The sequence below is a fragment of the Chionomys nivalis genome, chromosome 23 (genome assembly GCF_950005125.1).
Source record: "Chionomys nivalis chromosome 23, mChiNiv1.1, whole genome shotgun sequence".
Lineage (NCBI taxonomy): Eukaryota > Metazoa > Chordata > Mammalia > Rodentia > Cricetidae > Chionomys > Chionomys nivalis.
Genome location: NC_080108.1, coordinates 29491315 through 30439053, shown reverse-complemented (window position 1 = coordinate 30439053; position 947739 = coordinate 29491315). Strand labels below are relative to the sequence as shown.

Here is a 947739-nt window from a genome sequence, read left to right as displayed (position 1 = left end):
CATGCCTGCAGTGAACTCCACGATTTCTCTCTACTCACTGCCTTTTCTGTTTGGCTTGTTCTTGTTTATCCAAGGCCTCGATGCATGTCATTAGGGTATATATCTGAGATCTGCCTATCTATCAAAAGCACTCACAGTGAGAGATGCTTTTCCTGTGATTCTCATGCTATCAATCTGTACTTTTGTTCCACTGCGATCTGATGGGACACAGGGAACTGTTTCTATTGTTTTATATTTGGTGATGGTTGTTTTGTTTTGCCGGAAACGTCATCTATTTTAGAGAAAGTTCCATGGGCTGCCAAGAGGATGTGTATGCTTTGGATGCTAGAAGGAGTAACCTGTAAATCTTTGTTAAATGAATTGAATCTATTATGCAGATATATTCTGAGTTTTATTGATTTTTAGTCTGTCTAACCAATTTATTGATAAGAGTAGAGAGTTAAAATATTTTACTATTGCTGTATCAGTACCTACCTATTCCTTTACTTCCATTTTTATTTGTTTATATAACCTTGGGGGCCCTAAGAGTCGATGCATATGTGTTTCAATTGCTAGTCTTCTTCACGGAGTCTTCCCTTTGTTCAAATGTGGTAGCCTTCTTTAATTCTTCTAATTGCTTTGATTTCAAATGACTTAGTCAGATTTTAACTGTTACACCAGCTTACTTGGGCATCTCTTTGCTTCATGAATTCTCAGCCATCCTTTCATTTCCAGCTCATGTCTTACCGACTGAGGCAATTTCTTAGGGACAAAAGAGAGTTGGATCTCATTTTTTAAATGTAATCATCAGGTCTGTGACTTTAAATTGTGGCATGAAGGCCGTTTAAATTTGGGGTTATTGAGGACTTTGCTGATTCTCACAATTTTATCTCTGAATGGATTATTATTTGGTGTTTTGTCTTCTCCATCCATAGGAAGGTTTTTGCTGATTTAGTGTGTTGGACATAATTAATTCTTTCTTCATTTTCTTTTGTTCATCTTTCACTTCCAAGAAATTCATTCTTTGCTGCTTCCCTTGGTTGACTTTCTTTCCGTGACTTGCTGAACATCTTCTGTGATGTTGCCTTGGTGATTATGGATGGCTTTAGCTTGCTCTTGAAGTGTCCCACTGCTCTGTCAAACTTGAAAGATAACTTTACTGAGTGCAGTAATTTTGATTGAATGTTATGCAGTTTAAACCCTGAAGATCTATATTTTCTTAGGTTTTAAAAATTTTAAAGATTTAATTTTTGTTATGTGTTATGTGTGTCTGTTGTGTGAATACGTGCAGATGTGCCAGTGCCCATGACGAGATCCCCTGGAGCTTGCTAGGACTTGGGCGAATGTGAACCACACTATGTGTGTGCCAAGAATCGAACTCTAGACTTGCGTTCCTGGCTTTCAGATTTCTTAGGAGCTCTTACAGGATTTTTAAACATTTCTTTTTATGATTTTGTAACTATCTGAGAGGGGTCAGAGGTATTGAATCTCCTTGAATCTGGATAGAGGAAGTTATGATCTACCTGATGTGGGTGCTGGGGGCCTCCTGATATGGGGGCTGGAACCAAACTCGGGTTCTCTTCAAGAGTAGTATGAGATCCTAGCTTCTCAGCCATCTCTCTGGCCCCAAGTATTCTGAAATGTTTAGTATAATAAGTGGAATGGCAGTTTTTTCCTAGAGAAAATACTGTTTCCCTGTTGTATCTGATATATTTTTGACATCTTGACTATGATGTATCACAAAATGGCTCTTCTCTGGTCATGTCCTATTTCAAGTTCTAAATGTCTCTTTAACGTGTTATGGAAGTCCATTTATCACCCTAGATTTGGAGCATATTCTGGCGTAATTTTGTCGGATAGGTTTTCTGAGACTTTAGTGTTTAATCTCAACTATCGACTCTATTTCATGTTTTTGGGGGATAGCATGTAGCCAAGGATGACCACAAACTCGATATTCTCCTGTCTCTGCCATCCAAGGAACCGAGATCACAACGGTACTCTGCCACACCCTGGTTACCCGCACAAATTCTTTTTTTTTTTTAATATTTATTTATTTATTATGTATACAATATTCTGTCTGTGTGTCTGCAGCCAGAAGAGGGCATCAGATCTCATTTCAGATGGTTGTGAGCCACCATGTGGTTGCTGGGAATTGAACTCAGGACCTTTGGAAGAGCAGGCAGTACTCTTAACCTCTGAGCCATCTCTCCAGCCCCCCGCACAAATTCTTATGTCCTGTCGCTTGATCATCTCACAGTGCTCTTGAAAGTTATAACCATGTTCATTTTTCTTTATTGACAACAGAATGCAGTATTTTTTCAATTTTGTTCTCCATCCCTGCTTCTCCTTTCTTTTGCTTGAGCTAGTGAACGGTGCTGTGTCCTACTCTGTTTTTATTTGAATTTATATCTTTATTTCCAATATTTGTTGTTTGTTTTCATTTTCAAATTTAAATTCCCTTGCTGAATTTCCCATGCTTGTTGCTTGACTCCCTTGTCCATTCTCTTATCTGTGTCATTTGTTTACTCAGTCTTTGGAGCTCCTGATTGCTGTTCCAAAGGAAACTTTTAAATTGTTCACCTGCCCGTTCTCAGTAGCTTTGAGCTGGTAGTTGAGGAGTCAGACACATTTGAGTGAGTTTTGCTGCCTGACTTTTTGTGTTCCTCTGGTTTTTTTCTTGCTACTTGAAAAACTGTTGGCTTTATATCTCTTCCTTTTGTATCTGAGGATCTTCCTAATGAACAGGGGGCTCTTAAGGGCCCAGCCCCTACTACTGCTGATCCAACTGCTCCTTGATAAGGATCCTTCCTCCTTCAACCTCTGGGTAGCACCTGTGGCTGGAGCTGTAAGGTTCCTTCCTCGTGGGCACTCAGCTTTCTGTTTCTCCAGTTTTCAGCTATCCCACCGTTCATTTAATAAATGTCCGCTGCCCCTCCTCTCTTTCTAACTTTGGAAAGTTGTCTGTTCTTTCTCACGCTATCCTTTCCTTCTCAGTAGCACATGGAGGCAGCTTCTTATCCTTTGGGATGTCTTTACTTTGGTGTTTATGTGGAGGCCGGGTTAAATCTAGAGATCTGGTCCTGCTTAGCCTGAACTTTACTGAGGGTCTGAACCAACATCATTTTAGTCTGCATTTATTTATTTTTGTGGTGCAATCAAAAAATGTTACAAATATATTTCAGTTATTTTTAATGTATTGGTTTGTAACAACATATAAACAATTGTAAATGTCTCGTGAGAATTTAGAGTCTAATTTTTTTCAATGGTTTTGTACTATCAGAGTTAATATATTTGGACAAAATTTATTGATTATATGATTGTAATATTTTGAAACTGCATTTCTTTGGTGTACTTGCTTAGGAATTTGAGTAAAGTCTTGGAAGTTTTTAGAACCATAATGTATTATCATCCTTTTTTTCTTTTCTCCTGAGTCTTATTCTGTTGTTTCTTTGCAAGTGAGGTGAAACCACACCAGAGGCACTGTTGAGCACAGCCTTGGTGTTGTTGTCTGCCTTTTTCCTAGTATTTGGGCCAGAAAAGCAGTTCTTTGTTGCTGCTCCACCCCTTCATCCCACTCCACTCCACCCCACTCCCACTTGCATCAGGTAATAGTTCCTTGTTTCTAACTTGTATAGGACCCCGCTATAAACACGTGTGATAAAAGGGGATCCCATGACACTCCCCAAAGTGTCATTTTCTGTCAGATTTGTGGTGTCACCCACAGTGTCCCTTGTTTCGTGCACATGACCTGGTCCTCTGACCTCTGGTTAAAAATAGGAAATAGGACAGGCACATGGGGAATTCCACAGCTCTTAGTGGCTTCTGCCAAATCTGGGAACCAATGATGTGGCCAGACATGACCCCAGATTAACCCCCACATACAGAGAAGCTCCAGCCAAAGCTGCTGAACCCGGATGTAGAACTGTCCTGAAGCTAGGCATAGCCAGCTCAGGGAGTTTGGTGAGTTCCACATCTTGCAAAATGTGGGATGAAAATGTGGACTCAGGATGGGAACCAAACTTAACTCCAGATGAGACCTATGAGACCCCAAAAATACATGGGGAAATCAGCTGGTTCTTAGCAAGAAGCATCATCCCTAGCTTTCATAGTGCTGGAAGTTTCTAAACACACTACCAGGGAAGGAAGGTCATGAACAGTCTTCCATGGCTGTGACATTGGGAGCTCAAATGATGACCGGCCTGGCAAGATCCCCGCACTGGGGCAACGGTGCCAGAAAAGCTGTGACAATAAAACACCACTTTCTGGCTGGATTTAAAGCATTTTCCACAAAATAAAACCCATGCCCAGTATGGTTAACTGAACCAAAACCCCATAGATGGCTAGTTCATAGGCTCTAAGGGGCAGCCTAGTATTCTACTAAATGGATGAAGTAACACTGCCCCCTAAGTTCTCATCTTTATACCCATAAATTAATGAATCTCTTGATTCTCATCAGAAAAGCGTTTTGTTTTGTTTTGTTTTTCCGTAGATGGTAATTAATACCAAAATTCGCAAGTTGTCAGTGTGCAGAGAATATGAGACTTTGGAGTGCTAAGATCTACACTCCATCCAACCAAAGTTTAGATATCATCTTGAAAGGGAGGAGAAAATGATTTTAAGGGCCGGAGTGGGTGGGTGTCTGCAGCAAAATAGTACTTCCTGGACGTGACAGCACCATGGCTCACAGAAACTTATGGCACATGTACAAGACCTACACATGCGCAAGCCAGACAAAATCCTGGCATGGATGGGTCATGGAATCTACCTCGATCTGAGAGCTACTGACACCTGATGGCTTCTTAGAGAGGGACAGTCATTTTCCTCCAGTGATAGGTCCTCAAAGAGGCAACCCATGATGCAGTGGGTGGACCACACACATTCAGGGAGTTCTAGGCAGATTCACTGGGGTAGAAACAATAAAGGAAGAGGAAGACATGAAATTGGAATGGGATAAATGGAGGGAATAGAAGAAAAATTATAGTGAAGGCAATGGGCATGGATTTATTGAAACACATTATATGCTTATATGAATAATAAAATATTTAAATAAAGAATGGGAAATCATACATTTGTTTCACCTTAAATAATACATTTACTTCTTATGCTTAGTCTTTCTGCCCAATATTTTAAAAATACTTCTGTCATTTCGGCTATTAAAAGAAGACAATCAAGAGGAAAGATAAATGCCAGTATTTAATCTTCCACGTTTAACTCTTAGCTCCATTAATACACTTGCTAATATTAGATCACTCTCACATTCCTGAAATAAACCAAAACCGTCTATACTATATCACTCTGATCTAATTTATGTAGGTCTGCCAATATAACTTCCATTACTACTTCCTTCCCAGCGCATACTTTTGAAGTTAGAGGGGCATTTAACAGTTCTACTGAGCTTGTGGTCTTTCCGAGTTTTCTCTCATTTTTTTTTCTCAAAAGATTTCTCACTTATTTTCTTTTCTCTCTTTTTTTTTTAAAGTCCATGACCGTCATGACCAGTAGCATGACCGTAGATAGGGAGGCATGATGCTGGAGCAGAGTACTGAGAGCTTACATTTGATCCACAAGCCCGAGAGAGACAGAGACAGAGAGAGAGACAGACAGAGACAGAGAGAGAGAGACAGAGAGAGAGAGACAGAGACAGAGACAGAGAGAGACAGAGAGAGACAGAGACAGAGAGACAGAGAGAGACAGAGACAGAGAGACAGAGACAGAGAGAGAGAGAAAGAGAGAGATGTAGCCTGGCCTTGGCTTTTGAAACCTCGAAGACTACAGCTAGGGGACAAGTATTCAAAAATATAAGCCTATGTGGGCTATTCTTATTCAAAGTATCACTGTGATTAAATTGTTAAGGGGCAGGGGATGGATTGTAAATTGTTAGAATCAAATAATAAAAGAACCAAGAATCAAAACCTTCAGGATCCAGTTTAAAGGAGTAAAGTTTGTATATATGAGTGTTTACATGTTAAAAAATCAGAGTGATCTCAACCAAATACCTAACCAAATACCTCATGGTTCTAGGAATAAGGAACAACTCAAACACTAAAGAAAGATAAAGATTGGAACAAAGATTAATGAAATAAAGATGGAAAGTTTAATATAGAAAACCAATCAAAGTATTACTTAAAAAATACCCAAATTAACAAAATTCGACAAAGAGCAGGCTCTGATTAACTAAATAAGGGATGGGAAGGAGGAAGTAACTACAGATTATGATACAATTCATTAAAGCATTAGGAATACTTTGAAAACATATATATCAAAACAACTGGAAAACATAGGTGAAATGGATAAATTACTACACACACATGACTTTACCAGAAAATAAACCAACAGGTCTCTCACAATCAGGACTGAAACTATAATTTCAAAACTTCTCAACAAAAAAGAGCCCAGAATCCTATGCATCAACTGCCAAATTTTCCCAAACCTGTAAAGAACCTGATGCCAATGTTCCTCACACTGTCCCATGAAACAGAAAGTGAAGAAGTAATGGTGCCCTCACCCCCTAAATCCAGCACTACTCTGAGAAGCATGCAGCAACCAGAATGAAACCACAAACCAGTTTCCCGGATGAACACGAATACAACAATTTTTTAGTAGAGTCCCGGGAAAGGGAATTCAAGAACACTAGGAAAATGCCATTCTATGACCAAATTGGTAGCATTCCAAGGGGGCAAATTTCGGTGCAACATATGCAAATCAAGCAGGGTAGTGCAGCTCCTACGGATACTTAAGGATGGAGATTACAGTGATCATCTCAATTGACGTAGGAAGGCGAAGATGAAGTTCAACAGCCCTTCACGATAAAATCCCTAAGCCAACTGGGGAGAGAGGAAACATAAACTCAAGAGAATTCAGCAAATGTATAACTAGCATTTTACTAAATTGGAGGAAAGAGACGCTATTTCTCTAAGATATGAATTGAGAAAAACACGCTCTCAGTCTTTGATCATACAGTGTCTGAGACCTTAGCTGGACCAATCAGATAAAGAAACGAAATGAAATGCAGACAAATCGTAAAGGAGCAAGTGAACTAGCCTTCACTTGCAGATGACATGACTCTTCAATGAAAAGGCACCGAAGACTTCACCAGAACAATTGATATTATTTATAGAGATTGTTAAAACAATTATTATTTATGATAACAATCAGTGCTTTCTGCAAACTGGTAGGATACAAAGTCAACATGGAAGCATAAGTAGCAATGTGTATTAGGACTTCTTCTAGATTTGTGCACTGATCAGAAGAACTGGTTCAGAGAACTGAGAGAAATCAAAGTCACAATTCAGCATCAGAGAAGTAAATGGCCCTGGAAGATGCTTAACCATTAGTAAGGAAACTGTTTCACTTAAAGCAAGATCTCAAAAAACTAGAATATTCATTATGTCCCTATAAATAAATCCATAATTTATTATGGATTCACAAATAAAACAAAGCTTTTGAAAAGACTAAAATATAATATGAAATATTTTTATAAGTAGGAAGAAATTGATATTTTCAGATTGAGTACTATGTGGTAACAAAACCCAAATCCATAGTTCCTAACCCCAGGAATGAAAATAAGAAATCTGTATTTTTGCTGGCATATATTCAAAGACTAAGTGTTTGGTAGTCTTAATATTCATTCATTTAATAACTGGTAACATCTTTTTGGTATATGGGGTGCCTTTGCTAGAGACAAGATTGTGTGTGACTTCTAAGCCAACAGAGATGGAAAAGTAAGAGCAGCCAGGTACCCACTGCCAAATTCATGAATCAGAGAACAGTAATGAAGGAGAAAGAATGTAGCCACGAGGCTTGATGACTGACGGGCAGTCAAAAGATCATCTGAACGAAGACTAACAAATAGCAAGAATTCCACTTCTGGGGATGGGGAGGGAAGGCAGATAATTAGAAAAATATCCATATACTAATATTTATCAAGCTATATCACACACAGTGGACAGCCATTGTGATGTCTGACCACTGCCACAGGTGGCCTGAATGACCTTGGGAATTACATTTAACATACCTGGTTCACAGAACTTTTCATGTAAGGCAGGAATGAAGGTTTCAATGTATCTTACAATATGATGTAAGCATGGCCATTGATTGTGATGCCAAATCTAACATGGGATATTTGCTGAATACAATTTTTCTCCATGTCACTACAATGCAAAACTGACCTCAAGTTGAAAAACAGATTTTCCTTTGAGGTGGTGTTCTGCCTGTCTCCCATGTATAGTCTGGGTGTGGCTTGCCTTTATTCTTCATTCTGTGAGTATTTAGACTGAGATATTCTGCCTAAAGTATATTGTAGAAAACATAACATTTATGTCAATGTCAACATTTTGGTCCTCGGATCTCTTTTAGGATATTATCTTGGATATAAGGTCTTAGATTAACAATTTTGTAGTTTCATTGGTTATGAAACTATCATGATTTTATTTCATTTTCTCTCTGTACAGACTCTGAAGTGATTTTCTTGATTTAATCTCCAGGACAACAACTCTGTCTTCATATATTTAGATTCTGAATTTTAATGTAACCACAGAATTTCTCAGTTTAGCAGACTATGTATTTCCTTTTTCGAAACCCCCCTTAGCCATTTATTGTATTTCCTATTGGCGTTTCTTCCTTCGATATTATGTACATCTTAAAATACTCCAACATTTCTTATTTGTGTGGTATATATGTGTATGTGTGTCCTTTTTTACATGCACACACATGCAGAGACCAGAGGTCAGTGCTAATTGTCTTTCTTATTGGGCTTCACCTTACTTTTGAGGTTTCTCATTGAACCTAGAGCTTGTTGCTCAAGGCAAACTGGCTAACCAGTGACTGCCTGGGATCTGCCTTTCTCTTTCTCACAGTGCCACTGTTATATGTGTGCACCATAGTGTCTCCAAGGAAATCAGGCCCTCATGCTTGGACAGCAAGCACTTGGCCTACCAGCCATATTACCAGCCCCTGGAATCAGTTTTTATCAGGGTTGACCTCATATACCAAGACCACGCTGTGTAATTATAGTAGAAAAAAAATGAACGAAATGTATACCCTGGCAATGCTGAAGCATGCATGGGCAGCCCGTATATGGCGGTTCTGTTGAACTTGTCCATATTGGGTTTTATGGTCTAAGCTGATGAGGACAACTGACCAGGTCTCTTCCTCAACAAGGCACCAGATCTTATCACAGATGGCTGTAAGCCACCATGTGGTTGCTGGGAATTGAACTCAAGACCTTTGGAAGCGCAAGCAATGCTCTTAACTGCCGAGCCATCTCTCCAGCAGCTATGTTGTGAAGCAGTCACTGTTTTGTCAAACATCTGTCTACTCTTGAGTCCACCTTTTACTCTTTGTTTCTTGATATGTTACAAATTAAACTGCATTTTTGCTTCCAGCTAAGTTGGTGTAACAAGAATCTGATTCACTTACTTGTTTGAAATAAAAAGACTATTCTGATCCATTGGAAACAACAGTTTCCACAGTGCGTGTAACTGTATTCTCAGTATCTAAGTAAGATTCCATCTGCAAAGCAAGGCCAGTTCTTCCAAGCTTGGTTTGCAGCTCAGAGGTAGACAGACCATTGGATTAGTAAAACAAAGACCCCAGGTTCCGTCATCTGTTCAGAAAGTGGGGGGTGCACTTCAGCTCAGATTGACAAAGATGTCCATTATCTTATTCATTTGGTTCTTGTATTTAATTAAAAACTTAATAATGAAACATGTGACCTATATGCTTTCCTGTGGCATTTGCAGCACTAGGGGCTATTCTCATGAGCTGCAGAACTGGTGTGTGCTCTGTATTACCACACAGACCTAATGAGATGTCTTTTCTGCACTTGAGTCCTAATTGTAAGAACTTAGCCATCACTAGCATTTTCCAGACATGTTGGCCCGGATTCTCTGGGCAAAGATGCCTGTCTTCTACAGTCAATGGCTGCTCAGAAAACAGTGGCAGCATTTAGACCCGTAGGTTTCATTTTCTCTCCCTCTTCTCTTTCTTCCTTACTCCTCCCTGGCCTCATCCTCCAATGAGTTGGGTAAAGGAGGTCTTGGCAAAGAAGCAGAGCGAAGTGTCTACGAAGTTCATTGATAATACAACTCTAAATTATTTCATTACAAAAAGATTGTGTGGTTACAACAGCTGCTCCAAAACTGACTTTGTTAAAAATGAACCCAGAAGAAGGAAAACGCTTGTTTTTAGTGATAAATATTCATGCGGTCCTCCAACCAACAAGGATGCTACAGACAGGATACAGCCAGGGACTGCTTCTTTCATTTGTTTTATATATATTTTTGCATAGTTGTCAATCTCTGTAGTATCCTATGTCTGCTTGAGAACCAAAGCTTCTTCAAGGAAGGGTAAAAGATACAGTTGTCTTTGGGTAAAAGAAAAATATTAGAATACAGTTAGAAGTTACAATGTGTCTTAAGGCTTCTCTTGTTACAAAGAGACATCGTGACTATGGAAGTTCTTATAAAGGAAAACACTTAATTGGGGCTGACTTATTGTTTCAGAGGTTTAGTCCATTGTCATCATGACAAAGACATGGCAGTGTGGAGGCAGAGATGGTACTGGGTCAAGATCTACATCTTTATCCACAGCCGTCAGAAACTGTCACACCGAGTATATACATGAGATCTCAATGCCCACCTCCATAATGATACACTTCCTTCAACACAGCCACACCTGCTCCAACAAGCTACACTCCTAACAGTGCCGCTACTGCTACCTATGGGTCAAGCATCAAAACACCTGAGTCTGGGGTGGGGTATACCTATCCAAACCACCATACATTAGGAAAATGGCAGTAGTAAGTTCTCATCTAGGGTTACGACCTCTCCAGCCAAGGATACTGAACGTGTTTACTGTGCCGGAAATGAGTTCCCTCCTACTGAGTTGGCCTTAAGTCCTATTAGACAACTGTTGGTTAGCCCCGAGACAAATGTGCTACTACGGCACCCTTGAGAATATCTTGCCATGTTAGTCGTGCTGTGGCTTACAGGCTTCGCAATTGGGTAAGAATATCTATTACTTTTCTCTTCTGGGAGCTTGCTTAGCAGCTCCTGAAACTCTGAGACCAAGTTACCAAGAAACAGACTTCCTGTAAGTTTTGTGTTAGAAATTTGTGGTGTCTGAATTCAGTAATAGGGCACTACTTTCAATTTCTAAAAGGCAACCACAAACAATGACAATAACATATATTGATGTGGGGGTCTCTAGGACACCCCTAATCAGCAACTTGAATGGAGGGATCCCTTCCTTTCTTGGCACTGGGGTTTTCTGTCTCTGGTATTAGAAGGGGGAGCAAATTCACTTCACATGATGTAATTCCATTTAAAATATACTATTGTTTATATAAGTATATAATGTGTATTTTAAGAAAGATTATAAAGTTGTGTATCTCACTGTGGTCTTTTCAAATATCCTTAGTGTTATTTGTCCTTTCTTAGTATAGTAAAAATATAATAATAATAATAATAATAATAATAATAATAATAATAATAATAATAATACTCCTTCTGTGTTACTATCCTCCCTCCCCAGGGAAGTCCCACTGGTTTTTCTCCTTTACCCCCATTATACCAACTGTATTCTACTATACTCCCCTCAAAAGTTCCTTTTCCCTCACCTTCCCACCATAGTCTCTTTTGTGGGTACTCAAGTCTAAGGATTTGGAACTAAAATCCACAAATAAGAAAGAACATGCAGCAATGTATGTAGTGATAATTAATTTGTATTCCAATAAATAAAGCCTGCCTGAAGATCAGAGAGTAAAACAGCTGCCCTGGTCAGCCTTACAGACCAGGCAGTGGTGACACACACCTTTAATCCCAGTAGCCACACTGGTTGCCATAGAAACCCGGTGGTAGCTGTGCACGCCTTTAGTCCCAGAACTGGAGAGTAATATAAAATGAGAAGAAACAGCTCTCAGTCAGTCTCATTCTGAGATTCTTGGAGACAGGATCACCATTGCAGACTGAGGTAGAGGTAAGAGCCAGTGGCTGGCTGTTTTGCTTTTCTGACCTTCAGGTTGAACCCCAATATCTGTCTCTGGGTTTTTCTTTTTTTTTATTTATTTTTATTCTTTTTTAATTAAAATTTCCAACTGCTCCCCGTTTCCCATTCCCCTCCCCCTCCTCCCACACATTGCCCCCTCCCCCCACTCCCCTCCCCCATCCCCACTCCTCTTCTCCTCCCCCCAGTCCATTCCCCCTCCCTCTCGATACTGGAGATCAGTCCAAATTCCCTGCCCTACAGGAAGACCAAGGTCCTCCCACTTCCATCCAGGCCCAGGAAGGTGAGCATCCAAACAGGCTAAGCTCCCACAAAGCCAGTTCATGTATTAGGATCGAAACCTAGTGCCATTGTCCTTGGCTTCTCATCAGCCTTCATTGTCCGCCATGTTCAGAGAGTCCAGTTTCAACCAATGCTTATTCAGTCCCAGTCCAGCTGGCCTTGGAGAGCTCCCAATAGATCAGTTCCACTGTCACAGTGGGTGGGTGCACGCCTCGTGGTCCTGATTTCCTTGCTCATGTTCTCCCTCCTTCTGCTCCTCATTTGGACCTTAAGAGCTCAGACCGTTGCTCTGGGTTTTTCTTAATCATGCCACAAATGTATTTCTGGCTCGGGTTACCTCAGCATAACACTTTCCAGTCTCATTTATGACATGAATGTTTCACTTCTCTTTATGGTTGAGGAAAAGGATCCTATGGTGTCTGTGCCCACCTTTTCATAATCTCCTCAGCTGAAAGCCACCTAGGCGGCTTCCTCTTCCTGGGTACTGTGAGCAGAGCAGCAGTGAGCGTGAACAAGTATGCACCTCTGTCGTAGGCTACTCCATCATCTGACCGGATGTCAAAGAGTGGCACAGCTGGCTCATAGGGCAGATCAACGTCCAGCTCCCTGAGGAGTCTCCCCACAGATCTCCATAGCGGCTGCACCAGTTTGCAATCCCACCAGCAGTCGATAAGGGATCCCATCTCCCTGTATCCCTTCCAGCGTGCATTGTCGGTTGACTTCTTCATCTTGGCCATTTTGGCTGACATGAAACAAAAATCTCAAAGTGGTCCTAATTTGCCTTTCTTTAATTGTTAAGAAGGGTGAACACTTTAAGATATTGCTAGCCAGTTTTATTTCTTCTTGTGAGAACCCAAATTTCAGATCCTTAGCCAATTTTTTTTATTTTTTTATTGTCTTTTAGTTCTTTGTATATTACAGAAATTAATCGTCTATTGGATGTGTAGCTGGCAAAGCCCACTCTTTGGGCTTCCTCTTTATTCAGCTAGTCATTTCTTTAGCTGTTCAGGAGCACCTTTGGTTTTATGAGGTCTTATTTGTCAATTGTTGGTCTTCATTCCTGAATGAGAGGAGTCCTATCCAGAAAGTTCTTTTTTACACTGATCTCAGAGAGGCCTGTGCGTTCTTTGAGAAGTTTTAGCCTTCCAGGTTTCACGCTGATATTTTCATCCATTTGGATTTGTGTGTGTGTGTGTGTGTGTGTGTGTGTGTGTGTGTGTGTGTGTGCGCGCGTGCAGTGATAGATAGGGGTCTAATGTCATTCTTCTAAACGTGAATCTTCCTGTGCCACCTGTCCTCATTGCATGTATGTCTGTCTGCTTAACTGTAGGCCAGTCTGTGTCAGTGAAGCTATTTGGACATGTGAGCATACAGTTTTCCTAGCATGTCTGGATCAGGACCACACTACGTGAAGACTTTAGCAACATCAGTGCTCTCTCTCTCTCTCTCTCTCATTCTCTTTCTCTCCCAACCCTGAGCAATGCACGGAAAGAGATTATGGAGCTGTGAAAGTGGTTGAGTCAGTGAACTGCTTGTCTTGCAAGTGTGAGGAATTAAGTTTGATGCCCAGAACCAAGTTAAATAAAGCAAAGCACAAAGTCAAAGCTGGCAGCGCTTCCCTGTCATCCCAGAGCTGTGTAGAGAGATGGATGACTGGGGTGTCGTGGGCAGCCAGCCTAGCAGTTCCAGGACAATCAGAGACCTTTCTCAAAAATAAGCTGCATGACGTTCTTCAAGATAGTTCTATGGCATGTACACACACACACATGCGCACACACACATGCTCATACTTACCTGCACACACACGTACACACAGAGGAGATCCATTAAAACTGGAGAGATAAATAAACCATATAGTTCTCCCTAATTTTAAACTTTGTTACTTACCTTGGGACTATCTGCCTCCAGACTGGTGATCTTAATACTTACGCAATCTCCAGGTACAAAGAAGAGAATTGAAGGGTCTTAATTCCAACTTGTCTAATGTTCTCTGAATATTTCTAGCCAGTGTCCTAAATCTGGTGCCACTTTGGAATCTAGGGACAGCAGAGCCTTGTAGACAGATTATGCTAAGCAGGGGCAACTATCTCAAGGGGCTTGAATTATCTTCTCAAGGGACTTGAATGACCTCAGGGTTTTCTCAGACATGAACAGAACACAGAAAGAAATGAGAACTGAAATACAATAATCTGATCAGGACTGCTTCAGAATGCATCGCTCTCACCTAGCCTCAACTCCTCCTGTGTTTAAATCTCAACCTCGTGACAACTCTCAAGGTTTTCCATCTGCCCAACAAAGCTGTGCTGATTGACACCCTTTTCTACCTTGGCTTCTGCTTTCGTTGGGGTAAGTGGTCAGAACAGACATGTTGGGACTCCATAGACTCTGGCCTGTGGCCCAGGCTCCACTTATGTAATCTTCACAATTACCGTGGTTTCTCAAAGCAATTTAATTTTTTTTTAATTTTATTTTTAACTCCTTACTGTGAGACAGGTAGGCTTCAGTTCTTTCTCAGCGCCAGCCAAATATTTTCTTTGGAGGATAATCTTTGTACCAAGAAAGCTCCAGGCTTGACGCATTTGCCATCACTACCAATTTCCCCCTTTTCCTATTTCAACCCCCAGGGAATCTTCAGACCTCCCCCTTGAGAACCGTGGAGTACTTCCAGAAGGGAAATCCAGAAACCTGTGGGCTGTCTTCCAAGACTGAGTGCCCCAGGATTCTCAAGCCCTCAAGCTAGTCTTCCGGCAGTTCTTTCGAACATGATGGAAGTGTTCCAAGAGTCTATCGCCGTGATGCCAGACAAAAAGAAGGAATCCGTGAAGAGAAGGGACACCTTCCACTCCAGGACTCTGCTGGCATCTCCTGTACCTGAGAGTCAAGAACGTCACCAGAGCTAAAATCAAGGTCCTCTGCAGATACAATACTCCCTTCTTTCGTGACATCTCCATAACCAGCACAACGACTGTGCTTGCTTAGAGCCAGGAAGATATCTGACCCTTCAGTTGACCAACCCCCAGTACTCCTCTTTCATCTCTAAACCTGAACATCCTACCTCACAAACAACCTTCAATGTCCACGATGAAAGAACACCCCTGATAGCAGAAGAGTAAGTTAACCCATTTGGGTTTTGACTTGAATTTTAAACGGTGTCCTCATTGAAGCTGCTTATACGTGACACTCTGAGCAGCGTAGCCTGAAAGGCTAGAAATCACTAACTGACCCTTAAGACAATTGGTCTCTGGTGGTTTGAAAGAAAACGGTCCCCCAAAGGGAGTAGCACTACTAGGAAGCGTGGCTTTGTGGAGTAGGCGTGACCTTGTCGGAGGAATTGTGTCACTGTTGGGGATGGGCTTTGAGGTCTCCTATGCTCAGGCTAAGCTCAGTGTGGCCCACAGCTGCTTCCTGTTGTCTGTGGATCAAGATGGAGACCTCTCAGCTGCTTCTCCAGCGCTATGTCTGCCCGCATGCTGCCCTGCTTCTCACCATGACCATCATGGACTAAACCTCTGAAACAGGATGTTAGCCTCACTTAAATATTCTTCTTTATAAGAGTTGCCATGGTCATGGTGTCTCATTAGAGCAATAGAAGCCCCTTCTCTATCCACTTAAATCCACGGCATGTAGTATTATCCCCTGTCTTTGTGTAGAAACATAATTCTGCTGCATCCTTACTTAGCTCCAGTTTGGTTTTTGGAACCTAGATGAGTTCATAGCTTCACCTGGGTGGAGGTCGCTGACCTGAAAACTCAGATAACATGTTGGCTGCAGCACCCGTGCTTCCCCTGACAGCTCTGAGTACCCTGTAGTATATGAGCCCCATCAAGCAGACCTCCACAAGTTGTGAACCTCAGCATCTCTGGATTTCTCAAAATGGTTTCCCTGTGGCCACAGGGGTATGATAGCCTTTCCCCCGCCCCCAGAAGCTGGTAATATTAGCAGGTTCAGATTTTTGTTGGTGGCCAGAGCAGCAATTCTTTCCAAGTTCCTTTATGCTTCATTGCCCAAATCAGAAGAACTATATTGCTTAATTAAAACCAATCTGTAAATTGGCTATATGCTCTTAAAATAACTTCTATACATTTTGCATCTTAGTGTAAACTCAGGTTGAGTTCATAATTAAAATTTTAATATAAGGGCTGGGAAAACAGCACAGTCAGTAAAATACTTGCTGGTCAAGTAAGAAGGCATGAGCTTAATCCTCCTTACCTACATTTAAAACACAATCTAAGCTTGGTGCTGTGCTAGGATAAGCCTAGTCCTGGGAAGAGGAGTCAGGTGGACCAGTAGAGCTTGCCTCGTCAGCCAGCCTAGCCTACCTGGCGACTTCCAAATCAGGGAAAACCCCCTTTCTCAACAACAATCAACATAAATAAATAAATGAATGAAATTAGGTGGGCAGGACGTGAAGATTGACGTCCGAGATCCATATCTGGCCTTTCCAAACACATGTGCGTGCTTGGCTCCCCAACTCACCCCTAACGTGTATCCACACAAACACACACAAACACATACTCACACTGCAAAGTGTGTGGGGGAGGCATGCGCAATATGTGCATTGTAGGAATATAGCTCCACCCATTGGGGGCGTGTTCGCCTCGGGCTAATGTTTACGGATAAATCTGCCGGGCGTGAGCCCAGCAGCCCTTATTCTTTTGCTCCGCTATGCTCCGCGGGAACCTGTGGTCCTGTAAGTCTATTTGCTTATTAAAGCTGTATATATCTATATAATCTGTCTGCATTCATTTGCGCCGCCACATTTATGATGGAGGAGTTAATTTCATTGGTTAAATAAAGAAACTGCCTTAGCCCTTTAATAGGACAGAAAATTAGGTAGGCAGAGTAGACAGAACAGAATGCTGGGAGAAAGAAGCTGAGTCAGAGAGTCGCCATGATTCTCCCTCTCCAGACAGACGCAGGTTAAGATCTTCCCTGGTAAGCCAGCTCATGGTGCTACATAAAATATTAAAAATGGGTTAGATCAATATGTAAGAGCTAGCCAATAAGAGGCTGGAACTAATGGGCCAGGCAGTGATTAAAAGAATACAGTTTCCATGTAATTATTTTGGGGCATAAGCCATGCGGGCGGCTGGGTGCCGGGGACGCAGCCCGCCACTCATATTACAACAGTGCATGAGTGTACTCTCACATATGCACGTCTACATGTGAAGGCCAAGGTTAACATTAGATGTCTTCCCTAGTCATTCTCTGCCTTGTTCACTGAAGCTGGGTCCCTTCAAGAGCTCAGCCCTCACAATTCAGGTGGTTGAGCAAGCTCCCCCAAAGGTTGGCTCTCCTGTTTCTGCCTCCTAGCCATGTGAAACACGCTGAATAAGCCTTCCTGGCTGGCTTTTCCAAAGTCACCAGACTCAGAGCTCTGGCCCTTACCATCCGATAAGCCAATGTGGGGCTCTCTGAGCCATCTCTTCTGCTGCCAATGCTTTCTGATATGATATGCGGACTCGCTGAGAGCTACTATAATGTTTGGGGTTTAATAACAAAAGAAGATCTTGCGAAAATACTCCATGTCAACCTGATTATTTAATATTACTGCAGTATTTTTAGTTTTGCATCCCAGTGAGTTAAGCATGATCAAACTTTAAAGAATATATCATTTACTATAATTGAAACGCAGAAAATATAGTATAAAAGATTATATACTAAAATATTATATACAAATATTAAGTATGCATATATTGCTCCTTCTCATATAGTCTTGCTATTGTTAATCATTTCTGAACTATATGGATAATAACTTCATTGTAGTAGATAAGTGTGTAATTGCCCTCATGTTTAACAGAAACTAGTACTTTTATTATGGCAATTATTATTTTTTGCAATGTATGCTTTCATTCAACTTTTTGTGTGACAGTTATTTTTAGACAGGGTCTCACGTAACCCAGACTGTCTTCACACTTGTTATGTAGAGAAAGATGATTTTGAATTCAAGATCTTCCTGCTTCTGCCTCTGGTACCAGGCTTAAGGCTTGCATTGCTATGCCTGATCATACTATTCTTAATAAAATGGGATATTATGGGGAATTGACAACATAGAATTTATGAACTCATGTCATAGCAAACTAAGCAATATAATAGTACCAATTTCCAAAAATTAACACACCTCAAAATTATCATTGATACTTAAATAGCAATTTACATATACTCTACTTTGATTGATCTATAATCTACTCTCGTTATTGGCTATATAGTTAATTCGTGTTTTCTGCTACCACCAGCACACCAAGATGTTTGTTTTTGCTGCTGTTGTTTGTGTGTTGAGCTTGGGCCCCCTGTGTGGCTCTGGCTGGCCTCAAAGTCCTAGCTTAAGGGACGGGCACCACCCAATGTCTCCAGTTGTCAAGCAGCTCTTCTGCCTCATGTACTCGTTCCTTTAGGGTGAGGTTCTGAAGCTGGATGGTGAGTTCAGGCAGCTATGGCATGCCTTTTTCTAAGGTTTCCAGAGGAAAGATTCCGGGAGAACTTGACAGTGTCTTTTCTTCAAGCAGCAACGTGTGTGTTTGCTCATGCAGGCATGGAGAAGGCATACATATCCAGTCAATACATAACCCGATAGGATTCGATTGCCATTTTATTTACTTTGTTTTATTTTTACTCTGTTGAAGCAGAGTCTCACTGTAAGTCCAATGCTGACTATAAATGTCTGGTGTCCTGCCTCTATCACCTATGTCCCGACATCGTATGCAGCTGCCACCACACCCCACCAATCGTCATTTTAATATGGTTTTTACTGCCAAGTTTTTAATACTTATTCATTTATTATTACTTGTTTGTTTTATGACATGTACATGCTCCTCATATTTGACTCTTGTCTTATTTGTTATTTGCTATTGGTTTGTTCATGTTTCTATGAGACATTTGTGTTCCTTTTTATTTCTTTGTAAGAACCTTTTTATTAAAACCAAGTAAACATTTGTCATAACCATTTAAAATTATTTATGGAGTATGCATTCACATTTATCACAGAGGTCTTGAGTCTCTAGCACTTCAATCGTCTTTCTCCACACGCCACCTCACCCAACTGCATGAAGGACTTGCAGTGGCCACGCATTGAGGACCCCAATATGTTGGGAGGCGAGTCGTGCTAGAGGGAGCACTGTGTGGCCAGGCTGTCTCTCTTCCTCGTGGAGTCTCAGGCATTTCTCCGAAACCGAGAATCTTAAATGTTTATATCCCTGTCTTTGCAATTCTGCTTGCCAGAGAAAGTCAATTATAACTAAAATACGTGTGTGTGGGTGTGTGTGTATAAAATTCTTTATGTGATCATTGCATGAGTTCTTTGCTTGTCATCTTAATTATTCTTTAATATTTGAATAATTGTGGGCCTTATTTCCAAGATCAATAATTGTATAACAATGAAGAAGTAGATACCTTACAAGTGAGCAATATTCAGCATTTTTTTATGTTCTGATTCCTGATTTATTTCTCTGGTGATGGTAATAAGATGTCACACTGTAAATAACAAAGATCAACAGCAATGGAAGATGAGTTTCACAAATTCACAAAACCATTGATAGACATTACTACAATTCTCGAGAATGAATGAAAATATATCTGAGTATCCATGCAAGTGGAATCATGCGTGGGGTTTAAAGAGGAGTTTCGCATTCAGACAAGTCATAGACACTGGCAGGACTGTGCGGGAAGGAACATTTGCACAACCGGTTAAGTACAGAAAACAGCTGGCAGTGACTAGTGCACACAGCGCATTAACCACAAAAGGATGCTGAAACAGTTCTTCATCACCAAGATGAAATACAAATGCTAAGTATTTCTAGAAAGAAAGAAGGAAGGAGGACTGGAGAGATGGCTCATGGGCTGGAGAGATAGCTCAGCAGTTAAGAGCACTGATTGCTCTTCCAGAGGTCCTGAGTTCAATTCCCAGAAACCACATGGTGGCTCACAACCATCTATGAGACCTGATGCCTTCTTCTGGCGGGCAGGCATACATGCAGACAGAACATTGTATACATAATAAATAAATAATACAAAAAAGGAGGAAGGAAAACAGAAAAATTGCCCCCTCAAAAGACCCTTATTTATATAAAATCTGTTGCCTTGGATCAGTTTATTAAGCCATAGCAAATGATAAAATTTGGAAAATATTCAAATCAGTACATTAAAAATATGAAACTATTAAAATTTAGAGGAAGGAAGGAAAATGTGTGAAGGCCATACCCAGTTTATTTAGTTTTTGTGTATATACATGCACACTCATGTCCTAGTGTACATATGCACACATGTACGCAGAGTTCTCAACCCTAAATATTCGCTTTTGTATGTATCTGTATGTTCTGCATGCGCTAGTACACACATACATATTTGCAAGTGGTGGTCAGATCCCACTTATTTTTGTGTGTCTGTGTATGTTCGTGAATTCATGCACACACGTGGAGGTCAGAGGACAACCTTGGGCATTATTCCTCAGGTTCTGTCCATCTTTAAATTTTTTTTATTATTTTATCATTTGTTTTAGACAAGACCTCTCATTAGAGCTCACCAAGAGCACAAGAACGCAAACTATTTATCCCATGACCTGCCTGTCTCTGCTCCCGTTACTCGGAACATGAACATTGAAGGACAGACTGATTATATGGGTTGTGGGGCTCACGTTGAACATTTTCTTGTCTCTGCAAAGCAAGCCTTGGCTCACTGAGCCATCAACCCACCCCTGGGTCATCTACCATGCTGTATATATATATGCATTTCCCTTTAAACTTACTGGTTTCCTTACATAAGAAAGTTTTGACTCGGGGTATTTTATTATGCTTATTTCTAATTATCGCTTTTAAATACTGATGAAATAAATACCTGACACAAACAGCTTCGTGAGGGAAAATTAGACTAGAAAGAGAACTGCTGACTTTGCACATTTTCAGACTTGCTACTCTCTGCAAACTACGTTCCGAAGCACCCGTGACCTGCCCGACCACATGGTCTCAGCTCCTTCAACCCGCTAGCAGAACACTTACTCTCGCGTATGTCAGTGAGGCTGTCTCTCTGCCCCACCTCATCTCATTACCTCGCTCTCGTGCTTGGTATCATCAGAGTTATTAGTCTTACAAGCTAGTACTGGAACTGCTCAGTGTTACTTGACCCGTTTTTAATGTGGTAGCTTTAACGGACTTACAAGTTTCTAGGATTCTTTCCACTTTAGAACAACATTCACGGGGGCTGGAGAGATGGCTCAGAGGTTAAGAGCACTGGCTGCTCTTCCAAAGGTCCTGAGTTCAATTCCCAGCAACCACATGGTGGCTTACAACCATCCAAAATGAGATCTGGTGCCCTCGTCCAGCCTGTACGCAGCACAGAATGCTGTGTACATAATAAATAAAATCTAAAAAAAAAAGAACAACATTCATGTTTGGGTTTTGTTTTTTGCAAGCGTGCATATGTGGGTATCTCTGTGTGTTCACGGCTGTCTCACCAAAGGTTACGAGGTTTACCTAGTTTCACATTTTCTACACAGTAAGTTTTGCTGTAGTCAACTCTTTCCTCTGTTGTCTTCCGAGGTGGCCTTTTTTGGGTGCTGTTGGATGAGCTCGCCTCTGCCAGGATGGCCATTAAGATCTGTCTGTCTTCGTGTTGTGTTTTTGTTCCACAGCGCACTTCCTCCAGTTACACCGTTAGCCTGTCTGCTGATTCTGTGTGGGTGTGGGGAGCTTCAGAAGTGCTGTTCCTCACCTGCAGCCCATTGTCACAGCAACAGGCATCGGCCAGTCCAAGGGGCTCATTTGGAAACACTACCCCTTGCTGACATGGCCAAGGATCCCCGAAACTTCGTTCTTAGTATCTCTAGCCTGGTCCCTCGGCTCCTGAAGTTTTACCTACCTCAGTTCTGATACAGCACCTAAAACTTGGCAGAGGGGCCTCTCCAGATGTCTTCTCTTAATTCTGTTTCCTTACTACAACTTCCCATCTCTAAGGAGTCCTGATAAGTCTGTAGAGTTGAATTTACATTTATTTTTTTAGAAGAAATACCACTTGTATAATAATTTACTTAGGTCTACAATTTACCATTTTAAAAGTGTGTGTGTGTGTGTGTGTCCACTTGCATACCCAAGTGCATGTCTGTAGATGCCAACAGGAGATAACTGGGGTCTTTCTCAGTTGCTTTCCATCTTAACCTTTGACACTGGGTCCCTCACCGAACCTGTCTCATCAACTGGCTAGATGAGTTAGCCCAGGGACCTGTCTGTCCTGTCTCACCTAAGCTGGGATTATAGGTACCATCACCATGAATGTGCACAGTTTGTCTAATAAAAACAAAGTGGGTTCTGGAGATCTAAACGGAGATTTGGATCTTCTTTGGATGATACTTTCCTGGCAACACTGGATTGGTGGAAATCTCTCCCCAATCCACTCTTCCCTTCTATGAAAATTTTAGTCTTTAGCTCAAGGGTTCAATTATAGTCTTCAGTTGTGCAAAGCACCCTTGTAATGTAATCCTTAGTGGGGTTTGGGTTTTGGTAAACCATGGTTGCTTTGTATTACATCCTTGGCTTAGCTGTCTGTACAGGATTTGGCACTCTAGATTCCTGCCCTGGACACTGGTGCTGCCGTCCTTGCTGTGGGGCATCACAGAGAGAAACAGCCTGAGTCCACTTCTTCATCTTATATCCTTTCTCTTTAACGTCTTCCCACCATCTTCCCACTCCAACTGCGGCAGCAGGATTTGGGGACTTAAAGGCAACAAATCTAATAGTTCCTGTCAACTCTGTGTATAGAGGAGCTACAATGGGGTTCTAGAGTTTGAACAGACATCTCTCTTATATTGATGAATTGATGGATAGATTTTTTTGCCTTTTAATAAGCAAGCATATTGCACACACACACACACACACACACACCACACCCTTAGTGCCAGGACTAAGACTATGGTTTTGCGCACTCCAAATAAGGAAATACCCCGCTACTGAGATATAATCTGAGCCTGTTATAGTCTAACATTTTTAAATGAAGTTTGACATTTATTGAGTTATACTTCACAGTGGCAAGTCACAGACTGTGAACTCTGTGAGGGGTTCACATTGCTTGTTTTGTTTTTGTTTTTTTTTTTTTTGTGGGGCGTGGCTGTCCAAAGTTTGAACCTAGAGCATCACACTTACTAAGCATGTGTCCTTCCTCTGAGCTAGTCTACCCACCAATTTTACCTTGCTGAGACGTGGCTTAGATGTGTTCAAACTGCATTTTGTGGTCATGATTGATGCTTTTGAATATTGTTTCAGGCTCCTTTTTTCCCTCTCACAGACCTGGGGGATTTCCTTCCAGTGTTAACTTAGCTCCTATGAAATCCTCTTTGCACAGGCCACTGAATACTGGACAGTTTCGAGTTTTCTCTACCAGGAATCTTACAGTTGCCAATAGTGGACGTATTCTTTTTTTCTTATCAATTCCTCTGTTCACTTTCCTTATTTAAAGTGTTCTTTGCCTTGCCGTACCAAGCTTTATCCAATGTAAGTGCAGACTGAAATTCAGATAGAGCCTGCACCGAGCCCCATATCTGAATCAGAAGGCCCTCCCACATCATGAATCTTCTGGTCTGTCCACTGTGAATTTTCAACTCGTGACCCCAGGGTCTGGTAAACTGCCACTCCCACCTCCCTCCGAACCTCCACTCCCATGCTCAATTTCCCTGCCCCTGCCCCTAAGTCTGCCTGGTCCTAGGTCTCCCTGTCCCTCCCCGTGTACTACCTGGCCCTGAAGCTGTTTCATTTCTTCCTCCTGAAAGCCCTTGAAATCCACCAATTTTTGCCAGACCTTTTATCAAAGCATTTCCATCAAGGGCACTAGTGTAGACACTATATCCTAAGGTCAGATAATCCTGGTCCCTCCCATTATTCAACTCCACCCTATGATGAAGCTAGTCTCTGCCTTTGGCCTGGAAGTGACCTCAGGACAGAAATTTCTGTGGCTTCGGGGTTCATGGGGCTTGCTTGAATTCCAGAGAACACAGTTCGGTGCCCATTAAAGCCCTCGATGGAGGGGTGTCTGCCAGGCTGCTCAGCAGAGCCCCAACTTCAATGTGTTCCATCACAATTCTTTCCTGAGGAAGGATCGGATGTCACAAAGCAACCCAAGCTAGAACGTCCACACATTTTGTGTTTGGGGAATATTCTTTTTTTTTTTTTTTTGGTTTTTCGAGACAGGGTTTCTCTGTGGTTTTGGAGCTTGTCCTGGAACTAGCTCTTGTAGACCAGGATGGTCTCGAACTCACAGAGATTCGCCTGCCTCTGCCTCCCAAGTGCTGGGATTAAAGGTGTGCGCCACCACTGCCCGGCTTGGGGAATATTCTTGGTGTCTGTCCTTAAGCATTTGGTCTATGGAGAACTCTTACTTTCACAGTTCCAACACAAAATGTACAGTTGGGCAAGAAGTGGGGGGAAATAAAGATACCAAAGTTATTCTAATCATGATTCTTTTAGCTAATCTAGAAACGTATGCACACATACTGGGAAGTGGGATATGGGAGCACACACCCCTCCTAGACAGAACACTCTCTGTGGGTAGTATCATGATGTGTCAGACCTACACAGCTACTAAGGGAGCACAGAGCACAGTCTCAAGACTCAGTGTTCCGTTTGGGCTTGATCATTGACTGTCTCATCCAGGGTCTCAGAGCGGCCAAACTGCGGGAGGTTGACATCAACCAGAAAGTGCCAATAATGAAGGTAAGGCAGAAGGGACCAGATGCTGTCCATTTCCCTGAACAGAGTCAAGCTGAAGTGGCAGGGGCTTTGTTAGGTATGGCATACACATGGCTGTTGAAAAGAAACATTGGCTCTGTTTCCTCCTATAGGGGATAGTGTGTTGGGTTCTGCCTGCGGTCCATAAGAGTCCAACTGTTATGGCCTTTCAGCGTGTAAGGATGGTCACTGTGGCCGCTAGGCCTAGATGACACAAGATGAACTGGACAGGAGCAGCACCAATATGAAGCTGCTCTGGGACTGTGTTAGGAGGATTTGTAAGTATCATGCATGGGTTTATTTTTCCTCTCAATTTAACATGAGCAGCCAGAGCCAATATTAGATTTTGACTCATTTAGCACAGCCATTGTCAGATAAAAATTCTGTGGACTTCATTTCTGCTGTCAGTATCATTAGATAGGATTACATCCCGATAAATACAGAGAACACATTTGTGCCTTTAGGTGCCGGTCAACTGATAAGTCTGTCTGCAGAGTCAAAGACTCACTGTCCTGCCTGAGGTTTAGGAGACAGAGAAATCCAGCACAGGCGAGGCTCTGTCTTCTCTGCTCACTGGAAACGCTCATCTCCACTTCAGGTCAAAGCAGCTCACTGCTCTGCTGAGTTAAGCACCTCTGAAAGTCCCTCCTGTCCTCAGGGAGGGCAGCTCCACCTGTCCTGAAGAACTGCTGCCCACACTGGTCTCTTCCGCGGTACTCACATTATTGCTGCTGTTGCGATCTCTTCTGCTAGCGGTGCCCTTCGGGTCACTGATACTGGCTGGCTTCCCTTCTTTGGATTGTTCTTTCCACGAGAATTCTACAGAGTGGTCCCCTGCAGGGAGGGAACTGGAATGTTCCCCTGTTATTAAAATATTAAATTCTATCTGCCTGAATATCTTCAGGAAGAAAAGACTACACGACGGAGTTATCACGGTCAGAAATACATGGTGACATCTGGGTCGTCAAATCCGTTTTCTGGAGCTCACGTCATCCTAAGAATGTCTCCTTACTGAAGTCTACAGAAGGTGCTATCCCTCCCCAGTTTACTCCATGCTGTGCACATTCTGAGTTCCCATTGGCAGCCCAGCTGGAAGCTGCAGGAAAGCTAAGTGGGGCATTCGGGGGACTCCTGCGAAAATGGGTATAGACACCTCTCACTCAGATGCTTCAGTACAGATATATAAAGAGCACACTGACATCAACGTCGGTGCTGAAGAGGGAAACTGAGCTCACAGCAAGCTGGGCACCAGGATCTTCCAATAGGCCACTATCTCCGACTGGAGTCCAAGCCAAGAACATGGAAAGTCTGCAGGGATAAGTAAATAGTTCAACCCAGGCCAGACCATCTTGTTGGCACACTGCATCTTGTCCTCGAAGCTGCTCCCACAATGAGCATCTGCTGGCCAAGAGCTGCTCTCTTTCTTCAACTTCTCATTTGAAAAAAAAAATCACAGCCAATGTGGCATCTCAGACCTGGACTTCTAGTGTGCAAGAGACTGAGGCAGGAGGATTGCTGTGAGTTCCAAACTAACCGCGACTTGCAGAGTGAGTTCCAAGCCAGCCAGAGCTACCCTCTTTCTCTGAAAATATAAAATAACACTTCTCCTCTCAAAATACAAAATAAAGTAAAAATAAAAAGAAACAGAAATGAAAACTGAAACAAATTGGGAGACCCTTCACTGAAAAGAGCACACACTAAACAGGAAGCGAGTTTGTAGCAAATGAGTGCCTGTCAAAAATTGCTTATGGTCTCCCAAAATGTCTAAATTTAACTGGAACTAACTGAATAACAGCTATCTAGATTTCAAATCAATAAAGTGATATTTTGGTGTCCAGACACATAAATCATTCAGTAAATCACTTTTAGAATCCAGAGTATAATGACCTAAATTACTACTGTCAGCTATGGCTGACAAGCTTTCTGGGGGGCGGGGACCAATCTTCCTGCTTAGAATGTGTGTGTGCAGTATGGGACGGTGCAGGGAGACATGAAGGTATTTGGGGCTATAGTCCTGGAAAGCAGGCATGCTCCCTGTGGGGAATGCGACTTTCCATGTTAGGTTTGCTCTGCTTCAACTTCCAGGTCTACATTCTACTGAAGCAGACTTGTAGTAGCCAGCCTGTGAAACCAGGTATCTAACACAGAGCCTATGTGGAAGTCCCCTCTGTGTGTCATCATTACCATTAATGAATTAAAAAAAAAAAAAAAACTGCCTTGGCCTCTTGATAGGGTAGAATTTAGGTAGGCAGGGAAGACAGAACTGATTGCTGGGAGAAAGAAGGGCAGAGTCAGAGGGACACCATGGATCCACTGCCAGAGATAGATGTGCTGGAACTTTGTTGGTAGGATACAACCTCATGGTGATATGCAGAATAATAGAAATGGGTTAAATGAATATAAGAGTTATCCAATAAGAAGCTAGAGCTAATGGGCTAAGCAGTGTTTTAATGAATATGGTTTCTGTGTGATTATTTCGGTTCTGAGCAGCCGGGACAAACAAGCAGCCCTCCTGTTACACAAAGCAGTAGGAACTTAGTCAGTTGCGGTTAGTGGAAGCAGATTCTATGCAGGGCGAGGGCACATGGACCACCAGTCATGCTTTTCTTCCAAGTTGGCCTTGAAAAATGATATTAAAATATAGTTAATGCCACAACTACTGAGCTCAATACATCTTAAGGGTATGTTTGTACCAGCTCTCTTTCAGAAGGACTCAGCTCCAGGGGCTACTGCAGTAACTGCCCTAATGACAAAACCTATACTAGCTCCTTGCCCTTCTCTGTCTTGTCTCTCCATGCCATACCACTGGCCCCTAACATCCCCAAATAAATTACTTTTTTTCCTGGTATTTATCTCAGGGTCTGTACTAAGGTGACCCTGCTGATGATATCAGCATAGTGTGGGCAGGGGAAGCACAGAAGGTAGCTGGTAAGGTGCAGAGAGGCTGGGAGACACATTTTGACATCTCACAGGTGGATCGGCTAGCTGCAAACTGAGGTCCAGACCACCAGTCAGTATCTGAGAGGTCAGGGTTCTCAAGAATGGAACTGTACACAAAAATGAATCTAGAAGTTTGTCCACAATTTATTTGCCCATTGCTAAGGTGCATGGGTCATGGGACCGGAATGCTAAGTACACAGTGGACAATAACAGGTCTAAGACTAAGTAGTGAAAGCTCTCAAGAGATGACAGTTATCTCTGTGAGCTTTCATTTGCAATCCTGGGAGGATAAAAATTAAGAGAAAGACAAAACAGAAGAAGAAGAAGAGGACACTTTTCATGCCGACAGCATCAAAATGAGCTCCTGCTTGGCTGGTTGCTAAGAGCTTAGAACCAAAAGAAGGCAAGGAGACCTACATTAATAAAATTAGACATATACAGGAAAAGACTGCTTAGAGACACTAGAGAAATGCAGGAAATCATTAGGGAATACTTTAAAAACCAGTAAGTTGAGAAAGCTAAAACAAATGGATGCCTTTTGGGATACATCAAAACCACCAAAATTAAACCAAGGAGAGCCAACCACTTAAGCAGACCCATAATAAATAAAGAGATTGAAACTTAGGGTTATGGGGTGGCTTCTGACTAAAAACTTCCCAGGCCCAGATAGATTCAGAGCAGGAATCTACCAAACATGCAAAAATGGTACTGCAAAGAATTCTGTTCAGACAGGCTCTTCCAAATTCTTACAAAGCCAGTATCACCTTAATACCAAATGTGGGTAAAGACACAACCAAAAGAGAGAATGATAGGCCAGTATTCCTGGTGGGCATGGATCCAAAGGTTGTTGATAGAATGCTTGCAAACCTAAGGCAGGCATGTATCAAAAAGATCATCTGCCACCATACGGTTGACTTTGGCCTGCCCAAGCAGGGTTGTTGCAATACACATAACTTGATAACTGTAATAAATCATATAAATGTACATAAAGACAAAAACCATATAATTAGCTCAGTAGCTGCTGGCAAGGACCCTGAGAAATCCCAAATACCCATCTTCTGTTGAAACTACTGTTAAATGCACATTTGTATTGTCCTAATATGAAATTCTCAAAAATTTTCAAAACACAGTATTATAGGAGTAATAGATAAAGACATAGGAAACAGAATAGGAGCCCTCAATTAGGACAATAAAAAATGTGCATTTAATAGTAGTCAATACATCTTTAGAGGGGAGCAAAGAAGATTCAAAGATGAAAAGACTTCAACAGAAGATGCTAAAGCAATTGGTATCCAAAACAGAAAGAATGCTAAACCCAAACAGAAAGGATGCTAAAGCCAAACAGAAAGGATGCTAAACCCAACAGAGGCCTTACTCTTTTCCAAAATTATCTCAAAATGAATTGTAGAGCTACACATAAAACAAAATGCATAAACCAAGAATATATTATTTAGAAAAATATACATGACTTTGAACCTGGTGTTGACATCTTAGAAATCACATAAAAAACATAGGCTAAGAAAGAAATAATTTCTGCGGTGGGTTTCATTAAAATTAAAAGATTTTGTCCAATGAAAAAGTTAATATAATTTAAAAAGACACAAACTAGAGCCCATGCCTTTACACAGATATGTCTGATAATAGTATCACTGGAAATATCCCAAATGGCTCTTTAAGCTTAAGGGCAAGGAAACAACCCCAATTGAAACAATCACAAGTCTCTGTGTGCCTAGAGTGGGCAGACCCACATGAAAGGGCCCTATGAAAGTTTCTGTATTGCTATTGTGGGATGGCCCACACAGGAAGATCTTCAATGGCATCCTGGGATATAGATCTACAGGAGCTTCCCCTGCTCTTTACTGATTCAAACTATTAAACAAGGCACTTTGATTTTTTTGTAAGCTAAACACTCTGTTAAATCCAATCATTGTGATTTGTAGCACTTGATGTTCTAACATTATGTCTATGTAATGTCTGTACTAAAATATTTATAGGAGGTTTAACTGTAATTGTCAAAACTTAAGAACAGATCAAAGTTACTTCTGCACATAGTCATAACCTCTTATGCATCTACCCAACGGAAGACTGTTCAAACGAGTAAAGGGATGAACTATTAAGTCAAAAAGAGGCGGAATGTGAACATGGTGGCACAAGCCTTCAATCCCATTGCATGGGAGTGTGGGGCAGATGGGTGTTTCTTGAGCCTGAGGTCAACCTACTGTGTGGCAAGACCCTGTCTCAAAAACCACACCAACATAGCACAGACCTTAAGTTCATCCTGATAAACCGATCATTCACGGTGAAAAGTTTCTATCATGTAAAAGTCCAGAGGAAGACTTGCGACCACCTGGAAGAGGTAAAATGATGGAAACATGCAAGGTGGAGTAGGGGGAGGAAGAGAGCTCTGGTGAGGAGACCAGAGAGGCTTCTCCGCAAGGTACTTCCGTGCTATCTGTAGCTTGAATGCTGATGTGCCTTTGCCAAAGGACATAGAATGTGGAGCATAAGGAGCAAACGTTAGCAGAGGTGAAGGACTTTAGGAATGAGCAACATGAAACATAGAAATAAGACTGGGCAGAGCTGACTGAGGAGGCACCAGCTAAGTGACCCACGGATGAAGGCAATGCTTGCGGCATTAATAAAAAGCGAGCACCTTTAAATAATGAAATGGGGCCTCGAAAACTTACCTGGTTTCATAAATGGCATAAAGCTTTCCATGTTCTTTAACTGCGTTCCTGAAAAAAACACAAAGAGGGAAATGGTGTAAGATTTTTTTTGTTGTTTTTTGGGTTTTTTTTTTTTTTTGTGGTGGTGGTGGTGGTTTTTCAAGACAGGGTTTCTCTGTAGCTTTGGAGCCTGTTCTGGTCACTCTTATAGACCAGGCTGGCCTTGAACTCACAGAGATCCGCCTGCCTCTGCCTCCTGAGTGCTGGAATTAAAGGTGCTCACCACCACCACATGACTATGATGTAGATTTTATAACCTAAGTTTGAGAATTTCTCTCAACAGACGTGTGTCGGTTTGCCACTACTTGGTGAAATATTCTGACTGGCTTCTTGCAAAATTGAAAAATACCATTAAAAGGAACTATGTGTGTACTTATAAAGTGGCATCCACATAGGATCAGGTTAGCTCAAGCTGGGGGTGGATGCACACCACTGTCTAAACTCTGTGGAAGAGAAAGGGAACAAGGAAAGTTTTTTTAAGTGTAGTGGGTCTGGTTATAAAAATTAAAGACAGCAAGATAACTGAAAGTTCCTTGTGAGATGTCAGCTTAAGAGATACCAAAAAATGCATCATAAATAAAACATTTCAGTTGAAACCTGAGCTGTGGAAGAGGCCAACACTGAGATGTATAGGAATAAAAGTCAACAGAGGATTTAGTGCTCTGAAAGCAAGAATGTACCAGGCACGCTTGATGTCATCCTATGATCGTGTCCATTGGTTGCCATGGACAGGCACTGAATCTCTTATGCTGGAATCCTATTAACATGTTTAGAGTAAACTCATAGAATAAATGCCCGTAATTGACAGCAGAGTCATAAATGACAGTGGACCATCTCTATGTGAAGACCTGGTCATATCGAGTGAAGTAACCCAACATGGATGACAATACTGCATGGAGTCACTCACTAGAAGCCCCTAGCTTCATATCTTCAGACATGAATACATGCCCTGTAGTAACTACAGAAACCAAGGAATATGCCGCCATTGGGAGGATGTGGGGAGCAATAGAGAGAGGAGTGGCAGGGGATCACCAAAATAGGAAAGGGCAGTTCTTGAGGGACACAAAGGAAGGTGAACACAGAAGAAGCTTAGAGAAAAGTAAAGGGGAATTTAAGGGGTACCAGTGACCTCATAGGGAAGAAGGGGCCCTTTAGGTAGTAGGGAGAGAGGCAAATACAGAAGGAAGAGGGAGCAGGTAAAATAACAATATTGATAACTGAGAAAGTCACAAGGAAATCATAACTATTTACCAAAAAATAAGTAAACAAATAACCCCCCTCTAACACATTTACTCCTCTGTATAAATAAATATACATATACAGTTTTAATGAACTTTTCACATCTGGGCTGAAGGTGCTCTTTCTAAGAGTCAAAGGCCACCGAACAAAAGCCCGACATGAGAAACATTCTTTCTAAGTTGTTGGTCAGGGCCCACTAAAAGATGCCCCAAACATTCAACCTATTACAGTTGCCTTTGGTTACCCCTGAAAGATGGAAGGTAAGTCCCTCTTGCCAGAGACACCATGTACTTCAGAAGCAGGACCTAGAGAACCCCAAGCCCACCCTTCCCTGAAAACTAGCATTCACGGTACCAGAAGGCACCCTCCAAGCTTCAAGAGGAGGGAGGCAACATACAGCCTTGTTCTGCTATGACACCTATGAACCATATCTATGACCAGGATGGCACAATAACCCTATGGGCGTGGTCGTGGCACACAGACCTTGGCAGTAACCAATAATTCTGTAATTGGACCTAAGGCCCACTCAGTAAGAGCAACACCATGCCTGGTACTCCAAACCTAGCTAAATGCTCAGTGCTAGTAAAGTCATAGTTTCTAGAGGAGAATCTACAACCTTTAATTTACTAAAACAGCATAGACCCCACCCTGCATCAAGAACCTTCTTTTTGCAACACATGGAGATCACTACTGAAAACCTCAACCCATCAAAACTCAAAGTGTGAGCCCAAGACTTAACAGGTAAATCTACAAAACACGTTCTACATCTCAGGGTCAGAGAGCATTGCAGAAGGGGAGGAAAAAAAGGTAAGAAGAGCCAGAGATCGGAGAATTTTCTGTGAGACTGTGTCTCCCAGTAACATGAGGAGCTGTGTCCTCTACGTCTCACCTTGACTTCCCACGTGTGAGCTGAACAGCGACAACACCCGTGGACATGTGGGACTGAATGGGGAAACCCCTGCAAGGCCTCAGCTCCAAAACAATTATTACAGAGAGCTGAGTAACACTGAGAGCGGAAGATATGTCCTCCCCGGTGAAGAACACACCAAGTGGTTGACCAGTGCCTAACAGCCAGCCCTGAAAACATGCATGCAAGTAATATAGAGGCTGAGCAAGTTATATTTGGGAATGTATATGTACACACACACACACACACACACACACACACATACGAAGAATGAGCCCATGAATTTGAAGGAAAGTAGGGAAGGGTCTGTGGAAGGTTTTGGAGGGAGGAGAGGAAAGGGTGAAATATTGTGATTACATTATCAATCTCAAGAAAGAGAATGTAGATATGTGGGTGTGCTTTTTTACTTATAAGGAATAAACTTAAATGATTTACAAGAAAATAGCTGCAAATTAAACTGGTCCTAGACAAATATTTTTCCTTCATTTGTAGTCACTGTATTTTACATAGACACAGAAAACATCCATGCTATATGGCATTAAAGCAGAAGTGGACAGAGGGGAAGGAGAGGCGAGGAGGTGGAAAGGGAAGGTGTGGAGGAAGGAAGGCAATGTGCCTGATAGGTAAGGTATTTTTGCATACAAATCATAATAAGGATATTTCTGGCTCATCTAAGTAGAGACAGAGCCTTTGACATATAGTCTTTGGTATTAGATGTATCACTCATTGTTTTATCTATGACCATGACTATGGTACACACAGAAGTATACCTTTACTTCTGTCCTTTTTGTTTTATTGGCGTCCTTGGAGTTTCCAGTACAGAATTACACCATCTCAAAGAGAAAAGCCCCAGGTTGCTTTGGTGGTGATACAGAGCTGGTATCCCACTGCTGCTCACATCCACTAAAGGCAGCCTGCATCTCTCCTTTGCTGTCCCTTCCAGGAGCTGGTACCCACTGCTGCTGACATCCACTGAAGGCAGCCTGCATCTCTCCCTTGCCGTCCCTTCCAGGAGCTGGTACCCACTGCTGCTGACATCCACTGAAGGCAGCCTGCATCTCTCCCTTGCCGTCCTTCCCCATCGTCTTTGGATCCTCGCTCCATCTCAGTGCAGGTCAGTCTCTGTCCATCTGCTGTCCATCTCTATTCCCTATCCATTCTGTTTCAGGCTGCACCGTGTTCACACAGCCTTTCTCCAACCCCTCTGGGATGGTTGCAGCATTTGAGTAACAGGCTGTTACTCTATTCTATTTCTTTGTTTCCTCAGACTGCCCTCTTTAGTGACACTTAGCTATTTTGTAGAATCACTGCACAGAGGTAAATAACTTTTATTCTGGGAGGGGTACAGCCTCGTTTTCTGGGGCTTTACTCTAATTTAAGTCATCTAGATAGGCACTAAGCCGAACTGGGGGCGAGTCGATTGTGTGGCTTCTGTCTGTGAATGAAACCAAGAGATGCTACGATTTGAATGTTTCTTCAAAACCTCATGTCCAAATTCCCTTCCTGCCAGGACAGCATTAGCAGGTGAGACTAAGGTGTGTTCAGCTGTGAGGGCTATCTCCTTGTGATTGGACCATCGCCTCTACCCTGTGGTAAGTTTCACAGGAGCAGGTTTTTCTCCTTCTTGCTCCCCTTTTCTCCCCCTTTGCTCTTGGCCATGCAATACCCTTGTGCCCAGCAACGATGCTGCCTGAGGCTCTCACTACAAGTTGGCCTTGGGTGACCAGCCTCCAAAATTGTGAGGAATATCATGGACTGTGGTCACCTATTATCGTAACAGAAAATGGACCAAGCCAATCTTTAAATTCACCTAGGATATCTAGTTGGGGTTTGGGCTAGACAGATAAGCTCCCCCAACCTCCTTTCCTCTCCTCCGAGTCCCCTATTCTTGGTAAAGACACCTTCTTACTGGGCCATAGCAAGGACTTGCCTTTTTCAAGTTGCTTATTAGAGATGCAGATTTTCTTGAGTTGGAGAGGAAGGGGTTCTTGGTTGTTCTGCTTAAAGATGATTCTTTATTCTTGTGTGTTTTTATTATACTTCCAGTAGCTTCTTTAACCTTTTCCCCCAGTTGCTGGTCCATAACCATCACCAGCCTTCAGTGCATCGGCTTTTGGAAAGACGTTCAGGCTCTGTTACCTATGTCCTTGATTATGGTCAGCCCTCACCACTGGTCCTCTTTGAGATTCATTGGTAATTTTTTCCTCTGACACATGGCTACATGTTCTGGACTGTGACAGGCAGTGCTCTATGCATATGTGGGCCCCTGTTGTCACTTTTCGTGGATTCTGATGAATCACCCCAACATCTCTAACTGCTTCTGCTATTAATTCCCGAGCTTTGTGGCCTGCAGAATGGCCAATTTTAGCAAACTCGTATTTATGCTTTAAACAAATCTATAGCTGGTATCTGTGCTGTTCGTTTTCTCAGAATGGTGTTCTGCCTCTATAAAGCAAAAAAAAAAAAAAGTGTCGTTTTGGATCACTTCGTGTTCATTCTGCAGATCTCTCAATTTCTACGCTGGGCCTCCTGGCTTCCTGTGATTCAAGATTTCCTCTCTGAGATGGTCATTGGGCTTTCTTGGCACGCTCTGAGCAACAGACCTTCTAGGAACCAAGCCACGCTTCTGTCATTAAGGCCTCTGGCTTGCTCAGCAAGGAGTTAACAATTCACAAAACATCGGAGGAGCAGAGCTCAGCTCCAAATTGGTTGATTGGCAGTTTGCTTCATCAACTACTGGCCCCTAGCCATTTGGGAAAATTCTTCATATAGCCACAAGATGGCGCAATGAGATGGAGCCATTACCTTCCGGGAAGAACCGGGCCATTTTGCACCTCAGGTGGAGCTGTACTGAGGAACAGAGGCAGTGGTGGCTGGAGATGGAGAGGTGGAGATGGGGAGGTTGCCAAGAGGGCGGCAGACAGGCTAGGTTATGTAATTTCATTTTATTCTCTGTGTGAGGGAGAATAATGGCTTTGATTTTGAAAAGTGTGTATTGGATTCTCCAAGGAGGAGAGATCGGGAGTGGACTAGAGTTAGCCAGGTGATGAGGAAACCTAGGGGGTCCAGGACCGCGTTAGGACCGGCTGTTCTCATCCTCTCAGTGTAGCTAAATTACAATACAGAAAGTTAATTCACCCTTGAGAAGAACAATGTTTCTGCACATCCACGGGAATTTTCTCCTACTTGCCTTCCTTCTTAGGTTGTTACAAAGAATGGCAAAAAGCACACAACAGTATAAAGACACGCTTATGTGTGTTTATACACATTCTTAGTGCCGCCACTGGACATTCAGTATACAGCAAATTAAAGGTAGCTCTCTTCCTCCAAGGAATGACCTGTTTAATGTGGAGTACATGACTCCACGCGGGTACAGCACACCGTTCCCGGATGAGAGCAGACAGGGCGTGCTGCAAGGACTATGGCGCCATCAGCCAGTGCCCGCTCTTCCATTTGGGTACAGCAAAATAAAAGTTATGAAAATTTTTGATATAATTTAATATTCTCTATCCATAAAAATGCCATTTCTTCTTTCATTTGGTTCTTTTCTTATACCATCCAACAAAATTCTGTGATCTCATTCACTAAGATTCTTAAGCTTTCAGAATACCTCCATTTAAATGCCACAGTATTCTCCAGTCTGTTTGTGTGAAGATTATCCTCTTGTTTGTGTTTTGAGACAGGGGCTTACTCAAGCTCAAGCTGGCCCTGACGTCATACCAATCCTCCTGCCTCAGCCTCCCCAGTTCAAGATTAGACGGTTAGGTCATAGGTATATTTTCATCTTGACAGACTCATCCGTGTTTCCCTTGGAACACACACTTAGGAAGTATCTAGATACTTCATTGCAATGCTTATGCTTGTAAGTTGATTCAAGCAAATTCCAGTGTTTTTTTCAGCTTATTCTTTTGGGCTTTCTATAACTATAACTACAGCATTTAAGACAGGTAGCTATAATACGTAAAAATACAATTCTCACTTGAGAGAAGTGAGCCGCTTTCTCTTCTTCCCTTTCTTGACTAACTGTCTTGGAGGTAGTATTAACTTTAATACTAAAAAAAGGTGGTTGTAGTTTTAATAGGAATATGTGAAAAGAAAAATGCATACGCTTCTGTGTTAAATGCAAATTTTCCATGATGCATAGTAACAGTTCACATAGAATAAAGCCATTTCCATATTGATTTTTAAAAACATAAATACAAATTTCAACCATATGGTATCTATACAAGAATTACTCTGGCACAAAGATTCACTGATTTCCAACACGGATCCTCTTTCACCAATATAAACATCACTATTTGATCATCACGTGATGTACACATTTTAAAACATCACACTATACCCCATAAGTATTCAAAATTATATATCAATTAAAAATAAAGCAAAAATTTCAAAGTGGAAATTTCATTTTTTAGAAAAAAATCCGTGAAAATAAACAGGGAATTACTGAGGATGTGGAAGGAGAAAATAAGAGGGGGGAATATGAATAAAATTAATCAAATGTATAAAATGTAATTAAATAATTACTTCATTCAATGACTATTTGTCAATAAAAAGAAAAGGTGTCCACATCAAACACAAACTAATTCAGCAGCAAGGTTGAAGTCACAAACATGGATAACTGTGTCACCTTTAACCACGAGAACTTACATGGGCATATTTGAATCACACTGATCAAATTAAGGCTGATATCCATAATAAAGAAATATTTGGAAAAGAAAAATCATCTAATTGACTGTAAAGAAACTACTTGAAGATTTACTTTCATAAAGCAGTGTGAGTTAAAAGATACAAAGCAAGCTTTTGCAGAAACGGGAAAAGAGGTTCATATGTGACAATACTCATAGAGCCTCAACACCTTCTCCATGGCTATCCACAGAAGCAGACAGATTGGCGAAGGACTACAGGAAATTTGATGCAGCGATGAGAAGAGCTTATTTCACACAGGACACGGAATACAGGACACACTGCAGAGGCAAACTGAAGATCTATTGACTTGGTGTTACGCTGTCAGCTGCAATTCATTTCAACCAGTTTCCAGCAAGGACACCAGATACACTTTTACCCCCCCAAGATGCAATTCATTTCAAAATCACTGGCAAAAGGCACAGGAAAATTTCAATCTGATGAGAAATTAACCCATGGATCAAAGAAGAAATGTGGTCTTACAAGTCAGGAAATACACACACACACACACACACACACACACACACACATGATTAAGCTTTGGGAATGCCATTGAAATCATTAGAAAATGTATATCCACAAATTTATATTGGAGAAAAAAATAACTAAAAAAGGTGAACTGGATATAATCTACGTGAAACCAGACCCAAAAGTATTTTTTCAAAGGAGCCAAGAATAAGAAGTAAATATAACAGCAACTATTGGGTAAATATAATCAAAACATAAAATTGAAAGTAACATAGCCAAAATTTGGTTCTTTCGTGAGACAAAAATGGAGCCGTTTCTGGCAAGATTCTCGCAAGGCTAAGATAAAATAATTGTAGCAATGCACATGGGGGCAAACTCTAATACGGGGCTGGCAGAACTATCAAGAAGAACTTTGAGGAGTTGTGCCCTAATAGTCTATGAATTTCTGGAACAAAAGAAACCTTAGGAAAGCAGCCCTAAAATGAAACAGGGAAGATCGTGATTGACGACGTCACCTGTTTATCCTCCTCCTTTTATGTCTCCCTGTGCATTTGACATCTCTAAGGACAGCCAGGAAAAGGAGAGCAACACAGAGAGTACGGGGAAGCTGTGGGGATGTGCACCAAGGCTGCAGAAGGACCTGACAGTACCTGTAGGGCTGTGGGTCTGGGACCAACAGTCGCTCAGGACCGGCAAAATTAAGTTCACTTACAAAATGTTGGTTGTCCCGGAGCAGACACAACCTTCTAAGTTTTCTTACCCGCTAACCCCACAAAGAAAACTGCAATGAGCCAAACCTAATAATTGTCTGAAAATGCATGCCACTCAGGAAAGCCCCAGAAGACTCTAAGTTATGGGAAGTGTGACTGATGGGACACATCAATGGGGACAGTATCCTGAAAAGACCAATGAAGCATTTTCTTTCCATAGGCTACAGATTCACTCTCCCCCTTCAAAAGGACCCTGGATGCACCTTGACGCGATTAGCGTCTCTAGATAAACCCTTGCAAGTTGAAGGTATCGCTAGTCAAGGAGCATGGAAGCACCCTTGACCGCAGCGGGGAGGGGTGCATCCATCTAGGACACGCCCCACTGGAGGATCCTGATGTAGCCAACCGAGGAAGATACGTGAATTCAAAGTGTGCTTCAGCCTGGGGAACAATGTTGCAGAGTGCACGGGTCAGGGCCCTAAGAAACCGTGGTCCATCGTTTCAACTCAAACAAGCACAAATTCTAATAGTATCTGAGAGTGTTTCAGAACGAGAAACCACGTACCCGGTGGATGCTGTGGAGAACACTCGAGAAGGAAGAGTGTCAGTGGACAGAGGGGAGGAAGCACAGGAGACGATGACTACAAACTGTTTGTGCTGGACGGACTCCTCGAATTTTTAAAGAAGACCAAGGAAACATTCATGCAGCCCGGGTACTTCAGTCCTCTTGTTGAAAACACGCTGTAGCACAATTAATAAAATCCCAGAGACAGGCAGTGGGGCTCAACCTGAAGACAAGAAAAGTCAAACAGCCAGGCACTGGCTCTTACTCCTACTCAGTCCGAAATGGCGATCATACCTCCAGGAATCTCAGAATGAGACTGAGTCTGAGAGCTGTCTCCTCCCACTTTATATTCCTCTCTAGTTCTGGGATTAAAGGCCAGAACCACTACTGCCTGGTTTCTATGGCAAACATTTATGGCTACTGGGATTAAAGGTGTGTGTCACCACTGCCTGGTCTATAAGACTGACCAGAGCAGCTGTTTTATTCTCTAATCTTCAGGCAAGCTTTATTTATTAAAATGCAAACGAAATATCACCACAACACACTGCATACCTCAAAGAAACCAGTCTGGAAGGCTCGACATTACTCCATCGCTGTGACATTGTGGAAAGGCAAACTATGGAGACCCCACAAAGGTGAGCAGTTGCCAAGGACTGGGAGGTGGAGGAAGGCAATAATTTGTAACTAAAGCACAGGAGACTTCAGGTCGATGAGACTGTTTGGCATGTGGTTTCAATGGCGTGCAGCTGACATTTACCAGTAGTCAGAATGCTTACCTCGCATCAGCTGCTAGCAATAGGGAAGCCATGACTGGGGAACCAGCACGGTAATCCATTTTCCTCGGTGGTCTTAAAAACACGTTGTGACTCTTAAAGATTGGAGGAGTTGGAATTTTGGTACCAGGGCCTGTATACAGTCTAATAAAAAGTACCGAATGAGAAAATGAAGATCATTTTGGTATAAAAGGCTACGTTCCTCCAAGAATAAAGTAGCTATTTGTATCGGTGCACCAATTCAAGTAAAATTGTTCAGCTGAAAGTTCCAGGTCCTCATGTTAATAGAAACGGACTCTGGATACATTAACACATTGTGCTCAGGCAAAACCAGAATAAAAACCACGACAGTAGCTAAGATAGAGACTGGGGGCTGGAGGGATGGCTCAGTGCTGCGCTTTCAGAGGAACCCGAGCACAGCTGACTTCACCATTGTGTGGGGCATGGCATCCCAGCACAGCTGACTTTCACTTTTAAACATCTTCCCTGAATGAAAAATTCAGAGAACTCTGTTTTCTAGCTACAAATGAAAGCTACACTGTAGGGGTTAGATGTTGTAAACAACATACAGGGCTACTAGGTTGAAATAACTGGATCTGAGTGATGGTTTCACTAGTTCAAGTCTTTTCCTCCCTCCCTCCCTCCCTCCCTCCCTCCCTCCCTCCCTCCCTTCCTTCTTTTCCTTTCTTCCTTCCTTTCTTTTCTTTTTTCTTACAGAAATATAGATACTGAGATGAGACTCTTGTAGCTCTGCAGCAAGGGACATTGCTTTTTAGGCTCATTTAAAGATTACATGCTTTGGGAGATGGCGGCATGAATTGTTTGTTGCAACTCAACACATAACCCCCTCCCTCTATGTTTAGATGTACTGAATATCTAGATGAGCCTGAAGCACCAAGCAATAAAAGGGTGGCCCGTGAGATGAAGAGGTGGCTCAGCAGGCAAATCAAAGGTGTTGCACATGTGTGGACTTGAGATGAGATCTTCAGAAGTCAAATCAAGGCAGTTGGAAAAGCACAACCAGGGTTTCTTCAGCAAGGGAGGAGGTAGGTGGTGGAAGCATAATCTTAAAGGCTGCAGGCTGGGCAGTCTGGCATGTTCAGCAGGGAACAGGAGACTTAGTCTTAAGTCAAGTGCAAGTCCAGGGCCAGCACCCAAGTTCATTGTCTGAACTCTCTCACTCACATACACACACACACACACACACGCACACACAATGCATGCATGCACGCACACACACATGCACGCGTGCATGCACTGTTGTAGGGAGCTGCGGGCCTGCTTTTCGTCCTGCCCGGCTCCTGCACGGCTAGCTTTATACCCGAAATAATGACACACAAACTGTATTCTTTTAAACACTGCTTGGCCCATTTCTATTCATGTGTGTAGCACCCCAAGGTGTGCTTACCGGGAAGATTCTAGCCTACGTCCATCCTGGGTCCGAGCTTCATTGTGTCTGCTCTGGAGAGGAGAGCATGGCATCTGTCTCTCAGAGGAGCTGCCCTGCATCTGAGCTCACTTCCTCTTCCTCCCAGCATTCTATTCTGTTTACTCCACCCGCCTATGTTTTAACCTATGAGGGCCAAGCAGTTTCTTTATTACTTAACCAATGAAATCAACAGATTGATATGACACTCCCACATCACATGCACAGACACATGCACACATGCATGCACACACACATGCACACACACATATGCACATGCTCACACACATACACGCATGCACACAAGCACACATGCGCACATACATGCATGCACATACACATGCATGCACCCACACATATGCACGTGCACACATGCACGCACGCACAGAAGGGAGACAGAGACAGAGTGAGGCAGTCATTGCAGCAGTTAGCGCTAACCATCAAATGGGTCATGGGACCACACTGTCTCTACACCCACCATTTCCTCTTCACTTCTCCCAGGAGGTTCCCATCACCAACCATGTAGATAAATTCACAAGGCCCGAGTCACCTGTCTGTCTCTAGGCTACCCAAAACAAGTGGCAGTGTTAGCCACTGGCCTCAAACCATTCTAACCCCAAACCCATCTCATGTCCTCCATGGCTAGGTCAATCCAGTTTCTACAGGAGCACACACTCCCTCCCCAGGAGTTTGCGTTCTGAGGGTTTTATCCCAAGTGTGGTGAGGCAACTTCATATGGAAGGAGATTTTCAAGGCTTCTTTACTGGAGTTAAGAGAAACCATGGTTTCTTTGTGACGGTTGGGTCTTTGGTGTTAATTTCTTCTAAGCACTTAAGTACCTTAATTTATGTTCCAATTAGCAGAGCCTTATTTGCAAAGATTGCAGTAATTCAGAATTCTGAAGCCTGGAAGACGTGCTATCTAAGCAGACTGGCGAGCACACAGGGGTACCACTGCTGTGCGGTACCTTTCCTCTGCAGGCACACGGACTCCACAGACTCCCTCCCGTCTGAAAAGAGAAGATTTTAGCATCTAGCAACTATGGTGATAGAGCCTGAGAGTGAAGGTGGTAACTAAGAACAAGGGAGTTTGGTGAGGGACCATGCTCTTGGGAATTTGACATATATGCCGGTTTAGAGCAGAGCTAAATTTACATCCTAACACATGGCTGCCCAAGATGATCAAGCATCAGATCTTTCTTTGATCAAAGAAACTCTATTTTTTAAATGTCACAGACTGGGATAAAAAGATGTCTCCGTGGTTAAAGAACTTGCTGGGCAATCAGGAGGACCTGAGTTCAAATTCTGAGCTCCCAGGTAAATATGATCCCAGATTCAGAAGGCACAGACAAGGGATCCCCATGGTGACATGGCTAGCTCTAACTATGTGGGATTCAAAGACTCCCACCTCAGTGTGTAAGCGGGAAGAGTCATCGAGGATGGCTTACCTCATCCACCTCTGTCTGTGCCATACATGTGCAACCGCACCCACCCTTACAAACTTCTAAAAATGGAAAGGAAAGAGATGCCATAGATAGACCTTGGGTACCATCCAGTGTCTTGTGCCTGTGACGTAACGGCTCATGTGTCTTATCCCATTTTCTCTAAAAAAAATATAAATCGTTCCAAATTTTCTGGAAGTTTTCTTCTTTTAAAAATATGGCTAACTGAATCAACCTGCCTGAATTTGATGTCATTTAATTCTGGAATAAACCCTTTTTTAAATTATGGGCAACATTTGTTCTCTTTTAAAGCTTATAGACATATTTTTCACCTAAGAAATTGTGGGTGTGAGAAATATGTCATTTCAACTTTGAGTGGACCATGAATTTAAGTCCACCTCATCTTGCATCAGAGGGTCCAGAAACGTACTTGCTCAAATTTGGTCCATGGCAATATTGAGCAGAAATGAAGGCTAATTACATTCTTCTTCATACACTGTCCTCTGCCCAGAGCTACTGAAGTTCTTGTAGGGATGATAAGTTCTACCTGATGTGACTAAGGGGCTCTGCAGAGCTCCTCAGAATCCTTCCTAAAATCCGGATGCCCGTTAAGAGGGATGCTGTTGTATCCTAAGATGCCTGCTCTTTAGTTGCTGAGATATATTGTCACTAACCAGATGCTGCAGGGGAGAACAACCCAGTTGTTGTCATTGTCCTCCTCCTCCTCCTCCTCCTCCTCCTCCTCCTCCTCCTCCTCCTTCTTCTTTCTTCTTCTTCTTCTTTCTTCTTCTTCTTCTTCTTCTTCTTCTTCTTCTTCTTCTTCTTCTTCTTCTCCTTCTCCTCCTACTCCTCCTTCTCCTTCCTTTTCTTCCTCCTCTTCCTCTTTCTCTTCCCTCTTCTTTGTATTCTTCTTCCTCTCTTCCTCCCTTCTTTTTTGCTTTTCTTTTTCTCCCCTTTCCTTTCTTTTCTTCTTTTTGAGTTAGTCTCAAGAACTTGCTGGTTTTGTGTGTCAACTTGACACACGCTAGAGCCGTCAGAGGAAGGAGCCTCAGGCAAGGGAATGGCTCGGTGAGATTCAACTGTAAGGCATTTTCTCATTGAGTGATCAATGCAGGAGGACCCAGCCTATGATAGGTGATTCATTCCTTCGGCTCCCTAAGAAAGCAGGATGAGCACACCAGGAGAAGCAAGCCAGTAAGTAGCCCCCTTCACAGCCTCTACATCAGCTCCCGCCTCTAGAATCCAACCCTCTTTGAGTTCTTGTCCTGACTTCCTTCAATAATGAACAGCAATCTGGAAGTGTAAACCAAACAACCCTTTTCCTCCCAACCTTGCTTTATGGTTATGGTGTTTCATCGTAGTGATAGACCCTAACTAAGGCACTATATAACCCAAGCTAGTTTCACCTTGCAATCCTTCTGCCTTCATCTCCAAAGTCCTGGGATTGTATGAGCCCCCACCCCAGCTAAGTTTGTTCAATGGTGTACTCTCCACAGCAGCCTGCTTGCTGGAGTCTTGCACATATATGTGTTCCATCAAGTCACCCCGTGAGAACAGCCTCTGTCCTTACTCACATGGTGATATGAATGTGGCTTTCCCCTCAGTGCATGTACCAGGAGACTGTTTCCCCATTGTGGTGATGTCAAGGTGATAGATCCATCAGGTGGTGGGGCCTGGTAGAAAGCAAGTAGACCGTGTTGCTGACATCCTCCAAGGGGACCGGTAGAGTTCTTGAAGAAACCTGCTTAGTTCCCATCAGAGCTGTCATGAAGAGAGAAACCGACCTTCCGAACCTCTCTCTGGCTTCTTCTCTTCTCGCGTGACTTCCTGTTCCCTTTTCCCACACTTCTACCGTGACACTCCTACCGCTTTGTAAGAGGCCAAAACACAGGTTGACAAGTCAACACGATCTTGAACTCATAACTTGCCAAACAATGAGCTAAAGAAATTTCTTTTCTTTATAAAGAACATAGTCCTGAGCATTTTTGTTACAGCAACAGAAAATGGATTTAGACATCCATTTAGCTAGAGCAAACTGTAATGAAGATATGTGTGCATGTTGTGTGTATTTAAGTTTCTAGACATTCAAAATTTCTTCATACACATACCCTTTTCTTATTGCCAAAACAACAAAAAAATCTAATTTTCTCTAGGTGGATATTAGTTTCCATTTTAAAATACAGGCTGAAATGGCTATCAAGGAACACAATACGCAGGGCTGGAGACAGAAAACATTATAAAACACCATATTCTGCAAACAAAACAAAAACAACAGAAACCTTCTGTTTCTTTTATGAAAGGCAAAACATGTTTACGTCTTAACTCAATGTGTCTGTTTCCAGAACCCTTTATTTGTCTTCAACAGACACAAGTCAGGAAAGAAGCACAGTGCCTTTTAAAATGCCAGCTGAGGGCATGGAAGGTTAGTTTAGCAGTGAAGAGCACAGCTTGCATGTAGGGACCCTAGTCTGTTTGGATGCACACCTTCCTAGGCCTGGATGGAGAGGGGAGGGCCTTGGACTTCCCATCGGGCAGAGTACCCTGCCCTCTCTTAAGGAGGGAGGGGGAGGGAGGAGGAAGAGTGGGGTGTAGGAGGGGAATGGGAGGAGGGGAGGAAGTGTAAATTTTTGAATGAAAAAATAAAATAAAATAGCACAGCTTGCTCTTCTGGACGACCCACGTTCCATCCCCAGCATCCACATGATAGCCTGCGACGGTCTTGTGACTTTAGTCCCAGGGGATCCGATGCTCTCTTCTGGCCTCCATGAGCACCAGGCATACAAATGGTGCAGAAACATACGTGTAGGCAAAACACTCGTACAGATAAAATAAATAAATGTTTTAAAAGTTCAAAGTCTGGAAACGTTGATGAATTGTTACCCTGTTACCCACAGGAGTTTGGCTGTGTGTCCTGAATAGAGCTACGATGAGGTGTTTCCATGATGTGCCAAGTTTTAAGGACAATTAACTAACAGACTAGAAACTCCTCGGTTTTTTGTCAGAGTAGCCAGGACTGACATCTAAGTGGATAAGCGTTTCCAGAGCTTCTGTCTGAGTTGTACCTCATTCCAGCTTAGTGGAGGAAGTTATCTCTGTTAAGAGGAAGGCACAGCTGTCACCCTTTAGTTATATGGACGTCCTAGTGGTCCGGCTCTCCGAGTGGCTTGGTCTTTGGACCCCATAGACCTACCCCAGAGCAATGGGAGACACTGATGTTGAAACAGCTCTAGAGATGGGGTTGAAAATGCTAGGCGCCCACCCCTTCATGTACGACATCCTCGTCATGTGCGTTTTAAAACTCCCCCCCCCAATTAAGACCTTTGAACTAGAGACAATTCCAAAATCTGTGCTATCAAGATCACCTTGATCGCCGAAAGGTGTATGTGTCTTGCAGTTGGCAGGGTGGTGAATGTCTTATAACCCAGCACTCAGTTCCAGAGGCTGAGACAAGAGTATGTGTTCCATTATTTTTTAAATAAAATAAACATTAAAATGTTAAAATCTCAGTTTGATTTCGGGTATATTTAGTATCGCAGTTGTAGTGGGCATTCTGAGTCCCTGGGAGGCTGAGGGATCATAAATAAGGGTTCTAAATACAATGGGTGCTAAGAACCAATGTGTTGGAAATGCTGCCGTGAAAGTTATTAATTTTTCATGACAACAAAATACTGTAAGGAACCTAAGTGACCTTCAGGAAAAGGAGGCCATGAAGTAGTGACAATCCAGTCCACCAAGCGGCATACTGTAGCAGGAGGCCTTATTTCCTTAGACTGTTGCATGGGGAGACATGGAAGAATGTTGAGTGTTTATCTGGAATCTTGTCATACTGGCTATACTGTGTTTTTATACAAAATATACTGTTTATATAATTATATAAGAGTAAACACAACAGCTACATTTTAAGTAATACATTTAAAAATAATACAGAGCGACTGGGTGGAGGCAGAGACTAGGCTTGAAGCTCACATGGTGTAATCAGTGATGTACTTCTGAAGGCCATTGGGTAGCTCTTTTATTATTTTCTGTTGCAATAGCCAACCACCCAAGGCTACAAAGTTCATGAAGAAAAAGGCTTTACTGAGCTCACTAGTCTGTGAGTTTAAGAACATGGTGTCAGTTCCTGTTCGGCTCTGGCTGTGGGTGTCTGACTAGGTCACATCACGGCAGAGTGGCATCACAGGGGAACCTATGTGGGAAGGGAACATCATACAGCAAGACAGGGAACCTGGAAGGATCAAGGCCATGATTAGTACCTTTAAAAGATACTCCCAGAGACCAGACTCCCTCTTTCTGTGTCCTACCTCATCGAGGTCCCACCACCTGGCAGCATTCCCACACTGAAGGCTGACATACCTACACAGGAACCTCTGGAGAACTCACTACCACTATCTCCGTTATCATAACTAACCAATTTTATTGTTATATGAAGCTCAAATTTATATCATTTATTTCGCAAGTACTTATATTGTTAAAATGATGCAACCAATATTGTAGAATTAAACGTAAGTATGGGTATAAGCAAACCCGATTCTTTTATTTATTTGGAGATAGCATTCCTCTTTGTAGTCCTGGAAAGGTAGATGAGCCAACTTCAAACTCACACATTCTCCTGCCTCTGCCTCCCCAGTGGAGTTCTGGGATTAAAAGGATGCTCTACCATGCCTGGCCTGGAAAACCATGTTTAAAGGTTAGAAATAATACTGAATTATACAACTGGTTAGAGAAGAGAGTCGGTACCACAGGAGGCAAAAGAGATAAATTAGCTCAGGAATAATCTCTCTAAAGGAAATTTAAAAACAATATTTAAAACGTCGTCGTCTTCTTCTTCTTCTTCTTCTTCTTCTTCTTCTTCTTCTTCTTCTTCTTCTTCTTCTTCTTCTTCTTCTTCTTCTTCTTCTTCTTCTTCTTCTTCTCTTCTTCTTTTGAAGGCCACTAGGGATCACTTAGGATTCAGTTTACTGACGACAATGACTTGTAACTATGTTGGTTGGTTTTCGTCCATTTGACACAACCTAAGGCCATCTGGGAAGAGGAAACTGTGAGCCTGCAGGTAAATCTGTGTGATGTAGGAGGACCCAGTGAAATGCGGGTTGTTCAACTTTTGGGCAGGTGGACCTGTATATTTAAGAAATCAGGCTGTACAAGCCACAGGGTGAAACCAGTAATCAACAACCCCTTCCGCCACGGTCTCTATTTCAGTTAGTTCCTGCCTTCAACTCTTTACCTTGAGTTCCTATCTTGACTTTCCTCAGCTGTAATTGAAATAAACCATGTGTTGCTTTTGCTCTTGGTATTTATTGCAGAGGATCTTCCTTCCATCGTATGTTGTTTGTTTTGTTTTGTTTTTTGTTTTGAGATAAGATTTCACTGAGTATCTGGAGATGTCCTCCAGCTCACAGTCCTTCAGCCTTAGCTTCCTGAGTGCCTGAACTGTAGGTGCACACCTCCATGCCTGGCTTTTAAGGAGCTTTCTAATAACCAAAACTAAATAACATAATGGATATTGATGTATGACAAAATTCCTTTTAGATCCCACTGTCAGAAAGACCCACAAGAGAAAATTACTACATGTGCTCTTCAAATGGGGTGTGTGGGGGTCATAGTGTAATAATTGTGATGGGATTCCTAATTGTTACCCTCACAAACACCTGGAAAAGCAGACAAAACACCTTAAATCCCTTTCCAGATGCTGGGAAGCAGTCCAGAGTAACAAGTTCTTAGTGAGAAAATGGACACAGAGAACAGACACAACATCCTCCTGTTTCCTACCTGCCAGGGGACTCTCAGGACAGATCAGGCAGCAGTTAAGGTCAGAAGGGAGACAGTACTGTCACTTGGAAGGTAAAGTACCAGCCAGAAGGAGAAGTAGGCAGTAGTGACTGCAGAAACCTGCAGAGCTATTAGTATGCGTAGTCAGGAACACAATGGTACGTATTCATGAAGGAAATCCCAGGAAGCTGAGCGACTGGGGGTCATGAAGCAGCCAGATGAACAGCCCCCGGGAAGCACCTTTCAGTGGGACAGCCATAGGAGACAGGCTCTGCACACCTGGGTGTTCGATGGAGTCATTGAAGGGACACACTTTAGTAAGGGACTAACTAGTCCCACCGTGAAGCTGCAAAAATCTCCCTGTCACAGAGCTTAAATATGCAACCGTGTTGATCTTCAAGTGACTTAACTTCCTTTCCATTTTAAAACACGTAGTCTTAACATTTAGAATGGATGTGTAGGTCCATGAATGTGGTGTGTACGTATGTGTTCAGTGTCTAGGTGTGAGCATATGTGTGTTGTGTGAATGTACGTGACACATGCTTGTATGTATGCACATGTGTGGCACATACAGGTTTGTCTGCATGTGTGTGATAATTGTATGTTTTCATATGTGTACTATGTGGAATATACAAGTATGTGGGGTGTGTGAATGTGCGTAGGGATGTATGTTCACGCACATGTGTGTGGTATATGCATATATGTGATGTGTGCATGTATGTGTATATATATTTCCAATCATCCATGCATATGTAGATGCCAGAGGTTGCTATTTTCCTCTACCATGTCCCATGTATTTTTTGAACATGGTCTGTCACTGATCCTGGAACTTGTCATTTCTGCCATGCTGGCTTGCTAGCAAGTCACCCAGAATGCCTGACTCCATCGCCCTAGTACTAGAGTTCTGGATGGACACCACAATTTCCTGGCTTTTTACTGCAGATGCTTGAAGTCTGCACTCGGGTCCTCTCACTTGTATAGCAAGCTTGCTACCCACTTAGCCATCTCCCCAGCCTTTGAGGACAGACACTTTAAAGGAAGGCAATCAAACCAGACACTTAATAAAAAACTCATAACCCAACAACAACAACAAAAAAACCCAGCAGTTGTAACATATTGCAGAAAAATACGATCCATAATCCAAAGAGCCAGTAATGCCAGCCTGGAGCATGGCACTGACGAATACTGTTCAGGGGTGCTGACAGAGGTGGGCTTCAGTTTAATTCAAAATTAAGGACGTAATGATAAAAAGAGAACATTTCAGAGAGGAAGAATGCAATTATTGAAATAAAAGACACATGGGATAGGATCAGGGGCAATCCATGCACCTCAAAGGGGAAGATTAGTAAACTGAGGTTTGGAAATAGGAAGCATCCAGAGAAAGAAGTTAAACAAACGTTTCATGGCCAGCGGGCACAGCAGAAGGCAGGAGAATGGGATACGAGTCAGTAATGCAAGACATAATGGATTTTCAGTTTTTACTTTAGGGAAAACGTTTAGATAACATAACCAAGGCTCAAGGTCCAACTATTTTAAAAATAAAACTGAGAGAGGGAGGGGGGAGAAGGGAGGGAGAGATTAAAAACGGTGGTAGAAGGGAATTCTGAAAGCCAGATGCTTGAAAGAGAAGATAGAGAGAAATCTAACAGGATAGCAGATGACTTCTCATTGGGGTGAGGTACGTGCAGAGGCAGGGAGAGAAAACCCTGACAAACACAGACGCACCTGTCAGACCGGAATCCTACACAGGAAAAGGGATCTTTCAAAAGTGACCCTGAAACCAAAACTCTTCCGGGCAATACACGCTCATTGAGTTTATTATAAAAGATCTGTTATATAGAAATGATACATTTTTTTCCTCTGATAATACTTAAAATGATTCTCAGTAGAATTTTCCCTTATTGAAAATCCATTAACTATTGATTGCTAAAGTAAAAAAATAATTAGCAGAATATAGAATGAATGTAGGATGGGAAAGAACAGTGGATGCATATACTCCAAGACTTGTCTCTTCATACACTTCATATACCATCCACACTTAAGTATAAGGACGTCTGTCAGTTGCACCATAGCAGAAACCAAAAGGCAGAATATTACTTGAGATAAGCAGACACACCTGAAGCCTATCTGTGGTAAACCTTCCAGCCACCATTTTGTAAAAGAAAGCCAGCATCGCTTTGGCCCAAAATAGTGGATATAAGACGGATGTAAAACAGTACATGTCTCAACCCCCCTCATTGCCTCTCATTCCCAAGTAACAGAAATGAGACCTGGGGGACAGAGACATAGGCAAAGTTGCTCTGAGGTGCCCACCCCAAGACAGGGGGGCAAGAGTGTGGACTGTGCTCAATGTCATCAAATCTACGGGTTTTTTTTCATTTTGTCATGGGAACCTAAAAATCTGAACATGTCTATCCATCGACTCATTGATATAAAAATCCAGCTTTAAATACTCTCTCTATTTTAACACGATTTCGGTTAACTATGGCATGGCTCATCTATATGTAGCCTTCAAATGACTACTTTCACAGCCCTAATTCAAATGATACCAAAACAAGAGAAACAAATACCAGATTGAAGACAGACACAGTGCGCTTTCTCCCCCCACCCCTGCCTTACAGTCTGTCTTCCTCTGCCTTTGCGGCCCACACTCCCTGTCAGGGTCAAATCCACTGCTGCGTCCCTATAAATTTTCCCGAGCCTCTTATGTCAGTCTTGCCCTTTCCGTTTCCTTAACAACCAAACCATCTTCCATCTGGTCAAAGTGTTCACATGCTGTCTGCGCAGACCTGTGGTCAGCCTCTCTGTCAGTGAAGGGGCTGCTTCGGAAGTCGGCACAGGGCTGGTCTGTGCTGCCTGGGTGCACCTGCTTGCTGTTAGGCTCGACTTTCCTCTCTGTGTTTCTTCTGAGACAGTCGCCAACCAGATTCTTGTCGACTTATGACATTAGAGCTCCTTAGATGCACCCGAAGCTTTCAGGAAAAAGTCATTTCCTTCCACCGTGCTTGTCTCCTACCCGGCCTCTGCACACCTAGCACAATGCATCTCTTGTGGCATTCACCTTGCCCTAGGTTCTTCCTAAACACAGCAATCACACTCAGTTCCACGAGTGGGTCTCAGTACACATATGTGGACTCTTAGCTTGTAGTCAACCACTTGCCTTGATCAAGCTCTATGTCATGGGCTTTGTGTGTGTGTGTGTGTGTGTGTGTGTGTGTGTGCGTGTGCGTGGTATCACTGATACTTGTCATGCTATGCCTTTAAGATGGTCTACTTTACAATTTGGAATAAGTCTGCCCAGCATCAACGTATGCACTACCTCCTTCAGTCCCATCTTCTTTCCTGTGTGCGGCAAGAACACTTTTTTTAAAATTTTCTTTTTATTTATTCTTTGTATCTTTTTACGCCATGCATCTCATCCCAGGTGGTCAGAGCTCTTAAAGGCCACCCCATTAGCAAATTTTAAATGTACAAAAAGATGGCCGATTGACGCGTGTTTATATACTGATACCTATACACACATACACATGTGCACACATCCATCCATACACACAGAATGCATGGTGCACACACAGCATCTACATTCCACGCTAATCAAGGCTGCCTTCACTGAGCGACGTTTCTACTTCCTCTCCTATTCCGATATCCATCTAAAGGAAATATCTCTGCTTTGAAAAGATATGTGTCCCCATGTCCATTTTAACATTTTTTTCATAACAGTCACGATATGGAAGGTAGCATAAATGCCTGTAGATTGTTGAAAGCATGCAGACAATGTATAAATTATATGCTATGCTCCCTTGCCTGAACAAGGAAGGAAGTTCTGCTGTTTGTGACAACATGGACGGAGCTGGCAGAGATGCTAAGTAAAATGAGCCAGGCATTGAAAAACAAATGCCACTAGGCTCACTCACATGCTGCCACCTGTCATGTTGTGGGTGACTGTACTACACCCATCTACATGGATACAGCCAGTCACCCCTCAGCCTCTGCTGAACATGCAGTGTGCACCCTGTATTTATGGGGATACAGAGCCAGTGCTTCTTTTGGTAAAAATGTCCATCCATCCATTACACAGCTTCTCTGGAAGCAGCTATTTTTAGGTTTTCACATGGGAGATAAAATACAGAATGAGCCAATGCTGAGCTTAGGTGGAACTGGGGTGCCCTCTACTGTTTCCCAGACTTAAAGCTACCGTGTTGAGTTTCATTCAACAAAACGAGAGATGCTAATGAACAAATAGGAATGTGGCCAGAAGACCCATTATTAATCAGGACGGACACTGCCATCAGAGTTACCCCAAACCTGTCGAAAGGCCAGTAACAGTACAGAGACTTCTAGGATTGCAGGTTTCTCTACGTTTGGGGCTCTTGGTCGTCTCCAAGTTCCTTCAGCTCCATCTGTGTTGGATCATATAAGTGTATTGACTACCATACAAACCCTACTGGGGAATGCGATATCACTTCAGTATAAGAAGGGAGAGGAATTAGGCAATTTGATCACATGCAAGGATTTTGTTGCTGATGTTGGGTTTGGAGAGAGTGATGGAACCCAAGCTGACTTCAAATTCACAATTGTGCTTCGGCCACAAAGGTCCTGGGATTATAGATGTGTACCCCATGCTCAGTTGGAATAGTTTAAAGGACTTGATCTTATTTGCCATAATCTTTACTTTTTATGCTTAAATGTGTCATTATGAAACTGATGGTCCAAAATATGAACATTTCAAATATAGTCTGTCAGAAGAAAAGATCAGCACATATATGGTACACAGTTCGTGGCAACATAATATCTATAACTGTGATGAATACAGAAATAATCCCCGTGTACCTTCTTTTCCCCAAAATAGTCCCAGCAACTTTGTTCAGCTTTCTATTTATTAATTATTTAAGTCTTCCTATGTCCATTATGTTGTTTAGTCAAGAGAATAAAGGATGTAAATTTGGCATTTGTAAATCTAGAAGTAACACACACGGTGAAAAGCCTATGAAGTTCGTTATAAATCCAAATCAACTCTTTTTAGTCCAGTGATTTTAATGATGCTTTTGCTTCACCAGGGGAAAAAAAATGTCAGGAGCAAATATAACTTGCAAGGTTCACGTTGGCAGAGTCCTGGAGATTTTGGTGCCATTGCCTTTGAGTCTGTGGCTCCCTAGTTCTCTGTGGCTGGGAGGGTAGGGTTTAGGATGTGCAAAGAGCAAGAGAAGAGGTTGGCTCCTCCAGTTCCCTTTAAGGGTACACTTGCAATGACTCAGTAACCTTTCACAGTCTACCCCTTCTCCATTAGCCTCACTGACCAGGAATCTGCAACCCGAGCCTTCCGGGGACATTCAGAATCTTAACCACAGAATTCTCAAGAGACTTTATCATAGTGACACATCTTCCAAGAACTCAACAAATGGAGAAAACTATGTGTTCAATTTATCCATGTTAGAAAAAGCCGCTAGAAGGAGCATCTTGCTTCTATTTCATGAAGAGCCTCTTGCGCCAGAGTTATTCAAAATCATGGTTAACGGTTAGTCAAGGTAACTAATTACACATGTGGAAATGCGTAACATACCGTTTCGGAAATAATTTTACAGTTTCTGGTTTGGGGAAACCCAGAATTTCTGTAATGTATAAGAGTACCATCAGGTAGCTCAGATTTGCACAGTGACCTCTCTAACATAACTGGAGATTGGGAGAGAGTCTTATGCTCAGCACTACTATGAAAGGTTCCAGCAGAGAGGGGGAGATTTGCTGCTTCTTTTTATCCCTTTCAGAAGTCATTACTCTGTGTCCATAAACTATGGGGCATGGGAACAAACCCCAGGGCTTCACTCTAAGTCTTTTTCTGGTCTTTAATTTTTAAAAGGCAGCGTCTCATGTTTCCCAGGCTGGCCTGGGACTCTCGGTGTAGTGAAGAAGAACCTTAGTCTTCTGCTTCTGCCTCTTGGGTTCTGGGATTACATGCATATGCCAGTCAGGTGGCGATTACACGGTGCAGAAGACGGAACTCAGGGCTAACTGCACAGCTCAGCAAGCACTAAGCCCTTGTTCACCTCCAGGGGAAACACGCTGCCGCCAAGGGGAGAACTGCCTTGGCATTCATCTTTCATAGTGTTTGAAAGGGTCTCCTTCTGCCCAGCGATAGTTAGTATGGGCTGTCCTTGCCTTGTGGAAACTGTGCTACCGACATTGGACAGACACCAATCATGTTAATCAACCCCATGCCTCTGCTGAGAAGGCAATGCCTTCCTTCCTGGCCGCAGAGGGTCACCTGAAATCCTTTCCCCGCCTGTGACCTACTTTTAGATCTATGACCCCATAACATGCCTCTGTACTTACCATCCCCTAGTTAATCGGGGAACAAGTCTTCAGCAAAACCCTAAGCATGTCCTGCTGTTGTGAAAGGGTTTCCTTACAAGATCCAGCAGTGAATGAATTACTCTCCGTGAATTAAATAAAAAGGGTGCTATTATGTCCGTTTTTTCCCCCAAAAGAATGGCTGGGTAAACCCCAGGGGGCTACTGAGGACTGAGGAAGAACAGGAGATGCTGGCTATCCTACCTGACATAAGCAGGCCTAGCATCCGCCTAGATTACAGACGCCAATGTCAGTTCACACATCCGTACCCCCCACCCGCCTAAAAGGTGACCAATGGTTATTTATTCCAGGGGAACCAAACCTTGTGGGCTTCTAAGGCCCACAAGAAACTTCAGCAGAAACATGGTTTATCCCCCAAAACAGCGGCCCCCATGCCCTCCCCCTAAGCTTAGTGGGGGCCGGGCATTTGGTGAGAGTCTGGCGGCCTCTACCGGGCACCTCGGCAAAGGGACGTTCCCCAAACCCAGACACGACATGTGGCGCTCTGGAGAGGTGAGAGCGAGCGCGAGTCCGCCGGGGGCGCTGGGGAATCTGCAGCGGGGCAGCGCGCGGCCTCGGGCGCGGCGTGGAGCAGAACCGCAGGGCGGCGGCGGGAGCGCGGGGCTCCGGGTCCCCTCGGCGCCGAGCTCAGGGCGAGTTCGCGCCGGCAGCATGGGGCGGTGATTCCGCACTGGCCTGCCGCGCCCGCCGCAGGGACAGCGGGCGGCGGAGAAGCAGGATGCGCCCTCGCCGACGGCTCAACAGCCGGGGCCCGCGCGCAGGGTAAGGAGCAGAGGCGACCACGGTGGCCGGCGCCCTGGGCTTGGGGCCGGGACGATCGCAGAGCAGCTGGGCGCTGGCGAGCCCACAGCGCAAACTTTGCCCGGAGACTGCGGAGGCCACAGGCACGGAGGGCAGGGCAGGGGAACCGGTGGCGCGGCTGGACGGGGCTCCGGGCGCAGCGCCTCGAGGTCTAGGGTGGACATCGGGTAGCCGCTACCTGCCGCGCTCGCCGAGCCCTCCCGCCTCTTAAAGCCGCTCCCGCCCGGGAGCAGGGGCGCGCGGTGGGCGCGGGCCCCACTTGGTGTCGCGCGCCTGTCGCGCGGGCTGCTCGAGGCCGGCTCTGGCTGCGCCGCCACTGCACCGCGCGCAGCAGAGGAGAAAGGCGCTGCCTGGCGAGCGCTCAGCCGACCCTGACCGGGGCTAAGGAGGTCGGAGGGCTAGGCGCCAGCCCGAGGGCCGGTCCACCAGAGGTGTCCGGCGGCGCTGCGGAGCGGCAGGTGCGGGGTGGCGGAGGCTGCGGCTCCGCAGTGCTACCCCCTCGCCCACCTGCGCTGTGCGCCAGCCCTGGTGAGCTCGCACCGCGATGGGGTGGGGGTGCGCCCGGGAGAGCAGCCTAGCGGTGGGGATCGGGAAGTCTGGGGCTGAGTGGCGGCTGAAGGCTCGCCTGGGTTTCCCGCATGCGGCGCCGCGTGCTCGCCGCCTAGACTCGCAGAGCCCCAGGATGCGCCCAGGCGACCACAGCATGTCAGCCTTTTCTGTTCTTGACTGGAGTCTCAGAGGGCCTTCTCCTCCGAGATGGAAGTACCTGTTGTGTGCTTTCTAGTTCTGGACTTTAGGGGGTCTCCTTGGAAAGATGTTTCTTTTGGAACTCTGGCTTGATGGTGTACGCTGAGCACCTATTTACGTTATGCGCATGCTGAGATAGATGTGCCTTCTCTAAGGTTGTTTCTGGCCCGGGAGCAGTGCTTGCTTAGATTTCCACTGCACTAACCAGAGCCCAGATAAGAACAGAGAGATATTTGCCAAGTGACATGATTCTAAGTCATACAGTCCTGGGGCAAGATGCCAAGCCAGAAAGTCCAACCCTTACAGACAGGTCTACCGTGGCGCTCCTCTAGAAGCTGTGTTTCTGACGTATGCCTTTCCCCCTCTTCCCACACACTTTCAGCACCTTGCAGAACAAGAATCAGCTTGCTGGCTTTGAACGTGTGACAAATATTTCAGAAAGGTAAATTTATCTCACTTGTGGATTTGATAGATACAAAATGCAGTTGCCAAATAACTTTGAGCCCTATGTTAATAATTGGGTCATTTAGACTGTGCAAAAAACGTACAACAGTATTTGAGGGATGCAACGAGTCTATCGACTGTGCATTCTGTAAAACTGAAACAAAAACCTGTACTGTCACCTTTATACACTGTCTTGCTGCCCATGGAAAAGTGGTACAAACCGCCGGCCCAGTCTGCTGGTGACAAGGACCAGGTTCCAGGCTTTGTCAGCGTCTCTGTGGCGGCGGTATGCTGGGACCCACAGGAATGGCAGGGACGTCCGTGTTCATGTGCATTTCCCCTTTGTGTGCTTTCAGCTTCAAGATCAAGTTGGAGGAAAGAGCAGTTTTTCTTCCAAATTCATCTGCTCCAACTATTCTTCATACTGGGAATGGAGAATGGCCTGGTGTCTAGATTTATCATGACCAAAACCCTTCTTGTCTTCTGTATTTCCATGGCCTTATCCAGTCACTTTGGGTAAGTTCTCCCCTGTGATTTCATCGTATGGTCTTGGGGTCCTGGGCTATTGTGAGCCCCTGTAGCGTAGGGCAGGACTGTCCTGGCTTGCCACCTCTGCAATCCTGCATTCATCCTTCAGTTGTGCTGAATGTGTCCTGACCCATGCTTTCTTTCTGAACAACGCTGTTCCTAGTGTAGGGTTTCTGAGATGAGTTAGACAGGAGAAAAGAGGTTTTTGCAAGCGGAAGCAGAAGACGGCTTGAGGGAAGCTGTTTCCTCCCGCTCAGGTTGGAAGAGATTCAGAAGTTCATGGGCGTTAAGGACGTCTGCTGCTGTTAGACAAGTGTGTAACACACTGATTCCCTCCTCGTTGCCATTAGGCTGCTGATTTTGCCTTTTTTTTTTTTAAGCCAGGCTGATGCTGTGCATGTGGCATGGAAAGAGATCCAAAATAGTCTTGGCTGAGCCAAGCGCAGAGATCAGAGACTACACCTGGCTCACCTCCGAGACTCTGGCGATGCCGTTTCCACTGGCCTCGTCATTTGGGCCGTTAGTGTCTCTGTACCAACACTAGCCTTTCTCTAGCACACTAGCAATACCCAGTGTTCCAAATGCAAGCCATTAGAAGGCAGTCAGTGTTCTTCTTCTCTCCTATATCCCTCCCTGCCCTAAATTGTCCTGGCTAATCAAAAGGATTGCAAGTTGAAGTGGTCCCGTTGGACAGTGCGTGCTGCTTGGTTTCCTGTTTACCACTGATCATTCCCAAGGGAGCACTTGAGCTAGTTAGAAGGACCGCAGCTCACAACCATCCATTTCCATTAGTACTGCTAGAGGGTACAAGTTGCTTGGCGGGGGTTCACAGGCCCACTCTGCTAAGAAAAAATTTCAATGAGGGCTCACACTTGTGGCCAGGGTAAGATAAGATGTATTGCCAGCATCTGAGGAAGTCTTAACTGGTCCTCTCATCCCTCCTCTCTTCCTCTTGTTTCCTCCTGTCCATCTCTCATCTCGCTCGTTCTCATCTCCACCTCTGTCCCCTCTACATTTCTAATTGTGTCTCTGTCTCTTTCCTCTCGCCATCTCTTTTTGTTCTTCTCCCTCTCTCTTCCTCTGCTCAAACGGGAAGGGACAGAAGAGCAGAGAGTGTCCAGAACACAGGCAGGAAACGTCATCCTCCAGCAATGACATCCTTACTTGCCAGGAAAAAAAAAAAAGGTGTCTTTGCAGACTATTGCCCAGTCCTCTGCATCCACTGTCTGTTTAAGATTTACACACACGCAGAATGCACTCTGGAATCTGTTTTTACAGGTCAAATGTTTAGTGACTTTGCTTCTTAAACCGAGCAACACACACTCTGTCTGACAGGTTGTACTTGCCATGAGTCAAAAGACACCTGGAAAGATGTGGTAGTCCTTATTTACTAGATGACATTCTTGCCTTGCTCATACTGACGGAACCTGCTCCCCCCACCCTTCCAGCCCTTTGATTTTCCATCTACTATGTGAGAGATTTTCCTTTGCAAGTTATTTGTGAAACCATACAAGTTGTAGCATCTCCACTGAATAGAAGGTGTGTGTGAATGAAATCCCACGAACATGCACCGGTGCAAATTCATACGTTGAAATAGTTGGCTTATTTTTCTGATGTTCTATGTATTACTGAGTGATATCTTAGAACTTCTGCCCATGCTGTGCTGTGCTATATTGGGAACATACGTTTATAGGATTTGGCACAATAATTACGATTATGAATCAAATCAGGCAGGAAGCTATCACTCTCTCTGGTAGATGCAAGACAGAAGTAGGAAGGTATGTGTATGTGTGTAGCTAGTTTCTTATTTAATTCTGTAGCTTGCTAAGGTCTTCAGTGACTTATAGATGGGATTACAAGTCTCCAGAAGGAAATGCAGAGTAAGTCTGAGACTACTCCTCAATTTTTCAGAAACACTAACTGTTGGAGAAGATATTAATTTTTAGGTATGAAGGTTTTAATTGTTTTATAGTCTACCATATAATATAGTCTACCATAAAATAATACCTACAAACTGCCAAAACTAGGTGAGGTGCTGCCAAGTTTATTTTAAAAACAGTGCCCTGAATTCACCCTTCCCATTTTGGTTCCTAACACTGCTTGCCCCATGCATATTTGTGTGTGTCTGAGTTCACACTGCACGTTCAACTCTCTGTTAGTCTTTGGCCCTAAGCTTCTGTTCTTGCAAATTCTTTAGGCTATGTGATTTTAAAATGGACAGGTAGTGTAGCAGTGCCTGAGTGGGCTGCCAGTAGCTACTTCCCAACCTGGGGGCATTTACATTACTCCCGATCTTCCAGTTATCCATTCTCTTGTTTAGAACATGCTTGGTTTGTAGATTGAATCATTTGAACTTGTTTCCATGAGAAGATATCCCTGTGAGTGATATTTTATACACCCTCATGGGAGTGGACTTACACAGCAGGGGCCATGAGTGATGTCTTACACCCCCATGGGAGTGGGCTTACACAGCAGGGGCCATGAGTGATGTCTTACACCCCCATGGGAGTGGGCTTACACAGCAGGGGCCATGAGTGATGTCTTACACCCCCATGGGAGTGGACTTACACAGCAGGGACCATGAGCGATGTCTTACACACCCCTGGGAGTGGATTGGCACAGCAGGGGCCGTGTCTTACACACCCCTGGGAGTGGACTTACACAGGAGGGGTGGGGGAGAGGGCAAGCAGCACATAGTGTACACAGAACACATTGGAAGACATATCAAGCCCCACTTACTCCTTCTCAGACGAGGTTCTGTTTACTTACAGAATAATTATATGTCAGAACCATTGTGTTGAAACCCTACCAGTTCCATAAAGTTTCCCCGACTCTAAATCTTGACAGACTAATAACTACTACAAGGCAAAGCACCCATTTCCCGAGTGTTTTCAGCCAATCCTGAGGTCGGTGTCATTAGCCCCATCCCACCGCTGGCAAGGTGGGGTGGTCGAGTATCTACACAGCCTTCACCTGCTGGGACCCCCACACTGCGCTGCCCTGTGCTGTTCTGCTTACTTCTTCCCTGTGCTCTTTTCTCTAACTGCGATTTTGCAACCTGTCAAAACAATCGAGATGCTCAGGGGTCAGAACCTGGAATGTAGCATGCATTTGGGGCTTTGGAAGAGTTTTCTGTACTCTGAGACTTGGGTAGGGAATGGTTTGAATACAATCTCCTTACCTCCTCCTCCCACCAAAGGAGGGATTTCTGTGATTAAGGTTCAAAGGCGGTTGAAAGGGGAAGTTGTAAAGATCTTAGTTGGATTGTGACTCGGATCAGAGAATTACCAATGCTCCTAAATTCGCCCAGGAGACTTGTGAGCTGGCAGGGGTGAGGAGATCTATGCAGTATCAGGCAGGGGAGAATGAGGAGAGAGGCAACATGTACGGTTCTGTACTAGTGCAAGCTGACACATGGCATTTGTAAAACTCCGTGCGTTCAGCAACAGAGAATATATGTGTGAGGAGGAAAGCTTATTTGGTGATTACATAAGGCATTAACGCGAACCTGCTTTGGAAATATCATGAGGACTATTTGTCTTTCTCCACGTGTCTTTCTAAATTTAGTCTCCAGTAGCTCGTTTTCAATCGTTTTGTAATTTTACTATCGGTTATGAGTTACAAAACAGGGCATGAGTCAAGCATATAACTGAGCCAGGGCCTTATAGTCAGCTGCTGCCCCGACCCAGTCAGATGCGTGAAGCTATTTAAGCCATTACAGTTATTTTAATGAAACCGGTTGTCCAAATTACACACTGTAGAAAATTAGTACTGAAACAGGACGGGATCAAAGTGCTGCCCAAGTATATAACATTAAGTTTAAACTGGAATTAATTTGTCACCATTTAAAAACCATACTTTGTTAGACTTGACAGTCCAGTAACAGTTTCAAAACACATTTGAAGATTTTCAGTTCAGTATGGTAATGTCAGATTTCATTCATTTACTGGTATCAACATAGAGATTTGTTTAGAGAAAGGAGAAATATGTCTTAAATTTTTACATGGGAGCTTCAATTCAAACAGATGTTGGAAATGATATTTTTTAATTGATTTTTATTGAGCTCTACATTTTCCTCTGCTCCCATCCTGGTTTGGCCTTCTCCCAAGGTCCCCATACTCCCAATTTACTCAGGAGATCTTGTCTTTTTCTACTTCCCATGTAGATTAGATCTATATATGTCTCTCTTAGGGTCCTCATTGTTGTCTAAGTTCTCTGGGATTGTGATTTGTGGGCTGGTTTTCTTTGCTTTATGTTTAAAAACCACTTATGAGTGAGTACATGTGATAATTGTCTTTCTGGATCTGGGTTACCTCACTCAAAATGATGTTTTCTAGCTCCATCCATTTGCCTGCAAATTTCAAGATGTCGTTATCTTTTTTCTGCTGTATAAATGAACCACATCTTCCTTCTCCATTCTTTTTTTTTTTTTTTTTTTGGTTTTTCGAGACAGGGTTTCTCTGTGGTTTTGGAGCCTGTCCTGGAACTAGCTCTTGTAGACCAGGCTAGTCTCGAACTCACAGAGATCCGCCTGCCTCTGCCTCCCGAGTGCTGGAATTAAAGGCGTGCGCCACCACCGCCCGGCTTCCTTCTCCATTCTTCAGTCAAGGGGCATTTAGGCTGTTTCCAGGTTCTGTGTGACAAACAATGCTGCTATGAACATAGTTGAGCACATGTCCTTGTGGCACAATTGAGCATTTTTTGGATATATACCCCAAAGTGGTATTACTGGGTCTTGAGGAAGGTTGTTTCCTAATTTTCTGAGAAATCACCACATTGACATCCAAAGGGGCTGAACCAGCTTGCATTCCCACCAGCAATGCAGAAGTGTTCCCTTTACCCCACAACCTCTCCAGCATAAGTTGTCATCAGTGTTTTTGATCTTGGCCATTCTTACAGGTGTAAGATGGAATCTGAGAGTTGTTTTGATTTGCAGTTCTCTGATGACTAAGGATGTTGAGCATTTCCTTAAGTGTCTTTTAGCCATCTTAGATTCCTCTGTTGGAAAACGATATTTTTAATTGACAGTGAAAAGCGGGATCTTTACAAACATGAAGAAAGGTCTTTTCTTTCCCTGCAAATACATGTGACAGCCTGGCCTTTGGTTCCATAAAGAGGAATCTTTTCATCCTCCTTTCCAACACGCCAGGATAGATGCCTCTCCTCGCTGCAGCAGTGAGCATGTCTGGATCTTGCCTGCACTCGCCGTGTCTCCTGAAGCGGGAAGTTGTCTTGAATACCCTCAGATAACAAGCGCATCCTTCTCCAGAGATGCAGGTTCCTGAGGCCCAGGACACACAGTCCATAGGATAGCTGGAAAAGCGCGGCAGAGTGCAGCCAAAGCAGTTAGCAGGGGCAGGGTCAATCTGATGGTTCTGTATGGAGACTGCAGAGAGGAGCAGCCTAGATGAGGATGGTGGTCCCGCATAGAGCAGAGGGTTCGCGTCTCAGCAGGGTGATGGAGCTGTCTCTAACCTTATTTTAAAAGATATAGAGAGAACATGTTCCCAGACATTCGACACGCCGGTGCTCAGTGAGCAGCGCTCAGAGGGACGGCATGGAGCAGAGCTCTTCTAAGCAGGCTGTCCCCAAGTGCCAGAATGAGTCACTAGCTGGGATCAAAGAAGGGGGAGATTTGGGGTATTTGGGTTTATATGAAGAGTCAGTGGCACAAAACACACATTTTAATCGGTATGGAATTCAAAGGGAAGTATTATAATTAAAAGCAAAGAGATATCTTATCTTACTGCCATAGCAACAAGATTTACCAAGAGGCCTATGGGGTGCATTGCCCGAATTTTCAGAATGCTGCTGTTAAAACATGGTGTTTAATTTTCACTGAGTCCTCACAGGGTGCATAAGAAGAGCCAAGGCTTTAGAACTTGGGAAATTGTGCCCAGTGTTTCACCGACAAAAGCGGTAGAATCACCTCTTGCCTTACAAATGGCTACTGTTCCCTTTACAAAGGAACCACAGAAAAGAAGACAGCAGGACAGGAAACCTATACGTTAGAAACAAAAGAGCATCCTAGTCTAGAAGATGAATTGGGCCACTCCTGAGCAGCCCAGGCCAAACCCACTATGATGTGAGGTTTCTGGAGCCTAATGCACAGTGAAGGACCACAGGGAAGGAACAGAAAGGCTCCAACTTCTCCCTGTTTCAGAGCTGTTTCAAAAACAGACAGAACCGAAACGTCAGCAAAACATAAGCCAGTGGTTTTCATTTTGAAAAACAAATTGACCCATCGGTTCACATCCAGTTTGGTTCTATCCCAAGATCACTAGTAATAAGTATGAAGAGTCTTTCGCATGGCGGGTCCAGTTCTTACCTCTGTTTTGATTCATCCTCTGAGGTCAGAAGTTCCTTAGCCAGCCTGCAGCTCAGTTTCTGAATCTTGTACCTGGGAGTAATAATTGATTCATCATCACAAGACTAATGCATTGGTTAACCCTGTGCAAAATGCTTTAGCCGATCCAGGTGTGTGTCTGTGCATTAAGACACCCTATTCATGGGGTTTAGGAGGTTCAGAGGATAATCCATGTGCCTGGGCAAAGCCTGAGTACAATGCAGACCACATCTGGGGTCATACCCATGCAGGCTTGCTTGCTTGAGTGTGGTGGCGGTCATCTTTGCTGGTTACTAAAGAGCCGGAATGGAACCAGGCTTCCGTGAGGGTGTGTCCAGATGTGAAAAGACAGGTAACAAACCAGCCATGGCGATGTCATGGCGACTAAGAGTAATTCGGATGGATGACAGTAAAGGTGCAGGAAGGAGCTAAGACTGCAGGACTGGAGGAAGTGGGGGGTTAGGAACAGCATAATGGTGGGGAAGACCAAGCCGGTGTGGGAAACGGTGATGAGTACAGGGTACCACAGCAGCGGGCCCTTGAGGAGACTGGGAACGCCCAGTGCCTAGCCTGGCATCAGAGGTACCGCTCCACGGGAAGCACAGTCACACTATAAGGGAGAGGACTGGATTCGACCTGGAGTATGTAGAGAGTCAGATAACTTTACTGTGAGGGTTTCTGTGGGCCAAAGAGCGGAGTGGAGTTTCTTATTGTGTGTTTGTTGTTGGGTTTTGTTGTTATTGTTGGTGGTGGTGGTTTTTTTGTTTTTGTTTTTTGTTTTTTTTTTTTTTTGAGAAAGGATCTCATGTATCCCAGGTTAGTCATGAACTGTAGGTGAAACCAAGAACAGACTTGCATTCCTGATCCTCTGACTTGGGAGATTACAGGTGTGTCACCATGCCTGAAGTGCACAGCCATAGGCTGCGAACCCATGGCTTTGTGCGGGCTGGACAAGCACTCTACCAACTGAGCTCCCGCCTTCTCCAGTTTTACGTTCTGGAGAGGAGGGTGTCTGGTGCCACGTGACCCTCCTACTGTAGCCAGCTGGGTATCTGAAACTAGAGACGGCTGTGCCAGGTGACCTCACTGAGTAGCCTCGAGGGAGCACGTTCCTGTTTAGAGGAAGCGATGGCATGACCGCGGTGTTGCACCCACTGTGAGTGCAGACTGAGCAGAGCTGAGCGAGGTCTGGGGTAAGACTGGGAGAGAGGCGTTTGTAGGAAGAAGGGTGTGTTTTGATCAGTGAGATGTATTGATGGGATGACGTGCACATGAAGGGAAGATGAAGGGTTAAGGATGCACCATCCACTCTTCCTCTTAACAATGAGTTGGGGAAGAGAGCCGAAGAAGATGCGTGTGTGTATGTGTGTGTGTGTGCGCGTGTGTGTGTGTGTGTGTGGCTATGGCTTTGTAAGCCCTTGGAGAAACCACGCCTATCCAAGTAGCTGGGCAGGCCTTTGGACATGGGGCTGGAGTCCAGAGAAGGGCTGGGCTGCATCATGATTTAAAGGATGCTGGACACAAGAACAGACAGAAGCTGAGCATGGTAAGGGTGGGAAGAGGCCCATCGATTGTGCCCTGGGACGTTATGGGACTATTAGCTTAGGAGAGGGAGAGTAGGGGCAAAACTGAAAGGGGCAGAGAAGAGGAAGAAACAGAAGAGCATAGCTGGACTCAGCAGCACTTAGAGGTTAAAGCAAGAAGACCTGAGCTTCCAGCTACGCAGCACAACCCTGTCTTCAAAATAATTGAGTAAGCAAGAATGCATCCAGCAGCCAGAACCTAAAGAAAAGAGTCTTTTAAAGGCCAAGAGGAGAGAGATCTGTAGCAAGGGGGATGCAGTTGTCTTGGCTCAATGTAGCTACTGGGTCCATGAAGTTGAACAGCTGGTCTTGATTCTTGGATCCGGCAATTCAGAGTTTACTCCTGGCCTTTTGCAAAGAGAGATCCCTGGGCTATAGGTGGCAGGAGATAGACAGGAGCAGCTGCAAGAGAAGGGAAGGGAGGTGTGTATGTGTGCGTGGAGTGTGGGTGGGGTGGGGTTCTAATGGATGCAGCGTTCCCAGTGAATTTTCTGAGAAGAAGGGACAATGGGCCAGGGTAACGCATAGGTGCTGTGGCCTGTGGTGGTGCAGTGATAAGCTTTGGAGTCCGAGCCAGGCAGCAGTGCCAAGGACACAGAGAACCTGCAGGCAGAGTGGTGAGGAAGATAGCTTTGATCCGGGCAACTGAAGGATAATACTGGGAAGGCCTGAGGGCACGAGGAAAACCGAAAATCTCTGGCACAGTACTTATGGCTAGGGCTTTGGCCTTATGAAATGTACTCCAGGTTCACAGTCCCACCTTGAGACAGGAGTGCTCTCATGTGGGAACCAAACCGTAGCTACAGTCTGCCTTGTTGTTATTTAGAAGATAATTAAAGACATAAGCAATGGACAAGCGAGGAAAACATCAGTGAGCGGTGATGTTCATTTAGTTATAGAAGGACCTGAGCAAGCAAAGAGAAGCGGTTCTTAGCAGTACTCAAAGTCCAAGGAAGGAAAGCAGTTTTAGAAGGTAGGAACACCAACACCAAAGTCAGTCCTGGGAAAATTCAATAAGACATTCACATCCATACTGCCTGGAGTTATCGCTACTGAGCCATCATGTGTAAACCACATGTGACCATTACTGCAAGCATAGACATTAACCACACAGAAATCTGCCAGTATGTCTTCTCCAATATCATCTGTGCTAGGACAATGTTCAAATGACCTTCCCAAGGCTGGTGAGCGATTGTCCTCTTTAAAACACCATAGTAGAGAAACCTCACCAGGGTCACTTAACGTAAAAAAACCCAGGATAGCCAAAACAATCTTATATAATTAACGTGACCGAAATTCTTTTTTTTTTTTTTTTTTTTGGTTTTCTTAATAGATATTGCAATCTGGATGTGTTAATAGTAAAATAGAGAAGTTATACTGATGTAAAATTCTTAAAAATTCTTCACCCACACATGAGCATGCACACACCAACACATGCACACACATGATTCTTCTAAGTCTCATTGAGAGTATAACTCTTAGCCAACTCCCTTTCCAGAGTCCATTGTCCCTGGGCAGCTGGTTCCAGTAGCCCCTCTGGGTTTCCCAGTCCCTTATATGAAACGGCATTTGCATGTGACCTGTGTACACCCTGCTATGCTACATTGTTTCCAGATTACACATAGTGTAAATGGTGATTCTACTCTTCCCCTGTGGGGGAAATGACAGAACAAATTCCTCTGTGTGTGTGTGTGTGTGTGTGTGTGTGTGTGTGTTACAGATGCTATGTTTTTCTCACATTCTCGGTCATTGCTTGATGAAATTTCTGCACATAGAGCCTGAAGCCATGGGAGATCATGACTGCATTCCGCGGCCATTCTAGGGTTCCTGCTGGGTGGGTTATGGTCCATCTGAAGGTGACTTCCTTTCAATTTCCCATCCTTGATTTTACACCCCTTATTTCCCTTCAGCCTCATTCAGAAATTCTAACAAACTGGACATGGCAGAAACGCCAGCTAGCTGGGAGTCTGCAGCAAAAAACATAAACAAACAAACAACCTGCTTTAGACCAGGAGGTCAAGGCCAACTTGTGCCCCATAGTGTGAGACCTCATTTTATAAAAGAAAGTCAAAAGAACTACATACAGCTAATGACTCTCAGGTGACCCAACTCTTAGCTCCACTGTTTGCTCCTTAGTCACTGGCCTGTCTATTCTCACATCTTGCCTCTTCCAAGTCCATTATTCCTAAGAATCCTTGTCAAAAGAGACATCAAGTTACCATTATCTTTAAGAAGATTTTAAAAATGTAGCGTGGCATCAAAAGTTCTTTTGTGGTTTTGTTTGTGACTATCTTCTCAGGTGTACCTTACCATTTTGAATTTTTAAAAATTTTGTGGTGTTGATGATTAAACCCAGAGCTAGGTCACTGGTAGTGCTCCATCACCAGTGCCTGGCCCTTGCAGTGAGTGCTCCATCACCCAGCGCCTGGCCCTTGCAGTGAGTGCTCCATCACCAGTGCCTGGCCCTTGCAGTGAGTGCTCCATCACCAGTGCCTGGCCCTTACAGTGAGTGCTCCATCACCAGTGCCTGGCCCTTACAGTGAGTGCTCCGTCACCCAGTGCCTGGCCCTTGCAGTGAGTGCTCCATCACCAGTGCCTGGCCCTTACAGTGAGTGCTCCATCACCAGTGCCTGGCCCTTACAGTGAGTGCTCCGTCACCCAGTGCCTGGCCCTTGCAGTGAGTGCTCCATCACCAGTGCCTGGCCCTCACAGTGAGTGCTCCGTCACCCAGTGCCTGGCCCTTGCAGTGAGTGCTCCGTCACCCATCACCTGGCCCTTGCAGTGCTCTGGTACTGAGGAGCAGTGCAGCCCTCATGCTGGCTTTTCCCGGAGATCTCACATTCTTTCTTCAAATACCAGTTGCCTCTTTGGAACCACTGTTCATAGTTCTCTCCCCTGCCCCTTTTACTGGATTGAGTCAATCTTCAATCTCAAAAATTCAGGTCTATTTTCTTCCATCTCAAACCTAGCTAGAGCCATGTTCTCTCTGTCCCTTGTGTTCCTGTCACGTCATGCTTTATGAAGGGACACTACGGTCCTACCCTGGCTGTACTCTTCTGAAATTCCCCAGTACTAAAGCTTCTCATCTCTAGATAGATGTCAGGGTCAACACTCCCTTCTATGTGACCCCAGTTCTCCCCATAGTACCTGGCATAGGTTCAGACACTGGTCACTGGGTCCCATCCCTGGGATTCCCCGAGGAGCATTTAAAGTCTTAGAGGCTACTGGAGCCTGGAGCAGCCCATCTATCTCCAGCTTATCCTTAGAATGCCCTCTTTCTAACAGGACCACACAGGGAGATCAGCAGGTAGGACTCAGCCTCCACAAATACTGTGCTTTATTCTCTCTGAGGTCAGTTAAATCTGAGTCTCCAAGGACCAGAAATCGAGAAGAAGCTAATACCTTGGAAAGGCCAGAAATGGGACAACAGAGAGTGGGAGAGACCCCTTCACTTGCTGAAGGTGTTCACAGTTTACTTTTCTTCAAGACTATCTGGAAAGCCAGCTTCTCAATGGGTCAGATTTTCTAAGATGCCGGTTCCTAAACTCACTTTCTCAGAATTAGAAGTTGGACCGCCATGACAGGGATTTCAGGGACATTCAGTACTTTGCAGTACCTACCAGTGCCCCTGCTTGTCCTGCAGGCTCTGTGTCTATGACTGTCATCAGGCTTGGAAAATGGGGTTCATTGTGTAATTTATCCTTCAAAACAAAATTAGCCAAGTAACTGAGTCACATCCTCACGCCTTCTATATAAACTGGGCAGGAGAATGCAAACGGTAGCGACTTTTAGAACAGGTTAGGTTGGTTTATACAGCTGGCCCAACATACCCGCAGATTCAGCATCTGTGAAGTTGACAGCACATTTTTTGGTTTGGATTAAAAATCTTGGAAAAATGGAGTTCTCTGTAGCCGAGTATGTGCAGACATTTTTCTTTGTGTTTTTCTCTAAGTAATATGCTTTAATAATCATCAACTCACACTGGGCTAGGGGTGGTTAAAGTAGGCGGGAGGCTGTGTAGAGATGCTATGCACACCCACAGCTATTGCAAAAGGGATCTGAGCGCCCACAGATTTGGGGTTCCGTATTGAAGGGCATCTCTGTTGTCTTAAGAATCCCTTTTCTAGAAGAAACAGTAAGTGCAAAAGTCATAGGCCTAGAGCATCGGATGAGCGTAGTACATTTTCATAAGCAATATTGAAAACCCAATAGGAAACCTTCATGTTTTAAGAGAAGGTAGCTATTTTAACCTTATAATTGGATTGGATTAATCTTCAGTTATAATTGGAGTAAGTCACCAACACTTAAAGCCACTTCCTTTATGCCCAAGGTGCTTGTCAGTGATAACAGATTTAGCTTCGCCTCACAAAAGTCCACTCCTTCAAAGATCTTTTCTGACCCCTGAAGCAGGAGCTCACTCACAATTGTGCTAAGAGTGAGCAGACCCCTTGGCTACACTCAGCAGGGTTAATATGGATGGTGACCGGGCCTGCGTGGGGAAGACACGGTGGCCCCACCTGAGGCTCCAGGCACCCTGCCTCTCACTGAGCACAGATCCCAGTTTTCCTTTTCCCAACTGTTGGTTGATCCAAATAAGAGTTTCTTCCTGACCTTAAAGATCTTGCGGCTTGGCAAGGGCCTAAGCAAGACCCCAGATATCTGTGGGTGAGGGAGTCACTGTGCCAGGGGAGCAAGTGGAACTTACATAGCCCTCAGCACTGTGAGGACAGGACACGGCTCAGCCACGAATTACAGGTCATCCATTCTGGGGTTCATTATGGAAAACAAAGAAACAAAATCCCCCAAACAACAACAGCAAAGTGTAAACTGCTTTTGCCCTAAGAGGCATTTCTGGGGATTTTTTTTTCTTAATGTCTCTTTTCTACTCCTGACACATGACCATTTAATACAACACAAAAAATATTTCAGACACCCCCCCACCTCCCAGCCCTGAATGCTGCTACATGAAGATCCAAAAATTGATACAGGAGGCAATTACGGCGGGACAGGGAAGATCTGAAATTTTTCTAAGGAAAGTGTCATTATGGATAAGTGAAACTAGATATTTTAAAATATATAGTAAAAATAGTGTCTATTCTGAGAGATGACTTGGAAGTTAAGAACATTGACTGCTCTTCCAGAGGACCTTGGTTCAATTCCACATAGTGTTCCCAACCATCCGTAATTCCAGTTTCGTAAACTCTAAGACCCTCTTTGGGCCTCTGTGGGCTCCAGTCATGTACCTGTTGCACAGACATGCATGCAGACAAAACTCCTATGCACATAAAATAAAAATAAGTATATGTCCAATAAATGGAAACAGCTCCGGAATTCATAAACATGGCATCTATCCCTGGCCTTGGGGACAACTTGGGTAGGAATAAAGTCAGATTCAAACCCAAGAGGCACACCAGTTGCCCAAAACAATGAAACAGCGGGCATATGGGGAGACAGAGAGATGGGGGAAGAGAGAGAGAGTAAGGGAGGGAGGGAGGGAGGGGGGAAGGAGGGGGAGGGAGGGAGGGAGGGAGGGGGGAGGGAGGGGGAGAGAGAGAGAGAGAGAGAGAGAGAGAGAGAGAGAGAGAGAGAGAGAGAGAAGCAATACAGTAGCATGCTGTCATGAAAATAGCCAGTGACGTCACCAAATCTTTTTCTCTTGATGGCCAGGTAAGTTCCTACCCAATGTGATTGAATAGCATTTCATAATTGATAATGGACCAACTTAGAAAGCCTTTGAAACATGAAATTATTGCCCCTTGATTGTGGGGATATATCCCAAACCTCTGGTAGGTGCCTAAAATTTAGAGTAGTGTTAAATCCAGTATCTGTAAAAAAATTTTTTTCTATAGTGCACACCTGTGGTAAAGTTCAGCCTATAAATTAGGCGTACTGAGAGATCAAGAGCAACAATAATAAAATCGAAAGGTTTTAACAGCACCCTGTAATGAAATCGCCAACATCATTATGCTTGTACTTCAGGGCCATTTATTAACTAAAATAAGCGTTCTTTGACATTGTACTTGACAATGATGTGGCAGTTCTGCTGGTAATGAAGACAGCTACTAAATGGCTAAGTTGGCAGGCAGCATACACAGTGTGGGTGCTCAGAAATGCTATCCCCCGAGTAATAAATATTTTATAAATTAATGGCCTACTTATGATGTTTGTATGTTTAAGACTTTTGAATGAAGTTGACCTTGGGTACTTTAAGCAGAGGGAAATGGACTCATGCATGAAAATAGTATTGTTTTTTTTCTACTTGTTGCAGGAGGGGGCTGCTTGTTGGTCCTGGCTGCCCAGCCACAAAATAATCACACAGAAACTGTATTATTTACAATACTGTTTGGCCAATAGCTTAAGTGTATTTCTGGCTAAACTCATATCTCTATTAATCTGTGTACCACAATGTGGCTGTGGCTTAGCGGCTAAAGTTCCCAGCGTCTGTCTCCAGTGACTCCATGGCTTCTATCTGACTCTGCCTTCATCCTCCCGTGCTATGGGCCAAGCCAGTTTTTTATTCATTAACCAATAAAAGCAACACGTAGACAGAAGGCCCTCCCACACCACCTACTGTTGAATATTCTCACACCTTAATTGTTAAATTGAAGAGATAGGGAGGCCCTCCTAACATTAGGCAGCTGGACACTGCCTAAAAGTGGATAACCAGATGGACAATCACTGAATGTCTTGAGGAGACTGTGAGACCAGATATTTTGTGCCTAGTTGCTAGACAGCCAAGCAAGCCTAGAGTACAGAATTCATCTTATGAAGCCCAGATGTTTCAAGTCTTCCCACCCAGCTACTACCTACCAGGAGTGGGGAGCAGCTCCCTTGTTTCTTCCAAAGTCTGAAATTATTATGGGTGTTAGAAATAAGGGGCACCCGATATTTTAAAATACTAAAGAAGAGAGATAAGTACATCCGTAGCCTCTGTCCTAACAGGACTGAAGTGTAGGGTGTGAGAACTTTCAGCTGTATGCATTTAAAGGGTGACGTGAAAATTAGATCACGAGAATTTCATGCTTATTCAAAGTGGACTCTCTTTGGGACCAGTGATGGGTTGATCTGCTTAAATGCGATCAATGAAAGTACATGGTTTTCAAGAGCTGAGCGGGGAAAGGGCATGCACAGTCTGGCCTCAGCCTCTCACTGAGAGACGGCAACGCTGATTTTAACAACGGCATGAAGTGCTTCTGCAGTTTCCCACAGCATCCCACAGCCAGGCTTCCCAGGGAAGGGAAAGGAATCATGCGCTCTTCTTTGCAGTGTGCCAAAAGTACTGAATGTCATCCAATAATGCGCCTTGAGTCTATGAAGCCCAGACGAGTTTGTATGCCAAGTGCTGACTGCACCCCTGAAAGCATCCGAAGGAAATGGAGAAGGGTCTGTGGTCTCCAGACACGTTATTGTCTTCCGGGCATGGAGACAGTCCTCTTGGTTTTCTAAGGGTATATGCTGAGGTCAGAATTGCTGTGTGTCTAGCACACCAACTTCTTGGAAATAATTGCTTTTATTGATCACATTTAAGTTGGTCGATTCTGGCTTTCAGCTTCAACTCCACCAACTTTTGGAATCTAAAAAACTCCCCGCCATTGAATAAAACCAGAATACTCTTGTTCATTTCCTGTTGGCCAGTCTGCCAGTAATGGTTCTTGTCTCCTAACTTAGGTACAGTTTTTTCTTTCTTTTGAGATAGGGTCTCACTATGCAGCTTTAGTTTGCCTGGACCTCACTATGTAGACCAGGCTGCTCTTGAACTCACAGAGTTCTGCTTGTCTCTAACTCCTGACTGCTGGGATTGAAAGTTTGTGCTACCACACCTTCCTTGGATTAAAATTTTTCAGGCTCCCTGTTCTCACAGCTGACTTTGAAACTCAGTTTTTCTGATTTAAATAAAGCTCTGAAATTCCCTGTGATTTCATGGTCCTGTTAGTCCAGGTACAGAGGTTAATGTTGAGGGCCACATTCTGTAAGAGCAGCCCAGACTTCAGAAAAGAAACAAGAACTTCCAGATCCTCAAAAAGAGTTTAGAACCTGAAGTTTGATGTTAGGCTGACAACCATTTCACCTAGAGCAGAATGAAGAATATTCCAGAACCTAGTGGCCAGCCAAGGCAGAGTGGCAGGCCTATTTATTAGATCCCAGTCCTCCAAAGTCAGATGCCATAGGAGTACTGTGTGCCTGTCTTGAAAAAGAAATATTTATAAGAAGCAATTGGAATTTTCTCTCTTTTGTTTTTCTCTTTGAAAGTTTCTCACAAATGCCAACCAGTTCTGTCCGAGACGAGACCAATGACAACATCACGATATTCACCAGGATCTTGGACGGGCTTTTGGATGGCTATGACAATAGACTGCGGCCTGGGCTGGGAGGTGAGTGTGCCTCCAGCTGAGGCCTGGGAAGATCCAGGGTGAAAGCACCCTCAGCCGTAATCACACGCTGAATGAAATTCAGACAGTTCCGGAGAGAACTACTTGACCAGGATTTTGAGTGGAATTCTTAGCTATCTGTTGTCCTGTGTTATTTTCCAGATTCGTGGGGCTGGAGGGAAGTGGTTTCCTTATCACACTGCGGAAGACTTCTTGCCTTCCAGATAATCGGACAGCTCGTTCTGGTTCCTTAGAAGGGAACCAAGTTCTTAGGTGCTGTTAAAGCTGAGCACACCGTGTGTTAGGAAGTAACGAAAATGGCTCTCACTCACTTTCCTGCAAATGGTTATCAGAATTTCACTGCCCACTAAAGGTTTTCTCTGTGTCTTTGCATACTGGAAGACTGATTCATCACTGAATCCATAAAGTATTTAAAATGCCCCCGCTTATCTAAAGGTAACTCCAGTGGAGGTATCTTCCAAATGCTCTATCTGCTGCCTTGGTTCCTATACATCAAAGCCGTGTGGTTTAGACCCTTGGGCAGATGCACACTTGTAGTGAAATGAGTTCTCTAATGTCTGTATCATTAACAAAGATTCACGGAAAAAGCACAGATCTGCATTCATAGTCTTTAGTGCAAGAAGAGTCCTCACAGGTCTGGTGCCATCCCTCTACCCCATGGAAAGACATTATCGGGCTCAGTGCCCAACAGTCCCATCTCTCTGTGCACCCTCAGAGGGACCAAACACAGATGACTGCTGAGCTGACATCAAGTCTTGCTGAATTTTGTTCAGGTCGCCTGTGTCACTCTTATTCAGCAGAGAGCCTAACAGGCCGCTCCGGCTCAGAGGGCACAGTAGGGCTTGTATCTGATCCAGAAGGCAGGTGCTAAAATCACACTACACAACACAGTAAATATATAGGATGCAGTGGAACAGCACCTCAGCAGGAGAGTTGGGGAACTGTTGGAGCCCTGCATGCCATTAGGCAGCTGGAAGTGGTTAAGTGTGGGTGGTGGTACATTCCCAATGTAGATTCTGCTCATGACCCAGGGGGGAAAAACAGGAGCCCCTGTCCAAGTATTATTGACCGTTTTGATACTTCTGTATACCCTATCACTTTAGTAAGTCTGGTAGGACCCTGTGACGGGGGTTTCTAACAATTCACAATGCCATACAAGGAGGAGCGGGGTTTTTTTTTTTTTTCAGTCTGTACTTGTGTTGGCATGCACCCAAGCTCTGTCATCGCTCCTTCCCTGAGTACACCCAGTGCTTCTGATCGGTACCCACAGCAGGCTGGCCTTATGGCGCCAGGTTTAAGAGTGTCACTACTCAAGACCTGGCATCCCAGTCCACATCTATAGAAGACATTCTCCCCAGGGGGAGGGGTATCATGAGACCCAAACCATTTCCCTAACACGATGGATACTCTTATTTGATTTTTAGCTTGGAACAGTCTAGCCCATTGAGTATTTTTTCAAGTATTCCAGGTTCACAAAGCACATAAACACACCAGCTATACAGGATGGAGTTGAGTACCACACTGAGAACATCAGCACAGCGCAGAGCAACCTATGTCTGTGTTTCAGAGCGAATCACGCAGGTGCGAACAGACATCTATGTTACCAGCTTCGGTCCAGTGTCCGACACGGAAATGGTAGGTACCAAAGACTGGTCAACACAGACAGTCCCCACAACGAATCGACCATTAACATCTCCTACTGAGATGCCACCCTGAATCCGTCTTCTGTATTAGGAATATACCATAGATGTGTTCTTCCGGCAAAGCTGGAAAGATGAGAGGCTGCGGTTCAAGGGGCCCATGCAACGCCTGCCTCTCAACAACCTCCTTGCCAGCAAGATCTGGACACCAGACACATTCTTCCACAACGGGAAGAAGTCCATCGCACACAACATGACCACACCCAACAAGCTCCTGCGGCTGGAGGATGACGGCACGCTACTCTACACCATGCGGTGAGCAGTTGGGCAGCACTGGGGGGGGGGCAGCCAGCTCGGCTGGTGGCTAACATACCTGCACCAGGCTTGGTGCCTCATGAGTATGCAGATGATTTGAAGGCTGCACATGTGTGCGGGGCACATGTGTGTTGGGGGCATATGTGAGTGTGTACTCTGGTACACCACACGGAGTGTTCTGGTACATGGAGGTGTGTGGGGGCACACGTGTGTGTACTGTAGTGCACCTCACGGCGAGGGCTGTGCTTGGAGAAGTGCAGACGCTAAGGCTTGTTCAGATTGTTTTCCTGAGCTGGCAAGGTCTCCAGACATCAGCATTTGTACTCCTGTTTATTCTTGGTACAAGCTCAAGAGCATCCTCCGAAGTAGTGGTTTAGATAACGAAAGAGGGAAGTTGCCTTTTATACCAACTGAAGAGAACTAAAATGAACCCATTTTTTGGTTGCAATTGTACAACTTTTTCAAGTTTTGGAAACCCATTTCTTCTGTGTCGATAAGATTTAAATACTAAGAATAAGTTTTAATTGTTGTAATTCAAAATGACATTTGCCACTCCTAACTCTGAATGATCCATACACTTCAGCTAATCAATGAATTGACCAATGAGCAAGAGTCCTTCATAGCTTTTAGGTATCCATGGTTAGTATAACTGAGATTCAGGAAATGCTTTCAAAGTTGCAGGAAACAAAATTATGACTCCATCTCTCTCTCTCTCTCTCTCTCTCTCTCTCTCTCTCTCTCTCTCTCACACACACACACACACACACACACACACACTCACCTCGGTATCTGTAGAATTTATTTCCTAAAATTTTTGTATAAAAATAATTTCAATACATAATAGTATTAGAAAATAATGTAGCTATTGTCACATTCAGAGGCTATGTTTAGAACTATAAGCCCCCAGGGACGCAGGGGCACGGGGTCGTGCATGTCACTGACAGGAAGTTTTGTCTTGTAGCAGCGTGGTGGTGAGCAAGACACTGATACACACCTTGGTATTTCTTCTTCTGCTCACGCCTTCATTTTCTCTCACACTGGCCTCAAACCTGTGCCCGTAGATGAACACAGCTGTAAGAGTAAGTGTGTCTAAACGGGAAGGCTGTGGAGAAGATGAGAAACAGCAGTGCGATTGAGACTGAGTCCTACAGAAAAGAGAGTCTGCAAGGAACTCAGGACAACAGAGAAAAGGGTCAAGACAGAGACTGAGCTTGGAGCACACTGGGGGCACCTAGCGTTGAAGGACTGAATGAGGCTATTGGGGGGATTGACTTTTTCATAGAACAAAGTTATCCACCATCCCTCTAGATTATGGTCTGTGATTCTCATATCCAAGAAGCTACTTAGGTTCACAATGTGAGCCACACATCATACAGTGTGCAACTTTACTCGGAGCAGTGTGCAGCCACACTCGGGTGCACACTTCCTATGTGACGAGTGCAGTCAGCCACGCCACGCTATGGAGAGCAGGGACAGACGAGGTATGGGAGTCCTCACTAGGTATGAGAGTCATCTTCAGGGTACCGGTATCAAATGCTTCTGTCCTCAAAGAGATTTGCTAGGCGGGCGGCCGGTGACACCTTCCCATTTAATGCCAGAACGATCGCGGCTCTGAGGGATTTGGTAGTCAACGCAGGGTCAGAGAGTCGCCCAATAGCCAGCCACGGTTTCAGCAGTACCCTTGCTCGATGTATCACGCTTGCGTGCTGGAGCGCAGCCGCATCCTCACTGCATCTGGGAGTCTTATTAGGATCGTCTTCATAGTGCCATGCCCAGAAGGAAGGGTGAGAGGAATGTGAGCCAGAGCGACTCCTAGCAGTCAGGAGCGGTTGTTTATGCAGAGCAAGCCTGGTAATGAGCTGCGAAGTTGATAATGAGTTTTCTTTCTCTCAGCCTACACGATCTGAGAAGTGGAATAGTCCTCGGGATTGCTGTGCATCTCAGTGTGCTAAAGCCGCCCCATGTAGCTGTCTGCGACTGTGATTATAAACACCATGACAGAAAGCAAAGCGCGGGGGGGGGGGGGGAAGGGTTTATTTCAGCTTATGCTTCCATGTGGCCGTTCATCACTAAGGAAGGGCAGGGCAGGAACTCAAGGCGAGAACCCAGAGGCAGGAGCTGTACTAGGAGCCATGAAGGAGTGTGGCTCGCCGGCTGACTATCTCCTTCTCAGTTTGCTTTCTTGACTGCTGACCACCTCCCAGGATGGCACCCCCACAGTGGAGGCCCCCCCATGTCAATCACAGATCAAGGCAGTACCCCACAGACTTGCATACAAAATAATCTTACGGAGGTATTTTCTCAGTTAAGACGGTGCCAAGTTGACAAAAACCAGCCATCCTTTGCTGATTTAACAAACAGTGAAATGACAGTAGAAATTACTGTCACTGCACAGCTTACATACTGACAAAGGAGGACCTGGTGCTCATCCGTCATGGGCATTCGGGGGGACAGCTCTTCTGTGCAGCACTGAGGACATTCATCAGCCTGGCACTGTAGTGTGGATCTTGAATGTCCCTCCGTGGCCAGCATGCTAAAGGCTTTAATCTCTAAGCAGCAATATTGGGAACAGATGGAACCTTTAAGAGAGTGACCTAGTTTTCAAGTCAAGACGACAGCCTTCCTTTCCCTCACTTTGGCTTTCTAACATGAGACACATGGTGTGACTCTGCCATGAAGTCCTGTCCTTATGTCTGTCTTGCCAAAACTCAAAACAAACGATGGGGCTAACAGGTCATTACCGCAATTTCCAAAACGAGGAGCCCAAAGTCCTCTTTCTCTTTGTAAACTGATATTTTGCAGGCATCTGTTGCAGGGACAGATAGGCAGTTTGCACTCCATATAAAACCAGTGGCTTCGTTTCCCTGGGTGCAGTAGTTCCTTGGTGACAGCCACACTGACGAGGTCGTGAGAAACACGGTCTGAGCATCTGTACAGGCCTGTGCGTGGTGATATTGCTCGTGGCATCAAACCGGAGAAGATATGCACAAATGAGTACATTGTTCAGGTAAAATTCTGTCCCTGCCCTTCTGGAAGATGTATCTAATTCAAAAGATGAAGCCTGAATATGTGGTGCAGCCTAGTATCCGCGTGGTACCCTTTCTAGCCCAAGACAGACATAGAAATATTTCAACACAGGAGCCATTGTCTGATAACATCTCTCCCCCAGTGCAATAAACCCCAATCTAAACCAAAGAAGAGCTTCTACTTGGGTAGGGTGCTTATTAGAATTCCCACCATGCAGAGCAAACTGGAAATCTTTCTGGCCGTTGTTGATGCCAGCTCCCCAAATGACTGTCACCTGAGGCTCCTACCTGAAGCTAATTGTCGGTGCTGGGCCTGAAAACCTTTTAGGATTGCTCCAATGGGCTGTTCTTCCCACGCTCTAGAGATAAGTTTCAACAGCAGCTCTAGTAAGTCTAAACAGAGCCGCTGACATGTCCCACTGTCTTCAAAAAGATGTCACTCTTGGCTGGGAGTGTGACTCAGGGGTAGATTGTGAGTTTAGCACATATGAGACCCCAGACTCCATTCCCAGTGCCAGACAATGAAACAAACAAGAAGCCCAAAGATACAAGAAAAACTAAACTTAACAACTTTTTTAGATTATATTTCAGAAAATGCACTATAAATTAAAAGTGTTCTGAGTTCAAGATGCCTTTCATTCCCCCTGACAGGGGGAGCATTTTCACACAAGAATATAATGCATTTTGATTTTATGCACCCCACCCCTGCCTTTTTTTTTTTTTTTTGTCTCTCCTAATACAGTAAGAATATTAGGTCTAAGACTCATTTTGCTGAGTACCAGGTTATAGTAACTATGCACATCGGCCCACTGTCCACTAGAGGGCAGCATACTCACAAATCCAGCATACAAAGACAGTTTGTGGTATTCTGGCTCTCTCCCCACCTAACTGCCCTTTCTTGTTCCCCTCTGCACCTTCCCTTTCGGAGTCCTTCTTTCTCCCTTATAGTTCCCCTTCGAATAACAATCTATATTATTACACACGGGAATGGATGGACACACATGGTCTTTGTCTTTCTAACTCAGGGAAACTCAACTAACCGTGTTTAACGGGATTGTCTTTCATTCAATGTTTTTGCAAATGACAGAATTTCATTCTTCTTGATGAATGAATGAAGCCACAGTGCGTAGCTACACCATGTTTTCCTTTGACCCATTTATCTGTTGGTGGCCGTCTAGACTGGCGCCCTATCTTGGGCGTTGGGAGTAGTACTTCAGTAAACATGATGTGAACCAAGGCACAGGGTGTGTTGACTTAGAGTTCCTTGGATTTGCGTGCAGTTTTCTGTTCCCCGAGGAGCTTCCCCCTGATTTCCGCTGTGGCCTCACAGATTTGCATCCTGACTAGCAGCTACTAGGAGTTCATCTTCCCTTGCATCCTTATAAATATTTCTCCTAATTTGTTTCACTTATAGCCATCTGGCTGGTGAGACATGAAATTCCAATGCCGATTAAATTTGCATCTCCCCGGAGGCTAAGAATTTTCAACTTTTTTTTTCCCAAATATTCTGTGTCCATCTGTCCTTCCTTTGAATGCTGCTGATTCAATTCATTGGCTCAATTTTTTTCTAAGCTTTATGTGCATGATTGCATTACATATCTGTATATAACATAATTTGATTATAATCTCCCCTGTCATTCAATCTTATTCACTTCTGCTTCCCAACAAACCACTATTCCCAAGAGGCCCCTGCTACTTCCTTGGCTGTGGTCCACTGTGATTAGGGTTGCCTGCACGAGCATAGGTCAGCTATGATGATGAGGAATGACTCTCCCACCTCCGTCAACCATGAATTGCCTCCTAAGGGAAGAGTGACACTTATGACCTTCTCCTTGCTCCATGGCAGAATGCTGATGAGCCCAGTCCTCTGTTGCTGTGTGTTCATGGGTTCAATACCCAAGTCATGTCTATAAGACAGCATTGCGAGCACTCTTGCCCATTCTCCGGCTTTTACGTTATCTCTACGCTTCTTCTTAGCAACGTTTCCTGAGCATTGGATGGGGTGATGTAGATGTATAATTTAGGGTTGATCACTCCACGGTCTCAGCACTCTCTTCAGTTAGGAATTTCTGCACTAGCCAATGTCTACTTCAAGACTATGCTCCTTTAGCTAAGGCTATCAACCATGTATGGATGTAAATGTGAACACTGAGAAGGCAGTTTGACCTCATGTCCATATAGCAAGATGACAGTAGGTTTTCCCATAGGGCCTGTGACCTCCACACCCCCGGACTTTTGACCAGTTTTACAGCACCAGGCGTGGGTAGCTGGAGGAGCCATAACAGGCATTTTGCGCCATTGGGCACAGCTGGCCGGAAAGTTGTCATTGAATCTCACAGGGCTCCTAGCTTGGTAACACTGTTGATGACATTTTTCTCCCAGCAAGTTACACAGCAACTTCCTGAACCGAGAAAGCTAACTTCCAGGGAGGAACATCACAGCTCCAGCAACAACTTGGTTTCTACACATTTGGCAACCAAAATACATGCTGGATTCAGCAGTAATATCTTATTGTCTGGTTTCAATGCTCTTTCATTAACTGATTGATTGTATGCTGTTGATGTTTAACTTAGAGTTCTCCGTAAGTTCTAGATGTTAGCTCCTTGACGGAAGTTGGGAGAGATTTTTCCCGTACTTTTAGGATGTCTTTTCCTGTTTTATTGATTCTTTTTCTGCCGAGAAGCCCTTTAATTTTATGTATTATAGTTTTTAAATTCTCAGGGTTACATCCTGAGATATTAAAGTTCCATTCAGAAAGTTCTTGCTTATTCTTTATCTTAAAATGGTTCATTTATACTTTTCTCCAGCAGTCCCAAAGTTTCAGACCTTACACTGAGGTCTTGATTCAATTTTTAATTGATTTTTGTGTAAGGCGAGTCTAATTGCATTCTGCATGGACCTACCCTGTGCCACCCGTTCAAGAAGCTTGTTTTTGAAGCCTCTATTCTACTCCATATGAAACATGCCTGTTCGGGGCCAGCACCATGCTACTTTGGTAACACTGACTCTGCAGAATAATTTAAAATCAGGTATTGGGATACTTCTTGCCCTGTTCCTTATGCTTAATGTTTCTCTGGTTCTCAGTGGTCTTTTGTGCCTCCATAGGTCAGTTTGATAGTATTTTACTAGTTTTGTGAATAAAGCCACTAGAATTTTAATGGTAATTTAATAGGTCACTTTTGATAACATAATGGTTTTCACTTTGTGAATTTTGCCATTCCACGAATGTAGGAGGGGGCTGCTAGTTTGTGGCCGGCCATTTAGCCTCTACCAGATTCCAGAGGCTTGATCTCATGTTGAGGTTCTTAATCCGTCTGGGGTTGAGTGGAGAGATAATGCTCAAGATCTGATTGGATTCTCCTACTTGTATCTTTACAGCTTGGTCAGCACCACTTGTTGAAGATGCTGTCTTTTCTCCAATATTTAGTTTTTAGATCTTCGTCAAAATTATGAGGCTGTAGAAGTATGGGCTTGTATGTGGGCCCTTAGTGCTATCCCATTGACCAATGTCTAATTTATGCAAATACCATGTTGTTTTTATTACTATCACTCTTTAGTATAACTTGAAATCAAGAATTTAGTATAACTTGAAATCAAGCAATATTTTTTATGTTTTACTATTGTTTTGGCTATTATGGCTCTTTGGTGTTTCCATATGAAATATAAGGTCACTGTATTTAATTTCTGTGAATATTGTTGAGGATCATTAAATGTATCAATTGCTTTTGGTAGCATGGCCAATTTTATAATATTGATTCCAACAATCCATGAGCATTTGGAAGGTTTCTTTATCTCTTGATGTTTTCAGTTCTTCGGTGTTGTGAAATTTTCCTTATATAAGTCTTTTGCTTCCTTTGTTCAATTTATTCCAAGATATTTTTAGGCTGTTGTGAACGAAACTGTTCCTGATATTTCTCTCATATGTTTGTCATTGATATGTAGGGAGGGTGCTGAATTTGTTCATTAATTTTGCCACTTTGGAAAGCTTGTTCATCAGCTGTAGAAAATTTGTAATAGAATATTTGGGTTCCTTATGTATAAAATGATACTGTCTGTCAATATAAATACTTTGCTTTATTTTTCTCTTTCCACTTTTATCTTATAAGATTTCAAGTATCACATTGAACTTGAGTAGGGAAAGTATCCACCCTGTTTTTGTTCCTGAGCTTAATGGAAATGCTTTGAGTTTTTTCTTCATCTAGCAAGATGTTGGATGTTGGCTTGCTGTGTATTGTCTTTCTTATGTCAAGATAAGTCCACTGTATCTCGAATCCCTCCAGGACTTTTAGCATGCTGTAATGTTGAGTTTTGTTAAAGGCTATGTTTTTTTTTTTTATCTAATGAGATTATCTTGTAATTTTTGTCAATGTCTCTATTCATGTGGTAGATTCAGTTCATTGATTTAAATATTGTGGATCATATCTGTGTCTCTGGCATAAAGCCAACTTGTTCATGCTGTGTATTTTTTTAATATATTCTTTGTTCAGCTTTCAAATATTTTATTCAGAATTTTTCTGCCTGTGGTTCAGCAGGCAGATTAGTTTATAATTCTTTTTTTTTAATAGGGTCTTGTCTGTCTTAGGTACCAGAATAATACTGACTTCTTAAGGAATTTAGAGACTTTCTTCCTTTTATATTTTACAGAATCATTTGAGGAGATTAGTGCTTATGCTTATTCTTCTTTGAAGAGCAAATAGAACCCTGGACCGAATTCACCCAGGTTCGTTAACTGGAAGATTTCTTTCCGAAGTTGTCATCACACAGTGTTAGGGAGACTGACAGACGACTATGTCACAAGAACCGCATTTAATGCCATTCACAAAAGTCAAGCTCATAGCCTACTGCACTAGATTTTAGGAAGGAAACTTTACATTACATCATATCGATTCGCCTATAGTTTTTGAAATATTGCTTTAATCTCATTGTTTGTTATATATCTATTTAAATGACCTGCTTAAGATTGACTTACCCTTTGTGGGCCATATGTGTATAAAAGCCTAAACATTTCTTTCAGGTTTTCCAGTTTAGTGGAATATACATTTTTAGAGTATGTTCTTTTGATTGATTCAGTTTTGCTAGTGTCTATGGTAATGTCTTCCTTTTTATCTCCAATTTGGGTCTTCTCTCTTTTTGCTAATTAGGCTAAGGGTTTGTCAGTCTTGTCAGAGAAATGTATCTTCATGTCATTGATTTTTGTTATTGCTTTTATTTCCTTAATTCCTATTTTGAATTTCACTGTCTCTTCCTCTCTATGTTTTGAATGTGTCATCTATTCTTGTTTTCTATAAGGACTTCCGGTGAATCATTGAATTATTAATTTGACGTACTTCATTTTTTTCTGTAAAGGTTCCTTTTAGGACTCTCTTCATCCCTTCCCATGTAGTTTGCTATTTTGCATACTCATTTTTATTCAATTCTACAAAGGTTCAAATTTCCTTTTTGATTTCTTCCCTCACCCAATCATCACTCAGTAGAAGGTTGTCTAGTTTAATTAAAACTTGCCCTTGTCTTATTAGGTGGTTGCCTTAAAAAAAAAATGTCATGGCCTGCAGAAAATAATGTGTATTTAGTGTCTGGGTGGGATGTTCTGTAGACATCTACTAGGGCCATTTAACTCCAGGGTTTCTCTGTTTAGCTAACGTTCAGATGATCTCTGTATCAGTGAGCCTGGGTGTTGACGTTACCCACGATCACTGTGTTAGAGTTAATCTGTGCTTTAAAACCTACTGGGGCTGCTTGTATGGAAGTGGGTGCACATGTGTTTGGTGGCGCATATGTTTCAGATTATAATATCCTCTTCACTGATTATTCCTTCCGTGAGTATGACATTAGTCTTCGTATCTCTTCTGGTTAGTTTCGCTTTGAAGTGTGTCTTTGGGTTTCTATTGCTGGGAGGAGACACCACGACCACGGCAACTCTTATAAAGGAAAAGAAAACGTTTAATTGGGGTGGCTTGCATTTTCAGAGGTTTAGTTCGTTCTCATCACAATGCAGCATGGTGGCGTGTAAACAGACATCATATTAGAGGGGCTGAGAGCTCTCCATCTTGACCAGCATCCAACGGGAAGGGAACTAGGACACTAGACCTGGCTTGAGAATACATGGGGCCTCCAAGCCATCCCACAGTGGCACAATTCCTCCACAAGGCCATTCCTATTGCAGCAAAGCCACACCTCCTCACAGTGCCTCTCCTTATGTTCTTATGGGACCAATTGCATTCAATCCCCCACAATGTATATTCTCTCACATTAGAATAGCCATGTCCTCTGTTTCTTGATTTCATTTGCTCAGAATACCTTTTTCCCATGGTGCATGGGGGAGATAAATTTCCTGGTGGCAAAAGATATACCCTGTTTTCTAATGCAGTCTGCTTGTCTGTCTCTTTATTGGGGGATTGAGAGTATTAATATTAAGATTTATTGTTGAATAATGTCTCTTAATTCTTGTCATCCTTTTTTATGGTGGTTTCTTACCCTCTTTTCTTTGACCCTTCTGGAATCATTAATTGATTATTGTGCTTTCTTGGGTGTGTTTATCCTGGTCTTCAGACTCACATACCTCCTCTGGTGTCTTCTACACAGATGGATCAGTAGCCATAAGTTTCTTTATTCTCTGGTTATCATGAAATGTTTTTTTTTTATTTTACCTTCAATTTTAATAGTTTCGCTGAGCAAAATAGTCTGAGTTCATAATTGGTCTTTCAAAACTTGGAACACATCCTTCCTGGCCCTTCTGGCTTTATGCTTTCTGTCAATCAATTGTTATTCTGATGTTATTAATCGGATTAATAACCAGGTGTTATTCTGCCATTATAAACTGAATTGACTTTTCTCTCTTGAAGCCTTTTATACCCTTTCTTTATTCTTCACTTTTAATGTTTCAACTACAATATATCATAGTTTCTTAGTTTCTTTTCCTTTCTTTCTTTCTTTCTTTCTTTCTTTTTCTTTTTTTTTTTTTTTTTTAATTTTTCAAGACAGGGTTTCTCTGTGGTTTTGGTTCCTGTCCTGGAACTAGCTCTTGTAGACCAGGCTGGCCTCGAACTCACAGAGATCTACCTGCCTCTGCCTCCCGAGTGCTGGGATTAAAGGCGTGCGCCACCACTGCCCAGCAAAGAGTTTCTTTTCTGATCCTATCTATTTGGACTTCTGTAGATGTTTTATACCTAGATGAACATTTCTTTGTCTAAGTTTTGGGAAATTTCTCTTATGATTTTATTGAGAACATTCTCTAGGCCTTCACTACGGCATTCTTCTCCTTCTATGCCCGTCTGAAACTTAGATCTTCGTATGGTGTCCCAGAGCTCTGCTGCTTCATGCACATGTTTCTTTTAAAGTTTTTACACAACTTTAGTAAGTGACGCAGCTCCTCCATGTTCCACTTTAGTAATCCATCCAGTTCCTCTACTTTCTCTTCCATTCCTGGCTTGCTGCTTTCTACAGGATCCATTCTGTTGATGAGGCTTCCATTGCAGCTTTTATTTGGCTTATTGAGCCTTTCATATCCATCTTCAGTTCAGTTTGGCTGTTATTCGACAGTATCCAACCCTGCTTTCATACTGTAGACGGACTGCCTTATTTCCTTTCTGTTTCTCTCACGCACTATTCTGCGGTGGTTTGTGGAGGATAACCGTCGTTTTTCACGGTGTTCCTGTTCTGTGCTGGGAATGCGAATCTAGAGTTAGTTCGTTGGTTGAGTTCTTCTTCCATATTTCAGTGTGAAAAATTCCAGTCCTGCTTTTGCTTTCAGAGGTGACCTTTAAAGTGTGGAGCGGGGGAGTCAGTCCTAGTAGGACTGATACATTGTTTCCTTCTGTGGGACTGATGTTCAGGGATGGAGTTTCTCTCTGCTGTCTTCCACTGAGCGGCAGGGACCGCCCTGTCAGCTGGGGTCTTTCACCTACATCTGCAGCTTTTGCTGTGAGTTGTGGGCTTCACCAATGCGCGTGGACCTCAATGACAGTCAGGCCTGATCCCCTCCCTGGGACTGCAGCTTCCTTTGAGGCATGACAAGATGTCGATCCTCATCTTTCTCAGGGGAAGGTCTTTTCATTGAAAGACTATTATTTCTTTAATCGGCCGCTTGCTACAGACCTATTTAAATTATCTGTAACCTCTTGATTTAATTTTGGTTCTAAGTGTAAATTTACTCATTTCTTCTAGACTTTCCTGTTGTCCTTCAAAATATGTACGTATTTGCTGGTAATCCTGTAGTTTTCATGGCTATCTATTATAAAATCATAAAACACTTCATTTTTAATAATTTGGGTCTTCTCTGTTTTTTGGTTAATTTGTTTATGTTTGTGGTTATTCGCTTTACCGAGTCTTTGTATTTTTCTTTTAACCTTCATTTTACTGTTCTGACTGTCTTAATTATTTCTCACTGTCTACTGCTCAGTTCCTTCATTCGTTGGAGTCCAGGAGTCCTTTTCGTATTTTGGAAGATGCATGAATGGTCTTTCCCTGTTTGTCCCTGTCGCTCCTAGCCCCCCAAGGCTATGGATAATCTCAGTGTTAATGTGAGAGGTAGCGCTGGCTGTTGTTCTTGCCAGGCTGGCATCCTGGGGTCCTTTGCCTGTCAAGGACCTTCTTAAGCAGAGTCACCTATTACGGAGGGCTGCAGCCTCACGGGGTTCTAAGGACTCTCTGCTGGGACAGGGGTGGTGGGCATTGAGTCCCAGGGTGACAAGGGTTTCAGATTCAGGTGTTCAGCCTCTGCTTCTCAAGAAAATGCCCTAGCAGTCAGCTAGACTGAGTAGAAGGAACAATTTGAGGTGGTCTTCTTCTGAAACAGGTGCTTCAGAAATACAAATTCATGGAAGACTTTGTGACGACATTATATCTATCTAGAGATAAGGTAAATAGGTCGAAGTGAACTACAGACATCCACTCATCCATAAAACCCAAAGCCCACTTTCCTGTTTTACATTAACAAATGCCCAAGAAACCAAAAGGTAGTGTGCTCTGTTTGGACAACGGACAAAAAAATCACTGCCACTAGGTGGCGCTCCGAGTACACGCACTGAGGGAAAAGTAGGCCAGCGGCAGTGGCAGGCTCCTGAGCAAGCGTCTCTGCCGTCATGGGAGGGCTTTCAAGGGAAATAAGATGCTGGGGTTTGGGAGAGTACCTCCAGGAGCCCTGGCCCTCACTGGCCAGGCTGTGCCTGTTTCCCAGGCCGTGGCAACTCCAGAGCTCTGGGTCAGGGTAAAGGTTGCTGAAAAGCCTTTCTCTCCCTCTAGAGAAAAAGGAATAATTCGGCTCAAGAATTTAACTAATTAAAGATTGGCCTAGGCTTTCCAAGAGTTGGAAATTGATGAGTATACGACATGGATAGCTCTGTCTGCATTCCATCCGTGCCTCCCCAGCCCGAGACGACTTACAAACGTCAGCCAAATCATCAGAAGAGGATTCACAGTGAGATTTTGAAATGTACCTGAATGACTAGGCATGTCCCTGCCGCTCATCAAGAGATATGGTAGGGTCTGCCGTACACCAGATTTCTCAAAACAAAACAAACAAATGAAAAACAAAACAAAAAACAGCCCCCCCCCAAAAAAAAAAACCTCCTTAATCTTGAGTTCTTTTTTCTGCTGGTGTTCCTCCCAGCAGTCCAAACCTAGCTTCTATTACATTTAAAAACAAAATATGGGGCTAGAGAGGTGGCTCAGTGTCTGGCCAAGAACCAGAGTTTAGTTCACAGTATCCACATTAAACAATTAGCAACTTCCTGTAGCTCCAGCTTCGGAGAACTGCATGCCCTCCTCTAGCATAGAAGGGTATTTACAGCCGGGCGATGGTGGCGCACGCCTTTAATCCCAGCACTCGGGAGGCAGAGGCAGGCGGATCTCTGTGAGTTCGAGACCAGCCTGGTCTACAGAGCTAGTTCCAGGACAGGCTCCAAAGCCACAGAGAAACCCTGTCTCGAAAAACCAAAAAAAAAAAGAAGGGTATTTACACTCAAGAGCACAGACCCATGTCCTGCCTCACGGAGCCCATCCCCATCCCCCTCACACCCACACCCATTTTAAAAGAATAAAATAAAATCACAAATATTTAAACCAACGTTAAGTAAAATCAGACATTTTTCTCCCCAGGATATTTTCCGTATTTCAAGCATCCGGTCCCTAGATGTGAACAGGGGCTTCCGGCCTGGGCAGAACATTCAAGGGAATTAATGTCACACCATAAAGATCCAGGGGACATTGAGGCAGATGTGTGAATGAGGCCCTGACCATGGCCCTACGCACCCATCATAGACAGTCCCTGCGGCTCTGTCCTGGATGTCTAAGGATACAAAAAGCCAAACGCCTGACAGTCAAGAGGAGTTCCAGGCATCAGTGGAGTCTTAGGGGATTTGAGGAGCATTAAAGCTTTGATGCTACAGTTTGTTAACATGGTGTGTGTGTGGGGGTGTTCTAAAGTATTTTAAACCCGTCTGTGGTCCATAAACCATGAATACACTCACAGATATCTAACATGGCTAGTGTTTATTATTGAAGTTTGCTTTTATTTCCAGTATAAACTGGCTCCTCCAATAGTAGCCCACAGTGACCATGGGTTGTTCCCGACTGACAACATTCAAACACAGGAAGAATGCAGGGGAAGAGGAGATGATCTTTGGGCTGGGAGAGGCCAGGAAAAGCTTCCTGGAGTAGGCTGCCTGTTACCGGGCCCAAGAGAAGACACGGTCTGGAGTAGGTAAGAGGAAGCTAATCGTGGGCGTCCACAACTCTGTGCCTCTGAGGTGTCTGTAGGCGAGTCTGGTGAGGGAGAACACTGGCACTCACTGGGGTTGAAGCAAAGACATGACCGCTTCATGGAGATAGTGGCCTTCAGGGTCAGCATCCCAAGGGGAAGTTACCGGGATGCTGCATCCAGACAAGAAGCAAAGGCAGACTCCAGGGACATGGGAGAGAGGGACCACATCTGTCTGCCTTTGGGGAACTGACAAGACTCATTGAAGATGCCAAGCAGTCAGTGTATCGGAGGTGTCAAAAAATAACACCGGCTTCAAAACCTTGTCATTCCCCAAGGTACTGCCTGGAAGGAGGCAAGAGACACACAGGGGCATTTGAAAGTGCCCAGGTTCTCACAAGGGAGACAGAAATGAATTCTGCTCTAAATTTTACGTAGGCTGTCTCCGAGACAGCTAAATGAAACTGTCTAGCAGAGAGAAAAGTACATCCCAAGTAGACATTTGTGTTTGACTTCACGGAGAGTACACAGCAAGACCATTCTCTTAGTCCTGACCTGCAGAGACTGAGCCCCAGCAGTCCGTGCGTGCGAGGGGGAGGGTGTGACCGGCCCTTCAGGTGGCTACATGTGATAAGTGACAGGAAGGTTGAGTAATGGCTCACCTCAGGAGTGTACCTGTGTGCCGTCAGCCCGAAGCAAACCACCTGCTCTGTCCAGCTAGGTAACCTCCAGTGCTCAGCACACTGGAAGGCAGCCTCTCTGTTTCCCTTTCCTAGCCTGTGCTTTGACGGCGAACAACCACACTTGAGAACGTATCACTGAGGACGGCTAGCATAGGAACTGGGTGAGTGTGTGAGTGAGTGTGTGTGTGTGGGGAGGGTGTATGGGATATGCAAGAAAGTGAGGGCTGTGGTGTGTGGCACATGCAACATGTGGATGTATGGACCTGAGCATGGCTGTGTATGTTGGGACGTGTAATGTGTGAGGCATATAGAGAGAGGCATGTGTATATGTGTTGTATATGAGCGCAGGAAGAAGCAAAGGGTACATCAGGTGACCACTGTACATGAGTTGTGAATAAGGAAATGCATGTCGACGTGTGGTATGGATGGTTCATGACTGTGCACGAATGTATGAATCTGTACATGTGTGCACACATGGACACACATGCATGTTTGTGCACAGATGGAATGAACCTCCATCTCTTAGACATATATCCATCTTGGCTGATCTGCCTGTCTGCCAGTTCAGGTCAAAAACATACTAGTTCACTGGAAGACAGGTTTGGCTGCCTCTCTATCATGTTCTCGCTATCGCAGCCCTTCACAGTCACCGTTCCTTGCTCCCTGTCCCCTGCCCCATCCATTTGGTCACATCCAGAAATCTTACCCTGAGTCTGTCTGGGGACTTTCTGCCTGCCTGGCCATCAGGTCACAGTGTCTGCGGGGCTTGCTGTGGCTGCAGTTGGGAATGAAGGGCAGGGTGAGTTCATATGAAGACATCAGGGCTGAAATGAACATTGACATGATGGTAAAGCCACCAGGGTGTTCTGGACATAGGGACCAGAATGCCCCGAAGGGCACATAACCGCAGGAATCACTATGAAGCCACGTTAGTGTTTACTTGAGGTAGTTTCTAGGAAAAGGGACGAGGAGTAGACAGAAATGGGACACAATAGGTAGATAAAAACCACCCCGGGGAGCACAGTGTGCAAGGCAATTGCTTGGTGTGGGCCTTGGGGAAATCATGGGACATAGAGGTTCCTCCTTCTCCAGGCAGGTCCTCATACCCAGCTACTTTCCTGCAGAAGTCAGTGGGGTAGCTACAATTGCAAGAGGGCAGAGGGCAGAGGGAAACACTGGAAACAGAATGGGGACTCATCCCTCAGACAGCCATGTGCAGGTTCTCTGAGTTTGCAGCCGGATTTGGACTTTGCCAAAGCCCCTGTGTCTCCCTGGACTCTCTCATGATCAGGACCCTTTCTTCCCTTCTCTGTACCTTTCTTGGTACCGTTTCCACCTCCGTGTGCTCCATATCTCCCTACAAGATCTCAGAGCACTTATTTTTGCCTTGTTGTGTAGTGAACCGAACTGTGATTTGGACTTCGTCAAAGCCCCAGTTACCAGGTCTGGCCTCTGCAGGTTCTTCTTCTTTTTTAGTCTCCATCTGGATTTCTTCAGCCATCACTTATTTCTACATACCCATCTCCTGCTGCCCCTGGCGTGCCTGCGAAGCAGCCTAAGCTCTAGGTGATGTCTGGTGGATTGTAGGTTACTCCCCATGTGTTCTGTGTAGACTATGCTAAACAGCTTAGAGACCCTCTCCTGCCCCAGCCGCTGACCGAGAGCTATATTAACCAGCCACTTCTGTTCATCTCTAGGCCTTGGCGCTCTTTTCTCTGCCACTGGGCATGCGACTCTCTTCCTTCCACCATCTACCAGAGGACACTCTTACTCATGGCTGGTATCCACGGACATCTGCTGCCCATGGATCATCTTGTTCTCAGCTCTGGAGGGTTCTACCTTTGCTTGGCTGATAACTTCTTTCAGTTCCTCTAGGGTTCTTTCTGAGTATAGATGCCATGCCAGTTGGCAAGATCACTGAATTCCTTATAACAGCCTTGGTGAGCTTATACCCAGCCAACCAACTGACAAAGTTTTTACCCAACACTTGTTCCTGTCCAGGATCTGAAGCTATTCTACATGAGTTGAAATCTCAGTCTGCAACTAATTGACTTCCATGTTTATCTTGCTTTTTCCTCTGTGTCCGTGAGGAAATACTACGACAAAAATGGCGTCAGGGAAGAGGACTTTCTGTAGGCTGCAGCTCTAGGTTACAGTCTGCTACGGGAAGGAAGTCACAGCATCAAACTTGAATCAGCGGGCACATAGTGTCTGTAGCCAGAATACAACATTAATGCATGCCTGCACGCTAAAGTTCAGCCCGCATTCTGCGCCGTTATCTCTAGTCCAGGATTCCTTTCCAAGGGCACAGTGTCACTCACAGTGGGGGGGTCTTCCCAATTCAGTGGATATGATTAAGATAATATTTCACAGCATGCTCAGTAGCTCATCACCAAGGTGATTTGAGATATTACTACTCCGATGAACCACACTGACCATCATACCCTCTCTTAAGGAAGTAAATAATATCTGTTTCCCAGAATGATAAATACAACGGAAATGAGTGTTTTACAGTTCATTGCACAGACTTGTTGGCTATCCTGAGTGTAGGGTCTTCCAAAGAACTCACACACACTCTCTCTTTCTCCCTCTCTCTGTCTCTCTCTCCCTCTCCCTCCCTCTATTTCTCCCCCTCCCTTTTTTTCCTCTCCATCTGTCTCTCTCTCTCTCCTATCCCTTGTCCCTTTTATTCTTCCCCAGGTCAGCCCTTCCCATTGTTCCCATTCCTTCCTTTAAACTGTTGTTTGTATATGTGTAGATATCACCCTCAAAGAATCAAGTCATCCATTGGTGTCTCTTGTAAAGAAAGCAAAAGAAAGAGCTTTGTAAATAACCCTCTAAGAGCTGCACAGATACGTCACCATTTCTCATGGGGACTAGGCTTTCACCCTTATAAAATGTTATCAGCCAATAATTGCAGTTGAACTGACTTGAGTCTATTTATTCATTGCTTCTTTTCCGGTCCCATCATTTGTCATGTCAGAGAGCAAGGAGTTCCACGGGGGGAGGGAACATGGCTTAGTTACCGTGAGCGAAATTTTGTCAACCAAAAATTCTCACGTGTAAGCCTAAACCCCCCTGGTACTTCAGAATGTGACTATATTTGGAAACAGTATCTTTAACGAGAAAATGAAGGTTTAAATGGGGTCCTGACCAGTGAACCTTCATCCAATCTGGTGGGTGTCCTTGTTGGCAAAGAAAAGGACATAGCCACACACAGAGAAAAGAGCCTGTGAGGACATGGGAGAAGGCTGCTTCCTACAAGCAGAGGGGAAAGGCCTCAGAAGAAGCCAAATCTATGACACCTTCAACTCAGACTTGCAACCTTCTGAGTGCTGGGAAAGTATCTCTGTTGCTATGGCAACCCCAGCTGACTAATGGGAGCACTGGGGGAGAGTCACTGAGCTGTTCCCTTGAGGAAGGGGGTGGTCGTAGGGGAAGCTGCCTTCATTTGTACTGTGGTTCTTTCCACTTCTTTGGCTGCCAGACAGAAGGACAGGTTACCCAGTGTTATAGTAAAATCTATGAATTTTTTTTGGGGGGGGGGTGGTGGGAGCAGGCAGGATAGTTTTCTGTGCTGAGATGGAATCTCGAGCCTCCCAAACTTGCAGCTCCGTGTTCCTTTGACTGGTAAAGAGCTAAGTCTAATGCCTGCTGTCACGGTCCCTATCACAGCACAGGGCCTCCACAACACATATGTCCTCTAATGAAACCACAGCTGGATGGTCTCTTAGGAGGTACGGCCTGTGTTAGAGGAGTGGGTTGCAAGACTGTGCCCTTGAAGGATCCTTCTTGTCCCTGGACCCTTCCTCTCTAAGTCACCTGCTTCCTAGCTGCCCTCAGGTGAGCACTTGTTACTCAAGTCTTCCACTTTAGACCAAAACAGAGGAGAGAGCCAACCATGGCTAGAATCTCAGAAACAGTGGACCATAGGGAAATTTTCAAAATCTTTAAAAACAGTTGTAAAATGCGTTTTTCTCGGCTGTTTTCTAACACCAATAAAAGAGCGAAGTAGTGAAATTAATTTTAAAAAACAAATAGATTTATTTGCTTATATATTTTAATTATTTTGCAATTATTTCATTTTTGACACTTACAAATATTTTATTATATTAGTAAATACAATAACATTTTTGGAAGGGTAAGTTGGCTTTACAAAGTAGAATTTATTTTATTTTATTTTTAAAAACAATCTTTTTTTAATTTTACATACCAATCCCATTTCCTTTGCCCTCCCCTTTTCCCACTTCCCCCACTATTCCCCTACACCACCCCATCCACTCCTCAGAGAGAATGAAGCCTCTCATTGGGAGTCAACAAAGTCTACCACATCACTTGAGGCAGGGCCAAGGCCCTCTCCCTTGTATGTAGGCTGGGCAAGGCATCCCTCCATAGGGAATGGGCTCCAAAGAGCCAGTTTATACACTAGGGATAAATATTGCTTCCACTGCCAGTGGTCCCACAGTTGCCTAAGCCACACAATTATCAGCCACATTTAGAGGGCCTACTTTGGTCTATGCAGGTTCCCCACTGTCAGTCTGGAGACAGTGAGCTCCCACTAGCTCAGGTCAGCTGTTTCTGTGAGTTTCCCCATCATGGTCTTGACTCCTCTACTCATATTGTTGCTCCTCCCTCTTAACAACTGGGCTCCAGGAACTCGGCCCAGTGCTGAGCCACGGATCTCTGCATCTGCTTCCATCAGTTACTGGATGAAGGTTCTAAGATGACAATTGAGGTAGTCGTCGATCTGATTACAAGGGAAGGGCAGTTAAGGTGTCCTCTCCACTATTGCTTCATAGCCTCTTAATTGTGCATAACCCCAAGGTTCTGTCTTGGACTTACACACGTGAAAACCACACTCACTGATTAAGTACAGGCTGTCTTTATACACCCCCACACCCAAGCATACCCCTCCACACCCAAGCATACCCCTCACAACTTCTGTAAATCACTGTAGAAGAAAGTCACCTTTCAGACCAGTTTCAGGTTTACAAAGTAGAGAAATGCACAGAGATTGCCCATGCTTCCTTGACTCATCCGTGCACCGCCTCCCCTGCCTGACCGCAGCTACAGTAGTGTAATAGTGTAGTGCTTATGTCATACGTAGCCCCAGGCCCCTGGTTCAGGGCAGAGTTTATGCTTTGTACTGTCTGTTTTATGGGTTTGGATAAAGTTGTAATAGCATATATATAATATGGTATCACCCAGAAATTCCCTAGCTTAAAAATCCTATGGACTCATTTCTGTCTCCCCTTGGTTCCTGACAATTGCTTATCTTTTTATCATCTCCTTAAATTCGCTTTTTCTTTTCTTTTAAAATACATTCATTAATTCTTGGAGAATTCATGCATTGTGTCTTGACCATATTCATCTCATTCCCCAACTCTTCCCAGGTCCTACTCCCCTTCGCTATTCACCCAACTTTTGTATCCAAAAAAAAAAAACCAGACAGCAAACAAATCCTTATCAAGCCCAGTCTGTGTTGCCACTCACCATATCAGGCCTCACAACCTTAATGAAACTAATCTTCCAATCCCAGTTACCAATAGCCAATCCCTCAGCTAAGGGTAAGACTTCCTTCCTGCCTCTCCATTCCATGGATTTTCTTGGGCTTGGGCTTGTGCAAGTCTTATGGATGCTGTCATAACTGATGTGATTTCCTGTTTTCAATGGCCTTGCTGTGTCAAGGAAGCCTTTTCTTTGTCCCCATCCACTGCCTCTGGCTCTTACGATCCATCCCCTCTTCTGTGATTGTTCTGAGGCTTTGCGTTGTGTATGATACAGAAACTCGTTTAGGGCTGAGCATCCTGCAGTTTCTCATTGTCAACTACTACACAGGAAACTTGTCTGATGAGGCTTGAGAGATGCACTGACATGTTGACAGAGCAATAAGGAAGTCAGTAGGAGTCAGTTTGATAGTATGCCCAGTTAGCAGAGCAATAGTGGCGTGTTATATCCTAGGCCTACGGCCTGTCTAGGCACAAGTTCTTGGTGCCAACAACAGTGCCAGGTATGGGCTCCTCGAATCTAACCAGAAAGTGGTGGGTTACTACCATAACATCTGTGCCGTCATTGTACCCATGGGTGCGGTGCAGTGGTTAGCGGTTATTTTAGCTCACAGGGCAGCTGGCTAAGACTGGTGATTCCTTTTCTCCTTTGCTGGCATGCATAGCCTTTCCAGCACGGTGACAGATGGCCAATGGGATGAAGCTTCCAGCTCAGTCCCCACTGACTTCTCCATCTTCTATTGCTGAAGATGCCACACACTTGAGCCATAAAACATGGAGATTTGCCTTTCCTGAGAGCGCCAAGCAGTTGGAAGCTATGGATACAGGCTTTCCAAGGGGCTGATTCTACTTAGCAGTGTGCACTTGTTCTTTTTGTTCCATGTATAATTTGTGGTATGAAAGCTCATTTCTTTATAGCGCTGAATAATGTCTGGGTAGAGTTTAGCCATTCACATATGGAAGGATGTATTTGTGGCTTCCAATCAGCAATTAGTCCTTGGTGATTAGGAGTATAACTGTAAATGTTCCTGGGGCTATTTGTGTAGACATGAATTTCCAGCACTTTCAGATAAAGACTGAGAAGCTCAACTCTGGGTCGTAATGTAAATTTGTTCTGTTCTGTAAACGTTGCCAAGCTGTCTTGGAAACAGTTGGAGCATTTTGTGTACACAACATTGATGAATGAGATCTCCTGTTTCCCTAGATCTTGGTACCATAGAAACTGGATTCCGGTCATCTTAGTGACTGCAATGTTATCTCATTGTTCTACCTTGCTTTTCCATGATGAGGTGTCATTGGGACATCTTATGTTTGATTGGCACCACAGCATTTTTTTGGTGAGGTATGTTGAAACCTCTTCTAATTCATTCTACAATTGATTTTACTCCCGTTGCGCTGCGCATTCTTTATGCACCTTGAATGACAGTTTTCTTTCTTCTTTTACTTGTGCCTAGTCCTTGACTTGAATGATGTCCCATAAGTTCCAGTATACTGGGGGACTCTATGGTCCTTGCCTCTCACAGATATTTCTAAGCTTTTACTTTACAAGTTTTCTTCTTATCTACTGACTGGCCACCCACCCCTAGCTTCTTCCCTTAGCCCAGGGAAAACATTTGCACAGAAGTAAGCACTGCCCAGACTACTGTGTCAGCTCAGGATATCTCTGGTGCAGACAAAACAAAGGCAACTCTTGAACTAGTCACCCAGGAAGCCTTTATCAGAGCGAGGCACGGCACCATTATTCTTTGAGAATATCGGACACTTGCTTGTGTTACCAGTCAAACTGCCCTGGGAATGTGGCCCCTACTACAGCAGAGCTGGAGAACAGGGTGGGGCCAGGAAGCCTTTAAAGGCCACAGGCCTTGCTTACTAAGGTCCGAGGACTTTTTGTTCATTAAGCAATCTTGCCATGGTTTGTAAGGTTCTTAATAGATTACAGAGAGGGTTTTTTTTTTGTTTTTTTTTTTTTTTGTTTTTTTTTTCCTTGAAAGCCGTACTGGAAACTTTTGCTAAGCCATTGTTTTTATGAATGGACAAACTGTTAGAATCCTGAATGTACAGGTTTTGTTCGTGCCATCTTCTTTTCTAGGATTTTTTTAATTTTTATTTTATGTGTATGTCTATGTGCTGGCATGTACGTTAAGTACATGCCGTACATGTACGCAGATCAGAAAAGGGTGTCAGACCTCTGGAATTGGACTTCCATGTGGTTATGAGTCTCCTTGTGGCTTGGGACTCAGCCCAGATCTTCTGTAAGAGCGGTAAGTGCTCGTAACTGCTGAGCCACGGCTCTAGTGCCTTCCCTAGAGTTTTAAGACCACCTACTATGCGTCAAACACATAGTACTGCTCACTTTATACTGGGGCATTTTAAGCAATACTGTACAGCAGGCTTTGCTGCCTTCACAGCGGTTTGAGCTCCACACTTGTGAGGAGCAGAAGTTCTTCCCTCTGGCTCGCGCTTTGGGTTGTCCATGCTCTATACGTAGAGAAATGCAGGTTCCTAGGCTGAACTTTTAGTTGGCCTCACAGCGAGGAGCTGGTTTGCACACTTGTGCTCTGTCTGTTTTGCAAGCATTATTTACTGCCTAGGCTTCTGTTTACATTCCCACATTTCATCGATTATGGTATATCTATTGCTAGATGTGTAATATGCATAAAATTAAGCATTTCTACGCCTTCGTTCATTATTAAAATGCTTTCTGGAGAATATATCTTTTTTAAAAATGAAGTCACTAATTGAAATGGAGCCAGAGTGATCTTGTCCCCTTTGGTTAAGCACCACACCGGCTTTTTGAGAGGGCGACCTTTGTGCTGGTTTTCCCAACATAAACAAGAACTGCTGCCATCTTCTCCCCAGCAGCTGAACAGGAACAAAAATACAAATAAGTGTTGCACAGCTCCATGGGTGCTTATAGCTCAGTGCAATTCTGGTCGTCGGATTCATGTGCATCCCCGCTAGAGCCAACAGACAAAAGGAGTCCGTTATCCTCAGAACAACCCATGAAGTCTGGAAGGAAGTTGTAGGATCTGAGGCATTCGTTTCTAAGAATTTGAAGTTGCGCTATGTCAGTAGTAAATGTTTGGGGGCAGAAGAGAGATCTTGAGACAGGATCTTGTTGTTTAGCCCAGGATAGCAATGACCTTCCAATCCTCCTGCCTCTGCCTCTGGGGTGTTGGGATTATGGACTTGTACCACCATGCCTGGATATAGTATTTCTAGAGGATGCAATTCTACAATTGTACCAGTGAAAGCATGGATTATTTAATGTCAGAATTTAAAACTGGGAGTATTTTAGATTCCCAATAACAATTTAAGATTTTTTTTTCCCCCGAAACTTGCTTTCCGCTGAGTTCAGATTTCTGCATGTGTGCGGTAGCTCAGTGCACATGTCACTCTTCTAGGCCCGATCCCTTGCCCGTCTGTGGGTGTGCACGAGACATGGTTAGTTCTGAATCTGATTCATGAAGACAAGACTTTGGCTGGCCTCTAGCAGTTCTGGACAAATCAAACATGACTACAGTAGTCACGGGATGGGAAGAGTTCCTGTGCCTGGTGGGGAGCTGACCCAGCCGGCCATGACTTTCAGGGTTCAGCAGGCACTCCTGACTCACCAGTCCTTTATATGCAACACAGTCCAGTTTTGCATGGCTATCCAGCGTTTGAAGATAGTTACCTCCAGCACACTAATATAAACGACAATTCCAGGAATGTTTACAGAATCGGCAACCATGGCACACTGCACTGCGTCTGTGGTTTGTTCATGAGAAACTCATGCATTTGTGCTTTCTGCTGCTTGAAGAGGACTTGTGGGTTTCCTTCCTCCTAATGCAACAGAACGGGGATGCTGAGCTTCTCCTGATTTTTGCATTAGGCCAGGCTCATGGAAGTGGGTGTTTCCACACACACACACACACTCACTCACTCACTCATAGTAGCAAAATCTCTGTTACTAAAGCCACTTCCCTGATCTGCTTCTGAGATCGAATACACTCTAACATTCAGAGAACCTGATATCTGATGTATAGAAAAATAGAATAGTTTATCATTTTGGTCAAAGCTGAGAGGAAAGAAATTTTGCATTTCTCCTCATCTTGTCCATAACAATGAAGCAATGTATGGTAAAGACGGGATAAAAGCCAGGATATACACACAGCGAGAGTGAGCTGCTGGGCCCAGGTGTCAGAACTGGAAGGCAATCTTTGTCCTGGTGTCAGGACTCCATGGAGGGCCATGTTCACACACACACACACACACACACACACACACACACACCAGCATTTCCGGCTGAGATCAGATGTATCCTGCTGCCTTGAACATTCAAGGCCTTGGTGTGTGCTGCGTCCTCTCTACGGTATCTTCAAATCCTGCTAGTGTTCAGATGGGTAGCATTCTGGTGAATAAAGAGTTATCTGTATATTTGGTTCATCTTTATATGGACTACTAGGGCTAGAAAATTATTATTACCAGATTACCTTATTTCTTTTCTGTGGTAGCAATCATTAGCTATGCAGTGAAGATTTAAAATGTCCCCAAATGTCATATCTATTCCCCGAGAGCCACATTTGCATGGGTGTGTCATCTCACAGCACCGGAGGAGATCATAAACACATGGGTGTTTATGATCTCACAGCACCGGAGGCCATAGTCAGAAGTGAGGCTTCCAGTGCCAACGTCGGGCTCCTTGGCATATTTGCTTTCTCTTTGCATCTGTTTAGGCTTCGTGCTATCCCTTGATGCATGACTCTAGTGCGTTCCAACTTTTGCTTATATTACTGTACCTTTCTTTCTGACACCAATACCGTGGTCCCTTCCAAAGAGAAAGCTTATGATTGATGGGACTACACTCACTCGGATAATCCAGGCCCAAGTTCACCATACTTCAAATACCCCCACTGCTCTGTATGGAAATATGTAGGAGGATTAGGGCTGAAGTAGTTAATCTGTACACCCCATGTTGTACCCCCATTTGTTCTAAGTCATTAGTCTCTGATCTCTGCTCCTCTATATCTGGTCATTCTTGCCAGAGGGCAACCAATCACAACTTTGGTTTTTAACTTGTGCATTCTAGGTAATGAATATATTAAATGTAGCCGAGACAAGCTAAAAGTGTCAGTGCCTTCAAACGTGGCTTCATTGTTGGCAGTTTTTCCTCCATCTCTTTTCTCCTCCTGATTTACCATGAGAAGTAGGAGGAAAAGAGTGGGCAGCTTCTTCCAGATGAGTCCCCAGTTTCCTCGTGGTATTCATATTCTGTGACTGCTCTAACAAGTCACGCAAAGCTAGATGCTTAACCCAGTCCAAGTGCATTCTCTTAAGTCTCTTAAGGCTTTAGAAACCATGAACCAGAAATTGGTTCCATGGGCACAAAATGAAGAAGTTAGCAGGACCGTACTTCCTCTGGAGGCTCAGGTGGGCACTGCTATCATTTCTCAGAGCTGGTTTTTCTGTTTGTTCGTTTGTTTGTTTGTTTGTTTTGCGTTTCTTCACCAGAGCTCCTGCCTGAGTCCTCAAGCAGGCAACATAACAACTTACTGCATGGCTCATCTCTCACTTCTGTCTCCCAAGAACTCCCATGATTACTTGGGGTCCACCTTGATGGCCCCTTCATCTCATGACAGCCTATTCCCATCCACAAAGACCCTTTCTTACTCATGTGAGCATTTACGTGCAGTGAACATTAAGGCCTTACAATATTTAGCTCATGGCAATCCTGTACAAATTGTACTTTCCTGTTACTGTAGATCCAATTCTCCTGTGTGTTCTGCTGCTGGACAACAGGACCTGCCTTCTCCATCCCCAGGAGTTCTGCATTTGCTTCGGAGTCTGCCAAGTGTCGCTTAGCTCTCCTGTTTCTACCCACAGTGACCACGGACAGTTCTCCACTTGCCTCTCACCACGTGTCTTAGTTACCTTTCAATTATATGACCAAGACAACATTGAAAAGTTTACTTGGGGCTTACAGCTTCAAAGTGTGAGTCTGTGAACATCCTGGCATCAGGCAGGCAGGCGTGGTTCTGGATCAGAAGCTGAGAACTTACATCAGATTCACTAACAGGAGACAGAGACAGATAACTGGGAATCATGCGGGCTTTTGAACCTGCCCACCCCCAATGACCCAAGTCCTCCATCAAGACCATACTCTCGAGTCCTCCAACAGTTGCACCAGCTAGGAACCAAGTATTCAAACAGGAGCCGAAGGGGCTATTCTCATCCACCACAGCACCACTGCAGAGCCATTAGCTACTGACAGTCTACCCATCTCGGAAAACCTAGTCTTTCTCTATCAGCCCATTACCAAAGCCATTTCAATATTTTCAGATCTTTGTTACACTACCACATCTTGTCTGGGTACCAAATTTCTGTTTCCCACTGGTACTGCCAGAAATCATCACAAACGGATGTGCTTAGACCACAACAAATTCTATCGACTCATATAGTTCTGGAGTCACAAAAGTCTCATGGGGCTAAAATCAAGGTGCTGGCCACTTTCATTGGTTCTGGGAGTTCCAGGGGAGACTCTTGTCTCATCCAGTTCCTGGAAGCCACCTGCATCCCTGAGCTCTGGGCCTCATCCTCACATCTGCTTCGGTCCCTGCATCTCCCTTGAGACTCTCACGCTTTCACATCCTCCTGAAAGGACCCGTGGAATTAGACCGATGTACTTGGACAGCCTAGGGCAATCTCCCCACACTGAAAACCATAATTAATTACATCCGCATCCAGGCTTTTGTCCTATGCGGTAGGTAGTCCTCGGTCTGGGAGAGCTGTGCATCTTCTTGATGTTTGCAATGCTGTCTGCCTCTTTGCAGCACATCTTCTGCTGCAGTATTTCCATGGAAACCAGAAAGTCTTCAGTCTGTAGTCACCTTGCTGTCATTGAAGTTCCTATCTCGGTTAACCCTTCGTTTTATTCCTATGCTTTTTCAGAGCATAAAATCAATGGTTGTCTTTCTTTTCCAGATGGGAAGACTGAACTAAAGAAGTTAGGCACTTTTATAAATGTCACTCAGTTATTATGACGCTACTCTGGGATCTGGTTGTTTAGACTAAAGTCCCTTGTAGACGTGAGTGACCCTCTGGCCAAACAGGAACCCAAGCTAGTGAATGTGGGGTCCCAAGCTCTCAGTTGTTAACATAAAACCAATTGGGAACAATGATCTTTACCTGCAAAGTTCTCTTTCCCTTCTATTAAAATTCAGTTGTCAGGCATCAGGTCCCTCTTATTAATGCTTGCATTGCGTTAGCAGAATTTAGAAATAAAACAGAAATTGGTTTTCTGGAAAACAAATGCCCTGTGCTTGTATCTTTCAATAATTCAGAGAATTTGGGCCAAAGGCAGGATTCTGAACGTTTCGAGCTTCATTAACTGTAACTAAAATCATTACGGCTTTGTATAGGTCATTTTACCTGGCTCCTCTGGTATATGACAGCCAGGCCTTCAGTAAGAAGGTCTGAGTTGAACTCCATGTGGCGGTCAGTTACCTTTCAGGGTCCTCTCTGTGTCTAAAAGCTTAGATCAGAGGATTCCCTCTATCTAGATAAACCCAGGTTGTTTGTCCAGTGTGTAAAAACAGCAGAAGTATAAATGTATTGCATTTGTTCTCGATCTATTGTCGCCTGTTAGCAGGTGGGGACCATTACTGGGGAAGCAGCTGTCCCAAGGCTTCCGAATGACTATAAGGCACTTTATACAAATAAGGTATGAGTCTAAGATGCTGGTTGTATTATACAAGCCACTGTTGCATATGGGTTTGCTGGAACCGTTTTTACAGTGTCTTTAAAACATACCTAATTAAGCCCCGTCTGCTGGGCTCTGCCCGCATTTTTCATATCTTCTGGCCCCTACAGTGTAGATGGGACATCTCCACTCTCACAACATGCTACAAGAAGATTCCGGTTGATCATCTCTTGCCAGAATACTGCTTTAAACTGTGATAGTACAGTGATCTCTGCAGCCTGGCAGTTCTTGGGGGCAAGCACCTTCAGTGAACCCCACAAAGGCAGCCAGAGCACTCTGGCCCACCTTTATGGCCCTGATCTTGGCCAGCAGCAGAGAAGAAATACACCGGGGATGGACAGAGTACCCAAGGTGGAAGTCTTGTTTCTGTGGCGTCTCTTTTGAAACTGGAGACAAATTGCAGAAATTCTACATTCTAGACCCACAATGGTCATATGAACACAGCCAGACCAGCACAGAGGAATGGGGAATGGGCCTGCAATATTCGCCACATCTAAAACCAGGCTGAGGACTTCGCTTCCAGGTAGCCTGCACAACACTGGGAAACTGAGTGTTTGCTGGAGGAGGAACCACAGTCAGAGAGCTGGCTGACAAGGAAATGACCAAATAGAAGCTCTGTTATTGGCATTATCTTCAGCTATACCCCCTTGGAAAGAAAAAGGGGGCTGTGAAGGTGCTAGTCATATTGTTTGCATTATTAAGGGGTGATAGAGATCTGGGTATGCTAATTGAAGTCTTTTGAGCTGTAACTGACTCATCTGAACCTCTCTCTCTCTCCTCATACTGTTCCCAGTGATGGAACCCCAGTGTTCCTGGCATAGGGGAAGCCACAGAGCCACACAACTCTCACGGTCCTCTACTGTCCTGTGATCGCTATTGCATGGTCTTTGGTGTTTTCCCGTGCCACGTGGCTTCTAGTTCCACTACTGGGTCTGTCGTTTCATTATTGCTTTCTGTAATACATCTCCTAAATTATCTAACAGTCACGAACAGTAGCTTTGTGATCGCTCGATACTGCTCTCAATGGCTGTGCTTTTTAAGTCCTCTGTTTATAGCACCATTCCACAGGCCTGGACAATAGCCCCTTTCATGGTTTGCAGCCGAAAACTTCCCTTTCAGTTAGCAATCCTGTAAAATAAGTTTTGAAAAGGTTTAAGGACAGTCCATTGGTTATGAGCTATGCTGACAGACATGCGCACCATACACATTAGAGTTTTCAAATGAGTCTCTCAAAGTCAGGACTGTGAGAGGGATTGGTGATGTGGGAGATGGTTCTGCTCGAATGTGAGAAAGATGCGGTTTGTACCAAGACATATACCGGCTGAAACGTGAAGTACAGTCTGTGGTTTTATGGGTATCCTCTGCTCTATGACCATGTGCAGAGCGTCATCTTCTAAGTCATCTCTCCATCTGAACCTGGAAATGAGAACTGGTGGCATATCCGGCCACCCTGTACTCATGGCCCTTGGTGACTGACTCTCTCCCTGGAGTTATCCTGCAGAACAGCGCCAAAGAATTTTCTCTTCTGACGGGCATCCGCTATCACCCTGCTTGCTCAGTGAATGGCTAGATTGGCTCTTCAGGCTTCAGTGGACACCAGTGATTGATGTTACCAATTTAAAACACCAGGCTAATCTGTTTTAACAAAAGGAAGTGATAAAGGCAAAAAAATGAATGTCTTTTGCATTTCATTTGCATCCTGTGAGCACGGACAGCATCTCTACTTAATTGAACAAGCAAAGGACCGCAAGAAGTTATTTGTTTTCTACGCTAGCATTAGAATGAGAGCATGCATCGGAAGTCCAATGTTTCGTATTTTATGTAATTAATTTAATTTTAAATAATGGAAAAGAACACAAGAAACAGAACATAAGCTCATTAGTACAATTTAGAATTTTGCTAAAATTTTGGATTTTTAGTAAAAACTCTGTAGAGGCATAAAAGCATGAGTATTTTTGTTTTCGTTGTATAACAAAATGTCCAATGCCAGATCATAGACAAAGAAAAGAAGTTTATTTAGCTCTTGCCGTGGAAGCTGAAAAACCCTCATCTCTCTAGTGAGGTCTCTGCGGTGACGATATAACAATGGCAGAAACATGTGTGGAAGAAACCCAAGGTGGGATGGGAAACCAAAGGAAATGGGAGGCTGGCTTGGCACTCGATAGTAACCCAGTCTTGGGAGAACGACTGGGGCTATTCAAGAATTAAATCAATCCTTCTGAAAGCAGTTCCCTGTGTGACCTAATCTTATCCACTGGGTCGGCTTTACCTACTCTACGCTATGACACTTAGGACTTCTACCATATAAACCTCTGGGGAGCTCACTCCACCCTTCTGGGCCTCAGCATCCACACACTGTGGCATACTGTACCTAGCTCATCTTGCAGAGCAGAGCCTAGAGTCATAGGCTAGGAGCTAGAGGCTGGAAGAGCCTCTCTGTAGGCAGTTTGTGCTCCACTCGTGACTGCCACTGAGTAGCTCTACATTCCGCACCTTGCTCCATCTGTGATCGCCTGGGGTAGCCATGGTGATCTCTGTAGGCTACTGTGGTGATGATGATAACGTAGCCAGAACACTCCCACCATGCCTGCCACGGCATGAGCAGCCCTCGGCATTGTGGTCAGTGGCATTCTTAGGTGGAAGACTAGATTTGAATTAAAATGGCAATAGCCAGGTTGCACCAGAAAATTGCTATTGCAATACAAGTTCCTTTGTGGCCCTTGAGTAATGAAACAAACAGGTTCTGGTAAAGAGTTGATTGTACGTGTATTTACCTTACATTTGTAGTTTCTGAATGTGTAAACTGTTTAAGAAAATAAATGTATCTGTAGCCTTGTCAAAGAAAGCCTGTTAGATGACAAAGAGGGGTAGAAAGAGGGAAACCATTAAAAAGCACCATGGTTGGCTTTATGAGCAATGATAATCAGTCCATAGGGTTCCTGAGTGCTTTGGACCCTCTCCTTCACTCCCCATGATGCTCACTTACAGCACAAACATGGAGTTCTGTGGGAACAGTAAGACAATTACATAAACATATTAATTAGAATTTTAATCCAAGTGGATTTATGAGAGGCAGAGCTGGGCCGTTGATCCATCTCTTTTTACTTTCCAGCCTGACGATCTCTGCTGAGTGCCCCATGCAGCTTGAGGACTTCCCCATGGATGCCCATGCTTGCCCCCTGAAATTTGGCAGCTGTAAGTTATTTTTACACCTAGGAGCTGTGGGTGTGCTTTGGGGTCAACTTCACATTCATTCAGAACAGGTTCAGTCCGCCACTGCACGTGGTGAGATATGGTTTATCTCGAGGTTCTGGGGTTCTTTCATTCTCAACGCATGGTCCATATGAGAACTGGAGTGGTGAGCAACCATCATAGATGGAGTAAGGCAATAATGTCTGAAGACATGGAACAGTCTAGAATGTGTGCATCGTCATATCATTTTTGGCAGCTCCTCTTCTCAGCTTTTCTTTGCAGCGGTCCTGCTTCTTTGTGGTTTTCATGCCTCAGGTTATAATCCTCACAGTCTCACATACCCAACCAGTGACTTTTTTTTATTATTATTATTATTGCATGGTGATGCTGACTCTCTTGTACACTGTTTGGTAAGTGCAGTGATCTTGTCTTTCATGGGCCTGGTCTCTACTCATTCAGAACACTCAAATTATAAGTCAGTGTTATTTGAGTAACTACTCAAGTCAAAATACATTAGGTATGCACTTCTCAAATCTGGTGGACATCCCTGGGTTCCAGCCACTCTGACAGAAGATGTAATGCCCCCCCCCCCATTCTCTGTGTGTGAGGGTTGGAACTGAGCTGACCTGAACTTCCTGCCCTTTTCCCCTCTACGTTCATATGGACTTGACACTCCTCTCATTTACTATCCTTCTGTACCCTAGTGCCCTGCAGATGCTAGGCAAGTACTTTCCCATGGGATGCAAGAAATCTCTAGTTTTCTTTTTCTTTTTTCCTTTTGACACAGATCTCCACTGAGTAGCCCAGGCTGCCCTGCATGAACTCTCTCTACAGGCTACCCTTGACCCCGTAGTTTTCCTGCTTTAGTCTTAAAAGTTCATGGCATTAGAGACCTGAGGGCCAGATGGTTTAAGGCTGCATTTTTAAAAACAGACTGTTCTTTTTCAGATTCAGCTTGAAATGTAGGAGACATTGAATCTTGGCTACTTTACCCCTTGGCCAAGTACATGTGCCATCATTCAGACTGCCAAGGTCCAGAGTCAATGCATCTACCATCCTGCCATAGGATGCATGATTTGGACAGGAGTGTACTCAAGTCAATTTAGTTTTTGCTGCTTTCAAAGATCTCTTTGCCTTCGACTTTTGATAGATAACTTATGATGTGTTTTTTTGTTGTTGTTTTGTTTTGTTTTGTTTTGTGTGTGCATGTGTGTGTGTGTGAATTTCTTTGTCTTTTGAGAGGCTGGGGCATCTTTTTGGCACTCTGGGACTGTCTTTTACATCTTTTTCTCCATATGTAAGCATTTCAGAGCCCCTTCAGTCTTCTGAAGCTTCACCATGCTGGTCCACTTGATAGTGTCCAAGGAGTTTCTTATGTGTCTTTCCCTCTCACTCTTTTGTGTGTTTTCACTTTCGGCGGAACAATTCACAATGACGTATCTTCAACTTCAAACATTGTTTCTTGTACTTTACCCAGCCTGCTGTTGGTTCACTTTATTGAATTTTCCCGTTCAATGTTGTAATCTTTCTCTCTGCTATTTCTGGGTAGTGTTCTTGTATTTTCTGTCTCTGTTGAAATTTGACTTGTACATGTGTTACTTCTCTGACCTTAGTGAACACTGTAATACAGTGAATATTTCACAGACATTTACAGGTAAGTCACCAACTTCATTTCATTTGAGTATGTTTTTAATTTTGTTCCAGGCTTTGAACTTATTTCCTTATTTTCTTCATTCTTTATTGTTTCTTTATTTAACTATATTGGTGAATACTTTACACAAAGTAACAGGTTTTTTATTATTATTATTTAGATTTCCACCTCTCTACCAAAATATTTAACATAACCAACTTATAAACACATGAAGGCATATTTTGGATGACATTTTTCAAGGTTGTGTTCTGTTAGCATTTGTTTTCTTTGGGTCTATAGCAAGGTGACATATCCTACTGCAGAACATGGCAGATCAATACCGTTCATATCACAAGACAGAGAACAAAGAGGAAGTTGGTGGATCCCACAATTTCTTTACCATCAATCGTGTATGTGCTTCACTTACGTACCTTCCCAGCACAGCACCCCAGGAACCACGCCTTCAACACATGGGCCTTTGGATGATATTAAAGATCTTACTAACTGTCCACCGGTCTTCCTGACCTGGCCATGTTCCCCAGTCCTCCTGGACACATTCCCTGAGTCTCATCACACTTGGTGCTGGTCTAAGTCACCTGCTTTGCTTTATGTAAAGGGTACCTTGAGTATGGTCGGTCCTCTTCAGACTCAGACAAGGAAGATCAAGCCTGCTCTTTAGGCAGCTTTTTGAAAAGAAGTTGGCTCATTGGCATCTTCACCCAGCTCCTTCATTCTCCAGGGGAAGCCAATATTTGATATTTAGACTCTCATCCTGTTAAGTCTCTGATGAGTCAGGGAGAGATCGTGCTGGCCAGCTGTGAGCTTCATCAAGAGCCTGACTCTTTACTTCCCACGGATGCTTAAGTAACCTGCCGGGTAGCCCTGAGCAGAGTCAGCATGGTGAGCCTGTGTTCTTCATCACCCAGTTTGCAGACTCTCCTTTGTGCATACATACTTGTTCCTGTTTTGGCCATCTTGAACTCAACTGAGTTGTCAGCAGCAGCTACAGCTGCTGTGGCTATGGCTGCCACCAGCCTAAGCTGCCGTCCTTGTGCTCACAGGCCCAGGGCCTCCCTCTTTGCTCTGAGCTAGCTGCAGGGTTCCTAATTCCTCCCGTTCACAGCACTTAATGTCAGGTGAAACAGAAGCCTGTCCCTGGGAAAGCTCATAGAAAGATCCGGATGCACGCTCTTTTCAGTTACATTGCAGAGGGTATGACATCTAGACTGAACACATATATTATACCTACAGTGTAACTAGGATATGTATAAAAGTTATATATGTAAATATGATATTTTGCCTTCATATTAAAGGAGAATATGTTTCATGTTTAAAATATTACACACACAAACACATATACATACACATGCACACACACATTTGTATGTAGCTACTTGGCAGGATTCAGGCTTCAATCTCAGCCTTTCCTGGCTTCAGAGTCTTGGTGAGGTGGAGGTATGGGGTGACTGTGTGCATCTGTGTACATCACACTTCCAGCTCCTGCCTGGGATTCTCCCAGCTATGGGGCTGTGGAGGCCCAGATGCTTCCGCAGCACAGAGGAATCCTGCCTGGACTTAGCAACCTTGCAGCACTTGCTTACAGTTTTCTTCCAGGCGTCCACTCTCCTCAGATTTCCAGTGCCAGTCTCCCTCCAGTGCCCTAAGAGTGATTTCCAGTGAGGGTCCAAACAATAGTAGCCGCTGTCTGATCTCTGCCCTCTGCCATTCCTGGAAGTCAGCATTTCTGACCCAAAGGGTTTCATTACGGATTACTCTAGGCTTCTAAAAGGAGGCCTGCTTAAGGGAGATAAGTATGTATGATAAATGAAACATTCGGTGGAAGGGAATCGTTCATTTTTTCAAACTTTTACCATCAAATGTTATATTGCGGTTATGGTATCCATTTCTTTGAGGGAATGATATAAAGAGTGGTCATCACTCTTTCTCAGAGTCAATTGCCGATGGCAGTAAAACCAGTGTTTATGATGAAGTGCCATTGAGTCTGACGTTCCCCAGGTAGGTCACCTGAGACTGCCAAGTCCCATGATTGAAGGAACAGTAATTGTTCATATCTCCAAAAGAACATTAACTGTACTTTAAATTTATGCTGCTCTCTCCATGTGAAGATTAGGCTTTGATTTGATCAAAAACAAAACACCAAGGCTATTTTTGCCACCCTGAGAGACTGCTCTGGTCACTGGCTAGATGAATTCAGTCCACAGTGATCCCAGCTTAATGGCAATGACGTTCAGGGCAGGCAACTCAAAAGCAATTCTGGATAACGCAAAGTATGTGACAGCCTAATTTTTTTTCATCACTAAAATTATTTCATACTTGCCAGGCAGCCAGTTGCAGGGAAATCACTCACACTCAAAGAGGCACACACACCTAACAATGGAGGCGCCTCACTCTCCACCAGGAGGGGAAGTTATATGGATGATGCACACCGAGCAAAGCCAGCAGGGACAATTCCTGACCCCAGCAGAAATTTCCGATTGCCTTGTCGGATTTAATGTCCTTGATATTGTGGAGATGGATCTTACTTGACTTTAGTGTTGAGTACTTATTTACATAATCTGCTATCATCACCCCTGCCTTATGCAAACCACCACATGCCATGTTTATTTTTAATTGACTGGGCGCTAGCAACTTCTAGAAAATTTACCATTCCTCAGCTCATAAGCTTCGCATTCAGAACACGCTCATGCTAAGAGACAAACTGCTATCCAATTAAAGGTGTTTTTATTTGTCTTTTATCTTTCAGATTTGCTAAAAAAGAATAGATGCTTAGCCAACTTGTTCACTTATAGTACTTATGCATGTGAGAGCATAGAAGCTAAATGCGCAAGTATAATGAGCTTAAATTACCCAACTCAACAGTTCTTCACTATTAGGAGACAAAAGAATGCAAATGTGTGTCTCTCTTCTGCTGAGCCACATGCTCAGGTTTCTCTGGTTTGTGTAGAGCAGAAGGAAGCTAGCCACTTAGGGCTACTGCCTCTGCTGTCAGTGTGGAAATTAGTCCTGGTTTATAAACAAGGCTTCTTAGACTGTAAGGAAGTCACTTAGGGATAATGGCATGTCTTCCATTTGCAGTGCTCCAGTGTGAACTATTTGAAAAAGAGAAATTATTTTGTTCATTTTCTTCTTAGAATAGCGCATTAAGTATTATGCATTATTATGAGGGTAAGAACTGGAGACCTGCACACTTACGGCTAGAAGCTACTTCCGTGAGGGAACAGGCTGTGCCTTTCCTGCTGTGAGCTTTTAGTGCATCCTAAACATGGATTCCTGACCCTACTCTTGCATCCAAGATACGCCAGGCAGAGTGACCGCACGATTTCAGTAAGCCTGGTAGATATGAACATCAAAATCCATCAAGTCCTAACCTGGGTGTGTCAAGTTCAGATTTGCGAAGTCATCATGCTGGCACGCTTGTTAACCTTGACTTTCAGTGTCTTCTGAATAATTATGTCTCCTCCCATTCAGGTGCGGAAAGCTAATCCCCAGTGTGCCAGGCTAGTGTCGGGAGGGTCTTCAGGAGGTGATTATGTCATGAGGATGGAGCTTTGAGGAGTAGGATTAGTGCCCTTAATAAAAAGCTCCAGGGAAAGCGCTTCTTATCCTTTCTGCCCTATGAGGACATAGCAAGAAAACAAGAGACACAAATTTTAAGAGACTAAAACACGACTTAAAAGAGGCTTTGTATGTGACCTTAATCTGTCTTAGATTGTCACTAGTCACACTGTTGATTAACAATATTTATACTTTCAATGTTTATGAGAGCCCTGTTACGATGAGTTGTTTCTTCTCTACAAATTTGTGTATTTACTAGAAGTTTTATTTTATTTTATTTTACCTGTCCTTTTTATGTTTACTGCATGTGGTCAAACAGGATACAAGGAGTGAGTTCAATCCTTTTTTATTCATAAATGTTTGCTTTGTGTCCCTGGATGTGGGCTGTTTTGAAAGCCTTCCATGTGCTGTTGTATTCTGTGTGCTCTTTGGTGTTTGAATTTGGATAGAATATTCTGTGGATATCAGCTACATCCCTTTGATCTGTGATGTCAATCAGTTCTAAAGCTTCTTTGTTTATTGTTTGGTTAGACAGCCTTCCTAATAGAGAAAGTGGCGTATTATTGGATTGATATTAATCTGTGACTTTTGATTTTTTTAAGGAAGTTGCATCACTTGGGTTTGGTGCATATATATTTAGAGTAGTAATATCTTCTGTATTAAGGTATTAACTGTACCTTAATTGGAACGAAGTACCCTACTTTGTCTCCTCGGTTTAGTTTTAATTTGAAGTCTATTTTGTCAGATATTAGAAGATCAACATCTGCTTGCTTCCTGGTTCCATTTGATTTAAGTATTTTGTTTATTCTTTTACTCTAAGGCAATGCCTATCATTAAAACTAAAATGTGTTTCTTCAAGGCAGTAGATGGATTTTGCTTCATGATCCAATCAGCCCTTCTATGTCTTTGGAGAATTGAGCCCATTGATATTTAAAGTTTTTAAAGGTTTTTGTATGCATTAATTGGGGTCATCTTGTTGGTGACTTTTGGTGTTATTCGTTATATTGTTATCATAGTCATTTTTGTTTAGTAATTATGTTTTTTTACTTCCTTCCACAATCTCTCTGATATGCTCATTCCTCTCTTCATCCTGAAATAATATTCCCTGAATTTTCCTTAGGTTTGGTTTGTTGGGTACTTTTTTAGGTTGTTTATGCCATGGACATATTTTCTTTCCCCTTCAATCATGGCAGATAGTTTTGCTTTTATATATTATTTTAGGTTGACTGTCATCGTCTTTTAGAACTTAGAATATATTGCTCCAGGACCTTCTTGCTTTCCAAAGCTTCCACAGAGAAGCAGAACTTATTATGATGGATTTTCCTTTATATGACTAGGTTGCCTTTTTTTCTCTTGCAGATTTCAATGCACTTTGCTACATCTTAGTCTTTTAACTATGATATTTTGTGGGACTTTTCAGGTTTTGTCTATTTAGTGTTCTATGTGCTTCTTATATTTATATGGGTGTCTTTTCTTACTTTGGATAATATTTCTTCTCTTTTCTTATTTAAGATCTGGTTGATGCCATTGACTTGAGATTCCCCCCCCCCCTCGTCTATGCCTATAAATCAAAGAGTTGGTTTTTTCAAGATAGTCCACATTTTTTTATGTAAAAATTATTATGTTCTTTTCTAATTTGGTTTAGAACATCCATTTTATCCTTCAGATCTGATATTCTGCTTGATATATTCCACTTATAGTCTTTTCTCTTACCCCATCTCCATTTCTTTCTTCACTAGCTGACCCACAGAAGCACTCTCTATCAGGAACCCCCATAGCCCCGCACACTTGCCTAGCATCCAGAGAGGGCAAGAGCAATCCAAGAGTGAGGCACTCACCCAACAAAGATAGAACCAGGTATTAATGCAAAAAACAAAAACAAAAAAAAAAAAAAAACCTCAAACAGATGCCTAGCTTCCATGTTGACAGAAGATTCTGTCCCACCTGGTACCGCAGCCTTTTAGTGCCAAAGAAACACACAGAGGCTTACATTAATTATAAACTGATTAACCTATTAGCTCAGACTTATTATAAATTGACTTTTACATCTTATATTAACCTATAATTCTTGTCTGTGTTAGCCACATGGCTTGGTACCTTTTATCAGTGAGGCATTCTTATCTTGTATCCTCTGCATCTGTGTGACAACTGCATACTGAGCCTTTCTTCTTCCCAGAATTCTTTTATTTTGGTCACCCTATATATACTTCCTGCCTGGCTACTAGCCAATCAACATTTTATTAAACCAATACAAGGAAAGAAATCTTTACAGGGTACAAGACCATTGTCCCACAGCACTCCCAGAGCAAAAATAAAAACATGAGCAGTTAAGCCAATAATATCTCCACCAGAAATCAGTAACCCTGACACAGTAGGCCCTGAGAAACACAATATAGCTGAAACACAAGGACTTCAAATATATCACTTATTAATATAATCAAGGATTTTTAAGGAGGATATGAATAAGTCTCCTAATGAACTTAATAGACACACAAAGAGTTGAATGGACTAATGAAAACAATTCAAGAAATGAATAAAATCACTAATAAAAAATTCAAACAAATAAAATTAGAAATTAAAAATTGAGGATATAAAATATAAAACCTCAGAAGTAAGAATCAAAAATAGAGTACAAGACAGGGAAGAGAGAGTCTTTGGTGTCGAATACAAGATAAAAAAATGGAAAGGTCAGTTAATGAAAAAGTTAAATATATAAAACACCCAGGCACAAAACATCCTGTAAATCTGGGATACTACGACAAGACCAAACCTTCAAATGACAGAAATCTAGGAAAGAGGTAAGACTCAGGTTAAAGGCACAGAAAATATTTTCAACAAAATCATAGGAAAAAATCTTACCAATCTAAAGAAAGAGGTGTTTATTAAGGTATGAGAAGCATACCGAATACCAAGTACCAAAAATGAAACAAGACAAAAAATGAAATTCCACACAATGCATCATTATCCAAACACTCAATGTACAAAAGAGATAAAGGATATTAACCTACAAGGGAAAAAGACCAAATTGTGTCTAAAGGCAGATCCATTAGAATAACAATTGACTTCTAAATGGAACTCTGAAAGCCAGAAGGGCCGATACAGATGTTCTACTAACTGCAAAAGACTATAGATGACAGTCTAGACTACTATACCCAACAAAGCTATCAATCACAACTGACAAAGAAGAGAAAAAATTCCATTATAAAACCAAATTTAAGTAATTTCTATTTGTCAACGAATCTCTATAAAAGGAAAACTTCAGTCTGAAGAGATTAACTACATCCAAGAAGACACAAAGAACTAATTATTAAAGATCAGTTCATCAAATTGGGGGTAAAATTCACACCATAACAAAAATTAACAGAAATCAATAAACACTGCTTGTTGATAGCTCTCAATATTAATGGTCTGAATTATCCAAGAAGAAGCATATGCTAACATATTGGATAAAAAAGCTGGATCCATCTTTCTGCTGCATCTAAGAAACTCATTTTAAAATCAAGTATAGGTATCTCTCAATGTAAAAGGATGGGGGAAAGCAGATACATAAAGCAAACAGATATAGCCATTTTAATATTATGAAAAGTACTTTAAACAAAAAGTAATGGGAAGAAGTAGGACACTACATACACATCAATGGAAAAATTCATCAAGAGGATATTGTAATTCTAAACATTCATAGACCAAACACAAGGGCACCCAAGTTCATAAAAGAAACACTATTACATCTAAAGTCACAAATTGAATATTATGCAGTGATAGTGGTGATTGGTGGCTTTTAATACTTAATTTTCCCCAATACACAGATTATCTAGACAAAAACTAAATAAAGAAATTATTAAAAACAATTGCACCTAGAAAACATCTACAAAACATTTCACCCATAACACAAAAGAACACAGTTTCTTCTCAGCATCTCATAGAACGTTCTCAAAAATTAACAACATAATTGGATACAAGACAAACCTCAAAAGATATAAAAAATTGAAATAACACCTTATATTCTGTCTGATCACTATGGGTTAAAACTGGCAATCAGTAACAAAAAAAATAGAAAACTTAAGAACTAATGGAAATTAAAAACTCGCTTCTGAATGAAGAGTGGCTTTAGAAAGAAATCAAGAAGGAAACTTAAAAAAATTAGAATTGAACGGAAATGAAAATACAATATATCCAAACTTATGGGACACAATGAAAGCAGTTCTAAGGGGAAAGTTCATTGCACTAAGTGTCTGTATAAAAATTTGGAGGTATCTCATATTAGTAACTTAGCATACATGACAGATCTAGACTCATTAGAAGAAATACTGTTCAAAAGGAGTAGACAGCAAGAAGTGATCAAACTCAAGATTGAAATCCATGAAATAAAAACAAATAACAAACAGACAAGAACCAATGGAAAAAATGTGTTTATTCTTTGAGAAAATCAACAAGACTAACAAACCCAAATTGACAAAAATATGGAGAAAGAAGATCCAAATTAATAAAGTAAGAGATGAGAAGGGTAACATTACAACAGAAATGCAGAAAAATCCAAGATTCATAAAGATACCACTAAACTGGAAAACTTAAAAGCAATGGGTGAATTTCTTTATATATATATGACCTATGGAAATTAATTCAAGATCAAATAAATAATTTAAGGACACATAAACCTCAATGAAATAGAATAACAAATTAAAGGTCTCCCAACGAAAAAACGTCCAGGGCCAGATGAATTTAGTACCAAATTCAACCTGCCCTTCAAAAATGGATTAATGCCAATACTCCTCAAATATCCTGCAAATTGAAAATGAAGGTACACTGTCTGATTCTGTTATGAGGACACTCTATCTCTGATACCAAAACAACACAGAGACCAAACAGACAACAACAAATTTATAGCCCAATATGCCAATAGAACATAGTTGTAAAAATTCTGAATGAAATACTGGCAACCTGAATCTGAGAACATAGCAAAAAGATTATCCACCACAGTCAAGTTGCTCTCATTCCAAACATGCAGCGATGATGTTTCAAAACACATAAACTAATACGCATAATTCACCATATAAGCAGACTGCATGACAAAAATCATATGATCATCTCATTAGATGTAGGAAAAGGCCTTTGACAAAATCCAACACCTCTTCATGATAAAAGTCTTGGAGAAACTCAGAATACACAGGACATATCTTTATGGATTAAAGGTAATATACAGCAAGCCCACACCAATATCAACCTAAATAAAAGGAGTAAAAAAGCATTAACACTAAAGTCAAGAACAAGACAAGGTTGTCCACTTTTTCCATACCTGTTCAATGTAGTATTTAAAAAGCCTTAGATAAAGAAATAAGAAGACTGAAGGAAATAAAGGGTATTTAACTAGGAAATAAAGTAGTCAAAGCATCTTTATTTTAAGATGATATGATTTTATACATAAAACAACCTAAAAACTCCACAGGAAACTTCTATAGCTAACAAAAGATTTTAGAAAAGTATCATGATTGCAAAACCAACAACAACAAAAAAAAATCAGTAGCCTTTCTATGTACAAATGACCAACAGGCTGAGAAAGAAGTCAAGGAAGCAGTACCTTTCACAGCAATCACAAAATATAAAATGTCTTGTGGTAACTCTAACCAAGCAAGTAGAAGACTATGAAAAAAAAAAAAAAACAAAAACCCTCAGGACACAGAAGGAAGAAATGGAAGATGACACCAGAAGATAGAAAAATTCGCCCTGTTATAGATCAATATAGGATTACTGTTGTGCAAATGACCATCATACCAAAATCAATCTATAGCTTCAATGCAATCTCCATCAATATCTCAACACAGTTCTTCACAGAAATTGAAAAGGTACATTTTTCAGCTGCATATGGAAAGACACACAAAGACGAACAAACAAACCAATAAACCAACGAATAACACGATACCTCAGACAATCCGGAATAATAAAAGAATTTCTGGAATTTTCAGCAGCTCAGATTTCAAGTTGTACAGAGCTGGCTGTAGTATTAAAAATATGGTACTTGCATAAAACATACATGCTGATCGATGAAAACAAATGAAGACACAGACATAAGTTCACAAACCTATGGATACCTGACTTTTGACAAAGAAATCAGAAATACACGCTGGAGAAAAAGACATGTTTAGCAAATGGTGCTGGTCAAACTGGACGTCTACATGTAGAAGACTACAAATAAATCCATATTATGATCGTGCCCAAAACTCAACTCCAAATGGATCAATGGACCTCAACATAAGACCACAAATGCTGAATCTGATGAAAGAGAGATTGGGCAATAGGTTTGAAGTCATTGACGTAGGAGAGGATTTTTCTGAATAGCACATTGACAGCACAGACATTAAGACCAACAGATAGTAAAAGGAACTCCATGGAGCTGGAAATCTGTATGGTAACAGATCCCATTATTCAGACAATGTGACAGCCTACAGAACTGGAAAAGTTTTTTACAAATCACACATCTGATAGCATATGAAAGAAAAAAGCAGAAAAGAAAGAACATCAAGAAAACAAGCAACAACTTAAAATGGTATACATCATTAAACAGCGAGTTCTCCAACAGTGTAGTAGATATGTCTGAGAAACGCTTAGAGAAATGTTCAACACCCTTAGCCATCAGGGAAATACAAAATAAAACTAGTTTCAGATTTCATGTCGTACCTGTCGGGATGGCCAAGATCAATAAAACATACGGCATTCTCGTGAGAACGTGAAGAAAGAAGAGCACGCGCCCATTGCTGGTGGAGGTGGAGACGTGTGCAACCTTTATACAAACCAGTGCGGAGTTTCCTCAGGAAAGTGGATATAGATCTACCTCGAGAGTGGTTCCTCACAAAAGTGGCTTCAGCTCTACCTAAGATTAGCTCTACCACTCTTGTCCATATACCCAAAGGACCCTCCATCCTACTCCAGAGACCTGTGCTCATTCAGCTTCGTTGTTGCCGTATTCATAATAGAAACTGGAAACAGCCTAGACTTCTCTCATTGCTTCATGGGTAATGAAAATGTAGTACATTTACACAGTGGAATATTATTCAGCTCTTAGGAAAAATAAATTACAATATTTTCAGGTAAATGGATGGAGCTAGACTAAATCATCCTGAGCGAGGTAACCCAGATACACGCACACACGCACACTCACACACACACACATGCATGCATGCATTCACGCATGTGCGTGGTTTAAGTTTTCTCTTATATGTGAATGTTAGCTTTTAGGCCTTCAATGTGTGTATTATATTCTTTAATTACTATAGAAATTAGGTGCCTAGTAAGAAAATAGAGGAGAGATGGGACCTACCAAGGGAGGGAATATAGACTATATTGTTATGGAAAGATAACGGGGAAACTAGAATAGAGGGTTAAGTGCAGAGGGCATGGAAAACATGGCAAAATAGGGAATACGTGGAGGGAAACCTAACACTAAAAGATACTTTATTACTATAGAAGCTTCTTAAAGCATATGACTATATGAAAGGGCTCAAAATGGAGTCTCCAAATATTAGAGTAGACAATGAAGCCCCATAAGGCATTTTATGTTACCAAGGAAAACGTCCAGGAATGGGTTACATTTTGTTCAGTTATTGGCCTGAAAACACCAAAACATCACAAGATACTGCCAAGGCTATTGGTTGCCCTTTATTGGGAAATCCTTATTCTTAAAGCAACACTCACATAAACCATGGTACATGGAGAAGCCGAGCTAGTACCTAACTAGAAACCACTACGAACCAGCAGTTATGATACCAGAAAGTACTCTGCATACTACCAGAGGAGAAAAATAATCATTAATATCTCCCTGCCAGCCAGGCGGTGGTGGTGCACACCTTTAATCCAAGCACTAAGAAGGCAGAGGGAGGAGGATTTCTGTGAGTTTAAGGCCAACCTGGTCTACAGAGTGAGTTCTAGGACAGGCTCCAAAGTGACACAGACAAACCCTATCTCAAAAAACCAAAAAGAAGAAAAAAAAAAAGAAAAAAAGAAAAGAAAAAGAAAGAAAGAAAGAAAGAAAGAAAGAAAGAAAGAAAGAAAGAAAGAAAGAAAGATCTCCCTGCTGCAAAACCTGTGACCTACAACAGCTCCTCAACTGTAAGATAAATCATGCAATAATGGAACAAATGTCCCGGGAGCATCCAACCACTTTTTAACTGGATTCAAGGCCCATTCCACAAGAACGAACCTGACACTCCTAAAGTGGTCCATAACCAGAAGATAGAGAGGCCTGGGGAAAGCCTGCCATCACTGTTCTGCTAAAGGAACATTCAATAAAATGCATCCCCAGGACCTAGCCCTCTACCCATAGATCATTGTCTCCCTCATCTCTCATTAGAGAAGCTTCTCTCAGTAAAAGGGATCTGACACAGAGACCCATACCTGGGCAATGGGCAGAGAATTAGAGATTCGAAGCACCTGTCCTAAATAGGGTGTCTTCATCAAAAACCGCCCCTCAAGGCTTAGAGATCTATGTGGGAGAGGCAGAAAAATTATAAGACCCAGAAAGAACAGATGACTCCAAGGAAGCAGTGTTGTCTAGATTTTAAAAAGGATTGATGCACATATAACATCACAGGGGGTTTGGCAGTGCAGATTTAAGTCAGATGGGGTCCTAGTGCTGAGAGGGGTACGTGGGCACAAGCTCCATCACCATCCAAGAAGCGATCTCCAGCTGATAACCTGCTCACACGTGAAAAATTAGTTTTCTCCACTGGAATCTCACTGGGTGTGTTACCCGCACTTTGGAGCAGGGTCCACAGCCAGGGATAGCTGGCCAACATAAAACAAACTCAGTGGTATTCTTAGTGACTTTTCGTCTCATTTGCTCTGTTTGGCCATGTTTTGTTCCATTGGTCTTCCTTATTTTGATTTTTATTTTTCCTCATTTTTCATATTTTTGTGGGGCTTTTGTGTACTGTTTTTTTGTTTTGCTTTGATTTTGTTTTAAAGAATGGAGAAGAGCGTGAAGTTGGACATGTAGGAAGGTTGGGAGACTCCAGAAGGAAGTAGGGGAGGGTAAGAAATGATCAAAATATAGCTTATGAAAATTTTTTTTCAAAAAAATGTTTAAAATATAAAGAAATGTGCTCATTGGAATTAAGGGTGCAGATATCAGCTCACTTTTCCACAGCTACTTGGTGTTTACAAAGAAGCATAAAATCCACACTAAAGAAAAGAAAATGGTTCTGGTGAAACCGGATGACTCCATATTGAAGGCTAGGCCTATATTTTTTCACCCCGCATAAAACTCACCTCTAAATGAACCAAGGACCTCAACATGATACACTGCTACACTGTTATGTTAGAGGAGAATGTTGAGAATACGCTTCAACTCATAGGCAGGGAAGGCTTTCTGACTAGAACTCTCCTAGCCCAGAACTAAGACTGATAACCAACAAATGGAATCTCATAGAACAAAATATATTCAATACAGCAATGGACACCATCATTAAAGTGAAGCAGAAACATACAAAGTAAGGGGGGGAAACATTTACCAGCTATAGATCTGATAATGGGCTTAAGTCTAAAATATACAACAAAAACAGTAAAAACCTCAAACACCAAAACAAACAAACAAACAAACAAACCCACAATCAATCCAGTTATAAATGTGCCATGGAACTAAAGAGAGAAATTTCCAAAAAAAGAAAGACATATGGTAGAGAAATATTTTTTTAAATGCTCAGTTTCCTTAGTTATTAGGGACATGCGCATTAAACTATTTTGAGCTCTCATCTTACCCCAATTAAAATGGGTAAGGAAAAATTACAACAAGCCCTGACATGGACATGGGGAATATTGAATAGTTCCTCACTGCTAGTGGAAAGGCAATCTAGTACTGCCGCTATGGAAATCAACATAGAGGTTGTTCAAAAAGCTTGCGATAGATCTGTCACCCGATCCAGGTGTACCCTCTTTCATATATAACCAAAGACCTCTATCCTCCTACAGAGATTTCTGCTCACCCATATTCACACCAATGAGGGAACGGAAACAGCCTAGGTGTCCATCACATGGTAAATGGATAATGAGAATCTGGTGTATATACACAACAGAATATCGTTTGGAAAAATCCAGTCCTGAAATTTCCAGGTAGTGAAGCAACACAGACTCCAAAAGACAAACTTACACAGGTTGTCTGATATATAGACCCTAGTCTCCACTCGTTAGATGACTGTGTTTAAATGGGCGTACCAATAGAAGCCAGGAAAGTAGAAAGGGCCCATGGAGCCAGAATATCAAGTGATAGCTGATAGGAAGTAGGAGGAATGAAGGGGAATCATGGATGAGAAAGGGTTAGGGGTGCTAGAAGATGTGAGTCAGCTGAGAGAATGGAGAGTGGGGAGGGGTAATTAGTATTAAAGGGTTTGAAATGGCATGCAGAAGCTTCCTGCTGTAGAAGCTTCCTAAGATAAATACATATGCATATATTTAAAGTTTAAATGAATTTACCCCATGACGTGGGAACAGTGCCTCCCAGACACTATAGGAGATCAAACAAATAGCCCAGGGCAGGTATGGATTATCTCTCTTTGAGCTGTTATCCAGTGGGAGCCAACTGACCACCTGTACATGCCTGGCTATTATCTTTGCTCACGGCTAACCACTAAAACTTGATGCAAGATCTGCTTCTGAAGACACCACATACCTGAGTTATAGGGCACGGGGAAATCAAGCTGGTAAAGTCTAGGAAGCGTCATCCTTCTGGCTACCATTTGCAGTGCTGAAGCGCTGTGTGCATTGCTGTTGGAGAAAAGTACTCCCCTGTCTTTACCAGATGTGACCTCCACACGTTACAGTAACTACTTACCTGACAGGAAATGTCCCCTGGTGAAATAACGTCCAAATGCATTTCTGATTAGATTTATGTTTTTTTCCCATAAGAATTCATGCCTAGGATTATTAACTGGGCCAAGAACCCGTGGCCAGTTAGGTCATAGGTCCTACAGGGAGAATGTGGTGGTATTATTCTGCTAACCGTCCTGTAAGTACTAATCTTAATTCCCATAGATTAGTGCACCATCCCCTGCTCATCAGAGAATCTTCTTTCTGCAGACACCCACATTGGCCAGTGTGGCCAGATTAAAAAGACTCTGGCATGTTTGGCCCTAAACGAGACATCTCCTTCATACCTCCTCCTCCCAAGACTCATAACTCACCATGAAAGCAGAGCGGAAACATGTCTTTGTTGAATCAGAGGCAGTGGGTTGACTGCTGTGACATGAATGTGCCATTGCAAACACGAACTCATGGTGACCGGTACTGCCAGCAAAACCCATGCCAGCCGAAAGCCCAGCAAGGCCAGGGAAGGTGCAAAGTCCCTAGTGGAGGAATTGCTGGCAACTGGGGGAAGGGAGTCTGTTTTCTTTGGGATGTGGACTCTGAGAGGCTACCTATGCTCTAAGCTTCCTTTTCTAGACCCTGAAGTGCTGGGGAATGAAGTCGGTAATCTCATATGCTGTGCCTTGGGCACACCATAGCCACAGCTGGGAACTCTGGACTTCTCACCACCCTAAGAAAACCCCTTCCCCGTTCTCTTCCTGAGCATGAGGCTCTGGTGTGCTTTCCCTAGAACCCAGGACCCTGCTCAGCAGAAACAACCACGTCTCCCCCACAGCACACTGATTTCTCATCTCCTTCCCACTGCTGAACAAGATGGTTTTAATGTTGAGTGTCCTTCTCTGTCTTTTCCTTCCTGTTTTCTGTTACCTTCCTTACACAGGCCAACAGATCTTGAGATCACCTACATTTGAGTAGGTCACATCTTTGCTTAAATCCGGTGGAAAAGTCCCCAAGGCTCTACTGTCTAGTCCCACCTTCTTCATTATATTCCTAGCTTCATTCAGGCATCTCTGGATTGCTCCTGCTTCCGGACCTGTCGCCTGCTGCTTCCCTTATCTCAAGGGACACAGAACCACTCCTGAACGTCCCTTAGATACTCTGAAGGAAGCCTCGAGTCAATCTCATTCTGTCACGTGCCTCTTCCTTCTTTTCAGCTGCCTTCACAGCACTTTCTGCCCCTGCTCCGTCGGCAGGCCTTTCCTGGCATAGCTCTTGCTTTCCTCAGAGCATGAATTTCTTGAGGGAGGTACTTCCTTTCCGTCCTATCTGCCCCCATTCTCTTTTGTTGCTGATATGGCAAACTCTCACCAACCTCACAGATTAAAGTAACACCTGTGCAGCCCAAGTGTTCTCTAACCAAAAGCCCACGGGACTTGGTAGATTTTTCTGCCCTCTCTGTCTCACAAGGCCTGAATCGTGGTGCTGGGAAGGGCTGCGTTTTTCTCTGAACATTCTGAGTAGGCCTCAGGTTTTTGAGAGGGGCAGCATTCAGTTCCACGTGGCTGTAGGCAAAGGTCCCTGTCTCCTTTTCAACTGCCCCAAGGCTCATTCCCTCCCTCTTGGTGCTGTGGTCACTTCTGCCAGCTTCAGAGCCAATTAGTCAGCTGAGTCCTTTTTGCATTTGCTAATCTACTCCCCGGTCTTGTTTTTGATGGGACCGATGCTGGGCCACAGTGATAATCTGAGATCATCATTGCCCTCATTTTATCTGCAGAGCAGCTTGGGCGCTGGAAGTGACAAGTTGGCGGCCTGGCATTTGGGCAGAGCTGCTGTCTCTCCCCAAGCAGCCGGTCACCCTGGACAGTGCGGCCAGTACACAGGGAAGATTTGGAGTAGGAATAATTGATTGTTGTGCTTACAACTGAGTGTCACTGTGTGAGTCAGGCAGCTCTCTAAATCTCAGCCATTTCCAGGCACCTCAATGTGGGTCCTGTCATCAGCCCATCCCACAGATGAAGGAACTACAGCACAGAATAGGTGACCTGTCAAGGTCACGGATCTGCTGGGATGGCAGGCACTTGTCTCAGAGCTGCCTCGATTCTTTGGCCCATGGGAAGAGAACACATAATATGTAAGAACTGACTTAATGGGTGGCATAATTGGAGCATCCGGTCTTTTTGTGACAGCAAGGGTCTGACCCACATGGCCCTGGAGGTTGATTCTCAACATCTTCCCCCAGTCATCGGCATCTTCATGTTTCCCCCAGTGCAACCCACTCTGCGCTTACCCACTTTCCTCCCCTTTCCGTACAGATGCTTACCCTAATTCTGAAGTCGTCTACGTTTGGACCAATGGTTCCACCAAGTCTGTGGTTGTGGCAGAAGATGGCTCCAGACTCAACCAGTATCACCTCATGGGGCAGACAGTAGGCACTGAGAACATCAGCACCAGCACAGGTAAGAGATGCGTAACTTATTGTCTAGGGCTAAAGGACATCCAACCTTCCATGGCTCCGTATCCTACTCAGAAGGAGTACAGACCCCATATAAGTACTCTGGCTCCTGTAGGACCTCTTGTAGCTTGGTGAAGCGGCTCCAGCTGCAGTGACCTGGGAACGGAGAGGCCACTGATCTGTGGTGCCTGTGGCATCTGCAGTGGACATGTGGGTACGGTCTAGAGGCCCAGTGATCTGATTGTATAATGTCCCTCCCCACTCCTGAGAAACAAGGCGGTCTCTGACAAGAGGGGGATGCCTCCTGCTGCCTGTTCCCCTGATTCCTTCTCTGAACATCTCAGAGGTTTCCCTGTGGTTGAATCTGGGAAACCAAACTAGCAGAAGACAATGAGCAGCTAAGGTGGTACCAACAAGGCAGCAGGTGCTGTCAATCGTACACAAAGCAATAGTCTCTGAAGGGCAGTCCAGCTTGGACAGAGGAATACCATGCACATGGCCTTCATGACCTTGAAGTTCTATGGCCAAACCTCTCCTGGCTGAGGGCAGGCATGACTTAATCTATCACCAGTGGTGGTATTGGCAAACAGTGTTGCAGCCTGTTTCCTCGTGTAACAGAAGAGAGAAGTCTTAAGGGATGAGCCGAGCCATGACCGAGAAACGTGGTCTGAGCTTCAGAGAAGCGTTTGGCTCGCTACCTGTTTGTTCACAGTCAAGAAACTGGCAGGATACACACAAGACACCAAGGGCAAGCTCTTTTTAATATGGGATGCACCTGCCAGGGCACCGTCATAGCGACCAACAGTCCAATTCCAGTGCACTGCACATCCCCGAGTGATAAAGAGAGCCTGAGAAGGGAGTACCATGCCACAGGTAAAGAAAGCAGAACACACATCTGGTTTTATGGAAAGGGAAGGTATATGGCGGAATTTGGGGTGCAGACACAGGGCGCTGCCTTTGGGAATAGCTTCATACAGTTCCTCAGCATTTCATAAGAGAGGCTGAGTTTCAGCCTGCGTTCTACACAGACATCCATTTAAAAACATTGCCCAGTTTTGTGACTCGTCTAAAGTAAACAAGCAAGAAGAATAGAGAGGATAGTAATTTCACATCCTACTGTATTTTGAATGGCATTTCTTGTCTTCTGGTGATATAGAGAAACAAAATTTGACCATTTCAAAGGCACTAGACCTTGTAATTAGACATTTATCTATATCGCTATCCCTGTTTCTCGCTTCCATTTAGAGGCCTGCTTGACCTCTCAGCTGCTCTCAGCTGCGTGAGGTTATTGGAAAAGCACCCATCCCCAGCATGGGTAGGCATTGCTAAGAACGCTGGCTTCTTTTCTGTAAGAAGGCATTCTTTCTCTCTCTCTCTGATCAATGACATCATAAGCACAAGTGTTGGGGCATCTGTTGCACCCTTGTTAAGCTATGGGTTTTGGTTTCAGAAGTCTCCAACATGCCAATGCTCTGTCTATGCAGTCAGAAGACTGCTACCCCCCTCGCAGGCCAGCCCACAGCTGGAGTGTGCACCAGGAACCTCTCCAGGACAATGCTTCCATGATCATAGGAATCCGGCAGTCTGGTACCCAAGCCCCAACGCCTGCTTTGTATTACCCACTGATGGACAATCCAGACGATCTAATGACCTATACTTGACACACAGCATCCTTCCCATCTCTAGGGAGACACACAGCATCCTTCCCATCGCTAAAGAGACACACCCTTGTCCAGACAGCCTCTCTTCCCATAGCCCCATGGCCTGCCCACCTCAGCTCCTTACCAGTTAACCATCAGGACAGCATCGTTCTCGGCAAAAAATGGAAGATCCCCACTTGCTTCCCACACAGCCAGGCAAATCCACAGCAGGCAATGGGACATTGCCCAGGAAGTCTGGTTTAGAAAAACAGAGGAGGCTGGTCTCTCTGCTGTGTGGTAGAAAGAATGTACTTCTTCTGTGACCTTGTGTGGTTGTTCCTCCCTCTCTACCTGGGCTGAGAAAACATCAGGCCTTGGCAGAGAGTAGCTGTCCTGCCTCCCTTGGAACTCTCCAGCAGGGCTCTGGATGCCTGGATTCTATCTGCAAGGCTAAATCCTCAGGTCCTGATTGCTATGAAGCGGTGAGGGGGGCAGGGAACATGACACAGATTGATGGGGGATTAGTGAAACACACAAATCTGATTTTCTCTGAAAAAGCAGGCACCAGCAAGGTCCCTTTAGGGTTCACAAGATTTGCTTATGAAATGACCTTTAAGAAAGCCAGGCAGCCAGTCCCACAAAAACCCAAAGCTAAACAATCACAGCATATATGCAGAAGACCTAGCGCAAACCCTTGCTGGTGCCATGGTTGCCGCTTTAGTCTCTGTGAGCCCCTGTGAGCCCCGCTTAGTTGATTCAGCCAGCCTTGATATGAGGGTTTGTGCCTAGTCGTATTGCATCTTGCTATGCCATGTTCCACTGATATCCCTGGGTGGTCTGGTCTTTTCTGATGGAAAATGGAGAAGCAATGGATCTGGGGGGAGATGGGAGGTGTGTGTGTAAGAAGAGTGGGAGGGATGGAGGGAGGGGAGGTGGTGGTCGGAATGTACTGTATGAGAGAATAGATGGATGGATAGATGATAGATAGATAGATAGATAGATAGATAGATAGATAGATGATAGATAGATAGATAGATGATAGATAGATGATAGATAGATAGATAGATAGATAGATAGATAGATAGATAGATGATAGATAGATAGATAGATAGATAGATAGATGATAGATAGATAGATGATAGATAGATAGATGATAGATAGATAGATAGATAGATAGATAGATAGATAGATAGATAGATAGATAGATCTATCAAACAAATAAAAGCCAGGCAGATTGCATGGTGCCCAATTCCAAATGATACATCTCCAAAGCAACCCCCTCCCTCAGGGGAAATCACGGAAGAGGAAGCAGAAAGATTGTAAGACCCACAAGTCCAGAACACTTTACTCTGATGTGCCAGTGTGTTCTATAGATGATGGGGAAGTTGCACTGACAAACTCTCCACGCTGTTGGTTGCCTGAATAAGATCAGCATATGATGATAACACCAATTGGCATAACAACGGGGGCAGGGAAACTCCCATCCCAAGATGAAGAGCTCCAGGTGTTAAAGGGTGTTGAGAGAGGGAGGGTCAGTTCCTCCAGAGGGGAGGTCCTAGATAGGTTGTCCAATCCCATTGATCAGTCCTGAACACACACACACACACACACACACACATATACACACATATCTATCTATCTATCTATCTATCTATCTATCTATCTATATCTCTATCTATCTATCTCTATCTATCATCTATCTATATCTATCTATCTATCTATCTATCATCTATCTATCATCTATCTGTCTATGACAATGCTAAACAGGCACAATAAATTGTACATATGCATTTGCATATACATTTATGTTCATACTGTAACAAAAGTAACTAAAGATGATATCATGAATTTAGGATGAGGACGTGGGAGGAGGGGGCTAGAAATGAGGCAGTGCTCTTGTATGATGTCCTCAAAGACATTATTATACAAACAACAAAAGTGGAATCTACAAAAGCCTTGGCACCCCTGCTACCAGCTACCTAGACAAATAACCCAATTAAGCACTGGCTTGATTGAAGGCGGATGAAGGAAGCATTGTGATCGCCTCTGGGGAGGGCAGTAACCGTGGCCCAGAGGGAGAACTGATCTGCATGGTCTCCATGTATGTCTGCAGGCGAATACACAATCATGACTGCCCATTTCCACTTGAAGAGGAAGATCGGGTACTTTGTCATCCAGACCTACCTTCCCTGCATCATGACAGTCATCTTATCCCAGGTGTCCTTTTGGCTAAATCGAGAGTCTGTCCCAGCTAGGACGGTTTTTGGTGAGTACCCACAAATCAGGCCTTGACGTTGGTCTGAACAGAAACTAACGCTGCAACTACATTTGAACTGTGTGTTAAAGGGATGGTCCTTACTAGGTAGCATCGTAGAAAAGGAATCAGGACATGGTAATGGGCTCATCAGGGCAAACCGGTTCACTCAGGAAAACCTGAGAAAGGCTTACCCCATGCACATAGTGAGAGCGCCTTTCATGTGGACTGGGGGGGGGTCTTTTATTGGGTTAGGAGGAAGAAGAGGAAGCAAGGGCTATATAGGATGGCAGCTGGCTAAGCTCTTCTTTTGCAACATAGTTTTATGTTAGTTAGGTTGTGTCTCAAGAGCTTAGGGTGTGCTGCACAGCACGCTGCCGTTCTCAGCTCTTCACAACATCTGTTTGTCAGGGCACTGTGTGCTTGTTCTGCAAGCCAGGTGTTCAGGTTTAAGATGCTGGTGCGATTGTTGTACCATTTTCCATCTTGACACTATGCGGGGGAGCTGGGGCATTTAGATGATGGAGTTAGTCAGGCCATTAGAGCTACGGCCCTGAAGAGGACTGTGGCACTCAGGTCCCTTTGCTACTTGGCCACCACGAAGTGAGAGACACTGGATCAGTCCATGTTCCTGCCATGACTCCTGTTCTCCCTCAGCCTCCAAATCAGCAGAACCAACTGACCATGACCTAAAACCCCCAAAATGCAAACCAAAGCAAACGTCTCCTCTTTTTAAGTTAATTATCTCAGGTATTTTGTAAGAGTAATGGGAAGCTAACTATTATCGTGACCACATTTCTATCACGCCTACCCACTGTGACCTGGGAAGCAAACTGAGCAATTAGTTTAAATTTTAAGATTAAGAAATAGGATTACTCTTTGAATGAGAGTTTAGGGAATGATATTTGTTCTGCTTGATAATTATTTCCATTTTAGAAGACGCTTTGAAGATGTGAAATTATAAGCACGCCCCTCCCCTTTCTTGTTCCTACCTCCCTTCCAATGGAGATCAAATCCAGATCCTCACGAACAGTAGGGAAGTAGGTTTCCACCCCAACTACACTCCTAGGCTGGGCACAGTGGTATTTTCCCAAGCAAGTGATTTATATATGAATTTTCACGTGGTTCCCTTTGAATCGTGCACCCCACTTTAAGATCTTCTGCAAAAAAAAAAAAAACAGTCATTCCATTGTAGGGACACTAGGGCGTCTCCCGAGGGTAGATGGAAACCCACTTCCAGCCGTCAGTATCTGCAGGCACCGCGTTCTCAGACTCAGCCAGCCACAGGTGGAAAACATTCAAAATGCCACCACAGCTGTACGAAACATGGACAAACTCTCTTGCTATTGTTTCTCCAAAATAGAGTGCAGCAAGTCTTTGCCTGATGATAACATTAAATAAGTTATTGTGACTCTTCCCCTCTCTCTCTCTTCCTCTCTCTCTCTCTCTCTCTCTCTCTCTCTCTCTCTCTCTCTCTCTCTCTCTCTCTCCCCCCCCCCCTTTCTCCCCTTTTAATAAATGCTTTTATGGCTAAAAAAAAAAAAAGTTATTGTGAGATTATACGTCAGAGACTGCCTGAAGGTTCTATGCAGACACTGAGCCATTCTCTATGAGGCTCATGTGTGTATGGGCTTGGGAACCTGATGTGGTCCCCCAACCTGTCCTCAACAGATGCCAATGGTAACTAGCGAATGCCTTTTCCTGGGAGGCATGAGAAATGTCTGTCTATCCCAGGCGATACACCAGTGACAGACTCAAGAAATGATTCCACCCAAAGCTATCTTGGTGAGCCAGTGAGTTTATCTCATCAGGGTAACTTACAGGTTCACAGGTGCGAGTTTCCGTACAGACGCAAGCTGATGACACATGAGAGCTGATCCCCTGTCAGCATGCAACCAGGTCCGTTATGAGCCCACTCTTCCCTGGCAATTGTCCTCTGCTTATTTAACCTGGAGGAAGGGCCTTATAACCTTTAAGCTTCCCGAGACTTGTAATCTGAGGCAAATTCCTGAGTCTTATGGGCCTCCCAGATATAAATGTTTCAATTCAGAGGAAATAGCTATGGAAGAATGATACTACCAAAGAACAATCTAGAAAACCAAACCATCATTATGTGTCCCTCAGATGTTAGATGCAGCAGGATCTCTCTTAGGAGATTCTTTGCCATAGTGGATGGTTTGACTCTCTCACCTTGAAGCTCACTGCACTGCTCAGCTTTTTGTTATTGTAACATGTTACGTTGCTAATCTTAAAAAATTACTAATCACTAAAGTTACTCTTTACTAACCTTAAAAGAAGAAAGAGTTCTTTTGGCTCAGAGTTTTAGCGATTTTAGTCCATGGTCATTGTCTCTGTTGATTCTGGTCCTGTGGCAAGGAAACACATCATGGCAAACATCTTCACCTCATGGCTAGTGTGTGTGTGTGTGTGTGTGTGTGTGTGTGTGAGAGAGAGAGAGAGAGAGAGAGAGAGAGAGAGAGAGAGAGAGAGGGAAACAGAGAGATAGACAAAGATAGAGACAGAGACAGTGAGAGGCAGAAACAGAGTCAAAGGCACAGACATTGTCTTAGGTTTTGTACTGCTGTGTAGAGGCACCATGACCAGAGCAGTTCTTCTAGAGGGAACATTTCATTGATGGCTTGCTGATAGTTCACAGGTTCAATCCGTTATCATCATGGTGGGATGAGACATGGCAGAGAGCAGGCAGATATGGTGCTGGAGAGGGAGCTGAGAGTCCAACATCTTGCAGACAACAGGAAGCGGTCTGAGGCATTGGGCATGGCTTAAAACCCACCCCTACAGGGACACACCTCCTCCAACAATGCCACACTTACACCTCCTAATAGTGCCACTCCCTTTGAGCTCAGGGAGCCAGTTGCATTCAAATTACAACAGACATAGAGAAGTGGAAAGACAAAGAGACAGAGAAAAACAGAAGCTGGAGCCCCTTGTCCCTTTTTAGGTCGTGACCTGCCCCATGACTCTCTACCACCTGGGGTTGGGGACCTAACCTTTAAGACTAGGGGTCGTTGGACTGAGACTTGTCTAAGCCTTCCATTTCAGAAGGCACAGGAAAGGCAATTTCGCAGGTTAGCTATGACAACAGAGGCTCCTATCTTTGTGTGTGGTGAAGTACAGTTCACACACTAGCTCCTACATCTAGACTTTTCCTTCCACAGTAGGAAGGTGTTTGTATGCACCTTATCCTGATGGTACATGAGAAGACCAAGGACCCTGGGACCCCCTGCTCATTATTCCACTCCTGGCTGTCACCTGCCTTACCACAGCTTAACTTAAAAAATGTAATCAACATATAGAGATTGGCTCATGTCCAGGAGGCACTCACTCACTAAGGTGACGGGCTTAATAAACTCTTTAATGGACATGTCTTCCTGAGACTGGGGAAAGTATGAACAAACCTGCCTGAAATAGTCCATTTACTTCCTCTTAGAGATTCCCAGCACATGTTCAAACATTAAGCAGCCCAAGAAGAGATCTGTTTGAGCCTCTGCACGGAACTGTCTCCTCAGCATAAGCCATTAGCTGAGTTGCTAAGAAAAATTAAGATGTCAAATCAGGATGCCTCCCCAGGCATTAATTCCATATAGCTTCCACGTCCTGGGCATTGCAGGCCTCCAACTTGCTGGCCCACCATCGGCTCGGTTGAGTTTTTTTTTTTTTTTTTTTTTTTTTTTTTTTGTAGTGATAGTTCCACGTGACATCTGTAGAAAGTTCTAGCACTAGCTGGTTTAGAGACATGGCTCTGTTGCCTCTGGGTCCTGGATGTTAGGAACCCAAGGTCAAGATGCTGGCAGGGTTGGTTCATACTGAGACTTGAAGGAGTCTCTTTTAGTTGATTTTTTTTTCTCTTTGCGGGCCTACCACCCAGCTCTCTGAATAAATACATAAAGACTTATTCTTAGTTACGGTTACCTGACCTTAGCTTGATTTGTTTCTAGCCAGCTTTGCTTAACTTAAAGTATCCTTCCCATCTACCTTTTGCCTCAGGGCTTTTACTTTTCTCTATTCTATATGTCTTTTTTTTATGTCTTACTCCATTGCTGGCTAGGTGGCTGACCCCTGAAGTCCTCTCCTTTTTCTTTCTCTCCCTCCTCTTCTCCTATTTCTTCTCTTTGCCTGCCAGCCCCACCCATCCTTCTCCAGCCTCACTATTGGCCATTCAGCTCTTCAGTCGCTCAATCAGGTGTTTTAGGCAGGCAAAGTAACAACAGCTTCACAGAGCTAAACAAATGTAGCATAAAAGAATGCAACACATCTTTGCATCGTTAAACAAATGTTCCCCAACATAAAAGAATGTAACACATCTTTACCTAATATTCCACAACAGTCTGTGATCCAGGAGTCTGCTATGGCTTTTGACAGGCCTAGGGTTTGTGCCTGTACACTACCAGTGTTTGCCCTGGGTGTACGCTTAGTCAGAATTTCCTCTTTTAAAGGAAAACGACATGGCTCTCTGCTGACGTCATTGCTTCTTCAGAGTCTAGTTTCTTATAAGTTCACAGACCTAGGTAGTTGATATTTGGACTTCAGTGTGCCAATTTGAAGGGCATCACAGTTTGGCTCATACAGGTCCGTTCCAGCCATATCCCATACATGGGTCCATATCACAGAAGTGTGGAAGAAGAGAGACTGTCTAGAGTGTAAGAGTCCCCAGTCCTGACTCTAGCTATCAGCTGTTTCTTCTCAAGGTGGGAATTAAGCACAAAGTGCCTGTAAAATTTCAACTGTTCCTGCATGGTGGGTACAGTACTCTCTTAGAAGCTTAGGTAAGAGGCTGATGCCTGGCTAGTGACACTGATCTCCCCAATATAAAGTCAAGCAACCTGGCTTTTTGGTGAAGCCACCACAGTGTGTCTCTAGAACCACAGCAGGCTCAAGCAGATACGGTCACTGCTTTGAAGGAATGAAGCTCCCATCCCGATGCAGTGATACTCAGGTATCGCCGACATCTCTGTGCAGTCATTGTATAAGAAAGAAACACAGTGCATCATCCTGTTGCAGGCCCTGCTTTCAAGGTATACAGGAAATCTCTAAGAAGCACACTAAGTCCTGGGTGAAAGGCGTGCTCACTTTTCCAGTATTCTTGCTTGAGTCCCACAGAGACAGAACACTCATCCAAAACGTCTTTGGCAGTATCAGTGATTTCCCACATCTATTCATATAAAAGAGCATAGTTATAAAGAACTCAGACCAAAACCCATGCCCTCCTCAATTTGTATTATAGAGGAAGGGGACAGCAGGAACAATTAGTAAAGTAATGTTTTCACTGCAGAAAATGCGATACTCATGGGTGCATTCAGGGGGAAAGGAGTCAGCTGAGGCTAAGGAAAGAGGACTTGTGTTCTGTTGTGTTCAGGGAGGGAGTTCCAGGAAAGACCACTGGTCTCTGTTCCCACATTGTCTTCTGGCCTCTCCCTGTGTCCCGCTCTGAGCAGGAGTGACCACAGTGCTGACCATGACGACACTCAGCATCAGTGCCCGGAACTCGCTGCCCAAGGTGGCCTATGCCACAGCCATGGACTGGTTCATCGCTGTCTGCTATGCATTTGTCTTCTCTGCTCTGATTGAATTTGCCACAGTCAACTACTTTACCAAGAGAGGATGGGCCTGGGATGGCAAGAAGGCCCTGGAAGCAGCCAAAATCAAGGTAACAGATGGCTTATTACCCTCCCTTTTTTCGGGTTCCATTGACAAAGGAAATGGTCCTAATTTGGGGTCCAAATGACCAACAAGGGGTTTCCTTTCCCAGCTCTCCCTGCAGAACGATCTTTCCACTCGGCTGCAAGGCTTTTACAGGTTCTTACAGATGGTCTAATTTATTTGCAATCAATTTCATCCAAGGCAAATATCTGGTTCAGTGAACGACTCCAACTTACTTCTTATATTCAAACTGCTTATTTTTGTACAAACAGTCCTGTCTCCCTAGGGATGACATGTCAGGGTATGAGCCTCAGGTCACGTGGTCTTTAGTCACTGGGCCGTGCACTACATCATCTGTGAGGCAGCCATCCCATCTCGGAAAGGATGGAAAGCTTAATGAAAGTTGTCCATCAGCCGAAAGACCCAGCACTCCAAGGAAATAATCTGGCCCACTCAGGCAGGCAGTGGTGTGAAGCGTCCCACAGTCAAACGGTCTTCACACATGACTTTGCCCAAATCTAAAGAACAGTTGAGAAGAAAGAGCAACATAAGGTCCCCAACTGGATTGCTTCCTGTGGGGGGGGGGGGATGAGAAAACGTATGTGCACAGAAAATCAAACCACCAATGATAACCTGCTAACCAGACTATGCATACACCTGATATTAAAGCAAGTTCTTTGTACTGAGAGAAGGGTGGGGAAGGGCAGTATCTTCATGGGAATTTTGAAAGGAAATCTTAACCTTTCTTCTGGGAAATGATCCTGAAAGGAATTCAGACAGGATTATGCATGAACAGAATTAGAAGTCCTGAACCACACCAGCTGGTAGACCTGGGCACTTCCATCCCAGAGAAATCATCTGGTTCTACCCCATCTTCAGTTCTTGCTTGTCTGGGATTGTTGTCTAGGATTTGATATTATATTCTTTTCCTGAAAAAAAAAATCCATAGGTTCTGACTTTACCATGAACTCTTGTCTTTTCCGAGTACAATATTCCATTCCCCATGCCCTGTGCTATTGAGAGCCATACCTCAAATTCCACTTGGCTGTGGTTGTGTAAGAGGACAGGGATGCAGCAACTGGGAGACAGGAGGGAGATGCTGACAACAGAAGCCTTGCTTGGAGGTGTACCACCGTTCCTAAGTGGAAGTTCTCAGAAATATGCTAACCAAACACCAAGCTTTTTCATCCAAGCTCCCTTGATGTCTGAGTGTCACACTTGATGTCTCATTTGCCGCCATGCCTGCTCTTCTTCTCGGTGCCTCTTTGTGTTTGTTTTCAGGGTCTGGGAAGACACAAATGGCTTAGCTGTTATGGCTGATTGTGGGGAGCTGGGAACCATTTGTAGAGACAGGGCATCCTCAGACTTTGAGACTTATCAAGAGTAGCCAAGGTATCAAGAAGGCTGTTCGTTGGGAAGAAACATGACTAATGTGGAAAGCTAGGTCTAACCAAGCTACCTCATGTTACTAAAGTAAAGGCTTGCCAGCTTCCTGAACTTTTAAGGGCCACATGGTGATAGAGTGTAGTTGGTCAAATCTGAGTAGAAACACTCTTGAGATGCCATTGCACAATCAAAGGGTAAGACCCCCCCTGAGTCCAGGTGGCTTGTGAGGTCTTGGGCTGATAGCAAGACCTAGTATGCTGTTAGGTCCAGCGCTGATACAAGCAGTCCAGGTTCTGTGTTACTTGTCTATAGGTCTGTGTGAGGGCCTGGATGGGGCAAGCGAAGGCAACATGGGATGGCTAATCTGACACACATGCATTGGTCAGCCCTATGGGGACTTCAAGTTGATGAGCTGTTCGCTGGCGCTGAGCCCTTCCCCAGTGCTGGGAAGGCTCTTTGTGTTGAGGTATCATGTCATCGGGCAGGTCAGCACACTCTGTGACCCAGGACTGAGTAAGAATGAGCACCCTAGTAGTGTTTCCATGAGGTGAGTATCACGAGAAGTAGAGAACACTGTCAGAAAAGGGGCTCTGTTCTCCACTGTTTCCTATCCCCAAGAAAGGAGGAAGGAGTGGGATGAGGTGGAAGATAATGATGCTTGCACCGTGTGAAGATGCTCTGTGTACAGGCTTTATCAGAGCCTCAAATGGCCCATAGTGAAGCCCTGAAGCAAGCAATGGCAGGGAACTGATGCTTCTGCCTTATTGGTTGATGTATGGGCATTGAGTGACATTTTTCCTGGGGAGACATGAAAAAGCATCACTAACTCCAGATAGGGAACCAATCACAGACCAAAATGCACGTAGCTCTGAAGTCCAACACAGTGAGCCAAGGGGGTATCCTGGGGGTAAAAGAGCATGGCTGGGGAGTGACTTTCAGGACACAGCTGGCTCAGAGACAGCTGAACTGTCAAAGTCCATGGGTGACAGCTTACGAAAGCTGGGAAGTTAGAGCACACTGCAGAGCCTACAGACAGCCCAACAGCTCAGGGAGTGTCCACTCCAGTTGGTTTAGCTGGCTGGAGTCTTCCAAGCAGCCTGGCTGGTGTCTGCTGCTTGTAGGTTGTCCATATGGTTTGAGTTTACTAGGTAGCTTGTCTTGACTGATAGTGACTCTTGGCAAACTTTTTTTTTTTTAATTTTATTTGTTTCTACATCCCAACCAAGGTTTCCCTTCCCTTCCCTCTTCCCAGCCTCCCCTGACACCAACCAACCAACCACTCCTCCTCTGCTGTTTCTCTTCAGAGACAACCGGTATCCTATGGAGATCAACCAGCCATGGTATATCAAGTTGCAGTGAAACTAGGCTGAATGAGGCAGTATGGTGAAAGGAAAGGGTCCCAAAAGCAGGCCACAGAGTCAGAGACATCCCCCTCTCTCATTGTTAGGAGACTCACAAGAAGACCAAGTTGCACAACTGTAATGTATATGCAGAGGGCCTAGGTTAATTCCATGTGGGCTCCCTGGTTGTCAGTTCAGTCTCTGTTTTCAGTTTCTGGCTATTATGAATAAGGCTGCTATGAACATGGTTTAGTTCATAGTTCATATGAACACATGAAGATTGTGCAAATGCCCTTATCGTATGGTGGAGGATCCTTTGGATATATGCCCAGGATTAGCATAGCTGGTACTTGAGGTAGACCAATTCTTAGTTTTCTGAGAAACCACCATATTAATTTCCAAAGTGACTGGGCAAGTTTGTAATTCCCACTAACAAAGGAGGAGTGTTGCCGTGATCCATATCCTCTCCAACATAAACTATCACTTGGGTATTGATCTTACCCATACTGACTGGTGTAAGATGGAATCTCAGAGTTGTTTTGATTTGCATTTCCCTGATGGCTAAGAATGTTGAATATTTCTTTAAGTATTTCTTGGACATTTGAGAATCTTCTGTTGAGAATTTCCATATTAGTTCTATAACCCATTTGTTAATTGAATTATTTCATTTGTTGATATCTAGGTTCTTGAGTTCTTTATATGTTTTTGATATTAGACCTGTCAGATGTAGGATTGGTGAAACTCTTTTCCCGTTCTGTAGGCTGCCCTTTTGTTCTATTGATAGTGTCCTTTGCCTTACAGAAGCTTTTTAGTTCATGAGTTCCCATTTATTAATTGTTGATCTTAGTGCCTGCATGATTTATGTTCTGTTCATGAGGTTTTCTCTTGTGCCGATGCATTCAAGGCTGTTCCTACTTTCTCTACTGTCGGGTTCAGTGTATCTGGTATTATGTTCAGGTCTTTGATCCACTTGGACTAGAATTTTGTGCAGGGTGAATCTATTTTCACTGTTCTACCTACAGATATCATTTGTTGAAGATGTTTTCTTTTTTCCATTGTGTAGTTTTGGCTTCTTTGTTGAAAAATTAGGTATCCATAGGAGTGTGGATTTACACTAACAAGTTATTTAGTTTGATTCCTTTGATCAACCTGTCAGTTCTTATGCCAATACCATGTGATTTGTATTAGTATTGTTCCATAGCACAGACTGAAATCAGGCATGGTGATAACAGCAGAAGTTGTTTTACTGTGAGGGATTGTTTTAGCCATCCTTGTTTTTTGTTGTTGTTGTTGTTGTTTTTCCATATGAAGCTGGGTATTCATCTTTGAAGATCTGGAAAATATTGTGACGGAAATATAATAAGGATTGCATTGAATCAGTAAATTGCTCATTGTAAGATAGCCATTTTTTTACTATATTAATCCTATCAATCCCTGAGCATAGGAGATCTTTCCATCCTTTAATATCTCCTCCAATTTCTTTCTTCAAAGACTTTGAAATTCTTGTCATACAGTTCTTTCACTTGCTTTTTTAGAGATATACCAAGATATTTCATATTATTTGTGGCTATTGTGAAGAGTGATATTTTCCTGATTTCTTTCTCAGTCTCTTGATAATTTATATACAGGGGGGATTCAGAATGTTTTATAGTACATCTTGTATCAAGCCACTTCACTGAAGGTGTTTATCACTGTAGGAGTTCCCTGGTAGGATTTTGGGGGTCATATATAGTATCATATCAAATGCAAATAGCAATACTTTGGCTTCTTCCTTTCCAATTTGTATCCCCTTGACCTCTAGCTAAAACTTCAAGTACTTTATTGAATATATATATAGAGAGAGCAAACCACTTTTTTTGTCCCTCATATTCATGGAATTTCTTCAAGTTTCTCTCAGTTTAATTTGATATTGGCTATTGACTTGATACATATTGACTTTATTATGTTTAGGTATGTCCCTTGTATCCCTGATCTTTCCAAGACCTTTGTCAAGAAGGGGTTCTGGATTTTGTCAAAGGCTTTTTCAGCATCAGTGAGATGATTAAGTGGGGTTTTCTTTTTCTTTTCAGTTTGTTTGTATGGTGGGTTACATTGATAGAGTTTTGTAACTTGAACCATCCCTGCATCTCTGGGATGAAACCCACTTGATCATGGTGTATGATATTTTTGATGTGTTCTTGGATTTGGTTTGTGTGGTAGTTTGAAAGAAAATGACCCCCATAGAGAGTGACACTATTGGGAAGTGTGGCTTTGTTGGAGTAGGTGTGGCCTTGCTGAAGGAAGCGTGTCACTGTGGGGGCAGGTTTTGAGGTTTTCTATGCTCAGGATACCACAGAGTGTCTCAGTTGACTTTCTGTTACCTGCAAGATGTAGGACTCTTAGCCACTACTTTGGTACCATGACTGCTTGCACACAGCCAAGCTCCCTGTCATGATGATAATGGACCGAACCTCTGAAACTGTAAGCGAGCCACCCAAATTATAATTATAATCATTATAAGAGTTGCCATGGTCTTGGTGTCTTCCCACAGAAATAGAAACCCTAAGACAGTTTGCAAGTATTTTATTGAGTATTTTCGCATCAATGTTCATGAGAGTACTTGATCTATAATTCTCTTTCTTTATTGAGTCTTTTTTTGTGGTTTGGATATGAGGGTGACTGTGGCCTCATAAATGAATTGGGCGCCGTTCCTTCTGTTTCTGCTTTGTGGAATAATTTGAGTATTGGTATTGGCTCTTCTTTAACGAACTGGTAGAATTCTACATTTAAATTATCTGGCCCTGAACTTTTTTTTGGTCGGGGGGGAGGGAGGCTTTTAATGATCATTTCTTTTAGATTTTTCAATGTTGTGGAATAAAGGTTTTTGACATTATGACCTAATGATCCTTTGGATTTCCTCAGTGTCGATTGTTATATGCCCCTTTTCATTTCTGATTTTGTTCATTTGGATATTTTTCTCTCTACTTTTTAGTTAGTTTGGCTAAGGGTTGTCTGTCTCTCTGATTTTCTCAAAGAACCAACTCTTTGTTTCATCGATTCTTTGTATTGTTTTCTTTCTTCCTACTTTATATATTTCAACACTGAGTTTGATTGTTTCACTCTTTCTACCTCTCTTGGATGTGTCTGCTTCTTTTTACTCTAGAGTTTTCAGATGTGTTATTAAGTCTGTTGTCTGAGAATTCCCTACTTTCTTCCTGCAGGCACTTAGTGCTAGAACTTTCATCTTGGCACCCACTTCCGTGTGTTTGTTCCATAAGTATGAGCACTTTGTGCATTTATTTCCATTGAATTCTAGGAAGCCTTTAGCTTCTTTCATATTTGTTCCTTGACTCAGTGATAATTCAGTAGAGAATTGCTCAGTTCCATGAATTTGTAGGCTTTCTGTTGTTTCTATTGCTGAAATCCAACTTTAGTCCACAGTGGTCTGAGCATCTGGCTTAGTGCTTGATTTTCCTCTGTTCTCATCTGCACCCGCACTCTCTTTGCTCTTTACCTGTTATCTTTCCACATCCTTAGTGGCTGATGTAGTCTTTATAACTTACAATGCTATGTTTTATTTAAACTTTGTTTAATGAGATGGTATTATTTTGATAATGAAATTGAAATGAAGAACTTAAGCCAGCATTTTATTATGCATATTTTCAAACATAATCAGTGTTGAAAATGTTTCTTTTTGGTGACTTTTTGAGACTTGCTTTGTGGCAAAGTATATGATCAGCTTTGGAGAAGGTTTGATGAGGTGCTGAGAAGGTATTTTCTTTTGTGTTTGGGTGAAATATTCTATAGAAATCTATTAGGTCCAGTTGAATCATAATATCTGTTAGTACTGTTATTTATCTGTTTCTGTCTGGAAGTCCTGTCCATTGGTGAGAGTGCAGTGTTGAAGTCTCCCACTATTAAAGTGTGGAGTTTGTATGATGTGTGATTTAATCTGTAGTAATATTTATTTTTACAAATATGAGTACCCTTGTATTTGGGTCATGGAGGTTCAGAATTGAGTTGTCATCCTGGTGGATTTTTCCTTTAATGTGTATAAAATATCATTCTGCATCTATGTCTTAGTTAGGGTTTCTATTTCTGTGAAGAGACACTGTGACCACAGCAACTCTTATAAAGGAAAACATTTAACTGAGGGGGCAGATTACAGTAACAGAGGTGTAGTACATTATCATCATGTTGGGGAACATGGCACCATGCAGATAGGCATGGTGCTGGAGAAGGAGTAGCTACATGTTGATATAGAGGAAACAGGAAGTAGACTGAGTGCTACAATCAGTGAAGCTTGAGCAAAAGCTTGAGCAAAACCTGCCTCTACAGTGACTAACTTCCTCCAACAAGGTTACACCTATTTCAACACGGCCACACGTCTTAATAGTGTCATTTCCCTTTGGAGGCCATTGTTTTTCAAATCACCACAATCTCTTTTGATTAATTTTGGTATCAAGTCTATTTTGTTAGATATTAGGATAGCTATACCAGCTTGATAGTTAGGTTCATTTGATTGGAAAATTTTGTCTGGCCCTTTACTCTTTGATGTTGAGGTGTGTTTTTTTTGTAATGCAGCAAAAGGATGGATCCTGTTTTCATATACATTCTGTTAGCCTTTGTCATTTTATTGGTAAATTGAGTATATTAATATTGAGAGATATTAATAACCACTGATTGTTAATTCCTCTTATTAAGTTGTTGTTTCTGGTAGTGGTCGTGTGTGTGGTACGTGTGTGTTTGTGTGCGTGTGGTGTGTTTCCCTTCCTTGGGTTTTGCTGATATGCGATTATCTATTGTCTATGTTTGTGTGTGTATAGTTAACTTCTTTTGACTGTAGTTTTCCTTCTACTACCTTATGTAGGGCTATATTTGTGAATATATATTGTTTAAATTTGATATTGTCATGAAATATTATGTTTTCTCCATCTATGGTGACTGGAAGTTTTGCTGGATATATTAGTCTGGGCTAGCATCTGTGGCCTCTTAGAATCAAGACATCTGTTTAGGCCCTTCTAACTTTTAGAGTCTCCATTGAGAAGTCAGTGTTATTCTTATAGATCTGCCTTTATATGTTACTTGAACTTTTTCCCTTGCAGCTTTTAATATTCTTTGTTCTCTGTGTTTAGTGTTTTGATTATTATGTCATGTGGGGACTCTCTTTTTTGATCCAATCTGTTTGGTATTCTGTAACCTTCTTTTACCTTTATGGCCATGTCCTTATTTAGGTTAGGGAAACTTTCTTCTATAATTTTGTTAAATATATTTTCTGGGTTTTTGAGCTGAGATTCCTTCTTCTATTCCTATTATTCTAGGTTTGATCTTTTCATGATGTCCCAGATTTCCTTGATGTTTTGTGTTAGGAATTTTTGTGATTTAACTTTTTTTTAACCAATGAATCTGTTTCTTCTGTTGTATCTTCAATGCCTGAGATTCTTTCTTCCATCTACTGTATTCCATTGAATATGCTTGTGTCTGTAGTTCCAGTTTGCTCGCCCGTTTCCTGAATTCCTTCTATTTGTGCTTTCTTTATTGCTTCTAGTTTCCTGGCATGAGTAGTTTCCTTCACCTCTTTTGATTTTTAATGGTATTATTTACATTCTTAAAGAGAGCTATTGATTTCCTACAAAATTTTGTTGCCTTTTCCTCAATTTATTTAAGGGGCCTCTATTATCTTAATAAAGTTGTTTTTAAGGTCATTTTTCTTGTACTTAAGCTGCCTTGGAATAGTTAGGTCTTGCTGTTGTAGGATAGCTGGGCTCTGGAGGTACCATATTGCTTATTGTATTGTTTATTGTTATTGATTGTTTTCTTAAGCTGGCATTTAGGCATCTGTATTTGGGATGATTAGTTCTAGCCCTTAAGTTCTGATTTTGTCTTTGTTGAATGGGTATTTTATTCCTTGGTTTCTGTTTCCTCTTTGGTTTTCTAGTCTTTGTGGCCTGGATTTCTGGAAGCTGGTGTGACCTCTGGTATAGTTGGGAATCTCTGTCCAAATCGGGAATTGACCTTCTGGTAGTTAGTTTGGCCACTGGTGCAGCAGAATGTCTCTGTTCTTCTGATTGATGTGGCCTGCACCTGTTTTTCTGACTGTTGCCGCCTGTACCTGAGCTGCTGAAGTCTACTCTACTGGTGTGTCTTGTGCCTGAGTGGCAGAGAGCCTAGTAGGGTTGGAGGCAGGGTCTAGCTATGAAACCAGAGATGAACTGGAAAGGCTATTTTATAGGAAGATCTTGGAATACAGAATCTAGGGAGCCCAGTTCCACCTACAGGCAGGTCTCTTACTGGTTCTCATTGGTGTGGCCTTCCCCTGATTGGTAGAAGTCTGTTGAGAACAGGGGCAGGGACCAACAGTGAAGTAAGTGCTGATGAGATGGAGTGGGCCTTAGGAAGGGCCCCAGAGAAAGTGAATCAAGGGAAAAAGTCAGTTTCACCCATAGGTGGGGCACTCACTTTTGCTGGCTGGTGTGGCCTGTGCCTAAGTGGCAGAAGTTCACTGGGGTTGGGAGCAGGGCCCAGCAGAAGAGTTAGGGACTAGCTGGGAAGGCATTGGCCTGGGAAGGGTCCTAGGGGACAGAATCCAGGGAAGGGTATACTTCTTCTGGCAGGCTGGTCACTCACCAGTTCTGGCTGGTGTGTGCTGCTCCTGCAGGTCAGAAGTTCAACAGGGCTGGGAATAGTCCCAGCGGAGGGGCCAACAATGAGCTGGGGTGTTGTGGGCCTGGGGAAGAGACCTGGGGAACAGGGACTATTGGCAATTTTTACAGCTTATATACTCTTGGAGAGGGGAGGCCTTGTGAATCTTGTCAGCTTCAGGGACTTCCTGGAGGTGTTTTGAGTTGTTTGCTTCTTGTGGTTTTCCCTCCCTGTAAACATGTTGTGTCTTAGTGACAGAACTCTGAGTTGGAAGGTTTTAATCTCAAGTAAACCCTTCTGCCTTCCTGGAGTCTCTAGATGGTCCTGGACTCCTTGCATCTGTCTGAGCACTTGACTTTCCTCTGTTCTCACCTGCACCCCCACTCCCTTTGCTCTCTGCCTGTTACCTTTGCACACCTTCAGCGGCTGACATAACTTACACCGCTATGTTTTACTTAAACTTCTTTTAATGAGTCGATATTATTTTGGGAATGAAATTGAAATGAAAAACTTACACCAGCATTTTCATATTGTATATTTTCAAGCATAGCCAATGTTGAAAATGTTTCTGTTTCTGCTGGTAGCTTTGTACTATATTTATGTTATAAAAATCCATGTAGCATATCTATCTATCCATCCATCCACTCATTCACAAATCTATCATTCATTCATCCATCATCTCTCCATCCATGGGTCCACACATCCATTTATCATTTGTACATTATCATCTGTTCATTGATCTAGCTTTCATCTATCATCCATTTTATTTTTATACATATTAAAATAGATCCCATCCATACCATTAACCCGAGTTCGGTCTCGTTTAGTATTGATTTTATACTCTTAAATATGCCCAAATTGAAGTACAGAAACATTAAGCATATCTTTGTGGAATTCTTGAAGATACACAGTCCTGTGTCCCCCACATCCCTGTCAAGCCATTCGCTTCTAGAAAGCTCACCATATCTCTTTCTAAACAGCTCCTGTCCTCCCCTCTCTGAATGTAACTACAGTTCTGATTTTTCCACATTAGGTTTATTTCTTGCTCTAGCATTTCATATGTAATTTAACAAACAAAATCAGAACAACCTGAATAAGGGTGTTGACAGTTTCTGTGTCCAGGATGGTCAGAACAGGAGACAGAACACATGCTCATCAACAGGAGGTAACTAGTGACACATTCTTAGGAGGGACACTGCTTCCCAGTGAACGGAGGGAGCACTGCTTCCCAGTGAACGGAGGGAGCACTGCTTCCCAGTGAACGGAGGGAGCACTGCTTCCCAGTGAACAGATGGAACATTGCTTCCCAGTGAATGGATGGAGCACTGTTGGAAGCAACGGCGTGGATGATTCTCAGGGGCCCTTTCTGAGCTACACCTTACACCAAGGACTACTTACCGTGGTGACCATCTTTCATCTCTTTTTAATCTCCTTTTAATTCTAGTCTAGAATGTTCCTTACAGCAAGTCATACAGACTACTCACTCCCTCAGGCACACTTTAAGAAATGATTGTTGCTGTGTGGTTCAAGAGAGATCTTAATTCATTTGACCCAACACCGACACCAAAAAAGGACTCTCGCTTAGCCACACCTATCTGCTGACTCCCAGACTCTGGGCTTACGAGTCTGTGGAGGTGCGCCCTCCTCCAGAGCTGAGTTCATGTTCATTTGTCTCTGCTGAAGATAGACCATTACCAGGAGCTAGACGGTGACATATCATTACCTTCTTACCATGTTTTGCAGAAAAAAGAACGCGAACTCAAACTAAATAAGTCAACAAATGCTTTTACCACTGGGAAGTTGACTCATCCTCCAAACATCCCAAAGGACCAGCTGCCCGCAGGAAGCGGGAATGCATCTTCCGCCCCGGTCAAACCTGAAGAGAAGACAGCTGAGAGCAAAAAGACCTATAACAGCATCAGCAAGATTGACAAGATGTCCCGGATTGTCTTCCCTATCTTGTTTGGTACTTTTAACTTAGTTTACTGGGCAACATATTTGAATAGAGAGCCCGTGATAAAAGGGGCCGCTTCTCCAAAATAAGCTAGGGAAGACCCAAACTTCTAGGAAACTACACTCCCAGAGAAATGGAACCGCAAAGAGCCCAAGCCCACAGAGACTGACTGGGCACTCTCTTTCAGGAAGATTTTTGCATGTTTAATAATATGTACAAATAATATTGCCTTGATGTTTCTACGTGTAACTTCTGATGTTTCAAAGATGTCCCCTTAATAAATAAGGCAAACAACCTTCTAGAAAAACGGGAGGCAATGACGGACACTCAGATGCTCAGTGCCCTAACATCAATAGTTTACAAACAAGATAAGTCTATTTTTAACTGTTCCAAGTCTATGACGTTTTTCTACTTCAAATGCCATTTCATACCGTTTTTCCCAGCTGACAAAACATTTTCAGGAGCCCCAGTGATGGCTACTTGACAGCTGCAAAGAGCAAAGATTATGGGGTGCACACTGTCCATGAAGAGCAAACTGTGGACATTTCAGTCCAGCACTAATTGCCTTTAATACTTCCTGTTCTGAAATTAGTAACATACTGCATGAAGTGACATTAAGAAATAGAATAAGCAAACATTTATGCAGACAAATTTAATGAGAAGCACATAGGGTGTTAGATTAGCAGAACAAATATTTCCCCCAGGGGAAAAAAAAGTGAACTGATTCCAAGTTAACTTTGATTTTAGAGGACACTAAATTTATTTCTACAACCCTGATAATGACTAAGAAAGAAAAGAAACTTAAAACCTTAAAGTCACAAGGTCTCGGTCCTTCTCAGCCTCAGCACTCTGTGTCCGTTGTCTCTGGAACGCCAGCTCCTGCTGCTGCTGCCCTAGTGCTGAGAAACCGTACTTGAGTTATTTTCCGTTTCATTTCCCTGTACATACTTCATGATTGGATTATCGCTCTGTTAGCTTTTGTATATGAATCTTAAATGTTCATTAAAAAATTTAAACATGAACTGATCTTATGGGCATCTGTCATCTATATTTCAAATTCGGTGTTTGATGAACTGACTTCCTGAAAAATGGCATAAAATTCTAAATATGAACTTGCTTGGAGAAAAAAAAACAGCAACAAAGATAAAGCTTTGTGGGTGATCCCCACTCTTCAAACCTAATCAGGCAGGGGAAGGCTTCATGAGGATACGTCTTGATATGGCGAGCACAGACAGGTACGGTCAGTCTCTCTTCCTACCCCAGATCTCTGTGTGCCTCCTTCAGCACGTTTCCTATAGACATGGTGACCACTGGTCCTGTCTCTACATCCTCTTTCACTGTGTCTCCTCCCTTTTGGGCCAGGTGATGACTTTGGTTTGTTCTGGCTTTGTTCCCTTCTTCCTAGGGCCTGGCCATACACCTCTCTTATGGGCCCGGGGACTGCTGATCCTAGCTATGCACCTGCCTTCAGCTGTCCATGAATAGTCTGGCCAAGCAGGGCAATTGGTTCACCTGATTACTGTTAGAGGGAATATCAGCAGGTTAGAAGGAACATGGTCTGTCCTAGATTTGAAACTCCAGAATTCTAGGCGAGGAGTTGTAACCCTCAAGAATATCAAATTGATGATGAAGCCTCTTTATACAAGGTAGGTGCCAAGCGAATACCTCAATTCCCCTTCTTTCTATGTCTTTTTGTACATGTGTGCATGAGTACATATGTGTTCACCTCTGCACACATGTGTTTGTGTGTGCCAGTGCCTGTCTGTGTTCACGTGCAGGCCAGATGGTTTCTTTAGTCACATTTTGCCTTATTTTTTGAGATAGGTTCTCTCCCTCAGCTTGGAGGTCACCATTCCACTAGACTGGCTGATCAACAAGCCCCAGCTATGCTCCTTGCTCCACCTTCCCAGGGCTGTGACAACCACACAGAATCACACCTGGCTTTCCCCTGGTGCTCAAGTTCAAGTTCAGGTCTTCATGCTTCAGGCTCAGCCATCTCAGCAGTTAGCTTGTCTACCGTTCCTTCCACAGCGATGCTCAGGATCTCAGAAAACGGTGACGGAAAGGTCACTCTAATGTGCCATGGAAATGTTTTCCTGTCGTATGAGGATGGCATCCATAGGATGATGTGTTTCCGTTACACCAGCATGAGAACCAACATGAAGGTTCTACATGAACGCTGATTCTAGATTGTTAGACTCTCTCGCTGTGTGGCATCACACTGCAGTTTGAAGAAGACAGCAAAGTAATATCCCAATGTTTATTAGCACCGTCTTAAACCTCTCGCTCTCAACAGAAGATGGCACTGTCCTCACCGGGCTGCAGGCAATATTTTAATGTCTGGGTTTTTCAAAAGTCCTTGCTGAACTTGTTCAGAGACTACCCATTTCATTATGTGCTGCTGAACCTGGAATCTGATGAATATTTACCAAAAATAATCACATTTGTTTTTCCTTCTCTGATTTCATGTTGCAGGCATTCTCGGAGTTTGTTATTTTTAATGGGAACATAATAAAGACTCACCTTGGGGAAATGGTGACGAGGCGAGCAATAACGTTTCTGGAGATAATTATAAATTATATTGCTCTGCCTTTAGAGCTGGAATGATTAAAAAGTGTCTTGTTTATATCACCACAAATATAAAGAGAGGGTTTCTAACAGGGTACAGCCAGTACATTCTGTGCACTTTCTGATGAGCCTAAAGGTCTATCCAGGGCAAGTGTTAGCTGCCAATGTCTGTGAGCCTAAAGGTCTATCCAGGGCAAGTGTTAGCTGCAAATGTCTGTGAGCCTAAAGGTCTATCCAGGGCAAGTCTTAGTGGCAAATGCACTCTGTTGAAGATGGGGAAGGGGCTGCAAACCTGTCCTTCATTGACTTGGTGTTTCCTGAGAAGCCACCCTTTCAATCTCTCATGGAACAAACTACGGAAAATAGCAGCAATTGAGAAATTTCTGAAACACGGAGACTGCAACTCAAAGACATTAATCCTTTGCCTGAAATCACAGGACCCGTTAGGGGAAAATGCAGGAGTAGATTTCTGTCTCCTGCTTTCTCGGTCTGGGTTCCCCATATCATAAAACTCGTTTTTTTGTAAATGAAGATTAAAAACTAATACGACCCAGATGACAGTCTGTCTCCTCAGGCCTGGGCAAATGCTTCTATTAAGCACACCTTAGATATCTTTCCCTATGAAAACATGGTCCTTACATCTGTACTTTATAATTCTGCAATTCGGGGATGTCACAAATTTAATGTTCTATGTTAGTGTATCGCTCCTTTCATAATATAAAGGGAGGGAGGCAGATTCTGATGGAGGGAAGGGGAGAAAGGAGGATGGGAGAAAGAGAAAGAAAGGGGAAGAGGAGAGAATGGGAGCGAATGAATGAATGAACAAGTGAATGAATGTCACTAAATAAGAGACCCTGTCTCCTTAATTGGATTTTTCCTTCCAAACACTCGGCTGTGAGTGATTATGGTGATGAACCAGGAGAGACGAGCCTCGAGGGAAATCACGATGATGACACCGAGTCTTCAGTGCACACCAGTCTCCACTGGAAGAGCTACTGTCAAAGCGAAGAGCAATTCTGCAGTCTTCTCTGCCTTCTAGATATTCAAAAGACTTAATGTTTATTTTTATAACCATAACCATCAGAAGAGGTGGGAGAATGATTTTAAGAGTCAGGGAGAGGGTGGATGGAGGCCACCAAAAGAACATGGCCCACTAAGCCAACTAAGCAGGGCACACAGGGGCTCACAGAGACTGAAAAGGCATGCACAGATCCCGCAAGGCTCTGCACCATGTCCTCTGATGTGTGTGTGTGTGTGTGTGTGTGTATGTACATACTATTGCTGTTAAGTTGGTGGTTTTGTGGGACTCTGAACAGTGGGAGCAGGTGTGTTTCTGACTCTTTTGCCTGTTCTTGGGACACTCTTCCTCCTCTTAGATTGTCTTGTCTAGCCCCAGTATGAGGACTTCTTCCTTGTCTTACTGTACCTTATTTTGCTATGTTTGGATGTCGTCTCTTGGAAGTCAACTCTTTTATGAAAGGAAAGGAAAGGGAGTGGATTTTGGGGAGAGGGGAGGTGGGGACAGGGCTGGAAGAAGGGGAGAGGAAAGAAACTGTGATCGGGATTTCAGAAAAATCTACTTTTTAATAAAAAATATAAACAAAGCAAAAATAAATAAAGTCAACATACAAAGTTCAATAGCCTTTATATATACAAATAATTAACTTGATGGAGAGTAATTTAGAAAAAAGTCCCATTTACAGTAGCTCAATGAAAAAATTCCAAGTGCCTAGTAATAAACCTAAAAGTCGGAAGTAAAATGGAAGACCTCTGCAATGAAAATTTTAGCCACTGAAAACAGAAGTTAAAGAAGATACTCAATGATGGAGAGCTGCCCATGCTTCTGGAAGGACAGAACCAATCCTGTGAAAATAGCTGTATTGTCAAAAGTGATCTACAAATTCATTGCAATCCCCTCATAATTTCTCATAATTTTTTTTTGTTTGTTTTTTCGAGACAGGGTTTCTCTGTGGTTTTGGAGCCTCTCCTGGAACTAGCTCTTGTAGACCAGGCTGGTCTCGAACTCATAGAGATCAGCCTGCCTCTGCCTCCCGAGTGCTGGGATTAAAGGAATGCGCCACCACCACCCGGCTCCCCTCATAATTTCAATGACACTCTGTACATAATTAGAATATTTAGCTCAGAAATTAATATCAAGTTACAAAAATAGCTGACACAATCCTCAAGCCAAGGAACACAGCTGGAGGCACTGTGTTTCTGGACCTCAAATTATACCACATAGCCATAGTGATGAAGATAATATGGGGCTTCCACAAAATCAGACGTGTGGACACATGGAAGAGTAGAGGATCCAGCAATAAACACACACGGGTATGGCCACAGAATTTTTTTCACAAAGGTGTCAGAAACGTATATTGGAAAAAGTCAAATATTCAGCAAATGGTATCGGTAGAATTAATTATTGATTTGCAAAAGAATAGCAGTAAGTAGTCTTTCATCTCTCATTCTGCACATAAGTCAGTTCAAAGTCGATCAAAGACTTTAATTAAAACCCTGAAAATTGAAACTGAGAGAGCAAATCACAGGAATACACCCTCAACGTGGAAGTACAGACAAGAACATTCTGCCATAGCCCAGAGACACATGGAGAAGTAGAGACGGTGGCATTTCAAATCAGTTGCCAAAAGTGGTACTTTCCACTTGTGTGGGCACTCAGTGAACATCAAAGTCCTACACAAACCTCATCTCAGAAACACAAGTGTTAAGATGGAAACCAAACAGATATCAGAGTGAGAACTGGATGTGTTTTTATCACGTGGGACATTGAGAAAATTTCCTGTCTTCAAATCCAGGTGTATTAAGATATTGATAAATTTGACTAGAAAAGTATATTTAAAACTATTTCTAATAATTTTGGACAGGATTCCTGTGCAGACCTGTTGGGTATCTTCTTAGCGACTGATGTGGAAGGGCCCAGCTTACTGTAGTTTGTACCATTCCTAGGCTGGTGGTCCTGAGTTCTCTAAGAAAGCAAGCTGAGCAAGTCATGATGAGCAAGCTGGTAAGCAGCAGCCCTCCATGGCCCGTGCATCAACTCCTGCCTCCAGGTTCCTGTCCTGTTTGAGTTCTTGTCCTGACTTTCTTCAATGTTTAATTGTGATGTGGAGGACTAAGCCAAATAAACCCTTTCCTCCCCAAATTACCTTGGTTACGGTGTTTCGTCATAGCAATTGTAACCCTAATTAAGACAAGGCTGTATTTACATCATTTCCGCATTCCTGTTCCCCACCAACCCCTCCTTCGTCCCCCCCACTCCCTCTCAGGAAAGCTACTAGCACTCCCCATCCTTTTCTTCCCCTATTTGGGTCACCCAAGTCTTTCAGTTATTTGCCAAGCATAGTCACTTCCTCTCTCTCCGACTCCTTTTGTCTAGGATTGGCTAGATTCCAGATCCCTACCAGGGACCCTCTAGCCATCACATGGAATCAGGGTCCCAAAGCCCTGGCAGCTGCCTTCCTCCAACATTGCAGTTAACTTATCCTTGACACCCAGGGCCTGCCTTTCCACATTCCCATGAGAATCCTTTTCCAGGCTCCTTGAGGAAACTTCTGAAAGCACCAGACTGTTGCAAAGAAACAGAATAGCCAGCCAGAGGCTGTATCCCCAAACACCAGACAGAGGAAATCGAGACCCCTAACCAGTTATGAACTAGCCTTCTCTTGAATACTGTAAACACCGCTGCTTAAAGAACAGAGGCATAATCAAAACATGTCTTTGACTAAAATCTGTCATATTACTCATAGATGAACACATCTGTCAATACCTATTCTTTTTAGGTAGACAACTTGACACAATCTGGAGTTACCTGGGAAGTGTGGAACATCCGCAGAATAAACACCTTCATCATATTAGACTGTAGCCAAGTTTGTAGGGCATTTTCTTAATTAGTGACTGACGGTGGAGTGAGGGGGGTCCCAGCTCACTGAGAACAGTGCCACCTCTGGGCAGGTGACCGTGGGTGGCATGGCATGAGTAAGCCAGGGACAGCAAGCTAGAAAGCAACATTCTCCTGCAGCCTCTGCTGTAGTTCCTGCCTCTGGTTCCTACCTTCACTTCCTGCCATGACTTCCCTTCAAGATGGATTAAAAACTGTAAGTGCAAATAAACCTGCCCCTTCCCAAGCAACTTTTGACGAAATAGAAAGTAAAACAGAGACCACCTGCTGTGTAGCAGTTTCCTCTGAGATTAAAACATGCCACCCTGAAAGGAAGCTCATTAAGATAGGATGGAAACAACTCAAATTAGCTTCAGGAAGTCCCTGGAATTGACTGGATTCACTGAGCTCGTCCCTCAAGATACTTAAACAGAAAAGACTGCTGAGGGTCACTCTGGAACAAGGCAAACTACAAAGAAAGACTCCCAGACACACAGAGCAGCCTTAAGAAGCAGGGACAAGCAGGGACCAGCAGAGGTACCTTTAAGGTACCAACTAAGCTGTCTGGCGAGGACAATTCCCAACCTGTTAAGCTGCCTTCAGGCTGTACAGTGTGCCAATTTTTTGTGAGCTGTCATTCAGGCTGGGGTGCGCTTTGGTGATGCAGCTGTCTGCGCCTTTTCAGATACTGTAAATAACCACCCATGTTCCTATAAGTGACTCCAACAATACCCATTGGTTCATGAAGGTGAACATTGGGCCAATCATTGCAGTTACTTCTGTCTGTTGTGGCTTCCCTTTCTGGAGCATTAGACTTGTATAGTGCTGCTGATCTCCAGAAGTCTGTCACAAAACAACGTTCATCAGAGAAACTGCTTTTTTTTTTTTTTCCAGTAGATGGCAATTAACACAGAGACCAACAGATGGCCAATGTACACAGAATAATCGACTGTGGGATGCTTAGCCCCAAAGGAGACCTTTACACCACAATCCTTCCACTTACATTTAAGATTCATTGCAGAAAAGGGGGTAGAAAGTAGCGAAAGCCAGAGGTGCTGAATGACTACAAGAAAATAGTGGATTTTTCTTGACAATGTACAGCAGTTACACATTTGAATTCACGGCTTTTGAGACAGCACACCCAAAACCTTTGCAAGCTCCAGCCAGCTGAAACTCCAGCCTGGAGATGGAAGGAAGACCAGAAGTCCAGGAAGGCCTCTACCCAGCAAAAACATGACAAACATGGTACTGGTTAGGCCTTTCCCTTCCTCCTCCCCTCCACCTTGCTCTACCATTAGATTATATTCCTAAAGCTAGCCACCAACATCTGTTCCCTTATTTGGCCACTCCCTCCTCCTAAGGCTGATTACCAAGGTCCAGCTATCTAAGTATTAAAGTCCAGCAATCAAAAGTCCCCTTCAAAATTAACCAATTTGTCGTAGCACAGGGTTTTTCCCCTTCCCTTTATAAACTACCATTTGCCCATGGGCCATATCTGTTTCCTCTTTACGTAGAGGAAGGCCTTTGTCCCTCGGGTTGGGGGGCAAATATTCTTCCCCCCTTTCCCTTATCTTTTCTCCTATTTTTGTGTCGATTTCCCTGACCTTTGTCACTTTGGGACAAATAAATCTTTGTGTTGAGAACACAAAGGTCTCAGGGTATCTTGTGCTGGTGCTGGTCCTTTCATTGGTTCTGAAGCTCAGATCTGTCTACAGGACCAACCACCCCCAGCCCCCACCCCACAAGTCAGGTTGGAGAGCTTGCCCTGCACTCCCTCACACAGCTGATAAGCAAATCCCATTCAGCGTGGTGTGGTTGGCAGGCTTTCATTTCACTTTTGCTGGCTAATACCACTGGAATCTGGAGCCTCCCTCTCTTCCCTCCCCACCACCAAACCCTATAAATCCTGTGGACAGGTCCCAGATCTCTCTTGGAATAATTCCCCCTCCTCTCTCTTGGTAACCAGAGATTTTTTAGTGATAACTCCTCCTCCCAAAGACCTTGTTATTGACCTCTTAAGACTCATGGGGATACTCTGTCTTTTGGCTTTGATCTCCGCTAGTGACGGGAACAGCTCTCTCTACCTGGATAATTCATACCCAATATAACTGGTGCCTTTCAGCACCCAAAATCGACCCTGATGTCTGAAGGATGGAAGGAGATGCCCTCTTTCTTCTCTTCCCTCCCTCTTATGTTTCTGTTGGTTTTTTTTTTTTTTTATGTTTGTTTGTTTTCTTCTGTCTGCTCAAAGTCCCCCTTCTTTTCAGCCTGCCACCTATGTTCTGAAAACTGTTGAAAGTAATCCCTGCCACCAAACCTTGGGGAGCCTTTTCCACTGTGCCCACAGCCCTGCCTTCTTCTCTGCTACAATAGCTACCAGCAGGGGCCTCCTATCCCTCTCTTTTCTTAAAGCAAAATTCCCCACTTAGAATTCTGCCATTCCACCCTGGGCCTGCCCATTCTGAATGACTATACCTGGTCCAGTCAGCCTGTCCAGTCCTCCTTAACAACCCACAACCCAAGCAAATCATATCTTCCCCCCCTTCCCCTGGGAACTGCAGCTACCTTAGCCAAATGTCTAGGCTGCCACCCCCACCCCAGGAGCTGTCTGCTAAGTTCCACAGTTCCTTTAGGTCCTTCTTGACCTCTGCAACATCCATCAGGGACCTCGGGTTTGTCCTGGAAGACCTCCAGTTTCTCTACATGCTCATGGTTTATGATATTGGAAACCTCCCTTAGGTTTCTCTTGCCTTTTCTCAGGAGCAGCATGCATTTTATGGCTCTCTCTCATCCCCCATCTCTCTCTGCCTTCTCCCTTCTCTTCAGCCACTGTCTCAACCTTTCCTGTCATAAACTGCCTACAACTAACGGAACACATGATCAGATTTGGAGATCTTATGTCATATATATATATGTATATATATATATATACATATATATATATGATATATCTTATATCTTAACTGTGTTATACAGTTCCCAAAGTCTCTCATCTCTACTTCCCTTTAGTAGAGTTTCACTTTCTACCCTCTATCTTAAACTACACACACCTAATTTAAAGTTATGCCTAAAATCAAATGTACTTAATAGATACTGGTCCTCAAACTCTTCAGAGATCTGCTGAATATGGCATTTAAAATGTTTAATATAACTTTTTCCACAATAGATAAAGACGCCTTTTAAGAAAACAAATCTTTAAAATCTCCAAAGAAAATAGATAAAGTGCCACATCAATGATTCCACCTTGATTGTGGTACTGCTAACCACCGGAAAAAACTGTCCCAGGCCTGCCAAGACCCTTCGCAAACTACAGACATGTTTAGTTTGACTGCTGTACTCTGCTTCATCTAAGTTAGGTCAGTTTGCCCAAATCCTTCTCCACAGGAAAACCTCTCAGGCCTGGGTCTGACAGTCCAAGGCCATGTTGTTCCGTATGGCAACTAAAGAGTCAATGCTGTTTAACATGATAGCTGAAGACTGACCGCTTCAACCTCTAATGTGCCATGTGGGCCTCAAACAACACTCTAAGTAAGTTTCTGTCATTTTGATTTTATAAATCTTAAATGGATTTTATAAATTTTGGTAAATACAGAAACCATTTAAATTATACTTCCTACTGTAAACAGACATTTCCTGTCCTAACTGCCCAGTCCCAAATAACTAACTCAGAGACAGAATGTGAATTACAAATACTTGGTCAATAGCTCAGGTTTGTTACTAGCTAACTTTTACACTGAAATTAAGGCATGTTTCTAGCTATACTTGCCATGCGGCTTGGTACCTTTATTAGTATGGCATATCAATCTCTTGTTCCCTCTGTGTCTACTGGCAACTCCTGATTCTGCCCTTCTCCTTCCCACCATCCTTAGTTGGGTTTTCCCACCTATACTTCCTGCTAGGCTTCTGGCCAATCAGCGTTTTATTAAACCAATCCAAATGACAAATCTTCACAGTGTACCAGAGGATTACTCCACTGCATCCTACCCAAATTTATCCTTCCCAAGTCTTTGCTGTTATCAGTGGCTAACTGGAGCTTTAACAATAAGCACCTATGCTCGGTCAGCTCATTTCTTTTTTTTTTTTTAAAGACTTTATTTATTTATTGTGTATACATACATGCCAGAAGAGGGCACCAAATCTCATTATAGATGGTTGTGAGCCACCATGTGGTTGCTGGGAATTGAACTCAGGACCTTTGGAAGAGCAGGCAATGCTCTTAACCTCTGAGCCATCTCTCCAGCCCTCGGTCAGCTCATTTCATATCTACAGTTTACCTAGCTGACCGCATCACACAAATAGAGATCTGTAGTTTCTAAAGGTTATAAAAAGTAGACAAGTAGGTTATAAAAATCACAAAAAGATAAATATGTAAGTTATAATAGTCTAAGGACACAGGAACTTAAATAGGTTATGCAGGTCTAAGAAAATAATTTAAAGTATATAAAAGTCTGAAAGTATAAAGCTTAAGTAAGTTGTGAGTGTCTGAGGAAGTGACTTAAAGTATGAAAATGCAGAAAATGACTCAACACAAGTCAAAAAATCCTGCTCAATCCCTCAGGCTCTTTATGTAGGCCCTGCTCCAATAAACCAGCCTTGACCCTTTCCCTGCAGACTTCTCCTTTAAATTGTGCCTTTCACAGTTTTTTCTTTTCTGACTCCTTTCTAATAACCCTCTCTGTCCCTACTCCCTCACTAGAAGAGGATGTTCTCCAAAATTGGCATAAATTTTACCTTCTAATCCGGCAACAGCTTCCAAAGACACCTCTGTGTCATCCCTCTTCCTTTCTTCAGCCTCCATTGGTATACTCTCTCACTCTTCCAAATCCCAGAACAGGCTGGAGACTATCCTCTCACCATCTGCCAAGAGCCTCCCCAATCACTCGGGTTCCAAAAGTAGCTCAATTTTAGAATATACCTAGACATCCCAGGAAAGGCGATTCTAATACAATGGAAGCCACCCAATCTGTACCCTCCCCAATACAACCTGACTTTGCTTTCAGAAAGCAGTTGCTCCCCAATTAACCTTATAAAGCCAATCTAAATCTTTCTGGATCCTCTAAAGAACTCCCAAATAGACATATCCCTGCCAACAAACAGTCTAAATTTCCTGCCTATTGCCTATTCTCAGTGGTGAGATCTCTCCTCCTTTCTCTGGTCTTGTGACTCCTCTTCCCAGCTACACAGACTATGGGCCTAAAAATTTAAATTTTATATCTAAGAGAAAGACTTTTCCCTAAACTCCTTAACGTTACCTCTCTCCCTAGTCCATCAGTTCTAGCAGATTTAAAATCAACTGCAGACTACTCCGTCAACTAGGGTGCCAGCCCCAGCTGTTACCTTGGAATCCGCATCTTGCTTCAGCCTCACAAACTAGATCCCCCTAGCCTCAGATGGTCCTACAGAACCTGGACATCAACTGGCACAGCCTACTCCTCCTGAACTTGATCAACATTCCAGTATTCTGTGTCCCTAAGAACAATGCCTCAGTGTCAGCGGGAAGCAACCGGAGAGAATGATGCTTTCTTCTGTGACACCTAATAGTCCAATAATAAAACAAAAATGTGGGAATGAATGCTTTAAGAGGCCCAAGCATGGCAACCATGCCACTGGCAGGCATTGCCCTTCTCCCTTCCCTCTGCCTTTGGCTACCTTAATTAACATGATTGCCAACTCATTCCAACACAGGGATTCCTAGCTTCCCTTTAAAAACTGCCATTTGCCTATAGGCCACATCTGTCTCTCCTCTACACTGAGGCAGTCCTTTGTCCCCCGGGGCAAATATCCCTTCCCCTCTCCCTTGCTCCCTTCCCTTTCTCCTGTATCCTCTAGCTCCCATCTTTGTCTCATTCCTTGCCCCCTTTTCTCTCTAGGACAAATAAATCTCCTTGATGTTGAAAACTTAGTCTTGGGATGTCTTGTGCCTGGCTGGGCCTTTAAGTTCCATCCCTAGTTAAGAAGCTATTGATAATTTAAAGCTGCAAGGACTGGGAGAATCCGTTTCCTTTAAGGGTGTGGTCTCTGGTGTGTTGACTATGCTTCAGTGATGATCACATAAGCAAGAGTAAGTATATGGGCAGCACAAACTAGACTTGATGGGTCTGTCTATCTATCTATCTATCTATCTATCTATCTATCTATCTATCTATCTATCTATCTATCTATTATCTATTACCTATCTATCTCTCTACATATTATCTATCTATCTATCTATCTATCTATCTATCTATCTATCTATCTTCTGTCTATCATCTATCTTTCATCTATCTATTATCTATCTATCATCTATCTATCTATCATCTTTCTTTCTTTCTTTCTTTCTTTCTTTCTTTCTTTCTTTCTTTCTTTTTTTCATTCATTTATCTTCTGAGACAGGATTTCTCCATGTAACAGCCCTAGATAACCTGGAACTAGCTCTTGTAGACCAAGCTGGCCTCAGATTCACAGAGATCCACCTGCCTCTGCCGCTTGAGTGCTGGGATTAAAGGTGTGGGTCACCAATGCCCAGTGACTTGATGGTTTGAAAGAAAAATAGGGCACAGGTAGGTTGGGAAGGGAGGTGGATCTGGGAGAAACTAAGGGAGGGAATGAATATGGTCAAAACACAGTGTATAAAATTATCAAAGAACTAGTAAAATACAAGAGAAAATAGTCTGGTAGGATTCTGCTGTGGATGCATCTAGACCCGGGCTTTTGTGACTGGCAAGACTTTTTTTTTTTATTAGTTTCCATCTCCCTATTTGCTATAAATTGGCTTAAGCTATTCACCTCCTCTTGGCCTAACTTGGGGGGTTTGGCAGAAACTAAAATTTAATTGCTTTTAGATTTTCAACTTGATGCAATGGAAGGTGATGCAATATTTCCTTATAATATCTGAATTTCCATGGTGGATTTCACAATGTTTTCCTCTTTGTGTCTGAGCCCATGCATTTGGGTCATCTTTCTTTTGGTTAATTGGCTGGCACAAGGTCTGGCAGTCTTGTTTATCTTCTCAAAGAATCAGCTATTAGGTTAGTTGACTTCCTTTTTTCCCCCTTGTTTCTATGTCACTAATTTTGTCTCTGGTTTTTCTTATTTATTTCTGCCTACTAGACTTGGGTTTGATTTGTTCTTGTTTTCCCAAACTCTTGAGTCAGATCATGAAGTCATTTTGTTTGTGTTCTTTCTGATGTTTTAAATGCAGGCACTTAGTGCTACAAATTTCTCTCCTAGAACTTTGGTTACTGCGTGTCCCAGAGGTATTGCTGTGTTTTGATATTTTTCCTTAATTTCATCTTTGACTCATTTATCATTCAGTAATGAATTGTTTAATCTCCATGAATTTTTATAATTACTCAAGTTTTATTTGCCGTTGATTTTGAATTTTGTTGCTCTGTGATCTGACAGGGTACATAGAGATGTTTCAGTTTGGCAGAATTTTTCACAAATTCAAAGGGTTTGTTTTTATGCCCAGTATAGGGTTTATTTTTAAAAAGGATTCCTTGGGGTACTGAATAGATGGAGATTCTTAGGTGTTTGGGAGGAATAGTATGTAGGTATCTGTTAGGGCCATTTGTTGCATGAAGACATTTACTTCTGATATTTTTATGTTGGCATTTTGACCTGATGACCTGTCTATTGGAGAAAGTGGGGTGATGTAATTGCTTACTATTACTGAGTGGTAATTAATTAATCTGTGTGCTTCAGTCTAATAGCATGATGGCATGCTTTTTATGATTGATAGGCTAGAATTGGTGCCGAAGTTTAAGGGAGTAATTTTAAGACCTGTTTTCAAAATCAAATTTCCAAAGTTAACTTCTGGGTTAAGTGACCTTCTTTATCTCTTCTAATTAGTTTGTTTTGATGTCTACTCTTCAGGTATTAACATAACAATGCCTGTTTGCTTCCTGGTTGTATTTGCATGGAACACCTTCCCCCCACCCCCAACTTTTACTTCAATGTGGTATGCATTTTTGAGGTAAGTGATTTTCCTTTAGACTAGAGAAATATGTTTGTTTGTTTTTTTTTTTTGGACAGGACCTCTTTATGTAATTCTAGTTACAGAATTTGCTGTATTAATCAGGATGTCCTTTATCTCACAGATATTCCCAGGCCTCTGCCTCCCAAGTGGTAGGTTAAAGATGTGTGTCTTCCCACCTGGCTGGATTTTGTTTCTTAGTCCATTCTGTTAACCCATAGGTTTATGGAGGAGTTGAGGTTACTAATACTTAAAGTTATTGTTGAAACATGTGTGTTGATTGCTGTTACTTTTTTTTGTCACTGTGTTCTTAGTCTTGCTTTGTTGATCAGTAATTATAGCTTCATTTGTTTTTATTTTGTTTTGTTTTTTTATAGCCTCTTGGATTATTGCTTCGAGTACTCTCTGAGATTCTGGTATAGTAGACGTGAGTTCTTTTAGTTTGTCATATGTGGGAAAGTTTACTTTCTCTTTTAACTATGGCAGACAGTTAAAAAAATAAAAACAAACAAACAAAAAACTATGGCAGTTTTTCCAGTACAGTGTGTAGTTTGGCACATTGGTCTTTTAGAACTTGGAGTCCATTGCCTCAGGCTCTTCTGGCTTTTAAAGTGTCCAATGGGAGCCAGCTATTAATATGATGAAATGTCACCTTACTGTCTTTTTAAATTTTAGCCATTCTGATATTTCACTGTGGCTTCGGTTTTCATCAAATGCTCTTTAGATTGGCAAAAGACACTAAAATTCTTTCTTCTGTGACATTAGTCATCTGAGTCCTTGACCAGCTTCAATCTTGCTTTTGCATTTTTGGTTCTTTTGGAAATCTGATTTTGAGAGCAGGTCTCACTATATAGCCATGGCTGGCTTAGAACTCTCCATGTAGACCAAGTTGGCCTTGAACTCACAGAGATCTGCCTGTCTCCAGTCTAGAGTGCTGGGATTAAAGGTGTGTGCCTTTAATCACAGGCCTCTTTGATTTTTTATGTGTCTTTAATGCAAACACAACAAACCTCTTCCTTCAACCCACTTGCCTTGTATGTTGCGCTCAGCATGCAGCACTGCAGCAAATGCCTGCAAAGAGTCAAATGGGAACAGTGTATCTTGACTCACGGTTTTGGAGTTCTCAGCTCATGGTCTCTTCTGAGAGCATGGGAAGCAATGCAAAGCGGCAGCCAAGGCACTTCGTAGCTAACCCAAAGCGAAGAGAAGGAAGAGACCTGAGCTATTCTCACTCCAGGAAGGGTAAGTCCTCAAGGACAAAAAGCCTCCTACTTGTCCCTACCTCTCAAAGGTTTATTACCTTCCAAGTGCACCAAGCTGAGGCTGTAGAGTTACCCCATGGGCATTTGGGACACGTTCCTGCTGCCAATGGTAGTGTCTTGACTTTATGGTAAGGCTCTTGTGAGCATCTCTGCTTTGTATTTTATTTAATAAATCATTGCTTGCCCGCAGGTCATAAAGGCTTCTGCTGAAAACTTCAGAAGATCATCTCTCTTCTTCTTAAAGTATTTATTTTACATCCTAACCGCAGTTCCCTCTTTCTCCTCTTCTCCCATTCCCTCTCATCCACCTCCCCTCTGCCAACTCCCATCCACACCTTCTCCATTTCTGTTCAGAAAAGGGCAGGCCTCCCATGGATGTCAAGAAAATATAGCATATCAAGTGATAGAAAGACTACACCCCTCGCATTATAACTGGGTAAGGCAACTTAGTACAGGATAGGGTCCCAAAGCCAACAAAAGAGTTAGAGATCCCCCCCCCCCCCCCGTTCCCACTGCTAGGAGTCCCACAAGAAGACCAAGCTACACAACTGCCACATATATACAGAGGGACTTGGTCACATGCAGGTTTGCTGGCTGTTAGTTCAGTCCCTGTGAGCCCTATGAGCCCAGGTTAGTTGATTCTATGGTTTTCTTATAGTATCCTTGAACCCTCTGGGTCCTAAAATCCTTCATCCCTCTCTTCCACAGGATTCCCTTAGCTGGGCCTAATGTTTGGCTGTGAGTCTCTGTATCTGTTTCCATCAGTTGCTGAATGAAGCCTCTCTGATGACAACTGGGCTAGGCAGCCATCTTTGAGTATACCAGAATATGGTTAGGCATCATTATATCGACATTTTCTTTTCCCCTGTCATGCTTAGCTCTACCCTAAGTCTCTGAGTCATACAGCCTCTCTGTCCTGGTACTCTAGGAGTGTAGGGGTGGGCTCACTCTCATGGCATGGGTCTCAGGCTGGGCCCGTCACTGGTTGGCCACTTCCTCAATTTCCACACTACCCTTATGCCAGCACATCCCATAGGGAGGGCAGAATGCAGATGGAAGGTTATATGGCAGGGTTGGTGTCCCAATCCCTCTACTGGAAGTGTTGCCTGGTTACAGGAGTCGGCCAGTTCATGCTACTTATCCACTATTGCTAGGTGTCTTAGCTGGGTTTATCCCTATTGATTCTACCTGACCCCTAACTGCACCCCACTTCCAGTCATCTCTTTCAGTCCTCTACCCCCATCCTTCCCCACCTTATCCATCATGTTCCCATCTGCATCCGCCCCCAGTCCACCTATGGAATCTCTTCTGTTTCCCCCTTTCCAGGGAGATCTCAACGTTCTCCCCTTGAGCCCTCCTTGCTACCTAGCCTCTCTGGGTCTGTGGATTGTAGCATGGTTACCCTTTCCTTACAGCTAATATCCACTTAGGAGTGAGTACAGGCCATGTTTGTCTTTCTGGGTCTGAGTTACCTCACTCGGGATGATCTTGTTCTAGTTCCATCCATTTGTCTGCAAATTTCATGTCATTGTTTTTAACAGCTGACTCATATTCCATTAGGCAAATGTACCACACTTTCTTTACCCATTCTTCGGTAGAGGGACATCTAGGTTGTTTCCAATTTCTGGATATTATGAATAAATCTGCAATGAACATAGTTGAGCAAGTGTCCTTGTGGTAGTAGGATGGAGCATCATTTGAGTGTATGCCCAATAAATGGGTTTTGAGGTAGAGCGATTCCCAATTTTCTGAGAAACCATCACACTGATTTTCAAAGTGACTATACAGGTTTGCACTCCCAGCAGCAATGAAGGAATGTTGCCCTCATTCCACATCCCCTTCAGCATGGGCTGTCTAGGGAGTGGGCAGTCCAGATGGCAGACAGGTCTTTCATTGGCTCCTTCCACTGGTAGGTCTTGTACCCAAGCAGTCGATCAACCCTCCTTTAAGGCTGAAATACAGTTCAAATTAATTTTCATAATTTTAAACTTATGCTTTTAATATCACTCATGAGTCAACTCTGATATTCATAAAGATAAATAAGTGATCACATGTGATTTATGTAAGACACTGTTCTCTCTAAACTCTTGACAAGCTAACAGAGAAACCTGTGAGAATAACATAAAAGTGATTCATATTTTTTAATGTATGATTCAATCTAATTCTTCCAATAACATCTTCAACGATATTTTCCCATTGAATCCAAGACATCCGTTAGACTGTCACATTTTATAGCAACTGTTTCTGCTATTGTTCCTCTTGTAGATCTGAGAAAGTCTCTGGCTTTTCTTCGTATTCCACAACATCACTATACTTTAGCAAAACAAGTTCTAGCAAAATGTACCCAAAAGTCTTGGTCTGTCTGCTGTTTCCCCACGGTCAAGTGCGGTGGTCAATGTATTTTTGGACAGCCACTGCTTTTCTTAGCCCTGCAGACTGGTAAATATACCCTGTTGGATCCCATTGATCTTTGCATTAAGTTGCAGTCTGCCAGCTTCCTCCACTATAAACCTACTCTTTTGATTCTTTTAAATGTTAACTGTTCTTTGGGGAAATTATTTGAGAGCGCTTAACGACATTAGTTTTATGCAATAGCATCAATAGCGGCTTTTGCAGCTGGCTGTACCACAACGATCTTCTAGCTCAAAGGCTGCTCAGTATTTATTAGTTGGTTATGTTATAATTGGGAGGTGCTTTCCCTCAGCTCTGCTATTATCTGCAGATGAGACTCGCGCTTTCTTGTTTTATCCAATGCATTTGAATTCATAATTGTCATTATTTATTTTTATTCTGAAGTGATCCAAGATTTAGACAAGGGCCTCATCAAGCTGGCTCTCTGTAGAGTTTAGAATTCATTATGTCTTTCTCTATTTTTAATCTGAACCCATTTTCTGACTTTATTTAGCTACAACAGGCGAAAAGCGTACATATTTGGGGCACACACCATGATGACTTGAATTCCTCTACACGATCACATGATTGCCACACTCAAACCGGCCACCATGTCCTTCACCTTTGCTTGTCTTCTTCATGTTTGCCACAGTGACAGGATTTTCCAGGATCGCGCATGCTTTCTTTTAACTCCTTTAATTCAAAGTGTATCCCTAGCTTTTGTTTCCACGAACTGATTATGCTTCTGAAGTCTTACTGGCTGTTGAGAGACGTTAGCCAGCAGGGCTAGAATATGTAGCCATGCGCCGCCATTGCAGAGTTGTGTCTACAGTGTACGAGAAGTCATGAGTTCATGTTACTGTTTCCCACAGGGTTGTTTCTTGCCTTATCACATCCAATATCTATCTATCTATCTATCTATCTATCTATCTATCTATCTATCTATCTATCTATCTATCTATCTATCTATCCATCTTCCTTCCTTCCTTCCTTCCTTCCTTCCTTCCTTCCTTCCTTCCTTCCTTCCTTCCTTCCTTCCTTCCTTCCTTCCTTCCTTCCTTTCCTCCCTCCCTCCCTCCCTCCCTCCCTCCCTCCCTCCCTCCCTCCCTCCCTCCCTCCCTCCCTTCCTTCCTTTCTTCCTTTCCTTCTTTCTTAGTGATCGGTTTCTTTATTTTTCACTGAAACAGCTTTTTTCCCCCATACAACATATTCTGATTAAACCCTGAGCATAGGGTTTTTTGTTTTTTTTTGTTTTTCCGAGACATGGTTTCTCTGTGGTTTTGGAGCCTGTCCTGGAACTAGCTCTTGTAGACCAGGCTGGTTGAGGGAGATATCTTAATTAAGATTGAATGTTCCAAGGTCTCTCACTCTGTGTACGGTGTCCAGCTGTGGTTTTCCGTATTGTTCTCATCTGCAGGAGAAGCCCCTCTGATAATGGCTGATCCGGACACTGATCTGTGAGTATAGCAGAATGCCATTAGGAGACATTTTATTGTTCCCTTTCTTTCTTTTTTTTTTTTTTTAAAAGATGTATTTATTGTGTATGCAGTATTCTGCTTGCAAGCATGCCTTCAGGCCAGACACCATATCTCATTACAGATGGTTGTGAGCCACCATGTGGTTGCTGGGAATTGAACTCAGGACCTTTAGAAGAGCAGGCAGTGCTCTTAACCACTGAGCATCTCTCCATCCCCAAAATACCACCATGAATTTTTATTGTTTTTGTTTATTTTTTGAGGAAGAGTTTCTCTGTAGTTTTGGAGCCTGTCCTGGAACTAGCTTTTGTAGACCAGGTTGGCCTCAAACTCAAAGAGATCCACTTACCTCTGCCTCCCAAGTGCTGGGATTAAAAGTTTGCACCACCACCACCCGGCAAAGATTTTTTTGTTTGTTTTTGTTTTTGTTTTTTGAGACAGGGTTTCTTTGTAGCTTTAGAGCCTGTCCTGGAACTAGCTCTTGTAGACCAGGCTAATCTCAAGCTCACAGAGATCCGCCTGCCTCTGCCTCCCGAGTGCTGGGATTAAAGGTGTGCACCACTACTGCCCTTGTTGCTCCATTTATTAACATAACAGCAGAAATGGCGATATTTGGTTCTTCCCTAGGTCTGTGACCTATCTAGTCTAAGATTCTTGGTCACCTGAGCTGTGTCAGGCATAGGTTCCATCTTATGAAGTGGGCCAATCAGATAGTGGTTGGTTATTCCCACAAGCCTTGTTCTGCTATTGCATCAGCACATCTTAGGGTCAGGTAACTGCTGGAGGATGAAGGGTTGGTAGCCTGGTTGGTTTTAACCTTGTCTCCTTTAGCAGTGTGAAAAGTATGTCCCAGTACTGTGAGCACTAATGAGCTGGGGTGGGGGGGAGTCCTTGTTAGGCACCTGTTCACCTTCTCCATGTTCAATGAGATATGTAGGTATTGTCTCCGCAACAAGGCTTTACCATCAACATGCGGACAGCAACTAATAACCTTAGCAATAGCCTGAGTGGTTTGGGGGTTCCCATGGGGCCTATTTGGCCAACAACTCAATTAGATGCAACCTATTCCTGGAACTTGGGATATTATTTGGTGATGAGGGATGTCTAGTGGTTGCTTTGTCCCCCCTATTATTTGGTGATTCCATTTAGATTTCTTTTATTTATATATATGGAAGCTTCTATGGTATTAATTTCCAAGCAACTGCTTAAATGGTCCCCAGTTTTAGATATCCTCCCCCAGTATTTCCTCCCTTACCCATCCCTTCCCTACCATTCCATGTCTGATCCTTTCTTCCCAGGTCTTCCTTGACCCTGCTATAGGTAATAAATAACTATTCTATTTCCTCTTCCAAGGGAGATCTCTCCCTCTTCCCTAGTCCCTTCCTCTGTAGCTATCCTCTATAGCTAGACTGCCTGTAGTCTACTCATTGAGCTCCCAAAAACTAACATCCACATATAAGGAATACATTCCACATTTGGCTTGTAGGGTCTGAGTTTCCTCATTCAGGATGGTTATTATCTAGTCTCATCCATTTACCTATGATTTCACAATTCCATGTTTTAATGACCGAGTAATTTCCCATGTGTAAATGTACCATGGTTTCTTTATCCGTTTATCCAATTCTGTATTTTTATAGTTTTCCTCTCTGTGTGAGAGTGTGTGTCTCTGTGTCTTCTTGAGTTTATCATGCTTTGGTTCTTTTCGTCTGCTTATTTGTTTTGTCCTATTCTTGCTAGTTTTTTTGTTTGTTTGTTTGTTTTTTTGATGCCCGTTTGAATTCTAATGAGAGAGAATAAAGAGTGTGGATTTGAGCCAGTAGGGGATGGCGTGGGGAGGTTCTGGGATGAGTTGGGAGAGGGTAAACTGTGATCATAATGTATTGTATGAAAAGAAGCTATTTTAAATAAAAGTTAAAATTACACACACACACAAGCAAGGTTACCTTCCTTAAGGTAACTTTTTTCTGACATAAAGTGATGGTCCTAGGACACACTACATTATACATTTCTGGTGTTATTTATTATTATTATTACCAGCTAACAAATGCCTTTCTTTTCACCTGGAGATTCTGTTTGAGTCAAATAACCAGAGAAATGAGCGCTTATTTGCCTTAGAGGACAGAGGCAGGAATGTCCTTCATATTAGTAAATAAATGGTTGAGTACTCTCGCCGTCAGCTAGTACTATGCATAGAGATAAAATGACTGAGTGTTGACTGCACACAGCATGGGCACAGTTCACAAGGTACTAAGTAGGGGGTTGTTTAGAACATGTTTCCTGGTTGTTTTATGTCATGTGCAAAAGCAGGCACACCAGTCCCTTGTAAAGGATTGAATGTTGGTTAGTCTTTGAAGCCTGTTATGCCCAAATCCGCAAAGTCCCCCAAAAGCCAACAAGGAAACCAAGTCACATATGCAAAAGCAAAGAGCCTTATTTTATGCAAGTTTGCAAACTCGGTATCTCCACATCTCCAATGTGTTGGAATAAACGGAGAGCCCTGAGCTCAGTTAGAGTAGGGTTTTTATAGTAGTAAAGGTGGAGGTGAAGGGTTTCTGAGATTCAGAGTGGTGCTCAAGTAATCTCAGTTTGTGGTTCTTCCTGCAACCAGGTATTGCTTCAGGGTAAACTACTGAGACTCAGGCCTCCATTAAACTTATGGATGTCTGAGTCCAACTCTGGCAGGTAATAATGGTTGGAAGTAAAGAACTTTCTTTGGGTGATCTGTTCATATTTAGCATATCATGGCTGACTCCCACAGAGCCAGGTCACTGGGATGTAGTATCATGTAGATGGTGGGCAGGTGGGACTTGTGTACCTATTGTACAAGTATGTGTTAAAAGGCTATAAAGATTGGTGTATTTTCTCATACGAATCTCACTAGTAATTTTTGATCGAGTGGGACATTTGTTCATAAAGTATAAAACATGACAATGCAATTTAAAAGTCTAGTTGTCGAGCCAGGGAGGTTTGGTTTAAAACGAAAGCCTCAGAAAGCCACAACACAATGACAATCTGATGATGGTCTAGGTACCTGGAATGTCAGGCTGGCTTTGCTCCCTGGCACTGGAAGCTGCAGAGGGAATCCTGAGAGGTATTTCTCCAAGAAGCCACAAGAGGATCTCCAAGCTCAGGCAGCCAGCTTCCGCCTCTAAGGCTTTCCCACCTCCTGCGGAGAGGAGCTGTAGCTAGGCCCAGGCAAGAGCTGCACCAACCCAGCCAGGTCTTCCCCGATAGATACAGCACTGATGCCTGGATGCGTGCACTGTCTGTTCGTGAGTTTTGAGTTTCGCAGATCGACTCTCAAGCCTCTTGTCTTAGGATCAAGCGCCACTTCCACCCCCCACCCCCCGAGTTTAATATTTTGTTATTTATTTTTCTTTCTTTCCCTGCTTAGGAAGGGAAAGTGAATTCTGCTCACCCAAATGGAGCTGGTTAGTTTCTCAGGGGCTGAAGAAGGAAAGGCGGACCAGTAAGGAGGGTGGGTATGCACTGCGCATGCTCTGCAAAGCACCCCAGCCTGGTCAGCTTAGGCAAGGGAGAGAAAAAAAAAATCAAAGGCTAACAGGTGGTGCTTTGAAGACTCTTGACCTTGCATTCTGCTTTCATACTTATGCTCAGAGAGATTGCTTTGAATATGTCATTCCTCCTGACTCATTTAGCATAAAGTATTTTTCCTAGGCGGCACCATGAGGCTTTCTAAAGTAAAATATTCAACTCTGTTGAGCTTGCCCATTGTGTCCCGTAAGTGGAGCAAAACACTCCAAACTTCAGAAGAGGTCGGGTCGCACTCATTCATAATAATAGCACATCATCCTGTGCAGGCGAGAAAAGAATAACTCTGCCAGCATGGGGCCGTACAAAGGTCTCACGCCTTCTATTCTGACAGGCGTAATGTAAATACAGACACATGTAATCCTAGGACACATCTCCTTATGCTGACGTCTTATAAAAGTATCCCAGTGCCTGTCTGTCTGTATTGTGACATAGATTATAATCATGTTCTGAAAATCAAAAGAAATATGGTGAGAATACAGCTATGCAGGAAGAAGTAGTGAGTGTCTGCCCAGCTTCCTGCTCACGGGCACAGTGGACGCAGTGACTAAGGACAACTAGTTAATCTCCTGGAACTTTTCTCCACCCGTGCAATGGAACCATGCTGAGAATTTGAATGACTCAATCCCAGGGACTCTAAGCTCCCGTGGAACCATGCCTGGCATTGTTTTCACCTGGGTTCCTGTAACTATGTCAGAAATGGAAGCACGAAAGGACTGTTAGATTTCCTTTTAATTTTCTTGCAGAATATTTAAAAAAAAAATTCACGGAGATGACTTGCAGGTGGCCCTCCTGCATGTGTGGATTCTGTATCCTTGGGTTCAAATAAACTTGAATGGAAAATATTGTCTTAAAAAGGTATATCTGGGCCGGGCGGTGGTGGCGCACGCCTTTAATCCCAGCACTCGGGAGGCAGAGGCAGGCGGATCTCTGTGAGTTCGAGACCAGCCTGGTCTACAAGAGCTAGTTCCAGGACAGGCTCCAAAACCACAGAGAAACCCTGTCTCGAAAAACCACAAAAAACAAACAAACAAACAAACAAACAAAAAAAAGGTATATCTGTACCAAAGAGGCATTTAGCTTATTCCTTAAATAATTATAACAGCGATTTACATAGCATTTCTATACAGTAGGCATCGCAAATAGTCTAGAGTTGACTTAAACCATATGGGAGGTCTCTGAAAATTTTAATGCATTTTCTATGACACATTTAGCATTCCCAGGGACCCAGGGAACCAGTTTCCAGAGAGGAAACTGAGACATGACTACACTGGTAAAGAGACTCAAGATAATAGTGCACCATTTTTTGAGTGGTTTTTGAAGCATTCCATTGTACGGTGCAGAAATTGGAGATGAAGGAAGAGTTTTGCAGAAGGTTGAAGAAGTGAGCCAGGAGCTGGCTGGTAGGAATCTCCAGAGAACACAGACCTTTGTACTTACATAAGTGTGGGCAAAGAAGGATGCTAGAAACAGGTCTGGTTGGGCTGAGCAGGGTGAGCTCAAGTCCCCACCCAGGTAGGTAGTAGTCAATGGCCTCATGTTAATCAAGGCAGCATTGTGCTTACTTAGTTAAAAACAAGACTGTTACCAACCACAGTCTCCAGCATCCTGCTGGCTTGCACTCCCCATCTGTGAATTCAGAGACCAGGGAGGGAATTCCCAAGAGCTGCAACCTGCTTTTCTCTCTGTTTTATGAAAAGATTTATTTGTCAGAGTGGCCAAAATCCCTTTTCTCTGCAAATACGCTCCATGTCCACACCCTCCTCCTGGACCATAACAACGAACCTAAGTCCCCCCCCCCCCCAACACACACACAGTTCAGCTGATGGAGCTGGAGTTTATTGGCCATGCTTACAGAGGACAGGTAAGAGGTTACTGACTGGATGTCACGTGAACACGAAACAATCAAACTGCAAAATCTTCACTTAACATGGTTAATTGCTTCCTTACCTCCTTGCCCCACTGTCCCCAAGTCTGTATGTTCGAGCACCCCCAATCCCATTCAGGTTATTGACAGTGAGGCCAAATGCATACAAATGGCTGGGAAGTATGGCTGGAAATCAGGTGAGGGTCCAATGGCATCTCAGACCCCTTCTTCTCTGAAGGAGAGCCAACAATCCACAGGCCCAGTCCTGATGGATTCCTGAAAGCAGGCATAGCGCCTCTCATAAACATCATGGTAGCCTGGCTGGAAGGATAGTACCTTAGAGCAGTCAGTATTAAAGAACCTGTCGTGGTTCCATGGATAATCGTAGTTGAAAATGTATTTTCTATCAATAATTTTTTTTCCATTAAGAAAGCAAAATTCTTATTTGTATTGAAGCTAATAATTACATGGCAAAAGATTAGCTTTCTGTGGGGTCATGCAAAGAAAAACAGGCAATTTTCAGTTTGGGACATGAAAATAGTTTCAGTTCCACTCCACGGAGAGTTCCTTGCTTTCTAACTTTGAACCCTTCTCTCTGGCCTTAATCGTTTCTCTTCTGCTAATTACCGATATGTTCTAGCCTCTCTTTAGGAGAGAAAGGGACACGGTTGGGACTTCCTAGCAAGCCACAATTACAAGCACCAGGGGGAGTTGAGGGAAGGCAAGCACCACACTGGAGAATATCGCCTTTGGGCAAACCATTTCGCCTCCTTGCAATGGCGTCCCCAAGAGAAGACACACGACACGGGAGGCAACTAGTGTGGGTGCGCTGCAGAAAAACTACCAATGCCCAGGGCTCCATTGATGACACGGGCCAGTCCCCGGGCCCTTTCTGTGCCTCCCTGCGGGATCCCCAAGCTCTCCTCCCCAGCCCCGCCCCCTTTCCCGACCTCCAACTCCGAGTCCATTCAAACCCCGCTGCCTTCGCCCGGCGTTTCCAAGCGTGCTAATTGGGGAAACTCCTCCCCGCCGCGGCTGGCGGGCACCGCCAGAGCAGCCGCGACCTCCTGCCCCGCCTCCGAGCGCAGCGGCCTCAGCTCAGAGCCCCGAGCCAGCCCGGGTAGTGGGCGGGTGGCCCGCGGGTCTCGGGTTCCGGGAGGAGGGCGCCCCGCCACCTGCCGCCCGTCCCATCCCCCCCGCCCCGCGCGCCGAGAGCGCCCGGAAGCGGACACTTCCCGCGTGCGCCCCGCGGAGCCGGGACCGTCGGGGCCGCGGCGCTCGGAGCTGACATTTGTCCCTCCCGGCCCGCCGGTTCCGAGGTGCTGCAGCCCGTGGTAGCCTGGGCGCCTGAGCCGGAGGAAAGCCGGGACAGCCGCGCCCGGCAGAGGCTTCGGACCCGCGCCCGGAGCGCCATGGCTGCGAAGCTGCTGCTTCTCCTCTGCCTGTTCTCGGGTTTACACGCTCGGTAAGTGGCTGCCAGGCGTTCCCCCGAGGCCGGCGGGGGTGGAAGGGCGGCGGGGGGCGCTGTCTGCCGGCCGACAGTCCCTGGTGCGCACCGTCCACTGGATTGCAGGAGATGGATGGTTCAGGCACCTCACCTGTAGGTCTCCCCCAGGACCAGACCCCCTCTCCAGGGCCGCTGCAGCCCCTCCGCCACCCGATGTGTGTGGGGTCTGTCCAGGCGATTTTAGGATGTGGTGGTTTTAAGGGAATTTGGAATTCAAAATGATGAGGCAGTGGCCTTACCTTTCTCATCTCTTCCCCGTGCCAGCTATCCAAGGGCTTACTGACACACATGGGTTAACATTCTATATCCATTCCATCATTGAGAAGAAATCCCAAGACCCAGGAATTCTGTTTTCTCAATCACCCTGTGCTGAAGGGGGCTGGAGCAGGTGGTCAGGAAGAGTCCTGCATCTCTCCCAGCTCCTACACCACATGCAAGCACTTCAGACTCTAAAAGAATCATGTTGCGGTTCACACGGGCGCTTCTTCCTGAAACTGTGGGAAATTACCTCACCGGGTTTACCCCAAACCAGCACCAGTCAGCTCACAGAAACTCAGAAGCACTCCAGAGACAGACAAGGGCTCACGAAAAGGGCGGCGGCACCGGAAGGGTTAAAGCGTGTTTCCATAAACACAACCAGAGATGTTGACATGGTTTAATTCCCATCTCCCAGACTGATGCTCTGGCTCCTACTTGTAGACTACCCTGAGCTTGGGAAATCCCTGACTGCATTCCCTACCCTCACCCTAGGAGTCAGAGGGCTCCCGTCCCTTCCAGAGAGCGCACTTGTTTGGACTTTTCTCAATTTCCTGAATCAGAAAGCAAATTAGAAAGCATCCATCGCTGTGGTTCACAGGTCCTGTAGCCCTCATCGCTGTCCATCCTCCTTCACGTGTGTGAAATATCAAAGAACTATGAGGTCTCCTCAACAACTCCACAAAACTGAGAGGAGGAGGTCCTTACCCTAAGGAAGAAATCCCAGTCCCTATCCCCCAGGACTTACTGAGTTAACACGGGAGACTTGAACACTCACTCAGGAAGGGGAGGCTTCTCCACCAAAGTTTCTTCTTGTCCAAGGAGGCAGCTAAAACGTGCAGTGCACAAGTGTGTTTTGAAGGGACTTGTGTCTGGAGGGACTTTGGTTCAGAGCAGACGCCACCAGAAGCATCAATAAGGCTACAGCGGCGTCAGCAAGTCCCTTCCTCTAGCCAGCACCTCAGAAACCTGCCTTGCAGTCTGGGGTTGGATCATGTGTGTAGATTTATAGATAGTTGCAGTTCTGCAAGAAAAGATGCCAGGTTCCCTCATCGTTCTGTGTACGACCGGGGGAAGGTGGAGCAGTCTGGTTTCTGCAGACTCCCAAACATGAGACTCTCTTGGGAGTCCTCATCTTTCCTTCACACCAAGGTACATGTACTGATGTTACATGTTCTCTATCAGAGCCTTCAGTCGTGGCAATTATAATTGCTTATCAGCTTAAAAGAATCCATTTGGTGCTTATTTTATTGCTGTATGTCTCACTTTAAAGGGTGTTTACTTTTTAATGGGTTTAGTGTCTCTGAGAAGATTCTCTTCAGCATTCAAGATTCCCTGCTGGTACGGATGCTCCCTATGTAGACTCTGACAGGATCCCTTGTGTCTCTGCAATGGGAGAGCCTCCCCCACCCCTGGTACCCATAGCAGAGCTTATTACATGGGAAAACGTGGTACCTCATTTTAATGTTTGCAACATGTTTACTAATTTCCTAGGTTCAGGGATTCATTTTAAAGTTGAAAACTCCTTTGGAGGTTGCTCCTGTCATTCTGATGAAGAGAAGGTGTATGAACAGAAGGAAATGTCTGGGGATTGAGCATGCGCTTGCTTTACTTTTAAGGAAAAGCTAATTGCAGCAATGCTGTTTAGGAGGCAGCAATCCAAGCAACAGCGTGTTCAGAAGGTTATATATAACCCATGTAGAATTCTGGAGAGAAAGGAAATCCCATTCCATCCACCTGCTAGTGGGTCCTCTGAGGTGAGACTGGTTTCCTTCAGGGCACAGTAGAGGGGGAGGGTTCATCTCCAGGACTGGGCGAAGCTCAGTGCTGGCAACTGAGGAGCAAGGACCTCCGAAGCACTTTGTACCAGCTCCATAGCTGGGGTTCCACGGAGGAGAGGGAGAGAACGCGTCTGCTTTTCCGGCCCTTAACCCCAGCACTCCCTCCTGTCCAGCCTTTCAGGAAGAAGCTTATGCAATTTCAGGTACCGCCTCTGACCACTAGAGGGAGAATGAGACTCTTTATAATACCAGCCCTTGAAGTAGCAGGCTTTTCTGGGACTGTTCAGGATCTAGGAGTACAGTTAACAGGGAGGGCTGAGTGTACTGACTATGCACACGTGACTGATGGGCCAGTGAGGACCGTGGGTGGAGCTGTAGACCCAGTGCCTCTGCAGTGGTGAAGATGGCAGGGCAAGAGGTGGCCAGAGGAAGACAAGAAAGGGAGGGCAGGAGAAAGACAGGCATGTAGCAGGGCACCCTGGAAGCCTCATGTCGCTTGGAGGAACTATCTACCCAATTTCACAGCCCCCAAGTATCTTTGTCCTGGGATAATTTGTTATGTCCTAAAGGCAGTGTGTGGCTATCCGCTGTCCAGTTGACTCGTGCTTTTTCTTATTTTGTTTTGCTTTCATTAAGATCATGATATTTTAACATTGCTGATACAGCTTCCGTCCACATAAAATACCTGGACATTTAAAACTCCACCACATTCTTTGTACAAATGCAGTTTCACAGCTAGTGAAGTGCATCCCCCTTATTGGGTGGAGACACCAAATATCCTAAGTTCCTCTTGGTGGTGAATGCTCAGCTTCGGTAAAAAGCCACAACAATTTCGGCGTCTGTGGACGGCTTATCTCAATCTCCTAGTTAGTGAGTTATTCATGAAACAGAATTCACTTCGAGATCGGTTTAGGAGAAGCTTAATTGCAAATGCTATTCCGCGAGACTCATTATCAGCAACTCACACTCACATGGCTCGCTGTCCTTTCTCGTCCACACTTTCCTCATTTGCGGCTCTGAGCAGCTGTTGATTGGAGACACAATCCCGAACACGTCCAGCCGTCTTCTTGTCCTCATTCCCTAGCCAATACCTTGTCATAGCTGTTGACATAGCAGCTGTGTTGAACTGGTCACCTGGGAACCATCAGAAGCATCTGTGGGCATTATGTGTAAATAAAGTGCCATTACATGTGTGGACTTCACCATCTTCAGATCTCTGTGGGTTCCGGGAGTCCCGAGGGACCCATCTTCAGTAAAGACAGGACATCAGGGGCATGGGTTTGTGGTTTAGATTGCTTGACCTGCCAGCTGTATCTTCTTAACACACGCAAGGCTGATGCAAAGACAAGCTGACTTGTACGGAAACATTGCTATATGCCTCTGAAGATCTCAGTGAAGACCAAGGGCTGAACTTTTAAGTGTTTATACTCTTCACCGTCTCCCTGTTAGCTTCAGGAAACCAAGGACATGTACCTTGGTGTGGGTCTCACAATGGACGCCTGTCTGGGATTCATGACAGAACAGAACTGGTCTTTTACCCAGTGGGAACAAATCGCTCTGCTTGCGCCCCCTTCCACCCTCTTGTAGAAGAATGACATCAAAGCACACATACAATGACAAAGGAGGACAGGGGTTTTGTTTCTTAAGCTCTTCTAACTTTCGGGGGCATCCCACATAAGAGAAGTATGGCATCAAGGTTGAAACATACTCTTTTCTCCCAAGCCCCAGGTGCTGTGACTGGGTAGGCCTCACTCACTGAGAAAATCTGCTGTTGTCTTGAGGTCTCTCATGAGGAGGAAGAGGTGTCTCCTCCTGTAAGTATGGGTCACTCTACAGAAAGGGCTGTGGTGCTTAGCAGAGCTGGGCGGAAGGTCAGAGACGTCCAGGGCTCATTGGGATCCACTTAAAAGCTTAGAGTGTTGAAGACATACTAGAAAATACTTAATTCTGAAAGCCTGCTGAGAAAGAGATGAACCAGTTTGGGTGATCAAGGTGTAAACTGCCAGAGGGCATTCTGCGCTCATCAACGAACACATCTTCTGGCTGTCCCCCTTGCTGAGTGCCAGCAAATTAGGCCACCTCAGAATGCCCACAGGCTTGTCTCCCAAAGCCCAGGCCACAGGGAAGGCACAGAGTCAGCTGGTTTCAGTGAGTCTGCTCTGTAAAAGCTCCGCCCTCCCTCCTCAGTCTTGTTGGTGGAACTTAGAAACAGCACCACAGAGTACTCAGAAGTGTGTCTGACTTGGGCAGGTGAGTTAGGTGCCTATTTCCTGTCGGCCAGTTTGTCATCAACTTACCCATTGCCCTGTGTCTAGTGTAACTTGGGCAGGGCTGTTCTGCTAACAGCAGTTGTGTTCTTCCTGTGGGGTGTTTCCTAACATGTGTTTTGCTTCTTTAAGTTTTACAGGCAACATGTATGACTAGGCCAGCAGTATTGAGGACATTCTGCTCCTTTTAGTAGCACTGAGAACGGACAAGTCTGAGGAATTTTCTGGAAATGTTGCAACTTATGTGTCTTGTTACATTGTAACTGCAGGTCCAGGAGGGTGGAGGAGGATGAAAGTGAAGACTCTCCACCAAACCAGAAGTGGGTCTTGGCACCCCGATCACAGGACACTGACGTGACGCTGATTCTCAACAAATTGCTGAGAGAATATGACAAAAAGCTGCGGCCGGACATTGGAAGTAAGTGCCCGTTTGTTATTCCGATACAAAAGACACTCTGACCGTATGTGAATTTAGAATTTTCATAGTGAATAGTTAGAAATGCAGCGTTGCTAACCTAGTGCAATTGGGTCTACAATATTCGTCACAGTTTCAGTGAGTGATAGGAAACCCTAGAGACTGGCCCTGGTCTTCCAGGTGGGGGTCTGTATTTCCCGTCATAGCCTTGTGACTTTGTCATCAACTTACCCATTGCCCTGTGTCTAGTTTAACTTGGGCAGGGCTATTCTGCTAACAGCAGTCGTGTTCTTCCTGTGAGGTGTTTCCTAATGTGTGTTTTGCTTCCTTAAGTTTTACAGGCAACATGTATGCATAGGCCAGTAGTACCGAGGACGTTCCACTCCCTGTAGTAGTACTGAGAAATGGACCAGTTTCTCAGTGAGTCCACTGAGCTTGCTGCATGTTTCATTGTCACCAGTGCGTATCTTCATGGAAACGGATACCCTTGCTATTCCCTCTTATCCAGGGTGGTCTGTGAAAGCTTCATTTGGCTTTTTTACTGCTGGGGTTGAGAGCTCCTTGCTGGTTGCCTCCTGTCAGATCTGCAGCGTGTCTTCATTCTGTCCTCAGGTTCCTTCACGGCATGTGATGGGTGGGGGAGGTAATATTGATGCAGTTTATTGGCTCTTCTTTTAGGAAGTTTCTCAGAACTCTTTCGATGGAGCTGTTGTTGACAGTGCTCTTCAGCTCGTAAACTTTCGTGTGTGTGTGACCGTTGCCAGAAAAATCCCTCCCACTTTCTGAGTTCAGGACTGCAGTTTATCTGTATCGGGATCTATAATGACCTTTGCTCTAACTGGCGTGGGATTTCAAAATATTTGTGGTTCGTGCGGGAGAATTTAAAGGTGTGTACCCACTGTGATACTGGAGGAGCCATGTCCAATTTCCACGTGTCCCTTCTTCTTGTACGCAGTGATGAGAGGTACCACCCTTCTCTAACTGGTATCCAGCTTTAAACGTATTTCTTCAGTTGACTGCAGCCAGGATGTCTAGAGATGATAACCAATGCTGGCCTGGATGCAGGAAATAAAAACACTTATTTGCTCTTAGTGTGGGTACAAGCTGGGGCAAGCTCTGTTGAAATCAGTGTGGAGGTGTCTCAAGAAGATGGGAAAAAAGATCTACCACGTGATGTTGCTCTACCCCCCTCAGGTTTCTACCCAAGGACTGGATGTCCTCCTGCCCAGATGACTGCCCATCCGTCCACAGTCATTGATCCTCTATTTGTGATAGCCAGGGAAGAAGAATAGTCAGGAACCGACGAATAAAAAAGAAAATGCAGTACATTTACTCAGCGGACTATTGCTCATGTGTTAAAAAGTAAATTTATGAAATTTTTAGGTAAATAGAGCTTGGAATGTTCATCCTAAGTAATCCAGATTGGAAAGACAAACATCTCATATTGTCTTTCATATGTAGATGGTAGCTTTGACTATTTAGATCAGTGTGTTACATTGGAGTAACTACAGAAGTCAGGAAACTCTAAGTGACCGTGGGGAGGGCAGATTTGAAGAGGGGGAGCTGGAATGCAGGTTTGGGACAAAGGAGGCAGGAAAACCATGAGCTAGGAGTGGTTAAATGATGTAGAGAATGGGAGGGTAGAGTGGGAGGAGGGAGGATGGGAAGGGTCCGTAACTCTAAGGAGTATAGAAATCTGCTAATAAAGACACTTTCTAAATACGCACAAGCACACGCATAAAAGGAAATTAAATGGTTTTACCCTATAACTTGGATGTTGCATCTCCCACACACCATAAGCTGTTAAATAAAAAGCCTGTCACCAGACATGATTATTTCTTTTCTGGTTGTTTCAGTGAGGTCCTATAGACCCTCCTCCAGGCATTTTAAGATCCTAACATTGCTCCCAGTTACCCTTCAGAGCTTGGTGGTAAGACAGTCTCCGCAGACACCACATACATCATCCATAGCACGCAGAGAGCTCAAGATGACACACACCAAAAAGCTTCATTCCTACTGGCTAGGATTCAGAGAGCTGGAGAGTCCTATGCAGGTTGCCCCGGAAGAAAAGTAATGCATACACTTGACCATATGTGAAGCCTAGGACTACAGTAAGGACTGGCCTGACAAGATACGGCCACTTGTGCCCCCGTGGAACAAAGATTATGTAGTAACCAACAACTTTCTGATTGGACTTGAAGCCAGGTTGAAGCTTTTTCAAACTCTAAATTAATTTGAAAACAAGTTGGAGTTCATGCCTGGTGCATTTAAGTGAGCCTAAAACCCATGACTGGCTATGCCCTTGTGGTGGTTTAAATGGAAGTGGTTCAAACCTATAGGCTCATATATTTGAGTTCTTGGTCTTCAGGTAGTGGTTGTTTGAGGAGGATTAGGAGGTGTAGCTTGTGGAACGTGTATCACTTGGGGCAGGCTTGAAGTTTTAAAGACTCATGCCATATTTGAATTAGCTCTCTCTGCTTTGTGTTGCTGCCTTCCTCAGTGTGGGCCAGAACAAAGACAAACGTGCAGTTCTGGAAAAGGTCAGTCTAGCCGATACCTTCCATCATGGTAACACACTCTCTGGGTTGAGGACATTTTTTAGGTAGGAAGTGGGTCCGCTTGGCTTCCCAGCCAGACCTCTGTCGCCCTTCTGAAAGGTCAGTTATCACTTGCTGTTCATAGAAAGTTTGAGGAAGCCTATTCTCTCTCTCTCTCTCTCTCTCTCTCTCTCTCTCTCTCTCTCTCTCACACACACACACACACACACACACACAATGCTTGGATGGCAAACAGGAAGGTCCTTTCAGTGCCACAGGCAAGCTACATTCACACTTCTACAGTTTAAAATAACTTCCTCCTTATCCATGTGAGTTTTATTTCAGGACCCTCGATGTGTTCCTGAAAGCACCCATGATATCCTGTCCTCCAGAGGACCTATAATAACCTGTGATAGGATTTAATTAATAAGGCAGTGTAAGAACTTTACAATAATAACACATAAAATAGCCAAGCGGTAGCAACATACTGTGATACATATTATGTAAACACACTCTCAAAATACCTTCCTGTACTGTGTTCACCTAATTTTCGATGATGGCTGACCGCAGGAAGCTGGAACCATAGAAAGAGGCCATGGGCTAGGGAAGGCTTCCCACTGAGTACATAAAGAGCTGTGAATTTTTCACAGGAGAAGGGCCCTGTGGTTTTGGAGTGAAAGGATTTCACACAAGGCAGGATGCTTCTCTGTGATTTCACAGTCTGAAGCCCTCCTGTTGCTGTCCCCTGGATCTTGGGGCAGCCCAGTGTCCTGATAAAAGTCCCTATCCCTCATAGGCTTGTGGGCGCATCTTCCTCTTTCAGCTGAATACTAAGTAGCACTTGACTAGCAAGCTCTAGCAACTTGCTGATACTCAGCTAGAGTAGAGTTAACTGCCTAAGAGTGGTTCTCCTGGGAAGATACTGTGTCTGTGTTTTCTTTCCTGGCTCAGAGGGCTCTGTTGAAGGCCAGTTTCTCACAAAGATCAGCATTGCTTTTCTGTTGTCATGATTTCTGTTCAAGTTTAGTGCACTTTACCGATGGTGACCATTACCCTATCCTGTCACAGTACAGCAAACGATACTCAGCTGAGATGCTGCCGACTGGTTTGCTGTTAGCTTAGAGGAGCACTCAGTTGACCTGCTAGCTCACTTCCCCTTTGACATCCCCCTCCCCCAGTTCCTCAGCGTGTTTTCTGTGTTCTCTGTACAAATTCATGCAGTGGTCATCTGGAGAACAACACTGACCTGCCCATACTACGTTGCAGCTGTTACAGGTGAAGGAGACAGGTTCCCCAGGCAGCTCTGGAGAGAAGATACAGGCATTCCCACCAGGTTAACTAAACCTTTTGGATTGGAAACTCTTGAAGATTCTACTCTGCTTCTAAGATGAAGTTTAGGACCTAGGGAAGTACATGAAAAAACTATGCCCTTGCCTGTTTACCTACTTCTCCACTTCCACTGCATTCTGAGTGACATGTTCAGGGACATTAGCTCATGTGGCTTCCTTGTGTGGCTTCTGTTGTCCTAGCTGTGCTTTCCTGCGTCTACGCTAAGCTCAACTGCTCTTCCTAATCTTACCTCCTGAAGGTGCTGTCCTTTAGATCATGACTGGAATAAGCCAAGAGTCCCTCCCTTGAGTTTTTCATAGCACGTATCCTTCAAATGTAATTGCTGATTTTCTGAGTGCCTGCCCAGGATGGCAGGCTGTGGTGGGACCCGGATGTTGGTGTTTTCTGTTTCAAGGACAGTTCCACTTCCAAAATACAGGTGCACTGTACGTGTGCTCTCTCTCTCTCTCTCTCTCTCTCTCTCTCTCTCTCTCTCTCTCTCTCCCTCTCTCTCTCCTCCCCTTCCCCACTCCACCCAGCTACAGCTACAGCACCCAGCACTGTCTTGACGCTAAACTCTCCCCAGCGTTGTTGTCTGTGATAAAGAGATGGATGTGGATCTGCTTATGCCACAGACTCCCTTGATTACTTTCCACGTCACAAATTGTGATTATTGTATTTATACCTGTAGTTCATAGCGATTCTCTCTGTTAGATCCTAAATTATGGATAAATCTGTTGTAGTTTCTTGGCAATCATCCATCGTTTTAAGTAATGCTAAAGCCATGTCCTCCGTCCGTCTAGGGCCACATAGGATACCATTCTGAGGAGTAGATCTTGTCCTATGAGATGGGAAAGGCTACAGGAGGATAAACTTTCAAACAGTATAATTGTGGAAAAGAAGGTAATGACTGAGATAAACTCGTGGTAGGGATCTTAAGATGTTTGATCACATCTCAGAGTATAGATTATTAGAGGAGAAATTAGAGAGCAAATGCCATTGTGGTCATGTGGAGAAAAATGAATTTGTGTATTGTTACACTGTGTGATGACAGAGGCAATGGGTAGGAATGACCACAGGCCCATTTCACGTAGATCTTCTCTTGGGTCGATCAGTGGAGAGACAGTTCACTGCTGAGTTCCTCTTCTGCAAGCTCTAGCTTCTCTGAAGCATGTTTCCTCAAATGCGCTGTAACTTCTAAATGTGGTGTGGAAGGCAGTCGGGACATGACAGAAGGGTCGGATGTGTTATTTTAGTGACCCAGGGAACATGGCAGGCACTCCTGTGTTCTCGCTGGATGCCCTGCGTGCACCAACAGTTTGCACCTATGACCTTTTTGATGGTCATATTCATTATATCTCTTTAGCCAAATGTTGATAAGTTCTCGTATTGAAAACATTGAAATTCCATTGTGTGCGTCTTTGAAGTGTACAGCACAGCACTGAGGGCTGTGTTCATGAATGTGGGCGGAGACACAGCAGCTCCTGGCTATCTCCAACTTAGCGCTTGATGGCCACTCCCCTACCTGCTCATCCTCCCCCCAGCCTCTGCTAGCTGCTGTTTGGCTCTCAGTTTCTGCAATTAAGATTATGTTTTAGATCCCATAGATGAGTGATTTTTAAGAAATTTTTTTCACGTGGCTCTTTCAGTCCTTCAGTGAGCATTTCTAAGAATGCCGGAGCTGTGAGATGGATGTCTGAGACCCATTGGCCACAGAGGTGAGCTCTCAGCACAAAGAATGGGTAGCAGTGGGAAGCAGAGAGCATCCCTGACCCTTTCTTTTGCTGGTCCTGTCTGCCGTGTTCCGCCATGCTATGTTGAGAACTTCAGATGGGAACATGCTGTTTGAGAGAATGTGAGGTGTGTAAGAATGGCTTCACAAAGATCTCAATGATTATGAACTTCTGTATTGATAGTAGAGGGAGACCACTGCCCATTACTATTGTCATGGTCATATCTGAAGAAAAATAGAAGAGACTGGACGTGTGGGGCAGGAGTGGAGTCTTTGCCCAAAGTACGCTGCCCTGGGTTTGACCTTCAGGCCAAAAATTAATAAAGAAGTTAATAGGGGTGAAGAGGAGACACTGTTTGGGTCTCAGGTAATGAAGAACAAATATCAGGTTGCCCTTCCAGTTGCCATGGAAGAGGGAGTTGGAAGTAGGTCCCTCGGCCCACTGTGCACTGTTCGTGCACAACCTAACGTCTCCCGGAAGTTGCATGACTAAGGCCAACCAGAGTTTCGTGTTTTAAATCCTGCCAACCTGACCTGGGCTCAGCTAGGCTAGACCCTTCCTCTGATCCACAGCCTAGTGTACAGACGGCCATGCCGTCACTTCCCAGCAATTACTGTGCACCTAGAGCATAATGTAAATGTATTCACTCCAGTCTCAGAACAGATGTAGGAGGAGAGGAAACAGACATTCTTAATTGCTGTGCTTGAAGTGAGAGAGCTATTACTGTGGAGTTAGTTAACTGACTCTCCCACAAATTTTAATTCAAATGCATAAGGGAGGTGGAGAACAAACCTTGTGGCGAAATTATACCTGTCATCTCCTGAGAGACTAATTAGACACACCTCAGAGCTGCCAGGTTAAGTCCCCCCGTGTTTTGTAGCAGATTACCCCTCTGGAGGATTCTTCTTGTTTGGGGAAATGGCTCTTTACTCGTTCCTGAGCAGTTAGGACCCACGCCCACCCTCTCTTGGTTTAAACGGCCTCTGTGTAAGACAGGCTTCATGAGTATCACCCAGAAGTTCAGTTAAATAATAATTTCAGTTAGGATGTATATTTCTCTTATTGGAAATGTGTAATGAAGTTTTATTGTATAAGCAATTTAGTGTTTCTTAAAAGTATGATTTGGTAAATTACTCATATATATAGAGAGATATATAGATATAGATATAAATATATTCCTAAATATAATCTTAAATATAAATGCCTGGGCCTCATTTGAATAATCAGTTCAGTTCATAGAATAAAAACGACTTGTTTCTTATGTTTATTCATTACTGTCTGAGGAATTGAGCAAAGTAGCTGCATCTGGATTAGTGTGTATGAGTGAGAAGGACTCCCGTCTTGGATGATTGGCCTTACTTCTGCTCCCCAACAGACACTCAGAGAGACCCCTGTAGGCTTCTGTCTCTAAGTGGTATAATGAAGTCTTCGACCAAGAGTATAGGTAATCACTGGCCTTTGCCAGCCGACACAAAGTGGCTGGTGTCTCACATCCTCCCTGCCCAGACCTACTCTGTTGTGGCTTCCCTTTCAGCATGGTTTCTGAGAGCCAGTAGAGAGTCCTCAGACGGCTGCTCCAGCTGATGGCTTTGTCCCCTCACCGGGTCTCTGCTTTGGTCTGCAGGCCTCATCACTGTGGAGCCAACATCTGGTTCGTGGTACCTTTCAGATCCTCTTGCTGCAAGAGGATACCCTTGGGTGTGGGCGGGGATCCCTACTGCCACATGTGAGGAGATGCTGTTAGACACACAGCCTGATGAACTGGAACATTGTATGTCCCCGGATTTTAAGCTAGAGTTAGTCCAGCCGCCCACAGCTGGGCATTGCAACAGAATTGCCTCGATATTGTTTCAGAATACAAAAGCCAGGGCTGGAACCTGACATGGTGGAATGGGTGTTACCTCAGTTTTCCAGCTCACCATTCTTGCACTATTGCCCCTCTTATGTTTACTTTTGGGTTATTTTTTTTCTTCTAGTTTATTAGGAGGGAGGTTGACATTATAAACTCCATTCCTTTTCTAATCTAGAGTCCAGCTTCATAGTTTCTCTTGAGTTTCCTGCTATCGCGACTCCTTATACTCCTTATATTTTCCCTCATATTTCTGTGTTTCGTCCGCTAGAGACAAAGTCCTTTCTATTTAATTTCACTTTTGACTCTTGGATGCATTCCCTTTGTTTTCTAAGTATTTGAGGTGGCTCAAGGCATCTTTCCGTTTTTGATTTCTAATTTAGTTGCGCCATGGTCAAAGACCACGCTTTTAACAACTGGAGTTTTGTGAAATTTAGTGAGGTTTGTGTCATGGCATGAACGACCTGTCTTGGTGTGCAATCCGAAAGAAAGCAGGGTCTGCTGTTATCTCAAGTGTTCCGTAGACGAGAGCAGTGCGAGCGTGGGTTAGATTGAGATTCTACACAGCTGGAGCTGTGCAGCCCCTGATGCAATCCTGCTCATGTGAGCGCTGGGAAAGGAAGAGGTTGATGCTGGTCACTGATACTTAGAGGAAGCAGCTCCCATCCGTCTTCAGCTTCCAGCTCTCGGCTGTTCCTGCCTTACTGGGTGACCTTCTGTGCTTTGTAGACTTGCGGGTGGAGACAGTGCTTCTTGGAATGCTCCTCCTGGAGCTAAGAGGATTCAGGGCAAGGCACTTAGTTCAAATCATGGCATTGATGAGGTGATAGGTTAATAGCTGTTGGTCATTACAGGAGGCCACTGAGGGCTTGCTTCTGTCTCACTACACATGTGTGAGGCCTGAGTTCCATCCTCATTACTAAGGTAAATAAATAAATAGAGACGCGGACAGATGGTTGAAATAGACAAGTACATGGAAATGAAATGAAAGAAAAAGTCTGTTACCAAGACCGAAAAGGTCCATGTCTCATAGAAACAGATGGTTGAAATAGACAAGTACATGGAAATGAAATGAAAGAAAAAGTCTGTTACCAAGACCGAAAAGATCCATGTCTCATAGAAACATGGGCCCATTATCTGGTGCTATGGTTGGTTGGCTTTCTCAGTGTTGTTCTTGCTGTGATCATGGTAACCATGATGCATGTAAGGTTTTTACTGCTGTATATCATTTGTGTGGAATAACAGGAATGATAAGCTTCACTATTTTCATGCATGTGCAATGCGCTTCCATCTTATCCCTCTCCTTCATGCCCCATTCCCTTCCCGCCTCCTGCTAGTGCTCCCTTCCCGAGACACTCCTTTTTCCTGTCATTCATACGTATACTTGTATAGTCTTCCCACATGGTAGGGAAAACACGGCTTTTGTGCTTCTTGTCCTTCAGACTGTCCTGGTTTGAATGAATGAATTCATAGAGTCTCAGACATTTAAACACTTGATTCCCTGTTGGTGGTGCCCTCTGGGGAACCTTAGGAGGTACAGCCTTGCTGGAGGAAGAATGTCACTGGGGACAGGCTCTGGGGTTTCAGAACCCTGCTTCCTGCTTGTGGTTGGGGATGTGAGCTCTCAGCTCGATACTCCAGTTATCACTTATAATTGCTGCCCCTTCTGCCCACTGCGATGGTGATGGACATCTGTCCTCCTGGAACAGGAAGCCCCAAATAAACCATCCCTTCTATAGGTTGCCTTGGTCATGGGGTTTGTCAAAGCAATAGAAAAGTAAATAAAGCATAAAGTCTGGTCTTTTACACTTAACATGCTCTATGGTTTCGTCTATTTCCTTGCAAAGGACATAAATTTATTCTTATTTACGGATAAAAAAAAAACTTTTGTGTAGATACCCTGTTTTTTTTTTTTTTTTTTTTTTTTTTTTCTCCATACATCTGTCGATGGGCATCCAGGATGAGCCCATTTCTATCTACCATGAATACGGCGGCAGGAAACCCAGACAGACAGGTATATCTGCGGTAGAATATTTTTGGGTCCTTTGGGTGGGCACCCAGGACTGGCATAGCTAGATCAAACCTGTATCCCTTAGTTAGTTTTTCAGCAGCCTCCATACTGATTTCCACGGTAACTGCTAATTTATTCTATCAGTAGTGGGTAAGAATCCAGTTTCTTTCTCCCAGATGACGATCCCCAGGGTCGGCATTACTCCCTGAGAGTACTTTCTTCTGAGTTCCTTAATTCGTTTCATCAAATCTTCCTGATATCTGCAAGGTACCTGGCCCTGCTGTGTGGTCTGTGGCCCACGCTACAATCCTGGTTGTTCTGGACTATGTGTTCAACAAGGAGCAGACCGAGCAGAGAAGTGGGTGGTACGTTGTTCACCATTGTAAGGAAGGAAGCTAAAATCCGACAGTGTATGTATGATTTAGAGTGAGACTTGGGTGCAGTGGCCCAGGAGATGTCTTGATACCGTTCTCCCAGGAATTCAGTGGAAACCAGAATCTGATTAGCAGCCTTTCCTCTCTGGCCTCTGCCTTCAGTCTGCCCTTCCCTGTCCTGCTGCCTAAAATTTAGCCTGTAAAGTATTTTCCATTTGTTTGTTCCCCTGCGGTTGTCCAGTCTTTGTTCATGTCTACTGCCGCCTCTGCCCCAGTTAGCAGCTTTGAGATCCCGACTCTAAAGTCCTTCCTTGGGAAAGCCTTTCCCCAGGCTGTGTACCCTATGTGGGCCAAGACCAGGCCTGGGCTCGCTCCTTCTAAAGAAATGTGTCTGAACAGAGAATTAATGCATAAATAACTAAAAAATAAGGAGCCAAGAAAGCAAGTGACCCATTCAAAATAAGGGCTTCAGAATCTGAACAGAGAGTTCTTGAATGAAGAAATAAAAGGGGCCGAGAAATGTATCAAAAAGTGTACACTCTCCTTCGCAATTAGGGAGTGCAAAATAAAAGGATTTTGAGGTTTCTTCTTACTTCAGTCAGAATGGCAACTATCAAGAGAGCAACAGACAGTAAATCCTGGTGAGGATATGGGGAGAAGGGAGCCCTCATTTGCTGTCGGTGGGGTTCAAAACTGGGGCAGCCACTATGGGAATCATTGTGGAGAATTTTCAAAAAGCTAAAAATAAATCTATCATATAAGCCAGCTGTACGACTCTGACTCATGCCCAAAGGACTCAACACCCTACTTCACAGATACTTGCTCAGCCATGTTCCTTGATGCTCTATTCGCAACAACCAGACCATGGAAACAGGATTGCGGGAGAGGCAAACAACCAACCAGTCCTACTTAGCTGTTGCACGTATGAACTACCATGATGTCCACCATGGCGTAATAATAATCCTAAGGGTACAGTAGTGGGACTCATATCTAGGTTATAAGTGACAGATCTCTAACTGTATCAGGGTCCACTTAACAAGAGGACAACCATGCCTAGTGCTGGAAACCGGGCCAACTACCTGGAGTTGTGAGATCTTGGACTTAGAGGAGAGACTACAGCCATGACTTTATTTTTTTTTTTTTCTAATTGAAAGAATAAGTGTAAAGGAAAGAGAACTTTCCTTTTTTTTCCTTTTTTTTATTAATTAATTTATTTAATTATTAAAGATTTCTGCCTCTTCCCCGCCACCACCTCCCATTCCCTCCCCCTCCCCCAATCAAGTCTTCCTTCCTCCTCAGCCCAAAGAGCAAGCAGGTTTCTCTGCCCTGTGGGAGGTCCAAGGACCACCCACCTCCATCCAGGTCTATTAAAGTGAGCATCCAAACTACCTGGGCTCCCACAAAGCCATTACGTGCAATAGGATCAAGAACCCATTGCCATTGTTCTTCAGTTCTCAGTAGTCCTCATTGTCCATTATGTTCAGCGAGACCGGTTTTGTCCCATGCTTTTTCAGTCCCCGGCCAGCTGGCCTTGGTGAGAGATGCAGGGCTGGTTCAACATACGCAAATCTATCAATGTAATCAGCCATGACTTTATTAAACCAGCATAATTCCTCACTGGGTTCTAAATATTTACCCTCCTATCACAGATACATGTAACTTTCAATCCCCACCAGTGAAACCTCCCTGCAGTAGACGGAGATGGTAACTGAAAATCACAACTTGTCAAAATGCAGAGAAATTGTGACCATGGGGTACCCAGCTCTAATTTGTCCATCCACAGCCCAACTCCTGCCCTTGAGGCCGGGGGACATCAGGGAAGAGGGAGTGGACAGACTATACTAAGACCAGGAAAAGTGCTGTGAGATTATGGTTCTGAGAAATGGCAGGGAAGCTTTACCCATGGTGCCTCAGCAACGTGGCTGTCTGAACAAGCCCCCCCCCAAAGGACAGTATCAGTAAATGTGCTGACAGGGAAGAGAAAAGCCTCAGGGTCCGTCACTCATGGAAAGGACCTTAGGAACTAAGGAATGTAGAGAACGCTGAGAGTAGGGAAAGGCTTTTCCAGGGATAAGCTAGGTTGGTTATCCAATACAGAGTGTTCAGCCGCCCCCCGAATCATATACCTACAGGTGTGTGTGTGTGTGTAACAATAACAAAGAGAAAGAGATCATGAGCTTGAGACGGAGCATGGAGAGTATACTGTATACAGTACAGAAAAGGTTGGAAAAGGAAAGTGACATAATTTTATTTTAATTTAAAAATTGAAAAGGGAAAAAGAAATGGACCTGCGGTCTCTAGAAGATGACCACACAATCCAAACTATTTCTGTAAGACAAAACAAACAAACAAACAAAAAAAAACAAAAACAAAACAACAACAACAAAAAAACCCAACCAAACAACAAAAAAACAACAACAACAAAGTTTCCCTTCTGTGGAAAAGTCCATAGCTGTGCCAACCTGGGCAGAGAAACCCACTCAGCAACGGTCCTGCTAGACCTCTCTTCCTAACACACAGAGGGGTCGCCATGCCGCATCCTGAGTGGTCAGAGCTAGCCTTCCCATTCTTACGCGATTGCCTGGCTCGGGAAGCGCGGCTTATGTGTAAAGAGTAACTTTTGAGGACAGGAAGCAACCTTTAGTGAACACTTTAATCTTAGAAAAATGCTGACTTGGGGAGGGATTTTTGACAGATGGCCTCTTTAAAGATTGATCAAAATTCCTTTGTCCCATTTAGCCCATTGATAGAAAAGACGGTGCTCTTTGCTTCTGTTTCTTACACACTCCTTCCGCCCTGGCATGAGGTGGTAGGTCCTTGTCAACTTGCTTGCCTAGCATAACCCTCCTGTTGCACGTCATTTTCATGCTCCACTGGAGCCAGATACTCTCCCCAGCAGCCCAAAAGGTCCACATTTGCAGGGTGAGTCCCTTGCTCTCTGGGGGCAGAGGTAGGCCTGCAGCTAGGAAACTTGCCTGTCCTGGAGGTGATGGCTCTTACTAAGATTCACCCACAAGGTTCCCACAGATCTCAAGGGGATATGGCCTGGGTATCTGACCTCAGAAGGGTAGGGAGGGCCTCTCCAGCAGCCAGGGTGCAAGTTTTGGGTTTCTAAAAGTCAGTCATAGGGCACTGTCCTATTTCCTCAGTCTCTGTTGTTCCTAGATCATCTTTCTGGCTATTTCTTTTCTGGTCAAAGATTCCTCAGAACCATGTACACTTCCTGAGTTTGGGATGTGAGTTGTGTCTCCAGCGTAGGACAGTCCAGTTCTGAATGCTTGAATCATTTGTGTGCTGAATCCACTGAGTGCAGAACAGAGATTTTATTTTTAAAATTGCATTTATACAATGCATGTACAGGTGTCAAAAATAAATCTTATAGAGCTGTTTCCTAAGCAATGCAGTGCAGAAGCCGTTTCTACAGCACTCCACTGCATCGGTAACAGAACCCACCCAGAGAGCCTGTATGAAAGGTGGGTGTAGCTTGGTGGCAGAGAACTTTGCTGGCATGTGGGAGACCCTGTTTTCCATCCTCAGCGCCAGAAAGACAGAACAAAAACCACCTTCCTGTCTGAGTATTGTTTAGGTTGCCTGGGGCTTCTGTTCCTGTCAACCAGTTTCCCTGGGACCCCGAGAGAGGACTGTGAAAACAGCCTCCAAACAGCCTCCTACTGCATCACAAGCCCCGGAACAGGGTGGGCTTTGGGAGGAAGGACATTTCAAGGCTGCAGAAGGACTACGGGGAAAACAAACACAGTTAAAATCTAGACCAATTGCGTAAAGTGCTTCCTACTTTCTTAGCAGCCTACTTGCCAATTTGGGTCTATTTCTGTCTAGTTCTCAAGCAAGGTATGAAAATGCCCGGGATGGCTGTGCCTCCGCTTTTCTCCAGTTTTGTTAGTGCTCGTATCATTGCATCGGGCCTTTGGAAGGCTTGCTGCTAGGCTTATGCATTTAGGGCTCTTACGCCCTCTTGACTAACTGGCTGCTTTGTCAGGATCAATTGAATATCTTCAACCCTGGTAGTACTCTGTTGCATTTTGAGCTATCCCTCCAGCTTTCCTGGCGCTGGTGTTGGGGTGGGGCAGGCCTTCCATTTCCATTACTTCTAATGTACATTGGCTGCTCTGTTTATGCTTTATTTCTGGTAGGGGTTTAGGAGGTGAGGCTTGCGTTTGTTTTGCTCTTCCAAGCAGTCTGCTTTTATCTGTTGCCTGAGATGGTTGGTGTGAACTTAAGCCTATGGTTTTCTTCTGTTTTCCATTCTCTTTCTCTTTCTGTTTACCTTCCTCTTTTGTGGTTCTGCTTACTTATATATTTTTATGAGTGTTAATCCATGATTTTATTATGTTAAAAGTTTACTGTGTACTGTAATTTGTCCTTGGGCAATATATCAGTTCATTGAGTGTAAATTCAAGAGAATTTTTCATCCTGTTAGAACATCTGTGTTGTGTTCTTATTATTTTCATTCAAATAGACATGATCTGTTTAAGGATACGTCACTGCCATCTTTGTAATGATTAGTATTTCTTTTCTTAAAATGTGTTCAGTTTGTTGTATTTTATTAAAATAACACTTTATTTTTTATTCTCTGGTAATTCCGTACATTATCACGATGCATCTTGATCCTGTCCATCTCCCACACCCTCCAACTCTCCCCAGAGACCCCATTCCTATCCTGTGTGGTAGTTAGTTTTTATCTACTTGACACAAGCTAGCGTCATCTGAGAAGAGGGAACCTCCGTTGAGAGAATGTTCCAATCAGATTGGTCTGTAAGCATGTCTGTAGGGTATTTTCTTGATGAACGATTCAGATGGGAGAAACCAGCTCACTGTGGCCTGTGCTACCCCTAGACATTGGCCCAAGACTGTATAAGAAAGTCAGCTGGCCATGATCCTGAGAGCAAGACAGGAAGCAGTGTTCCTCCATGATCTCGTGTCAGTTCCTGTCCGCAGGTTCCTGACCCCTTCAGTAACCACTGGGTCTCACAAAGCGTGAGCTAAATAACACTTCTCCTCCTCCCCAGGTTGCTTTTGCCATGTTCATCACAGGAATAAGGAAGCAAACCTCCTCCAAACTTGGGTCTTCACTAACATATTCTGTTCTTTCATAATGTCATACACGAACACTGCATGTTTTGGTTCATCTTCACCTAGCCTCTTTCCCTTATATTTTACCCCTCCAAACCCCCTTCTTTCTCTAAAGCTCATTCCCCTACTTGTTGGCTTTGATTTATTTAGTATCCACCAGAGTCGAAACAGGGCTATTCTGAGTGTAGATCTCACCGTAAGAGCCTTGTAGGTTCACCACTGGGACAACTAGACACCGTACTTCCCCTTACCACAGAAAGGGAAGAGACCATCAGTGGATTGGCGTTGTGTGGTAGGGCCCCTTGAGGCTGTTTGTCTTCATCTCTCAATGCTAGGAGGGCCTGGTTTCTGAGGACCCAGTGACACTATGCAGAACTGTTAGGAGGTTGAGGTTCCCATGTCTGTATCCTGTTTATAAGATCATACTTCATGAGCGCTCTCTCCCTATTCTTTAGCTCTTAGACTCATCCAGCACCCTTTGTTGTAATGTTCTCTGAATCTTAAGGTGGTAGGTAGTATAAGTATCTTGTCTAGGACTGAGCCCTCAAGAGTCCTCCATCCTTCAGTTCTTGTTCAGCCCAAGATTTCTTCATTTGTCTCTGTTGATTTCAGGAAGAGGCTTCTCTGTTCATGCCTGAGCACACTGTTTGTATGAGGTTATAAAGAGAGATAGTTAAGGAGTGACATAATGCTATATCAATGCCTCTAAGCAACCACATAAACGTCCACCGTCCACCAAGGCCCAGGACCTCTATAATCACAGACTTTGAATTAGATTTAGTTTTAGGTATGGGCATTTATCTTATAGAGCAAACCCCAAATTAAATTAGGGAGTATCTGGTCCCCTCATATATCATGCCACTGTCAGGTCAGTGGGCACATCTGTCTGGCAGGTGGGTTCTATAATTCTTAAACTTCCATCCGGGTTAGATTGTCAGTGTCGTTACCTCACCATAGCCTGCATAGCACGATTTGGCATCCTGAAAACCAACCAGTTTGGAGAAATCTCCTGGTACGGCTCCAGTGTGATTTTTCTACATCTTTTATTCCTAGTATGTGGTGTCTGCAGCAGTAGGGTCTTAGGACTTGGTATGGTGGGTAACTGGGAGAAATCGCAAGAGTTTGTGTTTGGCCTCTAGATCAATATATGTCTTTTGTAATTTTCCTTTGCCTAAAGGATTTCCTGTAAATTTCTCTTTTAGAACATAACTTTCAGTAATGAATTCTTTTAGTGCCTATATGTCTGAAATGTTTTTTTTTTATTTTTGTCTTCCTTTTTATATTTATTATTTAAAATATAAATGATAAGCTATAAAATTCATTCTACTGAAGTGGATGGTCCAATGCTTTTATTATATTTATAAAGTTATTCGGCCAATATTTAAATTTAGAGCATTTTTGTCATCTCCAAAGGAAGGACGTTTTCCCATCGTCCTTTGTCTCCCAGAACCCTAGGTAATCAAGCAAGTGTCATTTCTGTTCTGTGGAGCACTATTACTCATTTTGCAGATGATGGAATCAGAGTGTTTGGGCTTTTTACCTCTAGAGTTTCCAAGTTTCATCTTGTCCTGGTTAGTATTTCATCATCTTGACACAAGCTAGAATTATCTAGGAAGAAGGTCTTCAAGTGAGAAAATGCCTCCATCACATTGGATGGCTGCAAGTCAGCATGGCAGGTTTCTGATTGATGATGATGTGGGGGAACCCAGTCTGCTCTGGGCGGTGCCACACCTGGCAGTTGATCCTGAGTGTGTAAGAAAGCAAGGTGAATGGGTCGTGAGGAACAAGTCAGTAAGCAACATCCCTCCATGGTCCCTGCTTCCGTTCCAGTCTTCAGGTTTTAATTTTCAGTTCTTCCTGCCTTCATCAGACTTCCCCTGATGAGGGACTGTTATCTGAAAGCCAGATAGACACCTTCTTCCCCAGGTTCCTTTTGGTTTAGACAAACCAGAACACATTTCATTCATAAGTCGCTTGCATCCATAGCTCATTCATTTTATTGTTTGGATTTCCGTCTGATGATCAGTTGTGGGGATATGTTGTATCTCTGGTTTTCTGTTGAGTTCAATGATAGAAAGTAAAGCGTCAATATCTCTATGTATTATTATGGAACTAGAGAGGCACTTACATACCAGTCAGTTTCTATGCTGTGCTTTATCTAAGAGTCTTTCAGATTTGCCTTCTTGTCTTTTTGCTGAATCTCCATTGTTCCTGATGATGTGTGGGTCAACCGTGTAACTGCAATTTCCTTTTCTGAAATATTTATTTTATTTTTATGTGCATTGATGTTTTTGCCATGGATGTTGGGTCCCCTGAAACTGAAGTTATAGACAGGTGTGAGCTGCCATGTGGATTCTGGGAACTGTTCCCTTTTGCTGCTTTCAAGAGCTTTCTTTTACCTTTGAGTTTCAGCAGTTTGGCTCTCTTGCATCTTATCCATTTCTTTGTATCAACTTTCTTGGGATTCCTTAACATTATTGAATGTAGGGAGTGGAGAGAGAGATGTGTCAGCCATGAAGAGCGAGCTCTTTCTTTCTTTCCAGAGGAACCCAGTTCGGTTGCTATCAGCCCTGTCACAGCAGCTCAGAACTGTAACTCCAGCTCTAGGGATCTGACATCCATTGCCCACTGGCACACGTGCTGTGCACACTCCCTGGGGTAACAGAGGCTGGAAAGTTTGGAGCCAGCCTGGCTTTCCTAACTAGTGCCAGGCTCGTCGGGGCTTACGGTGGTACACTGTCTTAAACAATCAAAAAATGCCAAAACAAAGCAAAGAATAACTTCATGTGAAGATACTTTATTTAATGTCAGGATGTACACAGATGCAAGCCTGTTCTACTTTGTTGGAAGATCAGAGAGTTTGAGTTTATTTTTGTACTTTCAGAGTTGCTGACAGCAGGTGTGGCTACTAAACAAGAGATCCCGATCTAGGGTGTGGTTACTTGGTGTTTTGGACATTAAGATGGCCCATTGACCAAAGGTCAGAGAATTTAAACACACTCCTGTGCTCCTTCATTTAAAATAGGAGGTTTGACTTAGTGGCTGCCTGCAGGATACTTGGTCTAGGGTGCGTTCACTGCCCCAAACATTATATGCTTTGCTTAGGAAATAATTCCTTGATATCTCAAGTATTGAAGCAAATAACTGTTCTGGTTGTCCTTTGTATCATGTTAAAGCAGTCTTTGGCCTTCTTCCTCCCTTTTGTGTTGGGGTATAAAAGTGTATGGAAAGTTAAACACCTAACAAGTAAACTCAGAACTCAGAACTCAAATTTCAACATTCAGGATCTGCTGAATTCCCTTCCTGATACTATCCTGTGTGCTGTGGAACAATGGTTTTACCCTGTAAAGATTTGTTTCTTGTACTTGTTTAATAAATACTGATTGGCCAGTAACCAGGCAGGAAGTAGAGGTGGGGCAATAGGAACAGGAGAATTCTGGGGAGAGGAAAGTCTCGGTCTATGGTCTTCACCCAGTTGCAGAGGAAGCAAGATGTGACTGCCTCGCCTAAAAAGGTACCAAGCCACGTGACTAACATAGACAAGAATTATGGGCTAATGTAAGTTAAAAGAGTTCATAAGAAGCCTGAGCTAATAGACCAACCAGTTTATAATTAACATAGATCTCTGTGTGTTTCTTTGGGGCTGAACGGCTGTGGGATGGGGCGGGACAGAAATCTCTGTCAACACCTGCATCTCTGTATTTCTTTCTTATCTCTGTTCCTCCTACCTGACATTTCTAATAATCATGCCTCTACCCTGGAACGTACGAACTTGTCATGGCTGGATCGCAGTAGACATCATCCTAAAATATGCATTTTTCTGTCCCTTTCACTCTTCTTTCTTGTATACCCACACTGCACAAGTCACATGCACACTTGCACACACTCATCTCCATGAATGTAGCTCAGAAAGGTGAATGCTGCCTTCATTTAATTCATTTGGAATTCTTGCACATTTTTTGATATTTGATGCTTAGGTAATATGTTATAATAGCTCAATACTATTTTTTCAGCCTTTACATATTCATGTCTTTCTTTTTCTGCCTTCTCTGTGTGTATATATATATATATGTGTGTGTGTGTGTGTGTGTGTGTGTGTGTATGTAAATTATAAATATATATATAATGTTTTACTTTTTAAACTTTTTATTCTTTATGGATTTCACATCATGCATTCTGGTCCCATTCAAATCCCTATCTCTTTTTATCTACCCTCTGCCCTTGCAACTTTTCTACACAAATAAAACAAAATATAGTTTAAAAGAAAAGAAAAAGATCTTGTCATGGACGCTGTAGTATGCCACAGTGAGTCACACAGTGTACCCTTCAGTCCATACATCGGTACTTGCAAGTCATTTGTTGAGTCAGTGATCTGGTTTGAGGCCTCTGGCTTCTTCTGAGCCCTCAGTGAGACTCCTTTTGCATATCCCACTGTTTCCCTGTGTCATGGAGATCCCGTAGCGTTGGATATGTAGGACTGAACCCTCCACATGTTCCAGCAGTACATAGATGGGGTGGATGCATAGCCCTGGGTCGGGGTGGTAACTGGGTTGGTTGGCCCTGAAGCTCTCTCTCATTCTCACCACAAGGGCAGACTCTGAAGCACTGTGTTGGCTACGCAGCAGGCAGCAAGGGCGGGGCTGCTTCTCCTGCTCTCAAGCCCTTGGGAGGGACTCACTGGTATCTACACCACCAGGACAACTCCATTTTGTGGCATAGGAGAGGGGCGGGGGCCACTCTCCGAGGGCTGCAGCTGATGTGAGACAGGGGCAGCTCTCCAAGTCGCATGCCCCGAGCCTCGCTCTCCCTCCTACCACAGACATTGAGGGGAAAGGCGGGGTTTCTTTCACACCAACATCTGGCAGATGTGGGGGCATGGTGAGCTCTTCTGCTGTGCTGCCCAGGTGAGGTGCAGGGCCAGCTCTCCTGAATGCTGCATCTGGTGAGGGCCAGGTAGATCTTCCACTCTCATAACCCAGGGGCCAGCTCTCCTGCTTGCCATAAGTGGCAAGTGGTGAGGGGTTGGGGGGGGGGTGTCTCTTCCTCACTCATGCTGCCTTAAGGCAGACAAGTAGTGGGGCCAGCTCTTCCACGTTCACACCCTAGGGACCTAGTGAGCAGGAAGGCTTACCTGCATCCCTGCTTAGGTCAGCTCTGCTGCCTTCACTAGGCAAGGTGCAGGACCCTCTCTCCCAAGTGCTGCAGCTTGTGAGGGGCAGGGCCAGATCTCCTGCTCACTTGACTTTGGGGGAAACTTTCCTGCCTGCATCAGGGGGTAGGGGGTTAGGGGCACCTCTTGTTTATATTGCAATGGCTTATCTAACTAATAGAGAAATCTCAGCCATGTAGGCAAACTCCAGAGTCACTATTTGGACCTTCTGCCTTGATTTTTGTCTTTGGCCTCACTCTCGGGTGGCTCTTGCCCGGGACATGAACTACTTTATTGGTCAGTTATTCTCCTCAAATCTTAACTATTTGGATTTACTTTTTTTAATTCCTGGCTATCTATGTCACCAGCAAGGTGCTGCCAGCGTTCGGGAATCTCACACTGTGTTCGTCATTTATCTGTGGATTGTTAGCTTAATTATTTCCCATAGTCCCAGGAAGTTGAAGCTTTGGTCCCACACAGATGGCCATAGATGGAGATGGTTTCTTTAATTCAAGCCTTGACTCCTTGGGAATTGCTGCTCTTTATCGTACAGCCAGTGCTCATCCATGGCGTGTTAAATGTTTGTGTTTAGTGACATTTCTGATCTTTGTGGAAGCATCCGTTTATAGCTTGGGGAATGTTTTCGGTGCGCCTCGTGTTTCTCTGATAGCTCCCGAGCAGTTTGGTTCAGGCACACAGAACGTCTGGTGTCCTGAGATGACACTGTGATTCCAGGGGGGTGCTTTGTGACTGCCCCTCTCCCTTGGTTTCTCTCTGATAACCTTCTATCACTCTCTACTCTTTGTTATTGGTACCAGAAAGCTAAGAGTGAGCTTGGATTGATTACTCTCCTCTGAGATAGCGCATGCGACGTAGATAACTACCGCTTCAGTAGCCTTGCTCCCAATTCCAGGATTTGTGTTGATCTGCTTTTGCTTCCCAGTTCTTTCTGGCCTGTGTCTCCATCTGGTTGGTGGGTTCATTTCCTCACTGTGCTTCTTCTGCTCAGTCATGTGTTCAGTTTTTGCTTGTTTGTTTTGTTTTATTTTCAGACACTGTGATTTTTTTCTTGTTGACAATTGATATTATTATATTCCTATAAATATTCTGGAATGCATTGTGTACTATAGTTAAGTTCATCAGAAGGATTGTAAACCTTTGAATTCTGTCTTTGAGCTTTGTTGGGCGATTTCGTTGCTTCAGCACTTCTGGATTCAAGTCAGTCTGGCTCTTAGCAAGGGTGGGTATTCCTTGTCACGTGGGCACACTGGGTGCCACCATATAGTCTTCGCTGGTTTTCAAAACTCTCCTCACACACAGTCTGTGATTCCCTAAGAGGGGTACTTTTTGGATCCCAACAGTCCCTTGGCAGTCTGTGCGCTTTGAACTCTTGTAGTGTTGGTCTGTTTGGACCCTGAGCTTCGTGTCCAACTCAGAGGCTCACCCCCTGCCTGGGTGACTTGCCATGACTCAGATGGTGTAGGGCCAGGGCTCCTTTTCACCTCTTTCTGTTCTCAGTGGTCACTGTTTTGGGATGTTTCACACCTTGTGTCTTGAGAGCCATTGTTTCAGTATTTTATTAGGGTTTTGAGCATTTCAAGTGAGACCAGTTCCTGTTGTACTGTCTCAGGTGGGGTTTGCAGCTGTTGTCGGTTGGTTTTAAATCTCTTCTAGCCACTGGATGGAGTAGCTAGGGATGAATGCAATTCCTTTTAGCCACTCTCTTTTTAGGGTTTTCTTCATAAAGCCTATTTGTTGCAAGGCAGGGGTGGGTGAGTGCTGGCCGGACATACAGCCACACCCACTTTGGATTGACATTTGGCCTCTTACATCTCCGGAGTAGCACCGAGAACAGTAAAGGTGCAGCCTCCCTTGCAGTCTGCTTATACCAGGGCAGGTGCAGTCATTGGCATCCGATTGAGGAAGGAAGGTGGAAGGGGGTTTTTGTTGAAGAGAGATATCCATGCTCAGCCTTTTAGGATATGGTCAATGCAAAGACTCTTATTTGGGGCTGTTTGGTTGTTATTTTTTCATGTGTGAACTTTACTTAGGTGTGATGAGACACAGGAGATAATTTATTTTTAACCATAGGAGGTCTCTTCCAGCTTACAATGATCTAGGTTCACTAGTCCATGATCATACAGGGACAGGCCTTTGAAGCCTCTGGTAGGAGAACTGTATAGGTATGGTGAACAGTGTGTAACACAGTTAAGGCCCGTGCATGTCATGCCAGGCCAGGCAGCAAAGAGAGTGGAGAGTCTGTGGTGTCACAGCCCCATGTCACCAACCACACAACAACAGCCCACTCAGTAGGTTCCACCTCTGGAAAGTTCTGACTTCTCCAATTAGGCTACGGGCTGGGAACTAAACCTTAACACATGGGCTTTGAGGATTCATCAGATCCAACGGTAGCATTGACAGATGGTCAATGCTATATCATGATTATTGTAGGAATATAGGAAAATTTAAGTGATTTCACATTAGATGTCGTTTTTATCTTTACCAGTGGTAACAGTGAGAGTTTCAACTTTTAAAGCCATGTGTAAGCCTAATCTTCCAGCAACAAGTGTGCCTGCAAAATAATATTGTTGTCAGATATCACAAACACTTCAGACATTCTATCCCGTAACCAGACCAGTAATACAGCGTGCTGGAGGCCCCTGCCTGTTGCAAACACTTGGTGATATTGACTGCCATGGCGTGTTGGGACATAGAAAATGTTCAGTGTCTCCATGTCCAGAAGACCATTCTGATCTCAGACATCTACAGAAACTTCAGGAATAGGAGGAGTGAGGCAGTGTGTTTAAACTCTCCTCTCCCTCAGCGTTTAAATTGGTATTTTAATGAAGCAATCTGCTTTGAGGGCAATGTTCCATGTTTTGGTACTTGTTGTGTTTTTATTTTGAAAGATACTACTCTGTAGGCAATGGAGTACACTGAGTGGGAGACCTCAGGCCCCACTCAGGGTTAGTGTGAAGATTTTCTCCTTCTTTCGAGCTCCTCTTATTTTTGATAACTACAATGAAACTACAACCCTTCATACCCTTCCTTCCCTCTTACCACACAATTATTGTTTCATTGACATTCAACTGTCATGCAGTATCTCAAATCTGCAATTGGGTTGGTTTGTATTTCTTGATGGCTGCATGTGTGTTTGGCTTTACGTCATGATGAGCCACACCCGTGCGTCAAGGGTTCAGCCACATCTGACCTTTTTATTAGTTACTTGTCGGGAGAACTAAGCCACCTCAGGATTTCATGGTTTGTGAGTGGTGCTTTCATGGGCCAACAGTGAGCGGTCAGATGGGCACTCTGTGCAGAAGAGTTAGAGGCTCTGTGGGACGCTGGGCAGACAGTTGTGTTTCTCTCTCCACCACAAACCAGCTTTGCTTGTTTCTAGGCTCAGTGGTGCTGTTCACCATCGCCTAATGTGTGGTATCTTGATAGCCTCGGTTTTAGGTATATTTTTTTTTCCTGAATTTTAATGGTTTTGCCAAAGTTAATTGCAGTTGCTCTTACTCCAGGTAGGAGAAGTACTGCCCCATCTGGGTTAGCTGTCTTAGCCGCTAACATCTCTGCAGGCTTACAAATGAGATTGGACTGCTTCCAGTCATGTGCCTTAAGCTGGCTTTGGCTCATTCACACAGTAGTAGCAGGGGGCTCAGATAAGACCAGTAACTCTGGTTCAGGAGTCGCTCCTGCATTTCTTTCTCATGTAGATTCATCCTTGTAGGTAGAGGTTTTGACTAATTTCACTCTACTAGAGAAGCTTTTCCTAGTCTGATTTGGACAAGAATAATTATTTGCTGCATAGGATAGAAACTTCCACAAGGTTGTCTTGCTCTGGATCCTTCCAGCAGCTGGGCACGGGAATGACCATCTGCCCCAAAACGCCAGTGCTTCAGTCTCATTTCCAGATCTAAAGCACAAGCCCCACGAAGCAGCAAAACCGTGAAAGGGAATTCAGATCTTTGTTCTCCTTGGAGCGACTCTGGCCTGGAGCAGTTTTGTGGACTTTATCTGTAGGTTTCTTTTCCAAGGGGAAAGTTATAGCAAAAGTCTGCATGCCTCATTTGGAAAGAAATGCAAACCATCTCTAAATATGTCGTAGCTGTCTTCACAGATGACTTTGGTAGCAAATTCGAGTTAGGGTCAAATGTTGTGAATATATAGGTCATGTAAAGATAACCCAGAAAAATAGTTATAGACCTTATGTTACTGTATGCTGTGTGATATAACAATACAAATATACGCTAGTTCCATAGATAGTTACCAATAGTTATATATAAATGTTAATTTCATGTTACTTAAAAAAAAACAAAATTTCGCTTAGGATCAGGGTTGTAAATGTGTGTGCTGAGTTCCTAAAATACATTACAACCAAACCACTGAAGGTTTAGGATTAATGAACCCTACCTTGGAAAGCTATGGATGCAAGTGAGACATTGAGCAATTTTTGCTGTGCACTCGAGATTTAACTCACATACCAGAACACATGCCGCTTGAAATGCACAAGTCAGCATGTTGAAGAGGTGTATTCGCTCATCACGCGGTCCTGCCCATTATCTGATCCTGCAGAAAACCCTGTGCCTGTCAGCCAATGGTCCTCATTCTTCCTCCCTTCCCCAACTTCTGATGATCACTCATCCATTTCCAGTCATTATGGATCTGTCTGTCCTGCACACTAGAGACAACAGAATAATAAAATATGTGCTCTTTCTGTATAGCTTCCCTCAGTAACTTCTAATAGCATCATATTCTGTAAATTTGGATTGCGTTATAGGCATTGCGTACACACTCTTAAAATTAACCCTAAAATAGCAAACATTGCTTGCTGTGGAGGCGACAGGGGTCATTTGAATAACAGTCTCTCTGAAATCCAGTCAAACCTCAAGTAGCCTGGATTCTGCTGCTCTGTGAGATGCCAGGCTTTTGTTCCTTCTGTAAATGGAACGAGTTAATCTTGCTATTTTGTTCAATTGTTGTGATCTTTTTGTAAATATTGGGTAATTTTCTTTCTTCCTCTTCCTCCTCCTTTCCCTCTGCTAACTGTTTCCTACCTACTACTTGCAAAGACACAGTGGTTTTCCTTCAGAGGGAAGGAGAGGGAATGAAATTAACACAGGGAGTGTCACGAGCCTCTTGCAGGCTCTCAGGGGTCAAGGCGGCCAGCACTTACAGAACTGCTTAGTGAAGAAGCTCGTCTGATAAGATGTGCCTGGCTTCCATTGGCTTTTTTTCAGTTGCACACAGCAGCAGACAGCTTCAGAGGAGATGCATCCTTTCCTTTCCTTCTCTTCCGGGGTAGGAGCATTTGCAGAGGAGTCTTAGGGGGGCAGGAAAAACAGTACAAGGCTCTGCTTAGGCCCTCTGTGTGGTACTGTCCAGAGCTGACTGTCCGCCACTGTTCTCCCGCCGCCTGAGACACCTGTGCTCAGACACACAGGGGCCTGGAGATCCTTCTGAGCAACATTAAGTTCTATCATTCGTCAAGATTCAGTGCTGACAGCAGACCAAAGCATGGTCCAACAGACAGGAACCCAGCACTTGACCCTTCCTCTCAATTTTGAGCACTTGGCCCCTTACTAAGTAAGCTGGAAAGTAAAAGATCTATCAAGTTCTTTGGATTTTATCAAACCATACATGAATATTGAGAAAACTGTGCTACCCCATTGACTCATATGCATATCTATATATACTAGCACATATATGAGGGTTGGATTCACCTATGTATGGATTAACTGTATTTGAAAAAAATGTCTCTGTGTCGCACATGAGTGGTCACCAGTCCTTGCCAGAATTCCTTACACCATCTATTATATATGTTTTTCATGTTCTATTAAACATCGTGCGTCTCCTATAGGTGACTTAGTATGTGCAGTGCAAGTGTTTGTTATACACAGATGTGAATATCTGAAGATTGGGTCTATGTGTGTGGTGGGAGAGGGATTATCTCGATATCAAGATATCTTCCATCCATACTTCCTGGGTAGATAAGGACCACTGTTTCTATGTACACAGTTACATGATAGATGAGGAAGAGCTATATCACCAGGCAGATGAAAGGGCTTGTTGGAAGAAGAGAAGGCCTTGGTCTTTTTCTTTTTAGGTTTCTCTCTTTGTATATTTGCCTTGGCCTTATCTAGTGGGCTTATTGCTAAAGCCATAATTTTATCAGGTGCTCAGCAAAGGCAAACTCCTATTAATATTCAGTTAATATGGCTCTCATCCTCAAGGCAAACTGTGAGGTTGTTATCATTAAGAAGGGCTTCACTGTGAGGTCCCATGTTTTAAGTACAATGTCATCAACCCACAGTATGAAGCATATTATAAAGGCTCAGGCATTGTCCCAGGAGCGCAGCCATGTTTCCATAAAGATGTATACGTGCCCCTCTCTATTAGTGAGCTGTCTCTTCCCACTTACTAACCTTTTCTGGTATCTTGCCCCATCACCCAGATTGCTGCCCATTCATTATACTGTATTTTTGTACCTTCATATTTCTTCATTTGGGAGTAACAACAACATTTGGATTCAATCATCAGCTCTGTTGTAAGGAGGCCGCTTGTTGGTTCCAGCCACTCAGACAGGAAATAATCACACAGAAACTGTATTAATTAAAACATTGCTTGGCCAAATACTTAGGTGTATTACTAGCTAGCTCTTACATCTATAATTAACCCATTCCCATTATTTTATATTTTCCCATGAGGCTCATAACCTACTGGCAAAGTTTCAGCATATCTGTCTCTCGTGGCAGTGGCTCCATGGCTTCTCTCTGACTCCTCCTCCTTTCTCTCAGCATTCTGTTTAGTTTTCTCTGTGTACCTCTGTTTCCCTATAGCTCTGCTATAGGCCCAAAGCAGTTCCTTTATTAACCAATGGTATTCACAGCATACAGAGGGGAATCCCACATCATAGCTCCTTGGGTTTGCAGATATTTTTTGAATCTATCATTGTTTTGGCCTCAAACCCTCTATGACTTAAATCCACCTTTCTAACTGACTGGGGATTTGTGGTACCTGGATATTCTTTCGAATACTAGAACTTCACAGATACGGAAGGCCCCAAGAGGCTCCCTCTATAGGGACTGTAATATTGAGTTGGACTCCAGTTCCCAGCTTGCCAAACACTTGGGTTCCAACTCCCAGCCTGTGAAGCACTGACTCCTCTCCAGGGAGAGTCAGGGCCACTCCCACAGGTATTTAGGCTTGCACTGCAAAAAGAAACACATGGTCTCAGGGGTTTGCGTGGGCTCCTATCCCCGCCATGCTGTCTCAGTCCACCCGAGAGTGTTGCATTTATAAACACGGTCATTTTAATTTGGTCTAATCTGGTTTCATTGGAGTTATTTGCATTGGCACATCAGCTTTCCTTAAGATTAAACCAAACAGGGATCATAGAAATCATCTATCTCTCTCATCCTTATACTACTCCTGTTTCTGAATAGTCTGAATACATTCATCTGTGAGACACAAGCTTCCTTGATGCTGTCCTGCACTGTACAATCCATCAACTTCTGTTGTCAGCCCTTTCTGTTTTATTAAAGTTCTTCGAGATATCCTTTGCTCATGGTAAGTCTTACTTGAGTTAGAAGGAGAGGCGCTACCTGGTGATCCCGGCCCAGAAGTGGCTTTACTCCTTTCCAGGCAGTTGTTGCTATCATTGATGGCATGGCTGGTCTGGTTCTCAAGACCTTTGACAGCTTCATTTCAAAAGGTCACCTCTCTGCCACCTGACCCCTTACCCTGTTTCTAGCCACTTCAAATTCAGACAAGGCAGAAAACAGTCTCTGTGACAACCCTGCAAACATCAGAATGTTGAAAGTCCTCTGTCCTTCTCTTTAATCCTCAGAAAGAAGTTTGGAGTTGCAATTTCTCTTGAATGTGCTCTGCCAAACTGGGGGTTTGGGCTCAGGCCGATAACACTGTGAATCTTCCCACCAGACTTTCCATGGTTAGCTCTCTATTTCCTGGGCGCCAGAGCTCTGGCGAGTTTTCTGGATTTGCCACAGGGGCAACTATTCATGTGCTATTCCTGAGATACCATCTCTGTGTTGAGAGTTCAGGTCTCCCTGTTCTACATCTTGCCAGTGTCACCCTATTATAGCCCTTAAAGGGCCCAGTGATTTTGCTGGCTACAGAGATGCACACACAGCCCTCAGACCTTGCCTTGCTTAAAGGCGTCATGCAGCAAACCTTCGGGATCTGCTGTGGATGCACCCCTCGCCAGTGCGTACATTTTGATGTTCAATCATTCCCAGTCAGATGTAGAACAGAGAAGCTGCCGTGAAAGGCCCTTTAAACCTTTTCTTTCCTGTTGTAATCGATAGAATTAATGGTTAGATGGAACAATTTCTTCAAATACTGGAGAATCCACGGTAATTCAAGTTATTTAGCCAGGTCACAGAGGTGACCTTTGAGCTGGGTTTTCAGGGTCGTAAGCCTCAGCAGAGGCTTCCTGTGTCTTGCAGTCTTACCGATGAATTCTTTCAGGAGGTGGTTATTAAGAAACATTTGAGTAACTCGCAGTGGGAGCTCTGGAGGAAGGTGGCCCAGAAGATTGACTGACACCCATGTTTTCTTCTCCTTCGAATATGCAATCTATGCCTGTTTATTTTCCTTCTGTGAACAATGAGGTGGGTTTCACCATTTGCCTTATTTCTTGTTTCTCAGTCCCTGTTCCCTGTGACGTGACTTTGTGGGCCTCAGTGAACTCCCACTAGTGTTCTTGAGGTCACCCGTGGAAAGGAAGTGTGGGATAAGACTGGAAGTTTCAGAATTGACACCCGCAGTTCTGGGAGTGAGTGACCCGACATCCAGCTGTCAACCCAAATTTGAGAAGCAGAACCAGTTGGCTCACAGAATCCCCTCACAGAGCTGGACTGGGACCAGCAGTGCTGGCGTGACCCACATCGGGCTTCCGGTGGCCAGCTGGGTCAGTGTTGCATTGACACAGGAGCTGGGAGCTCCTTTTTGCTTAGCTAATTTGTCTATGATACACTTCTGTGGGCCCTCAGACTATTTCCCCAAAACCTAGAATTTTCCAAATTGGAAGTTCTGTATCATTCAGACATTACCCACAGATCTAATATAAGCCTTAGAGACAGAGGATTTGAATTTTAAGGAGCCTGCAGTGATTACTTGTGGTGATAATTATGATCATGATTATGAAGATGATGGATACTAAAAAGGATAATAGATTCTTACCGAATTCATTGTTCCTCAGAATACTGCTAAGTCTCTTTCCTAAAGCAGAGCATCTAGATGTTAGTTCAGAATCCTTCCTTTCTTCTGTAGGCAGGCTGCAGAGTTCTGGCCAGCCACCATCGGAGTCCCGTACACTCCCACCTTAGCCTCCTGACAGTAGGATGGGAAGACAGTAGAATTAGATGCAAGTGCCATTAAGTCATGGCTACTATTCCTTTGCTCCGAGATTATCAGTAGAGCTTATCAAATGGAAGGCAGTACAGATCATGACACGTGATGGGCCAAAGACTAGTCTGTTAGTGACCAATAGGTCTGCTCTTGTCCCCAAAGGCAGCAAAGATCGGAAAATCAATTTCCAGCTGCTAGAAGTGGCCTTTATGCATTAGCGTTGTTTGCTTATCTTTTAAATTGAAATTGCTCCTATGTAAGTTTTTCACATGTAATCTTTTATAAAATTAGAGATGTGACTGGGTTCTATTAGAAGGTAAACATGGTTAAAATGGCAGACATGCCGTGCTTGCCATTCTGGTGGCATCTACCTGCAGCAGCCTAACTGTTAGTTGCTGAGCATCTGATGGTCACCGTGATACAGGCACACTACTTGCTGCCCCATCTGGATTGACTGTGTTAGCAGCCACCTTGTCTAGGGGAACCAAGACAATGTTATTGTGAAACTTCTGGATTTCAGACTGGGTTGGAATCAGCTGGGATGATCCACCAGCCATGCTACCTTACATGAGGTTTACATTCCTCTCCGTACTGGTACCATCTATAGGATAGCTTAGCAGTTCTCTTCCATGGGTGGCCTTCAATGCCTCAGTCACTGCCCAAAACTCACAGCAGCTTCTACCCATGTTGGCCCTTGGTATTATTCCCAGTATCCATCTATTCTAATCTGTGTTTCTGTCATTGCTTATTTGCTGCTTCTTTATGGATGAATGTAAGTCCCATTATTTTCTGTCCCAATGTCACCCTCAGCCTTTTTCTGTTCACAAAGATGAAATCATCTCCATGGTAACAGATGCCTACTGTGAGGCTTGTCCTTATGTAGCAGAGCTTTGCCCACTTGACTTCTTGGATCTACATCATTGTTGTCATGTTCTGGAGGACCTGAAAGAGTCTCCATCACGTGCCAGTTCTCAAGCTCAGGGGAACGTTTAACATGCACAAGCCAAATACTGATGATAGCCACACAGCTCTGCTTTCTAGAGCTATCTTTAGACCACAGTGCCAGTGACTCCTTCCTGCTTGTAACACGATGGGAGGGCCTCTGGGGAATTACACAACTTTGGTGTCCAGAAACCAGCTCTTTTGCTTGGGGAACAAGAGGTCTTGGTATACAACAGAACGTGTACTCATAATAGATAGATAGGTTCAGAAAGGGGTCTTACGTCACAATTGCTACATGTGAGATAAACTTTCCTTCAATGCTCATGGATATGTAGGAGCCAGTTTTCATGAAAGGTACCAAGCAAAAGACTCAGGTCAACGAAAGTCATATGTCTGGGTCTCTTGTGTATCTGGGTTTGTCACTCAGACATGCTGAGAGTTCTGTGTGAATACATAGCCTCATTCCTCCTGGGTGAACTCTAGCTCTTCCTCCTCCCCTGGAAGAAGAGCTTCAGAGCTCGTGTCCACATGAAGCCCACTACAGCTTCTGTTTCCAGGACCTTTTTGTGGTATCTGTCTCAGTTCTGAGCCTGTGTTGCCTCTAGCAAGTCCTGACAGCCAGCCCTGCTAGGATGTGTTACTATGGGTTTGCCACAGTTGACTGTTCTTTTGTTGTTATATGGTTGGTTCGTTTTTGTCTTGTTTTATGTGGAGACTGAATCCAGGGCCTGGTGCATTTTATGGTGTACTCTGCCGTCATGTTATTCTCCTAAGCCTGAACTTTGTGGTTTTAGATAGACAGTTTTGAGGATTTTAGAAGCCTCTGTGGTTTGCTTTTCCATTTTACCTTGAAAAAGGCCAAGCAACACTCTCAAATTAGCTTGTAATCCTTTCCATGAGAGAAGACCACATCTGCCGTTGCTTTACAAGGATAGTTCTTGACTTAATAAATAAGACTGATGACTCCTAATAGGCTCCAGGCTGAAAAGGAAAGAGATAAATTTAAAAATTAAAGACATTTGTTAACATTTAAATGCAATCTACCTTCTGTCCCCACTGATTACATCTGTAGATTTATCCAGTTGTTGATCCATTGTTGCTACAGTGGGAAAGATTATATTTATATTACTTGTGCAGGATAAATAATTATTTGTATAATGTTTCCATAGTATTCAGCGTGTTATCTGGAATTGATTGACAATGTTGTGTATAGGTTATAGGAAAGTATCACTGTTGCAAGATATTACTTGTTCGTCCTGGCTGCCCAGAACCTGAAACATATTAATTAAAACACTGCTTGGCCCATTACCTCTAGCTTCTTGTTGGCTAACTCTTACATCTTAATTTAACCTATTTCTATTAGTCTGTTTATAACTATGAGGTCGTGGCCCTACCGGGAGAGTTTCAGCACATCTATCTTCGGTGGCAGTGCCATGGCATCCCCTTGACTCTGCCCTTTTTTCTCCCGACATTCAGTCCAGTCCTCTCCACTTACCTAAGTTCTGCCCTATCAACAGCACATGGCAGTTTCTTTATTTATTAACGGTAATCACAACATACAGAGGGGCCTTTCACATCACCTCCCCTTTTCTGTTTAAATAAAAAAAGAGGTTTTTACTTTAACATAGTAAAATTACATATAACAAAGCAGCTATCAAGCAAGAATTACAATTACAATATTTCTATTTACGGTATCTTTTATCATAACTAAGGAAAACTATAGCTATAACTATCTAGCTATTCTTCAACTCCATCAAAGGGTCCAGAAGGATATAATATTACCTAAGTAAACAGAAAGTGCATTATAAGCAACTCCCACAGCTCTAGAACTGACAGAGACATCTCACTGCTTGGACAGTTACCCAATGTTCTTCTGTACCGTTGGGGCATTCATCTTCGGCCTACAGGCCTATAGTATCTGGCAGACTTTTCCATGATGCAGGAAATTTCAAAGAGAGTTCAGTCACTTTCTTCTATATCCTGCAGAATGTCTTGTAGACTCTTTCATGAATCAGAAACCCTGAAGGATCATCTCACCTTTAGGCAAGTTCAGCAGTCATTTCTCTGTGGGTCCTGCAGGTCCAGTGAAACAGACCAGGCAGTTTCTTGCACAAATGGCTAATCAACTCCATAAGGAGCCTCTTTAATGCTCATCATCCTTTTGAAGTAGCTTGGTGCTGCCAGGAGCAAATGTGTCTCACCATCATGAAAAGCCCTAAGTTATTAAAAAACATTTTAAATGCCATATTCTAAAGGTCTCTGAAATATTTGAAGAGTACCTATCCATCTGAAATATATCTCTATGCATCTAGAAAATCTAACTAACATGACTACAAGCTTGACTATTATAGATGATTATCTATTAACCTATATTTCTTAATTATACATTACATTTTTAAAATGAACTATACAATCACAATACCTTAATAAAGAACACAGTTATACATATAACAAAATTGACCTTAAATTTATATCAGTAAACCAAAGTTCATACCAGTGTAAATCTCTATAACGTATGCCCCTTTAAATGTAAACAGTTATAAACAGTATTTGGGAATGTGGGTGTAGTTCTAGCCATACTACTTCCTGATGTTTGGGAGCAATGTTAATCAAGTCTTTCTTGGTGTATCCTCTGTGCTAGGTTCATCTTAGTCAGCAGTTGTGTGAAGAATTTTCTTTTTGAGGGTGTTCACAGCAACCTTTCAGGGGGGGCTTGTTCCATGAAGCCATATTGGTTTGGAAGCAATCCAAAGGTTCCCATCCTCTGTGGGAACAAGAGAAGAACCTCTTTTCCAAAGCAATATATTCTTAGACCCAAATTTGGAAGTCATGATACCTTTATAATATATATGCTGGTTTAGCTTAGCAGCCCATACAATGAAATGTCTCTCTGCACTTAGCTCCTTCACAGCCAAAAAATTCAAAGAAAACACAGTAATATACCTAATCCAGACTCTGTGAATTTTTCATCTTTACATGGCTTATTTTTCTTTACTCCTTTTAATCAATGACTGTCTGTACTCTGTCTCTTTAAATATTTTTTTTACTTCTTTTTCAACTGTATACTCTTTTTCTTCTCTCTTCCAAGCCTATGTACACTTATCCAACACTGTGACCCATTTAAAATTCTTTTATGTCTGAATCTGTTCTTATTGCATTAAGTGTAATTCTCTACTGTCTGGAAAAGCTTTTAAAATGGTAGGCAGCTTGATGCTGGCTCTGCCTCTCTGTCCACTTTTAAAATGGTGGAAACACCACCACTGTCAACTCTGGGGCCACCAGGCAGGAGCTGCGCTCAGTAGTTCAACCCTAAGAATGAGCGTGCAGTGCATAAACCGTTTTTATCTGAGTAATAGCCAAGTCTGCCATACAGAGCACTGTGCAGCTTGGAAACATCTCTGTGTATGGCAGCTGGATTCTGCCATGCTCTCTTACCTGTGCAAGCCTAGTAGACCTGATCTCACCATCTGCCCAGGCAGGGAGTGCCGAACCACAGGCATAGTCTCAGCCACTTTCCTCCCAACCTTGAGTGGGCACACAAACACTCTGCCAGCAAATGCCATTCAAAATGCTCCATAGCCAGAGTTCAGCTGGCAACATCGCCCAGGAAGCCATGTTTTAAAACCACGCGGCTTTTTTTTTTCTGCTAAGTCTGAATCAGGAAAATCTCTCTTACAGGCGCTGCAGCACACCTCCAGCAAACAGCAAGAAGCTGTGTTAAACTCTGTATTTTTGTGTCTAGAATTCCTTTTCAAACTCTCTCAGGTTTTAAGTGGATTTAGATGGACATGTGGGTGCCAATTTGTTGTAAGGAACCGATTGTTTGTCCCGGCCACCCAGAACTGAAATAATCACACAGAAACTTTATTAATTAAAGCACCGCTTTGGCCCATTACCTCTAGCTTCTTATTGGCTAACACATCTTAATTTAACCCATTTCTATTCATCTGTACTATGAGGTCACAGCCTACCAGCAGAGTTTTAGCACATCTATCTTCTGTGGCAGATCCATGGCATCCCTCCGACTCTGCCCTTCTTTCTCCCAGCGTTCAGTCCAGTCCTCCCCACCTACCTAAGTTCTGCCCTATGAACAGGCCAAAGCAGTTTCTTTATTCATTAATGGTAATCACAGCACACAGAGGGGACTCCCACATCATATCACCCAATTTTACGTAAGGGACTTGAGCAGGCAAGGATTTTACATCTGCGAGGCTCCTGGAACCAAGAGACCTCAAGGAATTGCTATGCTACTAACCTTGAGAAGTAGGTAGCTGGATGTGGATTAAAGAGGCGTGTTCTCTCTCTCTCTCCCTCTCTCTCTCTTCCTCCCTCTCCCCCTCTCTTTGTGTGTGTTGTGTCTGTCTCTGTCTTTCTCTGCCTCTGTCTCTCATTAAGGCTGGCATTTTGGACATTTCCTAGGAAGAACACATGTGCTATCTGAAGAGAGCCCATGACATATAACTTGTTGGAAATAAAAATATATTTGTGTCACAAGATTCTGAAGGTTGTGTAATAAAAAGCTTGAACTTCAGGAACTATAATTTTTAATATCAAGTCTCAGAGACACTTGAGTCCATGAACTGTTTTCAAGATTTTCCTTTGCAGTGTTTACCATCTAGGATTCCTGTGGTGATGGCAATAACCAGGACAGAGAACTGCATCTCCAGACTATGGAGGCTAAGCCTCTTAGGTCCATCATCAGACTACCTATTCCAAGCCTCCTGCAAGCTGTGACAGCTGCTCCTCTCATGGGCACCAGGATTTGTCTCTGTCCTGACAGTTCAGATAGCCACCATTCTCTCCTCGGTTGTTTGATTTAAGGTGAGAAATGCCATGGTGTAGTGAAATAACCATTCATGCATACACAGTGGTTCTGTGTCAATGGTGAGGGGACACTGTAGACCACACTGTCCCTGAGGGTTCCAGCAACCTCTGTAGGGAGGTCTTGGCTGAGGTTTCTCAAGCCTTACCCATTGTTCCTTGGTCAAGCTCTTGTTCACTGCACAATCTTCTCAGATGTAGTTACTCTAAATTTTTAAGAAATAACCCCCAGAAAGGCAAGAGAGAGCTCAAACAAAGAATTGCAAGTGGATATATTTTTCAGTCAATAAATATGACCCAGTTATAATCCCCCCCCCTTTAAATAATCTTTCAGTAGAATTTGTCTCCTCTCACTTAAAATACTGGTCCCTGTTGTTGCTATTTTTGGATGTATTACCTTTGTGAAAGATGTCATTATTCTTTCTGTTGCCTAGGTATTTCCAAATCATATTGTGCTTTAAGTGTGTGTGTGTGTGTGTGTGTGTGTCTTTATTTTTTTTTTTTCTTGCTGATTTTTTTTATTAATTAATTAATTTAATTATTAAAGATTTCTGCCTCTTCCCCGCCACCACCTCCCGTTCCCTCCCCCTCCCCCAATCGAGTCTTCCTTCCTCCTCAGCCCAAAGAGCAAGCAGGTTTCTCTGCCCTGTGGGAGGTCCAAGGACCACCCACCTCCATCCAGGTCTATTAAGGTGAGCATCCAAACTACCTGGGCTCCCACAAAGCCATTACATGCAATAGGATCAAGAACCCATTGCCATTGTTCTTCAGTTCTCAGTAGTCCTCACTGTCCATTATGTTCAGCGAGACCGGTTTTGTCCCATGCTTTTTCAGTCCCCGGCCAGCTGGCCTTGGTGAGTTCCCGATAGATCATCCCCATTGCCTCAGTGTGTGGGTGCACCCCTCGCCGTCCTGAGTTCCTTGCTCGTGCTCACTCTCCTTCTGCTCCTCCTTTGGATCGTGAGACTTCAGTCCAGTGCTCCAATGTTGGTCTCTGTCTCTGTCTTCTTTCATCGCCTGATGAAGGTTAATATTCAGGGGGATGCTTATATGTTTTTCTTTGGGTTCACCTTCTTATTTAGCTTCTCTAGAGTCACGAATTATAGTCTCAATGTCCTTTATTTATGGCTAGAAACCAAATATGAGTGAGTACATCCCATGTTCCTCTTTTTGGGTCTGGCTTACCTCACTCAGGATAGTGTTTTCAATTTCCGTCCATTTGTATGCAAAATTCAAGTGTCTTTATTTATATGTAATTTAGGATGTACATCCTAAAACTTTCCATCTTATCTGTATTCATTGAACTATAAATTGGTAGCATTGCATTCTGTCTCAATTATTCACTTCCTCCTTGTCTTTCCATCGAAGCTTAATTCATCCCTCTTCTCTCTATAGCCCCTGGCAACCACCATTGTAATTGACGTTTCCTTGAATTTCACGGGGTGAGATATTTCGTATAAATGGATTCGTGTAGTGTTTGACTTGTGATGGGATCATTTATTCAGCATACTGCCTTCATCATTCATCCAAGTCGGTACCATGTATTAAAATTTAATTCCTCTTAAAGATTAAATTAAATTCCATCATATCCCCACTTGCATTCTTCTTCATCTTTGGTGGACACCTGACTTATTTCTGTTATTTTGGGTTTTTGTGAATGGCTCAGTATAAATATGGACATTCAAATATCTATTGAGTCCCTCTTGCTATTCCTGTTGGTAAAATACCCAGATGTTTGATGGTTGTACCTAGTGGTAATTCTGTTTACTGTTTTGAGGAACCACCATGCCATCATCCATAGTACCTGAGTAATTTTCCTTATTATCAACAATGCACATTTCCACTGTAGGATGGCTGTTCCACTCTGCTGGGCCTCCTGTGTACATGTTTAAATTTGCTGTAGTAAAACTGATCTATTTCTCTTTTTATTGTCTGAGATTTTGATATTCAGTGCAAGACACCCTGACAAAATTAAACATCACAATGCTTCCCCATCTTTACTTCTGATAGTTTTCATAGTTTTAGCTATGGTTCATTTTGAACCTATTTTGAGTCTATCTTTGGTTATGAACTGAGATGTAAAGGTCCAAATTTATTCTTTTGCTCTTGAATATTCAGTTTTTCAAGCATTGTCAAAAGGCTGCTGTTTTCTCTCATTGGATGCTTGATGACTTTGTTGAAAGCCTTCGTCAGAACTGTTTCTTTAGTGTCTGAATTATCAAGCATGGCCTGTGTGATTCTTGGGCACAGCTGTTGGATGGCATTCTAAAATGCGTCACTGACAGTATCATGACTCTGCTTAAAGCTAAAACCGGTGGTTCCCCCAACATTTATGAGCGTATATGTGTGCAAGTGTGTGTATTCCTTCTGCTTCTCTCTTAAAAATCACTGTTACGTTGCCACACTCAATACATTTCACACGCCTACTTGAGGCCATTCAGGCTTGGTGTCTTCGAGCCCTTGTAATTTAATGAGATTAATGAACTGAGAAACCCAGAGTCTAATAAGTACTCAGAAACAATGAGAAAAGGCTTGTGTGGAAAGACTTGACTGACGTCACGTCACACAGTCTTCTACACAGCATGATCTGAAGTTGTTGTGCATGGAAACAGAACAGCGAAGAATCCAGTGAAGCCAAAGGAAGGTGCTGTCCGTCATTTTAATGATCAGGAAAGCCTAGTTTCTGGTTTAGTTTCAGCTTATCCGAAATTTATATGTCATGTGTATACCATGTAGAATTGTGTTGGGGCTTTCGTCTGAAATGCCAGCAGCTCTTTGGAATTAACATGGCTTGGATGTGCTGACAGATGTTGGGCGTTGATTAAATCCATGACTGTTGTTTCATCTCAAGTCTGAGAACCACTGTCCTGGATTTTGATCCCTGAATGTGTAGGTCTGGAAGCCCAAAGATACCTCATTTCCAGAAGCAAAGTGTAGGGTCCATTTGTGAATGAGCAGCTATTCAGCAAAACTGAAGAAGGCCCATTGAAATAATTGCAGCAGCAAACAGTCTTGTTTCCATGGAAACTTCATGTGGGCAAGTTCGTGCATCTTGTTTATGTTCCTCTTGGGCAGGAATATTCTGAAACTCGCCCTGTTCTCTCCTTTGACTATTCCTGAGTAGTGAAGGACTTCCCCCTGAACAGGGCATTGGCTCCTGAGCTTGGACTCTATAGAATCCTTGTCTCCTCACTGGTAGTGCTCGGTTCCTCTGCAGGCAAGGGAGAGGAACCTGAGTTATCGTGGAACCTGCAGTGTGTGCTGCCCATGGGAGCTGTACACACTCACACTGCAACCTGCAGTGTGTGTCACTCACTGGAGCTGTGCAAACTCACACTGTAACCTGCGGTGTATCACTCACAGGAGCTGTGCACACTCACACTCTAACCTGCAGTGTATCACTCACAGGAGCTGTGCACACTCACACTCTAACCTGCAATACGTAATGTTCACAGGAGCTATGCACACTCACACTGTAACCTGTAGTGTGTGTTGCTCACAGAGATGTGCACACTCACACTGTAACCTGCAGTGTGTGCTGTTCACAGGAGTTATGCACACTCACACTCTAACCTGCAGTGTGTGCTGCTCACAGGAGTTGTGCATACTCACATTCTAACCTGCAGTGTGTGCTGCTCACAGGAGCTGTGCACACTCACACTTGAAATGGTGGTATCTTCATTCTCAACACTTTTGACTGTAGCATTTTAACTCTGTGCTAGACATGTGTATGTCTCCTTAAATAATAACGGTGATAATTTTAAGCCGTGTTTTCATTTTTCTTGGTGTTCGAACTTACTAGAATTTTGCTTTGAAATTATTGGTTTTTTATCTACCTCTGATATTGCTCATCTGTGATTCAGCTTTATAATTCCTTAGACATTAGATTACATATGCAATGTCTTATATTTTATCTCATTTCTTTGCCATAAAATCAGCTTAAGTAACAACAAATATCTCTGTAGTCATCTGTGTTACTGGCAATTTGCAGTGGGTAACTGTCTTATCTTCCCACAGCTGAATAAATTCAAGTGGGAATCTCTCCTCCTTTTAGAAAGAGTTTAGGAAGTAAGACAAGCTGAGTTGAGTTTTCAATGCAAATTAAGTCCCCAGGAGAAATCCCCCCTCCTGTGCTGTTTGTTAGTGGCTAAGCCTCTGGACATTGGGCTTCGTACTCCTGTTCTCACTGTTCCATACATTACTAACACATGTGTATTCTTCTCCACAGTAAAGCCGACTGTGATCGATGTGGACATTTATGTGAACAGCATAGGCCCTGTGTCATCCATAAACATGGTAAGAAGCCCCTGTGTTTGGCTCGGCGGCTCCTGTATCCCTTTATGCGTCCGGTCTCCAGTGGATTTGTGTTGGAGTTTTGTCATGTGGGTTCAAAGACCACGATAACTTTTTAAGTGTTCAGCGATGTGATATTGAAAATGGTCTTTAAGATTCAGGAGACACCGCTTGTGACATCAGTCATGAGCCTTTGCTCTGGAGAGCACGAATTGTCCCCACTCTCACACATGTTGACAGTACATGCTTTTCAAATGGGATTGTTCAGGGCTGTGTAGCCATTGTCTTTATCTGGCCTCCCTTATATTAGGGATGCATATAAGTGGCAGGCACCTTTTGGTTTGAATCTGTGGGCCTCTCTTATATTAGGGATGCATATAAGTGGCAGGCACCTTTTGGTTTGAATCTGTGGATAAGCCCCTCTTGGTCATTTGTGTATCTGCTTCAGAGGTCTCTAAGAGCAAATACATTATTTTCCTGAGCATATGGGTTTCCATAGGCTTGTATGCAAGCTGGGCATGGGACTCTCCTGTGGAAGATGTTAGTCCCCATGGCAGGTGCTTAGCTGCTTAGCAAGTGTCACTGTGCTAGAATGTGTTACACAGACCCTTTGACATGTCTGCCAGGTGTTGTGTGCCTCCTGCTCAGATGCATTGTTGCATACCCAGAGTGGGTAATTTGATGTTGCCAGCAGTGTTCTGTTTGGGGCTTCTTTATGCCTACTGCCTCTGAATCTGGGGATGTCTGAGAGAATGGACATGGTATTGCTGACACACCAGCTCCTGCTTTCTCCTTGTAGTGTGTTGTGCTTGGGATTAGCTCCTTCAGATCAACGGCAGGAACGTCTCTTTTAATTGCTAGATATTACAAGTGTTCTTTGCTGACATAAAGCTTCCATGGCATGGTAAAATTTTGTTATGAAGGATTGTCTTTTCAAAAATTGAAACATCTCAAAGGTGTGGCTAATGGTTTTAACAGTAACATGTGTGAGGTTACATGTGCCGTCTGTAGCAAAAACACAAAACCTCCGAATAAAAAATGAATATCAATGCCATCCATTGTATGAACAAAGAGGTAGAATGAATAAAAGAAACTTTTTTTTTTTTTTTTTTTTTTTGGTTTTTCAAGACAGGGTTTCTCTGTAGCTTTGGTGCCTGTCCCGGAACTAGCTCTTGTAGACCAGGCTGGCCTCGAACTCCCAGAGATCCGCCTGCCTCTGCCTCCCGAGTGCTGGGATTAAAGGTGTGAGCCACCACCGCCCGGCTGAATAAAAGAAACTTACTTTACACAACCCATTGGCTGAAAATGGGGTGTGTACTAAAACCAATTAATAATGTAATATTCTCTTACCTGGGAAGTAATTAACTCAACGGACTGTGTTCAGGAAGTGCTTGATTTTAATGCATTTGTTTCTTACCCTGCTATTGGTCTGGTTGTCTTTCGTCCACACACCTTCTCAGTGCCTTGGTGCAGTTTATCCCTAACACTGACAGTTCCTCCGCAGACACAATCACACAGCCCTTTAGTGCGGATGGCGCATTGGTGTTCCTGGAGGTTTGCCTAGCCCCTGTAGCTTGGAGATGTACTTGGTGCTTAGAAGTACACTCTGGTGGGGCATTTTTGTGTGGAGATCAGATCTGCCAGAGCAGGATGCCGTGTGACATCAGCCACAGATGGCAAGGTCTTGAGTGAAGGTCAAAGTCATTCAAGATGGGTTAGCAGGTAGGTATTGTCGGAACCACGTTTCCCAATGAGGTCAGTGTGATCATTTGCAGACGGGGATGGCTCTACAAGGTCCCCCGTGTGACACAAGTGGAGATGAGTGAACGCTGGCCACAAAGCATCCCTGGACCTAAGGGACCAAGGCCTGAAAAAAGATGGGAGAGATTTGAGTTATGTCCTAGGTTTGAAGAACTGTAGCAGCCTTCTCAGTATGTTGACTAGACCTCATAAGATCTCTTGGTAATTCTCGCTTCATCCTTTTAGGATTATTATTATTTTTTTTTTGAGATAGGTTATCATATGTCCCAGGCTGGGCTCAGGTTTGCTGTGTAACCAACTTTATCATGAACCTCTGATCTGAGTGCTGGGATTATAGGCATGCACTGCCATTCCTGGTTAATGCCATGCTGTAGATCCAACCCAGGGCTTCTGCAGGCTAAGCAAGTGCTTCTGCAGGCTAAGCAAGTGCTTCATCAGCTGAAACACACCTCTGCTCCCCATGTTAGGATTTAAATCTTGAATTCTGGCCCTTCCATCAAGTAGTAAAGAATGACGTTAATCAGGGGTGGCAAGATGGCTCAGCAGGGAAAGGCGTTTGCTGCCGCGTCCAAAGACCTGAGTTCAGTTCCTGAAACTCACAGGCGGAAGGAGAGAACTGACCCCACAAGTTGTCTCCTTAGTTCTGTACGTACACCATAGACTGCATGCATGCTTGCATACACATGCATGCACATACACAGACACACCAATGAATAGATGTAACTAAACCCTCAGAAGAAGATGCCTATGTCCCTATGCTTCTTAGATTTCTGGGAAATGGAAACTCCTATCTGATACTCTCCTGGTCCCAGAGGGGCTAAGCACAAACAACTATAGTACATCAGTATCCGGGTGCCAAATGGACTGAATGCCATCTTTGTTTCACTGCCCAGCTGGAAGTTCTGAAATTAGAAGTCTCAGCAGCTACAAAGTCACTTAAGAGTCCTGTGAGAACGGAGTCAGTAACGGTCAATGTCTTTCTTAATTTGTTGATTGCTAAGTGGTTATTGGGGGAAAATCCTACAACCGTATCAAACTTTAACACTGTGGCTGAAGCTAAATGAAAGCTTAAATCCTGAAACCCTAAACACACTTCCCAATGATGCTTCCCCACCATAACAGTCGTCAGTTGAGTTTCCTTCGTTCCTGGCATCCACCGTTCACTGCAGACTCAATCCTCATCACTTACATTCAGTTTCCTACGCAGTACTTCTCGTGTATCCCAAGGTCCGCATTTCGCTTGTAAGTATCTTATCTTCTGGGACTATGGTATAGATCCACAGCTCTGTGAATCGTGCCTTTTGCCATTCTGACTCTCTAGGAGCCAAAGGACCTCTGTGGAGCCTCTGTGAAATTGCCTCAGAAGGTCATCGAGGTCTCCCAAGGGTCTGCCGGCCATGCTCCTGTTCCCCAGCTGCAGGGTGGGTTTGACTTCACCCTAGCACCAGTTCCGTGTGTGCTCTCACCTCCCTCAGAGCAGGACCTTTGCGTGCATGTGTGTGTGTGTGTGTGTATTGTGTGTATACATATACGTACATAAACACACATGCTATGGTACATGTGTAGAAATGAGGGCACAGCGTGTGGGGTCCTTTCTCTCCTTCCACCTGCGAGTTCCAACAATCAAAAGTGGATGGCAGAGAGGAAGGCAACTCAGTTAAAGTCTGTGTTATAGGGTGGGGAGATCATTTGGAGTGTATTCAGGGTTTCAGGATATGGTTTCCATTTATCGTTAGCCATGATGTTCAAGTTCAATACGGTGTTAGAATTTTCAGCAAATAGCTGCTTAGCAATCGATAGATCAAGAAAGACATCAGCTGTTACTGCCTCCATTGTCACAGGACTGGTTTTGTGAAGACTTGGATTCTAATTTCAGAACTTCCAGCTAGGCCAGGAAACAGAGGGTGGAGCTCAGGGCACTGGGCACACTGGCACCAATGTCCTGCAGCTCTTTGTGCTTAGTCCCTTTGGGACCAGGAGGATAGGACTTTATTAGAGTTGTCATAGCATCCTCCGTGTTATACCCACTGCATTGTGCGCTATGTGTGCAGCTCCTGGTGGACACAGATTGGTCAAGATCAAGAGAGCTGTTTCCAGAGAGGCACCTGTGAGTTCCTTTTCGAGAATTTCCTCTTTTAGTAACCTTTCCAGAAGGTTTAATCTCCAGGGTGTTGTCCTGATGGATTATCCATTGTTCTTATTTGTGTGGAGTTAAATGGAGCTCCTTCAGATCTTATGGGGAGGATGCTAAATATGATCAGCTTGGGGGTCACCCCAGGACATCTTCCCGGCCATGGACTGAAATGCAGCTGTGCGTACTATAGAAATACCACTTCCGCTCCACACTTAGATGAGGGTTCAGCATGTCCCAGGGTTAGGATTGCTTTTCCTTTCTAAAAATTGAAAGATTGAATTTTTCTTTCCTGAAAGTTTGGACATAATGTACAGAGAACCTTGCAAGTGTGCAGCTGATGGGAGGGCTCTTTCATTGCGTCCTGAATATTGTATCACAACTATATAGCACTGAGGATCATACCTCTAGTTAGCACCTAGTATGTCCTGCTCATTCCTCTTCTCTCCACTAATCCTGGAAACTACTGAACTGGTCTTCTGAGAGCTTCGTACCTGCACTTTTCCCAGATGATGCAGGACTACAGCCACACTCAATGTGACTCCACACTGATTCCTCCTTCTTTGTCGACTCTGCCGCCAGCTTCCTCGTGGAAGCCCAATCAATCATCACTATGTAGAATAAGTAATAGCAGGTAGTTGAGAAGGCACAGAGGCAGGCTAGACAGCACTAGAATATTCATGGCGATGACTCATAGCCTCAGTATGCAGAACTGGTAGCATGCTGTACAGCCCTGGCAATGACTCCTAGCCTCAGTGTGCAGAACTGGTAGCATGCTGTACAGCCCTGGAGGGGATGGGAGAGAAGTGAGACTCACAACCCCACTCTTGTCCCGTTAGAGCAGATGTTTTGAGAGGGAACATCAGACAGCCGTGACCACACCATAGGGGTTGATAATGCTGGAAGTTGTTTTACCCAAGGTTCGTAGCATTTTTGAATTTGTCGTTTGATATTCTACATTCATGCTTGAAAAAGAAGTTACTCTTTTTTGTTTTTGATTGACAAAGTAATTTCACATATCTTTGGGCACAATGTGATGTTTAGTTTCAAGTAAATACCATGTGATGATGAAATAAATAAAATAAAGGCAGGAAAAGCATCCAAGACCACGAGTATTTTTTTTCCTTTGGAGAAAGAACATTGGTCATAGTCAAGATACAGAGTCAATTGTGCATGAACAATATTATATTATTGTGCCACTCTAGTCATTCACAGAAACGTGGGTAGACCTGGACTATGTTACATTAAGCCAGGCAAGAAAGACAAATACCCATGGTTCCACTCTTACATAGGTATCAGATGTTATTTCTTAAGAGGGTAGGAAACACATTGCGAGGGTCTATGTGGTTGGTAATGGGAAAGGAAGAGGAGAAGCTCACCAATGATACCATGAACATAGTAAGATAAGATGAACAAATTCTGATGCTCAGAGTTCCCGGCACAGCATGGGATTTAGAATATCTCAGAGCTAGAAAGAACTTCAGATATTCTTCGTGTTATCTCTTACATTGTTCCAACATTGTTTTCTTTCCTATCTTGTGTGACTCTAGTTACCTGAAACCTCCCATGTGTTCTGTGTCCCTACTGTCTTTGCTCTTTGTTCTCCATTTGTGCTCTATGTTGGACTTGGTACAAAGCTTTCCAACTCGCCTTCTAATCGCTAAGTCTTTCTTCAACTGCTCAGTGTTCTGTGGAAGCCATGCATCTATTCAGGTCTAAAGTCTCGTGCCTTTTGGCTGTAAAATTGTGATTTTATTTGAACAGATTCCAGTTTGGGGACTCTCCATCTTGCATCTTGCAGTCCATTTTTCTTGCATATGTTGGTCATTAAATCCAGGTCTCATAACCACCATTTCTGTCCATTTCTGGTCTGCTTCTGTTGCACTGTGTTGTTTGTTTTTGCTTCGTGACAGTTCAGGCAACGTTGCTTGTGCCCGAGAACCTGTGAGTTCTAAAGTCATATTTACACGTCTCTGGGCAGGTGTGAGCCAGTGTAGGCTGGCCTGTTGTTTTGCTGAGGCTCTGTTGGGCACTGCCCCCCCCCCCATTTCGTAGGCGCGGTTCTCTCGAGGTGTCAACTGAGGGCCTTGTCTCGTACACTCATTTTCATGATTGTCTCCTCTCTGTGTGGCTAAGTCAGCAAATGTGTTGAAAGGAAGCTCTCACTTGTCACTTATTGGCTCATTTCTGCCATTGCTTACTTTTTTTTCTCAGCACTTGTGGTTAAATGCAGGATATTATGTACACAAAACTGAGCTGCAATTGCTGCCTTTAAGAATTTTAAGATAGAGCCTCACTTGAAGCCACCCAAGCTGGCCCATGGTGGCCTTGATTTTGCAGTCCTCTTCCTCAGCCTTCTGCGTGGCTGGGTTCACAGACCTAGGTTCCCAGACTCGGCTTTATCACTTGCTTTCTGGGAATTTGAAGCTACTCTTTTTTTGGATTTCTTGTCCCCAAACCCTTTCTCAGATCCCCTTGCTGTCTTCATCCTGGTCACTGTTCTCTGCCTAGCCTCTGTGCCTTCTCTACCACTCTAGCTTGGGACAAAAGTCTGTAGAGAACATTGCAAAAGAAATACGGTTTCTTTCTGGATCCCTGCCCTCTGTCTGTTTCTGATTTCTCTAACTTTTAAATTGATATTTTACCTGAGGTTTCTCTTGGTCCTTGGTGGGACTGTTGGTCTGTTATAATGTATGCCATCAAAGCTACTTAACCTTGTTTGAAAAGCCGGTAAAGCTATTTCATTTTTCATTAATACATGTTGATTTTGCATGTTAATTGGGCATGATAGTTCAACATGTTTACATCATAAACAGATTGCAGGCAACCCCCTTTTATCTGCCATTGCACTTCGTCCCAGTTTCTTATGACCAGCATTCTTTATTCTTCAAAGAACTAGAATAAACCATCTTTCAAAATTCATATGGGAACACAACAGCCCAATAGCCTGTGCCATCACAACCGAGTGAGTGGGTTTAGAAACATCACCGTTCCTGAGTTTAAGACATGTTCCAGAGTCATGGTAGCCAAAGCAGCATGAGGTTGGCTTGACCAATAAAGAGACCCCTTTATTGGTACAATATGACTACAGAACAAAGTAGTGACTCTGAAAATAAGCCCTCGTGACTCCAGGCAACTGAGTCTCAACAAAGGCACCAAGACACATTGAAGAAATTACAGCTTCATTGACAAATGACTTGAGAATTGAAGTTCTTATGGACCAAGTCTTAATTCTAAAAAAACAAAAAACAAAAACAAACAAAAAACACAGAAGAGTAACTTGGGCGGGAACTTAGTACAAAGCAGTCTTACTCAAGATGTTTTCTTGACTTGAGAGTCTCTCAGACTGCTCTCAGGATATCAAAAAAGGGAGAGTTTTCTGGGACCTAATATTTCTGGGTTTCTCTACAAAAAAAAGTGAGGCTTTGACAGGAAATAAATGAAGTTAATTGTGTATATCTTCTAGAAACATCTGCTTTAGGGAAGTACAACTGTCCTCCATTCTCAATTACCCAAGAAGATCGTCTCATAGATGGTGTCAATATTCTTTTAAGAAGTGAAAAATAGATTGTGAGCCAGGTCTGGTGGTACATGCCTATAATCCTAGCACTTTGGAGGCAGAGTAGGGCTGATTTCTGTCGCGGCCCCCCTTGTCCAGCAAGGATGACGCGACCACCGGAGCTCTTCTCACTGCAGTTTTATTCAGGACCTTGTGACAATTGTAAAATCTCCCCTCCCTCCCTCCCTCCCTCCCTCCCTCCCTCCCTCCCTCCCTCCCTCCCTCCCTCCCTCCCTCCCTCCTCCCCCCTCCCCCTCCCCCCTCCCTCCCCCCTCCCTCCCCCTCCCTCCCCCTCCCTTCCCCTCCCTCCCCCTCCCTTCCCCTCTCCCCCCTCTCCCCCTCTCTCCCCTTCTCTCTCTCTCTCTCTCTCTCTCTCCCCCTCTCTCCCTCTCTCCCAGCCCTTAAGTAGGCCTGGGCCACCAACCCCAGATTGCCAGGTGGGCACTGCCCATAGTTCCACGCATATGAAAGCAGCTGACAATCATTGCATGATAATAGCATAAATCAGGCCTAGTTGATATTAGGAGTTGATTATCACAGAGAGCACTCACTTTCGGGATTGCGGAGGGCAGGAGCCAGCACCATCAGGTGCAACTCCACGCAGCTCTCTACATTGCCATCAGGTGTGGCTTCACGCAGCTCGCTACAGTTCCCCCTTTTTGTTTTGTAAAGCTACAGGCAAGAGTAGAGGTCTGATCTCTGTTAAAAATGGAACATGTGCTAGTGTCCGTCCAGGTGTCATCCACTCAGCAAACACTAGACCTGTCCAGTGTCTTTTTACAGAGGTGGGAGCTAGACACCAACCCGCATGCAATCAGACTTGCTCTTGAGGTTGATGTATGCTTACCTCAAGTGCAGTGCGCAAGCCTCGCATCCTGTGCTCGCTTACATCTCTAGCCAAACTTGGGGAGACTGTCCTGCTTCAATGGCCGTGAAGGCCTGAATGATCATAACTGCATTGCAATGCTGTGAAACCCTTATGTGACAGACGCACCACAGGCATACCAGGGAGGCAAGCACCATTAAGCCTGCTAGGGCTCCTACTCCCGCCCACTCCTTCAGATGATCCATGGAGTGATCCAGGAGGATAGTCCTTCTGCCAGGCTGGTATCCATGCGTGTGGAGTTCACAGTCACAATCGTCATCTTCAGCTTTTCCAGTTTTCGAATTCACCAGACCAATTACCTAAAAGATATCTAGACAATTCTTTAGACAGATTAGCTGCATGGTTAATCTTTCATACTGAATGCTGGTCACACACAGCCCTGGATGGATAGAAATGTCTGACTAGGGTATGGACTTGCCTCTCTTAACATACCCCAGCTGCCATACCCCCATGGCACATTCATTCTTGTCAGCTGAGTGCATGGAAGACACCTTCTCCCTTGTGCACCTCTTTGGCTTTCCTAGCAGCTCAGCTGATCCTGCTTCTGCTAAGTGACCATATGCTGCATTCTTGGCACTGCTGTGGCATCCGCCAGGCTAGGTACCGACTGCTGAGACAATGTGCCTTCTACCACAGCCACCTACCTAGCAAAGCTCTGCTCCAGCTACCTTTCTGCCCCAGCTGCATTCGTTCTGGGTCCAGACTGGTGCATGGAGTGGAGCGGAACTCAGGAAAGCAGGCTTGCTGCTGTGCAACCATTGAAGGGTCCCCACTTACACCATGTTTTAGGGAACTTGGGTGTTGTCAATCTGTCTGGCTACTTCCTGCTGAACGGGGACGTTGCATTCTTACTGCCATTTTCAGCTGCGCTCGGACGCAGGTCACGGCAGCGACTGGGGAGAGGCAGAAACTCTACCTCCCCACCAAGCTGTAAGGTAGAGGCGTGGTAGCGCAGAACAGCCCTGGTTGTGCTGCGCTTCTATGCCCTGAGGCACACGCTGGGAGTGGCCTAGTGTTCTGGCTCGTCTCTCCACAGCATGCCCTGGGTGTTTGCAGCTTCGCTGACCCTCAGCTCTACTTGGCCTTGGAGCCACTTGGAGCTCCTTGGCCTTGGAGCCGCAGCTGCTCACACTCCACTGCAAACTCAGGAGGTCTCCGTAATTCAAACCACATGAATCTAACTCCCTTCCTTAGCGTACCTTGTTCAGCAGCAAAATTCAGATCTCTACCAAGCTTGTCCCAGGACGATACATTAAGATTGCCAGAGACGACAAACCAAGGAGCAATTGTGTCACATTCAGTCAAAAACTTTTCCAATGTGCTCCTTAACAGCTCGTTAAGAGCCAGAAAAATCAAGTGTGTTGTTGAAGCGCCCATTCTAAAATCCCATTTTTTCTTTTATTTTCATTTTAAACCATCCACTTTGGTCATGGCCCTCACTTTGATCCATCTGCTATAGTCGCGGCACTCATTACCTCCACTCTCCCTTCTTCTACCGGCGAGAGTGGAAAACCTGCTTTTTTTCACGGATCCCCAGCCTTTACCTGAGGATTATATGGTTCACCCCCTGACTGCAGCAAGTTCTGGGCTCCACGGAGAGAGGTTTGGAGGTTCCCCGTATGTGGCACTACTTGTCTTGTCCCTGTACGGGCCACCAACTGTCGCGGTCCCCCTCGTCCAGCAAGGAAGACCCGCAACACCGAAGCTCTTCTTGCTAAGCAGTTTATTCCAGGACTTTATTCACAGCAATCTTTTCCCTTCTCTTTCTCTCCTTCTCTTTTCCTCTCTCCCTGGGCAAACCTCTCCCAGCCCTTAAGTAGGCATGGGCCGCCAACCCCAGATTGCCAGGTGGGCACTGCCCATAGGTCCACGCATATGCAAGCAGCTGACAATCATTGCGTGATAATAGCATAAGTCAGGCCTAGTTGATATTAGGAGTTGATTATCACAGAGAGCACTCGCTTTCGGGATTGCGGAGGGCGGGAGCCAGCACCATCAGGTGTGACTCCACACAGCTCTCTACATTGCCATCGCTACAGATTTCCATGAGTTTAAGACTAGCATGGTCTATACAATGTGTTCCAGGACAGTTAGAGCTACACTGTGTGAGCCCTGGACCCTCTCTCTCCAGGTCCATTGCATAGTGATCAACAGGATCATAGAAGTAAATGTTCCAAAATTAAGGAAACAAAGCAATACAGATACAAAAGTCATATAAAGCCAAAAATAGATAAGACCAGACAGTAAACTCCCCATGACATAGTATAATTTAAACACTAGGTATACTGAAGAAATACTAAAGAGAGAGCACTGAGTGGTGTAAGAGAAAAGTTAGAAGTCATATATTTTAAAATCCCATAAAAAAGCAAACAAACAAACAAAACCGAACTCTTCAGTGGAAACTTTAAAAGCTGCAGGGCTTGGAGCTTACTAAAGACCACAGATGCCAATCCAGACTCCCTTACCCCGCAAAATCTGCCACAGTTGAAAGAGAAAAGAAAAATTTCCATGATATAAACAGACTAAAAGAATTTATGTCCATGAAATCAGCCCTGCAGCAAATACGGGAAGCAATAATTTGGACTGAAAAGAGGAAGAAGCATACTCCAGAGGCTACAGAAAAAAAACAAATAAAACTATAATTACTGGACCACAAAATAGAACTAAGAACACAAACAGAAAAGAGAGCAAGACAGCAATCAGCACATACCTTTCAGTAATAACTACATATTAGTGACTTCAACTCCTCAATCAAAATTAAAAAAAAAATACTGGTTATCACAACAAGCCCTTATTGCTGAAGATGCCATTTGCTTACGCCATTGGACATGGGGAAATACCCAAGTAGGAACTTGCCCCTAATGGCCAGCATTGATGGTACTGGAAGATTCTTTACATGCTACCTAAGGGGAAAGTCATCATTACCACCCAACTGTGAGCCCAGTGATCTGCCTGCAGGATATCCATGAGCACTATATTATGTGGATAACCAACCACTTTGTGATTGGCTTCAAGGCCCCCACATGAGATGAAGCTCATACTCAACACTGCTAATGTGGCCAAGAACCTGAGAGTAGCTGGGTCATGGGCCCAAAGGGAAAACCTGCTACTACTATTCTGCTAAAGAAACAGCAGCAACATGACTCATCATGGCATACTGCAATACACACACAGAGCACAGCATCCCTCAGCTCTCAGCAGAGAAGCTTCTTTTCCAGTAGATGGTGATTAGCAAAGATACTCACACTTGGGCCGAGCGCAGCGTGAGAGACTCCGGAGCTTAGTCCTAATGAATTGTCTTTATCAAAAACCCTTCTTTCACGGCTCAGGGGTCTATGTGGAAGAGGAGGCATAAAGCTTCTAAGAGTCAGAATAGATGGATAACTCCGTGACAGCTGTTTTCCAGACACAATAGAGCTGATTTTCATACAAACTAAGAGAGATGGTGGTAGTACACGCAAGACCAGTACAAGTTCAAGCCAGAGGAAGTCCCAGGACAGACAGTTTGGAAGAAAAACTTCCAAATTCCTGCTCTGAGTCAGAGTTACTCTAACACTAAAACCAACTCTTGTTGAACACGAATGCCAAAGTTCTCAGTAAATTACTTTTGAGTTGAGTGCATGCACATGTGAAAACGACCCTCTGCTTAATTAGCTGTACCCTGGAGAGACAGGGAAGATTCTGCATATGTAACTAAATACATGTAATAAGTTATGTAAATGGAGTTAAAGACAAAAAAATCACGTGATCTATTCAATAGATGCAGAAAAGACAGTTTACAAAATCCATTGTTTTCATGACAAAAGTCCTAGAGAGAATAGAGATGAAGGGTACCTACTCCTCAACACAATAAAGATTTATATGACAAGTCCTCCAGTAACATTATTCCAGATAAAGTAAAAGCACATCAAAGCAATCTCATTAACTGTCTAATAGCCACGATACTTTGCAATATAATGCTTGAAGTAATAGCTAGAGAAATAAGATACCATTAGAATGGTACAAATAAAAAATGAAGTCAAACTATTCCTATTTGCAAAATTATATGCATAAAGGAACCAAAAAGTTCCACAGGAAACTTCTAGATATTTTCAACACTTTTTTTTATTTACAAATCTTTTTAGAAAGTGGCAGTATACACTATCAATTTACAAAAATCAGTAACCTTTCTACAAGTAGCTAATACCACTAACTAATGTGATGAGATCATGGAAATACTCCCATTTATAATAGCATAAAAATAAAATCCCTAGAAATTAACTTTACCCAAGAGATTACATATCACTGCATTAGAAACTTTAAATTTATTTTAAAAAGTAATCGATGAAGACATAAGAAGAAGATAAAACCTCCCATGCTGATGGGTTGGTTTAATTAACCTTATGAAAATGACCATTCTTCCAAAAGCAATTTATAAACTTGATGCAATTCCAATCAACACCCTGTGAGATTGTACAACAGAATAGAAAAATATTGTCCAAATTCATATGAACCCACAAAAGGTCCTGGATAGCTCAAGCAGTCCTGAGCAAAAGGAACCATTCTGGAAGGATTGCCATATCATACTTCAAGCTATATTGTAAAGTTGCAGTAATAAGAACAGCATGGTCCCAGCACAAAAGCAGATGTGTCAGTCAAGGGATGAAAATAGAAGACCCAAATGAATGCACATAATTACAGCCATCTGGTATTTGACAAAGATTCTAAAATTATACACTATGGGAAAGACAGCATCTTCAGCAAATGGTGCTGAGGAAGTAATTTGACATGCAGGATAACGGAAGTAGACCCATATACCCATATATGTCACCCTCCCCACACACATGGATGAGCCACGAGTGGACTGAATGTCTCAGTGTGGTCCTGGAATTTGGAAAGTACTAAAGAAGGAACAGACAGTAATACTCCACAAGGTATAGGTTAGCGAAGAACTCCATTTTGCCCACAATTTAAGGTCAAAATTGTCAAATGGTACCTCGTAAAGGTAAAAACGTCCTTTATCACCACAAAATAATCCACAGAGTGATGCAGAAGCCTATAGAGAGGGAAAGAATCTTTGCCATCTATTTATCGGCTAGATTAATATTCAGGATATACAAAGAACAACACACAAATAAATCAAGAAAACAAACGACCCAATTAAAAAATGGACCTGGATAGAAGAAGAATAAAAAGGGTTTAAACAAAGGTATCTCAGAAGCCATCCTGAATGCGCCAATTAAAGCTACTCTGAGATTTTTATCTTGCTTAAGTCAGAATGGCTACGATGAAGGAAACCACTGACAGCCAATGCCGGTGAGGATGTGGAGAAAGGGAAACTCTTCTTCACTGTCTGTGGGACGGCACAGTACTCTGCCCACTTTAGAAATCAGTGTGGAGAATTCTCAAAAAGCTGAAAAGAGATTTGCCTCATGAACCAGCTGTTTCTGTTCCTGGCGTAAGCTCAGAGTCTCCATGTCCTAGCAGACAGATGTTTGCTCAGCCACTGACATTGTAGCTGTCCTCACAGTAACTAGCAAATGGAAACAACGTAGATGTCCTTCAGCTGATGAAGGGCTATGAAAATGTGGTAAAATTCCACAGTGTGGTTTTATTGAGGTGTAAATAAAAATAAAATTTATAAGTAAATGGATGGAACTGAGCAATATTATACCTACTGTTGTAACCTAAACCTATATTTTAAAAAGTGCCTGAAGTAACCATAGAACCCTGTAAAGTCAGAAGGTACCATGGGAGGATTGGGGAGTGATGTGGGAGTCCCCTCTGTGTGCTGTGATTACCGTTAATGAATGAGAAACTGCTTAGGACCTATAGCAAGGCAGAACTTAGGTAAGCAGAGAAAGCTAGGCTGAATGCTGGGGAAAAAGGGCGGAGTCAGAGGGAAACCATGGAGTCACTGCCAGAGTCAGACATGCCAAAATTGGCTGGTAAGCCACTGTCAGGTGGTGATACACAGATTACTAGAAATTGGTTAAATTAAGATGTAAGAGTTAGCCAATAAGAAGCTAGAGCTAATGGGCCAAACAGTGAGTTAATTAATGCAGTTTCTGTTGTGATTATTTTGGGTCTAAGCTAGCCAGGCAGCTACGAACCAACAAGCAGCTTCTCTTCCGTGCTACAGGGGAGGAGAGGAAGTTACAGAGACGAGACTTACAAGGCACAGATGCAGAGAGGGGAAGTGGGAAACCCAGAGGGTGTGCTTTTCTTGGCAAGTGGGAGAGAGCACAGTACAGACAGGGAAGAAGCAGAGTTAAAGAGCATCAAGAGTGTTTCAAAATGCCATGGACAATGTCTCACTTTGTATGCTTATTTAAGCAATAAACACCACTTTCAAGGCGAGGCCCCATTTGCCTTTTCTGTTGGGTTCGGTGTAACTGGATTTATGTTGAGATCTTTGACCCACTTTATTAGATTTTTTGTGCATGGTAATAGATATGGATCTATTTGTATTGAATTTGTAGATTCCTTTTGGTACAAGGGCCACTTTTACTCTCTAGGTTAATCCTGCTGATCCATGAGCATGGGAGGTCTTTCCATCTTCTGTTCAATTTCTTTCTTCAAGGACTTAAAGTTTCATTTGTTTGGTTAGAGTTACCCCAAGATATTTTATATTGTTTGTGGCTATTGTGAAAGGTGTTGTTTCCTTAATTTCTTTCTCAGCCCATTTATTGTTTGCATCTAGGACAGCTATTGTTTTTTTTTTTTCAGTTAATTTTTCTTTTTTTTTCTTTTTTTTTTTTTTTTTTTTGTTTTGTTTTGTTTTTCGAAACAGGGTTTCTCTGTGGTTTTGGAGCCTGTCCTGGAACTAGCTCTTGTAGACCAGGTTGGTCTCGAACTCACAGAGATCCGCCTGCCTCTACCTCCAGTTAATTTTGTATGCAGCCACCTAGTTGAAGGTGTGGGAGTTCCCTGGTAGAGTTTTTGGGGTCGTTTATGCATACTGTCCTATCAGAACAATGCAATTGTAAGCTTCTCTGGTGTCTGTTCTTCTCCACTTTCTTATTGTTTCTGAACTTTCTAGCATCATATAAAATGTCATTAAAATCCCTGGTGAGAACGGCAGCCGCATTTGTTGAAGCGAAGGGGAATGAGCTTGCAGTGGTGGGAAAGTTGAGATGTCTGTCGTAATGAGAAAGCTGACCTTGCTAGCAGGCATTCTGTGCACAGTTTCTTCCACATGTGTGAATAGCTCAATGTCTTGATTTCCCTCGCCTTCAGTGCTTCTGTGGAGCATTGCTTGGTTGATCTCCCCCGCTCTTTAGACACACGCTCTGTGATGCACCTCTGACAAGAATATCAGTATGTTACTTTGAACCATTCTTTTCTGACAGGAAGAATCGTGGTGATGGAATGTCTTGCTAAGGCCTCTTTATTGTCTCCCGTTTCTCTCGGTGCGGTTCCCACAGCCTTCCCTCCTACAGGCCACTTGCAGGAGGCAGGCATCTGTATGTGTTTGTCATGTCCAGCTGTGCACTTGTGAGATTGGCTCATGCAAGGCCATCGGTGCTGTGTAGAAGCCTGTCCACAGATGGGGCACCATCCCAAGATGGTGTAACTGGTCACAGATCTCTTTTGGAAAAAAAATCTTTCTGAAAGCATTGGTACAGAAGATAGTGGGGAATGGTAAGACTGAGTTAAGGAGGTACCCTAAGGTCTGTAAAATTTCAGAGTGAGATGCGCGAGCTTTGAATATGAAGAGTGTCAGGGGACTGCAGAGAAGATGGATTCCCATCCTATGAGCATTCCCTCTTCTCTGAATATTACAGAGCACCCTTGTGCCTCAGACGCTGAGTCAGGTCAGGGGAAGGCAGTGGTGAATGTGAATAATGGTGCTAGAGGGCTTACGAGAAGATGCCCGCAGATGAGGACGTTGAGCAAGCCAGCACAATGCTGTCACATATGTCCACTGTACGCATATGTTTGACCACACTATAGAGACTTCCATACGTGGGATTTGGGGCCAGGAGGAAAGTGGGCAGGATGACATATCACACAGGCCTTGAAAAGTCAGGGTAAGGCATTTACATTTGGTTCTTTGTTCTGGAGGGCACCGACGGAAGGTATCATATCTCTATAAATAGTTTGTTTACTGTGATTTACCTTTTAAAGGGATGCTGTACCCTGACTGAAGGGTGGAAAGCCACCTTGTCCCTAGCTCCAGGGTAAGCAGTCACAGCTGCTTATCTCATCCGTGGAGGCATTTGTCATTTGTGTCTCCTCCTAACATTTGGCGAGGCCATGTCCTTAAGTATCTCAGAATATGGCCATATTGAGCATAGGGTTGCTACTGATTACATTAGTGAATATATGGTCACACTGGAGTAACTGGGTCCCTAATCTGGTATAACTGGTGAAGAAATGGACACAGACACAGAAGGAAAGTGCCATGGGAGCCAAAGGGGAGACACCGGGGCGCTCTTTCCATGGATGGGTTAAAGCATTCATTCCTGAGATTACAGCAAAGCACCAGGAATCCAAGGAACTGCCTGATCTAGGTTCTCCCTCAGGCTCTCAGAGAAGCAAATGCTGCCAATACTGTGGTCTTAATTGCTAGGGTCCAGAAATGAGGGAGGCTCGTGTTGCCTGAGCCTCTGGTTTGTGGTACTTGTGATGCTAGCCCTGACACAGATACCCAGTTCTTCACTCTGTGCTCAGTTCACTCTGTGGTTTTCACAGTGTTTTTTTTTTCCCCCTAATGCTTGCTGTTTCCCAGTCCAAGAGGCCAAGCACTCACTGGCTGTCCTGCTCCCTTACCAGATCTTAGGCTTCCTGCTCACAGGTGCAGCCAAGTTGCCTCTAGGATCTTTTCACAGCTGGTGAACAATGTTGTGGGGTCTCCCAGTCAGTGTCTTTCCCACAGGATAATCTGCAGGCATTCCAACACTTCATCCAGGCTGCTATAACAAGATGCCTTTGTAGAAGGAGGCTGCTCGTTCATTTCCCAGCCACCCAATCCCAAATGATTACAGAAACTTTATTAATTACAACACTGTTTGGCCTGTTACCTTAGGTTTCTTATTAGCTAACTCGAACATCTTAAATTAACCCATTTCTATTATTTTGTGTATTGCCACAAGGCTGTGGCTTACTGGGTAGAATTTTGGCACCTGTCTCCTTCAGCAGCTCCATGGCATCTCCCTGACTCTGCTTTCTTTCATCCTCTAAATGCTTGGAATTCCTGCCTTACTCTAGTCTGCCCTGCCATAGGCCAAGGGAGCTTTATTCATTAACCAATAAAAGCAAGACATATACAAAAGGACTTCCCACACCATGCCTTAGATTTGGAAATTTATTCAACATAAATTTTTGCTTATATTTCTGGAGACTGTAGAGACTGAATTCAGGCTGCCAGTAGGTCTTTCCAGTACTGTCTAGTGAGACTGTTCTCTACTCCCAAGATGGCACCCTCATTGTGTCTTCATGTAGCAGAGGGGCAAGGCAGGTTTTTCAAATACTGAAAAATGAGTATAGCGAACATTCAAAACTTTATCATCAGTCAGTTCCCCAGAGGTTCTGCTTCCTAATGTAATCACCTGGTGAGTTTCTCGTGGGAGTTTGGTGAAGACGGCAGCATCCATATTCCAGAAAGCTCTGTGAGTTAGAATGCTCCATAGCACTTCATAATCCAGGATGTGAGACATGCCTATCTCAGAGAGGAAGCAGAAGAAGAAGCTGACACTGGGCCTGACATTGCCATTAGCTAGACATGGTATGGATCTAGAAGCCTCGGTCCGGGAACGAGAGCTGTTCAATTGTTCTGAAACTGCATACAAGAAGAGAGGGTGATGAGTTCAGATACACAGCCTGATCTGATGCTGAGGGGCTTACAGAGAAAGCAGAGAGATACCTATGGTCTCAGGAAAGGCACTGAATGACAGCCATGTGCCCCAGGCCTCAGGAACTTCATATCAAGATAAATGCACCTCAGTATGGCACTTCTATACAGCGGTGCTAGGGTGACCAAGACACCCCCACCTGGTTGGCATAAATTTGCATTTCCTCACCACCCCCCAGTCTAGCACAGATATCTGACTCAGAGCTGACTCCCAGTGTATGAGTGGGAGGTATGAAGAAATACGGGAAGGAAGGAAAAGCAGCTGGTGCCATTGATGGAGCCGTGTAGACTCTGGAGGGCAGGGCTGAAGTCACCTTTTCGTTAACACTTGTTGGTGTCCAACAGTGCCAAGCCCAGAGCACTGAACACCTACCTTAGTTGATGGAACTGTTTCAGACTACTAAGTTGACTTTGAGAAGCCTAGGGACAGTGCTGGCCATGGGTCCAGATTAAATACTTTTAACTAGACAGTGTGTGCATGTGTGTGTGTGTGTGTGTGCGTGCGCACACTCACACGCGTGTGCGTATCTGTGTGTCTGTCTGTATAGGTAACTGTGTATATGTATGAAATGTTTCTGTCTGTGAATGTCTCTGGATGTTTGTGTATAAGTATGTGTGTGAGTATGAGTGTGTATGTCTGTGTATCTATATGTCTGTTTATGTAACTGTATGTATGTGAAGTGTGTCTGAGTGTGTATATGTGTGTTTATGTATCTGTGTGTCTCAATATATGTATATATGTGTGAATGAGTGTATATGTATGTATGTGACTGTGTATTTGTATGTGTGTATGTTTGTATCTGTGTGTCTCAGTATATGTGTGGGTGAAGGTGTATCTGTATGCATGTGTATGTATGTATTTGTGTCTATGTATGTGTGTACTGCACAATGTGGAAGGTGGGATTCTGTAACACATATGCTATACAAGAAAGTGAAATGGAACTCACGCATCTGTGCTTCTTTCGTTTTGATTCAGCCAGCTTCAGTTCTAACTAATAGAACCATTTAGAAGTCTAGAGATGTCGCCACGCTTCACTTCAAAGGCCAGTGGTTAAATGTGGTTGTCCTTGGATCTACAATACTGTGGCCAGCAATTATCGCCCTTAATCAAAATGATCACACATACCATTTCAAATCAGGGCGTTTTGAAGTACCCAGAAGCCACTGACTGTGTTATCTGGAATTTAACATTTTCTTGGGATTTATGAAGGCTCAGCCATGGCATTAATAACGTGCCAACACCTCTTCACCCCTGAAGGTGTGGTATTATTTTATGGCAGTAGACTTCAAGATCAAAGGATGCCAGTGGTCTGGTTGTATTGCAGGTGCCTGGGGGTGAGCCATGGCTGTGTCTAGGCACTCCTGGCTTCACTGGAGATTGCCAACCATCTGCAGAATAAGCCTGCAGACCAGGAGAAACTACCTTAACAATTAACAAAGTTTCTGCCTTGGGAACAACCACCAAACAAATCTAAAATCTGTCTCCTCACAGGCACCTCAGTGACAGTGTAAGCATTGCAGTTTGGTCATCCAGGAGTGTAGAAGTCAACCTTAGAACGTGACAGGACAAAGGACAAAGAACAGGCAGGCGCATCATGGACCCGATGTCTGAAAAGGACGAGCTTGGGTACAAGATAATGTGATCACTCCAAAGAAAGAGTAGAAATGTGAATTGCCCATGTGAAATAGAAAGACAGAGGAGGGGGGAGTGAGGGTGGGGTCGGCCTGGGTAGCACAAGTCCTGGAAGGACTGTGAGAAGCTAGAGCTACCCACCCGGTGTTCATTACAGCTGCTAAGTCCATCCTCCCCTGCTCTATGCTTCCCAGCTCTTTGACTCCGGCTCCTTTAATCTTCTTGCTCTGGCAGAGAAGCTCATCTTGGCACTGCCATCCCCTCCATCCTTCTTCCTGCTTATTCTCTTCTTTGAGATTTTGCTTTCTGATGCTTCTGTTGCTTTCAATCAATCGAGCTCTAAAAATATGAGGGTGTAAATAATTAATAAGTTTACAACTGTAGATTGTTACTACTAGCATAATGAACTCCCATTCGCTCCCACTCCATGGTGCTCAGGGCGTGCATGCACCATCTAAGCAGCTGTCAGCCGATTCACAGTGTATCTACTGCCGCCATCTAGATGTGTGGTCAAGCTAATTGAGCGCATGTGTTCAGGTCAATTTTATCTTACCCCGCCTCTTAAAGCCTGAAATCCATACTGCTGGCAATCCAGGTCTGTAAGGAAGCCAGGAAATGCTTTCCCTAAGTGAAAAGGAACAGGTTCTCTGCGTAATAAACAAAGCTGCACGTGTTTAGCAGTTGCTAAGAGCTACACTAAGAATGTGTCTTTCACCTGTGAAAAGGATAAAGCGTTCACACTCGTGCAGATTTCGCTTCTATCACACATCAGCTGCAGATATCATTGCGATAGCACCTAAGTCCTCAGGAAAGATGGAAAAGGCGCCGTGCCATGGGGTGTGTTGCCTGCTGTTTCGGCCTTCCAGTGCTGTTGTTCAACTTGGGTTCTTTGGGGTATTGTAAAGATGGAAAAGGCTCTGTGCTATGGGATGTGTTGCCTGCCATTTCTGCTGTCCAGTGCTCCTGTTCTTGGATTGTGCTCACTTGGATTCTTTGGGTTATTGCTTCAAAAGTTCTTGCTTGGGTCATCACCTTCATGTTTTCTCCCCCCGCCCCAGGCTGTGTGGGAAAACAAGGAAATGGGATGGATGGGTGGAAAGTTACTGAGAGGAGAGACTCAGTGTGGGTATCTGGTTGAGCCAGCCAATTAGGAGTGCTTCTAAAGCCGAGCTGAGTGATCATAGCCAGAGATGGGGAGGAAGGCCTCATATGATCAGATCACCAACGAAAGCCTTGCCCCAAAATGATTATTCTTGTTAAATTGACTTAGCAGGTTCCTTGCAAAAATGTTTTGTTGTTGTTGTTGTTTTTATCTTTTTAAAGAGGTGCACACATTGCCAGGGGAAGACACAGGTGGCTGACTGACATTTGGTGAAGCAGAGAGCCTCTGTTGTGTTGAGGATATTATGGGACTGGGCCATGGGGGATATCCGTTCCAGAAACATTAGAAGGCTTTCTTGGAGTACATGAGAAACATTCAAAAAGGCTGAAGGTCTGACAGCCTGTAGCACTGCCTTGCTGCCCATACCTTTAGGGGGCCCTTGGTGGCCATATGCTTCTTGTAGCTTTTGCATCAGAAATCCCTCAAGCATGAAGAGTCTAAATCCAGTAATCCCCACTTCTAAACAAAGGAGGACGTCCTGAAGTTCAAGAGGGACTCTTTTCAGGGACATAAACCCCATGCTTGATTCCTCCAAAATCCAAAGGTCCTGTGTTGAACATCAGCCTGCAGCTGTCAGGGAGACAGTGTGGTTTCCTAGGATAGCCTTTTGCAGTCTTAGTAAACAAAACTATATCAGGGAATTTTGTTTTAGTATCAGAAAGCTAGAAGGGTTATCCATTTATTCTTGATAACACCACTGATAGGAACTGGAGATTTCCAGGTTCCTTATATTGACTTAGTTAGAAGCTCTGTTCAACTTATCTTCCTAGAAAACTTGATTTTCACTTTTTAACTATTCTTTTAATTCATTTTACATATCAACCAGTTTCTTTTCCCTCCCTTCTCCCCCTCCACCTTTCAATCCACTCTTCAGAGAGTCAACAAAGTCTGGCATATCTAGTTGAAGCAGGACCAAGCCCCTCTCCCTTGTATCAAGGCTTAGCATGGTGTCCCACCATAGGAAATGAGCTCCAAAAGCCCAGCTCATAGACCACAGATAAATTCTGGTCCCACTGCAAGGGGCCACACAACTGTCATCCACATTTAGAGGGCTTAGTTTGGTTCCATGCAGGTTCCCCAGCTGTCAGTCCAGAGTCCATGGGCTCCCACTAGCTCAGGTCAATTGTCTCTGTGGGTATCTCCATCATGATCTTGCCCCCCCCCCCTTGCTCATATAATCCCTCCTCCCTCTCTTTGACTGGACTCCAGGAGCTCAGCCCAGTGCTTGGCTGTGGATCTCTGCATATGCTTCCATTAGTTACTAAATGAAGGTTGGTGTTTGTCTGTCTGGGCCTGAATTACCTCATTCAGGATTTTTTTTCTAGTTCCATCCATTTGCCTTCAAATTTTATGATGTCATTTTTTTTTTTTTACCACTAAGTAATACTCCATTCTGTTAAATGTAGGACATTTTCAAAGAATCTCAAATAGCCAAAAGACATTTAAGGAATTGCTCAACATCCTTAGTCATCAGGGAGATACACATCAAAATGACTCTGAGATACCATCTTACACCAGTCAGAATGGCTAAGATCAAAAAACACTAATGACAGCTTATGTTGGAGAGAATGTGGAGTAAAGAGAACACTCCTCCACTGCTGATGGGAGTAAAAGTTTTATTAAGGAATTTTGAGAAAGCCATTGTTTTGTCCTGAACTCCTGAATGAGGCCTCAACAGACCAAACCAAACACACAAACACACACACACACAAAAAAACAACAACAACAACAACAAAAAAACCCAACCAAACAAACAAACAAACCAGGATTACACAGGTTCCATGCAGTCAAACCAAACTCTGAAATGGACTATGTTCTATAAAGACAATGGATTGAAACTAAGCAGGACCCACTGTGCCTGGGATGGCCAGAACAAGAAATCTCCTGTGTTTTACCCTACAAAGGAATACCTTTGAAACAAGCAGCCCACTTTGTGTTCACTTCAGGACCTTTCTACCTACAGAGTCAAGCTGCTCCATTTATGGCAACTCTTAATAGAGCTGCGTATGGTGGCTCAGACTTATAATCCCAGCACTAGGGAGTCTACAGTCATCTAAGGATTGCCCATGAGTATGAAGCCTTGGTAACACGGTGAGTTCACAGGGAGCCCAAGGCCAGGCTGGACTATACTGAGAGCCTATTTTAAAACAAACAAACAAATGCAGAAACCAAAGAAACAAGAAATAAGAACTGTAGTTGAGAATGAGAGACATTGAAGGCCTCTGTGATAGTCGCCCCCAAAAACCCAGTCCCGACAGGAAGCCAGGAAGCCGTTGAAGTTCTTTACAGTTGATGGCTTCTGGCCAGGGAGAGGGGGGGCCCTGACGCTAGATAACAAGGCACTCACTTGTCCTTAAGGAGCTGATTCCTGGGAATTCCATCACATTCCAATGATGGCTCTGTGGGCAATTCAAATTGGACTTGATGTATCTTTTGTTTGTTTTTCTTCATTTTTGGGGAAGGTGGGAGATGGACCTGGAAGGAATGGGAAGCAAGTGGGCTCAGGGTGCATTGTATAGAGTTCCCAAGATAGCAATAGAGATATGTTGGAGAGAGAGACACACACACATATAAACAAATGGAGTTTGAAACGAAGAGCTCTAGCTAATGTAAGGAATCATAGAGAGACATGTTTGGACAGTCCCCCAGGCACTCACTCACCCAGTAAACCTGATGGCCAAGGTTAACCATAACTCATGCCTGCATCCCTTGCCCCTCTCTACACAGCACCCCAAAATGCCCACCGTCAGATAAACCACCTGTACTGAACAGAATGGTGCGAGCTCAGGCAGCTTTCAGCCCAAGCACAAGACTATAAACGCTGAGATTCTAGATTTCCAAAGGCATCGGCTACCACATCAGTTGGCTCTTTCCAAAGCCGGTGTGCATTCAGTGGAGGAGAAAGAAAGGAACCTGGACCCGCAGAGTTGCCGCTATGCGGCACACAGCATGCATGCATTATCTTGGATAGTCTACAAAGCCAGCAACCCCCAGAAGCACCGGCGTATTTTAACATCCTCCTCGGGGTCTCTGGAGGCAGCATGTGCTCATCAGGTGTCCTTGGTAACACCGTAGCGGGCCGGTGAATGCTGCAAGCATGGATAAACACTGTCCAACCTTAGACCACAGTCTCTCCTCACCGCCCCACAAATGGTCTCTGTGCTGAAGGAAGCAGTGGACTGCCAGAGAATAGCATTCAGAGCGGGTATATCTAACTCCTCATGGCTTTCACAAAATCAGTTCCAGTTTCCCCTTGTTGGTTCCTATATTTCCTGGCATGGCATACACTGCATGGACTGTCTGTCTCTGCTTGGAGTTTTCATCCCATGCTTGCCCTCCTGCCTCGCTCAGCTCATTTCACAGCTCTGATTGCAACAGAAAAGGTCTTCTTCACCCTGCTTTTGCTTTATAAGAATATAGCCACGGAAGATTCTTTGGGCTTTAATTAGCGTGTTGGTGCTTTTGGAGGTCTGGGGTGCTATCAAAATATGGCTGCAGTTTTGGAGTGGAGAAAAGATCTTCCCCCCCGCTTCCCACATTTTAAAGACAACATAACCAAACTCATCGCACACTTTTCTGTCAATGTCTTCAGGAAAAGTGGTACCCAAGTGAAACTGTTATGTGCCTATACATCTCCCTTGCTCTGTAGTGGTATAAAATCATGCATTGGCAGTTTGCTCCTTTAATTATTAAAGACAGTAAAAGTCAGGAGATAGCACCTGACTACATCCTATCACTAAGATAATTGTAGTTTTGCATATTCCTTCGTTCTTCAGAAATAAGCCAGCACACATTCATCTTAAATCCAGTTGACCATCCCATCCTGTTGTGTTGTTGTGTTCTGGGGACCACCCTGACATCACAGCCTTGTTGTTATGTGATTGGCTAGCGATTGTAAGTCCAGGCATGCATTTCTGCCTAGTTTGGTAAGCAACCCAATACTCATGGGGATTCGAACCATCTGTGTGGTCTATGTGTCTTTGAAGGAGCTGTGGCCCAATGCCTTCTTCACTGCCATTACTGTCACTTTGATGAGGAAGATGTGCCTCTAGTCTAGCCTAGAGGAACCTAGGTCACATTTTTTTGTGCTTGTTATTTTTCCTTATGATCTCTGCTTGTGAGAAACCTCAGCCGAGAGATGGGGCAGCCCTTCCCCCTGGCTCAGCGTTCTGTTGAGTAAGGAAAGGGAACATTCAATAGTTATCACACATTTGGCACACAGATGATGTTTTTCAGATCTGGACTTGGAAGCCTGCATCCTTAAGGCAGGCAGTTTTTAGCTGCTGAAGTCAAGGCAAGCCTTGAACAGGATGCTGGGATTGCTGTCGGGAGAGGTGGTGTGAATCCATTTCTGAGTCACCTCTGGAGTCAGGATGGATTGCCTGTCTCAGAGACAGCCTTTGACTGTGCACTTTGTCCTTTTGGTGTCTTAGGTAATTGGAGTTCATTTTGCTAAATGTTTTGAATCCAGATGCAAATTGAGTCTCGTGAAATAATTGTGTTACAGAAAATGAGGGAATCAGATAGGCAGCCTTTGCATTAGGTAAATTTATAAGAGAAGCAGCCCTGGGCAGAGGGTGCGTGAGTGTGTGCATGTGTATGTGTGTATGTGTATGGTGTATGTGTGGTGTGTGTATGTGTGTGTGGTGTGTGTGTGGTATGTGTGTGTGGTGTGTGTGTGGTATGTGTGGTATGTGTGTGTGGTGTGTGTGTGTGTATGTCTTGGGGGTGGCTCTCTGGCATATAGAGGAGACAAGGCTGAAGGGTGATTCATCCTGCTCTTACTGGGGACCATAGTCACATGCAGCCCATGCCATCCCCAGTGACCATATCTCCACTTCCTTGGAAGGAACCCATGGTTGTGTGCTCTTTGACTCCAGGCAGCATGCAGATACCAGTTTATCTCTTTCTCTAGAGATAGGTCCCACCTAGTGCATGCTGCGAACCAGGTGCACATCAGAATCTTCTAGAAGCAAGTCTTCTCCCATAAGAAACTGTCGGAGCAGACACCTAGACATGGATGTGTTCTGAGGCAGGAACTTTTCCTGGTGCTGGCCAGGAATCTGTGCTGAGGTCTGAGGAACCTGAGGCCTAAGCATCTTCTCAGGACTGCAATAGCAGAGGACTTTCTCCTTCTTCTTCATCATCCTGTCCCCGAGGATCTTAGCTGACTGAGAAATGCACACATTCCAGTCTCCTGAAACTGCCACTCTCACTAATCCCACAAAACCATAATATCAGATCACTCCCAGTGGATGGCAGATATTTTAGATTTTCTCATAAAAAGAGATATGTCATTTTAAAAACCAACCACCAGTAATTCGACTTACATTAATATCTCTCTAGAAAGGTAAAGGGTTAAATCTGTCACCACGATGCACCCTATGAATCAATGGATTGTGGCAACATCCTGGGGTTCAGAATACACCAGCCAAGCAAAGCGTGAGGCCAGACTATCATCCAGTCGAAGGGTCTTAATTGACAGTCTAGACTAGATGTCTCTTACTTCTTCCCTGCCCCCGATGCGAATGTAGGTCTCCATTTAGCTGGGATTGTTCTGTTTATGTGTTCGCCATTCCCACACTGGTAGCTCCTTCTGCTGTTGGTTCAGGTATGGCACCTGTGCTTACCCTGTGGGAGGACATCTTCACGGGGACACGAGGGTCAAGCAAAGGTCCAAAAGAGTGGAGAATGGAGAGCAGGGTCTAACTGCCTTCAGGCAGAGTGGTTGCATGCACATGTCACTCATGGAACTAAACTCCACCCCATTGGATAGAATGCTCTAATGTCTTTGTTGTGACATATATGAACTTTGGACCACGGAGCTGCACATTTTTAATTTCATACTCTGGACCCCACCAATGATGTGGGTATCCCTGCTTCGGAGAAATCTCGGCCTGAAAGTGGGTCTTTAGTTTTCCCTTCATGTGGGTTACGACCCACCCTTTCACCATGGTTTGCGTCGTTGACACAGTGATAGGGTCTATCAGGTCTACTCTGGAATGGCATTGATTATGCATATGTAAGGGTCTTGACATTTTGGCTCAATGTGTAATAGTTGCTCCTTGAAAGAAGAGTTAGTGGGAAGAAGGAATTGGTGTTGGTTGTCTTCCTAGAGGAGAGAGTACACAGTGGGAGGAGGATTATTCGGGAAAGGGAGAGGGGGAAGGGTCCATGAGGGATTATTTAGAAGAAGGAGAGACCCTGAGGGTCCGTGGGAAAGGGGTTTATTTGGACGGAGGAAAAGGGGAAAGAACACCAAGATGAACAAAAGAGCATTTAATACAAGATAACTGCTTTATATAAGGTAACTCAGTTACAGATGGCTCAAGTGTGGGTCACTGAGATGATCCGTCACGTGCCTGGGGTGTTCCTCAGCATGTCACACGAGACCTGTAATAAGTGGGCTTCTCTTCCTTGTTCTGAGATGGGCCGTTCTAAACACGGACGGGAAGCCAGCATTTTTCTGGCAGAGGAAGGACTTTTAAGTTTAATGTGCGACATACCCAGTGTCAGTCGCTGTGGTTATGAAGATGCCTGCGTGAGGTTTCGCCTCTCATGGGCATGGACTCATACAACATCCATTCATTCTTTGATAACACATAGAGAGATTAGCTTTGGTGAGAAAACACAGACTTTTATTTCCTGACTGAAAGAATCTATTTTCTCAGACATGTTTTACTCTCCACCTCCTGCTGGGAACTCTGTTCGGTGGCCCTGCTGCGTGAGCTTTTCCTGAAGAGACATAAATAAATATTTACTAGTCCCACAGATAGGACACCAATCACATACCAAAGAGATGATTCTATCAAAGCCTCACTTGAACCAATGAGTGTAATGGGTTGTTTATAGGAGAGCAAGTGGGCAACGGCAGTGCCAAAAATGTCTGTCTCCCCCATCAATTGTCAACTTATCTATCCTTGGGGTGGGGGTTTGTGAGCCCCTCTGTCATGGACAGTTAATGAGTCCAGAATTTAGGAGTGACAGATCAAGGGGGCAATGGTCATGTTATATGAGGCTACTGTTCTATAACAAGCCCCTCCTGTCAGCTTTCTTCCGTCATTGACAGAGCTCCAAACACATGCTTGCTCAGTGGAGTGGTTGGAATCCCTGCGATTCCTCCGCTGGGGTCAGAACTTTCTGATTATCAGCCAACCAGAGCCAGCCCCCTTCACTTGGGTAGTGCCAGGCCTCGCCCTCCATAAGCTCTTCTCTTCAGGGACCATATTTTCCTGTTTACATGATTGAGTTTAGCATAGCTTCCTAAGTGGCTTCTAAAAATGACTGTGAAGTTTGTCAATAGCAAAACTTGCTGAGCAAGCGAAGCTGGATCTCCGTACTAAACAAAGCCGGGTACCTGCGGCCACATTGAGTTCCATGGTAAGAACATCTAGGTTGATGATTTTCATGTTGATATATAGCACTTCCAAGTGGGAGTTTTCTATTCAACTGTAGCGCCTTTTGTGAATATATTGCTTATTTTGGCAAGTTCTAGATTAATAATTTACAACTTCAGTACAATTATAGTAGTAGTGTATTGCCACTAATTACTACAGACTACATTACAGCTTATTATTTAAAGTTCTGTTTGATTGTGATGAACATAACATTTATTATAATGGTGCTACTGTTTTAAACGTTATCCATTTTGAGTAAACTCAGTAGGTTTTAGGTTAGGTGAGAAATCTGAGTATTGTCACCATAATATTCATTAGAGTAATGAGTCAAATATATTCTTGAATTCAGCTTTAAAGCATTTTGAGAATTTTTGTGTCTAAGTTCATCGAGGAAATGGGTCTGTAATTTTCTTATTTTTCTGCTTTTAGTATAAAATAGATACTAGTTTTGTGCAAAACAGAGTGACGTTCCTGTCTTTTCTATCTTGTGGGATATTTTGAGAAGCATTACTATTAATTCTTCTTTGAAGGTTTGGCAAAATTCACCTGTAAATCCATGGAGGGCTGAGCACATTTTATTTGGAAGATTTTAACTATCTCCCCAGTATCATGTTTTGTTATACATCTATTTGAATTGTTTCTTTCCTCTGGTTTCATTTTGATGGTTCTTATGCATCTAGAATTTCATCCAGTTTCCAATTTTTTTGGAATGGATGTCTTCAAGAAAGATCTAAATGTTTTTTTCTGAATTTCCTTTGGTATTTGTTGTAATGGCTTCTTTTTCATCTCTAATCTTTATTTATTGTGGTCTTTTGTTTTCATTTTGTTAGTTTGGCTGATGGTTTGTCAATAATTCTATCTGCTCAAAGAGGCAACTTTTTGTTTCACTAAGTCTTCATTCTGCTTTTGTTTCCACTTTGTGATTTTCCACCTGAACTTGAGGATTTATCCCCATCTTCTGATTTGGAATTTGGCTTGTTCCTGTGTTTCCAGAACTCTAAGGTGTATTGTTGTTATTACTTGATATGTCTCGTATTTCATAATGTAGTTACTTAGAGCTTTAAACTTCTCCCTTGGGACTTCTTTGTGTCGCGCCGGTTTTGGTTTATTGTGTTCTTATTTTCATTTGACTTTCATCATTTTTCATGTATTTAAGTCCCATTTGTTCTTAAATAGTGTGGTGTTTAACTTCAGTAGTTGACGAATGTTCTAGGGTTTTAAATGTCAGCTTCTCAGTATTTGTTCACACTTACTTGCTGTCTTACTACGGCACCTATTTTTGTTCCATAGGCTGATGAGAATATATAATTTAAAATTTCTGATAGGATGTGCTGTAGCTGTCAGTCAAGGCTACTTAAATGATGTCATTTAATTTGCATATTTATTGCTTGTTTTTGTTGGGAAGACCCGTTATTTAGTGACAGTGGACTATTAACATCCCCAGTTACTCTTACTCCAGGTTCAATCTAGCTTTGCGCTTCCCAGTAGTTGTTTAATAAAATTGGGTGCACCTGTGCATGGGGCACCCGTATTTAGCATCATAATATCCTCTTGATGCATTCTTTCCTTAGCCTGTATGAAATGACCATCTTTATTGTTTCATACTGTTTCACCAGGTATTAAAACAGAGACCCCTGCTTCTTCCTTGCTTCTGCTTGTTTGGAATATCTCTTCCCATCCTAAGTGAGTGTCTGTCTTTTATGATGAGCTATGATTATTTGAAGGCAGCAGATAGATGGCTCTTCCCCTCTTCCTTCTCCTCCTCTTCTCCCCCGCTCCAGTTTCCTGTCCTGTGTCTTTGGATTGGGGACACTGAGGTCGTTAATACTCAGTTACTACTGAAGCTGTGCACTGCTCTCCCTGTTCAATCCTCTTACGTGTCTTTCATTTTTTCCTTATTTCATCCACCTGCTTTTCTGGATGCTCAGCCAGCAGTTTATGTTCTTGGTCATCTTCTTTCAATATCCGTGTAATCATTCTTTGCCATTCTGGCTGCGATTTCAGATAACTCACGCTCACTAGATACCATTGCTACCCTGTTAACTTTTAGAGGATTTACATTGTCATAGATTTTTATGTTTCTTATATTACTACATTGAACTTTACAGGTCTGATGTTATATATAACACACACATATTATATATATATAATATATATATATATTTCTTACTTTTTATCGGCTGTTATCTTTCAGTTGGGAAATTTGTCATGCAGGACTTGAATGTTGGAGAGTTGTGTTCCCTACTCCTGGAACTCAGCTGCCTGGTGGGAACAGTGAATTCCTGACACACTTAGCTGAGGTGGACTTCTCGAATCCCTCTGGCTCCACCAGGCTCTGGGTGTCGTACCTTATGCAGGAGGGGCAGGTAGGAGCCGTTGGTCTCTGTCTCTTGCGTTCAGGGTTCTGGCATGTGGGTAAAGGGAGGCTGTCAGTCTTTTCCTGGCAGTTCCCTTGTGTTTCTGCACTGCGCCGTGTCCTCTGCTGGTCCCGCTGTTCCAGTGCGTATAGGAAGAGCAGCTGTTTCTCACAGTTTCTGTTCTTCTTTACTCGGCAGCTTGATTAGGAAGCCAGGTCACCAAGCCCTAGAGAGCGCTTCCAGCTGGGCAGTGATTCCCAGCTTTCCTGCCTGCTCCCGGGTTTAATAAGCTCCTTTACAGACCTTGTCTCTTGGAAGTTAAGAGCTTAATGTGTGTTATTTTCAAGTGGAGCCTTTTGAGATGTAATTCGGTTGTAAGAGTGGAGACCTTGTGAATAGGGTTAGCGCCCTTATGATAGAGACTGTAGAGAAATGTGTAGCCGCAACAATAGATTGAAGTGTAGTGATAAAATGGGTAAATTATCTTTGGGGGAAACATAAATTGCAAAACTTGAATCAAGAGGAGAGAGGAATGGCAATATTGGGGAAAGTATAAAAGACAACAGAGAAAATCCCCCATCAAAATTAATGACTTTCAGATCTCTCCTTGGACCCATAGTCTTTGGGCAATGAAATGTGATGGGGGCACTGTAGAGGGATGTAGACACCCCTGTCCAAACTGTGGCTGTGAGCACTGTAGAGGGATTTAGACACCCCTGTCCAAACTGTGGCTGTGGGCACTGTAGAGGAATTTAGACACCCCTGTCTATACTGTGACTGTGGGCACTGTAGAGGGATTTAGATACCCCTCTCCAAACTGTGGCTGTGACCTAACCCGGGTCTGTGAGAACACACAAACACACAGTTGTGATTCATTGACTAGGATGAACACAAAGCAGAGTCTTTGCAACAACAACAACAACAACAAAAAGCCTCTGGTCTGTCCATCACAAGGTTCATTGGTGGGTTCTACAGGCTTTGTAATGGTTGTGGTGTGCATTTGTGCAGAGAGACAAGGAGCAGCTCGGCCCACAACAGAGCTGTGGGACTGATTCCAACACCCTAAACTGTGACCTTTATTGTGGATACTGAGGAACTATACTCACAGGTCCCCATGAAACCAAGGACAGGCTTTATATTTTAGGATGCTCTGTCACTTCAGGGTAATTCTTACATTTTTGAAGGAACAAGAGTACAAGCAATCTCCTGAACAATATAGAAACACACATGACAAAATATGTTACACAAAGTACTCTGTGTTTCTCTCTAGCCTGTGGTGGTTTAAATGGGCAGTGTCCCAATACGATGATCATGTTTATGAACACGAGGACCCCTAATGGGGTTGTTTCTGAAGATTAATGAGCTTTGCTGGAGGAAGTGCGTCATTGGGGGTGGGCTTGAGGTTTTAGAGCCTGCCCCCCCCCCATTGTGGATGCTCTGTGCTGAGAGCACACCTTGCTCTTGCTTCCCCATCTTCTTTGTCAGTTGTCATGCCGACCCTGCCCCATGGACCAGATCCTTATTGGAGCTGTGAGTCTGAACAAGCCCTTTCTCCCTTAAGTTGCGTTTGTTAGGGTATATGCTTCCATAGCAACAGGAAAGTAGCTAATACACAGACCTTTGTAGGATATTGTTTTCTAACGCCTGCTCAGGTGGCTCCACCAGCTTTTTCCCATCTTCTGTTTAAACGGGGAATGCCTCAGAGGATGCATAATGTGGAGGAAAATAGGTCTAAAATCCTCATTATTTACTATACAATTGTATATTTAGAAAACCAGAGGTAGTAGAAGGCTTAGATAATGATACGGATGATCAGAATTGAAGAATAAAGTAGGAGACTGTGAAAGACAAAGGGAAGAGAAAGAAGTTGAAAGAAAAGACACAATCGCCGAAGTCATGGGAGGGAAATAAACTTTAAAAAGTCCCAAGAAAAGAATGACAAATATTAAACAAATCCAGGGATTTATGACAAAATTGGCCACGTAGAAAGTCGCTCATTTGGAACATATGTGTGTAACAATGCTGCCCTGGTTCAGGCACAGTTCTGATTACTGAAACTAAAATTTGAGTCTGGGAATTGGCAAAGATGTGATGGCAGCCATGTCACAGCATGGAAAGGGTTATTTTTTCCCTGGGAGAGGAAGTAGCGGAGGGTACCTGGCCTTGGGCAGCCCTGCCCAGGGATAGCTTAGGCCCTACCCATTGTCTTGTACTGTCGGGGTACATAGGAAGTCATCCAACATGGACAGAAAACTAGTAACACTCAGACCAGGAGAGCAATGGGTAAGATATTTCATTAGAGCTGCCTTCTGCTCTTCAATAAATGACCTTCCCCTGGGTGGATCTGGTGGGTTTACAAACTGCCCCCGAGGTCCTAAAGATTAGCCAGGAAGCATGCATGGCATGTGTGGAGCTATGCAAAGACACAGGCTAGAAGAACACTACCAGTTCCTCCCCTTTTCCAGCCTGTCCTGTCTCCTCCCCCTGACTTTAGTGGCTACACAGAGGTCCTGTCAGCAAAGCTGTACTCTGGAGACACCCACCTCTGGCAAGGGAAAGGGAGCTCTAGCCTCAGAATCTGCCTAAAGCATGCAGGACCTGATTCTATTGACGATGGCAGGGTATGGAACCCAAGGCTGCCTCCGTGCTGGTCAAGTGCTTTGCCCTGAGACGTACACACAGGACAGTTACCAGATTTCTAGTTCTATATCAACCAAATCTTGAAGTTTTCTGTTCTGATGGTGAAGAACTTCAATAAAGATATTTACTAGCTAGGCCTTGACGTAGGTCACAAGTGTCATCGGACTCATGGTTCTTGTGAAAAGAAAACACTGTTTCTGAAGTCCCAGTAGACATTGTTTAGTTCGTTTGTTGTTTCCTCCAATTAACATAAAGGCTTTTTCAACTATTTTTTTTTTTGTAAAATGCTTTCTATCTTTAGGAGAAAATTGCAAACGAAAAATCTGTAGGACGTATAATATTTATTAAAACAAAAGTTCAAAAGAATGTACTATTGGAGGGTTGCTCAGCTCCCATACACCTCACCAGAGCTACACATCCCTAAGTAATGAGGCCCTGTAGACCAGAGAATGCCAGATATGGGGATATGTTTTCATCCTGAGTCATCTCTGGTCTCCCTTGGTGCAGGACTTCCAGAACTGCTGTTTGCGAGGGATGAGCCAAGTCTCCCATTTCATATGTTGAGCTCAGGAATCTGAGGGAAGAGGATAATAAGTCCAAGACCAGTCTGGGCTACGGAGGAAGTTAAATGTCACCTTGGGTAGCTTCACATGATCCTCTTTAAATAGAAATGTAAAGAGAGGCCTTGGGCTATCTCTCCGTGGTAGAACATTTGGATCATATGTATGAGGCCTGAGTTCAGCTCCCAGGGAAGCAGCACCACCATTGTGAAGTTTGTTGCTTGGAAGTCACATTTCCATCGGTCACTGGCAACATCCAGTAGTAGTAGATGCTGTGACAGCAGGAGTACATTTCAGGGCGTTTGGCATTTGCTCTAAACCTAGCAATGCCTGGTTTAGTTGCCTAGAACCCCTAGTGCAAAGGAAATAAGTTTCCGTGGCTAGGCAGAATGCAGGGCATTGCATTCTGCATCATTGGGATACCAAGAAGGCGTGTGTGCTGTCGTCCCTAGAAGGCTTGCTTCGTGAGGTGAGAGTGTGAGGCTGGATGGCGAGTGGCACCCTCTCATCCCTCCTTGATGGGCACCGTGGCTCTAAAGAGGCGCTTCTCGACTCTGAAGAAGCATGTGGCTTTTTATCAACATTTGGATGACATACCATGTGAATCTACTCAGTCTGGAAAGGCATAATTGAATCTTAAGCCTGGAAAGGTCCACTTGTTCCTCAAGATGACTCCCACTGATAACGTAGCCCAGCGCTTGGATCCTCAGTCCTGAGTTCCTCCAGCTGCTGAGGACAGGAATCCATGGCCAGAATTTTGCAGCACTGTGCTTGCTGCGGTTGTATTGTAGATGGCAGTTTGAATCTTATTAATTATTATAGGACAATGGTAACAATTTTTTGAGTATACTTGATTTTCGGTTCTTAAACAATGGGTGAAAAGCTCGGTAGAAGCCTGAATCACACACTTTTCAGTTTGAATGAACTCAGAGAAATCTACTGAACAGGAACTGAGTTATGTTACATTGATCCCCAAAAATACAGCATCTCTAGATTCTGTGAATCTTAATTTATGAACCCTCAGATCCCTAATCACTTATCATTGTGTTGGCCTATGGCAATCTTTCTCTCTCTTTTTATTGTTTTTATTGAGCTATACATTTTTTCCACTCCCTTTCCTTTCTACCCTCTCCCCTTCTTTTTTTTTTTTTTTTTTTTTTTTTTTGGTTTTTCGAGACAGGGTTTCTCTGTAGCTTTTGGTGTCTATCCCGGAACTAGCTCTTGTAGACCAGGCTGGCCTCGAACTCCCAGAGATCCACCTGCCTCTGCCTCCCGAGTGCTGGGATTAAAGGCGTGCGCCACCACCGCCCGGCTTACCCTCTCCCCTTCTACTCTCCCTCTGCCCCCTACACTTGCAATTTACTCAAAAGATCTTGTTCTTTTCTCTTTCCTAATGGGATCCTAAAGGACCCTAAAGGATCTTAGGGTCCTTTTTGTTGTCTAGATTCTTTGGGGTTGTGGACTATAGGCTTGTTATCCTTTTCTTTAGGTCTAATATTTATTTATGAATGAGTACATACTATATTTGTCTTTCTGGCTCTGAGTTACCTCACTATGTTTTTTTGTTTTGTTTTGTTTTTTTTTTGTTCTGTTCATTTGCTCCTGAATTTCAGGGTGCCGTTATTTTTTACTGCTGTATAGTACTCCATTGTGTAAATGTACCACATTTTCCTTATCCATTCTTCAGTTGAGGGGCATCTAGGTTGCTTCCAGGTTCTGGTTATTATGAATAACTGGATATCAAAATACCAGATAATCCAATTGAAAAATGGAGATCTAAACAGAGAACTCTGAACAGATGAATTTCAAATGGCTGAAAGATGCTTCAGGAAATGCTCAAGTTCCTTAAGTCATCAGCAGAAAAATACAAATCAAAACAACTCTGAGATACCATCTCATACCTGTCAGAATGGACAAGATTAAAAACACTGATGACAGCTTATGCTGGAGAGGATATGGAGTAAGGGGAACATTCCTCCATTGCTGGTGGGAGTATAAGCTGGTACAGCCATTTTGGAAATCAGTATGGCAGTTTCTCAGAAAATTAGAAATCAATCTTCCTCAAGGCCCAGCAATACCACCTTTGGGCATATACCCAAAGGATAGTCAATCATACCACAAGGACACTTGCTTAACTATGTTCATAGTGGCACTGTGGCAGTCTCTTAGAGCCATTGTACCTAAATCATTTGAAACCAGTATGCTAAAAGGCAAATGTTTTCCCACAGCTCTTGCCAAGATAGGGATTTAATGCTATTTTCCATCAGCAGATGAATGCATAAAAGTCTATCCTGAAAATGCACTATGTGATACCATTTATCCCTAAGAATGATACAATTTTGTGGTTTGTAACCTGGATAAGCCTGGGGGACATATTAAGCAAGCCAAACTAAGCACAGAAAGATAAATATAGCATGATTTCACATACACTGAGCTTTCAAAACTTGATTTCACAGAAGTTTCAAGGGGCAGGTAACAGGAGGTTAGGAGTGTGTTAGCCTGCGTGGGCTGCATCATGTTGGAGCTAGACATGGAAATTAGCTCCGGTGTGACATCGCACGGTTGAGTGAACATGGGCAGAAGTAATGCACAATCGTGGTAATTCATGTTTTTTTTTTTTTTTTTTTTTTTTCTCAGAGTCTGGAAAGCTAGATAGGTTCCCAGGGTCGGAGGCATCAAGGGGATATAGGCATAGTAGAATTCTACTTAGCATGGTCAAGGCCCTGGGTCTGATCTTTAGTACAGTAAAAACAATAACAATAAAATAGCAAATTTACACTATTTATCCATGTAGTTAGAAAGCCTTACCATAAAATATAAAAGTTTAGGGCAAGTGATGGATATCTTAATTGATCTGGTCATTATACAATGTATACATATATTGAAACATACTATTGTGCCCTATAAATAGACATTATTGGTATTTGCCAATCAAAAGGTAAAAGTAAATGAAAATTTAAATTGTCATATTAAAAGCTCTGATGGTTTATATTAATCGTCAACTTGGCAGGCTCCAGAGTCACGTAGGAGACAAGCCTCCGGGCATGCCTGTGATGTGTTATCTAGACTAAGTTAGCCTTTTGATGTATATGTAGGGGTCCCTGGATTAGGGTGATAGATATGGGAAGAAGACTCGCCCTCAATACGAGTCACACAGTGACATGGGCTGTGGTCTTGGACTGGATAAAAGGAGAAAGGGAACTGAGTACTGACATTCATCTCTCTGCATGCCCCGACTATGGATGCAGTTGATTGGCTGCCTCACTTAGGCTGCGCAGTCCAGAATGGTCACTGTCCTCATCAAACTTGGCAGATGACTTTGGTGTGGCAGTTAGTGCCCATTAGCCTAGCCCTTGCGACGCCAAGGAAATACTGATGTGAGTTAGAGGCCAGCACACGTTACGTAAGGAGTTCCAGGCCACCTTGGGGTATAGAGTAAGACCCTATCTCAAAAGACAAACACAAAGCAAACATATAAACAAGCCCTCCAGCAAACCTGGTAGGCGATGCGTGCAGTGTGACAGCCATTCTAGGGGAAGTAGATCTATTTTTAAATTGTTGGCCCCGCTATAGTAGGGACCCATACATATGTATGTACATACATTTGTGTATGGTGCATATAGATAGCATGCGTCACTTCCTATGGAGGCCAGATGTCAATGTCAGGTAACTTCTTGTATTGTTTTCTCACTCGTTTTTAGAGAAAGTGTCTCACTGAATCTGGAGTTCCCTGACTGGCTTTAGCTGCTGACCAGTGAGCTACAGGGGTCACAGACTTATGTCTCACTTTCTATGTGGGTGCTGGGGATCTGGACTAACGCCTGCAAACACTTCACTGACCAAGCCACTACCCAGCTCATGCATCGTTTTGTTTGTTTGTGTTTGATGTCTTAGACTGTATGTAACCATTAATACAATGAACCTTTTCATGAAGCCTACACACCAGTGAATTTTGGTCATTCCCAAAATAATTTTAGACCCTGATTGGCCAGGGAAATGCTAAGCTGCAGTAACGAATAGGAGACTTAAGGTAATTAAATCATCTAAGGAGTGTAGAAAGTCTTCACGTCAGAATACCCACATGGGCACTTCTTTCTGGTAAAGACTCCATGACGTCCAATGTGAGGCTGTGGACATTGATCTTCGTGTCTTCTTTCCAGCCAACAGAAGCCCTGCAAGCATCGTATCCTGTCCCAGACTTGAAGGGAAAATCCTCAGGGAAACCTAGGTTGGAGTCACAGCCTCCTGCCATGAGTCTAGGAATTGAGATTTCTGTCGGGAAGACAGGGTACTACTATAGAAAACAAGGACATAAGTTTTGGTGGACTGTTTTATGGGTTAAATCCAAATGATAAGAAAGCTATGTTGGCCTGTAATTTATAAATTGATACAGACAACTGAGATAACTTCGGCTTTTATTCAGCTTGAAATTTAAGCGAATAAATATAGAGTCGGATATTTGCTTCCAAATCAGTCTTCCTTCATATTGAAATGGTTTCTAAGCCCAAGGTGCCCTCCCGTTCTACACCCAGCTAATGTTGTCCTCAGCTGTACCCTGGGGACCATCTCATCTGGCAGGCTAAATCCCTTCCACTTCCTCCCTAGAAGTGTGCACCCAGATTTACAAATACGTGAAGCCATGTTACAAAAATGCTACATGGGATGCAGATGACCTAATTCTAGTCTCTGGCTCTACAGTTGGATGTTCATCCTGAGGACAAACAGGCAGAGAAGACAGAGTGGTACCAACGATCCCTTCAGGAACTCTTAAGATGTCTGGCGCTCTGTTTTGTGGTGGGCCTTATGTGTCGAGAGGAGACTCGTGTTCCCAAGTCTTATTTTTTCTCACTCCATTTTTGGTGGTGCTGGGATTGAATCCACGGCTTCAGTGCACTCGAGACAAGCACCCCACCATAGGAGCTATAGACCCATATGCAAAGCACTTCATAAAATGTAGTAAGATGACTTTATCACTAGGTGGTGTCACAAAGAACACGAGCTTGGTCTTCAATCATTATCTGTTTGCCAAGTTTTTCTCTTGCTTAAGCATTGCTATTTCATAATATCAAAACTTGGTCATTGCTAGTCTCTCTCTGTGATCAGAAAGAAGTAAATATATTATCACTCTACCGTTTCAGGTCTTTCTATTCAAGTATGCATGAACAGACATTATCATATTGATTGCCGCCTTTTAGCAATTCTATAAAATGGAATTGTCAACAATGAGGCCATAATCTAAGAAGCGATGGTAAATGGCAACCACATTACTTGGAAGAGAAACTGTGCAGGCCTGCTAGCCATGTTCTATAAACAAGGCTGCCATTCCCGCTAGAAGGGAGGTCCGGCACTTTTGGGCCTGCACCTCAATCAGCCCTTGGGACCTGCGTTGACTGCCTTGTGGAAACTTGCCGGCTACTATGTGCTGGGGAAGCTACTCTTAGACAAAGAGCTGGCCACCCTGAGGCCTCTTAGAATCAGATTGCTTTGCTGTGGGTTGCAAAGTAATCCCTGCCCAGAAGGACTTCAGGCCACCTCAGAAGGTACCAAAATCTTTGGGAATGCCCGAGAATATATGTTTCAGTTTGGCCCTGCGTTATGTCAGGTAGAATGAGAATAAGATTTTCCATGGTCAGTCGGAGTCCCCGGAATAGGATCAGTTCTGGGGCAGCAGGAACCATGGCTGAGCAGTTCAGGGAGGGGCCTGTGAGGCCGCGAGGAGGAAGGATATATTGTCTTTCCTTGCCAGCTCTGCTCCCGAGTTGCTAAGCATCGCTCGTGGCTGGGAAGGGGTGCAGGGCTCCCACTGCTAAGGCTGAGTTTTCACACCCCTCCCGGCTCTCCTGTGTCCTTCTAGCTTCATTTCTGATTATAGCTCCATGTCTTTTTTTTCCTTCCGGTCTTCCATGATTCTAACAAGAGTTCAAGTTTCTAGGGAAGCCACTAAATATCATTTGCCATAAAATACTCCGGGGTTTTCCAGTAAGGCATCAGCCAGTGCTTCCATGCATTGCAGGGACTAAAGTCTTAGAATGTTTGGATTCTGGTGGAGGAGCAGGTGTACTATAACAGGATTGTTAGGAGTTAGCCAACTTCCACAGAATGTCTTCTGTGTTTATCTCTCTGCGTGGGATAAACGTATATACATTTGTATACAGACAAATGTTTTTATCATGGCAAGAAATGAAAGGCCAAGCTTTGAGGCCATATTATACAATATTGACGGTAACAAGAGCTTTTAGGGAACATGCACTGGGCTCATTTGTACAATACAGGCATGTCCTCACTCTGTCAGGGAAGCCTCAGGTAGCCAGTCACGTAGCCAGCGGCATAGCCAGTGGCATAGCCAATGGGGGCAGAGAATCACTCACCAATGGTTAGTCTGACACGAGCTGGATGGGTTCTGAACTCTGACCATCTAACAAATTAGCCTAGTGTAGCAAAACTGTGCCTTTGAGGTGATGATTCTCTTTTGTTTATGGGGAGTAATTTAGATGCTAGATTTTACAATTTAATGAAAAACAAGTTATGTACTGCCGAAGTACTTTTCATATGATGACCACAGCTCCCTGGTGGTGATATTCTTGCACCCTGGGCAGCAGAAGCGAAAGGCTGTAATCCGTGGAAAATGCTCGTCTTGATGGGCGAACTGTGTCTGTCTTCTCTCATGACACTCATCCCTCTCAAAAGGGAGCATGCCTGTTCCCTCAGCAGCTGAATGCTAGCTCTGTCTCGGCTTAATTGGTAACCTGTAGTGTACTGAACCAGGCAGCCAACGAGCTTCCAAAGGGCTCGGCATTCTCTTCTCCTTGCTGAATCCATCACTGCTTTAGTCCTGGGTACCCTGGCCTGTCTCAGCTTCTAAGCCTAGGAAGAGAACCTGGTCCTCAGCTCTGTACCTTTCCCTGGACATACATGTGTGAGTTGGCCAAATAAAATTAAATAAATAAATAAATAAATAAATAAATAAATAAATAAGTGGGTGGAACTCAGTGAAGAGATGGTGTATATTCAGCTCTATTCAATTCCCTTTTAAAATTGCATTTTTATTGTGTTATGTATAAGCACATACAAACATGAGTGTATACCTCACACACACACACACACACACACACACACACATACACTTATACACCATAGCACTCGTATGGCAGTCAGAGGACAGTTTGAAGGAGTGAGATCTCTTTGTTTACCATGTTGGTCCTGGGGATCAAACTCAGTCTTCAGCTGGGTAGCAAGGACTCTACCTCCGGAGCCACCTCGTTAGCCATTAGCCTACTTCTTCTTTTTCTTAATTGCCCAACTACTTTCTTAATGCTACTAAATATGGATTCTGGATGGAACATGTAGGTGATACAGAGTGGAGGTTGGCTTAATCAGAAACCTCATTCAACATGGAATTATATCTGTGAAAACCTAAAATGACGGGAAGTTGTGAAATGATCCTGGCAAGAATTGAAGGTACAATTCCAAGGTGTGTGTCTTTCCTGTGGTCGTAAGCAATGTTCGGTAGGTAAGTGCTACAGATCCAAGACCGTTTTTTCTCTCCCCTTCCTCTGGGTCCCCTGAAAAGCCGTTTTCGGTTCTCTGTGCATTCTAGGGTGTCATCCCAAGAGTGTAAATCCAGTCCACTTTCCGTTGTGTGGAGAGATGTGCAATGTGAGCTTTTCATTTTCGAAAGGAGGAAGCAGCCAAGAAAACAGTGCAGAGCAGAATTCAGCTGCTCACCAAGGGACGCTTTGGCCAGCCTTGGGGCCCCCATGACACTGTCAACCCGAACGGCTCTGATGGACCATGACACTTTGCTCTTTCAGTGAGAGCAGTAGAAAAGCAACTCCAGTGTTCCCTTGTCCCTCCTTCCACTGCAGCCCTCTGTGGGGGGATTTTATTCGACAGCCACAACATTGAGCAAACTCTGGTTTTCATGAAGAAAACACTGGTCCATTTAGACCCGCCAGCTTACATTCAAACTGCAAAGGGGAAACAGTCTCTGCGGGAAGGGGGTGTGTGCTTCCTCCTCCCAGGAATGACGGGTTTTGATCCCTCATACCTGGCAGGCAGTACCGTTCAGTGAGAGTCAGAATGAGTGAGCTTTAGTGTCTTAGCCCAGATAGCTTGGATTAAAAACTGGGCTTCTGGGAAATATCCCTGGCACATTTATATATCCCTATTTCTTTTTTCCTAATTCATTCTAGAGCTAGCAGTCCTTATGCGAGCAGTTATATTCATATAAACCTTGCTCACTGATAACCACGTGTCTATGGAATTAAAGAATCGTTTCCGCTGTTCTCTCCCTGTCTGAGTGTTCACTAGCCAAGATGACCTTTCATCGCTGGCTGTTGGAGGCTGAGTCTCAAGGGTTGCTGCTGACTGATATGGAAGAACAGCTGGCCCATACACAAACAAGCCAGCATCCACTAATACTTGGAACAGTTGAGGCCACTTTTGATGGGATGCTAATGCATGTTTTATGACACAGCTTAAATGTTCCTAAAATAGGGAAAAGATTGACCAATCCAAACAGACACGTTTAGAGCCACCCTCTGGGCCTCCAGCATCAATAAAAGACACAGGGGACGGTGATCACCTTTTGATGTCAGAGTAGGTGATTTCGTGAAGGAGGAGCTGCCGCTGCCACCCCAGGAAGGCAGATGAGTTTAAAAAAATGCAGTCCACGTGAGCCAGGAGTCACACACAAGGCCACATTTTCTGCAGCCCTGCTTGGCTCTGCCCTCTGGAAAGGCAGCATTTTCATCTGTGTCTTTCCTTATCTCTTTCTTGATTTTATCCTTTAAGTTCCTCAGGTTGTAGGAGTGAAGAAAGATGTATCTATTTAAGATCTCGGAGGGCTGGGGACTGTAGCTCAGTATGCGATAGTTCCCTACCATGTGCGCAGGCTCAGCTTCCCTCCTCTGTAGTACAAATGGAAATCTTGAGCATAGCTACTCTCATACCATGTCGACAAATGTAAGTGCATCATGGCATGGGTTATTGAGACCCATGAAATCCCAAACAAGCACTGGATGCAAACCTCTTCAACACAGTCTGACTGTGAGTGTGCTGGGACTTACTTGATGAGATTCTTCTTTCTGACCACACATACTTATTTTTAAGTGTCCTCATGGGGCACGTGCCAACTGATGCATAGATGAACAAATGTCACCTAGAGTTTCGCTTACATGAGCACATCAGCATGCATCACTACCCCAGCTCAATCCCCCACTGCAGCTGTGTCCTTTCTGATCCAAGCAGAGTGCTGTTCTCTGCATCCAGCAACTTTGAGGTTTGCTAAAGACTCAGTGATTCTGGACACAAGGTGCACCTGAGCCATCTAGACCCGATGAGCAAAGAGGAAGAAGGCTGGATAACCAATGTTCCCAGAGAGGAGTCAGCACCCAGGAGAGGAAGATGTCTCTGGCTGGTTCCTCCTCAGCACACAAAGGTGTGCCTCCAGCTAGGCAATGTGTAAAGAATGTGTTTGTTCATCTCATCCTTTTGGAGACTGGGAAGACCAAGAGCATAGTACTAGCCTACAGAGAGGGCCTTTTTTACATACATGAGATAGGCTATCACATTGGGGACACAGGGCTTGGAATTCTCTTCTTCCCATTAGAACACTACTGCTATCACAGTGGCTCTGCCTTCTGACTTCTCTTGTCCGGATCACCTCCTCTGTATCTTATTTCCTGGCGCCATCAGGGAGGTTAAGTTTTCAGCTCCTGAATTTTTAGGAAGCACATTTAAATCATAGCAGAGAAAATGTCGAATTTCCACCAATATCACCTTCTGATGTCCTAAATGAAGTCCCCGTTTTTCTGTGTGTTTCCAGGATTGTATAAAGACAATGAAAGCTTCTTAATGATACAAGTACGGGTGGCATCACACAGGGGCTCTTCCCGGAGCACAGGCATTATGACCTGTCAGGTTAGATTTTATCATCCACCGTGACTGTGACCACATGGGACATTGAAACTCTTTTATACAGTCAGGCCACATGGTGCAATCTGAATAAAGCCTTTTTATTTTTAGTGAGCGTGTGCAAAAGACATTATTAAGGTAAATGATCTTTTTGAGGGAACCAGTAAGGTTATAAATTGGTTTGAAGGACCGTCAGGTATGTAGACATCCAGGAACATGAAATGAACATGCAAAACCCGGGTGTAGGGATGAGGCGAGCAGGCCTGGTTTTCATCCCGCCCGACTCCCACAAGGCTAGCTTTACACCCGAAATAACAACGCGGAAACTGTATTCTTTTAAACACTGCCTGGCCCATTATATCTAGCCTCTTCTTGGCTAACTCTCACATCTTGACTAACCCATTTCTAATAATCTGTGTAGCACCATGAAGTGGTGGCTTACTGGGAAGGATTCAGCATGTTTGACCTGGCTGCTGGCTCCATTGCATCTGACCCAGAGAGGAGAGGCATGGTGATTGCGTAACTTCCCTTCTTCCCAGCATTCTGTTCTGTCTACTCCACCCACCTAAGGGCTGGAATATCAAATGGCCAAGGCAGTTTCTTTATTAACCAATGAAATCAACACAAAACAGAAGACCTCCCGCATCACCGGGGTGAGGTCATTGACGGCCATGACAGTGGTAGCCATCCTGCCAGGCTCACATTGCATGACAACACACAGACACACAGTAAAGCTGGCCGGAAGCAGGTGTCAGTCAGAGGTCACGATGCCCCTACATTCCTTGTTTCAGTAATGATCACGAGTTTACTCATTCAGATTATTTCCAGACTCCAAAGGCTGAGTAAGTCTACAAAAGCCGCTGCTTTTGCTGTGCTTCTCACCCTTATCGAGCAGAAATTATAAAAATCAAGTTGTATTTTTATTGTGGAAAAAACTAGAAAACTAATGTTCTTAAAGAAAAGACATAGTTATTCTCAGGAACACATAAAATGTTCCCGTAAGGTGGGTATGTACAGATACAAAACATTTGCTGTAGACACGTTCAGAGACCAGAGAGAACAATGGTGGGCCACTGTAGAGAGGGCCAGGAGATCACTGAGCCATGAGGTTGCCTCTAAGGCCTATGAATTAGGAGAAATGTTTATAATGCTCACCCATTAAAAGGGCCTTTTACCTCTTAGCTTGTAAAGAGGAGAGATGGGCCGCCCTATCAGTGGGTGTTAGAATGTTAAAGTTAATGTGAGAGAGAAGCAGTGTGCGATACATATGTTTTTATACACATAGGTGTGCACACGCAAAGATGCATTCATATATGCGTATGTAGTTTGCAATTTTTTTCAGGAAAAAAGACTAGAGCAACAAAAAGGCGCATTTTCTATTTCCTTTGGTCTTGGAAAAGTACATGCCTGTGCATGCATATTCATTCATGTGCATGTAATGCCCACCTGCATGTTTGTATGACAGCATATGTATTTGTACATATGTATTCCGTTTATTTGCTTTATGCGGATGGCCACGCCCTGTCATGAGTGACTTCTATGCTAAGTGGGCCAAGCCAGAGGATGGAAAGTCTGCTCACAGAGTTACGGTGAGGGTGTGGAATGTGGTTTGGGGTCATAGGAACCCCTCACCATTTCCGGCAGCTGCAGGGAATCTAACTGTCTTGGAGCCTTGAGTATCACGAGTTCCAGAGAAGCATGGGGAACTCTTACTCTCATTGGAAGTCAGACAGCTCACATAGATAAGATCAGAAATCCCATGGTGAATTCAGTACCGCAGTGGCCTTTCCCGTCAGGCCTCAGTTCAGGTTGGCACAAGACACCATGATCACCAGCTGCCAGGGCAGCCTGCGCTCCGCTGGGAGCATCTGCAAAGGTATGGGATTTTTTTTTTCTGGGGCAGGAGGAAGCAAGGACCTCTTGGAATTGGCAGAAAATACGTTGGGGCTGGACTTGTTAGCACATTTCACTCTGGTATCCTTCCCAGCACGGTCTGCTTAACCAAAATGAAGAAGTCCTTCTATCTACTTGCCTTTATTTTTTTTTTAAACTTGGGATAAAATATAATTACAACATTTCTCCTTGCTCTTTCCTCCCTCCAAACCCTCACAAGTACCCGTCCTTGCTCTCTTTCAAATTCATACCCTCTTTTTTTCATCATGTGTTATGGGGTGCATATGTGTTTGTATGTATGTGTGTGTGTGTATGTGTGTGTGTGTATGTGTGTATATATATATTCCTAAGTGTGGAATTTTACATTTTCCAGACTGACCATCTGGTATTGGATAATTGTTGTGCTCTCACCCCCAGGATTCCTGAGTTATCTGTCTTGCATCTAAGTAATAAGGTGCAGGAAACACTGGGAAGGAGTGGGGCAGAAAGATTACAGGAGTCAGAAGATCAGGGAGTGTGCTGTGAGATTGACTCCCCTAGCCATGTCAGAATCCGCTCCCATAAACTCTCACCAACATGACTGTCCAAGTAAGAGCCAAGCAAGGATGGCACTAATAGACTTGTCTAAGTGGACAGGATTAGGGCCTCATCCCTACACAAAGGGCTACAGGCCTGCCTTTATTTCACAAGGTCGAACCACTGTCCTGTGGGTAAAAGAAAAGGTTCCTGGGTTTCCCTGGGTGGCGCATCAGGTTTTTAGCCCTTTGCCTAAATGCAGCAGGAGAAGCCTGCTTCAATGTTGCCTCGCTTTCCTCCTTGAACTTGGAAGTCCCGTGCTCTTATCTTAAGACTTGAATCATTTCCAGGGTCTCTTCTCTAATTGTCGTGGAATCGACATTAGACGCGTGTTTCTCTCCACGGTGACTGCACGACTCTTGAGACACTCCTGAACATGACTGTTGTGTATCTGGAATCCTTCCTCCCCATCGAACACGGGATGGCTCACCTGCAGCATGCAGGTGATACCCTAGCGCAGTGGTGCTATCTCGTCAGCCCAGGGAAAGGGCAAAACAGGTGGGGGAGGTTGAGTCACTTCATGTGTGCCCCCCCTCGTGTTTTCTCACTATAAATATGTGTTCTATATGAGTGACATTTCTTCTCCTGTACCTTGGGGTGTGGAATCATGCCTGCCACTCACATGCCTTAGGAGTACTTGGTCAGTTTCATGGTACTTTCCAGTTTAGGCTTAATGGTGTTCAATCATCCAACATACCCTTGTGGAATCTACAGTGTGTCTAACTGCATGTGGTCCTGTATCATTTACTACCTACTGATACCAAAGCCGATGCCCAGCGTGTACGGTGGCAGGATGCGCTTAAGGCCTGTGTCGGATTGCTCTTGGTTAAGCAGTGTACTAGCATCGAGGAGCAAAGCAAACACTCTTTCTGTTTGTCCTTCAGGGAGGTGCAGCTGTAGAGGCCTCTGGGGAGCCACAGATGAATCAAACTGATAAGATGCATTCATTTAATAACTAAGACTCTTGGGGAGAAGTCAGAAGAATCAATATCTGAATGATAGGTGACCCCCTTTATCCTTAGAGAAAGACAAGTACCTAATTACCTTAACTGTGTTCAAATGTGTTTCCTCCTAGCCCCTGACCTGGTATGCCTCCTCCTCTTTGTTTGGGCCTCTGCAGCAGGGGAGGCCTGGCTTGGTGCTGCACTGCAACTCCTCCTCCAACTATTGTAAAGAGTCTGATCATGCATTCACAGTACACACTGTGTCTCAACATCTGGGCTCCCTTGTATCCTAGGCAACCATGGGAACAGACATTCCGGAGTGACTTTGTCTCCGCCATGTTTATGTCACTAACCCTAGTTCCCTGTTTTGGCTCTCTGGGACCAAAGTTGCCCATCATGATGAGTGCTTTGTAGATCTGTGTTGTGCCAAGAGCACGGTAGGGTTGTGCCATGTACATTTCATACTGTTCATTGTATTCTGAGGTCAGTTATCTGGTGAACTGCGCTGATTGAAATAGCCAGGCTGCTAGACCAACTCCATGAGAGGCTCCTAGTAGCCCTGCTGGAGACCAGGCCTCAGTTTTGGTTTACCGGAACCAAACAAGAAGCTCTTGGAAAGACCACAACTCAGGGGCTACCAATCAGCAGGTGCCCCACAGCCTTCTGCTAGTTAAAGATAGCTTTCCCCACCCTGCTTCTGGAAAATCCCTAACCACTATAGACACCTACCAATCGTATAACAACCCATAAGCTTGTTCTTTAAACCCACCAATCAGTCCCCAGCCTAACCTCCCCTCCCTGGAATTCTCCTAATCTAGCTTAGAAGGAGCCTGCGAGCTTCTCTTGGGGTCACCATTTTGCCATTTTGTCAGATGGTTTGGCCCCTGCGTGCTGGAGTTTCTGCTCTCGAGAGCTATATGCTCTTGGTGGTTGCCTACGTGTCTGGTTGTCTTTTATGGGACTTCTTGTAAACTCTAACAGTGATTTTCCTCTTTGGCAGCTGTGGGATTAAGGAAGAGACATTTCGATAGTCACGGTGTCTGTCCAGGCTGTATGGTTTTTCTACAAATCAACCTTTTCTGTACAGCTGTCAGTGTTGAGATCGGATAGCGGGTCTTGTCCTGTCAGATCAGGCAGTGTTTAAGCCTGCACAGAGCTGGGCCTTAGGATAGCATTGTGAACCTAACATCCCGCTTCTCTGGAGCCTGTCAAATCACCTGTCTCCGCGCCTGCCGTCTGTAGTGCAATCCTCCACTCCTGGTAGGGGTCCCCAGGGCGAAAAACTTCCACAAGCCTTTACAGAACCTGAAAACTCAGAGACACAGTATTGCTTGTCCATCTCATAAATGGATTTCTTTCTTAGGTGGAACTTTGTAACTCATGACACAGACAAAGGTTGTCTTTAGTACATCTCTGCCTCACTTTCTTATTCTTGGGAATGCATCCCTAGCCACTCTGACATTCACCTTTGTCGGGACTTGTGGGGCACTCCAAACAGCCCAAAATACCACAGTCAGATTGTTTTTTCGTTTTGTGACTATTGACCTTTCAGGTTGATTTTAATTAATATGGCAGTGTGAAAGAAAATGCCCCCAAAGGGACTGGCACTAAGAGGAAGTGTGACCTTGTTGGAGTAGATGTGAGCTTGTTGGAGGAAAATGTGTCACGATGGAGGCTGGCTTTGAGGTCTCATATATGCTCAAGCCACAGACCCAGTGAGATCACTTCCTGTTGCCTACGCAAGCTGTAGGACTCTAAACTCCAATACCATGTCTGCCTGCATGTGACCATGTCCCACCATGGTGATAATGGACTAAACCTCTGAAACTGTAAGCACCCCATTAAATGTTTTCCATTATAAGAGTTGCTTGGTTATGGTGTCTCTTCACAGCAATTAAAACTCTAACTAAGACAATTAGCAATTACCGATTGCTCAAATAAAACAGATCCCAAAGCATGCATTGTCCCAAACAACAGAAATCTGCTTCTTCATTATGTGACACTCAATCTCATCACTGGAAGTGGGTGGCGGACGCCATCCACACACAGGGACACAGGTCAGGTAAATCAGTATTTAGGATGGCAGGACTTCAGATTTCATATACAGTATGACACCTTGGCAGTGTGTTTGTTTAGCTATGTTTGCATCTCGTGTGGGGACTGAGAGAGGAAGCAAGATTCTCTCAAGGCTCCTGGATAAACTGCTGTGCCTGGGGGACTAAGAACGTCTATCATCCCTACTGACCATTAGGTGCTGGTCATAGTGAACCTTTCCCTATAATCATGAGCCCGAAGTGGTCACTTGGAAACTTTGGGCCAGTGTTGGCTTCTTGGGTCAGGGTGCTTACAGCCAAGCCTAGCAATCTGTGTTTGATTCTTGCAAGTCATATGTTAGAAGATAATAAATGTCTTCTGGGGTTGTTCTCTGGAGAGCATATGTAACTGTACACACACACAAATATGATATGATAAAATATGATATGATAAAATAAAATTTCTTGCTTATGTATTGTTCATTGCTTCTTTCTTTAGGGAGTAATGAGCCTATTAACAACATTTGTGGTTGTATAAAATTTACTTTAACAGAGAGTTTTTCGTCTGCTGAGAAAAACTACTTGTTACTCTTAGTGGAAGAGGCCTTATCAATTTGGGGACATATTAAAATCTTTAAAGCAATTCGATTTACTTGGTAAAGGAGGAGGGGTGTGTGTGCTGCCAGTTCTCGAGGAATGAGATCCAGTCTTGCTGGCCTCGAGTCCCCCGCACAGCATCAGGTCACTGAGCAAGTCTCGCTCGCATCTGTGGTCCAGCACAGAAGCACGGACCAGCTCCAGAGCCAAAAGCTATGAGCAGCTGCAGACAACACTGTGGTGTCTAGATAAGAGATGTATTCCCCCTCCGAACACTTGGTAGCTCTTAAAGAACCCCATGACATGGAAGGCAAGCTAGAAAGATGCTGAAGGTTATACAATTAAAAGCAGTTTTGAAAAGTTATGTGAGAGAAAACGCTAAAAGAGCCTCCAGCTCAACTTTCTGTGAGAGCCACATTTTCTGTGCCAGGGCAGTTTGACTTTCTGCAAGAGTGGACATCTGAGCTTGAAGAACACGTCTGTATCAGCGGGCAGCAGGTGTCGGAGACTCACCAAAGCATGAAGGTTCTGACACTGGCCCAGATGTGCCTGTGTCTGTCTCTCCATCTGTGTGCCCTCCAGCAAGGAAGTGAGGTCACAGAGCAGAAGTGCTCTCAGGAGTTTGCCCAGCATGCAGTTGTCACGTGGCTTTGTCCTGTGTCCTGTGGTTATTTCTGTCTGCGAGGAACCCTTTGCAGTCTTAAGCTTGCTGGACTTTCGCTCTGGGCCCTTCCTGCAGCTCTGCTCTTCTTGGTTGCAGCAAGAGCACCCATGACCTTGCTTGTGTTCACTCACAGGGTGTCAGAACCCAGCACCTTGTAGGCCTCTCACATGGGGACCCGAGAGGCTCCACTGTCTCCCCAGGAGCCACAGATCCCTGAAAACGTGGGACGCTGATGTGCTTATGAAAAGCTTCTTGACAATGGGACTGAGATGCTGTCTTAAGTCTCCCCTGGTTATCTTCTGAGCCCTATGATGGAGATTTGAGGTCACCAGAAAAGGAAAAGATGTAGAACTTAGGGTGGTGTGGCCACAAGCCAAGGGATATCAGGAGCCACTGGAAGCTAGGAGAGAAAAGGAAGACTGTCCGGGCACCTTCGGAGAGTGTGACCCTGCAGATATCATGCTAGAGGACTTCTCTTTCCCAGAACTATGAGAGAGAGAAGCTATTGCCTTTAGTAACTCACCGAGGTCATGATATTGTGTGTGTGTGTGTGCATGTGTACGTGCCCATGTGCGTGCGTGTGTATGTGCATGTGTGTGTGTATGTACATGTGTGATGCCTATGCCTGTGTCTGTTGCATGTGTCTATGTCTGTCCTATGTGCATATGTGTGTGTCGTGTGTGTAGTACCCATGGGTACTAATGTAAGTTTCTTATTCTCGAGCAGAGCTTTGCTCTCAGAACTGCAGTGACCTGCCTGGACCTCTAGAAAGCTACCAGACTGGATTCTGGCCCTAGAAAGTCTGCTGTTCTGTTTTGAAGCCCTACAGCTGCCTAGGTTACCTTCCTTTCCAGCCTTCTAGAACAGGTCTACCACTGGGTCCCAGTGATGGGCATGCTTGCAAGTAGACACCAAATGGCTACAGAGCAACAGGGCAGGGACCCAAATTTCCCAAGTACCTCTGCGTTTGGCCTCAGGGGACAATTGCTGTTAGGTCACTGTATTTGGGATGCACAGTGTTGGGTGAGTGACTCTAGTGGGGTTAGTGTCTGAAGGCTTTTTTCTGATACCAAATAGGACTAATTAGGCCCCTGCACCCAGGGACTTAGAGAACCTTAAAGGCTTTTTAGGGCCCTTTCTGTATAACTCATTTTGCAGATCAACTGGCCTCCCTCCTTCCCTTCCTCCCTCCCTTTCTCCCTCCGTCCCTCATTCCTTCTTTTTCTATTACATTTTTTTCTGGGTTGCATTATTTTTAAAAATGCCAAGACGAATGGGGACTGATTTGCAGGAGCCCCATATGGCTTAATTAATTGCTTCCAGTGCTGACTTTTGTGAGGAAGAGAGGCAGCCAGCAGGAAAATGGACACTCTCTGTCCTCCATGCTGTCTGCCTGAAAGCCCTGCCACCTTCAGAATATTGTAAAGAAACTGTGTGAAACTGAGAGAAGCCACATTCTGATAGGACAAGTACTTGCCTGTCCCCTTACCATCCCCTGGTGTCACATCTTACTCAGCTGAGGGCCACTCTAGAGGCCAAAGGAAGACCTATTTTGCTGCTTAGCAATGGTAAGGAGAATCTTACAAGGACCATAAGGTAAGGACTGGGTTCCCCTCCCACCCCCATGGGGGTTGCAAAGAGCTCAGGTACTTGCATTGGTAGATGAGGTGTTTCTCAGATTGATTCCTGGAACTGACACTAAAAGCAACAAAAAAAAAATGTAAGAATGAGAGTGGCTGCTTGGACCTAGAAACTCCATCCTGGAAAGCAGCATTAGGAGGATCCCTGGACAGCAAGCATAAGCTAATTGGTGAGTTCCAGACCAGTGAGAAACCCAGCCTCAAAAATGAAAGCAAACAAACAAGCAGGGCTGGAGAAATGGCTCAACATTTAACAGCATTACTGCTCTTGCAGGGGTCCTGGGCTCCTTCCTCAAGAGCACCAGCAGGACCCAGGTTGCTTCCTCAGGAGCACCATCAGAACCCAGGCTGCCTCATCAGCCCCATCAGGACCAGGGTTCATTCAGCAGCAGCACCATCAGGACCAGGGTTCATTTTGCACCAGCAGGACCACTCTTTCCTCAGGAGTACCATCAGGACCAGAGTTCATTCAGCAGCAGCACCAACAGGACCAGGGTTTTTTCTGCACTAGCAGGACCAGGGTTCATTCTGCAGCAGCACCCGTCAGGACCTAGGTTTTTTCTTCAGCAGTACCAGCAGCTCACAATCACCTGCAATTCTGGCCTGTGTGGGTTCTTGTTTGGATATGGCTCATGTAAACTTATGAAGGCACACACACATACACATAAATTAAAAAATGAAAGTATGTAAAAATATCTAATATTCAATAAACAATCAAAGTGTTAGGATCTTGAAGAATGGCACTCAAGGTTGACCTCTGGCCTCCACACATCTATGCACATAAGTACATATGCGCACCCATAGAAGCATGCACCCAAGACACACAGAAACACATGTACCCATCTATTCTCACATACACCTATATAACATACGCCAAAAAGAATGAGCCCCTCAAGAAATGGTGAGGGCGGTTCCTGGTGCCTACAGCACGGCTTGCCCTGGTGGCATGAAAAGGGAGAATCCTTTTTTCATGGAATTGAAGTACTTTGGAATCAAAATGATACTTGGAAAAGTGAGATCCGCAAGGTAAGGAGAATGGAGGGCGTGGAGATGAAGTGTTAAGTTGGGGTCTGGAGGGCAGCGATCTGAAGCAGGGACTCAGATGGGTATGGAGAGGTGAACTTGAGCAGAGGAGGGTTGTCTAGCAGGGCATCCAAGAGACAAGAGTGGGTTCAGGGGAGCAGAGAATCAGGGAAGGAGACCAGAGTAGGTCATGGGAGCAGGGAGAAGAGGTAGCTTGCAGAGAGGTGGTACACCTTGGTATGGCCTTCAAACACGGTGTTGAGAGTTCAGAAGATGACAGGGGCGTTTTGTGCACACAGAGTTTTACTACACAATTGATTTAGAACTTGATGAGTGCCCAGGACTATTATAGGGCGGGTGGAAGGGACAAAGGGGCAGCAGGGCTCCTTCGTGAAAGAGCCTTGTGGGATTTTGGCAGCACACCGACTTTCTCAGTAGTAAGGTCTTCCTTGGGGCTTGCTGTCTGTCCCTAGATTACTAAAAGCAAACGTAGCTGCGCATCAAGGGAGGCAGAACACACAGTGTGCAATCCATCTCCAAGCAGCTGGAGAACAGCTCGTTGGCAGCTTCACAGTCAAGAGAAGCTTCATGGTCAAGGCAGTACTGCTGGAAAAACAAAACAAAACAAAACTGAAAGGCATTCTTGCCTCTCTGGTTGCTCTTCTCTTGGCCCTTTTCCTGGAAGAAAGGCAGCCTCAGAAGATAATTGCTGGCTCACTGGCCAAGTTTGAGGTTGACTTCGTAGGGCTGAACTTCAGGTTAAGCATAGTCTCTGGATGTGGGGAGATTGGATGTGCCTGAGCCTGAGATTGTATCTGCATTTCAAAGGGTTCCCCTTCTTCGGTAGACAGTGTTCTCCCTAGAGCACAAGCCTCTCTGGTTCAGTTGTCCCAAGACCTGCATAGTTACAAGCTGGCCTGCATGTAAAAGAATGCAGTGTGGGGCTCATCAGCATTGTTTCAAGTGTGTTCACCTTTAAACATTGTTCATTTCTTGACCCCTTTGTTCATCAAGACCATGATGGGGAAGCACACAGAAAAAGCTGACCCGAACTAGTGAGAGCTCACTGACTCTGGACTGACAACCTGGAAACCTGCCTAAGACTGATCTAATACCCCCGAAAGCAGGTGGTAATGGCGGGCTTGGGCAGTTTGTGGGGACACTGGCAGTGGGACCAGGAGCAATCTCTAATGATTGATCTGGCTTTTTGGAGCCCCTTTCCTACAAAGAAATACCTCGCTCAGCCTAGACACGAGGGGGAGGGCCTTGGTCCTGCTTCAGCATGGTGTGACAGAATTTGTTGACTCCCCATGGGAGCCCTTACCCTCTCTGAGGGGCAGATGGAGGGTAGGGTGCTGGGAAGGTGGGGAGAGCATGAGGGGAAGGAGGGCGAACTGGTGTTAGTATATTAAAAAAAGAAATTTATAAAAAAAAATTTAAAAATTTGTTCATTTCCTTTGATAATCTTGAACAATGCTTTCCTGCATTTTATTGGCTGCTCTGGAGGCTTCCATGTCTATAAGACTAGCTTCAGACTCACGGTCCTCCTGCCTTAGCTTCCTGCGTACAGATGTGTTCCAACACCTAAGGAAAATTTTCTTTATCCTTTGGTTGGCCCTCTGTGGTGGATTGAGTGAGAATAGCTCTCGTAGTCTCCTCCATGTTTGAATGTGTGGTCCCTAGTTAATGGGACCATTAGGAAAGAATTAGGAGATGTGGTCTTGCTGGGGGAGGTGCGTCACTGGCAATGGACTTTGGAGTTTCAAAAGTCCAAGTCTGACCCAGACCCAGTATATCTGTCTGTCTGTCTCTCTGTCTCTGTGCCTCTCTCCCTGAGGATCAGGGGGTAAAGCTTTCAGCTACTGCTCCAGCATCATGCTTGTCTGCTTCCCACCATGATGGTCATGGTCTAACCCTCTGAAACTGTAAGCCAATCCCCAATTAACTCTTTCTTTTAGAAGAGTTTCCTTGGCCATTGTGTCTCTTCACGGATATAGAACACTAAGACACATGATATTTAGAAAAAAGTAACTTGATATAAATGCAACATGTAGTGATTAAATCAGGCTTAATACTATTACAATCTTTTCAGATGTTGAGATCATTACTTTGTGTGTTGGGGACTAGATGTATCCCTCTGGGTGTGAGTGTGTGTTCTTATGAGTGTATGTCTGTGACTGTCCAAGGTCAACAAGGGGCGTTGTTTCTCAGGATCTGCCCACCTATTTATTTTTTTAAATAAGGTTTTCTACATCACTGGAGATTGAGACTTCATCAATATCATCTGACCAGTGAGCCCCAAGAATCTGCCTTTTCCCCTCCCCATCACTAGGATTGCAAACTTGTACCACCATGCCCTGTGTTTTACCTGGATGCTAGGCTCAAGCTTGGGAAGTTTTGGCTGGATGCAGACATTTCACAAAGGAGGTGGAGGTCATCTCCCCAGCCTTTCATGTCTTCATGAAAGACAGTTTTAAAAAATACCAGAGGATGTTTGACTGCTCCCTTAAAAAGCTGCTGAATCAGCAAACAGTGTTGAAGGCGGCACACTGATTTCAGTGAGGGATTGTGACATCATAGAATAGAGAACCAGGCTGTGGGCACACACAGACTTTCGTGTTTAATGAAGATTACCTGAGCATCAGCCTTCATAATCAAATTTCGTAAATAAAAAACCAGAAGTTTGCATGCACAATTTCAGATTAGATTCGTTTTCAGGAGACTCATGATGGACAGGCTCTCTGTATTAAATGGGCATTTATTCAAAGCTACCTGCCCAGCACTACAACTGAGGGAGCTTGTCCTAGACAATTTACCTTCCAGGCTGATCAACAGTCACTGAGTTGTGGGCAGAAAATGCTGTGTCTGTGGAGAAGACAAGGAAAGCTTGATTAGCTTATCTACAATACATAGACATGCATGTGCAGACACCTATGTGCAGAAAAACAAGAGACCCCAGATGCCTAAGAGAATGTAGGGAAAGGGCCATAAGTCACTGACAGTGCAAGTGTAGTGAGCAGAGTTTTGGAAAACAGTCTGAAGGAGTCTCAGAAACTTAAAAGTAGGATTACCATATGACCCGGGTACAAAACTCCTTAGCATATACCTACCCACACAATGCCTGCCTTATGACCTAGCCAACCGCTTCTGGGCATATGCCTAACTATACCACAGCTACATTTGATCTGCCAACCACTCTTGGGCATAGGCCTATCAGAGTTATATTCTACAAAGATACTTGCACAAGCTTTAGGAGTTCCATCTTTGTGACAAATTCTCATTAAAAAATATTTATTAAAATGTTACATATTTTGTCCTCCCCATGAAGATTTTACTTCAATATTCTTAGTCATTCTAAAAGTTCTTAATTGTTCAATTAAACTATTCAGGTATTTATAGAGTATTCATTGTATGTAAAGATTGGTTGCGATCCATGCTTTTGAAGTTCCCTGCCAGAAGAGCTGTGGTAGACCTGGGCTTCAGGAGGGAGGAGCCACACCAGTAGTGGGGTGTGGGAGAGCTTCCCGAGAGTGTTCTCTTACACGTTTTGTATTTTATAAATCCTCTAAGATCCCTGTATCAGCATCTTATGGGGCAAGGGGGAGTGAGGTGGCGTTCAGACTTTATAACATCTTCAGTTTTATGGAGAATCGGGAAAAGAGTCAACCATCCTGAACGGTGTAATTTCCGAGTTCCTGGGGGTAACTTCGCAGGACTTGTTAGTATTCTTTAAGCCAGCCAAGAAAGCATCAGAGAGTTTTATTAGGAAGATTGTACATTCAGGAGAGCAAATCGTCCCCACTGTTAGAAGGCTGACGCCACTTTCCCCTGACTTGAGGGACTTTGCAAAGCACACTGGCAGCCCTCTGAACTTCTGGGTGGCAGACCGGGGTTATTGATTGTCTTTTAAGAACTGCCCCTTACTCTCGCATACATAAAGCTAGACAAAGACCAACAAGTGTGCACTCGTAAGGATGTGAATCAGCAAACAGACTTTTCTCGGATGCCACCTCAAAGCTGCAGCTCGGCTTTCCCATCTGTGTGGAGTCTTGTGCTCTGTGGGCCCCAGGACAGCAGTAAAGTCAACTGTATTTATCACACGTGTATTGCGCCTACATTTATTGAAAAGCTTTTTTTTTATGGCACAGAGGTAAATAGACTGCTAGCTCCCCTCCTATATAATCACAACCCATTTACAGGTTGATATCTCGTTTTCGAAATGCTTAGGAGTTGAAGTGTTTGGGGTTTTGGATTGCCTTGAATTTAGACTATTTCAGTCTATCTAAAATGAGCTATCTTTAGTATAAGCCCCATGTGCAAACGTGAAATTAATTTTTGTTTTCAGGATACCATATAGTGTGAAGTGTAATTTTGCGCGCTATTTTTAACAGTTTTGCTCAGGAAATGAAGTTCCATGACATATCATTTTCCCCTTGCAGGTCTATATTAGCTATTTTTTTATTGCTGTGATGAAACATTATGACCACGACTACTTATAAAAGAAAGCACCCTCCTTGGGCGTGTGGTTCCAGCAGGCTAGAGGCCATGATGGCAAGGGGAAGGCACAGTGGCAGGAATAGTTGAGAGCGCGTATCTTGATCTGTAAGCAGGAGGCACAGAACCCTGGGATGGCAGGAGAGTTTTGAAACCCCAGAGCCCAGCCCCCTTGACACACTTCTTCTATCAGAGCCGCACCTCCAAACCCTTTCCAGTTAGTTCTATCAACTAGGATCATGCGTTCCCATAGTTCCATGTGGGCTATTCACCTTCATATCACCACAGGATGCTATCGGCAACCTAAGTTTCACACTTGAGAGCACTCAAATTTATGGCATTCAGAGCAAAGTGTACCAACACCTTGTCCATAGCAGCCTGTGAGGAGGGGCAGGCTCTTGTTTTGGGTTGGACCCAACGATGCAGTAGAGAGATCTGGTTAACCCATCCCATCCCCAGGACTCTGGGCCGTAGGAGGGGCACAGTTTTTCTACCAAGTTCATCTTGGCTCAGCCATGCTTCTCATATTCTCTCTTCTACCTGAAAACCTGTCTAAGCAAATAAAGGCTAGTGAGGTGATGTTTGACTAGGTCTATAGTCAAATGCTGTCCTGTGCTGTGCCTCTGTGGATTGACCTTCTTGTTCTGGAACTCCCACCATGGATAGTCTTTCTTAGAGCTTTGGTTGCATTCTTTGTCTTAGTTTCTGAAGTATATTTCTCACTATGCACATAGGAGTAAATTATTAATGCCTGTGTTTTTGCTGCACCACACAGAGTATGACATACAGTTTTCCCAAATGAATCGGTTTTACCTTTATCATGCTTGGGTGATATAGATGGAAACTTCTGTCCCACAGTGTCCCAGAGCTGGTCCGTCCCAAAGAAATACACAGAGGCTTATATTAACTATAAAATGTTTGGTCTATTAGTTAGGCTTATTATTAACTAGCTCTTACATCTTAAGTTGATCATTAATTCTTGCCTGGGTTAGCCATGTGGCTTGGTACCTTTTCTTAATGTAGCATTTTCATCTTGCTTCCTCTGCATCTGACTTGTAAACTGCCCTTTCTCTTCCCATAATTCTTGTAATTTGATTGTCCTGCCTATACTTCCTGGCTGGCTACTGACCAATCAGTGTTTTATTGAACCACTATGAGTGACAAATCTTTACAGTGTACTAGAACATTATCCCACAGCATTTCCCCTTGTTTCTTTTCAAAGCAAGAACCCTGAACCTATCTCCTTTGTTTAGCTTTTTTCCTGCCTATTTTCTGTAACACATTGTAAACAACATGCTAAACAAAGAAAAACATCTATAATCCATTTTTTGGGGGAATGTGTGCATAGTTTACTAGGTTACTTCCTGCTGATTGGAGGTGCTGATATTCTTAAGGGGAAAGAAAATTTAGGATTGTAGTCAAGTCCTGACTGGAGTATTCTATGAAGCTGGATCATCTCAGCCAGAAGCCTTGAAGCTGTTCTGGATGCAGACCTCAGACGAAACTGCAACAGAGGTGCTCCGAGACATTGGATAATTTGGGCTATCTGCTCCTATTGGAGATTTTCCAGGGGGGTCTACCTTAGTCAAACCTTATTTTTCTTTTCTTTCTTTCTTTCTTTCTTTCTTTCTTTCTTTATTTATTTATTTATTTATTTATTTTTTTGGTTTTTCAAGACAGGGTCTCTCTGTAGCTTTGGTGCCCGTCCCAGAACTAGCTCTTGTAGACCAGGCTGGCCTCGAACTCCCAGAGATCCGCCTGCCTCTGCCTCCCAAGTGCTGGGATTAAAGGCATGTGCCACCACCTCCCGGCAAACCTTATTTTTCTTAACACAGAATGAATCCACAGCCTGTCATTTCCTGTGGAAACGAAAGCAAAACCTCCTTTCCAAAGTAACATATCTTTTGACTTAAATTTTGAAGTCAAATCATTTACAAAATACATAGGTTGTATTAATCTAGCAGCATTTATCAAATACCTTTTAGCAGCTGTTGTTCCTTCCTCAGGAATCAAACAATTCAAAGACAACACAAAAACATACAGTATCCAGATTCTTTGTGTATTTTCCAATTTTATACGGAAGTTAAGCAGGGAGGATGGGAGCTAGAGGCACTAGTGCTTCTCCCAAATTCAGGTGTTGGGTTTGGGTTCCAGTTCTTAGAGCTGGAATTCCAGTCCCGGCTCTGATCTAGAATAGTGGCAAAAAAAACCTCAGGCAAACAGATTTTTTGTAAATATGTACCCCAAAAGTTGTGCAGCAAGTGAAGCATGATTAATAGAAACTCAGAGACGGATAGTGGGGATCAGCCTGAAGACCAGAAAAACAAAGCAGCCAGCCACTGACTCTTACCTTGACCTCAGTCTGAAATGGTGATCCTGCCTCCAGGAGTCTCAGAATGAGACTCAGAGCTGTCTCCTCCCATTTTACATTTCTCTCTAGTTCTGGATTAAGGATGTGCATCACTACCGCCTGGTTTCTGTGGCAAGGTGGTGTGGCTACTGGGATAAAAGGTGTGTGCCATTGCTGCCTGGTCTGTAAGGTTGCCCAGTGTGGTTGTTTTTATTTTTCTGATCTTCAGGCTAGCTTTATTTATTAAAATACAAATGAAAATGCCACTATAGGGTGGAGCTGCCGTACAGTAGACTTTGCTTGGCTTTGAGTGGAAGAAACTTGTAGTGAGGAACGACAGACCGATGAGAGAACAGGGTTCCCACGCCATGGCGTTGGTTGGTGCTGTAAGGGAGAGTAAAGCTTAGGTTTTGCCTGAGAAATAGTTAGTGCTCAATATTTTATTGTTGGTTTTAGATCACAGAGACCAACTGCAGGTGCTCCTTGAATGTAAATTAGAAATACTGTAATTTGAAAATGTGCTTAGTCTTTGTAACCCCTTGAAAGTCATAGCTTAGGAAACTGGCTCACAGGGTGTAGGTTCGTTACCCTGGAATTGGCATAGCTGACTCTTTGCCTCGGCTCACAGAAACTACCCAGCATCTGGAGAGCATTTGGGGCCACATATAACAGGCCAGAGAAAAGACTAATGTTTGAAATTCAGAGACTGGCTATACTGAATGCTTCTGGGGTTCTGCTTGTGCACTATTGTAATGCTAAAGTGTAGGCAAAATGCAACAAAACTAGGTGTAAGTTTTGGACCTGTAGAGCTGACAGATGTGAGTTAGTTGTAATTAAGGGACTCCAGTCAGAAGCGCTGAGTGAGTTGTAACGTTGGGGCCATCCCTTGTACAAAGCCCAGCCCAGGGAACAGGGGTGTCCACTCTAGAGAGTTCCATCCTGACTTCTTGAGAGGCATGACTGTCATAAAACATAATTCTTTCTTACTTTGGTGTTGGTACTTCTAAATGTCTGTTTGATCTCTTGGCCCTGGGAGCCTCTTCAAGGCTCTGTAACTTTTATATTTGAAAGGCCTTTAATCTTAGCAATTTATAGAGGTGTTGTTGTTGTTGGTGGTGGTGGTGGTGTTTTTGTAGAAATTTACAAGAACTGCTTCAAACTTAACGTTGTCCTCAGCAAGCACTGTTTTGAAGGCAAGCAGACACAGGCCAGAGAGGGGCTCATTTGAGCTGGTTTGAGTGATCAACACCGTGCTCCTTTGGGAATCTAGGAAACTGGACGGTCAGTGTGGGAACCTAGGAAGCTGGGCTGGCCCGCCCATTGCTGCTTGAAAGTTTGTTGCTTGTAAATTTGTTTTCATTAAACAATTAAGGCCCATGTACTTCTAAAAATAATCCATCATTTTACATATAAAATAGTAGGTTTGCCCCATTGTATTAAATTGATAAACATTTATAGACACGTGGAACAATTTTTCTAGGATCTCTGCCTTGAAAGGAAACTGTATTTTCAAGATGTGTACATTAGAGTTTATTTGGTTATGGTCAAACTTTATTAGAAAAGATTAAAAGCTGGTCTCAAACTGCCTGCCACCCCTACCAGCAGCACAGGTATTCGTGATTGCCGAGGTCACTGCTAATCCGGTGATCCCTGATAATTCTCCTTTTCTTGCTTATGGTGTTCGATAGGGCGATGGGGAGTGACGTACCATATACCTGCATATTAGGGAAAGGTAGATAGATGATTCAGTTCAGTTAAAGCATTATAATGTTCAGTTTAAAATATAATAAAATTGTTCGCTTATTTTTATATCAGCCGTATTATTTTTAATACGTTGTGTGACTGTCATATGATCTAAAAGTTTCCCATTTTGCTCTACTTTGTTGGATGTCAGAGGCCACACTGTATGGTGCTCACTACACTCAGGGAACTTTCAACATCACTCAGCAGATCCAGCTCTCTGCTCCAGTCAAAGCTGTGACGTGGCCTGAGATGCTGAGATGCTTTGTAAGGCAAAGTTACTGATGGATGTTATTTAGACCTGCCTAGTAGGCAGTCCTGGCTTCCTGGTTGGAGGGGTCTACATCTAGTGCCTGTTCTCTACTGGACCTTAGCTGGAGGTGGTGAGTTTTGTCCTTATTGAGGACTCAACCCTCATTCTGAGAGTGTTCTGGAAGTGGCAGAGGTCCAGCCCAAGTTCTTTAGCCTCTTGCTCTTTACAACTAAATATTACAAAGTTTAAAAAGAGAAAACCAAGCAAATCTAGACTTTTATTATTTATTGAATTTATTTTACACAATTTCCTTTGTTCCCTTAAGTACGTGGATGCTATCAAGGAGACGGATGGTTGTGATCTGAGCATATCTGTCACTGTTCTCAGCCACACTTCATGAATTACCTTCCTTCCAACCTGTCGCAGCTGGGGTGGTGGTGTACGGGCCAAGGCGCTGCTCTGCTGGCCAGAGATTTCAACACCCGTGGATACAAAACAGACCCGGAAACATTGCAGTGAGACTGGGAGAGGCACATCTAGCTCCAAATCCACATCTGTACAATTATTACCCTGCCTACCTCTAGGGTCTAAGGGAAAACACAAGGGATAATATATATGAAACATGTCAATGCTGGGGCATGCAAGACAGTGGATAGGAATCAAAACTGGAACAAATGCCAAGGCTGAAAGGTAATATATATAACTCAATTGATATTCACAGTTTTGTGCTGTCGTTTGGATATGGTATGGGACCCAAAGGCTTCTTTGTCTTTTGGGTCCATTCTCCAGCTCTGCCCTGGAAGATGGTTGACCTTTAAGAGGCATGACATAGTAGGAGACATTTGTGTGCTTGGGAGATGCTATCTGAACCAAAGCACAGCCTTTCTTTCACTTCCCTGACAGAAGGGGAGTAGCTTGGCCCTCCTTTGAGCTCTTCTAAAAAGGGATGGATTTGCAGTTGCCGGAGAGTTCTTTCTATACATGACAATGCCCCAGGTGCAACCCCAGCAGTGCAAAATAAACAATAACACACACACACACACACACACACACACACACTAATGGTTCTACATAGCCAGACTTCCAAATTGTGTTACAAAACAAACTTCTTCTCTATAAGTTGGTTTTCTAAGGTATGTGTAATAGGAAGTCAAAGCTGTTTGACATACCTCTGACATACATGTTTAGATGAGTTCAGCAAAGGTCTTTCAGTGCCATTGACTTCAGCTGCCACCTGCTTGGTAAATTCCATGCAGGTGTAGCCCACCTGGTGTTGCAGGTGGGTTTCTGTCATATTGCACCATCTCATGTAGGCAGAGTTGGAGCTTTGGAAGCCACTCTGACTCTCTGCTTTGCCTTTTCAAAGCCCTGTGAAGTGATGTTCTTGTCTTCAGGCTGTCTCTGGCTTCAGCGTCCTGTTTCTGTTCCTTCCAGTCCAGGAGAGGAATAGGAGCTAGATGAGATCTGCTCAAGAAGCCAGGACTTCCTACTAGAAAGGCTTAGATCACACCCCTAATTTTGCTTTACAAAGCATTCCAACATCTGCATGGAGCCTGCTCCTGTTACCAGCTGTTTGCTAGAGCAGAGAGATTGATTGGATGATGGTGGCGGTTCCCTTAAACCTTCATTTTCCAAAGTGACTAACTTATATGCTGATCAGAACTGAACAGAGAGACAGTTCCCAGTGACCTGGGGGTGTTGACCCCTTGGCTGGGTGAGGCAGGGTCCTGTGGAGTAGGGTCCAGATGGGACAGTAGACAGAATCTTGTTTGCTTGAGCTTTGCCATACCTACTTGTGATGCCAGAAGCTTATCAGTTAACAGAGAAATGTCTTTGTACTTACAGTGCTTATGTGTAAGGGTATATATAGTATGTGAAAGTTTTTAACAGAAAGTATTACCACACTCTGGTAAATTCTGTTTGGAAAAGTGTAGGAAATGTGAATAAGGAGACCCTAGAGTATGTAAGTAACCGACTGTGTCTTATACACACAAGTGCAGGTGTGTACTTGTATAAGTGATTACAGATAAGTGTCACGTAACTGTGTGTATGTACGTACTTGTGAGTGTGTGGTTTGTGGTTGTGATTTTCCATTAGATAACACTGTATCTACTAACAGTTCAGTTTTTTTTTCCACTCCGATCCCTGGAAACATATCTTACTTCTCCCTTTGCAATTGAGCGTATCCCATGGAAACATATCTTACTTCTCCCTTTGCAATTGAGTAGCATTCACTTTTCCCCCTGCCTGATTGCTTGGTCTAGAACTTCAGTAAAGATTAACTACAGTGATGAAGGCCTGCGTCCTTGTCTTGATCCTGATCCTAGGGAGAAATGTGTGAGGCTTTAGCTACTGTATATAAGGTTAGGAGCAGATCTGTACATATAACCCACCCCCCTCAACCTGCTGAAGATACTCTCTTCTGCTTTTGTAATAAAGCAGAAATACTTTTCATTATGCAGCCTTGTGTCAGTGGCTTCTGCTGTACTCGCTGAGTTTATCATATTGTTTTCTCCTATCTTTATAATATAATTAATGCTGTTCTTAATGTGTCATGTTAATTTTGTCTATTGGATATTGCAGTCCTGGGATAAATCTTAGCTGAACACAATGTATGCTTTTAGTATGCTGCTGGATTTGCTTGGTGATGTTTTGTTTTGGATGTTGGCTGCCATCCTCTAGTGTTGTTGTTGTGTGTACGTGTGTGTGTGTGTGTGTGTGATATTTGGCTTTGTAATGGTGACAGAAAGGATGCATTCCCCTTTGTCTTGCTTTTGGAAGAGTTCTTGAAGGATTTCCATTAATTCCTCCTTAAATATTTAGCAGAATCCACCCAAGGTTGTACTCAGTGATTCTCCCCTGCTTGTTCTAGAGCAATTCAGCCTCTGTCTTCATTGTGAGCAGCCTTCCTGGCAGTCCTGTGTAGATTCCACAAAGTGACCCTTGCACTTGGTTTTTCCTCACCCCAATTCCAATCACTTCTCCAAGAATTTGCTCCCCCTCCCAAACCTTGAGCCCTCCTATTGCCAGCTCCACTCACCCCCAGTCCACCCTTGAAATCTGTTCTGTTGTCTCTTCCCAGGGAGAGTCTTGTGTCCCCTCTTAAGCCCTCTATGTTACTTATCCTCTCTGGGTCTGTGGACTTTTAACAAAATTATCTTTTACTTTACAGCTAACCTGTTAAGTCAAACCTCCAAACCATTATACGTTTGAGAAAAACTACACTCTACTCCATTCAAAGACCCAAATAGCCACATGGGGAAAGGCTGCACAGGTTAGAAGGAGTAGATACTGCTTAGGTTAAATTCCACAATGTTCCCTGTTTAGAGTCTAACATATATTTCAATGCTGTGAGCCTTTGGTTGTCTTTAAGAATTCTGATAGGAGGAGAAACCCTGTCTCGAAAATAAAAAAAAAAAAGAAAGAAAGAAAGAAAAAAAGAAAAGAATTCTGATAGGCTAAGTTAAACAACACTCCTAGGTTTCTTGGGGATGACACCATGGGGTGACACTACACCTATGTTGTTGATGCTACAACCTTGAAATAAATGTCTTGTCAGCTCACTGCTCCACAGAGCATCAGTTCTTTTCATCCAGATTTCCATGTCCAGACTTTCTCCTTTCCTTTTCTTTTATGGATATCTGCCACAATCTTTCTGTCTTCACCCATTTGTCCTTAACTTCTGCATCTGGATCTCAATGACCATACAACTTGCTTTACTGTTTGTTGTTGTTGGCGGTAGCAGCAGTGTTTTTGTTGTTGGTGGTATTTTCATTGTTGTTGTTGGTGTTGGTGTTTTCATTGTTTTTGTCATTGGTGGTGGTGTTTTCATTATTGTTCGTAGTGGTGGTGGTGTTTTCGTTGTTGTTGTTGGTAGTGGTGGTTTCATTGTTGTTTTTGTTGTGGTAGTGGTAATGATGGAGGAAGGTCATTGGCTAATAAAGAAACTGCCTTGGCCCATTTGATTGGCCAGCCTTTAGGTGGGTGGAGTAAACAGAATAGAATGCTGGGAGGAAGAGGAAGTGAGCTCAGATGCAGGGCAGCTCCTCTGAGAGACAGACGCCATGCTCTCCTCTCCAGAGCAGACACGATGAAGCTCCGACCCAGGATGGACGTAGGCTAGAATCTTCCCGGTAAGCACACCTTGGGGTGCTACACACATGAATAGAAATGGGCCAAGCAGTGTTTAAAAGAATAGAGTTTGTGTGTTGTTATTTTGGGGCATAAGGCAGCCATGAACAGGGCTATGGGAAGAGGCCCGCAGCCCCCACTACAGATGGCACCCAACGTGGGGCTCGAACCCACGACCCTGAGATTAAGAGTCTCATGCTCTACCGACTGAGCTAGGGTGGACTTTTGGGGGGTTGTTTGCTTTCTGACAGAGCTGGGGAAACTTTTGAGTCTTATGAGGAATACCTGTTGTCGAGTGTAGATTCTGTGTGTGGGGAACAATGAAGCAGGGACAGTCCTTATCATCTGACCTCATGACTATAGCTTTAAGGTATAGTTCCATTGTCTTTCCTGTACTCTTCTACTTCAGTCTCTCTTGACCGGCCAACCTTTGATAGATGCTGCCACCATGACTGGCCCACCTTTGATAGGTGCTGCCTTCATGACTGGCCTACCTTTGATAGGTGCTGCCACCATGCAGTGCTGGGATGGTCAGAACAGGTACGCTTAATGCTTAATTGTTTTTTTTTTTTTTTCCCAAAATAGGGTTTCTCTGTGGCTTTGGATCCTGTCCTGGAACTACCTCTGTAGACCAGGCTGGTCTCGAACTCACAGAGATCCGCCTGCCTCTGCCTCCCGAGTGCTGGGATTAAAGGCGTGTGCCACCATTGCCCGGCTGCTTAATTGTTTTTGCAATAATTACTGATGTTCTGGAAGCTTCATACCAGGAACACGGGGCTATGGGCAGCTGGTTTAGGAGAACAGACCCCATTTCAGAGCTGGCAAGACAGTGGGCAGCTGGTCCTACGGAGTATACCCTATCACAAGGCTGCTAGGGCTTTGGGCACCTGGTCCAGCAGAGTGTACCCCATTTCAGGGCTGCCGGGGCCATAGGCAGCTAGTCCAGCAGAGTATATCCCATCTTAGAGCTGTCCAGGCTGAGGACCCCTATTCCAGCAGAGCTATCCCATCTGAGAATGGCCCAGGCTATGGGCACTGGGTCCAGCAGTTACAGCTCCTCTGAGAGCTTCCCCAGCTATGGACGGCAGGTCCAGAAGAGTGTACTCTGTCTCAGTGATAATATGGGAGGCCAGCTGTAGAGATATAGAAGACTTGCTCATTAAATCTTTGTTTTCTTGGTATGGAACTTATAGTGCAGGTTTTTCAAAACTGAAGGGAACCTTTGAGATCAGTGTTATCAGATCAGTCTCTGTTTGAGAGCCTGGATCAGCTGGAGTTGAGCAAGCACCAGTTTCCTCCCTCAGCATCCCTGGTGCTTCAGCTGTGGTCCTTGGGGGCTTCGACACAGACTCCCATGGAGAAGATCCTGAAGAAGACAGAGAAGGACTGTCTTCACATGATTTCCTACACCCTGGGCTATAGAATTTTGGTGGAGGGGGCATGAAAATTAATTCTAGATGGAATGACCCATAAGAACACCCGAGAAAGGCCTAGCAGAGGGGTTTGGATGGAGAAGGAAGAGAGTGGGAAGCAAAGAGGAAGTGTGCCTAATGCTGAGTTGATGAGCCAGGCACTGGGGTTTGGTGATAGAACTGGAGGGGCTGCAGCTGGACTGATGTGCTCAACCACATCAGTTTCCCCATCTCTATAATGGAAACTAATATAATAATCGTAAAGATCTATGAGAAAAATGTATACAGAGTGTAAGGCGTGACGTTAGCACTGATGGTTTCATAATCACTACTTGCAGACTCTGTGCCCGACACCTCTGTTTCCTGGGTGTGGCTGTTTGGATGTCCTTAGCCCCATAATCTCATAGGAAGCGGCACTATTAGGAGATGTGGGTTTGTTGTAGTGGGTGTGGCCCTGCTGGAGGAAGTGTGGCACTGTGGGGCAGGCTTTGAGATTTCCTATGCTCAGGATGCTGTGCAATGTCTCAGTTGACTTCCTGTTGACTGCAAGATGTGGGACTCTTAGCTACTGCCCCTGCACCTGTTTGCCTGCACCTAGCCACGCTCCTCACCGTGATGACCATGGACTGAATCTCTTGAACTGTAAGCAAGTCACACCAATTAGATGTTTTCCTTAGAAGAGTTGCTGTGGTCATGGGGTCTCTTCACAGCTATAGAAAGCCTAACTATGATACTGGGGATTTTGCTGTTGGATAGTCAGCCCTTCATGCGTGCAGATTCAGTATGTGTGAGCTTCACTACTAGGTGTTAGGAAAATGGTATCTGTAATGAACACATGCAACACGTCCCTTGTCCTTGTCTTCAGACCACCTAGAACAGCTGGCCATGCTGTTATGTCCTCAGCACTTCACGTGTTATGTCATGTCTAGCAAGGATGTAAGGTGCACAGATGGATGAGCATGGGGACCCAGAAAGCACAGGCAGAGACAAGTAGCTTTGCTTTGAGCAACTGGAGGCTTCTTATTGCTCACCTGCACTGGTTGCCCTCTGCTTACTCCGTGCTCAAGAAACAATTGTTTCAGAAATGTGCCCTGCTGGTTTGTCCTGATCATAGAAGTAACAGATGCTTATTGTTGAAGTCTGGGGAACAGAGAACATAAAGCTTCCTATCTGTCACCATTTATATCTTAGGGCGTGCATTTCAATATGTTTATTGTCAAAACAAACCTGGTGTACCCTGAAGGCACGCTTACCAGCCAGCATCTTTTCATAGAATGTAGTCCAAGTGTTCTAAGAGATCTCCAGTTTGCTCCTTGTCATCCCAGCACAGACTCACTTCCTGGGCTCTAGAAATAATTCAGATGGACATCATAGTAGAGCAAGCACTTAGGAATTTAACTGTAATAAGCAAGAGAGCAAGAAGACATTCTAGAAGAAACGGCAGGCAGGACTGAGCAGCAACAGCCCCAGTTTTATCAGCACAGAGCTATGTCTCTCTCCTATGTATTCCCCTGTACCTCCTCTATGGCTACATGTCAAGAAAGATCATGCCTCTTTGGAAGTACACTTTACCCAGAATTCAGTCTGCTGCAGGTAGATATACAAGATTCAAGTATGTCTGCATGCTCTGCCTGTACAGATTAGCCCTGAAATTGAAAAAGACTGCAGGAGAAAGGTTGCTGAGTCTCTGCACGTGCTTCTCTGCCAGTGATGTCCATCGAGCTGGCGAAGCGGGCTCTGAACCAGTGAACCCTTGCCATCTCTTGCTCTTGATGTCTTGTTTTAAGGTCAGAAGGTGGCCCAGTGCGTGAGTCAGCAACCACTTCCTGTTGTTTATGTCCTACTTTGGGACAACCACAGGTCAGTCTGTGTCAGAGCTAATCTCTGCTTAACATAAGTGCCATGGCATGAATAAATTACTCAGTACCCTGCATTTTGTTTTTCTTCTTTTTCCTTTTAAAAATGTGTACCAAAACTTTGGCCTCCATGTATTACCCAGGTCAGTCTCCATATTCTAATAAGCAGAAATCTTCAAACAAATGGTACAGCTTGTCCATCTCCATCAGTTTTGTCTCTCTCTGTCATTTAAAAAAAATCACATATCATTGTTAACTTTTGTAATACCTTACACTATTTTGTCAATACTGATGGGCCCAGCACTCAGTACCTCTGATACAAAGGGATTAATAGGGTGATTTGGGCTCGAAGGCAAGAGTTTTAGAAATACTCTGTAGTATGCTGCGGTGGTTTAAATAGGAATGACCCCCATAGGCTCATATATTTGGTCTTTAGGGAGTGGCACTAAAGGCCCAGTTTGTCTCTCTTCTCGCTACCTTCTGCAGCACTTGTCTGCGGCTGTGCTGGAAAGGGATGAAACTCTCTATGTAAACCCTGATTAGGAGGCTTTCCTTCATAAGAGTTGTGTGGTCATGGTGTCTCTTCACAGCAGTGTAACACTGACTACCACAAATGGCTTTGGCATCTACCTAGTCCAAAAATTAAAAATTAGAATGCTGAGCCATTCCCAAGCCAGAAATGTTTTAAGCATCGTTTCTAATAATCTATGCAGAAAATCCCATATGTAACTCAGCCACCAATTATAGCCTAAAAGATCTGCTAACGTTCGTGTCTAAAATTGCCTTCCAGGCTATGTGTATGAGTGATAAGTGAGTTCTGCTTGTGGATAAGCAGTGGTCACTGAGTCTGGAAGAACCTGAAATGTTTCTCATCCTGAGCACTTCATATAAGGATTGCATGTGTGAACTAGTAAGAGGTGTCAGACACTGGTGTGTGTCGACATAGATACGTCCATCTCCAGAAGCACAGAGCAGGTCTCTGGATATCAAGCCCAGTCAGACCATACCTGACGTCAGCCTCAACAGCTGTTGGTGACTTTTTATCTTATTATTATGATGATTGTTTCGGTAGCTGATGTTGCAAACAGAAGCTTTTAAATGTGGAATTATGTCCTTGGAAGCTATCCTGGGATAGAGCGAGTACCGCAGTAGCTGACCTTGCTTCTGGTCTCACACATTTCAGCGTTCATAAGACCTCCACGTAATTCTCTTCACTGTAATTTTACCCCATATTCTCCAGGAGCAGCACCAACCAGGACGCGAGGCTCAGCCCCTCAGCTTCCTTTGCTGAATGAGGGATTTCCCCTACAGACGCTGTGGTTTGTGGAGTAAGCATTTTCCTGCAAAACCTCCACCCTTTAGTGGACAGGCGGCAACCCTGCCCCTTCAACATAGCCCGTCTGCCCTTCGCTTCCTGGATGTCTCGTGTTCCCCCTTTTTGATAGCTACTCTTGCTTTCAGATACGAGTATGTAGTGCCTCTCTGTGTCAAAGCCAGAGCCCAGTCTGGCTTTGGGGTCTCCCAAAGGGCCACCTCCCTCCCTTTTCCAACGGCACAGCAGCCCATTCCCTGCAGCGCTTCTTCAGCGCAGGTGATCAACAACCACCATATGGTCAGCCTGGCAGCCTATGGGTCCTTGTATTCAGAAACGCGTTAGCTCATCATGTATAGTTCCCAGCAGAGTACAGACCATTTGCTCCTCCTAAATCATAACAAGATGTTCCCTCATATGAGCACAGCAGACACTACCTCACAAGCACATAGAACTAGGGTCCTGGCTCCATATGCTTTTCCCTGCGTGTCTGTCATTGAGTTTTACAAATGTTTGCGAAATGCAGCTGCATTAGAAACCCCAGTGTCCTCTGCACTGCTGAGGACAGCTGCATTAGAGGCCCCAGGGTCCTCTCCGCTGCTGCAGACAGCTGCATTAGAGGTCCCCATGTCCTCTGCACTGCTGAGGACAGCTGCATTGGAGGCCCCAGTGTCCTCTCTGCTGCTGCAAACAGCTGCATTAGAGGTCCCTGTGTCCTCTGCACTGCTGCGGACAGCTGCATTGGAGGCCCCGGGGTCCTCTCCGCTGCTGCAGACAGCTGCATTAGAGGTCCCATGTCCTCTGCACTGCTGAGGACAACTGAATTGGAGGTCCCAGTGTCCTCTCCGCTGCTGCAGACAGCTGCATTAGAGGTCCCTGTGTCCTCTGCACTGCTGAGGACAGCTGCATTGGAGGCCCCAGTGTCCTCTGCGCTGCTGCAAACAGCTGCATTAGAGGTCCCAGTGTCCTCTGCGCTGCTGCAAACAGCTGCATTAGAGGTCCCTGTGTCCTCTGCTTGTATTTCAGCTGTTCCAAGTTTGGTGTCAGAGCTCAATAGAACTGGAAATCTAGTAGCAGGAACTACCTAAAAACACATATTGGCAGGGGGTTCACAAAATGTTTTAATCAACTGACACACAATAACACAAAGTTAGCAATAAAAGGTAAAATAAATGGACAGAGGCTAGCTAGCACCTGTCTCTAGTTGACACAATTTAAATTTACTGATAATTTGGAAAAGAGTTCTGTGTTTTATTTTTAATAATACGTGACAGAGGAGTGTAGTCAGAAGGCCGTTTGTTTGTCCTGGCCACATAGAACCAAAATAACCACACAGAATCACTGCTTGGGCCATTAGCTCTAACTTCTTATTGGCTGACTCTTACATCTTAATTTAACCCATTTCTAGTAATTTGTGTATTGCCACATGGCTGTGGCTTACCAGCAAGATTCCAACCAGCATCTTTCTCTGACAGGACAATATAACTTTTTTCTGACTCTGCCCTTCTTTCTCCCAACATTCAGTTTAGTTTTCCCCACCTAGCTCTGTTCTGCCCTATGAGGCCAAGCCAGTTTCTTTATTAACCTATGGTATTCACAGCATACAGAGGGGAATCCCACATCAGAGGAGTAGTAGGGACAGCTCTCCTATGCCCACAACTTTGGGGCTAGCTCATCCACCCCTCTGCCAACAAAGTCAGCTTCACTGTGCTGCCCAAGCAAAATGCAGGTTCTCTTCTCCTGAGTGCTGCAGCTGGGAGGGACAGGGCAGCTCTCTCCTGCCTCAGGCATAGAGAGGAGGGCATGACTTCCCTGCCCATGCCACCATATGGCAGATGAGGAACAGAGCCTCTCATGTCACATTCTCAGGGCCAGCTCATCCATTCCCCTATAAACAGGGACAGCTCCTCTGTGCTGCTCAGATGGGGTGCAGGACCTGTTTTCCCAAATGTTGTAGTTGGAAAGGAAAGAGTCAGCTCCCTTGTCAGCTGGAGACAGTAGAAGCAAGAGGGGAGAGCATCTTTCCCTTGCTTACACCACCATGCCACAGAGAAGGAAGACCGTTATCAGCTTACTCCTCTCATGTACCTAGAGCCGGCTCACCTGTGCCCCTGTCTATAGGGTCAACTCTACTGTGCCACCCAGGTGAGGCACAGGGTCTGTTCTGCTAAGTGCTGCAGCTGATGAGGGGTTGGGTCAGGTCCTCCATCTGCTGCAGGTGACAAGGGGCAATGGGAGGAGGGCATCTTTCTCTCATCCATGCCACCCCATGGTATATAAGAGGGGCCTGACCTGATCTCCAATTCTAATGCCCTCAGGGCCAGCTCATTCATGCCCCTGTGAACACAGTCAGTTCTGTGGTGCTGCCCAGGTGAGGTGTAGGACCCTCCCTCCTGAGTGCTTCAACTGGTAATCAACAGGACCAGTTCTCCCTAGTGTGACTGCAGTGAGGGGTGAGATCAATTCTTCACAGCCCTATCCTCTAGGTCTTGGTGGTATCAGGAGCCATGGACATCAACAGGGACCACAGCTGCCTAAGACTCATGAACCCAGACATGGGCCCCAGTGGCAGCCCAGGCCCAGACATCACAACAGCCCTGAGTAAGAAGAGTGTGAAGAGAAAACATGCCCACAATTACATTTGTAGAATTAAATAGAGGCAAAAGAGACAGGGCCCCTTCTCCCAAGGCTAAGTCAGGACTGAGAAGACAGAAAGATGAAAAAAGATGGTCAACCTTTCCCTAGGCTTGGAACATTTTGATGGGCTCACCTTCCCTGCTTCCTCCTTCCCCCAACTTCTTGCTTTTTTTTTCCCTTTTGATTTCAATAGAAATTTCTTCTAGATTTTTCTGCCTACCCTGCAGCAGAGATGTGTAACTGAAGCAGTTCTCTATGGCAACCAAGAGACCCACTGAGAAGATCGGTGACAGTTTGGAGAGGATTTTGTTGTTGCAGCCTGAGAAAAATGTGTTGCCTGCAGGGAGTGAGCAGAGTTGTTCTTGCTGGTGAGCATCGTGCAGGGCAGAGGACTGTACCCTCCTTTGCCTGACAGAGGAATGACATAGCTTGAAATGAGCCAAGGCTTAGAGACATGCTTGATGAAATCTAGGTAATGGTCATCACGACAATATCCCAAGCTTGCTTTGTTTACTAGAAACTGCACTTGGTAACAATATTCTTTTTTACCAGACATAAAACATAGAGAGAAAGAAAGAACAGGACAAAAGAGAAAGGGAAGAAAGTGGGGAAAAGAAAGAAAAAAGAAAAAAGATGATAACAAAGGCCTAGGTGACATAAAGATAGGGTGATGGAGGTGGGTCTTGAATTAATCTGTTGCTTTCATTGGTTAATTAATAAAGAAACTGCCTAGGCCCATTTGATAGGCCAACCCTTAGGTGGATGGAGTAAACAGAAGAGAATGCTGGGAGAAAGAAGCCGAGTCAGGAGTCGCCATGATTCTCCCACTCCAGACAGACGCAGGTTAAGATCTTTCCTGGTAAGCCAGCTCATGGTGCTACACAGAATATTAGAAATGGGTTAGATCAATATATAAGAGCTAGCCAATAAGAGGCTGGAGCTAATGGGCCAAGCAGTGTTTAAAAGAATACAGTTTCCGTGTAATTATTTCAGGGCATAAGCTAGCCATGCGGGCGGCTGGGTGCCGGGGACGCAGCCCCGCCGCTCCTATTACTACAATAGGGTCTGACTTCAGTAACATGAAGTTGTCACAATGGATATTATATTGAATTTTTATAAATACCGAGAATGCATGAAGAAAAATCTTGTCTTCAAAACCATGAATGTTGATCTCATGTATCTGAATCTTATAAACGCTTTATGAATCATCTGCTTAGGCAGCAGCTAAAGGAAATACTTTGGTTGTAAATAAAAGATTTAATAAAATGGTAAATAAACTTGTTTTAGAATAATTTGTGTCTGTTCTAGGATTTGGCATGAAAGGTCTCTGACTGATAACAAGGCAAGCAGGCATGTGCTCATTCATGTGCAATTGAAAGACTGGCAGAATTCAAGTATTACAAATTTCCATGTGAAAAATAACAGAAAAAAGTTATTCAAGCCAGATAAAAAAATGTTCAATAGTCAGGATGCTGAATTTTCAGTTTTGTTTTCAGGAGCAGCAGCCTACTTCTGTGGTCCCTCTCCCCTCCTGGAAGTTCCTGAACCCAGAAAAAATACTAATGTCCAAAAAAAAAAAAAGAAAGTGGAGAAAAAAAGGAACCCAGTGTAGGTGGACTTTTCTTTCCTACTAGTCACTCCTCAAATACATTAATTGTATTATTATAAATATTAATTATAAATATTCAGCCTATAGCTTACATTTGTCTTCAGACAGCCCTTACAACTTCAATCAACCCATTTCTATTGATCTGTGTGGCCCTGAGGCTCCTGTACCTCATGTATGAACTTCCCGTGGTGCCTCTTCCACATCTGACTCACAACTCCTCAGACTCCGCCCTTCTTGGCAGCGCTGTTTCCAAAATGCTGCCTAGATGTCAGCCGCTCAGCTTTTTATTAACCAGGAGAGTAACACATCTTCACTGTTTACAGAAGTAGCATTCTACACTAACCCAGTCCTTGGGAACTGTACTAAGGAGTTAGTGGCCATCCCGTCCTAGGATGACTAAGGGCCATCCTGTCCTAGGATGACTAAGGGCCATCAGAACGCATGCATCCATTGATGATGGAATAAGCAAGCCACAATTTCAGGGAGAGGAGAACATGCTCCAGTGTCAACATGAAGACGAGGGAGATGCTCTAACAAAGTGCAGAGTGTGAGAGGGAAATATTTACACAACTGTGATTTAGAAATGAGAACTGCCTTAAGGACTGAACTGAAAGTTCACTTTTCTACCCTGAACCCACAGTGACAGAGCCACTTGGATGTCAGTGAACTGTGACTGGCCCCTGCATCACTTATTTCTGTTTGCCTATGTATACAAGTTTTCTTTTTATCAAGACATTAGCATTGTGTTGGGACCCATCTCATGGGCTCATCTGACTAAATCACCTAGTTATAGACTTTTTCCCTATGTTGTCACAGGGGTCAGGGTTATGGACAACTGCTTCGGGGTAGATGTATTTCAGCTCATAACATTTATATATAATTTATTTGATAACATCTAGTGTACCTATGAAGAAAGATAAATAAGTTATGTGTCTGATCCCAGCATTCAGGAGGATGCAATACAAATATTGTAAAGCCAAGGCCAGCCTGTGTCCCTGTCTCAAAAGTTAAAGGTGGTGTGGGGGGGCATAGTGATTTGAAGGTAGAATGCTTGCCTTGGTATGTGTAAGACCATGGGTTTGATCCCAGCAACATAAGGAAGGAAAAGCTAAACTTGTATTGGCTTAGATGCATATATTTTTAACAACATTAAAATAAGATCTGGAAAAGTACAAAGAATCCTATTACACTGGGAGTGCTGAGGAAGCGAAGATCAGCAGCCACGGAAAGAGCCTTGCTATTGTGTTTCAGCATGCTGCTTGCCGTAGGTTCCTTCCGCTACTGTGATAAACACCAGGGCCGAAAGCAGCTTGGGGAAGAAAGGGTTTATTGCACTTAAGGTTATGGTCCATCATGAAGAGAGAACAGGGCAGGAACCTGAAGGTGAAACCATGGATGCACACTGCTCATAGCTTGCCTCCTCTTGGTTCACTTAGCTTCTTGCTTTCTTACACAACCCAGGAGGACCACCTACCTGAGGTTGACTTTTGACATACTGTGCAGGGTCTTCCCACATTGGTCGTTAATCGAGATAATCTTCTGCTGAATTTCCTGCAGGCCAGTTTGGTGAAAGAAATTCCTTGAGATTCTGTCTTTCTAGATGAATCTAGCTTGTCTCAAGGTGATGAAAACACACTAGTGTCGCGGCCCCCCTCGTCCAGCAAGGATGACGCGACCACCGGAGCTCTTCTTGCTAAGCAGTTTATTCCAGGACTTTATTCACAGCAATCTTTTCCCTTCTCTTTCTCTCCTTCTGTCTTCCTCTCTCTCTCTCTGGGCAAACCTCTCCCAGCCCTTAAGTAGGCCTGGGCTGCCAACTCCAGATTGCCAGGTGGGCACTGCCCATAGGTCCACGCATATGCAAGCAGCTGACAGTCATTGCGTGATAATAGCATAAGTCAGGCCTAGTTGATATTAGAAGTTGATTATCACAGAGAGCACTCGCTTTCGGGATCGCGGAGGGCGGGAGCCAGCACCATTAGGTGCGACTCCACGCAGCTCTCTACATTGCCATCAGGTGTGGCTTCACACAGCTCGCTACACACTAGCACGGTTTTCAATGCTCTAGACACTACACAGGTCAGGCTAAGACACAACAGGTATGTAGATTAGGAAGGGTAAAATAAACATTTTCCAGTACCTGACTGACTATGTAAAACCACAGGACATCTGCAGGATGTTCCTGAAACTTCCTGAATCCATCAAGGTGCCTAGATAAAAGAACAGCACACAAATTCAGTCACATTTGCATGTATAACTACCAGGATCATATGGAGACCAAAATAAAAACAATTCCAATATTTACAAGTGCTCTAGAAATGAGATACACAAGGAAATATGTAATCTTCATATAGAAAAAAAAACACAGAAAAGTGTAATGAAAGAGATAGAATTCCATGTAGATTGGAGTGTGTCTACTTGTGAGTTGGAAAATTGGGCAGAGAATGACAGCGATCCACCTGCTCATCTGGGTGCTTGATCCCTAACAAAATCCTACCAAAAGTTTTATAGTTGAAGACATAACTGTGTGAAACTGTATCTGAATGATTTAGGATCTAGAATAGTGGACACGATTTAGAAAAGAAGCAGGAAGTTAAAGTGGTTCACCTAACACATTTCCAAACCTATTTTCTAGATATAATGATCACAGCAAAACACCTCATTCAGAATGGAGAACCCCAGAAGTAAACTAGTGTGATTATGTTGAAGTAGTTTTAAATAAATATACCAGAGCCTCATTTGGAAAGAAGGTACTAGAACAATGAGCATCAATAGAACAACAAAGGAAAGAGAAAAGTCTGAAATTTAAATCCATACATTATTAAAAAGTGAAAATAAAATGCGAGAGGCACACATTTTTTGACCCTCCTGTCCATGTACACTAGTTACTCTGCTGTCGCTGTGATAAAACACCATAACCAAGGTAGTTTATAGAAGGAAAGGTCTCTTTGGTCTTATGGGTTCAGAGGGTTCGGGACTATGATGGCAGGGGAGTGTGGCTGTAGGCTGCAGACATGGCAGCTGGAGCTTTAAGCTGAATGCTCATATTTTGAACCTTAAACTGGAAAAAGAACATGAACTAGGAATGTGAAACCCAGCCCCCAGTGACATACATCCTCCCGCTAGGCTACATTTATTATGCCTGCCCAAACCGTGCCACCAACAGGGGACCAGGAATCCAAATACTAGAGCCTATGTGGGACGTTCTCATTCAGGCCACCACATCGTGTGGAGGAAGCTAAGTTGTCATAGGGTCTCTGGGGGGGGGGGAACCCTTTCCAAACTGCACGTCCCGAGCTCCACGCTTTAGCTAGGGCCTATGGTCAATATTAGAAGCCTTTTGAGCAGTATGCTGGTTAATCATGGCGTCAGCCTGACTGGATTGAGAACTAGCTGGTAAATGAGGGACGTCCATCTCTGTGTGTGTCTGTTTCCAGAGCAGACGGCTCATGAGAAGCGGGACCTAAGTAATAGATATATGCTTTCATGAACTGGTCTCGTGATGGGCTCATATTGGGAGGCCATGGCAAGCGTGAAGAGCCACCTAGCCAGAGGAGGTCCTAAGGGCCTATCTTGTCCTGACACCTTCTCTATTTCCATTTTCTTCCTTCTCATTCTCTATAAGATGAAAGCCTCTTCTACCAGCTCCCACCACCATGAGGCCAAGTAATTGTGGGTCAGATCTTCTGAAAATAAGCTAAAGTTACTAAAGCCTCCCATTATTTTATGACAGACATTTTCTTCACAGGAACAAAAAGTAACCAAGACAAAAGGCCAGTTCACATTTTCTTTCATTATGTTCTTAAAAATTGGTTAGATTTAGTAACAACAACAACACACACCAAATATGAGAACCCTTGGAACCTGAGAAGTGATTTGGTTAACCCCCTTTTTCTTTTTATTTATTATTTTTTTAAAATGACCCAATCGATTTATGTGTAATATTTCTTTCTACGTAGCTTTGGAACACTTTGGGCTTGTTTTGCTTATGGAAAGATTGGGGGGGGGGCAAGGTTATTCCTACGTTCAACTAGACTCTAAAAAAGATATGAAGTTGAGTCATAATCTGTCTCACTGACTGGCTCAGAAAAATGCCCAAATTCCAGGGGGGTGCTGCTGAAGATGCTAGTAATACAATATTTTTTAAAATAAATATATAAAATGTGCTTGGTGGCAACCCTATTCTGATCTCTGCAAGAGAGGGTTTCCACCGTGGTGGCTGACTCTTTAAACAATTGATGGTGTCTCCAGCTCATGACTAGCCTAGAGTCACCTGGTATGGATGCGGTGTCAAGCCGTGCGCTGCTCTGCGAGCTTCAGGAAGGCACCGCTGGCTGTGCATGAATGACAGGGTTTCTGGAACTGACCGGCTTATCTCTCCTACTGAAAGAGCATCCCGTAATACATCGTCAACTCTCTAGCCTTGATACACACGGTTACTAATATCTTACTTCTCAACAGAGACGTGTGTGTGTGGACTTGCCTCTCAAGAGAGTTCCCAGGGGTTGTGCCTATGTTAGGTATTACTCAGATCTCAAATATTGAGGCTCTATGAAGAACAAACAAAGCTGCCGCTGACGGAAACGATGTGCGCTCTTCTGCTGACATTTCCTTCAGTTCTTTCGGAATTGTGCCTTTCGGCCAGCTGAAAACCTTGATCGCGGCAGATTTTGTCATACCCTTGGTTTTCCTACTCCCAATGAGTGTGGACATCTGTCAGAGACTCGAGTGTCACATGGTCTCATTTCTGTAATCATTCACTCAGGAATGCTTCTTCCAGGCCACTGGAGGGGGGGCAACCTCATCCTCAGTGCCTCCTCCCCAGCGTGCTGAGTCTGAGCAGCCTTGCACCCGCTTTCAGCTTCTCAGGACTGAGTTACCTTTGCTTCAGGTTCTAGCAAATTCACACACATGGGCTTCAAGTTGAAGTCTGAAGACCAAACACAGCTATTCAGTCATAAACTAGAGACCCATGGACCATGGCCTTTGGTTACCCCAGCAGTCCATGCCAAAGGCAGCTAGCCTGCTGGCCCCTAATGGCACAGGAATGGCTCTGTAGCAAGGTAAATAGAAAGAGCAAATTAGTTATACATCCCAACATGTGGGCAGGGAGAGAGGGGAGAACAAGTAATTGCATTCCACTCCTTGTAAGCCTTTCTTCTTTTGCATTAAAAAAAAAAAAAAACACAAGCATACTTTACATTTCACACATCAATTGTAACAAGCCCTTAACATAACGGTGCAGTTTATTATAGACAATTATTTGCTCCTTACTAAAGACGACTATTTTCTCCTTACATTATTGTCTCTCCCATCCACCCAAAATGGCCAATATCAATAATTTGTGATACAACTACCCACACTTTCCTTCTGGCTCTTCTAAGCATTTGAAAATATGGAGCTGTGTGCCTTTGAACGGACTGCTTTCAAGAGGTCTTTGACACATCTGTTTCTCACGGTGAGGGCTTTCTTTCGAGGTGAATGGGGAAATAAATAAGCACTCCGGGTAATGATGGAGAACTCAGCTGGAATCCTGTGGGACCGCACTGCTCAGTCTTTGAAATTCAAGGTAATTTTATAGTACCATCCACACACACAGAGCCCATGGAAAATGAAATGCCTCTTGCTTTCTGGTGTTTAAGGCAGAAAAAAAAATTTCCTCCTAAGTGAAATCTGAAGTCACCTGAAAATATAAGCCTTGTTGGCTTGTAGAACACTCAGTGGTTTGTCTTGCTTAAAAAAAGGATTGCAAATACAGGTGAGTGCCTATAATCCCAGCAGTCAAGGACATACTAGTTTTCATTGTTTATACTAGAGATTTTTATTTCAAATGAACTGTTTGTTTAAGGAAAAATGATGATTTCTGTATGGAACAACATTTTTTCCTCCCCCTTCCTTTGTTGGTTGTGTGTGTGTGTGTGTGTTTTCCCCATAAAGGAAATTCATTACTTGACTAAGAAGTAGAAGCATGGTCAACTAATTTTAGGCAGCCAAATGGTAGAAGATTCTGTAGGATTTGCATGATCAGAAGCATGTTCAGCAATGACCAAATTATTTTGGTTTCAACAGAAATTGAGATAGACTACCAAATGATGCAGCTATCCTCTTAGAAGAAGCAAAGCAACCACCTTGTAAAGAAGTCTGAGCCGGGTGGTGGTGGCGCACGTCTTTAATCCCATCACTTGGGAGGCAGAGGCAGGCGGATTTCTCTGAGTTCGAGACCAGCCTGGTCTACAAGAGCTAGTTCCAGGACAGGCTCCAAAACCACAGAGAAACCCTGTCTCGAAGAAACCAAAAAAACCAAAAAAAAAAAAAAAAGAAAAAAAAAGAAGTCTGTACCCCATGCTCATACCCATAACGTTCTTATTAGCCAAGATACAGAAATAAAACATGGATCTGCCAGGGAATGAATGGGTGAAGATATTGCATTCTGTCCATTTCATAGAACATTATGTAGTTCCTGCTTCCTATGCAACATTGGATGGGCCTGGAGGACATAATGCTAAGTGAAGCCAGATGGACAGAAGGGAAGCTGAGTGATGTCACTTACACGTGGGGTATTAAAAACAAGTAAGTGCGGAGATAGAGAAAAGTGGTGGTTACCAGGGAGACAGTACTGTAGATCACATGTCAGTGCAACGAAAGGAGGAAAACCATGGAGCAGAAGCAATAAAACAAAAATGCTGGCTTTTAAAAACAATTCATAAATCTGATAAAGAAAAAAAGAACTTAGTGGCATCGTTATCCAGAGTGAGAGTGAGTGGAGAATTGCCGCAGGCCTGCTACTGTTGGGGAGATGTTCAGGAGGAAATGGGAAGAAATGTGTTTATCAATTCAACAACTCAAAGAAACTGAAAGTTTTCGACAAATCACCTTAGCCAGAGTCATGGTGAGGAAGTAGCAGAACTTGACAATGAGAGCCAGGTCTTAGGTCATGGTAATGAGGCTGCTATCATTCTCTTGCATAAGGAAGGAAAGGAGGAGGGGATTCCATATACACTCCCTGACCTTCCCCTCTCCCCAGCTGCAGGGAATCCAGTCCAGCATTTCCATGGTCTTGGGGTGAGCCTGTGTCCAGCCAATATGGAAGGTGCCTCAGGTTGAGACTCCCTGACCATATCCTTTCCCCAGCTGTAGGTAATGCATCCCAACATTGACATGGTCTTGGGGTTAGCCTGTGTCCCGTCAATATGGAAGGTGCCTCAGGTTGAGACTTTCGTGTTTCTTTCTAGGTCAGTCCCCATACTGGAGTGGTAATATTTGATGATGTGGATGCCTTTGACTCACCCATGCTCTGTTAAAGGGCCCTTCCCCCGTTAGTGTGTTCTCCAAGCTGGACTTGTATGGAATGAAATCTTTGATTTGATCTTTCTGCAACATCTCCTTCTTGGGTGAATAGATGGTTTGATAAATCTCCCCAGGAAGTAATAGCATAGTCGATTTTGTTTTTTTCTTTACTTTTTTTTCTTATCTTCCTTCCCCTTTCCTTTTAACTCTCTAATTTCAAGAATTAAAAGATGCTCCAATGCTCCAGGCTTATCCTGTGTTTGTCCTTCCTCTGCCCTGTAATTGGCTTTCTCCAGAAAAAAATCTCAGCTCATTTCACTGGATAACAATGTCAGTCACTAAGCTCGTGGGGTGGGGTGTGCTAATTGCTGCCAAATTTTCACCCCTGCTAAACCTTCTCGGTTGAAAGAACAATCTCTCTCTCTCTCTCTCTCTCTCTCTCTCTCTCTCTCTCTCTCTCTCCTGTGAGTATACATATTAATATCCATAATTCAAAGACCAGTTGTTCTTTTCTTAACTAAGGAGGATGATTGTACATACAACCCCTGTGCTCTACATCCTGTCTCTGTGTGCTGCGTGCCTCTAGGATTCCTTCCAGAATTTGAAGCTGGGTGTTTTGTGTATAGATTGGGGTTAGGTCACGTGGTGATTCTGATGAGAACAGCCCCCACAGACTCACGAGTTTGAATATTTGTTTCCTGGTGGAAATGTTTGGGAAGCGTCAGGAAGTACGACTTTGAGAATGGGGGTGGCTGAAGGAGGTTTGTCGCTGGCACAGGCTTTGAGGTTTCAAAAGGCTCCAGCATCCCAGTATTCTTCTGCCTTCTGCCTGCAGATCACCACATGAGCTCCCATCTGCACCCAGCATTATGCATTCAATCACTGTCATGGACTCTAGCCTACTGGAATCACGCCACTCTATGGCCATGATCAAAAAGTAACTTAGGCCAGTCATATGCCATCAAACAGCTATAGTTCCCTGCATCTACCTTAAACTTGTTTCAATTTGTCCTCTTTCCTTAACAACCTCTCACAGGAAGATGGTCCAGAGTGGTGAGGAGCTATCTTCTCCATTCCAGCCTCATGCAAAAATGTTTACATCTCATAAACAGGGTCGAAAGTAGACTCTTCCCAAATTCTTTTCCCTGTTATGACTACTCTGTTCTTCGATTCTGATTTGTAAAATCTGGAAGCCGTGTTCGGTAGTGTCAGCTGCCTTTTCTGAAACTACAGTCACTATACTGTGATCGTGTGGGTTATCTGTTTGGTCTGTTCTTATGCTGGTTTATGTGGTTTGACTGGATGAATGTCAAACCAGCCTCCCGATGGGGACTGAGCCCCCGTGGGTTGCTATGACACTCATATACTCCTGAATCCAATGACTTAGAGTCTTACATCATTTTGACACTTAACCTTGTGAAAATATGAATGTCTAAATTACCACATAGTGGCTTTTTGGTTGTTGGCTGAGAAAAGTCACTCAAGGAACGAAGGACTTAGTTCGGCTAACAGTTAAAGGGCACACTCCACCATGGTGGGAAGGGTTTGTTGGCAGGAATTTGAAGTTACCTTGCCTCCACAGGTGGGAAACTGAGAGTAGAATCATCACTCTCTTTTCTTTTTTCTTTTCATTCCATCTGGGATGCCAGCCTATGGCCTGGTCCCTCCCACATTCAAAATGAGTCTTCCCACCTGCATGACCTTATTGCCTTGTCTTCCTCACCTGTCAGTCATTGCTGGGCTGCAAGGGTACTGTGCTCTGCCATAGCGACTGGTGACCACAGCCCCTATTTCATACCTGTCAGGCTTCCCTTTAAAATAATCATGTGTCCTTAGAGAATTGGTACCTTTATCACAATACAGCAACTTCCTTCATGATAAAATTATTCGATCTCTGGTCTTATTTTCAGAGCTTGATATCACTATATCCAGCGTTTCCTTTTCTAGCTTTTTGTGAGTAAAATGACCATGGTTTACATTAGTGTTGTAAAATGCTCATAAGAAGATGGGGGAGGTGGGGAATTCCTTGCCTTTCCCTTTTTCCACCTTTCTCTGCTGAGTAATAGTCATTCCATTGCCTTTAGCTATTTTAACATTTTCTTTTCATATGTGTAGTGGCATTTCAATTGTATTTTAATAAATAAAGACTCACTGAAGATCTGAGAGTAAAAGAGTCCCACTGGTCAGCCTTACAGACCAGGTTATGGTGACACACACCTTTAATCCCAGTAGCCACACTAGTTGCCATAGAAACAGGGCAGTGCATCATGGTGATGCACCCCTTTAATCCCAGCCCTAGAGAGGATTATAAAACAGGAGAAAACAAGCCTTAACACACAGTCTCATTCTGAGATTCCTGGAGGCAGGGTCGCCATTTTAGACTGAGGTGAAGATAAGAGCCAGTGGCTGGCTGTTTTTCTTTTCAAATCTTTAGGTTGAACCCCAATTTCTCTTTCTGAGTTTTATTCAGCGTGCTTCCCGTATATATACAAAGTTCTATAGCTGTAAACAATTTTGCTGTTTCTCCGTTGTCAGGCCTCCAGTTTGTAGTTAATTAAAGCTGCAGATGTTGCTCTTACTGGAAAGTATTCCAAGAGATAGGTGCTTTTTAAAAGTCCTAGACTCAGAATACAGAAATCCTGACCATAAAGTGCAGGGTTTCCCTTGCCAACGTAGCTCTGTTCCCATGCGTCCCTTCCCAGGGAATCCTTGCTCCTATTGGCCTCTTCCCATTCATTAGCTCAGGGCTCACTCTGTGTCATCTGTAGGTTTGGAGGACTGTAATGGAATGTGTCTACTCTCGCTATGTTATGTGCTGTTTTTCAGCTTCTCCAACTCCTCTCTCTCCGTATTCATTACTTTCCTCAAATTCTTGGCAGCTACTGATCAGTAGCCTTTTTCCATTTGGGCTTCTTTTAGTCCTGACTGTTCTGAGTCTGAATAGTATATTTAAAGTAGTTTCTCTCTCTCTCTCTCTCTCTCTCTCTCTCTCTCTCTCTCTCCTTCTTCCTTTCTGCATTCTATTGCTATAATTTTTGTCCTTGTTTGCAATCAGAGCATTGTCTCTCCTACCCCAGGAATCCCAGTTTCCTGATTTAAGCCCCTGCTTGCCTTATTTTAGGAGATAGCCCAAAATGCTAGCATATTGATTTTGAAAAGTTGTGCTACCTTTGCATTTTAAAGAGCCCTTTGCCTCTCACTCTCCAGTAGGCTGCATGTTTTGTGGACGTTAAAGGTTGAGCAATATTTTTTCTCTATGGAGCTTCAATGTAACCTGGGGTGGTTCGAAGGAAAATGGCCCCCATAGTCTCGTAGGGAGTAGCCTTGCTGGAGAAAGTATGTATGTCACTGAGGGTGGGCTTGGAGGTTTCAGATGTTCAAGCCAGGCCCAGTCTCTCCTGCTGCCTGCCAATGCCAATGCAGATATAGAACTCTCAGCTGCTTCTCCAGCACCATGTCTGCTTGCGTGCCGCCTTGCTTCCTCCCAAGATGATAATGGACTAACTAAACCTCTGAACTGTCAATCAGCCCCAATTAAATGCCTTCCTTTATAAGAGTTGCCGTGTTTGTGGTGTCTCTTCACACAATAGATACTCTAAGACACACCCCAAACAACCATGCTTACAAGGCCACATTTTATTGAAAAATAATCATCTGACAGTTAAAATTACAGGGAGAATACCCAGTATCACCTCAGGCTATCTACAGATACAGAAAACTCAGGTGCAATGCCAGTTGACATGTGCCATCAGGTCCGGTACCACTGCTGGGCACATATGCTGAGTCCTAGGAATCTAGAGTTGGAGGGGATTTTTTTTTTTTTTTTTTTTTTTTTAGTTTTTCGAGACAGGGTTTCTCTGTGGCTTTGGTTCCTGTCCTGGAACTAGCTCTTGTAGACCAGGCTGGCCTCGAACTCACAGAGATCCGCCTGCCTCTGCCTCCCGAGTGCTGGGATTAAAGGCGTGTGCCACCACCGCCCGGTGAGGGGATGATTTAAAATGCTTTTCTAGGAGCTTTGTCCTTGTAGAAACCCCAGCGTGCCAGGCGCAATTCATGAACCTCCGCATTATCAGCGAACAATGCTGAAAAGCTGGGCAGCCACCCTGCCCCACACCTTGTTGGAGCTGCAAATTTCACACTGTCCATTGTGTGTTTTGTCCCTCCCTGTGGCATCATTGCTACACACGTGTGCCTTCTACTCCAGGACATGGGCTCCAGCTTATGTAGGTACTTTGAACCCATCTTTCCCACATCTTGGCTGTAAGATCATTCAAGTGTGTCTCTCACATGGGCATTGCCCAGTGTTATGCTGTGTCCTGTAGCTCCTGGTTCCTTAGAATGCTAATGCAGGATTGTTTGAACTCAGGAATTGGAGGCCAGCTTGGGCAATATAAAAAGGTCCTGTCTCAAAACAAATAAGCAAGCATCAGCCATAACAACAAAACGTAAAACCAAAACAAAAAAGTGAAGTTTTAAAGTGCTATATCTATATCTCTCATGTATTTATAAGCAGAGAAAGATTTCCAAAGTTCCCAGTTTTCAAATAGAAACAATGGCGTGCAGATCTCGGGAGTCCTGTATGCTGGTGATTTGTCTGCCTGCAGCCAGAGGTGGGGTGTGCTTCGTGGTGAAACAGCATTTACTCAGCACGGATCTGCTCCAAATACAGTCAGCACACAGCAGTTTACACCAGAGAACAGGGGAGTCTGTGGGGAGGAGAATTACTATGAGGAAGTATGAGGGCTGATGAGATAAGCTGGCTGGACAGATTTCTCTGAAGACAGGACAAGGTGACCCGATATTGAGTTGAGATGGTGAAGAGAGATTTGGCTCTTTGGTCAATGTCACTTAGCAAAACTGATTTATTGTGAGCCCACCAAGGCCAGCTGGTCTGGGACTGAATAAGCATGGGTTGAAACTGGACTCTCTGAGCATGGCGGACAATGAAGGCTGATGAGAAGCCAAGGACAATGGCACTAGGTTTCGATCCTAATACATGAACTGGCTTTGTGGGTGCTCAGCCTGTTTAGACGCTCACCTCCCTGGACATAGATAGAAGACCTTCGTCTTCCCGCAGGGCAGAGAATTTGGACTGCTCTCCAGTATCGAGAGGGAGGGGGAATGGTGTGGGGGGAGGAGAAGAGGAGTGGGGATAGGGGGAGGGGACTGGGGGGAGGGGGCAATATTTGGGAGGAGGGGAGGGAAATGGGAAACGGGGAGCAGGTGGAAATTTTAATTAAAAAAGAATAAATAAAAAAAAATTCTTGCTCAACTTTGGCTCATCACAGACATGCCTGACATCGGGGCTTCCATGAGATGAGGAGTCTTGGTGAACTTTTGTTGAAAAAGAGACTGGAGGGGTGGGAAAGTTGTTTTGTGGAGAAAGCCCTTTACCTGCCTGTGTGAGGACCTGGGTTCAGAATGCACGTAACAGCAGGCAGCCAGACTTGCTTCCTGTCATCTCAGAACTCAGAAGGCAGAGACTCTATCCCTGGGCCAAAGTGATTAGGCACACTCGTGGACCTGGAGAGCTCTGGTGAGAGACCCTGCCTTCTGGACGTAGATAGAAGGACCTTGGTCTTCCCGCAGGGCAGGGAATTTGGACTGCTCTTCAGTAACGAGAGGGAGGGGGAATGGAGTGGGGGGAGGAGAAGAGGAGTGGGGATAGGGGGAGGGAAGTGGGGGGAGGGCAATATTTGGGAGGAGGGGAGGGAAATGGGAAATGGGGAGCAGGTGGAAATTTTAATTAAAAAAGAATAAAAATAAATAAATAAGTTAAAAAAAAAAAAAAGAAATGCGTAGAGAGCAACAGAGGAAAGTAACATCCCTGCTCCTGTGAGAAGCGCAGCTTTGTTTCGGAATCAGGTTTGAGTGTTCATGGCCCGGAAATCCAGATTTAGGTTACCTCAAATTCCGTGTTCCAGTGTGGAAACAGTTGGAATAAATTTTACATTTTGCCAGAATAAGGAAGGTCATAAATCAAGGCTAGCTTCAAATCCATTAGTGGATACGTCAGAGAGGCAGCTACAGCAAGATGGAGGAAGCTTTTCGAGAGGGCTCAGATGTTCTCAGCTTTTGGTTCGGTGGAAGCCAGTTGTTCTGCTAAGTCAATAGATTCTACGAGGCTTTTATGTGTTCGTCACAGGATGTTATTTCCAATGCAAAGGTGGGCAGAGAATGGCTATTTAGCTTGCCAACGCTAGTCAGAGAGAGGAAAATAACCTCTGTGCCTGCAATGTCCCTGCCTCTCCAGATCACTGCAGTTCAACCAGCCATTCAGTCTTTGCGGATACAGCTTCCTCCTAGGGACCCTCATTCATAACATCAACCATGGTCCTCTCGGTGCATACACACATGCGTGCTCCCTGCACATGTGCCCACACACCTACATACATGTAGACGTGCGCATGCAAACCAAACATGCATAAAGGGAGAATTGTCACTGTCCCTGTGCCTTCTCCCTTCACCTTCACAAATGACCACTTGCCTTTGCCGTTTGTCTCTTAATGAGTTTTAAAATACATACTTGAAATAACAATGTGCTTTCTTTGTTCTGATGGTCTTAATGGGAAAAGGGCATGGAAAAATCTGTTTACTTATTGAACCCAAGGCAAATGCTGTGAGTTAGGAAGTAAAATAATGTGACCCCTGCTTCTCTGAAAAAAAAGAGGAAGACAAACAATTTCACTACTGCTTATATGGGGAGCTGTTTTCAACACAAGTTTGTTTTGAGTATGCATCTCTCCCAATTTTGCAATGCTCTCACCAGGGAGACAATATACAGAGATAAAGATTTGGGAGGGGTTTGGTCCCAAGGGCTCCTTCTAAGGAAGGAGATAAAGTCCTCTGTGAAGGGGGCTTCCTCTAGCAAGTATTCCTCTTGTTTATCCATCTCCTATGCTAAAGCTATAAATGCCTGGGGTCCACCCCTTTCACACTTGGGAGGATGCAGCACAGAGGTTGATATACTGTCCTGGTACAAAGAGCATCATCTACAAACTTGAGCCTGCTGCTGCATTGGCCTTGACCTTCCAGAATCTAAATCTGTGAGTAATACATTTCAGTTATTCATACTCTTCTAAACCTTGGGTGCTTTGAGAGAGAGGCACATACCATCATAACACCACACATCATTGTCATCACACCACAAAGAGTTAAATGCTACTGATTTGGGGTCCTTTGGGATAACCAAGTCAGGTAAAAAGAAGCTAAGAAATGACTCCAGGGCTTGATACAACGAAGGGAAAGAGATCTTTTTTAACCCACACAGTTGACGTTAGGCCCCAAAGTCTTTATTTCCTAGCCTCAACTGTCTTTGTTTCAAATCTCCTGGGGTTGGAGTATAGGTGAGGAGAACACTTTTCTAGCTGACACAAAGCCCTGGGAGCTGTCTGTACATGATGACATGCCTAGAATCACAACATGGAGATCAGAAGTTCAAGGCCATATATAGCTGTTTATCCAGTTAGAGGCTAGCCTAGAATACCTGAGATCTCATTTCAAACCAAAACGAAAGACTTTCATCACCATGCCACCAGAATATATGAAAACACACACACAAACCCAACCAATTTCCATGAAAGTTTTCCCTCAAACACAAGCAATACTTTTCCTGACGGCTTCTTTCCGAGTCAGAATGATACTCGGGTTTCTCAGCTGCACATAATATCAGACCTAGATAAGCAGGCTTTCTCTTAATGTGCTGGGTAGGCCACACTGTCCCTGTTCTTCTCCAGGGTGAGGTGCACTGTTCCAAACCAGGCCTGGGCCATAGACTCTACAGAAGGGAGGAGACCTTGATCTGTTGAGTTCCTGACACAAATTCAAATGGATTTCACATGAGCTCCTTGTATGACATCAGAGAACTATTTGAAGGTTTCTAGGGAAAGGTGGGTATTCTTTGCTTCCAAACCACTCTCTGTCTATTCTAGAGTTAGTAAGTTTAATCAACCCAGTCGTTTTATGGGACCTGGAATGACTAGCTCAGAGATGTGTCTAGACTTTTTCAGGCCTGTCTAGACCTCCTAAACATGTGTGCTGAGCTGCAGGTCTCCCAGAGGAGCCTGTAATTTTTCACATCTCTCAGAACAACATCGTCTAGGGGAACTCAACCATCCTCAGCCTCACTCAAGATTTCTGGAAGTTCCTTGGACAGTGGGTTCTTACGATCTACTCAGACACTAGCTTTGAGGATTATGTGAAGAAAGAATCCATGAGGAAGAAAAATCAGTGACTCTTAGAAATTATTTTTATTAAAATATTGAATAATTATCATAAGAAAAAGGGACTTCCTCTTATTAAAAGCTGCAAAGGTTGAGTGCCAATCATAGTAACTTTGGATCTAAAAGAACTTATGGTTTCTTAGGGTTATCCCAAGACCCACAGCCTCTTTCTATTCTTCATTGAAGACAAACCCACCCTTATCCTCATCAAAGCCTTGTCATCTAAATTGCCCAGTATCTTACAAAATTCATGTTAAAGACTATTTGAAAAGTCCCTTGGGGGCTTGGCAATGGTAGTGCACACTAGCATTCAGGAGGCAGAGGCAGGAAGATTTGGTGAGTATGAGGTCAGCTTGGCCTACAGAGCTAGTTCCAGGGCAGCTAGGGTGGTTACACAGAGAAACTCTGTCTCGGGGCGGGGTTGGGGGGGGGAGTCCCTTGGGGTAAAAAGAAAAGTCTCTGTATTATAACTTTTTAATTAATTGAAAAATGATTTGGTTTTGGTTTGTTTTTTTGTGATCAGGGTCTTATTATAAAATCCTACAGCCTCAGAACTCTGTGTGTAGATTAACCTGGCCTCAACCTTGCATCATTGCTCTTGATTCTGGCCTCTGCGTTAAAGGTGTACAAGCCCTCCTCTTAGTTTTGATTATGAGGCAATGTCACCATGTCGTCCCGGCTAGCCTTGAGCATTTGAGCATTCTACCTCAGTCTGTGGAGTAGTGAGTCCCAGGCCTGTGCCATCAGAGCTGATAGCAATGAAAAAGGGGCAATAACTCTGCCTGTCACCTTCACCATCCGGGGATTCCCAGAATCATTTAGGGATCAACTCAGCCCAAACGAATGGGATTAGTGACTTTGACACAGAAAAGAATTTCAAGACTAGCCAGAATGAAGTTGGAGGTTTTCTTAAATATATTTTAACATACACTTTAAGTAACAGGGTTAGGAGGAAGACACACCAAAGCTCCTCAAGGAAATGTTAACTAATTGTCTTAGCTTAAACCATATATACTACTTTGGTGGTTGTCAAGCATCTCAAAGAAGGTTTTGTAAGACATCTTTCCCCTTCATCTTTTCTTTTGTAAGTGCCTTGAGAGGCTGGCTCTAGAGGTGTCTCGTATGGAAATCTCATCTGATACAGTAAGACTGGTGACCACTTGGATTGCACAAGATGTTTGTCACCCATTCTTTTTCTGTAAATGGAGTGTGTGTGTGTGTGTGTGTGTGTGTGTGTGTGTGTGAGAGAGAGAGAGAGAGAGAGAGAGAGAGAGAGAGAGAGAGAGATTCATGGAAATGATAATGCTAGATTTGATGGATTGCAAGTGTTGCAAGTGTTTCAAATGGTCCTATACTGGGCTTCTGTATTTCATCTTTTTTACCCCGTCCTTCCTCTACCTTTTCACACCTCTCCTCAACACTTGAATTTGTGACCTCATCTATATTTATTACCAATTTAAATTTATATATTTACACACATAACATTTGTAACACTTATGCATTCATTTTGTTATAATATTTCATATATATATATATATATATCCTACTGAGTCTAGTTAATGTTCCCTTATTTGTACATGTGTTAAGACTGATCCCGTATAATTGGGGTCTTATCCTTAAAAAAGAAAAAAAGAAGGACATATCTGATTCATTCTCCCATAGCAATTGTGGACTGCCTGTAGTTCCTACCTAGAGGTGGGACCTTGAGAAAATTTTCCTCTGTCCATGTTGGCATGTCAATCGGTGACTTTCTACCTCCTTGCCTGAAGCAGGCTGGGAAAGAGCTCTCAGACTTAACATCGATGCTCTTATGACCCCCATTCCACAGGAGTCTTTTCTATATTGGTAATGCAGACACAGGTGCCAGTCAGTCAGTCAGTCTGTGTTTGCACAGGTCTTGCTATGTTCTCTCCCTTCTGCTACCTCCTGTCCAATGGCTTCTTCAATGTTCTCTTCCCTCTGTTACCTCTTTTCCAATGGCTTCTTCAGTGTTCCCTCCCCTCTGTTACCTTTTATAAAATGGTACGTTTCTATAGCTGTCCCCATCATCCAAACTAAGCATAAAAGCACCCACTCTCACTATTCTCTCTTTTGGGGGACTTTTGTCTGAACCCACTGTGAGCCATATACACAATACATGTCTTTGTCTTCCAATTTGCCTTGCCTGTCAAGGATCTCCACAGCTGTCCATACAGTAGGTGAGGAAATGGTCATGTTTTATCCCCTACATGACTATGACAAGATATCCTTTAAATGTGGTTTGATCACTTTGTACAATTTATTATCTATATCTGTTGTATGATAAATGAGCACCAATAACCAACTAAATAGACCAGAAATAGTAGAAACCAGAGAAAGGAGATGTATTCAATGTGCTTATGTAGGAAGAGAAACAAAGAGACCCACTGACCCTCAAGTATATTGGACACCCTGACATGAGGTTTAGATGGAAATAGAGCACAAGAGGAGGTATGGATAAGAGTCCTGGTCATGGTTTCTTCCTGCCCATCCTCTCTGCCTTCCCTTCAAAAGGGTCTGACATATTTTCAGATTTATCTGAGAGAGGCAAGCTGCTCCTCTGTTCTTTAGCATTTTCTTTCTCCCAGCATAAGATAACTGGGGAAATTCCAGGTCCTCGAAGATGATTGTTTTTTTTAGCCTGACAGCCCAAGGGAGAGTTCGATGTGTCTCCTTACATTATCTTCCTCCCTGCCAGTGGTAGTTTAATGTAACTGGGCTCTATAATCTCATAGGGAGTGGCACTGTTAGAAGGCGTGACTTTTTTGGAGTGGGTATGGCCTTGCTGGAGGAAGTATGTCAATGTGGTGGTGGCGGGATTTGAGATTTCCTATGCTCAGGATACTGCCTGGGGTCTCAGTCAACTGCAAGGTGTCGGAGTCTCAGCTGCTACTCCATTCCCCCATCTGACTGCTCCCCATCAAGGTGATAATGGGCTGAATCTCTGAACTGTAAGTGAGCCATCCCAACTAGATGTTTCCTTTGTAAGAGTTGCCATGGTCACGGCAATAGAAATCCTAACTAAGATGCTGTCAGACTGATTAGGGTCTGGGCTCAGTTTAGATGGGCTCTGTGCTAAAGGTCTAATTGGGCTTAATAAAGGAGATGAGCAGAGTTTACTCCGTGGATGATGATAATTCCAAGATCACTAGATTGATAGAATTCATATCTATGGATTTTTAGGACCAAGGCCCTTGGCTTATTTATTTATTTATTTATTTATTTATTTATTTATTTACCATCAGTGGGAAGAAGACAATCTACAGTTGTCAGAAGCCACATTCAGATTCAAGAGTTATTATTGGTTTGTGATACCTCACACAGAGATGAAAGACAGATAATTTAATCTTTGACTAGTTTATTCAGAGGGTCGTCAGTTTGTCCCTGTGAATGAGAACTCCTGGAAAGGAGCTGTGTTTGCAGATAATGATGGACTCGAGCCTCAGTACTCTAGAGTGATTGGAACACTGCAGAAGTGATGACCCAGCCTGCCTCCACCAGAGGTTTGAAAGCAAAGTCTAATAGAAAAGTCAAACTAGATTCATATTATTATTATTATTATTATTATTATTATTATGTCTCTGTTTCTAAAGGTTTGGACTCTTTGTGCCAGGAAATGGCAACCATATCTCGGTTTTCTAAATTTGCTGTGACCACCTTGTTACATCGACCTGTAACTGTGTCTTTGTTTTAAGAGGTTGCTGTGACCAACTTGATAAGGTTATGTTCTGCTTTTATAACCCTGCCAATGTGCCTGCCAAATCTTCTTTCTGGAAGCCTTCAGCTTCTGAACCACAAAAGCTCTTATTTTACCCATGTCCAAGGCTGATCTCTGTTGTTGGTTGTTTCAATCATTACTTTTTATGCTTTTGGGGGGCTCACCACCCAGCTAGTAAATAAATCACACATGGAGATTTATTCTTAGTTAAAATGCCTGATCTTAGCTTGGCTTGTTTCTTGCTGGTTTTTCTTAAATTATCCCATCTATCTTTGGCCTCGGGGCTTGTTTATATCTTTCTCTATTCATGTATACCTTTTCTTTCCTTCTTACTCCACCTCCTGGCTGTGTACCTGTCTGACTGGGTAACTGGGTGACTGGGTGACTGGGTGATTGGGTGGCTGGCCCCTGAAGTCCTCCTGCTGCCTCTCTTGCTGCCCTCTCCTTTGCTCCCAGAATTTTCCTCATATTTATGCTCTATGCCTGCCAGCCCCTCCCATTCCTCTCTCCTGCCTCAGTATTGGCCGTTCAGCTCTTTATTAGACTCTCAGGTATGTTAGACAGACATAATAGCACAGCTTCACAAGTGAAGACACTAAAGACAAGAGATAATTGTTCCCTCTCACTCCCAAGTGTGAAGGTGCCACGGGGAAAACCTTAGGAATTACAAAGGCCTCATAGGCAAGGCAAAAATCATATCCCATTTCTGGGTTAGAAGGAACTTTATTGGCTCACTTGGGTAGACACTTAAGCAGGTTTGGTCACCCAGTGTCTTTAGCATCTTCATGGTTTTGTAAATGTCAGGATAATCCAGATACCCAGTGGTAGAAGATGGAATTCAAGGTAAAAGCTGAGAACGTTGATTCCAAAGGTATCCCATAAATATGTCTCAAAATACATATTCCCTAGCTAGTATGGACAGGCAGCTTTCAGGAGAAAATGTATTTATATATACATGTAGATAGATGGGGAACAAGTTTTCCAAATAGGAGGAAATGTTTGGGGATAAACAGCCATCTGGTATGGATTAGATATGTCTAACGTATTTGGAGAAATGAGAAGATCTAAAGATAGTTGAGTATGTGTTACTTCCAAATTGTTTTATCTTTTACACTTAACAGCATCCTAGGCAACAAAAATTTTAAAGATCACAAATAGTCAGCTGGCTGTAATTAAAATGTAAAATGACTAATAAAAACTGATAACATTGGTCATTTAGAATAATAAAGAGCTCTAAAAACTATATGCGAGTTCAGTTAAAAACTAAGATAATAAAATACTCATCCAGAAAACATTTTGAAGTTTGTATCAACACTAATGACAGATTTAAAATGCCCCTACTCTTCTCTGCCTCTGACCACATTTCCTTAGCTTCTGCCTACCTTACAGTTTTCCTCACGCAGTTTTCTTTAACGCGTATGCTTACATTGACGTATATTTATTACACAATCCAGTGCTAGAATTCCTTTCAGCCTCAGAGCCAAAACTCTCAGTTTAGCCTGAGTCAAGTGTTCTACAGCTTAGAGAAACCCCAGGCTGTTAAAGACAGCCAAGTGGAAAGAATTTTGCAATCCATTGACCATATTCCTGGGAATTCATGGTGAGACGACCTTCAAGAATAGTTGATGAGTTTCCTTTCTGTCATTTGAATAGTCTATCTGTTAAATATAGCTTCGGTGCTCCATTGCTTCTAACCAGAAACTCATGAAATATTTGGTTGCTATTGACACCAAAAATAAATATCTCGTAGGCCCATCATTACTCTGCTCGTGGGCATATGTAGTAATGTAGGACTTTTCTGGGGAACATCTTCATAAAACTGGATTCCCCTTCTAACTGGTCTGGCAAACATAAAGATATTGTAAGGAGACAGTGTGTCCCTCCATTTGACAATCAAACTATTAAAAATGTGGGCCCTGAGGATATGGGAGTTTCCCTAGGAATCTATGCCAGGGGAGGGAAAGGGTAATGATCAAAAGGGAAAATTAGTCTCTGAAGGGTTTCAAACAGTTCTAGCAATTTTTCAAACTTCCTTATGGTGTAACAGGCCCCAGTCCTCAGCACAACTGAAGACAGATTTAAGATGTTTGCTGGATCTCTTAGTCCTTCTTCCCAATGTAACCACATTGAATAAAACTTACTTTTCTCACTTTCATCTATCTATCTATCTATCTATCTATCTATCTATCTATCTATCTTCTATCTATCATTTATCTATCTATCTATCTATCTATCTATCTATCTATCTATCTATCTATCTATCATCTATCTATCATCTATCTATCTATCTATCTATCTATCATCTATCTATCTATCATCTATCTATCTATCTATCTATCTATCTATCTATCTATCTATCTTCTATCTATCATCTATCTATCTATCTATCTATCTATCTATCTATCTATCTATCTTCTATCTATCATTTATCTATCTATCTATCTATCTATCATCTATCTATCATCTATCTATCTATCTATCTATCTATCTATCTATCTATCTATCTATCTATCTATCTATCTTTACATCCTGACCACAGTTTCTCCTCCAACCCCTCTTTCCCTTGAAATCCACTCCTCCTCGTCCTCTTCTCTTCAGAAATGGCTATCAATGGGTATCAACCAACCATGGCATATCAAGTGGCAGTAAGACTAGGCCCTCCTCTCCTATTAAACCTGGAAAGGGCAGTCTAGTAGAAGAAAAGGGTTCCAAAAGCAGGCACCAGAGTCAGAGACAATCACTGCTCCCACTGTTAGGAGCCCCACAAGAAGACCAAGCCACACAGCTGTAACATTTATTTGGAGGGCTTTGGTCAGTCCCATGCAGACTCCCTGGTTGTCTCTGAGCCCCTATCAGCCCAGGTTCGTTGATTCTGTATGTTTTCTTGTGCTGCCCTGGACTCCACTGGGTCCTACAATCCTTCCTCCACTCTTGCATAGAATTCCCTGAACTCCGCCTAATGTTCGACTATGGGTCTCTGCATCTGTTCCCATAGGTTGCTGGATGAAGTGTCTCTGATGACAGACAACTGGACTAGGCACCAATCTATAAGAATAGCAGAATATCATTTAGAATCATTTCATTGACTTATTTGTTTAGTCAGAACTGTGTGGTTCTAAACCAGCGCTGTAGTCTATCCAGCCTCTATACTAGTGCTATTGTCTATCCAGTCTCTATACTAGTGCTATTGTCTATGCAGCCTCCATACCAGTATTATGGTTTATCCAGTCTCTTGGTTCTGGCCTTCCAAGCAGTGTCAGTGGCACGGGTGGGCTGCCTCTCTTGGTTCTCAAGCTGGATCAGTTATTGGTTGGCCGCCCCCACAATTTCTGCTCCACCTTAACCGTAGTACATCTGGTAGGCAAGAGAAATTGTAGACCAAAGGTTTTGTGGCTGGCTTGGTGTCCCAATATGAAGTCTTGCCTGGTTACAGGAGATGGCCAGTTCAGGTTCCATATCCCCCATTGCTACGAGTTTTAGCTAGGGTCACCCTCATAGATTCCTGGGGGATTCCATTGCACTAACTTTCTAACTTGTTCCTGGTTCCAGTTGTTTTTCCCTCCATCCTCCCTGTACCTGATTCCTCCTGTTCCTGGTCCTGCCCATCTCATCGAGACTCCTCCTGTTTCCCTATGATGTCTACTTCTGCTTTACAGTGAGATTCATACCCTGCCTTCCCTTGATGCTTCCTTGCTACCTAGCTTCTCTGGGTCTATAGATTGTATGGATATCCTTTACTTTATGGCTAACATCTGCTTATGAGTGAGTACATCCTTTGTTTGTTTTCTGGGTCAGGGTTACCTCGCTCAGGATGATCTTTTCTATTTTCAACCATTTACCAGCAAATTTCATGATGTCATCATTTTTAACAACTGAGTAGCACTCCATTGCATAAATGTACCACAGTTTCTTTACCCATTCTTCTGTTGAGGGCCATTTAGGTTATTTCCAGTTTCTGGCTATTACAAATAAAGCTGATTTGAACATACCTTGTGGTGTGATGGAGTTTCCTTTGGGTGTATGCCCAGGAGTGGTATAGCTGGTTCTTGATTTATTTCTAATTTTCTGAGAAACCTCTGTATTGATTTCCAAAGTGGCTGCACATGTTTGTACTCCACCAGCCATGGAGGAGTGTTCTCCTTATTCCACATCCTCTCCAGCATGAGCTGTACCTTGTGTTTTTGTTCTTAGCCATTCTGATAGATGGAAGATGGAATCTCAGCATCATTTTGGTTTGCATTTCCTAGATGACTAAGGATGTTGAATATTTCCTTAAAAGATTCTCAGCCATTCGAGATTCCTCTGTTTAGAATTCTCTGTTTAGATCTGTACTCCATATTTATTGGATTATTAGGGTTTTTGATGTCTAGTTTCTTGGGTTCCTTATATATCTTGCATATCGGCCCTCTGTCAGATGTGGTTTTGTGAAGATCTGTTCCTGTTCGGTGGCCAGCCTTTTTGTCCTATTGACTGTGTCCTTTGTCTTACAGAAACTTCTCAGTTTCATGAGGGTCCATTTATCATTCGTCAGTTTTAGTACCTATTCAATTGGTGTTCCATTCAGGAAGTTTTTTCCTGTGCCAATAAATTCAAGCCTATTCCCCACTTTCTCTTCTATCAGATACCTGGTTTTATGTTGATTCTTTAGACAACTTGGACATTAGTTTTGTGAAGGGTGATATATAAGGATCTGTTTTCCTTCTTCTACATGCCAACGTTCAGCTAAACCAGCGCCATTTGTTGAAGATGCTTTCTCCTTTCCGTTGTATACTTTTGGTTTCTTTGCCAAAACTCAAGTGTCCATGGGTATGTGGATTTACTTCTGGGTTTGGATTCAATCTGTTGACCAACCTGTCTCTTTTTATGCCAGTATTATGTAGTTTTATTGCTATTGTTTTGTAGGGCAGCTTGAAATCAGAGATGGTGATGCCTTGGGAAGTTCTTTTATTGTACAGGACTGTTTTACCTATCCTGGGTGTTTTGTTTTTTCTTATGAAGTTGAGTATTGTTTCCATGAAGGTATGAAAAAAATTGTGTTGGGGTCTTGATGGGAATTGCATTGAATCTATAACCTGTTTTTGCTAAAGTGCCCATAAGATGGCCATTTTTACTATGCTAACCTTGTGGATCCATGAGCATGTCAGATCTTTCCATCTTTGGATATATTCTCTAATTTCTTTCTTCAAAGACTTTAATTTCTTGTCATTTGACATTGCCAAGAAATACCTTGTTTTCTCCATCCACGGTGGTTAAAAGTATTGCTGGGTATAGTACTCTGGAATGGCATCTCTGGTCTCTTAGAGTCTGCAAGTCATCTTTCCAGACCCTTCTGTCTTTCAGAGTTTCTGTTAAGAAGTTGGCTGTGATTCTATTTGGTCTACGTTTATATGTTGGCCTTTTTCCCTTACAGCTTTTAGTATCTTTCCTTGTTCTGTACGTTTAGTGTTTTGATTATTATGTGACATGAGAACTTTCCTTTCTGGTCCTATCTATTTGGTGTTCTGTAAACTTCTTGTACCTTTACAGGAATGTCCTTCATTAGGTTGGGAAAATTTTCTTCTATGATTTTGTCAAATATATTCTCTGGGTATTTGAGCTGGGATTCTTCTCTTTCTTCTATTCCTATCATTCTTGGGTTTGATCTTTTCATATTGTCCCGGATTTCCTGGATGTTTTATGTTAGGAATTTTTTTAGATTTAACATTTTCTTTGCTGATGAATCTGTTTCTTCTGTTGTATCTTCTATACCTGAGATTCTTTTTTCCGTCAGCCTCCCTGTGGGCTAGGATGAGGTAGGAGGGCTTGGGTAGTGGAATGGATCTTGGGGAACAGAATCTATTAAGTGGGGGCTGTTTAGCAGTAAGTTAGCTCACTCACCTGGTCTTCATTTCTGTTATATGCTAAAATTATTATATTTTTGGCATGCCCAATTGAAATAAACATACAGATTCATAAATTTAAATATCACTGTCATATATTAAGACCTGGCAAATATGTAATGCTTTATAAATTTGTGTACACTGAACATCTTAAAACAAATTTTTTGGGGGAACATTAAATGTTTTGTAAACCTTAAAATGCTAATAGTTCATATAAAACATTTGTTACTTATAGATTTCATTAAACTATAAAATATGTTATTTACATAGATTTTAATATGGACTTCCTTTCAAAATGCATTCTAAATATAAATACTAATTTATTTTTTAAAACTCATTTATACAATGAGTTGCATAAAATTTATCTAATTTCTTCCAAATATTCTTAACAATAACTTATAATATGTAAGTTCTTTATTAATGCTGGACTGTTTATAAATTAAGAGATAAATGCTTATGGAAGATCTCTGTTAAGTTTCCTTTTAAAGTGAAGATTATAAAAATATAAACCCAACAAGCAATAGCATTTAAAATCTTGGTTCATTAAAATATCGATTATGTAGGATTTTATGTATGTGTGTGTACATATTGTCTACATGTGACTGTTTGTTAATATAATGTGCTTAGTACCAGTTGGCTTACAAGTAAATGCTTGTGTGAATTGAGGTTGTTTACTTGTCCCACCTTCCTTTCAGCTCACAGGAAACTGAAATTGTCAGAAACAAAATAATGCTAAAAGTATCCATGTGACATTTAATAAATGTGACCACACAGGTAAAGAAAACGGAAATCGTGAATGGTCCTCAGTCTTTCTTTCTCTGAGGTAATTAACAGAGATTTTAAATGAGTTTTCTAGCCGTAAGGGTCCTTATACTATTTAATAAATAACATGTGCCCGTCCGTGCACAAATTGTGATGTTTGCACTGAAGGATGGGGGACCACAGAGAGTGCTACCTCCTGGAAAGAACTAGTGTCTGCAGAGACGGACTGATTAGAAACCCGGTTACTGTGGAGAGACGGACACATTGCGGGTCCAAAGGCTAATTAACTTCTCGCCCACCTGGGTGTCGAACTAGCACGATGGGAAGAGTAGATAAAAAGCTCTGGACTCCATTGGCATAGCAGACCCACTGGTTTCCACCAATCAAAAGCTAAGAATGCCATCAGCTAGCGTCCTCAGCCTAAAGAGAAGCCATCTTGCTAAAACCGCCTCCGTGATGTACTCACCAACGTATTTTAAGCTCTCATTGATTTTTTACTTTCTTTGCTAGGGAAAACTATAAAACTTCATCAAACTTGTGTTGGGAAATTCTGAATCATCTAAATCTATTTTCCTGGGCCATGGCCACTCAAGTATTGTTCCAGAACAACGTGTCTCTCATTTTCTTTAAAATGGAAGGTCTATTTTTTTTCCCTCCACATCTTCATCTCATTGTTAGCTGGCAGATTATATAGAGAGGGTGAGATGTTTTAGAGTTCAGGCTTGACCCTCCGCTCTGGCTTCCGGTTCTGTCTCTGAGATCCATAAGAGAAGATCATAATCTATTCTCTCTGTATTAAGGGGCCTTCTCATGATCTTCTCTGTGTGTAAGGGTGCGTGTGCATATGTACACTATGATCATAGATCTTACATTCCTCCTGACCTAGACCAAGTGTTAGGAATGTGTACTATAAACCCCTTCCTACAGAACGAGCTATTCATGGGCTTTTATCCTGGTCTGTGAAGGGCTTCTCTCAGGGGCACAGTCCTTAGGAGGTCTTTGTCACACGGGCTTTCTTAACATGTCTCTTGAGCGTGCTCATCAGCAAATGACTGTCCTACATCGCGTAGTGTAGTTGGTGTTCAGAGCGACTACCGGCCACCTTGCAGTCGTCCCTGGTTACCAGCTAGCGGCATGCTCTTTGCACACTTGTGAACAGTGACTTGAACAAAGGTGTGTGCGTGAGAAAACAGAACTGATGGGGCTGCCTTAGCATCTGCCTGTGGCAAACTGCTTAAGAAACTTAGTTCAGCGCTACTGTTTGAATCTTACGAAGTGACTCATTAAAAATCTGGCTTTCCCCAGAAGACGAGGTATGCCTTTCTTTAGCAGGTACGTATGGGAGCTGAGGAAAGCCACACCCCTTGCAGGTCGATGGCTCATTTCCTCGGTCGTTTCTTGTTTCGTTAACTTGCTGTTTCACACTTAGCATCATATAAGCAGCATTAAGTTTCCTAAGGATTTCCTAAATTTCCTCTATACATTTCCATAGTGTGTGCTGTCTGGAAAGCTTTTGTTGCTGTGAGAGGTTTTATGAGCCCTGCGATGAGCATGTGATGTAACCTCCATCTCTCCCTCAGGGATGCCTGCTGTTGTTTTGCATTGTGGTGTTTGCAATATTCTCACCATAAGTAGTGCCAAGGAAAGCTGTGATGTTCTCTTTGACGAGTAACAATTGATGGGTCTTGTGTTTGCTTGCCAGCAAGGACTCTACGTTGCCCCCCTGGTATCTAGGGTGCTGGCTGTCACTGTAGGAAATGCTACCACGGTGGGGCCAACTCGTGAAACACCTGTTCTTGCTATCAGAAGGCTGATTTCTAGGAAGTGCTTACATCTCTGACTCCTAGGACAGGGGTTGTCGAGGATTATAGCTTCATTGTAAAGCATTGGCTACCATCTGGGTTTGCATCTCTGGGTTCTGTCCATTAGAACAAACAAACCAGAAACCTTGTGTCCAGTCTTGGGTCAGCACCAGTTGGCCTTAAGTAACAAAATAAGTAATCTGGGATTCTGGGTATAGCCTTGGGGAAGAATAGTCTTTAATTTTTGGATTACATTTTCATCTTGTATATTGTATCTGACTAATAAAGCCTTTTATGCCACCAGAAGTGGGGCATTCATATGAAGTATCATCAGATCCTGGCAACCACATAGGCTCTACCACAGAAGTATTTCCTACAGTGGCAGCCAGCACTCTAGGTACCAGGAGGCCAACGTAGAATCCTTGCTGGCAAACAAAAGGCCCATCAATTGTGATGTGTCAAATCTGTTTATTTGGAAGGCAGTTTCCCTCCTACCTAAAATATTGAAGACTGCCCTTTTTGGTCTGCCCATGACGCTGAATGAGATGCTCATGGTTGTTTTTGAAGCTGAGTTGTGTAGACTCTGCATGTCCTCACCCACAGAGTTCTTGGCTTTGAAACTCGCAGCTTCAGAGAGCAGGAATCACCGAGCCTGCCCGTTTCCCTTTGGTAGTCCTCATTCCTGTTTTCATCGTTTGTAATGACCCACCGAGCAGCTGGTACCTAGCTTATTTGATCAATAACTGTGAGCCCAACTGCAGAGAAACTCCGGGGTTGTGTGGCTAAGCTGAGTAACAGTGACTGTAAAGGCTCCAGCATAGAGTTGCCGTCATAGTGCTGGGGAGTCCAAGTCCTTTATATGACTGAAAAGGTATGTAGCTTGTCAGAAGCCACAAAGCCAGAGAATAGCTGAACTAAGGTTTGAAGGCAAGCGGTTTGCCTGAAGTGTACAGCATAAGAGCCCTGCTTTGGGGACCGTAATATGTACATACCCAGTGAGCCTGCTGCTCCGCAGTACTTCCTGTGCAGCTTGGCATGATGATTAGAGCAGCCTTCTGAAGTAGAAAGCGTTGGTAGCAGCTTCTTTTGCAAGCGCAGAAATGAGGCAGTTAAAGGTGATATAACTTGTTCAGCGCCGTGTCCCTCAGCTGGGAGTGACTTCAGGTCCAGCATCCGTGCTGTGAACCAATGTCCCATAGTTTATCAGATGTTTAAAGGGATTTACTCACCCCATGGCCCTGCATTGCATTTAATTAAAAAAGGCAAGCAAGAGAAATCTAAGACCAAAGGAGTATCAGCCAATTCTCCCTTTACCAAGTGGAGACAGAGACTGTACTGAGAGAAGGTTGAGAGGTTGCATTGAAGCTTGATACGGGACCTTCCTAAATTCAGTAGCAAGGGTGTCCATAGAGAGCCACACACAGAAAGACTGTTTAGCAGCAGATCCATAGTCCGCAGCGTAGACAGTAAGCTAAGCATTGTGGAAGCCTGGTAACGCAGTGTGGATCCTCTAGGTTTGGTTAGCTCCAGTTACTTTGCCCTTGTGACTTCTCTGGCTGTTGGAAATCCAGTTCTGTCCAGCTCAAACTGAGTTGGAAAATGGCTTCCTTGAAATACGGCCCAATCCCCAGTGCTAACTGGGACCGTGTCTAGCCCTGAAGGCGGATCTGTGCCAGTGCTGGCCTCCGGGTTACCACTTGCGCCAATCTGCTTCTGAGAAAGCTTACCTGCACATGCAGTATTTTACCAATATTGTATAGTGGGGAAAAAATTCTATTTGCATAGTTTCTGCAGTGATGCTTCTGTTGAAATTTGAAATAAGATAATAAAATAAGATAATAAAAACACATGAGAAATCAAGCTTTTGTGTTTTGCTGTTGTGTTTGGCTGTGTGTTAAACTTTGTTTTCTCCAAGATTTGAATGCAGATACCTAACTCTATCCCCAAAGTAATAAAAGGCTTCTGTGATCGAATCATGAATCATGAAGGGTGTGTTTGTGAGAATTCGATTAGGCCCTTTCAAAGAGGCCAAGTGAGCACACTCTCTCCTTGGTTCATCTGAGAGTACAGTAGGCCATGCCTATAGAGAACGAAGCTCTCGTTAGATGTGACAGTCCCTTGATACTCGGACTTTTCTGCCTCTGGAACTATGAGAAGACATTTCTCTTGTTTAGCTATTATACAGACTAAGGCAGTTTCTTATAGCATCCTGAATGGCTCCAGGGAAATGCCTTGGCACATCTCCTTCACCGCAGCCTACAGAGAAACAATGGATGTTCATTGAGTACCATCCATCTTGAATAGTTATTGCTATGGGGACTATAAAATAATTCATGCTCAGCTCCTGACTTGAGATAGTCAGTGCTTTGGGGAATGAAATATATCTGCAATAAAGAAAGCTCAGTTTGAAATTGTTCATGATCCAGGCGGAAGAGGAGGCTGCTGCCTTGTTTGGAACTTGAAGTGTCCTCCATGCTCTACTTGGTGCAAGCCTGATCCCGGCCAGCAGCACCAGTGGGAGGTGGTAGAACCTTTAAGAGGTAGTGCTTGGTGGGAGAAAGTCGGGCTCTTGGATGTATCCTCGGGAAGGAGGTACCAGGCCCTGGTCCGTCTCCTTTTTTCCCCCTGGTACTATGTAGTGAACTGTTGCTGCCACCGTGTGATTCTGGGGTCATAAATGGGCCCCATACAGGCCAAACACAATGCCCCAACTGACTGTTGATAGAAAGCTTTAAAACTGTGAACCGAAGTAGATCTTTCATCTTTTTAAAGTTGAATTAAAAACTATAAGCATACAATTATGTCATTTCTTCCTTCCTCTTCCCCTTCCTACCTCTCCCGGCCAAGCCTTAGCTTTCTCTCACGTGTTTGGACCTCCTCTGCTTTTCCCGTTCTTCTTGAATATACACATAAATGGACAAGTATATGAATAGAGAGCCCTGAAAGTGTTCAGGGCTGCCAACATGTGAGTTTCTAGGGTGACCACCACTTGTTATTGGATAAGTAACCAGGGCGCAGACCGATTCTCCCTCTCTCAGCAGCTGCTAACGTGCCATGGCTCTCCTCATGAGACTTCCCCTGTCTATGTTAGCACGTCATGCTATTGTCATTGTCCAGGTCTTATTCATGCAGCTGTGCTGTGTCAAGAGTTCATGGGTATAACTTCCCTCTCATAGATAGAAGATGTAATCACAGCAGACTTCCTGGTCCGCTGGCTCCTGCAGTCATCCCGTCCCCCCCCCCCCCCCCCCAGTGGCGGTTGCTAAATCTTGGATGCAAGAGCTGTAGACGTATCGACGAGGGATGGACAACCAGTGGTCAGGTGTTCTTTGCATTTTCATCAGCTGTGGCTTTCAGTAACGGTGGGTTTCTGCTGCAAGAGGAGAGAAGTGTTTTGATGAGTGTGCAGTTGGAGATTATGCTGGCTTAGGAAACCAGCAGTAGGAGGGTCTCCTCCCGGGTCATCTACCTCATTAGCCACAGGTAGGTGGCAAAGTCTGCACTACCCGGCATGCTCTTCCTTCTGTTGAGCAGACCTTGAATCCAATTGCAGAGCTAGTGGCAAAACTGAGGATAGAGTGACATTGTCTCCCTGGGTACCTTGCCAGTCTGGTCGCTGCCATGTGTCTAGGCTTTACAGCTGAGAAGGAATACCAAACGCTCTTACCCCTTAGCCGCTTGCATGGCAGCTTTTGACATTGTGAGAGAGAAGCCTCTACAATGAGGTTTTAAGCTCGGTTCCAACTTAGTTATTGCAAATCCTGTGTCCAGAGGATGTGATATCTTCTGCAGTAAGGCCTTACCTTAATTTCTGGGAGACAGCCAAGGGTATACATAGGCTATTTATCTTTTTCAGTTTATACATCCAACATTTTGTAATAGCAACAAAAATCCAACACCCTCCCCCCAATCACTATGAGTTAACTGAGGTCCATGCATCAGTGACGGAATTAGAAAATGTCCCCTTTGACCTAATTCTGGAAATACCAGATTGATCATGGTGTGCCTGAGATGTTTGGAGAGGTTTAGCAAGGCAGCTAACACTCTCAGAAGCTGGGTCCTGTAATATCGTAGTGAACTATGTTTAGTCTTTTTTGGGCCTGGAAATAGATTGTAGAGTCCATATTTCTTTAGAGAAAGTTACACTCTAGAATGTTGTACAACACTTTCCAAATGGGATCGCTGAAACAAGTATGCGAAAAAGACACCTTTAACCTCATGGTTTCCCTGAAGCCTGTCCCTTTGGTCCCCGACAGATGCACTGTGAAGACACTTTACTAATACTCAGTTGTCTAGGAGGAAGTGGAGACCAGAGATAGACTCGCTGAGACAAAGCTTAGTGTTTCAGGTTCTGAATCAAGGCTACGCATGACTGAGCTGCTGTGCTCTTAGCATCAGGAGTAAAGCCTTTCCTCCCATGTGGACAAGATCCATGGCCTGGCTACAAGATGTGTTAAAAGGAACAAGGGAAGATGCGAGTGTGCCACAATGGAGTCTAGACCAGGGTCTCTGCTGAGGCCCTGCTATTCATGCTTAGTTATCCCAGGCTCTGGACTCTGATTAGACAGGAAGTACTCTCAGGGCTACACTCGTCCATTTTTCTTGGAGAGAGTGACTGGGAACCTGGGTGTTTTTGATAATGGCTATGGTAGGGAAGGAGTATTAGGGTGTTCCTTGTGTTCAGGGCATACTGGCTGGAAGGCCTTCCTCACAAAATTCTGGAAGAGCAACTCTTACTCCTTAAACAATGCGTGAAAGCTTCCCCTTGTCCATTTATTTCCTCCTAATGACATTTCTGTCTGAGCAGAAGCTTTATTGGTTTGACTGTAAGCTTGGTCCTTGCACACTACTCAAGGGGACTTATTTTTCCTCAGATGTTCATGAGATATTGATTCTTAAAAGCATTAGCTTTCCTGAGACACCCTTATTTAATTGTACCACCTCTCTCACTTCAGTGAGATCAGTCAGCATGTACATGAGCCAGGGCACTTTCTGAGGATAAAAAAAATAGGAAAGGAAAACTCACTGGTATTTGTAGTCACTCTTGGGTTATAAAAGGTAATTCAGAGTATGAGTAGAAAGAAATGATAGATGGATGGATAGATAGATAGATAATAGATAGATAGATAGATGATAGATGAGATAGATGATAGATAGATAGATAGATAGATAGCTTTACTCTCCAAAGCAATGGAGGTTCTCTTTGAGTTGAAAGTGGTGACCGTATTCATACATGCATAGCCACAGCAAACAAAGTTGCCAGGTGTCTAGACCAGGACCATTGTATGCAGGTATCCAGGAGATGCTTAGAAGCATCAGAAATATCAACTGTAACCAAAACTCATCTCTGTAGTTGAATGCATTTAACAGAATGAGGACAATTGATAGTTAGATACTTTAGCAATTTCAGACCTGTGTGTATAAGATGGAAGTCCTCTACCTGTGGACGTAATGATGGTAGAAAGGTTGCACTGAAATCAAATGCGTGTCCTCTTCTGCCAAATCATCTGGAGAGATATCAGATAAGTGCATCAGCCAACAGTGTGACAAAAGGCCAAGGCGTGGCATTTACTTCTCACATGCTCCATGTGTGCCATCTCCATGTACTGCTCACATACTCCGCGTGTGCCATCCTGCTGGACATGTGTGAATGCCCTAGAGACGAATGGCACCACCAATGAACTGGTGAGAAATCTGGAACGCAGAGAGGCTGGGTCACTGTTGTGAGACAGACTTTTCCTGGGGACACACAGGTGCACACAACTGCTCATCCCACATAGGGAGCCCACAGCAGACCAAAGCACAAACACCACCGACATCCAGCTTGGTGATCTGAGGAGTTTTACTGGGGTTGCTTACAGAAGTATTGATGAGGAGTTGCAGAAGCATCACCAAAGCCTGCATGGGTAACAGCTCGCAAAAGTGGGGAACCTAGAGGGTCATACACAGATTGCAAGCAATTCCCCAAGTGGGCTAGTGCTCTTTCTGTGTGGATAAGTAGCTCAGCTGGTCTCTTCTTCTCCCAGGCAGCTGGGCCTGTTTCAGTCTCTTTTGCAGCTTGGCTTTGTGTGAGAGTGATTCTCAGACCTTTGTTTACTCTTGGGAGAGAGGGATCTAGTGAATCTATTCAGTTTCAAGGACTTCCTGAAGCTATTTTGAGTTATTTACTTTCTGTCTTATGGCGATTCCCTTGTAGGGCAGAAGATTTCAGTCTTAGGGGGAAAAATGCCACACACGGATTCCAGCATACCAACAGAAACAATTCTTAGAGCCTGGTGATGCTGGCCTCAGTGAACCCACCTTCACCTTTAACTTAAGAATATATTAAAGTATATTTAGTCATCAAGTGTCCGTGCTGGCTGTGTTAACAGCACTTTCTCACTGCATTCTTTGACCTCCAGTGTCTGAGTAACATTTCTGTTGCTGTGAAGAGACATCATGACTAAAGCAATTTAAAAAGTATTGATACTTACAGTTTCAGAGGCTGAGTTCTTGACCATCATAGGGGAGAGAGTGGTGGCAGCAGGCAGGCATAATGCTAGATCAGTAGCTGAGAGCTTACATCCTTATCTGCCAGTAAGAAGCAGGGATGTCATAGGCCTTTAAAAGCTCAAACCCTGCCCCTCTCCCACTAAAACCACACCTCCTAATCCTTCCCAAACAGTTCCACCAGCTGTGGCTCACACATTCAAATACATGAGACCATATCTGAGAGTCCTCATCCCAAACATCACTTCTGATTTCTGGAAACCATCAGAACAGTAATCCCTGCCTGTAGTTATACTGTGTTTGGGCATGACAATCTGAATAAGTGGAGTCCTGGGGTGTCTATGGAACTGTGCCTGATAATTAATGTATTATGAAGACCACTGTGAGCTATGGCATCCTGTCCTCAGCCTTGGTGAGTCATCTCCTCATAGCAAACACAGTTGCAGTTTTTTTTTTTGTTTTTTTTTTTTTTTTTTGTGCACAACACAACCTCAGAGAAGTAGTGAATTGGGGCACTGGATTTTCTATCGTTCAGTGTGACTCTATAGTGTTGAAATATGTGTGGTAGGGCTGAGTTTCCGGCACCTGGCCGCCCGCATGGCTTATTTATGCCCCGAAATAATTACACGGAAACTGTATTCTTTTAATCACTGTCTGGCCCATTAGTTCCAGCCTCTTATTGGCTAGCTCTTACATATTGATCTAACCCATTTCTAATATTCTGTGTAGCACAACGAGCTGGCTTACCAGGAAAGATCTTAACCTGCGTCTGTCTGGAGTGGGAGAATCATGGCGACTCCCGACTCGGCTTCTTTCTCCCAGCATCCTGTCTGTTTACTCCACCCACCTAAGGGCTGGCCTATAAATGGGCCTAGGCAGTTTCTTTATTATTTAACCAATGACCTTCCTCCATCACTATAGCAGATTCAGAAACGGGCTACAGGATTGGCCAAAGCAAGGGTCTACACTAAGTAGCCTTGGTTTCATAGCTGAAGGTGGGTAATGAGTGATTCTTTGGAAGAGTGGGGACTTCATGACCTATAATGTTGTGACACTCAGTTTTGATGGCCATAATTTGGAAGGTAGATCGGGTGCACACGGATTTCAGGATCAGAACAGAGAGCAGAAAACATTGCCGGGAGTGTGTGTTACCTGATGTCTATGGTTCTGGAGACAGCACTAGACAGAAAGGAGAGATCTTACTATTCCACTTCCGAGGGACCTAGAAGGTAAACGTTAATAGAAACAGCAGAATGGTGGTCATGGGAATTTACAGGAGCAATGAATGGGGATTCTGGTTTCTTATTTTTAACTTGGTCGTTTCTCACTTTGGGAATCTCTTTATACTTATTTATACACATCCATTTGTTTGTTTTGTGTGGTTCTGGGAATCAAGCTCAGGGCTAGGTCAGTCCTAGGGTCTCACTGGTCTCACTGGTCTCAGCTCTGAGCTGTGGATTTCTGTGTGCCTCTTCCCTCTGCCTTGTGTGTTCCAACCATGGAGTAGTCTCATCAGGAAGCGCTCTCTCTCTGACCAAGCCTCTCTGCTTGGTGTCCACATAAGTGCATGCTTTCTGAAGCCAAGGGAATGCCATGTTGAGAACGTTTATTAACTGTTGTGATATGAAAGATTCTTGTTTTGCTGGTTCATCATACTTCAACCTCAGAAGACAGATTAGTTTTTCCATGGAGAATTAAATGATTGGAGTTCTTTGACATACCTGTGTTTTATACATTTTATTGTAGAAAGTTAAGATTTCTTTGCTCGTGGACCTTGGGGCTAGTCCTCATCACCATTTGTTCCTGGTTCTTTAAGTTTCCATGTAGTGAAGTTCTTTGCTGTTTGCCTTTTTTACCTAAGGAGAGGCTGGCTTCGTCTTGCTGAGCTTGTTCATGGACGCCAGTCTGTCTCTATGAAGCTGTGAAGTTGGAAATGGTTTTAATCATAAACATGATTGACCTGAGGTCAAAGCTGAAGAGTTCTGGGGAGAACTTAACAGGGGCACTAACCGTAACAAAGAAAATGAAGTCAGTAGTGTTGAGAAACCTGCAGCCGCGGCTTGGCAGGGTCTGAATGGACGCACAAAGACTGTCTCCTGAGTGCTCCTGGGTCCTCAGTAGAAGATCTTGGGATCTTCTACAGCACGGAACTCCATGGCCTTTCTTCACGTTTAGTATTTCCACCCAGCAGCTCTGGGAATCTACTCAGTCCAGTAGAAGGGAATCGTTAGAATGCTTCAGGCAGTGAACTGGGACACATTGTGACTTATCTGCCAGTGGTGACGTTGAAATTTTCATGAGAGTTAAACCATCCGGAGGACAGAGGGTGCAGTGCTGGACCAAGGGTTGCTGCTAGGTCACCCTCCTGTCCTCTAGCGAAGGGTGTGAAGTGGTCTGTGAGTCATTAGGCACACGAACTCCAGACACGAAAGCGAGCAGACTCTCTCCTTTAGTACCAGCCTGGCGAGGAGCTGTGATCACTGGGATGCAGTCGCAACCCAGTGGCCCAGGCTTGGCAGCATCTAAAGTCATCTCCAAAAGTGAAAACCTGGGCATGAAGTGATTGTGGTTTTTATATAGCTCTGAAATTGACGGATAGAAGCCTGGAGACAATGGTTTTCAAAATTTTGTATTTTATTTTTCAAAAACTTCTTAGTCACTTCTGAACGTGATTGAAACTGTGCTCAGGTAGCATTTACCATTCAAATTTGTAGACTAAAATGGCTTTGTGAATATGCATGCTTTTGGAAGCTAAGGCAGGAAGATCAAGAGTTCAAAGTCAGTATAAGCTAGAGAATCAGACTGTATTTTCCAAAAATCAAAGCAATAATAATCACATAAGTTTATAAGCAGAAGCACAGGTCAGAGGTGATAATTGTTTACAGGACATTACACTAATGTTCACCCATGTCTCCAGCACATACTTTCTTGTAATATGGTCCTAAGTTAGAAGCCTCCTTTTATGATTTTGTACATATGGATTTACAGATTCTCCTAAGGAATAAAGAATGGCACTTATATAGTCATGACTTTTTATGCATTATCATAAAAATCTGAATGGGTTTTAGACCCCCCATTAGCAGGTCCTAGACACAGCTACACTCCTAAATTCTCCCAAGTGTGACCCTTTCGTTCTTAGCTCAGAACCTGGTCGTTTCCCGGGAGTGTATCATAGTTGGGACACCTGTTTCCTTTCTAGCCTGCTTACCCCCAGGTCACTCTGTGAGCTGAAATAGTACAAGGACTCTCCTTTGCCACTTCTCTAAGGCAAAGACCCACTGCCACACCAGGCTGTGCAAGACACTTCCTTTCCTGCGAGAAGCCTCAACTCCTTAACATTCTCTCCTCTTCTGGAGTTGGAAGTTGACCCACCGAATGCTATTCCAGAATAAAGGTCTGATAGAAATTCTAAAGATGATTGTATGATTGGGAATAGTTACGTTGTGTTCTTGATTCTTGTGTAGGTCACGAGAGACCTGGAAAATCAAGGTGTTTGTCTTCCTACATCTTTATATTTCTAGGGAGATGACCTGGAGCTGTGTGGAGGGTCCTGTATCCCTGAAATCTCATCACATGCCAACAAGTTTGGCTTCAGACAGAAATTCATTACATTTCCAAAGAAACTCTTTCAGAAGGTGTGAGGGACGGTTCCTTGCTCCTCTTTATAATCAAAGAAAATCCGTTTTCCTTGTTCTTCAGCGGCTAATCCAAAGGACAGCGGGCTACATATTATGGAATCACAAAGGGAAAGGGTATGGGGGGATGCTTGGCAGCACACATTATTTACCTGAGGCATTTAATAAAATGCACCTCAGTTTCTGTACAGCTCGGATGACAGAAGTAAGAGGGCAGTGAGGCCAGTGGCCCTGTAGCCCATCTGCGGCAGCTCCTGTCTGCTGGATCTCCTGTCTGCTGGATTGCCCACCTGCCGCAATGCATGCCTACCACTCTTGTCTGTTTTCTCCTCCTCCTCCTCGTGTTTCTCTGCCCCCACACAGAGTCTCCATAAGCTCCCTTCTCTTTCTGGCCTGTGCTGAGGCATCTCATATTCATCCATGCCATTGTGTTCTGTCTCCAGTATTTGAGTGGGCTTTAAATATTTCTAGATTTATTAGCATTTACAATCCTGATTCTTTTCCTCGTTGTTGTTTTGTAGGAAAAAAATGACTGAAAAGGTTCTTAAATTTTTAATTTAAAACTCTTTGTTTTTCCTCGAGTTTATCAGTACTTGACAACTTTGAATTTGATAATAGATTTCTAGATGGTGGAACTTATTCTACAAAAGTCCTGATGTCTTTCTATTTTTGTTATATTTTTCTCTGATACAAGTTTCCTTGTAGATAAGAGTCACAGTGTGAACATCCCAAATGCTTCCCTCATATGCGATTCCATCTGGACAGGACTCACAAGGCTAGCTGTTCAGTGTTTGGGAGAAGCCAGGCCTCTCATAAGCCAACATGGCTTATCACTGTCGCCCATGCTTTCGTGGTCACAGAGAAGGGTAATTGGTTTGGTCCGAAGCAGCAGCAAGCAGGCATTCCATGCTGCCCTACCCTAAGGATCCCATCAGTCTCCCGGTTCTTTGTCAGTTATGCTGACAGGTTAAACTCCATTTTAGTTATCAAAAGATATCGCCACTGAAGGATTCCTCCTTGCTGTTAGATAAAGGCTGGTCCATTATTTGTCTGGGTGACAGAAGGAGATGTCACAGCAGCATTTGAGATGTTGCGGGTAGGATCTTTTTTGTAGACCTGGTGGAGGAGGCTGCTGCTGGGGGCCATGTCTGAGGGCAGCTGATGAGGACAATGATGGGAAGTGGGAAATGACTCCGTGTGGGATAACTGTAGCCACAGGCAAGTTGAACTGAGAACTAACATGGAAGTCCTTTATGAATGAATTCATCACAATCTATGGTCATTGACTCCAAACCTTAGCTCTGACAAACAAAAGACACCTCCATAGTGCACAGAAATAGCCTCCAAAACTTACTGCTGCACAGAAAAAGATAAAGAAATATTTTGTGTTATATTTTTGATGACATTTCACAATAGCCCAGAGGTTTACTGAGTACAGGACATCCTAACTGTCCAAGTAACCAACTGTAAGAATCATGAAGTAGGTGCCTCCAAAATGACATTTTTGTCTTCAGCTCTATGACAGTCTTAGAAAACTAAATCATCATGACTAAGAGGATTTGCCTTCAGGGGAGGATGCCACACGAACTTGCAAATATTCTAAAGCGGCATTTTCAGAGTATCTCCACAATGTGCTGTCTGGTGGCTACCTAGAAACCACCATTCACCCAGCTGTCTCTATTTCTCCTCAATTAGAACGTTTATGGCATAAATATAAATTCTCAGTGGTATTTGTTGATAAAAAGTTCTTCACGTGCTATTTGCCTCCAATAAAAATTGGAGCAAAAAAGATAAAAAAAAAAAAAAGCAAAATCTGAGGAATATAATATCTAGGAAGAACCCATCATATTTATTCTTGGAAATCTCTGAGGTCATATCTAGCCTTGCTGAAGGACTTTGACCTAAGAAGGCTGCATTTGCCACCTCAGGATGTTTTCGGGACCCTGTGAGCCAAGGAGATGGAGGCTAAGGCCGAGGTGTAAGTGGTCTAATCGGACCTGGAAGGTGTGGTCCCGCTGTGACTGAAAGCCCGTCTGAAGGGGTTAAAGGAAATCTCCATGAGCTACTAAACCCTCTCTTTGAGCTAAGGTAGCAGAGATTTCCGTGTTAGAAAACCATTTCAGAGAAACTACTGAGCAGGAACAGTGACCGCAGCAATAGTGAGGAGGAGTAGCTAATCTAAGATGAAAAAGTCATGAGATAAGTAGAGGACCAACTTGAAGTGGATTCTATTGGAAGAGAAAAAAGTAATTTAGCATAAAATGCCTGCAATGAATCCCAGGCTTGCACTTTAAATCAGCGGTGTTGAGTATGATTAGAGAACTAAAGAGATCCATAAATAAAGAACTGAGAAAAACCAGGTCTGGTGGCACAGGCCTATAATTCAAGCTGTTGGAAAAGCTAAGGCAGAATTGCAAATTCAAGACCTGCATGGATTTATACTTCAAAGTTATTTCAAGGTCAACCTGGAGACTTAATTATACCCAGTCTCAATACAAAGTATAGAAATGAGGCTGGGAATACATTGTTCTATAGTATAACACTTGCCTAGCCTATGGAAGAACCAGACTTATGCACTTAGCACATCAAAACATGCATACATACATACATACATACATACATACATACATTCATACATACATAATACTAGAAATTAGATGATATCAGAAAATAGTATGCTTTAAATGCTTGAGATCAAAGTGCTGAATTTGAAAACTTCATACTTGAAAGTAAAATTTACTAAAGTCATTCAGTATCAGAAAATAACAGAAATAAGCATCAGCAACTAAGATAAAAGACACCATGTGCTTTGGACATGACAACTGGAGGACCCAGGCTGGATCTGACCTGAAAGTCTTCTCGCTGAGGGTTAGCTTTTATGGTACCACAAAGCACTATGGCCAGCAGCCAACTAGTCCTACATAGGTGTTGCATGTATGAACTACCATGATGTGCACCAAGGCATAATAATAATCCTAAGAGTGCAGTAGTTATCTGGGTCTCTAACTGTATCAGGGTCCAGTGAACAAGAGGACAACCATGCCTAGTGCTGGAAACCGGGCCAACTACCTGGGGTTGTGAGATCTTGGACTTAGAGGAGAGACTACAGCCACAACATTTCTAAACCAGCATAATTCCTAGCTGTGTTCCAAATATTTATCTTTATACTCACAAATAAGTGCAATCTTTACCTCTCATCAAAGAAACTTCTCTTTACAACAGATTGTAGTCAGAGACTGCTTGTTCATTTCTCCGTTGCTCAGAAACTATGTTAATTACAACATTGTTTGGACCATTAGCTCAGGCTTCTTATTAACTAACTCTTACATCTTAAATTAAGCCATTTCTATTAATCTGAGTATAACTGTGAGGCTGTGACCTACAGGTAAGGTTCCAGGGTCTCTATCTCCTTTGACAGCTACATGGTATCTCTTTGACTCTGCCTTCTTTTTATCTATATCCCTTCCAGCTTGGCTATATTCTGCTAAGCCATTGGGCCAAATAGCTTCTTTATTAACCAATGGTAGTAAAACATATTCACAGCATACAGAGGGGAAATCCCATACCAACACAAGGGACACCATAACAGGAAACAACAACCTGTCAAAAACAAGAGAAAAGTGATCGTCTCGGTGTCCAACCACAACTGATAGATCTATGATACAATTCCTACATTCAGGGTTCAGAGAGAACACTGCAGAGAGGAGACCCAAACGTTGTAAGAGCCAAAATACCAGGCAATCCAGTGTGAGAGTGTGGCTCCTAGAAGTAACAATGAAGCTTCACAGATGACCTGTCAAAATCATGACTGCCTAAACAAGGCCTGAACCAGGACCAGGCTAAGTGACATGCTAAAACAGAAGAAGGAGAAGTCACTGGCTTGTTCTAAACAAAGAATTTACAGGCAACTACAGGATCCTGAGAGCAGGAGAAAGAGTCTTCCATATGAATGAGCCCCCAGTTGGTTACCCACTGCATGTGGTCAGTCTTGACATTGTATACATGCAGCTAACACTGACTAGACTGTGCACATTTTATTTATATATTTAGACAGACTGATTAAAGAAGAAGAGATCATGATTTCAAGAGGGGGCCAGATAGGGGCTGATGTGTGGAAGAACTGGAGGGATGAGAGTGAAGAGGGAAATAATTTTATTGTTATATTTTAATTTTTAAAAAACGAATTTAAAAAAACCAGGTGAGTCAAGATTATCCAGTCTGGGTGATAGAAAATTTTAAAATAAGAAAAAAAGATCAAGAAAGCCCAAAAGCTCTTTAAATCTGATGAAAGCCTCATCTACGGTTTTCCGTGTTTCGTTTTTAAGTGAACACTAGATAAGAAAATGCAGGAACCCTTATCAATCACACACAATCTGCATCAAGTCAAACAGAAACTTCAACACAGCTATGAAAAACAACACGTGGGGAGCTCACTGTTGGCTCAGCACAGTATCCTCAAGTCAGCAGAGGGGATGAGCATGGGATACAGAGTTCTTAGAAAGTCTGTCCTAGCTGGGCATGGTGGTGTACACCTTAAATCTTGCACTGTAGGGACAGAGGCAGGAAGGTCTCTGTGAGTTTGTGGCCAGCCTGGTTTACATAGTTAGTTCTAGGACAGCAGAGCTACATAATGAGATTCTGTCTCAAAAATTAATCATACGCATACACACACATACACACATGCATATACTCATGCACACACACACACACACATGTGCACACACCCTTCTTTCATGTAAGAACCCTATAGCCTGTCTTAGTTAGGCTTTCTATTGCTGCAAAGGAACACCATGACCACGGCAACTCTTAAAAAGGAAAGCATTTCTTTTAAGTGATGGCTTAGAGTTGAGAGGTTCAGTCCATCATCATGATGGTGGGGAGCATGGTGGTGTGCAGACAGATGTGGCTGCATCTTGATTATAAGGCACCAGATAGTGGACTGTGATACCGAGTGGTATCTTGTGGATAGGAAACTTCAAAGCCCGCCCCCACAGTGACATACTCCCTTCTACAAAGCCATACCTCCTAATAGTGCCACTGCCTATGAAACTATGGGATTTGGGGAGCCAATCACATTCAAACTATGATCCTTCAAGAGCTAAAAAAGAAATTAGACCCTCTAGATAAATAAACTTGATACTATTCATTGATTGAAGATATGCATACATTTATATATATATATGTATAAATAGATCTTTCTAGCTATCTACTTATCTAGAGCTATCTGTCTGTCTGTCTGTCTATCTAGATTAAAGAGATATATGAAATTCTAGATATAACCCTTCAGACTTCAATAAAAAATAAAAGGAACATTCAAAACTATATGAAAAATATCTAGTGACTAATGAAATAGGAGACCTTTCCCAGCATAAATGTATTTCCGTTTATAGAACTTCTTCTTTCATCTACATTAAAGGCAAACTTCAGAAAGCAGTAAGTATGCTCTCTTTCATAGACTTAAATTGATTTCACTAGTGTGGTAAAAAACTAGCACAAAGATAGAGAATCAAAAATTTTACACACTCTTGAAGTTGAGGTGGAATTACTGCTAGCTACACTATGTCAGTTAAGCTGCTTCCTTGTAATCGCCATGACTACACTCAAAATATAGCCCAGAGATAATATGGCAAAAGAATGGCAAGAAAATTCAAATGAGACACTAGAACCCAATAATTTAACAGAAAAGAAAACAGTAACATAAGTTGAGAGGAGCAGGAAAAGATACGATACATAATAAAGAAAGATGGTGAACCGGTTGGTAGCTCCAGGTATCCTGCTTCAGTGGCTTCTTGGGACCTGGATACAAGGTTCCATTGCCTTTACAACTGTTTCATCTTGCTTGTTTGCCAATCAGCACTGTATGGATGATGCCAGGTTCAGCTGCCAGCTTGAAATATAGCCTAACCCACGTGTCGCCTCTGTGTGTCTTTGTGGCTGAACCTCCTGAAACAGCTCTTCGTGTGCGACGTGCATTGGAGGCTCAGGTTCTTATGGTAGGCTTCTTGCAAATGGATGGTTTTCGTATGGGTCTCTAGTTTTATCCCTAAACCTTCAATGCAGACATTGAACTTTAACATTGAACTGTAAGATGGTTTTCCTTTGGTCCTGGTGCAGAGACTAATTTCTCTGTAATGTTGCTAACCTCTGTGACAGTGATCCTCATCTTGTCCGCTGGAGTCCAAGCTTCCCTCCTCAGCCAACGGCAGTCCCCATAACTTTCAACTCTACCTTCTGCATCTCTCATTGTAACTCTGGCTAAAGTAGGAGCAGCAGTCATGCCCCTGCCTGGATGTTTACTCTGCCTGGAGATCTTTCTCCATCACATGACTTTGTGCGTGATTTTGAATGTAGCCTCATTCCCGTTTTCAGGACAAGGTAGAGTGCAGCCAGGTGTTTTCCTGCAGTGATGCGTGAAAGAACACAGTGAGGATCTGTCCATCCTCATGGTTTCCAAGTGCAAACGTGCAGTGCTGGAATGTGTGTGGTCCTGGTACAGCCTACTTACACACACACACACACACACACACACACACACACACACACACATGAGCAGAACAAAGCTCAGCTTCCAGAATAGACTCTGGAATTTACAGCTGATGGACCTTCCACAAGGGTTCAAAACAGTGCAGTGGAGAAAAGGACCAAAGTGTGACCAGTAGTATCTGCTTCATATTCCAAAGCAGATTCTTAGAGCCTACCCTAGACCATGTGTTCAATATGAGCTTGGGAAAATCATGTTTCTTCCACTCTGTGATGTCTTATGTATCACAAGAAGATGATCATTTTTCATACAGAAAATATCTGGGGTGGGCATGGTAGTGAAGGCCTTCAATCTCAGCCCTCTGGAGGCAGAGACAGGAAGAGTCTGTGAGTTCAAGGCCAGCCTGAGCTACATACTGATACCCTGTGTGAAAAAACAAACAAAATGATCTGATAGCATTCGGTGCTCAATAATTGCCCCAGTGCTGCTGAACATGATGTGACCCTTACTTGGGTGACGTCAGGAGTGTGGAACAAGGAAAGAGTCCTGTTCTTCCTCTCCTTATTTTTGCAGCATTTTTTTTTCTAATTACAAATGTGGCATTTTGAAAATTTAGAGAAAAATGTGAATGTAAGCATTTAATTACATTTATTGATTGGTTTGTGTATGTGTGTGAAAGAGAAAGGGAGGGAGAGAGAGGCAAGACAGGACAGAGGAGAGAGAAAAAGAATGTCCATGGATGTTCACTGGCCTGTGTGTGTGTGTGTGTGTGTGTGTGTGTGTATGTGTGTGTGAGAGAGAGAGACACAGAGAGAGAGACAGAGAGAGAGACAGACAGAGAGACAGAGAGACAGAGAGACAGAGAGGTGGGGGGGATAAGGTCACAACTTACAGGAATTGGTTCTTTTCACTACTACATATTATTATGTACATTATACTTGAATAAAACTTCAATATAAGTTCATCTGAAATATGTAGGAAAAAAACATAATTGTGAAATGCTACATGAGATTTCTTAGTAATATATGATACCCAGGGAGAACTGCTGTGGGGTTGTTTTTTAAGATCTCTGGTGTGTTCTGGCTAACACTGCTTTCTCTGATGCACATGCTCCTTTCAAATACATTCCACAAGGGGCTTCTGCAGGCTGACCTCTGAGAGCCAGAGGAATGGGCTGAACTGGAAGACCAGTCCCTCACTGCACTCTGCCAGCAGCCAGCTTTGTGGATGGTCAGCCACAAAGTGAGCACGTGAGTCACAAGAGGGTCCTCGGGAGGAAAGAACGATTGCAAGGGAAGTAGGGAGAAATATGCAGAAAATGACAAGCCTGGTGGCACATACCTATAATCCCAGCATTTGGGAAGCTGTGACAGGTGGATTCCTGCTTTAGCCCAGCCCATGGTACCGAGAGAAAACTTGCCAATGGAAGGGATATCAAAGCTGGAGGAGAAGAATGGACATCCAGAGATGCCGTATGCTTGCTAGTCTCCTTCTCTTGTGTGGCATCTTGCAGAACTGAAGCACAGAATCCGTGTTGGCATGATGTCCGAGCTCTTATCACCATAGCATTGGTCTATGCCCTTGTGAAGCCACACACATTTCCCTGCGCATCTCCTGCTGGATACCAACTTGTCTTTCATTTGTATGATTTTGAATTATGCAAAAGCTACCATGTGGAATACCAGTCCCTGGAAATAGAAGTTCTTACTCATATAATTAACTGGAGATTGACGGATACTGTGTGTTTCAATGGATGAGTTTTTACTGCTGAATGCTCTCCTGTGATGGTGTGAGCAGAATAACAGTCCCTCCCCAAAGATGTTCAATTCCTAATCACTGGAACATGTAAATATTTTATTTTAGTGGCAAACTAAATGGAAGGGATTTTGAATACTGAGCTGAGGGTCAGCCTGGAGTATCTGGGAAGGCACTATGGACTCATAGGCCCTTCCCAAGAAAGAGCATAGCTCATATCCAGAAGAGATGGGGCAAAGGAAGGAGAGGTTGGCGTGTGTCCACATGATGACTCTGCCTGCCATTTCTGACTGTGACTCAGGATATACCGAGGCATCTAGCAGCAAGAATCATCCCAGGAATCGCTTGGTAGTCCGGACCTGGTGCTTGGGGTGCTAGTATACAGGCATGTTGCAATTGGATCCTAATTTTGCCATTACTGCATGTGTGTCACCTGAGCACATAAGTCTGCTTTATTTTTGTTGCTGTGATGAAATATCCACGTCAGGGTAACTTCACAAAGAAAGTTTATTTTGTTCGGTCTCGGGAAACCCGGAAGTCTAGATCACATGGTTTATGCTCTGCCTGTAACCTGTGACAGGAAGCGGGGAATGTTCCCATCTCAGAACCGAAGATTGGAGAGAGCTTGGTGGGTAAAGTTCAGGTTTTGATGCTAATCCTTGCAGAGACGAGTGTTGCCTTCCTCGGGAAGCACCCCAAACATTTAAAGACATCTTGCTAGGTCCTAGAAGGTTGTGAAAGCTCCGTGGCAACTGGGGGTCAAATTGTTACCATTTGGGGGAGATAAACCGATATAAAAGAAACCCAAAGTGATAGAATTGCTGCTATAAAGTAATTTTTGATAAGAGTTGCTTAGGAGATATTAAGTCATACACGTAGAATTTCACTTAGGAAACACTGCCTCCCAATACACCTCAAAAATAAGTCATCTGCTAACCAGACCTGCTAGGGATACGTGAAATTTAGCATGATGGGATGGATATAAGTGGTTAGCCATTAGACCCCACACCCACAGCCAAAACATATTTCTAAGGGGCAGCTCACGGTTGGAAGCACACGGTCATAACCACCGAGTTCTGGTCAGCCATTGAGTTCCGTGTGCTCTTATCAGGAGAGACATATTTCCGCTAGATGGGCAAGATGACCCTGGGTAACAACTATTCACATAAGAACAACACTGGTGTACTTAAAATTAATTCTGGCAGCATGCAGTATCTTAGCTGTGTGAATCTCCCATCTGGCTCAACAGCCTGCCCGGCAGTATTCTCCAAGTGTCAGTTACCTGAGGCCAGGATCCAAAAAACATACGGAGATGGTGGTGTTTACAGAATGTATAAGCCTAAAATGTACATAAGCTAGTAAAATCCATGTCGACCCTCAGGTAGGTGTTAGCTCCAATGCCCTGGCGTTTCAGTAAAGAACTTTGCCTTTCTCTCTAAATGTGCAGAGATATCTCTTCTAGGATGCTATGCTATTTCTATTACCGAACCACACCCAAACCATAGTCTTGGGTGATTTATTGTTTTCCATGTCAAATTTCTAACCTACCACCTGCAGCTCCCACTACCTATTTTAAGTAGTAACCATTTGCACTCAGGCCTGTTCCTATAGATGCACATATTCTCATCTGTGTAGTTATTGCTATGGTAAATATCGCAGCATGTAAGACGGGACATATCAGTACAGCAATAAGCATCTTGTTGTGAGGAAGGGCGGGCTGTGTTCCCAGCACCAGGCCACCTGCATGGCTAGCTTATGCCCCGAAATAATTACACGGAAACTTTATTCTTTTAATCACTGCTTGGCCCATTAGCTCTAGCCTCTTACTGGCTAGCTCTCACATCTAGATTAACCCATTTCTAATAATCTGTGTACCACCACGAGGTGGTAGCTTACCGGTAAGATCCTAACGTGCGTCTGCCTCGGAGAGGAGAATCATGGCGACTGCCTGACTTGGCTTCTTTCTCCCAGCATTCTGTTCTGTCTACTCCGCCTACCTAATTTTCTGTCCTATCAAAGGGCCAAGGCAGTTTATTTAATCAATGAAATCAACACAAAACAGATGACTCTCTTCCATCAGCATCTCTCGTGTTCGAGTGACTCCCCAATTTCTGGAACACAAAGGTTCATGTTGAACATGTGGGTACGATGACCTGCTTTCTCCACTGTGTGTGGAATCCCCATTGCCCTCTGCTGAATAAAATACGGGGCATCTCATTTGCACAGGCCACTCACAGCCGCAGTGAGCAAGTAGGCTGTCAGTCCTCGGTCTGAACACTGATCGGAAATACATCTGGGCTCTCTGCAAATTTCTCCCTGCCATTTTGGGTCCGGTGAGATCTTTGGGTGGGCAGGAACTTCAAGAGGAGGGAAAGGGAAAGGCAGCCATTTAAAGAATGCCTTCATGAAAGGCTCACACGGACAGAAGTGTCTGTTTGCCAGAGAGGCAAGAGAAGAAAATAGACTGAAGAGACCTGAAAAAAATTGGTCTGGTGGGTGAAACTCCACAGTGTGGCTGCCTGCTGACTCCTGTGATGGTGGGGTTGGACTCCATGTGACCCTGCAGGATCCCATGCATCCTGCAGGTGGGCAAGGCAGAAACCGCCTTCATTATGAAGGTGTTTAATTTCCCCACTTTCCCATGTTCTTTCCAATCTTACTGTAGTTTACTTGTTAATATTCTATTTGCAGATTTGCTTCCATGTTGTCTGTTATGCATTTTGCGCAATTGCAGCAATAGTGGGAAATCTTGCTACTCATAGCTTCTTCCAAAAGGTGTCTGAGCATCACACGGTCTTTATCCCAGCTCTAGCACTGAGCTGGATTTCATGCTAAACAGTGAGGCAGAATAGAACAAACTTTTTATCTATAAAAAATTCATTACAAATAAATGACGTTCTCCAATAGAGAAAAAGGGAAAAACACCCCCTCCCCTTTATTTCTCGATAAACCATGCATTTGGGGAATAGTTTTGGGGGCGCAAGAATTTTCTAGACAGTTTTTCATATGGAGAAATGCCATTTGATATGACTTAGGTGGAGAAAGCTGTTACCTTCTATCTTTGATTGACAGGCACATCCTCATAATCCACTTATTCTTTCTGCACACACTGTACTGAGATACTTAGTGTCTTAGAGTCAAAGCTGTGCCAATCCTTCAGCGGTGGGGGGTTCATCCTGCGGCAGTGTGGGTTCATCTCCAAGCCAGTCCTGCCATGGTGGAGGTTCATCTCCAAGCTTTCTGTGCTGTTTACAGCACTTATCAGAGACTTTCTATTTTCTTTCTTCTCCATACTTTTATTTCTTTTTCCTGTCTCTTCTTAGTTATTTTAAAATTTCCATTCATTAAATAAATGTAAATTGCATAGCTTGAAGAACAAAATCGTGTTTAAAACCTTGGGGAACCTTCAGCTGCTGTCTGCTCCACCCACCTGCTGTTCCTCCGGGGGAATTTCCTCACTTCCAGATGAGCTCTATGCAACCCCTGTGTAAGCTCATTAGGTTGTGTCCTGTATCTTGTCCCGGTCTCTTTACTCTTAGCCATAAATCAAAACTTTCATTTTCCTGGTGTTCTTTAAGTTCAAGGTCTGTGTGTTAAAGGAAGGCACTTCCTGTTCTGTATTAGGCCCATTTTAATTTCTCTGTGAGGTCAAGTCCTGGTTGGAGAAATTTGTATTATTAGTTTGTCATATTCTTCCGTGTTACTTTATTTTTATATCGTTTCTATGTTTTTTCCCACTGGTTTTTGAGACACTATTTCAACTTTCCCTTCCAATTTCCATTTTCTTTCTTATTCTTTGAATCTTCCTTTTGTAAAACATCTTGTATTATCTCAGTGATGTTTTCAGTCTTGCGGGACACTAGCCATTGTTTCTTGAGGAACCCTCTCCTGGTTCTACGCTGCTCTTGTTTCCTTTGGTGTGTTTGCTTGCTCTGAGCTTCATCTTTCATGATGATGTATTTCTCCAGTAGCTTCCCATTAATGTAAAAACAGGGAGCTCCCTGTGGCTGCCCACGGATGCAGGTTGGGAGTTTGAGGGACTTCTTGCTTGCTAAGATGTTTTCCTTTGATCTGTCAGTTTTCCCAGACGAACATAGCAGGCTTGGTTTGTGTCTTGGTTTTTCTTTTGCTTTGTTTTGTTTTGGTTACACAAAGTTGCAAAGCTGTTCCCAGCAATACCAATCAATAAAGGAAAGTAGGTGTCGCCTCCGTGGGTCAGGACCAGCCAGTGCCTCAGCTTCCAGTCACCAGCTGTGTGTCTGTGTGTGTGGCTTGGAATTCTTTTTCCTTCCTTTAGATTCCTGGGAGTCGCTGCCCAAAGGTCTAGGGAGTCTTCTGTTCCTTCCCACTCCTGTGTTACTTCTAATTTGTTTGCCTGTCACTGCTAGTGGATGGGGTTTTCTGAGCTGCTTTCATGTCTCTGGAAGAGAGAATGAAGCCTGGGCCAATGACAAAAGACTATTCCATGTGGCCTGGGAGGCATCTGGACTTCCAGCTTTTCTCTGTTCTCCTTGCATCTAGTTCCTTAGCCTTCGGGAAATTCATCGTTTTAATGATGCTTTTTGGCAGATAAAGGTCTCCAATCAAGAAGTTCCATGCAGGCAAGATGGTGTAAGGGATAAGAGCACCCGCCCTAAAAATCTGAGGACCGAGTTCAATTTCTGGAGCACACATAAGGGCGGAAGGAGACAACTGATTCCACAAAGCTGTCCTCTGAGCTTTACATGCGCGTTGTGACATGTGTCGGTCACACTCCACGATAATAATACTAGTAAATAAGGAAAAATTTAGAAGGAAAAGAAGTTCAACTTGTCAGTTTATGTTTGCTGTGCTGGGTACATTTCATGTCGTGTTTAACGACATTTGCCTATGCCATGGCTAGGAGATTTTTTTTTTTTAGTTTATTCTTAAAACACATGTAATATTTATATCTTTATTACAGGTCAATTGACTTTTTGGGGGGTGTTAGGTGAGAGTCTAGCTTTCCATTGCCCCCCCCATAGCGAGCTGTACTTAGTTGCTATAGACATACCGAAATGCATGTGGAGAGAGTCACAGGACATTTTGAATTTTAGTGGGCAAGAGAACAGCAGTGGACTTTTACAGCAAGAGGAGAACACGGGCCAGACACAAAAGCTGCTATCTTGTGCTGACCAAGGGTCAACTGAGCTGCTCGAGAGAAACGGAGATAAATAATATTCTTCTTTATAACCTTATGGCTAGGAATAACCTTTAACATGCAGTTATTTTGTTTAAGAAAGTGGATGAAAATCCAATATACAAGCTTCTAGCCCCAGGCCCAAAAAAAACCAAAAATGTGTTTGGAAACTTGTCCCTGGAGAGAGACTGCCAGTAAGACACGGTTCCTGATAGATGGGACTGGATGCCTGGCTGTGCTCGTAAGTTACAAAAGGATGATAGCACATGGCATATGAAGGGATTTCCTGGAAGAGAACCCAACTCGAGGAAAGTAGCAGGAAGGATAGCACAGCTCTGATCAGTGGGGAGGATCTGGGCCTGGTGTCTGGCACTCTGGCTCCTAATGTGCTTCAGATCAGTGGGAAGCAGGTTCCAGCAGTCGGCTGAAGCCACACCAAGACTCTGGCGCTCACACAGCCCCGGGTTAAGACTTTCTGGGGAGAATATGTTGAAAGAAGTCATATCTTCCTCATTCTGCCTCTGTCCATCCCGGAGCTGTGATGTCCAGGGAGCTGCGGAGATCAATTAGCAACATCTTTTTGGCTCAGTGGGTATCTGTTGAAGTGGCTGGTAGTCCGCAACTGACATCCAATGGAGGAAGCACACTAAATACAAAATTGGTTGCCCAGCATTTTCTGTAATGGATCTAGAGGAGGAAGCAGCACCCCGTGGGAGTGATCTTTGTTTTCCTTGGGCTGGGAATAGCCGATAAGCAAGAGATTTATTCGGCTTGTGATTCCAGTGGCTTGAGACCTGTGAGGTACCCCAGATGATGTTACAACAGAGAGGCAGAACAGAAAAGGTAAGGAATCCTGTGTGCAGAAGGAGCATGCGTGTAATCACAGGAAGGACATCCAGGCTGGGGCTAGGGCAAAGGTCGTCTTTTTTTTATAACAACAGGAACTCCTTGATTGCTATTGAGCTTAACCTTTCACTTGACATAGCATTAATGCATGTCTGACGATCAAGACCCTGATTTAATTCCCTTTGCAGGCCTTATGACCTCCTTGTTAGGTACTAAGAGTCTGGCTGGGAACTTCCAGGTAATGAACCATCCAGATCACAGAGGCAAGTTAACCGTAGACTGGCTGCTTCCTAACCTTCGTGCAAAGCTCATTAATGCTTGTATGGTCTTCAGCAGAGGGTGCACAGGAGGAGCACAGGAGTTCCGTGCTGGTACTTATAGCGAAAAACAAGCACAAAACTTGCTTCAAACAGATATGTGTAGGAAAACGCCATTGTTTTCAGAATTGATCTTCTCAATAAATAAATTAAAAATATTTCAATCTAGTTTAAAGATTAGATTATAAAGTAGGTTTCCAAAGACTTTTCATCTTTCCCTAGTTATGGTTCATTGCCGTCAACTTTTCCACTCCTGCGTCCTACTCCTTAGCCCTTCTCATGTTCTTTGTAGATGTGTTTCATCTATCAGGAGTTCATATTTCGAAGATTCCAGGCCACTTATTATATAGAGTGGTCGTAGTATCCCATACTCTGCTACAGTGTAGTTCCCTTGTGATTGCTTTTACGCTGGCCATTCTTTTTGCAACAATACCTTCTCGGTGACCAACTTGTAGGTTAATCGGTAAAGATCAGGTGATCTGCTGAGTTCTATTATCGTGTTTATGACGAGAGACTCAACAGTCTGTGTTCTGTGCACCATCAGGAGAGCTGGGCAAACTTGGACCAGCGTCTCTGTAGCTCTTCCTAACTTGGGTCATGGAGTATATGGCTGCCTGGGAGGTCCTGTGTCTTGATGGATAACAGCAGCTGGGTCACAATGCTGCCCTGCCTGTTTCACAAGGACTTTTCCAAAGACTCCCTCTCTGTAGAAAGAGAAGGCACACAGATCCAATACATGGTTCAATATATAAGCGGCTTCTACGGTAGGGAGCAACTTAGGGCTGAGACTGAGTTCCTGGATGCCATGCTGGACAAAGCAGATGTGGGCCCCCTTGGCCTTGAGGAGCAAGGTTTCACTTTCGCAGAAAGTGTGTTTGTGGGTGTTGGTCAGTGCCCACAAATGCCTGGAGACATGGCAGTGGGTAACCTTCCGATGAGGAAAGGGAGGAGGTGAATGCGCTTGACTCTGAGCAAGCGTCCTGGACTTGGGGAGGAAGAGCGGTTCCCACAGAGGATGTGGCATGGGGAGGCTTGAGGCTGGAGTCAGCACTGCCTGTTGGAGAAAGTCATGGAAGGCTGCTGAGCAGATGAGGGTACGAGTAATGAGAAGCATTGTGAAATAGCAGAACACAGGGGAATAGACTTCATGCCCTCCTAGAGGGAGAAAGGGAGAAAGGAGGAGGGAGGGCGCTAAAAATCCTATGCTAGCTCAGAACTGTGTATAATAGAGGTTATTTATTTAGGGGTAGACTCACAGATCACAAATGGGGGAACAGCAACAGAATCATGCAGACCACACTTTACATTGGCGTAAATAGTACAATAGGCCACGCCCAAGTGGGCGGGTAACTTAAAGGCTATAGGCTATAGGAATTCCTACAGCAGGGAGGGAGAGGGAGAGAGAGGACAGAATAACTTTGATCAGAAAGTCAGGATTCTTATAATATTTTCAAATCTCCATAAGGAGCAAGCCTGCCAGTTTTTCAGCCAGGGTCCTGGCTTCTGCAGGCCGCGTGGAGGAATGAGCCGGACGTTACAGCTTCATTCAGCTCAGATGTGCTTAGATTGTAGTGTGGATATGAGATTTGTTACATGGTGCCCAGCAAGGCTGGATTTTTCTAGAAGACATGGGGTATGGTATGCAATACAGACAGAGATGTGTCATGGGAAGTTACAGCCCCATGCCAAGTTATCCCTGTGTGAATGTGTGTGTGTCCTTGCTCCAAAGCTTTTCAAGAAAGCTATTGACCCCAGAAGCAGAAGCTACCATGGAAGTCAGCCCTATGAAAGGGGCAATATCTTGTAACTCTTTTAGTCTGATATTCCTTCCTTCGGCACGTGTACAATTTTGTGTATGTTTATCTATAAAAGGGATGTGTGGATATTGCTGCTGAGTGTTGACAGCCTTGGAAATCACAAGAATGAGATGCACGTGGGGGACCTGCCTTGGCGGCGCTGCAGCAGGCAGCCAGCATAGCTATGTTTCTGCTACCTCTGGGCAAGCGAAATGGACAAGGCTCTATTCATCCTTCTTAGGCTGGTGCCTGTACGGGGACCACAGAAATGCGTCTTGAAGAGCAGACATGCATTCTCTGCAGTTCTGGAGACCTAGGTGAGTTGTCATCACACAGCTGAAGCAAATGAGGGGAAAACAGAGCTGCATAGAGGGAGCTGGTGAGAAAATGCTGATGTACCACTGGGCAGAACTGAAACCTCAGAACGGTGGGACGCTGTCTTTAACGCACTGACAGGAGAAAGATACGGACGACTAAACCATTCTATATCTAGGTCTGGGCAGATGACTTAATCAGCAAGCACTTGCCCAGAAAGCCAAAGCGTAAAGGCCTGAGTTTGCATCCCCAGAACCCTTGACAAAACCGGGCTTGGTGGTGTGTGTCTGTGAGTTCAGAGACAGCACAGTGAGATGCGGAGACAGAAGGATGTGCAGACGTCACCGGTCCTTTAGCCTGGCCTATATGTTGAAGTTTCAGGTGAATAAGAGATGCTGCCCAAAGCACACAAAGATGAAAGATGTCTCAGGCATTGACGCTGAAGGTTGTTCTTTGACCCCATGGCCTGCTGAACACTCTGAGGTATGTGCCTGCATGCACAAGTACATGCTACACATGTACACACACATACACACACACACACACATACACACACATATACACACACACTCCCCTATCAGGGAAACAGGAAGTGAGATAAAAGTTCACGGTTAACAAAAAAATTCATTACGGATAGAGGTACACTAAAGAAATAAGGCATCTGGTTTTTTTCAGGCTAATAGAAAATGACATAGGAAACGAGGGTCTGCCAAAGGATTAAAAGCTCAGAAACATTAAGTTATGGAGTCAACAGAAAAAATTGTTTCTCACTTTTTAATTTCTGTAAGAATAATTGATCATTCATAACATAAACAAGAGCCTTGTGACATTGTTTATAATAGGGCTAAGAGCACAGGACAAGAAAGGGAGATTATAAGATGCAAATGTCTTATAAGAAAGTCTATACTTCTGGGGTCCATTTTGATACATTAAAACATATATACCGGGTAAAAATTGTGGCTTCTGCCTGTTATTCTAGCACTAGGGAGCTGAGGCAGGAGGATTGCAAGTTCTGCATCTGCCTGGGCTCATAGTAAGATCCTGTTTAAATCAAAACAAAACAAAAACAGATACTCTGGGAAAGATAAGCATCATGTTCCTTACAGACACCATTACAAAACAACACAGATATCATTTAAAAAGTCAGTATACAAGATCCAACAGGATACTAGGGAAATGATTGATCATCAAGAGTATAAAAAGAATGCAAAGACAGATGGGACTATAGAAAATAAAGACTAAGTGGGAAGGCAAACATGTCAATCACAGCCTCAGCGTAGGTGGAACAGAAGCTGAGATTCATCAGTTCAACCCGCAGGTTTCCAAGGGGGATCTAGCACCCTGAAACTGAAAGCTTCATGGTCGAAATGTGTTGAGTGAGTCTGGGAGAGAAAGCGAAAGATACGTGCAAGAAATATTATCTCATTTGTGTTTTATCAGCACTTTTCCTTCGTCGTCATTAGTAACTGTTTGAAACGGGGAAGCTGATGGAAAATGTGCCAACTGCCACTATATTATTTACATGTCCCCAAATAGATTCTGAATCCCTCATCTCAAGCAATCTTCAGATGGAAACTATCTAATCACTGCGTTCAAGTCTGCTCCTTCTAAAATGGCCCATTGCTCGCTCTAGGCTGGCTCACCCTGGTCATCAGGTGTTGGAGCATTGGCGCTGGGCTGTTGGGCGGGGTGTGGAGCGGGTGACAAGGACCAGTGTCTTAGACCCTGTGCTTGCTGCTTAGTAATCCACAGGACACTAAGTGGGCTTGATGCCAGAGTTGGGATGCCACACTTTCCTGCAAAAATCCAGTCCACAGTTTTGGTAAGATTGAAAAAGCCCCAGAGGTTTAGATCTAGGCGCACAAATCAGGAAACAAACTCTAGTGTGAGATAGTTCGCTTTCAGTTTTAGATAATGAAACTTTCTGCCGACTGTCTGATATTAAATGAAAACCTTTCTCTCTTTCCGCACCTGTGGCTTAAAGCTGGGGACAATGCAATGCTATTGCTCACAGGTGCTCTAATGAAGCTAAACGATGCCAGTGTCTCTCCCCAGGTTGTGTGTGGGTGCATTGGAGTGTAATGTTTGTCAGCAATTAGGAAACAATCAAAAGAGCAACGTGCTTTCTTCTTTTGTAGGGTGACCCAGCACCAGTTTCCCCGTGTTTGTTGAGTGTATATGTATGTTCTTGCATGTTGGATGAGAGTCTGTTGAGTGTATATGTATGTTCTTGCATGTTGGACGGGAGTCTGTTGAGTGTGTATATATGGTCTTGTATGTTGGACGAGAGTCTATTGAGTGTGTGTATATTCTTGTATGTTGGATGACCTAAAGCCTTGGTAATGTTTGTGTCCGGTTTCAGTTGGATAAAACACCGTTGCTCTTGTCCGGTGAAGATGCAGATCTCAGTTTACAGGTCAGTCAAAGATAAGGGTGCACAAGCAGATCAAGGCTGATGAGTGACCTGGAGGTGCTGTGGAATATTCCTCTACCCTGTATAAATTTATGTCGCTATGGTTGATTTAATAAAGAAGCTGACTGGCCAATAGTAGAACAGAATAAAAGCAAATTGAGAATGATGGGAAGAAGAAGGGGGTACTCAGGGAAGATGCCAGTCAGCCCTCAAAGAATCAGGATGTGTAGAAAATGAGGTAAGAAGTCATGAGCCCCGTGGCAAAGCAGAGATAAGGAATATGGGATAATTTAAATGTAAGAGTTAGGTAGCAGCAAGCCTGAGCTATAAGCCAAGCATTTTTAAGTAATCTTAAGTCTCCGTGTTGATTATTTGGGAAACAGCTGCTGGGACAAGAAAACTACAACATGTAGGGTCATGCATCTTGGCTTGTAGTAAGCACCAGTGCAGAGAATTACCCCTTCGCTTGGGTCTTGAACCTGAGCTGCCTTTTGAAATACTTGAAAAATTCTTAGTTCTCTGAATGGTTGTCTCTTATGGGCATTCTTAGCAGTAGGGTTCCTCTGGGGATTGTAAGGACAGGTCTCCACAGGGATCCTCACTTCTCTTTCTCTGAAACCCACACCTCAGGGACCTTTGATTGACTTTGATTATTATCTCTGTACCTGCAACATTTTGAAATTCCATGATCACAACTGACCAAAACAACCTAAAGGGGGGGGGTATTTCAGCACCTTGTTTTGGGGTCTTTCAGTTCATAAAAGCTGACACTTGAAGAATTCAATGCATGGTGGCCAGAGTGTGAAGAGGAGGACGTCATGTCACATGAGAGCAAGGGGTAGAGAGGGGGGCCAAACTGGGGGTCAGGTTGTAACCCTCAAAGCCTGCCTTCAGTGACAGTGACTCTGGCTTGGGAAGAAGCACTGAGATCCAGTGTCAGCCTGCAGAGGATTTCCCCCAACAAACCCTGCACATTTTCAGGTTAAGCCTCTCTCTGAGGTCTCTTGACCATGTCTGTGAGTCACCACATCCTCAGAAATTTATCCCCAACGTCCAATGAGCTCTAGCTATATTGCAGGGTGGACATCACTTGCAGTGTCTAGAAACGCACCTGAGACATCAAACCAGACTCCCGGAAAGCCTGTCTGAATCCCTGCCATTTGGGCTATAGGTACTACATTTCTCATTAAGGGGGTAATTTTGTCCTACTCAATGCTAACAAGTGAGCATCTTCCTGCCTCTCTGGGCATCCAGGGACATCCATGGTGCTACAAAACCTTAGACCAGAGAAGACATAGGCAGAGGGCCATGTGCTACTTAGGCAACTGTGTTCTCAGGCTAGGGATTCTGTGTGTGCAGCCATCCTGAGGACTCTACAATGCCAGCAGCAGTTTGGACCTGACGTCATCTGAAATCGCATTCCTCCACCTGCGTGTGGCCACCAGAAACACCTGCTTCTGCTTTCAGCGTGCACTCTGCGTGTAGGAGGGCAACACTTCATCACACATCAAGACTCATCTCTTGCGACAGCGCATCTTCACGCTCCATTCCAGAAGTTCATGGTCATTTAGCATTTCTAAAGTTGACATGGCAGGGCTTCCTTCTTGCTGTCTTTTAAGCACCCATTTTGTATCAGAATGTCCTGGGGGCGGCCCTGTGTATTGATTCAGGAAAATGTTGTCAGCAGTTAGGGTCCCAGTTGTACATGACATAGAACTTCCTGCATTCGACCAGGCCTAGACCACGAGGAGTAACAGACTCCATGGTCAGTGATTGAAGGGTTTGCTGTCTAATCATGAATATATATATTTGGGGGACATTTCCATGACAATAATAGTTTTAAAAACTTTATAATGGAAAAATAGCATACAACTCCAGAGAAAATACTGTCATAAAACCCATGAGCCCATTTACCTAGTTTAATATTTATGATTTCGTCATACCTTTTTACAATTATTATTTGAGGTAGCAAAATATTTCAATGAAACTCATGCTCTTATCATTTTGCCCCCCACATACTTAGCGTTCATTGTTAAAATGTGGACTTTTAGACCTAACAGTATGATCATACTGGAACAAAGTTGTTAACAGTCCGCAGTTAGCATCATGGTAAGTTGAGTTACACGGTAGTATTACTCAGTGTTAGCCAATCCCATGCCTCTGGCAGCTCCCGCGGGTCTTAGGAGTGGCCTTGATTGCTGGCTCTTGACTTTTTCGCGTGTCTGTCCGTGTTCTTTCTGCTTGCCACATTCCCCGAGTTTTGCATGCGAATCCTATCAGGTCTTTGCTTTTGTTTCAAAGCATGTTTTCTCACAGCTGATGCATTTTAGCAGTGAGACTAGTGTTCAGAGAGACGACCATAAACACCAAAACCTTCCCTTTCTTAGGTGTCCCGGGTATCTCTAATGTTGACCTGTACCGTTCTCCCTTCAGAAATGCATGGATCCTTGTGGATTTAATTCACTTTAACGAGCTAAGGTCCTTGTTCTCTGTGACCCTTCTTTGAAAACATGCTCCTGTCTCTATAGGTGTCTTGGTCCTCAGATGTCACCCCTTGCCTCGGGGTCTCTGTACATTTCTTCCCCCAAACCTTGGAATTGGTCCCCCTCTGAGGAACTCTTCCCCTACTGTGGAAACCAGTGACTCAGTATTATAGGAACAATAAGCCTTCCCACTCTGGGTGGCGGAACCTCTCTTACTAAAGCTCCTGACCTCTTTGGGCTAACTCCCAAATAAGAGCCGGCCTTGACCAAGTTTTACTAACTTATAATGCATACATTAGGCTTATGCATCTCACGCTGTAATCCTTAAATCTTTTTCAGGTGCCCAACCAAGTTTAGACTATGAACAGATTAAACAGACAGGAGACTGCGAGTCTGGCCACTCAGGCAGATGGGAGACTTACACAGCAAAGATCTGTTTGATTTAAAATAATTTAAGGAAAACTAGACATGGTCTAGTTATTGATTCCACTTCCCAGTTAAGTGTTTTAACTAAAAACCAATGTGTGTTTAGACATGTGGCTGACATTAGTGGAGAGGGAAGTCATCACGGGGCCCAATATCGACAGACAAGGCAGAGAACGGAGAGCCCAGTGAAGGGCCCATAGGCAGCCTTCTGAGGAGGGAGCTTTCCCTGGCTTCCCTCCACAGTGCATCTGACCTTTGGGCTAAGAATACCGCCGCTGTTGCTTTTAGTGTTTCTAGCTCATTCCTGACTGCTAATGATTGATTGAAAGGAATTGTTATTGTCTCTTGCTCTAAGAGACCTCAGAGCTTCCTCAGCAGGGCCAAGGAAGTTTGCCTAGGGCAAAGGCTGCAGAGAAATGAAAAGCCTGGAGGGACAGCTGGTCACAGCTGTGCACAGCAAACAGCAGCACATCCAGATGTGTCTCACAGCTGTGCACAGAAACTGCAGCACATCCAGGTGTGTGGTTGGACCTTCTGGAGGGACAGCTGGTCACAGCTGTGCACAGCACACCACAGCACATCTAGGTGTGTCTGTTGGACCTCCTGGAGGGACAGCTGGTCACAGCAAAGAACAGCACATCCAGGTGTTTGGTTGGATCTCCTGGAGGCACAGGTGGTCACAGCTGTGCACAGCAGACAGTAGCACATCCAGATACGTCTGTTGGGCCTCCTACCCTAGAGAACATTGCTGTACAATGGACGTTGGAGTATGGCTATGGAGCTGAGCTGTGTGAGCTCAAGATAGATACTAGTGCAGGCTCCTTAACAATTCATTTTATGAACTTGTGTCTCTTGAATAGCTTGACATTGCCCAAGACCTTGCTAATTAAGCCAAGGTAATAAACTTGGGCTCACAAGCTCAGGGAGGCCTGGAGACTGTGCTCTGATGAACTCTGGTAGCTCTGGTGTATGATGAGCTACGAGGAACAGAGCAAGGGAGCATCATGCTAAGGCAAATTTCTCCGCTGTTTTGGACTTTCCAGTTGATTTGGACTGACAGATGCTGTGTCCACAAGTCAGCAAGACTTCCCAGAGGAGGTGACTAGAAAGTATGCCTCGGACCTCCTGCACTTGGGATCCACAGGTGTGGGGGGAGGGGGGGCTGTCTTCCTCTTGTTCCTGCTTGATCCTGTTGAAAGCCATTATTGCTTCAGGCTGGTATGGGGAGTTTCAAAGGACATCAAAGAGTTGCTAGGTTATCTGAATGGATTCTAGCCTTCCCCAGCATCATGTCAACGATTGACGGCTGTCTATTGCAGCGTTTACAAAGAAGCAGAGAATGTGAAGAACATGGTCCGAAAACAACAAACAAACATACAGGATGCAGAAGAAGTAGAGATGCTACTGACCTGATTTGCTGTCCCATGCTGTGCACCGCACTGGGTTGTCACATGTCCCCCCTATAAATATGGACAATTGTTAGGACTCAAAAGGAAGGGATAATAAGCATCTAGAGTTGCAGCTAGCATCTAGAGAAGACAGCATTCCATAAGTGTGCTACCGTTCCAATTTCTAGAAGGTCAATGTGGGGACAGTAGCTAACTGGAGTAGGGGAGTATGCACTGGAGATGGAAACAGGAAACATCAGGATTAACCCATGAAAACAAGAGAGCTGACAGAGAAAGGCTGGGAGCCTGGGCGCCATTGTAACATCCCAGCACCCTGACAATAGCCTTTAATAGTTCATACTCAAACAGGAAATGAGGATGCTGTGTAAGTGCCCTTAAAAATGCTATCTAGTTCACAGCCCGCTAACATAAGAACTCTTCTCTTAGGACTAATGAGAACTCAAGAACAATGGCAATGGGTTTTTGATCCTACTGCACGTACTGGCTTTGTGGGAGCCTAGGCAGTTTGGATACTCCTCTTACTAGACCGGGATGGAGGCGGATGGTCTTTGGACTTCCCACAGGGCAGGGAACCCTGATTGCTCTTAGGGCTGACGAGGGAGGGGGACTTGATTGAGGGAGGGAAATGGGAGGTGGTGGTGGGGAGGAGGCAGAAATCTTTAAGAAAGAAAGAAAGAAAGAAAGAAAGAAAGAAAGAAAGAAAGAAAGAAAGAAAGAACTCTTCTCTTGTTAGGCGCACAATTCTGGCCCCCAAGTGAATTCACAGAGCCAGACTTCCGATGCAAATTACATGAAGGTTTTTAAATAATATTTAAACTCAAGTTTGGACCAACAGCTTTCCAGCACCCCAGCATGATGGGTGCGGAAAGTGTGGCAGGGAGCCCGGAAAGTTTAGAACTTGTAAAGAGGAAACGCCATAATCAGGGGAGTTCATGTCCTGTCGTCTTGGGATTGCGGAAGGAGGACATAGTTTCTGAAACCACTGGTCAGTTTGGGGGCATGAAAACATAACAAAGAACCATTAATAACTGACAAGGTATCTTCAAGGACAGGATGCCCCCCAAGACCTTGTTAAATTTTACGGCCCTTCTCCCTATCTTCTTAATTGTCCATTTTTAGGGTATCTATGCGAATTTCTGCTGTGGCAGCACATTTCTGGAGCTGAGATGGCCCAGCCCCCAGCTCATTAAATGGCTTAAGATGAAGCCCCTTCTTTTTCAGGAGTCGGTTTCTTTCCTAACAAGCTATGGTGCAATCCTTAATCCTAAGACACGAGTTCGTGGACGCCCCTGAACTCATGTCCATGACTCCACCTTAAACATCTTTTTCTGTTTTCTTCTTCCTTTGGATGACTGGCCAGAAGCCTAAGCATGCTTTTATTGACACTCGGTCTTCCCACTGTTCCTCTGAAGCCTCCTCTTCCGCATACAGTGGCTCACCAGCATCTTTTGCTGAACATCCTGGTTTTCTGGGAACCTAATTCAAAAAAGCAAGCTTCCTTCCTCTTCTCCAACGCTTCCTCTTAGCAACTATTAGGGAGTGCAGCAAAACTGTAACTAGACTACTCTGTGGGTGGGAAAGTCAATTATTGGGGGACAAACTAACTGCCTGACTGACTCACAAGGATAGAGAACAACAGCTCAGAGGGAACGCCAGTTTTATAAGGATGGAGACAGGTCTCAGGGCCAGATTAGCCCCAGGAGTAGTGTGGGGGCTTTGATTAAGGCAGACTATTGGGTTTATCAGGCACTAGATGTGTGTTGCTCAAGGGTGGTGGAGAAGTAATCATGGCTTATGGAGTACCGCGGGGGTTTAAGTTTCTGTTTACTCGGTAGCAGTCCAGTCTTCCCAGGAGGATTCTGCCTGCTTTGGGCCTGGGAGTCATCTTAGGAGGTTGATGGCCACACAGCTGCTCTAGGGGCCCCACTTTGTGACCTAAAATACCACCGTTCACCTTCCTGGTGGCTGAAATGCCAATAAATTGTCTTCCTGGTGCTTCCTTCTGTGTCTTTTTTTTTTTTAATTCCTTAATCAATGAGACTAAAAAGCCAATAGTGAGCTCCCCGGTCCTCAGATAATGCGGCTGCCTAAGAGCCGTACTTACTTCTCCTTGAAGTTTCTTTCCATCTGAATTCAGTTACGGTTTCTGTAGAATGTTGATGTGAAAACACAGCTGCTATCTGAAAGAGAAGAGGCAGTGACTTTGGAGCCAGTACGAGGAGCATGGCTAGGCGTGCGGATTCACGAGGCCTCAAATGCTGTGTTCCAAAGTCATAACTGATTAGGGAGCTTTTATAGCTATAGGGCGAAAGGCTGTTACAAATCACGGGCTTTTAAAACTTGTGGGTGTGGATATCACTGAGGGAGCTGCAGCAAAGCTCAGAGTCTCTATTACAGTGTCCTAGAATTAATATGCCTCCTCAGGAAGAATCCCCTCCACATACTTAGAGATTAATGAAGTTTAAAGCTCTTTAATAACATTGTGCTGGCTCTAGCTGATGCCCAAGGAGGAACTGGCCCTGAATAGAGGATTTTACTAACTTATGTACGCCAAGGCTTGTATTCATTCCCTTCTGTTGTCATCCTTAAATCTCTTTTGGGTCCCGTTCCCAAGTTGCAATTTAAACAGTTAAACCAAGACAAGACATGACAAGTCCCAGTATTTGGGCAGATGGGAGCTTTACAAAGATATTGCCTGATGGTCTGGTTTCTGTTACTATGCAGAGACACCATGGCTGTGGCAACTCTTAGGACAGGAAACATTGACCTGGGGCTGGCTTACAGATCCACAGATCTAGTCTGTTATTATCATGTCAGGAAACACGCAACAGGCAGACATGGTGCTGGAGAAGGAGCCCAGAGTTCTACATCTGGATTAGCAGGCAGCAGGGAGAAAGTATATGCCACTGGGCCCTGCCTGAGCCCCCCCAAGTCTCAAAGTCTTTCCTGTGGTGACACAATTCCTTCAACAAGGCCACACCTACTCCAGCAAGGCCACCCTCTAGTGATATGTTAATTACTTTCAAAAAGAAATGCTCAGGTAGATGGGCACAAGGATTTTAGGTCACACACAGAGTTTGGCGATGTATCACCATTAAGGGGATGAGGAAAATTTGGACCTCCATCTACAGTGTCCCCACTCCCTATAGTCAGAAAATCTGAATCAGTCAGTTACCTTTGTAGAATCTTAATAGTGGGAACATTCATAACACTAAGTTATCAGTAGTACTTAAAAACCTATGAAACCAAAAAAAAAAAAGTTCTCTTAGATGATGGATCACTACAGCCTATCCATTTGGTGACTTTGTTTTATCCTTGAGTATGTGTGTGTGTTGTGCAATGAGTGTGTGTGTGCGCGTGTGTGTGTGTGTGTGTATATATACTGTAGATTGAACCCATTGTCTTGTACATATCACTCAACTAGCTCCAACTAGCCAGTGTTCTAAGAACTGGCTATTGTTAACTTCGAAAGCTACATCCAGGCTCGTGTCTCATCTTACAACTAATGGAAGGAAAGGCACAAGGCAGGCCAGCAGTGGACAGTAGAGGCTGGGAATGTGGCCTGCCTATGGCATCCATCTGCATGCTTTTGCATCCCATGTGGAGACGAGTTCAGAGAAGCTGAACTCTGTGCCTAGGTTTAGATCAGGTAGCCATTAGCGTCACGGGCAGAGCTGCGGATAATCGGAATGAAGTGTACTAGAAACTATCCACATGGACCCTTTCCCGCGCTGTTTCAGTTGGAGAAAAGAAACCTCTGGTCTAGACTCAGCAAGGAGCAAAGCATTGATATCTTGGTCCCTTTGTGTTGCTTTAAGAAATATACGTTGTTTGTGCTCTTTCTGTATGTCTGGCTGTGGGTCTCTGCACCGTGTCTGTCTGCTGTAGAAGAAACCTCTCTGATAATGGCTGGATAAGTCACCGATCTGTGAGTACAGCAAAATATCATTAGGGATCATTTTATGAATATTTGTTTAAGACCAGTAGTGTTTGATTTTATCTTAGGGTCTCTTAGGGTCTCTGGGCTAGCTAGTCTCTGGTTATTGGTTACCCAAGCAGTGTTGGATATGGTAGATCTCCCTTAAGTCCCTTCCTCTGTCAAAATGGAGAAAATCCCTCAGAAGAGGAGGTGGAAAGATCGTGAGAGGCGTAGGCAATGGAGGACACCAGAACAAGACCCTCAGAATCAACAAAGCAAGGCACAGATGAGCTCACAGAGACTGAAGCAGCAAGTTCAGGGCCTGTGCGGGTCTGCACCAGGTGTTAGGATTATGCTGCCCTGCACTTTCACCTAGTCAGTACAGGGGCCTATGACTGCTAGTTAGCAGATGCGGAGGTCCCTTTAAGAAGACAAGCCCCACCTATTCCCACTCTGTCCCTCCCTCCTCTCCCTCCCTCTCTCTCTCTCTCTCTCTCTCTCTCTCTCTCTCTCTCTCTCTCTCTCTCTCTCTCCCTCTCTCTTTCTCCCTCCCTCTCTCCTCTCCCTCCCTCTCTCTCTCTCTCTCTGTCCCTCTCTCTTTCTCCCTCCCTCTCTCCCCCCTCTCCCTCTCTCTCTCTCTCTCTCCTATCCTCTCCCCTTCTCTTCTTTCCTTATCTCTACACCCCCCCCCTTTAATAAAACTTCACACTCAACCTTCATCCGCATGGTGTATTTGTCTGTCCCTTTCTTGCTGCCTACACGCCAATGGGACCTGCAAAAATCTCAGGCCCACAATAATCATAACAGCGGGTTTGTAGTCTGGTGAGAACTCCTTAGTCTCAGGTTCCAAGATGCTGTTTAGCTCACCCTGGAGGAAGTGGGGGTGTAAAGAAGAAAGCCCATCTCTCTGAGACACTTTGCTAAGGTCACCTGAGCCATCTACATGGGTAGAGAGTCACCGTCAAACATTCCAGTGCTATCAGCTCCTGTCATGATTGTATAGAGGATTTAGTTTCAGTGTGAGTTTGAGAAAGACAGGAAGACCCAAACCACACAAATGGACAAGTGGGGGTGCACCGGTAGCCCCAGGATAGTCAGGAGCCTGACCAAAGCATGGCTAAGCAGAGAATGAATGTGAGCCGTGCCTAGGTCAAATATTCAATTTATCGTATGGAAGGAGAGGTAATTAGTTATGTAGTGGTCCTGTTGCCTTTTAAAAATAATCTGGCTCTCAGTTTTTCATTGTTTATGGCATTGGATTATGTAAGGACATTTTAATACAAGTGTATTTTGTACTTTGAGCACAGCCCACTTCAAACTCACCTACTTCCCCCTTTCCTGCCCTTCTCTCTTCTGTTAGTCCCCTTTATTCACTGAGACACATGCTTAGTGTCATTATATGTGCGTGCATGTGTGTGTGCATGTATGCATGTGTGTACATGTATGTATGTATATGTGTGTGTGCATGTGTGTTCTAAGAAGGATAAATGAGTGAAATGTATGGTATTAATCTTTCTGGGGCTGACTTAGTTTACTTAATATGAGTATTTGTGGTTGTATCCATTTTCTTGTGAATTGCATAAATTAGTTCTTCTTTATGGCTGAAAAGAGCTCACTATGCAAATATGCTGCAATTTCTTTGTCCATCCCTTTGTTCTAGAATACCTATTAACTATTGTGAACAGCGCTGCAGTGAGCATCGATATTTAAGGATCGCTTCTATTTTGAAATGGAGTCCTTTGGATAAATACAGAGGACTGGTGTGGTTGGGTCTATTTTTAGTTCTTTTTGAGGACTCTCCATACTGATTTCCATAATGGCTGGGCTAGTTTAAGTTCTTGCCAGCCTTGGCTAAGGCCTTCATTGGCTTCATCTACCATCCTGTCTGACTTTTCTCTGCAGTGCACTGATGGTCGGATGCTCCAGCCACTCAGGAAATTCCAGTATACTTAAAAACTTGCAGAAGTGGAAGGAATGGGGGAATAATAACACTAAGGGTGTTTAGAAAACTATAAGGAATCATAATTACTTTTTGTGTACTCCAAGTTACATATCATATATTTAAGTGTATGCATGTACATAGTTTAAATGAAGTTAAGTCACTGGGGCTGACATTTCTCTCTACAAGAGCCATTGTCTGTCTAATGAAAACTGATGTGGGATTTCCTCTGTATGCTGTGAATATCATTGGTTAATAAAGGAACTGCTTTGAGCCTATAGCAGAGCAGGGCAGGGCAGGGCAGAGCTAAGCAAGGAGGACTAGACTGAATGCTGGGAGAAAGAAGGGCGTAGTCCTGGAGAAGCCATGAAGCCTCCAGAGACAGATGCTGGGAATTTTACCTGGTAAACCACAGCCATGTGGTGATATACAGATTAATAAAAATGGGTTAAATTAATATAGGAGTTAGCCAATAAGAAGCTAGAGCTAATGGTCCAAGCAGTGATTTTATTAATACAGTTTCTGTGTGATTATTTTGGGTCTAAGGTAGCCATGCAGCCAGGAACCAACAAGGGGCCCCTCTTCCAACCGAAAACCCTAGTACCCAACCTGAGAAATCCCCTTTTTTTGTGCTGTTGATCAGGGAAGTCCAGATTCAGCAGGTTGTATTTATATGTTTATGCATAGGTATGCTTATTATATATTATGCATAAAATGTGAACGTTTCTTTTTTATTTTCTTCTCTTTTTTTGTTTGTTGTTGTATTCATTCTTTGGAAACAGGGTTTTATACTGTTCAGGGCCCCTTGCCTAGAGCATGGTGCTGCTCACAGTGGCCTGGGTCTTCTTCCTACATTTATTAACAGTTAAGACAATCCTGTATAGACATGCCCACAGACGAACATGAGCAGATAATTTATTATTAAGACTTGTCTCCATGGCGGCACAGCTGTCACATGGCCAGTGAAAATTACCCAATACAGTCTACCGTGACAGTCTAACAGCAGACTGTTGTTCCTTTTCTCCCTTGCAGAATCAGGTGTAACACCTTCCCTTGAATGTCCATGTCACATTCACCCTGCATCCAACAAAACACAGCTGTTGTGTTCAAAATAGGGTCGCTTGACTTCTGCCATTTTATGGATGAAAATGCTCCCAGTTTTGAAATATTTGTATTCAGTCTGTTGAGATAAAATTTCCCTTCCTCCATGCTCATTCTGCCTCCAGGAAATGCAGACTTTAGTTTCTTGCAGTGTGTGTCAACATTGAGCAAATAATCCCTGAATGAGCACTTTCTAGTTTGGAGATGTTCAGTGTCCACCGCTTCTGGGATATAAATAATAATAATAATAATAATAATAATCCCTAGACCAACACTTCAGGGTCTTCCCATCGGGGACCTGCTCATTTATAGTGTATCTTCAGAAATTAAGTCTTATTTCTGGCTTGTTAATATCTGTATCTAATGCAACAGTAGAAAAGACCACACACAAAAAAGAGGCCTTTGGAAAAATAACTGAAATGATGTAAGTGGTGGAGACAGACCTATTGCAGCCCTGTGCATAAAATCAAAAGGCTTCTCCTGTGTTTTCAGATGGTTCCTGTGGTCCACCCTAAGTTTATTTTCTCTCAGAGTTGCAGTTAAACATAACTCTGACATCACAGTAGTTCTGTTTTGTAATAGATTTTTTTTTTGAGACAGAGTCTCATCGCTTATCTCTGGCTGGCCTAGAACTCACAGAGATCTGTATGTCTCTGCCTCCTGAGTGCTGGGACTAAAGGCATGTACCATCATGTTGAGCTATTTTTTTTAGCTCAACATAGAGGAATTGTATGTATTTATGGATCACTGTGTGAGATTTCACTGTGTGTGTCCTGTGTATGGCACAGAACAGTGTAACTGCTCCATCTTTCTCTTCAGACAGTTTCTGTTAATTTGGTCTGAGAACAACTCCATTCTCTCTTGGCTGTTTGGAAAGACTCTTAGTTGTCAATCTCAGTTTTTACTCAGTGTTACAGTATAGTCACAGTTAGAGTGTTACAGTGCTATAGTTACAGTGTTACAGTACAGTCACAGAGTGTTACAGTGCTATAGTTACTGTGTTACAGTATAGTTACAGTGTGCCAAGTTACTGTCTCATCCACCTGAGCCTCCTCTGAGTACATTTACATGTTCCCTGTGCTCAGGTGGCCAGACTGTCCCCCATGCTGTCTGAGTGCTCTACAGAATGGTCTCCATCTTCCACTGGAGATGGTAAACGCTGCACTTCCTTTCCTATCCCAAAGCTCACCAAGGTGGCCTGGCTCTTGGAACAGTAGGGGTCACTAGAAGCTCTGTCCATCGTCCATGCACACACTTCTGAAGGAATTTAGCACAGCTTAAGGGGAGGTGCTTAACATCAGTCCAAAAGACTGCCTATATTATGCCTTTAATAACAGACAATAAGTTGGTGAGTGCGACTGACCAGGTCTCTTCCTCAAGAGGGCACCAGATCTCATTACAGACAGTTGTGAGCCACCATGTGGTTGCTGGGAATTGAACTCAGGACCTTTGGAAGAGCAGCCAGTGCTTTTAACCATTGAATAATCTCTCTGGAAATGCCATGCAGATTGTCACTCTTGGCTGCTCTAGGACCTTGGTTTTTCAGTTGAAAATGGCTCTGTGCCTCCACAAAAATGCTGTTCTTCCTAAATCTCATTCCTCTCTGCCCTATGCGGAGCTGGGCTCTGCTCCTTTCCCAGTTCCAAGTTCATTGCTTCAAGTACAGTGACCAGTTATATCATCATTGACCCCCCCGGCCCCCCCGCATTATTCCACTTCAGAACCTGTTTCTAAGGCAAGCCTGTATATTCACTGAGTATAAGTATGTTTTAAACTATGGTTATTTCTAACACTAATGTATGTAAACTCCAAACTGTATTTTCTCTTCTTCTACTTTCTGTGCCATCCTCACGATTGCTGGTGACATTTTCTCAGCATCCACGATTGTCACTGCTAACACACACATCCATGTGGTCGTGGAAATTGTCTGTGCTGTGTCTAGTTAGAACTTCAGGTGTGAATCAACCAACCACGCTTAACCCAGGCTTGTCTGCATGTATGAGACCTCAAAGCCCACCTCCACAGTGACACACTTCCTCCAACAAGACCACACCTATCCCAGCAAGGCCACACCTCCTAATAGTGCCACTCCCTTTGGGGGCCATTTTCTTTCAAACCATCACAGGCAGTTAGGACCTCGAGTCTTTAAGCACTGAAACGACCTTATTTGATCAATAAGTATCTCACCATGAGATCTAGGGGATTCCCTGTTTCAAAACTTCATTATGATTGACACAGATCTTTGTATATGCTTCTGGAGTGCAAGGCTATATGTCTATAGACACATCTACACTGGAGCGTGAACACATTGGGATAATTAGTATATCATTGCTAAAAACATCATTTTTGTGAAGAGAGAGAAAACTCTTTTCTACCTATGTTGAAATATATGAAACATTATTATTTCCTCTAGTGGTTGTACTGCATGCAAGGCCACCAGACTTTCTTATTTTACTGTCCATATCCTATTTAAGGGTGGGAATCATTCAATTAGAAACCTGCTATGCATCATTGAAGAGTCATCTACCAGCTGCCCACCGAGTACTTGGAATGAAGGGATATTTTGTGTAGAGAGAGAAGAATCAGTACTCACCCCCCAATTCTACTTCATAACTCCCCTAAACTAGACATACCAAATCATTCTAAACTAGACTGCTGAATCCTTGGGGGAAGGGCCAGGGGACAGGTCTCATCTGACTCCCCCTTGATTTTTATAGCGGTATCTAGACTCCTCTTCAAGGGCAGATCTTTGTAAAGAGTATTCTAATGCACGCGGTTGGGTCGATGGAGGATGGGGTATAGCCAGGAGGGGGAAATCTGTATTCCGGTGAAGCCCCTCAGATCCACAGCACTCAAGGGCTGGAGGAGAGACTCCAACATCTCTGTTTCAGTGAATCTGTCATAGTATTTGTCTCATGTTAATTCACCACCTGTATGTACATGCCTCGCCATCCCCCATGGGGTAAGTGTTTAGCTTGCCCCGAACTGTTGGTGGCATGGATTCTTTTTTTTGTTTTCCTTAGATGATTTAAAACTGACAAATGATTGCTCTTTTATAAAGCACTGAGTGCCTGCCAGTTTCTGTAAGAGTTGGATAAGGGACACTAAATCCAGTACCTATCCAGCGCTCCAAAGTCACTTTTGTCCATTGTCAGATTAAAAGGTCATAGCTAGGATAGTCTTACTGCTAGACTTCAATAGATACTTTGCAATCTTTTCATCTAGTTCTACACACACACACACACACACACACACACACACACACACACGAGGCAATGGATTTCTCAAACTACAAAAGTACCAAGGCATAGTATTTCTTGGACAACAGGCAACTGCTTGTAATAAATGAAAACAAAACAAAGCATTGCCTGCGGAATATGGAAGCCAGCAGCAGCGTGGCCACCCTGTGACTGGGACTCACAACTTTGTCCTGGGCCATAAGTTGAATCAGAAATGCAGGCTTCTGCGTGGGAAGAAAGAAAAGGTTGGTGCCTTAGGAACCGGATCCCATGGGCTGGTCTCATGAGTCATTCAAATGCGTGTTTGCTGAGTGACTGGAAGAATCACTCTTCCCCAGGAATGAGCCCCTAGGGATTGCTCAATGCCATCTGTTCAACACTAACACACACACATGAAGAATGTTGAACAGACTCAGTAGCTTATGCTTGTATAGTTATTCATCTATGTGTATGTGTGTGTATATAAATTAATATTTATTTAAAAGACTATAAAGTTGAGACAGCCTAGGGACTGGCAAAGGACAAGTTGGATAGAGAAAAGGGAGGGGAAATTGGCTGTGAGGGGGCCTAGTAAAGAAACTGCCACATGTCTGCTCCATGATATGGTTAAAGTTTTCATTGTAGATATGAGAGAGAGAGTGATGGGGGAGAGTCTTCTGTTTTGTGTTCATTTCATTGGTTAAATAAAGAGACTGCCTTGACCCCTTTAATAGGACAGAAAATTAGGTAGGCGGAGTAGACAGAACAGAATGCTGGGAGAAAGAAGCCGAGTCAGGCAGTCGCCATGATTCTCCCGCCAGACACAGACGCAGGTTAAGATCCTCCCTGGTAAGCCACCAGCTCGTGGTGCTACACAGATCATTAAAAATGGGTTAATCAAAGATGTGAGAATTAGCCAATAAGAGGCTAGAACTAATGAGCCAAGCAGGGTTTAAAAGAATACAGTTTCCGTGTAATTATTTCGGGTGTAAAGCTAGCCGTGAGGCGGCCGGGTGCCAGGAACGTAGCCCCGCCGCTTCAAATACGATAGAGAGAGAGAGAGAGAGAGAGAGAGAGAGAGAGAGAGAGAGAGAGAGAGAGAGAATATGAATGTCCAGAAGTGTCTAGGAGAGTCCAGAGTGGAGAAATAAAGAAATATAAAGCCAGGTGTGGTGACACATGCCTTTAATTGCAACACTAGGGAGGAAAATGTAGGCATATCTCTGTTTGAGGTCAGCCTGGTCTGCAGAGTGAGCATAGGGAACCCAGGGCTGTTAGAAAGAGACATCCTGTCTCTAAAACAGCAGAATTAAAAACATAAAAAAGAAATAGGCTGATCACAAACATAACTAACAGACTGGTCATGGCCAGAGATAGTGTAGTTGTACTTTTTCATTGCGACTGCCGATCCTCAAATAATGACATGGAGGCTTATTATTAAGTATAAAAACTCGGCCTTAGCTTAGGCTCATTTTTAACTAGTTCTGAAAACTTAAATCAACCCATGCTTTTAAATCTACATTCTTTTATGAGACTTGTTGCCTCATCTCCCGGCTATCCCTCCTGTTTCCTCCCCATCTGGCTGGTGACTGGGCTTTGCTTCTTCCCAGAGACCTCTCTATCCCCTCCCACCCCACTTCTTCCTGCCTACCTATTGGCCATTCAGCTTCTAATTAAACCAATCAGAAGGCGCCTTGGCAAAGACAGATCTTCGCAGTGTAAACAATTGGTCCTCAGTGATAGAGGATAGAGAGAGGTTAGAGAGAATGGCAGTAACCAGGAACAGTGAGAATAGCCAGGTTAGGAGAAGGATGAGTGGCGGGATGGGGGAGAGGAGGGCCGGAAGAATAGTGTGGGAGCTGGGCAGTGGTGACGCACGCCTTTAATCCCAGCAGTCAGGAGGCAGAGGCAGGCGGATCTCTGAGTTTGAGGCCAGCCTGGTCTACAGAACTAGTTCCAGGAGAGGCTCCAAAGCTACAGAGAAACCCTGTCTCAAAAAGCCAATAAATAAATTAAAAAAAAAAAAAAAAGCATGGGGCTTTCAAATGTGTACCAAGAACTTGTGAGTAGGGATTAAGAGGGCCTGGAGGCCTGGGGTCTGGGCTTTGATATGCAGCCACAGGGATATGTCAATGGCGCCTTATGTTCCTTCTGCCAGAGGTAAGGGGAAAGAGTCCTTTGGGAAGATGGGAGCTGGCTTTGCAAGTTCCTGAGGAATGCTGGCTTTTGGCTAACTGCCAGACATCAGAGTCTAGCTTGAGCTCCTCTCTGGATCTATGGGTTGCCTTTCTGAGTTGGGGCAACTGCAGTTTTCTTTGACTCTGGCACTGCAGCCTTCTCTTGATGATGGAGGATGACGGCGGGCTCCTCCGCAGTTGCTTTAAAGCAGAAATTAGGATGTGGTGGTAACGGGAACACTGCAAGATAAGAAGGGACGGGGAGGGAATTCAGGCAATGGCTGGACACACTTGGCTAAGTGAGCTGATGCTAGCCCAGAAAGCTCCAGGCGGCTAGGTTTTTTACCGAAAACAATGAAACCACGGTCTGATAGCAAAGACGGTTGTCCTAGAGCAGAGTTGAGCTATAGGCACAGCCAAAACATCTGCCAAACAGTACAACTGCCCGAGACTGTTTGCTCGCAGTGAAGGATGATCCATTCACGTTTCCCAGAAGAGCCTCGGGTGGTGGCTGCCTTTAGCTTGCCATCTCCCCTCTACGCAGTATTCTGATCAGGAAGAGTTTTCGGTAGATGCCAAAAATGTTTCATTTTCTCTTTCATACGTATGTAGTCCTGGTATCATTTTCCCGATGCTAGGACACAATATTGCCTCGTTCTCCTAGGGCCCTTGACACACTAGGAAGAAAAATATGAAACAAAAACATTAGGCTTTGCATTGCTGTTGTCATTTAGCCCCTGGGCCTGAGATGACAGCGGGGAGGAGGAGCGACCGAGCAATGGCGACGCCTGCTTAAGTGTGCACAGGAAGGAAGGTGCGCATTGGAAGCCAGGCAGCATGGGTATGAGCACTGGGATTTCTTCTGCTAGACTGCAAATTTAATTAACTAAAGTATTGTTTTGAAGGGGGAGAGGAGGTAATTCAAAATGGCTGTGGACCTCCAAAAACCGTTGAAGTGTGTTTTATTTGATTACTGGAGCATGTATTATCTTCTCTCTGCTTATTTAAAAGACAAATGCTTGGGTTTCCAAAGAACATGTGAGTCTGGACACCCAGTGGAAAAATAAGGTTGCAGAATGGGAAGATATATTACACAAACGAAATACACGCGCGCGTGCGCGCACACACACACACACACACACATACACATATCTCTCCACATTATCCTCCCCCATCCTCTGCAAACTAAGCATTGGATGTAGCAGTCAGATGAGTTTCCTATGTGCCTAATCTATCCATTCTCTATGTATCTGCGCATGAATACTACCCTGAAATGGCCTCTTGAAGATGTTCTCTGCGTGGCTGTTCATTGCTTTCTATAATCACCAGTTAATCAGGCTTGCCGAAGGCTCCATGCCAGGTGCACTACCCCTCCTCTCCCCCCAGAATCTTCATTCACATATTGCTTGCTAAAATTCTCTAGTGGGCCGGGCGATGGTGGTGCACGCCTTTAATCCCAGCACTCGGGAGGCAGAGGCAGGCGAATCTCTGTGAGTTCGAGACCAGCCTGGTCTACAGAGCTAGTTCCAGGACAGGCTCCAAAGCCACAGAGAAACCCTGTCTCGAAAAACTGAAAAAAAAAAATTCTCTAGTGAATGCAGCTTGGGTGAGAGATTCTTACAGAACCAATTCTTTAATGGTTACTAGAATATTTAGGATAGCTGTTTAACACAAGTTAATTTTTTGTCGTTGTTGCCAGTTTGCAGATTTTGAGACATTGTTCCATTTCTTTGTAATAGTCTGTGGTTGGCAGTTTTCCATTACTGTGGGGGAAAAAGTGTCTTGAGATTAGCAATTTAATCAGAGAAAGGATGATTTGGCTCCTGGATTCAGAGGCTTCAACCTGAATGGCGTATTTCCAAATATTTAATTTTGATCTGCATACGTTGTTGATTTTGAAGTGAATTTCTTGTAAAAAGAAAAAAATGTATCCAGTTAGGCCACCTGAATCCCATCACTTAGAGGTAGAAGCGGAGCAACTCAGTGAGTTTGAGGCCAGTGTGGTCTTTATACTGAATTCCAGGATAGCAAGGGCTATCTAGTGAGACCCTCTCTCAAAGAAGGAGGAGGAGCTGGGTAAGTTCCTCTGAAAGGCATGCGTGTTCGGTGCTTTGCCCTAACCGTTTACAGTTAAGGTGATTGTTCATGTGTTGGCATGGGTCTCTTTTCTGCATCTCAATCTTCCAGGGCTATTTACTAGTTTTTGCTCAGGTTACTTGCCCGTTTTTATGGTTCCATACTGAACTATCTATGGTGCCGTGAAATATTTGTCTTGTTGATTTCCGCCTCAGTTTCTGTAAGAATCGCAGCTTCCCGCTCTCTCTGTTTTCCCACGTGGAACAAATAGTACCAGCCGCACTTCTGCCTCGCCCGCAGCTCTCATCTTCCGCTTCGAATGTCATTGTCTCGGGTCTTTTCTATTTGAGCATTAAGCGTCACGCCAGGTATAGTATTATGACTCAGACAGCAACTCTCACTTGCAAAGCTCATTAGAAGGTGAGCTGGTGGTGCCTTAGCGCTTGCACACTCCTGTGCTCTTTGTTTCGTCTGGAGTTCCAAGCCACCTTTCTTATTGTTTCCTTCCTGTTAATCCTCAGCAGTAACCCAGGGAGGGATATATGCTTTCTTTGTCTGGAAGTGATTTTATTCTTCCTTTGATTCTGGAGGCATCGTCATGGCATGTCTTCTCTTTCACCTCTTGACCTGGCCTCTGTAGGGTCCTTTCTACATTCATATTTGGATGAGCAGTGCCCTGCTATTTGCCCTGAGTTCAGTTATTATGGGCATTACTTCTCACTGGCTAGTCTTAAGAATTTGGCGGGGGAGGGGAGAGGGGAGACTTTGCATGATGATATGTTGGTATGTGGATTTACTTGAGTTTATTTTATGAAGGGTTTATTTGGCTGTTGGGTCCTACCCGTCTGTCCATGCTCACTGCTGTCTGCTCCGACTCCTCACTGGGTACCATCAGGAGCTCTCGTTATGGGTCATGCCATTCCTATAGGTACAGTCTTGGTCTCCGTTTTTTTGAGAGGCAGATTCAAAGGTTGTTCCTTCATGTTGCTCAAGTTGTGTATACATTTACCCCAAGGATTCAGGGCTTTTGCTTCAGAAATGCACAGCACGTTTCCTCTTCCTCTTTTTATTCTTAAATCCAAATCGGCTAGCATGTTCATCCAGAATCCCCACATCTGCTGTGAGCAAGCATCCTGACAAAGGCAGTTTCAGGGAGAAAGGGTTGATTTGGCTCACAGTTCAAGGCTGTGGCCTATCATGGGGGAAAGCAATGCTGTGTTCAGCTCCCTTGCTCCTTTTTATGCCGTTCAGGACCCGAGTCCAGGGAATGGCTGTGCGCCCCTTCATGGTGGATCTTCCTGTCTCAAGATATTTAAAGAAGATAATCCTTCACAGGCATGCTATGTCAATGGCAGAAATATGTATATATTCCCCTTAAAATCCCAGGTGTTAGCTCCCTGCTCCCATCCTGAACGGATCCTGTGGACACCTGCCTCTTTCATCTGTGGACTGACAGGGACGCTGAGTTCACAAAGGTCTGCAGATCCTCAGGGCCCCTGGAGCTGGTGCAGCATCTGCAGGCTGTCCTCCTTAATGTGGATGTTTTGTGGTCTCACTGTGCTTTGGATGGAGTGACTTTCAGAGGACAAAAGTTAGCCTTGGGCTTGGGGCCACAGGAGGAGATGTCAAATCCTGTGTCCGTTTGCACAGAAGCACAATTAGTGATAAATAAGGCTCAATTATTGGAGCAAAGCAAGCACAGCGTGAGACGTTTTCTTTTGCTATATGATTAGGAATGTGTTATGTTGCTCTGATCCCAGCTGACTTGTATTTAAAGTCAATTTGCTTCTTATTACGGTAAGAAAAGGAGTTGTCTAGGACAAACTTCAGCGCCAGAGTTAACTCTGTTTCCACAAGGTGGGCCTGATGTCACAGGCAAGTATTCCCAGGGAGAGTATGGGGACTCTGGCACCAAGAGAAAGATGCGCCTCTTCAGGATCTCTGGTGGTTTTATTATTTGTTCTTTTCTTTCCCTTTCTTCCCTTCCCGTGGTTCTAGTTTAGTGTCCCTGTCTCTTTCAAACAAAACAAAGATGAGTGGGAGGATAATTTCCCAGCTTTCTGTGGCTGTAAATACAGAACCCTGGCTGCTGGTCCAGCTGAGGCCTGTTGGCTGGCACAGCTACTATGTTACCTGCGGCTGCCATGGGGAAGGCATGGTGCACTTGGACCACACATCATCTGCCTGTAGAAGAGAGAGAATTTCATGGGTGTGTTAGAGCCGCCGCCTCATACCTCCTCCCTCTTAAAATGCAGGCTTTCTGCCCGGCGGTGGTGGCGCATGCCTTTAATCCCAGCACTCGGGAGGCAGAGGCAGGCGGATCTCTGGAAGTTCGAGGCCAGCCTGGTCTACAAGAGCTAGTTCCAGGACAGGCACCAAAGCTACAGAGAAACACCCTCCCCCAAAAAATGCAGGCATTCCTTTGGGAGTTTCATATCAGTTAAAAACAACAGAATCTTATGTATATTTCTGTAATGGGGCTATAAGTCAAGAATACGTGTGTGTATTTGTGTGCTCTGTATGTCCATGTTGTGTGGTGGCCCAAGGCATACCTCTGAGTACAGCAGGAACCAGTTTCCTTCATGGAGTCCAAGCTCTGCCAGAAGATCAAAGAACAACCCTGTTTGTCCCACAGGAAGTAATCGAGTTCTGCTGAGACGAGCCAAACAATCGGTCCTTTGGGTTTTGTGGGCGCAGGTATTGCTCCGCCTGTGAGATGAGGCATCCTTCGTCCCTGTGTGAGTGATGGTGTGGTGTGTCCACACACAGATTTTCTCTGGCTTGGAGCTGCATGTGTGCCTCAGTGGTGAAGAGCCTGCAGTCTATGCATGAGACCTGGATTCTATCTCTTGCAACGCACATGCACATGCATGCACGCACACATACACACACACACACACACACACACACACACACACTTGACCTTGGGATGGTCTGGAGTGCTGATACACTCTCCATGATGCATTTCTTTTTTAATCACTGTCCACAGAAGATGTTCAAGTCCACAGATTTGCTTTCTTTTGAATTTTTCATTGAACTGTTTGCATTGTCTTTCCCTTTAGCTGCCTCCAGCTTTGTAGTTCATGTATAGTTTATGAAGTCTGGACCTCGGCGATTGCTACAGTCCACAGAGAGACACAGCCTCCTTCGTGTGTCTGCTCTGGAATAAATCTTATCAGTCCAAACAGATGTGGACTGGAGGAAACAAAGAGGGCAGAGATTGCATTCTTAGCGCTTCTTTGCGATTTGGCTAGCCGCATCTGCTTTGATTTCTAAAAGCATGTTTAAAAACACGTGCTCTTGGCTGACCTGTTGCTCCCTGGAAGTTTACTGTCTCCCCTGGATAGGCACCTGAAGGGTACAGGTGAGACAGGAGAGACAGCTGGAGTGGAGCTGAGCATGGGGGTGGGGGTTGCAGGTGCTGTGGGAGAGAGCTAAATTCAGAGTAATAGAAGCTGGGATTCTGGGACTGGAGTACAGGGGTGAGTATTCAGCACCTTAGCGTGTGCATGCTGAGGGAAAAAGAAAGATGTGGCAGGGGAGGGTAAAAAGAGGGGTGCCCATAGGAAATGGATAGACAGAAAGAAGTGAAGGAGAAGGAGCCGGGAGAGGTATGGTAGAATCTATAGGTCTTTTCCTTTTGCTTTGTCGGTGGCATGGAACCTTAGATGAGATTGGTTACAGGACAGAGACTGCCACTGAAGTGACTTTTGAAACCAAACAGAAGGCTGTGATACTTAAACCCAGGAAAATGTGGTTTTTCTCCAGCTGAGATAAAATCTGGATAAAACACATCGGTGTCATTACACATCCCATGCCTTCCCAGGGCCCAGGGAGCAAAGCGCGATTCTAGAGGCCCAAGTGTCTGTCGGACCTTTGGAACACAGAGCACGGTGACCACGTCCCCGAGGGATCCAAGGGCCTTGGCATGCTGTCTGTGCTTTGACTTAGTCATCAGGCCCCGGCTATCAGGACCTGGCAGCCCGTCCCTGATGTTTGGTCCATTACCTCCTGTTAAATATCATAAACGTCAGATTAATATTCTGTCTTTGTTTACAGTCCCCTGACTGTTTGGGGAAGTAATAAAAGAAAGCTTACATCATAGCCTAAGTTGTCATTCTACTAGTTTATTGCTTAGGATTCTCTAGATTAACCGAACAGATAGAATCAATATGTATGGAAATGTTTACTAGATTTTCCCACCCGTACGTACTGGTCTGAGTGGTCCAATAGCATCTGTTTTACAATGAAGATCCTGTGCACCTACATCTGCTCCTCCTGAGCATCAGCTGTCACAGTCTGACACCGATGGTCTGAAGATTCCCGAAGATCTGCTGGCCCTTGGTTCCCATGAGAAGCCCGGAGAAGCTGGCTTCTTAGTGGAGACAGCAGCAGCAGCAGCGGCACCAGCCGCAGAGTAGAAGATGTCCCAGTGAGATGGTGGCAGACAGAAAGCAGAAACTTTTCCTTCCAGCCTCCTTATATCCTGGCTGCTACCCACATCTGAGGGGATCTTCCCACTTCAGCTTCTGTAATGAAGAAATCCCCTCACAGGTGTGCCCAGAGGCCGCTGCCAGTCCGAATCCATTCAAGATGACAACCAAGATTATCCTCAGAAAATAGAAAATGCCTGTGTGCTAGCATTTTTTAAGATGCTGTTTTCTGCTACTGGAATGAGATTTTTCTCTCTCCCTCCCTCCCTCTCTCCATCCTTCCCTCCCTCTCTCCCTCCTTCCCTCCCTCCCTCTCTCCCTCTCTCTCTCTTTCTGTCTTTCATTCTTTCTTAAAAATCTTCATGTCCTCCTTCCCTTCTGCCTTTATCATTTCTCTCCCCTCTGTTTTCTTTTTTGTGCTCGGTGTAGATCTCAGGACCTCATTAAGACCAGGCAAGACTCTATCACTGAGCTAGCCCCCAACCCCTTACCTGCTCATAACAACTTTTCATAAAATGCATATACGACTTGCCACGCTGAGGTTTGGGGGGCATCGCTCTGCGAGCATATGCATATTTTGTAGTTATTGTTAATGTTCATCTAGAGAACTTCTTTCATCTTACAAAACTGCCGTCTTATTCTTATCAAACACTGTGGAGTCCCTGGCAACTACCACTCCTCCTCCTGTCTGTGGGACTATACAGGACTTGTATTTGGGGGACTGGCTTTATTTTATTTAACATAATGCCTTTGAAGTCAATCTGTGGTATAACATGAGTCTGTGGGGTTCCTTTTATTTTAAAAAGATGAACAGCACTTCTCTGGAGGTTCAGATGTCATTGTCTTCACCCACTGCCCCCTTTAATGTCCACACTCACTTTAATTGAAAAGTTTTAATTCCACTATCCTTTTACCACTTTTTTTTCCTGTCCCACAGTCCTAAATGGAAATATATTTTGAACCAAATGTACAATAAACTTACATGATCTGGGTAAGAACTCTCCCTGGAGGTGTCCAGATCTACCAGCTAGCCAAGGGGAGAAAGCACATGGCAGAGGTTTCCTGATTTCTTTGAAGCAAAAAATGATCACTGATATAATTTAAAAACCAGATTGATTGCTTTTTGCACCCCTTTCTCCCATGCACACCCTTGATTTGCTGGGAATGGAACTAAGGGCTTCATGCATGTTGGTAAGCACCAGGCAACTCCTGATAAGGCAGATGAGGGTTATGATCATCTAGGCGGGGGATGCTGATGATCTTTTACAGACGAGGGAGAAACAGAGCCTGAATGAAAAGCCCATGGCTCTTTTCAGGGTTACATTTTTTGTGGCATTAACATAGAGGGGTAGCTTCATTACTTTCATTCCTGTGACTGTAATGGGCCTTGTTAGTTCCTTACTTGCTTCTTTGATTTCTACTAATTTTTTTTTCTGGCCCATCACATTGTTCCGTATGATCTCATGGACTGGAAGTGGCTCGTTATAGATCACAGGTATCTTCAATACCAGTGCAAGACTCTAAATCCTTGACTTTGCTTAGCACTTGAGTACAAAATGAGAGAAGCAAATTCAGTGAAATTACTTTTCCCAAGATCTTATGTTAGGTGCCTTTTACTACAAGCTCAATCACCTACCATTTCATTCTCCTCAGAGCCAGCTCTGGCTGACTGCTGGTCACCAGGGGAGGCAGAGCTGATTTCTTACTGTCAGCCTAAGAGTGGGAATGTGTTTCAGCCAAGGTAGAATTTCCACGTTTCATTTGTTCCAAAAAAAAAGTCTGTCTCTGGCCACTTGGTGAATCAAATACAACAGTACTTTTAGTTTTTAAAATCAGACTTTGGTAATGCTAAGGTATATGTTTGACTCTCAGTTTGTAATGAGCTGAGGAAATTGAAGAAACTATAGGTATCGATCTTAACTTTATTCTTTTCTCTGAATATTTGATAGCTTGAGTCTACAAGAAGTTGACGATAGGCAAATTGGAGGAGAAAATCCAGAACTTAGTGTAATGTTAGATCCAGGGGAGAGCAAGATGGCTGTTCCCTCTGTAGAGCTCATAGAGATGGGAAGCTGGGATTTTGGGTGTCTATAGCACCTTGTGTCTTGGATACAGATGAAACCTCCTAGAAAACAGCTGCTGTAGTCAACAGTCACCCTTGACAGGTTCCTATCAATCTGGTAGATTCCCCAGTGTTTTCTTCCTTAGATGACCTCTTTGTGTGGTGGTTTGGAAGGAAATGGCCCCCATAGGGAGTGGCACTAGTAGAAGGTGTGGCCTTGTTGCAGGAAGTGTGCCACTGTGGGGCAGTCATTGCGTCTCTTTGACTCAAGCTTCCTATGGTATGAGTCAGTTGCCTGCAAGATGTAAAACTTTTAGCTCCGGCATCATATCAGCCTGCATGCTGCCATGTTCCTCTTCATGATCATAATGGATTTAACCTCTGAAACTGTAAGCCACCCTCAATTAAACGTTTTCTTTATAAAAATTGCCGTGGTCATGGTGTCTCTTTATAGCAATAAAAACCTGAACTAAGACAGAAGTTGGTACCAGGAATGGGGTAGTGCTGTGATAGGCCTGACCATGCTTTTATTTGGAGTAATAAGGACTTTGGTATTTTGGGTTTGGAAAGTTTTAAGCACTACTTGGTGGGGCATCCTAGTAGGAGCATGGAAGACGGTGGTGCTGATAATGATTTGAAATGTTGGAAGCTACTCAAGAGCTATCAGAGAAGAATTTTAATATGTTGTCTGGAAATCATTCTTGTGATATTTTGGAGAAGGAAGTGGTTACCTTTGTCCCTGTCCAAAGAGTATGCCTGAGGCTCAAGTGAAAAGTTTCAGATTAATTCGTTTGGTAGAAGAAATTTCAAAATAGCCTAGCATAGACTCTGTCCTGTGGATATTAGTGGTAACAATAATGAAGATAAGCAAGCTGAGCAAGGAAAAAATATTTGAGGAGAAAAAGAGCACCAGGACCTGGAATGGAGCCAAATCCTTTGCCCAAGATGATAAATGGATTAAGAAACAGAATAAAGGGTGTGGTGACCTCAGGGCAAGATCCCTCCCAGCTAAATTTCCAATGTGTAGAAAGTGATTAAAGGAAAGTTTAGAGCTGGGTGTGGTGGTCATGCCTTTAGTCCCAGCACTGGGAAGGTAGAGGCTGGTGGATCTCTGAATTTGAGGCAAGCCTGGCCTAAAGATCAAGCTCAAGTTCAAGGACAGCCAAGTTTAGGCAGTAAGGAAAGTAAAGCTGGTCAGCATGTGATTAAACAAGGGGACCATTTTTTCCAGGCCCAGTATGCTCCAGAACTTGGCAGCTTCAGCCATATGGTTCTGGATTTAGAGTTAAGGATAGTAAAAAGTAGTTATGGAACAAAACCACTGAGGTCCAGGCATGTATCAAAGGTGTCTCTGAATGAAGGCATGAAGCTATGAAGGTGAAGCCTGGATTGCTTTGGAGAACCTAAGATGTTAGAGATACCAGGGTCAAGGGATACTTGTTGAGGAGAGTTGCTAACAGGGAGTGGAGCCAGCCCAAGAAAAGAAGTACATTGCAGTCAACAAAGTTGAACAGAGTTGGGGACTTGAAGACTTTTTTCAACATCAGACATGGAGATGTAGAGTTTGGAGTTTGCTCAGCTGGTTTTAGTCTTACTTTGGTCCAGTATTTTCTAGCTTGCTCCCTTTCCTATGTTTTGGAATGGTTATGTATATTCTGTGCCATTATATGTTGAAAGTATGTGGTTCTGCTTTTTGTTTGATTTTTACGGTGATTACAGTTAAGAGATTGCCAGGCATCTCAGAAGAGACTTTGGACTTTTGATTTTGAAACAAGTTTGAGACTGTTAGAGATTATGGGAACTTTTGAAATTGGACTGAATGCATTTTTTTTTTTTTTTTGCATTATGATATGTCTATAAGCTATTGGAGGCCAGGGAGTGGACTGTGGTGGATTGAAAGAAGATGGTCCCTTAAGGGAATAGTACTGGTAGGAGTTATGGCCTTGTTAGAGGAAGTGTGTCACTGTGGGGGTAGGCTTTGAGGTCTCTTTTTCTCAAGTTTCCCTCAGCGTGACAGTCAGTTGACTTCCTATTGCCTCAGAGTAAAGATGTAGGACTCAGCTGCAGCACCCATCAGCCTGCATGCTGCCCTGCTGGTCTTCATGCTCATAACAGACTGAACCTCTGAAACTGTAAGCCACCCTCAATTCAATGTTTTCTTTGTAAGAGTTGCTGTCACCATGGTGTCTCTTCACAGCAATAAAAATCCTAAGATATCTAGCTACAGCAGGAGAGGACAGACAGGAAGGCTTCTTTGTTTTCTTGCTGTTTAATAATAGAGATAGACATAGCTTGATGTAGTCTTTTGTTTGTTTGTTTTATTTTTTTGCTTTTTACCCCTGAGACAAAGTTTCTCAGTGTAACATTCCTGGCAGTCCTGGAACTTGCTTTGTAGACCAGGTTGGCCTTAAGCTCACTGAGATTCCCCCTGCCTCTGCCTCCCCAGTGCAGGGGTTAAACGAGTGTGCCACCACCACCCAGATTGATGCAGTTTTTTGTTGTTTATTTGTTTTGTTAATATTTGTCTTTAAGCCACAGGACATGTTTAGGATGGGGTATTTTATTCTCTCAGGTCTACCTAACACCTGGAATCCAGTTTCTGTCCTGTGGACAGAATACGGGCACTCTCTGAGGTTTCCTCTAACAGCGGAAACTGGACCATCCAGGGGTTGGGTGGAATGCTGTCAGCCTTGTCTGTGCTAGTGATCCCACTAATATTATATGCATTGGGACTGTCTCTGGTTAGGTCAGCAGGTGTTGATTTGAGACTTGCATTTCTTTGCTCTCTTCTATCCTGGAGTGTTTTAGTGAACTCCCACTCTGTCTGATCCCTGGCATCTGCTTGAGATCTGGCATTTTGAAAACTCTTTGTAGGGAGAAGTCAAGGGTCCTGAAGTAGTGAGGTAAGGCACCAGCCCCTGGTAGGATGCCATGGAAACCCTGGCACCCTGTGTCTCACAGGAATAGGGCTACACCTTCTCATTTCCATTCACTGCAGGATGCTTGCTCTAACTTTGCTGAGCTCACAAGCAGGCTGTGGGATGATCTTTTGTCAGGAGAAGGGCCTGGCTGATGGTTTTCTCCTGCGGCTGTCTTTGGGCACGCCCTAGAAGCCTGATGTGGGCCAAGTCTCAGAGAGGCCCCTCCTATGTGCCAAGGTTGTTCATCCTCTTTCCACAGTGTCTGCTGGGAGGAGGAGAGGGAGGGTGACAGCATATAGACCCCAGCGCAGCAGAGGGAGGAGGATGGAAACCAAGGGCAAGGTCTCTCAGACTGGGAAATGACCTGGACTTGGAAGCTCAGTGCTCAGTAGGACTGTGGGAAGGTCTTCTCTGTCCTGGAATCTAAGGCATGATCATCTAAAGCCCCCTTCTTCTCCCTGATGGGGGCATCACCTTTTTTATCACTTAGATTCAGTGATGTAGCCTTAGCTTCAGTGACGAAGCCTTAGATTTCATGACATAGCCTTAAATTTTGTGACATAGCCTTAGGTTCAGTGAGGTAGTCTTAGATTCTATGGTGTAGCCTTAGATTCCATGACATAGCCTTAGATTCAGGGAGGTAGCCTTAGATTTCGTGACATAGCCTTAGATTCATTGATGTAGCCTTGCAAAGTCAGGAAAGGATAGAATGGGAGGAAGTGCTTATTGCCTCTTCCATCCTTGAACTGTTTACAAAACCCGTCCCATGATTAATATTTTTTAAAATAGATTTTCAGAAGCCAGGCACAGCCTGCCTTTCATCCCACCACTCATTAGGCAGAGGCAGGTAGATCTCTCTAAGACTGAGGCTAGCCTGTTCTGTGTTGGGAGTTCTAAGCCAGCCAGAACTACGTAGTGAGACCTTGTTTCAAAGAATGTTTTTCAGAAATGAATCAATTGAAACAGTCCTTTAAGAATTCTGTAGTTAAGCAGTATTTTGGGGGCTAACAATCAGTAGAAGAGATGCTGGTTACTCTATTGGGCTTCCAGATTGTTCTTGTCATCAGCAGCCCATGATCCAACATTGGTAGTGCATTTTCTGTAAGGCATCATTCAATCCTTCCATAAAACTCAAATTGTTCTCATCTATCTATCTATCTATCTATCTATCTATCTATCTATCTATCTATCATCTATTTCTATTTATTTATCATCTATCTATAATGTATCTATCTAATACTACTTCTCATCTATCTATAATATATCTCTATCTATCATCTATCATGTATCTATCTAATATCTATTTATCATTTATCTATCTATAATATATCTCTATCTATCATCTATTTATCTATATCTATATAGTATCTAATATCTATCTCTAATTATCTATCATGTATCTATCTAATATCTATTTATCATCTATCTGTCTAATCTATCTACCTACTTATCTATCTAATCTCTCAATATCTATCTAATCAATCAATCAATCTGCCTGCCTGTCTGTCTATCCATCCATCCATCCATCCATCCATCCATCCATCCATCCATCCTCCCTTCCTCCTTCCTTCATTCCCTCCCTCCCTCCTCCCTCTCTCTCTCTCTCTCTCTCTCTCTCTCTCTCTCTCTCTCTCTCTCTCTCTCTCTCTCTCTCTGGTTTCATTTTGTAGCCCTGACTGTAGAAACTTGCTTTACAAACTAGGCTAGATTAAAACTCATAGACTCTGTCTTTCTCTGCCTCCCAAGTGCTGGAATGTGTGTGCACCGCCATTCTAGGCTCCATTTATATCCTTATAGTACATAAGTACATAGTATATAACTATATAGAGGCCACTTAATAAAATTCTCTTATGAACAATGAAAATGATTTGGATATTCTGTGTTAATATGAGAACAGTTATATTAAAAGCTCTTTTTTTTGCTTACAAAATTAATAGAAATGCATTACTAAAAGCAAAAAAAAAAAGGAAAAAAAATACTCTACACAAGGTGCTAATGCCCCTACTCAAGAGCCATGGAATGGTGAAAACTTCAGTGCCAGGCCTGGAAACTCTTTGAGTTCTTGATCAGGAGTGGAGGGGGTAGGAATAAGATTTTCCATACGAAATAAGCTGTTCCCTTGGTTACCTCGCAGACATGATGATAAGATCCAGTTGATGGAGACTTGCATGTCAGACTTATAATGAAGCTGGAGCTGACTTGAAAGCCTCCTGCCTGAGGACTAGTTCTCATAACATCAAAGGAGCTACACAAGTGGCCAGGAGAAGAAAAGCAATTAATAGTCCTACCCAGTAATTAAGCCTGTGAAACAAAACAATAATCAGCCTGGAAAGACATCCTCAATTATACAACAATGACACCTTCATCTTGTGATAATTATGGTATTTGAATGAGAATGGTGCCATAAGTTCATATATTTTAATGCTTTGTGGAACTGTTCGGAAGAAATAGGAGGTGTGGCCTTATTGGAAGAGGTATGGTACTAGGGGTGGACTTTGAGGTTTCAAAAACCCATGCAATTCCCAGTTAGTTTGTTATCTCTCCCTCCCTCCCTCCCTCCCTCCCTCCCTCTCTCCCTCCCTCCCTTCCCTTTGTGAATTAGGACATAAACTCTCAGCTACTGTTCCAGGACTGTGCCTGAGTGCCTGTAAGCTACCAATCAAATGGTTTCTTTTAGAAGAGTTGTCTTTGTCATAATGTCTCTTCATAGCCAAAGAAAAGTAACTAAAACTAAAAATTGGTACCAGAAGTGAAGTATCGTTGTGACAGGCCTGGCCATCCTGGTTTTTGAAGGGATGTAGAAGACTTTGGACAAGTTGGTTGGTTAAGTGGCTCTAAGTGAGGTTTAATTATCCATTCTGGTATGATGTTATAAGACAATAGAGTTGAGAGCAATGTGGGCTGTATGGAGGTACTACTCAAGAGCCTTCAAAGAGAAACACTGTTAACAACTGAACTAGAGACCATTCTTGTGAAGTTTTTTTTGTTGTTGTTGTTTGTTTGTTTGTTTTTTGCAAAGAATATAGCTGCTTTATGTCCTTGGACTATGGAAGAATTTTGGACTAAATTTGCTGGCAGAGGATGTTTCAAGACCTGCTAATAACGACCATGTTACATGGCTATTAGTGATTTTTCTTGTGCAGGTCTGTGATGAAACTAAGCAAAAGGGCTAAAGAAATAAAACAATGTACAGTGTAAGGAGAAAGAGAGTACCAGGAAACTTCATGTGGGAGCCATGGTGTGTGGGGAAAGAGAAAAGGAGAGCCTTCATGCTAAACAGAATAAAGAGAGTGAGACACTCAGCAAAAGACCCATCTACCTAAACATCCAACTTGGAAAAAGGAAAGCTTGTGGAATATAGGAATACATCAGCACATCAGAGCATATGCAGATGCAGTACCAACAGGGTCCCAGACCCTACCCCAAGTCAGCAGCTGGACTTGGCAACTTTGGCCATGGAAGGAGCTTGGATGGGGAGATGGAGGGATTGAAATGATATAATTTATGTATAAAGTGCTCAGAAAATTAAATAGGATTCACCATCCTACTACCTAATAACCACTTTTAGTATTGTGAATTTAAAAAAAATCATTGACAATTGCCAGGAGCATTCTTCACATACGATCTTTTCTATGTTTAGAATAATGACTTTTAGAAAGAATTCCAGAATGTATCTAGGGTTGTATATTTCATAATACTTCGAATCTACCTCACTATCGTTGCAATTCTTCCCAAGGTAGCTTGAGCTAGAAGAAGCCAGGCACAAGGCTGGGGACGGTTAATTGTGCTTGGGGTGCATAGACCTTGGGGAGATTTTTCAGCATCTTGTGGTTATGTCCAAGGAAGCCCCGCCACACTGTTGCTAGAAATGCAGACATGAATATTGGCAAACATGAATATTGTCCATGTTTGCCCATGCTAAGAGAAGTACAGCAAAGGAAAAATGAATCATGTTTTGGCCATGCCATTAGATAATAATTTGTGTTTCATTTCCTCTAAACAGAATCATTATCTCAGGATCTCCAAGCTATAAGGCATCCTTAAGTGCTTCTTAGGAAAAGGTCATTCGATCATATCAACAGCGTAGAGTTTTTCCTGACTCGAAAGTCTACCTAATAAAGTGGATATTCACCACACTGCACATAGCAATGGAATATTACTGAGCTACCATGATGAAAGCCAAGGTGAAAGGGGCTAAGGAGATGACCCTGTACTTAAGAGCATCGGCTGCACTTCCAGAGCTCCTGAAATTAATTCCCAGCAACTCCTTGGTGGATTATAACCATGTGTAATGAAATCTGATGCCTTCTTAGGCACGCAGGTGTATATGCAGATAAAACCCTAGGACATAAAACATAACTAAATAAACAACTAATGAAAAATAACTAATCTTTAACAATATCCAAGGTGACGTCAGTCAACTTCTCCTGTGTTCCTCAGTTTCCCAGCCTGAACGTGAGTGGGATAGCTTGAAGGGAGTTTCATTGCAAGGCCGTCCACTGCTCTAGCTAATCATTACTATATGAAATGATTCCTGGTGTGCAACTATTCCATTATTCACACATTGAAGATGGAAAAAAGATTGGAAGTGACCGTTTCGATCATTCCCGTGTCTCTACACACCTAACAAACTCTCACACGTGCTTTAGGAGGGCTCCGGCGTATTCTGTGTATCCCGTGACCCTGGTATTCATTGCTCAGTGAGTCTCCTCTTCCACTCAAGAGACAATGCACTTGCAAGCTGTTTCTCTAGGAGACATTCAGTATGACATTTCCTCCCAGCAGAGAAGCTGCACAGGTTCTGGCCATGATCTAAACTCTGAGTCATGAATGGCAGACAGGTCAGTTCCTGGAAACCCTTCCCCACTCTGCTGAACTATGACTAAGACCTCTCTGTTCTTCTTCAATGTTATGTCCAGAACCATTGCTACAGTTCAGATCATGAATGGCCTCAAAAGTCAATAGGATGAGCATCTGGTTCTCTAGGGAGAGGAAGTATTAGGCGATGCCCTCCAAGGGGACATTGGGGCTCCAGCCTCCTTCTCTTCTCTCACTTCGCCATCACCAAGAGCTGAGTCCTTGTCCTCCGTCAATCATCTGTTTCCCTACATGAGGTTCTCCCTGACCACTGACAGCAGAGCTGACTCACCATGGACTCAAACTGAAAAAGCCATGAGCCCAATGAACCTTGCATCTTTTAAAGTTGACTCATATCAGTTATTTTGTGCCAGCTATGGAAAACTGATCAACGCAATCACATTTATTAAATCCAAAACAACCAAATGTTTTCTTCTTCTTCTTCTTCATCTGGTTTTATTATCTTTGGGTTGTTACAAGCTTTCGTAATTTTAATTTAAAGGCAGTGATCCTGGAAAGCTCCCTTCTCTGTCCTCCCCAGGATAATGTTCTGGGTGTAGTAGAATCACAATGTCCCTTTGGAAGGGAAGCTTCTTTGACTTTGTGGGCCCAGCTTTCTGTCAAATTATGTAATCTGAAGATTTTACTCCTGGCATTAGAGAACATTTGTTTGTATATAGGGACTCACTGCAAATCTTCTGTTCAAAACTCCTAACTTTAGAAGAAAAGTCTAAGCAAAATAGTAGGCTTAGAAATGATAGTGTCTATCTGCCAAGCAAGTGTGCTTGAGGGGATGAAGAAGCAAGTGTGGGAACCTTCCCCTGTTTATACCAGGCTGTGTCATAATTGCTGGATAGGGCGTATTGGATGTGGTATGTCTGATAGAATGGGTTGGGAATCATCACCAATAGGTCTGTGGCACCAGGGATGGTCTTGGAGCAGTCAGAATACCACTGGCCTGGACTTGCTGACAGAATGGGGTTTTGGATGACCAAGTGAAGGGGAAGGTCCTGCTGAGAGAGCTTTCCAGGATGGCGCTTTGGGGCACAGGAAAGGGCAGAGCCTATGCCTATGGCTGATTGATGAACTCTGTCGTAGTTAGGGAACTTATGATTGTGTTATTTTCCCCAGAACTTGCACAAGCATGAAAAGAGCAACATGGTTACAATCCAGTCCCTGATTGATGAGTGTGAATCCAGAAAGATAAGAGATTGTAGCACGATTAATAAAAACCCAGAGACAGATATTGGGGTTTAAGCCGAAAGTCAGAAAAGCAAAACAAACAGCCCCTAGCTCTTACCCCACCTCAGTCTGAAATGGTAATTCTGCCTCCCGGAATCCTCAGAATGAGACTGTGTCAGATTGCTGTCGTTTCCTGTTTTATAATCCTCTCTAGGACTGGGATTAAAGGCATGCGCCACTGGGATTAAAAGCATGCACCACCAGGTTTCTACAGCAAGATAGTGTGGCTACTGGGTTTAAAGGTGTGTGTCACCACTGCCTAGTCTGTAAGGCTGACCGGTGGGGCTGTTTTACTGTGATGTTCGGGCAAGCTTTATCTATTAAAATTTAAATGGAATATCACTACAAGAGATAAAGGGTGTAACCGAGAGCTATTGAGGGCTCAGTGGTGCCCCCAGAGCACAACTTCATGCAGGGTGCTGCAGGTGACATGTGTGGAAAGTAATTCTGAGTCAGGGCTAAGCCATTTATGGCCTGTAGGCTTAGGGCTGGCAGTGGGTGGATCATGAATAGCAAGCATGCAACCAGCGCTGAGCCTTGTGCTCTGATGGAGGAGCCATGAGGCCCTATTGCTGGACTCTTGGAGCCACTGCCAGGCTGAAATCAGGCAGGAGCTCAGGTGCCTTCCGCGAGATGACAGGTCCATTCGTGAGGAGAAATAGGTACATATCATCTGCTGACCCAAGTCAGCCTGTCTCTTTATGCCCAGTGCCTTGGGGAAGCTGCAGAATTTTCCTGTGTGGGGATGCAATGTGGGGGTCTTTGTTTTCGGGGAGAGTGAGTGATGGAGCTGCCACGACTCTCCTGCCCCACCAGATGCTCCTCCTAGGAATATAAGGGGCGGGGCATTTGTATGAAAGTATGATAGAAGCAATTGACTAGACACTGCCCAACCTGGGCTACAAGTAACAAAAAGAGCATGCCGCAGAAAACTGTCGATAGCCAAAGACTGGAGAAGGTGGTGCTACTTAACCGATAAAGGACTAGTGTTTGCTGTCATGGCCCCCACCCCAGCCCTCCCCCGCCGCTCACTAGCCTACCTCCATCTGGGGAGTGCCTTTAATCTTAGTACACTGCCTCTGTCTCTATTCTACCCACATCTCCCTGACGGACTGTCAGACTCAAGGGCCTGATGATCATAACGGGTGTGCCCCAGACTCAGTTCTGGCCTGTAGCTTCTCCACTCTCCCAAAGATGACAGAAGATTCTGTGTTGCGCACTGGGCCATTTGGGTTATAGAATCTCAACCTGCACTCTTGTTTTAATCCCTTGTAAGAAAATAAACTTGGCTTGGGAAATAGAGTCAATCAGAAAAAAAGCACAAGGCCAGATTTCTCCCTCATAAGGCTGTATTATCGTTCTCCAAACTTGAGTCTACCTTATGAAGAGAGATGATTTGGTTAGTTCTCAGGTTTAGAATCAAAAAAAAATAATGCAAGAATTCCATTGGTTTAGCCTGCAGAGATTGCATATCTCTACGGGAAGCCAGGAAGTGACTCATGTTTCTGGTTAACTCTAGGATTCACTCTGTGAGAACCATCTTATTTCATTAAATTATTTTAACAGTTATTTATCTGTGTGCAAGTGCCGCAGTGTATGTGTGTGTGTATGTGCATGTGTATGTGCGTGCGTGCATGTGTGTGTGTGTGTGTGCGTGCGTGCATGTGTGTATGAGAAGAGAGATTGAAGGACAGTTAGTGGGAGTCACTTCTCTCCTTCCATCATGTGCGGTCCTGGGGTCAAACTCACGTCCTTCGGCATGGCATCAGGTGCTTTAACCTGCTGCGCCATGTTGTTGCCCCCTCCATTAAGACATTGGTACTGTGAATCAAACTTATCCCACATTGTGCCCTTGGAGTGGAGGAGCACACTGAAACCATGCCTACATTGCAGCAGCGACCCAGCTGAAGGGTGATGATCTTCCTGTCCCCCATCTTAACTTTAGCCTTTCCCTTAGTTTCTTTTCTGTTGCTGTCATAAGCAACTTTGGGGGAAGGGGTTCATTTCAGTACCCACTTTCGACACCATTTCAGTGTGAGTCAAGGCAGGAGCTGGACACACCGGGAAGTGGGAAATTCAGCTTTTCTAAATGTTAAGGAAGCTTTTCGTCATAGTCGGTCAGGAAAAGATAATAGGTGCTGAGACAGTTGTGTGGAGAATTAGATTCTTCCCACACATCATTCCCCCCAGCTGTGATAAGCCGCGTGATCTGCTCATACACAGCTAATGCTTTTGATTCTGTTTGCACGTACTCGGAACTCATTATACCTAACGGGCGAACATTTAATGTGTTTTCACAGATAAATAAAACATTTCAGGACCAGCCAAATATCTATTGTGACGAGATATCATTTGCCTTTCGTTGGAGAGGATCCGTGGTCCTCAGCGCGCCATAAATTAAGTCAAATCAAATAGTAACAATCTCCCCAACTGCAGTGTGGTGTCTCTTCCCTATCTTGACCTGAAGATCAAACTGGCTTTTAAGTGGTTTGGTCTACCTGCTCCTGTTATTGAACTCCTCCTGATAACAGGGTCCAGAGAAGGGATTCTCCGGCTCACACAAGTGCTAAAAGTGGAGACTAAGTAGCTATATGTCATTCTTCTTCTTGTTTTCTGTGTTACAAACTCTGTTTCCTTTCAAGTAAATATTCTGTGTGCAAATGGAAGCTTGACTTGTGTAACCTCTATTTGTATAGATTCGTACATTTCCTTTTAAACTATTCATTTATATTTTAGACAAATAGATTTCCTCAGCCTTTGAAGAGAAGGGCTGAATCGTTATCACACCCTCCTTTGGATTGTTGCTCAAAGTCTTAGGGCAAAACCCGCAGCTCAAGCAGCCGTAGCAGGCAAGGCTTGGCCACTGGTCCCAATCCGTCAACTAAAGGGATAGTAGAGAGGAAACACTGGGAAGACACATCAAGAGAGAAAGGAAAGGGGTCATGTTGCCCCAGGTTATCTTTGGAGAACTCACACGAACCTTTGGTTTGGTTACAATAAAGGAAAAATTAAGGTAAACGGTATGTACTATTTAATAGTTCTGCAGAAGGTGTGGTCTGGTTAAACACTATCTTTGTTATTCCCCAGAAGGCCCCTGAGCGTAGCTCGCCTGGGGAACTACATTTCCCAGGAGACCCTAGCGTTCCACGCAAAGGCTGCGCAGGCGCAGGACGTGGCGCTTGACGCACGCACGCACGTGGAGGACCCTTTAAAAGGCTGAAAAGCCGTCTGTTCGTTCTTTTTCCCCTTCTCTCCTGCCCGCCGCAATAAACCTCGCGGCCGAGTTTTGTTGTGTTGCGTCCTCCTTTCGCAGCGAAGAAGACTAAGAAGACGAAGAACAGAAAAAGACGACAGAAGAGAAGAACAATCTTGGTTCTGGTTATTTAGGATGGCCTGAAGAAGTCCTTCTGCTTGAGGGGACAAGCTGTTTCTCAGGAGATGGCTACATGCGTTCTAGGCTCACCGTCTCCATCACTTAGGATTTACTTCCTTGGTAGAAGTGGCCTCTTCTGTGACGGCCGGCTCTCCCTAGAATACGGCTGTAGGTCTGTTGCAATGACACAACTCAGCCTTCAGCCACAAAGGGGTTGAGAGAGTTCTGCAGACAGACAATCCTTGAATAACCAGTGTGCTTAGGCAGAGGCAAGCGGCAGTCAACCTGGAGCAAGAGAGACACATTCAGAACAAAGCAGGCTTTGGCTTGGATTGTGGTCCGAGTGAGGGGCCCCTGCTTGCACGGCGTCATGTCATCCTTGTGATCATATTTCCACTCTGCTCTCCATTCCCTGCCTCTCCCCCCGACCCCGTTCTTCTGGCCTCTATTTTGTTTATATGTTATTTCTTTGTTTGTTTCAGTTCGTTGTGTTTGTCGGATAGCCCAGGCTGAATTTGAGATCACAATCCACTCACCAAGTGCTGAGAGTTAATGTGTTTGCTGCTAGGTCTATCTCATGATCTTACTTTTTTACTTTTCACCTTGGGCAGTAAGCCATCGAATGGCTTAAACCTAGAAAACCTTTAAGTGTTTGAAAATAAACACTACAGACCATACATCAGCCTTTCTCTGCTGTTATGTAGCATGCCATTAGTAAGTGACTGCAAGTGCTCTCGGTGGGTGGCAGAGCAGTCAACTCCTGAGTCTGGGTGTTGGTTTTTGGAGCAGCAAATGTTGTTTTTAAGCAATCATCTCTTTGTTTTGTTGAGACAGGCTCTCTCACTAGCAGACCATCGAGCACAAATTCGGCTGAACTGACTGGCCCATCAATTCCATGAATCTTGGGTCCCCATACTCGGTTGCTGGGACTTCCATGCATGGCACCATGCCTGGCCTTTCTCATGAGTTGTGAGGCTCAAGCTCAGCTCCCCATGCCTATGTAAAGAGTTTCTACTTACAGAGCTAGCTCTCCAGTGCTTTCAGAGTTCAGGCTGTGAGGAGGCACGCAGTGACTTCCCAAAGTCGTTGAGTTTGCTGGCCTCTCCAATGTGGGTTTGAAAGTGGACATTGGTGCCTGCTGTCCGTGTGTTTTCTTAAAGGAGTATAATTTCTCCTGTTTGTGGCGCTGGCAGCGGGAGTGGTCTCTTCTTGTGTGCTGTTCCCTGGCTTGCAGTGGCTGCCTGCCCATCTTCTGCAGGCGCCTCTGAATTCTCTCTCAGACTCTCTCTTTCTTTAATGCCCTCTGAAGAAGAAAACCACCAGTGGAGGTTTCCGTGGAGGAATTCTGCTGAGCGCTCTCGTGTGGACCTGAAGATAGAGAGGTTATCCTCATTGTCGTTTCCTTCTTTTCTCAATTTGTTTGCTTGATATGGTGATAAATTCATATTTGGCCAATCGACAAAGAATATCTACTTTTCACTGACTCCACAGTTATATGAGAAATAGAATGGTCCAGGCCCCTGAACGTTAAAAAATGTTAGTTTTTCGATTTAATAGACATTATTTATGGGGAAATTGTAATGTTTCCCTTGATTTCCTACTGTTCATAACCGTGCCTCACACAAATATTAAATACTCATCATGGGAAAGCTAAACTGGACAATCAACTGTGCCAGGTCCCTTATGGGTTGAGGGGAAGTATGTCTTTAGCATGTAAAAGGAAAGTCATCTATGAGAATTGGAACAATTTTAGGTTAATTCCTAGGGAAAACGAAAACAGTTAATTGCCTTATTGTAAGCGTTGTACTGTGTGAGGTGCAGCATGATCCCGTATTGTTGCGGGAAGCTACATGCTGTAATTTGGTCTTACGTGTTTAGAAATGGTGCTTAGCAACCTGGCATAGGAATTAAGGGAAGAATCTATAGACTTAAAATAACCCAGTATAAGGAAAAAGAATAGGTGTGTATTAAATTGAATAGGTGCTTAAAGTGACCCATTTTCTCCCAGGGGTGCTAAAATTTACTGGGAATGGGTGGGGGCTGAGTACTGGGGGTAGGTGGGGACTGAGTACATGGGGTAGGTGGGGCTGGGTACAGGAGGTAGGTGGGGGTGGGGCTGAGTACTGGACCTAGGTGGGGCTGAGTACCTCTCAGGCATGTGCCTGCTTTACCTGCTGTCTCGTGCCTACTTCCCAGAAGAAGCAGTGACCTCCCGAGCAGAGGCCACTCACAGCAGGAGTGGGGTGGGAAATAAAGGTTAATAAGGAGTAGAGCAAGGAAAAGACCAGAAGACCCCAGTGAACAGTGCCCGCTTTGCAGGAAAGCTGAGCAAGTGCCTGTCCTGAGACATCATGGTTTATATGCTAAGACTGCACAGATGCTCTAAGAAACTCTCTGACCATTATTTTGGGGATAGTAGACAAGAAGACATGGGAGAGACAAGTGAGTCAGTTTTCTCAAATATTCCTCGCTAAGAGAGTAGGAGAAGAAAGCTTCCCAGCAAGAGAAAGCTGCCCAGCAAGGCCTAGAGTTTTACTTTGTGACTCTTTCTTTCTTTCTTTCTTTCTTTCTTTCTTTCTTTCTTTCTTTCTTTCTTCCTTCCTTCCTTCCTTCCTTCCTTCCTTCCTTCCTTTCTTTCTTTCTTTCGTTTTTTTGAGACAGGGTTTCTCTATGTAGCTTTGGGGCCTGTCCTAGCGCTTGCTTTGTAGACCAGGTTGGCCTCAAACTCACAGAGATCCACCTGCCTCTACCTCTAGATTGAAAGCATATGTCGCCACTGCCTAGCATGAGCCCTTTTCTTTAAATTCATTTTTTTAATTGCTTTTTATAATTGATGCTTGCTAGTAAACAAAATGTCAACAGGATTTCTACCCCGGCCATCTTCTGCTATTGCACTGGCACTCCCTGGCCTAGGAAGCTTAGGTAGCAAACCTGAATTTCCCGTATTCCAGAGTTCAGAAGTTCAATGTCAGTGTGTCAGCCTAGTTCGGGCTTGGTGGAGGCTCTTTTGGTTTGCAGGGGTAACCTTGTTCAGTCTGCATGTGACCAACAGAGGGTCTCCCACCCTTCCTGTCTGTCCTGCAGACATTAATCCCAGCATGAGGACTAGGCCTTAACACCCAGTTCTCTATCCATATCCCTACCTCCATGTACCATCATCTTGGGGGACATAGGGATTTTGTTTATTTACATGTGTATGTATTTGGGGATGGAACTCGGGGACTCACAAGTGCTAAGAACACAGTGTAAAGCTGGGCTGTGTTGGGGACATAAATTGTCATTCTGTATTGGTGTAATGGAATTCAAGGAACCAGAGTTAGTAATGTTTTTTGTTTGTTTGTTTGTTTGTTTTGCAATATATATCAGAATCTGCCCAAACCATGAGCTAAAGGATGCTGAACCAAAATATTGAAAGATAAAGGAAGTTTAGGTCTGGGGTGTGGCTACATAATAGAGCCCTTATACAGCTTATGACAATAACAATACGGAAAGATTGAGTTTAAATTTTGTCCCAGTTAAGGGCTGCTATGTCTTATATAACTTGGGAAATGATTGCATACGATATGAAATACACATTCTTTCAACTGCTATATTTTATAACTACTTACATATGCAAAGTTATTTCAGCTTTAATTATGATGTTTTTCTCTTTGGCAGTCTATAAATCAACTCTTTTTGGTTCAGGGAAGCTCATGAGTAGAAAGAGTTCTAAAGAGCTGTAACAAAAGCCCTTGCATTCCCCAGTTAGTTCTCCCTCTGCCTCCTTGCTAGTGGATCTCGATGTGAACTCTCAGCTACTGCTCCAGCACCCTGCCTACCTGCCCACTGCCGTGCTCCCTACCGTGATGCTCATGGCCTTACCCTCTGGAACTGAGTCCCCAATCGACTCCTTTTTTGTTCTTTTGGTTTGTTGAGACAGGGTTTCTCTGTAGCTTCAGAGCGTGTCCTGGAAGTTGCTCTTGTAGACCAGGCTGGCCTGCAACTCACCGAGATCCGCCTGCCTCTGCATCCTGAGTGCTGGGATTAAAGGCATGCACCACCACCACCGCCTCCCTTGATCCCTTTTTCCTATCAGATGCCTTGGCCATGGTGTCTCCATAGCAGTAGAATAGAAGCCTCCACGCTTGCCTTTTCTTTGCCCCCCATTAACTGGAAGAACTGAACACTGAAGGAGCTTAAAGAGCCTCTGTACTCAGCCTCTGTTCTGTCCAGTTCTGGAACTGTGTGGTTGGGAGGACGATGAACTGAACAATTTATTATTCACAAACTGAAACACAACCAAGTCTCACATAGCCATGGTTCTTCCTGAAAATGTGCCTAACCATGGCCATCACCCTGATAGCAGGTATGTGGCTCTGCAGACATGGGTTTCAGAGGACCAGTCCACTTGCTCCAGCCGCTTACATGCTAAATCACCTTTGTTTGTGTGCTTAGTGTCTCTAAACTTGCCTCAGCTAATGCCTTCTTCCTAGGGTTGCAACAAGGATTGGATGATAATAGATTTTAAACCCAGTTCTATAGTAAGCAAGCTGCACAGGCTCCTCCTCCTCTTCTTTTCCCTCTCCTAAGTCTGATAATACTGGGAAAGAGAGGATGCATTTTTAAAGCTGGAGCTGTTGGGGGCTGTGGACCACCAGACTCTGAATTTCTTGTAAATAACTTGTTTTCCTATGTTCTGAGCAGCCTGCAGCTGCTCTGAGCACAAGACCCTGATGACAGGGGAGTGGGTTCTAATGAGTCTGCAGCTGAAAGATCCTGAGAGCTGGGGAGTGGCCAGAGCCCTATATAAGCTGCCCCTTAGCATAATAAAGTGGGCATTCTTTGCTTTCTTGTCTCAAGGATGACCCATGTCCTCATGTCTTTGTCTGTCTGTGGTGTTAGAGGTCCTTCTGTCTCTCTGTGTTGCTTTTCTTGGTTAATGAATAAAGAAACTGCCTTGGCCTTTTGATAGGGCAGAACTTAGGTAGGCAGGGAAAGCAAAATGGCATGCTGGGAGAAAGGAGGCAGAGTCAGGGAGATGTCATGAATTCTCCGCCTGAAATGGACACTGGTTAGAACTTTACCTGGTAAGCCACTGCCAGGTGGCGGTACACAGATTAATAGAAATGGGTTAAATAAATTAAGATGTAAGAGTTAGCCAATAAGAAGCTAGAGCTAATTGGCCAAGCCGTGATTTAATTAATACAGTTTCTGTGTGATTATTTTGGGGCTAAGCTAACCTGGCAGTTGGGACGAACAAGCGGGCCTTCCTCCTACATGTCTGTCTGTGTTTGTGTTTTTAAACCTTAAGCCTAGTTCCCTTAAGCGCATATCGAGTAGAGTGCAGGAGCAGTTTTACAAGTGAAGTTTTATGTGGAGCCCATTGGTGGTAAGACTGAACTCCTTCAGTTACTAAGTTGGTATTTCTTTGAGGATGCGTTTAGCCTAATCAGCAGTAAATTTTTTTTTTTTTTTTTTTTTTTTTTTTGGATTTTCGAGACAGGGTTTCTCCGTAGCTTTTTGGTTCCTGTCCTGGAACTAGCTCTTGTACACCAGGCTGGCCTCGAACTCACAGAAATCCGCCTGCCTCTGCCTCCCAAGTGCTGGGATTAAAGGCGTGCACCACCACCACCCGGCAGCAGTAAAATTTTTATCAGGCTTCATGGATTGTGCTGTTAATGGATTGTGACCTGTGCACAGTGGTTTTCTCTTGCGAGTGATATAATTACAAAGTATTTTGAAGGGTGCATATATATCATGAAGTGCTGCAGCTGAGATGCTCCCGGAGAGAAGCGTCCTGGAATGCAGCAGTTAGAATGTTTGTTCTTCACCGTATTGGTTATAACTGAGCCATGGGCCACTGTCCCATCAACAAACAACTGAGGTACCCCATAGATGGGCAGGGGCACTATTCGTGCAGTCAAGAGAAATACAACTCAGGTACCCCATACAGGGGCAGGGGCACTATCCGTGCAGTCGAGAGAAACATCCTTTGACCTGTACATCCTCAAAACAGCCACTTGGCTGACCACATTTGCTTGGAGAGGAGTAAGTTTGGTCTCTTCTCTTCATAGTTACAGGTGTGAATCAGGGTTCAGTTGGCTTTCGAGGTTCTAGGGTCCTTGAACAAGAATTTAAATAGGTGCACAGATAGTAACAGAAGACAAAATAATTTATTAAAGAAAACGGGCACTTTTTGGGCCAGAGCTAGCGAAAGGTCAAAGACTCAATGCTGGGTGTTTCTAAAGAGAGTGAGCATTTTATCAGGACAGCACTGGAGGACTGTGGGGTCGTTTATATAGTGAATATAGTATTAACCAGGCATGCCATGTGGGAGGAATTTCTAGTCTTTCTATTAACCGTTCTGTCATGTACAGATGACCTAAGTTCCCCGTTCTCTACTCCCCACCATAAATGACGGCCTGGAAGATGTCTGTATACACATGAGACAGTCAGTCTTTTGAACTTCGAGAGGCCAAGACTGGGAGGTCTAGATATCATGTATGGTAGAAACCAATGCATAAATTCGAATATCAGTTTTGAGGGGGATGTTGTAAGAATTTTTTTTTAAAAAAATAATTTTCTGCAGACTTGGCTAACTTGAGCACAAGAAACAGGTAAGGGCGTGTCTGCGTTCTTGTGTCAAAGGTACTCTGCTCAACTGTGAAATTCGCAAATTTAGAGCCAGACTTCCCTAATAGAAGTACCACAGCTCAGTGAATCTTCATAGCTTCAGAGACAAGTAGGTTTATTGCTTGCCATAGAGCTCGGTGATTATGTTCTTACAGGTGACCAGGACTGTGGCTGGGGTGTCGTTCAGTGATGACATCCTCACAGAGACTGGGGCTGTGGCTGGAGTGTCTAGGGATGTTATCCTCACAGAGACCAGGGCTGTGGCTGGGGTATCTCTCAGGGATGAGATTATCACAGTGACCAGGGCTATGGCTGGGCTATCATTCAGTGGCTACCTTCTCACAGTTGTGTAGACTGGTTGGGTATCCCTCTTTGATTAGTTTTCTTACAGATAACTACAGCTGTTGTGTTGTATCCATTGGCAATTCTAATTCCTACAGAAGACTAGCAGCTATTTCTCTCCCTCTGTGAATGTGATTCTTTCAGGTGACTAGAAGCCTCTCTTCGTGATTCGGGTTCATGCACAGGACAAGGGGTTTTTAATGGGGTCGTCTCTCTGTAATCTGGTTCTCTCAGATGATCATGGCTGATGCCCAGGTGTCCTGTGTTTTCATTGCTCACAGATGTCTAGAGTTGTTCTTGGGACATACTTTTGTGGTTCTGGTACTGACAGGGGATTGGAGGCTGTTGCGTGGTTATTCTTCTGTGATTCGGGATCTTAAAGGTGAGCCGGGTCTTGCTGGAGTACCCCTTTGTGATTCCAGGTCTCACAGATGGCTGGGGGTGTTGCCAGCACAGCCTCTGTGATTTATTATAGTACCCACAGATAACTAGCAAAGCCCCCTGTGAGTTTTGATCTCACTGCTAGCTACCGGCTTCCCGGGGTATCCTCTCCCATTGATTCCGTCCTCACAGATGACTGGAGGCCGCTGCTTGGGCCTCCCTCTATGTCTTTGAGATTTGTTCCTCGTGACTCAAAGTATGTCAGGTTACTCACCATTCAGTTTAGATTTGTTTCTTAAAAATGGTTTGTGGGAAGCGAGATGTGGGTGGAAATTGTGTCTTCCTGAGGCGGAACTTGAAAAAAAAATTTATGTGTACAGCAGTCAGTGATTCACAGCGGAAACCCTGCTAAGATGAGGGACTTAATGGCTACCTGTCAGCCCAGTTAAGGCAAAAGGTCGGGGATAATTTCAGCACAAAGATATATGACTGAGTAATATTGACCCTTAACACCCGTGAAGTTTCCCGTGTTTTCTGTTAACCTGCTTTATCTTTATCAGGAATTCCTTCCAGCTTCCATGAGACCATAGAGCTGCATCCTAGATTCAGAGTGAGGCTCGGGTTAGCCACACATGCGCATGGACTGTGAGAATGCTTGACTGATCGAGGGTTGCATTACTGTAAGAAATATGTTGGTAGTGAGCGATCAGGTAAGCGGAGGAAGGCCCCTTTTAACGCTTTGTTTATACCTAGGATTCCTGGGAAATGGGAACTGGACTCGCTCTGTATACCTGGCTGGCTTTGAACGCACAGAGATCCGCCTGTCTCTGCTGCCTAAATGCTAGCATTAAAGGCATGTATCACCACTGTCCCTCGCTACAGCCTGATCTTACGGAGGCATTTTCTCAATCGAGGCTCCCTCCTCTCAGATGACTCTACCTTGTCTCAGGTTGGCATCAAACTAACCAGCACATATGTTCACACCCTAAATCACAACGATGCAGAGGGGAAGGGTGACCTCACTGTAAACAAAATTCGCCTTCATCTTAAAAATTCTCCAAAAATGCCTGGGAGAAGAGTGAGGCCCTACCTAACGTCATATATGTTCAGATCTTATATTTCTAATAGCAGTGACGAATATAAATAGGGTGTCACGGAAATGCCCTCTGAATACAGTGGAGACAACAGGACACTCGTGTATATAAATGAGCAGAGTCCGGCAGTTAGTCGATAGAAATTACTGACGGAAAACAAGAGAAAGAGAATCCTTGCCCACCTCAACAAAAAGGGTCCATTCTAAAAGTTGGCCTAGAACTCATCAGATATAAAGGTGTCATGTGAAGCTAACTTAGTGGGGTTCTTGCTGGATGGGTGGCCAATCGAGGCCAGGTTGAATACAGAAAGCCAGGGTTAATAGAGAAAATACAAAGGATGGAGGATATACAAAGGAGCCCAGCTAGAGCTTGATCACAGCCTGTTACCTGTTCAGAGGGGCATGGGCATCTTTTCTTATCTGCCACCATATTTCCGAGGCAGTCACAAAAGAAAGGCATGCGAATATAATAAGTCACACAAGATGGGAGTGGCAACACAATGAAAGAAAAACACAGAGAAATAGGGCAGACCTATATTTTTTATGCTCCATTTGAGGAAGAAATGAATGGTGATGAAGAACGCTTAGCATAAAAGTTTGTGTCCTGTGGTAACGAAATGGGGAGACCTAGCAGAATTTATGTTTACTTTTTTGAACCTTCTCATCACCTCTCACCCCTGTGTGTGTGTGTGTGTGTGTGTGTGTGTGTTGTTATATTCAAATACCCAAGGCTGAGTGTTTTCTAAATAGAAGCAGTTTATTTGGCTCATCATTTTTAATGTTCAAGAACATGCATTGGTGTTGAGTTATGGTGACAGCCTTATGTCTAATCATTTCACATGTGGGAGCAATGACTGTCTCACAGGAAATACATTACATGACAAGAGAGGAAGCTGACCTCTCTTATGGCAGTCCACTCTCTCACCAAGCAGCCGTATTTAGAGAGGTTGCCTTTGTTTCATTCTCTGACCCATTCCTGAGAGATGGGCTTTAATCCTTTCCAGGGTGGTAGCCCCAATGGCTTCATCACATTTGAGAGTAAGTCCGACCCCTCAAAAGTTCCTTCCCTTCTCCAGCCATGAACACTTTGGGGTGGTCTCAAGGGTAAGTCTGTTTCTCCCTCTTGGGTGTGGACTAGCATTTCTCCATTTTAAACACACACACACACACACAGAGAGAGAGAGAGAGAGAGAGAGAGAGAGAGAGAGAGAGAGAGAGAGAGAGAGAGAAAGTTTAAGCAAACTCTTCCTTCTTCCTCCCCTGCTTCTTCTCTACCCAGCTAAAGTCCCCACCCCCATAGTCACCATCACCCACTTCACAACACCTGTCTCCTACTAGCTCTCTCTCTAGATCTACTTCTCCTTCCAACCCCATGGTCTTTTTCTAACTGTCTGACTTCTTCAGAGACTTCAGGTTACATACCCGAATCCCAACATTCGGAGGTATATTCCATAAATAAGAAACAACACGCAGCATTCCCCTTTCTGGTCTGAGTCCTCTAACAGGCAACATTCAGCCGAATGAAGAGGAACCTCAGAGACTGGGAGAGAATTTTGCCAGCTGTGTAGGTGATAGAGGATTAGTATCCGGAATAAACACAGAGATCCCAAAATAGTCAATGAAAATCAGACCCAGGGAAAATGGGCAGTGGATATGAGCAGAGAGTTTTCAAAAGAATAAAACTGGCTAAGGTCCAGGAAGGTGAGCATCCAAACAGGCTAAGCTCCCACAAAGCCAGTTCATGTATTAGGATCGAAATCTAGTGCCATTGTCCTTGGCTTCTCATCAGCCTTCATTGTCCGCCATGTTCTGAGAGTCCAGTTTCAACCCATGCTTATTCATTCCCAGTCCAGCTGGCCTCGGTGGGCTCCCAATAGATCAGTTCCACTGTCACAGTGGATGGGTGAATCCCTCGTGGTCCTGATTTCCTTGCTCATGTTCTCCCTCCTTCTGCTCCTCGTTTGGACCTTAAGAGCTCACACTGTTGCTCCAAATTGGGTCTCTGTCTCTATCTTGATCCATCGCCAGATGAAGGTTCTAAGGTGATATGCAAGATATTCATCAGTATAGGATAGGGTCATTTCAGGTTCCCTCTCCTCAGTTGCCCAAGGTACCAGCTGGGGACATCTCCCTGGACACCTGCAAGCCCCTCTAGAGTCAAGTCTCTTGCCAACCCTAAGATGGCTCCCTTGGTTATGAAGTGGGAGGTCCTTGGTCTTCCCACAGGGCAGGGAATTTGGACTGCTCTTCAGTATTGAGAGGGAGGGGGAATAGAGTGGGAGGAGGAGAAGAGGGGTGGGGGGAGGGGGAGGGGAGGAGGGGAGGGGGCAATATGTGGGAGGAGGGGGAGGGAAATCGGAAACGGGGAGCAGGTGGAAATTTTAATTAAAAAAGAATAATAAATAAATAAATACATAAAAACTGGCTAAGGACGATCTTTTCGAAGGTGTTCAGCATCCCTTACAGTCAGAGAAATGCAAATGAAAACCAATCTATCAGAGGATGCAGAGAACAACTAATGACAAATGCTATTGGGGATGAAGGGACCTATTCATCCACAGCTGAGAGGGTTACAGACTGGTCCAGCCGCTGTGGAAATCAATGCTGGGAATTCTCAGACAGCTGGAACTCTATCTACCACAGGATGCAGCTGCAGCATACGTCCAAAGTCCTCCACGTTCTCCTCCCCGGGTACTTAGTCACTCGGGTTCATTGCCACTCTCTTCATGAAGATAGGATATGGAAGCCACCTAAATGTCCTTTAACTGTTGAGTGGCTAAAGACTCCATTTTTGTTGTGACAACTTCTACAGCATGATGGAATTTTTTTAAAAAAGGAGAACATTGTATGTTTTCTTTGGACCTTTTAATTGAGCACATCAACTTAACTGATTCTTCCCATCATACAAATATGGGAAGCTTGATGAATCCCATCTTAAGACTCCTAGATTATAAATTCCCAGCAGTTACAATGACCATCCTGGCCCGCAATGCACCTACCAAAGTCCCGGCTTTCAAATGTCTTCCCATCACACTGCAGTGTATTTGACTTCAAGAGTGACTCTCGGGTACTATTAGAGTGATCTTCACGGGAAAGAGTCATTTTGTTTCCTGCATTTCCTGGGTTCTTACCAGTAACCAAAGACAGATGACCCAAAGGAGAAGAAGTAGGATCCATTGACACACACCTCATGTTGTCACGGGTAACAGAGCAGACAAGTGAATCTCAAAGAAAATCTTGCACTTCAGGTTTAAAGACCACTCAGGTGCTGCCGGGAGAAGCAGGCAAACGAGAGAACATTTTGTGTGTTCTCTGCAGACATAATTTGTTACCTTTTGATAAGAATTTCTAGTCATTAGGAGCACTGCTCTTCCTGCCTGTGAGTGGAGATTTCCTTCACACATTGGGAATGTCACCCAGAGTAGTCTCACGCCTTAGGGCATCCCTTGTGTGGCTTCTCAACAAGAGCCTTTATGCGAAGGAGATTTTTGGCTTCCACAGCCGTGCTTTGGGATGGCCTGCCCTATTAGTGCCATGTTAGAGGCTTCAGAGTCCTCTGGCATACATGTGTCTTGTGAGCACAGCTATGTCCCAGTGGGGGACGCGATGACATGTTTGGCAGTGAGAGCGTAACTCACCAATGCTAGCTGTGTGGCTTCTGGAGTTGGTTTCAGAGACTTGGACTCGGGAAGCTGAGAAGAGCTGTAGGAAGAGGCAGTAGGAAGCAAAGTGGGGGTTTTTCTTCAAGGTGATGTGTACTTAATGTAAATGTCTACATAGGTGAGAGGAACAGTAAACACAGAAACATACTCTATCAGTGTAAGACCACAGCTTCAACGGGGATAAAAGACCGTTTACTGTGAAGCCAAACATGGGCTGTCTAGGGGCCACCAGATTCCACAGAACCATTTTCCAACATGGTAAGAGTCTGACGAAGGTTTTTTAGTAACAGCACATGGAAAAGGACAGATCGAGACACCTTGCAAATACATTGACAGAGACAAAAGGTACATCGGATGACGCAAAGCAGCTGCAGGTCTCAGAGGCTGTCTGGTGACATTCCTAGCATTTGAGTGAGCAGAAGCTCACTTGTCTACAGTTTCCCAAAGGTCTCCCTGTGAGTCAATCGATGTTAGGTTAGGACAGAGGCTGACAAGGATCGAGAAGTAAGGGAGTTAAGATAGCCCCATTTTTTTAAAAACTTTCTTTTTGTTTGTTGTCTTTCCCACCATGCCTCTTGCTTCCATTCATTTCCCTGTCCCTTCCTGTTTTCCCTCTGCCCTTTCAATGAATGTCCCTCCCCCAAAAAAATTCTAGAGAAAAAAAGAAGAAAAGAATTTGAAAACAGGACAAATCTCACCATGGAGGCTATAGTGTGACACAGTAAATCACTCAGTAAACCCTTGTCCATACTTCTTTACTTGTAAGTGTTCATTGCAAAGGGTCATTGGTCTGGTTCGAGGGCCTCTGGTTTCAGCTACACTATCGATGCTGAGCCCGCACGGGGCCTCCTCTGGGATATCCTGCGGTTGCCCTGCGTTGTGGCGATCCTACACTTTGGTTCTGCAGGACCCGCCCCTTATTGGGGCGGAGTAGCACATAAGCTGGTTCTGGGCCTGGGTGGTTGGAGGGTCGGTCAGCCCGCCAGCTCTCCCCCGGGTGTGCTCTCAGCTTTACCCTGGCAAGTTCGCCACTTGTCCCATGAGCAGGGGGCGGAGCCAGGACTCTTCAGGCTCCGAGTCTGCCCTCCCACGTCTAGAATACAGCGTTAGCTCTGCTGTATTACATAGGCAAGGTGCAGGGGTGGGTCTCCCATGTGCTATAGCTGGTGAGGGGCAGAGACGGCTCTCCTGCTCTTGTGACCACTGGGCCAGCCCTTCTCCCCACCACTGGAGTGGGCAGAGGGCATCTCTTCCCCACCCACACCACCATATGACAGATGAGGGGCAGGGCCAGATAACCCATGCTCGATTTTTCTGGGTCACGGGCACCCCTGTCAACAGGGTCAGCTCTGCTGAGCCTTCCAAGTGAGGTGCAGGACCCATTTTCCCGGGGTGCTGCTGCAGGTAAGGGGGAAGGTCAGCGCCTTTGTCCACCACAGGCGGCAGGGGCAAGAGGGAATGACATCTTTCCCTTGCTCTCTCCACCACAAGGCAGATGAGGGGGGCGTGGCCAGCTATTTCACCCTCAGAGTCAACTCACCTGAGCCTCAGCCAACAGGGTCAGCTTTTCTGTGCCCCCTAGGTAAGGGGGAGGGAGGGTTGGCTCCCTCTTCAGTTGCAGGCCTCAAGGGACGAGGAGTAAGGGGGACAGACATTTCTCTCCCACCCATACCCCCACATGACAGAGGAGGACTGGGGACAGCTCTCCCATGCTCACAACTTTGGGGCTGGTTCACCTACACCTTCACCAACAGGGTCGGCTCTATTGTGCTGTCCAGGTGAGGTACAGTGATGACCTAAGTCACAAAACAACCCCACACCAGTTCAGAAGTATGAATACTTATTTAAGTATGAATATTTATTTAAGGGGGAAACTTACGGATCACCATCCTAAACAACAGTCCTCTGCGAAAACAAGAACAGAGTCTAGCAGCCGGAACCGGGAGCCGGAAGCAGGAGAGTGGGCACACATTTACCGCTGCTTTTACAGGATAAGAGATCACGCCCAAGTGGGTTGGTATCTTAAAGGCTATTGGCTGAAGGAGCAGAATGTGCTCCCACAGCAGTACAGGGCTTGCTCTACCAAGTGTGCAGCTGGTGTGGAGTCAGGGCAGCTCTTCTCCTCTTATGACCTCAGGGCTGGCTCTCCCATCCTCCATGGGTAGCAAGAGGGGGCCAATTCTTACCGCCATATGACAGTTGAGGGGTGGGGCCAGATCTCTCAAGCTCACATTGCCTGGGAGCCGGCTCACCTGTGCCCCATCAACAGCATCACCTCTTCTATGCTGCCCAGATGAGGTGTAGGACCTGCTCTCCCCCTCCCAGTGCTGCAGCTGGAGAGGAGTTGGCTCAGGTCCCCCACCCGCTGCAGGTGGTGAGGGGCAGGGAAAAGGGTATCTTTCCTTCACCCATTCCACCACGTGGTATATAAGGGGGGGGTACCTGCTCTCCCATTCTCACACCGTCAGGGTCATCTCACCCATGCCCCCGCAAAGAGCATGGTTGCCAGGTGACATATAGGACCCTCTTTCCTGAGTGATTCAGCTGGTAAGGGGCAGGGCCCGTTCTCCCTAGTGTGGCAATCAGTGATGGGTGGGGCCAATTCTGCACAGCCTTAGGAGCTATGGACATCAACAAAAATTTTGGCTGCATCAGAGCCCTGAACCCAGACACGGGGCCCCCACATCAGCCCAGGCATAGACATCACCATGGCTTGATTGCCACCCACTTGAACCTGCTCCCCATCTCTCTCGCCTCTTCAGATGTGCCTCTCTCTCTCTCATCCTGCACCATACATAATAGTGCCCGTCTGGCTGGCACCACAAGGTGCCAGGTGGGACTATGTTTTCTTCTCAGATCCTGGGACAGAGTCCTGTGCCCTGCATGTGGGTCTCTGTATCCTTCTTAGTTCATCACTGCACTGGGCAGAACCATGCTTCCTCATCGAGAAGGGATCACAGTGCCTAACCACCTGGGAGGCAGGTTCCTGGTTCGTGGGGAGGTGCTGGAGTCCTCTGGCTGGCAGGGATCCAAGATGAATTCTAATTCAGCTCTATTAGGCTCTCCACAATTCTCTATTTATCAACAGTCAATGAGGCTTGCAGAAGGCTTGGTGAAGGTGTGGTTCTTTCTAGGAACTGTGTTCACACACAGAAGTGCTTTAGCATAGCCATAGTTCACCTGGCTCGAAGAGTGTGTTCTGCTTATAAAAGGCAGGGTAAAAATGTTTTGGGATACTTACTTAATCTAAAGAAATTGGCCTAAATTTCAACCATGAATTTATAGGTGGTTTAAGAAGATCCTTGTGTAGGTTTACTGACAAGAGGGCTGACTGGATAGAAAGTAGGTCAGAAAGGGCAGGGGAATTCTTACTCTCCCAAGAGGTGTGTGTCTTCAATACAAACGGGGTTCTTAAGCTCAGTAGTGACATTTTCTCAGAAGAGAGTACACCATAGAGAACCTCTGGAGGCAGTGTGCTCAACTGGGCTGAAACTCTTGAATTTTAGCCAGGAAGAGACTTAAATCAGATCCTGGGGGATTGAGGGACTTCTTTACTGTTTGATGTCTCCTACCTTTCCCTTCCCGTACCTCCTCACCACTTTCTTTAGAGCTCAGAAAGCTGCTTAAATGAAGCCACCTAGTGCCCCAGGCGTCTGATTGAAGACTCTACATGTAGAAGGGTTCGTGGGAAGGGCAGCTCCCTGGACAGACAGGCTCCTTTCTTGAATACCTTGCACCATTCCTTCATTTTTCCCCCATAAATGGAAAACTTAGGGCAGGTGATGCCCAGGGTTTCTACGAGGGTGAGAACCGTTTTCATACTTTTGGATGCTTGGGGAGGATGTTATGTCTTGGGTGTGGAATTTCCCCCCACATGTAATTGTAATGCTTGTTCCCTCCGAGGAGACCCTGGCGAGAGGGTCTATAGTGCCTTTCTCTATAGAAGGCTTTAGCTGACAGATGTAGGCTAGCAGGGACTCTCTTCAAGTGTTAGAGCCTAGCTTGGGTTCTGATTCAGCTGTCCGCTTCCTCATTATCTAGGCAATGAGAAAGCTGCTCCATGTTCTCATCACCACGGATGTGAGAAAATCCCCCCCCCCCCGCCGCCCCGATAATATGTTCATCAGGATGGACTTCCCCACCAGGAAACCAGGAACTCACATGAATCCTTCCTCTCTTGTTTTACTTCTGGAGTTATTCACTTGTGCTGATGGAAACCTAGGGTAGCCCCACGTTAGGCACCACATCACGGGGGAGGATGGGATTCCTCCTTTGTTTTCTTGGTCTCCCTTCATAGAAGAAGTTTACATCTGTCCAAGAAGGAAATCTGATGGCATATTTATTAGTGTCTAAGAGAAAAACATCAGAGCAAGCTAACTGTAAATCTCAGCAGCCCAGAGGAGGAAGATGGAGAAGAAGAAGAGTTGTGCCTTCTGAAGCAGACCAGAATGTACAGCAGTGGAGGCCAGCGAGCAGCCCTGTGGCGGCACATGTCTGCCTGGTGAAAGGGCTATAGTTTCAGGAAAAAGAGTGAGAAAGCCCTAAGTACCAGAGCAAACATGCCTAGGCTCTCACCAGTATCTGAAAGAAGACAGAAGAAAGAGAAGCTATGTTTTTCCGAGTTAGGACTCATGAAGCAGCAGACTTATCAGAGTTGCATGGCCTTGAGTAATGGTTGTACCAAGAGTAGGGTTCTGGGAAGAAGAAATACAGTATCTCATTGAAGGGACAGTTTTCCTCCCATGACTCTAGTTTTAGGTGGATCAGCCTTCTTGAGGAGTGGTCTTTTGACCAGATGACTGATAGTCCCAACTTGATTAACTCTTAAGGGAGGAGACAAGAATATAAAATGTTCTGATTTTTGGAGTAGCCAAATGGCATGTTCTGACCAAGGGTCAGAGTTGAGTCTATTCTTTTGACTAGCAGGAAACCGCTTTCCCTTCATGTGCCTCAGTGAAGCCCTGGGATTCTCAATAGCCCCCGATATTACTGTAAGACTTAGTCACAATAGTGAGAAGAGTGATATCAGGTAAAAATGCATTGTCTAAATCTAGTATTGACACCGCAAAGTTTACATGAAGATCCCATGTATGTATGTATTGTGCTTTTTTAAAAAATCTTGTTGTTAGCCGGGCGGTGGTGGCGCACGCCTTTAATCCCAGCACTTGGGAGGCAGAGGCAGGCGGATCTCTGTGAGTTCGAGACCAGCCTGGTCTACAAGAGCTAGTTCCAGGACAGGCTCCAAAGCCACAGAGAAACCCTGTCGCGAAAAAAAAAAAAAATCTTGTTGTTTCTGAAGTTATGAAAATTGCAGTATCTGGGACATCATCTTATTTTCCTAACTGGATAAGGCCTCGGGCTTCCAGGATCATGCTATCCAGCTTCCAAGATCACTGGGCCACTATGGCCTTTAGCAGGAGGTAGCAGAATCAGGTAGAGGGAACTTGCATTGACCAGAAACGGAAAAGGAATAGCACATGCGCCCAATGGTGAGCGGACACAATGATAAGTCAGCAGCAAATGGCAGTGGGGCCTCTGAGGACTGTTGAGGCCCAGGGTGGGTATTGCACTGGAAACCACTGCCGAGAAACCTAGAGCATTGCTTTCAAAATCAGGCTTCACACGGAACTTTTATGCCAGCGGATGCTACTGAGATGTTGAAACAATGACTTTTAGCGACGACAGAGGTGCCCAGGTGGCTGCAATCATTGTTTACTGGGACCTGGGATGCATGGTCCATCCATCCACTTTTTCCATCCAAACAGGGAGGTTCTTTATCTAAAAAGTCAAAGTAACAATGGCACCTGATTCACAGGGCTCTATGAGGAAGAAGTGAATTGTCTGGATCGGCGTACATTTAATTAGTTTGTTCTTAATTCTACATACATTGGGCATGGCCCTCATTTAGCATTGCAACATAGCTATTCTGCCTGGAAGCAAGACGGGGAGGAGACCAGAGAGGGGTTAGTTCTCCGCTTGCAAGATGAAGCAGTTTGTACTCTGCACTGGACTTGACGTCATGGAGTCAGTCACCCCAGGACATCAGCCATGGCGCATTAGCCCGTCTGCTTTCCATTTCATTATCTGTTGCATCTGTGAGAAATGAGATTTCAGGGGTTGAGAAATTATGCTTCCAGGGATCTTAAGATGGGACATGAGAGCAGGTGTTGGGGTACTTATGACAAGAAAGCAAGCATGAGGGGGCTGAGCCGGAGGGGGAGGGAGGAAAGGAGAAGGCAGTGGGGGAGGGGAACAAAGTATAATGAGAGAGTACACGAAGATGCCGTGATGAAATGTTTGCCCTTGTATGCCAACCTAAGAATTAATTATATAAAAACGAAAATAATTTGTGTGGGTTTGTTTGTTGGTGTGTGTGTGTAAGGGATACTATGGATTAGTGGGGGCAATAAATACCAGGCAATGTCAGCCGCAGAGGAAGAGGGACCACCCTCTCCCACAACCAAGGGTCAAACCTCAAGGGGGCAGGACAGGAGAAACTTCCAGATATAATTTATGTCTGCAGACCACTGGGGCTTCTGCGGTCCGCATGTGTGGCCCTGTCTTCATGCATCCCTGGAGACACAGCCAGACTGGTAAGAGTGGGGGAAGGCCGTCATCCCTTTTTTATGGGCAGGTGAGCCAGAAGTTCCAGGATCCCAGGGCCCAGGAGCAGATGCACAGCCTCACCGGCTTCCAGTAGTTCATGACAAAGGGCCTTCTGTTTCTCCTATGTGTCTGTATCTACTATCATCTTCTCCCATGAGTCCCTCTGTAGAACTGTGTGTGTTGACATGCGATTGTCGCCTGGCCTCCAGCTGACAAGGGTCCCTCTGCCTGGTCCTCACTGTTGTCTTTTTCTTACTTATTAGTAGCTGAGTTGTGTCTCTTTCCTGTCGGTCCCCAGGCAGAAGGGCCCCTCGCGTTGGGTCGCCTGAACCCCTCTATTCCTGTTGGATAAGTCCAACCCTCAGCAACCCTTCTAGAAGGTCTGCTAGGAGTGCAAAGTGTGCCTACGTCAGGAGCGCTGCTCTCAGGAGCACAAGATTCTCCCGGGAGGAGGATAACATACTGAGGACAGATGACCCATTCTCCTTTCTACTCTAACCTTTATCCCCTGTCCCCCAGATTTCTTGATTTGATATTGAAAAGTGGGCCAGCCTCCCTCTGACTCCTTCCCAATCCTCTTGTCTAATTTTCTGCTGTCTCCTATGAGTTCCGACTCTAATACTCTCTCCTCCACCCCTCATTGCCTCCTTTATTACAAATTCAATTTAAAATGGAAAATAGAAAAAAATGAGAAAGGATTTTTACTCAGGAAGGAAGCAGTAACAAGACTTCTCTAGTCTTTTGGTGCGTTTAAGTTGTTCCAGGTTGTAGGAGTCATAGAACTGTGCACATTGGCTGGAAGCTCCTTGCCGGCCACAGTTCAGCAGTGCCCTTCTGGGGCCTGGGAATCTGTTAGTTCATGTTGGGGGCCACATGGAAGGACATGAAAGAATACTGGCAGATTTCAGTGATGATCTCGTCATCTTACAGGGGTGTGTCTCACCCATAGGACAACCACAATGGGGAACCAGTGTCATGAGGGGGTCCTGTGTGAGATGCCACCTACTAAAGAATTATCACCTGTTTGCGTTCGTTCCTATCCCTTTTTTTGTTTGCAAGTACACTGGATAGTTCTGAAGATTTGATCACAGAAGACTTTATTACCCATGACAAGGCAAAGCAGCATTCATTAGCGGTATCAATTGCTTAATTAGCATGGTTCATTCACCTGAAATTCCAATGAACACCCAGCTTGGTGAGCTCTAGGTGCCAAAAGTTTCTCCTTCTACCTGCGCCATGCAGTGTTTACGTCTCAGACTGCAAGCAAAGACCAAACTGAGGTCTAGATTCAATGAGTATTTATTAAGCATTTTAATAGAACTCCACTAGGAAGGAAGTTGGATAAAAGCAGCTGTCTCCCAAAAGCAGGGAGAGTCTGGGGCTTCCATGGAGGAGTTGCCTGTCCAGGTTCCTACTCTGTGCTTTAGCAAATGAGAGAAGTGCTCACTCCCAAGCAGCTGATGGTAAGCCGCGTATGCTTACCGGTCAGATCCAAGAGGCAAGGACTGCTTGCCAACAGCCGCTGCTTCTTGGCAGTTGAACTAGGACTACCTCTGGGGCAGAGGCTTCAAAGATTCAGTCTGCTGCTCTTCAAGGAACATGGAGCCTGCGTGTGACTTGTGGTTAATCAGTGGCTGCCAGGCACCAGCATTTGGGTTCTGGTGGCCGTTCGGTACTTACCCTTAAGTTCACGAATTCCTTACTGGCTCCTTAGTCATAATTAGAAAGTTTAATATCATTGTTCTGCATTTTGTATTTTCTGAGATTATAGTATAATTACGTCACTTCTTTCTTCCTTTTACTCATTGTATTCTTCTTATTGTTCTTGTGTGCATGTTTTCACGGCTGACCATTTGGTAGCTGGTAACGGATTCATGCTCTTTCCTAGGGAAAACTATATCCCCATTGCCAGCGTTTCTCAGTTGCCTGTAGTTTGGTGTAGTCCTGAGGCCATCTGAGCCTTCCCTACCCACATTAGCGAGACTGTGTGTTAGCAGCTGTTGTCATTCAAATTCCTTGTTCATCTGGCTCTTCCAGATGTTCATATGCTTTAACCACACAGTGGTGCTTGAATTGGACCCCTTCTAAACCCTCTTTCTAATACAGAACTTACACCATGATATTCTTCAGAAATGATGGCTGGTATTTGTTGGCTAGAATGTGGTCAAAGTTACATAGTGAGGCAGGGGGGTCTAAAAGTTGAGAAACGCTCCTGTCTGTTCAAATGTAAAGCTTCCTACAGGCGTTCTGGACTGCTTCCTTTTTAAAATGAGCTCATAAATCTCTCTCGTATAAGAATTTTCATAGACCAGGATTTTGACAGCAGTGATTTGAGTTCTCATAGCGTTGCAAGGTAGTGGGGGCTTATATCCTGGACTTTGGTCTAAGTGTAGTACAGTAAATTACCATATCTTATTTGTATATGTATATGTTTATGTGATTGGTTATACAGTGGATGCTAAATTTATTATTTGGCACTGATGTTTTCAAACCTCATGAAAACTTACCATGAATTAGCATTATCAATTACTTCATAATCTCTGACCGTAAGCCTCATAATGGCATCCCTTGAAGTCCCAATTGTCCCCTGCTATATTTTTATATTGACTCCTATCTGTGCCCCTTCCCTTGGTTAGGCTTACGACGACCGCGTGATTTTCCAAAATGAACTAGTTCATTTTCCTGCTGGCAAGACAGGGTAAGGCTGCAGGGTTTCTACCAAATTCTGGGAGGCGAATAACAGGAGGCCTGGACTGCAGACCAAGAAGGCGGTCTTTCTGAGCTCTGCAAGTGTTCGTTTCTATCCAAGACAGGTTCTGTCAGTCGGGGAAATCTGTTCACAATTAGTGGTGAAAGTGTCATTCCGTCTCAGTCTCCATTCATGACTCTCTTTGTGTTCCTCTGAATTAGCGCCATCAATCATTCCCAACATTTCTGTCATTCCAGTATTTACCCCGTATCTGAGGCTTTCTGTTCCAAAGTTTCCATTGCCTGTGATTTACTGTGGTTTCCAAATAGTGAACGGAAGGTTTAATTTCCAGAAACAGCTAGTGCACCCCAAAGGGGCCGCGCTGTCTTGGGGGAGCTGGTCTGTATCATTGATATTTACTGCTATTTCTTCTTGTCCTGCAGATGGCGGTGTACTGGTTGCCATTAACTGAGCATGATTGAGACATGGGGTTCTATCCCAGCACTGCCAACAAGGAAAATGAAAGAAAAAGTTCCATATTACAGGGGGTCACGACTACTCCTGGTGTCAGCTTTCATGAGAGGGTTGGAGCTAGATTTTGTTAACAGCAACAAAAAAAGTTAAAACATATACATGTTACCGGTTTAATGTCTGAGCTTGGGTGCTGGTCTCTCTCCATGGAGATCTCTGCATTGTAAATACTGACTTTCATCAGGAAGATCGCTCTTATGGAGCTATTGGCATATTTACATGCTCTGCTGTCACAGAAAAACAACGTTCAAAGTGTTAGCTTCAGTTCTACACTGAACATGCTTAGCTGACATGTTTATGATACTTCGAGTTCCCAAGATGGACGTCTTTGATTTCCTTCTCCTCCTTTCCCTCTTTTCCCCTTGGTTTTGTTGCTAAGGAGAGAAGCCAAGACCCCAAGCATGCTAAGCACATGTTCTACTGTGGAGCTTCATGTCTGGCTAATTTATTTTAAACCTTGAAACTTCTTACCAAATACAGTTTTTGTCGTAATTCTGGTAAGCATTAACATGATCTTCCTGAAGCAGAGGCATGCCGGGCCGTCCATCTCCATCTGCCATTGCCCCTTTCTGGTCCCCAGGTGACCAGTGGGTAGCTCCAGGCATCGAAAGCATGCACCTGAGGTAGGAGAATAGCTGTGTTAACACACTAAAATGATGACATCAGCTCTTGAGGAAGAGGCAAATATGAATTTTCTTTAAAAGTCTTTTAAAGGTCGTCAGGTCCCCGAGCAGAGGTTGACATCATCTCAGATCATTCGTCCTAACGCTTTGTTTCATTGTAAGTGTGTGGGAGCTGGAGCCTCATCTCCAGATGCGTCATGGCCGTGGCCTTCTCATCTTGTGCTTTCTTCTCTTGCTTCCCTTTCTCTTCTCAGTCATGCTTTCGCCATAGATAGCCCTTTCCAGAAATGCTCCAGACAGTAGTGAGTGATTTACAACAATGAGGACCGTTGCTATCCTGTGGTCTGGGCTCTGTGAGCACTGCACACTCCTCCACAAGCAATCCTGAGTCTCACGTGGCCGTCTGTATGCTGGCTATTGTGAAGGTTGGCAGGTCAGGTGCTCGGCTGTGTGGATACCCTACTTTCTGCTTCAACATTCTCTCCCGGGCACTATTTACATCTGGACACACATGGGTCATTCTTCTAAAGCACCTACCGTGTGAGCATCTGTCATTTCCAAGGTAGTCAGTCCTGCAAAACTCATTTCTGCTCCTGGAGTTTCGCTCCTCCCGTTACATACAAAGCACATGCAACATTCTATTGCTCTAGGTTCTCATCAAAAAGGTTTATTTTGTGAATGTGGTGATTGTACATACATGTGGATGTACATGTATAGATGTGTGCCTGCATGTCTGCCTACATGTATGTGGGGGCCAAAGTCTGACATGAGGTATTTTCTTGATAAGTCTTCACCATACTTACTGAGGCAGGATCTCTCCCTCAATGTGGAACTTGCCAGTTCAGCTGGTTGAGCCAGCCAGTTTGCCCCTGGATTCTCCTGCACGTCTTGAGCTCTATGCGTGTGCTGGGGAATCCAAACTCCATTTCCATGTTTGCATGGCAAGTGTTACCCACTGTGTCACCTCCCTAGCCCCCCCAAGGCTCTATTTTAAATTTAAAAATTGTCCCAAAATTGTGCATCCTGGGGCTGGAGAGATGAGAAACAGGGAATAGCTAAAGTGCTTTTTGCATGAACATGTTTGTCTGAATTTTCATCCCCACCAAACAAAAGCCAGGAAGGAGACAGGAGGACCCAAGGACTTGCTAGCTGGTCAGCCTAGTCAGTCAGTCAGCTCCAAGTGCACTGAAAACGCTTGTTTCAGTAAATGAGATGGAGCCTGATCAAGGACTTGCCTCTCACAACCTCTGGTCTGTGAACACACATGCAGGGATTCGCACAACATACACTGTGCTACACACAGACACACATATACGTTTGCATACACACACATATACACACATGCATGCACACATTCTTTTATACACACACGCACACATACTCATACATAACAGCTGCACGTTTCCGGGTGTCACATGATACTTGAGCACATCTGTAGACAGGTCTGTGTTTGCCAAGAGTCCTATTAGACTCGCTGTCACCATTGGCATTCTGTGTGGGGGTTAGGAACTGAGTTTGGCAGATAGGAAGAGCAATGTGGTCAGCACATGAAGGAGATTCTTTTAGAGTACTCTGTAGACCAGCAGTTGAGAGCTCACCTGGCAGCTTCAAAGATTCCTTGGGGACCCGGCTCCATCTTGACTTTACCCTCAGTTTCCCAGCACAGGAACTTGACTAGCCTACCATCTAGTATCCTGGACCAGTAGGCTACCATCTCTGTCCCGTACGAACAGAGGACACTGTCCGGAGTGAGGTGTGGAGTGTTATGAGGGTCACATGTGCTGAGCAGGGTTTTCAGCTGAAACCTAAGCTCAGGGCTACACTAGGTTGCAAAGACAGCTGGGAAGTGTTCTTTGAGCCAGACCCGTTTTCCAAGACTTCGAGGAAAGGGTTAATGGGAGGTCAGCAGGTGTCCCCACCTGAATAGAGCATTCATTTAGTCGCCCAAGCTTAAAATAATCATTTTCAAATCTCTGCATGTTTGTCTCTAGTCAAATTATGAACTCGGGACGATCCAGTTGAATCTTATTGAGTTGTCCCTAATTTGCATAGAAATTAAATTTCCCATTACTTTGGATTTTAAAAATTGAATTAAATATCTATTTTGTGTGTGTGAGGAATTGTTGCTATTAATTCCCAATCAGAGCAAAGGTGTATCAAGTATCTAATGCATTTATCCCTCTAGCGCTCAAATGGCTTTCTCCGCCGAAGCTGATGCTTTGTGCGGAAGGCACCAACCTGAAGGGACAGAAATAACAACAGCTGGTTTTGGAGACTAGCACTTGCTCAGAGGGAAAGTCTCAACAGTAACAAGAGCAGTCTATAGAGGGGAAGTGGCGGGTATTGATCTGATGGAGCAGGATTAACTGTTCTGCATTTGGGGATAATGGGTGGGGACTCAACAGAACAATGCAGGGGTACTGGATAGTGAGAGTCAACTTGACCCAAGCTACAGTCATCTGAAGAGAGGGAACCTCAATTGAGAACAAGCCTCGGTAAGAGAGGGCTACAGGCAAGCCTGTGGGCATTTTCCTAATTAGTGATTGATGGGGGAGGGCCCAGCTCATTATGGGCGGTGTCATCCCTAGGCTGGTGGTCCTGCGGTACATGAGAAAACAGACTGAGCAAGCCATGAGGAGCAAGCCTGTAAGCAGCACCCTCCATGGGCTCTTCATCAACTACTGCCTCCAGGATCCTGCCCAGTTTGAGTTCCTGTCCTGACTTCCTTTGTTGATGAACAGTGCTGTGTAAACATAAGGCAAATGAACCATTTCCTCACTGAGTTACTTTGGTCATGATGTTTCATCACGGCAATGGTAACCCTAACTAAACCAGCAGGGATGGCAATTTATTTTATTTTGGAATGTCTTTGGCTAACTACCAGATAACTCTCAATAATAAAAAATGAGCAGTTTTACATGTCTTTCAGGGAGTTTGGCACATAAATACTGTTTGGGTTTTAAATGTTAATTGAAAAAAATCAGTGAATGAATTTAGGTACTTGAAACAGATGTTTAATTTATTTACACCAGTGTTCCTACTTCTTTTCAACATCCATTCAGAAAAGAGGCATTGGAAGCTGCATAAATCAGAGGAAGATTCCACTCATGCCGTTGTAACCCGATAAGGGACCACGGATTTCAGCAGCCAACATGGCTAGTCGCACACGCTTGTTCTTGGTCTAGGGAGAGAGACTATCCACAAGAGAGGTCTTGCTATCAGCACTGGGAGAATAAATATGACGAGAAGGAGCTTGTTGCCTTTCAGTTTGACAAAGGGAACTACATGGATGCTGCAAGCTCTAAAACCCATTCCCAGATGAGAATTGCGGCTACCGTCAGCTTTGTGTGCAGAGGGAAGACAAGGGTTCAGTTAGCCCTTAATTTCAGACTGTCACATAGAGCTCGGGAAACCACTAAGTAGAAGTTGATGCCCTTGGATTTGGATATGGTTGACTCTCTAATGAGTTAAGTAAAAGGAAGCTGCAGGTGTGTGTATGTGCATGTGTGTGTGTGTGTGTGTGTGTGTGTGTGATACTCAGCATACTACCTAGTCAGTGTTTCCTACCTTTGAGGTAGGCATTCTTCCCCTGAGCTCTACCCCCATCGCAAAGCTGATCAGAAGGTTTGGGGCGGATTGCTGCAAGCTTGTGAATTAACCCGTTGTGTGTTCTATTTCTGTAATTGCTTGGACCCACTGATTTGTATATCCCATCTATTAATACCAGTGTAACATCATCAATACTACAGAAAACATAAATCCTTTTCAATGTGATTGGAAGAACTTCAATTAAAAGAGAAGGAAAGAAACAAGCAAAGGAACACAGAAACAAAACAAAACAAAAAAAAAGGTCCATTAAAAGCCTAGTTTTGCCAGCAGACAAATTTCTGAATCTTATGTACCCGGGTTTATTTGTTATTTCCGCTTAATTGTTTTATATTTCTATAACTTGCCATTGATAGATAGGGAGTTGAATTTACAATATTGATTTTGTGAAAAATCTGGAGTAATTGAATATCTCTTAACTGGCCTGGAGATGCAGGGCATGCAGATAGAAAACCAATAAAGCCTAGAGTTGAAGATAGGATTTCCCTGTCTAGCTTTAACTGGCAACTTGACACAGCCTGGGGTCAATTGAAAAGGGAGTCTCAGTTGAGCATGGCCCAGATCACAGTGGCCTGTGGACATATCTGTGGGATCTTATCTTGATTATCAGTTGATGTAGGTGGGTTCAGTCCACTGTAGGTGGTCCCATTCCTGGGATGTATACCAAAGAAAGCTACCTAAGCATGCTACTGTGAGCAAGGTAGCAGGAAGCTCTGCTTCACGGTGTCTGCTTCAAATCCCCACTGCATTCCTGCCCCAGCTTCCCTTATTGAAGGACAACGAATTCAAAATGAAAAGAACACCTTCCTCCCCTCCTTAGTTTTTATCTATTGTTGTGATAAGACAACTTATCCAAGAGTTTATTTAGGGCTTACAGTTTCAGAGAGTGAATCCCTGACCATCATGGCAGGGAACGTGGTAGCAGACAGACAGGCATGAGTTTGGAGCAGTAGCTGAGAGCCTACATCCTGGTCCACTGTGATGAGACAGGGAAAGCTCGTTTGGAATGGTATGAACTTGTATCCTTAAAGCTCACCCCTTGCAATACATCTTCTTCAGCAAGGCCACACCTCCTAATCCTTCTCAAATAGTTCCATCAGCTGGGGACCAAGAATTCAAATGCATGAGTCTATGGGGCCATTCTCCCTTCAAGCCAGCTGATTTGGATAATGGGTTGTCACAGCAGAACATCTACCATGATGTTTAAGGTATCAAGTGACAAGATCACAAGGTCAAAAGCATTAAGAGTGGCAGTTTCTAGGCTCTGGAAGATCTTTTTTGTGTGGAAAAGAATGTTTTCACATTTGTAAGTGAAACTCAGCGGAATAAGCTGGTAAGTTTTCTGGAACTGGGACCAGAAAAAGAATAAGTGATTGGCTGAGGAGCATCTCCCAGGGCGTGTCCTCAGAGACCCGCCCTTCTGCTCACTGACCCTCACTCAGAAAACCCTCACTAAGGACCGAACTGTCAACACACGAACCTTTAGAAACATTAATGATCCAAACCAAAGCAAGTAGATACAGACCAGAAGAAGCCAAAAGAAACAGATAGCTTAACTGAGTCGTGAAGGCCTTGGAGGCAGGAATTAGAAATGATGCCTTGAGTAGGTCTGTGATTCAGGACTGATGAGCCCACACAGAGCACTGGGATGCATCTGGCTTTATTAAAGGCATGTTTTACTCCATCCTTCGATATGACACCAGCCTCGACCAACCATTATGGTCTATCATTTGAATAGAAGAATCCTCTTTTTTTTGGTCTTGAAATACTTAGAGAAAATGCTGCTCTATAAAATTTTCTTTCAAAAGAAGATCATTTGTTCTTTTTAGTAGAAAAAACGTGTATATGTGTGTGCCTATGTGTTCATGTCTGTGTGCTTGCATGTGTGCATGAACGTGCACACATATGTATGCCTGTGTTGTGTGTGTTTGCACATGTATATGCATGTCTGAATGTATGTGTGTGCATGTGGACATGTGTATTTATATGTATAGTGTGCCTAAAAATATGTGTGCATGCTTGTGTATACGTATGTGCTTATTCATGTGTATATGCATGTATGTATGTATGTTTCTTAGAAGTTTCAGAGGCTTCCTTGTCTTGTGGTAGAGAATTAAAGTTTGGGGAGTTTGTCTTCCTTCAGGCACTTTTGAGCTTCATGAATGAGGCAGCGAAACAGATCCTTTTGCTCAGTTCTGTGGGGTTCTATACAGGCAGATATCATACCTCTGACTTTTGAGACCCCTCCACCCCAGAGGTGAGCAGTCTTCCTTCCCTGGGTCTGGGAGACCAAGCAGACAGAAACCCAGGAGAGAGCTAACTAGGGCTCAAACTGGAATGATTTTGGCCACTGGGATGTGCTGGGCAGGAAAGCCACACAATGCAGGCCCTGAGATGGGGCAAGTGCTGCACCCTCATAGACTCAGCTCAACTACTTGTGAGGTAGATGCGGGATGAGCACTTGAACCCAGGGGATCAAGGTCAGCCTGGCACTCTAGCAAGCCTCCATTTTAAAATATAAAATCAAATAAAAATAAATAAAGAAAGAAAGAAATAGCCACCCTGTGAGTCATTTAGAAATGACATACTTTCCGCCAGGCCTTCCTTCACACTTAAGGAAAACCTCATGGTTGTGTCAATGAAATGAAATAATATTGCTGTAAATTGTAACACACATGCCTAGGACTTCATTAGCTCCCACTGAGTGACCCTAACTGTATGGGGGCAAATGTGTTAAGAGTTGGTGAGGTACTGAGAACCAGTTAGCGAAATGTAGGTCTCTCCTTTAAAGCCTCCCTCAAGAACAAGGCCGCCAACACAGGCATTGATGTAAGAGCCCCTGCTGCACAGACCACTCCCTCTCCTCAACTTCCACGCCCTCTTATTTAAATATGCAAATGTAAATCTATTGAAGAAACTTCAATTCCACTGTAATAGACTTTAAACATGGGGTGGGGTGGGGACGGTGAGTTAGAATAGATAGTAGAGCGCCCATGAATCGTCATCTTTATATAAATAATTACTTTTTATGTATATGTGTGTGGAAATCCATGTGCCAAGATAAACAGATACACATCACACCTGTCAGGTTCAGAAAGTTACCACCATTTAACTGCCAATGTCGAAGCCACAAACCCTAATCCACAGAGGTTTACTGTTCAGAAAAATACCTAAAAAGGCCTGCTCAGCCATTACATCAAAATTAGTTGTTATGTAATATTGAATTTGTGCACATGGTCTAATTAAGACATAACCCTGGTCCCTAACTCATATTTCTAATCTAGCATCATGACTTGCCTTGAATTAAAGTAAATGCAGACCTAATTAGATAAATACGGTAGTTATCACGATCTGATTATTAAGCAGCAATTTCCAAGTCCTTTTGCAGAAGGGAATTTCATCTGGCTTTGTAAATATTGAAAGACAGCGGTGTGGTGGAAACTGTAGCCTAGGTGTAAGGTGGGGGGTAGGTGGGGGAGTCCTGTTTATTTTACTGCATTTTCCTTTGCTTGGGAATTTCGTTTTGTGTGTCCTTGTCTCGGCTCGTTTTGTGCTGCTGTAATCAGGTTTCACAGACTGGGTGATTTATAGTGAACGGAAATGAATGAGCTCATTTCTTGGATAGCCAAATGTACAAGGTAAGGAAGCTGGCACCGGGGAGGGCCTCATGATGTGTCCTCGCCTGGGGGACTGCAGAGGGGCAAGAAACAGAGCGAAGGAGCATGAAAGATGGGCTCACTCTTACCTGCAGAAGGGGGTGCCACGTTCCAAGCACTTTCCAACATTCCACATGGGATCAGGCATGCCACACATGTCCTTTGTGGGCACACAGAAATAAGTGCTGATCTTTCTGATCTGGGTTGACCTGGACTAGGCACAACGTCGCTCTCGCCTGCCACATTCCAGGTGGGACACAGAATAGTTTCGATCCTAAGTGTCTTCTGAATGGCCATATGCTGAAGGTTTGGTCCCCAGAATGGCACTGCTGTCAGGAGGTAGAAACTGTGAGCCTCAGAGCCTAGTGGGGGAGCGCAGGCTGTCAGAGTGTGCATCGTTTGCTTTACCAGGATGTGAGCCTGCTCTATGTCCCCGACTGGGCCGCTTCAGCTCACAAGATCAAGGTCAGTGACCATGGAGTGGGATCTTTGAAACCTTTCTTTACCTACGTGAATAACTCAGTATTTTTGTCGCAGTGGTGGAGGCCAAGGCTTGCTGGGACGTAGAAATCTTCTGACTTTTCTATTTAAATAAAGGAGAGAGAAGAAGCACTCAAATTATCACCTGGCTGTCTGTGAGCAGGTGACCAATGTCAGTGTAGCAGAAGACAAGCGTAGGTGTGGCTTCATTTCTGGTTACTTTTCCTCCTGTTAACTGCAGAACCATCCTTATATTTGGGAAAGCAGGCCAGACTTCCTCACTTTCTGACTCTCAGTCATGTCTGTGTCCTCCTAATGGGTCTTCCTTGCAGCTTCCCCTGAGGGCGAAGGCACTGTCTTAAATTCCCATCCAATCTCTCAGTCCTTTCAAAAGCACGCCCCCTCTTCTGAGAAGCAGGTGCACAAGGAGAGATCTCCCTGGTGGCCCTGTTCCAGTGGAGTCCCTTCTCCATCCTCACCTCGTGCACAGCCACATGACTGATTCCAGTGAGATTTGTTGGCCAACAGCCCAGTCTGGCCTTAGTTTCCCTCTAGATCTCCTGCCATGCATCTATGCTCTACCTAAGGCCTTGGTGCCCACTCTGAAGTTGACACTTCTATCTCCATCATAGATGATGTGATAAAGAACTATGTCTAAGTCCAGAACATGTCCACATCCCCCAGTTAAAACCCGGGACTTTGGAATGCCCAGTAGCCAGGTGAGTTAATACCATCTCGGCTTGGTGCCTGAGCTCTTTGTACCTGTACCACAGCCTCGTGAAGTCATAGTGACCGCAGTTCTCACATCGGCGGCAGTAAGAACAAGTTAAAAAGCCTTATCTGTGACATGTCATGTACTTGGCTTTCCAAAGAATGAATAAAATACAGTCCCAGAATAAAATTTTTAAGTGGCAAGGAAACAAAAAAAGTGAGATCTTGGAGAAGAGGAGCTGTAGAACCCGAACCACTTTGAGTCATGCACAAACGTGTCTTTCAGTGATAACCCATTCTTCCATTGGAGAAATGGCCAGCATGTGTAAGCTTTGCTGGGGTCACAAGTGTGAAAGACTTACTCTCTTTTCTTAAGTTAAATGGAATGATGATATGATATACCATTTAACTAGAGTACTTAGAAACAACATATGCCAAATGTGGTGTGGGGGGCATGACAGTGACCCATTCCATCTGTAAATGACAAAGTCTTAAGCAGTGCCACCACTCATGAAGCCCACCAGACTCATCCGGGATTTCTCAGAGCCATGTTTCTCTGTGGTGTCTCCCTTGGTGGCAAGACATGTCAGGCCTAAAATCTGACTGTGGTCCCGAGAAGCAGAACCAAGTGGCCTGGAGCATCACAGTCATGGTACTCGGAGCATGGAACCTGTTCTGGCGGGCCCTGGGTATGAGCCTGCCGTGGCTTGTGTGCTTGGAGAGTGGCAGGCAGAACTGGCCAGGCCCTCCATACAATACAGAGAAGTCTGCCATCTGCCATATATATCCTGGCCAATTAGCTTTGCTCTAAACATATCTGAAGACTGTCCTGTCAAGAGATCTTTCGTGAGATGTGTGGTTTTCTCCTGCGCTCCCTCAGTGTGAACTGAATGCATTGCCAGGTACCACACACAGCAATGCTCTGGACAGAAAATGTGGAGGGTTGGGCTTTCTGGCTGGGAATAGTATAGCGGTCATTGATAAACAGAGTTCATCCCTATAAAGTCACACGGGGCATCCCATATCATGCTGCAGCCCGCTCTGATCTGATTTCCAAGACAGAAGAAAGAACAGCTGAATGTCTGCATGTCCCCATTCTCAAATGAGACACCTCTGTACCCTGCAGAACCGCAGCCTCCATCGAGATAACTCTGGGTTCTATAGGACCTCAAGTCTCCAAGGTAATACCTCTGTACCTTGTAGACCCCCAGGCTCCGATGAGATGTCTCCAGCACATCACTGTCCCTCACAGAGGAAAGCTGCTTCCTCTTGGAGTCTCCGATCCATGGGGTTCTGTGTATCCCCACTGCACACACCATGTAGCTTTTCTTTGTTTTACTCCTTACTGAGTTACGTGGGACCTGATGTGTTCTCGTCTCTTCTGATGGGGAGTTCAGTCTTGCGCAGGGAGTAAGCAAGCGAACGTGTTAAAGAGAGGATGTGATCTGAAAGGTTCTCACCTGCTTCTCCAGATTTCTCCAGCTGAAGGCTCTGAGTCTGTGACTAGCCACGGTGAAGGAGAAAAGGCAGAATGAACTCAGTGGTGCCCTTTGCAAGCCCTTCATTGTCTGACTTTATCCTTTGGCTAGATGAGGGAAACAGTTGTCACATGTGAAGACTGGACAGGCTGGACAGGCTAGGGTCGGCAGTGTTCTGGAGGCCTCGGGTGTGACCTTCAGTTCCAGGTGGCTAAAGAAGATGCTAAAGAAGATGAGAACATTGAAGCATGGGTTGCCTGGGAGGGAGGCAAATGAGAGGAGTTTACCCGGGAGGGAGACACCTCCTTGTGAGTGTTTGTTTCTGTCTTCACCCCTCCACATGACCCCCAGAGTACTGCAGTTACAGGGGGTGTGCCAGTATGCCCACCTCATGCCTTTTTAAAGGCAGGGCACCCTCTAGTTGTATCTCCTTTGAGGATCTCCGGCACTGAAGGGGCACTGGCCACTTGGTGCTAAGTATACAAGTGTTCCTGTCACCTCCGGTTCTTCAAGAATTTACCTGAAATGACAACTGTCTTTCTGATGTCATAGACAAGCCTGGGGTGTCTCCTACTGTGCCTGTAGGCTTTGGCAGGTCCCGGCAAAGAGAAGTGATGCTTGTTTGTTTGTTTGTCTTGGCAAGGGGAGGTGGTGTTTGTTTGCTCGGCTTTCCTTTCACATTGAGGAGAGAATGCCTTGCTTTCCTCAGAGTCCTTGGTAAAGTCTGTGTCACTCCCAGCTGATTAATTTCTTTCCTATAATGAGTGAAGTACTCTGATGTGGTTGAAGTTAACTCTCTTAATTACTGACTGTAAACACGGCTCTGAGGAATCGGGTGCCATTGGGAATACTCAAAGCAGAGCCAGGTGGATCCCTGGGCCTTGCTGGCTACACAGTCCAGCCAAATCTAAAGGCTCTTGGTTCAGTGAGAGGGCTGCTTCTCAACACACCTGGTAGGAGGCATCTACGATGGCCCAGCGCTGCTTGCTACCAAGCTTGCCAATCTAAATTTGATCCCAGGTAACCACACAGTGGATGGAACAAGGGAGCAATTTTCCACAGGCCTGGGGTTTGGTTTGGGCACAGTAGAGCCTGACTACAGAAAGTGTGTGACTAGTAAATTACAGTAATTCAGCGAGATTTAAGCCATGGAAAGCTGTTAGGAGTAGAAGCTGGAGAGATCTGAGTAGAACGCTGGGGCACGGGGGTCCCTGGGCTGAGACGAGCCGAGGCTGCAGTTGGTGTCTGCTCACTGGTGGATGTGCTCTTGATGATTGTGTGCTGAAAGTGTCCTGGGCTTGGGGTGACAGCTCAGAGGTTAAGAGTTATACTGTTCTCCCAGAGGGCTGTGTTCAGCTCCCGCACCCATACCCGGGGGCACCCATTGCCTGTAGCTCCAGGTTCGGGAAGGTTCTGAGGTCTCTGGCTTTCATAGTCACACGTACTCCCGTACTCCCGTGCACAGTCTCACACAGAGACACAAAGTCATAGTTAAAAATACAAAAACTTAATCTTAGAAAAAGTATACTCTGGACTGTTGCCGTCTTGCATTGTTAGTTAAATGTTAACTATCAACTTTGTTGCAGGAAGCTACCTTCTGGCTGAGCATGGTGCTTAGAGCATGAGCCCTCCCTCAGCTTACTTCTTGGCACTGATGTGGGGCAGCTAGGAGTCTGGCAGCTGCAGAAGAGCAGTCTCTTGGAGGCACCCAAACTCCCTGGAAACTGAAGGAGATGTATTTTTTTCAGATCATTAGTGAATGTGGACCAATAATGGCTCCTCCACCCACCTCCAGTGTCTTCATCTTCATTCCTATTTTCTCTACTGAGGACAACATTGGCGCTAATAGCATCTCTTACTCCTTGGTCCTTTGTCTTTAAAGCAAGAGCTTCCTCTGCTTTGCTTGGTGATCAGAATGTTTTGTTTTGCTGAGACAGGGTCTCAACTTCACAGCTCTGTTGTCCTGGAACTCACTAGGCAGACGAGGCTGGCCTCAGATGCACAGATCCTCCAGCTTGTGACCCTCAAGCGTGAGGATTAAAGGCATGCAGCACCGCACCTGGCTAAGAATGTTATTTGCAAAGCAAGTAAAGAACAAAAAGCCAGGGAAGTGTAGAAGCAGCTGTGTAGACATTTAGTGGGTCTCAGGAAACCTTTTCTAAATCTCCACGTCCCTTCTTTGAGAACCTGGTTTCAGAGAATGTTCATCTGACTTGTGAAGAGGATTGCAAACTTAACTCACTGGTCAACCATAATCATCTGAGAGTCAGGTGCAGAAGTTGTGTTCACCATGTTTCAGTGTGGGCTGGGCACACTTATTATCTGTGCTTTGATGGTTTGTTTCTGTTAGGATCTCTGTCTTCTGTAAAGAGGAGTTTCTTTGATGTGGGGTGAGAGATACATTTATCTATGGGTACAAAGATGAATATTTAGGATTCGGTCAGGCGTTATCCCGGCTTAGTAAAGAAGTGGTTGTAAGTTCTCCTCCAAGATGTGTGGCCTGACTAGCCCCTAGGAGTTGGCTAGTTTTCCAGTATCAGGCATGATTTCTCTCTTGGTGTGGGTCTGATGGTTGCCAATAGGACATACCTCCTGCTTTGGCAACCTTGCAGCGTATCATACCCTGCTGGTGGTTGTTGCTGTCCCTAGGTGTTATGTATGGGTAGGACTATTGGTTGAAGTGGCATCTTCTGATACCACCAAAGCTACTCCTTAGAGAGGAGGCTGTCAGGTCAAACCCACCTTCGATCCTCTGGTCGGGTGTTTGATGTGCATGGTATCTTCAAATTCTGAGAGGCAACCAGGGGCAACAGCAAGAGACTATTATGTTTTGGGAGTGTCTTGGACACTGCTGACCAACAACTTAAAAAGGGCTTCTCACCTCTGGTATTGGGGTTTCTGTTAGATTAGTTTTTAGCTCTTGGGGAACATTGTCGGCTCAGGTGGGAAAATTGCATTCAAACTATATGTAGCCTCTCTCTCTCTCTCTCCTCTCTCTCTCTCTCTCTCTCTCTCTCTCTCTCTCTCTCTCTCTCTGTGTGTGTGTAATTTTAGGTAAATAGATAATAATGATTTCTTACCAGTTTTTGAGAATTTCTTACTCTTTTTTCCATTTTGTATTGATTTTTATTGACCTCTACATTTTTCTCTGGTCCCTTTCCTGTCTCTCCCCTCCCCTTCAACCCTTTCCCAAGGTCCCCATGTGTTGTAATAGGAGGAGCGGCAGGGCTGCGTCCCCGGCACCCGGCCGCCCGCATGGCTAGCTTATGCCCCAAAATAATTACACGGAAACTGTATTTTTTTAATCACTGCCTGGCCCATTAGTTTTAGTCTCTTATTGGCTAGCTCTTACATATTGTTTTAACCTATTTTTAATATTTTGTGTAGTACCACGAGCTGGCTTACCAGGAAAGATCTTAACCTGCGTCTGTCTGGAGTGGGAGAATCATGGCGACTCCTGACTCGGCTTCTTTCTCCCAGCCTTCCGTTCTGTTTACTCCACCCACCTAAAGGTTGGCCAATCAAATGGGCCAAGACAGTTTTTTTATTAGTTAACCAATGACCTTCCTCCATCACCCATGCTCCCAATTTACTCAGGAGATCTTGTCTTTTTCTACTTCCCATGGAGATTAGACTCTTTACCCGCCTCCCTTCCTCTCCTTCTGTGTTTGCTTCCTTCCCAATTAAGTTCCCAATATTTCCCATTTCCCCATTCAAATCACTTCCATACTGACATTCCTCTCTATTGGCCCACCACGTAGTTGGCATGGGTCTTTTCTTCCCTTCTTGATGATACTCTCACCTCTGAAGGTTTGAAAGTAAGAAGCACAGTCCGGAGAGAGCACATGCCATCTGTTTCCTTGGCTCTAGGTTGTGTCACTTAGTATAACCATTTCCAGTTTCATCAATTTATTTGCAGATTTCCTTTTTCTTGACAGCTGAGTCGTATTCCATTTAGACTTAAAATCTAAAACAATTAAAACATCCAGGACCTTGTTCTGTAATCCAGGCTGAACTTGAACTCTTGACACTTCTTTCTCAGCATCCAGAATCCCAGGTTGATAGGGTCACCTCAGCATCACAGTGGCGTGCACTTCTAGAACCCCCTGTTTAAGCATCCAGATCCCCAGGGTGATGGGTGGTCTCAGCATCATAGCAGCATGCATTTCTTAGAACCCCTGTCTCAGCATCCAGAACCCCAGGGTGATGGGTGGTCTCAGCATCACAGCAGCATGCACTTCTAGAACCCCTGTCTCAGCATCCAGAACTCCAGGGTGATGGGTGGTCTCAGTATCACAGCAACGTGCTCTTCTAGAATCCCTCTCTCAGCATCCAGAACCCCAGGGTGATGGGTGATCTCAGCATCACAGCAGCATGCACTTCTAGAACCCCTGTCTCAGCATCCAGAACCCTAGGGTGATGGGTGGTCTCAGTATCACAGCAACGTGCACTTCTAGAATCCCTGTCTCAGCATCCAGAACCCCAGGGTGATGGGTGGCCTCAGCATCACAGCAGCATGCACTTCTAGAACCCCCAGTCTCAGCATCTAGAACACTAGGGTGAGAGATGACCTCGACATCACAGCAGCGTGTACTTCTAGAACCCCTATCCCAGCATCTAGAACACTAGGGTGATGGATGGCTTCAGCATCACAGCAGTGTGCACTTCTAGAGCCCCTGTTTCGGCATCCAGAACCCAAGGGTGATGGGTGGTCTCAGTATCACAGCAGCGTGCACTTCTAGAGCCCCTGTTTCGGCATCCAGAACCCAAGGGTGATGGGTGGTCTCAGTATCACAGCAGCGTGCACTTCTAGAACCCCAGTCTCAGCATCCAGAACCCCAGGGTGATGGGTGGCCTTGGCACCGAAGCAGTGTGCACTTGCAGAACTAACAGGCAGTTTTTTGGCAGAATGAAGGACAACTCGGTTTATTATAGATGCTTCCGGATTTGTAAACAAATTCACAAATTCACAGTGTTTTAACTTCAAAGTCGCAAGCGTTCCTTTTAGCGTTTACAGTGGATGATGATTTTGTCCTGCTTCTTTGTTCTGCATAGTGCCACTTTCTGCATGAAAGAATCATGTTTTCTTGATGGATTTTGATGTCAGTCAGGCACAATGGGAGTTACCAGTGTTCAGTTACTGACTCCCAGTCCCAACCAAAATCACACTTTAAGTGAATTCTCTTTGGAAATGAGACCATCATAACCCGGTTCCCTCAAATCAGTGACAATGACAGATGTCATGATCCTTCAGCGGCAATGACAAGGTGACACTAATGTAAAATTCCCTGAATGAATACTGATTGGGGAATTACAACATCTTCAGGTCAGGACAGAGGTACTGTGCTACAATGAGCGTCCTTTGAATTTGAGCTTAGCGGTGTGTTGTTTCATACCTAATGGTCAGCCATCCGTCAACACTCAGGAAACACAACCCTGACTCTGATGGCACCAGGTCTTAGTTTGCCGCAGTCACTCATTTGCAACACAAAGCATGCTGCCATGGGTGCATGGATATTTCCTCACATTAGGAGACTTGTCAGTACTTTCTTAAACAAGCAGCTTGTGGTTAGCCATTTTAGGAGCCGATAGGAACAGCTGATGATCAGATCGAAGCCAAAATATTTAACATTTCCCCCTTCTTGCTATTGATCTGGGAGAGGATTTTGATTTTATAAATAAAAAATAATGATAAGACTGGTGCCTGCCAAGTCTGTGATGTTCAGTTATGACTTCTTCGGCACTTAGTTACAAATGGTTTTCAGTGTTGGGCCATGCTGCACACTGGGCTTGTGGGCGGGTCCCATGTGGACTAGATAAACACTGATACACCAACTGCTGCTTAACAGTCTACATGAGCGAAAGGCATAGAAAGCAAGTATTGGCTACTTTCCCCAACACATTCAAGGAAGACTCACTGGAACAGCTGAGGTAGGGGTGGAGCTTCTCGGGGATGCAATAATTCTGTTGACAGCTGATAGGTGAAGTTATCTCTTGGAGGAACATTGGGGATTCAGTGTTCTACCGTGACCATGGCAACTCTCTAAAAGAAGACATTCAGATGGGGACTTCCTTACAGTCTCAGAGCTCTAATCTACAGTCATCATTGCTAGAAGTGGGCAGCATGGGGATGCCATGCTGGAGGATCCCCAGGCAATAGGAGAGAGGGTTAACCACTGAGCCTGGACTGAAAATCTCAAAGCCACTCTCCAGTGATACACTTCCTCCAGCAAGTCCACACTTCCTAATTCTTTCAAATAGCACTGGTCCCTAGCAATCGTTCAAATCTAGCCTATGAGGGCCAATCTTATCCATACCACCACAATATCCATGGGCAAAGGAGAGGGATGAAGGGGACACCTTGAGATATAGTTGAGAGGGATGAGGGGACACTTCAGATATAGAAGTAACAGGGAACACAAAGTCGTCTCCAGTCCCCAGGAAGGCTATGAAGCGTAAGGATTAGAGGGCAAAGCGTGAACACCTTATCAGTAGTTTTTCAGACAGGGAGAAGACCGCCAGGGCAGTCAGAGCTCGGGAACCATCAAAAACGATTGGTTGTGCTCAGAACAAAAAGAAGTCCCAGGAATGGTAGGTAGGAGTTCCAGATGCTGACTGGAATCTTAAAAGGCCCACTGTGGGCCAGAGAAAGGGGTTGAAGCAGATTGTCTTCACTGTGCACTGGGCATGGCTCTCTTCAATCTGTCCATTCTCCTAAAGTTATATTTATGGAGTTTTTGAAGAGCAGAGATTTAATTTTGCTGAAGTCCAGTTTCTTTTCCTTTTTTATTTTTGATAGATTAGTCTTTTGGCCTCTTATTTAAAAACACATCATTGTTTTTCTCTTCTAGAAGTTATGCATTTAGTTCAGTAATCCATTTGAACTAATTTTGTGTGTAATGCAAAGCATAGGTAGACGTAATTATTGTTATTATTCCTTGGCTGTGGATATCTAGGCTTTTAGAATCACTTACTGAAGAGATTATCCACAGCATTGTTTTTTAAGTTTCTAAAATACTAAGTGATGGGACTCCGCCCCTTTCTTCTTTAACCCATTTGTCTCTGGGCTGCTTGATGGACCCCTGTAGCTTTAGAGCAAGCCCCACTTCCAGTTTGTTCTTCTTCTAAGTTATTTTCTGGATGAAAAGTGCTTTGTGTTCCCACTGAATTTAGGGAGCAACATCTCCCTCTCTACCAGCTACCATGCTGGGAGAGTTGGCATCGTTATATCCATCTGTGGTTGTGCAAACAGCACCTTCCTTCATTTGTTGAAGCCTTTTTCATTTTCTCCCCATCGTGCTTCTAGTTCCAGTGTGTGCACTCTACTTCAGAGTAGATAGATGTGTGCTTTGATGATATTGTAAATCGTGCTGCACTGTAAGCTTGCATTTCTAGCATAAAGCAATGCAATTAATTTTCTTTTTTGGTTTCTCGAGACAGGGTTTCTCTAGCTTTGGAACCTGTCCTGGAACTAGCTCTTGTAGACCAGGCTGGTCTCGAACTCACAGAGATCCGCCTGCCTCTGCCTCCCAAGTGCTGGGATTAAAGGCGTGTGCCACCACCTCCCGGCTCCAGTTTATTTTCATATTGGCCTTGTACCCTGTCATTTGATTAATACATTTTACAACCAGTTTTGGTAAATTAGCACCATTTTACTTCCTACAGTCTAATCTCTGTGCCAACCATGTCTTTGAGTATGCTGTTTTACTGGCTGGAATCCCTAGTATTCAAGGTCAACACACATAATAAGGGTTGTACATCCTCTGTGACCTTAGAGGAAACTGTCAAGTACTAAGATAGCTAATAAGTTATAAGAATTGGCCAGGTGGTGGTGGCGCACGCCTTTAATCCCAGCACTCGGGAGGCAGAGGCAGGCAGATCTCTGTGAGTTCGAGACCAGCCTGGTCTACAAGAGCTAGTTCCAGGACAGGCTCCAAAACCACAGAGAAACCCTGTCTTGAAAAACCAAAAAAAAAAAAAAAAGTTATAAGAATTGTACATATGTGGGTGCCCTAGTTAAGACGTCTTTGGTGTAATTAAACACTGTAACCCAAAAGCAAGTTGGGGAAGAAAGGGTTTATTTGGCTTACAGTTCCACATCTTAGTTTGCCATTAGTGGAAGTAGGGACAAGGAGCTGAGACACAGCAAGGGCCTCGAGGCAGGAGCTGATGCAGAGACCTTTGAGGGGTGATGTTTACTGGCTTGTTTATCATGACTTGCTCAACCTGCTTTCTTATAGAAGCCAGGTCTTCAGTCCAGGGGTGTTACCACTCACAATGGACTAATCACTAGTTAAGAAAATGCCCTTACAGGCCTACCTACAGCCAGGTCTTAAGGAAGCATTTTTTTTCATTGAGGTTCCCTTATTTCAGATAACTCTAGCTTGAGTCAACTTGGAATAAAACTAGCCAGCACAATGATTAAGCAGTTTCTGTTCTCTTTCTAGGTTCCAGACAGTGGCTTGTTTTTTAAGACCAAGAATAGGTGGCTTTTGTCAGATCCTTCCCTGTATCTGCTATGGTAGGATTTTTGGAAACTCCCTTTTGGCAAGGTGGGTGTAATGTTGGGGCATCTATCTTCAGCCTAAAGGCCTGTAGTGTCTGGCAGACTTTTCCATGAAGCAGGAAATTTCAGACAGTTCCACCTATATTGGCAGTTTGTCAGTCACTTTCTTCTGTGTCCTGCAAAATATCTGCCAGATGCTATCATGAAGCAGGAACTCTGAAGGCTTGTCTCACCTTCTTTTGGCAAGTTTAGCAGTCATTTTTCTGTGGGCACTGCATGTCCAGTTCATACAGCATTCCATCAAACAGTCCAGGCAATAGCAGTTTCTTGCCCAAATGGCTAGCAAACTCCATAAGGAGGAGCACTTATGAAACAAAATGCTCTCTCTGCTGCCCCTCCCTCTCTCTGCCCCTGCAATTGCTCCCCTTGTGTCAGGCTGGTTTCCCAGCTGTCCTCAGCAGGCGTTTCCAAGCCTGGGCTCTCCCAACCAGAACTGCCTAGTTATCTGTGTCCCTCCTGGCCCCCGCTGACTTTCTCCACGTGCTTACTCCTTGTGATGAGACCTGGGATGCACCTGCAAAGCCTCCCCAGAAGGGTGACAGGTGTGGGGGATGAAAATTGGCCCATGTAGCTCAGTCTGTCACAAGCACGGAGGAAGTGATGAACCGTACTGTAGCAGTGGCCCACCACTGTGGTGAATCTTCTTCAGAGAAGACCTTGCTAAAGCAGGGTGTGTGTGCAGGTGTGCAGGGTGAGCGGCGGGGTGGTGTGGTGTGCTTCCACGGGAGATGCCATCAGCAGGACTAACACTGACCAAGAAGGGAGAGCGGATTTGGAAATCAGTTCGTTCCCCATGCTGGATTACCTCGCTCAGCCTTGAATGCAGCAAGGGAGGGGGGCTTTATCCTGCCTCCACTTGAGGTGCTTGCTTTGTTCAAGCCCATGGGAGGCCTGTCCCTCTCTGAGAGACAGAGGAGAAGTAGACAGGAAGAGGGTAGATGGGAAGTTGGGAGCATGGGAAGAGAGGACAGAGGGGAATCTTTGGTCAATATGTAAAAATGAAAAGAAGTTGTTTTAAAAAAAAGAAGGGAGAACAGACGTCAGGCCTTTAAACATTGTAGTAAAGGTGTTTTCTTCTAAACTGACTGCCTTTGGGGTTTCCTCCTTGCTGTGGTACAATAACTATTACAGATGCACCACTTTGAGATGATTTCAAGGACTGTGCCTACTCCAAGCTTGGCCAGAGTTTCCACCCTGTTGTTTGTTTGTTTTTATTTTGCTTTGGCTTCTGGTGGCTGAATCAATTCTGAATCACCTGCCCGTATCCCGGAGACCGCCAGGCAGACTCTAGCCTGAGAGAATGGTCACCCTGGTTGTCTCAAGAGGACTAGGCTGAATGGGTCTAAGTCTCCTTCAAAGGAAGGATGCTTCAGAAAAAAAACAATCTTTTTTGTTTCTCAAAATATCACAGGGTATTGATGCTCAGAGGTTCAAAGACTTACAAGAGCAAATACTTTTTACAGAGCGTCCACTCAAACATTTGCTCTCTAGTAGGGGCTGGAAGAGCTCTCTCTTTAAAGAGACAGAGAGCGAACACTTGTTCCGTGTCAGCTGTTCACTTCTGCTGTCCTAGTCCAGAAGCAGCCAGAACTGTGATGGGCATGGCTGAATTCCATGACGAAAATATATATATATGTTGTGATATGTTTATTAGAATGTGCTTTGTGGTTGTGAATTATGTCAGAAAGGTCCTGAGTCTTGTTGCTATGACAGGAAAATTCAGTCATCAGGTTGGTGGATGGCTCTGTCCCCCAGTCACCGGGGATTTAGTTTTCTGCCATGTTTTGGTCCAGCATGCTCAAGGGCATTTCCATGTTTTACATGTTGGAATCGAGGCAACTGTCTGTCCATCTGGGCTTGTCTCAGTATAAGGAAAGAGAGGCTGATGGCTCAGCCACAGATATTACATGAGCAACCCACGGGCTTTTGGTGACAAACAGGTTATCATGGCACACTGTGCTGCGTGGGGGACACAGAAGTGGACTTAGTCTGAGATGCCGCAAACCCAGACCCTTTGGAAAGGGATATTCTGAGGAATGGCTGGCTGGCGACACCAGCTGAGGCAGTAAACACTGAGCCATTTGAATGGAAGGAAAGAGAGCGGCTGTGCTGTGTCACAGGCTCTTGGTGCAGGTGTAACAGATCTTGGTTGAAGGAGGGAACATTTCTCCCGACACCTTTGCAATGCCAAGGTTTTAACAATTACCTACTGCCCCCAAACTTAGCTACATAACTCACATCAAGACCTTATCATTCTGAGAGTCAGGAAGTCATGAGTAGCTCAACTGTCTGTCAGTAGTTCACGGCATCTCAAGAAGCCAAGGTCAAGATGTTGTGGGATCAACTGACAGTCCACCTCCGAGTTTACTCACACAAATGTGAGCTTACGGCTTCCGTTTGAGTGGACATTCCTCAGACTGGCTAGGCTTGCTGTCAACACGGCACCCCTCAGAGCGATGCTGAGGAAGGTAAAATCAGGCTCTTGGGGTACTAAGGTCAACTGTAACCTAATCTCAGAAGTATATATATCTTCGCTTTTGTGGGATTGCTGCAAAATCCAGTCTTAACACAGTGGAGGAAGACACCAGGGCCCTCTTGCTGTTGCCACTCTGCGAGCTGTCAAAGGGAATCACACATTGCCTGCTGTCCTCAGCCTGGACTAGACTACCCCAAGAAACGTCAGTGCTATAATGAACCAAACATGTGACCTGTGAGGTTTTCTCAGACCGAAAACCGCTTGTGGCTTATTGAAGTCAATGAGAAAAAAAATCTTATTTTGTAATCTCGGGACTTTTTGGAGTCTTTAAACACTGGCTTTCCTTATAATCTGAGCAGGAATGGGATACATAATAGAACATCTGCCTCACACCTGCCGGACCTCTGGGTGTTTTCTTGGAACATCAGTTAATAATTTGCCGAGAAAGAATGGCGTCCCGGTATAAGAAGGCAGACACCCCAGAGGAACACAGCTTACCATTTTACACGGGTAGGAGCAGAATAATCATCCAGCGTGCCAAAACTGGTCGTGGATGGGTCAGTGGTGGAGTGAGTGTGGCGCTGGCTGTGGCATGCCTGAAATCTCCTGTAAGGGAACATTTCCACCTCATCTCATATACTGTCCTTCCATCAAAGAACGCAGATATAAACACTAGCTTGTAATGTCTGAGCAGTTGCATCGCCTCGCCCTGTGCCTCCTGCAATTAGCCATGGTGGAGACAACACCTTTGTGAAGTTTAAGTTCATCTCAAAGGCCTGGCTTGTGAGAGACCTTTCATGTAAAAGCTGCATATTCATGAAAGCCCTTGAATTATGAAGATGTTTACAGTAAGAGGGGAGACAGAAATCATAGGAATGACAAGTGTTTATGAACAGCAGCTTAATCACGGTAAGAAGGTAGAGCTAGGCTTCAGGGAGCTTAAGAGCCCTGAACCTGGAGCCACAGTGTGCCTTACTGACACAGAAGTCTGCCAGACTGTGACCTCTGAGGTGAACCAATGGGAACATTGTAAGCACAGGGTGCACATTCTCATAGCTCTGTGTCTGTGAACATTAGAAGGTCCCAGATTCTCCATGACTAACTCCCAGCTACTGACTGATTCAGTTACTGCTCAGTCTTTTTTACTTTTTAATTCTCTCATGCATTATTACATCCTGACTGCAGCTTCCTCTCCCTTCCCTCCCCTGGATCCACCCATCTCAATCTCCCTTCAGAAGGGACAGGCCTCCCAGAGACATCAACCAAACACAGCACAATAAGCTATCACAAGACCAGGCACATACCACCACATCAAGGCTGAACAAGACAACCCAGTAGGAGGATAAGGATCCTGCAAGCAGGCAAAAGAGTCTGAGACAGGCCCTGCTCTCGCTGTTAGGAGAGAACCATGAGAGAACCAAGTTATTCAGCCTTAACATATATTCAGACCCACTACAGGTTTCCTAATCTCTTCAAGCTTCCGTGAGTTCTGGTCAGTTGATTCTGTGGGCCCTGTTGTCGTGGTGTCCATGACCTCCCTGGTTCCTCTGATCCTTCCTCCTGCTGCGCAGCGGGACTCCTGAGCTCTGCTTACTATTTGGCTGTGGGTCTCTGCATCCATTCCCATCCATCTCTGGATGAAGTCTCCCGATCTTGTTGATGACAATCCTGTTAGACTCTGATCCCAGCACACTCTGCAAGCAGGATAAGCTGTAGGGTGAAGATTTGGGGGCTGGGTTGGTGTCTCAGTTAAGGTTGCTAATGCTGTGAGGTGACTCCATGACCCCAGCAACTTTTATGAAGAAAATATTTAATTAGGTGGCTTATAGTTTCAGAAGTTACATCTGTTATCATCATGGTGTGACATGGTGGCTTACAGGCAGACATGGTACTGGAGAAGGAGCTGAGAATTCTACATCTTGATCCAAAAGCAACAGGAAGTGAGCTGAGACACTGGGCGTGGCATGAGCATATATGAGCCCTCAGAGCCCACCTCCTCAGTGGACACACTTCCTCTGAGAAGACCACACTTACTCCAACAAAGACATACCTCCTGGTAGTGCCACTCTCTGTGACCTATTGGGAGCAACTGCATTCAAACTACTGCAGATGGTGTCATAATCCCTCCTCTCGCATGGGTACAGAAGATGACCGATGCAGGCTCCTTGTCCCCCCCATTACTGGAGTCTTTGCTAGGGTTACTCTTGTGAGTCCATGGAACCAGCCCTCAGCCACACATTTCTTTAAATGAAAGGTGGGGCGGGAATCCAGAAATGAATAATGGATAAGATCCCTATTCATGGAGCTGCTGCCCAGAGTGAGGTGAGTCTCAGGCGTCAGAAGGTGATATCACTCACTACCGCATGCGGAGGGGCTCTTTCCGAAAGAGAGCAGACAGCGTCCAGCCCAGCGAGAAGTCAGAGCCATAGAAACAACTTCATCTCTTTTCCTTGACGAAGTCTGGAAAGGCAGTTCCTGGAAAAGGAGACGGAGTAAAGAGTACGTCACGGAAGTGGACTTTACGTCCCCCTTACGTAAAGGAGAACAAATGATCGTCAGGTGTGCCTCATTCTTCTTTACGTTGTTCGAGTTCTTTCGTACTATCATGTGCCATTGCGGGGGGGCCTCTGCACAAGTGGATACAAAGTAATTTATATTGTGCAGTTAAGAAGACAATTAGAGTCAGTCACCCCATATTCCTAGATGGCTTTCGAAAACCAGAGATGCTTGGAGGAGATTGAGAGCCAAGTTCAGTATAATCTATTCAATAATATAACCCGAGACACGGTACGTCTAATCACAGAATGGTCGGCCGAGAGCTTGCTGTTGATTGGTGTGACTCACGCAGCCTTCATCCTACCATGTCTCCTCACTACCTGCTGCATGACACAGCTTACACAGACTAAAATATAATTTGACCTTAATTTGAACTACTGTAATTTTTAAGAATTGCAATTTACATTCCTGCTGTTAAGCAAGAAGGGAGTAAATCAGAGTTCATCAGACCGTGGCTACTAATTTTTTTAAGCTGTTTATTTTGAGCCTACTATAGATTGGGTGGCAATCGAAACATGAGTATGGGATTTCCTGGGTCATCTTTGCCCCGTTGCTTTATGTGGGAAAACGACAACCGAAAGTTAAATCTGGAACATGTTCAGTGGTGCTTAGCGGGCTTCAGTCAGATTTTGCATTTTATACACACTTGTTTGCCTGTATGGCTACGGCTTTGCACGTTTTGATTGCACACGTTGGTGCCAATATTCACCGCCACAGTGAAGAAGTCAAGTCCCAGAAGTCCCAGGAAGAGCATCTGCACTGTTCTTGGGCAGTCACACGAATGTCCACCAAGGTGTCCCCAGGAATACTTCACAGGGTCCAGTCATACACCATAGAAACCCCAACAGTGCACTTCTGCCCTGGTCCCAGCTCTTTGCATATGCCCAGGGCATCTGTATCTAAGGCTGGTTCTGCCTTCTTCCCAGATTATAGTTCAAGACCCAAATGCCCCATAGCATAGCCGCTCACTGGTATGTGTCTGTTACGAAAGTCTATCCTGGTTCTGTTCCTTGGAAATTTAATTTTATTCTTACTGTCGAACAAGCTTGGCTGATTTCAGGTTCGGTAGGAAAGGCAGTCCTTCAGATACTTAGTGTTAATTTTCAATTGGGTGAATATTTTCAATTCAGTGGTGGGCAAGATGGCAAGTAACTTTCCCTATAGGCTGGGTGGGCCTGGGCTGATAGAAGAGCTACCAGAGCTAGGCCTGGTAGTGTAAAGATGGTACAAAGGGATCGGGCTTACTCACCAGAATGGACCTGTGCATAGTCCATGAGACTCAAGCTAGACTGGAAATGGGAAGATGGGGAGGAAGGGATCTGGGTCACTCACCAGGCCTGACGGATTCCCGGGCTGGGCTAGGTCTTTGGATGATATAAGAACAGTTCTGGCATGTGGGCATCTGACACACTCACCTGCGTGGGTTTTGGCATAAGCTGTGTGGCCCCCTAAATCCTGGGCATGTGGGGATGGAACAGGCAGGTGCAGTTCTGGGTTCTTTATCAGCCTATCCCTGGATAAGTAGCCAGTATGTTCAATCCCAGTAGGAACCCATTCATTCCAAAGCTCTCATTTATCTATTCCTATGCCGTTGCTTTGCAAATTAAGTCTTCAGCACATGAACTTCAGGAGACTTTGAGTCAGAATGTACTGAACCCTGTGTCCCTCCTCAGCAGGACGAAGTCAGTGACGGCTGGACTCATTGATACAAGACAAAGAGACCCCTCTACTTCTTCCCATCGTGTTTCAAGGATAAACCTAATACAGTACCCCTGCTAGTCCAGCTTGCTACAAATTATGTCCTCCAAAGCAAACAGTGAAATAGTATATACTGTTCATGTATTTAGAGGGTATATTTAAAACAAACAAACAAAAGAGAGGGGCATATCTACATAAATGGAAGTAACATTTTTATACTTATATTTAAAAGCAAGTTGAACACATACTCATACACAATACACACACAAATACACACACACACCATAGTGCCAAAGGACAGAGCTTGCCCTCTTCTTTTTCCTTTGTAGGAGAGCACAGGCCCAGTGGAGAAGATTGAAGAGGCTGTGGGAAATTGAAAAAGCCTGAGAATTCTCCCAGTGAGGATAATCAGGGTTTGACTTGGGTTTCCATGGAGACAGAACATAACTCATTACTGCCCTACAGACTAGATCATCTGCCTTCTGATGTGCAGACTGGTGCTTCCTCTCCTTGGCTACGGTCCACAGTTGTGAGAGCAGAATCTTGGTTGAGGAGAGACTTCTCAAGAAAGAAAAAAAGTCAAGAGATTACGGAAATCCTGCATTGTGCCCCCTCTTTGGTAGCTGACGTAATTTGTTGGGGTGGAGATTAGATCGTGTTGGTAATATTGCCCTGCCTTTCGTTCCAACCTCCTCTCTCTTCCCTCACATTTGCCCCGAGGCTTTTGCCTTGGACATCTGATCCTGGCAGATGCCCAACAAGCAGCCCACTTCTCTCTAGGAGTCCTGTTGTAAAAATTCAAGGTCTTTCAGTGATCACAGGTTTCTGTGGTGCCCAGTCTCCAATGCCAAAGCTACGATTCAAATATTCCTTCTGTGTGAGCTGAGCTCTCAGGTGTGAGTGTGTGGAGTTTTCTTTTTTGCATGATAAAGCCTCATTATCCGAAAGATGGTGCACAGTGATGAGGTAACTGACCCTTCATAATCTGCGATTGATAATTGAAAACCACATTTAACTTCACTTGACGTCGTTGCTACTCTAGAAAAAACAATAAAGTTTCCTGGCAAATATATTGTTAGAGCTTACTGAATATGTAAAAATTCTCTAAAATTCAGAGGTCTGGAGAGATAGCCCAGTGGCTAAGAGCTCTGGCTGCTCTTACAGAGGGTGCCAGTTCCATTCCCAGGACCCACATGATAGTTTAGAACTGTCTGCAACTCCAGTCCACAGCATCCAACGCCCTCTTCTGGAATATGAGGGCACAAAGCCTCCATGTGGTACATAGACATACATACAGGTAAAATACATAAAAACAAACAAGCAAACAGATAGTAGATAGATAGATGATAGATAGATAGATAGATAGATAGATAGATAGATAGATGATAGATAAATAGATGATAGATAATGGATCAATATTTGATAGATGATAGATAGAAATGATAGATGGATAGATGATAGATAGATAGATAGATAGATAGATAGATAGATAGATAGATAGATAGATAGATAGATAGATAGATGATAGATAGATAGATCGATCGATCGATCGTGGTCGCTTAGTGCTTCAGTAAATGGCTAACTGGCCCTGGTTCACTCCATAGCATAGAAACACATAAAGTAAATAAAGAAGTAAGTGTAATGCCAGTCACTAAGTGAGAAATGCAAAATACTGACCAACATGTAAAATAGATTCATGTTGTACCATCTATGGCAGCCTGATAATATTATGACGGTAGTCAGTATACCTACGTAATAAACTGGCATACAGTCTTTTTTGCCTTTGTTTTTGATGATCTGTATTGGTTGACAATTTGACGAGATTTAGCATCACCTAGGAGACAAAGTGCTAGGCGTATCTAGGAGGGATATCTCACTTACATTATTGAAGGTGGAAAGAACCACGCCAACATCCAAAGAAATAAAGATAAGGAGAAAGCAGGCTGAGCATGAGGAGTGTCCCTCTGTCCTTCCTGACTGGGGATGCAATGTTAGCAGCTGTGTTGAGCTCCTGTGGTCAAGACTTGAGACTGTCAACCAAAATAAGCCCCTCCTCCCCCAAATCACCTTTCCTTGGGGTACTTTATCATGGAAATGGAAAAAAATTGCTAAAACTATTTCCTTCTTGATTGACATATGTTCATTGTGAAAATTACTGTTTGGTTATACTTTCCACATATGTCTTTCGTGGTATTGATTATATTTCCTCCCATTGCCCTATTTTGTCCCTGATTCCTGCTGATTCCAGTTCTCTTTCAAAGAGTCTCCTTCCTTCCTTCAAGCCATGTGTGTACATATATGTGTATATATGTACATTTGAATATCCAGGTCCAGTGTCTACATACTAAATAAAATATAACATTTATCCTTATGAATATGGCATATTCTGAGTAGCATAGTGATTTCCAGTTTTATATCCATTTTCCTAGACTGTCAGGACCTAGCTCACTGAATAAATCTCTACTGTGTACAAATGCAACATTTTTCTTTGCATTTATCTCTTGGTGGGCACAGGAACTGACTTCCCAACTTGGCGCTCGCGAGTAGCGCCACAGGAATTATGCATGTGCAGGTGACTGTCTCACGTGGTCACTGCTCTTCCAGCGAGTATATACCTAGTGGTGGTAGAGCTGTATGGTACTTACAGTAGTTCTAGTTTTAGGGTCAGTGGCATTTCTAACTTACCAGCGGTGAAAACTGATGTGGTTTCCCTTACCTCCTGTCCAACACTTGCTGTTGTTGTTCATTTCTTGTGTGTCTGTGGACACGTGTGTGTGTGTGTGTGTCTGTGTCGGTGCGTGTGTGTTTGCTTGCTTGCAGGCATACCTGCTAATGTATGCGTGTGCAGAAGCCAGATGAAGATATTATATATCATCCTTCATTGTTCTTCTCATTTCCTGGAGGCAGGATGTCGTATTAAACTTAAAGCTTTCTCTGTCAGCTAGGGTGGCTGTCCAGCAAGCTATTGAGATCTCCCAATCTCCACCCCTACCACCCGGTACTAGTTACGGCAGTGTTCAGTTTCAGCCTGTCCCCCTTGTTTTTGTGGGTTTAGGGGAGTTTGAATACAGACCCTTGTGTTTGCACATCAAGTGTTTTGATCCATTGAGTCATCTCTCCAGCTCCTGTGGTTTGTTTTCTTGATGATAGCTATTCTGAGTATGGTAAGTGGTACCTCGATGTACTTCGCCTTTTCTCTTATTTAAATTTAGATATTCCATTTTTATTAGTATACAAAGTAATGGGCTTCCTGATGGCATTTCCATTTACATTCAGTAATGGACTTTAATCTTATGTACTTCTGCATTACCCTGTGACTCGGATTCAAACTTATCCTGCTTCCAAAGATAGAATCATGATCTTGTCTGATGAAGAAGGTGCATGAGAGAACATGGCTTCCATCATCTGTGCCTTCACAGGCAGATGGGTTCTCATTTGGCAGAAAGCACATTGTACTCAACGTTCTATCTCACTTGTGAAGCAGTGATTCCTACCTCTGTCCATTACTACTTTCATTATGCATTTTGTGAGTTGTGTGTTAAGGGTGTCTAGGAGTGTTCAGGTACTGAGGATAACCCTCGCTCACCTTTCCAAAAGCTACACAGTGTTTGAACTGTGGTGAAGCTAAGATAACCATTTGATGTAATAAATTAGTGTAGTTGTAATAAATTAGTTTAGAATCTTACTGTTTTAGAAATAACCCATTAAAGTAAGTAATCATTGGAGATTACAGAACATAAAACTATTCTTGTCCCTACATACGAGGTAGAATTGCAGAAAAAAAATATAATTTGAATATGGCTTTCACACACTCAGCAAGGATTTCCTAAAATTTTACATGAGATGGAAGTAAGGTGGGTGGAACTTCGAGCTCTGATAGAGAGCATGGGGCTCTCATACACACCACTGTTATGCTTGTTTTACATAGGCAGAGAAGATAGTCACTCTTCTCTTCTGGTCACAATCTGTGTGATGACTCCACCTCCCTGAGCCTATTCAAACTTCATGTGTTCTATTTCTTTCTTTCTTTCTTTCTTTCTTTCTTTCTTTCTTTCTTTCTTTTTTTTTTTTTTTTTTTGGTTTTACGAGACAGGGTTTCTCTGTGGCTTTGAAGCCTGTCCTGGAACTCTGTAGACCAGGCTGGCCTCGAACTCACAGAGATCCGCCTGCCTCTGCCTCCCGAGTGCTGGGATTAAAGGTGTGCACCACCACCGCCCAGCTCTATTTCTTTCTTGGAAAAGTGTTCATGGTTTCCTGTCCTGCAGGAGACACTGTTCTGTCAGCTGGGACTTGGGTAGCAAAGGAGACAAAAGGAAGTCACTGTTAACACTGAGTGTGTAAGATGGCTGTGGTAACAGAATCTGCATGGCCTTAGAGAGTGAGATTGGAGTTACAACTTTTCAATAACTAGAAGCATCAAGTATAAATGGCTTTAAGTAGTGTTGATGCAAAGGGGAGAGAGAGAGAGAGAGAGAGAGAGAGAGACAGAGAGAGAGAGACAGAGAGACAGACAGAGAGAGAGAGAGAGACCTCAAAGGGAATAAGATATAGTTTATGCTAGAGCCAGATTTGAATGACCATGGTCAGAAGCACAGATTTCATTTCCCCAAATTCCATGTTCCAAAGTGGGAACAGTTTTGTGACATTTTTATGGTAATAGAACAAAGACAGTCATAAGTGAAGACAAGTTTAAAATACACTGGTGGGTACATCAGAGATACAGCAAGATTGGGGAACTTATCTCTAGTCCCCAAATGCTATTTGATGACTCCCCTAGCTTCTGGGCTGGTGGAAGCTAAGCCATAATATCCCTAAGGTTTTGATCTGTTATTAACAGGTCTCCAGATGGAATCAAAGAAGGACATACTTCTCAAGGCCTGGCGCTAGAAGCCATTTCTTCTATGCTGTGGGATAATGGATAATGCTCTTGTACACTGTAAAGATTTGTCACTTGTATTAGTTTAATAAAATTCTGACTGACCAGTAGCCAGGCAGGAAAGATAGGCAGGACAACCAGACTAGGAGTATTGAGGGAAAAGGAAAGGCAGAGATGCAGTCACCAATCAGACGCAGAAGAAGCAAGATGAGCATGCTGCATTGAGAAAAGGTACCAAGCCACATGGTTAAATACAGACAAGAATTAAGGGTTAATTTAAGTTGTAAGAGCTAACTAGAAATATGCCTGAGCTATTGACCAAACAATGTTATAATTAATGTAGTTTCTGTGTGATTATTCAGGTTTGGGCAGTTGGGAAATGAAAGTTCACTTCTCCATCTGCACTACTAGCCTACACCTCCAGAAAGGACACCTTTAACTGGAAACAAATCCTTCAAACATGAGCCTGTGGGGGACACCACCTATGTAAACTCTACCAGTTTGTATTTTCAGTGTTTGTGAAAATGGACAAGAAACATCAAGAGTTTGAGTCCAGTAAGCTTGAGTGCTATTAGCAAGGAAGTCTCCAAATTACTTCTAATAAATATACAAGGTTCTATCAAGTAATAAAGAGGTATAGGCTGCACCTTAGCAGGTAACAAAACCAAGTCGTGATGTCCCCAGTAAATCAGTTCTCTTGCTTATGCAAAAGGAGCATAAGTTTCCTTGACGCATCAGGGACTGGCCTCAGAGCTGATCTCCTCCCTCCCTCCCATCACCTCTTTCACCAGTGTCCTTATAGAATCTGTTAAGGATATGATTGTGATTCCATATCAACAGACCAATGCTTGGATTTAGCTGTCTCAGCAAGGTGTGGTCACCAAAAGTTGGAGAGCAAACACATATGGCTACAGCGGCTGCTGCTTTTTGCCCTAATGCAAGGGAGCACTTGACTGTGCCTTGTAGGGTGAGAGCTAACAATGGCTAGCTTGACAAGGGTGAAAAGGAGAAGGCACGCAGGATGAAGGGGGTGGTTAACAGCTACTCATTCTGGGAAATCATGGCAATGAGTCACAGTAACAGATATATAAACTTTCTGTTTTAGAACTTAAAGATCGTGGCCTGTGCCTTGGGTCAAGTCTGATCACCTATCCTCAGTATGAAAATGAAGGAGCCAAACAGAAAGAAAAGAAAACGCAAGTGCTTTGAGTGTTTCTCCATTTAGGTTGATGTTGAAAAGCTTCTATATGGCAAAGGACACCATCGTCTAGACGGCGTGACAAGTGACAGGCTACAGAATGGGAACAGTTTTCTCCAATTATGCAGCTGTTGGAGGGTTAATATCTAAATGTATAAAGAATGAAAAAAGTGGGACATTAAGAAAACAAGCAACCCAATTTAAAAAGGAGGCACAGAACGAAACAGAGAGTTCTCAAAAGAAACACAAAATTGTTGGTAAGTTACAGTTAGAGAAATGCTCAGCATCCTTAGTCATCAGGGAAGAGCAAATCAAAATAACTTTGAGATTTCATCTTATACCAGTTAGAACAGGCAAGATCAATTAAACAAACAACAGCAGTTCATACAGGTAAGGATGTGGGTGGGAGACGCCTCATCTACTGTTGGTGGGGGTGCAAATCTCTACAGCTACTATGGAAATCAGTGTGGCAGATCCTTGGGAAGCTGGGAATTGATAAACTTCATGATCCATCTAAACCACAAATGCTAGGTATAGACTTAGGAACTAATAGGGAAAGAAGGAACTCCCTAGCAAGGGGAAATAGAATAGATGATTATGGATTGGGGGGGGGTACTGATCAGGAAGATAAAACAGGGAGGCAGAGGAAGACAGTAAGGGATGGAATATAGGAAGAGACAGCTAAAATTAAGGGCCATTAGAGGGACTGTATGGAAAGCTAATACAGTAGAAGTTTCTTAAAATATATGTGTGTGAAATAAATATAAAGGGAGACACCAAATAATCAGAAAGCAATGCGCCAACTGAGTATCTTTCACCACCAAGGAAAACCTCCAGTACCCATTATGGGTCATCTCTAGTTGAGTTGTTGCCCATTGAGGCCCTTGTGGAGACACCCAAACAGCTCAGGTTATTCCCAAAACTATCGATTACTCTCCGCACACTGATGGTAAGGCCCTCTTGCTGAAGACGACACGTGCATATCTCAGTGAACATGGAGAAGTGGGACGGGACTTGGAGAGCTTTCACCTCGCCAGTGTTCACGATACTGGGAGGTATGCACACTACTGGAGGAGAAGGGTAACCTCCAACCCTGTGAGCTCCAGGGGCGGCATTTCTGCCTGTTCCACTGGTACAGTAGTAACACAGACATTTCGAGTAACTCAATACTGTATGACTGGATTTAAGGCCCACTCCATGAGGCAGAACTTACAGTTGACACTGCTTGGGTGGTCAGTAATGTGAGACTAGACAGCACTGGTCAAAGGGAAAACCAAGTAACATTGTTCTGTTAAAGGGACATTTGCAATAAGATGACATTCTGCCATATTTATAGATCAGTGCCCTGCTTAGGCACCATAGGAAAGGATTCCTCTTGCAGGAGATAGGAACTCACAGAGACCCACAATTGAACAATATTCAGAGAGTAAAAGGCTTTGAAATGGCTAGTCCTAAATGGTATGTCTTCATCAATACCCCATCCTGTACCAGCAAGTGTCAGGTAGCTGTGCAGAAACGGAGGTGTAAAGTGTGTAAGAGACAGGGGGCATGGATGGCACCAAGAAAACCATGTTTCCTAGATGCAACATACTCTAGATCACTTCTTAGTGGGTGGGTCTTTCTTCAAGTTGTGGTTGCCCTCACTAGCTCTGGTCTATTCTCTGGTGTCTATTGGTCCCCCTATTAAGGAAGGAATTGCTCAGGCTGCCTTAGAGCTGAGCAGTATCTTTAGAGAGGCGTGAGAGGGGGAACTTGCACTTCTGGAGATTCTCGTGACACATCAGACCCTAAGGCTGGTGGCAGAGGGGAGCCACAAGGAGTGACGTCTGTGTTGGGCGGACAATAACAGATGGCTCTATGTTGGATGATGGGGGACAGGCCTTTCCTGTGGATCCAAGAGCCCTCCCCACCAACGACTGTGATGGTTCAGAGGAACAACTCCTGAAGGGAGCTTGATAGGCTGCAAATGTACAAAGGGGGGAAAAATGAAAGGCATTGTCTTTGATGACTATGATTTCAATCCCGATCTGATATCATCAAAGGAAATATGGCTGGACAATGCAAATGAAGTGTTTACAAGGCACAATCTTTAGTAGTTGCACTTCAGAGAAATTCCAAAGACTTTGTGTAGCCATAGATAAAATTAATGTCCTAAAGTTGGCCACCAGGTAAACAAATAGAGCTTCATGCTATTAGTAAGAGTTCAACCTTGGCTTTCAGCATAAGGCTTAATTTAGGTAAGTGTCTGGGTTTCTTGTATTTATTCTTTTCACCAGTGTTTAAAAGTTCCTCCCAAGGCCGATGAGATAGATGGCTATATGAGGGCTAAGTAAGGCACCTGCTGCCAACTCTAAAGACCCAAGTTCCGTCCTCGGGGCTCGCAGAGTGAAATAACTCACTCACAGAGTGAAATAACTCGCTCCCCGCAAGTTATCCTGATTGCCAAATGTGCCGAGCACACACATATGCATCCATACCTATGGACATCTCTGTCTCTCTGTCTCTGTCTCTGTCTCTCTCTCATACACACACACACACACACACACTGAATGTAATTTTAAAAATATGAAAACTCCTTTCCAGCACTAAATGGCGCAGAGGTTAATGTGCTTTCTGCTGTCCTCAGAGTCAAGGAAACTTGATTGCCTGCTGTGCCCTAACCTGCCAGCACACATTGGAATCTCTAGGTCCTTGCAGAGAGACACAAGTCACAAAGGGTAGCAGCTGGAGAGTGCTAGTTGAGAAGAAACTCTAGAGAGGGTCTTGATGTTACTAAGTTGGAGCTAGAGACTGTGGGGAGAGTAGACTGAACGCTATTTCAAGACAGCATGCTGGCTCCAGAAAAGGGAGAAAGCATACTGCTTGTTATTAGTTAATCTTTATCTCCTGAATGGTATATTTAATTTTTATTGATTTATTGTGTGTGTGTGTGTGTGTGTGTGTGTGTGTCTTAGGGTGCAGATGGAAGTCATAGGGCCACTTTTAAAAGTTCGATCTCTCCTTGGATCCCAGGGATTGTACTGAGATTCACGGTTTTGTCATAAGGCACCCTCATGTGACGAGCCACCTCATTGGCCTTAATGTTTAAAATTCTGGGAAGGGACTTACCGTTTCATGAATTAAGAAACTGTGGGAATGAATTAGTGTACGAGGGTGAGAAGAATTGGATTATTTCAAAAATAATTCTGCAGAAAACAATAGCATGAAATCGTATGAATCCACAATAAGATAAGGGCTTGCAAAATGCAACATTGCAATTATACATTACAAATTGTAAATATCTCGTTATTTTCTTTTTGGCTTTGCTTGAGATTGAGCCCCGTGTCTTGCACAGGCCATTAAAATAACACTTTTACACTCTAAACAGGGCTCTGAATCTTAATTCTCATGTGAAGAAAGTTTTGATTAGATCGAACACATTATCGATGAGCTGCTCGGGAGTGGTCCTACCCGTCTGACACAGTGCCAGCTTCCGCAGGCAGAGGCAACGACTGTTACGTGAGGGAATCTCTTCGAATTTGGCAGCATACAGAAAGTAACTAGAGTTAACAGGAAGCGCCCTAATTCTGCCTCTGGGATGTACTGTCACATCTATCAGGAGGTTTATATTTAGAACGGCACAAGAGTCATTGTACTAAGCCAACTTTGCAGAAACTAATGAAAACAGCATTACTGTGTCTGATCAGTCAGGGTCTTAGTCAAAAAGTTGTGTTGGCGGTGTATTGGAATATGCAGTGAATTTATCACAGTTTACAGTGGCGACTATCACAGGAAATTGAAGACAGTACTCTCTCTCCACCTCCATCTTTCCATTAGGTGATTAAGAGCTTTGGTTCTCTCCTACTCCTATTGACTCATCTTTCATTCCAAGTAACACTGGAAGTAATTGTCTTGGTCACAGTTCTCTTGCTGTGAAGAGACACCACGACCATGACAACTCTTATGAAAGAAAGTATTTAATTGGAGCTTGCTGACGGTTTCCTAGGTTTAATTCATTGTCAAGGCATGGAGCATGGTGGCACCCAGCCAGACATGGTGCTGGAGAAAGAGTTGAGAGTTCTCTTTCTTGATCCAAAGGTAACAGAAAGAGAGAAACACTGGGCTGATTAGGCTCTTGAAACTTCAAGGCACCCCCATGACATACTTCCTCCCTCATGACATACTCCCTTCCTTATTCCAACAAGGCCACATCTACTCCAACAAGGCCACACTTCCTAACCCCACCTATGCACTGTGACTCCTGATAACTAAGCACTAAATATATGAGCCCACTGGGGCCATTCGTACTCAGACTACCACAGTAATATACTTAGTTATTTTTCCTTTGCTATTAAAAAAAAATGCCTGACCAAGTAACCTATACATGAAAGAAAGTTTATTTGACTTAGTGTCCCAGAAAGAGAGATGAGAGTCCATCATGGCAAGGAAGCACAGCAGGAAGCTGCAGGCATGGTGGCAAGAATGGGAAGCTGGGAGCTCACATCTTCAAAGGCAAACAGTGAGCAGAAAGAAGAGTGAAGGTAGCATGAGGCGTTGGACGCCGAGAGAACACCGCTAGTGATGAATTGTCATGAGATTCACCAGTCGGGCCGTGAGTGCATTTAAACAAGGAAAAGGCTTTTATTCAAGCATTAGTACCCGGCACTAGGACTGCATCTCCACATCAGGGACTTTCAAGATGTGGCCTCTAGCCGCATTAGCCCAGGGATTGTAAAGGAAAAACCGAAGAATTCCATGCATCCTGCCTCCATGTAGTCAGGGGCTTCCCCTGACACACACGTCTTGCGGTTGTCTGTGTCATCTTTTGGAGCAGAGGAAGCAAGCTTGATTACAAAATCACAAACAGCGGGGAGCCTTGTGACCTACGATCTTGCAAGAACAGCAGTTAAATTTACAGGATCATCCAGTTTCAAGAATAGTCCTCAGTGTCTGGGTGAAAAAAGAGAGTGAGCTGCTCGGGTAGAGCTTGCAGGAGCTAGGGGTTTACAGGCTAGATGCTTTTTTTTTTTTTTTTTTTTTGCTTTTAATCTCTCAAGCATAGTAAGTTTAAATTTTAAACGCAGTATTATGCATCACAGTACCAGAAAGGCCCCACCTCCTAAATATCCCAATCGTGCCCCTTACTGGGGACCAATGACCAGAGCATGGGTGGGGGGACGGACATTCTCCCTCAGACCACCACATGTGCTGTTTCCAATGAGGTGCTTAGTTGTTCTCTTCTCAGCTCCAGAGCAATCTGCCATCTCGAGTCCTTGGCTTTCTGAGTAGACTTCTCAACCCGTTCATCCACTTCCTGCCGAAAGGGCCCATCAATCAGCTTAGTAGATGCCCAAGCCAAAATACTCATAGTATCAGCATTTTAGCGTCAAGGGGAGCTACTGTTAAGTGTTCATCGTATCCACAGTTGACGGGTGCTGGGGTCATCGAGTCTTTGACTGTCAATCATGCTCGCCCATTGCATTCTGCTCGTGAAATAAACAGAAGCCATCATTTAAACTAGACTAAGTACTAGTCACCGCAAGACTATTTCGAAATCCTTCAAAATAAACAGCAATGGTTTATGTAGAGTTGGCAGAGTTTGATACAGTGCATGAAAGGTCAGTGTATTAGTTCCTTTTCTATCGCTGTATAAAACACCATGGCTGAGGCAACTTCTAAAGAAAAACATCTAATTGGGCTTACGTTCCCAGGGGTCCGGGTTCATGATGGCAGAGCAGAGGCGTGAGAGCAGGAAGAGCTGAGCGCTCACAGCTCAGTTGAGAAGTAGAGGCAGAGACCACACTGGGGACGGCATGTGTCTTTTGAGCCCTCCAGTCCCAACCCTGTGGCACACCTCCTCAAACAAGTCCCCAGCTTTCAGTCCTTCACCAACTGGTCCACCATCTTGGGACAAACCCTTCAAACATAGGCGCCCGTAGATTTTAACTTTGCTTTCTTATTTACTACTTAGTACTTTTTCACGAACGTGTGCTTTGGAAACGTTTTCTCTTCTTCCGAAGTAGCTGTGCAAAATCAGGAAGAAGCTGAATCTCTGAAGGAGACAGTAGAGGCATGGGGTCGTAAGTGGTCCACAGTACTATAGAAACCGTGGTTTCCTGTCTTTGGGGGGCCTGGCTGGGGTGAACACATGAGTGTTTAGGATGTCACTGCAACCTTCTGTGATGCAGAACCTACATCCTGCAGCGAGAAGGGCATGTATGTAGAAATGGGATCATTTTAGAGGAAGAGGATAAAGTGAGTTGGTGTTTGGTGAGGGTGGAGTGGGCGTGACTGAAATTCACTATATATAGGGAGAAAATTCTGAAATAGCAAATAAAATTAATTTTTACAAAAGGAATATAGCTAATTGATAGGCTGGGAAAAGTTATCTTTCTGTGTTTTTGATAAAGGTCAAAGACTTGGGATATTAATTTGGTTAATTGTAATTGTTTAATTCTTTAAAAGCTTAAAAAAGACTAAGTTGGTTTTATCCCATGCTCCATCAGTCCCAGTTCAGCTGGCCTTGGTGAGCTCCCATTAGATCAGCCCCACCGTCTCAGTGGGTGGGTGCATCCCTCACAGTCCTGACTTCCTTGCTCATGTTCTCCCTCCTTCTCCTCCTCATTTGGACCTTGGGAGCTCAGTCCAGTGCTCCAGTGTGGGTCTCTGTCTCTATCTCCATCCATCGCCAGATGAAGGTTCTATGGTGATATGCAAGATATTCATCAGTACGGCAATAGGATAGGGCCATTTCAGGCTCCCTCTTGTCAGCTGCCCAAGGAACTAGCTAGGGACTTCTCCTTGGACACCTGGGAACCCCTCTAGAGTCAAGTCTCTTGCCAAGCCTAAAATGGCTCCCTTAATTAAGATATATACCTCCCTGCTCCCATATCTACCCTTCCTCCATTCCAACCATCCCATTCCCCCAAGCTCTCCCCATCCTCCCCTTCTCACTTCTCTCTCACCATCTCCCCTAACCCTCACCCCACCCCATCCCACCCTCATCCCCAAGTTTCCAATTTTTGCCTGGAAATCTTGTCTACTTCCAATATCCAGGAGGATAATTATATGTTTTTCTTGGGGTTCACCTTCTTCTTTAGCTTCTCTAGGATCACGAATTATAAGATCAATGTGCTTTATTTATGGCTAGAATCCACTTATGAGTGAGTACATACCATATTCATCTTTTTGGATCTGGGTTACCTCACTTAGGATAGTGTTTTCTATTTCCATCCATTTGCATGCGAAATTCAAGATATCATTTTTTTTTAACCACTGAATAGTACTCTAATATGTTCTAATATATTCCACACTTTCTTTATCCATTCTTTTATTGAGGGGCATCTAGGTTGTTTCCAGGTTCTGGCTATTACAAATAATGCTGCTATGAACATAGTTGAACAAATGCTTTTGTATATGACAGGGCATCTCTTGGGTATATTCCCAAGAGTGGTATTGCTGGATCCTGGGGTAGGTTAATCCCGAATTTCCTGAGAAACCACCACACTGATTTCCAAAGTGGTTGCACAAGTTTGAGACTGATGGAGCATTTGATCAAACCAGACTCACTAAATGTGGTGGACAATGAGTGCTGACTGAGAAGCCAATGACAATGGCACTGGGTTTTGATCCTACTGCATGTACTGGCTTTGTGGGAGCCTAGTCTGTTTGGATGCTCACCTTCCTAGACCTGGATGGAGGGGGGAGGACCTTGGACTGCCCACAGGGCAGGGAACCCTGACTGCTCTTTGGACTAGAGAGGGAGGGGGAGGGAAATAGGGGGATGGGGGAGGGAAATGGGAGGAGGGGAGGAGGTGGAAATTTTTAATAATAATAATAATAAATAAAATAAATGGAAGGAAAAGCAAAAAAAAGACTAAGTTGCTAATTACATGTGACATTGAGTTATTAGTGTCCCCAGTGACAGGGAGAGAAGCACAGCCCCAGCTCATCCCCAACTGCAGACTAAAGCCATCCCTTTAGGGCGGGAGAAAAGAATTCCAGGGGCCAGATTTGAACAGGGGCTGGAAATTTATCATGAGCCATTTGTAACAGATCCTAGTCATAGGGGTCACTGGAGGACAGCATTCTGGGAAAGAGTGGCCCATAGGCCAGGTTGGGCTTCTCTGGGGGAGTTACTCTTCACTCTCTTTGCAGGGGGCACACATAGCATTTTGGTGCCTCTCAAGTTACGTTTCCGGAGGTTGCTAAGAAACACCACCTACCTTTCTACCGTTTCTCAAACAACATGCTTTACAGCTGCGTGGAAAGCCAAAACTTTCCTCTGTAAACAAATTTGTAGGTTGGATTTGCTAGACGTCCTATTTAGGTCTAAGGAAAAGAGGGAGGTGTTAAAAACACATAACTATATATAGCTTTAGCCCTAAGGAACTAACACTCTACAGTTGGTAGAGTGTCCTTGACAAGATGTCTTTTTGCAAAACGGGCCTTGTCTTCATGGAGAGTTTGGCCTTTAGCTGATACCTTGTTTTCTGACTCCATTAGCGGAAAGGTGAGCTGGTGCCGAACCTTCCTCCTCACACATCCCTCCATGTCCCCATCATTGTCCTCCAACTTTTATCTGGCCTCCCATAATAGTGCTTTTGATCAAAGGGAAATATAACTAATAAAAAATAAGGAATAGCTTATGATAAGATTTCTCTAATTAAAATGTAGAATTAGAGTAATAACAAAGCGTCGTATTTGTGTTCTGTTGCTAATCCCTTTTCATACTGCTATGACATCAACTTGGAGTTTAATATGAACTTTTTAAATCGTTGTATTTTTCTTCCATTCACTACTGTATAAAATATTGCTTTGAATAGAGGTTGTTTATATTTGCAGTGCAGGACGTGAGTCCAGAGCCCACACACACTAAGCCAGTTTTGAACTGTTGTCTAGCCCAGTGAGGGTTTCTCACCCTCTCAACCTTCTCGCTGGTATTACAAATCTTTCCACGTGGATGTGTCCATGTGTCACTCCCTAACTGAAGGTTAACATCAACAGTGAGGCTTGGATATCTATTACGCTCCAAGTCGTAAGTCTAAGACCAGCTGGCGCTGTGCAAAGATAGGAGCTGTCCCTGGCGGAAACGAAAACAGACATATTGCTTTGGAGAACAGTGTGGTAGGGAGCATTTTGAGATGCGTTAGCGATTACTCAGTCATTCCTTTGCAACTACAATTAACATTTCTGAAAGGTTTCTTGGGTTGTAAAAGACGGGACATTTTCTGTCAACTAGTGAAGACAGCCTGTCTCTTCTCTCCTTGACAATGTTTCTCTGATGTTGACTCAACCATGCATTCCTGACATATCTGTTCCCACCGATGATTTGTACGTTTTATGAATTTTTGTGTCTTCCTCTGTAAAAGGAAAATAGGACCCTAAGTCCGCAGAGTAACCTCACACGGGTTATGGTGCATGGCAGAGCATTGAGATGTGAAGGTTAGCGGGGCTACCCAGGCCATGATGGCAGGTCACAATGCTTCTTTAAGAGGGAGAGCGTGAGCCTTAGAATCAGAGCAGCCCTGCTGAATGAAAGAAGCAGCATTGGTCCATGTGGAGGTATGAGTACAGGGATGCACCGGGACATCTAGAAACAAACCGATGGCAGTAGATTAGTGCTGTTTAATCCACAAAGTTGTGATCATCACTTCAAGAAAAAAAATTAATAGGGTATTCTAATTGTATTTGTCCCTTCTCTACTTTCTTAGCCTCCAGTATTTCAAGACACCTAACAACGAAGTGTGCTGTTCCTTTGAAGTCTTAATTCTTTGACTTGGTTTATACATGATAGGAATCTCCTGCGCCTTCAGATTTGCAAAGCAGTCTTTGCAACTGCATGGCCACAAATTTTTCTCCTTTGAGTGAAGATTAGAAGAAAAGGCAAGATGTGTTTTGTTTTGTTTTGTTTAGGACATTTCATTTTCTTTTTCTTCTTATTGAAAGCAGGAACGTTGGTTCAATATTTTTTAGGTAAATTTTGATGATTACGATTTTTGAAAGCATTTTCTGTTAGCTACGATTCAGTTTATATCTCGCAGATGGTTTCTAGATTCTCCTGGTCTTGACACACAGGTGTTTGTACTAATGCCTTATTTGTGGGATTTCATTCAGGGTTTTGTTCCCTGTGATTCTTGTAGGTATTCAAACTTCCTGTCACACTGTTGTCAACCCAAGAACCATAGGTCTCATTTTAAATGGGCTAAGAGATAGTATATTCTGGAGCCAGTATGGTCAGGGAACACATACTTAGGTCACCCTAAATTCCATGCTGCAATATGGAAGCAGTTTCCTAAACCTTCTAGAGTTTTACACAACAGAGAAAGTCATAAATCAAGAAAAGCTTAATGAGGGAAGCTTTCTTATAGGTTTAGGGTGCTATCTGTTGGCGTTCTTAGCTTTTGGATTAGTAGAAACTAATTGCCTGCTAAATCAATAGATTCTAAAAGGCGTTTATCTGTTTATGATGTCAGTTCTGATTCATAATGGGGCAAGGCGTTGTTTCAGGGAGCCCACCAAAGAAGATCGCTCAGACACAGTGTATAGCCAATATGAAAGTCTTCATTAAAGACGGCTGGGACCACTCTGTTACTGGGGACCCAAATGTGGCACCTGTTGTTTATGAGGTTTTTCAAGGCAAGAACCACAACCTCGCATCCCACTTCGCAGCTGTGTGGGGAATTCTCATGCAAGCAAGCACTTTAACAGAAGCTAAGATAAGCTGTTAGCTGGAGGGGGAGGCTCTGCAGGAGTGGCCAGTCTAACAGGAGCTAAGTAAGTGAGCTGAGCCATCTTGATCTCAGGTTCTTACTTAAGAGTTCTAATTTTCCATGGGGCTTCAAGCATTAAGGAGATCAAACTCTAATTAAACCTGAAATGGCCTCAGCAAGAATACAAGATGGAGGCACCTCTGTACTGTCTTGCCCTCTCACAGAATGGGCTGTTCCAGAAGGCTAAACTAGCCCAAGATGAGGTAATTACCTTCTGGACCTGCAAACCCCCAATCTCTCCACAGTAGTGAAATTGCAGGCAGTCATCAGTATTTGCAGATTTTTTTTTTTTAGTCACAGCCAGACATGGCTTCTTTTCAGACAGTTTTATTCACACTGTGTTGAAGATATCTTTCTTTTATGATTGTCTTTTACAACTTAGTTATTACTTTCATAAGAAATATGTCTCACTGCTTCCCACACTTCCTCCGAACTCCTTGGCTCTACAGTCCCCCTGCCTCAGGCTACCCTGAGGAGCAGGGAAGGTTGTCCTCTTTATCTGTGTACACAGCACCGCACCAGCCCCTTGACTGTGTCTTCTGTTTGGTTTACTCGGGTATAGCTAGAAAGGCTTTCTAACGCAGTCTGATTTTTAAAAATGTAACTTGGCCGGTATTTTTACATCCTTTCTCTTTTCCCCTGGCCCGGTCTTTTCTGATATACCAGGATACAGCTGTTTGGACCTGGCAGATCTTCGGATCTCTACACCTTTACTTTATTTTCTTTATTTTTTTTAACTTGGTTATTCTGTCTTTGAGTTCACATCACCTTATCTTCAGTATTATTGCCCTAAGCCTCCCGTGGTTAATGTTAAATAGTCAAAAAAAAAAACAAAAAACAAAACAAAACAAAACAAAAAAACGAACAAAACATAGTAGCAGAATTATCTGTGTGTTGATGATTTTAGGGACACTGAGTGCCACGGAAGGCGAAGGGAGCAATAACTCTACATGATCTCTCAGATGCATTTGATTGTGGTATCTTCTGTGGAGGTATGGTTTATCAATGTTGACATCATTTTCAAGTTCACCATGATTAAATGGGTGGGAGACAGATGGGGGAAGAATGAAAATACATAGATTTGGGGAGGAAGTTGGATCAATCTATGCAGAAATGGGTTAGATGTTGTGTTTTCAGAACGAGCACAACACTGGTTCACACTATTCGATGCAGGAAGAATGGAAAAGTGTGGGCGTGTTCATACGTACTGCATACATGCGTTCCTTCGTTCTTTAAGCACCAAGAATTGCAGAAGGACCACTGAAGAGGCAGTAGTCTGATCGAGCACCCAGATACTTCCTAGTCACTGTGTCGGAATCCTGTGACAGTAACCAGGCATTTCTAGAGAGAAGCTGATTCCCAGTGTGGAGCTGTGTAGAAGAGCAGAGTACACGTAGACCATAAAAAACAGTTGATCCAGAACGTTGTGGCCAACTGAAAGAGCCGCAAAACAATAAAGGACTTTGAAATACACTTTCAAATATAAGCTAAGTATAATACATTTTGAAATTGAATAAAGAAAGAAGCATGGGAGAAGAGGCAAATCTCAGAGAAGATCCTCAGGTAAGGTCTGCGGCTCCTCTGGGTAGGACTTGGAAGTTCCGATGACCCTCACCCTGTCCACAAGCTCTTGAGTACTGGGACTGCAGGAAACTTGGCATCCAAAAACCAGAACATGTAAAAGGATGGAAAGCAGCCCCCAAATGGAGGAACCCGACCTAATAGGCCTCATCAGGATAACCCAGGTGATACCATCAGTGGTAAGGCATGCTGAGGAGTGTCCGGATATAGCATGATGTGCTGGACACTTGGCTGTGACATGCCGCACCTCCAGACCTGACATCAAGGTAATCACGGAGAAACCGACATAACACTCCGGATGGTAATTACAAACAAATTCTGACTAGAACACCTCATGGCTGTCATGGAAAACTAAAGAAGTCTGTGGAAGAATCACATCAACATCGTATCTCCTCATCAAGGTGTCCCAGGTGCATCCTGAAAAGAAAAGGGCATCAGGGGACAGCTAAGAAGATTAAGTGAAGCTCAGGCTTCAGTTAACAGCGATTCCCTTTGAATGCTGGGCCATTAGTTATAGCAATCAGTTAATCTAAAAATCTTCTAAGCTTTTAGTGAGGGGGTGGCAAGATGGTTTAGTTGGTAAAGCATCTGCCACACAAGCATGAGGACCCAAGTTCGGAGACCCAGCTCCCATGTCGAAACCTGGGCATGAGAGCACACAACTGTATCTCCAGCGCCGAGAGGTCGGGGATAAATGAATTTCCAAAGGCCACCCACTAACCAGCCTCAGTGAAATGATGGCACCTGAAATGAACCACTGGACTCCAAGTATATGCAGGTGCAGTCATACATACAGGTGCACACACCCACGTGAACACATACACCACACACACATACACACACACCGAAAATATCTCAGAAAATAAATAGTAGGTTATTGATGTGCGCAGTGAATAGTATCCCAGTCACAACAAAGACTCCCTTCTATGTTTTCAGAAGTTACAGAAAGAATAATATTCACAGAGAAATATATATATATGCGTTTTGTGTGTCTGTGTGTGTGTGTGTGTGTGTGTGTGTGTGCATTCTTTGCCAAGGTGTAAGTTGCTTATACTGAAAATCCTTGATATGCTGAACCAGTTCCTGTGATTGACTATTCAATGGTAGGTGGAGCTTGTACTTATAAAATAGACCACTGGAGAAAGGCTTTGGATTCCATGGTGAATGTGCCTTTGCTGTTTGCCTTTAGATGGTGTTAATGATTTGGGGATGAGATCTTAAATCTACCATATGCTTTTATGAATCATAATGTCTTAACACATTAATGTTTATGCTGAGCTTGGATTAAACATTGATTTCTTGTGGCTTTTGTACCCTCTGGTCTCTCTCCATGAAACTGATTCCCCAATGAAACTCATCCTTCTGACGGTAAATGTTGCTTTCCATTTAATCTTGGGATTAAAAACAGGATTAATCAATCTACAGCCTCTGTTCCATGTAGAATGGGAACTTTTTATAGGAGATAGCTATCTTGTTAATTTGCAGTAGTCCAAGCTCACGAAGGAGCAATATGTGAACTCTTACGGGCTCTCTGAACGGTAAGCCAACACCCCATGTGTCTGTTCATGGTTGGACCAGCCCACCGCAGAGAGGAGCTGGTGTTTCCTTGTTTGCCTTAAAGAAAGAATCAGATGTGGGGCATGCTTTGCTAAGGCAGCTACCCCCCTGCCCCCACTGCCATGTTCACATTGAACAGTGGCTCTAATTGTTTCCTAAATAAACATCCATAGCAATTAGCTTAAATGAGAACTTGGTCCCCAGGAGAAGAGAGAAGAGAAGCAACAGTGTGAAAAGCAACTTTTCTCAAGTTGTTGCCATGGCTCCCGGGACGCCGGCTATTTCCATCACAGCAGCAAACAGAAGTGCTTTTAGGAAAGGGACAAAGGGAAAGGCAATCGGGGCTATTTCCATAGCAACGAGAAATTTTGAGCTGGCTCGGCTCTACTTTCCCTAATAATACTATTACCCATTAATAATTTTACATGAGCCATTCCGTGTTAAACCCTCAGTGCTCTGTGTTTGTTAAAAATGTCTCTGAGGCTCCTGGCAATGCTGAGTGGCGACTGACTGCAGCTGATACAGCCGGTTATTTCTGTGACGTTCACAGGACATTCTCTTATTCATATATGAAAGAAGTGTCACTGGGTGGTCATGGCGTTAAAGAAGCGCTGCAAAGAGAGTTAGATTTTCAATATGTAGACAGAGTCCAGGTGTATTTGTGGCATTATCCAGCAAAGCTCTGATTAAAGAAAGAAAAGCGCAAGATTGGGTCTGTTGGCTGAGAGAGAAGAGGTTAAGAAAAAGAAGGCAGGAGGTTGAAAGGCATCTAATGGCTTTGCACGATGCTTGCTTTTGAAATGAATTATGAAAATTCATTCAGCCAATGTTGGAAATAACCACAGTGTCACACAAAGGAGTGAGCAAACAGAGTGAATCTTAGCAGGACAAGCCATTGCTCTCAGTCATGACTGCGTGCTCATCACAGGAGGGGAAAAGCAAGGCCACCACATGCCCAGGTGGGAAGTTCACTTGGTGTTTACGCTGATTCAGGTTGAGTCTGTGTATATTCACATGGGCAGAAGTTCAGTCTCACAGTCTTTCTTGATTGGCCAATTTTGAAAGAATTGACCTAAAGGGAATGAAGGAAAATGGGAAAGGAGCCACCACTTAAGTTACTGAGTTCTGAGAAGACAGCTAGGCCACTGTTTAAACAAAAGTTCTGGGTGGGAGATTTTAACACATCTACATGAAAGTCTTCAAAGGTGGAGGAGATAAAAAGTTTTAATTCCTTGTTTTAAAGGAAAAATTTACAGTATTTCGCATAAAAATACTGATATAAAATGTTTCCTACGTGGGTATACATATTGAGCATCTACTATAGCCTTGCTATTCTCAGTACTTGGAACACATCCATGATCTAAACAGGCAAGGAGGGAAAACACAGAAAAAAGTCAACTGTAAAGAATTTGTGTGTGTGTGTGTGTGTGTGTGTGAGAGAGAGAGAGAGAGAGAGAGAGAGAGAGAGAGAGAGAGAGAGAAAGAGAGAGAGATGATGGGGGAGAGTCTTCTGTTTTGTGTTAATTTCATTGGTTAAATAAAGAGACTGCCTTGGCCCTTTAATAGGACAGAAAATTAAGTAGGCGGAGAAGGCAGACAGAATGCTGGGAGAAAGAAGCCAAGTCAGTCAGTCACCATGATTCTCCCACCCAACACAGACGCAGGTTAAGATCTTTCCTGATAAGCCACACCTCGTGGGGCTACACAGATTATTAAAAATGGGTTAATCGAGATGTGAGAGTTAGCCAATAAGAGGCTGGAATTAATGGGCCAGGCAGTGTTCAAAAGAATAGTTTCTGTGTAATTATTTTGGGTAAAGCTAGCCGTGCAGAGCTGGGTGGGAACGCAGCCCACCGCAGCTTCCACAACAGAGAGAGAAAGAGAGAGAAAAGAGGAGAGAAAGACAGAAAGACAGAAACTGAGACAGACCCACAGAGAGATACGCTTGAAGCAAAGTGAACAAGATTTAGTGCCAGTCAGCAGCACAACTGAATATATGAGATTAAGGGAGGCTGTGACACTAGGGACTTTGTGTCGCCAAATCTAGGGAATGAGCACACAGAGAAGGCAAAGAATGACGACAGGACAACATGCAGAAGTCCTGAGAGGTTCCGAACAGAATCCAGGGCCCTGTCGCTTGCTGCCTGACTTCTCCATTTTACACCATTACGTACCCATATAGTTTCCTCTTTAACTGTTCTGTCTTCGAGGTCTGGACCTTGAACTTGGTGTGAACCTGTTAGAAATACAGAGTATCTTACTAGACCAAAGATTAATTAGGCAAACCACTCAAGGCTTATGAGAGAACAGGCACCTAAAGGCACTCAGTGGCTTCCCTCCCTACTGCAAAATCGTCTCTAAAGGAGTTACAGCCTGCCAGTCCCTGCTGGAGTTCTTCTCTGAGTCAGTATAGGTGCTTTGCAGAAGACACTCTGGGCCAGAAGAATCATCTTTCCTATGCCCTTGTCAGAAGTCTGTGAGCTCAGGAAGCTGTTTGAGGATGAAGGCTGAGTGATGCGTTCTGGCATCCTACAGATCCCAGGCCTTGTTTGCTTTGGGTGCAGAAAGAGCCTCATGCATAGTAAAACAAGACAACCAGACTGAAAGCAAGTGCTGCATCCAGAAGTTTGCTGTGAGATGGCTTCCTAGGAATGTCAAAAGCTGCTACACCCATAAAGTCTTACCAACCTGACTGTCCAAACATGAGTTAACATGCCAGATATGCCGAACTGAACGGCGGAAAGATCAAGAGGCCGCAACCTTCCACAAAGAACCACAGACACGGAAATGGGGGCTAATAATGAATGGAGATGAGGGAGACTAAAGATTTCCCAAGATAATTTCACTCCGGGTGGATACATCCCAACTTCCCACAATCAGAAAGTTCTAATCGATAAGTTAGACTTGTAGAATATTTTACATAAGTATGGCGCTTTTGATTCTGGGAACTGGTATTCAGTTTCTCTGGTGAGTCAAACTTCACATTTTTATGCCCGTGGAGCCTCCAACACGTGGGATCTTCATTCCTGGAATTTGATTAGCGTGCCGCTGGGTAAAGTAATAAACTAAGAGACGGAATTAACAGAGTAGCTAAAGCTGCCCTAGGACATAGCAACCTTGGTGGCCACTGTGATCAGGACAAGAGCATCCTTTCTTGTCTTCACCTCTGTGTGTGACCTAACACATGTCATATATTGCAAGATAATACCTAAAGTTAATACAGTAACAAACATGGTAAGGCCTGAACTAGGAAATCCAGCGCTTGCTGATAAAGGGCATCTTAACTCATCTGTCCATAAGACACCTTTAACCAGCCTGACATTATTTTCTGTTTGTCAACAGTTGATCCTTTTGTATGAAATAGGCTATTTCATAGCTGGAGTATATGAGATAATTTGTTGTTTCTTCGATTTTAGTTTTTCTTTTGATTTTATATCTATGACTTCCTGTGAAGAGGCTGGTTCTACTTTTAGGAAAGTAATTTAGGAAATTAATTTTTTCCCCTAATTTAGGGAAAATAAAAGAATAGTCTTATTGCAGAAGAAGTCAGAAAACAAGACAGTATTATTCCAAATTCTCTCCCTTCAGACACAATCTTTTGAAAACTACTAAATATTATTAGTGGGTAATTCAGAAATAAAAGTTGTTAAAAATTAGAAATATTTAGATATTGCAGGCATTATAAAATCTTATTTTTATTTAATAACAAAAATTGGACTCCGGCAATATTTTTTATATTTCCCATATGTTTTTTGCCAAATATGAATATTACTTAATATTTTTCATCATCTAATAATGACACTGTGTGACACGTGAAGACACATTTAATGAAGAATTGTGGGGTCTTCAAGTTTTCTTTTTGTAAAAAATAACCTTCCTTATTTCTAGCATTTGAATATGAATTCTTTTTCACAGTAGAAATTTTTAAATTATGTTTAGATGATTTAGTCTGTCATTGGGTATTTTTATAATTTGATGTAGGTATGCCAGAGGAAAGGTGGGAGCTTGGTAGAGGTGGGACGGAGAGGGTTCAGAGAACAATAAAAGAGGTGTAAGGCCATCAGGGAGCTGAGAAGCTAATCCAAAAATAAAATAACTGAAGGGTGAGAATTCGCCAGCCTCTGTATATTTACTGCTGCTGAGTTGTAACTTGTTCAGGGACGAGTGAGCCCCCGGCAAGTGATTTAAACATATTGTATTGATGTTGTGTTCCTTTGGTAGTTTCAGTTAGGTTGGCAAACTCTGGTAACTTTGGGAAAAAAAAAGAAAAGAATTGCATTGTTGATTTTTCTGTAACATTTCACATTTTAAACATGAATATACTCGTTCTTCTTTGAACATAAATAACTTATGGAGAATATCATAAAACATTTTTATTTGGAGCTTATAGCAATGAATTCAGGTGGGAGAACCATTTTCTTTGGCTACTCGTTTTGTGTAGTGTAAAAATACCAAATTCTGAGCACTCAAGCTAACTTTGGTTTTAACAGCAGTATACATTTTTTTTCTCTAAAGTAATTTTTTATAACAATTTATTTGACAAGGACTTTATTGAGTATTAAATTTTGCAGGAAAATTCATGAGATATAATTTGTTAACTAATACTAGAGAATCAACTGTTATTGATGGGAGGCAATATTAAGGAGAGAGGCAAAACCTGTATGTTTGGTTACCATGGGAAAGAGGAATTCTGGAATTCTTTTTGAGCATAGTATAGCTGCACTCAGTATTAGTGATAATGTTTGGAGTTGCAGTATAGGCTGCTCAGGAATTGGCGGGTAAATCAGGGAAAATAAGCAATAGCACTTGTTAATCGGGTAGAAATGACCAATAGTGGAGCAAGAAGGGAAGGGTCCTGTCATGTGATGGAAGCCGTTTGGAAAACTGTGCAACTCTTATCAATACAATAAGACATTGTAGTGTTCTCTGTTGATGTCAATTTTCTAAAGTTGGAGAACAAGGAGAAGGTGGTGGTGACTGAGACCCTACAACAAGAAAAGGAGAGAGATGGTATGGAAGTCCTTCTGTATGTGTTGTTTTATTGGTTAATAAAGAAGCTGCTTTTGGCCAATGGCCAGGCTGGAAAAGATGTAGAGAGAGTAGGCGGAGTCAGGGAGAAGCCATGTAGCCACATGCAAACTGGCACAACTGCTTTTGGATTATAGTACAGCAATTTTTTTAAAATTAGGGAACCATGTACCTTAAAACTCAGCAATATTAGGCAACCATCTACCTTAAAACTCAGCAAAACCCCTTTTGGGCCTAAATACAAAAGATGCTCAACCATACCATAAGGACATGTGCTCAGCTATGTTCACAGCAGAATTACTTTATTATTTTTTTTTCTTGCTGATTTTTTTTATTAATTAATTAATTTAATTATTAAAGATTTCTGCCTCTTCCCCGCCACCACCTCCCATTCCCTCCCCCTCCCCCAATCAAGTCTTCCTTCCTCCTCAGCCCAAAGAGCAAGCAGGTTTCTCTGCCCTGTGGGAGGTCCAAGGACCACCCACCTCCATCCAGGTCTATTAAGGTGAGCATCCAAACTACCTGGGCTCCCACAAAGCCATTACATGCAATAGGATCAAGAACCCATTGCCATTGTTCTTCAGTTCTCAGTAGTCCTCATTGTCCATTATGTTCAGCGAGACCGGTTTTGTCCCATGCTTTTTCAGTCCCCGGCCAGCTGGCCTTGCATACAAATGGACGGAAATTGAAAACACTATCCTGAGTGAGGTAAGCCAGACCCAAAAAGAGGAACATGGGATGTACTCACTCATATTTGGTTTCTAGCCATAAATAAAGGACATTGAGACTATAATTCGTGACTCTAGAGAAGCTAAATAAGAAGGTGAACCCAAAGAAAAACATATAAGCATCCCCCCGAATATTAACCTTCATCAGGCGATGAAAGAAGACAGAGACAGAGACCAACATTGGAGCACTGGACTGAAGTCTCACGATCCAAAGGAGGAGCAGAAGGAGAGTGAGCACGAGCAAGGAACTCAGGACGGCGAGGGGTGCACCCACACACTGAGGCAATGGGGATGATCTATCGAGAATTACTTTATTATAATCAGAACCTGAAAACAACCCAAATGTATCTCTTTTACACATAGGATAAATGAGACATCATCCTTTTAAATAGCCATAAATACCATAAAATATCTTGGAGTAATTCTAAACAAGCAGGACCAAAGATTGGGTTCTGTCATCACTGCTGTGAGGGGGGAAATGTGGGGGCCAGTCACGATAAGCCAAGTACAGGCAGGTCACTCAAAAGGAAGTTCCCCATTTCCAACCATTATCATCTGCCAGAGTAGAACTCTAGCCCTTGATAAATTTAATAAGAGGCCTGAGTCTCAGCAGTTTACCCTGAAGCAATACCTGGTAGCAGGAAAAAAACCACTAACTGAGATAACCTGACCCCGACCCAAGAGCAGACCACACAAATGGAAACTCCTGTATGATAAGAACTTTAAATCTTTTAAGAAAGAAATTTAAGACATTAGAAAAATGTAAAGATCTCCTATATTCTTGGGAAAGTGGAAGAAATACAGCAAAAATGACAATCTCACTGAAAGCAATCTACAGATTCAGTGCAAACATCCATTAAAATTACAGCAACTTTCCTCACAGAATGCACCTACAGATTTTAATGTAAATGCTCATTAAAATTAAAGCAAAATTTCTCACAGAACTCGAAAAAACAATCCTCAACTTGTAAGAAAGAATAAAAACTCAGGATAGCCTAAACAATTTTAAAATCCTATACAATTAAGGAACCTCTGGATGTATTACAGTCATTGATTTTAAGACTTTCCTATAGAACCACAGTACTGAAATTAATCCACCTTGGATAAATTTATATGCCTACAAGCTAAAGATTTTTGACATAAGAGCAAAATTTTGAAATGGAACAAAAGCATACTTAACCTTCTTTTACTGTTCTGAAGCTGTAGTTTCCTGAGGCTAGTTCCCTTTTTTGCAAACCTGCCTTGGCAGCTTCTGGTTGAAGCTGCTCCTCTTGGCCTGTCTGTCAGCCAGCCTGCCACCCCCAAGCTCTGGCAGGCATAGCTGTGTGGATTTTACCCTTACTCCTGTCTTGAGGAACTCCTTGAGTCTGTGAGTAAACATACCCTGTTTACACAATGCTAGTCCCATGGTATAATTTTTACCTGTGTCACTGTGTATTGAAACCTCTGAATTTGACTCATGGTTGGGTTTCCCGTGGCAATTCTTCACGAACCATTGCTTTGCTCTGCTGGCCGCGGTGGTTCAGGTGAGTGGACAGGCCTGTCCTCCGTGTGCAGTGACATTCCTCAAGCCTCCATGGTGTCCTTGGGTCCCATGTTGGGTGCCATCTGTCCCGTCTAGGGGGGGCACAAACGGAGGGTCTTCGATAAACGTGGAGGAGGAAGAGGAGTGGAGGAGACAAGAGACATGAGAAATGACAGCAAGTCTTGCTTTCTGATCAAGCTGCCCATTTTATAATTCCTCAGGAGCTGTTATGTAGCAAACAGGCAAGGGGGACAGGAAGTGTCAGATCTGCTGGAATTCAGGTCTGGAGAGTTCTCTGGCTGAGAGAAAGAGATAATAACTAACAAAGGAAATGCTAATTGTTATGAAGCTGGGGTCTGCAGGTCTTGCAAGGAGACAAGATACTAGGCTAATCTCCTAGGTCCGGAACCAGTCCTGCAGAGGTGACAGAGGTGAATATTTTACTTAACTTGTGGGCTTAAGATGGCAATAAACAAAATACAGGTCTCAAAATATAGGTCTTTGCTTCCGGTACCCTGAGAGCTCTCTCTCTCTCTGCACCCACCCCACCCCCCCAAAAAAAAGGTGGCTGCAGTCTCCTTTCCTCTCCCCCCTTCCTCTCTCTTTCTCTCTCTTCCCTTTTCTTCCATAAGTCACTAATTAAACTGTACCCACGTTCTCTGCATGGCATGCCTCTCTATCTCTGTCTCCCACCCGTTGGGTCCTCATGGGGCCTGCTGCCCCACTGACCCACCAAAATCTCTCACCTGCCTGGGACCCACAGAGGCCTCGGGTAGTGGGACCTGGCTGCCCCTCAGGGAACTGAGCCATTTTACCATCACAGTGAATCTTTCTATGAATGAGAGAGATAGCAGTATGCATAGCAGATGGCAGTGAAGGGAGCTTTGAAGAGCTTGCATGCTTGAAGAAACATTGGAGAAAATCAGAAGGGAAAGAAAATTTTGAAGGTCATAATGAGCAATCTAAGTGCAGAAGCAAGATATGTTTCCTGTAAGAATTTTTGTTAATGTAGCATGGAAAAAAAAAATAAAATCCAAAGTGCCCCATTAAAAAATAAAATAAAATAAAAAAACAGTTTGAAATGGAGGTGCTCTGTAGGCTATGTTACCAAGCAAAAAAAAAAAAAAAAAAACACATTGACAGGGTTAGAAAGGCTCTTGAAATCCCCACAGCAGGACAGACAGTTGACCGGCTGTCATTGCCCCCCAGAAATAGACCATGAGGTACTACTGTAGCGTATGTCCTGGTTTGCATTCCATTGCTATGATAAATACCACGACCAAAGGCAATGTGGGAATTATAGTTTATGGGCTTCAAACCATCTTACAGGTAACCCAAGGCAGGAAATGAAGGCAGGAGCTTGAAGCAGAAACCAATGGAGGAACACTGGTTACTGGGTTTTTCCTTCTGGTTCATTCTCTACCTGCTTTCTGTGCAGCCCAGGATCACCTGCGCAATGGTGGCTCCATCCGTACTAGGGAAAGCCCTGGCACATCAATAAGAACAACAATAATACTATAGGTTCTATATACCTGCCCGGAGGCCACTCTGATCTGAGAAATTCCCCCAACCGGAAACCATTCTAATCTATGCAGTTCCCAGGTTGACAGCTGATTGGCCATATCACGATGAAAATAGCACTTTAAGCCACACCTGTCCATTCATTGTTCACAGGATCTTATATTAATATTGCAATAAAAGCACGCTTTCAAAGTTCCGCAATCTACAAAGATTTCAGTATCGTAAAATTTCAAGATCTGAAAGTCTTTTGGCTTTTATTTAAAAAACAAGCAGCAACGAAACGTGCCTTCTTATTTCAAATGGGGAGGATCAGGGCGCAGTTACAGTTAAAGGGAAACCTAAAACCCATCACAGTAAATCACTTTCTGGAGCACAGTGGACAGCAGCTGGGGGTCGCTCATCCTTTTCTCATTCTGAAGGCCTTGAGCTCTCACATCTCTTCTGCCATGTTGGGTCAAGTCTCCACCATCCTTCGCGACCCTTTCTTCCTTCAAAACCGGCACATGACGGAGACTCTGACCTATTGCCAAGTTTTGCCGCCAGCTTGGGCTATAACTTTGGATCTCTAAAACTTCAGCTTCTGTGTGAGAACTTTGAGGAAATATTTTCATGAAGACTCTGCCCCACTGATGCGGTTCTGTTATTAATTACAGCCGATTTTCCGGTTCCAGCTAATCAGTATCCTTTGTCACAGCGAAAGTGAGAGCTTAAACTTTCATGTATCCTTAATCCAAAATATGATCCCAAAAGCCCTGGTACTCTTTGCTGGCCCCGAGACTTCACAAGCCAGACTTCCATCATTTGCATTCCTTTTTAACATTCTCACCTGCCGAGCTCCCACAGAATAGGCCACTAAGTTCTAGGAACACAATGACTTTCCCATCCCAGAGTTTACACAATCCTCTCCCCTACAGTGGCGTGGTCAGGTTCAACCCCAGAACTGATATCCACAATTTCCCGGTACCAATATCTGTGTTGCTGTGATTAGCATGACAATAAGGAACATGGGGATAAGAGGATTTATCTGAGCTGCGGTTTATGGTCCATCATAGAGGGAAGCCAAGGTAGGGACTCAAGGAAGGACCTGGAAGCAGAAACCAACAGAGGAACACTGCTATCTGGCTTCCTTCTCTCTGGTCCAAGCTCAGTGTGCTTTCTTATATAAACCAGCTCTATCTTCTCAGTGGTAGCTCCACCCTTAATGAATGGTGCCTTCCAAATCAATAAGTAATCAAGAAAATTATAGTATTAGTATATAGGGCCTCTGTAGCCTGAACTGCTGTCTTTTCTCTACTTTCTGCTTCTTTTCTAAAAAGAGATTATTCTAGCCAAGCTTAGAGGAAATATAAGCATTAAAGAGTTAATTGTAGTCTTTGGGCCTGTAAAAAAAAAATCCCAAAAGCATCCTAAAAATGATCATATTTGCATGCATAGGCATACACATATTTTAAATTAGGCATGCTAAGATTAGTAATAAATTTTAAAATGTGCAACAATTTAACTGCCAAAGTTTGATCCTCGGTTATTTTCAGGATTTTTTTTTTTTTGCGCAGATTGCATTTTAACTGATTCTATTTTAATCACAAAATGGCAGAGAGGAACAATTACACTAATTTAGAGTCCACTTTTAGCAGGACCAAAGTAGAAAGTTATGTGTCTTAGATGGAGCGTTCTGAAATGAAAGCAAAGGGCAGATGCTGAAGCTTACTGTGTGGACTTGAGCTGATTCTCCTTCTATAAGTGTAAAAACTAAGCAGCAAAGGGCTCAACTTTACAATGGAACAATCTTATTAGGAAAAGTTGGGAACATCAGATTTGTCGGTATATAAGGTGGTCCAATTCCAGGAGGTCCCCGGGGAAGGGCATCATAGCTCAACCTCCATCAGGGAATTTGATGCCATCAGCATCTCTTCTCCGTCTCCTCTCCATTTTAAGAGGCCATGATCTCTCATGCAGGTTTTGCCCCTGCTTGGGAATTACTAACTCAAAGAGTAGTTGCAGGGACAGATAAGATGATGGGGATGCAGAGTCACAGAAAGAGAAATGAGAGGCCATTGAGAAAAGCTGGACTGCTCAGAATTCATTTCTAGTTCACAGCACAACCTTTAACTTTTATTTATCTCCTCATGCTTTAATCCCCCTCTCCTCGCCCTCTCTCTGATTTGATACAGTTTCTAATATTCTTACTGACTCTTTTTGCAAATCAGGAATTTCTTATTATTTTTTTTCTTGGATTCCTTAAACGTCACTGAAAGCCCAATTCTCTCATTTAGTGCTTCTAGGCTACTGTGGAAAGACGAACAAAAGACAAGCAAAATGATTTGAGAATATCAGATATTCCCCAACCAAGAACAACAAAAGCAAAGTTATCTTTAGATAGATTTCCCAAGTTTCCAAAATATTTGCATGTTGAATTACCGTAATTGTCCAGCACAAAATCAGCTGGAGTACCCAGTTGTCTTTTTCCTTTAGATGTTTCCTCCTTCTTTAACGTGTTTACAAATTTTGGTGTCTTCTACTTTTCTGAAAATTGCAACCTTCTATTCTAACTTGTTGCAGGAAGCGGGCTACTTTTTTGTCCTAGATGCCCTGCTAGCTTACACCCAAAATAACCACACAGAAACTGTATTAATTGAAACAGTGCTTGGCCCCTTAGCTCTAACTTCTTATTGGCTAACTCTTACATCTCAGTTTAACCCATTTCTATTAATCTGTGTATCACCACGTGGCAGTGGCTTACCGGGAAATATTTGGCACGTCTGTTTCTGGCGGCTCTACGGTGTCTCTTCCTACTTCGCTTTCTTCCTCCCAGAATTCAGTTCTGTCTTCTCCACCTACCTAAGTTCTGTCCTATCAAGGGCCCAAATCAGTTTCGTTATTAACCAATGAAAACAACACAAAGGCAGAAGGACCTCCTACACCACTAACTGGAGACGTTTATTGTTTGAATAGAATGTAACTATTGCTTCTTAGAGTGGCTATCTCGGGGGGAGTCACCCTGATTGATTCTCCCTGCCATGTTGCCTCAGATTTATCCTGTACATTCATGATGGTGTAAATTAGCTAAACACTGGGCCACCACCCCTTATGCTTTCTTCGTGAGCCAATATGGTTTTTTTTTTTTTCCAACCAAAGAAGGGTGTGTTCTTTTGGGGGCTTCCTTTTGAAGCTGCAGCACATTCTGGGGAAGTTTCATGACTCTTTTTTTGTGTTTGAGCCAGAAGGAACAAGTGCTTACCTCCTTTGCTGTCTTGACTGTTAGATGCTCACAGAATTTCTGAACTAAAGAAGGAGCATGTTTTAAAAATCAGGGGAGAACAATAGGAACGAAGGGAGGGAGGGAGGCATGAAGGAGAGAATAAAAAAGAAAGAGGCAAATTAGATATTGCAGAACTGAGAGGCAAAAAACTCCAAATATTAGCAACCAAAATAATATTGTGCCTGAAGGCTTACAGACTGAAAACATTCTCTAACCAATTGCTTTGAAGCAATAAAATCTTCCTGAAGGGAAAGTGGTTCATCTGTGAGGCCCCATATTAGGTGGCAAAATTGTCCATGTAAAACAACTTCTGACTTCAAAGAGAACAAGAGACCATTTACTCTGAGTTAAATATGAGGGGCAATGGCCTGAGAACACGGATTTAGATGGTCCCAAGTTAAATGTTGCAATATGAAAGGGACTACAAAATTTTATAGTAACAAAAAATAAAAGCAGTAAATCCTCAGTACATCAGTGGGGACATTGAGTGAGTAAGTTAGAACAAAGAACAGTGTTTACTATAGGGTCCATGGGGTATTGGAGGACATTCTTGGCTTTGGAGTTGGGGTAAAAGTACTTGTCAGTTAATACATTCCAAGGGTTTTATGTCATAATTAAAAGGATTTCATATCAGATACAGATGTGCATAGATTCATGGCAAGCCCTACAGTCATGAAGTTCTGACCAGTTAATCAGCCTTGCAGAATCTTTACCATGGGGATGACTATTTGTTTTCAAATTTTGGTTTATAGCCTGTAAATCACTCAAGAAGTATTTAACTACAAACAGGTTGTGTGTAACCTATCTCATACCCCTTCAGGGCTGACGTGGTAAAGATAAAAAATATTATTAATTTTTTATTTAAGGAAAACATATTTATATTGCTTCCCCACCTCTCGCTGTCCTCTTTCATCCCAAATTTACAGCTTCTGTTTTAAAAATTGGTATTCTAGATACATGCATACATGTACACACACACACACACATTTTGCTGAGTCTGTTCAGTGTTGCCTGCATGTATGTTTCTAGGGCTCACCACTTGGTATTTGTTATCCAATCAGGAGGTCCCTACCTGGGAAGAGTAATTCTCCGTCTCAACAGTTCTTACTTGCTGTAGCTCTTTATTTAGTTTATGGGTCCCTGAGCTTTCCTCATCTATCTTGGGATTTGAACTGGTGTTTTTTTTCCCTTCTTATTTTTGGAAGCTGTGTTGTTGAGACTTCATGGGTAGTTTCTGTCAAGTCCCCAAAACCATTTGGACTAATGACTAACTGTGGTGCCTGTTAACAACAAAGCCATGTCAGACTCCAGACTCCCTCAGTACCAGTGATTCCTCTTGGCTCTACTCATGCCACTTTTAACCTAAACTTCTCCAGCTCATGAACTTCCTTCCGCCAGCTTCTGGTCCCTATATAACCTGGCCATTTTGGCCATCTGCTCTCTTGGTAATCCCTCTCTCTTTCCCCTCTCCCGATCCTCCTCTCTTATTCCCCCCATGGCCTGGTTCAGTCAACTTACTGTGTGTAGTCCACTTTCTCTCCCTGATCTTGGCACTTCCAGATACCTCTAGCTATAGTCTTCCCCATTACTACAATAAAAACTTTCCCTCAGGCATCCCTTGAAGAGGTCATGTCTCCACTGTCCAGTTTCCCTGTGATGTCTAGAAGGCATAATCTCCCCGCAGATTTCCTGTAATTACAATTTTTCATGCCCTCTTTTATAATGAGCCCTGAGTCTTGGGTACAGGAGTTGTATTATATACCTAATAATTCTGTCTCACCACCCACAGTCAGTTCTCTCCATTTTGACTGGTTGTGGCTTTCTGTAATGCTCTTCATCTACTACAGAAGGAAGCCTGGGTGATGAGGGCTGACAGCCACACTCAGTTGTGGGAATCAAGGTAAGGATTTAGAACACAGCTAGGAATTACACTGGTTTAGGAAGATGACAGCAGGACATTATCTTCTAAGATACAGGAGCTCACTAGCCATGTGTAGTTGGCGAGGTTTACAGTACTGTTAAGTGGGCCCTGAGTCCATTCAGACAGCTGTTGGGCACCACCAGGATGTATTGCCACTTTTGCACCTTTGGGTGCTAGCTGTTGAGGTTTGTATGCATTACAACTTGGTGGGAGTATTGACTGATTTCCTTCTCTTGGGTAGCTTACAGATTGTCTTCTGGCATGATGTGTGCCTGAAAACTTCTAGAAAAAGCTGGGATGGATAAACTGACTTACTACAATGCTCATAGAGAGATCAGACTGTTGCAGGTCCAGAGGCTCTTTACCTGATCTTGGGCTCATTCTAGCCCCCCAGAACTGCCCCCAGCTGTGTCAGCATTAACATCTCATGACTAATAAATAAAAGGCTTTTAGAATCTTAACTATTATTGACATAGCAGATCGCCAGTTCCCACCAGTCCAAAAGTCAGATGGCATTTCAGGCCCATAGAGTAGCTCCTCCTCCGTCTTGATATAACAGCCTCTCCCATGTACCCACCAATGTATTTCAAACTTGCCTTGAATTATGGCTTTCTTTGTTCTGTAAAAGCTACAAAATATCATGAAACTGTTTTCATACGGAAACAAGAAATTTGGGCATCCCAAATCTGTGTTCCTCGGCCATGGTCATTTAAAATGGCTCCAGAATAGCGGATCTCCTGTTCCATTAGGGGAGAGCTGTGTGTTCTTTGTTGACGTTTGAAAACTGATCATCAAGAAAGAGGCTTTTGGGTCAGTTCCAGTTCAAATACTCTGAGTTCTATGGGCAAAGTGTGTTGTAGGGAACCTCTTGTTTGTCCTGGCCGCCCAGAACAGAAATAATCACATATAAACTGTATTAATTAAATCACTGCTTGTCCCATTAGCTCTAGCTTCTTATTGGCTTACGCCTACATCTTAATTTATTTATTTATTAATTTAATTTATTTATCTCCATCAATTTATGTATTGCCATGTGACAGTGACTTACTGGCAAAGATTCTGCATGTCTGGCTCTGCGGGGGGGGGGGAGTCCATGGTGTCCTTTTCTCTGCCTTCCTTCTCCCAGCATTCTGTTTAGTTTTCCTTGCATAGCTCTGTTCCTGTACAGCTCTGCTATAGGCCCAAGGCAGTTATTTTATTAGCCAGTTAAAGCAACATATAGACAGAAGGACCTCCCACACCAAAAGTGTGTGATGCATTTAACTATGGGGATTTATCTTCATCTTCTGGGAGACAAGGATGGGCAATAGCAATACAACAACAGCCTATATTGTTATCAAAGTCTCTTGGGCTCCTTTGTGAATACCTTGAAGGGAAGTTTTTCATTGTACTGCTGTTGTTAGATAGTCTATGTATGACGTCCTGGGAGAGCATTAAAACCCTAAGTGATAGTGGTGTGACTTCATTTAATACACACACACACACACACACAATTTTAGTTAAATATAAATAAAACAACCCTCCATATCCTTTCCGTTTCTTTGTTTATTTAGTGTCATTCATCCATTCTCCCTCCCTCTCTATCTTTATTCTCAATATTGCTTCCAGAACTAAGTATCCCCACCCTTTCTCCCCTTCATATCACCTGTATCCTGCTATTACCCTCGCCAAAGCCCCCACGCATCCTGTTCCCGTCTTATTTTCCTGGTTTCTGTAGTTTCTTCAGGTTCTATTCTCACATTTGAAGATCTGGAGCTAGGAACCTCCAATGAGAGATAATACGTGGGATTTGTCTTTCTGGGTCTGGGTTATCTCACTCAATATGATAGTTTCTAGTACTGTTTACTTGAAAATTTGATGATTTCCATTTTTTGCATCTGAATAACATTTTATCGTGCATATGCATCACATTTTCATTCCCCATTCATCAGCTGAAGGACATTTAGGATGTTTCCATTTCCTAACTAAAGACAGCAGCCATGAACATGAGAAGTAGGGTGTCAAGGCCTTTGGACATACGCCAAGGACTTATAGAGTTGGATTCTATGAAAGTTTTATTTTTAGTGTTTGAGAATTTTCCATACTAGTTTCAGCTGAGGCTATACCAGTTTGAAATCCTATCCACAGAGAATGCGGGTTTCCTGCCCCCACGTGCTTTCTACATCCATCCATCCATCCTGAACATGCAACCTAACCATTCTGACTTTGGTGATAGACATCTCAGTCATTTTTATTTGTATTTCCCTGATTGCTAAGGATAATGAGCACTGTTTTGTGTATGATATTTCTCCTTTTGAAAACTTCTCAGATTCATAGCCTATTTTTAAATTGGGTTGTTTGTTTTCTTGACGATATTGTGTTCTTTATATATTCTGAATATCCATTCTCTGTCAGATATATAGCAGGTAAAGATTCCCTCCCACTATGTAAGCACCTTCTTCATTTGATTATTTCTTTAGCTGTCATAGACATTTTTTGATTTTATAGTTCTCACTTATTAATTGTTCGTTTTAATTCCTTTCAAAGAGAGTACTGTTCAAGTGATTTCTTACACCTTTATCTTGCAAGGTACTCCTTATGTTTCTTTTATCTGTTTCAATATTTCTACTTTCACACAGATGCTTTTGATCCATTTGGAGTTAATATTTGTGAAAGTCGATAGAATCAAATGTGTCTAATTTGATTCTTACACAGTGGATATCTGATTTCTTCAGCATCATATGTGGATGGTGTTTTTTCTTTAGTGTACTTGTAGCATCTTTGCCCAGTATTGGGTGAAAGTAGTTCTATGTAGCCATGTGTGGAGCTTTCATTTTGCTCTATTCGTCTACATGGCTATTTTTGTGCTAATACCATGGTTTGTTTATACCTGAAAATTTTTATTATTATGCCCCTGCAATATATCTTGAAGTCTGGAATAGTGATCCCTTCGGCATTGTTTTTATGCTCAGGAATGTGTTTACTGCCCAGGTTTTTGTGATGATAAATGAATTTTAGCATTCTTCTGTAAAGAATGCTATGGATAGTTTTTTTTGTTGTTGTTGTTTTTTGTTTTTTGTTTTTTTTTTTGGTATTGCATTGAGTCTGCAAATAGGTTTTGGTGGCATGGTCATGTTCACAGTATTAACTCAAGAAATCCATGTGCATAAGTGGTCTTTTCATTTTCTAGTGACTCAGTCATCTTCTTCAGAGATTTAGAGGTTCCATTGTAGAAGTCTTTTACCTTACCTCCTTAGGTTTATGCTGAGGTATTTTATCTGCATTAATGTTATTATCATCTGGAATATGTCTATCATCTCTTTAACAGTATGTTTGTTCTTGGTATATAGAAATTTTATATTTTGCCACTTTGTTGATTGTTCTAATTGTGGCTAGAGGTATTTTGGTAGGATGTATGGTATCTCTTCTATAGAAGATCAAATCACCTGCAAATAGCTATAATCTGACTTTTTATTTTCCAACTTGAATCTCTTTAGTTTCTTTTTTGTCTGATTTTCCTAGCTAGTGCCTTGGGTATTGTATTGAAAAGAACTGGTCTCTTTTTTTATTTTTAGAAGCTTGTATGTGCTACTGAGTAATATGTATATATCCTTTGATGTTTGGGTGGGATATTCTTTAGATGTCTGTTTGGTTCATTTTGCATATAAGTTCATTAAATGTTAGTGTTTCTCTGTTTAGTTTTACACATGTGACTTCTCACTTGGAGAAAGTGGTTATTAAAATCACCTACTAATTGGGTCGGTTGTAATCTGTGTATTTAATTTCAATAGTAAACGTTTTATGAAACTGGGTGCATCAGAGTTTGGTGCATATATGTTTATGATTGTAATCAATTTTGATTTATTGTTCTCTTGATCTGAAGGAAGTTCCCTTCCTTATCACTTCTGATTAGTTTAAATTACATTTTATCAAATATAAAATGCAACTTCTGCTTGCTTCCCAGTTCCATTTGTTTTTTTTTTTTTCGTAGAATACATCTTCCTCCATGACTTTAAGGTGGTACCTATCTTTAAAGCTGAGTTTCTTGAAAATAACAAAAAGATGGATTTCACCCTTTTTAATTATTTATTGATTTTATTGAGTTCTACATTTTTCTCTGCTCCTTCCTTTCCTCTCCCCTCCCCTTCTGTTTTCTCCCATGATTCCTAGGCTCCCAATTTACTCAGGAGATCTTGTCTTTTTCTACTTCCCATGTAGATTAGATCCATGAATGTCTCTCCTAAGGTCCTCTTTGTTGTCTATGTTCTCTGGTATTGTGAACTGTAGACTGGTTTTTCTTTGCTTTATGTTTAAAAGCCACTTATGAGTGGGTATATATGTTATTTGTCTTTCTGGGTCTGTGTTACCTCATGCAATATTATGATTTCTGGACCTGGAAACGACCTAAATGCCCCTCAGTCAAAGAATGGATAATGAAAATGTGGTACATTTACACAATGGAATACTACACAGCAGAAAAAAATGACATCTCGAAATTTTCAAGCAAATTGATGGATCTAGGGTTTGGTTCTTAACTCACTCAGGTACCCTGTATCTTTTCATTAGAGCTGAAGCTATTAGAAGTTAAACTCATTATTGAAGAGTGTGTGTTGATTGTAGCCCTTTTGTTGTTCCTTGTTATTTGTGCTCTCACTCACACTTAATATTGCTAAGTTATAGATCAGTTTATTTTCTTAACAGAATTTCTGGGCTATGCTTATTCAACTACATTCAAATATTTCCCCAAGTATTCTCTATAGGACTGATGTTTTTTATGTCCAGTTTCTGGTGTGGGAGGATTTTCTTTATCCTTCTATAGAAGATAGTTTTGGTAATTATACCAGTCCAGTTCACACTCATGGTCATTTAGAACTTGTAGTTTATTACCCTAGCTTTTCTGATTTTCAAACTTTCAAACTTTCCATTGAGAAATCAGCTGTTACTTCCATAGGACTGAGGGTTCCAATACCTCTCATTTTCTGTATGCTGTCCAGTTATGGTCTCTATATTTGGGCCATGACCTGCCAGAGGAAGCTTCTCTGATGGTGGCTGAACCATGCACTGATCTGAGTATAACACAATGTCATTAGGAGACTTTTGGGGCTGCTTTCCATCAACGGAACAGCTGTATTTGGTTTCCTCTAGGTTCTTGGCCTATTTTGTCTCAAGTTTTGGCTATGCAAACAGTATTGAGCATGGGTTTTATCTCCTAGAGTGGGCCATAAATCCAACCAGATAGTAGTTGGTTACCCCCGCAGTCTTTCAATATTTCAATTGCATGTCTTGCAGGCAGGTCACCATTGTAGATCAAAGGTTCATAGCTCTGTTGGCGTTTAGATTTCGGCTCTGGTAGCATGCACAGTACCTTCCAGTACTGTGACTCCATTCAATAAAAGGGACAGCTATAGGTAGGCACCAGCTCGCCCTTGCCGTGTTCAGTGAGTTGTGTAGGTGTGGTCTTCAGCAACAGGGCCTTATGGTCAGTTTGTGGCAGACCAGCAATATTCTTGACAGTAGCCTGAGTTTTTTGGGGGACCTCTTTAGACAAGAATTCAATTATATGTAGCCCATTCACAAGACTGAAGATTTTATTTAGTGGAAAGAGATGTCTAGTTGAGGCTTTATCTTTATTATCATTTCATTATTCCATTTAAATTTCTTTCGTATATGTATATATTTTAAGAAGTTTCTATTGTTTTAGATTTCTGTGTGACCCTTCAAATGTCCCTTAATTTTAGCTGTCCCTCCTTGTATCCCTTCCCTTCCCCCTTCCACCTCCTCATTTGATCCTCCTCTTCAAATTCCCCCTGCCCCTCATCTATCTATAACTTTCTATTCTATTTCCTCTTCCAAAGGAGGACTTTTCTCTCCCCCGCCAATTCCTTACTCTATTCATACACAGCCTCTGTGGTTAAACAGCTTATACCCTGATTATCAAAGACTTAACAGCTAGCTTCTACATATAAGCAAATACATACCATATTTATCTTTCAGAGTCTGGGCGACCTCATTCAGGATGATCTTTTATCAGATTTAGGACTCTTCCCCACTTTCTCTTCTCCCGGATTCAAGTGTTTAGCTTTCTGTTGCGGTCCTTCATCTTTCTGAAGTGGAGTTTTATGTAGGGTGACAAGTATGGAATGATTGGTATCTTCTTCTACACACTGCCATCTAGCTGGACCAGCATCACTAGGAGATGAGGCTGTCTTTGTCCAGAGTATATTTCTGTCTTCTTTACCAAAAATCAGGTGTGCAGACTTGTATCTTTCTGGTGATATTCTGGCAGAGATTATAGCTGCTTCTTGCCTGGTCTGAAGAATTTGTCTGAGGCTACTAACAATGAAAACTAGCTTCTTTGGTGGAAGACAGTCAGTGTTGCCTCATTATGTGATTGCTAGTTATCAGTCTTAGACAGATCTATAATGAAAGGAGGAAAGCGTGTCAGAAAGAAATATAAAATAGACAGCTCAGAGAGGAAAAGCTTAATATCATAGCTAGCTTAATATCATAGCCAGGGCTTGTACTGGAAGAGAGGCTGCCATAAAAAAGCAGATTAGGAATAGTGGGGAGGGGCAAATCTGTTTGGGAGTAAGGAAAGGATGCTTCAAGGTGGTAGCCCACCCAGGTAAGCTTGCATCGGAAGAAAAGTTCTAAGAAATTAACAAAGCACTGCTGCAAATATAATTCAAGGGAGCCAGGTTCCAACCCAAACTTCCAGGCAACTTGGCAGTGTTACCCACAGGGCACTAGTTTTACAGTCATGAAGTATACAAGAGTAATGGGATCGTAGGATTGTTTCCCTCAGTTTCAGGGAGTTGCTGAAGCCAGACAGCATATGTCAGGGGAGTCTCTGCAAGAAAGCTGTGACAGGGCAAGAGGCCCTGAGAGGCCCCTAAATGATGCTGTGAAGATGGAACCTAAATTGTGCTTGGAAACCCCAAGAAATTAGAGATGCCAGAGCTGGGAGATGATGCACACAGAATGGAACCAGTCCAGGAAAGAGATGCCTCTTACCGAGCAGCAAAGCCGGAAGGCTGGAGCCAGCTAAGCCCTTTAATATCAGATGTGGTACTGCGGGATTTGGAGTTTGCCCTGCTGGGTTCCAGCATAGCTTTGCTACAATGTTTCCTCGCTGTGCTCTGATCTCTCCCTTTTGGAGTGTTTCTGTATATTCTGGGCCATTGTATCTTGAAAGTATGTAATTTGCTGCAAGTTTACAGGGGTTTACAATTAAAAGATTAGCTTGAGTCTCAAAAAAGACTTAGACTTTAGACTTTAGGAGACTTTGAAAGACTACGGGGACTTTTGAAGTTGGATTAAATGCATTTTGTCTCACTATATGGCCATGGAACTATGGGGGTCATGGAGTAGAATGTGGTGGCTTCAATGTGGTCCCTCACCAGTCTCAAGCATTTGTATGCTTAGTCCCCTGTTGATGGCTGTTTGGGGGAGAATTAGGATCTCTGGCCTTGCTGATGTATGCCACTGTAGGTGGGCTTTGGAGCTTCACAGGATGTATAGCAAGTTAACCTTCTCTGATTTCTGTGTGTTGGTTGAGATGCAAGCACTTAGCGGCTGCTCCAGCACCATGCCTGCTTGCCTGCTACCAAGCTTCCTACTATCATGTGCTGCGGGAGGAACTTCCGCTCCTTCAGCCAATAGTCACTGGAGCAGGAGCCGGAACCAAGCATCGGAACCAAGTGAGTAAGCCAAGGCTTGCCGCTCTTTTTAAAAGATAAATAGACCACGCCCCAGTGGGCTGGTATTTCAGCAGCTGTTGGCTGGAGGAGCAGAAGGCGCTTAGCAAGGAGCAGAAGGAGCTCCACAGCACAGTGAGCTCGTACTTCAGTGACTATTGGCTGAAGGAGCGGAAGGTCCTCCCGCAGCCATCATGGTCATGGACTCATGTCCCTCTGGAATGGTAAACCCCAAAGAGCTTTTCCTTTTTAAGTTGCTCAATTGTGATCCTTTATGATAGCAATAGAAACCATCACTAAGACGCAGGTGGATTTTGGTTTTGAAATGTGACCTGAATGTACAGACTTCCTTTGTTTATCATGCATCTGATGGAGACACAGCCAGTTGGACTGGGACACAGGATGAACATCTTAGCCCAAGCCTGGAGGTAAGGGCATAGATCGTGCAGGCCAGGCTCCTTGGACTGGTACAGAGCATGGGTTGTGGGACCCTGGCTCTTAATTGAAGGTCACAGTGAGTTCAGGTGGATTAGAATGAAGAGGTTGGGCTCCCTGAAGCACAGGAAGCGCACATCAATTTTGGTATGGCGTGGGTTGAGATAAGACAAGCTTTGTACAGTGTCTTATTTTAGACACCCACACATGTCAGTCCTCACCTTGCTGAACAGACCAGCCCTCCAGAAGTGGACAGGTGTCCACAACGGAAAGATGGCGGTCAGTCTGTATGCACACATTTGAGTAATCTTCTCTAAAAACCAGCTTATCCCTCCCAACAATAAAGTATTCTTCTGACTGTCTTACAGAACTAGAACCCAGACAGTGATCAGCCAGACCACACCTTGCCCTGGACTCCTGAATTCTGCAGGTCTTTTCCCTTGCCAAGTTCTCTGCCTGTACCTAAGCTTAGCTCAGTTCCAGGATGACAGACTGGCAGTCACTGGACCCCTTGATCTGTTCTTCCAAACATATCCATACTAACAAGATTACATCGCTCTGCTTCCAGCATTGGTGGTCATATTAGTTGGTGTAGTGGACAGGTGACTGAGCCCAGCCTGTGGCTGCTGAAGTATGGCTTCTGCCCTGGGTCTCACATTAAATTGTTGGAATGCAACCGAATGTCCGTACCTGCTTGCAGTGGACCTGGGGGATGAGCACAAGGGACCTCCTGGACAGAGGATGCAGATGCTGTCCATCTGACCTAAGAAGCAGAGCACCAGGCTCGGAAGCTTTTGAACCTGGGAATCAAATGATGGCAAAATGAATGACAGGCAGCAGACACTCAGGACTGTCTATTTTAAAAAGTACCTGCTGATTTGGGATAAGGCTGGGGACAGGCTGCGGCTGAACAAAAATCCTTGACAGCGCTACGAGACAGACCAGCAGAAATGTTATTTCAGGGCACTTTGTAATCTGCATGATTTGATTGCATCTCCCAAACCTACAGAGAAGGAGCAAAAGTGGAATAGAAACAGAATCTGGATCTAATTCTGAAAAGAGAGTGATATAGATACTGAAAGAGAACAGCTAAAGTTGTTGCCCTCTGCAGAGAATGCAGTTACCTTCTCTGTTGGTGTGGACCTATGAGTCTTGAGTCAGATTCTTTCGGAAAACAATTACATCTGTGTTAAACAGAACATTTTCTTGGTCGCTGTTACTAAATGGTGAAGTCCAGCAACTATTTGCATAGTATTTGCATAATACTATATACTATAAATCACACATATACACACATACAATGCATACACACATGTACACATTGATTTACCCAGCACACACACTAAAGTCTCTTGAGCTTGCCCAGCTCATTCAGGCAGAGCAAATAAGGAACTGCCATTCGGAAGACCGAGAAAACCTCAGTGTGTATGACATGACGCTCCAGTCTAGGCCCTGTGTTCCAGGTGCAACTCCCAGGACAAGGGCTCCCTGCTGCTCTCCTCCCATCCCTCCAATCTAGAACCCCTGCAAAAGGGGCTCTGGCTTGCCCAAACTAGAGCTCTCGGGCAGCTTTCTTGACTACCCTGCCTCATCGTGTCCCTGCTTCTAAGAGTGACGGCCGCTCAACAGGTGGGCTTTGGAAGATGAATATATTGCCTTGGTCATCTGCGTATAATCTGCGACAGGAACAAAAGCTTCCAGTTTCCTTGGCCCTTCGTGCTGAGATGGCCTCTCCTTTTCGTGAACTGGACCAGTGAAAGGAAGAGCATGGGCCCTCCCTGAAGGACTGCCGCATGGATCACACCAGAGGGCAGATTTCAGGAGAGAAGCAAATGACCCTGAGCAGCAATTAAATATGTACAAAAAAATCAATAATGCCAGTCAGGGCATTGTGCAGTCACGAAGCCAGTGTGATTCTGTATCTCTTTTCTTCTTACTTACTTAAGAAGCACTCATTTCGAAGAGCATCTATGTAATAGCAGTGTCACGTTGTATCCTATAGACATGTAATACAAAGATAAGGAGGAGGAAACTGGGAACTGGGTGAGCTTATGGGCAACAGAGGCCGATGGGACTCCCTAGGGTGGACATAGCAGTGCCAAGTGTGCTGGTGGGTTAAACCGACTGAAAGATACAGAGGCATGCTCCCTCTTTTTTCTTCCTTTCCACAAGGAAAGATGGGTTTTGACATCAACACCTTAAAAATAGGATTGGTAAAAGGCATAATGAACAGAAGATGTGCAGAAGCATAGAAAATATCATGACACAAACAGGCCCAGTAAATAATGTTTAGCATCTTTATCTGCTGGAGAAATTAAAGTGAAAAGCAGAATGACCTATGGCTCCCCACCTGTTTTATCTACACAAGAGTTAAAATTTTAAAAAAATATACTGACAGTAGCAAAGACATTTGACAATGTGAGGGGACAGAAGCTTAGCCCAGAACTGTTAGGAAATGCAAAATCACTTGGTTGCAAGAGGAAAGGGCTTGACAGATTCTCACACTTTTAAATACGCTGGAAAATATGACTCCAGAGCCCACTTCTGGATATTCATATCAGAAAGATGAAAACTTATTCCCATATAGAACCTTGTACATTAATATTTATAAATGCTCTCTTCATAATTGCTTGTGCTGGTTTGAATGAGAATGCCCCCATAGACTCATACATTTGAATGTTCAATTACCAGAGAGGAGTACCACTGTTTGAGAAGGATTAGAAGATGTCACCTTGTTGGAAGAGATGTGTCCAGAGATGTGGGCTTTGAGGTTGCAAAATCCCACACCAGGTCCATCCTGTCTGTCTGTCTGTCTGTCTCTCTCTCTCTCTCTCTCTCTCTCTTCCTCCCTCCCTCCCTTTCTCCCTCCCTCTCCCTGTCCCTCTTCTTCTCCCTCTCCCTCCTGAGGATTGGAATGTAAAGCTCTCAATTGCTTTTCCAGCCCCTCATCTGCCACCCTCCTACCGTGCTCACCAGTGTGATAACCGACTGCCCCTCTAAAAATGAGAGCAAGCTTCCCAATCAAATGCTTTCTTTTAAAAGGGTCATCTCGGTCATGTTGTCTGTGGTGCTTTGAGTAAGAATGATCCCTGTAGGTTCATATGTTTGGATGTTTAGGGAGTAGCACTCTTTGAAAAGATTAGGAGATATGGCCCTGTTGGCAGAAGTGTGTCACTGTAGATGGGCTTCAAGGTTTCAAAAGCCCAAGCTAGACCCAGTGGCTCTCTCTTCCTGCTGCCTGTGGATCCAAATGTAGAACTCTTCAGCTACCCCTCCAGCACCATGTCTGTCTGCATGCTGCCATGCTTCCTGCCATGATGATAATGGACTAAACCTCAGAAATTGTAAGCAAGACCCAATTAAATGCTTTCCATTTGTAAGTGTTGCCTCGGTCATGGCGTCTCTTCACGGCAATAGAACAGTGACTAAGACATTGCTAAAAATGGATAATATTCATCATCCTTCAAACTTGGATATAGTTCTGTGATGAAAGAATATTTAATTAAAACAGGAACTTCTGATACATGCAATGGGTTGGAGAAACCCCAGGGGCATTCTGCTAAGTGAAAGAAGGCAGAGTCAAAAGCATTGAGAAGTCCTCTGCAGAAGAAAAACCTCCCAAGATTGTGACGATGAAGAACTGATCAGTGAAAGCCTCCTGGAGGAGGGAGACTAGAGGGGATGCCAGAATATACTGACGTTACACAATTGCATATGTATGTTTAAAAATTATAAAACATATGGTAATTGATATAAAAAGGTTCTATATGGTAAAATAGGAACAAAATTGAATAGCAGTGCTTTCAATAACATCTAAAGTTACCAATACCCAAAAAAGAACTGACTGAGAAGCATGTACCATGCTCTGCAATGGACTTTAAACCATTATGAGAAACGTTGAAAGAGAACTCAAGAAAGCTGTCTGGATTCTCCAGCTCCCTAAGCTGCTCTCATAGGCCAGCATGGGGTTGCATGTTGCACATGGGGTTATAGGTCATATTTCTGACTAAGCCCTGTGGTCATGGCTAGAGGGAAGAGATAACCAAGGCCAAGGCACAGTGTAGAAACCCCTTATGAGCATTTTAACAACTACCATGGGCCTCCATACACCTTCGTTCAGTCAGACAGGTCTTGAGTGTTCACTAATGTGTGCACTGGTGTTTAGAGAGCTGGTATGCCCCTGGCGGTGCACACGACAGAAAGGCATTCATAAGCACTAGGGTGAGCGCGGTCAGGCATTGCTAGGCTGGGTACAAGAACAGGTACATTTTTAAGTGAAAACCAAAACCTGGAACAGTGGGTATTGCACTTGAGAACAAATGTCAGAAAGACTTTGGCTAGCTTTTAATTTTGCTTTAACATATTCCATCCCTTTTCTCTAGGGCATGTGGCTTCAAAGAGTTCTAGTGAGTCTGTCTCCTGTGTGTGTGTGTGTGTGTGTATTAGTTGCCTATGGCAGTGGACATAGTGCCACAGGCTGGTCCCAGACACCGAGCTCTTCATCTTTGACTCTGGAAGTGTGTGATCAAGTCCCTTGTCTTGGGCTCTCTGGCATAAAGGAAAGAGAACCCCTCTCTTTCTGACCAGGATCTATTCACACTAAAAATGTCCTCCCCAGTTTTACGGAGTCCTATCCATTCTGACAGGGTCCCGCCTCTGACAGGATCCTCCTCCCTGTGAATAGAGCCCTCCCCATGCTGACAGGGTCTTTCTCACGTTGGCAGAGTCCTTTCAACTCTGACAGAATTCTCTAAATGCTGGCAAACACCGCCCCACTCTTACATGGCCTTTGCCTCATGACAGCCTTGTTCCTTCAGTTCTGACAGAATCCTCTCTGTTCTGTTTGAGCCCTCTCCACTCTGTGAAGGCCGACTAATAGACCCACCCCTCTCTTTTTCCCCTTCAGACGTTGAGAGAGAGGGTTGGTCTGTGTACAGCTGCTCCTTCATCCCAGGGCCTCTGTCTTCATGGACAGTCTCTCTTGCACTTAACTGATGCAGTTTGTCCCAAGATGTCTCACCCTCTGCTCGGATGCTTTCTGTGGTTCTTGGGGCCCAGCACAGCATCTAGTGTGGTCAAGGACCCAGATGACTTACACTTTCCGTAACAGAAGAACTGAGGAGACCAGAAAGAAATAGCAGCTCAGGCCATCCATGCTTAGGGGTAAACAGGCCTTGTGAGGAGGCCACAGAGCCCCCTGAGATAGGGTGACTGCAGGCCTCAAAGAGACTGAAACTCAAGCCATAGCAGTGCGGAAATAACCCTGAAAACACTGTGCGTCCGTTACGCTTCCACCATGATAAGAAGAAATAAAAAGATAACTATCTATTTATATCTGCAAGTTTTCAGATTAGTGACAGCAGCTACCTTTGATTGTCAGGTGTCTGTGATGATTATTTTATAAAGAAAACTTGCCGGCAGCTTTTTTGTCTTCTACTCTCCCTCTTCCCTCTCGTCTCTCCGCTCCCTTTCTCTCTCTTTCCTTCCTGTCCTATGAGAGGGTGTTGCTGGACTGGGATGCGCCAGTCTCTGAGTCCCACTGCAGCCCCAACAGCCACCCTTGCGCATGCTTGTGTGAGCATGCTCTCCCGTATGATGACGGGCAGGGAACCAACGTGGTAGAGAGACCTTGCTCAGCTCCCTAGAGGGGAGTGTGCCCAGCAACCACAAGTCTTGCTTCATGGCCGAGCAGGGAGAAGACCGGGAGGAACTGGTGTTTGAATCTCTGGGAAGTTGCAGATGGACATTATTAAGAAGCTGGCTTTTTCTTCTGTTTGTCAGACGGCTCCGCATGGTGCACAACTCCCCGCTTATTTTGGCATCATTAAGCCCTCTAATTGCTAACGCAAAGATGAGCACACACCTCTACCAACACAGGGGTGTATACAGGGAGGACTCTGAGCGATTTCACTGTTGCATTTAGGAGAATTTCAGACACGTTTCCTTCATTGCCAATTATGAATTGTGCAAAAGGCCGTTTATTTTTAGAAAGGATTTACAAGAGTTGCTTTCTCCTCTGCCGAGAGATGGATGATTAATGCCATTACAAAGGAAGTTTATGAGAGAAAGGAAAACATTTCTCTGTGGGTGGGAGTGTTGCACCAACACTTAGTCAAATGTAGACACAATAAAATGTGTACTCGACTCAGCCCTACGCCCTCTTAACAGGGAGTCCGTGGCAGGGAGAGCAGGTTGGCTGCCCTTCCCACAGAAGGGTGCTGTGGGCTGCTCCTTTCCGTCACACAGAATTAACATGGAGTTTGGACTGGCTCCTTCTTCTCCAGCCTCTGCCTCATGGATAGTTCACGCATAATGTGCACAGAATTAACATGTACACATGTTCCTCTAAGGACCACACGGAGCCATTCCACATCAACCTTGCAAAAGCAAGACGCAGAGATATGCCAGAAGAGATCAGTTTGAACCAGTTGCAAGCCGAGCCTAGGACAGGGTGTAGAAACCCAATGGTTGGAATGGAAGGGGCACTGGAATTTAATCTGATGAAGAAACCGAGGCTGAGGAAGGGAGGAGATACTAGTGTAGGTAGTTTGTGAGCACAGTGGAAGAAGACACGTCTACTCTGGGTCCCTTTTCACAGATGGCATGAAGTCATACCTCGAGATGGTACCCACCCTCTCCCTCCCAGTCATGCCCAGAAATGAGATTTTCTGCAGAGAATCTAAGGCTCAGTGACGGTGTGAGTACATAAGAATTAATGTTGTACACCCTTCACGGAAGTGTCATTGCTAGTCTGTCTCAAGAATGCAGCCTCTTGGTCTAGAAAACACCATCCACCAGCAGCAGCATCGGCAGCTCTTCTTCCCTTGCTGTGCAATCTCAACCCTTCACAGTAAGCTCTTAAAAGAAGAAGAGATGCACACAGAGCACCGATGGAGATAGGAATCAGGAAACAGGAAAGTAAGCTGCTAAGAAGAGCCACTGGCTGCTCTGGCTATTACAATGCCATAAAGCACCCTTTGGCGAAAGAGTTAATTGGGCTAGGAGCATTCCAAATAACTCTGAAACATGAAGTAGCTTCGGTGTGATTCTTCAAATTCACCTCCCCTACTCCGGTGTGATATAAACAGGTAGATGACAGCACGTGTACCCTTGAGGAGCTCCGAGCAGACGGTGGATGGCTCTCACTGAGCTGAGTGTCACTCATCTGCTCCTAGGCAGCGCCTTGAGACCACACAGAGTCATGCCTCCCTGCCGACACATGAGTTGCCAGGTGAGCAAGTGGTGACCGGGCCAACTCTTGAGTATTGTTAAACCTAGCCTGCTCCGCTGGCATTAATCCTGGCCACTTTGACAGTGATGGTCTATGAGGGACCCTAGCCTTCCTTGGGAGACATTGCAAGCCTCCTCTCACCCCTTAACTCAGAAGAAGGCCAACATTAAAAGGTAGGAGTTAACAGTTATGGGCAGCTGAGTATGCCACTCTCGCTGCTCATATATCAACCTTAAGTGTGTTCAATGTGTTCTCTAGTCAGTAGAACCATTTACTCAGAAACCATCAGTCACACGGGGTCCTGCCATCGGAGGGAAACAGGATACTGGCCGAATCCAGTCTGTCCTGAAAGGCTGCTGCCTTTGTCGCTGTTCCATTGCTGTGAAGAGACACCGTGACCAAGGCCACTTTCCTAAAAGAAAGCGTTTAACTGAGGTTTTGCTCATAGTTGCAGAGGATTAATCCATCATCATCATGACAGGGGCCATGGTGGTGGTTGGGCAGGCATGGTGCTGGAGAAGTCCTGATCCACAGGAGCAGGGAAAGAGAAAGGGAGGGAGGGAGAAAGAGACAGAGACAAACGTACAGAGACTGGCTGCACCTGGTGTGGGCTTTTCAAAGCCTTCAGTGACATACCTCCAGCAGCAAGGCCACACCTACTCCAACCAGCCCCCAGTGCCTGATCCTTCCAACAGCTCATCAGCTGGGGACTAACGCACAAACATAGGAACCAGTATAGAGCGACCTCATTCGGAACACCACAGGTGCTCTTCTGTTTTCTGTATCTTCTGCTGGGCATGAACCTGACCAGGGCCTATCAGCATGGACCGCTGAACCCCTTGATCAGGACTTTCCACCGAGTCACATGTTTATGACTGTCAACTCTATATCCCAGGGTCCTTATTCTACCCGTGTCCATGAAGCAGGCTGGAGTTTGCCCTTCTCACAAATAGTCTGGAAAACACTGTATCCAGCTTGTGTGCATTGATGTTTCATCTGTGTGGCTCTCAGGGCTTCAAGCGCCCCAGTCCAATGGCATGTACAGCACTCTGCCATCTAATCTAATGATAAGGGAAGTGATTGTGTCCATACCTCAGAGGAAGCAAGTTCATCTGCTTGGAGGAAGAGAGCTACCCTGCTTGGCAACAGTCCAGTGAGCTCTGTGCTCTGTATTTGACTGGTAGCGTTCCTTCTCTATCACGGAAAATAGACTTCTCTATCCTTCAAGAAAGACAAAAGCTCAGCTTTTCCCACGCCAATGATCAGAGTTCCATTTCCAGCTCACCCTTTGCATCTGTGGCCACGGCACCGGTACATTCAACCAACCGCAGAGAAGATATATTTTTAAGATTTTCATGTCATTCCAAAAGGCAATAGTTGGCTTTGCCATGTCCTGGGTACTTGGCTGAGGTCCAGCGGAATGTGGTGTTCAATAGACTGCCTGCACTGTGGTCATGACTGCATGCTTCTAGTGTTCTCCAGGGCGCATTGGCAGACACGCATCTCCTCGGCCCCTTCAGGCACTGGGGATCTATGCTTGTGGTGCCTGTGTCTGGACAAAAGCCACAGCAGCTCTTGTCATCACTTCCTAAAGAACACAATATGATAACTTCTCATTCTATACGGGCATTGCATTTGGTGTTGTGTATTGTCTAAAGATGAGCGGACATACACGAGAGGAAGAGCAGAAGTCATGTGTGCACTTTGCTGTACTGGAGACAAGATGAGCACCTACGGGTTTGCTTCAGGAGAGGTGCTGGAACTAGCCATCCGCAAGAACAGCTGCGTGAACCACGTCCACCTTAACTTCTATCAGCCTGTGAGCCCAGAGAGCAATTATCTAAGTGTCTCCGCCTTCTAGTATGGACACTAAGATGGAAACGGCCAGAACACAACAGGCCAATCACTGTCACACTTATGAGACCCTTGAAAAGGAAGGGCTGTGTCACCAAGTTTCTTGGGTGCCTGATGGTTCTCCTCTTAAGTGTTATTTCCTTCCTGACTCTTGACTCCATTGTTGGCAATGTTTTCTTTTTCCATTGAGCTGCTTGATCTCTGTGAAGTGCACAGTGAAGAGTCCTCCTCCTTGGGCATCTGGAGCATTGCTTCCAGTCTGCTGTGTGCCCATGAAAGATAGGCATATGCAGGTAGAGCTAAGTCTCACCTCGTTATCGGTTTCCTGACCTGAGGTTCTGTTTGTAGAAATCCTGAACACTTAGCTTCTTATCGGCATAACCAGTGCCCAACCAAGTCAGCCAGTTCTTTCTCCATGGGGCACCGAAGGACAAGTGTGTGTTTGCTGCTGTTTCTCCCATAGCCTTGATTCCCTTTCCTTTTATTGAAAATTATGCACAGTTGACCTGAGGGTCATATATATGTATATATGAATGTGTGTATGTATATGCATATTTTATATGGTATATATGTACCTCGGGTATGTATATATTCATATCTACAGAACCACTTTAGATATCTGAGACCACAGATATTAGTCTCTCTAACACTTGCACACAGCCTGAGCAGTCCTTCCGTGCACTTTAAATCACCTCCGAGTTACTCATGATACCAGGGCACTGCAGATGCTGCCTAAGTAGCTGGTGTGTTATATTCAGACAATGACAAGAAGTCCTGTCTATGTTCAGTATGGGTTCCATCATGCTTGGTCACATTTCCAGATGTGGAGCCTCAAGTAAGGAGGACAAACCAGAGTTACCACAGCTGTGTCAGCTTTCAGTAGAGAAGCCACGCTGCACTTGACTCTCTTCTCCTCGAGAGTTTTCAGGATGCCACTGAACCACATGAGTGGTTCCGGTGGTGGATGTGCTATCTCTGCGTTACCGGATCTCTCAGGATCCGGGTAGCTCTCTGGATGATTCTGTCCTGATGGGCGGTGGGCTGCTACCGCTGTCTGTCCTTCTGTACCTTGTGCTGGCTTTCTCTTTTTCTCTTTCAACAACTACTTTCAGTTCCCTGCTTCTGTTCTGAGATAATCATTTGCCCATCATAAGCTTCTAAGCACGGTCGTAGCACTCAATCTGTGCTGATTGACCCTGTTTTCCACCTTTGCTCAAAGAGCTTTGTGTTCATCAGACGTTCATTCTGCCTCGTCACCGGCCAGATTTGATGTGTCTGACCCACACTTGTCACCAAGCTGCTAGCTTTTAGTCCCGAGTTTATGATTCCTGTGTCAGTCAATTTTTCGTTTCTTTTTCTTTTAAAGGAAATAGATTTTTTTTTTTTTTTTTGGTTTTTCGAGACAGGGTTTCTCTGTGGCTTTGGAGCCTGTCCTGGAACTAGCTCTGTAGACCAGGCTGGTCTCGAACTCACAGAGATCCGCCTGCCTCTGCCTCCCGAGTGCTGGGATTAAAGGCGTGCGCCACCATCGCCCGGCTGGAAATAGATTTTTTTATACATACATTCTGATCCCAGTTCCCCTCTCCCTGCTTCTCCCATTCCACCCCACCTCCCTTCCCGTCTGGGTGCTCGCCATTTCTGTCTCTCCTTAGAGAACACATAGACATCTAAGGAAGAGTCATGAAATAAGAAAAGCAAACAGACTCGAGTAGGACAAAATAAACAAGCAGAAGACAAGACGCCTAAGAGAAAGCTCAAGGAATGAATATTGATGCAGAGACACAGAGGCTTACACACATGGGGATCCCATAAAAACTCTGATCCAGAAGCCATCATATGCAGTGTTTAAACAAGCAAGCATCATGAGACAGAGACCCTCCTATGATGCTATTGATTTCATTTCCTGCTGGCCGTCTGCTGCAGGCCATGGGTGCCTTCCTTTAGAATGGTTTGTTTCCCCTTTGGAGAAAACTAGATTTTCCTTTGGGAGCAGCTATCAACTGGAGATAGGTTCTGGGCTAGGGATCGGAGCATGTGTCCACTTTCCCTTTCAGCTCTAGGACCACATCTGGTGCAGACCTGTGCACGCTGTCACAGTCCCTATGAGTTCATATATACAGCATCCCTGCTGTGGCCTTGATCTCTTGGTGAGCTCTATTTCCATTGGCCCTTACACTCTTCTTCCTCAGGTTTCTCTGAGCTCCAAGGGGCTGAGCAAGGCATAAATCTGTGAGTATATCAGAAGGTCATTAGGATTCTTTTTATTGCTATGTTCCTTTTGCAGAACAGTAGTATTTGGTTTTTCTCTAGGCCCATGACCTATCTAGTCTCAGGTTCTGAGCACTCAACCAGCACTGGGTGTGGGTAGTCCAGCTCAAATCAGATATTGGTTGGTTACTACCATAAGCATTATGCCTCTACTGCCCCAGTATACCAGGCAGGTCACTGTTGTAGATCAGAGGGTTTTGTAGCCGGACTGATGTTTGACTTTCTTCTTTGGTGGCATACAAAGTACCTTTCATTATCATGAACACTCATCCATAGGGGTGAAGGTGCTATGTAGGCACCAGCTTGAGTTCTCTGTGTTCAATGAGTTGTATAAGTGTTGTCTTCAGCAATAGGACCTTATCAATAATGATAGCCTGGGTTGTTTGAGGGTTCTTAGAGATTCCCTTTGGCCAAAAACTCAATTAGATTTTAACCCATTCCCCATACTAAAAGCTTCTTTTGGTGATGAGAAGTGTCCATTTGGGAATCTGTTTCCCCCATTATTTGGAGATTTCACTTAGATTGTCTTCAATAGGAAGCTTCTATTGTATTAGATTTTCATATGATGCCTCCAATAGCCCTTGGTTTATCTGTGTCTCCATGTATCCCCTCTGTCACTCCCCTCATCCCTTCCTCTTTCCTTTTGATCCTCCCATTCCAGAAATTTCTCTGTCTATCCATAACTATTCCATTTTCCCACCCTTTCCCCCCAAATCTTTTAACTCTATACTTAACCTCTGTGGTTATATAGATTGTAGCTTGCTTATCAATGACTTAACAGTTAATATCACATATAAATGAGTATATATCAGATTTGTCTTTCTAGGACTGAGTTACCTCACTCAGGATGAATTTTTTCTAGCTTCATCCATTCACCTATGAGTTTCACGATTTCATTTTTTTTAAAAACATGGAGTAGTCTTCCATTGTATAAATGTGCCATCTTTTCTTTATCCATTCATCCACTGACAGCCATCCAGGTTGTTTCCAATTACAGGCCATGATGAACCACGATCGTGGTTGTGCAAGCATCTCTGTAATGCTTTGAAGCATCCTTTGGCTGCGTGCCCAAGAGTGGTTCAGCTGGACCTTGAGGTAGATCAAGCGCCATCTTGCTGAAGAATTGCCTCACTGATTTCCATAGTGACTATACAAGTGGTACATTCCTACCCACAGGGGACAAGTGCTGTGTTTGTCCCCTGTCTTCAGCGACATGAGTTAATGTCTGTCATTCGTTTTATTGATCTTGGCCATTCTGACAGATGTAAGATGGAATATCAGAGTAGATTAGATTTGCATTTCCCTGCTGACTAAGGATGTTGAATGTTTCTTTAAGTGCTTCTTGGCCATTTGAGTTTCCTCTTTTGGGAATTCTGTTTAGATTTGTACCCCACTTTTGAATGGCGTTATTTATTTTCTTGATGTTCGGGGTTTTTTTTTTTTTTTTGAGTTCTTAATGTATTTTGGATAATAATGATATCAGACGTATAGTAGACAAAATCTTTTCCCATTCTTTAGCTTGCTGCTTTGTCCAAATGATGGTGTCTTTTGCCATGCAGATTTTCAATTTCATGAGGTCCCATTTATTCGATGATTTTTGTTTTGGTTTTTCAAGACAGGGTTTTTCTGTATAGCCGTAACTGTCTTAGAAATTGTGTTTGTTTGTTTATGTAGACGAGGATGATCAGAGATCCATCTGTCTTTGCCTCCTAATGCTGGGATTAAAGGCGTGGGCTACCACACCAGGTGAGGTCACATTTAATAATTTTGTTCTTAGTGCCTGTGCTATGGGTATTGTGTTCAGAAATTCTTTTCCTATGCCAATGTGCTCAAGACTGTTCCCCCACTTCTTCCTCTATCAGATTCAGTGGATCTGGCTTTATTCTGAGGTCTCTGATCCATTTAGACTCATGTTTTGTGCTGGCTCATAACTATGGATATGTTAGGATGCTTCTACATGCGATCATCCAGTTTGTCAGGCTAGTTCTTGAAACCTGGTTTTGTATAAGTCGTAATATAAGAGAATATATGACCAGGAATAATGTACACACACACACATGCACACGCGTGCGCACACACACAGGCACACGCACACAGAGACACAGACAAACACGCACATATTTCTCCCTTCACTCCCATACTGTGCCTGGTGTGCCTCTCTATTCAGCATGAGCCTGTTAGACACGTACATTTTGGAGGCAGCCGCCATTGATCCATAGTGGAAGATATATAGGAGACACAGAGACTTTTTAAGAGGACATCTGTTTGCTGAGACATCACAAAGCCCCTGATAGGTTGTGAGCTGACATTGAATTGAGTCTTCTGGGGAAGTTTCCTTATCAGCTTTTCTCATAGCTGCTCAAAAAGGTCACATGAAACTCAACTTCTTTGCTCTCAACTCCCCCTTCTCTGAGGCTGAAGACCTGGACACGCGGTTCTGTCCTGTCTTCTGTTTCTTGATAGTCATACCACAAACCGCATTATACATAAAATACAGATGTTTGCTTGGGTCACATTTCTGGATGCTGGATGCCCAAGGGCATGGTGTCTATTATTGTTGAGTCTTGACAGTGCAGAGGAGGCAGGAACTGCATGGTGAGGCGAAGCCTGTGACCTTCAGTCTCTTTTCTATTGGACTCAACCAAAATATATATAATACATTTTGTTCACTTTATGTTTCTCCACTTCCCCCTCTCCCTTGTTCTCCTTTTCTCCTCCCCCAACTTTCTTTAACTGTGAATGTGGGCCCCCATGGGACATGGTGCACCCATGGAAGTCACAACACAATTCAGGGTTCACTCTCTGTTTTCATCAGGAGTTCTTCAGGATCAATCTTAAATGGTTAGGCTTGCCCAGCACGAGCTGTCCCTGCTGAGCAGTTCACAGGTCTGTCTTCCTTTCTTGAAAAGCCGTGAACACTATGATAGGGACCTTCCCTTCAAGACCTCGTCTAATCCTGCTTACATGCCAGACACCAACTCAAATGGAAATCTCAAGCGTGTGAACTCTCAGTGAATGCATATAAGCATGCTTTTGGTTTTCTCTGAACAAAATGCAAACTCGCATGCGTGGGGAGGTGTGTGTGGTATTATCACCCTCAATCACGCTATTATTTTAACTTAAGTTTTGTCTCATTTGACTGGAAAACAAGCCCCCTGATGACTATGACCTTTTTGCTCTCAAGTGCTGCTTCTCCGAGGGCTACAGAGTTTCGTATGGTCAATGCAACAGAACAGTGCTAAGGGAAACATTAGCCGCCAGAACGCTAGCTGAATCTCAGAGGCCTTCTTTTCCTGGAAGCTCAGGTGGAAAGAGAATTACCCAGTTCACCGAGAGCTACTGAGTCCATGCTTTGTGAAAGCACTAAAATTATAATATCTAATGCCTAGTGGAAGCAATGAAAAGCCAAGCTTTGGAGATCAGCCCCGGAAGCCACCTTTCCCCAGACCTGTGGTGGCTCTTCACATTGTGGGTAGAAAACCTCCTCAGAGACAGACCAGGCAGTGACATTCCTTGTGTCTTGTGGTGGTGCTCTCAGCCCTGTACCAGTCCTCTGATCATCAAGCCAAGTCATATTGGGCCTGTGAACTCTGGAACAACAGCTACCTACGCTGGGTCTTTGCCTGTGGGACCCTAACCGCCACCTCCCCACTCCCAGCCGTCTGTTAGCATCAAGACTGCCTTCAGTGGCTTTCCACTGCAGGTCTGTGCTGTTTATCTCCTGTGCTTGCTCCTCCTCCTCCTCCTGCTCCTCCTCCTCCTTCTCCTGCTCCTCCTCCTCCTGCTCCTCCTTCTCCTCCTTCTCTTCTTCTTCTCAAGGCTGTGTTATCCAGGAAGACAGTTGAATAATGGTGTGTTTTTTCATGAGTTAATACAGTGCTTAGCCTCTACCTTTCCAGATCATCATCTCATTTACTCTTTCGCACATTTAGGAAGGGGACATTATTTTCCTCGTTGTATAGAGCATTGGCTCTGAGTTATCAAACAAGGCGTCGAAGTTTGGTTAGTTTAGGTTCTGCACCGTGCCCTGAAGTGTGTACCGCTCCCTCCTCCACCCCCATCAGATTATGCGTTCTTATCGCCACTTAAGGTTAAGAGAACAATGCCTCAAATTCTATCAAATTGCTTGCTGATAATGCCAATTAGGTGTTTGCTGGATGTAAATGCATTAAGCCAGACAGTTCATCTGCCACTCGTGAAGGGGGGGAGTTGGGGGAGGGGGAAGTGGAAACGTGGAGGAAAATTAAACTTTTGACAAAGACAGCAAAGCATATTGAAATTCAGTCTCCTTAAATCTCAGAAGCCCTGTGAAAGGGTTGCCTCCTTACAAGGAGGAGAGGACTCAGGAGCAGGACAAAGGGACCAGTTCACCTACCCTGTCACATGTCAAAGGTTTCAGGTTCTTAGGCACCTGCCTGTCTCCTTTTCAGGCTCAAAGGCTTTGCTGATTGACCGCAAATTAAGAGAAAATCTCTTTTCTCTGTTTCAGGAATACCAAATTGATATCTTTTTTGCTCAGACCTGGACAGACAGCCGCCTTCGATTCAACAGCACCATGAAAATCCTCACTCTGAACAGCAACATGGTTGGTCTGATATGGATCCCAGACACCATCTTCCGAAACTCCAAGACTGCGGAGGCTCATTGGATCACCACACCCAACCAGCTCCTCAGAATCTGGAATGATGGGAAAATCCTGTACACGTTACGGTAAGATGTTATCTAGCTCTGTTTTGAGTTTTTAAAACTGGAGTTATTAATGAAATCTAAGATAGTAAAGCTTGCTGCTATACCCAGGACACATATGTGAATACATCTATTCAAGTCCAGACTTGTGAAAAGCAGGAGACCCTTCTGTCTCAAATATTTGTCTTCTTGGAGATTATCAATGCAGAGTGTTATCATGGAACACAGAGGACTAGAGCAAGACCCCAGATGAGGGGCTCGCTGCCGATCAGATGGTCTCTCCGGGGTGCTGGTCCCCACTCATCTTTGAGTGTCTCTATGGACTTACTTCTTGGGACCTTAGCTTCCAAAGGCAGCACTTCCTTTATCTAGACAAACACATTAATTCTTCTGCAAGTTAGGTCATAGGTGCTAATGAATAAGGGACCTTAATGAGGCCTCTTCATAGAACCCACAAACCCAAGTGAAAAGTCTGCCTCTTTAAAAGAAGAGGGAAAGGATTAAGGAGTAGGGTCAAAGGTGACCAGTTCACCTACCCTATTCCAGGTTTAAGGTCCTAGGCACACACCTATCTCTTTCCCAGGCTACAAGGCATCTCAGATTGACGATAAATTAAAGCACCTTCCTTTGAAATACACTGCTTTCCCCCAGGCTCCCTTAAGCACCTTTTCCTCATAGCTTCTAACGTTCTCCTTCATTCCATATTTATTGTAGAGATTTTAATTATGAGTGATCCTGGCACAGAGGAGAAATTGTGGTCCCTACCACTAAGGTTTCCACAGCACCAGGAGACACATACTGACATCAAAATATGAAGGCAATATCAAAGTCCAAGGGAAGGAAGTTTCCAGACAGGGACCCACAGAAAGAACAACAAAGAGCCACAGCAGGGAAGTTTGGTGATGATATGGGGCTAAGGAAGGCAGACATTATTCCAGGCTTCTCATCAATCATGCAGGGCTATGAAGGAGACTCAGAAGAGAAGCTCATCCTGAGAGAAACAGTTACTGAGCCTGGCTGGTCCTCGATCTGTGATAGTCATCTTGACACACAGGGAACATGAAATACACATAGTACAGCTGCTGCCTGCCCAAGCCAATAGAGGGAGGTGTCCAAAGAAGAAATGCCGTGGAAGCAGAGGGATTTGGCCTAATGTCTGTGTGGACCAACATACCAGCTTCAAGTGAAAGGATTTCATTCAAACGAATTGAAACAGTGACTTAGGAAACAACAGCCGTTTTTTTTCCCCCACTGTGGCTTGGCTTGTATTTCTAGGGACCACTGGAGTTTTGCTAGAATTTGTTCTGCTACTGTTAGTTCAAAGCAGAACAGAGCTGGGCAACGGTGGTGCATGCCTTTAATCCCAGCACTCAGGAGGCAGAGGCAGGTGGATTTCTGTGAGTTCGAGACCAGCCTGGGCTACAAGACCTAGTTCCAGGACAGGCTGCAAAGCTACAGAAAAAAAAAACAATAATAAATAAATAAATAAATGCAAAACAGAGTAGCTCAGTAAGAAAGCAATCAAAAGGGCCCCCCTAAGAGAACCAGAGTGAGGGAGACCCTGCGTCCTAACATTGCCCACCCATCTCCTCCTGGGGCACACACCCGCCTTGGGATGCCTAACCCCGTTGGAGGCCTTGGCTGTGTTGCTGCTGATCCCAAAGGATGCTGGTCTCTTTCGCAGGCTCACCATCAATGCAGAGTGCCAGCTGCAGCTGCACAACTTCCCCATGGATGCGCACGCCTGCCCCCTGACCTTCTCTAGCTGTGAGTATGCAGGGGATTTGCCCCTGAGTGGGCAGCTCTGGGACTGGGACTGGCTGCCCTGGGTCTGGTTTCCGGCGGTCAGCCTTATTGTTGGTGACTGTGTTATTTATTACACAACCAAAGAAAACCAGTCACAGTTGTGTCTTTGGCCACCAGGATGGTTTTGCTCTAGACTCCCTGGCACAGAACCTTGTAAAACAGGTAGCTTTGATTAACGAGGGAGTGACACTGTTCCTGGCGTCGTTATTGAAGGATTCAGAGGTTAATGGTGCATAATGAGCTATGCCTATTTTTTGCAATCTTTTGTTGCATTTCTTAGGTTTAATATTGTAAAGATTTGCCTATTAATGAAGAAGGTCAGATCCTCCCTTTGAATGTACTTGTGTATCTCCTAGACCAGATGGCAATTGGCTTGGATGATTCCTAACACTGAGTGCCTGCGCACTCCCACAAGGAAATATCAAATATCAAATATCTTATAGAGCTTTTAAGGAAAGGGCAATATGGAAATACACCTATTGAATTTATGGTGGTTTGTATGCAAGACTCGAAGACATTTAAATAACTGTATTGGCTTTCTTTAAAACTGAATATCAAGCATGCCTGGGAAGTCAGAGGGAGTCCCAGGCAGACAGACTGTGGGCGGCATCCAGGGATAGACACACAGAAGAATTGGTTTTAAGTTCAGAAAAATCCAAGATGAAACACAGAATTTCACTGACCTCCTAGCCTTGGTAAAAAGTGATCTCATGTAAAGAACAGTTCTTAAGCAGCTAAATCTAAACTCAAGGTGTTTGTCAATGGCACACATGGCTGGTGGCCAGCCCTTGAGTGTGCCTAGCTATGGGGTGGTGAAGTTACACGCAGATCCCTTCGGGCAATTGCTGTCTTTATTTGGAAGTCAGAGACTGGCAGACTCTGCAGCAGTCTTGTGAGCTGTTTGGGCACCTGTGGACGCACGGTGTGGTTCCAAGTGATCCATGCAGGCCATATATATCGCTGCTCGGCTGCTCTTGCTGCTCTTTCCAATATGTCGGCTCATCTATCGAGTTTATAATTTAAGTGGCTATTCTACACTAATAGGCTTTCCATTTGCTCCTTTTCCCCAACTTCCTGCTCATATTTGGATTTCTTTACCAAATTTTCAGTGACTTCTCTTTTGAAAAATTCTCAAAAAGTAGTCATCTCTGTGGGGCCACCTCTGCACAACTAATTGCTGAGTCATTTGTTTATTTGAATGAATGTTTCCTAGGACCCCTTCTAAGACTTGTCTTTGTGGATTGATCGAGGCCTTGTGCTTTCTAAGCTGGCGTTGACCTGAACTCAATTCGCACCTGTCTTCACCTCCTTGCAAGTCATTCCTGTCCCCATCCCATGGTAATTGTTGATCTCGTTTGGGTCACTGCATGTTAGGGGCCTGGTCCAAAATTTCATAGTGTCTGGTCTCTGTCCCCCAGCAGGATGGAGCTGAGTCATGCAAACTAGCATGTTATTTAATGCTTCCTTTCTCTAGACTTTAAAGCTTAAGCCGGAGAAGCTGGGCCGTGCATATGGTGTAAACTAAAGCCTATACATTCTTGCAATTTTAGGCTCCAGAACATCAGTTCATAAGTTAGACGAGCACTTTTGCTCTTGCGTTCCTTCACGGGCAAGGGTGGGTAGGAGCCTCCTTTTTGAAAGTTCTTCAAGATGACTCCAGCTGAGGGCTTTTTGCCCCTGAAATCTTACCTTCTGCCAGGGCCTGGCCTTGTGCCTTGCCTTGTTCCTTGCCTCTATGGATTCCTCGGGCTCCCTGAGGAAGCCAGCTGAGATGGCAGGGTTCCAAGTGCTCCATCTCAGGCATCCCCTTACAGTCCTGTGTCTTCCTGTCTGTTTCCTTTAGACCCTCATGCTTGCCAAACTTACTTAACCATTTTGCAGATGCTTCTAAGTCTTTCAGTCCAGACCAGGATTATCCTGGCATGATGTTTGCTCTGTTTCTAGAGATAAAATGCTTTTAGAGGTAAAATAATTTTATTGTGTAAGAAAAGATATATCCCTGCTGGAACTAGTTAGTGATTAGGATAAAGTAGCAGGAAGCAGTCTGTTATAATTTCTGAGACCAGACATAATTAATTCTGTGTCTGATATAGAACAGTTGTGGAAGATGCTCACAGTGAATGTGCAAAAAATGAGTAACTGAGATTATATATATATATATAGTGGTAAAAGGAGAAGATTTAAAAACGATTCTTAAAGTAGGTTCTCTGTGTGTTTCGGATGCATGTGTAGCTGCAAATCCATTGTGGCAGCCAGAGGGCGCTATAGCCCCCTGGAGCGGAAGTTACAGGTGGCTGTGAGCCATTCTGGGTGGGTTGTGGGAATTGAGCTTGGGTCTTCTGCAAAAACAGTGTTCACTCTTAATCGCTGAGCTGTCACCACGGTCCCTATGATCTCTGTCTTGAGGTTCTTTGTAGGAAACCAATTAAGCTAAAAGACAAAGCGTATTCCTTCTTTACAGTTACTTTGAATATAGTCTGTTTCCTTATTGGTTTTCTCTCGGTGAAATGTAAGTTTTATGAAAAATCTTCCTCTCTGCTCTGATGACGGATCCGAATATAATACCGTGAAGGTTGTTTCCTTTGTGGTTTTAATTTCCAAAAGCTACATGGCCTGTGAAACGCTGCCGGAGCTGGTGCGCTGCACCTACAAAGGGCGTGCGCTTCTCAGCCGCCAACAGGGCAGATACGTCCACCTGGACGCATTGTTAAGCTGAACTCACCCTAAATGGCAGGTGTAGCGACTGCCGCTACCATACCAAGCGCCGTCACTGAGAAGCAAAGCGTTCTTCAGTGCGGGTTTTGCACACTGCGATTAAACAGGGCTGGTTGCTTGCTTTGGCTGCTGCTCTTGCTCAGAGTCACCAGAGAGAGCCACGGGGATGCAACAGCCTGGGGAAGACCCATGACTTCTGAAAGGTGTTTTACAATTGTGTGTTACACTGTCCTGAGGCATAAAAAATTTGTCTAACCATTTTAAGAAATTGTGTGTGTGTGTATGTGTGTGTGGTATGTGTGTGTGATGTGCGTGTGGTATGTGTGTGGTATGTGTGTGTGTGATGTGTGTGTGTGGTATGTGTGTGTGTGGTGTGGTGTGTGTGGTGTATGTGTGGTGTGTGTGTTGTGTGTGATGAGTCAGCAAGCGTATGGTCACTTCTCTCTTCCCTTCATATGAGTTCCTTTCTTCACTGATTTGTCTCATTAATCCTTTGTGGGTTTCTATCATAATTTAAAAATGAAACAAATATTAAAGTCATTTAAGCAAAGGTGATACGCAGAGGGAGCATAAGTCATTAAAGCAGCTAGAAATCATTAGCAGTTAGTAAATGTAAGTTGAGATCAGGAAGTGCCGTCGCTACAAATGATAGAAGAAAGGCTGACATCCAGAGCAGCGGCAAGCATTCTGAAGACACCCAGCATTCTGAAGATGGGGATACAAGATGGCAGAAATGGAAAAGAATTTGGAGGTTTCTTTCAAAACTAAAACCATACTAGAAGGACTAGGTATTGCATAATTAGAGATTGGACCCTGAGAAGCAAAGTATATAATTGTGTAATCATGAAGATCTATCTAAGGATATTCACAAAGACCTACCTATTGATATTCATTAAGACCTACCTATGGATATTCATGAAGACCTACCTATGAAGATTCATGAAGATCTACCTATGGAGATTCACAAAGACCTACCTCTGGAGATTCATGAAGATTTACCTATGGAGATTCACAAAGACCTACGTATGGAGATTCATGAAGATCTACCTATGGAGATTCATGAAGATCTACCTATGGAGATTCATGAAGACCTACCTATGGAGATCCACAAAGACCTACCTATGGCTATTTATGAAGACCTACCTATGGATATTCATGAAGACTTACCTATGGATATTCATGAAGATCTATCTAAGGATATTCATGAAGGCCTACCTATGGATTTTCATGAAGACTTACCTATGAATATTTATGAAGATCTATCTAAGGATATTCATGAAGACCTACCTATGGATATTCATGATGATCTACCTATGGATATTCATGAAGACCTACCTATGGATATTCATGAAGACCTACCTATAGATATTCATGAAGACCTACCTATGGATATTCATGAAGATCTATCTAAGGATATTCATGATGATCTACCTATGGATATTCATGAAGATCTATCTTAGGATATTCATGAAGACCTACCTATGGAGATTCATGAAGACCTACCTATGGAGATTCAGAACATTATTGCTTTTCTTTCCTAGAGACAGATTCTTTGTGTATGCCGAGTCTTCCTTGAACTCCAGTCTTCCTCAGTTTCTCAGTGCTGGGGCTACAGACATACACCATCTCATTTTGCCCAGCTGTAATGCCAGCCCATAATGGAAAACATTTTCATGCCTGTCAGTGCACGGGCTTCTGGGAGAGTTGATCTTAGATCGTTACATTGGACAGCTCAGCAACCAAAGTAAGCCAACTACTGGTTTGTACAACAAGTTGGTTGGGCTACCCCAGGATTTATGTTAAATGAAAATAATCCCCAAAGCACTCATGTGTGGTCTTCGGTATTCTTGAAGTGACTGGGAAGTACAAGCCAGGGTAGAATAGTTGATTGAATCTAAAGAAATGCAGGGTAAATAATAGGAAGGTGTCCTGTTATTGAACAGACATGGTTAATTTTTATTAGAATATAATGCTCTGCAAAGATTGAAAGTTAGTGCTAAAATCTTCAAAAAAAATGCAAAAACTCCAGAATGACCCAAATATTCTTTTTTGAAGAACAAATTATAGGTCTTATGCATGTGTTTTCAAATTTACTAACTGGCTACAATAACCAAGACAGAAAGATACACATATATAATCTTGGAATGAAACTGAAGTCCTGAAATTTAGAAAGTACATTTTTACCAAAACTGTTTGACAAAAGTACCACAATAATTCAGTGGGGAAGGGTGGCCTTTCCACCGACGCCATTGAGATGCTGGGCTCAAAGGAGGAAGCTGTATTTTAAAGCCAAGCCGTGCAGCCATTAGAGGAAAGCAAGTGTGGGTCTTTGTGATCATGGGTTAGCTGATGGTGGCTCAGCTCTGGACCCAGAACTATGAATGACAAAGGAAAAAATAGACAAAGCAAATGCAGCTGTGTTGAAACCTGTCACACCTCCAAGGACACCATCAAGATAGTGAAAGACCAGCGTCCAGGAAAAAAAAAAAAAAGAGATAGCTGTATGTCATGCATCTGAAATCTCATTCAATGGGGAAGTTGTATGTCTGGGAGAAATGGCATCTGGTTAGTCATCCCAGGTGCACTACTCTGTACAGTTATGAGAAAGTTTTCTAAAGGAAGGAAATAAGTTAACCTGTTGTTGGCCAGGAATTAATCCCCCCATAACAGTTAATCTCACATTTATCAAAATTGTCTTACTGTTTGTCATATGTATTTTGTTTTCCTCTTAAGTGTGCTTCAAGAAGGAGATACCTATGCTCTAGAGTAGCAAATGCCCATCAGCATTCCATGTTAGACTCCAGGAGATATCAGGGAGTAGTGAGGACCCTACCCGGCTTCATATTACAAGTGTGAGGCGGTTATTCTTCAGTGTTAGCCAATTCCAGCAAACACAGTATGATGCTGTGAGATTGTGTCTCCTAGGAACGTCAGGTGCTATACCCATAGAGGGTCACTAACGTGGCTTCCTAAATCTGAACTGAACAGAGATAAGGCCAATAGACATGCTAACATACGTGGGGAAAGCTCAAGGGGCATGGAGCCTACACAAAGAACTCGAGGCATCCAAGGATGCTGAGAGTGGGAGAAACAGTCTACTGCAGAGAAGAGCACACTGACTGGTTATCTAATACTGGAAACATACAGGTAGTGTTACACAGACTGAGCCGGTGGTATTTACATATAGGAAAAAACTATATCTATCTATCTATCTGTCTAAATGTTTATACACACACATATACATATATGCCCAAAGATGTACTTAATAACAATTAAATAAAAACAGAGGCCAGGAATTTGAAAGGGGTCAAGGATGGATATAGGGAGGGTTTGGATGGAGGAAAAAGAGCAGGGAAATGATGTAGTTATATTGTAATTTCAAAAAGATTGAAGAAAATTAAGATTATAACTATTTTGCTAGAGCAATTTAATTTTTAACAGAATACAGTATCCTGAGGTTTTCTAGAAATGCCTACGTTATTTTTTAAAACTGGCAGTATGTTTAGGAATATTCAGTGCATAACTGCAACATTTCAAGCTTGGGAACCGGGTTCCCTCCTCCGCGCGCTCTGCTGGCCAGGCGCTCTCTGTTCAGTCACTGAGAGGTGTCATGGCTCCTAACTTCTAATGTATCATGCTCAGATTCATGTTTCTTATTCATTCACAGTCTCTCTTGGCCAGTGCTACCCTTTAAATATACACTGCATGCCATAGTTAGAGACAAATTAAATCAGTTTTAACACTAAGTTTTACTCTGTCCATCTTCCTAAAACATTATCATTTTGACATGGAATTAACGTGAAAACCCTAGTGGGTTTTCATATCCTAGGACAAGCTACATTATGATGAAATCTCAGAAATCAGATCCTGTGCCACTGGCCCACACCTGCTCCCTACAGGGGCTGTCCAGAGAAGAGAGTCACCTCTACAGACTGCCCTTAAAACAGGCAGTCTGGGCATGAGCCAGCTCATCACCACACAATGCTGGCATCTCTCCACACCAACTAGCAATATTTCAGTTCCTCTGTAGCCTATGCCTGGCTCAGGCTGCCGTGTGGTGAGTGTTCTGGCTGAGCCTGAAGCAGCTATCACCAAACAAGCCATGTAGTTCCAAACCTGATTATTTTCACATCAGTTCCTAGTTCTAACTTCCCCATACTCCTCACTGATTTTTGTCATCCTCAGAGTCTTGTGATCCCTTTGTGAAATTGATCTTGACTAACTACTCATAACCCCACATGCATGAACATGCATGTGTTTATTAGAAGCCCCAAACACCTGCAGGAAGCCTGGTGATTTAGCTTGCTAAACCCCCCTATCCTCTTTCGCTCTTGGATGCAGGCTAATGTAGTGAAGATAGTATATTCCAGACAGAACTCCATTACAGTGCTCTTGTATCATGGAAATTGAGATATTTTACTAATTGTGATAGATGCTAAATAAAGATGTCCCCTTAGATCCACAGAGAATTGTTTGAAGTTCCTCTCTGCAGGACATAAAACAAACTGTGCCCCTCAAACTTTCCATGTAGAATGACACAAGAGGGGCACATCAGCAGAGCTCATCACAACTCATCCTTTAAGTCATCTCTAGATTATCTGTCTTTACTACAGGCCTTGGTGCTGTGACAGAGTTGCTGAGAACAAAAGCAACACAAAGAAGGCAGGTTTTATTTTGGCTGTGCTTGAGAATGCTGTTTATAATGGCAGGGAAGTCACGGTGGCAGAGCATAAAAGAAGGAGTGGTCACATTGCATCTGCAAATACAGTGCGGAGAGATGAGTGTTGATACCCATGCTTCTCTGCAAACCTGGACCCAGCCTAGTGATGGGCGTGGTCACATTGCATCTGCAGACACAGTGCAGAGAAATGGGTGCTCATGCCCATGCGTCTCTGCAACTCAGGACCGAGCCTAGTGATGGGCGTGGTCACATTGCATCTGCAGACAGAGTCAGTGCAGAGAGATGGGTGCTCATGCCCATGCATCTCTGCAACTCAGTACACTGCCTAGTGATGGGCGTGATCACATTGCATCTGCAGACACAGTGCAGAGAGATGGGTGCTGGTGCCCATGCTTCTCTGCAACCCAGGACCCAGCCTAGTGATGGGCGTGGTCACATTGCATCTGCAGACACAGTCAGTGCAGAGAGATGGGTGCTGGTGCCCATGCTTCTCTGCGACCCAGTACCCAGCCTAGTGATAGAGGTGGTCACATTGCATTTGTAGACACAGTGCAGAGAGATGGGTGCTGGTGCCCATGCGTCTCTGCAACTCAGTACACAGCTTAGTGAATGTTGCTGTGCACATTCAGGGTGGGTGTTCCTCCCTTAGCACTTTCTGAAAATACAGCCACACCCAGAGGCTTATCTTCTAGCTGATTCTAAATCTTGTGGAGTTCACCATCAGAGTTAGTCAGCCCAAGCCCACCCTTTGCCAGTTTGACACCCAAACATCACTTTTAAACTGCAACCTTCCACCTCTGGTCCTTGTAGGCTCATGGCTGTCTTATAATGCAAAATGCATTTGATCCTATTTCAGTCTCCATAGTCTTTAATAGTTTTGGCAATGTCTGAGAGTCCAAAGTCTCTTCTGAGACTCACAGGAATGTAGCCTTGAGCTCTGATAAAATAAAAAGCTGCATACTTCCAATACACAGTGGCACAGAGTAAACACTGCCAGACCCAATGGGAAGAATGGGACATAGTAAGGGAAGACCAGATAAAAGCAAGATTATAATACAAGAGGAAAAACACCAAACCCTACAGCTCCGTGCCTGGCATTTGGGGTGCCAACAGGCTTGGGTAGTCCTACCCTTCCTTTTTTACAGTACTTGTGAACCTCTCAACTTAAAAGATTCATGCAATGTCCTCAGATCGTGCAGCATGCTACCAGGCCTTAGAAGTTTTCTAGGAGCTTGGGAAAAGCCTTCCCATGGCACTGGAACTCTTCCATCATTCATGCTTGTGAACCTGCTACTGTGTGAATGATACTGCCTTATTCTCATCTCTGCATGGCTCTGAGAGGGATGTTGGCTTGGGAGATGCTGCTCAAGACATCTCCGAGGGTTTATGGTCCAAACTAAGTGCTTAGTACCCAGTGAGGTGGGTCGTCAAACTGGCTGTGTTTCCCAGCATGGGGGGCCTCCCTTCCACACTTTGTGACCTGGAAAAGAGAGAACACATGTTCTTCCAGCGAATCATCAAAAAGCCTGTGATAGCCCATGCCAGCAGAGACCCTGTGTCCTGGGAAGTAAGTGTTTAAGTGCGAAGGAGGGCATGTGTTCCTTCCACGAGGCAGACAGTCTTCCAAGCAGGGTGTTCACCAGCATCAGAGCCAGCCAGACATGTGGACTCTGAACTCCCAGTACCAGGGAAGCCAACCACATTATCGAGTTCACTTGAATTGGGCAGCTGGGCAAATATCCAAGCACATTTCCAAGAGGTGGCAAAGTCCCCTGGCCCTGTGCATGAAGACCAAGATGCTGCTTGGGTTTTCTGTCAAGAGTCACACTTGCCCATAGTGAGTTGTGGGAGATGGAGTCTCAGTCATTACTCTGTCTACCGCACGCAGCTGATCATTCCTGACCTCTTTCTGCCCCTGACATACCATCCTTGAAGATGTGCATGCCTATCTGATATTTCATTCCAGCTTCAGTGGGCAGATATGTGCAAATCCTTATGTCATGGCTGAGAGGAAATCCGGAGCCTGCCGTTGCCCTGAGCCAGGCACATGAGTCTTGTCGGGTAAAATGGCAACTCCGACCATCATGAAGGACTTAGTGAAGGTTCATTGCTTTCTCTACCCTACACAATATTCCTGGGTTGTCCGCACAGCTGGGCAGTCCCTTTGGGGACTCTTACCATAGTATAGAAACCACCAGTGTCAGCCACACTCACCCCTGTGTGTGACATGGGTAGCTACATTGTTGTCTGATGTAGAAGCCTGTAAGGAGTATCTCTCGCTTAAATGAGATACTCCATCGGGATGTAACATGCTACCTTCTCCCACTGGGGGCGGGCCTTAAAAGGGTTTTGACAGATGACAAAAGTTGTGTGCTCAAATTAGGGATGCTAATATGCCACTTCCTCCTCTTAGTCAGTATTGCCCGCTCTCATGGAGTATGATTAAGAAAGAGAGTGTTGCCTGTGACATCAACGATGGATACAGGACTGTTGCTGACTTTCAGCTCTCCTTAGAACTGATGACCGGAAGGAAACTCTGGGTCGTGGCATCACTAAAATACTTGGCCCATCAAAGTCAAATGTTGCAGTATGAACCAAGTCAGAAAACAAAGTCATGTTTCTTATATTCCTTAGAGCAAATGTGAAAGTTTATTTTAAAAGTCACCAGACCGTCAGCAGGCAACAGCAGCCGCAATGCTCACCTCGGGTCTCCTTAGTACTTAGACACTGTCTGCTTTTCATGCAGCCAAATCCAAGCAATGCCAAGAACCCCTGGGGCATACAGGAAAGAAACCAGGGCAAAAAAGGCTGCTTGCCGATCCTACAGTTTTTAGAACCCTCACAGTTGTTTTTTACTTGATATTTACCTTTGGAAAACTTTGAAAACAGACTCAGTGGAGCAAGGCTTCCTGTTTGTGGAGAAGCTTGGAATGAGCGGGTGCAGTGTGGAGAGACAGAGTCCATGTGCCTCGAGGACTCTTAAGCCAGCGGTAGGAACCTGGTCAGCACCCCACTGAGCACTGCCTGTCTGTGCTGCGGTACTGTATGTGTGCCTTTCCAGGAAGAATGTAATTCGTGTGATAGGAAAGGATGAGAGAAGTTGAATCCCAGCTTAGATTGCGGAGGGGAAAGGCACGTTTGTCTTTCTAATTCTTTATAGGTTTTGCCCTTTATTTCATACTTGTTCTCTTTCTACTTTATCCAAAGTCTTAACAGGAAATACTTTTGTTTGGTTTTGCGTGTACGTGCGTACGTGCATGCATGTGCGCATGCGTGTGTGTCCATGCGTGTGCGTGTGTGTTTGTGTGTGTGTGAAATTAAAATGGATAGTCTCCAGCTACACCGCTTCTCGTCTCTGGTGCTTCTGCTTATGGCGTGTGTACTTTTTCAAATAAGATTTGAGTACCTTGCACCTTTAAAATAAAGGCAGAACCCAGTAAAGTGCCAAGGGCTCTGGGTCAGCCCGCACCACACCCCTTACTTAATAATCAACTGAGTGCTCTTTCCATCCGGCTGTAACCAAGTGGTTCTAGAATGTTCCAGAAATGACTTGTCCCACCCAATCTCAAAATCATCAGTCATTTCCTTCTTACACATTACCCTGGTGGCCTAACTTTCCTTCCTGGAGAGATGAGGCCACCTGGGTATATTTCCTTTGGACAGCGCTGGGGGCTAAATGCAATAGGACAGCATACTGATGCCGAGGGCCCTTTGATGATGGCAATCACAACTCTTACTATTATCAGAGGAGGTGGGATGGAACCAAAATGAAATTCACCCGGAAGATGTGCATGCATTTCACTGGGCACAAATTTTCAAATCTATTGTACTGTTTTATGCTTGATATCTATGTCATTTGTAACAGCGTTGAAGTTTGAGAAATCTTTAGGAAAATATCACTGCGATTGCGGTGATGGCACAGATGTCTGAGAAAGCTGGCTGGCTTTCAGAGTTTTCAGAATAATTAACTGGAGAGAGAAGTCATTGTTAGTAAATCTCAAAGTGAGCTTGGGTGGCCAGGTTGCTGCCTTGTAGCCAGGGCCTGCTTGTGTCCTGCTCTCCTGATTGGCTGATCCAAGCACAGCGCCACACAGTGGTTAAAGCGGGACAGGCCTTATTGCTGCAAATGTACTTCCTATCAGTATGAAGAAAAACACCGTCCAGTGTACCTCCTAACAGACGCAAAAGCCGATTATGGACGAACGTGATCAAAGCGAACCTTCTGCTAGCTTGCAGGACTCGTGTGATGAATGACTGTGCGCCCAGTTCCTGCTTCCCAAATCTGCCATTTCCCTTAGCATGCCAACCTTCATCTCAGGGTGTGGCTTAGATAAGACGAATCAATGCCAAAGCCAAAGGTCTCATCTAGGACTTTCTAGAATATGCCACCTCCACTGTCAGCTTCACTTTCACTACTCTAGCCAGTGCCTCCTTTATGAATGAAGACAAGGACAGCCATACGGGAATGCTCACCATTACTCTCATGTTTCTCCTTGAGATTGGAAGGAAGCTAGAGAAGACAGGGGTCTTCGGATTCCCGGGATTGCTAAGAGACCATCCCATCTTTTGGGGAGAAGGGGACTAATGCTCTATCAAAGCGGTGTGGGCAACCTTTTCAATAAACAAATGATCTTTCTTGGATCTTCTCTCCGTGTTGTAGTCCTTGTGTCCTTGAATAAGAAGGAGGGAGGTTGTCTCCTGGGTCCTTATTCATAAGGTGATGCCTGAACCCATGGGCTCTGGCCACAGCAGCGTTCCTGCCTCGCTGGCTGTGATCTGGGCTCTTGATTTTGCTTGTCTGCCCACTACTGAAAATCTGTCTTTGTAGACATCAAGAGCAGTGCCAGGATGACTTTAGCGAGGCAGCACCTAGCAAGCAACAATCACAAATTACACGGAAGACAGTTCTTTTTTCTTTTTCTCAGGAGCTTTTTGTTTGTTCCTGAGATTATAATTTCCTCTCTCCAAACAATCCCGTATACCCCTCCTCACTCTCTTTCAAAGTCATAGCCTCTTTTTCTCATTAATTGTTATCTCACGCATATACCTACTTGTCTGTGCACACATGTTCCTAAGTATAACCTGTTCAGTCCGTATGTTCCTCACATGTGTGTTTTCAGGGTACGCCTTTTGTCACTGGACAACCAGTTGGTGTGCACTGACCAGGAGACAACCTCCTCTTCTGTTTGCAGCTTTACTCGGTTGCCTGTGGTTCTTCGTGTAGTGCTGAGGCCTTGTGGGCTTTTCCCCATCCATATGCCATGTTCTTTGTCATCATGCTTGCCCAGCTAGTGTTCGGGCAACTCACTGCTGATAATTCATGAGTGCAGAATCTGATGCCACCAGGAGACACAATCCCACAGCATCTCCCTGATCCCTTGACTCTTACATCCTATCTGCACCCTTTTCCACAATATTCCCTTAGCCTTGCTTTTAGGACTGTTTTATAGATGCATCCATTGGGAGGGGACTCCACGATTCTGCATTTTGATTGGTTGTGGTTTTATATAATGGTCTCCATATGTGGCAAAGAAAAGTATTCTTGATGAGGGGTGGACATTACACTTACGGTAGAAGGACAAATTTTTTATGAATTATTGTTAAGCATTATGATGGCTTGGTAAATTAGTGGTTTTAGAGTCTCCTTCAATAACCATGACTTCACTAACAGTGAACAGTTTGCTAGGTTTCCAGTACTAGGCAAAGTATTTATTGTTGGGTAGTTTGTAGATCTATAAGAGAGATGTTGATTACTGCCAAGGTATGTCTGCTGCCGCTGCACCTGTAAGGAATATTCTGTCCTGCTGGCTGTTGATGTGATTCACAGGTGTTAAAGTTGTGGAGGACTGTCATTGCCTCCTTCCTTTGGAAGGATGCTTGAGGCCTTCTGGTACCATAAAAGGAAGTCCTCAGGAAGAGGCGTCCAGGTAAGTCTCAGCTCAGGGTTCTCCAGGCACTGTTTCTGAAGTGCATGGTGTTTTCAGTGATGCTCTTCTTCCATCTGCGGATGAGGGTAACCAAGGGCAACAGCAAAAGGCTGTATGTTTTTGGAGTTTCATCAAGAGCAGTGGCCAGCAACATAAAAGAGGGTTTCTCATATCTAGTATGGGTGGCCTTTGGCTCTTGGAGGCAGTGCCATCTGTCAAGATGAGGAAAGTCTACTAAAACTGTATATGTGTACTGATACAGCAAACTGTGTGCCTTATAGGTTGTTGTCATTCTGATCTTTTGTTGTTTGCTTTGTGGAGTTAATAGGATGATTCCCTGAGCCCTTTCCACACATCCACGATACTGCTTTACCCTCCTCCTTCTTCCTGCTGGCACCTCCCTTCCTCCCCCTTAAGGAGCTCCCCCTTTTTAGTTCCCCTATCAGCTTATCAATGTCATTCTCTTCTCCTCCACATTCCTCTGCTTTCTTCTGTATTAGCACCCTTCCCTTCCCTAAGGAGCCCCACTTTTCCGTTCCTCTTTTCAGATTATATGTATCCTGATGTTCCCCTCTCTATATCTCCTCAGCACCACCCCACCATCCCGACACCTTTCCAATTTTATTTCCCTGTTCTCTGACTGGCGGTATGCTCACATCTGAAGAGTTGGGGCTAGAAGCCTTCAATAAGAGAGGATACGCAAGGAAGCCATGTGCATCTCTCTTTGCTTGTCTGGATACCTTGTACAATAGGGTCTATTCTACTACCGTCCATGTAGCTGTGAATTTCATATATTCACTTTCTTTACAGCTAAATAGTATTCCACAGCATTTATGCACCACGTTTTCATTATCCATGTATCTATTATAGGATATTTTGGTTATTTCCACTTCCTAGCTATTGTGAGTAGAATAGCAATAGACGTGACTAAGCAAGTATCTATGACGTAGGAAGTCAGGTCCCTTGGGTACCAGCTGAGGAATAGTATGAGTGGAACATGAGGTAGATACATTTTTAACTTTTTGATAATTCTCCGTGATGATTTCTATAGTGGCTGCACCAGTTTGCAGTCCAACCAGCAGCGAATGAGGGCTCCCTGTACCCGCATCCCCGCCAGCATTTTTATTGCTTGTTGCATTGATCTTTGCCATTCTGACTGGGATGAGATGAAATCTCTAAGTTTCTTTGATTAATAGTTCCAAATTGCTGGGAATGATGAACTTTATATAGATATAGATAAATATAGATACTTCTTAGCCATTTTTTTTTCTCCTTGGAGAATTCTCTGTTCAGGTCCCAGGCCCATTTTTTTAATGGGTCATTTGCTTTCTGTTTGGTTATTTTGGTCATTTTGTTGTTGTTGACTCTTTAGGTTCTGAGTTCTTTGTATATTCTTGACATTAAACCTCTGTCAGACATATAGCTGTTAAAGATTCTCTCCCACACTATGGCTTCCTTTTTACTGTCTGCATTGTTTCTTTAGGTGCGCAGAAGCACTTTAGTTTCATGGAGTCCCACAAATTGTAGGCAAATAGAGTCCTCTACAGAAAGCAGTGTTTTAGGCTCTGAATAATCTCTCCAGCACTATTACTTTTACTCAGGATTATTTTGGCTATCCAGGGTCTTTTGTGGTTCCATATAAATTTTGCAATAGTTTGTTTTTTAATTTCTGCAGAGACAGAAGTATGGATTTTGACTGGAATTGCATTGAATCTGAAAATAGCTTTTGGTACAATGGTCATTTTTTATAGTGTTGATTCTACTAATCCTTGAGCATGGAATGTTAAAGATATTTTCTACAAAAATTATTTCCGAGATCTACTTGTCTATTCTAGCAAACCTGTTCTGGTCAGTTCTTTTGTCAACTTGACGGAAGCTAGAGTCATCTGGGAAGACAGAACCTGAATTAGGAAAATATCTCAATAGATTGACTTTTAGGCATGACTGTTGGACGTTTTCTTCATTCATGATTGATTTGGGAACTGTTGTCCAGCCCACTGTGAGTGGTGCAAGTCCTTGACAGATGGTTCTGAGTTGCAGGGGGCGGGGGGGGGGGGGGGGAAACGAGCTGAGACAGCCAAGAGGACCAAGCCAATAAACAGCAGTTGTCTATGGACTCTGCTTCAGTTTTTGCCTTGGGTCCCTGTCCTGCATCCCCTCAAGGATGGGCTGCTACCTGTGAGGTGAAGTAAACTCTTTACTCCCCAAGCTGCTTTCTGTTGTTGCCTGTATCACAGCAACAGAAAGTGAACTAGGAAAAAAAAATGGTACCAGGAAGGTGTGATATAACTGTGACAGTCTGGACTGTTTTCTTTTGGGGGAGATTTGGGGTGTCATTTGGAACGTTGAGCTGAAAGAGCTGTTGAGTACTCTGAACTTAATGGGCAGTTCTATGAGAGCTTGGAAGACAAGAATGTTGAGGGCAGTGCAGACAGCGGGAGCTAGTTTATGATAAAGTAAGAAACGAAGACTTGATCAGTGCCATGAATATGGTGTTCTGAATTAGGAGTCTGTTTCTGGTCAGTTGGAGTGAGGAATTTTCTGTGAGCAGCACAAGACCAGCCTTACTAAAGAGAAGCCTTTGTTTCACTGGGACGGTTGAATCTAGTTGAGAAATGAGTGGTGTCTAAGAAAAGACCAGCATCATTGATAAGAAATCCTCTGGGAGTATTTCCCAAGGTCAGAGCGCAGAAGCTGTAGTCCAAAGGAGACCAAGGCTGCATCTCCTGCTGGCAGTCAAACTTGGTACTGTGTGAGATTCTCCCAGGTGGTATTGGTTTTGGCACCAGGAGAGATGCAAGGTTGAAGAGGTCGTGGAGAGAAGCTAAGATTTGGTGCCATGTTACAAGGCTGAATACTGGAAGAGAGGCCAGAAGGTTATTAGTGGAAGTGCAGCCTATAGAGACCCCAAGATATTAAAGATGCCAGTGTCGCGGGATGACCACCAAGGACACTGGCAGGTGTGGCATGGAGTAAGCCTGAGCCTGGAAGACAATCTGTGTGCTGCAGGTTTCTGACCAGTGGAGTTGCTCTGAGAGTCAGGAATTGAGCTATGTTATTAGACTTTGGTTCTGCATTTCTTAAATGACTGTTCCCTGTCTTCCCTCTTAGAATAAGAAATTGCAAATAATTTTTGATTTTACAGGAGTCTACAGTTGGGACACTTTCAACTTTTAAAGAGATGTTGGGTATTTTAAAAAAGACTAAACTTTTAAACTGTTTGGATTGGTTTTTAAGATTCTAGGTCTTCTAAAAGTTCTAATTTGTTTTCTCTCGGAATACTGATTTTAACATGAGATCTTGGGGATAACTCAGAAAGGAAGGGTTATCGGCTTAACGGGGATGCTTCTGTGCCAAGATGACAGAGGGTCTCTTGTATTGACTTGATACAAGCTAAGGTCACCTTGGAAAAGCAGACCAGGAAGCATCATTTTCCCCTCTCATCTCCTCTCCTTTCTCAAAGACCTAATTATGTAGTGTCATTAGCTCATCTGGCAGTTCATAGTTAGATGTGAAGAAGAAAGAAGGACACTTGCCAAGAGCTTTGTTGTCCATGTTTGAGGAGAAGCTGGCCTAGTGCTGGCCGCTCCTGAGCTGACACACTGCCAGAGCAGCCTACAAAGGCTACAGCGAGCAGAAGACTCTGCTCCCTTCCCTGCCGTGCTAGACTCTGTGATGAGCCGTGAGCACCTTGGATGGACAAGTGATTTGCTGTCACTTTAACCGCATGAGATGATATAGATGAGAAATCTGTAAGCCAAACCATGTCTCCTGCTGGCTGTTGTTGAATCCTAATATAGACGGGAATAATGCCTGTCAGTACATTTATAATACATATATAGTTGCACTTTGAGTCAATATTTTCATGAATATTTTTTGTGCTGCTTTGGAGAGATCAAGAAGTGTGTGCTGCGTTCCTAAACACATTCACAGTAGGTGCTTCATAGCTGTTTATTGTGTGTAGGTGGCCACCTAAGACACAGTGCCTATATTAATAGCCCATGAAGAGATCCTCAAATAGTGTCTCACTTTGGAGAATGACAGTCAACTCTAAGCATGCGACTAACCTCCTAAAAGAGCGCAGTTCATTGTCTGTGCAACCTTCGTACATCCACAAGTGAAGAAGGCAGGGGAACAAGAAAGATGTGGCTTAAGTGCCTTTTATTATTATTATTATTATTATTATTATTATTATTATTATTATTGGCTGTCACTATGAGCAACGAGAGCCTCAGTAATGTAGGTATGGCGTTCTGTTAATGTGTGTGCAGGGTTCAAGTGGGGATATATAAAAGTGCCTAGTATACCCAGCTCCTGATTTTAGACACCTTTTATTTCAGTGATTGAGGTCTGGAAGAGGACAAATGACTCTAATCATTCTGATCCCTTTTCATGGCTCCATGCCGGCCAATCCAGTGCTTTGTGAACGGCGCTCAGGCTTGGAGCTTGAATCAAAAGAAAAGAGACTGAAATAGGGACCGCTTTTTCTTAGGGTTTCACAGGCGTGCAGAGTGGAGTATTTCTAGAGCCACTAATGAGTGCTGAAGTCCTGGATCATCATCTTACGGGTAATGCTGATCTGTTCTGCAGCAGTGAGGAGCAGTGTGGGTTTTCTCAGATTATTAGAGCTGTTCGTTCTTGTGTGAGCCCATGTGGGGTAAAGGGGACCTTAGGGCCTCATTTAGATGAAAAATGTCTCTAAAAGTCTTAACGTGGAACAAGGCAAATGGGTGAAATGATTTCATTTGTATAGCTCGTGTGTAGACTGTGGGGGTCAAAGAAAATTGTGCTATTTAGCATGTGTCTATTGGAGCGCCTTCTGTCATCTGCCCTTTCTAACGAAGGTTCCTTATGGAGTTGCCTTGCTTTCATCAGATGAATCTGCCACATAAGGAAGGGACAGAAAGTTGGGAGGGGGGGTCGTTGTAGTGAAAAGTTAGCATTGGACAGAAATTGGTATCTGAAAAATTCTCTCAGTTTGGATATATTAATTCTGTAAACCTTCGTAATGAGATATAATTTTAATTTAAAAATTTAATTATTCTTTGTTAACTAAAGATTTTCTTTGATAACTTTAGACATGTATGTATTATATTATAATCATTTTTATTCCTTCACCTTCTCTCTGCTCCCCCCCCCCAACCCTGTCAACTCCCTTCCTCCAGACAGGTCCCTTTCCCACATCCCTGTATTTATATTTTAATTTGTAACTGGGGTCATCTGTGTGAACACAGAGATGAAATTATCCAAGGGAGCCTAGTGAATTTGCCAGTCAGTACACATCTGAAAATGCTAATTCTCCTTCCCCCAGAATCTTTCAGGAGCCAACACTTCAGCGAGGATGGGTAGGAGTCCATGGGTATTCCTGCCATCTGCCACCTACTACTGGCTGTTGGCATGTCTAGGCTTGTGCCTGTCTACTGCAGAGAACGACAGTTGCTGTGAGTTCATGATCGCAATGACTGCCCTTGCCCCTGTTTTCTAGTGCTTCCATTATTTCTGCACTCGTGACTGAGTCTTATAACTGCTGTAGCTAGGGAGGAGCACTGAACCATCCCCTTTCTGGTGACTCTAAATCCAGTGCCATTCGTTGTAAAGGGAAGCCTCTCAAATTAAGGCTGACAGTAGCATTTGTCCAAATGAATAAATATGGATGTTTAGAAGGTGCTATGTCAATTCCAGTAATGAATAGTGCTCAGTTTCTTCTAGGGTCTAGGACCTCCTCAGCCCTGAGTTCCTGACCAGGTATACGGTACCAGGCATGAAGTCCTTCCTGCAGTGTGGAATTCAAATCCAGTCCGAGACCAGTTGGTTGCCTCTCTAACAACCTTGCCTGATGACTTGGTACTGTAGTTCTTAGGGTTCCTAGTTGGGTAAAGTACTCATGTTTGTTCTTTTCTAGAAGTTGAGGTAATGTTTTCTGCTGTCATAAAAGCTGGCTCATAGGAAGAAGCTTTCAACTTACTTCCTGCTGCCTTCTCAGTGTCTGGCCACCATGGCATCTTCAGCAGTCGCGTCTGCTTGACTAGTTCTGGTGGGCAGTTAAAAGGAAGCAATGGAACTTTGCTTAGGGTTTTACATTTTTTTCTTTTTTCCTAATTTTTATTAAAAATTTTTACTTTTTATTTTACATACCTGTAGATGGAGGCTGCTTGCTTGTTCCCCACCCACGGCCCATACCCAAAATAATCACACATAAACTATATTAATTACAATACTGCTTGGCCAATAGCTTAGGCTTCTTATTAAGTAGCTCTTACATCTTAAATTAACCCATTTCAATCAATCTATGTATCGCCACGTGGCTGTGGCGTACAGGTAAGTTTCCGTCCAGCATCTGTCTCCTTCAGCAGCTACATGGCATCTCTTTGACTCCCCCTACTCTCTCTATATATCTCTGTTCAGGTTTCCCACCTGGCTTCACTCTGCTAAGCCATTGGCCAAATAGCTTTATTCATTAACTAATGGTAATAAAACACATTCACAGCATACAGAGGGGAATCTCACATCACATACCAGTTCCCCCTCCTTCTCCTTTTCTCACCCTCCTCTTCGCCACTTCCCATCCTCCATCCACTCCTCAGCAGGGTAAGGCCTTCCTTGGGGAGTCAACAAGGTCTGGCATACAAACTTGAGGCAGAATCAAGCCCCTTTCCACCGTATCAAGGCTGAGCAAGGTATCCCATCATAGGCCCCCAAAAAGCTAGTTCATGCACCTGGGATAGGTCCTGGTGCCACTGCTAGGGCCCCCAAACAGATCTAACCACATAACCACATTCAGAGGATCCAGTTTGGTCCCATGCAATTTCCCCAGCTGTCAGTCCAGAGTTCATGAACTCCCACTAGCTCAGGTCAGCTGTCTCTGTGGCTTTCCCCATCATGCTCTTGACCCCTCTTGCTCATATGATCCCTCCTCCCTCTCTTCAACTGAACTCCAGGAGCTCAGCCCAGAGTTTGTCTGTGGGTTACTGCATCTGCTTCTATTAGTTACTGGATGTAGATTCTATGATGACAATAAGGGTAGTCACCAATCTGACTAAGGGGTAAGGACTGTTGAGGCACCCTCTCCACTATTGCTAAGAGTCTTGCTGGGGTCATCCTTGTGGATTCCTGAGAATTTCTCTAGCCCCAGGTTCCTACCTAACCTCATAAATGACTCTATCAAGATGCATATTCCACTGCTCACTCCCTTTGCCCCTCCCCCAACTCTTCTTGATCCCTCATGTTCCCATCCCCTACCCCCTCCCTTCAACACTGCTCCTTTCCAGTTTACCCAGGAGATCTTAACTGTTTTCCTTCCTGGGGCCATCCATGTGTGTCCTTCTTAGGGTAGGGTTTTTACAGTTTCACCATCAGTTACAATTTTATACAATTATCCACCACAAAAGGAAAAATAACATGATGGAGTTGAGGCTGGAAAAATATCCTCTTTCATGGCTTGTGTTTTTTGGCCTCATTTCATGCTTGATAAGTTCTTACCATGAACTTCTCATGGTCCCCTTTCTGAATATTATAACACAGACCCACACATACAGTTTACATGTATTTGCAATATGCTTGAAAGAAAGTACATTTCCACATTTCACACACACACACACACACACATACATAGTGATTGTTTTGGTTAACCTTCCTCCTATTTCATCTACCTCCATCCCTTCTTATTGTCTTATTTACTGTATTACCAATTAAAATGAGACATTCTGATTCATGAATTTATTAATTCATTTAAGAATGACAAAAGGCTACCTAAATAATACCTCAATGAAAATAAGAATATTATTAAAACTTGTTAGCACAATGACACTGATATACATTTTTGAAGATGTCTTTAAATGTTGGCTTGATAAATTAATTAAGAAAATTTGGTTGAACTAAAACAGGCCTGAAATGAAAGCATTTCAAATGATTATGGTTAGCGGTTCTTGATATCATGTCAGCCATGACTAATAGCGCATTAGAAGTCAATTATTATATTAAACTTGAAGCTGAGTCAAGAAACAGTTCATACACTGTTTCCTTACCATCTACAGGTCAAGTTCATCCTTGGCATATAGCTTTTATGCAGGCATGATTTCTCATCATCCATCTGTCCTTTGGAAAAACACCAGCTCATAAGAGTTCATACAGCTATGTAAAAGTTTGCACTGCCGTAAGGCTCCATTTGTTAATAATCTCTATTGGTTTTGCTAAGGAATTTAAGAGCTTGGAAGCAGAAGCCTATCAATAGTAGATGTGTTTTCTGAACTTCCAATTTCTATTTGCAATCTCCAATTTTTATATTGGCCAAAATGATTGTCTTCATATATTGTCGTATTCCATTTGTGTCAATCAAATTGGCAGCCCATATCTAGAGATAATCTTCGTGTGTTGCTCTCATAAGTACAAGTGCTGCTTCATTGGCAAAGCATTTTTTGTCGACTCCTTGGATTTCAGGTCAACTGCCCAGGAATGTCATCTCAGGGACTGTGTTGTTATAACAGACACTTGAGACTGAACAATACATAGGGAACATAATTATTTCGTATGCTGAGTACGATTGGTACTGTGTGAGAAAAGAAGGCAGAAGGCAAAATAGCAAGAAACTAAGCTTGTTTCCTTAAGCCCCTTCATCATAGGAGTCACCCATTGCTGGGCGCAGAACTCTTAAGCTTGCGCCCTTAAGCACTTTCATTGTGGGCATCACCTCTTCCAGAGTTCAGAGCTTGCAGAGTCTCAGCACCTCTCACCAACCCTCGCTGGGGAAAAAGGCTCCAAAGTATGCTGTGAGGGATACACTTAAGCCAAAGCAAACATTGCTCATTTCCTCGGATCCTTCAGCGAGGCTCTTTAGAGAGCAGCTGTGCTAAGGAGGTGTCTTCTTCCAAGTTCTTGGCAATATTGTCTAGTAGAAAAGCATGCAGAGTGGAGATAATGAAGGAAATCTTAGAGTGAAGAGTTGCAGTTGGCTTCTGAACAACCAGAAAGTCAAATACCCTCTGTATATATACCCTGGGAGCTGTGCCTCTTCACCTCTGTTCCCGCATCACTTCACTGAGATCCCAAAAAGAAACAGTATAGGAGAAGGGATGCATGGTACAAACACATGGGGAAGCACAAAGACTGCAAAAGAAAGAATTCACCTCCTGGTTAAACACGTATCTCTTGTTTTTAAAAATAACATTTTAGTCTTTGAAACTTTCAGGCATTGTACATTCACCAAGTGCACCCATCGCTACCTCCCTCCAGCTACCTCCTCCGGGTGCCCCATCCCATCTCAATCCCAACTTCCTGTTCTCTTTTTCTTTTAGTTTTTATTATTAATAATCTTCCTAGCCCATGTACACATGGATGGGGGCGAGATCATCTACTCAGGCATGGGAAACCTACCAGTAGCCACATTGCAAAGGAGAGTAACTTTTCCTCCCTCAGGAGCCATCAGTGCCAATACCTCTTCCAATAGGGGTGTAACTTTGGGGCCCTCTTTACCATTCATGCTGGAATTTTTGTCTTGATCTGATGCGGGTATATGTTGATGCATAAAACAACCACACTATGTTCAGATGTCAGTATTCTATAGCTCTTCTACCCATCCACAGGGTCTCACTCTCTCTATTTCTTCTTCTGAAAAGTATCCAAACTTTGTATGAAGGAGGATGGTAGACAACCCATCCACAGCTGAGCACTAAGATTATTTATACGTGGAGCTGGCCAGTTATGAGTCTTGACATTAACCACTACCCATTACAAAATTTAGCTTCTCTGATCAAAGTTGTGAGCAGTGGAAATTTATGTGACTAAAAATAATTGTTTAGGATGCAGTTTCACTACATGGTCACTTAGCAAAAAGTACTAGGCGACCCACTAGGACCGATGCTCTCCCATGTCATAAGTTTTTGACCATGTTTATAATACTCCAAACAGAATATCTTTTGTGAAGCAGGCTTTTAACCAATCAGAAAGTGGTTGGTCACCCCTGTAACTTCCATGCCGGGATTGCATCTGTGGGAATATCTTCTAGGCATCTATTTTACGTGGGATCCAGCCCTGGATACACCCATTGACCCCTTTCTCCTCCAGCAGCAGTATCACCTTCTGGCAGTATGTAAGTTATCCAGGAGGGATTTCTCTCTGTTCCATATCCAGAGTGAATGATGTATTCAACAATAATGTACTCTTTTTTTTTTCATATATACAGGTTCTCTCCATGTAATCCTGACTGTCGCAGTCCTGACTGTGTAGACCAGGCTGACCTCAAACTCAAAGATATCAACTACCTCTGCCTTTCAGGTGCTGGGATTAGAGCCATACTCCACCATGCCCAGATAAGCAATATTGTCTTACCATCTTATTATGGTAGGCAACCAAGAACAAAGACAGCAGCCTGTGTTGTTTTGTCTATGTCTAGACTCTCCCAGGTGAACAACTTGTAGGGAGAGATTCCTGGCACTGAGATTTTCTTTTAACATCCCATACCTTTGGAGAGCGCATTGCACAACCATACACACATGTTCAAACTTCCTTGTAGAATAGATCTTCTCCCATCTTCACCTTCTCAGACCACTATCCTGCTTGACGCTGTAACCTAAGATTTGCAACCCTCTCCTTTCCTATCATCTTTGGTGTTCTACTACCCTGTTAAACTTAATTGATGAATGGGGGAAATTAAAGTGGATTTGGTATCTTTCCTGAAAACAAGGGGCCATTGCTAATTTAAGTATTCTGTACACTGGAGAGCAAATGAGTTAATATGATATTTGGGCTTAACTTCAATGTGGTCCAGCTGGGTTGAGAAACCAATGAAACAATGCTGGTCAGGAGTTGATCATTTCTAAGATATGATGGGAATGGGGAACTCACCATACCTTTTGTTTTTCTTGCCATGTGGTTGGAGATGCCCATCTTAAAAGACAGTTGATAAACAAATACTGTTCAGGTGACCCATGCTTGTAATCCCAGCATGAAAATGTAAGGGAAAAGAATTGTGAGTTTGAGGCAAGCCTGAGCTATATAGTAACACCCTGTTTTAAACAGACAAAATAGATAACAAGCAAACCCAAACGAACATACATCCAGAACATATTAGTGCTGTAGGAATTCTTAAAGCCAGTGGTTACCTGCCCACTAAGGCGTGGCCTCTTATACTATTTATGCTGATGTAGAGCACGCGTCAGGCCTTTTCTTCCAGCTGCAGGATTTGGTTTCTGATCTTTGTTCCAGCAGAGTATTCTGATTTGTGAGTCTACCCCTAAATAAATGTCTGTTTCTCAATTCTGAGCAAGTGTGGGATTTCTTTTAAGCATCTTTCCACATATTAGTGCTAGGAAGGGAGTTTTGGATGACCAAACAGAAGAGGGTTTTATGTTTACATTCTACTGTTGATGTACAATAACGTAGAAGGGCCTGGTTGCTGCATGTCCTGGTAGTCTATTGGGAGAACTCTCGCTCCTCCAGTTGTATGTACACATGCAACTCCCCTTGGGAGTCTGGCCAGGCATTGCTATATTGTGTTGAGCTTTATTGCAGAGTGAGGACCTGGGCAAGAAAGGAATTAGGTTGGGCCCTTAAAGGGAAAAATACTCCTGACAGGGGTTACAGTGACACCTTCTGGTGGTTTGCTTATGGTGCAGTCCCCACTTCCGAATACTGTTGGGAAAGCAAAGCCACAAATGCTCCAACCTTAAACAATGGACAAAAGTATTCAAATCAGATGTAAGCAGAAAGCGAGCAGGCACTGTTGCCCTAATACCTGACAAAACAGACTTCAAACTGAAACTAAGCAGAAGGGGTAAGGATAGACACTTCATTCCACTTAAGGACCAGTTAATCAAGAAGACATTATTGAATATGAAAGTTTCTGTCCCACCCGGTCCCACAGTCACAAAGAAACACACAGAGGCTTATATTAATTATAAACTGTTTGTCCTATTAGCTAAGACTTATTATTAGCTAGCTCTTACAACCTAAATTAACCCATAATTCTTATCTAGTTTATATAGCTACGTGGCTCGGTACCTTTTCTCAGTGCAGAATTCTCATCTTGCTTCCTCTGTGTCTGGCTGATGACCACATCTCTGTCTTCCTCTTCCCAGAATTCTCTTAGTCTGGTCACCCTGCCTATCCTTCCCACCTGGCTACTGGCCAATCAACATTTTATTAAACTAATATGAGTGACAAATCTTTACAGTGTACCAGAACATTTTCCCATAGTACATTACTAAATAAACATTGTGTGTGTGTGTGTATGTGTGTGTGTGTAGGTATATGTACCCAGTTTCATAAAAATATTATTGAACTGAAAGACCCAAATTAGCATCAACCCATTATTGTTAGTGGATTTCAGTACCCCACTACCCCACTTTCTCTAATAGACATGCCATCTCAACAAAAAAATAACAGAGAAATGTAAGAATTAAATGACATCATATATCAAATGGATTTGCTGAGATAACTGCAGAATATTTCAATCAAGCTTCAAAAACTACACATTCTAACCAGGAGCACACAGAAGCTTCTCTGAAGGAGACCACATCCTGGGGCACAAAACAAGTCTTTACACATCCAGGAAGATTGAGATTTTGTATCCTGTCTGACTGCAATCGAGTAAAACTCAAATTTGACAACAAAAAATCTCCAGTAAATATACCAATTTATGAGTTAAACAATTCATTACTGAATGATAAATAGGTCAAAGAAGAAATCAATAAAGAAATAAAAATTTCCTGGAATTAAATGAAAATAAAAACACAATAAAAGAAAACCTCTAAGACCCCTTAAAGCAGTTCTATGAGGAAAATTTGTAGTCCTGTGTGCATACATTAAAAAATAAGAATGACCACACATAAATGACAACACTGTAAGTCAAAAACTTAAAAAACAAGAAAAAGCCAAATTCAAAGCAATTAATGAGAAGAAATAATAAAAATCAGAGCAGAAATTAATGAAATAGAAATAAAGAAAACAATACAAATAATCAGTGAATCTAAGAACTGTTTTTTCTTCCTTCTTTCCTTCCTTCTTTCCTTTCTTTTGAGAAAATAAAAAAGATTAATAGGCCCTTGACCTACTAACCAAAGTGAAGAAAGAGAAGACCCAAATTAACAGAATCAGAAATACACTAGAAAACATTACAACGGAAACCAAAAAAAAAAAATTCATAATATTTTAAGAGACTATTTTTAAAACTTGTATTCCACCAAACTACTAGAAAACTAAATGAAATGGTTCAGTTTCTAGATTCAGCCCAACCATCACACTAAGAAGTCAATAACCTAAACTGACCCAAAATAAACAAGGAGATTGACATAGTAATAAAAAGCCTCCCAAATGTCCGTGGTCCTTATTACCACCAGGGGCCATAAGAACAACAGTGTTGAAATCCCAGGGCTCTGCTGAGTGGGTCCTGCCATTCACTGGCTCTGGGATATCTTGTTCTGCCCCTCACTGGTCACTACACCAGCCCTGTCCCTCATGGAAGAGCTGACTCCAAATGACATGGGCAAAGAAGAGCCAACTCTGCCTATCGCCTAAGGGGGGGAGGGTGGTCTGAGAAGCCCAGACTGAAAAGCTCAGCTACCACCCAGGTCCACATCCTGACCCTTGAGTTGGCCTACCCTAACATTCACCGCATCCATGACATGCCCCCCCCCAAAAAAATTCCTGAGACCTGAACAGGAAAATTCTCAAAATAAAGGTGTGGGGGTGGGGGAATGGCCAAGAGATATCTCAAGAACTGTTCATCATCCCTAGTAATTAGGGAAATGTAAATCAAAACAACCTTGAGCATGGTCAGAATGGCAAAGATCAACGGAGCAACCACAAACAAACACCAGAGGAGATGTTGGGAACAGGAAAACCTCATTCACTGTGGGTGGTATGACAAACTAGTATGGAGAATTTTCAAAACACAGAAACAAAGCTCTTTCATGTCCAGCTGTACCACTCCTTGTACACATGTACACATGCCCAAAGGACTCAGCTTCCTCGTCTGCAGATGCCTGCTCAGTCACGTTCACGCTGCTCTGGTTACAACAGCTAGGATGGAAACAACCAAAATGTCGGACAAATGGCAAATGGATAACGAAAATGTGGTACATATACACTGTAGAATACTGTTCAGTGGGAAGAAAAACTAATTCATAAAATTTGCATCTACTGAAGGGAGATAGTAGTGACCGTATTTACTGACCCAGAAAGACAGAATCATGTAGTCTCTCTCATCTGAGGTTCCTAGTTCCAAATCTTCAGCTGTGAGAAGATATATTAGAGTAACCGTAAAGACCAGGGAGGTAAAAGGTGCCCTTGTCAGGGCCCAAGGGTGAGAGAGCAGCTGAGAGGAGAAACGCAGGCTACACGCTTCCTCATGAGGGTAATGGGGAAGCGTGGGGCTTTAACTAGGGATAGGAGGGTCAGAATTGAATGATAATGGCCCCCATAGGCTCATATATTTAAATGTTTGGTTCACAGTTAAGGAACTGTTTGGTTTGGACTTGGGATGAGATGTGACATTATGTGTGGGCTTTGGGATTTCAAAAGCCCATGTCATTCATTCCTAGTTAGCTCTCCCCCTCCCTCGTTTCATTAAATGTTTTCTTCTATAAGTTGCCTTGGTGTTGGAGGAGGCTGCTTGTTTGTTTCCCGGTCGCCCAGACTCCCAAAATAATCACACAGAAACTATATTATTTGTAATACTCTTTGGCCAATAGCTTAATCGTATTTCTGGCTAACTCTTATATCTTAAACTAACCCATCTTGATTAATCTGGAGATTAATCAATTAATCTCCACAAGGCTGTGGTTTACCAGGTTCTGTCTGGCTTCTGTCTCCGGCAGGGCTACATGGCTTCTCTTGACTCTACCTTCTTTCTCCCAGCATTCAGTTTAGTTTTCCCTGCCTAGCTCTACTCTCCCCTGTTATAGGCCCAAAGCAGTTTCTTTATTCATTAACCAATAAAAGCAAAACATAGACAGAAGGGCCTCCCATCCCCCCTTGGTTTTGATGTTTTGTCATGGTAATATAAAAGTAACTAAGATAGAATGAAAAATACAGAAGAAGGAGGGAGGAAGGAAAAACAACAATAAGAATGTCCAATAAAAATCTTAAGGAAACAATCAACTCTGCCTAAAAATACCTATAATACACATGTTAATGTATGAATATATATGTATAATTCAAAGGAAATGTTCATATCCGAGCTACCAGTGCTTCATCTATGAGCCATAGACAATCTAACAAAAATCCTATGCAGCCATGAAAATTCCTCTTTTGAGTTGTTGGTCAGGGTTGGCTAAGAGATTCCCAAAACACTGAAGGCTATTGCCATTGCCCCTAATTATTACTCCTGGCCCCAGAGCTGGAAGGTAAACCCCTATTTCTAAAGACACCATGCACTTTGGACACAAGGTCTAGTGGCCCCAGAAATCCAGAACTGGATTTGACCTGAATGTCTCTTCCCTGAGGACTAGATTAATGATGCCTTCTCAAAGGAGGGCAGCAGCCAACATTCATGTCTAGTTGTGGGGATGTGAACCACATCAGCAACCAGCATGGATCAATAGCCCTAGAGTTGCAGCCGTGGCATGCATACCTTGGGAGTGGCCAGGTGACCAACTGAACTCTTGGAAATGGACTCAACAAGAAGGAAATCATGGCTGGTACTGAAAACCTACCCATCTACCCAGGGCTAATAAAGACCTAGCTCATGGAGGAGGACCTATATTTGCCACTTTATTAAACTAGCACGATTCTTAAATATATTTCAAATGCTTGCACTTACCGATACAGATGAATGTAAGTGTAGTTCCCACCCGTCATCAAGTAAATTTCTCTTTGCAGCAGATGGAGACCATTATATTAAGAAAAAACTGCACACAATCAAAATGCAGAGTATGGAGCCCATTCCTAGTGGATACATCTATAAACGACCCCTATACTGAAGGCTGAGGAAACATTGTGGAGGAGGAAGCTGAGACGCAATGACTCTGCTATGGGAGTGTGTTTCCAAGGAATATCAGAAGCCACACCGAGCCCGTCTCACCAACATGGCTGTCTAAGCATGTGCTTGACAAGCACAATAGACAGGCTTCCATGGATGGGGCAGCCTCGGGAATCCTCAGTCCTACACAAAGAACTACAGGAGCGGAAGGAAAGATGTGCACTGGGAGAAACCATCTTCCCCAGGGAAGGACACGGCAGTCGGTTATCCAATGGCAGATGGCCAGCCCTGCAAGCATGCTTACTAGCTAACAGACTGAGAAAGGTGTATTTACTTAGGAATGCATATGCAGTTTTATACATATGCACTTGTGTACAAAACAATAATTAATGACCAAGAGGGCATGGATTTGAAAGAGACCAAGGAGGGGTGGTATATGGGAAGGTTTGGAGGGAGGATAGGAAAGGGGGAAATGAAACCATAAAAACAGACACAGAAAACCACTAAAACAAAGAAAAAACTAGGATAAGAAAAGAGTCTTCAGAAATTACATTCTTCCTCTGCCAAATGTTGTGTTCTGTTAATTAAAAAGTATATTATTATCACAAAACAGAAAGAGGTACACCCAGCAGGAAGAAATCGTGGTTTCTCTTGTTTCTTTCCTCCCTTCAACTGCCCAAAAGCCTTCGGGCCAGAGACACACCCATCTTTGCAAAGGTGTCACACCAGGAAGGTGTCAGAGCCAGGTGATCCAAACCAGTCAAAACTAGAAGTTTGGGTACCTTTGAGTACCTGCTTCTGTGCCAAGGAACCCCATCCTGTGTTCTGTTCCTTAGGCTTGCTTGGCAGGATAACTTACGTTTTTAATGTATCATTTTTCCTGTTTGTTCTGATTCCTCTCTGTCAGGCTTCTTCGGACACTTGGTTCCATCTTAGTCGGATTTGAATGTTACAAAGACCAATAGCTTCGTTTAATTAGGGGAGGTAGATTGATTAGTTCTTCATTTTTGCAAGTCACGAAATTAAGCGTTTAAATGGTAGGATAAACAGTCTCATTACTCATTAGTCAGGGCCTTCCAAATTCTTCTTCAGATCTGGGGAAAGAGGTGTTTGCAATCCGCCCCCGTGGTTAAAACTGCAATAAAACAAAAAAGGGGGGGGATATGTATGTTTTGACGAATTAAGGGTATGCCTTGCCTTTGAACGCCCTTCTGAGCCTCTCTGTGGGCATGGATAGGAAGGAGTGTATAGCTTGGGGAATGTGGAATAGATAGAGAGCCTCTATTTCTGCATACCTTTATCAGAGCTACATTCAGACAGGCATTTTCTGTAAGATAGATTCAAAGCAGAAGGTTATGTAAGCCAGAGAAGTCACGCCAAGATTATCTGAACATCTTTTTTTAAACCATAAAGTCTCTCCAGTTGAGCTCGCACATGCTTATTTCAAATGTACTCCTCCAACTTCTCTGTTTCCTCCTCTTCCTTTTCTTTCCCTTCCTTTTCCTTCCCCCCCCCCTTGTTCCTCTTCCTCCTGTTTCTTTTTCCCCACTTATCTACCTTGTTCTTCACCCTACCTACCTTGCACGTGTTTCTTCAATTCTAAGTGCTTGCCCTGCAAAGTGAACCCACCTGCAGCCACGCCTCAGGAACGGGTTTGGGGTATTTCCAGGTCAAATGCGCTGGGTCGCTACTGTGGTTGCAACTGAGGCAACCTTGGCCGGTAAAGTCGAGCTGCATTCAGAGCTGTGGTTGAGGATGCCTGTGGAAACAAACTTAGCCAGCGTGCTGTGGAGTTTCCCTCGGCATCCTTCCCTAGAGCATTGCAGTGCTGGGCGTCCAGGAACTAATGGAACGTAGACCGTATGCTGATTAGTTCTCTGTGAATGTGACACGGGGTAGGGAAGAGGGAGCCTTCCTTGAGTTTTGCCTCCCTGAGATTAGCCTGTGAGTAGGCCTGTAGGGGGCGTTTCTTAATTAATGATTGACGTGGGATGGCCCAGCCCATTGTGGGTGGTGGCACCCTGGGCAGGTGGTTGGGAGTTGCATAAAAAGACGTGCCGAGAAAGCCAGAAGGGACAAAGTAGTAAGCACCATTCTTCCTTGGCCTCTGCCTCAGTTCCTGCCTGCATTTCCTTTCGTGCAACAGGGGGAGACCCCTGCGGAAGCCACAGCTGGTAAAGAGGCAGCGAATAAATGACCATCGGGTACCCAGCGGATACTTCTACAACCCCACACTTAAGCCTCAGGCAATGTCACAGAAGGGGGAGTGGAAAAATTCTGAGAGCCAGAGGACCAGGACTAGATGTCCTCTGTGAGATATGATCTTCTGTGTGTAAGGAAGCTGACCCAGGAAATCTTAACAATATGGTTGCCTAAGTAAAACACAAACGGTATACATCGACACGCCAGTGTAGGTGGGGGTATTCTCCCATGGCTTCACCCCTAGCTAAAGAGCTACAGGAAACTGGTGGCTGCTGAGGGAGGGAGAATCAGCCTTCCCTGGGAAGAGTCCCCTGGTAGGTTAGCCAATCCCAAAGGTCAGTTCTAAACACATCTGAGCAACACTAAATGAGTTCATCCGGTTGTGGGAGGAATTGAGGGCAGGAGGGGGAGGGGAAGATGGGGCACACACAGTACACACAGTACTCATATATTAAGTACATTTTTAAAAGTTAAAAATAAGGGCCTTGAGAAATACCTCAGCAGTTAAGAACACTGGCGACTCTTCCAAAGAACCCAGGTTCAATTTCCAGCATCTGCAAGAGGAATCACAACCATCTAACTACTGATCAGGGAATGCAGGGCTCTCTTATGGCCTCTGTAGATATCAGACATGCACATTCTATGCAGATTTGCATTCAGCGAAAACATCCATACACAGGAAAATGTAATAGTAATTTTTAAATTAAAAATAAATAAATAAACATCTGGTTTTTTGTTTTGTTTTTTAAGAAAAATGAACCTAGAGGTGTCAGCTGCAGGGGTTTCTCGGACCTGGTGACAAAAATCAAGCCCGTCTCTTTCCCTTGCAACTGCAAGATTAGCTGATGGCCCTGTCTAACCTACTGCCCGTCTCAATCCTTTCACACATAGGCCAGGCTGGGCTAAGGCGTGTGTTTGTGGAACTCCAGCTTCTGAAAGCCTTGAAGAGACAGAGGCTCTTTTGTTCCAGAGATAGGAACGCTCTTTTGGTAGGCTCCCTTCATATCTCTCTAAGACAACAGCCTCTCTTAGGAGTCTCTTTAGGCCTAAATACTCTCCTTTCGGGGGATCTTCTACTAAAGAGTGGTTTATGTCCGCTCCTTTTCCCAAGCCTGCATTTTCCCGTCTTCACACTTGCTTCCAGAAGAAGGCATGAGAAGTGATTTTGTTCTAACATGAGTGCCAGCTGGAGGGTGATTCTGAACATGCAGCCTACTCCTGACTGAGTTCTCAGGAGCTGTCTTTGGGAGACCATCTTTTGTGTATCCACGGATGCTATACCAGTTCTCACGCTCCTCTATTCCCAGCTTCACTGTAGCCAGCAGTTTAGGGCAGACGGTTTATCTTTGGCAGACCCAACAAGCTAGGATCACCCACTTGTCCAGGACACTAACTGGAAGACCAGTGCTGATAAAAAGCAGAAGGACACTTCACTAATATATGAAGAAGATGAAAAGATAAAGGAACCAGTAAACACAAGCCCATCTTGCAGGTACTGATTTGAGCTTCATGGGTAAACAGAGAAAGATCTGGGGCATAGTCAAGATGACACACACAGAGTTACAGCAGTCATGGTGCCAATGTGATTGCACACATCATGGTCTCAACTCCCATCTTACAAGATGATTCCCCCCCCCCTGCATTTCATCAGTTCTGTGAGAATTGTCTATGGTATCTTTTGATTATATTCAAAAGATACCAGCACCCCCTCACTCTCTTCCCAGCTCCTTCCCCAGTTCCCTACTATATGGTGGTTGGAAGCAGAGCCCCTCATAAGTCTGTGGCATCTAAGGACTTTGTCGCTGCCAGTTAGTGGCTCTCTGAGGATTAGGAGGTGTGGTCTTGTTCGAGGAAGTGTGCCCCTGGGGGTAGGCTCAAGGTTTCAGAAGCCTCCAGCTCTCCTAGGTGCCTTCTCTGTGCTTCTTGTCTGCCATTCTGAGACGGCAGCAGCTTCAGCCAGTATGCCTGCTGCTTGCTCCCATGGTGACCTCCCATAATGGGCTCTTTTTCTGTATCATTTTCTTTTTTTAACTTACTTTATTTATTTTTGCATCTCAACCGCAGCCTCCCCTCTCTCCTCTCGTCCTTTCTCCCCCTTGCTCTCCCCAGTCCACTCGGGAAGGGGGCAGGCTTTTCATAGGCTTCAAGGAAGCATGCATGGCACATCAAGCTACCATAAGACCAAGCACTGCCCCCCATATTCTAGCTGTGCAAGTCATGGCCTTCCAGCAGGAGGAATAGGTACCCAAGTGTCAATCAAAACACCGGGAACAGCCCCTGCTCCCATTGCCAAGAGTCCTACAAAGAGACTTGTGTTTTGTACAGGGTCATAAATACAGATCTATTTGCATTTTTCTCTATGCTGACATACAGTGATGCCAGCACCATTTGTTGGAGATGCTTTATTTTTTCCATTGTGTAGTATTTGGCTTCTTTGTCAAAAATCAAGTGTCTATAGTTGTGTGGATTTCAGTGCAAAATTCTACCAGATATTCAAAGAAGAACTAATGCCAGTACTCCCCAAATTATTCTACAAAGTAGACACAGAAGGAAAATTGCCAAATTCTTTTTATGAGGGCATAGTTATCCCAAAACCCAAAGCGCACAAAGACCCAACCAAGAAAGAAAATTACACACCAATTTCCCTCATGAACATAGATGCAAAAAATATTTGATAAAATACTGGCAAACTTAATAAAAAAACTCATCAAAAAATTATCCACCATGATTAAGTCAGCTTCATTCCAGAGATGCAGGGATGGTTCAATATATGGAAATCTATCAATGTACTCCATCATATAAACAAACTGAAAAATAAAAACCACATGATCATCTCATGAGATACTAAAAGGCTTTTAACAAAGTCTAGTACCCCTTCAAGATAAAAGTCTTCGAGAGATCAGGGATACAAGGAACATACCTAAACACAATAAAAGCAATTTACAGTAAGCCAATAGTCACCATCAAATTAAATAGGGAGAAACTCAAAGCAATTCCACTGAAATCTGGAGCAAGACAAGGCTGTCCACTCTCTCCATACCTGTTCAATATAGTACTTGAAATTCAATCTAGAGCAATAAGACAACAAAAGGAGATCAACAAGATTCAAATTGAAAAAGAAGTTAAAGTACCAAAGTATCGCTATTTACAGATCACATGATATGTAAGTGACCCCAAACATTCTACCAGGGAACTCCTACAACTGATAAACACCTTTAACAAAGTAGCTGGATACAAGATTAACTCAAAAAAAAAATCAGTAGCCCTCTTATATACAAATGATTAAAGGGCTGAGAAAGAAATCAGGGTAGCAAGACCCTTCACAATAGCCACAAATAATAATATAAAATATCTTGGGGGTAACTCTAACCAAGCAAGTGAAAGACCCATAATGGACTCTTAACCCCCTGAAACTGTAAGACCAATTCAATGCTTACTTTTATAAGTTACTTGCTCATGGTATTTTAGCACAGCAATAGAAAAGTAATCAATACACTTACCCACCCATCTCTGTGTCCTTCTTCTATTTAAACCTCTCAAGTACAATGTGTGCTGCCCATGTACTAGAAGCCTGGTCTTCAGTGGACGGTGGTCAACCCATCAGCACCCCTTCCCTAAGGAAAACTGTTTTTCTCTCTGTAGCTCTCAGATGCAAGTGGCTCTTTAATTAGGCGTGGACTTCATGCCTACCTCCATCCCCCCATGCTGGGATTCTTTCTGGCCTGGGTCCGAGGAGGTCTTTTGCATACAACTTTGCTCTATCCAGAAATCATCTGACATCTTTGGCTCCTACAATTTTTCTGACTCCTCTTCTGCAGTGATCTCTGAGCTTGGGAGGCAGAAGGTGTGATATGGATGTTTTATTTAGATTGAGTATTCTACAATCTCTTATCCTATGAACTTGGTCAGTTTCAGGTCTCTGTCTTAAGTGTCACCGACTACAAGAAGCTTCTCTGATGAGGCGTGAGAGGCGCACTAATCTGTGGGTAGGATGATAAGTCCTTAGGACTCCGTTTAATACCATGTCCAGGGAGAGAGCAATAGTAGTGACTTCTCCTCAAGGACCTATGGCTTGGCTAGCCACACATTCTTGGCCTTAGGACAGTTTCAAGTGCGGATCAGCTTGTGGAGAGGGGCCTTAAATCCAGTCATAAAGCGGTTAGCTGCTCTCATGACATTCATCCCACCGTTGCGTTAGTGGCTGTGTCTCACCAGACCAGTCATTGGTGTAACTCCCAGGCTCACAACTCAGGGAGACGGGTGATTCCCTGTATTCGGAAGCTAGACAGTAGGGATGAAGCTTCTGGGAGAGTTCCAGCTTGATTTCACCAGGGCCCCTAACGCAAGTACGGGGTAGCATTAGTAGTAGAGTCTTCCTATCAATTCTGCAGAGGAAGCAAAGCCATTATTAGTAGAGTAGCATGCAATGTTTGAGAGAATATTGGACTTCACTTCCCCATAGCAGAGTTAACCTATTTCTTCCACTGGGGCTTTTGTTATCCTGTGGTACCTAAACGCATGGGGGAAAATTCACTCAGCACAGAATCAAAGAAGAACTACCAGCAATACTCCTCCAACTGCTCCACAAAATAAACAATGGAGGAGCATTACTTTTTCAAAATCCAGTTTTACTCTAATAACCACAACTAGATAAATACCCAACAACAACAACAAAAATTATTTGCCAATATGTCTGATGAACTTGGCTTCAAAAATAAAATAAGCAGAATTCGAGAACATATCAAAACATTATCCATCCTGAGTCGAGTTCATCCCAGAGATGTGGGAATAATTCAACATACGTAAATCAGTAAATATAACCCACTACACAAATATACTAAAAGACAGAAAACACACCATGGTTTCATCCGACGCCCCAAAGTCTTTGACAATCTCTAACATACTTTCATGATTTAAAAAAAAAAAAAAAGAATCTAGAAATATAGGGAACAGATCTCAACACAATTAAGGCAGTATATAGCAAGCCAACATATTGCTTGATGGAGAGAAAACTCAAAATATTTCCACTAAAATCAGAAACAAGGCAGGAATATCTGTTTTTCCCCTCCTAGTCAATATAGTACTGGAAGTTGTAGCTATGGCAATTCCAGTGGAGATGAAGGGAATATAAACAAGAAAGGAAGAAGACAGCATGTCCCTATTTGCAGATAGGATTCTATACATAAAGACCCTACCAGAAAACTCCTACATGTGATAAACATTGACCAAACTGGCAGGATTTAAACACACAAAACTTGGTAGGTTGCAGTCTGCAAATGAGAGATCAGATAAATTTTAATTTAGTAATTGCCTGAGGTGAGCTTTCTAGTTGGTGTACTCCAGGGTATGGCCTCTTCATCACGGATATTTGTCTGCATCTTGTGAGTGTGTTGGTCCTTCTTGGCATACGTTACCATTCCAGGAAGTCCTAGCGACCCTAGGCATCTCTCTGTGCCTGTGGTGGGGTGTGACTGTGGCATTGCCTGCCTTCTCACTGGGCTGGAGCGCATGCAGGCGAATCCTTTCTCCATGGTGCGGGGCTCCAGAGGTTTGCAGAGAGCATCTGGGTGCTGTTCTTAGTTAACAGGAGCAGTAGCTCCCAGGTCTGTGCTGGACTCCAGCGTGTTACTTGAGGCCTTCACAAGTACTGCAATTCTCCAGCAGCTTCTCAGTCTTATGTCCTAATGTCTGCCTGTGTAAGTGAGGCCCGCTTTGGACGGGGTGGGTTTGGTTGTGGAACCGAAAAGCCTGTACACTGCTAGCTTGGTTCACAGTATAGTGATGTGTGATATGGGACCTTAAAGATAAGGCCTAATGGGAATTAATTAAATCAATGGGAGTATCACCCTCGGGAGGCATTAATATAGTTCTCCTAGGCTCTGGTTACTTCCCAATAGAGTCAGTCAGTTCTTTAAAAAGGAAGGAAGGGAAAAAAAAAAAAAAACAAAAGAAAAAGGAACAGAAAACCTAAACCTAGTTCCTGAATCCCTCTGGCCTCCTGTCTTGCCATGCTGATCTTTGAACAGCAATGGAAAACAGGCAGCTATAGTACCTGAGGGGTAGAGGAAGGCCAAAGCAGGTTCTCGAGACAGTGACTTCATTTCTTTCCAGGTGATACCAATACTAGACGTTTAGGGCTGGATCAACATTTTCTCCAAATGCCACTCTATCATGGAGCAAAGGGCTGGAAGAACTTGTCTTGATTAGCTTAAACTATTGACTTCACACAGCCTACCATCATCTGAGAAAACAGCCTCAGCTGAGGATTCACCTAGATCAGATTGACCTGTGAGCGTTTGTACAGGGAAGTGTTCTGACCATTAATTAATCAGGCAGTACCATTCCCCAAGAAGATGGCCCTTGATTGTGTGAGGAAGCCAGCTGAACCTAGGCCTGCGGGAATCAGCAAACAGCAGCAGCCTCCATCAATATCCCGGCTGTACTTATCTGCCGGAAGCAAGTTCTTTGGGCAGAGAGAGTTTTCTGTGAAATAACCAGCAGGTCTGCCTTTAAGGTCCATTCTTGAATTTCTGCCTTGATTTCTCTCAGTCCTGGATTAGGAGCAGTAAGCACAAACAAACTCTTTACTTCCTGCACTGACTGCCTGGCCAGGTTGCTTTATCGCTACAGCACTACAGAAACTGGACCGGAATCGCAGGGCTTGCCGGTGTAAACCTCCACCAAATTGAGTTTAGCCACTGGCAGACAAATGAGATGCTTGAACCTATCACCCTCACAAGGGCCCCTGCAGTGGAAGATAGCACACTTTCCCGTCTGTCTGCAAGGATGGGGTGTCCCTGGGCATACACAGATGGTTCTTTAATGGGGGCAATGGTCAGTGGTGTATAAGGAAGAGGCACGTGGCAGTTTTAGGCGAATCTGCTTTTATAGAGACGTCATTCGCTTTCTGTTCTGTTCCTGGGTTCAGCCGTCAGCTGAAGTCATGCTAACAGAAGTTGATGTGTCAATTATGCCCTTTGCAAAAGACTTTCCATTCAGTCTTATCACAGGAACATTTCTGAAATGATTATAATTCCCTGTCCTTATTTCCCCGACTTATTTAACTGATGTGTCTCCATGACCCCCTTTTGAGAATTATCTGACTGTTCTTTGTATTCCCTTTGGAGACAAGACTAACTTTAGATGAATACACATATGTATATTTTACACATCATTTTCTTGGATTTACTCATGCTGTTTTTAATGACGATGGCCATACACACTTTTCATCCGCTGTTTGCTCGCGTGAGTTTGGGGCTAGATTGGATGCCCTTCAAGTTGTGGAGGGTCTTTCTGCTAAGCTCTGCTCAGCCGGCGTGCATACGGACGGTATCAGAAACAGAGGAACAAAGGGCTAGCGACAACTTCCACTGCTGTCGTTCCGTCTTGCTCTGCATTGCGAACACCTGGAAGCTTCTATTATTGTAGTAACTGAATGGGGCTGCCATGCTGAAGCTGGACAGCAGCTTCAAGACAAGCTTTGTCTGAGCGGGTGCCCCAACTCGTTCCTTCTGCGAGGCTCAGTCATTAAAATTAAAGATGGGGTTGCATTTCAACCAGGCTAGGAAGATGGCAAAACGATGTGACCTTGCAAAGCAGACAGAGGAAACTCTTGAGACGCTAGTTTGGGGCTAAGAAAAAAATAATATTAATGCCTCAGGCACTGATAGGTACTTCATAGACTTTTGTGCACTCAGAACCTAATGATACTGACTTTATAATCTGTGTTTAAAAATAGGTTCAATTGGATTTTCCTTTTTGGACTTTTATCATGGACTAAGAAGTAGAACTGTCTCTAAAACTCCTTACTCTGCTTGATGCTTTCTGTTCAGCACCTGTTACTTAATGCCAGCCTCATGGAGGTACTTAACACCAGCACCCTCTGCAGGTACTGAATGCCAGCACCCTCTGCAAGTATAGACTGTTGCTAGCTAGCTAGGCTCCCCTTTCCACCCTGATTCTGGTGTTTCAGACGAGTATCTCCACAAAGCCTCAGGAAGCTGTGTGTCAGAGGTAAACTCTGCTCCTTTTAGTGCCCATGGTGTGGGTACTGGGTGTGAGGAAAGCGATGGTGGGGGAAAATATGAACTCATGTCCCTGCCGTCCTATAAATTTCAGCAGCATTTGCAATAACCTCAGTTTTAAGGGCTTATGAACTCATTCATAATTCACTAATAGCCTGTGTCCTGCTGAGCTTCCTGTGATCTTTCCAGCAGCTTCCAAGGGCTTTTCTCTCCTATGGCAAACCTCCACATTTCAGAATTTCCTTGCACGTATCGTCAGAACCCATCACCGTCCAGTGCTGAGTGCCCCGAGCTCCGTCTCATAAAAAGAAACTATCCAGAATTCCCTGAATGTCTTATGAAAAAAAAAAGCTGGAGAAGATCTATACGTATGAGAAAGTGAAAAATGTGGAGAGAGGCTGTTGCCTGCTGTCGGGAAGTCCTGTCTGATGAGATTCCAGAGCCACTGGGCACAGGAAGTCAATAAACACTTTAAAACTGAAGTGTGGGGGCCTGGTGCAGTGGCTCAGCAGTTATGAGCAACTGATGCTCTTGCACAGCACTGGAGTCGGGTCCCAGCACCCATGTAATGCGGCTCAAAGCTGTCTGCAACTCCTGCTCCAAGGGATCCTACCTTTATGCATGCATGCGCTTGCACACACACGGTGTGCATATGCACAGGTGTGTGCTCACATGTATGCATGTGCTCATACACATGCACACACACTTAAAAAAGACTAGAGTATATAGCAAAAAAAAAAGATACATTATCAGACTCAAAAAATAAAAGCAAAAAGCACAGCTCACAAGCAGACATCCGCTGAGACTGTGTTGTATCAAAATCCCCCGGGTTAGAGTCTCAGGGAGAAGTCTTCTGGGGGTTGTGTTTTAGGCTTATCTATAAGAAAGCAGGGAAGCAAGGCGAGGCAGAGGGGGAAATGACTAGTCCTCCTTCGATGATGGCAGCTACAGCATCTCTTCAGAAGAGCCCAGAGTTGAGGGTCTTCTGAGACCAACTCCAGGCGTCTCTTGGTGGCAGCAGTCTTTTACAACCTAGACAAGCCAATGACAGACACAGCCAGGAACCAGTGTCCCTCCCTCTGGGGATTGGAGGCCTTCAGATGGATGCATTAGGTCTCCCTTTTCTATAGTTTAAGAGTGCAATCTGTCATGATGGGGAAAGCATGACGTCAGGGGTGAGGCAGCTGGTCCCGTTGGATCTGCAATCAGAAATCAGAGAGCAATGGATGCCGGATCTCAGCCCTCTTTCTCCTCTTTGTTCAGCCCAGCACCCGATGCCGCTCACATGCTGTTCTTCAGTCAAACCTTTCTCGACACAATCTCATAGATGCGTCAGCAGTGGTGTTTCCATGGTGATTCTAAAGCCAGTCACTTTGACAGTGAGGATGGGTAGCAGCATCCCTACCAGAGAAGTCCTGCCCAGGGGGAGACTGAAGACAGGGCAGCTAACACTTTTGTGCTTACTGGGTTCCAATAGGACCTTGGGAACATACAAGAAATGGGCCTACGGAGAGACCCATCTTTGGCGATACAAGGCCCATGACCCAGTTAGGATTTCAGAAAGAGATGGATCACGGCGAGTGTGACCATAGCTGGTAGGGACATGTGAGGCTTAGCAACACAAAGGATTTTCTTTGAGCTGGAACACACGAAACGTCTTAAAATAAGCATAATAGAGGCCTTTCTGCAAGCCTGGGCATAAGCGTTTTAGCCAGTCGAACTGAACAACACCGAGCAAAGGCAGCCTTTGAGACACTGGATCTGGGCCTTTTCAGTGGTACGGTGGTCATTTCCACCAATCAAGCACAAGAGCTGGGGCCCACTTTGTGAACACAGACTCGAGTTGGCATTCTGAATAATGCCTCTTAGTGAAACAAGGAGGGCAGCTCAGGGGGCCTGCTTTCCCTCAAGTCGTCAAACTTCCGCTCAGTTCCGCATCAGCCAATCTGTGAAAGCAGCTCCTGTGATGGCTAAGATCACGTTCTCATGGGTGCTGGGTTAGATGAAATTGGTGGCATACAGTTGGGTGGCAACCAAGCCAGATAGAGACGGCCACCATCACCCACAGAGAGCCCTCCCTCTAAGAGCGTTGTGCCAATGATTTCAAAGAATTCATAAATACCTGTGATGGAGATGAGGGTACTTGGGGAGGCTATGGTACAGAAGCAGAGATTTCGGAAGCACAAGAGAAGTTGACTGCAAAGCCTTTTCTAGGTCTGGAGCACTGAGAACAGGACAGAGTGGATAGGGAGCAGGCCATGGTGAAACTATCCACACGCAATGGACCAGCCCTCTTCCTGGAGTCTGTACAAGATTAGGAGTGTGTGCGGTGCTGGGAGGCTCGTTGACTTGTCAGTGAGAGCCTTCTGCAGCAATGTGGTGGTGATGGACCTCCGTGGGGAGAAAGAAAACCGGATGAGGTAAGAGAGCCCAGGTGGTAGCACTTCCACACCAGCAAAAGAGGGACATCTCGTGAACGCTGGGAGAAGTGGGGTGGCCCTGAAGAAAGGTGCATGTCTGATTTGTTAAACGGTGTACACCATTTTCACTCCTTCCAGTCCCGAGTCTGAGAGCATCCAGAGATCCGACCTGGTTCTGGCAGAGGTCTTGAGCCAGTGGACTTGTCCCTATCTTTAGTAGGGTACCAGGCGCATCCCGTATGCCATTCGCAGTCATGCGTCAGCTCATCTAACACCCAGTAAGAAATCATGTGTTAAGAGGCCAAGATCTTGTTGCTGCCTGCTTTCTGTGTCTGGCCTGAGCCTACAATCTGCCATCAAAGCAACTTCGCCTCCCTTCTATTTCCGGTCTCCTTCCCCAGAGGGGCCCTTTCTCCTCTCCTCATCGACATTTATAAAAACATGTCACTTTCTTGCCAGTTCTTTGCCATGTCTTAATAGTTTCAAGATCAAAGGAGTGGAACAATGACAGAGAATGGTGATGACCTAAGCAGATAGTGTTGTGCAGGTTGTCAGTTGTGTTGGTCCTAGCAGAATATGTATCAGTTGCTCTGGTGTTCTGATATGGTGATACCCAAACACGCTCCCCAATGGTACCCATCACGAGGATGCCAGAATTGCAGATTTGCCCAAAGGCCATCTCAAGCTCATATGACTTGCTTTGCTTGCATGTATATGTTTTTCTTATGTACATACCTGGTACTCACAGAGGCTGGAAGAGAGTATTGGATCCCTTGAATTGAGTTATATAGGCAGTTGTGATCTGTCAGTTAAGGAATAAAACCTGTAACTTCAGCAAGATGAGTCAATGTTCTCAACCTATGAGGCATCTTTCCAGCCACAATATTTGTTCTTAACCACTGTGGCTATGGATAATTGTGTCCAGAGGACTTACAGAAGCCTGCTTTTGCATTTAAATCCCCCACTTGCCTCAGTGAAAATGTTCATAGCTTCGTACGGCATGTTCATTCTCCTCGTAATGCCGTTTTTTCACAAATAGCCAGCATCTTGCTCAGGGAGTGCATCTCTCTGCTTCTCTGTTTGACAGTATCATGGCGTGCACAAGGAGCGGTGGATTAAATGTGCACACAGTGGCCCAAGGGAAGCTTTGGAAATGAGAGTCTGTCCTTCTATTAAGCTTGCATTATGAAAATCTGTGTCTGGTTTTATATATTTCAAGTGGGAAGCTAAGTACACAAATTGCTTCTAATTAGAGAAGCTGGTCTTTGTCTTCCAAATGCACGTGGCTGTCACCGGCCAAATTATTCTCAGGTTCTGTGTGGCCCGGCATTTCTGGCAGTGTGATCTCATAGGTCAGGCTGTATCTCTGAATGTCCCAGGGGGTGCACAGCTTTACACTGGCTGATGATGGGGAACTGTTGTGTTGCCTGGACAACTAGCCATCCAGTCAGAGGTAGGAAAAGTACGGCTTGAAGATAGGTGTGTGTGAAATATTGAGCTATGACTGTAAATGGAAAAGCCATTGAAATCTCTTTCGGAAAGCGTGGCTCCTTTCAAATAAGACATTTACGTGTATTTTTCTGCTGTATGTAAGGGGATGAGTGTTTTATCTCCACTAACATTGAAAATAATTTCCCCAAAGAGTCCCAGAGGGCGGAAGGGAGGAGCTTTCAGAACAGATCTATCTCTTTTATATTGGCTTCGCTACAGTTTGATTCTTATCATGAAGGTATACCACGACTGCTTATTCTATATACGGCAAGTTTCGTGATGTCTACAAGGTGAAAGAAACACAGAACTGGGGGCCGGCTAGAGAAGCAGATTATCAGCTGAGGTTGCGTGACCAGTTTATGGAAGGAGGTGTGCAGTTGCCAAGAATGTTTCAGTCCTGCCTGATTAAAAATGTGTTTGTGCATAAACACACATCCATCAGCTTTCCTCTGTCTCTTTGCCATCTATAATGCAGATGGAGACAAGAATTATGTAATGTAAATGCATCTTATCATTTTTAAGTTATGGGGTCCTAAAAGAAAAGGCATACTTTAAAAGAACTTCGCTGTCTCTGTGGGGGAAAGAACGATGTAATTCCCATTGTCTGTGGGACAGTTACATCATGTTGTGCCGAGTGACAACCTTGTTGTTGGTTCTGTTTGGAAGCTGATCGTGATAAATAGCTATGTGCTTGGATATCGACTTGGCAATGGCTGGAACTGTAATGAATAGTGACTGTCTACTTTCCAGGATTTAGAATCACTATGGAAAGAAATCTCTAGTCATTATCTGTGAGGGATTTTATATATTAGGTTAGTAGAGATGGGAAGCCCCATCCTAAATGCGGGCAGTGCCGGTGCATGCACTGGGGTACTAGATTGAGTGAAAGAGATAAAGAGCAGTGAGCACCAGCATCCATCGCTCGCCTCATCCCGACTGTGGACACATTGTGACTGACTGCTTCATGCTGCCACTGCCTTGCCTCTCTTCCACGGTAGACTGACACCTTGAACTAAGAGTCAAAGCAAACTCTTCCTTCCTAAAGTGTTTCTGTGACGTATGTTGTTGCGGGCCAAAGGAAAGTAGACTCGGGGCTAGACAGAGTCCACCTCTCCCTCCATCTCTGGTCATGAATTGGCCATCACTGCGTCTTCACATCCCTGCATCTCTGTCTATTGGCACCTTTAGCATCCCTCAATATGGGATTACAATTTAACCTCAGTGAGCTTCTCAGTTTTCCCCAGTTTATCTAATCAACGATGGACAGATATGAGGTGAGAATCTGATCACTGTAATATGCAATCTTTCCATGAAAGCAGAAACAAAATGTCAGGGTAGTGCAGACTCCCCTACTTAGGGCAGTCTCTTTTATGAGCCTGAGGTTTTTTTTTTACCCTCCAGTGGAATCAGGACACTGATTAAGATTATTGTCTTTGACACTTCTTCAGGTCCCACGATAGCAAGGAATGTGACGGAAAAGCTCTGATACAATGGGCTGTCTGTCTTTAGATGTTGGGGAAAGGCTCTTTTAGCATTGTGGACCACGATCCTGGTAAGAGTTTTAGGAGACAAAGGCAATGAAGACAACTAGGCCACCACCCATCTAGAATCTAGATTTTAAACTCATTCCTAAATTTTACCAATGGGAAACCCAATACAGCTATGTGCCTTGAAGTTCTCTCTCTCTCTCTCTCTCTCTCACACACACACACACACACAGAGAGAGAGAGAGAGAGAGAGAGAGAGAGAGAGAGAGAGAGAGAGAGAGAAAGAAAGAGAAAACCTAGGTGAATCTATTCCTAAATATCAGAGTCTAGAAAGTCCAGTCATAAAATAAACAGGGACACATGGGACAACCCTCACCAGGGAAGCAACTACATTTCAAGAAAGTTATTGTATAATGGAAATAGCTGTGCTCATGCTGATTTTGGAGTTCACCTTGCTTGAGCAGTGGCCACGGCACTGTTTAGGGCTCCGCAGCAGGCACTTGGTGAGCCTTCACAGGCTTTTAGGGTAGACATTGGCTCAAGGCTTGAAAGCCCATGGATGGAGCCTGTAGCCGTTGCCTCCAGGAACATGCAGTGTGAGTCCCAGTACCCTCTGTAATAAAAACATATACTACCATCCTGGAAATGCTAAGCAAAAACATTAGGAGGTAAGAAGAGGCATTTGCTCTAGAATCCAGGGGCCTGTGTGGCAGATAGTGAGTGAACACAACAGAGGGAAGTTTGATTGTAAGTGTCCCTCAGTGTCACAGGTAAGTCCAGCTTGTGTGCTATTGGGAAGTCCTGGTCTCTTTAAGCACTGGGGACAGTAGAAGGTCTTTATAACATTGCAGTGTACCTTGAAGGGAAGAGAAGACTCCTCAGTCTTTCTTCTCCTTTCTGTCCTGGCTGTGATGTAAGCAGTTTTTCCCTGCCAAATGTTTCTAGCTATGACGTATGCCTTCATCACAGGTCCCAAAGCAACATGGCTGCTATCCGTGGACTGAAGTCTTCAAAGCTGGGAGCTAAAATCGCCATTTCTCTCCAAATGTTGACTATGCCGAGATCGTTTGCTATAGTGACAGAAATGTGACTGGAAGGGGAGGCCCAGGGTGGCCAGCTTGACTTCGTGATGCCCTGAGTTCTCCACTGCGGAAGCTCAAAGTGGAAGCGAGGAGCCCAGGATAATGGAACAGTCTCCAGTAGGCTGGCAAAGGTTCGATCATTAGCCATCCATATTCCCCGAAACTTGAGTTGAAATCCTCTCTTACTCTCACAGTTTTTCTAAAGGTTTCTGTTCACCCACCCTTGGCATATTTTGCTTCTTGATTGTATTTTCTCTTGTGTACAAACACATACCTGTCTTCTGAAGCCATAGTACAGAAGAAAGGAAACTTTGCAGACATGAGTGTGGTGAGGACCTCCTGGTCCTCTTCTTACCTTCCTGCATGTTAGAGAGCCATGGGTGGCATATGGGCCGCTGCTGCTGCTTCTTAGGTGCTGTGTGAAGCCAGAACTCACAACATAAAAGCAGCGTGGTTGGTGAGATGAGATTGCACACTTCAGGACTACTCCAATCCCTATCACTGACTTGTCTGCTCTGCAAAACCAGATCCAGACTTTCTGCCCTCAATGTCTACCAGAGCAAATGTATTGAAAACAGCATACTTGATGGAACTAGATTCTTAAGTATTCTCTTATTTCCGGTCCTTTATTTCCACAGCTTTGTGTTGGTACAGGCCACCTCAATGTCTGTGACAGTTAAGATCAAATTAAGCATTGAACAGGGCTAAGAAAAACACACTCTAGGAGGAACAAAAGTTTTAAAGTGACAACTTGTGCCCTTGCACAGCTCAGATAATGAAGGCAAGCAGGAAGAACACATGACTGGCTTTATTTGCTTGGTTCACGTTGTCCATGCTGGACAGCAAAGCCACCAGCATCCAGAGTTCTCATTGCCCATTTCTCTTGTTCCCTGTGGGCCCTGAGCTGCGGAAGGAGAGACCTCTTGCAGTTCTGAGTCACAGTATTCTGATTATGGCGTCTATGAGGCATTAGGATACAATCTGCCTGGCCCAGAAATCCCTTTGGAAGAGGAATAAAGATTCCCTGCTTCATTAGCAGCTTGTTTAATTCAACTGAACAGCCTTTTCTCCATCATTCATATTTAATGAAACAAGTCCACCACAAATTTTAATTATGTACAAAATACCCGGGGGAAAGCAAAAGGAGGTGGACCCTCCAGCACACGACTCTCCTGTCATAGCAAGGACACAAAGCTTCAGGATTCTCATGCACACTGTTGCCCTCAGCGGCTACTATAGAGATGGGTATTCTTTGCCCAGGAGCAACCAAAGACATGTGTGTAAGCCTACATGTGTGTTCTGCAGATGGATGAACTTGTCCCGTGAATGGCCCTGAGCAGATCTGACACTCGCTGCTCCCTTGTGTTTGTTCTCAGTTAGGGAAGGTGTCAAGAAGCCCGGAAGAAGAGATAAACGGCATGAGCTACTGAGTTTGAGCTGTCTCCAGTGCCAGCAGCCTCTCTCATCTACACAGTGACACGGTCCTTTGGTAGTTTGAGCGCTCACTCCTATTGTCTGGACAAAATCAGAAGCATGGGATATGTCGTTGAAAAGGCTTCTGTTTAAAGCATGTGTTTTAATCTTTGCTCTAGGGCCAGACTATCCATTGACCACTGGTAAAATACCAATATTTTCTGCCATTCTCTCACCTGACAATGAACATTCTAGAACATTATTCACGTCTTTAAAACATATGGCATTGATCCAGAGGTGAAATGAATCACCGGTTGGTTCCTTTTTCTCGCAGGTGGGATGTTGAGGCGCTCTGGTCAGTGGATCCTGAAAAGTGAAGGCCACTGGGAAATAGCAGTCGGTTGTTCGAAGGAGAATCTGACTCTTGCAACCTGACCTCTCTCTTCCCTTACAGTTTATTGCCAGGGTGCCGAGGAAGCCTTGTTATTAATGCAAACTACTGCACAGGGGTGCCCTTCCTTATTATGGTTAAGTGATTTCTCCAGGCTGCTAATGACCAAGTGCCAAAAGCAAGTTGTCCGTGCAGTTCGTTCTGTGATTTGTGACCCTCTTTTGTGTCTAACAACTCTCTGCATCTCGATTTTGCAAGGTCAATGAAAATGAATTTGTCACCGTCATCTATACTACTGTTGTATCACGATATACTTTAGCAACAAAAAGAAGGGCCCGGGTATTATACTGACATCTTGTGTATGTGCAGTAGGATGTGTGTGCACATTTATGTGTGTGATGGTTGGTGTGTTGGCACTGTGCCACATAGGGGGAGGTCAAAGGAAAATCTTAGTCCTTGCATTTCAGCTTGCATGAGACGGGAACTCTGTTGTTTTATTGTTGCTTGTGCTGGGCTAGCTGACCTACGAGCGTCTGAAGGTTCTCCTGCCTCAGCTTCCCATCTCTCTGTAGGACTTCTGGATTACAGACTCACCTCCTTTCCCATCTGGCTTTGACCTGGGTTCTGGAAAATCAAATTCAGATCTAATACTTGAGCACCCGTGGTTTACCCACTGAACCATCACTATGCTGATAACAGTCTTAATATAGCATAATTGGACTTGGGGGACTTGTAATTTAATAATTCTTGTTCATCTAGATTGGTTAGGAGAAAAAGAATAGTCTGGATCCTTTGCCTTTTAAATAGCAGTCTTAATGAACAGAATTGTACTGTGTGCCATAGTAACATTTAAGTAACCATTTCATCTTCATTGTCTTAATTGACTTACAGCATGGTAAGTATACTTTATTGAATTAATAAAGAATCTAAAACACCTCATATTAAATCATATTCAAGTATTAACGCAAAGATCTTAGCTGTTTATAGGGTATATATGAGTAACATTAGAATTTATTGTTTTCTTTTAGGAAAACTATTTGAGCTACTGTTGATATTAGAAATCGAGTTTGAGATCGTTTTCAGTTCCCTCTTTTTTACATTTTTATGTAACTGAGCAAGAACTACACTTAATTCACTCAAAAAAGGTACTCCTTATGGCCTTGCTTGGTTGCTTACATTTTATTTTCAATTTTTGAGCTTATTTTAACTGATCACCAGAACGTAAAATTGTCTAGTACTAATATACTTGTGCATATAATGTCTAATGTTTAGATTAGGTATCTCTCTCTCTTCAAATGCTCATTATTTCTTTCTGTCAAAAATGTTACAAGTGATTCCTTCTGCTTTTCAGAGTATCCCATAGATTTTCATTATCTGTAATTTTATTAACTGTAATTCAGTACCCATGGATTAACCTCTCCCCGCCCCTTCTTCTTACATCCCTGGTCCCTGGCCACTACAATTTCATACTCAACTTCTGTAGGGTCATCTTTTAAGATAAGTTCACTTCTACCCATTTCAACCAACCACTGAATTTAGGGAGCTGCTGCTGTCACTATGACTGTTTGCATGGCCCATCTCCAAGCTGTTTGGGTTCAGGCTTCACCCCAGCCTCTGGCATCCATATACCCGAAGAGTCTGGAGTGTTCGGATGGAGGCTCCACCCCAAGCTGCCTCCCCTGGAGTTGCCATGGTCCAGACTCTGCCCCTGAGAAAGCCCTCCAATTGAAGACCCCTCCCCAGAGATGCTCAAAACCACTCCCACAGGGTGTTTAAACTGCCCCCCAGAGAACAAACACATGGTTTTCTGGTCTTCCTTTCCTGTCTCCTCTCTGGGGTGGGGAGCCATCCTGAAGCATTTGTATCTGTTAAACCTGGACTTTTTTTAAATTCAGTTTGATTTTGTCAGAATAAAGCAGAGAGGCTTATAGAGGTGCAGGAACTCTTCACAGGGCACCTTCTCTTTGATGCTTTCTTTCCTATTGCCTGTTTCCTTCCCTCCCAGGCCCCACTAGCACTCAACCTTCCTCCAGCTCTCCCAGGAACATGGCATGGTGATGGAGGTGGGTCTTGTATTAATCTATTGCTTTCATTGGTTAATTAATAAAGAAACTGCCTAGGCCCATTTGATAGGCCAACCCTTAGGTGGGTGGAGTAAACAGAACAAAATGCTGAGAAAAAGCTGCTGAGTCAGGGAGTCGCCATGATTCTCCCACTCCAGACAGATACAGGTTAAGATCTTTCCTGGTAAGCCAGCTCATGGTGCTACACAAAATATTAAAAATGGGTTAGATCAATATGTAAGAGTTAGCCAATAAGAGGCTGAAACTAATGGGCCACGCAGTGTTCAAAAAAATACAGTTTCCATATAATTATTTTGGGGCATAAGCTAAACCATGCGGGCGGCCAGGTGCCGGGGACGCAGCCCCGCCACTCATATTACAACAGCATGGTCTCTGCAGCTGCAAGTGCTGGCTGGGTATCCCCTTGAACTTGCTCCTTAGTGGGGCCTTTGCCTATAGATAACTCTGCCTGCAGCTTCCAGAAAGATGTCATCCCATCAACAACTATCAGTCCCTTGCCTCCCTTAACATGCCAAGAAAAAAGAGCCCAAATGTCAGGTGGGATGCATCAGGCAAAGGACAGACTACAGCAGACAGATTCCGGACAGGAACCAGGAAGCTTGGGGTCCAAGTCTTGACTGGACATATTGTTTAAACTAGCTCAGAGTTTCTCCCTTCGAAAGGAGTTGAAGTGTGTGTTATGGAAGTACATGTACAAAAGCATTTTAAAAGCACAAAATAAGTCCTAAGTACAAAAAGTTCAATATTTTAATTTACTCATTAATTAATTAGGAAATCAATAAAATACCGATACTTATTCAAGGAGAATTTGAAAGGGTAAACATGTGTGAAAATTGGACAATGGCACTGGGTTTTGATCCTACTGCATGTACTGGCTTTGTGGGAGCCTAGTCTGTTTGAATGCTCACCTTCCTAGACCTGGATGGAGGGGGGAGGACCTTGGAGTGCCCACAGGGCAGGGAACCCTGACTGCTCTTCTGACTAGAGAGGAAGGGGGAGGGGAGTGGAGCATGGGGAGTGGGGAGAGGGGGAGGGAAAAGGGAGGCGGGGAGGAGGCAGAAATTTTTGATAAAAAAAATTACAAAAAAAAATTGGTATGAAGATGTTTATGTTGAGATTGTTTTGTCAAACACGAAACTAGCAAAGCCCTGCTTAGAGATAAGTCACCATCTTGGAATGGTAGCTCTCTCTTTCAGGCAAAAACTGTTTCCCTTTACTGGGCGAGAGCAGACATGTCAGTGAGTCCCTTACTGTGGCTGCTGGGACAAGGAGTATGTCATCTGGGTAATGCCTGCTGTGGGGCTTATTGTAGCTCAAAAAGGTGGTCCGTCAGAACTCATACAATTCGGAGATCCCCAATGCATTAGAACCTGGGCTTTTTCAATTGTAGACATGTGGTTTGGCTTTGATTTTTGCTAACTCTCAGGATTATCCAAAACAAATAAGCGAACAAACCCACACAGTTTTCCTTGGCTAAGTGTTCTTGATAAAGATGTGCACACATCACCTTCAGCTCATTTGAGATCATCAAGAAGACAGAATCTCTTAATTTCCCTTTCCTGCTCAGGCCAGCAGATTTTTCTAGATTTTTTTTCTTAAACGCTATATGGTGAACTGAGGAGCCTCTGCAATAGTAATATCTTTGTCACATTGTCATATTTCAGAGAGCATGCTCAAACCTCCTGCGTTCTTCACATTGAATTAATGCATTTTATTTAGCCCCATCAGGATGTCAGGCTGATAAATCTCAAAATTCTCTGTGGAAGCAAAGATGCCCCTTCACTTAGAGTGGGTTCCCGCTAGACTCAACACAGCGTGAGAAAACAGTGAGTCAAAGTGCAATGAACAGTACTAGCTTAACACTGTAGTTTAGCAGGAAACTGCTCTATAGAACACTGGTCATCTCCCTGGTGCCTGTGACTGATTGGAACATCAAGAGAGCCCATCACAACCTCATCAGTAGCCATGGGACAAGGCAGATGCTTCTGACTGAAACTCACCTGATCTCCAATTTGATCTTGTTACTCTTAAAATGCTTCACTCGTGCAAAGGGCTGTTGTTAGATCCGAAGTAAATCCAGGACAAATGGCTAACTTAGTTGCCTACGAAGATATTAGAGAGATGCTGCCTTCTGGCCACCATGTTCTCCCAGCGTCTCAAGTACCTGCTACAGAGTCCTGGCTCCTCTCAGTACTTCTAAACATGCCCCCACCCTAAACCTCTCCCTCCCTTGATTCTCCCTTCCCTTCCCTAGCCTCTCTTCTGTATAACTCAGCTGTGCACTCTCTGAGCTTCCATCTTGGTTCTCTTTGCTCTTTTGGTCATCTTTTCCCTCTTCTCCCCTTCCTTTCTCGCTCCATGGCCCAATCTGTTCTGCTGTCCCTAGCTAGTCTGAACTCTTCTAGAACCTCTGACTGAATTCTCCCTCATTTGGACAATAAAAACCTCCTCACCTTTCCCTAGAAGTGGTCATGTCTGCATGGTCTGTATGTTCCTGTGGATTTTCCCAGAAGAAGAACCCTGCAGTCTGAACATCCATAGTTATCTGTGCATTTGGAAGGGGACCTCTGAAGGCATCCATTAGCATAGGGACAAGGCCATAGTCAGGAGATTGTAAAATGGTCTCGGTGTCTCTCTGCTGCTGTTTGAACATCTGCTTTCTTGCTAACCTTCCCCCAAATAAAACTATCACCTTGTGCAATTCATCAGAGTCACCATGCATCGTTTTGTTCTTAACTAAAGTAGCCTGGGACACAGTAAACAACAACAAAAATGCTGTCAACTCCACAGTCCTCAATAGTGTTAGGTTTCAAACTTGGGCAAAACACAGAGGTGCCTGTTTGACATATCAAAGCGGACCTGGCCTCCAGGCTCTCCCTGGGTCCATCAGTCTTTATCTGTTACTTGACCCTCCTGACTAGCACATCTGTGCCCCCTTCCCTAAACTTCTTCCGCCCAGCAGCTCTTCCCTAATAACTTAACCATCTTGGTTACTGTTTTCTTTGTACTTTTTGGCCTCAGGCTGCTTCACCTGGTCCCTCCCGCCCCCCCCCCCTCTTCCCTTACCACCTCTCCTCACTTGGCACAGCTCAGGCTGCTCTTGTCCACTCTGAACTGTCCCCAGATGTCACTGCCTTTGGGTATGCTTTCCCCTCTACCTATAATAAGCCTTCTCCACCATATCTAGGAGCAGTCAGTCATGTTCCTTCCCCTTTTCGTTACTATTTATCATTCACCTAGGAGATTCATGAAGCCCAAATGTGGTGTGTCTGGCTCCTGGCTGCTTTATCTGATGGCTAGATAAAGACTATGTGGGCACCTGTTAGAAGTAACCAGCAGTGGCTGAGACTGTAGTTCAGTGGTAGAGTCCTGACCCAGCATGCAGAGCAAGGCTTTGGCTTCAGAAATGGATGAGTGGCCTACAGTGAAAGCAGGATGAGCAATTAGCACGGGCTAATTATATAACACCTGCCTTAGGAATGGCTTGTGAAAATACCATAGTTTTGCAAATATGTGTGTTACTCACATGTACACTTAAGTTATATCCCTAATATGTTATATACTTTTAAGACTCGATTTGCTGACTTTTGATGCTTGTTTCAGCTCTGAATTCATTTGTATAATTGAAATTACCTGGCGCAAGTGAGAAGCAAGCACAAAACATGCAACAAATCCGCTTAGGAATTTATTAGAGGAGACGTGGACAGGCCTGGTGAAGTCGGTGTGCAGAAGGAGAGGGGTGAAGATGGCATGGGAGGCAGCCTAGCACATGTACACAGGGGGATGACATACACAGATGATGGAGCTCATGACGTAGTTACGTCATACTCAGATGATGGAGCTCCCACATGCACGCAAGCACTTACATAGCTGCGTCATACGTAGGTGATGCAACCATGCCACACATGGGTCACCCAGGCCCTTTTAAGGTCCCCAGGGCAGCTAGGTGTCTGAGGGCTTGGCCGCACATGCGTGGCCTGGAACCCGGAAGTGCCAGCCACACTGGTTGGCTAAAATCATAACAATAATGACCAAAATATTGAATTAAATCATAATGAGGAAAATATGAAAGGATTTCATCTCAGTAGGAAACTGACATGGGACCATGCACATTTCTCTGGCTTGTTGCATATGGACCCTGTTAGGTATGAATGCCCTGGAAGGAGAGAGTGACTTGGAAAGTGAGCTGGATGGAGTGTACCTACCCTGAATGCCTTCAGCAGAGAGAGAAAACCGTTCTGCCCTTCTGTGTGTCCTCTGAGAGATGGTGTTGTGTCCTGTGCCCCTGGTCGTATGTGTGTCCAGTGTGGGAAGGCAAGTGAGTGGCTGTATACACGCAGTGTGTCAGTGTGGCTGCCGTGAGTGTGTGGATGTGTGGGTGTGTGTAGTGTGTGCATCTGTGGGTGTGAGTTTCATGAGTGTGAATGTATGAACGTGTGAGTGGGAGTGTGAATGCCTGGGTGTGTGGTATGTGTGTGTTTCCTGCTGAAAGCTGCTCCTAGGGACTCCTCTGAAGACCTGATTCTGAACAGGAAGTGTATATACCCTTCTTCCTCTCCATGTTGTCTTTTTCCGGTGTTCCTGATTCTCTCTTTAGTTCTGAGCACTTTTTACAGCCCCACATTTCCCCTCTGCGTGGGCAGGATGCTTCCCTTTCTAAGAGTGCAGTTCTCACTGACCCAAGTTCACTTCCAACTGATGCTTAGAGCTTCACACTTCACAGGAACTTTTAGTGTTGTCGGGGTTTCCGTCATGCCTGGTTCCCGTAATTGTTAAGTCCCTAAGAAATCACACAGAGGTCTACATTAGTTATGAACTGATTGGCCCATTAGCTCAGGATTCTTATTAACCCTTATAACTTATATTAGCCTGTTATTCTTGTCTATGTTAGCTACGTGGCTCGGTACTTTATTTGGCAGGGCAGTCACATCTTGTTTCTTCTGTGGCTGGGACAGAACTGCCGAGGAATGGACTTCATCCTTCCCAGAATTCTCCTGTTCTCAATGACCCGCCTCTACTTCTTGTCTGGTTGTCCTACCTATGCTTCTTGCCTGGCTACTGGCCAATCAGTGTTTATTTAAAAATATAATTGACAGAATACAGACCATTGTCCCACACCATTTTAAGAATCCCTTGTTCCTTCTTCTGTTTTTCCTCTTACCTTTCTGACACTTTTTTCATTGATGCATAAGCTATAATTACCAAAACATTATTGTTAGTGTTATTTTGAATAAATAGCTATGTACTAGATTGAGAATAAGAAAAATCAAGATCTCCCTTTTTTTCGTAGCCTTTCTCTGCTGCTTTTGTTCTTCTGGTAAGAGTTTGGAGTCTGACCTGGAACGTTTTCATGTTTTCTGAGTAGTTTCTTTGAACATTTCTTACAAGGCAGTCCTTTTAGTTAAAAATAGCCTTTACTTTTTGTTTCTCTTAGAAAATGTTTTTTCCTTCACTTGGGAAGGAAATTTCTGTCAGATTAGCTGAATTTTTTTCAACCACTGGCTCTACTGATATCCAAGGCAGTTCTTACCTTTCTGTGCCCCACATTTAATATGGATTTTCTTTCTTCTGACTTCTTTCTAGATAGCAATCTCATGTTTGATCTTTATGTAGTTTAGATATAATATGCATAGTGTTTGAAATAATCCTTAAGAGGAGCCTCTCTACCCACATAAAATAAGTCCAATCAGACCAGATTAGACCAAATCAAAGATACCCACGTTTAATGAATGCAGCACTCCTGGGTGGCATGGGAGCATGACACGGGGGGGGGGGGAGACGGAGGGAGGGAGTGCACACAAATCCCAAAAGAGTCTGTGGGAGTGGTCCTGACCCTCCCTGGTGAGGGGGTCAGTGCTTGGTGGGCTTCCAGGAGGTGGAGTCTTGACCTAGGCAACTACCAAGGGGGAGGGGGCTTGATATGGAGCATTCTGCTCCATTTGCACCCTTAGGATGGATACCAGGGACTGGGGTGACGCTGCCAATCACATAAATGTGGATTTTTTTTTCATATGTATCCTCCTCAGTGCCCTCAAGTTTTCTTGACCCTTGGTTCGGTGTCTAGAATTAGTTCCGGGAAGACTGCATGTGTTGTTATTGTTTTCAGTGTTCTCTCCCTGTCTTTCTTATCCTAACATCCTTACGTGTCCGTCACACCTTTTCCAGCTCCTCCATCCTTCTTGAATCCTCTGTTGTATACACTTGCCTCCTTTTTCCCTTCTGCATCTCTGCATTGGCAATGTCTGCCGCTGTTTCTTCAGGCTCAGTGTTAGCTTCCCACCCTTTAACTCTTCTGTCTGCACTTTTTTTTTTTGTGGCTGCTTGTATATGGGTCCACTTTGCCCCTCAGACCCTTTAGCAGATAAGTGGTGTATACTGAGTTTGTGTATCCTGAGCATCCAGCCACCAGCCCCCTTTTCACATCTTCTTACCCTGTTGTTTACTCAAGCAAAGATTTCTGTTTCCAAGGTACTGCCCCAGTAAGATGTGGTTCAGTGCATCTCCTGTCTGTCTTCTCAATTCTGAAAGCAATGGCTTCAATTTTCTGGAGAATCTAAGAGGAATTTTTGATTTTTTCATTTTCTTTACTGTGGGGACTAAAGGCTTCCAGGCTCCTTATTCACCAGAAGTCCCAATCTCTATCTTGCTAACAGATATGTAAGACTAGAGCTTATCATCCGCTTTCTCCTCTGACCAGTGAGTCTGGACAGACATGAGAGATAGAGAGAGAGAAGGAGGTCTCAGGGTGCAGACTCCATATGAATCACATTAAGGAGTGGTGTCTTTGAACTTTGCATTTGTCTAGGCCTGTCCTCCTGTCTTCCCATAGCCATTAAGAGACTTGAGGGGGAAAAAAAGAGTTTGTAGTTTGACATATGAATGTAACTATCATGATTGTTTACACACTCTCTGACAATCTACAATCACATCATAAACTTCCTGAGAGATTAAACAACAGTCAGAATGATCTTTACACCTCCTAACTCCATATTGCAACATTCGCTTATCGGCTCTTAATTCTCACTCATTGGCAATAACTCAGTCAATACAACTGATGAAAATGTCTGACTTCTTCACTTATCCTTGCTGTGTTCTGTTACAGTACACAATATCCCAGAAAGAGAGCACCACGTATGTGGGGGGGGGGACCAAAACAGAGAAGAGATAGAGTGATCAATGAAGGCTGTTCTAAGAGCAACAGTGGTGACTGATTAAATGAGTGGCAAGCAAGTGCAAATGACCTGAGACACATCACCCTAGAATAACTATCAGCCTGATGTCACCAGAGGACATCAGTTGGAGCCAGTGTCTTCAGCAGAGGACAAAGACTTAATACAAGCCTTGAAATAGTGTTTTGGCAATTGTGCATGGAAAACAACAGAACAAGGACACGTAGAGAGGGAAAGAGTAAAAGGCAAGAGATGGTGGTGGTTTTGACTGGTGCGTGTCCAAAAAGACCAGGTGTGTAGATTCTGAGTACAGGCCAGTGTGTTGCAGAAACTGGGGAACCACGCACAGTTGATATAACAGAGAGAAGGAGGAGCAAACTATTAACTTGCAGTCTAAGGAGCGCTGTGGGAATTTTTTCTGGTAGGGAACCAAGAGATCTCTGGGTAAACATTAAGTTTGACATGTTCTAGATCACAGGTTCTCAACCTGGAGGGTTGCATATCAGAAATCCTTCAATATCAGATATTTACATTATGGTTCATAACAGTAGTGAAGTCACAGTTATGAGGTAGCAATGAAAATAATCTTATGGCTGGGGGTCACTACAGCGTTGGGAACTGTATTAAAGGGTCACATTGTTAAGACGGTTGAGAAGAACCACTCTGAGTTTGCTCACATGCCAATATTGAATGCGGGTGTAGCCAGTGCTAACTCCAGGGCAAATGTTCAAATGCCCATTTAGAATTCAGCAGTACAGAGATGCAATTTAAACTGACCTGGCTGGAGATACCTCAGGTGTAAATGAGGAGAGGGAAGCAAAGGTGATAGAGAGAACCTTCCTGCTTTAAGGGTTGCTAAGGAAACTTAGAAGAGCAGGTGAGAGACCCATCTCTGCCATCACTTGCCTGCACTTTCTAGTGTCCCTACTTCTGTAAGAGTTTTCTTAGCCAAGCGGTTATCTTATGCATCTGAGAAAATCTGCAGCTTTGGCTTTGTGTCGCTACTTACCCATGGGGAATATATAAAGACAATCTTCATTGTCTATCCGTTTGCAAGGACCATCTTCAAGACTCTGCACATTAAACAGTACAGCCCTACGGAACTTGGCGCAGCCTACAGTCCTACATAAGAGAGCATTCATTTATTCCTGTTTGCCTATCTGAGTGATCCCTTATTTAATGTCTTTGGGGCAGCTCTGCTGTTTGCTTGTTTTCTCATCAGCTCTGCAGTTAAAATTTGTTCTGTTAGTGTCTGTAGTGGTTTGAACGAGAATTGTAGATGGTTGCAATAGACTAGTCCCGCACTAGCTCAGAATTGAGTATACTAAAGGGTTCTTTATTTAGAGGTAGACTCACAGATCACAGTCCTGCATGAGCAGGGAACAGGAACTGAACCTAGCTAGAGCTGAGAGAGAGAGCCAGTGTGCTAGCTTTACATCAGCATTTATAGTGTACGAGACCATGCCCAAGTGGGCTGGTGTCTTAAAGGCTATTGGCTGAAGGAATTCCCACAGCACCTCCCCTTTTTGTCTAAATGAGAGAGTTGTAAGCCTAAAACAAAACAAAACAATACAATAAAAACAAATATCAAGTATATGATAAATATATCCTAAAATTATGTCAGTATACAAAATGTCTTGGACAGAGGTAGAAGCATACATGCATATAATACTACAAAATAACTTTGCATAGGTTTATAAATATTATAACAGAAGTAGGAATATATTCAATATAATAAATATAACTTGAATTTGTATCAGTATACAAGAATATATACCAATGTAAATTGTCTATAAATAATAGTTCATAAGTAGTCACTCTATTACTCACTATTATTATTAGTGTGGTAAGCTATATTAATCTATTATTCCATCTAGTTTCCCTTTAAAAAAAGATCCCTGAGCATACATAATTTCCACTTCAAAGCCCAATCCTATACCAGTTATAATCAACACCTAATTATGTCCCTAACCCTGAGGACAGACTGTTGTGAGAGGGGACATTGTCTTCTAGAATTACTTCCAGCTGTCATGGGGATGATATTTTTTTCTATGGGATCATGTAAAACTATAACAAGGGTTAAGTTTCAAGATTACTATCTGTTATAATTGCAAATAGTCTCTGAGTATTCGATAGGGTTTTTCTGAAGTTTGTTTTTGAAGTTCTGGCCAGAACGTTGTAAAAAGGTGCACCATTTCAGCTAACCAAGTTGGAATCATTTTGAGCAGCTGGTACCCAAAATCTATCTTAAAGTGGTGCTATCAGCATCATGACATCATATCAACCAGGTGGAATCCTTGTTTTGGAGACCCATCTTCTCCCTGAAAACTTCAAAGATTACTGAAGGGAAAATTTATTGTTCATTGTGGAAAACTTACATTATTCACATAGACATATATTTAACAGAAGGTATGATAAAAACAAAAATATATATGGAGAGAAGTAAAAATTTTCCCAAATTCTTTCTTCTTTACATCCCATACCAGATGGCTATTGATATGAGATAAAAACTGAATTTTTTTTAACAACACACTTGAATTTAGAGAAGGACAGCCATTGTCCAACTCCAAGCCAGCTTTAATTTTTAAGTGGAGATATATACATGTTCAGGTAATGAAATTTTACCCTGCAGATGTTATGTTATCATAAGTTATATTTCTCTTTGCTTGGTAATTCTTTCTGGATAGCAATCTTTTCTTCTTTAGGCATCTAGATGTTCAAGGTCCCTTGAATTTTTGAAGAGTATTTTCCTGCAAAGGCAAGAACAGAACTCTGCCCCTGCCACCTGTATGATTGTCACCTCTGTGGATGAGTGGTCGTTCCTTTCTCAACAAGGTTCTCTTTTTCAAACCAAATCTTTATTCATTTTGATGGTATCTATAGTTTTTCTTCTCCTGTGGAAACAAGAGTGAAACCTGTTCACCAACGTTTCTCCTGGTTTCCACTGTAAAGTCAACATATACTTTAAATACACTGGCTGGTTTAATTCAGAAGTATTTTCTATTATTCAATGTCTCTCTGCTACCATTGTTCTTTTCTCATTAGCATTAAGGAAATTCAAGGTTAATAAAGCAATATGCAATCTATTTCTGAGGGTATTTTGTAGTAATAAGAGCGGCAGGGCTGTGTCCCCGGCACCCAGCCGCCCGCATGGCTAGCTTATGCCCTAAAATAATTACACGGAAACTGTATTCTTTTAATCACTGCCTGGCCCATTAGTTCCAGCCTCTTATTGGCTAGCTCTTACATATTGATCTAACCCATTTCTAATATTCTGTGTAGTACCACGAGCTGGCTTACCAGGAAAGATCTTAACCTGCGTCTGTCTGGAGTGGGAGAATCATGGCGACTCCTGACTCGGCTTCTTTCTCCCAGCATTCTGTCTGTTTACTCCGCCTACCTAATTTTCTGTCCTATCAAAGGGGCCAAGGCAGTTTCTTTATTACTTAACCAATGAAACAACAGATAGAAAGATGACCCACCTCCATCATTTCCCCTTTTTCTGTTTAAACAAAAAAGAAAGGCATTCACTTTGACATAGTAAAATTACATATAACAGTTACCAAGCAAGAATTACAGTTACAATATTTATATCTATTTTATCTTTTATCATAACTAAGGAAAACTATAACTATAACTAACCATTCTTCAACTCCATCAAAGACTCCAGAAGGATACAATATTACCTAAGTACACAAGAAATAAGAAACTTCAAACTTTAGAAATGACAGAGACATCTTGCTGCCTCGACAGTCACCCAAAGTTCTTTTGTACCGTTGGGGCATCCATCTTCGGCCTACAGGCCCATAGTATCCAGCAGACATTTTCATGAAGCAGGAAATTCCAAAGACAGTTCAGTCACTTTCTGCTGTGTCCTGCAGAATGTCTCGCAGACTCTTTTATGAGTCAGGAACCCCGAAAAACCATCTCACCTTTAGGCAAGTTCAGCAGTCCTCTTTCTGCGGGTTCTCTGTGTCCAGTTTATGCAATAGTCCAGGCAAGAACAGTTTCTTGCCCAAGTGGCTATCAAACTCCATAAGGATCCTCTTCGATGCCCATCTTCCTCTTGAAGTAGCTTGGTGTTGCCATGAGCAGACGTGTCTCATTGTCATGAAAAACCCTAAGTTATTAAAACATTTAAATGCCATATTCTGCAGTCTTTGAAAGATATGAAGAATGCCTATCTAGCTGAACTATATCTATGCACATCTAGAAAATCTAACTAACATGACTAAAAGCTTGACAATTATTGATGATTATCCATTAACAAACTATATTCATTACATTTTTAAATGAACTATACAGTCACAATACCTTAATCAAGATTAGAAATATGCATATACATATAACAAAATTGACCTTCAAATCCACACCAAAGCAAATTATTTATATCTATATCATATCCCCCTTTAAATGTAAAAGAATATTCATAAACAATATTTGGGAATATGGGCGCAGTTTTTTTCTCTCCAAACTGCTTCCTGCTGAATGGGGGCGCTGTATTCAGGTCTTTCATGGTGTAACCTGTGTGTCAGGGTCATCTCAGTCGGCAGTTGAGTGAAGTAATTTTCTGAAGCTGTTTACAGCAACCTTTCAGGAGGGCGTGGTCTATCATACCATATTGGGGTAGACGCAATCCACAGAGTCTCATCCTCTGTGAAAACAAAAGAAGACCCTCTCCAAAGCATCATATCCTTAGACCCATATTCTGAAATCATAATACCCTTGTATCCATTTTGGTTTAGCTTGGCAGCCCATATAATGAAATGTCTCTCTGCACTTAGCTCCTTTACAGTCAAAAATTTTAAAGAAAACACAATAATACAAAGAATCCAGACTCTCTGTGAATTTTTCATTTTTACGTGGCTTATTTTTCTTTATTTCTTTTAATCTATAACTATCTGTACTCTGTCTCTTTAAAGACTTTATCTTTTTTTTTTAAGACATTAACTTTATTCTTTATATATATTTTTCTCTCTCTCTCAAGCCTACGTACATTCATCCAACAGTGTCTGAATCAGTTCTATTGTGAATCTGTAATTTTTTTACTATCCAGGAGCACTTTATTTTGTGCTTTTAAATCACTAAGCGCTTAAGAATCTAAGCTGTGACATTCCTAGGTCAAAAACAGGTACTGCCTGCTTGCCCCGCCCAGTCCAACATGGCGGAGCCGCTCGTGCCTCTGATCCTTGCACATTGCACCAGTAGCATGGTGGAGCTGTTTGTGCCTCTGAGCCGCAGCACAAAATGACTTCCTTTTAGGCACACAGTGAGTCTAGTTGCCATCAAACAAATCGTAGCACTTTATTCCAAATGCTCCATTCCAAAGCTCTGTCTCCCGCAGGAGCCAGACAGAGATCGCAATGGCGGCACAGCCCAGAAAGCCGGCATTTTAAAACAGCCAGTTTTTTCCTGTTGCTGAGTCAGGACAATTTCTTTGCAGCACGCAACCCACAAACAGCAAAAAGCTGTCTTAAATTCTCTCTGTGTCCTTTTTAAGCCCTCTCAGGTTTTACATGGAGTTCATTAGCACGTTGGGAGCCACTCTGTTGTAATAGGAGCGGCAGGGCTGTGTCCCCGGCACCCAGCCGCCCGCATGGCTAGCTTATGCCCTAAAATAATTACACGGAAACTGTATTCTTTTAATCACTGCCTGGCCCATTAGTTCCAGCCTCTTATTGGCTAGCTCTTACATATTGATCTAACCCATTTCTAATATTCTGTGTCTCTGTTGTAATATGGAGCTGCGGGGCTGCGTCCCCGGCACCCAGCCGCCCGCATGGCTAGCTTATGCCCTAAAATAATTACACGGAAACTGTATTCTTTTAATCACTGCCTGGCCCATTAGTTCCAGCCTCTTATTGGCTAGCTCTTACATATTGATCTAACCCATTTCTAATATTCTGTGTAGTACCACGAGCTGGCTTACCAGGAAAGATCTTAACCTGCGTCTGTCTGGAGTGGGAGAATCATGGCGACTCCTGACTCGGCTTCTTTCTCCCAGCATTCTGTCTGTTTACTCCGCCTACCTAATTTTCTGTCCTATCAAAGGGGCCAAGGCAGTTTCTTTATTACTTAACCAATGAAACAACAGATAGAAAGATGACCCACCTCCATCAGTATTTTTTATCCTTTTCTGTGTGTTTAGCATATCCTTTACAGTTCAATTTTGATCTTTCTATAACTGCCTGAGCTGTAGGATTATTTGGTATACCTGTAATATGCTTTATAATATGTAATATTGAAAGACCCTCTGGGAGGACCTTCCCTCAGGAGGAGACCCCTGAACCCAAGGAACAGTCCAAGACCACTGGCTGTAAATAGCAAGAGGTTTATTGGGTGTACACAGGTACCTGCGGGCGGCAAAGTCTTTCGGAGGACTTGCGTGCCCTGCAGTCTGGGAGAAGGTCTTTTTATAGGAAAAGGGCAGCAGAGGCAGGCATATAGAAGCAGATGGATGGTTACAGGGATCCCATTGGTCAGTTCGAAGGGGCGATGGGTTCACTTGGGGACAAGCTCCTCGGGGACATGTAGATCTGATAATAGCTGACTTGGCCCTATCTAGGGCACATGTAATTTTTCCCAGAACTTTTTGTTCCCCTCCTAGGCCTGATGTATCCTGTTTGGCAGCCTAGGAATACCGACTTTACCTTGAACTTACACTTTTGTGTGAAAGCCTTGCAAAATGGCATTATAGCAGCTAAGCTGGGGTCTTTCAATATTATGTAATATGTAATACGTAATAAGAAAAATCTGTTTCATTTTCTTAGAGACATATGCTGGACCATTATCTGTCTTTATACAGATATATCTTTTATACAGGTATACCCATGATGGCTATAACTTCTAATAAATGTGTGATTACTAAATCAGCCTTTTCTGAGCTCAAGACAGTTGCCCATTAAAAAACCTGAATAAGTATCAATGGTGTACATATTTAAATTTTCCAAAATCTGCAAAATGGAACACATCCATCTGCCAGATTTCATTCCTTTGAGTACCTTAGGGTAATTCCCTGCAGTTAGTAGTGTTTGGTTATAGGAAGAGCAAGTTAGACATCTCCTTTTAATCTCCTTAGCTTATTTCCATGTAATAGAAAACACTTTCTTTAAACTTTTGCTACTGACAAGATGTTTTTTTATGAAATTCTGAGGCCTTTAGCACATTTCCAACCAATAATTGATCAATTTCAGCATTACCTTGTGCTAGAGTACCTGGCAGACCCATATGGGATTGCATGTATGTTATGTATATGGAACAAAGACTATTCTTGATTACATCTTAAATCTGAATGAATAATGAACTCAATTCTGTATCATCTGGTATAAATCCAGCAGTTTCAATATGCAAAACAACTCTTTCTGCATAATAAGAACCAGTAACTCTATTGAGAGTTTCTTTAAAATCCTTTAGTACTATGAGAATAGCATATAATTCTGCCTTTTGGACAAAATTATATGGGCTTTGTTCCACCTTACTTAAATCTCCTAATTTGTAACCCATCTTTCCTGATTTATTTGCATCAGTATAGAATGTACGGGCTGCAGTTATTACTGTGTAAACGTACAGTGCTGGGGAGGATCCAAGTAGTTCTCTTCATAAGGTTAATTCTGTCTATTGGGATTATTGCTATTAATCTCACCTAAAAAATTAGCACAAGCTCTTTTCCAGGGTTCATTGTCTTCCCATAATTTTTTAATTTCATCAGTAGTAAAAGTTACTATAGTCTCTGCTGGGTCTGTTAATGCTAGTTGACGAAGTCTTAATTTTCCTTTTTCAATTAATTAAAAGAGCTTTTACATATAACTTTTTAATTTATTACTCAGTTTATGTGGTAAAAAGATCTATTTTAAGATAATACATTCCCTCTGCATTAAAATTCCTGTAGTGGAAATTAAGAAAGGCAATATGACAGGAATACAATTAATATTTGGATTCACCCAATCATCATATTCCTTCTGTAATTTCTCTTCAAACAAAGTTAATACTTTCTCAGCTTCAGCTGTTAATTTTTTGGGACTGCTTAAGTCTTTGCCACCATCTAAGGTTTTGTTTAAATGAATTATTAGATCAATTGTTATCACAACAGCAGGCCATAGACTGGAAATGTCTCCTAATAATCTTTGAAAGTCATTCAGAGTCCACAATCAGTCTCTCCTAATTTGTGCATTTTGTGTTCTAATTTTCTGTAAACCTATTGTATAAACTAGGTAATTGATAGACTCTCCTCTTTATATTTGACAAGATGGTTTTTCTTTATGAAATTCTGAGGCCTTCAGCACATTTCCAATCAATAATCTTCAGGAACAATTTGTCATCCCCACTTAGGCAAAATTTTCTTTAATTGTTCAAACATTTTTTTCCTAAGGTATCTGCATTTGACTCAAATAGCAAAATGTTATCTATGTAATAGTAAATTATAGAGTTATTTAGGAAATTATTTACACATTATTTCCAATGGCTGGCTTACAATATATTGGTACAGTTGAGCATTCTCTGTGGGGTGACAGTTCATTGATATCTCCTAGTAGGCTGAGAATTATTATAAGTAGGCACTGTAAAGGCAAATTTTTCTCTGTTCTTTTCTTGTAAGGGGATAGTGAAGAAACAATCTTTTAAATCAACAACTATAAGAGGCTATCCTTTAGGTAATAGGAAAGACAATGGAATTCCAGATTGTAGAGAGCACATAGGTCAAATTACCTTATTGATAACTCTTAGATCTGTCACTAGTCTCCATTTACCAGATTTCTTTTGTACAACAAATACATGACTGGTTGAGTCTTTAATATGCTGAACATCTACTTATTCCTGTACCAGCTGTTCTAAATCCTGCAGTATCAAATAAATAGATGTGTCAGAAAAACCATATAAGCCTTGTAGAATACCACCTTAATATAAACAAAAAGGTTATTAGATTCCTAGATGGTAATATTTTTTGTCATTCTATAACTTTCAAATTTATTGATATCTTTATTAATCAAATAAACTTACCTTAATTATGGAATTTTAGTAAATCATTGTAGGTGTAATAATCTTTATTGGCCAGCAGGTATCACAGTAGTGGCTGTATGGTGGAGAGACATGATTAGCAGCATCATGAACAGTCCCACTCGGCTCTGCTTTGGTGCCTGCTTAAATACTGACAGATATGCTTTGCTTGACAAATTAAGAGCAATTAAATCTATTCCATAGACGGAGAGAAATTTTGGTGGCCAGAATATCAGGGAGCCCAGAGCTTGTGAGCCAGAAACACAATCAGGAAGTTCTACAAGTCACTGAACTACAGGGAAAGTGGCAGGGGAGGGGGGCGCAGAGCGTGCATGAGCCTGGGAAATTGCCAAGTCACCACACAGCAGGTCCACCCACCAAAGGGGAGTTACATTGCAGTGAGGTTCTGAAAAAAAAAACCACTTCATAGGTGAAATCAAGCCAGGCGGGTGGTGGTGAGGAGCCTTCTAGGCCATGGATCTTTTGACTGGTCCCAGATGACATGGAGTTAGGATCCACGTGGGGTGCCAGATGTAGATGGTTGCAATAGCGTAGTCCCACACTAGCTCAGAATTGAGTATAATAAAGGGTTCTTCATTAAGGGAAAGACTCACAGATCATAGTCCTCTGCATGAACAGGGACCAGGAACTGAATCCAGCAGCCAAGAGATGGGGTGGGGTGTGTGTGTGTGTGTGTGTGTGTGTGTGTGTGTGTGTGTGAGAGAGAGAGAGAGAGAGAGAGAGAGAGAGAGAGAGAGAGAGAACACGTGCACCAGTTTTATGTTGGCATTTATAGTATAAGAAACCATGCACAAGTGGGCTGGTATCTTAAAGGCTATTGGCTGACGGATTTCCTGAAGTAGAAAATGGCCAATAGGCTCATATATTTGAATGTTTGGTCTTCACTTAGTGGAAATGTTAGGAAGGGGTGGGCAGATGTGGCCTTATTGGAGTCTTATTGAAGAGGGTAGGTCACTATGTGTGGGATTTGAAGTTTCAAAAGCTTGCACCTGGCCCATTATTGCTCTCTCTGCTTGTTGCCTGTAGAGCAGGATGTAAATCTCTCAGCTCCTGTTCCAGCACTATGATAGTTTGCTTTCTGCCATGAGGGCTATGGATTAACTCTCCAAAACTATAAGCAGTTATTCATACTGTGTATTATCACGGAACATGGTGTATGTGTGTGTGTGTGCCTTGCCTTGGGTCTCATCCCTAGGAATTCTCATTTTGCACATGAAAATAATTTTAGATATGAAAAAGTTCTAAATCCAAAATATTTCTACTACCAAGCATTTTAGAAAAGGGCCATTCAGGGAGTATGTATAAAGTCTGAAACCCAAAGTCTGAATTCCCCAGCCACACAGGAATCACCAGAACAGATGCACTGCAGGGAGTATGGATGGTAGCACATAAGAGCATTCAAATCTCCCAGAAGCCTAGGAACAGAGCATTGAAGATGGTATAACTATACTTCATGGCCTGTTCTCACAAAACCTATTCACTTTCAGGAAAAATGAACAAGGGCATTTTAGTAGGAGCATGTGAAGTGGTTCCAGCTTCCTTTATGGGTCTGTAATATCATACTCTATCACAAAGAAACTTAAAAGGTGAAAAGATTTGTATCACGTTACAGGTGGCTGTCTGTCACTAAGAGGAGTCCAGGCAGGAACTCCAACAGAAATTTGAAGAAGAAGGAGAAGGAGGAAGAAGAAGAAGACTGCTGGCTGTTTAGCTCTCATTGGCTTGTTCCAGCTAGCTTTCTTATACAGCCCAGGTTGACCAAGGAATCAGACACCCACATAGGGCTTGGCACTCTTACATCAAGTAAAAATCTAGACAGTTACCTACAGACATACCCACAAGCCAATGTGATCTGGGCAAATCCCTCAGTGAGAATCCCATCAAAGGTAATTGTGAAATGTCAAGTTAACAGTTAAAGCTAATTTGGGACAGAAAACACTAAGGAAATGGTATGAGAGGTCCTTCTGTATATGTGTTGCTTTTATTGGTTAGTGAATAAAGAAACTGCTTTGGACCTATAGCAGGACAGAAAAGAGGTAGGCAGAGAAAACTAAACTGAATACTGGGAGAAAGAAGGTGGAGTCACGAGATGCCATGTAGCCACTAGAAGGAAAAGATGTGAGCTGCCAGCTGGAATCTAGCTGGTAGGCCACAAACCTTGTGATAAAATATAAAATAATAGAATTGGGCAAAATTAAGATGTAAGAGATAACTAGCAATACACTTAAGTGATTGGCCAAGCAGTTATTTAAATAATACAGTTTCCATGTGGTTATTTTGGGAGTCTGGGCAGCCTGGAAACAAACAAGCATCCTATTATGACAAATTGGCACCTAATCTTGCTATTTTACAGTAAAACCTTCCCTTCTACTTAAACAGTAAAGAGGAGGTGATGTGGGATTCCCTTCTTATGCTGTGAATACCGTTGGTTAATAAAGAAACTGCCTTGGCCTGTTGATAGGACCAAGTGGAACTAGGCAGGGACAACTGTACTGAATGCTGAGAGAATGGAGGTGGAGTCAGAGAGATACCATGTAGCCTTGCAATGATTTACTGAAATCTCATAATGTAGGTTAAGTTGATTTGATTAATAAATACAGAATATTTCTATCAGCCCCCAGATATCCTCCCTGATACACATTATGGTGGTTTGAAATACACATGGCCCCTTCACGCTCGTGTATTTGAAGGCTTAGTCTTCTGGGAGTAACTCTACTAGAGGATTGGGAAGTGTGGCCTTGTTGTGGTAGGTGTTGTTGTTTCTCTGCGGTCCTGAGAAGTAAACCACAGAGCTCAACAAATCCCCATAGGAGTTTACTAGGTAAGTTCAGGGATAAGGGCAAGTCCCACTGCTGTGCTAGTAGTGGCCTTCTTGCTTCTGTACTATCAAGGACTGTCTTGCTGCTGTGCTGTGAGGAGCCACCTTGTTTCTGCGCTGCCAGTGGCCGCCTCGCTCCTCCACTGCCAGTGGCCATCTCGCTGTGCCCCTGGTGTGTGTCCTCTGTGCCACTCCTGTGCTAATGTTGTGCTGCCGGTGGAGCGTGAAGCAAGGGGAGGGCACAGGTGACTGGAACGCTGCTGCAGGAGGCTGCAGCTCTGATGCACAGGCTGGTGGGGGAGGGGGCAGGATGGGAGCATTGCACAGGCATGATGCAACCACCTCTGTGAGCCTGAGCAGGATGGGGCCAGTACAATACAGGAATCCTAACAGGTATGACCTTGTTAGAGGAGGTGCATCACTGACATGGGCTTTTGGGTTTCAAAGCCCAAGTCAGGCCCTCTGACTTTCTCTTCCTGCTGCCTTCAGATCAGAATGTAGACCCCTCGGCTCTCTCTCCATCACCATCTTGGCCTCAGTACTTCCACGTTCCCTGCCATGATGACAATGGACTAAACCTTGGAATCTGTAAGCCAGCCCCAATTAAATGCTTTCTAAGCGTTGCCATGATCATGGTGTCCCTTCACAGCAATAGAAGAGATCAAGACATACATTAAGTGCATCCTACATTTTAATAGTTTGGTACCTCAAATCTTGGTGACATTAAAGGACCTTCCCTCCCAGGGTTAGTTTGTTAATGCTAGAGACAGCACAAGGCTCCCAAAATCAATCTTTCTGAGTCTGTGATCAGGAATTCTCATTCACGAGTAGAAGAACAATGTCCACCATAGAGGACAATATGAGATTCCTCAGCAGTACGAATAAAACTATCATATGCAGTGTCTGTGCATTCTGGGTAATCCCCAAAGGAAATGAAATCAACACCAGAGGCCTAGCTGCCAAGCCACACTTATCATGGTGCTACTTCCAATAACTAAAATATGGAATCAGCCAACTGCTCATCAACAGATGGGGCATGTATATACACAATGGAGTATTATTCAGCCATTAGTTCTTCTGAAATTCCTGACCTCTTTTTTCATTAATTGTTATATATATATATATATATATATATATATATATATTCCTAAACACATAAAAACAACCTATACTCAGTATGTTTAGTGTTATTACTACATGTTTTTTTTTTCTGCTGACTATTGGTATTGAATAGGCAATTGTTGCACACATCCCGGGAGAAGATTATTTCTCCCACGCTCGACATTCCATATTTGCCTGCAGTTCTTTGTGTAGGGTTGAAGTCACATGGTCTTTCCCTCATCCACATTAGCATGCCTGCTGGTATCATCCTTGCTCAGCTCACATTTAGCAGTCATCTTGGTGAGACCTTGTGGTTGGAGTTTCTGACAATCTCACAGCGAACTCTCAGGAAGACTCCAGAGACTCTTTCATCCTGAGGAAGGAGTAGGGTCTATAAAAAGAAGGAAGCAGATGTCTACTGAATTAAACGTGCGAATTCTAAACTTCCCGAAATTCAGACTTATTAGGAGTATAGAATAGCCAGGAGGCCGCACTGTGGTGTGGTCGGGGACAGTTAATTCTTACAGACACAGCAAAGGAAAGCAAAGCAAGCCATGAAGGAGAGCTAAGTGTAGGCAATAAAAATGGAAGATGAGAGATGGAGACTTCATGGGAAGGCAAGGTTCTCTCGTGGGGATGTTAGCTTCATCAATAAAAGGGTTTAAGGAATGGATCCACATGCAAGAAGCTCAAGGACAAAATTATTCGAGTTTAAAAGAAAAAAACTCCTGAGACAATTGTGCTACGAACCTCAGCAGCTGCCCAGTGGCTAAGAACAGAGGAGAGAATGAAAAATAGCCATGTCTTTCATGCCAGCGTGGAGGTCAGACACATTGCAGACAAGCAGCCACGTGGCACAGAGGAGGGGAGCGTTAAGGAAAGAGTCGGGACGCCCTAAACATTGCTGAAGTCGAACGTAGCGTGGAAAGCGGGCTTAGACAGTAGATAGAGATGAAGGGGGTCCTATCCTTTTCTAAATGCTTTAAAGAAGTGGGTAGACTTACAAACCTGCGCAGCAGTGATACTGTGTGCTACGACGCTGGGGGTGGGGATTCCGGAAAGGAAAATGATGGAGTCTCATTAGAAGAGTAATTATTCCTACTTGTCATTTTGCGTGGCTCAAGGAAAAGGCAGCTGTCCTCGGAGTGCTACCTTGACCCGGTGATTGAACCTGGCCCTCTAGAATATTAGATTTCCACCCAAGCCACGGCCCATTCTCTTCACCAGAAGGAGTTTTCTTCTGAGGACTTTTTGCTGATATTTTAAGGAAAAAGGGAGACTAGTGATAGAATTTAGCCTCTCTCCACATATGAGCCGTGTTGTGCCCAGATTATGACCCCCAGAGAGAGACCACCAGACAGACCCAGACTGTAAAAAGCAAGGTTTAATCAGCATAATACAAATATGTTTGGAACTCATCCCCATTTCCGTTACAGCGAGGTAGAGAGAGGAGTTGTATCTCCTCTGTGGGGTAAGCTTTTAAAGGCATAACTACCAAGAGAATCTTTGAAGCTGCTTTGGCATGGGTGCAAGGACTTTTGCTCCCTCCCATTTTGCTAAGTCAGCTTTTTCCTTGTTTTCTTGTTATCACCAGGTGGCTGGCTGGCTGGGCTAAGTGACCTTGTGCTTGGAATCTCCCAGGTAGGAGAGGGGAAGGCCACTACCTTCCTGGGAAAAGATTCTGCTAGGAAATTTCTTCTCGCCCCTTTGAGAATAAGGCGTGAGGGTCCTACAAGCTGAAGTCTACAATTCAGGAAATATGTAAGGCTCCCATAAGGGAGAATTAAAAGACAGCATAAGAGAAAGGAGGCCGAAAGATAGAGTAGCCAATTTGCTCAGTCTAGGAAAAAAAAAAAAAAAAAAAACACCTGAGATCAACTGTTTTTACAAGAGCTAAAACTTGTTCTGACTCATAGCTGGCCTTGCTGTATTCATGCCTATGGAGAGGTAGGGCATCGTGCTAGGGAGTGCCCGGCTCATAGCACAATCACTAGAAATCAAACGGGAAAGGGAGAAATGGGCGGGCTGGAGATCCAGCGTCCCCTTCATGGGAATGACCCCAGTGATATAACTCCTTTCCACCAGATGCACGCTTACAGGTTCTCCCACCTACCCAGCAATCCCAGCACTTGCTACTCCATGCTGGCCTTCGGCAGGTTCTCACTCAACCCCAGACGAGCGTAGAGGCCCAAAGATTGGGCCATGCTTTCCTGTTTTCACAGTCCACAGGCTGAACTAGTGTGGAGAATGTTACATCTTAACAAATGCACCGGCTTTTTGTTCGTTTTCCCTTTGGAGACAGGGTTTCTCTGTGTAAGAGCACTAGCTGTCCTGTAACCCACTCTGTAGACCACGCTAGCCTGGAACTCACAGAGATCCACCTGCCTTTGAGTCCTGAGTGCTGGGATTAAAGTCTTGTATCACCACTGCGTGGTCAAATGTGAGATCTGTGTGATTTTTTTTTTTTTTTTTTTTTTTACTTATTTAGTTATTTAAACTAGCAGTCTTGCTTCCCTAGTGCCACCCAAAAGAGACACAGTCCTTGTGGAGCAGAGGCCACATGGAGGAGGTTTGTACCTGTGTCACAAGTGTTATTTAAGTAGGCTATTTTGATAAAGAGTGTGTCATTACTGTATGTATGTTCCCTCAAAGAAACAGTCTCCACAGCCTCCAGTTCATCACACAGCAGATACCTAACCTTTGAAAGTAATTCCCTCTTCCTTTGGCCCATCCCATAATGCAATGCTGGCTGATGAGTATACATACAAGTAGCAGCATCTAGAGTCATAACTCAGTAATTGTACCCAGACAAGCTAGTCACATAGGGAGACAAACAAATCAAAGCAAGTTTGGCATAAATTGCTTAATAACCGAGGGCCATTTCCATCTTTTACTTTAACAAACATAAAATCAAAAAAAATTATTGAAAAATGTGGCATATCCTCCATTAGCGTTGAATTTAAAGACAGTACAAAAGATGGAAACATAAAACTGCCTCCAGGGCATAAAAAGTGCCAGGAAGTTAAGGAAATTGACAAATAATTACTAGAGAAGAAGGAGGACCTTCTAGCCTTTTATGCTGTTTTTGTGAGCCAGGAATCTATTAAATAATATTCACAGACATAAATGTCAATGCTAATGCTGTAAATTTCCCTGAATACACCAAATGGGGTGTTTGCTATTTCATTTTTAGAACTTAAAAATATCAAGCCCATCGTGGTAAAATCAGACAGGAAAACACGGAACAATAAATCCCTCAATGAACGGAGTTTCACAGCATCTCACCTTGACTTTGCCCCTTTCGCATATTACACCATGGGGAATTGGTCAAACAAGCTGTTATTCTTCATTGTCAGCATTAGTTGGTTTGTAAAATTTAAATTTGGTATCACCAGAAATATAGTATAAACTGAGCATCTATCTAGTAATCTGTAAAATGAACGTTAAGAATTTGAAGGAAAGAGCAAACCAAAAGTTGAAATTTTAGAGTTGTTCTCCTTTCCTGAGATCTTATTTAGAATTTCTTCTTCTTCTTCTTCTTCTTCTTCTTCTTCTTCTTCTTCTTCTTCTTCTTCTTCTTCTTCTTCTTCTTCTTCTTCTTCCTCTTCCTCTTCCTCTTCCTCTTCCTCTTCCTCTTCTTCCTCCTCCTCCTTCTTCCTCCTCCTTCTTCCTCTTCTTCCTTCTTCTTCCTCCTCCTCTTTCTTCTTCTCTTTCCCCTCCCCTTCTTCCACATCCACACTCTCTCTCACTTTATCTCTGTTCATATATGTTTGTGTACACACAGACACTTTGTGTGTGCGTGTGTGTGTGTGTGTGTGTGTGTGTGTGTGTGAGAGAGAGAGAGAGAGAGAGAGAGAGAGAGAGAGAGAGAGAACTGCATGTCGAAGCCAGAAGTCAGAGGTTAATGTGAGGTACCTTGTTCATTCTTTATGTTATTTTTTAAGACAAACTCTCTCACAGAACCTTGTTGATTCTTGCTGATTTGGCTAGCTTGTCTGTATAGTGAGCCTCAGGAATTCACCTGTGTCTGCCACCCCAGGGCTGGGATTACAGTAGGCTGCTCCCACATCCAGCTTTTAATTTTTTCTTTTCTGTATTCAAAACAAAACACAGTTCTCACCTTAAGAGAGTAAGAGATCATTTATACTGGAGCCATTTTGAGTGACCATGGTCCAGGAACACAGACTTATGATACCCTAAATTCTATGTTCCAACGTGGAAGCAGCCTCATGAAGTTGTCTGGTTTTACAGAGCGCAGGCCATAAATCAAGGTAAATTGAAAGTATATTCGTAGGCACATGTGAGAGGTGGTTACAGTAGGACCTAAAAGCTTTTCCGTAGGCTTCAGATGCTTCTCATGACATGCTTAGTTTCTAGGTTGGTGGAAAGTTGGGGGCTAGTTCTGACACAGAGGTGGGCAAGGAATGGCTGACTGTGCAGGGGACTGATGCTAGCTAGCCTGAGACAAGTATTTAGCCTTTGGACCAGAAACATTCCAGTCTTTCTGCACTGTTGTGTTTCTAGACAGTTCATTGGTCTTTGTAGATACATCTTCTCCAGAATCCTTGTTGACACTTCTCATATGCCTATTATTTACCAATATTTCCCCTTAAATTTAGCAACTTCTGTGAGTCCATATGCTCCAATTTCGTTACGTCTCAGTTAAACTTTTCCCTGAATTCCAGTCACGTTTCTGCTACACCTTCTGAAGGAACTTGTAAACCTTGGATGTTTTTATTATAATCCATGAACAGCCCTTAACACCTTGATGAATTTACCTGTCTTGATGAAGTCTCCAGCAGCTTCTGTTCCTGGTAACTGGACTCTCCCTACTTCCCCTTGGATGCTCCCATTTCTGAAGAAGTTGGGATCCAGCTTGCTGTTCTTGTGGGACTCCTAACAGTGAGAGCGAGTGCTGTCTCTGACTTTTCTGCTCTTGGGACCCTTTTCCTCCTACTCGGTTGCCTCATCCAGCCTTGATATTAGGGTGTGCCTGTTATTATTGTAACTTGTTATGCTTTGTCTGGTTGATATCCCTGGGAGGCCTGTTCTTTTCTGAAGGGAAACAGAAGTGGAGTGGTACAGGGAGGTAGGGGGAGACTGAGAGCAGAGGAGGAAGGATGAATTGGCATTGTTGGGATGTAATATATGAGAGAAGAATAAATAAATAAAACAAATACCTCAACCTCTATATGGGAAACCAACAAAAAAATCATATAATTAAAATACATATTATCAAAGGGAATAAAAGTCAGGATCCTTATCTGTCCCTTAAGCTTATCTACCCATACTTCCCAGAGGAATCTTATAGGCATACGGACTTTTCAAATTACACTTTGAGGGAAAGAAATAGGTTTGTTTCTTTCTTTTTCTCTTGATCTGATGGCAAATAGTCAGAATAATACATATAGCCATGATATAGTTTGGTTTTTCTTGTTTTGATAATATACATTATGACCAAAACCAAGCTGGGGCAAAAGAACTTTATTTGGCTTTCACTTCCAGGTCATAATTCATCACTGAGGGAAGTCAAGGCAGAGGTTCAAGGCAGGACACTGGAAGCAGAAACTGGAAAACACTGCCTTCTGGTTTCCTCTTTGGCTCACACTTAGATAGCTTTCTTATACAAACCACAACCCCTGCCTACAGAAGAAAGCCCATCGTACCTGGGATGCTGCTGCCCACAGGGGACCAAACCTTTTGTATTAATGATTAATCAAGAGAAGACCCCCAAAATGCCTAGATAATTCCTCAATCGATGCTTTCCTCTTGGATGCCTCTAGGTTTTCTCAATTTGACAATTAAAGCTAGCTAGGACCAACTCTCTCCAGCTGAGTGAGGCATGGGATGATGGGCTCATCATTAACCCACAACTAAAGAGTGTGGCAGGCACACATTTCTCTGCTGTATGATTTGCGCTAATCACAGGTTGCATAAGCAAGAGCTGTAAGTGAACATGACCCTGTGAAATGAGGAAGAGCCTCATGTGTATCACATTAAAGTTCTGGGATTCAAGCAGAAAATGGTGTTTGGAAGAGATGCACATATTTCGCAGTAACTGGGCACCTTTTTATTCAGTGATTTGATTAAAGTCAGAGCCATTATATCTAAACCAAACATGCCTAGCTAGAGACTCATGCAATATGAGTCTCCAGAGTGTAGGTTGGACATTCTTAATTGCAAAGTCAGAAAAATGACATGCTTCAAAATCTTTCAAACGCGTTTGGAATCCTGATAGGATGTCACAAGTGGAAAGTGCCACACTTGACCTTCTCTGATGCGTTTTAATTGGGATGCAACTGCAGTAAGTACATTGTGTAAAATTATCATCCAGATGTGTACTCAAGATGGTCGAAGCCAAAGTGAATTTTGTGTTTAGACTTGCATTTAATCTCTAAGCTCTCTCTCTCTCTATGTGTGTGTGTGTGTGTGTGTATCAAAATAATTCCCAAATCTGAACACTTTAGTCTTGTTCTCTTAGATAAGCAATTATCATCTGCAATGTATCATGATGACCATGAGGCATATCTTGCTACCACAATGCTAACAGCTTTTCCACTGAGGAGATGGAGATAGAAGATGGTAGCATGATGTCCTGTTTTTCAAGTCAGTCAAAGGAAGCTCCTGAGCCCTTTGTTTCATGTTCTGTACACTTAATAAAATGACCCTCAATAGTTAAATGGTTACAGTGAGTGAAGAGGGCTTCATGAGAATGAAAAAGAAATAAAAATAACCAGCTATGTTGTGAATTTCTTAGAAAACATTTGGCTATCATGCCTTATATTAAATAGAGTGTTGTTTTTTATATTTTATTTTAAATAACCATTTCAATTGTCAAAATTTATGGGGTTCCCTCTGACAATTCAGTGCCTATATGGTAAGAAAATTGACTCTGCTATAAAGAACACAGGTTCACCATGTCAGACTGTGTTAGAGGTAAGAGCCAGTGGCTGACTATTTTGCTTTTCTGATTTTCAGGTTGAACCCCAATATCGTCTCTTGGTTTTTACTAATCATGCTGTACATTTTCTTTATTTTATTGAAGGAGAATGCCATATCATAATGCTCTGAGTAGCTTAAGTCGTAATGAGAGAGCATTATTAGGTATAACAGCAATACTGAGGCAACATTGAAGTTTGTACGTTGATGTAAGAGACATTCTCTAATGTCAACTCTGGTCACAGTGAAAACCCCATGTACTTAGTAGATGCAATGAGGAAACAGAACCCAGCCTCAGTGTAACATTCAAGGGATATATTTGCAGTCCCTTGGCTTACAGGCATCTCTGTCAGGGGTCAAAAGAAAGGACGAGACATCCTGTTTGCTGCCAAAAAAGTAAACACCATGTCTCCTTGTATATAACAGAGCCAAGAGCAACCAAATATCACCTGTCCAATTAGTCATTGCCATTTCTCTAGGGATACATTTCACATATAATTAAATAAACCTGAGAGAAAATAAAAGTCCGTTTTACCGAGAAAAAGCTTTTAAACTGAAGTGACATGGGTGCCTTTCCCCCCTGTTTTTCCTGGGACTTGTTAGTTTTCCTTGAAAGCTTCTATGGCTGCATCTTTTAAGTGTCCGATACGTTCTAGAGGAACGGGTATTTGTACTCAGTGCATTTGCTTGGGTGCACTTCATCTCTGGAGCATAGAAACCCCAGGGAAGGCCTCCTGTTTTCACTGACAGAGATGGTGGCTATTTTTAAAGGAGCCGGGGAGTGAAAAACTTCAGAGAAAATAAAAGAACTGTTATGTCTTCTCCTGACTCCGCGTAGCATTAGTTGAGGATTGAGCAAACACAGAAGGGCCACCAGCAGCCACAGAGGGGCTGTGTTTCCTGAACTTGGGGATGTGGGTGTTTGTTGTTCGTATCCCAAATGAAAACCTGCCTTTCCAACTCAGATGACTATGACGTCACTAATAATTTACTTATTTCGTTCGTTTTTCCATTCATTCCATCCCTTTAACACGGATACTGAACTGGTAGATTTACGAGCTCAGGATGAAGGAACCAAAGGCAAGAAGAAACAGATGAGACTCTGTGTTTCCTAGTACAGCAACAACAAGCAGCAACTTTCCTTGGGGGTACACATTGTGAAAATGGGAGGAAGCTGGTTGGGTCTCTCCTAGGAGTGGACGGGGGCTTTGGGGTAAGGAACTTGGTATAGCTGTGGATGGTCCGTGCAATGTAAGATAGTCTTGAGAACTTTGTCATCCGTCTCTTCTGGAGCAGTTTGCTCAGGCAAAGCAGACTGTCTCGACAACCATATGACGATATGCATGTGACTGACCGCAGTGGAGCAATGACAGCAAGATGGTCTCCGTGGGACTTGTGGTTTTCTGCAGCTGGGGCATTCTGTCACGGAGGGATTCCATCCTCACTCTCCCAGGAACAGCACTTACTGAAGGAATCTACCGTGAACTCAACAATCTGCTTGGAATAGGGACGCAGAGTAAATGTAAATGCATGACCTATGGGCATGTCCTACGTGTAAATATCTCCTATCCTGTAATTCGGCCATTCCATTTCTATCACGTAAGTTCGAGAAAACGAGAGCAGCTTTCCATGAAGAGTATCTGCTGCATCCTGGCTTTAAAAGCTCCTGATGTTCCCCAACAGAACAGTGGACAAACACAGTGCAGCACTCCTGTCAATCAAATACCACTTGGGGCAAACAAAGAACGGAGTGTCAAGAAATGCACACCAGCGATGCCACGGAAGATGCTGGATTACAAAACTAGACACAGAAACTGCCTCCTGATAAGTCCAATCTTATGAAGTTCAAGAATGGCAAAATCGTGTGTTGTGATATAGGCAGTGTTCACCGGAAAAACCTGTGTACAATTATGATTTCAGGGATGTATTTTTTAAATGACATTTGGAACTTAGTTCTACATCTGTTTACGGCATGAGCAGACAGAGGACAGCTTACTGGCTGTATTCTCTCCTTATGGGAGAAGACATAGGGGCATGGGCTCCAGGGTTAAACCTCAGGGCATCAGGTTTAGCAGCATGTACTTTCCCTGCTAATCCATCAGTCTGACAAAGATTTTTGTGTGTGTATACATGTATACATATACATATATATGTATATATGTATGTATGTGTGTATATATATATATATATATATATATATCAAATAGCAAGAAGTTAGGTTTTCCCACTTCTCATCCTATTACAAATGTATTTCAAGTTATGTTAAATCTGAAAAAAAGCTAAACACAGAGTGGAGCTCCTGTAAGATTTGTGTATCTCTTGAATTCAACTTCCTTCCTTCCTTCAGTTTCTCGTTTGCTTATAAACTGTACGTGTTCCCCCTGTCGTTACTGGGGGAAATTCCATGATCTTGTGTTTATATTGTGTCCACCGCTTTGGAGGTGCTTGTTCTTTTTAGTGGTCTCGGGACACAGCCAGGAGCTGCCATCTGAAAGATGTGTTTCTGGCTCCTTATTTGGACAGTTCCTCAGACATTCCCCCCCCCCCCCCACACACACACACAGTCTTTGAGGACCTTGATCAGTGATTTCAGGGCACCCTAACTCTTCCCAGTAAGGAAATGCACAAAGAACTTTAACCTGGTGTCAGCTGGGTTTCTAGATAGTCTATCAGCCACTTTATAGAAGCAGAAGGAGCACTTTACAAAGCGGTGTGTACTATGTGACTCACTGGTGATGGGTGATCAAGCGTCTACCCATCCCCAATAGGGAGACCATGACAGACCAAAGTAAGGGTACCGCCAAAGTTCAGTTTGCCAAACTAGTACCTTTAATGGCGTTACTCACAGGAGCAGAGATGATTCAAAGACAGCATCACCAAAACATCCTGCCCCATAAAAACCTGGCATGCAATGCACAACCTATAGGCAGTTTTAACCAGCTGGAGATTGTCCTTTCCAGGAGGTCCAGTGGATCTGAGCCTCTTTCCGGGCAGCTTGACTGATCTCTGCTTCTTCCAGGCACACTGGATGGTCTTTTTCTTCCAGGTGACTAAGCTGGTCTTTGTCTCTGCTAGGCACCTGCTGAGTAAGCACTGTCTGGTGGAGACAGAACTCGTTCCTCAGGCTTCCTCTTAAGGGATCACCCATCGCTTCACAAGAGCTTCACTCTCTACATGCATCTCCTTCCCCCAATGCAAACTCTCAAGTGTAAAGATCACATTTTCATCTGTCTGTCATCCAACCAGTGTAGTAAGGGGGCCGCTAGTTAGTTCCTGACCACTTAGCCCTGAAGAAGTCACACAGAAGCTGTACACTGCTTGGCCCATTAGCTCTAGCTTCTTATTGGCTAACTCTTACATCTTAATTTAACCCATCTCCATTAATCTGTGCATTGCCATGAGGTGTTATGGCCTACCAGCAAAGTTTCAGCATGTCTCTCTCCAGCAGTAGCTTCTCCCCTAACTCCACCTCTTTTCTCCCAGCATTCAGTTTAGTTTTCCCCACCTAGCTCTGTTCCCCTATAGCTCTGATATAGGCCCAAAGCAGTTCTTTTATTAACCAATGATATTTACAGCACACAGAGGGGAATCCCACATCAAATCAAATATGAAACGTCTGTTTTCTCCTGAGACATATTCCTCTCCAGAGGTCAGTCTGTGAAACCAAATCAGTTACATGTTCCAAAAATATAGATGTAGCACAGTCGTAAGATAGATATTCAGAAAAAGAAAAAAGAAATGAATACCTGCTCCCAAGCAAGTCCAACACACAGCAAGGCAAATTTAATTAGAGCCACAGATATAAGAGTCTTCCTCTTTAGTGTCAGCCTCTGTCCTCTGGGGCTGTGGTCTCACCTTAGGATCCCCTGGGGCAAGCTTGACTTCTACAGCTCTGCCAGGTGAAGCCTGCTTGCTCATGGCGTCTGTAGAGAACTCACAGCACCAATCTATTCTGTGTATTTGTTGGGTCTCATTGCAGGGGCGATCTCACACAGGGGTTCTGCACCCAAGTTTCTAGGGTCTAGATTGTTTCGAGTGAATAGCATCGCCGATAAGGCTGGTGTTTCTTCTGGGACTTGTATGTTGGCTACTGTATGCACACACGCTTGTCTGTTGGCCGCATTTAGGGAGTAGAATCTTCAGTCTCACTGAAGGAACAAGAGGGAAACAACCCTTGCCAATGCCGCAGGCACCCACAGCAAGTTCTGACTCGGGATTCTGCAGAGTAATATATTTACGTTGCCTAGTTATGCATTCAATCTCTCTGTTTCAGTCTGTACGCAGAAGTTAGATTATGTTTGTTTTATAAAAATCTACTTTGTTAGTTTATGCTTGCGGTTGTGTTGTTATTTCTCTTAGTTAATGTGATTACTATAATGCAGGATTCAAACTGGCATTGGCATATTTGTCTGTTATGTGCTTGTGTTTCTTAGCTGAATTGGCTACTTTTCTTATTGCTGTGGGAATAAAGGCACAACGAAAGCAATTTAAAGAAGAAAGGGTTTATTTTGTCTTACAGACTTAGAGAGCATGCGCTGTGGAGGGGGGGTTATGGCAACTGGAGGCAGAAAGAGATGACTGCTAGGCTCGCTTTGTCTTCTCTGTGTTCTTTAGTCTGAGGCACCAGGTCAAGGAGTGGCGTGGCCCAGAGACAAAGTGAGTCTCCCATCTCTGTTAACCCAGTCTAGAAACTCCCTTATATACAAACCCCGTGATTTGTTTCCTAAGAAAGTTCCTAGGTCCTATCAAGTTCAGGGCATTAGCCATCACCTCGGCCAGTTCCTTCTGCTGAGATGATGTGGGGTTTTAATGAATCACATAGAAGTTCCATATTGCTTCTCTCACTTTGTTTAAAATGTATGTTTTAGTTTTCTCTGTGGAGTCTTATTCAAATTAATCTCATTTCGTCATTTGTTCTGTCGTGTGTCTACAGACACTAAGTTTCTTTACAGTGCTCAGGCATTTCCAGTAGTTCTTTAGAAGAGGCTGCACAGATAGCTGCCATTGATGGCCATGAAAGCTGGAATAGAAGACACTGCCACCTGACATGCCTACCTGTTTGTCCAAAGGTGCCATGTTTAGACAGGCTTATGGAGTTCTCTCTTTAGTGGAACTGTAGCCAGAATGAGTGTCACCCAGTGGCTGTGCAGGTCCAAAGCTGCCTCCCTCAATCCTAAGGCAGCCTTTTGTAAGTCCTAACCCATGTTCTCAGGCTGTGGAATTCCCTCAGTAGCTAGGATCTGGTTAAAGAGTCTTGGGATAATACCAGCTACCACCTTGGTTGCAGGGAGGAAGAATACGAGAGCCTTTGTAGCTCAGCAGAGGGTCAGCTAATAATCGGTCAGGATTAAAGCAGGGCTTGCTGTGGAGTTTCCCCTCACTCCCATTGTCAAGGAGTGGATCAGTTACAGCCTTCAAAACAACATGCTCTTTCTGTATCTGAACAAACAAAGCCATGGTGGTGTTGCTATGCAGCTGTTCCAAAGCCCCCTGATGTTGCTGAGTAGAGTTCCAGTGACCCATATGGAGCATTGTGAAGAAAGCTTTGAAGTAAACTAGCCCTGTGCGCAAAACTCTGCTGGGTTTCTCTTCCCTCCTGAAATATTCCTGAAAAATGTTCAAATCCATGCAACACTCCTTCTGGTAGAACAGATTTTGACTTAAATAACCTAAATGATGTGTCCAGCATTGGCCACTCCGTAGTTCCTGCAGGCCGTGTAGTTTGGACCACAGTGGTGCTCTCAGTAGAACTCAGGGCTCATTGCCCCTCTCGGTGCTGTCCGGTTGTGGCCTGAAGCTCCGTGAGAGCCCTGTTGGTGCGGATCACAGAGGTACACCAAGGTGGATGCGCATGTCAGCAGCAGGAGCTGGTGGGTCATGGAGAGTTTATATCGGTCCTGACTGTAATATCTTAATATTTCTAATCTTTAAAGCAAGATTTCTGTATATATATATATATATATCTTTATCACTGCTCTTTCTGTTTGTGTTATCCCTGTAGCAAGATCTGTGTTCCACATTTTACTTTATATGTCTATAGAAGTAAAAGCTTTTATGAAAGTCCCTGTGGTCTTTAATACTTACACACATGGCTACTCTTGGGGTCTCTCTGTGGCTTCTAGGAACTGTCTGCCCATCACTTCAGCGCAGATCCGGAAGGTCCAGCAGGCCAGGCATGTGACGGGAAACCCTTTCCCTCTTTAAAAAAATCTTTGGGCATTTTAAGTCCTCCTTAGTTTTTTAAGGAATCAACTTAACGAGTGGGGAAGGTTAGGCTCAGTTTCTTTTTCTCTCAGTCTTACCGAGACATCATGGCCTGTGTAACCTTGAGGTCTCCTAGTTCCATTGTTGTTGAATCAGTTTCTCTCTCACTGCTACCATGGGTCAGGAACATTTTCCCTGTCATTGCTTTGAGAATCATGCCCTTTGTCTCTGCTCTGTGTCCGCTGAATTTGATAGGCAGACTCCCATACTGGCTTCTCGGCCATGCTAATTGGCCTTTCCAGTCATTTTAGAGGTGTCTGAAGGTGTGATATTCTCTGGCTTTCACCTCTCTTTTTGCTCCTTACAACTTCGTGCACGTTAGCAGATACCACAGGATGTATGTTTTCTTCATGTCCCTTTTCTTCCTTTCTTCATCAGGATTAAGTGGCTTTAACTATTAAACATCCCTGCTCTTGACTGGAAAGGTCTCATCTTTTGTTAAGCAATTTTTGTGTAGGTCATCATTCATGGGTTAACTTTTTAATCCAAAAATGTCTATTGGGTTCTTGTGCATTATTTTAATCTCTTGTTAGTCTTCTTCCATTTGATAAAAGGTGAACGCTTTTAGATATTTATAAGATGATAAAATTTAGTTTAAAAGCCAAAGACACTTCCATATGTAATATGATTTTGGAAAACAAGATGCCAAATATTCAAATGGCAGTGTGTTCACCATGCTCATTAGAGAACTGTGAATTGAACCAGCATTAAGAAACCAATGAATATTTACCAGCATTCCTGTTAGAAGAAACCTAGCAGGCGCCAGGAGGGTGTGTCTTGAACGGTGTGTGCTTAGTCTCTGGTAAGGAAATGCTGCAACCACTTCCCACATGTTTGCCAGTGCACACCGGGAAAGACAGACACCAGCCCACCCGCCAGAATTCATCCCTCCAGAGAATTAAAACGCATTCACATAAAAACACCTAACTGCTACATGGAGACTTAGAGTTCATGACTGCCACGTTTTGAACACAACTCACTCGGGTCCCCTGAAGTGGGTTAAGTAAGTAACGAAAACCGCTGTATACTTACATGTGACATCTGATTGTCCCTGTCATCCTGACTGGGTTGGGATTGACCTATTTACAAATGGTGAACCCCACTGTGAGTAAGTAAGTCCATGAGGATGCTTTCAGACAGGATCACAGAGGGGAGAAGACTCATCCTGAACAGGGATTTTCCATCCTGGTACCTGGGAGCCTAGATGTAATGAAAGAAAAAAAGAGGAGGAAGCTAGCCAAGGCATCCTAGTTTTCTCTGCCTTCCTCTTGTGCTGAGACCTGCTGTCCTTGCTCTCCTGACCATGTCACACTGAACTCTGCAACTGTGACCCAGAGTCAGTCTTTCTCCCACAATTGTCATGAATATGTTGTTAATCCCCCTAACTGAGAGTAAAGACCATTACCCAAATTCTGTGGTCAAATTAAGTAAGCTTTATTTTTTGTCAGACAGGGCTATCTCCCTAAAGTGGGATTGGAAAACATAGCATTGAATGTAGGAAAAAGTGGGGCTTGTATAGCCCCCTCCACAAACTGCAAGAATACGGAATTTTCAAGGGTTGAGGGGTTTCCAGAGGAATTTTAGTTGTGTAAGGACTGGACTGAACATTTCAAAATTCTTGACAGATATCTTATCAGGGTGCATTCAAGATGTGAGTCCAGCTGCATAGAGCGAGGAACATGTCACGTGGCAGGAACAGGTGAGAGCATGGCCAAGCTTGAATTTTGCACCAGAGGCAAATGAACCTATTCTGACTTCATAACAAAATGGCTTCCTTCCTAAAGATGGAGTCAGGCTGGTTCGTCAACAGGGCAAGTAATTTAAGCATGTGATGTGTGACTACTCAGAAGGCTATTGTTTTGTGCACCAGCGCCCTCAAACGTGAAAGTAAAAAAGGTCAGATCCAAAGGTTATCTTTTGCAGGACTAAATCTGTGTGATCATGCAAAGGTCACAATTACGTGAAAAGACAGCGAGCGAGAGCAGACTAGGATTGGGAAGTGGTCAGCGTTGTGAGCACACAGGAAGCTAGCAGGTTTAGCGTGCATTATCATTCCGACGGTGGACACAAGACTGTATTTGTCAAACTCAGTAATAGAACTGCACATTGGAAAGCATATTTTCACTGTGTATGCATTAAAACTCAGCTTGATCCGGTTGCTAAGATGAAGCCCCTGACCCATGAGCCTGCCCAGCCCTGCCAGCGAAGCACGCACGGGAAGGGAGAGCAGCTAAGTGTTCCCCAGAGTACCCATGTGCTGACATGGTCTTGTGGAGCTGGAGATACAGCGGCAGAACTCTTGATTCCATTATCATGTTTTCTCCTATATCGCCAAAAATCCAGCCTCTAGTCATAAAATGGTATATATGCATTTACAGTGGTTTCATAACTCATCATACATTATGTTTCTCCATGCTTTTTCATATGCTGTGCCCAGTGGCCACATGGCTCCCAGCAGTCTTCAGCTGCAGCAGGTTCTGCCCCACGCAGACAGCTCTCGTACATCCTTTGTCTGTTCTTTGATGGTCACGAGCTTCCCTGCCAATGTCCTGCTGGTTTCTGGTTGCCGTCCTTTGACATCTGTTCCTGCCTCTGCATAGCTGTTTTCTCTCACTCCTTCCTGTATCTTTTGAAAACCTCAGCTGGCAGTGAATGACATGTAGCTCATGGGAATATTGCATTTTTATTTCATTTTCATGTGTTTGCTCTTAGAGTTTACAGGATCACACTTAATCCTCACCTCAACCTCAACGGGGCATCTTTGTCTGAAATTTTACTATCTGTATATTGCTTTATTCCGCTACTCTAGTGAAATACTCAAGACTGATTATTTTCTAAAGGAAAACAGTCTTGTTTCGCTCCTGTTTGAGAAGCTCTATTATTGTGTAGCAATAACTTCTGCTCAACACTAATGCTCAAGGAGATTGGCATGACAGCATTGGGAATACCTCCAAGAGGACTGTCGCCTGGCTGGACAGGAGGTCAGAAAATGAGTTAAGAGCCAGTTGGGTGTTTGTTATGTCTGTCTCTGTCTCTCTCTGTCTCATCTCTCCCTCCCTCCCCACCCCTCCCCTCCTCCTTCTCCTACTCCTTCTTCTTCCTCTCTCTCTTTCTCTCTCTGTCTCTGTCTCTCTCTGTCTCATCACCCCCCCCTACTTCTCGACAGGGTTTGCTATGGAACCTAGGCTTGTCTGGACCTTGCTGGGTAGCCCAGGCTTACATCAAACTCATACTCTGTCTAAGCATCCTCACAGTGCTATACTCACAAGGCACTACCCCTACAGCACCATTGCCCTTTTATAATATACCTTTCTCTGGGAATGAGCCTCAGTCCCTTGAGGACTGCTCCCTCCCTCCTTCCCTGCCTTCTTCCCTCCCTTTCTCCCTCCCTCCTCTGCCTCCCTCCCTCCCTCCAAGCTCCACCTTCTCAAAGTCCAGACACCTCTTAACATCTCTGGTTTGAATACCAACTTTCCATGCCTTTGGGGACAAACCATATGAAAACCATGACAGTCTTTGTAATCAATATCATTTTCCAGTACAGACCAACATGACTGTATCTCTATTATATGTAAGTAGAAGTCAAAGCCACCAAGGCCTGGATTGATCTTTATAGGGATAGCATTTTCTGGAAGGCAAGGCCTCACGTAGTATCTCATTTTTAATATGGAATTGTAAAAAAGAGAACCCCATTGACCAACAGTTCACATAGCATGCAGCTTTATTCACAGTATTCCCAGACTCTTTCCAGCATTAGACAGTTCTCCCTGAGAATTCCCCTGTGGATAGAATGCTCTGAGATCATTGTCCATCACTACCATGCTATCTCCTTCCTGGTCCTCCTGACCCCTCTTAGTTATCCCCGTCAGCTCCCCTCTTACATCCGTGTCTTAATTTTTGTGTGTATCCACTCAGCAGCCGAGTGCTTGTGATTCTCGTGACGTGACTAACCTGACAAAAACATCTTGTAGCTCTCTTCACCATTCTCCAGGTTGGATGATCTTTCCGTCCTCTTTCCCACACAAGGAGACATAAATGTCTTCTCAGTGCCGAGCACTTGCTTGGGTTCATCAATTGGACTGGTTGAGAGCCGGCTCCACAGCCAATGTCCACTGCTAACAGCTTTTCTGACCAAGGCTGAGAGCAGAACTCATCTATGGGTCTAAAGATGAGTATTAAGAGGGCAGTTTGAGCTGGGCATGATGGCACATACCTTTAATCCCAGAAATTGGGAGGCAAAGGCAGGCAGATCTCTGTGAGTTCTAGAGCAGCCTGGTCTATAGAGCCAATTCCAGGACATCCAGGGCTGTGACACAGAGAAACCCTGTCTCAAAACAAACAAACAAACAAATAAATAAATAACCGAACGACAATAGCAACAAAAGGCAGCTTGATTGAATATGATTGAATGAATGTCCATTTAGCAAAGCAAAATATCAGTAGTAGGTTCTGCCCTAGGGCCTGTGACTTGCCTACACTTAGGCTCTTGACTAGATTTGATGGAACTTGGCTTGGCATGTATTCCCTCTCATAGGAAAGGTCTTAAATCCAAGTTTGAAAATAATTGTTTACCCCCAAATCAGTCATGCTACTATCACATGGGTGTGTGCATTCTGCTTGTTCTGTGCAGGGTCTATAGCAGGTAGGTCCATTGTTTTTTTTTTTTTTTGTTTTGTTTTTCCTGCAGCAACCTGCATGAAGCTATGAACACTGGCCAGCTGGGAGAAAGATTTCAGTTCAATGTCATCTTCATTTCTCTATGCTCTGGTTAAAAGTCTAAAAACTCAAAGGAAGGTTCCAGATAGGAGAGAATATGTGGTATTTGTCTTTCGGGGTCTTGGTTACCTCACTCAAAAAAAAAAAAAATATATATATATATATATATATATATATATATATATATATATATATATATATATTCCAATTCCATCTGTTTCCTGCTGATTTCATAATTCATTTTTACAGCTCAATAAAATTCTTATGAATATACAAACAATACTTTCATTGTCTACTTGTCAGCTGGTGGACATCTAAGCAGATTTCATTTCCTGGCTATTGTGAGCAGAGCAGTGATGGACATGGATGCTAGTTATAAAACTTCACTGAGATTCCCTCTGACCCTAGTCAGAATAAATAAATAAATAAAGCAAATAACAAATGCAGGTGCTAAATAATAAGGGGGTAAATAAGAAAGAGGTAAATAAAGATGGTGTAGGAGGGTCTTCTATCTATGTGTTACTTTCATTGGTTAAATAAAGAAGCTGCCTTGGCCTTTTGATAGGCCAGCCCTTAGGTGGGTGGAGTAGACAGAACAGAATTCTGGGAGGAAGAAGGCAGTGTGGCAGATGCCATAGCTCTCCTCTCTGAGACGGACACTGGTTAAACTCATGCCGGTAAACCACAGTCAAGTGGTGATACACATTAACAGAAATGGGTTAAGATGTGAGAGCTAGCCAATAAGAGGAGGAGATAATGGGCCAGGCAGCAATTTAATTAATACAATTTCCATGTGGTTATTTCGGGGATTAAGCTAGCGGGGGGGGGGGGCGGGAACGCAGCCCCCTATTCACTACAACAGAGAGGGACCCTTGCACACTGCTAGTGAGAAAGTTAACTGCTTCAGCCACTTTGGAAGTTAGCATCAAAGTTTCTCAAAGCCCCGAAAATTAATTTATAATTCAGAGTAACTCTGCCACTCCTGTGTATTTCTCAAAGGACTCCAAACACACATACTACAGAGATATCTGCACATCAATGTGGATGCAGTACTGTACATAACTGTGAGTCATGGAACCAGCCCAGTGTTCAACCCCAGAGGAGCTGATAGAGACAGTGAGTGTGGCTATACCCACAGTGGACTGGAACCTAGGTGTTGACAATAGAGGAGCAGATAGAGAGAATGAGCATGGCTGTATATACAGTGGACTTACTTTGCTTATGGTTTTGCTTGACTCTTTGAGACAGGCTTTCTCTGAGTGGCCCCGGCCGTCCTGGAACTTGCTCTGTAAACCATTGGCCCTGAAATTAGAGATCTGCCTGCCTCTGCCTCCTGAGTGCAGGGACAAAAATTGTGCACTGTTCAGCTTGCACTTGTTTTCAACTTTAAAGAAGAGTAAGTTGTGTTGTTTTCGGGAAAACGGGCACAAGTGGAGGTCACCAGATTGAGCGGTGTGACAGACTCAAAAGGGCAACCCTCCAGTGCTTGCTCTCACTTGCCTACGGGTCCGAGATTTGATATAGATACTTGAAATGATGTCTGTGCATGATTACGCCGAAGCAGAAGCACAGCTGTCTGGAGGGCTGATGGGAGAGAGAGAGGATGGGGAGGGTAGCGGGGCAGGGGGATATGCTCCACAGATATGACAAGCTGTTGTGAAGACAGCCCAGTCCAACTGAGAATAATAAAATTACAAATCCTCACACATGTGTGCTCTCATTAGAAACAGATTTCACCTGCACTTAATGCAGTGTGAGCTCCATATTTTCATATTGTGACGAAGGGTTAAATCACAGTTGAGTAGACGGGTTAAGGCGTGCTTTAATAATTAATTGGGTCCTCTTCTTTGCAATCACCTTCTGCATGTGTGTGTGTAACTTACAGTTGGTTTTAAAATGGCTAATTATACAGGTGGCTGAGAACCCGCCTCGCAGCTGCTGTGGCTTGCTCTCAAAGTCAAATTACTTCCCAGCCAGTGGTGTAATAGGCACTTATATGTAAGTAAAGCTGTCGGATCTTCCTTCCAACTGTTTTCTTTAGGATGGGCAGGGAGTAAAAAAATTCCACTGTTCTACACTTATTTCCCCCAAATTGTGCCAGTTAATTGGATGCTTATGCTTAGAAAGACTGATTTGAATAAAATGTCCTACCAGACATTGGTTAGGAACCCAAGGTAGTCTTGGAAATTAGATTCCTAAGTATGAAACGTGCGATGAGGATCCCTGTAGAAATTGCAGTGCCCAAGTCTTTCATCGTGAATTTTAAGGAGATTTCAGACATTGTATTGGTCATGTAAAAGTCTATGGTACAAGTCCTCGGAGCCTGCACTGCCCTTGGGGTCTCTTCTCCAGCGGTGTCCTGTTGACGGAGTGAGGATGTGAAGTTAATTATGCAAACATTCTCCCCGCTCTGTTCATGTAGAGGTCTCCCAGACACCTGGGCTTCTCTCTTCTGGCTTTTTCTTTTTTAATTTTGCCCCCATTTTAGTCTTTCTCCCAACACAATTAACGTCTATCTTTGTGCGCATCTCACTCCTCATTCTGCAGAGTGATGGTTTTACGAACAGTCCAGAGGGACTTTTTATCTAAGGAATGGGATAACTTCCAGGTTTAAAATAGACTAAGCTTCCTCTTAGAGAGGAAGCAAATACTATTTGTCTTGAATACCTAAGACAAACACCAGAAGGAACTAAGAGGAAATCCAGGAATTAGAGAGGATTTGGTTCAGAGGCAGTGTGTTGTCCATCAATCTCATCAACACCGTGAGCTCACTGTCAGACTCCACGCTGCACGTAGCTGGGCAGATGAAGATGCATCAGCCTCGTGGTAACTCTCTCATATTGGGCGAATTCCACACCGAAGGTTCTGAATATCTGCAGTCCCCAGTGCTTTAAACATCCTTAACCTCAAACCAAATTTCCTTCAGGTCATTTTCCTGTTCGCGATTTTCACTTGCCTATCCGCTCTGCTTGTGCCTTTCCCTCCAAATGTGCTTTGTTCATGCCATTTTAGGATTGGCTTTCAGCAGAATTGGAGATGGTTTGCTCCTATGTAACTTTTTTTTTTAAGCCCAAAAGGGATACACGGTAGTTTAGGTTCTACATATCTTGTCTTAGTTTGAGTTTCTATTGCTCTGAAAAGACAGCAACTCTTGTAAAGAACATTTAAATGAAGTGGCAGCTTACAGTTTCAGAGGTTTAGTCCATTATCATCATGGCAGGGAGCATGGCAGAATGCAGAAAGATGTGGGGCTGGAGAAGGAGCTGCTATATGTTGACATGCAGGCAACAAGAAGTAGACTGAGACACCGGGAGTAGCTTGAGCATAGGAAAACTCAGAGCCCATCCCCTCAGTGACACGCTTGCTCCAACAAGGCCATACCTCACAATAGTACCACTTTTGGGGGGACCATTTTCTTTCAAACCATGATACCCAACTCCCTGATTTACTTTACTCATCAATGTATTTGAATAGCGCCTTGCTGACGATTTCCTTGTTCTGTTACTATAAAAATGCACGAAGTCGCCACCTCTTGGAACACAGAGTTTGAAAGAAGTTGGAGACTTTGGTGCTGCTTTTGTGTTTCTGTGGCCTGTCCCTCAGCTACTGGCTATGGTTTTCACACTGCATCTTGCATCTGGCAGTCACACTGTCAGGAAGTGCAGTCATGACTACCAGCCTGGCACTGGGCAATCGCCAAATTCAAGTCCCCAGTCTTGCCGTTTCTTCCCGCCTTTCTTTTTTGTTTCCAGCGAATGAAAATGGGATAATAAAGAGCCTACTTCGTGGAATGAAGTCATTAACAAAACGGATGCATGCTACCATCCTCTCAAACATAGCCGCCTGTGCTCCAGTGTGTGGTAGAGATGCTCTGATAATGTAACACATCCCCAGGTAAATGGAGCTTGAACTAGCATATGCGTTTCTCAAAAGACGGGCACTTGGCAGACTCAGTATTCCTGCTTGCTCCAGAGCATCGCAAGCTCGCAGTCCCGGCTGAGGAAGTACCACATTCCCTACCCTGTGGCAATGAATTCATTCCAGCAGACAGCACCACAGGGCTGTATAGCAGGGAAGATGCACAGCATCAGAGAGCAAGTTTAGGTACTCAGGCTTTTCTGGAACATTCTGCCACAGTGTGATGGAGGGAGGTACTCAAAGCAGTAAGGATACATCCTGAGAACAGCATCTAGCCTTGGCTCAGGAGCTGTGGATGGCAGAACCAGTCACACCTGCAGCTGGACCATCTCTGGTCCTCAAGGGGACTGTTGTGTTTCTGCTGACAGATCTTCTACCTGCAGATCACCGTGAGCTGCAGAGATATGTGTTCCGATTTAGCTATGAGGGGAGTTTATTAAGGAAAAAGATGTCCACACACACACACACACACACACACACACAATAAAAAACATTTTCTTTGTTTCATTTTGGTAACTGGGGACTTTGTAGCCATTACTGTGCCATTGCAGGAAACTTCCAGGTTCCTTGTGTGGTCAAATCATATACAGAAAAATCAAGCCATGAAAAGTCTAAAGCCTGTCTTCAGAAATGGGTTCCTTTCAGGTAGGCAGTGATTGCTATGAGTTTTTACTAGGTCTAGGTGGGCTGGCAGTTGAGGTGGGAAGGATTATGGCAAGAGATGTATCTGTTAGGGTGAGCATTGCTCTTCAGTTCAGTTCTGAATTCAGCATCTCCCACTGGTGGGATCTGCATTTCCCACAAATGGAACGTGCCAAAGCCCGGAAAATGGCTTTTAGCTTTAGAAGCAGAGAACTGGTTTGCTTTCTGGCTAAACCTGATGGGCCTCTGCGACTCTTGTTCCCTCCAGCCCTGGTCAATTTTTATTAGCTTGACAATTGTCCCATTCCCTAATTTTGAGACCCTCAAAGCAGGGTGCCTGCCGAGCTCTACCTACTCATCCCTTAGGATGGAGGGGTTATGCACAGACGCACATTGTACTATGTGTCCCCTAACTTTGGTTTTCTGTTCTGTGCACTATCTGCTGTGAAATTTCTCAGTTACTTTGTATGGTATTCCAGAATAAATGATTCAGTGTGGCCTCTGCATCCTCACCTCTCCCTCCTTCTGTCCAACCCAGAGTCCTTTACACCCACCAGAGGGAACACCCGTTGTTCTTACAGAGAGTAGGATCTCACGGTTTGCACTGTTATCAAGGTGACGAATCAGGTTGATGCTGCTTAGAATTTCAGTGTCTCTAACTGCCAGGGAAATTCGCACGGAGCAAATGTGCCAAGTCTACTCACCCATAAAGGTAGTCCATTACTTGCATTAAAGGAAAGGCAACTTTGAGGTCTGCAGGGGTGGATGGGCAGCCAGCCAGCACCAGCCAGCACTGCTTTGATTCCGTTTTGTGTTTATTGATCAGAAGCCGTGCTGCGCTTTGATCGCCAGCATTTACATTTGTGAGAAGTCAAGTCACGCTCATCCTGACAAATAGTTTAGAAATTTGCTGCCAGAAAAATCATAGACTTTAAGAACAAAATACCCTTGATGCCTTTGAAATGCTCAAAAGTCAGACATTTAATTATTGGAATATAGCTAAGATTTAATGTAATATCTGTTTATGTGTGTAGATATATGTGTATGCTTGTGTGTGAATCTGTGCTCCTGAGAGGTGCCCTTGGCAGCCAGAAAAAGGTGTCTGGAGCTGGAGATGCAGCAATTCTGAAGTGATTGATGTGGCTGCTAGAAACCAAACTACGATTCTCTGAAAGGGAGGCACACTCTTAAGCCCCGAGGACTCTCCACCCCCAAGTTCCAGATGCCAACTCTCAGGTTCTTCCATATCTAGTTGTGGGCTACCATGCTGATAATGGACTAAATTTCTCAAACTGTAAAGAACCCCCAATTGGAGAATTTCCTTTATAAGAGTTGCAATGATCATGGTCTCCTCGCAGCAGTAGAACATGGACTAAGACAGATCAAATTGGTGGCCAATAAGCCAGTTCTGCACAGGATACTTGTGCTGGTTAGTGTTACATTACCTTGATAAAAGCTAGAAGTGTATCTTGGAAGAGGGAACCTTAATTGAGAAAGCGCCTCCATAGGATTGGCCCATAGGCAAGTTCTGTGGTTCATTTTCTTAACTGATGATGATATGGGAAGGCCCACACCAATGTGGGTGGAACAACCCTGATTAGGTAGAGCCAAGTTATATAAAAATGCAGGCTAAGGGAGCTGTAAGAAGCAAGCCACTAAGCAAGATTCCACCATAGTTTCTGCTTTCACTCCTATCTCCAGGTTCCTGCCTACAGTTCCTTCCCTGACTTCCCTCCGTGATTGTCTGTGACTTGAAAGTTGTTAACTGAGATAAATTCCATGTTTCCCAAGTTACTGTTGATCATAGTTTTTATCACAGCCCAAAAAACCATAGCTCAGACAATACTTAAAGGAATGAAGGAAAGCTTATTGTTTATGAAGACATTAGGAACCAATAATTTCAGTGTGATGGATCAAAAGAAGGAAATGCCAAAAACAACAAAATGTCAGAAATAAATATACATAATTCAATAGTAACTCAATATTAATGGTCTAACTTCCCAATAAAGAGACACAGACTAATAGACTGGATCAGAAAATGGTACTGCCTCCAGAAGAACGCATATTATAGCCAATAGTAAATACCACCTTTATATATAGTTATTATGTATATTACAACACACACACACACACACACACACACACACACACACATATATATATATATATATATATATATATATATATAGAGAGAGAGAGAGAGAGAGAGAGCGGCATCTAACACGAGTAAAGAAATGACTCAGGACAGGATAGAAGAACTCGACAGGAAGTGTGGTTGCAAACAGCCAAAAGCTCTCTTCTTCCATGACTTTTTATGTAGCCTGACATACAAGGTGTCGTCGGGTGGGTCTTCTCTCTCGAATAATGATATCCCAAGAAAAACAAGCAGGTGTAGCTATTCTAATGTCAGACAAAATTGACTTCAAACCAAACCTAATCAGGATAAATAGGAAGGAGCATTTTATACTCATTAAAGAAAAAAACCAGCAGTAAACATTACAGTCATAAATATATCTTCACCAAAGACAGGAAGACTCATTTCATTTAATAAAAAGGCACTATTAGATCTAAAATCACAGATATATTCCAACACAGTGTATGACTTTATTGCCTCGGTCACACTGATAGACAAGTTATCTGGGGCTAAGGGACTGAAGAGAAAAAGTCCATAGTTGAATGACATCATAAATAACAGGAACCTGTGGCACATTTCCCCAGACCCTAAAGAATCATGTTCTTCTCAACAGCCCATAGAACTTTCTCCACAATAAACTATATATGACGGCCGGGCGGTGGTGGCGCACGCCTTTAATCCCAGCACTTGGGAGGCAGAGGCAGGTGGATCTCTGTGAGAAACTACACAAATTCATGAAAGCCCTGCAATGCAATACTGAATAAAAACTGAATAAAGGAAAGAAAAAATCCTAAAGGAGATTTAAAAATTCCTAGAATTGAGAAAAAAAAAACAGCATAACAAAATATGTAGGACATAAGGAAGGGCAGCCCGAATAGGAAAGTTTACAGTACTAATTGCCTGCATCAAAAACTTACAGAGATCTGAAATTAATAACTTAAGACTCATCAGAAGGTCTTAGAGAAATAAGAATAATCAACATCCCAGAAAAGTAGATGGGAAGAGATAATCAAAATCAGGGCTGAAATTAATGAAACAGAAAAATAAAAAAGAAATAATCAAGGAAGCGAAGAGTTGGCTCTTTGAATAGATTCACAAGATGAACAAACCTTTAGCCAAATTAGCCAAAAAAGAAAAGAAAAAAAAAGAATCAAAGTCAATACAATTAGAGGTGAAAAGGGAGACATTACAGCAACAGTCTCCAGGGAAATTCAGAGACTTGTAAAGACATACTTCAAAAATCTATATTAAACCAAACTTGAGAATCTAAAAAGACAAGATGAATTTCTTGATTCGATATGAAATTTTAGGCCCACAAAGATGAAAGAGATGATGGAATATTTTCTTTAGTTTTGCCAGACACAAATAGACTAAATCTTGTAAATGTAATTCTTGCTTGATACCTGTTTCATTATATGTAATTTTGTTATGTTAAAGTTAAAACCTTCCTTTTCATCTAAACAGTAAAACAGAGATGCTGTGGGAGTCTTCTCTTTATTCTGTGAGTATGTTTTATTACCATGATTAATAAAGAAGCTTCTTTGGCCTGTGATAGGGCAGAATAGAGTTAGGTGGAAAAACTAAATTGAATCCTAGGAGAAAGAAGGCGGAGTCAGGCAGATGCCATGTAGCCACCCAAGAAGCCAGATGTGAGATAACAAACCACGAACGAGGCTTGTGGCAAAATATAAAATAATAGAAATGGGTTAATTGAAGTAAGAGTTAGCTAGGATTATGGCTGATCCGTTGACCAAACTGTTGTAATTAACATAGTTTTATGTGATATTTTGGGTCTGGGCAGCTGGGAAACAAAAGTAGAGTCTCTGCTTACAATTCTCTGAGTTGTCTTTTTGTTTAATAATAACAATATCAATTGAATCATAAAAAAGGAAATTTTTACTAGATCTTCCTTCCTTTCCTAAGATGAACATGCAACCAGGAGAAAGCATCATTTCTAAGAATCGCATTGGGCTCTACCTGTCTCTCTCAGACATTAATTGACTTTGGGACAGCATAAGAGGAGGGACTTAACTTTATTCTGTTACATATGCATGATCCATTGTCCCTAGGTCATTTGTTTTACTGACTGTTTGACCCTCTTATGAGTTGGCACTCTTGATAATAATTAATTGACCAAGAAGAAACTTATTTCTGGACTCTCAAATATATTTCATTCATTAGTATGTTTGTCTTATAACTGTATTTTGATTACTGTGCATTTTTAGTGAATTTGGGGATTGGAATGTTGAGTTCTCTATTTTTGTTGCTTTCTAAGTTTGCTTTTGCTGTTCTGAAGGCTTTAAATTTTCATCAGCATTCTAGAATAGGATTGATCATTATTATCATTTTTTTGGAAAATGCCATCTGGAAGTTTTAAAAATCGGGTTGTTTTGCAATTTCTCATCAATTATTGGCTGTTGTTACAGAACAGAATTATGATTTGTTTTTGCATATTGTTTTTGTGCACTGAAACTTTGCTGACATTCTTTATTCTAATAATTTTTCCGTAGTTTCCCTGTGGTTTTCTAAATACCATGCTATCTATGAATGCACATAGTTTTATTTATCCCCTTCTGATGTAGCTGTTTCATTTCTTGTGTAATTACTTCGTGTAGAATTTTCCTTTCTTTTTGAATAGGGGTGATGAGATCAGTTTCAGAAAAGACTGGACTTGCACCATTTAACAGGATTCTAGCTCTGGCTTCTGACACTTTCTCTCTGTCTATAGAAGGGTCTTTCTTGCTACATGTGCTATTGTATCTTTATGGCAGACTATTTGTTTTGGCAAGTGATTTTTGTGACTACATTAAAGTGCTAAGGTTACTTTTATCAATAGTTAACATTGTCCTAACCTCTGCTGACTCTTCTCTGTTCCTGTTTCTTTTACTATGAGAGCTGCTTGCTACTTAGAAATACATTCTTTAATTTCCACAGAGTCATGGAATTCGCCAACAGCTGACTGTTAGCAGTCTCTAAAGTTATTGCACTGTGGTTGGAGATCACTCTTTGCATGTTCAAATAATCTTATATTCCTCTAAGTTGGCTTCACCGTGTACTCTCCAGTTCATCCTGGGAATTATCACGCTACATGAGAACCTCAGAGTGAGGCATGGAGTCTCACTGAGTCCTGGTAGATGCTGCCAGTGTCTGATACATTGATTTTACAGCTGTGTCCAAAGTAGATGCATGTGTTTAAAAACAAAATACCTCTGCAGTGTCTTTTATATTTATCCATGTAGTTAATTTCTCACGGAGTTGCTATCTCTTTGTGTGTTCTATCATAGAAGGATCCCTGAAAAGACTGGCTCTGTCCCTTCCAGATCAACTGAGCCATCTCAGCAAACTAACAGACAGTAGTCATGCAGATACGTTTATGGACATATGATATTTGGAAAGTAATTTACATGTAACTTAGCACATGGGTCAGGTGAAAGAAAGGAGCTTTTTCCATTTCATATCTTTACGCACTGTTGAAACTGTTAGAATTTTTTTCCTAACACGAGCTCTCTGCCTATGCAAAATCCCAATCAAACCAAATCAAAAGAAGCCAAATTAAGAAATATCCAGGTTTAAGGAGATCCCTGCACTCTTGGTTGGCCCTGAGAGGGAACCTGGAGGCTACAAACACAACTCTTGGGAGTTCGCTTAAATACCCTGTGGAAGTGGGAGGGGTCAGGAGCTGGCATGCTGGGATTTGGAGTCCAGACCAATACAACTCTCAGCCCTGGGGGCTAGGATAGATGTGAGGGGCTGGGGTCTACACTCCCAACTTAACACTAAGCTCTTCCTTTCTCTCCGCTATTGGCATAAGGAAAAACCATATTGTAGCTTCCCTTGGCCATCTCCTTGCCTAAATGTACATATAGTTCACAAGTAGTGTAGTTCAGGGAACTTTACATCACAAGTCTGCCAAGCTTTTCATCCCTCTGTAACAAGAAGCCCTTGTTTCCTGTTTGAGCCATAGACTCCATGGCCTTCTGAGCGGTCACCACCCTTTCTAAAATTTATGATCCTATGATAAGCTCAGTACTTATTCCCTGACCAGATGCATGTGGCCCCACAATGCTCCTCTGAGCCCCCCCACACACAATGCTCCTCTGAGCCCCCCCACAATGCTCCTTTGAGCCCCCCAGTGGAGTTTTTAGAATCCACACTTACACATCATGGCCCTTCCAGAGCATCTAAAGCTTTTCTGCCAGAGTCCTTCAAAGTCTGGCCACTGTGCACTCCCCTAAGCCAACTGCATTTCCAGCTGCCAAAGCTGGGTCAGCTTCCCACTCTGCTATAACAGAGGGCCAAATCCGAGTGGTTCATAGCAATGCAATCAGGGGGTCAGAGTCTCTTGTCAGTGTTGGCTGTTCTGTGGGCCACCCCCTGTCATTCCCTGATACAAGGCTCTCGACGGTGGCCTGGGCTTCTGTCGCTTCTCTCTGAGTCGGCCCCATTGCCTCCTTAGCAGGACCTCTGTGCTTAGATTAGACCCACCTCAGGACCTTGGATCCCAAAGCTCCTTAGCTCTTTACGATAAGTATGAGTTCTAGGAGTTGTGGGCACACTTAGGGGCCGTTATTCATTCTGTCATAGCTTCTAACAAGGTTGAGCAGTTAAAATTCTGAGAATGAGGACCTGGTCCTCCCATTTCCAAATTCCTTCCATAGTGGATAGCTACTGTTTCTCACAACTACGGGGGGTGAGCAGTATTTGTTCCTCAGTGCCTCGGGTTCTATAGAGGCGTACCAGGCCCCTGTCCCTGCTAGCTTCCTGAATGTGTCTCCTCGATGTCTCCATAGGTTGCTTCGTGCTTCGCTTCTGAACTGCTGTTGTTGGTCCTTTTCATCAGCGTTCTTACCTTTTTTATGAGAGCATCTTTGCAGAAGTGCTTGCCTGAACATTCTGGGATAGCTTTCTTTTGGGTTCGATGACAATCTGGTTGTAACATCTGTCACCCCAATGATCTCCATGGTTGATTTCGGTATGTGCAAAACCCCAGAAGATTCATGCATGTTGGAAAATGACCTTCTCCAGACAGGAAAATGGTCTTTGGTCTAGGGTATTGAGTAATTGCTCTCCGCTGCCAAAACCCCAAACAAACTCTCTGTCATTCAAAAGGTGTTGTTCCATCCTTCTTGATTCTTGGGTGCCATTGTGTGTGCTAGCATAAAACTGTGCTGTGTCCTCTGAATGGGGCTGGGAGCAACTGCGGATGCAAGGGAATGTTTGTTGCACTGATATCATCGTTGAAACTCCCTGGGACGGTGGTGGCGCACCTTTAATCCCTGCACTTTGGAGACAAGAGGCAGGCGGATCTCTGTGAGTTAGAGGCCAGCCTGGTCTACAGAGCTAGTTCCAGACAGGCTCCAAAGCTACAGAGAAACCCTGTCTCAATGCCACCCGCCCCCCACGACAGGCTCCAAAGCTGTGTCAAACTCCCCACCCCCACCCATCAAAATGAGACCAGACCGGCAATTTTGCTGATGAAGGTAAATTTCAGGCTGACCTTGTGTCTTCTGCACAAAAGAAAATGTAAACATTCGCGATTCTCCTGCAGCTGAGTGCGTCTGTGGCACATTGCCCGGGACTTGCACTGAGACGTTTTCTTTTGCAGTGTGTCCCTTCCTTCCTTGCCCATGCCAATGCTCATCCGTGAGAGCTGCTGTCCCCAGGAAATACATTTGAGTAGCAAATTGCATGCCGTTGATTTGGGGTTTGAATAATAAGCCTGAAAATTGCGGCTGCCTTGCTGGAGTTCACGGGCATTGTATGCAGCCCAGAATAACTCGGGCCTTATTTATGCAGATGTTAAAAGCAGATTCCTTTAAATGCCTTAAATTTGTGTTTGTGGCTATAAAAAAGAGATGGGAGGACAATAAGCATTTATGGATAATCATTGTGCTGGATAATATGATAAGAGATAAGTTCTCCTTAGACTCCCAGGAGAATTTAAGTACAGAGCAAAAGAGACATTTAAATTACACTACACTCTCACCTGGCCCCCATCGGATGAACCTTCTTAGCTTTACAATAGGAAGAGTTGTATCATCTAAATGAAGTAGCACATGACTGTGTAGCTAGTCAGTCCAGAATTGGAGATATTACCTGACCCATCCCAAATGTCTGACCACAAACCAAGGCTGTCTCTTGACCACTCCACTTTTTATCTGAGAAGTTTTGATGCAAACCCAGGTATGCTGATAGAAAGCAGAGTCAGGGAGGGGATATGGAGAGGAATAAGTAGCATTAAAGACATTTTGAAAAACTGTATGGAGCTGGGTGGTGCTGGCGCACGCCTTTAATCCCAGCATTCTAGAGGCAGAGGTAGGCGGATCTCTGTGAGTTCGAGGCCAGCCTGGTCTACAGAGTGAGTTCCAGGACAGCCAGGGTTCTTATATAGAGAAACCTTATCTTGGAAACATAGTAATAATAATAATAATAATAATAATAATAAACAAAGCTGTATGGAAACAATAGCTTGTGCTGCTGTAGAAGTTTCAGTTAATACTATTCTTTTTTAAAAAAAAAGAAATACAAGGTGATAATTCAAACAGCAAATTTTAAAATCAAAAATTTTAATAAAGTCCAAGATGATATTAATTTGGTATTTATAGGCTAAGAGGTGATAAGAAAATTAGAGATCATTGACTGTAATCATGCTGCTCCATTTCTATAACCCTCGAAAGTTTCGTATGTACAATAAAATTTCTGCAAGTCGTGAATATAGTCGTGTCGAATCTGCGCTGAGGCACGCCGGGTATTGGAGCTGGCCACAGACAGGGTGCAGAGGGCAAGCATCCGGAGCCGAGGCTGCAGCGAGCAGGACGCAGCATGCGTAGTGCTGCTGGTAGCCCCTCGCGTCCCTACACGTTGCATTTGGAATTCCATTTGGTTACTGTGCATTCGGAAGCTTAGTAATAGTAATAACGTTGTAAAATTCTCCCATTCAGTGACCTGGCTCATTGTTCACGGGGCTGGGAACTAACGCAAAAGCCAGTGAAAACGCTCGTCACCCCCTCAGACTCTGTAAGAATCGTGTCCCCTGGCGGCAAGGGCAGGGGCCTTCTGGACAGTGTTAGGAACCAAGGGTTGGGAAGTTTGTTATGTGGAACAGGTGAGTGGAGACTTTTTTGACTTTTTAAAAAATTGTCAGGCATACTGGTGATTTGAAGCAGCTTCTTAGCCATCAAAGAAATATTGTGAATGAATCTGATCATGTTAGAACTCATTGGTTCTGAAGGATGGAAAGCAATATCTGAACATGTGTGTATCTCTAGTCAATCAAAGGAAATCTATTTTGTTTCCTACTTAATTGATGGTTAGAATAGATGGGCCGGTTAGAGTTCTGCATGGCACAGAATGGTCAGGTAAATTAAAAGAGAGTGCTTCTGTTTTAATGCAGACATTTCCTTATCTTCAGTTTCCATGTAATCTCTACCCACTCTTCACCTCCCGAAGAGTTTTATACCAACCATTTCCTAATTTTGCAAATATTTGTAGAGCATGCAACAAAAACCACAAGAAGCCAGAGCAGCGGTGCAGAAGGATGGGTCTGCTCACTACCACTCGGTGAAATTGACCAGGCTCAGAACACACAGACTTTAATACAGGACGGGAGTTTAGTAGCAGGGACATGCATGCAGCCCCCAGGGGGCGTTGCCCTCCTCTGGCTGTGTGCTGGGGAAAGCAACGTTGGGAGGATATGCTGTGGATGAGAGCACAGAGCCTAGGTGGGAAGAAATCCCACGGACTGAGATCTGCTGTGAGTGTGTCTACACTGGACAGGGAAGTCAGGGAAGGATGTCTTCGGGACCTGGGATATACCACGGAAAGGCAGAGTCTCTGTGATCCTCTCTGACTTTTAACTGACACTAAAATTTGCTCTTTTAAAAATTGTTTTTGTTGAGCTATGTATTTATAAATTTCTCATTTTCTGGTGACTCCTTCAGTCTTTTCTCAATAGCTAAATTTAAGGCTGATATTTATCTATCTATCTATCTATATCTATATTTATATATCTATATTTATATATCTATCTATATCTCTATATCTATATCTATATATAGATATAGATAGATAGATAGATAGATAGATATATCACATTTTAACTAAGCCTTTAAAATTTTTTAATTGTTTGCAGTTCCACAATGCATACTTTGCAGACTGACTCTCTTTTTATTAAAAACCAAATAGCACTTTGAGGGTCTGTAGTCAGCGACAGTTTTATTCTCCCTGAGGTTGGAACCCTGAATTGGGGGTCTGAAAATTCTTCTTTCTAGGTGGAAAAGCTAAGTTAGTCTTTGGGGTAATGAGGCCATCGTTTGGGCATGCATCATGCCAGTATACTCTCAGGGCATAGCCAGATCCCTTGTCTTCCATGCTTCTGGCCTTCTGACATTCTCATATGGCTGTCTGCTTCATTTCACTGGATAATATGGCCTGCTCAAGATCTAGCTTGTGTATAAACTGTGTGTGCTATGGCCTGTGTGCACAGCACCAACCACATTTTGTGGCTGTGGCCTGTGTGCATGACACCACATTGTGTGTCTGTGTCCCATGTGTGTATTAACTGTGTGTGTCTGTGGCCCATGTGTGTATTAACTGTGTGTGTGTCTGTGACCCATGTATATATTAACTGTGTGTGTCTGTGGCCCATGTGAATAATAACTGTGTGTGTCTGTGGCCCATGTGTATAATAACTGTGTGTGTCTGTGGCCCATGTGTGTAATAACTGTGTATGTCTGTGGCCCGTGTGTGTATAAATTGTGTGTGTGTGTGGCCCATGTATGTATAAATTGTGTGTGGCTGTGGCCCGTGTGTGTATTAACTGTGTGTATCTGTGGCCCATGTCTGTAATAACTGTGTGTGTATGTGGCCCATGTGTGTATTAGCTGTGTGTGTCCGTGTCCAATGTATGTATTAACTGTGTGTGTCTGTGGACCATGTGTGTATCAACTGTGTGTGTGTGGACCATGTGTGTATAAACTGTGTGTGGCTGTGGCCCGTGTGCATGGCACCACATTTGTGTCTTGTGAGCAAACTGTCTCCTTGCCCTTCTGTTACCACCCAGTCCTCATCCCTGTCATTTGCACAGTGTAAGCTTCAGCTCCAATCTTGTAAGCGGTCTGTTGCCTACATTCCCAACAATCTCAGAACTTTTTCTGGGATTTCCTGGTAGATCAATATCTTGTTTTATTTAAATTAATCATGAACACCTCCCAACATGTTTTCCCACTACTTTTTTTAATGTACTTTCTTTTTCATTTCCAACCTGTGGTTGTTTGGCTTTATTTTCAAAATCTTAACTTTTTTGCTGAAACTTTCTTTCATGTTAATATTTTCTTTATCCATACTGCTAATTTTCTCATCCATTTTCCCAACATTTTTACTTTGTTTTGCTAAAATGAATAGAAATAATTTTCTCCTTTGTGTTTTATTTCTGGTTGTTCATCATATTAACCAGTCAGCTTTTGAAATTTAAATTTGAAAGCATCATTTTATTTGCTTCAGTAATTTGGAGTTCATTAGAGGAAAATTTATAACCATTGGATTGGAGGAGTCATGTTTCTTAATTTGTTCTCTTCTTTATTGGTAAAAATACTCTGACAAAGACAACTGTCGGGTTGGAGATTTATCTTAGGTCACCATTCAGAGTGCAGGTCACCACTGTGGAGAAGCTGTGGCAGCAGCCACTCCAAGCCGCTGGCATATCACATCTGTAACCAGGAACAAACAGTGGCAGACAGACACAAACATGCCCCCCTTCTCCACACACAGGCTAGGATCTCAGCCAGCAAATGGCACCACCCAGAGTTGGCGGGACTTCCCACCTCAGTGATCAAAACCAGGATGAAAACCCTCAGGTGTTCTCAGAGGCCAGCCCTTCTGGTGGCTCTAGATTCTGCCAGGTTGAGAATGAACGCTAACCACAGCCTATTTTTAAAAGCTCCATCTCCAGTGCCACACAGAGAAAGCAGACTGCCATAACAGCAATAAAGAACACAGAAACACATGTAAAACATGCAAAGATAAAGACTATCAAATAAAAATTTAATAACATTTTTTAATCAATAGTAACAAAATCCTACTAATGAAATACAGTTTATAGATGGAACAAAATGTGATGGATAACTTTTGTTTGTGTGTTTGTTTGTTTGTTTGAGACAGAGTCTCAGTTTTTCAGGAGAGCCCTGGTTCTCCTGGAACTCACTATTTAGACCAGGCATGTCTCAAACTCACAGAGACCCACCTGCTTCTGCTTCCCAAGTGCTGGGATTAAAGATGTGCACCGCCGTGCCTGGTCGGATACATAACTCTGATTGTCTTGTTGCCCGGATGTAGGTTTCGTCCCACTCGGGAGACATAGGTCTGGGCATGTCTGTGGAGCGTTTCCGTAACCAAGGTAGGAATGCCCCACTGAATTGAGCGCCATTTGTACCCGGCTCCCAGACTAGGCGGTAAGTAGGAAGCAAGAGGAGCACCGGCACCCACTTCATAACTGCTCACAGCTGTAGATGCCGTGGTACCAGCGGCCTTAGGCTCCTGCTGCAGAGCCTTCCTGCCGCGGTGGTTCTGCCCTGTGCTGTGATTCCAAAGGAAACCCTTCCTCGTCAGTCACCTTTCTTGGGTGGTAATTATGTCACAGCAACGAGAAAAGTAACACATGCAGAACGTTTTCTCAAGAAGAGTGCCTGTTTCTGTGATGAACCAAGCCATGTGCCTCATAGGCCTTTGGAACAGAAAACCAGTTTCAAGGTCTAAAGATCGGTTTCAAACGGCAGGCTGGGGGTTGGGGGGGAGCATGGTATTCAGAAGGCCGCGGTTAATGGGTCAGTCTAGTAGACGCTCAAGTAGACCAGCGTGCCAAGAGAATGCCGACAATGCCAGCCTATTTCATGCTGTTTCCGAGGAGAACAGGACTCAGTTAGGAGTTTAACTGGAGGCTTTCCATTTTATATCTATGCCTCCACAAAAAAAATCTGGGTGCATGCTGTTTGTGTTCTGAGAACTTCAGTGAAGGCAAAACTGAAGGCACAAATTGTTTGGTGAAGGAGACAGGGGGGGAGGGAGGGAGGGAGGGAGGGAGGGAGGGAGGGAGGGAGGGAGGGAGGGAGGGAGGGGGGAGGGAGGGAGGGATTGAGACCCAGGGCAGAAAGCTCTGGAAAGGGTGTGGTATGGCGAATAACAAAGGACCAGGGAACTTTAATTAAACTGCAGACAAGTTAGGTATGAAGAACATAGCTCCCATAATTATAAGGCTCGGATCATTAAAGAAAAAAGCCTCCTATCCTTGCCTGAGGGCGAGACCTCACTTCTCAAAGGCCCCAATTTGTGAAGATGAAATTAAATCAAAACTGAGAATGCCCCCAAAGGGAATCCCTCCTGGATAAAAATAGCTTAGAGTTTTTTTTTTTTTTTTTTTTTTTTTTTTTTTTTTTTTTTTTTTTTTTTTCTGGTTCAGTCACTGTATTTTAGTCAGGGTTCTCTAGGGGAACAGAATCAGTGGGATAAATAAATATATATATATATATGGATAAATATATATATATATATGAATTAAAGTCATCTTTAAAGTAGCAATGCCAGCAGACTCGCACCTGAGATGTGAGAACTGATAGCTGCATGGTGCTTGATTCTGGGGTGCCTCAGCCACCCCAAACAGGCGCTAGAAGCCCAGAAGGGTCCTGGAGAGTTACTGGCCCCTGATGCATTATGACGCTTGGAAAAGGTGGGAAAAGTCAGTTCTGATATCCGTGAAGGATTCAGTAGCAGGAGCAGTAGCATCTGACAGATGACCTCAGGAGCCAAGGAAAGGCAATGAAGCTCAGACCAGATGATCCTCCCTCTGCTCTGCCCCTTTGTTTTGGCTGCTACCAGAAGATGCTGGCTGTAAGGTCTCAGCTGAGGACTATGGGCTAACTTAGGTGCATATTTAACATATCAAAGCAGACCTGGGTACCAGGTTCTCCCAGCCCTCTGCCCTTTCTCCTGCCCAAGATCTGGGCTTCTCTTCCCCCAGATGTCCTCCCTATATAATCCAGCCATTTTGGTTCCCTGTTTTTTTTTTTTTTTTTTGTCTACCTTTTACTCTCCTGGCTCTCCCTTCTCGACTCCCCCTTCTCACATGGCCTGGCTTGGGGTCATAGTTACTCTCTAAACAGGCAAATCTAATTTGTGGCAAGTTGAAATTAAACCATCAACAACAGCAAGCCACAGAGACTGGCTTATGTTGAGTGGCAGCAGAATCTGGCAGCATTGTGTTCATAGTGCTGGTTTTGCATGTGTGTAAAATACACTCCTGTGAAAATACAAGAGTTTGGGGTCATGGATTCTTGCACCAAGTCTTCCAAAAGCAAGTGTAGCCAGGCAGTGTGTGACGGTGTGGTGTGTCTGTCAGGGAACTTTAAGAATCCACAAGGTGAGGTCGTGAAGGTTACTCTAAATAGAAATATGGGCTCCATGGACGTTGAAGATGCCAACACTGTGAGATACCCCCTGGAAGAAAGCTGTGGGAGCAGGCTGCCATGAGGCTAAAAGGGAGGCGACATGTGCCCCAGACAGTTGCTGTGCAAGTGACACCAAAGAGCCCCAGATGTGGAACATGAAGCTGTAGAGTTTGATGTTCACTTTCCTTGATGTATTTTGGCCTTCCTTTGGCCTGGTTTTCTTCTTGATATGCCTCCTAATATTAACAAGAAGGTCTCTGCCATTACATAACATAAGCATGCAACTCGATTTTATGGGTTTTATTTCATAAAACACAAAGTTAAATGATTGCAAATGTCTCAAAAGAAAGTGAACATTTGTGCTTGTTGGACAGCTTTCAAACTGTTACGAATTTGAGAACTTTTTGAGATGAATGAAATGTACTTTGCATTATGAGATAAACAGCTGATCTCAGGGCACAGGGTTGGAATGCCTATACCGAACACAATAAGCTAATAAATCAATAACCTAGTGCTACGAATAGGTTACCACTCTTGAAGTTGCGAGCCAGTGAGGTTCCAAAGACTCCCAAACATTACAGACTATTGCCAACACTATTTATTGGTTACCCTCTAGAACCCCATAGTAAGGTTCTCTTGCTGAAGGCATCATATGTTTGAGGCAAAGACCACGCAAGTCTGAACAACCTGGTACTGACTTGGAAGCGTCATTGCCACTGGCTAGGTTTCATCATGCTGGAAGATGCTATGCATGCTACTGGATTGGAAAAGTCGTTGTCAGTCTTACCTACCTGTGAACCCTATGAGTGGTAATAGCAACTGGCCTGGCCAGACAAGCTCACGGGTGCAATAGTACCATGTACGTGATGGGAGCAACCAACCACTTTCTGATTGGATTTAAGGCCAACTCCACAAGATGATAGCTGGCACTCCTGTCAGGACCAAGAACCTGGACTAGATGGATCACAGGCTCCAGGGGAGAGCTTACTGCTTGCTATTCAGCTGGATGGACTTGATAGGAAACTGGCTCCTAATGATTTATTGGAAACGCACAGGTGTAAACATCTCTCACCCCTCATTAGTTTTAGTCTGGATAGGACGTTTTCTCACCCTCCCAAAAATCCCCAGGTCACACCCCTTTGGGTTGTTTATTTCAGATGGGCAGGCAGGACCTTTAAGATGCATTGGGAGTATGGGAAGCGACCACAACACCACAATATATACAGGTGGAGGACCTGTCTTTGAGATTTCAGTACCTCTGGGTATCAGTCATCCTGATGGAGGAAGGTTCCAGCTGTGGCACTGAGGACACCACTCGGACTTTAGGGGTGCTGGGCTCTCGGCCAGTAGACTGGGGCTCTAGTGGTTGATCACCTGTCCTTCAAGCTTAGAACTGTCAGACTTCACGGTTACCCCATGCTGAGGAGACCTGCACCTGGCCACAGTCGATCTGTTTCCCCTGAACTTCCCTGTCTGAACTGGCGGCATTCCACCTATATCCTTGGTTTCCCTACACTTGGTTTTCCACAGCTGCTTCCTTGTACCTTCCCTCTTGCCTGGGGCTGTGGGAGAGCAACTTAAAGCACCCTGGCTTGTGACTGCCCGCTGTCATCCTTTTTAATGGATCCTCTCTCAAGAGGGTACCCCCCCCCCAATCATACAGATAGACACAGAGAGCTCCCGGTATGTATGGCCTGTCCATGAGACCAGTCACAGTATTTACATTTCACAGATGGTTGTGAGACAGAGAGGTCTGCGGGCTTGTGCCTGGGGATAACATCCTCGTTCTCGCTTGAGCCACGGGAATTGCGGTTTGGAAGCGGCTTCTGCCCCACAGCCAGCCCCCACGGGGAGCAGAACAGTGGAAGCCGCGCCTCCCTCACTTCTTATGGCTGAGCTGCAGGCATCTCTCTTTCCACACTTCTCAGGCCTGCTTTCATTTCCTTTGTTGATTTCCAAAGTGCGCTCCCCCCCACACACACACCATGGAGTCTAGTCTTAACCGAATCACCCCTTCTCCCCGTCACACGGAAGCAGCTCCCACCCTGTCCCGTTCTCCAGGAGGTTCCCTGCACATTTCTATTAGCGCAGCTGTGTTTTCCTCTCCCTCTATCGCCCTACAGTCTTTTAAGTCCGTTCCTTTTTTTTTTCTTTCTTTCTGTACTCCCCTCTTCTATTATCTGTCATGGTCATTACACGGTAGCTTGTATTATTTTAGAAGTTACCTTTTGAATTAGTACGATTGCACGGCTTATCACTGGTCTACTGTCATTATTTCCAGAGAAGAGGCCCTGGAAACACTAACTAACTTCATTTATTTTCATTATGTATGCGCTTTTGTAGCCATGCATTTTAATGTTCTGTGAGCTGCAATCTCCAGGTGGGCTTTGCTGATTTCCATAGTCAGTATTGATTGCAGTCTCCAGCAAGAGCTCTGTACTTTACGGCGTTCCGGGCAGCTCGCTACCATCATTTTCCCTCTGCTCTGTCAAATTTGTTTTCGTTTAGATGCACACATGAGACGTTCCCCTACTTGTTTTCCTGAATGTGTCTTTGCCTAATTGGGAGTTCCCAGATTTTCAGAATCTTTCTGCATCACTTTGAAGACTTTATACAATGGCTAAGGAAGCCTGCTCCACCGGCCAGAGCAGGAATCTCATTCCGCAGAGACACTTACTCTCAGCTAGGAGCCAGCAGCTGTCTGGGACAGAGTTGGCTTTTGAAGAGGCATGGATTGTGCCCATCCATGCTGCTGCGCAGACTGCTGCCCTCTAGGGGCAGGTCTTAAAGCAGCGGAATCAGCGTAAATCAGTGTCTCTAAGAGACACCCAAGCAAAGGAAGGTTCGGGAATCTTGCAGGTTGGTTGTTCTGGGGGAAACAGCTAGTTGACGCAGAAGGACTCAGTTCCCTAGAAGTACAGCCATGACAGCGCAGTCTTGACAGTACGAGCCTCGCAACGAGGAAAGGGATGTGTTGGGAGCCAGTTCCCCTTGTTGGTTGTGTCCTGGCTATTAATTCTCCTTCACTTTCACCTTCCACGCCTGATGGATGGTCTTCCTTTGTTCCATCTTTAAAGGTGTGTGTTTCAGCATAGTGACATTTTCCTATAAGAGGCACTTAAAAGAAATTAATTGGTACTCAGTTGCAAGCCGCCCAGAAAAAAAATAAATAAATAACAGTGAGAAAAATAGGAAATGCCACAGACAAGTGTCTGGGGATGCAGATAAAAAGAGCGTGGTCTCTTTCGTCCTGTCACAGAATATGGCGAGGCACTGTAACAGCAGTGCTAAATTCTGAGATCGTGATCGCAGAGCGCAACTTCCCCCTCCAGCCCTGGTCCTCACGCCCAACCACGTGTCCCTTCCTAACAGCAGGCCTTCTTAGAGTTGGTGCATCTTTTCCTATGTTCCCCTTCTCCTGAACTGACCATTGTCTACATGCTGGGAAATATGCCCCTCACCAGCCGCTGGTCTCCTGGACTGAACAGTTGTGGTCTGGGCAAAGGAAGATGGAACATGTGGATGAATGGGATACATGATTTGGTACGGACCCTAAAGCCGCAGCGAGTGCAGTGTTGTCCAGTGCCCGGCCATGTTCAGAGACCATCTGGAGCGGATCTTGTAAGGAGGAGTATGGGAAGTCTGAGCAGCACTAACAGAACAAGATGGCAGAGAGATGCCGGCGATAAATGCAGGCTTCCGCTCTCAGCCCCCCTCCTCCCCCCCGCCCCTCGTTACCACCTTCTTCTCGTGGTGCCGGTGTCTTCTCTGTTCTGCGGTCAAGGGGTGAACGTAGGTCTTCACACATGCGAAGCAAGTGTCCTGCGCTTGCACCCCAGTGCATGAAGACAGGCTGTAAGATGTGAAGACTTACATGAATAGGCCGTGTATCTTTAAGGTGTGTGTGGGGGGGTGAACAGTATATCCTTGTGTGTGTTGAACAGTGTTGGCTTGTCTTTGTTCTTGGAGGTGAAACCTGGCTTGTTTGTGGCATTGCATCGCACTAGGGCTGCATTCCTAACGAGATGAGTGCTTGGTGCAGCGCGGTTATTTGAGAGTTAAAAGTGGAAGCGGCCATAGAATGGGTGCAGGTGAGTGCTCCCCTGCCAGGGCCAAGGAAGGGACATGGGGGGGGGAGGACAATATGAGAATACCCTTTTGCTGACTGCTTTGCAGATGGCTGCCGCTGTGCTGGGGGGGAGAACAGGACGAAAGTTCTCCATCCACTGGACTGAGGAGTAGCAGCCGTGTCTCCCACTCATAAATAAAAATGTGCCCTGCTTTGCAGACACCCCTGAAAGAAGCCCTGCCTGCGGGCTGGGGCTCCTGTTCGTTCTTGGGTGGGGAGCACACATCTTGAGATTCCCAAGCCACTGGAAGCTGAAGCAGACCAAAGGAAACGTCTTCTTCAGGTGTCAAACTCATGGCTTCCAGAGAAGCTACTGCCAAATTCTTCATCTTTTTATGGCTTGGCGGGGAGTAATATTTAAAATATTTCATCAAAGTGCATTTGAGTTATGGTTCTGATTACTGCTAATTATAGACAAGAAAATGAAGCCTAATCAGAACTGGAGCTGGTGCAGCTGGGGTGGCCAACCCTCGCATGTGGGCCTGTAGATGACCAGAATCAGGAGACAATGTGGGGTCTTAATCAGGAAAACTGTGTGCTCTTTCACAAGAGAATAAATCAGAAGTACCAGAGTGGAGGGATCGCGTGGTGACACGGATCAGTTAGGAGAGACTACAAGGTCTCCAGGAGAGCGGAGCAGGGCCTGTGTGGAGACAGGAAGGAAGAGTCTGAGCAGACGTGGCCCATCCAACACAGAAGCACTCTTGATCAAATAAACCAGCACATGGATCACGAGCTGCCTGCCAGGGATGCTCGTCGAAGAAAAGCCAAATGCAAATAGACGAGATTCCATTAGCAAAGACAATGGGTTCAGGTTTAAACGCTTTGCAATGAGTGCCCATAAATTAGATCTGAAATCAGGTAAATAGAGGAACAGCTTAGATCAAAAGAGCGTTTTGATTTACGCCAGTGTGGGTGACACGGGCATAAAATAACTTGTCAACGCAAGCCATTTTCCTTTGAACACCAGCTATAACATAATTATCCGCGTAATTGTGCCTGAAAACCTCGTTTGAGTGCACTTTGCAAAGCACGAGGGTTTGAGGATAGTGTATTACAGCGTCTAAAAAACTTCGATTCAAGCCAATTTGCAAGCTTTGATGAGTGCAAATCACAGAGTCCCCGTCAGAGAGAGCTGAACAAAAGCCAGGCAGGGATTTCTGTGAGGGCCAAGGTGCCCGTATACACAGATCACACGATTGACATTTCAGGGCATCTTGATAGAAAGGATTGCTCTCAGAACCACAGACACTGACTTCCTGGGAGGTTATTAGGAAACGAAACTCCCTAAGTTAAAAGCAAAACAACAACATCAAAAAAGTATAATAGTTTCCCAAGTTGTGTGTTTTCCATATAATTTTCACGTATGTTCAGAATATGCTTGAAGTGTAAAATTTACTGAGTGTAGCTATTTGTTTCAGAACTTCTAACATAGCTATGTGTTTGAAGCCTCCAGGAAGATGTGCCGGACGAGGCTGACGTATAACAAATGGCTTCTCTTCCTTTCCTTCTGTGTTCATTCTTGTCTTCCACTGATTCTCCCCCGCAATAGGTATCTTACTGCACAGTGAAAGAAGGGAGGCTGGAGGCCTTCTGACCCCTCAGCATTCAGTCATCAAGGGACCAAGGGCGGGGTTCTGCTGATCTCTCTTATCTTACCTGACTTTGCTGGAGTCATCCTTCCGGATATGATGATGCGCTAGAATTTCTCTTAAGAAATATTTCCTTAGGGCCGGAAAGATGACTCAAACATCAAAAGCATTTCCAGAGGACTAGATTCAATTCCCAGCATCCACACAGGGGTTCCTAGTGATCTCTGACTCCAGTCCTAGGGGAGTCGGATGCCCTCTTCTGTCCTCTTTGGGTACTGCACAATGTGGCGCACAGATCTGCATGCAGACAAAACACCCTCAGGCTTGCGCCCATGCACACACAATTAAAATAAAGAAACGAAAAATAAAAATTTTAAACACTCCACTTTGAAACTTGAAGATGGTAAGTCCAAAGAAAATGTAAAGCAAAATAAAACATTTGCATTTCTTGCTTTTTATGCAAGTAAGGGAAGAGTTTTGTTATTTTTTTATGGTGCCTAAAGTAAATTTAGTTTAAGGTAATAAAGAAACTAGAGAGGAAACAGTTTCTCTGGTGTGTTGTCATTTCCTGTTGGGGACTATTGACTTGTATGATCAGAGAGAGAAGAGTCCCACTTTTGAAGACCAGCTGACCTAACACAAGCTATTAAAATTCCTGTGGAATGAGTCATCCACTAACTGCCACCAAATTTTCATACAGTTCAGTCTGAAATAATTGAGTGTTCTCAAATGGTTGCTGCACTTTTTAAATGGTGTTTCCTCGGGCATATGAAAGTCCTTGTGAGTTTACCATGCATACTTTTTCTGTGGCCACAAATGTCAGTCTATTTAAACCACAAAAACGTGTATCCCATTGTCCTTGCTTTCGAGGTTTATGTTGTTCCCTGTATGTCTGGTGCATGCAGTGCCCAGAGTGGCCAGAAGAGGGCATCAGATCCCCCAGGACTGAACTTTAGACAGATGTTGCCTGCTATTATGGGTATTGGGGGTTGAACTCAAGTCTCCTGGAAGAGCAGCCAGTGTTCTTGACTGCTGAGCCATCTCTCCAGCTCCTGTATTTCATTGTAAAACAATCTTTATCTGTTGTTTCTTTCTCTAAAGCTAACATAAAACATGTTCTCCACTGCATTTTACCTCTGCTCTGTACAGTTTCTTTCTCATCTTCACTCCTGAGTTCCTTCTTTTCCATCCCCTCTCTACTGCGCTACTTAAAGTTGATACACTTGACCCTTAAAGAAAAAAAAAAGAACATAAGCTACAATTTCCTCCATAGAGAGGCACAGTTTTTCTCTATTGCAGTTAACCCCGGTCTGCTGGCAAGCCTCTGTATTTGTTGTTGGTGTTAGCCTCTCCCCAGACTACATACCAAGTCAAAGACAGCTCACCAGAATGGATCTCCTGAAGCTGAATGAACAGAAGCAAATAGAGCTCAGGAGAAAAAACTGAAAGACACATCCATGCATCCAATGCAGAAAGTGCCTGTTAAATCTGGTTTTGTTTGTGTGTATATGATTTTAGGGATGACCATGTTTGCTTCAAGGCCCCCTTCTTAGCAGTCATGAATTGCCTGTAGCTCTTATCTAGGGAAGGGCTGGGACTCCTATGAGATGTTTACCCTTCTGTGTGAGTGTGCCAACTGTCTTTGTTTAAGCAGCCATTTCTCTGTGTGTGTGTATGTGTGTGTGAGAGAGAAAGAGAGAGAGAGGGGGAGGGAGGGGGAGGGAGAGGGAGAAAGAATAATAATAATAACAAGGTCATCAACTTGAGAGGGGGTGACAGAAAGACATGGAAGATTTGGAGGATGGAGGCATAGGAAGAGTTGGAGGGAGGAAAGGGAAGGAGGAAGTGATACAATTATATTTTAATTACAATATAGTTTTAAAACACAGAAAATACACCAGAGGATGCAAAAAGGAAATGAGACAACAGTTGTACTATTTTATGTCGAGACAAGGTGGAGTTGTTTTGGAAGAGGGGATATTATTTGAGAAAATGGCCCCACTAGATTGGCCCATGGGCATCCTTGTGGTACATTGTCATATTTAAAGTTGATGTGGGAAAGGCCCAGCTCATAGGGAGTGGTATCACCCTTGGCTGATGGTTCTAGGTACCATAAGAAAGCAGGCTGAGTGGGCCCCAAGGAACAAGCCAGAAAGCAGCACCACTTCATGACCTCTGCCTTAGCTCCTTTGTCCCGGCCGGTTCCTGCTGTGAATTCCCGCCCTTCCTCCTTTATAAAGACTTGTGATCAGGACATGGAAGCTGAAATGAATACTTTGTTACCCAAGTTGCTTTTGGTTACTGTGTTTCATCGTAGCGATAGAACACTAAGACCTCAATCAAGGACACCCCCATAAGCTCACAGTTTCTCAATATCGGAAGAGCAAGATGACTGCAATGAGATGTGGTTTCCATGGAGAAGACACAAACGAGCAGATAAATAGGAAACATCAACTCTATACCAAAGAGATGCCAGAGAGTGCAACAAAATCTCTTTAAGCTGATAAATACTTTCAGTGAAATGGGAGGCTACAAAATTAAAGCACAAAATCGGTAGCCTTCTTATATACAAATGACAAACACAGGGGAAAAGAAACCAGGCAAACAATCTCATTCCCGATAGCCACACACGTCAAGTACAACCCTGGGAAATAAGTGTCATCAAGGGTGAGAAGGATCTTCACAGTGAAAAGTTTCTGCCTCTGAAGAATAAAGTTGAGCAAGATGTCACAAGGGGGGACAGACTTGCTATGCTCTTGAATGAGGAGAATGGATCTCATGAAAAATGTCCACTCTTGGTATCCATACATTTAGTGTAAGCCCAATCGAAATTCTGGAACAATTATTTACAGAAGTAGAAAGGACAGTATTAAAAGGATACACAAAATACTAAAAAAACACCAAGGCAACCTTGAACAAAAGAGATAATGTGGGAGGAGTTACCATACCGAGTTTTCAAGTTACGCTACAGAGTCATTTCAGTAAAAAACAGACTTGTACTGGCATAGAAACAGATACACTGGCCTGTAGAATAGAGTGAGGACCCAATAGCGCCATGTTCCCACGATCACCTTGTTGGTGGTGGTGGGGGGAGGGGCTGCTTGTTTGTTTCCTGGTCTCGCAGACTCAAAAAATAATCACACAGAAACTATATTATTTGCAATACTGTTTGGCCAATAGCCTAAGTGTATTTCTAGCTAGCTCTTATATCCTAAACTAATCCATCTCCGCTTAATCCTAAACAACTCATTCTGAACTAATCTGCGCGTCACCATGAGGTTGTGTCCTACCAGGAAATTTCAGTAGGCTCCAGCGAAGGCGGCTGTCTTCTATGGTGTTACATGGTTTCTCGATGACCCTGCCTACTCTCTATATATATCTCTTTCAGCCTGGCTTTACTCTGTTAAGCCATTGGCTGTAAGCTGCTTCTTTATTAACCAATGGCAATAAAACATAGTCACAGCATCATCACCTCCCACATCACCTCCTGATTTTTAACAGCGAGACCAAAGCATGCATTAAAGAAAAGACGGCATTTTCAACAAATGCTGGAGTGGGGGGAGACTCAATGGCTGTGTGTGAAAGGGTACATCTTGTTCCTTAAATCTCACACTGCATAAAGCTCGGTGCCAGATGGATCAAGGAGTTCAGCAGAAGACCAAGGCATTGACACTGCTGAAGGAAAATATGCAGTGTGCGCTTTAACCCGTGTGCACACGAAAGGACTACTTTCTGAAAAGCAGTCTAGGAGCTCAGGAGGCAAGAACAAAAATTGACAGATGAGATTCATGAAATTAAAAATCTTCTGTACGCCAGAGGAACATCAACTGAGGAGAAAGGCTACTCATAGAAGAGGAGAAAAATCTTTTCCTGCTGTACATTTGACAGAGGATTATTGTCTAGTCTATAAAGAACCAACCAAACAAACAAACAAACAAAAAGCCAAAAACCAAAAAAGTGTGTGTTGGTTCTAGTTATCAGACTAAAACAAATTAAAACTATATAAGGTTCTATCTCCCCAGAGTCAGGATGACCATCATCAAGATTACAAAGACCACAGGTGCTGGTGAGGATGTGAAGAAAGGACCAGAGAACTGCTACATAAGCTTAGTCCACCAGCCTCACATGCTAACTCAGAACCCACAGTCATACAGGTCAACCTGGTTAAACTCTGTGGGTCACTAAACAAATATACATGAATCTGAGAAAGGGACTTGTAGGCTGGAGTCAGGAGTTGATAGGGTGGAAAGGTGATGAACACAGTAGGGGTTAAGAGTATTCTATGTCTGTTAGAAATTGTCAAGGGACAAATTTAGTTAATAAAAGTGCATAATAAATAAAGAATAATAAAAAAGGAATAAATATCAACTCCCACACAAAGGCAGAAACAACAGAAAAAAAACAAACAAAACAAAAATCTGATCTCTTGTCAGTATCCCCAAAAGCCAGAAAATCGTGGGATGATATATTTCACCTTCTGAAACTAAGGCACTGCCAACCATTTTTGCTATTCCAACCAAAATTATCCATTAAAAATGGTGGGAAAAGAAAGACATTTAATGAAACACACAAATAAGGCAATTAATGACAAATGCCAAATTAAAGCCAGCACCCTCCTCAAGGGGAAATGACCTTATTCTGAACCAAATATGAGTGCCCAATGGCCCAGGAACACAGACTGGGGTTTCATTCAATTATATTCCAATGTGGTAGAAACTTTATGAAGTTTTAATAGAAACAGAATAAGGGTCATAAATCAGCATATTTTAACAAATACATTGACACAAACATCTGGTCACAGAAAATCATGGACGCCTTGGCTCTAGCTGTCAGAGGCGTCTGTGTTCTTTGCAGTTTGGTTGGTGGGAGCTAAGTGTCTGTGCATTCCAGAGGGTTCACCCAAATTGTCTCAAGTTGTTAGCTGTCATACAGGAGAAGAATAAATGACTGCTAAGGGGTTAATGGCCCAAGATAGTTCGGTTCTGTACTTGTAACATTCCAAACTTTCCGGTCATTTTTAGCTCTAATCAATTCATCAACCTTACAGAGGGTTCAGAAGATGCTGTTACTATTATTTTTTTTCTGGAATGTTTGTTCATACAATCTAGCCAGCATTGAAGAAAATGTTGGGAAGAATCCCTTTCCTAGACAGACACAAAGGGGAGTTGTCCATCTCAGGCAGGCAGTGCCACCAGACCCAAAGACAGTTTCTCCCAACTGCAACTTGGGGAGTCCCTGTGTGACTTAACTCTTTCCTGGTCAGTGGCAGTGCTCACTTCTGTATCCATGTTTTTCTCTGAGTCACAGAGTTCACGTCTGGGTCCACTTTTTTCTCTGTCTGTGTCACAATGCTCATATCTGTGTCCACTTCTCCCCACCCTCCTGTGGCTGAGAAGGGCCCAAAATGAGTTCATCTGACAAGGGTGATGTGACCCAGCCCATTTTCAAATCTTCTATTCTCGACTGAATGCTTTTCCTAACTTGACTAACACCCATGGTGTTTAGCATCTCTCACTGTCCATTGCTGCTTCCACCCAGAATAAGAGGCAGAACGAGGAGCCTGTGACCCCTGCATGTGTCCTTATATGAATATGAGACAGTGCAGAAGCCCTGCTCAGCTCCTACCCCAGGGTCTTCTCAATCCTCATACAATGAAGCCCCTACCCCACAACTGTTATGAATGAGCCATGTGGCACACACTGGGCACCAGTACACAGCCGCACATTGTGACAGTGTCAGCAGTAACAGACACACTAACAGTGGCGTTTGAAAGAAGTGTCTCTCTCTGTCATATGTCTTTGCTCCAGCTTCTGGGATTGAGCCCTGTTCCTGTGGCTTTTCTTCACTGTGACACTGTGCCATTTAATAATAGTGCTTGTGACAGGGGGCCATGTTCTTGCCCAGGCTGTTCCCACCCTGAGCGAAAGAGCCATAATGGTTTGATTTAATATAGGCCTCGATATCGAAATGGAATCTTCTTTCCTAAAATTGCATTTTTTGCACATGTCCATCTTCCACAGAGGACTTCCAGAACAGACTCACGATTGGAGGAGAGGTGAGCCTGGGCTTCTTTGGAGACTGAGGAGCCTCGGTCCCAGCATCGGAGATTGCATGGCAATATAATATAATGTGTATCTTAGAGAAGTCACTGGGCTGAGAAACCAGGTGAGAAAAAGCTCCCTTTCTCCTGCTTTGATCAAATGCAAGACAATCTCAGCTTATTCTCCAGAGGTGATTGCTATGGGAGCTAAACAAATAAAAATGCCCACAGCAGGATGCCATGAGGACAGGCTCTACCCAGCATTCTTCAGGTTGTCCCTTGTCTCCCGTGGCAATAATTTCATGCAGCCTTGTAGCGCTCAGCAACCCTCTAAACCTTCCTCTTTACAATTCATACATTACAATTAATTTTCTAAACGGAAACCTAACTCGTTTTCATCATTAATCACATAATAAAGCTATTGTGTCAGTAGAATAATGCTGCATAAAACTACATCCATGGTGTAGGTATGAGAAACATAAACGAATTTTGCGTTGAGGCTTGGGTCCTGTTCTTCTGGTCATTACGCAGGTGCAAGTATTCCCCAATCACAGATAGACTGAAATACAAATTGCTAATGGTCCCAAGTATTGTGTTTGTGGGATACGCAGCCTGTAACAGAAAATCGTGAAGTAAAATGTGACATGATTTGTGAACATAGTAAATGTCTGTGTATATTGACTCATGACTAACATGGTAGAATCCGTGTCAGATAAAAACGGAGGAAGTAACTTCAAACTGCACGCGTGAACGCTATGCTATGCTGGCTTCTTAAATTCTTTCTTTCTTTCTTTAGTTCATAATATGATTACACTATTTTCTCTCCTCTTTCCCCTCTCCAAAGCCTCCCATTGAACACTGAAAGTTCCAAGGCATAAACCCACACATAACACACACACAACACATGCATATGTATGCACACGTGTGCATGCGCTCATGCACGTGCGCAGAAACACACACACATTTAAAAGGGACATACCTATAACAGGTGGCCTCTGCTTGAACAAGACCATCTAGGGGAGAGTTGCTCTCAGTGTAGCAGGTAAGAACTCACAGGCCACTGAGACTATCATTGGCCGATTCAAGCTTGATCCAGGAGATGGCCCGTGTTCCAGCCATCTAAACACTTCTGTTTCTCTCTCTCCTGTGGCTTTGCCTCTTTGTCACCCTGTTATGCATTGCCCATAGATCCTTGCATGGAATCTGACTCCGTTCCATATTGTCTGTCTTCTGTGGCTTTTTTCGAAATCTTGGAAAAAGCCTCCATGGTTTTCTGACTCTCATAGCTGCATGCCTGCAAAACTAGTATCGTGTGGACATCGCCAAGTCTTCATGTCAGTTTGAGATCTAGCCAGCCCTGGTTGATGATAGTTCTGCTAGCCTTCACATGCATTCAGACAAAAAAAAGAGAATTTTATTAAATGAATAAATAAACTCTCCAAAATATATTACAAATTAAAGAATCATTCCTTTGCTGCACTGATGAGTTCAAGACTATTGCCCATTTTCTTTTTTAACAGATTCATAGTGTCTGGTCTGATGTTGAGGTCCTTGGCCCCTATGGAGTTGAGTTCTGTGGAGGGTGATATATATGAATTTATTTTCAGCTTTTTATATGAGGCTGTCTAGTTTGACCAGCACCATTTGTTGTAGATGTTGCTTTTTCTTAAGTATGCATTTTTGTTCATCTGTCAAAAAGTCAAATCTGCCTAGATGTGTGTGAATTTATATGGGTCTCCTATTCAGTTCCATTTGTCAACATGTCTCTTTTTATGCCAATGTCATTCTGTTTTTATTACTATAACTCTGCAATATAACTTATAATTTGAGATGGTTCTTTTATTATCCAGGATCTCTTTAGCTATTCTGAGTTTTTTTATATCTACTTCTACATAAAGCTGATGCTTGTTTTTAATTTTTTTTTTGAGAATAATAGTGTTGAAATTTTGATGGGAATTGTACTGAATCTGTAGATTGCTTCTGGTAGGATGACCATTTTCATGATATTAATCCTACCTATGCTTAAGCATGGGAGATAGTTCCATCTTTTATGTCTTCTTCAATTTCTTTCTTCAATGTCATGAAGTTTTTATTATAAATATCTTTCACTTGCTTTGGTAACAGTTATCCCAAGATACATTTTTGAGGCTATTGTAAAAGGCATCTTTTTCCTGATTTTGTTCACAGCGTTCTTTGTCATTTGTATTTAGGAAGGCTACTGATTTTTTTTTTCAAGACACGGTTTCTCTGTAGCTTTGGTGCCTGTCCCGGAACTAGCTCTTGTAGACCAGGCTGGCCTCGAACTCCCAGAGATCTGCCTGCCTCTGCCTCCCGAGTGCTGGGATTAAAGGAGTGCGCCACCACCGCCCGGCAAGGCTACTGATTTTTGTATGATAATTGGATAAACAGCCACTCGTTGGACGTTTATCCGCTGTTGAAGATCCTTGGTATAAATTTTAGGATCTTTTACATATAAAATCATATCACCTGCACATAAAGATACTCTGACTGCTTCCTTTCCTGTTTGTATCCTCTTGATTTTCTTCAGTTGTCGTACTGCTCTAGCTAAGACTTCAATTATTGAAGAGGTATGGAAAGAGTGGACAACCTTGGTTTAGTCCTGATTTTAGTGGCAATGCTTTGAGTTTCTCTTTATTTATGATGACTGTAAACTGCCTTTATTATATTGAGATAAGTCTCTTTTTTTTTTTTTTTGGTTTTTCGAGACAGGGTTTCTCTGTAGTTTTGGAGCCTGCTCTGGAACTAGCTCTTGTAGACCAGGCTGGTCTCGAACTCACAGAGATCCGCCTGCCTCTGCCTCCCAAGTGCTGGGATTAAAGGCGGAGATAAGTCTCTTATATTCTGAGTTTCTCTAGGACTTTTCTCATGAAGGGATGTTGACTTTGTCAAAGACCTTTTCTGCATGTGATGAGATGATCATGTGGCTTTTGTCTTTTAGTCACTTTTGTGGTGGATTATACTTATTGATTTATATATACTGAATACTCCTTGCATGTCTGGGATGAAGCCTACTTGATCATGGTGATTAATCTTTTTGATGTGTTCTTAGATTCATCTTTACAAGCATTTCATTGAGAATTTTTGTACCTGTGTTCATAAGGGAAATTATCCCATAATTTATTTGGGTGGGGGTTTGTCTTTATGTAGTTTGTGTAACAGGGCAAAAGGGACTTCACAAAAGAATTAGGAAGTATTCTTTATTTTGGGGGTAATATTTTGAGGAGTTGTGGTGCCTGCACCACCTGGAACGATGGACAGGCAAGGGTCTGGGGATTAAATAACACACAGAGATGTGGGTCATTGTTGAAGCAAGAATGCCAATTTTATTATGTTCCCAGCTTACATAGTGCTCTCCCTAAGCTGGGAACATAATAAAATTGTAATTTGCTCTATATCTGTTGTAATGACCCTCTTTTGCCTCTAATTTATTAATTTGGGTCTTTTTATTATCTACTGTTTGGTTAGTGTGGCTAAGGATTGCCAATCTTGTTGGTTTACCAAAGAACTAATTTATTGCTTCCTTGATTCTTAGTAATTATTTATTTGTTTTTATATATTTGATTCTTAATACTAAGTTGAATTATTTCTTCCCACCATAATATTTTTTCAGGATTATTTCTTCTTGTTGCTCTAGAGTTCTTAGTTGTGCCGCTACACAGTATAAACTGAAGATATTCATTCAGTGCTATGCACGTGTCTTTAGAACCACTTTCATTGTTTTGGGTACACTGTGTTTTCATTGTCATTCAATTCAAAATGGTTTTCATTCTTTTCCATGACTTCTGTCTTGACTCAGTTTTCATCTAGCAGTGAGTTGTTCATTTTCCATGAGTTTATAAGATGCCTGCTTTCTTTTGTTCCTGATACCCAGCTTTAGTCCATGGTGGTCAGAGAGAATAAGGGTATTATTTCAATTTCTTGCACCTGTGGAGACTTGCTTTGTGCCCTACTATGTGGTCACATTTGGCGAAATGTGCTACTGAGCACATTGAGCTACTGAGAAGAAAGTGCATTCCTCGGTGTTTGGATGAAATGTTCTATAGTTGTCTGTTAGATCCATCTTATTTTATGATGTTTTTCAATTCTAGCATTTCTATGTTTAGTTTTTGTCTGGATGACCTGGTCTTGAACTCTTGAAGCTCTTCATTCTACCTCCCAAATTTGGGGATTACAGGAATAGGCCACCACACCATCTCAGTGCTAGGTTGTCTGAGAATTCATGCCACGCAGTTAACTTTTTTTGGATAAATCTACTGAATTTCAAAACAACTATTTAATTTGCTAAATAAGCTTTTATTTTTTTCCCTTGAAGGGGTGCAAGGGAACCTAGTACATCAGTTACACAGCATCAGTCTATTCTGCTGACGTCATTTGTTCCTTTGCCTATTTATTAAGAAACGCATTCAGGCCGGGAGGTGGTGGCGCACGCCTTTAATCCCAGCACTCGGGAGGCAGAGGCAGATAGATCTCTGTGAATTTGAGGCCAGCCTGGTCTACAAGAGCTAGTTCCAGGACAGGAACCAAAAGCCACGGAGAAACCCTGTCTTGAAAAACCAAAAAAAAAGAAAAAGAAAAAAGAAAGAAAGAAAGAAAGAAAGAAAGAAAGAAAGAAAGAAAGAAAGAAAGAAAGAAAGAAAGAAAGTGTTCAGATAAATACAAAATACTGTGTGGCTTCTCCGGTGCAGACTTGTGCTTCTGTTGTTATCTCTGTCTCTACCTCACCAAGTTATCACAGGTTCCATAACAATAGGGAGCAGCCAGCCAGGCCCAGCATCCATGAAGGTTGATAGTTCTCCCATTTCCTTGAAGAGTTCTTTCTACTTATTTGGCCAGCAACTAGGCCACAGCTTGTTAGGATTTCCTCATGGTGAATCTACTCATTGATTTCCTTCTTAGGAGTGTTTAATTTGGCATATGTAGTGTGACTTAAGAAAATAAACTATCTTCCTATTTTCTTTAGAGGTAGATAAGACAAAAGATGAAAAAAAAATCTAAGATTTGTCTGTTTACAGTGATCATCTGTGGTGATGGCAAATGTATGACTTTTCTGACACAGAGAACCTATACAAGACTGCAATTTCCTCAGGATAGTTTAGTGATTACTGTTCGCACCACGCTTCACCTGTGATGTGTGTGATGACAGACCTTAGAATTATATGCTCGTTAGTTTTAACTATATTGACTTGATACATCCTAGAATTACCTGGGGTTTAAAATGTCTTAATGAGGAATTATCTAATCAGGTTGGGCTGTGGAAATGTCTGTAGGAGATTATCTTGACTATTAATTGACGGAGGAGAATTCAGCTCTTTGCAGGCAGCATTATTCTCAAGGCAGGAGGTCATGAATTATAGAAGATGGAAGAACACAAACCAGTGAACGCCTGGAGGCATGGACCACTCGCTTTTCTCTGCTCTTGACTGTGGCTGTGACTTAGCTGCTTTGAGTTCCTGCCTTGACTTACCCTCAGTGATGGACAGTAACCTGAAATTGTAGGCCAAAGAAACCAATTTGTCCCTCAGTTGATTTTTGTTAAGTTAATATATCAGAACAACAGAGATGAAACCATAGCAAATTAATTACCCTTTTATTGTTATGACCCAAGTACCTGATATAAAAGCAACGTAAGAGATAAAGGGCTCATATGCATGGTGGCAGGAGCATGTCACACTGCATCCAAAGTCAAGAAGCTGATAAAGTATAAAAAGTGGAGTTTGTCAGACTTCAAGCTTCACCTTTCGTTACCAACTTCCTCCACCAAGGCTCCACATACTGAAGGTTCCATGACTTTACCAAATACTGCCACCATCTGGGGATTAATGGCCCAAGACATGAGTCCATAGGGCAAATTTCACATTCAAATTACACCAGTCTCCATTTTAACGAAAGCACAAAGCCCTAATTAAATTAGCACAAGGTGTATGTGCTGCTGGTTTCAGTAGCTGTGTCTCTACCCGAACTTGAGCTCTGTCCAGTACAGGTTTTTTGGAGATGGTGCTTCAAGGGATGTGTGCTGTTCTGAGAGACTGAGCTCCCGTGCTCATGGACCAGGATTGAGCATCTTGAGAGAGGATCATTACAAAGCAAAGCAGCTCCATTTTTCTTCTTGTAGGGATCTCACATGACTTCTCTGCTCGCATTTCTCCTGCTGGACATACAGGCCACCACCGCTGTCTGTGCCGACTGCTCCAGGTCCCCTGACTAGAAGCTGGTTTTGGCACCAAGCTCTTGTTCTGGCACCATGCTCTTGAGATTCCAGAGCTATGAGCTAGAGAAGAATCCTTTGGGTTTAGTGTGCCCAACTTCAGTTATGTTCTTACAGTAATGCAGGTGGAGCCCTGCCATGTCATGTAGGGTGGAGTCTCCTATGCATCTTCGACTTTTCTGAGTGGTGCTTCAGAAATTGGAAGATGGTTTATTTCTGAGACTCACAATGAGGAGCTGAAGATCATAGGAGCATCATCGTAGGAGATGCAGGGGGTAGTTTACATGCTCTGACGTTCACACTTCAGTAATCACACCATGGAGCCAGCCAGAGGGAAGAGAGGATGGGGAGACTTTTCCTTTGATGATATGGAAACTGTAGTCTTCTAACGACAAACACTCTCTTTAAGACCATTGTCAACCAAATGCAAAGAGAGAAAAGAGTAAAGAATTAATTAGCAAAAAATATTGCGACTATCATGCGCAGGGTCAGTCAAAAAGAAGGACCCCGACCAAAACAATCTTAGGAGGAATAACAAATTAGAGAGAGAAATAAGGAAAGCCTAACAGGATGACAGGACGGTGAAGTCCTGAGCAGACGAGGCGGGAAACTTGGGGTCAGTTTGTTAACAACACAGCATGGCCCAGCTTAAGAAAAAAAAAATCAAACCCAATCCAGCAAGCCATTTGGCTTTAATCATGGTAAAAAGCAATGCAGCCATCAGAGGTGGGGTTCTAACTGACACAGTAGGACTCAGAATCTAGTCCTCAGGGAGAAGAGAGTCCTGGCAGCAGGAACACAAGGGGAGGGGAGAACAGGGCAGTACTCAGACTTTGTGAGGCTAGCCTCGGAGTCCTGGTGGTGAGTTCTGACGGCCATGAGTATAGGTAAGGGGAAGCCTGGGATTAGAAGACCCCAGTCCAGGAATTGCTCTCATTCATGTACTTGGTACCGCTGAGCAGAACATTCTAACTCAGAGCGGTAGGCTAAGCATAGAAAAGCAAGGCTGACCTGCCCAGTCCTTGACTATACAGTGGCGGCATTGGGACAGACAACCCACAAATTAACTGTAATCAGAATTTGTAAGCATTTGTCTGAGCATTTAAGAAGGTAATTTTATCTTCTCTAAGCATGCAAACAAAAATAAACATAGGTATTAATCGTGAGGTTTATATAAAAATTTTCACTTCAGTGTATCATACATAAAATGTCAAGAGGGAGAAAAGACATACGGATGGGAAGTCTCCATAAAGGTTCGGTTCTTGGGCTGGAGAGATGACTCAGCAATTAAAAACTGGGCTTATAACCAAAAAGACAAGATCTGCTTCTCTGCAAGTGAGCTGCCAGATTGCGCCAGGAATTTAGAAGGGGGTTCTGGCTCCAACTTATCGTGACTTCTTGTCCACCGACTGGCTGCAAAGCCTGTATGGCTTTAGTTTGGATACTGGTCACTGAATAAAGCCTCCTTCAGAGGAAGGTCTTATAAAATGAGTAAACAAGTCTCCGGGAAGGTAGAGCTGACAGGCAGATATGTACAGCTCCCGGCCACTCTTGTTGTGATGCCCGTTGAAAAGCTGTGGTCGTAGGCAGTTCTGTGAAGATCAAAGCAGAGAAGCCTTTGGAAGGACATCAGAGCCTCAGGAACTGGGTTTTTCCGCTGGGTGCGCTGTGATAGGAAGGCAGATAAGCATGCTTAAGTTGTAGAACTTGAAGCTGGGAATCATGGGAGATCAGTGAGGACAGTTGTGAGTGCAGGCCCTGAGCCACACACCTGGAAGCTCTGCCGAGGTGCGCCATTTCACCTCAGAAGAGAGGGTCTTGTAAGAGCCAGAAGTCAGGGAGGGCTAGAGGGAAGAGTGTCCCTCTCAACATGAGAGGAACACTGCCACTTGTGAGCTCACGACAGATAATGCTTGCTTGCACACAACCTACACGAAATCAAGCCAGTCAACATTCCCACGTGAGGTGGGGGTGGTTCACAGCCCCTGTGCCTACCCTGGAAGCTGTTGATACTTGTTGACTTCTGGATGAGAAAGACCGTGTTTTCCTTCAGGAAAGTCAACCACACTCCGGTGGATTGCTCCCCACATGGCTTTATGGGAAACACAAATATAGGTATTGTGCTTAGGCCAGAAAGACAGAGTTGGTGCCTACTTGGAAGGTCAAATCACCATGATTGAATGTTAAAATAAACGTAGACAGTACTCTCCTACCTACTGCACCCATAGAAACATGGCAAGGCTTCTGATTAAACAATCCTTGCTTCATTCTGAAGGCAGGTGGTAGTGTCATTTGTCCTTCGACATCTGGAGTCTCTGTGTCTCTGAAAAATGAGAGGAAGCCGGACCCGAATGATGGCATCGTGTTTTCATGGATCTAAATGTGCAGGTGCTGATATCTGTTCTGCTTTCAGATGGCTACCCCAAAGAAGAAATGGTGTACCGCTGGAGGAAGAACTCGGTGGAGGCAGCCGACCAGAAGTCATGGCGGCTCTATCAGTTCGACTTCATGGGCCTCCGAAACACGACGGAAATCGTGACAACGTCTGCAGGTAAGAGCACTGCCAGGCCCTGGTGGATTTCCATCGCATGCTTAAATGAGGAATCTTACGTAGCCAGGGGCACTCAGGAGCATCTTTAAGAAAATACAGCTGATTCAACAATGAAAATATGTTGAAGGTTTAAGATGGGGTAAGATCGGAGCAATTGGAACTTACTTCTATTTTTGAGTAAATTCTGTGGAGGCGTGATATCTACGAACCTAACCAGGCTGCTCAGAACTGCCTGGTTTATGTAATCCTAACTGCACTGCTCAGGACTGGGTGACTTGTGAATCTGTTTTATTTCTATTTATTTATTTTCTTAGTTCATTTATTTATTTTAAAATCTATCTTTTTCATTTTACATACCAATCCCAGTTCCTACTCTCTCCCCTCCTCCTGGTCCCTCCACCTTCCCCCCCACCCCACCCCAATGCTCTCTTCTTCAGAGAGGGTAAGGCTTCCCATGGGGATTTAACAAAGTCTAGCACTTTGCTTTAAGGAACAACCAAGGCCCTCCTCATTATATCTAGGCTGAACAAGGTATCCATCCTAAGAGAGTGGGTTCTAAATAGCCAGTATAAGCAGTAGGGATAAATCCTGATCCCATTGCCAATGACCCCACAGTCTGCCCCAACAATCTAACTGTCACCCATATTCAGAGGATCTAGTTTGGTTCTTTCCCTGTCAGGCCAGAATTGGTGAGCTCCCATCCTTAGCTCAGGAAACATGTTTCAGTGGGTGTCCCCATCATGGTCTTGACCTCTTTTATTGTATTCTCACTCCTCATACTCTTCAAATGGATTTTGGGAGTTCAGCCCAGTGCTCTGCTGTGAATCTCCGCCTCTGCTTCCATCAGTTGCTGGACAAAGGTTCTATGGTGACATTTAAGATATTCATCAGTCTGACTACAGGGCAAGGCCAGTTCAGGTACCCTCTGCTCTACTGCTTGGAGTCTTAGCTGGGGTCATCCTTGTGGATTCCTGGGAATTCCTCTAGTGCCAGGTTTCTTGCTAGCCCCATAATTGCTCCCTCTATCAAGATATCTCTTTCCTTGCTCTCATCTCTATCTTTCCCCAATCTCAACTATCCAGTCCCCTCAAGTTCTCCTCCCCCTCCTAGTCTCCCCGCCTCCTCCCCTTCTGCCCTCCCTTCTTTCCTCACCCCCATGCTCCCAATTTTCTCAGAAGATATCTTCTATTTCCCCTTCCCAGGGGCATCCCAACAATGCAGATTCTGCTACATACCCTCTCCTAAAACTTAGGTGCCATTGAGAATTCTCAAATAAAAGGAGCTGGTGAAAATGTCCTTTAATAACAGGTTCTACTCTTTCCTTTATTATTATAAAATTTAAGACAGTTCTGAATTTATTATAACATTGAGAACAATAATTATCAATTTTATATCATTGTGATTATTTACTCCTAATGTACAGCACCAATTATATGACAGGTGAAACGCATAGATTAACTTATTTTTTTATGTCTGTGACCTTCTTCCTTGTACTAGGAATTTCCTCTATTATGTTTAGGTATGTCCCTTGTTTCCCTAATATCTACTAATCTCTTTGGTCAAGAAGGGATGTTGGATTTTGTCAACGTCTTTTGCCAGCACCTTAGATGATCATGTTTTTTTTCTTCTTTCAGTTTGTTTATATGGTGGATTATATTGACTGGTTTTTGTATGTTGAACCATCCTTAGACCTCAGCAATGAATCTATTGGATCATATTGGATGATCTTGCTGTGTTTGGTTTGGGAGTGTTTTATTGAGTGTTTTTGCATCCATGTTCATGACGGAAATTGCTCTATAATTCTCTTTCTTTGCTAATCTTTCTGTGGTTTGGGTGTCAGAGTGACAGTGGCCTCATAAAAAAAAATTAGGCAATTCAATAAAGTAAATTAGGTAGGCGTTGGGAGATATTTAATGACTGGTTCTGTGATCGGGAACAATGTATGAGAAAAGAATATAAAATAAGTAAAATAATACAAAGATAAAAGGGCAATGGTCCTTGCAGGGCAGGTGTCACTGTGGTTTGGGAGGTAGATTGGTTTACTGTTAAGTGATAAAAGATGGAAGGATGAAGTCTCATGACTTTGTTAAGTGGACTGGGGAGACAGCAGTCCATGTTTGAGGAATGGCTTCCCAGTTCTGACATTCTTTAGATTTCACAAAAATGCATATTTTACTAACCAAAATCCTCATAAGGAAAGAAAGAGACCAAGAGATGAATAAGAAAATGAAGCTACCTCACAATGGCTTTAGGATGAAAATAACGTATTTCTAAGACAAAAGAAGATGGGTGGGGTATGATATCACATTGTCTTTAATCCCAGTACTCAATAGGTCAGTGAATCGCCAAGTGTTCAAGACCACCCTGGTCTGTATAGCAAGTCCTTATCCCAAAAAGGGAAAGTATGGATGATTTCACAAGAGAACACTGATTTTTGGGTTCTTGAAAAAGAAATACAACCATTTAGAAATATAAGAAAGAACGTTCTGTAATTTTTTAATTGAGAATGCAAAAAAAGATCAGCTAAAATGAGAAGTGAGAAAATATGGGACTAAACATGAAAGCTAACCATTAGGAGACATCAAATTATATAATAATTTAGAGTTAAGCAGGCAATAAGTGGGAGAGATGACATATGAAGTTTTCGTGTAAGAGTCTTTAGTTAAAAAAAAAAAAAAAAGTAAAGGTAATTAGAGTTCCAGGAACAGAGCTCATAGACAGTGAGTTAAAAGAGAGAAAACGTATCTTAAATTGAATTTTCAAGTTCAGTAAACTGTCCAGTGCAAAGTGTCAATGCAAAGGAAGTTCCTAGACTGTCTAATGGCGGACTAGAGGTGTGTCTTTAAGCATCTAGAGGAAAAGACTGAAGCAAAACTAATACAGATGTCTGACTTTGTACCAGGATAAATAACAACCTATAAATGTTGAAATTCTAGGCCTGAAAAGAGTCAAAGAGTTTTAGAGATAACAAAATTGCCAGTGGAAATAAAGAGAAAATAATCTTTTCAGACTTTAAGGAGGAAGAGTATGGTGCCGAGAGCTTCATAATGAGTACCATCCTTTCAAAGACATTTCGAAGCTAACCCTTGCCCTGGCTGTATCGTCCTAGATGGCCATGAACCTTAGCCAACTTTTCTAAATAATATAGTCAGGACATGTGGTATTTTTGGCTATGGTGTGTGATCATTCGGTGTGGTTCAGGCTTCAGGAAACTATGCAGGACAGGTTAAGGAACACATCCTGAAATATATTTGGAAATACATCCTGCAGAGAGCTAGGGATAAGAGCTATCTTCTAAAGACTCAGAACCATCTCTCACGTGGCTAGATTGTAGTTGCTAGGCTTTCAAACACACCATTGCATCAGATGGTGAGATCAAAAGAAGCCTGGGGCTCAAAAATTAATTGCCGTAGTATCTTTTTCTGGCATGGGTTTCACTGGCAGCCTTCGGCGAGGACCTGGGGAGAGTCTAGTTGTCGATCAGATGCGAAAGCATCGCCGTGCAATGACCACAGTTGATACTTCTGATGTTGATTCATGCTTGAAGTACAGAAGCAACTCCCGGTAATTGTCCAGAGTCCAAAAGCATCGCTGTGTGTATGAAGTTTCCCTTGTCACCAGTGTTTAATAATGAGAACAAAGCTTTAAGCGGTTTCCCCAGCCACCGCCTCTAAGCACAGAGGACAGGTGCTGCACCATGGGGCCAGATGGTCCTGTGTCCGCTGTTCCCCTAACCTGGTATTTGGCCCTGGGCAGTTCCTGTGACCATCACAAGTGAGCTCCCTGATGCAAGAGGAAGTCTAAGTAATCAAACTGATAAAATGAAGAATGTCCTAGTACACGTGCTTAGGGAGCATTAAGTTACATAACGTTGAAGTTAGCTGAGGCGTGCTGCCTCCAGTATGCCTGGAGTAGAACGCTGAGCATGCTCGTTAGCTGAGGAGCGCTGACTCCAGTGTGAATAGAGAGAAGTGTTACACTCACTAGGCTCGTTAGAAACCATCGAAGGGAAACATTGGTACCACGATTGAAGTTTCGGCTTGCTGACAGTTTCTGCTAATGTCTGATCACCAAGATTGTCCTTTTGTTGGGTCCTATTCCCATAACCAAAAGAGACAATCATCTCATACAACAGGCCATGAGGCCTGTCCCTGTATCACAGAGCACGCATAGAAGGGGCAGCTCAAGGGGGCAGTGCAGGGTGACAAGCATAAAGTCCCTGTCTGCTAAAAAGTCCCTGGTTCTCTTAAGAAAATCATAATTCTGACCCTTGGGCAAGAAAGCAACAGTGGAGGACTGGTCTGCTGATACCTTTGCAGTGTGGATCTCCCGTCTGCCCGGCAGATAGACTACAACTCCTGTGTCTATTTGTATTGTTGAAAGTGTAACCTGGGGCCAGGACCAGAAAGAGATTTCAGGTTGACAGCATATATGGAGCACGGAAGCCTGTGCTATCAATATGTCAGTAAAATCTATCTGTGGCTGGCTCTTCTTTGAGTTTGGGCCAGAGAAGGACATCCGCTATCATTAAAGGGCTTTGTTTTGTTTTGCAGAAGTGTGTGAAGTGAAGTGAAGTCTTACTGGGGGTGGCGCAGGGATTTCGGCCTCAGAATTCAGCCTCAGGCAGTTCTTGTGACCACAGCAAATGAAAAAGAAATGGCTGTTGAAGTTCAGTGAACTAACAGATGTCAAGTGCACAGTCGCTATCCATAGATAGAAATAATGTCTGTTATTACCTGAATGCACTTCCCGTAAGGGAGGATTGAGATATTGATGCATTAGCTGTCTTTAGGAAGTAGTCCATTAATTCAGTTGCTAGCATTTAGTTCAGTGAGACACATTTGAACAGGGATCTATGGTGAGAATGTGTTTAAATACCTCTCACAGAGCAAAGTGAAATCTTGCCCTCTTCACGTTTACCTAAATGGAGTCTGGGAAATAAACCAGTGTAGGTTCACAGTTAGCCTTTCAAAAGTTGTGGCAGTATTTTTGTCTACAAGATTGAGTGGAGAAAAAGAAAGAAAGAAAGAAAGAAAGAAAGGAAGGAAGGAAGGAAGGAAGGAAGGAAGGAAGGAAGGAAGGAAGAAAACCCTTCAAGATCTACCAAGTCGTCCTCCCTCTGCAATCCACGGAGGAAAGTGGAAAAAAACCTCTGCTTGGTATCATGAACTTCTCCACTGAAAGATGAAAATAGGTAGGTGATTGAATTCTTCAAATAACTTCTACATTCCTTTAAGATCCTGTCTAAACAAATATTCTTACCATCAAACCTAAAGGAATTTTGTATTTAATACAGAGATAGAAATATTTGCTGGTAACATTTTGTGCTTTCGGTTTGGTCCTTGCCGGGCCTGTTGAGCAGTGCAGCATGTCAATGTCTTTATTCGTAGAGGGCTGTAGGCCTGGCGGGTTGCAGACACGACCTCCGGCAGTACACTCCCTATGAGCCTTGATGAGTTCAGGCTCTCTGGCTGTGATGCCAGTAGTTTTTACTAGGCTATCACTGCCAGAAAGAGTTCGTTTTACATAATGGACCTGACCCAGAGTTTTCAGAAAACCTAGCAAAATAATAAACCCAGCGAAGGCATTTGGATGAGAGACAACAGGGGTGGGGGGTTCCCACTGCGACAAGCTCCTACCTCAGATGCCTGGGCAGCTGTGCGGGGGCTATGCTTATCACTCTGACAAGCCCAAACTAGTCATTTCCTTCTTTAAAGCTTTCTCAGTGGTGTAATATTTGTGTAATTTTGGTTTTTCCAAGGTTGGCTATCAGACCGTGTCGGTCTTATCTACTGATCCTTGGCACTCAGGCATTTTTAAATCGGTTCATGAAGTTCTTAAAGCAGAGCTTTATTCGGAGCTGCACAGTGCTGTGACTAGCCCTTTCATCAGGACTAATTATGCTGTACTTAGAACAAAATTTCTTTTATGAAAAGTAGCTTGCAAGCCCACAGTTTTAATGAGACTTGCAGGCATAGCTGGGAATGCTGCAAGTCTCCCTAAATGTGTCTTCAGTAGAGGGATCCGGGACATTGGAACTTTTTTTTTCTTTGTAATACATTTGCAGATAAAAGGAGTTAGCAGAACGATACACTTTGGTCTGAGGACGGTGTGAAGTTAGAACCACTGGAATGGGAACTGGTCTGTCTTGGCGCTTGCCCCCCACCCCATCAACTTTGCTATGGCAATGTGTGAGTCTCTGGGAGGCAGAGTAGCTGGGTATGGATCCCAGTCTTTTCCTGGTACAGGCCTCTTACAGTTTTGATACATTTATTTACCTGTTTGCGTGGGTCTCCCTCCTCCCCGTGGCCACTGGCCCATGAGAGAAGAGGGGGCAGACAGGATGAGCAGGTGGAAAATTATGAAGATGAGAGTTTTTAAAACAAGACAACATCCATCAATTCTTCCTCACAGTAAAAACTACAGTGATAGCAAACATATATGTTCTAAAACAATGTTTGAATAGCTCAGACAGTTTACTATATCAATGTAGATGTAGAAGTATTTCATGAAACTTTGTATTATTGATTCTGCATGAAAAAATTATAGGATATTTTTATTGCTTCAGAATAAAGGAGAAAGAAAATGAAAATAAGGCAAAGACCCCTTTTCAGCAAATATTTTCTAAGCTGCCTCAAACGCCTTTGATGACTCAGTGATATTTTTTAGCTATCTACTTCCCATGAATCAGGGTCCATCAAGATGCTCGGCACTGAGAAGTGAGCTGACATCAGACCCCTCCCACAGGAGCAGGGTACCACAGCAGCTGAGTCTTCACAGCAGCTTAGTCTTTGGGTCCTTACTCCTCCCACTCAGCTGACGTCAGACCCCTCCCGCTGGAGCTGGGATAGTGCAGCAGCTGAGTCTTCTTTGGGTCCTTATTCTTCCCACTCAGACAGAACAGTGGTTTCTGGGAAGCACTGCGTCTCAGGAAGAGTGGTGGGAAGAGCTGGTGCATAGCCTGCTGTTGAGAAGTTTTGAGATCCTGGCTGTTACCAGGGCACAGTGACTTCTCTAGTATGGCGAATTAACACTCTTTAATTTTCCCAAATACCTCATCTGGATTACATATTAGATCACATGACTTTTCCATTTTAACCTGTTAACATGGTGGATGTTAAAACCCTGAACCGACCTCATTTCTGAAAGTCCATCTGATCATCATATGTAATTATTTGTATGTATCCATGCTATATTATGTTGTTTATATCATAACAATCTGCTAGTATTGAAGAGGTATACAGTAATAATCATGAGGGATAGTCATCTCTAGTTTTCTTTCCCATTGTTTTGAGGTAAGAATGCAGGCTTTGTAGAGTGAAGAGAAAGCTGTTTTTGCTCCTGATGTTTCCTAAAAGAGATCAAGTATAATTGATAAGTTTCCTTCTTTTGAGATTATAATTGGATCTCCCTCCTCTTTCCTTCCTCTTAAACCTCCCATGTACCTCTCTCTGTTCTCCTTCATGGGCTCTTTTCTCATTAATTGTTATGACATAGGCACATGTATGAATCCTGATCAGTCCACACAATGCTACCTGTATGTATGTTTTCAGGGATGACTATTTGGCTCCGGGCAGCCAAATGCTTTTCCCCAGGGAAGCCCAGCTCTCCCGCTCACAGCTTTCTTCAGCCGCTTATAGTTCTTTGTGCAGGATTTTCCCAATCCACTTTAACCTGCTCACTGGTGTCATCCTCATTTAGCTCATTTTAGGCTGTCACATTGGTGAGACTTGATTGGTGTCGCGTCTGACATTACTAGGAGATACAACAACACAGAAAAATCCCTGATGCCCAGGCTCTTACAACCTTCCCTCCCTCTCCTCTGCAGTGTTCCCTGAGCCTTAGCTGTGGGAGTGCATGGAGATCTGTCCATTGGGTCGGAGCTCCACAACTCTGCACTTTTATATTGGAAACCTAGTTAATTACTCAGTGCTAGTGACATCATGGAGGAGAACCTACACCCACAAATTTACTAAGCCAGCATAATCCCTAAAAACAATCTGTAAATGTAGTTTTCACACCGCATCAAGGAAACTTCTCTTTGCAACAGCTGGAGATGGCTACAGAAAACCACAACCAATAAAAATACAGAATTAATTTTTCTATGAATATTTATCTTGTCTATCTGTGAGATAGATTTACACTAAAGATATCTTTCTGGAAATTTTTTAAAATTATAAACTCAATTTATTTTAATTCTTATAGGACTATTCAAATGATTTATCTCAGATTAAGCTGTGCTTCATGGTTCATGTCATTGAAATGTTCACATCTTGTTTGAGAAGATATTCGTATAATTAATTATACCTTTGAATCCCCAAAATCTACCTTTATGATGTGGGTAATTTTTATTTATTTGTTCATTTGTTCATTTTTAACTGAAAATGGATTCTTCTCTCATACAATACATCCTAACCATATTCTCCTCCCTCTGCTCCTCCTAGCTCCCTCCTCCCACCCCTGTCCTCCAGATCTACTCCCCTTTTGTTTCCTCTTCTGAAAAGAGCAGGCCCCCAAAAGACTACAGTCTATCAGGACGAAATATGATATAATAAGATGAGGCAAAAACCCTCATATTGAGACTGGACAAGGTTGAACAAGGCAACCGAATATGAGGAAAAGAGTCCCAAGGTCTGCCGAAAGAGTGAGAGCTATACCCACGCCCACTATAGAAGTCCTGTAGAAATACCAAGCTAAGAGCTGTAACATATACATCTAGGACCAAGTGCAGGCCCATGTAGGCCTTGGGCTTGCCACTTCAGTCTCTGGGAACCCTGTTTAATCCATTTGGTGGGTCATGTTCTCCCAGAGACCTCCATCCCTCCTGACTCCTTCAATCTTGCCTCCCCCTCTTCTGTGGGGTTCCCCTATAGGGGCCTCCAATTTAGACTCTCCCTCTGCATAATGTCTGGCTGTGGGTTTCTGTACCCACTCCAATCTGCTGCCAAAGGAAAGGATGACGGGGCATGGTGCTGGTCTATGAAGATAGCAGAATATCATTAGGAATCATGTCACTGATTTTCTCTCTGCCAGTTGTGTTTGGTTTTACCCTCAGTCCTTAGGCTATTCACTCTCCAGTTCCTGAGCATCTAAGCAGGGTTGTAGGGCATAGGCTCCCTCTTGTAGCATGGGCTGTAGGGTCAGCCAAACAGTGGTTGGCCACTCCCACAAGTTCTAGGCCACCATTGCCCAGCACATCTCACAGGCAGAACGGGTTATAGGTTGAGAGTTTTGTAGCTGGGTTGGTGTCCAGGTTTCTATGTCCATAGCCTGCAAAGTGCCATCTCAAGCCCAAGAGGCTAGCATGTATGGGAAAATGCTCCATGCATATACCACCTTGACCTCTCCATGTTCAGTGAGATGTATGGATGTTATCCTCAGCAATGGGGCTCTTCTGTCAATTTTCAGAGAGCTACCTTCTGTCAACTGAAGTTTTAGGGATCTCCATGGGACTTCCTCAACCAACAACTCAACTCAATGCAACCACTGGAAGGGTTGCCTAGTTACAAAAGTTGATCAGTTCAGACTCCATATCCTCCATTACAAGGAGTCCTCACTAGGGTCACCCTCATAGATTCTAGGAAGTTTCTACTGCACTAGGTTTCTACATGACTTCTCCATGTTCCCCAATTCCAGCTGGCTCTCCCCAAACTCTCTCCCTCCATTCCTTCCTGCCACACATCTGATCATTCCTGCTCCCATTCCCACCCACCAGTCTACCCGTAAAATTTATTCGATTTCTCCTTCCCAGAAAGATCCATGTGTCTCCCCCACCCCCAAAGCCTTCCTCCTTACCTTGACTCTCTGAGTTTGTAGATTGCAGGTTGATTGTAATTTACTTAATAGCTAATATTCACTTCAAAGTGAACACAGACCATATTTGTCTTTATGGGTCTGGACTATCTCACCTGGGATGACTTTTTTCTAGTTCTACCCATTTGCCAGCAAATTTTATGTCAGTTTTTTTTAGCAGCTGAGTAATAATCCATCATGTAAATGAGCTACATTTTCTCTATCGATTCTTCAGTTGAAGGTCTTCTGTGTTGTTTTCAGTTTCTGGCTATTGTAAACATAGTTGAGCAAGTGTGCTTGTGGTAGAATGGAGAGTCCTTTGAGTGGGATTCCCATTACTAGTGGAAGTGCAAACTTGCACAGTCACTAAGGAAATCAATATAGCAGTTCCTCAGAAAATAGGGAATCAATCTACCTCAAGACTCAGGTATACCACGCTTGGGCATATACCCAAAGGACACAGATAATTTGCTTCTTGCTCTTATCCATCTTCCCACTTTCCAAAGAGTCCTTGACTTACTTCTCTGATTTTTGACCAATCCATCTCTTTGTCAATATCACTGATTTCTATTATTTCCCAGATCTTACTTCATTCTGCTCTTTTTGAGGTGTTTTGAAGTAGAAGCTCAGATTATTAATTTCAGACAGTTTTCTAGTTCTGATTTTTTATACATTTAACATTTCTTATTCTTATTTAGTTCGGAGTCTTTTCCACTTTACTTGAGTCATCCATATGGACACCAATAAGTGCTGGGAAATTTTCCATTAACCCTTCTGCATTGATTTCTGCTTAGGTTGTGCTGCGATCAAAGACCACTGTTGAATTTCTATGTGTTTGTGGGATTTATGAAATTAGTGTTACTGTTGAATTCTAACTTTAAGCCATGATGATCTGATAAGACACATTGGGTTATTGCAATTTTTTGTATCTGTTAAGATTTGGTTTGTTAGCAGGCGTGTGGCCAATTTTTGAGGGTTCAATGAGGTTCTGAGAAAAAGGTATATTCTTTTGTGTTTGGGTGGAATGTTCTAGAGATGTCTGTTATATATGAGGGTGCCCTTGTATTCGGGCCATAAATGTTCAGTATTGAGATTTCCTCTTGATGGATTTTTTCTATGACAAGTATGAAATGTCCTTCTTTGTCGCTTTTGATTGATTTTAGTTTGAAGTCTATTTTGTTAGATATTAGAATAGCTGCACCATCTCGTTTTTTAGGTCCATTGAATTAGAAAAAATTTTCCCAAACTTTTACTCTGAGATGATGTCTGTCTTTGAGGTAGAGGTGTGTTTCTTGTATGTAGCAGAAGGATCGATTCTGTTTTCGTATTCAATCTTGTTAGCCTGTGTTTTCTTTATAGGTGAGTTGAGCCCCCTTAAATTAATGGATATTATTGACCAGTGATTGCTAGTTCCTATTATTTTAGTTTTCGTTGTTGGTGATGTCATTTGTGTGTACTTTTCCCTTCTTTGGGATTTGCTGCTGTGAGATCATCTATTGACTGTGTTTCTGTGGGTGTAGCTGACTTCCTTGGGTTAGAGTTTTCCTTATATTACTTTGTGTAGGGCTGGATTTGTGACTAGGTTTTGTTTAAAACTAGTTCTACCATGGAATATCTTATTTACTCTGTCTTTGGTGATTGAAAATTTTGCTGGGTATAGTAGTCTGGGCTGGCATCGTGGTCTCTTAATGTCTATATAATGCTTTACCAGGTCCTTCTGGCTTTCATTGTTTCCACTGAGAAGTCAGTAAAAGGCAAAAGATTTATATGATCTGAAGAAAACCAGAGTACAATTCTGATAAGTCCACCTTTATATATTACGTGGCCATTTTTCTTTGCAGCTCTTAATATTCTTTCTTTATTCTGCATGTTTAGTGTTTTGATTGTTATGTGGCAAGGAGGCTTTTCTTTTTTCAGTCCAGTCTATCTGGTATTCTGTAAGCTTCTTGTATTTTCATGGGCATGTCCATCTTTAGGTTGGGAAAGTTTTCTTCTATGATTTTTTGGGGGTATATTTTCTGTTCCTTTGAGTTGGACTTCTTCTCCTTCTATCCCTATTGTTCTTAGGTTTGATTTTTTTCATTGTATCCCATATTTCCTAGATATTTTGTTAAGCTTTTGTTAGATTCAATATTTTTTGACTGATGATTCTACTTCCTTTATCTTATCTTCAGCATTTGAGATCCTCTCTTCCATGTCTTGTATTCTGCCTTTCATGCTTACATTTGTGGTTCCCGATCACTTACCAATATTTTCTGTTTCCAGAATTCCATCAGTTTGTGTTTTCTTTATTGTGTCTATTTTGGTTTTCAAGTCTTCAATTGTTTCTTTCACCTGTTTGATTTTTTTCTCCTTGGTTTTCTTTAAGAGTTTTGTTGATTTCTTTCAATTTTTTTGTTGTCTTTTCCTCACCTTCTGTGAGGAAGTTTTTTCATTTCCTCTTTAAGGGCCTAGAACTTAGCTTTTTTAAACTGGTGGTCAGAAGACAGGAAGCTCTAAGGTGAAAGAGATATTACATGCAAAAATATGAGACAAGAGTGTTTAGCTCAAACACAGACTGCATGATCTGATAGTCAAAATGTTTCATACTTTCCTAAGCACCTTAGCATTGGCTCATGGACATATTCTATTGGAAGATTGCCTCTATCATTGTTTTGACAACTCAAATGATAACAGCCTAAAAACAAGTTTCAGTTGTAATGGGTCTGTAAATTTATTCAAAAATGCAAGAAACATGTATTTTATTGTACTTAATATATTTTTAATTAATTTATTTATTTATTAAAATTTCCACCTCCTCCCATTTCCCTCCCACTCCTCCCACTCCCTCTCCCCCTTCCTCTCCAGTCCTAAGAGCGCAGTCAGAGTTTCCTGCCCTGTGGGAAGTCCAAGGTCCTCCCCCCTCCATCCAGGTCTAGGAAGGTGAGCATCCAAACAGACTAGTCTCCCACAAGGCCAGTCCATGCAGTAGAATCAAAACTCAGTGCTATTGTCCTTGGCTTCTCAGTCAGCCCTCATTGTCAGCCACATTCAGAGAGTCCAGTTTGATCACATGCTCCATCAGTCCCAGTCCAGCTGGCCTTGGTGAGCTCCCATTAGATCAGTCCCATTGTCTCGGTAGGTGGACACACCCCTCGCGGTCCTGACTTTCTTGCTCATGTTCTCCATTCTTCTGCTCCTCATTTGGACCTTGGGAGCTCAGTCCAGTAAAGGTGTAAGTCACAAACAATCCCACACCAGTTTGGAATTATGATTAATAGAATGGTTATTTATTTAAAGGAGAAAAACTTACAGATTACCGTCCCAGATAACAGCCCTCTACACAATCAGGAAAGGAGCCTAGTCGCCAGAAGCAGAGCTGGAAGCCAGAGAGAGTAAGCGAGATCAGTTACTGCTTTTTTAAAATAAAGAGAGACCATGCGCCAATGGGCTGGTATCTCAGCAACTATTGGCTGAAGGAGTGGAAGGAGCTCTCGCAACAGTCCAGTGCTCCAATGTGGGTCTCTGTCTCTATTTCCATCCATCGCCGGATGAAGGTTCTATGGTGATATGCTAGATATTCATCAGTGCGGCTATAGGATAAGGCCAGTACAGGCACCTTCTCCTCTGCTGCCCACGGAACTAGTTGGGAAAATCCCCTTGGACACCTGGGAACCCCTCTAGAGCCAAGACTCTAGCCAACCCTAAAATGGCTCCCTTGGTTAGGATAACTTCTTCCCTGCTCCCATATCCACCCTTCCTCCATCCCAATTATCCCATTCCCCCAAGCTCTCCTCAATCCTCCCCTTCTCCCTTCTCTCTCCCCATCTCCCCTTCCCCCCAATCCACCCCACCCCTCTGCTCCCAACTTTATTTTACTTGTATTGTTGTCAGGCTTTGTTCTGATGAGATGATGTGTACTTTTCTGTTTCTGTGAAGGAATCTGCTAGCATCTCATCTTTTTATAACAATTTCATAAGCAAATTTTGTTTTAATGAATGAGACAGCAATCCATCCTCTGGAGGTAATTTATAGATTGAGTGACTATTTTATACTTTTAACAGTATTTTTATTCATTATTTGAGAATTTTGTGCAATACATTTCTCCAAGGTGTATTGCTGACACCTTTGTCAAAACTCATGTAACTGTACTTACATAGACTTAGGTCTGGTTCCTCAATTACATTCCTGAGTTTCATGTCTGATTTTGTGCCAGTGTTGCGTGGATCCTCTACTATGTCTCTAGTCTATAATTTGAAGTTAGACATGATGATGATTTTCCCAGAATTATTTTTGATCGAGATTGTTCATGTTTTCCTTGTTGTTCTGTACTTTTTCTGGAAGAATGACTGTCTTGCCAAGACTTGAAATTGGATCTGACATTAGCATGGACTGAGGGTTGATGGTTTCTGCCAATCTCTTTGCCCCAGGGCCTATGGCTTACTTCCTTCTTCCAAGAGGAAGCCTCATGGCTGGAACTGTGTTTAGCTTTGCCTACTTTTTGGTTCATTGCCCAGCTCGCTCTCCAAACTTCAAACACTCCTCAGTTACTAATTTTGCAATTTTCCCGAAGTTATTTATCTCTTTTAAATAGATTCTGTTTTCTTTGACTCTTCTCCTTTACTGAGTCACGGAGATCACCTTCAAGTCTTTCATTTTCCTGGAAGGTCCTGTTTTGTCATTTTAAATGATGTTGAATTGTCATTGTTATTACTAATATCATCCAGACATTATCATATTTTCCAATTGTTTGTTCTTCTAAAATCTTAGAACTGCCAAAAATTTCTCACTCTAGCTATACATTTTTCCCTCTCTCCATATTATTTTGACTCAAGTGTTTAACCTCTATGGCTGAGAATTATGCAGTATTGTGCTTTCCTATGGAATCTGTGTCTCTGTCATCAGTAACACTTCTGTTTGTTCCAACCATAGTCCATGTTCTAAAGCCTGCTGTCTTCAGAAATGGTGACACTAACTCTTTATTGACATTGTAGCTATTCCCTGCTTTTCTAAACTTTTAACTGAAGTATGACTTTTTTATCTGAAGTGGTTTTTATGTCTCACAGAGTCCAGTCTTGAATTCCTTTTCTCTGTGTTTAGAACATTAGTCTATAAGCTGAATGTTGATAGGATCAAATAAAATGTCCCGCCCTGGCTTTTGTACTCTACTGTTTTTTCTTGCTGTTTTAAAATTAAATAAAGCAGCTTTGTGCCTCCCTTGTGCTGTCTCCATTGATTTGCTATTTATAATGACTCTAAAATAGCTTAGCATTTATTTTAGGATGTGCGATGCATATTGACCTTCTGAGTAGATTTCCAGATGTTGGTTTGCTGATGTGAAGCTGCTGAGATCCTCCGAACAGCACACTCCCAGCACCTCCCCTGGGGCTCTTAGAGAGCTGCTTCTCTGCCTTTTCCTTTCTTCTGCTGTCGCCGTAAAATGTAGAGCTCTAAGCTTGCCATGGCCGTTACCTTATAAATCCGTTAATTAAAAGAATAGAGAGTATCATTTATTGGATTTGCAACACTTTTTCTGCATTTCTAACACACTTCCCCATGCAAATGCCTGAATAAATCTGATACTTTATCTTTGAATTTTTTTTTCTATGAGCAAATCGAACATTGAGGAACTCCCTTAGATCACGTGGATCTCAGGGTTCTACGTTTTCTTCACTTTTAGAAAGGTATTCTCACTGAAGTTCATTTTTGGATCTTTGATTTTGTTTCGATTTTGTGTTCTTTGAGGCCTCCAAAGAGTTCTTTGCCTTGCCTTCTCCCTTTTGGTGGTGGGTTAAATCGCATGACCCTCATAGTCTTGGGCATTTGACTACTTGGTCCCCAGATGGTAAAGCTGTTTGGGAAGGCTTGGGAGATGTGGCGGTTATTGGAGGTTATATGCACTCGGGGAAGACTTTGAGAGTTTAACGACTTGAGCCATTTCCAGTTTATCCTCTCTGCTTTGACCTTGTGATTTGAGGTGGGAGGTGCAATGCTTGTACTCTGCCTACATGGGCCCTAACTGCCTGCAACCATATGCCCCAATCAGCTCTTCCTTCTATCCGACACCTTGGGTGTGGTGTTTTATCACAGTAGTAGAAACACCGCTAATATACTTGTAATATTTCGCAATCCTTTCCCTTGTTCTTCTGCACGAAACCTGTGTCCCTTTTCCTCAGACAAACTCATGACCATTGCCCCACTAACTTTGGCCCACGGGTTTTAATGTGTCTGTGTGTTTTGTTGATCTTGTTGCTTTGTGTGCTTTGGGATTGTCCTGCCTGGTATTGGAGCTTTGTGGATTAGCCAAATAATCTAGGTTTACAAAGATCTTGGTTCCTTTCCCATGGTGTTTTTTTCACCCTCTTCTGGCTTCTAAACTCGAATTCCATTTTGTGTTTCTTAGTAAATAATCAAATTCACCTGTTTGGTGGTGCATTGGTTTGTTTCTCTATTTGGTTGTGGTCATCCAATGAGTTGATTCATCTTTCTTACTGAATGGGTCTTTGGATTTCTTTCATTTCTTTTTGATTTGTTTTTTAATTTCTGACCCGATTTTTATCTTTTATGCCATTTACCGTCTCCATTGGAATGGTTACTGTATGAAGTGATTATTTTAATTAATTTTTTTCATACCTAGTTCTGGTTCAGCTGGCTGTCTTTTTAGACTGCTATTCTTGATTGTTTTGTAGGTACTATAATTTCACCGGCAAGCTATGTATGTTTGTACTGAAGCAGATATTGAGAAAAGTGTATTGCATGCTTGGAAGTAGATTGAAGAATTGTATGACTTTCAGTGAGAGAGTTCTTTTTTTTTTGTTTTTGTTTTTTGTTTTTTTTTTGTTTTGTTTTGTTTTGTTTTGCACATTTAGTCAAAAGTTCAGCCAGAGGCTGCATAGAGGACTCAGCAGTTGAGGCCACTCTTACAGGTATCCTGACTTCAGCTCCCAACACCCATCTCACACAGCTGACAACTGCCTTTAACCGCACACACATATGCATAAATAAAATACGACCTTTTAAGCGTCAGGTCATTTTTGTCTCTTGCTTCCCACTTTCCTTTGCATCTTCCTTTCTGCTCTTCTTTGAGCGCATCTTTTGCCCTGTCTCTGCTTTGAACTCACTCCTGACCCTGGCCCGTGTTTGTAATGCTGGGTGTTGGAATGAGGGAGAACTCGGCTATCACCTGATGTTTTAACACAAGACCTAGTCTTAGAGAGGATCTGTACTTTTGGGTCTTGTTCTTAATATTACTCCCATTCCTCTTTGAGATGCAATGCTGGCCTTGCCAGGTAGTCTTGCGTCTCTCCAATCACACGGTGCTCTGTCTTTCCCAGATGCCCTATCCCTAGCCTCTAATTGTGGTAGGTTTCCACCTCTGGCTTAGTGAACAAGTTTGGCTGTCCTTGCTCCTCTGCATTGGAACATGTAAAGGGACAGGCGTGGATTTTCTGCATCTCTCACAGTAGCCCCATGGGGTGGCTCTTTGCAGAATCTTCAGTCTTTCTTTGGAAAATCTGGAAATTCTCTGGAGAGAAAAACAAACAAACAACTAAACAAACTGGCCGGGCGGTGGTGGCGCACGCCTTTAATCCCAGCACTCGGGAGGCAGAGGCAGGCGGATCTCTGTGAGTTCGAGACCAGCCTGGTCTACAAGAGCTAGTTCCAGGACAGGCTCCAAAACCACAGAGAAACCCTGTCTGGAAAAACCAAAAAAAAAAAAAAAAAAAAAAAAAAAAACTACAGGATGAAGGGGAAATGTGGCCAGTAAAAGGCTCCACACTTTCATGACGCCTCACAACTAGCATTTCACAAGTCAGATGTAAGGTGATGCTGCGTGTCATTGCTGGATAATAACATGTTTGGTTGTGGATTTCCCTGGTAAGCAGTGCTTAGAGACAGCGTCTTGTCACCAGTTCCTAGCTCCATAATTTGGACTAGTCGTTTGTCCTGAAAACTTATCTCTTCGATGGGTGCAATAAAAGTTGTTAGCTTGCAATCACTATAGACAGGTGAAGAGGTTGCTCCAATTGGCCAAGGGTCGATTACGTCATCCGCGGACCCATCTCCCATTCCTTTCTCCAGCAGATGCTCTATTCGAATGGATGCACCGTGAAAGGGTCGGTCTCGGTCAAACTAAAAAGTTTTGTAAAGTCTTAGAATTGTGAAAACCCTCTAATAAAGAGTTGGGGGGCTATAGTTTTAAAACCTTAATGAGTATTTCAGTATAGAAAAAAATCAGACTTACAGAAAAATTGTACAGACAGCACAGGGTCCTTTGTCACCTCAGGCCCAGTTTCCTCACTTCTCTAGGTTGCTGTAGCACATTTGAAAACAGACGAGCTAAGGTCAAGTCAGCATTATTAAGGAGACACCATAATGGCCAGGTTTCCTTGTTTTCTTCCACAGTCCCCCTTTTAGCAATGACAGATATCACGCTGCATTTAGTCGCCAAATCTTCCTGGGTTTTAATGGCTGTGAAAGTCTTTCTGAATCTATTTGGTTTTGGTAAACTTGGCCGTTTGAAGAGTCCTTGGGATATGTCATGATGGTTACACTTCTGATTAACAGTGTATGCTGAGAGCTTCCTCAGACCCCTCCCCCCTCTCAATCTGGAATCAAGTGGGAACTGGGAGGGCCTCGGTGACCAGCGTGAGCTTGTCTACTGCCCTTGGGAACTTCCCACTCTTGCTTTCTTCATTAAGCCTCCACAAATTTCCTTCAGATACTTGTGTCTTGTTGACCTCCAGCCTCTGATACCTTCTGCATCTTCTGGGGGTATCTCATCTTTTGCATCTTTCCGGATTCTCTCCATCATTAAGATTCTGGGATAGTGGCCTCCCCTGTAATCTCATTTGAAACGACCAAAGTGGTGATGTTCAGTATGTGTATTGAATACTGCTTTCTTGTTTTAAACATAAGAGTATAAGTCTCTGGTTCTTCAGACTTTGAAGCTGAAGTAAGAGTTCCATGCAATTTTGATGCAACATCATCCCATGTTCTTGACCCTTCATCGAGTTAGAAACCAACATGGGACTGCTACGTCTGGTATAAACCAACACAGGACTGCTATGTCTGGTATAAACACGGTTCTAAACATAGATGTCTGCAACTTAAACATGTAAGAAAATGGTTGTATCGGAAGGGAAATGGTCTCACTAATATTTAAACATTAAAATCTATTTTTAAAAATCATTCAGTAACAGCTGCTTAACAATCCAAATAATTATTCTAAAGATTTTCAAGAACTTAATTGTAATATAATCATATTAGCTAATTGACTTTTTACATGGTTGGTGTACTTAAATTTCCCCATGTTTTGTTAATTCTAATAACTATTACTTTAAGATTAAAATGGCCTTGGGCATGAAGTAAAACCAGATTTTAATGAAGTTATTGCATGCTTCTCTTTTAAGATATGCGATGTTTTTTTTGTTTTTTTGTTTGTTTGTTTGTTTGTTTGTTTGTTTTGTTCTATGTGACTGTGAAGACAGGATGGTGAAGACATGGGTAGGGATGCACACCGTAGATGGAGATGCCTGTGTCTTCTCCCTGAAGTGGCACAGTGAGGCAGAGCCGACATTTTGCCGTGCACCATGCTCTAAAAGCAATGAAATAATTGCAAATGAAAATGGAGACATTTCATTTCTGCCATTATTGAAGACAAAGAGTCTTAGAATGGCCGAGCTCTGTTTGAGGGCTGAAGTTCCTTTGTAACTCTTGATGCAATTCTACGGCACACAGATGGTCTCTAACAACAGCCCCTTATCCAATGAACTGCCAGTTAGAAGATGTGCGTGCCTGTCCCCAACCGATAAACATGTATCAGTGTGTCCTTTACACGGCACAGTAACGTGTTTACAAAGTCACAGGCGTGATGGAGCTCAGTGGCACCAGCATTTGATGCTTTTTCCAACTGCTGTCGCTGGACTTATAGTTTTCAACCAAGTAACTTAGTTAGAAAATTAAGTTATAAATCCTTTCCCCCACTCTATTTTAACCCATGGATGTCATCTTGATTTTGGGAATGCTTTATTGCAGGTGATTATGTTGTCATGACGATCTACTTCGAACTGAGTCGAAGAATGGGCTACTTCACCATCCAGACGTATATCCCCTGCATCCTGACTGTGGTTCTGTCCTGGGTGTCATTTTGGATCAAAAAAGATGCGACACCAGCAAGGACCACATTAGGTAAGCTGCAAATAAAATTTCATCCACCATTCTGTGCAAGGTCAATGCAGAAGCGTTCACCAAATACCTTAATTAAAGAGAATTCAAATATAATTGATTTAAGAGCTATGTGAATTTTTCTCACTATTCAAGTTTAGTGTCTCTCATCGCTTTCTCTCTCTCTCTCCCTCTCTCTCTCTCTCTCTCTCTCTCTCTCTCTCTCTCTCTCTCCTCTCTCTCTTATTAAGTTTTATTCAATCAAAGTGTGCATCAGAAAAATTGGCAGTTTTCTTCCAAGGAGATTTCAAATATTTAGTTTTTATAAAACTCACTTGTTAGAATATAGAACATGTTCAGATCCTCATTGCTGATTCACTATTAGAGAAGTTTCTTGTTTCTTAGAATGGGCTCCATATAAGAAATTATATATAATTTAGCTAATGCATATAATTTATAGTTTATAATATAATTTATAATTATATGCATTAGCTCAAGAGCCAGGGGACGGAGCATGATTTCCCAGCCCAACCAAGTTAACTTGGTTTTAGGCTTATGGCATGGGAGGGGATGAAGGCCTGTTGCATAGCTGCACTGATCTTCACAGACTGCCAGTCCTCAGCACTCTGGGCTGCAATGGCAAAGGTGCTATACAGTAGGCGGCTTCCTCCGTGCCCACCCAAGCCATGTAGCTCTCGGCTGCCACACTATAACAGCTGCTTGTCCAGGGCACTGTGGTTTGTGCTGGCCACAGGATATAATCTGCTGCATTTGGAATCTTAGCGCTTGTGCTCCTAACTGTCACCTCTTCCTATCTCTGAAGCAGACTCCCAGGTCGGCTCTCACAGCGGTCTCTGTGCCAGCATAAACTCCAAAGCCTGCTTCAGGCCTCAGATATTCTCTGCTTCTTCATTGGTCTTTGAAGGTTTTGGAAATTCGGATCCCAAGAGCAAAGGTCTCACACTATGACCGAGGAGCTCTCTGGCTGAGAGTGCATCTAAGCCTAGCATTAGTATCTACTATTCTTTGCAAAATAATAATTCTACATTATTTGCAGCATGTCCCAGTTGAAAATAATAGGATAAAGCATTTCAATCTTCTGAGAACATAAAAGTATTTTTTGAGACTCTCGTACGTGGCAAGTTCTGCCATGGTCCCGTGTCTGATTGAAAGCATGAAATTGACTAATTCAAAGATCCTGTTGGCCCTGCCTTGTGCCTTGGCGGCTCAATAGAGCCAACACTGTTGACAGGGATGTGGGTGAACCCCAAGGGTGTCAGCCTGGGAAAGGTGACCCCATTACTAGTCTGTCATGTGGCAGCATGAGCAAGGGGGAGATGCCCCTCTTGACCCTGCAGCAGATGAGGGAGCTAACCCTCCCCCTCCCCAGCTGCAGCACTCAGGAAGACTGGCCCTGCACCTCACCTGCGCAGCACAATAGAACTGACTATTGACGGGGTGCAGATGAGCCCAGTCCTGAAACATGAGCATGGGAACTCCGGCCCCACCACTCATCTGCCAGATGGTGGCTCCGGTGAGGGAAAGATACCCTGCTCCCACCCTTCAGCCTCCTGTGGCAGTTGGGAAAGCTGTCCTAAGGGAATAATGGGAGAGCCGTTCCTGCCCCTTCACCAGGTGCAACACTTGGGAGAGTGGCCCCTGCTCCTCTCCTCAGCAACTCAGTAGAGCTGGCCCTGGTGGTGTAGGTGTGGGCCTGAAAACAGGAGAACTGGTCCCGCCCCTTGCTCCTTGCTGTGTAAGGTGAACATTGGGGAGCTCACCCTGGTGGTGGGGACAGGGAGAGATTGTGGACCTGGAACCAGCGTTGTGTTGGCAGAGCTTGTGAAGGAGCAGGTCCTGCAGATCCAAAGCTTCGGGATCTCTATGACACAGGGTAGGAACAGGATCTCCAAGCCGAGTCCCAGTGAGGGCCCAGTATCCACGGCATAGCAGAAATCAGAGGCCTCGAACCCGACCAGTCACTCTTTGCAATGAACACTTGCGAGTAAAGATACGTAAACTAAACGGCTTACTGTGGGACTCACCGAATCATACTACAGCATCTACAATGAGATTTTTCTTTTCTCGTAAATGTTATTTTATTGGCGGGGGAGGTTGCAAGGGCAGAGGGTGGATATGAAGGGACGGGAAGATGGGGAGATGAATGGGATAGAGATGCATGATGTGCAAGACACAAAGAATAAGTAGAAAGGAAATTTAAAAAGAAAACAAGCAAAGATCCCGCTGGATGAGGACTCTGATGTCATACTCCGGTTGGCACTTTAATTCCCCTATGTGTATCTGTCTATCTATGGCATGTATAGAAAACATATTAAGCAGATTCTCAATAGCTTTTGAAGTAAATGTCTAATACACTATGGTCTAAATTCAGCACCGAAATACACCTTTTAAGAAATGATCCTGACTTTTAAACAGTAAGAAAGACCTGCCCACATTTGTTCTGTATGATTTTGAAGGACCCAGAGGCATTTATGCCTATGATGAACAGCAGCGAATACGTCCTTGTTCTCTGCTCTCCCTGTGCTGCGGCTTGAACCTGGAGGGCTGCTGTGATCATGACTTAGTCTTCTTTCTCTGGCGCTACTGCCATGGAACCTTTAGAAGAAGAGGCCTGACTGCTTGAAGAAGGTTGCTAAGCAGGCCTCGGAAGGCTGCACCCAGTTCTAGTCCAGCCCCATTCCCTGCTGATGGTTTACTCTCCCTGAGAGGAACTCTGTAATGTGCTTCCTGTTGTGATACCAATGCGAGATCCCCCACAGGGTCTATTGTCCAGATGGCAGCGCTGTTTTGGGACGTCAGAAACTTTGGGACATGCGTCAGCTGGGGCAGGTATACGAGGGGTAAGTCTAGTGTAGCCGAGCTTGTCAGAGCTTCCTGCTGCCTCATCGGCTGAGGTGTGAACAGACCATGTAACAAGTTCCCACCTGCATGAGCCTAGCTGGGGCTGCCACACCATTGCTGCCATGCTGTGTTAACATCCTATGCTATGAGCCAAGATAGAACATCCTTCCTGGACCTTGCACATGCCAGACAATTGACAGCATGATAAGAGAACAAGCTAATGAGCTATGTTTCTGCTCGATGGGAGAACACCCTGCGGCTAATAGATTTGGCACAGACTCTCCGTATACACCCGTTAGCTTTACACGGAACACACTTGGATGGTAAAGTCGAAGGTGTGCAATTTCTAGAGGAAAACTTATAAATCTAATATTGGATTGCATAAAAAAATTCTCAAAAAACAAAAAGCTTAAATGAAGAAAACAAGAATATTTAGAACATAAAATATATTTGAATAAATATGTACTTCATGTTATTGGACAATATAGACCACCATGAAGATTTACTAGTTATTTATAATAAAGGCATCTGAAAATTCCTTCCCATTTTATCTTTAGTAAAATTGTATGGGGCTAGGAGAAATTTTGACTATATATAAGAGTCCTTGTATTAATGACTTCTGACAAAATATGTTATAACAAGTTTTTTAAGAAGTATGTAATTTTTATTGATTTTATTGAGCTACACATTTTTCTAACAGCTTTTAATTACTGTAGAATAATACTTTTAACCACAGACACTATTTACCCGGATATCCAAAATACAATCAAAAGTCATACCATCAAATTTGGAGGTAGCAAAGATACTGGCATTGCATGCGCAGGCTTCTCAAATGCCAGCGAGAACATGTCTGATGAGCACGCTTGAGGTGAACGAATGGAAGAGCGCAGCTCATGAAGACAGAACCATGCAGTGGAGAACCACGTACATGCATAGGACAGGCAACACCGTAGTGAAAGAAATAACTCACAAGACTGAGCATGCCAGGGGAAAGGATCTGTGGACTTCAGTGTAAATCAAGAAAAAATGTGCCACAAGCGGAAGAAATAGACTGAAAAAATATGAACACATAATCCCCAGAGCCTGTGAAATACCAAAGAATAAAGTCTAATATTTCCACCATAGATGCCCCAGAAGAAGCCCATTAGACTGAAAATGTACTCAAAGAAATAGTAGCTAAATATTTCTCCAGTTTTCCAAAAAGCAGACAGACGCGCATATTTATGGAACTGAGTAAATTCCAAACATGATACCTCCAAGGAATTTCATTCTAAGACAAATTATAATCAAACTGAAAAATGGAAAAAGAGTCTTGAAAGTAGTAGAGAAAAAAAAAAAACAGACAAGATTCTTCTTACAGGGCATCACAGCCTGATTGACAATGGGTTCTTGTTGAAGCCGTAGACGCCCCAAGGAAACAGGCTCTCAACCTGAATTTTACAACCATTGAGAATCTAATGTGGCCTAAATAAGCTTTAACTCTTTAAAGAAAATATTTAGGACAACTACGTTGTAATCATAGAAAAGCAAAAAGCAATAAGGTGTCTACATTTTGTTGAAATGGGGTAAATCCTGTGTGCACACTAATTGAAGGACCCTTTGACATGCTGTACAGTGTAACACTGTGCCCTTATATAGTGTGCCATACGGTGCGCTCAAAGACATCATAGGGCCTGCAGGTGCTGCCAAGGGCCTTAAAATCTGAAACCATCAAGAAGGAAGTCTACAGATCATCGCAGTAACTTACAGAACAGCAGGAAGGAAGGTCAGAAACAAGAAGACAAACGGAACAAATGAAACACAGAATGAGGCACGATCGTGTGCTCTATGATTTAATAGCAGTGTGAGCCACCAAGGTTCACCAATTACAGCAGAGAGGTTCTGAGTGGGAAGTGTGAAAACTGGTCCATGCGTAGTTTCAGAGAGGGCATCTCAGAGTGATGCAGGGACTGAGTATAGAAGGGCCAGAGTTTACACAGCAAGCAGGCAGGAAGCCTGGTGTGCAGAGCAGCATAGGACATCCGGGAAGGCTAGAGACTGCATCTCCATCTAAAAGCACCGTAAAGGTGAAATGCCAAACAAGCAGTGAATGATGAAAACCTGTCTTACGGGTGTTCCTAGATGTAGGATTGTATCGTGGTCCCGTAACACATCAGAAATGCGGTCGGGACATGCGCTGGAGGTGCCTCCTCTCCTGACCCTCCAACTCATCCTGCACACAGTGGTGTTGGTTGCTCCCCTCCTGACTGCAGCTGATCACGCTGCACAGGCTGCTCTGCCACTGTCAAGTGCCATGGGGCAGCCGCCACACATCACCTGCCTGGGACAACACTCGGAATCAACGTTCAAAAATCTATGTGTTTCTTACTTTATGTCGCCTTTGGCCTTCGGGTCTGGTGCATTGTCCCCTTACGCTGACAACTGTCCCCTCTGCAGGCATCACCACAGTGCTCACTATGACCACGCTCAGCACCATTGCCAGGAAGTCCCTTCCTCGGGTATCCTACGTCACCGCCATGGACCTCTTTGTCACCGTGTGCTTCCTGTTTGTCTTTGCCGCCCTGATGGAGTACGCCACCCTCAACTACTATTCCAGCTGTCGAAAGCCAGCCATCAGGAAGAAGAAAGCATCGGTGAGTGGTTGGGAGAGCCAGGGTATTCCCAGAGGTACCAGGGGGGACGTTTAAGGAAAATGTGTACTGAAATCCTGTTGGGTCCTTGGGGATATCTGGAAGTGAGATACAATTGTGGGCGGGTCATTAAGATGGAGATGCCACCCACTTCTCCGGGATCAGAGCCTGCTGCCCGCAATGCTAGAGTGGGCTTACGCTCTGAAGACTGCAGAGTTCCAAGGCCACTTTCCAACTCTGCTTTCTTTCTTTCTTTTTATTTTGCAGTTATTGCATCCAGATTCCACGAGATGGATTCCTGACCGATTAAGCCTACAAGCACCCTCTGTATGTATAGATTTAAAGATGCCAATATTTCTGGGAACTCTGCCTAAACTAAGCTTGCACCGAAAGATATCTTCCTCATAAATGTGAATGAGTGCTGCATGTGATCCGTTAAAAAAAAAGTTTATTACTAAAAGTAACCAAGTTAGAACATTTGCACAGCAGGGGAAACATCCTGTCTACATGGGGACCTTGATGGAGCGTGTGTGCTTCTGGCTGTACTGCTGACATCCATGTTTTATGTATTCATGCAATCTGAAAAACTAAATGACGGCCATCTCTCCAGACCAAACTTCTTTTAATATTTGAAGTAGCAGTCTTCCAGGTCTTTATGTTAATTGTTATATGTGTCACATTTTATAGACGATCTGAAATGCCTGTAGATGCATATTGAATCTATTAGAGACGTTAGCCTTGGGTTTGTAATGCAATGTTTATTCTGGCTTTCACTTCATATTCACAGATTGGTTTTTTCTTTTATTTTCTCCCCACCCCCTGTGGTTTCTAGCCTCAATGTCCCTGCTTGAATGCCCTTCTTTCCCCACAAATAGCATGATATCCTCACTTCCTTTTGGGCACTTTTGAGATAATGTACGCCTAAATAACAATTCATTTTATGGTCACAAGTGAAACAGAGTGCAGCGAAATTAACACCTATCTGTGCTATTAAGAAACTAGAATGAAAACCTAGAAATGTCATTTTAAACCATTGACCCTTAGGTCATGTGTTTTGTTTGTGTGCAACCGTGACTTTCATTCTTTGATTTACTTACACTGAATGTTTCCTGCCACCTTGCATCATGACTGGCTCCTAGCTCTTAACAATGCCCTATACTCTGTGCATCTCAACCATTTTTATGAGGAAAAAGTACATAGTCTTTACTCTACAAATATGTGTCATGGGGTGTTGTTAGAAGGGTAGTGGGCAAGCATCTTGTCAGCCCTGAGAAGCCAACAGAAACTGCTTCCAACGACTGTTAGACAATGTCATAGAGAATGAGGTGCAGGGAGACGGACACCAAACAGAACTAGTAGCCTGAGACCCAATGAGCACATCTTCACACCCAGAAGCCTGGGTGTTGAGGAAAAATATTGATGCCTTTGGTATAGAATTGATTCTGCCAAAAAGAAAGAGGGGGCAATCTTTTAACTCAGAGGAAAGGGGAACTCTCCCCCACAAAGGCAAACTGTGGACAAAATAGAAAGGTTCATGATCTAGAAGTTCACAACAAGGGGTGCCAGCGCAGCTAAGAAGGTACACCGAGGATGGCGGCCAACGAAGCCTCACACAGCCACAGGGGCAGAAGGGAGAGCATTTATCCATTGGATAGAATTATCACCACTTAGGCTCTTAGTTCATTCCTAGAAATAACAAAACCCAAATGAGAAGTCCCCAAGGGATAAAGGCAGAACCAGGACTATGTATATGGTTGAGACAAGTCACTCACACTGCCCTGGGTCTTGGTTCCCTAACTGGTTAACTGCAAGGCTAATGCCCTTCACAGGTATCTGGGAACCAGTGTTTCATGGAAGACGTGGGCCTGTGGCTTAGGCCTGGTGCGGGAGGAGTCAGACACTGGCTGGACCAAAGAGGTGGCTAGAGAGGCATCTGCTAGGTGTCTCTTAAGCATAGTTTGAAATATTGAGAGAAGTGAGCTGGTACTGCTATGCCCAACAAAGGAGACCGAGTCCCATATGTAAAAGCAAAGAGCTTTTATTTTTAATTGAGTTTGCAAACTCGGTCTCTCGGCATGTCCAGCGTATTGGAATATCCAGAGAGCCCCAAGCTCAATTAGAATTGGGTTTTTATAGTAGTAAAGGTGGGGGTGAGGGGTCTCTGAGGATTAGGACCCCTGATTGGCTGACATTTGTCTAGGAGTGTCCTGGTGAGGTGCACTGGCAGGTGATCCTATCTACAGCAGTTAGAATGTCAGGCATTTCCTTTGCATGGTCTGCCCTTGGGTGGGGGTTGGGTTATCTCAGCCTGTGGTTCTTTCCTGCTACCAGGTACTGCTTCAGGGTAAACTACTGAGACTCAGGCCTCTTCATTAAATTTATAGATGGCCAGAATCCCAGGTGATAATAGTTGGAAGTCAAGAACTTTCTTTGGGTGACCTGCCCAGACTTATATTATCATGGTTGGCCCCCACAGTACATAGAGAGAAGTGTTTACACTGTCAAGTCCTAAGTTCTAGTTCAGTCCTGTGAAGCGGGACTCATTTCAGATTCCCAAGCTACTGAACCTGGAGCTCCTGTGACCATTGACTGCAGAGCTTCCGCTGGCCTTCAGCAACCTGGGTCTTCACTTCCCAAAGTTACAAGAAACAGAGGTCGCTCATGCTCCAAGAGCCCTCCCTGCTGATTTTCCTGAAGTCACCATCTCTGGTGACACTGCTGGTGCCTGGCCTGGCTTGGTGTCTTCCCTCAAGTGTTGGACTCTGAAGTCCAATTACCGAGGAGGAGTGGCCCCAAGAAAACACTCTCACACCACAGTTGATGTAAAAGAAAGAGGATTTAATTAATTCTGTCACAACAGGGTCTTTCAGCATTCGAGAAGTCAGGAAGACCCTGAATAGCTGGTACAGGCTACTTTTATTTATTTATTTATTTATTTATTTATTTATTTTTCTTTTTTTGGTTTTTCGAGACAGGGTTTCTCTGTGGCTTTGGAGCCTGTCCTGGAACTAGCTCTTGTAGACCAGGCTGGTCTCGAACTCACAGAGATCCGCCTGCCTCTGCCTCCCGAGTGCTGGGATTAAAGGCGTGCGCCACCACCGCCCGGCTACAGGCTACTTTTAAAGCAAAAAGCCACAGAAACAAGGGCGGGAGTCTGGGGGTCGTTTTTCATCCTAACCATATCTGAGGAACTGAGTCAACATCCCCTCACCAAGGCTGAAGAACTGAGTCAACATCTAAGGGTTATCTTGCCCCAATTTCAATAACTGAGTTCTATCTGGAGAACAACCACAAGGACACAGAGAGATGGAAAATTCCCAACATTCCGGTACGTGCATGTGAAGTTGTTAGGTCCTTGGTTCCCAGGGGAGAGGGGGAGCACTGCTGCTGAGAGGCCTCAGAAATGGCCTCAGAGTTGTCAGAAATGACTTCAGAGTTATTTTAGAGTTTTACACAAGGTCTACTGTCTCCTCTGCCCACAGCCCACATTCATACCATCACTGAGAGACTGTGTGGTACAGTGTTTCAGCTCTCCGAGAGAATGAATGCCTAGCTGCAAAATGTCAAAGCCACATGTAAGAAAACTCTCAACAGAGTTATCGTCTAGTAAAGATAGATCTTTCCCAAACAGAGCTTGCCAGAAAGACACATGTTCTTCAAATACACTGGATAATTGGCAGAGGCAACTCTCATGGTTTTGATATATACTTGGGCTTCAGAAACATGAGGCCAGCTGGTGCCCATCCTCATCAGAGCTTTGCCCAGGATGTCCCCCACCTCTGCTTATGCCCCAGAGCTATGGGAGCTGCTACAGAGCAGATCTCTGAAGGCTCCCAGTGAACACTGGGTGCACAGCATCCTGCCTACAGCTGGACTCTCCCCAACATCCATGGACACACATGCTTCCCATGGGCAAGGCTCCTGGAGGCTTCATGGAATAACAAGACAAAAAAACAAACAAACAAACAAACAAAAGAAAAGGAAATAGGTGTCAGATTTCTCTCCCCATGTTTCAGTATCCATGTGGTCTAAAATTGAAGGAACAAATCTATGATAGGCACGGATTTGCTACATTTGCTACAAGGTAACAGAATGGAGGCCTGAAATGGCTAACACATTTTGAAACTGTATTGTTCTCTCTCCCCCCAAAACCTGGGATACCGGCAACATGGTTTTCCTTGTTCACTGAGCTGCAATGGTGCAAACATTAAAATTCTCGGGAGGCAGAGGCAGGCAGATCAATTCTGGATAAGTGTGGGGTGGGTACGACCTGCATCTCTCTTGCCTGAAAGCAGACCTAAGATGTCACCTATAGAGCTCGATGCTTGCCAGGCTTGTCCTACCTGCCTTTCCTGATTGCTGTGCTATTCTTGTTGCCTGCAGAACTATTCCCTCCTGGACATGAGGCCTCCGCCACCAGTGATGGTCACGCTAAACAATTCCCTGTACTGGCAGGAGTTTGAGGACACCTGCGTCTATGAGTGTCTAGATGGCAAGGACTGCCAGAGCTTCTTCTGCTGCTATGAGGAGTGCAAGTCGGGCTCATGGAGGAGGGGGCGTATCCACATCGACGTCTCAGAACTGGACTCCTATTCCCGGGTCTTCTTCCCCACGTCCTTCCTGCTCTTCAACCTGGTCTATTGGGTGGGATACCTGTATCTTTAAGTGCTGCTCTGAGGATGACTGGAGAGTACTTGATTTACGTGTTTCCCTTCCCCCACTCTCAGACACGTAGTGACCAACCAAAACGTAGCAGGGAAGACACTACTCAAGTTTGTTATGTTACCCTTTAGCAGCATGGGAGGTACTCAGAAAGTATTCTTTATAAATATTTCACTCACAGACACTCACATGTGCACACATGCACACACACACATACACACACACACACACACAGCAATTGCATTCTAAAGTGATATTCTTGCTAATCCCCTCTTTGACCTGTAGTCTGATATGTATGAATGGTCTTGGATATTAGAAGCTGCCAGTTACCATGCAGAGACCCCTGTAAGACATGCAAATGAATATCCAGAGGTCCCCTCAGGCCCTCACCCTTGTGTATCTGCCCATTGTGCTCGTTGGCACCAGTGCCTGTGTGTACAGCATCTCCCTTACTGGAGACGCATCCGTGCCAACCTCACTCCGAGATCCAGCTTGAACCGCAGTCAGCTCCGGTCTCTTCGATGAGGTCTGTCTGCTCAGGCGCTGCTGTGCCTAGCTAGCAACCCTCCTCCTAGCGCACTTCCTTTCTGCCTGGGAGGTGCTCATATGTATCAGTCCCAAGTTTCCATCTGTGGGGAAAAAAAATGTGTCTTTTAAAACTTGTTGCTGAGATCACAACTGCTGTTTGTCTCTAAATCTCACAGCGTAGTAACTTTATTATATCAGCTGGGTTTGTATACTGGGCTCCTGGACCAGTCGTATTTTAAGTCAGCGTTTCTGTAAGAGCTGTGTTTGACAGGACCAAGTCTAAGCCTCAGATGAGGAGTGGAGCTTCCATTATTGTTTGGGGTTCAGTAACTGTCTTCATCCTGCAAACAAAGACAAGCAACATGGACAGGCCTTTGTTTTGAAACTATATTCCACAGTGTGAAATAATGTAGACAAGAATTTAATCGTGAGCATTAACTATTCAAGCCAAACCAACTTTAGATGCAAAAAACAATGGGTAATGGTTATCTTGAATTACACATTTTGATGAGCAAAAATTATTTTATACTTTGAAATATGGATACATAGCAAAATCCCAAAGAATGTCCTCCCCCAAGATCAATTCTCTTTTGATATTTTTGTAACACAAAACATTTTGCTTCTTGGTATTAGTTGTTTGCTATGACCGGATGCTCTTCAGGTCTGTGCACATCATTCTGTGACCCTTTTGAAGTGTCCCTCGGCACTCTTGAGCGATATCTCAGCATGATGACAGCGTTCACTGTAGAATCCCTGTGTACTTTGCTCCCACAAAGCTGAACTAATTTTATTGAGAGTCACTCAGTTTCAGTTTCTATTATGTGTTCTGTCTGATGACTTAGAAAAGGCAAAACATTGACGGGGAAACCGAAACTAGGTATTTTTGCTAATTCTTTCTAAAACTGTTGTACATGATAGTTACTACAGAAGGCTCCAGACAGTTGACCTCTAGCTAGAAAATTTAACTTAAAACTTAATAAACACCTGTGGAGAAGAAGCTGAAGATGAGGGCTTAAATGGAATTTCTCCTCCTTTGGGGGGAGTTTTGCATACAGTGAGCTACTGTCTCTGAAACACCCACCTTTGGCAGGCCTGCTCTGGAGGTGCCCACAGTACTGAAGGTCAAGGCAAGGCAACACGTGCAACACTGAGTTTAGAATTTCTAGTGAGAATTTTAAAGCCGGGCGGTGGTGGCGCACGCCTTTAATCCCAGCACTCGGGAGGCAGAGGCAGGCAGATCTCTGGGAGTTCGAGGCCAGCCTGGTCTACAAGAGCTAGTTCCAGGACAGGCTCCAAAGCCACAGAGAAACCCTGTCTCCAAAAACAGAAACAAACAAAAAAAGACTTTTAACCTGTTACATTTCAAAAGTTCTGGAGAAAACTAAACTTTCTAGTAATTTTTTTTCTCAAGAATTAAAACCTACAAGGATTTACTGTGGTAGAACTGACTCCCTGCTATCTTAGGACAACTCTGGAGTTGCCTCTTCTCTCAAAACCTGTCAACATTTAGACTTTTCCATGTAAGACTTACGTACCCGTAGCCAGTCATTGTCTCCTGCCCAACCTTGGCAATGCTGTTCGAAACACCGAAAAAGCCAGCTCATGACCAGGAGCATGCCAAAGCCTGTTTCTCAGTAAAATTCAATCAACTATGTCAGCTCAAATTTCCAGGATAAACCATTCTACTGCATGGAACAGGGGAGATGCTTGCCCATTGCTCGGGGCAAAGCGGGGAGATTTCAAACATGAACTCCACGGAGAGTCTGGTGCACCCGGAGGAGGGAAGCAATGTCTTTCTCCTCAGACACCAGCTCTCCTACTTGATTAAGAGGAACCTGTGTACAGCTCCTGAGCTCAAGCCTGCTCTAGGCTGCCCCACCCCTCCATTTCTTTTGCCTGTCGAGCTGTGGAACGCTTGGCCAGTGATCTGAACGACCTGCTTTTCAAAGGTGCTACCGCATCCCTTACTCCTAGAAGCACTCCAAATGAGTAGGCTCTGTCTGAGCAAAGATTCCAGCTTTCCAACCACTGTGGATCATACTGAAAACTGTGACCGTCTGTCCTTTAATGTACGTCCTGGTTGATGGAGAAAAACTAAAAAGTATTTTCCCTACTAGAGGAATGAAAGCAAAATGTTTCTTCAAAGCCTGGACACTTTCACCATGGGTGTCCCAGATGCAGGGTAGAGGACAGTGTTAATAAATTTACTCTAGACCCAGCCAACACTGCCCCCAATTTATCCAACATATGCCTTAAAATAAAATGTATAGCCCCCAACGTTTCCATTTCCTACAGTAACCCGTAATTCATACTAAATTTTACTGCTGTTTTTTATTGCATGAATGAAAATGGGATGTCATTTTTCATATGACAACCAGGCATGCTCATGTTCGCATCAACTGAGTTAATTGCAGACTTTTACGGGTTCTTCATACGTGAAAACGCTTGTCCTTAACCACAAACCATTCTCCATTTCTATGTGGGAACCTGAGGGTAAACGTCCACAGAACGGCCCTGGTCCAGGCTGTTTGACCTGGTAATAAGCTGCTGCCGATAAGCACGATTAGATGTGTGTTGCAGCTCTACACAGTGCCACATCTGGAAAGAATGGAAGCAAGGGACCAGTCATACCAGATCACATCACAGCTAGGAAGCAGTGGTCCACTCTATCCAAAGGGCTAGAAAACAAGACGAACAACACCTCTGCCTCCTTGGTCACTTCTATCTCGGATACCAAACTGAAAATTGTATTTGACACTTGAAGAATTGCAGCTGGTCCCCAGATACTGTGGTTCCATTCTGTCAGTTCAGTGCCTGCGAGGCACCGAGCATCTTGAATCTGCTTGTGGGTTGGCACCTGTTTTTGAGTATTTTTTTTCCCTCTTAGAATTTAAAAACATACAGGTTTCCATATTAAAATAGCATAGAGACTGGAGAAAAACATAGTCTATAACTAAGCAAGCATTGAAATGTTGAATTCCATTTATACTGATAGATTGTTGATTTGGAGCGTGAGAACACACTTGTATGGAAAGGTGCTTGGGAATAGGAAGGGAAGAACTGGAATGCTAACACACAGCAAAGGGTCTTGTTCACAGTTTTCCCTGAGTTCCCTTGCAATGGGCACCACAAATGGCCCATAGTAAACACTGGGTCTAAGGGTGTGCAGTACCAGGATAAGCATGGCCTAAGAACCGAATGCTCATGAAGCAGACAAGATGAACAGTCCCATCTCTGATCCCTCACTGTCTTACCTTCCATCGTAAACATGGAGTCTAACGGGACACAGAGAAAGAAAGAAAGAAAGACCCTTGATTTGCGATGTTATGGTAACACAGTCATCAGTCCCAGAATAAGAACTTGCTTTGCGCCGGGCGGTGGTGGTGCACGCCTTTAATCCCAGCACTCGGGAGGCAGAGGCAGGAGGATCTCTGTGAGTTCGAGACCAGCCTGGTCTACAAGAGCTAGTTCCAGGACAGGCTCCAAAACCACAGAGAAACCTTGTCTCGAAAAACCAAAAAAAAAAGAACTTGTTTTGTCTTTTAAATAGTTTATGGCATTGAAGTCTTAAAGTTAGAATGTTTCTGCTTCCCCCTTTTAAGATGTCTTCAGTTTATAAGATAATAACCCCATGATAAAAGCTTGAGCTAATTCTGTGAAGGTTAAAAGAGAAGATGGTTCTGATTATTTGCTTCCAACGTGTCTTTTAGTAGAATGATTCTTTGGTTCTAATCGTCCCAGTAAGACTTTTTTAAACCTCTTTGTTACCTTTCCTGCAATAAAATCCCAGCCTTAAACCACCTTACATAAATCAGTGCGAAAATCTGAATTGAACTCTCATTGGTTATTAAAAAGTTTCCATGCTTTGAGTTAACCAGGTGTCTCTAGATAATGTTATATAAGCTAGTAAATAATTAAACACACACACACACTCCACACCCAGAATAAGGAAAGTTTGGTTGTTGTTTTGGCTAGAAGCTAAAGCAAAAGGGAGCTACAAAAGGTTAAGTTTAGTAATTGAGGCAAATGTAAATTCTTTGCTTGGTCTATTCAGTTAAGACCAGTTAAGACTACTTTATCCCTTAACTCTTGACAGCTGTAAACAGTGCAGAGCTCTCCTGGCCCAAGGAACAGGCTGCAGGGGGTGAGTCAACAGTGGTTACTGTGGGGAGGAAAGACCTGTCTGTCTGCTCTGTAGTTTAAGCTGAGCAGATTGGGGTTGGGGTTGGAGGGGAGATTGACTTTCAACAACTAAACCTCTCAAACTGAGCTGGTCCCTGCTTCGTTTTGTTCTTTTCTAAATATTTAAAGATGCTTCTTCCTATCTTTGCCAATAAGTGCAGTTTGCCTTGTGCATCCATGTATTCTGAATCTGTGATTTCAACCACCATCAAGAATGTCCAACCCTAGCATATCTCCTGGTCATTATTACTGGCGTAGAATTGTCTTTGGCAGTGTAAGCCACCTCATGGTGATTGAACGGGTGGGGAAGAATTGCATAGTGTCTGTGCATACAATGTACCACTGCATTCAAGGGACTTGTGTAACTGAGGGTTCTTTTATCCTGAGGGTTCCCAGGACAAGCCCCCTACAAATTTGGGGGAATGAATGTAGTGTTTATATTTCCTCTAACAGGCTTAGAGCCAGATATCTCCTGGTTGCCCTGCCCACTAAAGTACCTTCTCAGTAAACGTAACAAAGCCAATGCTCATTTTCTTAAATATGCATTTCTTAGATCAGGTGCTTACAGCATGGCTATTTCAGTTCCCCGAGTACCATCCATCTCAAAATTATGATATTGTCATTAGCTTCCATTCACAAAAGAAAGTTCCCTTTTACCACGGATCACTTTTTAATATACAAGACTTTATATAGTGAATCCCAAAATTACTTTAGGAAAAAAGACCTTTAACCCTAAGCTATAGCTTTATGAGCATTGTGAGACTCAATGTGGAAGTCAGAAAAGGTCATGCATGGCTGGAACAGAGGTGACAGGGGTCCACCTTCTGATTTTCTCCCCAAACAGGCTGAGTTCTCAATGTCTACGTAGGCTGCCTGGCAGAATTGGGCGAGTCCTCCTGGCAAGGATGAGCCTGAACCTACTATACGATCTCTCAGGACAGTTGGCTGGATAGGCACTCATAAGAGTCCTTGTCAACTGTCACAGGAGCGCAGACTAGCCTACATCACTTTCTTACACATCGACTTGGTGTCTTGGCTCACAGGAATCTGCTGGGAAGATTCTCCAGACTCATCCTTTAAAAGTCTTCCCACTGTGGGATTGGGAAGTGTCAGGAGCAAGGAATGAGGGCTTTGCAATAATTAATAATTACTACAACAGATTTTTATCAAGAATTGTTCAGATTTTTAACAAGAAAGATTTTTGTCATTTTATGTTTGTGTGAAGTCCCGCAAGACACAGAACCCCACATTGGGAAGACCCAACTGCCCAACCCTCTGTCTAGCCTTGATAGTCACAGATGACATCCAATGAGCTGGCCACATGGTTGCAGCGTTCCGCTTTCAGGGTCCTCTGGCAAATTAAAACTAAAGATGAAGAAGGAAGATAAGAAACAAACAATATCTTCTTAAGAAACTGTCCCCATGATTAAAAACAGAAAATGCCCATAACTTTGAAGAGTGAACTTTCATCTTGTCCGTCACATACGCAGGAAGGGTGTGGCATGACTTACACCATGGTTCTTGTCCACATCCTCACCTGTAGCTATCAACGCAATGCAAAGATTTGGTGTCTTCTCTAAGCTATCGCAGAATTAGGCCATAGATCAAGAAAAATGATGACAAGCGTTTCAAAAGTTTAATTTTCATGTTAGATCAGAGTCCAGATTTTTGCTCTTTCCTTAGAAGTCCCTCCACCCCCTCTTCGAGCATCTCCCAGCGCGTGAGGCGTGCCTGCCACTTGGCCTTTCTTCCCTTGTCACCTTTCTTCCTGTCATTTTTGGTGGTTTCCTTCCAGATAGCATTTTAATCGGCTAGGAATGCTTTCTTTTTTCTCATGCAGCGGCATTTTTGGAAGCTGCCAGTTTCGTCGCCCAGAGAAACCACTACTCTGCCTCTAACCATGTTCCTTGTGTCTAAGAGTTACTGTCCAGCAGTTCCTGTTACCATTTTCTTTAGCTATGGTCACTTTAAATACATAGTAGCGACGTGTTTACTATTGTTTTCTTCTTTTTGTCTCTGGCTTAGAGTAATGATGGGAACACCCCCAAAGACTCAGTGGCCAATTGTGCTAGTAAGCCACGTTTCCATAGTGACATGCTTGTGTATAGATACCGGTTGTCTTTACGAGCAGCACCTGGACTCAGCGAAGCTTTGCTTGTTTGTGTTTTCCATGAAAGACTAGAAATGTGGTGGTTTTCGGGTTCACAATGACGGGGGAATCTTGTGTTTACATGCAGTGGCGTGTGTTTCTGTATTTGTGTGTACAGCGGTAAAACTGGACAACTTATTAATGTGTGCGTTACTCTACCCATCACCCCAAATGTAGTTGAAACACATAGGAGCACAGCTTCCTAGTGACAGCATGTTAGTTTAGTGAGCCTCTGGTTAAGACAAACAGGAAACGGGGAAGAAGAGGAAAGGGAAAGAAGGGCCCAGATAGAGTAAGAGACAATCATTGTATTTTCCCAAAATATGGGATCAAATACTTTAAAAAAAAAATCAAGATGAGGTGCCTGACCAGAAGCCGATGTGGAGAACATGTAAGCACCCCAGAGTTGCTTGGGTGCCTTGGTTTTTATTGTGCACTGTGGCCAGGTTTCTCTGATGGGGTGAAAGTCCTCCTCAATAGTTAGATGGTACACTGATGTTGGAGTGTTGAGAAGTCACGTAGTTGTTCACAGATAAACCTAGGTAGGATGGGAGCTGGCTGGAACCTTCAAAGCCTAGGTTTCAGCCACAGAGTATTTAGGGCCGTTCTGTGAAGTAAAACATGCATGGTCCTGGGCCGTGTCTCAGGCAAAAAGATGTGGGGTCTACTCTGTCTCCTCGGTGCTGCTGCAGCCTGTGGAGCCTACGGTGGGCCGATCCCAGAATCCCACTGCATTGCAACATCAGTTCTGAGCAAGGGATGAGTGTAGAAGGATTCGGCTGCCCTGCCCAAGTGCTGGCCCCTCAGAGAGGTAGGGTCGGGGTCAGAGGATGGCCCCTCACGAGTGGCTTTCAAGAGCCCTGGGTGCTCTGTTGTCCCTGAGTGTCATCCTCTCCACCAGAAAACGTGAGTCCCTGTACCCTGCATCTCGTGGTGTCCTAGTGAAGCGAGGGCGCCCTTGTGCCCAACGTGCCTTGGCAACCCCGGCGGCACCGCGCCCTGCCTTGCACGTCGCGACCCCGCCGAGCCCTCAGGGCCAAGCCCAGCCAGAAGCCAGCTGAGCCTCGTGGCTGGGTTGCCCTCTGTATTTGTATTTGGATTCCTATGTTTGTACTTCTGATACAAATAAATGCACATGTTGTCAGAAATACTGAACTGCACGTCCTTCTAGTTTGAACGCCAACTGGGTGGGCACTGCCAGCACTGAGGACGAGCGACGGCAACTGCCCCTCTCTGATGCGCATCTCTTCGGAGCTGGACGCCATAGCAGATTCAACACCTGGGGGAGTAGGTCAGGACGATTATGGCAGCAAAGTTGAAGGGGTTAGTTCTGAGGGACGCTCCTCTCTCCACTCCTGCCCAAGCTCATGTACAGAAACTTTCAAACCAACCATGGGACACAGGACACTTCAGTCCAGTCAAGTCACGGCAGATGTGCCTGCCTCCGGGTCCACCTGCTGCACAGGAGTGGGTTTGACCATAAATGACCTGACATCATGAGGAGACACGGGCTCAACGGCAAACTCCCTGATCCTCTGGCTCTTGTGATCTTTCTACCCCTTCCACAACATTCCCTGAGCCTTAGGTGGAGTGGTCTGTAGATGTATCCATTGGAACTCCACAGCTCAACAATTTGACTGGTTGTGGTTTTCTGTAGTGATCTCTTTCTGTTGCCAGGAGACATTTCCTTGAGGAAAGGTAAAGATTACACTCTTCTGTGGGTGCAGGGAAAGACTGTTTATAGATTACTGTTAAGATTACTTTTATAGATTACTGGACAGTCCTCCAGGACTTAGGCCAGTGCTGGTTTAGATTGCTGTTAAGGATTATGCTGGTTTAGTTAAACTGTATGTCCTCCTCCAGTATCCATGACTTCATTAGCACTGAGCAGTTGGCTAGGTTTTCAGTGCCAAGCTACACACAAATGTCTCACCAACATGACTGCCTAAATAAGAGCTGAACAAGGATACCAGTAGGCATGCAGAAGTGGACAGGAGGAAACACATGGGGCCTCGACCCTACACAAAGAACTACATACAAATGCCCAGAGTGAGAAAAAATAGTCTCCACAGGGAAGAACACACCAACCCGTTATCTAACAACAAATGGTTAGGACCAAAAAAGTAAGCACAAGTACCATTATAAAGACTGAGCAGTTTATATTTAGGGATGTGTGTTTGTGTGTGTGTATACATATATGTGCATGAATGCAATAACAATTAATGGAAAAGGAGACCATAAATTTGAAAGAGAGCAAGGAAGACTATATGGGAAAGTTCTGAGGGAAGAAAGGAATGGGAAAAGTGTTATATTATCACCAAATACTAGTTTGGGGGGTCTAGTCCTATTCTGGCACCATAAGTGGCTGGGATCTAAGACTATCTGAAGGTCAAACATTGGCCCTCTTGACACAGGCACAGATGTCAGTCTTGACATACAATAATAATCCCACTCGTTATTTAGAGGGCAATTTAGAACAATCCAGTTTGGGCTCCATAGGTAGATAGGTAGATGCTATCTTCCTAAACAAAAGCAATAAAACAGACAAAAGAAGAAAATTGGGTATTATATCACCACAAACAATAAAGTCAAACAGAAAAACACTACCCTGGGGTAATAGCTCAGGGGATGTTAGAAGCTGGTATATCACATTTGGGTTCATGTGAATGAGACACATTTTTCTAAGCAGAACAAACCCAGGTTGGGAATTGATACTTTGCATATTAGTTTTACTCTTCCTGGATGAGCACTGCACAGGAGTGGGGGGCAGTGGAGAATGTGAGGTGCTGTTAGCGCAGGCCACTTCCCATGCAGGACAGTCCCCCAGGACTCATGCCAGAGCTCCTGATGGTACTGAGGCTGATGTTTTGCTTGAGCAATGGAGAACCTGCCATGCTCATTAACTCCTTCTTAGAGTTATGGTCCAGCTCTTTGTGATCAAAGGAAGCTCAGAGCCACAGCAGCAACAGGGAACATCAGAGCAGGAGGCAGTTCTAAAGAACAGACTGTGCACACCCAGTCATACACTCCATAAAGCATCTGGTCATGGAGGTCCTGGCTTTGTCACCAGTTTATCCAAGAAATATCTGGGGCTTGACATACTTAGCAAAATGCAAAAAGAAAAAAAAAAAACCTGAAAGCTTCAAGGGTGACTTCACACTCCAGTCAGCCCCTGCATAACCTCGGTTGTGTGGAGTAGACCACAGAGGCAATTCTTTGGATATCTTATACATTTAACTAATTTAACATTACTTATTTTTGAGAGGGTTCACTATCCAGAAAATACCTTTAAAATGTGCCCAAATGTCAGTCTGCGGTCACCTGTGCTTTGTAGGAACCAATATAAATCAATAACAGCTACAAACAAAACAAAATCATAACCACAAAAACACAACGATGGGGCATTTAGCTGTTCTCTTGCTTGGTGGTTTGATTTGTAAACTAGGCAAAGTACTTTCTCCTGCTCAGAAGCAGAATGGCTGTGACCCCAGGTCACACCCACAACCTGGCAGAGCATATGGCTGTTCTCTTGCTTGGTGGTTTGATTTGTGAATTAGGCAAAGTACTTTCTCCTGCTCAGAAGCAGAATGGCTGTGACCCCAGGTCACGCCCACAACCTGGCAGTGCTGCTTAGAAAGAAAAACTTCACAAAGAACCAAGACGTGGAACTCTGCCCCAGTATCCTGTCCTCTTATCTCTTCTGTAAACTCTCCAGCGAATTTTCTGAAGCTGTGGCTTCTGTGGGATACTATCCTCAGGATGACACCCCTCCCTCCTCTTCTCATGTCTGAAGCAGATTTACAGAATACTCAGTTCAGAACGAAATGCCCCAGACCTGTACCCCAGAAAGCAGCAGGCACTCCAAAGAGGTAGGAGCTTAGGGACATGAGTGGTAACCTATTTTAAGGATGCAGAAATTGAAAGGAATGTGCTCCAGAGCTGGTATAGCTGGTTGTATATAAAGGCTTAAGGGTTATTAATAATTAATTCCATGAGACACTTAACAAGGCATTTCAGTACTTACAGCCATTATATTTAAACACTTAAGGGTAATTAATAGTTAATTCCTTGAGACACTTAACCAGGAATTTCAGCATCTACAGCCAATGAGATCAGACAACTTTCTTGATACACTCTAAAGGAAGAATTCCGAGCCTCTAGACAGTGAGGATGTCAGAATAGACAAATAAGTATGACCAGTCTGTGTTCCCATCTGAGCACAGGCAGAACTCAAGCAAGAAAGTCATTTAGTGAGAGAAACCTAGCTAACTACTGTGCACAGATGACAGCTGGCAATGACAGCATCTCTGATTTTGGTGGGACTCATAATATCCAAAAGAAGCAGAGCGAGGTGACATAGTAGATTCAGTTCACATGACAAGCTCTTGGGACTAAGAAGAAGCCATGGTATGGTGTGAGACAATTGTCTATATTCTGTCAATTATGTTTTAAATAAATGCTGATTGGCCAGTAGCCAGGCAGGAAGTATGGACAGAAAACTCAGACAGCAGAATGGCACCCACATGGACAACTGCATCCACATAAAGTGTGACAGAGCTTGGGAAGAAATTCTAGACAAAAAGGAATAGAATTAAGAACGGCTTATTGATAGCAGCATTTTCTCAGGTGGGCTCTGTTTGCTAGAGGCAAATGTGTCTCATTTAAGAGAGTCTTCCTGACTCAGCTTTAGCTGCAAAACCTTGCAGCTCTTTTAAGAGATCCTGCTAAGAAACACTTAAATAGTGTTGATGAAAATCTGACTGCATTCTTTTTGGTTTTCAGCTAGCAGGTAAAAAGTCATGCTTTTTTTTAAAATGCCAGCTTTCTGGGCTGTCCTGCCAGCACAAACTCTGACTCTTTCAGGCAGGAGGTTCAGCTACAGAGCGTTTGAGTGTGGCTTGTAAGCAGACTGCTGAAGCTTGCTTGCTGGCAGGGACCTTGAAACACCATAGAGTTGTGGCAATAAACATGGCTACAGCCAGTACCTCTGCCATGAGGCAGGAATCTCAGAAAGCTAAGTGTCAAAGGCATGGCTTTAATCCTCTCCATATTGCTTAGCAAATTAAAGACTCACATGGTCAGAAAAAAGAGAGAGATAGAGTAAAGAGAGATTCAAAGAAAACCTCTAAATGGTTTACAATGTGTTAAAAATATATGCAGGCTTGGGAGAGAAAAGAAAAAGGTTAACGTCCTTAAAATAAAAAAGAAAGAGAGTAGTTGGGTGTGGTGGTACATGCCTTTAATCCCAACACTAGGGAGACAGAGGCAGACAGACCTCTGCAAGTTCAAAGTATGATGGCATACGCCTTTAATCCTTTTAATCCTAGCACTTGAGAGACAGAGGCAGGCAGATCTCTGTGAGTTCAAGGACAGTCTGGTCTGCAGAGTTAGTTCCAGGACAAAGATACACAGAGAACCAGTCTCAAAAAGGCAAAAAGTAAAAATAAAAGAAATAGAGGCTAAAATAAAGCCACATAAAGATGAAAATGCACAGAGTCTGGATACTGTATGTTATTATGCTCCCTTTGAATTGTTTGAATGCTGAGGAAAGAGCAACAGCTGCTAAAAGATATTTGCTTATAAATGCAGCTGAATTAATCCAAGAAAAGTATTTTGAAAATACCTTGACTTCAAAATTGAAGTCTAAAGGTATGTTACTTTGGAGAAGAGATTTAGCTTTTGTTTCCACAGGAAATGAAAGGCTATGGATTCATTCTGAGTTAAGAGAAATAAGGTTTGATTAAGGAAGACCACCTGACAAATCTCCAGTAGGAACAGATGGCCTGGATGTCTGAGTTCTACATCTAGAACAGATTCAAGATGCTGCCTGATATGATCAAGACTCACAGGATACTCCAGACAGGACTTGATATTAATTCTAAACTTTCCTTAGGTCCCTATAAGATTATCAGTGCCCCCAACCAGCAGGAAGTAGCCTGGAAAACTATGCCCACATTCCACCAAAATGGATGTTCTTGTTTAAAAAAAAGGGGGGAGGGAGTGGTGTGGGACAATTATCTATATTTTGTTTTATAGATATATGTTTTATTTTTTTATTTTTTATTTTTTTTGAATAAATGCTGATTGGCCAGCAGCCAGGCAGGAAGTATGGACAGAAAACTCAGAAAACAATGGTATGCTGATATGTGTCTTTCCCTGGGGGCACTAGACGTCCACCTGGTACTGGATTCATTACACTGAACCCTTGAATTGACACTGAATGCTCTTTTTCTTGTTCTTTAAAAAAAATAAAAGATTTAAAATCTTCCAGATCAGACTTTGCCTATTCTGCCTGATAGCCATGAGCATGCTTGTGAGGGATTCCATGGGCCATGGGAGGGATAACACATCATGTCGCTCTTTAGGCAGTGAAATCAGCTTTTCAAATGGTCTCATAGATTTCACATAGAAACAAATGCTTTCGTTGGTGACATAGGTTTGAGTATCTATGTGTGATGCAGTAAATGGTGTATGAATATGCCTGAACTTTCCAGTCAGATAAGCCATATTTTCTTATAATAATAGCTGCAGCCCAACAGAACAGACATAAACATCAGAGAAAAGCAAGTTAACCAACCAAGGGTTACACAGAGAAGAGAGGACCACCAGAGTGCTAGGCACTCACATTTTACAATTTTATTTCTTTCTTTTTCAACATCAAAGTGTCTTATTGACGGATAGTGACTGGAAAAAGTGATGGCCTTCATAATGACATTTTTGTTTGGGTAGGTCATGTACTCTGACATATTTACTCACCAAAATTCTTCTTGTTCTTCTCTCCCCTCCAATTATTTACCTCTTCTTCCCAGGTGGTTGCCAGTCCTCCTTATATTTCCAAGGAGGTGTGTGTGTGTGTGTGTGTGTGCATATATGTGTGTATGTGTGTGTTCATGTGTTTGTGTTTATGTGTGTCTGTGTGTGTTTATATGTGTGTGTATGTTTATGTGTATGCTTATGTTTGTGTATGTTTATGTGTGTGTTTGTGTGTGTCTGTGTGTGTTTATATGTGTGTGTATGTTTATGTGTATGCCTATGTTTGTGTGTGTTTATGTGTGTTTATATGTGTGTGTTTATGTGTGTCTGTGTGTGTTTATGTATGTTTGTGTTTATGTATATCTTTATGTGTGTATATGTGTCTGTGCTTATATTTGTGTGTATGTATGTGTGTACTTGTGTATGTGTGTTTATGTGTGTGTGTGTGTGTGTATGGTGTAAGTTCTAATTGGCACATATGAAAGAAAATAGTGTAACATTTATCATTCTGGGTCTAGCTCATTTCACCCAATATGATGATCTTCAATTCAATCCATTTTCTTGTAAACCATAGCTTCCATCTTTACAAAAGTCCATCATGTATAGATACCAATTGTCTTAACTCATTCATCTCTTCACAGATACCTTAGCTGATTCTGTAACTCAGCTTTGCAAATGATCTCATAATAACGTGAATGAGCTAGTTTCTCTGCAGAGAGCTGTCTTTGGTGACTTGGCATATACTCCCAGGAGGAGTGTAGCTAGGTCATAGGGTAGCTTTATTTTCACTTTGTCGAAGAACTCCCATGTAGATTTCCATCATGGCTTTGCTGGCTTACTCTCCTTCCGGCAGAAAGCTCCTTCCTGCTGCCCTTTGTAGAGACAGCTGTCTGCATGGGGCCGCTAGAACCACAGAGTAAGTCTGCTCCGCACTCTGCTGAAGGTAAGCATATCCCACAGTTCTTGAGGCATCGATTGGCCATGTGTATTGCGACATTTGAGAAGTGTCTGTTCGTTTAACTTTCCCAATTGTTGGTTGAACTATTTGACTTTGTGTTTAATTTTTGAGGTTTAATAAAATGTTGTAGATATTAATTCCCTGCCAGATGTACAAGGACAAAGATTTTCTCCCATCCAATAGGCTCTCTCTTCATAGTTTTTTGCTTACAGAAGATTTTTAATTTGATGGCATCTCACTTGTCAATTCTTAGATTGATTTGCCAAGTTATTGGAGGCATTTACAGAAAGCTGGGCATTCACATTTAATCTGACCCGACCAACCCACCTTCTTCTGGTTACCATACACCTCGATGCTTGCCTATTATAGAGTAGAAAGTCATCGCACTTGGGGAATCAGCCACAAACACAGTTATAAAAAGCAAACTGAGATACAGTGTCATTTTAGAGAGTCTATTGACCAAACAGCAGCTCACGGAAAGTATAACCGCAGAGCAGAAATGGTTCCGGAGAGTCACCTGAGGGATTCCGGTGAAGGGTGACACAGGATAAACAGGGGGAAAAGCAAAGATGGCACACAGTTGATGACAGCTGTCAGGTTTCTGCTTTCTCCTCTGCCGGGAAGCTTGTGCTCACTTAACGATGTGTACGGCTTCTGATTCAGGGGCTCAATGTTCTCCTTTTCTTTAGTATGGGCATTTGTAAGAATGGGCCCTGGTTAAGTTATTTTTATATCCATCTCAAAAGGTCATAGAAGGATGAAGTAACATGTGCCAAGGATGAAGTACTGTGTGGCAATCTCTCTATATATTGTGACTATGGCTGAGGATGTGATCTTTCAGCTTCCTGCTCTGATCACCTTGCCTGCTGTCCTGCCTCCCAGACGTGACGGTCTCTTATCCTTCTGGAACTATATGTTCAAATAAACTCCTCTTTCCATAAGTGCTTTTTGGTGGTGATTTTTTTTTATAATCACAGCAATAGAAAGTTAATTAATACACCAATCTTCTTCATTCCATTATTCTTTTCTATGGGAAAGCCCACTCTGCCCAGTTCTTCATGTACAAACCTTAGCTGTGTATGCGTGTGAGCCTGGAACCCTCTTTTCTAAGCTCCTTACGTAGCCCTGCTGAGATCATGACCTCAAGCCTGGGGCAGGAGCCAGGAACAGGCGTGTATGGCGCATGTGCCCACTTCGGACGAAGCGTAGGAAAGAAAGCCCCATGAGAAGGTGGCACCTAAAAGATGAAAACAAGCCCACCGTGTGGGTCGGCATGCAGAGACAGAGAAGGATTGCACTAGGTCAGGTAGCTGTTTGATCTCTGTAAGCCATGCGGCTCCAGGTTTAAGAAGTCCAACCTCAGACACTGTGTCGTTAAGACTATGATATCACAGCTATAATATCAGCTCTGAAAACTCAACCGCTGGGGTTGATCCCAACCTTATCCCCTTCTCTACCCGGGACCCATCTATGGTGGGCCCAGCTCTGCCCCTTGTGTGACCCTCTGTTCATTCGGCACATCCAAACGCTGGGAAAGAATGGAACACTTTCAAGGAAACACCGCTGGTAGGTGAGGCTTTAAAATGGCTGCATTCCCTTAGCGGAGACCGAGGAACTGATACCACTTACTGACCACAGAGGAGAATTGGAAATGTGGTCCAGCTCCATACCTTGCAAAAAAGGGAGCACGAACTTTGGTGGACAAGAGTGTCTACCATGAAACAGACAGAAGTGAAAGGACAGTTCAAATATCAGAAAGGTTGGAGGATCAGCTCACCAGGTACCGGTGGACTCACGCGGTGACAGCACCTGCTGACTACCGGAAATGCAGACCAAGGCCCATCAGAGCTCCCCAATCAAACCCGAGTTTGCAGATGCATGAGATCATAACTGTTCTTTCACCTCAGAATCATCTCTGTCCCAGCTAGGGTTGCTTTGCGGTGATGAGACACCACGACCAAAAGCAGTTTGGGGAGGAAAGGGTTTGTTTGGCTTGTGCTTACACATCTCTGCTCATCATTGGAGGAAGTCAGGACAGGAACTCAACCAAGGCAGGAACCAGGAGGTAGGAGCTGATGCAGGGGCCACGGGGGGATACTGTTTGCTGAATAGCTCCTCGTGGCTTGCTCAGCCTGCTTTCTTAGAGAACCAGGACCACCAGCCCAGGGATGGCACCATCCACAAAGGGCTGGGCCACTCCTGTTTCCTTCAACCACTAAATAAGAAAATGATCTACAAGTTTGCCTACCGTTCAATTATATGGAGGCGTTTTCCAACTGAAATTCTCTCCTCTCAGACGACTCTACCTTGTGGCAAGTTGACAGACGGCCGAGTCTCCAAATAGTTAAATTTAATTCTGACTGTAAACATCAACAGAAACAAAAATATTATTCTGTTGAAATCTGCCAGACTTTCCACGTGTGTTGCCTTAAATTCAACAACAGTGAGAATCAGTATGTGACATGAAGCATTTTTGCTTTCATTTTGGGCGACACTGAACGTGGAACCTTGGGTCTGTGCATCGTAGGCAGGTGCTCTACTTCTGAGCTCTGCCCACAGCCCTCATTTTAACTTTTAAAGTTTGAGACAAGGTCTCAGTAAGTGGCCCAAGTTAGCCCTGAGCTAACTCTGTGGCTCAAGCTGGCCTTGAATTTGGGACCCTCCATCCTCATCCTTCTTAATAGATGGGTTCTGCACTCCCTAGCCTCACTTAATAGTGATAGCGCATTTCAAATCCATATTTATTGATTCCTGTATTGATTTGCAGTTCTCCATTCTAAAAATTATCTTGAAAATCCCTGAAGCCAGCCTTTAATCCCAGCACTCGGAAGGCAGAGGCAGACGAATCTCTGTGATTTCAAGGCCAGCCTGGTCTACAGAAAGAGTCCCAGGACAGCCAGAGCTGTAACACAGAGAGACTCTGTCTTGCAAAAAAATCTCTGAGGCCAAAACACTGTACCAAAATGAGAATTTATTCATGAAAAATCTATTTGATGTTGGAGATTAGAATAAAAGTCAGCTCGGATTCTGCACTTTGACTACGTAAGCAAGCAAAGTGTTGTCTGCTGCTCTAGGAGACAATAGTTCTTCTTGATGTTAACAAGAAGCATGTTTTTTCATGTGAAAACAGAGAATCTTCTAACATCTAGGAGCTTGTGGAGCTTGGGGCTGACAGACCTCAGCATGGGTATGTTCTTTGTGTCAGTAACCATGAGCTATCTCAAATTGCAAACTTCGTGTTTGAAGTTTTTACAGTTTATTGGGTTGTGATGTACTGTTTCATTTAATAAGGGCCACACTATTAAATTTCAAACTTAACTTTTACACTGCAATTTGAACTGACATATTTTATATTCTTCTATACTAAAACATAACTCAGATTTCTATAGGTTCTGAAAGCAAAGGCAATGGGTCTTACCTGAATTGTATCTCATGTTACAAGTTTTAGCAAAGTTGAATCAAGTTGTGGTAAGAAAGAAGACCTACCCAGCCATGTGCTATAGGTGCAGCAGGCAGTGAGCTTCTCCTGTTTATATGTAATATGAACACATATTTCACATGTTGATATGGTCATCTTTTAAAAACTATCATGGCCTCCTCTTTTCATTTGAATATCACTAGGAAAATAAACATGTAAGGATAATAATAAATGGAAGATCTTAATTAAAACCAAGCCAGTTAGGGCTAATAACATGTGCTGTGCTTAGACCAGTTAGGTCATGGAGATAGAACTCAAGGTCTTAGATGTGTTTACACGTGCTCTACAAAATCATATCAAGTACCTAAGTATCTGGGACACAGGGATCCTGTGTTCTTATGAGCCCAAATATACCATTACTACCTGGGCATTGCATCCACAAGCCAAGACAGAGCTACTGGTCTCGGTTCACATGGTAGGCAGGTAAAACCCTACCAAAATATGGCCCCTTCTTCTAGGTAGGAAGGGAGGGAGGGAAGGAGGGAAGAAGGGAAGAAGGGAAGGGAGGGAGGGAGAGAGGGAGCGAGGGAGAGAGGGAGAGAGGGAGGGAAGGGAGGGAGGAAGACAGGGAGGGAGGGAGGGAGGGAAGGAAGGGAGGGAGAAAGGAGGGAAGAAGGGAAGGGAGGAGACTCGAAGAGCATTCACAGGTCTTATGATACAGTGGTAAATTTTAGCTACAATCTACAAATGAAGACTTAGTTCTCAAGAAAACAAGGGGGCATAAGGGCACATAAACATATAATACCTAAGAACAACAAGCTAATAACAAGGAATGAGTCCATAGGCTTTCAGACTATGGTCTGTAGAGTCCCTGCATGGAAGGGGGTATTCAAAACTGCAGCCATCGTGCACCCGGCTCAGGGAGCTTAGAGGCTGTCACACTAAGCTTCTTTTACCTCTGAGAAACAGAGTAGAGGGAAGAGTAACAGGCACTGATTCTACCCAAGTCTGCCTCAGTCTACCAACATGCTGAACGGGAGCGCAATCACAGACACAAAGTGTCTTCAGGACCGCCTCCTCAGAGCTGTGTCAATCCCCTTTATAGCCCTGTGACTTCCGTTTGTTCACAGAGCAGGAGTCTGTCCAGGGGAAAGACTCCCTTCAGGAGATGGTGCTGAGGGCAGAGGTATCTGATCCTGTGGCTACAGTCATGTCTTCCAGGTCTTTTTATGTGTATCTTCTCTTTAAATGCAAGTTTCCTGGTGCCAATTACAGGGTTGGGCAGGAAATCATTGCAAACTAATTTGAAAGTATTAAATTTAGTGAGACACGGTGTATAAAAAGAAGATGCACGGGTTGTGACTCACACACAGGCATGAACATACATGTACACACAGTAACCATCGTCCAGACTTTGGGAGAACCTATTTTCTTTGTGTTCGAGTGGACCCCTTAGTGCTATCATCCGCTATGAAGCCTGAGAAGACTGCACGTAAAATATTATCATCTGAACTTCTGCACTGAGAGCGTTCACCAGATGCTAGCATAAATTCTAGCAGGTCTCTGTTGCTATGGTGACCATATCCTCCTTAAAATGACTGTGGGATAAGCCACCCCAGCCACCCCAGGCAAATGTGTTTGTTCCAGTGAAAACCTGGTGACAGGGGGACGGAGCCTCAGGCAACTTCCCTGTCCAGCTGCAGGAAAGGCTGAACAATTATCAGCCCTCACTCTGCCTTTGATGATGTGAACGTTCACCCAAAACCATCTCCATGTGTCCTTGAAGAAGCGGCAGAAAGAAGAGAGCAGGAGTAGGTGGGACTTGTCCCTTTCCTTTGGACGTGTGTAGAGTCAGGGTACTGCGTGTCATGTGCAGAGGGATGACACACTGTGCCAGGTTACCAAGGGGCGGGGCTGAGATGTGCCTAACACCCATAACCTAGGGTATTGAGAAACCCCATGCCACGTACGCTGTAAATAAGCTACACTTGGGGCTGGAGAGGTGGCTCAGAGATTAAGAGCACTGACTGTTCTTCCAGAGGTCCTGAGTTCAATTCCCAGCAACCACATGATGGCTCACACCCATCTGTAATGAGATCTGGGGCCGTCTTCTGGCAGGCATGCAGTCAGGCAGAACACTGTATACATAATAAAAATAAATCTTAAACTGAGTAGGCTACACCTGGGATCAGGGTGAACAACCAGGGTCCACAAGAGACAGGCAAGAAACATGGAAGTGGTGCTCTGTCTTTGCTTCCCACAGGAACACATGATCGTCTTTTTTCAAAACTCCACCTGCTGTCAGGACTGTGGAAGCCACTCTTCCATGATGAGCAAGCCTGTTCTTGTTCTAACAGGAGGCTCTGCTTGGCTTTGGGAACTGGTTTATGGAAGCACAGTTGTCAGAAGGATTCATGAATCAACCATCCCAGCCCTCCTCAGGTTCACCAGATGTCAAGGTGGCATATGACAGTAACTGTAAGCCCTGAGCCACACTCCTGACTTCCAGTTTAACTATAAATGTCTCTGTGTACACAAAGGAGCACATTTGAAACAGGTTTTGTTAAAGTCTATTGGAATCACTGTAGGATTGAGTGGGAAATGAATGGCTTTTTATCATCTGCTACAATGCAGTCCTTACAAACCATCCATAACTCATAATCAATGTCCTGACAAACCATCCATATTTCAGGAACTTTTTTTTTTTTTGGTCTGCAGGAGGAAGGCAATTGGCTTCTAGTTCTTTGTACAGGGATCAGTGGTCCCGATAACCAGGCATTCGGAGCCTTTTCATCTCTGAAACCTGGATGCACAGAAAGGAAAAGCAGCCAGGCATGGCTTACCAGGGTGGACAGCAGACAGGGCAAGGTCATAAGCGTGGAGGCTCAAATCCCTGTAATGTGCCTTCAAACTCCTCCTGCCATTGTCTGGTGGAGAAAAGAAGTCAGGGATGTAGGACGGCTATCTTCTAAGCGAATATGGCTCAATCAAAGTAAGTGAAATAATTTCCTCATCAAACAGAAGGATTGTCTTAGTTTTCTTTTCTTTTTTATTTTCTGTGCTGGGGTTTGAAGACACAATCATGCTGATTGGAAACTCTGCCACTGAACTGAACCCCAACCCCAGTGCAGAGTTCTTACTTTGAGACAGTCGAATGTGGTTCCTATCTTTTTGAGTAAGTCAGACACATTGCCTGTATTTCTGCAAACCTCAGGTCTGAGACTCTGTGCAGAAAGTGGGCATGGTATAGAGTGCCATCATCACTTCCAGACAGGTACAACCATACACACCGTGATGCACACGGTCCCAGATTCACACCAGGCTCAGAGTGGAGAAGGCAGAGCGTGAATCGATAATGGGCATGCTGCCTTGGATGGAGTTGCCCTTCTACGCGATAAAAGGCTGGGAGTGGCAAGCAAAGGTTGCTGAGCTGGAACCTTCCCTCCAGGGTGCTATAACAACCCTCACTTAAGGAAATCATCAAAAGAAAGAAATGCAGTATTTATCTGCCACGTCATTTAAGCAAGAGTCTCTGAAGAGAACACATGAACACCTACCATAAAAGAAGGTAAGTCATGGGGTGCTGTGGGAGAGGGCTAATGGGGAGAACCAACAGATATGGGTAGCCTGTTGTGTGCCTGGTGTCTCACTGTGAGCCTCCCAACACCTTTGGTTTTAAGAATGAAAAACATCAGATCAGGAATATGCCAGCAACGCCCAGGAGAGGCAGGATCTGGAGTGGTTCAGCTGGCTAATATTTCCAAGAGCTTCCAGGCTGGAGCGATCAGTCCAGGACTGGTGCAATGCGCATGTGCAGTTCTCTACCAAGGGCAGCAAACCACCACCTTGGAAAGACCCGGCAAGATCTGCCTAACTCCAGGAAAGGAGCTCTAAATTTGTCGGTACCCTACCTTCCCTATGCTGCCTAACTCACCGCCACTGAACCGCGGTACAGGCTTCAGCTGAATAAGCCACAGTCCTGGCCATATAGCCCAGGAGATAGAGTATCAGCAGCAAATTGTGAAGCTAAAGTAGCTTCCTGAAGGGTACCGCCCTCTTTCCTTACCTCTTTCCTCATCAGTGATTGGCTGAACACGTAACACCTGCTGCAGAGATGCCGGCATGAACAGGGACTGCGCCCCATGCACAGGGCAGTCATAGAGGTGAGCACATTTTCATGGGGAAAGCCCTGTCCCCAGCAGGAGTCCTGATAGGCCCTGGGCTATTTGAGGTTTTAGAACAACATCTACGAATCCTCAAGATCTGACCTCACTCAAGGCGGCCTCAGCGGGGCCCACAGTGCTCTGCAGGAAGGATGTCAAAGCTGAAGAGCAATGGTGATGCTTTAACGGTGGAGAAGCCTCCCACCTGATTCTCTGCTCACAGATACACACACTGGGAATCCAATGGACCTCGCTTGATCCCTGTTGTGCTGGGCGCTGAACTACAGTGGGCGCCAAAGGTTTCCTGCCCTTGGATTATTTAAGGTTCGTTAAAAATCTGGCCTCAAAAAATTATCATGCAATTGCTGCTGCCACGGTGTATTTAGATACACGGAGTTCTGGAATCCTAACCCTTGCGTGGAAGATGAGTGCGCCCACAGTACCACAGCCGACCTCTGATGCTGGGAAAGATAAGGAAGCATAGCCAATGGGAGAGGCTGGCGCTCGGCAGGTGCAAAACCTTGGGAGAGAAATAACCACAAAGCCAGTCTGACCCTGATAACAACAGTACTACAAACATCATTGTTTATCAAACAATACTCATATGCTTTTTTTCAACATATATGATAGATATTCATTTATAATGCTGTTTTTAGCCTCTTTTGTTTATAGAAAATGATTGCTCTTGGATCAGGAGTGTGGAAGAGTACATAATTTAAGATTACCAATTGAGCATTAACTTAGATTATCAAAATTGATTACATGGGAAATCCAAATCATATAAGGTTGATTGTTACATTGTTCTTTTAAAGGCAGGTTAAACAAACAGGCTTAGTACACAGTAGAATAGTAACTTAAGTCTTAAGTGACCTCAGGGTGTATTATTGAGTCTGTCTTAAGGTTCAGCAGGTCCCAGTCTTTTAGAATATGAGAGCTATCTTTAACATAACACATTGCCACTGAGGACTTCTCAGAAACTGTAACAAGAAAGGATAGGAAAAATAATCTGACCGAAGGAAGAAATAAAGCAAGCAGGCCTACTGGGTGAAGATCAGCGGTCAGAGGCTAGAACGGATTGTGCGCTTGCGACAGAACTGCGCACGGACGGCAGAAATTGCGCATGTCCTCTAGAAGGGATGCCGTAGAGATCCAAGTGGAAGGGCTATCGCCTTGGTGAACAAGGATGTGGGGCGTTTGCGAGTCTTACTGAAACAGAAGAAGAAGAGTCTTCTGGGGACGGGAGACCAGCCACCAGGAGGTTTCTAGTGGGACAGAGAGACACTAGCATTGTGAGACAAGAAGGAAGCCTTGAGCGTGGAAGGAGCGCACGAAGTTCTGAGTGAGTGTGTATTATTGACACAGACCAATGCCTGCAACCCATGGCGTTAGCAAACGTTTCTCAGGGTGGAGCTTGGAGACAGAGCAAAGCCCTTCTCTTTTCTGAGTAGGAACTTTTGTAAATGATTGGCCAGTGTGCCAAACCAGCCACTGCAGCGGACTCCTCCCTGCTGAGTAGGACCTGAGACTATGTCCCTACAGAGAAGACTAGCTGGGCCACCTTCTTGTGCTGTACACTGCCATCATGTTGGTGTTCCAGGCTGGTGGTGCTGCTCCAGCAGAGCGAGCACGGCCCATCTGAACCCACCTGTTCTGTCTATGTGTCTGTCTGTCCTTTCTTCATTTGCTCATCGCCCCAGTCAGGGGTTTCTGGGAGCAGGCTGTGCTGGTTCATGCTTAGCATGCCTTACTTCGATACAAGGGAGAGAAGAGAGCTGTATATGTGCAGCCGAAGCCAAAGGGATGGAGCTAATGCAGCAGATCTGGAAAGGGTGGACTTTCTGTGTATGACTGTGAGCATGGATGTGTCGACTTTTTATTTATTAAGTCCTTTTTTTTCAGGCAGTAATTGTAATAAAGTTACAATTGCAAATATATTCAATGAGGTTCGCATCTTCCCATCCCCGGGAGTTTCCATCCCCCCATGAAAGACCCTATGGTGATGCATACTTTTTTTCTGTATTAACTGTGGTTTCTGAGTTGTTGTTGTTTTTTTTCCTCCAGGATCCAGTTTGGAATATCAGAGGTAAGAAGAAAACCAAAATATTCAGCACAAGTTCTTGGAGATTTTGACAGGACTTACTACCCCTTTAGCTCTGAATCCCCTTCTAGCTGTTGTGTTTAGTAACGGAATGGATGCCTGTGTCTTGCCTTTCTCCTAATTGTTAAACTATTTTGAAGACTTGGAATCCTCTTCCGATTCCGACTGAGGCCTTTCCCTGCTGCTGAGAACTCTATAGTTCACTTTATGTCAGAAAAACAGATTGTTTTACTTAATTCAGGACAAAAAGTTTATACTAACCTAACAATGATGATGGATTCAAATGATGTCCCTCTTCTGGAAAATGCCTACATACACTTAGAGATGGCTGGAGGAAGGCTTGCTCCTCACCTGTAAAGTGACCGTCTTTAAGGAATCTCATTGTCTTTCATTTCCTAGCTGCATGCATTGGCAGAGGCTAGATCATCCTCATCTGCCAGTACTAAGAAGACTCCAGCTCAAGGATGGATTATTTGGGGTTTATGAACCTCAACTAAAAGAAACTGCTGCACAATATTAATTTTCTTGGTATCTTAAACTGCGTCATTTTAGCATGATTCATCTTGTCTCTTATGTCTGACTTCATGGTTTCAGGTTTCAATAATGCTGTGGCCTTGTTTAGGTTCCTGCATCAGTCAGGAAATACATCGTCAACCTACCCATAGGCTAGAGAGTGTTCAGTTTTGGATAATACTAAAGTAGAAAAGAGTTTGGTCAAGAGAGTCAAATCTCTGTCTTGGGTGGAGACCTAACGTTCCAGCTGGGTAGGTTCAGTCACCTGGCCAGGTGACCACTCAATTGGAAGACGGCTTCACCTTAAACCAAAATGAGGAAAGAGAGACAGACAGAATAACTGGTTCTTTAGTGATGTCTTCCCAAAATCCCTAACCCTAGCAAGTAGTTCACCGGGTTGTAGCTGTGATGCCTCAATAAGTCTGCCCTCCTTTCTGAGTTATAAAGTATAAGTTCTTTTCTTCTGCCTGTTTTTTAGCTTATGTTTCTTAGGTGGGTTTCCCCAATATTTTGGGCTCCCTTGCTCTTTCTATGCAGCCTCCCTTCGTGCCACGTGGCTTCCGTGTGTCTAGCCTCCATTCCTCCATCCCTGTGTATATGGAAAGGATTCTTTTTTCTCTCTTTCATTCTCCTTCAGCCAGCTGCTGAGATTTGCAGCTTGCTTGGTCTGGAGGGTTTTCTTTTAGACTCTAATGAAATTATCCTTGACTTTCCATTTTAGTCTATTCTTAAGTTCATTATTGAGATGAAGAACCCCACGAAGGGACCCCAGTTTTCCCTGTGTCTGTCATAAGAGCCCTGTGACATGCAGACAGTAGCATGTCAGATATACAGACAAGTCCTCCATGTGGCCATGGAGCCCACACAATTCAGAGATCATTCAACGGCAGTTAGCTCTCCCTAATTTATATCTGGACCCAAACTGAATCAATTCTCTTCTCAAGTGTCTGTACGCATCAGTAGTTTCTGGTCCCAGGACCCAATGGGCAATGCTGGAGACATTTTTCATTGTTGAGACTGGAGCATACCTCTGGTATCTGGGGAGAAGCCGGGGAGGCTGCCAGAGATCCTGCCAGAGATCCCACACTGACAGATGACTCCTACCGCAGTGAAATGAAGCCGCAATGAGACCAAGGCCCTCTGATACACATAAATCTTCATGCTCTGTTGGGAAGGTTTGCTCCAGGATTCCCAGGGCACTCAGCGACATTTTCCAATGGATTTGTGGTTCTCGGCAGTTCTAAATACAGAAGGTTGAGGCAGCTGAGGGAACAAAAGGTTTTATCTGGGGATTAGCAGTGCTTCTGGCCACTCAACAGATTGATAAATTTGCTAAATCACTGGAGAACTTTGATTAAGGTGTGCATTGAATTTGCTTATCTCACTGCCCTTTGTTCTGTGTAGCACAAATTAGTATTCAAATTACCTCCAGGAAATGTCTCAACCAGGGGTTTCTAAACTGGGTGGTCATTATCATTATTTTAGGAAACATTTGACAGTTTTGGGACCAGCAGGAGGTGCTAAAATAGAAGATGGCTTCACCAATATGGAAAGACTTAATTCTGGTTTCCTATTAAAATGCTATGATTAAAATTAAAAAAAAATAAAATAAAAAATAAAAGCCTCCTCTCTAATGCCATTTTCCATTGTTTAAAAACTGCATGGAACATACAACCCTGCCAAAGGAAAATGATTATTTATGCCTGTGTCACCATCTTCAATCTGCTTCCAACAAGCCAACAAAACAGAAATCTCAAAGTCAAATCGACTTCGAACTTGTATTTTAATACAGTTATGGCCTGGTATAGACCAGAGACCTGAACAAAACTTGAAATATGCACTACCATGCAATCCAAAGAGCTAGCCCTGTCCTTTATAAGATCATTTGTGTCAACTCACATGGAGTACAGTTTTACGTCAACATGTGATTATGTCTGCTATTCTAAGATCTCCGCTTTTTATTTTTTTTAAATTTTATTGATTCTTATTGAGCTCTACCTTTTTCTCTGCTCCCCTTCCTGCCTCTCCCCTCCCCTTCAAGCCTCTCCCAAGGTCCCCATGCTCCCAATTTACTCTGCTTTTTATGAAGAAAAACAATGTGCTTTCTAAGGCTTTGCAAGTTGACTGATCCCCATAAATCTCTAATCAGCGTCTCTATGCTAACATCGTACCCCAGTGTATTGTTGACTGTGATTAACATTAGTGTTGAATACTGCTGTTCCTTGCCACTCACTCTTGCAAAGCTCCCGTTCCTCTTTCGTTTAATTAACTTTCATTATTTCAGCAACTTCCTCCAAGTGCCAGTTGCTCAGTTAGGCCTCATAAAAGGAGCATTCTCAATTTTTGGTGCATATCTTACATAAATATTAGATAAATTTAGAAACCAGCAATGTCCATGAATAGTTTCCTTTCTTCACGTCGTAGCCAACACTGGACTGTGCCATCGAGTCTAGCCTTAGTGACCGAGATGGATGCTAGTGCCCAGTTGTTTTACTTGCCTCTGCCTGATTACGCCCTAGGATCTATTTTTCAATAGAGTCCTTCACAGAAAGTCTCTGCTGACGCACGAATTATTCTATAAGAGACAGCAACGTATGCGCACTCCGTTCTTACTATCCAATAACTCATTCTAATTTTGCCTTTGAGAAAAGCATAATCACGAGGATTTTGCAAAGGCTATTTATTCAGTTTGTTCGGAATAATAATAATTTCATATGACATGAAATTATCATTTCTTTTGGCCTCAAATCTGCCAGGAAATGGAGGAAGTCAGGTTTAGACAAGCCCAGAGATTCACCCACTCCCATGCTAGTTGGCTACACAGGCGGAATTGGCTTCACTGCTCAGATGCTGCCCTCAGAGAAGGAGCTTCATGTCTGGACAGGAAGCTTCCTCTCACCTCCAAAGATAAACCCACTTTAAAGTCAATTCACTGGGCCCTTGGAAATTATAACCATGGAGCCTGTCAAAGTAGTACTAAATCCTAAAGTGGGGGGCCTGTTTTGAGTGGCCAATAGTAAAAAATTAAATTTCCATATCCAAAGTCGAATGCCAATTTTATGAAATTTAAGGTGTAGGAATATACACAGGATAGTTAGCTATAATCATGATAACGCTGTTTATATAGTCACACTTTAAAAATTTTGTCATTGTTTTTCAGGTTCTGAGTCACCCTGGCAAGGAAATGTTACACCAAACACAGGTTTACTTTAAAATAACTCCCAAAATGTCATAAAAACTTTTGCTAGCGGATCTACAACCACTAATTGCCACGCCCCTTGCCCCTGTGTCTGCGCTCTGTGCGCTGGCACCCAGTTCGCGAGCCTCGGGCAAGGGGGCTGGAGGTTAAAATACACAGACACACACAGACAGAGAGACAGGACACGGGTCATCCTTGAATTCTCCAAGAATGCCCCCTTTATTGTGTTCAGGGGCAGATTATATAGAGATAGCCACGCCCCAGCCAAACCCACCAGAAATCACTCTGCTGCCATCAGGAACTCCTGAAGGTCTCGTGCTCAGAGCAGCTGTAGGCACTCAGATCAGGGGATTACAAGAAATTCAAGATCTGGAGTCTCACTGCTCCCAACAACTAATTAACTAAACTAGCCCAGCCCCTAACAATGATCTTTTAACGTGTGTCCTTACACCACAGAAAAGTGTAGTCTTCACCTCCTCACCAAGGAAGCTACTCTTTGGAACAGACGGAACACTGCAGAGAGCGCCAACCAATCAAAATGAAGAGCTGTGCCGTCCAGTCCCATTGGCTCCATCTACGAAACACTCCCCTACCAAAGGCTCAGGGCACATTGCAGAAGAGGACATAGAAAGATTATAAGAGTCAGAAGATCAGAGGGTTTGTGAGATTGTGTCTCCCAGTCGCATCCGAAGTACACCGGTACAGTCTTTCCAACATGGCCACCCAAAGATGAGCTGAGCAAGGACCCCAATGAAGACATATGGGAGAAAATTCAGGAGGCGTGGAAATTACAGGAAACAGAGAAAAGCTGTGGGAGAGGTGGCCCTATAATTGTGTCCATGAGCTGCCTCCCCCTAAGGTGGGATTCAAGGGGTCAGCATTGGACATGGGAAGATAAGGTTCTTATAGCTCAGGGGTATGTGGTCTCCAAACGGGGGATTAGGCTGGCAAATAGGCAAGGTTACAGAAGCAGAACATAACAAGGTGGTCATAACAGCAGGTGGTCATAATAACCTTTCGAAACAAAGACAAGGTTACAGTTTCCTACAACCCACAATACAGAACCCTTATGTTGTCCTCTTCTGAACCCCGAGAGCGTGCTGAGGCTGGAACTCAGTAGCTCTCCACAGGAAGTCCTGCCCCTTGTGCACCTGTGAGTGCACCTTGGCCTCTGAGGAGTAAACATAACAAACTCAGTACAAATGAGTCTGCTTGGGTGGGCATCTCCTTAAGGTTTATCCATGGTGACTAACTTGGTATGTCAGGTGTGGGCGTGGATCCCCTGAAGTACCGAAGCTGGAACCATATTTGATTTGTGTAAAGGAACGCAGCTGTAATCTTGACTTTGTCTAATTGTGTGCTCCTTAATTTAGTGGGGCACAATTAATTAAGTGTTGAGAGAAGATGGGGCTTAAGTGAAACCTTCGTATCCCTTGTGGGAAAGCTACTCCCGCGTCTGGTTCTGTATCTGCGGTGCTGTAAATCTGGTATAATTAGGCCAATCCATGCGGATAGCTTCATTTAGAGAGTCAGATTAAGCAGCTCAGACATTTCTAGATCCATAAATGATGTGACCTTATCTGGCTTCTTACTGAGAAGATATCCTTGTGATGTAAAAGGAAACACAGGTGGCCGGGTTCAATGAACACACCAATGCTCAGAATTTCTCCGAACGGGGAGATGCAGGGTCTGTGCACTGCTGTCCTGGGTAGGGAGAGTAGCTGTAGGCTGCTCTGCTATCTTTGTATCTACACATCTGTTGTCTCTTAATCTACCTGTCCTTGAGCAGTTAGGTCCACGACTTTAAAATGGTTCAGCAGAGTGTTTATTTGACTTCCCAGAGGTGTACATGCAATACAAACTCAGCAGAAGCTGTGCTTTGAGTTTGGAATTGCAAGTCTTTCTCCAGGTTAGGATAGTGTGATGTGGTGATGTCACTATGGTGATGCTGGGTAGTGGTAGTGGGTGAGTGGGCACAGCTCCCAGTCACTGCTCCACCATGGGCTGGGTCAGGAAATTCAGCAGCTTGGGCACACTGAGTTGTACCTGCATTAGTTTCAACTTCCTAAAGTTTGTCTATTGCAAACCTCATCTGAAGAACATCTGTGTGTGTTATTGAGAACCCACACATGCACACACCTACACCCACTACACAACTCACACCTATACCCCCACTCTCACACCTACACCTACACACACTCACACCTATACCTACACCTACACTCACACCTCCACACCCCCACACTTACACTCACACACCCACACCTACACCCACACACCCACATCTACACCTGTACACTCACACCTACACACCCACACACCAACCCTGCTCCACAGCTTGGTAGCTAGCTACAGAGGAGATGTTGGTGGCTGGGCAGATGCCTGGATCTGAGATCCCATGTGGGCTTGTGAAACAATGAGAGAATTACGTTCTAGCTGCAAGCAAGATCCCATTCAAGGGCAGTCTGCCTCTCTGCCCATAAGACCATGAGGCACAGTTCCGTGTGGGTTCTGTGGCTTGGTAGGCTGTATGGCCCCTCTGTAAAGATGGGAGCTCCGTGTTCTTTCTTCACAGCCCAGGCACCAGGGCTAGGTGCAAGTACAGGCACATCTAGCACAGTGCGGCACATATCACAGGCATGACATATGCATGAAATAGGAAGTCATTTTCAGCGTGCGTGCAGCTGTTTGTACATCTGTGTACAGAAGACACAAACACACATGTTGCACTAGGCCAGCTAAGGGACTGTCTATGTCATTCTCTTCCGCTCTAGTCTGTCTCTTTCCCATGAAAGTCTTGAGGGGCAATCCACGTGAAGCTACAACTTCTGGTGACAAGCGCATCTTCACGAAAACTCCTGTCTCTTTTAGTTGCCTTTTTAACAGAAGTGTGAGCAGAAGGGGTAAACTCTGAAACAGTGAGGAAAAGCTATGAAGCGCATGTCTGGTCCAGAAACAGTCATTTTCACCATCACGTCCTGCACATACCTGCACAGTTGCACACCCACAAAGTCACAGTATGGGGTTTGTTTGCACAGAATTCACCACGAACACATGATCACACATTGCACTGATCATCGAAATGAACTCCAGTGAGCTTATAACTTAATTTTCATAATTTATTTACTAACTTAATTAATGAGAAAATTCTTGTCAGCAAAAAAAAAAAGAAAAAGAAAGGACATTGGTTAAATAGGGAAACAACAACAATAACAAAAAACTAGCTGCAGTAGTTCTATGAATGGTGGTTTACTGCAGTCGGTTACGTTTAGACCCAGTACCCCTGGCCTCAGCATCTGAGCAGGTGGTGGTCCATGCTCATCCATTTTGAGTGGCACCTGAATGTCTCAGGGTGTCACTCAGTCGTCTTCTGTCTTCAGTCACCAGTGCTGTTCACATGGACTTGATGTCACCCAGCAAACAGCATTATGGATTTGAAAACTTTCTGCGGAAATCAGCCAACGCTTCAGGCAAGGGAGACCTCCAAATACTGCTAGGTTTTCATCTCTGCTTTCCTCTGTCTAGTCGGGAGGACAAGCACATGGATATCGGCCATATTCGTGAATCTCTGCCGCGTCTTGAGCTTTCAGGCTGACCTGAATCCTGAATTGCTTTACACATTGCCCTCATTAGCTAGAAAGAAAAGTGAAGTCCCCACGTTGTGTATCTTAATTTCAGTCATTTCCCAAATTCCTGATGGTTAAAACAATAAATTCCTCTTTGACTTTAAAGAGTTCACAGCCCATATATGATTCAGTTTTGAAACACAAAAGTACAGGCACACTGTAATGACTCATTCACTAATACACCAACTCCATCCATCCCATCCCAGGCTACTATGAGAGTCTAGGCAGGTGATGCAGCCCCCAAAAATCCTGAGACTGGGCAATGCTTGGTTGGGTTTTCCTCAAGACCAAAATCTGCATGTTTTGTGAAATTTCATACCACACTGGGCAAGGCAGAGAGGGAAAGGTAGAGCATATATGGTAGCAAGTATTTCCTTACCAGATCCAACCTAAGCTCAGTCTCTCCAGAGACTCTGGAAAGGAAACCACTGTAAGAATTCAGGCAGATCCAATCTGCGCCCACAGCTCCTGTCTGCTCCTGGGCTGGGAACTCTTCCATTGAATGTTCTTTAGGGGCAGACAGCAAATACCCCAGGTATTGTTTCTGTCTCAGTTGTTCATCTCTGACCTCAAAGCTTCAAATCAACCACTCATTGTTGAACATTCTGTTTTTATTTATGGGTCCAACAAGAATTTATCAACACCACAATTGTCCTAATAGTGTTTTGGCCTCTTCCTAACTCCTAGACATTGCAGAGGTAAACAGCTATGGCCAACTGTATTGCCCACCAAGCCACCTTGATGTTAGGGGTTCAGGGGTCATGGAGGAAGAAAGTCTCCAAATTTTACCATAAAGAAAACAAGCAAAAAGATAAAGAGCATCATTTTCTGATAGAGCCTTCAGTGGGCACCAAGAGATGGGTTCTCACTACAGCAATAGCAGCAACAACAGCAGTGTTCAATGTAGAACATCCCAATAGGAAGTGCCATGTTGTGGTGGCTTAAAGAAGTCCTCATAGGCTCAAGAATTGGAGCAGTCACTCCACAGTTGGTGGCACTATTTGCGGGAGGTTTAGGAAGTGGGGCCTTATTAGAGGAAGAAAGTCACTAGAGGCAGGTTTTGAGAGTTTAACACCTTGTGTCGTTTCCAGGTCATTTTCTCCGCTTCCTGCTTGCGGTTCAAGATTGCTCAAGCTTGTTACCACAGACACCATGCCTGCTGCCTGCTGCCGCTCTCCCCTGACATGATAGACTAGTATCCCTCTGGATCTGTTCTATGTTCTCGAAGTTACCTTGATGCTTTCTGACCGCAGTAGAAACCAAACTAGGGCCCAAGTGTTGTCAACGATTTGCCCCTCACAAATGTCAGCACGTGGGTCATGCCTTACAAGTGCACTCGCAGCGAGGAAGCACTTCTGCAGAGCAAGAAACAAGCACATGTCCCAGTCCATGAGGGTTTTTCAGGCATGACTGGGGTCTTGGTGCCTCTGGGAGTGGCATGGTATCCCTTCCTATCGCAGCCCTTCCAACAGTGCTGGTCTTTCATCAGAAGGCAGAAGTGATGTATGTCTTTTCTCAATGTTAATATTATTGTGTGACCTTGGATGGAAACAACGAACGCTAAAATGTTAAAAATTTATCCTAATGCATCAATAGAAAGTAACAGGCCAATCTGTAAGGTCGTTCTATGTTGCCACAAAATTATTAACCATTGTTGAACCACTGAGTGGGACTGCTTATCAGACAAATTGTTCCCTAGATATTTTGGCAGCCAAATAGCCTGCCATAACACATCTCAAAACAAAAGTTTTAGAGTTAAGAAAGGAATCTACTTCTGGGTGGAGGCGTGCCATTGTCTCCTCCCTTAAGAGTTAATCCGGCTGGATAGGTTCATAACCTGACTAAGGGACCACCTGGAAGGAAGGCAGACTCAGTTTAAGTCATGCTAAAGAGATAGGCAGAATATTACCTCTTTAATGAGATTCTGTACTTTCCCATCCCATAGTTCTGCTCCCAGCCCATAACACAGGCCCTACAAACATCAAGACATTTGGCTGGGTCTGCTCAGGCTCCCTGAACTGTTTGTTTCCTCCTTCTCATCCTCCTCCTCCTCTTCCTCATCCACCCCTTCCTTTTCCTCTTCTCCGTCTTCCTCTCTCTCTCTCTCTCTCTCTCTCTCTCTCTCTCTCTCTCTCTCTCTCTCTCTCTCATTTCTGTCCCTTCTCTTTTCTATGCTGATTAGAGCCCACTTGCCTTTTCTGGTACTTTGAACTTCTTTACTTTTCCTCTAAAGCACTGCTGTCCTCACCATGGCTGGCCTCCATGCTGGCTTAACTCAGGTGTAGGAGGAGGCCGCTTGTTCATCCCAGCTGCCTAGAACCAAAATAACCACGCAGAAACTATAATGATTAAAACACTGCTTGGCCCATTAGCTCTAGCTTCTTATTGGCTAACTCTTATATTAATTTAACCCATTTCTATTAATCTGTATATTACCACGTGGCAGTGGCTTACGGGCAAAGATTCAGCATGTCTGACTCCCATAGCTCCACGGCTTCAAAGTGAACAGAGGAAGTTCCTGTCCAGGGTACCCAGATGGAGCCCGCTGACAGAAGACTCTGGATAGATGGTGAGAAGCAGGCCTTCCTATGCAGTTGGTTCAGTTTGCTCCCATTGATCCTGAGTTATGATATGAACAGCAAAAATCAAAGAAGATGGCAGTTGGTGACCAGGTCCTGGAGAATCTTTGCTGATCCCTGAAGACACTGTGGTAGCAGCTTCTATAGGAGTTCAAAATCCTGTCATTAAACACAATCTGGCACTGCATGCTGGTTTGTCGTTTTTCACCCAGGTAACCTCATTATAGACAAGACACTGAGGGTGAGAGAAGAGCTTGTGGAGTGCACAGAGGGGAAGAAAGATCATTCCAAAGGTCAGAGGTCGAGACTCAAACACTGGAATGAAGACTGCATATACATATACTCTCTGTTATATGCTGACACACACATGCTGACACACGCATGCTCACATACACACATGCTCACACACGCATGCTCACATACACCCATGCTCACACACTCTCACATATACATGCTCATACACGCATGCTCACACACAATGCTCGCACACGCATGCTCACACACATGCATGCACACACACATGCATACTACCCACATGTACTTGAGCACACATAAACATATATATATGCATACATATATGTTTACTTACATGAGTTCATACATGGTCATTCCTAAAGCTTCAAGACAACCTGTCTTCTTATTGCTACCAGAAGCCCCCTTGGTGTGTCCCAGGGGAAAGTCTCTCTTCCTGCCCAATGCAGAGAGTGCTATACAGCTCTCAGCTATGCCCAGTGTGTGCGAGTGGGAGCCTCGGTTGAAGCCCTTGGGCATTAACATCAGTGTTCCATCCCCACCACTTCCCTTTTCCGGTTAATGATCACTCAGTGGGTTCACTCATTTGGAAAGAACCAACCTATTCCTACAATTTAAGTTGAATTCTGTCTCAGTCTTCCATCATCTGCTTAGATAATGGTGATGAAGGTGGCGATGCTGGTGAGGGTGGTGATGGAACTAGTCACCTCCAGAATTACGCAAGTGCTTATAAAGTTTCAGTCTTTCTGGAAGTTTTGTGGTCTCGGCCTCAGAAAGAAAGGCACTTCATCTGCCGACTGAAACCCCCCTTTTCTTAGACGTATATGGCTGACTGTAATTACCTGAACCCACTCTAAGAAGGCACTCCCCACTGAAACTCCACCTCTGAAGGTCTATATTACTTTTAGACCTTGCTTAGATGTACCTAGGGCTCCCTATACGCTGCCTCTACGGAGCTGTGAGGAGCACGGCCCGGTTGAGAGTCAAATTCCCTGTCTGGACCCATTTCCCTCTTTCCCTATTTGGAACATCTTCCCTGACGGTGCTACTCACCCATCTGTCTCTCAGATGAGCAGCTTCAAATCTTCTCATGCAAACAGTGCAGGAGGCCACAGCTGGCATGCTAACACGGGCTCTGCAGATGTGGTTTGGGGGCTCCACGCACAAGAGTCAATGGCTCACCTCCAGCTGCTTTCTGAAGATCATATAAAGTATGGATTGGTAGCAGACACCTAAATTCTATCCAACTCTGTAAAAACACCTATTACAATGTGTGGCTTTGAACTGAAACGTTGTCATGAACCTTTACGGTCATAAATCAAAGGCTCAGGACAGCCTCGGTACTACCCAGGGCTCCCTCAGAGCCGGGGTGGATGAAGTTTTATCAGTTTCAATAGGGTGCGCCATAATTTATGTCTAGATTGCCACCCAGAGGTCTGTGTGTTGAAAATGTGCTCTCTAGCCAGTGTCACTGAGAAATGGTGTCACTTTCCGGGAGGAAGTAGGCTGCAGGATGTGTCCTTAAGAGGTATTTGGACCGTTTTCTTCCCAGCTCTCTCTCTTGCCTTCCTGCTGCCACAAGGCAAGCAGTTTCTTTTGCCATGTGCTCCCACCATAAGATACGATCTCAATCAGATGCAGAAACAGCAGAGCCAAGAAACTGCAGATGTTAGAGTCGGAAACTATGTGCCAAAATAAACCTTTGTGTGGCGTAAGCTGGTGAGGCCAGACCTTTGTCACAGCAAAACGATGCTGACTATTCCATGCTGTCAGGGTGAGCCCACCTCCCTCTCCTCTCTGACGGTGACTAGACCACCGGTTCTACTTCCTCCATTCCTCTGCTTTCAGCTTAGCCCGCTGCCCGGAAAGACTGTGGTCGGCTTTGCCTGTTCATATGCTGAATTCCACCACTAATGGGAACATTAACACTATTATAATAATATTAGAGTGCACGAGACCCTTGGGCAGTGACTAGAATACCTGGGTAGGTCTCTTAGGCAAAGAGCCCTAAAGGGCCCCTCTGCCCTAGTGTTTGATAATATGTGAAGAAGACCACCAGTCACCTATAAACTAAGGAGCAGCCCTTTCCAGACATGGGTGTGTTGCTGCCTTAACCTTAAATTGCTGCCTTTAGGATAATGGGAAACAAATTTCTGTTTTGTGAAAGTTGTTCTGTCCGTGTTGTTCTTCTATACAGCAAGACAGCATCCTTATCAAGAGAGATCTTGGAAGCCTTTCTGACTCTCCTCCCAACAGGCACAGTATAATAAGATAAGAGTCACCTAAAACCCAGAAAGAGCATGCTCACCAGAAGCCGGCATGGCCAGGAATAGCATCTTCACCAGAGGCCGGCATGATTTCCATGGTATCTCAATTACCACTTGAGAAAGTCTTAATTTTCTATTTCTGAATTTCTTATCTTGCCAGAATAGCCAGCCTTTGTCATTAAATATCACTTGCAAAGGTCAACTGTTTGCATGGCTGTCAGGATCCCCAGGGTGCCACCTCCAGGCACACCCTTCACCAGGCATGAGCAGGAAGGAAAGAAAAAAAAAGGAAAGACCTTATTTCTACATCAATCTCTGGGTGAGGCTGACATGGCTCCTCTAGGACTTCCCTTCAGGTGTGTGAATGTGCACACAAACACATAACATACACAAACACACATGTGTGGACACATGTATCACACAGATGCGTGCTGCACACAAGTATTCACCCTCCCTGTTTGCCTACTTTGCTTTTACACTGCCTTGCAAATGTTTGTATTTAACTTGCAATTCTATCCTAGCCCTGATGTGGGAGGTCTTTCTGTATATGGGTTGCTATTATTGGTTAATGAATAAAGCTGCTTTGGCCTATGACATGGAAGAATAGGTGGGAAAACTAAACTGAATGCTGGGAGAAAGAAAGCAGGTTCAGAGAGATGCCATGTAGCCACCAGAGGAGAAAGACATAAATCATCAGCCAGAACCTTGCTGATAAATCATGAACCTTGTGGTAATACACAGAATAATAGAAACGATCTAATTTAAGATGTAAGAACTAGCTAGAAACACACTTAAGCTATTGGCCAAACAATATTGCTAATAATATAGTTTCTGTGTGATTATTTTGTATCTGGGTAGTTAGGAAATGAACAAGCAGCCTCCGCCAACACTGGTCCATAAAAATGATTCTGACCTGAGCTTTGGTGTCATCCCAGAAGCTCAGGGATGCTTTCTTTTATTACAGAGGTAACTGTTATGATTTCCTTTCCTGGAAGTCATCGTCCTCATATCAAATTGTTGAATTACTCTACGCTGAGCTTACCCAGTATGGTTGGGGCTAGGCTGACATAAATTACTGGTTTGCTGAACCCATTTCTGAGCATCAGCCTGTCCTGCACTGAGCTCAGGCCTGACTCAACAGACTGCAGCAAGTATCTACTCCACCCCTCCTTTAGATTCAGGGCCACACAAGCCAGGACCAAGGGGAGCAGAGAATACTGATGTGGTTGATATGGTAATGAGTCTAGCTGGGTGTCAGCCATTGTCTGTCTTTCCAGAGATGTTCCTCTTTGTTTGAGTTAGAAAATTTTGGCCTAAATTCTACTGTATCTGACACCAGCATTGTTATTTTGTCTTTTCAGCTGTTTGCTTGCTTTTTTTGTTACTGCACCTGGTATATTTTAACAACTTTTATTCCTGCTTCTCTCTCTGATAGATTTCCATCTTATTTTGTCAAGCCAAACCCACTCTGGTTTTGTCGGTTCTTAATTTGCTGAAACAGAATGCCATCTTTATCAGATTGTTCTCCTGCTTTGTCCCTTTCAACTCAAGCCAGTGCTTTCCCCACAAAAACAAAGTGGCCTGAAACTCAAAAGAATTTATAAATTTTACATTTAGAATGATCGGTCGAGCCCAGCCCTGCACTCTTCCACTGAGGTCAACTGTCTATCCACTTTTTCCAGTACAGCTTTGTATACACCAACTGGTCCAGGGCTGTGGGTAGCGCGCCAGGAAACCAAACCTGGACTCTGAAATTGGGTTTGCCTATCCTGTCTTTCCCTAAGAGCAAAGCAAGAGGGAGCTGGACCTAGTCACAGTGCAGAAGCCTGAAGTCTTCCAGGGTATTTATAAGGCAGTGCAGCGAAGGCCAGGAAATAGTTCCCCCACTCTGCTTTAGTGTAAGGATAAGAACTGAGATGAGGGAGCTACCGTTGCCCTTGGAACCACATCCTTACTCGGTAAAACCCCAACAATGGTCATCATGCCTTCATTTTCTAAACTGTAAAATTTATCTGCAGTGTTGTTACAGAACGAATGCCTGCCTGGTCAGAAACCACTCCAAGAATTTAGAGATCAGTTGAGGAAAAACTATTTCATCATAAAGGAAAAAGCAGCACATAACTGGTTCCAGCTAATGCATAAAAGAGAGCGAGCCCCAATCAGAAAGCTTTACCAGCCTATATAAGTCTCAGGTTTATATATTCCACACAGGAAGTTCCTTAAATCTTTTTCACATCTGGCTCCAACGCACCTAACTTCAACTACTTCAGGTTTGTCTTGCATTATTCCCCATTGGAGCTATTAAAAATGCTTTATGAAGCTCCGATTTAAAAATTGTGTGTCATAAGGATATGGACATTCAGGGTTCTCTTTTTCTGTCTACTTATAGGTTGGCTCCAAGGTTAGAACCTTTTGTAGCTTACAGGCGCTGTTTGAGAGCTAACAACCTGGATCTAGCATTTCAGGAGCGTGGCGTGAATAACCTGCCTAGAAAGATCAGAAGAAAGGCTGTGTTAGAGAAGACCCGAGCTTTGCAGTTTCAGTAGCCTCGCCAAGGATACAAGGAACTCTCTAGATCCTCCTCACATGTAAAGGCTTTACCAGATTCTGACTATTCCTGATTTGTTAGCATAATAAAAGCATTCTTTATTCAGAAAGGTTTACATCCCCCTTTCACAGCAGTTAGTCAATTCAGGCCCTTTACAGGGTTATCAGCTCTCTTCATCTTCAAGAAATCATTGATATCATCTACAAGGACCAACTGTTACTTGGATGCATAGCCAGGCAAAACTCATTAAAGTAATCAGACTTTTTTTTTTTTTTTGAGACATGGTTTCTCTGTAGTTTTGAAGCCTGGCCTGGAACTAGCTCTTGTAGATCAGGCTGGCATTGAACTCATAGAGATTCTCCTGCCTCTGCCTCCCGAGTGCTGGGATTAAAGGCATGCGCCACCACTCCCGGCCAGATAACCAGTCCTGGGGTGCCATTATGGCTAGCCCTAAGCATCACGACTAATACCACTCATAAACCCAAAGAGAGGAAGAGACTGATCGTGATCCCTACTTCCAAAGGCCTCCTACTGAATTTCTCAAGCTTCAGCCACATGTAGAGCCACTGACTTCCGGTTTGCAATGTGAGAAGGACTGCGGAGCAGAGCCCTATCGTCTCCATCTGTAACTGACTGCTGAGCCTTGTGTGGGTGGATGTTCACAGCTCAGGTCTCCACCCCTCAGTCAATGTTGCTTTCTTTACTCAGAGGACGGTAGATTCACAGAAGGGCACCTGTAACTTAGTGTTTGAATGGGGACCCATAGTTCAGTTTGCTTGGTTATTGAAAGCTCTCCCGGGAACTCTTTAGAGACTCAGGGATTGAGCCCTCAACCTGGGACTGACAATTGAAAGCCAGAGGAAAAGCCACGGTCGATGGAACCAGCAACCCCATTTGTCAATTCAGAAAACATTGAGTAGAGTAATTACTAGGTATCTCTCTTTTGCATGTGACATTCAGGATGTGGATGCAGACTCTAACATCCTCCGTTTTTCCAAGAGAAGCCGTTCCCCTGTCACGGGACACACGGGGAGGAATGTGTCTTTTCTACAGATAGGGAGAAGACTTCCCTATTCAGGCCCATCAGCCAGAGACAGGAGCAGAAGTTCCTCACGCGTCCTTATCTTGGCTTGAGGCTAGCACGGGATTTAGTCTGCGGGGGTCTGTGTCCCACCCAAGAAATAAGACATGATTGAGCCTGGAGCTGTCTTGTAAATTTAACCCATTTTACTCACGCATTTCATTCTTCATAACTAATTTTTTTAATATACCTGCTTTTGGATATTATTTTACACTAAACTAACTCAACCTTCACTTTTAAGCTTGTTTTGAGTTATCTGTATTAGGCTTAACATTGGCAACATGTAGAGAGGACCATATAATGGGAGATAAAATTGGTTCTCTCCCTCTGATCTTGTTTCTGTAAATGAATTTCATTTGTACTTGGTATAACTACAAATACAGTTCTGGGCACAGTAAGGCCATTTAATCACATATAAAATGCTCAGTCATTAACTTGTAAGTCCTAATTCCTTTTGTTTCAACAGTATGCAATACATTACCAACACTCACAAGATTAATATTTTATAAACCAAGGTAAATTTATTCATTAATATTTTAAAACTTAAAAATCACATTTTTTTTTGCTGAAACTCTTTTAGCAACAAAATACACTTTAAACTACAAATACAGTCCATGGATTAACCCATTCTTATGGGACTTTTATAGCATATTTTACAGAATCACTCTGTAGACCAGGCTGGCCTTGAACTCACAGGGATCCACCTGCCTCTGTCTCTTAAGTACTGGGATTAAAGGTGTGCGCCAGCACCTTCCAACAATTTAACAGATCTTTTAGGTAGCTCGTTCTATCACAGAATATAACCACAGGAGAGAACATTAAGGTTGGCTCTCATAAGGAAACACTTATATAAATGAAAAGGAGTACAATTAATTCTGATCACAGTTTGGGTTAAGGCTCAGCTTCTCCACATAGCTGGAGCTCAACAAAACTAGCAAAGACATAAATGACTACGCATACATATATACAAAGTCAGTCTTTGTGAACATGAATAGACCATTATAACCATAAGAGCACTAACAATTTTTAACTATTAGGTATATTATCTTTAAGTCTCATTCTCCTTAAATCCTGTACAACATATTCAGACCTTTTGAGGCTTGACTTCAAGCTTTTATGATTTATGTCCCCATCTTTGTTTATATAACTCATCCTATTTAAAAATCGTGGTTTTATTAGAGACATAACATCAGATTCATACCTTCTGTATGGTCTCACTGATCCTGAGAAGCTTGACGTCTCTGCAAGAGCTTCAGAAATAGCAATAACTTTGAATGCGAGAACATTCTTCATAACCAAGAAGAAACAAACAGGGTGGGGAGAACTCAGACAGCTAACATCTGTAACTGCAATTTTAGAGAACAAACCTTCTTTTATTAAGTTCTGGAAACATTCAGCTGTCTTACACTTTACATCTCAATTCCCTTGATTAGACAGTTGAAAAATTTTTAAATATCGTGAGGCATAACAGTAACAAACAAATTTGATGTTTGTTATAAGAAATTCTCCCTGAAAGACGGGTGTTAGGCAATATGTGTGGTCACTGGGTCTTTACCCAGCATGTGTAACGGCTTTTCTGTATCTGCACAGGTGCCTATGCCTCTGTTCTTAGTTCTTCTAGCCTGTGCACATGGGCTTCCCCAGGAAACCTTGGAGAGTTCCCCAGTTCAGGCCTGCTAGAAGAAATGACAGGAGGGTACTCAGAAAAGGGGCCGCAGCCTTGCCTAGCTCCGCTTTCCTGAAGGAATAGTAACATTTAACAATGCTAGACATGCACAGGGAGGCACCACAGTGTCTCTGAGGCTCACGGTCAGGATTTGCGATAGCTTCAGCGTGGTAGAGTGAAAATTGACATTGGTGTTCCTGTGGCACCCAGAGTCAGCCTAGGTTGCCAGTTTTGGACATGTTCTGTGTTCCATGGAGCAGTTGCTGAAGGAAAGCCTGTCATTTGATAGCCCATGTAATTATGAGCGACTGTGTATTCTCCTGAACATCTGTGAACTGTGTGGCAAGGCCTGTCCTTCTTACGGGCTCCCAGTTTCCCAGATTTCCTTCTTCTCGTCACTGTGGTTACTAAGCCTTACCTCCGTTCCAGAGGCATCTACTCCATAGCCTAGACAAGGATGCACATTCGGGTTTGCACAGCTCCTTGCTGTCCTGCCATTCACCCACCGAGCTGCTCATCTTGCTTCCTTTCTTGCTTTCTGATTGCTGTGACTCCAGAGGCCAGGAGGTCTGCATCTCTGCTGCGGCATGCAGAGCAAAAGGCACACCATCACTTCCTGGAGTCCTTCCCTCCTTTCCTCCCTTAGCTTGACGTGCTCAGTTCTTCCTGAGATGTGTATGCATTGAAGAAATCTCTTCAGGTGTGCTCTTTGAGCAAGGTCTAGCGTAAATAAGTGCACATCCCACAAAGAGGCTCAGAATCCAATCATCCCTGTCCTCAGGTCTCCTCAGCTCCAACTGCTTTGGAAGAGTGTGCTGAAGACAGTACTCTTCTGGCCTCCCTGGTGTTGGCTGTTTGTTAGGGATGCTTTGCCTCACCTTCTGCGGACTCACCTCCTGGGGTCAAGGTCATCTTTTATTTGTGTGGTAGTCAACTTCACTTCACATCGTGTACCAGAGGCCGTCAATTCATAAAGGTTTGCTTAGTTCATACAAAGCCTTGGAGGCTCACAGGCTTGTCAGTGACACCAACTCAGGGCTAATGAGGGTGGCCAATGGAGGTAGCAAAAACAGGTGTAGAGCAAATACTCACGTCTTGAGTCTGGGAGCATAGAGAAAAAGCATAGGTCAAGATGACCTCAGGTTTCAAAAGGCTCCCACCTCTGTAAAGTCTCATCATGTCTCAGTAATACCCGAGGACCTGGTGGGCTCTGTAAAGTCTCGTGTCCCAGTAACACCCAAGGGCCTGGTGGGCAGGCTCTACTTGCTTTCCTCACCTCAGACATACTCATGGCCATGCTGGTGGCATACATTGTAGATCCCCATGACAGAAAGATAGCACACCCTGTTCTGAGGGAAGCACAGAGCTCAAGGTAAAGTTCTAATGAAAGTTCTAGATCCTGTAACAAAACCCATGCTTGTCTTCTGAGCCGCTTCCCAGGGAAGTGTGGCAACTGCCATAAACTCAGTATTGTATGTACTAGGGAAGCCCTGCTGGGCGTCTCCTTCATGAGAAGTCTAGCTTTGAAGACGTCGTCACCAACACCTCAGAGCCAAAGGGTTGTTCCCCAGAGTCTATTAAAACAAAAACAAAAAACAAACAAAAAAACAAGACTTTGTGAAACTTTGAGTCAAAACTGAGAGTTCCCCCCTGAACTTTCTAAAAATCATGTGTTTGGGATTGAATGCACACTTGGGAAGCCGGGTCTACTCAGACATGACCAGAGCTAAATACTGGGTTTTCCTTCCTCCTCTCTGCTCAGCACAGTGCACCTGACTCGAACAAAGGCCCAATTGCTGACCCCTGAGCACAGCTCAGAATCAGGGCTGTTGCTAAGCAACAGAGATCTATTATATTTTTACTAGACTAGCAAAAATTGAAATACGCTGTTCTTATTCGGGGTAGGAGATGAGTTGGGTCTCCAGGATACTGGTGAAAGCTAACAGCTGCAAAATCATAATTCTCACACATTCATGGAAGAGCATGTCAAGAGATTTACTTAAATAATTATTGAGAGAGTCGCTAACATATGGTAGCCAGTTGCATCAAATTCAACAGTAGGTGCAGGCCTACATCAGAAATACTGACGGGAATGTGAGCACAAACTCAAGTTTGTCTGCCCATGAGGAGGAAGCCAGCTGAGCCTACAGAAGCCCTAGCACTCCAGAGCTACAGGTAGATACATTTTGCCTTGATATTGCTTTTCTACAACTTACTGTGAAACAGTTTCTTTAGGACCAGAATTGGACAAGGTACTATGAAAGCATGAGCCATATACAAGATCTGGCTAAGTACATGAAAGTCGATAAACAACACACAGGATCAGATTGGTTTCCCTTTGGGGCCCCCAGGGCTGTCTCTGTCTGAGACAGGGACTGGAAATGGGAGGTTATGACTCTCTAGTTGAAGAAAAAGAAAAGAATCTGCTAGGGAATTTGTATGAGGGAACAGCCAGTCTCTCTACAGTTCCCCCTCCCCATCTCTCTTTCTCTCTCTCTTCTTCCCCAAGGGCAGATGTATAAACTATCATGAATGTCCTGTGCCAGGAACAGAGATGAATATGTTTATATACGTCTACGTGTCCAAATTTATTGCCTTCACGGGACCGCTTAGAGAGAACTACACCTCATGTGTTGCTGTAATCTTTGTAAAACACACAGTCTTGCAGAAATTCAAGTAAACCAAAAGTAATGTCTTTGACTTTCTTTAAAGTGATTTAAAACTACAAGAAAGACTTCTTTTTTTTTAGAAGATGGAAATTATATTTATTAGCTTTTTACTTTATTTTTTATTATCTTTTTATTTATTTATTTATTAAAGATTTAAGAAGCATACAAGAAAGACTTCTAAGATAGGGTGCCCAGGAGTTCCCTAGTTGCAAAAGTCACTTCCTAACCCATGAGTCACACCAGAGCGGAATCAGGGACAAAGTGTAGAACTGTCCCCAAGTCAGATAGGACCAGATTGCTCCCAGCTCGTGGCTTTAGAACAACAAACAAACAAGAAGCTGTAGGATGGGAAGAAACCTTGGTCCAACCATCACCAATCTGCAGTACCAGCCATCTGCGAAGAATATTTCAATACTTCTTAGAAGACTACAGAAGCTCTAGAGATGGCTCAGTGGTTAACAGCTCTGCCTGGACTTCCTACGAAAACAAATATTTTAATTCTGGTTAAAAAAAAAATGGATGTCCTGATTTATACATTCCATACCAAGAATGCTTTATATGCTGGGGTGTTGTCTAGGAAGAGTTCACACCTACAGAAGCTACCTGTTGGGAGCAGTGAGACCCCAGATCCTGAATTTCTTGTAAACAACTTGTTTTCCTTTGATCTGAGTGCCTACAGCTGCTCTGAGCATAAGACCTTCAGGAGTTCCTGATGGCAGGAGAGTGGTTTCTGGTGGGTTTGGCTGGGGCGTGGCTATCTCTATATAATCTGCCCCTGAACACAATAAAGGGGGCATTCAAGGGCTTTCTGAACCAGTGTTGAAAGGTCTGTGTGTGTCGGTCTGTCTCTGTGTCTGTATTCTCAACCTCCAGCCCCTTTCCTGAAGCTCGCAAACTGGGTTCAAGCGCACAGAGCGCAGACACGGGAGTAGAAACAATGGTTTGTAAGACATATCTCTTCCCAGATGCCAGGAGCTTCACGGGCAAAGTGTCATTCAGTTCCTGAGGGTAAAAGGCGGAGATCATTAGTACCACATGGCATTTCTCAAGTGTTTCCTTACAAGGGACAATGCATTAGCCAAGACTCTGGTTGAAATATAAGAATTATTATTGTACCAAAGACTGAGACAGTTGATGGGCCTAAGAGAAGAGACTACAGTTGAAGCAAATAAGAATATGTGGGCAGCCGGGCGGTGGTGGCGCACGCCTTTAATCCCAGCACTTGGGAGGCAGAGGCAGGCAGATCTCTGTGAGTTCGAGACCAGCCTGGTCTACAAGAGCTAGTTCCAGGACAGGCTCCAAAACCACAGAGAAACCCTGTCTCGAAAAACCAAAAAAAAAAAAAAAAAAGAATATGTGGGCAGACAAAATAAAAGAGTGGACATTATAGTCTATCTGCCAACAGTTTTCTTGACTGAACTGATATTCATGTGCATGGGTATGCAAACATATTTATAGCTGTATAAAGATATACACGGATATACAGATTTGTTATGTAGAACGCACCAAATCAACATTCACATACATATGCAATAGTAGAAATCTACATTCATCTCATTCTAGAACATTAATAACACAGGCAGAATCATTGCTGTTTTTCAAGTAAAGCTTGACAACTTTGGAAACACTCGCTATGACTTGGAAACTAAATTTCCTAAAGCTAGATACTGACCATTTTCTTAGCATAAACATTGTGAAGGCATGTCTTTCTGGGTGATTCTGTTATAAGTGTACTCCCTAGTACTCTGGGGAAACCTGCCTTAGGAGATTTGCTTTAACAGAAACTTGCTTTTTACCTGATATACCAGTTTTTAGGTTGATTTACCTAATATCAGTCTTTTTGTTTACCTACTCAAAGTTCTTGTTTTTAGGATAATGTCACCAGCACTGCTATTTTGGAGTGCTACTTTGGACCTAACACCAACCTGACATGGATGGTGACCTCATGGAAGTCCCACGTTTTAGCTAACCATCCGCGTCCTGTATAGTCTGGGATCTCCCGCTACATGCGCAGCTGGGGCCTGGAGTAATCCTGGAACCGCAGTGCTGGGATTACACTGCATGCTGCCCGGCTTGGTTCTTACATGGGTGCCGGCTATTCAAGCCCTGGTCCTCAAGCCTGCACCACAAGGGAGTGTTTCACCAGAGACGGTCTCCCCAGCCTATGCTTTCATTTTAAATCATTTTCAACATATTTTATTTTCAGCAGACCCTCACCATCCCGAGCTACAATAGCTCCAGGATGTTGCTTCCAGCTCTTCACTATTCTACGCTCAAGTGCCAAGCGTCTTCGCTCAGAACTCTACAGCCCCAGCCTGGGAATGCTCAAAAAGGTTCAGCTGGGTCAGAGTCAATGAATAGTGCAATGACTCTTATTTTGCCAAATTGTCTCCAGGAAAGAGTGGAATTTGTTTTATCATAACAGAACTGCCTCTCTATAAGACATATAGCATGGAAGTTAATATTTTCCTTTTAAATTGAAAATATTGATTTTTTTTCTATATGATGTATTCTGATTATGGTTTCCCCTTCCCTAACTCCTCTCAGGTTCTCCCTCACTTTCCCACCCACCCAAAGTCACACCTTTCCCTTTCTCTCTCATTAGAACACAAACAGGTACCTAAAATAATAATAATATTATTATTAATAGAAATAACATAAAAACAAACAAACCAGAATAGGGCAAAACAAAACCAACCAAACAAACAACAAACAAACAAAAAAACAAGAAAAAAAGAAGTCAAAGAAAAAGGCACAAGAAACACACATGTGCTGAGACACATGCATTCACGTACGCAGAAAACCCACTGAAGCAAAATCGCAAACCATGTATACAAGCAAAAGATCTGGAAGGCTTTTAAAAAAATGCCCAGACAAAGCATTTTGGGGGGGAGGAGGGAGGGAGGAAAAGAGGGAGGGAGGGAAGGAGGGAGGGAGGGAGGAAGGAAGGAAGGAAGGAAGGAAGGAAGGAAGGAAGGAAGGAAGGAAGGAAGGAAGGAAGGAAGGAAGGAAGCCTCCAAAGGCAGCATTCAGTCCCTTTGGGTTGGCCATCTACTGCTGAGCATAGAGCTTACTATTAAATGGCTTTGTATACCCGGTGAACCTCCATTGAGGAGAACTGAGTTTTCTTTGGGAGTAGTTACCAACTGGAGATACTTTCTGGGTTAAGGATGCAGCCTTGTGTCTACTTCCATCTCAGTGATGGAATCCCATCCGGCTTAGACCTGTGCAGCTCCTGTGCATGCTGCCACAGTCTGTGAGTCCAATGCATGTCAGTCCTGCTGTGTCTAGAGGGCCTTGTTTCCTCGGTACATCAAAATGAAAGTTAATGAATTCCACAGTGACCTAGATCTCAACCCCACCCATGCTTGGCTAAAACAACTTTTTCACATTTGGGTCATGTCTCCTTTAACATTGGCAATGCTCCCAAAGCACTCATGAGACAGAAGAAGTTTTCTGATCTTCTTGTCCTCGTTTTCTTTTCTGTTGTTGGCCTGTTCCCTCGTGACCCCTCAGTTCCACTACCACAGCAGCACAAAACAATCAAGAGACATGCCAAAGACACTGGCAATTATGTATTTGTTACTTTTTATATAACATTCATTACTATGCATCAAAACTGTTACACTCATAACACAAGCTCTCTCTAGTGCTTAGACTGAATCTGTAGATTTTCACTAATTATTATGTGTTGGGAGCAGTGAAACCCCAGATTCTGAATTTCTTGTAATCCCCTGATCTGAGTGCCTACAGCTGCTCTGAGCACGAGACCTTCAGGAGTTCCTGACGGCAGGAGAGTGGTTTCTTGTGGGTTTGGCTGGGGCGTGGCTATCTCTATATAATCTGCCCCTGAACACAATAAAGGGGCATTCTTGGGGAATTCAAGGATGACCCATGTCGCTGTCTCTTTCTCTGTGTGTGTTTGTGTATTTTAACCTCCAGCCCCTTGCCTGAAGCTCGGTAACTGGGTGCCAGTGCACAGAGCACAGACACGGGGGCACGGTGCGCGGCAATTATGTATTCATATTTTTACTCGTTGCCCTTCTGGTCTGGAGAAGATGCTTCCAGGCTGCTGAGAACTAAGTGCAGACCTCCGAGGTGGGACCTCAACTCTAGTCTCCTAGTTCCACAGGCTGGTGCGGGAACTCTGCAGAGCCTCTGCAACCTCTGGTCATTGACGCAGGGTTTTTAAGCTATAACTGGAGACTAACTGAAAATTAGAGTTTTTCTGTAACATTTTTGGTATGGAAAAAGACAGACTTGTGCCCTCCTCCCCTTTGGCGATCGGGATATTTAAGCAATAATCTTCAATTAATTGGCACTTCTGCAGGAATCTTCCAGAAGGAGTAGGTCGAGCCTGATGCCAGTCAGAGGAGAATGTGCCTCAGACTTCACACAGTTCTCATAATGTCTCAGGTCATCGTGCAGGAAAAACTAGGACCACGACAGTGATGGATTAGCGGTGGGCAAGACTTTGCTTGACCAGGTCTGCTTAGGTTACACATAGCTCTTGCCTGCTATTTAATCCTGAACCTCACACCAGGACCCTAAAGATGGAGTTGGAAGTCACTTTTTATTTATTCCTCTTTCAAATGTGGTCACAATAAAACAAAACAAAACAAAAAAACTGCCTTTCTCTGCCTCTCCCTTTTCGTTTGTCTTTCTAATTGGCCTATTGGGGATAGATAGAAGAACCTTGCTTGCCAAGGCTGCCAGCATCCAAGCTGTGACCTAAGAACAGCAGTAACATTTCCAGAACAATAAAACCCACTGAGGACTGGGACTGAGGAATAAGCCTGAGATCTTTTCTCTTATGCATCTTAGCCTTGTCTTGCAAACAAGATTTTGCTCCATCCGAGCTTTGAGACACAAGATAGAAATGATCTCTGTAAGAGCACAGATGCAAGCGTGCACAGTGACTCAGGAGGATTTGGAGACAGCAGGTGAATGGGCCTGCCTCTCCAGCCCACAGAAGTGTCTCGTGAAGGGATCCTATGGCAGGAGTGGAGACAGCATAGTGAGAAAGAACAGCCTTTGTCACCCATTTCTCCCAGTTAGAGTCAAGATCCTGGAAAGGAAGGCTTAGAGCACTCAGCCTAGCAGGGGGAAAGTGGAGGAAAGGCATGCTTTTGTTTTACCAGATCCTGAGGCCAGAAAGAGGAAGTATAGGGCCACGTGCAGTCAAGAGCCTGGGGCTCTGCTCCCATGCCTGCTCCCTGAGCCTTGGTTTCTCCCTTTGCAGACTCTGAGCACAGTGCACACCTCAGTGTGGGAGACTCATATAGGCTAGGCTAGGGGCATGTTCAGTCTTCAGTGCAGACAATGTGGTCTGGTAACAGACAAACCATGTGAAATGACAAAAATCTCAAAACCAGACTTTCTGCTGCTGCTTCCAGAATCAGGTACCCCACCTTCAGGGGCTGGAGAAGGGCTGGGGCGGCCCTGTGGTCTGCCATCCTTGGTAGCCCACCTTCAGGGGCTGGAGAAGGGCTGGGGCGGCCCTGTGGTCTGCCATCCTTGGTAGCCCACCTTCAGGGGCTGGAGAAGGGCTGGGGCGGCCCTGTGGTCTGCCATCCTTGGTAGCCCACCTTCAGGAACTGGAGAAGGGCTGGGGCGGCCCTGTAATCTACCACCCTTTGCTCTCTGCAGGACAGGCCTTCATGGGACAGACCTCTGAGAAGTTAAGCAGTCTTCAGGAAGACAAAGGAAATTATGACATCAGCCTCTGGCATACCGCAGGCCAGCTATTCCCAAAGCTTGGTTAGGCGCCTCCCGCAGATATATCTAATTTTCATCACACCTGACATGAAATCCACACATCCCTTAGCATTGTCAAGGTCACAGATAGACAACTCTAACTTCTGTTCATTGCTTTTTTTCCCCCATGCCAAATTTTCTGGAAGATACTGTGGTTCGTGCAGCTTCGGGATGAAAAAGCTGTCTATGCCAGCAGCAAGAAAAGGTGCTTTCGACTTTATAAGGCAGGCACGGAGAGGAGCTCCAGTGAGGAGCAGCTGGCCATAGATGCTGCCTCCATGGCAACCCAGTGTGCAGTCACCTTCAGGGTTAGAGCTTTCGCTTGGTACGAGAATCGAGGAACGCATCAGCCAGCACTCGTACTTCTGACAGTGGGCCAAGCTTAATTGCTGCCCATCTATGATGGCAGCCCACCCACTGAACACGGCCCTGGCCACCCGATGAAGTGCGTGAGTTAGTGAAAATGATTTACATCGTGTCGACCGAGCATAAAATCAGCTTGGTAGAGAAGCAAGAAAAATTGCATTTATTTGGGGCTAATGAGGGTTGCAATCTGGGAAGGCACAGATTCAAGCAATTTGAAAATGTTCTCTAAGGTCTTAAAAATGGCAATGATATTTGTAGCTTGGAGCTCCAAGGGGCCTGGAAACCATAGCTCTTCTTAGCAACCATGATTGGTTGGGGCAAAGATCAAGCTGCAAGGAAGGCAGGGGATGTCGGTCCCAATCTCGGTTTTGGGGGTAGGGTGGGGGGGAGGTGGCAATAGCACAGGCTGTCAGCAGGGGTTGACAAACAGGGCTTCAGAGAGCTGAAGATCAGCCCAGGACCGAGGCCAGCTCATGAGGGTCACATCTTCAGGCAAGTTTAGCAGCAGATATGTCCCAAGTGTGGCCTTCTAACTCCATCTTACCTGCCCCAAATGATGCTATTCAACATTATTCCATTTTGGTTTTCATCCTTGGTGGTGGCCATGGTCTTCTGAATCCTTTTCTACTCTTTTCCTTTTCAAAATGTACCTATCTTTTGTTTGGTTACTTTTCAATTTCATTTCAATAAACATCTAATTTTGTTAGAATCATGCTTTTTATATGATTTGTATACTTCTGACAGAAATTATAAAAACCTATGTAGTATATGTAATTTTTAAGAAAGAGCACACAAATTGATTATGATCTCCTTAAATCTTAAAGTATAAGTAAAAATATCATGTTTCGCTTTTTTAAAAAGGCATTTTTGCTTCCCCTTGCCTTGCCTGCACCTGAAAGCAGATTTAAGTGGACATGGTGTTCTGGTGTGGTGGCCTTACAGGGTGGAGGGGGGGATGCTACTGTTACTGCATTGTTTATAATATAAAAATCCATGTATTTAATAAAACAGATTGTTTAAAAAGAAATTTCTATTTTAAATATGTACTGTTATAGCTAACAAAATGAAAATAGCTACTTAAGTTATTTGAATGCATTTTTCACTTCTTGTTCTCCCAAATCTTATGAAAAAATTTTTAATAGAAATAAACCATTCTAACACATGATATCTATTTTCCATATAAGGGATGAGTATCATAATTTTTAAAATAAAAAGATAAGCAACAATTCATTATATAAAGAAGAAATAATCTACCATCCAAAACATCAAACCTATACAATTTTACCACTTTAATAATTGTATTTAATTGGAGCTAGCTTACAGTTTCAGAGGTTTCATCCAAGGCCATCATGGCAGAAAGCATGGTGGCATGACAGGCAGACACAGTGCTTTAGAAGGAACTGAGAGTCCTACATCTGATCAGCAGGCAGCAGGAAGAGAATGACACATGGGTGGGCCTGGCTTGAATGTCTGAATCTCAAAGCCTGCCCCCAGTGACACACTTTCTTGAGCAAGAGTGCCACTCCCTATGAGCAAGTTCCAACTCAATGTGTGTCAGTTGATCACAGCTGTGGCACAACTTGGACTCCATCATCCATCCCCAAAGGGAACCCAACCCTAGGCATCTGTATCCCTAGACTGTATATTAGCTGTCTGTTGCAGGGAGCTGCTTGTTCGTCCTGGCTGCCCAGAACCGAAATAATCACACAGAAACTGTATTAATTAAAACACTGCGTGGCCCATTAGCTCTAGTTTTGTATCGGCTAACTCATATTAATTTAACCCATTTCTATTCATCTGCATATCGCCACATGGCAGTGGCTTACTGGCAAAGATTCGGCATGTCTTACTCTGGCGGTGGCTCCATGGCAGCTCTGACTCTCTGCCCTCCTTCTCCCCACATGCCATTTAGTTTTCCCCGCCTAGCTCTGTTCCCCTACAGCTCTGCTATAGGCTCAAAGCAGTTCCTTTATTAACCAATGAAAGCAACACATAGACAGAAGGACCTCCCACACCAGCTGCCTTTATACTGTCGTTTGGGGAAGGGCTTGCTCTGCCTTTCAATCTGCTGCAGTTTCATCTGCTGCCTCCCACTGGGAAGGCTTCTCAGGGCCGATGGACGATGCCATCCTCACTAGCTGTGCCCAGCACCGATACCTCACCAGGGTTCATCCAAATAGTGGATTAATTTGCAAAATGACTGAACAGCTTCGGACTGCTCAGTTCCACTCAGGCTGTCTATGCAGTGAGGTTTCCTTTCATAGTTGAGCCAAGTATAATGAATGGCTAACTGACCAGTTAGGGTTAGCTAGGGTTATGTGGCCTTTGTGGTCAAGATCCCTTCCTATGCCCTGAAAACTAGGCGACTCCTTAATAGGCAGCTTCCAGAGACCTTGGACGCTTTGGTGCGGCAAGCATAGGCATGGCCTGACCTTAGTGGGTACAGGGCTGGGGCCCCCTCTAGATCAAATAGCCAACTGGTTGCAGGGGTCTATCAGGCAGTGTGGGCAATGAAAGCCAAGCTGAAGGATGACACAAGCCAGCAGGCCAGAGACATTGCTGACTCCTTAGTGTTCCCCTCCAAGAATAGTCCTGCTTTTGTGTTTCTGGGGTTGGCCAAGCTGGGCCGCCCTGGGGCCTGTATCAACCCACATGGCTGAGGGCTGTCCCTGCTGTGCTCTGTGTTGAGTTCTGGGGCCAGTGTATTCACTGTGGACCCAGGCAAGCGGTCCATGGACAGTGAAAAAAGGGGGACAGAAGCAAAAGAGGTCAGAAGTCTCTGGAAGCTGGGCAGAGAGCCTTTGTTGTATCTATTCCTGTCCTATGCAATTAGGGTCAAAATGTTTGCCATATCTGTAACATGGCCAACAACCTCTTCAAGCTGGGCATAAGGTCCCCTGTGGTCAATTGCTCCCAAGCACCTTGTTGTCCAGGAGAAACTTGGAAATGAATCCCATAGCTGTGGTAGTGAATTTGCCTATCATGGTGGTGGCCAGATATAAATCTGAGGAGTAGAGCAGCTAGTTGGGGCCACTGACTCTCCCAGAGCAGATGATTCAGAGGAAGAGAAGGCAAAAGGGGCCAGTGCCTTCAGAGTCCTTCCTTCCTTCCTTGTCTTTTTTTTTTTTTTTTTTTTTTTTTGTGTGTGTGTGTCAGAAACTTACATTTTAACTAAGGATGCAGCCACGCCTCCAGGTTACATGGCTGAGATCTTCACAGACACTGCCTTGGCCAGCTCAGTAGGCCCCATGAGTTTAAGAATTGCATTTCCAGCTATGAGGAACCAGGTACAACACTCTGGATATGCTTTGACCTCCCCGCATTAAAAAAAAAAAAAAAAAAAAAAACTAAGCAAAACATTTGTGAACTCATAAAATACTGCTTTACTCTCTCTCCTGTTGCATTAGCCCAGTGATTTAATGGCACAGCAAGAATCACACATTGAAATGGTAAGCAAAGCAAAAAAAATAGACTCTTAGCAGTGCTGGAAAACCCTCTGTTACTCGTGAATGCAGCAGACCGGTGACTTCTGAGAGGGTGAGACCAGGTTATTCATTTGGTTCTCTTCATCTAAGCTTTTCTGGCCAAATCATCCCTGCACTCCTGATCAAAGTTAGCTCAGTCCCTCGTAGATACAAATCCCAAACTTTCCTGACACTTGGGGAAAATCTGTCGTCTGTTTCATTTACTAAGGGCAAGAACAAACACTTTGAGGGTGGAGGGGTTATATATAGTAGGGTTAGTCAAAGCATGAAGTATTTTTAAAATCTTCATAGATGTGTATTATATTTACATCATTTCCCCAACCCCACTTCTCCCTCCAACTACTACACCCCCTACTCCTTCATAAATTTATGGAATTCTTCTTTATTATTGCTACACAGACATACACACGTGAACACAACCTGATGAGTTCAGTTAGTGTTACTGCTACACACATGTCCTTAAGGCTGACCTCTTGATAGCCAAGTAGGAGGCTTATTCCTGAGGCAGCTGCTTTAGGGACCCTCACTTTCTGGTTCCGTATATATGCATGAGTTTTCTATTTGTCCACGAAAAATGCTAGAGATTAGCAATTAATTATTGCTATTTCCTTGTTCCCTTTCCCTTTCAGTTCCAGTTGTCTCTGTTTCTACAGTGATAAGATTCTTGACAGGTTTCTGGCCTCCACATATCAAAGGTCCTCACTTGCCCTAATAGGGAGGTTTGGCCCCAAATGCTTCCTAGACAGCTCTGTCTCCATTGTCCAGTAAGGACGCTAGGCTAGCACAAGGTGTTAAGGGCTGTGCTTCTTTCCGGAGGCTCTAAGGTGATGCTTCTGCACCCATGGGCCATGACCCCTTTGGGAACCAAAAGACCCTGCCACAGGGGTCACATATCAACATCGTACATATCAGATATTTATATTGCCATTCATAACAGTAGCAGATCATAATTATGATGTAGTAATGGAAATCATTTTATGGTTAGGGGGGTCACCACAACATGAGGAATTGTATTAAAAAGTTGCAGCATTAGGAAGTTTGAGAACCACTGCTCTAAGAGAATATCCCTTTTTGTTTGTTTGTTTCTTTGTCAATTTGGATTGTAGACAGAAATCAGGTTTCATACACACACATACACACACATGAGCACATGTATAAATACATGTATACATACACAATTGCACACATATATACATATACATACACACAGAAACAAACACTTGCATATGTGCATATAACATACACACATACATATGCATGCAGATGCATATACACACATACACACATGCACACACATACATATGCATACAGATGCATATACACGCATACACACACATGCACACACATACATATGCATGCAGATGCATATACACGCATACACACACATGCACACACATACATATGCATGCAGATGCATATACACACATACACACACATGCACACACATACACATGCACAGATGTGCCCGCACACAGTTTCTGGGAATCAGCACCTTCTGCTCACAGGACCTTCTCACCACTTAGAGCCAAGCAGGCTTTCCTCATTCTCTGCTTTGAAAGATTTTTATGACTGAATTTGGGATATGAACACCTGGGTGTTGTGGGAGCTCCTTCAGCCAATAGCCGCTGAGATACCAACCCATTGGGGCATGGTCTCTTTCTCTTTAAAAAACCAGCAACTGCCCTTGCTTGCTCCCTTGCTTCCGGCTCTGCTTCCAGTGACTAGGCTCCTTTCCTGATTGCGCAGAGGGCTGTTGTCTGGGACAGTGATCTGTAAGTTTTCCCCTTTAAATAAATAACTATTCTATTAATCATAATTCCGAACCGGTGTGGGATTGTTTATAACTTACGCCTTCACCTGGGGGTATGGGTGGGAGCAGGATTCTACCTAGCATGCAGGTACCCTCAAAACTCCACTAGTTCCAGGACAGGCTCCAAAGCCACAGAGAAACCCTGTCTCGAAAAACCAAAAAAAAAAAAAAAAAAAAAAAAAAAACAAAACAACAACAAAAAAAAAACCTCCAATGTGCTACAAACCTGCATGCAGTGCTTTGTGTCTTAAGTGTGTCCTTCAATTAGAGGATTCTTTAAAATAATAAATGGTTTTAGTTCCAATGGAGATTCTACTCACAAGGGGCTAGCAACAAATGGGATAAGGAAGAGACGGTTCAACACCAACAAGCGATCTAATACTTGGACACCAACTGGGTGTCCGATTAAAAACCCTTAAGGAGTGTCTCATAGTATTCTCCTAGAGCTGGCAGGTGAGGGCTCAGTTCTTTAAGTGAGCCCCAACTTGAGATCCCAGGCCCAAGCCCAGGCTTTCCCCAGATCAGGTCAAGATGCTGAGGGTTGCGTTTTTTTCCCCAAGACTCCTCCCACTTTGTTCTCATGATGTTCCACTAGAGCATCTCACAATCTCAGGAAAATGCTACTCGCTGTCACCAGTTTATTTTAAAGCTTGTCGCATAGGAGCAGCTTGACGGGAGAACTGTCTAAAGCAAGGTGTGGACGGTGTGTTTCCGGAGTGCTCACATCAGCTGTAGATCTGCGGAAACTGCAAGCTCTCCAGACGCCGCTGCTTAGGGGTGCTGTCGAGGCTTCGTGGGACAGGCAGAGTCTCCAGTCAGTAGCCATTGGTGCGATCTCCAGACCCTTTGCCCTTCCCAAGTATGGGATGGGCTGAAAGTCCCAACCATCTAACCAGGTTCTGTCTGGTCTTTTGAACAGCCAGCCAGCTCTCTCCTGAGACCGTAGGGAGGGCCCAGCTACCATTTACCTCACAGCATACAAGAGATACGGCGTCTGTTCCTCGGGAGCTTCACCAAGTTTTAAGAGCTATGTGCCAGAAACCAGGGAGAAAGGACAAATACTTAAACTCATTGTGTCATGGAGACTGTGGAAGCCCAACTAATGGGGCCACAGCAACAGCTCGGCAAGCTAGAACGCATCCCACAGAAAACAGGCACATAGAACAGACTAAGAGGAGTAAAATTTAGAAGGATTTCAAACCACACACACAAAAAAAGACTGTCAATCAAGCCCCTATCTTCTCAAAGCTATTCCTAGTTGGAGTTAATAATTTCCCTCATTTTCAAAATTGCAATTCTATGTTCTGTCACCTGCAAGTCAAGTCATGGCTGTGCCTCTCAGGCGGACAGACTTCACCGCTGCCAAAACTTGCCTGGGTCACTTAACTAACACAGGGCTGGCCCTGCAGCTGCTGCAAAGAGCTCAAGTTAAATTTGCACCTGGTCATAATGTCACCTCAAAATTCAAAAGGCAGCAATAGCTGTGCACGCAATTATCTTGAAAATAGTCTCATGCGGTACGTGTGTTCATAGTAGTGGCGAGGAAATTACATGTGAAAAATATGATTTACTCTATTGATTCCACCCAACCCATAGCCCTATCCAGGACCTCCTCTAGCTGAGGATCTTCTATTGATTTCACCAAATCCACCCCTCCCTGCAGTTTGTCCTCTGACTCCCTATGCCCCCTAAGGGATCTCTGATTGACACTGCCAACTCCACCCGCTCCTGCAACCGGTCTGAGGAGCAGGAGTCTCGGCCCTGAACTCCATCCCCTCCTTTCTCTAGAGGGACCCTAGACTTTGACCAACAACTCCACCCACTCCAGCTACCTGCGTGAGGAGCCCATGACCTTCACCTACCGGCCTGACCTTCTACTTGTAGAAACTGTAGAGTCACGCTGCCTACTCTACCTGTGCCTGTGGCCTGCCAGAGGGGTGCGTCCCCTTGCTCACAGTCCCCTGCTCACTTGCCATCCTTCCCAGACCCCAGGTTGGTGTTAGAGGCTCCTGCAACACTCCCTCTATCCATGACTCTTGAGAAATTCTGAGCACAGGAACTCAGGACGGCGAGTGGTGCACCCACACACTGAGGCAATGGGGATGATCTATCGGGAACTCACCAAGGCCAGCTGGCCGGGGACTGAAAAAGCATGGGACAAAACCGGTCTCGCTGAACATAATGGACAATGAGGACTACTGAGAACTGAAGAACAATGGCAATGGGTTCTTGATCCTATTGCATGTAATGGCTTTGTGGGAGCCCAGGTAGTTTGGATGCTCACCTTAATAGACCTGGATGGAGGTGGGTGGTCCTTGGACCTCCCACAGGGCAGAGAAACCTGCTTGCTCTTTGGGCTGAGGAGGAAGGAAGACTTGATTGGGGGAGGGGGAGGGAACGGGAGGTGGTGGCGGGGAAGAGGCAGAAATCTTTAATAATTAAATTAATTAATTAATAAAAAAAAGAATTTCCACATAAAAAAAAAAAAGAAATTCTGAGCACATACTCCAGACTCCTGAGTAATGACTGTGAGAATCTCCTAACTCTACTGGAGGCTGATCCTGGTCTGAAAGTCTTCCTTCACTCAAACCAATGTGAAATAACTTCTGATAACCCATTCAAACAGCAACACTGAACAGTGGACTGCATTCAGCTAGCCTACATCCTGAGAAGTTAAGGTAACAGGAAGCAGAGACACAAGCACCTACTCAACAAGAAAAACAAGCTATCCACATCAAGAAACATGGCAGTCACCTGACCTCAGATGCTAGTCCTACGGCAAAGACACAACATAACCAGGGCAATAGGGCTGGGCCAAACATTGGTGCTCCAGTATTAGGTTTCCCTGAGAAAAGCAAGTTAGATGATGAAGAATGAAATAATTTTCATTAACTGTGATTAACAAAACCATTTCAAAATATGAAGAGAGAATTAACAAAGAGGTAGAATCTCTGAAGAAAAGTCAAAAGGAAATAAAACTAGAAATGAAAATTTCAGCCAATCAACCAAAAATCTCAGGGGAAAGCTTTACCAATAATGATTGGCTCAAATCGGGAAGACAAGGTAGAGAAGGCAGGTCACTCGGTTAAACAAAATGTTAAATCAAGAAAGAAGGAAAAAAGAAGGAAGGAGGGAGGAAAGGAAGGAGGCAGACAGGCAAAGTATATTTAAGAAATCTGGGATACTATAAAAAGACAAAATCTTCAAAAATGAGAAAAGACACAGAAAGGAAATGCCTACCAGCGCATAAGAGATATACAGAAAACCAAGTAAACAGGACCAGAAAAGAAACTCTCTTTGCCATGTAATAGTCAAAGCACCCAATGTATAGAACAAAGAAATGTTAAAAAATGAGAAGAAGGCCTGGCCAATCAGAACAACAGTTGAATTTTTTAATAGTGACTATGAGAGACAGAAGGCTTTGGGCTAGTGTTCTACAAGACCCAGACTGCCATACCGAGAAACACAATCCAAACAAAGTAGAAAAGCAAATTCCTCATGACAAAATCAGATTTAAGGAATATATGAACATTAAAGCAACTCTAGTGTACTGGAAGGAATAAAGGAGAGGTTAAACAAGCCTAAGAGGGCACAGAGAATAAATAAACAATTCTGTAAGATTTAATCAAAAGATAAACCCCACAAAAGCAACAAAACTTATAAAAGTATATATATATATGGATGTCAACATGTAGAAGAATGCAAATGGATCCATATCTAGCCCTGCATAAGACTCAAGTCCAAATGTATCAAAGACTTCAACATAAATTCAGTTATACTGAACCTGAATACAGGGGGAGGTGCTATGGTTTATGGAAGCTTGATAAGCCATGTTTTGATAATGTCCATGGGAAGCCTGCCCCTTTCTGAGCAGATATAGATAAGGGGTGGATTGAGGGAGTAGGGTGGGGGGAGGGAGTGGGAGGAGAGGAGGGAGTGGATGCAATTGGGATGTAAAATAAATTAATTAAATTATTAAAAAATAAGAGAGAAAGCAGAGTTCATCTGTTGGCTTCATTCAAACATTTCACCATCAACAATAAAGCCACCTTTGGGGTAAAAAGGTAGAGGAGGTATTTCAAGCAACAGTTATAGCTATCCTAATATCTGAAAATAGATTTCAAATCAATAGAAGTTTGAAAAGGAGCGAGACATCATAGTCATTAAAGCCAAAGAAAAAAATCAACATGATATTACAATTGTAAAGATAAATGCACTGGACACGGGAACATCTAATTTCGTAAAATAGACACTATCAGCCTGAAAGCCATAGATTAACACCAGCACTGTAAGTGAAGGACCCCCGCCCAGCTTAGCACCAGTAACGCCATTTTGCAAGGCTTGTACTACACGTTCAGGGTTCAACTGAGTACAGTATGAGAGGCTGCCAATAAAAATAAATGCAGAGACAGCCAAAACAAGATATCTGTGGTCAGACATTTTGTCTGAAGGAGGAACAAAAACACCGAGAAAAACCCTAGACCGAGCCAAGTCAGTTCATATCTGATATTTGGGAATTTGACTTAGCCTTGGACTCAGCCATATTCAGGCTGACCAATGGGAACCCTGTAACTATGCTTCTCGCTTCTGTGCCTGCGCTTCTGCTTCTCAACCCCTATAAAATTTCCCCGACCCCAGCCGGAGGCGCGCGAGTCATTCCAAAGACTTTGCCGCCCCAGGTACCTGTGCATCTGAATAAACCTCTTGCTGTTTGCATCCGCACGAGTGGTTTCGACTGATCCTTGGGTAGGGGGTCTCTCCAGAATAGAGACATCCCCATTCGGGGGTCTTTCATAAGTATATATAGGTGATTTCGATACCCTACTCTCACCAAAAGACAGGTCATCTGAGAAAAAAACTCAACAGAGACACTGCGAGTTGCATGACATCATAAATCAGACAGACCCAATACATGCTCATACAGCATCCCACTCACACTTTCCTCTCAGAAGCCCATGGAACTTGCCCCCAAATCAACCATCTGTTAGGACAGTGGGATAGCTCTTCTTGGTTGTTAATCTGACTTTCTGGAATTAACTAAAACTCAGGCAGCTGGCTACACCTGTGAGGGATTGTTCTCAATTGAGTTGTTTGAAATGGGACCATCCACCCTAAATCTCTATCTTTTGATGTAGGAAGATCCACTTTAAACCAGCGCAGTGCCTTCTAAAGCAGGCAGTCCATGTAAAAGACACACTCTCTGCCTGCTGGCCTTCACTCTTCCTGTTCCTTCGCCCGTATTAAAGGTTACTTCTTTGGGATTCTGGCATAAACCAGCAGAGACATCCAGCCTTGTGGACTGAACGACTGGATTCTTAGACTTTCCGTCAGGAGACAGCCATTAAGCCACTCTGTGTATATGATTCTATCAATTCTGCTTCTTTAGAGAGCCCCGACTAATACAGACACAAAGCATGTCTCAACAGATAAAGGAAAATTGAAGTCGCATCCTGTTTTCTGTCCAATCAGGATGGAATAAAACTGGATACAACAGCAATAGAAACCATAGGAAGTACACAAACACATAGAAACTGAACAACACAGTACTGAATGACAATTCAACCAAAGAAGAAATCAAGAAGGAGATTAACCACCTCCTAGAACTGAATGAAATAAAGCCACAGAATACCCTCCTCCCCTCAGGACTCAGAGATCTCTGTGAGATCCAGAGAGGATGGATGGCTCCAGACACAGCATGACTGTGCACACAGGAACTCACAGAGACTGTGGTAGGGCACACAGGGATCACACACATTCAAGCCAGATGGGGTCCCAGCATTGAGAGACAGAAGAGGACATAAAATTCTACCCCTAACCAAGATACTTTCTGCCATTGACACCCCCACTTGCAAAGGAAAAATTAGTATTCTCCGACGGATCTCACTGAAATGATATCCACACTCCAGTGCAGGCCCATGATCAGGAGTAGCTGACCAATGGAAAACAAACTCAAATGGCAGTTTTTAGACGTTTCCCCTCATTTTGCTTCGTTTGGGCATTTTTGACTCATGATCTTTTACTGATGTATTTTAGTTTTCATTTTTTGTGTGTTTTTATGGGGTTTCTTTTTAAGTGCTTTTTCTTGGTCTTTTTGGTGGGCTGGGCTTTTAAGAGAGAAAAAGTGTGGAGCTCGAGGGTGGGGATGTGACGAGGCCTGGGAAGAGATGGAGGAGGGAGAAGCATAGTTAGCATGATTGAATGAAACAGGTTTTCAATTACAAAAGGAAACAAGGGTTTGATATGAGTCAGAACTAAGGAGGAGAGGAGGACCCCTCAAGGAAGGGGAAACAGAATGGATAGTTATGTAGTTATTGAGATACAGGACGGGGAAACTGGAGCAGGAGGATTAAATGGGACGGGAAGAGGACTTTTGGTTTTAGGGGGTGAGAGAGAGAAAGCACATGAAGTTAGGTGGGAGGATCTTTGAGGAGTTGGAGGACTGGTGGGGGGCATGATCAAATTCTATTGTTTGAAAAAAGTTTCAATTTTACAAGTAGCTTATATGGAACTGCTCTATAATTGGACAACAGTGCTCCTGATGTACACAGAAGGCTAACAAATACAATGCCTGATGTCAGAAGAGGGCTACTTCTGCTGCAGTCGCTGGCCAGTGGAGTACCACAGTGGTATGACCTCCACGTCCCATGGGCTATTGCCCTTTCTCTTGGTTACCTCCAGAACTTGACCATAAGAACTTTCTGCTGAAGACGTCAGATACTTGAACTGGGGAACATTGAGAAATCAAGCTGGTACTCACCTACTGTCTTCATCACGACCGCTAGCTTTCATGTTTCCCAAAGGTGCAATGTGTGCTTCTGTAGGACAAACACTATCTTCAGTCTTATTCAGCTGCGACCCCTATGGGTCACAGCATTGACTGCCTGGTAAAACATGACCACTGGTCAACAGCGGCAGGATCTATCACATCCCACTCGGAGGAAGAAGGAACAAAATCATTGCCTTCAACATATGCCTACCAGGTGCTGGGGTCAATGAGAGAAGCCCAAACCCAAAGTTCGGGGATTTGAGGCGGGGCATCCCATCCCAACAGACACAGTGCTGGAGAAATACAGGTGGAGATTGCAGGGTTGACCTGGAGTGTGGGGCTTCCAGTAAGTCCTTCACCACAGAGGACTTAGAGGGAGGAGAGGGTACATACGGGTGTGACCTGGTAGGGGCGGCCTGGATTGTCTGTCTTTGTCACACAGTTTGTGTGGCCCTTGTTCTCTCCGTTAAGGCTGGTGCCCCTTGAGCACTGAGACTGATCTATGACACAGCGGCACACATCCTGCCTGAATCAAGGAGCGGCTCTGGGTCACCCCGGATAGATATTGTACCAACAGGCGTTCTCCCTCCCTGAACTCCAATGTTCACCGCGCAAACAAGCATCCCCCACCCCCATTCGGACGTGCTACTGAACTCGAAAGTCAGCAAGATCTCTCATACATATTAACAGAAAAAAAAATAGGTGAGAAAAGTAGTCACGTTGCATTTCGCCTGACAGGAAGGTTCGGCCGCTCAGAAGGAACTCGATTTGGTTGTCATTTGTATTCTCAGATGACCATATACAGCCTTCTTTGTCTGCCCACCACAGAGAACCGGGCAAAGGATAATTACAGTTGTGCACCGGAAAGCAAAAAGCGAGCGAGAGAAGCACTCCGCCGCAGAGACCTGGTGACCCGAGAACCCATTAGCGTGCCTTGTCTCCTAAAAGACATTCAAAGCCTGCATTCTCCTCTATAGATCCAATTGGGTTAAAATAGCTTCCAAATAACTAAGAAGGTTTTGGCTCATTCAGACTTCCAAAAGGCAGGAAATACAGTTAAAATCAGAGGTTAGGATTTAATTTTTTTCCTCTATTTTCTTTTTAATGGATTTTTTTTTCCTTTGAAAATGCCAGTCAAATCACATTCCTCCTTCAATGGCAAGGAAGGGCTCTGCAGCTGATCCACCGCTGCTGCTCCCCCCAATCCAGCTCCCACCCTAGCATCTTGTGAGCCTCAGGCTAGAGCCAGCTTCCCATATTCCCATCATTTCTGCTCACCACCAGTCTGGTTCGCGTTCCTTCAGTCATCTCTAAGCAGACATTTGCCATTTGGTCTTTTGTACTACACCAGACACCTCAGGATCTCAAAGTGTGCCTTTCCCCAGATAGACAGACAGAGTGGCTTCTAGGACCACCTGTGGGCACCACAATCTTTGGATGCTTAAGGCCAAAGAGGTGGCTCAGTGGTTAAGAACACATACTGTCCTTACAGAGGACCTAAGTTTGGATAGCAGCACCCAAGTCAAGCTGGTCACAGTGACCTGTAACTCCGACTCTAAGGCGTCAAGCACCCTCCTCTGGACTCTATTGGCACTCACAAGCACATACACAGATACATACATGTGTGTGCATACACGCATACACACACACACACACACAAATTAAAAGTAAAATAAATCCTCTTTTTTAACAAAGAAAGAAAATAAAGTAACTGCAAATAACCATCTTCTGGTATCTCTGGTTCATCTCTAACACATGATAAAACATGAACACTAGGTAGGTTTTAGACTATGTTGTTTAGTGGACAGTAACAAGAGAAGACATCCTGAATGCAGTTTATGATGATGACTAGCTGACTTTCCCATAGTTCAGGAAGGAAAGGAAAATAATTGATCCCAGTGTTGCAAGAATGGGAGAGGTGAATAGGGCTGGAAAGAAATTTAAATGCCATGATTTGTAAATGGCATGTTTATGTAAAACCCAAGCCCATCTGTCCGTCTGGATATCAGCAGAACTGTAATTTAAATCTAGCCCAGTGCTAGATGGAAGGACAAGATCCAAAATGATCAATTCTATTATCAGTAACAATTCATTAGAAAACTATAAAAGGATAGTATTTATAGTTGCATCAAAGAACATTAAAATGTTAGGAATAAATATGTATGCAAGACTTCTCTGCCAAAATAAACCTACAAACCAGCATTCAGAGAAATGAAAGGAAACCTGAGGAAAGTGGGAGGTTTGTGCGGCACCCATGAGTTTGCCTTCCCACGTCTCTCTACAGATTCAGTAACATTCCAATCAAAATCACAGCGGGCAGTTTGTAGAAGTTAAAAAGTTGGTCTGAAATTTTATTTGTGCTATTTACTTATGCGAATGAAAAGGCAAATTGTGCAGACAATCCAGAGAAATGAGGATAAAAAGTTGGCAGTCCAGCATACTGGAACTGCCTAGAAAGCCAACATTGGTTTGGGAGTAAATTATGAATGAACCAGAATATCCTAAAATAGAAAGGCTATATTTTCAATGAAAGACTAACCAAATAATATGAAAAAGGTTCTCATTTACATCATATATTGAGAAAAACACAATTCTGAGTGCATTGTACAGCTAAACAAAAAAGATAAAACTCTACAGTTTTAAGAACATATAGTGAGAAATGACCTTTTGTAAGGGATACACATAAATAGCACTAGCCATACATATTTTTAAAAACTCATATGTTGTAGCTTATTAAAATTGCGTGTATGTGTTCTGTTCAAATATGTTGCCATTCAAGACTATACTATGGGGTAAACCATACATAGGACTCAGAGAGTTTAGAGAATTCTTGCAAATTAACATGGATAGATAATATACAATAGTAAGTAATAAAGGTCTTGAAAGACACTTTACAACAGCCTTAGTCACCAGAAAATTAAAACCACTGGGAAAAGCCAGCACACACACAGCAGGTCACAGCACGTAAGTATGAGTGCAGAGGCCAAACAAACAGAATCCAGCACCAGACAGAAAGCAAAAGACATAACAGCTCTACCAATGAGCCTGAGAAACAGTGCTGGGTGAGCTGAGACTGGAAAATAGGAAAGGAACCTATGGTATACATCACTGCCTGTTGATGAAGCAACCCATGCTGTTAGAAAGCAGGGTCTCCCAGAAGGGCATAGGAATATGGCCACTGGTCAGAAGCTGGATATTTTCTCTACTCCCCTCCCTTTCTCTTTCTCTCCCTTCTACCCTCTCCCATGGTCCCTATGCTCCCAATTTACTCAGGAGATCTTTTCTTTTTCTATGTCCCATATAGTTGAGATCCATGTATTCATGTATGTCTCTCTTAGGGTCCTCATTGTTGTCTATGTTCTCTGGGATTGTAAATTGTAAGCTGTTTTCTTTTCTTTATGTCTAGAAGTCACTTATGAGTGAGTATATACGCTACTTGTCTTTCTGGGTTACATCACTCAATATGATGTTTTCTAGATCCACCCATTTGCCCACAAATTTCAAGATGTCATTGTTTTTTTTTCTGCTGTTTAGTACTCCGTCATGTAAATGTATCACATTTTTCTTATGTATTCTTCAGTCGAGGGGCATTTAGGTTGTTTCCAGGTTCTGGCTATGGCAAACAATGCTGCTATGTACATAGTTAAGCACATGGCCTTGTGGCATGATTGAGAACCCTTTGGATATATACCCAAAAGTGGTATTACTGGGTCTTGAGGAAGGTTGTTTCCCAATTTTCTGAGAAAGCACCATACTGATATCCAAAGAGGCTGCACCAGTTTGCACTCCCACCAGCAATTTACCCTTTACCACACAACCCCTCCAGCAGAAGTTGTCATCAGTGTTTTTAATCTTGGTCATTCTTACAGGTGTAAGATGGAATCTCAGAGTGGTTTTGACTTGCATTTTTCTGATGGCTAAGGATGGCGAACATTTCCTTAAGTGTCTTTAAGCCATTTTAGATTCCTCTGTTGAGAGTTCTCTGTTTAGGTCTGTACCACATTTTTTTATTGGGTTATTTTTTCTTCTGATGACCAATTTCTTGAGTTCTTTGTCTATTTTAGAGATCAGCCCTCTGTCCGATGTGGGGTTGGCAAAGATATTTTTCCATTCTGTAGGCTGCTGTTTTGTCTTATTGACCATGGTTCTTTGCTTTACAGAACCTTCTCAGTTTTATTAATTGTTTCTCTCAAGAGCAGATGAGTCTCATTGTCATGAAAAGTCCCAAGTTCTTAAAACATTTTAAATGGCATATTCTGTTAGCCTTTGAAAGGTTTGAAGAATAACTATCCATCTGAAATATATCTCTGTACATCTAGAAAACCTAACTAACATGACTACAGCTTGACTATTATAGATGACTATCTATTAACCTATATTTCTTAATTATACATTACATTTTTAAATGAACTGCACAAACACCTTAATCAAGAGCAGAAATATGCATATAACAAAACTGATTTTAAATTTGTATCAATAAACCAAGATGCACAGCAATGCAATCTCTATAGAATAGTCCCCTTTCAATGTAAACCAACATTTGAAAACAATATTTGGGAATTTGGGCATAGTTTTCTCCAAACTGCTTACTGCTTTTTGTTGGGCTTCAGGGGTTTACAGAGACCTTTCCGGAGGTCTTGGTCCACCAAACTACACTAGTCTGTAAGGAATTCACAGAAGCAGTAATGATATGATTGCACAGTAGCCATCAAACTTCTCAGCTGTAATATTCAGCACTTACAAGTTCCTCAATTCTCATCTCTGTTTAAGCTCAGGTGGAACATAGATCCCTTATCTTCCTTACATCTTTATGTTTACTGAGGGAGAACTGTTTTACTTGGAGCCAACTGACCTTGAGAGTCAACACATATCCTGGACACTGCATCCTTGAAGGTCACAACACAGAGTGGTACAGTTGATTTCCATTTCAATAGCCTTACTGAGTGAATCAGGCTCACTGTTTGGCTATATGCTCCTCTTTAAAGTCTGAATAACAAGAACATGAACTGGGAATTATCTTGTATTTCTCTGTCCTGAAAAGCAATTGTGTTGATAAATGGCCTTACTATGTACAATCTGCTTTTATACATGTGACATATACTACCCAGTTTACTGCACCCACTGTTTCTGTCATAAACATTGTTTTAGGTCAGTAGGAGTAGCATTTCCTGAATTCTTCCCATCTGTGTATATGGCTATGAGTTCCTGTTGACAGTAAGGTCATCTGTGAGTGTCACTGACCACACAGGATCAGTAAAATCCAAGAAGTTCCTGATCCCCTTTACCAGATCAGGCCCCTGCCTATGCCCATCTTCCCAGTGCAGAAGCAAGCCAGGACACACAGGCCATGTTCCTGCCGGTGACACTGGAAAGAAAGTGATCATCAAATGCCGTGTACCGCGCCCCCATGTCTGTGCTCTGTGCGCCGGCACCCAGTTCGCGAGCCTCAAGCAAGAGGGCTGGAGATTAAAATACACAGGCACACATAGACAGAGAGACAGCGACACGGGTCATCCTTGAATTCCCCAAGAATCTCCTCTTTGTGTTCAGGGACTGATTATATAGAGATAGCCACACCCCAGCCAAACCCACCAGAAACCACTCTGCTGCCATCAGGAACTCCTGAAGGTCTCATGCTCAGAGAGCAGCTGTAGGCACTCAGATCAGGGGATTACAAGAAATTCCGGATCTGGGGTCTCACTGCTCCCAGCAATCAAAGATGTTAGGTCCAAATTCGGCTCTCACAAACCCTCAAGATGGCAATGCCATTGATGATGTCTTAAATGACAGTCCGGGCTCTCAACTCAGGCTGAACTCTGACCAGGTAAGCAGAAGGATGGCTACCGAAAGCCAGCATTCCTCAGCATTCCTCAGAAACCTTGCAAAGTTGGTTTCCGTTTGTCAGGAAGAGCCGTCACTTCCCATATCTCCCCATCTGGCAGCCAGCTACTCCAAGAAAGGGCATCTAGTCCCATGTTAACTCGAGCAAGACCCCAAAAGATCAAAGCCCCACACTAGCTCCCAGGCTGCTCCACCTCAGTGCCTTGCCCATCACAACTCACTGGCAAGACCTTCCTCCGTTTTTTTCCCTCTGTCCCCTCCCTCTAGACTTAGAGATCACCTTGACGTTTCAAATAAGATTTTGCCTTTCTTCCCACAGAGCGGTCTAATTTGGTTTCCTCACACCCTCAATTAAACCTGGTGCTGAAACCTGGGAGGGGAATACTGCTTCCCCGGATGAGAGTCCTGCCCCTTCTAATTGAACCTAACTGCCAATTGGCCCTGCTCATTGCCTATGCTTTCTCCAGCCACCCACCATGTTCTACTCCAAATTTTTGAGTCTGCCTCTCTAGCCATTTATTTCTCCCCTCTGCCTATGGTACTCAATTGCCTCTCTATGCTTACTTGGGTAAGTTTCCTCTTGGAGGTGCCTGCTCTTTCTCTCTGGCTTGCTGGAACCTTCTACAAAAGTCATACAAATATGCTAGGCAGCTTCAGAATGTATTTTTGGGTATCCCACCCCACAGACAAGGGAGCCCTGACCATGAGATCCTGGATCCAGCTCCAACAAGACTCAGTCTACTTTGCGATGCCCTCAATTTGAGACTCTGTTATTTGGCACTTTTCCTTATCATGTCACCCAATATAGATCGGTCTTTTGAGATAGGGTTTCCTCTGTGTAACAGGCCTGGCTGTCCTGGAATTCAATTTGTAAACCAGACTGGTCTGAAACTCACAGAGATCTGCCTGCTTCTGCTTCCTGAGTGCTGGGATTAAAGGCATGTGCCACCAGCGCCCAGCCAATGTGTGTGGTTTTGAAGCCTTTCTTCTGGCAGGATTCTTATGCGTTACCCCCTTCCTAAGTCTCTTCCACCTCTCCTTGCTCTGCTCTTGGAGATCCTTTCCTCCCATCCTTTAAGGATGCTCTCCTTCCTGCTTGCTCTGTCTCTTGCTTGTGCTCAGCTTGCTGGTTTAGGGTGTCTCCTTTCCACTCGCTCATATAGAGCTTGCTCAGCTTTCTGGAGTCTGAAGTAACCACGGGCTCTTATTAGATCAATGGCTCCTCTCGCCTGCCTTCTTTAATCTCTTCCCCCACGTGAACTCAGATACCATTGAAGCCTGGCTGACTTACTGCAAATAGCTTGGATCTCAATACAAACTGGATAATCAGTCTCACTGGCAAAAAGGATGTCCAATTCTCACAGATTGTGGCAATGACAATTTCTGCTACTGCACAAACAGATCATTCAAAAGCAACCCCTCTTATCTCTAAGCCTTCATTGCTCTACACTCTTGGCCATCCCTCTGATTACTGGATTCAGTCTTACAGAGATTCAAATGTATTTTGAGTATGGATAGTAATGAAATATTTTCACATGCTGTTCTAAGCTATTGAAATGCTGGCCCTGGAGATGGGATTTGGCCTTCTCACTCTAGACATTTGTGCTATGGAATAATCTTTTTATACACTGTGAAGATGTGTCTTTGCCAAGGTACCTTTTGATTGACTTAATAAAAGAGCTAACTGACCAATAGCTAGGTAGGAAGAGATTTGGTGGGAGAGCTAAACTGAATGTGTACTGGGAAGAAGGGCAGAGTCATGGGAATTAAGGGAGTTTCACATGTACATCAAGAACTACATAGACGAGGTAAATGAGCCTGGGAATAGCACATAGATGAATAGGAATAGTTTAATTTAAGTTATAAGAGCTAGTTAGAAATAAGCCTAGGCCATCAGCCCAGCAAGTATAACTGATATTTAGTCTCTGTGTAGTTATTTGGGAAGCTAGCTAGTGGGACAGCAGTCCAGGCGAAAAACCCTGCTGACTCATCTGTTTAAAGGTTTCCTTTCAAAGTCTGTCCTGAGTCAGGATATCCACCCGAGCAAAACACAACAGCCCAGGAAAAGACACTATGTGCCTGAGAAGAGCTAAGAGCCCAGTTGTTTCCAACAGAGGTTTTAAGTGGCCAAGTGTAACAACAGATGTCCAACTCTCTGACTATTCCCTCCTCACATCTTTAAAACTTTTGCTGGAGTGTAAACTTTATCATGGAATTTGTAATGCTTTGTGTAAACATTCTGCATATCAGGATTTGCAAGTTCTTTGAGTGTGGTTTAAAAAAAAAAAAACCTGCAAAATCCATAACAGAAAAAAATAGCCTAAAACTTGTAACAAAAAGATTGACACTTAAAAAAGAACTATGCATAGGTAATCCTAATTTGCTGCTGTATATTATATATGTATCAACAGAATGGCAAGCCAACATGGGACTGACCAAATCCACTTAAAAGCCTGAGAGAGTTTGGAAAGTTATTCTAGACAGAAAAGAATAGAGTTAAGCATGACTTCTTGATAGCAGAACTTTTTGGGGTGGGCTCTGCTTGCTAGAGGCAAGCACTCTCATTTAAGAGAGGCTTCCTGACTCTTTAGCTGCAAAACCTTGCAGCTCTTTTAAGAGGTCCTGCCACAAAATACTTAAATGGTGTTGATGAAAAGCTGACTGCATGCTTATTGGTGGTGGCAGGAACCTTGAAATTCCATAGAGTTGTGGCAGTATACATGGCTTCAGCCAGTACCTCTGACATGAGGCTAAACTCTCAGAAAAAAAGCTAAGGATCCAGACATCAAAGGCATGGATTTAATCCTAGACATATCGCTTAGCAAATTAAAGATTCATGGGGTCAGAAAAAGAGAGATATACAGTTAAGATAGATTCAAAGACAAAGAAAACCTCTAAACAGTTTACTGTGTGTTTAAAAATATATGTAGAGTTGGGGGGAGGATATAGTCCTTAAAAGAAAAAGAAAAAAAGAGAGTATTTGGGTGTGGTGGCACACACTTTTAATCCCAACACTTGGGGGGCAGAGTCAGACAGATCTCTGTGAGCTCAAGGTGGGGTGGCACACACCTTTAATCCCAACATTTTGGAGGCAGAGGTAGGTGGATCTCTGTGAGTTCAAGGACAACCTGGTCTATAGAGTGAATCCTAGGACAGCCAAAGATATACAGAGAACCTGTCTCAAAAAGCCAAAAATTAAAAATAAAAATAAAAGAAATAGAGTTTAAAATAAAGCCATGTAAAAGATGGAAAACACACAGAGGGTCTGGATCCTGTTATGTCATGTTCTCTTTGAATTGTTTGAATGCTGAACAAGGAGCAACAGCTGCTAAAAGACATTTGATTATAAATGCTGCTGAATTTATCCAAGATAGGTATTTTGAGAATACCTTGACTTCAAAATTGAAGTCAAAAGGTATGTTACTTTGGAGAAGAGGTTTTGCTTTCCTTTCCACAGGAAATGAGAGGCTGTGGATTCATTCCAGGTTAAGAAAAATCAGGTTTCATCAAGAAACACCCCCTGTGAAATCTCCAATAGGAGCAGATGGCCCAGATGTCTGAGTTCTACATCCAGAACAGATTCAAGACTGCTGTCTGAGATGATCAAGCCTCACAGGATACTCCAGTCATGACTTGATCATAATTCTAAATTTTTTTAGGTCCCCATAAGATTATCAGCAACCCCAATCAGCAGGAAGTAGCCTGGAAAACTATGCTCACATTCCCAAAAAATGGAGTATGGATATTTTCCTTTGTTTAGAATGTTGGTTACAAGTTGTTATGGATAATGGTCAAGAGAAAAGCTAAACAAAGGAGATTAGATTCAGAGTTCTTATTTTTAAAAAAGGGAGGGGGAAGTACTGTGGGACAATGGTATTTTATCCTGTTATTTGTATTATTTTTTTTAAAAGGCTGACTGGCCAGTAGCCAGCCAAGAAGTATAGGTGGGGCAACGAGAACTCTGGGAAGAGGGAAGTTTCAGTCTATAGACATCACCCAGACAGAGCAAGCAAGATGTGACTGCCTCGCTGAAAAAGGTACCAAGCCACGTGGCTAACACAGGCAAGTACTATGGGCTAATATAAGTTATAAGTGTTAATAAGAAACCTGAGCTACTAGACCAATCAGTTCATAATTAATGTAGGCCTCTGTGTATTTATTTGGGACTAAACTGCTGTGGGACTGTGTGTGACAGAAATCTCAGTCAAAAACTTGGATTCAATCCTTATTTAAGAAAAATAGATTCACTACAGCAAACTATATAGGTAACTTGGACTTAACTCTAGTTTATGGAAAATAGGTCTAACAGTATATGTTTGGTCATTAAGTTTTGTGAATTCCTAAGGTCTACTCAGGCCAACAGAAACTGAGTTAAGGATTAAGTCTGGCCTTGTGCCTTGCTGACTTTATTAAGCTTTAGCTATTTGGAGAAACTGAGTCATATAAGAAACTGTGATACTCTGTAAATTTACACTATAAAAGGATCAGGAAAGTGAGGTTCTCCAGTCTCTCTATGTACTGTATTTAATGGTTTAAAGTTTATTCTGATACTAAAGGATTTTCAACTCAAAAGTATAAATTTTAAGGCTAAACCTTAACAGGGATACAGCTATAAAAACCCAATTTTATAAAAATTTACTAACTTATTGAAAACAGAGATAATTATGATATGTAAGCTAACGGTCAGTCACCTTATAAATTAACAAATGTACTCAGAACTGTCTGCAATAATATGAAATACAAATATAATTTATTTATAGGGACAAGCTTTAGCCTTTTGTGTGTGTGTTGTCAAAGTTATGCCTGAATCAGGTAACTGAAAATAAATCAAGTTAGTTTATTGTAAAACAGTAGTCAAAATTAGGTACTAGGTAATCTACCCAGAGAGGTCTGCTGAATATGCCATTTTAAGTTTTTTTTTTTATTTTTCCATTCAAAAATTTACACTTCCTTCCCTCCTCCCATTCTGCCCTCCCCCACTCACACTCCTCCCTCCCCCTCCCTCCTTAAGATAGGGCAGGGAACCTGCCTTGTGGGAAGACCAAGGCCCTCCCAGCTCCATCCAGGCCTTATTGAAAGGGAGAGCAGGCAAGAATGAAGAAGGCTTCCTGCGGTAGACAGAAATACCAGCTTCTGGCAGCAGCCCTGAGGCCATCTCCCAGGGAGAAGGGGCTCCAATGGACTCCACTTGGGACCTGCTTCTAGTGTGGCAACACTGGCCACTGGGCAGAGAATTGCCCCACGCTTGACCGGTTTTTGACAGGGCCCTATTTAAACTGTGGCCAGGCTGGACGCTGGAGACTTGGCTGTCTCACTCTGTGTCATGTCAGCAAAGTAGATCAGTTCTCAAGTTTCTCCTCCACAGGAAAATCTCTCCGATCTTCCGGGTCTTGTGGTCAAAGACTGATACTAACGTATATGACAGCTAAAAACTGACTATCCTGTGACCTTGGGCTCCCCCAGTGGACTCACTGTCCCCACAGCTGCTTATGTCTCTGGCATTTTTAATTGATCCAGAGACCATTTAGTCTATACTTATGCTCACTCCAGTAAAAAAATCTATCCATCCCATCTCTGTGGTGAGTGTTGATGGCTGTCCTCATCGGACCCTGGCCCCATCTTCTCAGGCAATTTAACAGCCCGGACACCTGCCGCTACAGCAGGAAGTGGGACCTTGCCAAGTCCCGCCAGGATTACCGCCTGGTCAGTTCTGTCTTGTTTGCTTGTTTGTTTTTGTTTTGTGTTTTTCTAGACAGGGTTCCTCTGTATCTATGAAGCCTGTCCTGAAACTCGCTCTGTAAACCAGGCTGGCCTCCAACTCACAGGCATCCACCTGCCTCTGCCTCCTGAGTGCTGGGATTAGAGGTATGCGCTACCACTGCCCAGAGGTCAGTTCTGTCTTTACAATAACTTTGGATGCAAAGATAGACATGTTGCGTGTGGATAACACAAATGTGAGACTTTAGAGAAAAGTTTAATTATTCAAATCTCTTAAAGTAAACAAGAATTTAAAAAGCTTAAAAACTGACACAATTGTCTGTCACCTTAAGTTGGTTTCAAGTATGAAAAACAGGCCTTGCTTTCCTAAGAGCTGGTGGGGGCTTCCTGCTGAGAAAGGCAAAGTCACAAACAGGTTTCAAGGGAGAAGCAAACCCCAAACCACCCTGCAGCTCCTACTTACCTAAAGGGCTTGCCTTTTCAGCGACTACTGGTGTGGCTCCAGTGTCTCATGAGAAACGATGGGAACAGTAGGATTCTACAAATTGCGTGGATCTGAGAAAGTGAATGAAGGTCACGAAACTTGCAGAAGGGTTATATGATATTAAAACTTCGAAGTCGAACATACTACTCCATAGAGTTCTGGGGAGTTATTAAGCCGGTCATAGTGACAATTATAAACAGTGAGTGCTAAAGCTTTTTATAAAAAAAAAAAATGATCATAGACACGAGCTCAAGAATTTTAAATTTTTTTGGTTGTTTTCTTTTCCAAATATGGACTTACATCGTGTTGTGCTGAGAACATCTGTCCAATCTCTATCTATCCAAATGTCTTAAGATGGTAATGTGCCAATCTGGATCTATTTGGTCCTCTTTAGGTGGTGATGTGTCCATCTGTATCTACCCAGTCCTCTTCAGGGGGTGATGTGTGAATGATAGAAGAGAGGAAAGAGTGTTCATGCTTCCAGCCCACAACCACCTTCCAGGCCCGCAAGCTCTTCTCCCCCGTTGTTCCCTTTCTGTCTTCTTACAGATTAATGGTCATGTTTATGTTGATAATCTCCAGACTTTATTTTTGGTATGGCTCAAAGGTATGAATCTGCTTGGACTGTTTTGCAGACATTTGGTAACTGCTTTCCCTGCGATGAGGATTGCAGTGCCGATTACAGACAGCACTCCTGCTGATATATCTAAAGAACTTTTATCTCTTTTCGTCGGCTTCCAAACGCCATGCAAGCTGTAGGGAGGCATGGCTTGTATTCATCTGTCACAGGTCAACAGGCTCTGGATGGAAATTTCAAGTCTACACCCGAGATAAAGATCCCCTAAGCCCCTTCATTTCTGTCTCTGGTCTGTATCTATCCACTCAGCTGTCAGACATCATCCAGGAGTCAATCAACTTGAGCACTGCAGCTCCTGCACAACCAGCTCCCTTCTCCTGCTCGGTGATCCTGCAGAACCAGCAAGCCCTTAGCTTGCTGAGAGCTGAAAGACGGAGCATTCACCTCTTCTTAATGAAGAAGGATGCTACCGTCTGGACACATTGAAGAAAGGATTAAAACCTTCCAGGATCTGCCTCACAAACTCCAGCTTCCAGGGGCTGTGCTTTTGGTCTCCGTTGGGGCTCTGTCTTCTACCCCTCCTTCTCCCACTGTTCCCGATCCTTCTCATAACCATGATTGCTCCCTGCCTGTCTTAATTATGGTTACTATTGCTGTGATGAAACACCATGAACAAAGCAACCTCTCAGTCTACTCTTCCACATCACAGTCATCACCAAAGGAAGTCAGAGCAGGAACTCAAGCAGAGCAGGGACCTAGAGCCCAAAGCTGCTGAAAGAGGCCACAGAGGATGCTGCTGCTCACTGGCTTTCTCTTCATGGCTCACTCAGCCTGTTTACTTACGGAACCCAGGACTATGAAACCGGGGATGGCCCCACCCACAACGGGCTGAGCCCTCCCCTGTCAATCACTAGTTAAGAAAATGGCCTACAGGTTTTCCTACAGTTGGATCTTACGGAGGCATTTTCTTAATCGAGTTTCCCTCCTCTCAGATGACTTTAGATTGTGTCAAGTTGACGTAACACTCTGCAGCACACTGTCCCTTCAGGTTCTTTCAGGTAAAATTATCCAATGGTCAATAAGCCAGATGCTTCTAATAGAATTTTCCCGGGCCTGCCCACCTTTTACCTGCACCCCAGCTTTCTTAGTATCCCCATGATATCCCTTCCCAGCTTTAAGAAGCTAGAGATTGTGCCCTCCGCCCACTTATCGTTAAAAAATACAGGAATGTTTGTTCCAAAGTGGGCCTACACACATACCCTCAAAATGGCAGTACCGCTGAATGTCCTAAACGGCATTCTGAACTCAATTCAGACTGGACTATGGCGGGTAAACAGAATTGCTTCTTAGAGCCAATTCCTCAGAAACCTTGTAAAATACATTCCTGCTTGTCACAAAAAGCTGTTACTCCCCTTATCTGCCCCCGGCCCACAGCCAACTATCCCCAGAAAAGGCATCAGGCGACCCAACTCAAACCTCTCCGAAAGGCTTTGACCCCATGCCAGGTGCTAAGAGGCAAAGCTGAGGCGTTCAGCCCCTGCTTTCCACTTCCCCAGCTCTCGGAGAGAGAATCAACAGGTGGAGAAGCACTTAGCACACAGTCATGATAAGTGCAATCAGCAGATTGCCTACAGAATCAGTGAGTTATCTCACACTAAGGCTAGCTTAGCTGTGCAAAGGCAGAGACCAGATATGGGGATGAAGAGGTAGTCACCCAAGGCTAGGGACCCTCCTAAAGGTCTCTCTCCGGAACAGCTGTGAGAGAATTGTCCAGGCTTGTCATCCAGAGCTCGACCACCTGTCTCTGCTCCTCATTATTGCCTGCCTCTATAACTGGCACACTAGGGCCAAACAGAGCTTACTGGGGCTTTTAGAGCCCAGACTTTGACAACCCCCTCCCAAACACTACCATTTTCCCAGGGTAAGTATTTTCCTTTGTAGGCATGGTTGAAAAAAACAAGGTGTTGAGGGGAGGAGAGATCTAAGTCATATAGCAGGTTAGAGGGTTTATTTGTGGTAAACCCTTTCTGAGAGTAAGAGAGAGAGACAGAGACACAGAAATTTAATCATTAATGTTTTAAGGAGCACAAAGATCAGGGTAGATGTGACTGCGTTACTACAAGCTATCTCAAACGATTCATATTCAAATGATCATCTAAATTGTTTGGAATAGCACACTCCTTACTAAAGTCACATGACAAATATTAGTCAACATATAAAACAGCTTAGAGCAACAAATGTCCTTTATCCAGCTACCTTGAATATTTTCCCTTTGACTTTTGCTGGAAAAAAACATAGTGCTGATGTTTAAGAAATACACCTTGAAGACTTGTCTGCGATCCCAAAGACACTCTTTGCTCAGAGGCAGGCAGTGTGTTCCCTTCTCCAGCAGTGTCCACTAGAAGAATCACTCGGGCTAGGGCCTGGACAAAATGGAGAAAAGGGGACACATCTGCCACCCACCTAATGTAGAGAGGGAAGCAAGGCTAAGGTTGAGCATTGCCATTGAGGAGAGAAGGAGCAATGAAAGATGTGGTCCTCTCGGACAGCAGACTCTAAACAGTGGTGGAGCATCCTGTTAGCACATTGCAAAGCAGCCAGAAGCCATGAAACCAAAGATTAGTTTGTGACCTGCTCAACCTTCAGCACACTTCGTCAAAAGGCCAGTGCGAACTGGATTATACCCATGAGAGGGTCTGGGACTGCAGGAGGAGACAAGAGGGCTTCTTATGCAAGGTCTGGGGCAGGGGAAAGCTCTGCAAAATACGCGCCAGAAAGAACTAGCAAAACAGACCGTGAAGAAGAAGCTTGAACTCAACCAGCTAGAAGTCTCCATTTGTTCCCCAAATAACCTTCCGGACATCCAGAACCCTATAGACATGTTTTAGTTCACACTCTGTAATTTTATGAATGTCCACTGGAGAATCTGTAAGGATTAAAAAGCCTGTGGCCAGCGAGCAGGGTCTTGAACGGAGACAGGGTGGGATGTGCAGTGTTCGGGGAACAGAGTCACCTCCTGAGGCCCTGTTAGAGGACTCCTAATTAGAAAACTTCTTTTGCATTCTCTCATAGACTGCAAGCAAAATCAACATCTGAGGAGGCTTCTCTGGCCACTCTATGGACTTATTTTCTGCCCAGTGCTGCTTGTGTAAGCCCAGTGTGTTTGTTAAAAGTTTGTATGCAAGGCTGTGCATTTTTCCTTAGCTCTTGAGGTGGGCACAGACATCAGAGCAATTTCCAGACCTTTGTTTACTGGAGGTGCCCACAGAAGTGGGTCCGCTCCACCTTGACTGAAGGCCAGGGTTTAAGCCTACTCTTGCTCTTTCAATTATTGACAAGAGGTCTGACTTAAGGTGTGACTACAAACAAGATATCTTGGCCTAGGGTGTGGTTACTGGGTATTTTGGGTATTGAGATGGCCCCACAGAGGTGGATCCCTTTCACCTTGACCATAGGTCAGAGTTCAAGACTATTCCTGCTCCTTCAAGTCTATTCCAGGATGTTTGACCCAGGGAGTGGCTGCCTACAGATGCTTGGTCTAATATGTCTGCCTAAACAACAAAATGCTTAACTCAGAATATAGCTGCTTGATGTTTCAGGTATTAAAGCAGGCAATTGCTATTTGTTCTTTGTGTCCTGTTAAAGCAATCTTTTGCCTTCTCCCCTCCCCCCTTTTTGGGTTGACACAAGCTAGAGTCATTTGAGAAAGGGGAACCTCAATTCAGAAAATATCTCCATAAAATATGTCTTTAAGAAAGTCTTAGGTCATTTTTTTTATTAATAATTGGTGGGGGAGTTTCAAATCCAACCAGAGAGCGAACAGTTACTTCCACGTTGTTCGTGTCACTATTGCTCCAGCATTCCACGCCAACAGACCTCTGTCTTAGACTGCAGGGTTTGGAGCTGGGTTGGTGTCCACCCTTCCCCTTGTTAGTGTGCACAGCACCTTCCAGTACCATGAACACAAGTCAGTGGCGGGGCGGGGGACGTGCTCTAGGTAGGCAGCAGCTCAGCTTCTGCATGGTCAATGAGTTATGAAGGTGTCGTCTTCGGCAATATGCCCCACATCTTGTTATGTTATTTTATTCAGTTTCACTCAGTTCTAAGAAGCTTTTACATTCCTCCTGTCTGGACCCATTTTCATTTAGCAGTGAGCTCTTCGGTTTCCATGAGTCTGTGTTCTTTCTATTGCTTCTGTTGTTGTTGGTATCCAGTTTCAATCCATGGTGATCAGACAGGATGCGGTATTATTTTGATTTTTCTTGTAGCTGTTGAGACCTGGTTCGTGTCCTAATATGTGGTTAACTTTGGATAAAGTTCCTTGAGCTTTTGGGAACAAAGAGTATTCATTAGTCTTTGGATGGAATGTTCCATCCGTATTTGTTAGGTCTTGTTGATTTGTGACATTTGTAACACTAGTGTTTCTGTTTAGTTTTTGTTTGGGTGACCTGTCTAACTTGAAAGTGGAGTATTTAAGTCACCAATTACCACTGTGTGAGGATCAATATGTGATTTCATCTGTAATAGTGTTTCTTTTATGAGCTTGGTTACCTTTATGTTTGGTGCATAACTGTTTATAATTGCATTAGCCTACCGATACACTTTTCCCTTGATGAGCATCAAGTGTCCTACTCTATCTCCTCTGCTTCCTTTTAGTTTGAAGTAGAATGTTTCAAATACTAAAATGGCTACACCTGCTTGCTTCGTGGGTCCATCAGCTTGGAGTATCTTTTCCCATTCTTCCAACCCGAGGTGATGCTTATCGTTGATGGTAAGGTGTGTTCCTTGGATACAACAGAAAGATGGATTCTGCTTTTTAATCCAGGCTGTTAGTCTGTGTCCTTTTATTGGGAACTGTGACTATTAATTGAGAGCTATAGATGGACAGAGTTAATTGGCTCCTCTTATTTTGTTGTAATGGTATATGGGTCCCCCTCCTTTTGATTTACAGATATGCAATTATTCTTTTTGTTTTCTTGGATGTGGCTAACCTGTCCGCACCTTTTGTAGAGCTGGATTTTTAGATGATATTGTTTAAACTTGGCTTTATCATTTAATGTTTTCTTTTTCCATTTATTGTGATTGAAAATTTTGCTGGGTATAATAACCTAGGCTGTCATCTATGGTTTGGAGAACATCTCTCTTGACCCTCCTGACTATAGAGTCTCCATTGATAAGTGCGGTATTATTCTAACGGATCTGCCTTTATATGTTACTTAGTCTTTTTCTTTTCCAACTTTAATATTCTTTCTTTGTTCTGTACATTAGTGATTTGATTATTATGTGTAACGGGGAATTTCTTTTTCTAGTTCTATTTGGTGTTCTGTATGCTTCTTGCATCTTGATGGCCCTTTCTTCTTTCAATTGGGGATATTTTCTTTTATGATTTTGTAGAAAATACTTTCCCAAATCTTTGACCTGTGTTTCTTCTCCTTCCTCTGTTCCTATTACTTTTAGATTTGGTCTTTTCACGGCGTCCCAGAATTCCTGGATATTTTGTGCCAGGAGTATTTTTAGAATGAACATTTTCTTTGGCCAATGTGTTCATTTTTTCTATCATGTCTTCAATGCCCGAGATTCTCTCTTGCATCTCTTGTTCAGCGGATTTCTTTATCTCAGCCTGAGTACTCTGTGCAGAGGTAGGAAGCTGCTGGATACTGGCGCTGATTTATTACAGCCCATCTTGGCCCATTCTGCTAATGGTTCTGTGACCCAGATTTACTGCGGATCCAATATCAGAATGACAATGGCCATCCAATGAACAAAACAAGCCTTCAACAAGTGGGGAGGAGCAGAGAACTGTGTTCTCCAAATGGGGAACACCTGGAGGTCTATTCTTCTAGCAGTAATCCCGATGGGAATTAGTAAAGAAGTTTCTTTTAACCTGTTTCTAGATCTTGTCTCTTTACGTAAAATGGCCTCTTTTCCCTTTGAAATTAAGGAAGCAGAACTAGGATTGTTTTAAATGTAATTTGGCTGTTTTTTAAAATTGTCTTTTAAGAGTATTCCATTTGACCATGTGAATTATTTTGTGATATTTGTAATCTACTCTCTCCCCATGCCTTCACACTCTGTGTGGTTCAGAGTCTTAAAACACTGGAAATGTCCAACGGGAAACTCCGAAAAATAGACGGAGGAAGAGAATCTGGACTAGAGATGAGGATGGGACCTCTGCACCCTCTATTGACAGAAGGAAACACCATGGGCGTGGTGCTTCCTGGCCTAATGGAGCCAGAAAAGAGAGCTCACATTGGTTCCCTCACCCTCAGAGTGAGCACGAGTCTATCTACACCAGCTGGTACACTGGAAGAGACAGCAGGGAGATCTGCTGAAATCCCTACTGACTATGAGTGCTCTCCCTCCTCGCCTAGCTCAGAAGTCCCTTCTCCAGCTTAGAGACTGGCCACGAACACACCCACTGGGACCCTGTCCCTAGATTGCCTGGCATGTGGCATCCTTACCATTCTAATATCAGGAGCACCTGAGAGCACATAGCAAATCTGGGTGCACTTGAAACACAGCTTCGAATAAGACCAGAGTGGGGTTCCCGTTGACCAGATAACACCAAGCACTGAGACGCTGGTGTGGGCAGGGGTACAAAGTTGGCAATGAGATTTCTTTTGTTCCTGACCATTTCCCTGTTGTTCTCGGTGGAGTATGGTTGGAGGTAGGGTGGGATGACACTAGAGATGAAGAATGAAGAGGCACAGAATGGCACTGAGCTGGAAGAACATGAGCTTCGTAGGTGAGCTGAGTCCCCTTCAACTGACAGCTCCTCCCTACCCGTCTGCCTACCACACCTGGACTTGTTGCTTAACATACATACACATTTTCTGAACACTTGCCCCAGCCCCTCTCATTTTCTCTGGGTCTCTTGCATAATACCAACACACCCTGCATTAAGTGTGCTTTACACATAAATAATTGTGAACATCAAAACACGACAGGACCCCACCACTCTGCTTGGGGGGGGGGTCAGGTGGTGAAATCTAATGATGCCGTAGAGGAGGAAATAGGAGCTTTGAATGGCCTAAATGCTTACATCACTGCATGCAGCTGGAATTAAGATATTGTGTGCTGATGGGACTATTCACAAGAGTAGAAATTGTTGGTTAAATTTCCCCCATAGGCCACAAGAGGGCGCCAGAGCTCAGGACAGATGGCTGTGAGCCACCGTGCATTCAGCAGGAATCGAACTCCGGTCCTCTGGCAGGAAGGGCGATTGGGCCACAAACAGTGCTCTTAACCTCTGAGCCATCTCTCCAGATGGTTTGTTGGTTAATTCTTGACACATGAAGAATGCTTTAAAAACTCTGATTGTGTGGAAATCTCTCACAGAGAATCCAGAACTCTCCTTGTCCTGATGCTAATATAGGCACAGTTTGGAAAGGGTACCGTTGTTCACTCACTGAGCAGAGGCGTGCTCTGGGAAGTGCTGAGGCAGTAGGGGTGAATCCTGAGCCACAGACGTGCTTTGGGGAGTCCTGATGCTGTAGGGGTGCAGTTCTCTGTTCTCTGTGAGCAGAGTGGGATTCCAAGTGGTTGAGGCCAGGAATAACTTGGTCATGGTGAGAACTCTCCAGTCTCACCACGCACCTTCCTGTGATTCCCGGTGCAGGCATTGACCATTTTCTTCCCTTATGGAATCCACTAGGTCTCCTCTGACCAGCCTAGCAAAGCAGATAAGATCACGGTAGGAGTCCATGCAGAGATATGACTTAGTGAAACAGGAAGCTCAAGAGCAGGAAGGGGAAAGCCTTGCTTTTTTATAACAACCTACTCTGCAGGAACTAAAAGGCCGCCCCACAAGATCTATGCGCATCCCTCCTGGAGGCATTTCCCCAACACCAGGCTCTGATTCTTAGAGGTTCTACCATCTACTACAGCCACCACACTGGGGGCCAAGCTTCTCACACATGAATCCTGAGAGAGAGAAAAAAAGTCACATCGTAAACAAACCACAGCAGCAAAGAACCTGAACCAAGTGGCCAGAAGTACAAGAGACATCAGAGACATGTTTGAGAGGAAGAAATAGTACAGTTACCAATGGTCCAGCTGGGGTTGGAAGTTAGAAATAAGGTAGAGAGAAAGCTGTGGGAGCCAAAGAAATTGAATTTAAATGTTGGGAAAGCCCAAAGGGGTCTGAGGATAGACTGGAGGAGAATCAGCCACGTGGCCTAGAAGAAGATGGGAAGAACTGAGGAGCGGCTAAGAGTATGACTTGAGCATTGATGGGGAAGAGGCACTGATTGGGGGCGGGGCAGAAGGGAGCAGGAGGCAGCACAAAGGGCAATAACATCAAGGCCACTCTGGCACGTGGAGGGAAGAGAGATGGACCAATCAGGAGGTACTTTTCCCTGTGGGCTCATCCGGTACCAGAGATCAGGCGCAGACAGGCAAATGTGTGGAATGCTGAGGGCAGAGTTTAAAATAAAAAAAAATGTGGCGCATGCTGTCTACCACTGCTTCAAAGATAATCCCTGACTCCAGTGGACTCAGGCGCAGAACGGAGCTATTCCGGCATGCAGGGGCACCATTTCCGGAGGGAGGGAGGGAGGGAGGGAGGGAGGGAGGGAGGGAGGGAGGGAGGGAGGGAGGGAGGAAGGGAGGGAGGGAGGAAGGGAGGGAGGAGCTTGAGGAATACATGCGCTAATTTCTAGAAAAGCCACATCCCCCCTGAGAGTGTCAGAAATAGAAAACAGAACTAGAAAGGTCTACATTGTGTTTCTAAGCCGTCTAAGCTCCTTAATCCTTTTTAAATTAGATGCTCTTCTGTGTAGAGTCCTCGGCGGACACCTTCACGTCTCATGGTTAGACACACACAGCAAGACCTGAGGGAGTGTCTCCGGGGCACAGCCAGGGCACCAGAAAACAAAGCAGGCAGACATCAGCCACGGCTCAGGCTTTCTCTGGCTCCTCACTATCTAATATTTCTGTCTGACATGGAGTGGGTGCACAGAAGATCCACACCTTAAAACATTGCTGAACAGCTGGAGAACAGGAGTGAGCACATCAATCAAGCTTTAACGAAACGGATGGAAATAGCGTGTACGTTCTCACACTGGAAAATGACTGTTCTAGGCCGTTAATATAAAACAGCTACTTAAAAGACATTTCCAGCCTTCTGCAAATCAAATTGCTGGACTTCTAAGCACTAATTTTCAAACTCCAGAGAAAAAAAATAGGAACGGACAAAATGCAGTTCAATGTCAACTAAACTACTATGGCAAATAAATCGCAAAAGCTTCTGTCACGAAATTCTTTATTTTTTAAATACACAAGATGTTATCTTAACAGTGGTGCGTGTCTTCCCAGAAAGAGACATATTCACGGGTATAATACAAACTGAATGGTGGTTATTTTAAAATGGGGGGTATGTACAGGAAACCTGTGTTTATCCTTTGGAGAATTGACAGTGGAAAGGCACAGCAACCTTTGGGCTTGTGCCATCTCATATAGAACTGCAAGAAATGGTTTTGAAATATACACACTTTTCTGTAGGAAATCTTGGTGAGTTAACTTGTATTTCTCATGTTTGGTCTGCAGGAAAAAGGACACTGTGGTTTCCCATCATCTCCCTGAACGGCACGGTTATGGATCGGGCTCGGTTCCCACGTGTGGCGTGGCAAGCCCGTTGTCTTCCGCAGAGGCGTTGTGGAGAAGTCTCCCTGCTGATGCTGGGGATGGTCGGGTTTCCTTTGGTCTTCGGATGATGACTAACTATTAATTCCACCCTACCACAACATGGGCAATCAGGAGATAGCACATCCCTATGGTGCAGGACACGAGCATCATTGGGAAGCCCAGTCTGGAAAACAGAGAGACAAGGCCTCTGGTGAGAACGAAGAGATGCAGATTCTCTGTGTGCCATGCTATTGCAAAAGAATGGACCCAGAATCTTATTAAGAAAAAAAATGATCTTCCATTCAGGTTGTAAATATTTTTGCTATAACTCATGTGGCTAGGTCCTAGAAACCTGACTCGGGTAGTGAGGGAATGAGCAGATGACAGGCATACAGACACACATATGTAAAAGCAGTGATTAGGTGAGCCACCGACTCTGCTCCACCAGCAGCGGTCCAGAAACTCAGGGTGTTGATTTTATACATAGAAGGCAGGTTTACTGTCTGCAGCTGAATGTGGATACAGGTTTATTGCATCTGTCAAACCAACTAGGAGAAGCCCTATCTTGTCAACGTGATACACATCGCTGTTAAACCATAACCTTTCCTTTCCTGTTTGTCCCTAAAATCTAAGGATATCATTAATAGCACAATTTAAAGCACAATCCAGCTTTTAAAAGTTCCACAATCTATAAAACTGTCAATACTTTGAAAGTTTAAGATCTCTTTCAAATTCCAAGTGTCATAACTATGGATTCCTGTTCAAATGAAAAACAAGTCACATGCATTCTTATTCTGAAAGGGAAGAAAATGGATATAAAAATAACTGTACTTAATAAAATGCAATCTCAGTAGTGTAAATCCCAACTCTGCAGCTCAGTGTCTGACATCTGGAACCCACGCGTGATCTTCAGGGCTCTAAAGGGCTTGATCAGCCCCTCTCCAGCTCTGCCTTCCACAGCCACACACAAACGCAAGTGCCAGACTGCACCCCACATCAGCCATTGTCTTACTACTTGTTCCATGCCCTGCAAACTCTCAGGGAGTCCATTGTACCTGAGCTGTACCGTCGCTAATGGTCTCCCCATCCTCATTGTAGAGACTTCAGCCATGTCATAGGATACCAAGCCTCAGCTGCCCTCCATAACCCCTTCATGGCTTCAAACCCAGTGGAGTTAGGCAGCTCTTATACATTACTTGCCAAGTTCTGCTGCCAGCTGGATCTGTTGCCTTGGTCCCCCTTTGCACCATAGCTGACCCTGAGGCAACACTTCCTAGCCTAGAAGATTCCACTTCAATGATGCCAGTCTCTCAAGAAACACGGCTGATTTCTCAGGCCCAGCTGACCTAATCCTTTGCCCCAGTAAGGTTCACTTCCAAATTAAATTTTTAATTATTTCTTTACTTTGATTTTTTTTATGTGCATGGGTGTTTTGCCTGCATATCTGTCTGTATAGTACATGCATGTTGGTTCAAGAAGGCCAGACAAGAGCATAGGAGCTCCTGGAATTAGAGTTCCAGAGATAGTTGTTAGCTGTCACGTGGGTTCTGTGAACCAAAGAGCAACAAGGGCTCCTACCAGTGAGCCATCTCACCAGCTCCTGCCACAGTTCTGCTTCCCTGGGAAACTTCATCAACCAGGCCTCCGTTGTCTGCATCATTCTCTAGTCTCCTATTGTCTAAGTTCCCACAGAGCAGCTCACTGAGTTCTGAGTGCTCGGGGAACTTTCCAGCCCAGTGTTCCAATGTTTTCAGCATCTTCCCCAAACGACAGTCTGGTCTTCCGCACAATGGACCACTCAGTTTCTGTTCCTCTTCTCTTTCTGTATGTCTCTGCTCTGTACTGTGACAATCACCATGTCCTAGCTAACTTGGAAAGGACAGAGTTTATTTTATCTCACAGGTTATAACCCATGGTGCAGACATGCAGCAGGAACTCAAGGCAGGCGACTGAAGCAGAAGCCATGGAGGAAAGCTGCTTGTTGCTTTGTTTGCCTGTGGCTTCTCCAACTGTCTTTTAAGATACAGCTTAGGACTACTGGCCTGGAAAGGGTATATCCCCCATTGAGCTAGGTCCTCTTACTTCAATTATCAATGAAGAAAATGCCCCCCTGACATGCCCACAGGCCAACCCAATGGAGACTATTCTTCAATTAAAGTTCACTTTCTCCAGGTATCTCTACTTCATGTTGCATTGACAATAAAAGCTAACCAGTATAGACAGGAACATGGAATGTTTTTGACAAGGGAAAACCCAACTACACAGCACACAGGGGTCTGTTGGAAAAGAATGTAATTGTGTGATTCTCCAAAACTAGAGGACAGACTTCTGGTTCTGAAGCAAGATGAAGAAGATATATTTCTTCCTATTGCCTGTTCCATTCTGAGCACAGCCAAGACTCTTGGGTATTATAAAAAAAAGCAACAGAAGATCCTACTGGCAAAAAGAAGCAGAATGGCAGCATAGCTGAGAATCCTAAAAAAAAAAAAAAAAAAAAAAAAAAAAAAAACGTGGCATGGCAGTGAGCTGCCCTCCCCCATCTTCCATGAATCCCTCTAGGAAGCTGATACTCGGGAATCTCAATAGACTGTAGATTCCCAAAAGAAAAGGGGCCCAAGAAAAGCCTGCTCTAACCAAAGGAGCAGGAAAGGGGAAGTCGAGGTAGGCAGTGGTAGCTGTACATGGTAACTGCTGAGAAACAGGCAAACACTATGGGGCAGTTTTATTAAGAAGATCTTCAGTCTGCCTCTTTGGCCACAGAGAGAGCCAGGACTTCCACCTCTCCGGGCTGTGCTGAATTCTCTTCCTGTGGAGTCAGGGGAGAGCTATAAAGAGCCTGGGAGCCTGGACTTTCCCCCCTGCTTCGAAGCAAAGAGGTCTGTGGCTCCCCAGCTGGGTGGCTTGAAAGGGAAAATAGGAGATGCGAGGTAAATGAGCCCCCAGCAGGCAGTTACAAACACACTCGAAACAAATGGGGCAGGGGAAATAGCTTCAAAGGAGCAACAGCACGTAAAAGGTGGACCTGGTAAGTTCAAACTTAAGATTTCGGAAAGACAAAGTCAGGCCAACTGATGGGCGCCATAACGTAAGAGAACATGTGAAGGAAAGATCCACAAACCTAGAAAGGAGAAAGTCACTCACCAGAGGAAAAAAACAGACTGGAGAGCTAAGTACAGATCCTTGGGACCCCACATTACAAAGCTCCAACTTGTGTTGCCAGAAGGAGAATGAGGGAAGACGTGCACACACACACACAGACACAAACACACACGCACGCACACACACACATAGGCACACACACACGTATTTAAAGGAATAACAGCTGAAATTCACCCCCCACACACACACACTAAAAGAATGCATTCTAAAGCTGCAGTTCTTGCTCCTGTGGGTCAAGATCCCTTTGGGAATCAAATGACCATTTCCAGGAGTCACCTAAGGCCATCAGAAAACACAGACAGATATTTACATTGTGATTCATAACAGTAGCAATATTAGAGTTATGTTAGAAGTAGCAAATGAACATAATTTTCTGGTGGGGTCATCACAGCCTGAGGAACTGTGTTAAAGGGTTTCATCATCTGGAAGGCTGAGAACCACTGCTCTGGAGGCTCAAGCGCTGGGTCCTTTCCTAGGAGCTGAGAGCCTCTGGTAAAATATATGGCCACAAATAAAACTCCCTGAGTAGGAAAAGAATTTATAAAGTTGTGAGAGAGAAATGACAGTGGTGCTAGAGGCGAAATGTGATTTTCGTATCAGAAACCAGCAGCTCAGCAGGACAGATTCCTGTATCCATTCCAAATCTCATCCATAGACGAAGGGAAACAGAAAAGGCAGCCTGTGACAAGAATGCTCCTGAAAGGAGACCATGCAAGAAGAACCCAAGGACCAGCAAGGACAATAAGAGAAACGAATGCTTCAGTCCCTCTCTATGGTTTTCAAAAGATGTTGTGTGGTTGAAGAAAAAGAAGGAAGTAGCTAGAAAGGAGTTTAAATGTTTACCCACCGAGAAACCACATATGTTTGAGGTGGCAGAGGATACTAAATTATCTCAATTTCATCATTACATAATTCATATACCCATGAACACATAAATATGTTCAAGTATGGGTCAATTAAAAATTGAACGAAATTAGTCTAGAAGATAGATAGATAGATAGATAGATAGATAGATAGATAGATAGATGATAGATAGACAGATAGACAGACAGATGATAGACAGATAGATTAGATAGATAGATAGATAGATAGATAATAGATAGACAGACAGATAGACAGATGATAGACAGACAGATTAGATAGATAGATAGACAGATTAGATAGATAGATAGACAGATTAGATAGATAGATAGATAGATAGATAGATGATAGATAGATAGACAGACAGATAGACAGATGATAGACAGACAGACAGATTAGATAGATAGATAGATGATAGATAGATAGATAGATAGATAGATGATAGACAGACAGATAGACAGATGATAGACAGACAGACAGATTAGATAGATAGACAGATAGATGATAGATAGACAGACAGATAGACAGATGATAGACAGACAGACAGACAGACAGATAGATATCTCAGTGATAGAACACTTTCCTGGTATACACAAAGTCCTGGATTCACTCTTCAGCACTAAAACCGAAGAAGAGAGAAATGAAATTAAAATATCACTGCTTTTATGCAATCCTCAAAATTACACAAGGATATTTAGACCAACTATGGCACAGATCTGAGTGAGCAGCAAGAGGCTTAAGCCAAGTTAGGTTTTCACACGCCCAAGGCAGTGAAACAGCAGGAGCAAGTGTTCTGTGAGTATCCGCTGCTGGCAGGAAAGCAGCACAGAAGAACTCTAAGAAATGGCGTGGAACCCACCAGAAGGCAGTAAAAGAAATGAAGGAACTGAAGAGAGAAAATCAACAGAAAGCAAAAATAACATCGCACATTGGAGCACTACCAATCACTAACTGCATTAAATGTGAAAAGCCTAAATTGGCTCATGAAAAACGTGGATTAGACAATGTCGTTTCAAACGCCCTGCATTCTGTCTATATGAAATTCCCTTCAACGGCAGGAATTGGCTAAAAATAAGAAGATGTAGAGAAGAAACCATGCAAACACTGAGGAGAAGAAAAGGAGTGGCTATATTCATGTCACATAAACTGTAATGAGAGCAAAAAAAAATTAGCAACAAATGCACAGAAATTGTGACTAATGCTCAATCAATACTGGGTAGGCTCACTCCAAAGATAAGAAACTACTTCACATCACTACATGCCCAGCAGGCCACGGTTTCGACTTTAATGATGCCTTACAAGACAATGAGGACCAATGCGGGTTGATGGAGCTCCCGATCTACCAGGAGCTGTTCCAAATGAGCATTTTCCAGACAGAAGACCTGAGACTACATCAGACAAACACTGGCAAAAACATCAGGTAAGAATGGCAATATACCTATGGATTACAGGATGTCAAACCCCATTGACCTTGAACACGCTACTCTTCCTTTACGTTGACAGCGTGGCTCGGCAGAAATCAAACAAGACTACACAGCCCCATGCCCTAGCTAGCATGTGCAGTCCATCACACATCCTACTCAGTAACAGCGGACTGTACCTTCTTTTCAGGGTCCAGAAAGATTTTGCCAAAACAGACAATATTCTGAGCCATAAAGTAAAGCTCTCAAGATTTAAAATAATCACCACCACATATAATTAAATTAGAAACCAATGGAAAAAAAGTTAAAAAAAAAAAGTTCATGTAGCTTGAAATCAAAGAACATGCTTCAATACTCCCTGTGCGTGAGATGCTTTACAGAGGAAAAAAAAATGTCAATATGCAGAAGTTAATGAGAACAGAATACTATATACCACAGATGGAAAGGGAGATTACAGAACTGAAAGTTCAGGTTTTTAAAAGCTCAGATATTTAATGTAAGATTCTTTTTTTCTTATTTATTTATTATTGCTCTCTGCTCCCCTCCCTTCCTCTCTCATCCCCTTCTATCCTGTCCTCTGGTCCCCGTGTTCCTAATTTACTCAGGAGATCTTGTCTTTTTCTACTTCCCATGTAGATTAGATCCATGTATGTCTCTCTTAGGGTCCTCATTGTTGTCTAGGTTCTCTGGGATTGTCAATTGTAGGCTGCTTTTTCTTTGTTGTATGTCTAAAAACCACTTAGGAGTGGGCATATGATATTTGTCTTTCTGGGTCTGGGTTACCTCACTCAATATGATGTTTTCCAGATTCATCCATTTGCCTGCAAATCTCAAGGTGTCATTATTTTTTTCCACTGTGTAATACTCCATTGTGTAAATGAACCACATCTTCCTTATCCATTCTTCAGTCAAGGGGCATTTAAGTTGTTTCCAGGTTCAGGCTATGACAAACGAGGCTGCTTTGAACATAGTTGAGCCTATGTCCTTGTGGTACGATTGAGCAACCTTTAGGTATATACCCCAAAGTAATATTGCTTGGTCTTGAGGAAGGTTGTTTCCTAATTTTCTGAGAAATCGCCACACTAATATCCAAAGGGGCTGTTCCAGTTTGCACTCCCACCAGCAATGCAGGAGTGTTCGCTATTCCATGTTATCACGTCCATACCATGTTATCACGTCTATCGCCTTTTCTCTCATATCTGGATCATATATTTTTACCAGCGTGAAATTATGTATGTATACATGACATGAAAATATAAGTGACATTGTCTCAGGAAACAAAAGGGACTAACATTAGTGGGGAGGGAAGGAAAACGGAAGGGGACGTCCTACAAGGGTCTATGCACTGTATAGTATCGCTGAAGATATCCCTATGTCCCTCAGCACTGCAAAAAGGGAATTCATAGAACGAAAATTTAAATAACAAGAAATGAGAAGGGAGAAGGAAGAAATTAGGTCTGAACTTAAATCCCTCACAGCACAGATATGCAGTAAAGTACAAAATCGCAATGAACAAAACCAGAGAAAACAAATGGAGACACACTCGGAGTGGAAAGCAAATGGAACACCCAACATAGGCATCGTAACAATTAAGTCCCAATTAATTATAAGATTAAAACAATTCCATCAAATTCAGAACAAGATTTTTTTTCTTGATACAGGAAAGCTTATCTTAAAATTTACATCTCTTTGTTCAAGTCCATTTTCAAATCCTAACTTGCTTTTTTCAGTCATTCAGTCTAATTTTATGACTCTTTGGGCATCTATACTGGCTGGTTTTGTGTGTCAACTTGACATAAGCTAGAGTCATCGGAGAGGAAGGAGCCTCAGTTGAGGAAATGACTCTTCAAGATCCAGCTGTAAGGCATTTTCTCAATTAGTGATCACTGGAGGAGGACCCGGCCCATCGTGGGTGGTGCCATCCCTGGGCTGGTGGTCCTGGGTTCTATAAGAAAGCGGGCTGAGCAAGTCATGAGAAGCAAGCCAGTAAACAGCTCCCCTCCATGGTGTCTGCATCAGTTGCTGCCTCCAGGTTCCTTCCCTGTTTGAGTTCCTGACCTGACTTCCTTTAGTGATGAACGGCAGTGTGGAAGAGTAAGCCAAATAACTGCTTCCCTCCCCAACATGCTTTTCGCCATAGTGCTTTTGTTGCAGCGATGGAAATCCTACCAAGACAGCACCGTTCAGGCATGTGTTTGTTCTCTTGAAGTTCACTGGGTTATTTGTTTGTGTCTTCTTTAAACTCCTTGAATTCTTTGATGAAGTTTATGATTGTTCTTTTGTAATTTGTGTTCCTGGGTTCTTACTGGTAATTCCCATTGGAGATTTATAGGACTTGGGGGAGGATTTATAAGATTTAGGGAGGGGTTATACTGTCTTAACTTTTCATATTATTTGTGTTGTTGCAATGAAACCTGGGTGCACAGCCATTTCTCTTGGTTGTATGTCTGATGGGGACACCGTTAGCTGGGTAGACGCACAGGTACATTCTGCACCAAATCTGGAGGTTGCGGAAGGGCTGTGGAAAGTTCCTCAAACTGGGCCTCAGCAGTAGATTTGAGACCTGGTCTCTGTCTGAGGATTGGGATTTTGCAGGAGGTTTGGGGTTAAGAGGGCAGGATGGATATCTTAAAATGTAAATGGGAAGGAACAGGCTATAACGTAGCGAAAATGATAACATTTACCAACATGAAGGTCTTGGTCACAGGGTGCCACAGAAACATATGGTCAAAGGCTGTCACATGCCCAGCTAAGTTCTGACGAAAGTACAATTGGAGGAAAAATAACACTTAGACAGATGTTTCTGGAGTAGCCAGCTATTCAAAATCCGAAAAGGGAATTTCGACTTCAACCTTATGCTTGACACTAAATTTGATGGATTATGGGTATAAATGTTAAAAAAAAAAAAAAAAAGCTGGAAAACACTTAGAAGGAAGCTAGGGACAGATTCTTGGGGTATATAATTTAGCAAAGAGTTCTTATTGACAACTCTAAAGGCATGATTCCATAAAAACTAAAACTATAATAAGAACATCTCTTAAACTTTTGCTCAATGAATTGTCCATGAGAGGATGACAGTGGTCACAAACCGTGACAACGAGCTGGCAGCGGAGTCCTATCTAGATACCCAAGATCTCTCAGACCTCAACAGCACCAAACCTTAACAATCCAATTAAGAAATGAGCTGGAGACAAGCAGAGGCATCTCCCTGAGAAAATGGGTGACAGACATGCTAATGTTTTGGTATGTTGCTGCTATGGACCAGTCTGGAATGCTGGTGGAGCAACTGCCCCCTAAGGTGTGGGAGGACCTTGAGTGGACAAAGAACACAGCCGAGTGCCCCTGAACAGCAGCCTGGGGGGGCAGAAGCCCCTGTATAAGCTGTGCTGCTTGTCCAATGAGCTGTTTCTAGGAGCAGAGGTGACGCTGCTTAGGAGATGGATCCAGAGGAGCTGGAGGGCCTGATTGAAGAGATGCTCACTAAACTGGAGGCAGACGAGATAGCCTGTGTCTGCTTAACAAGACAGAGACTCTGGGACAGGGAATTCAGGGAGGCATTTAATATTCACCTGGAGACAGGTGCAGAGAGGAAAAAAAGGGGTAGCAAGGTGAGAAGGCCCAATAGTCTTTTCTATTAGTGGTTTAGGTTAACATACAAAGTGATGAATTCCAGTGTGTATTGGGGGGCCTTGAGTAGCAGCCTCAGTACACCATCAGGACTCAGAACTGGATGTCTATGGTAGGTGAGGATCTGAGGGTAAAAACATTAACCCAATCATGTTACCTCTGTACCTTCTTTATTTTTCACGCAAGGGGCAATAGTGAAGTGAAGGGGCGCAGAGAAGAAGGATAAGGGGAAGAATAAGATTAAGGGAGATCTCCACAAGGTTTCTAGTTTTTTATAGACATAGTTGGAAAATTCCACAGGTAAGTGCAATGACAATTTGCATATCAAATCACAAAAAGGGCAGGTAGAGCCTGACACAGTAGTGCTCTGGAACAGGTAACACCGCCCAGGAAAAAGCCAGCATCCACGGGGAAATACCGGGCATCCCAAACCATTAGATACAGTTGCTAAATGTCCTGGAATCCTGGATCTGCCCATTCTCCTCATATAATTTCTTTGGTGATAACCAGCTTTGGGGACACCCAGATTGTTTGTTAGCAAAGCGGGGGGGGGGGGGGTGCATGCTGCCTTCCTTCTCAGTGCCTGTCTTCTACAGAAATTTCTATGTGGTCTGTTAGCAGGTAATTTTGCAGGACTGACTCTTTGAAAGTTTGACCATTAGAATAAAGAGTGAATGCCATCTCGCCAAGGCCTCACGGTGTGGGGGAATGGAGCAAGGTCACGCCACTGCCTGTGCAGAGGTTACACTGCTAAGGTGTTCCGGGAATGAATCCCATTTCGAAGGGAAGAATCATGGCTTCACAAGGTTTTTACAGATTTGACGGTGACTTTTCCAAATGACAAGTGTTCCCGCAGCTCTGCAAAACGGGTACCCCATAAGTTGTCCACTTATGGGTCTACCTTTATGAATCTGTCAGCTGTGCATTCATGGTAGAGTCCTGTGGGCTCCAGCAAATGTCACTTCACACAGATGTGCCACTGTCCTTTGTTCCCATCCGACTTCACCACCCACCAATCAGATTATGATATGATGCCAAGGAACAATGCGCTCGAGGATAAATGCATATAGACCCTAGAGGCCTTAACTCGCAAAGATGCACGCTGCTAAGTTTCTATGCCTGCATACTAGGTCTTTCGGGACCAGGAGCCAAAACGCACCACACCCCCACACTGAGTCTGGTCCCTCACTCGTTTCAAAGGAAATCTTGCATATAAACAGCGTAACGTTTCGGTGGGGATGCTTACATCTTTTGTGTTCTCAATCTTTGGACTCTGCATGGAGTCCTTCATCCCACACAGCTGTCTGGACTTGCTGCACTGCAGGACTCCAGGAGGGCCTCTCCAGCAGACACATTCGCTCAGACAAGCCCACAGCTACGGGTAATCTCAGGAAGGGCTGGCCCAGATACAACTTTCAGACTCCGAAGAGTGACATTTCTGCAGAAAATGTGGGCGTGAAACAAGTATGAGTTATACAAACCCAACTGGCAGGGGCTTGGCACCCCTGGACATATCTGCCAGGCCAGGGGAAAAAAGCAACCCCCCTAATATCGCCTCTGCTAATATTTGTTATGCTCCTTGGTCAACGTGATGGCAGTGGCAGCTAGCTGTTTATTCTACAGCTTTCTCTAGCCTGCAGGGATGCTTCAATGTAGGAGTCCCCCTGGGGTTGGTGCTTTCCCCTGTCCTTCCAAGTGAGGGCGCTCCACTGGTGTTTCAGAGATTCACACCCTTCCCCAGCCAGGAACCGAAAGTCATGACTTCCTGACCCTGCTGGGAATACACCAACATAATACATTTCTCATGATGCTCCAAGTCCACCAGGGGCTCCTAATTCCCCGCAGACTCATTTATCTTGCTCCCCGCCACTCTACCAAAGGGCTTAGGAAAAGAACATTTGCTAAGCTGTCAGTGTGACATTACCTTGTCCTTTCTCCGCACGGTTCTTTTCAAACCCTTCCGCCTAGCCACCCCATTGCCTTCCACAAGACAAAAGACACTTGAATGTCAGAGTGAAACTCAGGATGCAAACTGTCAGATGAAGGCGGAGACAGGTACGCATTGCAGACCCTATTTAGTTTTTAAGTCCAAAAGGAAAAAAAGAGTCTGAACATCAGGCAGCTAGACAGCAAAGGGCACAGAGGCGATGCTTTACCAGGCTCGACACAGGCCTTTTGTCAACAGGGAATCTTCGCTAATAAAACTTTCTGCCTGCAGCGTAGATGGAAACTCTCTATTGTCTCTTTTCCCAAAGGCAGCCTGACTACAGTTCTTTAAAAGAATGACACTTGATGCTGCCTTCCAGCAAAGGTGATCCTGTTTCTTTCTCTTCCAACCAGTGCTAGAGAAGAACTCAGGGTTTCCCACGTGGCAGAGGGGCTCTGTCACTGAACCATATGCTGTTTCCCAACAATGACATGAAGACTTTTTCTTCTGCAGGCCTGTGAAGGCTGGTCATGGCACACACAGGGTCCCTTGAGATCGGCCCTTCGGCGTTGGGGCCTATCCTTAAGTCCTTCTGGGTCTTATTTCACAGGCGTCAGACTTCATTTTCTGGGCCTCCTAGGGAGGCCATTCAGGAGAAATGGCTGGGAGGGCCTCCCCTCTCCAAAGCCCAATCATTGTGTTTGCACCAGAGACAGGAAGGCAAGCGCACAAGATGGGGATGGGAGCAAGCCCAGAGGACCTCAGAGGAGGGAGGGTGCATTCAGAGCTAGGAAGTCCCTTTGTAGGTCAGTAGCTGTCCCCTGCACCGAGCACTGTCACCCGCTTCCTGTAGCAGTCACAGGCTAAGAACCAGGACAGACAGCTTGGACATCACGGTAAGGAGTAACGCATCAGAGTAAAGAAGACACAGTTGGAAAGAGAAAGACACCCAAGGCGAAAACTAAAATATTTACCCTTGTTCCATCCCAGATGGCTTTTATTTCTTTCAGGCATTTAACCTTATAAACAGATCAATCACTAACTTACCCAACAAAAAGAGAGAAAGAGGAGGAAACGGAGAACGTTATATAACCTATTCTTTCTGGGATTAAAAAAAGAAAAAGGCTTTGCACACACTTTCTCACTACACACTCACACTATACACTTCAGCCCACTGTGGTGTGTGTGTGTGTATGTGGTCTGCATGTGTGTGGGGTGTGTATGTGTGTGTGTTGTGTGTGTGTTGTGTGTGTGGTGTGAGTGTGTGGTGTGTATGTGTCTTGTGTGTATGTGTCTTGTGTGTATGTATGTGTGTGTATATCTATGTGGTGTTGTGGTGTGTGATGTGTATGTGTGTGGTGTGTGTGCTGTGTGTGTAATGTGTGTGTGTGTCTATAGTGTTTGTGTATGTACATACCTGTGTAGTATGTGTGTGCATGTGTATGAGTGTATATGTGCATGCCCGTGGTGTGTGGTGTGTGTGTGCATGCCTATAATGTGTGTATATACATGCCTGTGTAGTGTGTGTGCATGTGTATTGTGTATATGTGCATGCCTCTGTTGTGGTGTGTGTGTGTGTGTGTGTATGTGCCTGATAATTAAAGAACAGGCCATAAAATGTTAAGGGTGAATCTTTTAATTTTGAGGAATTCCATATAGAAGTTATATATTTGAGTTGTGCTGAGTGTCTGAATGCCAGAGTAGGGTACTTTATAATCTAATCCTTTGTGCATTAATTTGGAATGGTGCATATTACTGTTTATGTGACTGTAACTGTAAACTCTACTTATACCATAAATATTATTATTACATCAACTAGTGCTATCTCTGGGTGTCTCTCTATGTCTGTCTGTCTGTCTGTCTGTCTGTCTGTCTGTCTGTCTCTAGCTAACCAGTTCCTTTCTTTGCAGTGCTGGAGATGGAACCACTACCTCACACATACTGAGTATGTGTTCTACCCCTAGACCACATGCCCAGCTCTTTCCTCCTGTTTTTAATTCACCACTTACACCCTGTGTTCAGAGACTGACTTGAAAACACACAGATATTAAGCCATGGTTCGGTATAGGAATTTTTGCAGCTATCCTATGTAGTCTTGAAAAGGATGTATATTCTCAATAGAACACAGGAAGGGCTGCAAGTCTGCTAATTTTTCAAGGATAGTATATTAAATAGTCATGCGAACAATTTCCATCACCATGAATTCCCCTTTTTGACTGCATATATACTCATGTACACATAGATGACAGACAGGTATACAAATATAAGATAGATACATACGTACAGATATGCATATAGACTGTGCTTATTTGACTCTGTAGCCCAGGCTAGTCTTAAGCTCCTGGCCATCATCCTGTCTCAGCTTCCCCATATAAGAATTGCAGACATGAGCCACCGTTTGGCTGCTATCCTTGGCTCTTGTCTTTGGAAAAGACTGTTGTGTTGTCTCTGTCAGTGCAGACATCATATATCACCTCCTTGGTGTTTGATCATTTCCATTGTATTCCCAAGATTTATTTTGATGTCTGGTTTACTTTGGTCCTTCTACATTCCTCTGAGATCCTGTTTAAAAGCTCAGTCCAGACAAAGCTTGCATTTCCACCTTATTTTGATGCTTCCCTTTTGACCTGCTGTTTGGTTGTCCTGGTATAATATTTGCTTATGTCCTGCTGATTCCCTTATTAGTACAATTATTTTTAAAAACTTTTAATTCTATTAATAACTACATTTAAACGTTTAGTAATAAAGAGTATGGTTGTGTCTCAATCATAAATGATAAATTTGATGAACCAGGTTATTGTTACCTCTTATGTAAGACAAAAAATAATGTCCAATCCTCTCGGCCACATCTCAACACATTTTGTGTCCTTTATTAATTAGATACGAAGTTTTAGACTCAAGTTGTATTTGTTAAATTATCATTTAAAACAGATCTTTTACTCAGGTTTATTTTCTTTATTCAATTCAAGATAATCTAATAGCATATTTACATGCATTAATTACTAAATTCTATACATGTGTGTTTAAGGGCTATGAGCTTCTATGATTGGTCATTCTCTCAACAATTACATAGCTGTAGGATGCTAAGGAGGCCATGAGTGAGTGAAGTCCTGAATGAATGGACATCATGGGCGGAGGCACAGCCATGTTGAGGACTTCAACCTTGTGCGACCGGCAAAGCCTCCTCCAGGCGAGGATCAGAAGGATGGCTTGAGTGTGGATGCTAATGGAAGAGTAGCCAGTGCGTTCAGAAACTAGAAGGATAGCTTCCTCCTCCGAGATACTGATACTCTAAGGCTGCTGGCTTCCACATCCCTCCTACCAAGCCTAGCTAATCTCTCCCCCTTTGCTGTACCTAATAAAAAGACGTCGAGGTCCTGGGTTGCTGGTGTTAGTAGATATCACTCCCACAGTTAACAGGCCTCTGCCTGAGCTCATCTGTCTTGTATGTGTATTTGTCTGTCTGTCCTTTCTTTATTTCCTCATCACACCTAGTCAGGATTGCAGGAACCAAGGCCACATGGGTTCTGACATATAGCTTTAGTGCTAATTCTTGGATACATATTTAAGTGATGACTTTTTTAAGAAACAACAGCAGAGCTTTTTTTTTTTTTTTTCAGAACCCCAACTCACCTAATATATTCACAGAGAGACAGGGAAATGACACCTGATCATCAAAGCAGCAGGTGACATCTTTGGGTGCTGGCATTACCCACGGCCTCCTCTGAGCTCCATGAGTGAGCATGGTTAAGACAACCACTCTAGGAGACAGGAGGAGTTACTCTCCTGCTTTACAAGTGAGGCTATTGGATGAGACAGGTGGCTAATAACAGACACACTGGGGGCTTCAGCAACGCTTGTACGTACGAGGAGCTCTCCTAGACTTTAAATGGAGCCATTAGAGCACAGTCTTTCCACGTGCGACCTTAGAGTTGGTCATTTAAGGAGACCCTCGGGATGGAAGACTGTAAATATAGTTTCCACTTGTGGAGTCTTAGAGAAATGTTAGTTAGTGATTAATTAGGTTGGCAGACTGTCTCTTAGTTTGAATATCATTCCATTAACTTTGTCTAGGATGCGAAAACATTTTTTATGATGTCCTCCATAACCAGTTATTTTATCAGCTGTCTTTGTAAATATCCAAGTATATTATATTAAGCATCATTTTGACATTTAATTAGTTACTAGCTTTCTTTTTCAGTCTTGGGATGGAACCCATAGCCTCAAACATGCTAGATACTACCACTAAGCTCAACCCAGTCATGGCTTTGAAATTTGGTCTTTTGTTTTAGTATTTATTTCTTCTGATTTAAGTCTAACTCGGAGACGTTTTCCAACGAACATGATTATGAACTTTCTTTGGATCCCAAAAGCTGTGAAGTGTTTCTGCCATCCCTCTGCATACACACGGAGGTCTGCCTCTGCCTCCCTGTACTCATCTTGACATCTGGGCATCCTTGACCTCTTTTTGACAACAGGAAGAAATCCCACGCTGTATAACTTCCCATGCGCTGCACAGGAGATCCCTGTCTCAGCGGGCCACCAGCATTTTCCAGTGGGGACATGTGTGGCCTCTGAGCTTAAGCAGGAATGAGGCCATGCTTCCCTAGGTGCTCCATATGAAGCGGACAGTTCCAGTTCCCTTGCTCACTGTCTCTTCTGGCCGGGCCTTCAGAAGCAGCCCCTGAAGCACACAGGGAGCCAACTCATTTTCTCAGCTGTTGAGAAAATCATTAAATCAAATTCAATGAACTCCTGATCCCCATCCCTTCAGAAGGTGACCACATTAGGAGAAAGAGGGTCGTGAAAGTTAAGTGAGGCCCTTGGGGTGGATCGCAGGACTGCTGTTCTTACTCACAGGGGAGGTGTGGACACACCAAGCAGCCACGCACAAGGAAAAGCCCTGTGGACACACAGGAAAAGGCACACCATCTGCGAGCCTACAGGAGCAGCCTCGGCAGAAACCAGGCCTGAGACATCTCAGGCTTCCAGCTGTCCAACCGTGAGAAAGCAAAATCTGATTTAAGCTGCCAACCTATTGGCGTTGCTTCCGACAGCTTGTTAACCTCATACAGTAATTCAGCCATTTTTGGGGTAATAAATTGCAAATATTCCTTTCAGGAACTTGATATGTTATTTTTTAGAACTTCAGTGTGTGTGTGTGTGTATGTGTGTGTGTGTGGTGAGAGAGAGAGAGAGATCTTTCTTTGTGTCTATTTTTAAACATTTTATTTAAAATTTGTGTGTAATTTTGTGTATATACTAATGGGTTATAGAATTATTATAATCAGATGCACACATACAATGTATAAGAATCATATCGGGGTAACTACCAGGTCTAGGGCTCAGGAGCCTTAAATCCTCTCTTCTAATAATTCCGACTAGATTTGCTCTACTCTGCAGTAGAGCTGAAGAGCCCATCATCTTCTCCCCGCACCACAGGAGCTACTGTCCAGCCCCGCTCTCTCCCCAGCCCTGCTTCCTGCTTCCTTGCCCTAGTTCATCCCTTAGTCTACCTGCCCCACATCTCCCCCCACCGCGCCACTTCCTGGTCTTTAAGAATCGCTGCTCCACCCTCTACTTCCTTTTTCACGTCCACGGATGAGTGGGAGCAGGCATTGTTTAGCTGCCTATGCCCGGTCTTGATCTCTTTGTGTCTCAAGAAGCCAGTGCTCAGACTGACTCCAGTCCCGTGCTAACTGGAAGCAGAGCCACGTTTGCTCTCTGGTTCACTGTATCCTGGGCCAGCTCCCACTGTAGGAAACCTGCTCGGGAATGACCTCTCATCCTCACGGTACCGGCACCGTCTCCTGGCCTTTCCAGGCTGGGTCTCTTCAGCCGCACGCGGCCTCCCGTTTCACTGTAGGACCCTGTGCCCTGGATGCTTCCTTCTCAGACAGCTTCTCCTCCATGTGGACTTTTCTACTCAAACCACATCATCTTCTGGAACGCTATTAAAATATCCTAAATGAGGTTTCCGCTGTTCATTTGGAAGCCTTCTTGCCTCTTTGTCTTATCCTTGGCACTTATTACCTACACTGCTGTGCTTTGTGTGTGTTTGTGTGTGTTGTATGTGTATGTATGTGTGTTGTGTGTATGTGTGTGTTGTGTGTATGTATGTGTTGTGGGTGTAAGTATGTGTGTATGGTGTATGTGTGTGTGTTGTGTGTATGTATATATGTGTATTTGTGTGTGTGCCTGTGTGAGTGTGCCTGTGTGTATGTCTGTGTGTGTATGTGTGTGTTTGTGTATTTATGTGTGTATGGTGTGTGTGTGTATGTGTGTGTGTGTTACTGGAAACTGAACCCAGGGCCTGTGCATGCTCAACAAAAGCTTTAGCACTGAATGATACACTCAGCCCTACCGACGACTTCAGTTACCCCACTACTGTGGGTAAGTCTACCTGAGGTTCACAGTTCCCCACAGCTTCCTCTGGCATTCTCCATGATGGGCCCTAAAGGACCTAAAACTAGGAACCTCAGAGGAGCAAATAAACTCCCCACTCAGCACAAGCAGAACACCTGCCCGACAAGAAAGGCACCCTAGAAATGGGAACATCTGCTGAACTCATCTGACCCTGGAACCATAAGGACCCCACCCCCACCACCAGAATTCCCTCTTCTGCCCTATAAAGCCCCAAACACTGTGCACCCAGGCAGCTATTTCCACCCCCACAGAGAGATGGATTTTCCTCAATTGTTCTGAATAAACAGTAACTCTATTCCTGCAAAAGGCCAGTTTACATTTCTCTTATTTCTAATTTACCTGGATCAATCCAGATCGAACAGGCCTTGGAAGTCAGCGCACATAACAGTAGTCAACTCAGGATGCCACAGGGACATACCACAGATTAGAAGCTTTTTGTTAAAGATTTATATTTAGCTGTGTGTATGTGTATGCATGCTTGTGTGTGTCTGTGTGAGTGTCTGTGTGTGTGCCTCTGTGTGTGTGCCTGTGTGTGTGTGTATGCGTGTGTGCATGCCTGTGTGTGCCTGTGTGTGAGTGCCTGTGTGTATGTGCTTGTGTGTGTATGGGCCTGTGTGTGTGTGTATGTGCCTGTGTGTGTGTCTGTGTGTGTGCCTGTGTGTATGTGTGTGCCTGTGTGTGTGTGCTTGTGTGTGTATGGGCCTGTGTGTATGTGTGTGCCTGTGGTGTGTGCTTGTGTGTGTATGGGCCTGTGTGTGTGTCTGTGTGTATGTGCCTGTGTGTGCCTGTGTGTGTGCCTGTGTGTGTCTCTGTGTGTGTGCCTGTGTGTGTGTGTGCCTGTGTGTGTGTGCTTGTGTGTGTATGGGCCTGTGTGTGTGCCTGTGTGTGTGCCTGTGTGTATGTGTGTGCCTGTGTGTGTGCTTGTGTGTGTGTGTGCCTGTACCTATGATTGACGCTGGGTATTACTCTTGGCCTGGAGTCTCGAGGACGGGAGCTGTTGCAGGTATTTCAGTATACTGGGTGCAATAGCTCAACCCTCCAGTGCCCTGCAGAGCAGGAAGAGGACATCCACTTCTCTGACTCCGGAGTGACAGGTAGTTGTGAACCGCCTGATGTGCTTTCTGAAACCCAAACTCAGGAGCTCTGAAAGGGCAGTTCTCCACTGCTAACCATTGAGCACTGGGGCTGAGGGTCTTACTCATCAGAAATGAACCGTGTCTCAGGCCGGAAGCCTGAGGACAAGGCATCTCCAGATTTGATTTCTGCTGTGGCCTCTCTTCTGGTGGCCCTCTGGATATGTCTGTGTCCTACTGTCCTCCAAATAGAAAGACACCATCCATAATAGAAAAAGGCCTGGCCATAGGACATCATCTTAATTAAGTAGCTCTTTAAGCATCTTATCCTCAAACATACACACATTCTGAGATGTGAGTTTTGAGTCAGAATCATTCAGGCCCATAACAATATCAAATATGAAAGTTCTTATCCTTAAGTACAAACCATTTCCTAGCTTTTCTCCTTAGAACAGATTCTTCTTGGGCATTCAATGATTCTTAAAGTCATTATTTCTCCTTAGCATATTTAGTTTATCAGTATGAAAACATGACCTTCTATTACTATCAATATTTCATGGTTTTTTTCTTTCTTTAAATGAATTTTCCTGCTTCTACAGTAGTTTCGTCCCACACTAACACATGTTTAAGTAGCTACCTTAACATTTTTAGGTGTGTTTTCATGGAACTTGTAGCCTGCCTGCCAGTTTTTGGCACTAAGTGCACACCTTTAATCCCAGCCCTCAGGAGGCAGAGGCAGGGGGATCTCTGTGAGTTAGAGGCCAGGCTGGTCTACAGAATGAGACAGAATGAGGACAGCCAGGGTTGTTACACAGAGAAACTTTGTCTGAAAAAACTAAGGGGAAATAAAAGAGCTCATAGCAATGCTGTTAAGGGCAGAACCCATGAGCCATGAATGAATGACTCTGAGGCCTCTGCACTTTGTCTGCAAATAACTGAGGGCAGGAATGCTCAAGGGTATTTCAGCTCACTCCGTGCAGAGGTTTGGCTCTGCAGCAGACCATGGGAGAGCCCTGGTCATTGAGGACTCGGTCTCTGCTCCTAGGGCACACAGTCCCCACCCTGCTGGCATGGTCAGAGGACAGCACCTGACATTTGTCGGCTATTCTGATTTTGTTGCACAGGGAAGGGGTCAGTCAGAACTCCCGGGAATATAAAGAGGTTTTGCTCACCCTTCCTCTAGCAGAGAGCACAGAATACTGAGAGGAACTGAACAGTCTACAGGAATTTTAAGCCTATTAAGCAGTGGAATTGGCGAGAAAATCATATTTCAGGCTGAAACCTTAAACTTTATGCACGGATAATAATTATGTTAAATCTACCTTATTAATTTGAATTTCATATATTAAAATTGAGGCATAAGACTTGCGACCAAAGCAATAGTATGGATGCAGTTTTACTAGCCAGCTTTAGTCTTTGGCATCAGACCTTCTGCTGAACCACCAAGGTGTGCTGTCCGTCTGTAATCCAATGCCTTTCCCCTCCATTTTTCCCCATAATTTAGCAGTTATATAATAGGCATTATTTTTGCACTCTGTACTATTATAGGTGTACCACGCCCTGAATGGGATAGGGCTTATGCAAGACTCCCGTTAAAATCTGCTTCTCAGCATAGCTGTACCGGGAGATGTCCGGGCACAACAGGTTAAGACGGTCAAGATCGATCGGAGCTGCTCTCCAGTGCACCACCCTCTGGTGGAGGGCTGCAGAGTCTGGCAAGCATGCTCAGCTTGCTGCTACTCATGCAGGCTGAGAGTCTTCCTGAGCCAAAATCCAAGCACACAGCCATGCCCGCAAAAGTCTCCCTGCAGAAGCAATGCCTGCTCACCCTGGCTGCAGCTTGAAGTCCTTGAAGTGTTTCCCGGTGGCGCTGCTGAAGTCAAATTCCAAAGTAAACTAAACTTAGAAACACTTAACAAAGAACTACATAGATCACTTAGATAGTTCAGCATGGGCTACATAGGGTGTGGTCTCAAAAACATAATGTTCCTCCAAAGACTAGACATCAGCTTTTGACCTGGCCACCACCTTTTGGAATGACTGTAAGCACCAGTGCTCTGGGGAGCCTTTTCTAGAGGAAAGAGAAGGCTGTAGGACTAGAATCAGTAAGCTCTTGGAAGCCATGGTCCAGTTTACGTGTGCGCGCGCGCGCACACACACACACACACACAGATACAAATGGAAAATTAGTGGTTCACAAATATGTCTCTACAAAAGCTTGAGCGAGGAAACTCCTGTGCTCTTGTATAATTCAGAATCCATCCCGGCATTCTGTGAGAAATACCTTCCCTCATCCGTCTCTTTCTGAGGTAAATATCTCCTTTTATAAAATTTACACCCCCCATCACCAGATGTGAGGAGTGTTCTAGTCTGAAAGCAGACCTTTCCAGTGAAAGACTCCTTTACCTCCCAGGCATTCCATGGTGGGCTCTGGCCCTCACCTACTCCCTTGGGAGGGTCAGAAATTCTGTAGCACACTCAGTTCGTGGTCTTTTCCTTAGAACCACATGGAAAGACCTCATTTTGAAAGAGGTTTGAAGTCAACCTCCTACCTCTTCCGCAGTCTCTCTTTCTCATTCTTTTAATTACTCAGAGGAAGACCCATAAACCTTCAGCCATTCTTACTCGATGAAGTGTAGCTAGTGTCTCCGTGTCCCCCAGGCTCATGGTTCCCAGACAACCACACTCGATGAAGTGTAGCTAGTGTCTCCGTGTCCCCCACGCTCATACTCTCAAGGCAAACCGTCACAATGGCACACGGGTAGAGGATATGGCTTGTTTAGTGACTTGTAGCTTATTTTTTAGTTGCCATTTTCCCATTGATGCATACGGATTTCCTGAGATCTTTAAGTGAGATCCGCGCATCATGCATTTCTTTTGCATGCTTTCACACCCTGAATACTCTATCCTTTCTTCTACACCCAAGGCATAGAATGAGGGAAGACATTCTGGAAACCTTAAAGGGAAACCTGCAGTCTGCAAGTAAACTATAATGAAGTCACAGAACTTTAGATGTGAATTACCTCAGCTGTGATCTTGTCTACCCTGTGCACATGAGAGGCTGAGGCCTGAGCTGCCAGGGGGCTGCTGAGGCCAATTCCTTTAGAGAGATGTTTTTGCACACCTACCATGCTCTGATAGATTGTATTTTGTGCGACAGTGGAGCGGGCATGAAAAAGCATCTGTTTAGCTGTTCCATTGTCTAAAATTTAGAGCTGAAATCAATTTTTCTACTACTCTATGGACTTTAATCCATTATCTTATAACATAATGGTCCCTTTAAATTTCCACTTGCTTTACATATACATGATGTCTAAGACTAACGGAAAGCTATATGTAAAATAATGCTGCATTTGATAGTTCCGGTTCTTGGGAAAACCCAAGCCCCGCGGGAGCAACCGCAATGAAATGAAAGAAGAAAATAAGAGAGTCTGGAATGGCAGATCATGTGTCTCTGGAACAAAACTCCATTGTCCAAAGAGAAGGTATGTTATGGGAAATTTCCCAGGAAATTTTCTGGGAATGCTTTCTAAGGCGAGGTGTGAGGGAAGTGTGTGAGGACACAGGGTTTTTCTGTGTAGTCCTGGCTGTCCTGGAACTCACTCTGTAGATCAGGATGGCCTACTGACTGAGATCTGCCTGCCTGTGCCTCCGGTGGGCGCCAGCCATGATAAGCTAAATATGGACAGGTCACCCAAAGAAAGTTCTTTACTTCCAATCATTATCACCTGAGACTCTGGCCATTGATGAATTTAAATGGAGTCTGGAGTCTCAACAATTTACCCTGAGAAAATGTCTGGCTGCAGGAGGAACCACAGGCCGAGATTGCCCGACCCCCACCCAAGAGCAGAGCATTCAGGGGAAATACCTGGCATTCCAAAAGCTGTAGATAGAGACACCTGCCAGCGTACCTCAACAGGACACCCCTAGACAAAATGTCAGCCAATCGGGGGTCCTGAACCTCAGAGACCCCTTACCCCCATCTTTACTACTATAAAACCCTATTCTAATTGAGCTCGGGGCTCTCTAGTTATTCCAATACATTAGACACGGAGAGACTGAGTTTGCAAACTTGATTAAAAATAAAGGCTCTTTGCTTTTACATATGGGACTCGGTTTCCTTGTTGGCTTGCAGGGATCTCGTGGATTTGGGGATAACAGCTCCCAAGTGCTGAGATTAAAGGCGTGTGCTACCACTGCCCGGCATGCTACAGTTTTTTTTTTAACTGTATTGATAAACTTACAAAACCTGATATATTTTTACTATAATCAGCATTAGTGTCTCGACTGCAGGGGGACTGGGGGAGACGACCCTTGCCCTCCTGTGCCTTTTCTTCTTTCCGTTTCCTGCATTGCCCTCCCTGGAAGTCTTTAGATCTAGTTACTCATTTAACCATGTACATTGAAACCCCGCTGTTCCCAGGAGCGCTTTAAAGCAAGCGAGCCCTCTCCTGCCTTCAGTGGGTTATAAACAGGCTATGAGATGTGTGTGAGTCTCAGAGTGGTCTCGGTTTATTAAATCATTGATCAGACACGTGACTCTGGGCTGCGGCTATGGAATTCTAAGAGAAAGTATAGGGGTTCTCTGTAGAATGCAGCTACGTGGTCCCATGCCTAAGCGAGATCGGTAAGGCTCTATGCTGGATGTGGCTACGTGGTCACGTGCCTAAGTGAGATCGGTAAGGCTCTATGCTGGACGCGGCTATGTGGTCACGTGCCTAAGCGAGATCAGTAAGGCTCTATGCTGGATGTAGCTACGTGGTCACGTGCCTAAGCGAGATCAGTAAGGCTCTATGCTGGATGTGGTTACATGGTCACGTCCCTAAGCAAGATCTGTAAGGCTCTATGCTGGATGCTACTCCGTGGTGGTCACACGCCTAAGCGAGATCACTAAGGCTCTATGCTGGATGTTGCTACATGGTCCCCTAAGTGAGATCTGTAAGGCACTGCTGTAACCACCTATGACAATGTCAGCCACACCTCACACAGTGAACAGGCCCCTGGCATTCAGAGATGAGATGAAGTGCTATAGTAAGCAGCAGGGCCACAGAAGAGCAATCAAAGCCACCGTGGACAGCTGGTGTGGTGGTGTGTCACTGGGACACCATGGAGAAAGAGAAAAGACAGCTTAGTTTTAGAAATCTGTTTCCCCATGCCATGTGCCTTGATGAATGACCATAGCTAACTGAGTCAAATCCACTCTAGAGCTCAGAGCTAGAAGATAACTACCAGCCGTATACTAAAAGCCCAGACAAATGGCAAACCAAAACTACTGAATCCATCGCGTGGCGGAAGTTCCGGAGCACTACGGGCCCAAGGCTTAAACAGAAGTCGGCAGCTGTATAGAGACGTGTGACGTGAACATCCGTTTGCCTGTCAGACACGTACCAGACACTGTTATGAAGAGTTTAGTTCCAAATGTTTAGCCAGCTGATGACAGCAGAATGTGAACGAGTGAGAGAATACACTAATGGAAGAGATTCAGATGCAGGGATAATAAGTGCTTGCATCCTAAGTGCTTGCATCCTCACCCAGTACCCACAGAAGAAGAAGTACCTATCCTAAGAAGGCCAGCTTCTGATGCAGGCCCAGCAGAGGGGCTGGCATCTGCTCCAGTGGGTCTGACCCCAGGCCCGGGTCCATCTCCAGGATATCTAGATGGGTCAAAGTGCAGAATTATTGGGATCAGGGAAATAAATGTTGCGCTCTTAGATCCCCAGTGAAGATCGGCTGAACCCCAGAAGACAAACACTAAGACTCCAGCAAGGAGTGGATTCCAAGAGAGAGGACGCTATGTTGGAAGCAGGAAAAAGGGAGAAAGTAGATTGGCAGGTATTGGGGCAAGGACCGAGAGTTATTTAATATGATGGCAAGACATTGTATGGAATTCGTAAAGTATCAAACTAAAATAAATTACGGCATTATTCTTGTGCTAGCCCAAACTAGATCAAACTCCACCATGGAGAGGGCAGGTGGACATGAAGTCCTGCCCCAAGAAAAGGAACTATTGGCAAATTATATCTGCTTGGAGAGGGAGACTCAATTTCCTTTAATAAGAGTGTGCAGCCTCTGGCGAGCTTACCACAATTTGGTGAATGACCACACGTCCATGTGTGCATAGTCAGCATAAATTAATTGGATTTGATAGATGAATAAAAGACAAGAGGATGCAAAGCTGCCTGGGTAGGGGAGAGAGATATGTCTGGGAGGAGCTGGCGGGGTGAACATAATCAAACCACATTGCACAAAATTCTCAAAGAACTGATGAAAACTTTTTTTTAAAAAAAAGTAATGCCATCAACGACGAATCGTGTATGCTAACACTTGAGCCTCTGGGGACATTTCCCATTCTAGCCACGACATTAACTTAAACACAGAGTAACATGATGGGAATCTCAAGATTTCAGAGAGCTGCAAATAACCATAGCAACAACCAATCTCAAGCCAAGACTGAATCAAGCCCTGCCGTGAAGGCCTGAGAGACAGAAATGTGTTTTCATTTCCCAGCAGAAATGACTGCTTGCTTTCATTTCTACTACACAGATTTCAACCCCAGGTCTGAGACAAATGAATGATCTAGGGAGGAGGTTGGAAGGAAGAATGAAATACTCTGAGAAGACAAAAGGATGTGCTACCAGTCCTCCACCTCTCCTGGAGTCCTCCACCTCTCCTGGAATCCTCCACCTCTCCTGGAGTCCTCCACCTCTCCTGGAATCCTCCACCCCTCCTGGAGTCCTCCACCCCTCCTGGAGTCTTCCACCTCTCCTGGAGTCCTCCACCTCTCCTGGAGTCCTCCACCTCTCCTGGAGTCCTCCACCTCTCCTGGAGTCCTCCACCTCTCCTGGAATCTTCCACCTCTCCTGGAGTCCTTCACCTCTCCTGGAGTCTTCCACCCCTCCTAGAGTCCTCCACCCCTCCTGGAGTCCTCCACCCCTCCTAGAGTCCTCCACCCCTCCTGGAGTCCTCCACCTCTCCTGGAGTCCTCCACCCCTCCTGGAGTCCTCCACCTTTCCTATAGTCCTCCACCTCTCCTATAAGTCCTCCACCTCTCCTGGAATCCTCCACCTCTCCTGGAGTCTCTACCTCTCCTATAATCCTCCACATCTCCTGGAGTCCTCCACTTCTCCACAGTCCTCCACCTCTCCTGGAGTCCTCCACCAGTGAAGTCTCTGCTCATTTTCTCTGATCTCTCCTAATAATTTTTAAGGCTTCTCTTTAGGGGTTAGCGTAGTTTCTCAGTCTGCTAGAGATTTGTTAGAGGTTATTCTGAATCACCTTGCCTAGTAGGACACCTCCAACCCCCATGCCAACCAATATGTGTGGGATTGGGGCTGCAGTTACAGTTCAGGCATTCGGAGCTCCCGAATCTTTAATTCTCTGCATGTGCACGGCTTTCCACACGAACCAGTGAGGAGTGGTGAGCTCCTCTCTGGCCTTAGGACATGCCCAGCACTCCAGGCTCTGAGGACACAAGAGCTTGTCAAAGCCTGCTCTATCTGTTCGGTTACCTGGATCTCCTTTGGAAGGTCTGGCTAGCATGTGTATTACTCTTTTAAAAAACTACGTCAGTGAAAATATAAGGCCTTTTCAAAGACCTTATAGGATGGCATGCCCACACACACACAATGAATATTTAATCATATCTCATACCATATGCAAAAGTAAACTCAGAGGAATAATCGGAGACTGATGGTTTTTGAGTGCTAGGTGCAAAGCGAGGGTCTTAAGCATACTAAACAAGCACTTTACCCTTGAGCTGCTGCCCTAGCCCAGAGTACAGATCTAAGAGAGCTAAAATGTAAACCTTGTAGGGTCATCTAAACACTCACAGGGCAAAAGGGAACATGTAAACCTCACAGTAGAGTATAAGAGAAAATCTACGGCATTGTGTTAGCTACAGAGTTTAGATATAACAATAAAAGCAGGACCTATAAAAGAATTCATCAACTGGGTTTTATCATAATGAAAACTGTCATCGGGTATAAACTGCTTTTGCAGAGAAAAAGAAAAATTTGTAAACAATTATATGGCAAAAAGCATGTATTCTGAACATATAAAACCCTTCTTAAACCCTTTAGCAAGAAACAATACAGTTTAAGAAGCAATGTAGACCTTAGCTGCCTTACCCAGTAACGCAAACACACATAAACATGTTCCATATCATGCACCGTTAGCAGTGCATAAATTAAAACTGAAAGGTATCATCTCACATACTAGAATGGATATAAGAAGATTTGAGAGAGCCCCCTACTGGCTATTCTCTACAGTGGAATTCAAAGGATGCACTGACTCTAAAGTTAAGCAGGTCACACCATCTGTGACGCTGACAATACCATTGCTAAGCACATTTTTTTTTTTTTTTTGCAAAGAAATCAAGGCATTTGACTGGGCACATGCCATCAGGAATTTGGCGGTACTCCCAAAATGGAATCCCATTCAGCCATGGTCCGCTGATGCATGCAGAACACAACATTACAAGCGAAGGAAGCTAGAACACATTTTTCTGAGATGCTGGAGAAAGCAAAACGTAGGAAACAAAATCATACTCTTGCCGGGAGCAGGAGAGGAAGGAGACAAGGAATAAAATGGGGACCCAGGAAACTTCGGGAGAGATAAAAATGCTCTGTCTGCCTCTTGGACTGATGATTTCATCACCATCTGCTTTCCCAGACCAACTGAAGGGCACACAAAAATAGCAAAGGGTACTCTGAGCGGCTGGACCAGTGCATGGGCTGTGGTTACAACATCTGCCTTCTACACCTTCCTCTATGTCAAGGAAAGGCTGGATTGGATTTGTCTCTGAGCCCAGAACAGTAACATATGGTTGAGTGCTGCTGGCTTGAGATGTCAGTGCTAGTGAGGGCTATCAGAAAAGTCAGAGGCTCAAGCAGAGAAGGAAAGTGGAGTCCCACCTGGACTCACAACCCTTGCCCAGGGAAGACAGAAAGGCCCGCCTGCTTCCTGCAGCTGCAACAGCAAGAGGGCTCAGCGATGCTGGCATTTTATCATCATTAACAATATTTCATCTTGTTTATCCAACCATCTTCGAATGGAGCAGGATTTCATGCAATTAATGGAGCAGCAAATACAGCCAGGGATCTGCGCTGCTGTCTGAGCTGTACCAGAATATTAAAAAACAAAACAAAACAAAAATACAAAGAACTATCTTTTCTCATTTTACATGCCAAATCCATTTCCCACTCCCTCCTCTCCTCCTGTTCTCTCCACCTTCACCCCCCTTCCTTCCCCATCCCCCCCCACCATGATTCCTCAGATGGTGCTGAAAAGGTTTTCACTTTGGAATCAGAGCTTGGCCATTAGAGCCAGGCCCTTCGGTCCTGCATGGCGCCCACTGTTCAGCCCCGTGGTGGGCGTCCAAACTGCTTCCTTCACTTGACCATTTCTCTGCCCTTTGCTGTTTGTTCTGGGATCACGGCCAGGCGACGGATTAGACACTACAACAGATATCTCTGTCCCCATTTTCCAAGATCCTGTCCAGGGGTCCATCTCAGTGCACATCCCACAAGATCCTTCAAAGTTTGTAGTTTCTGATGGCAGCGTAGTCCACTCTGAAGTGAGAAGAGAGATCACCTCGCAGACATGCTTCTAACTCAGCCCAGCTGCACCCCGTGTCTATGGGCATTCCTTAATACACTGGAGCTCCACAGACTCTCAGGACCCTGAAATCTATGGAGGTTAAGAAGGGCAGTAACACCATCTCTAAGTTTCTGGACCATTCTGCAGAGTGCCCGGGTCTAATGTGGCCCTGTATGGACAGTTCTTTCTTACCCACAGGAACCTCGTCCTCGTTCAGGAGGTTTCCTTAGGTGGTAAAGGATAGTAAGATGCCAGTCCATGTTTGCATGGTCAAGACGCCCAGTGCATACTCAAACATTCTGCAGTATCACACAGAAGGCATGACTACAATCCCTAGGAAGTCTCCTGGGCACTGACAGCCGCATATGCTACACAGGACATGACTGTGCAGTAGCCCAGTATGAAGGAAGGGCCAGGGCAACAAGGATCATCAGCTCAGGGAGGGGCAGTGGATCTTACTGTCAACCCTTCCATGTGCCATCTTCCCAAGGCAGGGCTTTCCCGATGGGGAACACTGAGGCTGAGCAGTCAGGAGTGAAATAATCACAATAACTGGGTCCTCACTTCTGTTTCTACCTCTTGTTTGAGCCTGTGTAGTTTAGTTTGCTTTAAACTTTCTATTTTTCTGGGTAATTAAAATTATGTTTCTCTCGTGCCTGCCTACTGTACATCCATGTGATCTTCCTGGGTCTCTTCATGACTTTATAAAATGGCATTGTCTTGCATACCACTGTCAGTGCTGAATGAGATGCTGCTGTACCTGGTGGAGTTATGTCTCTAGTTTCACTGGCTTACACGGATGGCCCACTTAAAGAAGGAGAGAAAACAGGCATAAAAGCCTTAGCTCAAGCCTCCAGAAATATGTTTACAGATCACACCTGTCCCAGAGTCTCTCGAGACAAAGAAGGCAGGTAAGAGTTTCACCTGAGGCCTGGGGCTTGCTGGCCATGTTCATGAAATAGGGTTGCATATAGGGACAGAAGCCCCCAATCCGAGGCCCCATCCCCTTAAAAACCTGTTTTGTTCATCCAGGCCCACCATGTCTGAGACCATGGTCCTACCACGGACAGGGTCTGTATTGATGTATGTGACCTTTGTTGCCACCAAAGGCTACATGGATGCCCATGTGTGAGTCACCATCTGGGGCCATGTTAGTATCTGAGGGATGATGTGAGATTCCCCTCTGTTTTCTATGAATATGTCTCATTACCATTGCTTAATAAAGAAGCTGCTTCAGCCTATAGCAGGGCAGAATATAGCCAGGCTGGAAGGAATAGAGAGAGAGAGTAACCGGAGTCAGGGAGATGCCATGTAGCTACTGAAGAAGACAGACACTGGATCCTTACTAGTAAGCCAAAGTCTTGTGCTGAAACACAGATTAATAGAAATGGGATTATTTAAGATGTAAGGGTTAGTTCATAAGAATCCTGACCTAAAAGGTCAAGCAGTGTTGTAATTAATATAGTTTCTGATTGATTATTCAGGTCTGGGCAGCCAAGAAAGGAAGGAGCAATGTCCTCCTACAGAGGGCTGGTGTAGGACAATGATCTGTATTCTGTCAATTATATTTTAAATAAATGCTGACTGGCCAGCAGCCAGGCAGGAAGTAGAGCTGGGTCAATAAGAACAGGAGAATTCTGGGAAGAAGGAAGTCCTATTCTGCAGTCCTGATCTAGCCACAGAAGAAGCAAGAAGTGACTGCCTCGCTGAATAAGGTACTGGGGCAATTTCAAAAGCAGGGTGATACCAATGCATAGCTTCAATAGCAGTTACTATTGCTGGGTTGCAATCAAGGGACCTGTGATTTGAGACCTATATAGTCAATAGACGTGTGCAGATGTTGAACAACGTAATAGTTACCTGCATCACTCTGGATGTTACACAAGAGGATGTGAAGCAGAGGTGTGGCTCAATGGTAAAGGAATTTGCCATGTATGAAGTTTGGGGCTCTGTCTCCAACACTACTACCAATTGTGACAAGATTAAAATGCATGCATGTGCACACTAAAATAGATTCACTCCAAATAACACTGTATAAAATACATACACATCACACCACAATGTGCTTCTAATAAAGAATCTCGTCCTTCTCAAAAGTCAGTTTTTATGTAGATGTTCCATGTAACGAGTCAGGCTATAGGACATCTGTGCGAGCATAAAGACAGCGTGTTTTGCAGCTTTTTGTCTTTCGCTTCCCTGATTCCTTTCAGGCTAAATAGCTTGAAACGTCTTTAGCCTTAGCAGTAGGGTAAGGCAGAGAGCAGAGTAGATGTGCCTGAACTGTGAAGCAGGCGGCAATGACACACAGGGGCTGGTTCCCAAATCGTGATGCGCAAGCTGATTACAGGGGTGGGCGGCAATCTGGGGTGACCTCACTTTATCCTGCAAGTGCTGTGGCCTGAATACAAAACACCCCTGGAGAACTCCTGTACTGGATGTCCCCCTCAGCTGATGGGGATGGATGCTCATGCCCAGGTGATGGTGCTGGTGAGCTCCTGTGCCAGATGCCCCTCCCCAGCTAATGAGGCTGGATGCCCCTCCCCAGCTGATGGTGTTAGGCGCTTCTCCGGAGCTGACAGTGCTGTCTTTGGAGATCCTGGCAACTCCAGCAGTTAGAGCTCAGAAGTAGGTCTGTGGGAGCATGCCATGGCTGGTGAGATGAGATCTTCATCCTTCTCCCTCTCCTCTCTGTCACACACTCCAACCCCCTGATGCTCTTCCAAGTGCATGAGTCCAGGTGATTGTAAACTAAACCCTCTGGATCCGTGAACCAAAAATGACTCCTTCCCTTCATAACACGTTTGCGCTAAGTGTCAGCCACAGAAACGGTAAAAGTGCCAACACTGAAGAGTCTGCCAATACAAGACCTTCCACCTCCTACTGGACTGCTAGTGCCTAAACAAGCTCTACAAAAAAAAAATAGTTTCTTTATTGATTCTTTGAGAATTTCACATCATGTACCCTGATTCCACTCACCTTCCAGTCTCCCCAAGTCCTCCCCCAACCCTAAAGCCACCCCCAAGAAAATTTTAAAAAATCAAACCAAAACAAAATAAAGCAAGCAAAGCAAATGGACCAAAACAAAACAAGCACACAAAAAACTTTCTCTGCAGCATCTCTATCTTTCCCTCCCCTCCAACACCTCGTTCCAATGGCGTTGGAGTGGTATGTCACACAGTACCCTTCTGTCCAATCAGCTTTCCCAGCAAGTATCCATGGCAACGAGTCACCAGTCTGGCCTCTGGTACCCCACTATTACTGAATCCTCACCTAGGATACTACCCTGGGACATCCCATGACCACCCCTAGTCATGGAGATCCCACTGGGATTCTGAGCAAACTCTCACGACTCCACAGCAAGCAGGCATAGGTACATGTTTTATTTGGCACTGCGGACACTTTACATGGATCAATCTTGGTGTTGCTCGGGGTGGACTGAGTTTTTCACAATACCTCCTTTGCGCCATTTCCACGTGATCCTTCTTGCTGGCCTTCCAAGCTAGGGAACCCTCCTGCTGTTCTCTCTCTCAGCCAGGGAGAAAGCTCTGGTGTTGACTCTGTTTCCTAACCCATGGACTCAGGTTCTCCTCGCAGGCTGCCTTCTTTCCCCAGCTCCTCAGCTCCTCAGCATCCTGGCCAGCTGTGTATAGAAATACACTCTTACCCTGTCTGTTGGGCTCCTCCCCAACACCATCTCCTCAGTGGCTGTCTCGGCCTCCCCGTGGGGTTCAATGTTATTTTAAAACATGAACCATGTCAGGTTTCCAAGGTGGGTAATCAAGACTGGGGAGGTATGACTCTGCGGAGGCGTCCCTGGCTTCATCTATAACCTCTCCCTACTGCCTCGCTGCTCTTTCAACCATGCTTAGCATGACATTCTCTCCACATCTCTGTGGCACAGGCGGCATCTTCGGAGATCACAAGGCTGTACCACAAGGCCAGGTTTCACTTATGAAACTGTAATAGGGGAACGCACCCCGAAAGCAAAAGAGCAGTCTTCTTCAACGTGCACTGCCAGGGCTTGCTACAGCTTGTCATGAAGGAGTTAATAGTCATTCAAAACACACCATACATTGAAATTGAGGCTTTTCCTTCACCCTTAGGCTAGCAATTCCAGGAAGTGGTACTGAGTTTCTGCTCTGATTGGTGTTGCAAAGAGGTCGCTTGCTGGTTCCCGGCTGCTCAGCCCCGAAACTATGTTATTTAAATCACTGTTTGGCCCATTAGCTCTAGCTTTTTACTGGCTAACTCATATCTTAATTTAACCCATTTCTAGTAATCTGTGTATTGCTACAAGACTGTGGCTTACCGGGTAAAGTTCCAGCATTTGTGTCCAATGGGGCTACATGGTTTCTTCTTGACTCTGCCTCCTTTCTCCCAGCATTCAGTTTAGTTTTCCCTGCCTATTTCTGTTCTGCCCTGATCTGCTATAGGCTCAAAGCAGTTCTGTATTAATTAGTGGTAATCACAGCATACAGAGGGAATCCCACATCACCTCCCTTTTCTGTTTAAATAAAAAGTTATGTTTTAACTTTAACATAGTAAAATTACATATAACAAAACAGTTATCAAGCAAGAATTACAGTTATAATATTTATATCTACTTTATCTTTTATCATAACTAAGGAAAACTATATCAATTCTTCAACTCCATCAAAGACTCCATAAGGATAGACTATTACCTAAGTTAATAGAAAGTGCATTGTAAGTACCTTCCTAAGCTCTAGAAATGACAGAGACATTTTGCTTCCTGGACAGTCATCCAAAGATCTTCTGTATTGTTGGGGCATCCAATCTTCAGTCCACAGGCCTATAGTATTTCTATGTCCTGTAGAATGTCTGGAATCAAGCGGTCCAGGCAAGAGCAGTTTCTTGCCCAAATGGCTAACCAACTCCATAAGGAGCCTCTTCAATACTCATCATCCTCCTGAAGTAGATTGGTACTACCAGGATCAGATATGTCTCACTTTCATGAAAAGCCCTAAGTTCTTAAACATTTTAAATGCCATATTCTGAAGGTCTCTGAAAGATTTGAAGAATACTTATCTAATTGAAATATATCTCTATATATCTAGAAAACCTAACTAACATGACTATAATCTTGACTATTAGAGATGATTATCTATTAACCTATATTTCTTAATTATACATTATATTTTAAGTGAGCTGCTCAAACACAATACCTTAATCAAGAGCAGAAATAGACATATAACTAAATTGACCTTAAATTTGTATCAATAAACCAAGATCTATACCAATGCAAATTATTCATATCTATATCATATGCCCCTTTAAATGTAAACAAATATTTATAAACAATATTGCTCTATTATAGGCTCAAAGCAGTTCTTTATTGATCAATGGTCATCACAGCATACAGAGGGGACTCCCACATCAGACTGGCTATAGGTCAATGAGAGCCAAAACTGACACTCAATAATTCACAACATGATAGGCGCACTGGATGAGGGCATATGACTGACACTCAGTAATTCACAACATGATAGGCGCTCTGGAATAAGGGAATATAGTATAAAAGGCCACACCCCAGTAGGCGGGTAACCACAGGCTGTAAGACTTCCTACAGCACAGGGCCTTGGGTATTTCCTGTTACATGCCTAGGGCTGGAATGGCACATGTAGTAGGTATCTAACGTATGTTGAATGAATGCTTGAGTGAAGACTCCTGGGCCTTCAGGCTGGTCTACAACAGGCCTACCTGTAACTGAATTCTCACCTAGAAGATGTCCTCCTCTTTCCCAGAGTCTGACACTGAAAACAGCTTCTATTTTATAGCATGAGAAATAATCATATTTTCAGGGTGCTTGTTGAGAGCTCACCCATTTAACAAAAGGCACTCTTTGTTCTCCACAGATCCAACTGCAAAGCTAATCCAATACCATGTTTAGCTCTTCTCTGTATTTAAAAGACTACGTTATCATCAGGAAAACCATATTCTAAACAGAACATGCAAAACTGTAGCCTTTTTAAGTGGTTGCTCAGCCACTTTAGATGCTTTGCTTCCTAGCTAGGCTTTGACAAATGCTTTGTAAACATAGGCACTTGTAAATCTACAAAGGTTACAAAGCCCTGTAATTATTGATGTTGTTTTGGATATTGAGATGACCTGACACTGGCAGACTCGATGATCCCTGGTCACCCAAAGCAGAAGGTTCCTCTTCAGGCTTTCTATCATAGGGCCAAAATTACCTACTGGCACATCACATGCCTATATCAGTGATCTCAGGTCAGCACAGCAGGTAGGCCAATTGTCAGTTCACACAACCTCACATCAATATAACAGGTAGGCTGTCACCTCCCATGACCTACATCAACACAGCAGGTAGGCTGTCACCTCCTGTGACCTCACATCAACACAGCAGGTAGGCTGTCACTCCCATGTCTCTCTAAAGTCACCCACTGTACAATAGAATGCTGGTAAATGCAGAGAGGAAAGACCCACGTAACCTTGACGACAACCTGCTATAGAATGGTCCGGGTTTACTGGTGCCTGTGAGCCTCTGTTCAAGTTTTCTTTCACTATAAGAAGTTGCTGATATAAGCAATTTATGAAGAAAGATATTTATCTGGGCTCACAACTTTAGAAGGTTTAGTTCCCAGTGTGCCATGTAGTTGAACAGTGGACTACAGTTGAGAGAAGAGTCAACCCACAAAGACGCTGGGTCAGCCGTGGGGTCAGATACTCAGTGGTGCGGGAGAATTGTCTGTATTCTGTCAATTATATTTTAAATAAAACGCTGATTGGCCAAGCAGGAAGTATAGGCAGGAAAACCAGACAAGAAGTAGAAATGATACAATGAGAATAGAAGAATTCTGAAAAGGAGGAAGTTGATTTCTCCCAGTCCTGAGCAGACCACCGAAGAAGCAACATGTGACCTGCCCCACTGTGAAAGGTATTGAGCCACGTGGCTAGCATAGATGAGAACAATGGGTTAATATAAGCTGAATAATGGGTTAATATAAGCTACAAGAGCTAATAAGAAGACTGAGCTAATGGGCCAATCCGTTTATAACCTAATGTAGACTCGGTGTGATTTTCTTTGGGGCTTGCCGGCTGTGGGAAACTAGGCAGAACATAAACCCCAACAAGCAGGCCCCTTCATGTTACAACTCAGATGACTAGATCACAAATGGTGTGCTGTGGAAGATGTGGTCAGGCAAGAGGAACCAGAATACAACAGACTTCATGGGTGCATGATCAATCAGTAACTAAAAGATCCTTGGCAGCACCCTTCAACCTCATCTCTGTTTGTCTTGCATCTGTACCCACACTACAGCAGCATGCTGCTGTGAGATACTTTATACTTTTATGGAATGGCAGGGGCACTGTGTTTCATTTTGCTTCTTCCAGTATCATCTTGGTATTCCACGGAAAGTTTGAAAATGAGTTTTTGGGGAGGGGGGGAATCAAACAAAACAGCATCTTCTGTGATTTTTTTTTCATCTACCATATTTTAAAGGCTCTGGTCTTTTAGCTATTGTGTTTTAAAGACTTTGATTCTAAGAACAACTAGAGAGAGCTGGCTTCTTAGGAACCGATGTTACATGGTGACCACATGTAGGAAACCACCCTGCTCCCAGTTATTTTTTCTCACAGCACTATATTGTTTTGAGTTTTTACCTCTGGAAGACTTATTTCTTGGTATTTTATAGTTTCAATGCTGTGTTAAATTTGCTTTTTTTGTTGCTCTGGTTTCTTTTGGTGATTTTTATGCACATGCGGCTTGTTTGTATTTTTTTAGTAAAATAAAATGAGTCACAATGCATTCATGTGGTGAAACTGTCAAAGAGTAGATGTCTCATACGATTGAGCCAAAGCTTCCTCTTAGTGTGTTTATACCAACTTGAGCCCACTAAAGATTTAATAAATCGATTGATTAGTTCTAGCAGTATTTCCTAGATTACATCCACGCTATTACCTAAGTAAATACACTCCCCTTCATCTCTTCCAGTGTGTGTGCTCCTTTCATTTTCTTGCCCAAGAGCATTGTCTACCATCTTTAGTGTGCTGCTCTGGTTACTTATCTCCACTATAATTTAAATAGAAACGGTGACAGCATATCCTTTCTTTCTGCTGATCTGGGAAAGCATTTTCATTGTACCCGATGTTAATGAGTTTCTCTCCCCCTCCCTCCTTCTCATGTCCCACCCAAACCCATTCCAACCCCAACCTGTTAACTATGAATTTAAGAAGTTACTTTTCTTTCCTAGTTTGTGGAGAGAATTTTTGCTAGGTTTCTTAAGTGCTGTTCTTGAATCTACTGAGATGATTTTTTCATAATTATAGATAAAGTGAAATATATTATATTCTTTGTAGGCCACACATTGTCATGATCTAGCATTATTTTTAATATTTCATTAAAATACTATAGTAATATATACAGCTATTATCCTCTAGTTCTTTTTTCTTTCATTTTGTTTTCTGTTTTTCATATAAAATAATGATGGCCTCCTTAAATGGGTTGGAGCTATCAGCTTTTATAATACTCTTTTTTTTTTTATAATACTCTTTTGGAAGAATTTGTGTAGAAAATTATTATTTAGTACAATTCATCACTAAATCCATTTAAATATACTCCTTTTTGTGTGAGAAGTCTTTTTTTTCAATTATTACTTTAATCTCTTAAATAGAAATAAATCATTTCTGAGGCCCCTCTTCACTAGAGGTCACACCTACCACCCAAACTACTGACCTACCCACAATTCAGGAGGAAGCCCCTTGTCCCCCCAAAGGCCATTTAGGAGGCCAAAACCCCACTCACAGACTGTCTCCATTTCCTCAGTGCCCAGCCATCCCATCCCCAACTGCTCCTCCTCTAACCACCACCATAGACCTATACACAACTCCAGCAGAAGTCCCTGTTCCAACAGAGACCACTCTGCCAGAACTCCTCAGGTGACACCAGCCACCAGCACCAACAGAGGACCCTCTGCTGGACCAGAGATGATGCCCAGGCCTCTAGAACTTCAGTCCCTAACTCTATCCGAGGCTACCCAAGCCATCAGAATTCCATCCCATAACTGATGGAGACCCTCTCCTAAATCACTGCCCACCCCAACCATCAGACCAGAGAAGAAACAGAAACCAAAGAAAACAGCCATCCAACGAAGATGAACTCAGAATTTGGCACCTAGACCTGTACTCTCCCAAACCCAGATACCTAGGCTCCAGTATTAAGAGCAAAGGCAAGCACAGCAAAGACAATAGGACTCCACCAGAACCCAGTTATCCTACAATAGTAAGACCTGAGTGTCCCGAGATAGCTGGAGCACAAGAAAATGACATAAAAATCCACTATGAGATGATAGAGGTCCTTACAGAGGAAATTAATGTATCACTTAGAGAAACTGAGGTAAAGAAAGGAAAAAATGGAAGGAAGCCAAGAAAAAAACAGTTGGAGGAAATGAATAAAATTGTTCAGGTCCTAAAATTGGAAATAGAAGCAACAAAGAAAACAGAAACTAGGCAAGTGAACAGGAACTATACATGCAAGCATCACAAACAAAATACAGGAGATGGAAGAGAGAATCTCAGGCATTGAGGATAAGATAGAAACATATATGTCAGTCAAAGAAAGTATTAAATGTAAAGTGTTCCTGTTGACCAGGTGGTGGTGGCGCACACCTTTAATCTCAGCACTCAGGAAACAGAAGCAGGCAGGTCTTTGTGAGTTTGAGGCCAGCCTGGTCTACAAGAGCTAGTTCCAGGACAGGCTCGAAAGCTACAGAGAAACCCTGTCTCAAAAAACCAAAAAATAAAATAAAAAATATTCATGATACATCTAGAAAATACGGTACACTATAGAAAGCCCAAACCTCAGAATAATAGAGATAGAAGAAGGGGGGGAAAGTCAAGCTCAAAGAAAAAAATTATTTTCAACAAAATCATAGAAGAAAAGTTTTCTACCCTAAAGAAAGACATGCGTATAAAGGTATAAGAAGCTTACAGAACTCCAAATTGATTGGACCAGAAAAGAAAGTCCCCTCACCACAAAATACTCAAAACACGAAACATGAAGATCAAAGAAAAGATATTAAAAGCTGTAAGGAAAAAAAGGTCAATTGACATACAAAGGCAGAGCAATTCAAATTATACCCAACTTCTCAAAGGAGATTCTAAAAGCCAGAAGGGCCTGGGCTGACATCCTACATACTATAAGAGAACATGGTGACAGTCTAGACTACTGTACTTTAAAATTTTTTCAATCACCATAGACTGAGAAAACAAGATATTTCACTGAAATGTCAAATTTCGACAATATCTGTCCATAAATCCAGCCCTACAGAAGATATTAGGAGGAAAGTTCCAATGCAAGGAGGTTAAATGTACCCATGAAATACACAGAAAAAAATATCACACCAGAAAGTCCTAAAGAAAGGAAGCACACACACATACACACAGCACCAATGACAATAAAAATAACAGGAATTAATAATCATTGGTCATTGTTATTTCTCAATATCAATGGATTCAATTCCCCCAATGAAGGATACAGACTAACAGATTTGATATAAAAACAGAATTCTACGGTATATGAGTAACATACCTCAACAGCAAAGAGAGACATTACCCCACATTAAAGGGTTGGGAAAAGATTTCCCAAGTAAATGGAGCAAAGAAACAAGCTGGTATAGTCATTCTAATATCCAACAAAATAAATTGCAAACCAAAATTTATTAAAAGAGACAAGAAAGGTCACTTCTTACTCATCAAAGGAAATATCCAACATGATGATCTTTTAATTCTTAACATCTATGCCCCCAAATGCAAGAGTACCCACATTTGTAAAAGAAACATAATGTAAATCACGCAATGATGGGGGGAGACTTCAATACCCACTCTCATCAACGAATAGGTCATCCAGACAAAAACTAAACAGACAAATACTGGAGCTAATAGATGTTATAAACCAAATGTACCTAACAGATATCTATAGAATATTTCACCCAAACACAAAAAAACACACCCTCCTCTCAGCACCCCATGGAACCTTCTCCAAAATTGACCACATACTTGGTCACAAAGCAAACCTCAACAGATACAGAAAATTGAAATAACTCCATGCATCCAATGGATTAAAGCTGGGGTTCAACAACAACAGAAACAAGAATAAGTTTGTAAAGTCATAGAAACTGAACGATTCCATACTGAACAACGGCTGGATCGAGGCCAAAATGAAGAAAGAAATTAAAGACTTCCTAGAATTCAATGAAAATGAATGAACAGCATACCCAAACTTGTAGGGCACAATGAGGTGGTGCTGAGAGAGAAGGAAGCTCATAGCACTAAATGCCTCTGTGAAGAGATTTGAGAGATCTCACACTAACAACAGCACACCTGAAAGCTCTAGAACAAAAAGATGCAAGCTCACTCAAGAGGAGTAGAAGGCAGGAAATAATCAAACTGAAGACTAAAATCAATAAAGTAGAAACAAACAAAGAGAACAATAATAAAAAAAAATCCCAATGAAACAGAATTGGTTCTTTGAGAAAATCAACAAGATAGACAAACCCTTACCCAAACTAATCGAAAGGCACAGAGAGAATATTCAAATTAACAAGATCATAAATGAAAGGGGAGCCACAACAACAGACGGAGCACCCCAAAAAATTCTGGAATGAAAGAGATAGGTAGGGCCCTGGTTAACCAGTGTGGCCAAATCAGTCAACCCTAGATCTCACTAAGGGACGTAGATTCAATAAAACTAAAATGGAACAGAAGTTGGGGAAGACGCCTGCCTGATGTGCTCCTTGCCTCCACATCTATGTGCTCACAGCCCAAACACACACAAACACGGAGCAATTAAGTACCAAGGTGGGTTTCCAGCAGAGGTGGGGCCGTGACAGCATAGGTGGTTAATACTATTGGCACGGGATCTGTTTTGCAAGATGCAAAGTTGCAGGAGATGGATAGGGCTGATGACGGCACAGCAGGGTGAACGTCTGGAATGTTGCCGAGCTGTGCAATTTAAAATATTTAACTTGTGTGTTGCATGTGTTTTACCGCAACAGAAAAACATGGTAGCATGGAATTCCAAGCTGCAGTTGAACATATTAAAAATGCATGGAAACGGGAACTCTCATTCACTGCTGCTGAGAGTAGGCGATGCCGTTTGGAAAATACCTAAAAACTGTCAGCTTGGGTAGGACACAGACTCTTAAAAACCTAATCACACATGCAACATTTGATCAGTCACACACATATGATCAGATTTTTGCTCAAAAGAGCAGATCCATGCACACAAAGACTAGTACTTGAACACTTTCCTGGAGTAGCCAAACACTGAAAATGGCCCAAAGAGACTCGTGTGTGTGTGTGGGGGGGGGGGGGTGTATGCCCATGCCTGTGTAGTGTGTGTGTGCATGTGTTTGTGTGTATATGTGCATGTCTGTGTTGTCTGTGTTGTGTGTATGTGTGTTTATGTGCCTGATAATTGAAGAGAAGGTGATAAAATGTTAAGGGGGTGAGGGAAATACAGGGGAAGTTGAGAGATGAAAATGATACAAATACATTACTCCTATATGGAATTCCCCAAAATTAAAAGATTCAAATTATATTTTAAAAAAATACACAAGTAAATGCAGTACAGTAAACCCACAGGATGGGACACTAGTCAGCAGTAGCACAGCATGAGCCCCTGATACATGAAACACACACATTTTTAACCACTGAGCCATCTTTCCATCTGAAACAAAGACATTTTCAGAAATTAAGAGATTACGGCAGAACAGAACAAAATACTAAAAACAACGATAAAATGTTTCAGCCTGGAAAAACTAATTCCCTAACAAATCTATAATTAAAACTTGAGTCAGAAACTGTCTGAATAGCTGTGACGTCTACCTCTGCCCCCTGCAGTGTGTTCTGAAAGCTGCACACTGCATTTTGCTTGCCATGAACTTTAATACATGTTGCATCTAGGCACTCCGCCCAGGAAGGCAAACAAAATCATACAGGTTGCAGAGTTCAAGCTACTCACGTCTAAACTCCCTCCTTGTACTTCAAGGGTAAGAAATGTCCCACTTCTGGTGCGGGGAATCGGAAAGGCCCAGTTTCAAGCAGATAGAAATAGAACTACTCCTGAGTATAAAAAGGAAACTGCCCCAGGCCCTTTTGCAGAGAACATTCTTTTGTATTTTCATTATTTACGGTGCAGTTTTATTTCCTAAAGGCATGTGACAAAAATAGAGTCATAAAATGTGCTTATCACAGAAGACTGGAGAACCATCTGGTTCCTCTTTATAAGGTAAGCGTGTCAACTAAAGACCAAATAACGGAAGGTATCTGGGGAGGAGGCCAGGCAGAGAGACTAGACATGGAGACAGGGCTCACTCATTCCCTTGACCAAGAAAGACAACAATACCACAAGTCAGTGTCCCAAGGTCTATCAGGGCAGTCACAGTGCTAGAGTCGGGTCCAGTCTTTAACAGTATATTCAGGCGTTCAGGAGCACACAAATTCAGTCCCAAGATGATTGAGAAAAGCAAGCTAGCTGGGCTGTGATGGCACAGATCTTTAATTCCCGCGCTCGGGAAGCAGAAACATGCAGATCTCTGTTGAGTTTGGAGCCAGCATGGTCTACAAGAGCTAATTCCAGGACAGCCAAGGATACACAGAGAAACCCTGTCTTGAACCCACCCCCCAAAAAAAGCAAGCAATAAATTCCTAGCCCTCCCACCTATCTCAAGGTAAATCATCACCTTCCATGTCGTTAATTGAAGGCCCATGTGTCACCGACCAGGCAGCGCTGACTGGGGTTGGGGCAGCAATCCTCCATGATGCACAGATGTGAAGGCACTGCGAGACGTTGTCCGTTTTCCATTATAGAGAATTCCTTCATGCCTTGCTTCACTATGCCTCAGAAGGAGACACAGAAGGCACTTCGAGAACAGGGAGAGGGAGTTGTACTGGCTAGTTTCATGTCAACGTGACACAAGCTAAAGTCATCTAAGAGGAGGGAAGCTCAATTAAGAAAATGTCTTCCTAAGATCGGGCTGTAAATACATCTGGAGGGTATTTCCTTAATTAATGTAGGATGGCCAAGCCCACTGTGGGTGGTGCCATCTCTGGGCTGGTGGTTCTGGGTTCTAGAAAGAAATCAGGTTGAGTAAGCCATGAAGAGCAAGCCGATAAAGCAACACCTTCCACGTCCCCTGCATCAGCTCCTGCCTCCAGGTTCCTGCCCTGTTTGGGTTCTTGCTCTGACTGCCTTTGATGATGAACAGTAATGTAGAAGTGTAAGAAAAATAAACCCTTTCCTCCCCAAGTTGCCTTTGGTTATGGTGTTCCATGCCAGCAATAGAAACCCTAACTAGGATAGGAGTCAAGTCACTCAGCACTTCGCCCCAGCGGGAATCCATTCTCACCTCTCCCTGTGTGAAAAATGCCAAGGGAGGCTTCATGGATGCAGGTGTGCAGTCTGAAACAAGGGCGAGTGCTTTCCCCTCTGTTCTGTGTGGTGAAGGAATCGGGGAGGCACTCACACCTGTTCGGGTTGGATGGGAAAGAGCGTGGATGGACGGCAAAGGCCGTGCAGAGTTTTAGGTCAAGAGAGAAAAGAGCAAGTATGGGTGGTAACCTCCTGTCTGAGCTGACACTGTTGAGTCAGGATTCATAGAGACAGGCTACACTGAAGGAAGGGATGGACCACTAGGAGGCAGGGTTTCCTTCCAGGTTCAAAGAAACTATCCCACCACCAAACTACCTGCATAGAGTGGCCTTGCTGTCCAGGTACAGACAGACACATGAAATGAGAAGATAGTCTGTGATCGCTATGTAGGGCTGTGGAATGACCCCGTGTCCTAATCCAGCAGATGTTCTGTGACGCTGACACTCCTGTCCTGAATGCCTTCCATGGTCTGAGCGTGTGTTCCCTGAAGTAGGAGAAAGCTGTGCACTTGGCATCAGGGAGACAGTCAGGTTCGAGCATAAACAGAACTGGAAATGGCCCAATGAAAAGGAGGGAGAGCTCAGGGGACTCTTGCAACCAAGCCTGTGCCCAGGCTTCCTGGGCGATGTCCGCTCTTACCCTGTGCACAGGCTCCCTGGGGAGCTGATGTCTGCTCTCACCCTGTTGTTGATAGTAATAAGATAATCCCACACTAGCCCAGAGTGAAGGGTTCTTTATTAAGGGGTAGACTCACAGATCAGCAGTCCTCTGCATGAGCGGGGAACAGGAACCAAATCCAGCAGCCAAGGGGCCGCCCACACTTTTACATCTTTATATAGAGTACATGTGACCATGCCCAAAGTGGGCCAGTATCTTAAAGGCTATTGGCTGAAGGTGTTCTCATAGCATCACCCTACCTTCTCTATTGAATAAGCATCGCCATTTCCCCTCCTCTTCTCCTTTCCTGAAGCACCCTGAGGTCCTCCATCAATCTGCGAGCACCAGCAGGACGATCAGATGAACCCCCAACCCACATCACCTAAGTCAAGAAGTCACCAACTGGTGAAGCCCAACCTCATAGCCCCATATTCTTTGTCCAGTGCAAAAGTCCATCCCAACTTGGTCTTGTTTCAGAGTCTTATAATTGTTGTGACAAAATTTTATCTTCCTTTAGGAAACTAGGACCTGTATGCACCTGGCTTCATGGCAGGCGCTACAAAGAAAAACACCTTCTTTATATACAGTCATTGAAAAAGATTATCTAATCCCAGGCAGATGCAGGAGAATCACAACTCTGTGAGTTGTGAGTTCCAGACCAACCTGATCTACACAGTAAGTTCCAGACCCACAAGGCTTATATCTCTGGGCAATGTCCTTTGCTTTCTCCTGCCCTCCAGGGGCTTATAGGGACAGCTAAAGTCCTGTTCCTTGAGCCTGTCATGTCCTTTGGTAATGGATGTATCATTGTCTCATTTTTCCACAGGATAATCTCATATTTTTATGAGTTTCAATATGGACATGTCTGCTCTCGGGGTACTGATAAAATAATCTAAGACTGGATCAAATGTATATAGTGTTTAAAATATCTTACTGTTTGATAGTCATAAGGAATGGGCACTTCAGAACTTTTAGATGATATCATCACTATCAAATCACATCAAGTGCAGAAAAAGCCTGCGCTGAGGATGCCACATACTGAGTCAAACATAAGAGATGGAACTGGGGTGCACCCGGAAATGTAATCCCCACTAGTTAGCCTTCTCGGTGCAGGAAGGTGCTTTGCACTCAGCTGAATGAGACAAGTGATCCTCCATCTTACCCCACTGTGAAGCCTGTTTGCTACAACGCAACCAGCCTGGAAAGACGTGCTCACTGATGAAGTAGTGGCATGAATATCATGGGAAGAACCAGCTACTTTCTTGTTAGATTTAAGTCCCATTCCACAAGATGAAACCCCAATTGGAACCATTATCTGGTCAATAACCTGTGAAGGGAAAGTCCCAGAACCTAGTGGAGAACTGATTCTATTAAATGGACTCCTCATGACTTGTCATTGTAACTATTCTTCAGGGAGAGATGCATCTGTTTGCAGTATATGGGAATCAACACAGAGACCCACAACTTGTTAAGGTGTAGAGAATAAGCAACTGTGGAACTTTCCTTCCTAAATGTAACATCTTTATCATACACCCTCCTCCAGGGTTCTGGGATCACTGCTGACGAGGGGATGGGAGGACCGTATAAAGCCCAAGGCCGTGGGTGACGGCAAGGAAACCATGTTTTCAGTGCACAACAGGGATGTCACACACATGAGCTCCGCATGGTTTTGACAGCATGTGAAGACCTGTGCAAACTCAAGCCAGACAAAACGTCAGCGTGGAAGCAGGCAGGGTGGGCATGACGTCCCATCCGTAGCTGCGGAGCTATTGGCAGTTGATAGTTGGCGGGAGAGGGAGGGTCGGTTTGCCTTAAGGGAGTGGTCCCTGGTGGAGAAACCATAACCATATTCCAGAGCAGAGCCGTGCACCCAAAGCCATGTGGGCAGCACAAATTAGACTCCCTTAAAAAATTAATAAAGAAGGGCATAAAGTCGGATGAGCAGCTAAGAAGGATATGAAATGGCGCGCGGGGGGGGGGGGTAATGTTCAACATAAGTTGTACAAAATTCTCATGGAGAGAGAGAGAGAGAGAGAAGCATGGAAAGTGTGTCCACGCCAGCGCCTGTCTTGTCAGGGGCAGCACTATGCAACTTGTGTCCAGCACCGTTGTCTTTTACCTACCGTCACCCACTCTACACCTTTATACTCTGCAGCCGAGCACCTGCGGGGCCCTTAGTATAGTGATTTTCAGCTTCTATTCCCAGCACCTATCTTCGCCCTTGCTTTCTGACTCCAGCTAAAATTTTCCCCTCTCCTAACGCTCTCCTGTGGGCCTTGCAGCACGGCCGTACTAGTATTTGTTCCTTTCCTCCAGTTTTGAGTACGTCTTCCTAACCCCTGATTGGCGCCTTGCAAAGATTCACCCTGATCTTGAGAGGATGAAAAATGTAACTGAAGTCTCCTTGGAGCGCACCGTGAATTTCAATGTCCCATTAGGCCTCACGGTAATTACAGAAATGTGATGGATATTTTCTCCTGGTTGGAAAGCTTTGAATGAAGATGAAGTACTTTTCTTTAACGAGCTTTAATGACCTTTATATCTCGTGGTTTTTATCTTCCTTTCCTCCTTTTATTTAAAAAAAATGTTCAGATCTGAATATTTAAGAATATTTTCTCCAGTTTCTGTGTTCTGGAGGAGGAAAGGGCATGGCCGTGGTGGGGTGTCACGGGGGAAGCAGCTGCAGATTGGCCGGACTGGGGTGACTGAAGGGGGGCTTAGGGGGCACAGCTTTGAAGAAACCGTAGTCTATATCTTCCTGTTAGTCAAGGAGCATTAGGAGAAAGAGGAAGCCCTGAGTGAGGCGGGACTGAGGAAAGCTTCCCATCACGTGATTCTTCATAAGACGAGAACTGTTATGTTTCTTTGGCGGTGAATGTTTCTGAATATTTTAAAGAAGAGAAGTATATTCTGGACTGGAATAAACAGTGTGCTCACTCAAATAGCCGTCAGGACAAAATGGAACGGTGTACTTTAAAATGCAGATTATCATATCATCAACATTAATAAGAAAAACTATACAGGATCAGTCTGAAGGCTTCTATAGGTCTCAGTGGAGATCATGTATCGACAAGGCTTGCACACTGTGCTGGGTGGTTAGAAATATCCCCCAAATAGTATTTGCACCAAGTCCTGTGCACTGAGATACATAATTCTTCACCAAACTAGAAAAGTTTACAAATTTATACATAAAATAAATAGATTTTTAAAAAAAATAAAAATAAATGTTTAAAAATCTATAGTTTCGGTGAAGGTATCCTATTATCCCATGTGGTGAGAAGAATATTGGGCAGTCTGGAAATAACCAAGTAAATGAGTAACCAGGAATCTTTATGCTAGCAATTGTACCTGTATGACTGCTCTAGGCCTGGAAACAACCCAGATGCCCTTCAGCTGAAGAATGGATAAAGAAAATGTGGTACATTTACACAATGGAATACTACTCAGCAGAAAAAAAAAACAATGACATCTTGAAATTTACATGCAAATGGATGGAATTAGAAAAAATCATCCTGAGTAAGGTAATCCAGACCCAGAAAGATGAACATGGTATGTACTCACTCCTAAGTGGATACTAGCTGTAAAGCAAAGGATAATGAGCCTATAGTTCACGACCCCAAAGAAGTTAAGTAACAAGGAGAACCCTAAAAGAAGCATATATAGATCCCCTGGGAAGGAGAAATAGACAAGATCTCCTGAGAAAATCGGGAGTGTGGGTGTGTGGGGAGAAGGGAGAGTGGAAGGGGAGAAGGAGAGAAAAGGGGAAGGGGGGAGGAGAACTTGAGGGAACAGAGCAGTCGAAATGGGGGAAGGACAGAGACAGAGAGCAAGGAAAGAGATATTTTGATTGAGGGAGCCATATGGGCCTAGCAAGAAACCTAGCTCTAGAGAAATTCCCAGGAATCCACAAGGATGACCCCAACTAAGACCCTAAGCAATAGAGGAGAGGGTGCCCAAACTGGCCTTGCCCTGTAGTCAGATTGATGATTATCTTAAATATCAACATAGAACCTTCATCCAGCAACTGATGAAAACAGAGGCAGAGAACCACAGTGGAGCACTAGGCTGAGCTCCCGAAGTCCAGTCGAAGAGTGGGAGGAGTGAGAATATGAAGAGTCAAGGCCATGATGAGTTCACGTCCTGAAACAGCTTACCTGAGCTAATGGGAGCTCACCAACTCCAGCCAGAAAGGGAATGAATCAGCGAAGGACCAAAATAGACCCTCTGAATGTGGGTGACGTGATAGTTGTATGACTGGGTTAGACTGTGAGGTCACTGGCAGTGGCACCAGGATTTATCCCTACCGCTTGTTCTGGCTTTTTGGAGTCCATTCTCTTTGGAGAGATACCTTGCTCAACCTAGATATAGTGGGGAGGGCCTTGGTCCTGCCTCAAAGCAATGTGCCTCACCCTCTCTGAGGAGTGGATGGGAGTGGAGAAGGGGGAAGGTGAAGGCAGTGGGAGGAGGGGAGAGAGTGGGAACCGAAAAGATAGTTTTTTAAAAGTATAAATAAATAAATTTTAAACAATATACACTCAGAGAGACAAGTATATATTCACTATACAGTCAATGCTGACTATTTCTCAGAAGGAATTTTATTTTAAAGAAAGACAGGGAGAAAAGGAAATGAAAAAAAAATATTGAAGACCCTTCCCTGACTTGCTAGCCCCTAGTTTGAAGAGATAAGAGATTCCCAAGCCCGCCACCTCCTGCTCACATTCCACACACTGTTTACAGCCAGTTGAGACAGATAAGAGGCCCAGAATTCCCATCTCCCGTCACACTTCCCCCACCTAATGAGTACCAAACCTGAAAAGAGTAGAAATCCCCAGCCCCTCCAGCCCCAGGCACACCTCCTCCGCACCATCAGAGCAAACCCCGTGCCTCTGGATGTGACAGGATCGCTGTGCTCATAAACTCACAGCGGCTGTGCTTGCCTGCACCGAACCTGCGCAACATCAAGCCAGTCGCCATTCTGGCATGGAGGGGAAGCGGCTCATAAGCCCCACACCTCTAACAGAGGAGCTTTCGACAGTTGATGCTTCTAAAGGAGGGAAAGTTCGATTTTCAAGGAGTGACTCCTGGCCCCATGCCATACCTGGACAGCCCAAGCATATTCAACATATAATATATAAACAAATGACAATAAACAATAGTACCTCAGTGCACGGTATGTGGTGTAAATACTACTTGGGGGTTCTTTCTAACCACCCAACCTCGGGGTGCAAGTGTTGTCGATAGAAGGTCTCCATAAAGACCTTCAACAGAAGTCTTCAGACTGATCCTGCGTCAGTTTTTTTATTCACGTTGATTATATGATAATCTGTATTTTAAAGTAAATGCTTCTTTTTTGACCTACAGGACTGCTATTTTAGGAAAGGCACTACTAATTTTCAGAAACGTTCACCCCTAAAGAAATAAGGCAATCCTCTTCGTACAAAGAATTCTGTGATGCGAGACTTCCGTCAACCCCACCTCCACTCAGTGGACAGTGCGACCCGGAGTCAGTGGATGATACCATTTTAAAAACCAGAAGAGGAAGTTGGGGATAGGGAATCAGAAGTGGGTCTGGGAGGGTGAATGGAAGAATATGATCAAAATAGATTGTATGAGGTTCTCAAAGATTAATAAAAAAAAATATTTATCTCAAAAAAATCTCATAGGTGATTCTTAACATGAATACTGAAATAAAAACCCAGTGTTTGGGAATTCTAAATTTAGTATAAAAAACATTCAAGAAGATAATTTTGTCCCCCCAGAAGCTGAGAGAACAATGGAGAAATCTCACATGCAGAAATTGGACTGTCCAGTCCTCTGTTCTTTGTAATTTCTGTGAGTCTTTGAAGGGAGAAATACAAAGGAAAGGAGGAAGATGCTATAAATTTAATTGCAATGTCCAGTTCACAAGACAGTAGGGACTGAGCCATTTTACCTCTAGAAAGGAAAGGTGTTACATTTTAAGCAGTGGGAAGCTGGCACATTGTTAAAAGGTTAGAAAGCTAAATATAGAGACATTAACAGACACAGTTGCATCGCTGTTTTAATCAGAAGGAAAGTAAATCATCTTTTAAAATACAGATTTGAATTTCTAAAATGAATTTCTGTTCATTTTTTAAACGGACAGATTCTCGGTAAGGAAATGGAATAAAATGGCATGTACAGCACAGACATTCTTAGGGTAAATCCTACAACTCAACAGGGATTTGCTGGGCTTGTCTTAGGACTTGAGCTTGGTCACATTTTTCGTCTGCTCTTGTGAGTGATAGAACAGAGACGGGACCTGAATCTAAAATGCAGGCAGAGTGCATCGCTTCCTGCCCCTTCCTATGGGGGATTCTGATTCTCTAAAGACCGTGCACAGGGACTAAGTCCTCTCTGGTGGCCTTCTCCACTCTGGCTGGACCAGGCTCCATCACATACCAGCGCCTCCTCTGCAGTCCCGGCCTGGACCATACCATTCAGCCACTCTTAATGGAGGACACCTGAAGACAACGCCCGCATTGCAAGAGACTGTCACCTTTATGCTCAGAATCTCACAGAATATTTGTGGAACAGGCAGAAAGAATACACATAGAAAACCACGTCCCAAACACTCAGCTATTTCTGGTAGATCTCCAAGTGCTGAAGAGAACATTTAGTTGCTCAGGTGACCCAGAAAAACTCATGCTGGAAAACATCACTGTCATTCAAGCAAATGTAACATCTTTCTCTCTCTCTCTCCCTCTGTCTCTCTGTCTCTGTCTCTGTCTCTCTCTCTCTCTCTCTCTCTCTCTCACACACACACACACACACACACAAGACTTATGAAAAACTCTCCATTTAAGTGTAAGAACTTAAATGTAAGGACTGAAGATGTCTCCTCAGGGCCAGACTTCTTTTCTGGGCTTGGGGAAATGTTGGAAGGGGTTCACAGTACATAGGAGAGGCTGGTTGCACTTGGTTGGCCTGTATACCTTAAAAAGGAGAGCTAGTATCTCTGGCATCAAGTAAAAAACCAAATTCAGGGTTCTCTAGCATGCTGAGAGTGTTAGGGGTTTTCTGAGACTGAAAAGTCAAAATGGATGCCCTGGCTTGTGGGCCAGGTTATCCTGAAGATGAGTCAAACCGCTGCCAGGCAGAATACAGGAAACTGCCTAGGGAAAGAACAGCTCATCTTGGGAAGGCAGTTCCAAAAAACAATGTTGTGGAATATTATTTTAACTAGGCAAAGATGTGTTGTATTTTTTATGCTGCAGAATATTACTTTAACTATGTGAAGGTGTGTTACATTTGTTTGTGCTGAGTATGTTTAATTACGTAAAGATGTACTGCATTGCTTCATCTTGCCTGCCTAAGGCACCTGTTTGGTCTAATAAAAAGCTGAGCAGCCAATATCTAGGCAGAAAAGGGATGGGAGGAGCTGGCAGGCAGAGAGGAAAAGTAGGAGGGAAAAATCTAGATGAGAGATAAGAAGAAGAATGAGAAGGAAGAGGAGGAGGAGGAGGAGGAGGAGGAGGAGGAGGAGGAGGAGGAGGAGGAGGAGGAGGAGGAGGAAGAGGAGGAGAGAACAACCGAGAAAGGGAAGCCAATCAGATCAGGCAGCTGCCAGCCAGTTAGATGGAGTAGGACACACAGAAGGAAAGAGAGGTAAGAAGTCTCAAGGCAAAATGTAAACGAAGAGAAACACATTAAGCTATAAGAGCTAGCAAGACATGAGCATAAAGTCAAGCATTCATAACTAATAGTAAGTCTCCATGTCATGATTTGGGAATTGGTTGGTGGCTCAAAAGAGAGAGTCTACTACAGAACAAGACCAGGGTCCCACAGACAAGAAGCCCCTACTGACCCCTGTATGTGTTTTCAGGAAGTTTCTAATTATGGAGTGTTTGGGGAGACAAACATCACCAGTGTTCTGGAACTTACTGGACTCCATTCCTCTGCCTCCTTGTCACCAGAGTATTTACTTTTGACTAATGTCTCTCATATCATTTTAAGACTTTCAAAATCATTTCAAATTGCGCCTATTTGTCCATTTTTCTAGGTACTTTAATATTTCAAATGTCTGTATTCATTTAATAATGCAAGCAAAGTGCATAAAATTAAATATTTAGGCTGTAAACATCTTGTGAATCTCTTTCCAATCTAGTCATAGGGAAATGTATGGTAATGCATGCCAAGAATCTCACAACACACAGCTCCATGATACATTTTTCAATAATGTTTTGGAATATAAAGTTTCTCTCTTATTTATTTAGGACTTGTGGGAGGAAGCGAAACTCCATAATATGCACAACACAGTTAGAGATGAATTTATGGGACTCAGCTCTTGCCATCCACTCTGCGAGCCCAGGGATTGAACATAGATCATTTGGACTGACGTCAAGCTGCTTTACCCGCTGAACCATCTCATTGGCCCTGAATATAAAGAGCCATTGACAGTAAACAACAGTCTTCTCGATTACCTTAATACCCAGTAAATGTCCTATACAAAACCCACCATTGGGCAGTGCAGGTGATGCCGTAAGACCATTGGCTGAAGCATCTAGTTCCACTAGTCTAGGAGTTAGACAACAGCAGACTTGGAGGAGCTGGTGTGTGATTCCTCCCTCATTTTTAGCAACTTATACAAAAAAGGTCAAGAACTTTGGGGACCTAGTTCCTGGTCAGAGGAATAGGTTCTGAGTTATTTCTGGCCTTGGCTGGAGGCAGGGCATTCTGAGCTGCATGAATCTAACCCATACAGTTTTGTTCAGGTGTGGGCTCATAAAGTTTTATAAGGACAAACTATTGTCCTTACCTGTAAGAGTCAATCTCAATAGGCCTATCGACAGTGGAAAAATACTTGAAAAGCTGTCAAGATGGAACAGACCTCTGCCAAACTAAGCCTTCTTGATATTCACAGGCCTAGCTCAAGTGACTCAGCCGAGCTTGGTTAATGTCCCAGACTGCCATTTGTCTGTTCTATCCTGACACTCTCAGGGACAGCTGGAGCCATGCACCTTGTCCACCAGCTCAGTCAGGTAAGTGCTGCAGGTGCCTGCAAACCCATAGCATCCCCACATCCTGCAAGCCCAGCCAAGTTCCATGCCCTAGATCCCAGCCTTACCATAATCCATGCCAACATTACATTCCCCAAACCCAAACTCTACTGCCAGAGCCTTCACACCAGCCTAGGCTGACCCGACCAGAAGACACATTTTCATGCTTTCACGACTGCCTCTAAATTGGCAATCCAATAACAAATAAGCATGAAGTGTCTGGAGTGTTGACCTACCAACTCTTCACACCTGATCTGAAATTAACCAAGCTTAGACAACAACAAAGATAGACTATATTTCTACTCAACAGAGACAGGATAGAATGTTACATCAGGTACACAATGAAAAAAGTTCAGGTACCTAGATCACACCCCCAAAATGCAAATAATATTAAACCAAGGAAATATGTCCCTCAAAAAAAAAATAGACCTATAGAAATACTCTCCAGTGAGAATTACCTAGATGAAACCCAGGACGTGGAATTTTAAAAAAATCATAAACATGATCAAAGAATTTAGAGAATTTTCCAATGTAGCTGTAGCATTAGCAAATGACCTTAAACCAAACTCTATGAAGATGATAGAGGTTCTTAAAGAGAATATTAATAAATACCTTAAAAAAATAAAGGTAAAGATGAACAAAAACGGAAGAAATGAATAGACTACTTAAAGGAAGCCAAGAAAACACAAACAGTTGAAGGAAATAAATAAAACTATTCAGAACCTGAAAATAGAAATAGAAACATTAAAGAAAACACAAGCTGAGGGAATTCTGGAAATGGGAAATCTAGGAAAGTAAACAGGAACTACACATGCAAGCATCACAAACAGAAAACAGGAGATGGAAGAGAAAATCTTGGGCATTGAGGATAAAATAAAAACAGATACATTAGTTAGAGACAGTGTTAAATCTAAAATATTCAGGAAATCTGGGACACCGTGAAAAGCCCCAAACTGAGAATAATAGGAATAGAAGGTGGCAAAGAATCCCAGAGTAAAGGCCCAGAAGATATTTTTAACAAAATCCCAAAAGAAATTTTCCTAACCTTAAGAAAGACATGCACATGTACAAGAAGTCTATAGAACACAAAATGGACTGGTCCTGAAAAGAGAGTCCCTTGCCACATCATCATCACCACTACCACCACCACCATCATCATCAACATCATCATCACCACCACCACCATCATCAACATCATCATCATCACCACCACCACCATCATCAACATCATCATCACCACCACCACCACCTTCATCATCATCATCATCACCACCACCACCACCACCTTCATCATCAACATCATCATCACCACCACCATCATCATCAACATCATCATCATCACCACCACCACCACCATCATCATCATCATCACCACCACCACCACCACCTTCATTATCAACATCATCATCACCACCACCACCATCATCACCACCACCACCACCACCACCACCTTCATTATCAACATCATCATCACCACCACCACCATCATCACCACCACCACCACCATCATCATTATCAACATTGTCATCATTTTGTTATAAAGTCTAATTTAAACAATATTTAATTACAAATCCAGCCCTAAAGAAGGTAGTAGAAGGAAAACTTCAACCCCAGGAGTTTAACTACACCCATGACAACACAAGCAATAGACTATCTCACACCAGAAAAAACAAAAGAAGGGAAACACACACACACCACCAACAACAACAGCAACAACAAAATAAGAGGAATTAACAATCATTCGTTATCTCTATCAATGGACTCAATTTAAAAAAAAAAGACACAGATTCACAGGACGAATGCAAAAAACAGTATCCATCCTTCTGCTGCATACAAAAAACATTCCTCAACAGCAAAGACAGATATTACCTCAGAGTAAAGGGTTAGAAAAAGATTTTCCAAGCAAATGAATTGGAAATAAGCTATGAAATATGCCATTCTAATATCGAACAAAATGGACTGCAAACCAAAATTAATCAAGAGAAAGGAAAGGACTCTCATACTCACCAAAGGAAAGATCCACCAAGATGAATTTTCAATTCTTAGCATCTATGTCCCAAATGCAAGGACACCCACATTTGTAAAGGATAGACTACTAAAACTTGAATCACATGCAGACTCTCTTGCATTGATATTGGGAGACTTCAATACCTTACTTTTATCAATGAACAGGTTATCCAGACAAAAACAAAACAGAAAAACACTGGAGCTAACAAATGTTTTGACCCAAATGGAACTCGTAGATATCTACAGAACATTTCATCCAACACAAAAGAATACACTTTCTTCTCAGCCCCTTATGGAATATTTTACAAAATTGATCACATGCTGGCTCACAAAGCAGGTCTCAATAGGCACAAGGAAACTGAAAGAATCCCCTGCATCTTATCAGACCCCCATGAATTAAAACTATAATTCAGCAACAACAGAAATAACAGAAAGCCTACAAACTCTTATAAACTGAACAACTCTCTACTGAATGATTACTGGGTCAAGGCAGAGCAAAGAAAGAAATTAAAGGTTTCCAAGAATTCAATGAAAATGAGTACAGAGCACATCCAAACTTATTAGACACAATGGAAGTCATGCTGAAAGGAAAGTTCATAGCACTGAAGGCATTTATAATGAAATTGGAGAGACTCATACTAGCAACTTAACTGCACACCTGAAAACTCTAGAATGAAAAGAAGCAAACACACCTAAAAGGAGGAGACAGCAGGAAATAATAAAACTGAGATCAGATTGACAATTAAAATCCCAACAAGACTGAAATTCCAGCTTCCACCTGTCAGAATGCCTACGATCAAAAACACAAATGAGAGCTTGTGCTGGAAAGGACGTGGAACAAGGGGAACACTTTTCCCCTGCTGCTGAGAGTGCATATTTGTACAGCCAAGAAATCAATATGGTAGTATCAGAAAATTGGGATCCGTCTACCTCAAGACCCAGCTATACAACCCTTAAGCGTTTACCTAAACAACACTCCATCCTACCACAAGGACACCTCCTCAATCATGTTCATTGCAGCTTTATTCATAATAGTCAGAAACTGGAAACAACTTAGATTACCCTCAACTGAAGAATGGATAAAGAAAATGTGGTACATTTACACAATGGAGTACTACTCAGCAGTAAAAATAATGACATTATGAAATTTGCAGGCAAATGGATGGAACTAGAAAAAACCGTCACGAGTGAGGTAACCCAGATACGCACACAATATGTACTCATTAATAAGTGGACATTAGTGTGAAGTAAAGGATAATCCACAGACCCAAAGAGGCTCAGTAACATGAAAATCTCAAGGGGTGAGACATGGATCTCCCTGGGAGAGGAAATAGAATAGATTTTGTGGGTGGACTGGGGACAGGGGGTGATGGGAATAGCAGGGATAAGGCTGAGGTGGAGGTAAGGAAAGATACAACTGGGAGAGACAACTGGAGTCCAGGGGCATTTAGGGGGTAATGTAGAAAACTTGACAGTAGAAACTACCTGGAATCTATGAGAGAGGCATTAGTGAAGTCTGCTAGTATGGGGGACACAGAGCCTGAATTGGCCATCTTCCATACCACAAGGCTCCTAGCTGGGTACATTAACCCAGCCACAAAACCTTCAACCTACGACCTTTCCTGCCTGCAAAATGTGCTGATATAATGGTGGCACAGAACTTGTGGGAGTGTCCAACCAATGATTGGTCCAACTTGAGGCCTTTGCCACAACATAGATCCCAATGCAGACACTGCCTGGATGGCCAGGAATGAGAGGCAGATCAGCCCAGAGACCAAGACAGAACCAAACATGACTGGCAAAAAAAAAAAAAAAGTCAATGAGATGATTCCTAATGATATCCTGCTGTAGTCACAAATCTGTGCCTATCCTAAGCATCCTCAGAGGGGTGCCATCCAGAAACTGATAGGAGCAGGTGCAGAGACCTATAACTAAATGCTGGGCAGAGCCAGGGGAACCCTGAAGAAGAGGAGGAGGGAGGAGGAGGAAAAGAAGGAAGAGGAGGAGGAGGGGGAGGAATTGTTGGAGCCAGAGGGGTAGAAGACACCACAAGAATGGCCTACAGAATTAACTAAGCAGGGTTCATAGGAAGCCACAGTGACTGAACTGACAAACATCAATCCCGTATGGGTATATACTTTATGGTTGTGTAGCTTGATGTTCTTGTGGGACTCCCAACAGTGGGTGTGGGTGTGTCTCTAACTCTTTTGCCTGTTCTTGGGACTCTTTTCCTCCTCCTCCAGGGCCTTGTCCAGCCTCAATATGAGGGTTTGTGTCTAGTCTTCATATGACTTGTTAGGCCATGTTCAGTAGATATCCCTGGAAGGCTGATCTTTTTCCGAAGGGAAATGGGAGAGAAAAGGGGAGGTGGGGTGGGAAAGGGAAGAGTGGAGGGAGGGGATATGGTATATGAGAAAAGAATAAAAGAAAAATATGAAAATGAATAAATGGTTGCCAAAGATTTTCTGGGTCACCTCTCCTGCACCCTCCCATGGACATCTGGGCCTTTGAAGCTTCCTTTGTCTGTCTGTCTAGGAAGCTTTTGTCTTTGTCTCAAGTAGTCCTCCAGAGTTCACCACCTGCCCAGAACCGACCCCATGAACTAGAATCGTTCTCAAGATGACTGATCAGTAGCATGTTATTCAAGATACCCAAGTCGTATCATCCCTAAACTGAAGTCTTAGCACAAACCAACAGGGGAGAATTCTTGTGTTATTGTTAAGAACAAGAATGATACATGACTTTGTCCAAATGATGCTAAAAATCGTTGTTCTGGGTCAGCAAGGGAACACTGCAGATTAGAGTGATCTTAACAAGGCTGGTGCCCTGAGTCCTGCACATGCTCTAAGGTGTTACAGATGCACACACACACACACACACATACACACACACACACACTAATGATGGTGATGATGATAACGGTGGTTGAAATTTAGAAATGCAAAGTATTTGTTTCTCTGAGAAGACAGGAGTCTACTTTCCCAGCAGGTCAAGGATCCCATGGAAAACGACCTTCTCTCTTTTCTTTGGCAAAATATGTAGATGAGACCAAGTTTGAAATTCACATCTAAAAACCACTGATCCCATATGTCTGATTTCAGGCCTTGGGAGGAAGGAAGGTGCCTCTGGTGCCGTAAGGCTGTGCACGCAGTACAATCAATGCTCCTTTAGAAATGACCCTGTATTACATTAGCATCTACTGTGACCTTTGAGGAAATGGAAATGTCTAGCCAGAGGTCCCTGAAGCAATGGCTAAGTGGGCATTATAAATCTACAAAGAATCTCATTCTGACAGTGCTGACCGGTGGTCACAATAAGCAAAGCCACCATCATCCTTAAATATGCCTCAGGATTAGTGTTTTCTCAATACCTCATTTTTCAGAGGTATTTTCACATTTTGCTTCATTTTGTCAGCAAGTTCATTTTTTAAAGCCTCATAGAAATTAGTTATGCTCCAATAGATTTCAAAAGAAAACAAAAATCTGGAGACGGACTTTACAGAAACTCGATTCCATAAAAAATTAATTTTACACGGCTCCACATTTAAAGAGATAGCAAGAAGTCTACATTATCTATTGATAAAGCAGTCCTTTGTATACGTGTGTAGACCATATCAGTAGGGGTGGAAAGGGGCGTTCTATTTCCCTGTGGGAAGGTGCAAAACAGACTGCACTTCTACTCAGTAAAAAAAAATAGAGCATCAGAATAATCTGTACTCTTACATAGTTATCTTCAAGGGGAAAGGGGGGGGGTTATTCTTTCCAGGAAGTGTAGAGAGGATGCTCTTGGGTAGACGGGGTAGGGCATATGGGCATAGCAGAAGAAGAGAGGTACAAAACAGGGTTAATGATATCTCTGTCTTCAAAAGGAGGGTGGATCTCTGGAAGGCACCATGAAAGCAGTCACAATAAATGCATGCATCAACTAAACCACATAGATCTCACGCCTCTTAGTCCAGCGGGGAACAGAAGGGGGCCATGAACAAACATTAGTTCTCATCAGGACTATCTCTCTTCTCATGCACCTGCAAACAACCAGCAGAGGCCGGAAAAAAACTCAGTCAGAAGAGAAAAAAAGCAGTCAAGTTTCTAAAGTTGAGAAACAACAGCCAGAGCTAGAAGGCCAACCTGAATAAAGAATTGCTGCAAACAGCATAGGATGTAGAGAAGCCATCCCCTGGGCTTGAAATGACAGCCTTGGCAGCATCCTTTCTCCGGGAAAAGACAGAAAACAAGACAGACTCATGTGTCCACTCAGGACTGAGAGAGGAAGGGGGAAAATGTCAGAGCCCATGATGCGGATTCCTTCTGCCTTGACCAAAGGTCAGAGTTCAGGCCTATTCTTGCTCCTTCAAGATGGTTGACAGGCTTGATTCAGGGTGTGGCTACTAATGGGATGTTTTGAACTAGGATATGGTTACTTGATGCTTTGGGTATTGGAGAAAAAGTTCACTTTGTTCCTTGCATTTTAGTAAAAAGGTCTTTTGTCTCCCTCTCCCCCCCCCCCCTTTGCATTGGGTTATAAAAAGCCAATGAAAAATAAACGTGGGCAGATTCAGTACTCACTGGGTTGCCCTCCCGACTCTATCCTGTGTCTCTGTCTATTCCTTTTGTATCTTTGTTTATTCTGTTTAACATTTCTAATCCACACGCCCCTACCCTGGAGCGTACGAACCCGTGGAGGCTGGACCCCGACAGATGGCCCTCAGTGTGGGGTTCACAACAGGGAAAGCAATAAGGGAAGAAAATGGAGAACACTGTAACATGAAAGAAACAAAACACTGGTGGGTTAGTTACCTCTCAAAGCTATAGAGAAATCAACTCAGAAGACAGAAACGGCAGTCCACGGAGAAGGCCAAAGACTGCGGATAAACGTTGAATGGTGGGCCTGACCCCAGCTGGCAGCCTGTCCATGAAGTACAAGAATCCAAACTCAAAGAGACTGCAAAAATCCAATCACAAAGCCCCACACAGAGGTTTCCCAAGAGCCAAATGTAAATTAATGCGCTCTGCAGAAATGATATATCCTCAAAAGCAAGGGGAGCTGAGGGTGTTGAAAAAGTAACTTGAATCAAACCTTAAACACTAAGAACAGAAACAGACAAACATACAAAGTGAGAATTCTAAGTAAAGACCCAATTATGTTAGAAATGAAGATTAAAATCAAAGATGCTACAGAAAGAATAAAGTCAAGTGAAAATGTAATAAAGGATGCCGGAGTAACAAAGTAAACATTCTCATATTTTTATGAAAATTAAATCAAATAGGAGACAGCAAGACTCAACATCAGGAGAGCTAGAAACCAAGGAATATAACACATTTTTAAATCTGCAAGCCTAGAAAACTCTGTGAAACTGAAAAGAGACCAAATCCTACAGGGTATAAAGCCCACAGGACACCAGAGGACATTCTAATAAAACCGAGAGGCCAAAGACAATTTTTTACATTTTCCAGGCTTGAAGCAAAATGAACAAGAAACTTACCAATTACCAAGAAGTTACAGAATTCATGCCCAGCAGAGTTCTCAGAAATGTGAGTTGGCTAGCATTCATTGTCAACAGGACAGAATCTAGAATCATCTGGGGACAGCCTTACCTGTAGAGGTGAGGCAACATCCAGGTAAAGGCTGGGCTCTGGGCAGCCTGTGATAAATTACCTTGATCAGGTTAATTGAGACGGAAAGACCACCACCTGTGGACAGAGCCATTTCCAGGACAGGTATCCCAAACTTTTCAACAAAAGAGAAAAGGGGTAAGATGGCTCTGCGTGCGCGCGCACACACACATACACACGTGCATGTATACACACACATACATACACACACATGTGCATGCACGCACACACACACGTGTGCATACACACATATACACACGTGTGCAGTCACACACACACATACATACATACACACACATACATCTCAAGAAAAATCATGGATGAGGGAATGGAATACTTATATCCTAGGACAGAAAGGCTTGCAGCAAAAAGACATCTGGGTGTGACATGCCTGTCACACTTCATGATGCCACCAAAGCTGGGTTGTCTGCATATGACCTGCATGTGTGAGACCCACAGACATTTCTTCACAGATGGGTAGCAGCCCATACGGCCCCATCGACTGGCAGTTAAAGATTGTTAGGGAAGGGGTGCACAATTTCTTTATTAACCAATGAAAGTTACAAATAGAGAGATGACCCTCCTCCATCACTTTGGTGATATCACTACTGATACATTGAGCTCCGGTGAGCACCCTAGCTCGGGCAAGATATTCAAATTAAACTCCATGAGTCACACACAAAACAAATCATGAAAGTAGTGGATGGACATGTTGGGAAGAAGGGTTTTAATAAGAGAGGGGAAGGAAGAGAAAGGAGAAGGTGGAAACAATGGAGATTCATTAGAAAAATGTGTGGATCTGTCATACAGAAAAAGAAAAAGAGGAAAGACACTGAGCAGTGCCCATTATTCTCTGCCCCCAACCACTGCAGGCTGCCTCCGGCTGTCCCAAGCTCCTGCTGATAAGGATTTCCCCGACAAAAGACTGTGTCCTTGAGCAGTGAGCAGAAATAAATCCTTTCTCCCTTAAGATGCTTTTGTCAGGGAATTTTATCAGAGGAACAGAAAAATAAACTGAAGAGCACGTGAAGAAGGAGGTGATGAAGTAGTGTCTTCAGATACCCGAGAAGAAGCCAGCCCTGTCATGTAGTAAGGATATCTAACGTCTGCCCTAAGTCCACAGGAACTCACAAAATACTCTATATAGGAGCTGCTCAATATTAACCTCATCCATAGGGCTAGAAAGATGGTTTGCCAGTTAAGAGCACTGGCGGCTCTTCCAGGAGACCTGGTCTCAGCTCCTAGCACCTATACGAAGGCTCATAACCATCTGTATCTCCAGTTACAGGGGACCCAATGTGTTCTTCAGCCTCCATGGGCATCAGGCACTCATGTGGTTTACATGCATACATCCATATACATAAAATAATAAACAAACAAAGTTACTTTAAAAAATATGCATTAACTTCAATCATCAAGATACTAGGCAGTCCTGGGGGGAAATGAGCCAGTGGTAAACATGCAGTAGTATTAACAGTAGATCTCAAACAAATAGGAACAACCAAGGTGTAGGCAGAGGTTGCTTCTTTGTTCCCAGATGCCCAGACCATGAAATAATCACACAGAAGCTCTATTATTTGTGGTATTTTTTGGCCAACAGCTTAAGCATATTTCTGTCTTACTCTTATATCTTAAATTAACCCATTTCTATTAATCTGTGTATTGCCACGTGGCTGTGGCTTACCAGCAAGGTTCTATCTGGCAAGGTTCCATCTGGCATCTGTCTCCAGCGGGGCTACATGGCTTCTCTCTGACTCTGCCTTCTTTCTCCCAGCATTCAGTTTAGTTTTCCCACCTAGCACCTCTTCTGCTAAGCCACTGGCCAAAACAGATTTATTCATTAACTAATAAAAGCAACACACGGCCAGGACTTCCCACACCACCAAGGAAGAGTGGCTCTCTGTCTAGAAAGCAGAAATTAATCAATCAGCAGGTAGATGGAGAATACCTAAAGAGAAAATAGACTCACTAGTGACCACATAGGTGACAACAAGAAGCCAAGGGACGTCTACAATTCCTCTGCAGAATTTAAGATGTGGAAGAGAACTAGAAAGAAGTCAAGGGCTGGAGATGGCTCAGTGGTTAAGAGCACCTGTTACCCTTACAAATAATGTGAGTTTGATATCCAGTACCCATCTATGGGTTAGAACCCCATAACTCCAGTTCCAGAGAGTGTAATGCCCTTTCCTAGCAGCTTTGGGTAGCAAGCACACACGTGATACACATACATGTATGCAGCAAAGCCCTCGTGTACATAGAATAAATAAGTGTAGTCAAGACATGTCATTCAGAAGTTCTTCCTTTCTATAAACAAACTGTAATTAAAGATTTTAAAAATTGAAGCATAAGACTTGACTGCATTTAACTTGAAGATGCGCTCAACTTAGGTTTTTTTTTTTTTGCTTGTTTGTTTTGCTTTGTTTGTAATGAACTTTAAACCAAGGGTTTCATGTACGTTAGATAAGAGTTCTACTTCTGAGCCATACCCCTGCTTTTAGCTTTTTATTTTGAAACGGGACCTGACCAAGTTGCTAAGTACTGGTGGCCCTGGACCATGGGTACATTCCATCTCAGTTCAGAAGATCAAATGTGATTCACAGGGCTAAATAACTTGTGGCAATAGACCAGCAGGTTAGCTCAATTCCTAAGGCCAACTGGTTCCTGTGTGCAGGTCATCCCAGCTTCCCACGATGGCGACAAGCACACGTACCACCACTGATACTGAACTATAGGCAACTCCATATGTCCCAAGAGGCACAGGCCTGTCCTCCATCCCTGAGAGACCAATCCAGTGTCTCAAAACCTCCATGAGGACTTGCTGCTCTCTGAAGGTAGAAAGGAGGCAGAGAGGCTAGTGAGTCCTGTGCTTGGATGACCAATGAAGAACATGTAGGGGACAGTCTTCTAGCTCTCCAGAAATTAAGAGCCCAGACATGAGGGACAGCTGGTTTGTCAAGTCTCGCTCTCTGCCCGCCACCGTTGTCCATGACAGTGCTCATCTGTGTACCCATTCTCGTCTGCACTCTGGGCCTGGGTCCTCCCTGATCTTCATGATGGAGATGAGAAGTTAGTAGCATGAAGTGAACCATCCTGCTGAGACCACTGCCATGGCTAGTATTGAAACAATTCTTCATATTTAGGATTACTATGCATTTTTAGCAGAGGCAGATGCAAGTCTGAACAGGAATGAACTGGAGCATTAAACTGTGCACTGAAGATATTAGCACCTACACTGGTTTGAACACCTGCTCGCAGGATCAGCTGTGTGCCCAGAGTCCAGTGGGAAGATGTACAGTTAGCGCCTACGCTGGTTTGAGCGCCTGCTCGCTGTCTCTTTCCCGTATCTCAGACTCCCACAAGTGTCATTCAAGTTAACGTCTTGGAAAAGTGTACAGTCCTGCTAGTTTCTCATAAACTGGTGAAATGTCTAATATAAAATATCTCCCCAAAGTTATCATTCTTTTTTATATGAGGACAACTTACTATTTTGTACTACATCCCTTGAAGTTTCATTGGCGGAAATTTAAATCTCCAAATGCATATGTTAAATGTTTGGAGGTGACGTCACTGCGAGGCGACTGGGTCATTAAATGGAATGATCTCGTGCCACTGGGAGGTGGCTGAGACATCTGGAGTCCTCTCCCTTAAGTGGAATGACCTCGTGCATCAATAAATTGATGTACTATTGAGGAAATGGCTTTGTTATTAAAGAAAAATAACTGCTCTCTGGCACACTTGCCCTGTCTCATCTTGTGATGCCCTTTCCCATGTTATTATGTAGCAAGCAGGCCTTTCACCGGATGCCAAGCAGATCCAATGGCTGATGTTTTAGATCTTCAGCTCCCAGAATTCTGACCTAAACGAACCTTGATTTTTTTGCATGTTACCCAGTCTTGTATGTTGTGATACAGCAATAGAAAATACAGTTGGTTTTGACTGCTAGAATGACCTAGAAAATACACCTCTAAGTATGTCCGTAAGCACATTTCCAGACAAGGTAAACTGAGGAAGGAAAATTGACCGCACAGTGGGCAACACCTTCCAAACCCTGAGTATGTAAAGAGGCTTTCAGAAGAAGCAGTGCCCGCGCACCTGCCCTCGTGTCTTTGTGAGCAGCTGCGTCTGTCACTGACACTGTGATCCTCTGCAGACATCAGTCTTTGGATGCGGACTAAGCACGGTGGCTCTCCAGGAACGAGCAGGCCTTTGGCATCAGATTGGAAGGGATGAACGATTCAGCTTCGTGAGCCGAGTAACCAGTGTGTGTTGTGCCTCTCTGGTGTGCAGGTGGACATGGCTAGATAACCAAGGCCTCGTGTGCATACTAATCTAATAAATTAGATACGGAGTTTGTTGTTTGTGGTGGCTTGTGTGTGGGAGAACATGTGAGCTGTGACCTAAAGATGTTCCCGAGCTTGGAGCTATGACCTAGAGATGTTCCCGTGCTTGGAGCTGTGACCTAGAGATGTTTCAGACTGCTGTCAGCAGATTTCCCTGGATCGTTCTGTTGGGACCGTAGGAGAATGCTGATAGCAATACAGATACTGATAGCAGTGTTAGTGAGATTTCAGGGAAAGAGGACTCTGACGGAAATCATGCTGCAGGTCCCTTGTGTGACATCGTAGCAGAACATCTGACGGTATTTTCCCCACTTGTTAAAATTTCTCAGGAAGCCAAATTTCAAAGCAATGGACTGATTTGCCTGCTAGAGGAAATTTCAAGACAGGATAACCTTGGGGCTGCAGTGACTTAGCCAGGTTTACAATTAACAGAAAAGTAGAGCCAAAAAAAAAAAATAGAGAAATTACAGTTTGGTAATTAAAGAACCTTAAATAAGTTTAAAGTTTCCAACAAGACAGGTTCTGACAAAAGAGCTACAATGTCAAAAAGATCAGTATTTTTCACGGGCGACCCCAGGCTCTGCGCTGCGACAACAGAATGTCCTAATGGCAGGGGCCCATCAAGGGCTGCAGGGCAAATTTGTTGGAAAGGGGCCTGAGAAAGCTACTGAGAGGCTCCCTACTCACGAACAACTTCCCAGAAGGTTTTTGATCCAGGTTCAGCTGCCTCAGCGCTCATGACCACGAAAGCTCTAATAGGAAGAGGCCGATGGAGTCTATAGTGGCAACAGAACTTGAAATCATTGCCCACACTGAGCTGACTTTGTAGGCCTACATGAGCAAAGGTTATGGGTTATGAAAGCTCTTGCCCAAGGCTTCAGAAGGCTGTGAGTTAGGGGAACGTCAGGCAGGGTGAGTTCCCTGAACGAAGACGCGATCAACTTGAAGCCTGTTTCAGCCACAACACCCAGGGATCAGAGATTCCAGAAATGTGTGTGGCATTTACAAAGCAAAGCCCAAGGCCCTGAATTGCCTGGCCCAAGAGACAAACCACGTGAACAGAGCTGCAGGGCCAAGCTCAGCAAAGCAGGCAGAGCATGCATCATGCCATCTGGGGTTCTAGATGCCAGGCCTGGGACTGTTTCTAGTAAGGGTCTGTCTTTCCTTGCTATCGTTTGAGAATCAGGTTATTTATTCTGTGCTGTTATATATCAAAAGTACATAACTTACTTTTGGGTTTTACACAGGTTCTTAACTACACATTTCTTTTTAATCCCAGAAGAAACTTTAGACTTTAGAAGTGTTGGAACTTAAATATTAAGGAGAGCTTTAAACTTGAACTGCCTGGGTCACATGTGATGAGACAGCGTGAATCAAGTCACACCCTAGCACAACTGTTATTTCTTATTCCAACAGCCTAGAACACATAGTTCCTAGAAGGAAGCATGATATTATCTCCACTAAATTGAATACTGAGACTTCCCCGTGGTTACTTTGGATTCTTTATGTCCTTGAGTCAACAAGATAAAGTAGGAGTCATAGTAATGGCAGGTGTGATTGATGCAGCTGACCTGTGGGCAACTGGACTTCTATCACACAACAGAAGTAAGATTAGAGAGGGAGTACAAGCAATTTATAGGGCATCACTTAGGATTACTGAGCCTTGTGGTTAAGTTCAATGGGAAATACAACCCGATCCAAACAGTACGATAAAGGAACATAAATGCTATGAACATGTCTTTTCTGTTTTGTTAAGAATGTGTTTGTATGGGGCTGGAGAGATAGCTCAGGGGGTAAGAGCACTGGCTGCTCTTCCAGAGGTCCCGAGTTCAATTTCCAGCAACCACATGGTGGCTCACAACCATCTGCATTGAGACCTGGTGCCTGCCTTCCTTGCCAGAAATACATTGTATGCTTAATAAATAAATAAATCTTTTTTTTTTTTAAAAAAAAAAGAATGTGTTTGTAGGGATGGAAGGATGGTCTAGTGGTTAAGCGTATTTATTTTGCAGAGGACTCAGGATCAATTCCCAACACTCACAGCTATCTATAACCCCCGTTCCAAAAGATCCAATGTCCTATGTTGATTTCCTTAAGTACTAGATATACTTGTGCGGCACATAAAAATACACAGGCAAAACACACACATAAAATAAGGTAAAGTTTAAAGGGGAGTATGTTTGTGTATATATATTAGCATATTAAGTGAATATCCATGTTTTTCCCCTTCTATTCTTTTACCACGTAACATAACATCAACTATCAGTACTTCAGTATTGTTAAATCTACAATATCGTATTTAACTTATGGGATATGCAAAAGAGTAAGTATTCCTCAAAAGACGTCACATATTCTGTGGAAAGAATTAGTGAATTCCCCGTTGTATAGGGGACACCCATATCATCTTAGGAGTAGTTACAACACCGTCATTATCATAATTTCGAGGACTTACGGAGATGTGGTTGAATATCGTTAGCTTGACTGGATTTCGAATTGCATAAGAGTAACAGCTCAGGATAGGTCTGTGAGGGCATTTCCAAAGAGGAATTACTTGAAGGGCGGGTCCACCCTTGAAGTGACTTGACCCCTAGATCACATATAAAAGGGCCCAAGGAAAAAGAATTTGCCTAACCCTGCCTTCACTTCTTTCTAAGCAAGCATAGCTCGCTAGTCACTGCAGACAGCGGACTCCAGCTCCTTTTGCCTTCCGATAGGAATTGGATAGCAGTGACTCTCTGGGAATCTTCTAGGCCTTCAGTGCCAGATCTGAACTTCAGAGGCTCGCATTCCATCTCACAGGCAGAGAAATCACTGGGTTCTGCGACTCTCCACTCCGCAGTTAACCGTGGCTTCCCTGCGACCATGCCCATTCTGTGAGCTTATCTGGTCCTCCAGGGAGTCTTGCATGTTACATAGACTATGACACCACTTCTAGTCCTCAAGGAGGTTTGACAACGAGGGCTCTTGCTCAAGCTCAGACCTGGGCAAAAATTACTTTGAGGAACAAGCTTCTAGGGTAGGGAAATGACTGTCTCCGAGAGCCATAGTCTGTCTGTCTCTCGGTAACACATGTTAGAATTCCTCACATGAGGGTTGGCAGAAGTCTGTTCCTGTGCATATACCAAGCTGCAGTTTTATGACTCAACACCAAATACAGGTCATTTTGGCAGGACCATTTCACACTGGCCGTTGGCTTCCATTCCTCTCCCTTCTCTGCTTGAAAAGTACACACGGGCCATGGAAACAGAGGCACACAGGCCACCAAGTGCAGAGAAGAACCTAGCCCCCCCCCCGCCGCCATGGGACAGGTTTTCTTTTGTAGATATCAGCTGCATTCCTGACAACACCGGGTCCATCTCCGTGCAGTCCTCCTGTGGAGAGCTCACACACGGAACACCCACTGCCTCCAGCGTGATTAGCACAGGTCTTAGTTCCCAGTGCTATTCCCGGACCCTTGCTAGCATCTCTCACCACCTTAATGACCTGTTCCCACTACGCTTTCAAAGCGTAAAATCAAGAAGAGTCCAGCAAGCTTACAACCCTTTCTTAGCCATCGATTCAACCCAAAGCATTCAGAGTATGATGAAGCTAATCTCAGATAACCGATGTGCCTTGTTCTGAGCTGGTCTCACCTGCACCAAAGTCTCTAATCACCAAATCCTGAATATCCCAGTGGTTAGCGGCATGCATTGGTGCACGTTTTTAATTCAATTGGTTTAAGAACATGGTAGTGAAGAGACATCTTAAATGACAAAGTACCTGAAAAAGTCCATGAAAGAGAATCCATACCCATGCTGCTCTGCAATTCCTGCACAAACAACGTTGGCAGATGCTCCGATCAGTGTCCCGTTACCTGGAATCAGAAATCAGAAAATAAAGTAACAGCCAAGCTCATCGTGGAAGCTGATCTTTGCTCTTTTCTTCTGTTCAAAGGCTGTAATATGATGATGACCATCAAAGTCAATGCTTTGAAACATCTGGAAACAAACACACTGCCAACCAGATAATAAGTTATCTGTTTGAAAAGATCCCAGTTGGAATCAGGTAATATGCATCTTTTAGAGAAAAACGCAAGCAAAGCAAACAACCATGGGTTGCAATATGTGTGTGTGTCCTTTTTAAAACAGTGTAGCAAGATCTTAGTCAGGAACCTCTGGACTCTAGGCTCAGACATCCGCTAAGAAATTCTTTCAGCAGATGAAAAGGGTTGGTAACATCAGCTGAAACTTTTGCATAACCCAATTTTGCTCATTGCTAGGCATTTTCTTCACATAAACATTTCCTTGAATAAGCTTTCTTTGTGAAAACGGTGGGAAAGGACACGCTGTGTACACGGGCACTTATTGTGCACACGGGCACTTATGCCAACCCTCACAGTCCGGGTGGAGCAAACCACCAAGGCAATCCCATCAGGTCATTCTTCCCACCCTTTCTCCTCCCAGACACACAGCGATTCGTTCAAGAAAGTCTTACACAGCCAAGCCCAAGAGCCTCTTCTTTCTGCCTAATTGGAGCCATTGGTATTCAAGCGCACAGCCGAGGCCCCACAGGCTTAGCTCAGGTCTGACATCAGCGTCTCAAGAGTAAAGGGAAAGCTAACCCTGAGGGTTAGTGAGCAGAGAACCCTGGCTCTGGAGCCACTGCAGTGTGCGAGCAGGAGGACATTATGCTTCCAAAACCAGAAACTTCAAAACAGAGAGACGGAAGGGCTCGGTGTCCTCACAAAGGAAGCACTGTGAGGGAGACTGAAAAGCTTGCTGTGGTGTCTGGTGATAGGTGACAAGCCCTGAACTTGAACCAAGGCTTCTGACTCTAGAGCAACATTGAAAAAAAAAAAAAAAGGAAGAGCTTAAGCTTAAGGATGTCTAGGGTTCTCATGGGTAGGCACAGAGCATCTGAAGGGTCTGGACCGGGTAGCAATGTACAAGTCATTGTTTTGCCGGCCCAGACCACCTTCCTAGGTGTTCTTCTCAGATGTAGCCACACTATCACCTTTCTGTCTGTCTGTCTGTCTGTCTGGTCCCATTCTGGGCCTGACAAATGAGACTGCCTTCTTGCCAAATGTGATCATTAGTTTTAATTGTCAACCTTACAGAACCAAAAACCACCTGGGTTGGTATGCCTCTGGATGTGTAGGGGGAGATTATGCTGACTTTTAATTAAGGAAGGAAGACCCACCCACTATGGGTATTGCCGTACGCTGGCTGGGATCCCGGGCTGTGTAAGTGGCAAGGAGAGCTGAGCAGAACTCATGGTTCTCTGCCTCCTGACCACCAACAGAACCTGACCAGGCGCTGTGTCATAGGGGGTCTATTGCTGTGATGAACACCATGACCAAAGGCTAGTTGGGGAGAAAAAGGTTTATTTGGCTGACACTTCCATCCTGAAGGAAGGTGAGGCAGGAACTCCAACAGGACAGGAACCTGGAGGCAGGAGCTGATGCAGAAGCCATGGAGGAATGCTGCTTCCTGGCTTGCTCACCATGGCTTGCTCAGCCTGCTTTTTTTTTTTTTTTTAGAAAACCAAAGACCACCAGCCCAGAGGTGATACCACCCACGATGGCTGGGCCCTCCTGCATTAATCACTAATGACCTACAGGCTTGCCTGCAGCCTGATCTTACAGAGGCATTTGCTCAAGCTCTGTCCTCACTGATGACCTTAGCTTATGTCTAGTTGACATAAAACCAGCCAGCAGACACTGCCAGTTCCCGTTACCCTGATTCCCTGCCATGACTGATGATTGTACCTTGAACTGTGAGCAAGAATAAATGCTTCTTCCAATAAGTTGCCCTTGTCGGAGTTCTTTATCACGGTCACAGAAAAAGCAGCCATGGTAGTCAGACAAGTAAAATATGTTTTAGTTCCAACTGCCTGGTCTGTGTTCCCCAGTTCACGGAGCAATACATTTATTTCCAAAGCTAAACAAAAGCTTCCACTGAAAGTGTTCATCAAAATTGTTAAACCCGGGGCTAATGAAGCTACTGCTTCCCTTTGGAGTTTTAGTTTAAAGTGGTGGAAAGAGCTATGGAACTGGGGGTGAATGACATCACAAAAATGTGCTGAAAATGTATTGGGAGACCCTTCAACACGGCTCAGAGGGTAACTTTTGTGTTAGGTATTTTGTATTATAAATCCTGTCAGTGAGCAGAGTTGGTGTACACTTAACACCCAGCACATTAAGTGTTCAGTGGACCAGAAATGAGCACCTTCCAATGACTCTGTCTAAAAGTTCTTAAGGATTAAAAGCTCAGTAACGAATGCCTGCTTCCCAGAGGTGCTCAGTCTCTAGCCTACATTAGCATATTCATCTATATTAGTCTGTGTTAGTGTCTCTCCTGGAGGCCCCCTCCAAGTTTACCCATCAGGAACTAGCCCAGGAGGTCTCCTGTTTCAACTCCTTCCCTTGGATCACCTTTTCTAACTGCTCTCTTCCCTGACTGTGGTCTCTCCCTGGCATTCGGCATGTGCTCTGGGTCTCCCACCGTGTGAGAACATACCCATTGTGAACACACCCATTGTTATAATCTTAGGCTGAGTGCCTGGCTCCCTCCTCCCCCAGAGCACAATGCCAGGCTATTATAGCAGGTAATTCATATGTTCGCATTTTATTGAATCTTTTAAAATCCCATTTAAGGGCTGAATTCACAAGTGTTCTTGGATCCTGTTTCCACTGCTGGTGTTAAATGTGTTTATGAAAGAAACTCAGTTGTTGTTTTCTGGAGCTGTTTCTCTGAAGGGAAAATTTTAATTATTCTGCCCTTTGTAGGATTCCGCCTCAGTCACTGCATTAGATAAATCAGCTGTCTCCTGAAGTCTTAGGTGCCTCACTAGCTGATGTTAATCCCACCTCACAAATGAGCAGATAAATGAACCAGAACGCTATTGATTTGATAGTCTGAGAAGTCAAAGAACACAGAAAGCTAGATTATCTGGACATGTCTGAAGGCAACAAAGAATGTTCGATATATATATATATATATATATATATATATATATATATATATATATATATATAAAATCTGCTCTGTTTATCTAAGAATCTTTATAATCCACCTGTGTTCCCCAGACGATTAAGCTATCCGAATACGAGAACTCTAGATCAACTTGGCTGTAGACAGCTACAGCCGGAGCCCTCGTGTGTTACCCAGCAATCAGTTCCTCTACACAATTTCCTCAGACGTCATCCCCAGTGCTTGTGCTTGGTCTCTCATCTTCCCTCCTCCTCTTCGGTGGAGTAGTCCCTACTCACCCACGCAATGCTTCTAGGCAGTGGAGTCCAGAGAGAAAGACCACTGCAGACTCCTCTTAGGTGGAGTCCCTACTCACCCACGCAATGCTTCTAGGCAGTGGGGCCCTGAGGGAAAGACCGTCCACTGCAGATTCTGCTGATTGAATAGGGTGCTGCCTAGAGGCACAGAGTGGGAGCATGCTAGCTAGCTTTGAACTATATCAGCAGAGACCTCATCAGACCATGGGCCCTGCATGGTCAGAAGTTGTAGAGAACAAGTAAAATCATGAATGAATCTGTAGCTGACGTGGGCGCCAATGCCTCAGACACGTGCCATGATAAAGCCTTCCCCTGGGAGGGGCTCAAAGGGAGGCAAAGCCTCCCTCTGATCTGAATGTGAATGATAACCGTGTATAAGGAAAATGTCCACAGTAGCTTTCTCCCCCTCAGTGTTTACATCCCGAAGACTGTTCCCCTACAAAGACTGCTCCGACCCATATTAGGTAGCCCCACCTCCTCGATCAGATGTATGGAATAACCCCGCCTCCCTGTCAAACTGTATATAGTAAGTTCTGAGTTTCCGAGGTACTAAAACTTCTTTTTCTGAGAGTCCAGACCATCTGATTGATTAGGGTTTCAGGACCCAAGCCGTGCCAGGACATGGCAGACGCTGACTAGCTTACAGAGGAACGGAGGAGTTCTGGTTGTTCAGGTTTTGAAATCAGGAAATCATCAGGCTTCTCTTGAATTCACCTTTGATTTGCTAGCTACCAGCTCTTTCTCTGTCCGCCCCCATGGTGCCAGTGTGGTTCCTCACAATGAAGTCAGCACCCCTTACCTCCCAGGCAGGCGCCGAGGGCCAGGGCATACATGAGCGGCAGTGGAGGCAAACGAATGTCAGGGTCTTGGCTCAGATTCAGAAGCACAGGGATCTGTGGAAGAAAGGAACACTGCAGCCACTATCACAGAAACCGTGAGAGCTACACACTCAGACTTGCAGAACGTGAGCGGCCTTGTTTTGCTATTGTTATTATTATTATCATTATCATCAATTATTTTTGTTGTTGTTGTTTGTGTGTGTGTGTGTGTGTGTGTGTGCACGCACGCGTATGTGTATGGTGGGGTGGCAATATCTCAGCACAAGTGTGGAAGGCCAGCCTTGTGGAATGGAGCCAGTTCTTTCCTTCCAACTTCACGTGGCTTCTGGGGATAAAACTCAAGTTCTCAGGTTTATATTCTTGGGTGGCAAGTGCCTTTATCCACTAAGCTATCTCGCTGGCACAATAATGGTGGGTTTTGCAACCAAATCAGGAAAACAGTCTCTGCTCAGAAGCTGTACCCTGTGAAGGGTGCTTCTCACCGCTGCTCTCCCCAGTTGTCCTGAAGCCGTGGCATTTGTAACAGACTTCACAACCAGAAATATCGGTTTCCAGGGAGCTCTACCAATAGCCAGTGGCCCTCTTCTAATGGAAAAATTCTGTATTATTATAACCAATGAAACATGTCGGTCTGTAACATTTCTGTAAGAAATATATGGTGTGTTTTTAAAGTATTCTCTCCCTGAGTGTTTTTATAACTGGAAGTCTGCTGCCCTGTGTGTTTGAGACATACTCTGATTATCCTTTTCTCAGAATCCTTGTCCCCTAAATAAATATACACAGTGGTTTGCAGAGTGTGGACCAAAATCTGGCTACATGACTGCCAGTCTATGAGCCACGAAAAGAAGGAAGGAAGGAGAAGAGAAAAGAAGAAGAGGAAGAGGAAGAGGAAGAGGAAGAGGAGGAGGAGGAAGAGAGAGAGAGAGAGAGAGAGAGAGAGAGAGAGAAAGGGAAGGGAACGGAAGGGAAGGGAAAGGAAGGAAGGAAGGAAGGAAGGAAGGAAGGAAGGAAGGAAGGAAGGAAGGAAGGGAGAGAAATATGCCTTGTAGCGTCCTTCCAAGGCTACCTTCCCTAGACAGAGGACTCACTGATCCCTAACCATTGGGGAAGGGCCTGTAACCCACCTTGCCAGGCTAATGGAGAAGACAGTGTGTCTTTGCTGCTCACATCCCTACTCCTCTAGAGACGACCTTATTTAGCTCCTATAAATGGCATATTGGGATTCAATCCCAGATTCTCCCTCTGCAGAAACACAGCCATGCATCCCTGTAACTGCTCTGCTATTTAGCCTAATTGCAGTCCACTGGACCTGGCTCAGCTCTCCATTCTGAACATTTTAGAAAAGAAAAGGCTAAAAGCAAAAATGGCATCAAGTGTAAAAGAAAAAGCGAACGCTCGGATGAAGTACTTTTAACCTTTATCACCCTTGAGTGTTTTCCCCTATACCAGCTGTTCCAGCCAACAGCTACAGCTGCTTGAATACCTCCTCATCGGGCCTGGAAAGAAACCTGGGATAAGAAGATGCTGAAGAACCAGAGAGCCTTCAAAACATGGCTTTCACGCTGGGCTAAATGGCAATGTACACAACTGTGTGTATCCAAGAAATCAGTTTTTAAGAACTACAAAATTATGTGCATAAATCACCATATAGCCCAGGGGGGAAATAGTAATATGTTAAGGCTGAAGCTGTCACAGACTCTTTCCTGTGCAAGCCAAGGAGTTTGAAGAGAAGAGGCTTCAACAGAGGAAGACTGTCAGGTCCCCAGTGTAGCCGTGAGGGCACCATAGCAGAGCCCCAGGAATTCTGCCACCACAGGGCTGTACTCAGATTCCCACAAGCTCTTGCCTACTGCAGGCTAGAAGATGTTGGAGGGGGCTGCTTGTTGGTTCCCGGCAGCCTGGCTAGCTTAGACCCGAAATAATCACACAGAAAGCTTATTAAATCACTGCTTGGCCCATTAGCTCTAGCTTCTTATTGGCTAACTCTTATATTAATTTAAGCCATTTCTATCAATCTGAGTATCCCCATGTGGTTGTGGCTTACCAGGTAAAGTTCCTGTGTTCGTCTCCGGCAAGGCTACATGGTGTCTCTCTGACTCCATCCTTCTTTCTCTCAGCATTCAGCCTAGCTTTCTTTCCCCACCTACCTAAGTTCTGCCTTGCTATAGGTCTAAAGCAATTTCTTTATTCATTAATGGTAATCACAGCACACAGAGAGGACTCTCACATCAGGAAGAGAAGGAAGAAAAGGCAAGTGAGTGTGAAGGGGGTTCCCAGGCATGGGAATGTGTGCTCAAATACTGAAATATCTGCACCCCAAGATCCCAGTGTGCTCAAATACTGAAATATCTGGACCCCAAGACCCCAGTATCTTCCATTTCTTAAGACCATGCAGTGTTTCCTCCATCTCAAGCAAGCAAGGGATTAAACCCTGGCATATGGTAAGGACCAGGGGCCTCACACTGACCACTTCAGACTTTCTAGGGCTGTTCTCATTGCATTATTAAATATTAGCAGTGTTAAGTCCTACTTAATTTTTCACATTTTACAACAAGCAACGATGGAAAGGGCTCAAAACAGAGGGTTAGACCCAGCTGTTGTCTATAACAACAGTGACCTAGGGACACTTAGAAATGACAAAAGTCAGAAACATTTCAATCCAGTTTTATAAAATAATAGCTAAAGTAGTGAGGCACAGTGGTAAACACCTTTAATTCCAGCATTTAATAGGTAGACTCAAGAGTTCAAGGCTAGCCTGGTCTACATAGTGAGTTCAAGGTCCAGGGCAACTTAGTGAAGCCTTGCCTCAAAGTAAAAAAAAAAAAAAAAAAAAAAAAGTTAATAGCAAACTTAGTTTATCTCAAACCCTGGGACGTGGACACCTTCATCTATATTGCTCTGATTATATTCCTCAAGTCTCATCCAACCACCGTGGGAGCCTCCACTCATCTACTGAACGACTGCTTTTCTTCTGTGCATGAAGAGAATTTCCATGGCGGCATCCTACCAGTTAGGAGCTAATTCTCGGAATCCTCTCCCTCCCAATGGCAGGACATCCTTTCCGGTCCACGGAAGAAAGGAGATATACCACTGACAAACATGTACGCGGTTGCAGGATGAATGGAGGTTCCCGTCTGAGACCCGACACAAAGAAGAAGCGGGCTGAAATTGTTTCTGTCATCTCGTGTGTCCTCGGGATAACAGAATTACTCAGCCACTGTTCCAAGGCAGGGGTTCTCAACCTGTCTGTTGAAAACCACTTGGCGCCGAATGACCCTTTCGAGGCGGTCACCTAAGACCATCTCCATACCAGATATTCACATTGAGATTCCTAACCGTAGCAAAGTTGCAATTATGAAGTAACAATGAAATAATCTTATGGCCGGGGGTCACTACAACATGAGGGACTGTATTAAGGGTTCCCAGTGTTAGGAAGGTTGAGAACCACTGTGCTCGGGGAACAATTCCTGCAGGTGCTTTGCTGCACCAAGTGGCCTCTAGCTCTGTGACTGCATTTGTACTAACTGATCATCCTTCAAACAGCAGCTGTGTCTGCCAGCTCTTTGGTCGTTTCTGCATTTCCGTATGTGTTCCCCTGGATGCAGAAGGCTCCACAGCTTTGTAGAGCGAAGGTGCTTCTAGTCAGAAGGGACTCTCTTCAAACAGGAGAACTGAGACCCAGTTAGGGAGAACCGATGCCCACACATCAGTGGGGGGGGGGGCAGAGCCAAATGGTGAGGAAAACTACCCAATGTGGGTTCTTGGGGATGGGAGGATGGGGCTCGCTTCACACACCCGGGCTTGGACAGAGAGGCTAGAGATGGAGAGTTCCAGGAAGCCCAGGGGCATGGGCTCTGCCTTACCACAGCTGGTCCAGGGGAAGGTTCTGTTGGAGGCAGACACTTGGAGGAGGGAAGAAGGAGGGGACAGATTCTCAAGCCCTGATCTTTTATTAAGTAATGGAAAATTCCCAGGCAGCTGATCACTAAGGGCAAAGGTACAAAGAAGGTACCAAAAGCAGGAGCAGGCAGCTGGTGATTTCCACCTAACACACAAATTCTGCACCCCCATAGTCAGGTCTCAGGCTGTCTGTGTCTAGAAATGAGCTCAAGCTGGACTATAGAAGGATTTCTGGTAGTTAAATAAAAACCAGCCTTCCTCAGGAACTAGTGAAACTGGTTCCCAGTTTTCCAAAGGAGTCCCTTGCCTCTGGCAGATCGGACAGATGGCCACCTGTGGTGCCTACCATCACAGCCCATGCTGGCCTCCAGGCTCCCTGCGTTATCACAAGTACCTGCTATGTCTTTCAAAGACCATGATAGCATTAGGCCCTTCCCTTTCCTTCCCGCAGCCATCCTCATAGACCACAGGATGTCTCCACGCTGTTTCTAGTCCTCTCTCACTCACTCGCTCTTTCGAGCTGCCTCTCTATATAGTCTTTTGCTCTCTTGTTATCCCATATATTGTTCCCTCTCTCTCTTTCTCACTCTCTCTCTCACTCTCTCTCTCTTGTGTCTGTCTGTCTGTCTGTCTGCCTGCCTGCCTGTCTGGTCTGCTCTAGTCTCTAAGGCTGGCTTTCTCACTGTCTCCACTATTCTCTCCCACTCTTCCACTTCTCTAGAGCTGGCCATGTCTAGTCTGCCTTCTCTTTTTCTCTACTCTGAACTCCTCCAGTTGCCTCTGGATTATTCCCTCTCTCTTAGTCACAATAGAAAACAAAACAAACAACGACAACAACCATGGAGCAGCCATGCCCGCAGCCTCTTTACTACAATACCACCTCCCCACACTTCGACCCTTCAAGTGCGGAGGACCACTGCATCCTCTTCCGCAGGCGGAGCTAAAGCCACAGGATTGGAAGCCTCTGCGGGGCACTTGCCACCATGCTCTGCAAGCAGAAACCTAGGATTCCCAGTCTCCATCAGCAATCGTGCATGTGCAGGGGGGCCAGGACAGAGAAGGGAAGAGCTAAGGGACAAAGACCTGCTACCAGAGGCAAAATCAACAAAGCAAAGGCCAAGGAGATGCTAGCACAGGTGAGCAGGGTCATCCTAGGGCCACAGAGACAACGTTGTGTCTCAGGACAGGGGAGGCCCAGCAGGAGGGACAGGCAGGGACACTCACAGTTCCGGAAGGACGGTACATTGGAGAGGATGTAAATAAAGAGCTACTTTGGGAAAGTAACCTACTGTGATTAATTCACATTTTTATCCATTTTTGCCAGGCAGGACTGTTTTTGTTTCTCCATGAATATGTATGAGTTTCCCTAATAAAATCCCTTTGTCTCCTTTGTTTAAGGAGACTGTGCTTTGGGGGCCTTCCCAGTGTTCTTTTTACTTGCACAAATAGCAAGCCTTTCCTCATTCTTTTGCTGCCTTGTGTGCATATTGGCTTTGCGCTCACCCAAGGGTGAGCCCGCTGTGCTCTGCTACACGTTGGAATACTAATGCTACTCTATATGCACTACAAATTAAATGGTCCTCACTATGAAAAAAATCGTTACCTGCTAAGGTTATCTACATGAAAATTTAAAAAAAAAAAAAAACTAGTGAGGATGGTGTAGCAAAAGCCAGAGGCCTTGAAACAGACCAGTACAATTGCAATGGACAGTTGCCAGTAAGACTGATGGACAAAGGGGTCTACTATATGACACACAGAAGCCTCCAACGCCATCAGGATGGATGAAGGGTGATGGAGAAGCAGGAGAGAAAAAGCAGAGAGTTTTCTGTTTCTGGTGTGGCTTGTATTCTGTCTTAGTTTATTGGGTTGTTTTGTTGTTGTTGTTCTTGCTTTTGTTTGCTTGCCTGCTTGCTTACTTTGTTTTGTTTTCTTTCATGGGGGGGAGGAATCCAACAGGATGGGGGTGTGGGGTGGACCAGGATATGAACAGAATTGGGGTACATGATGTGAAACACCCAAAGATTCAATAAAGAAGCTTTTAAAAAAAGGAAAAGAAATATTTTAACACCCATTTGCATATTGTCTTCAAGAGAAATTGGAAGCAACTTTTTAATTTTTAATTTTTATGCACATGCCTGTTCTGTCTTCACTGTGTCTTACACCATGAACACTCCTGGAACCATCAGAGGCCTGAAGAGGGGGCTGGATCCCTGGGGAGTGGAGTCATAGATGACTGTGAGCCATCAATGTGGGTGCCAGTATTCTTAACTGCTAATCTATTTCTCCAGCCCAAGAAACAATATCTCAAAAGACCAAAAATAAAGGATTGGAGCAAGATATAGGCGAGAGAGACTTGTAGGGAAGATGGGTGCCTTACTCGGCATAATGGAAAAGTATTGCGTGAAGGGCAAACCTTCCATGCCTAGCACAACTCTTAAGCAAACCATAAAAAGCTGTGATGAAGTGTGTGCGAGGTCAAAGCTGCAAAACGACCTGCTCTATTGAGACACAGTTGATTGGGGAAGCAAGATGGGGTCCAGGGGAGATCTAACTACACAATGGTGCACCTGTATATGCAGACACTTATAGAGCTCAACTCGCGTGCACATGAGGAAGTTTGAATATGCTTCTGTCTTTGTCTCGGCTCTTTTTGTTTGTTTTCCTTCGAAGAAACGAAACATTACAGATAAATGGTTTCCCACCATGGTTCACAGTCCCTGCACTAAGCCAAAGAATCGGTGACACAGAAGATGTCCCAGGGATGGGGGTCTTGGTATTGGCTGGAAGTTAGAACCAAAGAGAGACTTAAAAATCCCTGCACAGGCCAAGTATCAGAACCCATGTAGACTGCTTCAAATAGGGAATTTCTACATTTTAAGATAATAAAGGCAACGGCTCAGTCTTTTGGTGTCTTGAAGTCCCTTTAAGAAAAAAAACAAACATTTGTTTCCTAGGAGGGGTAGCAGCCCTCAACTGGCCTCCCAAAACAGACAGTCACCCATGATGTGCCGTCCGCTCTGAAGATGCTGATCTCCAGCCTGTCATTGGCCTCTTTGTCCCATGTCCACCTGCCTTGGGCTCAGCTCACGTTTTTTTCCTCATGTGTAAGAGCAATGGAGGCGCTGGTTTCATACTCTGCTTCTTAGGAAGGAAAGCTGAGCCCGAATGATTGCAGGCTAAAGTTGGGCCTTAAACACCCAGGAACACACAACTTACCATTGTAGCAGTAAATGGGATGTTGTCAATCAAGGACGATGCCAAGGCTGAGACCCACACTATTAGCACGATGGCAGCCGCCAAGCGCTGATCTTCTGGGACCATCTAGAAGGAGCAGATAATGACCATGCTACTCATTAACCACTGTACTTCTCGACCACACATGCAAAGAGTCTTCTGACACATGATAAGATAAAGGTAAACATAGACAGGCAAGCCAGGAGCGGATAATGGCCATGCTACGTATTAACCACTGTACTTCTCGACCACACATGGTGTCTTCTGACACATGATAGGATGAAGGTAAACACAGACCTGCAAATCCGGGCCACACTCATACCAGGAACATTGGCCACAAGGAATAGAGGGTCCATTGTCAGGCAAGTGGCTCTCTAGGTTGAAGAACAAGCATTCCATCCCCACATCTGGTGGCCACAGAGCCAGGTCCCTCCTGCTCAGTGGTCTAGCAGAGTTCCAAGGTGGGAATCTCTGTAGCATTCACTCACTGTGCGCTGCCCCTTATTAGACATATTTAACTAAAGGCCAAAGCAAGATAGCAAGCATCTGTAATTATATATCCTTTGATCAAAGTATCCCTTCATCTCTAGGCTCCCCAGGCTAAAGTAGGCTCCCTTCAGCGCTCTGGACATAATTGAGGTAATTAGTGGAACCTTACCAGACATTTCTTTTTTTTCTTTCATCAAAAATCAAAAACGAGTGGCCAGAACACATTCTACTAGAACATTCAATGTACCTTGATCAGCAAGGCAGTCTGCTCTCCCACATACTCTACTAGGTGAAGATGCGCCAAGGCCTGGAAGAAAGGGGTGTTTTCAAATGAGAATAGATGTGAATTTCTTCTGTCTTTCAAATTAGAGGGGAATATAAGGTAGGCCCCGGTTATCATTTCTCATTTAAGATTAGAGTCCTTAACACAGTCTATAAATAGATTTGCTATAATATATACTCAGGAAGACACACAGAGGGGAAATGTACAATAGTGGAGGCAGGAATTCCTCACTGATTTTTGTCAACCTATGTGAAAGAGACAATTTGATTTCACACAAAGAAATGCCAATCCATAAAAAAGGTCTTTCAAAGTAAGCTGCATTTCCAATTCCAAAGTATCTCGAAAGTTTGAGGTGTTTTTTTTTTTGTTTGTTTGTTTAATGCGGTTCTTACAAACCTTAAAGCAAGAGGGGAAAAAAAGCACATCTCCTGGGCACATTTCCATTTTCCCAGCATGAGGAACGTGTCTTCTGGAAAGTCTGTTTCCAGTGGAATGGAGAGGGGTAGAAGAAGATAACAGAAGCTCAGGAGATTGTACTCAGACTACAGTTCCGTCTCAGGCAGGAGATCCAGCACCAGAAAAGGACAGCAACCCCTCTGCCCATTTCCTCTGGAGTTTCATTGAGGGGAGGGTAATATGGAAATGTCAGCTTGAATGTGTGTGCATTTAAGTTACAGAATCCCGACCCATCTGTCGTTTCCAAGTGGACTCTGTTTGAAGACGGTAGAACTTCAAAAGCAACTCTCAATCAACTTAGTTTTTAACATTACAAGATAAAGATAATCTACCCATATCAGGGCTGCCCATCTCTGATGCTACCAACACTTGGAGCCTGTCAACCTCATCATCATCTAGGAATGTCTATGAATCACCTCAGTGATGTGCCTCTAGGAATGTCTATGAATCACCTCAGTGACGTGTCTCTAGGAATGTCTGTGAATCACCTCTGAGACATGCCTCTAGGAATGTCTGTGAATCACCTCAGAGACGTGCCTCTAGGAATGTCTGTGAATCACCTCAGTGATGTGCCTCTAGGAATGTCTGTGAATCCCCTCAGTGACATGCCTCTAGGAATGTCTGTGAATCCCCTCAGAGACGTGCCTCTAGGAATGTCTGTGAATCACCTCAGTGATGTGTCTCTATGAATGTCTGTGGATCCCCTCAGAGACGTGCCTCTAGGAATGTCTGTGGATCCCCTCAGTGATGAGCCTCTAGGAATGTCTGTGGAAAGGGGAAAGCAAGTTGACTCCCTGACCATGGCCACGATGTGACTGCCTCCCTCATGCTTCTGCCACTTTCTCCATGACGAAACTCTCAAATTGTGAGGCAACACACATTCTCCCTTCCTCAGTATGTTTCTGCCAAGTTATATAGCAATGAGAAGAATAATACAGAAGATTGGTATGGTATTATTATGTTTATTCTTTCTGCAACAACAAAAGGCAAAGTAAAGAAAAGCAAAGGGAGAGAGTTGGTCTGGGCCTAGAACTTGATGGTCTAGTCTGTCATGGCGGGGAAAGGATGGCAATAGGAGCATGAGGAAGTTGGTCTTTCTGCCTCCACTCTTAGGAAACAGGAAGAGATGAACGCCAACGCTTCATTCTGTTTCACCCTTAATAATAATTTAGGACCTCAGCACATGGAATGGCACCATCCACATTTAGGGAAGGACTCTGCTCTTCAGGTAAACTGTTCTGCAAACACTGTCATGGCCATTTTGTCTCTAAATCCCATTAGATTGACTATCAACCTGACCATGTGACACACATTTGGATTACAGCCTTGGCCCATCAAAGAAAAACACAGGCTGAGTCTCAGAGGAGAGTAAATAAACACCTTTACTAGCCAGGAATCCAACATAGCCCACATTTAATTAAATGATAGTGAACATTTAAAAAATTGAATCCAACTTAACCTTTTGTCCAATTTACATTAAAATTTTCTGCCAGATGATATATAAAGATGCTCCAATGTGTACATTCATCCACAGTGTGCTGTGCACATCTTATGTGTACATGCGGATGCCTGATATCACATGAAATCTCAAAACCTATGTGTGCAGTATGAAAAGATAAAATAATATCTTCAACAGACTTGAACATTCCACCAAATAACGCTTTTCAAAATATCTGACCTCATAATTAAATAAAAGTCAAGTTATAAGGAAAATACAAATGCTGTGCTTTGTGATATAAGGTGGTAAATCCAATACGCAGTGATTCCATCTAGCTTGGATAAAGTTGGCAAGTGTAATACATTTGGCATTTGTGTGTATGTGAAGTCTGTGCACATCACTATCTCTATCCCTGATACACAGTAGAGAAAAGGGTGTGCTGTACCTCACAGCACCACACAGGACACGGGAACTGTGCCTGGGGAGAAGCCAAGACAGGAACTTCTAGCCGTCACCTCCCTTCTGCGTCCATAGACTCTGGACACGATACTCTTTAGCGCATGGCTGAATTAGTCAGCTGTGTAAATTTTCTGCAAGCAAACATTACCCATAACCTGGTAGAAGCTTCAAAACTTGAATGGCAAAGACAGAAAACTGGCAGGCAGCTCGAGGAGGGCAGCCACCTGAAGTCAGGACATGGGAGGAGCAGTGAAACTGGAGACACAAGTCATCCTGAGGGAGATTAGTGCAGGCTCTCCCGAACCCCAAGATCAAGATCAGCGATGAGATTACAGCCTTGGACCATCAAAGACAAAATAAGACAGGGATCCAAGTAGAAGTACCAAAATAGGAAAGAAATAACATTTCACACCTGAGAATTCATAGATAAAAGATACTCAAAAAATGTTGTTTAGAGGAACTAAGGGTCGAAGAGTATTAAAATGTCAATTAAAATCAGCCCTTTAGGAGTTAAAGCTGAAGGCTGTCTCGGAGACACATGATAGAGCTGAAAATATCAGGTGTGTAACTGTGGGAGAGCAACAGTCAAATCAAATAAGCTAAAAAGGGAAATTGAAAATAAAGACATGGGGCCAATAAAAGGATAGATTTAAAGCCAAGTGTGTCAATGACGTCATGACAGATCCAGGTGTTTTCAGCCAGGTGTGGTGGGACCTGTGATATTCACTGTGATAGTCCCCGCACTTGAGCGACAAAGGCACATTGATGACCCGAAGAGTGACGTAGGCTACCTAACAAGGCTGAGAGCAGCCTTGGCTGCATAGAATAATCTCATCTTAAGATAATAATGAAACAGGCAAGGCAATAAGATAAAATAGCAAGGTAAAATAAAATCAAAATGAAAGCCTTACTTAAATACTGAAAGTCGTCACGGTGGCTTAAAATCCAAATACATAAAATTTGTTAAAGATACCCAAAAGTAAACACACAGAAGAAAAATACGTACCAAGAGTATTTTAACTAATGAAAGCTTTATGCTTCTTTTCATTACTTATAAAAAGCAAGCGATTTTAAATCACACATAACCAATAACATAGACTCAAAAGTAAATGAAACGTAAACAGCTCGACCAATGGGGCCAAGGAGACAATTCCACAGTCATTTCACAAAGCTGACTGCACAATCTCAGCCGAGGAGCACGGTGTAAGCAAAAGTAATTTGAATAAATAAGAACACAGGACTGGCAAAGTAGCTCAGGGGCCTGGGAAAGGTGCTTGACCCCAGCACGGACAGCCTGAGCTTCATCACAATGACTCACGTGATAGAAGGAGGTAAGCAACCCCCCCCACGCTGTCCTCTGACCTCCGCATGCTCAGGATGGCACTGGATATAAACATGACCTTGTAAGAGTGCAAACATGGTTGATGTGCATGGGAAAGTCTGAAAGATGTTGTCAAGGTGAGCTGAAGAGAAACGTGCAGCCTTCCACACAAATACAAAGCAAGGTAAAGCGTGAACATGGAAAGACCAGCGCCAAGAAGTTAACAAGGAACAACTTAGGTCTTCAAAGTTAAGGAATAACAATAACAATTACAAGAGGAGAAAATAATTAAAAAGCAAACTCATAGTTGGTAGTTTTACTAAGACCAACTACAGGGAAACTGGTAACAGAAGTAAGTGGTGGAAATAACACTCAGAGGATGGTATCAGCAAGAAAGGGGTCTCACTAAAGACAACGAGAAATGAGTATGCCGTAAATGACTAAACACCCTTCCAAAAATTCATATGGAAACCTGCTTATCTCTGCTGAAGCTCCCTCACACACACACACATACAGGCACACACACAAACACATACAGACACACACACACACATACAGACACACACAGAGTCTCACACACACACATACAAACACACACACAGAGACACACAGACACACAACAGAGTCTCACATACACACAGTCACACAGATACACACAAACAGACACACACACAGAGTCACACACAGAGTCACACATATACAAACATACACAGAGACACACACACATACACATACAAACAGACACATGTACACATACAGACACATGCACATAGTCACACACACACATAGAGACATACACACAGTCACACACACACACACACATCAGCAGTCACTACATAATAGAACGGCAACACCCCTACTAGACACCACAAGCTAACAAATAAAAAATCCAGAGACAGGAATGAGTTTCTTCTTTCAGATTTGTTAGCCAGTAAGATCCTGAACTATCACGAAACACTGCAGGCTGTTGACAGTGTGCTCGGTAAGGCTCCAGAACATGATTGTAAGACCCTAGTGTTGAAGGAGGTGAAGACCCCATGCACTACCATCCCTGAACATGGAGCTATTACCCCGATTATCATCTGGACACCTCTTCCATACTAGCCAGCTCTCACAGCCCTGGAAGGTGCCATGCATCCTGTTGCAGAAAGAAAGTAAGCATCAATCTTACCCAGCTGTGAGCCCTACAAACTACCCTGACGACGAGCCTTCAAAACACGCTCTCCAGTGCAAGAGTACCATAAACATCTTGGGAGTAACCATGACTTTCTGATGAAATTTAAGTCCCGCTTCTCAAGAGGAAACCAATACCAGGCCCAGTTACTGAGCTAAGAAGCAGTGACTAGGCAGGTCATAAGACCTAGGGAAGAACCTACTACTATTCCTGCTAAATAATCATAATATTAAATTTACTCCTAATGATGAATTGCTATGCCCATAGTTTAATGCTTCTTTCCACTTTCTTCAGAGAAGCTTCTATGTACAGTAGGTAAGGATCAACACAAAGACCCCAAACCGGTGAAGGGACAGAGAGCAAGAGCCTGCAGAATTCTCAGTCCTAAATGCAACAACACCTATACTGCACACAGATGCATACAGGGCTCAGGGATAGTTGTGAAAGAGGGGGTATAAGGGTTGCAACAATCCAGACAGTAAATGAATACAGAGAAACCACGTCCTGTGGACATAAGGCAGTAGTCATACTTGTCATACTGGGAGCTGCTATGGTTGTACATGTGACCTGGGAGCTGTTATGGTTGTACATGTGACCTGGGAGCTGTCATGGTTGTATATGAACTGGAGCTGTTATGGTTGTACATGTGACCTGGGAGCTGTCTGGCTGCACACAAAAGACCTTTGCAAGACCAAACCAGACTAAGTCCTGGAGAAATTCCTGAGTGAATGAAGTCCTGAGAGGATGTGTGTTGTTGGCATGGACACAGGCACATCAAGGACACTGGTGCAAGCCCCATGGGAGTATAAGACCCTGGCCCATGTGAGATTCAAAATAATGACAGATTCTTCCTCAGATCCAAGTGCAAATCCCAATAGTATGTGCAGAGAGTGTGCTCCCTAGCTTCTCCCCAAGATGCGAACAGCCTGAAGGGTACACCCTTGCAGAGACTATTCTTACCAAGACTAGCTAAGCTGGCTTCCTCAGCTCAGCCTTTGCCATGACCTGCCTTGCTTCCCTGATCAACTCTACAAAGCCTGCTGAGCTTTTTTCTAGGGTGCTGTGGTTTCCTCTACCAACGCGCCCAGCCACCCCAAACGCAGTTTGCTGTGTATCTGTGTGTTCATCTTTTCTCCATCCCATCACTGGCCCAGTCAGGTCTGAGCCATGGAGCAATGGTAGCCACTGGGAGAGAGCCAGTTTTCTTTAAGGGAGTTGTCACTGCTAAATTTACTATACTGCAGGTGACAGTCACAAGTCCCTGAACATCAGAGCAGCACAAACGGGGAAGGGGGGGGGGGTAAAGAACTGGCGATTAAATCTACGAGGAATTGAGGGAGAGAGTAAATACATTCAAAGTTTATTCTACTGAATTCTCAAAGAATTCATCTCTCAAGTGAAGCTGTACAAACAAAATCAGATACAGCGTAAAACTACAAAAGCCAAAGAAAATTCTAGCAATCTTTTTGTTTTTATTCAAATAACCACCCGTTTCATTACTAATGGCTGAAAAAAAATTTCCCAAATGAATGCTTTGGCACTCAGGAAGTGGGACCCGCCTGGAGGGAGCGGGACCTGGGGTCACGCACTGGGGATTGTCTCTGTCTTCTGGCCCCTCCTGGACCTCTGCTTCTAGCTGCAGGGAACCACTTGAGCATGATGTCTGTCCAGAAACAACGAAGCCAGGCAACACGAACTGCAACCAAGCCAAGTGGTACTCCCAGGTCTTCCATGGCAGCGGCAGGAAGGCGATCATCAGAGTCTTTTTTTACCTTTCAGTTCCCGTCCATGGAGCACCTGCTGACTCCTCCAGTTTACCACCATGTGGTCTGCAAGTGGAGACTTCTGCTTTTGCCTTTCTGTCCTTCTGCCCTTTGCTCCGTGCGACACAGCAGGTACACTATCCAGAGAACACAGCGTGCAAGATGTATTTCCCGGCCTTGGGGCCAAGTTACATTGTTATCAACACAAATGTGTCATCACCTCTAGGATTTTCAAATTTTTCCTGTCGTTGATGTTAGAGTTTGTGGCTTGCTGAAAGTTTTTATTGTGACTTTGAATGCTGTCAAATGCTTTAAAAAATGATTGAAATGATCACATGGGCATTTGACAGCATCCTATAATGTTAGTACAAAGAATGAACTTCTTGACTTTAGGATGCTAAATCAACCCTGTTACTAAAATAAAACTACCTTGGTCGTGTTGCCCTTTTCGTATACTGTGGTATCCAGTTAGTAACCTTGTTTTTCCCTTCGAGATGGGACTTCACTATGTAACAGCCCTAGTTGTCCTAGAACTTGCTCTTGTAGACCAGACTGTCCTCAAACTCACAGAGATCCATCTGCCTCCGCCTCCCAAGTGCTGGGGTTAAAGGCGTGCACCACCACCACCCTGCCTCCAGTTAATATCCTGTTAAAGATTTTTAGATTTGTGTTCATGAAATCTGTTGTTCTGAGTTCCTTTCTCCCATAATGCCTATGCCCAAAGAGTTACAAAATGAAGTTTCCTCTTGAAATGGTTTTATGGGATTAGAATCGGTTCTCACTTAGGTCTAAGAAAATTCTACAGAGAAGTCAGCTGTGTCTGAACTTTTCCAGATGGGAACACTGACATTATTAATTCAGCTTCTCTGATTGATGTAATAGTATTCAGAATTTCTATTGCAACTTAAGTCAGCTAGGATGTTCTATTTCAAGACAGTAGGTTCATTTCATGTAAATAGGTGAACTGATTGCTGTAAATGTATTAATATATTCTCGTTGTTACTTTGAAGTCTGTAGTGTCTGGGTTATAGCTCCAGTTTCTTGTTGATGTTGGCAGTCTGTGTTCTCTGATTTCTTGGTGAAGGATTAGCTTTCTAGCTGATGTTCTATATAGTTCTCTTCCAGTTTTATTGGCGCTAATCTTCTCTTTGTTAGTTTTTCTCTTTCTGTGTGGTTGTCTTTGCTCTTTTCTCAGAATCCTCTGAAAGCAGAGCATCAGATGACTTTAGCGTTTCCTTGTTTCATGTATTTCATCTATAATTTTCCCTTTCAGCTAGTCTTTGCTCTGTCAAAAAAAAATATTATATGAGGTGGTTCAAATTCTTCTTTTTTTTCTCCTGCTCTGAGGTCTATCTCCCTGTTGTCATCCGGAGGCTTGAATGACTCAGCTTTCAGTCAGACTCTCCAGGCTGGTTAGTTGGCACACGTCCACCATCCCTGAGCTGGCCAGTCACCTGTTCAGCTAGCCTGCGACAATCCCACACATCCAGGAACTGACTGAAACTTGGGCAAATCCTGAACAGCCACTGGTTGAGCCCTCTGGCTCTCTTGTCTCAAATCCTCTGCCCATCCATCCCACAGGTAACACCGTCTGGTCCTCTAGACAGAGTGCTGGCAGTCAGCGTCACCATGACACTCCATGACAGAGGCCTGCCCTGGGAGAGTCAAGCCACCCATGAGAGGGCTGCTCAGCCTTTCACTCACCGCCCCCAACACACAGTCACTTCTGTTCATTGTTTGAAGTCCATGCTCCTTTGGTTTCCTGTTTTGTCCAGATTCCAGTGCTAATCAGAAGGAGGAATGGACATTAGAGGGTTTCCAGTGGTCAAGCAGAATCGGAGTTGGCCATCCTTGCTTCTTGTGAAATACAGGCAACATAAGAACAACCCAGGTCTACGCTTAGAAGTAGAAAGAACATGCTTCCCCTGCGCCCATCTTCCCCTCCTCACTGGCGGACCCACATCTCATGAGTACCCCAGGAGTGGGTGAGAACAGAGGCAGGGTCTCCTGTAAGCTGGAACCCTCTACAAAGTTAGGGAGAACAGCCTGGACTCTCAAAGGACGGGAAAGGGGACAGGCCTCAGAGCCTGCTCTCCCAGGCGGTGCTGGAACAAAGGCACGCAATGCTGACACTCAAGACGAAAGCAGAAAGCAATGCCTTTGGGCTTTGTTTTCGATTATTTTCCCTTGCTGTGTTTTTTTCTTGTCATAGTTCTTGCCTCATTTTAAAATCTGACCTAAGATAAATAATCCAAATTTTAATCACTCAAACATAAAATATTCTTACGTCTTTAACAGCTGATGCATTTATTTTTATAAACATTCTGAATACATTATAATGGCAATCGCTTTAAATAAACTTGAATTAGACTGCTATTTTGGGAGTAACGTCATGGCAAACTTATAAAAAAAAAAACTGATAAAGAGCTCATTGTAAGTCGTGTTTGCCACCACGTCCAAAAATCAAACTGCCTGTGTGTTAATCTTCCCCGGGATTATGCATGTGTCTCCTTATGGAGATCATTGGTGATCTTCCTTCCAAGAAAGCTTTTTCATAGAGTCTGAGGTTCAAGAGAGAGTCACAGCCAAGCGTCATGTTCCTGTGTCTGCAAGAAAGCCAGGAGGCCACTCTGAGAGTCTAGTGTGAGCCTCTTGTGATGCTCCTTCTAGCCAAAATCAGCAAGCTTTGGCGTCATCTGTAAGTTAATCGCCCATCCTGTCTACTTCATATCCCATAAGAGAAAACCATGGAGCCACACGGACGAAAACCAAAAAGGAACAAAATTTAAGATCTCTTTGTACTTTTTGTAATAATCAAGTCTTATTAGTTTTTACTTCTGCTTTGATTTTGTTTTTCTTTGTTTGATTTTCTTTTTTTTTTTAACAGGAGTAGGATTTTGTTTAGTTGGGTTTTTCTTGCTTTTATTATTTATTTTCCCCAAAGGTAGGAAAAAAGCATCACGGCTGTGACGGTATCCTTGGAAATCAGTGAGGCTTCAGACCTCACCTCCCATTTCCCTGGTTCCCCTAGAAAGGTAAATGCCAGCACTGCTGCCCACTAGGGTTCAGATTACTCTATGAAAAGGAAGACGCATCCAGGCTTTGTTGACTCCAGTAAGACCATGATTTCCTCCAGGTCGGAACAGCGCTAAATGTTACCTCTGGCTCTGGGTAGAAATGGCAGTCTAAGCTACAGGAAGCCTTCCAAAGCTATTATTCCCTCCTTTGAAGAGTTAACCCACTGGGCAGGAGTTCCAGCCTTCACAAGCAAGCTGCGTCTTTTGAAGACATGCTAAGAGGTAGGAAGGAATGGTTCTCCCCTTCATGAAGCCACCCAGAATTCCTTGCTCCAGACTGCCCCTCACAGAGCTCCTACCAAGTAGCACCACAGCCTACCAGTTTTCTGCGTAACTAAGAAAAGTGCAACATTGCCTTTTTCTCCTACTTTCTTCCCTTAGACAGTGGCCAAAGTCTCAGCATGCTGTTCTGGGCACTCTGCTCCCTCAGTTTCTCTGAAGCTACCCACCCTCCCCTCTTTGGCTATGCAGCCACTTGCCTGCCTAAAACTAACATGCCTTTCTCTTGTCTTCCTTCTCCCAGCGGTCACCACGGTGGCTAATTGAAATCTAATTGTCCTTTCTAGTCCATTTTTTAAATTATTCTATGAACTGAACTAAGAGCCCGAAAGAAAGAAGGTCAGATTCCTCAGTAACAGGTATCTATAAACTTCAACATGCAGGGACACTCTCAGCTCTCACCAACACCCCACAGCAATCCATCTTCAGTGACAGCTATCTGTTACTCTGTGTAATCACTATGTAATTTCTCCGGTGACCTTAAAGCTTCCCAAGACATGTAATAGAATAAGAATTGCAGAACTTCTATGCTATAAGCCCTATGGTTTACGAATAACAGTAACTATACATACACACTCAGGCACACACACACATACGTATATGTACACACACGTGCCCAAACACTAGAAGCCAGGGAAAACCTAGCAGATCACAGCAGAGGCTACTTTGAAATTTGTCATGGCTTATCAACTATTAATACAATTATTACATTCAGCCTATAAATTGGAGCCTTTACATGGCCTCTTAGCTGTATGACTATTGATTGCAAAGGCAAAAAATACAGAACTGCTAAAGCAGAGTCAGACGGTAACCAACGGGAGCCCATTCTCTCCTTTTGCCATGGAGCCCAAGGATAAAACTAAGGCACTCCAGTTTGGTGGCAAGTGCTTTACCCACTGAACCTGCTCTCTGGCCCTGTTCCTGAAAATCATTTTAAGCTAATGATTAAGAGAAGACACATAGTATTTATGGTCTCGAGACTAGGAGAATAGAAGCAAAGAAATTTTACCAATATCTTACTCAGGTCAGTGTATGAGAAGATAAAATGTCGAAGTCAAAATCAAATGGCACAGAGGAAAAGAAATAACAAGCAGATAACTTCATGGAACGTCCAGTCCAGACCAAAGTCCAACACCCCTTTCTCCTACATCAACTCTGAGAAATAGCAAGAAGCAAGTGGAGGAGAACTCTGAAAGTGGAAAGGAATCCAAACTGGTTTGGGATAGATGAGGAACACAGCTGAAAGATGTCTGCCAGACCCCCAAAAAAGCAGCATTTCCCAATCAGTTTTGACAGGACAAGGAATCCCATGACCAAGCATGATGCCTGGAGCCTCAGTCCGCTTTGACACTACATAGATAAAGATAGATGACTGATAGATAGATGATAGATAGATAGATAGATAGATAGATAGATAGATAGATAGATAGATACATACATACATACATACATACATACATACATACATGATAGATGATAAATAGATAATAGATAGATGATTGATAGATAGATACATGATAAATAGATGATAGATAGATAATAGATAGATGATAGATAGATAGATAGATAGATAGATGATAGATACATGATAGATAGATAGATAGATAGATAGATAGATAGATAGATGATAGATAGATAGATAGATAGATAGATAGATAGATGATAGATAGATAGATAGATAGATAGATAGATAGATAGATAGATAGCTGAATGATAGAGTATACAAATTCCTAGAACTTTACATTTTTTTCTCAGTGTGTAACTGAGGTGACCGTGGGAAGAACCAGTGGTTACAGACAGTGCACCGGAGACAATTCAATATAAGCCACCTAAAGCAAGTCTCTAAAAATGGGAGTCATGGAGGAAGAGCCCTGAGGGCCTGTGAGACTCATTCTTCCAATCTGGTATTCCTGCCATTGGAGTACGGAAAGGGTGAAGGAATTGGAAAAGAGCTGAAAGAGTGGCTTAAGAATGAATGTTGAAATTCACCAACTTTGACAAAAAACACAAACTTTTAAGTGGCCAAGTGAACCGCAGGAAAATGATAAGATAACAATCCAAAGAAATTCACCAAGACACACCCTAAACACGTAAAAACTGGACTCAAGACTCTCTTGAAAGAGCCAGAGATGCTTCTGTATTACCTACAGGAAAAAAAAATTCAAGTGACAGTTTCTCATGGGAAACTGGGAGGACAAGGGGAAAAGCTGCAGTTTCTCAAGTGCCAGAAGAAATGAAGCTGTTCCTTTACGGATGAAGGAAAACTAAAGACCTTCGAGTAGACCTTCCCTTACTGGCTAATGGAAGGTCTGCTGGGTTGAAATGTCAGGTACCGCTTGGCCATCTGTGACTCCAAAGCCTTAATATCATCACACAGAAAAGAGTAGACAATCTCCATTATCAAAGCGGTATCATTGCTCCCTCACGGAAGCATGGAGAATTGCCTGAAACATCACAACAGCCCTGGTCAGAGACACCTCAGCACTTCAGGAGGATTTGGGGGTCTATGACAACGAAGTTCTGACTCACCCCAGAAATAAATAGAAGATATGAAGCTGAGGTGGTGGCTGAGCTAGGAAGCACATGGTATCAGGGAAGAAAGTCTACCGGCAATTCAGACTTACTTGACAGTCTCCTATAGAAGCCAAGCCCAGCTCCCAAGGCCAGGGAGCCTTGGCGCCTCTCCCCTTGCCTCCTTTACTCTCTGTTACGGGACACATTTGGAGCATCTTCCCCATAGCGCATGTGTTGGAAACCAAATCCATACGGTGATTGAACTCGATATGGTGAGTCTTTGAAATATTTAGGACAAGATAAGGTCATGAAAGTAGGACCCTCTTGATGACATCAGCATCACAAGAACCAGGAGAGACTGAAGTCAACACACGGGCTCTGTCTTGCCTGATGCCCTCCGCCATGCCACAATGTACTAAGAACTCCCTCACAGGTATCAGGGCCGTGTTCTTGGGCTCCCAGCCTTCAGAACTGTGTGCTAAATAAAGTTCTGTTCTTTATAAGTTATTCAGTTTCAGCTGTTTTGCTATATCAGCAGAAGATGGAGTTGGACAATAAAGAGAGCCAACGTTTTCAGCTATGGCTGTAATTGAATTGGCATCACTATATCATATAGCATTTGACAGGATTTATATCACTCAGACTGGGGACAAGTAACTTTCTCCAAAAAAAGGGGGGGAGGCATATATTTCAACAATCCCAAGTGGAGACCTGGTCTGGGGTACCTTCTATGTGTCCCTCAGTCCTGCCTTCAGCTTAGTTTTGTTCCCCAGCTTCTGCCCTGCCCCCACCTCCCCTTTCGACCTAGATCAGTCAGGTTGGTTTGTTTTCTGAGAGCCTGGTGAGTGTGGGAGACAGAGGTAGGAGCAAACAGGTGAAAGCAGGGGGTCAGCACAGCCCCTACCAGGCGGGCAGCTGTTTCTTCCAGCAGCCTCCTTCATGGCACAAGGCCAGGTCACCCCCATAAGAACAGCTCCCATTCAAGCCCGGGAAGCTATAGCCTCTGTGGCAATGACTTCTGAGTTCTCTGGACAACTCAACATGCCCATTACCCCGATCCCAAACTCTGACTTTGGGCATATAGTTCTTTTCCTGCTGAAATCCTGTCTAACAAGAGGAGTCTTTAGTCCTTTAAACTGGGGATTAGCTCATGGTAGAACATTTGCCAAGCATGCATAGGGCCCTGGGTTTTAGGTTCAATTCCCAACACCACACACAGACACACACACACAAACACACAAACCACACACACATACCATACACACACCACACACATACACAACATACACACCCCACACAGACACCATATACACACAATCCACACACACCACACGCACCCCACACATACACCACACACATACCACATACACACACACATGCATAGTCTGCAAAGCTCTTCCAGGTCAGTAAAAATAGGAAATCATCTAAATAACAAGGGACAGGAGAAAGTTGCCCATGGCACACCCAAACAACCAACACTGTGAACACTTTTAGGGTGATATACAGTCATATGGAGAAGTAATCATAGGAACAATATTGAAGAATATGTACTACTTGGGAATAATTTCACTAGAAAATCATATGCATGTATGACTCTAATTTGGTTGTAAATTACCATATACGCACAAACTAGGAACCCTCTACATCAAAACGTTAAGAATGTCTATCACTGGTATTCAATTATGGATTATTTTGCTTGCGAAACTGAATTTTGTAATCTGTTAAAATTCTGAAAAACAATTTTTCAAGTTCCTGAGTGTTGTAACACTGAAGGAAAACCTTTTTGTAATCACAATTGCCCCCCCCCCCCCACTAACAACAACATAGGGGTTGGAGCTGACCTGGGCTCAGAACCAATGCAGCCACTCTGGGTAAAGTCCTGACGTGAAGTGGCAGACGACATCATAAGCGAGTAGCCACCTGAATCCCAGACTTCACACTGCAAGGAACAGCAGAACCCAGCTGCTGAACTCTGCGCTTCTGCAAGGTAAGGGAAGCCAAGCCGGCCTGGGATGCTGAGCGGTCAGTAGGTTCTGCCCAGTGAGCCAGGCTCCCAGTGCTGAGCAGAGCGCACATTCAGAGTCGGGGTCACCTTCAACTGTTCACCTCCAAGGTTCAGTCTTAAAATGGAAAGATTACGCTAAACATTCCCCGTTGTTTCCCCTCCATCAGAAATCCTTCGCCTCTTCTTATTTAGCTTCTCTAGAGTCACGAATTATAGTCTCAATGTCCTTTATTTATGGCTAGAAACCAAATATGAGTGAGTACATCCCATGTTCCTCTTTTTGGGTCTGGCTTACCTCACTCAGGATAGTGTTTTCAATTTCCGTCCATTTGTATGCAAAATTCAAGAAGTCATTGTTTTTTACTGCTGAGTAGTACTCTAATATGTATATATTCCATAACCTTCATCAGGCGATGAAAGAAGACAGAGACAGAGACCAACATTGGAGCACTGAACTGAAGTCTCACGATCCAAAGGAGGAGCAGAAGGAGAGTGAGCACGAGCAAGGAACTCAGGACGAAGAGGGGTGCACCCACACACTGAGGCAATGGGGATGATCTATCGGGAACTCACCAAGGCCAGCTGGCCGGGGACTGAAAAAGCATGGGACAAAACCGGTCTCGCTGAACATAATGGACAATGAGGACTACTGAGAACTGAAGAACAATGGCAATGGGTTCTTGATCCTATTGCATGTAATGGCTTTGTGGGAGCCCAGGTAGTTTGGATGCTCACCTTAATAGACCTGGATGGAGGTGGGTGGTCCTTGGACCTCCCACAGGGCAGAGAAACCTGCTTGCTCTTTGGGCTGAGGAGGAAGGAAGACTTGATTGGGGGAGGGGGAGGGAATGGGAGGTGGTGGCGGGAAAGAGGCAGAAATCTTTAATAATTAAATTAATTAATTAATAAAAAAATCAGCAAGAAAAAAAAAAGAAAAAAAAGAAAAAAAAAAAAAAAAAAAAAGAAATCCTTCGCCTCAGAGAGGGTAGAGATTCTCCTGTTTCCTGATCCGGGTTAGGTGGCCTGTCTTAGCGCGCAGAGTGTATGAAGCCCCACTGACGGATCTCTTCCAAGCAAAGAATATCGGCAAATTTTGAAGTCAGGAAAGAAGAAACTGGTTTTTTCTATGTTTTAGCAAAATGTAGATTCTGAAGAAAATTAAAGCCCGTGTAACGCTTCTTTTTATGTGGTATAAATGATTTCAGAATGTTAAAGTGTATCATTGATTTGATTTACTCAACATATCATGCTTAGAGAATCTCATTAAACGGAACTTATTCAGACCATAATTATCTCTAGAATAATTTTATTTTTGAGTGTTTTTCTTCCTCCCAAATTTAAATATGAATGAATGGATTTTAAGAGATTTGGGGCCCTAGGTTCTCACTTAGGAAGAGCCTCTAAGAAAAAAAAGCCCAACCAAGTCCAGATTTTAGAAGTTAGGCATAACAAAGTAACAAGAGAAGGTGGTCAGGCCTCTTCCAGTCATCCTCTAAGCCCGCAATGCAGGTGCACCTGAACCTACCCCATCCATGGGGCACCCAAGTTCCCTCCATTGATTAGCAACTGAGTCTCTAGCTTCCGTGAAACATTAATGCTTCTCTGTATGAAAGCTTAATCTAAATAAATAACTGGACAGACATAACCACCTCTTTCCAGGCCACTTAATAAATTGGTCTCCTTCTCTTTGTTTCTTTTGAAAAGAAACAAAGGTGTGTGTGGATGTGTGTGTGTGTGTGTGTGTGTGTGTGTGTGGTCATCTGCAGAGACTCACAACTATAATACTTCCTTACAGTTGGGAGCACTCAGGGGTCACCCCAGTAGAGGAGCCATTGAGGCTGGGGCCTCTTTGGTGACTTCTAAGGAAGAAGAAATCAGAAAAGAAACAGAAAGAGCGTCTCTACACCAACGGCACAGTCAGAGAGAACACATGGCAACGGCTGCTCTTCTTTCCTCTTCCTGCACTGTGAAGCCTGATTGGTAAACTGAGTCACAATGAGCTGGTATTATAACCGCAAAGCAGAATTCTCCAGAGTTTCTCTTCCTATAAATGCCATGCTCCTCACCGCTGGTAAGGAACCACACATCCTGCACCCGGACCCCTGTGTAAGCACGAAGGTCATTTAGAGTCGGTCACTTCTTTCTTTGTGTATTAGCATCCTCTCCTACTACCTGAATGGTGACCCCAGGTTCCATATGCTTCCCTGACAGGTCCCATTGTCCTGGCTACAAAAGGAGCCTGGCTCAGAAAACTACCCTGGGAGACAGAAGAGCACATTCAGAAAGTCTCTAGTCCAGTCTACTCTGTAAGGGGCACTTTCCATTACAGAGAAACAAAGCTAAAAAACAAACAAAAATCCCAGAGATTTCCCCAAGATGCCGGCCCTCCTACTCCATTACTACGACCCCCGCCTTCCAGGACAGAAAGGGTGGGCGGATAGAGAAGCCCTTAGAGACTGAGATGGCTCAGGCGCGCTCCGCATGGAAGTCTGGGTCACGACTCTAACTCTGGAAAACTCGTTTGCATCTCGCCACTCTGTTCGCTCTCTTGTTATTTGGAGTTAATCTTTAATGTTGGCAGAGTGCTTCTTACATATCAGAACTATCTTCTCATTCGGGAAGTAGCCCGCATGAATATTTCATGGGCTAGCCCTTGTAAAACCTTTTCTTTTCTTCATTAAAACAACACGGAAGACAGAAATTCCTCCATGTCCTAGAAATGGGTCTCAACCTTTAACAAGAAGAGTCTTTAGAAATGAGTGTGGTGCGGTGGCCATTAGCAAGAAAAACATTAAAATTTAACATGACACACTCAGACAAGCTTAAACCCTCAGCCTTTCCTCCCATTGCACATCAGCATGACACTGAGTCAGGGTGTAGGTCCCATGAGGCACGGAGTCTTGAGAAAGATAAGCCTGTGCAGTGAATCTTACTGGGAATGGAATAGAAATTGAACTGACTGGATAGTTTAGAGCAAAAAGACCCCAAGGCAAAGTCCTTGAACCCTTGTAGCAGTCAACAAGGCCAAATGAGTTTGGTACTCTGATCTCTTACCTGGTTCCTAAACGATTTTAGGGTTACCTCTTCTTATGGAGAACTGTTAAGAGTAGGAAAAACTGCCAGTCAAGAGAAAAGACATTGCGCTCCGGTTGGGCCAGGTCACCCTCTCAGCCAAAGGGCCACCCCTAAGAAGGTGGCTCACCTTAAGCCATGCTCAAGAGCTCTGAGCTCAAGAGCCATGCTCAGAATAGTTAGTTCTTTAATGAGAGAATGCGCTTCTTTCTTTGCAAGATCACGGCCTTTAGTGCGGTAGCAGTCACAGGGCAGCAGGGCATCTGGGCCTTGCAGCCTTTAAATCTGACCAATTTTCTTCAGGAATGTTTAACTTTTCCTACCCTTCAATTTATCTCCTTTCTGGGTACGCTTTCCACACTGGACATTGACAACTCAACATTCTGGGCTTCCTTCTCTTTCTCTTTTACAGCATGTGGCAGCTTGCATACTTTCCAATCTTCCTTTCAAACTGCCCTTGAAGTTTGTTCCGTTGAGTCCACTCTTAAATTCTTTTATTGATGAAACTAAGAACCCCCAGGGGGACTCCATGTACCCCTGTGTTGTTACATCTCAGGATCGCTCCTGAAGGAAAACAGGTGCGAGGCTGTGGCTGCAGGCCCAGGCTAGCGCACAGTCTAGTCAGCAATAACAGGCATGGCCTTGCGGAAGATGCCCGGAAGACAAAGACACAAGACTGTGCTGATTGGTGCTGTCGGGACAGAGAGGCGGATCCTTGAACCACATCCGGATATAAGGAGAGTCAACCCAAAAAAAGATGTTTCTGCTCTAGATGCAGCCCTATCAGAACATTTCGGGTAGCTAACTCGGCTGTGGAGGTCACAGGGACTGAGTGGTAGAGAAGGTGCAGTTCAGTCCCACCAAGGGCAGTTTAGGGGTGTGTGTGTGTGGGGGGGGGAATGGGTTGAGGCAGATCAGGACGCATACAAGAAGTTCCTTGCTGATCTCCACTTTCTGGTGATATTCAGGTCTGTGTGTGTGTGTGTGTGTGTGTGTGTGTGTGTGTGTGTGTGTGTGAATTGCCAACCCTGTTCCCCAGGAGATGTCTGGGGACAAACCAGGATCAGGTTGCAAAGGAAAAGAAGACCTGGAACTCCAGACTGACTCCTCGCTCCCATTCACAGCCCTTCCGGGCGGGTGCAACTCCCATGGATCTGGTTTGTGGCCACCACAATAGCGCCCCGCAGTGTTTGTTGACTGGCTTACAGGGGTTTCATTTTATAAACTGGCAACACAGTACAGCGTACGTCTCTTTTGTCCCAAAACTTTCTCCCCAAAAGACAAGAAAACCAAGAGAAGAACAAAGAACACTTCTGCTGTGGTTTCAGCGTGTCCCGCACAGGTCATGTGCTGAGAGTTTAACGCTGGCCGCGGTGTTGGCGGATGGACCCTTCGGAAGCATTAGGGATGCGGTGTTGGCGGATGGACCCTTCGGAAGCATTAGGGATGCGGTGTTGGCGGATGGACCCTTTGGAAGCATTAGGGATGCGGTGTTGGCGGATGGACCCTTTGGAAGCATTAGGGACGCGGTGTTGGCGGATGGACCCTTCGGAAGCATTGAGGCTACTGACGCTCTCCATGCTCAGGGTGAATTAAAGTCTTTTCAAGGTTTGTTCCGGTCCTGCTTCCTCTCACACGCTGTACCTGACCACTGTACCGTATTTCTATCTTGAACTTTCAGCCTCCAGAACCCTGAACCAAACCAACTTTGATTCATTATAAATATCTGTCCAAATTCAGGAATTATTGATAAGGGCAGGGGATAGAAACTGGCGAGGCAGTTTAGGGCTAATAGACTCCAAAAAGGCGGCACCAGTTTCTTGGATAAAAAAAAACAGGAATGTCCTTGAGAATCTCTCTAAACTCATTCTATTATGGGAGGCCAGAAATATCAGAAGTGTCTAGGTCAAAAATGTCCGTTTTCCACCACGGTCAGAGGCTGGAAAAGCTAGGAAGGGGGAAGTGGTCTGGTTTTTCCGTATTACTTTACCCTGAAAGAGTGCCCCTTTCTGGAAACATCCTGAGTATGTGATGGCTACCCTAGGTATTCCTGACCTCTGGAGCACAGCTCATGCCCCCTCCCCTAGTCCATCCACTGAAGCTGTATTAACTCAGCCATGAGGCTCAGGGCTGTCCCATTCCTCTGCCCCTTCTGCTGTACATGAATGCTGCTTTTCTTTTTCTCTTTTTAAAAATTACGTCCTTCTAAATCTCACCCTTTGTAGCCAGTGAATTTCATTCTTTGAATTTATGAGACAGAACCCAAAAGTCTCTGGCTTGGGGTGACTTTGGTGGCCACTGAACACCAGGACCCTACCCTCCCCCCCAAACTAAACACAGGAGAGCTAAGAGGGGCCTATTACATTCTAAGAGACCTCAGTATTTCCATATTATTTCACCAACAGAAAATACACTATGACGCTTGCTTTCCTCATCACTTAAAGATAGGAAACTTCGAAACTGTACAACAGCTAGAAAGCAGTGCTCACCTGTGTCCCCACCACCCTAAAACACCCCACCTCCAATGTCTCCACCACCCTAAAACACCCCACCTCCAATGTCTCCACCACCCTAAAACACCCCACCTCCGAGTGCAGAAGGAGGCGCCAGAGGGGACATGCACAGAAGGGCAGTGGCAGACAGCAGGAAGGGCTCTCAGCGTCTCCCCTCTAGTCCCCTCATTTCTGTAGGGACTCTGTACTTACTGGAGAGAGCCATGGCTTCATGATGGCATTCCACTCAAGTCTGTCAGGTGCTACAGCTATGCTGGAGGCGCATTGTCTTTGCTTTTCCCATCCTCCTGTTATTGACCTTTCTCTTTCCAAATAGTGACCTTTCCACTCTCGTGTGTGTGTGTGTGTGTGTGTGTGTGTGGTACATGTGCCATTGTGTGGAGGTCAGAGGACAGACACTGCTCACCCCCAGCTGTTTCTGACACCTCTCACTGACCTGAATCACACCAAGCAGGCCAGAGCTGCCTTTATCTGCCCCCTAGTGCTAAGACTGGAAGTTTATGTTACCACATCGGGCTTCTTATTTTTAATGGGTTCTGAGGATTGAGCTTAGACCCTCATGCTTACAAAACAAGCACTTTACCAACTGCACTAGTGCCCCAGCCTGTGGTTTTGTGTTGACTCTAGCCATGCTGATTGGAGTGAGATAGAATCTCAATGGAATGTTTGATTTAGATTTCCATAATGGCTAGTGGAGTAAAATTTTTTCATAAATATATACATACATATATATATTTATATATTTGCCATGTGCCTACTCGTTTTGTTTGTCCATTTATTGATTGGCTTATTTGTTTGAGAATGGAACTGAAACCTTTGCGTGCTCTATAGATTTTAGATCTAAATTTTAGAAAGAGAAGGAAAGGGCAAGGAGTTGGGTGGGTGGGATAGGATGGATCATGGGGTGTTGGGGGCATGATCAGAATAGATTGTATGAAATTCTTTTCAAGAAAAATGCTAAGAGAACAGAAACACTTCTTTATGTTTCAGAGGTTAAGAAAACATGGAGGGTCAGGCAGCAAAATGTCATGCTTAAGGGGGACGGCGAGGAGGAGTCCCTTCCCTCCTCAACCATGGTGCAGAGGGAGACTGAGAACCCACACTTTAGAATAAGCTAAACACGCTTGAAGTCGGAAACCAAAGACAGAATAGTAAGTAATGGGCAAGAAAAACAGTGATGGACCTCAGGGGTGACTTACAGAATACGATTTCTCAAAAATAAACAATAAATTCATGAGATGCCAAAGGAAAAACAGAAATAAATGAAAACATAATTCTGGTCACTGAAGAAAGGTTTTTAAATAACTGAGGAAATTAAATTGTTAAAATAAACTGAAGAGCCCAACATGCAGCAGAAATGGGAGCCATGTGGAGGGAAACAGAAGAGAGGAATGGCGCCATTCCTGAGCTAGAATATTGGACACATGTTCAAGTAAAATTATTGAGATTTCAAAGAAGCAAATAAAACCACGGCCTTCTGCAAAAGCAGATATTCAACTTCCAAAATTAACAACATAAAACAGGACAACACAGAGGAAGTCAATAGCCAGCGAGAAACTGAGAATCTCAACACCACAGCCTTCGGGAAGATGAGCACAGTATCTGACCATTTACCTTCCCCGTCCGTGGCTATTTCTCTACACAGAGCCAGTGGTGCCTGGAACAATCTGCCCTAAATTCTAATAATGGAATTAAAACCACAGATTAACACAAATCCAATAATTTTCGGCAGTTTCCAAACCCCTTCTTCCAATAGATAGGTCATCTGAACAAAAAACAAACAGAGAAATCTAAGAATTAAATGAAAACTTACAGTAAAATGGACATAGTTGCTACAGAGGGCACAAGATCCTTGTTCTCAGAGCTAAGCACTAGGGAAAACAGGGATGCTAACATGCTAGGTTGTTCACTTAACGGAGGAGCGGGATCCCTGCTTTCTGTTGTTAATAGCCTGGGAACCCATGCTTTCTGTAGGACCAGACCGCAGACTATTGTGTTTATCCCAGACTCTTCCTCCCTAGACCTTTATCTTGAGCACTGTTTCTTGCTCAATAAAAACCCATCTTTATGGAAGATGTTACTTGTACTTTACAAGAGCTTAAGCAACTTTTATTTGTAGAGCCAGGCTACATCTGATTCTCATGGATTTTTTTTTTATTTATCTCATTCTCCATAGACCCTTAGCTTGAGCATTGTTTCTGAGTCAACAGAATCCATCTTAGCAGAAGAGGCCATAGGGACTTTGTAAAAAGTTTCAGTGTAAACATGTTTTACACTTTGTTGGGCATGCAGAGTTGAATGAATAATCATCAGGGAACATCTTCCCAAATTGTGCTGTATTTAAATATGCCAAAAATAAACTGCCTGTGTCAGACTCTACAAGTTTGAACCAACACCGGCTACTGAGTCTTGTGGGACCAGATTTCCTTACTGCCTCATGCAGATCGTTCCTGGGCCAGCCCTGGTATTTGAAGAGATTCCCCTCACTTAACAGATATCGACAGGATATTTCACCAAAATATCACAGGATGTACATTCTACTCGGCAGCACATGGAAATGTCCTAAAACAGGTCACATGCTAGGACAACATATACACACACATACACACACACACAAACCTTAAAAATACAGCAAATTTGAAATAAATCCATGTATGCTCTTTATGTATGATGTTTATGCAATGAAACTTAAAACTAATAGAAAAAATCTCTAATAAATGCACAAACTCATGGAAATCAAACAAGTCATTACTGAAGGATGACTAGGCTTAAAATTAAAATAAAAAATTCCTGGAGCTAAATGAAAGTAAAAACACAATGCAAGAAAGCCTTTGGGGAATGTGAAAAAGTGGTTCTAAGAGGGAAGTTCATAGCTCCAAGTTCCTATGCTTAAAAAATCATGAAGATCACAAATAAATGATTTAATGATGCAACTCCAAAATTTGGAAAAACAAGAACAAACCAAACTTAGTAGACAGAAAGAAATAATAAAACAGAAAGTAATTACTACAAACATAGAAAGTAACACCAAAACAAAAATGGATCTAAGAGCTGGTTCTTTGAAAATATAACAACATCAACAGTTCCTTGGCCCAGCCAAACAAAAGAAAGACAGAAATGGACCCGTTTAACAGAAGCAGAGATGAGCAAAGAAACATTACAGCAGATACCATAGAAATATTGAAAATTATAAAAGAACACTTTAAGCATCTGAACTCAGAGGGACACACATGGAGGGTCCCAGGATGGAAAATAGTTAAGGTTCTCCTGGGTAAACTGGGGAGGGGGTGGAAAGGAGGAGATGGGGGATGGGAACATGAGGGATCAAGAAGACTGAGGAGCTGGGGGAGAGCAATGAAAGAGATGTCTTGGTAGAGAGAATCATTATGGGTTAAGGGAGAACTCTGGTGTTAGAGAGATTCTCAGGAATCCACAAGGATGACCTCAACTAAGGCTCTTAGCAACAGTGAAGAGGATGTCTGAAAGGGTCTTCCCTTTGATTAGATTAGTGACTACCCTAATTGTCTTCATAGAACCTACATCCAGTAACTGACAGAAGCAGATGCAGTGACCAACAGCCAAGAACTGATCTGAAGAGAGGGAGGAGGGATCGGATGAGCAAGAGGGGGTCAAGATCATGATGGAGAAAACCACAGAGACAGCTGACCTGAGCTAGTGGGAGCTCAAGGACTATGGACTGACAGCTGGGGACCTGCATGGGACCAAATTAGACCCTCTGAATGGGGATGACAGTCATGTGACTTGATCTGTTTGGAGGGACTGATTTTTTGGAGCCCATTCCCGATGGTGGGATACCTTGCTCAGCCTTGATACACAGAGTAGGGGCTTGGTCCTGTCTCAAGTTGATATGCCAGACCTTGTTGACTCCCCAAGGAAGGCCTTACCCCCTCTGAGGAGTGGATGGGGGATAAGAAGGAAGGAGATGGGAGGACAGGAGAAGGGGAGGGAGAGGAAACTGGAACTGGTATCTAAAATGAAAAGTAAAATTTTTAATAAAAAAATTATGAACTCCATCCAGGCAATGCATACCTTTAATCCCAGCAACTGGAGGCAGAGGCAGGTGAATTTCTGAGTTCGAGGCCAGCCTGGTCTATTGAGAGAGTTCCAGGACAACTAGAGATACACAGAGAAACCCTGTCTCAAAAAACAAAACAAACAAGTCAAAATCTGAACTCCATTCTGCTAGGAAAATCTAAAAGAAATGAACAAATTCATGATTCATCCAAACTACTGACGTTAAACCAAGAAGAGACCGACAACCTAAATGAACCCATAACAAAGGAAGAGACAGAAATAGCAGTAAAAAGCCTCCCTGCTGGGAATCCCAGGATTCAGAGCAGAACTCTACCAAACTTTCAAGGAAGAATTACAACCAATACTTCTTAAATTATTCAAAAATAGAAATATAAAAATCACTTCCAAACTTGTTCTATGAAGTCAATACTAAGTATTATTCTAATATACAAACCAGGTAAAGATACTACTACAATGACTGTAGATAAAAAATCCTTAATAAAATACAAGCAAACTGAATACAAGCACATATCAAGTTGATCATCTACCATGACTTTATCTTAGAAAAGTAGGGATGGTTCAATAAACCATGTAAATTAACTTAAAAACAAAAAAATTCACATGATCATCTCAATAGATGAAAAAAATCCTTAGACAAATTCTAACATGCCTTCATGATAAAACTCCTACAGAGAGCTGGGCAGTGGTGGCATATGCTTTTAATACCAGCACTTGAGAGGCAGAGGCAGGTGGATCTCTGTGAGTTTGAGGCCAGTCTGAACCACAGAGAAAGTTTCAGGACAGACTCCAAAACTACAGAGAAACCCTGACTCAAAAAAAAGGCTTAGAAAGAATAGGGCTGGAGAGAATATATGTCAACATATTAAAGGCTATATATGACAAACTCACAGCCAACATTAGACTAAATGAAGAAAAACCCAAAGTAATTCCATTAAAGTCAAGAGTGAGACAGGATGTTCCCCTTCATTCATATATATATATATATATATGTATGTATGTATGTTCATATATATGAATAAATATATTCATATATATATGAGAGTAGAACAAGGGAGGGGTTGGGAGAAGGGGACGTAGGAGGGGCTGGGTGGAAGAAAGGGAAAGGGGAAAGTGATATAATTGTATTCTAACTAAAACGTATTTTAAAATAAATAAATAATCATATGATCATCTCAATAGATGCAGAGAAGACTTTTTGGCACAACCCAACCTATTTTCAGCAAAGAAGTATAAAGAAGCCGGGTGGTGGTGGTACACGCCTTTAATCCCAGCGCTCAGGAGGCAGAGGCTGGTGGATCTCTGTGAGTTCGAGGCAAGCCTGGTCTACAAGAGCTAGTTCCAGGACAGGCACCAAAAGCTACAGAGAAACCCTGTCTTGAAAAAAAAAAAAAGGCTATAAGGAACATATCTCATGATACATATGTCACACCTCCAGCCAAATCTCAAAGAATTTCCAGTAAAATCGGGAGTGAGGCAAGTGTGTGCATTGTCTCCATTCTCATTCAGTAGAATCCTGAAGTCTTAATTTTAGGAGTAAGAAGAAGTCAATCAAAAAAAAATTCAAATCTAAATGAAAGAAGATCAAGCATTCTTATTTGTAGTTGAAGTGGTTATAACCCTAAGAGGTCCTAAAGAAACTGTATCCAGCCATAAGGAAAAACTAAATCATACTATTTGCAAGGAAATGGATGGAACTGGAAATTACTATCTTAAGCAAGGTTACCCAAACTCGAAAGAATAAATGCCACATTTTCTTCTCATATGTGGATCCCAGCTTCTAATTTTTATGTCTGTGTATTTATGTGGGTATGGAAGCTGATAAAAATAAAAAGAGGGAGCAGCAGGAGATGTTTTAAAGTGAGGGGGAGGCCGGGCGGTGGTGGCGCATGCCTTTAATCCCAGCACTTGGGAGGCAGAGGCAGGCGGATCTCTATGAGTTCGAGACCAGCCTGGTCTACAAGAGCTAGTTCCAGGACAGGCTCTAAAACCACAGAGAAACCCTGTCTCGAAAAACAAACAAACAAACAAACAAACAAACAAACAAATAAATAAATAAATAAAAATAAAAAATAAAATAAAGTGAGGGGGTTATAGTATTAACACATAAGATATGAAAGTGTAAAGGGGAATTCTGGGGGTGAAACCGTTTAACCAAGGCAGGAACAGGAGATCGGAAAGGAGGTAGTTGAAGAGAAGATCAATCAAAACTAAGTATATATGAAAAAGCCAAATGGAAACCTGCTACTTTGTAGATTAATTTTAAAAATTGAAGAGTTTAACCAGTGGTACCCTGAATAGATGTATAAAACCACTCCCAGATGCCAGAAGATTATTATTAATAGAAGTACCATTGCCAAGACTGGGATAGATGGCTCCCTGTGAATTGTCAGTGAGGGTGGCCTCTGAGGCTCCTGCAGCAATCCAGACAGCTACCCCTGCCACTGGCTACCCATCAGGACTAGATGGTAAGACCCTACTGCTGAAGCTACCTCCTACTCTGGGAGCAGAATCTAGAGAAACAAAGTCAGACCTGGAACTAGAAACTCTTTTTCCCTTGTGATGGTTTGGATGAGAATAGCTTCACAGGTTCGTATATTTAAATGTTTGGTCCTCAGTTGGTAGGACTGTTTGGGCAAGATCAGGTGTGATCTTGTGGGGAGTAGGTGCAGCCTTTTTGGAGGAGCCATGTTCCTGGCAATGAACTGGGAGGTTGTCATAATTAGTCTGACTTAGTTGCAGCCCTTGCCTACAGCACCATCAACAGGCCAGGCAAAATGCACCTGCTGGAGCGGCAGTAGCAAGTCTATCCTGGGTAACTATTTTCTTTCTGATTGGATTGCAGACTTACTCCCCATCTGTTTCTGTAAACCTGGTCAAGAAGCCTGAGCCGTGGAGGAACCAAGGCCTCCAGAGAAGACTGCGGTGATTGTACTGCTAACTGGATGTGATATGCTTGCCGAACTGCCTTCTACATATGTACACTTATGCTCATTGATTAGCATTACAGACAGCTTTGATCAGAGTATATACAGAGACTGCTTGTTCATTTCCCAGCCGCTCAGACCTAAATAATCACACAGAAACTATGTTAATTAATTGTTTGACCTATTAGCTCAGGCTTCTTATTAACTAACTCTTACATCTTAAATTAACCCATTTGTATTAATCTGTGTATCGCCACAAGGCTGTGGCTTACCCAGTAAGGTTCTGGCTGGCATCTTTCTCCTTCGGCAGCTACAGGGTGTCTCTTTGACTCGGCCTACTCTCTCTTTCTCTCTCTCTGTTTGGATTTCCCACCTGACTTTATTCTGCTAAGCCATTGACCAAAATAGTTTCCTTGTTAACCAACAATAATAAAACATATTCATAAATCCCAAATCATCAGAGAAGCATCTTTTTGCAAAGGATAGTTATTACAGAGCATACAACTGGTGAACGTGCTGATTATAAGTGATGGTTGAATGTTCAGTCACTCATGGTCATTTCTATCACCCCAGCAAGGCAAAGAGAAGACAGCAGGAAACAGGAGAGGGGTTCAGATATCTTCCCTGAGATAACAGAGGCAGTTCATGGTTTCTAGCGGAGGGATCAAGATCTTCAGTGGTAGAGCTACTGTTAAGTTGCTTATGCTCCCGTAAATAATGTTTGCCAAGCTCTTGTAAGAAATCACAATAACATCATTGGGTGACTGAAAATAAAGACTTGAAAACAGAAGGGGAACAAATTGGGGAAAAGGAGATGGTGTGCAGGAGTAGGAGGAGGGCTGAAAGGGCGACTGGGTAAATATGATCAAAATATTTTACACATGCATATTAAAATAACATGATGAAACCCATTATTATGTATAATTAACATACACTAATAAAAACTTTCAAAAAAATTAAATTATGTCTTAAGACAAAGATGATTTATTCTAAAATCGAAAGCTTTTTCAATAATAGTAAATTAATTAATAGCTTAAATTACATTAATTGATCTAAGAGGAACATTACCACTATAAATTCTAGAATGAAAAAATCAATCCTTAGAAAAATCAGTACCCATTAATAATTAAAAGACTGAAGAAAATATGAACTGAAATATGTTTTCTCAGTATGATAAAAGGAATAGGCCATCTCAGTGTCAGTATCCCATTTAATAGGCGAATGCTAAAATCTTTTCCTCTATACAGTCACAGTTAGAGATTTGCTAAACTTCATGGGCTTGAAGTGTAGTTGTACACCTGACTAACATGTAGTTCAGTGGTGTTAAAAGAATGTCCCGTCTTGAACTTTGATTGATAGCAGAGATACATGGCCAACATGGGAGGTCCGAGGCGACTGGGTGTGGGGTTGCCAGCTTGCTGAGTGGCTCTGGACTGGCACCAGGAACTCAACTTTAAAAAGTGTTCTTTCCGTTCTGTAGTGGATACGAGTGACTCCCTGTGCCGGGGATGTCCATGCAGTTTCATTTATGCTGCAAATCCGAATTTCTTCTGGAAGTGTGGAATTTTGTTACGTCTTTAGAGAAGAGTGACCCCAGGAAAAACCTAAGTCTACAACCCTGTCTCTGGAAGAAAAATCATACGTTCCTGCTGGAGTGGCTGAGTAATAGAGAACTTGACTAGCAATGTGAGGCCCTAGGCGGAATTCTAGTACAGCAGGGAACCACAGGAGGGTCTTCATCTAGAAAACCAATAGAGAATATGTTGATAGAGAACAGTGTGCACACTATAAACAAAGATGATATGTTCTTATAAGACAGAGACTGGGCTTGAGCAGAGACAAAGAAGACTCATTCTGTTCTTCGATTGTATGAAAATATAAACACACAGTAGTTGCTTTATATTAATTTCTAAATATGGTGCAATCTTAATCAGGAAAATATGCAAACTTTTTTGTTGACTAAGATAAGTTGATACAAAAAAGAATGCACAATTATCTACTGAAAAAGAGAAACTATGAGATAACTGAGCCTGCCAGACATTAAAAGCAAACCAAAAGTTTCATACTGTATCTTTGTACCCTCCATGAGTAGATAAGTAGACCATGGGACATAGAAAAGTCACAAGTCACAGCTATCTGAAAAGTCAGTCCCCACAGAAGTGGAATCTAGATCGCCCCATAAAAGTATCCTGTTTAGTGAGTGTCCCTGAGACAACAAGGAACACATTTGAACATAAAATAAAATTGGATCCAAACAGAGCAAGAATTCTAAATGAGTCAGAGAATTACAAGTTAAAAATAATGACATCCTAAGCAATGGATAATTTCCCTTTTAGCCTGGACGTACATAAAATATTTCTAAATACAAACAAAAGTCCTCATGCATAATTCATGAATGTGGTAAATAAAGGGATCTGAAATTTGCATGACAAAAAATAGACACCTAGCACAGCCAAAGTCACAGCACAACTGTCAAAGTAGGAGAAGAGAGAGGCGCAACACGCATCATAGCTGGGAAGCTCTGCTCCTTAGTAAAGGGAGGGCTTCTAAAACTGCGAGACAAAACTCAAAACTCAACAGAAAATGCAACATTGGGCAGGTGTGGTGGTCACATCTGTGATACGTGGAGTCCGAGGCAGAAAGATTTCTAGTTCTAGGCCAGCCCAGGAGAGAAAGCAAGATCCTCTCAAAGAGAAAAGAAGAATGGGAAATTTGACATGAATGCGCATCACCAGGTGTGAAAATGGTTCTCAATCATGAAAAGTACATCAGTTCACTCAGGAAGGAAACGCAAGCTGAGGGGCTGGAGATGGCACAGGGATGAAGAGCACTTCATCTTGCAGAGACCCTTCCGGCATGACCAGCAGCTCTACAGCATCTCACAATTGCCTGTAATTCCAGCTCCAGAGGCTCCAACCCTCTGTCTAAGGCTGATTCTCGCACTCACACGTCTATACCAGAATTGCCTCTTGATTAATAGCCGGCCAAAAGCTGTTCAGACTTCTCTGTAATTAAGAAAAATCATGATCTTCGCTGAACTGTTTTTTTTTTCTTAGATTAATTTCAGCCACAAATTAAATCACTTAGTTCTTATTCCCCTAAGGGTAAATGTTTTATGGGTTTTTTAAGTTTTTTGTTTGTTTGTTTGTTTGTTTTTTGAGACATGGTTTCTTTGTACAGCTTTGGAACCTGTCCTGGAACTCACTCTGTAGTCCAGGCTGGCCTCAAACTCACAGAAATCCGCCTGCCTCTGCCTCCCACTGGGAATAAAGTGTGCGCCACCACTGCCCAACCACTTTGTATTCTTATATTAATAGAAAAGTCTAAAAGTAGCTATATTACTAAATTTTACAAAGGATTATCCTGATTTATTAATATGAAGACAATCAATGCTACATGTATCTAGACTATTGGATGGACAGGGAAGACACATTCTCCCATCCTATATTTATGTGCAGAAACTGCCTGACTTTTATTGGGATTCTGCAGTACAGTAATGAATATAAATGAGAAGAAATTGAGACCTAACAACCTTTCATTCATGTCAAGGCAACAAAGCGATTATGCTCAATTTGGCTCCCTAATTACTAGACTGACACAGATAAAGGAGAAAAATACTAAAAATCAATTGTAGGTTATCAAATATCACAAAGCTATGAAGAAAATATGCAGAAAAAAAATAAGTGTTAAAAAAATCTAAAACAACCTACAATAAACACCCAAGAAGGCAAATGCCATGCAAATCTTCTCACAGAACCACCAATGCTTTCGTGCTCACAATAATACGAAATCAGCGGGAGGCATTGCAGTTAAAGCAGACACAACCAGCGTCAGCGAACTTATCTGCTTCTGAATGGATGGTTGTCTACTAATCTGGCAGAGCCCTGGGTATTCCAATTAAAGTAATATACAAGTGAATGACAATTAGAAAAATGTACCCATATACCAATCATAACACCACCAGAAGGATCATTGAGTCTTTGAAATATTCCAGGCCCATTTTTAAACACTCTTGGCGATTGGTCTTGCTTTGCAGCTTTTCTTGGTCGCTGTCCCATTGCTGTGAAGAGACACTATGGCCAAGGAAACTCTTATTTTTTTAAGATGCATTGAATTTGAGGCTTGCTTACAGTTTCCGAGACTTAGTCCGTTATCATCATGGCAGAGAGCATGCTGGCAGGCAGGTGTGGTGCTGGAGAGGTAGCTGAGAAATATGTCCTGATCTGTAGGAAGACAGAGACAGAGACAGAGGGGCGGGCAGGCAAGCCGAGACAGACAGATTGAGACAGACAGACGAGACTGGGTCTAGCTTGGCCTTTGGAAAGCTCACTTCCTCCACCAAGGCCACACCTACTCCAGCAACCTGACACCTTCTAATCCTTGTAATCCTTTCCAATAGTTCCACTCTCTCATGACAAAGCCTTCAAGTACATGAACCTATGGGGCGGTTCTTATTCAAACCGCGACAGTACAGAGGACGTTTCTATGTTAGAGTGACATGGTTAGACTCAGAATGCCTATCACAGAAAAACTAGCTGCTGAAGGGATTGCTGAGGGACCATTTCCACCTCTCCACATCACAGTCTTGGACCATGAGAGAAAAGACGATCTGCAAGCACAGAAGGAAGGGATGTGCTGAGCTTGGCTTCAGAATGGCCACAGTGGAATTAGGCAGATCCGCTCTCCAAGCAAACAGTCATGGCAATAAAATTATTTTTAAAACATTAAGGTCTCTAGGAGTTGCCCTATGGGTGTATGGGTAACAAATGAAGGCATGTCTTAAAGCTTCATTTGGTCCACAACCAACTTCCTATAACCCTACCACAGGCTTAGCCTGATGGAGAAGTGGAGAAGACAGGGCATAGTTCTAGGAGGAGGAGCCCACTCCACTGACCTTCCTTAGTCTCCAGCTCTGTATGGTATTACTAACTCCAGGAAAGCTGCTCAAAATAGTAAAGGATCTCCACTTCTACCCCAGACCCTCTAGATGCTACTGTTTCACAGATCTGGACCCTGCCACCTACCACACACACATACACACACACACACGTAGACACACACACAGACACACACACATAGACATACACACATAGATATACACACTCACACACACATAGACACACACACATACACATAGACACACACACACTCTCACACACACAGACACACATACTCACATAGACACACACACACATAGACACACATACACATAGACATACACACACATAGACACACACATTCACACACACACTCACACACACATTAGGCACACACATTCACACATACACTCACACACACACATAGACACACACACATCCCTTTGCATTTTCCTGGTTTCTGCAGTTATTATATCTACAACCTGAAGATCTGAGGTTAGGAAACTCAAAGGAGCTAGAATATGTAACATTAGTCTTTCTGGTCTGGAACACCTCACTCAGTATGACCTTTTCCAAATACATTTATCTGTAAATTATTTTTTTTCTTTTTCTTTTCTTTTTTGGTTTTTTTCAAGACAGGGTTTCTCTGTAGCTTTGGAGCCTTTCCTGGAGCTAGCTCTGTAGACCAGGCTGACCTCAAACTCACAGAGATCCACCTGCCTCTGCCTCCCAAATCCTGGGATTAAAGGTGTGCACCACCACTGCCCAGTAAAAGAGGTCATGAATATACTCTTTTTGTTTTTTGTTTGTTTATTAGTTTATTTGGTTTTGGTTTTTCGAGACAGGGTTTCTCTGTGTAGCAATCCTAGCTGTCCTGGAACTAGCTCTGTAGACCAGGCTGGACTCAAACTCACGGAGATCCTCCTGCCTCTGCCTCCTGAGTGCTGGAATTAAAAGTGTGCACCATCATCGCCCAGCTTATCTGTAAATTTTATGGTTTTATTTTTCTTTACAGTTGAATAGTATTCATAGTGCATATGTATCAAATTTTTACTACCCACTCGTTGGTTGAGGACATTTAGGCAATTTTCATGATTTGGTTATTGTGAGTAGAGCTGTAATGAGCACGGCTTAGCACGTATCTGCAAGGAGGTATGTTCTATGGATGTATGCCTAGGGGTGGTATAGCTGGGTCATATAGTAGATATATTTTTTAGTTGTTTAAAAGATCTCCACACTGGGCCAGTATGTGTTGCGGGAGCTCCAGCGGCTATTGGCTGAAGGAGTGAAGGAGCTCCCGCAACACCACCCCCTTTTGTTTAAGTCGAAAGGAGCTCCCGCAACAAGTATGAAATCAGACCAATAATGAACAACAGTTCCCTTATCCTCGCCAGTGTTTGCTGTCGGTTATTTAGTTGACCTTTGCCCTTCTGACTAGGGTAAGATGAAATCTCAAAGTGTTTTGATTTGCATTTCCCGAATGGCTAAGGTTGATGGGCACTTTCTGAGCTGTTCCTTAGCAATCCTTTTTAATTTTAAAAACTGTCTGTTTGGGTATCAAGCCTACTTTTTGTTGTTTTTACTCTGGGGGTTTTTGGGGAGCAGGGGTCGTTCGTTTGGCTGCTTTTGTTTTCAGTGTTCCTATGCTCTGGGTAGCAGTCCTCCGTCAGGTGTAGGAGCAGAAAGGATGCTCTCCCATTCCACGGGCTCCTTCTTTTGCTGTGCAGAACCTTTTGAGTTTTATGAAGTTCCACTTGTGAGTTGTTGGCCTCAATCCTGGGCTAACAAGCTATTCAGGAAGCCCTTTTCCACACCTATATCAGGTAGGCACTGCCTACGCTTTCTCCCAGCAGTCTTGTCTCTCGGTTTCCACATCTGGATTTTAAATCCATTTGGAGTTGCTCTTCGTACAAGGTGAGAGATAGGAATATAATATTCTTTTTGGATGGCACCCAGCTGTGCCAGCTCCATCTGTTAAAGACACTTTTCCCCCCATTTGTGTTCTTCTTGCCTCTGTCAAATACTAAGTGGCTGGAGTCACATGCACCATGTTTGGACCTTCTTTCTTATTACAGTGGTCTCCACATCTGTTTTGTGTCAGTACCATATTGTTTTATTACTATGGTTCTGAAATAAATCTTGATATCTGGAAAGGTAATCCTTCCAGAATCATCCTTTTTGCCTACAATTATTTTAGTTATTTGTAGTCTTCTTTGGCTCCATATGAATTTTATAATAGCATTTTAATTTTGTGAAGAATGAGATGGGTATTTTAATTGGAATTGCTTTAAATCTTTTGGCAAAATGTTCATTTTCACAATATTGCAGGAAAATGGTTGGAGCTAGAAAATATTATTCTGAGTGAGGTAACCCAGACACAGAAAGACAATTATCACATGTACTCACTCATAGGTGGTTTTTTTTCTTCAGTTTTGTGTTTTGTGTTTTATTTAAACACAAATAAAATACACATGCAAGCCATCTACTCGTTCTCTTCGCTGCATAGCCTGGCGTTGGGATTGGTGACTCTGAAGGCCGGCTTTGCTGCTCTTTCCATGATGGCTTTTTGGTTCTTGGAGGAAACATTGTGAGCGATCTCAGCACAGTAAGACTTGTGCACATCAGCAGCTCCTCCAACTCCTTGACGCTGTGGAGCAGAAACTTCCAGAAGCCACTAGGCAGCATGTGCTTAGTTTTCTTGTTGCTCCCGTAACCAATGTTGGGCATCAGGATCTGGCCCTTAAATCTTCTCTGCACCCTGTTATCAATACCTCTGAGTTTCCACCAGTTTCGCTTAATCTTGACATATCTATCTGATTGGTGCCGGATGAACTTCTTGGTCCTCTTTTTGACAATCTTGGGCTTCACCAGAGGCTGGAGGGCAGCCATGATGCCACAAAGGAGAAGGCCCATAGGTGGTTTTTAAACATAAAGCAAAGAAAGCCATCCTACAAACCGTTCTTTCAAGGTCTTTGAAGGTATTGCATGGAATCTGTAGATTGTTTTTGGTAAGACTGCCATTTTTACTATGGTATTCTTTTCTGTTTGGATGAAATATTCTATAGATGTCTGTTAAGTCCATTTGAGTCATAACATTTGTTAGTTCTCTTATTTCTCTGTTCATTTTTCGTCTGACTGACCTGTCCAGTGGTGAGAGGGGAGTCTTGAAGTCTCCCACTATTAGTGTGTGGGGTTTAATGTATGATTTAAGCTTTAGAAGTATTTCTTTCACATATGAAGATGCCCTTGTATTTGGAGCATAGATGTTCAGGATTGCAATTTCCTCTTGGTGGATTTTTCCTGTGACTAATATGAAATGACCTTCTCTTTGTCTCTTTTGACTGATTTTAGCTTGAAGTCTGTTTTGTTAGATATTAGGATAGCTATACCTGCTTGTTTCTTAGGCCCATTTGATTGGTATATTTTTTCCCAACCCTTTACTTTGAGACAATATCTGTCTTTAAGGTTGAGATGTGTTTCTTGTATACAGAAGAAAAATGGATTTTGTTTTCGTATCCAATCTGTTAGCCTGTGCCTTTTTATGGGTGAGTTGAGTCCATTTACATTACGGGATATTAATGCCAGTGATTGCTATCTCCTGTTAATTTAGTTTTCATTGTTGGTGATGTTAATTTGTGCATGCAAGGGAAAGGTGTCCTCACCCCTTCCTGCTTGCTACCTGTGGCAAGCAAGAGGGCTGGTGGTGGGGTCACACAAGAGAGTGAGAGAACCAGCCCTACCCCCCACCAGATGCAGTGCACAGGAGAGTGGACCCTGCACCCTGGCCAGGGAGTACACAAAAGTGACCCTGTTATCCAGGGTGCAGGTAAACAAGAACAGGAGAGTTGACTCCCCACCCCTCCACCTACCCCACCCCCTCCACCTTCCCCACCCCCTCCACAGCCCCTACAGCAATTGATATAAAGGGCCCTATACCTAACCTGGGTAAAATAGTAGAGCTGGCCCTTGGCACTATGAGTATGGGTAACCTGGATCTGAAGACCTGAGAGCAAAAGACCTGGTTCCCACTCTTTGCTTCAGGCTGTGCTGGGTGGGCTAGCCAAGGCAATGCTGGAGAGCTTACCCAGGTAGTGACCATGAGGGAAAGCTGGCAGACTGACCAAGCCAGCTACCACCCAGGTCCAATCAGGGCTAAGAGTTGTCCCATCCCAGTGTCCACCTCATCTATGAACTGTGGAGCATGTGAAGGAGCTGGACCTACAGATCTGAAACAGCTGGATCTCCATGACACAGGACAACAATAGCACATTCAAGAGGAGCCCCAGTGAGAGCCCATTGTTGTAGCAGAAACAGACCAATGATTCATGGCAATGAACACTTGCAAGTAAAGATGAATGGACCAAAGGGTACAATGTGTGACTCAATGGGCCACTCAACAGCTTCCACAGCAAGATTCCTCTCTCCCTCTCCCTCTCCCTCTCCTTCTCTCTCTCTCCCTCTCTCCCTCTCTCTCTCTCTCTCTCTCTCTCTCTCTCTCTCTCTCTCTCTCTCTCGTTTGGTTTGTTTTTTTTCTTTTAAATTTGTTTCAGGCGATTGCAAGGGCAGAGGGCAGGTGGGAGGGGATTGGGAGACAAGTGGGATCAGCATGCCTGATGTGACATCTACAGGGAATCAATAAAAATTAAAATAATGACGATAATGACAATAATAATAATAATCTGCAAAGAACGTGAAGATATCTTCAATAAAATTTTAAGACAGAATCAAATGTGTTCAGTCATGGCCCAGAAGTGTATATGACCAAAAATAATAATGAATGAAGTCTAACACGAAATCATAAACTATTTAAAGCATTATAAGGTGTTGATTGGTTGGTTGATTAGTTGATAACTGTATTTATTGTTCAGTTCTTGAATGACTCCTTTGTGAATGGTTTCACATTCCAATTTTACAAGGTTAAGCACCTGCTAGAAGATTCAAAGAGCTTTAATGCTTATATATTGGCAGGTTCCATATTGTAAAAATGGTCATATCATTAAAAGTAACCTACGGGTTCAATACAATCCCCATCAAAATATTAACAACAGAATAGAAAAAAAAACCTTAAATTTCACATGGGATCACAAAAGACTCCAGATAATCAAAGCATGATGAAGCAAGAAGAACAGGGCTGGAGACATCACACTACTTGATCCCAATTGTATCACAGAACCATGGTGTCAAAAATTGTACTCTAGTGGCACAAAAACAGACACATATACCAAAGAACAGAATAAAGTGATGTGCCCAGAAATAAACTCACGCAGCTATAGCCTCCTAACAAAGCTTCCAAAAACATAAACAGAGAAAAACACAGCCTCTTCAGCAAACACTTCAGGGAACACCGAATGCCCACACATAGAGGAAGGAAATTAAAGCTGTGTTTCTCATCCTGACAGAATCAATTCAGAATTACTCCAAGCCCTGGATGAAAGACCTAAGAACCTGAAGCTGCTGAAGATCCATAGGTAAAAATACTTAGGGTAAAGGGTCAAACAAAGATTTTTCAAAAAGGTTTCTGATAGCAGAGAAAGGAGCACCAAGAAATGAAAAAAGGGATTGTATAAATGCAAAGGGCCTCTGTGCAGAGAAATCATGGTCACCAGAGTGAAAAGGCAGCATACAAAACAGAGGGGAAAAACTTTGCTAACTACATATCAGACAGATGGTTAATATCTGCAATTTATAAATAGCTTCAAATATTAAACAGCAAAATAATAAATTGCTCAATACACAAATAGCCAGTAAACTGAAAAGGAGGTTGTCAAAGGAATTACAAACAGCCAATAAATACCTGAGAAAATGTTCAACATGCTTAGCATCAGAATGGTGAACATAAGACTGCTTTGAGATTTCATCTGACCACAGTCAGAATTGCCATCCTCAAAAAAAAAAAAAAAAAAAAAATGACAGCAAATGCTAACATGGATGTGGGGGTAGGGAGACTCATCTGCCACTTGTGGAAATGCAAGCGGTATAACCACTATGGAAATCAGTTGGAAGTTTGTCAAAAAGCTAAAATTATATCTACCACATGATTCAGCTGTACCACTCTTGGGTATGTACACAAAGGACTCTATATCCTACTACTGTAGTGGTAAAAGAAAAAAGTAAAAATGCTGCAGGTCCCCAAGTGGCTGCAGGGCCATGAGACCATGCCACAGGTCCCTCGAAGTGGTGGCAAGCAGCAGGCAGTGGGTCCCAGGAGCAGTCAGTCCCAGGCAGGGATGGCACAGTTCCCTGAGTGGCTGCAGCAGGCAACGAGTCCCAGGCAGGAAGCCATGGGGTGGGTGAGAGACCTCAACAGGGCAGCCAGTCCCATGAAGAGAGACAGATGGATGGGCATGCCAAAAGACCATGCTGCAGGTCTTCAAAGGCAGCTGGCCCCAGGCAGGGAGCCACATGGTGGGCAAGAGACAGAGATATGGATAGGCATACCATGCAGAATGAGGTTGGATATTTATTTAGTGGGTTATGGAAGGGAAAGGGGAAAGGGGAAAACAGAGAGAGAGGGAAAGAGAGGGAGGGAGGGAGGGAGAGAGAGAGAGACAGATGGAGAAGGGGAGAAGTGGGGAGAACTTCAGCTTGCCTCAGTGGACAGGGGAGGGAGTGGGCATGACTTGTCTCTTAAAAGGACAGAGCAGACCATCAAACTACAAAGATACTGGCTCGTCCATGTTCACTGATGCTGTGCTCACAAAAGCCAGGAGATGGAAACAGTCTAGATACCCATGAACTGATGAATAAATAATGAAAATATGGCATATTTGCACAATGGGCTATTACTTAGCTTTCAGAAAAAAATAAAATTATGAAATTAGAAGGTAGAAACAGTCATTCTGAATGAGGTAACTGAGACCAAGAAAAACAAAACTCAAATATTTTTACTCAATTGTGGATTTTAGCTTTGAATTTTTAAATGTGTGTGTTTTATTTGGAATAGTCATAGAAATAAAAAAAATTAATAAGGGCAGAAGGGCTTTCAAGGGAGGGAAGATGGAATGACTGACATAATGGATTACAAGGAGAGAAGAACTAGGAAGGGATGGATTGTGGTAAGTGGGGTAGAATGGAGTAGGAGAGGGAAACTGTGAGGGAAAAAAAACACCAAAGATTTGACAGAAAAGTCACATGGAAACCTATACTTAGAAGCTTCCTAAAATCCATCTATATACACACATAACAAGAATCAGAATAAAGTTTTCCATAAGAAAGCAACAATGTTCCTACCAAACACCAGAAACTAACAAATAAAAAACACCCAGCACTGGCAATGGGTTACCTGTTTAGGAGTTGTTGGCCAGTGAAATATCAAAGAGCCCTAAACATTATAAGCATTGCCAATGCTCCTGGTTACCCTCAAGACCCTGTTAAGGAAACCTTATTGCTGAAGATACCATATACTTGAGTACATGGAGGAATCAAATTGGAGTTGGCCTAGAAGCTTCCACACTATTGACCAGTTTTCATAGTAATAGAAGATGCCAAGCAAACTACTAGAGAATAAAGTAATTGTCAAAACAAAGTATGAACCCTATGTACTAGAATAATAACCACCCTGGCAAGACATGCCAAGTGGTGCAATAGTGGCATAAACATTATGGGAATAACCAATCACTTTCTGTTTGAATTTAAGTTCAGCTCCACAAGATGAAAACTCTAGCTGGCATGATTATCAGGCTAAGAATATAAGGTTAGACAGGTGATAGGTCATACACCACGATTTACTACTGATTTTCTGCACAGTGCACCTGGGGCCTATCATTATACCCATGAGAACAAGGCATCTAGCAACCCTTATCAGAGAAGCTTTCATCTTCAGTAGATGGTGATTAACACAGAGACTCACAATTGGCCAAGGTGCAGAGAATAAGAGATTGCAGAATATCCATCCCTAAAGAAGTACCTAGACTGCAACTCTCATCCTGAGATTCAGGAACCATTGAAGAAGAGGGGCAGAAAGAGTGTAAGAGGCTACAGATGGCTAATAAAGAAGCAGTGTCTTCTGCGCATGGCTGGGAAGCTCCACATATGGAGTCACAGCAGTTGTGACACCATACACAAGACCTGTGCAAGCCAAAAACAGAATAATCCCAGATTTCTGAGGCATTCTGACCATCATTATCTGTTGAATGGGGTATTCGGAATTTTTCATGAATGTGGCCCCTGGAAGTCCACCACACTCCAGTGAAAGACCACACTTCAAAAACGATGTGGGTGACACAAATTAGCCTTGATAAGGAAAGAAAAGGGACACAAAGTTAAGTGATAAGGGAAGTGGGTGTGTCTGAGAAGAGCTGGAGAAGGCAGGGTGAGTATGATCAAAGCACATGACATTCTCCAACATCTAATAAACCAGATAGCAGATTGTGGTGAGCAAAAGAGGAACCCTTATATGATGTTGATAGGAATATAAACTTACACAGCTTTTATAGGATTCAGGGGGAATAGTCTTCAATAAATGCAAAATAGAGCTACCATATGATCCAGGCATACCACTCCTGGATATGTACCTGAAGAATCCTAAGCTAACATACCACAGAGATTCATGTTCATTGGTGTTTACTCCCACACCATTCACAGGGACTCCACCTACGACCTTGAATCAGCCCAGATGTCCTTAAACAGATGAGTGTGTGCAGGCATCCACACGTGGCTCACACAATGAATATAAAATCACAGACCCAAAATCAAGATATGTAATTGTAAAAACAATAGGAGATCAGATTTGCAGGAAAACAGACAGACCTGGAAGTCATTACAGAACCAACATACGCCAGACTCGGAAAGACAATTTGCTGCATGCTTCACCTCGTATGTGGAATCTAGATTGAATTGGATATGCATGTGTGTGTGTGCGTGGTGTGTGTGTGGGGGGGTCGTGAATGAAGATAAGGGACCATGAGTGGGAATAGGAAGAGATCGTTAGGAAGAGAGGACGTGAGGAAGGGTGGGAAGGGGGAGACTAATAGAATACATCGGACATGAAAGCAGAAGGGAGGATATCAGTGGGCTGGGGAGAGTGGAGTAGAGAACGAGAGGGTGTGGCAGAAGGGGGTTAGAAAGAAGTATGACATCTACATGGAATTGCAGTAGTAAAGCCCATCACTGAGTATACTAACTTTAAAATTCATTTAAGAAATACCAAACTATATTTGCAGGAGTCACATAAGCCGTTACTTAGAAATTTGAGGAATAATTCTACCTTAAAAGTGAAAGCACACACAGGTCAAACCTGAGGGACACAATGAATCAGTGCATAGGCGGGGACCCCTTGGTGAGTAGGATTTTTGTTACTTATTTTTCTCCCTCTCTATTTGAGGAAGGCGCATGTTGGTAAACAATGTCTCAAGATGAAAGCACATAGTGTGAATAATTTTTAGAAATAGTCACAATCAAAAGCAGTATTCATTCAATGCTGTGCAACCCACATCAGTTCCTTTTACCTGATGAACTAGTTCTTGCAAGTCATTTTTCTCCAGTCTTAATTTTGAGCAAATCCTATGTTTTATAAACAAATTAAATTAAACCAAATTCACCTGTCACAAAAACAATTTAGGAAAAAGAAAACAATATCAACAAAGTCAATGTTTTTACAAGAAGAATTTAAATGACTGAGATAAAAACTGGTCATGTTAATATTAACCTCTATCATTCTCCATTTAGTGAATATGAAGAAACACCCGAAACCTTAGGCTTAGCTCTATAAATAAATATGAAACATAAAATCAAGTAAAAGTTCACATAGCCAAAAGTCCAAAGTCTAACCTCCATCCATACAAAGTCTTACCTCCATCCATACAAAGTCTAACCTCCATCTCTACAAAGTCTAACCTCCCACATCAGTACAAAGTCTAATTCCCATCATCAGTACAAAGTCTAACCTCCACCAGTACAAAGTCTAACCTCTACCCGTACAAAGTCTTGCCTCCATCAATACAGTCTTACATCCATCAGTACAAAGTCTAACCTCCCATCCATACAAAGTCTTACCTCCATCAGTTCAAAGTCTAACCTCCATCCATACAAAGTCTTACCTCCATCAGAACAAAGTCTAACCTCCATCAGTACAAAGTCTAACCTCCATCCATACAAGGTCTTACCTCCATTAGTACAAAGAGTGCTGCAAAGAAGAGGAGAGTCGCCCACTCCACTCTGTGTAGAATTATCTCAAAGTCATGAGTGTCCGCTAAAATTAGCAACCAGATGGCCCCCAGCATAGCAATCCATCCTGTAAAACAAGCAGAACCCATCCTGTAATAGATCCATTGCTAACACACCAGTTGATGTTTTGTCTTCTGAATGGTTTATTTTTCATTGAAAGCAACTGCTGTACTGCAAACTGTGTACATTTAAAAGTATAATTTCTATTTTAGCTTATGTATATTTCATGAAGCAATACTGCAGTCAAGATAATGGGCATATTCATCATCCCAGAACTCATGCCCATCCACACTCTGCCCCCCTCCAGATCCTTCTATCACTGAACAATACACTCCCAATAAAACATCCTTCTCTTATCTCTATAGATCAGTTTACATCCTCTGTATTCTCTCTAAATGTAGATTTGTATTCTCCTCTCTTGCTTTCTCCCTTCTCTCAATGCTACAAATCAAACCCACAACCCCACATATGCTACCTAATGTCCTGCCTTTAAGATATGCTCTGGCCCTCACAGGCACATTGATCTAATGGCACATATATTTTCTGATTACTTCTCAGTGGACAGATAACCTTGCCAGAAAAGCAGCATTTAGCAAATTACTTTAAGCTTCTTCCCTTTTGTTATGTAAGTCAAATTTCAAAGTTTTTCAGCAGTCACTGGTATGCCATTATCTGGCTATGCCATGATATATGGCCCATTTGCCAATTAAAGACATCCCAATGGTTTCTAGTGTTTGGCTATTACAAATGAATATGACATAAATATTCACAGAATGACTACAGCTACCTCATTCAATAGAAACAGAGCCTTGAAATATGGCAACAAAGCAGACTAGACCTGAGAAATGTACCCAGCTGCCTTTAGAGATTACAGAAGCATTAAGACTGTCCCCTTTCTCCTCAGGTTCCCTGACGCTCAAAGAAGACACATTTTTTTTTCATTGACTTTTCATGTTCACCAACATCTGAGCAGGTTCTAACCACTCCTGACGGCTGAGCACTGTGGTACAGCAACTCACAAGTTTTATCACATAAGGGCACTGGAAATATTTCAGAGCATGTTTTGTACAATCGTTCATTTGCCAACAAGAAATTCATATCAATAAGTAGTCACCACTTGACTTTAAAGTTTTAATAATTGCCTTAAAATATACCTTACCATTTTACTGATAACTTAGAGACCTCTGTTTAAATGAACTTTTCTTTTAAAATCTGTGGCTGAAAAGCTGCATGCTGTCAAAATCACTTTCAAAAGGTCAGCTGTCTCAGTGTTTGTGTTGTGGGAAATTTGCACACCGTGTGAAGATAGATTGCTGTGATTAGTGTAATAAAAAGCTGAACGGCCAATAGATAGATAGGAAAAATATACAGGACTTCCAGAAAAAGGAAAGAATCCTAGGATGAATCTAGGCAGGCAGGGGAGAGGACAACGAGACTTGGAGGGAGACGGAATGAAAGAAAGGTAAAAAGTCATGAGGCAAAATGTAGATCAATAGGAACAGATTAATTTAAGTTTTAAGAACTAGTTAGGAATAAGTCCAGGATACAGGCTCAGCTTTCCTAATCAATAAGAAGTCTCCATGTCATTATTTGGGAGCTGGCTGGCAGAACAGAGAAAGACTCGTTACATGTTTGTGCAAACCTATGCAATACAAGCTATTGGAAATGAAGATAAAAGGTGGATAGGTCATTATATTCTTTGCTCTACTCCCAAATCACTGATCTGTGTGTGCTCAATATAAGAAATCAGAGTATTATTCAGATCAGTATATCATCATAGCTCCCCACCCCTATTGTTCTCCCTACTGGAAATTGTCTCACTCCTGTGGACATAGATGAAGACACAACCTAGTCCCTGAGCTGTGAATGAAAAAGATCCACATTTCTAACCAGCCCCTAGGGTAGCTTTTAGCCTGTCTACCATTTCTTCCCAGCCAAGGTGACACAGAAACTGTGTGTGACATGATGGAGTTAAAAGAATGTTGGTTCCCTGTCCAAAAGGAACTTATCTATCAGCACTGAACAGTACAAGTAAGAAAAACTCTTTATTGTGTTAGATCTCTTGAGATGGTAGGGAGAGTGTTTTACCCAACATAACATATTCTATCCCAAAGCATCTGGCCTCATGAAAAAAAAATGTAATGCATAACATTTAAGTAATATTGTACAAATAGTCAAAGAAAAGCTAGCTTATTCATGTTGTTGAGTTTTGTTACAACAAGCTATGTCACAAGCAAGCATTTGAAAATCATCTGAAATGATTAACTCCCACAAGATTTTTCAAAATTCTTACAAAAGTTACAAATGCCAAGAATTTGAAACATGACCACAACAAACAGAACAGCTGACAGACCTGTAAGGAGTTCTTTTTCTATCCTACCAGCCAGCTTCCAAATAATGACACAGAAACTTCTTTCCTGCCAGCCAGCTCCCAAATAATAACACAGAAACTTCTTTTTTATTATAAATGCTTGGTATTTATCTTAGGCTTGTTCCCAACTAACTCTTACAAATTAAATTAACCCATTTATATTAATCTGCATTCTAGTATGTTCTGTTACCTCTCTTCCCTCTTGCACCTCCTGTTTCTTCTCTGTCTCCTGGCTTTTCCTGTTCCCTCAATTCCTCCTTTTCTTCTTTTCTCTCCCTGGAAATCCCACCTATACTTCCTGCCTATCAATTGGCTGTTCAGCTTTTTATTACACCAATCACAGCAACGCACCCTCACACAGTGTACAAATATCCCACAAGACAGACCTTACTGTTTCTAACATGATGATTCCAAAACAGAGAATTTCAGACGAGGGAAAAGTCTCTAGTCCTACTATTCCTAATAAGACTGAGATATGAATTGCTTTCATTTGGTTTTCTAAAACAAGAATTGCCTGTCTTACAAATGCTAGAGGGAGATACAATTTACATAGAAAATAACATTAATATGTTTGATATAACTTAGGTTGTCAAGGTTAATTGTCAAAGAAAAAATAGTATTAATAAATATTAATCACTTGACTTGAGAGTTTTAATAATTGCCTTAAAACATACCTTACTATTCTACTGATAACTCACAGACGTCTTCGTTTAAATGGACTTTTCTTTTAAAAGTTTATGGCCGAAAACATGCTTGCTGTCTTTTCAAATCACTTTCAAAAAGTCAGCTACCTCGGTGTTTGCACAAACTTACGTGATACAAATATTGGAAATGAACAATGAAAGGTGGATGGGTCATTAGAATATTTGCTCCCCTCCCAAATCACCAACCTGTGTGTGCACAACACAGGAAACCGGGAGCGTTGTTCAAAACATAGTAGAACCAAAAAGAGTAGAAGACCAGGGGGTGAATACTTGGAGAACTGTAGCTGAAACGCAGCCAAGCCTGCAAAACGTACCTTTGGGTTCTTGCCAAAGGTCTGAATAAACCAGGGAAGGGGAGCTAGCCCTCCTAGCTTCACATGTCAGTGTCTGTGATGGCCAACAAGACAGCTCAGTCCATCATTGAAGTTACTCTAACAGCCAGGTTCTTAGAGATCTCAACAATCTCCAAGGAGAAATGGACAAATCACCAATAAGCAATGAACAGAAGCAGCTTCAATGAATTCTTTATTTGGAAAGTAAACAAAAGTCTTATTCCTAACCAATAAGCTATTTGCAATTGATACCTGCTGGGAAATGGAAAATCTGTTTTCTCAAATGGAGTCTCAGGGGCATATCAACCACATTCAAGGGAAGGCTTCATGCCCAATAGATGGCCAATGGAACATTAAATTCCATGTATTTTTATGTACAATTTTTTTGCTTTTATACTTTTGTCTTATTGGGGTTTTTTGTTGTTTGTTTGTTTTGATTTTGTCTTGGGGGGTGTTGAAAGAGAGGGGAAGAACATGAAGTTGAAGAGTAGGGAGGTGGGGAGGACTTGGGAATAATTAGGGGGGAGAAAATGTGATCAAAATATATTGTAAGAAAAAAATAAGCAACAAAAGTCTTTAATGACCATGGCAGAACTAATTTCTATAATTAAAAATGCATCGGAATTCAGCTACGGAAGGATGTCAATGTGAATATCAAAAAGAACTCTGAAAATAATCAATTCCCCCTTAAGAGAAATGAAATTATGGTCAAGGTGTTTGAAATCTGGAAGTTAGTTTATTAAGCTTTTAATAATACGAAGGATAAGCTAGACACTGATAAAGAACAAAGAGTTCTGATCTTAGTAAGGAGATTAGCAAGGAGAAAATATTAACATAAGGGGCTTGTGGGACACCATCAGGCAGACCAACATATGGATCATAAGAATTCTAAAAGGAAAGGTAGAAGGAGAAGGACAGAATGAATAGCTGAAAAAATGAGAAAAAAATAATCTTAACATCCAAAAAAAATCAATTAAGTTTAAAAAGGATGTATTCCAAGAGAACCACACTCAGTGACATCATAGGAAAAGTGCTCAGAGACAAGAGAGACACAAAGAGAAAGTTTTCAGTCAGTGAGGGAAGTAACTGACCACGTACTGAGCAATCACACAGTACTGAAGCTGGAAGGCCCTAAGATCACACAAAGTGCTGAAAAAGAAGACTCTCAACCAAGAATTCCATGCACAGCCATACTGTCATTCAAAATGAGAAACAATAATGAATTCCTAAACAAAAACTAGGAAAGCTCACAGATACCTTTCATCTAAGGAATACAAGAAGAAATCTTTGAGTCTTAAATGAAAACACTTTTCAAAGTTACTTCAACCATATGAAGAAATAGCACTTATGGAGGAATTTATGTACATAAACAAAACAATATAGATATGATCTTTGTACCTTTCATGTTATTTAAAGTATGGCATCATAAAGCAATAATTGTAAAACAGTGAACAAAAAAAATCTAAAGATTGAAAATTCTGTAACCATAATAGCACAAAAGACAAAGAGATGAGAAGCCTATAAAGAGGAAACTTTTTTATACAATCAAATTAAATTGATATTGATCTCAACTAGACTTTGTTTCTTGCAATAACTATGGCTGTGATTAAGAAAATAACTCATAAAATAGAGTGACGTGAACCTGAAACTGTGCTTTCGAAGCAGCTACACAAAAATAAGAAATGAAAGAATTAAAAAAATGTAAGATACACAGATTATCTGCAGAAGACCCAGGTTCTTGTGCTTCTAGGAAAGCATCAAGGAAACCAGGAATATTAAACATGCAGTATCGTCTCTTCAGAGGAAGAGATGCGGACCTAGAAAAGGTCTTCCTGAGTGAGGTGACCCAGACCCAGAAAGACAAACATGGTAGGTACTCACTCCTGAGTGGGTATTAGCTGTAAAGCAAAGGATAACCAGACTACAATCTACCCACCAAAAGAGAGCAGGTAGTAAGGAGAATCTGAGGGGGGAGGCACGAATCTCCCTGGGAAAGGGAAATAGAAGAGATCTCCTGGCTGGACTGGGGGCAGGTGGGCCTGGGAACTTGAGGGATCAGCTTGGGGAGTGCATGGAGGAGGAGAATACTAAAACAGATGACTGGAAAGGGGGTGCTTTACAGGATCAGGTAGGAACCTGATACAAGGGAAAGTCTCACGAACCCACAAGGATGACCCCAGCTAAGACTCCTAGCAGTAGTGGATACACAGCCTGAACTGGCCATCTCCAGTGATCAGATTGGTGACTCCCCAAACTATCACCAAAGAGCCTTTATTCAATAGCTGATGGAAACCGATACAGAGATGCATGGCCAAACATTAGGCTGAGCTTGAGGAATCCTGCTGAAAAGAGGGGGGAAGGTTTGGAGCAGCCAGAGGGGTCAAGGGCATTACAAGACAACTCACAGAAACAGCTTACCTGGCTCACAGGAACTAACAGTCTGAGCCAACAACCAGGGATTCTGTACGAGACAGACCTAGCCCTCTACATACAACAGTTGTGTTATATGTGACAGTTGTGTATCTTGGTCTACTTGTGGACTCCTAACAGTGGGATTAGGGGCCGTCCCTAACTAACACTTTGCCTGACTCTCGGGAACCTGTTCCTCATACTGGATTGCCTTGCCCACCCTAAACATAAGGGGAGGTGCTTAGTCTTACTGTAACTTGATATGCCATACTAAGTTGATTCCCATGGGAGGCCTGATGCTTTCTAAATAGAAACAGAAGAGGAATAATTTGAGGAAAGGCAGAGGGGAGGGAGAGGGACTGGGAGGAGAGAAAGGAGGGGAAACATGGTTGGGCTATAAAATAAATTAATTAAAATTTTAAAAATCCTACAAAAAGAGGGGTTCACATAACATGTTTTCCAACCAGAAGGCTGGGAATAGATGTGGTTAACAGCCTGGTAACCTTTGTGCTATCTGCATGACCAGGCCACATCTGACTTCCCCAGACTCAGTCAGTCCACAGTGCTATCCTCTCCCAGATCCTTATCATGGGCTGCTTACCTTCCTTAGTTAAGTTATAGAACTTATGTTGATGAAATATGTCACTTGTACCTTACAAATTTCTATGTAATCGTGCCTTAAGCTTTGCGGCACACAGAGAACTGAGTTCATTATCACCAGGAAACCTGTTTCCATACTGTGTTGTGCTTAAGCACGTCTGAAATGAACTACCTGGTGCCAGACTCTAGAAGTTTGAAACAGCACTGGCTACTGACTCGTGTTGAACCGTGTTTCCTTCTTGCCTCATGTGGACTGACACACTGCTGGCCACTCCTCACGAAGTAAATAGTGAGGCACAGATTAATTTCTGTCATCTTGGTAATTATATTTAATATAAAAATATTAGCCGCTCTAAGCAAAAGGCAGATACTAGCACACGAATGACTCAAATACATGCTGTACACAGGTAAATGAGAAAGAAAATGAAGGGACAAGGCACATAAAATAAAGCCATAAGCCACGTGTAATGGCACACACTTGTAATCTTAGCAGTTAGGATGCTCAGGTAGGAGGGCCATGAGTTCAAAACCAGCCTGGACTTCACAGTGAGTCTAAGGCCAGACTGAGTCCCTTAGTACCTTTCTCTAAAACACAAGGGCTAGAGCTGCAGCCAAGTGACAGAGATGTCAAACTAAATATAGATTAGTAAGAGTAAGGAAGTAAATGCTGGATTGACTGTGCTGATGTCAGGCAATGAAGATTTCAAGATGAAAGAAACTGATGCCGAAAAATGATGGCAAAGGAGAAAATCCACCAAGAAATTATTACGAGCCGGGCAGTGGTAGCGCACGCCTTTAATCCCAGCACTCGGGAGGCAGAGGCAGGCAGATCTCTGTGAGTTCAAGGCCAGCCTGGTCTACAAGAGCTAGTTCCAGGACAGGAACCAAAAGCTACGGAGAAGCCCTGTCTCGAAAAATAAAAAAAAAAAAAAAAAAGAAAGAAAGAAAAAAAAAGATAAAAAGAAAGTCTTACGAGTCCATAGATGCCTCTAACAACAAAGTTTTTAAGTACATAAAGCATAAGAGGAAGTAATTGGATAGACAACTCAATAATATTTGGAGACTTCAATGCTCTTATTTCAGTCATGGACAAAATACCAACAGATCAACAAAGACCTTGAATCAGAAAAGGAAAAACGTCAACAATATGGGTGTCTGTACACTTCTTTAAACAAGTCAAATGTGAAACATCTCATGTCCATATGGAAAATTCTCTAAAATGTATTATCACATAAACAAATACCAATAAACTTATGAGTATTGAAATCACGATAAACTGGATTCTACACTGGAGTTAAATTCAGAAGTCAATGATGACAGAAAGTTTGGGAAATACACAAATGCGTGAAAATGAAGCATCACAGTGCATAAACTCTTTAATAGGACTTTTTTTAGAAACTTAAAAGTAAAATTTAAAATTCCTTGAAATAGTGGAAATGGAAACCCAGCAGGACAGCATTGTTGAGAACAGGTAAGGCAATAATCAAATAAGGCAGCCTGCTCCAATCACTTACACTTTGGTGTTCAGGAGCACTATAAACCCAAAATTAGCATAAGGAAGAAAATGGTGAAGGTTATATTGAAAACAAATGAAACAGAAAACACACAAATCAATGGAGACAATCAATGGAACCAAAACTGACTCTTTGAAAAGATTCATAAAATTGACAAATATTTAGCTAAATTATTACGGTTTGAATGCAAAATGTCCCCCACAGGCTCATATGTTGAACAGTTGACCCCCAGTTGGCAGGTCTATTTGGTATCCCCCACAGGTTCACATGCTGAACAGTTGACCCCCAGTTGATGGGTCTGTTTAGGGAGGTGGTAGAGCCATTTAGCATGGAGCCTAGCATGGGCCTTTCAAGTTGTGAGGAGACTCTACTTCTAGATCAAGCTGTCTCTTTCCTTGTCTGCTGAGATATGAAAAAGTCATGCTATAAGGCCCCCACCACCATGGAGAGTGCAAACATGTGTCACGCCCCTCCCAAGCATGAGGAATGTAAACTTCCAGTGTGACTCAGAATAAACCATTCATCTATTACATTGATTTCGTCAGATATTCTGTCACCGTGATGAGAAATGTGACTAATGCATCGACTGGCCTTGAGATGCAGATTAACCTACTCAGATAACCATGAACTTCATGACAACCCTCATGAAATGCAGATTAACCTACTCAGATAACCATGAACTTCATGCTAACCCACATGAAATCCAGATTAGCCTACTTAGAAAGTAACTAAAACTTCAGTTCTGTTAACTCACATGAAATGACCAAACTCCCAAATACAAACCACTGATACTGCTCCAAGAAGAAAACTCCTAAATACAAACCACTGATACTGCTCCAAGAAGAAATAAAAATATGAATAGAGCTCTCTCGCACAGAGACTCTGCTCATAATCACAGTACTTCTTGTGAAGAAAATATTTCTTGCAATAAATAAAGGCAATGGGTTGATGAGCAAAACCGAATAACTAAAAGTTTAAACTAAAGGAGACAGGCGCACATCCTCATGACCTGGGAGTAGGCACTAGTCAGCTAGATGTAACACCGAAATCACAGTCTTCGAAGAGGTAACGCAACCTCTTCAAAAGTGAAAAATTCTGTACTTGAAGAGAAAGAGACACTATCAGCAAAACCTGGCAATAGACTGTAAGCTACCAGATGCTGGGGAGGCTGAGCCGGGAGAATGAAACCTTCAAAGCTAGCGTAGACTTCAGTGAGTTCAAGGCCAATCTGAGTAACTTGGCGAGGACCTGGCTCAAAATAATTTTAAATGGAGTGGCAGAGACTATTGTAGGGAACTTGTCTAGCATCTGTGAGGACCTTAATTCAATCCCAAGTACTACAGCAGAAGAATGAGGAGAAGGAAGAGGAGGAAGAGCAGAAGTCATCTGGAGGTGAGTTAAAGCCCAGAGAAGGAGGTTCTTAGGCTATATGGAAAGACACACCATTTTAATTGAGGGACTTGAGCCTCCAAAGGTTTTTGGATCCCTGGGGAGTGTTGAAATCACCTCTCAAAGACACCAAGAAATGTCTGTACCAACCAGACACTAGAGAGATTAACGAATGTATTAAGAGGTTTGAAGAATGTTCAGTTAGAACAACCCCCTTCCTCTAAAAAGTATGCCCTTGGCCATTACAGCTATGTGTTATGTGGCCCTGTTCTCGTGGCTGGCATTCCCAGTGTTCGGGAAGCAACACTGCCTGCCCCAACCAGACTCTTCGCCTGGGACTCTGAAACTCAAAGCAGCCTTTCCTCTGTGTATGGCTAGAGCAGATTCTATAGACTGACTGAGGAGTTTCCAGGAAAAGAGAAAATGCATGGCGACCGAGGGACAAGTAGGTTTGCCCATGCGCAGTGGCTTCTTGCAGGCACACCTCTCAAAGCCTGTCCTCACCTGACCTCTGCTGGCCGCCCATAATCATCCCCACACTCTTCTCTGATGCGTACGACAAATCAAATAGATTGCCTGTCACTAAAAAGACTCCCTCAAAGACAACAAATAAACTGTGCCGAGACAGAAAGTCACTAAGAGACACCTCGTGCGCGTCAGCCGAGCCCTAAGGGAGGAATCCATCCTACCTGGTGCTGCTGAGGCTGCATCCAGGCTGTGGGAAGGCAAAAGGAACAGCCTCTCTGGAAAACTCCAGCAATTATCTTTTACAGTCAAACATACAAACACATAAGACTAATGGTCTCACCTCTAGATAAATAGCCAAGAACGAACATTTAAATTCACACAAATCCTGAAGTTGGTTGCCATTTGGACCAACTCTGTTCACTGTTGCTAAACATGGGCTCACCGCTGCTCAGCAACAAAGGAGTCAAGCTTTGACACAGTCTGCAGCGGAAGGCTGCGCCAGCCATGTAGTGTCAGTGCAGGGTTGCATCCAACCTGATGCCACCTAAGTGACGTTCTCAAAACAGATGGCTTGCTAAGGATGGAAACTGACCCATTGTTGATGGGAGAGGAAACAGTCACCAGGGAGAGCCGGGGGCTTATGGGATGATACTCTGATTCTGCTGGTAATTACATAAATCTCTATAAGTCAAAAATATAATTTCACAAGAAAAAAATCCATTTGTTCTGTAGTAATTTTAAGAAATGAGCATGCTGAGTCTGCCGTGCTTAGGTTCCGGTTCTTCAGAGAAGGAATGTGTCAGAGGATGCTACACGTGTCACATGGTCGGCGTCTCACAACGTCCTTGTGCACTGCATGAGACCATGCGCCTTATGTTGCAGGGCATTACATCGTATCACGTGATGGATGCTCTATGTATGTTCTCATGTTTTGTGACATGATACGTTTCACCTGCTATGACATAACTATACCACGATGCTATGTGAGGCTATTCTGTGTTATTTGACTTTTGATTTACACAACACATAGTGTGCTGACTCATTTGTATGTCAACTTGACACCAGCTAGAGTCATTTTGGAAGAGGGAACCGCAATTGAGAAAAGGTTTGTACGTTTTCTTGGGGACGCTATATGTGGGTCAGCCCCTCTCACGGTGGATGACACAGGAGCTTCTGTAGACGACCTGAGCTGATTCCTGGCACCCACATCGGAGAGTTTACAATCCCCATGATTCTAGCCACTTGCTTTTGTGGGTCCCTGTGCTCCCACAAAAATACTCACACATACACATAATAAAAATAACAAAAATAAATCCTTAGGAAGCAGAGGTGCTAATCCCGACCTGTTCTCCCTGTTTCCCCCTCTTACAGGCTCAGAGTTTCTGCTCCTACATTGCAGAATAGGATAACATCTTTGCTCACCATGTAACTGAAAGACAGTTAACCTGTGGAATATGCAAAGCTCTGAAAATTAAATAGGAATAAATTAGTAAATCAATCAATAAATAGACTAATATAATGAACTAACAAAATATGAAATACAAGTAGCCATGGACGGATGAAAAAAATGTTTAACATCCCTCAACATCAGAAAAATTCATATTTAATCTATGCTATGACTCCACCTCACCCTGTCAGAATGATAGTCATTCAGAGTACACGATAGTCCAGGCGGGTGGTGGCGCATGCCTTTAAACCCAGCGCTCAGGAGGTGGAGGCAGATGGAGTTCTGTGAGTTAGAGGCCAGCCTGGTCTACAAAGTGAGTGCCAGGACCTCCAGAGCTACACAGGAAAACCCTGTCTCGAAAAGCAAAACAGAAAGAAAGAGAGCGAGCACATGATGAACAAAACCTTGATGCACTATCAGTTAGTACAGACACTGCGGAAACCAGCATGGCTGATTCTCCAAAGAAGAAAAGCAACTAAAAATTAGATCAAGTACACAAGCCGGCTATGCCACTCCGACGTACTGGCTCCAGGGAGTTAAAGTCCACCGACCACAGAGACACTTGTGTACCAATGTCTGTTACAGCTCGGTTCACAACAGCTAAGCCGTGGGACCAGCTCAGTATCCAACAGTGGGGAGAAGGGAAGAGAATATGTGGAACACACACACAAAAGAATGAAAGTCATTTTCAGGAAAATGGATGCAACTTATTGCCACTACATTAATACAGCTAAGTCGGTCTCTGTAATTCGTGGTCCTTAGATTCTGTATCTGATCATTATATATGTGACATGAACATGGAAGGGGCACTGTAGGGGACAAGGGGACGAGTAGGAGGGGAGGGGAAAAGGAGGCAGTGCTGGAATGGGGAGAGGTGTTCAAAGTACATTATGCATTTTCAAGAAGACGTCCTTCTGAAAACTAGTACTACATACAATGAAGATATCCCCATTTAAATATTCTGTCTTAAAATGCTAATCAGACTTTCTTTGCTAGTCTACCTGACCTTTCAGGATTAGGAAGCAAATAAAGGCAATGTGTATCCTCGGATCCCCGAGAAGATATCCGTCCACAAACTAAAGGGGAAGAGAAACAACACTGGTGTTAAAAGTAGAACCGAAGTTTCTACTTCACAGTCACAGGGGCAACAGCGGCACAAAGAAACGAGATGTCTTTGTACACAGGCTTAGCTTCCGGGGCCTCCGCCCTACATGAACTGTGGCCACTGGGTAAAACTGAGATCAGGCAATGTGGCCTAGCCCAGCAAAAGGTGCATTGGTTGTCCAGTGCCAAACATTCAGCCTTGAAAACCTACATATGAGTAGCATATGGGCTCAACAAGTTAAAGTTATATAAATAAATATATTAATTTATTAAGTTATATAAATATATATATTGCATTTTGAGAAATTTTGCACATATACATATATATGTGCAAAAACTGCTGATGAAGAAGAGAGGCCATGAACTTGGAGAAACGTGGAGGAGCACACAGAAGGGTTTGTGTGAAGAAAACGGAAGAGGAAAATGTTGTATTAAAATTAAAATGCAAGCAAGTACAGAGACCCGCAGCCAGACATCTACAGAATCTAAATCAGAGATCTCCATCAAGTCTCTTCCCTTTGGAGTGCAGGGAACCCAACAGAGGATGGGAAGAAAGAATGTCAGGAACCAGAGGGTCGAGGACACCAGGAGAGCACAGTGCACAGAATCAGCTAAGTAGGGCTTATAGGAGCTCACAGAGACTGAAGCAACAATCACGGAGCCGGCAGGGGTGTGTGCTAGATCCTCTTCATACATGTTATTGATGCTAGCTTAATGTTTTTGTAGAACTCCTAACAGCAGGAGTGTGGCTGTCTCTGACTCTTTTGTTTTGGGGCTCTTTTCCCCTATTGGGTTGCCTTGCCCGGTCTTGCTATGAAACTAGGTTTGGGTCTAGTCTTATTGTAACTAGTTATGCCCTGTTCTGTTGATGCCCCTAGGATGCCTGCTCTTTTCTGAAGTGGGAGGACCTGGGAGAGCGGGGAGGCGGAGGGGAAACTGGGAGGAGTAGAAGAAGGAGATATTGTGATCTGGATGTATTGAAAACTAAGAATTAGCAAACAAAGAAAACAACTTCCATTTTTAAACAAAAATTGTTGGTTTATCATCTCATATGAAAATAATAGACATTTCTAGTTCATAAACATACATTATTTTTAAATCAATTGATATATTGTATGTTTTCACAAATAAAAACTATTTATCTTTTAAAATAAAATACAATCTCAAAAAAAAAAAAAAAAAAAGCTGATCTTCCCCAACAGTAACCAAGACTTTTTAAAAGTTTATATAAAGATGTGTCTTTAAGGGCCATGGTGGCACACACCTTTAATCCCATCACTCAGGAATTAGAGGCAGGCAGGTCTCTGAGTCTGAGGCCTACCTGTTCTATAGAGTAAGTTCCAGGATGGCCAGGACTTCACAGAGAAACCCTGTCTCAAAGAACCAAAACAACAACAACAAAAAAGATGTGACAAATGTTAGCAACAAAAAAAATAATAATAATAAATTAAATTTAAAAAAAAAGTGATGTGTATAAGCATGTAAGGTCCTTTGTGTGGTTAGCTTTTCAAATGCTTATATACTCTTTTCAAGCACAAATAAAGCTAACTTATTTGTGAGCCCCCCTCCCAATATCTCCAGTGGAAGCCTTCTGTTCGGGTCTACCAGGTTCACTGTATTTGTTTCATTAGCCATCTTCTCAGTGATGAAAATTTGTAACGGTAAAATTGTGGCGTGCCTGGGTATAATTAAAACAATCACACTGTAACCATTTCTAGATGTGCCCCCACCAAACGCAGCTGAGATCCATGCCATCATTAACACTGCCTGTTGCTTTCCTCGGGACTTCGGGAGGTTCCAGGAAGACCAGTTCTGGTGTTGATAAAGAACACCTGTCAGCTCAGAACCAAACCAGGCTTGCCAGCCAAACTGGATGCTACATCAAACATCTATTTCTTGTTGATCTATACTTTCAGAAGAGGTAGGTTTTACTAGTAGATTTTTCGGTTATCTTTCAAGTACCAACATAAAGACTGCTGTGACAGAACATGAAGTCTGTGGCAAGTGCGGGGTGTCTGTGGCGAGGATGTGCCCTGGGAGTTCCAACCTGAGAGAGCCATTTTTCTGACCTTGACACGAGCTGGAGAAGGGTGGTGGCTAACCACTAGAGAGGATGTGCTGACAACGTGGGAGGACCAAAGGGATGGACTGGGAGAAGAAGCTTACTGCGTGGAGAAACCATCTGTAGCCACACAGGACACTGAGCTTGGTAGAGCTCTCCCAATTTTCAGCCCCTTTGCAGCCATCCTTCTGGACACTGTGAATAGGTATTGCTTTGATTGGTTTAATAAAGAAACTGACTGGTCAATAGTTGAACAGGGTAGAGGTAGGTGGGAGAGCCTAACACGGGAGGAAAAAGGGTGAAGTCAGGAGTCACCAGCAGATGCTAAGGAAGCAGAAGATGAGCATTCCCTGCTAATAAATGTACCGCCACATAGCGGAGCTTTAATAAGGAATATGGGTTAACTTGAAATGTAGGAGCTAGTTAGTAATAAGGCTGAGCTATTGGCTGAGCATATACAGTTACTATTAAGCCTCTGAATGGTCATTTGGGGAGCGGCTGCCGAAACACAGGAAAAGCTCCACCCCCAAGCCTGCTTGTGATGTCACGCTGTGTGGAAGATACAGTCATTCATCTGGGAACAGGCTTGGACGCCTCCCCATCCACACGGCCACATCAGATGCAAAAGTTGGCAAAGAAGTTAACAGAATAGTAGACTCACCAAGATCAAGATGAATGCCAGGGACGAAGGAGTTGAGAAAGAACATGGAGATGACAAACCCCAGCACCGTCAGGCACTTGACAAGCAGAATCCTGTCCGTTATCCTGTGCTGTGAGAGAGAGAAACACAGCTCATTTTCTCGGGACAGTCTTCAGATTCTCGAAGCATGTCCACGGTCCTACATCCTTTGAATTGCTCTAAGTATTTCCTTTTAAAGATAGAATGTCAAAATCTTATGAGAACTAAAGAAATTTTTTCTATTCCCGGAGAGTGTACACTGTCGCGCAGTGAGATATTAGATACTTTGTGGAAACTATAAGATTCAGACACATGCCTGTGTGCCCTGTGTCTGAGTTCTGATGTCCTTCCTGTAAGTAGCACCCACATGATGCTCCACCTGAGTTGTTACAAGGTATGGTGCTCAAGCATGACCTCTGTGACAGTACCAGCTCTACATGTCTTTAACACGCTTGAGGCATTCTTTAAATACCGTCATTCCAGCAAAAGGAATCCAGAGACCATGAAATGCTGTTTTTGCCTCTTGTCATGGGTTCACAAGTACTGGGGCAGATACACACTTGTGAGCGCAGAGAGTGCTGTGTCTTTGCAAAGTGTTCGTGACTCGGGGGGACAAGGCAATGAGGGTACTGTTTCCTGTGAGTCCCTCAGAAGTCCTGGGCTCCATGGACAGATTATCACAGCAGGAAAATGGGCGGAAAGTATAAGCAAACCTCTGCCCAGAAGTCCAGCCCACAATGGTAGGATACACACAGCTCACACCCGTCCCTAGAACTCCATCCCCTGCATTACACCTCAAAAACGCATGCCCTGTAAGCTCTCTGGGTCAGAGAACCGAACAGCAGAGGCCGGCTAAAGGGTGGCCACAGGCCTTTCCAGGGCACACTTGGCATGCATCTTCAGCACACAGAAAAATCTTCCATCTCCTGACAAAATAATTCTACCATTTTAGGCAATCATTTTCCTCATTAGCACAAAAATAAATTATACCTCAGGTAAAGCTATAGGAATAAAAACAGCAATGTTTTTCCATTACTAGCTGAATCTGAGGTCATAGGGAAAAAAAGACATTTTTGAAGGGACCAGCACACAGAAATGACAATAGATGCAGGTGGGCTGGTGTGAGCCGAGCCCAGGGTGCACCTCCGTCTGGCTACGGCACCATGCCACACAATGGTCTACAATTAGCTGTGTCAGCTGAAAATGATAATCAAATCTAAGAAGCAAAATAATCACCTTTCCTACAAGTCAGAAGCCCTTGAGAAAAGAAGACACGATACCTTTCTTTGCAGCTCTTGGATATTGGTCTCCCAATTTTTATCTTCCTGTGAGATTTGTCTGTAAGAGAGAAAGGACTATCATTATTCCTGTGTTGCAGGAGGCTCACTGCTGCTGCATGAGATTAGCAAGGCGACATGGGCAGCTGTGAGAGCCTAGATGTATTTGTGAATCCTGGCACAGTCGTGTGAGGGCTGGAATGCCCATGATGCCCATGAAGGTGACCACGGAAATTAGGAAAGCTATTTACTCTATATTCCCAAAGAAAAAGAACAAAAATCATGATCTGAAAGTGGAGAGACGTTTTAAGAGCAACTGTAAAGAAGAAAAATGTCTTAAAGATCACGTGCCAGTGCGCGAGAATGACGGACAAATGGGGCAGTGTCTGAGGTATTGCCCTGATATTCCCACACACTTTCAGGAATCTCTATTTTAGTCACAACACCTAGTCCAACAAAATGCTAGGTAAATAGCTGCTGTTATGCTTGCTTACAGAATAATAACAAGGAAAACAGCTATACATATTCCGTTGATCGTATTTTTTCAGCTCTAGAAACTATTTCAGTTTACTTGGGAGTATGCTGCATCCAGCCCAGCATAAGGTCGGAGAACAGCCTGCAGGAATCTGCTTTCTTTTTACCGTGTCGGTTCCCGGACCTGAATTTGGGTCCTCAGCCTTGATGTCAAGCACCTTTACCTGCTAAGTCGTCTTGGCTGCCCCAAGGACCAAAGTTTTGAAAGATCAAACCCTGCAAATAAAAGAACCCAAATACAGACCACCATGCCAAGGCAAGGGTGCACGCTGCTTGCGACCTCAGGAGTGTGGTAAGAGCCCCTCATAAGAACTGGTCGGTGGGCTCTTGGGCCAGTAACTGTTCTGTCTCCGTGATAAAACACAGTGGCCAAGGTAACTCATGGAAGAAAGGATTTATTTTGCCTTGTGGTCTTATGTACTGAAGGACAGAGAACTTAAGAGAACAGCCATCGACTTCATTAAAGAATTCAAGCAGTTTAAAGACGTCACCAAGAAACAGCTAAGTGAAATTGGAGAGAAAGAGCATACGGAGAATAAACACCTAAGTGATCCCCAAGAAAACACAAATATAAGACTGGTAATAACGACAATATGGGGGTCGGAAATGGAATTCAGTGTGGAGATAAATGGGTTGAAGAAGACTCGAGCCGACATGAAGATGGAACTGTAGAACCTACTAGCGCGTTTTTGGCTTCACACATAAAACTGGCTGCTTTTTATGTGACTAGTATTTTATTTCTCGAGCTTTCGATACACTTATTTTGTTATGTATGCTCAGTGTTTTAACTATGAATTTCTATGGGGATTTTCTTTTCTGGTCTTGTCTATTTGATGTTCTATATGCATCTTGCATCTGTCTGTATATGGCTTTGCTTAGTTTGGGTACAAGGTTTTTTTTTTTTTTTTCTGTGATCTTGTTGAAGACCTGGTCTAGCCTGGGCTTCTCCCTAGTTCATGCCTCTTATTCAAAAGCTTTTTTTTTTTCATGGTGCTCCGCCTTTACTTTATGTTTGTTTCCTGTTTTTTTCATATTCCTTGCTGTTCATCATTGAAGGAAGTCAGGACAGGAACTCAAACATGGCAGGGAGCTAGAGGCAGGAGCTGATACAGAAACCATGGCTTACTGCCTTGCTTCCCCTAGCTTGCTCAGTCTGCTTTCTTATAAAACTCAGGACCACCAACCCAGATATGTCACCATCCACCAAGGCCTGGGCTCTGCCTCATCAATCTTTGATTAAGAAAATGGTTTACAATCAGATCCCATGGAGGTCTCCTCTCAGTTGAGGTTCCCTCCTTTCAGATAACGTGAGTTTGTGTGTCAAACTGACATGAGGCTAGCCAGCACACCCTTCTAACCCCCCCTCCTTGCCACTAAATCCCAACTCCAGCAGGCACTCCCTGCTAACCCACTCCTGGTCAGGCAAGCAGGTAGTCTGTCTGAAGATCTTCCTCTCTCCTGCTTCTCTATGTCCAGTTCCCTATCTCATCCTCTGTTGAGGACCTTCTGGGGTAACCTCTCTTCACTGTCTTCCCCTATTCCAAGCAGACAAAATAAGCAGATTCTGGCTGAACACTCTGCTCTTCCCCTCCTGCGAAGCCCTTCAGAACCCTAGCCTATCCCCATTCCTAAATGTTAGCTCCCAATACTCAGAAATACGTTTTTACCTGGAACCCCCAGTGTCCATAACTATCAGGTCCAAGAAAATTTCCTACCAGGTATCACACAGCCCTAAAATGCCCCAAAATTCGGGGAGAAAACAGAAAGCAGGAACAAAACACCCATCCAACAAACTCAAATCCAGAAATCAGCGCCTAGACCTATAACCACCCCAATCCCAGATGCCTAGACACAGCATAAAAATGCAATCAACAACAGTCAAGGCAATATGTCTCCACTAGAGACCAGATATCCCCCCGTAGCAGGACCTGAATATTCTAACATAGCTGAAACACAAGAAAAGACCCTAAGACGGCACTTGTTCAGCGATGTGCATTGCTGCTCTCTTTATAATAGCCAAGAGATGAAAACAACCTAAATGTTCTTCAGTTGACAAATGGAGGACCAAAGAATGGAACATATACGCTGTGGACGTCTATGCAGCTGTGGAAAATGATGAAATCTGGAGGTAAAGAGATAGAACTAGAAAAGACCATGTTGAGAGCGGTCACGGGGCTCCAGAAAGACAAACCTATGTTGTTCTCGCTCGTCTGAGGCTGCTAACTCCCAGTCTTCAGAAGTGGGGTGCATATCCTTCAGTAGCTGAGAAACTAAGAGAGCAAAATGGAACCACTGCCTGGGTAGGGGGTTGGAGGAGTGGTGGAGAAGGAAATAGCAGGGTGCACGGGATTGAATTGTGGAAATGGGAAAGAGAAGCTCTGACAAGGTAATGGGGAAAGACAAACTCAGAAGAAGGAGAATCAGGATAGAATAGAGCAAGCATGTCTGGAAAAGTCACAAGCAATCATGCTATTAACTATCTACCTTTTCAAAAACCTGTAATACATGTAACTCTCTGTATAAATAGACATAGTTTAAATGAAATTTTCTCATCTTGACTGACAATGTTTCCTCCAAACGCCAAAGACCACACTGTACAAAGACCCAACATCGGGCATGAAAAACTTTAGAATTGTGGGTCAAAGTTGTCCGAGAAATGTCCAAAACATAGGTTGTTGCTCTTGCGCTTGGTTGCCCCTCCCCCCAAGAAGTGGGAAGCAAGACACTATGCACGTCAGCATCAGTGCTCAGAGGTCTCTGAAGTGGACCTCCCCTGAATGCCTCCTCCTTCGGGACTAGCTTTCCTGGTAGGAGAAGGCACCATGAATGCTTCCGAAGAAAGAAGGTAACCAACTCTTCTACGCAGCTGCGATGCTGCCTAGGAGTGACACGCCAGTGACCAGCATGACAGAACCCTAATGGTGGATTAGTGGCACACAGACCTTGGCAATAAACAAAAGCTCTCTAATTGAACTTAAAACCTACCCTGGAAGAGGGCAATGATGTCTGGTACTGGAAATATCACCAATTACTAAGGATGTTGGAGGAGAACCAAGAAACCACCATTTTACTAAACTGATATAATCCCTAACTACATTTCAAAATTTTTGTCCTCATATCCACAGCCAAGTGTAGCGCTTAGCCCTCATCAAGGAAATTTCTCTTTGCAACAGACAGTGACCATAACAGAGAAGGACAACCAATCAAAATTCAGGGAGTTGTAGAGCCCAGCCCCAGTGGATAGATACCTCTACAAAGCAACTCTTGCACCCAAAGGGCAGGGAACATTGCAGAAGAAGGGGTGGAAATATTGTAAGAGCCAGAGGATCAGGGAGGTTGCTATGAGACTGTGTCTTCTAGTAATGCCAGAAGAAACACCCGGAGAGTCTCACCAATATGACTCCCTAAACAGGAACTGAACAAGAATGGCACCATAGGCATGCCAAGGCGGACAAGCAAAAGACCACTAAGACTGAATCCTACATAAGGAACTACAGGCAACTAAGGAACGCTGAGAGTAGCAGAAACAAAACAGTCTTCCCCAGAGAAGCACACACCAATTGATTACCCAGTGCCAAATGATCGTTCCTGAAAGCGTGCATAGAATTAACATTATACAGACTGAGCAGGCTACACTTAGGAATACTCATGTATGCACATAAACATAAATGCATGTAGCAAAAATTAATGAAAAAAGAAGCCATGAATCTTTAAAGCGACTGAAGCAGGGAACATGGGAGGGTTTAGAGGGAGAAAGGGGAAAGAGAAAATAATGTATTTGTGGTATAAAATTTATTTATTTGTGTTTTATGGCATTGATGGTTTGCCTGCATGTATGTCTGTGTGAGGGAGTAGAGGCCCCTGGAACTGGAGTCATAGGCAGTAGTGAGCTGCCATGTGGGTCCTGGGAATGGAACCTGGGTCCTCTGGAAGAACAGCCCATGCTCTTAACCACTTGAACCACCTCTCCAGCCCCCAAATGTATTCATATTATAATCTCTATGGCTGGAGAGATGGATCTGCCCTTATAGGCTAGGCTCACAACCAATAATATATTCTCAAGAATTAAATATGTATGTATATATATATATATATATATATATAAAGATTTTAAAGTTATACTATGTTTTATGTTGGAATAGTAACATAACATATTGAAAATAAACCGGGAGAGGTTATGGCTTAAGAGTGATTGACAAGGGGGTCAACTGTGCTGGTTAGTTTGTGTCATTTGGTATGAAGCACCTTTAACTGAAAACATGCCTCCTTCAGGTTGCCTGGAGGCAAGACCACAGGACATTTTTTTGACTAATGATTGGCTTGGGAATGCCCGCCTCACTGTGAGCAGTATCACCCTGGACAGGCAGTTCCGGGTTGTATAGAATAACAAGCTGAGTGAGCAATAGAAAACAAGCCAGTAAGCATCCCTCCAGGGCTTCCTTTTGCTTTCTGCCTCATTCCTGCCCTGACTTCCCTCAACCATGTAAGCTGTAAGATGAAATAACCCTGTCTTCGTTAACTTGCTTTGAGTCATGGTGTTGATCATAGCAACAGCGAGTACCTTAGGACAAACAGTGAGCCCAAATGAGCCCTTCAGGCACAGACAGTTCCGGGCGGCGGAGGCACCGGCAGGCAGGCCCTGGTGGCGGAGGCACCAGCAGGCACACCTAGGCGGCGGAAGCGCCAGCGCGCAGGCAGGCCCAGGCGGCGGAGGCACCAGCACGCAGGCAAGTCCGGGCGGCAGAGGCACCGGCGTGCAGGCAGGCCCGGGTGGCGGAGGCACCGGCAGTCAGGCCCGGCAGGCAGGCCTAGGCGGCGGAAGCACAGGCGCACAGACAGTTCCGGGCGGCGGAGGCACCGGCAGGCAGGCCCGGGCGGTGGAGGCTCTGGATGCAGGATAGTGCGGGCAAGAAACAGTGAAGCCTGCACTGAGAGCAGATTGCCCCGCTACAATTAAATCAAACCCAATAGATAGCATCGGTAAGAGGAGATGGGCAGACGCCAAGGCAAGAATTCACCCAACAATCTGAAAAACAACATGAAAACACCAGAACCCAATGATCTTACAACACAAGGACTTGAACACCCTAACACAGGAGAAGAGGAAAAAACTGACTTTTTGAAAGCAATAGAGTCCCTTAAACAACATGTAAAAAACGCCCTCATAGAAATGGATGAGAAGTATAACAAAAAGTTTGAAGAAATGAGTAAATATGTAAATGATACCCTGGGAAGTCAAGAAAAAACAATCAAACAGGTAATGGAAACAGTCCAAGAATTGAAAACTGAAATGGAAGCAAGGAAGAAAACACAAACTGAGGACCAGCTGGATATGGCAAATATAGGTCAACGAGCAGAGACTACAGAAACAAGCATAATCAATAGAATACAAGAGATAGAAGAAAGAATCTCAGATTCTGAAGACAACATAGAGAAAATAAACGGACTGATCAAAGAAAACACCAAAACCAACAAATTCTCATCACAAAACATTCAGGAAATATGGGACACAATAAAAAGACCAAACCTAAGAATAATAGGGATAGAAGAAGGAGAAGAGGCACAGATCAAAGGTCCAGAAAACATTTTTAACAAAATTATGGAAGAAAACTTCCCCAACATAAAGAAAGATATTCCTTTGAATATTCAAGAAGCATACAGAACACCAAACAGACTGGATCAAAAAAAAACGTCCCCTCGCCATATAATAATCAAAACACAAAATATACAGATTAAGGAAAGAATATTAAGAGCTGCAAAGGAAAAAGGCCAAGTAACTTATAAAGGTAAACCGATCAGACTTACACCTGACTTCTCTATGGAAACCATGAAAGCCAGAAGGTCCTGGATAGAGGTACTACAGAAACTAAGAGACCATGGATGCAAACCCAAACTACTATACCCAGCCAAGCTATCGTTCACTATCAATGGAGAAAACAAGACATTCCAGGATAAGAACAAATTTAAACAATACATTGCCACAAATCCAGCCCTACAGAAAGTAATAGAAGGAAAATCACAACCCAAGGAATCCAACATTGCCAACACTGCCTACAATAACCCAGGCATCTAGCGACCCTTCAACAGCACAACTCAAAGAAGGGAGACACACAAACTCTTCTACCAAAAGCAGTAAGAATAACCGGAGTTAACAAATGAGCCCTTCATTCTATCATTTGCTACAGTGCTTAATTATAGCAACTAAATGCTTTGATCAAAAATCTTTTTCTCTTGGGTATCATACGACAATGATTGCAATGGATTATGGACCTCGTGCAATGCCACCATTAAGCACAACCAATAAGGGGGCCCCCGGTACACATCCAAGCAGGATCGTGTGGTACCTGTGGAAAGAACGCAGCCTTTGGGCCAGCAGGTGCTCCAGGGCCAGCACTTTCTCCAGCAGCAGGTCACGCACGGCTGTCTCCTCACGGCTGGCTGGACTGATGCGCTGTGCGGTCAAACGCCAGACATGAATCTCATGCTTCAGTTCTGCAGAGAAATAAGGGCAAGGCGCTGAGTCGCTCCCACCCTCGGGCATCAGCAATGCCCCCCCACTGTCCCCATGCGCCAACAATGGGCATCCACGTTTCACCCAGCACAGGCTCTTCTCAGCATGAGCTATGGCGACGAAACTGAACTCTGAAAGTCACCATTAAGCAAGAAAAGCCGTTTCAACACTGCCTGAAGAACAAAGTCCTTTCTCCAGCAATATCTTTTTTTAATCCACTTATTAATTTATTATTGTTGTACTTTTGTTTGAGCAAAGTCTTACCTCCACAACCCTAGCCCATTCTCACTGGCTCTGATATCAACCAAAATCTGCACGTTCCTGCTGTGCTTTTGATACAGTTTGCCAGCGCTTCTCAGATGCTTGGCTAAAAGCAAGAGATCTGGCTTGTCATCTCCAAAGTATGTGACAGGCCAGGGAGCAGCAAAGAGGCCTCGCCAGTTGCTGGAGCCATGCTCCAGGGTTGATGGTCTCCTGGACAGTAAGCGGTTATAAATAAGCCTCTAACTTTTTAGCTTGCCAAGCCGTGGTAGTTAGAGCAACACAAATGAACTCAGTCAATTGCCCAGTCTCTGAATGGTTGAAAGAGAGCTCTTGAATAGCAGCAGTAGGGATGTGGCTCTCGGGCGGCCATGCTTGGCACCTCTAAAGGGCTTCTGGTAAGAAAGCAGGAAGCAGGAATGCCTTCCCTTTCCTATCCCCCTCCCCCAGCTCCTATCTCACACAGGAGAGATAGGAATCAGCTGGTGAGATGCTGGCCAGAAAGAAGCAAACAACACCACCTTCACCCAAGGCTGAATTCAGACAACTTCTGATGGAGAACGGGAGAGAGGTGTTTGCCATCCATTGCTTTCTAGGGGGGTAAGATATTTTATGAGGCTTTTACCCTTAACCTCTATTTTACATATATATATATATATATATATATATATATATATATATATATATATATATATATAGAGAGAGAGAGAGAGAGAGAGAGAGAGAGAAGGCCAAGATGGTAAACTAAACGCAAGACAGCCTTTATGGCTACTGAGTAGCCTCAGACTGAAGCAGCCAAGAGCAGCTTGTTGGACAAGTTGGAGGTATCTGTGGACAGCCATTGCTCCTAAGCATGCAGCATCCTGTGGACAAACAAATACCTTCCTGGGGATCCTGTGGGGGAGTGGACCCCTCCTGCTTATAGGACTGTCCCCTGGGGCTGGGAGAGAATACTACAACAGACTCGGCAGCAAGGGAGGTGCTCATACTTACCGACAATCTCACCGGGCTCCTTGTTATAAAGCTTTCTGTTCCAGTACAGAAGTCTGAGGAGTGGGAAGGAAACCAGGAGAATGAGGCAGATCCCAAGGAACATGTGCACTGTGAAACCAGCAAAGTCCAGGCCCTGGAAGAGCAAAGGAGCGATGCGTGATATGTGTGCCCTGGGTGGAGGTGGGGGAGGTGAGGACATGAGCTGTAGACAAGAGTGGCTCTGGACAAGAATCCTGCAGCCAAACACGGATGCTTAGTAAGTCTGAAATGGTTAAAGGCTTTCTGTTGTTATTTGTTGGCTTTTACGAGACAAGGTTTCTCTATGTAGTCCTGGCTGTCCTGGAACTCACTTTGTAGATCAAGATGGCCTCAAACTCACGGAGATCCTCCTGTCTCTGCCTTCTGAGTGCTTGGATGAATAATGTGCACCACCACCACCCGACTGATTAAAGACTTTTTTATATGTCCTGTGTTTTTGAAAAACCAGTGGTTACGTAAGTTACAAGCCACCTTAGAAGGAAACAGAAATAGGCAATCACAAAGAGCTCCTAAGTAGATTTAGACTGTCTCTGTCACAGGGCAAATGTGCTGCCCCAGGATGGGTAGGGATCAAAACATTGAATAATGTGGTCATGTATATGCATTTATTTATTTGTTAATCTTTTTAATTCTTGGATAAACTACCTGCTGTGGGTTGGAAGGGGCAGTCTCCCCATTCTTGGACACTACAGCACCTGCACATAGCACAGAATCAGCTACAGGGGTACTAGGGAGGCAGCCTCTCCCTTCCTCCCAGCTTTCTCTGCCTGCCTGTGGGACTGTGTCGTGGTCATCTGTTAAATGTGTTTCATTTTGATAAAAACCACCCTTAGGTTAAGTTGTTAGCGAGTAACTCAACAATATTCTTAGCTAATTTTGCTCTTTAGTTTATTTTGTTCTTTTATGTAGATCCTTAAGCAAATATGCACAATATCTCTTGAGCCCAAGAAGGACAGATAAGCCCTTAAAGATAATCACCTATAAGAATTCAAGTAGTTTACATGAATAGTTACTGCTATGGGGGGGGGGGGTCAAGGGTAGCACAATCCTGTGGGGCATTGGGATCTCAGAAACTGAAAGGTCTTGGCAGGATGGGTGTGGTCACAGAGGTCACAGCAGCATAGCCGTGCCATGAGCCATGCTCACATAGGTAAAGGTAGAAAGCCCCATGGGTGTTCAGTGAGCTGCTTCAGGCAAACCACCTTCCACCACCTCTCACTACAGAGCTCAGGTTAATCGCCCCAACCTCCCAAGTAATAGAGTTGCAGGTATGTGTCACCAAACCTCGCTCAGAACTCAAGTTCTGGGAGTTCCTCAGTCAAAACACTACCTTGAACTTGAACTTTATCTATAGAATTCATACCCTATATATCTGATTGAAAGATAGTTGTTTCTTAGGTGTTTGTGAAAATGTTGTAATTTCCTTTAAAACCAGAAGAAAAAAATGAGCCCAGGGGTGCTGAAGAGATGGATCAGTGCTAAAGAGTACTTGCAGAAAGTGTGGGAAGTCCTTCTGTCTATATGCTGCTTTTATTGGTTAATGAATAAAGAAACTGTCTTAGCCTGTGATAGAGCAGAACTTAGATAGGTGGGGGAAACTAAACTGAATGCTGGGGGAAAGAAGGTGGAGTCAGGAGATGCCATATAGCTGCTGCTGGAAACAGACAAGCTGGAACTTTGCTGATAAGCCACAGCCATGTGGTGATACACAGATTAATAGAGATAGGTTAAATTAAGATGTAAATGTTGTCTGAGTTTCTGTCCTGCCCAGTTCCCACAGTCATTAGGTCCCAAAGAAATCACACAGAGGCCTATATTAATGATAAACTGATTGACCCATTAGCTCAGGCTTCTTATTACCTCTTATAATTTATATTAACCCATTATTCTTGTCTGTGTTAGCTACATGGCTCGACACCTTTTTCAGCAGGGCAGGACTGCAGAGGGACCTTCCCTCTTCCTAGAATTCTCCTGTTCTCATTGACCTGCCTCTACTTCCTGTCTGGTTGTCCCGCCTATACTTCCTGCCTGGCTACTGGCCAATCAGTGTTTATTTAAAACATAATTGACAGAATATAGACAATTGTCCCATACCATGTAAGAGGTAGCCAATAAGAAGCTAGAACTAATAGGCCAAGCAGTGATTTAATTAATACACTTTCTGTGTGGTTATTTTGGGGCTGCCAGGAACAAACAAGCATCTTTTCTACTATAGCAGAAGACCCAGATCTTTCCCCCCAGCATCCACATGATAGCTCACAACTGTCCAGTTACATGTGACAGACTAACCTCTTTTGTCCAAGGGACTGGAAACCCCCTTCTAGCCTTTATGGCACTAAGCATGAATGTGTTGCATAGACACGCATGGAGCAAAAAACACCCATACACAAAAAAATAAAAAAACAAATCAGCATTAAAATTTTAAGAAGCCTAAGAAAATGGCTTACATGTAATATCAATCCATTTACCTTTAAACCAACCAGGCCTAAGACCTAAAATTTTTAGTTTTAGCAAATACAGCCTGAGGAGACAGGAGTTCTGTATCCTGAGTAACTCTGGGTCTGTTCAGAATGTAAGCACCAAACTTTCCTCCCATTAGAAACAGGGACAATTAAAGAAAGGAAATATAAGAACAATGAGAAGAGAGAAACATTAATGAGGCCCCGTGGGACAAGCACAGCACTGAATGGAAGTTGCTAGAAGAGTTTTGCAGGTAAACTTATCAAGCAAAAGAAAGGCAGAAGAGAAAAATCCAAACTGACACTTTTTTAGAAAGAGCCAGAGTGATGCAGCGTGCCGTTGGATGCTGATATTTTCCCTGGGTCTATTAGACACATGTGTCTGCAACCCATTGCCCCATCTCATCCCTTTGTAATTTCCTAGACATTTCTCCATGTTCTTAGTAACAAAACCAACTCCCAACACATTGATATCAACCTAAATGCAGCCCTTCCATCCTGCAGGGCCTTTCATGCCTTTCCTCTCTTACTTCCAATCCTTCACTTATGATGATGGTGTGCACTGTGGCAGCGGGGACCCTGGTTCACAGCACTTAAGTAAAGGATGCTGCACAGAGTGCTCAGGTGAGCTGTGCATTTCCTGAAAGCAACCCTAGTGTGCTGCTCCTTACCATCTTCCTCAACTCCTGGTTGGAAACAATGATGACATTGGGTGGGTCCCCAATGGCAGTCGCAGCTCCTCCAATGTTTGTGAAGATCACTTCTGCAATCAGGACTTGTCTTGGATCAAGATTGAGCACCTCGCATAACCTATCGTGGATATAAGAAAGTGAAAGGCCTGTGTGCAACCCGGATGTTTAAAGCACTTGCTTGTACAAGGGAGGCACACTCACACACAGGCACACATATACACACATGCACACACACAGTCTGGGAGAAGAGTAAGGCACAGAGTGCGCCTCAGCTGCAACATCCTTGGGTACCACTAATTACAAGGATTCTTTTAGTTAACATAGCACAGTCAGAGCTCTCCAAGTGATGATGTACTTTCTGCCTGCTCCCAGCCTGGAGGGAGTACTGTGTTCTGTGTGGAGGGCCCTATAGAAGAAGGACCTGCAGCATGTGGATGGGCGCTGGCCATCAGAGACCTTGAGACAGGAGAGAGGTGGGTCGTCAAAAGTCACCAGCAATAACACCAAAGTTTGCTGACTTAGTCCCTCATCTGTCTTCCCCTTTTCTGAAGAGACCCTAAACTCCCCCGCCCCTCTCTTTTCTTTGAATTACCACCTTAATTATTTCTTCCTTGGCCATAGACCTCTATCTTGGCTGCCTGGGATTTGCCTTGGAATCTTTGGAAGTCCTAAAACCCTGATCACCCGAAGACTAAGTCCTTGGAGTAAGCAGAAGGAGGAAAGTGTGGCAGCAAAACTCCTGATATCTGGCGATCTATATGCATGGCTTGCCTGTGTCCCGCATGACAGTCTGATCTATATGCATGGCTTGCCTGTGTCCCGCATGACAGTCTGATCTATATGCATGGCTTGCCTGTGTCCCGCATGACAGTCTGATCTACACGCATGGCTTGCTGTGTCCCGCATGACAGTCTGATCTATATGCATGGCTTGCTGTGTCCCGCATGACAGTCTGATCTACATGTATGGCTTGCTGTGTCCCGCATGACAGTCTGATCTACATGTATGGCTTGCCTGTGTCCCGCATGACAGTCTGATCTATATGCATGGCTTGCCTGTGTCCCGCATGACAGTCTGATCTACATGTATGGCTTGCTGTGTCCCTCATGACAGTCTATCTTTTGGAAAGCAATGCACATGTCTTTCAACTTCTCATGGTATTACTGAGCTGTGCTGATACCTGGACCTGTCTAGAGTTCTGCAGTCACACAAGTCAGAACTGTTGGATTGGAAGTCAATGACCTGGACTCCAGTGAGGGGATGGATACTATCCTTTGTCTTTTTGTAGATGTTGAGGAAGGAGCCTTGAGCCAGGTGGTACGACCAGAACACAGATCCGCTCCAAAGCTGATCGTCATTTCCATGTTGGAAGTGTTCTACATACCTTATGGTAACAGGTGTAAAAAGGAGCATTGTGGTGACATTGTCTAAGAAGGCAGAGAGGATGGCAGCAATGAGGCAAAGCATCATGATCATGGCCCACACTCTTCCTCGAGAAAGCTGGTATGCCTAGGATACATATATAGGAAGGAACAAGGCAAAAATCAGTTCATTCATGACATAGAAGCTATGTTCTTACTAATGACTCCAAGACATGGAGACCAAAATTCTTATTCGGAATTTGCAAGTTTGTTGAAGAAGTTATTTTTTAAAAGAAATTTTCAATCCCAAAATGAAAGTAAAGGCCAGCACCAGCCTTTGCATTAAAAGAGTGTGCCAAGGTCTCCTCATCCACAAGGGCATGGCACAACCCTCATGCACTATGCATGGAAGGGTCAGTTTAACCCTTCAGACCTGCTGACAGGGCTATGTAGAGAGATGCTGTCTCGAAAGCAAAAACAAAAACAAGTAAATTTCAAATATGTCACCATAAAAATGATAAGTAAGGATAACGCTAGCTGGCTTGATTCAGTCATAACACACTGTGTGCGTGTACATTGAAACATCATATTATAGCCCCAGACATATACAATCATTGTTTGTCAATCAAATAATAGTAATTATAAGTTTTTTTTTAAAAAAAAAAAGACTTTTAAGGAGTTAGCATTTTAACCCAGTGATGGGATCTGTGCCAAGCATGTGCAAGGCCCTTTGCCCAGGCCCCAGCAGAAATTAATAAATACAGCCTATACAAGATTAAAACAACAAAAAGTACTTTTCCAAGATTTAAAAGCCAGGACTGTATATGTCTAGAAAGTAAGCATTGGAATTACATCCCTAAATACAATCGCTTGACATATCCAGACTCTTGCATGTAAAGCGTGTTCTGATGCACAGCCCTAGCAGCCCACTCCAATGCTGCTCGGGGAGAGAACTCTCTGCCTGAGCTCCCTCTTCATTTACTCATGGAGAAGTTGGAAGTGCTGCTCTGAGTCATGCTTAGCACAGCAATTACACCAAGATTTCCAGAGGCCACTTTGAAAGGAGGATGGAATTTTAAATATTTTAATTTACTAAATGTACAATATTAGAATAATAAATAGCACCATTCAGTTGGTTAACATTATTATTTATCAATTACATATTTGTGCTTCTATTGCTCTGATTATATGTAAGTATTTTATGCCTATTATTTATTGATTTGGTGTATGACCATCAAGTACAACATTACACCTACCTTTACAGCACAGTAATCAAAAAATCCCGTTTCTGAAAATATGGCTACTAAGATCATCTAAAAGAGAAAGACAAAAAGTAGGTAGCAAAATTTTCTTAGCAAAATACCACATTGGAACAATGTGATAATGACCTCATCACGAGTTTGCACTCTGGCTCCTGATATCTGTGTCCTCAAGAGCAACTTTGCCTTGCTGGATGTCTGTCACTTTGAGTCATCCACATGCCCATAGCTCTTTAGCTGTGAGAAAGGAATGTTTATTCACCAGGCCCCCACATATGCCATGCTTTGTTATTGCCGTCCTAGGAACTACTACACCGTTTGCTTAACTTTTGAAAAAAAGCAAAACAGTATATATTATAGACACCTAGTGTGATCCCCTTCTTCTGTCCAGATGACCAAGCCCGATTTGTTTCTCAGCATCCTGTTGGACAAAATTATCTTAAAGCTTGTACCTGGAGGCCTGTAAGACAGAAAAAAGCCTGGCTTGAGTTTGAAGGATAGCCTCAAAACTACCGAGTAAGGATGAGACAGCAAAATCTAGGTAGACACCCCTCCAGCCAGAGGGAGGGCTTGGCTGTCTATCATTGGCTGGAGGCAGTATGATGTTACTTAACCTATATAAGCTGACGCTCACAGTGATAAACTGAGTTCCTGCTTTGTCTTGGCTCCCTATCCTGTCGGATTGCCCTGCTTTGTGGGGCTGCGGAACAGGCAGATAGAGCACTCACCTTTCCCTGGGGAGGAGGCCCGGCAGCATCCCACACAACTATCGGCTCCTCCATGAAACCTGAGTTCAGAGCCTTGCTCCACCTTCCCCTTCAGAGAGGATGGCAGCTCTGAGTCCCTTTGAAGCCTAGAGTAGGTGCCAGCAAGCAGATGACTGTCTGGTGACTGCTGCAAAGCGAGCCTCCAGATGTGGCACAGATACAGCCCCACAGACCCTGTCTAGAGAATAACCCGGGAACACATGATCTTTTCCACTGTTGTCCAGGGCCTTGCCAAGTCTCACTTGTTCTAGCTTAGAGTTACAACACACGCTCAATGCTAATCCTCTAGAAGTTTATCTTTCCTTCCTACAAGCCGACTTATTTATGTTCCTACACTGACGATAGCTAGAACTCCTACTTAGGGACACTTTTCTTTATATTATTATTATTATTTTTTTTTTTTTGGTTTTTCGAGACAGGGTTTCTCTGTGGCTTTGGAGCCTGTCCTGGAACTAGCTCTTGTAGACCAGGCTGGTCTCGAACTCACAGAGATCCGCCTGCCTCTGCCTCTGCCTCCCAAGTGCTGGGATTAAAGGCGTGCGCCACCACCGCCCGGCCCTTTACTTTATATTATTAAAATCGCTTTCCCAATTAACTGAAATTGTTCCGTGGTTCATTTATTTAACATATGCCATTTTTTTATTTTAAGGTTAATAACTCAAAAAATTGCTCACTTTCGTAAATACCGACGCCACGTCATTGTTCAATAAGCCCTAACGAGCCAGAGCACCAGTCATTTCCTCCTCCTTGGGAGAAATGAGCTAGACCTGCTCACACTTCTCAATCAAGCCCTGTCAAGAGGTATGCCATCTTGACTTATAATGATAGGGATCAGCAAGCATGGAAGAGTGAAGGACCCAGACTTGGAGCCATATCCTGCTGGGAGGACTGTAATTACCATGCCAAACAGCAGTGCCAGAGTCTCAAAATCAATCCACTCCACCACGTGGGTCAGGCTGGGTCTCTGTAATCAAAGCACAAATTTGCCAATTAATCCTGTGCGTCAACCCACTGAAGAACGCTCAGAAAATGGGCTGCCCTTAGTGCGAGCCCACGCTTCGGGCCAAAGTTGGAAACACTCCACCCTCTTCCCTTTGAAATTGGATTATATCATTGCTGAATAGCACTCGTGACCCAACGCATCTGTCGCATCAAAAGTATTCATGGGGGAAAAAATGTAACCCTGCTTCTGGAAGCTCTAGGAAGATTATTGCCTGAATTGCAGGTTTGGTCTGCACATGTTTCCCTCAGTGGAGTGGCATGATTGACAGCTGTCTGTTCTACTCTCCAAGGGCCACTAGCATGAAGTGCAAAGTGAGGGACAGCCAGCCAGCACCTAGCCTGCTGGGAAAGGGCGACTCATTGAGTGACCCAGGGGCTTCTTGATGCCTGTACCTGCTACGTACCATACGTGCCATTTTCCAAATGAAAGATGATTCGAGCCATACTTATGAAAACAGGCGCATGACTTGGAGATTCGGAGACAATCTCTCTCCAGCACAGACAGCACCCCAAACTCACGGACTGCATGCAGCTCAAATAGGCTCCTCTTTCCCATGCTACAGTTTCAGTCTCCCCAAGTTAGTTCCCTGAAGTCAACACAGCCAGCCAGATGTGCACATCCTAGTTCACTGCCTGGCAGAACCGGATCTCAGCCAACCCCAGCAGGAGAAGAACCTAAGCCTGTGATATAGACTGCTTGCTGACGAAAGCCCTGGTCAGGTTTATTCCAAGGCAACCTTGTCCCTGCCGGGGACGTCCTCGTCTTTCTTCTTATACGAATGGGCTCTCATTGGGGACGACAGTTGAGGTCTGGAATACAGCTCAGCAATATTTGCCTAACATCCATGACACCCTGGGTTCCATTCCAAGTGCTACGAGAAAGCCAAAATTTTCTTGTCTCTACGTTTTAGAATTTGGGGATATTTTACCTTTCAGTTTAGCATCTCTTTATGCAAACCCAGCCAAGGGGAAAAAAAAACTCACTTTCTTACAACTGCGTTCAGACCAGTCCACAATGACATTTTAAGTTAAGAACACGGAACATAAATAACTAACTCAATACACTTCCCTACATAGACATTTCATATGGGAGGGAGAAGAATGACCTGTCTATAGTCTTTAAAAAGGAAAAACATCCACCAGATTGTAAAGCTACTTTCAAATCCAGTTTGTGTGTGGCCGGACTCTGAGCAGAGAGGCAGCTTCAACCGTCCAACAAGTCTTTCTCCGTTTCCTAAGAACACTCAGGCTCCCTCATTGCCCTTCGTGTACTTCCTTGTGCCCTATCAAGTGGACACCATTATTTACATACGGGCATCTCCAGGGCCTGCCAGGCTGCAGGGCAGAACCTCAGCCCTGTAGGTCCACCTCCACGCCTCCTGGGTAAGAACACTAGATCCACTTCTAAGACCTTTCTCACGCCCTAGTGGAGACGGACATCGCTGAGTGTGTGTTTATCCACAGTGACAACTCTCTTAAACCAAGCGTGTCAGCTCATGCCTCAATGGAACATGGGCAAAACATGTGGGAACATCATACAAAAGAATTTAAAACAATTCGTACGCCCTGGAGTTTCCATGGGGCTGGCATTGTATCGTGGTGAGCCAGTAAATCAAACACAGCCACTTACATCTCCAACCACAGCCAATGCTGCTAACGCTGCAAGCGCTCCCAACATGGCTGCCAGGGTTCTGTGAACAATCTAGAAAGAAACACACAAAAAAGCCTGCGTTGACACGTGTCCCATGTGACATTGTATACCACATCACGCATAAGACCATTTCAAGAGGTTTGAGATCTTGGCAGCCCATAGAGCAGCCACCAGCAGCCCACATTCTAGTAAAGTAGCTTTTATTCCCAGAACAACCATGAAAGCCTGATCAAGGAAGTCTGCTGTAGGCATTCCTACCGCCAGTCGCCTGTAAGTTACCTGCCCGCTTGGGCTTGGCCTCTTATACTATAAATGCCAATGTAAATCGTGTCGTGCATTCTCTCTCTCTCTCTTCCCGTTGTGAGATTTGGTTGTTGTTCTGCGTTTCAGCAGAGGACTGTGATCTGTGAGTCTACCCCTAAATAAGTAACCCTTTATTATACTCGATTCTGAGCTAGTGTGGGAATTCTTTTTAGTGTCCGTCTTCAGAAGTCTGCAGGGGAGCGGCATTACTTCTTTACCATGTTCTCTTTAGACAACTGAACCTTTAGTTTAAGAAGGTAAGTCAACCCTATTCAATTACTAAGAACACTATTAAGTCAGCACACAGCCAAGTGCCTGGTCTAATTGAGATGCCAGCATATCACCGATTGGCAGAAAGATATTTTCTATAATCCAGTGCACGTGAAATTTCTACCCAAATCTGTTGGAAAATCTGAGCCCATGTGCACTGCCACCAGGGATGTCTATGACTACATAGTAAGACCCTGTCTCGAAGAAGTAAGAGAAAGAAAGTACCCAGAGTCCTTCCTTCTGCTCTTGGAAATGTATTCACGGTCCACCATGTGCATGTTTGCATGGCCCACCATCACCCTGTGCATGTCTTCACGGTCCTCCATCACCCTGTGCGTGTCTTCACGGTCCTCCATCACCCTGTGCGTGTCTTCATGATTCACCATCACCCTGTACGTGTCTTCATGATTCACCATCACCCTGTGCGTGTCTTCATGATTCACCATCATCCTGTGCGTGTCTTCATGGTCCTCCATCACCCTGTGCATGTCTTCACAATCCTCCATCACCCTGCGCATGTCTTCACGGTCTTCCGTCACCCTGCGCATGTCTTCACGGTCCTCCATCACCCAGTGCATGTCTTCACAATCCTCCATCACCCTGCGCACGTCTTCACGGTCTTCCATCACCCTGTGCATGTCTTCACAGTCCACTATACAATGTGCGTGTTTTCATGGCCTACCATCATCTTATGTACTACGAACCAGAACTACCTTTTCCAATTAACATCTTCCTGTCTCCCCACTTACTTTCTCTCCCCAAGTTCTGGTAACCATCAAGTATACAAGACTGGATGTGTGTGATGCCAACTTTTTATGTTCCTCATATGAGGGAGCTCACTGGAGAGCCAGCTTCTTTCTGTGTCTCATTTCTCTTCCTTCACAATGATCTCCAGTTCCAGCCACGTTGTTGCAAAGGACGGCATTTCATTCATTTTATGGCTGAATGGTATTCTATTGTGTCTGTGCTCCCCAGGTTTTGCCACTTATCAACTTGTGGGCATTTAAATTGTTCCCATTTCTTAGCAGAGGGCATGAGAATGCAGACGGCTCTGATTTTGTGTTCAAAAGGCATTACACAGAATTGTTCCACTTGATCGAAAGTGCTCCTGAATGCACTTAACATGAAAAGTCAGAGGAAGCTTCACAAAAGGTAAGAATGTAAACACTTTATGTAATGTGGAGTCTTCACATCAGGGCTCATAACTCGGAAGTTTCAGACCACTTTAGAGACAGCTTTTGTGAGCCACAATTTCCCCCTGTGGTTTTCTGTGTGAGTTATAGAGTACAGAAACCCAAAATGACCCTCAAACCCAATAATGAAACATCAGTGTTCTCCATAAGCTCACTGGATGCAAGATAATGCAGGGGAAAAAAATGTTTTGGTTGTTTTCAGTTATTCTGGGAACTGCATGTTTCTTAATTTTGAACAGAATGCTAATCATGGGGTCTCTGCTAGCCTAGCATGAGCAATCCTTTCTACTGACTTGTACCGGAAGAGACTTCAAAGCTGGCAAGGAAATTCTTTAATTGCACAGCCCATAATCTAGGTCCCAGCTCCTTAAGCGATGAATCACAAACCCACATGGAGTTGCGTGACAGAATCTGACAGTTGGTAACGGGAAAAGGTCCCTGAACACACAATCAACAAAAATTCAGCAGCAGCATCTAATAAACGTGAGGTGTTTCTGTCATTGCTAATCAGTGATTATAAAGTATCCCACGATGCCTGCTTGAAACAGCCTAGCAAGCCTTGCTACTGCCGCAGGCTATGAACTTCAGGGCTCTGACTGTAAGTGTCCCTCGCTTACATAAACAATGGCCTAACTACAGAATACAAAGGCTTTATCTTCCTGTTGTCGCACCTAGCAGGTAAGAATCAGCTTAGACAATCTCTGGAGCTCATGGTATTAGAATGTGTGATTTTAAAACCTGTTTGTGTTGCTGACCTAGTGTTCATTTTCAGAGTGAAGTAAGTTTTGACTTGAGATTAGGACAAAATTTCAAGCAATGCCTGAACTGGCTCTAAATTTACTTCTGCCATCTTATGCCATTTTTTTCTGTGAAACATCATTCTCAACATTGACCATTATCAAATCAAAGCATGGACAGATTCTGAAAAGCATTGAGGATACTTCCCATCCTGCGGTTTCAAATAGTCATCCGAGATTTAATTTTTATGTAAAAATAAGCAAGTATATCTCTCTTGTTAGTCTAGAAATGTTCTAACGTCTTTAAAATTATATTATGCAAAAGAATTGTGTTGAAATAAATTTATGATTCAGTGTCCATAAATGCATTTTGCATACCTATTTTATGAACCTGTATTCATGGATTTGTGTGAAAATTCCTTTGATGAAAACAGATTGTAAATAGGAAGAAGTTTAAGAAGCCCAGATCTAAGTAACAACTAAAGGTCTGTGTTACATGACCTGTCATAGAAATAGACACCATATGCTATGACAACACGTGCTTACAGCCGTGCAAGCATAAACAACAGGCAAGAGAAGAGGAAAATGAGTATTACCAAACATAATCAAGTTGCTTATTTCAAATCACATAAGTCAGTGTTTGGACCCAAAAGCTCGGCCTTACTTGAAACCGTTTTTTTCTGGCCTCTGCCTCACCCCATCTTCAAATGGGAATAGTCACTGGGACTGGGGGACCTTCTGTGACTTCTGGCTCCTCTGTGGAGCTGCAGCAACCCTCAGAGGTTGAAATGTCAGGTCTCTTGGCAAACAGACAGAGCGCGATGTGTGCTCCAGCAATCCTGAGTCTTTTAACTTGTTAGCGGTTTTAATGCAACACAGAGCTCCATGGTGCAGAGGCCACCGATGGGACTGGGGAATGACAAGGAAATGGTGACTCTCACATACTCAGGTCTGTGTTCCCTCTGTTAGAGGGCATACGTTCCACAGCAGTACTGAATCCCCAGCTTCTGTACAAAATCACCTCTCAAGGCCCATCAGGAAGCTCGGTGTGATGCTCACCCTTATAACATCAGCACTCTTGGATGGCTAGAGATGGAGAGTCACTCCTGAGGTCCTGATATTCGAGGTTACACAGTGAGTTCCAGACATCCCGGTCTACACAGTGAGTTCCAGACATCCCAGTCTACACAGTGAGTTCCAGACATACCAGTCTAAACAGCGAGTTCCAGGCATTCCAGTCTACACAGCAAGTTCCAGACATCCTGGTCTACAAAGTGAGTTCCAGACATCCCAGTCTACACAGTGAGTTCCAGGCATCCCGGTCTACACAGTAAGTTCCAGACAACCCGGTTGACACAGTGAGTTCCAGGTATCCCAGTCTACACAGTAAGTTCCAGGCATCCCGGTCTACACAGTAAGTTCCAGACAACCTGGTCTACACAGTGAGTTCCAGGCATCCCAGTCTACACAGTAAGTTCCAGACATCCCAGTCTATACAGCGAATTCTAGGCATCCCGGTCTCCACAGTGAGTTCCAGGCATCCTAAACTACACAATGATTTCCAGGCATCCCGGTCTACACAGCAAGTTCCAGGCAGTCTGGTCTACATTAGTAAGTTCTAGGCAATTTGGTCTACACAATGAGTTTCAGTCATCCTGGGCTACCCGGTGAAACATTGTCTCATTCTCTCTCTCTTGGAAAAGATGGGATGAACGGGTACAAGAATAGAGGACTACATGTCCTTATGATGAAATAAATCAGATGACTCCTTTCTCTGGAACACTGGAGCAGGGTATAAGCACTTTTCAAGATCGATAAATACTAAAGTGCCAATGCTGTTACAATCATTTTTTTTTTTTTTGGTTGAGCTTTGGTTAAGTGTTTAAACACTGTCTCTTGTGCCTGGTAGTCTTGAGTGGGGACCTGTCAATCCAGCAGCCGCTTTACAGGCAACTGGCCACACTGTCAGCCTGGCAGGCCAGCATAAGGACCCTGAGAACACCTCAGCAGTTATAGAAGACCCACTATCACCACGTCTGGAGATGCTTTTATTGTAAACATTCCAGACAACCTGGTACTATTAGAACTTGTGATATGAGAGACAGAAGGACCAGGAGTTCAAGGTCATCTTCTGTAGTAGGTGGCTTCCCAGACTCCCAAAATAACCACACAGAAACTGTATTAATTAAATCACCGCTTGGCCTATTAGCTCTAACTTCTTATTGGCTAGCTTTTACATCTTAATTTAACCCATTTCCATTATTTTACATTTTACCATGAGGCTTGTGGCCTTCCGACAAGGTTCCAGCATGTCTGTCTCCCTATGGCTTCTCTTGATTCTGCCTCCTTTCTCTCAGCATTCAGTTTAGTTTTCCCCACCTAGCTCTACTCTACCCTATCAGGCCAAGCCAGTTTCTTTACTAACCAATGGTATTCATGACATACAGAGGGGAATCCCACATCAACCCTCAGCTACAAAGTGAGGTCAAGAGCAGCCTGAACTATGTGAGATCTTATCTCAAAATGAAAGAAATAAGATATTATCTCAAAAAGAAAGAAAGAGAGAGAGAGAGAGGAGAGAGAGAGAGGAGAGAGGGAGGGGAAGGGAAGAAGAGGAAGTGAGGGAAGGAGGGAGGGAGGAAAGAAGGAAGGAAGGAAGGAAGGAAGGAAGGAAGGAAGGAAGGAAGGAAGGAAGGAAGGAAGGGCTCTAAGTAAGACTACCCTTGGTCAACTCTAGATTACTGGGAGGGAATTCTGGAAAACTAGACTGAGGGGTATGGGGTGCAGGATCTTTGAAATGGGAGAATAGGAGATTCAAGCAGTATCTGGAATGTGGGATTCTGACGGATGGAGGTCTGGTGCTGGAGCACAGAACTGTTAGGGACTGGGGTACTCGGTTCTAGAACGTGGGACTCTGAGTGATGTTGGGGTTTGGATGCTGGAATGTGGAATTGTGAGGATGTGGGGTCCAAGTGTGACACAAGCGCCTATGGGGAGTTGGAACAGATACCATGCTGTAAAGGGCAGAGAAGAGTGCTGGGGGGATGCGCAGACACTAGTTGATGATGGGCGCTGGAGTATGTGACTGTGAGGAATTTGGCATTTTCTGGAACACAGAGGTATATGGTATGCATACAGATTCTGAAACATGGGTCTGGGTCAGGTTGGGGTAGGTTCTGGATCGGGGATTCTGAAGGACTGAGTCGATGCTAGAACACTGATCTGTTAGGGATTAGAGTTGAGAGATGGGCACAGTTAAAGATGGAACTGTGAGGGAATGGGGTAAGTGCTAGAACATGAAGCTATGAATAATCGAGGATACAAGCTGGAGAACATAACTATACGGGATACTGGTGGTTTCTAGACCATGGAGCTATGGGGGATACTGGTTGACTCTAGACAATGGAGCTGTGTGGAATATACTGGTGGGTTCTAGAACATGGAACTATAAGGAGTACTTGTTGATTCTAGAACATGAAGTTTTGAAAGATGCTGGTGGGTTCTAGACCATGGAGCTATGAGGGATACTAGTGGTGTTGTAGGAAAGCTGCTTGGTTATTCAGCCACTCAGCAGCTCAGACCCAAAATAATCACACAGAAACCATATTAATTAAATCACTTCTTGGTCCATTAGCTCTAGCTTCTTATTGGCTAACACTTATATCTTAATTTAACCCATTTCTAGTAATCTGTGTATCGCCATGTGGCTGTGGCTTACCAGCTAAAGTTACAGTGTCTGTCTCCAGCAGGGCTACATGGCTTCTTCCCAACTCCACCCTTCTTTCTCCCAGCATTCAGTTTAGTTTTCTCTGCCTACCTAAGTTCTGCCCTATCAACAGACCAAAGCAGTTTTTTTTATTTACCAATGGTATTCACAGCATACAGAGGGGAATCCCACATAATAGTGGGTTCTAGAACATGGAGCTGTGAGGGATACTGGTGGGTTCTAGAACATGCAGCTATAAGGGATAATGGTGGGTTCTAGACCATAGAGTTGTGAGGGATACTGGTGGGTTCTAGAACATGGAGCTGTGAGGTATGCTGGTGGGTTCCAGAACATGGAACTGTGAGGGATACTGGTAGGTTCTAGACCATAGAGCTGTGAGGGATACTGGTGGGTTCTATACTGTGGAATTGTAATGATAGGAGGAAGGTTCCAGAACATGTTAATGAATGGGCAGTTTCATTAACAGTTGCCTCTGAAGTGTGAGGCTGCCCCATTTGACCTCCCTGCAGAGCCTACCACCTCCCCCTCTCCTTCCCAGGGTGGTGATGTGTTGTAACAAGTAGCTTCAATTGAGATGTGTGGAAATGGTAGAGAATGGCCATGGTAGGTTGTTGTGTCAGGACTTAATGCTGTAATCAGCTCCCAGGCCTGAGGTAAGAGGTCTGGTGTGAGATGATTATCACGAGTGGACTTGGTCTATGTCCCTAATGGCCTTCTCCTGGCCTTGTCTCTCTGAAGCACTTGTATTAGGTTGCAGCCCCATGGAATCCCCAGTCCATTGTGTCTATTATAGATACATGTGTGAACATGTTTTAGTCTTTGTGTTTGATGATCTCTCTGTGTTTTGTCTGATATGTCCCATAATAAGACTCCTCACACACTGTATAACCAACAGAGAATATATACTCTAAAATTCAAATATCCTTAAGTCCTTCCCTTTAAACTCTAGAATAATCCTCTTGCCTAGCTAATATGTTATAGAATCATAGACACTAGAGTTTTATGGACTTCAGGAAATGATCTGGTACATATGTTGAACATACAGAACTTCCTAGCTGTGGTTTCAGATCCACTTTGATAAGGTTACCCCACTGAACTGTAGACAGGAGAGTGTTCCCAGGCCAACCTCATTACAGGTTCCAGTTTTTCACTGGGCAACCCTGGGTCACCTGAGAGGAGAGATTGTGTAGGTCGTCCAAAGGAAAAGCTCAGGAGAACTGTGTCCTGGAATCTCACAGTACTAAGTTCATGAGGTACAAAGTCCCATTACATATCAGAAAGGTCTCCAAAGCTTAGCTACAGGGCTGAATCAAAGACTGCATAGCTATGGCCCCAACTGCACAGATTCATAGCATCTGTCCACTCCTCCACAGATCCGCTTAGAAGGTGTGGGGCTACCAAAATCTGGTGTTTCGTGCAACTCTATCCTTCAAATACACTAAGTCACACAGCATGAAACTAGCCAAGCACAGAAGCCAGAACCCAGGAGGACCTTGTCACCCCCAAAAGAGTGGATCCTCCCCTGTGGCCTTCCCATGGTGAAAAGGCAAGAGTCCTACAGTCACAGGGCCAGAAATGGGAACATCTGAAGGCAGGAGTAAGCAGTACTGGAGCTACATGAGACAGCGATTCCATTTTTCCTGTCCGGAACCATTTCTACCTCTTCCCTACAGTTCCTATTCAAACCCTAGTCAGTACACAACTGTGCACAAATTCAAAGAAGGGTGGGGTAGCTCCCTGTGCATCCCAGGAGCCAGAGCGCCTTCCCATTGAGCTGACTTGAACCTTGCAAAGTCGCCAGAAAATCTCCCTTATTGGGAGACAGTGGAAGGTAGGAATTACAGAGGGGACCTAGCTGGCAAGCAGTGCAGAAGTAAATCACATCAGTAGATATAAAGAGAGCACCGGCCTAATTTGGGCCAGCAGGGCACTGTTACCACCTTCTGGTTACTGCCCCTGTGAAGGCCAGCCTGGGCCCTGGGCTCCGCACAGCATACAGAGAGAATTGGGATGTTCCACTAATATAGTCCATCTGCACACCAGAGAGGGGGTGGAGGGGGAGGCAGAGAGGGAGAGAGAGAGAGAGAGAGAGAGAGAGAGAGAGAGAGAGAACTGCCTTTCTCTTTCACAAGAAACTGAGAAGCTGCTCAATTTTTGCAGACGAACCAAGTAAGATTACCAAAGTCAGGAGCACAGTTTGCCCTCGTAGTAGTAAACAGCTGGAAAATGAAGTTTGATATGGAATAATCCTGAGTACTGAATATTATATCTCATATATAAAGCAGTACACTCCCCGAATTCAGACAGAGGGGACCCATTGATATCCTCGATGATGCTTTAAGAACATGAGACTTCATAGTAGAGAATACCTTGAAGACCCTCCCTTTCCATACACATAATGGACCAGTAAGTCCACACTGGTCACCAGCCCGAAGCTTCTGCCTATTGTTAGCAGAGTGACAGTGAACACAGTTAAGCAAATATTTATGGAGTAGGATATAAGACCTTTGAGAATATGCCATGGAGTGGTGTAACTGAGTCAAATAACGGATTTTTGTGTGTTTGTTTGTTTTGTTTTTGTTTTTCGAGACAGGGTTTCTCTGTAGCTTTGGAACCTGTCCTGGCACTCGCTCTGTAGACCAGGCTGGCCTCGAACTCACAGAGATCCACCTGCCTCTGCCTCCCAAGTACTGCCCGGTCAGCAATAATTTTAGCTTTGTGGGAATACTCCACACTGACGTCAACGGTGGCTACATGAGTTTGCACTCCAACAGACAGTGAATGAGGGCTCCCCTTCCCTACATCCTTGCCGATACGTATCAGCTGTTTATTTTCTGTCGGTTGTTTTTCTGAGTGTTAGCCATCGTGACTAGGACAAGATGGAATTTCAACGTAGTTTCAACTTTAACTTCCAATTCCCGAATTGCTAAAGATGATGAACAATTTTTGAGATTTTTTTGGACCATTTTTATTCCTCCTTTTGGAAAATCTACAGCCCATTTCTACTTGGGTTGTTTGTTTTGTTGATTCTGTTTTGTCTTTTTTTCTCTGTTGTTATTGTTGTTGCTTTGTTTTGTTCTTTATATATTCTGGATATTAATCCTCTACCAAATAAACAGCTAGCAAAGATTTTCTCTGGACTTCTGCCTAATGGTTGTGTTTCTTGTACAAAACCTTTTTTGTACAAGGTTTACTTTATGTTTACTCAGAACAGTTTTTGACATTTTAGGGTTCACACTAAGGTCTTTGAACCATTTAGAGTTGATTTTTGGGCAAGATATTAACTTCTAGCGTTTACAGCACTGTTTATTGAAGATGCCATGTTTCTTCTGTATGTTTTTGGCATCTTTGTTAAATATTAGATGGCTACAGATATGCATGCTCATGTTTTATTATACTATATTGTTCCATTGGTCTACATGTCTCTTTCCATGCCAGTACTACACTGTTTTTATGTCTTGAAATCTAGAACAGAAATCCCTCCAGCTTTGTTCTTTTGCTCAGGATTGCTTTGGCTTTCTGTGGTCTTTTGCTGTTCCCCATAAATTTTAGGATCTTTTTTCTGTTTCTGTGAACAATGCCATTGAGATTTTTTTTATTGAGATTGCACTGAATCTGTAAACTGCTTTTGGTAGAACGGCCATTTTTCATATTAATTTTACCAATCAGTGTATATACGAGGCCTTTCCAAATTCTAGTCACTTCCTCAAGCTCTATCTTCCACAGATTTAACATGTTATTATAGAGGTCTTTCCCCTCATGCTATGTTTATTCATAGATATTCTATTGTCTCTGAGGCTACTGTGAATTCTATTGTGTCCGTGGTTGCAACTCAGCATATCTGGTGTAGTGTATAGAACGAGTATTGATTTCCTATCCAGCTCTGATAAAAATCATCCATCTTTTTGACAAGTTTTCTGGTGGCATTTTTGGAGTTCTTTCTGTATAATATTATACCACATACAATTAGGAATAATTTGACTTCTTTACTATTTATGTTCCTTTAATTTCTTTCTCTTATTGCCTTATTGATCCAGATAGTGTTTCAAGTCCCGTTCTGCAAAGGAGTGGAGGTGGTGGACAGCCATTTCTAAGTCCTGATTTTAGTGGTGTTGCTTCCGGGTTTTCTCCATTTAGGATATACTGTTGGATGTGCGGTTGTCATATACAGCTTTTATTATCCAGAGGTATCTTCCCTCTAGTCCTATCGTATCTAGGGCCTTTATCATGAAGCCTTGTTGGATTTTGTCAAAGGCCTTTTCTGTTTCTATTGAGACAACTGGGTGATTTTTATTGCTAAAACCATCTGTATGCTTTATTTGCTGGCTTAGGTAGGTTGAACCACCCATGTATCTCCAGGTTAAAACCAGTTTGATCATAGCGGGGGACCTTCCCAAAGACAACCCACTGCAGTATTCTGTGTAGCACTGGTTGGGTGGACATGAATTCTTTTAGCCTGTTTGTGCCATGGAAAGATTTTATTTCTCCTTCAACCATGGCAAATAGTTTTGCTAGCTACAGCAGTCTGGGCCGGCATTCACAGTCTTTTAAAACTCACAGAAGATTTCTCCCCACTCTTCTGGCTTTGAGGTTTCCACTGAGAATGTGTTCTTGCGGGTTTGCATTGTATGTGGCCTGTGTCTATTCTACGGAAGCTTTCAATACTCTTGTTTTCACTATGATACGCCATGGAAAGTCTCCTTTAGGTTTTCTCTACCTGGTGTTCTGTGTGCTTCTTGTATCTGTATGTGTATGGCTGTCCGTAGTTTGGGGCAGTTTTCTTCTAGGATTAGTGGCCTGGGATTCTTCTCCTTCGTTCACACTCATCAGAAGTGATCTGGTCTTTTCATGGTGTCTCATAGTTCCTGAATATTTCTGTTCTGTGCCTCTTTTGATTTTTTTTTTATATTCTTTGCTTGAGCCCTCTAGTCCCTCCCCTTTATCGCTGAGTCTGGATATTCTGTCTTCTGCTTGATTCCTTCTATTTATCAGGCTTCCTCTGAGTTTTCTAATTGGGTTGTTGAGCTTCTCGATCCCACCATTTCATCTTGAGTTTCTTCGGTATTTTTACATCCTTACTGAATTCCATTTTCAAATCCTGAATTGTTTCTGTCATTTTCTTCAACCTGTATTTATGTTTCTTGGGCATCCCTCAGGCATTTATCTCTTTAAGTTTGTTGAGCTAACTCTTTTTTAAAAAAAATTTATTATGTATCTAATGTTCTGTGTGTATGCCTGCAGGCCAGAAGGGGGCACCAGACCTCATTACAGATGGCTGTGAGCCACAATGTGGTTGCTGGGAATTGAACTCTGGAACTTTGGAAGAGCAGGCAATGCTCTTAACCGCTGAGCCATCTCTCCAGCCCTTGAGCTATCTCCTCATGTCACCTTTAAACTTCTTAATTCTTTAATTATGTTTATAATTGTTCCTTTGCGTTCCTGACCTCGGGGGTTCATCTAGGTGATTCTCCCAGAAAACATTTCTACAAGACTGGTAGGTTTTGTCAGGAATAGGCTTACTATCCTAACTCTTCATTTTTTGTGTGGGTGTTTTGAGGAGGAGACCTGAGCATTTGGACTTCTTTCCTTGGTGGGAATCTGGTGTGGACACAAAAGACTGGCACTAAGAGGCTGGGCAGAGCATAGGGAGGGTGCACAAGTCTGAGCCAGGGCCCTGGTTGTGGGCCTGGGGTAGGTATGGGGATTAGGAAGGTGAAGGCAGAGACGTGTCAGGTGGAGTCACCAAGCTGGATTGGTACACCAGACTTTCGGACTGGGACAGACCTGAAGGTTGGATGCGGTGGGTTGGATAAGGTCAGGAGGACACACGGATTGGGATGGAATGCAGGATATCAGTCCCGCCCGACCCTGAGGTTGAGGATAGCATAGACAGGTTTCCCCAGGATAGGCCAGGGTACTTGGTGTGGGACCTGGACTAAGTCCGAGGACTGTGAAGGGCACAGGTGGGGAAGGTTGGGTGAACAGTACCCAACCTGGTCTGAAGTCCAGCTATGCAGGCTGGGCTGTGCCTGGAGATTGGTTATAGCACAGGCAGAATCAGATTAGGAAGACAGGACACTGAGCTGGTGCAGAAGATCATAACTAGCTTTTAAACCAAATGCTGCATAAACGCATAGGACAAATACAGAGAACCTGAGCCGTGAAGCCAGGCCTCACACGGAGACTGCACAGCTCTGCCTCTGTTTGATAAGGGGGTAAAGGAAAGAGCCTTTGTGTTTCCAGCAGAAAGGAACCCAACGTGAATGTCTGGGAAACATATTAGCTTCTTTATGCTGTGAAGTCATTAAGACCGTCTAAGACATTTTTAAATATTATTTTATTCAGTCTGCAGACCTTAGCTGTGGTAGAATTTTTAGTATCCTATGCTGGGAAATTCTCTAAGACCAAGGCCCAGTAATAGATCAAAGTATGAGCATTAGAAGGATTGCTTCAGCTTTGTTCTTCTTGCTTTCAATGAGGACAACTTTACAAGGATAAGAAATACGGCACTGAGGAATTACCAATAATTCTGCCTCCACTGTAGGATCAGAGGTATAAATAACCCAAGGGATGTCCTGAAGTGGCCCCATCCTATCCAGATATTAGGGATATTCAGGAACCCTGGCTGAGCCTTTGTCTCCTGTTCAGTTACATGTAGGTCAAGGGCACAAACACAAAAAAAAAAAATTGTTGTAGGCAATGCTTAACGATCAGGTTGACCAGGCTCAGAACTCAGAGCACCTAACTCAAGCATCTAAAGGCACTCTTGGGACATTTCCTTATTTATTGAGCTAGCTCCATGCTAGATTCTGTTTAAGGCACTGGCCTCAACACTGGTGAAGAGGCATGATAAGGGAGCTCCCATGTGACCAGGAAAAGGGTCACAACTACAGATAGTAGTGGTGATAGCGTATAGGGAGAGTGAGTGGACAGATTAGTGGTTCACTCCAGGACTTGCTTCCTCGGGGCGGGGGGTCAGGCAGCAGCAATGTAGGCTGAAGGTGCCTGTCTGCAGAGCCTCTAGTTCCTGGAAAACTTTGACTCTGACTCAGGGAATCTTCTGAGTCTTCATGCATTGAGTCCTCAAGCAAGCCAGGAAAACTAGAGTGTTGGGCTTACTTCCAGAGACAAGACACGCCCCCTGCCCACGGGAACTCTCACCGGTGAACAAATTCTACAGAATTCAAATATAAGTCAAGTCAAAGGAAAGACCTTGCACCATAAGAAATGAATAAACTGACGCCAAATGTACAGCAAGTTCTCTGACTATAAGGGAATCAAACTCTGACTGCATGACTGAAAGGCAGCAGAGAAAGTACTGAAGTTCACATGCTAAGCGGTATATACCTAAGCCATGCATGGTAGCATGCATCTACAGGTCCCGCTGCTCAAGGAGGCTGAGGCCAGAGGAGCACTTGAGGTCAAGAGTTCGAAGCCAGCCTGGACAATATACCAATACTCTGCAACCCTTCCCGCCCCCTTCCAAAATAAATAAATAAATATGTAAATTTTTTTTTGAAATATGAAGCTAAACAAAACTGAAATGCAAAAATCAAAATCTGCAGGGTGGAGCTGAAAAAAATCTTACATGATTGGAGTCAGTCGCTTAGAAAACCACACGAATGAGTATGCCCCAGTGTATATGCAATGCAAATCAATCTGGTGCACCAGTTAGCTGCTGCCAGCAAATCTAAAGATCACAGGGACGGATGCAGACAAGTACACGGCAAACCCAACACCCAGTGGTGGAAGGAAGTCTCAGTACAGTATAGCTGGACAGGAAAGGGACTTCTGCAGCCTCATAAGCAACATCGACAGGACAAGAGCTGGTGTCTTACTCATGGCGGAGGCGGGAGTCCTCCCAGTGCGACCAGAGAGCACTCTTGCCACCTTATTATGCTTGCCGTAATGAGGCGGGTGGAGGAAAAATTAAAGGGATATAGATTGGAAAGGAAACAAAACAAAACCACCCCCACTACACATGCTTGATGTTCTATATTTAAGATCTCAAGAATCCCATTTAAAAAAAAAAAAAACTCCCTTGAGATCAGGAAAATGACAAATCATAAAACTAGCCTAAAAATTCCTCTCCCTGTGCTGACAGTGACAGCCTGGACAAAAGAACATGGAGTGCCAGCTACCATTGCTGCAAAGAGAAGGAAGCGTGAAGATTTAGCACAACTGCATAGTGCCTGCACAATGACTTTTTTAAACAAAGCCGAAATGAATTAGGAGATAGACAGACCATGCTCACAGACTGTAAGAGCATATAAAGTGTATATGGGACAAGAATGATTGCCACACCGAGCAGCTTGGGGGAACTGCAGCAAGTGAGAGATGCCCCCCCCACACACTGTGCAGACAGGACACACCTGCCACGATCAAGACAGTGTGGGAGGGGATGGATAAGCACTTAACCAACGTGCCAAGACAAGGAACTGAGAAATAGGCCCCACAAAGCTCTAATTGTTTTTTAAATGATTTCTTAGATAATTTATTTTAAGCATTTGATTGTTTCACTCATACATAGGTCTGTGTAGTATGTGCATGCCTGGAAGCAAAAGAGGAGGTCGGATCCCTTGGGACAGTTGTGGACAGTGGTGAGCCTCCATGTAAATTCTGGGAATTAAGCCCAGGCCTCTGCAACAACAACAAATGCTCTAACCATTGAGCCATCTCTTCAGCCCATGCAATGTTCCCCTTTTTAAAATTTTATACAGGCACCAAGCAATTCATCAGAGGAGAGAGTGCTCCCTTGATAAATGGTGCTGGGATAATTGATGGAGCAGCCATGGACAGGAGAAGAAACCACCATCTAAGACACACATAGATACCAGCTCAAAACTAAAACTTTAAACACTATCCATAACTTATAACTGAGCAATACATTCTTAGACATAACACTAAACCATAATCTCTAAGACACACAAACTTCATAAGACACGCTAAAAGAATATTTACAAAATGTATATCCAACAAAGCTTTGCATATTTGTATCTCAACTATATAAGCACTCAAAACGCAACATTAAAAATTCAGTTACAAAATACTTAGATGGAAACTTACAGACAGCTCACTAATCTGTTCCGGCCCTCTTACACCTGATCTTGTTTGATCAGTACTCAAGATTCCGCAACTAAATGGAGACAGTTGCCTTTTCTACCTAAACTAAGGGACATTCTAATCCTTAGAAATCACACCTTCCAACTTCACCAACTAAAGTTGAGTCTATCAAAGTAGCTAACGAACTGTCCTGACTATGGGTGCTGGTAGATCATAGGAAGCAGGCATGGTCATTACCTCAAATATTATCAGAGTGTAAACCCCCGTGAGAATGGCCACTGCGATGGTCACTTGTGCTTCAACACTCGCCCCGAGGAACTGATGGGCCAGCAAGAGAGGAACGAGGCGACTCTGCCGGAGGGAAGCCTGGATACTGATCGAAACAGCCTCCCTGCAAAATAAACCAAAGGTCTTGAGGCTGACTGGGTACACCGTGAATAATTACTGTACTTCTTCAACATCCTTTCTAGCAAGCCAGCATGGCCAGAGCCAGAGCCCAGGGTATTATTCCACAGTGGTTCAGCCAAACGCACAATCTCACAGACAAAAGAGCCCTAAGTAGAGGCCTAAAACGCAGTGCCCAATCTTTCTGGGACACTCTTTAGATTTTTGAAGGTGCCACTCAGCAATTGGCCTGCAGATGGCAAAGGGTTTAGTCATTCATTTTCCTTATCCTTACCAACGTAATGAAGTGCTTCAGCTGCTAATACAGACACTCACCAGCTAGTTAAACTTTAGTCCCCGAGAGTGTCAGACAGTGCCTAAAATGGGAAGCCTGCGGACCATCAAAAGTGTGACGTTCTGAAACAGAAGAGCTTTCCTAAAAGTCTCTCCATCTTTAACTTTGGTGAGCCTCGTAGTGTCAACTCCCACCCCAAGTGAACTCCTAACTCCCCAGACCTCAAACACGATTACGTAGAGATGGTTCTTAAGGAAGAATGTTGAAATGAAGTCATGAGGGTAGGTCTTAATTCAGTGGGACTTGCGTCCTTCAGCAGAGATAAGGACCCAGATATACAAGGAAGACAAAACAAGATGATGTCTGTGACCCAGGAAGACAACCCTCAATGTACGCTAAGCCTGTCAACAGCCTGATGTCCAATTCCCAGTCTCAAGTTCTGAATAAATACATGTGATGTTTCAGCTGTCCAGGGCACACACCCTAGCTGGTCATAACCACAATGGTCATAACCACAACCACAGCACAGGTGGAAGAGAGTGTTTTTAGTTAAATAAAAAGCCAAAGAAGGATAGTGTTTTCTATTTCCATCCATTTGTATGCAAAATTCAAGAAGTCATTGTTTTTTACTGCTGAGTAGTACTCTAATATGTATATATTCCACACTTTCTTCATCCATTCTTCCATTGAAGGGCATCTAGGTTGTTTCCAGGTTCTGGCTATTACAAACAAGGCTGCTATGGACATAGTTGAGCATATACTTTTGTTGTATGATAGGGCATCTCTTGGGTATATTCCCAAGAGTGGTATTGCTGGAATCAGGGGTAGGTTGATCCCGAATTTCCTGAGAAACCGCCACACTGCTTTCCAAAATGGTTGCACAAGTTTGCATTCCCACCAGCAGTGGATGAGCGTACCCCTTTTTCCACAACCTCTCCAGCAGAGGCTATCATTGTTGTTTTTTATTTTAGCCATTCTGACAGGTGTAAGATGGTATCTTAAAGTTGTCTTGATTTGCATTTCCCTGATCGCTAAGGAGGTTGAGCATGACCTTAAGTGTCTTTTGGCCATTTGAATTTCTTCTGTTGAGAATTCTCTGTTCAGCTCAATGCCCCATTTTATAATTGGGTTGATTAGCCTTTTACGGTCTAGTTTCTTGAGTTCTTTATATATTTTGGAGATCAGACCTTTGTCAGTTGCGGGGTTGGTGAAGATCTTCTCCCAGTCAATGGGTTGCCGCGAGGGGTGCACCCACACACTGAGACAATGGGGATATTCTATTGGGAACTCACCAAGGCCAGCTGGCCCAGGTCTGAAAAAGCATGGGATAAAACCGGACTCGCTGAACATAGCGGACAATGAGGTCTACTGAGAACTCAAGAACAATGGCAATGGGTTTTGGATCCTACTGCACGTACTGGCTTGGTGGGAGCCTAGGCAGTTTGGATGCTCACCTTAATAGACCTGGATGGAGGTGGGGGGTCCTTGGACTTCCCACAGGGCAGGGAACCCTGATTGCTCTTCGGGCTGACGAGGGAGGGGGACTTGATTGGGGGAGGGGGAGGGAAATGGGAGGCGGTGGCAGGGAGGAGGCAGAAATCTTTAATAAATAAATAAATTTAAAAAAAATAAGAAAAAAGAAGCCCCAAATCCCCACTGGGTACAAGAGATGATATCCAGGATCCCCAAAGATACCAAAACCAGGATACTCAAATCTCTTATATGAACTGCCATAGTACTTGTATGCTATTAGTAAAATTGAGGATTGACGAAAACATGCCTTCCCTTTGAAATGGGTACTGAAGTCAGCCCTCTTTTGTCCTGACCAGGACAGTTACAGTGTCTCCTGCAGAGGTTTGCGCTTGATGGCTGCACTGAACATCTGAGTACCTGGCTCAAATCGCATTACTCATCTGTGACTATGTGTGCCCAAGTGTGCGATAGGCTGAACTTCCTTAGGCAAGTGATAGAGTTTATGTGTGCCATTTCAAAAGTCAGTCCTGGAAACTCAATCTGCCAGTTACGTGTTGATCATGTTTGGGGAGGTGCGTAGGTTTAGGTGATTCCTCAAATGGTACCTGTAGCTGGGGGAGAAGAGTGCCCCGGGCTGGCAGACTTGCTCTGTCTTGCCATTGGATGCCACCAAAGGCTCCACTCTATGTCAAGAAGATGTTGACCCTGTGCTCCTGGCCTTCCCAGCCTCCAGAACAGTAGATAAAGAAACCATTATTCCTCATAAGTCAGTCAGTCAGTCTTGGGTACGCTGGTGTACCCGCAGAAGACAGAGAGGAGACGATAAGCCTTACCCAGAAAACTCATCCCGAAACCCCAAACCCACCTGCTCACGATCTCAAAAGTTCTGCTCACCAGCGTGTGCTCGCTTCTTGGATTTAAAAGGACAGTCCAGTTGTGAGTGGCCTGCAGAAGTCAAAATTTACAATTGTAGTAAGTCTTTGTGAATAAGCACCATTAAACATAGTTATATCTTCTGTGCGGACACACTTTTTTGCAAATATTCTTATCTAATTCTTGAATATAGGTAGAACCTGTGGTGGGTAAGGAAGGCCAACAATACTGATTTATGGAGTAAAATAAATCATTAAAATGTACTGGAATTATTTGAGTCTTAGGTAATCTTTTAGTCCTCTGAGGCAATTTAAAAAATGCCTCCTTAGAATTGATTTCTGCTTACAGTCAGGAAGCACAAACCTGCCCCAAGAAACCCCAGCACCCTGTGTCACAGCGATCATCCTCCCACAGAGCTGAGCTGGAACCGCAGTGGCGGCAGACAAACCTGCCCTGAGCCAGCATAGCAGATGGCAGCCTCGTGAACCAGAGAGGAACCTTCCAGGGGGAGGACGGGTCTCCCTCACAGATGGAGAGAAACCAGACAGAACACAGAAGCTCTACGATAGGTCTCTGCAGAGAACCTCCTGCCTGAGGAAACAGAAATCATCCACAAAGACTCGGGGGCTTGCAAAGATGGTGTCTGAGGGAAATGTTCTCTGTGTTTCTGAAGATGGATGTGTACGTGGGCATGCACAGAGATGGATGTGTATGTGGGCATGTGCAGAGTGCCAGCGTGTTACAGGAAGCCTTCTGGCCAGAGCAAGGACAAGTGATACTACTCATTTGATCTGGACAATAACTACGCCAAGAAGGTACCTAGACAATAGACCTTACTTGTAGTTATCCATAGCATAGCGGAGAATCTGTAATAATGACGTGTGGTGGTAAAATAACTTTGGAATGTGCAACTTTCTGCCACAGAGACGATGAATATAAGACATCAGTGTCAGTGACTCTGATTCGATTATCACACTTTGTGTGTAGGTGAGTATCAAACTATTACACTCTGCCATATAAGTATATATGCATAGTGTGCCAATTAAATTTTTTAATTGTAGAATAACGTTTAAAGGCATCAACTTGCACCCCATGGTCTTCGACATTAGAGTCAATAGGCACAGGGTAGACACATCTGCCCCCCTCGTTCACTACAGCGGGCTGTGCACCTCACATGGGAATTTAGTTTCTGTCTTAAGGTCATTCTATGATTTAGAATGCTAACGGTGTACCAGCCTTTGATAGTTACCATCCTTGGTTATGATTAGACTTTTGTCCTGAGGACTACGATCTGCAGAACAGGAAAATGTAAGAGGCACAGCCTCGCACATAAACAGGGCTCCCTTCCAATGGTTGGTGACACCAGGGAAAACTCCTGAGCACAGGACATATCTTACAGGCAGGTGTTCCCCGTGGGTGTCCAGTGAAGTCACAGACCCCGGGACTTGGGGACAGGTGAGGCTCCATAGAGAGGCATCGTGCCTTTGGTGCCTAGACTCTGATTGCCGCTGGCTCTCCTCCTGCGAACAGGTGCATTTTCAGAATGGGAGCTGAAGGCAGAGTTCTGTGCAGGGCCCTACAGACACATGGCTCAGGGACCTATGGGCTCCGCAAACACAGGTGTAGCCTCCACCTGTCCTCTGTGACGTCAGCCGAGTCCCAGACACATTTGCACTTTACAACAAAAACTGCCAACATCCATAATGCTTCTCTGAATAAGCGAGTAGAAATTTGTATTGCAAGAAAAGCTTGCAGGTGTGATTTGACTGCGATGGCATGGGAAAATAATTTCAATGACAAAGAGAAAGAAAAGCATCAATGGTTTCGCTAATAACGGAGTTCCTGCCTTTTGGCTTCCGTCAAATCCACTCAACAAGAAGCTCAATTTATGATGAGGTGTAGTGAGATTTTACAATTCCTTTCAAACAATTGAGGAAGTATAACCTGTGGTCTCCGCCGCCTGCTGCCCATTGGGTCGGCCTGGGTCACCACCACCACGACATGCTCTTCTTTCCCCGAACCGCTTGGTCCACCAGCCATCAGGGGCCCTGCCAAGTCCAGTTGAAGCATTACGGAGTCCATGTGGCCGCTGAGGTTCACAGCTGAGGGCGGATCAAGGTGAAGTACAGAGCAAGGAAGGAGCGCCTACTAACCCATTGACCCCGTCTCAAGACACACCCCTTCCTAGGAGAGCTCCGGAAGAAATGTCCGTCCAGCCTTTCTCCAGGCCCTGTACCCTGAGCCACTTATCACTCCAGTCCCTCATTACGACACATCCGATTGGTTTTAGGCAGCTCTATCATGCTGAACATCTGTTGCTTGAGTTCTGAATACTATCTACGCAGTGCTCATGCCTGTCTTCTTGCTTCCCCTGTTACAGCTAGCATAAAATTCCCGTCCAAGTTCACGCGCCCGTATAAGGCCAGATTCTCTCATGAATGAACTAACACATGCGCTCATCTAAGTCATCGGGTCTCAAACCCCTGCTTGCAAGCTGAGAAACCACAAGGAGGTTTAAAAGCACTCTGAAACTGGCGAAAATCAACGGTGTCCACGGCAAACGAGAAGGATCAGGATAAGAGGCCCCTCCCACTTCACAATCCTTTCCAGGGCACTGGGAGGGCCCAGCGCCCTCTTCCCCTCAACCCCCACATCCCTGCCCGAGTGTTGTACAAACATAAGAGCCCATGTTCCTCATCTGCCTTGACCCGCAGAACCTCCCACCTCTGCTGCCAGGTCCCAGTACCACGGAGTGTGTAAGAGCGACAGCCGACTGTCCAGGACAACTAGCCCAGGCATTTTGAGCCAGGTCTCCAAAGCCTTCAGGAAGAGCTTGCTGGGTTCAGGATTTACCAAAGGTCGGTGCCTTCGGCCCCTAGAAGTGCAGCTGGTTTATTGGAGGGAGGGTAGCTGCGAGATTCCCTTTGCGTGCTGGCCAAAGTCTTTCAGTAAATGGCTCCTTTTCTTTTTTATTTTATTTTTTTTTAATTTTCAAGGCATACTGCTTTTAAAGTAAAGGAAATGTTGGGTGAGCCCTGTGATCTGTGTGACAGCTGCCCCACACTGCTCGACACTTGGGTTTAGAAGGAAAAAACGGAAAATGGAAGTCACACACGGAGCAAAATCTACCAAAAAAAAAAAAAAAAAAAAAAAAAAGGTTCAAGAGACCCTATTGCTCTGCCAGCCTGAATCGGTTCCTATCCTGGTCTTTTTCCCAAGCCGGACTCAGAAAGTAGAACAGTGCCACCTAGAGGCAAATCTCAGAAGAGCAGCGGGCATCTCTCTCGGGTTATCTGTCTACTGCCTGGTAAAACAAAGCCTTTGTCCTCGAGTGAAGCCGTTATTCTTCTTCTACGAATGCTCAAATACCTGACAAGAACAAACTCGAGAACAGAAAAAATTAAGTCTGGCTGTCATTTTGAGAAGACCTAGTCTTCATGCTGGGGATGGCAGGTGGTTCCATTGCAGTGAGAACATTCTGGAAGAGAAGCTGGGGCCAACAAGGCTGGGCTATAACCCTCAAGGCCCGCTCCACTGATCCACTGCCTACAGTAGGTCACGCCCCTCAAAGATTCCACAACCTCTCAAAATAGTGCATGAGCCTTTGCGGCGGGGGGGGGGGGAGGGTAGGGGCGGCACTAGTTGGGAGGTGACCGGGTGACTTAAAAAGTCCAGGAGCGGGGAAGACGGGAGATGGAACTTTAGAAGGCAGGCGACTTGCTTCTCTAAGGCAGGGGACAGTCTCCCCAGGAGAGACCTGGTCTTCCACATTGTGATGGAGCCATTAACACAGGCTCAGTATCACCAGGCCCAGAGTCCCTGCTTGCTCAAACTTTGGCCCTGTTTCCGACTGGTCCCTTCCTTGGTCTGTAGGCAATCCTCTTCCCAAGGATTCCTCTTCCTTTGCCATAGTTACTTTGAGGGTCGATTTGCCTGGGTTACAAGATTTCCAGGTATTTGGTTAGTCATAGTCACTGGGTACGCCGTGAGTGTGTTTCTGAAAGAAATTAACCTTTGAACTGGTGGACTTCTCCATGAAGCTAAGCGCCCTCCATGAAGCTAAGCGCCCTCCCGCAACAGGTCAGATCTCATCCAACCCACGAATCCAGGTGGATGAGGTCCCTGAGGGGAGGCAATCCCCTTGCTCACAAGCGAGCCCAATCTTCTTCTCCTGGTCCAGGCTCAGGCCTTGGATCTTAAACTGGAACACGAACCACGGCCATCCCAAGCACCCAGGCCTTTGAGTTCCACTTGGGCCTGCAGGTGGAATTCTTAGTTTTCACAATCATATGAGTCAATGTCTTAAAATAATTTTTATATGTGTGTGTTTGTATATGTATATAGACATATACACTTGTTTTGTATATCTGTGTTTTGTTGTCTAATGTATGGGGTCCTGTTCAGAGACCCTAAAAGGGGTAATGGAGGAAGCTGTCTTCATTCCCTACAGGGTTTTCCTCTACATTCATTGGTAGCTCTGGCCACAGCTCAAGGTGTGCCGAGGGGCAGAAGGGAGCTTGGAAAGAGAAAGGGAGACAAAGGATGAGGTGTTGAGAAGGAAGGCGAGGGGAGAGGTGGAGAGAGGGAGGGAAGGGGGGGGTAAATCTAGTAACCTGTGGGCAAAGGGTCTCTGGCCTCTGCTCCTTTCCATAGTGACCTGGGAGCCCCACCACCCTCTCCCATAACAAGCACAGACAACAATTCAGGGACAAAGGACTTCAGGTGCCTGCAATTACAGGTTTCTAAAATAAACCCTGCAATTACTGAGCTGACAGAGCCTGACTGCTACAAGGGAACGCAGATGTTCACAAGGAAGACATAGCCTTGTTATTCCCCAACTGAGGGAGAGCGGCTCTCCAACCCAGGGGCCTTCCTGTCCCAGCACACGGCCCGTGCCTCTCGCCTCAGCTCCAACCAGGAAGGCTGGCAAAGGTCAAGAAGGGAGAATACAAGAGCTGTGCTAAATTCTCTTTCTTCTAAGAACTTCCCTCCGAGGTCAGAACCCCATTCCGCCCCAACACACCTTGTCTGTTTCTTAGTTCTGGTGTTTTAAGATAGGGTCTCACTGTGTAGTAGATTGTCCTCTCCTGCCTGAGCTTCTCAAGTGCTAAGATCATGACAGTCATGCCTCACCCACATCCTAGAACTGAAGGGGAAAAAAACAATCAAAAATAATAAACTAGAGATTCAAGCATGCTTCTGTGATGGAGGTGGTTCTTGTATCTTATCTGTTGTTTTTATTGGTTAACTAATAAAGAAAACTGCCTTAGCCCATTTATAGGCCAACCCTTAGGTGGGTGGAGTAAACAGACAGAATGCTGGGAGAAAGAAGCCGAGTCAGGAGTCGCCATGATTCTCCCACTCCAGACAGACGCAGGTTAAGATCTTTTCTGGTAAGCCAGCTCATGGTATTACACAAAATATTAAAAATGGGTTAGATCAATATGTAAGAGCTAGCCAATAAGAGGCTGGAGCTAATGGGCCAAGCAGTGTTTAAAAGAATACAGTTTCCGTGTAATTATTTCAGGGCATAAGCTAGCCAATGCGGGCGGCCGGGTGCTGGGGACACAGCCCCGCCGCTCTCATTACAACTCTCATTACAACACTTCTGTCTGACAGTTCAGAGAATACGGCCCTGGCTATGAGCTAGGTATTGAGCCCTGTGCCCTACCACAAAGAACATAATTCTTCCAGGCAAGCCAGAAGACCCTGGTTAACAGCTACCCCTACATTATCTCTGCTCTGTAAATCCCCCATTTGTTCAAAAAGACTAGAATGTAGAGTTGTTGTCTCTGTAAAAATGTCTAACTGATTGAAACGTAACTTGGAGACAGGATCCTAAAAGCAACGTATATGTGGAAGTCCATTTAAGGATGCGATGTGATATCTCAAAGCTATTGAAGTTATGGAAGATCTGTGTTCAGGGCTGAGGCTCCTTGAACCTGGGCGCATTGGTCAACCACTCGCTAAAGAGATTTTTTTTTTCATGTTATCTCTGGGTGCTTGGAGGATTTTCTGCAGGGAGACATTTGTCTGCTGTTTCAGCCTCTTCTTCAAGGCTAGCAGAACTTCCCTCCATGGAGCATCTCCCTACACCTCCTGCAGCCCACAAATCCCCAGCTGGAGTAAGGCCCAAGAGGGCCACACAACCCTCACTGTGCATTTAGAGACTAGCGTCTTGGGAGAGAAGCCATTGGAAATCTGTGGTGACAGTGAACTTGTTCTGAGGAGCCCACAATGAAAATGAAATCAGCCTCCATGGAGCAATAATTGTCCTACATCCCTGTGATGCGGGAGTCCCTCTGTGTGCTGTAATTATCATTAATGAATAAAGAAACTGCCTTGGCCTGTTGATAGGGCAGAGCTTAGGTAGATGGGGAAGATGGAACTGAATGCTGGGAGGAAGACGGGCAGAGTCAGAGAGATGCTATGGAGCCGCCACCAAAGTCAGACATGCCTAATCTTTGCCAGTATGCCACTGCTACATGGCGATACACAGATTAATGGAGATGGGTTAAATTAATATGGAAGAGTTAGCCAATAAGAAGTTAGAGCTAATGGGCCAAGCAGTGTTTTAATTAATATAGTTGCTGTGTGGTTATTTTGGTTCTGGGCAGCCGATATGAACAAGTAGCCTCCTCCTACATCCCTGAACATCCCTGCCCTCCTGCCTGGCTGTCCCCATCTCTCCCACCTCTATATTTTCTTTTTCTTCTTTCATCCAAATGTGCAAGTTCACCCAGAAAACAGAAAATGAGCTCCCTGCTACCTGTATTGCCCAAAACACATGGGCCACTGGGCAGGACAGGCCGTGAGCCCCTTGGGTAGAGACTAGACACAGAAAGATTGTCAATAAAGAGCTTTGTGGGGGTGCTTTAGAATAGACGTGGCACACCATGGGGGAAGGGTAAGAGGGCTTTACCTGTTGGTTTCTAGTCTCCCCCTAAACTGCTCCAGCTGTGTAGGATGCCCGTGTGACAAGGATTTTCCTGTTGGTCCTCACAGCACTGAGTCCCATCCCCTGCTTCTGACCCCTCTCTCTGTGAGTCTCACTGAAGACAGGATCCAGCAATTGTGCAGGGCCTGAGAGGGTTTGAAGTCACCCAGTGGTAGGGTAGGGAGAGCAGCATCTGGGTGCTGGGGCCAGGATGAAGCCAGTGCATTGAAGGAAACAGGGGGAGGAGACGGCAGGGGACAATCTTGGATTTTTTTTCAACCAAGGAAGAGAGAGAGAGAGAGAGAGAGAGAGAGAGAGAGAGCAAGAGAGAGAGAGAGAGAGAGAGAGAGAGAGAGAGAGAGAGAGAGAGAGAGCCAGAATCCTGACTTTTCAATCGTACTCCCAGCATTTGGAATTGTTTTGGAATTGTGCCCCCTCTTCCCTCCCTCTTTCTCTCTACCTTCACTTGCAGGCTTCTCTCAGCAGCATCTCCTTGCCCGACTATGCAGGTTCCCCAAAGTTAGGCGCCCCTGTTCCAAGGCACCACTCATCACGTCCTGCATGGCATGGTCCCAGGAACCCGACTGGAGGAAGTCGAGAATGAAGAAAGTAAGGCAGACACACAGAGAAAAGCTGGGATCAGGGCGGCTGTGCTCACTGAGGCAGAGGGCACCAACTCTACAGCCCAGAAACTCAGTACATTATTTTGTTCAGCACGAGGGGGAGGAGTTAGCTCATCTCAGTGGGAGGTCTCTGTAGGGAGGAGTATTGGGTTGCGGAAATATAAGAGGAAGCTATCTATAGTTGTCAGTTTTTACACACACTCAGTATCTGCACACAATACCCATGGGTCTAAGACCCTGGAATCCTTGACATGGCCATGTTCAAGTCAGACAACACACATGTTCACTCGCGGCTTCCAACACTCCCTACCCAGCTGCCTTCTGACCAGGTTTACCTCAACCCTCCAAGTACTACAGAGGCTAAGATATTCTCTGTCTCTACCCTTAAAAACTGCGGAACTCCCAGTATCCGACTATCCTAACGATGGTTTTCAACAGAAGATTCCAAGGCAAGAGAAAATGAAGAGACAAAAGCAGCAACTAGAAAAGGAAAGGAAGCTACCATTGCAGTGGTATGGATGACTGCAGACTCACAGTTAAGGAGGGACATAAAGGCTTCTGTGACAACCCTTATCCCTGCCCCAAAACAGTAACAGCCTAGACAGAAAGCCTTCAAAGAAAACTCTTAAAAACTGTGATGAGGATACCACAGTTGATGACTTCCGGTGAGGATGGGGTAGAGAAGGTATCTATTTTATTTAAGGGGATGGCTACTGGGAGCTTGACCATGCTCCCTTGAGTTGATGGGCAATACAAATTGGCTTGATTTTGTTTTGTTTTTCTTCTTTTTTTGTGGGAAGGAGGTCAGCAGAGCTGAGCAGGGGAGCAGACCTGGGAGGCCTGGGAAGAGAGTGTGATCAGGGTTTATGATGTGAAACTCTCAAACAGTTGATAAAAATATTATGTTAAAAAAAAACTGCAGCCACACAGAAGATACAGCCAGAAGGAAGACCCAGAATGCAAAGACAAGTCACTAGGAATCACCTGTACTGGAATGCTAAGGAATGGGGTGGACAGAGGCACAGGACAGAGGACAGATGAGAAGCCTGGACCCCCTGTCCCCCAGATAGCTCCCAAAGAAACAGTGCATGGGGGGCTGGAGAGATGGCTCAGAGGTTAAGAACACTGACTGTTCTTCCAGAGGTCCTGAGTTCAATTCCCAGCAACCACATGGTGACTCACAACCATCTGTAATGAGATCTGGTGCCCTCTACTGGCCTATAGGATATATGTAGGCAGAATACTGTATACATAATAAATAAATCTTATTTAAAAAAAAAGAAAAAGAAACAGTGCATGTACCAGGAACACTGGCTCTGACCGTCTGTGCTTGACCCTTTGATGGGAGTCATCGTTTCTAAATGACTTTGCCTTGTGCCTGTCGATGGCAACAGGTGACTGCTACCCCACGCATGCTTTGGATACAGTAGTTTTCCATTGATGACACAGCCAACAGCTGCCAGATCTTCCCTTGATCAGGATACAGGCTGAATAAAATCTGTAACCATCAAAAATATTTAATTAAATATTTATAATATGAACACCATAGGTCCTATATAACTTTGACTACTGTTAAAAACAGACGTGTGATTTATGCCTAGAAATTTCACTAGTTTACCCTAATAGCATTAGAACATAAAAATATTTGTATTCATCGTCCTGGGTTAGCTACAGTGAGCCTTGATTATTGATGCTTTACAGTTAAGGACTCACACTTCCAAGTTTTGCTTTGATATTCCCTAAATACTCAGTCACAAATTAGACCGCCAGATGTGTATATGAGTTATTTTATCACTTAGAAGAACAGAGGAATATACCTCCGTGACCTTTGCTAGCTTGCTTGTGGAAATCGCAATGAACATTATTAATTAAATTCAAGTGAATAAAGAAATTAATGATAAGATGCCATACTACGGAAATTCAAAGCAATTTCTCAAATTCTTTCAGATGTGTCTACAAGAGAGAGAAAAGAAAGTCCATTTCCCAAATTAAAAAGCCTGAAGCCTAATGATTGAGCTCAAGTTGCCTTTGGGGCCCGAGGGAAAGTTGGTGAACCCTGACCTCTCCTTTGACTCTCAATCTCTGCTCGGCAAAGGCTTCAGCACCACACAGTTGCATGAGTGGAAACAGAAGAGAACATTAATAACCGAAGCATAATTAAACTGTGAGTCTTCCCAAGTTCAAGACCATTGTTTGCATTTCATGTTGCCGGGGACCACTGAGCCCCTCCCTCACAGATCTTAGGAGCTGATTGTATCCCATTCGGGCAGAAAGAATGAGATGCACCATTTTTCACTGACTACTTCTTACAGAGAGATATACAGACTCCTGCCTGCACACAGAAACCCAACCAGTGCTGCTAAGGGCAGACTTTCCTCACCACCCCTCAACCTGCCATGTCCATCCGCACTCGGCATCTTCTTCAAAGAGGTCAGAAACTCTGCAGTCAGTGCTAACAGGAAGTCCCAGGCCTCAGGTCCAGAAGCTCAGGCAGTCAGTGCTAACAGGAGGTCCCAGGCCTCAGGTCCAGAAACTCTGCAGTCAGTGCTAACAGGAGGTCCCAGGCCTCAGGTCCAGAAACTCTGCAGTCAGTGCTAACAGGAGGTCCCAGGCCTCAGGTCCAGAAACTCTGCAGTCAGTACTAACAGGAGGTCCCAGGCCTCAGGTCCTTCTGCCATCCATCCCAAAGCACACAAGGGCTGTGTCCACTCAGGATGACCCCCAGCACCCACACTGATATCCCAGCACCCACACTGATCCAATATCAGGTCTGGGAGATACTGGTACTCACAGAACACACCACCACAAAAACAAACAAGCCCGTGACCTTCATCCACCGCACACAGCACCTGCAAGAGAAAAGGGGGACCCTGAGCCACGCACAGTACAGTGTCTGCCTGAGATGTGAAGGAAGCGGAAGGTATAATATGATGGGACAGCTTGTTATCATTTTGTTCACTAGCTAAGTTCCCTATGTGTTAGAAAATCATTCTGGAAATCTGAAAATGGTAAACTTTTCTTTTGCATTCTCTTAGACTAAATGAATTGAACAAATAATTATTTCACATTTCCAAATTGTGTTTCAACAGCTCCTACTTCAGTGGGAATCTAAACAGCATTTGTTTTTAAAAGTATGAAATATAGCCGGGCGGTGGTGGTGCACGCCTTTAATCCCAGCACTCGGGAGGCAGAGGCAGGCGGATCTCTGTGAGTTCGAGACCAGCCTGGTCTACAGAGCTAGTTCCAGGACAGGCTCCAAAGCCACAGAGAAACCCTGTCTCGAAAAACCAAAAAAAAAAAAAAAAAAAAAAGTATGAAATATAATTGAGGTATCCTAGGTGTAATATTTTTTTTTTCTTTATGTAACTGGCAGACAGCACAACTGACAATTCAGAACGAAACGTTTCTTGCAAATGTCTTTGCCGTTCATGCCTGGTACCACTCCACAGGTCCTTTCAGGGTAATATATGCTTGCAGAAAGCTGAAGTATATGACATCTGTGAGCAGATGACTAAACATGCCTCTGGAGTTGCTTTGGGTTGCAGGTAAGTCTTTTTTTTTTTTTTATTTTTTATTTTCGAGACAGGGTTTCTCGGTAGCTTTTGGTTCCTGTCCTGGAACTAGCTCTTGTAGACCACCAGGCTGGACTCGAGCTCACAGAGATCCGCCTGCCTCTACCTCCCGAGTGCTGGGATTAAAGGCGTGCACCACCACCGCCCGGCTGCAGGTAAGTCTTTTCTGAGAAACCGATAAGGAAGCAGACACTCACAAAGACATGTGAGATGAGCAAAACAAACTTAACAATCAAAATATTTTATTGTAGTCTCTGCCCAGAGGAATTCCTTGTCAAGAAGTGTGTATTGAGCAGGTGATGTTAAGGAAGCATGCCCCTGAAGTTATGGAAGGACAAGACAATCCAGAGAAGTTCTTCCATCTTGTATGCTTGTCATTTCAAAGCGAACTAGAATCTAACCTCCTTGATGCAAACTCCCATGGGAAATTACCCAGTTCTGGTCTAGGAACCCAAGGTCAGGATATGTGAGCTAACTTACCTTTTCCCATTTATGCAAACCCCCTGCAGCTAACAGCTTAGCTTGGCTTCTGTTGAACTGCTTGCTTACACAAAGACCCTCCGCCACCATGAAGCTACAGAGCGAGATGTCAGGGCCTCGTTTCTGCCTTCAAACCAAACCTCATGTTCTGGATACTCAGAGACAAGCCTGGGTCCCCCAATACTTGCTTTGGTCCCATCTGGCTAGAATAAAGACTCTCAGTTGGGCTGTAAAGTGTGAGTGGCCATCTCTGGTGGACTACTTACAACCAAGTGCCATGCTGGAGAGGAACCTCCAGTCAGAGGCATTTGTAAGGTGAATCTTGCTTGGCGACAGTGTTACTGTTGCCCCCGATGAAGCCCAGTGTTTGATTTACTTGGGTCACTGCTTTGAAAGCTGCCTGGTGTCTTCCTGTCTTCCTTACTTGCTGCCAAGTAATAAACCATTCTTCCCTCATTTGTCTTCTGACTGCTTTATCACCGATAAATGACCCTATCTAGTGAGTCACTGTGGTATAAAGAGCATTGAAGCAGGAATCACAGACAATCAAACCACTGAATGGAAAGCGACCTCACTCTGAGACAGTTGATGCCATGCCAACCTCTGAAACTACTGAACAGTCAGATGGAGAGCGACGCTTAGAGGGTCAGGGTTGGACCCTCACCTCCAATGACCCACGTAGTCAGATCTCTGAACACATAATTTTATGATTTGGATAATTTCAGAACGGATTCATGAGCCAAACATCTATTAGGCCTAAGAGGAGAGCTGAGAGCAGTCATGGTGAAGGGGCTGCCAGTGGTTAGGGGGACAGATGAGAAAGAGACAGGTCATGGTCAAGATGAAAGGAGTCCAGCCACTAGCCCTCTGCGTAACTGTTGCAAGCGTTGGGAGAATCGATAGGCTGGCTTGGTAATGACTTGGCAGGTGAGTTTCTATGAGCATAGAGAAGACACTGAGGCGTTCCACTGAGACATCAGCCTTCCCAGTATCTTCAGAAAAGACTAATCCACACACACAGTGACACAGCACCCGTACTGGACACCTTGGTGGCACTTTCTCGCTCAGCTTAGGCATTCCCATATCATCTTTGTGTAAGCCCCTAGGGGGCAACAGAGTGGAGGGAGGTCGTGTCACAGCAGGTAACGGCACAGTCGCACACAGCCCTGCCATTGTCCCTCGGCCACTTCCAGTCTTAACGGGGACTACTGGCTTTAGCACTCAAGCTCTCGTCTTTCCTTGGAACTGGGCTTTCAAACACTTTGACCTAAGAAGAACTTTAAATAAATGTGTGTGTGAAGAAGGAACGCCAACAAATAAGCTAAAATATCTGGACACTCTTATGTGGGCAGCTCCAGAGGCAGGAAGGTCCTCTTAGCCCTTCCACACACATTCCTTCATCCATGCCCACTGAATTCTGCAAGGCGGTAAATTCCAAAACACCACAGGGATCCCTAAACCAATGATTTGTCAAGAAGATGCCTGCTTAGGATGAATAGAAGATGTAGGTCACTTGGGTTTCCCATCAGGCTTCCTTGTGACTTGGTTGGTACCCTGCTGATTTTGCAGGGCTGACCCATGTGTCTCCCGTGGCCTAGGAAAGGGTAGATAGTGTTGAAGTAGAAGTGTAACCTGAATAGGAAATCTGCCTCCTCCTCTAAACCTTACACTTCCTGATGGCGCAAGGCCTCAGGGCAAACAGAAAGCCACCTGCTGCCACCTATCCACTGTCGAAGCTGTATCTTCACATCCACCTACCCCAGTGTGGAGACCTGAACTCTGAGGTGGACACTGCCTGCAAGACCCCCCTTCTCTGAGGAGGTCAACGTAGACATATCCGCAACCTCTTTGTCCAACATGCATCTTTGTTCCCAGGCAGTGAGGCCATTTTCCCAAGAATCTTCAGTGGCTATGAACTCTGGGCGATGAGCAGGCATGAACTGTGACCTGGAAAAGGAGAAAAAAAAAACTATGTTTATATTTCCTGAAATATTATTACCCTCATATACAAGATTTCTCCTCAGCTGTGAGGTACAAAATGTGATGAAATCAGTGCTGGTCTTCAAAAGAAATTGGTATCACCTAGGCCACAAATCTCTGAGCATGTCTATGAGAGAGGTTCTCAACTGGGTTAATTAAGCAGGGACAAGCCACCCGAATGTGGGCAGTCCCATTCAGTGGACTGGAATCCCCCACTAAATAAAAAGGAGACGCTGGCGGCGCTCCAGCCTTCATCTCTCTCTGCTTTTTGACCACAGGTGAATGTGACCAGCCGCCCCATGTTCCTGTCATCATGACTTTGGTGCCACGATGAATGGTACTGTGAGGCGAAATGAACCCTGTCCCTTCCGTAGGCTGCTTTGTCAAGCATCTTGTCTCAGCAACGAGACAGGACCATAGACATCGTGGCATTGTCTCATATTTCTGGCAACATGTCTTTCTTGACGTCTTTCTTTGACTCAAGTTTTGTGGGGTTGTTCGGTCTTCAGAATGAATAGCAGGCCTGCAGGAGATTTAGTTGGTTTGGTTGATTTCTAGTGCAGCTGCTTCTGGCTCAGGCCAGGCCAGGCTCCTTCCACTATGGCCTTCTCTCTGAGTGTGTGCGAGTGGTCGCTCGCTAGCCAGCCCTGCTGCATGAGTCCTGCAACAGGGTGATCTGTGTTCAGTTTTCCTCTTCCCGTGGTGGACCGTAGGAAAGTGGTCCACATGCTTTCCCTCACAGCAGCACGGCAGCGTCAAAGAGGATGAACAATTTCAGCATCAGCTAACAAAGGTTCGAGGCGGGATTATATTTACAAGGGCAAATGGAAAGGAATTTCAGACTTTGACCTAAATGTTGTGGGAACACCTCATTTTCTTTATAGCTGAATGGTGTGGGAGGTCCTTCTGTCTATGTGTTGCTTTTATTGGTTAATGAATAAAGAAACCGGCTTGTAGAAGGTAGATGGAAGGCAGAGTCAGAGAGAAGCTATGCAGCCGCCAGAGATGGATGTAGAAACTTTACCTGGTAAGCCACAGTCATGTGACGATACACAGATTACTAGAAAGGGGTTAAATTAATATGTAAGAGTTAGCCAATAAGAAGCTAGAGCTAATGGTCCAAGCAGTGTTTTAAATAATACAGTTTCTGTGTGATTATTTCAGGGCTGAGTGGCCGGGAACCAACAAGTGGCTCTCTCCCTCCAACAGCTGAATGCTTGGGAGCCTTCAGGACGGATGTACTTGACTCTTAAAAGGTTGAACCAAAGGAGAGTCTTGATATTAATTGACAAAATGCTCTTGTGATGTCAATTTAATATTAACCATAACTGAGATCCGGTGTCGCATCTTCATTTAGTTGGGCACTGGGATTCTCAATACATCATGGTTTTAAGACTTGTTCACATAAAAAATAATAATAATCATCTTATTCTTAAGGGAAAACCTAGAGCTAAGCATCAGGTTGGCTTAACCACAATGTAGTGGCCATGCTAAGTGATTTTGGAAATAGTTATCTTTCAGTTGATTTTATGACTGGGAAAGTTCCATGTGTGAAGAATAGGATAACCTTCCTCTTCATTGTTGGGGGAAAAAAACACAACTGTAGCTTCTTAATTAAAGAAACTGCTTTCTTTAAGGAAAAGAAGCCCATTGCTGCCTGCCCTGCGTGAGGCAGTGCTAGGCATTGGCACTTTTTGAGGAGTGGAAATGAGTTCTCCCCATGTGCTCCAGAGACCCCAGCATGACCAGGAGGGCTGAAGCTGAACTATCGCGTGTGGCGAGTGACTGTGTGTGTGTGTGTGTGTGTGTGTGTGTGTGACTAGCAGGTTTGGCGCATGCTCCGACCCTGTGCCATTGTCCCAGGTGCTCTGAAATGGGTCCTTCCGTAAAATTACAGAACAGCTGACCTTTCACGATCAACTGTTAGTCAAATTGAAATTGTAACAGTGGCAATGTGGTTATTTTAAAAACGTAGACAAAAAATTTCCCTACAGTCAATATCTTTAATTTCTAAGTTTTTATTTTATTTATAGATTCTTTGAGCTTTCGCACACATATACAATGTATTTTTTTCTTGGTTTTTCAAGACAAGGTTTCTCTGTGAAATAATCCTGGCTATGTATACAATGTATTTTGACCATATCTACTGCCTACTTACCTTCCAAATTCTCAGAACTCTCCACAATCCCCCTTCCAACTTTATATCATCATTTTTCCTTTATAACCCACTGATTCCAATTATTGCTTCTCATGTGTTGATAGATGTAGATCTATCCACTGGAGCATGGCAGCCCGTGAGAGGCCATGTCCCTTAAGAAAACTGACTCTTCCTCCCCCAGAAGCCACCAACTGTCAAAAGTTCTCAGTTAGAGTTGTAACTTCATGAACCTCCCTGCTCCATGTGGGAACAGACTGGCTTGATCTTATGCAGATCTTCTGCAGGCAGTCAAAACTGTCATGAGTCACTTCAATAGTACTGCACCATCCAGGAGACAGTATTTTGAAATGGTTTTCCACAGCCTCTGATTCCTTCCTCTTCTATAATGCTCCCTGGATGTTGGGAGGAGGGAGGCACAGAGACGTCCAATTTGTGACTGTGCACTCCTCAGCAATTTATTCTAGGCTTTAATTGGCTTTTATTTTCTTTTTTTTTTTTCAAGACAGGGTTTCTCTGTGGTTTTGGAGCCTGTCCTGGAACTAGCTCTTGTAGACCAGGCTGGCCTCGAACTCACAGAGATCTGCCTGCCTCTGCCTCCCAAGTGCTGGGATTAAAGGCGTGCGCCACCACCGCCCGGCTAACTGGCTTTTCTTGCTAGAGCAGTCATTATAGTACTTTTTGGGGTTCACTTCTGCGTGAAGTTGATGATGTCTTTGCTCCTCTAGCAGTGTGTATCGAACCTTCCAGCACTATGGAAGCTAGCTAGTAGGGACAAAGCTTCCAGTCTTTACCAGACTGATTTCTCTGTGTTCTGTGGGTGGTCGCATAGTCAGACATGTATGGGCAGCACAAACTGGACTCAGTGGGTTGTTGATGTTGGGTTGTTGTTTTTAATGAAGAAACAAAATTGAGTAGGTAAGGAAGAGACTGTGGATCTGGGGAATGTTGGGAGAATGGAGGAGAATGGGATCAAATTGCATTGTATGAAATCCTCATTTATTCTATAAAAGAAGCTTCTGATGATTACCACAGTTATCCATGGGTCAAAGGATAAGTACTTAGAAGGCAGTTGGAGGCTGTGTCTGTTTTTAGCCAAATGACTGGAGTAGGGTATGTATGACCACCCCAGTCACGGGGTCTTGGCCAGGATTACAGTACCAGGTATGGTCCTCTCCTGTGGAGTAGGCCTTAAACAAAAAGTTACTGTTACCCCAGGAAATTTGTGTCATTTGCACCAATGGGGATCTCTTGCCAGACTGGTCATTATTGGAGTTCATGGGGTTGATTGCCAGGTAAGCCCACCACCTCTATCTTAATTCATTTCATGCAGAAGAAAAGAAAAGAAACATCTTGTAAGCAAAGTTGCCTTGAGTTTTGGCCTTCAGCTCTCTCTGGCCTCCAGCATGAGCCCCCGCCGACACCCAAGTCAAGTCTGTGTACCCCAGAAGCCGGACAAATGCTTGTGCATTGGTTTTGTAGTGAACTGCACATTTGAAATGCAACAGCTCTTAATAGTTGAGCAAGTAATTCAAGAGAAATAACTAAAGAAATGTGTGGAATGTTTGCTTTTGGCTGTTCTTAGGAAAGGAGTAAGAGAATTAAGCGATATTCCTACGGAGAGAGGTTAAGCCTACGGATCAAGGAGGTAGCCTGTCAGAATTGTGTGCACGCATGGGTGTGCACATGTGTGAGGTCATCATTCCAGGGTTATGCCCAAAGCCTCTTGAAAATTCACAAACCACGGCGCGCGATCACAAACCACAAGTGTCCGCCATAATGGACTCTCAAGGATCTGGCAGAGAGCCAACATGCCAAGTCAAAGTTCTTATCTCAGGGAGAATTCTCCATCATCCGTGGGGCAACCAATACTCAGGACCACAGACATTTTCCAGAAAGTTAATCATTTTATAAAAAGGACGAAGAACTCACCTTTTGTTCTGTGCGGAATTCCAGAGCAGAGGCGTGTCTTCCTTAAAACACAGGTCTTTGGAGCTGGAGCTGAACTGAGCCAAAGGTGAATGAGTCCTGGGAATGACAGGGAAGGAACCAGAATCACCACGGCAGAGTGATCCCTGCTGGAATGGCGTGCTCAGTTCAGAGACAAATGAGATCTGCGGGCCACAGTTTTCTCTGAGCAGTGGAATCACGGAACTTAGGGACAGCTACAGAGGACTCTCCTCTCTGGCTTTATGCAGATCCAAAGGAGACAGCAGCTCTCACACGAGAGACCGTCTGCTAGGGGACCGATCCTCTGGGGCTCCTCTTAACGGTTTCCATCATTTAAAAATGTTAGCGTCCAGTGGGTCTCTTTTTTAGGTAGAAAAGTCTGTCTCCTGAGATCAGAATATATTCACTCGGGCAGAATGGCTCCCAGGGAACATGGCATATCAGCCACCATTGAAACAAAGCACAAGGTGGCCCTGGCTAGGATGCCCCTTTGCTATGTCGGACTGTCCAGTAAAGGAAGGGCCACGTGCACACATGAAGTAAAAGGCGTTTTCATGAGAGGTTAAAGAAGCTGTTTCCCACCTAATAACCTTACACTCTGCCGCACTCTTCTGGAGCCGGTATCATGCAGAGGTGTGGTGGCCTGGAGCAGGATTTCCCTCTGTATGCTGTGAATGTGTTTTATTACCATCGATGAATAAAGAAGCTGCTTTGGCCTATGGCAGGGCAGAGAACAGCAAGGTGGGGAATCCAAGCAGAGATAGAGGAGGAAAAGAGGCAAAGTCAGGCAGATGCCACGTAGCTGTGGAAGGAGAAAGACGCCGGAATCTTACCCATAAACCATAGCCTCGTGGCAATACACAGATTAATAGAAATGGGTCAATTTAAGATATAAGAGCTAGGTAGAAATATGCCCAAGCTGTTGGCCAGTGTTGTAATTAATATAATTTCTGTGTGATTATTTGGGTCTGGGTAGCCAGGAAACGAAGGTACAGTCTCTGTTTACAGTAGCCACCATGAGACATTCACCTAGAGGAGCAACAGTAATAAAAAACGAACACATGACACCAAAGAAGAAATTTAAGAAATATAAGTCTATTTGCCCTTTCTCATGTAGGCATTTAGTTGAGTCATGGACAGTACGACTCCTGTCTTGTGGAGAATTGAAAACCATGCTCTTCACCTGTGTCTAACGGCACCTACCGTATCACAAGGAAACAGCCTGCCTAGAACAAGTGTGTGTCTTTTGTGCTCACCCTGCACCATTCCCTGTGGAGAACAGACGTGCCCAAGAACCCTGCTCACAGGCACCGTTACAGACCAGGGAGCGTCAGGATAGAAGCATTAGGGAGATTTCTTGGGAGCTCTTGGTACGGGAGCTGGAAAGATGGCTTGGTGGTTAAGCACAATGACTCCTCTTTCAGAAGACCCAGATTCTCTTCCCAACACCCACATGACAGCTCATAACCATCTGTAACTCCAGTCTTAGGAGATCCAAATGCCCTCTTCTGACCTTTGAGGGTACCAGGCACACACATGGTGCACAGACATAATCAGACAAGATACCTGTATACATATAAATAAATGGCTGTTCTAAAAGAAGGGAAAGTAGAAGAAGTTTGCCTGAGACATTTAATAATTAGCATGCTTTTGCAACTCAAACTGACTAGAGAAGTTATACGAGTCTGTTGACTGAGGCTTCTGTCCCGCCCGGTCCCCCAAAGAAATCACACAGAGGTCTACATTAGTTATAAACTGATTGGCCTATTAGCTCAGGCTTCTTATAAAACTTATATTAGCCCATAATTCTTGTCTGCGTTATCATGTGGCTTGGTACCTTTCATCAGAGAGGCATTCTCATCTTTCTTCCTCCGTGTCTGGGTCATGAGTGCAGACTGATCTTTCCTCTTCCCAGAATTTTCCTGTTCTCATCACCCTGCCTCTATTTCCTGCCTGGTCGCCCTGCCTATACTTCCCGGCTGGCTACCGGCCAATGAGCGTTTTATTAAAAATAATACAAGTGACAGGGTACAGACCATTGTCCCACAGCATGAGTTGACTCCTCCATCTCCCATAACTGATTCACGGGTCTTCTGGTACATTTATGGGCATGTCCCAACGTGTCAGTTAGTATCAAGCTGCTCCCTTCTGCTGCCTGAGTGTTTACATAGTACTTCTGGGAAAGCCGAACATTGCAAGGACCTTGTTCAAATAATCTACTCTGTGTCTGTAGTTATCTATCATGTGAAAAGAAACACACACATATACATATACATACACCTACATACACATAAACTCTCACACATAGTCACACACATATACACATTCACATAAGCATGTATATACACATGCACACACACATACATAGACACTTGCACACATGTACATGTAGACGTAGACGTACATCTATACACACACATGCACACACACATACACAGACTCATGCTCTCCCATGTAAGTGCATGTGGAGGCCAGAGGCCGATGGTGTTGGAACATCTTTCTTAGTTTCTTCTTCACCTTACTTTTTTCAGATGAGAAGAAATAATAAAAAGAGCTTTTTAGGTTGAAATGACACACACCAGGTCAAAGATTTGAGGTTTACTTCAATAATGCATTAGGGTGAGGACCCAGGGTATAAAAAATTCACCAAAGTTCATCAATATGTCATCAAGGAATGAAAAGAGACTTCCTCTTGGAGTCATTAAGACCGAGAGTGAACCTAGATTTGAAATCCTCACTTCTCTCCCTGTATCTTCTCTAGTCTGTGATTGATGGTCCATCCCTGCTGCCTGGATCTTCTGTAGTCTGTGGTTAGTGGTCCATCTGTGTCACCTGTCCCTGACAGAGGGCTTTGCTCTGTAGTCTGTGGCTAGTGGTCCATCTGTGTCACATGTCCCTGACAGAGGGCTTTGTTCTATATTTACTGAACAGTACAGAAAACATAGTGGGGGGAGGAATAAGGAATATTTTTCTACATAAATCTTCAACAGAATTAACAAGGGAAGAATATACCTTCCTGACCCCAAATGACCCAGAATAGCACACAAAACTGCAAGCGGATATAAAAAATATAAAGCCGTATCCACATCTGCTTCCAGCATTCACGGAATATCTCTTATTTAAGGTTGCTTCCAACGTGTTGACGATTTTCAGCAAATGGTTACAACTCAAATACGTTCTCCAGTTAGGGGTACTGATGAGTACATCATTTAATGGTTATAACCAGTTAGGGGTACAGAGGAGAGGAGTACATCATTTAAGATTGAAGCTATGCAGTTAGCTCAGGTTGTAAATGTATATATATGGGGGGATCTAAGGCATAGTGAGATTGGTTACACTGCTGTCTCCAAGGCAGTTCAAACAGGCTGAGTACACAGTATGATAGCAGATTGAGCACAGCATCTTAAATGATGCAGGCATGTTATTAATGTGACTGTAGGGTCTGGCAAAAGTTCTCCAAAGGCAAAGGTGTGTCCTGAAAGAGGCATGACCACAGACCTCTGCTTGAGTGTGCCTGCAAGTAAACCTAACAACTAGCATTGTTATAACTTTGGTGCTTTACCAACTGAACTGCCTCGAACCAGCAAGCTGATTGCTGAAGTCTGAGATTCAATGAGAAGGTTAAAGTCAATTTAGGATGAGGGAGCAGGGAATGGCTTTCCCAGTTGAACAAGAACTACATATATTCATCACAAAACTAAATGTGCATTGCTATTCTTGCTAGCTTTGCTGCTGAAGTGCATGGTTGCTCAATAAATGCTATAAATACACACATAGATACACACACAACACACACATGTGAGAACATACACCACACACATGCACACACACATATGCACACACCACACACACACATGCATACACACAAACACACATGTGAGAACATACACCAAACACGCACACAACCACACACATGCACAAACACAACCCACCCATACATATACCCCACACATCACAGTCCACACATGAACACACACACCACAGATTTGCATACACACCCACACATGCACACACACCACCACACACATGCATACACATACCACACACATGCACACCATACACATACACACCACACACACATGCACACACACACCATACATACAGCACCACACACACTAAACACATCCCACACACATACACATACGCATATATGCTCATGTGCATACACATATCACACACATGTGTGCACACACATAACCCACATATGCACACCAAACACACACATGTGCACACACACACACATCATACAGGCATCCAGAGAGAACCTTACAATCTATGGCTTAAGTGATTTCCCAGACATAAAAGGCCTAATCCTTCCTTTTCAAAGCCAATGAGTGAAGTGGAAATAGTAATGTGGGGAGGGTTGCTGCCGTGTAATAAGGGGGTCCTCACAGTAGTGATGTCGGGAGGGTTGCTGCCCTGTATAATGGAGTCCTCACATCTCAGCCCAGTGAGCAATGAACACATTATTCAAACAATTGTTTTCATCCAGAGAAGAGAAGTCATTCAGTTCAATTAGCCAGAAAGCCCAGAAAATTGATCATTAATAGTGTGTGAACTTGAGGTAATTAATTAAGAGACAAGTATTTTCATTGCACGGAAAATAGAAGCATGCCCCTGACACACGCACGCACTGATGAACTACATGCTTTCAAGGAAAGTTAATGAGAGAAGACTCGGCCTGTGAAATACATCCCAGCCTTGCTAACAGGCTCCCTCGGTTCACAGAGGCATGAAGAAGCGCTGAGTGCCCCCTTGGGATCCTCAGCATTGCCAGCAGGACTAAGACGACCCAAGGCACCTTGGCTCATGGTGGAGCTGGAGTTGCTATGTCTTGCCAGAGCAGACGGCCCTCAGGAATACCACATTCTTGTATCAGGAATATGTGGAGCGCTTGCTCAGCAGTGATGTCTCACTTAGAAAGAGGAATGTATTATTTTAAAAACATTTTCCTAATCATTACTAAGTTAAAAATCAATAAGGCATTCAAGGACATCTATGGTAAAGGATGAGAACAGATACCAAAGTATGTCCAGAGCAGACAGCAGATTCGGTCTGTCCCTCCAGTTTCTGGCAGATGCTGCCAGTGGCATCCTTACGACAATAAGACCTCCATCATATCACTGGTTCTGTGTCTGTGCAGTAGGCAACCACCTCCAGTGTCTGCATCAACACTAAAGGTGTACAGCGTTCCTTGTCATTGCGCCATAACCAATGTGGTATGACAATTCTTTATGTAGTTTTCATGTTGCATTAGGTGCCAGAAGTCAACTACCTACAGGTGAATGAAAGCCTACGGGAGAATCAGATGCTACAGGGGATGAAATCCTGCAGGAGAATGCAGATCCTACAGGTGAATGAAAGCCCACAGGAGAATGTAGGTCCTACAGGGGATGAGAGCCTGAAGGAGAATGTGAGTCCTACAGGGGATGAAGGCCTGCAAGAGAATGCGGGTCCCACACAGATACCATGCCATTTCACGTGAGGACCTGGAGGGTCCTTAGGGAATGCAGGAACCATTCCATACAGACACCAAGGGATGACCGTATTTCCTGGACACTTCTTGAGAACATGCTAGCCTATCACGATAGAGCAGGCCTTTGCCCTGCTGGGCTGGTCAAGGCCCAGCGCTTGCCTCATCTGGTGTCTCAGTCTGGGAAATAACCACAGAGTCAGTTTGAGTGATTCAGGCCTTGGATCCAGGTAAAGTTTCAACAAGTTTCTGTCTTTTTTTTTTTTTTTAAGTAGTTACCAGGAGACAGCATTAAGATGGCTGAGGTTAGCCGGGCGGTGATGGCGCATGCCTTTAATCCCAGCATTCGGGAGGCAGAGGCAGGCAGATCTCTGTGAGTTCGAGGCCAGCCTGGTCTACACGAGCTAGTTCCAGGACAGGCTCCAAAGCCACAGAGAAACCCTGTCTCGAAAAAAAAAAAAAAAAAGATGGCTGTGGTTCCCTCCTGTGTGAGGTCACTTTCTGTTTGACTATTTTGAAGGCCTGTGGCTAAGTGCACAGCATTAACAATTACAGGTTTGATGAACTTACTGCCCCACAAGAAAGAACAATGTGGCCTCTTCCTCACAGACAACGTCTTCCTCTACAGTCAACTCTCTCTTTGGAAATCTCTTGATTCAGAAAACAGACCCTTCTAATGTAATAGCTTTTTTATTGATTTTATTGATCTCTACATTTTTCTCCACTCCCCTCCCTGCCTCTCTCATGATCTCTCTCCCCTTCTACTCTCTCATGATCCCCACGCTCCCGGTTTACTCAGGAGATCTTGTCTTTTTCTACTTCCCAGCATTACCAGGAAGTATTATAAAAAGCAAAAACTAGGAATTTGTGGTGTGAACATTGACGTATAAAGTCTGTTCTCTTTACATGAGCAAGTATTTTAAGGTTTATCAAAAGCCATTCTCGTATATGTCAGCTCACGTATTTCTCCCCACCCCCACACACACACATCACATTTGCCAATCCCTGCCTGCCCCAGCTCCCTCTTATCCAGGCTTCTCTGACATAAAAAATTATTAAATTAATTCAAATGCTATGTTTATAGAAACAAAGTATTTCCTAAGATATAGTTTACAGATACTTCCGAAATTATATACTATTTGGAAATACTTTAAATATCGTGCGAAATCACCACAGCCTTAGATAACTCTTTCTGTTTTTATTATCATCTGAAGCTAAGTTTATTGCATTTTAAAAGTAGCGCTTGTCCAAAATAAACCAGGAAAGATATTAATGCTGAAAATGTTTTTATAAAATTTCTGGGAGTCTTTCCCACGAAATGAAGGACAAGTGTATTTGTAAAAACTTAGTATTTACCAGCTGTATGCTTAGCCCATGGTCTGTTTCACACTCACCTCCCCTCCATGAGGAACGAGCTCAACTCCGCGTGTTCAGGAACACAGAGGCTCTTCCCAGCTGCCTGGCCAGCATAGGGGACGCAGGGGTCCGCTTGGCCATGCTGGTGGTTTCCGGTGGTGGGTCCAGCTGTCACCAGCCATCCAGGGTCCGAGCATATTGGGACTGACGCAGCAGAAGTCTGGCGGAGTTCCACCTCCAGTACGGCCGAGGTCAGCCTGACATCTTTGTTCTCCAGATGCATGACCTGCCGCCACTCTTTCTGCGTCAAACAGAAAGAAGCCACTCACTGCTGCTGCAAGGCTAACTCCATACCACCAGAGGGTAGCTAAGACACAGCCCTTCTAGAAGGACACACAGGAGAAGTGTGTGCTTGTCTTCAAGGCTGACGACACAGCACATTTCACACTAGCGATGGCCTCACCTTCAATGTATTTTTTTCAAGTATACAAATTTTTTAATTTTCATTTTATTTTTATCATACGATATATTTTGATCATAGTCTTTTCCTCTCCCCCAGTTTCTCCCAGATCCCTCCCATCTTCCTACCCACCCAATTTCATATTCTTTCTCCCTCAAAAAAACAAAACAAACAGCAATTTTAAAAAATGAAAATCAAAACAAACTAAAATCCCACGCACGTGCACACACACAGACACACACACACACACACACATCCATGAAGGCCATTTTGTGTTTGCCAGCACTCTTGGGCATGTGACCTGCCCTGGAGTGCTTGATGATGCACCCAGTGTCACTCTGCTGGAGAAATCCGCTTTTCCTGTTTTCAGCAGTTGACAGTTGCGAACAGCTCATTGGTCAGGACCAGGACTTTGTGTCCAGTTTCCCTTCTCAGTGCTTGGATTTAGAATACAAAACATTTTAAGATGTGCCTAGTATGAAATACTGTGAAGCCATAAAAATTATGGAAAGGGCTGTTTAATGCTCTTGGTAAATATTGAGAATATATAAGGGGCTGGAGAGATGATTCGGCTGTTAAGAGCACTGACTGCTCTTCCAGAGGACCAGGGTTCAAGTCCCAGCACCCACATGGCAGCTCACAACTATCTCTAACTCCAGTCACAAGGGATCTGATATCCTCACACAGACATACATGCAGGCGAAACACCAATGCACATGAAATAAAAATAAATTATTTTTTTTTAAAGAAAGATGTTTCTTTTAAAAGTTTTAATTTGAATCCCCTTGATCTCCTTATGTAGAACCTGGTAACAACCTAGATGCCCCTCAACTGAAGAATGGATAAAGAAAGTGTGGCACATTTACACATTAGAGTACTACTCAGCGGGAAAAAAAAAAAATGACATCTTGAATTTTGCATGCAAATGGATGAAAATAGAAAACACTATCCTGAGTGAGATAACCCAGACCCAAAAAGATGAATATGGGATGTACTCACTCATTAGTGGATTCTAGCCATAAACAAAGGACATTGAGTCTATAGTTCACGAGCCTAGAGAAGCCAAATAATAAGGTGAACCCAAAGAAAAACATATATAGACCCTCCTGGAAATTGGAAGCAGACAAGATCTCTGGGCAAAAGTTGGGAGCGTGAGGGTGGAGGTAAGGTGGGGAGAAGGAGAAGGGAAGGATTAGGGAGAGCTTGGGGGAATGGGATGGTTGAGATGAAGGAAGGGTGGATATAGGAGCAGGGAAGAAGATATCTTAATTAAGGGAGCCATTTTAGGATTGGCAAGAGACTTGGCTCTAGAGGGGATCCCAGGTGTCCACGGGGATTTCCCCAGCTAGGTCCTTAGGCAGCAGAGGAGAGGGTGCCTGAACTGGCCTTGTCCCATAGTCACACTGATGACTATCTTGAATATCCCCATAGAACCTTCGCCCAGCAATGGATGGAGACAGAGACAGAGACCCACACTGGAGCACTGGACTGAGCTCCCAAGGTCCAGTTGAAGAGCAGAAGGAGGGAGATGATCAAGGAAGTCAGGACCGCGGAGGGTTGGTCCACCCACTGAGACAGTGTGCCTGAGCTAATGGGAGCTCACCAAGGCCAGCTGAACCGGGACTGAACGAGCATGTAATCAAACTGGACTCTCTGAATGTGGCTGACAATGAGGGCTGACTGAGAAGCCATTGATAATGGCACTGGGACTTGTTTCTACTGCATGGACTGGATTTTTGGATCCTAGTCTTGATGCACACCTTCCTAGGCCTGGATGGAGGGGGAAGGGCCTTGGACTTCCCACAGGGCAGGGTACCCTGCCCTCTCTTAAGACTGGAAGGGAACTGGGCGGTGGTGGCGCACACCTTTAATCCCAGCACTCAGGAGGCAGAGGCAGGCGGATCTCTGTGAGTTCGAGACCAGCCTGGTCTACAAGAGCTAGTTCCAGGACAGGGACCAAAAAGCTATGGAGAAACCCTGTCTCAAAAAATCCAAAATAAAAAAAAAAAGACTGGAAGGGGAAGGAGGAGGGTGAGTGGGGGGAGTGTGTTTACAATGTTTGCTCCCAATTGTACTGAGAAATGTAGATATATATAGATATATAGATATATATACATATACATATATAATGTTGCTATAGAGATGAGAAAATACACTGTAACTACCATTGAGGCTATATTTCAAACCATTTGCTACTTTTATTTTTCATATTTTATAGCACCCAATAACTCAAGCGATGATCTCCGGCTTTATAGCAACCCGGTTTGCTGTCAACATCTCTGTGGCACCAAGGATTCCTGTGTACCTTGGTGGAGTCAGTTTTGAAACTCCGAGGAAGAAAAGCCGGTGCTTCTGCTGTAGGTAACACAGCATATGTGCCTGCGATTCCTGCTTGCAAGGTTCTTCGGCACAATCCGCAATACACTCTGAGACAGGAATCCTGCAGATCCACGCTAAGTAGGGGTTCAGCAAGACTCAGAACAGGTACAGGACAAGTATATTATAGCTACAGCTAAGTACCCTTGTGGTACACTTTAAATGTAGAGTGTCCACAAACCACCGCATGTGAAAGGCTTGGTCTTCAACTCTACGGAGAGAAGTCAGAAACTTATACAAGTAAGGTTTGGTGAGAGATCTTCAGGTCACTGGGGGCACATGCCTTTGAGGAAGATCTTGGGACCCTCCTCCTTCCTCTCTCCCTTCCTGACCATGCAATGAGGGAATTTTCCCGCCATGTACATATATGCTACGACAACCAAAGCTTTGATGTCAGCCCATTGTAAACTTTCACCTGCAAAACTGCGAGCCAAGATAAGTATCTCTCTGTAATATGTTTACCTTATACATTTTGCTGCAGTTCCAAGAAGCTGACTAACACAGCTAGACACATACCTAGTGGAGCTAGAATTTATGTCAAATATGAAAAGGTACTAGCATTGAAAAGCCTACACATTTTTTATCCAGCTTTGGCTAGCCATGTTTGATGAAAATGACTTATAGACCAATGTGACAGAGAGTGCAGGTGGAATACACTTGTATCAAAGTATATTTAAAAAAAAAAAAAGCAGTTGAGCTTGGTTCTTCAAAGACTTTCTTCCTGGTCACAACAAATCACATGTGTACATGTATGTTACAAAGCACCAGTTGTGTGGTTCAGTGGATTCCCACATACAAAAACATAGGCTCCAATATTTAAATTTAAAACTGACATTGCAATATGCAAAGATGACTAATAAAAATTTTTCATTACTAATGAAATGGCATTAAACAGAAATTTTGAAACATTATAAATAGCTAGGCATGGTGGTTCATGTCTATAAATCTGGAAATTGGGAGACAGAGGCAGAGGGATTGCAATGATTTGAAGCCAACAGCCTAGGATACAGAGTAAGATCCTATTTTTAAAGGTAAATAAAAACAAACCTAAAACAACGGAAAATATGCCGTGATAGGTTAAGAAAGAGAAGGGGCTAAAGGAAAAATTTATTTTAGCCTTATTGGTAGAAGTCTCCCCAGGTCTTTTATTAAAAGACTCTACAGTTCTATGATTAGCCCTAATTTAAGAGCATTATCTCCTGTCTGTGCTAAATACTATAGTACTTATAGAATATTTATTAAGATGGGTTTTGAGCTAAACACTTGAATCACCAACCTCAGATTCATATATTGCCATCTTTCTGCATGTGATAGTTAGGAGGGGGTCTATGGAGAGGACTTGGGTCGTGTGTGTGTGTGTGTGTGTGTGTGTGTGTGTGTGTGTGTGTTAGGAGGGGGTCTATGGAGAGGACTTGGGTCGTGTGTGTGTGTGTGTGTTAGGAGGGGGTCTATGGAGAGGACTTGGGTCGTGTGTGTGTGTGTGTGTGTTAGGAGGGGGTCTATGGGGAGGACTGGAGTCTAGTGTGTGTGTGTGTGTTAGGAGGGGGTCTATGGGGGGGTCTATGGGGAGAACTGGGATCGTGTGTGTGTGTGTGTGTGTGTGTGTGTGTGTGTGTATGTATGTGTACATGTGTGTTAGGAGGAGGTCTATGGAGAGGGCTGGGGTTTAGTATATGAACCTGACCATACTGGGGCTTGTGGTTTATCTAAGGAGGAAGGAGATAGTTAGAATGGAACTTGCATGAATAGCATCATTTTTTTTCCTGAGAGTCTTCAGAGCTTGCTTCTCGTCTCGTCATGTGAGGACACTGACTGCACAGTCCATACGAGAAGCAGAATCTGCATATGCTTTGATCATGTGAGGACACTGACTGCACACTCCATACGAGAAGCAGAATCTGCGTATACTTTGATCTTAGGCTATCTAGTTTCAGGAACTATGGGAAATAGTCGTTGTTGTTCAAGCCACCCAGAGGCTGTTATCTTGTCCTTGAATAAATAGAATATGGTTTAGCCATGCAAGAGAATAATGATAATTAGCAAATATACGGTGGGGTCCATACAACACAGTATAATTCAACAGCAAGCGACAATTCTGCGCAGACACCTGCCACTCTACAGAAGAAGTTACAGACATGATGTTCAATGAAGGAATCAGTCAGCACATAAATCGCTTAGCTTTATGTAAATGCAAAGCATTCCAAATAGACAGATCTACAAGGACATCAGGTCAGTGGGTCACAGAAAAGCCGGGAATCTCTGCTATAGGCTTTGGATACTGATGGCTTCCTTAGCCTTTGGGTTGGTAGAAGCTAGTCATCTGTTAATGCATTCTAAAGGCTTTTACTTTAGAATGGATTAGTTAAAAAGACACTGCATCAGATACAGAAAGTAGACCCTACAGTGCCACTAAAGGTAACTCAATGTAATCTGAGTCTCGAGTGGCACCATTTCACCCCTCCGCAATCACGAAGCTCTAGTCAGTCAATCGTTCACATTGAGTATTTAGTGTAGGTGCGGCTTCTTTTCTGAGAGCATCGAGTCCCACCCACATCACCCAGCAATTCCCTCCTGGACGTCTATCTCAACATTGATAGATGTTTCAGCCAAAATGGGAACAAATTCACAGGTTCAGAGCCTTTGTGCTTAAGCGAAGGGGTGCATCTGTATTCCAGGAAATCCATGGACACAGCAAGATGTATGAGCTTACAAAGTGCGAACTCGGGGTGAAAGAAACAAATCTCAAAAGGCCACACACTGTCTGGTTCCACATGTTGGCCTCCGTGAGATGGATGACTACAGGAGAGACGGGAAGGACAGATCAGTGCAGCTGAGCAGGGATGGAGTGTGGGCAAGAGCACATGCGGACCACGCAGGGGTTAGGATGCCCTGGACCCTGGTCACGTCAAGAGCACACGAGGACCACGCAGGGGTTAGGGTGCCCTGGACCCTGGTCATGTAAAGAGCACACGGGGACCACACAGGGGTTAGGATGCCCTGGACCCTGGTCACGTCAAGAGCACACGAGGACCACGCAGGGGTTAAGGTGCCCTGGACCCTGGTCACATCAAGAGCACATGAGGACCACGCAGGGGTTAAGGTGCCCTGGACCCCGGCCACATCAAAAGCACAAGAGGACCATGCAGGGGTTAGGATGCCCTGGACCCTGGCCACGTCAAGAGCACAAGAGGACCATGCAGGGGTTAGGATGCCCTGGACCCTGGCCACGTCAAAAGCACACACAAGAGGACCACGCAGGGGTTAAGGTGCCCTGGACCCTGGTCACGTCAATGTCTGTGTCCTGGTTGTAATGGCCCACTATAATTCTTGCAGGCCTTAGCAGTAAAAGACATGGGCTTCAGGCCACACGGGATCTCTCTGGATTATCTCTTGAGTGTATGACAGGCACTCCTCAGTCTATAGACTTTGCTCAGCTCATCTCCTCCTGAGCAGATCTCATCCAGGCTGCCAGGTTCTTTTCTCCTCCACTCCCCTCAAGCCTACCTCCTCCAGGTTTCTGCCCTCCCACCTTGATGGCCAATACTCCTGTGAGAGTCACCACTAATTCCTGGGGTCCACCCAACTCTCAGGCTCCCAGAAGCTGGTCCACAACTGCTGAGGTTTTGACTCGAGGTGCTTCTCTGGGGTTTTCTAGTTCTTCTTCCAGCTCCTCCTACTCTTACTGGCTTCACTCAGAGCCCAGAAGCCTCCCCAAGAGGCCCCACCACAGCTTCCGATATCAGTCACCCAATGGAAATGGCATCCAATGAGCATTCCCTGAGCTCGGCCGTCTCCAATGGACACACCCAATATCCTGACTCAGCATGCGCGATTCTGCGGTTGTTTGCCCACTTCCTGTGGCCTTCTCTTGGGGGGACGCTGCAGGCGTTGCTTACCTGACACACATGTTTCATCTAGTTCTTCCAAACACATCCTACATCCAGATGGGGAACACCTGGGCATCACTTCTAACAGTGGAACACCCCAGTCCTAGACTGTCCTCTGGGAATTCAATCCATGACCAGTCTTGGGAACTTTCATACTGCCACGACCTGGCCTCTGGAGTCACTCTGCCACCCTAACACCCATCCGTCCTCGAGGGAGGGGAGGGCTCCACCCCCCTCAGTACCTAGTATGAGTACTGCCCGGTGTTCACAGCCGCAGCGTGGCTGAGCTCTACCGAACACCACGTTACGAGCTCCCTGCCAGGAGCATGCAATATTCACCCTGAAGACTTCATACGTGAGGACATGGCCTTGTACCTCAGGTTGGCCACAGACAGCTTTCTCAGCAAAATTCACACCCCCCAAAAAATCAATTATCCATCAATCAATTGATAATTTAATCATTCTTGCATTTTAAGGAAAACAAATAGATTCCATGGTTTTTTTTTTTTGAAAAAAAAAATAATAAATGGTTCAGACTCAGGGGAATCTTGCACCCTGTACCCGTCTTTGCGGCTGCTACCCTCCTCCTCCGAGTTCTGCCTCCCCCTCCACCAGCCTGTGGCAGCACACCCCAAACCCCGATAGGTGCAGCCAAGCTCCCTCAGTGCTGCCAAGCCATCCATGCATACCTCAGCAAGCAGCTCCTTGGTAAACTACCAGCCCCTGCTATTCTGATCTGGGGCGGGGCGGGGCGGGGGGGGGGGCTGATGCCTTCTTATCTCACCCTCTGCCAAACAGGACACCAAAGCCAGATCACTCGATGTCTCCCTGTACCCGATCCATTTGGGATCCTGCACATTCTCGTTACTGCCTGTTCTCCTCTGTGCAGAACATCGCAGTCCCAAGACCATCTTGTGGGCGCAGAGCTGTTGCAGGGATGAGCCTGCCAGGTTGGCTATAACCCTACACTCGTTTCATGTGGGGCCTAGGCACGCTCCCAGTCAAAGCAGCTGAGTTTGGGGCAGTCTTTCTAGCTCAGGAAATCCAGGATGCACAGAGTCAAATGCACGTCATGAAAGGCCAGCTAGGTCGAGCCGTTCTGCTGTCCCTCTGCAAGGGCAGGACGCAGACCAAGGCTCTGTTCGTTCCTATTTGATTTTTCTTTTTCCAGCCTGTGCCCTTAATGGAAACTTCTGAATCATTCAACCAAATGGCATGGCTATTCATCTCTTCTTCTTTTAAAAAGTCCTCTTGCAACCATGAAGGAGAGCCTGGGGCGACCCAAGCAGGTGACCCTCTTTCTACAACAAGGGGTCTTAGGGTGAAGAAGGATTCATTCTAGAAACACCCACAGGGCCTCCAGATCAGAGACAGTGGTGCCCCACAGGGATCAGAGCTCCTGGAAAGGAAGAGAAAGCCATGCAAAATGCACAGCGAGGGCCTGGGCCCCTGACTTGCTCAGAACCAGACCCCACATGCAACAAAGGCCATCAGCCCCTTGAACTCCAGGGGCTCTGTTTTCCACCCGCTGCTGTGCTGGCTTTCCTTGGCACACCCTGCAGCTCATCTTGGAAACTCTGAACCTTGCCTGAAATAGGAGAGACCCAAGCCCCACCCGAGTCTGAATCCCCCTGCGCTCCTGAGTCTGGCCACACCCGCATCAGCTGAAACAGGCCAGGCTGGAGCACAGTCCCTCTGCAGAACTCAACCAGTTAAGTTCCCTGTATCACTGGATGTTCTTGGATCTTGGATCATATTTGTGCCCAGGCTAGGACAAGCCCTCTAGTAGAGGGTGGCAGGACCTCTCAAGGTACCAGGGAGTGCCTCTGCCCACCCTAGGAGGGACAGTCAGAAAAGATGACAAAAATTCCGCATCAGAATGCTGGGAAAGCCAATATCCTGCAAGGACAGAAAACTGACTGCTTAAGGCAATTGGTGGTGGGGTGCTCTCTTGTCTCCCGTACAACAGAGCAGGCACACCAGGCTCCCCCCTTCCCCAGTTGTTTCCTAAACTGTAGAGGGACTTTCTACCCTGGCATTTCTGGGCTCTCATTGCAGGCCTTCCTTCCTTCTACCTCCAACTAAAACACCTTTCTTCCCTCTCCTGGGAGACCTTATCCTCACCCCACCCCCACAGCTCCTCTGCAGCCCAGACCACTGTGTCCTCTTTGCTTCTTGTCTCTGTGGAAGCAAAGATGCTCAGATGCCTCCAAACTCCCTACACCTCCCTTAGCCATCCCATGGTGCCCCCATGCCTGATCCTACCACGTACCCAAATCCACTATCTCCGTGTCTCGCATTCTCCCTGAAGATCCATCGCTAGCGAAATGCTCCCTGCCCTGACCCAGCAGCCCCTTTGAGTTTTATGGTTGTGGATTTTTGTTTTGCTTTGAGACAAGCAGGCCTTTTTCAGCAGGGGTTTTTTGTGAGCCCTCATTTCTTGCCCCAACTACCTAACCCACACCGTCTTTTCAAACTCCATGTTTGGCCATATACTGGCTAAGGTGGGGACATTGCTGGTCCCCAATGGTACTCACAATAGTTCCTCATGTCCTTAGGAACTCAGCTAACTGAACCATGAGGTTGGGGGTGTCAAGGCAACTCACGCTCTTCAGTCAACCCCATTTTACACCCCCACATGAACAACTGCGCTCTAGAGTTTGTAAGCCCAGCCTGAACCCCTTCCCTGCCCTCTGGAGCTTCAGCAGCTTCCACAGGAGTCTTGGTATCAACAGCTACACTGGAACTCATAGACACCCAGCCTCGGTCAGCCTTGTTACCAGCACTGCTCAGGCAACAGCCAGCATGCGCACCTCAGGTGGGAATGAAATTTTCATGATGGTTTCAGTGGGCAGCTGCAGTTCACAATTATTAGCTCAAACGCAGGCTTTGTAGAATTGTCACATTGGTTTAAGTCAGTGTTTCTCAAATATCACCGCAGGTTAAAGACACTGAGCGAGCCTTACAAGCCAGAGGGACGTAACTGGGCCCCAGGGCTCCGATTTTCCAAGGGTGTCCACTCGCTCAGACTCCTGTGCTGAATGACCATGTCAAGGAAAAGAGCTGGCTGTACGAAACCGTTCTTTTCCCTGGGTGTGACCAGATGACAGGCAGCAGCTTTGAGGGGCTTAATGGTCTCACTTCAGTGAATTCCATTCCAAAGAGATGCCTAAGGGCTAGGCTCTCCCTTCCTCATCCCCCGCTTTGTCTTCCAGGGAGCTATCGTCTGAGACATCGCTGCTGCTGCCGCTGCTGGACTCCCCATTAAATGCTCGTACAAACTGCTCTGTATATTTCCATCATACACCTGTTACCCTGCTAGCAACCCAGAACAGGAAGCTATTCCCTCCCAACTCCCAGCCACCATTTTACCTGATGGCTTGCCTGATCTTCCTCCAACAGTGAAGTCTAGTGTCCAAATCCAAAGGCTCTGAGTAGTGGATGGGACACAGCCCTAGTCAGATTTCTCAGCAGGCACTGGCAGCCCTGGGAGGTTGGGTAGCATGTGCTCCTCCCCCCCCACTGGCCACACCCACCACCGACCTTTACAGAGCTAGAAGGCTCAGTGCCCCCAACCCCCACTTGAGAATGGTCCAGCAGCATGAGAGGGCCTCAGTGAACTCTGGGAAGTAGAGAGCCTGCTGCAGAAACCGGGCTTTTGTAAAATCCCAGCCCTGTGCATCAAGCTCAAGCCCCACTTCTCAGGTGGCCAAGGACGTGGCAGATTTTTCCTTAAAACAATCTTTGAGGAAATGTAAACTGTTCTGCATGTTAAGAGCTCTCTACTGGAGACGATAAACTTTCTCCTTCCCTGTTCTCCTTCAACTCAGGACTAGCAAGATAGCAGGGAGTGCCTGAGGTTACACCCGAGGAAAGCTCGGTCATATAACACACATGGACATGAACAGATAGGCCAAGTCTGCTCACAGAACTTAAAGGCTGCACGGAAACACACACACTCTATACAAACACCCAGAAGCCGTACAGAACGTTGAGACACAGAGAAACACAGACTACACATGCTTAGTGCACATAATACACACACGAAGTGCATACATACACAAGCACCGAATCAGGCATGTGACACACGTACATGCATAAACTACAAGATAACACAGATGCCCACAGCAGAGCTCCCTGACGCCTCCCTACAGATCAGCAAAGGGTCAGAGCAGTCTCTGCTGTGGCCCAAGGAGCTGCTTCCCCTCCCCCAGCATCACGGATTTTATAAATTTAAACGTGTGTGTATGTATGTGTCTGTATGTGTCTGTGTGTGTATATGTGTGTGTGCGTGTGTGTCTGTGTGTATATGTGTGTGTGCGTGTGTGCATGTGTATATGTGTGTGTGCCTGTGTGTCTGTGTGTATATGTGTGTGTGTGTGGCTTTCAGTGACCACAGTCAGGTTACTGGGTTGGGCATCAAGAGTCTGCACCTTGTTTGCCCCATTTCAAGATTTTGGGGTAGCTTCTATAAGTGAGCCTGCCAGAGAGGCTCAGTCAAGCCTTACAGGTGCCCTTCAGAGCCAATACGGTCTACTTCTGAGGTCTTGCCTGGTTCAAGCTTCGGGTGGGGAAAGCCCCATGCCAAACTTCTCACAGTCAGAACCCGATAAGGAACTTGTGGAAAGGAGTCGACACCCCCCCACCCCCCGCAACTGTGCTGCACACTGTATGTGGACTTCTTCTCTGTACATAGAAATGGCCTGGAGCACCACACACAGGCACATTACCCGCAGGCGCAGAGCGCTATACAGGAATTGGCTGGAGCTCAGAGGTTCTTGGCTCTGTCTTCAAAGCAATAGCACAAAAAGCTTCCTTGTAGGAGGAGCTTAGGAATATCCCGGGGAGAATCATTTATTCCTGGAGCCTGGTTGTGGTTAGGAATATTTCATTTTGAAAACATTTAAAGATTTAATTTAATAGTGTGTGTATGTGTGCATGTGTGTGCACGTGTGTGTGCACGTATGTGTGTGCGTGTGTGTGTGTACACGTGTGTGTGTGCGTGTGTGTGGGTACCCACAGAGGCCAGAAGAAGGCATTAGATGCTCTGAAGCTGGAGTTAGAGGTGATTGTGAGCTGCCGAATTTGGGTGCTGGGAATCAAACATGGGTCCTCTGTAAGAGCAGCAAAAACTCTTGACCACTGAGCCATCTCTCCAGCCCCCAAATTTTTTAACTTTTACTTTTTAAATATTGCTTATTTATTCTTTGACAATTCATACCTGTACACAATGTTTCTTGATCCTGTCCGCCCCAACATCCCCCAACACGCCCCTTCCCCCCTCCATATCATCTCCTTTTATCTTATAACTGATTGGGTTCAATTAGTATCGCCTGCTGATCTCATACACACAGGTAACGGCGGCTGCAGTGAGATCACGCGTGCAACATGCAAGTCACATGCAGAAGACGGCCTTACTCACGGGTCCCCAGCTCATATGGACTTTCTGTCCCCTCTTCTATCACGTTCTCTGAGCCTTGGGGTGTGGGGGTTGATATACGTGCCCCATTAGGACTGGGCACTCCCAGTCACTCATTCTCAGCCCTCT

General features: G+C 43.8%; 3 protein-coding genes and 1 pseudogene across 5 annotated transcripts; 2 read left to right on the top strand and 2 right to left on the bottom strand.

Annotated features, from left to right (window-relative positions):
• Nucleotides 1-55476: 55476 nt before the first annotated feature.
• Nucleotides 55477-146952, top strand: Gabra5 (gamma-aminobutyric acid type A receptor subunit alpha5). Of its 3 annotated transcripts, none has more exons than XM_057756054.1 (11): nt 55477-55746; nt 56915-56974; nt 57333-57492; nt 73684-73805; nt 75391-75458; nt 75558-75778; nt 106544-106626; nt 124930-125073; nt 128823-128975; nt 134420-134631; nt 145715-146952. In XM_057756054.1, the coding sequence occupies exons 3-11, from the start codon at nt 57407-57409 to the stop codon at nt 146012-146014; spliced, it is 1389 nt and encodes a 462-aa protein (XP_057612037.1). In that variant the 5' UTR covers nt 55477-55746; nt 56915-56974; nt 57333-57406; the 3' UTR covers nt 146015-146952. The 3 variants fall into 3 exon arrangements, with proteins under 3 accessions (XP_057612037.1, XP_057612035.1, XP_057612036.1); XM_057756053.1 differs by lacking the exon at nt 55477-55746 and adding an exon at nt 56080-56313; XM_057756052.1 differs by lacking the exon at nt 56915-56974.
• Nucleotides 146953-171990: 25038 nt separating this feature from the next.
• Nucleotides 171991-659411, top strand: Gabrg3 (gamma-aminobutyric acid type A receptor subunit gamma3). The gene is made up of 10 exons (XM_057756257.1): nt 171991-172354; nt 176969-177117; nt 216554-216621; nt 491812-492032; nt 493693-493775; nt 621195-621332; nt 641142-641294; nt 646569-646765; nt 647030-647089; nt 651146-659411. Exons 1-10 carry the CDS (start codon nt 172302-172304, stop codon nt 651425-651427), a joined length of 1404 nt encoding a protein of 467 aa, XP_057612240.1. The 5' UTR covers nt 171991-172301; the 3' UTR covers nt 651428-659411.
• A 76874-nt stretch (nt 659412-736285) lies between these two features.
• Oca2 (OCA2 melanosomal transmembrane protein) lies at nt 736286-945579 on the bottom strand. The gene is made up of 24 exons (XM_057756393.1): nt 945564-945579; nt 935507-935769; nt 928622-928717; nt 924313-924501; nt 921294-921351; nt 919928-920000; nt 912887-913044; nt 910935-911014; nt 908155-908308; nt 892604-892675; nt 890870-890935; nt 889202-889258; nt 887969-888093; nt 886564-886702; nt 883395-883527; nt 881974-882121; nt 875099-875156; nt 873801-873909; nt 858679-858806; nt 816612-816671; nt 815858-815962; nt 808702-808795; nt 804395-804488; nt 736286-736685 (listed from the first exon to the last, which is right to left on the bottom strand). The coding sequence occupies exons 2-24, from the start codon at nt 935749-935751 to the stop codon at nt 736601-736603; spliced, it is 2526 nt and encodes an 841-aa protein (XP_057612376.1). The 5' UTR covers nt 935752-935769; nt 945564-945579; the 3' UTR covers nt 736286-736600.
• On the bottom strand, nt 851058-851464 carry LOC130865371 (60S ribosomal protein L32-like; annotated as a pseudogene).
• Nucleotides 945580-947739: the final 2160 nt, after the last annotated feature.

Excerpts from the sequence above, each read along its gene's own strand:
- Gabra5 (XM_057756052.1), top strand. The coding sequence starts at position 57,407 with ATGGAGAATGGCCTGGTGTCTAGATTTATCATGACCAAAACCCTTCTT. Across the intron at positions 57,493-73,683 it reads GCCTTATCCAGTCACTTTGG|TTTCTCACAAATGCCAACCA; the intron begins GTAAGTTCTCCC and ends TCTCTTTGAAAG. Across the intron at positions 134,632-145,714 it reads TGGAAGCAGCCAAAATCAAG|AAAAAAGAACGCGAACTCAA; the intron begins GTAACAGATGGC and ends CATGTTTTGCAG.
- Gabrg3 (XM_057756257.1), top strand. The coding sequence starts at position 172,302 with ATGGCTGCGAAGCTGCTGCTTCTCCTCTGCCTGTTCTCGGGTTTACAC. Across the intron at positions 216,622-491,811 it reads CTGTGTCATCCATAAACATG|GAATACCAAATTGATATCTT; the intron begins GTAAGAAGCCCC and ends TCTCTGTTTCAG. Across the intron at positions 493,776-621,194 it reads CCCCCTGACCTTCTCTAGCT|ATGGCTACCCCAAAGAAGAA; the intron begins GTGAGTATGCAG and ends TTCTGCTTTCAG.
- Oca2 (XM_057756393.1), bottom strand. The coding sequence starts at position 935,751 with ATGCATCTGGAGAACAAAGATGTCAGGCTGACCTCGGCCGTACTGGAG. Across the intron at positions 816,672-858,678 it reads CACTCTTTGTACTAATGGAG|GCCTTGGCGCATCTTCACCT; the intron begins GTAAGACCTTGT and ends CCTTTCTTCCAG. Across the intron at positions 736,686-804,394 it reads TCTTTCATGGACTTTTTCAG|ACTGGGCTTCCCAATGATGC; the intron begins GTACTTTGTCAT and ends TCTGTTTTCCAG.